Source organism: Sylvia atricapilla, chromosome 11 (assembly GCF_009819655.1).
Source record: "Sylvia atricapilla isolate bSylAtr1 chromosome 11, bSylAtr1.pri, whole genome shotgun sequence".
Taxonomy (NCBI): domain Eukaryota; kingdom Metazoa; phylum Chordata; class Aves; order Passeriformes; family Sylviidae; genus Sylvia; species Sylvia atricapilla.
The window spans coordinates 12,589,100-13,668,993 of record NC_089150.1 but is presented as its reverse complement, the minus strand read 5'-3'; the positions used below and the strand labels follow the sequence as shown (position 1 = coordinate 13,668,993).

General features: G+C 38.0%; 14 protein-coding genes and 1 long non-coding RNA gene across 33 annotated transcripts; 4 read left to right on the top strand and 11 right to left on the bottom strand.

The window, feature by feature from the left end:
• Positions 1–161,458: 161,458 nt before the first annotated feature.
• Positions 161,459–175,926, bottom strand: WNT5A (Wnt family member 5A). Its single transcript, XM_066326742.1, has 5 exons — positions 175,585–175,926; positions 172,271–172,404; positions 170,857–171,122; positions 165,785–166,077; positions 161,459–164,233 (listed from the first exon to the last, which is right to left on the bottom strand). Exons 1-5 carry the CDS (start codon positions 175,588–175,590, stop codon positions 163,775–163,777), a joined length of 1,158 nt encoding a protein of 385 aa, XP_066182839.1. The 5' UTR covers positions 175,591–175,926; the 3' UTR covers positions 161,459–163,774.
• A 15,002-nt stretch (positions 175,927–190,928) lies between these two features.
• Positions 190,929–611,132, bottom strand: ERC2 (ELKS/RAB6-interacting/CAST family member 2). Of its 2 annotated transcripts, XM_066326741.1 has the most exons (19): positions 611,064–611,132; positions 597,570–598,363; positions 558,195–558,611; positions 527,368–527,442; positions 519,649–519,804; positions 514,158–514,325; positions 486,025–486,192; positions 463,745–463,882; positions 458,914–459,054; positions 458,230–458,370; positions 454,801–454,836; positions 448,644–448,837; positions 432,058–432,193; positions 392,778–392,938; positions 327,550–327,697; positions 314,250–314,381; positions 300,092–300,157; positions 250,202–250,392; positions 190,929–193,928 (listed from the first exon to the last, which is right to left on the bottom strand). In XM_066326741.1, exons 2-17 carry the CDS (start codon positions 598,218–598,220, stop codon positions 300,131–300,133), a joined length of 2,889 nt encoding a protein of 962 aa, XP_066182838.1. In that variant the 5' UTR covers positions 598,221–598,363; positions 611,064–611,132; the 3' UTR covers positions 190,929–193,928; positions 250,202–250,392; positions 300,092–300,130. The 2 variants fall into 2 exon arrangements, with proteins under 2 accessions (XP_066182838.1, XP_066182837.1); XM_066326740.1 differs by lacking the exons at positions 190,929–193,928; positions 250,202–250,392; positions 300,092–300,157; positions 314,250–314,381 and having other exon boundaries at positions 327,339–327,697.
• On the bottom strand, positions 540,456–541,290 carry LOC136365979 (uncharacterized). The gene is made up of 3 exons (XR_010744447.1): positions 541,162–541,290; positions 540,836–540,926; positions 540,456–540,657 (listed from the first exon to the last, which is right to left on the bottom strand). It is a non-coding gene; the product is annotated as an uncharacterized lncRNA (long non-coding RNA).
• A 21,121-nt stretch (positions 611,133–632,253) lies between the features above and the next one.
• Positions 632,254–654,284, top strand: CCDC66 (coiled-coil domain containing 66). The gene is made up of 19 exons (XM_066326739.1): positions 632,254–632,279; positions 633,278–633,342; positions 634,983–635,005; positions 635,850–636,267; positions 637,094–637,220; positions 637,386–637,489; positions 638,454–638,572; positions 639,308–639,484; positions 640,273–640,404; positions 641,964–642,214; positions 642,595–642,679; positions 643,443–643,604; positions 645,053–645,194; positions 645,626–645,748; positions 646,264–646,742; positions 647,674–647,711; positions 647,966–648,231; positions 649,268–649,395; positions 653,913–654,284. The coding sequence occupies exons 1-19, from the start codon at positions 632,269–632,271 to the stop codon at positions 653,991–653,993; spliced, it is 2,931 nt and encodes a 976-aa protein (XP_066182836.1). The 5' UTR covers positions 632,254–632,268; the 3' UTR covers positions 653,994–654,284.
• A 177-nt stretch (positions 654,285–654,461) lies between these two features.
• On the bottom strand, positions 654,462–679,624 carry TASOR (transcription activation suppressor). 3 transcript variants are annotated; one of them, XM_066326737.1, is made up of 23 exons: positions 678,989–679,624; positions 672,767–672,912; positions 671,572–671,664; positions 670,661–670,733; positions 669,541–669,632; positions 669,036–669,194; positions 667,884–668,011; positions 667,188–667,219; positions 666,450–666,555; positions 665,925–666,028; positions 665,712–665,815; positions 665,414–665,486; positions 665,198–665,272; positions 664,111–664,824; positions 662,628–663,070; positions 661,613–661,751; positions 659,820–660,769; positions 659,007–659,129; positions 658,344–658,503; positions 657,669–657,777; positions 657,332–657,510; positions 657,062–657,220; positions 654,462–654,865 (listed from the first exon to the last, which is right to left on the bottom strand). In XM_066326737.1, exons 1-23 carry the CDS (start codon positions 679,371–679,373, stop codon positions 654,669–654,671), a joined length of 4,743 nt encoding a protein of 1,580 aa, XP_066182834.1. In that variant the 5' UTR covers positions 679,374–679,624; the 3' UTR covers positions 654,462–654,668. The 3 variants fall into 3 exon arrangements, with proteins under 3 accessions (XP_066182834.1, XP_066182833.1, XP_066182835.1); XM_066326736.1 differs by lacking the exon at positions 654,462–654,865 and adding an exon at positions 655,304–656,423 and having other exon boundaries at positions 678,989–679,616; XM_066326738.1 differs by lacking the exon at positions 654,462–654,865 and adding an exon at positions 656,384–656,697 and having other exon boundaries at positions 678,989–679,623.
• A 6,532-nt stretch (positions 679,625–686,156) lies between these two features.
• Positions 686,157–782,457, bottom strand: ARHGEF3 (Rho guanine nucleotide exchange factor 3). Of its 5 annotated transcripts, XR_010744446.1 has the most exons (13): positions 782,361–782,457; positions 759,521–759,587; positions 737,640–737,702; positions 699,697–699,804; positions 694,686–694,856; positions 692,854–692,916; positions 692,476–692,572; positions 692,298–692,374; positions 690,821–691,078; positions 690,478–690,648; positions 689,300–689,486; positions 687,805–688,381; positions 686,157–686,412 (listed from the first exon to the last, which is right to left on the bottom strand). XR_010744446.1 is itself a non-coding variant. In XM_066326732.1 (12 exons), the coding sequence occupies exons 1-12, from the start codon at positions 782,447–782,449 to the stop codon at positions 688,041–688,043; spliced, it is 1,692 nt and encodes a 563-aa protein (XP_066182829.1). In that variant the 5' UTR covers positions 782,450–782,457; the 3' UTR covers positions 686,157–688,040. The 5 variants fall into 5 exon arrangements, 4 of the variants coding, with proteins under 4 accessions (XP_066182829.1, XP_066182832.1, XP_066182831.1 ...); XM_066326732.1 differs by having other exon boundaries at positions 686,157–688,381; XM_066326735.1 differs by lacking the exon at positions 687,805–688,381.
• Positions 782,458–801,111: 18,654 nt separating this feature from the next.
• IL17RD (interleukin 17 receptor D) lies at positions 801,112–818,690 on the bottom strand. The gene is made up of 12 exons (XM_066327074.1): positions 818,639–818,690; positions 815,307–815,432; positions 813,363–813,481; positions 812,579–812,699; positions 811,507–811,551; positions 811,260–811,411; positions 810,808–810,873; positions 809,851–809,905; positions 808,824–808,934; positions 806,988–807,172; positions 803,770–804,706; positions 801,112–801,576 (listed from the first exon to the last, which is right to left on the bottom strand). Exons 2-12 carry the CDS (start codon positions 815,332–815,334, stop codon positions 801,461–801,463), a joined length of 1,935 nt encoding a protein of 644 aa, XP_066183171.1. The 5' UTR covers positions 815,335–815,432; positions 818,639–818,690; the 3' UTR covers positions 801,112–801,460.
• A 31,931-nt stretch (positions 818,691–850,621) lies between these two features.
• On the bottom strand, positions 850,622–856,239 carry HESX1 (HESX homeobox 1). Of its 2 annotated transcripts, XM_066327072.1 has the most exons (7): positions 855,978–856,239; positions 854,799–854,900; positions 853,812–853,862; positions 852,338–852,596; positions 852,024–852,229; positions 851,613–851,714; positions 850,622–851,089 (listed from the first exon to the last, which is right to left on the bottom strand). In XM_066327072.1, exons 4-7 carry the CDS (start codon positions 852,549–852,551, stop codon positions 850,991–850,993), a joined length of 621 nt encoding a protein of 206 aa, XP_066183169.1. In that variant the 5' UTR covers positions 852,552–852,596; positions 853,812–853,862; positions 854,799–854,900; positions 855,978–856,239; the 3' UTR covers positions 850,622–850,990. The 2 variants fall into 2 exon arrangements, with proteins under 2 accessions (XP_066183169.1, XP_066183170.1); XM_066327073.1 differs by lacking the exon at positions 855,978–856,239 and having other exon boundaries at positions 854,799–855,031.
• A 278-nt stretch (positions 856,240–856,517) lies between these two features.
• APPL1 (adaptor protein, phosphotyrosine interacting with PH domain and leucine zipper 1) lies at positions 856,518–879,278 on the top strand. Its single transcript, XM_066326715.1, has 22 exons — positions 856,518–856,643; positions 860,281–860,379; positions 860,896–860,955; positions 861,679–861,750; positions 862,486–862,573; positions 864,185–864,226; positions 864,946–865,004; positions 865,463–865,609; positions 866,624–866,706; positions 866,807–866,965; positions 867,712–867,900; positions 868,379–868,421; positions 869,045–869,101; positions 869,635–869,726; positions 870,279–870,458; positions 872,867–872,916; positions 873,291–873,465; positions 873,569–873,605; positions 874,923–875,069; positions 875,286–875,336; positions 875,692–875,781; positions 875,947–879,278. Exons 1-22 carry the CDS (start codon positions 856,590–856,592, stop codon positions 876,094–876,096), a joined length of 2,124 nt encoding a protein of 707 aa, XP_066182812.1. The 5' UTR covers positions 856,518–856,589; the 3' UTR covers positions 876,097–879,278.
• Positions 879,279–881,887: 2,609 nt separating this feature from the next.
• ASB14 (ankyrin repeat and SOCS box containing 14) lies at positions 881,888–890,072 on the bottom strand. Of its 3 annotated transcripts, XM_066326727.1 has the most exons (9): positions 889,547–890,071; positions 888,987–889,037; positions 888,492–888,628; positions 888,237–888,395; positions 886,260–886,505; positions 884,867–885,038; positions 883,408–883,951; positions 882,451–882,604; positions 881,888–882,357 (listed from the first exon to the last, which is right to left on the bottom strand). In XM_066326727.1, exons 1-9 carry the CDS (start codon positions 889,672–889,674, stop codon positions 882,164–882,166), a joined length of 1,785 nt encoding a protein of 594 aa, XP_066182824.1. In that variant the 5' UTR covers positions 889,675–890,071; the 3' UTR covers positions 881,888–882,163. The 3 variants fall into 3 exon arrangements, with proteins under 3 accessions (XP_066182824.1, XP_066182823.1, XP_066182822.1); XM_066326726.1 differs by lacking the exon at positions 888,987–889,037 and having other exon boundaries at positions 884,867–885,032; positions 888,492–888,623; positions 889,547–890,072; XM_066326725.1 differs by lacking the exon at positions 888,987–889,037 and having other exon boundaries at positions 888,492–888,623.
• A 564-nt stretch (positions 890,073–890,636) lies between these two features.
• DNAH12 (dynein axonemal heavy chain 12) lies at positions 890,637–949,730 on the bottom strand. The gene is made up of 74 exons (XM_066326730.1): positions 949,639–949,730; positions 949,035–949,198; positions 948,724–948,814; positions 948,426–948,452; positions 947,288–947,477; positions 945,921–945,999; positions 944,914–945,072; positions 944,326–944,521; positions 943,725–943,913; positions 942,774–942,924; positions 942,573–942,664; positions 942,145–942,323; positions 940,750–940,885; positions 939,861–939,986; positions 938,065–938,199; positions 937,023–937,216; positions 935,833–936,043; positions 935,114–935,299; positions 934,554–934,754; positions 933,270–933,464; positions 932,933–933,054; positions 932,534–932,816; positions 931,808–931,927; positions 931,255–931,411; positions 930,861–931,033; positions 929,389–929,541; positions 928,745–928,984; positions 928,056–928,301; positions 927,631–927,750; positions 926,816–926,925; positions 925,992–926,175; positions 925,105–925,245; positions 924,120–924,203; positions 923,848–924,036; positions 923,126–923,245; positions 922,158–922,346; positions 921,310–921,461; positions 920,473–920,611; positions 920,214–920,380; positions 918,900–919,155; positions 918,410–918,709; positions 917,528–917,706; positions 915,817–916,009; positions 915,567–915,728; positions 914,057–914,251; positions 913,127–913,260; positions 912,744–912,906; positions 912,213–912,293; positions 910,969–911,145; positions 910,461–910,592; positions 909,943–910,032; positions 908,848–908,988; positions 908,470–908,711; positions 907,976–908,123; positions 906,971–907,116; positions 906,366–906,580; positions 905,268–905,460; positions 904,230–904,422; positions 903,646–903,818; positions 903,001–903,141; positions 901,728–901,886; positions 900,560–900,704; positions 899,542–899,692; positions 899,009–899,262; positions 898,320–898,460; positions 897,367–897,504; positions 896,270–896,503; positions 895,702–895,887; positions 895,107–895,210; positions 893,831–894,035; positions 893,512–893,649; positions 892,956–893,047; positions 892,662–892,729; positions 890,637–891,810 (listed from the first exon to the last, which is right to left on the bottom strand). The coding sequence occupies exons 2-74, from the start codon at positions 949,196–949,198 to the stop codon at positions 891,620–891,622; spliced, it is 11,850 nt and encodes a 3,949-aa protein (XP_066182827.1). The 5' UTR covers positions 949,639–949,730; the 3' UTR covers positions 890,637–891,619.
• A 1,060-nt stretch (positions 949,731–950,790) lies between these two features.
• Positions 950,791–955,505, top strand: PDE12 (phosphodiesterase 12). Its single transcript, XM_066326714.1, has 3 exons — positions 950,791–952,067; positions 953,116–953,194; positions 953,895–955,505. The coding sequence occupies exons 1-3, from the start codon at positions 950,838–950,840 to the stop codon at positions 954,335–954,337; spliced, it is 1,752 nt and encodes a 583-aa protein (XP_066182811.1). The 5' UTR covers positions 950,791–950,837; the 3' UTR covers positions 954,338–955,505.
• A 5,022-nt stretch (positions 955,506–960,527) lies between these two features.
• Positions 960,528–974,595, bottom strand: ARF4 (ADP ribosylation factor 4). Of its 2 annotated transcripts, none has more exons than XM_066326729.1 (6): positions 974,465–974,595; positions 964,811–964,891; positions 964,210–964,319; positions 962,991–963,062; positions 962,350–962,475; positions 960,528–961,479 (listed from the first exon to the last, which is right to left on the bottom strand). In XM_066326729.1, exons 1-6 carry the CDS (start codon positions 974,502–974,504, stop codon positions 961,393–961,395), a joined length of 516 nt encoding a protein of 171 aa, XP_066182826.1. In that variant the 5' UTR covers positions 974,505–974,595; the 3' UTR covers positions 960,528–961,392. The 2 variants fall into 2 exon arrangements, with proteins under 2 accessions (XP_066182826.1, XP_066182825.1); XM_066326728.1 differs by lacking the exon at positions 974,465–974,595 and adding an exon at positions 970,846–971,174.
• Positions 972,771–1,001,080, bottom strand: DENND6A (DENN domain containing 6A). Of its 8 annotated transcripts, XM_066326720.1 has the most exons (21): positions 1,001,043–1,001,080; positions 1,000,079–1,000,496; positions 991,630–991,668; positions 991,479–991,521; positions 988,674–988,786; positions 987,653–987,733; positions 987,171–987,276; positions 985,989–986,068; positions 984,498–984,560; positions 983,818–983,873; positions 983,352–983,474; positions 983,084–983,179; positions 980,944–981,038; positions 979,139–979,204; positions 978,984–979,048; positions 978,242–978,331; positions 977,492–977,545; positions 977,298–977,407; positions 976,639–976,741; positions 975,095–975,169; positions 972,771–974,632 (listed from the first exon to the last, which is right to left on the bottom strand). In XM_066326720.1, the coding sequence occupies exons 2-21, from the start codon at positions 1,000,172–1,000,174 to the stop codon at positions 974,501–974,503; spliced, it is 1,686 nt and encodes a 561-aa protein (XP_066182817.1). In that variant the 5' UTR covers positions 1,000,175–1,000,496; positions 1,001,043–1,001,080; the 3' UTR covers positions 972,771–974,500. The 8 variants fall into 8 exon arrangements, with proteins under 8 accessions (XP_066182817.1, XP_066182816.1, XP_066182820.1 ...); XM_066326719.1 differs by having other exon boundaries at positions 1,000,079–1,001,053; XM_066326723.1 differs by lacking the exons at positions 1,000,079–1,000,496; positions 1,001,043–1,001,080 and adding an exon at positions 994,141–994,366.
• A 79-nt stretch (positions 1,001,081–1,001,159) lies between these two features.
• SLMAP (sarcolemma associated protein) lies at positions 1,001,160–1,079,548 on the top strand. The gene is given in 25 exon segments (XM_066326713.1): positions 1,001,160–1,001,291; positions 1,001,396–1,002,746; positions 1,033,914–1,034,061; positions 1,039,966–1,040,038; positions 1,040,857–1,040,893; positions 1,042,320–1,042,382; positions 1,043,384–1,043,479; positions 1,043,768–1,043,839; positions 1,044,530–1,044,670; positions 1,045,282–1,045,419; positions 1,046,694–1,046,862; positions 1,046,949–1,046,999; positions 1,047,505–1,047,555; positions 1,050,974–1,051,036; positions 1,056,667–1,056,723; positions 1,060,050–1,060,133; positions 1,060,398–1,060,457; positions 1,065,171–1,065,293; positions 1,065,874–1,065,948; positions 1,069,767–1,069,880; positions 1,069,883–1,070,086; positions 1,070,933–1,071,050; positions 1,071,364–1,071,535; positions 1,072,959–1,073,093; positions 1,077,626–1,079,548. Coding segments are annotated over 24 exon segments (2,532 nt in total). The 5' UTR covers positions 1,001,160–1,001,291; positions 1,001,396–1,002,548; the 3' UTR covers positions 1,077,716–1,079,548.
• Positions 1,079,549–1,079,894: the final 346 nt, after the last annotated feature.

Sequence of the window (1,079,894 nt, the reverse complement as noted above, 5' to 3'; positions counted from 1 at the left end):
GACGATATCATGCCATGAAGTGGGTCTGTGCTGTCATTCCTATACCTGTGTCAGGTCACAGAAGGTTATGGAATTTAATTCCATTACTTCACTAATCCAAGATGCTGTTCCTCTTAAATACTAAAATTATTATGCAAGGTCTGATGCAAAGCCAGTTGCAGTAAATAGCAAAATAAATATGTGGGCATATGTATACATAGAGCTGCATATGTGTGAGCCACATATACTTTTAATAAACAGGAAATTCAGACATTTTCTGTATCTTTTATCTCCCTGGATCTGAGGACAAATCCAAGGAGAACTGGGACAACTGTACAATCATTTTCTGCACAGCAAGAGGCAGAGCTAAAAGCTTTAGCTTTTGCAGGGCTTGGATCTTTTTTCTTCTTTACTCTCTTTGCTAATGGCATTGATTTGCAACTTATTAGCCCCAGCTGCCTCCTCTTCCTTTAATCTTGATAAAGTAAAAGCTGTCTGGGGGCTCAGGGCTGGCCATGGACACACCATTTTCTAATAGTTTTGTGTGGGAAAACTGTCCATAACTGTCAGTGCTGCAAACATTGCTTTAAAATGCTGTGAGCCAGAGAGCCTCAGGCAGGTTTCCACAGCTGTGCTATCTCCTCTCATTGTTTTTGTGACACGGAGACTGCCTGACCCACTGTGTTTCGCTGCCAGGGCCAACTCTGCAATATGTGTGTTCAGCGACACAGGTGGCTGCCCTGGGCAAGAAGATATTAAAAGCAGCAGTAATTGTTTCATTGGTTAAATAGCTCCAAGAGGCTGTTAAAGTTTTCTTCAGATAGCAGGACCCCAGAACAAGGCACTGGCCCGTTTAGCCCTTTGAGCTCACAAGGCAAAATAGAAGTTTGGCTCAGAAGTTTTGTGGCTGGAAGCCTCCAGTTATTTCTGTGTGTTTTCTGAGCTCTTTATGGCCTTCAAGGACTTTTATATTTTGGTATACTCTGTGCCTCAGAAATTCCAGCTCGTACAGATTTAATGTAAATAGGCACTCACAATTGGAAAGTCTTCTGCAGAAGAGTGCATGAAAATCTTTCACCCGTGGAAAATATTTATATTTAATTTTCCTATTTGATTATTCTTTTCCCTGAACTGCTCCAGATACTCCAAATAATATGCAGCTTTTTTCTACTTGTTCAGATCCTTCCCCATGTATTTAGCTGCCTTGCTATTTATCTGGTATACAGGAACATATTCCCTGTGACAAGTCCAGCTCCCATGTACCTCCTGAGAGAGAAATGGTTCCCATGTACAGACCCCAGAAGGTCTCACTGGAGTTTATCACAATCCAGTCTCGAGACAATTTTCTTCTCTCTTGTCTTTAGCCTTTGGCCCTTAAGCTCAGATCATATTTCTTCCAATATAATAATATTCTTGCTGTAGTTCCTTGGGAGGATTTATGTCCTCTTCAAGATGCAGTTCTATGTTTCTTCCCAAGAACAGTTTTTGGAACTGGATGCTATAACTTGGATATGCCAACTCAGAGTCTATTCTTGTGATGCTCTGAGTGGAAGGATATGTCTCCAATTCTTCCAGAGTTTTCCCTTCTTCCTATGTTAACTGTGGGTAACTAAACAAATGTTATTTTATTGTTTGCACTTCAATATAAATTATTTTTGAAGTCCACAGTTCTCTCTATCTGATGCTTTGAAGAATTTCAAAGCACAGTGGTAATTTAGGAAGGACTCATTTATTGTTCTTGCATTAGACATTTTTTATTATTTTATCCTAAGTCTCATAGTGTCTTAATTAAGAGTAGCCAGTCAAACTGTGGGTTCATCCAGCCATCCAAGTGATGACAGGCTAAAACCTTTAGACAATTTCCTTTTCAACAGTTTTAGCAAATTTGATTGCTCATGACTGTGGCAGGAATAACCAGGTGATTGTGTTTGTGTCACACTACCCTCTAACACCTCACCAGGTGTCAAAAGCTCACTCTGCTCTGCTGCTAACAGCTCTGGCAGCAAATGGGGTGTGCTATGTAGAAATTTTCAGGCAATTCACATAAAATTGACAAAACATTATCGAAAAAAAATCAACACAGTATCACAATAAGGGGCATGAAAACAACTGTGTTCCCTGTGATACTTTCCTTATTAATTGCAAATCTTTTGTTATCTTTAAATGGAATTGAGGAATAAATTTGCACGATGTCGTGTCACAGTGCTGTAAAATCCAAGATGCTTTTGAAGAGTTGAGCTCTGGTTCATTCAAGTAAGTGCAGAATTTGGTTATCTCCTACTTGAATTCTTTTATCAAGAGGTTATAAGGAGTTGACAGCTAGTAGGGTCTCTGTAAGATCAAGCTGGGAAGCTGTTTTTTTCATTCCAGATGTGGTCTTGAACTGCACTTATCTGTGTTTAAAGCAGCCTTGTAAGAAAAGGTTACACTTGACAATTCTGAGTCAGATTTGAACCTTAACACCAGAAGTTCAAGTGGTTAATGCTGGGTTTGTTTGACTATGTTAGGATTTAGTTTGCAGCTTTAACATGCTGGGTGTTTCACTTCCAGGAGAAAGGGAAGATCAGATTTCAGTTCATGGTGAGAAGTGTTTTGAATCAGCTATTTAAATGTCTTAGGCAGAGTGCTAAATGTTTATCAGAGGAAGCTAGTCGGGGCTAGCTGGGATAGCTGAACTAACTGAGGATGCTTGGGGCACACGTGCAAACCTGCAGATGAATCCTGAAAGAGGAAACATAGAATCGTTTTGGGTTTTTTTTTTTTTCTTTGTTGCTCATTTGGCATTGGTCAGTTGGGTTTAACTGGAAAAATTAAATATTATTTTTCATTTGCCCATGTTGTTTGGGGGGTTTATATGGGGGAACTAATGTCAGCTGCATTCCTGGATGTTCTAATCATTCCTCTGAGACATTACTGTGCTATGTGCAATAGTTAAGAGAGAATCCCGTTTCTGAGAATATTTTTTATCTATTATAGTTAATGAAGCTATTTAGGTACATCTGATTAAATGTCTACAGATGTGAGTGAAGTAATTAGGGAAAAAAGTAATCTATTACATTAATAGTTTCTAAGCATCAAAAACAAACGAGAGCAACATTTGTAATTCCATTATAACTAACAGACTTTAAAAAGCAAGACGTGAAACCTGGTCATAAAGACTCTAATGGAGACTTGTGACTTCCCATCATCAGATCTTTGTGGGTTTCAGAAAGGTGTTTTTCTTTAAAGCAGACATACTTCCTCTCTTTCTTCTTCCATCTTTCAAAGTCTAAATCCAAGGAATTTCAAGAACTCCCAGGAAATCTGTTCTCTGGAGAAACAGTAAACAAAGAATATTTTGAATTCTGCATAAAACCTGGAGTTAATATGATACACTTGAATTCATACAAGTATGGACTCAATAAGGGATATCTAGTTAATATCCTTTAGGTCCACTAGTAATGATATAAACAGAGATCTCTGTAGGAAGATAAATATTTTGCAAGATATAGAAAGGTCAAGAATTTTTATTTTCCACTGATAAAAGTTTTCTTGGCAGAAAACCTCCAGATTTTATTTAAAAGAAAAAAAGCTTTAAAAACTTGGGTTTATGAGAACTCAGAGGGGCATTGTTTAAGTCCAGTTTTTAACCATGAAATCCTTTTGACATATGGCAGTCATTATGTATTTGCATCCGTCTGTCTTGGAGGATTTTTTCTAATAGAAGATACTTAAAAGTTTCACATATAACATATTTTTCAATAAACACTTGAGAACTTCTTAACAGTAAACAATGATCTTAAACTGCCTTGCCAAGCATGTAAATGATCTACAACTTCTAATACACCAAGATTGTTGCATATTTTCAGCCCTGCATTTGGGACCTCTAGGCAATGCTGTTTCAGATTAGGATAAACCATGAATTTCTTAACTGTTTCACTTGAGAGAAGAAGGCTTTATCGTTTTGATATTCATGGCAGAAAACCTGGAAATGTGTCCTGCCCATTCCTTTCCAAATACAGCAACCCTATCTTCATTAGCATCTGACAGATTTAAGATAAGTGGAGGATACCCTAATAAAAAAAAAAAAAATATATATATATATATATATATATATATATATATATATATATACTCTGAGTAAAATAAACAGGAAACCCCCTTCTATGTTTTATACTGCTTTCCCTGAGCTTTTGCCTCAGTCTTACACAAGAAAAAAAATCCCTTGTAGCATGGCAGGCATAAAGGAAAGATTATGGTCTCTTGAGAGGGAAGACTGACGCATTTTCCCCCCTGTCCCCTTGTACCTATCAATAGAAATATTCATGCCACAATCTTGGAAATATTCTTCCTTTCATGTAGACCTAATGGTAAAGCTGGCTGTGAAGAGGGAGGGCATACAAGATTCAGCATTTTGTTATCTTTTAGAGAGTGAAGTGAAATCTTTTTTGGAAAGCATTTTCATGGCTTCAGTATACAGCAGTTTTTATGAATAAAAGAGACAACATGCCTTATTGCAGGCAGTGCCTCAGAACTCTCAGAACAGGCAGCTTGGTGCACATTTTTGTTTGTGACAAGGCAGCTGGTCAGGAGCCACCTTTGCTGTGTAAGAGTGAGCACAAGCAAGGACAGCAAAGACTGAAAGCTGAAGCAGTGGAAGACAGGGGAACAGGGAGGGAAGTAAATTCTGAAAAATGGGAAAACAAAAAGACAAGTTACCCACTGAGCCGGGTTTGGTCTTGATTCAACAGAGATTTCCTCTGGAATTCTTCTACCGTATTGTCCTCTTTTTATAGTTTGGGAGATGAAAATTCAGAGAGCTCAGGATGTGAATCCTTTCAGATTCTGCATTTGTGTTTCAACCAGGAAGTAAGAGTAGTCTGGTGCTTGACCTGACTGGGCTGTAAATACTTTGGCCCAGAATTGCTACATTGATCAAATCAGGAAATAAAACTGAGGAGCTCAGGTTTCACTCAGTTGTGTGCAAACAATGTGAAGATATGGCTCTGAAGGATTTCACCTATCAGCTGCAGGTTCAGTCAATTAAAGTGCAGTGTCCTGTGAGAAGATCATCTAAATCAATACTGAATAAGAAATCAAGTGTAAAATCACCCATATCTCACAAGTGCTGCTAGAGTCTTATCCATTTTTTTAAATGGAAATAACAGCATTATAGGTACAGGTATCTTTTCCACACCTTTAGTGAGTTTTAACTGGAGTATATAAAGATCTTCATCTAAGGTGTCTGTTATTTTAAGGTCAGTGCTGTAAGTAAAGAAGCTGATTTGAAAAATAGCTCTTAAAGTATGTACATTTATCGTGCTTATCAGAAGTCACATTTTCTCTCAAAGAGAGAAATCTTGAATGGTGCCTGTAAGCCCTGAAGTATAATATCCTAAAAAATCTGCTTTCTGGAAAAAGAGAGTATTAAACTAATCTTAAAGCCTTAACATAAGTAAGTAACTGTGAAACATTGCAAAATATTCCCAAAAAGCCTCTTGGCCCGTTTGTTACTGAACTTCTAGAAACATAAATTTCTATTACCAGCACTGTCTTCTGGAAGACATTTGCAATTCATATAAATGAAAAAACAGGCGCTTATCAAACAGACAATGCTTTAACATATCAGTAGATCAGGTTTGGGGTTTTTTTAATGGCTGAATAATCACTGAAGAAGCACAATCACAGTATTATTCATGAAGAAGGAAAGAGAAAGCAAATGGATATAAAATTGATCTATCATTCTTTGTTCCAATCTTTAGAGACTACTGGACTCCACATCTGTTTCTTCTCCATAGTTTTATCATGATGGATCTTTTCTGCTTATAGGGCTCTAGGTCCTTTTAAATCCTTCCATTTTGTGTTTCTATTCCTACTCACTTTTTTCCATGAGTTTTGAAAAACAGTCCTAAAACACCCAACAAACCACCAAACCCTACTGTCATACAGAGGAAGAAAAGGAGCTCAGTGAATCTTTTTGGAGTTTTCATATCTGATGGCAGTCTGCTGCCATTGGAAGCAATAAGACCAGTTTAGCAGTGCTATAGGGAGTGTGTGTATATATGTATTTGTATATGCTGTGCTTCTGGGAAATAGTTATGCTGTAAGGAGCATTATTTTCCTCATGCAGGTATTGATAAGCGACATGTCATCCAAGCACATCCTCACTTTCTGGTTCTGATTACACCCTCTTAACCCAGCCTATACCTATGCACTGGAGTGCCATAATTCATGGAATATTATGGGCCAGGTATATTTCAAGCTGGCTTCTCAAGTGACAGCATAACTCTTTTGAATCTCCTAGTCTAGTCTTCAACAGAGAACGTAAATCCTTGTCTCCTGATGAATTTGAAGAGTGTGGCAGCATTCCCTCTATCCACGCTCTGATCCCTACTCTTCTTCCATCTATGTTTCCTACTGCCTCTGAAGTGTCTAATGTATGGGCTGGGAGGTAAAATAAGAAAGAAAATCTATTGATAAGCCCCAAATGACAGCATTTTTTTCACTTCTCTTTGCTTTTACTTGGTGTTTCTCAATGATTTCTTGGGGAGAATTAGCTTCAGTTCCTGTTTATACATTACATAATGTGCTTTTTAGCACCTGTGCCCTACTTGAAGTGGCTTGGCAGGACCAATCAAAAGTAATTGAATTCTGTGGTGCACTTGCAAATTATCTTCTTGAATGCAATATAGAGTATAGTACTTCATCTGTCAATTCATCTTTCCTTTTGTTTCAGGGAAAGAAAAGACATTGGTTTTATCTTGAGGCTTGACTTCAACAAAATGCTATTTTTCCTTCTGTTTCTCTAGAGTTTGCTGGAAGCTGGATTGGAAAGGACTAATGACACCTACTTAGAGCAATCTGAGCAGGGAATAAAAGTACATATGGGTCTGATTCTGTCATCCACTGCAAGCATTGTATGTTTGAAGTGGCCACTGGTGGCTGGAACCTCATAGTTTCTGGGCTTCTGCAACTTAGAGTTTGGGGGTTTTAGCAGGGGTTTAAATTGTGCATTACCCTCTTGGCTGTTCTTAAGGTCTGCAGTCCTGTGCTAACTTCTTCAGCTGCAGTGAATTTAACCTCTTAGTTAACACAACTGCAAGAAGAAATGCTGTGCATATCTGTGCTGCTGCTGTGTTTTCTCCCTTTTTCACCTATACTGTTCTCAGAAACTGACAGTTCTTGAAAGGATTGGAGACCATCATTTTTCTTTTTTTTATTCGGTTGTCTCAGGTTAATAAATGACCTTTTACCTTTACTGAGGAATTTCCCCATATGTCTGCTCAAAGAATTTCCTTGGATGATTCTCTGTGGATTTCATTCCATGTTTTGTAGAAGTGAATTATGATTGGGTTAGAAAGGCGTAAATCTTCCTGAGTTTTCAGGAGATTATTTCCTGGATTTCCAAAGTTAGCAGTATGTCATTCTATCTTCACCCATACCATGGGCCCTGTATCCCTGTTCCAGGTGGAATTGGTTTCTGTCTGGTAGAAATTAATTCGTTTTAAGCTGGAGTTCTTAAATTTTGGCACTCAAGAGCAACTAAGACCATGCAAATATTAGCAAATAGCTCTTGAGCACAACTTTTAAAGTGATTCAGAGAGCTCACTGCTGAGAAGACGTAGTCTGGCTAATTTTCTGTCTGCAGAAAGCAGCTCTCTATCAGGTGAGATCTATTTGATCCAGTGGAAAACAGTGAAACCTCCAGAGCTTAAGCTAATTGACAGCAAATCATATATTTTTTCCTTTATTGTGAGAGGCTTCTAAGGTATTGAATTTTATTTATTTATTTGTTGTAAAGAAAAATGCATATTCTTCAAAATTCTTTTGAGAGTATAGCAGTTATTTCTGATATTTTTCTGCCGAGAATAATAATAGACATTGCCCAGTGAAATACTAACTTAAACATGATTCTTTAAAAATTGTAATGAATAGTCTCAGAAGTTTTCCAGTATTCAATGAATTCAAAAATTTCCAGTTTCTGTGTACCTCTGCTGAAATGAAGGCAGCACTAATTGCACCTGGAGGGTCCTGTCAGGACATAAGGATCTGAAACATCAGGAAATTATTAGTGAAAGAAACAAATATTAGAGATGCCAGGTTCACACTGCAGATGCTTCCTAAATTGAGGAAGTCAAATATTAGAGCTGCTTCCTAAGTAAACCCTCTAAGCTCCTATTTTTACATGAGTGTCCCCAAGGAGCACAAGCAGCTGGCACATTTCCCTGCCCTGAGCCAGTGCTGGGCAGTTGTTACAGGTGCTGCTATTTCACTGAGGACTGAGTAGAGCTCTTGGTCAGTTCTGATTGGTAGCTGGCACTTTGCACAAGTATAATTTCGGCAACTCAAAATATTTGTAGCTACTGCTACCTGTATCACCCATTGTAATTTTAAACATCATCTCTATTCTCAGTTATTGTCCTCTGCTGTACAATCTCAGTGAGTCTGAAGGGCATTTGCTCACCAAATGTCTGAGGTGGGACTCCAGGAACTTCCTTTTGCTTTCTTATCCTGTTAACCTGTACCTGAGTCTTTTGGGAAGGGCTGAACACCCATTGGCTTGGTTGTACTGGTGTAATTGTATCAGCTGTAATTACACCAAGCCTGGCCAGTGTAACTCCCCTTTTGGACAGATTTAATATAAAGTAAAGGTATCTTTTTCTCCTCTCACAATTTTCAAGTGACATAAACTGAACCAGAGATAAGCACTCATAGTCCTTTATGTCAATGTAGAAATAAAGAGTTGTATTTATATCCCAATTATAACAGTTACAATTAAGCCACTATAGTTATGTTGGTGAATTTCCCAGGGTAGTGAAGGCCTGAGTTAGGACGTAGAGTCTGAAAGGTTTGCAGTTGGCTGATGCCATCCAGCTCTAAAACATCTGTGTGCAGTTCAGCCAGCAGCAGTCTGTGCCTAGTTCAGTGTGGGGTAAGTCTAAGGTCAGAGGGGACCTTTAGGGGCTGTGATGTTTCTCTAATCTAAATGAAAATAAAGCTTCAGCCTGAAGCAGGGGGAAGTGGATGTTTGGAGGGGAAAGAGATGATGTTGCCAACCTGGTGTTCCCCCACCTTTTTAAAAAATGCTTAGTCAGGGATTGTTTTTGGTCAAATTTGTGCCCAGCAAAGAGCTTAATTGTTTCTGATGTGGACCAGGAGCCTTTGCCTCTTCCAGATAAGGTGACTGCAGTGCAGCTTTGATTAGGCCAGAGCTCCAGCAGAACAGACTGATAAAGAAAGATGTCTCCTAGCTAATAGATGCTGGTGCAATAGCACAAAGCCCTGCTGCTTTGTAATCTGTAGCTGTTAAGTCCAGACTGAACTTAAAAGGACACTAGGTTTGATTTAGAAAGATCCAAACAGCTTTGGACTATCCTGTATGTTAGGATGATTTTCCAGTGTCATACTTTTGTTGTTAAAATGAGCAAAATCGTCCCCTTTCACTCTAAAGAGAGGGGACAGGTGTCTATAAACCCTTTCTTAATGTCATCCCTTCGTAGAAAAGCCTCAAGGTGCTGACTGATCTTCAGGGCATTTTGCAAAATACATCCTTTTCTTTTAATTTTAGAGGTTATGTGTTATGATTGTAATTGGAGCTCTGAGATGGTTGGAAGGTGGGGGAGTTTACCACAGGCCTAATCCCTGGTTGTTAAGGAAGGATGTGAATATTTAAATCTTGTCTGGGTAGTTTAGAAGGTACAGAAAGATTCTGGGTCAGTTCTCATTCTTTGTGACAATTTCTGTAAATATTTAAACACATACTGTTAGATGCACTGATAACCTTTGCCACGGATTTGTTTATATTTTAATTGTACAAAGAATAGTTTAATAAACTGTATATATAAATTATATACACTTAGAGAGCTAGCTGTTATGGGAAACACCCTTTGATTTTTTCATAGTAACAAATCAATCTCTGTTCAGGAACAAAAATTGTACTAAGCATGGAAAAATTGCTAGAGGGCTTGGATATTTTTGGAACTCTAATCCTGATTTTGGCCACTGAAAGTAGCGTAAAATATCCATGGAGCTTTGCTCTCTATAAAGAGACCAAAAAAAGTGAATAAATCTTCTAAATTACTGAACACATTCAGAAGAGAACTTCTAATCACATTTCAGCAAGTACTGAATTGGGGAAATCACATAGAAACTGATTTCTATCAAGTAGCAACACTTGTAGATAAAATCTGGAGCTGATGAACAGGCACATGCACACCTTGTGCTGATTCAGACAGAAGTGTGCCATTGATCAATTACTGAGATTGTTGCAAAAGCTTTAATTGAACTCTCTTGCACTCCCAGCTCCTGAAGTGAGCAGTGCCTGCCCTGGGCATTCCTGCAGGGAGGAATCTGGCAGAGCTGTGCATGCCCTGTGCTGTTCTGCAGGGACAACACGCTCACTCCCATTCTCCTGCCACAAGCTCAGCTGCTTTTTCAGACTTCGTTTTTTCCTCACTAAAAGCAGGGCCCAATTCTGACTGCCTTTGCAAAGGGAAGGAAAGCTGAAAGTAGGAGACATTTTGCTGTTGTGAGACAGTATAGAGTTAGTCTGATAGGTTTTTAAAGTGCTTCAGGATCCCTCGAGATGAGATATGCTAAATAACTTTCAATTATTATGTTTTAAACTGTTCATTTAAAAATGCCTGCGTAAGTATTTGGCACAGTGAGACAGAACTTGGTGAACCCAAGTTGGAGACCTGTGTAAAAGCAAAAGCAAGGGGCTTTAATGAAGTTCTCCCAAGGCTCAACAGCTTGAAGAGCTTCTTAGAGAAGTGTGCACTGCCAGGCTGTTTTTTTTTTTTCCCAAGCCCTTACAGCTCTGGTAATATGGTTTGAAATGAAAATAAAATACAGAAGCTTAGTTAATGTATGCCACTTCCTTTGCTGAGTTTAACACACGGGCTGAGTCCTGCACTTTCTTGGTCATTTTGATGATTGACCAATTATGTATAATACACTGTACACTTTGGCTTTTTATTTCCTGTTTAATTCTGAAAAAAAGCAATTACAGTACCTCTCTAAGAAGCAATTGTAGTCTTTTTAAATGTCACGGCATATTAAACATGCTTGTATTTTAGCAATTGCCACAGTGAATTACTGCTTAAAAATAATTCATGCACATTACAGATAAAAGACACAATAGATTTTGAGGAAAGACTTCATGCCTCAGAAATAAGTGATGGCAGTTATGCAACAATATGGGTAGCTGTTAAATTGTATTAAGATGTGGTTAACATTTTTGGACAAGAAATTTTAGTATGGTTTTGTTGTAACCTTTTACTTTCCATGGAAAATATTTTTTCCTTGAGGGAAATAATCCAGCATCTTTCTCTTAAAAAAAATTAAAATCCAAACATGTTTGCTTTGAACTAACATTAAGAAACAAAATGAGCAGTCTCTGTTCCATTTAAAGTGTGAAGATATGAATTTAATGTAAGAATGTTTATGAGGATGGAAAATGCTATCTTTTTGTTGACTACCTGTTTTGGGTTTTTTTCTTACTTGAGAACTGCAAAGCTACATAAAGTTTTATGTGTATATAAATAGCATCATGTTTCAATAGGGAAATATAATTCAAATATGCCTGATTGTTAACGTCAGGAAAAGCAGATGAGGAATGGGGCATTTTCCTGAAAGAAAATGCTGTCTCTGTTCAATAAGTTTTCCCCTTCATATTGCAGTGTAGCAGTCAGTGGCCCTGGTCCAACAGGCTCTAAACTAGGTTTGCCCAGATTCTTACACAGCTCCATCAGCTTTGGTAGAAGAGCTTTTTTTGCTAAAAATTAAGCACATGCATAAATGTCTCCTGGAGCAGAGCCAAACTTAGCAAGGGGCTTTACCCCCCGGCAGGACAGTTCTGCACCAGCCCAGGTCTGAGGCTGTTTGCACAATGTGTTCCAGAGACACACTCAGCCACTCTTTGACTTCAATATGGGCTTGTTTTGGATTCTTTGTTCCAAAATGTGGATTTGAATACAAATGAGCCTGAACACAAGCCAACAGAGGAACCTCTTTCTGCCTCAAACTATTAAATGCGTAAGCATCTTCAATTAAAAATAAAAACTAAACAAGGGACCTGACACACACTGGCTGGAGCTGTAAAAGTCATGTGCTTATGTGGTTTTATTTATTTTTCACATGTGTGTAATTGAACACTATCAAAGCAAGCCCACAATAAAATACAGTGGGACGTCAGCATTAACATCTGTCTTCCCTGTGTTGTTCAGTGGAGGCAAACAAAGTCCCCTTTTCCACCACTCTCTCTTACACTCTGCTTTCCTCCTAAGAGAAGAAAGTGGGTGTGGGCCAGGCTTTGGCCATTGTGCAAGCAAGGTTCAAGCAAGGTACAGAGTCCTGGTGCAGGGTGTGCTTTCAGCTAATCTGCTCAGACAGACACCCCTGTGATTTGTGTGCCCTGCCTGATCTAGCATCTCAGATCAAAGGGAAGGGCAGGCTGGTAATGTCAAAGCACACAGCTCCCAGACTGTGGAAGTGAAGAACAGCACCTTGAGCTGCAGCCATAAAGGGAATCTGCCATAAATCCTGCTGTGGTATTAGAGCAGGATAGGTGAAAGCCACCCACTGTGTTTGGCTTGTAGCTGCCACTTGGCTTTTAAAAAGCCTGTTCACTTTTTTTTTTTTTTTTTTAAGATACTTTGGAGGTCTCTGTTACAGCAGCATGTAGTTCTGTACTCTTATAAAACCAGTGACTTGCATGCTTTTTGCTGGAAGCTGAGTTTCTGATGACATGCACATTTATATCAGGGGAGTGACAAGCATTGGTGGCAATAGCCAGGACTTTCAGTCAAGAAAGGGAGAAGCTCATTTCCATTCCAAGGCTGGTGCATTATTTGAGTCTTGGACCAAAATCCTGACAAACCATAGGTAAGTGGCAAAACACTCAATAATCAGGATTAGGTAATAAAATTGAAATAGTTTGAGGGATATTGGTGGATCCTGGAAGTGGAGACAAATTTCCCTTCCAATTTCCATTGAATTAAAGCATCTGGGAAAAGAGGCCGAGTGCCTGAATGAAGACAGAGTTATGGAGAAAGCAGTAAAGGTTGGTCTGAGGGAAGCTGGTCAGTGAGCCTGTACTGTCAAAGAGCAGGGAATACTTGTCCTCAGGAACTGGAAACTTTGGCAACAAGGATTCAGCACTGTAGGTAGAATGTGTAGGCTTACCATGTCACAGCCCACATCCCTTTGGTAGGAATCACACTGCAAGAGATATCCTTGGTGTGGAGCTGAGTTAGCTGCTCTGGAACTTTCCCCATCCTCTCCCCTGCCTAAAATCCCACAGGAGTTTTGCTGAGGACAGAGGAGGTAGACAAGAAGAAGACAAGTGTTTTTACTGGGGAAAATTACACTGGAAATAGGCTGAAACAAGCCAACAACTTGATTCTCTGAAGTCCTTGCAGCTTTGCATTAACCACAGGGAGGAACCTGTGTTACCACAACCTCGGCCCTGCAGTTGAGTGAAGTAGTTGCCTGTTGCTCTGAGGAGTCCCTTTGATGTCTTGGTGATGTTCCTTGTGTGACCATCACAGGCATTTTCTGTAATTCCAAAGATGTAGCAGTACCATCAGTCAGGGGTCAGAAAAGAACTGGAAGTTCCTTTGCTGGAAGTTGTGGTGGACTCTAAATTGTTTTATTGGTGTCTTGGACAAGAAACTGTTAAGCTTGGGAGGGTTGGGTCCTTTCAGAAATGAAATGTGTAAAGATAGTTCCTGCAGGAATTGCCACACTGCAGTGATTTGGTTAAACAATGAAAACAGACGAGCTTTTGTTGTGGGTGCTTTGTAACATAATGCTCAAATGATTAATGAGTTACTGGAGCACCAGTAAAGACCTAACTATTATTCTGCATGTCATTCATGAACTGCATGAACATGGCTCTTTGGCTGGAGAAAAACTCTAAAGTCAGAGCTTTGGAAAGGTAAAGCACATTAAAATGTTACACTCTTTTGTGTCTCCAGGAGGCACAGTAATGTGAAGCATCCACCCCATGTTTAAATTGTATAGGCTTATTTATATATGTGCATGTGTCTGTATTCACAGGGAGAGAAAATAGAGTTGTGTGATTCTACTGTTTGTGGCTATTCTGCAGCATTTTTGTAAAAGCAAAGTCTAGAATGAAAGAAATGAACACCCAAAGATAAAAAAAATTAGGTAAATCAGATTGTCAGATATCATGCTGGTCTAAAAACTCAATCTACAAGAATTAATTGAGGAGCTGGACCATGAAAGCCAAGTAATGGGGCCTGAAAATAAACTTGATTAAGAAGATAATGCTCAAGACATACAAAGGAAGACTGATTAGCATAGACGAGAACATCAGTGAACAAGCAGAGGAATAAATCTCACATAGACAGCTGCTCAGATCAGATCAGAACATATTTAAAAGATGAAAGACAACATAAGGAGCAATTTCTCATTTAGACTGGAGAGGAAGGCCTCCAACTGATGTATTCCTTCTATAAATGGCTTTTGGCCAAGACACAAAGCTTTGTCCACAAGAAAATATGGTAGTTGGTTTGCTTTTATCCTGAAAATCTGTAGACAGACCATGACAGGAATTCCATTATGAGAAAGGGACACAAATGATGAATAAACCAAACTTAATCAAAAAATACATTTAAAAAGAGAATAGCTAATAGATTTGGGGCATGAGGATGGGAATGAAGTTATGACTGATAACTTAGGCACGTGTGAAATAAATGGTCTGTAAACCTCATAGTAAAGGTCTACTGGCTTTTTGGTTTTGGTTTTTTCTTTAGTGACTAGGCCTTCAACCAATCACTGTATTGCAGACTGTTGCTGTTTATTAATTTATTAAATATTGTGATGAGGGTGTAAGAGTGAGAGGAAGTCTCTAGAGGATGGGTCATTCTGCCAAAAATCTGAAAAGATCTTCTCTCCTCTTAAAGAGAAAAATAAGACCAGAAGAAGGGTGGCAGATACATAAGCTACAAGGAACTACACAAGATACAGACAAAGCTAGCTAAAAGGGCATTTTATTTTATTCTATTTTTTAATTGACAGTAGAGGCTTAGAGGAAGAGAAAGGAGATAGACCTGAACTTGTCACCTGCATTTTACCTGGGGCAAGTAAACACACATTTTTTTTGTCCCAAGAGAAATGAATAAGGAAAGATGGATGACCTAATTTGTGTAATGCCCTTTTTTCATTGTTGCACAGCATTTGGGTGAGTCTGAGTCCCGAGGAACACTGACATGGCGTGGCCTCACAAGCTGGATGTGCCTGGAGACGTGCACGGTTGGGTATTTTCAGTCAGGCACAGGCAGTCACAGCTGTTGCTATTTTTGCCCTGACTCCTCTCTAATCACTCAACACATTTTAAAGCAAGATATAATGATAGACTATGTTGCCAAGACAGAAAAATCAACAGAGTATCTAAGGGAATATGAAAAGAAATGAAAATTCGAAGTGTATCTGGAAGAGAAATATAACGGACAAAAAACTTTTGATAAAGGCTGTTCTACAAACTTGGCAATGTCTCTGCTGTAAGTAAATATGACTGTCTGCATGCCTTGCTTTATGTTCAATATGTCCAAAATTGGAGGGGTGTGGAGGAAATACAAGGAAGTCTCTTCTCTTGGTGCAGCCAGCTGAGTTTTCAGGCCTAATCCATTCTGATATTAAAATTAGCTCAAATGGTTGGATTCTACCAGGAAGTTTGAAATGGAGAATTTCCTTCATAAATATGGATAAGAAGAAGACAACTTTTTGGATGTTCTAAACAGCAAATTCCATTAGAAAAATAAAAATATCTCTCCTTTTTCCGTCAGTTTACCAATACTCTCAATTTAAGCTAGAAGTATCTGTGGATTTTTAGTAGTATTTTTAGTGGTAACCATTGAATCTGCTTATTTGGCAGCCAAGGACAAAATTTCATTAAGCTGAGCACTTCTGAATCAAACATGAGAAGTAGTGGAACCCCTTTGATATAAACGAGTTAGGATACACCTTAATTTAGCACTCCCCTTCTAAGGAATAAAAGTCCCAGTCCAAACCAAACTGACGTAAGTAGAACAACTTGAATTTCTGATGTCAAAAGTGATTTTGTTGTGACTGCAAATCATAGTGAATTAGGCATGATCTCTGTCCTTCATTGTAAATACTGTCTTTCATCTCCACTGGGGGCTGGAATATGTTTTATTAGTATTACTATTTTTGATAAATAATAGTGTTTAGAATACCTAGAACTGTTTCTTGTTACGTTCCATTGTAATGGCAAAAAAGAAGTCTCGTACTGAATCCAGTACTCTGTCTACCAAGCATTTCAGAAGATAGAATACGTGGTTTTCTGGGAACAGACCACTGGCCGTTAGTAAAACTTCATCAGTTATGCTTGGAAAGCATACACTGCCTCTGCATTAGAAGCCACTTAGTCAGCAGGACAAAGCCTGTACCTGCAGAGCTCCTCACATCCCAGGGGTCACCCACCAGCAGCTCTGGTGCTTTGCTGGGGCTTCCCAATCCCCTCATCCCTTAGAGGATCCCACAGAACACAGGATCCTCCACAGCCTCAGGTGGAGCCCGGCCAAGCAATTGGGGGGGGTCACATCAACAGGTGGATATTTGATCCTCAGCAAGTGCCAATGTGAGGGCACACAAAACAGCTCTCTTTACTGTCAGTGTTGCTGTTAGACTTCAAAATAGTTTCTGAAGACAAAACTGTAGTGTAAAATATATCTGTGGATGTTGCCAGAGTTCCTCATGAATAAACTGCACTTCCTCTGTTTGAATTACAAATTGCTATAACATAATAGAGGAGATTGATGGATTGCACTGAAACTATGTGAAAAAGGAGAGAAGGCTGTGGTTTACAAGCCATGTAGGAGGTCCATACTAAGTCAACATGGAAGCTCTTAAATTTTATATGCAGGATTTCAAAACCAATATATCGGATTGTTTCAAGTGATGCAATCAGAATTGTTTTGCTTCAAACCCACCTGATTTACTAATACTGACTAGCACTATGACATAACAGCATTTCAGTTGGATTTTTCAGTTGACATTGATTTTGGATGCTATTCTGGGAACTTCAAAATTTTACAATTGGCCAAAGTGACTTTTTAGATCCACCTGAACATGTCATGTGAATTATGCTTTTCATGGCTTGGCTGATGCAGGGGTAAAATGTGGGAGTGTTTCGTAGTAAATGCAATTAATGCTCTCCTTTTTGGCACAAATGATGATGGCAAAACCTGTGCACTTTGTATACCTTTGAGTATTCAGAATATTCATTTCCTTAAAAAACTTCTCTGGTTCATCATAGTACCAGCTAATCTTTAATCTTAGGACTTTCTTTTTGATTTCTTTGTTTAAGAGAAATGTATGTTTAAAGAAATAATAATAGCAGTAACTATTATAACACTTCTTATATTGAGAAAAGACCTTTTGGAGAGGGGACTCAGTTGCCAAAGATATTTTTAGTAGTTGAAGTATATCCTGAAAGCCTGTTAAAGCTGTTTCTTTAAAGACAAATACATAATAAGTCCCTCTTGTACCTGTGAATCCAGTGGTAACTACAATCAACACATCAACATCATTAAATCTAAGTGATGTAATTAAATCTAATGCTGTTGAGACTAAATATAGGTAAATAATACACATTCTAGACTGTGACATCTCTACTCTCCCCCAGGTCCCCCAGGTCCTGCAGCAAATAGCTGCAGGACAGAAGAAGAATAATCTCCTGATCCTGTTTCACTATTGGGATTTCTTAGCTGCATTTTAGCTCAGGAATATTGAGGATCTTCCACTGACTGGGAAGAGTAACTCTTAAGTGGGCATATATATGAAGAGTTTTATGGGGTGAAAAATGCTTAACTTATTTATCCAAAAACTGGGTAAAGAGCCACACAGCCACGGGATACAAATTCCAAGTTAACAACCTTCTGAAGATCTTGGAGGTAAGAGGGCAAAGGTGCTGAAATAAAGTCAAACAGCTCTACATAAAAGTGAAATTTACAGGATTATTCACTGTGGTATTTTTTTCCAGTTTCAGCCTTGTTGTAGATCTTGTGCTTTATTTTTCTATGTAAACTGCTTTTGAAAATGCCATGTTAAAATATTTCTGCTGAGTGTTAAGGGGATTGGATTAGTTTCTTTAACTGCTTCATTTATTTGTTTCAGCTTGAAATAAGAAAACTAAAATTCCAGTTACTGGTATGAACCTACATCTTGATCTGAGGTCATCCTCAGGTAATACCAGTGCCCGTATAAAATAATAGTAGTTAAGGCAAAAAGGAAAAAAGTATTTAAAACACCAACAGCATGTGATACCCATTATGTTACAGCCAAAAATAATACTTTTTGGCATATTATGCTTAAACTACATTCTGTTAATGTTCCTTGGATATAGGCAGATTTCAATTTACACTTAGAAATATTTCTATTTGAGAACTATTAGGAAAATATTTTGAAATTACAATTTGAAAGCATGTGGAATGGGTTACCTCCCACAATTATGTGAACTACTGTATAACAGAGCTGCATTAGCTTCCCTGCAACTAATGAACCATGTCATTAATTACAGACATTCAGAATAGAAATTACTCCAAAGCAAGAAAAATATTTACTATAAATAAAAGGGTCAAGAACTACAGAGTAGCCATTTTATTCTAAACCAATTGTGTTTAATTTTTATGCTTTTTCCCCTCAAGTTTAATTTGAAGCACATTAACTTGATTTCATATGTCAAATCTGACAGCTGTAGGTGTACCCGCAATGAGACTTCCCTCAGGGACCAGGATCACTGGAGTACTTTCAGTGAAAGTGTTAACTATATTTAAAAATGCGCTTATTAAACTCACATGACTTGTTCTCAGGATAGGTTTCTCTTAGAAATACCTAAGAGAAATATTTCCAAAGGTTTTTCTTTGGTCATCTCACTGGCAAAACCACTTTCAACCTCAAACCAGAGCATGAGGCTGAACAGTCACTGCATCCCCTCAGGTGCCAGAGCAGTGGGGGCATCAGGGGCTCCTCATGGTTTCTCCTCACCCATGGCAGTAAATGGGACCTGGTGGGTCCCAGCAGCTGTCTGACATCTGTAAGAGCTGCTTTCAGTCCTGCTTTTCAGTCTTCAGCAGGACCTGGGGTCCTGTGAGTCTCTGCATGGCTGAACCACTGCCCTGGTGTCGAGGTACAGCAAAACACAGATCGTGGAAATTCAGCCAGGGCCAAAAGCTGAGTGCTGCTGTTGGGTTTGGTTGAAGGTGCTGGGGTGGAACATCCACAAACCTCCCTTTGGTGCTTAGACAGAGCCTGGCTGTTGCCTCAGCTGCAGCTATAAAAGCCACCATTCCCATCCTGCATTCAGGGAACAGGGACCAATGACATTTCTTTTCCTCCTCTTTTCGTGTTGCCACTTTGCTGCTGTGTCTGCCTCAGCACAGAGTGGGGAAAATCAGTCACATTTTCATATAAATCTTGCTGTGGAGGAGAGTTTTCCTCTAAAGGGAGGCCTTCCAAAGACCCCCACCCTGCAGGGAGAGCAGTGGCTGCCAAAGGTGAGGGCACTCTGACCTTCTACTTCTGCCCAGGGCCAGGCTCTCTTCACTGCCACCCTACTAATATTCTGCTTGTATGTCTACTATTTTCTATAAGGTTATTTTTGCTTGATTTGGGCAAGGTATTTTTTTAGCAGATAATATACAATCCTAAACCACATAACAGCATTTTCTTCTGTGAACTCATTATAAGTGCTTGTGTCAATTACATGATGTTATGTTATTGCTAGTTACCTCAATGAATATTTTATATTAGGCACAATTTGCCCTCTACTTTCTTTCCTTTTTCCTTTTTGAATCACACCATTACCTCTCCAAAAGTCAGGCATGAGGGCAGGCAGATGCACTGACCATATAGATAGCAAGCACAAAAATTCCTCAATGAAACAGCCACATGAAAGTTCCCCTAACATCTACCCTCACGTTTGTAACTAGAGTGTTTGGCATATTAAAGATAACACCAGTAGACAAGTAGTTTATCTACATATACTGCCAAGGACAAAAGAGGATGATAAAGTATTGCTGCCATCAAGAATCCAGAAAGTGCCACAGTTCAACAAGGTTCTGTATTACTTTGAGTCAGCCTCAGTTACATTCACAGCAATTTTAGCAAAAACGTAAAGAGCAAGAAGAGGAATTTAGTGGAAGCAAATAGCTCAAGTAGGTTTTTGTGGAATGTGGGAAAGTTGTTAAAAGTCATATGAATGTCAACAAAAGCATTCAATACTTGTCTTGGAGAAAAAGGTTGTGTTTAAGAGAAAGGGACAGCTGTTAAAAAAAATATTTGGGCAATATGAAAAATTACAAATCTTTTCATCAGGAATTTGGGACTGAATGCATGAGGGTGTACAGACCTAACAGTGACAACTTTTACAGCTGAACAATGCTTTTGCAATGAAATCCTGGCTTCATTCAAATCAATGGCAAAATTCCCATCCGCTTCAATGGAGCCAGGATTTCCCGTGTATCTGTCTTTTTTCAATCTTCCTTGATATTTGTAACCCAACTATCTGGCAGACTATTGTCTGTACAGGTCAAAATTAAAGCTTTCTATTAATATATGTCAGAGTTGCTGTCTTTTTCTCACCAAAATAAAAAAAAAAAAAAAAAAGGATGAGAATGTGTGACAGCACTTGCAATGCTGCATCATTCACTTCATTGCTCAGAGTAAAGAGAATAGTTTGCTGCATCTGCTAGGAGGACAAAATGTCAAGAGAAAAGCTAAATGCTGCCTGTGTGTAATTCCTAACTCCAAGGCTTTTAAAGAGCTCTTATTTTCAGCTCCACATGTATTAAGTTTCGGATATGAGTGTCACGGGATTTAAGCAGGGGCAGAATTACCTCAATGCTGTCTCCTCTTAAAAATGCTTCCTGAATATGAAAAAGTATTGCATGGGCAGGAAGGAAGGTGACTTTCATCAAACAAATCTGTCATGCAGTGAGACTATTTAACTCATCAAACAAACCCTAGTATTTGTGCCTCTGAATATAAGCATTAACCAAGAAAAATGAGAGAGATTAATGAAAATTCAGATTGAGAGAATGAAAATAAGAGATAAACTGCTGCTTTGCAGATGAATGAATTTTTAAAAATGCCTAAATCCACAGAGCTTGTCAAAATGCACCAAGAAGTTCCCTGGTAAGTGAGAAATGACACAGAGAAGGTAATAAATGTGAATGGGGAGCTTTGTGTTCCCCCAGTGCACTATTTGTACACTACAAAAGCTTTAAAAGAATTGTAATTCTACACTCACTGTTGCTTAACTTGGGGAAAATACATGCTGCCTGCAAAGTGGCCGTGTCTTTTCTGCTTTAAAGCCCATCTGAGAGCACGTGGACATTGCAAACATTTCACAAATATAATAGGGAGCCTTGGGAAAGCAAGAAAATATTCAGACGAGTGAAAATCCCTTAACCATAGTCAAAGAAGTTAGGAAACAGGCAATAAATCAGATGACTTTAGTCCATGGATGGTGTCATGGTAGATGTAACCAATATCCATGGTAGATAAAATATACATGGTAATAATACATGTGCACCTATCAAAGACAAAGAAATATGTCAATAGTGAGTGAATCCCACATCAGAAAATGATGATTACTTAGTAGTGATCTCCAGAAAGAATTCAGCTCCAGGCTAGACACAGAGTGAATGCAAGAACAGAAGAGTTTTGTGCAGTCAGTGAATAAGGACATGTTCATAGTTCTGACATCCTCCAGTCTCATAACTCTTGTTGCTGTTATCCCAGACAGAGGAGATGAAGTTACATCAGAAACATTGCTGTGTCATTAACTTACTGGACAGCTGATCTGATAAAATATATTTAAAATAAATATGCGCATAAATTCTCAGTTTGGTCATAGCTAAATGTTGCACAATCCATCCCATAGAGGTTGCACAGCCCATCCTTTTTGGAGGGGTGCATGAATGTGGTATTTCCTCTGCAAGTGCTGTTGGAAATACTTGTGAGTGCTTCGTTAATCTTCGATGGCCAGTGGTAGTTTCTGGAGCTGCATCAGCAAATGCTTCTGCAAGCAGTGTCTTTCTGCAGCAAATCAGTATAAATTTAACCCACTTGGGAAGTGCAAACAGCAGGGTTGATGAGCCTGGGATCAGTGCCAGGTTAATGCAGCTACACAGCTTTTGTACCAGCTCATATCCTATGATCTTAGGAAGGAGGGGAGGAGAATGCATCCCTCCATGCAAGATGTACTTAAACATAGCCAGGACATTGAGGCAAACATCATAATTGCTGATGATACAGGATGCCAAACATTTCGTCTGGATTCTCTTCTCAGCTGGCCAGTGGAAGAGAAAAATCCTTTCAGAGTAAAAAAAAAATTCATCATGCATTTCTCTTTTCAGTTCTTCAAGCTCTCTTTCTCCTGATTCCCTTGTCTTTCTCAAAGTTATGCTGAATGGTGCTTTGCTTACTGCAAATACGGATCATGGAACTGTCCTTTTTCCTTTGGCACATTTGTTAAAATTTTCTTTGCTTTATATCAGTTGGTAATGATCAGAATTGTATTAAACCTGGATTCACAGAGGAAAACTGCAAACAGCTTCAGAAAGCTTGCTGTAAATCTCATCGAGTGCACAAATTTAATCTGGAAGCCATAGAGAAGCAATAAATATGGTAAACCCTGTTGGCAATTAATTTGCTGCTTTTCAAACTGCAATACAATCATAGCTTGATTTGGTTAGATCAAGAATCTCTTTGTGATATTTCTGTGAAATTCAAGACAGTGAAAGTTAGCAATTCTGGTTTAGGAGCACAAGTTACTGGTTGTTGCCAAAGAATTGTGTGCTGCTTAATTGAGTTTTGATGTTCTTGCTGCTATCTGCAAATGGAATTTTTCCACATGGTTTTGTGATGAGATCTAAATCTCTGTATCAAATGTTAAAATCCTTGGCACTTGAAAAACAGAAAGATTTATGTAATTAGCAGTGGCTGAGGAAAATAAGGTTGTTCTCACTAGGGAAAGGAGACATTTTGGTTATCTAATTGATGCTTTTCCTCATGCAGAAGACTGATAAAATTGGCCTAGAAAAAAATTTCCCACCATCAGAATCACAAAACCAAGATGACATAATGTACATCCTAGGAAATTAAGAGTGGAAACTTACCAGGAAACTGCTGTATTTCATCCAAAGGGAAATAAACGTACTGAATGGATTATAAAACATGTCCTTTAAGAGTGGCAAAATCAATTTTTTAAGCAATAGTTAAAGAAATTGTAGAAATTATTGAAAAGCATTGTAAAGGGAGAACCTTTAAAAGGAGAAAGAGGCAAAAGAGTTGGTTCTTTGGGTTTCCATGTACCTTGAGTTTCTGGTTTTAAAAAGAGACTAGTTCAGAACAAGAGCAGGAAATTATGTGCTGAGATATTTCAAGTATGACATCCCAACTCTGAAATGCATCATTTTGCTCCAATTACACACAAATACATTCAAAAAGTGTTGAATGGGACCTGTAAGGTCCTTGTGTGTAAGGAAAGTCAGCCTTCAACTGGATCAGGATGGGAGCTCTAACCAGTTTCAGACAACAGTGTCTTTCTTGAAACTCAAAGTACAGAGGTACAGAGAGCCCATTTAAAGTGACCCTAGAAGTTAAGTTCCTGCTGTTCCCCATTTCTGACTTTTAATCAGGTTGGAATGTAATTTGGATATTTTGACTGAGTTTAATTAGGGCAAAATGATCTTCACTTGACTTAAGTGTTTTTTTATGGCCACGGATCTTTCTTCCAGCTTTAAAGATACATATTTTGTACCCACTGCTAACATGTAAATTAGATTAGAAGGACTGTGCAGAGTGGATAACATAATTTAGCAGTTTGTCTTCTATTCCCCAACAAAATACCAGTCTTTCTGAAATCAAGGCTCACAGGTGCCCTTTAATTGTGTCCTTCTCCTTAACAACATTGCTTCAGTATCACAAGGCATTTATATGCATACATAAAATTATACTCTTCTTAGAAATGAAATTTTGCTAGAAGTGCGTGGTGAGAAAGCACTGTGCAGCAAGGGAAAGGGAGGAAAACTCTAGTTTGAAGAAGAACTTCTTGAAAAGGGTCAAGAATCTGGAAGGATAAAATGTGTATCTATTTTTTGTTGCTGAGTTGAGCTCTTGTACTACTTTTAAAGTTGGTTACCTTAATTTCCCTCCAGTGTCCAATGTCCCTGGAAAAGAGAAGATTTTGTCTTTTGAAGCAGGCTCACCAGGCACCCACTAGGCAGGGTAAGCCCAGGACAGGGGGAAGGCCAGCCAGCAAAAATGCCATGTCCCCTTTCCCAAAGTACCTGTGTGCTACGCAAAACCTGTGCAAAACACATCTCAGGAGGTGAGGATGAGGTGGAAGAGCATCACTGCTCCCTGTTCAGTCAAATGGAGGAGATCAGAGACAGTCCAACAGGGTCTCCTCACCAGGGCTATCCTCACTTCAACCATTGAGGGTTTATTGGACATGGAGGAATAAATTTACAAAGAGAAGCATATGTTTCCTTGCTTCACTGGCTGAATCAGAGCCTCAGTACCTGAAGCAGTATGATATGCAGTGAAAACTATTTCTTGCCTATTCTGTACCTACTTGTGGATACAGCGTGTTAACACCTGCAATTAACTACAGGAAATTAAAAAAAAGATCACACCCCTAAGAAGAAAATATTTCTCGTTCTTACTTACTCTGTGTTAAGGCTTCCCTGGCAAGGAATTCTGTTTTTCTGCTGTTCTGGCAGATTGTTTGACACTGAGCAACTGCATTAGCACTTCTGGAACAAGGAATAAGACCCGAGAATGTGAAAAAGCATTGTGCAAGCCTTTCTGCTTGAGACATTTAAAAATAAAATGACTGAAGCTTTTAGAAATTTAGTGCAGTAGACTGATGCCTAACTAACAGGGAAATAAAGCAGATTGCCTAAGAGTATTTTTAAGTTTCAGTTTTGCCCTGCTCCTGGCTTGGGTGTTTGGCTCAGCTCTGCCCAGGTAAATGACTCTGTTCCTGATTCTAAGCAGGCTCCAGGAGCTGTCAGGAAGAGGAGGGAAGGAAAAGGTCTTAGAGGGCACAAGTCTCTGCAGGAATGAGCTCAGCTGGTTCCTGGGGTACAGTGGTCAGCAAGAGCAGCACTCCAGGCACCAAATGCTGCATCAGGCTTTGAGCCAGAAGAGACTGGGCCTGTCAGAGCTGGCAGAAATTGAACCTTCTCCATGCCCCCAATTTCCTGGCATAGAAGGGAAGGAAAAATAGGAAAAGTATCTGCATAATGTGCCACAGTGCAAGAGGAATCAGTCCCGAGAGCCTCTGGGGACAGGTCCAGCACAGGGCTGTGACATCCAAGCGCCAGGCTGCAGCTGGTCAGGAGCTGGGGAGGTCAAATGGCTGCTGGAGGCAGTGGAGACCTCCAGGGCCATTCATGTTTGCAATTAACATAAATCTCCATTTTTCAAAAACAATTTTCTAGGAATTCGGATGTAACTACATATTCCAGGCCCTGGACATTGCTCATGACAAGCATATTTTAAAGAGTGATAAGTAAACCTCCACCCTGCTTTTTAGCCTCATCTGCTGTGTCTTGCTTTGTCTTGTCGTGCATCTGAGCCAGCGAGGGAACGTTCCTGCTCAAGCAGATGTTCACCTTTCAGCACCTGAGATGACCTTTTGACTTGGGCCTGAAATTCTGGCCTTACTGAAATGGGTGGAAGTTTTGGCACTGATTTTGACAGAGGCAGTATTTCATTCAGGGTGCTTTGCTCAATAAAGCATATAAAATTACAAAACATGGGCTTTCCCTCTTCTCAGCTTCTCAGTCATCCCAGGCATCACTGAGTGATAAACACAAAAAACCTGGAGGAAACAAAATGGCATCTAAAAAAAGGCTCCTACATGAATAATTAAAATACCTTTCAATATATATAATAGGTACACCTATACACACAAGCACACACATATAGGAGATGTCAATGGGATCAAAGCTTTTCTCCAGCACTTTAATAGGTGGCATGCAGCCTCACTTATCTGCTAAATCAAAACCTGTACATGCACGTGCAGGTGCTGGGAGTTGCTTTTTCATACTGTTGGCACAGGGCCACATAGTAGAGCCATGCACCTTCATTTTTTAACAAGCCTGTGTTTTCTCAGGTGTTCATTTATCTCTGTGAAGAAGTTTCTCAGACCTGTAACCTCAAGTTTAGCACGCTAATAGGAAGAGGTGCTCTTGCTGCCAAAAAACAGGTCTTACTCTGTCTTAGATCCAAGAATATAAAGCTAGATTCTTTTATTATTTATGATTTTTTTTTCAAATATAGGAAATCTGAGGGTGGAATTGTAACAATTGCCATTTGAAACAGCCTGCTGAGGGATGTGGTAGGTTTTCTGCCACTGTGAATTCAAATTTGGACGACTTTCTAAAAGGCAAGTTTAGGCTGAACCTGCAAAATGCAATCCCAGAAGTATGAACCACTGTATGAAAAATATGGTCTGTGTTGTATTGGCTCTTTCTGGCTTCAGCAATCTGTAAGTCCATGCTGGTTTCGGTAACAGACATACCATTAACAACAGCAGAAAGTAATTAAAGTTTATCTTCTTGGGAAAAAATATTGCTTTGAACAATAAAGCAGAGCTAAGGAAGGTGCAAATAACTTTCCATGTGATTAACATAAACACTGCTGCTCCACAGTGTAGCTTTTTAATTCACTGTTAAGTTTCAAAATTGCAGCATGGATTGACTGAATTTTTCAGCAAGTTATTGAATTGTTTATATTGAATATCTTTTTGGCAGTTTAGGAAGTGACTCTGCTCTTGTACTTAAACCCCATTAGAACACTTCTGATCTTTCTGCAGGCAATATTGTCAGTTCTCATTTCTCTCAATTCTCTGCATTTTGACAGCAATGAGTCAAATTACAGATTTTTTTTCATTGTCTAAAAGGTTTTTGCTTTTCTGCAGCTGTCTACTTCAAGGGGTTCATTTCTTCTCCTTTGCAGTCAGTAGTTTTATTGTTGTTTCTCACAGGCTAGAAACAGGGCTCTGGTTTTTCTTTCGTGCATTTATTTGATCCAACGAGCTGGCTCTTGTTATCTAAACTGAAAGTCACTTTCTCATCCATTAGTCATTTTATGTTAAAGATCAAAAGTTTGGGAGATTTGTTGTTGATTCTAATCTCACAACATTTCTCTTTATTTACTGTTCTTGTAGATTCTGTATTTGAGAATTTGCAAAACTTGTTTTCAATGTCAACATTCAAGTACTTCCCATAAATAAAAAAGCTGCAGTCTCTTAAAATAGTTCCAAAGACTTCCCCACACAATCTCAGATGGAACAGCCCATAGTTTCCTGCTATTAATCTATGTTTTTATATTACATTGTAGTATTATATTATATTGCCCCTTGTTTTTTCTAGTTCTTTTTGGATCACTGCTGAAATATGTAAGGTAATGAAAAGAATTTCAAAGATTTTAAATCTTTAAAGAATTGCAAAACCTAATTCCTGCTTACTTTTACGGGTACTCTGGAAGATGGGCTGTTTTCAAATTTTATTAGAATCAAAAAATGCTTAACTTCTACCCACTTCAGAGTGTCCTGACGGAGCCTGAAAAAAAAAAACAAAAAAAAAAAAACAAAAAAAAAAAAAAAAACCCACAAAGAAAAAGCAACCAAAAAAAAGATTACTTTAAGCTTTATATTATTCTAAGAATAGCTTAAGGAGAGGGAGGACGTATGGCAGAAAGAGGCTCTGGGGAAGGAGTTGGTGTGCAGGAGCATTCAGGTGGCCCAGCCCATTGTGCACAGGTAAGCAGCCCTGTGTGTGCAGGGCCTGGAGCAGCAGCAGCCGTGGAAATCCTTTGGGCTGTGGCTGCCCCAGGCCAGCTAAAGCAGCTGCCTTGGGAGGGGTTGGAGTGATGCCCGTGGCTGTCCTGTGCTGCCCCTGGAGATGCTGCTGCATCACCTGCAGCAGGTGCTGCCCACAGGCACAGGGAGGAACAGGGACCCTCTTTCCTACAGGTTTCCTGCAATTGGCATTGCAGATGACCCGTGGCCTCTACTCCTGGGTGTCTCCCAGGGACATCTCTCCTGGATGGAACATTCTCCAGTCTCCAATAGGGATTGCTTTGCTCCAAGTCCATTTTATTCCCAGCATACCCTTCAAATAAAGGAGGGTGAATACTCCATGAGAAAGGTTTTGAATAAGTCAGTTGGTTTACTTTGGTATTTGCAACCAGATGCTTTCTTCAAACTTTCACTAAAGATATTTAGAAATTATTAATATTAATTAATGATACTGGGCATAGGGGTAAGAAGAAAAAAGACTTTAAATATGTTCTAAGCAAAATACTCACAGTGCAATTCTGTGTTTGGTTACTTTGGATGTAGTATCCCAATTAGGGGCTCCCTAGTCTGGGGAGGGATTGATAACATGGGGTCAGCTGGACAGTAATTATCATACACAAGTGTGTGAAATATTGCCCATTGTCAGTAGCTTTTCAGCAGTCCCTGAGGTGGTTTGTACTTTCATAGAGCTAAGAGGAGATTTTAAGTAAATTTTTTTGTAAAAGGTGCTGAAGTTAAATTGGAAATAATTTGTTAACCAGAGGGGCTGTGACTGTCATTTGGAACATCCATCAGGAATAATTAGCCAAGGTCTTGTTTTGATGTTTTTTTTAAGTTCTGATGCAGGCAAGTTTCATTTTTACAGAGGAATTTGCATTTAATCCTCTTTAAACTTCCCCCGAGTTTTGTTTATGGGCTGATTTGGACTGGAGTAGAGTTAATTTTCTTCACAGAGGCTGGTGTGGAGCTGTGTTTTGAACCATCTATTTGTATTTTTCAGGTAGTACCTTTACAATATGCTTTATTCTTTCACTGATATGTGTCCCTCCACAGTAAAAACCACAAAGCAATCTAGATTTCTAAATGCATGTCCTCTGAAGCACTTTACTCGGAATTTTGCTGAGCTTAAATGTCTTCACTGTGTGTGAGAAAGTAAATATGCATGTAACAAAGAGTTCTTCCTTCCCTGGGCAAGAGTGTGTTCTATCAGGGAGAAAACATTATTCTTGGCATGATAATTAAAAAGAAACAACACATTTCAATAGTACCAACCCACAAAACCCAGGGCTTAAAGCTGGCAAGGCAAATAACAGCATTCTAGAATGACATTTCTTTTCCACTCTTGTAGCAGTTACATGAGAATTGTGTCAGGAGCCTTTGGCTTTGGTTAGTTTTGTTGTAACATTGATACAAGTGAAACCATAACATTTTATTTTACATATTAATTCTGCAGGATTAATTTTCTTCTCATTTTAACTGGACATTAACAAGTGAAGTACATAAATGCCTAATCCAGAATAATTTAATGTAATAATTTAGTAAGATTGTGTGTATCTATATATAAAATTAAAAAATGCATAACAGTATAATGTTTTCTATATATTTTATATGAGTTTTTTATAACGACTCCAGATATTAGAGATAATATGTTCATGCACTCTCTTTCCTTATCCTTCTTTCTCATTTTGTGCCACTGCAAGGCTTGTCCAGGTTCCTCCTCACCTCTCAGGCAGAATGGTCCTGGCTAGAGATGCCATTCTGAGCACTGAAGTATCTGCCACTTTCAGGGTAATTTGCATTTTTATTAAAGATCCATAAAAAAGTGAACATTTACAATCCTGCAAGTTAAACATGGAGCCTTGAGGAATCTGTGAAACTGAAATAAAACGTTTGGGGGTTTTTTCTTCTTTTTTTCTTCTTTTTTTTTTTCCTGACAAGTGGATTTGAGCAATGACCTCAGTACTGGGACATGGGCAAATACCAGAATCTTGCTTTAAGAAGCCCCATCCCCAGAGAGCACAGTCAGTACCAAGGCCTTCTGCTAGGGGAATAGAGCAGTACCACTGCCAGAAAGAGTCCCAACAATGTCCCAACCTCTGTACTTTTCTACTTTTTCTGCACTACATTCTCATGTTCCTCTAATGCAAGTGTGATGCAAATATGCCCCTAAGGGAACATCCATCACAGAAAGGCAGAAAAAAGCATTGCCACTCAAATCCATTAATTTCAGAATGCCCCCTCCTTTTCCAGCAGTGGCTGGGAGCTGGAATGTCCCAGTGGGGACACTGGGGAGGGGGCACTGGCAAGGCCATTCCCCAGCTGCTCTGGAATGAGTATCTATCTGGAAGGAGGGTGGCTGGCCAGCAGCATCATGAGGGGCTCAGTTCTGCTTGCTGGCAAGGTGAGGGCTCTTCCTGCACTACACTGACACTGTGTATCCCACAACTCTTCCTTGCAAGTAGTCCATAAAACAAGAAAGACCAATATGAAACCTCTCTGATGAGGAAAAAATTGTAAAAACATTCTCCCCACTCCATTAAATAGCAGTGTTATGTGTTGCTGAGGATGCCAGGAATACTGGGAGCAAGAGGAGAGGAAGCACACGTCAGCACCCTGTGCAATCTTTTCTTCTCCCTCACCACAGGCAGGTTGAGCTGGGCTCACAGCAGCCTGTGCAGGGCTCAGGACTTCCAAGACAAGAAACCTGGAGAGGGATAGTGTGTGATGGAAACCTGAGAGAGCCCCTGCCTCTGCAGATCGTGTAAGGGCAGCTACTTCCCCATGTGCACCAGGCATGCACAAGGCTGGTGGGTTCCTTGGGGACCAAGAGCCTTTTGCAGGTCACAGTGTATTTTAGAAGGTTTGCTTTTGACATCATGTGGCCAGAGTCATTTGGAGCCTGATCATGCACTAAAGAACATGTCAGGAAACCACAAGGCATAATTTCTCTGTGTAGCAATAATCTGCAGGGAGCCTGGATAGCTGTAATGGTACATTGCTGCTTGCTTTAAGTCTGCCTTTGCATTAACTCTTCAATTTGCTTGCTTTGGCTTCCCTGACTCTTAAATACATACACACAGGATCACTTTGACATAGTAAAAATTCAGTTTCTGGAACTGGCTCCTTAGTCTCCAAACCATGGAGCTCTTCGTGCCAGTCCTTCTCCCACGAGCTGCATGGGTTAAGTCCCCTTCTCACTTTCCTTTCCTAATTTGCTGTGACAGTGACTAACTCCAAAGGCATTGGTAACAAGCTAGGGATTTTCAGCTGAATAAAATTTACTATAAAATTTGCAGGGACTATTTTTAACTGATATCAACAATAGTTTTTATATGAAAAATAGTTTTTAAAGGATCTCTCTCTATGACTCCTGGATTTTCTGTGCCAAACTCCAGCAAGCAGGGGGAAGCCAGCTTTTAAACCCTTTTTACAGTTTTCTACTTTTACAATCCTCTTCTACTAATGCAGAAGCTTTGGCCTTCCCACCAGGCCTGCAGTAATCCACTCCCCATTTCCCTACTTCTCTCTTTTGATCATTGAGGGTTAAAGAGACTGGACAAAAACAGCTAGAGAAAACACCCCAAACCTCTCTTTGGAAGAGGGGTTTGTTGTCCTCCTCTATACACAGATCAAGATGATGCTTGCAAGGCTGCAGAAGCACCATTTCTTCTCCCATCCACAACAACTTTAGATAATAGGGTCCCTCAGTCCCAAAAGAAGCAAAATGTATTGACTGGGAAATGAGATCCCCATGAATTTATGGTACTGGAGGAGACAGTGAGTAGTAGTTGCTAGATGTAGTTTTTTTAATATTTACTGCTGCTTTTATTTAAGAAAATGTGCTTTGTGTACTTTATATTCCTTGTTTTCATCTAATAAAAACAATCAAAATTGTATTTTATAAAAACAGCCTGTTACTTGAAATACATTTTTCTAGAATGAAAAAGTAAATGAAGTTAAAAAAAAAATTAATTCTGTACTTTTCCATACTGAAGCTGTCCAATCTCAGATTTGTGATTTCTGTGACTTTAAAATTAGATTGAGGAGGAGCAGACAAAGATGAACCAAATATTAACATCAGCAGGAAAAGAAACCAAGTGTCTCGTGGAGAGCACAACAGATAAACACCTTTCTGCCTAACCTGCTCTTTCACTTCCCCTCATAAAAAGGGAACTAGCCTGAGAGCTGGATGACCTGCAGATATAGAAAGACAGCATGGAAAAAAAAAAAAAATCAGAGCAGGGATGTAGCTACGTATAGCTGAAAATATTTGGCTTGGCTGGAGTGTCAGCTTCAAGCTTAAGCAGTTCTTGATTTTTGTTCAGGTTGGTTTCCGCATCATTAACAAGGACTGTACTCTAGTTAGCTCAGTCACACAGAAGCTGCTCCCAGGATCTCAGTATCTTGAACTATGCTGAAGGTCCCAGTCAGAATAAACAGATGATGTTTATAATTTGTACTTGAAGTGAATAACGCCGCATTGTCAAATCTCAATTAGCCATGGTCGCTTATTTGGTCTAAGGATTATCTTTGCCATGGACCCTGAGATCTTGGCTTTGGCTGATTTCTTAACTGAGATAAAGTGTTGTGCAAACAGGACTCCCCTGCCCTCCGGGCCAGCCAGGTCTGGGAACAGCTCATCCTGCTGCAGCGTCCTGCTCCCTGCAGCTGCCCTGAGCCCCTGCCCCGGGCGAGGCTGGGACCTCACCACCTTATCTTCTCTTCCACCAGGACAACTTCCTTTGCAATTCTTTGCAATTTTGGATCGGATTCTTCATAATTCTACTCCTTAGAGATTTTTCTCCCACTCCCTTATGGAAATGTGACTGAGGATGAAATAATGATTAGCAATAATTGCTTTATTTTTGGGGAAAGAAGCAATTTATGTCACGAGTGACAAATTGCCCTCCCTGTCATGATCTGTCAGGGTTAGAAGATGCACAGGGAGCTCAGAGCACCCTGGCAGGCATCATCCCAGATTTGTGTTTGGCACAACATGTTTTTACTCACACAACAGGGTCTCTGCACGATATGAAGGTTTGCAACTAAATGTAAAATAGGTGCAAGAGCACACATTAGAAATCCATATCACTCTAGCACATGAGAGAGAAAAGGTTTTCCCTTGTAAACAGGGACCTGAATTAGAGGTGTAAAATGCCTTCTGTAAAATACCGTCAAAATGTGAATGTTTTTCTTCAGATAATGCAGATGGTTAAGACCGGTTAAAAACAAAAGCAAATAAAATCCCCAAATGAAAAATGGCCAAACAACGTTTTTAAAAGCCCTTTCTTGAATTCTGTGGACACATATAATCATAAATGATGTTTCAGCAGTGGGAACGGGTTAAGCATACTCAGCTCTGATGGCTCTATTTCCAGCACCAATAAAATATTCCAGTGTGTCTTGCAAAATATCCTATAAATGTGTATATAGAAAAACTGAACATTCTTTTAAATACGCAGGTCTTTTCCTCAAGCATAAATATTCTTAGTCTGTTTTTTGGAGATAAAAACTGTATCATTACCAGACCAATGGCTGGAATTTCTCTTTGAAAAGGAATCCTTGTAAATGGTGTGTCTCTGATGCCAAGTGCTCAATAACTTCCAGTGAAAATTTCATTGAATATTCCATATACAAAGGGCAGATTGCACTAACTACGGCTTTTCAAAGTTTATGCAAAGTTAATATTATATAATATTGAAAAAAGAGAAGTTATAAAGCTACTTTCTGATTTTGAGTATTCATGAATACATAAATCCTCTCAAGGTATTTGAAATTATTTATGCACTTAAACCCCATTGAATTAAACAGACATTAGGGTCATAAATATAAATATTTGGGTTTATTCTATATTTTAAATTTCAATCTGAGCATTTTTATTTTTTTTTTAATTTCTTTAATCTTTTTTAATTCAAAAGGAGAGAAGTGACTATGCAGACAGTCATGTGCATGAAAACAAATCCACTAACAAAAATTTCATTAAAAGACAGCACTATAGCATATTACTATCATGTAAAACATACAATAATATCTTGCAGTTGCTTTAGAAGATTTTCTTCAACCAGCACTAGGCTTTAAACTACACAGGAAAATAAATTAAAATTCCATCAGATCTGAAATTTTTTAAGTTGTTTGTTTGAAGATGTTGGCTTGAGTTAAAGAGCTCTTTAAGATATTCTCTTCTTTTTCTTATGACAAGTAACATAAAAAAATAAAAGATATCCCCATATAACAGTAGCTGCTGGTGTCCTGTGTCAGGGTATTAACCTTTTTAACCCTGTCAGTTGGCTGGGGCCAGGAAATATGGACTAGTCTTTTACTACTCTTCTGTGTGTCACAACTTTATTATGCATCACATTTTTGCTCTTCTGAAGTGTCTACAGCACTAAAAAAATAGTCTTGTAAAGAGAATGCAGTGTTCCAAGGCTGAGAAGGTATGTAGGACTGAATATCATATATTTTATCAAAGCGATGTCCCTCTTCATCCAGAGCACATTATGGCTGCTCTGTAAAACCTTAACATCAAAGAAAGATTCAGGGCTCTGTTTCATATTTTGTAAAGGTGATCTCTGAGCATTTCTAGTGGAATTATCCAATAGTTTGCTGTATATCATTTTGCTGATGACAAGAAAGCTGTCTGATACCCTTACCGGTGTCTGTACAGAGCTGGCTTGTCTTTCAAGTTACTATAAAGCCATATAGAGCTGATTAGCAATAAATATTTCAACTGCTTATAAAGAAATGCTAGTTCCTACAGGCACTATTATTGTCCATTGCTTATACAGACTATAATCTTTTCAGGGAGCTTGTACACATCCTCCATTAAGAATAATACTGAAAATTATAGAACCACTTAAAATTCTTCTCAAGGCAAGATGGCATCATATTGCAAGGAGAATCAAAGACACTATTTAATTCACAGACACCCATAAACATTGCTTTATCTCTTAATTGTAAATCTTCAGAGATTTACACGTTATTTTCAGCAATCCAGATGGTAGTAGAAGAACGTTATCTTCCACTAAATATCATTTTGTTAAATACATAAGAGCTTTCTTCATTAATGGCAAGCTGCATCCAATTCTCTCCTTGTTGCTGGGGTTACAGCTGACGTAATAAAGTGTCTCCCTGCTCCTTCCTCACACGTCCATTTTTTCCCAGATTGCCACCCATAATTTACTATTCACTTTTATGCCAAAGGTTCACCTCCAAGTACTGTTCCTTCTGACAGCCATGGCAGTAACTGGCTGCAGTGACTTGAGGAGAATGGCCTCTAACCCAAGCAGTATGTGCTTGCAGCATTCCAGGGAAAGGAGACCTTTTTCCTGCTTGGACACTGATCTCCTGGGGCAGGCGGGTGTCCTCAGCATCACCCTCAGCTTCCACTTCCACTGGATCCCTGCCTTTGCTTGCACCCCTGTCACTGCTCTCCTCCCTTGGAGCTGGAAATGGGCAGGATTCAATCCATCTCTGATGCAGTTTGTGCTCTTTGCTGGAATAACCTGACCAAATAACATGAAGAGAGAAGTGGAGGTAACACCTGACCAGCCCACAGGGCACCAGGTGAGCTTCCATTTCCCAGGCCAGATTTTTGTTCCCCCATATCTGTGTGTGTGTTTCTGCCTCAGCAGCCTCCTTTGGCTTCATTCCAGGGTCACACAGATAACCTGAGGGAGCTGTGACATTTATTCCCCATAACTCTGTCATCTTCCACAGCAGGGTATTGCAGATGGGAAACTCAAATACGATCCAGGGAGTATGCAAATGAGATTTCACCACAATTAAATGGAATTTTGTTCCCAAAATCACTCTGTTTCTCCTTAGCAACTTTAGAAAACAGTGGCAAAGACCACGGCAACACTCCCTGCAAGGCAGTTTTGTGTGCTACAGTGGGATTTTGGCTCCATTCCAATCTCTCTGTGCACCTCTGGCAGCCTTTGGTAGAAAGCTTTTTGGGCAATGGAAGCTTTGGGAATGAATTCAATCAGGAAATAGTAAAAACTAAAGTGAAGGGAAGTTTTCCTTTTTGGTGAGATGATGCAGCACAGCAGTAATCTAGAAATAGATGGACTGAATGGCTTTTTACTTGCCTAATTTATAAGTGAATTAGACAAAATAAAGGAGAATATACTTCCATGAATAATTCTACCTCGGACTTCTCATCTGAAACCAGTTTGAGTTGCTCACTATTCACATGTTTCATTCCTTAAGCTAATCAGTATTCACAGTTTCCAGGGTTTTTTTTAATGCTTAGTATTCAAAAGGCCAGATCTATAACAAGTGCTAACTCATTTTGATCTGCAATAAGCCACAGCATTTTCCCCGTTTTCCACAAAATCAAAATTCTGGGACCAAAAAGACTGTTTTCTTCCCAGCATCTTTATTCTGCTCTTGTAAAAGGTGTTCTCAATCTTTAACTGATAATTTGACAATGTTTTTGCTGTTATGAGCCAGTTTAGTTCCTCACTAGTTTTTCCTATGTCAGTAACAGCAAACTAATCAATTACTAAGTATGCTGTGTTAATTTTTAATTAAGGAGAAGAAGAACTCGGCTGATTAAAAACATTTTCTTTCCCTTCATTCCGAGTGGGTGTACCTTAAGCCCACCTGACAGCACTTTACATCACCAGATAAACTCCACAGTGATGGGTGTGTTTGTATGGTCCAGAGCAGAGCAACATCGAGAGGTTCAATGGTGCAGAACTCGGCTAAGTATGGCCACAGACGTTCGTGAGTCACAACCGTCCTGAAATCTTTGGACTTCTTTTATTTCTTCTCCACTTCATCCTGTTTTGTGGATGCCTTAAAAGTAGTGCAAAGCTTCTGAGGAAACTTGTGGAATTTGGGTTCATGTCTTTTTTTTCACTTTGGATGTCTGTGCACACATTTCCTTCCACGCCAAGGAGGCTGAGCACCACGGTTGCTTTGTTTTGCCCCAGGCTGCAGAGTTTTGTAGACCACGGATTTGTAGTGACCTGCCAGAAAACAAAAATTAAGAAAAGGGCAGAGAGAGAGAAGGACCAGGCATAGCTGGTCTAAATAGTTTGCAAATAGAGATATAATTTCACTGAAATTTCTCATTTTAGGAGTGAGTACTCCTTGTCCATTGATTTGATGTGGAGGGAAATTTGTTACCCTTGGTTTTTTTTCTGTATCATACAGCTTGTTTACTCGGGAAATATGCTTCAAACCTTTGTGTTACTTTTTAGGTACATAAAGTGTTTGGGTTTTATTGAATGCCATACATGCTGGATAAATAAATAATGCCCTATTTTACTATGACAATCAATTTTATTCATGCCAGAAATGAAATTTCCCTGATCAGCATTTGTAGCTGATTTTTTTTATATATAAATTTTAAGATTTTGCTTTAATTTTTTGACCAAGTAATTTTTATGGTGAGAGCAATTAAAATTGGAACACATTTGGTTCCAGCAGCCCCTTGGATGCATTTCAGGCATTACAGTCCCTTGCTTTACCTGACCTTGCCTTTCCCTCCTTTCCTTTCCCCATTATCTTTTTTTTTTTTTTAATGCAGCAAATATAATAGGTTTCTACCAAATATATATTTTTTTATGAAAGTTATCACTTTTTGGTATATTTTTATAATATGTTTGGCCATGTTCATTTTATTCTTACTGCTGGCATAACTAAGAGTTTGGAACTTGGTTTTAGATTTTTGTCTATATGAAATTAGATGCAATCAACTTTCAGTAGTAAAGTTTTGGTCATATCGTTCTAAATGCTGAAATAACATATCCTATTTTAAGGTTTTGGGTTTTCTTCAAGACACTAATATGGTGTTCATTATCAAAGGACAAAGGGCACTCTGAATTGTAATAAGGACTTTCTGGTTTTAAATTCCATTACTTGCATTAAAACCACTTACTGCCACTAAGAAAAATGAGTATAACTTTGTGCAGTTTGTGGCAAATAGGCAGTCTTTTGATATCTTATAGCAGAATGTTTCAGTTAATAGGCCTGTACTTGAAAGTCCCCTTTCACACCAATGCTTGCAAGTGCATTCTGTGTTTTTGTTTAAGTCTGACATCCATGAAAAGACAACCAAGATCTGTTTCTTATTGTGCATTAAAGAGGATTCTTGGGAAATTGCTGAATAACTTAGCAATATGCTCTGTATCAATTTTTACTGATGACAAGACAGATGTCATCTCTGGTGCATCTGTCTAGAGTATCCTCTTGGATACCTTCTGTGTATTGCAATCTGCTTCCTTTCTTCAAATAGGAAGCACTTCCAAAAGCCCTGTTAATTGGCAAATGCCTAAATATTTCACTGATTTGCAAGAAACAAAAACGGAGCATGCTGACTCTTGGGAAACAATTCCCAATAAAAATGAGTATTCCATTTATCAAAAAAGAAAAAACACACAACACCCCTACTCTTAATTCAAGAGCAAGGCTGCTTTTTCAACAGGAATGTGTTGAATAATTTTAAACTTTCTGGTCTTTGCCACGTTGTGTTTAATGACCACAGCTGTACAAAGTTGTTTTCTCTTCCAGTCAAGGTCAGGACAGATGGTCAGACCTGGAGACTGACTTTTATTGTATTTTCATGTTTAGATTAATTTTATTCTGTTTATTGCTTTTGTACTTGAAACAACAATGGGGTTCTTTCCAACTAAAACCCTCTCAAACCAAGATGTAGGCTCCCTCTCCCACTGCTGAGGCCACCATCTCATCAGGCTCCATCTGCAGAGCAGATCCAGCCCCTTTGTGCAGCCCCTGGGCTGTGCAGGATGGGTGCAGGTGGTGGTGAGCACTGGCAGCACATACCTGTGCTGGGGGCAGTTGGGGTTTAGCCACTGGAATCTCTTATGGAGAAAACTCCCAGGCAGCATAAAAATTTGGTGTAACGTGTTTGAAGGGCAGCCTAAAATAACCAATGCTCCAGCTGCCTGCTGGTGCACTCAGCATGGAGACACAGGTGAAAAAAGGGGAAGTTTTCCTACTGTACATCAAGGCTGAGTAGTCCTGGTAAATATACCCCTTCTTTAGAAACAGAACAGCAAAAACAGCAAGGCAAAAGGGGAGGAAGAGAGACAGTGGCAAGGAGAGCAGAGGGAGAACCTGCATAGGCAGGCTGTGCGTCCCCCCAACACCACTGCGACAGGCTCAGCTACCGAGGGCATTCCAGTATATAGGGACAGAGGGATGGAGAGCATTGGCAGAGAAATCTGCCCTAACTGGGGAAATGTCCTTTACCAAAAGTGAAGTAATTTCCAACATGTTGAAGTCAAGGGTGCTACTGATGATGCTCAATTGACACATTTGTGTTGTATTTCTCCTGCAAGCATTTATACTGGCCCTGACACGACATCTCTGGGAAGATTGGCTAACCAAAAAGTCTCAGTTTTAGGGGCAGGGGATGCAAAAGGCTGCTTTCCTTTATACACATACACTTTATTTTCTTTTTTAACAGCCAGTTCAGGCAACATCCCTGCCATCCTGACTTACACTGTGATTTTAAGATGTCATCAGAAGCATTTCTTTTAGTGACTGCCAATCGTTAATCGCTTCTCCTGTATGTCTCCATAAACACTACATGTAGATATATTGGTATATAATATTCATGTGTTTTATGTTTGCATAAACATACTGCTAATACTGTGTTTCTCCAATAGAGAGCTCTATAAATCTAGACCTCCAGAGATACCTTATAATGACTTAAACATTACACCAAACAAGAGATTCCAAAGGGACATGATCAGGATGTAATAATGGGCCAATGTCAAAAAGGATTTATGATTATTATTCATATGACTCAACCATATGCTCCAGCTACTGCTATAATCTTGCTAGTCTTGGTCTGACATCTGTAGTGATAATGAGTAAAATTGCATTACACCACAGAAAAAAAATCAAGACACTTAAAAAATAACTAGTGGGCTGCCAGAAGAAACACTGACCTCCTCTGTAGGGTCAAGAGATGGTTTTAAAATATGCTGGATGCTCCTGACAAAGTTGAAGCACTCTGAGGATCTGGCAACCAGCTGTTCTAGCTTTATTAGAGAAGAACTTAAATATAATTGAATTCCTAAACCATCTGTATTTATCACTCCAGTTAAACAACATGCATGATCCAACTGAGTTTACTTTTAAAAAAGGAAGTTACCCATTTCATTTTATGTAGGAGGACAAAGGGAGATTGGGGAAGATACTTAAATAATGTATATTTTCAGGATCATCTGAACAGTCATGGTACCTGTCTGCCTTTCCTGGTTAAACATCAGGTGTTTGAATGACTACAGTGAAAAAACACATATATTTTGTTTGTTTCCCTCCAACAGTGTTACTCTGTTTTTGTCTTTTATGGACCAGCCCTCATCTCTGGCTGTATGAGAACCTGGTGCTGGCTCTCAAACAGTAGCTCATTTGTGTCACTTCCAGGCTTCCCTGTTCCATAGGAATTTAGCAAACATGCAAATATATTCTGGAGAGATGTGCAGACACTGAAAACTCCTTCCCACTTCTGGTCTAATTTATAGTGCTGTGCAAGGTAAATATGAGTGCAGATTTCCTTAGTTTCTGTCAAAGTCCATTAATGTTCTGTTACTGGCTGCAGCACTCAGGTGGAAGGTGAAAACCCGTTTGTTTCTCACTGAGAAAGAGAAAACTCAGGTGAAATGGTCTGATGTCAACCCCTGTAATCCTGCAGTGGTGGTTAGCAAATGGGGAGCAAGCAGAAGTCAAGGCAGCTCATGCATAAAGTGGGCTAAATCATAAACCTCCAAAGTTGCTATAAAATCACGGCCAAACATAGCAGTAAAGGACAAATATTTAGGCAGTGTCAGTCAGTCAGCTAATGTATGTATCAGCATATTAGTGAGGAAATCCCCAGAAGCTCTGTGGGAGTTTTCCTTTTTGATCTGCCAGCACCTGCCCGGCTGCTGGCACCGGGACCGCAGCCACCAGGCAGGCGGGAGCAGCTCCCCTGGGAAGCCAACAAGTTGCTCCTTAAGGCAAATAACCACTTCATTAATGCACAGACAGGCTGAGCAATCAGCAGCAGGTGAGGAGCAAAAGGGAACCAGACTAGAGACAAGCTTGTCTGCTTGCTCCTTCAGCAAAGCTCCTTCTCTGGTAGTTAACAGCAGCAAATATTCTTCACTGCTGTCAGACTTGTACAAGCTCCATTCTGCTCACCAAACTCTGGTGCCTCTCCTCATCCTGCTGAGAGCTTCAGCCAAGAGGCACGTTCGACATCTGTGGAGCCTGAAGTCTTGAGTCACATGAACACTAGCATGGGTAGACTCGAGTTGTTGTTTTAATCACCTGACATCTTCCGTCTGTCTTCTTTATTTTTAATTATTTCTCATCTATAGGGTGACCTAATCAAACAAGCTCCTGTCTGATGTCAAGGTTCTTTCTTTGCTTTAATCTCTTCACATTTCTATATAATTTCTTTTTCCTCTGGAACTATCAAAGAATTTTCTTTAACAAGCCCATCAATGAAAAACAAAGTCTGCATTCTTGAATTCTAAGTCACACATAAACCGTAAAGATGCTGTTTGCTCAGTGTTGACAGAAGCAGTCGTCTGCCCTAATTTACCTTCATCGTATGTTTTTATTAGAGCTGTGGGAGCATGCATAAACTCACCAGGAGGACATGCACATTACAGGGCTCTTTTCTTAAACTCTCAGCTCTAATAAAAACACACAGGCTACAGCTCTGTTCTATATTGGACAGCAATACCTCCCTGTTCTGTGTTCTTGTCATGTCAGAACAATTGTCTTTGAGAATATTCACTTACTGGAAGTCATCACAACATAAGGGAGGAATAGTCTTTGAGGAAAAATCTTGGTGAATTGTCTCTTCCTTGATGTTCTTCTGCTCAGTCTTGCAGAAGACCTTAATGATGGTCAGGTGTCAAGGCTGATGTCCCTACTTCAACCCAATTATTTTTCAGATCCTTATGGCGCGTCCACTACCACTAATGGGCCTCCAACAGTACCTAAATGCCCATATTGCTCCAGGCTCACATTATTCTAGCCAGGATTGCCATCCCCACTGCAAAATTTTTGAGGCCCTACTGATAAGGGCCTTTTTGGAGGTCCAACTGGTCAGTATTAGGTATGGATGTGTACATCCACATGCATACACATCAAATGGAGACAACCTGAGCTCCACAGTAGAGTGGCTATCACTGTGGCTGATTGGGATGATGCATATTTAACTTGCAGAAATCACCTAGATTAGAGAAAGGTATCATTTGATTTTCCATTTTTCCACAGATGCTGCCAAATAGTTTTCTAAATCAGTCCCAAATGTGGCCTAGTCTCTGTGTTGGGTCAGTGTGAATATAGTAGTTGTTTTGTTCCTCCTTGCTACGTTTTCTTCTCCCCCCACGCTTCCTCCCAGACTTTGGGGAGAGAGTTACTGAGCCCCAGAATATCGCTCGAGTTAGACAAAACAAAGCTCCAATGTATGCTAGATATAATAACCTGCAATGTCTCCCCTGTCATCCCAAATTACTGCCTGCCTACCTTCCTGCCTGCTGGAGAGCTGTGCTCCCTCCTCCTCCTCAGCCAGACTGGTGCAGGGTCAGTGTTGTCTCCTTCTTGCCAAAATGTGCCGGCACCGCGCTGCACTTCCCTTGGCCACAGTGCTCCTTGTCCTCATCACCTGCAGGGACCTTCAGGAATTACACAGCTTCCCAGAAAGGCTGGGGGCTTGCTGGAAATTAGTCACTGCCACACGTGAGCCAGGCAGACCAGGCTTCTCAATACCTGCCTTTGGCCTCCTCACTGGGACTTAGGGGGAAATTTTTCCTTCCATGCTGGGCTGGCAATGCTGCAGGTTTGGGAGTTTTGTTTCAAAAGTAGCTTTTTTGTGACACACTGTGCAAGCCATTTCTGTAAAGATCCTGACTGTGCATTCAGAAAGCTCTCTGCTGTCCTGCAGAGATAGGAGTTTGGCAAGAACTGTCATCAGTTAATTGTTTACTGAAGTTCATTGTAAGTCTTTTACCTTGCTCGTGCTTTCTGGTGGCTGCTGAAAAACAACTACTGTCCAAATAAATACACTTCTGGCTCTCCTGTGCCAGACACATACTGCTGCAGTCTCAGGTGCCTGTAAGAGCTGATGTGCTGTTTCAGCCTTAGAGATCTTACAGTCCTCAAAGAAGTCAGGTCCATTGAAACAGTCCTTGCAGTAGGTCTCTGAAGAATCATTTCAAACATGCAAGAACTGCTTAGAAAGCCCTTGATAAAATGTGCAGCAAGTGCTAACAGCCAAGTCACCACAAGTACTTGAAAATAGTAGACTCTTCCATTTAATTTGGTGGACCAGAAAAAAATGCTTTCCAGGACCACGTGGTGGGGGAATCCACACCTACAACTCTATTGCAGTGCCTAAGGAGGGTTGTGTGTACACGGTGACACATCTGTAATCTCTCCTGGTGTATTCATTGGCGCAGCTGAAAGATAAAGATGTAAAACTAAGATTTAGGGTAAATCAATGAAAATATTGCCCTAAGTGGTAAAAGAGATGTTCTCCCATAAATCAATGAATTGCAATATAACATGTATTTTTTCTCTACCTATCCCCTCATCCACTGCATATTGCATCCATCACAGGGCTGAAGCCTCAAGTAGCTCTGAGATTGTGTACATGATGTTTTTAATCAATGATATTTTGTGCTCTATTTCACTTACTACTGCCTTGCTCTTAGATCTACTTGTCTGTTTTAAGAAACTTAATGATAAGAAGGGATTTAATTTTGCAGGATGCCCTTTGCTCTCCTTTCCACGTAATTTTTCTTCTCTTCACCTGATTGAAAAAATCAGTAAACATGGCAGAATTCCAAAGATATGAACTGACACAGAGCCAGTGAAGACCCACCCAGAGAGCAGACCAGAATTTTTACAATTCTTTCTTGAAGTGTGAGTATATGAATTTGGAACTTTAAGGGATCAAAAGGGCTGGTTTTGCTTATATTTGGTTTGTACAATATAATTTTTTGCTTGCAGCAACTGATATTTAATGATGATCATGGCAGAAATAATTCCTATGTCGAGCAGACTCCTGCCAGACAGTAGGAAAAAATGCTCTGTTTAATGTTGGTTTGCTTTGTGTGTAGGAATGATTGAGTACTGTCAAAGGTGATGGAAGGACAACGTTTAAAAGTGCATTTACACACTTTCTTTTGGTACAATTCAACCCCTATTTTTGTCACTCTACCTAAGATTTCAATCCAGGTTCAGTGGGCAAAACCATCCCGAGGAAATTACCTCCCAGTGGTGACAGTGTGAGATTAGTCACAGCCACACTCATATCATAGGGATTTCATATTATTTCAAAGACCTTTCTCTCATCTTTGCAGTAGTGGTTTGTGAAACAAATGAGGTCCTGTAAGTGAAAACATCAGTAGAGGAGTGACCTTCGTACACAGAAGTATAAAATAACAAATCCAGCATCCCAAAGAGCCAACAGTGCAGGGCACACAGATGGAAGCAGACAAAATAAATTAAAGCAATGTTGATATTTGCTGTATTCCTTATATCTTAGAGGACATGAAAAGTCTCTATACATTTTTATTTTTCTAGTTGCTTATTATCCGATTTTTACAAGCCCAGAACCTACTTTATAGATGTTTTCCCTGTCATTAGTAACAAAGTAAGGGAAGAACTACTGTAACTTCAGTAACTAATTGAGTAGTAATTTGATCGTAAGTTAGATGGCAAAAGGGGTTTTTTTTTGTTTTTTGCTCTTTTTTGTGCCCTTTAATTTAAGATTAAAAACCACTTTTTTAAACAACCATCTTAAAACTCAGAACAAAAAAAACTCTTAGAAAAGGAAGTAGATGAATAGTAGTTTCAGGATGTTTTTATTAGAATAGTTTTAGAAGAAATTGTTGGTGAAATATTGTTCTTGTAACTCAGTTTTCCTTACTACTGAGGAAAATCAGAAGCAGAAAAGGAGGTGGTTTCTGGTCACACCACAAGCCTACAGAATTAGGGCTCAGCCTGACTGTTTAAGCTCGTAAAATGTGTAGGCCCTTGGTGTAATTCAGGGGACTCACTCCAATGGTTTGGACATTGCCCATTCACCCAGGCTCCCCCTAACCAGATGTGCCAGCCATTGTCCTGACCTCCCATCCCCGTGTCCCAAATTCCAGTACCTGTGTCCCCAGTGCCAACAGGAAGGAGCTGACACAACTCAGCCACAACAGTGTCATGCCAGAAGAGATTTCTATATTCCAGAGACTGATATGTTTTATAGCAGTGACAAAAATGTTTTTCCATGTAAATTCTAGCATGACACGCTGAGCTCAACAGATTTAACCCAAGAAAGACTTTGAACAGTGCATCCAAAGTAGAAAAAGCAGAAATGACAAAACAGAAAGGTTTTGGCTACATTTGAATTCTTTTTATTGTTGTTTTACTGTTTTATATGCTCAGTTCCCAGAGTTTTTGAAAGTTTGAAGGCCTCTACCATGGGAAGAGGACCCAGCAAGAGGCAGATACTAGGCACTTTTGTATACCTGGCCCCATGTTTTCACCTAATGAATGTGTGACATTTGACATATAGAGGAGCACAGCCAGCCAGCTGTCCAAGCAGCACGGCAAGAACATCTTTGCTTTCTGTGTTTATTACACACCCTTCCAGCCAACACTTTAGGCTTAAACCAAAGTTATAAAACTACTACTGTGATGCAAATAAGACAAAACTCCAAAACAGAGAAAAAGGTAGGGTGCTGCCTTAACAATTCAACCAGCTGAAATATTTTCTCTCTGTAATGAAATGAGCTTCTCCTACTACCACATTTAATAAAGAGCAGATTAATAGGTGGCTCAGTGCAGTGTCCATCTCACTGTAAGGAGCTCCTTTGTAGCCTGCCTCAAGGGGAGCAAAACATAGATTATGGCTGGGAGTGGCTTACAAAATTTCTCTGTCTGACCTGAAGATCAGGTTGTTTCCAGCCTTAGCAGCCTCTTGGAATCGCCTGTTCCCATTCCTGCGCTGCTCTTTGCCGAAGCAGTGAGAGGGTCCTCGGCTGTCCACTGCAACCCCTGGGACTCACTGCAGGGAATGGGGACAGAGGGGCTGCAGAGACTGGAGCTTCTGAGCCAAATAACCCTATTTTTATTTGTTAGATACTCTCTTTTTGCCATGCAGTTTTTTATTTCCCTCGGCAGTACCCTTGTTATCGAAAACAGCCCGTGATGAATGGCACTGCGCGATCCCGCAGGGCTCTGCTGCTCCCGCTGGGACACATCCCCGAGGGGCCAGCACTGGAAGGGTTAAACGGCTTCTGCCGTGGATTTTCCTAACCAGGGTTTGTGCCTGTGGGAGCTCATAACTCAGCTGGTGTGCGCCCACATCACTCGGGGCTGTGGGAGCCGCCTTCGCCGCCGGGATTACAGAGCAGTGTCCTGCCTGGCCTGTGACCGTGCACACATGTGTCCGAAATAACCCGCCCCAGGCCATGAGGGGCTTTCAGGTGAGTTTGCTACATGACAGAATGGGCAGCAAGATCTTTCAAGATTTTCAGGGTTATGAGAGGATAGCAATGATGTGCTTCCCATTAGTCAATTCCAGCGTCTCTACAGTGACAAAAAACACAGCTGCAATGAGACACTTGGTGTGCCTCTTCCCAATCCTCCTCTTCTCCAGCCATCCATCCCTTTCCAGAAGGTATTGCTTTCACTTCTCTCACTTCAAACACAAAAACTATCATCCTCTGCTCTCTCTCCCTTCTAATCAAACCTGTTCTTGCTTTTCCTAGAAAATCCTTGCTTCTATTTTCCCCTCAATCTTTTTAATAAAGCTGCTCCTCTGCTTGGACCAAACAAATGAGTGGAACTTGGCCCCATGTCGCCCACCTAGAGGATCCCAAACTCAGGGTTCATGGGAAGTGCCTCTGAGGATTTCAGTGCAAAAGGCACTGTTTTATTTTCTCCCACACCATTGTAAGCAAAGGGCTGAATTACCCAGTTACAACAATATTTCAGCCCCAGTGGTCCCACGGTTTCCATGAAGCATTGGATGGAGTATTCCTGAGAACACTCCTTTGCTAAGGCCCCTACACTGGCTGTTGTTTTCTTCCATTGCCATGATATTTCCATTCAGAGAAGTCAAACCCTGTATTCTGTCTGTCACTCACATGAGCAGGGTTGGCTGATCTGGATGTCAAGGAAAGATCTGGTCCTGTTACTTTTTTGGTATCTTCTTCTTACTTTTGTCTTCTGCACTTAAGGCTGCAGGAAGACATCTGACATTTTAAAGCAATCTCTGTAATATCTCTAAATTAAACACCCTGTCTTGTTTGCTATTTTGGTTTAACTTTGCCATTATGTACCATGGAGCTGCAAGCTCTACATCTTTTCAGAAAACAAACATGACTGACAGCAATCCTTACACAGAAAAGCTGAAGCAAACCATGCTTTGGAGGATTTTCTGTTGGGATTCATAATAGCATGGAGTTAAAAGAGAGAAAATAGGTTCCTTGGAGCATAAGATCGTAAAATGCTAATTTCAGTGACACAGTGGTGGACTGAGTAAATATAGAAAGGATTTATTATGAAGTTCTTTAGTGCTGTTGGCACTAACGGCAGATTGCTGGGCAACATTATATTGCCAAAATCCAGGAAATAGCACAAACATTGAACCACTGTATTTTCAATGACAATAATGACTGAAGCTTTGGTATTGGTTGGCATCCCCACAAAAGGCATGTTCAGGAATGTAAATGATAGATCTGCTGCTTGAAGTTTATAATTATTTAATCAAACCCAGACTGCAGAACCTGGAGGGACACCGTGTATCCTTAAAGAAGAAGAAAGAGGGAGAAAGAGAGAGAGAGAGAGAAAGAAAGGAAGGTCATACTTTGCGAGTGACGGAATGTATTGGTCCTCTGGGTGTGCCCACCAGGCATCTGGGACTGCTGCAGAGTTCGTGGGTGATCTTTCCTGCTCACCACATCACCATGTAGTTAAGTAGCCCTTCAGAAAACAAATTGCTGACAATCTCTTTTATGTGCTGATGGAAGTCAGATCAATTATCTCCATTTCCTTTCATAGAAGAAAGAAAATCTACAGATCAGGACAGGAAACCACTCATTTGATGAACTATTTCTACACTACTGTACACACACACACAACCTCCCTCCTTCCCTCCTGCAAACAGACACGCACAGAGCTACAAGGCCTCTCTCTTCTAGACACACACAGAGAGGCACGTTATTTTCAGCTCACATTTCACGTTTAGATTACTATTATGGAATTTCAAGAAGACTTATTTTGTTTCCATTTCTTGCTTTAAAAAAAAAAAAAAAAAAAAAAAAGAGAGAGATAATGAACATTCCGTTTTGAGAAATAAATCTCCCTGCACTCTGTGTTCTGGCTGTAAGAGCCTGAGTAGCAGAGCTCTTCTATGTTCCCAGCCCAGGCTTTGCTGCCGACTCAGTTTTCAATTTAGTCCTAGCATGATGGAAAAAGAAAAAAGTCTTTCAAAAGCAGTAATTGTGTGTTTCTGGGGAGAGAGAACAAATTACTAAATCAAATTAGCATTACATTTCATTCCTAGACCCTAGGAGATTCAAGGATTTACATAATATACTTTCTTAAATTACATTGTTAGTGTAAACATTAAGATTCTGCACAAAATCCCTGAGAAGTGATGCAGCATTAGCTGATGTCATCATGCAATGTTTAAAAAAAGAAAAAAGGGGAAGAAGTGCCTTAGCTCCATATAAACACATGATTGCACTATTTTTAAAAATAAACTTCAGGATTTAATTATATTCTGAATAATATAATGTCATTAATCCATTCACTCTGTATCCTAAGAATACTTAAATTGTTTTTTCCTTTTCTGTCTTCACAGATGAAAATATTTGCTGTAGGGTATTCCTGGCTGTTGAAGATGAAATCCAGGCCCCACATAAGGCTGTGGAAGAGTTACTATGGATTTCAATGGGGTAACCATTTGACTCCAAAAGACAATTTTTTTGACATAATTGACTTGTATCAAAAAAGAGTATATCAAATCAATATTACTCTGCTTCCCACCCCAGATTTTCATATCTAGTGACCTTCTCCTTATTCATATCATTAAACACTCTTTAATTCTCTCACACTTTACTGATTTCTTTTTTACCCCACTAATTTAGGGCCAAGTTTCCATGTGGGGCTCCACAGCCCATAAGCCCCCCATGTGGTCTCACAGGCTGCCACAACCAGACAGTGGCACCAGGCTGCTGCCAGCTAAAGTTTTAAAATTCACTCTTGCAAAAAATAATGCTGCCATGATTGAAATAAGGCAAAAAAAAAAAAAAAAATGGCTTCCAAGTCTGGAGCATGTACGTCTGATAATTAATCAGAGTATAATGTAGAGAATGTTATTGTTAATAAGTTTCAGGTTCACCAGAGCTGCAGATTGTAACAGGGGAGATGAACTAGAATTGCACATCTCCAAAGACTCTATAAAGGATAGTCAGTACTGTTGTAGTTGTTGGATTAGAACTACCCATTCGAGGAGTTAAGCCACAACAGCATAAGGAAATACACAACTTATGTTTAATTCTTTGTAGTTTAAAGATGACTTGAAAACTAGCTCAAAACAAAGACAGTATTGAAACATACATGAGTCAAAAAGCTTCATAATCATAAAAATTTACAGTAGTGTTGGGTTTCTACATTGGCCTATGCAGTTCTGTCAATCCTAGAATGCTCTGTTTCTGTTTTCTATGTTTTGTACAACAAATGCTCCCCACAAATTTGGGCAATGATACGTAATATATTCAGGAAAACTGATTACTGAAGCAGAGTAGAAAGGAACGTTATCTCAAAAGCCACAAGGATAGGAACATTTTATAAAATGAGAGCTCACAGTCCATTCAGAATTTTTATTTAATCTACCTGTGCAAAAAAGCCTATTATTTAAAAAGAAATAATAATTGGAAGAATAAATTCAACAGCTGAAAGACATACAAAAAAAAAGACAATTGTGAAACATAGAGTTAAAGAACTTTTTTACTAGCAGTGATTATGAAGGGTGCCTTTAGATTGGTAGCATATTATGCTACCTTCTACTACCTGGCAAATGGGCATTTATATTAAGAAAAAACTAGGAATAAATGGACAATGACCCCTTCTTCTTATCTTTTCTTTTAGTTTTCTTTTCTTGACAAGGAATGTGAAATTTGCATTTAAATTTCCTGGAGTTTGTCTGTTTGTCAGCACCAAGGCCATTTCTGTGATTTGCAGGTTTTGTATTTAATGTTTTTCTCAAACAAAATGGAAAACTTTCTGGTTTAGTTCTGCTTTTGAAATCTCTAATACTAACATCAGGTTTTAAATTAAATACATGACAAGTGAAAGATGTGTGTTGATTTTTCAATTCAGAGTTCTTTTGAAAAATAAATTAATTATTTCTAAAAACAAAAATAAACCAAAACAAGATCACTTAGGAAAGCCTTCACTCACTGTAAGTTTGTAAGGATCAGCTGGACAGATGAAGGAATATTTACAATATTTGATTATACTTAAATGAAAGACATAACATATGCACTGTTTTTCAAAATATTTCATTTCCTGCTAAATATCCTGGGCGCACTGCTTATCTGCTGCTCTTTCTCAAAGGCTGAATTTTCAAGTAAGGCAGATCCGTTACCTGAATCCTCATCCTCTCTGCAGCTGATCCCAAATCCAGTGCAATCAAGGGGAGACCATATGTGAAGCTCAGACCTGTTCCTGCAGGCACTGCTTCCCTGAAACTGAAGGACCCACATCAGTCCAGCAGGATAACACTACACACAGGGTGGGTTTAACTGGCGTTTCAAAACTGGCTCTATTTCTCAGTATTAAAATCATGTAGGACACATATTTTGCATATCATAGGTTAATTACTAATAATATATCAGACCTCAATGCTGAAGACTAGTTAAGTGCTGGGTAGCACTAGTAAAGCATTAATACAAATCCAGAAAAGTTGGGTTTAGTTATTTAGCTCACTTTCGTTTCAAAAATGTGTTTCCATCTCAAGACTTCCTTTTTTCTTTGTTACATTTCCCAAATGACCTTGTTCTTTCCCAAATGCTATAATGTACTCCCAAATGCAGTCTGTGCCATAGGACAGAAAAGGTCAGGATCGTGGGCTGCTTTTTACCGAGAAAGGTACAGACATGCCTTTGGTGGGAAGGGTGTGAGCATTGGGCAGCACAAATGTACTCCCTTACTTAGGCCAAACCATGGATATGGCCTTTGGAAGGGTCTCAAATACAGAGTGTAACTAAAAGTGCAGCACTGCTCTGATTGCTTATTGGAAATGCTTTGCTACCTGCTTGGAATGAGCCCTGTTGACAAACTGAGTGCTACTGAATGAACCAGTTTGCACAGCCAGCCCTCGGAGATTTTGGCTCTGCTCTTGCTGTGGAAGGTAGCACAGCATGGAACTGAGCAACCCAACTGTAGTGCCAAGGGCACCTGGGAATACCCAGAAACCTGGGAGGATGATTTATGCCTGGGATGACAGGATGTGCAAAGCATTTCAAAATCTTGTAAAGTTACTGTTAAAACTAGAAGAATACCAAAATTGTTGGTGAAGCCCTATTTAAATTTTATTCTGCACTGTTTTCCATTATGTTTGAAAACCTGGTAATAGTTTAACAGCCTACCTAACGAAAAAAAAATTACTTTTTTGCAAGTGGGAGTACTGACAAGATTACAGCAGCTAGCTGTCTATTACCCTAAGCTACATTTTACAGAGCTAGAATGGATCTTTGTGCAGAAAACTAATCAAGGTGGAAGAGAAAAATTAGGTTCATTAACAATCTCTGTCACTGAAAAATCAAATAATTTTTCATTCTTCAGTTGTGTCCAATTACAGAGATATTGTTAGAATTTTTTTTATGTGACAGGGAGCTTTGGCAGGGGTTTTTCTTTTTTGGCACTTTGCTTATTGCTCACGCACATTGCACCCATTTCTGAGTGGAGATTAACACCTGTTCCTGTTTTAACAAAAAATGATGGATGATGCCATTACTGGCACAACTCTCTGTGAACAAAATTAACGTTGCATGCATTAACTTCGTAGTTACAGCAATTACCACAATTACTTTTGAATCATAGCTTGCACAGACCCTGCACCAAAGCTGATAAACTGTGAACAACCATCGTCCCATTTTCTTGGAGAGGACTGGAGACAAAATGCAAGCTTGCTCCATGCCTCCCTTGAGCCAAGGGAAAGCTCCCCTGCCTCCTTTTGCCCTCTCAGCTGGTGATTTTCATAACACTCCTCTCAAATATAAGAAAGGTTCTCACATTTCATTTTATAGCTGCATTTGACTCAAATATGAAATGGATATTTATAAAGCTTGGGTCAAATCTCCAGTGCTTATCTGGATTTTTGAAACCTGACCCCTGTGGCTAAATTAATGGGCACAGTTGTATTTTGGCTTTAAATAGATGTATCAATGGTACCACTCGATATAATTCACCTCACCTGGTGTTGGCTGTTGGAGGCTTGAGTTCCAGGCTAAGTTGCTCATCAAGGTTCCCTCTAGAGCCATTGGGGATCAAGACATGTCACTCCAGCAAAGACAGACTGCTGGCATTCATGGGATCAGTTGCCATTCAAAAGTACCTATTTCTCTCCTGAACTATAGAGGGAGCCAAGACAATTGGCTTGGACCAGGAGCCTAGCTGTTATTTAGGATTAAATTCACAGTCATCTGATAAGAAGGAAAATTGCCCTCCCCAGACAATCACTTACTGCCTTTGAGCTGGCCCAGCCAGGTAAGCAGCTGTCTGTCCCACAGCAGCATGTTCTGCTGGGTAAACTTCTCTACAAAGGTAGAGAAGTCTCTGAAAATATCTTTTCTTTTTCTGTCGTTAGTAGGCTGAGCTCCTTAAAATGAGATGTACAAAACTCTAAACCCATACTTTTTTGAAATGTGATACTTAAAAATGTGGTTGTAAAGAGATCTAATAGTCTTACAGATTATTAAATCTATAGCTAATAAAAACATTAATGACAATTCTCTTTTCTGCAGCTAACTATGAAACTCGTCTTTTCTTTGTTTTGTGCTGAGACCAGAAAAAGTATCTTTGAGATTTAATCTGATGTAAAATGTTCTTGAAAACACTTTGCATAAAAACTGTTCTCACAAATATATATATTTCCCAGAAAGAAAAAAAATTTCCATATCACATTTCAACTAATTATCCCCATTCATACAAACCAGTCCTTATATCTTCCTGTTGACAGGACTGTGTTTTCTTTTCTTTTCTTCTCTTTTTTTTCCAGTGAATTTGTAGCATGTGGATCAAAGGTTTATGGATTCTTGTCTTTCCTTGAACCCACAAGCAAGGTAGCAACACAGCCAAGTTTAAAAAGTTTGCAAATCGTTAAGAAACCAAACAGACACAACACATGGTGTTCCCAAGAGAACTGAGACATTAAAGCATCTGTGTTGTGATGAACGTACACAAAATCTGTTGAGACTAGACTTAGTTGTTTAGTAGGGCTTGGAATGTGCTATGATTCAGTTCTCCTGTTGCAACTTTCAGGAATCAGTCTATGTATTTTGCTACATATCCCCCAAATACTCTCTCTGCAATGGAATTGAACCTGTCCATTACTCTGGACTGAACCTCAAAGTTTTGGACACTCTCATCTCCATCCAGATTTTAAGTACATATCTCATAGTATGTTTTCTACTTGAAGCTCTTCAGAATTTTCTTAAGTTTTGGGTTCTTTACAAGCTTTATATGAAAAACTCTGGTTATTGAACTTAGGGGGGCTTTCCCAGTGCTTTCAGGATTTCCTGTTGCTGTTTCCTTGCTGTGGCTTCTGATGACAGACTGTTCCTGATCTCCTTTCCTGTGTCTCTACCTGACTGTGGTGAGCCTGGCTGCGTGCAGGAGCAGTGTCAGGCAGGAAGCTGAATGTGTTACTTCATGCTGGTATTGCCCTTGTTTGCCACTCTGCCCATAACCTGCTTTTCTCAGTGCCAGCCTTTAATCAGGCTACACAGGGGGACTAAGCCAAATGTCTTATGCAATGTGTGTAGTTGTGTTCATCAAAATGTTTGGCAAGACTTTTCCATATAGCAATCTTCACTGGCACCAATTATACTGTCATCCTTTAATTTTATACTAATTGAAGCCCTTATCAGCTTTTCCATTACTTTGCTTAGGACTGATGCCAGAATAGCTGACCTGTAATTACTATGATCCTTCTGCTTCCTCACTTTGGCTTTTGGCAGCATTGTATATTTCTACTGTTTTCTAACAACCTTTGGATTTATAGTGCATGGATTCTTTGACATAAAAATATTCATCTCTAATAGAAAGATTTTAACAGTGACTTCTCAGACAATGTGATGCAAAGGAGTTTATTATCTTTGGGCCACTGATTGTATAATCTTTTTTTGTCTTCAAATGCTAAACAGTAGAGAGTGTGTATCTGCATGTGTCTGTTATTTTGTAGTCTGTTCATACCATCTTAACGAATTACAAGACAGACAATATACTCCTGAAAAAACTTCCTATTTTTCTTAGCAACATGTATTTCCCTAGGTTTCTTTGTCATACCTATATTTCCTTCATTGCTAATTTATAGTACCACTGTTGAATTTGGTAAATGTATATGTACCTCTACACAAGCAAGAGAAGATTTTCCATGTTATGCAGCAATGTTGTGGCATGCTTTTTCTGCCAAAAAAAGGGAGCCAGGAACATTGCTCATATGTAATCAAAGGATCAGAAAAGATACTCAGACTGAATTTAATCCTTTCTGTGCTGAATGGTGATAGTTTACAGCCCAGAGCATTTATTCTAGTGTGTCCTAGTAAAGACATAATAAGAACAATAAAATAAGATACTCTCCACTGGAACTCCTTTCTTTCATTTTCCTTTTCTATTGTCCTGTTTTTTCCCTGTGTTTACACATGAGTTGTTTAGCAATTCTACTTGTTCTTCTAAACTCATTCACTTCCCTTCAAATGGTCAGTATACATCTGTCACTGCACCAATGCACACCAACAGAGCACCTTGAAACTTCTCAATAACATCCTGACAGCTGAAGCCTGCATTCTCAGTTTACAGGGGTTTGGATCTCTCCTGTTTACTGTAGTTTCACTAGAGAATGATATTTTATAAACACCTGGTAATATAATTAAAATGACTTGGAATTTTAACAGGAGAGTGGGGTTTTTTTAAGTTTTGGCATTCAGAAATAAAGCAGATGTTTACTGTACTTGTTAAGTCTCCAGGAGATCTTGTCAAAGTTACCTGGCTTGTACAGTTATTTTTATGTTATATCTAAGTGTAGATTATTCTTTGTTTTCATGTATTAATACATCTATATTATTTAATAAATGAGTTTTGTTTTATTATTATGGAGCAGTACTTTTGGTAATTGCCCAAGGGTCTGCATATAAATGTGCTCTAGAAAGGTGTTTGGATTAAAGTTACCTGGCTGCAGCTTCATTAAACAAACTGTTAATTAATCTCAGATATTATCTAGGATGCCAAAGGCTTTTCATTTGCAGACAATGAGGGTTTATCTGTGGAATCTCCAGCCACTGGGGCTTTCTCCCCTCCTGTATATGCCAAGCCATGGAGTTTTTTCCCCATACAGAGCACTGGCCATAATGGTACAAGTGCAGCCAAGCACTAAAATCTTCCCCTGCAGGTTTGAGCTGCCAGATCATGTTCCCTCCTGGCCTGAACTCCTGTCCTCACGTTGTGGAATGCAGCACCTTTAAAGCTGCATCAAGGAAAAACACAAGACCACCTTGTCTCTTAGGACATCAGGCTATTTCAAGCATTATTCTTAAAAGAGAACATTTGTTAAGAAATGTCCAGGTCTAGTAGCCATTCCCATGAAACTTTTCCCCCTGGATCCTGCAGAGCTCACCAGTTCCTGATTTCGGCTTAGCTCTTACTACTATATAAGGATGAACAAAACCAAGAGGGATCAGTCCTCAAAACCTCTCAGAAGACAAAGTTTAGGGCTAGACTAACCATCTAATGTGCTAATCTCACTCTTAGTCAGATCCTGACCCTGGTTTTGCAAGACTGTTGACTTCAATAATGCTCTAACCAAGGAATTGATATCCTGAATTTTGACCTATTTTTCTTTATTGCATCATCTCTGCTCTCTTTAATCTGTTTTGTCTAAGAGAATGTCTTCTCCTTTTGCATCAGCTACTGAGTCCTATCTGCAGCTCTACTTCAGTTTTGTTTGCCTTGGATCTTTTTCTCATTCATCTAATGAACATACCATGAGGTGGTAAAATGTATTTTCTCTGGAATAAGCATGAATATCATAAGGACTCCACCTATGATATTCATGCTTATTTCAGAGAAAATACTTTTTTATAATAGTTCTTTGTGTCTCCTCTGATTACAAAAACAAACAAATAGAAAAAGTTATGGAGCAGTTAGTGGAGGAAAAAGGACAATTACAGGCGAGCCTAAAATTAGAATTATAAGTTTGAGCCAAAGCTCTCTGAGGACCATGAGAGTCTTTCCACCACTTCAAAAGGACGTGGAGCACACCTCGTCCTACCTCACTACTTAACACACCTTTGTGTAAGAGCTGTGTTAACAACCCATGGGAACGTTCTCAAAGGTTAAACCCACCTTATTTTCAAAGGGAAAGTTTGACAAATTTTGCCAGACTCTGGACCCTAATTAAAACACTGGAACATTTCAAAGTGACGACTATGTTAAGACGTTTTTCTTCCATCTTCCTTCTTGGGTGGATCAAGTAACGTAAGAAAAAAAGACCATCTCTGCTGGAAGTTTTCCTTTCGTTCAGATGCCTACCCACACCCAAGTCACAGAGGAGAAAAAGGATTGCTTTGACCTCCTCGATATCTTATGCAGAACTAAAGTTATTTATACATGTTGCCCTGTGATTACACAAAAACACGTCTGCTGTCTTTAAAAAAAATTATTGCAAGTCATACTGTTCCTGTGATGATCTCATGTCTCAGAACAATATTTAGAAGAACCTTCTGCTCCAAATAAATGCAAATTTCATCTGTAATTACAGCTTAAATCTAATTTAGTGAAAAATTGGTTACTCTGATCCACTATAAAGATTTCAGGTCTACTTGTGACAGGACCAGCCACACATATTCTGCACAGCTTGTAAGGTGGAGGTGGTGGTGTTCCTGTGGTGTCACTGGGTACTTTGGGTCAAGAAATTTGGAATTTTCTGCTTTCAAGAAAATCACTATTTTTTTTAAATAAAAAAGTTTGAGGGTTGCTGTGCTCCAAAGTAATGACCATTTTCCAATGTTTCTGAGGAAATAGATGTTGTGCGAGAATCCTCGCTGGAAAGCAATTTCCCATGGCACTGCCAAAGCACAATGTGTACCTTGGGGGCCCAGAAAGCATCAAGGGAAGTGGCCTGGATCATACCAGCTTTGCTTCTTTCTGCCATAACCAAGTTTCTGCTTCAAAGTTCTAAGCCTGTATGTGCTGGGTTTGTGTCCCTGGAGTGCAGGTCTGATGGGCCGCCTGGGGAACCCTGGGCAGTTTCATGCTTTGGCTTTTTCCTCTTTCAGTACTGCGTTCCCTGTGTTCTTGGACTTTGTTGTGAGGCATGTGTGTGAATCTTGCAGATAGCAATATATGTAAATGTTGATTTTGATACATTAAAAAAGTGCTTGTATATAGACATGTATTTAACTGTATTTATATTTACAACTATTTTCTGGCATTGAGCTAAATTTTCAGGCATTTCTCTCTGTTCAGTTTCCCTTTATCCCATGTGCAGATTCCTTATTTTCCTGAATCGAGAGACCAAAAGAAAAATCAAGAGTAATTTTTCTTTTTTTATACCACCATCTGATAAAATGGAAATTTCTGCTCCAGATAAACTGTACAAAAAGTGAGCCTCTTGCCAGAATCCCTAGAGTGCCTGCAAAATATTTAACAGAAGGCCTGTTTTTGACAAAAGGATATCACCCCTAATTGTCAATTCCATTCCAAATGAAGGTGGGAGAAGATGGATGGGTACTGGTTTTTGTCAGCAGTCAGGACTTTGGGAGCTTCATTGTGAACCGTCAAATCTAATTTTGAATTTTTTGTCTTATCAGTCACAGTTTCATGGATTTCATCATTCTCATGGGTTGCTTTTCTTTTTCAATGATGTTTGACTGGTGGTGAAGTTGGATGTGACAGGAGAGTGTTTGGGAATAGAAAGGCTCAGCTGATACCCAGCAGGTGTGTGCAGCCTGGACCAGCCCAGGCTGGGCAGCAGTGACATTCCTGACAGAAAGGTCCAGACTCAACAGCCTAGGTACAACAGGAGTTCTTGGAGTTTTTGGAGTAACATCTGTCAGGAATGACTTTTCACCCTCTTTCACTGCCCACAAAGGCATCATCTGTTCTCTTTGTCTCAACTCCTTTACACTTTGTTTCGAATTTTTTAAGACTTGTTCCCCACACATTTTTTTCTTTAGTATTGTGTTGCTTAGAGGTATTGTCTTTCTTTCTCTAAGGTCTTTGCACTTTTAACTGGCATTAATGGCATTTGGACCAGACAGCCAAGAGAAAACTGGATCCTTCCAGTTTGGGGACCAACTCTGTTGGCATTGTAGAACAACCAGCCATGGGGACTGTTGAAATAAAGGGAGGCCACACACCCGTCTCTGCCTGGATATTTTAAAGCCTCTATTTTCAAACAGCTCTGTTTTTGGAGAAAAGAAAAAACCACAGGATACACTTATGAGGGAAATAATTTCTAAAGCTGTGCCAGATCCCCAGCTCTTTCCTCTGGCCCAGCACTGAGAAGCAATCTTAAGGCTGCCTGCAGAGGACATCTGGTGATCCTGTGGTGTAGGGGAGTCATCGTGCTGCTTTAGCCACTTCAGGACATCTGCTCTTTTGAGCTTTTGGAGAGTGATGGGACACAGCCAGAATTTGCAGTATTTTGAAATGGATCTGTCAGCAGAATAGTCTCTGGAGAATTTTATTCCTGTGGTGTAATTTCAGGTTGGTCTCTCTTTGCTTTTTTCAAATCAGCCAGAAATAACCCAGTGTATCTCCAGCTGAGAACTCAGAGAGGAGTTTTCAAGCATCTTTTACCACCTCTGTGGACTCTGCCCAAAAGATAAATTTTCAGGCAGGAGAGACCTCTTCTGAACATGGAATGATTTTTTTTTTTCCAAGAAATGTCTTAGCTGACGATAATGAGAAGAATTGTGTAACTTTATAGTCAGCAGAAATACAGATCTAGGGATCATCTTGAGTTACTGAGAGCATGAGGCAGTTGGTACAGCTCCGATCTTCCCTGGCTATGAGCTCAATGTGAGAGGACTGCAAGTGCCTGATGTGCTGGTGTTGTCAGAAATGCCAAAGCTCCAACCATCAGCACTGCCTCCCCTGGACCCTTTTGCCACCTCCTGCTCCACTGTTCTTGGATTCAAAGCATCAAGGACTTGGTTGCATGCTGTTATTAGCTACAAAACATGGACATAGAGCTAGTCTTACTCTTCCTACTTGAACAAAAAAGCAGAGTAAATCATTCACAAATCCATTGTGATAGAATCAGAAAGGGGTAAATCTACCTCCAAAGTGGGTGGTTCATTAATTGGTTGCCTTCTCCTGCCATTCCCTGCTACCCTCTCTTTTGGTAAAGATGGCCCAACTTTTACCAAGAAAATAGGATAACTCATGATAAGATGAACTCATTTGGTATGATGTCAAGGGGCATAATAGAGAATTTCCCATCTATTCCCATGCTATACATAGCAGATGAAGAATTAGACAATTTATTTTGTCACATTTCTGACAAATTGTTCCATTTCTTAAATGTCATAAGTGCTTAAAACATAATATGTTAATCAGGATTGATCCCCCAAAAATCTGATGGTTTTGACTTCCAGACAAGTGAGCACTCTTGGAGAACACACTGTAACTTCTTTTTGGATGAGATGGACTGGCACCTGTGGAATGGCATCATCTCTCTTAGCTCTAAACTGAGTTGGTATTTACCAAAACATTAAAGCTATTTCTATATTTATAATCTAGAATGCCAGTGAGGGACAGAAAAATTGTTAGGAGGATTGTGTCTGACTTGTATGGTATTCGTTTAACCCTGTCCTAAACAGATAAAAACGCATTGACTTTTTTTAATGTGTTTTGGTTATAATGCAAAAGACTAGATTTTTCCAAATAGGTATTGGGATGGTTTTTTGTGTGTCCATAAAGTATGACATTGAAATTCTAAGAAACAACAGTTTGTGTAAATGTGGATTTCTTTTCAAGCATCTTAAGCCCTGAGAAGTAAACCGAGCTGTCGAATAATGACCACTGCCTTCAGAAAAGATTTGTGTTGTTTATGCAGTCACTGAATTTGGTGCAGAATCATTTAATCCAGTAGATCTGATCTCCTGAAATCTTCTTTAGATTTAAGCCTCTTCTGCAGGTCTTCTAGGGACAGATACATTTCTAGAAACATAAACTTCAGATTTTAATAACTTTTTAAGACTGCTGGCACCAATGATATACATAATTCACAAGATTCACAGTGCAGACATGTTGAGGCAAATGAGCTGTTGCAAACATGTAACATGCAACTGTGCACATACAAATCCAGAAGTAAATAATGTCCATACATCATGCCCAGTGCAAAATGCCTGTTTGCTGTTGAAATAGGCAGCATTTTATGATTTCCATGGCCACTCAGAGGTATAAGGGTAATTGGTGGATTTCAGTATTTTTGTATTTATGATGGGAAAGACCACATATTTTCTTTTCCACAAGCCTTAATGTTTAAAATACATAAATATAAGAAGTGATTTGAATTTTAAATAGAAATGTAAATTTAAATGAAGTTTCTCCTCTGCTTTCTGTCTTTAGAATCCAAGATCCCTTTCCTGAATTGACTAACAAATGCAGCAGAAGTTTTTGAAGCACTTGTGCAAATCTCAGCCACGGAAGAGAAGAAGTCACTTCTCAGGGTCCTGGACTGCCTCAAGGAAAATGGCAACGTCAACATTTACCAGTGAGGTGACACAAAATATTTTTATATAGGGAACCTCTGCATTATTAAAGATCCCTTTGTGTCTCCAGTGCCTGTGAAGGGAGACAATGCTGGTTGTTATCCTTTGTCTGCTGCTCATTAGTTCATTACCATTTTTGTGTTTCACAGCATTAACCACTTCATGGAACAACCCTCTCCCTGTGCTTCACACATCATCATAGAAAGCCACCCAAGCTTCTGAGAGATGCTCCTGGCTTTCATGGCAGTGCAGGGCAGCAAATGGGACAAAAGACTTCAAAGCAGGCAAATTAAGAATGATCTCTAAGATAAACATGTATTATTCAATAATGTCTGAAGTCCATACCTCTTGCTTTGTGTTGCCCAGAGCCTGCTCTTTGTCTGCTGTCAGGTTTTTAGTGTTTGACTGGAGGTGACTGAGTTTTCCATTCATTTCCAGGCATAACTGTTTTTTCACTATTTAGTCAAGCTTTGTGACATTTCCATGAATTCCACCAGGTCTGAGCAAGAGAAAGATGTTGCACATTTCCAGTGAGACAACCCAAATCCCTATTCTATTATTTCTGTCCCTATCCAAAGTACTTAAAAAAACTTTACCTTTTGCACCTTTATATAGCCTCAGTGATACCTTCTATACCTATTGATTCAGTATTTCTGAATTTTTCTTTATTTTTGTATTTTACACGTACACTTTCCCTGTTTAACAAAGGAGATGAAAGAAGGAAAAATAACTGCCTTCATTCATTCTGAATGAAGATGACTAAGGTTCGGATTTTACACACCAGTGGCATGAGAAGGGTGCAGGGAGCATGAAGATTTCATTTATTGAATACGAAAATATGAATGATTGGTATAAAGCACAAGTTTTACTTGAGTTCAGTTATCACTGGAGTGGAGCTCACTTTTGACAAGGCTCAGTGAGAGGAGCAGGGGAATCATTGTTTACCCTTTGGGTTTTGTCCCATTCATAGTAGAAAAAGATGAAAATTAAAGCCCTGTCAAACATAGGAGATCCATCTCATGCAGGGTCTTGAAATATGGCTTTTTTCCAAACTGGAAGAAAGCTCCAAAATTTCCAAATGTTCAATGAAGAAAATTTTCAGAGAAAAAAACAATCTAGCCCAGGTTCAAAGAATTACTTCACTCTGTCAGTACTGAAATGCTCTATTTTCACTTTGATTACTTAATATTTTTATATAATGCCTCTAACTTGATGCTAAATGAAATAGCTCATGAAAAATTTTCAAGTCCAATACCACTGAAAAATGCCATCATCTGGGGATCCTACTTTGAAAGAGGAGTTACCAAAATCTTCACGGATGTCTGCTGAGATGGTTGAGAAGTGAATTTTAGTCATTTATTGGTTTGTACTTTCTCATTCAACTGAGCAACATTCAACCACCTTGAACAAGCCACCCACCATAAAACACGAAGAAGCAGGGAGGCTGTCTGCCCTACACCAAACCCTGCTCAGTAATTCCACCTGAGTGTGATCCCAGCAGTGCCCAAGGAGCCCTGGGAAGATGTGAGGAGGGGCCATCACAGTGTGGGCTGTGTGCCTCTAACCCACTGCTCCAGGTCCCAAAGCTTTTCAGGTGAAGTATGAGCAGTCCTCCATGATCCCTTCGTGATTTGAGTCATGATGGACTGAGAACTGGGTTTCCATAACCTTGGAAGATACCCCTGCCAATTGGCTTTGATTTGGAGCCAGCAGGAGCAAGGTCAGCAGATGTACCCAGCCCACACCAGGTAGGGTTTTTGTGTCCTAGAACAAAAATGAAATATTTGAAATATTGAATGAAATATTAATGAAATATTAATGAAATATTAAATGGCTGCATTATCATTTTTTGTAATTATTTCCAGTACCTACCCAGAACATAACCTGGGTGTGTAAGTGGGAATATGTGTTGAAACTGAAGCCAGCTCTGAGAAAAGGCCTGTGCTGCCCCTTCTCAGCTGCCACAGTGTTGTTCCTGTGGGGCTTTTTGGGTTTTGTTTGTTTAGTAATCAAGCAGGGGCCTTTTTAGTCATTGTGTAATAACTGGGGCATAACTTGCTCACATGTGGTCATGACACAGCTCCCTCACAGTCCCTGCCTGCTGAGAAGATGAGGTGTGACCTCAGCACAGCCTTGGGGGGCACTGTGCACCCCGTGTTCCATGCTGCTCTTACAGCTCAGCCAGTGCAGCTTAATCACTGATACATAACTGTGTGGGAGCTCAAATCACCACATCTCTCAAAGTAACTTGGTGGTAGAGACTCAACCTCTAAAATGCAAGGCATTAGGGTGGAGAGTTGGTTGACTCCTGCCATTCATTTATTTTTTACAGAGCACTGATGAACTGAAACTCCCATCACAAGGAACTATCATTAACTAGTGCATATTTATTTACTTAAGCAGTCTAATAATCAATCATCAAATTTTTCCACTTGTTTTCTGGCATTGTATTTCATCACTCGGTAAAGTATGAAACATTATCATTCTTTACACAAGTTTGTTAACAAAATATTTATTTGAAGAAGTTTCAATATAAATAAAGATTTTCTACATATATTCCTTTAAGCAGATTTATTTTCATTTCAAGTATTTGCTTTCCTATGAAAAAATTTATGTGAAAAAATAATCCAGAAATGTAAATGGTATGAAAATGGAATTATCTGTCAGATGGAAGGGGTGGTCACTTCAGGCTAGGTATGTGGGGCTGGGTGGGTACAACAAATGGCTTCATTGGTTTATAAGTTTGGGGGATTTCTCTGTGAGCCCCACTATCCCCACTACTGTAGTTCATTTATTCTCTGGGAAAGAAAAGGAAGGCTGGTATAAATTAGGAATGGTAATGTAAAAGCTTATGCCCACTGTATAGAAGTTTTTCAAATTATTACAAGCATTAAATTGCCAAAGTTTTTTTCCATATACTGCCAGTATTGAACATGACATGCCTGCTAGGGTTGGTATAAAGTTTTGTCAACATTTTTTGCGTACAAGGTCTCAGCCCGGGGTCAATATTTTCTCGACCAAATTTTGTTGTTTCAGTTGCCTTTTTAGACTCATATATTGTAACTCAAACATTTTTAAAAAAATGAAATTTGGCAGCCTATTAGTCCATAATGTGGTCTGATGCCTTTGGGTATTTTTTTAAATATAAATCACTGAGATATTTAAGGTTTGAGGTTTAAGAACTGTGCACACACTTTAACAACTTCTTTTAAAAATATTTAGTATGCATATTTACTACATATGTATCTTATAGAGACTAAAGATTAAACTAGAGATTACTTGCTAAAATATGCAAACTGCTGTCCATGAATAAACATCCTCATGAACTCCTATTGAAAGTTTCTTATTTAAAAAAAAATGTTTAAAGCTACAATAAAGGCAAAGAGAAGTAAGATGAGGGCAGAAAAAAAAATCAATGTTTAAATTATTTTAATGATTTAACTTGGCCACAGAAAATAAAGAAATTCCTTTTTTTTTTTTTCCTCCTGGGATCTAATCCAAAGACCACTGAGGCCAATAGAAGGCTTTGCACCTATTCCCATGTGTGCTGGATCTATGCTCTGCTCTGCTGCTCCCTCACTGTGTTGTGTTGATGGACTGAAGCAGCAGCTCCCAAGACATTCCCATCCATCTGCCTTGTGCAGTTGATAAGTTTGGGGTCAGCTACTGGTGGCAGAGGAACTCTCCTCTGGAGTGCCCTTTCTCTGTGAATTTGAATCAGATTTCCACTTAGGCTTTCATATTTTAGTGCTTCCCAGTCTATTGGTTACAGTCCTCACCGGGAGGAGAAAAGATTTTAGAATGCTGCAAAGGCCCAAATGTCCCTTTGCCCACAGTGGTGTAATGTCCCACAGAGCACCCCCAGCCCGAGCCCTAGGTATTAACCTCATTTCAAAGTCATTTTTAGCATCGGCCTGGGAATACATTCCATGATTTTTGTTAGTTACAAATGACAGGATTCGTGTAATCAACGAGCACTGGCGCCATCGCATGCAATGCTCGTTAGAGTGCAATTCCTGCAGTTCCTGGACAATCTGTTCCTTATGGTGATTTCTGGGAGCTTGCAAACTCTCACTAAGATGCTGGCAACATCAACCAAACATCTCAGACACATTGTCTTTCTGAACCTGAACTTTTTTAATGGTGGTTAAACATGTTGTCTGCTTTAGTTTCCTGTCTATCTTCATCATAAGGCAGCACCTGTTTCCAATAAATTATACACAGAGCTGTATCAGCAACACCTTGGCAGCAGCTGCCACCCTGAAAAGCAGAATGCCCTGGAGGACAATACACCTGTGAACACATACAGTGTTTATTTAGCTGAAAGGCAAAACTTTAAGTTACATAAAGCAATTATCTAAAGCCTAATGGTGCCCATTATTAACACAAAATAACCTTGTTCTTTAAAACCAATAAAAATCTATTTAAAGGCCTTTTTCAAATCCCAGGGAAGCATGTACAAGTACCATGGATCTGCTATTAGCCTGGGACTTCAATGTCTGATGGTGGGAAACGTGTGGGGGAGGCTACATGTGCAGCTACAAAGAAATAAGGCACAGATTTGGAGTTCATTATGCACAGAGATGAGAGAAGAAGCCAAATCATTTTCAGAGAGACTGTTGAACAACAGATTTTTTTTTTTTTTTGTGGTTGCACATTATAAAGAAGCATTTTGTTGCTGAAGTATAGAACTACTGTGTTTAAAATAGTGTTTGATCTTTCCATCACTATGAGACAGTAGAAAAAAGTAGTTCTGAGAAAAAGGTTTTCTTATTACTGGAACAGACCTTTCATTTCCAGTTCACTACCAGCACTGGCCTTTCATGTAAGACCAGCCTATTTTAACAGCAGTAAGTAGACTTGGTTGTTTGCAGCAGATCACAGGATAATGGAAATGAAAAAAAACTTATGATTAAAATAGAACACAAATCTGAGAAAAATTCTCAAGTTTTGATAAAGCAAGAAGGAACACTAGGAACTCTGTATTTCAAATAAAGCGTAACACACATTTTCAGTTTAACACGCATACTTTAGAGATTATTTGGCACATGAACCTTATAAATCATTTAAAAGGGAAGATATTTTCTACCTGGTGTTTCTAAAATTAGCACTAAATATGAAAAGTTTATATACGTGCATACATGTATGTATCTATTGTATTAAACGCCCATAAAATACTTACTTTTAAAGGCATACTTTAGAATAATTTCATTTCCTCTCTTATGCCTCCCGATGCCATTTAAGTGATCAATAGGAGTGCTCTTAGGTGAAAATGTGTTTTAACACTTCTGTTTGGCCAGACCTGAAAGCCGTGGAAGGACTTGTTAATGGGTATTACAGCTTTCTTAAGTCATTTTCCTAAGACTTCACAAAGCTGAATACAAATACAGTTAGAGTGGTGATGCCACCATGTAGATACTCTCCCAGCAATAACACTGGAGAATTAGATCCCAAGGGTTATGCCATATTTTATGAAGTGTAAAATAAAATTCCAAGACAATGGCATTAGCTTGACCTCACAATAAATGCCTTGTCTTCCAAATGTTGCTAGTAGACCTATTTTGCTTCATATTTTATTACTAGACAGTCCAAACTTTAACGTATCTGTATTTTTTACAGTTGACTTCCTTAAAACTGCTCTATTTTCATCTCAGAACAAGCATGGTATGTTTCAGAGATCTGAACTAAAACATATGGATTAAGTCAATGATTCAATTTCAAAACCTCCAAATGACTGTTCTGATTACTCATGCAAATCTATATTTTTGCCAGATTTCCTAAAGACTTAAATATGAGTAAAATTAATTTGAATATATTTTGTTCTCCTGATGCATGTGAAAATATGATGGAATGATGATCACTATGCCCTAATACATACCTGTGTCTTGATTCCAATTTTCTTGGCTGTGTTTGATGCTAATTGAATATAAATGCTATGAGCACCCAGCTAAGATTCCAACCAAAAAGAAATCCAGCTATGGCTACAGAACCAAAACTATTTATTTTCCCCTGGAGTGTCTAGCTTTTATTAAATGTCAACAAATCCAAAACCAGGCTTAACTAATCTGTGGTGTCCATGGGAAATAAGTCACAAGCACAAGTCACTGAAGATAATGTTTGCTTTGGTTTAGATAAACAGGTTCCAGGGAACTGAAATCTCACACAAGCATTTAAAACCTACCCCTTATTTCCCTTAACATTTGTGAGATCTCCCAGTGGTGCTGAAGAGTGCCAAGATGGATACAGCACGGGGGCTGGAGGCAGACCTACATTTGGGATTGTTTACTGCCCTCTGTGATGAGTTTATCCATTAGTTTCCTTCCTGTTGACTTTTGTGCATGCTATAAACCCAGGATGTTACATGTTCTTAAACAGAAAATGGAATTACAAGTGGAAGATGCTGCCACCTGCAAGGTCTGCCTTTGTTCTGCCCACTGGAATTGCCTTGGGAGTGAGGGCTGCAGATGCAGCTTTGTCCTGCAAGGACCTGCAAGGACCCCCCCAGCTTTCCACAGAGTGCACTGGATCCCTCTGAGCTCACATCTGTGCTCACACATGTTTGGCTGGGATTGGGACATCAGAGTGGAGATAAGCCCTGAGAGAAAATGTCACAAAATGGAGCTCAAAGCCACTGTGGTGGCCCTGGCACATGGCCTTTCAGAGGTTCAAGGAGGGTAGCAGGAGAGCAGGGCCATGTGGGTCAGCCTAGTCCCACCCTAGGGATACCGAGTGTGGCTTGGTTTGGTGAAGAGGTTTCATAAAGCTGAGTTACCCTCTGGAAGGATGGGACAGGGCAAACCATGAGTGACACATGGCATTGCAGCTGATATGGCCAGGAGAGACATTCTGAGACAAAGAAAGAGAGAAAAAAGATAGCAGAAGACACACATACCTCTCTAAAAAGCGAAACAGAAGTATAAATTACAAGATACTTTGGGTATTAAAGACAACCAGTAAGGTTAAGGATGTACCAAATCATCTTGGAGAACCTTTTATCTCAGGCACGTTAAGGTGGCAAAAGAACCATTGGAATGAGTTTGTTTTGTTGCAATGCTTCTTTATGATTTTAATTAAGTTTCTTTCCACTCAAGAAGATACAAAGAACAATAAAAGAAAGCAATATGAAAGTTCGTAGTATGCAAGATTCATCTTGTATTCACAGGTTTTGTGAAACTCATTTTAAACTGATGTTTGCTTGTTTAAGAATGCACACCTGCACATTACCACTTGTGGTAAATGAGTTTATTAGCCAAGGAATGTCTGAATTCTTACTGGAAAACCCATATAAATGCAATTATGTTTTCTTTCATGATCCTGTTTTGGTAAAACATGCTATCCCACTTTCATACTCCAGAGGAAAAAAGGCAGTAAATGATGTACAAACATGCAGGAGAGATGCAGGTGAAAAGATTCACAGGGCTTTAAACTGTCACATGCCTTATGATTCAGTGTGTCTTTCCACATATAATTTAAGCACTTGGTTTCATATTATATTCATGTCAGATCAAATGTTCCTCTCAGAGACTAGGACTTTATTAGTGTCTCATTTTTATTTGTTTTTACTTTGAATTAAAACCTAAAGGTGGTGACGGAAGAAATTCTGATGCTTGGCATAGGATTAGTACTTGAGAGACATTCAACTTTGTTAATCATCCATTTGAAGAGAATTTCCTTATGCAAAGAGTTTGCTCCACGTTGGACAAAAATTTTTTTTCATCTCTGAACTCTGAAAGAGCAGAAGGGTGGAAAGAAAGTGAGAGGAGGCAAAGCAGCAAAGGGAGACGGAGCAAAGTGTGAAGCTTTGATCCTTTCACAGAGAGGCTGAGGCAGTTCAAAATGAAAGAATCTCTCACCATTAAAAAAAAAAAAAAAAAAAAAAAAAAAAAAAAAAAAAAAAAAAAAAAAGAAAAAGGAAAAGAAACAGAGAGAGCAGTATGACAGGAGACAAAAAGTGAAGCAGGAAGAGAAGCCTCAAAGTAAAGGAGTCATGCCAGACTCTGAAGGGGAATCTTAGCAAGGAACAGAAGTAGAAGCACCTTGGCTTTCAAAACGCAAAGAACTTCCAAGAGAAATAAAGGAATAACAGCAATTAAAGATGTTCAAGCAACTTCTGATTTTGTATTTCTCATTACATCTCTTATCTTATCTAAATTATAAAATAACTGTGCCACAACTGACTGAGCAGTCTGGACCTGTAGATATAAAACACACCAAAGCAATTGGGCCACTGGAAGAGAAACACTGGCCCCAAAGGCTTCAGCAGAGCCCCCCATTTCTAAAGCCTGGGTGTGTGACAGGGTTTGGGGCTGGTGCAGTGGTGGTTAGGGTAAACTCAAGAGAAAAGTGGTCTAGCAGCAGGGCAATAACTACTGTGTGTAAGTAATTATTACCAGTGTGCCTGAAAACCTGCCATCTTTTTTTTTTTTTTTTTTTTTTCCCAACAAATAGCAGTCACTGTTCATGAATTTAAGTAATAGAAATAGAATGCACACCTACCCACTGTAATTTATGTCATCCATTTTCAACAAGGTATCCTCTTTGCAAAACAAACCCTTGAAAAATCCACGTCAATCCTTCATCTCTCCTCTGAGGAATGTGTATTTATATTATTCTTGAGCCAAGAATGGATCATCATTCACGATTCAAAAGAAACATTATATTACTTACAGAATTTGGCCAATCTTGTTTTATTGATTTTACTTCATCTTTGTGCAGTTATGCATTAAACCAGTGCCTCTGCTGAGTTTAATAGTAGTACCTAGAACCTTTCCCAGAAAGGGGTGCTAAGACTCTGGGTGCAAAATTCTAATGCTTTTATAAAGGAATCATATAAGGAAAGGCTTGGGCAAGTTATAGCAAGCTGCTAATTTTCTGAATCTTTCTGGAAATACTATTTACAAACAAGCCAGAACTTTTCTTTGTCTCATTCAATGTCCATGCTCAAAGAGAACAGGATTTCACATTTATTTAGCTGCATATCTTTGTTATTTCAAGTAAAACTCTCAAATCATCAAAAGGTCTCTATACATGAGGTATTTCAAGAAAACACACAGGCACATCAGATCAAAGGTACAGAATACAGCCTGATTAGACTAATTCTTTTAAAGTGCATCCGAAGAAATTTTCTTTGATTCAGGGAACATGAAAATCAAACTACCTTTGAACAAAAAGTTCTGATGAAATCCAATATTTTTTTATAATTTAAGAAATTCAGGGGTTTTAATGTTTCTTTGCTCTTGCCTTCTTGTATGTCAATTAGAGTGGGACATAGCTGTTGCATGAAATATATCTGGGGTCAAAACCTAAAGCAGAACCATCAATAAAAGCTTCTGCAGAACATCTGAATTTTCTTTGATTTTCATGCATTTTTGAACAAAGATGCTTGCAAAAGTCCCAGCAAATAGTGAAATTTTAGATTGTTTATTAAAAAATAAACACAGGTCAAACCTTTAAAAGATGCACTTTCTATACTTTTACAGCTACCCCTTTTAATTAATTTGGAAACTCCTGTTCAGCATTCATCCTGTTTAGCTACCATGTGGCTGGTCTCAATTCTATCCTGCCAGTCTCACAAGATGTAAAACATCCCCAATAGCTAGGACATGAGAAACATCATGGAAAAATACATACAGATTGTGACTTACGAGACAGTGAGACATGAGTCTTCTCTATATCTTCTTTTAGGTAGAATTGTAGGATCTGCTCACTGTGTGCTCAGCTTTAAAAAATCAACTCCATTCCTCCATATTCACATGCTGCTATAGTTTCTTACACTCCTTCATTGAGAAAAATGAAGAAGCATCTCCCTGAAGACCTGGGATTTTTGTCTTTTCCATTGAAAAAAGGCAGCTAAGGGGTAAGAGTACCCAGCCCTTGCAAGCTTTATTCCTGAGCTGTGCCAACAGCAACACACTCCATTGTCACACCTTCAGTACCTACTTCTATGTAGTAGAACCTCCAATATCTAGTTTCCAGTCAGTCTGGGAAATAAATACTGTCATCCTAATTTAAAATTTTTCTTTTTCCTGTGTGAAATTGCTCATAATTTTTTGTCTCTCCTCAGCTTTGGCTTCCAGACTAGCTGGGTTTCCTCAGCCCTCTTTGATATTAGTCCTCTTGTCTTTCACTTCCACAGCCTCTCAGCTTTCATGTTCAAACCATCCTTCAGAAGCTCCTGAATACTTTGAACAGATGAGCTTTTCTCATGGCATTTTTACATTCGTGAACCCAACTCTTGCTTACTGGTGAACACATCTTCTGCACAGATTCTGCTTCTCTAGAATTAGCAGTATGGTGTCTGTTGGAAGTACTGTATATAAAGTCACCATACCCAACTATTCTTCTATTTTCTATGGATGCCCAGATCTTGTTTGGAAAACTATTAGGTGAAAGCCTAGATTATGAAAATTTTTCCCAGAAGCAAGTAAACTTTACTAGTCATGCTTATAAAGATGTGATAACTATAACCATCATGAAGGCTATAAGCTTTCAGCACTGGCAAGCACAAAAAATGCAGATGAGTATGTGTCAGTGGCTCTTAATGGATTTCTTGGCATAATGACAGAAATAAGAAAATCTTTGTTTAACAGTCTCTTTTACCTGCTTGATATGTGTCTAATGACAGTCACCTTGACCACCTGTTGCATGGTTCTTGCTCATTTCCAGGACATTGATGCAAACAATGGACTGTGATTGCCATAATCAAAAACCTAAAGACTCACCAAGTGATTGAGTGCAAAGGCGCCGAAGAAGCTGTCAGACATTCCCATGTGTTGTCTGTGCTGTAATTGTTTCCAGTGGTCAGCAAAACCTGAAACAGAACCATAAGGTTTTGAAGATTAGGCTTAATGTCTCCTGCATAGTCTTGTACAGGCCCTTTCCTGGAACAGTGCAGCACTGAGAGAGTGATGAAGCAGGAGAATGGCACTATGCCATTGCATCAGATGAAAGGGACACTGGTGGATGTTTGCCATGGGAATACTTGACTGGAAAGCACTTGATCTACTGTCTGTTAGCTCATGGGAATGGAACTAGTAAACTTGGGAAACCTCAAATAAATTCCCATTGTATATATAATATAATCCAAAACAGAATCTTCTCAGGAACAATTGCTAATGATACTGGAAGTCATCCTTGTTTAGTGAAGGAGACAATTTTCTAGTATACATTTCAGTACAAACTTTTACATTGAAAATCTTTACCCAATGTTTACAAGATGGGAAGACTGTCATTAGTGAAATCTTCTTTTTAAGCACTAGCTTACTAGGGGATTGCAAAAAAATATTTTTTAAAAAGCCTGTATCTGCCACCTTTGCAATGACATGAAGAACCTTTTAAATTACCTAGATGATAAATTACCATTTCAGAAGAATTCTTGAATGAGCTCATCTTTGTACCCTATCCACCATAGTCATGGTTTCTGTTACAAACCAGATGAGCTGAACATTTACCTTAGATCTTTTTTCTAATTTATGAAACAAATGTGTAATAAAGACTAAGTTTCACATACAAGCATTTTCACAGACATCTAATGATTTGTCAGACAATCCAATGATTTTGTCACTGTATGTTCAGAGACAAAATTATTTTTAAATTTTTCCTTAGCCCCAAGTTTTTCTTAGATTGTAATTTTTTTTTAATCAATCATCTGCAGATACCTGACACTAGATAAGTCATAGCTTTCCTAGAGGGGTTTTTATTCAGTGTTTAATAGAAACCATTAAGTGACTAGCATCAAAATACGCAGCTAACATATAAAGAAATCTAGAATAAAATAACCGAAGTCAATCTGTAAGGAATTTCTCTTTTACTTACTAGACCCCAAACAATGAATCAACATCAACTGAACGATATGTCAAATATAGCTCATTTATAAGATACATATAAATACTTAAATAATGTGGTACTGCAGTTGGGGCATGAAATATAATGAAAAATTTACATATGTTCATTTAGAAAGTAAATCAACTGATGTAAGTTTAATAGCTTTTTTCTGTTATAATAACAGTTTAACAATATAATGATTTTTTTTTCTTCCTTGCAGATTTGCTCTTGCTTTAAGTTTTCTTCTCTAACCCTTGAAAGCAAGTTTCTGTACTTGCTGTCTAAAACCCAGTATCTCCATTCAGATTTTATCTCAAAACATCTTTTTTTTGCCCACTTCTTTTACTTTTATAAGACATAGCCAGAGAATAATATGTCTCAGCTGCCACAGAATGCATTCTACCAAAAAAATGCACCCAAATTTGACCCAGGGAACAAAATACACCCCACAGTATATAAAAAGCTTAATACTAAGTTGCCAGAAGGGTATCTGGCAAGCTCCAAATTAAATGCCTTTTCAGACAACTCTAGCTACTCAGTTACTCCATAACCTTCCCATGGCCCATTACTTCTATGTACTTAAAAAAGAAATCAGTTTTTTGGAAAGACAAGTCTTTTCACAATAAATCCAAGGTGCAGGGGAAACTCAGATTTCCTATTTAAATTATGCTCAATTTTCATTCCCCTCTTTGTCTACATTCTTCTCGCTTTCCTTCTCTTTTTCTGTTCTTATTTCTGAACAGATTAAAATTAAATTAAACTCTTTAGAAAAGAAGGGAGAAAAAAGATGCATGCATGTCTTTTCAACTGTTATTTTTTTTAAATTCTCTCAGCCCTAATAAAATACTATATACCTATGCATTGCAAAACAACATTATTTTTGCTGTAAAAACACCACGTGCATGTTCTTAGACATGAGTCCTCTGTGCAAGATCTTCTCACACGTGGAAAAACAGCTGACATTTCATCACTTTCATGAAGGAATAAATAGAGGAATTCTCATTGAAGAGAAATCCACTGCCGTTCTTGCCTGTTTTTCTAGTCACAGATGCTGCTTCTTCAGCATCAGGGCTGTGTGTGTTGATATTAATCATGAAAGTAATTTTCTTATATAGCTTCTACTCCAGTGACGGTTGCATCAAAAATTTAAATGATTTCAGGGTGCTCTGCAGTTGTCACAAACTTCCTACAAAATGAGAAGGAAAACTCTTTTCCTAATCCTATCTTCCTCTGAACCTAATGCAAGAACTGACCACTCACTATCCTATTTCAGGAATCACAGAATGGTTGAGGTTGGAGGGAATGTGGAGGCCATTTCACCCAATCCCTCTGCTCAGGCAGGACAACTGAGGGCCAGTTACCTCAGGCCATGTCCAAATGGCTTTGCAATTCCTCAAAGGACAGAGACTCTACAACTTCTCTGTCCATTCTGTGTTAGTGCTTGGTAAAACTCACAGAAAAAGTATTTCCTGGTGTTCTGCCAGACCCTTCTGTGTTCAGTTGGTGTCCGCTGCCTGTCTTGTCACTGGGCACCACTGACAAAAGCCTGGCTGTATCTTCTTTAACCCACCCTCCAGAGGTTTATTGATGGTTTATTATTGATGCTATTCCTCAGTTTTTCCTCATATGAGAGGTGCTCCAGCCCCTTACTCATCTTAATGGTGCTTCACTGGTCTCTCTCCAGTATGTGCAATATCTGCAAGTAAGGATGGGCTCAAACAAAAGCAGAGCCTGTGTTAAACACACTTGAACAGGGCAGCAACACAGGCAGTGAAACAGAAGGAAAAAAAAAAAACTGTGCAAATACAAAATATCAAAGGTAATCTGTTACACCTTGGATTTTGTACAAAAAGCCTTAGCACACAGGAATACAACTTGCCTGGGGCGTGTTCTGTTTTGTTTCTGATGAGGAACAAAGAGGGAAAACCAGGCATTACAGAAATTAGGAGGTTCAGGGAGAGAGCAGAGATGTTTACTGCGCATCTCTGGGTGCACATGTCCATGTGTCTGTGTGGGTGCCTACAGACAGTGTCTGCTACTGCTAAGGCTCTGTAATCTGATGCAAACTGTTTCATATATTAAAAAGCTGTAGTAGTAAGAAGATCTTTTCAGAAACAGGCAGATGTGGTATCTATGCCAAAAAATGACATTGCAAAGGGATTAACTGTTTAAGTGGTCAAATTAAACACGACAGAAATAGTTAGCTTCCCTTGGCCTGCAGCTCCTCTGCATGAGGCAGCTTGTCTCAAGTTGCCAATAGCTCATTGCTGCTAAGGCTAGGAGACAGTAATGTTAGGACTTGGGACATTTCCCAGTCTCTCACTGTCTGATCTTATGCCTTGTGCTCTTATCTGTGCTGGGGCAGAATTCCCCAATCTCCCCGTGCCTCAACCTGGGCCACAGCAGAGTGCAAGTCCCAGAGCAGCTCTTTCTAGAACACTGTCCTAGCTCTTGGCACAGACATGTTTATTCTGGCAAAACTGAACTTCTGGTGCGTAATATGGGTGAAATAAGCTACCCTGGTGAATACGGAGTTTTGTCATAACTGAATCCACAGCAGGGACTTCTGCTGACACAACAAGGGATAGTACTCATCAACTGATACTGCAGCTTGTAGTAGAAGTCTGGCCTAAATCCAGGACTGGAACTTATAACTGGCTTATTATTATTGCTCTTATTAGCAGCCTTATTTAGATTAAAGCCCTGGCCTGATACTTGATTCGAAATATTAGGAATAGCAATGGGGGAAAGCACAAGGGCAAGCAGAGGTGCTCCAGCCAGATCCATGGCTGTCCCAACACCACTGTGGTGTTTCTTGCACTTGGCTTTACTCTTTCAAAGCTCAGCTATTTTTGGACAGTTCTCCATAAGATTAATAAAAAATTATTAGTCAGTGTTAGAGAACATCAGCTGGTTTGGGCTTTTTTCTTCTTTTCAGTAGAAAAAAGCCTGCTTTATAAATACCTACCTAGTTGCTTCAGTCTCAAGTTCCATAGCAAAGTATGTGGGATGTGCTTTAGTCCTAGATTAGCAATATCAATTCGTAGTGTAAAATAAATGAAGCTGTTCTGAAAGTCAGCCTAATCACTGTGAAGACTATACCTGGCCCCTTCTCCTTCCCTGTTGTCTAACTATTAATTTTTCCAGCCTCTGTGTGCACAGATCCTGTCACTTCATTGCTTGCTGCACCAATGTGTGGCACCTTTCACTGGATTAACAAATGCCCACGCTGCTGCTACTTTTCTTCTTCCAACTGGGATAACACCTCTGCAGCCCCCCTGACCTGAGCTGCACATTTCCTGGGCTGCTTCTGCCACAACCCAATGCCAGGAATTTTGAACAAATGTCTCTGTAACTTATCAAAGGTGCGTCCTGGCACAGCTCTTGGAGCATCTTGAGTTAGGTAATTCAGACTGAGTCACTTATAAGCACGAGGGCTTAATAACCAGGGGAAAGTGTTCCCCTTTCCACCCCCATTTTGCCTCTCAGTTGCAGCAATCCAGTGCCATTGTGGTGTTTTAGGACAGACATGGGCATTTCTCTGCTTCTCAAATAACGTGCCCTAAATGGTTCACTGACCCTGCTCTGGACCATATATAATCATCGTGCCAGAGAGATCAACTTTAGTCTGCCAGACCTTTCACTACTAAAACCTCCTGCAGTTCCTGAGAAAAATGCCAGAGGTTGTTAAAGGCCCTAACAAATGAAAATTGGCTTTGTAACCACCGTAAATTGGAAAGGGGACAACAAATGAGCTGGCAACACTTGCTGCTGACACCAGGTTATGAAAAATAAAAGCATTTGCAGAAGAATCATATGGCAATGAACACAAAGTTCCACACAGAGCAAAAGAGGGACACTGAGGTACTTACCAGCACTCCCAGGGAATGACATCTGGGGCCATAAGAGACATGTTTGGGAGAACACCAGTTCACAGCAAGCATAAGGAATTATTAGGACAGAAAAACAAAACTGAGAACTACCTTGTGCCTACATTGTAAATACTGGGTACAACCTTGGTATCCTATATTGCAAAAATAGTGGAACTAGAAAGGTCCATAAAAGGGTACCAAAAGCTGACCATTCCTGTGGAGTGGCAGGGAGAAAAACCTCAGCTGCATATGGCATGAGCCCCTTGCTGTCAGCGGCATCAGAGGCACAATGTAGCTCTTGCTGGATCAGCCTCTGCCTTTTGGGATTTTAACATGTCAGTCCTTCATGGAGCTAAATCTGCATGGCCTTGAGACAATATCAAAAACCTCTGAAAGAGTCAGTCAACACAGGTGGTAAAAATGTTCTGGACAAAGAATTGCAGGCAGCAGAAGTACTGAAGTTAGTTGGATCAAACTAGAGCTGTTCTGAGCAGACTGACAAAAACATGCCTGCACAAGTAGTCTCTTCAGTATCATTCACAAAGTTGCTAGTGTCAGTGAAGCTGACTTGACCCAAAATAATCGTACATTTTTTCTACTTTTATCTAGATCTACAAAAATACAAGCTCTGATCTGCTACAGTGTCTTTCTGGAAGTCAGCTGGACAAACAGACAGAGATTCACACATGCAGTCCACTGGAGTTGCATCCAATGTCTGGTGACTTTGCAAACAGAGCAGCTGCAGAGCCTGTCGTGATCCAGGGGCTGCCCAGGTGTCAGATGGCCAAAGCACTAACACAGCAAATTGCTGGGAAAATGCTAAGTACAATACACCACTGATTCTGTGTGATTGGTGCTACATTTCTCATTCATGGTGTCATGTCTGACTATTGCTCTAGCTTTGATCATGGAGGGACCTGGCAAAGGACCATTCTAACTCCACTTTGGATTGTTCTTTCTGGGAGCAGGCCCAGCATGGGCATATCTCCCTGCACAGGTTGCCTGTTTGCCACGTGTTATTCTCATATCTAGACATCTGTACACACCGATTAATAAGTTAATTTAACACAATAATTCGATGGTGAGACAGAGGAGCCCAAGAGAAAAGTTCTTTCCTGTTGAGATAAAGCAGTTACTCTGTTAGCTTAAGCCAGCAGAGACTTCTTTTTTACGTTACCCAGAATTGCTTAGACTGAGATTTTCTGAACATCCATGCATTCAAAAAAGACTAAACTATTTGAAAGGAGCTATTAGCATGCATGCTTTAACTTCACTTCTTTTTCATGTTAGGCTCTTACGGAAAAATACCAGATTTTGATATGAACATCTGTTTCATGTTTTTCTAAATGTGAGCTTAGTATGAAAATTAACCCCTGAATTTTTGGTTTCAGCAGCCTTCTAGGTCTTCAGAGTGCATTCATGAGCCTTGTATTTCTAGTGCTTCTAGAAACTCAGCTCAGCCTGTGGCTGTGCTGTCTTCTGAAAATAACTTGGCCAACACTGGATGTGTTCAGATGTTTAATGACTTTTTTTCAATTAGTGTTCATTAGCAATTGTCACTTGTTTTTGCTTAGGCACATCAAGAGAAGTTACTCAGTTCTCAGTCTCATGCAACCTCATTTAACTTCTATCCCAGGAAAACACAGGGAAATAACAATCATATTTGCTCTTTCCAGAAATGTTCTTTAGTTACCAGTAGGCCTAGCAGATGTTTAGAAATTGGGAAACCACTGTAGAGAGCACAATTCTGAGCTTGATTTAGTGGGCAATTCTTCTCCCCACCGGAGAGGATGGAGGCAGTAGAGACACCATCATACTTTCATCTACCAAAGAAAAGGCAGTTTTCTGTCCTACTAGCTGAGGGTGCATTAGCTAAAGGTACTGACAACTGGCAAAGTCCCCAAATGCAGGAGTTCCTTTCAGTGTGGGTAAGCACCCAAAGGCCAGAGGATTTTCTGAGTTATCCAAACTCCCACACGAACAAAACCAGACCCTTGGTACTTCCTGGTTCAGGCTGGCTCAGAAATTGCTCAAATGTGCTTCATTTCTGACAGATCAACAATTTGATTTAGGGTTAAAGGGGATATACAAGGGGGAAGAAAAGAACTAAATCAGAAGAAAATATTTTATTCACTTTAAACTGTTCAGAATTCTTGACCTTGACCTGGGTGAGTTTCAGGTACAATTTGTCTCTCGTGAGTTTGGTTGTCTGAGATCATAACGAGGTTCTGCTTCAGTTTATGAAAACTGTGGGCATTTTATCCTATTGCTAAATGAATAAATATTCTTGCCAGAGTGAGACAGTTCTGCACACATTTTCACTGAGAACCTAAAAATTCCAGTAGTGACATCTTTCAAAGCTGCTGAGACACTGTTAATTTCCCCTTTAAATGTATGGACGATGTACAGGGCTTGCTTTTAATACCTGTACATGTTTTGGGTTTTTTTACATGCTGCCATTGTATTTCTGAGGCCATCAGTGACATCCAGTGGCCAACTAGATTAAGCCTAGACATGTTTTATAGACATCTGCCCACTGCTTTTCTTAGTAAAAGAAATCAATATAAATGTTAACCATGCAGTTGACTTCTTTAGTTGAATTCTCTCACAGCTGTGATGGGAATCTTCCTGGAGAAGACTCTCAGGACTGGATGCTCACTCTGTTCCCTCCCTTTGAGATAGTGAACCCCATGGGAGGCACAAGGATGTGATTCCACCTCTGTGTTCTGTGCCAGTATCAGTCAAAATTAAAGCTGCAGTCTCTCAGGATTTGAATCGGTGCACAACTATAAATAGGCAGGTTTTGGTTTTGATGAGGGCAGACATGAATCTAAATATAAGTGTGTCCTGTCCTCTCCATTTCATTACTGAAATTTTATTTTACTAGTTTGTTTTAAATTAGCTACTCTGAAAGAAACTAATAGTAAATGCAAGGGAAATACAAATATTTATTCAAACCCTGAATAAAAAATGAGTATGAAACATTATAGAACAGGTAGTCATACAGAAATGTAAAAATAAAATCAAATGTGATAGCAGACTTTCAAAACTGAATTTTAAGCTTCCTTGCAGTAAGTGACTGTGCAGCTAACTAACTCAGTTAAACAATCTTTGCTGGGTGCTCTGGAGGCATTGGCTGATGATGTTCAGCCTCTCTCAGTGGGAGCAGCACGGGGGGCTGTATCTGGCCTGGCAGTGCAGATAGATAGTGCCCTCCCTGGGGGTGGTGGAAGTTGCAGTCACCCCCTCCTGCCCCTGGGCCCGGAGCTCAGGGGACCTGTCTCATCCCCCAGAGTGTGGTCACAGGTGATGAAAGTGAATGGGGCCATGTCTGCCCTCCCCTGGGTAACCCATGCAAAGTACAAAACCATTGTTTTCTCATTGGTAAAAGAGCTTTTTAAATAGAAAAGGGTATGAAAAGAAAAGTTGAGGACCAAAACTCTTGGTGTGCAGTTCCTGGGGCCTGGGGTTCTGTCCCTGCCTCAGCAGAGCACAGAGAAGAGCACCATGTTTGCTCCCATTGTGTTCCAGCAGCAGTAGTATCCATTGTGCTGCTCACATGTCTCTTCTGTGGTGCCTCTCATCTTTTAGTAGACAGTCAATTTTCCTGTGACCTGTTTCAATAAACTATTATGTCTGCACTTTGCAAAAACATTAAAGAGCCAAATGCAGTGCTTTGGAAAAGGACATTCATGCCAGCTATTACCACTGTCATATTTGTGATTTATTTCCCCCCCATTATCCTTTTTCCATAGCTGGCATAAACTAAAGAAGTGGGGCAGCCTATGAATAATAGTTGCAGTCATCAGAAACAAGGAGAAAAAATAATAAATTCCAGAACTCTAGTTTAGAATAAAGTGGCTCACTTCTGGGAAACAGTATAAGTATGAAGCAGCAGTGAATAAAAACTGAATGTCTGTTGTTCATTAGTCCACTAGATAATGAACTAACAATACTTCATGGATTAGGGCATGCAAAGATGTAATCTGTGCTCATCTATACAACTGACAAGGGGGAAGAGCATCAATGAAACTAAAATTTACTCCCCATTTAGGCTGACATTGCTGGAGAAGGAACCACCTGTTCATTTACAGTACTTTAAATTCGTTAAATACTTAAATAATATGCATTGAATTAGTCAAGAAAGGCCAAACCCAGGCCTGTGGTTTCAAAAGCTTACACATCTAAAGTGCACTACATAGACTTTAATTTCAAAGATAAATTATGTTTACCAAGCTTTCTTGATTCTTGCCAAGGACAGACTGACTTAGAGGACAGACACTCAGAGTAAATACTCATCTTCTCCCTGTACGCAGAAATCTTTCATCATCTAAACAATCCTGACTACACTTCTGCCTCTACTCTTTCCACAGAAACCAGCAGCCACTGAAACAGCAGCCCTGTGCACCTGGCTGTGAGCAATAGGGAGGGACTGCAAATATGTACATTTAAATACTTGTAGAGAATTTATGTATTTACATATAAATATATATTACATACTATATATTATATAGTGGCCAAATATATTTTTTTTCATGCCAAGCACTTGTTCAGAAACAGCACTTTAATGAGTCTGTTGGAGGTGTCGTTACAAATATCCATGTTCAGTTCCAGGGTATGAGTGCCTTCATTTTTCTCAGTGGGAGACCAACAGTTTCCTCCAATTTCACAGCGAAGAGAAAGAGCAAAGCTTGCAAAGCTGCTGCAAATGAAATACAGAAAAATGTTGTGGATCATTTCTGTAGTAATTCCCTGTGAAAGCCAGTAATACATTTAGAAACTTGCAATTATACATGCAAGGCATCATTACTGGCAAGTAGCATTGCAATGAAAGGCTGTACAGTTGGTATTGCGGTCACTGACAGTTTGCTCTGTTCTGCTATATGGTTTCCTCTTTATGTATCATGTAAAGATATTTTGATGATGTTCCACCACTGTAATATACAAACAGAATTTTCTATGAGGCAGAAAATTAAAATCAAAGGTGGATACCCAAAGGCATTGAGAAAGTATGTTAGTTTCTTTATTTATGCAGTTATTTAAAGAATCCTGTACGAAAACTGGCATAGCTAAGGCAAGAGTATTCATTTGGATAGTTGAGCTCAGGGCCTTCAACTCACTATCAGGTAGATATTCTGCTCGTTGCAAGAAGCTTTTGCTGTGTTTGCTTTGAACAGTGCTGATAAGCCACAGTGTAAAAATGCCACTTCTTCAGTCGGTGTGGAGCATTTGCTAATTTTTCAGGGAAACTAATCATAGCTGCAATTTAGAAATCTAACTTTCAAAAGGCTCCTTTGCACTTCTAACACTGAAGTTCAGGTCTGCTAAGCTCCTTCTCATTGCTGAACATATTTCTTATTAACATTTCCTGGCTCCACAGAGAGCTGGTCACAGCCCTGCCAGCACTGTGTTTCCATCTAAGGTTTGTCTCAGTTTTGGTCTAGATTAGAGCAATTATGGAATTAATTATTGGCTGTACAGCTGTTCTCCCTGCACCCTGCCAAAAGGCAGCCTAGCATACAGCTTTCCCTGCAAAAAATGCTGGTGACAAAGCAAATCTGGTGTGCTTAGTCTGATACAGTCACAGCAACTCCCATCATAGTGCCAAAGCAGAGTTACAGAACTGCTTGCCAGGAAGGCTGCCATGCCCCAGCATGCCTGACCCTCTGCAGGGTTTGGCCAGGGGTTCTGAACACATCTGTGGGATGTGTAACATGTAACAGCTGAGGATCAAAGATGCAGACAAGTCTTTATATAAAATGTTTTTGTCCCCTGTCTAGGCCACCAAATCCTCCATCCAGTTATCCTAATACTGAACCTGCTCCATCAGCTGGAGGAGAGTTATTTCTCAAGTGCACTGTTTGTACTTTTGATCCTGTGCATTTCACTATGCCAATGCAGTCCTGTTTGGTCCACTGCCTTTGTTGACATGGACACATTTTCTCTAAGAGGTAAAATTAGCAATACTTCAGCCTAACTGGTGGCACTTTTCCATCTGCTTCCCTACCTGCTGCCACCAGCCCACACCATCCCTCATGTGCTTCAGGGTCGATTGTTGTTATAAAATATCTTTTAAAAGCCTGAATAATAATGAGAGTCCTTGAAGGTTCGTGCTCCATCATGATCCAGCATGGTTTAATTTCTCTTGCAAGATTTGCTGCAGGGCAGCTGGTGCTCTCAAAGTCACATCTTGCCTATTTCCCTGCTTGGCACAGCAATTATGAATGAACCAAGTGAATTTAAATACTGGTTTAATCTTTGAGGATTTAGGTGATTTCCAGCTATGTCACCTCTGCTTACCAACTGAATTGGAAGCCATCCTGTGCTTCAGGTTGCAGGGAAGGGAAGTGAGGTGCCAGGAGGAGGGTGGGCACTCTGGGACAAGTGTGTCCCAGTGTTGGGCAGGGCAGTGGGGCTGCACCATCCTCCAGCCTTGTGGGCTGCCAAAGCTGACCCCAGCCAGGGAGGGCACAGAAGTCCCTGTCCCAGGCTGGGTGCTCTTGGCGTGACTGGGCTGCTGTGGGCACAGGCTGCCTGTCCCTGCCCCAGGACAGGAGCTCACAGGAGGTCACAGCTCCTCTGCAGGTGCCAGGAGTGGGCACAGACCTCATGGGTGGCTCTTGGTTAACAAGTCCCTGGCTCCTTTGCTTTAATCAAAACAGCAAACATGCACCTCTTCCTGCTAAAGCCCAGTCAAAGTGGCAAGCAACTTTGATGCTCTAAGAAAAATTCAAGAGCCTGTAGGACAAAACACATCTGCCATGAAGAAGCAACCTGGGTTGAATTTAAAGCTGGATCTTGAACAAAAGTCATTTGCAATGGCTACAGTTCAGCAGAGCTCCTCCTACGGTTCTCACCAAAGACATCATCTCAATCCACAATCCCCAAGGCAGCTCAGTTTAAAAGCATCCACTGTGCTGCATGCCATTGTCACCATTGGAGAGCTGGAGAACTTGAGGCCTAGAAGGATGTCACACTTTCAAAGACAGCACTAATTCTCCATTGTTGTGCTTGCAATTTGCAATTCACTGGATTACATAAATCACCCATTAGCAATCTGAAACATTCCTGAATTTCTTCAGAAGCCAGCCACACCAAGGCTTCTGACATTTGAATAGTGAACCTTTAAAGTGAATTCCTTGTGTGCTATTCAAAAAACAAAAAATATTTTGAAGAAACAGAAAGTAATTTTTGACAAATAGAATGGGCAATTTTAAAAAAATCTGTGAGCCAAAAAAAAGTCAGTTGTTGCAGTTAATGCTTTCAGCCTGAACATCTTCAAAATCAAATCCCATAGCCTGGTGACTGTCCTCACAACAGCTTTACTAAACAGCTAGAAGAATTGTCAGGAATTTTTAAATTTTTTTTCATCTGGAAGCAATATAATAATTATAAAAAGCAGTAATAAGTTCTTTTTGGAGTCATATATTTATTTCATAATAAAAAATATTTCTATTCTTATCATGCTCCTCTGTAAAATTTGAATTGGCTCTGTAATATCTGTGAAACTGCTTCCATGTTGAATCCTCACATTGCTTTCAGCTTTCAGTGACTTTCAGTAAGTTGTCCAGTGGCTCCCTGCCAATATGAAAGTCTGTGTAAATGCAAAACAATTCTCTGAGGAGCATTTTGGAAGAACAAGTGTGTTTGGTTTCAGTAATAGACAAGGCAGAATCAAAAAAAACATTTTTGGATATTTATTTATACAGCATAAATGGGTATAACACTGTGTTTGATGCAGTTGGCATTTTAATTCCCAAATTGCATCTAGGAAACTCAGAGCTTTTCCCTTCTTATGGAGAATCCTGAATGTTGCAGAAACAGAGAGAAAGAAATGAGATTTTTTTTGAACCAGATGATCTCTCCAGTTCCTGACAACCCAAACCATTCTAATATTATCAATAACTGAGCTATCAAATTTCACCCCTCTGCTACACATAAATCTGAAAAAAAGCTTCAGCTGCGTCACTCCCAGATATATCTGACACTGGAATTTTGCTTCTCTGTGATTGTTCATCAGCTCCTTTTCTACCTGTGCTCTTCATTCCAGGCAGAGACACAGGACCACACACCTCCACACAGGGCAGGACACCTGCAACCCGAGCACTGCTGCTGGCCAGGAAAACAGAACAAGCTTCTGAAGTGTGTGCTCAGGACTGGATGTGCAGTGCAGCACTCCTGGCTCAAGCAGACAGGATCACAGGTGAGGTCTGTGTGTGGTGACACCTCCTCTCAGTGGGTGTTTGTGGTGGAGGACTGGACAACCAGGCAATTAACCCTGGGGTTAGCTGTTGCTGGTTAGATGAGTGGTTGGGGGACTTTTTACATCTCTGAAGAACGTTAAAAATTTGCAAAGCAGAACTGGACAGACAATTTGCTGGAAAAACAGCAAAAATTATAAGAATGACCAGATGTTAGGACTGAATTTTTCATCTACACCAAAACAAGCAAGAACTAAGTCGAATAAAATTTTTTCTTTGACACCGAATAAGTTTTGTTCCAACTGAAGTGTTCAGGGGTTTATTTCTATTTTGAGTGGGATTACTTCTGGCTAGGTTTAATTGACCTGAATTTTTTGTTGTTGTTTTGTGGGGGATTTTTTTGTTTGTTTTCATTTTGGTGTTGTTTTTTGTTGTTTTTGTTGTAGTTTTGCTGTTGGTTGGATGGTTGGTTGGGTTTTTTTGGTCAGTTGGTTGGGTTTTGTTGCCTTTTTTTTTTTCTTTTTTGCAAAACAAACTATCTAAAAACTTCATGCACCCCAGCTGTAGAGGCCATTTTTACACAGGACTGGTCATTGCAGAGCCGTGGAAGTTCATCCATCATTTCTCTCTACCAACACAAGAGAAATGATGGATCGTACCATGCTTGGGATGGAAATGACACTGACTGTGTGAGTCTGAAGGAGTGTGAGCACAGACACTTGCTGGGTGATCAACAGGGCTGGGCACCCCCCCTCCAGCCCTCTCACTTCTTTTTTCAGTCATAAAATACTGTACCATTTTCACTGACCTCAGACAGAATAATCTCTCTCTAATCCACGGAGATTCTGGAACTGAAAAGCAGAGGTAGGGATTTTTTTTCTAACAACCACTCACAGTCCTTTCTCACCAGTATGCTCACTTAATCACACTATCTTCTATGAGTTTTAGTGATTTAGTAAATGCATGAGATTGCTTTATCAGCTTGAGTAAAGGAACATTTATGTAAATGACTCAATTTTTTCCTAAAGAACTACTGTGAGAATGTATCTATAGAAAATACATAAACACAAAAAATACGCTGAATGCACAGTGTTTTCTTCTTCACCAGATTACATACTGTCCTAGATGTCATTGGTGTAAACAAACATGCAAAATCACGAGACATGCAGAAAGAGCTCATTCTCCTGCAAAAAGGTTGTTTGCCTACTAAACTGATTACTAAAGGCAGAAATCAATCCTGGCTGATGCCAGGAGGTACAAGAGTAAGTTGTACTCAAAGTCCACCCAGGAGGGTGATCACCTGACCTCAGTGGTGATTCTTTTTGCTTTGCACTCCAGAATGACTCCACAGGCACTGAGTATAATAAACCAAATATTGATTGTGCTTGCCACAACTTGTAAGATAGCAGGTGCATCTTTAAAAACAAGTAATTATAACCTTCCAAGATTATTAGATTAGCAAAAATAAAGCTGCGAAACAACATAGAATCAAATTTAATTATCATGGTAATTTTCTTTTGGTATGAGAAATACTGATTATACTCCTGTAATTTCTTACATCATACATCAATCAAGACTTGCCGCTACTACTGTTTAAGTTACTTAAGTTCCATAAAAATATGGCATTGCATTTCAGATATGAAGTTTTATGCTAGAACAGCCTGTGAATATTGTGCAGTCCTAGGATCTTAAAAAAACTAATTTTCATCCTTTTTAGGGAAAATAAAAGCTGGAGCTGCTAAGCACTAGGTAGAATACAAATGTATTTATTCAAACTGTGTCTCCTATTAAGAAATTCTGAACTTTTTTAATAACTGATAGAAAACAAACTAGTTTTGTAAAAAATGTGGGTATTTTCTCCTTCGCCAATTAGCATTTTAGCATTGCTTATAAAAGAGTCTTTCTGATGAAAGGATAGAAGGAATCAGCAGGATATTCACTAAGAAAATGTTCAGACTGGGCCCAGACCCCTGAATTTACTGACACTTCTACTAAGAAAAAGTGGAACTTGACACTGACACCTGCATGATTTCAGTCATTCAGTCTTTAACATCAAAACCCCACAGTTCTCCATATCTTCAGTGTCATAGCATCAAAGTTTAAAAAGAAAAAAAAAATCAAGAAAAGAGTTTCTATGCCTTCTTTGCTGCCTGATAGATGTAGACAATGCTGCTCATGGGAGATTAGAAAATGCCATTGCTCAGGTACCAAATGAGACTTTCAATCAGGTCCCCTAGAAAACAATTCCTTTTAGACATCAGAAATATCTACCAGTATTTTTTTCCTGTTACCAAGGTTTAGAGATTAACATTAATACCTCTTGTTCAGTTTATATTTACTTTAGATAGCAATAACTACCTTTATTTCTATTTGAGATTATCTGCTGCAGCTGAGACTGGTATTCAGGAGCAAAGAACTGCGGAACATAAGCCTTCAAGAAACTGTTTATCCTCAGATGTTCATGGACAAGTCCCATTGAAGCTAAGGCATAACTTTATCTTATAAATCGGTTTTATCAGCAGAATAATGTTTCTTTGTAAAGTGTTCTGGATTTCTAGAGCGAATGTAAAGTGCTATTTCTGAACACTAGCGCCATTCCCTCCACAAAAGTAGAATATGCTTCAATTTTTGGCAGGAAACTCCCTCTCTACCCTGGGATACATTGCATGAGTAAAAGGAACAAGCCACTATGAACTGAATACTCTAAAAAGAAAGAAAGAAAGGAAGGAAGAAAGAAAGGAAGAAAGAAAGAAAACTCTCCTCCTGATTGCAAACAGAAGATTGGTTCATTTGCGCATGCTGTGCAAAACTTGCCACAAAGTCCTTTGTGCCATCAGCATGAAAAGAATCCTTTGGCCAGGCGGGAGATTAGGGTGGCCAGCGGGAATCCCTGCACCCGAAATTCAGATCAGAATGGGTAAGTTCATGGGAAGTTGGGATTTTAAAGGGATTGTTCGGGTGATGCCAAAAGAGCAGCAGGAGCAGCCAGCTCTGCAGGTCCATCCAAATCTCAGTTTTGTGTCTCAGTGAACGCACACCGAGGGCGCAGAGCGGGAGGGGCTGCCTCTGCTCGCTGCCAGGAGTGTTCTGCGGGAGCGACGGTGCCGCAGGTAGCAGGGCACAGAGCCCAGCCCTGGGGCCGCTCTGGAGGCCACTCTGCCCAGCGCAATCCCCGCACCGATCCTCAACCCGCGGGCTCCTCCCGGCCCCAGCGCAGCCCCGAGCGGGGCACGGCCATCGGCCCGGGGCCGCAGCTGCCATCCCCTCCTGTGCCCCCGATCGTGGTGACAACTGTGCCCCGATCGTGGTGACAACTGTGCCGCCGATCGTGGTGACAATTGTACCGCCGATCGTGGTGACAACTGTACCGCCGATCGTGGTGACAATGGTGCCGCCGCCTCGGGAGCGCTGCCGCCCGCCCGGCCCGCTCCAAAGGCCTCCGAATTAACCTTTTCACTGGAAAAGAGATTGCGGCCCTATAGAAAAGTATGAATTCAGGAGCAAAGCCTTTCTGCAGGATTAGTTCATTAGAGGCGAAGGAGAAAGGTTTTTTTGTTGTGCTACGAAATATAAGCGATTACGGGATTTAAAGAGGGAAAAAGTGGTCTGTCTGTAGCAGGGAATATCAGAGTTGGAACAATGAATGCTCTTATCCTCTGCCTAAGTCCTTGCACTGCCCTTATCTCCACCCCATCGGCCCGGCTGCCAGGAGAGTGAGCTAAGAGAGATAGAGTAACCACTGTCCTGTGTGGTCCTTCCCTCCTTCCTGCCTCCGGAGAAAAAGGTGTGTGAGAGATGGGATCTGCTTCGACACAGCTTTTTAGAGAAGGGGAAGGGCTGCGCGGAGATTTTATATCAGAGGGGGGAAAAAATCACCTGATTCCATGACAAAAGTCTGAAGAAACAAGAGTTTCTTCTTGTTTACATTTTGACAGTTTTCTGGGTTGCGTTTTCTATCTCCATCCTCCTGCTTTTCCAAGTGTTTCCAAGTCACTCATTTGTCCTTTTAATAACCCAAGCACCTGAGCTGCTCATCTCACCTTTTGGAGAACAGTAGAAGACTGTGGACTGTGTATTTATCATCACCTTAAAAACAAAGGATTCTTACATATTTTCTTTCTAGGAGATCCAAACACATGTGGTTAGGAACAAAGGATTTTTTTAAAAATCAATTAATTGGGGGGGGGAATTTTCAGTCTGGTCACAAATCTGAACAATCTTAAAAGAGCAAGAATTTTTTTTCTTCCCAAGGACTGAAGAACATCACTTAATAAATAGGAAATCTCTTCCCTGTTCAGTGTCTGGTAGAAAGAGTGAACACCTCTCTTTTAATTCATCATACAAGTTTAAAAAAGGTGGGGTTCCTATAGGCCCTATAGTAACTAAAAGGATTTCAAACTTCAGACCTTGCAGTCCTTACATCAAAACTTTTCAGTCCAGACCTTATGATCAGACTTTCAAATAGATTCTGATCTTTGTTTGGAAACCATCTGGCCAAAGAAAAATAGCCAACTGTTTCGGGTATTTTTCTTTTTTTTTTTTTCCTTTTTTCACCTCATGCCAAAAATATATTTTGTGAGCAGCATTCCGCATTTCATCCCTATGTGTCAAATGTGATAAAGGGCTTTTGAATATCCAGTGCACATTCTTTACACATAACAAAGTTTGTGTAATCACATGCTTGTAACAGTTAAATTCCATACTCCTTCCCTTTACAGATGGTGCAGTAATTATCATATAGCTCTCAGAATATCTCAGGGTGTGGAAAAGATACATAAAGTTTACATGCATGCTAACCCACCCTTTTACAGAATTTCAAATGTAACCAGTTTTTTGGTTGTATGGGCACATTAAAATTCCCCTTTTGCAACACTTTATACAAAAAACAAACACCTGGATTCAGAGTTTCCTAAAGGAGTCATCTGAAAATAGGTACTTTCTGCCAAAATGTCACAAAGATTTATGTGCTTACATTCATGGATTAAATTGAGGACAGGTGGGAGAACATTCAACTATGAGAAGGAATGATAGCAAATTTATGTGTAAAAAAGGGTGGGGGGAGGAGGGTAGTTATTATGATTTCTGGTGGTTTAGATAAAACAGACATAGATTTTGTAAAAGGGAAGATACCATGTCTGAGAAACCATCCTTCAGCAGTGAAATAATTACCTATGGGATTGTATTTCTCTAAAGTGAAGAGAGAGGCATTCTGGAATTCAAAACACTGTCTCAACCACCAGCACGGTGCTGAATGGCACTGGGATGCTGCATGGGGCACTCACTGTGTACCAGCAGGCACTGAAACTCTGCAGCTGCTTCCCTTCCCTGGCCAGGGGAATTGTGCCTCTCCCAAGGACACCTTCTTCCACCTCAGAGGAGGACTGGGGGTCACTGCCCTTCCCTGGAACCTCTTGTGACCTCCAAGACCTCTGCAGGGAGGCCCAGAACAGGGGACAACCAGTGCAACTCCAGGGCAGAGGAGACTCACTCTGAGTAAAGGCAAGACCAAGCTGATTGTGAAAATTTGGGTTTAAAGCTGATCCTTATTTCAGACACTTTTCTAATCCCTAAGTAGTCTTGAAGTAGGACCACGTGTTGCCTGGCCTGCTAGGAAGGGTTGCTGGATTCTGACAAATTTCTTGTCTGGGTTTTAGTGGGGGTGGGGGTGGTGGCACCCATTAAAATCCTGTGTTGAGTCTGGCTGCCAAAGCTGGGCCATGAACACCCCAAATGAGTCCTGCTGTGCAGATCCTGTATAAGACACTTTCAAACTAAATTTTACTCTGAAGAAAACTGTAGCATAGCCCAATAGTCAGCCAAGCCAGATGCAGTTCTATAGCCTCTCTAAAACATCATCCCAACTATTATGATGATCCACAGCTAAGATATATTGTAAATCAAGCTGTTCACTAAATTCCTTTCAGAATAAAGTTACCTTGAGTCCAATGTATGCATCCAAAGCTGGCAGTGTATACATTATCATTCCTTTAAAACAGTGATGTAATGAAGATCAACATATTTCCACCTTTTAAATCACAGATGATGATTATATTGAGACAAATGAAAACTGAGGCATATTGACAAGATTGGGGTTCTTTTTCCCCCCCTCTGCAGGAAATTATTGTAGAGGCAGGCAGTCTAGTGTTTCATGGAAGTACTGTGTTTTATCTAAATAAAATATGTAGCTAGGAACAGTCACAGAGGTTAAAGGGCATCTGGAAAGAGAAAACTATGATTCCTGGACTATCAAAATTTATTTAGTAGAGGGACTAAAGAAAGTTTCGGACTGGGCTGTAAGGTGCTAATAGCCCAAACAGATAAATGTTAGCTTCCCAAATCTGGATGCCAGAAGAAACTGTAAGTGGCTAAGAGCTGACACAAAATTCTTCTATCCAAGAAAAACATGTTATTCTGAAAAAAAAAGGGTGTAGAGTATTATATCTCAGTATAACATTGATGTATTATTCTTTCTCAACCTCTGGCCTTCAGGAGGGTGCAGTGTTATTGTACTATATTAATCCTCCCATGCATAAATTTAGCTTTAAAACTGTTAAGTGGAAGCCATCAACCAATGCTTCATAATTTAATATTTATTTTTATTCACTGTTGCCTACAATTACTTCTTAGAAATTTAAAGCTGAATTAGATTTTTTCTCTGAATTTATTTTTCCTGTATCAAACCTGCATAAAAATACGTCAACATGGAGCATTTGCATGCTGAACCACCAGAATTGCTTTTCTGTCTAGAACTAAATCAATTTAGAGATGGTGACTTTTGGATTAGACCTTAATTACAGCAACATTTCTGCAAGCAGAACAGGTTTAATTCAGCAAGCTTATAATTGGTAATCATTATAAGCAACCTCCTCAGTGAGTATTTCACTATTAGTTTAATGAAGTTCTTCAGGAGGTGCTCCAGACACAGGGACATTTCTGACTCTTCAGTTACCCTGTAACTACAGAGTTTGATTCCTGACCATAATCAGAGTAACACTGACTCATCTGGATCTTTCTCTGAAATCTGAAAGAAAGGTTAGTTTAAAAACTATGACTCATCATTTCATCTTGTGAGGTTCACCTGAAGCTTCTAGAAATTCATTATTCTTCAGATAACATGGAGTCTCCTGGGTATGGTTCACCAGTTTATCAGAGCCTCTGGATATATTTAGGTTACCCTAATATGTTATTGCCATGTTTGCAATCCTTTGAAAAGTGGCAGATTGAACATTTGTTCTTTTCCTAGCAGGACGTTGAATTTTGGTACCTATTTCCATGGTTGGATCAAATTCTGTCCTCATTTTCACCAGCACAACCACACTGAAACCAGTGGAAATAGTCAAGTGAAAAAGAAAGCAAATGTAAAGTGAGGTCACTGTTCCCTTTTTTGTAAAGATAGGAAGTTTTCACATAGCAGCAGCCTTGGGAAACAATCCATTTTAGACCAAATTAGTCCCAGTGGTAATGTTGATTTTTAGCAACTGTATTACACCAGGGATACATTTAATTCCACTGTTCTTTGTTTGTTTTCATTAATAAGACACCCTATGTCACTCAGTCTGTATGCAAAAGTATAATTACTGCTATTTAATTACTTTGTTTTTGAAAGAATAACTACCCTATTGGGTTGAATATAACCAGCAATGTGGCCAAATTGAAGTTGTGCACTCCAACCCAAATATTTTTTTCTTTGTTTCTGCACATATAATTGCATGTAATTTTAGTTGTGTACAGATTTTTTTATGATAAAACTCCATTAATCACAAATTCATCAATGCAGCAAAAATATATCCGAAGAAACATGGTATAATGTTACAAACATAAGACGTGTTTTAGGATGGAAAGAGGCCAGGATTCCCATCTTCATCTATCCCCTAATGTTATATAAATGACTAAGTCATCATATCCGTGGTTTTCACATGGAAATATAAACACCACTGAAATTCCATACACTATAAATGGCTATGACTCTGGAACGCTTAAAATTACCAAGAGAATCATAAGAACAGCATGCACAATATCCACTGAAGGATGAGAGCAGCCAGTGGATGGGAAGTGGGTGCTGTTCATTTCTACCCCTGCTCCCACTGCTGGCTCTCTTGTCACCTTCCCTGTGCCCTCACACCCAGGTCGCTCCAGTTCCCTGGATATTCAGCTCTCCCCAGCTCCTGAAATGGTTTTTGTTGTACTTCTGTCACTCAGATTAGCTCTGAAGGCCTGGCACACATGCTATGGCTCCTAAGAGAATAGGGGCTCAAAGTTTATTTAGCTCCTGAAGAACTGTTCTAGCACTAATTAAAAGTAACCTTTCATGTAGAGCAGTGTGGGCCCAGCTTCTGCACAGCCGAGGAGCTGAAGTCAGGGAACTTGCTCCAAGTGTAAAGCAGCATCCAGGTGAGAAAAAATTCTCTCTCTCTGTACTTTCGCAACTAAACCAAACCAGGCTATATTCTAATCTAATTATAGTCCTTAAATCCGTAGTGTGTTACCACTACCAGGGTCTTTTTATCTTCAGAGCCCCAAGAAGACAATTCATAAACAAACAGTGGTTGTGAAATCCAGTCAGGCAAGAGATGCCTCTGATTTCAGAGCAGAAATCCATGTTATGTTGATGGTACCACTGGCTCAAGTATCATATTTACATTCTAGTTTTTAATGGCTTGCAGTTAGGAATCAGACAAGCTGTTCTGTAGGTGGTCTAAATTATATCCTGTGTGCACACTGCATGCTGAGAGGAGTTTGCTGATCTAACAAATGATAAAAGACTAAGAAGTCACCCACTGTAAGTCCAAATCTTTACCCTGGCAAACCTTACGCTGATTTTTCATAGGGGTTTTGCCTGAGTAATGGCTGTAGAATTTGGCCCATTTTGACCACACCAGTGATTCACAGTTAACTACCAGGACCCCTGTCCCTCTGGTCCATTCTAGGTATTTAAAGCTGTTTCATATTATTGCAATAACAAAAAATATCTTACTATCTTCTAGCCTTTTTGACCTCAAATTTCTCTGTCATGAAGATATTTTCTCCGTTTCATTTTAATGCTTTTTTAGACATATCTGATTGCCTAAATATATACTTGTGTGACCTCTGGGGTTTTCAGGAATACCTGAGTGCCTGTTTCTCACTAAAATCAAGGAGAATTAACAGCTAAACGTCTTTAATGAGTGATACCAAACTGATTGATTAAAAAAAATCATATTAGAAAGCTTTAACAAAGCAGGATATTTATTCTGACCCCCATATGTCAAACCAGTATTCACATATCTGCATTTGTGTTCTGCTAAGTCAGCCTCCTTTTTCTTTAACTCACTACATTTCATGTCCTTTAAAAAAGGGGGTCTCTAAGGACCTGGCCTTTCAGTATGTGCATAGCTCAGCATCAAAGATCTAAAACTTGATTGAGACTGGAAATTAAAGATTCACAGATTAGTCTGAGTTGGATGAGCCCCACAACGGGCATCAAGTCCAACTTCCTAAGCAAGTGGCCCATATGAACCCACAGCCTCAGGGTCATTAGCAGCATGTTCCAATCAACTGAGCTGATCTCAGTGAACTGGATTAATTTAACCCCAATGAAAGGTAAAACAGTGCAAATGACACCTGTGGAGAGCTGACACTGGTATTGGTTTTAACATTTGAAACAAAATGCTCACAAGGGAGAGTTCTCATTAGAGAGGGTGGGTGAGTAGAACTCCAACAACAATTCTATGACAGGCCCCTAAATGATATCCAAAATCAACACATATGTGTCATAACAAGCAGGAAAGATGCTCTGCTGCCTCCCCTGCTCGAAGGTTTGGGCACATCTGAGCCCTTTTCCCTGCAGCTGCTGGGGGCAGGCTCAGCAGGAGTGAGGCCCTAATGCCCTGTGCACATTCACCGCCCCATCTGGGGCACAAGCAGCAGTGCAGTCACTATGGGTTCCATCCTCTGCCCCCCACAGCAACATTGGATGAGCTTCTGGAGGAAAAGGGATTCAGCTCCAGGACAGCCCTGTGTTCTGGGCTCGCAGTGATGGCAGCAGCCCAGGAAGTATGTTGGAGGACACCTCCCAGGAATTTGTACTCTGGAAACACACTGGCTAGCGGGAACAATTGGGAGATTTACCTCCAAATCCCAAGTAACATGAGACATCATGTAAAAATAAGATTAAAATGATTAATTTGAGGCAATTGCAGGAGAAACAGCCCTTCTTTATGTCACTTTTTCATAATCCTGAAATAACCCCTTGAAGCTGATGAATTTGAGTTTCCTTCAACACCTGCTAATATGTTTGAGATAAAAGCTGTAACCCTTATTCCTCCTTCCTGTATCTTGCTGGACTTTGGCTTTTAGGGAGAGATTTCTGTCTCTGTTCTTGAATAGAGCTCTGCTTACAGCAATGAGTAAAGTCTCTACTCCCAGCACTCCACCAGGTTTAGGAACATTTTAGCAGATAAGATGCTTGCTTCCCCGCTTTATCTCATTGCCTTCCTCCAGAGCCAGTAAAGAACAGGGATTATGAATACCAGGGCCACCTGTTCATCCTCCATAAAACATTGCTGTGCTTGTGAATAACCGTGGAAGGACTGGAGGGAATGCCCCAGCAAGTCAAACCCATTGCTAGGTCTTATGGTCAGGCAGAGGAGGGAGCTGGTGGGACCCAGTGGGCTGGGGGCAAGGGGAGCAGGCACCAACCCCTGGACAGGTCTCATCTGTGGGAGCTGCTGCCACAGGTCATGAACAGGCCGTGAAATGCAGCTCCAATCCTTCTTGTCATAGTTATTAGGAGTGTAAGAGTTAATAATTTCACTTACAGGCAAAAATTTACTCTGTTATTTTTTTTCCATTCTCCAGGAAAAGCACTACTGAAGGCAGATTGGTAGTGGATTGATCTGAATGGCATTTTCCACCTGAGTGCAACTGCCTTGGAGAAGGGGGGACACCTGCACCATGTCAGCTGGGTGCTGTCCCACAAGAGGGTCAGAGCCTGTGGAGGGAAGGAAGAGTTTCTTCTCCAGAAGCAACACCCTCATCTCCACACTTTGCAGGCCTCAGCAGAAAAAAATTCCAATTCTCCATGGTCATTCTTTCCGCTCATTCCTCTCCTTGGAAGCTGCCCACAGCTCTGCCTAAGGGCTGCAGGATCCTCCCTACTCCCAGTGCCCTTGATTGAACCATAAGCTGCTGAACTCTCAAACGTGCTTTTTGGTGGGTGCACACAGTGATGTTTTGTCTGCTGCTCCTTTATCTTGAGTTCATTTGTCTTGGTGTTTCCCACAGATGGTTACAATAAGGCTGAAAATGGTTTCCCTGCTTTATTAAAAAAAATAAAATAAAAAAAGGCAACAAACTCCTCTCTCTCCTTTCCATTTTCTTATGTGAAACTTAGATGTCTTAGTTAGGAAGTAAAGGCTGGATATTAACTCAAACTGTATTGTGAAGCCATTTCAGTTTGAGTCACCTGGATTTTAAGCAGTCAAATCTCTTCCAGCTGGAAATGTGCTTTCTCTGCTACCCAGGCAAGAAGAATCTGTTCTGCAGTGTTTTAGGTGATAAAGGCTATAGATAATAAATAACAACATGGTCTTATTTTCAACAGTATCCTTAGTCATGGCATCAATCATTCCCATGCATAAAGGGAGGCTTTGTGATATGCATATATATTGTTCTGCATATTTATTCCTCATTTGTGGGGTTTTTTTCTCATCTAACTTGCTAAATTGTGATGGGATAACTTCAGGAAGTCTACAGCCAGATTCCCTCCTGCTTGCGCTGACTCTGCTGTGAACAGCAGAACATCCACTCCAAACTAATAGAAGAAAAATAAGAACAAGTTTTCTCTATGAAAAACTCCTACTTCATTCAGACTTTCTGGGAGAAGAGATGAAAATGGTTTTTGAAATATAAAAGGCTGCTCTAGCTGACTCTTCACTAGGGTTTGTCACATCCCGTTAGCAGTGATCTAGAAATATCAGAGTCATAACTTGTTGGCAATCACTCACTTCACCAGTATCATGTGAATGATACATCTGTGGTAATGTTCAACCTGCCTCTCGAACAGCTCCAAAGACAGATTGTGTGACAGGAAAGATTGTTAATGCACGTAGGCTTTCCTGGGATGAGTAAGACTGAAGGAATAACCTGCTTTCTCCTGTAGAGTCAGTGCACACTAGGCAAAACCTCCTCAGCACAGGAGCTTTTACCACTTCTGAAGATTTTACATTTTAGATACTATTTTATCTCAATTAAAATCCCTTGCTATGCATGTATTTCATGTCCATGGTGTTTATTGAGGTTTAGATCGAAACTGTAGCCTCTTTGCTAATTTTTTGCACTTGTGTTCAATTAGGTCCAATTTATTACAGAACTAGGTCAATTTTATTACAGAAACCTATATGTTCAGTCATTGTAAGGGGTTCCAATTATATATTCCAACAAAAAATTGTTCACTTTAAGGATAAACTGAGTGTGAATTTGCTTCCAAAGCCTTTTCATCAATATACTGTCAGCTTAATTCTGATAGCTTTCAATTACATGGGTTTTTTTTCTGGAGATTTATCCTTTAATCTCTCAGTAACCTCAGCAAAATATTCATGTCAGCTAATGGACCACTCCCCCTACAGTGCAACTGTATCAGGCAGTGTAAAAGATCTAAACAGTCCCTTTCCTTTTTCCTCTAATATTATTAAATGGGAATTGAATGTAGGAAACAACAGTCCACAAACAAGAAAACCCCCAGTAAAAGAGCCTGGGTTATGTGTATTTCTGTGAACAGAAAAAATTCAGCTGCGAGTCTGTGGCATGCAATTTCATCTTCCAGGAATTTTCTTCATACTCGCAAATGAATACACATTATTCGGCTTTTGTCTGCAAATGATAAAACAAAGCCAGCCCGAGTTCAGAACGGGAAACAGAGCCAAGCAGAAGAATAAATAGCCTTGAATGCGGAACAAAACGTCGATGCGAGGTGCCTGAGCTGCTTGGACTATACTCGTGCAGTCACAGATATTGGGGGCTGGCTGGGCAGAGCAGGGTGCACAGAGAGGCGGGTGTGAACACGGTGGTGGTGATGCCAGAGGGCGAGGTGCTGGCCCGGGCAGGGCTGGGCTGGTTCCGCCGGGCGCTGCTCTCGGCCCCGCAGCGATGCTCCACCAGCCCCGGGCAGGAAGGGCTGTCAGCGGGCCCAGCGCCAGCCTGTCAAGTGTTGGGCTCGCAGCCAGTCTGTCATGGTTTGGGGCTGGTAGCCAAGCAGTAACTTTGATGTTTAAGGGGTTAGCCAACTGGTATGCGAGGGTGGCCTATCGGCTCAGAAATAATATACCGCACTCAAAGGTCATGAGTTCTGAAACTAATCTGGCTGTTATAATATTTCTAATAAAAACTGAGGTAGACCTTTTATATTGTAAAAAGTGTTCAAATTATTTCAGTATTTGTTTTGATTAAAATTTCCATTACACGTGCTTTTCATTACGCAACTCAATTAGTATATAAAAGATTTTCTGTTTAAAATGTTCAAATGAGTATAATTGTTCAATTTGGAAAGATTACAATGCTTTTATTTAATTAACACTGCAATAAATACTTCATTTTGTAATGAACCCCATACTTTTGGGCCATTAACCATTCAATAAATTTACAGTATGGAAGGTTCTTTTTGAGAAGAAGATAAATAAAGCGATTTAAATGAATGTGCAACTGCTCTGATGCTAAGCAGCAAATTATAGCTTTTTGCTTCCCATCCAATAGAGACATACCTCGATTGCAAACACATGGGAACATAATAAACACTATACATTTCAATTACTATTTTGAACATGAGTTACACAACACTTTCAAATTTGCTACATAGAAATGCATGTCCACATTTGTAGCATCTTCCCAGATAAAGAAGATTAAATAAATTTTCATCTGCCTTTTACCTTCCCCTCCTCCCACCTCATCCACTGCCTCTTCAGTTCTGAAAATCTGTGTGGGATTTTCCTGGTTTAGAGCTGATAATTTGTTTCTTCATGAGAGTAAAATGAATTTAAAAACTATTCAATAGTTTGTTATTTGCTATATGAGGGAGGAAAATCTCCCAGTCATAGTGTGGCATGGTGTGCTGAAACACCCCAGTGAAATCGCAGAGAGTAGAGTTGTGACAGAATAAAAGCAATACAGTGTGAACCTCAGCTGCATCCATTCATCTGTCCAGCCATTCTGAGGTTTACAAGTGTGTATAAATTCACAAGTCAGAAAGAGGCTCAAGAGGTAAAAGTGGCTGTGTCAGGTAGTGGAAGTACTGCTCCGAGCTGAATGGGAAGCAAGAGCTTGAAGTCACAGAATTCTTTAGGTTGGAAAAGACCACCAAGATCATTGAGTTCAGCCACAAACCTACTGGTCCCCACAGGCCGGGTGACCCTAGCCCCCAGGCCTGACTGACCCCAAGGTGTTAAATGCCTCCAAATCCCAACAAAATCCGCGGAGCTGGGAGCTGTGGGCACGTGCAGGAGCTGTGCAGAATCCTGTTTCATCCAGGCTGCCGGGGACCTGCCGCCAGGGCTGCCATGCCACCCACCTGCCAGGGAGCTCTCATGGAAAAGGGGCTCCCTTCTGTCAATATTTTGTGTCATTTCATGGTTGTACGCACGGAGGGCAAAGCTATTTCACATTTACAGGGCTTCTCAGCCAAAAATGCTCGTAAAACTCTGGTTTGCCAAAAATGGTAACATTACCAGTAACAAAGTCTAATTTGTGAACTTCACTAGGAAAAAGGGCTCTTTGTAAAACTATGATTTCATCTAGGAATATGGATTCAAAGCATTTTACTATTTCATTAACCAAACCTCTCTTTTGCTATTCTAAAAGTGGCAATCCAGAATCTTTAAGTGAAAACCATAAAAATGGACCCCAAAAGCCCCTAAACCAACAAGACAACAACCCAAGAAAACACTTTTGAAATTATTAGACTTTTATTTTTCACACTTTTAAAATAGATTGGACAGGATTTTTCCATAATGTCCACTGGAATCCTTTCAGATGTTGTGCTGTGTTTGCAGTATCAATAGTTTACAATAATTATGAAATTAAATTAAGCCACATAAACATGTATTTAGTCATTCCCTGTGAACTGTAACCACTGAGCAAACTGCTTGAAAAACATTTACTGCATGTTGGATTTCTCAGCTGTTATTTGGATTTATTTTTTCCTAATCTGAAAATAATACATAAGTAGCACAGACAAAAACTGCAAAAAAACTGGATTTTGAGAATATTTAAAAGTACAGGGGAAAAAAAAAAGTACAACTAAAATTTGACTTAATAATTTTTTTTCTTGAGATCATTTAAGCTTCATAAGTATACTTTAAACAAGTAAATATTTCAAATACATTTTTCTCAGGAAATATAGCCATCTGCTTTTGTATAGTTTCTGGAGAGGGAAAAAAGATAGACTCCTGTCGTGCAAAAATAAATTGTGCAGTTTGTGGTAACTTTAATAAAGATGAGCAATTTTTAAAGCTAGCAGTGAGACATAAATGTTTAACACAAGAGTCTTTCTTACAGAAGCTTTGAATAAGGACATGCCTGTTTTAAACTACAGATTTACAGGCAGAGAACAATTAAAATATTTTAAAATATTAACTGTATAGTCTGGTCAATGAAAGTGTTAAAATCGGATTAAAAGCTCAGCAAGCCACCAGTTGTCCTGTAGTAGTTTCTTAGACCCTGACACTTGCAAACCTGGTGAATTAGGGTATGGTCTCACTATGATCCTGCTCTTGCTGTCATAACAGACTTTCCTTTGCTTGGAGAAGAAAAGATATATCCCTTAAAGTCTATTCTTTGGGCCTATTAAAAGGACCTGATTAATAGAGGCACTTAAGCATGTGCTACATTTCATGGTACTTAAACACAAGTTTATGAAGTAGTTTAGTTTAACTCTGATAGTGATCTCTATCTGATTGGGTTTTTTTCCAAATATCTGATTATTTGAACTGCTGTTTTTTTTGCCTAACTGCAGGATTTAAGGTCAACTATATTGAGAAACGATAAAAGATTCCTTCGTAATTAACTGATTTTATCAAATTCCAGACATAAAATTCAAATATTCTGAAAAATCAGGTCCTCCAGTGCATTTCTGAAGTGTTGTCTCTGAACCCTCTGCCTAGGAAGGGAGACACCTCTAGTTTAGAGCTCATGTATCAAGGAAATAGGATATTCCTACCTTTCACCTGAGTGGCAAATAAGAATTAAAAGAAACAGCCATAATCATCTAAGGGATAAATTATTAATTTATTGGTTTTGACTGTTTTGGTAAAATTACTTCTGTTTATATAAAGGAAGCTGATTTTGTTTTGAAACATCTTCTTGTTTCCTGTTCTTATCCCAATCCCGCAAACTCCTCACCCTTCTCCTTTTATGGCAATATAAACACTGGAAGTAACAATGATTCTCTCGCCAATGCTGTCTTCACTCATACCTGGATACCTTAATCTATTTATAGCATCCCAATAAAATAATTTAAATCACCAGAACAATGTTTCTTCCACCCATTCACTACATGAACCAAATATATTCTTTTGTGAAATATGTGGTGGTAGGACCCTGGCACAGACCCGAAGGGTGAGCTGGGAATGTGGTCAAGAATGTTAACGTTTTGACCAAACTGTGTCCTAATAGCAGTAGAAAGGGCTGGGGCTTTATAGGCCTTTTTCTTCTTTTTTTTTTTTTTTTTTGAAACGATGCCATTAATACATTTCTGAATTACATGACCAACAGACAGTCTTGTCTAGTCCCTTAAATGAAAGTCTTCCTTATTATATGGATCAGAAGTTGAAGTATTGCATGTCTTATACGCAAAGCACTCAGCACTCAATGTGAGCTCTTCTGAGATCCTTATCTCTAAACCAGTTTTTCTTCAAAGTCATAAACATACGGAAATTGTTCACTATTCTTGCTGCAGAAATCAAACACTCTAGTCCTTATTTGATCTCCCAGAGAACATTCCCATTCTGTTCTTCTGTTGTGTAGGTTCAACAGGATTTGGCTTTCTATTTGACACCTTCCTTTCTTAGGTGACTGGGAATCAGTTAGACAAGGATAAATTACATCTTTTTTTGTCAGCTTTTTTGGCCTTATTTAACTAACTAAATACTGCAATGTTTGAGAGACAGTTGGAGGTTTTATACTGAGATACAATTGTTACAAGAGAAAATTTAAAGTCTTTTTTTCCCTTACCACAGAGTGCCCAATGCCATTCAGGATTTACCTAGAAAGCTGTGTGCCATTATAAAATCCAAATTCTTGAACATGCTCCTGCTTGTGGGAGGGACATATGCCTAGCAGTGTTTTGCCTGGCTAAAGAAAAGAAATAACCAGAGTATGTATACAGTGATTTCTTCCTCCAGAAGCCCTTGCAGCTTCTGACAGTGTCTGACTTCGGGACTTCCTAAGTTGTCTTCTAAGAGATAACACTCAACAGTCTCACCTAATTGAGACATTAATAGTTTTTCCAAAAGAAATGGATCCGTCTTCAAATAAAACCAGCAAGAGCTGAGCTTGGTCTGATGTTTCAGAATGGAAATTTCCATAGCAGCTTCTAAAAACAGGTTTGAATAGAAGGGTCTATTGGTATGGCCGCAGCTCAGATTTAAAAGGAAGAGCTTTAAAAGGATTGTTGGAAAGTCTTTATTATGTCATCCTGATTTTCCCATTTTGTCTGTTACTACAATCAGGCAATCTCAGTAGCTTCATAAGGAAATGAGGATTTTTTTTTAATTTGTGGAAGTAAAAATTAGTGGTGAATGTTACACCCCTGATTCATCTTTAAAACTAGAGATTACCATGCCCCTTATCATAGTGATCCTATAGGCTTTACAGTTAAAAACCTGCTCCCATCAATGTAGAGCAGCCAATATAATTTTTTTTTGTAGCTCTTTATTTAGAGAGATTCAGAATGTCTCACATATCTCAGGAAAAAACAAGCATGAGCTAAATCTTACATGAAAAACACTGTCTGAATAAAACAACATGAATACAGAAGTATGAACTGCACAGCAGAGAAATAAATCTTCCATTTTTTGTGTAAAACACATCAAATTCCTCTTTAAAAAAAGTTTTCTACCTGCGTTTTCTCTCCAAAAGAGTAGGTGAATTCACTTTCACTCCTTTTTAAAATTTTATTTTTAATGTTTCTTTCAGGAAAAAAAACTATTCTGACTAGGTCTACTTTTCTGAATGTTCATAGATAAAATTTCTCTGGCAGCTTTGTGTCTGCAGGCCCCTTGCATGGAGTGGGAGTTGCTGGAGGAGCTGGGCCATCAGATCACCTCATACATGGGAGAGACAGTAGAAGGAGAGCAAATGTGCCACCTTTCAGATCAGTGTGTCTTTGTGCCCTAAAAGCCTGAAAAGCCTGTTTTATATAAATGCCTTAATAGTAAGGCTGTAAGTAAAGTGCACAAGATTCTGGAAGGGAAGTTATGAATCTACATATTCTTTACACATTGCCCCCACATCACTAAAATCTCTGAAGGATTGTCTATATTTCTTAAACCTTTTTTTTTTGTAGAACCCTTTACAAAATATTTAAGTATTAAAATTCATTTGGAGGATATTTATAGCTATGATGAAGGATAACAAGTTTCATGTGGGCATCTGAATATTTAGGAAAAAAAATAGCAAGTGTGACTGACTGTACACTGGTGAAGCATCAAATATGTATTTACTTCAGTGAGTTCAGGATGCCAAGCTAATTTACGAGCAGCTGAATGAAATTGAGCCACAAGTGAGTTCAAGTTAGTGGTCATTTCATATCAGTAAAAAATCCTAGACTACTAGCCTTGGATTTAACCACTGGAGGTGCTCCCTGTCACACTGGGCCATGAATATTGTCTGTGCAATAAGGCTCTTCAAGGGGTCTAATATGTACATTTAGTGGTATTAGTAAGCAATTGTGCTGCAGGAATCTTTGTGGCTGTCTGTCTTGTTCTGGTCTGGGAATTGTCAATCTCCCTACAGCACGTGAGAGTAACATGTTGGGATGCCACAAGAATGTGGGTAACATTTATGTAACCTTCAGCCTTTGTGGGAAAATAAAATCCTTTGTTACTTGGAGTCGACTCTGTACCAGATGGTATGAATAAATGTTTGCAATGCCAGTGCTGTTCAGCTTGGCTGATCGATTCTGTCATACTCCCAAGGAGGTAGAGAGGCCTTAAATAACTGCTTCAGGATGTAGAAAATATTTTCCTTTTCCTGTTGCAGTAGTATTATGCAGAAGTGATGCTATTCTGACTGCCAGCTTCTCACTCAGCGGGGTGAATGAATTATGTAAATATTGATCAGCCTTTTAGCAAAGCTGACACAGCTCGTTGCTAGCACTTTTATGTATTTTAATTAATTCCAAAGATGCTTAAAGCACAATAGTCAGTATCTTTCTTTTTTTATTTTTTGTTTTCTCTCCTGGTATTATTGTTGCCTGAAGAAACCAAAGCTGATGCAAAACTTCTGTTGGGTTCTTTATAAAATTCTCTCTTCTTTCCAGTCTGGCCAACAAGTGCATTCTTATGGCAGAACAATTTGGCAAACCTCTCCCGGCCAGCATGAGCCTGATGACAGCAATCTCTTTATTTCTTATGTGTGGAATATAGTGCCTGGTGCTGGCCTGAAGCTGACTCAGGGCTTCTAGGTTCACGCTATGAAAAAAACCAACAAAGTGATTCATTTATAGAGTTTGCATAACATCTTTTCTCCTTCTTCAAATTTTCCCCTTTCTTTTCTCAGCCCGAGGTGGTGGATCTCAGAAACAAGGCAGCAGAGCTTTTTTTAGAGGGTTCAACCCCTTATGCCACACGTCCTCTAAAGGACTCTGCCCATAAAGTTTGATCCTCTGCCAAGCCTTATGTGGACTCTGCTAAACTGGATCACAGAGCTCAAACTGCTAATTTTTTTTTTCTGAAAAACTGCAATCAAAAAATCTCACTGATTTTTCATAACTGCCTAAAACATGTGCTACTTTCCACTTTTGTGCTACAAACAAAAATTAGCTGAAACATCTACTGTGGTATCAAGCGGGAAAAATTACTTTCTGCGGGTTTCTGATGCAAAAACATTTTTATTTTGTCATTAATAAAGAGCTTTATGTTGGTTTTGCTCTTCAAACTCCCAGTCTATTTTAACTCATCTCTTCCATTTATGCTGGATTGTGTCAATCAGAAAACTGTGAAACCTCCAAGGAGTTTTCTGCCTTTTTATATCCTTACCACAGCATGTATCAGACTTGCTCCTGCAGAGAATTCCCTCTGCTTTTATCAGACCACAGAAAATACAATCTTTCTCTACATTTATAAGCAGGACAGATACATATTTACATATTGGTGTCTACAAAACTATTATTCCAAGGAAAAAAAAAAACTCTAGGACGAATTCACATATGAATAGTTTCTTTGATACCAATAGAACAAAGCTGCATTTACAATATTGTAACTAAGAAAGAAATTGCCTTATACCTGCCCTACCTGAATTTATAGTAGACACACAAGTACACTTTTGGATATATACATTATGAACACAGAACTGTCATCACAGCACTTGGGACAAGATTTTAACCTGTACATGTGGTGTACACCTGTGCTTTGTATGACAATGCATTTGATTTGCAGTGTGGGAGACTCCCAAGTTCAAAGTTAATCTGGTGGGTTTTTTTTCTTTCTCCTACAAGATCGTTTGAAGATTTCCTCTCTAATTCTCACACAGCTTCTGCGGTAACTTTAGTTCCACCTCTTTCAAGAGTATGGAACTTATTTTCACTAATGCAGAATTAAATACTATGAAAAAAATCACCAAGGATTATGATATCTCACAGAAGTGTCTATATATTTTTCCTTAAGGCCAATAATATTCAAGAAGAAGTCAATTTCAGCAAATTTCAAAAAAAGGACAAAAAGCCAAACCTACAGGTAAATGTAGAGTTTCTTCACTGTTTCACTTCAAAAACCATAATCACAGTCTCTGCTACATTCACCCTGCAAACAACCCTTGCACTTTATGAGCATTGTGGAGGCATTACACAACTACTTTTCTTTGCATTTTAGTCATTTAAAGAAAGATCACCAACCACATCTCTTTCTCCCAAGCCAGACTTCTCGTGCACCCAACTGGGATCATCCACCTCCCTTTCCTTTCCCTTCCTCCCTCTCACTTACTCTGCTCCAGGCAGCTGCTGCATCCTAAACTGAACAATAACAGAGGTTGGCTATCTGGACTTTTCCAGGCGAAATGGCCATATTCCATATATGGAGCATACTAGCCTCTTTGTAATTTAATGCTGGCATCTTTGACAAGGTAGCTGCATTCTGTCTCACAGCATGTTGTATATTTTAAATGCTGTTGTACAACTGCTGGCCAGACCTCACAGTATAAAGTAACGGCTGAACAAAAAAGAAATTCAGTACTAACCGGCAAACCGCAGAAGTTTTGGCTGAGCATCCAAAACTGCTAATGCTTATCGGGACCTCCTGAGAGCCCCCCTCCTTCCTGCAGCCCAGAAACCTCCACTGCCAACTGTCCTGATCCTCATTAACTTCACATCACTGTCATTTGCTAGTTTTCTGCAGCAGCAGCCTCCACAAGCTGCTTGGCATTTCCCAAACACAGTACGAGACATGCTTTGCTATTGTTTTCTCCTCTTCTTTTAAAAAAAAAATTATTTTTGGGGACAGCAGGAGACATGAGCTTTGCTGGAGAAGTTAAAGAACTAGTGCAAGCCCTGCCCTGTGTCTCTGCAGCAATGAGGTGCCATCTGATGAGAGCTGGAATCTGGCCTCCCCAGCCCTTCAGGGGCTTTTCTATTTGTCACACCATCAGCCCTCCAATCTGCCAGCTCAGTCTGAATCATAGAGGCAGCTCCATTAAGTTCAAAAAGACATCCATTTTAAAACTTCTGCCTGAGAGTTTACATCTGAGCAGAGACAAGGGCTCTTACACACATGACATGAGTGCGCATCAAAGTGTAGTGAATGAAAGGCTGAACACAGCTCTTTACATAAATGCCTACAACACGTGTTTACCTGCCAGACAGCAACCTCTCAAGCTTTCCCTTCTCCTCTCCATTCTTGCTCAGCCTGTCTGTAGTGAGATGACAGATGCCATCCTCAGCACAGCTGTCAAATGCAGTGCTCAGACTCCATGCATTTCTCTGACAGAAATGCCATCACTGATACTTCCCTCTGCCAGCAAGCACTACTGTGAGACAGTTTGAGGGTTTATGCAATTCTTAGAAACGTCCTGGGACCACAGCTGAGTGTCAGGATGCACCATGTAACCACAACTCTATCTGAAAACTGCAATTACCCTTACAAACGACAGAAAGTAGAGAAAGACAGCATAGATTCCATCACAGGATCAACTGGATTTACTATTTCTTTTTTTTTTTTTTTTTTCCTTTATCTTATTTCTTATCTGGATGTTCTTCTAGTGCTATTTTGCCCATATGGATTCTCATGACAGGCTTCCCTGCTTCCTGCCCCTTGGTCTCCTCTCTTTGCTTCTCCTGTGGTTTGTAATGCTTTATTCCTACATCACAATTAATGAGTTATATCTGCCCTTACAGGAACCAGTGTCTGAATGACCCATCAGCAGAAAGATTAGCAAAACTAATTTTTCTACAGATGGTTAAGAATCAGTTTTTCAGGAAAGCAAATATTCTAATGAATCTGTGACCTGCCAGTGCCCTGGGGAATATCTGCTAGGTGTCACCAACACTCAGATAAAAACACATGATTTCACTCACTCAGTGTGATAATATGATGTTATCCCTTGGATCTGATCCACAGCACCAAAAGGGTGAGTATGTATTGGGAGGTTTTGTTTGGCTTTTTTTAATAACAGCAAACATGGCTTCTGGCTTCCTTGTGGGTGGTATATTAAATTTGAATTTTTTCCCCCTAAAATGATTCAGCTATGAATTTATTTTTCCCCCGCCTTGCTTGAACCATAATATTGTGGCAATATTAGTTACATGTTTGGATTGCTATAAATCAGATATGCTGATTTTAAGATTTTCTTATTGTTTCGTGCCAAGTGTTAGAAATAATTAATTAGCATATAATGTAGCTCCAAAAAGATCCTGATTCCCAGGATTTTTATATCTTCTTACAGACATAATCTTGCTGTAGATAATAAAATGACTTATGTTCAGTACTTGTGGGGATATTCCTTAGCAAAGGGTAGTAGTGTAGATTAAAACAGCAAATTCCGAGAGTTATGATTAGAAAATTCTCATGATCCAACAGACAAGTCTTCCTGGGATATGAAGTGGTACAACCACCTGTGAAATGGCTCTAATTAACAAAGTATGTTGCTGGCAGTTGAAAAAATAAATAAGCCTTTGACTTAGGAAAGAAGTTGAATCCAAATAATAATTGTCTGACGAAAAGAAAAGCCCACCATCCAGTACATCCTTCATTGCTGTTTCATTTCTCACATTTATAAGGAGATGGGCTTTTCTTTCCCTATCTGGTGAAGAAAAAAATAATGCACATTTCACAAAGCAGGTCTGGGTGAAGTAATGACATGTTTAAATCTAATGAAGTGCGAGTTTTTTACCTGTATATTACAATTATCCAAATTGTCTAACACGCTGCATAATTAACAAAAAATTGAATTTATGTGTATAGGTGAGTGAGTGTGTTACAAAAGAAAAAAATCCCTACCTGAAAACATTCTGCTAAAGGTTGGATATTGCTTGTGTGAAGTCATGATTTTACACAAATTGCTATGACTGGACACCATGGTTTGGCTTAGGATTACACACCAAATGCGTATGTATTTAATAATTACCTATGGTTGCATAGGTCCTTCACATCAGCTTGACTGCTTCCCTCATGCTGCTGGATAACCCCACAGTGAAGGGGAACAAGGCCTTTACTCCCTATTTCACTAAATTTGGTTTTACTTAAGCTGAAAATATATGTTCAAAACAGCTTGAGAAACCTCACAAGCAAGAAACTAGACACCATGTCTTCTAACCCATCGTTCAGAACCATTAGCTTATAGTGGTTTCCCACTAAGAAGTCACTTCCAAACACTTTGGCTCACTGGTTGGGCAGTGTGAGAGGTGTTTATGTATACACTGGATTATATACAATCTTTGGCTTAGTCTTTTGCTTTTAAGTTTGTTAATCCTGGTATCTTTGGGTTCTGACTCACAAGTCAGATAGTTATCTTTGGATGTCTGCAGTGATTCGATTCCTGCTCTTTGTTGCCTGGACCACCCGCCTCTCAGAGCTCTCCCCCAAGCCCACCTTCCTCTCACTGGAGCAGGACTCAGGCTGTGACTGACCCACCATCCAGGAACCAGCTGTCCCATCTCACATCTCTGCAAGGAGAGAATGGCAACAACCTACACCACTCCCAGCACAGTGCTCATCTGGAACATGGGCATCACACATTGTGTTCTCTATGCTTTTAAGTATTTACACTCAGTTTAGCTGAATTCATCTGAAATCTGGCAAATAGTAGAAAGAATTCTCCTTACCTCCTTTCCCAGAGGCTTCCTCAGCACTCACTCAGCCCCACTCAATATAAGTCCCTTTTCTATAAGATCAAGTTGAGAAGCAGATAGTCAGGGGTTTATGGATATTTAGGTGTTTAGAGAGGTTTACAGTTACAAATATACTCATGCAGGAATTCAGTCCAACTGAGGTGTTAGCTACAGGGAAATATTTCAGGACCTACAATTTAAGGTGCCCAGGTCCCTAAAGAGAGCCTTACATACTAGTTATTGACTGTTACAATGCTAATTTAGTGAGCAAGAAAATAAAGCTTGATGAAACAGGGATGTGTGGCACAGAGTTTGAGACACTATGGTGAAAAATGTAAGGAATGACAAGAGCAAAACTCTCTTTCGACACATGTTGCTTTGGGTTGCATATGATGTGGAATTCTGCTTTAAATGATGATGGAATTTAGTAAGGATAAAGTTTTGTCTTGTAGTCCAATTTATCAAAAGTAGACAACCCACTGTGAAGAGATGGAAAAATGTCATAAATTTGTGTGAAATGTTAGAAACTGTCTCTGGGAGCAGTTCACTGTACAAAGTTAATCATTATTCTGTGAGGAAATACCCCCACATTTTGGGAAGCACTGACCTCTTGAAAACATTTTCTAAAAGCTGCCAGTGTTGATTTTGATCCCAGAGAATAACAGAAAGTTGTATGTTGTTATACAAATCTTCTATTTTTCAAGAGAAAATACTATTTTCTCTTGGTAAGGGAGTGATTATTAATACAAAGTCTTCTGTGTTCCTACATGGAACAAGTAATCTCTAGTACTGACATTTAACCTGGGAAAAATGTATTATCACCCTGACTAGTACCTAGGCAAGGCATCTAGGACTAGTCTATTCGTGAATTTTTGACTGCAAACTTTGTTTCAGCTCTTCATGTCATGGTTCTCTGACACCTGTCGAAACAATATTATTTAACAGAGCTTTTTTATCGTCAGACAGTTCTTCACAGAATTTTACCATCTGGCTATCATGGCCTGTTTTTGTGCATGTCATCTGGTTTCCATTTAACAATTCTGGTTTGTGGTTTAGAAACTCTGTCTGTGACCTCTGCATCTTGAATATTCTCTGCAACTCACCTTCTTCATTACTGTCTTTTAATTCCTCTCATTTCTTCTGATCTCCTCTTATTGTACCTGACTAAATAGATTTGTTTATTTTGGCCCTAGTCTAGCCTCTGATCTTGTGCTTATTTAATCCTTAATCCTCTTAACACCTCAATTGAGAGATACATTTTTCTTTTCAGGGCATCTGTTCTTTCTAAAATAATTCTTAACTAAAATAGCGTCTCAAGCAGCCACTTAATATTTAGATATTCCTCCTTCTTCAACATTAATAGCATTCAAAATTTGTTATTACTGCCAGTAATGCAGTGCTCAAGCAGTAGGTGGAAGAAAGAGCTCAATTAAACCAGAGCTCCTGTAACATTTTCATTGCTAACGTAAATGCAGCCACACACATGAGCTTAGGCTCTGAGACAGAATTTCCTCCAATATACATTTTGCAGCTAGCAAGAGGACCTACAAGGCTTTCTTTGGTTTGGCATTTTATCCAACAGTAAACTGATGTCCAGGTCTCCCTCTATCGCTTGTGAAGAGGCAACAGCGAAGTCAACACTACTAATTTTTCAGTACAGGACTCTAAAGATCACTGGCTGCTTTTGATGGACTTTCCTGTTACAAAAGGGTTGAGCCACCCTTAATATTTCTTCATTACTCCTCTATGAAGAATTAAATTAATAAAAATTGCATGTACACCTGCTGAAGGGCAACAAAATCTGTGGTAACATGCATTGATTCACAGATTTATTTTACTTTTTTCACAAGACTATTGTACTTCTTCCACAAGACTAGTGGATCTCCAATATAATGACTGGAGACAATAATTTAGCTTAATTTTTTACTAAATATGACTTCTCTGGAAATCTTTCCTGTTTGCCTAATTGCTTTACCTTGAGCCTGTCTGAGGTAGCTGTCAGCCTGTGTGGTGGGAGCATCACCCAGCACATCTGTGTTATCTTTTTGGTTTTTTGCTTTGCACTATGGTTTGTCATGAATTCACAGAAATGCAGCAGATGCTGGGTATATTGACTGCTGAGTTCTCCCACACTGCTGACCTGGCTGGCTAAGCAAGCCCTCAGCCAGGTTTTGGCACTTTGGTCTCTCCTACAGAGAGCTGCTCTTAGCACCTTCTGCATCAACCAGTGCAACTCTCCAAGGGTGGCACTCTGAACAGCTACACCATCTGCTCCTGCCAGTAGAAAACATTTCTTCATAAAAACTAGACTATGATGGCTGAAGCATGGCTGTGCCATGGACATGGGAAAGAATTGCTTTTGTGTTTTAGCTGTACATCTTCTTTAGCCTACCATAAACTCATTTCACCAACATGTCTTGAAAAAGAGAGAGGAATAAAACCAGTCTTCCATAGGTATGAGTCTGGATGTTCTTCATTGCCACACAACTCTTGTAGCAATATCTGAGAAAACACCAATCAGTATTTCTTGTTCATTATCGTGTACAATACACAAAATCCTTGCTGAAACTACTACAGAATACAATCTTGACAAAATGATGAGGCTGTCAAATTTATGTGCACTTGTCTTAGAAAAGCTTTTCAGGGAAAGATGCTTAAGGGAAAACTTAAACAATTCAGCTTTTAACAGATAGCAGATAAAAAGTCATTAAAACTTCACTCTTTGACTACACTGACCTTAGTGACTTTTCTCAGTTTTGGAACTTTTATCTGCTTTCCTATCAAACCCCCTCTAATCTGTGAGCCTTTGTTGACAACAGTGTATGAGGGGTCTTGTTAAGGAGAAAAGGCACACTGAAAATATTTGCTTTGTTTAATATATATGCTGGAAAAATTATTTAATTACTAGAGAAGTAAATACAACTGAAGTGGCATTTAACACAGATAGTTCCTGAAAATTCAAGAACATAATCTGACAGTAAATTGCTTTGTTAGAGAAATAGATTTTTTTAACATTCCTTTCCTTTCTTGAACTTTTTTGTTCTTGTTTTGCAAGGGCTTCATACAAGAATTTTGTACATGGTTGAACATTTAAAAAATAATGGCTGAGCTCAAAAATAGAAATTCTGTATGATACATGAACTAGGAACAGTGTCACATTAATTTTTGTATTCATGATGGACATTAAAGAATTTTACTTAGTTTACAAACACTTTCCATACTTAGCTACAATATTAGTGATTAATAAAAGCTGTGTCTGTGTTTCAAACAGACAGAGATCTCTTTTTCTGCCTTGAATTAAAGCTGACTTCTGGAACGTGACTAATTTACATTTGCTAATGTGGTGGTGAAAAAACATGCTCATCCACAGCTCAGTGAATGTGAGCAAACATGCCTTGCCATGCCTGGCCACCATCAGGACTGTATTTGCAGTCAAGTTGAACTAGAAAGACCCAGACCTTGGCTACAACCTGGCAGTGGGACAGTGTATAGACATGTGTGGATAATTTTATTATTCCATCATCTGTGGCCTTGGTAATGGTGATGTAAAAGCAATGATAAATCACATCTCTGTGTGAAATTGCCACTGCACTGTCTCTTGACTGCTGTGGTTTTGAAGTAGGGCAGCATAAATCCATTGCTTCTGTACAAAACTAATATCTTAAGAAAAAAAGAACAAAAATTGTCCTGAAAGACTCCTGTTTCAGACTTCAGTTGGCATTTGAGTTCTTTGAAGGAACACATTACTCAAAGAAGTGTGTACAGTTTGATACTGCTTGGCTCTGTCATATAATATGAAACATATATGGGAAATATAAATCCTGCTAGTCTCTCCTAGCTCTGCTAATTCACAGCGAGCTGCTGGCAAATTTCAGGTCTTTTACTTTGATTTAGGCTTCCCTCTCCCCAAGTAAGAGCAATGATGAAGAGATACTTGTCTCTGGACTTTTGGAAATTGGCAGAAACAAATACAGAAATTCGTAATTACTGTGCTGTTAAGAGGGCAGAACCTCACATTTGAGTAACTTTTCTAGAAGAGCTGCTGAAAAACTTGTGATGGTTTCTCTGCTCTGACAACTGTTTCATAACTTCAAAAATATTATCTCTGTTCTCATCTCCTGATTAGGGAATTTTAACCACTTTGAAGACCTGGCAACTTCACCTTGTTAGTGAGAAAAAAACCCCATGCGTAGTTTTCACAGTTCAAATGTTTCAACATAAAAGCAAATATTTCCTTCAGAAAGATAATTTGCTATCCAAACAAACATAATTAGAAGCAATCTGGTGAAATAACACTCACAGTCCAATTAATGTAGAAGAAATGAAGAGAAAATACAAAACTAACTAGGGCGACAACCTACAATCTTTTCTGAGTGTTCTTGTCTGATTTATTCTAATTCATCCATTATACAAATTTTAGACGTGAACAAGGAAATCTTGAAGTAATCTTGCCATCCAAAGTACAGACCAAGTCAGGACTGTAATTATTTCTCTTCCTTGAAAAATATAGCAAACAATTTTGCAGTGCATATGACTTAGTTTATCACTGGCCATGCTAATTGGTATATGCTTTACCCTTGCCAGCTCAAAGGAAAAAACATTACAAAAGTGAAAGATGCAGAAATAGCCCTCGTTTGTATAAGTTATACACATGAATCAATGTACCAGTTTGCAGCAATAACAGATCCAACCCTCTGGAGAGCATTGAGCATTTGTGAACTGTTCAAGCACTCATTAGCTGTTGACATTCTTCAGGAATGAATAATTTATTTGAGTTTGGGAAAGAAGCACATGATCTAATAAAACAAACAAGTCATTGTCATCTGCAGGTACTGTGCCAGATATATGACTTAAGCCTTGGTGGAAGAACTAGTGCTATTTGCATAGAATACTCACTTGGTGTTAATGTTCAGAAAGCTCTGCTGACAGCTCTGGCCTCTGCAGGGAGATATGAATCTTCACCTGCTGTCTGCTCCCACCTGCTGCTGAGGTCTCTTGTAAACTTAAGGACAGTCCTTGGCTCCTCTAAAAAAATGAATCATTACATATATAAGTATCAGCACGAGTCATTTAAAGCGTTACTTGGAGCCTCAACCTTTTTATCAGTACTTATATGAGCAAGCTAGGCTGTGTCTTTTGTGAAAATAAATACAAGTGGAGTGATTTGTGATTGGTGCCTTCTGCTCTGCTCAGACTGAGGACAAGGGCTGCACACAACATCCTGTTCCCAGGCAGCCCTCCTGGCTGAGCAGACTCCAACTGGCACATTCCGTGCTTTGTGGTGAAAGGTGTCCCACCCGAGAGGCAGCCACTCCTGGTCCTTCAGTCCTTACCTCCAGAGACAACCAGCTGGGCCTATGGAACTGACTATGGCTTGGCAGAGTTATCTTCACCACCATCACAGAAAACTGCATCAGCTCCTTCAAGCACATTACATTTATTCAAATGCTTGTTATTTACCACACTCAAGGGTTTTGTTTTGCCCAAAGGACATGAACAGAGCACCAGCTAGAAGGAACATTTAAAAACTTCATGGATTTGTAATAAAACTGCAGATTACACCAACTGTTACACCATGGGAACTGACAAGATGCATAATATCAAATTTAACTGACTTGCTAGTTGCTATACAAAAAAAAAGCACAAATTTTTAAATGTGCAAAGCATCAGCTCACAGAGCAGGAACTAATTAAGCATGCACTTACGAGCTATGATCTTATGAAACAAGAATTAATGAAACTTCAAAGTGTTACCTTTTGAAGTACAAAGCTGGCAAAAATAGCTCTGCATAATTGCCTAACTACTGCTCAGAGACAGGACCAAGTCTAAGCTCCAAGACTGGTTTAAAAATCCCTCACCAGCCTCTCCCATAGTCACAAGGAAGTGGACAATCAATCTGGACTAACTTCTGATAGTGGTGTTTAAGGACTTGCTCCCCAACATATATATTTATATAATATGGATGACCTCCAGCAGGAAGCAAGGAATACCATCACCTCTCCAAGAGGAAACAGCCGGGGGCTAAACTACACAAAGCTGTTCAGTCCTGTGTCTACAAGAGAGTGTTTTGAAGTTAACAGAGAGAAGACAAATTCCTGATTTTGGCAGCTGGAGCTCTACAGCTTTGCTATGAGGAACTTCATAAACCAGTGTTTAGGAGTTTCTCTAGATAATGTACCAAGGGAGTGACAAAACCGAGGGTTGGAGTGTCCAGCTCCTGTTGCTTCCCTCCCTGCCTAGTGAAGAGTTAGTTAATACAAAGCAGGACAGCTAGAAAATGAAAATCAGGGACACATCCAGAAATAACAAAGAGTCTGGTAGCTAAGGATGCATGCCAGACGTGCAGAAGACTGCCTTGTAGGTCCTGGCTCTGAACCAAGGCCACGCAAGGACTCGGGTTTGGTATCCAGCACTTGTATCAGCAGGTTACAGAGGTCATACAAGGAGCACTTGTATCCTTCATCAGCAAAAATATTTTACTAGGCTAGAGAAATGCTTTGAAAAATGACTTGGTTTGGAATTTTTCAGAGTTTGCCAGTATAAGATGTGCCACTTCAAAAAATCCAGGGATGAGGCTACCTGGGACTGCCAACAGACAACTAATGTTGAGATATTTTTCAGTTCAGCCTTGTCATCTCACCTAAACTTCAGTAACAAATTAGAAACTGTCATTTGCTACTGTTTAGACTGTTTCAAAAAGTGCTTAATCAAAAAGATGTTGTCGCTTATTTTTTTACTTTGACCACAAATTACATTTCACAAGAACCTATTGCTATCTGGCTTGCGGGACCATGAGCAGAATGCATGTAATAAAAAAATGGCTTATGCCCTGGTAAGACAAATACAGCCATTCTCACATCCTAATTTCCAATTGCTTCAGGGTCACTTACATGAATTATAACTCTGTAACATTCAATATATTCTCTCCACCCAAAGTTCAGATCATTACTGACTTTCACCAAAAGGACTTTAAACCCTTGTGTCAGGGATAGCCTTTATAGGAACTGGGTCAGACAAAGAGTTTGTAGGAACTACAGAGATTCTAGCCACTCTCACAAATGTCTCTATAAATATGAATGCAGTTTGCATACTACCAGTATTTAATATGCGCCTTGAGGAAGAACTTCTCAGTTTAACATATTAAATGCACTTTCTTCCTCCAGGTACTGTAGGAGAGCAATAAGTGAAATTCCTAACCTCTTAGGTGAATTTTATGATTTTAATAGATCTCAGGTGTCTATGTGTGAAGCATGAACAACTTCGGGACTTCAGACAGGGTTCATTTCACACAACACTAGAAAACAGTACTGTGCAACAATATAGCTCAAACTTCCCAAAGTCTGCATACTGATTTTAGATGTAAAGATATAATTTTCAATATTTAATAGTTTGCTTATGAACCCCAAGTTAGGATTTAGAATATTTCACTGTTGACCTACTGTATTATATCTTGTCATCCACTTTACCTCTTGCTGTGTGAACTGCTGCCTCCCCACGTTTCACACTGTGCATCATAAAGACTTTGAACCACATCTGAAATGTCTGGAGTTTTAGTCTCTCTCAAATGACTGTGATTTTAGCTTCTTCAACAGCTCTGGTTTTGATCTGATTTATTAGTACTTGTCCTTCCTATTTTTACTATGCTACCAAAGAAGAAAACTAAAACTGTCATACAAATTGTTGTTCTCATACATATACTGGAAATCCAGGTAAAGACATTGGATGTAGATTTAAAGCTTCTTCCATTTATTTAAAACTAGTAGGATTATTTTCATTAGAACATCTATCAAACTTGGCTCACCTTTTGTAGATATGCTCTTGCCCTTGTTTTCTTCAGATGGAAAAATATTTTCCAAGGACATTTGGATATATTTCAAACATATCCATAACCATTGCACAGTCACGAAATATGCAGGATCATATCTTCAGCTGCTGTAAACTGATGAAAATCCATTTCTTTCAAAGCTAGCTTTGTGCAACCACCCTGTTTTTTGCCAGTTGTGGCTCGAAAACTATCTGGAAAACAACTACTTTGGAAGTGTTTATGTGCCTGGCTGATCTTATTCTATCCTCTTTTGTTTATATCTTAAATATTTTTGACCAGATATATGATTAATTCAGTGGAAATGGAATTTTTACCCTGGTTACTCACGAGTTTCTTTACAGTGGTTTGATTTCACTTCAGGGAGTGGAGAGATTGTGTTTACTGATGGAGGAGAACAAAACAGCAGCCATAAACTCCACTCTTTGACACGGCCGATGTGCAGGAATGCTGCATTCCGCCCTGTCAGCATTGCACCATGCTCACATACTTCTCCTCTCACAGCTTACCAGGGACATTCGAGATTCAAGATTCCTGCAACTCCCAAAGTACCCAAATCTTCAAGACTGAGGCCAAAATCAAGCTATCAGGGTAAACTTCAATGAATTTTTGCAGCGTTTCGAACTATTTAAAGGTCAAGAGGAGGAGGATTTGGGGTTTTTTTCCTCTTTGAAGCTTCAGAATATATACTTTTTAACAAGATATTATCTTCTAATTAGAAAAAAATAAAAGGCATTCTGGCCCTAAAATCTATGGTGTGCAAAATAAACATACAAGCTTTCTTCTTTCATGTTTTCCAGACCAGAGATCTTTACACTCCTGGGAAGATGTACCTCCTGTTCCTGTCAAAGGGAGACAGTGAGGAGGTGATAGGGGAAGCTGAGGCTTTTAAAATTGGTTTATTGGGGGTTCAATTGTAGACTCTGTAATGCTGCTTTTGTTTTACACAGACATCAGGGCTCATGGCTTCCTTCCTTTCACAGACTCCAAACCTCCCTTGTCCTCCCTAGCACTTCTGTGGCTATCAGAGCTTTCAGCTACACAGGAGCTGTATAGTGCAGATCCAATCACCAACAAAACCCAGCTAGGTGGGGAAATAACTTTCATAAAAAGCTAATTTGAACACAAGCTATTCTCCCAGCTTTCCCAGCAGCTCTCCCTGGCACTTCCCACTCTTTCAAGAGTGGGCAAAAGCCACTTCCTTTTCCATTGTAAAGAAAAGTTTTAACGTCATGATACTAGCATTGGAAACTGTCTTTACATGGATACTTTAAAAATACTTTACTGTGTGAAACAGAGGTTGAGAGAATGTCCCGTAGTCAACTGACTGGATAGGAGAAGATGAGTATATGAATTTAACTCCCACAGTGCTACTCAAGGCACAGTAGTTGCTCATGAGCAACAGGAATACAGTCAAAACATATCAAGTGTTTTCAGTTGTCTGTTAAAGAGAAATTGCAGGTAGAAATAGGCAGAGGAGAGAAGCAGCAGCTCACCACAGCCCATCAGAGCACCAAAGACCTTTTGTCAGGATGGCTTAATTTTGTAAAGCTGAATTAACTTTCTACACACACAGAAGTTATGAATGAGACCCCCAAAATCAAGAGAATGGTTTTAATCTGAGATTTAAGAAAAATATGACTGTTTTATTTGCTTTCTGGGTGTTAAGCCTCCAGGGTTAACATTTCCAAGCTTCTGTTTGTAATCACAAGGTCTGGAAGCTCACTGTTTAACTTAAATTTGTACACGCTTCAAGGACTGAGGTGTGAAGAAAAACCCTGAGCCTTGTAAGTGATGTGATGAAGTCGTCATAGTTGGCAGTGCTGGGGATATTATATAGTTTGGCTCTGTCCAGGATTAAAAAATTCTCTCCAGCTGCTGATCTTACAAATTCTCCTGGTCTCTACTGGAGATACCACTCAGTCTCAGGCAGTTCCTACACCTCTGCACAACTCTTCTGAACTCTGAAATGTTTAGAGTTTATTCCATAGTAAACTGAGCTCAACCCTGAAGGGGCTGACCAGCCAAGAAGCCAACATCAACAGCTTTTCACAGTTTGGTTGGCCCCAGGGGTGCCAAATATACCATAGCAGATATAAATCTGAGACATATAATATTATTGCAAAAAGAGAGCTAATTTTCTCAACATCTAATTGAATTCTCTAGTAGTTTCACTGAGCAGTGTTGTGCTGGTTTCATCTTAACATTTAATGAATACTGATTTTTTAAAGAAACTGTTTATTTGCATTAAAAATTTACTTCCCCACACTCCCCAAAGTATCAAAAGAAATTGAATGTTAGATTTATAATTAATGTGGTTTGGATTTAAAAAGAAATTTTTACAGCAAAGAACATTTCCATAAATCATGTCCATGATTGAAAAAACATGGTCATAACTGAAGACAAAATTGCTTCATTTTGCATCTGTTTCACATATATAAATATGTCAGGTTTACTTAGAGCACACTGATAAAGATGAAGAAGAAGGGAAGAAAATTACAAGAATAGCCTAGGTTGTATCTGTACCTTCCTTATTTATAATTCTCTCTGATACTATTGTGACCACTCATTACTTTTCTTGCCTGGTTTAGTCAATTAAACTATTAAAAAGTTTTAAAAAGCCCAACTTTTATGGAATTAAGCTCTTAGTTCATCCCTAGAAAAAAGTTGGCACATGTAATTTGTCATTGCCTTATTTTCCTTTGACCATTTCAGAGATAACAGGCCTAAATTACTTCATCACAGAACTAATTTCTTTCTATTCACATCAAATGTGGTCCTATTGGTCACTGCGACTTCAGGATCAGTGTTGGTAGGTCACTGCCAGTTTGCACCATGAGGGAATCTGCCCAATATTCCCACAATGCAGCAGAAGTGAACTGAAGTTTGCCAACAGAACCACTTATCGAACGCAATGTCCTACTTGTAGTATTGTTCCATAGCATAACATATGTCTTCCAAATAAATAACTTAGCTGCCTAGTCAGCCAACAATCTGCTGTTAATAAAAAAAAGGAACACGAATATGTTTCTTCTAATATTTTTAATTAAAATACACATCTTTAATATATTTGACTTCTTTTTACCACAGCAATTTGGCATGAAGCATCAGAGAGAACAAGAGTATACAGCAAAAATAAATTAAGTGTTTAACCTACCACCATCTTGATGGGAAAATATATGAAGCAAATTTTTCAAACAGAGGTAAGCAATGTGCTACATAATTCTTTTCTCCTAACAAGTGTATAGCTGGTGTGGCTAACGTGTAGCCTACATCTTTCACATGTTCGGTCCCTTTAAAGTTATTTCTAGGATCTTTCCATTTATAGTGAAATTTCTTTCATTTACTTAGGACTTAAGGATTTAACTCTGTGCTTAAAAAAATAAGCATTTCTTATTTCTACAGCTTATTTTAGGAACAATACATTATTTAGGATAAAAACCCATCTGCTCATGAGAGATTTCTGCCAAAAGATATCTTGTCCTTCAGTGGTAAGGTATATTTCTTTTTGTGATACATCCATTTACAAATCAACGGTTTGGGAATCTTTAAACATTTTCAAGAAATGTTAGGTAAGGAAGCTAAGAAGTAAAACCATCACTAAGTTTTCAAGTGTTTAAGTAAATCTGCAAGCAGTTTGAAGCTCAAAAGGATCTAAAAGAGACTCCAGCCCTTACACCGCTCCTCCAGTCCAGCCTCCAGAGGCTCCGACAGCCGACGCACGGCAGCCTCATTATTGCTTTGTGCTTCCTTTTTATTTTAGTTGGCGTTTATTTACTTGCTGAGGGCAAGGTATCTTCCAAACTAAGGCAAACCACACTTTTGGAGGCATGAGGAGCAAGAAGTGATACAATTTGTGCTGATGAAATGGAAAGCGGATAGTGTTTCCCCACAGCCCCAGCAGCTGTTCCGCTGCCCGGCCACAGGGCCCCAACATGGCAGTGTGGCCACAGGGCCCCGACATGGCTGCCCGGCCACAGGGCCCTGATGTGGCTGTGTGGCTGCAGGGCCCTGACATGGCTGCCCAGACACAGGGCCCTGACATGGCTGCCCAGACACAGGGCCCTGACATGGCTGTCCGGCTACGGGGCCCTGACGTGGCTGTGTGGCCAGAGGGCCCTGACATGGCAGTGTGGCCACAGGGCCCTGACGTGGCTGCCCAGACACAGGGCCCTGACATGGCAGTGTGGCCACAGGGCCCTGACGTGGCTGTGTGGCTGCAGGGCCCTGACATGGCTGCCCCGACACGGCCCTGACATGGCTGTGTGGCCACAGGGCCCTGACGTGGCTGTGTGGCTGCAGGGCCCTGACATGGCTGCCCCGACACGGCCCTGACATGGCTGTGTGGCCACAGGGCCCTGACGTGGCTGTGTGGCTGCAGGGCCCTGACATGGCTGCCCCGACACGGCCCTGACATGGTGGCATGGCCGGGGCCAGGCCTGTGCTGCAGCCCACAGCCTTGGCTGCCAGGCTGTGTGGCATCGCCACACACAAACCCACGGGAATAGGGTGTCCATTTGGGCTCGGCTGCCCCCCACCCATGCCAGTGTCCCAAGTGGCGTTTGGAAGGATGTTAAAGGTCCTGCCCTCTCCCCGCAGGCCGAAGCTGTGAGCCAAGGCTGTGCTCCAAGGGGCTTGGCCAAAACAGTGTCGCAGCAGGGAAGGACATGGCCCCGCTCCCTTCCCGGGGCCAGGAAGCATCGAGCCAAGAGCCAAAATGGAGCTGTCCCCACTGGTGTGACCAGAGAGCCCTGAGAGCCTGCCACCCCCAGCCCAGCACCATGGCTGGCCCTGGCAGCCACACTGGCACTGCCCCGCCCTGCTCTGAGAAGGACGGAACACAAAACCAGACAAAATGAAAGGCCGTGGGGAGGAGGAGAAGGCAGGAGAAGGCAAAGTGGCAGAGTTAGAAATAAGTATAAATAAAACGGTGGAACAGAAATGGGAGGGTGAATCTGGCAAAAGCTTGGGCTGCTGGCAGCCAGCCTGGCACAGGACACAGCCTGGAGCAGAAGGCTGTCAATGCACCAGGGCTGGGAGGATTTGGGGAGAGCCATATCTGTGCTTTCTCTGTGGCCCCTGAGCAAACCCGAGCCCTCTGCACCTCTGTGCTGAGCAATTTGTTGTGACTTCAACGGGCAGAAACAGCCCAGTGAGGAAGGACATGCCAGGGGCCCTAACAGCTGGAGAAATGTTCTTGATCCTGTCAAGAAAATGGCCCAATCATGAGATCTTCCCCCTAATATGAATAAGCTGTATGAGGAGTTGGTTTTGCATGAGCAAGGCTGCAGGACTGAGACCAGGGACCACCTTATGAAGATGAAATATTTCTTTTGATTTGGTTCTTATATTCCAAGTCCTTGCATTAGCCAATCTTCTAAATAGCAGCAATGCCAAACTTCCTTCCAGGCTCAGTCATATGGCTTTAGGTGCCCAGCCAAAACCAAAAAAGGATTTATTGTGTGTTGCTATCTCCAGTCCCTAACAATATATTACTCAAAACCTGAAAATTTTAACTGTGCCAAACATTCTTTATCAAGGAGGTACCTGGATAGGAACCTTAATTTTTGAGTTTTTCTGCAAAGAATAAACTACTGCTTAATTGTAGGAACATTACAAGATAGGTAAATTCTGTCTCTAGAAATTTGAATTCTGTGCTGATTTAACCCTATATACACAGGAACATAAGAACAGCCTTACTGGGGTAAATCTAACCACCTACAGCATGCAGCAATCTCTCAGCTGGCATACAGGGAAATAAAAATTAAAAAACAAAACCAAAAACAACCCCACAAGACAAACAAATAGAAAAACAACCAACCAAAACAAAAAATAAAAAAAAAAAAAAACAAAATAAAAAACAAACAAACAAAAATAAAAAAATTAAAAAAAATTAAAAAAAAAAAAAAAAACCAAAAACACCACAACAACAAAACCAGCCAACCAACCAAAGAAAATAAAAAAAGGGAAAGCTGTTGAATACTTCCAGTCTTGGGAGCATTCAGCAGTCTCCATTTCCAGCTCCACTGATTCTCCACCCCAATGTGGTTTGCTCCCTAACCCTCATAGGATCTGTCTCATGGCTCTTTCTGAAGTGGTGGCTAGAGCCTATGAGAAAGCCTGACACCTAAAATATTCTCAACCCAGAGGATCTTCTGCTAATCTCATGGAGAATTTGGGGTTTTGGGCCTTGTCCCGACAGTCTCTCACCTGTGAACCCTTGTTCTCCTGTTAGAGACAGGCAAGAATTTATCCCAGTTAACCCACTTACAGTTTTCTAAACTTAAAAGTAAGCAGTAAGGCATTGTGCTTTTAAGAGGTGGGGGGCAAATGAAGAAAAAAGCAATTAAGAGGTAATAGCTCTGCTGGGAGAGCTATTGAAACACTTTGATTTCCACATTAAACCTGCAAAACTCTGATGTTTCCAAGTTCACTGGGCTGTGTGTCCAAATTGACCTTTTATTGCATATGGTCAAGTGCTGTGAAAAATCCCACCACTTAGCATCTCTCTGTTATCTCAGCCACAGGCAGGGGAATTCTCCCCTTCAAAGAGAACCATAAAATGAGATAACAGAGACAAGGGCTTCTGTGCCATCAGCATTTCAAACTCCACATCCCCTCAGGAAAAGAGGGGGTTTTTTTGTAAGGGAAAAGAGGGTTATTTGTAAGAGTAAACTAATCAATGGGTGTAGTTTCTCACTCCCCAGTCTTGTGCAACTCAGAGAAGAAATGCCTCTGGGCTCTCCACCTGGAAAGTGTAGCAGCAAACCAGTGAAGGTACAATTCTTGGAGCACTAATCTTGCACCAGTGGCATTGGTAAATCATTTTATCAAATACACAGGATTAAAATTTTCCCATATATCTACGGTGTAAAGGCAGATTTCTATCCAACTCTTCCACAGTTTCAGCCCCCTTTTTACCAAGAGTGATTTTTCTTACACTAATAGATCTATAGTCAAAACTGCTGCTGTGTACTGAATGCCAAAGTAGATGCTGCTCTGTGTGTGTGGGTGGGGGAAGGAGTCTGCCAGTATAGCACATTTCATTCAGGGAACTGGTATAAACTACATACAGACAAAACACTAGCTTGCCAGTATAAGCTGTGGCTACACTAAGAAAGTTTGCCAGAATAGCAAACTGCCAAATCTTTTCTAGCACAGACAATCCATGCTATCCCACAGATAAATGTTGCTTCAGACATTAACTCTCTCTAGTCCCATCATACTGCACGTAGGAGACACCACTGAGATATGCTACTGCTTTTCTCCATAATCTGTCACAGGTCAGCAATTTCAGGAGGCCCAAACCCTTTTGAAGAAGATAGGAAGGGAGGAAGCATTTGGAGGCTGGGTTATGCCCCTGTGCATTTGCTGTGATGCACCAGCTGCACCAGGGCAAGGTCCCTGCCACACAAAGAGACAGAAGACCTGGTTTAGCTGCATTAGAAATGGGACTGCCATTTCATTCTGCTTGCTGGAAGAATCATTAGGGGATCCTCAAGTGATCTCATCGAGCTGTCTTCTATCATAAAACATGAAGGAAATTAATTTTCCTTGCAAGTGAGAGAATTGGACAACAGCTTGATGATGAGCTGGAGTAAGAGCAAAAAAGGAAAAAAAAATCCCCTAATATAGCAACAGTAATCCATTTCACACTGTTTCCCACATGTTTGTGCCGGACTTTTTCAAGTACCACCTATGGACATCTTTCCTATACTTTTAAGCAGAGTAAGACTTCACAAAGAGTAGACATAGAAAGGCCAGAACATCTGGCAAAGTAAATACCATAGATACAGAAATGGGATTATCAATTTTGCACAGCTCATTTCCTCTTTTTATTTTCTTTCTTTTTTTTTTTCTTTTTCTTTTTTTTTTTTCAGATGGCACATTAAATTAAAGTCAAGGGCTTTGCTGGGAAAACATGAAAAATATATTATCATTAAATCTCACCTGAAAACACAACAAAAATTATTAAAAAGATCATTCTGTATCTAAAGCATTTACCACACCCTGAGAAAATTCTTTTTATTGTTCAAAGTAATGGTTGATCTCAGCATCTGAAGGCAGATAGAGGGAGGCAAAGAAGCCAATCAATCATTTACCAAAGCAGAGTGTTGCATATTTGATTTGTTTTATGCAATTTGCTTTTTTCCTCACATTCACAAAATCTTGATAATTAACATGCTAAGAAGATTTAAGCACTATTGGTCTAGAGTACAGGAAATTATATCATTGAAACCACTAGGAATAATCCAACTTTACAAAATTTGAAGATAATATTTCAAGACCTTTAAACAGTGTCTTATGCTTTTGCCACAGCAAAATTTCTGATATAGGTTCAAATCCAAATCTCCCTCTCTATTTATCTATTTTGAGGATTTTCTTTCCATTTTGCAGTAGGTTGTCTGCTTACTCATTTCATGTATGCATTTCAGTTCATTCACTTCCATATCATCTGGTATTTTATTAATCTAAGTTCTGATAAAAATGAAGTTTTCAGATTTCCCTGCATCCCCAGGCTGTCTGGCAATTGGTCTTACATGGTTAAAGGGGAGATGACAGTTTATTAAGCATTAAGCTACAGACTAATGAGTTCTTGCCAAAGCCTGTCAAAATTAATTCATTTTCCAATGCAGTGAAATGAGTGGCTGAATGGATCAATATAGTTGCCTGCAAACAGTGCTCCTCCACAATAAATGCAGGAAAGCATTGCCTCTGCTGTATTTGCCATTAGTGACTAAGGTCTCAAATTACCCAGATTCTCTGCTGATGCAAAAAATATTTGCCAGGGAGGGTGAGGAAATTCAGGCAAAGTAAATAACAGTGTTCTTAACTAATTTCTTATTCTACTTCAACATTTTTCCCAATATTGCCCACATTTGTCAGCACTCAGATTTCATGTCTCCTTTGACTTTCAGGAAGAAATATTTCAGTTTCTCGTAAGGACCAGATCTTGGCTATCTTACCATTGGATGGGATCTGGCTTCAGAGATAGTCCCACAAATTTCTGGGAGGGGTCCAAAAAAAAAAAAAATAGAAAAAGCAGAGCAAAGAGCTTCATGTCAGTGGAAATACACATTCCTGGGATAGTATGTTGCCACCAGTTTATCTAGACTAATTAATTTTAAACACCACTTTTTGTTATTAAAATTTATTTCACAGTTTTGTCTGTAATTCCTGAGTTTCTGAGTTGGTCACTGTGACTCATTCCCCTGGATGGTGCTGTTCTGTCCCCTTGCAGCTAAAACAAATAAAGAAATCCCCCTTTCCCACTGCCCCAACCATCTTTCCTGAGGATAGTGTGACCTAATTCTCTTCACAGCAGCTCTGGAAACGCAAAAGGTTCTGGGACCCCTTTAACAAAGCCACTGAGTGATTTAAGAGGCGATTCTTATTTATTATACATTATGGTAATTCATTTTTCATTGTTTGGGAGGTTCAGGGGGCTTTGTGTTACTTTTAAAGGAAGTGCTGACAAGCTACCACAAGTGTAAGAGAGAGGCCACACAAGAGGAGAAAAAGAAACCCCGTGCTAATGGCTGTTTGCTTGGATATGGCCGGTATTCTTCAGTCAGTCCATATTTATCCAGGAACCCAAGGAGTATTACAGTTGTGGCAACTAGTCAGAGACTACACCATTTTATAAACCGGTTCACTTATTCATATCTATGCACAAATCCAGTGAATGTCCTGGTTTGGGATATGACTGGGAAGTGCAGGATCCCCGAGAAGGGCAGGGCACTCTCCCCAGCCCAGAAGCCAGCAGGCAGCGATGCCTGGCTGCTGCATCAGAGCTGTGCTGGGGTGTGACCCGTGCTAGGCACTGCCTTGTGCTCCAGCCCAGCCCAGCACCACTGCCTTGGCTCTGCACACAAACAAGGGAGCTCCTCTCTTCACACTTGGACACAGGAAGCAGAGCCCAGTTTTCCTTTCCCGTGTTTACGTATTTCTCCTGTCTTCTGCTTTTAGACAGATGAAATTTATTGGCTTTCGAGGATCAAGAATTTAAAATATTGAGAATGATCCCATCTCAGAGTGTCTTCATAAGCAACCTCCCTGTGAGATAGCCGTTGCTTGGTCAGCAGCAGAGCCAGTAAAGCCTGCTTTCCTGAGAATTTGTGCCTGACACCGAACTGCTGTGTGGACGCACCGTTATCTGTAATAAGAGATTAACGTTCTCTGCAACCTGCTCTTTGGTAGTCACCCAAGTTCAGTCCCTTTTCTCTGCTGGGATATTTTTACAAAATAAATAAAAATGGAAGCTATTTTAGAATTCCCCCATTTTGCAGACCTTGATTTAAGCATCACTGGATGAGGAAGGTGGCAAACCGACAGCCGAAAACCCTTCAAGAACAAGCATTAAGTACTGTGCAGACCAAAGGTGGGGAAATCTAATCAAATCTACTGCTGATAAACAAAAAGAATAATTTTTCAATGACTAGCATTTAACCAATTAATAAACTATGTTAAGTATTTATAGGATTCAGAAAAGGAAGAAAAATAAGCAATGTAAAAAATACCACAGTAATTACAGAATTATACCTCATGCCCTCGAAACTATAGTAAGAGAATAGTGATATTTTCTCACTTCTTTACTATTTCTACACTTCATCACTAGCTAATTCTAAGACACATCCTTATTTCCTTTCAACTCTGCTTTCTGTAGAGATAACATTATAGAATAAATTTTCCAGTCCTAGGTCCCACAGTTTCCTATGCTCACTTACTATACACATGCATCTGGATTAAGCACCAAAAAAAAGCAGACAAAGAACACATGATTGAAAGACTAAAGAACAATTACTTTCAAGCCAAAATCTCAGTACTTTGAAGAAGATGGAGGGAGGGAAGAACAAGGAGAATGAAAAGGACTGAGTCAGTTTTAGAGCTTCGATTTCTACAGGTACTATTACACGGAGCAGCCTGACACCTACGTGCTCTTTCAGCAGGAAAGATACCCACATTCAGAGTGCTCTTTTGATGGCCGTGCTGAGAGCTTAAATTATTTTATTTTTTAATCAAATACACAGCTTGATTACCAGTCTGTCAGATTGAAACTATTGGCCTAAGTAACAGAGCTCCCTCTAATGGTGTTTCTATAGTTATACTGATTTATAGTACATTGTATTTATGTTCTTTCTACTTGTTGCTAGTAAACTTTATGTCAAGCTCAGGACTGTCTTTGTTGAATATATATATTTTTTTTTATTAATTCCCGTCTGGTATTAGAGCTTTTCTTTCCAAGACAGGAGCAGTTCATTGCAATGGAATCAGAATATCAAAGAAAGCTTGTGCAGAAGAGGATCATTCTTATGTATTAAGCAGTCTGAAAAAGGAGCACAAGCATTATCATCTAGGTAGTATTTTATAAGGCTTTTTCTCCTGTTACAAATACTGGTTCCTTGCTTGCAAAAAGCATGCATTAAGAAAGGTAGTAATACTTTGCATGTTTGGATGTTTTTCATTATTTTCTCATTCTATCATCCCACCATGGGAGAGGCTGCTGCTGTCTTTGGGACACTGCCAGGCATATAATTGTTGAGGTGGATTGAAGACAATTCAGGATTCAAAGAGTAAATTTGAGGAAAAAATTGCAAGCACTTAACAAACATAAAAGATAATATGAAAACTTGCTAATGAAGAACATTAGTTCATTCACTTGCTTTTCATCTAGAAATTGGCCAAAGACGGATTTATTTCAGGCAATTCTTCCTGACCCATTCCACTTGTTGCAAGTGTTGCAAGACATAAAGGCAAACTTCTCCTAATTTTGATCCAAATAAAAGTACAAAAAAAAATTCTGCTTGTTTTACTCCCAAAGCACTCTAATTTTGCCTGGGAGAGTAATATCTTACTGAATATTCCATTTAGATCGCAAGCAGAAATACTTTGCAATATCTCATCTTTCCTTTCATTTGTGGACATCACCAGGCTTAGTAAATCAGCAAAATTACTGCTCCACAGTGAAGGAGTAAGTGTAACACGGAAGGGATATTGCCAATATGAAATAAGAGGTATTGGCATGGTCCTGTAAAGAAGTCAGGACCGTTAATTCGCTCTTTAGCACCACTATGAAATTCATGCACACATCTTATACAAAACAGAACTGGACAGAAACCTGCAATGTTGAAAGAAGAGTAAAAGTGGGACCATCTGTCCAAGAAAAATTAAAAAATAAGAGCAGGAGCGAAGGGAACAGAAGCTATTGGAAAGGAGCCTGGCTTTGCAGAACTGTAACTATGCACAGCTATGTTCATCCTTATTTTGTGCTTTATAAAAATTATGAGTATACACCACACTGGTTAAAGAAAAAAGAGCAGCAGAAGTACTGAGAGAAATAAAACACACCCTTGGCAAAGCATCTTGATTTGTCTCCCCAGGGAGAATAAGCATTTTTAGTGGTCAGGCAAAAAGGAAAGCAGGGATTCAATTATTATTACTTTTGTACAACTACGTTCTACATCCAAAAGGCAATAATACACAGAGAGCACTTATTTTTACTTTCCCATGTACGTAATTGGTAGCACAACTGTAAATAACTCATTTTCTTTCTGGCTAGTACTTGCCTATAAAAGACTTGGGCAGTAATCACCTCCTTTTTTAAGTTTTGGGAGTTTTTAAGCTGGTATTGTTAAATACCAGTGTCCTCTAAAAATCATTTCACAAGTTCAAAACCCTGGAAAACAAGAGCCAACAGAGGCATCGTTCAGCAGCTGGGGCACTGCAGGTGGAGAGGTTTCAGGTCCCACTCAGGTCACAGTAATGAGTGGCAGTGGGTGGCACTGGTGGTGGCTTATTTGATCCTAAACTACCATCTTATTTGAGCTGGAAAAAATGTCTATTTGTGGTTTTTAAATTATGGAATGAACTTAATTAAACTGTAAAACATTAAACAACAGCAGGAAAGATTATATCCTTGTGGGGAAAAAAAAAGAAAAATAAAAAGAATAAATCACGTTCTTTAGTGACTTGGAGAAAATAAACGAAGTAGTTATAAAAATAAACGAAAAATTTCCAGTCCCATCTACCACCTGTTTAGTGGAGAAAGCAAGGCGAGTTTGTCTTTTTAGAGAAAATTTGCTTCAAGGAATAAAAAGAAAAAGCCAAAATATAGGTCCTTGAGAAAAAATATTGCCTCCTTTCTCTTTTTTTTTTCTCTTCTTCTTCTTCCCCTCCCCCCTGATGTCACTGTCATGCTAAGAGCTGCATATTCCTAAGGGCTCAAATGCTTTTCCAAAGCTGAAGACACATGGTAAAATGTGGAGCATTACAACATTACCACTCTAATTTATCAAAAGTTCGGAATGTTTCTCAATATGTGTGAGTGGGAAGGCAGAAAAAAGCATATTTGACATGTAAAATCATGACTAGAGAAATTTATACAAAGTGCAGGCAAAAAAGGAGAGCAAAGGAAAAAAAGCAGACAACAATAAAGGCAGAAAAAAATGTGGCGGAGAAACAAATTCACAAGCGTATCTGACATTAATTTTTTACAAAATAAAAACCTGTCATAAATTGTAAAGATTTCCTGCATAATCATTGAAAGAAAAAATCAGATGAAGTCTGACATGGGACAAAAAAATGTGTTTCTACCAGCTGTCATGAAAATATTGCACAATGACTGGCACAGAAAACTAACCCTCAGCGGTTTTGGGTCCTTTTCTGGTGGTTTTAGGTTGGGTTTGTTTTGTTGTGTTTTTTGTTGGGGTTTTTTTTGGTGTTGGGTTTTTTTGGGTTTTTTTTTTTTTTGGTTGTTTTTATGTTTGGGTTTTTTTGGGGTTTTTTGTTGGTTTTGTTTTTTTTTTTTTTTTAAGTATAATCAATGCATTAGAAAAGCTAAAATGGAAGTAGTTACCACTTTGTATTTAACTTTCAAAAAAGCAAAAGCTTGATTCCTCTTTTACTCTGTGCTGTGCAAAACAACTGCAGACAATGTCATACTGAGAGATGAACTCAACAAGGCACTTCACAGTGTGCCCAGCTCCAGCTCAGAGCCACTGGACCAGGGAAATTCTCCATCAGGGCTCCAGCGAAAACCAAGGACAATCTTAACTTCTGGAGAAGAAACTGTCAGTAAGAAATTAAATCCCTGTCTTTAGAGGACTCTTGGAACTGAGTAAATTGCAGGGATTGACCAGGAATGTGGGGACAAAGACTGTCAAATAGATAGGCTGAGACTGTGTAACACCTTACAAACAGGGAAAGCAATTTCAAAACCAGTATGGTATTTGACTGGCAGCCAATACATTTTCAAAATAAATCGAATGTGCTCCTGTCATCTCCTTTTCATAAGAAACCTGGCAGCCACATTCTGTGCTAGTTGGAGTTTATGTAAAGTCCCTGGTTCCCTTAACATAGTGAAAACCCAGCCTGCACTACAAGTATTTGCACTGTTCATCTAAACCATACTTGCATCCTCAAACGCTACTCTGTTTTCCCATGATTTTTCATCATATTGCATTCATGAAGAGCCTTTAAAAAGTGAGATTGTACTGATAAAAAATCTTAAAAAAATTTGCTTGCAGTGAGTGTTCTCAGGTACATCATAAACAGAAGACTGATTCTGTATCTATAATTGAATGTTAAACCAAATTTGACTATTTTCAAAAACTAAATTAACTGATCTCATTAAAATTTGGAATGAATTATTCCTTTCTGAGATTCATTTCACTTTAGTACATTAATAGGTCCTTAATACGGCATTGGTCTTTTTCCAAGCATGATGTATTAGTATTGAGAATTGATATTTACTAAACTGAAACAAAATATTTCAGCATTGGTTGAATTATGAGTAACAACTGAGTAATTTCCAAAGATTAAGCAGAGCAGGGAACTGGCAACAAGCTGTGGGAGGAGCAGGAAAGCAAAGGTATGGCTAATCATTGAAAGGGAGGGAAAGGTGCATGCACAAAGAGTGGTGTAATAAATCTACCTCTAGGAAGCAATGAAGCAATCAGCCAAAAGAGATAATGAAGGGCCTTGCCATGACACACAGTAATCAGCAGCAACGGAGGCTGCAAGTGGAAAAATTGTTACATTGCTTTATACAAGCTGAAAAATCCAAACAACATGAGTTCAATTAGATTTTTAAAAATTCAATAACATACAAAAGTACAGATTCTTTATATCAAACTCTTGATTATAATTTAGGGAAGATGCCATTAGAAACAGCCAAGACCAATATAGAAGCAGAATATTAAGAAAGAGGAAAAAATACAATGGATAGTGTTGTGATAAATGTTTTTACAAGGGCAAAGAGCAAGTGATTGCTGGATAAATACTAGAACCAATTTTATTTAACATCTTTATTAATATCTCTAACAGAAAGCACACAGCACACTAACTAAATATACATGACACATTAATTAGAAGTGCTGCAAATATCAGGAAGGACCCAGAAATTTTTAAAACCCCAAAAAGACAGAAACTAAGTACCACCCAACAAATATATGCTAATGTCCTGGAAAAAGAGATGGGTAAATTCTGCACTGAAACGGGGGGTGTAGTGGCTTTTACAATATATGCTGAAAGTAAATTAACTGTGCAACCCTTGCTTCACATAATGTGTCACAGGGAGAAACCATCCTGAATATTCTGTTTGTCTCATTTTAGACAGGGAAAGGTATTAAAGCTTCACTGTGACAAGGTTAGTTCTTTGCAATGATGCAGCAAGGCAAGAATGCCACATTTGGCTTGCATTTATCTAGATAAGCAGGTGAATTATTACACTTTCCCCTCTGTGATTTCTATAGCTTGCATCTTTCCCCACTTTTAAACCAGAAGTATCCTCCCACCAAAACCAAATATGAATTCTAATTAAACAAGAGATCGCAATGCAGGTTGATTGCTGTGTTTTACAAGTTATTTGTCTAAATTATGTAGCCTATGTATGAATAATTACTCCTTATCATCCAGTTTGCTCTCTATAAAGATAGCTGAAAGCTAATTAGAAGCTGTTCAGTGGTTAGCCAGCACTGTCTTTGATCACTCCTTGCTTTTAAAGTTTGTGCCTGTGCCCATATTGCATTCCCAAGATGTTTTCATTTACCATCAGGAAAGCGGACAAAATTAAATCACATCACAAGAAAGGAGTGTTGAGAGGATGAGTAAAAATCAATACAGAAAGAAAGGATAGTTGTATTTTATCTCACAAATTTGAAAAAAAACCCAAAACACAAATTAGGCACTTTAAAACTTTTAGTAAAGAGAGGAAATTTGTACAGTCCTTCCAATGTGCCTATGATCAAAACCACATTGTGGCAGCCAAACATCCAGTGCTCATTGCTCATTGCTTCAATAGCTCCTTGTTAATTCACTTAACTCAAATATTGGAAGTTATGTTTGGGAAGCCCCACTCAAAATTTACATGGCCAACTGACTCAGAAACATCCCCCTGCTTCCATTAACTCTTTTTATATCTTCCTTTCGAAGCCTCATCACTCATGGAAAATGAGTCACTTGTGGCAGATTCTGATTTTGCCAGGAGCACCGCAGGAAAGGCAATGCCCTCACAGACAGGGTGGACAGAGGGTCCTGCAGCACAGTGAAAGATCTTGTGGATGCTCCTGTATACAATATCACAGTAAACAAGGAAGTTATCCAGATGGACTCCACACCACTGGCCATTTGATACTTGATTATGCAGCAAGCTTGCCAGCAAGACTGCTGAATAGGCTTTAAAATATCTAACATGGCTCAGTGGTCTCATAATCCCCATTATACGAGACCTGGAACATCTCTTTTGGAATTCACCTCTGCTTTGCCCAGAGTAAGCCTAACTGTCTTCAGTCTGAGCAAAACATATTGATCCCATTTGATTCTACAATACATCTGCTGCCATTACAGCTTTTACCAGGAGGAAGCTTCTCTATAAAGGGCAGCCTGCTGCCTCCCAGCATTTATCAATTCCTGTCTTCAGGGAAAAGGGGCTCATTAGCAATGTGCTGTGTGGAAGGTCTGGGAACAGGGAAACTGCATAACAAATGACAACCCATAAATTAAAAAGTAAAACATGCTGGAGCGGTGGTGGACAAATTTGACATCACAGCAGTGTCCCTGTCTATGCCTGGGAGTGAAGGAGGTCTGTGCTACGTTTGAAGTTTATTTGACAGAGTAAACAGTAAGTACTTCTCTTGCATTTGTCTTGCAGAATTAGCAGTGTGGCTAGAAATTGCTCTTCTGGGAAAAGCTTTACATTTTATGTTCCACATCTTCTTGGGAATTGCTGGCACCTCTGTCTAAATCTTATCAGTAAGTTTTACCAGCTATCTCCTTCCTCACTCCAATTAGCATAGAAAGAAAAGAGCATTTGTCCTTTTCTTCAGGGGCTGAACAAGGTGAGGGGAGCAGTAGATACTGGATGCATTACTGGAATTTTTAGACCCATAATTGCATGCAGTAATTATGTGCTAGAGCACATATTTTGAGTTCCTGGTGCTCTCCAGTCTCAGAGGTGTTCCACTACCAGGAGTATGGTAAGCAAGGATGTGTATTTTAAATGGTGTTCTAAGTTTGCAACAGAAACTTGGTCACTTCCTCAAGAAGACAAGACCCCAGCTTTTCATACAAGGGTGTCAGTATTGCAGCAGATCAAAGGTTCACCCAGCTCTGTGGTGCCTGTGACAGCAGCCCTGGCAGCCAAGGAGAGGTTTCATCTGAATGTGAAGATACACCTAAAGACAAGTGTCAGTGGCCCACCCTCCAACCTTGGCCCTCTGAACTTCCAGTCATGAGGAGCTGGGGGCTTCACCTGCACCACAGGTGTTAACAGTCCCCAAAGGACTCATTCTCTGGACTAGTTCCTTTTTTACCTCTTACACTTTCAAAAACACAGGCCCAAAGATCATTTTTTCCTCCCCATCAGTTCACAGGGAAGAGAGAGACAGTCAGCCCAGTCACTTGTTTCTGGCTGCTTGGCTGCACCTCTTTTGGAAATTTCTTATGATTGCTGAGGTGACACTGGAGAGAGGGGTAAGCAGGACTTCTGTTTCCATCATGTTTAAAAACAAACTGCCAACACCACCTAAGCAGTCTGGCAGTAGATGGAATTGTATCCATTCTTGCAAGTCCTGTGTGGCAGATGGGTATGTTAGATGTGAAACCACTGGTGCTTTAGAACAGGGTTTGATCCATGAAAGAACTGACTCCTCACAGACTGGCTCTGCTACAAAAAATTAGGCAGAATCTTTCTTTAAGAGATTGGAAGGTGCTGCAAACAAGTTTGCTGGTCTGCAAATTAGCTGTGCTGGATATGTTGGCATGTTTAAAACGTTGTTCAAGGAAAATAAAGTGCTACAATACAAGATAGACAAAGTAGATAATGAGACCAGAAACAGGATTTCTAAGAATAGTTCTGCATGCCTGAGGAAACCAAAACAGGGAAAAGGGATATTTGCTCTGCACAGTGGCCTGAGGACCTGTAGTACTGAGGGAAGACTGGGTGCTGGTTTCTTTGATCTCTGCCAGAGGAGCACCATGCAAAGAGCAGTATATTCTGTAGTTGTCCAGCATAGAGGGCCTTCCACACCAATGGGAAGCTCCCAGAGACTGGACTATCTCAAAGGTGGCTAAAGGCTGAGAATGAACTCCCCTATCTGCTCATGCCTTCTGCTCCCAGGGTGAAATATGGTTTTTTGACTTTGTCTTCTCTAACAATTCCTCATAAATTGCCAAAAAACTGCCATGGGGCAACCTATTACCTTTGGGATGGGGTGACACTCTCCAGGGGCTACTGTGATTCATGCATGGGTGGAAAGCTCCACAAAGAGACAAACGAGCCCCATAGCCTCATTTATGTGCTCTGATGTTTTGTGAAATCACCCTTCTTCCTGCTGAACACAGTATCAAGTTGTTCATTTCACATACTCATTTCTCATTTCAGTCAAGTCAAATACTCATCTAGAAGTAGCTCTGAAATGCTTTTCTGAAAACATTCCTCTCAGACAAATTTAGCAACCAGATTATAATAACCAAACTGAGAAGGAATTCTCAAAATCTGTTTCTTTTGCACTCATGTTCCTCTGATATCAGCCTGTCCATTTTCCCCAGTATCTATTGAGTATTTTTAAATTTAAGGTTATTATTCTGACACCTCTTTAGCTGCATCTGTGCATATGCACAAATTTCTATTCTGAAATACCTTCCTTTTTTTCCTTCCATTTTGCTGTTTCTTCCCCGCTCTTTCCTCTGACCACATGATTGGGACCTAGTTCAGAAAGCATCTTCAGTGTCTCTGGCTCATGGACCTCAGTGAAGCAGCTGTTTAAATTGCCCCCATGGTTCCTGAACAGAGGCCAGATAAAATGCATGTTTAAGTCTTTCTAAGGCAGGGTGCTCAGTTAACAGAGGCACCGTGCAAAGCCCTAGCAAGGCAGCCTGTGGGAATAGGGACCACTCACCTGTGCTGCAGTGCTAAAAGCACTAATGTGCTTGAATGTTGCATAAACAGAGACCTCTCAGTGCCTGGTGAGCAAGAGCAGCTTTGGTGCATACAGCAACTGCTCTACATTTACAGCCCCAATTCGGCTTGTTTAGATATCCACAAGTTGCATGCGAATAGGTTTGTTCCCATTCCCCTGCCGCATTCTTGTCCCTTCTGTCACTGAATGCTGTTGCAGTGGATGACAAACAACTCCCCACATTAAAGGCAAGCTAAAGGTCATACTGCTGCTTTGTTCTGAAAGCACAGCTACTCCATTTCATCTGTTGTGAGAGAAGACACTGTCCTCTTCATAAGGATCCTGACCTGAATCTGAATTATTTAGACACAGAGGGTAAGATGTGGAGGCATCATCTTGCAAATGCCCGGGGTGCCAGATCCATCTCCTAAGCCTTGAGACCAGCTGCCCTGGTGCCAGCACAGTGGTCCACAGGCACCGGTGCTAGGCCTGGGGATGGCAGAGATGTTTTGTTAAATTTTAGAACTTACTTCAGGAGGAAGGTATGGATGCAGTGTTCAAAATTCAGAAACATCTACTTTGATGTTGCCTGCCTTTCCCCTGTCATCCAAACACATGGTTTTTTGTTTAAGGATGATTAATATATTTTTAATGTTTTTCCTAACTGAAGAGAAACCTGTGCTATATATTAACTGAGTCTAGAAAAACACCCCAAAAGCTGAGCTGGCATAAGTGGGTAGCCTGTATGTGATCTTTATTATGATTTTTCCTTAAGATCCTCATCTTCTCATTTTTCACTGTTTCTTTTTGCATTTGTCACTGCCCTCTTTGAGGCATCTTGTCTTCACTCCCATATTGCTCCAAGTCTCAAGAAAAAGTCAACTCAACACACCCTCTGAGAAAGCTTTGGCAAGTACAAGAATGAGCCAAGCTCCAGGCAGAGCTTTGCAGAACTTACAGCCACTGCAGCTTGACTGACCAAAAAATCTGGGTTTGCTGGTGCAGATTTCAGGGTGTTTGTCAGGTGTCTAGATTAGGGAAAAGTCTGGACTGTTCACATCTGGCTGTGGCAGACCCAAAGCTGCTGCTCTGGCAGGGAGAGGAGATTTCCCCCAGCAATCCCAGGCCAGGGCTCATCTCCCCCTGCCTATCAGAGCCCCTGTCCCAGGTGAGCACTTGCCTCCCCTCCACCTCCTGTGCATGGAAAAAGGCCGTGTCAGGGTCTAACTCTGAGTACAGGCAGGTACAACGAGTCCACTGAAGGCAGGGCAGTTATTCGGTCTCTCATGATGATATTTTGCATTTTGGATATAGGCGATGCTTGGCACAAGAAAAAAAACCAGCAGAAGTTTGTCAGTAAACATGCAAAGTAAATAATTCTGGAGCTGAAGTCACACTTGTTAAGCACTGGAAGTGGGAGAGGTACCAGGTTTAGCAGCAATAGCTAAATTTGAGCTCAGGTTTTACAGGTCAGATGAAACAGCTGCTTAAACGTCCAGAAGAAATGACTGCCCCACTGGCATGTGGGACAAGCTGGAACATTTATCAAAGAAATAAACATGAGGTCCTCAAATCCATTAATTTCTATTCCTATCCTTTTCACCTTGCAGATAAGACAAAAAACCTCATTATATTTTACTTTCCTAAGCTTTATGGTTCTGACATACACTCAGAATGATTGCCTTTGCTGCTGTTAACTACCTGCCAGCACTCTTATTAGAGTTCATTTAGGAATAATCTATTACCAAAAAGGAAAGGTCCAAGTTTCGAGGATGGTTTATTTAAATCACAGCATGCCATTCTGCAGCAACAGGAAGACAGGCAGCTCCCCCCACCAGCACCTTTCAGAGCTGCTCAGTGGGGGAAGAGGCAGCCCTTGGGAAGGTGGATTGAATTTCCAGATGGAAAACTAATGGCAAAAAACTCAGGTCACCACAGCTCTGGACAAGTGCAAAAGAGCAATATTTCACTCTAATATGAAGAGCTGCATAAAAAGAATACACATTCTGCCCTCTCCCTTAAAAACTATCCAGATAAATGGAATATTTAAGAAAACATATGCCATGCAGTTTTATTTGCATATGGAGCATTCTTATTTGCATTTGTAAAACAGAAATAAAAGTCAAGATACAAGCATAGGTAGAATACAAAGTAAAAGGCTACTCTAAACTAGGGTAATAATGCAGATATCCATTTTTCTTTTCTTTGATTTTTTAAAAAAACTAGAGAGTTAAATGCACACTTGAATAGAAATTTAACAAATATTATTTATGTTACTAACCTTTGATAGTTCACCTAAAAAATTTCTCATCTAGATTATGTTTTAAAGTGCATTTTAAGTGTAAATATTTTGGGAGAATAAAAAACAACAAAAAAAATCTAATGGAATAAAGGGGAAAAAAAGTCAAGTCATGCTGACTGACACACAAAAGGTAGGCTTTGTTAATGTTATATTCATTACCTCACAAAATGTTTTACAGGAAGTGTAGTAAATCCACCACAGATGTGATGAAGATTAAAACCTCTTTTAAAGCAAATCTGTCCATTTAAAATAACCCAAAAGGTATGTGCAACATTTCTCTGCAATTTTCCAAATAAATAGCTGACGAAACAAACTGAATATGAAACTGAAACATTTCATAAATTCTATGTAAATACAGTCCTGTAAATCAGGATAAAAATCACAAAGTCCCTATTTTTCCCTTCATCTCCTAGGATATTAAAAAGCACTTAAAAGGTAATTTGGAATGACAGCCCATTTGCTCCAGCACTGGGCTACCACCACGACACACAAACCCACTCACACTGCAACACACTTCAAGGGAAATAGCAGCACTTCATTTCCCTTAGAGCATTAATTAAATTTAGAAAAAATACTTTGAAGCACAAGTATCTAAATTAAGAGTACATCATTTGATACAATTAAGAGATGAAATGTCCCATTTTTTTTCTCCATATTTCATTCTGAGTTTTTAATAGACTATCTTTAGATGAACCAGGATTAAATATTTGCATTCAGCACACCTGTAAATGCTCCAGCTGGGTCCTGTCAACCCAAACACTACGAACGGCTTGCAAAATTTTGATTACTAATACATATTAAATCAGCATTAACATTTTTCCCTAAAGATTTATATAACAGTGCAGTGGAACTAAATAAGGCTTTAAAAATAAAGAATCAAACCAGCCACTTCATCATGCATTTCATACACCTCCCTACAATTTTTGATTAGGGTTTCTACCATTTTCCTGTTCTACATTCTACCTGTACATCTAACCAACATTTTAAACAGTTAGTAAATGGGTATTTAGACCAACAACAGACATTCAGAGGAAAACATGAAGATATATTTTGCTATTACTTTGTAAGATATGGTATAACCTGATCAGTGCATGCCACTCCCACACATGAGAGTCATAGGAGAATACCAAAATGCTGAAATGGTGCAGCTGAAGAGCAGAAACACCCTTGGGACTCAAACCTGCAAATATTTGTTCCCATGATTAACTATTCTACTATTCTGCCATGAGGAATTTAGTTTGAATCATTAAGAGTACTCAAACTACCAAAGTTAAATACACACATAAGTATTTTCATGCTTGTGACCCAAGGAAACAACAAAGAAACTCAGTTCTTTTTTTTTTTTTTTTTTTTTTTTTTTTTTTTTTTTGGGGGGGGGGGAGGGGAGTTAGTTGGTTTTTTGTTGTTGTTGTTTTTGATTTTTGGTTTTTGTCTTGGTTTTTTTGGTTTGTTTGGTTTTTTTCCTCATCTAAGCTGATTCCCATCACTAACAGACAGGATTTGCTCAGGAGAAAGACCAGCCATTGGGTGGAAGCTTTCCCTGGGGACTCAAAATTTTAAATCAGATTTTCAATTTGAGGAAAAAGCTATCTCTCTTCCAACAAAAGCAGTATAAAGAGAACACGTGTGCAGATTGGAGCCCATAAAACAACCATATATAACATTAAATATTTGCTTATCTTCTTATGTTAGCTTGGCAAGCATTAAATTTGCTACTCATGACTACTGCTGACATTAAAAGTTCATGCCAAGAAATGTATTTACTACCACACACTGCCATCTTTTATATAACATATGTGTGTTTATATGCATATACATATATGCATACACAGTCAAAAAAGAGTAGTGCCACAAGTAATAAATCAAGTGAAAATAATATTTAACCCACACACCCCAAACTTGCTAATAAACACATGCAATGTATAGACAAAACCTATGCTAGACTTTCATCATGATGTAATTGCTATTTCAGATCAAACTGAGAAAATTAACGTGCCAGCCAAACTAACATGAAGTAGGCTAATTTGGCCAAAACATTCAATTCCTCACTTTCTTTCTGCAAGAAAAATATTACCGAAAAATTCCAATTATGCAAATAAGGTAGGAATAAATGAAGTGTTAAAAATATAAATAATTTTCAATAGAAGAGGAACACACAAGGGCATGAACTCTACTCCTCAATCAGGTTAATTCTCTGCTGAGGAAAAGAGTGCACAGATCAGGGGATGCCATAAAGAGCACAGCACCCCAAACCCAGCATGGTGTGTTACAAGGTTAAAGTATCCTTTCTTTTCTTAAAATAAAGCAGTGCAGTAAGTACCTAAACTTAAATGCTTAAGAAATTTTCCCCATGGATGACATACATAATTTGATACACTGTATCATACATTTCCTTCAAATTCCAGTATTTCAATTAGGTCAGTTGTAATCAGCTATTTCTCCACAGGAGCTTGAACAAACACCAGATCTTTCACTCATCTACAACTGAGCTACTTTCTAAAAGCATTAACCAAGAACCAAGCATGCTTCCAAATATTCCCTGATGTCCCCTGTCTCCAAAAGAACACCGGCCTAAGCGATGCCCAGGGTGCAGCAGCCACAGCACAAAAGGCAGACAGAGCCCAGGCCTCAGCAGGTATTTTCATTCTCTGATGCTCAGGAATGGGGATGTGGTCAGTGCTGAGCTCAAGAGCCAGGATTTATGTTTTACTTCTGCATCAGGGCTTGAGAGGACTCTGTACCCAGATGCTCAGGGGTGTGCTGTGCTGGTACCAGCTGTCCTCTTACAACACTCATGGACCCCGTCTTTGTTTTGCTCCACAAAAAAAAGCACATCTACTTGTGTAAAGGGGTTCTCACCTGCTGAAACACTGCCTGGAGACACTGGGAGAGACACTTGGTATAGTTTAGAGAAGTTAACCAAGCCCCAAAGCAGTCATGAGCAGAGACTGCCATTTCTACAGCATTTGTGCACCCATGTACTGTCTGAGTTCTTTCAAGTCTGGCACGGTTCAGCTGTATCTGACCCTGGAGCCCAGCAAGAGCTGCAGTGACTTGTAGGGCTCACATCATGGAAACCAGCAGAAAGGCCACAAGTGTCTCTGGCCAATATCAAATGTTTATGTAGTCCAAGACCACATCAATTCTACAAATTATTGTGAAGTTCACCATAAAAGAGAAAATCAAAACACTTGGGTCAATACACAGAATTCCACAGAGTGCACCCTCAGGATTTCCTCTAATGAGATAGAGGAAAACGCCCATAAAATGTGGACAGCTGGTAATAACATCATGGCAAAGAAGCCTCTATGGATTGCTTAGAAGCTCAAGTACATTTCAATTTAAAAATGCTTAAGCAAACTACATAAACTGAGTGCAAATCATATTTTCTTCCAAATAAGAAAAGATTATTACTTACAGGGAGACTGGAATATATAGTTTTAGAATTTATTTGCATAAGAAAGGTACATGCTAGAATTTGTAATATACGGTGTCAATAGTATATATTTAAATAAGCCTTTATAATTTCTCATCCTGCTCCTTTAAGTGTTTCTTAAATCAGCAAAAAGAGAGGCCTTGATGTTAGCAGTCCTGAGGAATCCAGGCTCCCTGCTCCTTCTGTGAGAGCTGTGCAAATCTCAGGGCTCCCCACAAGGTACCCATGGAGCAGGGATGCTCCCTGCTCTGTTGGGAGCTGGTGGCTCTTGTTCTCAGCTGTCCCTGCTGCACACACTCTGCTTTCTTCTTCACGTGAAGTTCTCTGAATCAGACATAATTTAAATTTAAACTGGAAAATCACAACTACCATTTTAATCAAACACTGAAGCCAGGACTAGACAAGCTAACTATTGGTTCCTGTCTGCCTTTCCAGGTACAAGACAGCTAGAGTTTCAGAAACAAAGTGGACACAAAGCTCTCCTGCTGACACCAAACATAAGAGCTGTCAATGGAAAAAAAACCAGTAACTTCTGTAGTACAAATTTAAAAAATCAGCATTTCAGCACAGAGCTCACAAAAAGCATCCATCTGTCTAATGAGGAAAATCCATTGTGGGTTTTTTAAAATTCAAAGTACTTTATCAGTTCCTGAGAGGTATTAGGAGTGCATTTTTGATGTTCCTCCGGCATAAAGTCACCAAGGAGGTAGCCTAATCAGTCATTGGAGAAGCTTTAACAAATATTTTGGGGTCCTTGGGTTCTCCAGAGACATCAAAACCTCTGTCAGGCTCCATTGATGTCTGCAGCAGGAAAAACAGCAGAGGGAAAGGCATGTATTCCACCCCGAAATCCTGAGTGTCCTCTGAGGAAGCAAGCTCCTGATTTCATGTGGGCAGAGAGACACAGCAGAGGCAGCAGTGGCTGGGCCAGTCACCCCCCTCCTCTGCTCTGGATCAGTGACCAGAAAGGAGGTTGTAGCAAGCTGGGAGTCACTCTCCTCTCCCCAGTGACAAGAAACAGGATGAGAGGAAATGGCTTCAAGTTGCCCCAGTGGATGTTTCATTTGATATTTATAATTGGAAAATTTCTTCCCCAAAAGGCTTGTCAAGCACTAGAACTGGCTGCCCAGGCTCCACCAGCAGTGATGGAGTTGCTACCCCTGGAGAGATTTGTAAGATGTGTAGATGTGGCACATAGGAACATGGTCTAGTGGTGGCCTGGGCAGTGCTGGATTAGTGGTTGCATTTGATGATATTAAAGGTCTTTTCCCACCTAAATGATTCTGTGAGACACTGAGCACGGTGCACATAGACTGGAATATCCCTTTGGCCATTTGGGACCAGCTGTCCCTGCTGTGTCCCAACCCAACTTCTCTCGCCCCACCCAGTTTTTGCCTTGTCACAGCAGGAGAAACTGAACAGTCCTTGACTGGTACAAACACTGCTCAGAAACAACTGAACACATCAGTGTGGTATCAGCATTATTCTTATCCTAAATCCAAAATACACCACTGCACCAGTAGTACCAGGAACAAAATTGACTCAGTCCCAGGTGAAACCAGGACAACAGGAATCCCTGCTCGTCCAGAGACAGTTTCATACCTGCACTGTCTGCCAGTAATGGGTACCAGAGCAGCAGGAGCAGACGTGTCGGAGCTATAGCAAGCAGCTATGGAGCAATCTTCCTCTAAGAACAATTTCAATCCCAGGATCTGAATCTGCACTTGCATGTGCTCTGAGCTTTTAAGAACATTTGGCTATATTTTAATATATGTAATAACTTAATTACAATAGCTGTCCATGGGATGTGTGTTTTGTATAAAGAAGGCTCAGGCGAGGTCTGGTCATCTGGGGGATTTAGTTAACAATCTCCTGGAAATTATTATTTGAAAAATGACTGAATTACTGAGTGTGCAGGTGACTGTCACCTGCAGGGTTGTGAAAGTCACCAAAATCATTTATGAAACTTAAAAAAAAGAAGAGACTGCCTCTCCTCAATTTCAAGCTGATGAATGACATATGTGAATGTGCCTTAAACAAATAAACAAAACAAAAACAAAATGAAAAAAAGGTTTCCTGATTAAATAATGAGCTATTGCCTGGAACAGCAAAACCTCATAAACAAATACAGTGACTGTGAGAGCTAAAATGAGGAGAGAAAACTCTTTCAGTAAAGAGCAGGATCCTCTCCAGAGCACGAGCTGTGAGCAGAAAGCCGAGCCCACGTCATCAGTATGGTTGGCACCAGCTACTACTGAGGCCATTAGTTACTAAAATGTGCTGACTTTTTTTTAGCACTGACCCAAGTTTCTTCCATCTCCTGGAGTGATTTTTTTTTTTTTTTTTTTTTTTTTTTTTTTTTTTTTTTTTTGTTATTGTGTGTTGGTTTGGGGATTTTTTAAATAGCAACACAAAGAGTTGGAACAGGTTGATAGGGTGATGGCATCAATTCTGATCTCTTGCTTCAAGCAAAAGATGCACACCCAGCTATCAAAATAAAGTGAACTTTGTTTAACACTACTTGCCTGACTTTCCCTTGCCTTTTACCCTGCGTAGTCACACAAAACTGAGCCAACAGGATATAAAATATTGCCCAACCAGAACTGTCCACAATGCTGACATTTGATACCCATATTGCTTCTGCTTGCTCCTGAAGTAATTTTAGAAATGTCCTTTCCACCTCAGTCTTCTTTGTAATATTTAAGTAATTTAGAAAAGAATAACAGACTCCCATGTAACTCACTAGCAGAGTGAGTCAGACTAGGAGAGTCAGACTAGCAAAGTCAGTTTTCTAGGACAGTTTCCCTTCCTCTTTGTCACAGGACAGCAGGCTGCAGCAGGTCCCAAAGCAGATTTACAGAAATGTTATGTGCAATGAGGAAACCCTTCTCTGTTAAGAAAGAACAGCTGCAGCTGCTACAGGGGTATCATCATTACGTGCAGTATTCTTTTAAAAGCCTTAGTTGTGATATCAGTGTGCAACTAGGAGCTTCCACACCATCTGTATTTTAACATTGCCCAACCAGAAGTATGTCAATGTATATATATTATTCATAGGGATTCCAAACCTTTAGATATCTCAATCTGGGAAAACAAACAACATTCCCCCTGTTCCCTCCAAGCTTCCCATTTCCTATTCCTGCAAGGCAATAAAAATACTTGCAAAAGTTTTTGGACACTCTCCTATCTTTTCTCCTGTTTGAGGAGAAAAATAAATGTTCCTCAGATTCCTCATAACAGAGAGAGGTTTAAAATAGTTTCTAAAAGATTTTATAGCATCTTAAAATATTCTCTTTTATCTTTTATATTTTTCTTACAGTGTCTGTAGATTATGGGCTGAGTTTTAAAAACCCCTGGGTGCTACTTTTGGATTTGAGAGTATGCATATGGTGCACACATTTCCAACTAAGTGATGACTTCCATGAGACGTAGTACTACATGTGGGTGGGATGCTGGCAAGTAACAGATTTTAATGTACAATTCAAATAAGGGCATGAAAATCCAAGTTCTGCAATAAAAGGAACATGTCGAGATTCAATGGGAGAATTTTAAAGTTATTTATTCTGAGCCTTCAAAAGAGCTGGGAATTTTGGTTCTGTCCTGAGGCTGCACAAAATGGCTACATGGAAAATGTGTCTCCAACCAAATCTGCCCAGGACTGCAGGCATCAGGCTGGTTTTGTGATGTCATCTAGAGTATTGTTTCACAGAAAATATGGAATTGATTGCATTTTGCTAAGTGAAGTGGAAACAAAGCGGTTTCTCATGCTCAGATGTAATCACTTCAAAATTAGGCCTAATACAGCTTTCTGCCTTCAACAGGAACCTCTCTACCTGTCAATGCCTCCTGCAGCCTCCAACGAGGTGTGCTGATATCACTGTGCCAGGAGTAGCCCTGGCCACAGCAGGATGGGGATTCTGTAGTCTTTTGAGCTGGAGTGGCAACACTACCCAAATTCTTTGCCCAAGGCACTTACATAACTAGGGATGGCTCTGATCATTAGTGCTGGAGAAGCAGTTGTATTGTTTAGAAACTTATCCAGTACAAGCAACATGCTCAGCTCTGTACAGTACATAGCTTACATTTATTTCTTTCCCCAAGGAAAGTATAGATTGACCACACCATGAAATGTACTGTGACTGGGACATTGTGTCCCAAAAATCTTGTAACATGCTCTGGTCTTTGTTGGGTAGACACTGTTACTTAATTGTGTTGTAGCTCTACATTAATAAAATATTTTTAGGTCTTTAAGAGTGCTGACAGAATAGTACATAACAGATAACCACTAGATTCTTGAAAGCTTAGCATCAAGTTTGCACAGATCCAAGACAAAAGTCTTAAAGGAAGTATTTATTATAAAGACAGTTCCTGAAGAAAGAAAAGTAGGGGTCTGTTTACTACAAAAATGGGAAGATGTTCTCACTAACAGAGAGGGTGGGTGGTGACAGCACAAGGCATTGGAACGTAAGTGGGAGAAGGATGAAGAATTTGGGGGATGTGGTATCACTCAAGAGCAAGAGGTTCTGTAAAACTAATGAGACATGCAGAGCCCTAAAACCACATGCTATTACCCAGGGATCAAATCCCACAAACATCCCATGCAATTTAAGAAAATAATTTTTTTCTCATCACATCTAAGATGTACAGTGTAGTAGGAAAATAGTGTCTCCTTTTTTTTTATGCTTGGCACACCATCAAAGTCTCCCATGAAGTCAAAGAAAAGCACCTCCACCCTAAACTGAGGCTTCTGCATGGGAAAAGAAAATATGTTCCCTTCATTGGCTATTTCTACCAAAGAAAGCAGAAACCAGGTGGGAGACACACAGAGCCATCAGCTCTTCCCATTCCACCTTAATTAAGCTGGAATTCAGCCAGGACATTACTCTTGCAGCAATGCTATCAAAACTTGAGGTGATCCAGCCCAACCCCTACACCAAAACGACACTCTTGGAAGCCCACCACTTCCTCAAGCTCCCATTTGCCCCTGCCTAGGAAGGGCTGTGCCTCCCAGTAGCCCCCTGGGCCGGGGCTTTGGTGGCTTCCCAAACGGTGGAGGCCTGGCCTCGCCCTTGCCTGGGAGCTGGCGGCTCCCAGGCCAACAGGGAATGGCTGCAGACTTGAAAGACACGCTGCTTAAAAGGCTCTCTCATGTTTCAGCTGACCATGTGTTTTCTCTTAGTACCCTGTGAGTTCAAATACCTCTGTATAACAGAAGTCAGACTGAAAAGGCATTGTGCATAAAATAATTCTTATCTGCGTTGGTACGAGCCTTTTGTGCTCTTTAAAAGCACATACAAGTAGGCAGGGTCCTATTCGCTCTGCTTGGCCCATAGATTGTATCTTGTTCAAATTCAGTGATAAAAAACGGGGTTGTAAAGGTTTTCTTTTAAACCTGATATGTAGCAGCACAGAAATATTTAACAACATCCACATCATTCATAAGTAACTATCTTTTGAAAAAGACCAGATCTCTCTCTCTTCCCGTGAAACACTGCCAGCTCAAGTGAATTTGCCAGCAGCAAGATCAGGCTCATGGGAATGACAGATTTTGCAACAGCATCCTACCAGGTCCTAAAGCCACCTCAATCCACAAGTGATTAAAAAAAAAAAAGTAGATAGAAATATCTATATATCTATATAAATATATATCTTTATAGATATATGAATATATGAAGTAGTAGTCCTGAAGTATTTCAGTAGTATTGAAAGATGCAAATGTACCAGTGGCAAAAAATCAGAAATATGCCAACAAAGTGTGTGTGAACAATTCAGAAAAAGTATTTTTTATCTCTGATTTGCATTACTTATTGAATGGTACTAGTTTCACAGTTTATTCAATGCGTTCAGATTGCCAATAAATGAATAATCACTGAAGTAAAACTTCCACATAGAGTGAGTTGTCACTGTAATAATAATAAGTTGGTATTGATTCAACCCAGAAACTGGGATTTCTTGTAGACAACAGCTTAAGAAAGAATTTCGATTAAATTGAGAGGCTCATATGTTACTATGTTTTCTACAAAGTTAGTCATTGTCCACAAGAAAAAACTTCTGCAGCACTCCTCAAAGTCTTTGCATTTATACTGCAACTCTAGCATTTTCTCACAGACATCATTTAGGACAATGTGGTGGACTCTGCATATTTGATCTCATCATTTACTTACCACACTAAACCAGTGCTCACTCTTGACGTGGGAGTGAGGGAGCAGCTGAGAGTTGTCTTCACTGATGCTTTTAGGTACTAACACATGGAAAGTTGTAATCTTCTGGTGGAGACTTTCCAGCCTTACAGATACATAGTCTAAAATGAACTGCAGACACACACTTTTCTCCAGGCAGCCTCAGTCCAGGATGGTGCAGCAGGTTTGCTTTCGAGACTCAGGAGCCTTTTGGAGCAGAGCCCCTCTGTATAGCACTGTCCTTGCTCCACATCCTCCTCCTTGCAGCCCTGGCATGCCTTTGCCACTGCAATGTACTCTCTTTTTTCCTATTAAGAACAAACCATAATACAGACAGGATTGCTGGCAGTGCCCACAGACTCCAGACTCCTGGAAACCCATGCTTAGGTCAATGCCAGCCATTAGGGATTTAGACACTCATCCATACAGGTTTGAAATAACTTCTCTCCAGCCTCTCTCCTGCTTGGTAGCCAATGTCCGAGAGTCAGAGAGGACGTGTTTTGAGGCAGCAAAAATAATAATCTCTTAGGCTGCTAGGAGCCTTTCCCCCAAACCAGGTCAGTAAGGCTGGGGGAGCTTTGCTTTCTGCACCGTGGGGCATTGGGCTGCTGAGCCACCTGAGCAGACCACATGCAGCAGCTCACAGCTGCCAAAGCCTTGGGATGAGCAGCACAGTGGAGGGTCCTATTCTCTGTGTCCAGCTTAATTTCTCAGTTTCTTCTAACCAGCCTTAGTGAAGCACCTCACAGCTACAGTCATGCTATTCTGAGTACTGACCCCATTCCCTGGACTGTGCTGTGGACTTCCCTTAACAGTCCGAGAAACTCAGTGTATATGACCTGATGCTCTCCTATTGAGTTTTGGAAACTCTGAATTCTTGTAAAACCCACATTAACATCCTATTGTCATTAAAAATTTTATCATTAAAGAAAATTCCAGTGTCCTGAAAGCATTTACAATAACTATTTCCATGTCAGAACAATGTTTTACAGACATTTTTATTGTCTAAAAATCTACCTACCTACTTTGTTAAGTAAAATGTTCCCAAGCAAAGACAAGCCTGACTCAAGAACAGCAAAGAGCTTGTATTGCTTGTATTTGAGCCAGAAATAATTAGTTGTAAGACAGTTATTAAGGGGTACCTTTAATACTCTGACTCAGCCTTCCGTGTTTCTTTCCCTTATACTCCACTTTATACCATCCATCCTCTCTGCTCACAGAGAAATCTGACACTGGCAGTCTTTAAGAAGCATGTTAGCTGGAAGAGTTAGAGGTATATTCCAAATCTCATGTATTAAATTCCCTCAGCCAGTTGACCTCTTCTGTTCCCAGGGAAAATGCAGGCAGCATCCCTGGGCAGGACTTCAAAACAATTAGGGACAGGGATCAGACACCACTGCACCAGTATCTAATTTCTTTCCTCAAAGAAAGAAAACCTGTAAGACATGCTTCAGTTCTCCTTCGCAGCTTTTCTGGAGCACAGCATGTTCTGTGTTGCTATGGGTTATGAGCACGAGTTAGGGAAATTAAATAAGTACCTAATCCAAGCACCACTCAGTTAATTAATGCTGTGCTGTTAACAGGGCTATAACTGCATGTGTTTCGTGAGAATTAACAAGATTTGTTTGCATTAGCATGGTCTTAGATCTCCCAGGTGACAGCAGGAACCATGAAATGGGGATTTAATTCTCTGCCCTGGCCACAGCCAGCAGTGCCCAGAGGGGCTGGGCAGGGACACTGGCACGGGCCTGGGGGCTCTGGTTGTCACCCATCACCTCCAGCTCAGGCAGGGCACAGCTTGCACCCGCTGCTGAAGCTGACTGCACCTCATGGGGGAATGGCTGGTGGCTTGGCACGGACAGAGGGGAGATGACCCTCTGGCCTCCTAATTAAATGGACTAGAACTGAACTTCCAACAAAAATAAACACAGCAAGTACACAAATCAGCGACACTTGCGTGACTTTATGAAGAAAATAATCAAATTACTTCAAGATGATATTTACAATTACGTTAGCAAGTTCAATAGAGCATCAAAGTTGACAGCTGTAGCTTTGTGTGGTGAGCAGCCACAGAAGGTGGTGACAGAGTTTCTCTTCAGCAGGGCCAGGCTGAGCCCCTCTTCCATTCCTCAGCCATTACTCACATGAGTGCCATGAAGATTTTCATTGCACAGGATTGGGAAGCAAGATAGAAGTGGAGTTCTGCTTTGTGTCTGGCACTGGTTAGGCGAGACTACTGCTTTTAGTTCATGATTCCCACCAGTTGTCCCTCTTCATTGTTCTCCCCAGCTCTGCAAACTCCTTCAAATACAAGGTTTATGGCCTTGACTACTCATTTAATGTGGACTACGCAAGGATTAGCCAAATGACACAGGCCACATTATGGGGCAGATTTCTGTAGATGTAAGATGAGGTTCACATATTACTCTAGTTTGCTCATTTACAAACATCTGTAGCAGAACACAGTGATCTTCCACTAAAAAAAAACAAAACAAAACAAAAAACCTCACACAAATGCAGCCAGTTCCATTTGTTTTCCATATATGGGAAGAACTCTCTCTAAACAAATTTAATTCTTGACTCCAAGTGGAATTGAAGATGCTTTTCAGATAAGAAGTGGTAAAATAAAATCACAAAAGATCACAGAAGATGATGTTGTTATTCCCTTCCTGCAGCATTCATCTAATTTTATGTTTCGCGTTGGGGCAGTTTGGCCTTCTCTAAGACCAGAAAGACAGCAGACAAACAGCAGTTGAGCGGTGGTTAGACTGCTCTCATGTAACCCAGCAATCATGACTCAAGGGGGAAAATGATTTCCTGTCAGAAATATAGACTGAAACTGCCAAGAAAATCTCTCCAAAGCTACAAACTTATCACCATTCACCCATTAGGCTTCTGATGAAGAGAAAAATCAAAATTGCACCACTTAGTAAACCATGGATGGAATACCATGCGGAGAGAAAGAAAAGAAGACATAGCCATGGAGTCAGCTTGAGTTCTAGCAAATACTTTGTTCTGAAATCATACTTCTAAAAAACCAGAGAAGTAGGTAAAAATACAGTCGCATTTACAGCCTACCCACTGTGACATATTTTCCAGACAACTGGCAAGATTTCACTTTAGCTACAAAGCCATGTCTTAACAATCTTGTGGATACACTCATCTCTCCGCCCTTGGTGCCAGAACATTCATGTGTGATGAGGCTTTGGGTTGGCTCTAGGACACGATGCACATGGTGATCAACCCAGGGAACACAACCTGGGAGCAAGTGCCTGCCTAAGGGGTCAAACCTCCCCAGCTGCACTCCAGCTTTCATCAGGTTTATACCACAATTAAAATTTTTTCAAAATGAAATAACCAAGGAAAGAAAGTTTGAGAGGTGATGTCCCCTGGGATTTTTCAGAAGTATTTGCCCAATAGCAGCAAATTTCACTCCCTGGGAAAGTGTGTTCTGCTCCTTTGGTACCAAGAGTGGGAAAAGGGAAAAAAGCCTGCACAGTGTGATTTCCTGATTAAGCTACTCATAACCTGTAACCTTTTTGGTCTGCTCCAATTTATTTTGTCCTATTGTGTTTTTCTTTTTGCAGTTTCTTTTGCTGAGCCCAAAGGAGATCCAATGCATAACTGGATGGCTGATTCATAGTCACATTATCAAAGATTTTCAGATGTGAAACTCTTGTGCATTTTTTCACCCTGGCATCCATAGCAGATGAAGCATAATAATTAATGCATTATCCAATGTATTATTTCAATGTCCAACAGAAAAAGAGACTGGAAATTCAATTATCTATTGCTAAAAGTCACTTTGTTATACCATGAAAACAAAACACAAAGCAGATTGATTTTTTTCATAGGGCTCCAGAACACAAAACTTATCAAGAAATAAGAAACACAGTAAGAGCTGAATCTAACTATAAAATGTGACATATATCCACTTATAATGATTAATGACTAAGAAAAAAAAAAGAGAGCCTGCATGCACAAATGCCAGCCTGAACTGACATTAAGACATACAGCTATTTTAAATATTTTCCTCTGTAATTACCTGTATCTTACTACTGCAAAATACTCACCATACAAAACCCTATTGGCTCTCCTGCCTCTCTCAAAAGCAGCAGGCAGTCAAATAAGCTCTGAAAAGTCAATTCAAACGCCACAAAGTAAAACAGCACTGCTGGTTCTTCCATAGAAAATCCAAATAAAGCTCATTTATTTTTCTTGAGAGTATAAGACAAAGGTATTAATGCCACAGCAGAGTTTTTCTATAGCAGTATATGAACAAAGAGACTGAACGCCCCAACCTGCAGTCACTACTGCAGCCTCCATTATATTTGCTTACATTTCAGTGAGAGCTCAAGGAAAGGGCTGTGGCCACACTACTCAGCTTGTTCACCATTTCAAGAGTTATCTCCAAAAGACATAGAAAAGACAGAGCTCAAGAGTGCACTAGTAAATATCATTCACGATATGTCACTTTGTTCACTACTTTCCAAGGACCAAAACTATTTCCCTGTGCAGAATGGCCGATTTAAGACAACTTTACAGCTAAGGCATGGTGCTTCACATCCTACAGGACCAAGACAGCAGATCAAAGCCACTTACACAGATCAAAGCCACTCGGGACGGTTTCAGGGGCTGTGTAAGGTGTTTTTGAGGCACGAGAGGCAGAGTATGGGTCACACCATGGGTCTCAGCAAGGCCACATCTGGCATAAAGCAGGTGCCTAGTGACAGAAAACAAACCCCATCTATTAATGCCACTGAGACAAAAAGTTTAACAGTATGTTTTAGGATATCAAGGTGCCTCTTGGCTGTCCATGGCCATACAAGATGGAAATAGCATCATTTGTCACTGGTTCCATGCCACGTAGCACATCTGGAATCAGGGTGTTGGTGGTGTTTGTGTTATGCTCTCAGCAGGAGACGATTTGCTGGTAGAGATCATGTCAGCACTGCTGGAGATGAAAACATCCAAAATAGTGTCCATGACTGGCAACTTTTATTTTGCAACATATGTAAAACTCCTGCCTGTGACGTGGCACAACTAGCTATCGTATGATGTAAGGGCTACAGCACATATTTTAACATACAATGCAATTGTCTGGGAGAAGTTAATGTGACTCCCCACTGCGAGACACATTTCATGACAACCAAGTCCTGAAAAGTGCTCTTGCTCATTTAAAACTGAGCTGAAAGGACTTCTCACAAGGCGGGACACACGGGGCAGAAATTTCCAGAAGAGAACTGCAAATGGAAAACCTTTAAGCAAACACCAATATTAACCAAACTGGATGCAGAATTACTAGCATGGGTTGGGCCCCCTCAGAGTAATGAAGCAATTCCCTTAGAAATGCCTCTATATATTCAGAGCCTGCTCTTAAAGCAGATTAGCCATGTTGTCATCTTACGTGAATACCAGTATTTGCTCGGGAAAGTGAATTAAGACCACACCAAAATTACTCCAGTGAAGGCCTCTCAACAGCACTCATAACCTCAGGGATGCTTCTGTACCAGCAAAAGGAACCAGCAAAACGCAGACTGGTTTCCCGAGGCTGTTTTACTGCAAAGCAAAAACACAGTATATGAAATCGAAACACATTGAGGAAGTACTTCCATCAGGCCCCAGCATGGAGATACAGTTCCTCAAGGAAAAAAAAAAGTCCCAATATGGAGCTTAGGAAAAAAAAATCACATGTGATGTGAGTCATCTTCCCATTCAGACATGAATTCAGTTTATCCTTGCTGGAAGGATGATCTAACCCTTACCTTCTCCAGACTTTCTCCACAGGGGATCAAGGCACAGGGTAGAGGAGCTCAGTGACAGAGGTGAAAAGAGGAAGGAAAAACATACACAAACACAAAGACAAGCGATAATTCTGGAGCCTTCCGCCAGGAAGCTCTGTGCCACTGCACAGCAACAAAAATAACCCAGGGGTTCCCTCCCTGCTCCGGCTCCCTGTGAGGAGCCACTTTAAAGCTTTTAGAACATTTGCAGAGTTTGAGAGAAATGGTTTTTGTTTAACTTCAGCTACTTCAGAAATGCCTGGGGCCTGAAGAAACATATTTTTGGATTGCTCCTAAAGAACAGGCTGAACTTTGAAGTTTGGGGATTTTTTTTCAGATCAAATGTTAAATTAATAAACACCAACATGACAAATAGGTCTGAGAACTGGGGGAAAAAAATTCACAATCACTAAAAATTCTTCTTGGATTAATTAATTGTGGCATATTGTTACTTACTCTAATATGTTGATGCATCTGGCACTTCAAGTCTGTAAGCCACGCTGCATATGTATTTTTGTATCCTAATGAAGCACTTTTGATATTATTGCCCATTTTTCCCTACAGTATAAAAGGCATATCATCACCAGTACAGCCTGGGTTAGAATGAGATCATAGCTAGTTTACTTCTGGATGGTTTAAGAAATGCACACAACAGTTCAAAGTAGCTGGAATCTAAAAGACTTTGCACACAGCTTATTTATAACCAAAATTTCATCAATGCCACTGAATTCACCTTGCACTTTCTTGTTGATTGCGGTGTCCCACATGACTTATTTTCCTTTCAGTGTATTGCAAGAAATGGCTGGATAAGGAACCTTTGAGACCCTGGGAAGCCACGGGCCAGTCGGCTGCAAGCCACACACCAACTATTAATTACAGCTGTGTGGTCAGAGCCCTCTGCTAGCACTGCAAATAGGAACAGGATTGTGCCAGCATTGCCCCATCCACATTTTTGTATTCTTGCCTCAATTTTCCTCACCCTATTTTCAGAAAGAAAACCATGATTCATTTCTAATAGGTGCCCTAGTAAATAATTAAAAAGTGATAATGTAAAACGACCTCCCTCTAACAACACTGGTAAACAAGTTTACTCACTGCTGTAGTTCCTTACCATCCCAGGCAACTATAGAGGGGGAACTACTCAATATTCTTTCCTATAGATTTTAGGGACACTTTTCAGGAATCTGGGGACTGTGCTCATCAGCAGTCCAGGAGTGTATCTGCAGGGACCACTGGAGCAAGTTTTCTTCTCCCAAGATCGCTTATGTAATTAAAAAAAATACTAAAACTCGCCCTCTCAGATCCTAGTCTATTCTCATTAACACAAGCCAGGTTAATTGCACCAGGATATTCCTACCATGGGATGGAGCTGAGAGAGGAGAGCGTCTACTGATTTTCTCCCTGTGGGTCCCGGAGCAGAATCCCCTCCCTGGCAAACATGGTCCCGGTGGAGGGCCAGGTCCTGAGCCTGCACTGATGGACAGGGTGCTTTGATTAACACCACAAGTTCCTGACCCAGAACATCAGCGCCCTGAGGAGGATTCCAGCAAACATCTGTTACCATTAAAGATTGCTGGTTGAGATCTACACCCCGAGAGGGCCAGGGCTGAAGGATTGCATAGTTCCTCTCTGAGGCTGAAACAGCACACAGATTTGAATGTTAGTGGAGCAACATTTAAGGAAATCGGCATCAGAGTGAGGAATGTGAAGTTATTCATTTAGTGGTTTCTCTAATGCTTCTCCATTTAATATTTGCAAATTTAATATTTACACATGCAAGTCTTAAAAAAATTATGTTACAAGGAACAGCTTCTGTACTTCTTATAATAAACAACCCACCAAAAATACATGGTATGTATAGCAGGGGGTTACAGCTGGGATCCTATATTACTTCTTAGAGTCACTTATCTAAGATCTAGTATCTATAAAAAGCCTCTCTGTTTGCTATTTACACAGGTGTCCTGGAGCATTATATAATCATGTAGCAGATCAACATAGCCTTAGGATCTCAAAGTATAATAAAAGTACATTAGGATCATGATGTAGAGAGAAAGAGTTGGCTACCATTTGACACTGGTCTTTTTACTCCTTCCAGAAGTTCACCTGGGCATGGAGGATGGGTGTCTTCAGTTCTCCATGAGAATAAGACAAAGAAAAAATATCCTTTTATAATCTTGCTTGCCTAAATTTTTAAAATGTACAGTCAAGCTGGCTCCTCACATAAATGTTTAACTTTTGCCACTCTTATTTACGCTATGTGGTTCCACTAAACTTGGCCACAGATCACCTACAGTAAGGTCCACGAGCCAGGGGTCTGGCAAGATCTCTACTTTCAAGGGCCAGACTTTAAAAATTAAAGCCATAGTAACTTCAACTATTCAAAATATACACCACCAAGGAGGACAAGAAGACATGAGAGATGACAGAGTCTACACAAGGCATAGATGTTCCCACATATTCTCTAACCACAGGGTGGATCAGAAAATATATTACAAATTAAGGCAGATTCTATGATAAAAATGCCCTCCAGGAAAGGCATCTATCATCCTTTAAAAAAAAAAAAAAAAAAAAAAAAAAAAAAAAAAAAAAAAAAAAAAAAAAAAAAAGGTGATGTATTATCCATAAAATCCTCCACAATGACTAATCTATCATTTTCAGTCAGCCAAATCCTGAAGACAAGGTTTGAATCCTAACAAGGTAACACCAAAATCCACTAGAATGTAAGAACAAGGCATATATTCAGTTCCTATTACATCTGGCTTCATTAGAGCTTATTCTGCTTTTAATCTGCTGTAATAAAGTCCTTACGTTTGAGCAAAGATCTTAGACTTTGACATGCCCATACAGAAACATATATTGCATGCAAATGACATGGCAAAGGCAACACAAGCACATCAGACCTTGTACTTACTATGAATGAATTATGTCCTCCATTCATGAAGTCCTACTGTCATTCTTTTCCAAGGCATTTACTATGCAGGATCAACACTGGCTCTCTACAAGAGACAACATCAGGAGGAATAAACTTCCACCTCCCACTCCCTATGCTGTGTACAGCTGCTGCTTATGCCAAGACCTTTCACCCTCACACAGTATTTAATCAGCTATTCAGATTCCCATATATGTTAGAAGACTATAGCAAAAAAAAAAAATCCATATATATATATATTATTATATTATATATAATCCATATTATAGATATATATAATTCAATGTAAATTTTCCCACTTTTACAAACATTTTAGAAAATCTTGTCACCTATTTCCAAGTACAAGCATGTCATCATGCTTACTGAGGATTGCCAGAGGTCACACGGAACGAGAATTCCACATAAAGCATATAACTACCAAGGAACTGAGGAACTGCTCCCAGACTCCTGTCACTGGATTTTGCCTACTTGTACATATGTAAATCAACAGACACTGTGGCTTAAAATGAACATACTGTCCTTGACACTAGCAATCATTTTCCTGCTTGACAGCTATAGCAACACTAACTCTTAAAACATTTGTTTGCTGCATCTTGCACTATTTTTTCTCCACAGTGTTTTTTGGAGCTGTTTTTTAGGTTTTACTTTTAGTTCTTTAAGTCCTCAAACCTGATTTACTTACAGGCCCTTTACCCACAAATGTTCCACGTAAGATAAAATACCAAGGGATTACTCTGATCCAAAAAACATTTATGAGGTAACACATATTCTTAATTTTATATGAATGGCAATCAACACCAATGGAGACAGCTAACAAAGTCAATGAATTTGCAAACCATAAATTGGTCTTTTCCCCATTTTCTTCAAGTCTTACTAGTTCAAATCTCACTGAATAACAACTTTCTTCTTCATTCTGTGAATCCTTTTGCCTAAAGAGAAGCACGAAAATACATCTGACCAGTATTTTATAGCATTAATGACCTCAACCTCCCTGCCCCAGGTAATGGCCAGTTCAAGTTTGCTCAGGGATTACCCTTCACTCCTCCAAGGCTGCTGATTTACAAAGCAAAGAGATACTTGAGAAGCCCTAGCACTATTTGCCCACTAAGCATTGGCTCTTGGGAGATCAATAGTCATGGAAAGTAAATCCCAGCCCATACTTGAGAAAAGCTGTGTAAAGTTGCGATTTTCTGTACGAAAAACAGGAAAACCTACCAGGAGATAGGCTTGCTTGAGCAGGCAAAAGAAGAGGCAGAAAGCAACAAAGAAAGCAGCAGACAATGCTTTTAACACAGACAAGCTGCAGCTGCTGCATTCTGCTACCAACTGCCTGGGAGAAGCAGGAGGAAACCCTGAGGGATGAGTGGTTTCTGGAAGTGGTTCTTGCCATAGAACCTGTCACTGAGGTCTGGGAGTCATTGGACGAATGGCACAGAAATTATCACCTTTTATTGAGGGAATCATATCTTTCGCTCAGGGTGTTGAAGAAAATGACTTAAAAAAAAAAAAAAAAGCCAACTATAAAAAAGATGGATGGTTGGTATGGAGTGCTTTATGAAAACAGAACAAAACCAAAAAAGAACTGCGAGCCACGCTATGAACTCTACACTAGAGCTTGCATTTTTAAAATTCCTCTCAATGGATCTGGAATAAATCAGCAATGGGTCAAACCGGTTCAGAAAGTGTTTGAATAACTGCCCACGGAGTGGCCAGAGGTTCTCAGTCAGCAGAGTATTTTGACTGCTGCTGTTCAATTACCATTTGAGAAAGCGGGACTGCTGGGAAAGACAACACAAGGTAAACCAACACTGCCTACAAAAGCAATCAGTGCACCAACATCCACACTGCACAGCCCGGCACTCAGAGACGTTCCCAAAAGCAGCTTCACCTCATGCTGCTCCAAGCCAGCAGTGCTCCAAACAGCCAAAGGTAAGGGGCTGTCAACAAATCAGGAGAGCCTGAAATATCTCATTTTATCTCTATAATACAAACTGTAATTGACAAATCATTATTTTACATTTATAAAATATATGATGAGGAACATACCACATGCATTCTAGACTTTCTGTCTGCACTGGAAATCAACTGGGAAATTAGGAGGTATGGCGTAGAAACATCACTACGAATATACCATATTACTGCTTTTGCAGCTGCAGTCTCAGAATTTGTTTCACAATAATTCAGTTACCCATGTTTAAACAACCAGCCAGCAGAAGAAAGGCTGATATATTTCATATGCATTCTCTTTGAGCAGGGGGGCCTTCACGTCTGGTCGAAAAATGTCAGGCTCATATGACACCACCAGAGTCAGGAGAGATGCCTAACCATAACTAAAAGCAGAATTTGGCCAACACAATTGGAAAATACCAGCAGAGTATATACAAATGCACACACGCAATCTCATATAAGAGCAGAGCATGAGACAGATTGGATTTTTTTGATCACACCTTTAAAGAAAACGACATTTCATGTACAAACCTCTCTCTGCACTCCTACACGGATCCTTTATCCCACTGCAACATAAACAGACATACCAGAGTCTGGAGTAGGGAAGAAAGACCTTTTTTTTCCCCTTCATTGAGGATTTTAAACACAATTTGAAAAGCAAAAGAACAGATCTGGCCTGCCTTCCAAACTGACTTCAATAATAGATAAACACTTTAAATACTACCACGGTCAGCAAGTACATACATGAGCTTTATATTAATACATTTACCTAAATTTTTAAGAGAGCATCATTTTTCCTTGTTGTTCTCAGTTTCCTCTAGCATACAGTCCAGAAGAAAAAAAATAGACATTTTTCCTAATTCACCAAAACCATGCTTTTACAACGAAGATCCTAAGGGTTTAGATATTGTTCCTCACTTATCCAAAGGAAAGCAGCCTTTCTGTCAGCTTCAGTACCAATTTGTACAAGTTTTGTATTGGCTTTCTAAGATCATTCTATCAAACAAATCTTCCAGAAAGGAAGGATTTTAGCTTGCATCCTGCATGCAGTGCCTGACTTGAAGCTGCCATTCTCTTCTTCATATCTCTTTCTCTGGTGCACTTCCTCATAACACCTGAGGGCTTCAGAACTTTGCAAAAACAGAGTGGATGTCAGTATCAGAGACGAGATAACCAAACACAAACATTTGAAGCAATTACTAAAAAAACAAGACTCTGAAACAGGATTTTTAACAAAATTAAACAGATAAACTTTGGTGCAAATTAAAAACAACTCTCTTGTATCTGAGCCCATAATGACTATTTTGAATGCACATTATTTACTGCCGGCAATAAAGAAGTTTTTTGGTAATTTTTCTGTTATTGGGAAGAGCTTGAATACAATCCAGTCCAAAAAAATGCTGACTTTCCTAAATAGGGGCTGTGTTTTTGCAATAAAGAATACTGGTCAATATACAAGTGGAGGAAAACTGAACCAGATGTCAGTAATAGGACCACAGAACGTTGCATTTGCCCAGAATCGCTATTTTAAACACATGATGTTGGTCTACTGGTTTGTGGGATAATACATTCTTGGCAGCCACAAGGAGTTTCGATATGTTAGGAGGTTATCCTTGAGGAAAAAAGGAAAAAAGGAAAAAAGAAAAAAAGAAAAAACGGAAGAGAGGTGAAGAAAGGCCACTAATTCATCAAGTTACCTATAGAAAAAAAAAAAAAATCACCGCTCAAGAAATCAGTTCAAAGACAACCCAATCTCAAAACAGAAAGCTTGGTGTTCATAATTATTTTTGTTTTCTGCTTTACCTCCTTAATACAAATACTTCATTCATCCTTCATTGCACTTTGCCTTCCTGGTTTTTGTTAAGGATTCTTCCCTTCATTTGTACTCAGTTTCTGGTGAGCTCCCACCTGGCAGCTCCATCCAGCGCAGTGGGAGCGACGTGGGGGAACTGCCCCCACAGCGCCAGAGCACACAAACCCTGCTGGAAACCTTTGCTCACACCAGGATCCTGCTGCCCTCACTGGCATTACTGAAGGCAGCTGCCCCAAAATCCCTGAAGGCAGCCCTGGAAGCCATAAGCACACAAGTAACAACCCAGGACCCTGTCGACTGGCAATTTAGTAGTTACTCATCTCTGAAATGCTTCCTAGCTCAGAGTCAGAGGGGTTTCTGAGTGGTTCTTTGGTGTGTTTTTTGGTTTTGGGTTTTTCCCCCTTCTACTTGAGAAGTAGTTGTATCCGTAAGTCTTAATACTGAAATAAAACTTCAAAATATAGTCTGTATGTTTAGCCAACAAACACTTCCCTGTTTTACCATGAAGTAAATTTAAAAATCAACCCGGCTCATTGTCTGAGCAAACCCTCCTCTGAAAGATAATTAAAACCACTTCCCAATATACAACCAATGTTTTATTTTTATAGTCTATCTTCAATTATGGCATAATCCTTTCTTTTTTTTTAACCAGTGAAATATACAAATTACACAAGACAGAAATATGTACATTAAATGTACAGAACAGAGGAAAGGACATAGAAGATTTACATATCTGAACGACAAGTAAAATATTTTACATTAAATAGGGTTTTAATAGCTAGGACCATGAGATTCAATTCTGCTCAGACAGAAGTCACTAAAAAGGAACATGAGGTGATTCAGCAAATGAAAAAAAGAGATCATGGTTTTTGTACAATAAAAACCAAAGTGACATATTCAATGAATTAGTGCTTTATTTATTTCTCTTATTTAAAGATATTCTTTGCAAACATCTGAAGATGAGGGGTAAATATGTCCTTGTACAATAAATTAAGAGCAATAAAGCGCCATTAAGAAGCTGATAAATGATCAAGATGAATTTAATGATACAGCTTAAAGGCTTGTGAAAAGTCAAGGCTTTAGTACAACTAGACTAAAGTGAAAGGTTTTCCTCACGTGGTATCTGCAAAACCATTTTCTTTAACTTGTAGGATGGGACTGAGTTGGAAAGTGGCATCTAAACCAAAGATGTAATCCTGTGTAAGTACACAGCATGGGGGAACACATATTGTCTGACAAATAACAATTCTCTGTTCAAAAACTGAAAAACAAGGGCCGAATGCAGCACATTTTGGAGTTGGGAGGTGTCTCCTTTCAGCAATAATCAATAATGCCCTTAATGTGGGAGTGGAATAGAAGCGATCTCCAGACTGGTATCAATTCAAGTGCAGGGTGCTGCCTCTACAAACCACCCAAGGAAGTCCTGAAATTGGGAAGAGGCTTACTTCTTTGTGATTATCCTTAAAACTTCTGAATGTTAAAAGTTCTTTAAAAAACAATTATTAAAAATAAAAACCCATCAAAAGCTTAGAATCAATCTAAACACCTGAAGAGATCTGAAAAAGAAAAAAGGGATGAACTGCCCCTTTAATTTAGATGTTTTATTATTTTCTAAATCATTAAAATATGTATGTACAAAAAGCTTTGAAGTATCAGACACCAGAGACCACAGTTCTCCCATATATATGTAACTGCTCAAGTATAGTCTGAACAGTTGTAGTGTATATCTGCAATATATTATCTAAAGCATGTGTATTAAAGACATAGGATGATAAATTTGGTATTGCTGCAACGTTTTATTGAACTATAATAGTCAGTTAATGTTATTAAAATATGAAACTATTGTCTCAAGTGAAAGCGTTCCCAAAATCTGCGAAAAAAATCAAAATCAATCTTTCCAAGAGTGGATATCTAATGATTTATTTTCTCACATAAAATTAGAGGAGTTGTTTGTCAAGCTGTGTTTTGAAAGACAGCCAACTATTACACCATTTTAAGGCATTTTCAAATTTGGGGAACTCTCCTTTCCATGGGCTTTCCAGGCTGGGAAACCAAAGCTGTTTGTAAGCATTGCCCAGCTCCAGTGCTCCGAGCAGCCTGCCCCGGCTGCACACCCGGCAGCAGGGAAGTGCTGCTCTGGCATATGAGACACTCAAACGTCACAATTAGCTGATGAGGCCAAGCTCTGCCTTGAGGAATCTCTCTATTATTCACCAAGGCAGATTATTCTTCTGTGGGTTTTTTTTCCTGTCTTGCTTGGTTCTGGAACCAGCCCCGGTGACTCGGATAGCGCAGTTGAAGCCTTTCTGATCCTTCGCTCTTTGCCCTCTGGTGACCCTTGGTGGGCAACCAGCACCACGTCTTGTGATGAACATACCCCTTATTTACAGAGCCCTACATGCACTGAACAGATTTATACACTCTATTCTAGGAACTTCTAGTGTCTGAACCTAAAAGTCATGGACAGGTTGTGTGTTCCTCACATCCATAAGGATTGCTCTAACATCCCAAGCACATTATATGGTTGCTCTGCCTACTGCACATGTATTACGTTCCATGGATCTAAATTACGATATGTCGGATTTTCCCCTCAAACTACTCTATTATTTGTAAGAAAAGTCAATTTTTTTTTTTAACTTTGTAAAATAAATATTCTCAGATTCTCCCCCATTATTGCCAAAAATATAAGCCTCACACAGTTCTGGGATGGACGCAGAGAGGATTTCCAGGCACTTGTCTTTGCAACCTTTATATTTTTCTTTTTTCTTTCTTTTTTTTCCTTCCCTGCCCTTTTTCTTTTCTTTTTTTTTTTTTTTTTTTCCTTTCCTTAAAAGAAGACAAAAACTCGTTGGACTCTATAAATAAAGTGGAGATAGTCCTGCAGAAAGGGAGTGGGGCCTGCACCCCTTGCTGGCAGGCGGCTGCAGTTCCTCCCACCTCGTCCGTGCCCTATTTGCACACAAACTGGTCCACGATCTCTGTGCACAACTTGCATTTCACGTAGCAGCACCAGTGGAACTTGCAGTGGCAGCGCTCTCGCTGCACTGTCTTGAACTGGTCGTAGCCCCGGCCGCAGCACATGAGTTCACAGCCGTCCATGCCCTCCGAGGTCTTATTGCACAGGCGGCCCTGGGTGCCCAGGGAGCCGGTGCTCTCGTTGCGCACGCAGTAGTCGGGGCTGGGGTCAATGTACACCAGGTCGTGGATGGTGGGGGCGTTGAAGCGGCTGTTCACCTGCACCAGCTTCCCCCGGCTGTTCAGCTTCATGGCGGCGGCGCTGTCGTATTTCTCCTTCAAGGCGTCGCCCACCTTACGGAAGTCGGCGAGCTGCAGCCAGCAGGTCTTCAGGCTGCAGGAGCCCGAGACACCATGGCACTTACAGGCCACGTCAGCCAGGTTGTACACCGTCTGCGGGAGTCGGGGGGAGAAAAAAAACCATGATGAAAGACTGGCACAGCTGTGAGAGCATTTATACCCCACATCTCCTGATCTCTGTCGTATTCCCACTGGCACCTCCACAGTAGTCACCTCAGCATCCTCTCCTCTCCCCCAATACAGTGGGAAGACGAGTCAGCTGACACACCCTCCAGCACCCAAAAGAGCCAGGAGAAGGAGGAGCGGTGAGTCCCACCAGCCTTTCCCCGCAACAGAGACATCCACTACAGCACACACAGCCCAGACAGCAGCATCACTCAGGCTGCGCTCAAATTTTAGGAATTCGGTCTCACGCCAGCAAAGGATTTTGCTGTTTCATTGAGAAATGTAAAACATCCCCTTGTTTTCTATCTGAGTTACTCTGCCTATTGATCTCCACTTGAGGCAGCAATTAGGGAAAGAGTTAAGATCCCTCTTGCTCCTGGCTCAGCTGCAGCTGATTGTCTACTCTTGGCTCGGCATCCTCCTCCCAAATACTGCTCTGCAACAGCGACTTCATCCAAGAAGAAACCCCCAAACACCTATGGGTGGGAGTCAGAGCTACATAGCAATATCCTCTTTACAAAGCTTTGGCAGCAAAACCTCAGTCATTTGCCCTGTACAAATAAAATAAGAGTCAGTGTTGACACTGCCCCAAAAATCCTGGTGTCTGACACATTAGATGATACCGTAGACAGCTTCCACCCAGCAGTTACAGAGTCTTAATGCTGCCAAATGGCACTGCAAAGATGAGGCTGAGGAAGGAAAAAACTCCGTGAGTCTCCATAAGCAACTGTGAAAGTGTCGTTTTTCTTCTTGCTAATAGTAATTGGCCTATCCATTGCTTTCAGACACCCTCCTCTTACATTTAAATACTATTAATTTTCAATTATCTTTCATCCTTCTTCACCTTAGAACACAAGTGTGAAGTCTCAGCCGACTATTGCTGGCACTTCAAGCTCTAGGAAAATAATGATTTTGGCTCTTTGTATTCAGACTCTCAAAAAAAAAAGTTTACACCCATTCATTTAAAGCATTTTTGAGATTAAAGAAACCATGAAGACATGTTCAACCACAGAAGACCATGTTTTCTAATAGCATAGAGAAGCTTTTCACATACTCTTAAACCAGGCAAAGAAAAAAAAGTCAGAACAATCCTGTGGCACAATTCCAGCCTGGAAAGCTCAGCACACCCCTCTTCCTTCCAACACACACTGTCCTGGTTGGAAATACCAACTAATAAAATTCTGTTCTACAGAGAATCCACAGCGAGCGGGGCACTTTTCAGGAAACAATACAGAGGGAAACACAATGCCTTTGGTCCCAGCCTCCCCCATGAAGAAAGCAACAGGACTGTCAGACAACCAAAACCAACACCAGCTCACACACTCTCCACCCACCCACACCCCGTATTTGCCATTTTCTTGTTTTGTGCACCAAAACAAAGACCAGCCATGGTGGCTGCTCTGTGCCCTGCTGACCCACGCTTTTCCCAAAAAGAAGGGATGAGGAGGAGCCTGGCGGGACACGCTGCTGCGCACTCACCCTTCTGCCGGCCTCGTTGTTGTGCAGGTTCATCATGATGCGGGCGCTCTCGTAGGAGCCTCGCTGGTAAACCCGCTCGCGCTCCCGCGCGTCCACGAACTCCTTGGCGAAGCGGTATCCGTACTCGATGTTGTCCCCGCAGCCGCCCCACAGCCAGTCCCGGGGCAGGTCCTTGGGGCGCGCGGCGCGGCTGCAGCCGCACGAGGACAGCTCGCCCTCCCGGCAGGCGCGGCTCATGGCATTGACCACGCCGGCCGCGCTCACCGCGTACGTGAACGCCGTCTCCCGGCTGCCTGCACGGAGACACAAGTGGAGTTAGGGGACACTCGCCACTCCCGGAGCACTGATGGGCCAGGAGGACAGAGGGTCTCCACGGCCACCAAGTTCACTCGCACAGTAAAAGGTAAGAGTAATCCTAAACCACGCTGCCCGTAACATCCTCACTCTCCAAGAACCAAGTGAACCCGAGCCATTGGAGCACACACGGTTTTGTCAAGAGCAGAAATCACTTCTCATTCACGCTGGTGAACGCCTGGATGAGAGAGCAGAGTGTGGAGGTGGGTCAGGGCCACAAGGCCAGAGGGGCCAAAGCAGCCATGCCTGCGTGTGAGGGGAGGGGAAGGAAGGGCAACAGGCTCTCTTTCTTTCAGAAGAAAGAGATGTTAAAAACAACTTTTAGAAGTCTTCTTCTTAAATTACTACTTCTCAAACATGACTGATGCACTTCACCCACTTAGTCAAATTCATTCAAAGTTCAAACATTTTACAAAGTCTCCTCGTATCAAAAGAAATGCAGCAGAATAACACACAACTTTCCACTCTACGCATTAGCCAGACACTTCTGGAGGAGACTATTTAAAACTAACAACAACCTGCACTGGTTATTATCCACCACTCCAGCTCTTACGAATATGGCAAGGGAGCCCACGGACAATCATTTTTACAAATTACAGGGAAGAAAAAACCCTTGGCACAAGGTGGCCTTGAAGGTTTTCTCCTGCATCTGGTGCCCTTAAATGGATATGGAAAACCTCAAGTTTCCAACTTTCCTTAAGAAAAAGTTACAATACCCTTAACGTAAGACATGGCCACATACCATCCTATTTCACAGTATCTGATCCCACCTCATTAAATGCCTGACTTCCCCAATCACTTTTCCAAGGGTGCCACAAGTTCTGAGTACAACTAACAAACTTGCAGATAAACAAACACAAAACTTGCACTAGAGAACAACATTTGAAATTTATTTTTCTCCTTAAGAGACAGCATCCCAATGGGTCTTTTCCAAGAAGCATTCTCAGAATATTCTTCATATAAGAATAGACTAAATATTTTTTTTCTGTTTATATGAGTAAAGTTTTATTCCTAATCTTCAGTCTAATCAATAGATCAAGCCAGTTTTTAATCTTGGTTTTACATGATTTTACTTTGGGAACATCATGGGCCTTTTTGAGAAATTTGGACTTTAAGAGGCTATGTTTTGGGCAAGTCATGTATATTTAGAAAGCAACATTTTTAGGCAAAATCTCTTTGTACAAGACGTATCAAGACAGGTCAAATCTAACAGGAGCTTTCAAGCACTTCTGAAACATAAATAATTTGAAGTCTAGTTCATATTTAACATCAAGATGACACCACAATCAGAGCAGCTTTGTTAATGCAATAGCTGTCATCCATGGGATTAATTTTAGCAATACATGCTGGGTTTAAATGGGAAAAATCAAGCATTTTATGTTAGGAAAGATGAGACTTCAGGAAGATCAGAAGCACCTTACACCTTTGCTACCTTACAATGGTCTGCATTCACAGACACCTGCTCTTGGAAGCATCTACATGAATTGTGGGCATAAAGGGTTACAGGAGTTACATTTTCAGTTAAAAAAAACATTGGCTTTATGTGGTGACTTAGGCCTTGCATCTACTGCAAACTATAGCAGAGGGAACCTCATACAGATTTTAATGTTCCCGTTTGCTCTGTAACACACATTTTTGGATTAATTCCTTAAGCAAAATTTCCACTATATTGAGAGGAAAGAAACGTGGTCTGCTTTGGACCACAGGACTTGCCTCTTCCGTTCCATTTTTGTTCCTTTTCATGTTTAGTTAGCTCATGCTTTCACGTGGTTAACTCTGCGCTTATTGCGGGATTTAAACTCATAAAGCTGACTATTTTTGACTAGTTTTCATTATTACCCTGGAACAAATTTTGAAGAACTTACTCTTAGAGAGAAGGAAAGGCTTGGGTACAGAAAGGAGAGTTGCCCTGCAAGTTCCTTCCTTGAACATTTAGGCAAATTATAAAATAGCATCAGCTGCTGAAGTACGCTTCAAGCCAACACTGCCTCAAGTCATTGACCCCAGAAACATATTAAGAGTGGTGTTTCCACACGGATGAGTTACTCTGAGTTTTCCTTTTTTTTTTTTATTTTTTTTTTCAGTCTTTAGGCACAACTGTGCTTTCCCTCACTGTCAAACATATCTGTCTTTTCCCACAGTCAGGATTTCTCTCTATTGTAGCCATGGCAAGCAAACACACATTCCAAACACGTTTGAGTCCCCTCTCTCCCATATATATAAAACATAGAAATGGAACTGTTCAATATACACACACTGTAGGAAGCCACCCACAGAGCAAGGCCCTGAGCTTTACACTTGATCTGAAGAAGTCCGCAAGAACAGAACCTTTTCTTTTTTTCTATACCTGAACATAAGATACAAAATGCTCTTTGTCTTGCATTTTAAAAGCATTCGACATCAGGCTGAAGGCAGAATAAACCGGACCCAAACCACCCAGAGCTGTAGGGGGAGGATTTAGTGATTTTGTCTCCTGTTAGCACTTAGCTGTGTGTGCAAAGCCCGTGTGCAGCCTGCACGGGGCTGGCCACCAAGCCAGGAGATGGCAGTGAGCACCATGGTCCGACCTGGCAACCAGCACCCAAGGAGAGCAGTGCAGAACACAGGCCCTAAAATTTTACAGTTCAATAAGCCACAGAGCAAGTTTCCAAACCCAACGGCAGGTTTATTTGTACAGCTTTAGCTAACTGCAGGGTAAATCCTGGAAGAAAGACTGTCCATTGACACACGGGGCCGTGGCTGTGCCGGCAGGCAGTGCCGTGCCCGGGAACTCTCTGGGGCGCAACCAAGGGCACACGGCAAAACCTCCCGAACAATGTGCACTCAGAGCCTGCCCCTCCTGCACTGCTGGGAGCAAGGGCTGTCTGACAGCCCATCACACAGGGCATGGCAGCCCAGAGTCAATGCAATCAGGCTCTGAAAGTGTCCACTTTTCCTTCCATGCAGAGGAACACCAACCAGCCATTACTGAGGGTCAGTGTGAGATACAACTGTTACACCTCCTTCCTTGCTCTCAGTGAATACACTCTTCATGCTCTAACTCCTGAATATGGCTATTAAACTTTGCTTCCATCTGCAATTAGAATAAGTGGCTTAATTACATGATGAATTGCTGTGTAGACATCAACTAATACAGTCATATCCAGCTAAAAGGGTGGGGTAAAGTTATTTAACTTGAAAGGAATCACCTTTAAATAGACCTGTCATACTTGGGGAGAGCAGAAACATCAATTCCAGAGACAGACACCACAAATCACAGGCCCCATCCTGTACACTCCTTCACACCAACAGTCCCCCTGAGCTAATTTTCACTTGCTTGAATAATAAATAAGGTCTGAAGGATGAAGGCCTAAATTTTAAACAGATTAATTTTCTGACATTTGTTACGTTACTAGAACAGAGAGGTGTACCAAAGAAGCTTGCTTTCATGTTTTTAGACTTTTCCTTGGGTAAGGTAAAAAAAAATCCCCCTCTATCCAGAGTTAATACTGTGCTTTTAAAAGCCTAGGGAAGTTTTTTTATCTAATATCAAATGTTCCAATGCAATACTTCCATGCTATAGATTTTTTTCTATTTTTCTATTTTCTATTTGTCTATTTTTTCTAATATCCAAATAAAAAATTCCTTTAACAAAAACCAAGACCAAATGTGACTTGATGTACTCCTTCAACTTTAAGTGGAGTCAGCTCATTTACAGACAAACCTAGACTGAGACCAATTCTAAAATTTTTTTCTTTTTCTAAAGCAGGACAGAAAACCACTGCCATAAAAACTTCACTTTACAACTCCAACTAAAAAGCAGTGCTGCGTTTTCCAGTGTACCACTCACTACTTAAAAGATCACAAGTGTCACCCAGAAAAATAGGTGTTTTTCAGTTGATCACACAAAATCAGCAATCTGACTTGAGAAAGTCAGAGGAAGGTTTCACCATGGACCCCATTCAACAGCACTGGTTAAAATTTTGACAAGGACTTTAAAATACTACGAGGTCTTTAAATGCCAGGAAAGGCAAGCAGCACATGAACACTGGAGAAGGCCATTGCAAAGAGGATCTGATAAGGGAAGGGTTGAGTGTCCACCAAGTCGTGATGTTAAACAAGAATATGTCTCTTACCAGCAACGTGACTCCATTAAATGTCAGTTACAAGGACAATCACACATTTTACCATGACAGAACTCATCTCATAAAAATTACGCTCTTATAGTAATTTAAAAATAAATCTGTTTTCCTTAAAAAGAGAGAAAAAAAAATACTGTATCTGGAAATAAGCAAGGAGGAATTGCCTATAAACACTAATCGACAGAGCAGCAATTTTCAGTTAACCTCTGGACCAAGAGCAGTTTATTATCCAGCTACTAACTTTAGAACTAGACATGGACATCTTTAATTTTACAAGACGCTGCTGGTTTTAATTCTTGTAGGTTGCCTTTGTTTTGTCTCAGGTTTTCTAAGAAAGAGATTTCAGGGCCTCATTTTTCTTTCTCCCCTATTCCCATATGCAAATATATATTCCTACTTTGTTTTCCAACACATATGGCTGGACAGTGGTGGGAAATCACCTCCAGCTAAAAATAATCCAACTCCTTTGCCAACTTTTAGAAACACTTGATTGTATACAGTACTCAGTAAGAACCTGGCAAGAGATTCAAGTGCAGAACAGTGTGTGCCATACACATCCTCAGACAAGAGTTTAATCATAAAGATGTTGCTTCCTACCTATCTGCATGACTCTGCCAAAAACAGAGTTGTTGTCCACAGTGCTGCAATTCCATCTTCTATGTCTGAATTGATACTGGCACTCCTTAATGCCCGTCTTTGCACCCTCTCCAATGAACTGCATATGGTCCTGATACAATTGGCAGAGTTTCTTCTGTCCTTGGGAAAGCCCTGCTAGCTGGCTACATAGTGGCTGGGCTCCTATAATATACACCTCTGACATCTGAACAGGGTTCATGGGGTTCATGGGGTTCATCCCTAAAGACCTGCACAAAGAAAGATTTGCATTAATAAACAGAAGACTTCAAAATAAACTAAAGTAAAAAAAAAAAAAAATCCAGACAGAATTGTATCTTATATGTGAGTATACAACTCCTCTGGTTTTGCTAACAAGTGAAGTAAAACCCCAGACACTTAAATATGAAACTTTCGTTCTAAGAACAGGACAGAAGTTACTAGTTTCCACCCATGTGGTTATCACCATACATTAGAGACTGAAGTACGACACAGAATTGGAAGACTTGCATCTAGGCAGTCTTCTACCAGCTTAAATTGACACAGTAAAAGTAACAGAAGCTCCAAACAATTGCAAGGCCAGGAAAATAAATAAAGCAAAAATGAAAAAAGCCCTCCAAATCCCAATTTGTCTTAACACATACTTTATATTTAAGTCTGGGGTTTTCAATCTGATCTACTATAAACAAATAGGGAAACCTTTAGCAAGCCAGAAGTTAGAAACTTGCTACAGACTACTTCTAGCTTCTTCCAAATTGACAACACAGAAACACACAGGCAAATATACTCATTCTAAACAAAATCAACATTGTTTTCTTAATTCTTAAAGTGCTCTTCACATGATACATTTCAATTAAAAAGTGGCTATTAATCCAAAAGGCATCACTGGAAAAAGCAGAGAAATACATATTTCAAGAATTCCCAACATCGTACACTATACAGATTATTTGCTGAAGCAGGAATTAAAATGTACTCCTTTGTAATGTAATACATTTGTAAACATTTCAGTTACAGAAAAACTTCAAACTGAAACTTTAAGTTTATCCTTGCAAATCAGTATTTTCTCTTGTTCATGCAAAACTTCTTTAAGTAAGGGAGTTGCAACATCTCTTTTAAAAGACAAACAATTACAGTAATTTAAAGATGACAAAAATCATAGAGAATCTACCAGACAGCATTCTTAAAACTGTATTTTACAAGACGAGATGTTGCACATTTACCCTTATTCGACAGACCCACTCCTTTTCCTGCACAAGATATTCCAACCAGCACACTTCTCCCCTGCTGCCTCGCTCCTGCCGCACTCCCGCAGAAACAAAGTACAGAAGAAGCACAGAGACATTGAAGCAAGCAAATCTTGACACCCCCTTTCAAAACCAAGTCGATACGAGATGCTTACCACCAAGAGCTGGCTTCTATTACAACCTGGGTAAAAGAGGAGAAAACGGCCAAAGCCACTACGAGGTACTGAGAAGCCATTGTACTGCCAACTGTCCCCACAGCACCTCCGTGGATTAATACTGCACTGGATTTCTAGAGGGGGGAGAAAAAGGATCAGATTGTTTATTGCTTCTCAGACCATTTTCGAGCATTCAAGTTTAAACAACGGAAGTCTCCGGGCCCCTTTTAACTTGACTCTGACTCGCCGGCCCTTCTCCCCGCCGAGGCTCTGGTGCCAGACACAGGCACGTCGCAGCTCCCGCTCCACCGGGCAGAACCCACCCCCGCAGGCAGCACCAGCCCGCGGACACCGCCTTCCCGGGCCGCCCGCCCGGCCCTCTGCCCCGGCCCCGCCGCTCCGCACCCCGCCCGCCGCGGGACGGGACGGGACGGGGCGGGGCGGGACCGGCCCCGACAGCTGCTCCGGACACGGGACCCGTCCCCGCTGCCCCGGGGCTGCAGCACCCCGCGGGCCCCGGGCCGGGCATTACCGCATCGCTGCCCGCGCCGGGGGCACGAAAGGCTCACGGCTGGCTAAAGGCGGCTTCAGGTTTGCAAAGCGAGCCCGAGAAGGAAGGGGGCCGGTGGCTCCCGCCCGGGGATGATGCGGCCGGTCCTTGCCCTTCCCCGTCGTCCCCTAAAACATCTCGGCGCAGCTTCGGGGCTCCCGCACTCCGTGATCGCCGAGACGGCCCCGACCTCCGCGCTGGCACCGCGGCGACTGCCCCGACGGCAGCCCCAGGACCGGTACCAGGAGCGTCACGGAGCAGCTCCGCGTCCCGACCCGGACCCTGCAACAACCGGGCTGCCGTCTTGGAAATCAAAAGCTTCCCCCGACAGGTCCCACGATCACCGTCTGGTCCTCACACGGGACTCTCTCACTCGCTCCCCAGAGCCAATTCCAGAGGGTTATTTCCCCTCCCCTCGGAAGAAAAAAAAAATAAAAGGAGAAAAAAAAAAAAAAAGAAAAAAGAAAAAAAAACCCAACACATTTCGACACTTGGGGGCTCCCTATTCCCTATTGATTCTCCAAAGGCCCTTAACGCTGAATTGGAGGTGTTCTTAATCCTAATTTATTTCTGTTTGCGAAGAGCCGGGAGGAGCGGAGCGCTGGCAGCGGGGCCGGACACGGAACTTGCCCGGCACACGCGGAGAAGCTGCCGCGGCGTGGGGACCTCCATGCGCCGCTCCCCGACACTGCTCCGCGGCTGCAGCCCGGGGGCGAAGCCTCCCCGCGCCGTGCGGGTTAAACGGGGAGATGAGCCCCCCCAAGTCCCCACTGCTGGAGGTGGGTAAACGGGGGCCGGTCCCCTGCAGCAGAAACAGCCCGCCCGCCCCACAGGGGCTCTGTCCCGGCAAAGGTGCGAACGCCGAGCGCGTCTCAAGCGAGGGACGAGGAGACGCGAGGTGGGGCGCAGCGCAAGCCGCGACACCAAACAGCGCACAACGTGCTGGGCTTTCTTCGTCAGTTCCTTCTTGAAATAACGGCAGTAACAAGCGCCATGAAACTGCCGAGCCCTAAAGAGGTCGGAGACACCGGTGCCCATGCGGGACGCCGACAGCTGTGCAGCCGCCCGGCCCAGCCGTCAGCCCGGGCACAGCGAGCTCCCGGCGGGGCGGGCGGCCGGGACAGCGCCGGGAGTGGGGCGCTGCCCCCGCTGCAAGACGAGGCCGGCAGGGCCAAAGGCCACTGCCCCGCTGCAAGGGCCCGGGTGCCCTCCGAGCCCGGCCGCCGCTACGCCGGAGCCCCTGGCGCGGCCGCGGCGCCCCGGGGAGCGCTGGCGGCTCGCTCCCAACAGGGGGCGGCCTCGCTCGGCTCTGCCCTTCCGACGGCACCTCCGCGCCCCGGCCCCGCTGCCATCCATCGCCCGCCGCGGCTGCGGACACTGCGCCCAGCAGCGAGGCGGAGAAGGCACCTGCGACGGGGTCGCGGGCGAGCCCGGCCCTTCTACACGCAGCAGCTGACAAGGTGCCACCAGAAATAAAAACAAAAAGAAAAAATAAAAAAAGGGGGAAAAAAAAAAGCTAACAGTAAAAAAAAAGATGGGAAAAAAAAAAAAAAAAAAAAAAAAAAGGGCAGACAGGCCAGCAGCACGGAGCACTGGAGATCGAGAGTGTGAGGCACCGTGTTCAACTTTGTAGGGCCGCGGAGATTGGGTTTTGGTATTTAACGCACCCCATGCGGAGCCCGCGCTCCTTGCCGAGATGAAAAGAGAGGCTTTTACAGATCCTGCACCGCGGGATCGCCTCTGATCCTGTTTTACACGGGGTGTCTGGAAAGCCTGCGAAGGCATCTGGTTTTCTAGGAGCACTACCAGCGGGCAGGCGGCATCCAGAGCCCTGCTCCAGGGGGCTGTAAACCGCGGGAGGCGCAGCGGCTCCGCGGGGACCCCCCGGCCGCCCCCTGCTCCCCGCTGCGCCTTCACAGCCATTTGGAGGAGCGAGACCACGTCTCACGTTTGCAGGGAAAGGCACTGGTCGCGTCCCGGCCCAGCTCTCCCCACCGGAGGCGCAGAGGGGTTGTGTTCCCGGGGGTGAAGGCACATCGTGTCCTTCCCTCGGCGCCCGCGGACAGCCTCTGTCCTCGGCCCCGCTGAACTCCCCGTGACCCTCCGAGCGCAGCCCATTTACCATACAATTGACAATTAAAAACAAACAAACAACAAAAAGCCAACAGCCTTTCCAACATGGAGTCCTCGCAGCGCCAAGGGGACCCCGAGGAGCCGCGCTCCTTCGCGCTGACCCAGGAGAGACCCGCTGCAGATGCAGAGTGATAATCTCCAGAAACGGAGAATAAAATTAAAGGGGGGCGGGGGGGGGCGACTCCGGGTCCTCCGCTGGCCCCCAGCCAGTTCTCCTTAAAGGTACAGGCCACCATTAGCGCCGACGTTGGGCTCCTCCATAGCAATCCTCCTCGGGAAAGTTTGGGAAGTTTGGAAAGATGTCTTTAAACTCGCGTTAGGAGCCGCTGCCAGAAGATGCACCGGGACGCAGCGGCAGAGCGAGCCCAGCAAGTGTCCCTGCGGCGGGCAGCCTCCCTTCGGGGGGAAATTTAAAAAGAGAAGGAAAACCAGAAAATACAAGAGCTTTTCCCAAGAGGGGAGCAGAGCTCTCCGCGGTGGGTGAAAGCGGAGAGGTGGGAGCGCCCGGCGGTAGCCGAGGAGGGGAGGAGAGGCCGCCCCGCGCCGGGGCCCCGCTCCCCGCCGAGCGCAGCCCACCCTGCGCGCCCGCGGCCCCTGCGGCGCGGAGCCCCCGCGCCCGGCGCGGACTCACCTCCATCGCGCGGGATCACCGAGAGGGAGCAGCCAAGTAATCCAAGCGGAGCAGGAGGAGAAACGGCGAGACGAAAGTAAAATCCTGGCTCGCAGGAGCCGGGCGGTATCTTCCCGAACCGCGGCCGGGGGAGCGCAGGGGCCCGCGGAGCTGGTGGGGGGCGGCAAGCGAGCGGCCGCCCTGTCCGGCGCAAACCGAGCGTGTCCGACTGCGGAGCGGGGCACCAGTGCAGCCTTCTTTCCAAGGTCCATCAGCAATCGCAGTAATTAGGGCTTTCCACCAGCAGCAGAAGAAGGAGGTAAAAAAAAAAAAAAAAGGCAAAAAAAAAGGCAAAAAAAAAAAAAAAAAGCCAACCCAACACACGCACACAGCGCCCGTGGGCGTGATTGTGCGGAAGCAAATAAAAATCTTCACAAGCGGCAGCGAAAGCGCCGCGGGCGACGATCCGTCCCACCAGCCCAGGTGGTGCCGCCGCGGGGCTCCCCGCGCTCCCACCCGGCTCCGCCGGCGCTCGGGCCGCCGACCGCCCCCTCCGCAGCTCGGCCCGCGAGAGGGGGACGATGGAGCCGAGCGGGTGCAGGGCTCCCCCCTGCCCGCCCCCCTTCACTTGCTTAAAGGCTGGGCGGTGCAGAGCCGGGGGTCCGCCGCTGCAGAGCCATCCCGGGGCCGGCTCCCTCCATTTTACACTGAGAAGAAAAAGCCCAAACAGAAAAAGAAGTTTCTGCAGAAGCGGGAAGGGGGGAGGGGGGCTGTGCACGCGTGTGTCTGTCTTACGGGGCGACTGATCCTGCAAGGCGAGCAGGGGCAGGGGGAGGGGAGCAGTCCGGGCTTCAGGAGCTGCGGCTCCCCCAATCCATCGGTGCCAGAGGCGCCCAGCGCCGGGGAGCGGGATACGCGGGAGAAGAGCCGGGAGAGCAAGCCGGGGCAGGCGGCGTCGCGGCAGCCGACCCTTCCTCCGCGGGACTCTGCCCCCGCCCGCTGCAGCCGGCCCCGCTCCCCCCGCGTCTCTCCCTCGCTCCTCTTCACCCCGCTGCTTAAAACTGCGAAAGAAAAAAAAAAAAAAGAAAAAAAAAAAAAAGGGAAAGAAAAAAAAAAAAGTTAAGAGAGCCAACGGCAGCTGGAAAACTTTCTCGGCAGCGCATGCGCCCAGGGCCGGCCTATTGCAGACGGGGCTGGATTTTAAAGCTGTACGGCAGCGAGCGGGACCCCGCGCGGCCCCGGGGCGGGCAGCGAGCGCCCGCGGTGCGCGTCCCGTCCGCCACCCCGACTCCCGCAGCACCGAGCTGTTCTCGCTGATCAAGCTCGGCGTGAGGCGCCGTGAGGGCAAACTCCTCCTGCAGAGCAGTGCCCCGTGCGCCCATCCCGGCCGGCGGGGTGCGTGCGGGGGTGCACGGCCCCTCCAGCACCGCCGGCGGCTCACGCTGAGCCGGGATGGGGGCACATGTACACACCTATACACACATGTATACCCATATACACACGTGTACACCCATACAAACCCATGTACACACCCCAGTACACACCCGTGTACACCCATACACATCCGTGTACACCTATATACACACCCATTTGCACCCATGCATACCCATGTACACCCATACACACACGCAGGCTCTGCCGAGCCGGCCCAGCGGCGCTCCTCCTCGTACACATGTGCACACAATGTGCAGCGCACATGGCCGCGCCGAGGGGCTGCCCCGGCATTCCTGCTGGGCGGCTCGGTGACAAGTCCTGCTTGTCGCACACTCTGAGGCGCGGAGGTGGCCGCGTGTGCCGCCTGACAAAGAGGGGACCGGCCGAGCTCGACGGCTCGTGTTCCTCATTCTGCAGCGGCTTTTGCCGCTGTAAATTTTGCAAGTTGTTGATAAAACTATTTGGATTAAATCAACTAAGATCCAGTGAGAGCTGCAGGGGAGAGGGGCTTCGCGGACCCTTTGCACCTCCCCGTTCTTTCCCCGCTCTGCAGCCCTCGCGTTTTTATTGCCCGTCTCCCGCCCCGCGTGCACCCAAGCACAGGAAATGGGAGCGTTTCCCAGCCACGCCGTAACTCCGCAGTATTTCCCCTGTATCCGTCTGCAACTGTGGGTCCACGAGGGGATGCGGGGGAGGGGGCACATTATCAAAGCAGCCCTGGGAAATCCAGCCAGGCTGCGAGAGCAGCTCCGCTATCAATAAATGCATTCACTCCTTCAAAGCCATTCCAGTGCGAACCAAATCCCTTCAGGAGGCCGGCGGGGGGAAAGGCACATCCCGGCCGGCCCGAGCCGCTGCCGCTGCCCACCTGCTCCCGAGCCAGAGCTCGTCCGCCCCGCCGAGGCGCTGCCCGTCAGGTAAGCGCAGCCTCCTGCGGCACCGGCGGCGCCCGAACGGGCCGGCTGCTCCCGCCAGGCCCCGATGGCCACGGCCTCCCCTCGGCCCTGCGCCCCCCGGGCCGCCCCCTCGTTGCTCTGCGGGGCCCGACCGGGAGGAGTCCCGCTGCAGGGGCCGCCGAGAGGGGCGCGGCGCTGGGAGCCGACGGCGAACGCGCGGGCGGCGCGGAACAGAGCCCGTCGGGGCGGCACGGAACGGAGCCCGTCGGGGCGGCGGGGAACGGAGCCCGTCGGGGCAGAACAGAGCCCGTCGGGGCGGCACGGAACGGAGCCCGTCGGGGCGGCGGGGAACGGAGCCCGTCGGGGCAGAACAGAGCCCGTCGGGGCGGAACGGAGCCCGTCGGGGCAGAACAGGGCCCGTCGGGGCAGAACAGAGCCCGTCGGGGCGGAACGGAGCCCGTCGGGGCAGAACAGGGCCCGTCGGGGCAGAACAGAGCCCGTCGGGGCGGCGGGGAACGGAGCCCGTCGGGGCGGCGGGGAACGGAGCCCGTCGGGGCAGAACAGGGCCCGTCGGGGCGGAACAGAGCCGGTCGGGGCGGAACGGAGCCCGTCGGGGCGGCGCGGAGCCCCCTGGGCCCAGGTGAGCAGGGGATCAGCCCGGGACTCTGCGACACCTGAGCGCCCCGGCGGGGCCCGAGGCCGCAGCATCGCTCCCGGCAGGTTTCTTTACTCTCTAATATCCAAAGAGCCTTTGCGTTAGGAATCCTCACTGCCCGGGCTGCTGTTCATTCCTCGGGACTCTTGGCGAGGAATTTATAAATTAGGTGTAGCACAAGGTCCAGGGAGGGGGAAGGAATAAGGGGGCTGTTCGTTTCTTTAAGAAGACCAACCTTAGTTTTATGCCTAGTAAATAATATTTTATTGCCTTTGGTTTACTGTGGCATTTCAATTATCCCCTTTAGGAGTCTGCAAACTGCGTAGGTTAAAGGTCATTTCTCAAATCACTAGAATTAGTAAAGAATAGCAGAAAACTGTAAAAGGGGGAGGAGCAGCGCAGTAAAACAAGAAAGATCGCCTGAAATAAACTAATAAAGAGCTCCGAGCTGTTTACCTCTTGCATTTGTATTCCCGAATGATGTTTATCATCGTGTAATTGCATAATGTCATCGGGCACAAGAAAACGCCAAGCCCAGGACGATCCACACGGGCAGGGCTGTGAGCAGCAGCTTGGCAATGGGTGAAGCCAACACCAGATCATTTTCTTTGCCGGGATTCCTAGTCACTGCTTTTAAAGAGAGAACTGAAGAGGGAATTTATAAATCACGGGCAAATTTTCAAGCTATGGCGCTTATAAGTGGAAATAAAGGGCAGAAATCCAAACATCCTGCAAGGCTTTAAGAATTTTAATTTCTCCTCACTATTTAAAACAGCTGGGTGAAGCTAGAGGGGGGAGGAGGGAAAAGTATTGACGATGTTACAGGCATTTGTGCTGGCCAAGGCTTTGTTTTCCAGGTTTGTTAGTGATGGAGCTCTAAAGTTAATCAGACAGTTGGTCTGTCTGGCTTTACTGCCAACATCCAAGTGTTTTCTGGGAAAAAAAAATTCTCATAGTAATGTCATAAGAAGTGTGACAATATCATTGAATGCCCAAAGAGCAGAACGTCAAAAAGCAGCACCGCAGGATTTTAGAGATTTAGGTCTGTTACAGCTCTACAGTTCTCTGAAGGGCAGAAGTAAATTATTTCAGGTCTATTCGATGTGTTCCTGCAGTTTTTCTGCAGGGTAATGTATTTTAACAAAGGAGTGGTCACATCAAAACCTCGCTCACCTATGTTCATTGGAACGTGTGGTGCTGTGTGATTTGCATCTTTTCACCTCGGCCAATGGCAGGGTTTTCATCATGAAGAACCCATTTGGGAAACAGAACTTTCAAGGAAAGGAGGTGTTCTCCTATATGCATTTTTATCTCATTGTGGAATTTGAGTATATAATTATGACAGATCTCACACTGAACCATTGTGACGGTACAGCCGATGTGTAGATGGTTTGGTATTACTACAGTGAATCTGCTTTTTTAGGCAAGGTTCATACCAAAATGCCCATTTGACAGAGTAAAGATACCATATCATTTAGAACACGTAACCTGCACTCTGCCCACCAGACCATCTACTTCAGGAATGACTTTATTTTAAGCTCCTAAGGATTTAGATGTAACTGCCTTGAAATCACATATGTACTTTCCTAAGGCTGATTTCTTTCCCAAAACATGCTGTTGCTCTTTTTCTACAGGACACCCTGTCATCCAAAAGATGGCTAAACTACAAAAGAAATGCCAAAGATGACAATTTTATGCCAATTTTTCCAATAAGTGTTATTTTTCTAATCCTCATCCAGCAGAGGCAAGAAATAGCATGGGAAACACTCTTTAGACAATAATTCTGTATTTCTAGTTTGCCTAAGTTCTGAACAGACTTTGACAAGTTAAGAGACTAGAAGACAAAGACAAAAGTATGGATGTGTGTCCATGTATGGACATACCCCTGCCCTGTTCCTCTCCTGTCTCTCAAATCACAAATTTATGATGTTGAAAGATGCCAGCATATTTGGGAGCAGGAATAAACCACTAGAGAGGAAGAAATGAGAGTCTAGATTAGCATTCATCTTTACCAGATGAAGACATTTTAGATGCAGTGAGATGCAAATAAGAGGCAGCAGGCAAGAGAGGAAAGTTTAGAGGGTAATGAAGTGTAACAAATTCAGGTGAATACACCAATCTCCACACATGAAAAGCCTGTAGAAAAAAAGATACAACTTTACATTTAAATTGATGATAAGTATACAGATTTACTATACTAGTAAGGAACTGCATAGCAAACAGCCCTCATTTGTCTGCTTGATCAGCTGGAGAAAGACAGCTGTGGACTCATTTTTCATGTGCAAAACAGGTGGGTTCTTTCCATTTCCTTCTTTTGAGGTCTAATAAACTCCAGTGCCACTGCAGAAACCACAGCCCAGGTACAAGACCTTTGCTGTGTCATGGAGCAAAATAAAGAGACGAGAAAATAATTTAAAAAAAAAAAAAAAAAGGCAGAAGTAACTAAAAGCTATAGAACTAGAGTGCCAACTGGATGAACATCTATTGTAGCATGGGGGTCCACTGCCATGAGCTCAGCCGGGTTGAAGATGGTCAAAAATGCCCTCTCACAAGAGCAGGGAAGGCTGTGTGGCTGTGTTTTGGTGCCCCCCAGCAATGATTGCTGTTCTGGAAGAGTGGTGCCATGGGCAGTAGCTTGTGCCCTGCCCTGCCTCTGGCACACTGAGCTCGGTGAGCTGAGGTGCAGGTGCTGATGGCAGTGAAAGTGTCCGAAGGTTTGCAAGTAGGACATGACTCCCATGCAGCCAACAGGACATGGGAAAGCTGTCTGGACCTCTGGAGTTGGAGAGACTGTGGGAGGGTTCTGCCATTTTTTAATTTGGTCTCTGGAATAGTAAGGTTGTTGAAGGTTTAAAGGGATAAATTTACCTCCCTAAAAGAATGTGCTCTTTTCTCTCCTGTGCTGCCTCTCTCTGGAGCACGTGTCTCCTCATACCTTGTACCTTTGTCTCTGTGTGTGGGTCTTTATCTCAGTGATACCTCGCCCATCCACATCTCGGCCATCCCCCTGCTGCCACCATATGTCATTGGAATGTTTCAAGTAGTGAGTCTGGTTTACTTAAAGAATAGTGCTTTTAGAGGAATAATACTTTGCTTTGTTTCCATTAGGACCTTAAAAAAAGCGTTTATGGGAGGAAAAATAAACAATCCCACCACCACTCCTTAACAACAGAGTACTTACCCTCTCCTAATGCTACCAGTTCCTTCTTTCACTGAGGCCAAAGGCACCTCCCATAAACTCTGGAGGGCTCTTACACTTTTCTTCTGAGTGCCCTGAACATAACTCTCCCCAATACACCCACACAAAGGCACACAGAGAGTTCATTTTCCAGAGATGACCAGGCAGGGAGTTTTGTCACACTAACTGCAGCCCAGTGAAGTGTCCTGGTTCCTCCTCAGAGACTGCACAATAAGGTGGCACATGGAAGGCCACGGCTGCAGAGGGGGTCAGCATGGGAGACAGTGGGCAAGGACAGCACAAGGCTCTTTTCTACAGCCCATCTGCATACCCCTGTGGAGCAGCCAGTCCTGCTCTCCATGCAGGAGAGCGTGTTCTCTCTGCCTCAGCGCTGTGCTTCAGTTCCCAAGTGCAGCCGCAAAGGGCTGGAGGAGCAGCCCAGCAGGAGCTGAAAAGGTAAGGGATCACACTGAGATGGATCTCTGCTCTTTGAACACATCCTCTTGGACCTTAGGAGGCACGACTCCTACCTTAGGAAGCTTTTAAATCCTGCTTTCTGCTGGCGTATTTTCGTGGTGTTGGTGTGATCACTGTGTCGCACTCGTGAACTGCAGGTCACAAGCATTCTCAGGAGATTTTACTGACAGCAAAGGAGCAGACCATGAACTACAAAGAAGGAGAAGAGAGGAAAAGGCTCCACAGACTTTCTATAGGCATGGACCAGTCTGACACCCACTCCTGACGTGGTCACAATCATGTGTCATTGCCTGGGGCCATACCTCCTTACCTCCAAGAAGATTAGAAGATTAGGCTGGAGTTTATAATTGTAGTAATATTAGATCCTCAGATTCTGCATAGCTCAAGGAGGAATGTAGGTGGATGTTGTTTGAAGCTCTCATCTGAAATATCTCCAAGGATTTCTTTAGTATATGTACACACACATGTCATCAGTAAAGTGTGTTTAAGAGTGAGAGAAGGGATCTTGGTTAGCCTCTATATGACACTTATCTTAAAGAGTACTTAGCTAATTCATCATTTCCTTAGGACTAAAGATATGTCATAACAGCTAAGCCAATGTATATTTGTCCATGAGTGCTTAAAGCCAATATAATTCTGAAGATAGCTATTAATCTAGGCACCATGAGCAAAACTTCTGATAAATTTAACCCTATCTTTCAAGCTCCATAGTAGTCTGTCAATTGACCTTGATTCTTCCAGTTTATTTAGAATATGGCAGTATTTAGAACTCATTTTAAAAGATATTTAAGGCTACGATGAGTTTTGAGCACTTCAAGTATTTGATCAGGCAAATTTTGTGACTTGTTGCCCTGGTGATATTATTGTCTTTATTTTTTCATTATCAAGATACTATTTTAGCTCTACTTTATTTTCCTCAATTTAAATAAAAAATGTGAAGACTTGAAAATGGCCCTGACAGTGAGAATATTTGCCCACAGTGAAGAACACAAGGATACACTGACAGCAGAGACATGGGAGTAGGCTGTGGAATATGTACAAAGATTCTACACAGAATAGGTGAAAAAGGCACATGGCACTTGGTTCTCCTGCTAAAATCAGTAACTCCAAAAGTTGGAAATTGGTGTATTATGAGCCACCTTATTTGCTTCTGCTCTTTAGAGCCCGTAGAATGTCACTTTTTGGGGTGTGACCTGACAAAATATAGTTTATAGTTTAATCTTGGAAGAAACAAGGACCACAGTGGTGATAAGTGCATTGTCCTTCCAGGTGGGACCTGGCAACACGGTGGATGAGTTGAGGCCCTCACTGCCCTCTAACCTCTGTAGGTCCTGGTGTCCAAGTCCATAGCTTGTGTGTGTGTGACTCCTCTTGTTCTGCTTCTTCACCTAAAGGCAGAGAAACACCATCTGAGCAGCTCCTGCGGCTGATAGTCCCATGGGGATGGAAGATGATCTTCCATCCTTTATAATGGTACGGAACATTGTAAGCATTTTCATCAGGTAGCTGTATTTTTGCTTCTGGGAGAGCGTGACAGGTACTCATTACTGCCCAGTGTGATGGTAATTGCCCAGCCCTGCCTTGCTGGCACCTGTCCTGGTGGCAGCATTTCTTCCACCCAGCCAGTAATAACCTATAATTCAAAGCAGAGTGGTGACTCCATGATATCACTTTCAACAAAGCAGTCAAGCAAAGTAACAGCTACAGGAGTAGCCATTTAATTGCTTGATAATAGTCATTGCACTTCAGTTTATCTGATAGTCTTTATTACAGGTTGCCAATTTTGCATTTTTTCATTATTCAGTCAGCTGTTTTGCCAATATTTTCATGAAAGACTTTCTTCCAGATTGTCTGAGGCATACAGGGGAGTTTACTCTGAACAGAGGTGGATGTGCTGATTGATCCACTGCTGCTTGTTGTGAACTTCAGAGGAAAGCCAAACCTCATTCCTTTCTGTAAGGTTTTATACAGGATATTTATTGCATTTTCATGATCAGTTAGGTGTATTTTTACTACAGTTTTTTTTGGTTTTTTTTGGGGGGGAGGGATTGACAATATGGTTATGATGTTATTGTGGAGGCTGCATTATCATGGGTAAGATATTCTGAGGATATTTCCATAGAATCTGATAGCGTTTCTTCACCATCCCACAGTATCAGCTTGTATTTGTTCAGAAAATGTTCCCAAGATTTTCAGTATTTTCTTTGTACTTTTCCTTTGTGTCCAAAAGGTGCCTTAGTTGTAAGTCCCAGCTTGACCCTGTAAAAAGAGTATAGAATATACATTGTAAAAGTCAAATAAATGTGTGTCACAGCAGGGATTTTTGCCACTAAGTGGGCAGGGCACTCCCCCTCCAAATGCTGGACTTTATACTTGCCATTTGCACTGCAATGCATATTGACAGTCTGTCCCTGAGACCAGAGCACTTTTGGGGAAAGCATTCCTTCTCTGAAACACAATTTGAGCAGTATTTTATTATACTGTGACCCTGTGAGCATACATTCAGGAGGGACTTTTAGGGTTTATTTCAGCTGATTATGGAACACAGAGCAGAATACAGCCAGTGACCTCTGTAAATGATCACATATTTGACTTTTGGATAAGAAGTCATCTAGTCATAAATGATTTATTTAAAAGATTCTATCTGATCTGAGACTAAGCTTCACCCAGCTGCATTAGGAAAGGAAAGCATGTAACAATTTATAAATTTCACATACTGTAGTACTTTAGAAAATATATTTACGCTCTATATTCTTTACATATATCTGGACTGCATTTTGAAAGCTAACTCAAAGTAAAATCAGATTTTTAAAATGTTTGTTACAAAGCCCTTCCTAAAAGTCTGGTATTCATTTCAAGATGATATCCTGTATTAAATAAGAATTGTTAATATTGTCTGTGTAGCATAATTACAAAACTGTACTGAGATGTGGCACTCAAAAGAAGTGTCCTTTTCATCTTCATTCCTGTGGTGCAAGTAGGATGTGCTTCACATCAAAACTATCTCTTCAACTGCCATTTTGTTTATAGCATAGTCTAAGCCAGTGACTTTGAAATGAGTATGCAAATAGGAAAAAATATAGAAAAATAAAACCATCTGATTTTTTAAATTTGTCCCATTCCTCTTGTGCTTGACCTTTCTGGAGGTACTGGGCTATCACACATCAAGGCACCATTCCTTTCATACGAATTACTCAATTCAAATACGTTTAGTTTCTTTTCAGGCTGCAGTTTAGTATCTGTGTTGGTAAGTAATCTAAATTCTTCTCCAAACTTCATCTAGTGGCAAGGCTGAAATAAACCAGTTGTAGAAAATACCCTTCCAATGCAATTTCTCTCTAATTCCTCAGAGTTTACTGAATGTGCATGCATAACAATTTGTATTTGGAATTTCAGAATTAAGAGGGGAAAAATAAATGAGCCAAGCTAGTTAAGTGAATTCTGAAAAAACATCTCTGAACAACCAATTTTGATATTTCTTGATTTGCCTGATTCCTTGGGACACTGATGATGGCAATGTAATACATATGAAGAAAGTTCTACAAGGTTTTTTTGTATTTCAGTCTCTGTTGTGACAGATGCTGATGATATTCAAATCCCACAGCAATCAAAGGGAGGAGGGTGTTCCATGCTGCACAGGGCACATGGGTGATCCAAGTCTGAAGCATGTTTCATTTCAGTCAGTCTTACCTTAAGTGCCTCCTACCAAGTCCTCTGTGCACCCCCAGAGAAGACGGCAAAGCCGCTGAAGAATCACAGGGTTCCTTCATCAAGAAGTTTTCAAAGACTGCACATGGAAATTCTATGTGAGGGAATCTGGAGCTATGTGCAAAGCAGTGCAGGAAGTAGAAAAAAACAGTGGAAAAGAGCAGCAATGCATAAACATTTTACCCAAATCTTTCCCTGTGACCTATGTAGAGAACAGATGTGGACAAGGATTGCGGTGGAAAGGTACCAGTATGACCACGAGCATTCAAATTAACACAAATGCATTTATAATTGATTTCAGGCTCTAAGTCCTGTAAAAATTTGCTCACATGAGTACTTGTATTCTTCTGTAAGCTATCTGACCAATTATACCCCAAATACCAAGCACTGATATCCCTCACTCACTGGAGAAAGACTGAGAGTAATTCCTTCTGACTTATGTAGCGTGGGAACAAGGTGCTTCTCCTGTTTCCTGATTTTAAACTTGTAACCTGTTTCACAGACACTACTGAATATAATAACATTTATAGTCAGCTTAGTAAATGGTTCTCTGTGTTTTAGAACAACTATATCCAGTCTGCTATGCTTCACAGAGAAGGAAGATTGTAAGGCATTTCAGTTAATTTAGCTATGAATTGCATTAACTGATGGTAACCTTGAACAAAAATTAAGAATATTTGCAAAATAATCAGGTCTTAGGAAGAGGCTTCCTCTGAAATATTAATTTTAACCAAGAAAAAAATTCTTATCATATGAGCTGGACAGGTCTTTTCCTGTAGTTTTCAGACTCTGATGTTTTATTGACCAAACTCCTTGTTTTAGACTTGAGCTCATGTTCTCTGAGGAAGTACAAGTGGTAATTATGCAAGTCTTTCCTTCCCTGTCATGGCCAACATTCACAAGGGAGATTTACAACCTTCAGCTTTCAGATATGGAGACTGGTTGTTTAACTTTGGAGAGAACAACTCTGACATGGTGAATGGCATCAGAATTGAAAAATACCCTCTAGAAACTGGCTACATGGACAGTCCTGGGAGTTAATAATTATGGTGGGGGGTTTCCTCTTCTTTCTCCTGTAGTAACCCCAGCTGCAAAATTGTTCAGAATTTAATTTGTTTTAGAAAACATACTCCTAAAAAATTGCATTTTACTTCTCTAGGCAATAGCAGACCTACCTTTAGCAATAGCAAAGTAACCAATGGACTGAATGATATTATTGAATTGTAACAAATTCAATGAGATACATGATCATAATGTTAAGACGCCACAAGGAAAGATTGTGTTAAGAGTTGGTAGGAGTTGAGTGCTGGCCTGGATACACAGTCAGGACAACTACAAAATACACTGTAAATGAACTTCAGTAATGACACCTAAGGGCTATTTTCTTATCACAAAGCATTCAAAAAGTCAGGCAGTCTGTTCATCTGACTTACATTTAGCTGGAATTTTGATATACAGAGGGAACAGTTTGGCCCCATGCTTCTTCTGTAAATGTACACATTTGCTTCAGAAAGAAGACATTTACTTTGTGTCAATGGTTTTTCATTTCACTTCAGTAAAGTTTGAATTAGCCCCTTAATGCACGCGCTTATCATGACTGACAACAGTCCTGCCTTCACACATTTGGTTGATCTAAGCCTGAAGAAGGTGCAGAGGGCAGGAGAGCTGCACAAGGAATACAGCTGGTCTGCACTGGCTGCATTTTTGTGACCCTTTGTGGATGGTAAGAGGGATGCTTTTATTAAAACAAAACAAAACTGCAAGAGCTTGGGGGCAGATCTGTGTTCTCTTTTGGCCTATGTTAACCTCTAACCAAAATCTGGCCATTGAGAAAAAGAAAAAAAAAAAAGTACTTCAGCTGTTTTTCTTTATTTTTTGGAAGTTTAAAATGAAATATAAAGCCCATAATAAAATGCATATGAGGACATGAATCAATAGACATGAGAACTATGTTAAGAACTATGCAGCCGCAGAGGTCTTCATTAATAAGGGTGTTCTGCTAGTGAAATTTAGAAAATGCTGTTATTCACTTGTATGCATGTTGTTGTTTTTGTCATTATTTATTTCTATGGTAACCAAACCATTAGAAACGTCTGTAAAGACAGCAATATCAGACAAAACAAAAAAAAACCCAAACTAAAACCAACCAAACAAACAAACTACCAAAAACACCACAACAAAAAAAAAAAAAACCCACCCCCAACCTCATTGCAAAAGGAGACAACTAAGAGCCAAAACAGAGGTGTTTAGATGATGGTGTAATTTGCTATAATAACTGCTTAACCACATATTTGGCAAGCCCTGGATAACTCACTTATGAGTAATGCATTTGTCCAAATTACATTCAAATAAAAAGTAGTTACCGTGCTCCATTATCATGTGTTCTGCACAGATATTTCCTCCCTATCGATTTTCCCACGGCAAGAAGGCTTCCCACTGAACCCAGGTTAGCTGTGGACTGCCGCTGATTTCTCTTGTGCAGCCTCTGCGAAGCTGGTTAGGTGCTCTGGAGCCACATATCATCAGTCCATTGCTATCTGGAGCTATCTAACTTCCTTGTGCAGCCTCCCACTCGCCTCTTCCCTGTCTGCTCCATCTGGAGGGAGCTTGGCTGCTCTCCTCCAGCCCCAGCTCCCCGAGTGCACGGCAGCTGCAGCTGCCAGAACATCTGCTGTCTCCTGGCCTGGCTGAGGTGAGGACCAAAAGCACGGCCTTTTTAAAGTTGGACACTCGCCTCCATTTGAAACAGAATGAGTTCAAAGTTCTTCTATTTGTCCTGAGACTTGCAGCTTCATGGGAATAGACAACTGTCTGTAACACAAATTCAAGTGCATGTTTCAAAGGGATACAATGCATTGTCTTTAGGATGCACTGGCATTGTGCCTGCTCTTCCCTTTCATCTGTGGAGATTTGGGTTAGAAAAGTCTCATTCTGAAGAACGAGTAATTTTCAAGAGCAAAGAGTGGAAGGAATGCAAACCCAAACAAAATTAGTCCTTGATTCTGCAACTGCGTCCATCAAAGGTGGGCTTCTACTGCACCAGTGCCTCCAGTCTCATATGAAAGCTGTAACAATGTGCCCTGGGTTATTCCTGATGAAGGTAGAGGTTGCCTCTTGTTTGAAAAGGTGCATTTGAAAAAGAGGTATCTTATTTGGAAAGTTACAAGCATAAAATAACATCACTGTAATCTCACAGGAGGAAAATCTGCACAGCAGCACCCCTCATCAGCTATACTTTTCATTTGTAGGTCAAGTCATGCCCTGGTGACGTGCAGAGCTCCCACTGACTTCATAATGGGAAATGTATTACATATTTAGAGCTGACTTGGCTTTATTTAGAATGATTTAATACTTTAGTTATTAAAAGTTTTGTGGTTTGGAGAAGGAATATCAACAGGTGACACACACTCTTCTTTGCCCCTCTGTTCTGTACTTCCTGACAGGTTTTGGCACGGGGCAGGACCCGGTGTGTGCTGGCTAGTGAGGCTCTTCCAGGAACAAATGCTGGACCTTGAGCACAGTGTGAACAACCTGGGATGCAGCAGAGTTCAGCTTTATGCAACTCGTGCTGGCATGGAGCTGTTTGAAACTCTCAAAATGTGTCTTAACTGACATGTTGGCTTGAAATGCAAGTTGACACGGCTTCATCCCCTGAGCCTTCCCCCCTGCTTTTACTTCTGCTTGCTCAAACCTTGAGCTGCTCTGGCTCAAGTCTGCAGTGAACAAAACCTCTCTGAGGAGGAAACCTCAAGCTCAGAAGAGCTTGATCCTTAATCAGGCTCTCTCAGAGCTGGAGGAGCTCTTAACTGTACGAACTCAACCTTCAACATTAGTGATGTTCCTGCACCCAGACTTGCTCTCTGGGGAGCTTCCCACCTCTGCAGCACCCACAGACACAAACATGCTGGTCCTGCCCCTCCCCTGGGGCCCTCACAGCTGTTTTTTTACAAAGGAAACATCCTTACTGAAAACCATCTTACAGAAAACAGGCTTTAAGGGCCTTTGAGGATTTGGGGAAGCCCAAATCCACTGTGGTCCTCTCCAGCTCCTTAGTAAGACACGTCATAAGCAAGGCACATACTGTCCCTGTCACCAGGTGGGGAAGGGGGAGCTGCCTTTAAAGCAGAAAGTGATCAATACTGAAAACAGAATCAAAAACGTGTCTCCAATGGGATGGACAGCCTCTGATACAGACACCAACAGAAACCAGAACAAGCTGCTTCAAATCATTGTGCAGGTCTGAAAAGAAGACAGAAGCTACTGCTACTCAATTTGTACCATGGCAGCTCAAAGCTAAGCAGGCCTAAGCAGGAATACACAAGAAATGTATATTTAACTGTAGTTAAAAGTGAAACTTAATATCCTATGTTAGTGCATAGTACTCTCTTAAGAAGAAAACTAAATTATAGGTAAAGAAACAGAGCTTAAAACTAAGAGACTGTGTGTTTTTAAATAAGCTAAGTAAAATGCATACTTACTTACCTTTTATTCTCCTGCTGTGTGTGCCCTGAGCTGGTCCAGGGAGTTCTATGAGGTAAGAAATTCCTGGTCAACAAAAGTTCCTTTTCTAAAAAAAGTGAACATAATGGAAATGGGGAACCACTTACCAGGCAGCTGAAAAAGGAGCTGACTGTGCAGAGAATTTCACACCTTATGGCTTTTGGTCAGTAAAGTACATAAACAAAATGTAATTTTCTATGCAATTACACAGGGTCACACAAGAATATTATGTTTTAGAAACCCACTCAAAAGCATATTGCTCTTTAAGAGCCCAATCCAGAAAATGGTTCCTCACTTTAGTAAAGTTGCTTGTAAGCATTTCTGGGAGTGGGCCTATGAGACATTTTCCTTTTCATGCTTTCTTAAACAGTTTATGTGATAGTAACAACAGGAAGATAAATTACTCTGAATGGTAGCAATTAGAGAAATAAGGAGTGTGATAGATTTACCATGTGGAAAACATCTCTCACACATTTTCCTACAGTCATTAAACCTGCTTTTAATGACACAACACTGATTTCAGAAAGAAACAAAGTTTATTTGATGAAAATAAACAAGCTGATCAACACTAAATACTTTCCATACACATGATAACAATGTTATGAACTCTAAATACCTTGGTACTTTACACTTCTACAAGACATTAAATTACAATGACTGTCTAATACATGCCCACTGGTAATTTCTAGGAATTCCTTAGTTTCATATCAATGTCCTTAACCATATATCAATATCACAATCCAGAACATGCCACTCACTTGAAAAAATTATTACAAGAAGCACTATCAAATGAGAATCTAAGGTAAATAGGGGATACTGACCCATTGCTGCGGAACATCACATTCAAATGTCACCCTACACACACAAAAGAAACTTTGCGGATATAGATTGTGTCAACACATCTGAGGTCTTTTCATAAACACTGTTTAAAAAGTAAATTGAAACCCACTTTCAAATGAAAGTCAATGTGCAGGTACGTGCATACTGGATACACAAAAATTCATTAAATACAAAATTCATACTGTACATTTAAATGAAAGAAAGAATGTGCAGTACAAGACTGATCTCACATTAAAATAATAACTGTTATCTTAAATGTTAAGCAAAAGTTGGTTTGCTTCATTACACTCAGAGGGGGAAAAAAATATCTACCAAGCATTGCTCAAATAAAATATTTCCCAACATCACAGTGTTTATTGTAAACCCCGAGATTCTATTTTAGGATATGAAAAGATTTTCTCCAAATATCATAGAATATCACATGAAATGAAAAGAAGGAGAAAAAAAAATCAAAACCAAAGCAAGGAAGAAAAAAATCAATGTTAGACAAATTTTTCCTCTTTAGGGGCTAAATTTTAGGCCCTGATAAAAGTTTAGATCAATACTCATACCAACATGAGTGGAGCAAAAATGCCCCTAAAATAATATCTGTGACAAAATTGGCACATACATATAAATATCTAACTATACAGTTTTGTATCTGTGACCCTATTTTCCCCCTAGTTTATATCCTACTTCAAGTATTCGGTTGCAGAGTTAAGGTAAAGACCTGATTGTAAGAGACACAGACGATTGTCCCCTACTGCGACAACAAATTTGTCACGAGAAACCAGTTTTGTTGTCTGAGTTTCCAAGTGCAACATTTGTCATATGTGCTAAATATACTCCCAAAAGCTTTGCTGTTTCAAAAACAAAGATCTAAAATGCCATTGATAGTTAAAGGACAAACTTTTTAAACATGAATGAAATTTGGATTATCTACGCTATGCTATTCTATACATTTTATTCTATTTACTGAAGACAGTAACATCCAGCAGGACTCCTGCTCAAATAAATTGCTCTTTGATTGCACCAAGAATCATGGTACAAATAAATAAAATATCATCTCTAGACAATATTTTTAAGGGGATTACTATGTATGGCTCATGTAGGATGTTTAGGGTTAATCGCACCACAGGTTCAAAAAATAATTTTTCTAAGTTCAGTGCAAGACTTTAGGAGTATCCATTTAGATTTTTTTTTTTTCTTTTTTTTTTTTTTTTTTACAGCAGCAAAGAAAAACTACTAAGGATTAAGGCCACCCATGCTTAAATTTATTGTTTGTCCTTTAAAAATGCAGATATTCTATTTCCACTGCCATCAGCATGGAAGCATTTCTTCCATGGACAAAAAGATGCCTCAACAAAACAGCCAAACATTTGCACATGTTTGCCAGACTGACTGAAAATGTTTGTGGAGTCAGAAGGAACCTCTCCTTGAGAAGTGGTAGAGATCTGACTGTCAGTTAAGAGTCCCTCACTGAATGTAATGACTTCACATTTTTATTTTTCCTTGCATGTGCTTTAAATTTATTTTACTAGACACATTTTGTTGACACAAACAGCCTTCAAGTGCTGTTTGTTCATTGGTATTTTCTTTAACATCTAAGATTCATTGGGGTCCATGTTGGAGACTGTTTTTCAATGTAGAGAACAATAACAAACAGTTCCACATTTACAGGAGACCTAGTGCATATACTGTATTCACAGCAATCTTATCTTTATTTTAGTTTTTGTTTGTTTCTTTAAGAGTCCCAGCTTTTATTGTTGAAAACATGTATGCATTTGGATGGTAAAAGGTTGATACATCCTTGTGTACATGTCCATATATATACACACATACGTATTTATATACACCTCAAGCTTTTACCATCCAGGAATAGATACATCTTGTATATAATCATATATTTATGTTCAAATTAGATGTCCTATGCATTGTCAGAGACACACACCATATTTTCATAAATCTAAGCTTTGCCATCAGTTATTAGTACCAAAAATTGATTTCATTTCCAACCTGGCCCAGAGCTTAATACCGGTTATAGTATCAATATTTGGGTTTGGTTTGTTTTTAATCTATATTATTTTATCAGTAGATAAAAGAAAACAGAGGAGGGTAAAGGCTTGTTTTTATTTTTTTTTGGAAAAGCCTGTATCTAACTGGGGGTAAAGTTAATGCCAACACCCTTATATAGCATTTTACTAATACCTCTTTGATAATCTAGTGCAATAGAAGTGATACTTTAGAATAGACTAGGTAAAATCAGCAAATGCAGATACCATATCTAAGGGAATCTGAATTACCTGTTAAAATCAATACTAATTTACCAAAAATCAGCTAAATAACCTGTTTAACTGAACTCCATGAAACAACTGTATTCTGAACAGATGGTTTCTTTGTAAAAACAAAGTAACTCACGAGACCCATTAAAGACAGAAATTAAGCTCTAAAAATTTCTGCTTGAGTCTCCTTCATTATTTTCCAAAGTATCTAATTTCACAACAGACTACAAGAAATAATGGAGAAAATGCTAATTAATGCAGCATTTCATTAGATATCAACCTTAGCATTCATTTTCTGCATCTGTGATCTTCTCCAGGATATCATGGTCGTGTTTGGAGATCCAATGCAATAGATTATCATTGTTACCTTCCAGTGCTACAGTTCTTTCTTCCTTTTTCACTAGTTCCTCTGACAACTGTAACAAGGGAAAAAAATATTCCAATTAGCAACATGACTGTAGCATCCAGAACATCTTAGTTCTCATAAAATCAAGATTCTCATACATATGAGTGGAGATAATGCTTTTCTAGGGGCTGAGGATTAAGTAGGGTGTTTAAATTCAATTTGAACCCACTTACATTCATAGGGTGGCAATTAGTTTTATTGCTGATTTGTATGACACAATTCCCCCTAAATGGGAAATATTTAAAATTTCTAAGGTGTCGAATTTTGTTGTGCTTGTGATCCTGTAAACAGTGAGTTTTCTGATCTTGTCTATAAGCACAGTAACTTTGAAAGGGAAACACTATTCATAAAATTAAATATTTTTCTGTGGGAACCAAGGGAATCATTCATTTATTTCCACTCAGTTCCGTGGCAGGTGGGAATGTGTAGTACCTCTACCAGCCTTCCAAAATTGAAGCACCGTTTTCCTGTCATATTTTAGGCACTTTAAGTTCACTTTAATTGGCAGAACAGTGGAGAAAGGTTTTATGGATACACGCAGCTCAGATTTGCAGAAGTTAGAACATACAGCAATGTGTTAGGAGGTTTTCAGCCACACACCCACTAATCACAGGTGCTCCCCCTGGCTTGGCTGGCACTGCTGAAACCCAGGGGACTACAAGAGGGAGGTGGGTCAGCACAGCTCAGTAAGGGGGAAAAATCTTCCTGCCTTCCACTGACTTTGGATGAGACTCTGTCTGATTGTATCTACAGAGTGAGGCCTCAATGATTTTTATTGTTACTTTAGTTGTGCTGCAAGCAAACAGCACAGCATTCTTGAACAGAGAGCAGTGAATTGGTCTTATTCACATTATCTGTATATCAGATGAGTGGGAGGAATTAAATGATTTCTTTAGAGGGCAGTTGTTCATTTATCCACTGACTTTGTTTCTAGAAAATTTGAAATGCATTACGTATGGGATTCTCCATTATCTCCCTTTCATTTATGTAACCTTAAAAGTTTCCAAAACATCCTATTTTATGTCAAAAAATCTGCCATACAATGCTTACGGTTTTGTATACAGCTGAATAGTTATGTTTTTCAAATAGAACTACTTGACTAAAATTCCCCTTTAAAATTTCAGAATCTAATATTTATCAGATAAATTCTTCTGTGAGCAAAGTGAAACACTTTACAGAATAAACTATCATGTTATTTTAAATCCTTGTTTTCAAGTTCACATCTTGCTGGAACGCACACATAACAGTTTATACCATACATATGTAGATTAATAGTTTTACTTTTGCAGTGAGAGGTTGGTACAATTTTTTCTGGTTAAAACACTTAGGGACTAATCCAAAGCCCACTGAAATGTGGAAAGGTTCCCACCGATTTTAACAAGTTTTGGATCTGGCCTTGAATAGTCTAAAAATGACTTCTGCAGAGCTGGAAAGCCAGGGAGTTCCTAAAGTAGATCATGTTACTACTTCTGGCACATAAAATCGTTGCAAACTTTTTATGAAAACTGTCAGTGCATGCATTACGTTTAGTGAACTGTGCATAGCTCCCATTCTTTTGTGTGCTGAGAATTTCTTAATCATCATTCAAAGAGATACTCGGGCAGAGGAATCACACCTATAAATTAACGAGGAGAGCACATGCCAGAAACTGCAGCACAGTAATGCCTAGGTTTTTTAAACTAAAATGTAATCACAGCAAATCTTCAATGTAGTTGCTATTTTACAAGCTGAGCTTCCTCTGCAATTAACACTTTTATGCTCGGAAAAAACCAAGAACCCAGAATAAAATGTCCAATCTGAGAAACAGCAGCAAAGCACAAAATGCACTCCTTCTCCAGCCTGCTCCTCAGATTTTCATTGGGGTTTTACTTCAGAATGAAGGCCCCCAAATAAACCTCACCCACTTAATCAACCCACCCATTCATCAGGAAACCATATATGTATTGGAAATGTAACAAGAACTTGTTCACCACAGGTAGGAAATGCAAAGTATTTCTCAAGTAAGCCAAATAAATATTTAAAAGGATATTGCTGTCAAATACCAACTGAGGTTGAGTAAATTAAATTTATATTTGTTTCTTCAATGCTCTACTTGGTAAAAGTCACTGAACCTCTAAAACAGAAATAAAGTTTGGTAACATGCATTGGGCCTGAATTCAGCAGTGCTCCAGCTGAAATTAATGTCTTATGAGTTTGGCACATCTGTCAGTCCATTAGATACCAGTCAATGAAAACAGCAGAAGGATGTGAAGATATAAAAGTGTAGTAGCCCACAAATATTTGTTCAGATTGTTTTTCCTTTGGATAAAGACACCTGCCTGATTAGTACTTTTTACCTCCAATCCTTTCCTCTCAGCAGTGATTTGCAGAAACAAGCTGGAGAGGGTGGGTAAACACAAAGGGGTTAAAGGGGAAACTGTTTAATAACAGTAGTAAAATGCAGGCTATTTTTGACATCTGGGTTAATGTCCATTATGCTCCATATGCTTTCCAAATGTTTGCAACAAGCACCCAGATACAAAAACAGATACCCATTCACATAGGCTTAAATTGCCCTCTCCTAACCTGTTACACATGGTACCTACATAAAAGGCCAACAACTGATATGGTAATTAGTGAGTAAGAAAGAGGGGGAATAGACACTTTATTGCAGGGAACTGGTATCTGACCAAATGTTAGTAGAGAAGGATATCATTATTGAAAACCTCTGAGGGCTATTTCTGCTCCCTAATCTACGACAAGGTCTCTGTACTATAATGTGACATCCTTGAAAAAGCTGTCAGGATGAATTCCTCAGTTTCCTTCTCCAGACTCATTCATCATTACTGCAATCAGAGTACCAACAAATGATGGGAAATTATTTCATTTTCTGGAAACAAGTAACTAGACTGGAATAAGGCCATAACTCATAAAGTCTTTCTCAAGTGATGTCCTGGGATTTGCCTGTGCCTCTTGCAACAACATAATCTAAATTATAGGAAGAAGAAAAAAAAGCATTCTCAATTTTAACCTTTGTGCAAAACCATGAAAAGAGTGACTCTATTAAGACAAAGCTCTGACACTCTAAATTCTGTCCCTGCCACCAGCTTATTGTGAGACTAAGGAAAACGTCCTATCATTTTTCTGTGCTTAATTTTCTCTTTGCTGCAGCAGGCTCCTCACAGGAATTTGCAAGGCTTAATGTCTGTAATGTTTGTGCCTTAAGAGCCTTGGATGAGTGCTAAGTATTATTATTTTTCAGTTCCTGCATTTGATTAAAACTGAAATAACACAGTAAAAATTAAATTAATATATTAAGTTACAAGTAAAGAGCAAGCATGTGGTTTGTGGAGCTACTTGTAACACTTTTTATATGAACATGTATTACAGAGTAGGTGATTCCCAAGGTCTGTACTGACATGTACCATGTGGGCATAACTTAAAAACTGAAAAACCCCCCAGAAGTTTGATTCAGCCAAAAATCTGTTCGTGACTTCTGTGTGAGCTCAGAGCTCGGGCCAGTGAGAGCACTGTGGGCTGCTTTCCCCTGCCCCTGAAGTGCATTTGCAAACACAATCACAGCCCAGATATTGGCAACTCAGCACAAGCAACAAACTTGGGTAGCACAGACCTACTGGAGCTCTTGCCACTGTGTATGTCCCTTAACACAGGAGGTGACAATGGTATGACATGAGCTGTTTGAGCCTCCCTGTCATTACAGCCCCAACAATAAATACTGGTTTTGCTACTTCCTCCTGGCCTAACTCTTGAGGAAAGAAAGAAAACCCACCTCTCACTCTCTAAAGAATACAATAACCTGTTAAAGCCTGTTATATCGACATGGAAATCTCTAGTGAGGAGGGCCAAAAAGAAAAATAATTAAGGCATAAAGTTGTATCCAACCTACGTAGAAAATTTTCAATGCTGAGATGCCAAAGACACCTAAGACACTTGTTGAGCAGAGTGAAAAGGTAAAATCTAGTTTAAATTTATAGCATTCCTTCAGTGTCCCTCTAGGAGTTTGGCTTTTTGCCAGCGTTCCTTGTTAAAAATTTGTTAAACGTGTTTGGCATTAATGCAAACACAAAGTGCTCATTTGTTACAAATTCTATTGGAATGCATTCATTTAAGGCAATGAAGTAGTTACCAGAAAAGAAAAAATGTTCATTAAGTACATTTTAAAAATACAATGATGTATGCGGTGCATAACTATGGCGCCCCAGTGGCTATATAAATATCTGACAGAATAACCACAAGTTGTGTTTGGTTTGAAATTGGAATCTCTTAAACATAACCGATAGAACAAAAACTGGTTTTGTTTGTTGTCAAAACTGATGTTAGTCTTTCTTGTTTAGATCTAGTTATAATAACCAAAGTTTTGCCGTACAATTTTTTTACATCTCAAATCAATAAAGCCCACAGGTTAAAGTAATGTTCAAGGAAGTTTCTTAACTCAAAAGGTAAGTGCAGCACTGCACATTATCTGGAGAACACTGGACACAGAAAGTAAACACCCTGCTTGGAGGAGAACAAATTTTAGTCATTCTTAAAAACTCCACTTAAGGAAATGTTACCTGGGAGATCTGCAACTGTCTGACAACATTCAGGTTCACCTCAGCAAAAGGTGTCCTGCTCTACTCCTTTTAGAAAACAAAGAGCTCAGACCTAGTTTACAACATCCCGATAACAAATCCCTCTTTTATAATACTGTGAACTATCCCTGGTAATGATAACTCTTGATATTGAATAAGCAACTCTGAGGTCTATTTCTTAGATGTCAGAAAATATCTTCTTAGCTACATCGTAAAACTAAAACCATTTTTCTCTTTATTTTTTCAATGATTTATAGCTACTTACAGAAAAGTTTAAAAATTATAAATACATAAGTAAAACATTTTCGAAAGAAAGATCCAGAAACTGTATGATTTAATTAAATATTGAAAGATTCATAAAAAAATCACCAGCATAAAAAGTTATTTATAAAGACAGAGTTAACTTTGCTCCAATTTTGGCAAAGAAATTATTTATCCCATTTGTTGCTATTTATGTTTTCAATTCATTACACAGTAAACTTCAGAAGGATCTGCAGCTGGTGGTAGAATCACTGCATGAATGTGATGAACTTTCCATATTGCTGTAATGCCAGAATTGTTAATCTTAGCTAGGGATAAAAGCAGATACCATTGGGATGAATAAAATCAAATGGATTCAAGCCCTCTAGACAGTAAGAGTCCTTGAAAACTACTGTACAATTATATCATAAAATTAGATTAAGTTTATGAACCTTGGGACTATTTGGACAAGGGTGTCTTCTCTACTGGAAATGTTTATAAATCAAAATTAGACAAGTGCTACATGAGTTAAAAGACAGCTATTTTTTCTTAGAACCTTTTTCTTTTCAGAAAGCAAGTCCGGTCTGAATCAAAGCTCTTCAGAAATATGAGGAGACTCAGTACATATCCTTCAATCTGTCACTTGGACACCGAATTAAAAAGAGGGTTATAGGGAGTGTTAAGGATGGCTTCAGAGCGGGACTTTTCAATGGGCTGGGCTGGAGTGAAGATGATGGAAGGGTTTCCATGGATCCCCGGAGCCGCGCAGGGACGCGGTCGGGATTCGTTCCGCAGGACACGAGGCTCTTGGGCAGGATGTTTATGACTTCCTAAGATACAGCACATGGAGACCATTGAGACTTCTTGTCGTTGTTGTTATTTAAATAGAATTGAAGTGACGAGACAACAAGAATTCTTGGGTTTATGCGCCTCAAACAGCATGATCCTGAAACCTATCGATAACAGGGATCACTTGAAATTGGAAGGTGCCTTTTCCATCCTGATGTGGAATGCCATTTATTCTCATGCGCGGGATTAATTAGGGGCCTTTTTTGGGTGGTTTTTTTTTTGGTTTGGTTTTTTTTTTTTTTAGAAGATCAAGGTTCGGCGGTCGGTGCTGCCTAATAACACGGTGTGCCTGCCCGCCACCTGGCCCGGCGCGGCTGGCCCGGCTCCGGCACCGCCTCGGGCCACGGCAAGTGCGGGCAGGAAACGGCGGCACGGCCGCGCTTAACCCGCGCCCTGCCGGCCCGGGGCCGGGCCCGCCGCCCAGCACCGGCCAGCGCTGCCGCTGAGCCGCCCGGTGACCAGCGGCGTGGGGACAGAGGTGTCCCCAGCCCCACGCCCCGCACGGGGACGCGGTGCGGCAGCGCCGGGCAGCGGAACCCGCGCGGCGCCGGCGGAGCCCAGAGAGCGCACGCAGCGCCCGTGCCTGCTGCCTGGGAAAAGAAGTGGTTAAATCAACGCTGTGTCAAGCCCCCAATCTAATAAGTCATCTTATTAGGAAGTTGTGATGCCCTGTTTGCCCTCGCCTGTGGCTTGTCTGCTCCACTGAAAGGTCTCCTGCTGGGACCTTTGTGGCATTATACGAGGTAGAGAGGGCTGCTGCAATATATGAGCCTCGGTTTGTAGCGGCCAAAACAGCGGGAGAACTAAGCTGCAAAGAATTAAACATGTAACAACTTTGTAAAAGCACAGACAGTGATTGAGATTGGCCCTTTTGCTGTTGACACATTCTGGCCCCTGTAGGTTGTGGTCACTAAGCCCATTAGAGCTGCAGTGTGGCAACATCTAGTTCAGCAAGTTCAATGTGTTTCTGGTTTATTTCTGAATACTGGATGCAAGCTGGCAGCGATAGCAGAGTGGAATATGGCACCAGAAATATGTCATAAACACAGTCGTCATTGTCAGGGATGTGAAATTATTTTTTCAAACTATTTATTTTTGGCAGATGGAGGGTGGGTGTATTTTTGCACTTTGTTAACTGAAATTTAATTGCAACTTGCTGCATGTTTTGTTCAATTAAGAAAAAAAGAAGAGACAGGAAACCTCAAGAGGCTGTTTTCTCTTTTAAGAGAAAATTTTCACTGGCGAGAGAAATCTTTGTTGCTAGAAATTCACTGCAAAATGAAACCAGAAAAAACAACAACAACAACAACAACAACAAACCAACAACAACAAAAAAAACCCCAGATAAAATCTCAGCTGGGACAAGTTTCACTTATGAGCATCCACTTATTTACATATCAACTCCTCACTGTACTTTTTTCCCATTTCTTTAAGATAAAATGGACATTAAGTTCAGATTTTTAAACTGGGTTATGAAATGGACAAGAAAGATTATTTAAATTAATGAAAGGAGGTATTACAGACATAATGAGAGGTATATTTAAGTTCTGAACCCTAATATGCAGAAGAATACACCTTCCCACCTCCTTGTGGACCACACTTTCCAGGAAACAGTGCAAGGTTTCTACTGCTCTATTCTATGAGGATGCCCACGGTCCCTCAGCTCTGAGGGGTCTGTTTGCCTCTCAGAACTGTGTTGTGCTCCCAGGTTTCATGAATCCCTGTAGATCCATCTCTGCCAAGAGGTACCAGCCTGTGGATACGGAGCAGAGGACGAACTGGCTGAACACTTGTGCATCTGAAACATTTGTCTCTCCCTCGAGCCTATTACGTGCTGCCTCTGCCCTCCTCCCCAGATAAGCCAAAGCTTATGTAAGAGGTGAAATGTGCAGGGAGGGATAAAAACAGGTCAGAGCTGAGGGAGGGGATGGTTTGGCAATCTTTTGTTCTTTGTGTCTGCAGCTCAGGCATTTCCCTGGTGCTGTCCCCTGTTTTTTCCAGGGGTTTTGCTCAGGCGTGGTCTCCCTTTGGGTGCCCCAGCTCCCTGCTCTGGCAGCACAGCTGATGCACAGAAATGACTGGCCACTCCTTTTGGAGGGATGAAAATTATGTCAGGGGCAAAGCACATTCTTTCTTTGGCCACTAGTGATGAAGGAGCATTTCTTTTCTGTTCTTAAGAGTTTGCCTGAGCCAAGCAAGGTCAGAGCTGTGGCTTTTCTCTGGATAAGAGAAAATTCTAGAATTTGTAGGAGGTGGGTTTTTCCTGCCATCTTTTGAGATTTGCTGATAATTTGTGACTAGAAGGAAATTCTTAAAATCTCATACATATTTGTCTGGTTGTAGACAGTATGATTTGGGTTTTACCTCATGCATCCTACCCGAGTCAGTCAATATTTAATAGCTAAAATTAGTTGGCTGTTGTGCTTGGATAACTCTAGTTACTGTGGCTGCTACCACACTGTTGTTAGAAGCATATTGGTTACTAGATGTTGTACCAGAGTAAATACTAATAAATTTGGTGGTTGTGGAGAGGAAGTTTAATCCAAAAGCATCCCAGCCAGTGAGGAGGCACACAAGGGCTCTACTTCTTCTTTTGGTGCACCCAAAGGCTGGGTGGAGACAGGCAGGAGGGAGGTGGTGAGGGCTGAGTGCAAGTTTGAGGTGCTTCGTGTGTGTGCCTATTTCTGCCTTTAGGAAACGTGTGCATCCTTGGCCAGGATGAAAAAGTCTTCTTCAAAGTGCTGGCTATAAGCATGGTGTCCTTCAGGCATCTGACTCCAGTAGGTTATTGAAAGTTTGCTGGGGATATTTTTCCTTAATCAAGCACTAACAAGAAATTCAATAAAGATGCATCTTATGGCTTGTTCCTGCTTTCCCAATCACCTTCAGATTTCTCATCTTCTAAAGCTGAGAATAAACTAAAGATCTTCAGCGTTGCTCTGTGGATCTGAATATTTGTACCAACAGCTGTATGTCCCACCTATACCTCATAATTTAGATAAACCATTAATGTGCTATTTCCTTAGTCTGTTCTGCTAGTTAATAACCCAGTACTCACTGAAGTTATCCTGTCAGGTATATCTAAATACTGATTGTGCTGTGGAAGGCATTGTGAGGTATGCTTATTGTATTTGTAATAACAATATAAAAGGTATCAATATGTCAAAACATAGACAAAGTTCTATTGTACACAAAAAGCCTGTTTTACAGTACATGAGGTATCCTCTCACATTCTTACCCTCCAAATGATCTTAAATATATTTTTTGATTTTACATCGATATGATATGAAACTCATGATATGAAACTGCCTATAAAAATGGTGTCTGATGTTACAGTTGCATCTTTTAATGTTAAGAAGAAAGAGATACAAGGCAAGTGTGAGTAGGTTTGGTCTGTTTGAAGACCAATGCTGGATCCATTTAAACCCCTTCAAACTGCTAAAGTATTTCAATGACTGTGTGTGGCACTGGGAACAGGACCATACATGCTCGACAGCTACTTATTTTTTAAATACCCATCCAAGTAACACAGCATTTTGAAATCTAACTTGTGTGGTCTAATTATGCAATAATTTTTATAATTTAGGCCCCAATATTATGAGCTTCTCCACAATTATGGCTCTGCCCACGCATTTCTCAGTGCATGATAGGCAAGACTTAGGGGCCAGCTGTTTATACATTTATACAAGCATATATTTTATTTTTTTAATTTTTACTCTATGTGAGACTTAAAAATACACTTAATATTAAGAGAAGACTTAAGAGTCTATACTGAAGTGGTCCTTAGAGGCTTTCATTTAACTAAAGGCACACGTATATGATTCCATGCAGACTGAGGACTCGCATTTATCAGCATTCCAATGATAATGAGTATTACATAAAGAGAAATGATAAAATAGCAGTAAGCAAAATTTTGCTCCCTCCCAATCTTCAAACACCACCTTTATAATAGTCACTGTACACTAAAAAACATACAGGTGTGTAAGAGTTGGAGAGATCAGAGGCTTAGACTGCAAGATTTCCAAAGATACTCAAACCATCCATGTAAGTGCCAAATGACAGGTAAACATGTACAACTAAAACCATGAACTTCATTATGAAATCATATAAAACTACAACGGTGACATTTTCTACTGGATCCTATCAAAACAAAATTGATGCATTGCAATTAAACTGTTTAGCAAAACAAGACAAGGAAATTAATGAGCAAGAATAATCACCACAGTTCACTGCTAACTAAAATTTACACTGAGTAATAATTTTTTTTCTAGAGAACACCTATTTCTCTAAGCCCGTTCTCTTTCTCCTCTCATTCTCCCATTCCAGCTGTGCATGGACCTTGTCTGACTTCCCTCTCTATTTTTTGACTTGCTTAAACTTTATTTCTCCTCACTTTTTTAAATTCCATTCTCTGCAGCAGAGCTCTTTCCACTCTGTCAGGCTCTGCTGCCAACCTTTGCCCAGCTCACTGCTGCGTGGTGGCATTGGACAGCAGCTGGAAATGGTGTGACACTATCCCCCTCTACTTTTCCTGCATCTTGCAGCTCTGGAACAAGATAAAACATGGGAAGAGCAGTTCACAAAAAAGCAGTTTTGAGGACAGACATTTGCCCATTAGAAACAGCAAAAGAAACCCAGAAGATACTCTTGATGTGCGTGCACAAATGTGTCAGTCCCACTGAGGAAAAGGTAACACTCAGAGTGGAACTCAATTAAAGAAACAACTTGGAAAATAAGAATAATGATGGCAGCACAAAAATTGTTCATTCCTCCAATTATTTTAGAAAGAGGAACCACTAAACAGGTACTTATAAAAAATCTTTTCCACTGAAACAACTACAAGAAAGACAAGATAGTTTTAGGTCTGCTTTCCAGAAACTTTGTTTTTACCAACTCTCTTAAACCAAGAAGGCAAAACCATATTTGACAACATATCCTAATTTCTCGTTAAATACTCTAAATGCAAACAAAACCATCTAGCCCATTTAATTCTAATTTTCTGGATTTTTCTTTTCTCACACTTGCATATCTTGCCTCATTTTCTATAGGAACTTAAAGATATAGGTCACCATTTCTAGGTACACCTTCACATTCATATTTTTACAGTCTGGAAATAAGACACAGTGGTCTGTGCTGTATAAAGAACATTGGATTTGGACAAAAAGATATGGGAAATTCAGCAAATAAGGCACAACTGGATCATTTCTTCATATCTGAATGCAGCATGTTGTATTGTGAAAATGTGAGGATTAAGTCAAAGAATGCAGTTTCACTGCATTTTTTAATGAGGAAATCTTGTTTTTACAAACATTCCCAGAGATCAAATCAAGCTAACTTTTTATTAATTTATCCAAGCTACTTGTTCTTTTGAACAAGCCTTTTTTTTTTTTTTTTTTAGACTATACTCCAACTGCAATTTATCAATTCTTTTATCATCAAAAGTTATTGTTTAAGCCAGGAATAGCTTTTTAGCAGAGCTCAATGTTTAATCATGCACAAAAACAAAGAAAAAAAACAAAAAACCCAAAAAACCCAACAGTAATTTCTCATGCAAGTCACAAGGTCTTGAACAGGGGATGTGAAAAAGGAGCAGAGGAGGAAGAGGGTCCCCTGTGTCCTTTGCAATAGAATTCCAATAGAATATTTGGGAATCTTTCATTTCATTAAACAAAATCTTATTTTTAATTCCCCAAGGTATGCACCTTCCATCATCAAGCATTACCACAGTAATGATCAGAAAAGATTTTGTAGTCTCATTGTAGAAAATGCAGCTTGTTCCAACAATAATTTCTAATTTATCTATCTTCCAAATTTCAAAGCATGGGTCAGGAACAATTCCCACTATCCACTGTCCCTCTGCAAGAGGAAAGAGGGAATGAACCCTCCAGGCTCTCTGCAATGCACGTGGCCCTGAGAGCTCCAGGCTCCTGCTAAACTCAGAACGTGGCATTTAATGGCCCTCAGGAGGCCAATGCCACCCACAAACCACTCCAGTGTCACTTGTCCTCGTGGTCTCTGCGGATGGCATCGCAAACCTGGCCAACATGTCTGAGTCAGCATTGCTGGGGCTCTATCCAGAACCAATGCCAGCCCACTTCACTGAGTGCCCAAATTGCCAGAAAATTTACCATTCAGTTCACCTTCACCCCTTCAGATTATTAATGATTTTAGAAATTTATCATATTTCTATTTCTTTCCCAAACTGAGTATTTTTTATCGCAATAGTCTCTCTTTACATAGAAACAACTTAAATCTCCTTTTTTTTTTTTTTTTTAAGCCTCTGTTGTGCTCTCTCTTCTTTCTCAGTGGCTTATCAGAAATGGGTAGAATAGCAAAGATGTGGGCAAGCCTTGAATAGGTACAGAGGTCAAAAACGACTTTATGTTTAAAAAACTTTTTTTTTCCCCAAATATTTATTATATTCCTTCTCTTTTTTATTACTGCTGCAAATAAAGGTAACATTTTAGAGGACTGTTCACAAGAATTCCAGTATCTCGATCCTGAAGAGTAATAGCTAATATTATATTCTGATAATTACTATGCAGTCTTAGAGTTTGGGATTGTTTTTCTTCCATATGCTTCATTTTGCATTTATCTAGAGGTAATTACATCTGCCCAGTCCCTCAAGTCACTGCAACATAGATTTGGCATTTTCAGAATTCCATCAGTCCTGCAGAACAACAAAGTAGATTTCAAACCCATTTTGCAGGAAATTCCCATTAAATATATCTGGTTTCTCAAAAGAATGAGCTGAAACCTGCAGGACAGCTGGGATGGAGGGAAGGCAACAGACACAGCTCCATTCTGTGCATAATTCAACAAAGTGCCAAGCCACGCTTGTGGAATCCTTTGCTGTGCTGGTGGTGCTGGCTGACACAGTGTCAGCATTTTTCAGCATTACACCACTATCAGCCTGTACTGGGACCCTTTAAAACAGCTGAAATAAAAGAGCTCTTTCTCCATATTTATGCCATCCTGCTCTGAGCACTTCCTGTTGGCCCCAGTAAATCTCTGCTAAATTTCAATCGACTCTCGGGGTGTTCCAGCTGTTAGATAAACTTCCAAGGATATTTTTGTGACAGGTACAAACCTAGACAGGAAATCTCAAGAAGAAATCCTAAATTAATTATATGTCAACATTCAAGCCACAAGAAGGAGCAATTGTCATAAATTTTTGGAGGTTAGAATCCAATTTTAGTTGTAAGTGCAAAAAAGTTCACTGACTCATTTGTGATTCAGTGCCAATAAAATAATATATTTCATACTCTTCAGCAGTTCACTTTTGCTAAACATAGAAGGGAAGCTAAGAAGCTGTATATTTAAATCACATAAAAAATTCAAATGCAAGCTAATAACAAATTGTAGATTTACATATATAATTCAGAATCACCTAATCTTATCCCACCTTTTAGAAAACAGATACAACAAATAAACTAATTTTGTGTTAAATGAAAACATCTTCACTACCTAAAAATTTGATAATGGTGCCAAGAACATCTCTCTGCAATTCCCAACAGCACAGATTTCAGTTCTCTTATCTCCCAAATACGGTGCCTTCTGTGTGTTTTGTAAATGCTAGCAAGGACTAGTAAGGAAGGGGTGGAGAGGGCAGAGGGAGCTGTAACAGCACTAACCCACAGAGGACTGCCCATGTTTCCTTGGCTTTGGCATCGCTGTGGAATTCCTCTCAGCTTTTCCCATCCCTCTGCACCGTGTCCCTGGAGAACCTGTGGACAGTGTCCTGGACACGTGGGTGCTGTGGGTGCTCTGCAGCACCACGGGCTGTGCAGCTGGCAGAGGTTCCCCATCCTGTTCTCCCAGTGTCCCTAACATTTCCCTGTGATGCCATTGAGGTCCATAACCCTTGCCGTGCTCCCCAGACGTGCTGCCCCAGCAGCAGTGTGGGTTTCTCTCCGGCTCCACCCCTGTGGCAGCCAGGGCAGAGCCCCCAACCCCGAGCAGCTGAAAAAGCCAACAACTGTGTGTCAAGTCAGGTGCTCAAAAGCGACCCTGTGCTCAGACCTGGCAGGGGGCCCTTCCCAAACCTGCCTGCCTAAAAACAAAAGGGAGAGTTTTGAGACACCTGTTGTCTCAGTGCAGAGAAAAATGTGCCATGGCAGGGGCAGAGAGGGAGTGGGAGAAGAACCCATGAAGCCTTGCAGCTGCACTGCTGGCTGCAGCTTTGTGGCATATGTGGGAGATGCTTGTGGTCCTCATCCTGGCACCAAGTCTGTCCCAAGCTCTGGCAAGCAGCCGAGCACAGGGAGCTTTTCCAAACCCTGCAGCCACTGCTCCGGCCCTCAGCAGAGCTCACTGGATAAGGAGTCCAGGGAAGAATCATCACTCCAGACTGGAAAGCCCAAGCAAGGAGCTGCAGCCACCTTCCTTAGGCAGAGGCAGGAGGAAGGAAGCAAGACAGAGGATGTGCTTTGCAGCAGGGAGAGCTGCAGTTCCGAGAGCAGGATGGTTCATGGACAGCAGAGGCAAGGAAACAGTGATCACACACCGTGGGCACGAGGCCATGGCTGTGTACTCTCTTCATAAACAGTGATCTTTCACACAATGTAGGTAACATTCCCTGTGCTTTACTGAGTACTTTCTCTTCCCAGACACTAAAGGGACCCATCCAGAGTCTTCCAAATTGTTTCAGTGGAGATACATGAAGTAGTCCCAGGAAGCAAAAGCTCAGAGCCCCATCTGCAGCCAAAACTGGGCCCACAGCACAAACACAAATACATCAGAAATCCCGCAAGGAACCAGCAGAAACATACTGCACTTAGCTGACCACCTTGATTCTGTGTCTCTCAAATACCGTGGATAAATAACTACTTATGTCACCCTGGGAGAAAAGGAATGTATGATATGGCTATGAAACCACCTGGATTTTTTATATATAAAAAGTGTTTTCACTACTTATGGAAAGCCAGACATGTAAATTACACTGCCCTTAGCAGGAGAAAATATGTGCCAAAGACCATGCCTAGGAGCAGAATTCGGGAAGAATGGGGGTATGGTCATGCCAGCTTTGCAATGTTTTCTTTTACAAGCCTGTTTTACTGCTGAGGTGGGGAGACTAGTGTTATTGCTTCCTCAGAAAGCTGTTCTCACAGGATTTGACCATTGGTCATGAAAATCTTATAATGTCAGACAATCCTGCAAGATTTTAACGAATTGAAGGTTTAAACGTGTTCCCAGGATTTTGGTTATGTTCGTTTCTAAGATGGAAAGTAACCGCCTGAACAATGTGCAACACCTGGGAAACAAGAATTAAATAAAAAGCAAATCTGGAGATCTAAATTCAGTACCCTTGAAAGTTCACGCAAATTTGCTATCAAATAATTTATCTACTTTCAGCCTTTGCACAGGGACAGATGCAGGTGGCACTACTAGCAAAACTACACCTGCAAATTCAGTATGGAAGTCAATAGACTTGGCCTGTTCCCCTCGTGCTGCTTCTGTCAAGGTCATTCTGCAAGAGCAAGAAGACAGAGCCACAGCACCCTATGCCATTCGAGGTCCCTTCAAGGCTGATTGTTAGCATTAGAACATTAGCACTCTGGGTATTTATCAAAATGTGGGCACTAGAGTGGCTTGAAGTAGATTCACTTCCTCTAAAATGATAATAAATTGGCAGTGTGAGTGTTGACTGCCTGCAATGCAACTTCATTACTTCAGAGGTTAATGGAGCAACCTCTCTCTGTTGATCTTCCTGTCACCATTGGCTACAAAAGACTCTCTGACACAGTGCAGTTTTCAGGAGAGGCACAAGTACAACAGAGATTAACCACATCAAAAAGAATACTGTCCCACTCCATTATATTCTGCAAAGCTGGTGTGCAGCAAATTGCAGTGGCCAGCAGTGTCATCTGCCTTGGCTGGCAATTAAATCAGCATAAGCAGAGGTGATGCTGTGTTAGAGACAAACACCTTTCCATCTTAAAAAACAAAAAAAACCAAACCAAAACCAAAACAAAAACACACACACACACACACACACACACACACAAAAAAAAAAAAAAAAAAAAAAAAAAAAAAAAAAAAAAAAAAAAAAAAAAAAGAAAGAAAGAAAGAGGTAAAATAAAGGGAAAAGACGGAAAAAGGATAAAGGAAAGAAGAAAAGTAAAGAAATGAGAGGAAAAAGAAAATAAAAGAAAATTACAAAGAAGAGAATACTTTAATTATGATGTAAATATTGGAGCCACTGACCTTGAGCTATTTTGCACTAATTCTATAAAATTCCTCTTGTATTTCTTACAGAAAGCTACACAGTGAATTAACCAAACTATTATTCTTTTCACTGGATTCATGATTTTGCAGGAGATGAAAACTGACAGGAATAGAGTAGGAGGTGGCCATGAGATTCAAAGAGGATTACATTTAATGCTGGCTAAGTGAATAACCCTCTGAATGAAAATGTATTCATTTAGAGAAATGTGCCTCTTCTTGTTACAGGTTACTGCCCTGAAATGCCTGGCAGGCGTGTTAACTTTCAATAATTCAGAACTCCTGTTGATCACTAAACAACACAATGAACGTGTCCCTCACAGTTCTGAAGAGAGAACATTGCCCAAGGAAGCTGAACATTCTGTACACCCTATACACAAATACTTGGGAGTCACTTCCCAGAAGGGAGGTTACTCCTGTCCTACCAGCAGCATCTGCTTTTTCAGCAGCACAAACCCACACTCACAGTACACCAGGTTAGTGTTCACTTTGTGAGCATGTGCATGAAATACAATGGCTCGTTGGAAATGTTTCATTTTTTTCCCATTTTGTTTCATGTTTCAATATTTCTGTTCTCTTTAGCAGATTAACAGATAACTAAAAGTGCATCAGACATGCAATTCCAGCACTGTAAATGCCTGCACATATCCAGTAATTACATATGTAGTTGTGCAAACCATTCAGGGGTGTTTCAGGTCACTTGTCTCCACTCTCCCCTTCCTAGCCCCACCAGTGTTTGGGATGGGACTTAGCCAGTCTAACAACACCTCTACAGCAAATACACCAAATTCTTACTGAACTCCTATCTTTTGGAGGCCTCAAATAAAAATGAATACTTTTGAGCATGAAACCCATCATCCTGAACGAAAGCATCAACTTCCTACACACACAGTGGCAGGTACTTGGACTTCTTGTTAGAAGAAACATTGATAATAAGGACTGTCTGCTGATAGCATAAGGGAGGAGGACCCTCCTGGAAATTACAGGAGATAAGGAAGATTGGGACTTCCTGCTGGAGAAGCAAACAGGGGGTGAGATTCCAGGATGGAATTCCTCCAAACACCAGAGCAAGTGTACCCTCCCTGTGACCTAAATGTTGTGAACAAGATAGGAGTTCAGTGTTCAGCTCTGATTGTGTCAGTGCCTCCTTTTGAGACCTTGGGCAAGCTGCTTAATCTCTATCAAGATTTTCCCAACTATAAAAATCAAAAAAGCTTCTACTAAACCTGGAGAAGTCCCTTTCAAAATACAAATCAAAGCAGAATGTAAATTCTTACTTACTTAAGGACACTTCTGCACTATTACACCATTTTCAGTTTCTTTAGGTTGATAAACATACACATTATTATCTGAATTCAGGCTGATAAGGAATCATGGCTAACCTTTTAAAAGCATAAATAGTGGATCTGGATGGCAAATTCGAAAAAAAAATTAAATGTTTTACTCTCACAAAATATTCAGTCTCTCCCTAACTTGTGATCCAAAACTGAGGTCCACCAGTTTGAAGTCAGTTTTTAATAGCTTCTATGCAGCTGTGGAAGATAACCTTTTACTGAAAGACTTATATAAGAATCAGAAAGACACCTCACCCTTGGAAATGTTTAATGGGGCTTTGAGCTACTGTGGAAGATGCCCCCACCTATGGCAGGGGGTGGAACTAGATAAACTTTCAGGTCCCTTCTGACCCAAACCATTCCACGATTCTATGAATTGAAGAGAAAAAATTGGTAGTTCAGTGCCACGTTGGCTCCCTGCATGTTAGAGCTGAGAGCATCTCCCCCTGGAAATGCCAAAATCAAACCAGACATTTAAGATGACAGTGCTGCAGGTTCTAAAAGTTCTCATTTCTAATACCTCAAAAAGATACTGTCCCATTGAAAAGAGTTTGAGAAATTACACAATGGCATACCAATATTAATTGAATAGAGAGTGTAAAACAACTCTTAAATATGAAAAGACTCCAGCTCTGCATGCACCAGTACCAGATGCAGCAATATACACTTCAAAGGTACATTGCTGCAGACAGAATCAGCCACAGCTTTCTTTGTAGACTTCCCTTTGAAGAAGGAACTTTATGGCTAAGTGGGTGCATAACCACTCACAGCTACACAAAGTTGTTCATCCTTATACCAGAACATTTCATTTTTGCTCCAGTCAAAAATAGCAGCCAAAGAGTGGCTGCTCTATAAGTTAAGAAAATATTTTTGGATATCAGTGAGAATTTAATTCCAGCTTTTCTTCAGTGGCCATAGTTGTTTTTGTACTTTTTTTTTTGGTATCTCTAAATCAAGTTCAGCTCCACTGAAATGTTGCTGCTGCAATGCCAATATATAATATAATGTATGGTTAACACAGTGCTCCAAATTTCATAATTCCATGCTGCATCACAGTGAATACTGCTGTGGACACATTTATATAAAAGCACTTCACCTGAACAACCCAGAGGAGGAAAAAGCCTATTAAGTATTCCAGAATCTCTTCACTACCACCACCTAAAAAAACACACGTGACCTTGGACAAAGGTAAGATTTAAGAAATAAGAAACTTGTATCAAAAATCTCAATACAACAGCAAGTTTTATATTTTCTGATAAAGGAGTATCTTATTACTGATATCAGGTGTCAGTTTTTATCGATGTTGTGTATCATTACAGATTCCTTATCCCCCAACAGTGGAGCACATCTCAGGGCACTTTTATCTGAGAGGGAGCAGTTCCCATTCTCAGCACCTCACTGGAGTTAAAGCAACATCCTGAATGCAGAAGTAACTGAGTATAGACAGTTTATAAAACAACTACTGTTAACTGCATTTTAATTACATGTGTGGTTCAAAAAAGAAATCTATGGTAGGTAAAATAATCCTAAGTATTTCAAATATTTCACAGTAAGGAAATATTCTGGATCTTTAGAATAGATTGTGACTTTTTTCTCTAAAAACCCTTCAGTTTTTTCTTAATTAGAATTTTTAACAACAAAAGGCAGAAAACTTAAGGGAAATCTGTATCAATGTATTTTTTCAATGAGAGGCAGACTGTAAAATGATTTTCTTTGTAAAAAAGCAACACTTTTTTGATCTTTATCTCCATTTGCATGGTAGAAGTATTCAAAGGAGTGAAGTATTACAGTCATTAGTAAGTAAAAGAGATATCAAGTGTACTAAACTCCAAGATTATCCATCAGAAATGAAACAAAACAAAGACCCTACAAGTATAAGATAGGCCCTTTTTCTGCTGGCTGAAATTTTCCATATGGTATATAATTCTGGCAAAACAGAATTTTTCTATTCACCTTTTCCCTATTGAAAAGCAATGCTCTCTTTATCTAACCTTTTCTAAACCACCATTGAAAATTGTATTTTCTGACTCAAACAAAACATTGTTTTTCTTTCTGCCTCATATGGCTAATAATAAAGACTTGAGGTAAATCTCCCTACAGCTGCTTTCAGTTCATTTTAAGTCAATGAAACCTATATAATCCTGTAATACAGTCAATTGTTTCTTTTCCACTAGGCCTGAAGGGCTGCAAGCTTAGAAAGGGAAGAATTACTGTTTTGCTTTTAAGCACCTATTAATATTTTGCCCCTCCAGCAGTTCTTTTTTTTTTTTTTCCCTTTGAAGCTTTTTTCCCACTAAATTAATGTTTAACAATTAAATCAAGCTGAAGGAGATCTTAAAAGATCTAGACAATTACTGATTGGGTAGAAGAACAGGCCTTTAATTTAAATGGGAAACATCTCTGAAACGATGGTATGAGACCCCACAACTAATTACATAATTTTCTGCATCTGAGAAAACATGAGCTGAGAGAATGCAAATAGAGACACATGGAATACCAGGAAGAAAAGCTGGAGCTCTGACATCCACCTATCATCTTTGAGAGTAGAGCAATTTGTAGAAAAACAAGCTTTGAGCTACTAGATGGAGTAAAAATATAATTTAAAAAAAAATATCCGAGGGATGGCATCTCTTTTTCAGGCAAATATTGCCAATACACCTAGAATGGCAATCCTAAGTCTCTATGTAAACATCACAAGCAGGCCTAAGAGCCCTTTCAAAAGTGTGTAGTCTTTGTATATATAATATACTTTTGTGTACTTGTGAGCTAGAAGTGTTCTGTGTTTCCTGCTTTCTTCCACAGCAATGTGTACGTTACCTCAAAAACATACCCACAGTAAGGTATGATAATGGAGGTTTTCTCTTAGGGCTGGATAAACAGAGTTTGTGCTGGATGAAAATCCTCAAGCTGAACTCAAGAGCTGGCCAGTGGCCAACTCCTTTGTCAGACCCTCCAAGCCCCTGCTCAGGGGCCTGTCCTGCCCCCTTGATTCAGGCAGTTCTGTGGGCACTGAGATCTACTCAGACCTCACCAATGAATCAATCAATGTGTGCTAAGACCACAAACACTGTTCTTTTTCCCTCCTAGCCCAAGGAGAATATTGTGATTATCCTTGCTTCTTAGAAGGGGCCAGACTGAACCACGGCCAGGGAGTGTTTAGGCTAAATGTGCATAGCTGAGACCTAATTAATGTCCCTGACATTATCCTACATCCAACAGAGGTGCAGAAGCACCTAAGGGCACCTGCTGGGACATCCAAGAAAATGATGGATCATGCCAGCAGGAACTGGATATGTCCATGGTGTGAAACTTCCCACACTGAGCATGTGCCTTTTAAGTTCGTCCATCACACCAGCATCAGGGACAGACGTTCAATGAACTGGACACCTCATTTCCCAATAGACCCTCTAAAGTGTTTCCAAAGGAATCCGGCTCCCACTGATTCCAAATATACAAGAAAACAGCAGTTTTAAAGAGAGATACTTTATGTTGGTTCCAGTTAAAACACAACAGTTGAACTCTCAGAGAACTTGAAGGTTTTGTTTGCAGTTTTTCAATGCTGACCAAACTATAGCTATTCTTTGAACATTTCAGAAATTGCACATTTTTCGCTGGTGATCTCAAGTACTTCTTGCTACAAGACAAGCCACAGGGAAATGAATTAATAAAAATCGCAACAGATTTTCATGATTCAAATACGTGCTTAATATTTCAGATAGAGTTTTCTCTAATTTAACAGTTTTACTCATCCCTAGATGGAATCAAAACATGATCTGAGGGAAAAAGTGTTATTCAGTTTTATGATTCATCAAATAATTTTGAAGCATCGAGCACATTTTAGCTCACCATCTGTTACATAACCTCAATACAAAGTAAAAAATATTCTGGTTTTGGCTACAAACCTGAATTCCGTTTTCAGAAAAAGGTTGGGATGACAAACAGACTACTATGAAGGACACATTCAGCCAAAAAAAAAAAACTCTAGCACTTCCAGGAATTAAGCCTCTCATTCCTATAATAACAAAAACCATCACTAACATAAGAAGGTCATGTCCTTTCCTGCTTTTAATATTTTTTTTTAATATAAATTCTTTAGTATCTTTCTATTACTCATTGTAAATGTTTCATTTCACCAAGCCAATTATATTCACAGTATATTTCCCAATACTGACTGTAACTGATTCATGAATGTGTGTGTAGCAAAGGCATGTGCACTGAAAAGCAGCCTCCAGTCAAATGCCTTTATTTTGTCCACAGAAGGAACAAATAGGTAACCCCACATGTGTAATATACACAGTGCACTGGTAAAAATCAACAAAACTGAGAATCACGCGTATTAGGCAAAACCACCAAAACCACACACTCAGGAGGTTCTACAGTAACATTTCATTAATGTTCCTGAAAGGGACTGACTCTCTCAGGGAAATATAAACTGAGGGCCACCATGAGCACCAGCCCCTCACAGACAGCTCAGCACAGGCTCTGGTCACAGCTTCGTCCCACTTGTCCCTGTTTGAAATCCTCTGTGTGAGAGGGGCTGGGATGGGGGACACCTCTGGGACCGTGACCAGCAAGAGAAGAAGACACAGCCAGGGAAATCAGGCCAGAGCTCAGGGCTCCCACCACTGCTGGCATCAGCTGTGTGTAAAATGTGTTGGGAAATGACAAATCTGGGGCGTGGTTGTAGGGCTCTTACTGAGCAACCAGCACTGATTTACTTGCTGCCACTTTTTTCCCTTCTGAGTCAGTGTTGGTGCTGCCAGGAGCAGCTGTCCCACACATCCAGCAGCCCAGCCCCAGGGTCTCCAGTGCTGCTTCCCTGCCTGGGCAGGACACAGTCCTTGAGGTGCAAGGCCAGCCCTTCCAGCCAGCGACTTGGGAAGGGGCACACAGGATAGATGCCACGAGGAAAAAACCCAATGCCAGCACAGGATAGGCACACAGGCACACAGGATAGATGCTACAAGAAATAAAAACCAATGCCAGTTCCCACTAAGCCTCAGACAGGCAGTGGCAAACCTGTGCTGTGCCCTCGTGTCCTCACTCTTTCCCTTCCATTCCACATCCCAAGTAATGTGTGACTGATGAGGACAGTCCTCTGACACCTCTGTTCCAGAGAAACTACAGAACAAGCAAAGATGTTGCTAACACTCCAAGAATGTGCTGAGCTGGGCAGTGAGTTTGCTAAGGATTGCCTGAGAAGGCAGAACCACCCTCCTGGGGCAATCTGAAGGGAGCACAGTATTAAACACTGTTTTTAAATCCATGAAGATAGGGTGGGTCAAGAAGACAGATGATGCAAAAAGCAGGAGAGGGATGAACAAAGGCACAGGCTTTGGGCCAAAGAATAAACCCTCCTTACTGTGTAATGGCAAAGGTGAAGGGGAGCTGGCTGGCAGCAAGAAACACTGCAAAGAGGGACCGTGCCCCCCTCCAAAGCTGTGCTCCTACCGCAGGAAGAATGCGAGGCAAGGACATAGGGATGTTTCTGTATTTTGGATTCGGCGTGTTCTGTGCAATGTCAAAAGTTCAATACAAAAATTTCTGTCTCCGCCTGAAGAAGAACAGTGCAAATCCTTGGGTTTAGTGATTGCAGGAGGTTGTTGCTGGAAATGCAGCACGAGCAGCCAGGGCCAGGCAAGCCCCGAGCCAAGGGCAGCCACAGTGAGCCCCACAGCCCAGCCTGTGCAGACAGAGCCTGACCCACAGCCACGACTCCTACCAACAAATAAACAGCAAACAAACGTGCAGGAGACAACAACCAGCTTTACAAGTTAACAGGAGAAACCTGGAAAGTGTAAAATGTATTTGTGTTGCTAGGCAAAGGCACTGAAACTAATTCTAGAGTAATGCTGTGTCAAGTAGAGTTTTGCACAGACGAATTCAAAGACCAGAAAACAAGGAAGATTAATTGTTATTTAAATTTCCAGACTTGGATTGCTCCCATAAGCTTGACAATGAAAAATTAATAATACGGATTCATGAAGTTTGCAATAAAAAGAAAGAGACCAATGTTATGTTCTTAACAGGCATTAGCTAAGGGGCATGGAAAGATTTAAACTGTTACCATTCAGAGCAGTGATGATGAGTGAAAAGTGACACAGGAAACTTAGGGACTGTTTTTAATCACCCTTGCATAGCTGTTAAAGGCACAATAAAATGGCACCACGACATTATAAATAGAGCATGTAAAAGAGCCTTCTGTGACAGGGAGAACTGTGACAGACACCCTTATTAGACAGGTTGGCATAAGCATTCACTCTGTCACCCTCCCCAGCTGGTCAAATGCTTTGCCCCATCTCAAAGCCAACTCGACTCGTTCAGCTTTGCTTGGCTCATCTTTAGGCTAATATTAAAAGGGTGACTTATCAGACAGTTAGTTTAAAAAGCAAAGCAAGCACCAGCACAAGAGTGTTTAGACTTTTTCAGTTTCACAGAAGGGATGTCAGCTTTGTTGTAAAAGTCTCACATGATGTGAAATACAATTTAAACAATCTGGGGTGCTTGGAAATAGATTTGTAGAAAAGAGACCATCTTCCCATGAAGATGCTGGAGCTTCCTGGCAAATTTCTGGTTGTGTCAGAACTGAATTTTGCACATCTGTTTGCAAACCACCCCAAACAGAGCATTTCACAACATTGTCTTTGCCCTGGTTTTCAAAGAGTCATAGCACCAATAATTCCCACTAAAGTCACTGGGAACATGCAACCAGTGAAAGGAATCTGAACATTTATGTAATTTATGAAGAATAAATTATCATCAATCCATTTAGTCTTGAAATGCGGCCTGCAACCATATTAAATTCTAGATGTTATTCATAATTTACAGCAATAGTTTCAGCACAGAGCCTGAAAGCTTATAAAAAAAATCAAGACAAATATTTCTGGTTTTTTTTAATTCACTTTGGATTCTTATTTCCCTGCCAGATATGAACTGTAATATTGAACATAAAAAACTATCATTCAGAGTGAGCACTGAAGAATTGCAAATTTGTTTCTAACTGTTATTTCTTTTAGCTATTACATCACAGATGTGCACACATTTATTTTACTAAAAAACTTAATGCATTTAAGGCCACAGTTAAAGAAAATGGGGTCTCCTTCTAATGACTTGTTAGCAATACCTGCTCTTCATAATCATATAACAATATCTAGCATGAAGCCCATAAAAAGGAACATTGGTACTCATGTCATCTAAAATTCTTATTCTTCCTTCCTGTCCCCCAAATGTGCACTGGCTTCACCTAATCTCACTTGTCATTCTCAGAAATGTTTAAAACAGTGAAAAGAAACTTTTTACAGAGAAAGATGATTTCCCTTAAGGCTATGGATAGCTGAAGTATTCCAAGGAATAATATCTATAGTGCTCAAAAATGAAGGATCTTTCACAAGACCTACAGTTTTGGACATTTTTTGGACATTCTTCTTCTAAAGTGAGGCACAATATGAATGATTAAGAAAAATGAATTTTTGGTAGATGACCTAACAGATTAATAAAAAAAAATCCAAATAATAAAAAGCTCACTAAAATCTTGAAACGGAAATCAAACAGCAATTAAATAAATATATTCAAGTGTGCACTTAATACATGTAGTAAATCCTCCCGGTAAACAAATGAGTGCAAATAAGAAGTTCACATAGAAGCCAACCAGCCTGCACTTCTGCAAACAGACATGCCCCACCACACCAGGAGGCAGCTGTGGGCACCCTGCACCAAACCTTTCATACATCATCTCCTAAGATTAAAAAGAAACACACAGCAATATCCTACTGTTATTATCTTTACTTTTTCGTGGTGTACAATATTGTTCTGTTGCAAACTACTCTGTTCTCATAGCTTAAGGGAGCCACAGACAAGCCATAAAATTTTGCCACTACCTCCATGCCTTTTCCATCTTACTGTACCCAACTGTTTTTAAAGAAAACATATTTGAAAGTCTTTTTCCTCAATAAATATCTTTTCATGTAAAGATTGTCTGTGAAATAAAATTGCTCAATGCTAACCTAGAAAAGGATTGCACAACACCGACAAATAACCCTCTAGACGTAAGGACATGGATGTCAAAATGACTGGATGTCAAAAGCAAAAGGAGGGAGACACCTGCAAATTAATTCTGTCATCTACTCCCTGCTCACCCACTCACATCACGTGGGGCTGAAGAATGAGGGACCTCACCTCAGCAGGGTGGTGAAAAGATCAGGAGAAAGAACAAAGCAGCAGCTGATCATAACAGTTACAATTGAAAATTGGAAGGGAAAAGCACTGGGAAAATTGAAAAACTGAATTTAAATACAGAGATGGAGAACGAAAGAAGAGACAAAGCACCCCAGGCAATTAAAGAGGGAAGACTGCATTAGATGAAAAGCAGGGGTTAGCCCAGCAGGTTAAACAAAGGCTATTTGTTTACACCTGAGGGACCCTCTGTGCCTGGGCACATTGAGCGGACTGAGGGGTGGCACTGCTGCTTCTGAGCCTGCAGAGCAATTCCCCAGCTCTGGAAGAGGAAGAAGGCAGGTACAGGCACGAGTGATATCCACCAGCCCTGCTGAACTCCACTGGAAGGCTGCCAAAAAGTGAGCACAGTTGAGGATTAATTAAACTATGAGCAAACTACCACTGCTGAGCAAACCCTTCCCTCCTCCCTGTGCTTGAGAAACTGGAAGAGGGAAGACTGAAGTGCAGAGGTCGTGCAGGAGCAGCCATCACCCTGAGGATGGCTTTGTGGCTCTGGAGGATCCCCTGGGATATTTGCTGCTCTTTTCACGTGGGCAAACCAAAGTGCTCCTGCTGCACTACAGGCTAAAACATAAAACAATGGAGCAACCAGCAGGGAAATTTTCTGTATTTCTTGTAGGCGTTTTCCCACTGGTGTTAGAGCAGGTCAGAGCATCAGGATACAGAACAGCTTACAGAACAGCATGCCTTTACAGTAGTATTTATGTGGAGAAGGACTACATTTGTGGGAATCTACCTTAGGGTATCCTTATCAATGCACAGTTGCTTTCCCTCCTCGGGAGCAGGTACCACTACCAGTGTAAAATGATAGCTTCATTGTTGGACTACTTACACGGTTTTAATGAGTAGCTGCTTAAATGGTCCAGCAATTCCACACACAAATATTTGACCCCAGGGCTACAGTAATTTATGGACCTCCCAATTACAGAAAGTACTCTTTTTTCTTTTACTTTGCACTTGGACTGTTCCTTTTATTACTTACTCCATATCCTTTCCCACTGTTCCCCTATGGAGCTTCAGGTGATTGTAGGAAATGACAGAGATGTACATTACCCACATATGTGATGGAAAAGGGTTTATTTATTTACAAACTTGGCAAGCAAAATACAGGAATTGTGGAGAAGTTTATGTGGAAAAGTTCCAGGTAACTTTTTTTTTTTTTTTTCCCCTAGAACAGTGCAAAAAGGGATGTGAGCTAAAAACTGGGGCCCAGAGCTGGAGGCTGGAGGGTCAATATAATACATGCATTTGCCCATAGTTAAATGTTGAAATCCTGACCTTTTAGGTGTCAATAACTGCTGTAAATGTTTATGAGAGGGGAAAATGGAAATTCTCATCTAATTCAAGACATGCCAGAAACATATTTGCATTGTCTACAGCAATATAGAAACCGTATCAAGCACAGCCTGATCACATTAAAATTTTTAATTACGAAGTCCTATGCAACTATGAATAAAGTCTTTGGATGTTTCTTCATGAAGTCCAACTTAAGACACACATTCCAGTACTTAAAAACTCTTGCTGTTTATGGTAAGGGATTCATTAAAGTACTTTCAAAATATAGATTCTGTATCTTTCATATAATATTTGCAAAATCTGCTTTAAATGTGTGTTTCTCAGTGCTGATAATATTACAACAGAATTGGAAAAGAAGAAAGCCAAAAGCAATAATCTCTGTCTGATGAGAAACAACATTTTCAACTTTTTGGACAAGCTAAAAATACAGAGCTTGGATGAGGAAGAATAGCTTTGAGCTAAAAATAGCAGAAACAAAAAATATTTAAGACAAAACAAGGCAAAAAAAATCCTAAATCCTTCTTAAGAATTTGTGCAGAGCTTTAATATTTATAACCTCTTTTTCCAAGCAGAGCTTCAAAACACAAAGAGGACGTGAAATTGGTAACAAAGGAAAGACGCCAAGAATGTACAAAATAGAAAGAATTTCTGCATTCCTTCTGTGAACATGGAAGTCCTCCCTCTGAAGCAATTTATCTTGGCTGATGAGGGATTGGTGGGTGCGCCCAAGACAAAACTCATCAGACAAAGACATGTTTGTTTGCTTTTCATTTATCTTGAAGTCAAAAGAGCAATATGTGTCAGTGCCAACGTGGGCCTTTTCCAGATCTTCACTCTGCAGTGGGATATGAGACGAAGAGAAATTTTCTTCCAAAGGGAGGACAAGTCTGTAACCAACTCCATGGTTATCATAAATTTGTATAATAAGTAGCCTTTGGAATGGCTGTACAAGCATAGTGAAAAGCATTCTAAGCAGATAAGACAAATAAAGCCTGAAAGCACCAAAGACAGAGGTGACACAGTCTGTTCCACCTCCTACAGTAGAATAATGGCCCCCTCATTGCTACAACTGTTGGACTGTAGGGCCTTGCTCCCTGCAGTGAGTTCCAACCCAAAGAAATGTAGATCCTTAAATTAGCATAAATTAGTCACTCAGAACACACTCCAGCTAAAAACTTGGGCTTTATTGGAAGACAAACTTTCTTTTTTTATGTTTTTGATTCCAGTCTTGCACACACTAAAAATCTGTCTTTGAAGGTGAGATGTTATCCAAAATTGATAGCTTTGGGAACATGACATCAGAAGTTGTTGCTTAGGGAGTAGGAAGATGGAATGGGTGAACTGATACATATATTTTTTAATTTCAATTGTCCATGTTTCCATGTGGACAAAAATTGACCCTTGCATTCCCAGTAAGATCAGAGTACAATTAACTTTCTGTTTAGAACAAGATTAAAGATGTCTGGAAGATAGAGAGCCAACATTTTACTTCAAAGATAGGTATAGAAATTTATTCTGACAAAACAAAGCAATATAAATTGCAAAATCAGAAAAAATTGTCTTGGATCTCTGCTTTTCTCAAAATAAAAGTCCAAGAGATCTATCATCAGAAATTCTTTGTAGATGAACTACATGTTAAGTGACCAGTTCAAATCAATTTATCAATGCCACATCTGGATTTTCATGCATTATATCTGATCTTAATTTATATTTTTAACTGCACCTTGTTCTAAGATGCAAAGAGCATAGAATTAATGCACTGGACATTGATCTTCATTCTGTTTCATACAGTCACAACTGAAAAGCAGAATTTCTGGAAATTGGGAAGTTTTGAAATCCTGAATTGTTGCTACGCCACTCAGGGTTAAATTCTGCTTTGTATGCTTTTGATAGATTGACAACAAGAATAAAAATAGTACCATGATAATCTTTTCTCCTAGTGAAATTTGACTAATTCTATTGACTTTTATACCCTTATTCATCTCTTGGGATTACTAGTTTTAAGCTACACAAACTAAAATGCATGATGCAAATCTGATGCAACCATTGGATGAAATTAATGGGCTGAGTTATTACTACAGAAAATGTGTGTTCAGTACCCCAGGGAACGAGGGCCTAACAAGGGGATAGCAAGGCATTGCTTTTTTGTCCAAAATTTAATAGTTACATAATATTTGCTGTTACCCACCCATATATTAAAACACATAATGCAGTTGGTATTTAACTTGAATTTGTCTCATTCTCAGAACAGTCCATGGGGATTTTATTTATTTACAATGGCGTTGAAGAAAGAAGATATCCACTGCAATTGCATAATTCCTGGTCAAGACCTAGGGCTGGCTTTAGGCTGTATGAGCTTTAGAGGACTCAGAGCCTCCCTGTTGGATTGTGCCAAATCCTACCAAAGCCCGAATTTTAGCTCTGCTATCCTCAATCCTGGACAGAATTCTATTGCAGTTTTTTAGTAAGAAAATCAGAGGAAATCCGTCAAACTCTGTGGCAATAAATGGCATTTGATAGTTTGTCCATGGCCTATCTACCACAGGAAGAACCCACAAAGAGGGGTGAGATCTGTGCCTCCCAGAAGGAAGGTGGGGAAAACCTTTCTACCTTAAAAAGATGCTACAAGGAATTTACCATGAGTTTCAGAAGAAACAACAATATAATTGGCTTTGTTACAATCCCTTTTTTCCTGCATTCAACCAGTTCTATCTCACATACCTCATCAAATAATCAAATATTTGAAGACCACTACAATGCCCTAGACCATTATAAGAAGCATTTCTGTTTTCAGAGGTAGGTCAGCAACAGAATGTTGTATATGAAATGTAGACTCTCTCATGCAACATCTGACATTTATCTTTTAAGCAGACAGTGACTGCATGGCATAAAATAAATGCAATTAAATAGCAAAGCCCAGTAACAATGGGGTTAGAAGGAAATTTTGAACTAACTGCAGTGCAGCAAGTTATCCTTTTGTACAGGTTTTAATCCTAAAATACAGAAACTTTGGAAAAATTCTATCTTTTCATAAGATTCATATAAAATGCAAAACATTTGTAAATATGGTTTTAAGCTACTTCAAATATAATACTGTAAATCTTATTACAGACTTCAGATGCAATTGTTCTGTTGTTTGTCTCATAACGCTGTGCCTCTTAACTTTATATGGTTACAAAGGGGATTAATTTTGCTTTAGTCCTTTGTTTTCTTTTGCTAATAAAGACCAGACTTGTTTATTCATTTTCTTTCAAGTACTTCTGTTTCTTATAGCATGAGCTCATACAGATGTAATATAGAAAATCAGTATAAAAGTCTAGATGGTTCAGGTAAAGTACAAAATTTTGGATAACTTACAAATCATCAGAAGCTTTGGGGATCATTCATTCCTCTTTTATTCCCTCTTATATTTCTCATATGCCCTCTTATATTTTTCTGTCTCTATATTTTGCTTTTATTTCTAACTAATAGAATGTTTTTTTTCTCTCCTAACTTCATATGCTTTCCTCTCAGAATCCAATTTTCTCTTTCCAAAATATCCCTCACAACTGAGAATACCTTGCTATTAAAGGCTTTTAAGTCCATCTCCTTTAAAGGTCATCTTGACAGCATCTTTCTAGATTTCCAAAAAAGCCCATCTGATCCTCCTGCCAGCAGAAAGCCCCTGTGATGTGTTGATCTTTGCTGGTATGAATGTGTAGGTGTAGGGCAGATATGGCATATCTAGAATAGTAATAACTTTATACATTTTGAAAAAAAAAAAAGAAAAAGACATTTTGTTAAGTAGTAGAGTAGAAATGCCTTCAAAGTTCAAAAATAACATGAATATTAATTGAAATGATTTTGCAGTGTCCCCCTAGCCTGCGCTGTGACTCTGAATACAGTGGAATCATGAACAAAAAGACCAGCTTAGGTAATTGCTGAATGAAATGAAAATGTGCAACTGAACTAAAGTTTTAGAATCAAAACAGATTTTGCTACTCTCTTCTGTTTCAGAATTTCAAAATACTAGTTACAAATAGGACCTACATAGTTGACCTTGACAACATTGCTTTACCTTCTCTAGCTGTAATTCTGTTTTAAGGAAGAAATACTGTTTTAAATAAAAGAATCATGAAAACACATCTTTTCATTGTACTCTTCAACAGAGTTCCACAGAGACGCCTCTGACCTGTCATTTCCTGGACTACAACTTATGTGCATATTAATGAAGCTCTCACTTGTTAATGACAAAAAAATTTCCCTAACTTAATGAGAGATAAGCTCTTAGAATGCAAATACCAAAAATACCAGAAATTTTACTTATGGAGATTTTTTTTTCTTTTTCTTTTTTCCATCTCGTGCAGTTGTCTAAGGCAGGATGAACAAAACTCAAACATTGCTGTGCTGTTTATATAGACCTCCATACAGACTTTGTGACTTCATCTCCCCTTCCCCTCAAAAGGCTCCAGGTCCTAAGCACCGTGCAGCTCTGCTTGTACATGCACTTGGTACTAACAAGTCTGAAGTAGGAAGTGATGGTGATGTGATAGCAAATGAATGTTGGCAAAAAGTCAAATGTCCGGTGTAAAATTTTATGAGCATGCACATTCCAAAGTAATGTGGACACAAGCCATCCACTGTAGCTCATTTTGGCAGAAATATTGCAAAAATATATAATTTTAGCATATATTACAATTCACTTGCAGATACTTAAAAACACATCCATCAACTTCCCCAGAAAGGTCAAAGGAACACATGGGCAGAGCAGATACAAGGGGAACTGGTGCATCCAAAGACACTTGTTGAAAACTAACACACAGACAGATGAATCAAAGCTTTTGCACAGGTCCCTCAGTGCTGACCAGAAATAAAAATATGTCTAAAATCAGGGAAATGTAAGTGAGCAGGGCTTTGCTGATGGTACTGATGTTACTGCCAGCAGGCTGTGCACAGTCAGGCACTTCTGAACCAAATCTCTGTAAACCAAGTCTCTATGCACCAGTGACTGGACCACAGACACTCAAACACACCTCTGAAACATCTTTATAAATATACTCAAGTCTGATATGTGTAATATAGGCAATATATAATGGACACTCATAACAGCAAGGAAAAAAGCACAGTAGAGCTGGAAATTTTGTTAAATCATTTGAGCTGGTAGGTTTTGAAAAGAAGAAATCATTATATTACCTAGTTTTACACTTCTAAACACATAATCATTGGCAATTAGCAGTTTTCAGAATGGATGGAAATATACATCCAAAGAGTTATTGTCTAAACTCCTATTTATATAACCAATTCCAGTTCACAAAAGGAAATGTGACATTTGCCACACTTAGAGACCTGTGGTGTGCAGTGTTTCTTCATGTCCCAAAAATCAAATTCTTTAGCTGGCAGAAAACACTTGATACCTGGAAGAATTGACCTCTTGGAATATTCATCTCTAGACATTATTTAATCACAAAGCAATATAATATCTTTGAAAAAAGGGGAACCTAGCCAAGGCTTTGAGATCCTCTGCTATAACTTTCAAACCCACTCACTGTCAGACAAAACTCTTTTAAAAAAACATATGACATCCCTCAAAGCTCTATCTGTCCAAGGCTCATTAGCAGTAAGCGATAAAAGACATTAACAAGGGAGATATTTTTAATGGGCTTGCACATTGTGTGTCTGCAGGCAGCCTGACCCCTTCTTGTGGCCCTTGGGCTCCTGTTTTACCAAAATAGATCTCCTCTCCTGCAATTCTGCTCCTTCAGCTTTTGTCAGCACTTAACAAGCTGTAATGAAACAACTAACCCCCAAATAAAATCCTGCTAAATACCACCCAAAGCATTCACTGTGGCTGCACAAGAGTTTTAAACACATCAAACTCAGAAAACAACAGGTAAAGGTGCTTTCACAGCAGAGGTTGTACATCATGTGCAGAAAGTGCCTAACACCTGCTGCTAGTGACTGATCAATAGCAGGCAAAACCAGCCAAAGTCCTTTACCAGGCTTTGTGTGGCCAGGATCCTTGAGAATTGTTGCGACTATAGAGACCATGAGAAGGTAAGGAAATGTCCTACTGGATCACACACCCACAAAATCCCTGCCATAGGCTTTGGCTGGTCCATAGGGTCAGCTTCAGGAAGAAGCTAATGGAGAAGACCTCTGACTGTGGAGTGGAAATGTGACACTGATTTTCAAAGGTGCCTTGGGAACACTGCCCAAGACACTGAAGAACCACCTCGATGACTTTTTAATTTGTCTCCAGAGTTCCCAGAAGTCTAGACTTATTATCTTAGAAATGTCAGTATCAGACAAATTTATGGTGAGAAGCAAAGTTCATGAGATAATGTGGGTGGGGAAAAGAGGATATTGAGGGGAGGGAGAGGGAAGAGAGAGAGAGAGATAGTAAGTCTAGACTTTATTTTTAATATATCTTCCATGTTGTGACATCATCTTGACTTCTAAGGATCTGGGTGATCTTGAGCTCATGAGGAAATAAATCCAGTTCATAGTCAATGGCATCACTTCATTTGACTATGATACAAATTGATAAAAAACAACAAGCCTTGATGTTATCCAGTTCAAGCATCTAATGACCAGGGACTCATCATGATGCACATGTAGCTACTGCCTATCTCAAACAAAGTATAAATTCAAAGTTGCATAGAAAGACTGCAAGGCAGAGTCACACAGAAATCCATAAATATGATGCTAAACTACCAGGATTTCCTAAAATGAGTCCTTCAGTCAAAGCTGGGACTAAAAGTAATGTAGATGACAGTACTGCCCAAGGTTCCTTCCATTCCTAGCATTCATCAGTCCTTAATTCATGGTGGTGTTAAACTTCAGTTGCGGTGTACATATTGTACATATTCCTGTTCAGACTGAAAGCAATTAAGGCTTAAAATGTGCCCATTTCACCTGATGAACAGGCTGACCAGAATGAGCTTCCAACCTGTCTGGTTAAACAAAGGAGAAAGGCAAACCTGAAAACATTAAAGGGCTTAAACATTCCCTTTGATTGTCATGAACTGATTTACATCTGGAAAAGGCATCAGAGAACATAATGTGACAAAACTAATAGGTTAAGATGTTTGCAGGACAAGAATAATCCTTATGCTATCGACAGGAAATATTCAACTTAGAATAAAGTTTAATGAGGGCAAAATAAAGCCTAGGCATGTGGAAATGCTCCTCTTTGAGAATATTCTTTATACCAATTACTCTTCAAAGGTAATGCGTTCATGGTTTTGGCAAAAGATTACAATTAAATCAGATGAATAGTTTCCAATGTTTTTGCATCTAATGTGCTCAAAAAATGTTCTTTTGCTCGTATTATGAATCTGTCATCCTTGTATTTTATTTTGGCAATACATATATAAACTGATTTCAATTTTGTCAAGAACTTAAAAACATCTCAGCCTATGAATCTAGTTTATATCACGACAAACAATTAATCTGTTTTCATTATTGGTTTTTCTTTTCCAACAATATCTCCTGGGGAGAAAAACTGCCAGTTACTTCCTCCTTGTTTCTTATTTCTCCAGAGAGATTATTTTCTTATTTTTATTATTAAAATATTGTCCTTAACGACTGACAATTGTTTTGAGCTTTACAGACTCTTCTAATTTCTCTCTAAAAATTTCTTTTGCATTGATGTGCTTCTGATATCAGCACAGTAATGAAGTTACACAACACAATAATTCCCAGATAAAGCCCAATTTTGGGACACAAAGGAGAACACTGAGTGCAAAGTGGAGAGGCACATCTGAGTTGGGATATTTGTCAGCATTTAACATCCCACATATGACGTCAAAATTTTAACACTGTGTTTCACAAACAATGCTCTAATAATTTTTTTCCTCCCACAGACTTCACTAGTTGCAGTAAGGCATTTTTTTCCTTTCTGCACACAGAGATTCCTTTTCTCAGAAAAAAAAAAAAAAAAAAAAAAAAGTACTTATTAAGGTGATAAAGATCACCTCGAAAAGATTCAGGAGATGAAATGCACAACAAAGTAATAAATGCACTTAGGTAACAAGAGCAGGAGTTGAAATCTCCCATCTTATACACTCACAGAAACCTTAAACTCTGGATTGCTCTTTCTCTCACACCTTTTCCTACTCTGCCCTCACCATTTCAAGTCCTCCCATGTTTGCTATACCCTGCTCTGCACAGGAAACCCCACCTTTGCAGGACTCAGCAATTCAGCCTTTTTTTTCTGGCCTCTGTTCTGGGACTTCTGAGTTCTTCCCCAAAATAAGGCCATCCATGCCCAGTGGAATTATACTCCACCAAAGTCCCTTGCAAGCACTTTTGGGTCACAGAAAGCCAGCCACAGAAATAAGTGGTAGTTGGGAGACAATGAATATTTATTCCAACACCAGAAGAAAACTGTGATTCAGGAGAGAGTCACTGGAAAGAACATCAGAGAGAAGGAAGACTGGCAGAAGTAGTTTTTTAAAAAATCTCTGTCAAAAGAGTTGAAGGAAGACAATTTTATGTAAGGATGCCAAGCAAAGGACAGCCTGGGGTGGGACAAAGCAGCCTCAGGCAACAGGTAGTGATGGAAGGATCCCTGACAGTTCAGCTCAGGAAGACACTTGCCCCTTTCATATTATCTAGACTTTGAATGAAATAAAAGCCAAAAGTAAGTGTGTTGAACAGAGCTTTTTGGGTTAAAGGAAAAAAAACCCCAAACATTTATGTTAAGAATAGGTTACCCTTGTGTTTAAACTTTTGTTTTCAAAACATACAAGTAAGCAGATAAGAACTTTTTATTAATCTAAGTTTTTTGGTTTGTTTGTTTTCTAGAGATTAACATTAATTATATAAATAGAAAATACCAATATGAAAGGTATGGTACTCTTAGATCCCCAAATCCTGGCTGAATTTGATCTCTACCTCCTCGATGTCAGCTATTTTGAATTGCAGTTCTCAGCTCTTTGTGTGATTCCCTTGGCATTACTTAACATACTCCTTTAACCTCTTTACTTAGACCATACCTATTTCCTCTGCCATGCTGTCCAATAACAAATCCACATGTTAGTTTTTATGTATTACAATAGTTTTTAGCTTTAGTTTTGCAGAAGGACACATTAATTTGCAGGATCACATTAATGACAAGAGAATATACCCTCCCTTCGTGTTTTAGTGCATTACAAAGAATCTACAGGTAAATTCATATATACAACTAGCATTTTATTCCTTTCCTATAGCAGGGTTTGTGCTCCCTGCAATTACAATGAAAATAAAATAAATATACTATGTCAGCTATTAAAAAAAAAAAAAAAAAAAAAAAGGAAGAAATTAGTACCTCTTAAAATTATAACAGTCTATTAAATTAGGCAAAGAAGATGGATTTGAGTGGAAACAATGTACTTTTTCTGCTCAAATACTACCACAAATCTGACTCAATGTAAGTGCTCTTTCAGAATTAGTGTCAGGAGCCAATGTCCTGATCCTCCTACCCCTTTTTCTATCACAGTCTTAAGCACTGAGGAACCCTCACTCATCCCTGGGCTTTGAAGTGCATCCTCAGCCAGAGATCCATATCCTATCACACACCCTTGAGGAATTTGATATCATTTACCTTCTTAACTACTATACTCCTATATAAGAGTAGAACAGAGTGATTATAACTAGCTGTAGCCATTTCAAACACTCAGATCATTCAGTAAAATTGCTGTAAATTTAGAAGAGATTATTGGATGTATCGGTCTTAAACCATGTCTTAAGTGCCTGTTGCTGCTCTACATCCTTTTTGCTACAAAGTCTTTTGGATATTGCTGTAGTTCTTTGGTTTTACCTAAGGCAGAGGAGCCTGCATTCCTGTTCAGTCACTGTGGCCTGATGTGCCTAGCAATGTTTCCTGGGATGTGGAGTGACCAGAAGCCTGTGGGTCACAGGTTAAACTCTCTGGGATATGTGCATACATTTCCAGCATTAATCCCAATTTTGATTTTCAGGATATTCAAGAACTTCGAGGCTCAGCTGAAAGAAGTGTATTGTCCTATTATAGAAAAGGGGGGATGGGAGGGGGAAGTGTATAGAAAACAGTTTTCTGAAAGGCAGCCTCTTTTCTGCCAGAATAATTTCAAAATACCAGTTGAATTGCAAGTACAATTTCTGTTCCTTGCACCTCTAAGTGGACTTGACTGTAGATTCAAAAAAAAAAGTACCTGTTTATTCTCTAAGGGAAGTGTAGAATAAGTGTATGCTTACAATGATGGTAATGCTTAGAAACCTCAGTTATGAAAAGATTTGGTTTGGGGTTTTGTTTTTCTTTTTTCTTTTTTTGTATATAAGTTGCAGTAAAATCTAATGAATTGTATAGAAAATGCAGGATTTTTGCATTCACATCACATTGCTCCTTCTCTGGTCACAAAGTCTCATAAATGTAACCAAGACAGATCAAGTTTCACTGAGAAAATTAGCCTAAGAAAAAAAGCAGAATTCCCTTCCACTACCACCCTTTCTGCTTCCCTCATACACTCATAAAGAGAAAGACTGAGGCAATATCAGCTACACATAGAAGGAAGAAATTAGGTCCAAACTTGACATTTCATGCTACAAGTAGACTATGTATTTACGAGAGCTTTACATGTGCTCGTATTTGTCAATAAAAAATGTGGCTCTACTTAAATTCACAGAAACTGTGAAATACACTGAATATTGCCTTTACTCTTTACTTAGCCTCTAAATTTTGTCTCCATATGCAGAAGAATGAAGATTACCTGTCAAAATAAAATGCTGTAAGAATGAAATATACAGCATGTACTGTGGGAAAGTACTTGCTTTCCCTACAGATGCAGCAGCTGGTGTGCACTGCTCACAAGTGCTTATTTTATTCTGCCAGAAAAATAAAATAGTTTATGGCATATTTCAAGTGAAGACATCCTGGATTTTTCACATGCTTAGTATTCACTGTTTTTTAGTTTAATATTCATAAGTCTTCAGTGAAAATTAGTACTTTATATACTATAAAAGGTTAATTTTTATCTCTTTTTCCCATTCAATGTAATATACTATTACACAGCAAGGAAATCAAGATGTCTTTTAAATTCAGCTTCAAGTATCTACACACTTCATGTTAAGCTGCAATGCTCTAATTTAATATCTGTGCAGGACTGGTAAACATTTTACACAATGAGTTATGTAGCCTAAGGGACAAAGCCACAGCACTCAGAAGGTGGTATAATAGGTCTGAAGGATGACTGTACACTTGAGAGGAGGCAGAAAAACCCAAAGCAAGGAAATCTCTACCACAATTGCCAGAAAATAATGTAGTCACTATGTGAACACACCCTCTGGCACTCTCCTCTGTTAGGGCAGGGGAGAAGTCTACAGTACTGTCATGGTCCACAGGCTACAAATGTTCCCAATGTAGCTTTGTATTCAAAGCTTTTGACAAAAAAGGTCAACAGCTGTGGTTCACTGAAAGTCTGGGGGCAATAATTCAGTGTTTTAATGACATAAATGACAATAGTTTTTCAACAAGAGAAAGAACAGAGAGAGAGGAGAGACAGCAAAAATGGAAAATAAAATTAGTCTTATTTCATTTCCTTTCTACATTACTAGTTGGAATAAAACATAAAATATTGTTCCAAATTCCCTCAAGTGCTTGAACTCATTCTTCAAAATGAAAAAGCCTTAATTACCTGCAGCAGCTATGTTCATCCAATGCAACAAGATTTCATTTAGCCTGTCCAACCTCCTCAGAGCTGCTATTGGACTTTCATTTGGGCAGTGAAGGGAGGGCATGCATGTTATTATGAAAAGACTCAATCCCAAATATGCAAACAAAAATTCCTCAAGGATCAAAGGGAATCAGATTATCAATATCATATTTGCACACACATTTAAAATTTTATTGCTAAATACTGGCACGGATAACAAAAGATTCTATAACTACTGCACATAACTCTGAAAATGCATACAGCACTTCCAGAAGTGATGTAAAAAATAAGTGTCTAGTGAAGATAAAATGATTCCTACATGATATTAATATTATCATTTAGGATGAGCCAAAAAATATCATTCTGCAGGTTCAATTAAACTGCTTGGGAAACTCTGGGATCCAAATATTTACTAGATACAGATGTTATGAACTTACAAACCAAAAAGGCCCTTTATAATTCTTCCTTCTACGATTCTACCGTTTTCCTAACATTCCTACCATTTTGTGATGTGCTTGTGATTTTTCACAGAAGCTCAAAAGGTTGAGCTCAGCCAGGGAACCAATGGAATAACTTTCTGCTCTCTTGTTCTCATAATCTCTTTTATCCCTAGAACACGCCTCCCACCACTGGCCATGCGTGTCAGCTGCATGATCCTTTTCTCCTTCACTGACACCAGCAGCTTGAGTGCCACAGTTTTGTCTCCAGTGTGATCCCTAGGAGCTAAATTCTCTGGTCCTAATGCAGGTTGGGTTTTTTTCTTCCTGCTCTCAGATTCATAACAAAGCCAACAAAAATGGAGGGTCTGCTCAGGGAATCAGTTCCACACATACTTGTCTTATGGAGGTGAATAATCCTGCTGATTTCAAAAGAATGACAAATGTGCATGAAGTTCAACATAAGTGTAACTGATTGCAGGCTCGTGGCCTGGATGCTGATCCCAGGATTTGGCTCCAGCAGCACAACCTTATGCAGCTTGTGCTGATAAGCCTTATTTTAATATTAGTAAAGGGGGTATGGCACAGAACGTGTCTGTTAAAAGGTTTAAAATACATGTGTATTTTATTTAAGAAACGTTGAATTTCTGGGCAACCTCCCTAAATTCCTTTAGTTTGCTGAACAATTAGAATCAGCTTTGGCATTCTTGTGTAATGACGCAGCGGAGAATTAAATGACAGACCATATGTATATGAAATGCATGTAAATTCATACAAACATGCAATAAGGTTAGACATAGTATAAAAGAAAAAAAAGGCAAAAATATATGCTGGCTTGTGCACACAAGGTTCACCACTGGTAAAAACGTGCTGTGCTTGTCTATGAATTTATCTTGCTTCATCTACAGAACAAAACAAATGTTTAAATTTTTTTTTAAAGCCCTCTTTTTCAAAGAAAGTGCACATCTGTTCTACAAGTCCGACCTGAATTTTCACACTGTATAGCATCCTTCAAAACTTTTTTTTTGAAACAAATTTCAATTTTTCAACAAAAATGTTCCTAATTATCCCCATATAAAGATAGTTTTTATACACGAGAAGACACTGACACCCAAACTAGCAACAAATACAAAATCCTAGGAAAAGGAAGCAGATTTCTCTCTTATCTGTGGCACTTTTCTACAAGAGTCTGAAGGCCACACACACACAGAGGCACTTGTGCAGGCAATCAGGGGCAGTGCAGAGGTACAACATTTTAGTCATGGTGTCACCCACACAGAACTCTTGGCTTACAGAATGTCACAAGCATTCTAACACCCACAGCAAGATGTCACTCTGCTTGCAAAGCAATCTCTCAGAAGCACAGGCAAAGCTGATGATTAGCTCGCCATCGTTTCACTGGTGTTGCTTTCCTGACATTCCCATGGGACACGACCCAGGGCTGGTGCGATCCCCATGGGAGCCCACAGCCCTGCCTCACCAAGGCAGGGAAAGGGGAACTTGTATTCTCCTGCTACTGCTCCATGGGCAAAAGGCATCTCCAGCCACTTTCCAGCTCTTCCTGAGCACGGCAGTCAGAAAGAATCCTGCACTCCAGCAGTGCCGATAATGCTGGGAAACAGCGATGGAGAGAGGGGCTGTCACCTGCACAGCCAGAGCACAGGGATGGGCAGCTCCCACTGCTCCGGGGACAGCAAAGAGGTGACCAGGAGTGATCACCCAGAGCAGGCACCTCCTGGGCTCCCAGACTGCAGGGCCAGAAAAGCTGGAGCCCTGCAGTCCTGCTCCCCTGGACTCTGCAGTTTGCACCTCGTGTTAAATTCTCTGAAATTGGCACCATACCACCCTTTGTACAGTGACTGGTTATGGAAACAGGAATGGCACTGTGGCATTTGTAATCTCATGGCTTAGTTGTTGGTTATCTTTTTATACAAATAATTAATAAAAGCATTGCTGTCATGAGCAGTGAATTTTGAAGTATATCAGTAGTCTAGCACAGGACTGGAAAAAAATTTAGAAAGTTAACCTGCATTTTGAGAGAAACCACTACACTGGAAGAAGAAAAAAGCACAGCAGATTTTGGAAACCTTTTCCAAAATACTTCAGGCCAGAATTTCCACAGGGTTTCTGAACCATGATCACAGCATTTATGATGTATGTATGATGACTTATTACAGATTTCCATCTAGCCTAAGGCATTTACTTTCCTAATTTGTTGCATATCATAACAAGAAGAAAGTGAAAATAGCTTTTAATGACCACCAATGAAGAAAGATTTGTATAATACAGACCACATTGATCCATGACAATAAGGAACATGGCTTGAAACCAATTCTCCCTCAAAGTGCTCAAAAACCTCTCTCCAAAAGCAGCACTGATTTATCATTAAAGAATAGGGAAATTTTAAAATAAAACCCCATCTCTACCCATTCATCTATCTGCTTTATACATCAATTAGGAAAAGAATAAATCTGTGTGGTCCATAATCTAGATATAAACATCTGCTAAATAAAGTTTTGTTAACAATTCTATAGTCATTTACTACAGTTTTTATTTCAATAAAATTAATCGCTCATCACCTTTGCAAGAGAAGAAACTCCTAACCAAGAAAAAAAGCCCAAACAGCCCAAATCCAGATATTAACACTGGTTAAACCCATTGGCTAAAGCAGTCATACTTATTGTGGGAAATTCTTCATCACTGTGGACAATCCAAACTGAGTAAGGAACATTTCCTTACTTGGTTAACTAAGGTAATCTCAAACTAATGTGTTTGTCCTTTGGATACCTTATTTCCCCATGAGCCAGTCCAAGCTCCCATCTGCTACTGCAGTTTCCAACTGGTCTCAGAATTAGAACAGACTCTGAATTTATGAGTGTCTGTTCGGAAGCTGGACAACTTCCAGGACACAAGATACAAACGAGACCCTCTGCAGTCAGCAGTTCAACACTGCTCACTGAAAGAACTTCCAGAGTGTTCAGGGGAAACACAAACTTGCATACACCGAACACAGCCTGTGGGCACTCTGTGCCCCCAAAATTCTGCCAAAAACAGTATAGTTTGTGTCCATGCTTCTGCGATTGTACAGGGACTAGGAAATATAGCTGACATCTGAAAATTACCTGGTCATAATGCAAAGAATTTATAATAATGGACATGGTTCTTGCTTCAGAGAATTTTATATCCATTAAAATGGAAGTTAAGTTGTGGAGATAAAAGAAATTACACTCCTTTCCAAGCCATAACACTAAGAACTCAGTGATTTTTCCAGCAATTACTTATGACACATACACAGCAGAATTTTTTCTTCAAAAGAAACTTGTTCTATGTTTGTACACTTGCTTCATGGATTGGTTATGACAAAACTAACACTGCTCACAGATTTTTGCTGTAAAACTATTCTGTTTACCAAAAACCTAGGGAAAACTACCACTTCTGCTGTTTGAAAGTATTTCCTAATGAAGTACTAAAACAAAATAGAGCTCTTTTTTACTTTCATAAAAAATGCCAAGTGGATTTTAAGCATGGAACTTTATTCTTCAGCCAGATGCTACAGATATACAGATGACCACTAAAGAAAAAAAATCCACTAATGGCAGATCCCTTCATCAGAGATATCTGTCACTGCAGATTTATCAGTTACTTATGGCATCCAAGAATGCTTGTGCAGCTGTTTTTGTTATTAACCACATATCCAGTGGTAGTGCTTAAGCTAAAAGCTTTTGAAGGAACGTCCTTTACTCCCAGCTACCTGTTCAGCTGCTCCATCCCCACAGTGCAGAGCTGTTCATGCATTTGGCAGAGTGCTCCTTGGGAGTCATACATGACTGAGCCTTGATAGTCATGCTATGCCCTTCTACCCAGAAAGAAAGAATGCAACTCATGTACCAGTAATTTCCTGTATTTTATAATTTAGATGTTCTCTTAATGCTTAGTTTCACGCTGTAATATTAATAGTTATTAATTTATTTATAAGGAATTAAAAAATTAATCTGTAAGCTTCAAGAAACTTCAGATTTGCCGCTGGATATTTCCAGACCTTCTGTATCCAAACTGAGGGTATAGAGCAGGAATGCAGACTAGAAATTGAAAACAGATAATGAGTGCTTTCCTTGTGAATGACACAAAAGCAGGGAAGGATTTAAATTGCTCTGTGATTGCCATTGTTTCAGTGCTTCAATAAATCATTCCTGGTCTCATACAAATTTAAAGTTGCCAAATACTATTTTTTATTCTTTAACTATTATATTCTTAAGTCATGCTGTGAATGGATTTAATAAATAAGTGTAAATAAGGAATTCAGCTACCTCAGCCAGCTTCAATTTGTATTTTTTTTTTTTTGGTTGAAAGAAGAACAATTACTATAATCTGTATTACTCCTGAATTTTAACGGAAATGTAAGCTAAATGTAGACTCAATATTAAATATATATAAATGCATTTCATGCAAAGGCACTCTGTACCAAATACATTTATAAACATTAAGTAACAATTATACATGAAGATTTTCATTGCTGATAAATTCTAATTAATTGAGGAAACAGTTATTCTAGAGAGCCCTTTAAATTTCTATTCATATTTCTTTATTAAAAGACGTGCAATACTTGGAATCTTGTAACAGGCTTGTATCAAACCTTATGTACACTGGAGGAAAAGGTCATATAAAATGGACTCTCTTTCAGGCATCATCAAAGTTCACTTTTTATTAACTGATTAAGATATGCAAGTTAAAAGACTTAAGTCTGACTGATGGAACATTTCTGTACATATTTATTTTTATTTATTTCCATATTATATAAAGACATTCTGTATTGAATAAATACTCATTACTGAAAATGTTGCTTGAAATTGCAAATATTGATTTTATATGTTGGGTCATGAGGAGTTTAATGTTGTCTGGAAGATGCAAGGTTTCACTGATTAGAGAAATTCCTATATGGGTCTATATGTATAAAATGGACTCTCTATTAGTTCTCTATAGGAACAGTAAATCTCTCAATATGGATAAAGGGAGGTGCTGAAATTCTGACTTGCAAAAATAACAGAAAGCAAAAACTGGGAAAAAATATATATAAAAATAAACACAGTCAAAATGAACTAGGAAAATAAAAGATTAAATACCAAGAAATCTGAATATCTGACAAAAATCACTACAAGGCAAGCTTTGGATTAGACTTCTAGAAAGCCCAATTCAGTCAAAGAGCAGTTGTCAAACTGGAAGCTGACACATCAGCCATCTCCTGTTCAATGCTTTCCATCACAGGAATAAATTCACCATATCATAAAGCAGAATGAAAAATGCCCCAAATAAATAACTGTAGTGGAAGCCATAGCCCCCCTCCAATTTGTTATTTACATTAAAATAATGCCCAGAGGCTGTAAACAGGATTGGAACCTGGAAACGAGTTCCGACAGCTCTTTGCGTGGCGTTGTCTAAGCCTGTTTAATCGGTAGGTGTACACAAAGGAACATGTTTGTGTACACACACAAACACACACCAGCCCTGCCTCCTGCACATGCAGACAAACAGGCCTCTTTGCATGCCCCAGCCCATGGCTTTGCATTATCACCATCACAGGTAAATACATATTTTTGTATCCTATATACTGCAATGACCTCTTGGTCCGTAGGTGGGCTGAGCTGACGCTTGTTTTATTTAAAAAGCAACTTAGCACAGAATCATCTGAGACCTGCTGGTTTTCTAAGCAAAGTTCTCATTGTGGAATAGATGCCATATACATTTTGGCATTACTTATTTTCCGCACTCTTCTCCATGTTATAAATTCATAATATATATAGAAAATAATAAGTTATACTTCTTTGCTCATTATCTGACCAGGATTTTGAACATGGGATAAGGCAGACATATTTTTCTGCTACTTTCTCATTGCTGATCCCCTGCAGCAAATACTTGATCAAGACTAAAGTAAAAATCCCTTAAATGGGATTTTCCCTTATACCTCGTGTTGGAAGACATGAAGACATGGATTACAGCAGCTGTTTTAACTAGAATGCCCCTCAATTCTGTCCAGATATACAGAGCATTGTGTTCAACTGTGGCCATCAAATCCATGGATATTCTTAGCCCGGACACACAACTCCCTCTGTAAATCACTTTGCACCTTGTGACAATTTAAATTTTATATCTATGTCTGCAATCTGAAGGGAAGGGAAGGCAGAAAGATAAATCTATAGTATATCTTAGTTCCATGATGAGGCCTCTGTTAATTAGGTCTTCCCCAATCATCACCTCTTTAATTGGCATTTTTTTAGTATCAGGAAGAGACGCCTAAGATTTAGATGACTGATGCTGCATAAAAAGGCCACCAAGAATGCATAGAAGGCCCTGTGCCAGCAGGGCAGGCTCTATTGACAACAGAGTTACTTCTTGTTTGACAAACAAAGTCTAAGCAAAGAAGTACTTATAATGTCAAAAGTGAAAAAAAAAATTAAGGGAAGAAAAGAAGCAGAAAAATTGTCACAGGTTGTTTCTAAAAAGAGAAATGTTCCCCAGCCAAGCAGACGTACCACCATCAGATTAGGAAGACAGAAAAATAAGTCATCTGTACCAATGGGAAAATTCTGAACCCAGATGACAAACTCTTGTTATGCCATAGGTTTTTAGACAGAATATTCCAAGATATTTTCTGTTTTAAGATGCGTAGATTAAGACTTCAGAGTTACAATACACCTCAGGCATGCGTGAGCTTTCTGCAGGGTTTTTATTTGGAGGTGTCTTGCTTGTACAAAGACTAGGAAAATAAATTTAAAACACTTCAACATCTCTTTCCTCCTTTCTGCCTCTTCTCTACAAATAATATTTGTAATATTTGCCTCATGCTCCTTTTTCATTGTATGGAGCCATATCTTCTGGAAGAGCTTACCTGCTAAGAATCTCAGCCACTGTTTTAAAAAAAATATCCTACAGATTTCTATATTCACAACCTTGTTCAACCATGTACTAATGCATTTATTGATGTGTTCCTTCATTCCTTTCAAGCAGAATCTGATTTGGCCCTACATCTTATGTTTCCTAAAGATAAACAGGGTATTATTAAAAAAAGTTTATGCATAAGCCAAATGCACCTTGGTGAATATAACAACAGTTCTTATTTAGGCACAAGTAAATCAAGGCTGTATCTGCACTATGCAGTTTTAAGGGTCTTCTGACATTATGAGTTAAATTGATTCTGTTAATTGTTTAGGAAAGACGAGAAACATTCAGCTCTTTGATAATATTTTATGGCATGAATGACATTAACTTAATGACTCTGATTGTTATACCTCTTGTTCAAGACAAATGTTTCTAAATATTTTTAATGAGAATGCATTCTAAATAAATTCATCTAGCACTACATTTTATTCATCAACTGAAGTGATAGTGAGTAGAAGCTCAAGATGTAGCCAATAGAACTGTCTGAAAATCTACACATCTTAAATATAGAAAGAAAGAATAAGAGAGAATGGAACATTTTTTTTTGTTGTTATCTAAAACTGGATATATTTAAATGAAAAGATTGTTTAATAGCCTCTTAGGCTATTGATTTATTTCTCATTGAAGGGATTCTGTCCCACATACAAAGTTGCTGTTAAAGAAAATTTTTTTTTTCTTAAAACCCTCCTCCCTAACCTTTGGCTGAACACATAACTTTCAGTTTAGGGGCAGGTGACAGTGAGATATCTCCCAAGGGCAGAGTATTTAGACTTCTACAGAACCAAGCAACCCTGTTGTGATGAAAGCTGGACATTCCTCAGTGCTGGGATCAAATGAAAACATTGGTGTTTCACTAAACTTTGAGACTGACAGTGTAAGTTTTACAAGAACCATTAAACATTTATTATCACATCCTGCAAATTACATTTAGATAAGGGAAATAGCTACATAAAGCAAACAATCTTGCATAGAGTAAAACAAAACAAAAAAAAGGCAGAAACTTCTTAAAAATGGATGCATATTTAAGAATGATGCCTCTTTACAATAACCTGTCAGCACTAATGGGTTTCCATAAACAGAAAATGTTTTTTTTTTTAAAAAAAGAACAAATTATTATCATCTCTGATGACAGAAACTACATACTTTCTCTTCCAATTATGTTCAGTAATAGGAAATTGTCAAGGTCAGAAGAGAACAGTGGAAGTTTCTGTAACACAACGGTGGCAGAAGCTGTGGCCACTGGAGATCAGTAGGAAATGGCTGAAGAGGCAGGAGAAATGATGTAACTTGGGAAAATGGGGTTTTAAGTTTGGAAAAAAGGGTTTGAAGAGCCTCTGTAGGTTATGAATGAGGAAAGGGAAAAGAGGCTGGAGGTGGGATTGAAAAGAAATCAAAAGAGCCTGAAACCCTGGAAGGAATATTGCAACTGGAAAAGGATGTAGAGGGAAAGGAGGTAAGAGAACCAAGAGTCACTAGGGGCTCTAAGAAAAGAGACATTGAAATCCTGAATACAAAATTTTAAAAGAGCAGATCTGGGAAAGTAAGGATAAGGTGCTTCCTTGAATTAGGAAGACAAGGTTGAATATGAGGCATATCCATGCAAGTGGTGAGATATTAGTAACTGGAATATTGCAACGTTTTTAATTTAGAAAATTTCTCTTAATGGCATGAGGCAGATTGTCTTTGACAGGAGTGGTTGGCAGACTAAAAGGTCTCAGTACTCAAGAGGAAAACTGGAAGACTAATTTGGAGAGATAGCACAGTTCAGGGTATCTTAGATGTCAAGAGTGTAGAAATTATGAAAAAGACAATAGAAAGCGATATCCTTGTTTGGCTTATAAAGCCTAGAATAGGAAGCTTTCATATTTTAGAACAGTGTCTCACAAATCTTACAGCTACTAAACAACATGAACATTAGCTAAAACAGATCAGTTTTGGGAACACATGCCACCCTTTAAATAAGCTTTTAACTGCCTATACAAGCCATTGCTATAAGAGACATTGCCCTCATCTGTTTTGCAAAACACCATTTCCAGAAGTGAAGCTTGGTCTCATTGAAACATAGATAAATATTTGTGTTCAGATGATGAATTCACTTGCTTGTTCTAAATATTCATTATTTGATTCTGCATCGATAAGAAAAACAAATTTGCACACAGGTTTATCACTACTCCATTTCAATAGTGCAGAGAAATCTGAAACTGTTGGAAATGCACAATTGTGCTTTATGCAACAAAAGCCTATTTATAAATTATGACTCTATACACAACATGCCTTGGGGATTGTTCCTGTTCTAATCAAATACTTTTGCAAATTTGTTGCAAAGAACTGAAAAAGTATTTACCTGGAATAGGTGAAAAAACGATACTATCAGGTAAAATGTGTTTTCACATACACTGTGGATGTTTTATTCACTCACTAGCCAGCTTCTAAAGGTTCCACAAAAAAATTAAATCACATAGCTTAAATATTTGTCTGCAAATAACACTGGTTAAATAACTCTGCAACATCTGGTTTCCCTTTCTGTTTGCTATTTGAGAGATTTTTCTGAGTATAATTAATCCTTATAAAATGGGAATAAAGCAAGTTATTGTCTTTTGGAAACTGATGAAGTATATTACAACTACAGAGAAAGGGACTGTACTTCATTCTGCACAGCAGAGCTAAGATGCCCACAAAAAGAAAAAAAAAGTTTATGTTAATGTGAAAATGGTACTTGGAGCTCAGAAGTCTAGATTCACTTAACAAATTTAGTAAAATGAAGTACTTAGAGTAACCACAAAGCTGAAGTGGAGAATTTCAGCAGAAGGACAATTTGAAGAGTTGGAAAATAAAAGCACAGAGAGACATGACAGGACAGTTTCTGTCTGCCTTGATTTTCCAGGGCTCTGTGCCAACACAGACTGAATTTGTGGGCCAGAACAGATAATCAAAGTGAGAGAAAAAACCCAACACGTGAATGGTGCTTCTATGGGAGCTGTGGTAACATACACAAGTATTTGCATGTTCATGACAGTATTGATCTAAGACCAAAAAAAGGTTTTGTGCTCCCTGTATCAGTCAGTCTGCACAGGAGAACAAAGCCACACTCCTAAGAAATCATCTTTGAATTGAGGATTCATTACTGTAACGCTTCAACCAGCAGACCTTGACAGGGCAGCTCCAAACCAAGCTGTTTAAAAAAACTCTACATCAAAAAAGTCTTTATTATGCTAATTACAGTAGGCAAAACTAATATATCCCAATCTTTCTTTTAGATATCAAAAAACTTTTGTCTTTGTGCTCCATAAGCATAGGTTAAACATTAAAAGGTCAACAAGAGGCACTGAATCTTGTTGAAAATACTGTTCTACCCTCCTGCTTCTGTTTCAAAAGAAAGAAAGAAAGAAAAAAATAAAGAAAGATTAGCAGCAATACTAAATTTAGTAAAACTTTCTTTCCTACTTGTCCAGTTCAGGTACTTGGTCCACACATAAAAATAATTTAAAATGTGGATTTTTTTCTTCTCTTTAAAATCAATTGTCACCTCATCAAAATCACCAAAGGAGATTCATGTTGTTGTTAATTATGTATTTATAATGCATAATAAAATATTATTTACTTTACATTTCTGTTTTGATGCTTGATCTGATTTTGCCTTGGACACCACAAAGTCCTACATTTGTTACTTTCTTTGTCACCTTTTATGAACAAAGCTTATTTTACATTTCAACAAGATATTACCCACAAAAGGATTCAGACTTTGTGGAAGAGGCCGGTCCAACCTCCTTGCCACCTACACATGCAACCAGCTTGAACCCCAGATTCCAAAACATAATAAAGAGCTTGACTTTTGAAAAAAAACCTCAGCAGGACTCAGATGTAACCTTCAGTATCCCTCAGCCCTCCTGACGGTACAATATATATGACAGAAGAGTGGGTTAATGCACATAGGAGTCACACAGTCATAACAGTCTAAAGCACAAATGCCCACTGCATATTGTATTCAGTTCTATTAAAATCAAATTTTGTAACCCTCTTCATTGTATCTTAAGAAGAGGATCTAGGCCTGCTGCATACCTAGACATGTATTGGACTTTGCTTGCTGGATCAAATTAAAACCATGAATTGGAATTACCAGTTTGACCAAAATTTATTAACAGCTCTAGGTATGCCACATTACAACATTTCCAAAAATCAGTTTGCTAAAGGAATTTTTCCCAGTGAAAATGTGGTTTTTTTCAATATACTTCAAATTTCTGAGTTTTTCTGCATCAATTTGTTATGGAACTATCTTTCATATTACCCCTGCTTTTATTTTCTTTGGTGCTCGTTTTTAAGTAGAGTCATGAATGTATTTCCATTTCATGCTATTCCCACTTAGGAATAAAATGATGGTACTTCCAAGAAAGAAAATTACCCGGGAATCTGTTCTGCATTTGTAGACAGGAGAGAGGCACTTTGAATGGAGAAGAAGAATTAAATTAGCCCCAGATATAGGGGCTGAATACCAGCCATGTGTTTTTGAAGTAAGTATCTGCAAACCCTTTCCTATAGATCCTTTATCATCTGAACTTTATAACAATAAAGGCATAATCTGGTAAAAAGTTCACTGCCCTACAGCAAGGACAAAACACTTTTTTTTTTTTTTTTTTTCCCTTCATCCAAAGGAACCACTGCTCTTTGAATAAAATATTTTTGCCTTCCCCCACGGCCACCAGTTCAGAATGAAAGCATATTCCATGTTTAAGATTCTATATTTACTCAGTTTAAATATTTATGGGTGAGATGTATATACAGTATTGAATAAAACAGAAACCAGATTCATTCCTTAATGAGTGAGAAAGAATAAACTTCATATGGGGCAAAAAGGAGTGCTAGGAATTGTCACTGCTTTCAAGTCAGCAGCCACAAGAAATGTTGTCTTCTCAACTACTGTACAAAACAACAAAACCAAAAGCAAGTGTTATAAGCTTTTCTTCTGTATTATCAGACTTTTTGTGACAAAGGTTAGAATGTTCAAAAATGTGTTTAAATTTATTCAGCTGTTCTCATAGTTTCATGTTTCACTGGGCTGCTACACTGCATTATGTTCCCATATAAGTAGATTAAAGCTATCTAACGGGCTGGTGAAGTTATTAGCCCAGCATACTGAATACTTGTTTAGAACCTTCAGCAAGTATTGACAAGCTGCAAGTCAGATTGATTTGGTTTGGGTTCTTTATAACAGGGCATCCATGGTGTTTGTCATATCAGCACTTCTAAAGAGTGCTCTTCCTCCTAAGACACTGATAAACTAAAAGTGGTGCTAAACTCACTTGTAGGGAGTCTGGACAGCCCAAGGGAGAGGTAATGGAATACAGACACTTTAACCTTTAGGTCATCAATTTAAATTCAGCTCAAGTTGATCATGACCAACATTCCCACATGATGAATGTTTGTTAGCCTGTGTAAAGAAATAGACACAATAAATATTGGTGGACACATTACCAAGGTAACTGATCCCTTTCGGTAATCTCAAAAGAATACCTACACTCTGACAGGTCACAAACAGTCCTGATTCCTCTGGTTTCATGGAATCCATCACCTAACCACCATCAAATTACTTTCATGTTTGTTTTTTGGTTTGTTTTTTTTTTTTCATTAAGCAGATATTTCAACCAGAAGTATCTTCAGCAGTGATCCTAGAGTTAGCTTATCATAATAAAGTTGAGTATGCAAAGAATACAAAAGACTCCATTGAAAAATGGCATTAAATTCATTGTTATAACCCAAGTACTACTTTTAGGCAGATTTGGTTGAACTGTTAAAAGAATGGATAAAGGAAAAACAGAAAAACCCAAGACGGTTGACAGGAATAATCAGAGGCATGGAAAGACATTTCTATATGGAGTCTGAGATTGATATTTAGTTTAGAGTCCAGATTAACCAAAGTTGCCTGGTATGAATATATAAAATAATGATTATTACAGGCATTTCTTCAGAGCTGGGGGGTTATGAATAAAGCTAAGCACAAAGGTTCTTTCCCAGCCTATAAGAATTCTGGAGATTTCAGAAAGGTCTTGTTAGTATTAGGACAAATCCTTTCACAATTTTCACAAAAGCAGAGATACCCAAGCTATTACAGACAATAGTCTAGTGGTAAAGACAGTTGCCTTGGATGCATTAGATATTCAGCTGGATTTAAGTCTCTATTCAGCTAGATTCAGAAAAGGAAATTGAACCAAAGTCGCATGTCTTAAAGGATAATGCCCTAACTATTAGGCTCTGGGTATTGTAATGCAGATTTCTCTCAAGGTTTCTTTTTGAGCAGTTCCATTTCCAATAAATTATTTATTTGCCATTTGAAATTAAAGCTTTCTAAAGGAAAATTTTTAACTACCCTTGACATGAGAGAGGTTTCAGGTTTGATAAAGCAGCAATGTCTATCAAAAATTCTGTTAACTTACAAAAATCCCTTTTAGTTTTAATGTTTCCAAGACCAGAGGCAAAAAAATTCAGACATTTGTAAATAATCTTTTTCCTTTCTGGCAACACTAAAAAGAGGGCAGCAACACCATGCCATGCAACCTTTTCCTCCTCAAGATATCACGTGATTTAAGGCTGAGGAATCATTGCTACTAATCATACACAAATCAACCTCTCCTATAAAAAAAAATGTAATAAAATTTAAAATGTTTTTTGTGTAAAATTGAACAAGGGAAAACACAACGGTGTTGGCACTACGTTTTTTCCTAACTGACAATGAGGTTGACTATTTTTATAACTGGGAGGATTATGTCTTCAATGTGGGCTTTCATTAACATATGAGCCATATTTACAGTGACTTACTCTTCCAATCTATAATCTTGGAAGTACACTGCTCCCAAATGAAATAGCAATTTTCATGTGATTTAAACTACAAGTCTGTTTTTCTTAGTTTGTTCTTCTATAGCAGATCTTGCATTTGACTATTGCCTCCATCAAGTTGCTTATTGATCACAACTTAGCTGCAGGGCTTCCCAAATCACACTGACTGAAATCAACCAAAGTTATACAATATAGTTTATCCATAATTATACAAAATCTATTCATTTTTTAAGACCCCCTACTCACCTCCCAAGTTTACCAGTCCACCAACTCACAGCTTTCTGTAGCAATGTTTTTTCCTCCCCCTTCCTTCTCAATTTTCCCATTCTGGCTTTCATCTAGTCCTCTCTACCTTTCTCTGTCATCATGTGGATTACTACAGTGTGGTTTTTCAGCTATTTATCCCAAATTCATAACAGTGGTATGTATCTAAAGACCCCCTTTAACACACCAACACACACCCACTTTGAAGCAATTAAGTCAACACCCTGCTCCCTATAGCAACACACACAGAATCATTAAAATTATTACAGTCCTTATCAATCTAACTTTTGCTCCCTGGGAAAGGAGGGACATTAATGTCACACTGAGCAAATGGTAGCCCTGCTAAAGCCAGATTGTGGGACAGTGACAGTCCTGTGTGTGGAACCATAAATGCTGCCAAAGGAACTGCACTAAACCATGAACAACTGGGTACAGACTGCATCCCTCCTACTCCAGTGTTCTACTACTACATAAAGAGTTCCCTTGCAATGAAAATAGATACTAGCAAGGCAGAAAAACTTGTCTTTAAAACCAACAGCCTTTAGTGAAGGAAAATTTCTATTCCCACCTCCACCATCTCCAATTCACTATATTACAAAGCAGCAATAGTTTACATTTGTATATCAAACTAGGTGATACATCTACTGCCAGGAAAGTAATGTGGAATGAATCACATTATTCCTCCAGTGTTTTAAGCAGGTAGAAACAATCTACCTAATCTGCCTAAAAATCTACAGTTCCAATTTTATACTGTGTGTAAGTCTTCAGCCTAAAAATAGTGCACAGATGTCATTTTTGAAATTAGTATTTCTATCAAAAAGAAAACCAGACTCATCCTAATTGATCTTAGACATTGACTAATTCACCAGAATAATTCCACTGTGGCAGATAAATACATTTGCATGAATAAGGGCCTGCACTGCAAGACTTCATTAAAACACACATATGGAACAAAAAAAAAAAAAAAAAAAAAAAAAAAAAAAAAAAAAAAAAAAAAAAAAAAAAAAAGAGAGAGCCTAGGAATTAAGTCAGTAATTTTGACAAACTTTTGTTTTATAACTGCAGTGCAGTCAATTTAGCTGGCTATTCCTAAGTTCAGATCTAAAACACACTGCTCTAGAGTACTGCCTGAACAGCATTAATGTGCTCAAAGCAATTTCACTTTTTAAGCTTTAAAACACACTGTCTGTCTCTTGTTCATTACTGTTGATGCACTTTTGAACGACAAATTCTTCTTGTCATCTTGCCTAATTACAACACATTCTTTAAAACTTAACTTTTGTTTGAAAAACAGGTTTACAAAATTTCTCCGTTCTACATTCAAAAGAGCTGATAAATTAAAAAAGTCTAAAAATGTAGAAATTCAAAATGGGCCATGAGAAGAATTTAGACATGTGTAGCCAAAATGGTGATCTTGGAGATGTTTCTGGTGGCAATAAAGGTTTTGATGGTAATACAGGCCAGACACAGAAGCTGCATCTCTGTGCATGGCCAGAATTGACCTTCTCAGCCAGAGTGCTTCATCTCATCAGCTTATGCCCAGTCCTGTGGGGAGCTGCACAGCTGATCTGAGGACTTTGACTCACCAGGGGCTCTCAAAGCCAGCCCAATAAACACAACCGGGTGGATTCCCTACAAAATTCTGCAGTTGCTATTTCTTTCTAAAATGGCACACAAGCACCAGTCATTCCCAGCCTGGCACAGCACTGCTCATCCCAGGAGCCAAAGCCCCTTGTCCCGCTCCTGACCCAGCAATGTCTTCCAGCAGAACGCTCCAATCAGCTGGCTGCAGTAAACGCTGGGACAAGGAGAGGGAGACATCAAAGTTCTACCACTGAAGCTCTTTCATTGTACAGAAAATAATTCAAGATTCATTGGGCTGGAGAAAGAACACAAGAGGGAGCAAGAGTCTGTAGCCTAGTGATTTGGGCACTCGGATGGGAAAAGGAGTCCTGGGTTCCTGGCCTGTGCTCCATAGAAGGTTCATGCAATTTATCTAACAGCGTTTCAATAATCTAAGTCTCAGCTTGAATCTGGCCGTGTTTACCTTCCTGATCCAAGTCTATAAATAACACTTTGTTTGCAAACGTCAACATATCTTTTGTATGCTTTTAATGCGAAATTTTAAATAGGAAACATCAATAAAACTGAAACGTGCCAAAACCTGAAAGCTTCTTTCATATTCATTTTACTTTATAAGTACTTAAAATACAAGAACTTATTTGTGATCAGTTTAAAAATACAATTAAAATGCAAATACATGGTTTTACCTGTATCAATAATGCTGCTTTGAATCACTAAATTGGAATTTATTTTTTCATCTCATCTTTCTCAGGATGAGGTAAGATTTTTAAGAAGTTATAACAATAGTAATAGCCTTCTAACATCTTTATTCTGGTCAATTTCTGATTCTCACTTAACAGTATTTTCATTTGCTGGTTCTCATTCCCTAGCACAACAGTGCAATGTCATGCAGGCAACTTTAAATCTAAGCAAGGTTACCCTGAAATTCCCACTGCAACGATTTCATGGACATATTTCTGGTTTTGCTAAACATTCTTTTCATAATAGCTTCATTTTGGGCCTAAGCCTACATAACAGGGTCCCTTTAAATAATATTCCATGCCTTGAAACATATTACAAAAACTGTTATATAAAGGGGAGTTATGCAAGGGCTCTCTATGGTTTTAGCATATTTACTCTGTCACGCCATGTGTGAGACTGCAGCCTCCACAACAAAACCTTTACACACTGAAGTCATTATCTCTGTGAAGTCTGCAACTGGCATTTAAAACTTATTGATGGCCTGGGTATTGGTGGCTCAGTAGGCAGCACTCTTGCCGGAGGCCCAGGAGGTCAGGGGTTCACATTCGGCTCAAAGAACAAGTTGGACATATTCCAGGTTTGTGTGTGGGCTGTGCTACACTCCTAAAGGGGCAGTCCTTAGGACAGTAAGCAAAACCTTGGCTTTTGGGGGATATCAAAGTCCTCTTGCAAAGGGAAGAGGAAGAGTGAGAAGAAATTTTAACAAATGAATGAACACTATTGCACTGGCTGGGGACCTGCATTCGGTTGTGGGCTAAATACAGAATGGTCCAGCTCGAGTACAGTGAACAGTTTTAAACAAACTGCCACATTTGAGTGTCTGTGGTCAGCACATGTTCAAGGGAGAGGTACAGACTCAGGCATGCTCAGTATTAGCCAACTTCCTCCATAGCAGAGTGACTTTGGGTTCAATTTCACACCACAGAACTATGAAAAATGCATGTGCATTTTCAGCAAGTGAGCAGTCCAAACAAAAATGTTTTAACACTGGAGCAACTTCCACCCCATACTACACAATCACTGAAAAAATCTCCAGCCAAATATCCCAGTCAAAACTAGCAAGACATATAGAGAATAATATAAATCAAGATTTGACCTGCTCTGGTGTTAAACTTTGATACTTGAATATCCCAGATGTCTCCCTCCTCCTCTTCTTCTTTATAGACAGGTAAAGATGGATCTCTTGAAGGAACTGGGGATCACACTCTAGGCAAAGGTTGGACAGGTGATCAATGTACAGCATGAGATTTTGCCGTGGCTATGTGCCTCCAACAGTGACTGGATCATCTGGTTTAGAAAAACAATTCAAAATTGTAATATTTTCTAAAGCACTTATAAGTAAAAAAATCAGCAAAAGGGAGAACATGTACTTTTTATAACACGGAATGTATCACAGAACTTCTTTCCATAATTATATATTGAATTTCAAAAATTCATTCATTTAATAAACGAATTTAACATGTAGTTCATTAACTTTTCAATTCCTTTAGAAGTCAGTCTTAAGAGGAGTGCATGCCATTTCCACCGGCAGAATGGGTTCAAAAGTTACCAGTGTGATATGCAGTTACTCTTGCAAGCGTCAAAATTTTTTTTTTTTGCATCTTGATTTAGATACAACCCTACTAAGTGCCAGGCCCAGCCTGTTCCTTCATCAGGTTTTGGAGTAAGCCAGTATTTATCAGCCAAATGAGATTCTACTCTGCAGTGCTCTTCAGGAGGTAAGCACAGAGGTTTAAGTTTGTTAATGAAGTTACATCACCCAACACTCCCTTCTATGTCAATAAAATGAAAGAGCATTTTCTAAAGGACCATTCAGAGAACTTGAATGATACCTTTTCTTCTAGCATTTAGGAACACCATCTTTTATCTACCTATCTTTTACATGGAGCCCTTTTTTTTCCCCCATCATGGAAAAACAAATACTGCCCTCCTTCCCAAAAATATCCATTAGTATAATGGATCTTTAGGTTTAATTTTGGTGAACTTAACCTGTATTTAAGCAACAGTGTTTACACACAGTAAAAGAGATAATTAATTACAAGCATCATGACATCTTTAGGCTATCACACAATTGTTGTATAAGCAATGAGCTGCTTAAATGAAACAAGATATTGATGGCATTATTTCAAGTTCAGAAACAAAGGAACTCCTAACATAATCCCAGTGCAAATATGCAAAGAATTATGCATTCATTTTGTCACTAAAATATGAAAAGGAGCTATTTCAAGGAACGAAGGATGTCCTCTTAACCTGCGACAACAAATTTGTTTGTTTTTTTCTCTTCTCAGTAAGAAAGCAATTAGGATTTTTTCCAATAAAAATATCCTTGTCCATATATAAACACTCCTGGTAATCATGTAATTACCTTACCCAATCAGATTAAATTGCTGTCAGTTGAGTTCCCACTGTTGATTAACTTTTGTGTACTCTGAGCCTAAATGAAGTCTTTGGTAAAGTCACTTAGTCATTTACAAAGGTGTCTCTATGATTCCAAAAAGGGTAACAGCAATATATTATTTGCTATAATCATCAAATATCCAAGGTCAAGGATAGATCACAGTGGAACCCTTTTTTAAAACCCAAAGAAACACAGAATTAAACTATGTTGCTTATTTTTGTGTTTCTTGCCATGACTTCTAAATGTAATAGTAACCTTTGACCCCCCATATTAAACACCATAATTATGTAATTAAAACTAATTATGCAATTTAACGTACATATTTTTGTCCTACAACAGGCAGGTCAATTACCTCACTCATTGACCTTGGAAGCTTTCACAGTTTAAACAAAACAATGAGGCTTTCAATTAATTTTGAAGTACAAACAGAGAAGGAGCAGCAGAACCACAAGTCTTCTCAATGATACTGCATGGAGGGATCACTTACAAACCTCTTCATTTTGAATTCCATAGATTAAATCCCTTGATAAAAGCTGTTAAACATCTTTCTTCTATGTTGCTATCATTAGAAATGTTAACACATTCGTGAACAAATCATATATACACATAACTTGCTAAATGCAAGAAAGGAGACCACATAATGCATTTTCTTTGTCCCACTTCTTTTCTTCAGTATTATTCCCCCTGCTTTCTCCCATACTTCACTGCCTCTATCCCTGTTTCACATCCTCTTTCTGAAGTCTTGCTCTTTCCCCTATTTTCTTCATTATCTTCTCTGTTCCATTTCTAGCTGTAAATTTTTTCACTATATCAAACTGCTGTAGCTGTTGTCTTTTCCAGTTTCCATCCACATCCTTGACCCCATTCACAGGGTTTCTCAGCAGGCCTTGGCACCACGTGGCTTCTGATGATAATGATCCAGCTGAGAGGGAACTGCAGAAAGCTAATGCTGAAGCAAATATGGTACATGCTCTAAAATTAATTTTTCTGAGAGGGAAGTTTGGTACAAGTGGAGACACTTCATGAAATTGTTGAAAAATGTTTCACCTCAATATTATTTTCTCTTTAGGCACTTAGGTAAGCTCTATATACTGCACTGAAGGTTTTTCAAATTGAGGACTCAACAAGAGACTCATGCAATATTACATTGTGTCCAAAGAACTTGTTCAAAGAACAGAATTAACATCATCATTTAACCACATGTTTATTCTTCAGTAAACTAAATCCCATTCTCCAAAGAATAATTCTTAAAACAAATAAAAGCCCAGGAGCTCTGCATTAAAAAGGATCATGTTCTGCTATCCTATTTTTTCAATTGTTATATTGACCACAAATAGGTCCAGCAAAGTTTATAGGCTTAGGTGTGAATTAAAGGTATAGACCACATATATATACATATTTGCTATATATACACACACATACCATATATATATATATATATATATATATATATATATGCATACATACATGCATATACCAATCAAGCTTTAATCTGTTTTCTCTAGACCTTGTTTCATGCAGGGATCAGAAGATAGCTACTGGAAAAACACATATGAAAATCTTTCTTGACTTCTTGAAAGTATGGCAAAAATACTTCCAGTGCACTTTGTGCTTTGGTGTAGTTTTTAACACCATTTTTGGAGTCCTTTCAGTTCTCTGCTTTAATTAGGCCTGACTTGCACAAGGAGCTTGAAAAGATTTCAGTAAACCCTTGACATAATGGAAACAAGGAGCACTGAACTCTGAATGAGGAGTTACAACAGGAAAGAAACAATTTAGGATGGTAGCAGGCCTTATTGCAACATTAAACCTCAAATTGGAACTGATTTACACAAAGTAAACCAATATATTGAAATAGTGCCCCAAACCTCTGGACAAAAGTCTGAAGGAAAATAATACAGTGCATGTGTAGAAATTCTGTCCAAGGGACTGGAGGAGATTATTCCTTATATTCTCATTTAACAAAAAGGTTCCGTCTGTTTTGAACTGAACATTAAAATTCTAACTCAGCTCATAGAGCATCCCAAACAGAGCAGCAAAAGAATCTGTGAAGGAGCCCAAATATGGTGCTATTGAAACAAAGTGGATTAGAGGAATTGGGATAGAATCCTACAAGTGGCTAAGCAGCAGCAGGAGGTCAGCTTCACAAACAGCAGGATGCTGTTCCTGCCAGACGCGAGTGACATAATACAGGCTAAACAATCAAGATTTCAGCTGATAAATGTATGCCTGAGGAGGAGGCCTTGCTGTAGAACTTTCATAAGCAACAAATATTTAAGGAAATTCTGTAGACCTAATTTACACAGGTGAGCAATTTTTCTTATACAAACATGTCACGTTAACCATGTAGAGCAGAATTATTTATAATATAAAGACAATAATTTTAAGAGCCTAAATGTAGAAAATATAGGAGCCTTTACTCAATTATTCAGTAAATGGATTAAATAAAGAGCTTTCATAGTTCGATTCAGGTTCAAGTGTGTCCCAAGCAATTTTGTGTACATTTGGATAACACACATAAAAATAGCAGTTCCAAGTATCTAGGATATCCAGAAAGAATAATAGAATCCATGTAGCCCCATTGGTTATTCATCAATTGCATTTATCAGTAGTATTAAACAAGTTTCAGATCCTTCAAGGATCTGAAGGGAACAGTTTAATTTGTAAGGAGACATTGAGATATTAAAGTAAGATGATCAATAAATCACTTCGGCTATTAAATTTTATGGTATTATATTAAATCAAACTTTAATTCTAAAGATCTATTTTTCACTTCTACTGTTTTAAAAATATCTTTTAAATAGCTGAGATTCCACTTATTTTCCATTTAACACTTATTTCCATTTAATGAGCAATTAAAAGAAAACTTATTCAATTGCTTTTTAGCTAGAGAAGTGCAAAACATCCTGTGTAAAACATTCATCTGTCTACCCCAAATTCTTCTCTGTCCTCCACAAAATATCCTTTTGGGCTAAATACTTTTGCAAGTCTGAAATGAATTGTAATTCTGGGGCCAGATTCCAGCCTGGAGTAGAGAGCAAACTTGCCCTAGATGCTTAGGACATTGTGAAATAAAAATTTCTATGTGGTGCAGTTGTTTTCATTCAGAAATCAGATTAAGAGGCAGCTGGGCCTTTGAGAACATGAGCTCGAGTGATTAACAAAGCAGGAGAGAGAGAAGGCCAACCAGAAGCACAAGGGCACAGAATTCCCCTGTCATGGCTTGGGCAATCACATAAGAACACCATGGCATTGGCAGGAGACACCTGAGGACACTTTGTTCCCTGACCTTTCTCCACATCGCCAGGTGTTCTCCCGTGATGTGACCACACAGGGCATTTCACACCACAGGAACCATGAGAGAGGATGTCTGCATTTTGACAACTTGATGGACCTGTGAACAACTGCAGCCATTTCTGCTTCAGAGTAGGCCAAGCTTTTGCTCTCTGCCACCAGTCTATGGATCTTGTAACAAGCTGGCCATCTGTGATCTCAATGTGTATGATTTCTGGAGATCTTTCATAAAACCGTATCATCAGGAATTTGAAATGACGTGGAGAAGGCCACAGCATTCAGCAGTTCCTGCTCCAGGCTCCCACTCAGCTGGAAGAGGAGGTGATGCTGTTTCTCCCATACCTGTAGGGCTGTTACTGAAGCCCAGAGTCATCTTGTTCTCATTCCCACGGGCAGAGGGACTGACTTACACAGGTGTGCTGCATGCACATTTATACCTTGTTTGGTACAGTTCAGTAAAAGCTGATTAAGATATTGTGCTGAGCTAAAAACTGGATTCTTTGTGAATATCCCTGTTTTGGCCTTTCCCCAAAAGTCTTCCTCTTCCCCCAAGGAGTGAGAGAGGACAGCTGGAATAGACGAACTTTCTGTACCCAAGAGACTGTTTTTCTTTCCTTTGAAGGTATTACTTGCCTGTTATTACATTTACATGAAGGATCTTTATTCTTTCCCATATATAGTAAATTGCACTCCTGTATGTGAACATTGCGTAGCCATTTCCCCAAATACAAAACAGAATTATCTTCACTGTCATTCAAGCCCTTTTTTTTCCCCCATTACAAAGAATTGATGCAAATCTATTTTTGTTTGGTCTGGTTTATGCTGACAGCAATTAATTCTAAAGCCTCAGCATAAAGACATACAAGAATCACATATGTTTTTAATCTACAAGCAAATTATCCAATTATTTTAGGTAAACTTTATGATCACAACCATCCTTACCAACTCTGATATGATAGGCTATTTTCTTCTTAATGGCTTAAGACTAATATACACTGCTATAGGGAATATACTCTTCAACATTCCTCAAGTTTTACCTCCTGATCTTGAAATAATAATATAGTCAATGAGCACATTTTGTTTATACTTGTTAGTAAAAAGTCACTGAAAGCATGCTGGGGAATAATATTCCATGCCTTAGCAGTCAAACAAGTTCTCTTTATAAATAGAGCTTATGTAAATCACAGACAAAGTTGACAAATTTCATGGATTAGTCATGGTGAAAATATCAGATGAAAAACAGATTAATAGGAAAATGGTATTACAATTCTGATTACCCAAATTCTGCACCTTGTTGAAGAATGAAATGAAAAAGTAGTGGTAATTCTGGAGCAAATTCACTAAATTCACTTGTACTGAGTTGCATGCAGAGGGTAGATTCCTCATTAACCTTGTAAAACCTCTGAAATCTATATTTAGCTACATTGGAATGAGAACATCACAAGTTATAGAGACTATAGTACACTGAAGCCATTTCAGTGCATTCTTCCATCAAATTATGCTAGCATGAAATTATTTTGTCACCTCTTAGAAAAAGAAACTAAGGAAGAAACTGATTTGAAGTTAAGCTCCTATTTTCACAATTATTTGGATTTGGTGCATCTACTTAAAAATTAGGGAAATAATGTCTGAAAGAAGTTCCACTTTAACAGAATATCTCATTATTCCTGTAAAAATATAAAATTCATAACTGTGAAGAACAACATTTGGAGTTAAGCAAAACTATCAGCTTTCATGTAGAACTTCATGGCTTTTAAGTCTTTCATGATGATGTAATTTAAATTGAGGCCTTATTTAAAAGAGAGGTTACACATAACCATGTGATTCAAAGAGACTTGTTGACTACATAACAATTTGGCTTGATGCCTCCATGTCCTCCACTGAGCTGCATAGACTACTTGTCATCCTTGCATCTGAAGACAGCCAATTTGTCAGACACTTGCTTTAATTCTTTTTCTTTGTCTTCTTTACAATATCCTTCATATGCATCCTGGTCATCAATATCATATATCTGACTGGAGGATGGAAATTCATTTGTGTTTCCGTCTTATTTTCTTTGCATGCAATCCTCCTGGGTCTTATAGGATGTGCTTAATAAGAACCACATTATTCTGCTAAAGGAAGTCCTTGAGCAGACTTTGAGAAGCAGTTTGGCAAATTAGTTTCAGAACATGGAAGGTCAGGTTGGAAATAAAAAGCTGCAGTTATCTACAGTGTTTTGTGCAGTTCAGAAAGTAAGAAAAAGAGGCCTAACCTTCAAGAAAGGACTTGTTTGATGTTTTTGCTTTAGAAAGCTGGACTAATTGACGCCCAAACAATAAAGTTTGAACATTAGCTGAAACTAATTAAAATTTGCTTTTAGTTAAATTCACATTTGTAACAAATGAACAATGACATTTCTCTTCCAACTCCATTTCAATGTTTTTGTTTCTACAAACAGAATGTTTGCAACAAATTCTATACCATTCAAATATTTAAACTTAAAAGTGTGCTTGAGTTTAAACATAAATAGCCCTCTGCTTTGGAATGCCAGGTTTATAGGTGTCCTTGCAACCTTAATTCTGCCCCCTGGTGTCTATAAATTATGGCTATTTCTAACTAATGATCACATGCTATTTTTCACTCCAGGGTCTGTGTCACTCTGTCCACAGGACACACAGTGCAGCTGCTTTCAGCACTACCAACGTTTTTAAAATGCTGCTTTTGCTAAGCATCTCCCTGAAACTATAGTGCTGTTTGCTTCCTGGGCTTTCCTATGCTGCTCATCACCATGTCTGGATCTCTCTAGAGCACTAACCGTCCACTTTCTTCTTTGTGATAGGAGAGGAGAATTATTATCTGTGTGGGAAAAGATGGTGCACAGACACTGGGCACAGTTTCAAAAGTCTTTGTTGCAGATGTCTTGGTCATTTGCTCTGATGTATTAGGCTCACTTGTGTAAAGTTCTTCTGTTTTTATAGTCCTTTTCATTTTTAAAACAGTTGCATAGACTTCAAGATATTTGATACATCCCTATAAAATAAAATTGTATTTTTTATTTTCCTCACTTTGTAGGTGTGAAAAAAATTGCTTTATTCCTGGCAGCCCAGAAAACTGTCAGAGATGGCCTAAAGTTCAGAATCTCCTTCTTCAGCACTGGTTTTGCTCCTGATGACCAGACACTTCTCCTGTCATCATGGCAGAGATTTCATCACTCTGAAGTTGCTGAGGGTGCTCTCTGCATCTCAGATAGGCCCTGACTGAATTAAACAGAAGTTCACACAATACCTGTATTTTGATCTACATAATTTTTTAGCACGTAAGGAATCTGAAGCAAGAGCATGGATAGGGCTAAGCTGCCCAATAACATAACTGCTTGTCTCTCCCACTGTTACTGTCCCATTTAAAATGCAGCTCAAGAATGGAGTCAGTGCAATGGGGAGCAAGCATGGAATAGCAGTGAAGAACTACAGAAAAGGCAGTAAATGGCTGTAACTGAAAAGTGCTGTAACATATAACTAAAAGGCCACCTAAAAAAAAAAATAAAATTATATGAGGTACTTTAAATTCAGCACTTTCCAACTTCCAGACTTTCAATTTACACGCTAATACCCATTTAATGAAATCATTGTGTTGTCTTGCAATATGTATTTGTTGCATTAAAAGACAAAAGTTACAGATGACTTCAGTGATGGCTTTTAAGTATCAGAAGCAAAGTTTGAGTTTTTAACAGAGCTGAAATACATGTACACACCATTTAAAATAGATCTGCTGCTATTGGGGATCACTTCAAGTCAGTGTTGTGCACTGAAACAAATTCAAACTTATATACCTGAGCAAATGAAGGCATTTTGATTTGCTTTGTTTATTGTTAAGGCACATTGGAGCATAAATCCATCACTTCCTCTCCGAGCAAAATCTGAGTGCCCCCTTGAGTTGTCATGCAAACCAAAACATAATGAAAATAGGACTTCCGATTCTTTAAACCTACCAGCTTTCCTTCCCTACTTTGAAAGAGATCTGATCCAAAAATCAGCTGGACTTCTAAGGAGCCTTTTTGCTGATTCCCCAGTGCAGCTTGGAGCAGTGTGAGTAATGCATATGGTCAGGTTAAAAACCACATCTACTCTTTGTCTTTACCCTCTGGCTCTCAATCACACTCACAGACCTCAACGGATTTCTCATGATCTAACATCAGTAAATTAAAATCAGCTACAAAATTTAACTAAATAAATTTATTCATAGGAGCAATGAATGCATCATTAAGATGCAATAATAGTCTCAGTCACGTCTATCAAAAGCCTTCTATTTTCTTTGGCAAGACCAGATTAAAACTGAAATGGTATGAGAAATCCAATTTACTCTCCAGTAGTGAGCTTATATATCTTGGGTTTGTACTTCATTCTCCTCAGTCATGAAAAATATTACAGTCAGGTTTTGGTTCTTAATACTTTGGGGTACACAAACTGCAAAAGACATGTTTGATCTATTGACCTTGAAATGATAAGAAAACCCAATGTTTCCTTACAATTCTAAACCCACCCCCACCCTAAAATAATAACAAAGAAAAATCCACACGGAAGAAAAACAAAACAAAAACCAAAACAAAACAATTTTGGACTATATTTGGTCAAGACTCTGAAACAATAATCTATTTCCCACCTTCTCATATACAGAAAGAAATAAGTAATCTAAGTTTGTAAAGTGTTTTAATGACCTCAGACGAAAATTACAGAAATGCAAAGCAAGTATGATTGTTCTTCTGATGATGAAAACGCCTCATTCTACTCACCACGTTCATTGCCTAAAGAAACACAGTGGGTAGCCTGTTATTACTAAAGGAATAAACTTTTTCATCAAACACTCTTTTATAAAAATATTTCCCTGGAAATGTAACACAGCATGTAGCAAGACTACTACAATTTTCCATCAACTATGAGTACATGTAGCATAGGTACTGTTTTTAGATAATTTCACCCGACCTTTTTGGCAATAGTTCCTCTGAAGGAAACCTACATTAACCAGAAATTGAGAGTCTGTTATCCCCAGGCCAGCTTCATTGGAATTTTTAATACGGCACTGTCTATTCAACAGTTGTGTGTAAAATGCCAATAAACTGGCCAGAAAAGAGCTGAAGGGCTAATTGCCTTTTAACTCCACTGTGATGATAAAGTCACGTAGAAAGAAAGGAAAAACTCCCACTGCTTTAACAAGTTTATCTGACTGCCACTTTAACATTCTCTGTCTGCATGCACTTTAGTGCATTCACCAATAAAAGGATAAAAGCATTCAAAATCCTGTACCCTCAATTACTAAGGAGTCCAGATTCAAAACGTCTGCTCTGCTGGAATCAGCCCATTAGGTCAGCCAGCTTTTTGCCTGGTACTTGATTTCAACTATACAGTATGTACCAGGAAAAAAAAATTTCCTTTTGATGCAAAAGATTATAAATCCTTAGGAAACTGGAGCGAGAGAAGAAAAGGAAGGCTACCATTTTGAAATAGTAATAAAAAGCAGAAACTGCTTCTCACAGATGAAGGGTGAAATAGTACCAATCAGGCCAGTGGTGAAAATCCCACTGACCTTAAAAGGTCAAGAAATTAACTTTCAAAAAATAAACTACAAGAAAATATAACATAATTTCTAAGCTGGATAAATATATAATTTTCACTACTTCTCTCTTCCCTCAAATACACTCTATATTATTCCCTTCAGTACTTTCTTTTTCAAAAATCCAGTTTTATAAACATGATTTCTTTCATCTGAACAAAATTTTCCACGTAACTCTGCCTTTCTGCACTTTGTTCATAGTGTAAATGCTTATTAATCCATAATTAAAAGTAGACATTGAATAATGTCACTTATGGAAGTCAGTGCTATAGACAAAAGGTGCATTTTCCTTTGCCAGCTGAGTGATAACCATCCATGTCCTCCTTGATTCCACAAAATGAGACAGTTGTTAAAAGACATTTCACAGAATGACTGAGAAGAAGAAACTAGTAGTCATTTAATTGATTTTTTTTTTTTTGCTAGACCTGTATTTTTACTTTCGCCAGAGAAGGAACACAGTCAGCTCTGATAGTGAATTGGCTTGTTCCACTTAATAAAATAAAATAAAAGCAGCAGTAGAGGCATTGTGATTGCCAGCTGCAAAGTACTGAGTGTTGGTTTTTTCTATTAAAGATCTCTTCCACGTTTTTCTCATTGTAACCTGGAAAGAGTACAAAATCCAAAATCCAATGGAATCTCTATCGAAAAGAATACTGTTAGCACTGAAAGTTCCTCAAGTACTCACCCAAGCAAATGTTATATCATATTACAGTAAAATTTAAAAGCAGAAGTTCAAACTAAAAATGAAGTGTCCTTCAAAACAGACTCATGTGCATCAGAGGCTATGCATTAATGCACTGATTTCCATATAGCTCTGCATTTCCCTTCGCCATCACTTTGTAATTTGTTCCAGATTTTGTTATTTCTTTCACATTTGAGGGTACATTGTTCCACATCTGAGTGATGAAAGACTGAACCGGATAGAAGTACACTGAAATGTCAGAGGCAGAATGAAAACAAAAATGAAGTTAAATTTTCATTTTGTAAGGTAGTAACAAGTGAAAGAAATAAACAAAGAAACAAAGAAACGTCTCTTAACAACTAAAGAAAATGCAGTGCTGAAGAGACCCAGAGAAGTCATGTTCACAGTACAAAATAAACAACTTTGCTATCTTCCAAATTTAAAATGCCAATACCTAAGGGAAGCAATGAATTTCTCCCTAACAATACACTACTTTTAGGTTGTCACTGCAGTTCAGGGGTATTCTTAAAGCTTAGATCTTTCTTACTAGATTAGAAGGCAGAGTAAACTAAAAGATCAAGCTAATCTAGGATAAACTTCTTTTCCACAGTTCAAAGGCATTGGCCTTTCCACAGGTTCAATTGCAGGTTTCTTTGAAGATGTGCCCTAAAGTTCATTAAAGAAATTTCACTGACTTGAACTGATTTCAACATTAAAAAGATAATGTGAGAGCTTCATTGCCATAAGGAACCTGACAGACTGACTTTGAAGATTTTTAGGTGGCATTATTTTTTTCATTCTTGCACTAAAAGCCTTACTTAAACATATCTTTATGTTTAAATCCTTATAAATACTTTAAAAAGTAATGGAAAAAACCCTTGGTAACACAGATTTTTAAAAAATCCATCTAAAAATGAGTAATTAATTATTTCTACAGAATTTAAAGTCACCATTACTGATGTTTTTTCCCTCAGTGACTGTACTTAACAATATTTCTAGGTGCTACTGCACACAGTGCTTAAGTAGCATCTAATCTGTGCATAGAATTTTGAAAATAAAGAAGAACTGCAGGCTTTAACAGTACAAAATTTAGATAGATGTACATAGCCTTTGTCTTAGTGCCAGGTCCTCCAGATCCTATGACATTAGTAATGTCAAGAGGAAAACATTGCTTAAGATTTTCTCAACCTTTGCCAAAATCCAGAGAGACACATTTTCTGATTTTAACTTCAGAATTACAGCTGATGGTTAAGATAAACCTTTGGTTTCTTACTTTAGGATAAATTCTCATGTTCTTACTCAGAAAAAAAAAAAAAAAAAACAGCCCTACAAACACAAACATAACTTGCAGACTTATGAAATAGTTTGCAATGTATTACACTTTATATCTCTTTCAGTGCACAATGCTACACTGATGGCTTGAAAATAATGTTCTGTGTGAACATACAGAAAATTTCCCAAATCAAGAGCAAGCACCTTGGCATCAGTTTTCTGAATAACCAGATACTCTCTAATTTTCCAGAAGAGAAGCTGTGGTTCCTGGTTACTGCAGGTTTCAGACTTCTCCACCAGAGTCACAAAAAAAGATTCTTCAATTCCCTTCCATTCCATCATGTTTACTCTCTGTACTACCTTACTGACCAGATTCTGTCAAATAAAAACCCCATTGTGGAGTCTGACATCCTTTGTTTTGTAAACACTGCTCATGCATGGACCTTGTCTTCTTGGACAATAAATTCTACATATTTAGATAAAGTAAATACTTCCATTGCCTCAAAAAGTTGCCTGCAGGAAAAGTCAGTTATTCTGGCAGTACTCTATTCCACCTTAAAGTTTTTATACCTTGAACCTTTATGAGAAAATCCTAAACAGAGAACTGTCATATGTCATACTAAGGTTTATTTGCAGCACGTCATCCTCAGCTTTCTAGTTTATCCTGTTACTGTTTCACTTCACAAAAGCACACAGCTGTCTCTTTTAGCCTAGTTGTTTTATTTACTTTGCTTTTCTGAGTTCAAGATTTTATGCTATAAATTAAAAAAAAAAAAAAGTAAGTGATGGAACTATTTGCCAATGTTACCACATTTAGGTTCTGTAGTAAAAGCTGTCAGGCCATGCAGTTCACTCAAGGAAACAGTGTCTTAGCAGAAGATTGCAATTGATTACAAAATAATTATTAAAAATATTACAACCTGACTGATACAGGTATACATACTGAAGATGAAACACATTGCATCTTTTGTTAATTAGCAGATCTCTTGCTGTATTTTTAACCTCTTGCAGGGATGAACAAGTAAATATTTTACTGATTAAAAAGATATTGAGAAGTTGATCTTTCTTTCTTTCTGCCACCTACCTTAGTGTTAACTGCATAACACAATTAAACCTAGACATTAATCACATTTTTTTATCTTGGATACAATCTACTTCATGTGTTCTCTACACACAGAAGAAACTGCTATGGTATAACAACATTATCATCTTATGAGCTGAAACAAGCAAAATGTAAAAAGTTGCAGAACTAAGATCATCTCTTCAGCTTGAAGTTTGAACCTTATTAGATATTAGTTATGATATAGCCCTTAATTCTGTATATTCTGTTTTCCCCCAAGATTCCAGCCCTAACCAGTAACACAGAAGGAATATCAGGCCTATGTCCAACTGGCCAAGATGTTGGATCCATCATAGCTTCAAACTGGTTAACTGAATGTTGCTCAGAAAAAAAAAGTCAAACACATTGATCCATTCAGGCTTTTCTAGGGCATCTTTATTGTGACATTATTGCATCCATTCACCTGACTGCCAGTGACAACTACTTGGTCCACTTGCACTTATCTATCCTCATGTCTACAAACTCTCTTCAGTTTCTACCATTTGGGATTTTGCTCTGTCAGTTCCAATATTCCCTCCATCTTCAATCATTTTTTTCCTCCAATTCTCATCTCCCTACCCTCTCCTGCAGTGTTTAGCAGCTTCATCCTTGTCTCCTGAAGCCCCAGCCACTATTCCCACCTGTTTGCACAGGTACCTCAGCTCTATCTCATCCCATAGCTGTCTTATCCTTTCTTTCCTATGCTGATAAATTCCCTAAGAATTTCATGGAAAGCACAATTCCTCTATAGTAACCAAATTCAACAAACCTTTTCTTGGAAAAAAACCACATCCATTAAATTAATACTATCCAACTGCTAACACTCAGGATACCATGTTGAAGTAACTAGATCAGTATATCTTTTAAAACAAGTATTATTTACAAGTTTGTTGGGTTTTTTTTCTTTTTTTTTTCTTTTCTTTATTCTCTGTGTTGGAAATAGCAGAGACTTTTCAGCTAAGCACCTGGAACCATTTCTGCAGAGCATAAACTCTTCAGACAGATACCTCACTTGGCAAGTGTCCCAGGTAATTTTATAAAATTATCAGCTAAAAGAAAGGATTTCTTTATGGGAAAGGTCAGACGACCTTTAAAAGAAGAAAGGATAACTAGACAGGACTGTAAACTGGGAATATATAATGCAGATAAATAAACCTCATACTACTGCTTTACTGTAATCACTTCTTTAATTTCTTTCTTTTTGCTGTCAGAAAAGAAATTCTGAAGTGCCAAAATTATAAGATAAAAAAGATGTGGAAAATCTTCTTAAACAATGATGTTAAAGTAGCTGAAAGACTCCACTAAAACTCAGCAGAACAATAAATATAGCTAAAATGACTATTAACAATTTTTTTTTTACTTTTTAATGTATTTATATATTTTTCTCATATTTATTTAGACTGTCATGTATTTATACAATTTTGATATTCTTCTTCCTAAGAATGATAAAAATAATAAATTATTGCATCCATATATTCAATAGAAGAAAAGCAAATACATAACACTTTCAAGCTACAGTATTCAAACCAGCTCATTAAACATATTTAAATCTATCACAACAATGTTTTTTTTCTTTTAATACTTTGTACTATATTTGTGTCCATAGTGCAATTATGGACACCATTTGTCCAGACCAGGTCCATACAAATAAATTAAAAAATACCAAATAATTTATGTATGGGTCTTCATAATTCAATTTCAAAGTGGAAATATAATTGGTCCTCCTGAAAATCTATTTTGCGAAGTTTAAGTTTATTGAAAGGAGAACAAATTAGTAGCAGCAATTAACACCAGATACTGATCGTGATTGAAGATGCAATGTCCTCACAGAGGAAATTAATGCACAAATTATACACATAACACCTAAAAAGAATGGGCTGCTTGAACACCCTCACACTTCAGCAGAGAAGGTAAAACCTGCTTTTATGGTTTGATGTAAAAGGTAATGGTTGACTCTCAGCTGACAGTGATGGATTGGAGATCTCACCTTCAAACCCAGCTGGAGGAATTCCAGTTTTCATAGGTGTGATATCACTATCAGTATTGCTGCCACAGTCAAATAACTGACCACTGACATCACACCCAAATTGTACGATTTTATTTGGAGGCCATTGGCTGCCATGTGTTTAATACTACAGTGCACCATGAGGGCCCTTAAAGCATTTCCTCTAAATTTTTTCCTCTGTTAGGTGGGTTATTAACTGTATTAGCAGTATTTCCTACTCTGCATATAGGAAATACCTGCTCGTACCAGTAATACCTTGTCAAACTGTAAAAAAAACTAGAAGGAAACTATCCACTATCCTGCACTCCATAAATACATCAAGCTCTTAGGCACATAAAAGTGAGACTTTGCAATCCCTGGTTAATACCAGACAGATCTCTGTTACAGTATTTTGGCTCCTTCTACACACACACACACCCCGTCATTAAATTTGATTCAAATTAATCTTGCCTAAAATTAAAGTAATGCTATTATTTACTATATTGAATGTGAATTCTTACTATAAGAGAAAAAAAAGATAAGGAATTAGAGACATTTGAAATATAAATATTTGTCATTTTTCAATATATAATTTCATGATTAAAATATAAGATATTTCAAAATCAGATTTGTTCACTGACCAAAAAAAGGGTTGTGGACAATGTCTGTGGAACTCAACGAGGGTATAATTTTATTTCTTAGGACAAAGACAATTCATAAAATACAAATAGATTTTATTTGCCTTGGGATCCATTTTTTTGTAAAGTGCTTAAGCACAAGAGTTTTTCTAACTGTATGAATGAAGTAAAAACACAAAAGCTTTGGGTTTTCTCACTTCAAAGGTAAAAAGTCCAAACTACGTTTTAATCCATTTGGTTATACCTTGAGATCAACGCAGTATAAAAGCCCAGCTAAGTTCACTGATGTTCTGTGTTTATTAAGTATTTGAAAGATGCATCCTTACCTGTAAAAAGGTTACTTTTAAATAATAACAACTTCAAGAATCGCTGTAGATAATGAGTTATATTTAGAATTGTAAAGAAATTTCTCTTTTCCTTTTAGAGGACAATGGAGAATATGAAAACATCTTTATTTTTTAAAATTTAGTCATCTAATTTCTGGGGTTTTTTTGTACCACAAACAGATGCCGAAATGTGCAATATTTGCTGTGTCTAAAAATGAAAGGCACCAGAGTATAAGCCAGAGTCAAATTCTTTCCCAGCATTAATTCCACCCTTTTTTCCCTCCACCATGCATTCTTGCCCCTTCTACAACGAGCCTTGAAGTTTAGCAGCTTGAAATCATATGTCTGTCCATTAAGCTGCTGGTATGTGGAAACAAAGTTTTTAGGAGACCCATAAAATCAAACAAGATCAGACTAAATTATCTGCTGCTGATCTGCACTGATACATTGCTCCTAGTCACTAAACCAGTCACTTAGGGTCCTCAAAAAAATTCAAGGGCGATGAACCATGATGAGCAACTTCATTGAAAGCTAGTTAAGCACATTATCAGACAGAAAAAGCATTTTGGACCCCCTCTGTTGACACCCTGGAAAACAGTAACAGTGATAATTACCTCCTCAGCACTGGTAGAGACCAGCTGAAATATTACACCACGAAAGCCCCTTCATCCCACAAACTGATCTCCTACTGACTAGGAAGGCATTCAACTATTTTATTAATTCTGGGATAGAAATTATGCTCCCAAACTTGCGCAGAGGTCTACCTGGAGAAAAGAAGGCTGCACTTCAATCACTTTATCCACGGTCATGCCTGAGCAAGTCCCTTATCCTACACACCAAGTATCCGAGATAGGATCAAAATGGGGTTGCTGGGCCTCCACCACTGCTCCTTTTCCTTTGGAAAGACACTGTCAGACCTTGCCACATCCACCTCCCACTGTGAAGCTGTAGTTGGGCAATGGAGTTTTCTCCTCGCTCCTCTGCTCCTGCTCCTGTTTCACATACATGGTCTGTTTTGTTCCCAGGTTTATAATTTCTAAGACAAAAAAATGGACTGCAGCAGTCATCTAAACATGATGCTAGGAATGTCTTCAGACCACCTGCTAATTCTAATTGAAATTAGAGCTACCCACAAGTGTAGAATTGACCACAGCTGCCTAATACTGGGTATTATTAAGAATTATGAAGAGGAGTGCAAAAACTAAGTGTTGAGTATGTATTTGTGCATGAGCTTCCAGAGTAAAGTCTTGATCCTGGAGAGCAGCAGTACACGAGTGGTGAGCAAGTTCAATCAACCTTCTTTGTAGCAAAATTCTTAACACTTCTCCAGGTCCTCTGCCCTGTGTAATTACCCTCATGGCTAAAGGCACAAGAAAACAACTGATAAAGAAACCCCACGACATCATGCATAACATGTCTTCAAGTTATTCTTCAACAAATCCAGGATTTTTTGTTTAGCTGAAACAGTGTATCTTAATGACACTAAGACAGAATCCACTACAATTTTTTGTTTAATTTTCTCCAGTTGCAGATTTCTCTCTTACCTGCCCCATTAATTTTGCATGTGTGTGTGTGAAATACATGCTGCAGTTAGTTCCATCACAGTTTTCCAGTCATCCTAAGTGGTTATATACAATTCTCAGTCCATGAATCTTGTGACACTGCTTCTAAGCATTTCATCCTCTGTTTTCTTCTACATACATGACTGATTGTTTTGTCTGATATATAATCTTTCTTCACTCATCAGACTCCTTAAACTCTGCTTCCTGTAAGAGTGTATTTCTGATTTCCACATTCTCTGATCCTGCTCTCACTTTGCAAAGTATCACTGGAAAAAGCCTCCTACCCCTGTGGCTCCCTCTGTTATAAAACAGTAAAGAACAAAAAGGCCACTGGCATGCCCTGGCTATGTAGGGCTTGGAATTTAAGATATGACAATTTGTAGGTTAAAGGTATAACTTATGGTAGTTTTGATCCACATTCTTAATAATGAATCTTGCAATCTGCTATCTCTCCTAATATTGAAATATCCACCCTTGTTATTAATATCCCAGCCTTTTTATGGACTCAATTTAATTACTAACATTTGAAAATATTTTGGCTCCAATAAAACTAAATTTCTTTATTGTTATTCCAAGAGATATATCCTCAAAGACTCCAAAACCTCTGGCTATGAAAATAAACATCTAAGGCTTTGATTCTTTGGATACTTATCTTCTCTGAGCACATCAAGGAAAATAAGCGAATAAATAACCCAACTTTGAACTGGTATGCCTGAGACCTTCAGGTAGCAAACAACACTTGACTGAGGTACGTTACAGCAAGAGCCCAAATATCAGACACAATACCATGGAAATGTTTAGAACAGGGGAAATGAAAGCCACTATACACAACAATACCATGTTTTCTAATTCTCTCTAAACACAGGAAGCATTTAATATATCAATATGATGCACATTAGATATTTGCCCTTTTTTCCTATTCTGCTTTTGATCACTGGAATATCTTTTTTTAAAACTATTTCTAAATACAGGGTGAAAGCAAAAGCAACAATCACAGATTGGTTTACAAAGAAAATTGTCAACCAAGATGTGTGGAACTCTTTCATGAAACAACTTTCTCAATGCCTTGTACTTGCATGGTTAGCCCCCTATATTGTGCCATTGTCAGTAGTTATGAGGCAGGAATGTACAAATTGAAAAAAAAAAAAAAGAAACAATTCCACTCCTAAATTCTAATCACTCCTAAGTGATGTGGGGGACATCACTCAGAGGAAGCACAAAATGATCCACGACTAAACAACGTGCTCAGTAATCTAAACTATACATTTACAGCTCTGCTAGAATTGCACAGTGGACACCTAAAGGGCACAAAGCAAAGCCAAATGACCTCATTGAATTAGGAATCTCAACTGACCAAGCTCAGCCTCTTGTTTCAATAGTCCTTTCCTGGGTCCACGTATTTCACTGAGAGGAATCATCCACCTGTCTGTGAAAAGGACAGACAGTAGTATCTGATTATAGTATTCCTCTGACATTTCAAAAATTAGTAGTCCTTCTATGGTTTATTAGATAAGGACTGACTTACCTTCTGTTGTGAGCAAACATTTAGGGTGCCTACAACACACAAACTGCAGACTACAGTGAACAAGTAAAAAACCCATCCCTCAGAGAAAAAAGCCTAAACAGTAAAACTAAGTAACTCCTCAGCAATTTACACTTTTAGAAATACTACTATTTTGACACATGCATATATATTAAAAAGTGAATTATCTTGGGTAATGATGGCTTCTGGAAGAGATACTCAGATGAAATTTCTATTTGCTCCATGCAGCCAAAAGTAATAATAATTGAAACTTTTTACGGAAGGTGGGAAATCATCTGCTTCAGAGCAAGAGGATGTAATAGTTGTAATGAGTGAGGATACCGCTTTCCCAGCTCTCCAAAGACTGTCACAATCCTAAGAAATTGTGAGGTAAAATTTCCCCTACCCTCTCTCCCTCAAAAATGGAACTGTGCAAGAAGGGCTAAGAACTGCTATTTTACAGAATTGCTTTCAATAAATTTCCTTGAGTGCACATCTCCCACTTTGTGATGCCCTGTGATTTAGAGAAAGTGAAAATTCAAAATCACACAGATCATAACATTCAGAATTGGTCATTTCTATTACAATTATGCCTATTATCCATTCATGGACTTCAGTCCCTTTTGTCCAAATTTTTACAGCTTCAGAGAAGATTATCAAGAAACAAATAAAGGTGAGATAAATAGGAAGATACAGCTCTGATCTGAATGACTTCTTATCAGCTTTGCTCATCACTTGACTCTCTTTTGTCAGACAGGAGTGAATAGCCTTTAAGGATAATTATTAGGGATTTAAAGGGAGACATGATGGTGAGTTTGTACAGAGCTTCCCCTCACCTTGAAGAAATATGAGAGAAACTGATGGTGTAATCTGCTAATCCATTGTGACTAAATGCTGACAAAACCAGGAGAGGACACCAAGTAGTTACAGCACTTCTATTTTCTTCCTTCTGTGCTCAGGAAGCCAAGTTGTGTATATCAGAATACAGATACAGGTCTGTAACAGAGGCAGGTCACTAGAAACTGTCTCTGCTCCCAGAACAAGTGCATCAAGCCCCAAACATGAACAAGTTAAAATTGAATCATTGCATTAAACAGTTTGGCTATTCACAGCATCTCACCTTGGGGGAGATGGAAGAGCCATTGATATTGGAAGAGATCACCCCTTAAAAGTTGGAGTAACAAGAGAACATACCTTTGAACAAGAAAATCAGCTGTTTCTACTGCTGTGAAACCTTACATGCACATCTGGGGTTTCATGCAAAAGAATTTTATTTGTATTTCATATGAAATATATTTTATTCCAAATTATTTACCTCGTTTTGTAGGCACATGTATTCAATTTTTATTTTGATTAAAGATGTAATGAGGTGACTTAGAACTGAAAAGCATTAATTTAAAACTAGGCAGTTTGATTTTTGTAATGTTTTTAGACACACAGCTTGGACAAATGCACATGTAAGCTGCCCCAAGCACATCCCAGTAACTGGATCTGCCAGGTCTTACATGCTAAACATGAAATTCATTCTTTTGGCCTCATCTCATGCTCTCCTGCTGCAAGAGCTCATGCATTTACTGCATGGTGCTGCTTCTTCTCTCCAAATTCATAACCTAACATGCTGCACAGCACTGGCAGGATGATCAGCCAAGTTCATGCAGTGGGGAAGTGACAAGAGCAGCTCAGGCAGCTGACAAAGTGTGGGTCTTCACGGGCTGGGCTGTCTCTGCCATGGGAGAAACACCCATCTCCCACTCACGTGGCTCACGTGTTGGGATTCCAATAAACTGAGAGGACTGGAGCATGTAGGAGGGATTGACATGTGGAAAATCAAATATGGAGGGGAAACACTTCTTTTATGATGCACAAAACCCATTGGTGTGGTCAACAGATGGAATGTAGCCAGATGCTCATTACAGCAATGCTATTGACATTGCTACAATTAAGGTAAGAGTCACTGTTTCCACTGTAAACTCCCGTTTGCAAGACCTTATAAATTGGCCATAAAACTTCACTTCAGGCAGAACCTTAACACACAGGGTCTCAGCATTAAAGTATGTTTCACATATATTAAAAAAATGGTGTGCCTTTCAGATTACATGGTAGCTCAAAACAGGTTTCTCATTCTTGTTCTAGTATTCTCTGCACTCCTTGCACTCAGAAAAACCTTTGTGTCTACTGAATAGAATGATGGAATTTTCCATTCTAATTACAATTTTCCATAGTTGGGAGCAGTTCCATTTCTTATTTTATTATCGCATTAATAAGCTGAGTCGTTAGCATTGGAACACTGGTTATCATCCTTTGAAACAGTATTTGTAATTCGCAACAGCTCCAATATATTCATTTAACATAATCAAAAGGATGCATTATAGTTTTTGAGTTTATTTTCCTCACATAAACACTCTCCCCCAGTGTTAAAAAATCCGCCAGTTAATACAGTATGTTAGCCTTTGTCCCTGAAGTAAGAGGGGAAAAATTTCCATGGATTTCAACAGGAGCAGATTCAAGCTTTCAAAATACATGGGTGCATTACACTATAATTACTTCTTATTTATGGAGTGCTGACAGTAGGCTCAGTGCTGTGCAAACAAAAGAAGACATGGTCCCTGCCCCTTGGGGCTTGCAATCTGAAAACACAACAATTGAGGCACATAAAACATCAAGTGGTGATACAGTCCACAGTGGAACACTGACGTGTTTGTTTTCCCATAAATAAATCGCTTTTTGGGGGTGGAGAGAAAAGTGGCAGATAGTCTTCAATTTGCTCTTTAAAAGAGGATATGTAAGAATTCATATTCCTAGCACCCTGTCTTCCCCATCAAGTACAACTGTGACAAAAACAATATATAATACGTTAGCAGACATAACAGAAAAAAATAAAGTTTGCATTCCCTTTAGAATTCTACTGTATGTTTGTTTTGAAGAGCACACATCACCCTATTTCTGCACAGAATACACCTGCCTTTAAACACACACCCCACTGCAGACCTCACCACGGCTGGGAGTCAGAGCAGACAAGGGACTCCTCAGTAGAGAATTTATGCTTGTGAAATCTGGATTGAGATACACAAACCCAGTGCACTTTGTCTTTAAAGAACAGCAGCAGGCAGGTTTTCTAAAGCTCAGGTCTAAGTGCTCCAAGATAGGGCCCATTTCAGCAGCCCTCCAGGAAATAGAGAACATTTCATTCCATTCCCTCCAAGGCACATGCCAGTGATGTTCCCAGCAGACACAGTCAGACTCACCCTACACTACAGAGCAAGTTATTGCTTTAGAACAACAGTTTTAAATTTAATGTATTCAGACCAGCTGTAATTCAAACATTAGTGGAAGGCCAACCACTTCTTTCTCCTGATTTTGTCTCCCCTGGCCAGCGACAGCTACACCGTGGCCCTTTACATCCTCCCACTGCCAAACCAAGCAAGGAAAAATGTTGGAAACAGGAAGACATTTTGGCACATGCAACACAACCTCAACTAAAGTGCTGATGTTAATGCTTCTGGAGCACTCCTCGATTGTGTATATGACAAAATCCAGTCAAAACTTTGTAAGAGAAAGATCCTGCAGCTTGTAAACTCCACAGTGCAAGTGGCTGAGACTACAGCTTTGCATTCTTCACATAAACTTATGACCTGTGGCTTATGGCTGCATACAGTTTTTAAATTAATCCAGCCTTGGTTATTTTTCACACTGAGTCAGTGACAAGTTTTTAAAAGACTATTTGTTAAATAAATGCTTACACTGTTAACTTAATAGACTGTAATGTCTTCAAAGAATTATAGGGCGGTGGTTTTGTTGTTTGATTGTGAGTTCGAGTTTTTTTAAGGCTAAGGCCTAAAATTTGACCTATCCTAGCAGTGATCCTCCTTTCCATTTATTTATTTTTTCTACCCTGTCTGTCACGGGGGAAATCTAATTAATGAAAGGCAAGTGATATTAGTAAAGAAAAGAATTAATGTCTAGAGAGTACCATAAGAAACTATACATAAGAAGTAGCAACAATAAAACCACATGAAATAACATGCAAGGTTATTTGTTTACTGAAATTACTCCCCAAGAGGAATCCTGGGGCTTGGAAAACGAGCACATTGTAACTGAAGGGAAGGATGCTTGTGGAGGGGAGATGACATCCCTGCCCACGGGAGAGGGACAATGACAAGGCCTTTGAGGGTCCCTTCCAACCCAAACCATTCTATGATTCTGTGATAAAACAGCTATGGCAGACTAACTCGAATTTGCAGGTTTTCTCATCCAGATGATGAAATAGTGTACTATACAAACTTCAGTCTAATTATAGCAGGGTTGAATATTTTAGAAGACACAGTGGAAAATCAAGGGGGAGAAAAATAAATTAAGTAGTGCCTAATTTTTGACCACTCAACCACACTGAAGTAAAATTTGTGCTGACTGCAGTTTGCAAGTAGAAATGTGAAAGAAGATGTAAGTGAACACTGTCCCTCCATCCCCACTATAACACACGTGTCTGAGAGTTCTTCCTCTGCTATCCTCCAATATTATGATTAAACCCACTTATGCTACTTAAGACATCTTTGCACTGTTACTACATTCAGAGGCAATGAAGAGTGTTATTTACACACTGAGTGAAGGTGGATGTACATGGTGTCTAGAAATATAAACTATCATGAGGGACATCTTAAGGATAAAAAATGAGATTTAAGTCAACACAAACAAGACTCTATTCAGACTTAACTGCAACCCTTTCACAAAGAGATATTTGCAAGTTAGGTGTAGATCAATTTTTACCTTGAAAATATTTCAGAATCCTTAAACAGCTTTAATAGCAAAGAAAGAATGGGAAAAGAGGTGGTGGGATTGAAGACACAGAAGATGCTTTGTGCCCTGTGAATGCATTTGCTATGACTGGGCACACACTGCAATCCACAGCCAGGTACAAGAGCTACATGTGAATCCTCCCCTGTTCCTGCTGGCCACTGTCCCCTGCTGACAGAACCTCCCTCCTCCTGTTCCTGGCAATGGTATCCTGGGGATGAAGGTCACTGCATTCTGCTGACCTTCTACATTGTGGGTTTTTTCTTCCCCCCTTAAAAAATTCTGTCTCTGTTGCATTCCTTACAGACACTCCCTGTTAGAAACAGTTATTCATACATGCAATATACATAAATGACTTTAATACAAGCACTGGGGAAGGATTCATTAGTAAGCAAACAATGACTAAATCAAACCACTTTAAAAGAAAACCACAACAACCATTTGGTCTTTCTCTTGTTAGAACACACGAAATAATCGCATGCAAAATTCATGCCTACAGACTTGCCAAATACCATGAGTTGAGTGTGGGTTTCACACATCTAAGCAAAGCAATTTAACTGCAATTTTCAAGACTATTTTTAAACCTCTAACATCAGGCTAAATTCTGTCATATTAAGATAAAAGAATCAGTAAATAAAGAAATCTGTGTAAACTGCATTTTTTCCTAAAAGATTTTTTTTTTTGTTATTTGAAGACCTATAAAATTCAGCATTGTTATGAAGCACTTCTCAGTTTGCATCATCTCATATGTCTTTTTCTCTTCCATGTTAGGGGATTGTCATGGCAAGCCAGGGAGTTTGTTGTGACTTCTATTGTTTTTATTGAGTTCTGCAGGACCAAGGCTTTAAACTGTAGGTCACCTTTTGGAATGTAAATTACAGCAGACCAATGGCTGTCACTTATTTATATATTTTTGGCTTGTTTAAGTTTGAAATCCTCTTTTCTACAATGGGAATGGCTCATTATCTAGAACTTATTCTATTTCCCTCTACTCTGACCTCACTCATTGTGTTGTTCAGTTTTCCCTGAAAAGTCTGTACATATTTATGATTGTAACAAACAGAAAACTTTCCCTGTGTTTAAAATAATGGATATTTAAATCCAATCCTAGTTCAAGTGTAAGCATCTTTAATACATGTAAACTTTAAATATTTAATGCATTTCTACGTAAAGACATCTGTTGCCAGGGATTAATCTACCACTGAAAGAAATGTTTTATTAATGCCAACTGAAAAGCAATTGACTTAACTACCTGGAATAGGATACAAAACTCTCTTACAGAACTCCCCTTTTTGCTCCTTGCTGGGGTTGGCTCAGTCACAGGGAAAGGAGGAACCTTATCTTTTCTTTGATAAAAGACTATTGCAGATACCCTTCTGATATCCAGGAAATATCATGTCTAATGAATAGGCACTTTGTTACTGAAGTTCAACTTCTGGTTAGAAATAATTTTTCAAGTGCTATATATAAGAAATGACAACTGAAATCTATCCAAAGAAGGACTAGTCTGAATGATTTACAGCTGGCAATGACGGGAAAAATCCATTTCTGTTATGCTGAATCAGTAAAGATACAACAGGGTGGATTTGTATTTGACCTTTAAAGAATGGGCTATGTAGGTAAAATCCAAAGGCATCATGTTAGTGAACTGTTTAGAGGGAACAAAAGCCCCCTGATTGGTTGAATACATTAGAAATCTAAACTCCTTGGACTATTTTTTGGTTTAGCAGCATCTTCCTAAACCAGCACCGACTTGTAGTAACTGTGAATACTTCACCAGATGCCAGTGGACATACTTTTATAACTGCTTTCAGTTTATCTGCTCTTCTGCTAAGAGTGGACATCCTGCCTTCCCATGCCCCCTCTCCCTGAGCCTCCCAGGCACAGACTGCAGTCCTCATCATTGACCTTTTTTGGCTTCAATTTACTTTTGGCAGCGGGTGAGCTGGATAAACTCACTTATTCAACAGAGCAATCTTTTATTTTCCTTTTTTTGTCCTTTTTTTTTTTTTTTTTTTTTTTTTTTTTTTTTTTTTTTTTTTTTTTTAGGGTTAGTGTGCAGCCAGATCTGCAGGCTAAACATGAGTACTAATAATGGCAAAAACGACCCAGGAGTCAAGGAAAAGGCAGGAGCATCCTTCACAGAAACACCAGTACACTTAGACCAGCCTTCACATTTTGTACTTCCCATATACACTGTTCTGTCTCTCCATTTTCATGCATACTTGTTGCCTTCTGAGAGGTATTTTTTGGTTATTTATATCACATGGCCATAAAATAACAAACTAAGATTAAATTAGAATGTCTTACTCTCCTATAGAATATTGAAGAAGTTTGCAAGTTCCTTTGATTTCTGCATTATGAAGGTAGGAAAATGGACAAAACAGGCTATTGATAAAGGAACCTAAATCTCTTCTTTAGGCAACAGATTCCAGTTAATAATTACTGCAAAATTACTATAGCCTAATAACAGCCTTATAGCTGCATAACACTGAGTTAGTTACTATCATCTGTGACCTGAGGTCTTAACAGACACTAAGTAGTACTATATAGTTGGCCAGTACAGTATTATTAGAAATCTAAAGGGAAAAATCAAGGAGAGAAGAAAAAATTCAGAGTTTGCAAATAGAGAAAAGAGGTTCATTCATAGGGTTCTTCTGACTTCTCTAATAAATTCACATCCCAAAGTGTATTGGCCCTCGTGGTGTCACCAGGAAGTTATTTGCAAAGTTCCCTTCACAGCGGCTCAATCTCACATAGAAAAAGGGAATTTAATGATCTGTAGATATGCAAGATATACAGGTAAGAGTGATTCTAAAATTCCCTGTTCCTGGCTGACTGCTGATGAAATAAAGTCTCTTTGATACAAGCCCCAAGTTCTCCTGCTGAGAAGACTCATTTAAATTTAACTTGTGATGCCAGCATAGACCTTTCAGTTACATCTGGTACTTTATTATAACCTCTGAATCTTTGCTTCACCTTTGCTGGCATGAAAGGCAGACAGACAAATGCATAAAGTATTCTCATTTCTGTACTACCTGTCTATATGTGTCCATAAATTTCACTGACCATATACTCGGGGTTCTTGGTAAAGTATCTCTGTCCAAACAAGCCTAATCTAACTGTGAAGTCAGCACTGCTTCAAGCACAAATGTCACCTTAAGTAAAAATCTATTCGTGCTAACAAACAGTGGAAAATTTATCCAAAATATTAATTGCTGAGTTTTATGTAAGATTTTGATTTATCCATGAAATCTGAATAGGACTGAGTGCCACAGCACTCCAGACTTTTAATCAGGTTTGGCTCAGGAAACATTTATTCCCCTTTGTCCATACCTTTAAAAGTGATCTGAGCTGCCACTCGGTTGTCAAGTGCCCAGACATGATGGTGGTTTATACACAACTGCCTATTCTCTGAGAACATAAATCAGCAGCAATTTTTTTGATATTTCTCTCTCTGTACACATGCAGTGTTCAAGAACATTATCTGAGGAACTCCCTGGAGCTGCTTTCCACATGTGAGTATGTCAGCTTTTCCCCTCAAGCAGAGCTACTCCTTCCCTGCAGCACCACCTGAACCATGCCTGTTAAAAACTGTCACTCCCATGTAACAAAATCCCAGCTAAAATTCATGTGCAAGATGTAATCTCAGCAAGCCCCTTGGAATCATCTCTGACATGAGTAAAAGCCTGCATTCTTCCTAGGGAAGGAATCAATACGATAACAGTGTCTCAGATGGATGTCTAATCTGTGCACATGAGAACCTGCCAGGAGAACACTCAGTCACAGTGTAAGATTAAACCACCTTTATAATCTGTCATTAGAATGAGGAGGGATTCATTCATTTTCCAAAGCTTCTCTTAGACTCTCAGTTAAACCTTTCACATTTTCATGCCTGTATAGAAACTCAGAAACAGATTACATTGCAGAAAGCAAATTTAAAAATTCAATTTTGTCCACAAATTCCTGTTTAGCTTTGTCTCCAAAAATCTACTTCCATTCATATCATTCCTTGAGGACAAGTATATAAGGTTCAGCCACTAAAACAAGATATCAAGAGCTCAATTATCTTTAAATTGTGACAATTTTTCTTTTAAATTAAGAAACACATATCTGTAAATACAACAGTCACCTTTGTGCATTAATACTGATCATATGTCCAAGGAATTATTGACAGTATTACAGAAAACATTATATCTCCAAGACAAACTTCAAATCAGGAATCCAGTTATCAGCTTTATTTTAATGCAGGCTATTTAAAGTTCCACATGAAAGAGCATAAACCAACAAAATAGCCAACCATATCTTTAATCACTGAAAAGCAAGTATTTCCAAGAAAATACATGTGCAGCTCAATGTAACCAAAGATATTATTTCATAAGGTCTTCTGCAACGATTTTTTTCAAATTTTACATTAGAAAATCGTTTGCACTGACATTTTTTCTCACTGCTGTTCTTTAAAAGTAAAGAATTTATGCCTCAAAAACTACCTCCTGGGAAGCAGATTATCTCTACATTGTCTCCCCGTGGGAACAGGAGAGGTTACCAGCTCAGAATTAAAGAAAGACAAGTCAGTGGCTAAAAAAAGGCTTTCTAGAGGAATTAAATACAAGCTAATTCTGACAGCTCTGCTAATCAATTGATTAATCATCTTCAGAAACAATATTAGAGCATATGAGAGTAGTTTATCTTTGTAACATCTGTCATCCAGATGGGTATCCACCCACTCTTTAAACCAACTGTATACAAACCAAGACACTTCAAGCCACACCTAATTTTGAGTAAAATCAACAAAAATTAAATAAAACTATCAATGTGATTGAATAGCTTATGAAAAAAAATTAAAACATACTGACTCCAGCAAAAAATACAAGGCCAACTTTTAAGTGAAGCAGAATATCAAGAAAATGACTGCCTTAGTTAGATTTGACTCTAAAGAGCAATACTTTCATGAAATATGTGAAGACAAACTGAAAATGGTGACACATCCAATATGACAAACAACCCAAACATACCTTTTTGTCAGAAACAGTATCATCATTATGATTTCACAATCAGTAAAGCAACATATTGACATAAAAAGAAGCTGGCTTGAATTCTCCAATGATCAGACCAGAACAGCAGTAACCAGGCTACGTGTCTCTCATCTCATACATCCTTCACAGCACTGTGCAACCCTGGTGCTGCTTTACCATCACTCAGCCTAAATAGGCAGCATTTTTTGACTCACTAGGAAGCATCAAACTTTTCTCTTTACCTGTGACTCTTGTAGTCAGCACAGTACACACACAGTGCTCCCTAGAACACAATTTGGAATTTTCCCACAAGGACATGGGCTGCTGTAGGTAAATAAGCGTGGAGCTCTAATCCCCCAGAAATATTCTTCCCCCAAAAAACTATCCATGTCTTCTTCTAGCACAAAATGCCAACCTCAGATTCTCTCTGAGCCAAAGATCTCTGTAACATAAGGTAACTTCTTGCTTTTATTAAAATATTAACTTACACCTGAATGTTTGACCAGCAGAAGCAGCCCAGCTTTGCAACCTGATGAACATCTCCGGACAACTTGTGTCTCTACTGTCACAAAATTTTGTCTCCCTAAGGCAAGAAATCCTTGAAATCCTGCATTAAATTTTGCATTCATTATGGAACCACAGTTTGTGAGCATTAACCTTAAGAATTACATAAATTCCTGTTCCAGTAAGAAGACAGAAATCAGTAACTTGCTGAAAGAACAAATTGTTGTCATTCACTCCACCTAGGGGGAATTCCAACAGAACAGGGACCAGTTCACAGTCTGCAGTCTGTGCAGCTGTATCAATTCCTAAATAAAATCCAACAGGATGCTTTTTCTAAATCCTAAAATCAACAGTGTATCATTTTCCTCTAAGGATCCCTGTTATAACTTATCCATGATATATAAGGTTTCTTGTATTGACACACATCTGCTTCTAAGTTTTTTATCAGTCACTCCTCCATACTGTGCACTTTGTTAAGTCATCAAAACTCCCTGATTTGTGTTTCAAAGGAAGCACCACACTGCTTAAAAATTATGCTGAATGATGAACATCATAGACGATCCTCTTAGAATGAACATATGCCTTTTTGATTCCATGGACTTTTATCTTCATAGTTTAAGACACAAATATCTTTGACCAGGGAAAAAGCAAATAGAGGGAAAGCAAATGAACGTGATATCAATGCTACTGAGAATAACTATTTTTTTAAAAGCACCGCTATTATTTACAGCTTGGAAAATAAAAACCAGAGACCAACTGAGGTGTCAGTTTTTTAATTCGCAGTATGGCAAAATGATTTCCAGGTGTCAACCCAAGAATGCATCTGACGGGCTGGATTCAGAAATCAGGTGGGAATTTTTGCAAACTGTTTTCAGAAATTGAGATGGATTACTTTATCCCCGTGAACTCCCACCAGAAGATGCTGTCCAGCCGTAAATGCAATGAGGAGTTGAAAATGGAACCTTTCAAGACTAGGGTCACACCTTGGAGCAAAGAAGGGACAAGGGCCTAAACTGGGTGGCAAAGTTACATACACAGAATTTCAAAATGAAATTTCAACCTCAAATTCTAACACTGACTCAGCTTTGGAAATAGCTAACAAAATAGATATTTCTTAATACAAGGTATGAATGCTATCAGTAATATTGGGGATTGCTTTTTACACTAAAATATGCAAAAAAAAAAAAAAAAAAAGGAGGGGGGATTTTTTTTACTCACTTGGATAGAAATAAAATGTAATTAAAAAACTTGAGACCTTCTTTCCACCATCCACCAATGGATTTAGGTACTCAGCCTAGCAATCTCCTTTCAATATTTTTAATTATTGCTATTATTTAATATTGAAATTTGAAAGAGAATTAATTTTTATTGAAGAAGATTCAAACTAATTCAGATTTAATTTTTGTTTAAGAAAACAAAAAGGGGCACTCTTGCCATCTTAGCCCCCCCACCTGGTAAATAAATAAATAAATAGTATTTTTATGTTCATGGCAAGTTGCCAAAGCTTAAATTGGCCTCCTTGAGGGGCTGATAGAGCTGTTTAGTCACTACCACTTTGTTTGAAAAACTGAATGAAAACCAGGGAGGCTAAAAATGTCTTGGTTTACATTCACTAATACATAAGAGAAAAGAAAGAGTGATAATGGATATAGTGAGGGTAGCTATGCCTAAATACTTTAGAGTCAGACTCCTTAAAAACAATGTAGGAGAGAAAAAAGAGTTTAAAAAATCTCATTGTTCTAATTGGTTTCCATGGGGCTAACTGGTTGGAAGTGACACTGGAGCTTCTCAAAAATGAACTACAGTCTTATTAAAATTTTAAAGGACTTTAAAAAAAAAACACAATTTCTTTATTTCATCCAAATTTATTGTAAATTTTTTGCTCTCCTATAATAACCTCACAGTACTTCAGCAAACAACTCAGGATTTTCCCACTATGGGTGCTCTAGTTCACTCCATCTTTTCATTCCCCTTAAAGCCTCTGCATAATATAAAGTTATTAAATGATAACAGGCTCTGGGAGCCCCAGAAAGGAGCAGAAGGAAGAGCCTAGAGTAGAATGCTTGCTTCAGATTTGTTGTTTACTCTGTGCAGCTACTCCCATTTTGAAGTGTACTGCAAATTTAAAATAACAAAAAGTTAAATTCTTATTTTAATTGCAATGCAAAGATTAGAAACAGATCATCATGGAGAGAAACTAAACCCTACTGAAAACAAGTTTGTGGGTTTTGTTTTTTTTAACTTTGTTGGCAACTGAATATAAATTTTTGTTATTTTGAAAATGTTTTGAAGAGCTGAATTAAAGCTGAAACACAATTTCTAATGCAGCAAAACCTGTTCTAAAGATGAACTGAAAAATGTACTGGTTCAATGTCATGGCAAGAAAATTTGGCAATAGTACATATTTTTGAAGTAATTAAAAAGCTGGAAGATTAGTTTCTCACCCAATGTATTGTGTGGAAATATACCTCACCAGACCCATTTATTCTTAATGCAATTTAAATGACATACAGTAGATTTAAGCAGACACTAGAAGCAGTACTCCATTTTTAAGAGAATGTCATTCATCATTGCACATAACCACAACCCAAATGAGATCAGAAGAAACCAGATCTGACCATTTTTTCAGCCCTACTTTAATCCTAAAAAATCCGACAGAGCACTTGAGGAGTATATCACAAAGAGATTATTTGCCAACTCTACTTCGAAGTATTTAAAATTAAGAGACAGAAAGTTTCCTGTAAATTTTCATGTTCCTTATCTCCATTAGTATTTGACATCAGTAAGGCTTACTTCCTATTGTGCAGGATACAGAAGCAATCTTGCTATAAGTAATTGTTAATTACAAGTATCACAAAGTACAATATGATCTGTGAAAAAGGGCTCCTTGGCAGCAACTGTGAAAAATGAACCAAGGTATTTGAGAATTAATCTGCTGCTGAATGTGGTCCTACAAGTGCAGCTTTGGAAATGAAGATAAAAGAAGCTACTGCTGGCCAACCACAAATCACTTCAAATACCAAAAATAAAAAGAAAAAAAAAGACCAATAAATCATCAGAAAGGCAAATCATAATCATAATGAATGACAAGAAAAAATCCTACAGAATTACTACCAAGGGTCAGGTGAGTCCTCTTATTCCATGCCTTTTATTTTACAATGACACAGGTGTATTTTGTCTCAAGAAGCAGAGCTACTTGAAGAAAAATTTCTTGAGATTTACATGACTTGCAAGATTTTAATTTAAGTCAAGTACAAAGCTCAGTTTCAGCATCCCTTATTAGTAGCCATGTTACAAAGACCAGCAAATTGGGAGGTAAAGCTGCTTTAGCAGTGATGCTTATCTGACTTCAACACATCTTTCTTCATGTTTCAATCAAAGAACAGCTGCTGTCAACCTCCTGAGAAAACAGTGATAGCAGAACATGGAGCCAGCCTTAAAACCTGCTAACACAGGATCCTTTGTGGAAAGTTTTCCTCTGTTGTGGAAATAACTCATCTGCCCTTAAATTTCACATACAGCAAAGCTTGTGAACGAGGTGAAAGGATGGAGGCAGCTGGAGCACTCTTTCAAAGCCTTGTGCTCCCTTTTCCAGAAGGGCTGCTTGGATCCAAGACCTTGTTCTCCAGCTGCTGCACCTTGATCTCCAGATAACCACAGGGATGCTCTCTAAGCAGCCAGCCCATCAGAATGATCACAAACCACTAAATCCATCAGTGCCCCATCAAAAACCTTTAAGACAAACACATGGTGTGTCTTAATATTGACAATAGTATTCGCAAAAAAGTTATTTTTTAAATAAACTATTAAACTGCTATCTGGTGTTTCTTTGTTTTGACTGACAACAGTTTTGTGAGTTTGGGGACTTTTTAATAGGTGTAGAAATTAATTCTACTGTTCAGTGAACTATTTGAAGAAACATGTTCCCTCAGGAAAAATATTTAAATCCTAGTGGTTTCAGTAAAAATAATATTCTAGATCAAATGTAGTAGTGAAAAGAAATTACTTAAAGGTAGAACAGTGAATTAAGACATCATGTCCCAGAAAAAGGAGGGAATTCCTTGCACTTGCTACCTTTAACAAGGGTCACCTGTCGTTTTTTATTTGGTGCAGACTAGAAGAAAGTGAAAGTTTTGTAAACAGAGCAATTCGATTAATCTTATTTTATTCAGTTTTTATATGAATGAGATCTGTGTACTTTTTAAAACATAGTCACACATTTTCTTTAATACATGCAAAATATGAAAGTCCTCAAAAGTTTTACAAAATTTACAGCTAAGGAATGATTTTATTTTGGAGGCTGAGTACCATTCTCCTCTCAAAGGAAGACAGGGAAAATTAAAAGTGAAAATCCTTCTAGGATTTCACCTAATTCCTATAACTTCCAGGAAATAACTGCTAATACATAAAATCTCCAAAGATTTAAACAACAAACTCCAAGGACTTACCTATCGACCTTCAACCTAAAATAACTTTTACTGTATATTGACCTTCCTCATACAGTTGTTTCTTTGCCTTGATAAATAAAAGAGAATATTAAGCATGCTGCATACTGTACCTCAGTTAACACAAAAAATCCGCATGAAGAAGCGTGTGTAAGGAACACCTCAGACCTGGATGTGCTCACTTTGCCAGTTGCTAACCACTTTGGTAAGTAAAACTTCCTGCCAATATGAACAGCTCCATCCTTTGGGAGGGAAACCTGGCGTGCTGTGCCTCATCCCCCTGGCCCTCACACCACACAGGCAGCTAGAGGGACACTGAGCAGCACCTATTCCAGCACACACGTGTTCTGCCTGAACCCTGGGGAACAGCAGCTGGGGCATTGCTCCTGAGTGTGTCCTTTATAAGCCCTTCCTTCTTTCCCTGCCTCACAGAGGATGCTACTGGTCAAGCTGGTCTGACAAAATAATAAACACTATCTGACTATGCCTGCAAAGAAACATGCAACCCACACAGCTCAAAATGCAAATCAAACAGGATGGGTCAATGCCAGATGGATTTGCATTCATGTGGGTTCAGCTCAGGTATGAGTGATTGGAATGATTGACTCTGAAAGCTTCCAGTCACTCTGGGTAAATAAGGATGCAGAAAAAAATTGGCACCACTGCTCAGTCTCTGGTAGAAGAGTCAAGCCAACTGGCCAAAGGAATTTTGATCTGGACTTCCTTTAATATGTTGGGAAAATAAAATAGTCCATTAAAAATATATCTTAATCCCTAAAGAAAGAGCCCTGACACACATTCTTTCAATCTCTTGATATATTTATTTTTCAGTGTATGTCAAATTTTCAAGCTTTCAGAAAATAAAATAATTAGGAAATTGCTAATCTAATTAGTACAATATATTTACAACTTGGGCTTAGAGTTGCTCGCAAACGTAAAATAAACCAACAAAACATAGCATACACATCCAGGCAATTAATGAGTTCTCTCTGAAGTTGTAAATAGGAAGCAAATGCAAATGTCCCCTTTAGAACCAGGAAGTCATACCAGAAGGCGTCATGTAATTTTTGAAATACTGTTTTAAATAAGCAGATTGACCAGTTGATTAATTTCCAGTGATGATACTGCAGGTATCTTGGGGTTTTTTAGCTCAATGGCCATACTGTAATTTATTGAGTGCTAGATAACCTACCAGATTCCTAGCTGGAAACTCAATAAACAGCACTGTCCTAACCACAAAACCAAAATAGCTGAGTTTATACTTTTAAGACTCCTGCACAACAAGCTGCCTTTTCACTAAGTGGCAAACCCTTGGGAGACACTACAGACCCGATCTGGAATCTGGTAGAGCTGATTTCTGCCCAGACATAAAGACAGCTTAAATTTGGTGAATCAAACCCACTCACAGTTTTTTAGCACTGGGAATTCTTTGATGATGTATGGGCATTTTGGTCATGTTCTTTACCATGATACAGCTCTTATACCACAGTAATGCAAATAGTGCACAATTCTAAGAAAATCAGAAGAAAAGGGAAATTTAGTAGATGTCAAATGGCAAAAAAGCAGCTATCAAAAGAGTATATAGGTTCTTACACAAGTGTGAGATCCCTTCATCTGCTCTCAACGACAGTTTGTAAAAAACAACATTATAATAAATGTACATCTACATGTCATAGTAATTTAAGGAAATCATATTTTCGAATATAGACATAAAATTATGTACACCAAACATATTAATGCTTAACTTGCACACTTGGATACATTTTTTCAATCTGCATGTGTGTAATGACCTTTGTTCAGAAAAGGGCACAAAAAAGCATTTGGACATGTAAGCCTTGGTGCATTACATCATACTGCACTCCAGTTTCACATTGAGATTTTTTATGACATGTTAATTTTGTTTTAAAATGGAATTCCTTCTGCTAAACTTGTAAAGCTTTTGATTATTGACTCCTAGCACAGAGATTTCACATTGTAAAGTTATTTAAACTAGGTGCACACCCTACAGATTAGTAAGTGCCAAATTCTTCCATTGTTTCCAAATTTTTGTCCTGCTTTGGATATCATACAGGCTGTCCTATATAATATAACGTTGTCTCTGCCAGAAATTGCTAAAGTGAGAACAAGTGTTCAAGACTCATTTCAGCAGTTGCCTTGGAAATTGGCAATAAAGATCCAAAATTCTTTCTCTACCACACACCCAAAGTTTTGAGCCATTCCCGATTTCATAGGAGAAAATTTATATTGTGCACTCTGTATTCACAGATTCTTTCTAAAATCCCCTCTTCGTGTTCTACAGGAAAACAGACAAGCAGAAACTCGGATGCATCCACTTGTTTGGAGGGAGAACAGTAAGATAGATTCCTATGACTAAAGTACACGTGGAGTGGACTTGAAAGTCTGCCAAGGAGCAGCCCTTGACTGTCTTTGTAGAATGAAGAGTCCAGCAGACAAAGCCCTGGCTCTTAGAAATGAAAACCAGAGTGTTAGTGATGCTCCATCCACACAGAGGGAAAAAGTAATTTACTTTATCTTCTATACAATTTCCTACATCATTCCTGCTCACGCCTGAGCTCCTGAAAAGTATTTATATTTGTTAAACTCTGTGAAGACCTTTCAAACTTTTTATTCTACCAAGTGGAAAATGGAAGATAGGGTATTACTAACCTTGAAAAGTTGAGGGGTTTAATTCAAAAACTCATTAAGTAATAACAGTGAATCTCTAACTATATTATATATTTTATGTTCTATATCTAACTGTATTGTACATGTGTGTTTCTAAATCCATTATATATGTCAGAATTCTTCGTCCATTAATGGATGATTCTTGAAAAAAAATAAATTCAAAACCTAAAAGCAGCCTGGCTATCTTTTTGAATTTAGACGTCTGACAAGAAAAATCAGGCAAGATGTTTTTCCAGTATAGTTTCAGTTAGACATGGAGAACAAAAGAACATGTTTTTAGTCATTCCTAAAGGCTGTAGAACTTCTGCAAGAATTGACAAAGTGTCACAATGAAAGAAAAAAAAAAGTTCTCTCTGCTCACATGATATTGGTAGCTCACAAAAGCAAATAACATCTGAAACAAATAATATCTGTGACAATACTATTGGTTTAACAGTTTGTTGTAGATTTTTTTACTTAGAATTTGACCTGTTCTTTAGCTACCTTTTTTTTCCAATGCTCTATTCTGTGTGTGATTGAAGGTCATTTAATTCACTGTGCCAATTATGACTATTTCTTACTGTCCACATACTTTTTGTCATGCTTTATTGTAGTAATGTAATCAATATAAATTGTCTAAATCAATTGGAAGAGCCTTTCAGAAGATTTGTCTTTGGGATTGTAAGATGCTGTATATGCTACATCTTCATCCATACTAAATCCTAGGCAGTTTGTTTTGTACCAAACCTCTCGTGTAGTGACTCACCTAGAGTAGCAGACAGTTTATATGTGTTAGTTATTATCTTTAACAACGAATAAAACAACTTTTCTATTCTGAAAGTCAGTTTTCTAAAGGGGCTTTAACATTCACTGCCTGAAGCAAACACCAAAACAAAAGCTGCTTTAGCAACACACAGACAAAACAAAGGCAGAAGGAAAACCTCCTCCTCCTTTGTGTTGTAGACCTCACCACCCTCTCCTTTCCTGCTTTGAGGTTTCAGCTGCGTGCTGTTCATTTTACATACCTGCAAAAGCAAATTACAATCTGTGGTAATTTGACTATTCGGGGAATCTAACCAAATTATTTAAAACAGACTGTTAGAAAAGTTAAATTATGAAACAAGGAAACAGAAGCAAAAGGCAGATGATATATTTTGCATGCATTTCCTCGAGCTGATAACTAGATGCCTAAGGTGGCAATAGCCATGATTTTATTTGGGAGAAAAGAAGTTGGATATGGGGTAGGAATGCAGATTATGAAGCAAAGCCATAATAAATAAACTGTACTTTCAAGTGAGATTATCCAAAGGCGAGAGGGAAAGAACGCGAGAAAAGGAAAATAGGAAAAAATGGAAACAAAAGGAATTCAAAAGAATGGTAGAGAAAATCCACCAAAGAATAACTTGAAGAGTTGAAAGAAATTACGATTTTTTGCTCAGTCCTTTGTTGTTCTCCCAGTATCCTAATTCTACCCTAATGCTCTTAGCACACAGTTTACCTACCCCTCTCATTGGATGTAACCCAAATAACCTGTTTTGCCATTCACCTTTTCACTCCATCTCAGAAGTTCAATCCTGCCAAAACAAACTACACCCTGCCCTAGTGCTAAAACTAACCCAGTTCTCTCCAGCTCCTTCCTGCTTCCCCCTGCTGAACACACACTGGGGACAGCAGCCTGTCATTAATCACATATGACAATCACAGCTTTGGAGAGGGCTCTTTTCCTCAATCTGCAGCCCCAGAAAGTCAATTCCCAACTTCACAACCAAGCCCTTCCTTCTCACTCCGGTCTCACCAAGCCAAACCTTTCCTCTTCACTACTGGAATGAAAAAGCAGAAGAAGAAAGCCAGCATATTATTTAGCCAAAATTGCTAAATCTTGATCCAAGTACAACTGTATAGCTTTTTGATGAAGTTTCAGCTCCTTTATAAGAATGGACAAACCAAAAAGAAATTACAAGGCAGGAAGAATATTTTCTGTCACCTCATCATGCTTCATTTCAGTTCCTGGGAACAGCAGTGTCTTCCTGCAGTAATTTCAATTCAAGGACCACTACCTCATACAGGCTGTACTGTTGTCACAGGCATTGAAACATTTAGTAATTTCCCAGAATGCACATAATTCTTCAGGACATTAATTACCACTAAGATTTAAAAGATCATCTACTACCAGAAACTACATCTTATTATGTTATTAATATGGTGGCCCTAGTGACTAAACGAGCAAAATAAATCAAAAAGTCAAACACCAAAACCAAGCAAAAAAACCCAAATAATATAGAGGAATGAAAAATTTTAAAATTAAAATGCAGATTTAATATATTGTAATATATATTTGAACACATCTCATATTAAAAAAGCACCAGTTGTCACAAGACACTTGGGTACTTCCTGTTTGTGGTTTAAAACTCTTTTTCCCTCCCCCAACATTTTCATTCAGTATTTCAAAGCAGCATCTGGGTGAAATATGCTCTAAATATGGTGATTTATTTATTGCCTGCAACAATACTTGGCAATGGGAATATGCGTGCAACAACCCCAGACAAGGCTTACAAAGACACTGAGAAAAGCAAGCTCTTGTAAAAGACAATTAGTCTGCTGATGGGGCGGGCAGGCAGCAACATGCATTTTGAATGACATGTCTAAGTTTCAACAGCAGCTTGCAGGAAACATTTACATTTGAAAAATCCCTACTTTGACCTCTTTTTCCCCAGTTTGCTTGCTGGCAGGTAGGAGTACATGACAAATGAACCTAATTGAAGTGGGCTGGATGCCAGACTGCCTGTTAAAAAAGAGCACCTGATCGTGCTTTAGGTGAGAGGTCAGTGACACTGAACACCAGCAGGTGTAATAACAACCGCAGGCTTTCTGTAAAGGAAATGCAAACAAGAATTGAGCCCTGGGCTGTTCGGGACGGAGCCGACCTGCTCAGGGTCTGTGTGACTGGCAGCCGGGGCTGAGCTCGGGATCGGTGATGTTGTGTCACAACTTATTGCGACATGGCTTGGAGCAGTGTGCCACGAAATAGGGAGTCGGGAGCTAAAATCATGAAGCAACATAAAACTGGGCACTGAAGGAGAAAGCAGTTTTTCTACTTTAAAAAAAAAATGCCCCCAAAGACACAGAACAAATCGTTCTGATGTTCAGCACCTGTTTTTACCTTGCCACAGAGCCTCTATGTCAGCATTTAAAAACTACACTGCTGGAACTACCAGACTATCAGTCTTGAAACACGACAAGAGAGCATCTTGTTCTTTCAAACACTGCACACTTCAACCACCACTTCTTCTGGGAAGAATATAGAAAAACAATATGTAAATAACATTTTAAACCATTGTTATTCTATCTTACTAAATTACATTATTTTGTCAAACACCCCTCCTGAGACTTGGAGGTTTTATATTCCAACTATTGCTTTTGATTTAAGGAAAAGTGATTGGCTGATGAAAAATATTTTTCTTATATTGAAGCTTGCTAAAATTGCATTATAATACCAAGAGCAAGGCAAACAATTTGGACCAACCACAGTGCAGTCTTGCAACAAAGCCAATAACCAGTGCAGCTTCTAGAGATTTGGGAGCTTTATTTTCTAGAATACCGCATCCACACTTGGGTTTTGGGGTTTTTTATATTTTTTTTAATATTTTTTAAACATTTTTGAATATTTTTTGAATCATTTTTGACTTTAGATTTATATATTTCATGTTGTTTTAGAATTTGGCAATGGATCTCTGTCCATTTCAAAAATTCCATCATGGTATTAAAAGAATGTAAGAGTTCTTGGGCAACAGGATAAATACTTTAATTAGTGTTTGCAGGATCCTAGTAAAAACCATGTGTGTCATATGTATACCTACACTTGATCTCATATGATAAAATTATGGAAAAAAATATTGGGCTTTGTAATTAGCTGAGTGGTCTCTGAATGATGCTATGTGGTAGATGCTGCTTGGTGAGACAGTTTTGATTTTCTTCCACAAAAAAAAAATCTATACTACAATTAATACATTTTTTCTTAAGATGATGTTCAAGTGAGGCAATTCAAGTGAGGCCACTTATTAAAATGATTCATTGATGAGCTTTTTCTATCATACCTGGAGTAGAATACAGTAAAGGTGTGTTATATTTAGATTTTGGTCACTGCATTCTGATTTATACTGTAGAGAGTCAAAATATGAAAATGAGAGCAGCATAGAAACATTGTCTCTAAAAGTTCTGGTGTGAAATCTTGTCCTCAAAAAGTCAACGGGACAATGACAGAGTTTACTGACATCAATGTGTTGCTTGTAAAACCTCCAGGACAGTGGAAGCTTCATGTGCTACATTCTTCCTCTTCAACAAACATGTATTTTGCACTTAATAAATAAAATATGATGAAACCACAAGAAAATAAAGATTTCTAAACCCAGTATTGTAGTTTCAGAAAAAAAAAAAATTTAAACACCCACTGTCATTTCTTCTGAAGTCAAAACAGTCTGTGGCTTTCAGATCTTCCAGCTGGTCAAGTCAGTTTCTGAGCCGCTTTTATGTATAAAACCATGTACCACCACACCCTGCAGGGCTGTTGCACCATACTCCAACTTCATGGTGCAGTTGACTATTAATGAATTTTTCCAAATATAGAATGAAATAAAATGTAACCACTTACATGTGGAAAGAGCAGGGTTTTTTTATCTGAAAATAAAAATGCAGTTTCATAAGGTGCTTAGCAATTCTTCCTTTAGAGAAGTTCCTGTTCTAAGACAATTTAGTGGCACTTAGATGCATCAGATCACATAAAACCATGAATGCACAAAGACAGCACTTGAAATATTTCTAACATCAGTTACTGACTGAAGTTTGCTTTATGGGTGCTAAGAAGATACTCAGCTTTGTCCCTCCACCCATTTAGGGGAGAATGTATTTATGTGTTAATCACCTGCTGGGTGGTGGTGGGGAATCTATCCTTTGATCAAAGGTGACATACTGGTTTTACTTTACATCCCGTCTCTCTCGTTCTCAACCAGCCCATAGCTGGAGGGATGAATTTCAGGATTTTTCTTTATTCCAAGTATTCTGTTACTGGCTGCATACCACCACTCAAGGCATCAGGGCTAAAACCAAACACTCTTTGTGGTCCACCCATATGACAGACTTCAAAATGGAAACAATATTTAAGTTAAACCTGTAAGATCAAGTTCGCTGAAACCCTGCAACGCATGAAGCTTTTGAACACTTCACCATCAGATCAAAGTTTGACAGACAGACTCAAGGAGAGAATCAGTACATTTAAACCTATCAATCCTCAAGGAAAAACAGAGCACATTGGTAAAAGTAGAGTTGACAGTAGTCATTTTGTTTTGGTGCTAACAGCAGTCAATATAGCCAGAGAGCTCATATTTTCTTCTCTGTACTGTACCTTTTTTCTGTGACTAGAGTTTTTTTCACTCAGCTTGTTTAAAGTACATTTTTGGAGCTACACTCCTTTTAAGAGGGAAAGACAGGGTAATTTTTCTTCTGAAGGATCACTTCCAGATAAAACTTTTCAAACTTCCTTCAAGCAATAAGACTGTATCTGTGGAGGATTCAAATACAAGTTCAGTAGTTTTAATACTAAGACCTCTCTTTCCCACAAAACCAAAAGAAAATGTATCCCATGACACTGCAATTTTTGAATGAAGTGTCTTCATTTCTTCTAATTAAAGATTAGAAAACTTACTAAGTAAAAGAGGTAAATGGAAAAAAGGAATTAGGACTGAGCTCTTTTCTCACTTGCAATCAGGTGAAGGCCTTTTTGGTCAACAGGTTCAATTCTAAGAACTATTACTACTAGCAGATATTTTTGAGAGTTATTAATTTTCCTAAAAATGAACAGCCATTCTAGTTTTAAATATGCTTCCACCTATTGATTACACAATGGAAATAGATTATAAGACTCAAGGTAAAGAGATTTGCAACACTGCAACTGCAAAATAGCTCTTTTCAATTGTAAAACAGTTAACAATACAGCAGTTTCTCATTGAAGTTTCTGCCACTGACTTTAGAAATTGAGCAAATTTACAAATGGAGAATAAGATCTCTTAGAAGATGAATTCTGTAACAGATGGATTAAAAGCTGAATGCGGTTTGGTAAAGAAGTCTGGTGAAGAAAAGCAGCTAACAAATTTCAGGCAGTTTTATAAGCTTTTAAAAATGTCCTATCATTCATAAATATTTTACAAATGAGTGCTGCAGGATCTACACAAATTTCTCAACAATTTTGTCAGTCTCAGACATAGTATGAGTGTGGGTAAGTTAAATAGGGTGGATAAGGAGTTATGTTTTCATTCAATCTAACCACAGATTTATATCACAGCTGCAACACAAAATAAGGCACACAAGAGAAATTAGAAACTTGGTAAAAACCCTTCTTTCAGCAGCATAACATTGAAGGCAAGAAACATTTATAATTTTTTTTGCCCTGCAATTAATGTGAGTAAAGATATAATACTCAATTACTTTACAAAAGCATCAAGGCAATCTTAGAGCACTTTCCATGCAAAAGGCTTGAACACAATTCACTCAGAATGTTGGAATCTGTTATTACTTACACAGGTATAAATTCCTATTGGCCTGTAGAACTGAAGTCAGACCTAAAGCCTCCAACTGCCATAATCAAAATCATCCTAGCTAACAGAATTCCTAAATCATTAGAAACTTACCTCAGTGTTTACATTTGACCCTCGCCATATTGTTGGAGCTAAAATGAATCCTCATGACCAGCTCAGGAGCAGGCCAGGGCAGCAGATGTGAGACACAACACAAAGAATGTGACTGTGCTGCTTTCATAGCTCCAGCAAACTCAAATTTAGGCCTCAGCTATATTGGGAACAGTAGCCATTTGTAAGCTTCCAGCTTTGTTTGAGATTTATCACCCAATTTCAAGGTCCTAGAACCATGTGTAACAAAAGCAATCATATTATTAATATAATTGGCTCAGAAGAAGCTTGTTGCGAGATCTATCAAAAAAAGGCCAACAAAAATAATTAGAATAACTTGTTTTCCTAAAATGTGACACAGATTTACTCTCCAAAATTATAGCTCCATGAAAAGTATCATTTATTACTGTTCTCCATGCTTGCATCTGGTAGAAATATCTCCAGCTACAAAATGAAAAAAAGAGTTTCTGATTCTGATTAGTTAAACAAGAAAACTGCACTGGATAAATTTAAATAATTTTAATAACTTGATTACCTCAATTGTTGCTATAGCCCTTGAAGATAAAGTGATTGCAGGAAGGGTCCTTTTGTTTTTAACTTGTGGATATAATTCTCTTCCAGACTAAGCTTTTCCACTTGAAGATGTTAGTGCCACTGGCTGCTCTCCCCAGCCATCAGCTGGATGTTACCAGGGCTCCTGGTGCTCCCTTATCCACAGCAGACCAGGACAACCAGGCTATCCTGACGAATGGGCACTCATCACTACTTAAGCTAACCTGGCTCAGCTGGCTTGAAGTTGATAAAGGACTGATTTCTTCTGCTGATGGATCTGGGGGGTTACAACCTCAGCAGAAAAACAGCAGCAAGTGGATAATGGTGGGTGGCAGTAATGTCCTCAGCTGGCACAGCTGCACGGCTTAGGCTGGGGACAGATTTCCTCATCCATTCAGGTGTGCTGTGGAAGGAACCCAGCTTCTCCTTCCTTTCCCCTAGGAGACTGTGACCTCCTCAAACCCTGCAGGAATGTTGTTCAAGTGAGTAGCTTGCTCATTTTAGTAAAATAACCTTCTAGTTTTAAATAAGGCTAGTATGTAAAGTAGTTTTTAGCTAGCTTGGCTGACTTTGGTAGAACTCAGAGCCAAGCTGAAGAAGAGCTCATGATCTGGCCAGCCAGATGTGCTGAAAGGCTCCTGGAGGGAACCAGTGAAATCATCACAGCTCTTCTGGAAAACAAACCTATACATATTTTCACTGGTAAATTGTCTGTAAAGCAAAGATATATTTGAAGATATGTTTCCATTATTGAAGGTGTGTGATCTGAAAACCTGCTTCCCTATAAAACCAGCGCCAGAATTTAGCCCTGGTTCATGCCTGAGAAGTTTTGGTTTTCTGAAATTCCTTTCACAGGGAATTTTCTGTAAACAAAAGACATGTTTTTGTAGCTGCAAATTTGTTTACATTCTTTCCCTAGGAGGCACTTCTTCTTGATGTCCCTCTGGTCTGACCAATGTTATTGAAGAGGTTGGTCTTTCCTTCACCAATGGAATTGGTCTGTTTAGAATACTGTATAAGGGAGACACATCTCAAAAATAAAGGAGTCATTTTCAGCCACAAAGTCAGAGTCTTTGTGTCATTGTGGTGTACAACAGCATCACCAGAAGAGCAGAAAGCATAAGAGAGAGGGTGCATGTGACTCCAAACTGGCTCCAGGCTTGTGGCTGGTGGGACTGGCTATCTGACAGCAGTCATCATCTCTCAGAGGTTTTCCTTGAGAAACCCAAGAGACAAATGTAATGACAACTGCTATTTCAATGATGTTAAGTAGGTCAGCACAGGGAGGTTTTCTTAGTTTTTTTCTTATTTTTAAAGTGGCATTATAGTGTTGTAACTAATAGAATATTAAAATAGATATTAGAAGATTATAATTAGGTACACATCTTCCATCTTTTGATTAACATTTTCTCCTGTATTTTTTCACAAACTTCCCAGAACAATTTATATAAATGTAGTTTATTCAAAATTGGGGTTTTTCATCTTTCAGCGTTCAATTGTAAAATCTTACATTCAAAAGTTTATGTCATATGACCTTCGATTAGGTCAGGAGGTATTTTTGCTTCCAAACAAACTGAGACCTTCCAATCAGAATGATCTGCAGACAGTCCCACAGTTATGTCCCTAATATTCACTAACAACTCCTTGAAACTGTTTTCAAGACAAATAAAATAATAATAATTTCACACATTCACACGATAATTTGTAGATGTGAAATCTAACACAATGCAATTCACCACTGAATTCATTCATATCTTTCGAGCAGATTTTTGCTACTTTTTTTCCCAATACATCAACCTAGCTTCCAATTTTAAATAACATCTAGATTATTTAATTACTTGTGTGATATCAGTAATTACCTACTCCAGTTTACAGCAACTCTAGCATTTCAAAACAAAGATGAAAGCTGTGAAAAGACATACAGCCTTTTCTCACTTTCTACGGTGTTTAAAGCTGCTCTGTTATGCTATTTATTTTTACTAGGCAAGATTATGAAAGAGCATGACTGATGATGGTAGACCCTGTGAATGTTGTCTTCAGACTGACTACATCAAAAGCTTTAAAGTTTAGTTCATCAGCTACATTTTCTCTTTTATTGCACACCTTCTGCACCTGCAGTGAAAAAGCTGAGGCCAAGGTTCAGGCAGAATGGCCTGACTAACACAGCTAAAATACAAGTGAGAGACAGAAAGTATTGAATTTATACAATTCATTTCCACAGTTACACATGAGGCCGGTTAGGAGCCCCATAAACACAATGTTTGAGATAAATGCCTGTCAAAGAACATCTAGTTCATATAACTAATTTTGAGAATACATTTGTGTAGATGCACAGATGCTTTTCTACCAGGAGTAGAGCAAGCTAAAGGAAGAAACTGCTCTGACTAAAAACTGAACAGTACTGAAATAAATAACAGGGCTTTCATTAACTCTAACAGTCCCAGGGTTTCAACTTCCAGCCATAACTCTCATGTCAAGTGACTGACATATTGCCACTATATAATTATTAAAAAATAACCAAATATGTACAGCTAAATAAATTCCTACTTTTAATGAAAACCTTCTGTCTTCAGCAGTGAGCAATTAATACCTTAAAATACTAGCAACAGTAATGAAATATTTAAGAATAAAAGAAAGGTAACTTCTTAACTAATATAAAATGTCCCAAGAAAAATAAAAGCTATAAGTGTCTTCCATTAATAATAAAAGTATTTTAACAGTATAGAGACTAGTCACAAATCTTTCCATGGTTTGGAAAACAAGCACAGCTTGGAAGGTTTCCCCTTCTGCTTAGAAAAAACTAAGTTACTGTAAAACAATAATCATGCCTAAAAACTCACAAATCCAAAATGCCCTTGGGCTCCAGTCAATGTAGCAACACCCATTTATCTAATTAAGCATAGATCTGATATTCACACACCCAATGACAAAATTAAAATGAACACTGCAAGCCATAATGCTCCTTTTTTTTCCCTTGCCTTGCATGTTCCTGATGCTCATGTCAAAGTTAGCATGTTTTTTTTTTCAAAAAGAGACCACACAAAAAAGAAAAAAGAAATTATTTACAAAAGTCATAACTTGAAATAATGAAAACAAAAAGCAGAACAATAGTTAATGTCTTTAATAGTTAATGTCTTTAAATATATCCTTATATAGTAACATGACCAAATTTTGTTTTGCTTCGTACTGCTGTTAGCAAGCACATCTTGGAAGAGAACTGCTCACCACATCTCAGCAAAGATAAATCTAGGCACTACATTTATTTTATAACACCTTCTCCTCCTTCTCCCTGAAGCATATGAAACATACTCAACAGTTTGAAGTGAACAGTGAATATTTGCCTGAGCAATATTTCTTCATTCACGTTGCAGACAATTTTTGTTTTGAAGGAGTTTCTTACTGAATGGCATTGATGCCTTCTGAAGAATGCCTACACAGTGTCTACTAAGGCCAAATTTTAAATTTACAGACCTTATGGGCTGCTCTTAAATCCAAATTTAGCAGTCTAGCTTTATGATGCTATTTTCAAAAGCACAAGACATCAGCTGCTGCCAGGCACAGGCTTCAGCTGCTGTGTCTCACGTGTGAAGGTAACCCTGTTCTGAGGAGGTGACAGACAATAATTTGTCCAAACATTCCTCAGCATCTTTTCAAACTTCCGACCCACTTCACATCTGACACAGAATGAAGCCTACAGTGCTGTACAAACAAAATACTGTACAAACAGGTTTTGTGCTGAGTTCTCTAACACACACATGTACAGCTTGTGGCAAAGTCTGAACTGTTTTTCCAGTGTCTGCTGCACTTAAGTGGTTGGAACTGGAAAGGGAAAACAAGCACTTGTGTTTTACCTGCACTCCTCAGCTCTGCCACAAAACATATTTTCTGAGGGTCACATGGCTTCAGTTACCCATGACAGATTGCTATATAGGCTTAATTCTTAAAACTTATCATCACCTCACGATTTTCTTTCCTTTTTTTCCCTCTGTAAGGGTGAGGAGAGGGGAAGAGATCCTGTTTCTAACTGGAGCACTGCAGCTACCCTGACTGCTAACGGGCTGGTCTCTAATATCTCCCTGAACACCTTCCCTGCTCCTTAAGGAGTACCCAGCTCTCTGCAACCTTACAACACTTTGTCATCCTGCCATGCTGCATCTCCTCCCATGTAGCAGCTGAGCATGAAGTGGTAAAGTTTAAAGAGACTTCACTTACTTTTAACAAACTATATTTTAAGCATAATTAGAGGGCCAGCCTGCACTCTCCTTAGTGAGGCAGAGTCCCACCTCATGGCCTCTGGAAAAGCTTTGATTGCACAAATCGATCATAACAATTAGTCTTGGAACAAAACAAGTTCAGAAGCTAAATGTTGTGGTACATCAGGCACTTTTTCTTTTTGGTAGAAAAAAAATCCTCTTAAAGAAAAATCAACTACAATTCAAAAGCATATAAACAATTTTACACTGCTATAATAAATGCTAAATAAATATTTCCTCAGTCTCTCGTCAGCCAGCTTTCAAATAATTGTATTCTTTATGCACAAGTTTTCTTAAACCAAATCAAATATGGTCTTGAGTCTCTAAAAGGGCAAAAATATGCTTTGGTTCATAAACATGTTCCATGTTGCAATGGAAATGCATTTTAAACCATATAACTACAAATTATGACAAATACACAGTCTAAAATAGTAAGATGAAGATTTTTTTTTCCTAAAACCCACAATCTTGCAGTTAAAATACTTGTAAAATTAAATTGTATCTATTCTGTTTTCCTCTCCAGCATAAAATATATTCCTCCTGTTCATTCTCATTAGGTCTCTTGTTTTCTTCATGTTCACAATTAGCTTTTGATAGATGTCTGCAGCAACAAAACAAATACTAGAAGCTTTTCTACATAAGATGGATATACGCCAAATTTAATTTAATTAATGTTGTGTTTTAATATACACAGTTGATTGAGAGATTTAAATTTCCTCAGCCATAGTACTTGTTATAAAAATCAGCAGAGAGTGTGAGAGGTAGAATGGTAAAATGCCAAAAGCAATATAATGTGTGGAAGCTTTAATAAGACAATACTTTTTGCTTATGTGAGTAGATTTTGCTCCTCTGAACAGGCCAAAATTATTTATTGTGGTAAATAAAATTGTTCCTGCAAGAAGTAGTGAGCAACATTTTCTAAAAGCAATCCACAAAAGCCTGGTGTCCTGAGCAATGTTGAGAACATGGTGATTCTGGGCTACAAATTACCCACAGCTTCAAAGCCAAGCCCCAAAACAGTAGATAGGCATCACCCAATACCTGATACACCATGACAATACAGTATTTACGCATAATTCGAGAGACAAACAATAAAAGCTCCACTTTGTAGTCTTGAATATCACAAGCAAATTATCATATGGATGTTACTCCATGATAATATTTCAGGCAAAGAGCATGTATTGCACCAAGGGATTGTACTTCCCTTATTAGACATCTGCTATTTGTTTTAAATTTTCACTAAAACATTTTAGCTTAAGAGTTAATCTCAAGTTTTTCCATGCATATCATAAATTCTCCTCTAGTAAAACTGCGTGTTTAATCTGTGGCAAAATTTCTCAAGTATCAGACTTTGATACACATTCTGCAAAGATATTACAGTGCTCGTACTGTATTTTAGATTTTAGAGATGATATAGCAAATTAATACTAGTTTAAAGAACTTACCTACTGAAAAAAAGAAAATTGTTTAGACAGATACAAATAGATGTCTTTTAAAGTTCTGTACCCACCTACCTTTCGCCACAATAAGCTATGAAAAAACCTAATCAACTAGATCATTAAACCATTAGACACAGTTTCTCATTTTTCACTGCATATGAGAAAACATCCTGACTGCATTCACAAACACACTTGTCAAGAAATACACAGCTCCATGCAGTGTAAAAGAAAGCATAACAATTAGGCTACAACTTGAAAAAGAGAGAAAAGAGTTTCTCACCCCTCAAAACAAAACTGGAACTTTGGTTTATAGGAACGGCTATGCCCATATACCCTCCTCATCATCCTGTGTGCCAGACATGAAGAGAAGCACAGAGAAGGTGTTGGCATTGGAATGAAAGAAAGAAAGAAAGAAAGGTTAGTTACTTTGGTGCATATAAAATACAACTTTCTTGGCTGTAAACAACATGACTTTTTTTTTCATGTAAGCCAGTGAACACAACTGAACAAGCTTGTGTTACATATACAAGAATTCGCATCTATAGCAACCAAAAAACAACAACAGTGATGTAAATCTTTTTTCTCTCCCAGTTAAAACAGTGTGTAGGAAGGTGATTATAAGATTAAATATTAAAAGATTATATTTTTTTTAATTGCACGCAACTACAACCAACATTGACAACGAAAATGTCAAAACTTTAGGTAAGCAAAAAAATTAATCATCTTACATTTTGTAAAAAGATACAAAACTGCTGAATAACCATAAAATTTATCATTAGCAAAGTAAAGGTACACTTTTCCAACATGTTTCAATTAAATTTATATTTTCAATAAATGTTAAACACTGCCAATTTTTGGATACTCTTAAATAGTTCTTCCCCTTTTTCCCAGCTTTGAACCATTAGGTTTATTCATCTGGAGTTTTAGAGATAAATAACATTAATGACAAATACAAAAATTCATAAAAATTTCTTGAATTTGTTTTTAAAAGGGATTAATTAATCATAGAAAAGGTGAAAACAGAAAGTCTTTCTTCACATTTATTATAAACTTGAGCTTAATAATAAAAATAAATTTTAATAAAATTTTAAATATAAACATGAATTAAATCAGGAGATTGACATATTCTTCCCCAGATACACTAAGATTGCAATTTTACAATGACTCTTTATCTATGCACATAGAGATGTACATGTGCACAGCTATCTCTATATATAGTTCTACTGTGCCAAATAATGTGATGCTCAGCTTCTAGAACTAAGAGGTTCAGTGTTTTTCATTTAACTCAGCATTTCAAAACCAAATAAAATCACACCATTTTAGACATCCTTAAAATTCACCCATTCATATCTTAGAAACATTGAAAAAAACTCCATTGTATAATTTCAAAACCTTGGAAGTTAGCTGGCGTAACATATTGCTGACACTTAATTAAATGAAAAAAGATTATTAAAATGGATGGTAATTAATTATGATTGAAATGGACAGGAATTTTAGTCTGAAAATATACACTGCCAATATCCCTACTGTTCCCAACCCATTCTTGTAATAAAAAAGAGCTCCCACATGTCAACTGCTATTAAAAACCAGATGTTAAGATAGATGTCTTGCATGTTGCTGAATTAAGTAAAGAAATCTGACAGTCCACTATAAACTTAGCTATCATTTAACACAGAAGAATTGTGGGTAAATTTTTTACAGTTAACTTGGAACACATCTGAGTTATAAGGTCTGCACAAATACACCATAAAGCAAAGGCAGAGTAAGGCCTGAATATCCTTACTTATTTTTGAAACAAAGGGACAGGTTCTGTAAAACTTCCAATAAGCTGGGTTTGCCTCACTGGAAACACAAGTTATTCCCTCTGAGTTCTGCAGGAGCCGCTCCTGGTCAGGCTCACAAATGCTAATTGAACTGACTTTCAAGTTGACAAGAGATTTTGCCAGAGTAAATGCTGAAGAAGGAATGAAGGATTTGTTTCCCACTGAGTAGTCTGATCCTATTTCACTAACATGATGCGTAAGGTTAATTTTTGGTGATATCCTTAAAGACAGCAAGAAATAAACAAAATGTACAACGCAACAGGTTTCCAAGTGACTCCTCCCCTAACTACACACAGCTGGTTTGCTGTTTAGAGCATTGCAATTCTTCAAACAGGCAGACATTAATTTTTACTTCAATTATATGTGCAATTTTCTTTTGGCAGAATTCTAGACGAGTTGAAAAATCAAGTTTGGTCAAATATTTGTAAAGAGTTTTATGGGAAATTAAAGACAAATATAGTTTGACATTGATCCTGATATATAAAAAGCAATAAATTAAAAGCTTGAGCTCAGTTAACGTCAATCAGCATGGCTTTATTGAGTACCAGTCCTGTCAAAATAACTTTCTATCTTTTCCAGTGACAGAGAGACTCTTTTTGATAAGGTAAGTGCTTTAAAATAATATGCTGAGATTTCTGTAAGGCATTTTATTATGTTGCAAATGACACAGTGTCAGAACAACTAGCACTATACTGAATGAATGTTTGCTGCAGAAGGAAGGAGACCTGTAGGTATCTTTCTCATCCCAAACTTGTTCCATATTCCCACAATCTGAAAGAAAAGCCTGAAAAAGTTTTCTTGGGAAAGTGAACAGATTTGGAGTTATTTGAATAAATGTTATCAGACACATACACATATGCCTGAAATCATGAATCTACTATCATAATTGGAAAATATAGAGGGCAGGCTTAGCAGAAAGGGAACTGCTTCTGAAATCAAGGGTATCAAAAAGTCTTCACAGGTCATGGTGGAAACAAACACATAGTACAATCTTGGATTCTCCAAGACAAATACAGAGAGAGAAAGAAAACTCGGAACTTTTGCTGTATCCCTATACAGTAGCATAAGACCATTAAGAGAATTACACATCTGGTGCTCATGTCACACTCTTGTGAATATTTGAAAGACTGTAACCAGATCAGGAAACAGCTAGAAAATTACTGAAAAATAAACTTAGCAGTGAGAAACAAGAGACTCAACCTAAATGATCCCTCAGAAAACATTAAAAGATTTTCTGGTCATTATTAGCTAACATAGAGTAAAGGAGACAGATATTTTCTCTACTAAAAAAAAATCTAGACAGAGATTTGGAGGATGCAATTACACTGCAAATACAGGACATATTTTTTAGTAACTCATCATTTCTGGATGATTTGACACTTACCAAGTCTTAGACACTTTCTAAAAGAGATGGTTAATTATATTCAAACTAATTTTAAAAAATTATATATTTGATGAAGAAATTATTGAGTAGTCCAGATTATGATCCACTTAAATTTCAACAGCTACAATTAATAAAAATCCTCTTCCATCATTTTTTTCTCACATCTGTTTCCATGCAAATGTGTGTGCCATGATCCATCTTATCCTGTAGGCAGAAAGTTTTTTACATATCTTCCAATTTTTTGACAAGCAATTTCATAAAATTAGCAGTGTTCTGTTTTGACATAAAATTGAATAAAAATATTTTTAAAGATCCAAAACCCCAAACAATAAGCTCACTGTATTTTAAACTTTTAATACTAAGAGCAATCTCAAAACCAGTCTCAACTGATATAAATCCTAACTTACAGTTACAAATTTTTGTGTATGGATAGGAATAAGGACCCAAAAGCACTGGATAAAAAGCCCATAAGAATCAGGACTGTAATTCTGATAGGTTCCATAAATAAAGTATTGTATCAAGAAGCTAAGGTTTGGTGCCTCAGTGCAAGCAGATAGTGGAGGGAATACAGAATTCTTCACTGAAGTTCTGAGGAAAATGAAATTCACTAGTTATTTCTGCATTCTTGACACACAGTGAAGCAAAATAAAAGCTGCAGTTCTGCCTTATCATTTATTAATATTGGAACAGAGGATTCCAGAAGTATGCTTAGTTTTTCATATCAGTGTGTATCCTATAGAATCATTAATCTATGGCTCTTTCAAACAATAAAATGCAATCAAGCAATTTTTCATTAATGTTTGTGTATATTAACTGCTTTTTAAACTTGAATCTTTCATTGGTTTATAAGGTCAAGACTAGCAAGTCAATGACAAAAACTGCAAAGCAAAATCTCAGTTACTGACAAGCGAAGTGAAGGAAAAATCCCAAAATTTGAGAGATACCATTTCACTTGTTGAATTAGTATACACACTTGTTATAAAATTGTTATCAATTCAGAGTGTTTAAAATATTGAATGCCTTGAATTTTTAGGACAGACATACAAGTATCTAATTTGGACCTGTATTTATAGCAAAGTGAAATAATCTCAAATACTTTATGGCCTTTTTACAAGTCATTGATTTTATTTCATCCTTTTGCTAGCTCTTTTTTTTATTTCTGTGCTGCTATTTACTACAATTGCCTACTATCTTAAAAAGAACTATCTGCTGTTACTAAATGTGATTTACTCCTCTGATCAGATTGCCACAAAACCTCAAATATGGCCTCAAAATATAAAAATGAGGAACTTTAAAACAGTGCTTGGAAAACACTACCCAAAGATGTAGAAGGCTTATATAGAGACTTTTTCTGGTTTGTTATTAGAATATATCTCAATGAAAGCTTTGCAGGCAGATTTCTCATCCATCAATTCTGATCAATGTCAGCAGTAAATTGGAGACAATGGCCTTCAGGTAACGGGGGCTACTTTATACAGCAGGTTAGAACAAAGGAGAACTCTAATTATGGTTTACATGATTAAGTCTATCCACAAAATTTTAATAAACAGATGCCAGAAATTATCAGCCCAGTCACAGCCATTCTGCATGTAGCATATTCTTGATTACTAGTGAACATGGAGTAGCTGCAGGAGGTAATATTTAGCATTCTGACTTAATTTTGCCCTAAAACTGAATTCCCTTTAGCAATTTCACAGTGCTGGAGGAACTCCTGGAAAGTAACTTTCATTTAAGTCAAATCAAACAGGAACTTGGGGTGCCCAATCCAACACCACATCAGGGTACAAACCATCCGCAAGAAATGGGAATGACCAGAAGGATTGGATTCAAATCTGCATTCTTGATCAGAACTAAAACCCTAAAGTAGGTGCATTGGGAGACTGCAAAAATGTGCATCACTATCATCACTATGTGGCCACCTCATGAAAATATGTGTTTAAAATTTGGTTACAGCACAATCTCCCTCACTCCTGTGGCATGCAAGTATTCTTATAAAATCTGTTCTTTAAAAAAATAAAGTCCTGATCTCCTTTTAGCTTTTGTAATACAGGCAACATTAAAAACTTGATGGGTTAAGCTTTTCTGGCTCTCTTCCCACAACAGGAGACCCTTCCTGACAAGGCTCATCACATTTCCCTTTCATGTGCTGCATTCTAAGAAGTAAAGTCTCAACTTGGGTTAAATAAATCTAGCAATAACCTGCTCATCTCTGCAAGTAACTTTCTGATGACTGATTTATGCTGCTCTCCTTATTATCTATGGCTACTAATGGGTCATAAAATGTGTAGCTGCTGGTTCTGAACTGTGAAATTGTCCTACTTACAGCAATACTTACATTTACAAATATTAATTTCCCCTTTTTACAAAGAAATCTACCTGCTAAACAATGACATTTCTTTCAAATCAAGAACTTAATCTAAAAGTCAGAATCTTTTAGAGCTTAAAGAGGCTTTTATCAGTTGCTCAGTTACTAGGAGCAAACATAGCTGAGGACTAATCACATGAACTCTCCTTGTACAGAACGATTGACTACAGAAGAGTTTTGTGCATTAATAATTTGAAGAACTGAGCCTGCAACTAAAAAATGGAAAGACTAACAGTGGATTCATTTAGGTGTTTGGGGCATAGAGCTTTAAAAGGTCTTTATTTTATGTTTCATTTGTATACTCAAAAAGTGGAATAAATCTTTAAAATTGCTTCAGCAATATGTATTTATGTCAGAGGTCTATGTTCAAAGTTATCCATAACAGAAGGGGTCACAAGTGACCATGCATCACCCAGTTATGAAAATGGCCTTAAATCCCATCTCACCATTTGTTCTATTTGTATATAGTTGTGTTAAAATTTATCACAAATATGGCCATGGGGGAAAGTGATATGTTGTTTCTGACCATTTACTTAACAGCACCCAGATTAGTGTTAACATGAATAAGATGTTCCACCAGATACTCAGGCATTCTAAAGTTTTATCACTAGATGAAGCGGAAACTCAATGCTTCTTACAAGAAGTGGTCCGTGAAATCAGATTTGCAATGCAAAAATTTATGGTCCCCTTTGTAGTGAAAGCCTGTGACATGTTATCTCACTTAAGTAACCAGCGCCAGATATGCAACTTTTGTTATCAAGTTACTGTCTCCCAGAAATGCATTTTTGGCTCTCTCAGTAGATCTAAAGACGTATTTTAGACGATGATGGTGGCAGATAATTTTTCTACTAAGAAATATAAGATAAATGTAAAGCTCTATATAAGTGTTGTATATTGTAACACACACATTCAGGGGAAATGAAGGGGAGACATTTCAATAGCTAAACATGATCTCAAAAAATTCTTCCATATGTGGAAAAGACTGGAAATCTAACATATAAATATAGATATACATAAATATACACACTGCTCAGTGTGTATACATTTATATCACATTCATTAAACCTCAAAATATAAAATAAATTCATTTTTGTAAGCAACAGAGAGGTATAACTTTTCAGTGTGCACACCCCAACTCCTGGAGTATCAAAGACAGCAAAAGCTATTTCCTACTTATTTTTTTTAATACAACTCCAGTTTAGCTGGTCTTTTTGTAAATTAAAAATTTAATATCATTAAAAGATGTTTGAAAAGTGATATGGCTACAATATAATTGCAATTAAGAGGCAAGACTAACAAAAGCATTCACAAATATTCCAAATTTCTATTGGCTTTTACTTTCAGGTGAGGAATCTTGAGTAGCTCACAATGTGTGTAACCGCAAAATGGCAGCAAATCAAAATCAAGAACCAGAGTATTCCTGAGATCAATTCAGAGAGACCCTTCCAAATTTCAAGGCTCTTTCTTTTCTTCCATCACAAGTGCAATGTAACTCACAATGACCCTTACGTTTGAAGCCAAACCTCAAGTGGGCAAGCCTCTGTGGAAGGCTATTTCAGTTTTCTTTTTTAGGAGAAAGTAGACAAAAATACCTAGATAGATGTCAGAAGCAGGCAAAATTTTCTCTATCTACTGAAATAAGCACATAACACTCACTGAGTTTTGGGAAATTCTTAGACAGAAATTAATTCCTCATTAGAAGAGAAGTATTTGCCATTTAGTAGCTGTTTATAATAAAAAATATAGCTATGATAACTGCATACAATTTAATTGGAAAATTGGCATTTTAAAGGTGATCATGATACAAATAAGATTTTATTGCATTCAGTTCGACAAGTCTAAACAACGTGTGGTATGAATCACAAGTTCTTTGTTCCAGAAAAAATATGTGTAACAAAGATGAAAAATTAGAGGAAAGATTAAAAATTTGAAAGCACTTATATGACTAATTTGCACCGCACTTCTGAGTTCTCAAAACGTTAATTCAGCACAACGCTAGTTATTTACAGTGGATATGTCTGGGATTGTTTATACTGAATGTACTGACAAGCAAACCTTGCCCTGCCCAAATTCCTAAATTAAATAAATCCATGTGACTCCAATGAGCTTAGTGCAGGCTCAGCTCGGTGCTAATGCAATTGCGCTCTGCCCTGCAGCTTGAGGCACCAGCAGAACAAGTTCACATCCATTTGGAGAACAGACAAGAGCAAGCTCACACCTGCCCAAAAACAATGTGCAAACATACAGGATAAAAAAACACACGGAATATTAAACAAAATCTAGTTCAGGGAGGAAGGCAACAATTCCAATTTAGTGCATTAGGCAGTTATATCATAACACTCTTTTTATGGAGGACAATGTCATTGGTTTTCTCCTTCTTTTCTTTTCTCTTCTTTTTTCTTGAACAACTAAAGATCCAAGTTTCAATGATGCAGAAAACCACCAAACAAGATATTTCATTTTTCTAGGTACTAAACTTTTGCTCTGACTGAACTTTCTACTCACAGTCTAAAGAAATTTGAAGAATTTTATGCATTTCAAATAACCATGGTTTTTTTAGCATTAGCTAAAATAATATGCTTTGGTTTACGTTTTTATGGCTTTTAGGTTTTGTTGTTTCGTTTTGTGTTGGGTTTTTTTTAAAGGAAAAAATCTCAGTTTTGATATTCCTGAGGCTTGTTCAGGAATTTGAGGTTGGCAATTTTCCAGGGTGGTCATAGAATATAAGGCATTATGCTAACAATCAGGACTGCCAAAATACACGAAGTGGCATGCCCTCCCTACCCCTAAAATTGCACATGGATCAATACAGTGATTTGTAGATCAGGATCCAGACACTACAATAATTATCGTTTGTTTGACTCTCCTCTGGTTCTGATTTCCAAGTCATCCACCTCAAACAAAATCCCATCTGACATGTTCAGAGTTTGTCACATATCATCTTTCAGCAACTCCACGGATATTTAGCAGTTCTAGCTGATGAATAAATACCTGTTGCCAAGACCAGTTCGCCACTTTACAAATCAATAAACACTTTTTTTTTTCAGAGCACATGGTCTTCTTCAAAAAGCTGGTTTTTTGTGGCATACAGTTACTTGGAGACAGTCGGTTTGTTGTCAAGTTTCAGGCATCACTGCATGTAATTTCTTTTTCAAATGCTGGAGTTTACCAGCATATTTTTTAAAAGCCTGTTTAAAATGAGGCACATTTAGTAGTAAGACAGCTACAGGGACAGTTGGGACAGTCATTCTGGAACAGTTGGCTTTGTGACTGGAGAGTGGCAGGAAGGGAAGCTCCAGAGACACATCCTGCCCCACTATCGTCCTGATAAGGACTTTTCCTTTAGATAAGAGGATAGTTCAGAAACCCTGAAACTACCTTTTAGGCCTCCTTGCTGAGATCTCGGAGGAGCAGAAAACTTGCTGGTGGGTTCGTAACAAATTACTTCTAACACTAAATCTTGTAGAAGGGCTATCAAAAATGTTTTAAGTAGGAAAAAAAAATCTCTGTGTAGCCAGACAGGATTAAAAGATGTAAAAGGACATCTTTTTACATGCTTAGGCACCTTGTGACATTCCATCCTCAATTACAGCTTCAAAGAATAGGGCTAACTTTCTGGAAAGCAGCCAGTTTTTAAAGCACGCCCTATAATATTCACATTTTTCTAAAAATCAGATTCTTTTCTGTGAGCACATAATCTCCCATAAAGCAAAATTAAAATACATTTGTAGCCCTGGTGACCATGGAGTAAAGTGTTCAGCTTTGAATCCGCTAAAGTTCGGGTATTCAGGAAACTCTTAGGAGATTAAGAACACTGTACATTTTATTTCTTTAAAAATCTGCAGTGCTATGGGAAGTAAGAAGATTTGATAGTTGTTATAATCATCAGGTTTAGCAATAAAATCTAAAGTATGAAAATTCTTCAAATATTATACCTCCAGTCTTAAACTGTCTTAATGCAGAAACAAGTTCTTCCTTATGACCTCTCAAATAGCCTAATATCTTATTAAGAATGCCATCAGACATAAGCATATCTGAGACATACACATGTCAGATTACCTACACCTCTTTTTTCATGTAGAGATGCCACTCTCAATTAAATAATCAATTACAGGTTTTTTTACTAAGTAGTCCATAAGCAGAATCTTGAATTTAGAACCTTCAACCACATCTTAATGTTCTCATGAAGTTGAAGAAGTCCTAGGTAATAACCAAAGGATTCATTATGTGGAAACCATCCTGGAGTCAGAGGTTGGTCCTACATGCCCAGTGACTTGAGGACTGTAAGGGCTTTCAGCAGGGAGTGAAAAATGCCCACAGAAATGAACAGTAAGTGAATATGGGTGACTATAGCCTCAAACTCAGAACAGGAACCAAACAGGGAGGGACTGAGAGGCTCCTGAGACCAGAAAACCAAAGAGAATGAGATGTCACAAGTAGTCCAGAATTGTGGTTAGCAGAGCAGAATTCTCTGTTGGCTGGTAACTCACAGGCCTGCTCCCAAACTGAAAGGATACAACTGACAGGAGGGCTGCCCAGGGAGGCAGCTATGGCAGGGAACACAAATGTGCTGATTCCCAGCAACTTTTAACAGCAATCTGCTTCAAGAGCACACAGTCACTGGTGTGACACAAGCAGGCACTTCCTTCAAAAAAAACCATTTTCCATTAAAGGGAGAAAATTGAAAGATGATGTGGGCAACTAAGGCCAAGACAAAAAGGTTTTAAGGAAAAACAGTAAGGATGTAGAGGTAAGGAACATGAGGCAGGGAGCTGAACAGTAGGGTTTGGGAGAAAGTCTATGCGTCTATGCTGTGGGGCAAGACAGCTGCTAATCTGAAAGTTCAAATTTATTTGGCTATGGGGCTTTTTTGTTCCAGCTAGCTCCTGGATGCAACAATCCAGATTAGATTACTGTAATGTACTCTACAAGGGGTTACATACTACAACTCCTTCTACAACTCCTTAGAAACTGAACCTAGAGCAAAATGCTTATTAAGCTTATTTGCATTCTAGGAGTATTATACCCACACTTCAGGATACACATTGACTGCCAAAATGTTTCCAGGTGGAAATTAAGAAAGATTGCCAACTCTCAAGCCAAAACTAAAGAGAATAAATTTAAGTTTTTGTGCAAAGCTGTAAAATTACCTTTTCTTTCTCTTTTTTAAAGACTAGTAAAAAATGGTTAATATATGTTATTGACATGGCAGCACTCGATCCCCAGAAATTTATTTACATCAAATAAAAATCAGATGCACCAACATAACCAGGGATAGCATCATGACCAACTGTTACAAGACCATGTGTATGGGCAGATGAGAATTAGTCTTCCTAATGTTTAGGAAGATTCCTTACAACTTGACCAGAGTTAGATCTGGATACAGATGGCAAAAAAAAAGGTAACCCAACTATGCTCTCCCTAGAGAGCAAAAAAAGAGGGAGACTAGAGGCAAAAAGTGGCTGGAAATTTCTTCATTCCCTAGCAGCAGCCAGAAGACCTAAACACATCCACTGTATCTGAAAAAAGGTGCTCAACTAGTTCCTTCAAGAGAAGTCAGAGATCCTATCCTTCACCAAGTCTAAAGTCATTCTGCTATATGTTGCCCATGGTATTGACTTTTTTTAATGATAATGTTTTTGTTACAACCCTTACCTGATTTCCTGTCAGGTAAGAGTTGTAACAAAAACATTATCATTAAAAAAAGTCAATACCTGAACAGAAAAGCTTCTCATAAAAATTATGCCTATTTCAAACAGGATGTGTGTCTTCCAAGATCCTCCAAGAATCTGCTGGTACATCTTTCTCTTTACACAGTACTGAAATGTCTTATTCTTTGTTACAAACATGTACTCCAGTGCCCATGTACATATCTTTATGGAGATACAATGGCACGCCTTTCCCTGTATAAATGTGTAGGTTAGAAAATCCAGTATTATCTACAGAAATGAGGAATATTTCAAATTAACACTGTTCAACTGTCTCTGCCTCTCAAGAAGCTGGGAGAAAACTTCGAAAATCCCCCTCTAGCATTCACCAAATTAAACAGTATTTACGCTACAACATGCCCAACTTCTTCATCTCCTTAAAAAAACTAGAAATGCCTTCTGATGATTTGCAAGTTTATTATTTTCACAGTTTATTCTGTGCTTTTATATTGGAGTATAGTCACATATCTAGAATCTGTAATATTGAACGGGAAATGCAGGTTTCTATGGCACACAGCAAGCAATCAAATTGTGGCACAAACAAATGATGTAAAGAGAGGTAAATAATAACACAAAAAGTAAAGAAAAAAATAAAATCCATGATTGGAAAATGTAAGATAAAGCAATGTCTAGAGTTCCCCCATGATTACCCTTGACTGTGCTGTTCTTGAAGATTATTTCAGCAAGAATTTTGCTATGAATCTTGTGTTTGCTTGCCTTAAAAGTAATCTGGGCTAATCCATTGTTCACAAAGTCTGTGACAATTTTGGGATGACAGCACTTCAGGAGAACACCTATTCTGAGTCCAACACAAGATGAAATAAAACTATATTCATCTAACTTGTTCTTAGAAACCTCCAAGAAAGGACCTTCCATTACACGTATATGAAAGAATGTCCACATTTTGTTTCCATTTACAGATTCATTAGACTCATGGTGAAAGTCTTCTTTTTAACAACTAACCTAGTTATTCTTGGCAAAATTAAATTTACTGCTCCTAGCCTTTCTCCATTGGGCACTGGAATACAGTTGATCATTGTCTTCTTTACAACAACATTTTATGTATTAGAAGACTTATGTCTCCCCTTTGGTACTTTCTAGACTAAACAAACCATGTTCTTTAAGCCTTCCCCACAGGTCATGTTCTCTAAAACTTCTATCATTCTTGTTGCTCTCCTTTTGTCCCTTTCTACTTTGTCTACGTTTCCTAAAGCATGGAGATCACAACTGTAAACAGCTTTTCACATGAGCTCTCACCAGTGCTCAAAGGAACAGAATAATTGCTTCCTGCTTCGTCTCCCATATTGTATCTATCCCAGAATTAGATCCAACTTCATTGCAATGGTATTCCACTGTGCAATTTAGGTTTCTTTTTCCATGCTATTACCTCATCAGCACATGTGACTTCTCCCCAGTAAGCAGAGTTGTATTTGCCAAATTTCAAATTACTTATTCTAGACTCTCCAGTTTATCAAGACTGGAGCAGCTTTTTGAGCTGTTTGAGTGCTCCTACTGTGCTTGGAGCTTCTTACAAGTTGATTCATGATCAACAATATTAATGGCATTTCTATTTCACCACTGAAACAATCTCTTAAAAATACTCCACAGAATCAGATAAAGGACAGACCTCTTTGGAATCCTGCCCTCCTGTTTGAAAATGAGCAATGGTAAATTTGTCTAGTGGTTGCACACCCATCTCATGGCAATCTCATAATTATTCAAATTTAAAAATATAATTTTTCATTAAAGCTTTTCTTACTGCAATTCGTTTTATCTTAGTTGTTCATTACATTACAAAATTATATATTTATTTGCATATTACAAATATCTGGTGGGACAGTGTTAAAGACCTGATGAATTAAAAGCTATCACTTTCTGCTTTAACCACAAAACCTGTTACCCTTACAAAGGAAATTAGATTTGCTTGACATAATTTTCCTTGGGAAATTCAAGCCGACTAACTATAGGATGGGCATGCTAGAGCTGCATTCTTTTTTAGAGAATGGCCGAAAACTGTCACGCAGGAAAAAAGCTGAGGGTAGAAGTGCTAGTAAACACTAAATTGCTAGTAAAATGCCTACTATTTTACATGCTCTGTCTTTAATCATGCACTTACTTCCACCATTCATATAACATCTCAAAGTTCTTGAATACGTTTGAATGTGTTGAATATTGAATTCCATTATGCTTCTTATCTGTTTCTTCCCTGAATAAGATGTCACCATGCATTGAAAAGCATTTGACTAAATGTTAGCTCTCTCACATTGTCTTGTGCCTCAAATTTTTTTCACAGGTTCAGGTTTCTTAAATTAGTTGAAAACAGTGTCTGGGTTTCAGTAACACCGTGGTGGTTACTACCTGTTTTTTCACATCTCTTGCCTTCATTCTGGGTTGGTTTCTTTTTCATTCTGTTCCTTGCATAAAGCCAAAACTTTTTTTTTTTTATTTTACAGATATTTCCATACAATTTTTCCTTCTTCTATAAACTCAGCCAACTTATCTCTGTTAATCATAAACAGAACCAAACCTAGACAGCAAGTCCTTAATTCCCTTCTCCTCTTTCTGACAGAAAAAGTTGTTCTTAACATGTTCCAAGAATTCAAAAGATTATGTGTTCCATTGTTCAGGTTTGTGGTTTGTGTTTTTGGATTTTTTCCTTTGTGTTAGTATCCAAGAAATTGTGTTTTCTTATTCTTACCTGCTCCTGACTCTAACACAGTTCCATTGGTCACTCTGTAAAAAAGTGTAATTTGCCTTTTAGCCTCCTTCTCCCAATTAAGTAGTCTTTCATACAGCCCCAGCATATTTTCATCTCTGTTTTTTCCTTTTACTTCTACCCAGACATTATGAACTTATAGCCTATTTTAGTATCAAAAAATTATTTTTCATATAAAAGTAATGTCAAATGTTTCCTCAGGCTCCTTCATTTGAAAATGAGTTACTTCTTTCTACAGACTGTTTTTCTACTCCAGAAAAATAAGGCACCAGACGAAAAGACAAAATTTTAAACTATTTCAGGACAGAAATAAATACCAGGGCTATTGGCCTCGGTTCGAAGAACGCATCATTGCTCATTAGTTCTTTGGAAAATTTATTTTATTCTGAAATAGCAACATAACAAAGTTATAAAACTGAGGGTGAAGAAAGAGGTGACCAACCTGATCTGGAGAGGGTCTGTGGTTGTGTTGTGTCCTCCCAGGAGATCGATGGTGGTGGTGGTGGTGATGGTGGTGGTAGTGGTGATGGTCATCATCATAGTTATCTGCCATCAGCTTCATTCTGTTTTGTGTCTGTTTAAGATGTAAAGCAAGACAATTGTATTACATGTTGGAATGTATTATTCTAACAGTGTTTTAGGAAGATCTTGGTTTGGGGGTTTTGGGGGGAGGTTTTTGGTGGGTTTTTTTTCGGTTAAGGATCTAAGAATAGAAATTCAGACTGCTGTCTCACAAAGAAAATGAAAGGGAAACAGAGAAATAAAGTATGTGAACACACCCTCTGTTTCACATCCACAGTATGATATGAAGAAGTCAGAAAAGTAAATGATGAAGGACAATGTGTTTGAAGGGCAAAGACATTCAGCTTTTCTAAATACATTATTTAAGAGCTACTTCCTTTGTCCAGTGTAACATTATGTCTTAGCAATTAACTTTTTAAATCCCACTGAGAAGAATATTAAGTGTACTTCAAACATTTACAGTTATCTGCTAAGGCATGTCAGCAACCACCATGAATACTTGTGCTAAAAGTTCTATTTTGGGTAATTTATTTTAACTGTACACAAGCATCACCCTGCTAAACAATAAGTAAAACAAATCTGAAAACTAAGTGATAGAGACACAGACACTTAGAGAAATAAGTGATTATGGAACATGACACATTATTAAATGGAAGGAAGTCTAAGATATATATCTTGAAAAAGAGATCAACACTTCAGCTACAGTTGGGTACAGATAATAAAATCTATGTCACCGGGGGATAACGAGATACATTGCTGCTCTTTATCACTATTACAATTATTCCATACCATTAAATACATAGACCTGAATAATTCAAACCTTGCTCATAACACCAAAAATATCTCACTATCAATAGTCTGATACCAATGGATACAGTTGATATTTTTTGTAGTACCAAGACTCCCTCAGGAAAACCTGTTAAACTGCAATCAAGTTTTAATTAATTTTGCACTAACAAATGCAAAAAAGCCGCTGTCAACTCCCAAAGATCTCTTCCAAAATTAAAATAATCAGTTAGATGCATATAAAATTAATACCACACAGATGACTGAAGGAAAGATAGCAGTCTTAACTCACTTGGTGTCATGCCACAAGGCAGCAGAATTTATGGTAACCCCATTGAAGATGGCAGCTAAAGACATTCCCCAGGACTTGGCCCAGAGTAATGAGCTCCGAAGGACCAACATAAGCAGATGAATTTGAACACAACTCATTTGTTCAGTATGTTCCCATATTAACTGCTCTAACTGCCTTCCAATGCAAAGTGCCCGTGAGATAACTCGTGTCCCATAGCAAGTATGTAGTAAATTTACTTCCAGGACTGCTGTAATTTGATTTTCCTTCTACACCAATCCTATATCAAAGTCCCTGTTTGGAAAATTTCACTGGCAAGTATATTTTAATTGAAAATTAAAAACTCTGAGATTGCTATTAAATTCCCCAACTTTAATGTTTCTTGCTGAAGTTGAAAAGGGAAAAAAAAAAAAAGCAAACATAATATTCATATTACATAACATTTTAAGAATAATAAAGTTGAATGCAAGGAAAATAGACACAGAATCCCAGAAAATTCTGATGTGCCTTTTCAGCAATTAATTTTTTTCAGTTGTCACAATGTTTCTCAAGCACTTCACACGATGTTCAATAGAGGATCATAGAAAGCTGCTTTACAGAAAGGGAGCTGTACTCCGTTTAAGTAAAAAGAACTAACCCAACCAAACCCTCAAGTCATCCACAACAAAAAGACAGAGGAAAAATCACAGGTCAGATGTGCACTGTCATACTTTCTGAGCCTCTCCATAGCACTGTAAGAGGATTTTCTCAGTATGTTATAGAGTAAGAACCTGCACAGCTGGAAATAGTCCATTTTCTCCCTCCCAAATACAAAGATGGAAGCAAACAGCTGAATAAATTTCAGTTGTGACTTTCTATCAATTTTCCTAAAAAGATCATCTCAGTCTGAATCATCATAGTTGGTGTGCTGTCTTTAGATTTTCTTTGGATTCAAAGAGGAAGGCCTTTTGAACAAAAGAGTGGAAAAGACGGAGAATTAATAGACAAATAATAAGCCACTTACTATAAACACTGTCATACCCTGCCTCTTTGGGGAAGCTCCTAAAATTTTATTAGTTTATTTTCTTATCAATGAACAGCCTTAAATTTCCTACCTTTCAACTACATTCCATGAAGAATGCAAAAGTTAAACAAGATGATATATGCAATCCTAAAAGTGTCCTCTGTAATGAGGTGTTGGGGATTAGGCGTGTCATGGGATAAGAACCGTAAATGAATGATCTCATCTTTCTAATTTGGTGCTGAAATACAAATAAACTACTTCTAATGTTTCTTCCTTTTGCATGCCAGATTGCAGTAAAATGTGCACAAAGAAATGTTAATGCTCTAGTAGCCTTCCTTCACTGTGCCTGTTCTGGGAGCAAAATATACAAGAAATATAAAATGATAGTTTCTTTTCCACTGAAGAAACCATCAAACCATCTAAATTTCAACAAGACTGGTAACTGTCATTAATTCTTAAAATGACATAATTCATCTGGCAAAATATTAAAAGCTTTTGGTTCTATTTGTTAGCTCTTCAAATGATAGCAAATATTATTTTGATGTTCTGTTTGTCTTTGCTTCAGCTACTGCTAGTGCTCAGCTTCCACGCTGAACTGTATTTTCCAGCTATGCTGAGTTTGACTTAACAAGTACAAACAGCCTATGATTTCAAACTTTTAAAAGCAAAAATTTTGAGAAGGACAAGCAGGAGAATAACAAAAGTAAAGCTATCCTGAAGAACAATACAGTCCTTTTCACATCCTTCTAAACTAAAATCTGTAACAATACTTCTGTTTGCTCCCTTTGCTAGCTTTTGATATTTAGCAGGCTTTGAAATGCCAACTATATTTTTATTTGAGGAAGGAAATAATTAACCACATTGGAATTTGTTCAGGACCCCAGGGCTTCACACCCCTGCACCTACATACAGGCACAGACAGAAAGGTGTATACGTGTTGGGACACTGGTTTATCAGTCAGAGGAAAATCCTCATGCTCTGGGTGCCAGATCAACACATTCAAGGACTGCTTCAGTACTGTCTGAGAGGGGAAAATACCATGCAGTGACCTGGCAATGCCATCATCTCCTGCAACATCCTCAGCTTATGTCTGAAAAGTTCCTATTTAAGGACACCCAAGAACTTTTCTTACATCACTTTAGAAAGTGCAGCATGCTACTCAATATGACTTTTCCAGCTGATCAAGACATTGAATCTTGAAATATACAATTAATGAAAGATGGAGTGGTGATCACACATCCATTCAAACTGTAATATCTAATGTGCACCACTGGTTACTCTGCACCTTCAGATAAGTCACACCTTATCTGAAATAGTTATATTGCATAGGTCAAACTTTTATTCACATTCTCCTCTCAGACCTGAAAATAGGGTTTCACAAAACTTACACAGCCACAGCTCTGACAAAAAAATTGTCATGCCAACAGTTCTTTTTGAGAATGTCTAGAGAACAACAGGCCCACACCTGAGAAGATACAGATTTTAATTTGAATTTATACTCGAAAATAAAAACATGTTAACATATAAAATGCAACAATTAATTAACTCTATCTCCTAAAGACCATGAATGGCCTTACGAGTTCTAGCCTACACAGTGTCCTCAGATTCTTTTTGCTCTTAATTTATTGACTTCTTTCAAAAAATACTCCATTCACTTTGAAATAAAGGAATAATCGAGGAATTAAAAGCAGCTTAGATCTACTTGCACAGGTATATTAACCCTTAGGCTTAAAACACTTGTCTTTGATCATTCAATATCATTATTTGCTAAGCTGTCAAGGTCATGAATGGTATATGTAACTGAATTTTTGACCCACTTACCAAAGAATTTATGATCTAGCACTGTAAGAAAACTGACAGATATTTCTTGTCCTCTTAAAAGTCTGTTGAGTTTAAGGAAGGATATAGTGAAATGAAAGTCTTTGATTGACTGGTAACAGACTAAACAGCTTAACAGCAATCTGTAACTGTAAAACTGCAATATTAAAACTGTCTTTTACAAAATATTTTAGCAAGGTGGCAATAGGGAACTATGCTTTCATCTGTCATCTGGATCAAGTTAACAACGAAACTCTCATGAATGAGGTTCAAATGAGGAAAAATAGTAAGATTTGTTGCTCTGGGATATAGGTGTAATACAATTTAATAGCTATTACTTTCCTTTGGATTTTCTTCTCACTCTCTCTTCATTTAATGGAATTTGAAATATTTCTAGACTATTCACTTTCAATAGGGTAGGATTTTTCCCTATATAAGAAGGAGGCAGGTATAAGACATGCAAGCTCTCCTGGAGCTATCCTGGGGTCTAATTCTTAAAGCACAAAATTTAAAATCTACAGACCCACATTCGAGATTTAATTCTGCAATGGCCTCTTGTTGTCTTCAGTGACACAGAAACTTGTTCTGGCAATCTCACTGTTTGAAAACAAGCAGTCTAATACTTGCACAAAAAACTCTGAAAACTTCATGTGGCAGGCATTTAGTTCAAGCCTTCATGATTTTTAATCATATGCGATTTTATCTAAGCTTTTTTACTCCTGAGACAATATTTTAAAAAACAGAAAAGGGCAATAATCTAAAACATTGCATTCTTCAGACTACAGAGTTCACCAAGTTTATCCAGAGGCTGCATGAACTTATTGGAATGAACCTAGATTTACTGCAGCTGCAACTGGTTCTCCTGCATGAATCCAGCGCTTCAGGCCTCAGTGCATTAACAGAGGGATAACAAAATATTTGCTAATTAAGCCAGCTCTGGCCCTACTCTCTCCAAATAAAAGCAGTTTTCACATTAGAACAATACTTTTGCACGTTCTTTGAAAATTGTTGTCATCTGAAGACAAGGGAATTTCTACTGCTGCACAACTCAGAACTTACTAACTGCCATGGAATACAATTCATAGTGGGTTTGTTATTTGACTAGTTAGAGCTCCTTAAATGAAATATTGGACAGCAAATGCTGTACCCTACCTAAAACATCCCTGAAGTTCAAGAAATTACACTTGTCACTCACAATCTTTTAAGGGACTATAAAAGTTTGCACAGAATTATGACTTTATACAAACAGTGTATTTTCTTACTAAAAAAAAACCCAAAAAATATTACAATAAAACAATGTAGACTACCATGTTTGTGTAACAGAAGAAGACAACCTTGGAAATTAGCTACAAAAGGCATTTCAGAAGGCACCACAGAATCCCGTGCTTTAAGTAACCCTTATGGTGACTTTTGGTAACAGAAGAGTCATCACAATGTACAAAGGAAATTAAAAGCCATGTAAAGCCTGTATTTTCAGAACTTTATAAAGTTCACCTTCTTTTTTTTTTAACCCCTCTTCAGCAACTTTTCCTTTATTCCACTTCTGTTGTCTCATCATAATTATTTTTTTTTTCTCAGATCAAAAATAACAAGTTCCAACCTTGGAGCCTCTAAAAACTCATGTTCAACCTCACTGTCACTGAGGTTGCTTACAGCATCCTAAGTCTATAGAGATACCTGCACATTGCACAAGTGATGTCAAAATAAGCCAAAGAGTAAGATTGATTTGCCATCTAGAAAAGATACTTAGAAGAGATTCCTTTGCAATGTTTCAGTTTAAACTTTTGTTAAAACTTCTTGATATGCTTTGGGGCACTGTTTCACTAACTATCCAGATGTAGAAGAACAGAAAATTCCAAGGCTATTGCTAGAAAGCCAAACCTTGAGACTGCTCCATTTTTAATGGTAGCACTCTTCTTGAGTCCACACGATTAAATTAGACAAATTGTTAAAACATGTCCACCAAGTATGGTTTTGACAGAGGTGTCACTTTTCCACAAGCCAGAGGATCTATAAATCAGTTATTGCTTTGAGGATCTTTTGCCAGTATTAGAGCTGCATGGAAGAAGTGGACTAAAACAGACTTCCTGAGATTGTATTACTTTATGCTAATTATTCAGGCCGCTTTTAACAGTGTAATACTAACAACATTGTGCTAATTCTTTCCAAAATGAGTTGTCTTTAAGGAGAATAAATATACAACAATATTCAATTCAGGCTTCTTTGCTGCTTATGCAGGGAGGTTTTAGACACCAATAAAACTACAATGGAAAAAAATGAGGTTGAGCTTGCAGGCACTCATCAGTGACAAAAGATAACAAAAACATTGCAGTATGTTAACTAACCAGCAACTCCAAATGCTAAATAAGTATGATAATCATAACCGTATGGGTGTTGGAATGCATCACTACAGGGTGATGTTATGTTTTACTGAGTGCTTTAATTATGCATTTTCTTTTTATAACATCCCTGTAATGTAATCTGTTCTTACATTCTTACTCTTAACTGCATTTTAACATGAGTTTTGCTGCTTTGTTTCCTGCCTCCATTGAAGGACACAAACTTTTCCCTGTTAAAATTCCAAATGGGCTAATAAGCATGTTTTTCTTTTCCTGTTATAGTGTATTACTTGTCTTGGAAAGTGTGAAAGACAGGATGCATGCAGGCTCAGAGTGTGCATGATAGCTTACTGCAGAAAAGCTTGGCCACTCCGCATTTAACTCTTTTTAAGTTTTACCTCATTAATGATAAGACTGGTCCATATGATCTAAGGAACACAGTCAAGTTTTCATGCTAAGAAAGTATACATATATTTCTTTTTTCCATCCATATTTAGTTATATACTAAACTTAATTCACCTGGTTTTACATTTAAATCTTAGAATTCTTATAATCTGTAACATGTAACCCAGAGCAGCTGATGTTCAGGCCCTGTCTGCCCTCACAGGACAGAAAATAGGGATTAAAAAAAGGTACTGACTATTTTCCAAGTTTTAATTAAATCCAACATTCCTCCCACGGAAAATACAAAATCAATTGCTGGACAAATTAATACTCTGACTCCTCTGCAGCAGTCTAAAGCAACTTCTATGTGAACTTTCTCAGACTCAGGTCTGGTAATTTAGTGTTCAACATGAGCATAGAAGCTTTAGAGACACTTCAGTTCTTTAATTAGAGCACTATTTAACTGCTATTAACAAGCACTACACCTGCTGCTTTGCAAGATTACAAAATGTGACACTGACTTACCCTGAAAGAAGTTAAAGCTCAGAGTAAGCCTCTCTCTCCACAAGCTGAAGGACAACAGCCTCCCAAACACCAGCTGGGATATTGGACACTTGGCAGATGGAGACAGGCAGCACTTCCAAGTGCCAAGCAGACACTTATCTAAAGTACTGAGGCCAAATTTCAACTTTTCTGACACTTGTGATTAAACAAAGCTATGTTGAATTGAACATGGCTTGTCTGACTTTTTGTGTGCATTTTCCTGCATTTACAATTTGTGGGTTTGAAGTCTTTTTAAAGCTCTGTGAATTTAAAGTATGGCTTGAAGCGCAGGAAATATATTGTAATAATACAGCATACTCAGTAATGTATAGGCTCAAGTCATGCTAAAAGTATTTGTCTCAGTCCTACTACTAAACTTGGTAATTACATAGAAGTATGTAAGAACACAGACACAAAGAAGTGGGTTAAAAAGCATAATTAAAGCTCTGAAACTGTAGCTGCCTGAGGACATCTCAGGCCAGGTCCTACTGAAAACAGACAAGCAACGAGAGAAGGAAGGTTCTCTTTTTTCCTTTTTACAACAGGAAATAACTCATTAAAAAGATACTTCCCCATAATAATTATTTAAAACCAGACATGAATCAGAAACTTCGGCAGCTAAATAAGACCTTTGAAACTAACAAATCTCTGCTTAGCAGCACTGGTCGTTTTTCACCATCTTTAATGTCTGAATAGTGAGTTTCAGCTGTAATTTTTACAATTTCAATAACAAGCCCAACTCTCCCATTTTTATCATACACAAAATATAGCTTAAGTTGAAATTACTACATTTCTTCCATTGAATGCAATGAAAAATGCAAAATAAAACATACATTTCAATACATGGGTTGTATATTTAAATATGGACTGAAATGGAGATAACATCACACCACTGTCTTGATATGCTTAATGGAGACACCTCACATATAACTAATTTCTTTTTGATGCTGGATTGTAAGTATTACCAGTTTTATCCACAATTACAGCATCAGAGATATTTGACACCCAGTTTTTACAGTACTTTTTTTAACAGCTGGCTACTTAGCACAGCAGTTGAGATCAAGTGTTAAACTATATTTAGTCTTATTATCATGGGATACATAAGTAGAACATAAGGATTTGCTTAAAACATGTCATGGAGAAAATGGAGATATTCACTATTCTTGTTTGAGATACTTAATAATCATTTTCACCTACCAAGCAAGCCAGAGCCAGAATTTCAAAAGTTTCAGTGTTAATATATACATTTTTTATATCTGCATTACCTACTTTTTCCATTTAAGATTTTCAGTCACAGTGAATTTAAACCATTTGTCTGAACAAAGTTCTAGGATAAATTCTCAACCAGATTATCACCAGTGAAAAAAGGCTGCCTTGAGCCATGGCCAGGCTTAAGTTGCGACACAGATTCTTCAAGAATCAAAAAACTCTGAACAGAGAACAAGCAGAAGCAGATTTTAAAGCAGGAAAGGGCTTATGTACCAAGCCTGCGTTGCTTTCAGGGACTGACTGCTACAGGCAAAAAAAAGCCCTTCTCATTGGAAAAGGTTTGTGTAAAAATACCATGCAAGAGACTTTGGATTCCGGAGAGCATAAGGAGGAAAAAGTGATGCTATTAACCAAGTCCATCAGGTTTTATAATATAAATTGTCAAATCTTACTGATAATATGTGAAAAGTGTTATGAGACCACTGCCAACATTTCCAGTATTTTTCCAACAGAGAATGCCATTTGAAACAACTAAGGTGTTCATGCAGAGGCTTTTTGCTACACTTACACGTTGCCTTTCCTACCTTGTGCCCTCCTGTGTTAAGCTACAGGGAGAAGTGGCTCTCTGCACTTTCACCCCACAGGAATCTGCACAGGGCAAAACTGAGATGCCATTCAATTGCAATTGCATGTTCAAAAACACAGATTCAAAAACCAGGTTAAAAATTTAGGAGAAAAAAAAACAACATTAGGAAATGCTGAAATATTACTTTAGGTTATTTCTAATAAAAAGGAAAGTAAAAAGATTTTTAAGATAGTAAGGTCATTGAATGCCTTGTATTGACATAAATGGGATTTGAACAGCCACATTTAAATTCAGAGCATAAAAGCCATTTTACTATATTTTCTGAGAACTTTAAAGGAAAAAGTAACCAGGCTGATTATGAAGTCATTAGGACATCTATTCTTTCTTACCTGTCCAAAATAAACAAAGAACTGTGTAGCGTAAGTGCAACAAAAATAAAACTAAAACTTAAAGGTCTCATACTTCTCTTTTGTTCAAAATTAGGTGCTTAAAGCTTTAACAAGACCAATATTAGGAGTAATAGTAAACAGCATAAATGGAAGAGGTAAAAAAGAAGCAGAGTGGTCAATTATGTCTGCAGTACCCATGTGAATGGCTTCTTAACATGGATTCTACTCACTGTGGAGTAATACTTGGATTCAACTGCATAATAAATGTCTTTCTAAAACAGATCTGTGTAAACAACACAGTAGCAATATAATAGCAACAAAACAATAACAAGAAGAACAAAATTATGTGGTCCTATAATAATCACACTGTGAAATTCAAGGCAGTATGAAAGACTCAGTGAGTATAGCATCAGAAATAGAAGGAACAGTGATCAGGAAACAGCACTGGAGTTGCTGCTGTTCACAAGAGCTGCAGATGACAATGTAAGAAACCACTGAATGACTTTTTTGCTCCCCTCCTGGCTAAACATAAAGAGAGCTGTAGTGCAATTAATTAATTCACAGTGCTCTAGAACAATGTTTTGGGCTGCCAGAATAATCACAATGACAACAACTTATAATAAAATTCTTTTTCTCATACAGTAATATAAACACTTTCAATATCATAACATACACAGTGCAATAAAGCTGAATTAGTCTATCAGGGAAAATGCAATATAGGGTATTTTGTTATTCTCAAATGCTTGATGTCACCACCATAATATCACAGTAGCAATATTTCTGAAGTACTTAACTAGGACAGTATATGGAATTAAACACACTGCCTCCAGTTTCACTTTATTCATTTGCTGCTGAAAGAGCTTTTTAAAATATTTACAGGGTAATTTGTAAGAAATAATTCTGTGTATTGCATGCAGGAGAAAATATTGCTATTGTTAGTTTGCTGAGGAAGCGTGCTTACACACATTTTTTAAATTCCTTGGTTGTTCACCCTGTTTGTTGCATTAGCAGTATGTTGATATGATGAAATATAGAGCAGTGAACTAAATGACTGAGAACTCTGCCAAACACCAGCTTTGCCTCTGGCCAGAATATTCTGTACACCTGCAGCCCTGAAAGCACTGAAAAGGTTTCTAATTTCATGTTTTGAGAAGAAAAATAAAATGCTCTCAAGGAGTTAGAAGACCTTGCATCTTGGCCAACTGCACTTACATTTTTGGCACTATATCCTAAAAGTGAAAAGAGACAACTGGGAAATTTTCCTGCAGTATCCAAGTTCAGGATGAATCAGTAACACAGCAGTGTCTTCTGCTCTTACCAAAATCTCTTGAGATGTTCTAAAAATGGACTTTTTAGCTAATTATTTCATGAAGGATTGCATCACTGTACAAATTTATCTAAAAATAGTTTCTCAGAATCCTCAAAAGGAATCTTGGCCAGGGTGATTACACACACTATGTAATCACTCAGCCAAGCCCACATGGCAATTTTGTTTAATACTGTATTTCTGAAAGGTTTTTTTAAAGCCTACTACAAAGTTCTACAGCTCTCAAAATACAGCATTTCATGTATGAATCAAAGCAGTTCCAGTGATTTTGTTTTGCTGGGAGTGTATTACTCTGCCTCTCAGTTACTTAAGCACTAAACAATAAATATTTAACTGACAGATTGCAGCTGCTAAATTGTGTTTAAATCATTACAATTAAATATGTTTGCATCTTGTGAGAATGTGTTTGCAACACAGAGGTCAGAATTATTACTACAAATTTTAGAGTGGAATACACAATGACACAAGTTATTTTTCTAGGTTATCAAGGTTTTGACATAAAAACAATTCTCTTCTTCCAGCTTAAAAATAATAGAACTTTTACTTAAACTCATACAATCACAATCCATAAAATGATGGTTCAACTCATTCATATAAATAACATTTTAATCTCTAAAATACAATATGCCTGTCTGTAGCTTTATTAAAATAAAACACAAATATTCTCATTTCCAAAGGCACAATATTTCATTCCTCTCAGATGCCTCACTTTCTTTTGCAATGTGAAAAATTGTGACAAGTTACTTTAAAATCAATGTCTTAATACAAGTTTACAATGTGTTTGACATTCCCAAAGGCCAGAAAATGTGGATATATATGAGAGGAATACAGATTTTTTATCATGGACCAACAAATTATTTTGCCTCTCAAAGCAAAAATTAGTTTTATAATATAGAACAGGGATGAATTTAGGGCTTGATGTTAATGTTTAGCATTACCTAGTGATTCATTCTCTAATATTTATAAATATTTCTTCTTTAATGACCACATTAGGCTGGAGAAGTTCGGATTTTTTTAATTCTCTCTTTCAGAAGTGTAACAGCTGTGGAAATGGAGGATGGGACAAATAAGCCCAGAAGAAAACAAGTGATGTTGCAGCTGAGGATTCACTGAAGTTCTCATGAATCAGAAACAGCACAAGAGACAGCATCTCTCGAGGGAAATGGAGGAACTGGGGGGATGAATCTGCCACTGACCTCCTGCCCAGCAAAGGCACAGCAAGGCTCTGTGGGGATGCACATGAGAAACCTCTAGGGGTTGACAGTGGTTCTCCCCAAAGGGATTAAAGAAGTATGAGTGAAGTCTACAACCTCTATCATCAGATAATTCTTAAGTGTAATAAAGGGGTGACCTAGTTAAACCACATTCCTGGTCCTGGTGACTCTTTTTTTTGTAGTGTCTGAGATAACAGGGAGATTATTTTGGCATCAATTTAATCTAGTTAAATAGCTTTACTGAAGATCTTTATCATTATAAATAATGGAGGTATTTGAAGTATTTGGTTACAATTCTAACTGAAATTATCCAACACAATGCTTCTCTAGCAGTTCTCTTCTGTTCCTTCTCTCTGTCTGAAGAAAGTTATGAATGTTTTGAACACTTCCCTGCAATAGCTTAAAGGTACAACACCAAACCAAAACAAGCACAACAATAAAACAGTTGTCCAGGTCTTTAAACTGTTTAAAAACAATTTTAAAAATTTTAAAATATCCATGATAAGTATCATGGAATGTGGCAGAGTGGTGTATTCATTTACTCTTCAGTAATCTAAGATGAAGGTAAAAAAGAAAGACACCTAAAAAAGGAAAATAACTATCCTTTCTTTTCCAAAAAAACCCAAAACAAAAATCCCTAATTTTTTTTGGAATTCATCATCTGCTCTGGTGCAGCACAGTGAGATGAAAAAGCATGAAGCACATCTGCCTATGTATCATATAAATTTTGGTGAAATGTCTCTTGGGCAGCTGACTGACCTGAGACACAACTGCATCATGGCTGGAACATATGTGATAATATCTGTTTCTAGAGGGTTTTTTAACCATGTGGGTTTTATTTAAAAGCTCAAATGATTTATGGTGTTGAAAACACAGTGATTTTTACCCATTTGAAAATTTATTTTAAGGATAATCACAATTTCTAGATAGCCTCTCGGAAAGCCTGAAGCCTACTGAAAACACAATTTTTTTACCACAGATAAGCAAATAACTGAACAAGAGGTTTAAAAAAGTTAACAGAATGAACAGACCCTGCTTTATGCAAAGAGCATCTGCTCTCCTCTCTCACAGAATTAAGAAGGTTGAAAACTATATGAAGATGGAAAACAAAATGTATTGGCTGCATATATGAGTCAAGCAAACATGCAACTAATTCTTAACAAGTCCAGAGAAGTAAAAAACACTTAAATGAACACATCCTGCCTTTGCAGCTGCTGTCACATGTCAAACCTGGCTTTAACACTTCCAAAAGGATATCAGCATAAAACAGTACAAAAGAAAATAATGCCAGTTTTCTGTTGCCACAAAAGTATGAAAAGTAATGTCTCCCCACCTGCTGTTTTAACTGATGTACTAATCTGTCCTTCTCTCGTTTAAGAGCCATTACTTCATCTTGAGTCTTCTTTTTCTTTGAGGCAGACAGCTCGAGCAAGGCAATATTCGCATCTTTTTCACTAATTGCAGCAAGCAAAGCTTCCTGCCTGATAAAATAAAATAAAATGAAAGTTGTTACAGTCTCATTAAAACAGAATATATTATACTGTACCACACTATGAGAGCTGCTTCTTTCAATCACTAGGAGAACAATCACCTACCTTTTGAACACTCTAAATAGCAAACACTGTCAGGTCTAAAAAATCATTAAATAAACTGATTAGTCAAAAAAATTCACTTTATAGAATTCTATATAGAATAATATAGAATTATTTGCTTCATCAAAAATTTATCTCAGTCTATTTTACTACAACATGATAGTAAAATAGACTGAGATATAACAATAGTTCTGTGAAATTCCGTGCTTTTAAAAGTCTTTGATTTTTTTGCAGTTGACTTTCCTGAATTCTAGAATACCTTACATAAACCTCTTTTGACTTATTCAGGTCACAGAGATTGAAAAATAAAAAGCAAAGTGATATAAAACCAATTCTTATACTATCCTGTTGACTTGGTATCCTAGGGTCCTCAGTGCAGGAATCTCTGGATATCTTCTTCATATTTACTTACATGTTTTCCCATTGATTCCTTAATACGTGTGTCAGCACAAAAATAAATTTTTAGAAGTAAAATACAAGTTTTTTGGTTTGATTACATAGGAAATCATTTCCTTTGCAATCTTGACCCCTCAATTTTAGAGAGCAAACAGAATCTTACAGTACTCAGATATATATGGGATAACATAGACACTCACAGGGGCACATCACAAATAGTTTGCAAGGACATAAAGGCAATTTTTACAACATGCAGTCGAAAGCACAGATCTTGCAGTATCTTACACCCTAAAATGCTCATGCTCTGGCAAGGCCATAATCTGTCCTTTAATTTCATAAATAAAAGAACTATATTCACTTTAATTTCATAAATAAAAGAACTATATTCTGCAACGTATTCAGTGACAGATCATGACTTATCAGCCAAGAAAGAGCACATAATACCTAATAGCTTTTAGAAAAGAATATGTTATGGCTTGTGCCTTTTCCCAGAACTATATAAGATCAATCATTAAAAAATAAACATGGATAAATGAATCATAAATTAACTTTAGGCTCCAACTGCTAATAAATGTAAGAATACGGCTCATGAACTTCATACAGTCAAGGTGAGCTAAAAGTTTGGAATTCTCACAGTCTTTAGCTTGCCAGCAAAAATGTCAAGAAAGTTATTTCACTTTTATTCCAAAGTTCCTAACGTATTAATATAAATATTTATAAGACAATATTTCTGATGGAGTAAAAGAAAAACAATCCATTTATTTTAGTTGAAGCTATGTGAAATGGATCAATTTTAGACAAACAGTTGCATTTTATTCATACTCTTTAGGTTTCATTTATTATTCTGTCTTGTTCATTCAAATCTCAGTTAAATGATGTTTAAAAGAGACTTGTAAGACTCCAACAGTCTTAACTTAAATTATAGCTATTAATTATTTTAAATAACCAATATTAAACAAATATATATAAATCCGAGGAGTTGCATATCCATAATGCTAATTTGAGAAGAAATATAGGTGTATTGTTTTTCTATAAACCTCATAATAACGCATAAAAATTGCTTTGTAGTAATTTGTAAAAGACTCTCAGTTTGTTCACGTGTTGTGCTCAAGTACATATTCCATAACATTTTCCTTAAAATATTAAGGTTTTGATGCACCAAAATAGAAGAAAGGTGATTGGCTACTCTATTCATTCCCCTGAACTTGCAGAAAACAAGCAATTTATCATAAAATCATGGAATGGTTTGTGTTGGGAGGGACCTTCAAGCTCATCCAGTGGCACCTTCCACTATCCCGGGTTGCTCCAAGCCCCAGTGTCCAACCTGGCCTTGGGCACCTCCAGGGATGGGGCAGCCACAGCTTCTCTGGGCACCCTGTGCCTCTCTGCCCTCACAGATTTCAGACATGCTAACACAAGTTCTCTGGCAGAAATAAATGTATTCTGTGACTTTAAAGCCAAAGAAAAAGAAACAGCATATTGCATATAGGCATAAAATACGTTCCTCCAAATTAAATGAGGTTAACTCCTCTGCAGTTTTCTGAGAGCACACTGTCATAAAATTACAGAGGACATTGTTATCCAGTATAACAATGTTCCAGTTATAATAGCTGAAGATAAACAGTAATATAACCATCACAAACCTACCTATTTTTAGTGCAAGTGTGTTAAAGAAATCTACACCTCAGAATTTCCAAGGTTTTAGAATATATTTAGGTTCATTCTTAAGTTGTGTAGGTTGACTCCATGCCAGCCAACCCAAATCTAATATTTTTCTCTCTAATGGCATATTCCACAGTAAATACTTGTTACTCATGAGGTTTTTAATGATATATAGCTATGTAACACATATTACAGCTGTAAAAAGCCAAAAAAATAAAAGGTTAAAATTAGAGGCTGAAAACGACATGAAGCTATACTGAAATTTCAAGTTCTCTGAAGTTTAGAGCATGTCACTGCCTCTGAATTTGGCAGTAAAAACACGAACCTGACTAGTGAGGAAGAAGAGTCAGAACTACTGAATTATTTGGTATCATTTCAGCAGGTGATAATAGGATTCAGTCACATCCATATTTTTGCATTGCCAGCCAAAATGATCACACATTTTTGTGTTTTTGACTGTTCAGCTGTGCAACATTCTCCACTCCACTTTAAAATAACTGATGAGCTGAAATCTTTCAGGGGAGAGGAGAGCCAGTCAACATGTTTTGAAAAATCTGCACTCAGGATTCTGCAGCCCCAAACCCACAAAATTTTGCAGACCCCAGCACGTATTTTCTCAGCTGATGGGGATTTTCCTATCTCGGGAAAATGCTTGGGAAAATGTGTAACCAAACACTTTATTCCAGGAAATACTGACTCATATCAAGCACTTCCAGGAAATGATGGTTCATAGTCATGTGAAATAGCTGCTGTCAAATAACACCACAAGTGATCCACTGAGACACTCCAAGATTTGAATCAAACCCACAGCACATATGTGTTTGAACTGCCCCCTCAAAATTACTGCCAACATATTTTTTAAATCTTATCTTTTTAGTTAATTTAAGTGGAACTGGGAGGCATTAAACCTATGAATGTGGAGAGATGACTGCGTGATATGAGGGTGGGGATTTCTGTGGAAGTGCTTCCCCAGCCAGTGGAATGATGAACAACTCAAATGCAAACTCACACTGCCAGCACTCTTGGAGCCACCCAGATGTGAGTCAGGCTCTGCTCAGAAGCTGCAAAGCCTCAGTTATCTGAGACACAAGGTGTTTCAGCTGGGGCACAGTGCCACATGATGTGCTGACTGCTTCCAGACTGGAGCTGGCTCACACAGCCTGCCCAGGGCGGGCACAGCACCTGTCTATACAGACAGATTCCTGCATGTGTCAGCATATTATCCATGTCTATTATCATGGATAATCTGAACAGACATAACCTCAAACATAAGTGGCATTTAACCAGGCATCCGGGCTAACAAGAGGTTGGCATAGGTGGACTGCATATTCTACCACATGAAATGTTGCTTGAATTCTTGTTAATTAACTATGCACAAAGGGAAGGCAGAAAAGCCAATAGATTATATTATTGCTTTTCAGAGTACAAAATAAAGATGCAGGTTGCAAGAGAGCACCTGAGGAAAGCCTTTGCTGCTGCATGGCCTAGGATCCAGTCCCCACGAAGTCCCTGGAAGACTGAGGTTGAAAAAGATCTTGCCCACACTTGTGAGGCATTGGAAGTGATGAGATCCAAGCATTTATGAAGCTGCTTCTCAGGATAGATCAGGATCTTTGCATTATCACATCCTATTTATTACTTATTGCACAGTAGTTTACCCACATCTGTGAAAGTTGTTATGCTGGCCTGTCATCATACTTCAGGTTTCCTATGGAAGAACAAAACCTCATGGACAGAAGCAATTTATTGTAGCCATCTAGTGACTTTGCTAAAAAATTAATTTCACTGTTTTTGCAGCAAACATTTGAAATGAGATCATCTGGCCACTAGGAACAAGGTTAAGATGCCAGCAAAGTGGTTGACAATAATGATTTTCTCACCTACAAACGTGAACTTCATTCAAAAATGTAAGCTGGTAGCAAGGTTTTTACCTAAATCTCTCAGGTAAGTCATACACTTTTACTTTGCTAGAAAATGAAACTCACCATGAGTTTCAGTGCAAGAATTGTTGAAAATCAAGATCTGAACTGGCACCAAGAACAACATACAGTCTGATACACTCTCAGCTAATGTTCCTAAGAGTGTAAGCATAATTTATAATTCTTAATTATCTACTGTGTCAGGAAAAAAAAAAAACGAGTAGCCAAATACAGTTCTACAGAGATGTTATCATTATTTGCAGCCAAAATGTCTCCTTATTGTTTAATAAATTATAGCAATAAAATACATTTTAAAATAATTTATTAGAACAGTGGATTAAATGACATTCTTTAACAGTAATATTTATAAAGAGTAATCCCTTTTGTTATTAGTAGTTTTTCCTCTCTTTTTTTGGCAAACTAATCTGTTATACAAATAACAGGGTAATATTTTTAACACACACACACACACACACACACAAAAAAAAAAAAAAAAAAAAAAAAAAAAAAAAAAAAAAAAAAAAAAAAAACCACCACTTTAACTTTTCACAGTACAAGTAAGTAAACTCTCAAATTAAAAAATCCATATTAAACTTAACAGCAAATGCTCCACACTGGTCATTATTCTGTACATTTTTCTTTCACCTGCATAAAGTAATTCCTAGAATTCCCAACTTACTATCTTCCACTATAATATGCTGCTTATTGCAAGGAGAAGAGGGAAAACTTTTCCCTGGAAAACTAAAATTTATGAAATGAAATTTCCCCTCCCCTGGCAAAAGCTGACCACAACAATCCACAGCAACTTCAGGCAAGTCTCCTTAACACAGAGCCAGTGAATACGAGTCTCTTAATGAGCACACTCACAGCTGAGGGATCTGGGCTGACAGTCTGAGGGCTTCCTCTAAGAGGTACCAAGAAAATTTGTGCAAAAATCTGACTATAATTAATGTCACTTCATATGAAATACAAAAGAACAAGTGAAAGAAGCACTACCACTTGGATGGCCAGGAATTTATTTATTTGCACAAGTTGTGTTCTATCCAAAATTCCAGTTTCTAATATTTTCATTAACAATTAATGAATGATGGACTAGAAAACCAACTTGTAACATTTCAATGAGGCTTCAGAATGGGAGGATTTTCATGTCCCTCGAAGACAGGAATAAAATTGTCTTTAGAAACCAAAGAAGCTGTCTAGAAAAGTAAGGAGAAACTCCATACTGATGATCTGTTGTGAATAAGGCAAGTATCATATCAAGAAGTAAAAACAAAAATGGACTGCAATGCAGAAGTGACTCTTTTCATCTACACAAAAGATCTTAGCTGAAATACTGAACCCAATACTCTGAAAAATGTGGGAAAAGGCAGAGAAATTATAAGAAAACATCAGGAAAAACTACAATAGTCTATGAGTGACAACATGATAATGGGAACCTAAAATGCTACATCAAATTGAAATAGAACTTCTGTTTTCATGGCACACAGAGCAAGAAGCAATGTCCATAAATTGCAGAAGAAAGCAGCAAATTTTTTCCTCCTAATATACAGCCAAGGTGTAATGATAATGGTCATTCCTCAGTGATAGTCAAATACAAAAATTCCTTTCCTCAGAAGAATGATCAATTATTAATTTGATAATAGAGATAGCTTTTAAAAAAACAGAAAGTATAAAATAATATAAATCTTGTAGTAAAGTCATTAGAAGTGGTGTCAAAGAAAAATCTGAATTTAAAAAACAAATACTGTACATAGGATTATAGAAAACAAATTAGAACAAAGTAACTCAATTAGAAATGTTACATAACACCTGAAAAATGCAATCTTACAGATCTCCAGCAATACACACATAGAGTTTGCATTTGTGAAAGCATCTGTCCTGAAGCGAAAAAATTACTTAATATGAAAAGGAAGTCTTAGCATACTAGAAGGGAAGATAAGATAATGCAAGAAGAAATAAATCCATGAAAGTCTCTGTTGAATGCCAAACTGAAAAAGTATATTGTATACAGTATTTTATCAAACTTCAGCCTAAACAAATGTCAAATGGAATAATTTCTTTAACAAATATGGGCAACAACTGAGGAAAAAAGGTTGCTCACTAGCATATATTTAGTCAAGATTAACTAAGGATAAAAAAATGTACTAAGAACAGATTTAATAACCCTAAACTGTCATTCAGCTAGTAGGAGGTATTCAAGATACAGCTAATAAAACACAAAAAAATGGTTCTAACCACCCACAAAAAAATCTCAGTAGTATAAAACACTGAAGGATGACCACTAAGATAAATGCTTTCTTTTGAGAGCTGCCTTGCAGTTAACCTTCTTAAAGAGTCTCCCAGAAACCTCTAATCATAATACATTGCATTGCCACTTATCACAGTCAATTTAGAAGTGAGCTCTGTAAACACTCCTGCCTTACTCCCCACCTCTGTTAGTCTAAGAATAATTTTTTGAGCTTTAATAAAAGAATCCATGACAACTTTTTGGGAGGTGGGGTGAGTTCTTAGAAACAGTCCAATTGTAACCTAACAGAATTCCAAGATAAAGATTTATGGAAATAAGACCTTCTAACGAGAACTTTAACTGCCTTTACTACTTAAGCCATTCTCCACAAAATACAGAAATGCAATTTATAAAGTCACTATTAAAGCTAAATAAAGTCCAAAATGTTTGAACTAATGATATACAGTACAGTACTCAGCCAGCTTCTTACATGCTAATCATACTGAAGGACAAAAAACCCAGTTCAATCAACTTTTTCACTTTAATTATTGTTTTCTTTCCCTCATGACCCCCAGTATTCAACCTTAAGTTCAGTAGGAGGTGACTAGAGATAGACGGTGATGAGAGATCCTGTTTGAAACAGCTTCTCTCTGTCACTCCTAAAGCAAATAAATGGTTTGTTAAAACATGCTGTTAATCCATTATGGATGTGCATGCAACTTAGAAAATAAACTTCAGAATAATATTGGTATTTTAAAGCTTTCTCTGACAGAAAATTTATCTCTCCGTTGCTTGACAAAAGCACATTTATAGATTACTCCTTTTAAATGAACAATTATCTTGCACTATATTCAAAGAATAAACCCCTTTGAAATGCTCTGAGAAGACAAAGACAGCATGAAAGGGCATTTTGGGTTGTCCTGGTTTCCTCAACACAAACACAAACAACTATTGGTGCTTCACAGCCCAAACACACCAAGAAAGGGCTGCTCCATTAAGTGTGGGACAGAAAAAGGGGGACCTGCTCTTACACACCCCACTCCACACTCCAACCCACCAAGCACTTTTCCTCACATTACCCAAGTATCAAGTCTTGAATTTCCCATCTGATCAAGTCTTCTGCTGGAAGCAGGTGTGAGGATGAAATATCAATGCTTACAACTATGTGAGACAGACAACAAATAGTCTCTATATTACACTTGTATTAGATTTATATTAGATGTAGATTAGAATAAAATCAAGGAGAAAAGGGAATATTCATTTCCTAACATGAAATTTCAGAGTAAAGGGAAAGAAGCAAAAGAGATTCTGAACAATCTCAGAGGAGTTTCTTGACAAAGCAGCTTCCTTATTTATCTCTCTTCTTCCTCCATTCTACCTCCCCAGAGCCATAGTTCATTACTCCCATAATTACACCTCTACTTACAACTCCCACGTTGCCTTTACATTGGCAACTTCAAATTATTCACTTTTTCCTCATTACAGCAATATGAAATGTGCACATAGGTCCTTTGTTAAGGAAGCAAAACTAATTCAGATTTTAAAAGGCAAAGAAGGAACTTCATGCCAATCTTTTGAGATTAGCTTTCAAGTAAGAAGTAGCCACTCAACTGCCCTTTAAATTCTTGGAAATTTTTAAAGCCCTATAACACTGTACTTCTGATGTCTCTATATTTTATATTTTAGAAATGATGGATAAGTAAAACAGATGCCCCAGGAAAGACACAGTGAAAGCAATTACATTATACTTTCATAGACCAGGCTTCCATAACCACTGCACTATCACTTCATTCAGGCAGGCAGCCTTGCTCTCACAGGAGCAGATAGAACAAGCTTCAGATTGTGCAAGAAATGCAGAGAAAAGAGAAAATTCACAGTCCTGCAAAGCACAGCAGAAGAAATTACATGACAATTTTCCTGAATTCTGCAGCTTTTTACTGCAACTGACTCCTGTTGCTCATTTGGCTTTGTTTGATTCTCCACAGGATTGACACTGAGACTCAGATAAAATACCTCTGCCTCTTTATGCCACTGCCCAAAGCGGTGCAGACACGGGGATTTGCTGGGAAGAAGAACAATGGGATCTGAGCTCAGGGATTGTGTTACAGCACAACATGGCACTGCACACGGTCCACCTAAGTTAAACAGGAAAACAAAACTACAGGTAATCTGTCACTGTCAGCCCCCTCATCCTTCAACAGCGCTTTTTTTGTTTAGAGAGGACAAAGATAAAAGTGGTTTGGAGGAGGAATGGTTTGATCTTTAGAATATAGTCCTTGGTAATGTTTTTGAACTGCCAAATAAAGGTTTAAGCTTGGAAAAAAATGTTACTATTAAGAGTTATTATGGTTTTAATGAATTTGCAGAGAATTCAAAATATTTGAGTCAAAGACATATAAAACTCAGATGCAGAAATGTGATATTTAAAAAAACCCAACCTTTGATTTTTAACTTTCGTTAATTGTAATCTGTCCTTAAGATTGTTTCCAATATATTCCAAATAACCATTTGTTACAAAGTAGAGGGTTATATTAAACAAGCAGTTGGGCTTTTTTCAACTTTTAATAAATGCTGATCAAGAAAATTATCCACACAAAAAAATATATGCAAAACTCTATTTCCTTCCTTTTCACTGGAAATTTAAGAAAAAGATTAATCTGGTTTTAAAAGAAGCAACTTAAAGTCTTCCCTCTAATTTTCATGATACTACAGAGAGCTGCCCTTTAAACAACAAACATAAAACTCATAAAAGCCAATGCAGATCAAATTGAACTTGAAAATATTTCACAAATTTGCTCCATTTTGAAACAAAATATAGAAATCAGTATGAATATATTAGAACTTGTGCCTCGAGATTTATGGCGCATTAGAAGGCAATTTTGACAAATAAAACTGCCTGGGCACCTACAGAATTAACAGAATGCACTCTCTTCATATTTGATATCTGATAGGAGGGCACAGTTTAAATGCTTGCTTCCTAAATAGGGCAGCAGACCAGTGTAAACCAGTGCCATACAAATTCCACCAGTCACAAATACATGTCAGAGGAAACTCTGTGAACCGGAAACCAAGAAACCCCACAGATGTTTGAACAAATGCCCCTGACACACAACCTCCAAGAAGGCTAATATTTTCTTATTTTAACTATTTCGATTGAGATCTGTGAAGTCAGAAACATCATTACCTTTATTAATATGTCATTCATTACTTATTTCTACGTTATGAGTGTGCATTAAAAGTTACACAGCTTAATTTGATTGATACAGGAAATTCTACCAATTGTTACAACTCAACATTTTTATTTTGTAAAATTATGCTTTTGTTAAATTTGCCTGGTTGACAAGGTATTGCTAGGCACAGAAGAAACTTTAACATAACATTTCTGATAATTTCATTATATCTGGAACTACTGGAACAAGCCACAGAAAATCAAGTATTAACACCAATAATTATTGGAGCTAATAATAATAAAAAAAAAGCATTTGAATGCCTGGTAAAGAAGTTATTTTTATTTCTTCTCCAACCAGCAGAATTACATTAGATGTAATTCTACACAATTCCACAATTCCTTTAGATACAGGATGTCAAAAGACCTAATTGCCTAAGAGCATTCTAGCAGGATTTATTCAAATCCTGCCATCATTACTTTATCTCAGTGGAAAAAACCCTAAACTTTGTTTTGAATAAAATACTGCACACTCAAAATACAGCATATGAAATTAATAACTAAAAAATAGAAAAGTATCAGTAAAGACAATGAAAGCCTGGAGTATGAAGATGTTTTATTTATAAGGAGAGAGGAAATTAGGCAGCAGCACACCAATATTTCTCTAATTAGTATCTTAAAGATTGGTAATGAAAGAGATAGGATACCACATGATGTTATTTAATTATCTGACTTCCCTGCTAATGAAGCTATTCACAAGCATTGCCAGAAGCATGAAGACCTCACATGATTCAACTTTGCATAAAGAAGTTTTCTCATTGATCTTCTTTGGTGGGTTAACTGTTTCAAAATCTGTTTCCGACTAAGGAAACATTTCAGAAAATGCATATGTAGAGTGTTGGAGCTCTAAAATAACCCACACTGACTCACAGTGAAGACACTTTGTGCTTTCTCAAAGCAGACTAAAGAGGAATAAACCATATCTGATCAGGTTTAGAGCCCATGGGACCGATGTTGAAGTGGCAATAAGGAGCCATCACAGCGGAAATACCCAAACTGAGATCCCTTAATACAGTTCCACAATGAATTGTAGCATGTTTAGTCTTGACAAACAACTTGATAAACACATCACGCCAAACTAACACATTGATTACCCCATTGATTTCAATAATATTTCTGACAGTCTTTAGCAAAACTTCTTAAACTAAGGAACTTTTATTCTGAGAAAAAAAGGTTGGTTTTTGAGCTAAGATCAAGTCAGTTCAAATTCTACTACAAAAAGAAGTAATAAAATTACTTAATCCATAGGACTACACTGGCTACTGAAAATCAGTACTAGATGAAACCTTTGAAATTATTAAAATCAGTGAACTAGAATAAAAAATCTATACAGCTTTTACTGCTCGTTGGGTAGGTCAATCAAACTGTTTTCTTCTTTCTCTGTACTTTAGGCATCATCTCTTTTCTATTAGCAGTTAGTGTTAGAACACTTCCCTCTCAAGCTATCAGCCAGCTCTGTGTCAGAAATTAACTGGTCTAGTCAGGTATTCTCAATATATGTTAAAATTACTTAGGTGAATCTTCTTGGGAAAAGAGGGTATTGAGACTTTCTCAGAAGCAGCCCCCAAACACAGGTCAGATGGCAAAATCAGGTTTCCTCAGGGATAGTGCTACAAGAATTATGTTTGCAAGAACATTTGAATTAATAAAGATTGCTAAATTTCTACAGTGGCTATGGTACAAAAATCTATAAATCTATAAATTCCTTACAAAACATACAACATGGACTGTCCATCTAGAAAAAATCAATAGTGCTTTTGAAAAACTAACCCAATTCAGCAATTAAAAAAAGAAAACCAAAACAAACCCTCTTCAGAATCAGATAGAGAACATGTTCTGGGGCCTCTGCATGCCCATGGTTGATTTTTTTAAAACTATGTACAAAGTTGTACATTTAGTGCAACCATGGATGAACTCTAGAATCCAAGACAACAAAAAAAATAAAATATTTCTGAGCAGGATTTTGAACATTACCTGAATAAAGAGCACATCTGGAAAGAATTGTGGCAGAATCAGCCTAAGAAGTAGTTGCTATGGAAAATGCTGGCTGAAATTTCTACCCGGGTGGCCTTGTGACTCACAAATAATGTGATCCATTTTCAGATGAGCTGTCACTAGAAGGAGGGATGGTTACAGAAGTGCCATTGCTATGAGAAATGAAACAGCAGCTGTTAATTTCTGCAATGAGCAGAGATTCAGTACAGGTGGGAGGAAATAAAGGCACCTCAGCTGCTCAAAGAAGCCAGAAGTGATGAAATCAAACTCTAGATACAAAAGTAGGTGTAGGATGTTTTTCCTGTTGCACAAAAGGGACCTCTTTAGTCACTACACCTCAGCTCTGCAGGTACCTCTGCTGCTGAATGTGCACTCCACTACAAAAGAAAATGCACGCTTTCAGAACACAAAATGATGTGAAATATTCTAGACATTAAAGCATGTGAGAACCATGCTAGCTGGCTACAACAACACTTCTCCAAATAGGAAAGTAACACAAATACTTGCCAGCATGATGCTGAAAGAGAGAATTATGTTTTATAGACTAGAAGATTAACTAGAAAATCATAAATTTACATCAGGACTTAACACAAAGAAATTTTATCTATGTCTGCCTTATTTTTTCCAAAAAAAGAGAAAGGCATAGAGGTTATTATGGCATTGATTACAAAACCCCATGTTTTTAACAACAGAAAATGAAGTTTTAGTTAACAAAGAACTAAGGTATTTTTAAATGTAGGAAACACTATGTAAAAATCTAATAAATAAAATATTTAAAACATTTAAAACTACATTCAAGTATTAAAAACCTGGCAAAGACATAGTTGGTTTGGTTGTTCTACTCATTTTAAAGCTAGCTTTTGAACAGTTCTACAGTTAAGGTTGACTTCAGCTTATCCTTAAGGCAGAGATTGGTAATATACAAAGTACAAAGGAACAAAGTATGTTTCTCCCCAAATTACTTCCATGCTTCTGAACATTAGTGGAAATTACTCTGTAATGAACAATTACTAACAGCTACAATTGTTTGGGAGGAACAGCGTCCATATGATATTTATAAAAGCTGACATATTCAGTTCACATTTACAGGAAGCAGAGTAGCTTGAAGCAAGAGAGCTGAACAAGGAACTCATCCTATCAGTGCTGACTACCTAAGTGAAAAGCAAACCAGCAAAGTGTATGGGAATGCAGTTTAGCATGTGTTGACAAAACCTCCAAAATATGTTTTCTAAGGAAATACTGTCCCAGACACTTACATAATAAAAAAATTTATTTTTACTTCTCTGTAATCAATACAGTGAATAAGACACATGCACAATATAATAAAAGAAGGAACTGCTAATAGGATGAGCTCTAGAATCCAAGAATCCTCAATAGCTATTTTTTCAACAGGTAGAATAATGCCTACTGATTATAATCAAATCCTGGTGTTAGCCAGTGAATTTTTGATGGATCTGGAATACTAAATGGAGATTAATATTTTAGTTCTTTCCATTTGGCTGTAACCAATATCATTAGTTGCCAACCTTTTTGCATCTGAAAATCTCTTAAGGAGTAACGTCCCACTGAGGGATCCAACTTGACACCCTGCCCATTCACAACCCCGTGTTCCCACCTGTCTTAGCAGGTAGTGCTGCCACTTCCACTTAATCTCAGTACCAAGAGCTCCTCTGCACCCTGCAGCTGTGCCAGCACTGTCACTTAGCCTGGAAGGTGGCTGGCTTGAAATCTCTGCCCCATGCACCTCAGCATCCCCAGTTCCAGCCAGCTGGTACACAGACAACTGATGGACAAACTGCATAAACATTAAACCTATCTGGCAGAGCTCATCAGAGCAGTTTACTCTCCGTAGTGCCTCATCATTATATTTCTGTCATCATCTGGTAACTAAACCAGCAGCCATAATGCAGCAAAATTAATAAATCAGAGCACAATCAGAATCTGCTGAAAGTAATACCCAAAGTTTAAGAGCGTATTTAAAAATTACCAATTCTTGAACTGAGAGATGGACAGAACCCCAACTGTGTCCCCAACTCCTTTTGGAAACACCTTAAATTCCTCCAAGGACCCAAGCATATGTTTCAATTGTTGAGAGAGGCCTTAGTTTTTCAAGTAACAGAACAGAGACTCAGAAACTATTTCCAAGTCCAGAAAGACATGATTACTGACAATGACTACTGCACCTCACTGGCAGTTTGCTAAAAACATTGATAAAATTTTCTAGTTAAAAGCTGTGGCATTCATTTTCTTAAGATCAATCTAATACAAATCACCTTAAATTAATATATTCCAGCAGCAAACCTCAGCTGCTGCTGGAGAAGAGAAAAGCTACCAAAAGAACAAACAGCATTTCCCCACATTTACTGACTCACAGATAAATCTTCAATTGTCACCTTCAAGGTGAACTGCTGTTCTTTAATATACAATTACAGATCCACCAAATTTCAAATGATTTCATAATGTATATAGCAAAATATGTGCCTATTCTTCAAACACCCTGTAACTTCAGCCTAATTGATTAAAGAAAAGTAAAGTTATTGAAAAACATTCAAAATATCCCATGGATTCTTTTTGCACAGAAACTGAAGTGGTGAGAAACCTACAAAGGGCCATGAAATTCTTGGACTGAGTTTGTTGTTGTTTATTTCAATCAGCTAATACCCCAGTTTAGGAAATCTTAATCAAGAAAATATTTTAAGTGTATTTCATTAGCCATAGAATGTGTCAGTATCCAGTACAAAGTCACTGCTTCAGAGCCAGAGCCAGACCAGGTCACCTGAGCAGCATGACCACACTGAAACAGCCAACAGGAGAGTTTGCTGGCAGGTTTTAGAGCAACAGGTAACACTCACACATGAGAAACACAAATCCTTTGCTCCTTGCTTGATCTACCATTGGCCCATGGACCTGTGAAAAAGCTCTCCTGCACCTTCATGAGCCTCAACAACAGCAACGCACAAGCTGCTACAGCACCACAGAACTTGAGGTAAGGATTAAGTTTCATGTTGCTTCTGCCAGGAATCTCCAGAAAAAATTATCAGAATGTGTCTTCTGAGTATAATAAAATAGAGATATTGAGAATTCCAGGCATGGTTTTTTCCTATTCAATAGAGACAAGCAATAGTATAACTAACTAAACCACAGCAACCCTCCAGAGTAAAAAAAATGCAGCTGCTAGATTTGGGCCAAGTCTAATTCTGAAAAGGGACCCCAAGGACTCTAGTCTTCATCAGGTCACCATGTGGTATCAATTGGCCTGAAGTGCCTTTCCAAGCACCTTTTATTGTCAAAGATTCTTGGTTCCCCATGCTCCAGGCAGCCTGCACAGCTGGCGCACATTATTCTTCAGCTCATCCAGACTGGGAGCCTGGTTTTAACAGGGTCACAGGATCAGAGGGCACAGCAACTCTCTTCTATCTCATATATTCTAGAGTTTCCTTCCTGTTGAAGTTGAGTGTAAAGGTGAGTTGATGGGATTACTTTCAGATCTCATCCTCCCATCCTTCAGAGAAACTCCATTCACAGATTTTCAGCACTGTCCATCAACAAGTGACGCTCTTGGAAAAGTGCAAAGCTCTTTTTCAAGAAAACACGTATTTTGAGGTGCCAGAGGAAAAGACCACATGTGTCCAATTCATCCCAGTTCTGGCTTTCTCCTCCCCTTGCAGACTTTCCTCAGAAGGCACAGTACATGTGCAAACTGGGAAGGCGATGTGTCCAGCAACAGATCCTCTCCTACCAAAAGGTTCTCACTCTGCACATGGCCAGTTTAAATGAAAAACAGCCAGCCTATCAAGGACATCTGAGTGCATAAAGCCTGCAGACTGTGGAGATTTTGGCAATACAACAGCAGAGGTGCCAGAGTCAGAGCTTAAGTGTGACTCAATACAATCCTAAAGCAAGTAGCAGCTTCAGATTAGCATCACCATGGGCATTATCTTCTTCTGGAGTCCTTCCAGGATTTCTTTTGCATGGTGGGATGACATGGGCCTAAATGATAGACTTGAATAACCACAATGTCTCTATTACATTCATCAGGAAGAAGTGAACTCTATGTCTAAGGGAAGAAATTCTTAGCTGTTGATATGATACTTGTTGATATGATACTTGATACTAATGATACTTGTTGAAAAATGTATTGTATTACACATATAACAAACTGATATTTTCAGTCCAACTCTCAGTACTTTTGCTTTCCAAATACTATTTCCATTGTACTCCCACTAGCAAATGTTTACACACCGTATCTCAATCAAGAGACAACAGAGATTACAAAGAATTTCTCAAACATGGCTGCCACTCTCTCCCAGTGTAGATTTAGCCAAACTTCCTGTATACATTTGGTGTTATTCAGTTTTATTTCTTTTTAATTTTTAAAACATTTTAAATCTGACGAAAATTAAGTCATATTATTTACAGGCATTCATAAAATATGCAAATCTACATAAGGAAACAAAATCTAAAACTGGTGTGAAGGCTCTGATGACAATTATATTGAGTTAATTACAGCCCAAACCAAGGACTTCTGTAAGCTGCAAATTTACAGTTCCTTAGAAATGATGAGACTCACAACTGCAGTAGTGAAAATATTATTGCTTCTGTAAACTCCAAGCTCAACTATAAAGTAGATATGTAATCTTCAACTCCCTAAACACTCCAATTTGGCCACTAAAGATGCTGTTTTACATTTCCAAACATTTTTTCCTGTCACTACTTTTTATACTTCAGTTCTCAGGTTGTAAGTATTTGTTACTTGCAAAGCAACTCCTTTTGAACGCAGAATCATGGGAGGCATTTGTTACTAACTGCTAATGCAGCCTGCCAAACAAAAACTCCCTGCTGGTGACATGACCACCTAGTGACCTCTAAAAATGTTTTAACAATGTGAAAAATATCTCCCTCTTGTAGGAAACAGCAATTTTTTAAATTAAATGTACATTGAATGTTCGCTTACATACAGATAAATGGTATTCAGAGTCACCTTCTCTGTTTCCAATTTCAATCTTTTGAAACCTAGCCCAAACCTAAATAAATAAACGTTGATACTAAGAGGAAACTAAGAGCTCAAGAGCCTTGTGATTTCACAAACAGCTTTTTTCCATTTTCTAAAATCTAAACTTTGAGCCAGACATAGAACAGGTAATGAAAAGAAACAAGTTTGGCAGCTCCTATGTGGGTCTAAGCTGAAAATATGTCAGGCAAAAATAAGTGGCTATAATTTGGCAGATTTAAAGTCTTTAAAAGTTTGCAGCTTGCTGAACTGATTTTTTTTAGTGTGTAAAATTTGCAAATTGAAACACCATAACTGTGTTGAAAAGTGACTGTTACATAATGCCACCACAACCAAGCTTTTAAACATCACTTTACCACTACCTGTCCCTCACCCAATAGTGTCATAAATAGAAAAATAAACTAGGATATCTACTAATATGATAATGAACATCTAATGCTTAAATATGTTATATTTCTTTAATATTCACTGAGGGTGTTTTTTTCAAGTTACCAGGACATTGACAGCTTTCAAGGAAATACATTTCAGATAGTTATATCTCATTCATTTACTTCTTTCTTATTCAGAAGACACTGGATTAAAAAATACTGGTACTTGATAGGCTTTTTAACAAAATAAAGGTTTCTGGAATATTAACCTGTAATTACCTCAAATCATTCATGAAGAACAAGTTTGCCAATCTTACTCCATCAACATTTATGATTTTTACCAAGAACAATAAACTAGCTGAGGTACAAGTCTTGAATCTCTCTCCTACTCAGAACCCTTTGTCCCTATGATCCAACATCAGGCTAAAACAGGCTCAGCAGGCCGATGCCACAAGACTGACCAAAGCCACAGCTCCTTCCAGGTCACTGCCACAACCGGACACAACTTCAAGCATGACATATAAATTCAAGGACTTCAGTCTTGTTAAAAAAAACCAAAACATTTGCACCTTCTCCCATATTTAGGCTTTGAGTAAAACGTCAGAAAAGCTGAGATACTAGAGCTGAACAGCTGAAATACTGACATCACAAATAATCCAGAGGAACTTCCCACAGATTTTGAACACATTGAGTAAAGTCCTTGTTACACCAACAGGTTACACCAATGCACAAGGGCATGCATTTGCTGATGTGTGGCTTTCAAGTCTGGTGTTCAAGAACTTTATACTGCACTAATTAGCAGTGATACCTATAAAGCATGGATAATTTTAATGGAGTCAGGAAGAACACTCTTTCTAGTACTCTAAGAGAAGAAAACTTCTTTAACTAGATAAAATTCTAATTCTGCATATAACATAATCAGCAATATACACTGGTTTTATACACAGCTAACACGTGTAGCTACTAACAGCTTGTAGGGGAAGTACTCCTATAAGGAATTACTGCAACTTTTACTCCTAAACCTTACTCATAAGCTACAGGGTATGTCTGCTTGATTCTCCCTCTGTTCAAAAGGAAAAAAGTGTTATTTACTCCTCTAGAATTGCAGAACTGCCAAAAAGTAAAAGGATATATTTCAGGTTCTGAGTATCAGAACAGAATGCTCAGCACTAGAAAAAGACCCAAGGCACTGAATTATTTCTCATCCTTGACCCTGACCAAATGCTGCTGTTAATTGGAAAGCCTTACACTGGTTCCCACATGTGTCTGGAAGCGATCTGGAGCAAGGTGTTCAGAACCCCTCAGACAGTATTCACTAACAGACATCTGATACAGACAGCAAGATAACTACACCTCATCTCCTTTAAGCTGAATGCAAGACAGAGTTGTGAAAAAAAACCCATAAACTAATTTAAAAGAAAGATAATCCTTGAATTTCATTACTTTTGCATCAATGCAGAATCTTCTGATTTATGTGAAGTGATGCCCTTTTGATCCTCAAACAAGAACATATTCCCAGAGCTAATTTTCACCTGTAATTTCAGTGTGGTTTTGTAGGCGACGTACAGAGGTTCTCATAATGTTCCTTGTTCCAGCTGGTATACATTTGGTAAATTCCACTAAAAACACAGGGAATGTCCTAGTTCAAACTTAATGGTCTGGTACGTAAACCTCGCATTGAGTCAAACTACCTTACATTAAAATTACAAAGATGTCATGATGGTTTTTGGGATTGCATTTATTGATGCAAAATTATAAAAATAAAGCATATTTTTATGGTTTTGAATACATACTAATATATTTTATACCTTCTCTTTTTCTCTAAAGTGTTTCTTTATAAGTTTCATAACAAAGCTGAGGGCAAGACATGTCTCAAATTCCATCTCCAAATAACAGATTAGTGACTCTGCTTAATACATTATATGGTTTTATTCAGTCAGCTACGACTACTGCACAGGAAGAGCTACTCAAAGTTTTCTTTTTTCTTTTTTTTCCACAACAGTGGGAGACATGGCAGCTGGGACATTTTAAGTCTCTTTCATTAAAAAAAAGGTTAAGGTCAAAATAAGTCTGATAAACATGGTAGTTCATCTTCTCAAAACTCAAGATGAAAGACTAAACAGAAGAGAATATTTTAACCTCACTAACTGTAAAATCTATTTTTTTTCCTTAATGTATAATTAGAAGCATAAAATACTTGGGAAAAAACCCTTTTTTGCTACAAACTTTTGTCTCTAAATGTACAATAGTTAATTTAAAAACTATATAACTATTACATTTATTGTATGTTTTCAATTATCTAGATGACTGGCACTTTAAAATTTTATGGAGGACTATGAAGAGTAAAACACTTAAAGAGAAAAGATATATATTTTCCCATGGTAATGGAAAAAATAAAAGAAAATCCACACTGTGTTTTGGTTAAATTAGTTGTCTATTGTCCTACAATTTCTAAATACTATGTCTTCGAGATCCTTGCATGTAAGAGTATATTAAAATACAGTAAATCCATATACTTTGGTTTCTTATACTAAAACACTTTGTTACAAGAACACTAAAATATATTTTCACTCACTTTCTCAAAGAAAAAACAGCCCAAAGGTTATCAGATGAATGGGAACAATAGATTAACCTCCAAAGAACTATATTCTGTTCCTTGTAAAAGAAAAGTAGATTTATAGCACATCAAGATTTTTTTCCCCAGAGAATATAATAACTGGAATGCAAAAGTCTAAAACTGGCAACAAGTAAAGCTGGTCAAAGTATAAGTAATGAAACTTGAAACGAGTCAAAGAGATTTGAGAGGTTAAAGGGAGATAGGGTAGAAAGCTCACAAGGCAGACCTGTTCTCCCTCAAAACCATAAGAAAAATCTTCAGTACAGCAAAAGCAGCGTGGGTTGCATAAATTTGAAGTGATAGAGCCTTTTGGACTGTGGTGTTTTTAAAGTGGAAGAATCCTTTGGGGGATGGTAGGGACCCACAGAGCACTACAGAGGGCCAGATTTCTGCCCAGACTTAGAGGTTAAAATGAAAGGAGAAATATCAAAAAGACCATATTAAAACAACTTCACCTCGAGGAGTGGTGCAGTGAATTACCCATGGAGAGATGAGGAGGAAAAAGGCTGAACTAGCTATTTTCCAAAAATACACTGCTACAGAACTCCTCAGTTAACCCAAGAATATAGATTGGTTTGGTACTTCTTTAGACCATAAAAAAAAAATTGAAATCAGAGAAGATTTAATAGATCTATTGATTATTCTTAATGGATAACACAAGCCATGTGGCATCAGTGGGTACAGTCCCAAAAGGCTGACATACAGTTTATTTAAGGACGAGGGGAAGGTTTCTAGTTAGTAGTTATAGAGAACAAGCAGCTCACAATGGTGCCAGTTCAACAACTAATATCATAAGTGTTCTGATTTAGGTACCATATACCCTGGGATGGTTGGCACTGTAGAAAGTGTAAAGTCAGGTAAGAATTTAGTCTAAAGTGCCCTCTTGGGCAAAAATTGCTGTGATGTGTTCAACACGAGGCAACTCCAGGGCTGATGCAAGGGAAGATCTGAGCTAATGCAGAAACAGCAATCCATTCAGCAAATTGTGTATTTTAGAAAAAGATCTTTACACCAATACTCTGTGACCTGCACTGGCTGTCTGCAAACATCCGGGTGAAACTGAAAGTTCTAGTTTTGATCCACAAAATCTTAAATGGCTTGACACCTGCTCCCTTGGAAGATTCCCTCTTTCCCTTCCTTTGTGCTGGGCTGCTTAAGAGACCTGGTGTAAGAGTACTCCCAATGGAAATGTGAGTGTCTGGAGGCAACAGGGAAGAAAGAGAAATAGGGATAAAGGGAGAAGGGAAAAAACTGCACATGTTGATGAGCAGCAGTCCACGAGGTTATGCTGTAAGGATCATCACTTCACCTGAGTGCCTGAAGAGAGTATGATTTCCCATTCATGACTACTCAATGAATACACTAACTACTGCCAAAAATTCAGCCTTTGACTTCATAAATGGTGAAATTATCCTGAGGTTTTCTTTATTCCTTGGCTTCACTTGTGGTGTTTCCTTAAAAAATGATAAAAAAGTACTTTGAGTGGTACATAATTTTTTAAGCCATCATCACATAGCTAAATAAAAAAAAATAATATCAAGTCTTTATATTTTCACATGATGTCTTAAATCCATAGAAATCAAATGTATGTTATAAAAAATCTATATTTTTATCACTGCTTAAAGTACACCTTAGTCCCAGTCGATTAAAGTCTCTGCATTCAGTGGTGCTGCTCTGGATTTGCTGCTTTAAGGTTGAAGCACTGCACTTAGTGCAAAGAGAGACATGCAGATATAAAATAAATTGCATAGGAACAATTTCCAGAGAAAGGCCATGTTCACAAAAGCAATAAAAAAGACTTACAGATTTTGTAACTGAATGTTTGGAATAGTCAATGAATAGAGCACTGATTTTATGACTGATTTTATGTTTGAAAGACAGACATCCCATAATGCTTTGTCACACTTGGCATCCACCTCTTCCCTTAGCATAGAAGCAATTAAAAGGTACTGAATCGGGATAAGGAGAAGTAGCCATAAAATTCAGTTGTCATTCAATATATTATTGTACTATTTTCACATATTCCCTCAAGGAAACGAGAGCAGAAGCCTGCTGTGCAGTTAGTACACAGCTCAGTTATGAGACTTCTGTATTCAGGCAGTGGCTAAAGCCTGGGAGATGTCCCTCAGGATATCCCTGCTAAATACTCCTCTGTGATTTAATCTAGTTAGCCGCAGGGTGTCAACACTGGTCCACACAGAGGCAGGCTCACTAAATTTGTATTTGCAACTTTAAAAATAAATCTTAAATAAAACAATCTAGAAATAACTGTTTGAACAATCTGACATGTACAATAAACATATGGAATGACTTACAAGGGAAGGAGACCGAAGCACAGAGCAAAAGTGAGTTCAGGAGACACCCAGTCCTGTCACTTAAGCAAGCAGTGAAAAGGAAAAAATCATTTTGCTTAATGGCAATGGGACCAGGTACAGGTCTCAGTCAAACACGGTTTAGATAACATGGGAAAAAGAATATTAGGATAAATGGAAAAGAGCATCAGGCATTTTTTCCACCCATTTTTACTGGCGTTCTCTAGATTCTTTCCCCAATGACATCAAGAACCCAGCTTTTTTTTTTCTTTTTTTCCCCAAAGCTGATCATGCTATTAAAATTGTAATTGCACAGCCTGTGTGCAGCTAATTAATCTGCAATATTAAATCACCCAAAATAAAAGTCCATTTTATTGATCTCATGCACGTAAGATGGCAGTACCCTCTTTACTGTTACCCATTATTAAGCAAAATATCTACATTCAGCCAAATCCACTAAAAATAGGTGTTCACCTCCAAAGGTTATTAAATCCTCAGGTTTGCTTTATATACAGTACCTTTTTTCCAAATCTATTGATTCTGTGCTATGAGTTAATCATGTATAATGCAGCAACAAGGTATATATTCACATATTCTACTGTAATAATAGAGAACAACTGTGACAAAGCAAAAGTGCACTGGATAAAATCAATCTTTATTACAAAAGTTAGACTAATACCTGTTCTACTTGACATGAACATTTTAAAATCAGTAATTCTAACAGAAAGAAATGAAACATCATACAACTGCATCAGAATTAAAAGATCCATCAAAAACTTGAGACTTATAAAAAATCACTTTGCACTGATCCATGGTTTTCCACCATGATCAAAGCTGCCAAAGTAATTTTCCTATCCAGAATTTCAACCTCTACCCAGAATTTCCATCACTTCCCTATTCCAGAATTTCTGGGTTATGATTATTTCCTTGCACAATATATTTTAAATACACCAATTAAATATGATTTTTCTCTTCACACCAAATGTGAAGTCCCCCTTGTGCCCATTGTTAAACAAACAGCAAACATTTTCCATACAGTGCCACGGAGATACAACGAGCAAAATAAATTTTTCAAATTAGTGAACAGTTTATAAGGAAAGCAAGGAACTCTGTAAAAGGAATACATACATATATAGAAGTCTTAACTGGAACAAGTCACTCTGAGAGTTCATTCAGTCACGGGGTACAAAGATGTGGGCAAAAACCTGCACTCACTATTAGGGATTCTACTCCAAGTCTACAGAATCCCACTGAGATTTTTTTTTTTCTTGACTACTACAGTCAAGTCCTGAAAGCCACAAGTGGTCTGCTCCAGTTCACTAAAGCATTTCAGTGTATGCTTTTTCACAAGCAAATCAGATGTGGATTCAGTAGAACTACCCACATGCTTCAATTGAGTAAGTGCTTAAGTGCTTTGCTAGTAAGGAACAGAAAGATTCCTACTTGTAAGATCCTTAAATCCCATCCATTTGTGGTTGTAGGAGTTGGTAAAGGGTCACAAATATTCTGCAACAGTCTTCATACTCCTCAGAATCTTATTTAATCTTCAGATAAGAACAACTATCAGCTGTTTTAGCATCCTGATATCTCTATTCTGCTCCCTGACTAAAAAGTACATCTCCAAAAAAAAAATTACCAAGTTCTTTAAGAGAACAAATCTGTTCTTTTTATAATCTTGGTGGTCAAAAAATGGAATGATGCAGCAGGTTAAGGAAACAATACCTTAGAAAATTAAAATCCTTTGTAATCCTCCTTACTTCCAGTGGCAAACCTCAGCATTGGCAGGAAACATCTGCCTTTTCCATAGTGGATGATAATTCAGACCCACATAAGAGTCAGTCACTTGTCTCTGCTGCCCACAGGAGATAGGCTCACTATCACTTTCAAAAATATGGGCAGAGAGTAAGAGAAATATTGTTCCAAACTAAAATCATGGTGATAATGATTTTCAAGAGGTGATGAACCCACACACCTAACACTGATGATGCCTGACTGCTCTAAAAAGCAATACACATAAAGAAAACCAATTTTATACTAAAAAATAAAAAGTACCTTTTGATGTTGAGGCCAAAAGCTGAGTTCAAGGAGTTTGGGATTTATTGATACCTTAGATCAGTTGTACTGCACTGGCACTCACCTGAGCTTCACTTTATGTCCTTCTTTAAAGCACAATATATATCTATAATCCTATTGTCTTTAGAAACTTCTTTAGGTTACAGAAATTCACTTTATTTTGATCGTTTTTAAGTCTAACAAGCCTTTACACTAAGACCATTAATTCTAGACTGGAATAGCACAACTGATTATTTGATAGTGCCATCTTTCCAACCTTCTTAAGCAACTGCACTTCATGCAAAACCTTCCTGCAAGAATGATCACCCAGTCTATGTTGTCAGAGATCAGTATTTCTCTGCAGAAAGAATTTATAGAGAAGCAGTGAATCAATTTTAAGATCTTCTGCTAACAGACAGTGCTCTGCATGACCTTGCTCTTTGCTCTATCATGTTTACATTTTCTACTACAGTATGTCTCTAATCCCTGAAGTGTCCCTAAGGGAACTTCACTGTTTTTTAAGTCATGCTCGACTGCTGAACTTTGCAAAACACAGACGGGGAACCAAAAAAAAAAACTTATGTGAACTACCAAAAATTTTGTTCTCTATTTTAATTTTCTCCCAATTAAATATTAGAGGATGGTTGTTTCTTAATTCAAAGTATCTAGATTTATGGTAGTGATTCGTTCTGTATTTTCCTCTCAGGAAAAACTGCTTTCAAAAATAATCAGAGTCTTGTTATTATTTATTTATAAATTCCTCACTATTATGCAAAGTAATAAAGAACTGTGGCATAAAATTTGAGAAATAATTTTAATGCACAGTAGTAAGATCAAATATTTAGCTGCAACTCATCACTTTTGGTACACAAATTTGACAAACCAGCCTTTATTGAATTTCAGTAAACTCCTCCAAGCTGACTGTGTGAAAGACTACTCTCATTACCATATGCATCTTGTAATGATCCCATGTGAACTAACACTTAAGGCAGTTCCATTATTAATACCCTAACACAACACCAGGAAATTTTGTACTGATACCAATGAAATTTTTAAAAATTAATACACTCTCTCTCCATGCTGCAATCATAAACATAATTCACAAAAGGATGCGTAACATCTCTCATCTCCAATATTGCTGCGTAAGTGAATGCTATTAGAAGAATTTGACGTTCTATAAGATGATATAATTTTATACTTTTATGTTCTTATATTCTTGCTGACATAAGCAGAAGAAATCTAGGCTACAACTACTGTCAGCAGGCAATGCATTAGGCACTTCTGAAGGTAGATGATGAAAACAGGAAGATAAGTCAGCACCTCTTGCCGTGCAGACACGGAATGCTGGAGTGGACGCAATGAATCTTTGTTAACTGCAAGCAGGGCAGGGCTTTCAGAGAAAGATGAACTGTTAACATAACTTGCACAATATAAAAGAGAGCTGCTTTATGCCTGGACACGATGGCTGAATATTGTCATACACCTTTGATACCCTTCCCTGCTCACAGCATTCTTAGCAATCTCTCCAGAACACAGCTTCACATTTTTGTGTCTAGTACTGACTGGTCCAGAACTAACTTGCCCAGTATAGTTAGAGAACCAGGCACGAGATAATTACATGCCTCTTGCCTCTGTTCTAGGTTCTGCAAATCACTTGGGTAAAGTTACTTAAAGAAAAAATACTTTTAAAATTTTTTAGGAAAAAAATGTATTTAAATATTTGAGATACAGATAGAAAGACAACAGAATTTCTGAAAAATACACTCTGGAAAGTAGGAATCAGTCCATGGCAAACAACATATTGCTAATTATATCTCAGTTCTTCACCATCAGAGGAGCTGGAAATGCATGGGCTTTCAAAACAGTGGTACTCCTTGTTTTCACCTTTTTTTACCAAACATTCCTGAGAGTTCGAGTAATGAAGACACTCCTGCTCCAGAGGAAAGAAAAGAAGGCTACCTACATTCATAACGCTTTCTTTTATATCTAGTGATAGATCTCCTACAGGCTTGGTGACCCAAGGTATGAATCACAAAAGCTAGTGCTGATAATACTTCTAGATCATGTGATGAAAAAGATTTCCATCACTGATCCTGTCATCTTGGAAAATATTGAAGATCTGTTTCTTAATTGCATAGATATATACACAATTGTTCAAATCAGCTTGCCTCTCTCTGTATCAGCTCTAATCTACCAAATAATAATCACATTAGGAACATCACACAAGTTACCTACATTGATGTTGTCATGACACTTAGATGTAAACACAGTTGTGTGATATATGCATATAAAATAGAGATATTATGCCACTTAAAATAATATATTTTTTTTGCTAAGGAAACACATCTTTAGTCCTCCTCCTAAATTCAAAATATTCTGAGTAAATATTTGAAAAAAGAGACTGAGTAATTCCAAAAGCAATCTTTTCATGCTTAAATGTGATTCTATGACTCAGCTTTCACTCATTACAAGTCAGTGTAGGCTCCTCATACAGCAAGACCAGAAATACCAGACCTTAGCACTAAACATTATGCCACTGCAAAACCTTTATCTTACTTGGAGAACTTAAAAAATCTGGCATCCACAAACCCCTATGCAGAAGGACTCATTGCAATGCAAGGCATTCAGATACCAAGGGACATAAAAATATCCCACGTGCAAGTTCTTTTCTGTTTGCAATTCTAGCTTAAGCGTTTTATTTTTTACAACATCTGGAATGAGCAATGGTATGTTATGGTAACTTTTGCCAAAAGGCACGTAAAATCAGCATACATATACATAGATACACAACATTTGGCTATATTCTGATACAAGAGAAGGTGATGGCTTTGGGAGTTGCAGTTGAGGAATGGGTGTTTTTATAAGCGATAAATGAATCCCTAGTGCCATTCTACTGATCTACCAGAAAAAAAACAGGGATTAATCTGGCCCAGGACACCAACTGTAATAGTAAAATTATTTTGTGGCTGCTTTTCTATGTAGATTTATTATCCCTCACTGTGCAGACATATACTGTCAATAAATAATGTCCCTGTTCACCTAGGAAAAGGTCTTTCCTCTTTAGAAAATTATATATGGTAAGTCTGTGTTTAAGCAGTTTCAATTTTTACAATATCATCTTCAACAGAGATTTCAAAGCTTCCTCAGCTGGCCTCATGAAACAACTCTGAATTTTGCTTTTCTTCTTAGAGACATATTAAGCATAATTTTCTGTATTAATAATAAAGTTTACAGCTCTCATTTGGGAACATCCAGAATCTTTGATTCTGGCAGTGGTTAAAAATGTTCATGACAAAAATCAGGGCAAGTATATGCATTCTAAAAATCAAGTAATACTTAAACATTGGTAGGGGTGGAACATAGTTCAATTCCATTAAAATTTAAAAAAACCCCAAATGGTATTTACTTACAACTATTTCTTCCCTCACTTATTTTTTAGAGTGTAATACAAAGGGATAATAGAAAAATTGACAAATCTTTACTTAGGAGTGCATTAAAAGAATTTTTTCTCAGTTTCTACATAAATACATGTACTATAACTTGATTTTTAATTGGAGAAACAGCAGTTTGAAGTCAATTTTGCATATGAAAAACAAACCACAATAAAATATTGGGCAGAATCCTGAAATCATAAAAGCTGTGGCTTTAATATCAGGTAGAGAAGACTTTCTACTTTCAAAACTTCAGTTTTATTTTGATCACAATTTTTTTTTTTCCCAGAGATCAAAAGATTTGGAAAAAGTGCAATAGTGGATTTATACTGGGATGTCATAATTTTATCAAACAAGCTTTCTCAAGGGGGATGTTATTTTCACTGCAGTTTATCAAGTTTTCCTTTTCAGTCATCAATATAAAATCATTTTTCAAAAAGGATATATTGTCCAGCTCCAAGGCAAGTGTAATCATATTACATTGCCTGGAACTTGCCCTCAGATTGATCTTGAAATTACTACATAGGAAGATAAATGATATTTCCATTGCAAAATCTCCACAAATAGTTGTGTTTTAATAGTGTATTCTCCAGATACACTTCTTCCTTAGCCTTTCAAAAGCTACAGTGTCAGGCAATATGATAAACACAGAAATATAAAGGTGAAATTTGCTCTGTAAACCATGATCCCCAGGTAATGCAGCTAAAACGTTAGGCAAATGCAAGAACAGCAGTGAGATCTATCTTGCCTCACATTAGGTTTGCTGCCTCAAAGGGTTTGTGTGCAGCCCTGAACACAGCACAAATTAAATAACTCCAAAATATGAGGACTCCAGCTCCATTGGCTCTGAGCTGCATCCCAGCTAACAAGACCTGACAAGGTTAATTGCTTTAGGTGGTGATGTATTGTGGCACTTTCTAGAATTCCTAGAATTCAAACTCACGTTGCTCTATAGAACAGGAAGATCATCCTCAGTCATTAAGTGCATTTCTGACACTGCATTCCTGCTAACCTAACAGCTTTCTATTAAAACTGAGTCAGCATTTGTAAAAATCCTTCACATCTGTCTTCTACATGAGAGAATGCATAAACCAAAGTTTCTCAGGAGAAGATTGGTCTGAATATTCAGCATTATGCCAACCACCTTAATTTTAAAAATCTCCACCCGACAAAGCCACCTACTTAAAAGCTCTTTTTGTTGCTAATATCCATATTAGCAACATTTCAACCCCATACCAGAAGGCCCATTCTGTACATAATGAAATTTATTCTACAGAATAAAACATTTTATGATATTTACTTCATAGCATTCAATGGACCTCGGATGGATGGTGCCAAGAGACACTGCACTGTTTTCAAGTTCTGTCTTTTGATGTCCATGAACTTAATAAAAGGGAACCAGGTGGACAAACACACCTCCAGTCCTCTCCTACAATTCCGCACTCCCAGCTCTGCATTCAGAACTGCTCATCTGTGGTGGAGGACAGGAAAGCAGCCAAATTCTCAAATATACCAAACAGCCAAAGCATGCCCACAGTAACACCAAAATCAGCTTTCCTACACAGACTCTCACCAGTGCTTTTCACCAGCACTTCTAGAGGTGCACAACATGTCAGAAAAGCAGGACCAAAGCAAGACAACGCAAGATTCCCAATTTCCCCTATGAACTCCACTGAACTGAAAATTGTCTGGACAGACCGCTTCCTTATTTTGGACTTGTTTCTGGAATTTTCTTTCTTTTTGTTTATTCCTCTATCATCTTTGACAAAATGGCAAGGATTGCCCTGTCACCTCAGCTAAAACTTTAATAAACCCTGAGGATTATACTTCCTCCACTAAAAGTCCAAACTTTTTTTTATTTAATCTTCTTATATACATCTAAAAAATGCAATGATTATCTTCAGCTCTGCTCTGAAACATGAAGGGTCCATAACAACAGCAGTTTGCCCTTGACTTCCTTTATAAACCATGAAGTAAAAGGAAGCCAAATGTGGAAAAGCTACAAGACAGAAATAATGTACAAGAATATCTAGACACATAATTTAGCTTTAATCTTTCTCTATTCAACAACAAAGATCAAATTGCTGAAAACTTTTTGCTTTCTAAAACCTATGTATTTGTACAATTCACCAATCTTTCTTAGTAACATAAAGAAAAACTGAGGTGTAGAATAGGATGCCAATCATCAGTACACTCTATAGAATGAAGATATATTTTTAATTTCTATTTACTTGTGGGGTTTTTATGTTTTGGACTTGCCACGAAAAATATAGTAAAAGCATTATAGACAGCTTTATTTTCTGCTTCTTACCATTTATTAAGGCTTCTACACTAATTAAGGGGTGACAAGACATCAGAAAAAAAAAGGAATGTGTTATTTTTTTATGCAACAACCATTATTATTAGCAGTTTAAGTGCTGTACTTTCTCTCAAGACCCTCACCCACGATTGTGTATCTTATGTATCCATGCATATGGGAGACATAAAATATATGTCAAACAAAATAAAGCAAGTTATTACGTCAAAATAGACCCTAAATCTTAGTGGAAGTCAACAGATAAACATACTACAGGTCCAGCCTAGCCTAAGTACACAATGCATAATTCAGAGCTGAACTAAGTTTATAACTTATTGCGATATTTCTTACTCAGAGAGTGGTCTGGTGTATTAAAGCATTGTTCACTCACTAATTCAGCAAAACTCATAAGAAACTTTGTCCTTTATTTTTAAGCTTCTACAGTGCTATCTCCCTAGGAATGCCTGGGAAGAAAAAAATGTGGTCTGAATCTGTGCATAATTAAACACAGAAATTTATTGCTAAATTATTTGTACCCTGCTCTTAATGCCACATCCCTACATATATCACTTTATGTCATTCCATTACAATTGTTAGCAAAGCCTTTTTCCCTTATCATCGGCCTTCCCTGGCATCCATCCTTCTGGACACTGCCAGCTGAAATATAAACATCCTTATTAAAAAAAAAAAAAGACCTGTTCATCTCCAGAAGGCACAATATAAACCCATCATGCAGAGTGTAAGGAGGCTACCAAGGTGTTAGGAGCCTATGAAGGAACAGTAGGATCTGGGAATCCAGTAAGAGGGAGGACAGTTGGGGTGGAGACAGAAGACTGAAATGTCTACATTCATCTCCCAAATCTAAGCCAGAGGCTATGACTCCTGAGCAGTTCAACCTCCTGTTGTCCAGTCAACCCTGTCATTCAGGTTCAGCTCAGTTCAGGTACTTGCCCCACAAATGCTTTCACTGTGGGATGAAGAATTTGGCACCAGTTGTGACAATTCCTCAATCTTCATAGGCCACATATTTAAAAGGAAATAAAATCCCACTATATTTAAATCATTACAATAGGATCACATGAGAAACAGTGACCTCACATATGGGTCTTTATTGGCAACTCAGAGTTGAGAACTACATTAAGACCCTGCAGTGAAACAACTTCACATGTACTTAACTGGTAAAATGCCACAGCATCAGTGCAGAGCACTGATGGGAAAAGATGATTCTTACTTACAAAGTGTCCCTGAGGTGAAAAAAACTGGTTTAAAAATATTTTACATTAAAATAAGCACTTATATAGAAACAGCGCTGCTCTTTAGTACTGATTCTCCTAATTCTTGTCCAGCATCTCTGTACTAATCTTTTTTTCTTTCTAGTATTTCCTCCCTGGTTCAGCTATGTCATTGGTATTTCCATTTTCCATACAAATCACCAAGAATTTACTCATCCTGATCTTTTTCTTCTCCTCTCATTTTCTAATATTCTATGATATTAGATATATGATAATATTCTACAATATTATCAATGAACCATAGAATGGTTTGGGTTGGAAGAGACCTTAAACACCATTTTGCTACAATCCTTCCACAGACAGGGACATTTTCCACTAGATACCTTTTTCCCAACATTTACTCCACTTCCTAAGTAAACGTAAGTATCTTTAGTTATAAAATTTCATTAAGCAAACTTTGTTATATGATTCTTGCCTCCTCAATTAAATATTGTGTGTCAGAACCACTTCAGGTGTTGCAGCCATTTAAATTGAACAGCAGCGATTTTTCAATTTAGTCATGAAACGCTTTGCATGTTTCCATATTTCTTCCAGCCTGCTTTTCAGAGTGCTGCCCATGAGCACAGAGTCAAGCACAGTCATTTATGGTGATAAACACATGCCGTAAAGTACCTTCTATAAACTAAATTTAAGAATTTATAAAATAAAATAAACATTTTCATGCTTTTTTCCATTTTTAACATCTGAGATTTGGGATGTAGGGAGCAGTTTCTGATCAAGCATCTCAAAAAGGATGCCTCTTATTCATGCACTTTTAAAATTAATATTCCATTATAAATTTGTTACAAGAATTGAAATTGAAAGAACAGAAGTACTAGTCTTCCTTTTCTTTAGTGTCAAATTTCTTAATAAAAATTACATGTTAAAAGAAAAAAAATTGATGAATAAATGCATCACTCACAAGGCAAACCCAGGATATGACAAATTATGGGACAATACTTAATTTCATGCCAGTGCCCAAATGGCATATTTTCAGTGACAGGCTTGTCATCATTATTAAGAACTTCCCAGTCCCCCAGTGATGAAGAAACACATTACAGACAAACACATTAATCTTTCCACACAGTACAATGTAAAACCTTAATTACAACCTCATGCTTCCCCCCACAAACACACAACGTACCACAGACCCAAACCATACATAATGTCAACCCTGAATATCTGTTGATGTTCTGAAGATTGCAGCTAAGGCTTTGTGTTGAACTGTAAGGGAGATCACTATTATTGAACACAGTATGCTTTTTCTCTCAATTAAAAGTTTGGAAAAGAACGCAGGAAATCCAGTCTGTCCTCATGAATTTGGGGCTGCCAGTTTGTGCACATACACTGACTGCTAAAACAGAGAGGTTTCCAGCAATATGACTAAATTCTCTTTTTAAGTTAAAGGCAGAGCTCAACACAAACATGCAGTTCAGTGACAAAACCACAAAATCATAAAAGCAATGCACTCAAATGCCATTTGTGTGCTGAGCAGAGGCAACACCTTGTATCAGAAATTGAACTCAGCACCTCAGTATCTCTGTTTTTCCAATATCTTAGTCCAGTAGAAAGAAGCTTGAACAAAAACTGACTGCAAATCAATCCAAAGAAAACAAAATTTTTTTCACAAAAGTATAACAATTAGAATAACTGAACGACTAAAGGTAAATGCTTTGGGTTTTTTCCTTTAAATTCACTGGTACAAGGATTGGAATCCAGGTGTTCCATAAACAGAGTAATATTTCTTTTCTCTTTCCAGATCATTACTGCAAATGTGTCAGGAGAGGCTGACTACCAGTCACCAGGTTACAACACTTTCCAGGCAAATGAAGCATGTGGATTCAACCACAACTTATCAATTAAAATTAAATCAGTACCCTTCTTTGAGAACCTAAGCACTCCCTTTCTTTCTGCTACAATGACTGAAGGAGTGAAACAAAAAAAACTCTTACTTGTTTCGAGAAGAAAGGAATCCCTTCTTCCCATCACTGGACAAACTGCAAAACAATTCTATAGACATAAATATGAAAGTCTATTATATTAGTAAAATGTGGTAACACACAAACTTTTATCAAAATAATTTTGATTCCTGCCTGCTGCTGAATTTGTTTGCACTTTACGACTCATTTTCCATTACAGCAAGCTTATATTAGCCTTCTGCTGCTGAAAAATTGCAGGTCATCACTCCATTTGACCTCCATCCTGTATTACTGCAATGCTACGATTAAGGATTACCCTTGAGATCACTAAGACATGTCAGTCAGCATACTTCAGCAGTGGAAGCAAGGATTCCCATGGTTTTGCTCACAAAAGTACAACTTAATAAATGAGACAATGGGCAAGGATTGGATAACAAAATTTGTCTGCACAATGTTCAATAGATGCAACAGGATATGCCTTTCACATACAAAATTGTAACAGAGAAGTCAGGGCATTACTTTGTTCCCACTTGAGTGGGACTCAGGCAGCTTGAATTTTTCTGCCTGTGTTCCTAATGTAACTACAAGATAGACTGCAAACACTGAAGTTTCTCAAGTCAGACAGAGAATGTCAGAAAAAAGAAATGCTGATTTCTCAACTACCAAACACAGGTAAACACAGACCTCTCTACTAGCTTACAGAGGTTTTCAAGAACAGCTGTAGATCATGCTACACCAAAACTTACTGCTTCTGTTTCCGGGATACATGGCTATGAAAGGCAAAATACAGACCTTTATCTACTATTCTAAAGTATTTTAAAATACTATAGTGGGACAGTAAAAAACTTGCTTGCTGCAGTGCTATGCTAAGATTTCATGGTTCATCAAAAATTTCCAGGGAATAAATTAATTTCTTAGATGAAATATATTCCCACTAAACAATTCCAAAGCTTTATGGAATTTATTTACGGAATAAATGCAAAGTAGAGACCTGTATCTGTGACATGCTCAGGACCTGTGACTGCCCTTCAGCAAAACCATGTCCCACAGGACTTTTTCAGCAGATCAGCCTCTGTGAGATGAGACTGTGCTATCAGGTTCTGGTCATTTTTACAGGATCTCAGTAAGACAGAGATCAAAAGGAATGTCTCTGTTCCTCTGTAGATTTACATCAGTTGAACTGCCAATATTTCTTAATTCGCAATGAAACTGTGCAGGGCACCCTTCATAAATATTTATCCAAAATGTTAGACAACTGAATTTTAGTAGTGTGCCAAGCTATAAAGTAACTGAAAGACTACTTGTTCTTCCAGATGTCAAGGTAGCCAACTTCCTCTTTGTGTAGCAAATCTACAGGCATATCACTTCCACTTTTTTTTAGTAACTCATTACTTAGCTGAATAGTGATTATTTAGACTACTAAATGTGCTGGAATTCAGATTGTGTGGTAGACCCACTATTTGTGTTATAGGATAGACCTCAGTCTCTTCTTGAACTTGAAAATTACATGTAATGAGTCATTTCCTGAATGGAAGATTGCTTTATAGAGCTATTTATCCATTATAGTAAGTTATTTTTAGTGATTATCTTAAGTGAAATAAAATTCCAAAAGAAACAGGAACCATGCATATTCTACAATAGTTTATTTCCTTAAATATTCTGTAAGCATCCTGCATTCAATAAAACTTGTATTATTATCATCTACTTTGTGTCATGTGAAATATCTAATCTTTAGTTCTCAGTTTATACTAAGCTCAAAGGTGAGTAATTCCACATTAGGAAAAATGTCACTAATAGACTCTGTACACGTGTAAATGGTATTAAAAAGGTCAAAGAGACCAAAGTCTGGCTTTCATGAGGTCTCACAGCTACAAGGCGTTTGTCTTTGTTGTTGGTGCCAGTTAAGGCATGTCTGGCTTATTTGATCCCCCAGATTAATACAAAGAAGATATCTGAACTGTGAAAAAAAAACCACAACAGGAAGCTTAAATGCAGCCATATGGACCATCTGATTCTTTCAATCCCTTAACAGATGAGGGTTGAAATAACTTCCTTTGCTTATTAGCTAATTAAATCATCCTAACAGTGTATAAAATGGCTGTAATAAAAGTGAGTTTAACCATAACTTCCAGCTATGTTCCATTAAGTCTTACATTCTAGGTCATCTAACTGTACAGTGTACAACATACTGCTAACAGAGGCATAAATATATTTTTTCTCATCTTAAAGAAAACCTTCATTTTAAAACTAATACAGTTCACAAGAAGACAAGAAATAAAAAAATAATTAGAATATCCACTAATATATATTTAGAATTTTTACCAAGATTAATTACCTTTACAAGGCATTAAATAAAAGTTACTTATGCTTTTGCTCCTATTCGACTTTCTAGATGACATTACAGTACCTATAGTACCTAAAACTGTTTGGTTGGGGAGTTTTAATACTGCAATATAATACAGTATTTAATACGACCAATACTGCAGAATCCATCATAGCAGAATTGAAATCTCTTTTAAAATGAAATGTGATTCAATGTTATGCATTAAATGCATGAATATATATTAACTTTTTGCTTTTCTAGTAAAATGTCTACTGCCCTTTTAATGATATACCATTAAATGACTACATAAAAAAGTCAGTGATTCTAATGCCTATGTATCACCATTAATCTTCCTTCTTCAGTTCTTCTTTTATCAAGTTCTGATGAATTTTAATTAATGCAGCTGGAAAGACTCTACAAAATTTATTCTCAGAACTAAAGCAAAGCCTATGACTCTTTCCAGAATGACTGAAAGCTCCTTTATATTGTTATCTCCAAATGATAACTGTACCTTTCAATGTATATTTATTTCTCCCAGATAGGAATAGACTAAAGTACATTTCCACAACATATGAATTCCATTAGAAGAAGTGATGAATGACCCGCTCTCAACAGCTCAAGGAAAAGCTCATCTGTGCATACTGAAGTAAGAAGGCCACAGTGAAATTTATCCACACATTTCACCATATATTATCAATTGACATACACTGAGATTTTGCTAGAGATGGCTAGAGATACAATCCTGCCTGAGAAAGTAAACACAATTTCCAAACTGCAGTTTTCAAGGATGCTAAGTTTTGTATTGATGTTTTGAAACCCCTCTTCCTTAGAATTTGAATGGCTTACAATTCATATGCTAATGCTGCCAATAGTGCCTAGTGGCCTATGAACCAACAATCATTTGAAAGAAAAAAAGCTTCCTTGTAATTGAATATAACAGTTACATAATTTTATCTCAGCTACACAGACTGATATTCACTGAAGCATGAAGAATCAATTCAAAGCACCCTGGCTCACTGAGGCTTGCACTACCTTGCATTGACAAAGCTGCCATTAGGAAAGGAGAGGGAGGTGCTTCCATATTTATTGCATGTTAGTAAGTTAGGAGAATGTGGATGGAGCAAGGACGTGCTATTTGAAAAATCATGAGTCTTTTGTGATGATGCCAAAAGAAACAAGAAAGACAGTGGGTCATAGTGAATGAGGAAGTCATGTCCTGTGGATCAGGATCAGGGAAGACTACTGTGGCTCAAAGTACTCCTGCAAATAAATAATGATCTAAAAAGTATCAATTATCAAATTATCAAACCACTTCCTAGTGTGTGCCTCCTTCCTCCTGCTGATCTCTCCAAAATCCTAACCATCAACACTCTTCTGTACTTCTGTACAGGAGGAAAAGATGAGTCCATCTGTGCTGCTGACTGTTGCCCACACTTTGTACCAGCAGAGTAGTCAGTATAAATCAGGGGTTTATCAGCTCATGGTTTTGTACCCAATCACAGCTTCATTTCAAACGTTCACATGAGCACAGGCAGACCCACATATTGCAAATGAATTGCTGTTTTCTGCTGTGTTTCACCAGTAGAACTTGCCACAGCACTGAAGATCCTGAAGATCCAAAACGGAGCTGCCCAACTTCCTTCTTTCTAAATCTTAATTGTACAACTTCCTTTAAGTATCATGTTAGGGAACATCTCCATCTTCTCAGATTTCTCAGTAAAACAACAAAAATCTGTTTCTATCAAAACAATCTGGTTTGGAAAAATCATTCAACATTATTAAAGAACTTTGATCATTTTGACAGAACCAGGATAGAAAGCAAGTACAAAGAACCACCACCACTATCAGCATATAAACATGCAGTGCTGAACTTGAGGAGGCAACTCCATGACCAGATTTCAGCTGCTGCCAGAACAGAGTGTCTGAATGGAGGCTGACACAAATCAATTGCAGAAAATTTACCAGCATTTTCACTCCATCCACTGAGATTTTAGTACAAAGTTAAAAATGAAATCCATTGACTATTGCACTTTCAGACTAACTTAAAAACAAGCTACATTCAAAATAAACAAAGCCCCAAAATGGATAAGATAAGCCATCTCTAAGAAAAAAAACCCAAAACAGTCAATGTGTCCCTCTATTCCATTTTGGCAGTATTATCATAGTAGTATTTCAGTTCTACTACTGTGTTAGTACAAGACTCTGCTGTCAACAAGTTGGAATTTATTCTGGGACAAATGTATAAAGAAACAGTAATGAAAAAACTATGCTATGGCCAGGAGGAGATTCCAGTGATGAAATAAGTCTTCAGGAAATCAGTAAGAAAATTCCAAGCTGCAGTGACTTACTGTGACAGTCTGTGAGCAGTAGGATTGCACAAACTTTGTATTACTTGAATGAATTCATGCTTCAGAGTTATCTTATTATCAATACTACACAGAAGAATAAAACATTATTGAATTTTCAACATCCAGTCAAGTAATTTACTTCTCAGGTTACTCTTTCCATGTTACTGAGGTGTCATGTGCCCACAGCACAAAAAACCCACACTCCCTAGTTCAAGGACCTTTCATTGGTAATCACCCAACACAAAGCTTAAGCAACACTATTTGCAGTAGAGTTCAATGTAAACATCAGCGGGACCATCAAAACTATCCTCACACAGAAGTTACATAATGCTCTTAAAATAATGAGATGAAACTGCACTTGTTATACAAAATCACAAGCACATCCTAAATATGATACAAGAAAGCAGTTTTCCTTGATTAGGAAAACATTTTAGTCTTGTTTTAACAAAACATCATAGCTCTTAAATGCTCAAAGATCTGTGCAGTGTTGGAGCCCAGCAGTGCAAAAAGGCTGAAGTGTGAATAACTGCATTTCCATCATGCCAACTGATCATAAAACAGGGTGTTTCTCCCAGTTTTAAATTTCCTGCAGGAGACATAAATGCTTCCTGTACAGAATAATTCAGTTGGGAGGGACCTACAGTGACCACCTAATCGAACGGCCTGATTAAAGGTAGTGCATGGTAAAGGCATTGTCCAAGCACCTCTTAAAAACTGACAGGGATGTATTCCAGCTGGTAGAGGGGTCCACCGCTTGGGACCCAGAGAGCCACAACCACCCCAAAAGATGTCTCACCAGAAACAGCTTCTTGGGGGATCAGGGCGCTCCTCAGCTGGTAGAGGGGCTTCTCAGCATCGGGCAGAGCAGTGATTTTTCAGCTCAGTGATTTCAGCTTTCAGTGATTTCAGCTCAGTGCTCTGAGCTCATGCCCTTGTGAGTTAGCCCCTCTTTTAGCCGGCCGTGGTGAGAGAGAGAGAGGTCTCGTGTGGAATTTCCGCAGGCAGTAACTTAATGGCAAAGGTACCAGCGAGAGGCTCCAGGGACGAGGAACCTCTGCCGACCAGAGGAAACCCAGGGGTTTTTATGGGACACCAGGGTGGGAGGAAAAGGGTACAAAACCAATCAATTGTAACAGATCTACATAAAATCCCGAGGGGGCTTGTGGGTCTCCGGACAGGTCGCCGTGACTAGAAGGTTTGTCTTTTGTCTTAGGGGCTCTGGGTGAAGTTGTGAAATTCTTTCTTAACTTCTCAGCTTGGCCGTCTCCAGGGCAAAGCAGCTGGGGCTCTGCCCACTCCCACAGGGATGGGCACTGACAACCTCTCTAGGAAGCCTGTCCTAGTGTTTGACCACCCTGTCTGTAAAAAAATGATTCCTAATGTCCAGTCTAAACATCCCCTGGTAGAGCTTTGAGCTACTCCTCCATGATACATCCTATCCACATCCCAGAGAGAAGAGATCAGCACCTCCCTCCTCATTTCCCTGACTCAGGAAGCTGTAGATAGCTAAGAGTTTGCCCCTCAGTCCCCTTTTCTCCAAACTGGAAAAGTCAAAGTCCTTAGGCTGTCCTCACAGACATACCTTCCAGCCCTTTCATCAGCTTTGCTGCCCTCCTCTAGATGCATTCCAACACCTTCTTAAATGGTGGGTCCCAGAACTGCTCACAGTACTCCAGGTGAGGTCACACCAGTGCTGGGTACAATGGGATAATGTTCTCCTTCAAACACCTGTCTGTACTGTGTTTCATGCAGCCCAGAGTACATTTTGTCCTCTTGGATGCCAGGGCACAGCAGTCATACAGTCAGACAATATCTGATGTAGAACAGGGTCTACCAGAAGCAACATGCTTTCCAAAATAATGACGAACCACAAGAGCAAGCTTCTACAGAATTCATACTTACTAACATTATTGATCTGTTAATAACTCCCCTAAAGCTGCATTTAGTGTCTCCTAAAAGAAAAATCCAAGTTTGATAAAGAACTGCAGCAAGACTGGGCCATACTGCTTCCAGGTAAAATGGCCTCAAATTCCAGCTCAAAACAAAAACTTTTGGGATTATTCATCCCTCCCACAATGACTTTCCTACAGGTAGAACTTCCCAAGCATGTTCTCCCTGAATCAGTAGCTCACACAACCACAGCAACTCCACGTCCTCTATACACACATCCTCCTTTACAAACTTTACAGACATTTCCATAACAGTGAATTCACCTGTAAGATTCTGTTCCTTTACTGTTACAGATTTAGTGGCCACTTGCAGTTTCCACCTTTTGTAGAACATTTTGATGATACATGCTGAACCCCTCAATAACATTTCCGGAGCTGTATCACACAGCTAAACTGAGCTGTGTCCACAGTGACTACAGCACACACCTTTTCCAGTCCAAGCTACCTTTCCCTTTCTCTCTCCTCCCTCATTCTTCCTTTCACCTTTGTGTCTCTGGTATGAAGTTGGCTCATCCCAGTCATGACTCAGAAACTTAACCAACAGGACGGCAAAGTGGACAAAAAATAATGCTTTGAGTATGAGACCAAGCGTCAAGATAACAAACCTTAAAACTCAGTATTAGAACCTTTTAAAGTCTCTACTAATCTAGTCGTCTCCTTTCTTGAGTACCCAACTTTACCTACAGCTGCATGTAATCAGCAGATGATAATATTTTTCTACTGGAAATCATAGGTTGAAAAATTGTTATTAAACTGTGACTTCAAAATCTTGAAAAAGCTGTAGAAAAACAGAGAATAAAACTAAAATATCCTAATCTTTATTCCAGTATCATAAATACTGTGTCATGTTTTTGCTATTCTTTTTCAGTCATTTACCTTGGGCTAACTAATATCTTTAGAAATATACTCACACTTTAGATATTATTGAATTTAGAATACCACATGTACTAGTTAAAAATTTGGGGCACTGGCTAGTGTATATAACACCTAACCCCTAAACTAAGCATTTTGTTCTTCACTGTTTATTATGCTCTTGTTACCATTTCCAGCTATTTCTAAATATACAATAATTTATACCAAGTTGTTTTGTGAAATACAGATGTAGCATAAATTCTATATAACAAAAGCCATATTCAATACTCATTTTATAATGTAAATACATACTATATCACTGCTATATACATTGTGAAATTCATACACATATGAAACAAAATAATTTAAGTGCAGATCTTCAAGTTTACAAGTTACGAGAGTAGAGGGCACAAGTATATACACAGAGATCTGCTAAATCACAAGTATTTCAGTTACAGATTAGCATTACATTTCAGCATACTATATTTTTCTCACTTTAACTCTGTTTTCCATGTTGACTTTAATTTTTTTTTTATTTGCTTGGTATATTGAACCCTGGCTTGGAATAAATGGATTCAAATAAACACAATTCAGTGCCAGAATTGCCACAGGCACATTTTTTTCTTTCAGTGGTCCTGGGAAGTGGTTTGTTAAGCTATTGTTCTCAATTAAAAACTCATGTGTTTGTTCAGTACAATATGGGTCGCTGCTTTGAGTGAAAGATTCCCTTGACATGGCAAAACCTCTAATTGTAACAAGTCCATGCCAAGTATGTTTAACCAGATGCAGCTCCGGGTTTGATTAGCAGCCACTGGATTCCATGTACAATCAGATAATGATGGTTTTGCTTCTCTGCTGAGCAAACATCCTCAGCTTTTAATGAAATATGTCTGTGCATCTAGAGATGTATGTACATATATGTGAATATATCTAAAAACCTCTATATACACAATTATGAGCAGCACAACTATTTTAAAACTATAGTTCATCTCAACTTAATTGACCTTTGACTGTTTAATCTTAGAAGAACCTGTGCAATACCAGCTGAAAATATATGGAATAAAATATTTATTTTGGCAGACACCATATAGATACAGTGAAGAGACATGTGGTGCATGGAAATTTTTTACCACACATGTAGACAGCAGAAAAGGCTCTGGAATACATTTTTGTTTTCCCACTTGTGGGATAGCATCTATTGGATAATGATGATATTAGAACTGCAAAGACACGTGCCATTTTGGAACAACATTCTGATACTTCTTAACTATGCCTGAGGGAAGGTGGTGAAGCTTAGAGTTTGTTTTATATAAGAGTGGGTATTAGTTAAGTTTGCTAATATAATTTCAAAAATATTTTGGATTCTGCTATTTGCAATATTTTTTTTTACTTGTGTGTATTCAATAAGGGCTTTTAGTGGAAGCTCATAAAACTAATTTCTATCCCCTTTTTAAAGCCTGGACATCTTTCATTTCAGAAATAAACACAGTATTATTTCAAATACCCAAAACCATTAATATAATTATTCACATAAAGAAATAAATGTCCTTCTTCTATTTGCTAAATATACAACCATCCTAAATTTTACCCTACCTTGCACTGGTTTCTTGTGTTCAAAATGACATAATTGAGTTCAAAGAAAAATGCAAAAGAGAATTAATAATAGTAATGGTCAGTCTACTTTAAAAGTAAAATAAATTTTAAACAATCTAAATGAAGAGTATACACTTTTGTCTTTCAAGTATTTATCTTTTACAAACATCAACAACACATATTCTGCAGTATTGTTAAATATATTTCCCTGTACACTAACATATAAAAGCATATTTATTTATTTATTTCTATATAAACTACAAGTTACACTGAGAATGGATGTAAAATTAGCTAAATGAAGAACGTAAAAGTAATGAAAGAAACTAAACATGCAACTACAAACATAACTAGTTAAAAAAACAGGCTAATTTTTTAACTGACTTGCTGAAATTAATACATCTCAATTAATTACCATTTCAAGGGCACTGTATGTAAATGTATTGGTGTCCTGGCCTCTGTCATTCCCATTCATAATGAGCTGAGAGAGAGACGGAAAAGTTATTTGCATGTACTTCCTACCACAGTCTTCAAGCCAAGGCTGGTCAAATATAGTACAGAAGACATTTTTAATTTTCCTCACTTAAGCTTTTCCTTTTGCATTTTCACAGTGAAAGCCAATGCAATGCACTATTCTAGACTACAGTTACACTTAAAGTTTTACAGACATTTTAAGAGTAGCAGCATCTCCTTATCACAGGCTTCGCAATGAATCTTCATCATGTAGATAAGCAGCTAAAAGGTGGTTGAAAACCACTCAAAAGTCAGTATACATATTTTATTTTCTTCAGCTAAACTTCTTTCTTATGTTTACTTAGCAAAGTAGAAGATTTGGGGGCAGTGAGGAGGAATTGTCCTGCTTTGTATCTACATTACAGCACTTAGTACTGTGTTACACTCCTCTGTCATGCTACATCATAAACCCATGGATATGTATTAATTCCTCCATCACGGTGTTCCTCATTCACATTTCTGTGTTGAGTATTGTTTCATCTGTGTGGTCTTAATTTCCTAACATCCTGAAATAAACCATGATGTGAAATAAGTCATGATATGTTTGATTTAGGAGCTCATAAATTGAAATATGTTTAGTAGTGCCAAACAAATTATGACAATTGCAGATTTCACCTGATCCTAAAAGAAACACTCAACTTTTAGGGAAAAAAGTGTCCAGCGACAACCTAGGAGAACAGCAACCCCTCCTCCATGAGGTTCGACAACAGGCCACAGCTGCAAGATAAATTCACTGTCTTCTCTTTGCCACTGCAACTGGCTGCTTGTAGTAGCCTGGTTTTTCTTTTACAGTAACCTCAAGTGTTTTTGAAATGTTGTCTTTAACGCAGACATATTTTATGAGTATAATGCAGACGGGAAAAAGCATTTCAGAACCATTCCTGCGAACCAAAAATGAAGTTTTCCCATTTTTGGAAGATTAATTAAAGAAGCACCCTGGGAAATTGGGCAGTTGAACATAAGCTCTAGGATACAGAACAGGAGGACACATACATCCTGACTTCCTAGTTCCCAGCTGTGTGCAGCCTCTATGTAAAACTAGGATAACATGCAAAAATTAGAAATTCCCATGGAAGAATACAAGATATTCTGACACTGCCCTCCCTCAAGGGCTCTGCTAGTTGTGGAGAGCTGGTGAAGGACTGACTCTGCAGAGCAGCTCATCCTCTGGCAAGACTGGCCTATCCCTCCAGGACAATTCTTGTAATGCAGTACTGGATGCCAGCGGAACCATCAGCAAATGCTGCTGCCTGGGAAAGGAAATCGCCTGACACTGTACCCTGAGGATAAAAAAACTTTGGCTTTGTTAAACCATGTATGTGTCTGTGTAAGAGAATTCCACAGTCAACAGACCTCCACTGAGAAAGCCCTGCCACCAGATGTTTAAATCCAGGGATTGTTAGTGCACCAGCTGATCCCAATTGCTGGTCGTGGTAGTAGAGGCACTTTTGGCTCTGTCCTTTGAATTGGGCTGTTGTCTCCCTAGGTGGGGCTGTCATGTCAATAATAGGTCATTGTATTTCACAGTAGGAGGCCCACAGTCACGGTCCCGAGGAGGATGGGGAGAATTAAGCTCCTGTTGAACATTTTGTTGTTATGTCATATCTCACAAATAGCATTGTTTTGCTCTATAATCCATGGAGAGATCTCATGCTTCCACTTATGTGGAAGCAACAGAATTTTCAGATTTGCTAACACAGAAGAGTTAGCTTATAAGCCTGTGCACACAAAACACAGAGCATTTAGGAACACTGCCAGAGATATGACATGTTACCAAAAACAAAAAAAATCAATGCAGTGTATGTGTGGTCTAATGAATTGAATGAAGGTCTGGTAGCCAGGAACAATTCAATTCCTCTGCACTTAGCTCTACTAAATTGTGGCTGAATACAATATTTCGGTCACAAGACAGTTCTAACCCAAGCATCATATCATGTATTTTGTGGAGTTGAGAAGATCTCTCCTATCTAATTGAATGCCAGTGTGATGAACAGAGATGCATATTTGTATTCCCAACACACAGGTGCATTTCAGAAGAAATGCACAGGTACCAAAGTAGGAAATGCACAGCCTGAAGCAATTTGAAATTAGTGTATTGACTAATGTTCATGCTGAAAAAAAAATGACAGTAAAAAGTTTAATTTACATGAAAAGTACTTTTATACCACCAGTTATCTGTAGACCAAAAACTGCAGCACTACCCCTTTACCATACCAGGATGCTTCAAGAATATATCCATTATGGATCATTCATGCATTGTTAAAATACTTGTCTATAAATAGGTAGATGATGCTGCCTCAAATACAGTGCTGTTCAAATCCCACAGCTGTTTAATTTTTAAATACAATCTTCCTTGCAAAACATGACATCTTGAGGAATTTTTAACATTAGCATGCTTTCTATTCTGATATTTTGCCTCTAACCTGTTCACATTATTGACAACTCCAGTGTATATTGCAGCTGTCAGGGAATTCTTTTATCATATGAACCATATGCTGCAATGTTCCTGCTACACTCAGAGCACACACTGTAAATTATGTAATTTTCAGGAACCAGGAACTTAGATTCTACTGTAATGAAATCAAAGCTTAATAAGTATGAATGCCTTCACAGCCAAAATGTTTTTAAATACTTGACAGTAATTAAAGCATAACTCGATATTTTTCCTCTATTAAGCACTGATAATCATTAATTCTATCTTTTTTATAGATAAAGAACTTGTTTTGTTCCATTCTTCAAATATATGTTTTTAGCACACAAATCAAAAGACAAAAGAATTAAACAAATTAATGCATTATTTACAACACTTAGGAAACCCTATTCATGGATTAAACTAAAGTATAAATTGTCCAAGAGGACTTAATCCATTAAAGACATAGGAAACCAGCTTAATTTGTCAGAATGGCAGCCATTAACTCTGCAAGGTTATGCAAATACAGCAGATGATTGAGAAAGTGCAGGCCATCCCTACTGTGTCAAACATAAACAAGCTCTGTATGAAACTGGCAGCCAACATATTCCTTGTGTAGAAAAGGCAGGTAAGGAAACACAAATGCTTTTGTCCTTAAATAGAATAATTTAAGTAATTCCATAAATGTTGTAAAGTTTGTGAAATTATACAACTACTTTTGTTCCAAATGGCTAATATGTTCCTTGGTCTCTGAGGTTCCCTAGAGGGAGCCAAGCTTTAGAATCTCTTGAGACTCTATCTGCGTGGAACTGGCATGTCAGCTGGTAATTACAGACCTATAGGAAGTACTTAAGCATAGGCTAAGGATAAATTTAGATAAATGAACAATTTTGCTAATGAATAATATTCCTGCCATAGAAGACCTTGCATCTTAGAAGGATGGGATTTTCCTGAGTCCATCAGGTCAATAAGTGCTTTTAAAAGAAGTAATTCCTGAACCTATTAGACACCAAAAGGGGGTTAAAGGGTCTTTCACATCACTGACAAATACAAAATTTATGTGTGTGCATGTATATGTTTTATAGATGTAGACAGGCACCAAAGATTGACAAAGATCTTGTAAAACTGAATGAACAAAATTCCAAAGTGAATCATACAGGTTCACAAGTCAGCACATCACTGCAATAACTTCAAACGTGCATCATCATTCTCTATTGTTGTCTTTTCTGGATCTTTCATGCTTGGAGGCCCTTTCCTCTAATCATGGCTCGGATAAATAACTGTCAAAGAACTTGTGAAGGGGCAGAGTATGTCAATTGAGGAAACTACATGAAAACCTTCATAAGAGCTGCTGATAAGCATAAACTGGGTCATTAGAAGAAACACAGAAACATGTAAGTCCACATGATCAGTCTTTGTGAGGAAGAGGAGAAAAGGAGAGAAAGAAGCACCCAAATAGCTTTGAACAATAGTGTAACAGTCAGATAATCCAGACACACAGGAGATTACATTGTACAGAAATAAGATCATCATCATAATGTAGCATTAGGGAAAGAGTCAGGCATAAATTTCATTACACTAAACACATGTGCAACCAGTTTTACAATTCTGCTTTTTTGGTTGTTTTGCCTGGAACAATTTTTATTCTAACTTTTCAAAAAAAGCAGTTCACATAACCAGCCACATGATCCCAAATGATGACTACAAATAGCTTTGAGGTAATTGCTATATATTAGGCAGCATATGCAAACAAAAGGTCAAAGAGAAGATAAATTGTGAGAGAGTGCTTGAAGCAAGCTCTAGCTTTCACTGGACAATTTCAGAAGGAAGACAGAGCGAACAAAGTTGTTTACGTCCTCTGGGGTTTTTCAGTGCTGGAAACCCCCTTAGCAAACTTTATCAGTTCCAGTTATCACTGCAATTGAACAACCCCTAATGTACCTCTTGACCAGTGACCTCTCCTTTCTACTTGTCGATCTCACTTTTTTTTTTCCTGCTTTTCCACAACTACAGGAAAAACAATCATTCTAAACATGAATATTGGTGGATTGTTTTTTCCTCAGCCTTCTCTACCCTTCTTTCTATTTTCAGCTTCTGGAAAGTGCATTTCCTCCACCCCAACTGGCAGCTTTGTTTTTCTTTCAACATTACACACACAACTTACACTTCATGAACTTTTCCATGCTGTCAGGAAAAGATATCCTTGGATCACTTCTCCTTAGGTTGGCCCTAGCATAACAGGAGAATTTGCTACCCTAGCAGCTCAGCATGACCACAATATCACATGATCTACTAATAGTACTGCTCTTAATGAGCTACAACATGAACCAAGATATAGACCATACAAGACAGTCTACCTCCAGCACACAAAAACCATTTATCAAATATATTAATATCTTTTTAATCATTAAAACCCTTAAATATACTGTTTACCAAAATAATTCAAGAAAAACTCTTCTTTTAATTGATTCATTCCACTACCATCTCTTCCCCTGCCCCAGGAACTCAGTCGTCATACTTCAGACTAACAACTTTGCTTAAGAAGTAGAAAAAGATACAGAGCTATGGGAAATGCTTCTCTGAAGTCTTACTAATAAGAAAGCAGATCTTAAGGCTCTTGCTGCTATTTGGCTCATTTGTATTTTTTATGAGCTGATGTACTGGTGGGTAGAAAAGAGACAGACTCTCTCCTGGCAGATTAACCAGCCCTCTAAGGGTGCCTGCCATTAATTTCAGTTATTCATCTGCACATCTGTCTCTGCCCAACTGCGTCAGGACTATTGCTTCTTGCAGCTCACTTCATGTAACCAGGAGCTTTTCCCCCTTGAAACATGTCAGCCTGTTTTGTTATATTACAAAATCTAAACTCTATTTATGAACTAGCTGAAGATCAGATCACTCATTTCCACTAGTGGGAAAAAAATTATCTAAAAAAAAAATCACCTCTGATCCCAGGAATTTTAAGGTAACAGTTATTGACCACGTTTATTCACCACATGTTACTGACACAATGGCCTCCAAAAACAGCTGGTGGTTCTATTATTTTCCTAAGAAAACATGCTTTGCTACCCCTAGACTGTCCCAGCTGTGACTCCAAGGGAGCCAGTCACACTGCCAAAATCTCTGAAGGTCATATAGCTTAAACCCTCTAGAGCCTCGAAATTTCATAGACGATTCCCCTACCAGCTTCCACTGGAGGGAAAACTAGCTTGCACCAGATTTCAGACAAATACTTTTTTCTCACTGGAGCATGTTTGCCTTTGTTTTGCCAAAGCTTTTCCCTCTTATGCATCTTAATTAATTATTGCTTTCACCTTCCTTTTCTTGACTTTGACTTCAACAACTGACTTTTGACTGTTACTATCACCTGCCTACAAAGTCTAGTACATTAACACTTCAAAAAGAATATACAGTATATTACTGTGCAGTTCATTTGAGCTCGGCTCTTGTCCCAATACTGCTTCCTTAACTTAGGGAACTATAGAGTTTTCCAGGCTTTCCATAGATTTGGCAAGCAGGACCCTGGAACCTGCTGTTCTTCACCTTGATCCAGCATAAACTCTTGCCTGTACGAGCAGAGGACAGATATTACACTCTGTATTACCAATGCCTGCTCTTTTTTTGAAGACCCCAACCTGTCTGCTTTGTGGTTCAACTGATTTAGAAACAAGCAGTGTAGCAGCCCTGGAATTAGAATACATTAAATAGTCTCTGTATGCATTTATATTGTTTTCATGTAAATTCTACATAGAAGAATTTCTGGTCTTTCTCATCTAGAAAACATGCTCTAACCACAATGGTTAGTGCCAAAAGAATCACTTGGTACAGAACTGAGTTCATTCCTCCATGAGGCAAGATATCTGCTCTCAACATGAATCTTTTACCTGGTGGTCAGTTAATCTGCCACTGTTCTTATCAGTCTGAGGTTTAGTCACCTGAAGGAATATAAATGAAGATGACTTTCTCCTCTCAAAATTTTATCAGATTTATCACAATACTGAGTCTATTTTCCTTACATTTTCTTTAAAGCAACTCCCTGCTTGCTTTGTGATAACAGTAACACAGAAAAAACTCACAAACACTGCTAGATTTTGCCTGTGGATTACCATGTATTTATCCTTTCAATACGTTTTTTAGTATTTTTTTTTTGTAATACCTAATAACTATTCAGTCAAATTTGATTATTTGCACAGATTTAGATTCAGCTATCCTAGAAGCAGGCCCACTGCAAAGCTCTAACCATTAGCAGATCCCCACAAATCCTACCACACCATGTCTCCTCTGTGCCACAGCAAAAGGAGCCACTTTATTCTGAACAAGAGGTAAAACTGTCAGTCTGCCCGGATGCACTGGATCACTCATAGGGCTGACTTGCACAGGATCAAAGAAAATAAGCCACCATAGGTACACTTTCACTATCTCAAAATCGAGCTACTTTTAAAAAAGGCAGAGTAGGAAAAAATCTGGTTTTTATAAAAGTCAGCCTGCCTATCACCTGTGTCTGGGGTTTTTACATGCCTTTCCAGAGACTGGGGCAGTCTTTTATAATCAAATTTCAGTCAAGGATGCACACATACTAAACCTAAAACTTTAGTGGGTCAGTGAACACTTCTACAAGCAAACACTTCTTACACTGTTTAGACAAGGCAAACTCAAAGATAACTGCAGATCAGCTGAGACACATTCAGTATCTTATTTTAGTGAATATTAATTTAGATTTGAGGGTCTCAACAGATTCAATGTAACAGGATGTTAATACGAACATTCCTTCTAGAAAAGATTTTTCTGCTCTTAGTGTCTCTACTTGATTCAATAGTCATTACTGTGAACTATGTGTGCCACTGCTCAAGAGATTATTATTGTTTCATTTGATTTGATTTGTTGTGGCTTTTTAACCTGTTCAAAGGAGCTTTTGCCTCTGGAGCTTTTGCCCGAGTCAAAACATGTGACTAAATGTATTGCTTTCCAGTGGCAGAATAAACATCTGGAACTGTTGTAGGAAAGCCCCAGTTGGCACACTACTGTCACAGGGACCATCCTAATGACACACAATGCAGAGAACATTCTGGAGGCACACAGGAATTGTTTTGGCTGCCTCATGCTTTATTGATGACAGCTGCTACAAGATCCATCTGAAGATGTTAACGAGATGCCCAAACAATGGGAACCCAAGAGGTGTTTGAGTCAGGACTGCACCAGAAGTAGCTTCAGAACTGGGGAGAGTAAAATCCTCAACTTAGAAGACAGCTCTGTGCTAAAGGGACAACATCAAAGTGTCTTAAGTAGTCAATATTGGAACTCTCCTTTTACAGGGATGTTCTTTATATTACATTTCTGAAAAATGAGGCAAAATCATAAAAATAAATTTGTAAGGTATCATAAATGAAAACCAGTTTCAGGCAATGCTGTATGACTACCATTAATTACATGTATTTAGCTTGAAAAGAAAAATTTAAATGGAATTCATACCATAGCCCAATTTAGAATTCCTAGGGTAAGTATGCCTGGTCTTCACAGAATTCTTTATATTCTCTTTACATACTTCTACAAATGAAAGTAGTGGGACTATGCCTTTCTTAGGGTATCACTTGGACACAGGATGCTAACAATCCTCCACTGCGTTTTCAGAAATCTAGAATAACAGAAGTGATGGGGTTCTTTTTCTGATCAACCAAAACTGCTCTTGACATGTTTAATGGACATATATTGCCAGTCAGTATTTTCAAATGTGTGAAGAACTAGTAAAACCTCACAGACATTAAAGCAATTTTCATTATAACATCTTTAATTCACAAACCACCAATTACTGTGAGGAGCTTGGAAAAGATAAAAGAAGACAAATATTTCTCTTAGAGGAAAAGTCAGTAATACTGCTGCAACTGAACAGTAAACTTACGTTTAAGGAATTTAATTTTATTGAAAACAAATATAGTTCAAACAACAAGATTTTTAGAGTTCACAGCTTCATACATTATACTCTCTCTTTTCTTAAATGAAAGCAATCATGACTGCATTGATAATGTTATTTAAAGCTTGTTATTTTCTAAAGATGGGTAGCCTTTCAATGTTTAAATATGTATTGTTCAAAATTTTAGGAAAAAACCCAGTTCTACTCCAAAAGAACAAGTAATTTTTTTCCTCAAATGCTGATTGTGATCCACATGCACTTTGTCAGAACTTATCCTCACAAAATAGTAAAATCAATTAAAAAACTGTGGTGAAACCATCTGCAATGAAGCAAAGAATGAATGCTTCTAATATAAAGAAAATAAAGGATGGACTGGTTTCAGGAAGAAAAACCATCTTACATTTAAATTAGTATTTTCTTAATTAAGATTATTTGTAAGAAATTTTTGAAATTCAGTACACTGTGTTCTAATACTTTGAGCAGAAATAAAGTCACTGGCTTTTGACAGCTAAATCCACAACATATTTTGAAGGTAGTAAATATGAAAGGCCATCATCCAAAATAAAATGTGAGCTTGTGAAATGATTACTTCCTTTAGCTGGGTTTATTAAACCTTTCTTTAGAGTTACAAATCATTCTTTAGGTTAATAAAATTTTAGAATTGTTCAGCACTTTTGAAAAAATTATTCTCAGAGTGTTTGATATTGGTCCGTACCTTTCTGCATTGACTTTCAACAGCACCACTGAACCACTTAAGAGGTAATGAAATAATCAACATTTATTCTGATCAGTAAAATTCTACCCGCCACTCCATGTTCATTTTATGATGGGTTCCTTAGATGCCCTTATCAAGGGTTATGATAGACATTATGCACACTTTCCCAAAAAAATGCCAAAATGTTGAATGTTCGCCATCAGACTCCTGAGCAACTCAGAAACAGCTTGAAAGTATGCCTAAATTTTTATCTTCAGACCTTTCTTCCCCAGAGGAATGACCACTGTGAAAAAAACAACTTTAATTCTACTTAAAAAACAGCCCTCCCCAAACAAAATCAACAACTAAAAAGCACAGTTCCCCAGGGCTGTACTTCTGTAGCAGGGGGAATCACATTCATTACTTTACAGCACTATGTTGTGCCTGCTTAGCTCTTTAGTATATAAAGTCACTTCATCAACCCAATTATTTCCTTTTTTTCCTGGTTTTCCCCCCAAAGTAACTCTAAACTACTTTAAAACACCTTCATTAGAGAAATGATTCAACAAGCACTGCTGCAAACCATGGAAATGTAAAAGCTGTTAAAAATGTATTAAATGCTGTCCATGCCACAAGGGTACTAGTGTAAAATGACCTTAAGTTTAAAGGCTCCCTATGAAGGCAGAACAGTATCTGCTCTACTTCTCCTAATGAATAACAAATGGGCCTTCACAATTCATTTAGTTCAGTACAAGCTGCCATTACAAGCCATTCTGTTATTTTAACTCTGTGGTAATGTATCATCTTGCCTGACTCTATGTCATCTTCTTGAGGGTCACCAAAGGTATGTAACTCCACTCTCAATAATGAAAAAAAGGAGGAAGGAAAAAGAGATATGACAAATTTTGACAAAGCACCGACCAGTCCATTCTGATATACAGTATCACACAGTGAAGCTCATACTTCCCACACAAAAATGCTTCCCGAACTCTAAATAAAGGCAAAAAATCACTGAAGTCTTCAAAAGGATTCCGTTTTGCAATTAATAACTAAAATAAAACAATATCTGGGAAATAATTCTTTGGCTTTCCATTTACTTTCTCTTGATTTTTGTTATGCCCTAAAACACAACCTGAATCTGAGCATTTAAAAAGGAATTAATTGACCACAGATATTAATCTTTATTTCACAGATATTTAGAAGCATGCACTGTGTTGCTATGGACAATTAGCCTTTTATCCAATTTTAGCTGCTAGTTTAACTCACTCACCCTAAGGTTTTAATTATCCCCCCAGTCTGCACGCTCAGGCCTCAATTCATGCAGCTGGAAATCTGCCTCAGTGATGTTATAACCTTGCTAATGTAACAAAAGAGGAGTTTACTTAAAACTGTACTGACTGTGGACTTAAGCCAAATTTACTTGAAAGAGGAAAGAGACTGTCAAAAATCCCACAATAAACACAGAAATGCAGTTCTTTCATAACCTTCACCTTAATTCATATAGACAAGCAATTTACATGTAAGTGGATTCATATGGCCAGTGAGGGGCCTCCTCTCTGGAGCTGGACTATTCTCCACACCCTACCCCCCTTCTTTAACAAAAAAAGTTCCAACAGCTCACTTTACAAAAATGGCAGAGTATCTGCCATCTTTTTTAATCACAATAAAACATAATTAAGATAAACATTTATAAAGCTAGTCAGTATCAATAAAGGCAGCATAATTTCACAAAGCCAATTTCACGCAAGTTCAGCTAGTTCTTCGTCAAATACATATTTAAATTCAGTAAAGGTTTTATTTGAAAAGTGGAAACTTGTGCTAATGAGGTAATAGTTACATTAGCCTTAAGTGGAACTTGCTTGTCAGATACTGATATCCCCTATTCATTTAGTTGCTAAATTACAGGAGGGATTTCCTAAACTCATCTGTTAATTAGATTCATTTGTAGACTAGATACTACCAAAAACCTACATTAGGCTAAACAAAACATCACAGTATTGAAGCGCTGAAGGAAGATAATCCTGAGGGAAAAAAATAATAAATTCTATTTCACAACAGAATTGTGAAAATCCTGTAGGCAAATTTCCTTCCTGATTGGATCCTTGTAGTACTTTTCTAAGAGAGCAGCGAGAAGCAGGGTGGGATGCACAGACACAAGAACCAGGAACACTGGTTTCATTTCAGCAGTTTTCTGTCAGTTGATGACAAAATAATCCATGTGGGCACAGAGGGTAATGGGCACCCAAAACAAAACTGGAAAGCAATCAAGTTTGTTTTATGCCTGCTGCAAGTTTAAACATTTTTCATTAGGTGAAAATTCTTTTCTTTTGAGCTCATGAATATCAGAGGATTTTCCACTCTGCAAAGAGGGTATCAGGTTGCTGGATGTTAGATGATGATCAACCCTGCTTATTGGGCTTCTACTCTTTAGGTGTTACATAATAATCCCTGCTTTTTTGCTACTGAATTTCACTGAATAGTCCCCAAACCAGCTCCTGCTCTAAACATCACAGACAGCAGTTGGTTAACTTTTGTTTACTGACCACACAAGAAACTTCTCAAGGTAGTCATGCAAGAGCTGGATAAAGTTGCCTAGCTCATAAAAAAATATTCACAAGTTAAAAAAATGAGAGAATTCTGTATTTTGGGTCTTTAAGAGTGGGGGTAAATGTTCCTTTTAGTTTTAAAACTCTCCATATCAACTGCACTTAACCAATCTCTGGGACACAGTTTGCTGTAACATGCTTACAGGTGACCATAACTACCCCAAATCCCTCTCACACAAAAACCCCTTCCTTTGACCTTTTCTACTAAGTGCCTATCTCTGTTCCCTAATCATAATAAAGGCAAGGAGGTTAGAAAACAAAAGAACAAAGTAGCATATTTAATGACTGCCTCTGTTAGATCAGTCTACATTTCACCCTTCCAGCTAGAAGATGAGGATCATGAAAGCAGTTTGTTGGGAAGCAGAGAAGAATAATCCATCATAACTAGAATGATTTTAGCAATATGGTCATCATCAGAGTCCTGTGTGGCCTAATTTTGGTCAGAGCTGAATGCAACAATGATAAACTACATGTTTGAGGTAGGAGTGGTTAGAAACTGCAAAGAGTTTAACCACAAAAAAGTATTTTACATTTCTAATTTAAGACAATAAATCACAGTTTCCCCTTCAGTATCTGCACATTTACAAAACTGAAACTGGATGGGGTTTGAGAAAATCATTATTAAATATGAGAGAAAAAAATGTATCAAACCTTTCACTTGCATCCCTCAATAACTTTTAGTACTAAGATGTAATATAGTAAGCATAGTACTTCTCCTAAAATTATGTAAGGTCCTCTACAAAAGTAACATTTCTATTTACCAACAATCATAAAATCTTTCACTAAAGATATTCTGTGAAAGTTTGTTCATTCATGCAGCTTTTGTTTCACCTTAAAAAGTTTGGCACTTTACCCAAAGGAAGCAAGCCAAGGCATCCTTTTAAGGTGTTGTTTATGTTGAACAAAACAGTTTAACTATAGGACTTAGCAGTGACTTATAAAATGTAATTTCTTAAATAGGGGGTTTCTTTGCAGAGATACCCTGGCATACTGCACAACAGTGTGCACTCAGCCAGCTTTGTTCACAATCAGAGAAAATGGAGATGAGCTCATCCTGATTTCCATTGTCATCACATCATTCATAATTTGTTAGTCTCTGCTAAACACAACACAGCATTGAAAGGAGAGGTGTTGTTCCTTGAAAAGGGAGTGGTTTAGCACATTTTTGTGTTCTATGTCATATTTTACCAATAGTATTTGAAGAATTCTTTTTGCTGCAATGTTTCTGTGTTTGCATTGTTCAGATAGCATTGACAGTCATAACGTCATGCATGTTTTTATTATTATCTTATTTATTATAGTTATGATGGATGGGAACCCACTATACCTGGCACTGTATTAATAAAGGGGACAGATTAGTCTGGTCAGGGTCACAAACAGTAATCTAGACACGGTTCAGTGGGAGGGCACAAACACCACCACCACCACAAGTGTGTCTGCTCCTCCAAAAAGCAAATGTTTTTACTCATTTTAAGATAGAGGTATAGACCTCTAGGAAGATAATTTTTTACAGGTGTCACTATATAAGTTAAATAAAAGAGTGAATGTTACTTATGACCTCGCAGGCAGAAGCACTTCCCTGTGAGTTCACACCTTACAATGCACAAGAGAAGGCACATTAGAGAACCATCAGTGAACCCTCTTGGACAAGAGAGCACTAAACTTCAAGCACACCTTGCACCTTATTACACGAGAGAACACAACTGGAGAGAACTAAGGAATGAGAATTTACACGTGATTTTCCACAGCACAGAGAGAATTACTTGTTTTGCTGGGGGCACAGGGAGGACTAAGGAAGGACTAAGGAAGAAGGTAGCAGCGGATTTCCTTTGCAGCACCTTAGGAGTAATGGGAAGGCAGAGAAAGCTAATCAAACCTTTCCCTTCTGTGGCGAAGAAAACTGCTCCTGTTTGAATGCTTCTGATTCTGCTCTCTTCTGCCTTTATAAGACCTTTTCCTTCTAACAGAAAACATGCATTTCTAAGCACATTTTATATTTTGTATTTTTATACAATATTAAAAAATAATCCACCAGTTTAGTTTAAATTATCCAAGCCTTCACAATTCTTATTTCTTTGGTTCTCCATCTTCAAAGATCTGAGTTTACATTAAGGGCAGCATTATCCCACTGGGGATGCCTTCAGCTCATAATTCCTATCATTGAATTGCATGGCCTGCACCTCAAGTATGCAAGATTTGCTACTGGGAAAACAAAACACCAAAAAAACTCCAGAAAACAAAAATCAAAACCCAATCCCCCTACCCCCCAAAAAAAGGGAGAAAAAAAAACCCCAAAAAACAAAAAACAAAACAAACACACCACCTGACCCATCATACTCTGAGGTTTAAAATGCAGAAACATCTGCTAGAATCATACTGAGCTGGCCGGAGTTAGGAATATGGGAGCCTGCAGTTGATCAGCACTGCCCCAGGTGTCACGGAGGCCAATGGGAATTACACTAAGAGGGTTTCAGTAGACAAGGGCGTAATTCAGTCAGCTTTAAAAAAATCCATGAAACAGAAGCCTAACTTTTTTTTTTCTTTTTTTTTTCTTTTTTTTTTTTTTTTACTTTTAGCCTCCTACTCCTTCCTTTTTGACTTTTGAGCCATTTGCTCTTTTGAGTGTATTAGCAGGCCTCCACATTCCCATGCTGGCTGAACTTCAAAACAAATGCTATCCTATCTAATAATTTTTACCATCATTAATTTTTTACCTAAGGAAAGCATTTTGAAGGTAGGTTTCAAACAAAGTATATACAGCTAACTGCAGGGTACAATCTTTTCTATTCCTTATATTTTATAACATTGCAAGTAAAGAAATCGTGCAATAGAAAGCAGTCAAAAAGTGTTTAATACTTAGTAGATAGCATATTCACTTTTTCTTCTTCTTCTAGAAGTTAAGATTTCTAAACTGCTCAGTAATTTAAATTCAGACAAAAAATAACAAGCTTCCATAGAAAATTTTAACCCCTAAAGTACTTATACGTAAAGAACAGAAAAGCATTTTAATTTAAAGAGGTTGACTTAAAAGGAAAAAATGGGAGAAGTGAAGGCAATGATTTTCAACTGCAATTGTTTCTTCAAAGTTTCATTCATGTTACAAAAGGCTAGAGTACTCTGGACCTCCACATCCTCCAAGAAGTTTGAAACACCTGTAAACCTGAAACACTGTTAATCCTGTCTGTCTTCTAAGTGGTTAAATCACTAGAGAATGTCATGTAACTGTCATATCTCACTTATAACCTGCACTTTAAACCAACCATTTTGTCACTTACATCATCTTGTAAATCCACTTATACACTATATGGCAACAGAAGATAAAAGTCTATTTGAAGTGCAGTCATTGATTTTTCCATATCCTATTAGGGGATTTAATATAACTGGCTCTTTAAAGAAAAAAAATTAAAAAGGGGTTAGGATCATCACTATGTGTGTTTAAGTGAAAGTGAGCAATGTAGGAGGAAAGAGCTGATACCACAGACAGAAAAAAAAAATTTTAGGAAGACTGGTGAAGAACAACAGCCAAGAGTATAAAGAAGTCCATGAAGAGCCAGCTCTTGTCTATGAATTTGTCCAACACCTTTTGGAATGATGTCTGAGCTGATGTCTCTGTGGAAGCAAGTTCTAGAATGTCACCAACCAATCACTCCACAAAGCAGCACTTCTCCCCTTCAAATTGATCACTGATTAAATTCAGCAAGTGCCTGATACCCCTCATGCTTGAAGATCTGGCTAAACTACACTGAGTTTATGCCTTCCTTTCTGATTCTTCAAACTTCAAACATATTCTCCCCCTGCCTTACGCTCCCCAGAGTCAGAAGTCTTTTAAGTCTCTCCCTCATAAAGCAGCTGCAGGATCCCCTTGATCTCTCTACTATTCAGGTTCTGGGGAAAGCACTAAACCCCTGAAAAGTATTGTGGAATTTCCAACATAAAATGTTTGCTGGAGCACTGACTGTTATTTTTCTATTGAGTCAGGGTACCAAAATGTGTAAAGAGCAATGGCAACAAAACTGGAAAGCAAAGTGCACTCCTAGGGCACAAAGTGAGAATGACCATCAAACTCTCTTTCTGCCTGCCAAGTGCCTCAAATCATGTGGATCAAAGGAATCTGAAAGACCACTTGTACAACTAGAGACAAAATCCTTAGGAAATGAAGAAAACAAGCCAGACTTGTTTTCTAGCTCAGAAAAGTATGCTTAATTATTATAACCATAATATGCATTATCTGGAATATGTCTGAACTCCAGGTTTGCCTTCAGACAATGCCTCTGTGACAGAAACACTGCTACCTTTCCATAACAGGAAGGTAGGAAGGCATTGTCTCCCTGAAAACTTAGAAAAAGTTTCTACTGCCCTCTCCTACTGTCTAAAGTGGACAAGAAACAATGGGAGAGGATCCAACTTCCTTTACTTGGATATTGATATAAAAGTTGGGAAAACACAGTCTCCCACATCACAGTTTGTAGAAATCCTAAACTGATCTTACTAACCTTCAACAGAAGGCGACAACCTATTTCGACAGTAAATTATAATATTAAAAGGATCAAAATGAAAAAAAGAAATTTGCTTCCCATGCTGATGAAATTTCAAACATTATGAATCTTATAGAAAAAATAATCTGAATGTAGGAGACTCTCAAGTAAGTATGAACTTGGTGACACTCATATGTCTTTAAGAGAAGCACTGTGACAAGTAAACAGCTCACTCATTCCATTCTCACAGAGAGAAACATTTTATTGCTTAGTGCCCCTCTGTTGTTTACAAAAGAAAAACATCTTTTCATTTTAGTCAAGAAAGCTTCTGTTCCAGAGAACAAAGCCTTCATTTGGCCTTCTCTAATCTTTATGGTGTTTGCAAGTTGGTGTCAAAAATGTTAGTCAAGGCATGCTGTGTTACAGGTCTGTTGGGCAAAAACAGACACAAGAGAGTTTCCACCCAAGTTTGGAGACCACATTACCATTCTAACTACTTCCTATGGAAGTCACAGTTGTATCAACATCCTGCTGTTTTGTTTGTATTTAACTTGGGATATGACTCTCTACACTCTCAGCATGAATCCTGCAATTAAATTGAAGCAGTCCACAGGTTACTAAAAAACAGTCTAGTGTTCTGTATTTGTAATAGTACAATTTTTGAGACAGTCAACTTGCTATGTGAACATGTTTATAGTATATATTACCACTGTTGAAACAAGTCAAAATAATCTTTCTAATAAAATTATAAAAGAATAATAAACTTCTTCCTGAAAATTATCTTTTCTTTACAGCTATTTATACACAGTTCTGTTATCTAACCTATTGAATAAAGACATGTTAAAGAATTCACATTAGAGAAATTATCACAGATATTCTTCTCCAAATATAAACTAAAATACAGCTGGAAAAGTAGAAAATAATTTCTTCTTTCAAAAAAAAAAAATACTTCATTAATAGTGTAAGAAATCTGACCCTTCTTGTGTTTGCTTAAATTTCAAAGAGCTTCATTTAATATCATGTATCACTACTGTTCATTCAGCCTAGAACTATTGCCAAGGTAGATGCTGTCTGGTTTTAGAATATCCCAGCATATAAAAGGGAGCATAAACTAAGCAACTTTGCCCACGCCTTTTAGGGAAACGCCTCAGGTTCCAGTGTAGGGAAGAAAACTGATTATCCCTTCCTTCTTTCCTTTTGGAAAAGATGGGTGCAGGGCAAAGCTCTGCCTGGCTGTAACACAGAAAGCAAGCGGGTCTGTAGGGAAATCATCTTTTTAAGTGGTTTTAACACATTTCAAAAAGCAGTTCCGACCCTAAATCACCAATTTCTCCTACCTTGCTATATTCCTTTCTTCATCTTCATGCTGTACTGAAGAATACAAAAAAAGGAAATTAACTTCATGACTACATGCAAATAGAGTCGCTGTAATTCCATCAGGGATTTTACTGTCACTGAGTGTCATGCCTCTGGCCTGTGCTCGCCCTGAACAGGTGAATTGCATTCATAATTACTCTGAACCATTCCAGATGCACTGGATTTACTACACACAGAGATTTCAGAAGCACTTTTCACCCACGGCAATGAGGAAGAAACCACTCTCCTGTGGGTGTCAGAACCTCTTAGGGTTGAGAAATTAGGACATAAATAAAGGCAAACATGTTGAGTTCCCTCCCCAGGTGTCAGTTTCTGATGGTGATGGATGGAAATAGTAATAGGATAATGTAAGGCAGGGACATGAGCTGATTTGTCCAGGTGCTGGAAACACATCTAGATAGATTCTCTGGACATCCAACGGCTCTTGTCAGGGCTGCAACTCCTGCTGAGCTGCTACACAGATGTGAAATCCCCAACTTCTACTCCAGTAAAATTTATAGATGGAAAAAAGGGGTATGTCTGCAGAAAACCAGATGAATAGTAAACTTTCTTCTACTTCTGCCACTGGTACTTCATAAAGCATTTTGACTTCCGTACAAATTCTGACTCTTTAGTTTTATGTTTTACACAGTCTTTCCCTTAGGCTGTGACCCCTGACTTCCAGAATCCATTCAAAGGCTCTCTTCAGCCCTGCAATATCCTGAGAAGTCCACTTGAAGCCATTTTTATGCTTCTCCACGCCTGAAGCTCTTGCTCTGCAAGTCAGACCAGGTGACAGACGAGGGGACAAAGCACATTCTCCTCCCAGCAGGACAAGCTTCCTCCTCACGCCGTGGAGCTGCTGGTTCTCAGTTTGTAGAACCAAGCAGCTCCAGACCATGGTCTTGCACCCAAGACTGGCATCTAGTGGCAAATCCAAGTGCCCTCTCCTTGTCTTGTCTCCTTGCCTCCTTATCACTCTGCAGGAAGGGCACTGTGTGTTCTGCTCTTCTGCACAGACAGGCAGCTGCTGGGACTGAATGCTTGGTGGAAAAAACATTTTATTCCCTGCTTCCCATAACTATTTCATCCCTGACTATACACAGATGCTGTTAAATGAATAAGCCTACTTAAAAACAAAGATAAGCAATATTCATTTATTATTTTCAGTGGAAAAATGGTGACTGTACTTAAATAACAGAAGATATGTTTAATTTTATACTGTCACTGTAAGAAAGTTTACTGCAAAATCTAATTTAAAATATCTTTTTTGGACAGCACAGTCATGTTCTATTTTTGTTACTGAATAAAAAAACAAGTAGCTTGGTTTTTCTTAGGAGATCTTCAATGCTTCATAACTAAGCATCTGATTTACGTCACATAAGGGAAAATATATTTTCTTCTGGAAACTTGTAGTGAATATCAGGGCAAAGTCACTTCCAACAAAACTGGTTTAGCAATACCCACAGGTGATGGTATGAACTCTATTAAAGGCAAGGAAATTGTCTTTCAAACTCTTGGCAAGAATTTAATTCAGGATACTCTGAAAGCTTCAGAGCCTTGAGTATGCTGAGTTAACAGAGGAAACACTCAGTAACTAACAACTAAATCCCCAAAATTAAGACTTGTCAGATCTTCAGGTCAAAACATGAAGTTCAGTCTTTTGGGAGATTAATCATATGGCCACTCACTAAGTGCAGTGTTTGCCACATGGACCTAAGTCACTGAAAGATCATCAAACTAATGCAAAATAACAATGAAATATTTTCTAACTTTTATATTTAATTCTATTGTATTTAAACAATACAAACAGAGTAAACATCACAGAAAGTTAACTGAAATATCATCAACCAAGAAAACACTAAATTTTGATTGCAAAGTTAGGGGGGAGCTTGGATGTTGGAGTTTTGTGTTTTCTTTCTAACTTTAGAGGCTGCACTTGAAGATAAAATGCATAAAATTTAAAACTTGAGCTTACAAAAAGAGTGACAACCATCTTTATATCCTTTCCACCACATGCCATTGACTTTCTTTTACAACTTTTGGCTCTCCAGGTCACACTTTATGTCTTCCAAAGAGAAAATAGTTTTGACCATTACTATAAGGATTATCTGTCCCGTGGAGCAAAACCCACTTTCCATGAGGGCAGGCATTTATTTCACATACATACATATAAAAGGCAATTTTAATATTATATAAATACTCATTTATCTATCTATACAGCTACCTAATTTTGTTACAAGCAGGTTTATGAGTTTTGGAAGGAACCAAGCATAGGAAAGGAGACCTGTAGGAAAGCATTGTGGTCATGAAAGTATGCTCCATAAATATGACATTTCTAAAACATCTGACAAATCTCCACCACATCACAGCACTGAAACTTCTCTTACCCTCAAGCTCTTCATGTTACAAAATGAATAAGCTTTTCTAGGCAAGTCTTGTGAAGTTCTCAGGAGGCTGTGCTCCTACTTGTGAACTCCCAGAAAACAAAAACAATCTCTGGAAAAAGTAGTCTTAAGATATATTTCTAACTACCTTATTTAAATTTCAGGCCAACTGAAATACTTCTATGGGTGATTAATATATTTTTTAAACAAACATTACCATGGCTTTTGTCACACTATGCAATACAGATTTTTTTAAGCACTTTAAAAAATACTTTTCACCTACTAAAAAATAAAAAGTTCATTTTTTTTTATGCCCAGAGACAGAAAGAGCACAAAGCAACAAGACAATTAGACAAAATGATGGATTTGAGCACATGCTGCATTTTACTGTTAACATGTATGAATAACTTCCACTACTGTCAGTATGAGTTATGTGTGCACTGCTAAAATAATATCACCATAACAAAAATATTTCCTCCAGAACTAATAAGGTAATATTTTTAATAGACATTTAAAAAAAAACCCCACATATTCAGAAAGTAACATGCAAATGAAACTTCTTCTTCAAACCTACACTTTAAAACTCTTTATAATAAACCTTATTTTTTCACAAATTGGCATCAAGTTAAAAAAGAGCTGATTTTGTCAAATTACCTTTCATTTAATGGGTACTTATATTGTTCCCAGTTCAAAAAGACCAACCAGATATGAACATGACTAAGCTGCTATCCATTTTTATTCTAAACTTCCATATATAACCAAATTTATATGGAACAAGCAATGACAATTGAAGAAGTTATCTAAAACTGACAACTGGCTGTGGCCAGCAAATTAAGATGGATCTTGACAACCACAACCAGATGGGCCTAAAATGCAGAGTTATGGTTGGAACATGAACATAATATACTCATAGGAAACCATCATGAATGTGCTTAAACACACACTTCATGCCTATTTAACTGGAAACTGGTAGCCAAAAACTGTAATTATTCAATATTGATTTTTTTAATAATAAATAGAAATTATGGTCAATGTTTTCAGTTAGTAAGTTGTCTTAAAATGCCAGAGATAATGCAGAATTTTTTATTATATTATTACAAGGCAGAATTATCATTTTTCTAGGTCATAGCCAGCACCTAAAATCTGTTTTTGTTAATATCTGGTTCATTTTTTAAAAAATCACTATCGAGTATATTCTGTCACAATGCAGCAGTTCTATAAAGTTTGCTTCATTATTTCAGTGAGCAATTGCTAAAATTGCGCTTCTGTAAAGAAATATCTGAATTATTTCTAAAACACATTTATGAATAGAATCAAAGAATGGTTTGGGTTTGAAGGGACCCTGAAGATCACCTATGTCCCATATCCCTGTCATAGGAGGAATACCTTCCACTAGACCAGGTTATTAGTTCTATTATGTTAGTTTTAAAATTTATACTGAAAAATACTCTATATGTTTATATATCTTTTTAAATTTCACACTATTCCTAACTAGGATCTTTGCTACTGAGTCTTTCACCTCTAATACCACTCACCCAGCCCTTCATTCATAAAATAGAACAGCTTTTCTCAAAACGAGTTCTACCTCACTAGTTTTCACCAACCTCATTTTCCAGCTTGTTCTGTGAGGGTTTTGTACCAAATTTAAAAAGTCACATTAACAGAATTAAATATTTTTCCTCTATTTTGTTCAGCAATTGTTAATGATGATTAAAAAAAAAAAATCTTACGATTAGGACAAAAAAAAGGCACTTGAGGAAGCAGATCAAAGCACTACACTGAAAATAGATCATTGGCATTGAGCATCTGAGTTATGAAGAAAAAATATCTACATATAACAGAAAATTTTAAAAAACTTTTAAAATGTATCTATTATAGATTATAATGTCACATAGTGACATAGTCATATGTGATTCCATTTTAATGTCTGGAAATAGACCTCAAGTCAAAACTAGAAATTCTTTACATATCCCTGGAAAACTTTGTGCTTCCATTACACGGCAGACATTCTTAAAATCCACTTTTATAAAACCCTGCTAAAAAGGTGATTCCATTTCCACTTTGTCTTATTCACAGCAACATGATGAAAACCATTTTTGCTGATTATTTCCCTTCTTTTAAAATGCAAGGATAACTATAACAATTGACCTGAAGTTATATATGGATTCCTCCCTCAAAAAAACTATTTTAAAATTACAACTGTGAATTTTCTTTGTTGAATGTTAACTACACAATTACCAGCCTAGCCAAGTCATAGCAGGTTCACCCTTTTTGCCAATTTTAATCATATTAGAGTTTTAGTGCCCCATAATTACAAGTATTTACTTTTCTTTGCGTGGAGGAAGTTAGATTTAAATTATATGTGTCTCTTCTATTTTCATTCTGAATACATATACACTGTGATAAAGTGTATGCAAGAGCATCTTTGTTAGTTTGGGGGTGTTTTTAACCAATTCAAAGCAATAAGCTTTGCATCATCAATATAAAGTTAATAACTCCCTTCCCTTCAATGTGACACTGGCAGAGATTCCAGCATTGCATTCCCACTGAGAGATAAGGCTTTAGATTATCAGTTTGTCATAGAAGTTATATAGTGCTGATATTTTTATTTGCATGTAACAAAGGAAACTTACAAAAAATGTTGATTACTTCTAAAATGAAGGTTTTTGCACCTCCATGTGTTTAAACTAATTAAAGTGTCTTAAAATATTGGAAATCCTTAGATTCAAACTTAAATATATGCAGAGAAAAACAAAAAAATAACACCACAAGGAACCCATCAAGATGTTCTCCTATGGCAAAAGTAATTGTTTTCTCTTTTTTTTTTCTAGAAATTAGAGAAATCAAAGTACTTACTTCATTTCTAGAATTTCTTCGAGCTGTTTCCTTCGCTCTATCCTCAGGTTAGCCAGATGTGCTTCTTTTTCAGCCAAAGACTGCTGTGTTGAGGCAAGACGGGCTTTGGTAGAATCTAATTCTTGTCTTGTCTTTTCTAGTGCATTCATCAGCTCTTCTACCTAAGAGAGAGGATATTTTAAACTCCATATTCTTCACAACAAGAAAATATCAAATCTATATAAATACAGGGGGGAAAAACACACTGAAGGAATTATTTTCCGTAAATGGCTGTTCAAATCTCTTCCTATCATAACTGCATTAAAAAACTAACAGTGGTGTTTCAAACAAAACCCTCAAAGTTTCCATGAATCGATTAGTAAATAAACAATATTTATACAAAATGGAACTAACACAGATTACAAAAATCTATTTAACCTGGGCCACTGCCACATACAAATACAATTTATAAATACATCCTGCACCATTTGTATTATTTAAATTCAGGGTGGTGGTAACTCATCATAGAAGTATTAGAATTTATATTAAAATAATTAATATATTATTTAGATAAAAATAATTAAAATTAGAAAATTTTTATGCAGCTATAGAGGCACGTTTTAACATAAAAGTGTTCATGAAAACCCAACATTTTTTAACAAAAAATGCACACCTTGGCAAAACAGGTTGCCCAGAGAGACTGCAAATTCTCCAATCCTTGAGCAATTTAAGATTTTGATTGAATGGAGCCCAGAGAATCTGATCCAACTTTGAAGTTATTCCTGCTTTGAGTAGGAGTTTATAGTGCATTGCCTCAAGTGATCCCTTCTAATCAAATTATTCTATCATGCTGAACTTTAAGGGCCTGTAACTTTTCTAACAGCAATCAAGTTATTTTCCTCCTGAGAAAGGAGTGTGAGAAGCTCTGAAGCATGAAGTGTAGGAAAGCTGTAGTGATCCCACTCTTTTCTTAGCATGGAGAAATGTCAAGGAGAAATTTAAAGAACACACTAAAGAATGGAGACTATACAATGACACCTGTCTGGCAGCAGAAGCTTTACTTGTGGGGTGAATCATTTTATGTGAATGGCCTCCAGTCACCAGCATGCCAGTGGGATTTCCTCCTCTTCAAATGATACAGTTTACATAAAGTGAAATAGATTTTTTTTTTAAGTAAGATATAAAGATTTGAATAATGAATGTCTTATTTCCCATCTGTTCTTTGTAATTTCTTTTATCCAAATATTATTATTTTATAAACTAGAAAACACTTCATGAAGAACTTCTAACTAAAATAAAATAAAATGAGGAAGAGGGTATATTTATGTTATGCAAAGCATTGAAAGGAGTTCAATTTTGCTGTGAATTGAAAAGTCTGACCAAACTCCCCAGTGCTCATATCATCAGTGTGGCCACTTCTCCCAAGCTCATGCTTAACTTTTGTTCTCTAAAGCCTCCTAGCTTTATAAGCAATCAGTGCTTATAAGCCACATTTTTGTTTTGATTCCAATATAGACCAGCTTCTAAAAAGTTCAATAAATAATAAAAAATAAATAATAGAGTTGTCACGAATTATAATGAGGACTCACAGCCTGTTTGCCAATGACACACTGATAACTTACTCCTTCCACACCACCTACATGAACACTCTGGTAAGATCAATGAAATACTAGAAGGTGTCTGGTACCCTGCAGTGCATAAGAAACTGTATTTCATGAATGCAGATCAAAATTAACAGTATTGAAACTACTGAAGTTCAACATTCCACTCAGAATGTAAAAGCAGTGCAATGGTGATATCAATGAAATAGCAAGGAAAATTGTGAGTCTCTGCAGATGCAAGATTCCACTGAAGAAACCACAAAGAAGGATGATGACTTGAGATATCTTTGTAAAATGACTGTCTAGTGAACATTCATAGTAGAAGCAGCAAAGAGAACATACTTGAGGGAAATAAAGAAATTAAAAAGCTGGATTTGCACTTACATGCCATGAAAAAAATAATTAACAGGCCAGAAAGAAAGAGTCAGATCATATTTCTTTAAAAACAGATTCAATTTCTAACATAACACCAGGTACTTCATCTTCTGCTTTATTGCAAGAACATAAACCCATGTTGTCTTCAACAACTACAGGACTCTACTGAAACATAGAATTTTTCCAACTGTTTTCTGGGTTATTTCTTAGGGTTTTCCTTGTACCTTTTAAAAACCAAATCTAGTTTCTGCTGAGACAGAACACTTAATTCCACATAGCATATCTTAATGGAAACTGTAGTAAGGATGAGAACTGAAAAGTTATTGATTCATACATATTCAAGCTTTGAGAGAGTATCTTTAAACATTTGCAGTGTCTACTCCCTACTTGCAGATTTGTTGGGCAAATGAAAATGTAACAAAGCAGAACTCTTGCACTTCTGTATTTTTAGTATCATTGTGCTCCCTTTCCATGTTCTCAGTTTGGTACCCAACCTGGTGATTGAATCCTCACTTAAGTTCATATCACATATATCACATAATTTACATTACAAAACATTCAAGAGAATTAAAGACTTGTGGAAAACAAAGCTGTGGATTTGTTAATGTCTATTAATAACATACTCTTACATTACCAGACAAAAGAGATTAAAGTTTAAAAGAGAAGGGGAAAAACCTTTTAAAACTTAAATATGAAAACTTTTTCAAACCACAAATCGTTAACACATGTCAACTTGAAAGTTTTTTCATTTACACTTTCAACACAGTATTTTCCAGCTAGTTCTTCCTTCATTTTTTGAATGTAACCCAAGCCCACGGTTGCACATTTTTGTACTTAATTGTCCTACCAACACCTACAGCCAAATTCAACTGGCAGGCATGTACACAAGAAATTGATTTAATTTTTAAAATCAACTCCGAGCAAATGTAAACGTGTGAATGTTGAAGTTGCACAAACGATCCTCTAACCATGTTAATTATATAGCTGTAGCAGATGTGTTACAATGGAAAACTAACCACAGTAGGCAGTATCACAGATGAAAATTCTGGTTTTGGGCAATCCCTGCCCCAGCCCAGCAGCACCACCTGGCATGGTCAGAGAACTCGGGGCAGTTCCCACCTGGAAGCTGCTCCTTTTTCCCCTGCTCTATCCCTCAGTGTAAATGCTCCTAATCACAAACCTTGAACGTTTTGAATTCCCAGGAATACAGGTTTTGAAAAAGTTTCCAGTGAGAACCTCAGTGAATGCACTTAGCTGAGAAGTATTCTATGCCCTGAATATGTTATTAGCTGGGTTTTCTTCCCTTTTGCAAGACAAGGGTCTCATTTTATCCTTTGCATTATGTAATAAAAGCCTTTTTTTTTTCATACTTTCAGAAAGAGCTTAACTGACCTCGGCACTTTGAGGATTTTATTAAAATCTGCACTAGAATTAAGTTTACATTTCAGAATGGCAGAAACCCAGCAAACTAAACTACAGTAATTGTTTCTTAGTTTTGAGTCTATTTTCAATGAATACATTCTACTTGTTCTGCAGCCTCACATTTTTAAGTGCTATCAGCAATGTTTCACACCAAGATAAGAAAAGAAAAAGAAATTACTGTGGCTGAAGAATACATCTGCGTTACCAGATTCTGCAAATTAAAGGAGGTTAGAGTTCAAATGAATGACAGTTTATTAAAAATGCCCTGGAGCATTCTTAATTCCAGATTGGATTCAGCTCAGTACAACTCCGGCTAACATAATACTGTTCCAGTTTGTGGGAATGAAGAGGGGGAGGGACAATTGCATGTTTTCTCAGTTCAAGTATAATATATTTCTGCAGGATGACGAAGAGCTGGCAACATTCCAGCAGTCAAGGTTAGCATGGTTACTGCTACTACCTTTAAAAGGTCGGCACTTCATTTTGGCAACAATATTGGTGATAAATACAAGAGTTTTGGATTTCCCTGACTTTTTCAAGTATCAGTGGCTATACAAAAATTTTATACCTATTTTATTTTAAAACCTAATCTTGTGTTAGCACACAGAACATTTATGCATTTTACATAGTAAAAGAAACATAGAAATCCATCTATTTAGAGATTATTTTACTTTAATATTAAAATATTACCCATTAATTTTTTTAAAAAGTTTAACAATTACATTCTTTCAGTAAATCTGGATGCATTTTGATAATAATAAGTCATTCAGTGTAAGAATCCATCCAGTTGTTTTGAAAGGGTTGGGGTTTTTTTCCCATTTCCTAAGGAAATGCCTTTTTTTTCCTTACTCCAAGTTACACACCACATAAATTTCAGTTATCTCCAGCTCTGTGAAGATTAATGTAATAAAAATAATATTTCAGGGTTTTCCCCCAAGATTAAGCATGCGATTGTAAAAAAGGAAAGAAGATAATCCTCAAACCTTCTCTTTGTGGCTTTCCGACAAATTTATTCTGTCAGTGGACTAAGAAGGCATAGAAAACACATTCCCAGCGATGAGGGAAAACAGATAAAAGCTGGAATTTGTACACAGCAAATATCCACCTACCAGCTCTTTCGACCCTGGAGCTGGAGACCTCAGCCTCTGACATTAACACACTGCCTCTGCCTGGCACAGTGAAGGTGAGTGCCACACATGCCAGGATCCTGTCCCAGCAGCTGCTGGCCATGCAGGGAGCCACTTTATCTCGTGGCTAATCCAATTATGCACTCACAGGAGGGCCAGCACCAGCCATGTAGACCCACTGCTTTTAAAATTGCCAGTGCTCTCCTGCCATATGGTTATAAATATCTCGTTTCTTCCTGTTTCCAAAGCAAATTTCTCCAGCGTGCAACTGCCTCAAAAGTTCATTACAGAGATGTTTTCACAAAAGCAAACAGACACAGCAAAGTGTCATCCTGAGCTTTGCAAGACATGGAAATAAACTCTTTGTCACTCTCCCCTCTACTCTCTTCCCAACCCATTTGTCATCCATAGACAAATTCCTCATCTCTGACTTCCATCACCATTCCTAAACCCAGGAAACAGGTCTAACAAAACCAGTACAGTTATGGAGGCTGATGCTCCTGAACCTTTCCAAACAAAGAAATTACACACATGCTGTGTCTCACAACTTTGGAAATTGTCAGAGAAAAGTAACCATACTCTAGAATGCATAAAAGTTTCAAAATAAACATCACAAGTGAAGGATTTGACAGAATATTATGCAGAATTTACAAATTCTGGGTTGGTTTTTCAACTTGTAAAAGACTGGACACATATGAGTCCAGTGACATCAGCCAGCAACACAGTGGCAGTTCAACATGAAGCACCAGAAGCACTGAAGCAGCAGTCCCCAGGGAAGGGCCATGTCCTTAGTGTGAAAAACGAGTTCCATTCTTTTTAAAAAATGTATAAGTTTAATACAAAATAAAACAAACATTAGGAACACGACAGCACAATTATCAAATGGGATGCCATGCTGCAGAATTTGACATCAAACCTCAATGAGATTACTTCGTTACTGAAAGTAGGATTTAACGTATTTTAATCCTCCTGCTACAAGCTATGTTAAGAATACAGGAGGTTTTGTTTTCTCCAGATAAAGAAGAGACACAGCATAGAGAGGGCACATATTTCCCATCCAGACCTGCAGGGACCACAGTCAGGGTGAAAAGGTTCTTTAGTTTCCTCGGTATTTCCTTGCTGGCTGTCACATGGTGGTTACCAGTCATGTTAATTTATATAAGAACAATGTTATAACAGAGACATATGTCCATCTCTGGATGTGGATTCCCATAGCTTAAAGTAAATAGGTATCCTAAGTAAAAGGATTACTAATGCTGTGGTCTTTATTAAGTTCAGATTTTGCAAGAAAGATCTGGGAACTGTATTCAAGTGGTTCACTTTTCTGGTACTGGCAGTTAGAACATTGATCATCTTGTTCTAAGTCTCAGTAATTCAATAAAATATAGGACCACAACAATATCATTCTTGGATTCATTATCTGCTATTTGGTTTTCCAATTAGTATAGTGATATAGTGACTGAAAAACATAATTAAATAATTTTGGGAAATACTGGTCATAATCACTTAAATAGAGTAACTATCAGTTTAAAAAGCCAAACCAAATCAAACCAACAACTAAAAGCAACACCTCTTTTTTTAATTAAATCAAACAAAGTTATTATCTTAATAACAGTAACTTCTGTGCTCTAGGGTTATCATATTCCTAGACAGGTGAAAACAAAAGCTATTCTCAAGTACAAACAAAAAATATGCTTCCCCTGCAGTCCCAGGAATACTGTCATCTATTTAAACACTTCATCTTGTGAAACACAACTGGCCCCCAGTTACAATATTCTCACTTAGCTTCAGCTAAAATACACTATATGACAACCCACTGACAAAATGTGAATGTGACCATCAGGAAAACTGAAAAGGATAGGCAAGAGAACATTGCACTCCTCTCAGATGCAGCTGGAATGTTTTGTCCCAAACAGAAGCTCTTTCACAATAGCAAAAACACTATTGTATATAAGATTAAGTAAATAACAACACATTCTGATATTTCAAGGCTATTTAATTTAAAAATAAAAAATAAAAAACCAGACCTCAGACCATGTCAATAAAGATATATTATTTAAAGTACTGCAAGAATCAGTCAACAAAAGTTCTTTTCCCAAGGCAAATTTCATCCTGACAATTCTGAATTATCATGCTGATAATTCCCACTTGGCCCCATTCAGCTCACTCACTCAGACATGCATGCACTGCAACGGAAACAAGACTGAGCACCTGAGCAAGTCCATTTTTAAGGAGGGAAAAAAAAAAAGGAGCATCCTTTTATTATTTCTTTCACTTAGAAAATTAGTTATTTCATCGACATGTCTTGTTAATTTTCTCCCCTTTCCTATGGAGCTTCATCTGAGCAAGTCTATGATCTTTTTAATCAGCTAGTAGCCTTAGCTCTGCTCTTAAACTTTTTTGATACTGTCCAAACCTAATTAAAAAGGTTTTATAGTTGTGCAAGTGGAAGCAAATTTGATACAATATATTGATAAATTACAGAGCTCAACCTAATGTTTTCTTAGGAATAAAAAAAAAGAAAATTGAGTTGACTATTGAATATATGCTGATTTCAGTAGGATACTCAATTGTCCTACAGGATATTGTATCTGGAAGAGAACCTTTACAGGCTGAAAACAATTAGGCTGTGTGATTTGGGTGTTGAGTCCTTTTAGATAAACCATACAAGCAGAGCAGAGCAACTCTTTAGCTGGTGTTAAAGCCCAGCGCTGTCAGAGTGGCTGTCCTGGTTAATGTCAATAGCACTGTGTATAAAAGGTGACTAAAGTGTGTACAAATGTTGATCTTTGGAGAAGCCATGCCTAGAATCATGCACACATCTACTATTTCATCTACCAGGTCAACTTCTGGGAGAGAGGGCAAATTGGGAGTTTTCTTGCCAAAAGTTGATTCTTAGCACACTTGTTAGGTTACACTGCACAAAGGTATTTCCCCACTGCTCTTAATCCATAATCCCAATATATTATTAAAGTCAGAAATGCTTCCTTAGAATGTATCCAAACACAGCAGGGATTCACATGGTGTATGTGAAGTCTTCCTGCAAACAGGTAGTTTATGTAAGTAAGAGGTTTTCCACACACTGAATTGTGCTTACATGTTGTGAAATAGCAAGTAAGACTTCTTAAAGTGAAAACGTTATTGTATGAAAATACTCGGATAATTTTATGTGAGGAATCTCAGAAAAAAAAATTCCTAACAAGGTTTGACACAGTAAATATTAATTAATAATATTAATAGGCAGCAATATAAAGATTAATGTAACTGATTGAAAGATATAGCTTCTGGATCATTAAAAAATTCATGCCATCTTTAAAAGGTCTGTGACTTTAAAAGTTCATGCGAGTACTGAATGCCCAAGGGAGACACATCTGTGCTCTTCTCTTAATACAGATAATATTGCCCTGTTTACTTAATCCTATGGCATTTTTGCTATTGAATTATTTATGTAATATTTTATTGGCTTGGCGTACATAAAGAAGTCAGTGGCATGGACATGCTATCTCCTTAAAACTAAAATTATCTCCTATTGTATATAGGGCAATATAAACTATACCAATAACTTCAAGAAAAGTCAAGTATGTCTGTTATGAAAGAGCCAAGTTTTAGCTCTGGCCCACCCAGTTACATATCACTCTTAATAAGAAAAAATTTAATACTTGGTATAGCACTTGATAGTTACAACCTGACTCAAATTTATCCAGAGCCATGGGGAAAGTACTGGAGAATACATGGAGTAGAACTACAAACAGTTGGCTAATTTAGTTGTTTCAGATACAGAAAGAACACAAGCAACACAATTTAACTAATAGGATAATATAATAATTTTTAAAACAGCAATTGAAAACAGCTTTGGAGAGTCACTTCAGGAAGAGACTAGTCAATAGGAATGGAACTGCAAGTGCTTATGAGGCTGTCCAGGGTAAGGCAGCCCATGGGACAGTCAGAGAGGCCTGAGGGGGACAACAAAATGTTTGACAACTGGACTCCATTACTAACACATGATAAGCTAGGAATGATCACATGATGGAGCAAAAATATCAACCCAGAATTTGTCAACAGGAATTCCTCCATGAAGGCAGTTCACAGTCAGCATGTCAATTTTTCAGAGCACTGAAGAGAAATCTTGCTCGATCTGCTGCTCCCTGTCCATGAGACTAACCCCACAGCTACTACACAGGAGCAATCTCACTGGGCACATCAGTCCCAGATCACAGTGCCTCCCTCAAGTGACACAGGAGGGAGAAATTCCACTGCCAACACCTGGCAAAAGCCAAGGGCAGGAACAGAGTCCTTCAATGCCTCCATGGTGCTGCAGCCACGAGCTCAGGAGGAAACTGTGCAGCCACGGAACAGCTCCTTCCACATAACTGCACAGCCACACGAGTGCTGCAAAGGGGCAGAGAGACAGAATGTGCATATTGCACACACACATCATGCAGAAAAGAAACTTGGTAAGAATGGTTTGCTGTGATTACAGAGGCCGGAGAAGAAAATCAGGTGAGGGAGAGTACACTGACAAGTGTAGGAAGATAGCCCAAGAAATAGCATCCTTCTGAAACTGAACATTTTTTCTCAATAACTGTTTGAAGGAAAAGGAAGTCAAAGACTTCAGAACAATGGTTTTATACCAGGTTAGCTCCTGAAAAGTTCATCGCCATCTAAATTTTCTTCAGGCAAATGAGCAGTAGTTCACATTTTTGGGAAAAACAAAGATGCTGAATTATAGAACTTGCACTTTTCCAAGCAAAAAAAAAAAAAGCCATACTGTCTGACTATTACTACATAAAAACAAATTTCAATGAGTGTACACCAGTGAAGAAAAAGAACTGCCACTGAAACCTTTGCCTCATCTACAAAGAAAACAAATATTTCAATTCTGTAACATCAGTTCGTGAGAATTTGAAACAAGCATAAAAATGCAAATACTGAAACTCAGTGCTGTAAAACCTAAATTTTTGTTTGTCTCATAGCAAAGATAGACCAGCCAAATGCATTTCCACTGAGTGACAGATTTTGTTTTGCTAGACTGAAAAAGGGGAGCAGAAGATCGTAATATTTATACCACTCTTCACCTTATTACTGGGCTCTTACATAGGATCTACTAGGCACAAGAAAATGCTACAAAGAGGCAGCAGAAAATGGTACTTGACTCTCTGAAAGTTGAAATATTCTAACAGATCTTCCCTATGAAACTTAATTGATTTCCCACATTTTATGAAGTAGCTATTGCTCAGCCTGTCAGTGGGTTATATGCTCAAAACCTTGGGTAAGGCAGCTTTCCTCACTCAGTGATTACAAGCATTTTTTGCCATATGCTAGAGTAAATAGTGAAGAAGAGAAGTTATCAGTATTTAGGTTGAGCATTTGTGCTTCCTAAATTGCACTTTTTATTAGATTACAGAGGGAAAGCCTTATGAAAGGTAGTCTCATAAGATGCAGAAATTCTGTTTAAGAAGAAATTTTCTGTACAGATAATTATGAATCAGTTAATAAGAAGAAATCCAAGAGAAATAATACTCTAAAGCCTTGGCCTGAACCATATTAATTCCACTGTGGAATTTACTAAAGGTTTTCCTATTGTAACTCCTTTTCTATGGGCATTGTTTAGGTACTAAAGTAATGGGCTTTATAAGTTAAACAGATATATATAAATGCAAGTTTTATACAGCTATGTATCTTTGTAGGTAAAATATATTAGACAAACTTTGATGAGAATAATAGTATTTCTCACCAGGTGAAAAAAGGAAAAGTACTCACATAATCTTTAACTAATGTAAGCTGCCTTTTATTTCTCATATTAAGGTTTTGTCCTCTTTTCAAGTCTCTCCAGTCTCTTCCCACATGAGGCAACATTCAGGAGAGTATAAACAGAAAACATGCAGATCTACAAGTTGATATTATTCACTCTGTTTTGAGGCAAAATATATGGGCACTCAGACTGCAAGCTAAGTGGCAGGACTTAGAAAACTTACAGATGGGAGGATTAAACTGGCCTTGATGAGAATGCATTTTGGATCTGCTTGACCTTTCCTGTAAACTCACTTGTCACTGCTCATATTCTGTATAATAACTCTCATGGGGACACATATTTTATTATTTTTACATCTCTCTTTTTCAAAGGCAGGTTTGATTTTGGAGAACAGAGATGACTATATACACATTAAGTTGTACATTTGAAGGATTTTTTTAAGATCTAGAGCCTGTATCCACGGAACACAAAATCCCACAAGTGAGGATGTATTAAAACTATATTAGAGTGCATTTGCATACATATATATTTGAATAGTATTAATAAACTAATGCTTCCTTTTTTTTCCAACTTTGTACAGACCTTTGTCCCACAGAGAAACTTTATTACAGAAGTCTCTGCTATACTCAGCAGTCCTTAAAGGAATTAAATTTCTATTTCACTTGTGCAAGCAAAACTTAGAATACAAACCCAAAATATTCTTAAATTTATCAGGTATTAAATAAGCAGCTATGCAGCATGAACTAAGGTGTCAGTTTTTTAAGGCAGAAAAGCTTTTCTATCCATTTCAAGATGCCTGATACTGCATATATTCCATTTCAGATGGGCTATTCAGCCCCTCAAATCAGCCCCAGTACCAGTTACAGTAAATGAAATTTACATTGTATTGTTGTGTTGTAAGAAATTTTGTCTCCAAAATGCTCAGCAAAGAAAAGGTTACTCTTTCATCTACAGCCCAACGAAAGTAATAACCCCAATAATATAACTGTGTGCTCACAACATAGAGTTTCAGTTAGAAAACTGCCTACAATAGCTGAAATTAAGCATACAGGACTGTTAGAAGCAGGTCATATAGTTATTTATTTTATTTTTGCATTTTCAATCAGATACAAATATTTTTTAAATGTTTGGGAATGAGGATAGTCTAAATATATTTCTAGTGGAAATAACATTTGCTCCATTTAGGCCTCAGACACTGCTGATGGCAGAACAAGACTGGAATGTGCAGATAATTATCTTTGAGGCTAGTCAACAGCTAGAAGGCCTTCATAATATCACCTTTAAGATCAAGCCAAGACATTCCAGTCTGAATCAAGGTTTATTTATTAAAGGGTTTAGCACTTTTAGATCCAATATTGCCTGGAAGACCACCAAATTCCATTTCCTAATATCTAATTTCTTCAGTTTCTTGGTGCACACATAAGAGCTTCAAAATCACTTCAGTGAGCACACACATAAGCACATAAATGACATCTAAATTCCTTCCCCTCCCTAAGATGAATTCCACAGGAAACACCTACAAAGCAAAATCTCCACAGAGAGAGAGCTATAGGAACTTTCAATAATTCTCACTCATTTCAGCAACACAGTTTAGACAACCACAGTGCTTTTTTAGTGAAAGGTTTTGGATATTTATTGGTCTTGATTGCTGTAAGGGTACTGAGAAAAATAATGTTGCATGCATATAAGATGTGCTTTGAATATTTTTTTATCTAGAGAGACATCTTGGCACTTAAAACCTAAGTGTTTACTTCTTTTTTCTTTTAAGAAACACAGCTTACAATGAGTAAATTAAATTATTTTCCAAAAATAAAGATCAGCATTTCTCTTGTTCTAAGCTGGCTTTTTCATTCTGGGGTCTTTTTTTGTGCTGGTACCACTTACCTAAAATCTACTGTTCATGACAAGATCAAAAGTAATGGTTTATAATACAACATCTGTTCTGTAAATTCATAGCATAATCTTACAGAGGGTCTCTATAACTGAACAAAAAAGATATATGGCCTTTCTACATATAATGGATTTGGTCAACAAAAAGCCTAAATAATCACAGTATGATCCTGGTTATCCAAACTTCCCCTGCTGTACATGTCTTCCTGTCCAACAGTGACTCCTCATAATACAAACCCGTGAGTCCCCTGGATAAATGGGGTGTGATACACGTTGTTTGAATAAGTGCTATCCTACTGTACTGCATTATGAATCCAGTCTAATCTGTCGTGGTACTTGATGTAATGTTATACAACATTCCAACTCGAGAGCAGGGAAAATTAACCATCACAAATGAGTAACCCTCACTGCTATAAATGCACAATAACATGAGATAATATAATAACAACTGCTATTGACTTACTATGTCATTCTAATACTACAAATCAGCTAGTATTTCATAGTCAAAAAGCCAAAATACTGCCAAAGAATGCTTAAAGAAGTTTGGTTTGTTTTTTGAAGAAAGAAAAATTAAGAATATCTACTTTTCAAAGACAGTATTTTTTGTATGTCTCCACTTTAATTAAGCAGAGTTAGTAATTAAGCTGCCGGAGGAGGCCCAGAAGATAAAAGATTTCCCAAATCAAGGAATATGTTTCCCAAACATAGACATGAAGACTGAAGTTCCGTCTCTAAAAAGACAGCAACCTTCCTCCCTGCCTCCTGCCTTATGAAAATAGCATTTGAAAGGGAAAAAGAAAAAAAAATGCCAATTATATGCTCTGTCAGGAGGATATATTCTCACATGTACTGCCTGTTTCTTCAGCAGGAGAGAAGTAATAGAGTTAATAAGGACACCAATCCACTATTATTTTTACTCAGCATTGTAATTATAAACTAAAACCATTTTCCTATTCCCAGAACAGGCTTATGGTTAAAAGCCCACATGGTCCCACATACACTGTAATATCTAAAATGAAAGTCTTGAAAAAACAAAGAACTGAACCAAAGCTAAGCGCATTGCTATCTTTACCAGAGAAGTCAACTCAGAAATAAACACAACTGTTCATGAGAAAGATATTAGAAGCAATAAATTTTCTAGTGATGAGTGTTTTTAGGTGTATAATTTATGTGTGCACTCACTGGTGGCATGACCAGAAACACAGATACCATGGAATGAAAAGGAGAAAAAATAGGGGAAAATAGAAGATACAGATATATGCTCTATTAGGCTGCTAAAAAAATAGCCAATTTATATGAAAGACTAGATTGTGACATATTTTCACAAAAGCAAAAACAAAAACTAGCTTTGTTGACTCAAGAATGAATGCTGGCAGGAAGCTGCCATTAGGTCTTCTATAGTTTACACTACATTTTTTCCTTCCAGACACTGCCAGTGGGAGGTTTTAAAGCATAATGATATACTGAGAAACTTATGACAAGCATGTCCAAACAAAGTAAAACATATTTTTCACAAAACAGTAAACTCTGATAGCTTTAAATCCATGGAGCCAGAGGTAGCCTGAAGACTAATTACAGCAGAATTGTTAACTTGTAAAACCGGTTTAAGGTATTTAGGTATTCTTGACTTTTTTCCAGAAAATATTGTTGTAGCAGGAAGTTACTTATAAAAAAGTTGAAATAGGAAAGACTTTTTCATATGCCCAAAAAAAGCTGAATAGTAATATATTGATAACAGCAAAAATAAGAAAATATGTTAATTAGCATCAATCAGAAAATTAATCAGACATTACAGTAGAAAGAATTTTAAAGGATGGAGTAGGTGTAAAACTTGAATAGGTTTTTTTCCTGGAAGTTGTCTTTTCTAAGTCATACTTTGAGTTTGTTAATTAATTGGTACATGAGGGTGGACCTAAGTCTGAGTATATTTAAATATGTTGTGTAAATGGTGATCACTACAGTCACACATGCAGTCAACTGCCATAACTTTCATTGTACAACTACATGACTAAGCACCATAAACCTCTAGGGACAGAAAAAACCCTTTTCACAGATTAAAACAAATTTATCTGAGCTTGTATAGAATAAAAAGATTGCTGAAGAAGAACTAAAAGTATGTTAAAATAGTATGGGGGTGAATGACAAAATTTTTCTTCTATTCCCATCAAAACACAAGCTTGACCCAAGGAAAATAAGGTCAAATCAATATCTTCGAATTCTCTTCACACTTTCAGATGAAGTATGAAACATTTCTCTGGATATACAATCCAGTCCCAAAGGTATACCACAGACTCTTAACCACAAGCTGACCATGTACATTATGATGATTTTCCTCCTTATTTCCTAATATAAGGAATTAATATTTCTTTAATTCCTAAGACTCCTTTTATTCCTAATATTTCTTTAATCCCCAAGAGGGAATTAAAGAAGTCATAGCTTTTGTGGCTTTTTTTTTTTTTTTAATAGAGGTGTAATTCAAGCCTCAGTAGTGTCTTGTGAGGACAAAGATAATCTCCTATATTTACATGGCACTTGTAGTCACAAGCAGAAATTCAGCTTTGTTCATCTTCTTCAATATCCTAAGAAAAGAAATAATGAACAGGTTCAGCAATACCCAGACACAACACAACTGCTCTGCCTAGGGCACCTAGGGCATAACTTCTCTCAGAAATTAAGGGGCAAACTAGAAGCCAGAGATGGCTGGTTAAGGGATCAGGGACAGAAGTGGCATTCCCCAGGTCTCTATATTTGTGCCAGTTCCACTTATTTCTTTATCACGGTGAGGGGATGTTGAGCACCCTCAGTACATATACAGACAGCTCCAAGCTGGGTAGGAGTTTTGATCTGCTGGAGGGTAGGAAGGGCCTGCAGGGGGATCTGGACAGGCTGGATCAATGGGCCAAGGCCAGTGGCGTGAGGTTCAGCAAGGTAAAGGTAGACCCTGCCTTTGGGTCACAACCCTGCATCTCCAGGCTGGGGGCAGAGTGGCTGGAAAGCTGCCTGCCAGGAAAAGATCTGGGGATGTTGGTTGACAGCAGCTGAACATGAGCCCAGGTGTCCCCAGGTGGCCAAGAAGGCCAGTGGCATCCTGGCTGTATCAGCAATAGTGTGGCCAGCAGGAGCAGGGCAGTGACTGTCCCCTGTACTGGGCACTGTTGAGGCCACAGCTCAGATCCTGGGTTCAGTTTTGGGCCCCTCACTACACAGAAGACATTGAGGTGCTGGAGTGTGCCCAGGGAAGGGCAGTGGAGCTGGGGAAGGGGCTGGAGCACAAGTCTCCTTGGGAATAGCTGGGGGTGTTTAGCCTGGAGAGGAGGCTGAAGGGGAACTTACCCCTCTACAACACCTGAAAGGAGATTGTAGTCAGGTGAGCATTGCTCTCTCCTTCCAGTTAACAAGTGACAGGACAAGAGGAAACCAGGAGAGTTTAGCTTGGATATTAGGAAAAAATTCTTCACTAAAAAGCACTGTCAAGCACTGGGAACGGGCTGCCCAGTGCAGTGCTGGAGTCACCCTTCCTGAAGGTGTTTAAAACCATGTAGCTCTGGCATTGAGGGAAATAGGTTAGTGATGGCCTTGGCAGTGCTGAGTAAACAGTGATCTTAGAGGTCTTTTCCAACCTAAATGATATAATGATTCTCTGACATGGGATAGTCAAATAATCTTGATATGACAGCCATAAAAGAATGCCAGGATCAGGTATTATTTTAGGTAATTAACTATATTTTTCAGCTACTCTTCTCACACATAGTCCTAAATAACACTTACATTCCACATGTATAATTCAGAGTTTAGTCTATAAATTCTCTGAAGTCATTCTTCTGCTATTACTGAAGTACTTCTTTAAATACATATTGACTAATCTATGGTTTCATACATCAAGTAGACTATTTTTCATATACAGACTTAAATCTGGCTTTAAAAACTGTACAATGAATTGTAAAAACAGTTTTAAGTTATGATTGGCTGATAAAGTGAAATTCTACTCCATTTCACTTGGATTAGTGTGCAGCTGCAAGATATAAATTCTGTGTGAGAAACAGTACATTTTTTAATGCTCTTTGAATTATCATGTTTTTGCAAAATGAAAGACAACTGGTTTCATATGCAGGTAAGAAATATTGGCATAAGGAATGTTATTTGATTTTAACTGAGTCATGTTGCCAGAATGCATGAAACAGCTGCATGAGCTGAGTATCTGCCTGAGGCTACAACTATATTTCCCCCATCTTTTACCATCTGTCTGTGCTAAACTTACTGGATGCTGGTAGATATTAAGCCCCACTGGGATCATTAACTATCATAATTATGAAAAGGATTCTCCACCATCCTTCTGCCTTTTCACGTCCAAGTATTTTTTACTAGATGAGACAGCATTATCCCTTTTATTTGCAAACTTTTAAAAGGATATTGTGAATAAACTCCAAAAAATTTACTAAAGTTATACTGAATAAGTGAGACTTGTCTCTATTAAGCTTACTCTCTTTTGCACATCTGTGAATTTATTAAATGACTATGCCAAGACCACCAAAAGGCTCTTTAACATCATTCTTTAGCCAAGGGTAGCACTGATCCAATAGTACAATTAATACTGGGATGTTTTCATACTAGCTAAATATAGGAAACTTTGCCCTAGGTGTAGACATGGCTGATAAAATCTCAGAGCTGCTGAAAACAAAAGTGCTTTTGAGAACTCTTAGAGAACAATTGTGATACCAAAACACCAGGGAATGAAAAATATAATTTTGATCTTAAAACAAAAGTAAGACTGGAGAATTATTGATAAGTCAGTTTTGATTCTGAGACAGTTGAACAAGTCATCTGCTTCAGACTGTTTTCAGACATAGAAAAGTGAATATGGAGTTCCCAGGCAGCCATATCAAATTAATTTTTTCATATGACAGAGAAATTTGCTTTATTGAAGAATAGGAGTAGCAGTCATACCTGATAATAAGTTTCAAGATATTCACATAACCAAACTAAAAAAAAATATAAGCCAATTGAAAGCCACCTAACATGGATGCCAAACTTGTTTGGAAGCTGTGGTTAGTCACCAACAGTTCACTGTGAAAAGAAAAAGATGTTTTAAAAAATGGAATTTTGTAGGACCATAGGATATTTAGTTCCTGAATAACCCCAAATACTAAGACTACAAAATTGCAGTAAGAAAAACAACAAAGGGATCTTAAAGATAGAACTAAACAGAGAAAAAAAATATATGCTATTTAATAGGGAGAAAAGTAAGGTCATTCTGTTCAGCAGAATTGATCAACAACAAACCCAGGAAGAGGAATAACTGATTAAGAAGTTGTCTTTTTCAACTACGGAAAAGGCTCAAGAGACACTAAGGTGACAAGTCAACAGTGCAACGTTGTGTCGCTGGTGTTGCAACACGAACCAGACAAGAATTTAAATAGGGGTGGGAACAATCAAGTAAGGCCAGAAAATAACTTTAATAATAGACTGAGCCAACAAAAGAACATAAGCTGAACACAATATGGGGAAACCTTGAAAAACCCAGCAATGGGCCAAACATAATATATAGACTTCATCCCAGATAGTGAATCAATGAACAATTACCTTATTTGTAAAACACCATTAGCCATTTGTATGCAAGCACTCAGAACATGACTTTACGTGGTGTAACTTTATTAACATAACTGTACCCATAATCCCATTCTTCTCTCCATAACCTAACATGGTATTTCCCTTCCTATCATCCCATTTCCAGTGGCCTCAGATTCATGCCAACTTCATTGTCAGCCAAGGTCAACTCACTGTCAGTCCCTGCTGGTCCAACCCCCACAATGTTGTTGCAAAAAACACACTATGGAAAAATGTATATTTAGTAGTAATCTTTCTGTTTTCTTTGGCATTGACAAGGTCTCAGCAGGAGAACTAGACCAAATTTTACCCTCTCAAAGATGTGAACGAACCAGAATGACTACAAAGAAAAGCAACAAGGATAATGAGAAAACTAGAAAACAAAACCTCTATGGTAAGACTGAAAGAATTAGGGTCTATCAGCTTCAAGAAGAGAAAACTAAGGAACATGATAAGCAATTGCACTTTCAGGCCATCACAAGGATGAGGAAAGTCAATTTATTATGTCCACTGTGAATGAGACAAGAAATAATTGCCTGAAATTACAGAAAAAAATACTAAGGTAAGATAATAGAGAATTTTTTTTCATACTTGCGGCCTATGAAAAATAAACAAGGTTACTATATATGTCACTAAAACCAAGACAAACATCTCAGAAATAACACTGGTATAATTGATACTCAGTACTATGGATGTACTAAAAGATACTGTCTCATCTCTTCTGGATTTGTTTTCTATGAAATTCCAATTTAAAATGTATATAAAGCCTGTTATCTTATTTCCTAGCATAAAATGTACAAAAGAATCATTAGACAAAACATTCCAGACTTGCCAAAAATAATTTTAGAAGAATCTACTCTACCAGTTAAGAAAGGCAAACAAAGCCATCTGCAGTGAGGAAAGGCAGAATTTCAAGCAGGACTTTTCACCTTGGAAAACGCACTACTGAAAAAGAAGCAAGACACTATAAATGCTATGGAAAAGGTGAACTGGGAACTATTGTTCACTGTTTCTCACAGCTGAAGAATTATGGGCACCTAAGGACATCACTAGGCAACGGGCTTAAAAACCACATAAAAGGCAAAACTCTTAATATGACATTTTACGTGGTACAGTTCAAGGATCTGGGGTGGTTCTCAGCCCTAAAATGACTGCCCAAAACTTTTAAATGCTTTATTGATTATAAGTCCTTTGGCTTCTAAACATGGCAATATAGCTGTGCTATTTCCAGCTCAAAAGGTCCCTAAAGGATACCCACAGTATCCTGTACTGAGACAGGATACTGTGGAAAAAACACTGTGCCTAATCTTATTTTTTCCTGCACCAATTCATGGATTATTTACTTATTTTCTTTCTGTTGACCAGGACAAAAAAAACAATTAACTTGATGTATCTCTTATCTGATCCAGTTCTTACGCTGATGATTCCTTCTTTGGAAACACTGCTGCAACCAACACGCTCTCAATTCACCAGGAAAGGATATTTATCATACTAGTATACACAAAGGGTAGCTGTTACGCAAAATTTCAGAACAAGTTTCCAAAATGTGGGGACCGATCACAAAAACTGCAGATGTTAATTAACATTATTGCTGTGCACGGCTTGGAGTCTAAGAGTCACTCTGAGGAAATACCTAAAAACCACTCAGGCTTGTGACACAGGTTAGAGCCTTAGTAATGTAATGTATGACCTTATGTGGAATCAGGTTTTAAAAATATATAAATAAAAAAACCCACAAACAAACCCAAAACCACCCTGGGTAAAAAGTGCTTAGAGAAATTAAAAAATATTCATATCTAAAAGAAAATTTTCAGTCCATTTTTGCATGGAGTGAAGAAAACACTTTTGGTGATACCGTTACAGGTCTTAAACAACTAAGTTTCCAAAACAGAAAAATAAAAGTCAAATCCCTTTATGTTCCTGAAATCAAGGAAGTCTATCAAAGAGTTAATGATAATAACCAGAATAAAAGTACAAAAAGCACTTTAGTTTCATGAAAATAAAATAAATATTTAGGAAAGGACAGAATATATCATACATTTAAAAGGACTCACAAGTATGGACAGTAAAGTGGTTAGTACTGAACACCAAAAGGCACAACAGGAGCTGGACATTTGTGATCTCCCCACCAACCTGAAGAATGACATTTCTCCTACTCTTCAGGAAAACTTCACTTCTCAGTGGCCAACTTTGTCTATAAATCAAATTGTTTATAGAAATGTGTATTAGTTGCTTAAATACAGCTGTGAGTAGATAGATAAGACTCAACACATACTCTTGGTCCTCTGGTATTCCGTAATGTGGATAAAAGTGCCCTACTGTAAATCACAATATGTTACACTAATGCAATGCACATTTTTCCTTGACAACACTGGAATTTAAAATGTATATATACCATATCATTACATACATTATTACTTACTGAAGTGTAATGATCGTATGAAAATCTCAGGAAACCATTTTTCTCCATAAGACTCGGTACCACAGTTCAGATGACTCATGAAACAGAGACATTTGAGCTGCCATTTTGGATTCTTTCCTTGGAAAGCAAGAAACCAGCTGGACTGGTTATGGGCCTTGATGTCTAGAGTTCATTCTGGGATTTCACAAGCAATTGGTGATTTACATAATGAAGTTTTTTTCATGTTCAGGATATGGTTGGGGGTCTGGGGGATAAGAACAGACAAAATTATATCAATTCTTCTCCAGGTACAAAAGTTTAGGGCCTTTGTTCAGATTTAAAAGTTTGAAGAAAAAAAATAAAAGCTCTGTGAAAACTATATTTATTTCACAGACTCTTAAAAAGATTCAAGCATAATATTTCTAGCTTTTTCCTGCAGTCACAAAAATTCTAAAACATTTTCATACATATAGTGTTTTAGAAAGTACAGCACTAACTGGTAGTATGCTCAAAGTTATAAAACAGGGGTCTTAAAATTATTATATTAATCTTCTAATACCTAAGTCTGAAGTAATTGAGCAACAGACTCAGTGTACCCACGGAGCAGTTAAAGCACATCCTCCTTACTCAGGCATTACCTGGGCATCGAACAACTCCAGAAGTTCTGAGACAGGGCAGTACCAAGTGCCTCCATTTCACTTCAGCAGCCTAAAAACACCTCCCCTAAAATACTCCAGTTCCTTTTCAAATTTACAGGTTTTGCCTGATAATTTCCCTGCCTTCAATCAGTATCAATTTTAGGGTCCTGCAGAAAGAAATGGATCAACTTTTCAATCTTGGAGTCATTCTAGTTTCTAGGGGGTCATAGTTTCCCAAATTTCATGTAAAAATTAATTTTACCTTTCTTACAGGCTATGAAAAAAATCTCAACAATTATGTTGGTGCAGATTTCCCCAAAATGCTGTATAAGAATACCATTCCTTCTAGATCAGTTTTACTACTGCTTGTATTGTCACCAGATAATTTTTCATGCTAACCTATTTCCTAGATGTTTCTGTTTTGCATAATTAAAGGACCAACGAAATCAGTGTGTTGTTCTTTCATTTTAAAGGGAAAATTGCAATGGACTCAAACGCAGCTCACTTAAGTTTCAAATCCAAATGTACGCTCACTGAGAGCAGGAGATGCCTAATTCTTTAGTTAGAAGAGTTTCCTTGTTTGAGTTGACTGTCTTTAAAAGATTTATACATGCTTATTTTTGTTTAACCTAAGGCACATTTTGACTGTGTGTGAAATGGGTCTCCTGACTGTGACTCTTGAGCCACATATATAGTGGATGGGTCAAATAAAGTTCTTGTGACTGTGTTTCATTACACAACTGATAACAGTGCTTTGCAGTAGGAATACAGCTGGATAATCTGAATCCCTGGCTGGCAAGGAAAAGAACCAGTTAAAATGATGAGATTGATTTATATGCCAGTTCCATGGATAAAGCAGATTCAACCAGAGAACCCCTAGAGATGGAGTAATTTCCCATTTGGTAAACAAAATCAAGAGCCCATCTTCTACCTCCCCACTTTTGATATTCCAAGGTGTAAGGCTCCTGGCTCTCACCCATACAATTTTTTGGTCCAAAGGTTTTCAGATTAAAGAATCCAGTCAGGTCTGGTGTACAGTTCTACCCACTGTACAGACAAACCTCTATCTCCTTTCTAACATACTATTGTAGCTTTTACTATACAATTGAAAGTACAGTAAGATGAAATATAGTTTGCATAAAATGTTCTTCAATCCCAGCTCAACTGATGAGATCAGGTCATGATATATGAAGTGAGAATTCCAAATGTCATTTCTATTCCTTCTGTTCAGCTGCTTTCTTAGCTAAGAATTCAGTCCACCATCAAAAGCTGCAGGTTTGTACTGGTGCCCTAAGTATTGCTTCTCAAAGAAAGAGACATTTTCATTGCTTACAGTAAGTTAAAAAAGAAATCATTTTAGAATTCTCTGTGTTGGTAGCCTGATATTTCGTATAACTCTCATGTATTTCTAGCATTCAATCTCTCCAGAAACTTCTATGCCAATTCCCCCAAGGCTACAGTATTATGTGTCTGACTCTGTTCCCAGGCAGTTTTTAGGGAGTGCCATCACTGATGAAATGTCTATTAACAGGACCAAACTGTCTGAACACCCAAAGTGTCAGTACCAGAGCGCAGAAGCCTTCCACGTGTTTATGGATCTACATAAAGGCCACAGGCAGACAGAACCTTCTCTCTGCTGCCTGTCCCTGGAGAAAAGAATGTTGTGAAAAACATAAAATAAGAGTAGAATACAATTTTTACATGCATTCCTCAACATCAACATGACATCTTCTAGAAAAAAAAACAACTGTAACATCTTCATGGAAAGAAATAACTACACAGTCGACAAACAACAAGCTTTATCCAGCCATGTTCCTGTTGCTTACAAATTTCTCTCGCTGATAAACTAATCTATAAAATAAAAGAGAGAGAGACATCCAAGGGGACATAATTCCAGCTTTTTTATTCTTAGTTATGGCAGAAACCTTCTGGGGCATTCTGCACACACCTTCAAAATAAAATAAAACAACTGAACAGGTGGGGGGAAGTCCACACTGAAGTACAGAGCTTTCAACCACAGACATGTAGCATGAAAGACTCTCCTTCCAACCTGTTTCAGTTATTGACTTACCATGGGAAGGGAACACAAAAATATCTGCACTTGGATGCATTCAGTCCCTGCAAAGTAGCACAAGGCTGGTTATGCAGCATTAAGCAGAACAAAATCTCTTTTTCCCTCCCTGTGATTCCTGACACACTTTTCAAGAAGCTTTGTTTTCTAGCTTCTCCCCTATTACCCACAGGTTCCTATTTCCATAGTTTACTGTGGTAAAGCTGCTTTTCTAATTTCTGTTTAATGAATTGAAGGTAAATTGTTGCTTAACAAATAGCAGAGTTCCAAGATGAAATACAAACCTAATGTAAAGTCACATTTCTTCAACAAAGTACAGTTTTGGGAAACTCTTCAGCAGAGTAACTAATTTCAATTTTCTTTGAAGATGAAAATAATTTTGCCATCTGAAAGTAAGTGAAATGACATGCCAAATTCATAATTTTTTAGATAAACATTTGGTAGTTCCGCTGAGGATACTAAGTTGTTCCAGTCCACAAAGCCAACACAAAAAAAAAAAAAACCTATCATGAAAGGGCACATATAGTCACCATACAGTCAGGTCTGAAACCTTTTTTTCCAGATAACACCTTCACACACAATACACACTATAAAATTCTGGAAAACTAGTTTTCAAAATTATCCTTAAGCTCAGCTGTTTTGAGCTGTAATATTTGGCTAAGGTTACATGTGAAGTTTTCAAAACTGTAATTCAAAAATTGGCTGAACTACAAACTTTGCAAACACTAACCAACCCCTTTCTTTTCCCTTTTTTAAATGACAATCTGAGTGTAACCAGGAAAATTTCTAGGCCAAAAGAAAGCTTAAAGCATGATCAGTTTTGTAACCTTATAGACGGGGCCACAAACATAACCCCTTAATAATGTGAAGAATAATATGTTTTTGATTTGACCATACAATGTAAGAAAAAATAATGGGATAGGAATTCGATAGTCTTAACTTCCCAAATCCCATATGGTATGTTTATCATTTGCCATATGTGTAGTGTCTGATGTGCATATGAAGACCATGGATTTGAGATACTTCTCAGATCAGCAGCTTGAAGGTATCGTATCCCACAGCTTCACGAGATCCAAATGAGATGCAGAGCATTCACCATTTACTATACAGGAATGTCTGTCTTCATGGCAAGTGGTATTTACATGGCTAGATTTAAGGGATAATTGTGAATAAGTGATAGGAAGAAACAAAACTATATCCTTTTCTTAAACCAGTCAGTGTTTTGCATGTCTTAATTATGTCATTTCATAATCTGAAACACACACAAGGAAAGCTAAGTATCTAACATTATCACTTCCACTAAAAAATATTCCCAAAGTGGACATAAAGACACGTTATCATTTCAGGTGCAACATTCTTGTTCAAATTCTGTAATACAAAATTTTGTAATACAAAAATGACAGAAAAAAACTTCTAAGTTCTTTCTCATCTCCTTATGCATGGACAGTAAAAAAGCTGTTACTTCATATAGAGATTTCTATCCATTAAGACTCAGAAACAGAAAAGCAGCTCTGGAAAATATTGTAAAGAAACAAAGAAAGGCAAAAAATGAAAATCAGAGTTGTTGGCTGTTATGGAATGTATGGTTCATCCAAACCTTTTCTTTGGCTTTGGTTCACATCCCAAATGTTTCTTTGACTTCTGGGCTTGAAGAAAGCCAAAACTTTAAATGAAACATTGCCAAATCCAACATATTTTTGCAGGTTTAAGGTCAAAATCATGCAAACCCACAGAATTCGTCCTACCATCATAAATCAGCCTGAGTTTGCCAAAATGTTCTTTTCTGTTTCGCATAACCTTTTTCCACTAAACTTTTCCCAGTAACATTTAAAATTTTAGCCAATAGTAGTGCATTTAGTAACATGATTACATAGCTTCATATCATAATGGTTTTCTTATTCTGTAACAGTTGTCATTTTTGTTTTAACTTTCTATTATGGGGTTTGTTTTTAAATATTTTCCAGTGTCCTGAGTTTGCAGGGAAGCACAACTAAAGAAGCAATCCTTGGTCTTCAAGTGGATGACGCTTTATTTCTTTAAACTATTCACTCTTCTCCAGGCATTTTATAAACATGACAAAGTCTTAATGCATATTCCTATGGGAATTCTGAAAAATATAATGACTTGTAAACTTATGAGGAAGAATTACTTAACTTTTCAGAAACGCACTTGGCTTCTTTACCAACATACTGTGATGGTAAATTAGTTGGTCTAATGCCCACTGATTCTACTTTTTAAAAACCAATTTCTCTAGATTTTTATAATAAAGATATCACACGTGGATGTAGTTTTCCAAAACTTATATGGAACACCTTTTAGAAAGAGATGTCACATTAGTCATCCTCCAATTCTTAGGCAAGTTAGAAATTCTCATATTTCACTTTTAATTTTCAAGGTCAGCATGGAAACTGCTTGGTACTGAGAGTAACTTGGCCTGACTAAAAGCTCATCCTACATTTAACAAGAGTTTGAACCTGGCAGTACCTTTCAACCTGAATTATCCTCTGATCCTGTGATGACAGCATTGTTAATTCTAGTAACTGTTGTGCAGTGTCTTCTGCTGTCACCTCACTCTGAGATACATCTTCCAACACTTCACCTGTAAAAAGGAGTTCTAGAAGCTGAACTACCCAAGTTCTTTTTCTGTGAAACCAGAACAAGAAATATCTTTCATTTTTTGATCTCATGACCCCATTTTCTGAAAGCACTCTTTATATGCCTTGATTATCTTTGTCTCTAGAGATTCTCTGGCTAGCTACGGCCTTCCAATACATTTGAAAACTACCAGTTTGAGTGCATTTCATTACTTATTCCTTATTGTGCTTCGTGCATTTCATGGTCTGCCTATTTGTGCTTTTTTTATTTGCCAGGTTTTATGATTCTGTTCTTTTCAACTAGACAAATTTAAGTTTTGAGAAAGTTCGGTTTGGTTTTTTGGGGGCTTTTTTGATAGCTTCCTTTATCCTGCTGTTTAATTGTGCTGGTTTCCGTTTGGTCTTATTAAAGCAGTTTATAATAGGTGATATCCATTTCCTCTGAGCCAATATAATTTTCTTTAAATAGCCTTCATGATGCCTGTAAAGATTTTACTCCTTTGACTGTCTTTTTTAAACACTTTATGACGTGTAACAGCAATATGGATGCTGAATGTGACTAAAAGTTTCAGAAAATGCATGCTCTCTTAAGCAGACTTCCATTGGTTCATATTTCAAATATTAATCCTATGAAGTAGAGATACTTTCCAGAAACACACACACACATCTTCACTAGTCTACATTATTTGTAAAACTCATTTTGGATTCATACTATAGATGACATATTCATATTATGGACTAGATTTTATTCAATTACATTAAGAAAAAGAGTGGAAAAGTTCTTTTTTTCCCCTTGGGAATACATATCAAGTGATAAATATCTCAAATTTTCATGCAAATACTGAGCTATTTTTCAGCATCCTAACATTCCAAAAAACATTTACTAGCTCACTAAGTTTATTACTGATTACACTTTCCTTTAAAGCACAAATGCTATAGTTACATTCTGCCTGATTTACTGGCTTCCAATCACTACTTGAGACATCTGGCCACCTGTTTTATACTCAAGAACTAGTTTGGGGAACAAGAAATTTGAGGGGGAAAAATTAGGAAAACAGAAGACAAAACAAAACACAAACCCTATCAGACACACCAAGACCTTCAGAACTTTGCTAGATAATAACACAGGTTTATACTTGCTTTACCTATATCTGGGTTAAAGAACAAATGGCCACTGCACATGTGGTAAAATCTGTGGAGAAGAATTTAATACATGTGCACCAAAGAGATTTCTAGAGTACCCATTAAAACTTCTTATTCTTTTCTCACAACTTTCATGTAGCAATATTAATCTGATACCTCTTCATTGTAAAAGATATGGAAAATAAATATACCATATAGTAATACTGAAATTAGTTAAAATGTTTTAACTGAATGATTACTACTCAGCTATTTTAAATTAAAACACTGGTTTTATGTAAAATGTTCCCCTTTTGATCTTGAGGGTTTTGCTTTGCATTTGACTGATGTTTCCAACTGAATTAAGACTCATTGGTACAGAGTATTTCTGGTAGGCTCTGCTTGGTTACAATACTAAGAGTGGAGACCGAGCAAAGGATGTACAGAGGCTCCAGAAAGTGTTTACCTTTCAGCACTTCTCTCCACCAGACTGAAAGATTCCTGCCTTTATTTTCATTTGGATGTTTTTTAGGTTTCTGTGTGAAATAAGCAGGTGAAGCCTACTGTAAGGTGAGGGACACACTGTACATAACACAGGAGTAGGTTTACCATCCCCATCCCCGGGCAGAGGTCACCCCTTGGTTGTCAGTATTTGATCTCCTGAATGAACCTGTGGATACATGGCATATTTGGTCATTGGGCCCCATCCTTCCCCAGTCCCACCAGGAGTGTGGGCAGACCCTGGTGTCACATCCAGCCCTGCCCACCACAGAGACCCTGGGGGACTGCACCCAGTGCTGGGGGCTCAGCCTGGGCTGGGTGTGACCCTGTGCCTCAGTCCCCAAGGGACAGCTGCCCCGAGACCTGCCGTGACCACGGGCTGACTGACTGCCTCTGTCCCCTCTCCACAGGGCCCCCAGCAGCTGCCCCTGTCCCCTGGGCTCCTCGCTGTGCTGGGGGGATTCTCAGTGGCCCCTGTCCACTGCTGTCCCCAGTGCTGTCCCTGGAGCTCCCCGAGTCCAGCTGCAGCTCCCTCACCAGCACCAGCAGCACCATAATGTGTGTGCTCCCTGCTGCTGCTGGTATAACCAGGAGAGTGCTACAGCAGGGGAACTTGCACTGGGAAGTGGCAGAAATAAATGTCCTTCAAAAATCTTCACATGTCTGTTATCATGTCCTGGTGTCAAAATACCACAGCACACAGAACAGGGAAATCACAATTTGTGGAATCATCCAGGACAACATTTACATGAACGTTTTCCTTTTAAACTCATAAGAAACCTTCTCAGGATGAGAGATAAACTATTTCACTTGACTGTCCACACGATAATTCATGTTTTAATTTAACAGGTACTTCACACACATTTCAATTCCAGACTCACAGCATCCCAAATATGCTGAGTTGGAAGGGACCCATAAGTACAACTGAGTCCAATCCTGGCCCTGCAGAGAATTCCCCAAGAATCCCAGGATGTCTCAGAGAGCATTGTCCAAACACTTCTTGACAGCCTTGGGGCTGTGACCACTGCCCTGGGGAGCTTGTGCAGTTCCCAACCAAGAAGAACCTTTTTCTAATATCCAGCCTAAATCTCCCCTGACACAATGTCAGTCCCTCACATCCTGTCATTGGTCACCAGATAGAGATCAATTAGATAAGAAAAGAATGCAATTTGCAGTGAAAATTGGAATAGAGCATCTCAGAGCACCAAGAATACACAAGTTAGCTTATATTAGCCACCTAAGCATAGCCCATAATTCATATCCACCAGAATGGATTTAGGATAACTTCATCCAGGTATCTAGTTAATGTGTTCAGAGCAAAGGTTTCTATGCAGGAAGCTACCAGGTGATCTTTTAAATGATAGCTTTCTAGTATTCTTGTGATGCACTTCACACTGAGAAAAAAGAGACAAAAGAGGAGTTCAAGTTACTAGTTATCCTGCCTGTAACACTAATTATTTTAGTGTTTATCATTTTTGTAAGAAAAAGATTAACAAAGCCATCATGTATAAAGGATCAAAGCCTATGTTGAAAGTACAGAGCCAGACAGCAACCTCTGAGCAATCTTTTCTAATGTCTGTATTAAGAGAAATAATTATATTTGCTAGGACTTGGCAGCCAAATGTTCTCATAAAAGAACACCCAGACAGAAAAGCCAATTTTGACAAGCCTTACAGCTGACTGTAGAAGGACTTTCTCACAAATTACAATTCCCATCAACAGATCAGATGTAAATGATGAATGACAATGGACTGTTTCCATTTTTACTTAAGATCTGCTTTCTCAATGACCTTTTAAGTTTATTTTTTGTCTGCACAGGGTTTTTTAAAACTATTTTTTCTTCATGTGAGAAATCTTTGTCTGACAAGCAGTGGCAAAAATCACATTAACTTTAGTAGAGCCAGGAATTCACCCCCATATGAGGGAAAACACAAAATTCTTTCTTCAAAATGAAGAGACTATAGCACTCATGTGACACACTGTTCACATTGTTATAATGTCCCTTTGAAGTTTAAAAAAAACAAAGAGGAGGAGGGGATCACAAACACCTGGCTTTTATCTCTGTCATAACTTCGAGATGGCTAAATTATGGCAGTTGTCAATATGACAAAGGTATGTGACAGCTAAAGAGGAGGTGTAAAATGCTTCTTTCACTATGCCAATAAGCAATTGTGAAAAGAAATGTAACTACCTGATACCAAATAATATTGCATCAGCTTTACTCCACACTAAAGAACAAATGCATTTGAAATGGTATTTCTAATTCATGTCACTAAAATGTCATAAAAATACAAATAATAACTCAAAATGTATTTTTTAAAAAACAATATGAAAAAAAAATCTGTATTCTGTGCACAGTTGTGATTTTTCAGATTCGAAGTTAATATTTTTATAGTTCATCTACATCAGACTCATATTTTAAAATAAGTTCATTTTTTCCCTATTTACAATTATTACAGGTGTCAGAGGAAAAAAGCTCCCATTGTATTAATACATTTATTTAGTGAAAACATATTAATACAAATGTATTAAAGCATTTATTTAGTGAAAACAACAATATCCCAAATCTGTCAAGTTTTCTCCAAGGTTTTTGTAGAGGAGTCTGATGCAGAAAGCTAAACAGACTTTTCCAGGGAAAAGAAAAAAAATGGAAAAATATAAACAGAAGTAATGGATGAAACAAATGCTTGTTAAAGACCCTTGCTGTAACCTGAAAGAAGAGCCTTCTAAAAAATTTAATATACTGCTCTCCAGTGTTTGTTGTTGAATTATCTGATTACCTTGCTAATGCTGCTTAAAAAGAAAGCTGCCTCTAAACTGCAAATATCAGTACTCTTCTATTTCTTCATGGGCAGCTATTATTCACCATCCTCAGAATCAAGAGACTACTAAACTGCAAAATAATTAATATGGTATGCAGTTTCCCTTGCCTTTCATGCCCTAAACACAAACTTTTGATCACTCACTGGACCAAAAACTGTATCAACTTCACCTGCACTAAGTACCTCAATTAGGAACAATTCATTAGCAACATTTTTAGTATCATGAACTAAATATTCTGAGTCAACAGTTCAGACAAGTAAAGGAATACTGGATAGACAAAGCCTGTGCTACTTAATGTTTCCTTCAACCAGTTGGGACACCTTGTACACAACCTTTACTTCTTATGCTTCAGTTTCACTCCATATACAACTTACAAGCCTATTCTTTAGGATACTCTGAGATTTATTAATAAAACATGTTTTGTCAAGTTTGAAAGTTCTTAATTTAACACCAATTTTTTTTTCTATTTTTTTACCTTACAATAAAATTTGGCCCTGCATTTTTCTACTGAAAGAGAGATCTTTTTTGTCTCTCATGTGAAAGCTTCTCAGAGCCAAGATGGGGTTACAATAAATAATAACTATTTCCAAGGTGGGACAAGACTATATGTGAAGGTGCTTTACCTCCCTTCTCTTTCCATTTTCTACACACAGGAGTCTGTAAGTAATAATATATAAGGCTATTACAGAACACTCCTAATCAGATATAAGTATAAATCTGGCTTATTAACAACCAACCAAAATATTCTACTTAGACTTAATCAAGCAGACTTTTTGTTTCTGACCAGATGTATTAGTAACAGACCTCAAAATTATCTATGGATAGTGACAAACAGCAGCAGCAGCTGTCACTGTTCTAACCAGGTAAATACAAAACCAAATTATGGGAATAGGTAGAAATCTGAGCTTGATGCAGACCACAGGACGGTTTTTGAAAACCTTTTTATATTTTCGTCCAGCCTATCAAGCTATCAGCAAAAATGTTATAGATTGTGGATAAGCTACAAATATGAGGAAGTATACAGAGAGAGTTTGCACAGAATTTAGGTAATTGGTTGTACTTTTAGAATATATTTACTTTTTTTGCTGCTTTATCTATAGGAAATCAGCTTTCATTTGCAGTAACTGAAAATAAAAAATCTATAGGCAACATTTTTATGCAATTCCTAAACTGGAAAATCTATGCTAATACTAATTGTCATTACATTTTTTTTTATATTAGAGGGTTAAACAACCTATATTCATCTTTTATTGAAGGCAGTTACACAAATAGGGTCAGACATTTTATTGCAATTTCACTTTGTAACATTTCAATCTAAATCATTGTCTTTGTCATTGATTATAATTCATCTAACATAGAGTGCTTAAATACATAATTTAATAACATATTAGATGAGCTATAACTCTGTGTAAAAGCTAAAAATGAGCTTTATGTGGAATGCTATATTGGACAGTAATGTGCTGAAATACTAACATCTAATATAATGAGGTTATTGATGTAGAGTTGACATATAACTTGATTTGCAGATGCCCTACTGACTAACCTTTTGCAACTATATCTCAGTGTAAACCTGTGGTAATTATTGCTGGGTAGGGAGAGTTGGTTTAACTGAACGATTCCTTTTGATGCATATGAATGCAATTGCCCCCTGGAGACTACAGGAGTGCTGCATGTGTGAGTTATTACATATTGAGAGGGAGAAAAGAAAGTTGTATCACATTAAACTTTTTCTGTTTCCCATTCTTGCAGTTTTGTTTTTTCCAACGACAACATTCCCTTCCAGTGCCTTGCCATATATGACCTTTTCAACTAACAAAACATATTAAAACACATAGTAGAAATAACTGATTTAATTTAAACAAAGCACTTGTCAATAGTTGCAGTGCACAGATTTCTAAAGAACTGCAAATCAGAAGTCCAGGTTTTATTCCTGGGTAACTAAAGCCAGGGAATTAACGTTACACAGACAATACTGAAAAACATTAAATTTCTGACTTAACTGTAGAAACTGAGAAAGATGAGAAAGTCAGTATTCAGACTGTCTGATATGGGATGCCCAACATGTCTTTGCAATAATGCAAGAAGTGTATCAAAGATTAAACAACTATACTGTGTACTTGCATAAACCCCCAAAATTAATAGATTGTGATATTTCTAGGAATAAAAATTATGTTATTTTATACTTACTCATATAATGGAATACATTAGTCAAAAAAAAAAAAAAAAGTGACAACTTCATAGAACAGTTTTGCTGATAATGCTTTGACTACTTCAGGTTTTTTCATATTATATGTGGTTAGATCAACACAGCACAGAACACTGCAGGTCTTCTGTCAACCCACCACTTCTGACAACTCACCAATTATGACAAAGAAAAAGTTAAGAGGCTCTGATTCTAGTAGAAGTAGAAATTGATCTGCAAGTGAGATTTTCACGTATCGCCTACAGGGACATTTTATAACAGGAGTGGTTTTGGCTTCTGGGGATTAGACTGCACAATGAAAACAAATGTCAAAGTAAATCCCCCCAAAAAACCCACTTCTGGTATTGATCTTCAGCCCTACCAATCAACCTTCCTGCCCTCTGTAAGTTCTCAAATACCTTTCTTCATCTGAAATCCGTTAGAAATATTTTCTTCAACATAATCTTAAACTACTGGCTGAAGTTCAACACACGTTTCAGCAACACATATGGAATTTATCCACAGTGTAAGGAACCCCCACAGGCCAAGGAAGGAAAATTCCTAACTGTCCATCCATGTTTACAATCTGAATTTGTATTTATATAATGTTGGAAATCTGAAGATAAGTACACTAGCTGTGTCTTCAATAGTCTTACATGTGTTTGAGGGGATTATACTGAGATTTTTAACTATGCATTTCTAATCTGCTAATAGTTTTTTTAATACATTGCACTACAGCATCACCAATTTACTCTTTTTTTTTATTGCCTCATCTCCACTCAAAGTTCTGGGGTTTTTATAGATTCATTAACAATGACTACAAAAAAAACTTTTGTTAAATGTCTATTAAAAACATATATTCATCTCCACGAAAATAAACCACTTCAAGAAAACACAAATCCTGCCTTTTACCTAGATATTTACAAGAGAAAAAGAAGTTCCCTGAATTGTGTGAAGCTCATAATATGTTATACATTTTGCTGAAGGCTGGTTATTTTTGAGCTTGTAGTTACTCCTACACTCTATCTTGGCAAAATCCACCTACAATTAGAGAAGCAGTGAAATGCCAAAGGAAGTAGCTGTGAACACATCACTACTGCTCACAACTGTGCACTTTGCTAAGTTCTCTCCATTTTCTACTATATAACTCTTGCTGTATAAGGGTGAAACAAACTGATATGTACCTGAACATTTATTCTCTTACAAACTAACCAAACCTCAGCTTAACCACTCAAATACAAAATGTGACAGTCCCCAAAGAAACTGCAGTTTGAAACATAAATACAAGAAGAGCACACAATAACTTATGTTAGATTTAAGGCATTAAAGTAAAGAGAATTATGTAGATATATTAGAGAAAATTGGCATTAAATACTGACTTTCACATTTCTTCATATGTTCATTCATTAACTTAATAGACTATGTAGAGGGAACTTAGCCAAATATATTTCAAAAATTGTTCACTTGCACTTGGAATCAACTCACTCGTTAGAAAGTATTTGCAACAGCTTGAAGAAATATATACATACAGGAAAAAAAATAAAAAGAAATCAAAAAATTTAGTGCAAAACTTTGGAAGTAAATTTGTTCCTGAAATTATTTCTGCATGGGCTGCAGTAGTAAAGAGGACTTCTATAACACAAGACAATCACAGTCTTGAATCTCAAATGTCAGATGCATCATTACACTTGTGCTTTAATCATGGAAAGGTTTTGGTAAAAATAAGTTTTTACTTATTACAGCCATAATAGAAATTAATTTCTTTTCTGCATTTTCCCTAAACAAGCCCATGGGCAGTTTTAAGGGAGAACTTAATTCTCATTGCCCCACTTACCCCACCTTCTGAATTTGTCACTGAACTGGCTCCAACAAACATCTTACACAAGGACTGAAGGACTTGGTGTAGCTGACTCTTATGCAGACTTATACAAAAACTGGCTTTTGTTTCAAAATATTCATACCTGGCAGCAGAAATCTTAAGGAGAAGAAGATCTTCACAAGCATTGCACGCCATATCTTAGCCATCCTCCAGTCTCTGAACATATTTCAAAAGTCTATCTAAAATTTATCTCTGTGTGTTCTGATTGCTAATATTATTAAGAAAGGAAAATCAAGTTCCCCTCATCCTCTGCCCACAACAATATGAGGTACCAAACAACTGCAACTCTACACATCAGAGTTAGACCACAACTAACAATTCACACATGCACATTGCAGAAATCACAGGAGTGTTGCAAATACGTAAAATCCCAATCTTACTGCTGTCTGGCCCCCACAAAAATTAGCAGCCTTTTAAAGATAGAATCATACAGAACCCTGAGAATTATTAAACACTGAGAATTATTAAAGTTGTCCAGAAAGGTATAGGTCCACCTTATGACAGATGCTTAAATTAGAATGAACTTTTAATATAATAGCTCATGATTTTAACCTCTGAAAAGGTTGTGTTTTGTCACTGCATATGAATTTCAGCACTACTAATACAAAGCTGTGTGTTTATGCAATGAATTCTCTCCTGCCTTGTGTCAGCTCCATACACTAATGCCTGTCTGCATAGCAGTCAGGACTGCTTCCTCTGTCTCTGCACTGACTACACTGCTCTGTTCATTTTTTTTTTTTTTTTGCAAGACTTCATCTCATTCTCTAGCTTTCTCTTTTTATTTATATTATAATATCAAAGCTTTTGAGACAATGCAGTAAGAAATGCTTCTGACACATTAAGAGAAGTCATAGTAAATTCATAGTAATGTCAGATATACCCCTTGTTTAGGCCACACTATTTTGTAAGACACAGAAATAACATACAGCAATTTGCAATGTCTTGGGTACATTTTGTAGTTTTAGAGCTATTATGGAGTTGAAAATTACATGCTAAAGCACACAGTGACAAATAAAGCAACAAATCCAGGGCTAAGGATTCATGCTGACTAGCTGTGAAACCTCTTGGGAGCTATTTTCAGTGATTAAGACATCACAGATATTCACATGGCAAGAATCAGAAAGCAGTAATATTAACTAGCCAGGTTTTTTATCTCTTTTGACAGGACTTCCTCCTGATCATGTTTTATTCATTACCTAAGACCAAATTTCCAGCCAGTACAGAGCTATTGGAAAACTGGAACTCTTGCCTTGCCTCACTACATCCCATGAAAAGCATGACTGACAAGCTGAACTCTGTTTAAAAAGTGAGGTATTTACACCTGGAAAATGTACATGTGTACGCAATCTGTTCCACAGTACTGCAGGCACAAACCATTGATCAAGCTGCCTGTATATGATATTTGAAATCAATGAGAACTACACATTGTCTCACTCAAGAACAATTTTGTTAGTGAAATATCTCTTTTCCACATGCGGGTTTCCAGCCAAAGAAAACCCAAGCTACCTCAAAGAGAATTGTGACAAATTACCCAAACATTTAAAACATAAGGAGAGTCAAAAACTTTGCCAGCAGATGAACTGGAAGAAAGAGGGGAAACACCCAGAAGCTGCAGATCACAGCAGAATAGGGTATTAAACTTGTAAACTTTTTTCAGGTTCATCCCTGTACTTTTTTTTGTGACACATATGCATTGGACAGTTCGTATAAAATTTCAAGAAAGAAGTGTTTCTGAACTTAGATCTCTTATTGATACATTACATCTATGAGAAGCATAATGAGACAAAAGTGTATATTCAATTCCCTTTGAGGCTATGTCACGAGAGACATCGGAATATTATTAGTGCATCCTCTTATTGCTTACTCTAGAGAAACAAAAAGACTTTGTTGTTCTTGTTATTACAGTAGATTTGAAATTCAGAATGAAAATCAAATGCATTCAAATTTTCAATGTTATGCAAATGTTTCCTTTCCCAATTTTACTGAGGTACCAGTGTTACTGGAAGAAACACGTTCCATACAAGAATCAAGAAAAATTAATCTCAGGGAATAAACGAGCCTCACATCTCTAGCATTTCAAGATCCTGTAAAGAGATTTGAAGAATTATGCATAAATTACATGATATCTGTATATTTCTTAGCACAGTTTTTCTCAAAAAGGCTTATCATTTTTAAGGCAGACCAAAAAAAGAAAAATGAAGACATGTTAGATACCCCGTTCCCAAAAAACTTTATGATAAAGTGTTCAAGGTCCAGCTCTCCTGCTGTGATCCTTTGTGTAATATATGACCATCATGTCTGGCAAGACTTACACAGGTCTGCCCTTGATTTGTGTTAGGAAAAAACAGAAAATCTCACATCTATTCTTCATTCCTGAGAATTAATCTGGCTCCCTGATGTTTCCAATTTTACAGTGATCCCAAGAACCCCCCCCTCAAACCACACCTGAAACATCACTCACATTTACAGATGATAGCTGAGGGAGACCAAAGTGAATTCCCTCCCCAGGCATCCCAGAGCATTCTCCATCACAGCAATGGCCTTGAGGTGCTGTGAGATGGGGCCAGCAGACACTCAAACCTGCCCTGTAAGTACTGACACTGGGACATGACCCAGCTTTGAGAGGCTTTTACCTGAAAGGACTGTGAAAAGTGTCACCAATACACATGGTGCCAGATGCCTCAGGAACTATCACATACTACTAAAGCTTCCAAGAAACTACAGACTTCTGAACCTCTTCACAGCCATCAGAAAGCAGATGAACAGCTGAATGGGTACAGCTCCAGCCCCTGTGTGAGCTGTACAGCAGGGATGGCACTTGACCACCTCAGTTTGCCCTGAGCAGCCCCTTAAGGGTCCATGGACAACCATACTCACTTTTTTATTTCACCTTTTTCACTACTTCTGCAACAGGGACCAAGACTTGGCTGGAGTAAATGTAATCTGACCAGTCTGACTGCTCTTCAATTCTCAGCTGAGCTTATCACAGCCAGCCAACAGCCAGCTTATCACAGCTAGCCAACAAACAGTCATTACATCAGGCCAGAGAATTTTAGGATACACTTTTCCCCCAACAGCTCAATACATCATTCACAAATGTAACAAGTACGCTGTAGACACAAGCACTGTGTGTTATAAATGCATATAAATGCAGGGCCTTTCCACTAAAAGTAGAAGTTATTATGGACAGTAAGAAAAGGTGGTCCCTATGGTTTACTAGGATGTGAATTAAACACTTACTGAAACACCAGCTTTAATTAGCAGATGCATAGTACTCCTATAATTTTTTTAAAAGTATATCATGTATGTCACATAATTTGTCTCCCCAAAAATGATGCCTCATTTAAATCCTTAGATCACTGCTGTTACTTTTCATACAACTCCATGAAGGAGGAAAGGTTTTCCTAAAAAATTATGGGAAAAAATTCTATATCAAGGCTAATTGACGTGAGCATTAGAATTTGTTTGGCTTTTCAACAAGTCAATCACCTGCTTGGCAGATTCACATAACAAGACTTGATGCTCTCACCTAGCATTTGTAATTACCTTACATATATAAAAGAAATAAACTGTACACTGAAAAACTTTAAATAAAAATGCTTTCCTATAAGCAGAAAAAATGTACATCAGTCATGTCACACCTGCACTGTGACATGACTATTCAATGTCAGAGCATTTACTTTATTTGCAAGATTCACTACAGTGTTTTTGCAGAGCAATAAAACCTCGCAAAATCTTGCAACCCCAGGGAAACCTCAAGTTTCCATGCACTCTTCTAAGTTAAGAAATGCTTGAGAAGAAACAAGCTGAGGAAATGTGGAAATCTTTGACAGAGGAAATACAGCAATTGTTTGGAGCTGCAAACTGATAAGAGCAGCTGACAGTCCATATGGCAGAGCGGGCAGGATTATCCCTACCAGCAATCCAGCAGCATAGACAACCAAGGCTCCCTTTCTCCTGTTGTTCCTGCAGCTACTGGGAATGTAATATATTACCTAATATATATATATATATATATTACTGAAAGTAATACATTGAATGACATAATTTAAAAATATTGACGTTTTAAGGTATAGTAACAAGAAATAACCACTCTTGATTAACTGGTTTTCATAAACTGTTCTTAGTGTATAGACACTTTACAGAAAGCGAATGGAACAGAAGAACCACACACCAGACAGGTTTTTTTTTTTCTAAATTCAAGCCATTCAGCCACATCATCACCATTCTCTAGACCCAATCTCATCTCATGAGTAGAAACCTCCAAATATTGCCGCCACATTAAGAATCCTGAGAATGGCTTCTACTCTCTAGTCATTGCCCTATTGCAATAGATTTCCAAAATAATACTGAAAAATAAGCTTAATTTATTCTCTTTACTCAACCACTATAATTACAAGTAGCTGCTCAACACTGAAATTTAATTTTGATATATCATATTCTCAGACCAAATCCTTCACAAGCTTTAATTGCTCTATCCTGTGCAGTGGAATGCATGGTGATGCAATCAGTATGTAATGACCAAGGTTGTAAAGTAAACATAACACTGCACAGATGCATAAATAATGTATCATTTCCTGAACTTGATTCTGACATAAAGCTTCACCAACACAAGCCAAAAGAGAGATGTGGTGTTAATTTTTCCATTTTGCATATAGGAACACATATGCAACATATGAATATATGAAACTTAAGAGGGTCAAATTCCATCCACTGGAAATTTTCCAGAAACACATATTAACCAGACCAAGGCAAAACTGGTATTTTGCACTGTAAATTGCCTATAAACACCGGGCATGGAGACATTGATGTTGTCAACAGAAATCAGCACTTCTCTTCGTGGTTTTTCACAGTCAGATCTCAGAATACTTTTTAAGTCAAGCATCAAATTTGTGGCCTTGAATACAAGTTCTCTGCTATGTAATGTATCACTTAAACAGATCAGTTTAAGAACATTCATTTCTCAAACACCAAACTAAGTAACTTACAAACTGTTGAAATGCTCCTGGAATAAGGCTTAAAGTCTATCTGAAATACAGAAGAGATATACTTGAACTTTTTCTTTACAACTGTAAGAAAAAACAGTTGCTGATGTAGTAACTGTGTAGAGGTCCTCAAATTCTATTGTTTTGTTTTTTTCTTTGCCCTCAATAGCAAATATTTTCTGGATACAACTGAGGTGAGCAGTGGATCCTCTGGTAGAAAAGGAAGGAACCATCAGCTTTGTGTGGGAACAGATTCATTACACATTCTGGAAGACACACACTGGGACAGAAGTATATTTTCTTAGATAGCTTTAAAAAAATTGAAAAATAAACTCACTTGTAAATGTTGAGAGTTGTCAGTCATATTGTCCTCTCGCCTACGAACTTCTTCCAACAGCTGCGCATTCTTCTTTTTCTCTAATTGCTGATTGTGCTTCAGATTGGCAACCTTCTTGTTTTGGTCCTTCATATGTCTAAGAATTGCACACACACACACACACCCATTAGTGTTAATGACTGTAATTACTTCTTTTGCAAGAGATTAAAGTTCTGACTACAACACAGGACATCTATTCTCTGACACAAGTTTTCAAGCACCAGTTGTAACAATAAAACTTCATCTTGTTTTCAAGATGGAATATCAGAACAGCTTTCAATTACAGAGTGGTAAAGCAATTATTTTGGCTTACAAGATTTCCCCCTTTTTACCATTTCCTCACAAAAACTCATACATATTCTGAGCTCTGTGCAGAAAAATTCTTGAAAGAGGGAGATTATCCAACATTCCTCACACATTCTGCATTCAGAAACAATTTTAATAGGTGCTTCAAGCAGCATTAATTTCAAAGGAAGCAGAAGGTGAAGGTGATGACTAATGTATGTTGTGAAATTATATTTTTTAAAACCTGGACTACAAATACAGTGTTTAGGATGATTAAAGTGTGATGAGGTACAAGGTCAGGTCATAAATATGCCATGAAGAATAAAGGATGCCTTTACAAATAGCTTTGTACATGACAAAAACATTTATATCACTTTTAATAATGGGACTTCTTTCTAAAAAAGGTAATCAATAAACAAATTTATGAGCCATTCCTAAGGAAATGAAACAATCCTTGCCACCCTTATATGTTTTAAGACTTATATGTATTAATAAAAAACAATTAATTGTTTCAGTTTTCATTATCTTTTATTGGACGTTATTCATTAAGTTACCAGAAGCATTTCTGAGACTTAGCATACACCTTTGCAAGAAAGAAGGAAAATTAATTTTGTCTGTCAGGCAATGAAAACATATCCTTGCAGCAATACTTTCTACCTGCTTGAATTCTTAGATATTATTTTCCAGACTCCCTTTGACTTGGAGGAATTTGCTCCCTTTTATCTATAAAAAATAAAAGTCACGTGCAAATTCCTAATGAGATCTACTCACTAATCCTACTGTGGCAAATGAAGAGAATATTATTCATTGCCCAAAAGGATCACTGAAAATCCCTCCTTTGCTTCCACATCAGAAGCCGTGAAAAAAGTTACAGAATAAATTTCTTGCACAGATTTTATTATGCTAAAGAAATTGGGTCATTTAATATTACTTCTATCACTGGTTTCTTTGTCCTACCAGTGGGGTTTTTTTCACTATTTACGCTGAAAAACTAACAGCTAATTTGCAATTAATAAATGTGCCAATGGTATGAAAAATTCTTAAAAGACACTTCATGTAAAAGTTTGTAAGTACAGCACATTAGAGAAAATCCAATCAATTATAACTTTAAAAAAAAAGTACCATAAACCTGCCCAGGTAAGAAGAGCGTGGACAGCTAGCTCAAATATGGGTTATTTGCTTGCAACTCCAAGTGAAGATCAGTTCCCTGTCAGGAGTCTGCCTCATAATTCTAAGTACAGAATTACTCAGCATAAAACCAAAATTAATACTGGAAAAAAACTACTTCCACAACTTCATATATGAATGTATTTGGCAGAAATTTTGGTGGTGCAACATGGCTTTGTGCTGTTAAAACGTAAATTGGTTTCCAATCTCATGTTGAGTAAATGATAAATTGATTTAATCTCTGTAAGAAGTTCAATCTTATGCCAACTCTATCCACTTCTTTCATCACCCCTCCCTCACACAACTTCCCATTTCAGCTTCTCTCTAATGCCACACTGAAAAGTAGAACATGGTAAAGCTGCAAAGGAAAAACATCTGCTGCCTGTGATATGCAAAATCTTGAAGAGAAGGAAATAAAAGAAAGCTCTGTCATAGCCTCTCTTTATTCCACAACTGGCTGCATATCTATGGAAATTAAAAGAAAAGAAAATGCTACAGCTAAAAAGCCTAGCTGATAAGTTTTCTTTTAGGCCTGCACTAAAAGTACTGGGAGAGTTCAATGCAGCAAATAAATACAAAAAAAAAACATATTTCCCATCAGCTAGTGTTTTTGGGGTTTTCTTAAAAAGCAAATTTCAAATATAATCCTCAGTCCAGTAGAATTTTTGAGTTTCTTGCTCTGGTATGTTTTCATGTGGCTCTTCTGTTTCTAAAATGCTTTTGAATAAAATACAAGACTAGGATAAGCATGAGAAATATGCATGAGAAATAGAAAAATATTTGGGAACAGTACCCAATCAGCATAAACTATCATATGCCATGACCTTAGAGGATATATGATAAAATATCCACATAGTAACATAGTAACAATGCTGACATCCACAGTTGAGTCTACATTACTCTTTATCATGTGGAATTCATTTCATTTGTTCTGCTACACTGCTTGAATTTAAAGCTCGAAGACCACAAAATTCATTAGACAGAATAAAAAAAAGACTACTGCTTAAGACATATGTCTTTATAATATGAAGTGTTTATTTCAGGAGTCTGGTCAGTAGAATTCCTCTTACCATCACAAGTTAATAATTTTCTGCTAATGTAACATTTTCTCATAGTGTAATTGCCCCAGAGCAGGAAGATGAAATCCACAGCTCTTATTCTCCACATTGTTACGGTTCGTTCTGAAGCTGGGCATCTATTCTCATTTAGGGTTAATTTTATTATTTTATTATTATTTATGTATTCTCTTTTAGGTTAATTTTTTAACCTCTGAGCCTGACATTACAGTCATCCCAAGCTGGTTAAAACACATCACTCTGCTGCATTTGTGATTTTACAAACTTCACAAAACTGGAAAACCAGGCTACAAACCAGTCCTGAAGCACTCAAGCCCATAGTACACTGATGTAGTGCCAACACTGCATTTGGCTTAAAGAAATTACGTTCTGAGCTCATAAACATTTAAGAAACAAAGCAGACTAAAAAAGCAGCATAAATGACTAACACTCTGCACAGATGCTTAATCTTGGCCAAACCCTAAAAAGTAGGATTAATGACAGTTTTACAGGTAACAAATTTACATTTGTTTGTGTTCCTATGGTTAAAGGCAGTCAGCAACCATCACAGAACATCTGGCAGCTTAGGAACAAAATAGAATTCAGAGTGAAACTAAACTGTCCTGAAAACAGAGATAGAATATAAACATAACTTAAATAGTCTAAAATAAAAATATTTTTTAAAAAAATTTAAAAGGAAATTAGTTCTGTTCTGTACCAGCTACAAATTAACTGGATGATGCAAATTAAAAGGATGATATCCTGGGCATCTCCTAACTCTTTTAATAATTCAATAACAGAGAAGCAGTATCCAGCAAACACCCCGTGCCACATAAACACTAGATACCCATAATTTTGTCACTTAGTAAAGAAGAGATGAACACTAGGAAAAAGAAAAAATCTAAATCTATTCTAGTACATTAGACATTCTCTCACTCCTAAAGAAGAGAAAAAAAGATAATATAAAATAATATAATCTTCTAGAAGCTACCTTACTACTCATAAAACTGAGTTTATTAATTTGTCATACCTAGGTTAAGCCATTGCTCTTAACTGAATATTCATTCACCTTAGATATGCTACTCCATAAAAATCAGCCTCTTCCTGAATCTTTTTGACCTGGGATAATTTTTTATAATCTTTCTCAATATATAGAATACTCTATAGTAATTAATTTGCACCTCAATAGGGCACTCAACTTAAAATCAGGTATCTAAATGACATCAATGCCTAGACCTCTCTTTTCCTAAGCATCCAACAATTTTTTTTAAAAAAGTGGCCTAAGAATGCCAGCGCTGGGTGAACAGACTGCAGCGGCTCTGACTTCTCAGCTGCTGAAGAACCATCATCTATGACTGCTAAATATTTAGATACACTTAGTGTGTCACAGATACAAGCAAGACAGGAAAAGACAAAACATTCTCAAATGACCCTTTAGCTTTATCTCTTATGACACTCAGTCCAAAGGACTTAGAGCCCATCAGTCTTCCTGAGCAAACAGCAAGATGCCCTTACCTCAAATGCACTTTTCATTCTATTTAATCTTTTAACTGAAATGTCTTTGCAGCAAACAGACATCAGGCCCACAGAGACCCAGACCCTGGACCAACAGAAAGATAAACAGCCAAACAGTAGCACCACTTAGTTTCTGCTGGTATGAATATAACTGTAATGACTACACTTTAACCATGTTTGGGGCTTTTTCTTGTTCTGGAGTAGCACACAAATTGATCTCACAGGTCTAACTATAGGACATTTCATTCCTCCAGTTCAACTTTTTAAGACAAATATTTAACACTAAGTTTCTGCATATACCTGAGAAGCATTCAGACTTTATTTTACAGTAGCGTGTGTTGTCTAACCTCCAGTGCTTTCATCTCTTATAGCTATAGAAAAATCACACTATTTCATTAAATTCCCTGCTTTAATTAGCCACCTGGGTACCTTGGCCACAAAGCTGGTAATGTCAGCCAAAAATAAGTGCTACATGTTAGTATAGCCTTTACTCTATTTCATAAAGGTTTTTTTTCTCCTCAAAGCATCCAAAAAATGCAGACATGCAAAATACTCCCATGAGCAAAATCTGTAACATTTTCTAAAGGAATATGTCTCTGCAATAATTTTAATCACTTTAAACAGCATTGCAACGGGACCAGCTGTCTGCAAGTCAATCAAAAAATTCTCCAGTGTGCTAGGAATCTGTGCTCCTCAGGAAATAAAAGATTAAAAAATCAGAGTGCAAAGAATGTTTTCAGAGAAACAAGGAAAAAAAAATCAACCCCAAACCAACCAGATTATGATATACAATTTAGTCACAACAAGTAATCTATATAAATTAAGAAATTCACAAAAATATGTTTTAAAATTCAATATAGTACACTAATTTTAAATACAGAAAAATAACCCAATATTCTAGGCAGGCACTGTGTAGAATCATCATCATTACTTGAAATTAGTATCTCTTTCTCCTTTATAAATAGTCCACACTGCTACAAAGAATGCATGTATGTGATCAATGAAACAACTCTTAACATTTTACTAGGCACTCTGGGTCTCAGCAGTTAGTCATGCAGAAGACCTGATCCTGTAAATCCCAACCATGTGAATGTCCATTCCAAATTACATTACTTCAGGAAGACTCAGTAGAAATATTCTGAGCAGTTCAGTTCTCACTGTCTTGAGAGTCTATGCAGGTGCTTCACTGAGTCATGACTAAACCAGCATAAGGGTAATGCTTCAAAATTCAGGTCTAATTTCATTGAAATCCAAAAGCTAGAATTTTATTAGGATATAAGCAAGTTAAGTATTGCTTCTGGCATTTTCATGGAAAACAAATGCATTTGCTACTACCTATCTGAAGTCCTGGGTTGGACTCTTAAGAGACTAAAAACACCACAAGAGATGTTAAGAGGGGTATTGACAGACACATTCTTGACACAAACAAGGACACTGCTTATTCACTTACAGCCCAGAGATGGATTTTTCTGTAGAAAATAGTTATTATCATGATAAAAAACCCTCTACCTGTGACAGGCTGAATTTTTAATATAATAAAGAAAAAAATCTCCAACAAAAGCAATTTTTTCTAAAAGAAAGCCCGCATGCTTGACTGCTGAATTGATTTAATAAGCAAGACTATAGTCACTGTAAGTTTTATAATATGGTGATAAAAAAACTAAGCAGTGACTGTGCTATTTGCATTTAAAGCCTTCACATTGATTTTTTTTTACAATCAAGATCATATAATCTAAAAGATTATTAGTTTTAGAATCTGGTGTCTCTTTATTCTTAGCTTATTTTTCTTTTGTTAACTAATACAATTATCACACTGATAGCAAATTAAAGATCTTAAATGAATAAACAAAATCAAGTATCCAACAAGTAAGAAATGAATTGGTCTATCAAATTTAAACATTAAAAGCAGAAATACTCCTACAGTCAAAGACCCTTTAAAAAGCTCACAGTTTAATACAGACCAGTACATAGGCACTGGGGAGTAAAGTGCTTTGAATGAAAACTTCTTAATGGAGAAATAAACAATCAATAAGCATTCCTTGGTTTTGTTAAACATACTCGAAAGAAAACAAACAAACAAAATCAAGAATTTTTTCCATGTCTGTTTTCATAAAGGCCACATCACTTGGGAGGAATATTCCAAATCATTCCAAATCTCAAGGAATTCCTTTATTTACATATCTGACTAACCTATTGCTATCCTATAGAAAAAAAAAACAACTCTATATATGTCCTGTCTCAGCATTTCCCTTCTTGCCCTCATAATTCCAAAGCAGAAAATCTAGCACAGCTTATGCTTTCTATTTTGCTTTTCTCTTTAAAAGAACTACATTTCCCCCTCTCTCTTTCCCACTGAAAAGGAGCAGGAGCAAGACTTCAACTCCCTTTACAATTGCTTAAACTCCTAACCTCTGTGACAGCATAATCTATAATCCCACAAAATTTCATTTTTACAACTGGGCTATTTGATCTTGTAACCAAAAAATCTATTCTACAGTGACATAAAGGGATGCAGCTCAGCTTCCTTAGCACGTCTATTATCATTTGGGATGAGAAAGCAAACTTGAGTGGATACTCCCTGGAGAAACAGGAAAATGTTATCAGCCTGTGGCTGGATCTCCCCTGTTGCCAGGAAAGCCAGTGGCACATTAAGACCTTCCCACAGGAACAAAGCTTATGAAAATTGAGTAAAATTTTGGTGCCTTTTGCGCAAGAGAATTTGGAGGTAGGAAATTCTCTGGTTAACCTTGGCCAGACTGACTTTATCTTTAGGTAATAAAGGCCACTATTTTCCACATGCCTGAGAAAATACTATCACAAGAAATTAATATTATCTTTGACTGAAGAAGAATGCTTGCTTTTCTTTCTGCCAGTCACCTGATGCTGAGACTGACAAACTCCACGTCACAGTTCATCTGCTCATTTGAACTGGGACATACACCTCTGTGTTGTGTTCTCTCCACATCTCTTTGATAGAAAGAACTGGAAACAAAATGACTAACAGAAGCATGGGACAAAAAAAATCATCCAAAACAAGAAAAATTAAAATAAAGTATCTAAAAAAAATATTAATTCCTATATCCCTAATTGTCTGGTTCAATGCAAAACGGCAATCATGTCCAGAATTAGCAGCTAAGATAAATGAATTTTAGTATATTCAACGTTTTCATTACATTCCCAGTCCCTATTACTGACAGGTTACATAACTATTTCAGTTTCACCCAAAGGAACAGGCTTGTAGCCCACAGAGACCTGTAGCTCTCAAAAAAAAGCCTCTTCCCATCCCCTTACAATTCCCCCAGCTTTAAAATCTCATCATTTCAATTGCCTGAAGGCTGGCTTCAGGTTTCTCAACTCATATCATGACAATTTTTCAGTGAGATAATTATTTTGCCTCTAATGCACCACAAAAGAGTATTATTGTCCTGGGACAACTGAGAACTCTGCCTGGTAGAAATAAAGCAAGTGTCACAGAAGTCACTGAAACATTTCTCACCTCAGAGGCAAAAATGTGGGAGGAAGGGTTTACCTAACACACACTCTGGGAAGTTTTCCAAAATCTTTATTTAAGAAGTGTTTAGTCTGACACAGTTCCCTCCAAAGCCCTGGAGAGATGCTAGAAATATCCACATGAGGATAATGCATGAATGAAAGAGAAGTACTAAAACCTTGTTCCAAACTAGTGCTCATGTCACTCTGCCTCAATGCAGATCTGCACTGCAAGCACAGAAACTCCGACCCAGCACATTGCACCGTCTTCCTCAGCACATTCCTGCTGGGTGACACTTTACATGAACATGTGTGAAATTCGTATCACAGGACTCATCTGTCACACATCTTTCTCCTGCACCCAGGATTGTCATCCATTTTCTTCTGATGGTCTTCTTTAAAAAAAAAAAAAAAAAGGCACTGATGATGACAGCACTCTAGATGAGAAGGATATTTGATCTGATTTAATATGGCAATTCCTTGCTCAGCTATTTTAATGATTGAGACCTTTAGCCCTTTAGCAATAACTGTAATGAGTTATTGGAAATAGTTTGTTGCCTGAAATTTGCAACCTTTCTACTGCAACTATCCCATCAGCTCCTTCCCAGTTGTAGTCCAGAAAAGCAGTTTTCTTTAAAATACCAAATTAACAAAGCATCTCCACACAGAAAAAAACCAAACAGGGAAAAAAACTCCACCACCTCCTGATTCTTTTCAGTTTTTCTCTGCATCCTCTGCTCCACAGCAGGTCCAGCCCAGCCTGACAGCAATCAGGATCACATCTCCTCTGCAGCACTCCATGTTTCATTGCAAATTCCTTCTGGATCAAATCTTTGACTGCAACTCCTGGCTCACCCTAGAAGTTCTCAGGATCAATCCAGCCATTATCATCCATTACATAAATCGTGCTTTCCATACTTTTGCAGTAACCTCTTCAGACCTCCAATTAAACAGGCACACTTTTTATGATCCTTGTTTAGACATACAAACTTCCCCTGATTATAAATTCAGATCAGAGCACCATCATGTTGCCCAAGCATGATGCTCCTGCACTGTGAAAGCAAACAGAAGAGTGGAAGGAGTGGAAGGAGCCCAATTCCTAAATTTAGTGTCCCTGTCTCTTTTCAGTCACAGCTTTTTGAGGCAAGCTGTGCTATCTCACAATGATTCTTCACTCACACACCGCCCCACCATGCACAGGGAATCCTGACAGCACCGAGCCCAGGCAGTCACCAAGCTCCAGGGAGTGCTCAGGGGCTACTTTATGCACAGGTTCAGGAGGTAAAGAAATCTGCCCCTTGTTCTTGGCCCTGAGGAAAACTAGTGGAAGCAGAAGGTCTGGAGAAGCGCAAGAAATACTGATGTCTTTACCCAGTAATCATGACAGGGAAGAGTAACAGCTCCTTCTGTTCTCTCTTCCCCAACACAGAGATGTTGGTGTCACAGCCAACTGAATCCAAAGTTGATATTTTTCCTTCAGCAAGGTAGAGCTCTTTTCTTCCTCATATCCACTTCATTCTGCAGAATCATTTACTTTACAGCGTATTTACCCTCCAAATCAAATCTCAAAAAAGGCAAATCACTGAGAAATTACAAAATATCCTTCCTTATTTAAACAATTCCTTTCTATTTTAACATTTGCATGGCTTTCAGCAAACTGAAAGGAAAAGTAAAGAACAACACAGCCAAGTTCGGGAGTGAGTGGGATGAAATTGAACAACAGTGCACCATCTTGCCCCAGGGCCCTGTTTGTATCTTTTTATTGTTCATCACTATGATTTCTGCTTATTTTGTACTATAACATTTTCCTTTTTTCCCTTAAAGTAGAATTCCAAAGAAATAAACTTTCTATTTTACTATTTCTTTAAAAATGAAATTTACGAAATTAAATTTAAAACTACACATAAATCATCTCTTTCAAAATGTTTAAATGCTAAAACATTGATTCTGCATATGCAGCAAGCAGACTAAAAGAGAATGACATGTCAGCAACCTGCCTGTTTTCCAATGTGACAACTATGTTTCTCACTCAGAATAACCAGTCCCTCAGAAGAGTAATGTATATCACAGATTCTCTCAGTTTTCAGTGGTACACTATCTCAATTTCTCCAGGGAAATTATCTTTGAACAACATATCACTCTGCCCTTGGAACCATCAAACTGACATTTGACAAAACTGTGGATGGCTTGTAAGTTAAATTTAAAACTCCACTGAACCTTCCCTTGCACATCTCACTTAGTTCTTGCCTCCCACAGAAACAATTCAGGAGGCCAACATCAGAGCTGGTGGGAAACTTCCTAGCACTGGCAGTACAATTCACATGGAAAAAATATCCATCTCCTCCTTATCTGCAGGTAGAAAAGTCTGGGGAGCACGTAACCTGCTGTAACCTAAAGGTGTGGGGATGTCACTGTACTGATGGTTGTACTCTGAGTATTTGTGTCTTGCACAGGCAGGTGCACAGGGGGCATTATGCCAATGTATTGGATTTTCCTGTTTGTCATCAGTATCGATAGCCTACCATGTTATAAAACAGATGCAGCATTTTTCTACCCAGAATAACCCCCCAGGAGCATGGATGACTAAAGTGACAGTGTAGAACACACTGATCAGCAGAAATTATGGAAATTAATAGATCTGTTTCTTAAATTAAATTTTGACCTTAATGAAGATTCAAGCTGAGAAAACTTAACACTTCACTGAATTCCCACAATAAATCCTGATCATACTCTACAACTTATCTGGGACTCTAGGGAGGGAAGTTGGCAGGGTTATGAGGACAGTTTGCTTCAACAAGGTCAGTTGGTTTTTTAGGTCAATAAAACATAACAGAAATTTCACCTTCAACTAGTGAACAAATGCTTCTGCATACCAATCTTTGAATCTCAGTGAAATCAGCCATAATGACAACCACATAGCATAACACCTTTCTTTAGGCTCTCTTGAGCTAGAGAGATTTTCAATCAGTGTTGAGTATGCTCTGATAGAAGTGCAAAGTGGTCACATTCAGATAATAATTTCATCATGGCCAACTCTATAGTGCATTTAATTAACTTCTGGAAGAAAGAAAGATGCTGAAAATAAATTGAAGTATTTTCACAGTCTGGTTGTAATAACTATCCCTTCAAGCACATAAAAATGTGCTTGAAGTAGATAGACAGTAAATTTAGGGTTCATCCAAATCTTTGCTGGAATCGATAAGCCTCAAATTTCAGAAACAAAACTTTTTAGCTGGAAAGTAACTTGAGATTGTGACATGTACTAAAGTACATCGGGGAGGGGAGGGAAATCTTGTGTCAATCTTTTTGCAATGAACCATCTTGAGCTGTGCAGTTTGAAGACTTCTCTGACATGTCTAAACTGTGAAATGTGAATTGTGCTTGGTTTTGAGACTGAGACCAAAACTCTCCCAAGACAAAATACATGTTTTAAGATGTTACAAGACTTTGCTAACTTACAATTTATAGCCACCCATAAGCATGAGAAAGAAAATTAACATCAAGGTCTACTAAGAGAAAAAAAATTCAACTATGTCAATTTTTACTTCCAACAAGCACCACAAGACATGTAATACTTGAAAAGTCTACTCAGAAACATTGTGTAAAGACAAATGCCAGCGAAACTAATCTACAACCTGGAAGAATTTAAAACATGAACATGACTAAATGAGCTTATATACAAACACAGCATAAAAACACCTTTACAGTTATGTGCTGGTTCAGCAAAACCAGCTAAAAGTTTCTGAACCACTGTAACTCCTCATATTTTGTTTTAACCAGTAAAAGGGGCAATGGCAAAGTATTAATATTAAGTCTCTGATCTTAGGTATAAATCTCTCCATATACAATTGTCCCTGTTCATTACCTGCTGGGTTGGGTTATCTACTAAAAACTTATTTTGAATGTTGAACTCCCTAAACAAAAATAATATAAGCAAAACTGAACGAAGAAAAAATCGTTACACAAAACAACATATGCATTGAATATGTTGTTAATGAACATTTTTTTCTTATAGGCATTCAGAAAAAGATTCATTTGCTGGAAAGTTTCTGGTCTAGAAATGAAATGACCAAAAACTTCACAATAGGGACAAGCAGAATAAAAACTACAAAATACAAACAGAAGTTAATAATGTGGAATCAAAACAACCAAATAAAGAAAGCATCAATGAAAATCTTCATTGTGGAAGGAGTATTAAGTAGGAGAGCAGAAAATACTGACCTGGAAGTCAAGCTGGTTGGAGTAGGGGTGAAAGCAGCAGTTTGGAGAAAAACAGATAGGGAAGAAGACAGCAAAAGAGAATAAAGGGAGGAACACATTAGTTGTTTAAAAATATAACAAGCAGATGTTATATTAACAGATTATTAAAAAAAAAAAAAAAAAGAAAAAGAAAGAAAAAAAAAGGAAAGGCAAGGGAAGGAAAAGCAAGAACTAAAATGAAATTTCTGCAGAGCTACAGTCTTCCTGTACACTAAAGAAAATAAGCATTAAAACAAAAGCTTGTCATGGGTGGACAGTGGAAAGACATCCATATTTATAAGCATCCAAATCCCAAATTCATATACACACCAAATAGAACAAATGAATTGGATGAATATTGGTAGCATTTGCTGCCACACAAACACCTTGTTATATTGCACAGTCTTTCAATTAAACTATCATAGGCTGGTGACCCTCATTCATCAAGTCTTCCAATGGGAGTCAAAGCAGCTAAACAATTTGGCAACTCGTTCAAAGATATTTAAAGTTCCCAAAACACTGTAGTAGTTAATAATCAAGGATGAAGATTTGACACCCCACCCAGGAAATGCAGCCCCTTCCAATGCTCACAGCAAACTTTTAATTGAGTATGAAGAAGAGAATTGATACTTCAGCACTGAAAATACTCTGATTTTTGATAACTTTGTTAAAAAAATACCTAACACACCCTTTTTAAATAAGTAAGGCCAAAACAATCCCCACCCAGCTAGACTAGTCCTTAAATCTGTACCTGACATACAGCCTTTTATACATTTAGGAAAAGTAGCATATTTAACAGCCATAAAAGTACTTTCTTTAAAATGCAATTATTCCTCATGCTGATGTTTTATATCTTGTGCAATGACTTATCACTGCTGTGTGGACTTACCTTCAAGAGAATTCAAATTCAAATCAATTCAGAATTAATTACTCGTAGTCTGAATACCCCAAGAGCTTGAATGCACATCTACAGTGTTATATACACACTGCATGCAAGAAGTAGATAATGAAAAAAAACCACCTTGTTTAAGTACAAATAGGTTTGTCTCATAGCTAGTATAATATTTTTAAATGGACTTTTATATTGTTGCAATCTTTGCTGAGAAGCTACACTTAGCCAAGCAAATGACCAAGTATCTCACATACCACTGGAGAAGAATCGATCTAAGATTTTGCAATCCTCAGCATGTAGTCATCCCTTTCTTTCTCTCTTCAGTCTAAATTTACACTGTATTCTGTGCCAGTGCTCCTTTACTGAAATCACTTTTCTTTCCCTGCAGTGCTTACCCCTTCCCATATTTATAGAGAACACACATCCCTACAGAGCTTTGTTTTGCCAGAGAAATAAACCACTGTCGCTTAGACTCCTCCTGTGTCATGAGCACTTCATTCCTCCTCACCATCCCTCTCTGCACCTGTTTCCAGGTTCAGTTCAACTTCCTGGCATATAACTGATCAGGACTACACAGCAGCATTTCACACAGAGCCTTGCCAGCAGCTGATGACATTAATACCTTCCTATCCTTACTGCAGATACTTATTTTGACATATCAGGATTCCCTCTTCATTATTTGGTCTCTTTTTCATTGTTTAGATGGCTCATAATGACACAGCCATAAGAAAATTCACCCAATCTTTCTTTTCCTGAACTGTATCAAGGATTATCCTTAGGTTATATCAGACAGCCTTACTGGTCCTAACTTCACAAACATGCATTTTATGCCATCGTATTTCACTGCATTTTGTGATTCAAACTCTCTCTCACATTTCATAAATGCATTTCTCATTCTAACACCATCAATTAAAGTTTTAATCAATATACTCCTTCAGTCCTGACAAGTCTGTTTCAGCAGAAGCTCCCTCTCCTTGGTGAGGCTCTTTTCATTAAAACTTGAGCTGATCACTACCTTATCCAGTTTCATTAACATTACAAAAATCTCAAAATAAAAAATAAAAGCCAAAAAAATCCCGAATCACATTTCCTTCATCAAGAAAACCAAAGAAAAACAGCACATTATACATTAAATGTAATATCTTGTATTTAATTTTCAACTTATTTTAATTATAAACAGATAAATTGTGAAACTGTAATAAAAGTTGTCAAATAGCTTTAGTATAGAAGAAGGAGTAAGTTCTCCTGTGCAGAAACAAGGAGCTGTAAAATACAAAGTTAATATAGAGTAATTTAAGAAACAGACCAATGTGATTTTATAGGAGCAGTAATATTAATCTAAAGCGATGACGCTCAGGAGTGTGATAGTTTCTGAGCCAAGACAATCATATTAAAACCAAAAGAATTACCATTCATATGAAGACTTCTTCATAATTATTAATAATGTTCATCTGCCAAGTAGCACACACTTATGAATTTAACTGCCCATATCTCAAAGCATATGTTTCTACCAGAGTATTTGACACTTTGTGTCTCAATTCTAGTAGAACATTAGTATTCATTATCTTGTTTTAACTTTCATTTGAATTTGTAAATGATAACTTTATTACAACCATTTTTACTTTTCAAACTTATTTGTACAAGCACACTTCATTATGCTGAAGAATTTATATGTGAATATAATAAATATTGTGAGGTTACCACAACTTGTGATAGTCTACATTATCACTTCCTCAGAAATTTGTCAATATACTTTGAAAATTTATGTTTTTGCAATTATCTTGCAATGTAAAGATGTTGGCATAGCAGTGAACATGGATCCCAGCAAGCTGTGAATGAATAAATGCATTTTAACATCACATTCATTTTCCTACAGGACCTCAGAGATGCCCTTGCATCTGAAGTTTGAGGAAATGTCAAATATATGCTAAAGGTCCACAGTAAGGTTTAACCACTCCATCACATTGTAAGTACAGTACATCCTCTTCAGAAGTCTGTTCACTCAGCAGCACCACACTATTTTTTGAAAAGTTATTTCGGGGTCAACACCCTCATCAACACCAACAGACTGGAAATTGGTGTTCCAAAACTTCACTGCTAAGAGCAGAACAAATTTGAAAAGAAAATGAATACAAAAATAGAAAATTCTCTCCATTTCATCACCTATTACAGGATTCTCAGACAAGAACAGGTTGTATGCTGACAATGCTGTACCACTGTCTCTGGACCCCTTAGTTCCTTGGATCTTTGTAATTGTCTTGTAATCAATAATTCTCAATTCAAATGAATTTTCTGTTCTCTATCAATTCTTTACCTCTTTTTACATAAACTATTTAAATTAAATTAACATTTCCAGAAATTTGAGATCACAAGCTTTGGTACTTCATCATAATCATCTTTTAATTTTGTCATTTTAATATTCAACACATTCGTGATTGCTAGCTAATAAAGGACTTAAGATTACCCTCTTGAACAGAAGATTACTGTGCCTACTGTTGAGTCAGGTGTCACACAATAATTCAGTTCTACAGTGCAAGGAGGGGATCAGTTGCTGTTTACAGCTGGTGGTCACACCTAGTGACTGGAAGTTGCCCCTGCACCACTGCATGGAAAAGGCAGCACTTCCTCCATCCACACAAAACCTCTAAATGTGGTATCTTTTCCAATATGCTGCTTTAGCATTTTGGATAGAGTAGAGATAGCTCACAGGCACAGTGCACAAAGTGACCACTCTTAATTACTCACTTCCTCTGGGACCTCCTTTACTCATTGAAATAGGTGCAAACACTTGAGTATTCCAAACTCTGATGGGGTGAGAGATAACTGCCAGTTGAAGTTATCCTTATGTATATAATCAGTTTTATTTTAAATACGAATCTTCTCTCACTTTTGAGGTCTCCATTCTCATGACACTTAACCATTACTAAACTTCACCAAACATCTGAAAAGATTAACAAGTTTTGGCAGCAGAGAGCTGTGAGGGTTAAGTCACCCTCAGTAAAAGGTGCTCTACACATCTTTATTTCCATTTCTGACATGTTCCTCTCTTTCATGATAATGCTCCCTAATGGGTGTTTTTTTCTTGACTGGAACTATAGCAATGATCACAAAAATAAAATCACTAAAACTTTTTTGGAATCATGAAACAGTTTCCTTCTGACTTCATCACAATCAAACAATTTTATAAATTATTTGAAAACACAGAATTCCTTCCTTCTTTCAAGGAGGAGTGTCTAATGAAAGGAAGAGAACAAAGAAAACAGATCAGTCAAATAAGTAGCAGGACAACATATGGGAGAAGGTTCCAAGAGCTATTTAATTACAAAGGGCATGAGACAAATCTCAAATCCCTCCTCCCTCCATTATGGAAAGCCTGTATAACCTTCCCAGACACAGGACAATTACTGCCTGTGATGGTCAACATCAGAAAATATTCTTTTGAAGCAAACAGACTACAGGAACACTGAGAAACAGTTACAATTATTATTAAATAGTCATGAGACAGGTTAGAAATACTTATCAATACTTATCAGGGCCTCTGAGAACGACTGATGGTGTTCACACTTAAAGAAACATGTGGGGACAGGTCTGATTCACCAGTTACTAAAAGACAGGCTTGTTCCCCAACAGGGTTTTTTGGGGGGTTGTTGTGCCTGTAAATTGCATGTGACTCTTCCCATATATGCTTGTTTTATGAAGAGTATTAGAAAATGGAAACCTTAAATTTTTCCAAAGTCAGCCAGCAGGAGATGCAGTTCTCAAGTAGCCCTTTTTTTTGTTCTTTTATAAAGCATAACAAACATTCTTCTAAAAAACATACTCTGCTTTCAACGTCTCTGTTTCAGAAATGAAGATCAAGTAAGCAAAAACACTACTCAATTTAAGACAAGTAATACAAAAATTACCTTTCTAACTCAGCAATTTTCTTATCTTTGTCATTCTTCTCATTCTCTACTTCCTTGAGTATTTCTAGAAGTCTGTCAACCTCAGCCTGAGCTTTGCCACATTCTTCTCTATAGTACGATGCCTCTTTGTCAAGCTGTTTCATTCTGTCTGCAAATTCTGGGTTCATCCGTGCCTCCTCTTCAGCTTCATGAGCCTTCAGAATCAATATTTCAAAAAAGATAAGGATGACAATAACTTAAATAGCTTTAAGAGCTTTACTTCTTCAATCTCGGAGTTCAAGTTTTCATTAAAAAGGATTATGGGTATTCCTGTCTGATGATGCTTTTCTACAGATGCATTCTAAAAAGAAATGAAAATATCTACGTAATCTAATTCTATCATCCTGAAAAGGGAGGGAATTTATTAAGGGGGGCTTTTACATATTAAGGTGACCCCATTTTAAAGGTGCTTTTCCAAATTTTAAAAAACCTCACCTTGTAATTCATTAAACTCACATTAAGCTCAGTGTGTTTTGAATATATAGGCAATCTCTTAACAAATCATGTCCTCTTTCCCTATATATAAAGATACACACTTTGTCCATGTATAAATATACAAATACAGATACATATGTACATATTGTATATATCTGTATCACCAGACGTCTCAAATGCAGTTTAATACAAAGCATTTAAAATAAAGAATTTTTTTTAATGCAGAAGGGATTTTAAAAGATAAACCAATAAACTAAGAAGCTGTTTTCAGCAGAGATCTTACCCATTAATCCTTTTTATCTTATCATTAATACTTAACCTGAAACATCAGAGGAACAAGCCCATTGGTGAAAACAGCACAAGCCTGGCAAACACATGCATGGATGGGTGGCAGTTTCACAGACAAGAGAGAAGGCAATGAAAACAACAACAGTGCAGAGCCCAGTCCAACTCCCATCAAACCTAATGGCAAAAACCCAATTAACTTCAATGGGAGCATGACCTGGCACCGAGTGCTTTAAACTGTTGGCTGGAATAATCACAGACAGATGGAAACAACGATGCACTGCAATGCTTAGCCTACCCCTTGCTTCCCATTATTCCTAATTGGCATCTTGAAAGAGCAGGCAAGGAAAAAACAAGTAGTTTAAGGCAGTGCACATTAAACATAGAAAATTCAGGTAACATACAGGATTTTTACAGAAATTCATGATATTTAGAACTGACGGTCCTCCAACTATCTTAGTATACAGAGACGACATGGACTTACTCATTCTTAATTTCAGGGAATGGACAATGCAAGCAAGCAATGAAAGAAATGCAGATCAAAATGAAGCATGCATGTTTGGGAAAGAATTAATATAAACTACAGACACTAAAAGGTCCATATTCTTTGCAATGGTTAACATTTTCTGTGTAAATGAAGAACAAGTCTGAGTTTATTACAAACACAACAAAAAATTGAAATTAGTAGGGAAGAAACTCAGGAAGTTTGCATGTAACATATCATTTAAGCATGAGGATAATAAGAAAAACATAGTAGATTTGAAGTGTTACTTATTCCATTCAGAGGGTTTTATTCAGAAGAAATATTTCATCACCAAAAGAAGGGAATGACATGAGGAGCCTAATAAACCTACTGACCTTGCTCTTCAGAATCTCTGTTTTGACACATGCTCCAGTCCTGAATTCCATGTAGATGCAGGACTTTTTAAACCTAGAACTTGTTTCAAGGTAACATCCAAGACTATCTTGATTTTGTATCTTAAGTATCTTAAGTTTGAGTGAGATGCCAGCAACAGCAACTGGCTTTCCAGGCCATAATCTTCCTTTTATATTAAACTTGGATTTCATTTATACCGATTGTTAATTGTATGAAAAAAATTACTTTCAACTAGCTTTGTAGTTTTTGAAGTCAATGTAATACTAAGACTCAAAGCCAATTATCTGAGAAAACACTTTGATTGTCCATCAGTGATATTATGATAGTATACACTTTTTTAGCATTATGTAATTTTGCAAGGAATAAATTAATTCCATTGGTAAATTCACTCTAGAAAAATAAATACAACCCAGCTCCCACCTTCAAGATACTAAGAAACTTACGCAAAAGGCACATTGTTCCCTATTCAGATTTCTCCTCCTCTCCCAAAGGTAAACCCCGAATTTCACAGTTCCTCTCTAAGGGCTATTGCTCTTTCATGTAACCCCTTGTCACCTTTCTGTCCCTTCAGTACATAATTAATTACATAACAGCCTTGCTTACATCATTTCATAGGGAGAAAAAACACCCACCTTCCTTCCTCTAACCAGTCTTCACTTAAGCATAAAGTAAGTCTCAGCTATAGCCCAAACTCTTTTTCCCATGTACCTCTAATCCCAAGGGCAAGGAGCAACACAGATGAGAGAGAAAAGCCTCTTTCTTTTTTTATGTTTCATTGCCACATTGCGCTTTCCACAAAGAAAACTGGGCAAGAACATGATGGCATCACCAATGATGAGGTGACAAATGTGCTACTACCATGGAGTATTCCTGTCACAGAGCAACTGAGAAATGTACTGGAAAAATTATCTACGGCACAGCTGATAAGCAAATCATCACCTGAAATAATAGATATATTCCTCAGTTTAGTCCTTTAAATCTTTGCTCAACAGCATACTAAGGATATCAACATTAAGTTGCAAAATTATTTTCAGCCCCTGTGTTTTCTGTGGTACTCATGCTATTACATATTTGTGGGATGTGTTTCTGGAAAATTCTGCAGCACAAACTGGGTCACTGCATTTCCCCAACATGAAGTGGAACTTCTAAGGTATGATTAAATGTGATTAAGCATCCATCTAATGGCACATATAAATCAATGCAAGCATTCAGTTACTACAAGGTTATTCTTATTAAAAAAACCCAGAAACCAAAACACCAGTATTGCAAACCACCAATTTAGCTGATTGCCTCTACTTTTTAAAGCACTTAGAGAATCTTTTTTGGACTGTTGGCAAGGACCAGATTTCTACAAGTGCATTGCCCAAATGAAGAAGTAAAGGAAAGTCAGTTAAAAAGGGAGAGCAACAACAAAAAACAATTTTTACAAAGTGTTTTCTGCAGGTGGTACTTCAACCTGCAATTCCCTTTAAGAGAATCCTTACATCGTAAACAAAGCTGCTTGATACTAGAAAAGAGCAAAACAGAATCCATTTGGCATTGCCAGAACAAAGGCAGAGAATTACTTATAAGGCCCCATTTTATTTTATGGCTTTGAAAGATGTGTTTGGATCTGAACGAGGCACCTTTTTGAATTTGTTGTGTACAGATCAGGGGTGATTTGCTGACAGATGGAACTTGACTTTTAAGGTCAAACAGTAGGCCCAAAGGAGTTAAAAGGCAGCTCAGTTGATATTGACCCTGCTCCTGCCAGGACAGGCCAGATTTCTTTGGCTTTTTTTAGGCTGTAGGCTGAACTGTTGGATCAGTTCTAGAAAGAAGCTGTAGGGTTATCACATAAATCAGAAAGTCTCTGCCTATTTCTGCTTTTCTCCCCTTTTTCTGTTTAATTTCTGCCCCCTGTTTAGTCCCTAAGTTCTCTGTTACCTTGGAAAACATTTTCTATTTCTACAGGGCTTTTATGGGTAAGAGAGACAGGCCTATCTGTATCTTCCAGCTTTCTTAAATCTGTACCTGCAAATGATAATCCTTCTGTGGGCAGATTAGGTTAATTTAAAACTAACCCACTCGTTTCATGATGCTTTTTCTCCCAATATTATGACTGATGTTGTATGTTATTTTTACAACTGAGTAAAAATAGCACATTGCTCTACCATTAGAATTTTACAAATTTTTACGTTAATTATACATCTGTTCTGATCTTTGCTTCATAAGCACTGCAAATGCTTTAGAAGAAAAGTAACATTTCCTTATGTGAACCACAAATTTCCTACAGAAACATCCTAACAGTGTGGCACAGACATGCAACGTGAATTATTTAGGCAATTAAAGTCTTATGGTACAGCCATGCGTGTATTACTCTGCAGAACAGAAATGGATGGATAGATAAGTATTTCATTTTTAAAGCTTCAGACACAAACATACACAGAAATCAAGTGGGTACTTAAATTTAAAAAAAAATTAAAAGGAACAGCAGAACTTACATGCATCATATTACTTTGTAAGATCCTTCAAATTTTACTACTTTCAAAAATAAATGGGAAAAAAGATGGCTGTCACATGAAGTTTTTTGTCTCTTTAAAACTCTTTAAAAGGAGGTTTTTGTTTAACTTTAGCGACTGCTCTATGTATTTTACAGTGCATTCTACATTAAAATTTAAAGTACTTTAAATTTTAATCTAACATTTCTCTAATAGAAGATCTTGGAAAATTTAGCCTTCAATATTCAGAAAAAGGTTCACCTGAACTCCAGAATGAGTACAGCATGATATTTTCATTACAGCACAAAGGCAATAATGTAATTTCTTATAATCAATTTTTCACAAAATCTCATTCAGTATTTCAAAAAGTTCACCTTTAAAGCATGAAAAAATGTATGCCCAATTCTATTTACAACTTCTTCTCATATATGTAGGAGAAGAAAGAAGGTGAGCAAGGGAAGTTTATTTTAAAAAATCATTCTGTGGGTATAGTATGATTGCTGCCTGGTGCCAAAGGAAAGAGATCTTGCATCCACTGTTTTGTAACTTCCAGCAGGATGTCCTTTCAAAAATTAACCATGTAAAGGCAAGAAAAAACAGTTAAGAAAAGGACTGACTTTGGAATGCTACACACGAACCGATTAGGAAGCAACAAATGAATTCTGTACTGCAGAATCACTAATACTGAGCTAATGACCGGCCAGCATTTGTGAAAATCAGGCTAAAAACTAACAGTAAAAATACTCCAGTCTGAAAAGATATGCACAGGAGCAGTGCAAATGGTATGAATAGAAACATACCTACCACAAAAGTGACCCAAGATGATACAGAAAAAAAAGGGGTGTATCACTGAAAGAGACAAGCTCTTTCTTCAGCACTGTGCCAGAGAGTAGAGGTGATAATATCAGGTTTTATGCTATTGTGCTACAATTTATGACTAAATTCTAAACATGGGTAACCAATAACTTTAAAAGTAAATACAGCACATTCCGTGGAACTCTTTTCCCATACAAAAGTCATGACATATCCATTACATGGTTAGAACTACAAAACCAAACCGTAATAGATTCCAAAGCTGGGATCCTGGTCCATGGACAATCATGGCAAAGCTCCCATTGACTTCAGCAATGGCAATCCCTCCTCTAATGTGTAGTATCACATTACTTAAGCTACAAACCCAGTTCTTCTATATATACACTATCCAAATTACACAGTGATTTTGACTAGGATTACTATGTAAACTATAGCTTTAAAATTGCTCTTACAGTTACATCATTCTTCTGTCCTGTGATGCTCACAGCACATTAAACGTAACAGACTCAGCCAAAAAGATGGAAACTCCTCACTGCAGAGAAAATGTTTGTTGCTGCTCTTCCTCAGATTGAAAGAGGAGTAAAGTCAAAAGAGATATTGTGCAATTAAAGCAGGCATTGGTGAGAATATTAATGATTAACAAGCCAAAGCAATACTGTGCTTTTGCAAAACCCGCCTTTTGCATTTATCATTGTATATTTCAGTATTTTCTTCACTTAAATACAAATTTTACATGTTCCTAAAGTATATATACTAAATGTATACACTCTTTCATGAGTAGAACTTATCTATTTTAGTCATATGGACTTTTGAAAACACTGCCAGTCACTTCCTAGGTATTATTCATCTAATTATGTCAGTCACTGAAGATAAACTGAATAAATTAGAAGTTATACAAGTTTGAAGGATCGAAAAAAGTACTGCACAAGGCGGAATCAAAAACCAAAGCAAAAGAAAAAAAAATTCTGCATGCATTTTCAAGTGGAGAAGTTGAGGACCTAAAGGACGTTTGTTTTCTCAGAGACACAGTATGCACCTATTTAATACATTTCAGATTCTTTAAATGGCCTTCAAGTCCACAAAGTTCATTTATTTGGGTATAATGGATACTGCACAGTGAGCATCAGGAGTTTTCTGCAAAGCTCCACAGAGGAAGAGCACAACACAGTGAGGGAATGGATCCTCATGCTTCCATATGTTACAGCAGACATTTTAAAAATGAACTTACTGGATTGTACATCTGATTGAACAACTGCTCAGCTTGCTACATTGCAAAGTTGGTAGGGAGTGAAGCACAGACAGGAGAAGAAGGAAAGATCCAGGAAAACAGCATTAGCTCAGCAAAACCAGTGCATTTGCACAGAATAACTTGTCATTAAAAAAAAAAAAAAAAAAAAGAAAAAAGGCAGAAATTTAAGATTCTAAACATTCCTTGGTGAAAGTGAGAGGCACTGGGGAAACATAAATGTTGACTTTGGTTTCTAAAAAAGAATAGCTGGAGTAAGAAATTTAAGGTTTGTGTTACTTTCCCTTTCTCAAGTTAAATAACCCATGAAATAAAGAGAGGTGTCCACTTTTGATGATACATTAAGTGCTGGACTCAAGCAATGAATCACAAGAAGTGGTTTTGGCTGAGGCTGCAATTTATCACCAAAGCTTCAAAGACAGTAATAATAAAAGATTAATTAAATAGTATCATTAAATTTATTGCTTTCCTTTTGTTTAACACAATACTGAATTTTCTATGCAGAATGACTTTTGAACGGGACAGCCTGGCAAATAGTACTTTAGCAACTGCAAATATGTCAGTAAGCAAGTAAATTTAAGATCATGAAAAAACAACAAAAGGAGGAAATTCTAGAGTGGATAATAAAGGTTATATATACACACGTATATATAAAACACTTCACTACCTATTAGGTAATTCCTGCTGTTCTTTCAAAAGTTGCAATACAAAGTCAACAAAAATCTGTGGAATTTGAGGGGAAAAGCATTGACCATTTTCTGGTATTTATATTTTTTTCTTTTATTTTTTTATGAACTTTAATCCATAATATTTGTCACAAAATGTTCAATAAGCATGTCCATAATTTTAAAAATTACTTTTTATACCAAAATATAGCCGGTCACATGAATAATTACTTTGTACAAATACCCTCTTCATTATTTTTGAAATGGGCCTACTGTGTAAAATCATGGGTTTAGAATGAGAATACTTTTTCTTGCCAAAATGCAAAAAACCTAGTACTGAAAAATATTTTGATCTAATCAGATCCAATATAATCCACCTTTATTACCAATAAATGAATCTTATTGTCTCCAAAGAACAGAAAGCAGGGAAAGCTGGAGAGGAGAAACTCTAGAGATGGTTTTGGTGTTTTTTATTTACAGTTTTAGTTTGGACTTGCCCCTTGTGCACATTTTCCTTTAGACATAGCACTTACCACCATTAGTGCTCATGCAAAACTAACTCCCAGCAAGTGTGCACTATCATCATATTTCTTAGTTTAATTTGTTAAAACACATAAATCAACATTGAACTATAATTATTTTACAGCAGCATAATGAAGTACCTCATCTATGATATTTTAAGAGGAGTACTGTGTAAGCGACTTGGAATTTTTTCAAGGAGAAAGCTCCTCGGAGTGGGTTTTTAAAGGGAGATGTAAACTGTGCCAGACCCCTCTGCTCTTGCAGTGGTTGATGCTCCCACGTAAGCACACTCATGGGGCACGTGGGCTCATTTATGACCCAGTTGCTGTCCCCTCCTCCTCTGACCCAGACATGAGCAAGAGAGACACAGATTTCTGTTTCACTCCGTTTCCTGAGCAGTGAGAACATGGTGCAGGTATTTTTCTGGGGACCAATTACTTTTAACGCAGGGTATTTACAGGTTTGAACATAAAGTATTTCATTAAAGAAAATGTGAATTGAAAATGACTGTGTGGAGCCTACTGTCATTAACAGTCACTGTTTCTGTTCAATTAAGCATGCCCAGAAAGAAGGTTGTAACTACATTTTATTGTGGAAATACCTGGTCTCCTACAAATGGGGGGTGAATTTCCATTGGGGCTTTATGCTGTATTTATGATATAGTAAAACTATTATGTTTTCAACTTTCATTCAATAATTGTTTGTATTTATCCACAAGAAACATGCTCCCTTTTTATACAAAAGACACCCCAGCCACTCTCTGACTTATATAAGTGCTTGTTTTTCCATGACTGTATGATGTGTTTATATGTATAGTCATAAACTATTGACTCAGGATTTCAAGTCCTTCAAGAGGATTTTGATAAAGGTTTTATAAGTGATCTGGGCTTCCAGGGGTTTTTATAACTATATTTGTTAAATTAAGAAAAAAAGATATTTCAGATTGTAATGAAGTATCTGTTGTAGTGGATTGCAAAGTAAACGAACATACATTCTAACAAACTAAAGCAAACTAAATGACCTCCAGAGAAAACCTTTTCTTTGGAGAATTAAATTCTCCCATCAATAGCATTTTTAAGCTATAGGACATATAAATTATTTGTGCTTCCATTTGTATATGTTTATTGAAAAAAAGCTTCCCTTCCTCTCAACTAAAGATCTAATGCAGGCACCTGCTTGCACAGATTCACCCTGAATTAAGAAAGAATACAAGTATCAGGTTTACACGCTGGTATCCTTTATACTTTGCAACACCTTCTTCACAGGTCAGGCTATTGAAACAATGCTTAATCACTGAGCAGGATACTACTCAATCTGGGTAAAAAGAGTGTCAGAATATCATACTAATAGTGATAACATTCACAGTACAAATATTATTTACCAGAAAATGAAAAATTATATCAATAATTAAAGAAACAACAACAAATCACTAGATGTACACTTAGTCATGAATTGCAGAAGGCAGACATAATGCCTGACCCCATCAAATACATAATGAGAACAGTGAGAGCAGACATTACTGAACAACACAGAGAAAGGTCAAAGAAACAATGGTATCAAAACACTTGCAAGTCATTTAAGCAAAATCTAGTTTATTGCAGCAATTTAAGTAAAACCATGTAGTAAAATACAGGGTTTGTACGTTTTCCTTTCAATGCTTGCTTCCACTTCTTGCTGAATAGAAATACTGAATTGCTAGCTGATACAAACTTTTGATTATTTTGTTTAATTATCACAAATGTGTTCACCAACAAAGCCAAAAATACATCAAAAGAAAACCTAGCTAGAGTTTTCATGGAAGCTGATTTTTTTTTTCTTTTTGTTTTGATTGGGAATTCCAGCATTTCTTGGACAAGCTTTTAATTTTTTTCTCATGCTGCAAACGTTTCAGTTTACTACTAAAAGTGGAGTTAATTCACATACATATAAATTGCTGGTTTGATAGCTTCTTTCTGCCCTTTTCCCTCCAATGTCCTGCTCTCATCTATTTGTTGAAGCTTCTCAGAATTCTCTCATAGAGGTACTCAGGACAATTTCTGAGGCTCACTAGTGGCTTTGGTAATAACCTCTTGAGAAAAAACAGTATTTGATGCAAGCATCAGCAAACAGCATAAGATGGGTAGATTCTAGATTTACTCCAGAAGAGTAAATAAATTCAACATTTCAAAATGAGGGTATGGGATGCTGATTTTTGTTTTTGCTGTTTGTTTAAGATGGAACTTACCTTTTTCAACTGTGCTTCCAACTTACTACACTCTTCTTTCTTTTGTTCTATGGCTATTTCTAAAGACTTAAGTTTGGAGTCTCTTTTCAGCCCTGCTGATGCCAATGAAGATGCATGTTCTTTGAGATCGATTAAACTAGACTGGAAAATGACCAAGAGTAAAAAGTTAATTCCTAGTCACCAGGACACTAACTCATTGCCAACTTAGCAATCACTTGGATCCTGTTCCCCCTCCCCCAGAAAGAGCTGACTCAAAGATAAGCATTGATAGCAAAAGACACCATTTTGTGCATACAACTGGAACCACAGGAGCTGGCATGCAGTGAAACACAGAAACATTCATCATACAGACAAGCTCGTGTCATATCTGGAGGTACAAACACACTGAAAACTCTTTCTCTAACTAACAAACAAAAACAGGAGCAGCAATGGAATATTTGAACCTAGTGGAAGCTTAGGTAAAGGACAAAGTAGAGAATATGACATACAACTACATAAAAACTGAAGCAATATTTCATGTACAAATGAGGACTGTGAAGAATACTTAAGAAAACAGCAGTTCTGAAGCTGAACACTGAAGTGGCAGAATTTCAGTACTTGACACGATTCAAGAGTAATCCTAATGCACTTTCTTTCATCATAATGACATAGATAGAAGAGCAGAGTTTTTTAGAAAAGACTGACCTCTTTTTCTGTCAGTTCAGCTTGTAAAGCATTAACTTTCTCCTTCAGGTCCTTGTTTTCCTTTTTATAAGATTCAATTTCTTCAAGTCTTTCTCTGTCATCTCGATCCCTTTGCTCCTTCAGACGCTCTATTATTCTTTCCTAACAAGGGAAAGAATTGCAAAATGGAAAAGTTGGGAATCATTTTAAGACAAGACAGAATTAATTTGTTTGCATTATGTATCACTTATTTAAAAAAAAAAAAACCTTCAGAAGAAGAGGATGACTGAGTTAATGGTACTGAAGTCAATGCAAGATTCCTCTAGATTTCACAATCATAAGATCAAGATTTTAAATACTTGATAAGAGTAACACAGTACAGGAACTTCATGAAAGAGCTATACTGAAATGAGGATGTTTAGTTTTGTGATAGATATGGAAAGATATTCACTTCAGTAATGTATTTCCTGTATTCATAAGTGATTAAAGTCTTGAATAGAAGTTCAAAACAAGCCATGAATAGTTTCCTCAGAGGCCACAACCAGATTACTTAGCTTCAACTTTGTTATTACCCTACAGTACTTGCAATAAGATGTGAAGGTTCTAGATCTAATCAGAAATCAGCCACTTGCTAACTATCAGTAACCTGCAGTTTACATGTATTATATTTTGAGATATAATACAATACAATACAATAATATAATACAAAAAAACAGTTATTCAAGGCACAGAAAAAGTACCCTGATACAAATTAAGGAACCCAAAGGAAGATTTTTCTCTGTCTAATTAACAGTAACCCTACAGACATTTAAACTCAACCATGTTTTACATACTTTGCTAATTTCCAATAACTATTTCAAGGTTTGCTGAAAATCACTGGTGATTAATCAGGTAATTAATTCAAAGGGGGAAATGGAAAAAGCAGACACGGTAGTATGGTTTTGTTAAGTTCTGATAATGTTCTACAAAATCACATTTCATCAATACTTGAAGGATGCAAATACTAATCAGAGAGACATACTTAGGGTACAATGAAATAAACACTAGAATTGCATTTAAGTTGGAAGCAGAGTATCAGGAGAACTACTGGTATTTTTTGGGTGATGGCAGTCAGGAGGCGAGTAGAAGCAACATCATTTAGGTCCTGCACCTGGGTCAGGGCAATCCCAGGCTCAGCAGAGAACAGACAGAGCAGCCCAGAGGAGGAAGACTTGGTTGTGTACAGTGACAAAAGGGTCCACACGACTCAGCCATGAGCACTCAGCCCAGAAAACCACCTGTGTTCCTGGGCTGCATCCAAAGCAGCACGGCCAGGAGGTCGGGGGAGGTGACTTTGACAACACCCACCTAGGGAAGATTTGCATCCAGCTCTGGAGCCCCAACACAAGGACACAAGTGTTGGAGAGGGTCCTGAGGAGGGCCAGGAAGATCTAAGGGCTGTAACAACCTGGTCTAATGGAAGGTGCCCCTGCCCACAGCAAAGGGGCTGGAACTGGGTGATGATCTTTAACATCCTTCCAATCTAAACTTATGATACTAAATAACTTCAGGTTTATTCCTAATAACAAACAATACAAATTCTTAATACCTTGAATATTAATATGAAGATGCCAGCCTCCATAAAGTAGAACAGTTTAATAAACATTCAAATTCCACCTAGTTATATTCAAAATTAGTTTTACACCAATTCCTTCCTGAAGATTATTTACGCAAATGATTTTTTCATCTATAATAAAGTAAGCATAACACTATTTCATTTTTTTAATGAACAGCATATTTTTTTCTCAGTCCATCACAAAAGAAGACTAATTTATCTGTCAGCTGCATAAGGCTAAATGTCAAAAACCTGTTAAAAGGCCCTAATACACCATGTTTTACTTTATTAACAGCTAACTTGCAGAAATCCCAACAATGTGTTCTTGTTTCAGTCTTATTTGCATTGGCCAGCTTTCCTTATGCACTAATCTGGGACCTCACAGGTCTAATCTATTTGCACTTTATCACAGAAGCAGGAACTGAATTGCCCCAGCATATAGCTCCATTATCAGACATACTCCATTGCTTATCTGCTGTATGCTGCCACAGTAGGACCAACTTTATAAATATCAGCTTCATGAAAGCAACCTCTTGAGCTGCTTTGGACCAGTCCAAGAGCTGAGATATTCTTTGAAAAGTTTCTTGTTATAACATCAAGGCAGCTGATAGCACTTTTGCATAGGCTGATTTTCAAACTTCTTTTTTTCTTTTTTTAATTGCAATATAATCCTTATTATCGTTGTTACAAATTTTCTTAGGAGAGGTTCTGAAATTAGGGATAAATAGTTGTATGAATATGTTTTGCAGCCTAGTTCCAAAATGAACTCAACAGCAACTGAAGTTGATTTGTTTCTGGTTCCTGACTAGAGGAAAAATCACACCAGCAATACCATCAGAAAAATACTAAGATTAAAAGAAGGAAGAAATTACATTTTTTAATAATTTCTACATTAATTTCTCATTAAGTGTTTCCAAGATACTAATCCTAATCACTAAATAGGAAAAAAAAATTAAAGAGAGATACTTGGAAAAAACTATTGTCATAAAGAATAAGGAGACACTTTTTCTAAGTCAGAGCCAAAATCTTAATCTGTGCATTTTCAAACAAAATGCAGTAAAACATTTGAGGGTTTGACTTAAAAAATAGCTTTATAATTAATCAAAGTCATATGATCATGTTTTAATTTGTTTTTCTTCCTATAAAAGCTAAGAAAAGCAATTCAATCAGATTCCAGTAAACTGTGGTTAGCTAAACTGGTACGAATAAATTTTATTTCTGTTTTAGAAGAGCTTCCCATGATGCTCTTCAAGAATTTTATTCATTCTTTTTAAATTAAAATTCTAAGAACTACTGAATGGACAAAGAATTAATAAAATGCAAAAACCAATCTAATCTCAGAGTATAAACAAAAAACTATATACTTGAAAAGTCAGTCTGATACAAATTCTAGAAGGAAAAGCAAAGCACACAAGCAATGCATTTCCATGGAAATGGAAATCAGGTATTCTGAAATGAAAGCATCATCCTTTCTTGACAGCATTACATATTGAATGGATAAAAGTATCAATATTGATGCACATGTTAAGAAAAAACTCACTAAGGTTTCCTGTCTTGTTCCATTTGGACAAACCTCTATTCCATATTTCTACCAGTATTCCCAGTGCAAATATTTAGTAACAATTGATAAATCTGTAGGTCTTAAAATTGCTGCTGCAGAGGGGAATAGGAATAAGAAAGTTACTGAGAGCTGTTAGGAGGAATTGGGAAGCTGGACACAGAAAGGAATGAGGCACATGTGTAAACACACACTGTCAAAGTATTTAGCTGCCAGAAGACAGAAGAAAGCCAGGTGTAATTGTCCATTTGGAATTTCTAGGAGATGGCTACTGGCTTTTTTCAATGTGTAAGTATATCCCAGGAATCACACTTGACTTCAAAAAATCTGCTCTTCCAAGTGTGGCCTTCAAGGGACTTACAATGGAAAAGAAACCGAGGGTGAAAAACAATCAAACATAAAACAATGTAAACAATCAAAATCATACAGAGAGATTTTACCTTGGAAACTTTCTCTTCATTGTGTCTCATGCTCTCAGATCAAGCCCCCTGTGTTTGAAAAGCTAATCTGAATCCCAACTCTGCAGTGTTGCTTGCCTCCTAATCCAGGGCAAGTTTCCATTGTGACAATCATTTTGCTTCCCAAAGGACTGTTTTAGAAAACCCCTCAGCTGCCTCTATGGGCATTTTGGGAAACTGACTAATCCACAAAAGATAATTTACAAGGAGAGAAAACAGATTAAAAAGTACTTTCTGACATTTTTCTATTAATATGCTGTGGAATTGATGAACACTGTGTCCAGATTAGCAGTGAAAGATTACAGAAATGTGCAATTTTACTGTATATGTAAATGCTTATCCACAACTTAATGACAACTTCTTTCACTGTTGCTAACCAAGCAAATGCTAGGCAAGCAATTAAACTCCCAAGAAATAAAAAATCTGACATTAACATTGTACGTGTCAGTGCCAACACCACAGTGGCATTTTCAAGTCATATACAGTCATAAATACCTTCATAGGATTACACAGTGCAGAATGGCACATATTAGTCACACTCACCTGTTCACATTTAATAAGTATATATTAAGATCTGTGAGCTGCAAAATGTGGATATTTGTACTAATTTTTTTGGCATATAAATTCACTTGCATTACCTCTTATTCAAAGTCAACTGAAAGAAGAAACCTGACCTCACTGAAACCGGTAGGAATGTTGCCACCAATTTAAACAGTCTAGATTTATCCCTTCTCCTAAGTATTTTCAAATTAAAGGCAGAGAGTTTGTGAAGGGAAAAAAAAGGAATTCTCAATCATTTTTTCTATGAAACACTTTCCCTTAAAAATGAAGTGTAGAAAGCAAATAGTGCTCACAGCAAGCCAAGGTTACAGTTGGTACAGCCACTTACCCTTGGCCCCTGCTAATGGACAAAAGAATAGGATAATCAAGATCAAAGAGAGAAAAGTGCCCAAAACTCTACCTTCTTTAAGTCAGGTGTACAATGCCTTTCAGTTCTTCCAGGGAATAACCACTCATCTCATTGACTAAGGCAAAATCTTCCCATGGCCTGGGCCATTTTCTCCATGAACATTCAAAGGACATCACTCCTTCCTCTCCAAGTCCTGTGTCAGTTCATCCCCTGGCAGCCACTCCCTCCTCATCCCACCAGAACAAGGCCACCTGCTTCCCTTAGCAGGACATTTGCTGCACACACTTCACCCACAAGAACAGCACCTAAAGCTTTTCATGAGAAAAAATTACCTTTTCTGATAGAGCTTCCTCCAAGGTTGCTAATGCTGTGTCTGTATTACTGGAATCTGTCTGCAGCGACTTCACTCTGTCTTTTAGATTAGTTAGTTGTTTGTCTTTGTCCCTAAGTTGCTCCTGTAGATTTTCAATCTGTAAATAAAAACATCACAATAATCATCAACCTTGTCATAATGTTCCAAGAGGGACTTGGGCGCTGAGTGCATACACATCACACATGATACACATGCCTCAGTATATTGCCAGGTTTGTAACTGCTATATCATCAACAGTTTTAAACTTCAGTCCTTTCTATTTTGTTTTCTTTTGCTGAAGTATAATTTTCTAATAAAATAAAGGAAAAATCTCAAAGCGGTCAGGTATTTTATTATTTAAATATTTTCTGATATTAATCACTCTACTTTAAGGTACTGCATTATCTCAGTAATTCAAAGTATGTCTGGAATTACCCCTTTAGATTATTCTAGTTCAATAAGAAGGACAAAGAAAGGGTGAGGCAAAGCAAGTTGAGTGAGCCTTAAAATGAGGAAGAAGAAAGATTATAGCCTGCCTATCTAAAAATCTCTTCTTCCATGATTCCTTGCTGTAAAGAAAACTCAATTGGGCAAAGATCAGAATGTTTGTTCTTAAAAAGGACAAACCCATAAACAACCAAACAAAAAATCTCAACTTCCATTCACTTTCTTCACCACCACAAATATTTAAAGTACATCACTCTATTTTGGATATTTTAACTTCTTTAAATAAATCTGGTTCCTCATCTAGAAAGTACTTGAACATATTGCTAAAGTACCTGTAAGGACACTGTCATGGTTTATAGTGGTTAAATCAGGAAGAGTTAAATCACAAAGGTTTGCACCAAAAGTTGTCCACAGAGCAATGTGGACTTTGGAAGCAAATGTGAATAAAAGCATTCAGCTGCTGATTGTCATGGCAATCTTCTGTGGCTGAAAGGCACTGTGACCTCTGGGCAGAATGCAGGGAGGAAGTGTGTCATGTCAGATGTGTAAAATTTCATTAATTGACTATTTGAAGAATTCCCCTCCCTCCATCCTGCACTCTCAGCGCCGCTCATTATTATGCACAAACTGGCACAAACCCAAGATTTGTTACTTAAGACTTCACACAAATAAATAGTAACAAGAAAATTAACTGGTCTGCTATTTTAGTATGCCACTTTAGATAATATAAGCAAATATGCCAAAATCCATGAAGTATCATTTATTCAAAACTGGTTTTAAGTATGTTGTCAATGTTAGACAAATTATTACTGTCAACAGATATTCAAATTCTTACTTTCATCAGAGATTTTTCACTTTGGATCACATTCTCTTGCTACTGAAATGAATTCAGTTTCCCTGTTCATTTTATAATGTAATGATTTTGTTTTTCCCATGGCCAATATCTTTCCTTTTAAAGCAACTCAGATTTTAACAGAAGCAGGAGCTTTTACAGTTATTTTAAAGATTTCTTTACAAACTTGAAATTGATTTCAATGCATGTGCAGCTCTGCAGAAGTCAACAGTTATGTCAATAAAAATTTGATTACCATATGCAAGAACGTATCACCATATTCAAATACACTTTAATTTGGGGCACACTTTGGTAAAAATTCTCCTCTACCACATTATACAAGTGCAGGAGAAAAAATCCTGAAGTTTTGACATCATATATATCTACAATTAACAAGTCATAAAATCCACAGTACAGCTGTGTGCAATGTATAAAGTGCGTTTTTAAAAAATTAAATTTAAAAGAATTTAAATAAAAATTAAAATAAAATTTGAAAGTAAATTTGGAGGAGCACAATTCATTTAGAAATTCTATACAGTATGGCAAACACAAGTCTTGTAGCTTTTTTTCTTTTTCTTTTTTTTTTTTTTTTTAATGTACATAGTTTGGCATATCAGATTACTGCTATGAGCCAATGATTCCACTTGCTGTGTAAACTATAAAATACTAAGGAATATATAGAAAGGTCTTTTTGGGAAGACCTGACATAGAATAGCTTACTCTTGTGAATGACCTCTTGCAATATTTTTCTTCGTGTGTATATTTTATACAGATACAGAAACATGATACACGTGTTAATGAGTTAAGAACTTTTTATTTTATGGCATGTGTATTAGTCACATCTAAAATTACATTAACTGGCATTCCGAGGACTGCACACTATGTTTCTTTCTTTACCTCATCCAAGTATTAATGATTCCAGCAACTGCCTCATGACACCCTGTGGAATACTTAAGCAATTGCACATTTCAGCTTCACCAAAACAAATTCTCAAGTAAAAGGGAAATAAAACAGGAGAGTGAATATTGATTACATGGTCTTTGAAACAAAGTTGAGATCTGGTCCTTTACTATCATCAGCTTGACCTACCAATTCTAGGCACCCTAAATTAAAGTACTTATTTCCTATGCACAGCGCTTATCTGAATTCCACAGCATTTACACGATTTCCTTCCTCTTAAAACTAATTGAAAATATGAGCCAACCTTTAACCAAGAAAACATGTTCTAAAATTATTCAGCATTTACAAAATTCTTTCCTCAGAGGTAAAAGAGAACAGGCAGAAAATTAAAAACATCCCCATTGAATCACAACTGCTTTAAAATAAGTCACTCACTAGATACTCTATAGATAAAATAAGAGGAAAGGATCTAATTATTCTTCTATTTGGGCTATATAAACCTGAAGGAAATACTTTGATGGGAATAGGACCACACTGGGGTACGTGAAAGTAGAATCGATACCACAGAGTATTTGTTTGTTGGGATGGGCACAGGATTAGCAAAAACCTACTGATGCACACAAGACTTTATGACCAGCTAATCACAGAGTCCTCTCAACAAGATTACAGGAGACAAAGAGATTGAGAGGTCTCACATACTAAAATCTTGGAACACAAGATATGATTTAGTTCTTCCTAAGTTTTTTAAATCCAGAAAGAACAAACCCTCTGGTACCTCTGTCATTCTCCAACACACATATATATTTGGGTACAGGCATTTATGTAATAATACAATTCTATTATTGAATAATGACTTTACAGTGACTGTTAAGACCTTCTTAATCCTCAAGTACTTACATTTTTTTTTCTGATAGGAAGTTAGTCACTGTTAAGTTTTGTCAACATCTGCATCTTACCTCTGTGAACTGCTATGTCCCTGTGCTACGATGAAAAGAATCTGCTCTTTCTGTATTTCAGAAAGTGCATATATTCCCAGGGCTTAACCCAGACTTTATTCCTTCTTTTAAAATAATACCCTTACAGATAAATATCTTTCCTATGAGGCATCCTGTCAATAAACCTCAAGTGCTAATCTTGTCACCTTTTGGCGACAGTCTCAGGAATGCTTATTAAATACTCAAGGGATTAAATTAAATCTCACCCGCAGACAGGCTTTAAAATTCTCCAGTAACCCAAGTTCTCAAAAGAAAATTCCTTTCATTGTCAAAATTAAGGTACTCTACTATGGAACTTGCAAGAAAATTATATCATCCAAGAAAACGTTCCATGCTGTAACAATTTGCCTTCAGAGATATGCATTAAAGAGAATTTCAGAACTGTAAGACAGAAATTACCTAAGACTTCTTGAGCCGAGCTAATGAAACCATAAAGCCATATATTTAAACTTAGCTGCAAGTATTTCCCTCTCTGCTCTGTATTTGAGTTTTAAATAACTCAGACAGTATTTTGTAGCAACAGGGTTTTTACTCCAAAAGTTCATTTTGCTCTATTGTAAATTTCTATAGGCAGAATTCTTCAAGATTTATTTCATATTGAAGTGCAGACCATGTTAATTCCATTTAAGTAGACCAATAAGGTAACTTGAGTTTGATATAAATTTAAAATTGAAACCTAGGAGAGAAAACAGAACTTTTGTTCTGTTGTAGTAAGCACTACTTACAAAAAAAAAAAAAATCTTAGTATTTTAAGAAAGTAAATCCTACTAAACAATTTTCCAAATATTGTTATGGTCTACTTTTAACAAGTAATGGCATTACAAGAAAAAGGGATTTAATAAGCAGCATTCATCAACATGAACACTGTCTATGACTACTTTAAAACTCAGTATTCATTTTCAGACTTTAGCTTCTGCCTTAAAGACATAGACAACAAAAGACAAACATAATGCAACTATGAATTAAAACAGAAAATAAAAAAAGGCATAGTTCAAACACAAAACTAAATGGCTACTTACATATAATTTATTTTTCTTAGTAAAACTCATGGAAAATGTTCTAGCTCATACATGGTCCTTTTCAGAAAACTCTCAGGATGTCCCAGGACACGAAACCAGCTTTGGTAGTGACTCTGCAAAATAGATGTCTATAGACATCCCAACATCTCATTTTGGTGTGTGAGGATGTGTACATGCTTAATTTGTAATGAAACAGCCAGAAAAAATGAAAGCACTTTACCCTACCATGACTGTAAAAATATTACTACCTGAGTATTAATAGTAGACTTAATACAGACATATAGTTTTTGGAGAGCACTACTGATTTTTAGCAAGAATTTTTTTACCAAATGGTGTGCAGTTACTAAATAACATATCAGCCAAAATACTTGAAAATTAACAGGCTTTACAGCAGTTATTTGAAGTTTCAGCCTATGGAGTAAGAGGGGAAATTTTCCTTCGGGTCACAATGCCCCCTAAATGCTTAAGCAGAATTTCCAATAATAAAATGAGCCCACTGAAGGACAACTTCTGTTTCAACAGTTTGACATAGCAGATCGCCTTTGGACTTGAGACTGCCCCAGAAGTGCTTCCTCAACCAGTGCCAGCAACTTCCACTCTGTTTTTCTTCCTTTTAAGTAGGCAGATGGGCAAGCATTAACTAGGAATATTTTTTCAAAAGCAAAACATCACATACTTCTAGATTCCAAAGATTAAAATAAATGTTATGTTAAAAAGTTGTCCTATAATATAAAACTCCTTAAAATACTACAAAACTGGGGGTTGCTGCTTTCAGCTGAATACGTTCATTAAAGTGTAAGACTTGTACTAATCTTTGGCTCAACTAATGTGACTGGAAAAAAGCTTGTTAATCTTATAATGACATGATAAAATACTCTTGGATTCTGTAAGCAGATCCCATATCCACTAAAGTGCTTGATTATGTCTTAAAGACTAACACTGCTTCCTGATAGCTGCCTATCATGCAATATGTCTATGCTCTTGACTTAAAATATTTCCTAAGTGCCTTCCCATTACAACCTTGCAAATTCGTCTTTTCCAAATTGAAGTAATACAGCAGCATTATTTACTTCAGATTACAACAGTAATCATGGTTCAACAGTACTTTTTAGCTCTAAATTCTTATATTATCTTGCCCCACGAGGTTTTCTTCAACACCCGTGGCTCTACATGGCCCAAAGCATATGGTCAGCTCAATCCTACTGGATTACTAAATCAGAGACAGTAAAGGTATTTTTAAAGCTGTCCATAAATATTACATAGCCCTTTTGGTTATGTAAAAGAACATCTATCCAACTACGGCTATGCTGTGTGCCCAAGGAAAAAGCAGTCTCCAGTTCAGTAGATCTGCAAGGTTTCCACAGAAAGTGATTGATCTGTCTGAAGACTTTACCTCAAACTGCCTTCAGGGGGAAGGTTGAAAGTCCCACAGGGCAGCTGCAAAGTGACTGTCACAAAGGAGCTGATGGAGCAAGTGCTGCTTCAGACATCAGCCCTCACATCAGCCCGATGACAAGGGAACAGAGCAGTGCCATGAGCTGTGATCACCCCACTGCCACTGCCCCAACCTAACCCCAGCAGGAAGAAAATAATCTTTCAGAATCTGGCTTTACCAGAGAAACTTAAAAACCAGAAACACACATAATAGGACAGGAAAACAGAATAGGAAACTAGAACAAAAAAAAAGGGTAATCAGAGCATTTTCCTGATGTACACTTGCACTGTTTCCCCCCAGTCACAGCAATTCAATACAACACATTTTCTACTTTTTCAAATGTATTTTTTTTGCTGTTAGGATCACAGAGCTGATCAGATTAATACTGGGATTTGAAAACTCAATTTTACGCTTGATCATTACTTTCATATCTGTATTCTAGAGATGTGAACTATTACATTCTAGCCACATGATAGTGTCCATTTCATTCAATGCAGAACCATCATCTTCCTTTTTCTTTCATTTGAAGTTGCTGATTTTTACATGCAATTTATCTCTAAAGAAGTTGCAAGTGTGTTGGGCCAGAAGGATGTTAGTTTACACAGTGTTTAAGCAAAATAAGGCTTCAAATTCTAACTGGTGTCTAATTGAACAGTAATGCTGTAGTAGCAACCAAATATAAAAAAAAACACAAAGCAAAAAAAAAAAAAAAAAAAAAAGGCAAGTTTACAAATGCTGATATGTGGAGATGGGAATTTTCATGGCATTAACTACATAAAAAAGAGCAGGCAAAAAGAAGGGAAAGGTATAAAATTAGGAAGTATGAGGAAGTAGTTAACACTGACAGCAGAATCACAGCTGTGAGGTTCAGTCACCTGAACAGCACTTAGAGTTGCTTTTATATTGTATCTTACTAAAAATGTCACATTTCCTTACAACAAATCACTGTCTTAAGGAGTAAGGAATTTAGGAACTGAGGAATGTTTTATGATCTAGAAGACATTCTTGCTATAAACAGTTTAGTCCATGTTCATTCTGACTATACATCCATTTGACAGTCTACTTAGCATATCCACCATTTGTAGCAAAGCTACAAATACAAAAAAATTATATTAATGAAGACATGAAATTACACGGATTTCAAGCTTCTGAACAGCTGTTACACAGTAATTAAGCTTTCCCAGAGTACCCTAAGGAAAGCATGTAAGTCTGTGGTAGAATCCAGAGATCTACTCACATAATGTGCACGGATTTCCCATGTCATTATTTGTATGATTCGTTTGTTAAATGCATCAACTGAGGATTAGAGAAATCTCAGGGAAAACAGCAGAGTGCAGAAGCACAAAGCATTATTACAGTATAGTAAAAAATCCAAGAGGATTTGAAGTTTACCTAAATAGAAAATACATACACCAAGTAATTTTGAAGAGAGGAAAAAAATATATGAAGAAGGAAAAGAACCTATGAATTGTTGATCAGTAGGGAAAAATGCATATTGTTTACTGGGATATGCTGCAATATTCAGTCAGTACCTGTTATATGTTACTTTAAAAAACCTGTCTTTATTCCATGATTGGAAACATCAGTCTAGTGCCTCATGTACATATAGAAACTGAGAGTATCCCATTGCATCAATAAATAGAAGCAAATGCAACTAAAATTGGAGATCAAAAGTAATAAGTATCTTTTCTTCTTCTTCTTCCAAAACAAGCATACATGTTTGTTTTATTGTGCAGTTACTGAAGGAAATAGTTCATCCATTTTTACTTACTGTAAAATTCTAGATCCTTCCATAATACAGGATTCAAAGGGACAGGTACAGGAAGGATTCAGAGGAATCAGTAAGCATTAAGAAAGAAGAGGTGTGTGCTGAGTTTTCATACAGAGAGCAGAAGAAAACTCCCCCGGGGCTACTTAGGGAAGAGCTCTGCCCTCAAGTCAACTGATACTTTTACAGGGCTATAAAAGCAGGTCAGTGGGCAAATGAGCCAAGAAAGGAGAAGGCTGTCACACAGAAAGGAGCTCCTGGACTGAAAGCTTGGCTTCTGTTGCCAGACTCCAGCTGAGAAAGAGCTGGAACTTAATGCTAAAATTAACCTTCACCAGGAAGCTAGCCAAAAGAAGCCTGGGCTGATAATATCCACTTGTGTATCTGGAAATACTCAGTCTCTGTCTCCTTCTCCTCAGGGGCCAATAAATTCTTCGAACAAAACAGCTTGACTCTTCGACTCTTCTAAGCAGGACTCACAATCTTGTGAGACATCCATTGAAAAACTTGTGCTCTCATTGTATTTACTGTGATGTAATTCAGAATGCAATAGGTATTTTCCAGATAGTAAATACAGAAATACAAAATAAACTAACACATAATTCCATTTACGACAAGAATAGGCAGACATTCATTCTTAACAAGCTAATGCTTTTTATAATGTCTGTCTGCATATATGAGGGCCAGATTTTCAAGCTGGGTTGGTTGAGTATCTACATCTCATAATATTTTGTTACAGGCTGATTACTGAAATGGTTTCTAGAGTCTAGCCCAATTTGCACATCGAGAGCACCTGAACTACTTGTCAAAGTTAACCATGAAAAATCATACCTTTCTGCTCAGTAATACCTTGCTGGTGCTTGAAAACATCTGGTGGTATTTTACTCATGGCCAGTTTTGTACTATTTGGTGTACACACCTATAAAATAGGCTACACTGGCTTACACAAGAATTCTAAAGAAGACTTTCCACAAAAAGCTATTACATCATGTCATATGCCAGTGAGAGAAGTACATCTACTGTAATATACAATAATGTAAATTCACATGGAGGAAAAAGCTGCTTTGGCATTCTTATACTTTTAATACAGATCACTGAAGCTGAATGTGATTTTTAGTGTGTATCTTGTCATTCCTACTACATCTGTATCAATTGGAAAGACTTGAGGGCCTCTGTCCAGATTGAAAAGTTATAGCACATCTCATAAAAAAGTTAACAGATGGTGAGAAGAGAGAGGCGGCTGACAAGTTGTACAGACAAGTGTTGGGCAAGAGGGAACACTGAAAAGGGAAGCTACAAAAACAATAGAGTAAGAATAGGCACCTCAAGAGGCTGCAGGAAGGGAGTAGGAGCCAGTTCGACAGTAGCTTGGGAAGTTTTCCAGAGCAATGAACACAGAGAAATCAAAAGGCTGGACAAGAACCGGGAGTAACAAAAGGTGTATGGTGTGTGCTGTGCTTTAAAATACAGACATATATAAAGGGAAATATAGGTATAGAAAAGGAAAAACAACGTAAGCTGTGAAATAGATGACCAGTCTGTTCTGAAAGCAGATTTAGTTTCGATACCCAAAGTATTACAAGAAAAAAAATTAAAAGGTATATTACCTTACTTTTAATTTATTTCACTTTATAACATGTTATTAAAATAAAAATAGTTATTAAAGAGCAATATAGTTATTTTATATCCTTTGGAAAATTATTAACATAGGAAAACAGAGAGACATCCAGAAAAAAAAAAAGATTTTCACTACAGAAAAGAGCCATAGCCTTGATTTCTGAATAAGAGACAGAAACTTTACAAACTGCTTCATTTCAAAGCAAAAAGATTGAGCAGGTTGTGATGTGGAAAAGCTCGAAGGCTGACTTAATCCCCAGAGAAAAAGTAATGTTTTCATTCACTGTAAGAATCTCCTTCAAATCCTGCTTGTGGGCAGTGGAACATACTATAATACCCTAAGATCCTTTCCAGGACTGCCTATGTTACCCAGCAATGAAAAACCTATGATAATTGAATTTCCTTTCCCATCTGAAGGCTATCCAATCACTTAATAGATGACCTTGTCAATCTGATTTCATGCTACTCATTTTCTAAGATTTACACTGTCCAAAATAATTTATCCTCATTTGTGATATTTATACCTCCAGAATGTTAAAGTAAGAAACTAAGCTCTACTGACTTTAGACAGATACCCAAACCTGACAGGTTTCTAACCATTCTTCTTGTCTGACACTTTCACATTTCCATCCTTCTTCTGACCACAAGATGTCTGAAATCACACATGGTTTTTCAGGTGGGATGACACAAAAGTCATTTAGAGAGCAGTTATCAGCTTTTGCTCCAGTACCCATTATTTCTGCAGACAGAATATTGGCAATTTTCACTACCACATCCCATTTGAAATACTTTTCAAAACTGTATTAATCATTGCCTTCAGCCTCCTGGCATTAAGCCTCCAAATTTCTTTCTGGGCTAGCCTATATCTCCTTTTCTTCATCTGCATTCAAAAGTACCTGGGTTTTGGGTTGGGTTTTTTTTCCTAATTGAAACACTGCAGAATATTTCCTAAATGAAAATGCTGAATAAAGTTAGATCTGAGATAAAAGTCTGCCTTCTCACTCCAATTAACTCTTATCTTAACTGCAGTTGTTTTTATTCTTTTTGATCACTCTTCAAGCAACTTCAATAACTTTTTTTATTACCTAAAGTTGTTTTTTATCATTTGTATTCTTGCTCTCTTGGATTATTTTTTTTTAATATTCAATCCAGAATTATGATGAAAATAAAATATTTTAAATCAAGAAAGTCACTGCTCCACTGAAACACCATATACTTGAAATAAGCAATCCAGTTAAGGAATTGACACCAAATCTAAACTCTATCAATTTGCAGTATCCCAGTTTTTCTTGCCTATTTTTCATATTTTAGTTGATGCACATGTGCACTGTAACACTTTCAAAATATCTGTTTTATTTTTACCAACACCACTTTATATTTCTATTGATGGCTTAAGGTTACTCTTTAAATCACCAGCCTGAGTGAAAGAAAAGAATACCTTTATTTCCTTTCCTGGAAAGTTTAAAGAGATCTTTAACGTGCTTTGTAAGGTTTGAATTTGAAACTTAATACATTTCCCATTTAAAAAATTCCTGTAGTTTTGATTCCAATGCAAAGCTATAAAAGATACAAGAGTCTAGACAAAAGCAAAATAACTGCACATTCAAACATCATCACGCTGTTCCAAAGGACAGTGTAACTCCAATCATACACAATTCCAAAAATAGCAAATGACTAATTGCAACATTCTACAACTAATTTTGTCAGAGGACCTGCCCATAAATTACATTATAACCATAATTTTATGTCTCCTTATAGGAACAGTTTCACAACATCCCTTTAACGCAAAACTGTGTGACAATATTAAACATATTTGGTACAAAGAATTCAAAAGTGCAGACAGATAATTCACTCAACAGATTATGTTAGTTTTATTTGATTGTTTCAAAGCACAAAGAAATCTCAGTATACTTTTGCTAATTGAGAAAGTTTCAGATAAATGTGCTGTTCCTGATCTGAAACTATAAATTAATTGCATAGAAGTTGTAAATCACAGACATTTCACACCTGAAGGAAAAATATTTCAAGTATAGTGCTTTAAAACTGCTCAATCCTATTTAGTCCTTAATTGCATATCTCTTTCCACATTTCTACATTTTCTTGAGATTTCCCATATTCTCTTATTTTTCCAGCTTTCTTATAAAATAGTCTACTTAATAACATAATACATCATCAAAAAAGGAAAAATATTAAAGTTTACACTACTGTATTTTTAAATTAAGGCATATAGGCGCAGAAAGGTTGAAAAGGGAGGAGGAATGCCCTAAAAACAGAAATTAATTTTATATGAAAAAAATTTAAAAAATTTTAATAGTAAAAAAATTTACATTGAAAGTAAAAATAACAGCCATGTCCCCTCAGTACTATAAATAATGGATATAGGAATTCAATACAGCTATATTGATTTCTACTATAAGAACATCCTGGGCTTAGAAATTGTATTTAAAACATTGCAATGGAGAATCTTGTTTCATATGGTATCATTTTATACGAGCCTCCTGAAGTACCAGTGGTAAAAAAGCAGGAAAAAAACTCAGAAGAGCAAAGCTGAAATGGTTAGGCAGTAATTAACCAGAAATAAGAATATTCTTCCAATTGGAAAAAATTTTTTTAGCTCCTTGGTTACAGAAACCATCTATATTCACATATAAGGGACAGTGGAATACATTTACATTAAAGAAAAGCATTTGCAGAAGGATAACAGATCCCTGCCCCCTTATTTAGAGATGTCTTTTCTAAATCATTCCAAATTAACATATGGTCAATGTACATAGGTTTAGACCCATTAAGAGTTGAAGTGTTCAAAATGTTCATCAGAGAACTCAGATTCTTGTTACTATGAGATGTAATTTAATATTTTCACTCTAGCTGCACCAAAGACAATGCACATATTGAATTTCACCATTAGTAGCTGCAGGCCAGACACAGTCTTACTACATATAAACTATCAAAGCACCACTAAACTTAAACTGAAATGTTAAACGCAGCAACTTGGATGTCTTTAATCAACATCTGCGGAACAGTTCAGTTTCTCTATAGCAGCAAAGGTAAGACAGCAATGCTTTTATGGAAATGTCTGAATAGAAAGTAATCTGTAATCGGATATGGGTTTGGGTTTAAGATATTTTAGTTCTGGTATAAAAAACACCCTTTAAAAAAAATGACTGAATTTCCTTTATCTTGTATCTCCTCAAAACCAGCAGGTTGGTATGTGAAACTTAGCCTTAACTCTAATACTATCAACTACAAAAAAATCAACTACTCTAATACTATCAACTACACAAAAAATAAAGGAAAATTTTTATAAAGTACTGCTATGATAGAAATGCTTATCTCTCTGAATCAGTTTTTCATTGGACTTTGATGCCTACAATTTGTTAATCAATTTAGCTATACTTGTCCATTTGGCTTCGTTCAGTTTTTTATTTATTGTAAAAGCTTTGATGAAAGGATCTAGGAAGAACACTCATTGTCCCTTTGACAATTACAGGAAAATCCTGAAGATGCATTTGACATGCTTCTGCAATGTCAGTGACACTGACATACTCATACTATACCAAAATATGTCTCTTTTTTTCTGATTTATGTTTCTTTGTTGGATAATGTGAAGTTTCAGCAACTGTCAGATACAGTCCTCTCCCACTGAGCTTCATGTTCACTCCCTGTGCCCCTCTGCCTGGTAGGGTTTGACAGACACTGGATAAAACCCTCACAAGAGTGGTAAGTTAGGATCTTGAAGTTAAGAACACTTGAAAGTCCTTTAGAGATGATGTCTGTATCAATGTATTACAGGCTGTAGCAATACATTACACAGATTGACTATCTCTGTACTTCAGCAAGCATTGGAATTATTACCAATAAATTTTTGTCAGGCTTTCTCTTCAAGAACATGCACTTAATTTTAACTGTACAATTCTCAAAAAAACTTGAATATTACTTAACAATGAAGTTACGATAGTCTGACAACAATTCTATTCTCAGTGTCTCCCATTCAGATGGTGGATGCTTCTGACAGTTTGGACTGAATGATGGCAAATTCAATGCTAGAGAAGAGTCAGAGACAGAAAAGAGCTACCTGTCCATGGGTGTATCTTCTTCCCCCTCCCCAAAGGAGGGTATTTTTAAGGACTCATGGAAGGCGCTGCAATCCAAAAATTTCAAGACAGGATGAATTATGATACATTTCATAAATTGGCAGTCATAGAAATCAGTAACAGTTAACGTGTGCAAACAGTGAGAACTGATGAATGCAAAATGTCATGCAAGAAATTACTGCAATTCTAATTATTGTAATTCTAACGCAAGACAAGCTCCCAAGGACAGTTTATGGGGGTGATCTCTTTTGCAACTAAATTAGCAAACTCCTCTTTTCTATTACCACATTCTAATTCTATACTTTGAAGTTCTTCCCATTTGATCAGCTGTTTACTATCCTCCCAACACTCAAAGCATCTCAAAAGTAATGGATTAAATAAATATTCAAATCAAACTAATTATGGTTCCCAGAACAGCTGCAACAAAATCTCAGACTTAACTATGAATTAAGATTTTGGGACAGGACACAGCAGGTATTTCACTCAAATTTAAATTATGCTTTAACACTCCCCCAGTCCTGTCTGTCAACAAGCTTTAAGATGAAGACTTGACAGATTCCGTGGACATTTAGCACCTTCTCCCTCAAGATGAGCAGAAGGCTCTACAGCAGTGTGCAGAGGGTTCCCATGGTGTACAGTCATTTTGACATGGGGTTAAGCACAGAGCAATAAATAAAGGATTCTGTGCCTTTCTGGGCACATCAGTGCAGATTTCTGCTATCAATTAATGCATCTCTTAGGTAATATATATAGTGGGCTTGATTTTTCTCCCTGATAAGTAAGAGGGGTTGCTGGCATAATTACCTTCAGCAAATTTACCGCAGATTTATTCTTAAGTGAATGGTAAATAAGCCAAATATTTCTTTTATATATGAAAGATTACACAATGTTATGCCATTTTTCTTTTTTACTTTGCAAGAATTGCTTTACCCCCTTCTCTTTGTTTCACTTTGATCTTAGCATTGTGCCTGGCTGGGCGTTAAAAATTAAAGTCAGGTGTGGTAGAAGGAAGTGAATTAGATTCAGATTCTTTCTAGAGTTGGACTTGCTCTACTCATATTCAAATATACCACTGCTGATTCTCCCACCAAGAAATACATACTACTTGGCAACAAGAAAATTATCAAAGCAATCTGACCAAATTGGCACCACTACCTCTGGCCACATCTGGTAACAATAATATGAAGGGAGAAGTATGAAGATAACGATTCTCATTTATTGTTACCATTAAACTTATCTGCATGCATACTCCTGAGTCTTTGAACTTCATGTTTTCACGAAGCCAATAACAGCTCCATTCAAAGGTGAAGGGTGATGCTTTTCCAAATGTGATTAAATACCCAATTTACTGAGGAATTAGAGTCTCTAGTCCCAGAGTGCTCAGACAGAGGGACAGCGATAGAATACCACCAGGAAAGCACAACTGCCAACATCAAGGAGCTCCAGCAAGGTATAAATTAGGGTGGTTGAGTCTATGCCAACAGAAGAGTAGGGTTTTAATATACTACAAATTGCTAAAACCCAACCGCTAATGCATAACCCTACTTTTTTTAGATTTAGTAGGAAAGGTTTCTTTTTCATTTTCAGATATAACTAACTTGGATATACACTAGGTAAAGCTGCAGATCAAGTGTAACTGCCTATCTTAGCAAGTAGGAGAACAAGAGCAGAGAGATCTATTTATTTCAGGATTAGGCAAGGATGGTTTATCCTGATTAATAAGTTATTCAGTCACTGTGTGGCTGAATAGTTCACACCTCAGACCATAAAAAAAATTAATCTCTCAGATGAAATCACACATAAAATGTATCATTTCTGAATCACTTCAGATTTAAAACTGTGCTCTCATGGAGGTTACTGCATATAATTAAGAAGCTGATTCATTTATTTTCCTTAGGAACATTTCATAAAATTATGATTTGAGATCTGCCTATCCCTGTGAATCCCCCTCATCAAGGTCTGTGTCAGTCACTGAAGATGAGAAGCCACCCAACTTCCTCCCTCCCTGCCATAAATCAAACACCTGGAGCATGGACCCTGAAAGAGTTTCCAAGAAAAACATCAGCATGTAATAAGACATACAAGCCTTTTGGGCTTGTGCAACTCTTTGTTGCATGCACTGCTTCTTGGGGGATCTGATCTTGTGTCATTTCAGTGAGTTGTCAAGATTCAGTGCTAAACTGCTGGCGGGTACAAAACCAGCTGAATCTGTCATGTTGAGACAGTGGGGAAACAGCCAGGCTGCCACTCAAAGATGCAGTTCCGAGAGCAGGGATTCACATGAATACAGCCTCAGTCAGCAGCTAAAAATTCTAAGTGAGTCATGACAGCAGGATACCTCTCTATGTAAAATTATTCTATTACACTTACTAAACTCTCCCTTATAACTTTTAATTCTAATCAGTACACTTCTATTACATTTTTTTTGGAAAGAAATTTCATTTCTTCCAAGAAAAATATTTTTCTCCTAAACAATTCTAATTTTCCCTGATTCTTTGTCAGATATATAGGTAGCCATCAATTTCCCTAAATATTTCTTTTATAGTCTACTGAACCTCCAAAATATGACAACTTCTACTTCCCTTTTGCCCAGTCACACTATACATAACTGAGCTCTTTCATGCTCCAAAAAAAATTTCCCCCAACTCTATTAAAAAGAAAATATTACTCTTCACACAGCTTAAAATTCCCAGCATGTGAGTTGGCTGTTTTCTCAGCATGAATAAAACTTAATATCTAATTTAAAGATAACTTTGTTAATTAGTATTGACATTTCAGAGCTGAAGGGCACTGGTGTCACACCAGTAGTGTGAAACTTATGTAAGTGCCTCATTAAGCTCAGTCCCACTTTGCAGACGACACCTGTGTCAAGGAGCCCTTTTGTATGCTATGAGCAACTCATGGGATCCCATTCCCTTCATCATGTGAGGAATCCTCTCAAAACCAGCCAGCATAACTTGATCTACAATAACCTATTATTGTAGTGTAGTCAGTATATCTTCTTACTTGAGAGTCTCTGATTTACAATACACCTGATATTCAAAAATTACCCTGTTTATAGAACTGGCATCGCAGTAAGTTTTTAAATTACGAAGACTCTATTTGAGGACTTCAGTGATTCTCTTACTTAAGTGCTTATTTTCAAATAGGTCAGTAAGCACAAGTGTGTAATCCATCTGTTCTCCTTTTGAAGGGTAAGCTTGAAAAAGAACAGCAGCAGCAAGCAGGTCATGGAGAATGGAGCAGGGGAGAACAACAAAATTCTGCACTTCTATCCTCAGTGAGTCTCAGATTCATTGGAAAGTACAATCAATTCAAGCAAAGGCTAGAAAGGTTTATAATGATCCTGAATTTCAATGTGCAAGGATTTACCTAGACTCATAACTATGGTTTTAGGCTGGATGAACATTCAAGTTGGCTTCACTAAGTAAATGTATATTAGGTGACATATTTCTAGTGATCTTTTATAAACTGAAAAAGCTTAATAACACAATGCATTACAAAGACTGGGAAATTAGGCTAAAAAAAAATTAAAATTATCCCTGCCTCTGATCATAATGGCATTGTTCTCAGTGTCTCTGTGTACAGGTTGAGAGCATCCCAACAGCTATTCTGGTTAAGCTTAAGGGAGATTTGTGTTTATCAAACAGTCCCAAAGTTGCATTTGTTTGTGCAGAATCCTTGAGGACATATTTTTTCTGAAAATGTATTTGAATCAGTAACACCACCACCCTGGATGAACAGTTGACTATATTTAGTTCAATTTCACTTTCAGAATGTTCTAAAAAACATACCAAGATTTAGCAAAAGCCTAAGTAGCCAAGAAAGCAGTTTTCTAATGCTCAGTACACTGAACGCTGTAATCTTAAAATGGATTTATACTATTAAAGATTTAATCCTTAAATAATACAAAGGTTTGTAGTCACCATAGCAGCTTTGTAACATCAAAACTTTCACTCTACACCAGAAAGACTTCCTAATTTTTTTTTAACACCTGAAATCTGCAGTCAGAACACTGATCTGTTTTGCAGAATAACTCGTTCAGAATTTGTCATCTGACTCCAGAAATAAAATAGATCTCTGATTTGTGATTCCAAAACGCCAGCTCACATAACAGCCTATTTACAGCGTTCTGAGAGAATTTGACACAGTTAATAAAAAATGTCCTTTGTCATGCCCTGATCCCTTCCCAGGAATACGAAAACATGCTTCCAGCTGATTAAACCATGGGAAAAAAAGAATCCAAAGACATCTTCTATTAGCAATGTGCTTGCATGTTCTACTTGTAGGCTGCATCAAGCAATAATAGTGATGCAAATTTCTCATCCCAAGAGTAGGACTCCTCTGTTTACACCAATCACTCCTAACCAGGCCACATGTACAATTCCTCTTTTGTAGGAGACAGCCAACAGCATTGCATCCAGCTAATTGTGCAACACAATTTAACACAAAGTGGACAATATCACCTGAAGTGCATGGTCCAGCAACTCCAGGTAGAGATTCCAATTATTACATGAGAACGAAGACTTTATGACACTTCATACAAATGCTAATTGCTGGTAGGTTAAGGCCCTTAGTCATGTGGCACTTCATCAATCACAAAGCTTAAACTATTAAAGACGGAAACTGCAACATTTTGCATGAAAAGTCATGTAACAGATCAAGGCAGAATATTGTATTAGCCCCTTATTAGCTGGTGCTCTTTTATGATAGTCCCCACAAAAGAATTTCCACAAGCTGTTGTCCTAATATGATCCAGGTCTACACACTGTACACTGTTCTTGTCTCAACAGCTACTGTTTTCACCACTGAGACTTCCACTTCAGTATATATTACTGGAATTTTTAAGTATCTGTAGATTCCTAGAGGACAAAACACTCCACTTCTACCTACTGTACAAAAGGCAAAATTTGGGAGCAAAAAAGGACGTCATCCAGCTCAGCACTTTTGCCCTCCAGCCTGCAATTCGGCCACATTCATAGAACTGGAATGTTCTGGTAAGAAATACATAAAGATTTCTGAGGTCTGCCCCTCTGCATGCTAAACTGACAGATATGAGGTGTAAGACTAGCTTTGCCAGGTTAAACAAGGCTATTAAAACAGCATACCCAACTTTACTGGCACTAAAATGGAACAGTGGTGCCAAAGGTTCTAAAAGAAAGAAATATTAAGTAATATTGCACCTCTGACATTGACATAAGTTTATTATTACTCCATGCCAATCTACCTTGATCCAAATCCTCTAAACACATGCTGTTCCAGTGCTGGGCCTCCCTTAAGCCTGCAAATTATACTGAATAGTGAAGCAGTTTTTCAATTTGGTCAAAAATTACACCCAAATCCCTGCATGGAAGGACAATGCATCATCAGATCCTTATCAAGCCCATAAATTTTTCTGCATCTTGTTACCCTGTGTTCATTCCTGTGGCATCCCATGGGCCTCAGTACAGCTGTTTTGGGTTTGATTCTTCCACACCTTTCATAGGGAGGGCTCTACAGAGCCTGTCCTGCCCTCCCAGTGTGACAGGTATCCAGAAAAGAGAAGGAACTGCTCCAGTTTCCAAAGGGAGTTTTTCAGGGTCTGGTTTTGTTTCTTTTGTACTTTGTTCTTTTTTTCCATACAGCAGATAATGTATATAAGAAAAGGAATACAGATTAGAAATTGAACATTTCCAAGTTACATGCTCCTTCCTACTCACTTTCAGGTAATTACTGACAAAAATAATTTTAGGCACTATACAAAAATTCTTCCTTCTTCAGTTACTTGAATACAACCATTAAAACAAATGTTATTTTAGGCTGAGTGAGGTACTTCAGGCTGAGCAGAGAGAGGTGTAGCCATTTATCTTACATCAACGACTAAAGGCAGGAACACAACTGATTATTCACAAGTCTCATATCAAAAGGAAACAAAGATACAAGGGTATAAAATTCGGTCGTGAGTAGAAGGAAGAAAATGGAGGCAAGCATCATAACATTACAGTTAGAAGAATCTGATGTCCAGACAGAACCTGCAAAGAAGAATTAGAAGCAATTCTTCATTTTCAGAAGGGGTTTCAGGAGAATAAGCAGAACCAGAACAGTCCTGGATGAGGGAGGGTATGGAAACAAAGGGCAATCCACTGTGAGGACCAGTCATTATTCCAACTCCTGAGTGTCATAGGAAATGGTCCATCCTGCTTCCCACCCCCTGAATTCTCCACATACATTCTCCACAATGAGAACAAGTTTCTGAATGCCCAACACAGACGTCTGGCTGCCATCCCAAAGTGAAATCAATACTGGAAGACGTGACCGAAAGTTCAGATGATGAGTAAAAACTGGAGGAAACCAAAGTCATGTGCAATCCAGAAAGGATTAAAAGAAGGGATAAAATCACTGTAATTAGGATAGATTAAATACTTTTCTATCAAAATTATTCTTAGTTATGCTTGCAATTGAAAAGGCATGTTGTCAAAACTGGAAAGAATACAGGTATATTAGACAATCTTTTTCTTAAAGCATCCACTACTACACTCTCTGAAAAGCCCTGAAAAAGGCCTGTTCAAAAATACTGCAATAACAATACTACAGTGCTAAGAATTAGTACATACACAGTCCAACATACTTCTGAATTAACATGCAACCAAACAAACAATCTGCCCGTGCTCCAAAAGGAGCTGTGCCCCTTGGCTTTTGGCAGAACACGTGCACTGTACAAAGTGTCGGTGCCTTGGGACACAAGTTCATCTGGTGAGAGTGAGGTTACCTAGAACTGAAATGCACTAAGGCCAGGAAAGCCTCTTGAAAAACAAAATAGACACAGAACACCTTCCCTTCTGCATGCAAGTATGGTGACCCCGAGATGAGATTTCACCTGCTAAGGACACTAAACATGAGGAGTCATGATCTATAAGCACTGCCAAAATGGAGCTGAACACTTGGGTTAACCAGACAAGTAGATGGGGCTTTTTTTCCTCAATGAATGTAAAAGTCTGGGGTTCCATTGGTGACATACAGCAGAATTGTACACCAGGCACATGAAAAGTAAACGCTGAAATTCTCATTTATAGCATCATACTCTAGATTTACTTAAATAAGGGATGAGCAGAGCAGGACAATATTTCAATCAAATTTCTCTTTAGTCAAATGATCTGTGACTGAATACTGAAAGAGAAACACAAGTAAAATTAAGACTCAAATCTGAAAATGTGATCTAAGGGTGATTTTAAAAATGTATTTTCCAAATACAAAATTCTTCTCCTATAAACAAAATAATATTATTATGACAATCTGGCATTAGTATTTTTGGGCATGCTAACATCTACACATTAAAAGAATGTGGTTATTAAAAATGCTTCAGAGAAGCAAATCTGCACATACCTTACATGCTGGCAACATATTATTTTTTACTTTTTTTTAAGTAATCATCCAAATTAATTCTTCTCTAAGTAAACCCAGTATTTAGCCCATAGCAGAAAAACTGAACTTCACAAGTCCCCTAATGAAAGAAAATAAATACCTCCAAAATAGAAAATGCTACCGGAAGTGCTAATCCCAGTTTTAAAAAATCAGTTCAGTACTAGCTCAAATTTGCCACTCAGCTGTTAGCAAAATTTCTTTCTTTGTATACTAGAGCTCATGAGGCTATGACATATTTTACTTCATGATCTAGTGAAGAGAGAGGGTGCAGTTTGGGAACAATTATGTCCATTAAGAAGCAAGTGCAACAGAGGCAAGGCCACCTGCACACCCTAATAAAGTGGCCATGATTTATTAAAAACAGGAAAAGTGTTATGCTGCATATTTTCAAGGATAAAGCCAGGACAGATAGTGCTGATAGCTCTGTGATAGTTACTTATCAGAAAATTTTCACCACTGAATACACATTCCTCTTACTGATCCATTTTCTCAGTGCAAGAGAAATTTTAAGTTGTTGGTTTGCTTAGGGGGTTGGGTGTTTTGGGGTGTTTTTGAAAATGCAAACAAAAAGATGACATATTCTGTGCTTCAGAATGCTCAAGGAATGTCCAAAACTAGTCATCATTCAGGATAAAAGCCTTGAAGTTTGCTTTCTTTTACATGATCAGCGTTGCCAATAAGGCAAATATTCAGAAATAGAATTAAAGTGGATGAGTACTTATATTCCAGCTTTGATAGGCCTTATTTCCCAGGCCTGAAAAAGCAGCCCTCTCAGTTTCTGAAAAATAAGAACTTGGCTTTTTAAATGCAGTGCTTAAACAACTGCAGACAGAAGCGCAACAAAACCATGTGAACCCTGTACGAATCCTGGAGGAAAACCACAGTAACATGAACTACCTACATAATAAGAGTAAGGAGGAGTAGACATTCCTTGAGTGGCTGTAAAAGGAGAGGAGAAGAGCAAAATATAGGTGATGCCAGGAACTTTGCCTCCATTTCTCTGTAGGCTCACAAGTGCACCTCTCTATGGTAAACAGTGACACACAGGACACAAACAGTACACGTCTGGCAGCATAAATATTTTTGTGAGTGTGAGATAAAGGATATGGAAATGAACACTCTACTACTCTATGCAGAACCCTTGCAGAGCTGTCTCTGCAGGAAATTCCCTCCCCACTCCCCCAGGTGGAAACTGTAATGACTGAATCCGACTTCCTAAGAGAGTAAATGCAGTTAGTTAAATTTGTGGAAAACTACAAGGGAGCCTCCCTTCTTAATGTCCTTATACCACAGGGAAAGCAGATAACTAACTTAATTTAGGTTCCTTCTCCACTCCCCTCCTCTCCCCCAGAAAAGAAAGTGCTTCAGGCCAAAAACACAGTATCCCAATCCTTTAGCAGGACCACACATTTTATTTACATTATTTGGAAAGAGTAGTAATCAGTGTTCAGAAGGATACTGGAATCCCTTATGTTGAGGGATAAGAAGTTTTATCAGGATTTTTAGTACTTTCCTTATCTCCAAGAATTTTATGACAACATCTAATATTTTTCTGATATAATATATATGATATGATACTATAAAAAATGTACCCACAGATAACAGTAAGACATTTTATATTAGAGAATTTTACTATTACAGACTCTGCATCTTTTCTAATATATTAAAAATAACACACTTTAAGAAATAAAAGTATGTCCTTTAAATGTGCCTCAAAAGTGGTACAGCATATCCTTTCACTAGTGATCTTACCTTTTTCTGAAGGACATTAATTTTTCTTTCTTTCACTTCCAGCATGTCTTTCATATCTCGAATTTCTCCAGCGAGGGTTCCTTTCTCTTCTGTGAGGTCTTGAAGTTGTTTTGTTTTTTTATTCAGGAAGGTTTCTTTTTCTTCCAATCGTAACCGCAAGGCATCAACCTACAGCAGGTAAACCAAACATATTTAGGGTTCAGTACAGATCATTAGCATATTTTTTCTAATATTCTTTTATTCACACTTAAGAAACATTTTATTTCTCTATTATGTAATTTTCCAAACTGAACTCTAAGACATTGTTTTACTTGTTACACTTTTGTCCAGTTGTGTTTATTTCATAAATCTCTTACCAAATGGGTCTGGCTACTTCTCTGTAGTAAGCACTAACCTCCATCAAACAAAATAAGGGATAGTCAAAGATCTTTTTCTTAAGCAAAATGCTCTACATATTATAACTGGTGGGTTAAAATAAATAAAAACAAACTAAAAAGAAGGAAAGAAAAAAAATTCCAACAGCCTAGAATGTGTAAGCACCTTTGATTTTCTCATTTCTTGCTGTGTAAATATTCAAGTATGCAAATTTTTTATTCTCTTAATGCAATTCAAACAGTAATAAAATAGCAGAGATCTCAATTCATTAAAGGAAGAGAATATGTTTGTCTTTAACCATCATTACTACAAGAATCACACCTGATAAGTATTGGTGCCTTCAGGAACACTTCCACTGTTTACATGCTCTAGTTCAGAAAAGCAGCTACAAATGAATTGCTGAGCAGCTCTCAGCATATAATACTGGGGGGTGGGGAATAATTTCAATATTATTGAAAGCTTATTGGTAAATAAAATAATACGAGAAAATGTATGCCCACAAAATTCAGTCAGTGCTAATAAACATCATGGAAAGCAGAGAACTAAGATAAAGGGAGTGCAATCATTTATTGTCATAGAGATAGGTTTCCTTGAAAAGAGGCTTCTTCTGCACCTCTGAACCATGAGGTGTTCACAATAAGTGGACTCAAAAGATTTCCTTGTCTGCAGGGTTCACAACTGTGAAGTCAAGGTTTGGATTAAAAATGTATGATGTGGCAATTTAGAAAAATACTCCACCTATAAGAGAACTGCAGGAAGTCAGGCAAGTGAAAAATATTACATTCACTAATCCAAATTCCAAACATACAAATTTTAGAAAATAAAGAACAAGAGTTTAAAGTTTTTATTTCCTAGACATGCATAAGGTTAATTCATAATAAAAAGCTAGATGGAAGAAACTGAAAGGGCATAAATGGAGGCTTAGAATTTTTAAGCTCTGCAGATGGAACAGTAAGAAAGAGTCTTCTCTTTAAGCAATTTGTTCCCTAGTTAATCGGAATACTACCAAAGTGCAAAACAATCAGCAAATCCATATTCCTGTATATTCTGAGCTTTGTAACACTAAATTTATTCAAAGCGAAAGTATTTTCAATGCCACTTTAAAACTTGGTTTGGGACCAATTTAGATGATCTATTGGATCTCAAAATGTATGTTCTTCCTGCTTTTAAAATGGCTCATTGCTTTTCTATACACTGGAAAAAAAGATTTATATTCCACTGGATTTATTTTATTTTAAAGACTTATTTTTTACAATATTACAGTAATAGGATCTCTCAGTTTGTAGGCAGCATGCAAGGGATTCAAAGATTACTTTTTTAATTAAAAAACAAGAAATAATAGTAGCAGCAAGCTTTCAGACCCCTTTTAACGAACATAAAAGACCTCATCTGAATCTCATTACCACATCTTCTTTATACTTAATCACTTATTTGCTTCACATCTGAAGGCAATCCTTGAAGTCAAATCACAGAAATGTCTGTTGAGCCTTTTAGCTGCAGCTGAGGAGCTCATCAGGACCTTGGAGCAGGCTCTCCAAAAGTGGCTCTCCCTGTCAAGCACTGCCAGGCTCATTTTCCAGCTGCCACAGGCAGAAGCCTAAAGCTTCAAGTCAATGGAGCTGGAGGTGATTAGATACCCAGATAAACAAAGCCCTGACTTCACTCCCCCGTGGCTGGGATAACACAGCAGATTCCTGCCACAGGTTTGATGCAGTTCTGTCCTGCTTGTCTGAACCCAGCAGTGTCTGAGTCAAGAATCTTTTCTTCTCTGCCCATCCAGTCCCCATGCCAAGGGCTGAGCAGACAATCCCCTCTTCTTCAATAATTTCTTCCCACACATTCTGTCAGCATGGCTCTCTAGGTTCAACTCAGGAATGAGGGGGATTTTAGGCAATAGAACTTGGGAGCACAAGGAGGGTGAAGATAAGCAAATGGCTCTAAATGCCCAGAGTGACAACCTGTGTGGGAAACAGGAGCAGAGCTCCTGTCCACTCCAGCTTCTCAGACTCAAATCCTGCTTGGGCTTCAAATAAAGTCTTTAAAGCATAACCAAAGTGCAGCTTCAATTGCACTGAGAAACAGCTAAAGAATCTCAGCCCCATCAACCAACCCCATTTCACACAAGGACAGTGCAAGAGTTGGGAAGGAAAGAGCACAGCATGTCCACCAGAGCCTTAGCTGGCAGAAAAAAAAAATCTGCCAAATACATATCTAGTTTCTTATATCTCCTCATCTTGAGACTGATACAGCAGAGCACTTTAATTCAAAAACCCATCTACATAAGGAAGTATTTCAATGGAGTAAGTATATCATCGCCAAACTAACGTTCACAGCCAGGAGCCATTCTGAAAGTGGAGGCAGAACTCTGAGCCAGTTCCAGCCTGGAAAAGAGAACAGACAACTCATACTGTGTGTGGTCTTGGGTGTGCAGATTGACTTTCTGTTCACACAAATGCAACGTGGAGGTTTAGGAGAACATCAGTTATGTCAGTCATTTTCTCTTTCCCCAAAGTCATCTTTCTACCTCCAGTAATCACAACCCAAGACTTACATTTCTCATAATGCCAAACAAAACTACCTCAGCCTGAACTGCAGGTGACCTTTCACTACCTGCTCAGCACTAGGCAGGTATGACATCATTACAGAAGTTAAATAAGAACCTCCAGATGGTAGAAAACCAAAATGCTGCTAAATCAGTTCCTCATCTTGTGCATGACCAGAAGCAAAATATACTACTTCATTTTTGGCCAGGGTGAATTTTCCAAAATAAGAAATTGTTTCTTCCCTGATGATGATACTGTGAAATCACATCTCCCAAAAGTAACACAACAATGAAGTATTTTAGATGAAGCATGCCAGCACTATGAGGAATCACTGCCATTTTGTTACTACTTCTTTTCCATCTAAAGTATTTTAAATATGATTTGAAAGGAAATGAAATTCAGGTCATTTTGCGGCAGTATATATATATATATATATTTATATTTGAAAGGATAAGGATTTCTCATATACAAAACCCCTCTCTTTGGATTTTCACTCAACACTATCTAATTTTAAGTCCTTCACTTATTTTTCCCAAGCTCTGGCAGTATATCTACTAGTAAAACTTGGCAGTCTGAAGAACACCATAATTTTCTAGAAAAATAAAGCAAAACCAGATCTGATAGCACACACATAAAGTATTTCAAAGACCTCTCTCCAAGTAAATTGCTTTTTAATTTTGTCTAACTTTTTTTTTCCTCAGCAGCTATTTATTTCTACTATTTAATACAATAAACTCTGTCACTTGCTCTGGAAATATACAACACACTGTAAAAACTTTAGAATTATTGGGTTATACTTTTTGGAAAAAAAGAGTTCATGTAACTGACAAAAATTGCCAAATTTGAAGTCAAACTTTATTAATCTTCATGTCATCACCTACCACTCATGACCAGCTTCAGTAGTGATGTCTATTCCTTGAAGTTCCTTACTGTTAAGTGTTTAACTTAGATGCCGTATTACGTATATCATTTATGAAAGTGGTTTAGTGCTAAGGAGCTCCATGTGGAAGTAAAACATGAAGCAGCACTACTGTGTTTCATTGTTAAGAATTATTTACTTTACCATCATAAATAGATACATTCAAGGCAAATGTTTGACTGTATTTTTTTTAAACTAAACCTGAAGGTCCTACTGAAGTCCTAAGCATGCTATAGTACCACAGAAATGAGAAAAAACTGTAACCCACTGTTAATTCCCCTCCTGAGCCACCCCTGTTCCAGCACACACTGCTGCAAATATTCATCATTGTGCCCAAAAGTCCGTCTCCTCCCCTTCTGTGCCATTATTCTCTGCCTTCCCCATGATCACCACACGCTCCACAGGCCTGTAGACATTTTCTGGGCCATTATTTGCTTTCTTAGTATATTACACAACCATCTTTTGAGGAAAAACTTCAGTTAATAAAAAACCCAAAAATTATATTAATGATCTTAGTGCCTGTGTTTATGCATCCACATATATCTGGGGAAATTCTAAGGTGTTACTATGAAAATCAATTTAAACCAAGAATAAAAGAGCTGTCACTCCAATTTTCCATACAGAAGTACTGAATTATTACAGACAGCATATTCTCACATGAGTCCTTTTGCAAATATGAGAACTGAACTACAAGTATAGAAAGGTGATCATGTGTCCCAACTTTACTCTTCCAAGCCACTTTAAAAAAAAAAAAAAAAAAAAAAAAAAAACTCTCCCTATTCTAAAATAAGAAACTACAATGAAAACTATCTCCTCATCATAGTTTCCCTTCATTTTTTAGTCTGATGTGATAAAGATTATCTTTTTCAAAGCAACAGCAGTACCTGGCAAGTCATACATTCATTTCTATCAAAAAGTCTGATGTATGTAAAATTCAGAACATTTTGAAGCTGCAGACACCCTAATTTTGCACAGTTAATATCCTTCACACTCTCTTCCAAATTGAAACTCTAGTGAGCTAGCGAAGTTTTTCACCTCACAGAGGAAAATTCCACTTTCAGGCATTATCTCAAACAATATTCTCAACCCTGTACTGCTCTACGTATTATGGGTGCTCCAGTTCACATTTCAATTCAGCTGATAGTTTACAGACTTTATTTATAGTCTTTAAACATACTGTATTTTAATGTTTTATTTCCACAACTTCAGCATTTAAGAACTGAAAAAAGAGGAGGTGTTTAAAGCAGGTGAGTACTTTGTAGTCCAGGGAAAGAGACAGTGAGCAAGAGGCCAGTGTTGGCTTCTCACATCAGGAGAACAAACTCCTGCCTGACAGAATCCCTGCCATGAGCTCCTTCAGTCCTTCAGTACAAGGGCAGGAGAAGCACCAGTGTGGTAACACCTCAAAATCACTTACTCCACTCAGTCCTTGAAGATGACACCTACAATTGTCACAAACTTCCCAGTCTCCACCAACAGCTTTGGCTGCTCTGCTTATCTATCTTTGGTTTTCTTACATTCTTTCTATCCACCAATCCAGATTACACTACACTTTAAACGTGAAAATTGGTAAACTGATGGGTGAAACTACACGAGAAAAGGTGGCAGCTGAACCAGAGATTGTAAACAAGATATTAATGGTTCCCTCAGGCAGTAGGAAGCTTGTCCTTGTGGAACATCGGGTGCCACAAGGAACTCTGATTACTGTACCTTATCAAAGAAGACAACTGCCTACCAGCTGGTTTATTCTAATTTATATCTTTACCTTTTCTTACCACTAAAATAAGTGGTTTAAAGCAATTAGTCCAAAGCTCAGAAATTAATATTGTTTAGTTCCAGCGAATTTTGGAAAATACATGGGAACTGTAACTCACGTGCTAAGATTCATAGTTTTTGTTAATAAAACTTCCAACACTAACCTTACCTCATTGAATTTACCTCACTGATTTTTATGCTCACTATAAAACTATAGTTATCATAATACTTTTGAATTCTTGCAAAAGGAAGTCAGTCATTCCAGAGTCAATGTTATTTAGCAACATAATAATAGTTATAAATTCAAAATACTTAAAAATCAATTTACAAAACTATCAATCTTGGAAGCTTTTAACTTTTGAAATTTCTGTCTTCGATTATATTCAAATTTTATTATACTGTAACAGATTAATAGAGAGTTAATTAGAAGGCCATAGTGCTTTTTTTTTTTAAAGTCAAGCCAATGTATTTAACTGCTTCAATAAAAAAATTGTGTAGCATTCCATGCAAGAATCACCAGTAAACATCCATTAATTTTATATATGGTAAAAATAGAATTTTTACATGAACAGTTTTTCTGTTTGACTTTTTTTACTAATAAAGTAATTAAGAATAGTTGACACAGCAAGAAATGTGTGATTTTCAAAAAGCACATTTATGTTGGTAGCCTACTCTGAATAAAGGAGGTGCCTGTAGGTAAAACCCCTCTCCAGCTGAGCTAGAGCGCCTGTGTTATGGCTTGTAGGGATGAGCTGTATCCTTGACCTCAATTTCACATCTTTTGAGTGAGACACATCTCACAGAGAAGAATCTTGTGATTCACCTTGTTCTGAAACTAGAGCACCCTGTTGTGTCACCTACTCGATTATCACACATTCCTACAGCAGCAGGTACAGCTGGAATCAGCTCAGTTACAAACTCCTCTTCCAGGACCTATGGCCAGCTCACAGACAGAGTGACATAAACCAGCTTGGGCATTATTTTTCATTTATTCATAAGAATTTGGCAAACAGAGAAGAAGGCTAAAATAATACACCAAATGTATATTATTTATTTTAAATACAACACAGCATTTTCTCCATGAAATATGTCGTTTTGACTCTTGTATCTCTCCTGGTTTCTTCCAGAAACCAGATTACAGCCTTTTGTCTGAAAACCGCTGCATTTTTCATGACAGTGAATAAACTTCCCGGATATTTCTAATCTCTCAAATTAAAACTTCCCAAATACAAAAGCTGAGAGTGAAGTCCTCTCTCTCAAGAGCCAGGCTCCATAATCTCCTAGACAGCAGGAAACATCAGCTGGTTTGATATGGACCTTGAGTAGCAGGAAGAGTTACAGGTCTGCTTCACTCCACAACACGTCCTCAAGCCAAACCTTCAATACTCTGGGCCCTTGTAGAACTCAGAGCTTTCCCTCTGGCTCTGGCTTTTGAACCATGAAAGGCAAGGCAACCCTCTTGCTTTTTTTCTCCTGCATATGTGAGCAAGATGATATTCATGGATATTCTGAGCCCTTTAAGAAATTGCTCTGTGAAATACTATATCACATATATTAATTTATTTATTAAAATGTCAAGGCTTTATTTTTTTTTTTACTACTAAGCACCTCAACCAAAAAGCAGACTGTGCTCCTACTGAAACAAAAGTGCAACTATTCTGGCTATCTTAGACTATGCAAAAATATTTCCTTCTTTATGCTGGAAACAGAATTCCAAATCAGTTTCCAGAAATTGTGCTGACTTGTGATAAGAATTCCAGACAAGAAAAGGCTACTTAGATCATGAGAGGCTCCTGTCAAAAGAATAAAAGGACTGTTTCAGATTCTAAACTGTAACTCCTTACTTAAGTCACCTTTGCAGTAACATTTTTTATGTATTTTAGGTAAAACTGGAGAATGCATTTTACTCTGAAGAACTTCAATAATCACAGGAATGATAGACCTTCACCTGATATTTTAAGTGTTTGAAAAGTTTAAGGTGAGTAACGAGACCCAAATACTGCAGAACAATGCATGAGATTGGAACTAAGGAAATAAAAATACAATTTCATTCTTTTCATAAATACAGTGATATTAATAGACATTAAATGGCAAATTAAAACTAAAAGTTATGCAGGAATGTAATCAGACAAGTTTCAGTTGCAGGCTGCCTAACTTTCTAGCTGAGATTACCTTGCCAAATAATTTTACTGAATCCAGTCTGCTGGATCATCTAGCAGCAAGTCAGAGACATGTCATGATCTGATCTTGCATTTATTTTTTATTCATCTGGAAGCTATAGGTTTACCAATTTACCACAATTATATTCCATCTGGGACAAAGTTCCTTAGGACAGAACAGCATCTGGATGAGCAAGATAAAGCAAAACTGCTAAGTGCTGCTTTCTCTCACAGTCTTGACACTAAACAAGCCATGTAAGTCAGATATGAAAACAATCCTTATCACAGAAACGGCCTTACACTGTCAAACATGTAAGGGATGCTTTCAGGAAAAGAATCAGCAGTGAAATAACTCTCAAAAACTACTTTCAGAGAAAGAGCCATGGAACCTCCAAGAACCAAGAGTGACAGCCAAGACATTGGGACTAAATAAATAAAGTGTCCTCAACTGAGCTAAAGACAGGCCAACTCTGGTCCTTCACAAGAAAGTATTGAACCCACTGATCTCTTGAATAACTTCCAAGACCTTCTTAGTGATGCCATTTGGGTTTTGCCTTTTTTTTCTCTTATATGTTCTCTGTATTCTTCACACATACATTTGCAACTCTGTCACCTCTTCTATTAGCAGTAGCTAGTTTTCCCAGTAATTTTCCATGGTCTTTCCTTAAGCAGGAAGACAAAACAAATTCCAGAGCTCCAAGACCCAGGGTGTACAAGGCCCCAGTGCTGTCTTGGTTCCTCCTGGGCACCAAGGACAGGAACAACTCTTGGAGATACATCCTCATGGACAAAGTACAGCTAAGGGGGGACATTGAATCACCATTTGTCCTCCTAATTGGTGCTTTTTATCAGCTATGCTAATTGGCCAATACCTATAAAGATGTATTCACCCCTGATGGGATGAATCTTTCCATAACTGTTCCTGAAGGTCTTCAAACAAAGATCCCCTTTTATATTACCTCCTTACTAAAATTATCTCAAGTTTCATTTCCAGGCTGGGCAAAAGGCAACATAAGTTTTGCAGAGGCTTTTTTTAATATACTTGATTCAATGTACTATCTGCTAAAAGGAAAAATATGCTGGAGAAATAAAACTATTATTTTATATCATAAGGAAGAAACAGAAACAATCAGTGGGGAAGTGAGGGAACTATTTAGCTACATGAAAACAACATTTTGCTAAAAAATTTGAAAAGTGTTTGCACACAGGAAGTCAGAGGAGCACCATGCCACAGAGGCACAAAAGAAGTAAATAGTTTAATGGAGTGTAGAATCAGGACAGCAGGAAACTTAAGCAATTTCTGGGAAGACCTTTAGGAGTAAGATCTCTTCCAAAAATTCCCAAGGAAATATCCACAGTCCCATAATGATAGTTGTCCCACTGAAATTTGTGAAGTATTTTCATGATTCCTGACAAACAATAAAAAACTGCTATTATAATTTATAATAGTAGGTTGGAAGGAAACCTGCAATATGATGCGCAGCATCTACAGAGCAGATACCCTCCAGACCACCTTCTGCTAGCATTAAGATTATGCAAAAAAAATCTCATCAATGCCCTAGAAAGTGCAGTGTAATCCTACCCAGGTAGCCTGTGAAAAGTTTCCAATATTTGAAAGCTTGAAGCAAAAGCTCAGCTGAGAGGGAAAAAAAAAAATCAAGTGTTTCTTTCAGAATTAAACCTTTCCTTTATTTTGTTTCCTCAAAAATGCAAATGTGAGAAAAGCATGAACAAAACTCTCAGATGAAGACAAATAGAGTCTGTTTTTTAAGGGGAGAGGAAAAAGAAACCTCTACGTATTTTTGTGCACTAAACAAACTCAAGTTATTGAAACACTGGAGCATGATATCTAAATAATACTGAATTGTCAAATAACATTTAAGCTACAAGATGCTGAGAACAGACTGACAATTCTACCTTGGTAAAAACAAGATTATTTTTTTTTAAGTACTTTAAAGTGCAGTCAGATTACCTCATGTAAACAATCAAAGTTGTTTAAAAACTTGTTCATCACTGGACTGGAAATTACTATTCCTTAGCCAATATATCATAGCTGAAAGCAAGAAGAATGTCACCAGTTCACAACAGTGATAAGCAAAATTAATTGGCTGCAATGATTCCTGCAAATGAAACCACAATGCAATGACAGATTTGAGCCTTTTTAGCATCATAAAATGGTTAATTTATTTTCCTGATCCTCCTTCTAACCTTCCTCGTCATCTCTGCTATCTATCTGGAATTCATCTTTCTTGAACCTGGATGACTGCATTTCAGATGAGATCTCAGAGAGTACATAAAAATATTCTCCAATTTCTGTAACAGAAATCTCTCTCCTGATACATTCAAGTATCAGATTTTCTAGAGCCACATTTTATTGGTGACTAACAGCAATCATCTAACACATTATTATTACCTTTACACTACAAAGTTCTAGTTTTTTGTCCCAAAGGGCACAATCCTGCATTTTGTACTACCCCTATCTCATCCATTTTTCTCACTTCAGAATTCAGGATCATCCTCAGTGACTCCAATCTCAGTGTCTCCAGGTGCACGCTTCCAAATTCTGGCAAGCTGAGCAATGCAAATATGAAATAAGCCTCACTGCAGTACCAGGTCTTGAGATGTTTCACCATTATTATTCCCCAACCTGGTATTTCCTCTTCCTGCTCTCTCCACTGCTCCTTTGTCAGCCAATATTTCACCACTTCTACCAATCTTGGACTGAAGCAGGTCCCACTTTCAACACCTGAATATGGTACAGCATGGAAAGCCCTCCTAAGATCCAGCTAAATTAGACATTGTGTATATTTTTTTGTTTAAAGACTAGCAGTCTTACCAAAAAAAGATAGTGCTTTAGCATAATTTAGCCAAATTCATAACCAAAATGGATGCACAGTGGTGCTCTAAAACTGAAAAGGTTTTTTCCTACACCAGAGAAATAATCTTTTATAGCAAATCCAAAGGGGGATAATCTGAATGAGATTTTTTTTTTACTTTAGACATAAATGGATTTTTACTATTTGTTCAAGCTTGCTATCGTGTCTGGGAATGGGAGTGGTAAAATTCAGTTCTAACTCCTATGTTACCAATGAAGTTGCAAACTTTGGATTTTGTTCCAAAAATACTACCAGAATTCCTGTTTTTTCAATTGATTATGTTCAAAAGACTCCTGTTGAAAGTTTCTGGATTTGAAAGTGTGTCTTTGAAATGCTTCTAGGATTGAATCTTCTAGAATTTCAACCATTTCAACAAAGGTTATCCATAAGTATAAAGGTACAAACAATACTAGAAATTGTTTTCCTAACATGCAATAGAAAACATGGAAGAAAAATTCATTTTTTAAAAAAAAATTACTAATCATTGTTAACATTCAATCATTGTTAACTTTTTTTTAGTGTATATAGTATATCTATTTTGAGTTTATTCTATTTAGTCTATATATAAAATGTACATATATATACATGCATATTCATGTATAAACAAATATTACTGATAAAAAATCAGGGTGTAAATAATTTAACACAGAAGCAGAGGCTACATGAAGTCAGATTTACTAGTCATAAGAATGAAACCTGAGTATGAAAATTCATTCCCCAATCTCTGACAGCTGACATTACCATGGAGCCTTATAAATCTGCCCTTTAAGAAAATTCTAAAAGTAAATAAATAAATAAAGTAGTATTCCTCATCTGTTTTTCTTTTCCAAGAAAGCATTCTGAAAGTAATCTTTTTCCCAGACACGAATAATTCTGCACATGGGTGAAATTCTGCTCCTTTTTCCAATCTCCTCAAAAGATTGAGGAAAGAAAGACACATTTCAAGAAACAGGACAATGCAAGCACACAAAAGGAATCTTAACATAAAGTTTAGCATAGATTAACTACACAGGATCCTGCACTGCACTATGCAAAGTTAATTGAACTTATTAACATATAAGAGTATCACAATATCATCTCTCAAGTGGAAGCAAAGCAAAAGAACAAAACCAAAACCAACCCCCCAGAAAACCTTCACCTTTCAAACCAGTAAGTTATAAAAGACATGTGACAGAAGTCCTAATACTTTCCTCTGCAGCTGCCCAGCTGTCTTAAAAAATTTAGTTTCCAAGTACCCCTTTAGTAAGGATATTTTCTAAGAAGTGAAAAGCAGGTAGCTGGCAAATAACAGCAACTGTGGAAAATTTAATGAATGTATTAAATTAACATCTACCTCAACATTGCATTACAAAAGCATATATTTGAATACATAGGTGTCTTAGCCTCTTTGATTTCAATCTTTATAAAAAACAGGGGAGTTTATGCCTATCATTCCTGAAAATTAAATTTGGGACAGCAAAATCAGCTTTTGTTCTTCCTGCATATATTATACCCTCAGTAATACCTCACCAGGCTGTCTGTAAACATGTGCAGATGCAATTAAGTGCTTCTGTAACTGAAACTTCCTAAACCTTTGTATTATTTATGCAAGAAGAAATATAACCTTCAACTCTCATTCATCTCTGCACTGGACTGAAAGACCTAACAGAGGACTAAAATAATTATTTAGTGAATTTTATATATAGATGTCATTTTGATTGTCAAGCAAGTATGAAATTGATAGCACAGGAATAGAATAAAAGTCTCCACATTTTCTTATGATTTCTTTACATTTATGTACAAATTTATAAATTTTATATACACATATGTATAAATACTTAATTTCTTCAGCCTTTTAAATTATACCACAAAGTATGCTCTTAAGTTAATGGTTTTCCATTTTCTACATCTTAATTCCAAGTACCTGTCTAAAGATCTAAATTGGCATCAATATCCTGGGAACATGTGAGAGTAAATGAATCTAGGAATAATAAAATGCTTTGACCTTAGCAGGCCTCCTGTTTCCAAAACATTTAAAAGTGTACAAAAGATTGACTTCAGGTAATCTCACTCTTAAACATAATCTATTATTTCGTGTATGAATAAGGGCTCTTTTTGAGCACAACTGCTGGTTGCAATTAATAATAGTAAATTATGCAAGTTTTGTATATTCATATTTTTTCCAGTGAGTTAGACAACATTAATCATCCAAGGAATACAAAAGATGTACTTAATTAGCCTTAAGGTCACATGCCATAAAAATCATTATCCCACTGAAATAGAGGAAACTTTGGAACAAAGGCAGGATCGTGAGTTTGCAGTTCTCCAAAAAGGAGAACGTACATCATATACCAAAACTCCATGTACAGAACACAGCCTTTGAATAACAACAGCAGCATTTCCCTGGTCAAGTTTTCAACACTGGGTTGCAACTCTCAACACTGGTCTAAAACTTTGTGGTGTTATTTAGAAAGAAATTTATCCAGGATTTCTCTCAAGCATGGCACTGGTTGAGAGAGCAAGTCAGACAACTGTACATCACACAAAAGTTCCAGTCTTTCTCTTTAAGCTTTTAATGGCAGGTGCCTGATTATGACACTACAACAAATATCTTTGAACTGTTTAGCTTACTAACACAGTTCAAGGAAAAAAAAATCAAAATCCTAAATATGCAAATCATAAAGCAGCATATTTTCCTTAATTAATTTTCTCAACGTTTACAATATCTTTACTAATTCTCTGTAACTGGATATGTTCTGGATCCATTCTCAGAGAATCTGTGTAGAATAAACATTTGAAACATCTTAAAGACTAACTAAAACCATATTTCTACTACACTGCAAGGCAAATGATTTTTGGATGTTTTGCATTTTTATGCAAAATTGTGCAGCTGCAATTGATAAAAACCAATCAAGCTAATTTAAGTCAATCATGTCCAGGAGGTTCTCATCACTTGTGTAAAAATGCTCTCACACTCACTCTAAGACTTTACCACAGCAAGTACCTCCTCCACATTCAAATTTTGATACCATGAAGTCCCCTCTGCATCTTATGTAACAAAGAAAAGAAAATACAATTCTTAAGGAATAAAAATATTTTTAGTTCTACAGTTCAAATCAAACTCCTATGTTTCATTTGAATAGAAACTTAGATTGTTAGTACCACTTAATCACAAATATGACTCACCCCTCTACAGCAACACTGTACCTTCAGCACACATCGAGGCACTGGGTCAAAGGCAAAGTAAACTTCTAGCACTGAACGTGCACAACTGTTACCCTCTAACACATAATCTGGATTCCATTACTGAGACATATGTTTTGAATTTATTTTTTTGATTTATCAATATGGCACATTACAGCTGCCATCCTGAGTTCTCTCTCAGCTGCTGCATTTGACATTTTAAATGATGATAGTTTATCTCTCTAAATTTTGCATTATTGCCACTACATTTTAAACCTACAAAACTGTAACAACCATGCAAGAAGTCTTGCCTAGATGGGCAAAATCCAACATTACAGATCTGAAATCTGTGTTTGATTCTTGCCCACTTGGCCAACCCCCATGTGCATGTGACTGCAGACACTTTTCAGCCAGCTCAAAAATAATGAAATAAATAGAGAGGCCCTAAACATCAAGGCATGCCATGTTCTTTTTCCTATTCCCCTTGAGATGATTATGGGGTTCAGTGCAGTAACTGGAGAGGGAAGCAGAGAACCACATCACCCTGCCCTGGATCTCTTTCTCCTCCATGAAGAGGTGAAACCAGGTAACAGCAGATGTCATCAGATTGACATAAACTGCTGCCACAGCTTCTCTGAATGTTCTTTTTGAGAAGCTGCTCACCAAAACCATTTGATTACAGTTCCAACAGAAGCAAACAAGGAAAATACAACAACAACATCAAGAAGATCCATCTACCAGTAATCCTGCAACTGACCAAGACAGGGCTGGAAATGCATACCCTCATTTTCAAATCATAAAAACTACATCTATCTTTGTGGAGAAAGATAATTTCCCAATCATATTTGTCCTATAGCTGTCACAAGGATTTTCATTGGATAGGAAAGGTTCTCTTTTTACAGACAGACTACTATGTTGAGGTTTTTTTAGTACATTGAACTGTTAAATACCATATCAAATATTAAGATAATTTTTCATTAGACTGTTTATCTTTAAACAGTAAGTGGATAATAGCTCTTGGACTTAGGCAGGACTAATAATCACAATTGGAATTAATAACACATTGCCACTCCAAATTCATGTTCTAGAAATGTTTCTTTTGGTTATGCATCAGAACACAAAATTCTTCCCAATAGCTAAGCCAGCAGGAAGCAAAGCCAGATAACTGGAAGAGGCAGCACATGCCTTGGGGATGTGGAGCCAGTCTCTGGAACACACTCAGAGCTCAGCTTGGACAGTATGAGTCCAAGTGAAGGTCTCACCTGCATGGTGGGCAACTCACACACAGAATGCACCTGCAGAGGCTGACCACCAGGTCTGTGTATCCTGACAAAACAGCCACAGCAAGATCTCAGTGCTGTCTGCAACTATTACTGAGTGGAAGGGCACGAAGAGGCAGGGCCAGACTCTTATCAAGGCAGCTCTAGGCAGGGATGAGACAAGTGGAACATGGAAATTCCACCTTGACCGAGGGAAAACATATTTTTGGTTTGGGTTTTGTTTGGTTGGGATTTTTTTTACCACAATCTTGGTCAACTGAAACAGGTGTCTAAATAGGTTATGAAAAATCCATCCCTGAGGTATCCAAAACTTGGCTGGATGCTGTCCTGAGCAACCTGCAATAACTAAAACCTACTTAGATCAGAAGCTTAGGCTAGACAGCCTCTAACCAGGCCTGACACCACCTGGTGAAGCACCCACAGGCCAATCCTCCTGAGGATTTGCCCATGAGCACACAGCAACTGTGTGGATTGAGCGTGAAATGCACACATAAGACAAATGTTAGAAAGTCCCAGAATTTCAGCTATCCTGTAAATTTGTTCATAAGGTAAGTGGTGAGAATTTATTGTGTACCTGAGCTTTTACTATCCTTTATACAATGAAGATGACCAATGATCTCTCAAGGCGTCTACTTGCCTAAAAACCATTAAAACCACTACAGAAAGGATTATTGAAAAAGAGAGCTTGCTAGTAACTGCAGAAGATAAATACTATAACAAAAAAATGCTGAAGAATTATCCAAGAAACATAAACACAGAAACAGATTTCAAATCAAACTATCAGCAACCCATCAAAAATACAGCTTTTCTTGGGGAGAATTTATCCACAAATTCATGAATCCATGCTTGCTACTACTAATCACCTTCTTGGCTTCCAGAATTATTCCTTCTTTATTATGACCTTTCCAGGGATCAGTGTAAGAAGTTTCCTGGATCCTCCTCCTTGCCTTCTGTAAGACATTGGCTTTCTCCCAGCTCTCCGAAACCTCTCCCAAATCCCATCACTTTCCAAGGGTAACTGACACAATGCCATTAGCTCTTGCAGGTGCATTCCAGCATGGCCAAGGGAGTTGTACACGTCTGGTTTCTTTAAATATCTCCTGAACTGATCCTCCTCCATCACGGATAAACTCACCTGGCACTGGACAGTGGTTTCAGAGAGCTGGGATTGCTGAAGATTGGTCTTTCCAGAAATGATCAAGGTGAACAAGGCATTCAGTACCTGGACTGCCTCCACCTCCTTTAGGATCAGATCTCCCCTCCCATTTATCATTGACCCCGTATTTTCCTTAGTCTTCTGCTATTGCTGTATCTGTAGAAACTTTCCTTGTTGTCCTTTCTATATCTTGCTATATTCAAGTCCAGATGGGCTTTGTCTTTCTTTACCCTAAACCTGATTCTCAGAGAGGGTCACCCTCGTGCCTGTTCCCACCTCCATACCATTCGTTTTCATTTAGCTTCATAATTAGAGAAGTACAAAAGCTGATTTCAGTGATACAAAATTGATCATTTATAAAAATGCATGGTAACAAAGTATTCTCCTCTTTTTTTAACAATTCCTGAAAGCAATTCTTTGTCCAGGAAAAACATACATCATTTAAGCTTATTCTCTCGCTAGGTATGTGACAGCAGGCTTCAAAATTTATGGCAGAAGATGACCCAAAGTAGAGCGGAGCCTGCTGCCAGACTGCTGGCACACAGAATCACTCTGGAAGAGAAAAAGGTAACAGGGCACTGGCACCCCAGTGCAGAGGGGTGGAGTGGACTTTGGTTTGGCTCAGAACTGCAGGGCAGAGCCACGAGTCACAAACACACACAAGTCTAGGCCAAGTCTGGCAAAGATTTCCTGCCTGATTTAAAATGAGTTTATTTGGTCCAATGGCACTTTTCTAGAAATGGAGGGCAGGTTGACCACACATGTGCCTGTCTTTATTTGTGGCCTGACACTTGGCAGAATAAACTTCATTATGTTTTTGGTTATGCTTAAGAAAAGTACTGTCAATTGTTTCCAGTCTGTTGCAAACATAAACCTACAAGCTGTATTAAATATGTACTATTGTATTTACCACAATGTTATGAAATCATGCATGAAATCCTAAAATGGGATAAAATAAAGGCAACTTCTCTTCCCCTCCTCCCCTTCCCCCCAACTTCTGGCAACATTTCAAAATAAACAAGGAACCAAAGCAATGCTTCTATTGAAAGGTCAACTAGCACCTGAGTCAAGGAAAGATAAAATTGGCCTAAAACAAAACCAATTATTTAGTAAGAGGAAATCAATTTTCTCATATATCACATATGCAGAAAGACTAATCAGCTCCACAATGAAATATCTTAGTAATTACCTATGCCTATTAATGAAGAAAATGGAATTCTTTTGGCTGAAAGAGTGAAATGAAATTTACAGTTGACTAAAAAAATTAAATTCATAGTAAAAGAAAAGGTTATTTTATTGTAATTCAAACAATGTGGATCTGACTAGGTATTGAGAAGAATAAAGATTTCTATCTTTTATTCCCACATATTCTCATCTCAGGAACCTTATTATTCCTGACATAAAGCAGAGAAATTTAGCTATAGATATCCAAAGACAGAAAAGAACGTGGAACCATGACACAAAAACACATGTTCTATTTGAAATTCAATGTAACAGACAGTCCATTAACAACTGTGCACTATGTTATGTTTTTGACTTCCAAAACATGTAAAAGATCAGTGAAGTGTAATCTGGAGCTCAAATATAACTGAACACACTTTCCTCTACAGTTTCCTGCCTTGCCCAGTAAGGTCTCTGCTTATTTTTACATGATTTTGGTATTTATCTAAATCTAAAGGTGAAAGATGAGCCTCCAGTATGAATCTTTCCAGCAGTAATCCATGTTCCATGCAAGCCCCTGACCAAAGAATCACTTCTGTTACACTGGATATGGCACACAGGCATCAAGAACACTTCTAGTAGAAAGCAAAGAAAAAACAATCTTAGCAATTCCTGTTGCTATTGGTAGTAATTGCTACTGACAATTATTTTATTATTTCTCCTAAGTTTTAAGGCAACATTGTGTCCTCCATGCAGAGTATTTCAATAGCAATGTTCCTCCAAATTTACTACTGGAAAAAACTAAATATTTTGGAATAGAAAGTCACTTTCTCTGGTCTTGCTACAAAAAGGTTTTAATTTCAACCACAAATAGTGCCTATATTTGGAAAACAGAAAGAAAAATTTTATGCAAAAGATTAGGAATATATAGAAATAGGCAGATTTAATAGACACTGATTTTAATTTCACTTAGGGATTATAGGAAGACTCCACAGTATTTATAAATACCATAACCTTTACCAGAATCCAAATCAGTGTTGCTCCAACAATGCTCAAAACCATGAGTAAGTGATACAGTACAAAAGTAATTAACTAATGGAAAGAAATTTAAGTATTTTCTTGGAACTTCAACAGTTTAAGCAGTCGAGAGGGGAAAATAAGCATGCAGTGAATGTGAGACCAAATTGTTTTTATTTACACACTCCTCAGTCTTTCCCACCCTGTACTGATCTTGTGCCTGATCTCACAGCACAGGGGAGCTGCAAGAAAGCAGCTTTTGTAGATAAGAAACAGCTGTTAAGCTTGTTTGACCTGAGGAAGAATTTGAAAAACAAAAGCAAAAGGACTCAAGAATGAAATGAATCCTCATAAAAGCCGTACTTGCAGAATTGTTCCAGCCTATTTGCAGCCAGCCCTGGTAACAGTATCTGACATGCACCTTGCTTATATCAAACTGACTTCCACTGAAAGACAGAAGAAAAAGGGTATCAAGGAAAGGCAATAGTGGTTCACAAGCCCTTATGAATTTCTACAAAACCAACATTTTCTAAATGAAAATCGTTACTCAGTGTGGGGGGTGGGAGGAACCAACACCACACATTACAAAATGTCAGAATTAAGATTTGTCTCTACAAATACAGTCTGACTTCTTATGCTAAAACAGGCAGCCAGATGAACACTACTGTAACAGAAACCAAAGCATCCTTATCCATTTTATTCCATCTTCTGATCTACTTCTCAATCCAACTTGACACTGCATCAACATTTTCAAAACTCTAAATACTTGACTTGTGAATTTTATCTTGTTAGGTCTTAGTTTTACAATGCTTAGACATTTCTAACACAAATTGTAGCAGAACTCCACTGATTCAGATGATGTTTAAGCAGCTCTATACATGAGCACAGATGTTCCTGTCCCAGTGCTCTTAGGTAACAGCATCTTCTACAACCCCCTCCACAACTGCATGTTCTTTTTTCACTCATTTCCTGCTGATTTTGTAGAATACCTCATCTTCTCCTTTAGATTTAGTATTAATGCTTGACAAAAATGTGTCGTTTCCTTCTTTTGTAACTTATTTCTTCAAATTTATCAGAAATATTTGTTTGCATTTTTAAACCTTTTTTTTCCACTTTAGTAAACTTTCACTTTTTCTAGCTTACACAGTTTCTTCTGTAAAACTAGAAACATTCCCAGTTATTGGGAACAAGAACTTCAAAAACAGAGACAGATCTGTGGCAGTTTACAGGGGAAATTCATCAGGATGCATTTGCAGCCTCTAACCAGCTACAGCTGGTAGGATAAGTACAATTATAAAAGAGCAAGAAAAGCCCCATACGTGGTGTCTGTAATGACATCAGCAAACTTTGGTATTGTCATCCCTTTTTACATTGGCTCCTTCTCAAAACTACAGAAATTAATATTGAAAATCACAGGAGTAACTTAACTTTCTGTGTGACAAAGAGAGCACATTCAAGGGAGAGGTACAGAGGAGGCAACTCAAAGCTTTTCTTCTTTATATTTCACAGAACAGATAATAACTAAAGGCAATTAAATAGATTTAGGTTATTTAATGTCACTTAATGCTACTATTTCTTTTAAAGACATTACTATATTACAAATTCTATTGACTAGAAGTAATTTAATGTTAGCAAGGAGAAAGTGTGTGTTCCTGTAGGAATGGCAAAAGTGAAGGATTTCTTTGAGGAGCTAAGTTATAATGCCACATTTTTAAAAAATCATAGGAAAGAATTGAAGAATCAAAGAAATGGAGAACTGTGGCACAGTCACTTTACTGTTTACTAAGTTTACTAACACCATTAACCACTCCCATGATTTAAGATACAAGAACAACACTTTTCAAAGGAGGTAGATGATTTCACATCTTTGTTACAAGCACTTTTTAGTCACGTCCAGCTTATGTTAATTTGCACCCTGCATTTGAGAGCATTTTGTGTTTCAATTGAATTCAATTCAAAGCCATCTCAATAACTACATATCTTTAAAACTTTTGCTCCAAGGACATTAATAACCTTTTTAGCTAGGTGCTATCATGCACAGTAGTCATTTAGCCCAGCTCCTTTTTTAAGTGTCAGGCCACTGTTTTCATGGCTCTGTGTGCATAACTGCAATTCCTCCCTGCAACAACTTGAAACCAAAATAATTGTTCCCACATGTCTGTGCCAGCCAACAGTCCTCAAGGACTTTTATTTACTAAAGCCTTAAGGCTACACAACTTAACTGCCATGACTTCCCATGGTGGAGTTGAGAAGCACCAAATCTACTTCAGAAAGACAGCTTTTGCCACACTTCTGTTATCCTTTGCTTGTCTAAAGGAACTAGTGCATTTCTGTCTGGGTTTCTATTTCATCCAACTCATTAAATGCAAAAGCAGCTTAGACTTGAACAGAAAACAAAAAATGGAAGCCAAAAAACTGGAATTCCATTAGGTTTATCACATCAGCTAGTTGAAAACATAACAAATAATGACAGAATTAAACTATTCAGGAGAAAATACAGCTGCAGTTCCTTTTGCAGGGGATAATTTGTAACTACTTTTTACCTGTAACAACGAAAAATCTTTCAAAATTTTTCACAGACTGCATTACTTGATTTTAAGTGTGGAAAGAACTAAAGAAATGTAAAATATTATGTAATTATATCATGTTATCACTTGGGACATGAAGTGTATAAGTTCTGTTTGCCCAAGCTGATCTTATCTGAACACTTCTCTAAATATTAACAGGTTACTCTGAAACCACTAATCTTTCAGAAGCTCAGATCCTTATACTTTTACTGTCCACTGTAATACCAAGAACTAGAAAATTCTCTCCTTCTAAAAGTTAAACAAGGGAAAAAGGAAGAAAACAAACAACCCACATCACAGACATAAAGGAAAATATTATTCAGAATCCTACCAAGAAAATACTCAAAAAGCTATATGAGGTCTACTGTCAGTATAAGCATCCTAAAGATTTCTGGATGACCACAGGTGCAGAAGCTTTTTTATTCCAAATAGGCCATACTCCTGCTTTGCTCTGTTTCTGTTGTAAGCATGCTTTTTTCCTCAGCAAAGACAGAGGAAGGCTGAGAATTTATCTTTGCACCTCCTACAGTTCGAGTGTTTAGGGTAAGAGCAATTGTGAGTTCAGGACTGTCACCTGTGTTAGGAAGAGGACATCCTGAAAAAGGGAATCACAAATTTAAAGAATGGCTCTAGCCTTTTCTCTCCAGTTGTCTCTTAAGCAGAAAACCCAAAAATATGCAAAACTACTTCAATAACTTCTCCATGCACTTCAGCACTATAGCAATACATAAAAAACATAATTAACTGTTTCAGGCTGGTTATTGTTACACCTACTGGTTATTCTGCTAATTACATCAATTTTGTGTTCCCCTTGGGTTTGCATCTACCTGGTGAAATTTCAATGCTGTTTTAAAGTGTATTTTTCTTTACATTTCTTGTATATGCTCCCAGTACACCAGGATCATAACTAGGCCCCCTTAGATCAATCACAATTTAAGCAGTAGTTAGGGTATACAAAGAATCATTTCTGAAGCAATCCTATCCAAGTTCGTCTTCAAACATCTCCAGTCAGAGCAAGGCATTTAAATTAGTAGCTAACAGCACTAATATTTTTCTAATAATTTCCATCCACTAGTGACTTACCTTATCAGAGTAAATTTTGCTGGGTTATAAAAGCCCATTAAAAGCTGTCTAACTAAATATTATTGCTTTCAACAGCAACAAGGTAATTTTCTATAAAACTAAGAACTGGGGTGCTGGGCAGGAGGGAACTACACTTGAATTTTCACTTTAATTCAATAAAATAGATGAAAAATGAGAAGTATTTTGACAGCAATATAAATCTAACATTCAAACTATTTGTCCCAAATAACTTGCATAAAGTCTTTACACACCAAATACAAAGCCCATTCTCTTCTTTCTCATTTTCTTTTTAACTTGGCTTTCCTGCCTCTGAAAATTACTTTCTCCAGGCCCTGCAAATGAGATTCTCTACTCTCTCAGTCACCTTGCTCACAGGAAATTCTGTTTCAATTTCTTTGAAACGAAAATAATGGTGTCCCCATAAGAAAGAAAGAATATTCAAAGCAATAATTAAGAACTAATTGAGTTAAGGGGGATGGGTATCTCAAATACCTACCAGGTATTTGTGAGAGCTTCATTTGCAATACCATAAAGTCACTGAAATGGTAGTGGAGGTGACAAATGCAACCTCCTGCTCAAAGCACAGAGATCCCTGAAATCAGACCAGGCCATTTGATGTGCCTCTGAACAGTCTTGAAATCAAAATCCAATAGGCAGATAGACACCAAAAGAAAAAAGAACAAACTAAAACCCTCCCACATTTGCTTCACAGTTTACTTCTGTTCAGACACAGCATTTTGCTAACCTGTGTGTTCTTTCAGCTTAACTCCGAATTCACTGCTCTGCCACTCCGCTCCCATCTCCTGCTCTGAGCAGACATGGGGCCTACAAAACGAGAATGCTGCACAGGAACCGAAATGTCTGGCACATTCCACCTGAGACAAAGCTGCACTTGAAATATGGAACCATGTGTCAAGAAAGGGACATTCTGTGTCACCCTGCAGCAGTGGCAGAGAGCAAATGGTAGCCGGGTGTCCAGAGGAGCGCTTTGTGCCGTGAGTGATCCTCCCCTCGCACGCACAGCACATCTACCAGAACAATGCCCTGGCAGCACAGCAAAGAGACCACACTGAAAGGTCTGGCCCAGCCTGATTCAAAACAAGAAGAATCACAAAACAATAGAAAAAGCACAATTTCAAAGTAAAATTCTAACTTAGAAAAATAAAAATTGGAGAGTGAAATAACCATAGTTATACTATTACTGCTGTAAAATTAAAAGCAGATTTACATTTCAAGAAATATCAAATATCAACATTGTAAGAGAAAGAAAAATAAAATTTTTTTGTCTTGTTCCAAGTATTTTGTGCTGTCTGCTTTTATTTGCTCTTTATGCAAACTAAGAACTGCCAAGAAGTCAATCATTTCACAACCCTTCTCTATAAACAGATTTGTTTAAACAAAAGAGCAGATTGCAATAAATAACTACCATAATCACCCTTGCTCTCCATTTTCATTAGGTTTTCTGTATTAATATGTGTATGCTGAACACATCAGCATTCAGTTATAGTACAGACTTTACCTTATTTTTCCAATCCATTTTCTCCATTGACAGGACTATGCTCACTATTTGCAAAACTTCTTTGTAGACATTTACTTATTTCACAGTTCATTAACCTTCAAATAGCACACCTGCCAGTTTGCAGGTGTGTTATCTAAAGCAATGATACACTAAGTGCTAAAGTATGTTTGTGTCAGAAATGCTTATGAAACAAATGTTTTTCTCCACTGAGCTACCCAGCTGAGTTGAATTTATTTGCATCAATTTATAGTAAGTTTTTTTCCTGGTGGTAAGTGCAGTAGTTAAGCAACCAGTCACTGCAAATATGCACAAAAAAGAATCAGACTTTACTGTCTACCACTTTTTGAAGTGTACAAATGGTAGTGTTTAATCTTTTTAAATAATTGAAATGGAGCATTCACCCTTTAGCTTCTTTCCTTCTGCAATAACACTACAAGGCTTCATTTAAAAACTAACGTATTTTAACAGGTTTTTCACACAGCAGGGGAAACCTCATCAAGTGTTGTATTCTCCCTTTTAACAATTCTCTATGGAGCACAGTGACATTTTCAGTTTTCTGTAGCTGAACTACAGAAATGAGCCTTACATCGGCTCATTTTTATCTGACCCCAGGGTTTTCACATTAATAAAGAGATAATCAAACCAAAGGGTATATACATTAGGGTAGGAAGTTTGCGTAGTTTGGCGCTATTATCATATATAACCTTAAAAATGGAACAAAATTAAATGCACGTAGCAGAGGTGGTGAACCTTCTAAGGACTGCTTCCAAACATTTTTCCTACTGGCAGTAAACCATTTTCAGACCTCCCCAATCTGACCACCGTGATAGTTACTGCTGTATGAGGTTTATTTCTTTTTGTTTCAGCTGTCAATAAAAACTTCAAGTGGTAGTTTTTTTAAGTCAACTAAACATGTTTAAATCAAAACAAAACACTGACATTACTGTGACAACAGAAACACCATGCAAAAGAACATTGTGTTTAGATTCTAGGCTGTTTTACCAATGGTTTGAACTTTTCTCACATTATGTCACAAAAGGCCATTGCACCTGAAACTTGATCAAAAACTCAGCAAAAGAAATCAAGTGCCCTCTTATCTCAGATAATTTGGTATATTACATATAAACCAACTAAATCTGGTAGTCATGCCTCAATAGTAGTCAGTATTCTTTAGGATGAAGATCATCATAACTCTGCTTAATTAAACACTTCATTTCTTACTATTGACACCAACTGTGTAACATAGAGCTCAAACTTTAACTACACTTCTTAAGCAGTAATATTTTCTGAGCTAATTTTGTTAAGACATCATGAAAATTCCAAACATAAAATTATACCCCCAAAAAAATCCACTCTATGAATAACAAACACTGGTAGAATCCTCCAACAAATAGAGTGAAGCCAATGAACTTCTAGGGATGCATGAACTACTGTCATTAATAACTGTCATTAATACCAATATATTACTTCTAAGCCTCATGCCCTATCAGACCTGGCTTGTGAGAACCATGAAGGTAGGTGGAGGGCTGGCTATCAAGTGGAATCAGGACACTCCAGCAGAACCAGTACTGCATCCCCAGAGTTAATACTGCATTCAGTATTGTTCCATGTCTTCACTAAGGATTTGAATGATGGGGTAGGGTGCAGCCTTAGCAAGCACACTGGTGGAAAAAACGTGGAAATGGCAGCTGACACACCAGAGGGTCATGCTGCTGTTCAGAGGGATTTTGACAAGCTGGAGAAATGTGCTGACATGAACCTCATGGAGTTCAGGGAAATGAAATGTAAAGTCCTGAACCAGGAGAGGAACAATGCCAAGCATCTGCATATGCTCAAGTTCACTCAGCTGAGAAGCAGCTTTGCAGAAAAGGACCTCGGGGTCCTGGTGGTCACAATGGTGGCCCTGCAGGGACACACCAACAGCATCCTGGGCTCATTTGCAAGGGTGCTGACAGAAGGTTTAGGGAGGTAATCCTTCTCCTCTCTCAGTCACTGCTCAAGCCACACCTGTCATGTCCAGGTTCTGGGCATATGGGAGACAGCCCAGTGAAAGGCCATAAAGAAACTAAAGGATTAAATAAGAGCTTTATTAAAGCATTGGAGCATCTCCCATAGGACAAAAGCTTGGGAGAGCTGAACTCTTTAGCTTAGAAAAGTGAATGGGACATCTTATCACTGTGTATCAATATCTGAAGGAAGCCTGTATAAAGATGGGGCCTGGTGAGAGGACAAGATGCAATGAGCACAAAGTGAAACACAGGGGTTCCCTCTGAACATTGGAAACCTTCACACTGACCCATGTGGCCCAAAGAGGTTGTAGAGCCTCATGCCTTGAGGTATTCAAGAGATATCTGGATATGGTCCTGGACAGCTGGCTCTAGGTGGCCTTCTCAAGCAGAGGAGCACCAGAACTCCCTTCCAACCTCCAACATTAATGATTCTGTGAATCACATCCCGTTGCATCATACACAGCTGCTTCAGCAAAACCTGAAGATAACCTGCAGAGTACTATTAAGTTAAATAATAATAAAAGGCTTCTTATGAAATAACTGAGAGCCTGTAAAGGGTTTCTTTTATTACAGGATTTACTATGCCAATTTAATTACAACAAGGTGGTTACAAACTGCCCTTTGATGGTTACTTTCACCTCCAGAAAGAAGCACTTCAAGGCAAGTTATGAACATGTTTTAGGACACAAAGCTGTACAAAAACTATTCTACAAATAGACAACGTAGACACACAGGAAGAAAGGAGTGTGGCATAATGCAGGCCAGAATGTTACTAGCTTTCCTCATCTGGGAATGACCAACAATAGCTTGTACAGTACAAAATTCCTTCCCTAATGACTTCCACCTGCTGGAGGGCTGCCATTTGCCCTGCATCTCCCTGCAGCTGCTTTCCCATCTGCTGCTGGAAGCCATTGCCCTCCCTTTAGATAAGACCTGAGGCCTGGAGATGGATGATATAGCTCCTCTAAGCAACCAAAATCTTTTCCCAATTCCCAGAGAACCAGACCTGCTGTGTCTAGAAGCACAGCTGGATTGCTACCACAGCACAGTCATGTAAAAGTTCAAACTCAACAGCCTTGTGCAGAAACTGAGAAGAGGAATTAGACTCCTGTTAGAAGCCAATTATTTGTCCACCAGGACAATCTGCTGCAGAATCCCAGCAGCCCTTCATCAAGAACACTCAAATTCAGTTCTTTGTACCACTGCCCATAAGCCAACGTTAAGACTGTAATACACTGAATACAAACCAGTCTGATAAGCAATTAGGAGGTCAAATCAGTGGAGAACCAATGGAATTCATCACCATCCTCAGCAGTTCAACACAACATACAAGCCTTGCAAAACAGATGGGCAGAGCCCAGCATTTAAAATACACAATCCTTCCTACTCAAATGCTAGATAGGGATCACTGAAATTGCTGGACCTGTTATTATTATCACCCAAAATTGCTTTTTATCCTTGTTCCATTATCATTATTTTGTATTATACACATATGCTGGTTAGCCCATTAAACACAAGCTGGAAATTCCAAAATTTCATCTGTATCTTCTTAGCACGCAGAGCACAAGACATACAGCAAAAAGGGATAATCAGAATCTCAGAAATATTTATTTCCCATATCCACAAGAAGGATGAGTCTAAGCTATTTTTTCCTAGAGTTTTGCTAGCCAGACATTTGAAACATTCTATAAGACTCCTGTATACCTTAAATAATATACATCTCTGAATAGAAACTATTTCCACTGCATGACTAAATTCCACAGGCATTTAGTCTTTATTTTTTTATGTGTTTGCTTCCTGAAAGAAGCAAACACATAAAAAATAAAATCAAGAAGCTTTAATAGCAATCGATCTAATCAGTATTGTGTGCTCCAAGCCTATGAAGTTTTTTTAAATACCAGGAAAATAGTTAGTGGACATTTTAAACACTGGATTTACACATTAACTTAAATGTGACAACCGTCTCAAATGAGTATTCCATTACTCATATTTTATGGTCTGATTTTGTAGATACATAAAAAATTAATACACTGGTCTGTTTTAAAGAATGAAATTATTCATATTTTGAAATAAATGTTGTCTGCACTTGAAAAAAATAACCAGAGATTAATAACATGCACCTTTCAACAGATCCCTTAAAAATACATCAGTAGCTTCACCCTTCAGAACAGAAATACACAGAAGAAAAAAAGCATCAACCAGAGCAACCAAAAGAGCAACTCAGTCACCTAATAGAGGAGGAAACAGGTCATGATATCACAACAATCAAGTCATTAAGGTCCACCTCCCCCCATTGAAGCCAATGAGAATTAGACACGAACATTTTCTTAAAAGACAATCATAAGCACTTCTAAAAAAATTCTAGAATGAGAGCTGGTGTACTACCAAAATTACATATACACCAAATGCACTGGCATTTAAATTGTTTTAAATTATTCATTATTCTTTAACAACTTTCCTGTCACACGTACTTGAATCAAACACATCAAAACCTTGATACTGGCCTTGAACTCAATATTTGTATTGCATTTCACAATTAGGAGATACAATACCTCTGTCTGAAGTATGGCAGCTCTCTGTTCTTTGGCAGTAAGGGACTCTTTAAGCACTTCAATGTGTTGCTTGCAATCTGAATTCTGATTGCTAAGGGTTTCAAGCTTAGTTTGTAAGGCAAGAAGTTCTGATTCTTTCTTTGAGAGTTCTTGTTTCAGTTGATCAATCTGCAGTGGGGGGAAAAAAGTTAGGTCATTAATTTTGTCTCCAATTCATAGCTCCACTTGAAATCTGAAAAGGTGTGAATGACCATGATATGACAAATCAGACACCTGTGAATTCTGGAAGAGAATTAAGGTTCAGACTTTCTACACTCACACCTTCAATTGTGTTTCTTGCAATTTAATGCACTCTGTCTTCAGAATGAATGTCCTGTTGTTGCAAAAGTTAAAAGGAAACTCCTAAAGATTATACGTGATGATTTGGCCTATAAATCCACCATGGACCTCACTTAAGTTCAAAGGCATGCATCCCCCATGAGGCAAGTCTGGCAGGACAGCAAAAATGCATAGGAAAAAAAGTGTTCATAAAAGTATAAATTCAATCCTTCCAACAGCATGATTCCCATGACTTATCATTGGCCAGAGTGAATCAGTAATTTTTTAGGAGTCTGATAAAGAAAAACCAGGAATCTTAGAAGGGAGAGGAAAACAAAAAAATGGACTTTTAACCTTACTCCTCTTCTTGCAAATTGGTTGCTGCCCACCATCCTCACCTCCTATTTTTCTCCCTGGCAGTTTACATGGAATTATCAGCTAGTAGAAAAACCAAGCCAAGAAAACTAACTTAAGAGAAGTCTGGGGAAAACATTATAAAAAATTCCAAACAATGAAAGAGCTGAGAGATTATAAAAGCTTATCCCAGAGGAAACAGCAGAAACAATACTGAGACAGAGCTGCTGAATTTAAGGTTCATCAGTAAATGTCATGGAATTATGATTACTCTCCTCTTTTCACAATGATAAATGGGAAGAACAGCCACAGAACACAAAACTGTAATGGATTTAAAATACATGAATCAGAGTGAAGCACTGGATGATGTACAGAGCAATGTGTATAGGTGAAAGGATGGTGAATTAGGTGGCATATAACTACTCCTAAATTCTTGTGGTATAACACTAGTCACCAGATGAATCCAGATACATCACCTCATGAGGATTATTTGAAATAAAATGCCTCACTGTATCTGCATAACTCAGAGAAATCACATCCTTTATATGAAGAGCTCTTTTCCATGTCTCAAAAGTCATTTGGGATGCAAGACATCTAGACGTGGTAGATGGAAGATGATTCAAAAATCCCCAGGAAAAAAAAAGAACATTCACAGGTTGATCCTACTCAACCACATTCCAAAGATCCACGTACTAAAACATTTCACAAATTCAGTGTTGAACTGGAAATATTTGCTGCTGCTCAAAATGTTTCTATTTTGTACTACATTGCAAATGCATATTTAAAAATTAAATTTAAAAACAAGGATTCTTCCAACTACTGTCCATATACATGCCTTAATATATTTATTCCTTACTTCTTTTTATAAATCCCAGTATGTTTGCATTACTGCTTAAGGTCCTCAGGCGTCACTCATAAGCTACTGTATAAAATCAAGAATCTACACTGGCACTAAAAAAAAAATCACCTTTAAAGTCTGAAAATATTAAAATAAGAAAAGAAGCATACAAAAACCAGACATGAGAAAAGAATGCAATTAAAAGTTGCTAGAGAAAGCTTTCTCTGGGAAGCAAACCACCTTCCTCCATCCCTTGCCAGAGCATGTAGGCAAGCATGGCAACCAAGAGAAAAAGGATAGGAAATGAACAATGGGAAAATCTATGAGATAAAAGGACAAAATGTAGATCTGCAGCCAATCTGAATTACATCACAGGCTTTATATGAGATGCACATTAACATCACAGATGCTTAATCTCTTCTAGAAACACTTCCCCCTTCTCTCCATGACACAACCCACACCCTGAGAAATAATAAAACAAAATTTCTAAAAGGCTTTGCTTTCATTGCAGGTGTGTTCTTTGTGTTTTAAAAACAGAATCTGTTTAGTGTAAAGTTCTGGCTGCAAGATCTACAAGTTGTAGGAGTTTAAAAATGTGTTACAGCTCTCAAATTAAAAAAAAAAAAAAAAAAAAAAAGAGCTAAAACACAAACCAAACACACAATGATTGTTGAATAAATACGCTGATGTCCTTTTAAAATAAAGTAAGATGGTGAAAAAGTACTAAAATTTCCATTTTAAAAATTGCCACAAAAAATAGAGAGGTATAATAAGAAATACTAGGCATGGGTTTATTCAGTTCTTTTAAGTTCTACAGTATCTCAGTGTGTAAAAAACCTAATTAAACAGGATATGAAATAGATTGCTGCCTCTAGCAGATATGCAAACATTTTTGCTGTATTTAAAGTGATGTGGAAGACCAACTGTCATGATTCAATGAAACCTCATGAACTCACACAACAGAACAAAACCAGTTTTATACTTTAGAAGGAATAAAATGAAGATAACCTACAAGTCTGCATGTAAGTGCTGTAGCATCAAAAAACTCCAAATCTGTCCTCTGACCTTCCCACTATCTCACATATTTCATGTGTGTAATTTGCCTGTCACCACTTTTTCAACATTGCCCAATATGATCTTGCTTCACCTCCTTTCCTGAAACCCTAATTCCTTTTTCTTCCTTCTCAATTTATGATTCTGTCACCTCCCATAATTTCAGTTCTTTGGAACCCATTAATTTTCCATTTCCGGAAAACCATTATGAGTGTTCTTCTGTCATTTTTACACACCAAATTCTTGTGTGACATTATGCAGAGTAACCAGAAAACAAAGGGGGGGAAATGAGAGCTTTTCCTCTGGATTTTGTATACTAAAATAAATGGGCTAAATCTTTAAGTAAATTATTCCATTAAATGAATCTTTGCTGATTAACACACCATAGGATTTGGTCTGATGCAACAAATGACAACTGCTTTTTAAAGTGAAGGATTTAAGAAAAGGAAAAGGAGTAGCAAAGCAAATAGTGTGCCTGAATACAGCACACACACACACACAAAAAAAAAGCTGTAATTCTTTCCCTGTTTTGTTTGTTTTGGGTGTTTTTTTGTTTTGGTTGGGGTTTTTTTTTGGTTTTGGAGGTTTTTTTTGTTTTTTGGTTGGGTGTGGTTTTGGGGTTTTTTGTTTGTTTTTTCGTTTTGGGTTTTGATTTTAGTGTTTTGGGGTTTTTTGTTGGTTTGATTTTTTTGCTACAGGATCTCCTAGAACTTGCATGCTTCCTTCATTCAGCATAGAAAGTTCTTACATGTAGACATGAATCACAGAACATCTTACTACTACTTTATCAATACTTAAACTCATCTTACTGGTAATTTGTTCAAATTGTACTAATCTACCACTAGATTTTCCTATCCATTCCAGTGGATAGCATGTGAGTTCCAATACGCAAAGGGTTACTTAAATGGTAAGTGCAAACTCACACCTGAAAAAATGCATCTGTGCTCATTTATATATGTGGCTGACAGCCAAAGGATGAACCCCAGTAAGGGAAGGAAGTCTTCCCAATCAGAAATTATTACTAAAAGTACGTATCACCTTATATTCTTTATTCATATTCTCAATTAAGATATTTGAAGATCTCTTGGTCATTTAAACTTTAAGACCTGCTTTGACAATTTCCGTATTATGTGAGCAAGGAGAGGCCTTATGAAGTTGATGCCTAGAAAGGTTACCTGGAACAGACGCTGCACAGAGTTAATGGAATAAAGTAGGTATTCATTAAAAGGCCTTTAAAGGCTACAGCATGGGCAGTACAAGAGCCTGGCTGTGACTCTAGCCAAGACGGACCACAGTGGTCATAGGTTTTCACACCTTTTAAGTTTTGGTCCATTTACATATTGGGGTTATTTGTCCAATTATAGCTTCAGGTTATGAAGTCCCATCCTCCCAGTTTGCTCTCCTCAATTCGCTGTTGTTTATACATTTTGGGCCTGAAGCTTTAATGGTGTCCTTGGTTCTCAGGCTAGAAAAGGATTGCTTTGTCTAACTAAACTGTGAAGAGAACTTGCTATCACTTTATATGAAGTTCAGAGTCACACACTAAGTACAGAATCTGGAAAATATGAAAGCTAAAACTTAAGGCATCGAAGTGGGAAAGATAAATCTGAGCAAGTTTTCTTTCTCATTTTTACAACTTTTATTTAACTGCAAGTCACAAGTAAAGCCTATATATTTGGAAGAAGTGAATATTACTAAGAAATAGTTAAGAAAAAAAAACACTTCCAAACATTCTCTGCCACTCATGTAAATAAATGATGTTCAGTATTTGCCTTAATTTAACATTTTCCCATTTATTTAAATCACAAACAGATAGAAAACAAGTTATACTTTAAGAATAAATGAAAAGTATTAAGAGCTTCAAGCATCTCAGAAGAATTTTGTACTGTTCTTTGCCATCAGTCTTGTTTATCCAAATTTATCAACAATCTCAGGTTCAACAGATCACGCACAGCAAGATCTGTTTGCTGGCAGCTCCATAAATACTTTTCCACCTTGAAAGGTTCTCAGATGAGTGACAAAAATAACACCTTCTGCTGCAAATCTTAATTTTAAGTGGAAGAAAAAGACTAGTGAAAGAAAACAGACAAAGCTTCATCAGAACGTGGCATTTTTCAAAGATGAGGAGGCTGTGATTAAACAAGGCATATTTAATACTCTTCTCATTCTTCTGCTTTCCATGCTACAGAAATATACTGAAGCTTTTCCTCACAAAAACATCAGGACACAGTTAAAGTTCTAGGCTTTGTACCTTATTATTATACCAACAGGTTTGCTGACATGCATTAGGAGTTTTGTTGTAATTCACTAAAACTGAATTGCTTTGAAATCAATGATGATTAGATTAGCGAAACAATTTTCCTGATGATAATGTCACTTAGGATCTTCAGTTATCTTTCAATAGTTTAAGAGCTACTTTTTTCTGACAGAATAAATATGTTCTTTGATTATTAATTTTTCTTAATAAATCTGTATTAATTCCACATGGGCACTAACACTTTTATTTCTTCTGCAGCAAAAACTCCCAAACAATGAACAAGCAATAATGTTTGGTGAGTATGAAACCAGGCAAATGTGTCACATCACTACATATTTACTACCTGCCTGTGGTCAACTCCTAATAGTCCATGTACAGTAATTTGAAATTAAAGGAACAAAGTCATTAAATTGCTAGTCTTGAAAATCTGAGCAGAGTACAATTTAGTATCATCTAGGAAACAAAAGTCGTTACAGCAAAGCCACATCAAAAGCTAAAATCAAATCATTTTCATTTATGCAAAATGCTTCACTCCTTCATGTCTACTGATTATTACATAGTAGAGATTTACCAAAAGGAGATATGCAGCTTCTTGCATTGGAAATGGTCAAGTTAAAACTTTTCTTTCCATTATTTAAACAGTCTTAATCTCTTTTATAAATAGATGTTACCTTATTTTTCATGAACTTTGAGTGACTCTTGTAAACTTCTATTTGTTTGATTTCTTCTTCTCGGTCCTCTGTATTCAGAACTCCATTTGTCTTTAACATCTGTATTTCATCTTCAAGATCTCTTATATTGCGCTCAAGTGAAGCTATTTTTGTATCCTAAGTTACAAAGAAGAGAGCATTGAAAATTCTGAGACATGTATTAGAGAGTAACAAAAGCATATCTGTACTGGAGTGAATATCAAATAATGAGACAGCAAAAATAGATAGTACAAATAGAGAATGCACATAAACCAGGAATAATTCTATCAGTTTTAGTTTAAAGAAATGCAGAATTCAGACCAGACCTCTTTCACCATAGTTGCACAGTCTGCAGAGAATACATTCTGGTCAAAATGTGATTTAATTCCTACACAAGGGTGAAGGGAGAATAGCAGATGCCCTATTTTTCCACATATATATAACACCACACCTTGCTATCATTAGTAACCCTCTAGGCCTGGCTATTCTTCCAAGCTCTGAAACACCAAGCTTAGCCTAGAGAGACCAGCCCATGTCTCTGAAGGGCAAAGGCCACTTCATTCTGTAGCTCAGCCTGAGGCTCAGGGTCCCTGGAGTTCCACCTGCTCTCAAGAGGGAGAAAGGCTGTCCCCTCATATGTTTTTCCCTGACTAATCTAGCCACATCACTACAAGAGGATTTAGCACTTTTTACTGAGTCCCAAGATAAACAGAACCACAACCACTAAAAATTTCTACATCCCAGCCAAGGCTGCCAAGTGTGCCAGCACTGCACTGGAAAACAGTGAAGTTTTCTTGTTATTTCCAGTCATTTGGAAATTGGCTAAGTCCCTTTGTGAGAGTTAGAAAGATTACAAAAGTGATTACACGAACTTGTCACCATTTTCTGTTTGAAAGAACATTGAAGAATTACTCGTTAGGAAATCTGTTCAACAACATAAAGGATCAACTGCCCATAAAATAGTAGAGAATGGATGAAGTTCTTGTTCCATTGAGATCAATATTAAATAAAGTTTAAAAATTTAAAACACACAAAACAAACCAACCTGATTCACTAAGACCAGGTTATTAAGTTAGAAAGCTAATTTGGGAGAAATAAACACAAACTGAATTGATCCTTTAACAAGGACGAGCTAAGCTTGAATCACTGCAACTTTGTTTCTGTTGCTTTATTTAGATTGCCTAAAAACAAGCAAAAAAACCAACTCCTGTAATAACTTCTTTCATAACAAAGCTAGGCAAATATAGCAATTTAAGACACAAGAGAGTCTGGATGAAGCCCCAAAAACCATCTGAATTCCTGGTACTGAAGTGAAAAAGAATTTCAGATAATTTTTGAAGATCATTGCTATAAATCCATATAGAATGAAAGCTAAGAACTAAGCAACGTCATTTAGATGGCCCATTGTCATTCCTCTAACATTTTTACTTTTATCTTTATAGTCAGCAATAAATCTCAAACTGAGAGAAGTTTTCTTTTATTTTCTTGTTCCAACAAAAATTAATTTTACAATTATTATCAATTCTGAAATAGGGAAGTAAAATATTGAGATGGAATGAAAAAAAGGGAAGAATTCTCATTGAATCTTATCATTTAAAGAAGTTGCACAAGAGACAAAATACTGCAAGAAAAGATACAGAAATAATTAAAAGCTCTCAAGACTTAAACACAACACAAAAATAATTGTAGATCTCACAGACACTATAATCAATTCAGCTTGCTCCATTACACTTCATTTCAGAAATATTTTCCCCCTATTTTTGAAGATAAAAGCAAAACCTAAGCTTCACTACACTTTGGAATGATTTTGCAATGAAATATATTAATAGCTACATTACTTGTTATGACATGACATCTGGGAATAGTCTTCATCAAATCTCTCCAGCTAAGTCTATAAGAGTCTGCCTTTTTGTACTGCCTTTCTATTTTACGTGTTTGCAAATATAATATGGCAGTACCAATTTTTAGTACAGCCTGCTACACTCTTTAGAAGGTTTATACATCACAGAAAAACATTTAAGCCTTATGAGAAATTCTAAAATAACTCATGGAAGCATTTTCTGTACTTCTGCTTCATCATGAAATTGAAATCTCTACAGAAAAGTTTATTTTTAATCAATCTCTGCATACTGAGACTAGAGATGTGTAAAAGCTATTTTCCTATGTCTTGAAAAATTGTCACTAAGTTTCACATTAACTTTCTATTGAAACAGAAGTCAGATAATAAACCAATTTTGTGAAAGTCAAAGGTACTGTTCCCTGTTGCATGCTGGCTTGCCCAGAAAACCTTACAGGTTGTTTTCCTGCCTGGACAACTGCTGAAAAGTGAGGAAACTTGTAGGTCAAAAATAATACAGAGAGCCCAGAGCTCCCAGTGGGTACTGCCACAAGGGAGCTGGGCTGACTCACAGGATGCATAGAAAGGTAGCATTGCATTTGCCAAAAGTTTTGACACATTCCCATAAAAAACTTCTGATTCAGCTGAATCAGCATTTTCCCACAGAAAATTTCAACTGGAAAACTTTCAACCAGCCTTGCTGGGGCACAGGGTCTGGCAAGCTTTCAGAAACTGAAATGGGAACAGATGCAATACTTCCTTCAAACCTCTAAGATTTATCCCCATTAGCAACATTCTGAAAAGCTACATGGGTCTGTGCTGAATCACAACACTGCAATAATACTAAGGAAGCAGCTTAGTATTAACTAATAAACATCTTCTGAGTTCTAAAACAATACAGCATTTGTTCAGATTTTTTCAGTTTTTTCTCTCTGTTAAAAGACATAAGATTACGTAGCAAGATTTGTGACAGAGATCAGGGCATTTGCCCTAATCTATCTCCTCCTTCCAGCAGTAACCAGTACTTCTTCCTTATCTCCTTCATTAGAATATTGTTGCAGATATCCTGTGAGAGTTTAGGGCTATTCAGGTTTCTGCTGGCTGGACCTAGCAGAAATCCACCTCTTTGGAATGTGAAAAAAAATTAGTATGTGTCTTGATGCTGAAGAAAACAATATTTCACAATGAAAAAAGACTAACTAAAAGATTCATGTTTCATGAATCTTATCAGTTCTTACAAGAGTCCTACAGTACATTTCCTGAAAACTGGGGGGCAGGAAAAGGCAAAAAATTTGTAAATAGCCACAGAATCACAGAATATTTTGAATTGGAAGGGACCCACAGGATCATCAGGTCCAACCCTCTATAACAGAGCATTCCATGCTTAGTCTGAAAGAAGTAAGGAAATACTAAGGAAATAAAACTCATCATTTGAGATACATGATAAATTTAAATTATGTCTGCAAAAATTTTGCTTGTAGGGCATTCAACAAGCAATCAGAAGGAAATATTTGAAACTTCACATTTAATAAAGCTTTAATTTAAACACTCTTATATACACAAGCTGTAAACAGACCACACCCAACCACCCTTACTGTATGAATTTTTACCGTGTCAATTTAATGCAGATATTTCAGGTTTATCACTGAAGATAAGGAAAGTGAAAGTTCATGCAATCTTTACAATAGAGTATGTTGCACTGCAAACACACATCCACACTTCTCTAGAACCAAACCCATACCTGAAATATCACAGCTGGATCAATATATAAAGATGGTTCTTTCTGTAAGTAAGGTAAACGACAAATATTTTCATTTACTTTACAGCTGGCATTTATAAAGACTTTATAGTTGTAGGACTCCCCATATTTTCAATATTCTATCCTTAAGTTGAGTTCTAGGCTGTATCTGTAGGCAATTTCTGATTTTCTCTCAAGTAATATCACTGTTTTAGTGATGAGAGAATTAGGCCATAGCAACATGTAATGGCTGGGTTGGAAGCAGCATTTAAAGATCATTAATCCAACTCCATGCCATGGGCAAGGACATCTTCCACTATCCCAGGTTGCTTCAAGCCCCATTCAACCTGGTCAGAAACACCTTCAGGGAAGGGACATCCACAGCTTCCTCAGGCAACCCGTGCCAGGGCCTCACCACACTCATCATAAAATTATTTTTCTTCATATGTCCAATCTAAATTTATCCTATTTCAGTTTAAAACAGATGTTCCTCGTCCTTTCACAACAGACCCTAGTGAAAAGTCTGTCCCCATCTTTCTTGTATGCCTCCTTTCAATACCAAAAAGCTACAAGGCCATTGAGGAGCCTTCTCTTCTCCAGGCTGAGCAGCCCCAGTTCTGCCAGCCTCTCTGCACAGGACAGCTGCTCCAGCCCTCTGATCATTGCTGTGGCTCTCCTCTGGACTTGCTCCAACAGGTCCATGTCATTTTTGTCCTGTGGAGCCCAGAACAGAAGGCAGCTCTGCAGATGGGGCCTCATAAGAGATGAACAAATTTTGACCCAATTCATGTGCACAGGAGTACTTATCATAAAATCAAGTGAAAAGTGTGTTTCCTTTTAATCTTTTTTATTTTACTAATAAGTATTAATCAACATTGAATATCACTGATATTCAGAATATGTTCAAAGATACCAGACATCTGGCATTTGCAAACACACAATATGCAAGGAAGCATGAATAGGTGCAATTGGCAATTAAAGGAAAGGATTTCTATGAATCAGTTTTATTTTATACTTTAAGAGACAAGATTTAGGCATGATGGAAAATAATGCAGTTTAATCACATATATCCACAGTCATAAAGTCAAAACTAGACTAGTTTGAGGGAACAGTAAGAGCATGTGCGAGAGGGAAGCATCCTGCCCTCCCTTACTTTTGCAACTGTGCTTTCCATAAAAAAGGGCTTCTGGTGAATAAGGTCATTTGCAGAAAAGAGAACCGAGTAAAAAGTGTAGTGAGAAACAATAGAGGAAAAGACATGGGACATCTGGAAGCAAATGTGTCCATGAAGCAAAACCAGAAAGTTAGGAAAGAATGGCCTGTACAATGCATCTGAGAAGACAATAGATATCTGGAAAGGAATGAACAAAGCAAGAAAAACAGGAGTCAAGGTATAGGATGTGAATTTTCCATCTTTCTTTGTTTGCCCTTTTTTTTATTTTGCATGAATATACAGGAGATAAACACTGAGCAACAAGACAGCAGTTATGCAGAAAATGCAGCTGCTGTAAGAATAAGCAACTGCTTGTAAAGCCTTAGAGAGAAATTAAGACGATGACAGGACAGGACATGTAGTGCAGAAGATGTCAAGGACAAATAAAACACAAGACAGAATGGTAGGAGAAATGGGTATACATGATTGGATGAAAGGGAATACAGACTGCAAAAAGGGACAGAAAGAATTCAGCAGTGGCAAGGGACAGAAGAAAACCACAGGGAGAAGAGACGTATTTATGAAGGAGGGAAATCTGCATCCTGGCAGAGTATGGGGGAGCCATGGAAGGCCCTCAGACAAAAGCTGAAGTGGTGAGGGGCTGGAAGGGTCTGGGTCTGGTGAAGAGAAATGTAAGCTACTTGCAGCCTTTGCATGGGGGAGTGGATGGCCTGAGACTGCCATATTACAGCTAATCCTCTCCCTCCTTCTACCCTCAACACTGTAGGGAAACAATTCCTTCAATGCTTCATCATTCAAAACAAATGTTCTGTATCTTTTTCAAAACAAATGCTGTCTGGATTAAGACAATTTAAATTTACTTGAAAACACTCCAAATCTGGAACTTGTAATGAAAACTGCTGTTTAATCATGTGGATTTCAACATCTTACATTTCTCCCTTTTTCTCTTCAATATTAGGCCTACTTTAGACAGGAGCAATCCCAAAGGGGTATGTGTTCACAGTGACACAAAGAACTGGGTACCTCAGAGGCAAAAAAGCAGCTTTGCATCAGTACTCCATCAACAGGACTACAGCCTCACTGGCAACAAATGAAAGCCCTTACTATAAAGATCTGATTTTTAAAAAGTGAAACATTGCACCATGCCCACCCCTCCTGGGAATCAAACAGAAAACACTTCAGTGTCTGCAGGGACAGACATTGTCAGGAGCAACTACAGTCATCACATGTGTCATTCATGCATCCTGTTCTTCTCAAAGACTTTTGGTACAGGAAGAGGAACTGAAACTTAATTTCAACAATGTCCTTTATATTGTTATATAACCCACATAAAAGAGTATACATTATTCTAACACATTGCTTTTCTATCCCAGAACTTTTAAATGTATAATTCTTAATATTAACTTCCCAGCCACTATCTTACTTTCCCATTTACTTAGGATAATGAGCTATGCAAAAACATAGACTTCTGAACTAATGTTGAAACTAAATACACATCCAAAAATGGAATTTTGCATTCAATGTACCTTCTTTGTTACTCACATAATCCAAACTAATTATTATCTATTAAAAGACAGATATTGTATTTATAAAGTCCTGATGTTGTTTTAATTGTGTATTTACCACAATGCTCAGACATGCTGAACTCATTTGCTCATAACAGAAGTCACTGGCAAAAATGAGGCCTTTAATTTGCACTTCCTTTTAAGACTGAAAGGAAAGACCATCATTAATGAATTTCAGGCAGCACGGCCAACTCACAAATTATCTCAAGTCTCATGGAATTCCTCTTAAAGATGAACATTCCAGACTCATAAAGTTATGCAAAAATATCAGTTTTCGCTTTTTAAATTACTATTTTTATTCTTTGTTGTTGTGGAGGGAAAGACCACAACACCTTAGTAATATTATATATCAAAAAGAGTAAACTATAGTCAGGACTAAGAGCTGTTTCATCACACCTTGTCATACATGCTGATGCAACTAATATTTTCCTTAGGCTGGCTGTAAAATTATGGCCTAATAACAACCAACAGAAAAACTGGTTTTAAAGTTTGAGGAGGAAAACATTTTACATTTCTCAGTTTATTCCACATACTTTCCATCTCCTAAAGCATGCACATACACAAACCCCCTAGTCTTTTAAAAAGCAGTATTCTGTTTCATTATTCAGCGATGCTACATTTGATTTTTTTAATCTAGAAAACAGATCAGGAGAAACAAATACTAATTATTCCTAGCTACATAACAAAATGAATTGACAATGTAAAGGAAGCATTCAATAACTAAAGAGTATAAGTCACAAATCAATGCCTGGCAGGCAGCTGAGTGTCACAGCTCCGTGTTCACTCCTCCTCAGTAGGACGGGCAAGCGAACCAGAGGGCAAAAGTGGGAAAACCCATTGTTTGAGATAAAGCTGGTGTAATATGTAAAGCAAAGCTGTGCATGCAAGCAAAGCAATATATGACATTCATGCACTACTTCCCCATGGGCAGGTAGATGCCTGACTGTTTTCAGGAGAGCAGGGCTTCATTAGGTACAAGAGTTATTTAGGAAGACAAATGCCATGACTCTGAATGTCCTCCCTTCCATTTGCAGAGGCTGAGCATGACATGAGGGTATGGATTATCCCTCTGGTGAATTTGGGTCAGCTGTCCCCACTGTGCTCCCTCCCAGCCTCTTCTTTACCCCTACCCGACCTGCAGGGTGGGAGCAGAGGGAGAAACTGGGAAAGCTTTGACTCTGTGTAAGCCCTGTTGGACAACAGCTAAAACATCAGCATGTTATCAACACTGTTTCCAGTCTGACATTCAAAACACAGCACCAGACAGGCTGCTACAGGGAAATTAAATCCATCCCAGCCATACCCAGTACACAACTTCACGCAGTAAAAACAAAATACAGGGAAACATGCAAAGGGAAAAAATATATAAAAATACAGGGAAACATACCTTCATTTCAATGACTGTTTGCAGAGCCTTCGTCTTTGCTGGCTCAGGCTGAAGTTGGGTTCTTCTGTGCAATTCCTGTGGAGGGACACGATAGAAATAAGCGTGACGACTCATCTTTCCATTATTTTAATCACTCACATGAACTAATTGCAACAAAATAAAAGTCTCATGACAAGAAGGAGGTAACTCAAAGTGCTACAGGTGCTTCCCTGGCTGTAACCCCTCTGCCATCACTGCGCTCCCTATCTTGTGTTACAGTCAACTCTGACAGCACATGCGCTATTTCTGAAACCTCTTATCAATAATTAACGTCAAGCGTGACAACCCAGCAAGGAATTTCTTAGTCTAGATCCAGTGCTGCTGCTGCTGCTTAAACACCAAAACTTCATTCAATTGTGTTACTAATTCAAACACTGGTAAGAGTTAAATCTTTTACTGCAGTTTCTTCTTAATTTTTCCTCTAATGTCTTAAATAAGCAATTTAAACACATTATATTCAAATTTGACATTTTAAGGATAATAATTATGTAGTGGGCTGACGCAGCACGCTCTACAGAAGCATTTACATTTCAGTTTTCACTTTTTCATACTGTTTTTTGTGGCTCTTAATCCACAGGCAAAAGAAAAATGGATTGCATTAGTTAAGACAACGTTAACAGTACCAATACATACTGGTCTTTATAAAACCAATAATTTTTAAAAACCCACAAGAAGACAGCAGCATTCAGTTTCATGAAACCAGAGTTGTATCTTGATATGACATATCCCAACAAAAAACTCACATAGCTACCAGGAAAAAAATGTTGCAAATGACAAAACACTTTCATTTGAGAATTTGGTGATGCTTATTCCCTTCCCATAAATCATCTGAGATGTTTATTTATAAATAAACCTTAAACAGGACAGATACAGTCCCATTTCTACTCCTTTGGAGTCCTTCTGCTCTAAAGGACAGGAGTGCCATCCTAAATATCTTTATCTCCCAGTTCTCTCTACTGCAGTGCTCCACGCAGACTCCTGAACTAACCTTGCAGCCATGAAAAAGATATTTATGCTTGAGACCAAGGAGCCAAGGTCGTTCACCTAGGTCTTGCCTACCTTACAACCCACAAGTTTAAAAGTCATAATTTTATGTCTCACAAACCATCAACCAGTTTCTCCTTCTGTGTAGCAACATATTGCTTATCCATCACTGTGAGAAACAACTATTCTCAAAGACTAAGTAGTAGAACTAATTTACTGTATGTTATTAAACTAAAGTCTACTGCTAATAAACATCTTTATAAAATAGATATCAAAAATATGCAGCCCAATGTATTAAGATAACTGAGACACATTAGTATACCTAATGCTACATCTGAACATTTTGTTATTAAATATATCGCATGTGTATATATACATATATTTAAACTACCACCAACAGATTTTGCTTTTACGCATTTTTCAAATGCTTTGGAATTTATTAAATTCTTTCTGCATTTATGAAATTGTATCTCTGATTAGACCTTACCCCTTGGGTTTTTTATTTTAAACACTACTCTCCATACTATAAAAAGAAAGATCTTTGCAAATCACCTATGCAAGGAATCCCTCAATCACCACCAGCTGTTTGTCTTAGATGAAATAAGTACCTTCACTGCACAAATGTTTTAAAAAGTAAGAGTATGTAATGAATTTGTCATACAGTTACACAAAAGAATAGTTGGCCAGTCATAGTGGTGATAGTGATCAGATCAGCAAAAATTACAGCTAATTCTAAGACCAGACTTTGTTCCCCAAGGCCATATAAACTGAGCTGGAATATAAACAGGATTCCACACATTGCCCAGGGAGACAAACCAGAGTTTCCATCCCCTTAGCCAAAGATGTATAGACTGCCAAAGATGCGTATTCTGAGATGTCTATCATAGCATGAAGCCTTGCCTCATAATGCTTTTCCTGTTTGCTTTATGAATCAATCTGATGCTGGCTGACTTAAAAGCTTTTCTTCTCTATCCCTGATGGTAAAGTGAAGCAGACTTTAGGATTCTGGAGAAGATCAGAAAATTACTCCCACTTTATTATTCTGTGTGGGTTTTCTTCCAGTCAGATTCAAATGTTTGGAGACTCCCACAAGGCTCAGTTCTTGAATTTATGTTGTTCTATGTATGTGCTTTTTCTTTTGTGGTACCTGATTCAGGGGTATGTTTCTGGGGCACTAATTTAAGGATATACTTTATGTGCATGATACCTTACCCTGATTATTTTACTGCCTGAGGTCATCTGGAGGCTTTCAAATTTGCCTGAAGAGGTAAGCAAGAGACATTCTAGAGATTTCAGAAAGTCCTCATACCCTAAGGAAACCAGATTTTTATCCATTACATCATTTCTGGAATGATGTGTGTTTCTTGTTTTCAATTTCTTTTAATAAAAAGCCCAGAGAGACAAATAAGAAAATGTGGGGGGAAAAATTCAAAAACTTACCACGGGTAGTTTCATTTAACCTAAACTGTATTGAAGGGAATTCTTGATTCTTATATCCATAAAAAAACTACTGTGTCATCATCTCTGCAACAATCAAAGCCTATACTAAAAATCTCTCAGAGATGAAATCATTTATAAATTTAGATTTTCTTTACATCCCTCTATATGATACCTGCAAATAGTAGTAATTCTGAGTAACCACTTAGCACATGCAAATTAGTGATAATGCCATGTAACCAAATGCCCACACCTCATATTTCCTGATGATGCTTAGTTGTCAAAGTGATTAACACACCGACACAAAACTGGCAGGTAATCAGATCTACTTCACATTAAATTTACTTTAATAGTCTTTGCTTTTAGATTAAAATGCCAAACTCAGCCACTGCCTTCTCCTTCCACAATACTAGGTTAGCATGTTGTATTGGCCTCAGAAGTAACTTTAGCACACAATCTTACCACTAACTTAAACACCAAAATTATCCAAAGACAGATAGTATTTATAATCTTAAAATACTGGTGGAAGATGAATTCTACCCCTTTGTTTCCAAATTGATAGCAAGGTATTGCAAGATTTTGTTATTGCTATTGTTATTGTTCACTGGTGCTGAAAATCTCCACTACATAGCATAATCTGGACATAATATTAACACCTAATACTAATCACCCAAATAAAACTATGGTTTTATCCCAACTTCATTAAAAGACACTTCACCCCTTGGCTGAAGGAAAGTCAGGGTGCTGCAAACTGATCCTTCTTTACTCTGTTTCTGAAGTATTTTATCAAGGCACCCAAGACATCAGCAAATGTTCTCATTTGATGATACCAACACTGTCAATGTAGTTCAAGGTTTTACCTTTATTTACACAAAACTGCCTAAAATAATGACACAAAGTGTTAGAAAGGAAATGTTCAGAAAAATAAGCAGTTTAGAGATGGTGTAAAACAGTGAGTGTTTGCATTGGAAGAAGAAAGAAAAATTATTAAAGGAGCAGTTTAAAAACTGGCATGATAAACCATTGTATCAGTAAATGGAGCTTTTTTGCCTTCCTAGACAAAATGCACAAATCTGCAAATCACAGCAGGCAATGCCATAGGAGCTGCTAGTTCTCTCAAACACCTCAAAGCACATTGGTTTCATTCTCCTGGAAAATAAAGCCTAGGTAGTTCTCCTACAGGATCAGCTTGTCCGAACTTTAAAATTTAGATCAGTAGTATTGTGATATTTTGATCAATCATATAAGTAAAAGCACAGCACTAACCTAAAGTGTCTTAACAGTAGTGTTTCTTTAGCCAAAAATACCATTAGGAACACTGATCAAATTCAATTTAACTAGAATACTAGAGAAATGCAACATACAGGAATTAATTCATTCTTAACATACAGACTTATCTGCTGTTCTCTAGCTCTTCACAGCTATCCTCAGCCAAAATAGTCTCACTGTAATTTAAATGAAAGTAGATTTAAGAAATTCTTCTCAAACTCTTTATCTTTCTGGAAACCATAAACTGACAACACAAAATTCCCATGTCTGTCTCCAGTGTGTAGGAATAATGAGCTGTGCTATTGGAAAGAATACTAAAAATCACGTTACCATGAATTTTCTTTAAAAACTTCACCATTATAGGTATTAGAACTCTGGGAGAACCTGTTAAAGAAATTTTGTCAAATTCCAACAAGTTTTAGAGCTTGAAGAAATGAATATGTGCATATAAAGACATGAAACGAAAAATCAGAGGAAATAGGAAGAGCTGACAGCTACAAAAGTTCTGCCGAGATTTTGTTTGTAAATTAGGTGTATTTAAATTTCTTAAGTTCTGAGACTTAAACAAAATACTCAGATGCATGCCTAATTCTCTCTCCATTTGTCATTTTAAATAAAAAGACATATATTTTGGTGAACATGAAAGAAATTGCATTAATCAGGGATCACCACCAGACTACAAAACAAAGACCAAGAGTCCATCACAATGGACAAGTCCAGCAATAATCTCAGTGGCCTCCTGAACAAGAGTACTACTCTTGAACAATGAGTCTAACACCATCCCATGGCCTACATTACGAAACTTGGAGAGGTACAGAAGAGTGTGAGGGAGAAAGGAGTTTTTACACCAGTTGAAAGCCACCATAAAGAATCACAAGCCAAAGTACTTCTTTGCAATGATCAGACTTCCATTTATTCCTGAACTCATGCCTATAGGAGGGGCTTCTGAAGTTTTACTAACGTACCTAAAAACAGACTATGAGGAAAAATAATCTGAGCATTAAGAAAATCAGCTTTTCTTTGACCTGTATGTCAAAAACACTTTAAGCAACCATGAGCGTTGTCATACTGGAAGTTTGTCCTCTGGCAAGAGATGATATACAAAAACTTTCAAGTGAAAATACGATTTGTATATGGAGCTTGAAATGCATGTGGGACAATTTAGTTTGTAATTGTAGGCACACAGAGTGTTTCCTGAAAAGAGCTACTGAAACTCCACTTTTACCAGAATTCTTGAAAATTTATTTCTTTTCTTTGGAGAAGGAATAAAAGTTCTAGGGGATCATTTCTGTTTTGCACAGTACCATTAATCTCTTTTCCTCAAACCAAAATTACTTCCCCAAATTTAGGAAAAGGGAAGAGCTACTGCTTCACATGGGTTTTCAGAAGAAGAAATTGACGATAAACAGTTTTCTCATTTTCTTCAAGAATGCATACCAAACACTTGAGTGTCTCCGTAAAGGAAGGCCATATATTTGCTTCCAAGGATAGTCAATTAGAACCAGAAAACAGACGTTCCAACTGCTGCTTACACTTCTGCAAAGCAAATATACTCTAGAAACACCTTTGGTAAAAAACTCTCTCTTTTCAGTGCATATAAAGCTTTAAAACTGCATGGAAAAAATCCATTTCTTTTTTAAGATCAATGTTTAAATAGTCATTTATTAGTAACTCAGGTGCACTAAAAAGAGTCACTTAATTTGCAGTAGGACACATAAATGAAACATTGTTGGGAGTTATAAACCAGGATTTTTAGCTATTTGGTTTTGGGTGTAGGAATCTTTCTTTAGAAGACTATCTATTATTATTAAAATCACATCTTCATATTCTTAAAATGCAAAATCCTTACTGTAACAAACCCCTTATGTAATCCATAGTGTTTAAAAAATCTTTATCCAACAAATCCATTATTTAAAGATTTATTTCCACTACTTTCCTCCCATTTAGAAGCCTGAGCACACAAAGAACTTTTAAATAAAGCTGGAAAAGAAAGAAATATCCCATCAGTTTTAGAATAAGTGTAACACTAACCGTGGAGTAATAATGGAATTCCACCTTAGGGTGTAACTAAGAATAGACTTCCCTTGCTCCTGCCATCAAAAGTAGACAGGCAGCGCTTAAAAGGGTAAAGTCACAGCAAAGATTACCAAATACAATCCCAAGATCCAGAACACACAGTAGAAATGCTGCCATGTGCCAGCTCCACTCTTCATAAATAATAAAAAACCAAAACCATATAAACATACACAGTACTGCGAAATAGGATTTTACCAGCAGTGTGCTTGTGGTATTTCTATAGGCTAGCTCATCTAAACAGAGGAAAGCAGTTTTCACGTAGTTCTTCCCATACTCATACAGCTAATCTCCTGATAGTTTCCTCAAACAAGCTGAAACCTAAGAGTTCTGTCCTAGAAAAACAAAAAGACGAAGGGTGATATCCTGCTTAGTGCTCTCCCCACCTCCCAACCTATGCACATACCCAGCAATACTGGTTTAATTTCTGCTCTGCACCAGTGCTCCTCCTCAGCCTGACTGCAGATGCAAAAACAATTTCAATTATTAAATTAAGAACTTAGTTCTCAAATGGCAGCAAAATAGCCCTGCCAAAACCAGTCGCAGTTGACAATGTGAAGCCAGAAGTACTACATATTTCACACACTTGCTGCACAGAGCTCTTAAGGTTACTGAAAAATGTGTTAGCTGGTGTTAACATGCACAGAACTTCAAACATGCTGTTCACTTTCCTGGTAGAAATCCTTTTATAAACTTTATATTGATAAAACATCAATCACTGTAAAAACCGGAGCCAACCCAAGGGAGTGCTGGCCCACGCCCATTTCGCAGTAATACTTCAAATTGATGAGCACAGAACTTGTTAATTTTGAAAAGCATGGTTTTATCTACTAATGTCCACACTTATTAAAGGATGTACATGTTACTATCTTTTTGTTATTAAAATTAACATAGTTATAATAATGTTATATTATACTTATTAAATTATAAAACTAATTATTTTGTTACTAAAATTTATCTGTTTTGTTATTATCTTTTCTAACCTATATTTCCATGTCTCTTTTTCCTTCACGTGAACTTGGTGAAATCACTAGCTAAAATAATTGACGGGTTTGATTTACAGTTTCCTAATTCTCCAAAAAGTGCTTTTCTAAATATGGGTGGGGTTTACTTACACATATTTAAAATTACTGCTGGATTGAGCTACTTAGCATTTAAACTCAGTCAGGAAAGCCAGCAAACAGCAGAGTTAATAAGACTTCAAATATATAAGTGTGTTATTGGGTCTGTAGTATAGCAAGTTTTTTAAAAATGCAAATAAACTTTTGTGACAATATTTGTGGCGTCCGCCAGGGGCCCATACTGAGATCAACACCTCAGTCAATGGGATTGAGCACAGCCTCAGCAAGCTTGCAGATGACACCAGGCTGAGCAATGCTGTTGGCATTACTGAGGGAAGGGATGGCTGAGAGGGACAGTGACAAGCTGCAGGAATATGTCCCAGGGAACCTTCACAGGCAAGGTCCTGCACCTGGCTGGGGGCAATGCCCAGTATCAGAACAGGCTGGGTGATGGATGAGTGCATTGAGAGCAGAGCTGCAGAAAAGGACTTGGAGATACTCGTAGATGAAAAAGGTATTATTTTGTAACAAAGATTATAATTATCATATCATCATGTAACAGAATGTCAAAGCTCTCAGTTAACAAAATTATCTCCCCTAGTATTCAGGGAAATGTCATCCCGACATTCCCAATCTATATAGCTGCTAGATTATGCAAATGTATGGCAGAGAGGGACATGAGAGCAGTAACTACATGGACAATTTTTCACACAATTTGAGTGATAGGCATGCTTTGGCAGGTGGGCATTTCAGTTTGGTTTGTTTTTTAAAAAAAAGTATAAATAGCATGCTTTTTTAACCTTAAGCTAAAATATTATGCTTGGCAAAAGAACTCACCACACTACAATCTCACTAAAAAAAGAAAAGAAGAAAATAGCTTGCATTGACTTCAATGCAATAAAAAAAAAGTTTGGATCTGCTGGAAACTGAATTTAAGGCACCCACCAATTCAATGCAGCTTTGCCTATCAGTTGAGATTTTCCAACCAAGTCAGTCTTTCTCAAGAGATAAGAGGTAGGAGGTAGTGTCTAAACATTTGAGAATGCAGAACACTTATTTCCCTCTGAAATCACAGGAACACATTAAAATCAGAAAAAAAGAGTTGATTGTATATGAGAGTATTGGAGTGAAGCAAACAACACCAATGGCCTCTACAACAGTCTTGCTGCACAGACTGTGTCATACCACAACTACAGAAAAGAACTGTTCAAGTCACATAGGAAACAACCTGCACAGGTAGTTAATTGAATATTTATCATTCTATGAAGTTTGCCAAGAGTCTGTTAAAGTGAAGCTCAACATCAGATCACAATAATTAAAAAAAAAAAGGAATAAAATCCACTTAGCACCTGCTCCATTGCCTGGGAAACTAGATTGTTGCTTGGTAACTCAAATCCATCTGTTCAAATTTCCTCTTTCAGTCTTCCATTTTTATCAGAACAGTAAGATCAGGGGAAATAAATAAATAAATAGAACACAACATATTTTATCACTGCATGAAAGATACAGCAGATCCTTATCTGTTTTTAAATTACAGCAGAGTGAAAAGTGTCTGATGCTGTCTATTAGAAACTACAACAATTCCTATTGCAGATAAATTTTTTTAAGAATGGGAAAAGAAATTAATTTTATTCCTTTTCCTTATCTCAGGGCAATGCATGGAGCAAGACACACACAGTCCTCACACAGTTCTGACTGCATCTTTCCTGTATCTATATGCTGACATGAATACCTATAGGCCATGGGCTGAGGGACAGTTTAAAAACTACTTCCTTGTGCATCTGTACCCAAAATAAATGCTGAATGCACAGATACTATAAATATATCTAAACACTTCGTTTTCTCCAGAAATGTAAATCAAAAGAATCTCAACTGAAATTACTGCTGTTATCTGTAGTAATTAAAAACATTACCTAAAGGAGAATTTTTTTGAAAATTTGCAGATCCATGTCATGATGTTTGCATAGGGTAAGACTGGAAAACTGGCAAATGGAAAAACACTGCATTTGACATAGGATACTACATTCTGTACAGAAGACTCCATGCTACAAACAAAGGTGGCAGCAATAACCAACCACAATTATCTATGCTTTCCATGTTTTACATGTTTTTAGACACTAAACATACCTCAGCATAGGTATGGAGTTTGGTTTGTTTTGATAACTTTTGGAGTCAATATTGCAGAAGGCCTGAATATAGCAGGTACAGTTTCAACAAATAAAAGTGACTTAATAAACTGAGGAAAAAATTACATGCTATGTATTATCTGATTTCTATCTCTTTTCCAACTCAAAACCTTGCAATTACTGCTATCGTAAACATCTTTCATCATTTTTGTTTCAAAAGAGAGGCAGAGTCAGCCCAAGGCTTTTCAGAGTAATACTTCGTTTCAGGAGAACTGTATGAAGATGAAGGTTTCATGCTTTCTTCTCTTAGCCAGACTATCCTTCTTCAGAAGAAGATTCTCTCTTTTATGTGGAGCATAGGACAATGTAATGCTCATGACCAGCCCAGAGGTACTGCAGGGACTTCAATTCCTACCCCAGAAGAAGCTTTCTCTTCTTTACCATTTCTCCTTTCCCTTGTACACTGAAATTAGAGCTTAACTTAGTCTAAGCCAAGTATGGGAAGCATAGACAAGATGCCATCAACCTTTTCAAGCTCTGGTTCATACACTGAAGAATATGAAGAAAAAGCAGAAGGATTACAGCAGTCAAAAGTTTCAACTTAAGTATTTTAAACTTCCAGAATAAAAAAATTCCTCTTCCCTTGCAGGATTTGCACATATTGATCAGCAGCATTATTAAGTAGACATCTACATGGCCCTTTACGTACCTGTATACATTTCATACAATGTTAAGTACATATATCAAAATATCAGTTGCTACTCCACAAAACGGGCATTTTTAATCATCAAAGTTGCAAACTTCCCACTGTATGTAGGAAACCAGAACAATTTATTCAGCCCACAGCCTCTTCCTTTCTGCTCACTGGACAGTTATGCCAGGCTGCACATCACCATCATTTTAATGAAAAACTTGCAACTCATCACTAATCATAAGACCAAATGCACATCCATTTTATTTGTAGAAATACAGACATTTCCCATCCTGTAACTAAGTCATTCCAACAGCATTTGATCATCCATTAAATCTACTTCTCATTTTAAAGTGGGAAAGAAGGTCAGAACACACATTCAATGTTTCAAGCAGAGCTACCTCAGCCACCCAGTCTAATGACTGCACAGCACCAGCAGTCCCACTCAAGAAGTCTTTCTTCATGAGGACAAGTGAAAGACAACTCATGGACACCTTATGTGCCAGAAGTAATCAGGATCCACAGTTTTAGGAATCCACAGTGGTGCCTCCTTCCAGGATCAGGAAAACACATGCAACACTCCCCTTCAGCTGAACAGCCTTGAGCAGCACAGGGATACACTGCACTGCTCCCCAGGGGAGTATTAATGGCAATATATCCCTTTTATTTATACAAGTCGGATGAACAAGTCTAACTCATTACTTATGAAATTACTTCTGAACGAGATAAATTATTTTGATGACATTTTGATTCAATTAGCTTGTGATCCCCATGACAGACAAAAGTCAGTTATATCACTGGTGAGCAGAGATACCTAGAAACAGAATTCTCAACATGCTAAAAGACTCTTTTTAAAGTAATTTCAGTCAATAAGCCACTTCTTCATGGTGTGTCTTACACAAAACAGGTTCTGTACTACAGCTACAAGCTAAAATTCCACTTCACAACACTTTTTGCACCTCACAAATGCCAAAAATATAAAATACCAGCAATGTAAATGAGAAAGGATATACAATAATATAAGAAAAATTACCAATAAGAGTGTTGTTTTACTTCCCCATTTTAACTACATGAAAAAGATTGGTTTATACAATTGTGTAACTACCTTCAGTTTGACAAGGAAATTTGCAACAGCACAGACTGGCAGAAGAATCCAGTGTTACTATGGAGATTTGATTTGTAGACTTTCACTTAAAAAGAACAATTCTCTTTGGAAAACACAATAGGTTGCTAAAGAATCCTTAACCATAATAAGAAAAGCAAACCTGAAAAATTCTTGATCTCTATTTAGCACTTAATAAACACGTTAACACTTCACAGTCTATACACTGTTGACAAAATTAGCATAATGAAAACTTGTAGGTAAGTGTATACCACATGAATTCCTTTCAGAAAATTCTGTGACCTAAAACACAGAATAGAAAACAGAGAAAACTTTAGTCTGTGCGCTGACACATGGATTGTGATATGCACAAAGGAGAACCAACCTTTTTCTGACTTTTACTTACAAGTAAGTTTCAAAAACCATCTCACGGACATATTAATAATGTAGCTCTGAAATAGCTGAGCAAGAAGTGCTAAATAAGTGAAAAGTACAAAATTTTACTCAATAATTCCTTGCCAAGTCTTCATCTTAAAGACTAGTGTATTTCAGGGGATGAAATAATTTTATTTCACCATTTAGTCTTAAGCCCAGTTATTAGAACATAAATACTAATGCTGCTAACTCCCTTATTACCAAGTTAACAGAAAACTTCTATGCACTGAGGCTGCAATGAGCTATTGCCCCTCACTTAAATACATTTATGGTTTATCCATCCATCAATTCTTGCGCTTTTCTTCTGATACTTCTGTAAGGAGTTAGGCATCTTTAATGCTGACACTTCTCTTTAGGGATTCTGTAACTCATACTGACTATTCTTTTCTTTCTGCTCTCCCTTCACACTATAGAGCAACAACTCTTAACCTCAACACCACCTGAAACGTGGTATTTGATTTCACACTTATTTCCTATTTTGTTCTTAAAGTTTTTATAGGCTTAGACAAGGTCAGTCCTAACAATTCTTTCAAATGTGGCAGTGTATTTTCTATGCCTTCCAAAACATACCTGTGAGGAATTTGATCCAGGCCTTCAGTAAATCACTAGGGAACTTTAATCTGTCACTGGTTTAAGCACACAGGACACAGTGAACACACAGTGCCACATCTTCTGCCTAGATATAAATGCCATTCTTATGCATTGCATAGTTTTAATTTGCTGCTTAAGCTACATCTAGAAGCTCGCATCAAGTACAGAATGCACCCAATCTTCACCAAATGACAAAAAAAATCTGCTAAGTTACCCAGTAAGTCTATGAATTGGCAAATTTTCCTTTCCTATATTTCCTTTAAATATAGCAGTCGGCTAATAATAACCATTACCCAAGCCCTACTGACATCAGAAAACAAAGCTTATAAACACAGACATTTTGGCACAAGATAATTCAAAACAGAGTTCCAAATAGTTTAAGGGTTAAAAACTGTAAGAGGTAGGTTAACTGTACAGAGAAGAGAGAAACCGTGTGGAATAAGAACTGAAACCTAGAGAGTATAAAAAGTTAGCTGGTGGAAAATTGCCAACTACATAACTCTGTTGACATATTACAGAAACAATTTATTTCATAGTTTACTTACTGCATTACTTCTTGGTTAAATACTATCTGGTTATTTACAGCTCTCTGTGGACTCTCACAATAGAGTCAGGCAGATTTTGTAGGCCCCTATGTCTTACCACACAGCCTCCATTTTCAAAATCACTTCTTCACATACCGTGCCAATTGATGGACTTATCCCACAAACGTCAAGAATTCTTGGCATCAGCTCCTACCTAACAGCAATATCTTCAGGAACAGGTCCATAGTCAGTACCTCAGCATGCTACAGGCTCCCTTTACAGGCATTACTCATTTTCTGTTTGGATATTGCTCTGTGCCTTTTTTCAGAAGACTGGATTTCAGAGCTGAATTTTGGCTCTCAGCAGGTCTCTGTGAACCAAAGGTTTGAGTCTTTCCTTATTTACATCAGCACAAGAGTCATTCTAGTCAGTGATATCACTGCAGCAAAGTCATTGAAGATTAAATCATGTGCAAGTCTGTTAAGAAGAACCATGAATATAAGAATCTTACCATATTTAGAGGCAACAAAAAAGGAAATGGATGTAACATTTTCATTTAGTAGCAAACATGCCAACAATAAAGCCTCATTCTACGTTAGATCTCTTATTTGCACTTGTCTCTTTCACTGCTCAAGTCCTCCACATCCCATATCTCTGTAAACACAGTTTTGGAAATGTATTATTCTATGAAAAACCTAATGCCAAAGTTTCTTTGCAGTTGCAATAAAAACATACTAAAAAATAACTACATTTTATATACTTTTATTGTGAGTTCTTCATCTTATTGCATCTGAATGACAGCATTTTCTTTAGAAGAGTTTACAACATAAGGACATTTCTATAGAAAAATTGAGTGCAATATAATCCTTCTTTTCGCAGGCAGCTTCTGATCCTCTTATTATTCATGTTTTCTGTGAGGAAAACGATGGTACACAGGGTGCGCTCATCACAGGGTGATCTAAGAGAAAGAATGGTACAATGATGGTTTAATTTATTTTACAGAGTAATTAGGTAAAATGATTGTGATTCTGTGCTACATTTCATTAATATCTATCATGTAGCATTTTAAGAAGGAGCTACTATATAGGCGTCATATCAAATGGGCAGAATTACAGGCCAAGGAACTGCATCATTACCTGCCTCAATTTAGTCTTTCAAGTTGGGATCATCAATTTCTTTTTCTGATCTTCCTCTTATGCAATGGATTTTCTACCAGATGTTAAGAATCTGCAAGACAGGAAAAGGGAAAAAGAACCCTAAATTGATCTGTAGTTCATATCATTATCCAACCCCTTAAAACAAATGTAGAACAAGAAATTAAAATATAATGATAAAGTAAATTTAATTGAAAAATTACAAAACAAAAATATTCCCAGATACATGCACAAATTGTTAGCTGTGTGATCACAAACATAAATATGAGCGTGACTGACAAATAATTCATTCACTGGAGCAAACTTACCACAGAAAGGCTGGTAGGACTTCTGTGATTCACCAGGAAGAATGGGCCACCCTGAGGGCCCCCCTTTAGTTCTTCTGCTACACCCTGATGTTCTCCCCATCTGCAGATGTATGCATACAGAACAATCCCTATATACAGAACAAGCACCATTTTATGGGGTTCTTTTGAATTAATAAATGACTGGTTCACAAAATGAGAAATGGTCAAGTTAATGATGGTTTTCTTGCTCAAGAACCAGATGTGAATATGGTTCAAAATTTCACTTGTTGGTTCTCTTTCCTATCTATAGGAAGAGGAACTGAGTCTCAATACCTTTCTCTCTTTTCTTGAGCATTTTACTGCTATTTCTATTTCAAATTCTATTCAAATTTCTATTAGAATAGCTTTTTAAAACAGTTCTTGGAAATTCAACTCAATTATCACAGCTTATCTGGTTGTAAACTATTAGTTTGCAATTATTTATTCACAATAAACAACAGAGGTTAAAATTAAAGAATTTTTGCCACATTGCTGTTTTGCTTATGCATTTCTCAGGGGGCTGACTGTTGTGTTGGTTTGGGATGGGGGTTTTTTTCAATAATTAAGATTCAAATTGATTATTTTTACCTTAGATTACACAACAGCCTTACTCATGAGGTAGGTCTTTCCTGATGGTCATATGGGTTTCCCATACTTGCACACCAAATATTCTAGGCAGTGTTTAAACATGGTCATGCTCAATTTCCAACATATAAATACAGATGTTTATACCCATATTTGGCAGTTAATCATTATTTACCTATACCAATCTCAATTGTGAAAGTTAACTTTATCAGCAGATACCAGGTGAAGAAAAAGCAGACTCTGGATTTCTATTATTAGATTAGCTCTATAAGGTCATTAAATATGGATTGAGGTGACAGTAGACCAGAACTTTCAAGCCTGAATGAGAAGAGACCTTGCCTCAGGGTAAGACCTAAAGAACACAGGAAGAACTACTCAGACACAGCAGCAATAGCTGGACAGCGGGCAAATTATTTTCCAGGTAACACAATGTATACAATTAACCTCATGGGCATCTCTCACTATTCAAAGACCCGTGACTTCAGATTCTGAGAAACTCAAATCTAAACCATTCAATATCTGAATATTCTCATGGCTGGAAGGTGGGATATCTCAAAAGCCTCTCAGAGAGTTAACTGTAATTTTTAAGTATAGGTACTCCGAATAAAATATTTACATGAAAACTTTCTTGCAACAGTGGAAGGAACTGCAGGTGTCCATCACTTCCTTTCTGCACCTGTTCAGAACTGCTTCTAATACTGCCAGCACAAAGTGTTTGCTCAAAGTTGAAATACATCTGAATTACAGAACATTCTTTGTCTTCCTCTTGGAACTCAGTTTAATGAGGATGTTCAGAGCGTGTTCTGCCCTTCCATTCTTGAGCAGCTCAGCTCAGTACACTTGTACTGACTACCTTCATTAGGGCTGGACATCCTCAAATATTCACTTGGGAAGTGGAAGATTGCCATGAATGCAGAGCTTCTGTCAAACTGCTGGAAACCTACTGAGTTTTCTTTCCACTAATTCTGAAAAAAATCCGAAGGTTCTACGGAAAAAGCATTTACCATTTCAGTAGAGTCGGAGAACAGTAGAAGTCTCATGGTATATTGGAGTATCACAAAGAAAACTCTCTTCAGTTTTTGCAGATTGTAAGAGTTTTGCACATTGTTTACGCACAAATGCTGAATTTCCACATGAATACATAAAAAGCTCACTGGGCTTCAAAGGTCTAGGCCCTAAACGCATTTTATGTGATCTGTATTTTCTAAAATTTATTTCTCAAATTTTGCTCAGTGTCCCTCGACTATAAAGATATTAAGATCATATCCTATTAAGTTCCAAATACCCTAAAATACCAGCAGAGCCAAAGGAGTCAAGCAAAATCTGGAACAGGTACATCTCACTTCTACTTCTCAGACCACTTCTCTGGCAATATTACATGAAAACAAAGCATCTTGAATATTCTAAGTTAAGAAATAAGATTTTGTCAAGACTTTAAGTAAAACCATAAAAACAGCATTGTTCAAAGGGTTTGCCTTCATGAGAAAAAAAACTGCTGAGATTTTAATGCCAGTAATTTCCAACAGAAAACATTTAACAGAAAGAAGTCTGGGCACTGCTCAGGTTACAAGTGAATATATTTTATACTTAAGCTTTTGCATTACCGTAACACATTATCTCATATAATTAGATTTTTCCAAAACCTCTACAAAATGAAATTCCCACATGCTCTGGATTTTTGTTTAGGCAATAAACATGGTGTGCATAAACTAAACAAAGCATTGTAGCAATAGGAATTACGAAAGAGCAACACTACAGCCTAATGGCCTATAGAAATAGTTCTGTAAAACCATCATTATCTCTAGCACAATATGTCTTAAACATATTACAGACTTTTAGTTTTGATCTTAATATCAAAAAGAAAGGGCAGAGATGAAAAAGCCCATCCAATATATAAACCCAAAATATTCTCAGAACTCCCTACCTCCAAAGCTATTCTTCTGCTGCTATGATAACGTACACACAGTCTAAAAGTTAGTGAAGAACTTGTATTTTTCACATGCCACCCACCAAGCTGCAGTATAAGAATTTTCTCAGTTACCTTCTGATATTTTTGCCTTTCCTGTTTTCTTGCTATTAAGCAATGAACAGATGGCCCACTAAAAAATAAATAAATAAATCACAGCCCATACTGTAACAGTCCATGAGCTACTAAAAAAAGTTAAAAATCACCCTTTAATTCAGTGCTATTTTATCTTAACACTGAAAGCAAGACAGACTTTCTTTCACTAAAAAGTCAAACAATTGCTTGCTCATTTAAGCCCAACTGAGAACACAAACAAGACTTGATTTCTCAGTGCATTAAATTAGACAAGATTAACAGATTCATATATAAGCACACTACATTTTGGCTTAGCTGTTATGGTACAACGACATCTAAAACAGCTTCTGACATGTGCTTTCAAGACAAAGCAATATATTGCTTCCAGTTATCACCTGTAGTGTTGACAATTATGAAAAATTAATGACACCTCATTATTTTCACTCCTTCCTCCACGATCAATCATTAAGTCAGTTCCTTTTCAAGAAATCCCCAACCAGTCCCTGAAAAATCCCAAAGAACTTTGTTCTTTACAGGTCATTTCCTGCTTTTTTATCTTGCTGGTTTCCAGGTTAGGTGAGACTCTGTCTCTGAGTGTGACAACATCTAAAATCTCATGTCCTTCAGGAACTTGCCAGCAACAAGAAATACAAGTGTAATGAAATAATGACTTCCAGTTCTGTCATCACGTTGAACAATCCCAACACAAATTACTTTGTTCAGGTACCAGAGTGCATAAATCTTCTCGTAATAAACTGTTTAACACAGCTGAGAATACGATGAAAACTTTAAAAGATATTTCCTTTTCCTAGCAAGCTTTTGATAGGCTGTTCACTCAAGAAAGCATTGGAAAAACTATTTCCTGAAGTACATCTCCACAACTGCCAGGTGTTCTGTAAGAGGCTACACAATTACAACACGTTCTGTGTATGTATCACCTCTCCTTCACAGGAAGTGTCAATTTTTAAATTTATTTTTACACTAAGAATCAGGATGTGTAGTGCTTCAAATCTTAAATGTTGGAAGGTACAGTTTAGAAATCCAGAGCTCTGAAGGCATGCAAAAGACAGAATTAGTGCAAAATATAGACAGTACAATTTTATCTCTGAAAACAAAATAAGTGTTCCATAGAGGATTACATCGTACCCTCAAAACATTTTCTTCTTTCAAACATTTATACAAATTTTATTGTGACACTAAAGAAAAGTCACTTTTGCATTTGGAAACGTTCATGATAGAAGCATTGATATTATCACTGTCTCAGAATTATTACAAAACACTTTCGGATGCAGTAAACACAAGTTTGAATTTACATTGGAAAAAAAATAAAATACTTGTCAAAAAATATCTTTTAAAGAACATTTCACTGTCTCCAGAATCCATCTTTTTCGTGAGACATTTCACATAGTACTCCTCTCATGCAAGAGAACTAATACAAATCATCCCCCAAAACATTTTTACAGATCCACTAATACCACAAATATCACTTTATATAAGATGCTATATATGGTATATTACTTACATAGAATACTATATTCCTGTAGCCAGGAAATTCACTTGGAAAAGAAAGATTCATAGTCTGTACGTTGACATGGATTTTGTGTACCCTGTTTGTATTTATCTAGATGCAGCTGTCATTCCCAAATAATCATTTTTTGAGGAGGCTGGGAAATAACTGAAGTCCAAGCTGTGCAGCAAGGCAGGTGTGAGAGCCAGGCAGCCACACAAAGTTACTGCTGTGCTTCACACACCTGGAACAGACTTAAAACAGCTGCCACTTATTCTGCACCTGCATCAGGGCTGCACTCCCAGAATGAAAGAGGGAAGAACAAGGCATGACTGCTGCTGATCTTTGTGCCCCAAGTACAGATGAGAGTGGAGGGGGGTGTGAAGTTGAATACACCAAGGGTCAAAACACCTCAGAGAAATCCAATGGACAGACAAGCTGGTAAACTTTGCTTTTTCCAAGTTGCTTGTCCTGGTGTTTCCCTCTCTGTGAACTCCAAGCACTACGTAACACTTCAGGAAAGTGAAGTTCTGAATGTATTCAGAGACAGTTAACAGTAATTCAGAGGGTATTCAGAGAGACGGTAAAATTTTTAAGCTGTTCTTAGGAGTAACAGTTCGGGGAAGAAGGGCTCCAAACCTTCAAACAAAAAGGCTTTTCTGATATCTAAAACTGCCAAGTAGATATCTCATTTTTTCAATGTCTCTCAAAAGGAATACAGATTAGCATATAAACTGATTAAAAGTGTAATCCTGAAACTTGTCTTGGACAAAAATTTTGAGTACAGCTTCATCACAATCACTTGATGATAAGGCACAGTAAACAGCAAAGTGAGCCAGAAGTCTCACAGAAAATTGTCAATTGTTTCAGCCTGATACTGGCTGATACTGAATTCCTCCTTCAAACTGAATTGGAAAAGGGATGGTAGACAAAACTGGAATACATTAGATCTGGAATACTTAATTCAGCTCTGAAAAAGAAGGAGAGGACGTTCTCATGGAAAGAGAATTCTTTCAGGTTTTTCATACAGCTGTGAGTTGCTGCAGCCTCAAGTTGCAGCAGTCCAGTGAAAGACCAGAAACACTAATGACTGCCAAGTTTATGATAGTTTTGACCTGGAGGGAACACAGTCAAATAAGTTTAGCTATCCTAATGGCAAATACAATTATTCAAATCATGTATAAACCTATTTCAATCTGACAAAACAAGCTTTCTTCAAAAATTCCATCATACTGTAAATTGCCAAAATTTTTCTTTCCTGTAGAAAATATCTAGCAAAAAAATTTTATAACTTTTACAGCTGGCAAACTAAATATGTTAAGGCAGCTCTTTTGCTCCAGTTCCCAGGAGAGCTTTGGCTCAAAGTGTCAGCATTTTGTAAATAACTAGTAAGCATTTCACAAATACCACAATATCATGATGCACATTCCAGTTCCAAACCGTGTTTGGCAGCATTTGTAACTGCACAGCCTACACTTTCCTTATTTAAGGATTCATCACTATTATTCTGCCCAATGATTCTAGCAGGAAGGGATCATTGGCAATATTCAAATACATTTGACATTAGACCTAAAGCTCCACGAAAATAAATGAAAGATTCAACCACCATAAATTCATACCCTGGGAATAGTCACCCTGTTAATAATGTACTTGTAGGAATGCACCTCCACACCTGAGCAGGTGCTTCTATGTAAGGAAAAAAGTTTCAGTTTACCTTTGAACATGTAAGGAAGTTAAACTAGAATTTTCCATAGCCTTCTCATTGTAATTGGCTCAGTACAAGCACAGGGGAACTGGTTGGATCTTTGGGATGTTTCTCAAAACCTGGAGGTGCTTCCATTGGCAGTTTGCTAAAAGAACCCTCCTGGATCATTCAGTACTTGAGGACGAGCACAGAGGTGCTCTGGGCTTTTTTAGGATGTCTTAGCAAGATGTCAGAGGTTTCTCTGATGCCTATGCTTGGCTTTTCTTTTGTTTCTGTATCGTTTGTTATTTTGCTTTTATTAAAAACTTTACAAAACACCCCTGAAGAGCCCTCTCACAATTATTTTAAGTCATTCTGAGAAGTGAAGGACACCCTCAGAGACTGAGACATTTTCACGCTGCTCATAACACTCTGAACACGTGTTAAACTGTGTCAGGTATTCAAAACTTGTTTCCAAAGAAACAAAAGGAAAGTTTTTATGAAACTTTCTAATTCTATTCTTTCTATCAGACACAAAAAACACTCAGGTTTTCTGGATGTTTAAACCAGTACTTTTTTAGACTTTGATGGAAACCAAGCCATTTCAAAAATATGGTTAATAAATTAAAAAAAAAAAATTTGCATGTGGCATCTGGCTTCCAGATACATGTGATAGAGACAAGAAACCCCTCCTGCTGAAGGACACAGAGGAAACAAATGATCAAAGTAGCCCCAATTTGGAATCTTTCCAGAAGGTCTATCTTACCATCCTGAAGCCCACTATTGTTTTGATAAATTCTATTATCTGAGTTGGTGTTAAAATGAATTTTCCTGGGGGTCTATGCTTGTCTGTTCCCAATCTCTTGGTAAGAATTCCTTTTTCTGGTCAATCATGCTGTGCCTTAATGATGCAGATGGTGAGTAAGCACAGCCAAGACCTCTGTAAACACTCACAATACTGTTGAGAGGCTGAAAGGTAACATCATTTTGAAAATGGTTTCTGAAACTTGTTATCAGCAGAAAATCTTTTCTCCACCACATGTCCTCCTATGTGAAAATATGCCTTTTGCAAGTTGAGAGCTGGAAATTACTCTCTCCAGGCAAATCAGGAACAAGTGAGAACAAACTGATTGTTCTGACTGAAACATACAGGTGTTCAGTCCACCAAGGCTCTGAAACAGACCAACTTTTTTGTTGGGATAACAATGCATCTGCAATAAAAATCCTTCCCCCTTTGCTACAGTGGTATATTTTTAAATAGGATATAGATTCTACTTCCTTTGTGAGAAAGCTCTACAAGGTGAAAAAGTTGTTTGTGGCACGTACGTGTTAAGGCACTACAGTTCAGAAAAATTCTCCACCACAAATTTGTTCATCATTATGGTGCTCAGGCTATGGAAACCTGCACAGACATCTTTCATTTGAGGCTAAAAACCCAAAAATTAGAAAAGAAAAATAGAATGAATGCTACATCTTAGGTAAATATGGTAATTCCCCAATGATACTATAACCCCTCATCAAAACAGATGTTCAATAGATGACAGCAAAGACAACAACTGAGCAGACAGTATATTGGATGTTCTCATCTATTTGACGCCTGCACAATCGCTTATGAAATAGGAAATAGCAACAAGCTTAATTACTCATATTTGGAGACAGAAAAGTTCATCAGCAATGACATTGCCTATGATTCTTAAGATGTAGCAGACAACTGTGCTTTCTTCATGGAAACACTGTTCTTTTAAATGGCCTCTTCCTCCAGATATTCAAACTAGGAGTGCTGGAGCCATGGGAGTGCCCAGTGTCTCAGTTACCCCAAGCTGACAGAGGCTGTGGTTTAATTCAGCAGTGCTTAAAACTTGCTCACACCTGAAATGAGCACTGCTGGCTCCCCAATGTGCTTTCAGATGTGCTATGGCAGTTGCAGCATCAGTGCAGATATGGTGAAACTCTAACCTATTCAAAGAGGAAAATGACCTCTTAGTTTGCTCTTTCACTTTTGTAAATCAAATTACAATCCTTGACTAACACATTGGGACTGAATTCCACTAATCCCTTCAGACTGCATTCCTGATTTTCTGTAGAAAGCTGTGCTTTCTGTTTCAGTCTCCTTGCTTTGGTTCTTAGACTTAGCTGTTCTAAACTGCATCCAGATCACAGATGAAAATAAAATCTGTGTGGAATTGTCTTTGCATTGGCTACCATTGTAAAATGAGTAATGAAACATAACAAATAGGGTGAGACTGTCTATGAAAACAAGACTGAAACACAATCCTCGTTCAAGAGAGCCATCTAGTGCCTTCATGCTCTACATGAAGGATGCAAATCTTCAAGCTAGCTACTGGGTGATTTTTAGGAATTATTTAGGGCCTCATATTTTCCCCCATACTTTCAAATACCTGGTAGTCAATGCACTGTTTCTTGCCCAGCATCTGAAGACCACTGCTTTAGTTAATAAACCTTCCAAAAACTCAGCAGATAATGAAAAAGTAGAAATTTAATTAACTCAGTTTTTGCAGGATTTTACTGAAAGGATCTAATGAACTGAAAAATTCCTGAAGTTCTCCTTCTAAAGATCATGTATTAAAGAAAAATTTGCCAGCATTTAGTTTTGAGTCAAATAATGAGCTGAAGAAAATAAACCCACATATTTTATTCATCGTTATAAATCTAAAACCTACGTCCTTATATAAATAAGTTCTTATTTAGGGAAATTAAATATGTAAGAGCCAAAGCCAATTAAAGCAGTGTGACTACAAAAAATAGATAACTAGATGTTAATTATCTATTAGCAAATAAAAATAATGCATTCCCCACACACATATTTTAAAGAGAAAGGTGAGTGAAGCTCATTCCCTTTAATAAATGGTCCCTTAATACCCTCACTTGGAATTCTTTCCCAAAAAATACTGGTTTGAATGGAATTGGGAATGAGATAATACTGCAGAGCAAGGGCAGCATAAGAACTTTCTGAATGGAGGATACAGCAGCCAGAAGGCAGTGAAACACCCCTAAGAACCTGTTTGCAGTTACCAAGTACAGCCATCAGCTTACTAAGCAGTTCTCTGTCAATTATTACATTATTTTTCTTTTTTTTTAGTAATATCAGTGGAACTTGGACTATGTAAAAAATCCCCCATTATCACAAATCTCTGAGAGAGAACACAAAGCATGTATTTAGAAAGAAGACGTTCAAGTAAATTGCGTAGAAGCGGCAGATGAAGAGCATACAGAGCCTGTAACTATTCCAAATGTACTCATTAGATATCAATGGATCTAAACATTTGGGTTGTTTTGTGAAGGGTTATGTTTCATGGAGAAGATGATGTGCTGATAAATAGAAATAAACCAAGTGAAGACATTGGCTCCACCTACAGAAAAGCTCTAGCAAACTATTTCCTTCCAACAGCCAAGCAATAACCAAGTCTGGATTCATTTATTCTCTCAAATCTAATCCTATTCCCTTTAAATCAGCCAATCCCACTGAAAGAAAGAAAGAAAGAAAAAAAAAAAAAAAACATACAAACCACATATCCTCACATTGGGTGCATATGTCTTTCAGAGCCCCTAACACTGGGGTTATTCACCAATATCACCAGTATTTTAGCCAAATTTTTACAGGGAAATTAAATATATTTATAGCCATTATCAAATTCTGTATTTGTGCATAAATATATTGAGAACCTTATAATCATGTTGGACTACCAGCCTCAAACTGTTAATAACCAAAAAAAAAAATTCCTATTATCAGGATTGTCTCACAAGCCAATAACTACATCTATAAAATTAGGATATGATCATTTATTAACTCAATCAGAAATATTGTTTTGTTAAATAGTTTAATCTAACATTACACTTTTCCTCCATCAAGCTGAGTTTTAGGTGAAACTTTAGAAAGGGTTTACATTATTAGCTGTGTTCTACTACCTACAATAAAACTTGGACTTTTATTACGAAAATAAGCCAGCACATACCAAGGCAAAACTCATTTTCTTACACAGAGTTTAAGACACGTACAAGGAAAAAAATAGCAAATGAAAAGCATTTTTAGCAGACTGGGGGGTGGAGAAAGGAGGCAGTTGTTTTTAAAGATGAAAAAACATTTTCTTCTTTTGAGTCTTTGCAACCTTGCAAAGGAAAAGGTGTGTTCATACATATATATGTATACAAATAGAGACTGGCAGAGCTTGTGGTCTGTTGCAGTTTTCTTTAACTCCAATTCGTGTGACAATACATGGATTTCCAGTCCAGGTAAAAGGCTGAGTGTTTCCTAAGACAAAGGAGTCTCAACATAGCTAACATAGAGGGTTTAAATCAGAAAAGTGTACACTGGAATTCAAGAGTGGCCAACTCTACCCTTCCCTGGAAATTCAGTTCTGATTCTGAGAAAGCACATGTCAGAGCTGTGAGTCACCTCCATAAGCTATATTCATATGAAAAAAGACAAGAAAATGGAGCTAGAGAAAGTTAATTACATTATAGAATAAGGAAGTTATTGGCACAGAAATGAATAGCAGCATGTTTACAGAACAGGGAATATAAAAGAAACCACATTTGATCATTTTTCTCTATTTCATTGTGGCTTGTCTCCAAAATCTTGACATGGAACCAGAAGGCAGTAAACGTGTGAACTGAGCAAAGAGCCTTGCAAAGACAATATTTTACGTCTGGAGAAAATACTTGAGTTACAGCAATTCCAGCCAGTCCCCAGATTGCCTTCTAAAGGATGCCCTTTCCAGGAATGCTGGCAGGATCAATACTGATCACCTCCACACATGGAAAGCTCCAGAAATCCAGCTTATTTATGGAACTGCTTTTTCTCTCTTCCAAAATAATTTTTTTAGTTGCTACTATGAGACATGGTAGTTTCAAACTGCTTTCTCATACATATGAGATTCCAAACTACTGGTGGTGGTGTCACGGAGGTCAATCCTGCCTTTAAAGAAACTGATTTCTAAACGAACAAAGCTTTCCAATCCTTCATGGACTTACAAAAACCAAGCACCCTGGCAAGAATATCACAGGACATAGCAAAATCTGAATGGGCTATGTTAGAACAAGTGTTCTCTAGAGCCTAATCAGGTTCTGTCTACTTTCTCATGCCTCCAGCAACTGCCAACATTGCAGAGTCCTTCTGTATACTTAAGGAGTCACCTTAAAAACACATTACTATTGATATTTTGATAAAAAGCAATTGTCTTCATAGTAAATTATAAGATTAATATTTTGAGTTGAGGCAGGAGAAATAAAAGGAAGGAGGTACTAATGAACCTAATAAAAAAGCTCAGTCTAGAATGGTTGTTAATCTGTGTAACCAACTTCAGGGAAGAAATGTTTGGTGTCGATAAAGCATTTCCTTAGTAAATTACTACTGGCTCCAGTGTAAGACATTTACAGTAAACACCACAAGTCTGCAAGGCATCTGTTCTACTCACAATGGAAGAAGGAACTTTGCTCCATTAATAACTTTAAAAACATGCAATAACTAATTCATGATGGCAGTTCAAATCCTATCAGCAGCCTTCATTATTTGGCCAAGCTGAGTTCAAAGATAGAACCAAGTTTTAAAAAACCCCTTGAAAGTTCAGAAGTACACTTCAAATTACTATAAAGATGTATTGTTCTTCTTTCTACTAAATATAAAAAAGCTGTAACTTAAAAGTTTGAGCAACATTATTTTAAGAATACATGCAAGATAAGAGTTAAAATGTGTATATAAAATCCTATATGATCTCAGAATTTGTTTTGGTGAAATTGTATGTTGTACAGAGAGGCCATGTGTAATATACATGCATGTACATATAATAAAATACTTGCTGGAATTTTAACATTTGACTTCACTTGAGACTTAGTGGGACTTTGCCTTAGGCAAGTTTTTAATAGCAATAATAAAAAAATACTTAATGGTACTTAGGGTAAATAATGTGTGGTCACTATGTTTAAAAAAAGGTAATACCAAACATCTGTGCCAGATTTCCACATGATAAAATCTCAATATTACCTACAGTTCTTCCAAAGTTACAGAAAAACAAATGTTTATTTAAAATTCTAGAAGAGACATGTGATTAGCAATTTAGGAACTTTAAGGTAGGCATCTTGTGTTTTCTGACAGGAATGTATATTTAATGATAGTTAATTCTGAACATGAAGAAAGCCACAGTATGACATTACGGCTTCAAGACAGATTTCCAACCACTAACAGACCAAGAATGTCCTTCTTCTAAAGTCTACTTAAGAAAAGACCACTTCGTTCCCCACTGGATACATTAATTTCCTTATCAAAGCTAAAACTATTCTTTTTTCTTTTTATTTTTTTTCCAGAAAACAACAATAAATTTCATCTACCTTTGAAAAACACTAACAAAAATACTTCCATGAATTTAGTTAGTTAAAGGCATAGGATTCATTTTAACAGTGATGGAAAACCAAGTACAATCTGGGCAGAAATCCTCAGAAAGCATGAAACAGAGCTCAACATTCTCTTAAGAGGCTACATCTCCCAAATTGAAGCAGAAACACATGCTCACACTACTACTCAGAGCTGCATTTGTTCTCTCTTGCTTTGTGAATCAGGACCTAAGGAAACCTTTGCTATAACTCTCTCCAAGCTGGGAATTCAGCTATCCCTGTGAAAGCTCATTGCCTAGATTTTAAATTCCTTGATAGGGAAAGAAATCTAACCCCATTTGCACAGCTTATTTGCCAACATTTTAGTTCATTTAGTGAACATCAGTTCAATGTTGCTGACACTGACATTCTTTGCTATTCCTGTAAAAGAGCAGGATTCCAACTTCGGCTTTATTCTCTTTCTGCTCCACATGGGCTTCACATTTGCCTTTTCTAAGGCCCTCAAACCAAAAAGCCTGAGTAAAACTGTCATCACAAGTTTTCTTCTGTGAAACAAAGTTTAAAGAATTGTGCATTTCATGCTGCAGAAAGATGCAATCTTTGAGGGTCATGAAGTCAACACATTACAGCTAGTTTGTATCTCTTAAGAATATGAAAGCAAATAAAGAAAAAAAAATTGTTTTATTTTCTGAAGTTATTTTTCTGCCTCTAGTACACCAGCCAATTCCATGACTCTCACATGTACTTTCTTTAAGAAATGCCATCTAAAGCCTGGAGAAATTCCAGATCTTTGAAGGCATCTATAATTATGACCTTCTGCTGAGGTTACTCATGGGGGTCGATACAGGAAGGGCGAGAAGCAATCAATAACTTAAAAATAAGAAATTTTTGCATGATTCTTGGATATCCAGCCAATCAGAAGAGTGGGATATTTATTTCTGGTGATGTGCATTCTTGCGTGAAATGGGCAGAATATTAATAATTGACAAGGTGGTAGAGGCTTACAGACACGAGAAGTTATTTCTCTCTACCCAGTTAAGTGAACTTCGAAAAAGTTACCAGCTAGACAAAAAAAGCTGTGGAATAACAAAGAACATCTCGCTTACTATTCAATTCCTTGTAGGATCAGTGCTCAGGGGGTGCAGGTCAAGGACAGACAACAGAAATTCATTTGAGACATCAGTGTGTTGAAGAGGTTGTCCTTGATTTCCAATGTTTCAAGCCCACTTGCTTCTCACAACATGGTAGTTTAATTCTCTGGTTTGGTCAAAATACCACCCACCAGTGATTATTAATAGCTTTCTACACCACCATGTTTAGTTACCTAAAAGATGAACAAAATTAATGAAGAAAAGAAGAAAATCCAGCTTTGCACTGTTTTAAAGCACTAAGAAATGAACAGCATAAGAGAGAAAACTACAGTTGCATTAGGGGAAATCATGGTCAAAAGCTCAACAAAATACATGTAACCACGACCTTTCTCCAGCTGGGTTGGTGTACAATTAGATTTCATTAACTGAAAAATTCAGATCCAAAGTAATTTTAATTAAACACCAACAGCAAAGGGCTTATGAGAAGTCCATCTCTACACTACATTTTTTATGTAGTGTTAAGGCTGTATAAAATCAGCAGTCTTCAGTTAATCTTTTCTATATTAAACTTCATTTGCACCATGCTAACCTTTTTCCACAGACAGCACTCTCTCTGCTGAGAACTACAGCAGAACATGCCATTGTAAAGGCAAACTGACATACACAAACCCAATTTGTTGAATAATTTCATATGATGCTACACAATTTTATCATCCTTGTTTCACAGAATCACCAAATTAAGGAAAAGATGTCCAAGATCATCAAGTCCAAAGCCTTTGAAAATCTCCACTTTGCCAATCAGACCATGGCACCGAGAGCCACACACAGTAATTTCTTGAACACCTTCAGGGATGGTGACCCCATCGCTTCCCCAAGCTGTCCATTCCAGCATTCAACAACCCCTCCCATGAAGAAATTTCCCCTGAACCTCCCCTAGCACAGTTTCAAGTGCAGCAGCACAAATAAAATAGCAAAACTAATTAAAGAGAAGAAACAGTCACCCAGGATTTCATCAAACAAAACATTCCACATGACCCAATAGTAGTTTCTCAGAAATACACTCAACACTTGAGCTACACTCCAACCTGTAATAATAAAGACAGCAGAAAATTTCAGATAATGTTCTAAAATGAAAAATATTTTGTTAAAGGTATAGAAAGATTAACACAATTTGAGTGAATACTAAATAATTCATAAATGAAATTCATTAAAAATGTATCCAAGTTCTAGCCTACTTTTAAAACATTCTCAGGAGGAAAAAAATGTACAGTAACTCTGCCAGGTGATTTACACAGTTAGGATGAAAACCTACAGACTCTAGTTATAGAAAAAAAAATCAATCCACTGGGCAAGCTGCTGCAGAAGATTTGACCCAGTAACCTCTGTTTTACCATATTGAGAACCTGTATCATGCAGGATGAAGACTAAAAGGAGAGACAGAAATTCAAATGAGCACTGCAGACCAAGGATTTACCAAGCAATATATAATGATCAAAGGTTGACCTATTTGGACTTTCAACAAATATGTAATGCTTTTAAACCATACATAATGTCTGCATAGTTAAAAGCATGCAGACAACTTTCCATAACAAGAAAGCAAAAGAAAAAATTTGGACCTCAGTACATTTTCCAAGAGTCCACCAGAACAATAAAATCCAGAGTCCTGGATAAACAAACAGGCACCTACTAAAACATTTTGTTTCTAAAGAGTTTCTACAGCCTTCATTCCAAGTTCCCTACAGCAAACTTCAAATATGCAGAAACTTCAAAAAATAAATAAAAATAAAACCTATAAATACTATGTGCAACAGAAAGAGAGCTGGAGAGAGAGACTGCACCCAAAGCCTTGAATTCTTAGAAAAAGAAGGAAATTGTGAGCCAAAACCTCCAAAACATTAGACAGTTCCTGCCAATCTGGCTGGGACAGATTCCAGACAACAAATCTAGTAAAATTTTAAACCTTGACCACTTACCAAGGTATATCAGTATGTCATAAGCAGTAAATCCCATTATATACTTGCAGCACTCCAGACAAACGGCAACCTCTATATTCTCAAATAAACTGAGGCAGAACCAGCTTTTTCCCTGCCCTTGAGAACAACTGGGGGGAAGCATCAAATTAATTCAGTATAAACACAGGAGACACGTGCACAGTCTATAGGTAGCAATAACATCTCCCTTCAGCATGTCTTGGACTAATCAGTAAATTGGAATGCCAATTGGATTTTACCTGGAAGCTTACATTTTATCTATTTTTCGAGCTCAATTTAGTTCTATTTCTCACTGTCCTTGATAACCATTCTCAGTAGAAACTTTCTTCAAATTTCCTCATGTCCCATATATAGCCAAATTAGGGTTCACAAATTGACATTGATACAACAGATAAAATACAATCACACAATCATCCATCCTTGATGGGTGTATGCAGACCGAAATCCAGAAACTTGTCTGCTAGTTTACAGAACTTACTCCACAACCCTCCCTCACCATAAATTCAGTGTCATTAGCTCCTTATGCAACTCCTTTCAGAATCCATTAATGCATTACATCAGTTTACATTAAAATTCTGCCTGTGAGAAGATTCAGGATCCACACCTTCACAAGAAAACTCTACTGATGTGAACCACAAAATTTTCCACTTTCTAAGCTTCAAAAGGGCAGCAGAAACTGAGTCTTCAAGATACATTCTAGGTTAGAGAAGAAATAAGCTAAATATAAAATAATTTGTCCATAGCAAAGAAAATATTTTGACAACAGCCTCTGGATGTAAATAGATCCCCTTAATCTTGGGCACTAATTCTTAAGCTCTTGCACTAATTTCATTTTGCACTTTGATCTGTCAGGCAAATTGGTGCTTTTAGTGACCACACTGCTGCTGAGTTTCTAAGTGAACAGACACGTATCTCCTGACTTCCCTTGCTGTGTGTAGGTTGTACACAACCTCCCTGCAAATTTTCACCCTCTTTAGCAGGGTCTTTGTGAGGAGACTAGCCCTGCCTTGTTTGCCTGACAGAGTCACATGAGAACACTGCTGGGATCTAAAGGGGCAGATGGGTTTGACACCAGGCCACATTTTCTTTCAATTAATTGTACTAATCATCTCAAATCCAGTCCCAAAAATGCATTTACAATTGATGTGGTCAGCTGCTGCAGGTGGGCTTAGGATCAAATTTAGTTCTCAAAGTAGAGCACAGCCAGCAGCACAGTGTTTTAGTGTAACATTATGGTATATTTATGTAAAAATTGGAGTATACCCACATAAAAATGCATTAGAAATACACACAGGCAGATGCCCTTGTTTATATGGAAGGCAAATGATTTTAAAACACTATTTTTGAACACCAGAGGCATAAAATTCCAACGCAAAGGTAGCATGCACTCGTGACTCTTTGATTAAAGCAGCAACAGGTGCCTCTTCCCTCTTCAGTAGGTCTAGTCTTCTTCACTTGCCAGATATCACTTTGTCAAAATGAAATGATAAAGAAACTTTGCAAAGCAACATTTCAGAGACAATAAACCCAAATATACCTACTTCTCTTCCGTATTTTCTTATTCTTGCTTTCAAATATCATACAGTCTTGCTGGGTACTTATTGCAGATAAAAAACAAATGCATGCTATCCTTTTCATGAAAAAACAAGCGCACAAAAAAAAAAAAACCACTTCAAAATTCTAATTGTATTTCTAGAACTGCAACAACTTCCATGACTATTTCTAACAAAAATATATATTTTAAACAAATAAATGAGTTTTTCATTACCTCTCTAAGATGCATGTTTTCCTTCTCCTTCTGATCTAAAATCACTTCTAAATGATTAACCTGAGATTCAGCCTCTGCCATCCTTCGAGTTCTCTCATTGTCATCTTCCATTCCTTTAGATGGCAAACCTTTACTTTGCAACATCTCTAAAAGCTTTTTTATTGATTCATCTCTGGCATTTAGTGTTTGCTTCTGTGTTTCAATCCTAAGCTCCATTTCTTCTAGAGTTTTTCGCAACAGGAAGAGCTCTTTAGCTTGTCTATCGTGTTCTGCCTGAAGTCTTCGAAAATTCTCCTCCGTGAGCTCAATGGTAAAATGCTCAGCACCTCGGTTCCCACTCTCTTGCTGGAGAAGATGGTTAAGGTCTCTCTGGGTTCTAAGCTCATCTTGAAGCGCCTGGATTGTCATTTGCAGATGCTGCAACAAAGAAGAGAAAAAAATAGCTTAGGATCTGAATGTAGAATTAGTATTTGATTAAAGTTCTGTTGTATGCTGTTAAAATAGTCGCTAGAACCAGTAATGAAAGTATACCAAATGACCTTATAAAATATCAAATGCAGGTGAAAATATTTGTAATGACATCTTTCAAGTGCTTCTAGAAAGAAAAAAGAAGACAGCATACACAGACACAGAACAATGTCAGCTACAGATAAAATTAACAGCAACAAATGCAAGCACTAGGCAGTGACACACCCATTGGAACAATCAATGTATACCTACAAAGCTCAAAGACTCAGTATTCCATGTTTTCTAAATTACTTCATAGACTGAAGATAAATCTGCTTGTCGTGGTGCTCAACAGTACTGCTGTTTATAAAGTCAAACAAGGCCCTCATTATAATTAAAGGGGAATTTGGGGAGGGGCTGAGTTGGGGCTGGTTGGTTTCATTTTTTCATTTTGGAAGCTAAAGCTATGAACAAGTTTAGTAAACAGGATTACTGTATCTCTAAAAAGCAAACCCAAAACCCGACAACAGGCAATACTGAATTTTGAAAAATAAATTTACTGCAAATAGCAGACAAACCTTTGTTCTTCTGGCATCCAAAAACTGAACAGCATGGTAAATGAAAAAATGAAGCAAAATCAACATAAATAAAGGTCAGATGCAAGCAAAGGAGATTCAACAGAAAGAACTGAATTCAACAAAAAGTATCTTTAGCAGAAAAAAATAATTTTATTGAGTTATACAGAAAGGCAACAACAAACTCACAGTACTCAAATATATAAACTTATAGACAGACTTTACTCAACAGACGTGACAAAGAAAAATATATTTGAAGTAATCAGTCCCATGGTAAATTACAACATTCCTATTGGACACTGCTGATTTTTTACACTTTTAGGTTTTTCAGAACACTGCAACTTGTCCTAAAATATGTATACTACATCTGAGTACAGGGATCTGTCTCTGCTCCAGAGGTAGGTCCTGCACTCCTTACTCAACACAGACCAAGATCAAAACGAATTTTGCCAATATTTAGGTTGAAATATAAATAATTAGCCTAAAATGCTATGGTTTATGATGTTCATTTCAGATTATATCTTTATCTGACAATTTGTTTTTCTTCTTATTTTTTCCCTCTACTCACTGCCTACACAGCATTCTGAGCTTTCAGAAATACGAACTCCTGAACAGGTTCAGAGTCTGTACCAGAAGACATGTAACTGAAAGAATTAGGGGATTTAAATGCATGCCATCAGAACTTTTAGGTCTAATTGATGGTCTGCAGCTCTACAGTCTAAAAACAAGAACAACAACAGAAACCACACCAAAAAAACCAAACAAACAACAACAAAAAAAATAAAAATAAAAAAAAAAACACCACCAGCAACAACACAGACACCAAACTAACAAAACTTTGTTTCATTTGATACTACCTTCATGTTTTTACACAAGCACACATAAAACTGTCGGGTTTTAGCAATTATTTAAACTACATGAAAAATTCAAAACCTTGAGAAACCTTTTGAAGGTTTCACCTTAAGAAACCAACCTTTTGAAATGTCTTTTATCAGTTATTTCAAATGGAAAAGAAGTATTTCCAGTGGTAGAATTCAGTTAGACACTCTGAATTTGTTCTATCATTAACCAAGGAGACTTTAACGTATGTCCAGATCTTAATTCTCTAAGTATCTGCATCTTATTAGGCACACACTCAGTTGAGAGCATCCACATGTAGGCCACTCACTTAGAGCCCTGCTTTTATTTAATGGCAATTCTTATATTTTCTCAATCTCATCATCTTTTTAATTAGCTATAATAAGCTTTAAGACTCCAGTAAACTTAAAACTCCTTCAGATGTAGAAACTTCCTCACTCTGAATCTAATGTGCCAACTGTCTGTGACCCCAAGACTGACTATGCCTTCTGGATTCCAAAATTATTTCGCTGTCCTACTTCTCACACCTGACCAAGAACCTTCTCTGTACTACTATGCTACAGCTAAGTAACAGCAATATTCAGTAACTACCAGTACCCCAAAAATAGTCAATTTTTTTTCCCTGATCTGAATAACAATTTAAGATACATTCTCCTAATGTTAAATCAGACAGTATTTATTACTTCATGCTACAACACATTTAGAAATGAACGCTTTTCCAAAGTCAAGTAGTCCCTATATATCAAATGTCAATGTCTATAAAAATCTAGCTGAGCAGAAGAAAACTAATTCTAAAATATGTTTTAACCCACAAATAAAAGTAAACTTAACCTACACGTTGCTAGCACACAAACCTTCTGAATGCAAGCTGTAAAAACCAAAAATTGTTAGACCAACACAAAATTAGAAATCAGAATTCAAAGAGCAATTCTGGTTAAGAGAAATGAGACAAGTTTCTTTTCTGCCCCCAGCAGCCTGTGCATGCTGTCCTTAGGCTCTACCCAGACCTACATTTGTCACTAAGTATGACAGTAGTTCTGGCTGCTTCTCTGTAGATATGTTAAAACTAACAGCCTCAACTGTGGCAGACTACCGCTACTTTGACATAAAAGAATCCATTTTTGTACACCTTCAAGACTTAGAACATGGTGGACCAGATATAGACTTCTGCTGGCACAGATTTTTGTATCTGCAGCTTGCTACAGAAAGGATAGAACAAATGTTGTGAGGGTGGAAAGAAATTGTATAATTAACTGCAGGGGAAGGAATGTAGGAGTGCTGTGAATATCTGTCACATGGCTGTCATTACAGACAGAACTTTACAGGATTTAAAAAAACATGGAAGATCTACCACATTTTTTAAAATTTCTATTAAAAATGGACTAGTTGACCAGAAATATTTCCATGCCAATCTCTTGAAAATACATAAATAGTTCTCTCAGAACTTTTTCAATCCTTCTTCACAGCCCAGCTCCAAGAAGCAATCCATGGAACTGTGAATTGCCCCATAAACTGAAACAAAACTATAAAAGGAAGATTACCTAATGGCTCTTCCCAGACTTTAATTCATGTTCTACACAAGGAAGTTCCTCTAGTCTGTGCCAATTAACTACACCCAAAAGAATTGCCTGCTGAGAACTATGCTGCAACAGTGTGCTTTGGGCCACATAAACACTTTCAGAGCATCCCAAAGCCACAGACACGGTGAACAGTGGAGGGGAATGAATTCACAAGGAGACTCACTGATTTAAAATTGTTGGTCCACCTACAGAAGCACACAGCTTCTCGTACTTTGCACCATCCCACTGCCACCAAAAGCAAAGAATGCATTTAAGAATCCAGTCCACTGGATTTTTGCTCCTGATTCTCCTGTTTCATTCCCACCCCAGTATACAGAGAATTAACAGGGCTGAATCAGATGACACAGTCTCATCTCCTGGCAGGGGGAAATATAAAATTATACAGAAGACAGCAAAAAAATCCGTCTGTGTAATCATTCACTATATAAAGCTACAGCTATACCTGAACAATACACCTGGACAAATATAACAGCAAATTATCCTGTCAACCATACTCTCATCCTCTAAAATCAAGCTTCCTTATTCATTCCATGATCTATCACTTTCCATTTTAATTTTTCATAGTATGAGGCTCTGTCATAAAAAAGAAGCAGACTACCTAAAGCTTTCTTATGAAATGCATCTAAATCAATTTGTATGTTAAATTTAGTTGTGCTACTGAAATAAGTATGAGTATTAGACTTGCAAATATTCATAACTAAATATCGTTAAAAAAAAAAAATGCAAATCCTAATTTTCTTCAGTAAAGAAAAAAAGAAAAGGAATTTGAGATATTTTCTTCATTCCCATAAATTAAGAAATGGATTCTCTCATGCATTTCCTCATCTGCCTATTACAATTCGTAAATCTGGTATCTAAAAAACACCACTGAAAATCAGTTGACTAGGATTTTGCCTGAATAAGACATGACTGACAGAAAGAGTTGGAAGGAGAAGATCGATCTAATTTGTGAGGAATCACAAGAGATTCTGACCACACACAATGAATCTTCAGCATTTAAAATTCTGAGCGTGAGATGTCAGAGAGCTTTTGCATAACACTGCTGAAATAACCACATATTTGAAAAGGGAGAGTTCTTGTCTGACTTTCTTTACTTTTTCTTTCTTTATGCCTTTAAATTTGGTGTCTTGTCAAATTCTATAAAGCTTGCCCTTACAACCACACTTTGCAAGTTTAATAAGGAATCTCGTCACGTACGCTCAAATCTGCATTTCTTAACACAGATGTGGTGGGCTGACCTTGGCTGGAGGCCAGGACTCCACCAAGCCACCCTATCACTCCCCTCCTCAGCAGGACTGGGGGTGGGAGGGGAATAAGATGAATAAACCCCGTGGCTCAAGGTGAAGGCAGTTCAATAAAACAAAAGCAAAGGCCACGCACAGAAGCAAAGGAGAACACAAGATTTGCTCCCAGTGTCCCATGAGCTGGCCACACCCTGCCCCTTCCTGGCCGGCAGGGCTTCAGTACACTTGCTCCAGAAGACAAGCACTGTAATCAGGAACACCCCCTCCATTAGCTTCTTGTTCAAAACCCTCCTCCTTTGTTACTAATCAAGTGCCCACCAAGCTGCTCTATCACTCCCCTAGGCTTGCCCCTCATCCTGTGCTTAGCAAGTTAAGGAAGGAATCTGGTCATATACATTTAAATCTCCATTTCTTAATACAGACATATTTAATCTGAAGTATCAGACTTCGCCACAATTCAGTCAGCTTCTCTGGGTCATCTCACACAAGTATCTTGGCAAACAAAGTATTGCCTAAAGACTTGAGGCCACTAGGAGAAAATCCATCCCTATAGAGGCTAAAAATTTTAGTAATGCAAATTCCAGAGCAGTTTTGCACCTATTTCTTTAGAAAAAAAAAGTAAATATATTTCTTTCCTAATTCCCTTGTTTGCTGTGGGCTGAGAGATGTGGATAAGCCAAATCTTGTAGCCTATAATCACAAGAAACATAAAGTCAAGAGGAAGGGACTTTTAGAAACATCAGAAGTCAAAGACTTGAGAGGAATAATCTGCAAAGATACATGTTGGGAGGAAAAAAATCATGTTCTTTAGTTATTAAAAAGAGGTTTATTAAAACCTTTGTCATCAGTGTCATAGCAAAACGCAGGTGTTTGTATTTAGGTCATCCTTACCATGACAATTTTTAAGCAGTCAATGGATGCTCCTGTGACAAGACTGGCCTCCTTTTTTTCACTTCTTCCCTTTGGAGAATTACTGCTAATAGTGCCAGAGTCACTAAATAGTATATTAATTGACTGAAAAATCACCAGCAACAAATATTTTGACCTATATGAACACACATGCAAGAATCTGTTTGCAGATTATTTCTTACAACTTACAGGAGAAGAAAACATAAAATGCTTTTTAACAAGGCCTGGACATCAATGTCAGTTTAAGAAAAGCAGATTATTATTTGTTTCTCAGTAGTTCTGTCTGCAAATTTACCCAGCTAAGAACAATGCATGGTTTAGAAGTCCTGGATACTCAAAGATAAATCTCAGGCATTCATATTTTAAAACTATTCTCAACAGATAAAGTAACTATACTCACAAACTCCAGCTCCTCTGACACTTTTTTATTGCCTGCATAAAAAATGTCTCTTTTCTTCAGGACTGAAGCACTTAAGATTCCCCAAGGAAGCTTTTAAACTGTTTGGGATGATAAACCTTTACCCTCCTCACACAAAATTTCCCTCATGGGCTTGGCTCTCCATAATCAATACTTGTGAGATTTGTATTCTGACTGCCCATTATTTCCCAAAGGTGAGCAGAATCCCTGCCCTACAGCCAATCCCAGGAGAAACTGCAACCACAATCACTGAACAGAAACATTGTCTGAGTTTCCCATCATCACAAGTCTAGGAAAGTGAGAAAACACTCAAGGTCTTGTCCAAACAACAAAAAGTATTCCACTCCCCCATAGATCTGGCCCACAAGCCCCACTGGTAACAAACAGATACAAGATTAAAAGAAAAACAAAACGCACAAGAGCACATCATTCCCAGCTCTGTTTCTCAGGAATCAGACTTCCAGTTATCTCCTCAGCTTTTAATCTGGAGGGAACAGTAAGTTTTCAATTCTGCTGATGCACTGTCTGGTACTTTCTGGAAGCCTTTGTTTCTGAGATTGCCTTCTCTGCTGTTAAAGCTTTCCTACAAAGAATGATTCAACACAATAAATATACCCCTAAAGTAATAATCACAAGCTTTCAGAAGGTAACAGTACATTATCAAGGGTTTTCAATATGTTCTATTTAGACAAGATATTTGCAGACATACACAAAGCTCTCAAAATATTGTGGAAAAAAACTTAAAACTGAGTAAGTGTTGTTCACTAACAAAACATTGCACTGTGTATTTAGTACAGACTGAAATTTTGTTTCTGTTTGACTCCCCAAAAAAAAAAAATACTGGGGTAAATGAAAAAAAAAAAAAAAAAAAAAAATTTTCTCCTTATCTTTAAGTTCAAGTCTCCAAATATAAAGCAATTTTTTTTCCCAGCATAGAGATGCTCAACATCAAGCTTTTAATCAAATAGCATTATATTCCTCTTTTGTTATAATTAGTGGGGTATTACGCATTCAGTGTCCAGTACAGAAACAACCATATTCAGATTAAGTCAGCAATCAGGTAACTAAAGTGACTGAAAAACTATTAAAACATTATTTGTCTCGGCCTCACCAAAGTACAGGTTTTTAGTTCGTTTTTATTTCATGAAATTGGTTACATATTTGTTATCACCATGGAAATTGATTAACCAAATGTTGGGAGAAGCCAAGAGCATGAGGTTTTGTTTTGTGGAGATATTTTAGGGTTTGTTAAAGAAAAAAATACAGAGCTCCCCTGAAAGTGAAATCATATACGTCCCCAGTGGACCAGCAACAGACTGAGCACTACCCTGTCAGACTCCAGGACAGATTACTGACCTATTGGAGTGATGTACTGATGTATTTGCTATCTCAGAAAACTCTAGGGGCTACAGAATTATTTGGGGGTTTTCTTAAACAGTAGTAGAATGCCATAGGATCAGCATTGGGGCCTGAGGAGAAATCAGGTTTAGCAATGATCACGGTGGGACAAGAAATTAAAACAAAATGCACATAATGGGAGTATTTTGTTTAGAAGCAGGAATGCATGTGAATTAAGGTCTGCACTTGTCATAGGGAACAGAGCTCTATTCCTGTTCCCATGCTCATCTACAACTGAAATGCACCTGTTCAAAAACCTGTGAATATTTGCCTCCTTACCTTCATATCCATGGGATTATGTTCTGTCACACCAGTTAAGTGTGAACCATCGTGCAAGTTGCAGTTAATGAAGAACAGAAAGTTAAGAATGTGTTGTTTCTGATTGCTTCAAAAAAAGATACTGACAAGTAAAAAAATACTTGGCAAGTATTTCCTCTTTCTTTTTGGACAGTAGAATGCATTGTGCCGCCTGCTGATTCAGTCAAAATAATAAATAATAGCATTGCAAAAATCTTGGATGCTAAACAGGCCTATTACTTTCTCATTTCTCAAAAACTGAGGTCGGAGTACATTAAAGGAATATTTTTCAGGCACCAAGTCAAGAAGTTGCTTACAAAAGGCGTGCATTGACAGCAAACAAGGTCACATTTCAAACACTGGAAAACTTGTGGTATTTGATCTCCAGACCCTCCTTTTATCTGCTTGAACTTTTGCTATGGAGTTTCTGCTGCTGGAAGGGAACTTACTATTACCTTGAAAAAAAATGAAAATAAAATTAATCCTTCTCCCAGAACAAAAAAAAAAAAAAAAAAAAAAAAAAAAAAAAAAAAAAAAAAAAAAGTTAACTGGGCTCTATTCACCTATTTTGTAGCCTGCCTTTAATGAAACATCCTACTTCCTTCCTTAAAGAAATAAAATCCGAGGAAGGGGATTTCTGTGGACAAAGTGCAGGTTCTGCTGAAGCTACCAAACAGAAATGCAGATAAAGGAAAACTACAGAGGCGTCCAAATAGTGTTTCTAACTATAAAGTCATAACAGATCAGAACACAAATTGCTACTGTCAGTAAACAGCAAGCATCAAAACACTGAATGTTAAAAAAATGAAAGCAACTAGTCACATAATATGCAGTATGTGCTTGTTTCTCAGAGGACTTTAATGCTCAACACACTGTAAAAGTTAACATTTATATATCATATCTAAGAAGCAATACAGGGAACTCCAACAGACTGAAAGAGCCTCCCAGTCTGTCCAGTGGATATTCTGGTGATTATTTTACACCACTGGAAGACACGAAAGAGGAAAGTTAGAAGACCAGACAAAACCTCAGCATTGTATTGGAAACCTTGATGTTTAATTTTACGTGTGAACTGAGGGCTTGAAGTTTCTATACAGGAAATCTCCATTGACAGAAGAAACAAATGCAGTGCACCACCGAAAGCTGTGGGAATGGGACATCTTAACATTTGTGCTGACCTTCTTACCCTTGCCACCTTCCCATTTTGTAACTTTCTAACTATCTTTCTTTAAATGTAGCCACTAGAAAAATCATAAGTTATTCACGTGACAATTTCAAGCACAGCTTTTAGTAAGCCAGAAATACAAATTTCAACCTCTCGCTGGTCTATTTTAATCAGCAAAACACATAAAAGAGCACTCTTCAGCTTCCAATTCTTCTTCACTACTAGGAATAGTACTGTGAGTTGATTAACCATAATACATAATCATTTCCCATTGAAACAATTTGAAAAGGAGCTTTAGAACTATGTGTTCTGATACAGCTAAAGGAAAGTGGGGAAAAAAAATCAATATAGAGATTTCAATGGCTTCACTCAAAACAGGGTGTTAGATCCAACAGTGACAAATGATGCATCACAAAGCAAAATGACCATCTGGAAAGATATTTCATCCTGCTTTACTGAAGAAATGGAGATATGCAGCAAAGAGAAAGCATTAGAGCTCAAGAAGATCCCTGCAGTTAACAAACATACACTTTCACAAGTTGGTTTCCCAGCGAACTTTGTTACATTTGGATTTATTCTCGTCAGATTTCGCAGGAGTCTGCCCACGGCCTGACGGAACCCAGGACAGCTCCATAAAAAACCTGCAGCTGTGGAGTGTTCCCACAAGGTGGCACTAAATCCCCAGCCGCCAGAAATCCTCACGGAGCGAAAAACGCCCCGGCAAAAAATACAGCCAAGTACGTAACATAAATAGATTATGGCCGCGTACGCAGCATCAACAGACTACAGCCATCCACGTAACACATAGATAAAATAAGACTATCTACGGATTAGAAATCGCAGGACAGAAAAATAAAATTAACGGCCTAAACCAGGTATTTTAGAAGAGATTGTAATTTCCCTCTCCTAATTCAACAGCTATAGTGGGGGAACACGCAGACACATTCACCACACGTGTGTATACACACACACACACACGTGTGCATTGGCTTACAGTCAACCCTTAACAAGAAACCAAGTGAAGCAGAGTTAAACCTGTGTGTCTTCCTACACGGCATTCAACAATTGATAGAGCACAAAATACTTAAAATACTTCATTTTTAATTAAGCATTTCAGTATTTCAGGTTTTAAGTGCTACTACCTTACTATGCTTTACACATGATTATAAAGCCCATTGTATATTTCTTTGGAGAAACATGTATCAAAATAATGGCATAATTTTGAAACTAATCCACTAACAGTGAGAAATTTCTCGGCTAAGATACAAATCCACAATTACTCTTCATGGGAGCAACCATATGCAGTAAATAATCCATCCTAAACTACTTGATTTTATTTTTATCCCTCACCCTTTCCTTGCATATTAGTGGAGTCTTTTCCCTCCAAGTGCATTACATAATCTTAATTACTGAAATAGTAGTGTACCCATCTGCTGGGCTAATGTTTAGTGGTGTTCAAACTCCTGAAGTGTCCAGAAGCCTTCAGGGGGCCCTTTGTTGCCAACTTCAATTAAATAAACAGGTACTAGGGTCATTTCAGGCCAAATGCATTCCACAGTGCTGAATCTTAAGTTGTTATCACTATTTGCTTTTACGCCAACAACCTATTGGTTTTTTCCTCATTTTTCACACTGCTTTAAGTAAGCAGCATTTAAGTAAGAATATTCAATTTTTACAGGTATTAAGAAAGAAAGGAGTTATTAAATCCCTGCAACTACTTTATAACTAAACACAAAAGAAAACAATTATTAAGGTAAGAACAAATAAAGCAATTTGAGGATCTGGACTGTGCTCCAAGCATTACACTCACACAAAAAACAGTGCTAAGTTCCACAAGCACACCACTACTATTGATTTTCTCTCAATCACCCGACATGCAGGATAAGACACCACAAGATCTGGGTAAGGGATTTTAGAGCCACCCTGAAGCACAAAGCGTTTCCTTAATTGTAACTGCCAAGGGCTTTTTTTCCACACATCACATGCATACACATCTGTTGGCTGTATAATGTAAACTCATTGCAATTTAAGTACAGATTTGTGATCAGAATGAATATCCCCATATCCTCCTGTAATCCTCAGTTTTTGCACTGTATGACCCGAGAGGATTTGTTCTATTCTGTATAAAAGGAAGTGAGAATATAGAATCAATACTCGTGTTCTCATCCAGAACACTCCATGCATCCTGCTCAGCTAATGTCAGGTTCTGTCAATAATTTAATATGACATAGGGGCTCTTTTCTTTCTAAAAAATTATATACTGTTATATCTTTCTACTTTTGAGTTGATGCTCAGGTGCATCTTAATATTTGACTTTGAAAACTCCATGATCCTTATTATGTTTATTTTGTGGTGTTGCAAAGATGCACAAGTTTTGCTGTTTCTGCTATACAGGTGCTCAAAGACTGCACAGACAATCATTGAGTGAGACAGCTGTTCCTACAGGTGTTTCTCAAGGAAAACATTTCAGTGCTTTCTCAGTTTTGTTTCACAACACTGATTATAATTTGTATCCTGACTTCTGTGAATGACTTAAAATTAACTACAAAGCTCATAACTCACACATTGCTGCAGGTGATCTCTCAGAAGCCAGACTACCTAGGTTCAGTACACAGCACTTTGTTCATGCTCTTATATCACCTAATTATTGTAAGATAAAGGATTCTATTGGTGGACACCATTCAGATTCCATCCTAGAATTTTAGGAGAGTTTCAGCAAAAAGCACACTTTTTACAGCACAAATTACTTAAATAATAATCTGGTAAACTGAAGACAGTATTAAAAAATTAGATAATCAAAGATAAATGAACTTCAATGTAAAGGCTATGGGATAAACATTTGTATATAAGGGCTAAGGGAAACAAAGCATCATTGCATTCCTGCTCTGGCCACTATTTGTTTATCTTAAGAGCAAAGCTGTTGGAAAATACAAGTCCTCCCCCTCCAAACCCAAGAGTCTGGATGGCAATGAGAGCACTACCACTGAAGGGCGAGTGTCTTTATAATTGTTACTTTGTTTTCCCACATTTCAAAGTACTGTTCATAATGCATTGTCTAAACCCAGCTATTCCTGTCATCCAGCAATAGTCCTTAGTATTCCTGCATCAAATCCAGAAGAGCTGATTCCAACTCCTCCATCTGAGATTCTTCCTCTAATAAAAAAGAACCATCACTATAAGGTGATATTTCCACACCTCATTCCTAGTAACAAAAATAGCATATTCCACTTTTTTTAACAGTTTTATACACAATAATTACACAGAAAGATTAATATTGATGATATTTCAAACAACTGGACTGCTTTCAGAGGTAATAAAATATTGAATTATTGTTCTCTAATTCAGGGCCATCTAAACACTAAGAATTGGAAGAGATCCTGCTCTGAAACACTCTAATGCTGTACAGATGAGATCATTTGTAGCAGCAAAGGATTAATCACAGGGGAATTGTTCTCTACTATTTCACATGCAACAGCTTCCATAATTTCCAGTTTGCTTTCTCACTCAACCTCTAAAGAAGCAAATGCACTTGCATCACCTCTGAGTAAATAGCAATGAAAGATGCTCCTTGAGGTGTAAATTCTGGCCCAGAATTCTCTGGATTGAACCTGTATGCTACTCAGTAAATGAGAGAGCCCCATGCAAAGGAAGTTCTTATAGAGGATACACCATCATAAATGAGAACTCAAAATAGCTATTATAAATTAATTTAGAAGCCAGGATCTTAAGCCATTAAATGCAATACTATACTTATGACGAAAACTGCATTTGTTTCTTTTCAACTGAAAAAGGGGGGGGAGCAGGTTTTATTCTGTTTGATCTAACACCTTTACAGTCAGAAATCTATTAGCCCAAGAAGCCAAGCTTATGTATTACCCTAGGTTCACAATATGTGAAACAGAAGAGCCCATTAATGAAACATTAGCATTACTCCAATCAAGAGACATTTCATTAGAGATGCACAGAGAAATTAGCATTAAACACAACACTCTTCTTTAGTGCTCCAGAGCAGACATTCTTACTTGAAGCCTGTGGGTCAACTTGCTGGTGAAATAAGGGAATTGATGATCACAGGATAATTTGAAACTTATTTCAAACTTACTCTACAGGGGGAAGATAAAGTTGCTAACAACAACAGGAAGCCACCCCAGGCACATTTATTAAAAGTTATTTCTACACAAGAAAAGAATTAAATTAAAGCCTTTTCTCTAAGGAACAATGCCACACTCAGTGGTATAGAACTGTCACCAATGAGGTAGAGGTACAAAAAACATAACAGTCAGACTGTTCAAAGACATGGAGGAGAAGAGGACAAGACATCAAAAAGTGTAATGATGGAGTTCAGGAAAGAGATTAGAAATCCTATAAATGAGAATAAAATGGAACTTCAAAGGCATTACACTACCTTTTATCCCTAACAAGAACGCTTGCCAGAATGGTGGCAGTAAAAACTGCACTACAGGCATTATTTTTATCCTACGATCATTTTTTGTATGTCTTACAAAGATATTACATGACGAGAGATGCAAACAGGTGGTCAATGAACGTTCTCCTTTTGTCAAGTCTTAAACCATTATCTCAGACAACACAGGATATGAATTCTAGAACTTTTTCCCTTCTCTTCCTGCTTCAATTCCTCTGTATTATCACTCACCTTATTCTATGACAAAAAAATAACCCCAAGATGAGAAGACTACAGCATTAAAACTGCAATTGTACTCAAAAACACGACATACTGGCCTCATTGATGCTTGCAACAGTGAACCAGAGTGCCTTAGCTCAAAGGCCTATTTTATACTTTTTATTTAATATAACTTTATTCCTAATTCAAAATTTAGTTGAATAATGAACCACTTGCTATCACTTCTAACAAAAAACCCAGCACATTCAGTCTATTCAAGCAACGTCAAAGGTGTTCACTGGGTTTTTTTTACCATTCCCAACTGGCTTTTACTGAAATAATCATGGAGCTGATCAAGGTTTATCTGTTACTTTGACCCTCTCTTTAGTATTCTCAGTTGTATTGGAAACACAAGTTCAGTCCTAGATATTGAATTTTATCTATTAAGAGAAAGAAGTCTAGGCCACCTGTACTCTGAAACTTGGAGCAAAAAAGCCTTTATAGAAAAGTGTACCTTAAAATAGCACTCTGCCATTTCTACTGCCAAAAACCTTAGTAAAACATTATACTTTTTTGAGAGGATTAGAGGATTTTTTTTTCTCCTTTTTCTCCAGGCACTTTGATACACAGAGCCTGTAGAAATTCTGAGTGTTATCCATATTCAAAAAGAATTAAGTATCTGGATATGATAATGTGAATAACCATTCCATTTTCCTCTGTTCATCATAACATATTTATCGACAAACCAAAATCTAAAAAATCTCAAGCACTTTTTTATTATTGATTACTTTAAAAGATAAAGGCTGTCCATTCCAAACTCCACATACTTTCCTTGTATGCACATTTATAGATAAAAAGCTTGTTACTTGCAGTAAAATGTAAGCATGTATTGGAATTAGCCCTATTCCTTTTTATCTCTCAGTTCACCAAATCACAGAAGCTGCCAGCATGTTACAGTGTAATCTCTGCTGATTACTTCTACTGGCACGGGGAGAACTTGCTGTTCCTCAGGTATTTCTCAGAAAGATGGAGTGAGATACCCACATAATCCACTGGTCAAAAAATTCCTCAGGAAAGTAACAGGAGATGCTGTAATCACTGTAGGCTCTGCTGGCTCTCTTCAGTTTCTAAGAGAAGGAAAAATAACCCTCAACAGTAAGTGTTTGGAAAGGCTCATCAAGCTCACAATGCTTTCCTGTCCATGAGTCTAAACTGCTTTATTTCTTGAGATATTTCTTCTCTTTATTTCTTTTTTACTTGTATCTCACTTTCACCCTTCCAATGCTCTCCCAGGGGAGTAGGTGTGTGGGGCTCAGGTGCCAGCTGGGCTTAAACCACAAGCAAGATAATTGCCAATTAAATAATTAAACAATCAATGCATATTTCTCAGTAATGTCAATTAGTAAATAGCAATTTTCTTGCTTTAAGAAGTGTACTTCCTTTTCTTCCAGTGCCACAGGAGGCTTAATCAAGCTGGACCATAGAAACAAATTCCAGGAATGATGAAATGCAAAATATCCTGACCTCCTTGGAGAGCAATACTGTTTACCTGCCAAGTGAAAAGCTTTCGGCCAGCTGGATCATTTATTTTTAACTATCACTAAATAGAAGAGAAAATGGCTCCAGGCACTTCAGAAAACAAAGGAAATTAAACATTTAATTGCCTTTGTAATCATATAGACTTTACATTATTATTTTGTTCTGTAGAATCTTTTATCACCTTTTTCCCTAATAATATCTGGAATGGAAATGCTAGAGTATTTGTAAGTTCAAGGCAGAGTTTAATAAATTCTTACTTGGGTAGCCTGACAAGACACTAGGGACCTGGTGTAAGATCTCCCTTTAGCTAAGTGTGTAAGTCTAAGCAAGAATTTCAGAATAAATCTTAATAATCAAGCATCTCTACTGAGACTTATTGTGCAACTTCATTTGTATATTCTTCTGTACTAAATCTTTTCAAAGTTTCTTCAAAACGAAACTGTGCTGAAAGTTATCCCAACAGCAAAAGACTGATAACCACATACCTACCTACAAAAAAAGTATGCTCGCAGGTTTTATTGTATTAAATTCAATTGTATGAGACAAAGTACCAGAAGGCTGTTATTACTGATGCACAGATACATTTTTCTGTCCTGAAGCCTGATTCAATGCAAGCATCCGATAAAATCATTCAATAAATAAATCTATGCACTGTAGCCAGTTATAAATAATACTCAATTGCAGCATACTTCCACTAGCCAGAATTCAAATTTCATTTCAGCAGAAATAATGCAAGTATTTGCAATAGCTTCAGCTAATTAGACTTTTCAGCACACTGATGGTTTTTCCTGGCTCTTACTTTGAAAAGCCGTAAAATCAAAGTTTTCATGACATACCAAAGAAACATCAAAATGTGCTTACTTAAAAGTTAGAGAAAAAGGAAGCACTCTTAGACTTTTGATTTTAGACTTTTTGACAGTCTTCATCCCTCTGAACTCAGTTGTATTTTCTTATTTCAAACTTAATCCAAAGTAAATAGCACCCACTTAAAGGAAACTTTGTCTATAAAGGTCAGAATATCCTGACCAGATGGTACATCTCAACACTTGTTTTCCCTAAAAAAAAGTGTTGCCTTTACTAAACACAAATGCATTGTCTCCCAAAATACCCTGTGATGAACCTACATGGCAGTTTTGATATTATGACTGTATTTATGTCATGTCATGTTATGTAATAGTCATATTTATTTATGACTATTTAATAGCAGCAGCTCCTGTTGAGAGACCAAAATTTTTCAGTGTTCAAACAGCTTTCATGAAGTGAGTTACCACAACCTGTCTATGAACAGGAGTATCTGCTCTAGGTTTGCCAACAATTAATTTCAGTTCACTGTAGGCATGGTTCCATATGGAGGGATCCTTCTGGCACTTTTCCCCCTGATTTAGAGACAGATTCCCAGTTGAGAGAACCAGGATCCAAGAATGTCTGGAACACAGACTGATGTATTTGCCTAGATGATGTCACTCCTCATTGATGATATTGTTATTTAGGACTGTGATCACTCTGCTTTTATTCAGGAAGGGGTTTGGAATACAAAGCAGGTCCACACAGGTAATTCATCTTTTAAACTTACAGGAAGAGGTGGAGTTTAAATGCTGTTCCAACACAAGCTGAGTGCTGTACTTTGATAGAAAAGATTGTAATTGTATGACTTAGTGAATGTCTTACAAATTAAAAAAAAAAAAAGGGAAAAAAATGAGAAAAAAAACCCCAAAACCTTCCTAGATGATGGTGTCAGTTGCTTACCTAGCAAGTAACAGTTTAAATAACTGGAACACCTGAAATACCAGTAACCTTTGATGAACTGGCAAAGCACAGACCCAACCCATTGTTAGGTGATAACAAGAACCAGCACATAGAGAAGCCATCACCAAGTTTTATCCCTGGCTACAGAAGTATTTAGTCTCCCAAAAGAACAAGAGCCCAACAAATTAATTGAGGATCAAAGCAGAAGTCTCAGCTGTTCTCAAAAGTTAGATGCAACTATAAGAAATTAAATAATTATTATAAAGCTGGGGGGGTCATTTTCTATTTTATTGTGTCAATCAGCACAGCAGCTACACAGTGGAATGTGTGAATGTATAAAAAAAAGCACATATAATGAAAATCTTCTAAGCACATCAAAATTCAGACCTCCTTAGATAACAAATGAAGGACCTCTGGTAACTCTTAAGGGGTTTTCCATAACAGCCTCCTTTCTGCCCATTAAAACATAAATATCAAAAGATGGCATTTTGGTCTATTCAATACAGAACCTTTAACTCCACTTTTTGGTAAATGCTCTTAACAAAAGGGATGAGCTCCCTTTTACTTGCTTTATATAAAAATTACCTCTGACCTAAAGGTACTACAGAACACCTACAATAATACTATAATGCAAACTGCCTATGTTCAAAAATCTAAAGCTGAATCATTGCTTTTAGCACAGAATCAAGTTATACAGAAAAACTGTATTGAAAATAACACAAACACATATCATTGATGGGTATGAAGTTTTGCCCATCTGAATAAGGTTTTGTGCCCTTATTCAAACAAGATTTCACAGAATTTAACTTAGTAATATAGAAAATTCATAGAGTTCTAGTAGTACCGATCCTACTAGCCCTTTTTAGCAGGAACTTTTGCACATGTTTCAAAGAATATTTCTATTTCATTTTAGAGTGAAGTTCTCTTCATCAAGTTAAGCGCTGAAGGAACTTCAAGATCACTTTGCACATTGGGATATTCAGCTGCAGCTACAATATGAACTTAAGTGAAGCTCTTTAAAGAATATTTCAGTAAAAATTATAGAAGCGCAATATCTTGCATATATGAAACTGGGAGGCACAAACTGAACATGTTATTTTGCTCATGCATGAAAGTAATGTGGGTGTTTCACAAATTACTGTGAGACATCATAAAATTAAGACAGAACAAGAAAAATCATTATGCTGATGACATTATTTAACATGTTTCTAATCTCCTATTTCAATACATTTGCAATTTCTAAAACACAAAAGGCTAAACTCTATAGAATAACTCAAGACTAAAGTCTCTTTTCTGTGGAGCTTTCTAGAATCAGTGGGGCTGTAGGGAGAAAACTGTGGACCTTTCCTTTTTTTTACAGGTGGAAAATGTCCTGAAGATTTGTTCACAAAAAATTATCTTATTTTCAGACACAGAGACCTCAGAAATTTACACAGAAATCCATAGTGCCTTCATTTATCACTAGTCAATCAATTTGCATTAAGTACTTAACCACTACTTTTTCAATTTTTTTTTTTTTTAAGTCCAGGTAGGAGATGACAAAATAATTTACCAATAAATATACTCTGTAATTCAGGTAATTCCGACATGCCAATGTTAAAGGTAGCATTCACACCCATTTTCTACCCTTTGCTATGGTAAAATAGTTGGAAGCTGCCAGCAGGGAAATCTGAGCACATCTATCCACTTTCCAGTGCACAAAAGCCAAAGAGGCCTTCTAAACTCCATTATATCCTCAACACCTAGGGAAGGTATTAGAGTGGGACATACATACATTTGATAAATTTTCCACCTACAATTCTGGTCTCTCTTGCAAAAATAATATTTATATCAGCTTTTGAGAGCATGTGAGGCCTACCCAACTGCCAAAAAGCACACGAGAAAAAGTGCAAAAAAATCCCACCATCAGTGATTATAATACAGTAAACACTATGTTCAGACCTAAAGATAGTTCCTCTGAATGAGTCAAATATAAACTTGGGGTTTTCCCCAACCCTTGCAAAAAGAAATCAAATTTACTTCTTTTTATAATATATTTACCTTGCATGCCTCATGGTTTTATTATAGAAAACAAGTGCACAGTAACATATGGTACATCTGGTTCATATTTTGTCTTTCTGCTGTCATGCTGTTTCTCTCAACATTCAGTAACACACTTCTGTTGGCTCACAGACATTATTTTTAAGCTGCATATGAAACACAGCCCACCTCTACTGTCACTCCAGGGACATGATATTCCTCCCTCCTTCCCTCCTCATACAAATCTGCAGTGGAATATAAAGAAGCAAAACCAAAACTAAGACAAGAGAAACAAGGAGTCATCATCAAACATTTTACATTCCTTGACTTCCAGAAGTTTGGTTTTGCAACCACTCCTACCCTATAATTCACAGAGGAAGTGGTGGCAATGGAAAGGAGATGGCACCAGCAGAAACAATAGTTAAAACTCATTTAAGCAAACCCTAATACTCATTCAAATCTGTACAAAGACATTCTCCAGCTGAATGGGCAACCTCAGGCACAAGAGCCATGTGGAAACATCTGTGAGGCAAAACACAGGACAAGAGCTGGGAGAAAAGAATGGTGAGGAACTGAAACCAGGACCATGGCATGAGCCAGCAAAAGGCACAAGGGAGAGAAATAGAGGATGAAAAGAGGTATTATCTGTGGGATGAACTTTCAGATTGAAACTGAGAAATAATAAATCTGGCAGCAAAGAATGTGTATTCTGTAGAAAATCTGAACACCGAAAGGAGCAATAAAAGCACAACAGTGGAGGTGAGATGGGAGCAGTGAATAGGCAAATAGTCAAGATAAGTTTGAGCACAACATTATGGAGAGAATTTTTTACGCCTGCATATATATAGAACAGCCTGTAAGACTCAAAAGAGAAGATATGTGGAAAATACAGAGAGAAACTGACACTGGATGTAGATGGTGCTGGCATTGCATCAAAAATGCAGCAATGAATATAACCAAAAAAAAATCCAAATTTGTCAAAAATTTGCCTCCAGTCTGTCCAAGAAAATCTAAATACTTCTTAGCAGCTGTCTATTCCTATGGGCTTTATGGCACACTTCACAATGGGACACTGATTGAGGAACCTGCATGCCACTTTGTTAAATAAATAAACATTCAATAAAAATAATACAGCACTGTTGCTGAAATGCGAATTTTAATTGCAGGACTTCGAGCTGCCTCATTTCTTTGTGAAGCAGATGGTAGTTTTGTTGGAAAGCGAAGGACTGGAGGTAGTTGGATTTGGCACACTGAAAATTGGCACCAGAAGTTGAAAAGGTTCCATTTCAATTTTGTCACAGGGAAAGATGAATCTATGAATTAGGTCATAAATGGTGAAGTAGAAGCTAAAGCAGTTTTTAACTCTCCAGCCACTTCACCATTAGAGTCTAAATAGTTTCTTCTTATTATACATTTTACAGTATGCTGTAAATACCATAAATTAATAAATTATTCCAGCTCTAACCAAGGGCCTCTCACTGTTTCTTCCCTGTTCTTTGTGCATAACCACCAAAATAACTGCACTTTAATAAAAAGTTGGCATGTGTATATATATTTTAAAAAAAGAGCAAATTATCCTCATCGAGAAAGGTGTTTTAAGAACATGTTGAGCAAATACAGCATTATTTACAGGAGGAAAAGGGTTCTTAGACATTCATTGATCCAACTGATAACACTGACACGAGATTGTCTATCATATTTCAGTAGAACATATGGCTTTCAGTAGATTCTTTTATGAATTGGACTGTCGACAAAAATAAGCTTTCTAGATATGCCATTGGCACTACCCTAAACTGAAATATTATTATATTCCCACATATCAACATAACAATATCAATATGCTGCCTAGCTGTATGGAAAGTCCTTTGTACATAAAGAATCAATATGTGTTCATAAATATCTAATCAGAAAATACAAAGTCCTATGAATTTGTTTCTACAGGATCCCAGTAGATAGGGTACAGCAGAATTTTTGAAGAAAGCTCTAGAAATAAAAAGTCAAAAAAATTTTTGGATTTTTACAGATAATTCAGAAAGTTTTAATTTTCACTCATAAAAGAAGAGCTAGGTCATACTTTCTCAGCATTTTAATAGCAAGTAAACAGGGCATTACTAATATAGAAAATACAATGAATTTCCAACTTTCTTCCTCCTGGTTACTTCACAGCAGTGAAAATATAGCAGCATAAGGCTATAGAGTGAGTACTGCATCACTTTCTCAAAACTTATGTTTTACTTTAGAATGGGATTTTGCAAGACCTTAAAAGAATTTCACAGGATGAATTCAATAGCTAAATTTAGCGAGATCTGCTCCCAATTTCCCCAGGCATTTTTCACAACCTCCCTTCAAAGCATTAAGTACTACCTTGCACAAACTAATTTTAAAAACAACATTCTTCTCTATCTCAAGAAAAGATATATGAAAACACGTTGCTTATCTCAAAAGTGGCATTGTTTGGGTAACATTCACTCCAATTCAAGGAAGGACAAAACAGGGCCTTCATACATCCCTGCTTCCTTCATGTATCAAGACTACGTTCCCATTCCAGATGAACTCAGAAGTTACCCTCCTATCTGCTAATAAAGAAAAAACCCACATCTAATAAAGTACAAGCAGCAGCAGTTACCAAAGAAATACAGAAAATACCAAAAATCACGTTCACAATTTTTCAATTCACTCTCATTTTTATTACCATGTATTTACAGTTCCACTGATATTTTTATTCCATAGCCCTCATCTCCCACCATACATTCATTTAGCACTGACAGACAAGTTATTCCTTACCCATATATGTATTTACGCCACCAACTTCAGTGCACAGTAAGGAGGATATAAACAGTCTCAGGGCAGAGTAAATTCAATTATAGGCATGAAGCTAAAATATAGCACAGAACACCTAATGAAACTCTTGAATTTCTCAATTAAATTTTTCCAAGTAAACATTTCTTGTTTTTCCAAGTAAACAATCACGTTATGAACATTTTTAAATTAAGACAACCTTAGAATGATCACTTAATACTTTTATTTTAGATGGGTCATATCCTGCCAATTTTTTTGGTAAGCTACTGCCTTCCTTTTGCCATGCCTCCACAATACCCAGAGTATCTCAAAACGAAGCAGGGAAATGGAGTCCTTCCAGTGAAGCCACCTTCACAAATGAGGCAAGCCCGGAGCTGACATTCAGCTGCCGGTGCAGAGGCAGCCTGGACACGCTCCAGAGGCTCAGGAGTGGGAGCAGCTGCCAGCTCTGGGCCCTCACCCTCCATCAGTGTCTCAGCCACCAGAGGCACCAGCCACAGCAGCCAAGCACCCACGTGCTGCACAGCACAGCAGAGCTGGGAGCTGACAAATGTCCAGGTGATAAAACTTCTTAGCAATAGACACAACCTCACCCAAGAGAAACTAGTTGAGACCAAGGGATTTGACCCATCAAATACACACTTCTTTCTCCATCGAATGAAATGTTCAAATGAACATTCTAGTGTTACTCTAATACGTTGGAAGAAGTCAGTTTTGTACATGTTAAAAAATAAATCAAACGGAATTAATATTTTGTAAAAAGAAAGTTAAATTAATATGCAAGATATAAAGCTAAATTTGCCAAAATGTTCCCTATTTCACATTATAGAAGGAATTACTCTAGGGATTAATTTATGTTCTTATTCACAACCATTTTTCTAACACAGCCATTAAATTCTTTTTTATGAATCACTGTTCTCATCTGGGCTAAAGCAATTAAGTTCTCAAGACAGAACAGTAGGTGTGCTGGTGCTAATTAATATTCCCCTGAGGTGAGCCTAGAGTTTGCCTGTGTCCTCAGTACACCTGAAGTTGGCATTAATCAAGATAATTCTTTCTTGGCATTTCTGTTAAGGAACAAACTGGGCATTTAGCATCAAATTTCTTTCCATGAGCCCAAGCCCTCCACAGGCTCTCTGCTGTAGTCCTGAGACATGGTGCTACCTTCACTTGTAACCAGAATTTCACCCACAAACTGCAGTGCTTCCCACCTACTACACCTTAAGGAGTCAATAAAATATGAATTTAGCAACTTCAGCTGACTACTGATTTGGTAAATTCTGTTAACACAGGAAAAAAACAGCCAGTACATGTGGTACTTAAGACAGCACTAAGACCTAAGGAAAATGTTTGAGTTTGTACCAAACCCCAAAAGAGCAGTTCTGGCTGTTTCTGTGTCAGCATCATTTTTCCACCCTTCTCATACCTTATTATCCCATTGCTCCACTGACAAAACATTAATCATATATAAAAAAAAAAAAAGCACTTGTTTGAATACTTTACAATTTTTACTGTTTAAGCCTCTGCCATGAAGCAGGCCAAGAAATTCCTCTTTTTTATTCTCCACACAAGTGTTTTGTGAGTTTTTAGTTAAAAAATTCTGGTTGTGCTTCAAAAAGAGTTTTGTGTTTTCCAGTTATGTTATTGATGGGTGTACTCTAGGTAAATGTAGACAATTCACGTTTCTCCTGTTGTTTTAAATTTGTTAGGTTAGTTCATTCTTATAAAGCTGTGTGTAAAGCTCTATTCCTTATGCACAGTTAGGAAGGTGTATTAACAAAGTTTCTAATCCTTTTCTGTTATATTAACAACCAGAAAATACTAAAGCATCATAATTTTTAAATCTTAAGATTTTGCTTTAGTTCATTAATTCAAAGTTCTCAGAAAAAATACACAACTTTTAAAAATACTACTAAGCATTCCTTCAAAAAATTTGAAAATCTTGTAAGTTTCAACACACACGGTGAGGGGAACCAAACAAAAACAAAAACCCAAGCCCCTGAGATTGCCAGTTTCCCAGTACACATGCAGCAGTCAGTCTTGGAAGTACTTGTGTGTGTCAGATACTTTCAGTCTCACAGAGAATGATGCTGGAATAGCCAAAGGCTGCCAACCATCTAATGGAAAAACACTGCAGATACCTAAGAGTTAATGTAAAACTGCATTTCATTAAATGGACTTCTGGAAAGTGCTTCCATAATTCTATGGTGCTCTGAGAAGTGTCAGAAGAAATATCTTATTACATTGGTCCACTTCATTGCAAATAATGTCACTCATTCTTTAACATACTCATGTTTCAGCTTAAGAGGCTCACCATGAAAAGTCCCAGAGATGCTGCAAGGGCTGTGAAATGGCATCCCACATGCTGGACACACAACATGCTAGGTGTGAGCACCTATTCCAGACATTTGTGTGGTTTATTATTAAAACTAATTCCATTATCAGGGGAAAAGCTACTTATACTGAGGCTTACCTGAAAAGTTCGTCAACGCATACCAAGAGCATAAAAGAGAAAAAAAGTTGGTTTTGACTTAGAATATTACTCTGCAGATTCCAGACTATCAATTACAAGTGGAAAAAAGGGGGCAAATTAAATTCCCAATAAGAAATCAGATACACCAAAAAGAAAACATTTCCTGTATCCCTCTAGGCATAATCACTGTTCTGATGTCCTACTTGCATGAAACCTCCCAGTTTATATTTTAATAATCAATGACCATAAAGAGAAATTTCAATACAGGATAATATTAGCAAAACATTCATGAGAATATTCATTTCGTATTATTTATTAGTAAAATTTATAATGGTCTTAAAGGTCAGATTTGGGTCCAGTTTTGGTAACAATTATGAAATCCCTTACAGCACAGCAAGAAACCATGGAACTAAAAGAGTGAGAACCAGTCTGAGCTGATGGAAAGCTGATGTGATATTTCACACCAAAAAAATCAAAGCCTCAGTTGCTAAAACATAAAAATACTTTTTCGTGATTGACGAAGGCAAATTAAGTTATTTGATGGCAGAGATCCATATATAAAAGTAATGCAGGAATGGAATTCATATGCTTAGATGCTATGAAACCATTGCCAATAGGGTTTCTGAACAGCAAGTTTTACTCTAGATCCAAGAGGCTAAATCCAAAAAAGAATATATTTATCCAGTGAGTATTTCCAGATGCCCAGATATGACAGAGTATAAACTCCTTTAGCTGCCCCACATGGGCTTTTGTTTCTGAAATCAAACCTCCACAATCTACTTCACAAATACAGACACTTCTAAAGCATTTGTTCCTTAAATACTTGGAAATACGCAGTTAAATTGTTTTAAAAATTCTGTACAAAGAACTGAACACTCCACTTTATACAGGAAACACTGCTAAGGCCTCTTGATTTGCTGTCATTCAGATTTTGCTCAGCTTAAAAGGAAATTGCAAACTAAAATAGAATAGCACTTCCATAATCATAAGACTGTGTTCAGACTCACTTATTTCATTACTTAGATAGTAGACAGTTAGATAAAAAAGAGTAAACTGCTGAAGCAAAAGAATCCACAAGAAAAAACATCAGAAAATGGAAAAGCATTAAAAGAAAAAGCTGTATCATCTCAACAACACAGACACACCAGGAAAGTTACTTCATATACAAGAATTAGCAATTTAAAATTTAAAGTTTAATAGTGTAACTGTGCACAGGCAGAATTTAAAGATACCAGCACAGCAAATGTGCATATGTATATTTATTCTTTCTGGCATTTACCACAACTTGCACTGTTTTCCTTCAGATTCTTATCTGGCAGCCTGGTAAATGGAATTGTGAAGTGCAGAAGTGTGCACAGTTCCCTACTCTGGCACACTCTGAAAAGCGCTACTACATTTGTTGTGCATTACTACGCAAATTGTCAAAGCTACTGCTGGGTTCTCCTGAATTCCTGCCTTTTCTCTTTCAGCCATTTTACATGTGTTCCTAGAAGATAAGTAAACATCTCAGTATAATTTCTTGAAATGCAAGAAATATTACTATCTTTTTTGAAATAAAAGTTCATCTATATTTGATATTATAGGAAATCTCTTCTCTGAAACAACCTGAAGCTGTAATTTATGCCATGTTTTACCCACAGAGTAGCAGGACTTGTGACACATACTGAACCAAAACAAATCAATTTCTGGCCAACACTGAATAGAAAAGCAAAAGAGTCCTTCTCAAAAGTTATGAGTTCTCTTTAATTGTATGGTACGCACTGGTTTTAGGTATCTAACAGTTGCAAAGGTATTGATCTGAAGTTCATTGCTTGCCTCTGCAGGTGACATGAAAATATTCATCTTCCCTATTCTCCTACCTACAGGAAATGCAATTCACACCCAGAGTCAAAATCACTTCTGATCTGAAAAAGAAACTACTACTTTACCAGCTTTCTTTCAGCTTTCTGGCTTTGCAGCTAAAGCATTAGATTTCAATTTCAGTATCATTTTTAATAGAAACTGCTTGGAGTCTTTAACAACTGCACTTCTTACTGCTTTAAAGAAAGGAACATTTTGAGCCATGGTTATTTTATGTAACAGCTCTCTTTTGGACTGTTGGGGGAGGGTCTTGCCGTTTTATTGATTTTAAGAGTGGCTTATTCTTCCCAGAATTTGCACCAAACTTTTTTCCTTCATCTATAATTTACATACTACAAATTTCAAGTTTTTTCATCCAAAAAATTTCTGTCTGATTGAGTACTTGAATCCTCTGTGTACATCTGGAAATTCACATCATGAGCAGCAAGTTCAACAGCTTGAACTGATATTATCTATTTTCCCTTATTCATTTATTAGAGAAAGTAAATTCACTCAGAAGCACTTGTTGCAGACTATTGGGATGCTCCCCTTTCCCAAATGTGAAGAAAGTATTAAGAACCCATTTTATAATGGTCATTATAAAGGTTTAGAAACATCTGCAAATTCTTCCCTTGTGTCCACATCCACGCTGCCAAAGGACAGCCTGTTTCAGTTGCACTGCTGGTCCTGCAGCACAGCACTGTACTCCATGTCCTTACTCCTGGGCAGACAATAGGGCAAAATGGAAGAACAAACCCCAGGGAGCAGGAAACATTGCCTTTTCTCCTGCCTCCTCACATCTAAGCTTTTTATCCTCTCAGATGTGGGTGATGCCTGCTACAGTTCTTCCCTTGCAGTGAAACAGAAGGGAGCTCTGCTTTTAATGACCACATGATTGAAAGCATTGATGAAGAGGAAAGGGTTACTTCTGAATTTGGGAAAAAGAGATGAGCAGCCACACTCTGTCCTACAGAATTACTGCCTCAAGACACAGCAGACTTTAAATTTAGGAGTCAAAGAAAATGCACAGTCAAAGCTGAGCAGCACAACAGAGGAGACAGAGATAATACTCAATGTATAAGATGTGTAAATGGTATAAATAAGGAGTTTATACAAATTGACTCACTCTTCTTAATCACACATAATCCTGCCAGTAGCCTTTTGCAAGCTGAATTAAAAACAAAAACAGCAGCAACCCTCATTATGTGGTTTCCAGAATTTTCTACAATCTGGTAAAAATGAGTTAATAAAACAAAAACTTCAGAGCAAAATAGACTTACTATAGTTTTTGCAGTAAAAACTGTTTGTTTCTGCACATTTTAGAATTCCTCATCTGTTAAGATTATTATTAAAAACAGATTATTACTTTATTCTAGAAAAAAATGACAGTCTTAAAGGCTGAAATTTGTTGTAGAGACTATTAAGCCAGGATTAGGGGGAAAAAAAACCCAAAGCACCACCACATATTTCCACAGTAGCAGGGAAAGACTGATCTTAATGAAGACGCAGAAAAAAATCCCCAATCCTTTAAATAATATAAAGATCTAATTTCAAAATTATATTTATGGACATCTGAAAATAAAGTGGCCAAGGCAAACACCAAACACTGTATTAGAGCTAAAATGCACTACTGACCTGCCAAAGAGAGTAATTCAATGGGAAATTGGGTTGTTCAATGCAGTCACAATATTATCGGTATGCAAAATTCTCATGAAGCAGCTATACAAGTGTTAAACACCTGAAGTACCCTAAACGTGTCACTGAAAACTTAGGAAAAACAGCAGAAGAACATGAGCAATTGCTGGCTGGCACAGAAATAAAGTGATTTTGCAAATGCTCTGCGCTCCTTCCCACTTAAATCCAAAGTTCTGCAGAAAAAGAAGGAGCTGGCAAAGGTCAGAAGGTGTTACACCACACAAAGGACAAAACTTCCAGATTGGGATATTAAAACACAGAGACAACTCACAAAGAGTAGAACTGGAGACAAATGAAATAGAATTGAAATGCTCTTTTTAAAAAAATTATACAAGCTGAGTAACCCATTCCTAACAGACGTTCCAATGGTGAAAGAATGCCCTGAGAGCTATTTAAGGGTAAACCTTCCTCAGAATATAGAGATAGAAATCTCACACACAATGGGATTTGTTTTAAAAATGCATATAATACAGTGCTCAGTTTCACATATTTTCAATTATGTAAACCTACAAAAGGACTGAAAAAGTTACTCTGAAATAATTCAGCCAGCTGGACAATAATGCCAATCTCCTAGATTGGCAGATATGTGCAGCAAATGCAAACAAAGAAGATCGGTGGGGAGGAAGGTGAGGGGAAAGGCACCTGCACAAAATAATTGGAGAAGTTGGAACCAATTTGGCGTGAGGCAAAGATGTCTTTCTATATCCAAACTACTGCTCTACTTTTTTAAGCGGGTATTAATTAAGATGTGTTAAAATACCTGAAATATTAATAATGCAACACTGTCACAACATCTGCCATAAAATATTCAAGTTAAAAAATATGGCACTGATTTTTTTTTAATATATTTTATCCCCAAGTTATCCCTGAATTAAGCTTTAGGAATATCAAATTATTAGATTCTACCTCAAATATTTGAAAACAATTCAACTGGACACAGTTGGGAAATGAACACCTAGAAAAATGGGAACAAAATTTGGTTTTAAATACAGTTTCCAACTGCATCAAGTTATCACTTTCTTCTGAGACCCCTGCGACATTCAAAAAAAAGGAGATCCTCTAGCTGAAACAAGTATGCAATATATAAACCTAAAGATAATTTTGTTTTCTTGTAAATCTGCATTATCTTTCCTCCAATATTTGAGTTTATGTTTAGCCATCAATGCACCACTTCTCACGATGAGGCAATGCTTTATACAAGACCTGAAAAGGATAATGCCCTCCCCCTATTTAACATAAAATCACTGGTACCTCCAATTCATATTCTATTGTTACATCTGTGTACGTCTTCAAAAAAAAAAAACACCTCTTCCCTAAAATGTTACTTCTAAATATTTTTTCTTGGACTTTGCCTGAGTGGCACTGCTTGTTAATTCTGCAGTCCTGAAGCCAGGATGGTGCAGTGCACTCAGGTGGAAAAGCCTATCACAAGTGTCCTTATCTAATTGCTCAAATTCTCAGTCTGACAGTTCTCCCTCTCCTGGGGATGAGTTGCCTGAAGAGGACGAAGAATGCCTGGTTTGCCTTTCTTAAGCAACTTCTGTGTTTTCTACTCCTTAGCTCTCTCCTCCCTTCCTTTCCTACACCAGGGAAGCTGAAGACAAAAATATCTCTCAAGGGTAAGAAAAGTACCAGATCATTCATACACAATTATGCAGCTCATTCATTACCATATTTCAAGCAAACTAAGAATGTACAAGTTGTATGTTATATACAGGAAAATAAATATACTGAAAAGTAATATAAAATGAAAATAAATTTTATCTACCACAGGGTGATGTAGGAAGCAGTGGTTGTTAACCAGTGATGAAAAATCATGCCAAATCTCTCTTGCTAGCAAGACTTACACCACCATACAACCCAATATGCATCTGAATACAACTTTTTTAGGAAGAACTTCATATTTCCAGAATATTGTAGTATCATTCCAGTGGCCTATTGTAATTTTCATTACAGCATTAATTATCAGAAATATTTAAGGTTGTGGTTTGTTTTGGATTTTTCACCATACATATTAAGATAGATAAGACAATGTAGTATCTTCCTAAATGTGTTCCTGTTAACATCAAACTCACTATAAATCTCAACTTTTCAACAGGTAGCACATACTCCATAGCCCAGAGAGCTGTGCTGACAAGAAGGAACATTTTCAGAATGCTGCAGAAAGAAATTTGGCTTCCAAATAAAGGGTAATTGGGAATTTTGATTCCCCTCAAGATACAGCTTAGTTTCTGTCACTCAAGTAAGAAATTTAGTGACCATTGAATGAGAAAGTCTGATTATTGCAATCTATATATAATTTTTTAATGCACACATGTGAATAGTTACATATACACATCAATAGAACAGCAGGCTTTTACTACAGACATGCTGATTGCAAACAGTGACTTTTCAAGTTTGTATTGAAACATTTTATTTATGCTTTGGTGTATCATGATTTAAATATAACCCACTAGTTTACCTCCACCTTCTAGAGTATCCAGAGGAAATATTATACCACAATATTCAGGCACATCTTCACTGATTTAGTTATGACCACTGTGCTTTACCAGTACCCAGGTACCTGGAAGTTTATGTCACACACAAGAAAAAGTTCACACTAACAGGACTATTCTTTCAGCCTTTCAACCTACAAATTACAAAAGCTATACATCCATTTATGCAGTTTAAATCAAAATACAGAGAAAATACCTCATTTTCAAAACATAGCTCCCTGCTTCTTTCTGTGGTTCTCTCAATTTAATGCAGGCTTTTGCAGAGAGCCTTGTACTGTTAATTACAATTAATGCTGTAGTCAATTCAACAGAAAGTTGAATGAGTTCAAAAAGCAGGCCTTGTTTTAGGGTTTGCTGCTCCTCTGAAGCTGCACCCCAACATGTGTTATGCTTCTCCTGAAGGTTCTGCTGACCTTTGCTTTTCTCCTACACAAATGTCATGTGATGAGACCCCACCCTCTCATTCAATTACAGAGGAGGCTGGAATACAGATCTTACAAGACCTCAGCATTCTCTGAGTCTCTAACACCGAAATATTCACAATGATTTGCCTCCAGATTTTCCTTTTGGCAAACCCACCACTTACTTCTTTTCCTTCGGGGTACAAAGAGTACTTCACATGAAATCTACTGCCTTCTTTTAACATGTGATTTGTTAGCTTTATTTATCATCTTCCAACACCAAGAGCAGTAAATATCCTGTGGCAGATGCTCAAGGAAATCCAAAAAGTAAATATTTTCCCCATCCCACAGGCCAAATATTCTAAAATTAGTAGATTCAAAAGACTTATGAGCTCCTGCCACAACTTGAACCAAAGCTACCCTTTACAAAATATGCCAAGGGTTCCTGAATCCTAGTTTCTTTACCAACACAGCTGACAAATATTCCAACAATAAATTCAAGTAACAAATATTATCTTACAGCTGACAGCTTTAATAAGTGACTTGCTAGCACCAAGGAATACAGTTCCATAGTCAGGAATGCCAGACACTTTCAACACAGCAAATGACAAACAGTCCCAATCTGACCCTGCACAACATCACCCAAGCATAACTCCCCAACATGCAAAAACTCAGAAGAAAATGAAATCAATGACCAACAGGTGAAGTCACCCTCACAATTTTGCCCTAACCCTGTCAGCAATCTAAAATGCATCTTATGAATTCAGGAGCATAACAGAAAACAGAAAGATCAGCAGTGTCATGCAAGTTTATCTTTAAATTATGTGCTAACATAAAATAAGTAAATATAACACTTTCCAGCACAGTTAAAGGGGTTAAGTTCACAGAAACAGCCCAGAGGAGGAGTTCCATATTGCAGGCTAATTGAATTATCAATTGCCTGTTAGATGATTTGGGGAGAACTGTCAGAAAACACAAGATGAAAGGACCAAAAGGAAGGAAAACATCTGAAATTTTACTAAAAAAGACTAAAAAATTATAAAGAAATTACTCTTTTTCAGTATTTCCTTCCTTTGCTCTCTTCCACTTTAGATGATGAAAAATTCTGAAAAGTCATCTCCAGCATTTTTTTCAGATTAAGTCTAAGACCTCAAGGAAGGAAACCAGTTTAGAGAACCTAACAGAGAAAAATATATTTTAAAAAACACTCCCATCAACTACTGGTTCCATCACAATCAGTGGAAAAAAATTCACCAAGGATTTCATTCAATGTATTAGCTATGAGAAACTGTATTAGTGATGAGATTAAATGCATAATTAACATCTCCAGGAGACTTGATTTATGTTTTGTAGAATTTACTTTCCAAATTCCTGCATTATGAAACCAATTATGATTAATGTGATGTATCCAATACCACCCAATTCTAACAAAATTCAAAATGGTTTATGTACAATTCCCTCTCTCCTAATTTCCTTAAGTCGCTCTGACAGCATAGAGCGCCTACTAGGATAGAATTGAAGCTGGACTTCCCTAATTTTAGCCAGGAGGGGGTAAAAAGCAGCAGGTGTGGCTTAGCAGTAGGTGCTGAAGGAACACCTTCAAGTAGGGCTACAAGCATAAAGCAATGGTGACTTAGTTTTGTCCCAACTAATATTCTGCTAGGTCTGTGTTTTTTCTGAAGTGGTGTTTTCTGAGATCCTGTCAGAGTCCTGGCTTCTATTAAAGGCTTTTACCCACACAGCAACACAACAATCACTGCTGAACAACAGAACAAAGTGCATCAGATTGGGGAACAGAGAATGCAGTACCCATCTGAAGTCACAAGGAAAGTTTAGTGAACAAGATGAAATTACTAAATTCAGCTGAAATATCTTCAAAAATAAATAATAAACCTGTAGCCTTTCAGAAGACTCCTCATGTGATACTTCAGTTTTAAGATGATCACCACCATTAAAGGACAAAAAAAATCCACAATGGAAATAGCAGCAGCTTTTGTAGTGCTTTGGGGTGAACCATCAAGTACTAGTTAAGGATGTGACTATGTTCAAAGATCTTGAGGTCACAGCTTCAAGTCACAGAGCCTCACACAGTTCCAACCACCTTCCATTGCAATGATCTCTCTGCTAAAGAGTCAACGAACCTTCTCAAAACATCACTGGTCTTGTTTACTCTTCTTTATGAAGAACACTCACTGACACTCATTATTTGACACTCATTCTAAGACTTCAAGATACAAATGAAATTTCCTGCTAGCACTTTGACACTGGATAATTGAGAATGACCTAGTATCCTGAATTTAAAATAGGTAAATTGCAATACTCAATTTTTAATTTCCAACATGATGAATAAAGACCATTTCCTTTAAAATAAAATAGTAGTCTTTCAGTTGACAGCTACATACAATGCATTCTAAAGCTATAATTCATGGTCCTTTTCTTTTTTGAAATACTGGGGACAACAGAACAAAATTAAAAATTACTTTCCTCAGATCTCTTTATATCTCAAAAATTCCCAAAAGGGTGTAACTTATTATTACTATTCTTTCCAATTTACCACTAACATGTGATACAGGTTTTCATACATCTTAAACTATCAGTTTCTATTTTTTAAACATATATATGACTACTATCTAAACCAGAGTAGCACCGAAAAGCTTCAGCCAAGACTAAACAAGTACTTGCACAGTTACTGAATCACATTCCTATTATTCCTTTTTCTAGCTCAATACTTACCAAGCTTTTTGAGACAGAGGGGAAAAAAAAAAAAAGGTTAAAAGTAACTACATTCCCTCTTTCATCCTCAAGCACTTTCAGGTTATTACTCCCTCAAAACTTCCTTGGTCACCTGTAGTATCATGGCCTCCTCCTTATCAAATTCTATTCCACCAGAGCCAGGAGCATTTCCTCCCCATCAGAAACAACAGCAAAATGCAAGACACACCTCTCTGGCACAGCTTATTCACTCTTCCTCACCAACTACACACCATCCCTCCTCAGCAGCGTCCTGCTCTTTTGGCCCCTTCCCATTTCACAGACAATACTTCTTTCAATATAATAAAAAAAATCCACTGATTTCACTCTACTTTCCAATTTGGAAATTGACAGTTTTACCTCTTCTGTGTGGTTAAAAGATAAACCACTTTGTCGCATTTAATAAACAGAGTAAAGAAGAAATATTTTGCACTTACCTAAATTGCCATCAATGTACATCAGTTTAAATGAAGAAAACAGTGGAAACATGCAAAATAAAGTTAAAAACAACAAGTATGCATGCAGCTCAAGACAAATGTTTTTAAAAAAGCTGAAGAGAGCAGGAAACAACAGTACAGTGAAAAACAGAAAATAAGGTGAATGGATGTGATGAACCTACTGGCTTTACAGAATTGTCCTAAGACACCTTAAGAAGCTTTCGCTGGTTGTAAATGCTGTATTAAAATTTGACATTGGAAGTAGTTTTTCTTGAAGAGATTCACTTAGTAAAAATACAGCCAATTATTTTTTTTATTAAGATTATTAATATGAAAACATACCTCAGGTAGCATAGTAAACCACAAGCATAACATATTCCATTCCTCAGACTCCTACCTCTGAGTTGTATAACAATGTACTTCATTAATATTTCACAACAAGCTTCAAAATCCCTGCTGTTTCCCACATTTACACAATGAGATGGGCTGAAAGGTATTTATACCACAAAAAATCCTCCTCTGACCTCATCTGGTACTAACACTGAAAGGTCCTTTCCGACTAGTAATCAAGCACATACTTTGACATATTAAGGAAGGCATTGCCTATCTGTGAACTCACACTAAATACCCAAGTGTTGGCAACTCCCAGCATATTCCACTACAGTGAACCCACATGAATTTCAAAGGGCATAAACAAAATATCTAAAAAAGATTTCTTTTAAAATAATGTATACCTTAGCCCAATCAATGTTTTATTAGGAACATAGTTAATTAGTAGAGAGAAGGGAAACACCATTCCAGAATATTTGTCAGTATATTTTTTTATTGTTCTATTTAGATACTTGTCATGAACTGAAGTGAAAATGAAAAGCACATGAAATAACATTGAGTAGCTACTCAGAGTTCTGAATTCATGAATACACATCCCCTTCTCTACTGAATATTTTATCAGCACTATTCTGCTAATTGTAGCATCTGAGTTATTCTGAGAAGTTATTTCAAGAAAATGTTGTATTCAAAACTATAAGCCTCAGAGGAACTGCTCACTATCCTTTTTACCCTCTCTCCATCTCATTAATCAGAAGTAATCTCAGTTAATCAAAAGTGAATTCCTGCAGTATCAGGAAAGAAACTAAATTTCAAAAGATCAAAATTTATAATGTGTTTTCAAAGAACACATTAAGTCAGTTAATATTACCTGGTTTTCTGTAAGGGAAAATAGGATCATGTTTGCCCATTTATTTCCAACAACATAAAACCATGCCATGACTGAAAAAGAGCCACTGTTCATTACACACAGTGTCCATTTTGTATTAATTATGTAGTATTAAATGATATTTTAAGTGGGTAAAAGGGGCTTTATTTTATGCAACTGGGCTTAATATGCATTTTTTAAAAGGTCACATTAATTCAGTTTTTGCAATGTCATAAAAGCAGCATATCAACAGATAAACACTAATGTATTGTATTAGAAGCAGCTAATCCAAATCAAGAAATTAGTTTTCCCTCTTAACAGACAGGCAACAACCTTGTAAATGAATATTGCTGAATAATGGCTTGTGTCTTCCCAGCACTTCCCACCTCATGGCCTTCTGCTCTCCACTGAAAACTTCTACACTAACTCTTCCATACATTACACATGATTAAAACCTTCTATTCAAGCCATATTGGAGGGAAGAACTGTCTACCTAGGGGAAAAAAGCAAAACCTCTGAGACGCTGCAAATGGATGATTCCAAGATGAAGAACCACTTTAAATAGTTAAAAACATGTAGAGTAATTCCTGCCCCTGTGTATATCAACACAAATATAAGAGAAATCCAGTTATGCTGTGAGAAAATATCATAAAGAATATGAAGAACAAAAGACAACTAGATGTGGGCTGTGGTATCAAAGTACAGGTGCTGAAAACCTACACTTTCAGAAATATAACAACTTTCAAAAGAAAAGCAGGAACATCCAAGTTCCTGTCCATAAACTTCGTCATGGGTCTCTTTCTGCTTCCAAAAGGTTTCATTTTATCAATTTTCCTGTTGAAAGAGATCCTACTATTTCAAACTAATTCATTTATTTGGCAAATTTATTTTTATTTATAATCCTGCTTTCCAGGATGTTTTTAAGTCTTTCCAATCTTGACATTATCTGGATGCATAACACATATCCATCCTTTAGGACACTGATGAAAGCCTTGAGCACATGACAGATGCCTACCAGGTCCTACTGGAAATCTTTCCAATTTCACCATGAGTCACTGAGGATTACACTTTTGACATAGGCATCCAATCAAATAGTTCTCCATCTAGTAGCAATTTCCTGCCATATGCTTCCCACCAACAGGAAGTCTTTTGAAACAAAGTTTTGTTAACATCAATATGTTGCTACTGTTTTTCCATTATGCATGAAGTGTGTTTTCCTGTCAGCCAAGAAAAATCACTTCTTTGACATTACTTTTGACAAATCCCTATTGGGTGTTACTGTCTTTATTTCCTTCTATATATAGAAATAGCTAATGATTTTTTAAAATACAGTTTTTAAATAATTCTTTGGGATTTGAAATATTTTTTCAGAAACAACCATACAAATATGAAACATATTTCATTTATTCTCTCATTTCACTTTTTTGGCAGGCAGATAGATCTGCCCTTCTCCAGTCTCCTGGGAATTCCCCAGCTTTGCTAGGAAAGGAATCCAGGCAGGGTCACTTTCATCATGGACAGCCAATGTGAAAACATCTTTTAGTGTTTCAGTACGAAACAATTCTGTTTTTAAGGAAGTTTTATAAGCCAGTAAACAGACACACAAGGACAGACTAACCACTTTTAGGACAGATGAGACAGAGCATGTCACTTCTTTGGTTCTTTAAAATTACAGCTTTTTTATGATTCTAATTTAAATTAATTGTTTGAAAGAATCAATAGCCCTCTGGATAAGTGACAAACAAGCTGACAGCCAGCTTGGGCTTCCAAAGCCATTCCTTCAGAAAGGTTCCTCCCTAAAGGCCTACAAGAAAAGTAAGCAGCACTTATCTAAGAGGATGGGTGCTTTTATACACAAATATTTGATTATCAGAGAGGAAATAGAAACATATGGTTGACTCCTAAAACCAACAGAACCTCCCCTTGGAGTTTTGCTGGAACCTGTGGCTGGGCTTTGTGCTGACTGACACTTCCTGAGTAACCCAGAAGATGACTAATTTTCTTCATGGTGTTTGGTTATTCAGGGCAGCAAAGACAAAAAACCAAATGCAAAGAAGAATTTTAGAAGACTAAGCAAATAGAGGCTGGTAGGTAAAATTCAGGGAGATAAAAGTGGCACACCAGTGAAAATAATTCTACCTTTATGCATTACAAGCTGGGACCTAAACTGGTGAGATTTAACAGGGAGGTTTTTTCCTGCTATGATAAATATTATGATATTAGCTTAGTACTCAGTAGCAGGAAAAAAAAAAAAAAAAAAAAAAAAAAAAAAAAAAAAAAAAAAAAAAAAAAAAAAAAAAAAAAAGCAGCATCCAAAACTGGAAAGAACAAACTAATTCTTGGGAATTCCTGTGAGAAACATACACGATAAAAGGGCGAAACATCAACACAACTCATTTTACACCTTATCAAAAACATAAGATGTTTTGGCCGCCTTGCCGCAAAAAAAAAAACTTCCCAAGCATGTAATAGGTCTGAAAAACATCATGTTACTGTTTCACAACAAATTATCACACAAGGTAAGATTCTCCTGTCTGGAAAAGAGCTGAGGGAGGGATGTGATGATGGCACTGTAAAGTCCTAAGTGGCACTGAGACTGGCACCAGACATCAATTATTTAATTGCTTCTTTCAGTACAAGGAACAGGAAATCCTAGCAGAAGCAGCCAAAGTTTAGTGCAAAACCAAATGAAAAGCAGTGGTTCCTCACAGGTATGTTAGACTGTAAGAGGCTGGGAACACTGGCATTTTAACCAGGTCCAAAACTAACTGGCTGGATTTAAAGTTCACTGAAGTTATTAAGAAACAGCAGCTGAACCATAAAGAATACTCTTTGGGGATACCACTGTACTTAACCTCTTCTGTGAATGTTTGGACACTGCCAGAAAAGATTGAGCTACTCAATCTTTGTGTTATAGAGTATTATAGAGTAAGGATTCATTTTAAATATACACATAGGGCAAAATACATTGTTTTTGTCAGGTTTGCTGCTACAAGAAAATAAGAGAATTTTTCAAAAAGATATTACATGAATAAACTCATAACTAATTATTAGTTTACTTTCCTCTCAAGGTAAGGATAACTAGCTTTTAGGGAAAAAACCAAAACATAACCTCACTGGTGTGCAACAAAGTGTCTAAATACCAGATTCAAATTCCAAATGTCAGTATAAGATATTAATTTCCTTAAGAAATACATGAGAGTGTATTTCTCTTCCCAAGGTGACACCAACTACCACCATTAAAATACCTAATCAACAAAGTTTTTGAAAAAACAGAAAAACCTCCACCATGCATCTTTTTGGTAATATTGTTTCTAGCAGCATCCTACTGCATCTGCTATAAATAAATAATCAGCAAGCATTATTGTCAGACAGGATATAAAAGTTATACATGAAAGTATTAAGTTAATTCATTGGACTGTATTCCTGATGACAAGCCAGTCAGTTTCCCACTGAAGTAACTGGTAACTGACTTGCCAGCTCTGTAGATATTTAGGTTCATGACAGGTCCGAAAGGTGGCAAGTTTGCTGAGAAGCTCTAATTGATCACAAGCTTGGAATTAAATGAAAAATCTCAGTTGTTGCTGCCTGCCAGCAAAGAAGTTTAGATTTGGAATCTGGAAGTGAGAGAAACACAGGACTGTGTTTTTGTCTGGGGAAAGTTAACAGATGGTCTAAAAAGATGATTTTAAACAGGTTTAAAATAAGACTAGAAGCCAAAAAACGCGTGGAGAAAGGAAGAATTTTTTTTTTCTTTATTCTGTGCTGCTGTTTGATATAGCTGTATATTTGATATAGCAAAGTCTCAGAGTTTGACTTTACAGATTTATCTATCCAGATTAAAATATTTGAATCTTATTATAACTTCAGGAAAATAATGTTAAATCATAAATAGAAGTATTTGAAATACATATTTACAAGATACTCATTTCCTACAATGCAGGTCTCTGAAATAAATACCCAAGTTTTCAGTTACTGAAAACTTTCACTTCATTGTGTAATGCAGAAGTACAGAAAGCTGAATATGAGGATTTATCTTCTTTTAACTTTAAAAACTGTTAAATCCCTGTACAGCTTAAACAAAATAGGCCTCTGGGTGTTTATTTATACTTTTTCAAAAGTGGCTTATTTACCTATTCAGAAAACGTTGCCAAGACAACATTCAGACATTGCAACATTTAGTTGTTGTTGGGGGGGGGGAAATCTAGAGAAAGTTTCAAAAACAAGAAAAAGGGTAACAACAATTATTTTCTCCATCTAAAACATGAAGGGATGCTGAATGAAGGAAATTATAACCTGCATTTGGATTCTTATTAGTGTGCTTTCCTGCAGTTTAGCAGTCAGAAGCAGATATACTAAGAATCACAATTCTTGTGGCAAACATCAAACCTGCACCAGCACTGGATACAGTACCAAAAGCAAAACATGAAGTGCTTGGCTGTAAATCAGCACAAAAACTTTCCTAACTACTTACCTGATTTTCTTCATGGGAAACTCTCATCTGCTCTTTAAGAACTGACATTCTGGCTGCTTCTTCTTTCCTCAACACTCTCTCTTTCTTTAGCTCAGGACTCCAGAAAGTTTTGATGCTGTTCATAGAGGACCCCAGCTTGCTGTCCTTGATGTCCAGCTCTTTTCTGAGGAGGTCATTCTCTCTCTGTAGATCCTTGAGCTGAGCCTGCAGATCTAACATGGTGCTATCTCTAACCTGTCTCAGCATGGAGGGAACCTGGTGGTGGTGGTGGTGTGAGGATGTGGTCAGCCCTCCATGCTGGTCAGTGTAAGAAAGGACATCGGTATGCGACAGTCCGGCAGAAGCAATGTTGGGGCTGCTCCCCATGGCTGTGACTCGGCCACCATACACAGCTCGATTTGTAGCCCTTCCAAGAGTCATTGTGCCCTTTGGGAAAGTAGTAGAAGCCACACCCTCGTGGTCACTCAGGTACATTGGTCCAGATGTTGCATAGGCTGCGTTAAGGGACTGGATGTTCTCCATGGACAACGTCTTCCCCGTCCCTCCACCGCTGCTGGTTCTCCTGTGGCCCAGGCGAGGGGACCTTGGCAAGCGAGGAGACCTGGAGGGACTGCCTTCCAAGTTGCTGATTGTTCTTGCACTTCCATACATTTTTCTTCTACTTTGAGGTACTTTTTACTAAGAAACTAGTAACACTAAAGTTGAGTATTAAATTTATAATTCCGGTTAGAAATACTGGCAGTTTCACTGCATTCTTCCAGTAGACAAAATCTGGTTTTCGTCCAAAGACAGACCTGAAAAAAAAAAATATAAAATTAAGTTTTCATTTTGGAAAATAAACTTATAAGTAATCACTATGTATCAGAAAAACCAACTTCCCAGAGAAATTTCAAAAATGAAATCTACTATACATTTTATATTTTGGATGATTAGTTAAAAACACATTTTCAAACTAATTTCAATCAAAATAAAACTCCTAGTTTCTTTCTCGCTAGAAGACTTCGATCTAAAGCTTGTTAAACTAAGTTGGAATGAACATGGGCACAATAATGTACCTTAGCTGGTATGTTAATGGATTTACATGACTTACAATATGAAATTTTTATAAAGAAAATATTTATTGCTTACCTTAAGAACTACTCTCTTAAAGCCTCCAAAATTTATTCCCAAGGCACAGAGATATAAGTGAATCTTGTCGATTTACTTTTTCAGGTTTTAGCATTTATGCATCACTGTCCAAATCTGTCCCTCTTTTCAGCTATCATGCAGCATTCAAGAGATGACACACAGTTTGTTCCACTACAAGAACTTGTCCAGCTTTTCTGCCATCTCAACTTCAGTACATTGGCAAATTAAAAAAAAAAAAAAATTCTCCTCATGGTAACTGAGGCAATGCATCTGCTTATTCTAATTCTCAAGTGCCAGCCATCCTCTGGCCAAATAACTCAGCAACTCATCAAACCCTCTGAGAAATCTGTCCTTGTATCTCTCTAGTTGCCTATAATAGTTTTGTAGCTCCTCCAAAGACAAACCTGCCGTGAGACCAGAACTGGAGATCATTTTCCTTCCCCTGGCAGATCCTGAGCAAAAGCAATAATAAATCTTCTAAACTGACAGAATTCACCCCACTCTCTCACTCACTCAATACAAAAACAGAAACAAAACAAACCCCCACAAAAAACACTATGCTCTGGTCTGGTGAAAAAACAATACTGCTATCAAGAATTGCCAATGTCAATTTAAAGTGCTCACAAAATATTTTTAGATAGAGCAGACACGATACAAGGCCAGGTGGTGGGGTTGTGTAGGAGAGCAGATTACGGGACATGAGGAATGGGGCTGTGGCTGACCCTCATCTCCAGTGCAGTGCAGCTGTGTAAGACAGATGAACAGCACTGAAGGAAAAGAAGCATGGAATGGTGAGGTGTATTGACCCATCACAAAAGACTAAAGGGCACACAGGTGTTATGCATGCAATAAACTGTGTAAAAGGCTGTACTGGGGAATAATGAAGTGCTGATGCTTGAAACCATTTTCAGTGTCAGTCATGTGTCCTGTAAGGGTTTGGTATAAATTTGTTGATCCTAAGAAGCAGAAATAGAGAATATTGTATCTTATATCCCATCCATGCTGTTTTTCCTTTTCATTATACATTCTGATAAATCAATAATTTATGTTTCTTGCTTAGAGTTACTTAATAACTAACTTAGCCTTCTGTTTATGTCTTTGACACTTATGTTTAGGTACTTTTAGAGCTTAGTGTAGTAGTGGTCTTTCCTCAACTTCTGCGAAGTTTTGGAAGTTCTTGCATCAGAGAACACTTCCTATCTTGCTTAGCACTCCAATGCTTACCATTGAGCACCATTGAAAAAAGGATCCTCATTCCTTATCTAAAGGGAGGCTAACTTCCCACTGAACTTCTTTAATAATATTCAAATGCTGATTGAACATTGTAACTTCCACAAGCTTGTGAAAATTCTGAAAGCAACAGGAAAAGAAGCAAAACAGCACCAACCAAAATGTTATTACCTCCACAGCACTTTCAATTTCTTTTATATTCCCCCTAGAAGTATTCTAATCATAACAGAGACCTCTGTGTTGTAAACACAAACACACTGATAATATGCTTGATTTACTTATTTTAATGGGCTGCTAAGGACAACTCTCAGACTAAAAGCTGAAAACCCAGACTTAAAAAAATTCTTAAGAGTTTCTCCATTTTCATTTGCAGTTTGTTACCTTCTACTACCTGAATTACACAGACTGGCTTTCCTGCAAACACCTCAGAAAAAGGCAAGCATGTGAAAATATGCTTTTTCAATGTGTGTACTTCCTAATGATAAAACTGGAGCCTTACTTTATGGCTGTGAAGTCTCAGACACTGTAGAAGCTATACACCACTGCTTTATGAAAGAGCGGAGAAGAGCACCTACATAATTTTCTACTCTTTATTGCTTATAAGTGGAGCCTTCCTAGCTTCAGGAAGATTTACTGTGTGTCCCAACACATCAGGAATTAGAGACATGAAGAAGCAATATCAGCCTCAGGATCTCAACAACTGCCACACAGACCATCATCTACTGCCTCAAGAAAAAGAGAGAGGAGAGATCCCATCTTCCCACAGAACCAGCTGACAGAGCCATTCTAGTTGAACTTAGAGTGGACAGGTAAGATATAGACAATTCTATTTTGAAAGATAAAATTATTTTATACTGCTATTTTAATTGGAAAGAGAGGAAAGAATATTAATACTCTCAAGTAATAGTTTTTTACACAAGCTGTAGGTGATGCAGCAGCTAGGACAAAGGAGTCATAAAGGTCATATCCCCCTAAAACCTTCTTCTGAGAAAAAATGTCACCCAGCTTTGTTCAGTCTGGTAGGGACACACTGCAGACCCACTACACACATTCTCTTATAAGAGTTGAGCTTTAAAATCCAAATAGATTAGTGCTAAAAAAAAAAAAAACAACAAACCAGATGCCCACCTGCTCGGCTCCATATTTTCTCATTTTAAAGAAATGCCTTTAATGTACACAATGTAAAATTAACCATTATAATCATGGGTTTATTATTCTGCACTGCAAAGATGTATTTTGTAAGGATCCTTTTAGGATCTAGAAAATTATGCATGCATTGTCAGCTGAGGGCAGGCACCAGACATGCTCTCATCCACCTTGAAAACCTCAGCAAACTGATACCATACATGCTGAAGTTCCTCCTGCTGCCTGTTCCAACTTCAGCTTGCCTTATTTTGCACATTCCTGCCCCACCTGATCACCTCTGCAGACCACAACATCATGGGTTCACATTACCCACATGGCTGAAGCCTGACAACTCATTTTATTTGTCTTTTGGGTTTCTATTTTTATAGAAACCTGGAGCAAAGGAATCTAATATGATGCTACTAGAAGATCTCACTCAATTTAGTTTCCAAATCCTTACTTCTACATTTAATATAATTACAAAGTTTCCTTGAAATACTATACACAGTACTCCATAAGCTCTGATTTTCACTGGTTACACACTCTTACATACTGAGGGATGATTTAGGCTTTTAGTGTCCCCTCCTGTGGCCTGAATCACCTAGTCAGCAGGAAGTTTGGGTATCAGCCAAATACTTAATAGCTTTGCACAACTACTTGCCAATATTAACATTGAGCCAAGAGCTAAAACGTTTGTAAAAATACCAAAAGCTTTAAGAAAACATCTTCTTTAGAGTTAACCTCCCCAAAAATATATAATGACAGTTAAGTGCAAAAATTATCAATCCAATTCCAAACTGTCTACAACTGTTTAGTACTATACAGCTCCCCACATATAAACCAAAAGAAGCAAAATAGGAAAAAGGTGATGTGGAACACAATGCTCTTATTTTCTCTGCCAGGACTGCACTTTGAGGCACCACAAAAGGAAGGAGATTCACAGAAAAAGATCTGTTCCATAAAAAGATGTCCTAGCAAACAGTACTGATCTCTTTATTTTGATAACATCGTTTAAATACTCTTATCACAACAAAAACATCTCTGTACCCAGAAAACCAGCAGCACATGTATATTAAAAGTAGTGACTAAGAGTCAAATATTTCTAGCACTTTCTTTTAGTTTACCTAGGTTTTCTACTGCTTTCATAGCGGCACAATACATTTTCACAGCAGAGAAAATTCTTTTCTTCACTATTATCTGTGCTGATGTAAAAATAAGAAAAAGGCAGCAAGGTGATACAAATAAGACACAGAAAACCCAAATCTGTTGTAGAGTATCCTTAGAGTATCCTTCCTTTCCTCATTAATCTGAGTGAGCAGCCTGGCATGTCTTCTTTTACTAAAGTGAAAAAAGATAAATACAATGCTTTTCATATGGTGTCAGTACAAGACCAACATTGTTTCTGTTATAAGGATGAAGGACTCTCTTGTCCTACTCTTTTCTTGCTTACCAGGCTGACCAAGTTACTTCTCTCCCATCTTTTTTTAATCCAAAAAAGAAAATAATCCATTTCTTCCTGCTACTCAACTATTCCTTACAAATTTGAAAAACACAGCGTACATGACAACTTCAAAAGCAACCTTTTCATTTAGGTTCCTTACAGTGTCCTAAATTAATGTAAGAAATGCAGATTCAAGTCTTACTACAGTCTGCACAATACATTTCTTCTTACTAGTTAACACATTAATTTATGTGTGTAGCTTGTTGCAAAAATTGCACATATATAGTTGTAAATAAAGTTAGCTCCAAAGCCTGTTTTATCATCCTGTGAGCTGCTCAAGTCCCTGAACTCCCATCAGTGCTAAATGGAAAAACTGGCATTTATCACCTCATAGGAACAGTTTACCAGGCCTGCCTGCCTTTCATTTCTCTTTCAGAAGAAAATATGAAGGCAAAAGTAGGAGTGGATGCTCAATATGCATCTAATGACATATACAGAAAATAAAGTTCTCAGGCATTCTAATGCTGTCAAGGTGCAGTGACAGCAATGAATACTTGTCATGCAATCAGAAAACTCCAATTGAAATATTTGCTCAAAGTGCCTTATTAAAAATCTTGAAAAGCAAGCAGTTCTGACACCATTATCAGGATTGTCAATTATATTACTCTCAAATGTACTTAAGTGAAGGGTCAACAATACCTTTTTAACTCTTTCATACAAGTTTCATGGGTTTAAAACAAGCCTAGTCTTCAAGAGAGGTCCATTTCTATCAAAGCGTTTCACTCTTTATTACAATGTTTGAGACATTGCAAATGTTTTAAAACATCATAATAGTTAAAAATATTTAAATAATAATAAAACTTTTTAAATAATATAAGTAGTATTTAAGTTCCACCAGCTAACATCTCCTTTATTTTCTAAGTTTTAAGTTAGGTCTCTTTGTTGCACAAATTCTTAACATTTTATCTGTAACACTTCCATTAAAACCTTCCATTCCTACAGTCCTGCATGTGACAAGGTTTCCTAAGATGCTTAAGGGAGGTGAGAAATTTCAAATTTGTTTTATTTTTCTGCTGTTGTATAAAATAAAGACCTGAAAATGGAGCATTAAAAAAAAAAAGCTTCTATAGCCAAAGAAAGGCAGAACCATCACATCTAATTTTAATTGTTATGCCAGAGAACACATTGTATCTTTATAAAAAGCTATAGGGCAGCCTATCTGCCAAATCTGGGCAAACACAACCACTTACAGTCTGTACAAGTTACCTGCCAGTGCTGAGGACTTCCCACTGTCCAGTCCCTTCTGATTTAAGAGTCACTCCACAGAAGCAGGGATGTTCAGTGTTACCCTTCATTTAAAGTATGAAGCACAAGCACCAACAGTGGTGTGAAGAGTTTCAGAGGTGAAGGGTAAAACACCTCAGTTTTAACTGCCTGAAGCTCCCACACTCACTGTGTCATTGTTTTGCTGCCCATCTGCTCTCTGCAGCTCTTAACATTGGGATTCTATTTTTTATTGATGGGTAGGAGGGTGGATAGTGTGAATCACAAGCAACAAGGGATAGAAACATATAAATTCCAAAACACTCCTTGTCCCTCTTCAGTTTTTAGGTTCTCAGCTTCCCTGCACCAGAATGGCCTTCCCAGGCTACACAGAGATTTCTAAAGACCTGGCAAGCTTTTGGTTTTCCAGAGAAATATTTCCTAACATTTCAGTCCTTGCACGTATGCAGGTGTCTTGTGTGCTAAATTCTGCATCCTAGTCTGTATTCATCATGCCTTCCATCCTGCAATTGTTAATCACTTTCCTTTTATTCCCTTCTCAATAAGAATTCTCATTTATCAATGCAAGCCTGCATTTACAAACTCCAGTATTTTGTAGAGGATTATTCTAAGGCACATGGTACACCAGGCAAACAGTACTTTTCGTTTAATGGCTATTAAAGAAAACCAACAACAACCATATGTCTTGATTTTTTTTTTTTACTAAAATAGTCTCCTTTGGGGAAAAAATATTAAAATGTAAAAGTATACAACATTCTGCAGGAGTACTTGAAAGTTATGCCTAGTTATTAGCAGTTATGCCTTGCTCTTGTCAGCATTAACCTAACTTGAATGACTAAATAGTATAGACTGAATTACCCTTTCAGAAGGTAGAGCCTGAAAACAAGCATGATTTAAGAAAAGCTAAAAGTTTTCTAGAAAAACCTGAAAGATCAGATTTATTCTGTCATTCCTATACTGTCAGCACTTATACAAATTCTTTGGGGGGGGGGGGAAGAGGTCCTTCAGCCAATAATATATATATTAAATGCATACTGAAGACTATAGTCATATTAGTAAAATAACCTAAGAACTGAAAATAGTGTAAAAGGAAATAGACAAATTCACAGGTCTAACTACAAACTCAGTCAATTTTCACATTTAGTATGCTTAAAAATATTTTTTCATATGCAACTATTTCATACTTTTCATTTTAAGATGCATTTATTACTCAATGTTTTAGAAACCACCAGAGATACTCCCATACAATAGAGTACTTTCAATTAAATTCACTAAGGCTATTCTCATGAATGTTACTCAACATGGAATTACACATCTGCAAGATAGTTATACTTTTCTTTTTTGCAAAAAAGCTTCCCTTCTCATTAAAAAGGCAACAAAATAGTCAAAGTCAGCTATTAAGGGTACCTATGCAGCCTCCAGCAGTTTCTTCAAATACTTAAATACTGGGATATTTAGCGAGCCTAAATATCCATTCTGCACCTCACATTTATTTGATTCTAGAATAGCAACATGCTTATTCAAACTGCAAAACAAGAAGCATATTTATGCATTCAGCTTTGATGCTTTGAAACCATCACAATTTAAAGACCTGTAGAACATCTCCCCTCTGTTCTCTTTGCTCAGATACAGGAGCACGCACATTTCAGTATACCATGCCAAAGAAAAACTGGCTGTGCTTCAGCCACATCAGATCAAAGCTGTCCAAGGAACTTACAGGCTCTGTAAGCAATGCAAGTGATTTAGCAGATTAGCTTTCACTTCATCATAGAATCAGCATCCTGGAGCCATTGGAAGACACTGCACTTCAGGAACTGTCTTTTTATTTATTTATTCATCAAAAGAGTTTAAGAGTTCCCCAAGCACTTGGTGGCTGGCTTGTAATTTCATGGCACAGCCCAATCTGCCCCCTCTGGGCTCACACTCAGCTAAGCACAATCACACCAGTTCACAAGTGCAATTTATAAGTCCTCACAGGCCTCTGACTTAACATTTGAAGTTGATGACATGTTATTGTAACTGTTTCCTTAAGGAAAAACAAATGTATTGAGCAGATTTCAAATGAGGTCTATAAATGAAAGCTGAGGTACATCATGACTGCCAAGACTCCACCATCAAAAATAAACTTGCTTTACACAGCAAACTGCCTTCCAGAGAAGCCTCTGAGAGTACCCATTTCTTCCACTTTTATTGGACATAGGTCAATAAAAAGAACCGTGCTTTATTTACCAGGTCATATTTGTCCACTAATCTGAATTGTTCAAAGATTATAAGTGATAAGAACTGTAGTTCAGCAGTATATTTTGAGGAAAAGAATGCACTACAGGAAGCTGCTAAAGTCAAAAGCCTAACCATCACAGAAATAACATGGACCTGTGCTGTTTTATAAAGTAACTAAATAATTCAGACACTGCATGTGCATGCAGATAATGAAATATATATGTAAGAAGATTACCAGTAAATTAATTTTATTGACCATAAAATGTATTTAAATTGCAACACTGAAAACTGAAGGGGCATCAGCAAAACTTCTAATAGGACTCAACTCATATTAGACAAAGAAAAATCAGTTCCTGAGAATTCAAGTACTATGGCCTCCAAGTCCTGCAATGAAGCAATCCAAACACACCAAATGGTGTAACCACAAGTACAGACACATTAAACCTCTGTGAGGAATTGGAATGAACTGACCAAGACTTTTCTGTAAGCTCAATGTATGGAGAAGATTATGTCCCATTAGTCAGCCTCCCAAGTGATCTGAGTTAGGCACTTGGAGGGAAACTGCCCCACACATAACCAATGCTCTGTGCAAAATGCACTTTTGGACTAAATTCAGAAATGACAGAGATTTTTGTTACGTTTCTTTCATCAAAATAAATTGCACATTATATCCAACTAAGCAATCCCTATGGACAATGCTTTCTCTAGTGGCTTCCCACCCCAACTCCACAGTACTTCCTGAAACTATAGCACATCATTTCCACAAGTACCTATGCAATATATATTTATATATACACCACTTTCAGCAATCCTTTTACTCCATTCAATGTCCCATGACATTTCTCACACAATGAGATAGATTTTGGTAATAAATCACTTTGAAAATCCCTCAATTTTCTATTTTTGTAGAATTTAGCTACTAGATTCTACATCTGCACTGTGACTTCAGTTAGAGGAATAGGATAACGAGCAGGACAAACAGTGGGAAGAATTAAAACAAAAATTTACTGAAAGTGGGGTATTTTAATCAAATAAAAAGTACATTGGTAATTAAGGAAATCACAAAGTAACTGGTCTGAAACACTTCCAGTGAATGTCAGTCTGCAAGAATTTCTTAGAATGAGTTTTTGAGAATCTAAAAAGCACATATTGCCTTTCAAAAACCTAGTCTTGAAATTTCACAAAAAAGCTCTGGCTTTGCTAAACATCCAAAACATTAAAGACCCCCACACATCCAATCACAACTTGAAACTCTGACATATACCTCAAATTCTTAGACACATTCCTTCTACTTTCCTAAAAGCACAGAAATTCCAACTCTACACATCTGCCTCATTATTCTCATTTTAAAGTAAAGGGACAACACTGTCCATAACCTGTCCATTGCAAAGTCTGTATTTCTAATATCATGAAGGAATGATATTAGATGAAATATCACAAGTTTCTGTGAACAGAAATGGTGTAGCAGTAATGGAACCTTATCCAGAGAAGTGCTAAAACATCCTTGCTCCTCCTTTCTCCTTTGGCAGAGCTCAGCACCTGACAGACTGTCCCTGAAAGGAGATGCAGTTCCTAATTGTTGCCATTACCTCAAAACAAAACCTGGCTACTTAAGATATTCCAAAGCTGGGAATCTAAAAGCCATGATCACTAAATAAATGATAAAAATCCCTGAAATCAACCACCAAGAAAGCAACAACAAAAGTTAAATTTCACAATGCTAATTCATCAGACACCTACATTGTTTCTCATGTATGTTTCTCATACAAACATTGGATATCCATGCTTAGAACCCTCCTTGGACCTCCACAAGTAGTTGACTGCTGCTTTCCAAGGAAACAGGTTGGGGTTTTTTTACATCTTACATACAAGCAGTAGCAAACCAACATAAATCCATCTCACTTGATTTCAGAAAGATTGTAAAAGACTGTTTCTTTCTATAAAATACTTTACATCTTTATAAAGTGACTAAAACTAAAATGCTCCAGAAAAACATTTAACTGATGTTTCTGCTTATATGCCTTTGTATTTTCTTAATGTAAAAGTATCACTCAGAAGTTCATTTTCAGATTTTAGTTTCAACTATGACCCTCAAAAAAGAAATTATAAAGTCATTTTACTTTCAAATAGCTCTTACCCTTTTACCCAGACTTAATAGAAAAATATAAGCTAGCATTAGTGTTACAAAATATAAATAAATTGAGGCAAGCTCATCATTGCTAAATATATATGAGGTCATTCAAAAACTAAGACTTAAATCACAAAAGTATTTTAACACAAACCTAAACCAAACAAGTATCACAGATAAGAGGGATCACATAACAATTTAAAAAAAATCAGTATTGGAGTAACATTTCCTAGGTGGATCTAACTAAGATCGTCCACATATATGTATCCCAGGCATTAAAAACTAAATTAAACAGAGATGATAACAAATGCATCATAGTGGATAAAAATATAATAAACACCCTAACAGATACAGGTGGGGGAGCATATGTTGTCTTTGGAAGTGATACACAGGCTGCTTGCCTCACCCTCTTTGAGGGGTGAACAACCCACTCTTTTCTTAGTCATCCTTCAAAGGTCAGTAACAACCATCTTTCTAAAGCAAAAGAAAAAATATCACCTTGAGCACACTTATACAAGAACACACGTGCTGAGTAGATAATTCTCTAAGTATCACATATTTGACATTCTAAAATGGTCAAATGTGTTATTTTGGTATTTGGCTGCTAAGAATATGGCCCATACCTTTTTACAGCCTTCAGAGCAGGCAAGGAATAGCAGGAGGCACTGGCACGGACAATGGATCTCACACTACCATCCACTAGAATTTAACTACCAGTACATTAGAGGAGTTGGAGAACCACCTACGGAATAAGAGGTAGCAAGATGGGTCTCCTCCAAATGCTAGCAAACCACAAGAGCAAGGATAGAGAGTATAATAAAGCACCCAAACACTAAACAAGACATTTCTCAGTTCTTAACTGGAAGACCTACCCCACCCAGGGTGCACTCAGTAAAATACAGCAGGGGGTTTCTCACAGTTCAAACGTGTCGTTTCAACCTGAGCTGGACAGCCATAAACCCCAGGGACTGCCCTTACCTCGATAAGCCTTTGGAAGAAGAAATTATGTTCCCTTCACTCACAGGACAGAAAGCCTCTCCTTCCTCCCACATTCCTCTAGGAAAAGTGAAAATGCTAACTCACCTCGATGCCTTGGAAGGCCATTTTACCCAGAGCTTTCAAAGAAAAACAACAGTAGTAAAAATGCTTCCTTTAAGGCACTGAAGAGACATGGACTTACTTTCACACACAGCCCTTAACACAGTCACCCACGAAGCCAAGGCTTGGACTTTAAGTTTCTTCCATAAAGAAACTAAGAAAGCTTTTCCCACAGAAACATATTCCTTAAGGGAACTGTATATACCATTACACAGTCTGCATGGGCAGAAATAGACCCTTTTAAATAAGGCTCTTTTCCTCCTCCTGTTCGGGAAAAGGAACCAACGGGGACCGCACTGCTCCAGCGAGGGGACTGCAGCTGAGGAGCCTCGCCTGCCTTGCCGCTGCTGTGTTTTTACGGGCGGTGTTTGTTTGCTCCACCTGGGCTGCGGGGCGGCCGCCGTGCCCCGCCCTGCCGTGGGGACAGCCCGAGGCACAGGGATGGGCTGGGGTCCCCGCGGGGCCGTGCAGCCCTCAGCACTGCTGCCCGGCGTGGAGGTCGGGAGGACAGCGCCCAGCGTTTCCCCACCGCCGGGGCGGGCAAGGGCCGCGGGAGGGCTCTGCCCGCGCCCCCAGTCCGGGCTCTGGAGCCCTGCAATTCCCGGCGGAGGGAGGGCGGGAGGAGGGCGGCAGCGCATCTCCAGCACGTCCCCTCAGGGCAGGGCGGCGGGGCTGGCATGAGCGAGCTGCTCCGTCCTCGGCTTGGCCACGGGGAAAGCGAGTGCCAGGGCCGAAGCGAGCCGATGGAGGGGTCCCCGCCGCCCGTCCCCGCCCTCCGAGCCGCGGGAGCGGGGCCTGCGCCGGGAACGCGCCGCGTCCGGGGCGCCCGGCCTGGAAACGCACGTGCGGCCTGTGGGTACGAGGATGGAGATAGAAACAAACCTCGAACGGACAATAGCTAAGTGAAACCACTGATTTAGAAAGCCGACCAGAAAACTAACCCTGGCAAGTAGGATTCGCCCTCCCCTTGGCCGCACTTATTGGCCGCGCTCGTGTGCAACGAGCCCGTATCTGCCAATGCCAGTGGTCGGCCGGCGTGTCCATCACCAGGGAAAGAGCAATTCGCCGCTAAGGGAGTAGATTCCCATCCATCCATCACAAGGCTTAGCAGGTAACCGCCTAGAAATCAATTACACACTAATAAAAAAAAAAAATCCTTCTCCATCAAATTACTACTGTAGTGCTCCCAGAAAAATATGTATGTATCCTTGGTGAACATAGGCGTGGATTTAATCACATACATCACATCCATCACTTGTCCAGCCTAAAATGATCTTTTCTTAAAAAAAAAAAAAAAAATAAACCAAGCATCATAAATAAGGTACCTCAGTCAGTATTCATTAATTATATACCTGAAAAATAATATCCTGTTAGCGTCTGTTTCCATCTGCCAGCCACTAGAAGGGAACAGAAATCGCTCACCTTTTTCTTGACATGGTTTCTAAAACACTAAACATTTTCCATTATGTAGGTATAAAGCTAGGATTTTCCAAAGCTCGTCAAATCCATTCTAGGAAACTTTAACAACAATAATATTTTTAAACACTAGGCACAAAAAGGGAAAAAAAAAATAGAGTCCTATAGCTGCTTTTAGTAGAAACTGCAAGAGAGATTTCTGGTTGACGATTCTACAGGGAGAGGCACTCTCTTACAAGAATCAGATGTGCACTTGGTCCCATTTATTACAACGTATTTCCAAAGCAATATAAAAAACCTATTCTGCAAATTCATCTCCAGATTCAGCTACCAGACAGTTGTAAAAAGCAATATACAGCATTTCCTCAATCACGGTAAATTTACAGTCATGTATCCCAGCCATATTCTTGTTCAAGCTTCTCACCTTTCAAATCATTGCATCTGCCTTTCGTCCTCACGCGGATTTTACAACATCACGTTTAGCCGGCATCCCGTTAGCGCGGAGGAAGGCGGCAGCAGGGAGAGCGGAGCGGCGGGGACCTGCCAGGGGGTGAAGGGAACGGACCTGCTGCAGTCGGGGGAGGCTCGTGTGCCCCTGTCCGTCGTCTTTCCGCCCCTCGGCGAGTCTCCCTCAGTCAGCTGCGAGCCCGGCTGTCTGGGTTGCCAGTCCCTGACTCAACATTCCCAGCATTCCCGAGGAGCCGGGGCTCCAGCGGCGCGGCTCGGAGCCGCCGGGGGCGGCAGCAGCAGCAGCACACGCACCGCAGCCCGTGATTCCTGCGAGCGTCTGGCCCCGTCCATTCATCGCCAGCCCGCGGGTTCCAGTCCCCACCCAGAGAGCGCCTGCAACTGTGTTACTCATTGTGAAGCAGCCTAAAAATACACCTATGTCTGCGTAAAACTGCAGAGGCTAAATGGCTTTCTCGCCCCTGTTCACCAAAGGCCAGAAATGTTCAAAGGCAGGTGCTTCAGAACATGATGTCAAAAACCCCACTTCTATATTCCTGCATTTACACCAACAGAAAAAAAATCCCAGAAATATGAATCCGTGTTTTGGCTTAAGTGTAGAAGAAGTTAAAGATGACATCCATATTTATTTGTATTTTTTTTCGAAAGCAATATGCAGTGAAAAAAAAAAAAAAAAAACACCACAGATTAGCTGCTATGCAAAGCCTGAAAGCCTTTTTCATAACAAAACTGCAGACTGCATTAAAAATTATTCCTGAGATTTTATTGTTTTTTAATAAGGGGAATGAGAGAAACTTCTATAAAAATCACTGGCTTCTCATCCTAAGAACAGAGGGTTTGTTCCACTTCTATTTTTCTCTCTTCTCTCTCTCTTTTTTTTTTTTTTTTTTTTTAGTTTAATTGCTCCGTAATTGCTCCGTATACAATTATAAGTGATCACCTTCGGTCTTTATCTTCAATGCACCTCCAGACTTACCCTACACAAAATTTCCCTAACATATTTTATGTGTCTTCTCTTGATCTCATTGCAGTCACATTGATTTTTAAGAACCACTTCTGATCTGTAGTAGCTTTAATATAATCTCTGTTTTATTCCTCTCTTGCCCACACATGCACCTACAAATGCCACTAATTAACATTATTGGGAAGAACAACTTTTATGGAATTACTGTTAAAAACTATGTCAAATCAAATTTATTTCAACCAATCACGTTTAAAATTAACATAACCCCTTTACTGCTGTATCTGAATTATCCAAAACCCGTTGAAATACTTGCCTGTCACAGATAGTCATTGGAGCTGATAGAATGCCATTCCCAGCAGGAACATAGCAGGTTTGTATTTCCCAAGAAAGAGACACACTCTTACAGTACTCACCTACCTCAGATGTATTTGCAATAGAGGGCAAATACTTTTTCTGAGTTCAAAGAAATGGAATAACTGTGATTAAAATGCAAACTTCAATTGGTTGTGAATGTGCATACTTATTTGAAGACATTTCTGTTCAAATAGTTTCAAAACTATGAAAATTACAGAGAGAGGAAATCTGTTCCTGAAGAAATTGACAAGAAGGGACATAGGGTTCTTTTATACAAATAATTTCACTTGACCTGAAAAGCAAACAAAGTATTCCCCAAAAGTTCACAAGTCTTCCTCTGTAAAAAAACAGACAAGTACTACAAAATGTGGGTCACTGCACTGAATGCTTCATAGCACAAGAAGAGTCCATTTTCAGCTTAGCCCTTAATTTGGATTCAGTGTGAAATAAGAACCTCTTACAGACCTGTCTCAATATTGCTAAATCAAATTCTGTCTCAGTACTGTTAATGATGACAAGACTTTTGTTCTAAGTGGTGTCAGCTGCTGACAGTTTTTTAAACATGTCACACCATTCCAGTTTATATGAAAAAGCAAGGAACATCAGGTTCTGCCTTATCTTTTTTGTGACTCATTCACTGGCAAAGACTGAGGGCTTTCTGATAGCCAGCAAAACCCAGAAGCATCCTGACAGAGGACCAGTAGCCTAAGAATCTTCTTTCCAAGGAATTATCACTGTGGGAAGACAGAGTTGCCATAAGGCTGCAACAATAGTGCAATGAATTAAGCTTGCTATCATTCAATAAACTTTGTAGCAGAGTTCATCACAGCCCATCTCAGAGCAGCAGACCCTCTGCAGGAGACTGTCACCATTACCAGTGCCAAGGAACAGAATATACCCACCATGTACAAAACCATTGGAGAGCTTTGTGGGAAAAAAAAAAAAAAAAGTTTGCCAAATTGTACTCAAAAAGACTTGCTAGGAAAATGTGCAGTTGAAAAGAAGGGGGAAAAGTAATCAGAATTTTACAGCTAATCTACTTATTGTATTAGTAGAAACAACATCCACGCAAAGAACCTCAGGGTCACATAATCCAAACCCTTCAATAATATTCATTCCTTAAATTCAAGACAATGCTGGAATCCAAATCTAAAGGGTAGGATAATAACAACTGTGTCCTTAAGGCTGACTTCTTTGCAGCTGATGAAAGTTCTCATTTGCAGTTCTCATCTCCAGTCTAATCACAGGACCATCTGTGTTGTCCTTGGTGCCATGATGCAGGTGGGTGCCATTAACCACAGAAAGAGCCAGATCATGTGAGTAAACGACCACTTTTTTTTATTTTGTTTATTGTAAGTGGTCACCATTAACCACTAGACATATCTTTCAGCCAACTGTTAGAGGAAAGCAGTCTGCTGTAAAACTTAAACAATTATTTATATTGTAAGATGCCATGTGATGCTATGTCTAATGTTTGCACTTGTCAACAGTTTCTATCTTCAAATAGATTTTTGGATAGCAGACTTGAGTTTAATTGTTTTCTATTTTAAAAATGCAGTATATTCACAGTTCTTTCTGCTTTTCCATCAGGAGCTGTGGAAACCCCACTGAAATTAATGGCAATTTTTAAAAATTTCAATTAGCCCAAATTAAGGCCCTAACCAAGTAAGTCAATATGGAATACATATTGTCAAGTCTCTTTTTCCTCCATCTATGCTATACTGATTTTGGAAACAGAAAAGTATAAAACACACTTATTACAACCATTCTGTTTACTTATTCTAAGTATTTCAAAATAACATAAGCATAATGTTACTTACTGTCTTCAATTCCTTCATCCTTCCCAATTCTTTCTTCTCTTCTTACCTGCAGTACTAAGACTTTAGCAGCAGCTAGCTCCCTTTCATGCTTTGGTGAAGATGGATGTTATTTAGTGCCTAATTTCTTTAAAAACAGAAATGCAAATAGAAGTTTGGTCCCTGCTCCATAACTCCTAGGAAGCAACTGCAGGCATGTACTTTAAAAACACATAAAAATGTATTTCAGCTTTAGTCATTGAACCTGGCTTTTTCTAGTCCTCTGTGTTTCCCTAGTGCTCCTTGATTTACACTGAAAGTTACAGAACTAAAAAAAAACCCAAAAAAATATTGCCTTTCAAGAAAGCACTACACCCAAGAGAAACAAAAAGCTCCAAACAAACAAAATAATCGAAATAAATTTCAATTTCCTGTTGATTTCAGAATGAGGCTCTATCAGTCTAGTCCAAAGAGCTGGTGCACTCATCAGTCATTAACTTATGGATTGTTCTTCCCTATTTATCAGTTGATATAGTCACCTACAAATACCTATCAAACTGAGTTACAAAATACTTCCCCAACATGTCAAGCTTCTGGTTTTGCTTTCCTCAAGTCATGTCACCGTGGTTTTTAAAAAAATAGCATAATTTATTATTAATTTACATGATCACATGCTTTCCAAAAAGGATAGAAAAGCATCATTTGAGTATACCTGAACACAAAAGAGACCATTGAGGAATTGATTAGAACGCAAAAAACAAACAAGGAAAATATACTCTTTTGTAATTACATAATTTAGGAGTTTATTGTGTATTGTACAGCCTATATCTATTCAGGATAGAAAAAAACCTACTCTGGAAGATGCTGTTAATATCTTAGTTACAATAATAGCTACAAATAGAGCAAAAATGCTAAAATAATTTAATACTAAAAATACTCATCTCACAGAAATTCTCCAGCTTCCACATCTCAAGACAGGGCTATTAATAGGCTTTTACACCAACTCTACAACACACTAAAAATATTTCTTAGGAAAATTCAAACTCCATGAAGTTTTAACAGTAGGCAGCAAATACAGCTTAAACATCTTGAATTAGGTTTAACATTTTAAATTTTGTCAATGGCCCTTTATTTTCCCAGTTGGAAATACAGTATTACTGCTACCACTATTGTACATGTAAATCTACACTGTGACTGTTGCTAAATGAGCACTGACTAATAAACTCTTAGATCCTGGTTTGGGGGTTTTTCATGACTTTAGACACATCAGAGCTAAAGTCCAACTGACTTTTCAGTAAGCATTAAACTTTCAAATGCCAACCCCACGCCTGAAAAGTAAATCCAGATACTCAAACTTCACTTACAAGTGTCAGCATGAGGCATTTCATCTGAAGGCAGCTGAGGCTCTTCTCCAGTTCTCCAGTTGCAGAAAACACATCCCTTTCCCTGCTAATGATGTCAGCCTCTACAGCAAACTTAGCTGGTACAAACAGTAGGATTGTTGGACTATTCACCCCCAGCCCATCACCTTTCCCCAGCAGAACTACAGGGCAGTCATTCAGTGAGGGAACCTTTTATTGGCAGCACAATCTCCTCCAATTTTAACCAGCTGAGTATTGAAGCCTGAGGTACTGCCTGAATCACATGGTGGGAGTGCTGGGGCAGCAACAAAACTACCTGAGTGGGGGAGCTAAACTCTATCCACCACAGCATTCCTCAATGGAACCAAATTTCTGCAGTGAGTAGGGCCATATTAGATCAACCAAATTCAGGAACAATGTGAAAATAATTAAAAATAGTAGCCTTGTATGGCTGCTTCGAAACTGACAATGAACCTGCAGCTGCTTCCCTGCTTTTGTGCTCACTGTGGATTCTGTTGAGGAGCTGCATGTCCAACTGAATAACAAGAGATACAAAACACATGACCATAGATGGGCACTCCAGCTCCCACAAAGTTAGTTATTAGCTAATAACTGACCTGACATAGCAGTTGTGAGCTTCACAATACCGTTAGGTTTATAACAAGGTGACTTGATAGTCTCCCATCTGTTACTGTATATAGACACACTGAAGACAATTATAGACTGTTTTGAGAGGTTAATACATTATATCCACTTTATAATACTTCACAGGATTACACAAAGTACATTTATGGGGAATTAAATTGGATTTATTCTATATATTAATTTAAACAATTTACAACGTGGGTTTTTTATAGGTGCTTTTACACATATACTAATACTCTTCTGCTTGCAAATATGAAAACCCTCCACAAATTTCACAGTAAAAAAAACCCCTTATGATACAAAGATTCAGATTGTCTCAATCTTGAAGTCTTCTTTGCTACAAAGTCCCAGAGCCTTTAAGAAGAAAACACTTTTCCTGCTTTTGTGGTTCATCCAAAACTTTTGTGGTACTATGCAAAAAAAAAACCCAATCTAGAGAACACAAGAATGTTAGATTTCTATCTTTACTAATGTAGTTTTTGCTTCGTGTACAACCTAAGGCTAGACAAGGAATCCTACATTTCAGTAACCAGACAGTTGTCACATATTCCATAATCTTCACTGGAGTAATCTTAACTTTGTTGTCCCATTTTACTCATGACAGGATCTCATTACCTTTGGATATCCATTTTGTCATTGAGATTGTCAGTGCTGTGACACAGAATAACAAATAGCACAAGCAATTCTAACTACTTCACTTAAGTTCTGGTCTTTAAAATTGAAGAAAGATTAAATATTAAGAAGAAATTAAAACTGAAGAAAGATTAAATATAGGCTTTAAAATGTAGGCTTTAAAATATCCTTTTATCAACTGATAAATTTTTATTTCTTTATGAATTTTTATTTCTTTATTAAGCTATATTGAGAAAAAAAAAAGAGAGAAGGCTCACAAGTTAAAACAGAAAGGGAGAAATATTGTTAATTGTCAGCTTGACATTATATAACATTTCCCTACAACTGGTTATGAAATGGCTGCTAAAGTACAGGAATTCCTCCCTGCCAGTCTGGCACTTCTATTTCTAGTGGACAGCAAGACTCAGTGTGTGCAATTCGTGAGCATGACTGTGCCTGGGGTGTAACTGTGCCATGAGAGAAAAGGTGGCTCTCGTAATGAAGTTCTTGCAAATTCAAGGGGTTTTTGTTTTTACCACTTGAGAAAGTATTGTTTAGAGAAAAAAATAAATCCATCTGTGATTATTACTAATTTATTTTGTCTATTTTTGTGAACTTTCTCACTGTTTAGTTGACTTTATTGGGAGAGTCAAATTAAAAAATTACAAATAAACAAAAACACAACAGGAATGTGTCAAACTTTAAGCTTGGTAGAAATAAATAATAATTTGGGGGGGTTGTTTCCAATCAGTTCTGGTTATGGATTAAATATACCATAGCAACCTTAATTTGCCCATAAGTTTCTGTCCATTTAGACATAATCTTGGGAAGAAAACTTAATTGAATTAGCTGAAAAATAATACACCTGAAAACACAGGAAGAAAAATGAAGTCTATAAACAATTGTTATTGTATCCTTCACTCACCTTTAAGGGTGAAGAAATATGTACGCTACTGTCAATGCATTGGCATAGAGCATTCTTTTGGCAGATGTGAAAAAAAGCAGAAGAAAACCATTATCTATACTGAAGCAATATAGAAATTATGAGAAGCAGATTTAGAACTCCCAGAAAAAGCCAGGCAACAGAAACAAATAGAAGTATTGGTAAAACTCTTCTGTTAAATTACAAGCTAGAGGAAGCAATGCAATGAAAAACTTCACTACATTTATCAGCCACGGAGAAGGTAAGAGAAAAGCAATGGAAAACCTCACAAATATAGCTTATTTCTATTTTTTTTTGCTCCTTCAGGATGTCAGACACCTATACAGAAGTGAACTATTGACTCTAAACAAAAAGATTTTTCATGTTGGGTAAAGCAGTATTTTGCCATGCAGTACTGAATTTATCCTGAAATCTTAAGGGCAATCAGAAAGTGAATATATATGGCACAAGAGAGACAGGCAAACCGTATGTTACAGCAGCAGCCACCGTGAAGGGAAGGATAAATGCATTAATCACTTGAGTATAGCTCAGTTAAAAAGATTTTATAAACCATGAAAGATCAGACTACAATACAGAGCATGATTTCTTGATCTCTGAGCAGACTGTGCTGCTACTGCTGTGTGAGAGCTGCATATGACCATCTTTAACATGAATTAAGAACAAGAGAGACATTGGGATAAAACAGGAGACAGAAGTAACAGCACCAGTATTTTAAATAACGTTTCTCTGCATCTTATTTACGCCTACTTAAATTTCTCTGCACCTTATTTAAATGTATTTTCAATTTTCAAATATGTATTTTTATTTCCTGCATTAATTTTTTTAATACCTTGACCAAGCAGCCATGAAGAGGAGTACACTTGAAGATTAGCAGAAATATTTTGCAGCTACAGCAATTGGTCTAAGAAAACATATTACCTCCCTGCAGAAACTTATCTCACTGGAAATATTTTGTCTGCTTCTTTCATGCAGCTAATTGGATTCATGGTTTGGATGTTAAGGCTCAGTTGCAATTTTAGGATCCTAAATATTTCCATGGCCTATGACAAACAGAAGGGTTAATTTAGAAATAAAAGGTAATCTAAACTACTTTGTGTTTTTTAATGAGAAGAAAAGATGGGAATATGGGAGCATAACTAGAGAAAGTGAAGTATTTTGGAAGCTGACAGTTATTTCATTTACAATAATTTACAATTATATTAATTGAGTGAAATAGCACTTCTCTTACAGAGCAGAGATTATGTTGATTCACAATGTATTATAAGGAACATAAGTGAAGGAAGAAGATCAGGCTTAGGAAGGATTTAGTTTGGTACAGCAGCAGGTACTCAGGAGCATAAGGTGAGTTCAGGTTGTGAGCACATAAACCCCCCACATCTCCAAGAGCTCTTATTGTGCCTGTTGAGCACACCCATTACTAAACCTCCCTGTCACACCTGCTAACACAAAGGGTTGGCAGGCAAGGAAATGCCTGGCAGAAATATTCTGGTTACACTTCCTCTTGCAAGGCTCCTACCTGCATTCAATTTCCATGAGCTCTCTATAAAGCAGATTAGGGTACCCAAAGGCTCTGAATCTTGGTTTCAGGCCCTTTTGACTCTAGTTGCACTCCAGCACAGGTTTTCTTTTTCTTGCCAGGCTCCTTTCTTTGTTTCTTAAGAAGCTGCAGGTTGTTGTTTCTTTAATAGTCCTCTTCTTTCTCCCAATTTTTTTTTTTTTTTTGATAAATACAACACAGCAGCAAAGGCACAGCTGTAGAACTGAAGGATGGTATTTGACAGGTAGCTCCTGGTGAGATGAAGCCAGCAGGGGTAGAAAGGCCCAAAATCATGCCTTTGAAAGAAGAGTCATGTTCTTAAATATTGAGAAGTGATTCTCTTAAGATAATACTTGCAATCAGCACCCAGCATGTGCAGCATGCACCCAGCGTGCAGCAGCCACGTTCTGGAAGATAAAATTGGCTGCTTCAGAGAGTTCAGCATAAAGCAGACGGCTGGGCTACTGCAGTTCTCCTACACTAAGTTATTAAAAGACAAATCCTGTACGCTACTGAAGCTCAAACTGAGGTGTTCCAAAATCATGCAGTTCTGATATAGAACAGAAAATATTCAAGATCTGCATATTGCCATTTGAAATTTAAGCTGCGGTCACCAAACCCACCCATATAATTAGCGTGGCTCTTAGAGATGCTTTTGGCAGATTAGCTTGGAATGCAGAACACTTTCAGAGGTGTAGAAATGACTAAGACACATACAAGTAGAGGGAAAAAACCTAAGGAAGATAAGAGAGATGGGGGAAAGATCAGAATAAAGTACTGCAATCGTTAGAATTTTTATTTGTCAAAGAATAAAACTCCATGTTGCAATGGAATTATGGCTGTCGTTTTGGACTAGATACCGGAAGAACAAGTGAAAGCTACCGAGTAACTGATGAAGTACTTTTTATAAGCCCAAGTCCAGCAATGGTCCACACCTCAAGTACAGGGATGATGATGCCTACACAAATAACCTCTGGTAGTCAGGTTTTGATGAATTTAGCCCTCAGATTTCTATTTTTCTTCTTACAGTAGAACCCAAGGTGGACCAGTATCCCTAAAATTGCATAGTTCCTGTTCTCAAAAACCAGACTGTTTCCTTGGCACTATTCTAGCACTATCAGTGCTATTTTTTATTGCAGAAACATAAACTAAAGATTCATTCATTTTACTGAATATCTCAACGTTATATCCAGCTTTCCATAATACATGGTCTTTTGATGGTCTGATTTTGAAGGAAAGCTATCCAAAACCCCCATAAATTGTCAAAACATTGTTTTCATTTTTATATGCTGTTCCCTCTGCTGCTCTCCTGATGCAACCACATTTTACAGAAACACAGGATACTTCTGAGCTATTTTTATATTTCCCAACTTATTTATTTGCGGTTTCAACTTGTTCATTAGTCATAATTTGAGTAAGCATATATCTAAATTATTCTTTATAATAAATACATATCTCTCTAGGAAACAGGAACAATTCTTACCTTTAAAGTGCTGACATACAATTGACTGGTTGTATTTACAGTAGCTCAAATAGCATTTTTAAATTTAAAATGAATGCTCATGTAATTTTAGTTAAAAATTCAATTTGTGTCAAATTAAAGGCACATCAAAGGCTACAGAGCATCTATGTGTTATATACTAAAACAGATATTTGGCTTTGTCATTACAGGAAAAAGTATCTATTAATTGATAAACCTGACTTATATTTTAAGAAGTATTACCATTCTGGTCACTCAGTTGTTTCCAGACATCCTTTTGATGACCTGTTATTATAGAGAGGTGGAGTGTCCTAAGGACAGTAGAGTGCAACTGTGTTTTTTCCTTGTTATTTCGTGATAAGCATTAGAGACCAGAATTTAACAACAAGAAGAACAAAAATGGCCTCTTGTAAGAGGGGCCCTCCTGCCAAGGGCTGAGATCCACGGGTCCCACAGCTTCTGTCACATGCAGCCTATTGGTTGTTTAGTTTGTAAATACAAACACTGCATAAATCAGAAACCTTTTCAATCTAAACAGGGATAAAGTATGACAGATGGGTGTAGAACATGTAGAACACAGATGGATGGAGGGAATAGAAAGTCTTCACGGCCACATCATACTTATTAGGAGACAGAAATAGCTCTGTTTCTGAAGCACCTGTAGAATGTATTTTGAGCTTGTGAATGTATTTTGAACTCTCATAAATCAGTTACTCATAAATTGCTCAGCAGCTTATTGAGGTAGTCAACAGTCCCACTGCCCCTATCTTTCTCCCTTTTTTTTTAAATTTTGCACCCACGACAAAAAGTTGTAATTGTCACAGACATCATCTTCTTTTCATTGACCAAGCCAAGAGTTAAATGTGTAAGCATTTTATGATCTCCCAAGTGGCCTTAAAATTTAGTTTAATACCACAGTGGTGTTATTTGGCTTATTCAAACTTCACAGGTATAAGAGGTCATGAGAAAGATCTCGAGTGTTCTATGTTGTTGATTTCCTTAGCATGACAGAAAGAAAAAACAGTAACTCCTTTTTATTAGGGAAAAAGACAAATTTAAAAAGAGAGACAAATGAGAAAATCAAAAAAGACACATAGGCAACAGCTCCCTTCCATGTATTATCTCTCTCTATATATGTATATATACAGAAAGGGAGAGATCATTTGGAAAGCCATCCCTTCTATACTGCAGCTATCAGGGGTGATGTGTATACAGCAAGGCCTAGGTAAAGAATCACTTACAGAGAAGCTTTTATGCAAAGCTTCAGTCCTTCAATTTGCCTATTATTTAAATCATTTACAAAATATTATATATCATACACATAAACAACCGTGTAGCCTTTCAAATACTATTATTTTCAGTATTTTACTTCTCCCTGAGACTGAAAAAAAGAATTTATTTACCTTGAAAAAAATTAAATTACAATTTTTCAAGAGTCACATTGCATAATGCCATGTAGCCATAGAGATGAGATGAAACTGCATTTTTCTGTGTTACTGGAAACAAAAGCAGTGTACATGCTACGAAAGGAAGATGCCACTTAGGGCATAATCTAACACATTTGAAGAAAAAACCTTATCAAAGTGTTTATTAATACTGATCTTTTTTTTGCAAATTGAAAAGTAAGTAAGTAGGGAGGGAAGAGGTTACACACCAATCATCCAGCAATAGCAATCAATGTGTTTGAGCTCCTGGCCATAGGGCAGTTTCACCGTCTATCTTTGGAAATTCCACTTGGGCATTTCTGACAGGACAGTAGTAACACACAGTATATCTAGGTCTGTAATTTAACTCCCAAAAGATAAGTCAAAAAGCACTCACAAACATACAATTGACTAAGAATAATCATCCATAATTTCAGGGATAATATTTGTAATCACTGTTAGAAACATAAATGGCCATTACTGTGTCAGTGCGCAGCCTCCACCCTTGCAGCTTTCCAGATACGGATTCCTTTCCTGAAATCCTTTTCTGTTCATCAGTCTGGCAATAATCCTTTTAAACCCCAGTTATTTTCAACTTAGTGTATATAAAAGTGATAGAATTCAGCTCATTCTTATGATGCAGTAATATACGTTTCTGAATTACCCATGTTGTGAAAGCATACTCAATTAAAAACCTAGGTATGGCACAACACTACAGAACTCCCTCTCAGAAACTGGTAACTTTTTATGAAGATTTGTGCAAGTATGAAGCAATTACTTGTAGACACTGGAATAATGGCTGGCAGATTTCATTTGTTCCAGAACCTAATAGAGCAGCACTATCAGCTGTGCACTTGCATTACAGCAGGACAGAAAAGCCCCTGCAGAAGGAACTCCATCCTGACCTGACCTCCAGTAAGAACGAGATGGTTCCATGTCATGCTTGTCATCACCACCTTCAGGCTCATCCTGTAGGAGCCAGGTAAGCGATTTTTCTTTGAAGAGAATGTTAATTATATCAGGCAGTAATTGTTTGAAGAAGCACAGAACATTTTTAAAAGCCATGGCACAACAGTTTTATCTCCTTTTATTAATAAAGCTCCTTTCCCTGTTCAAAAAGAATATCCTGAATTAGTGGTGTCCCAATCTGTTTCTAGTAAAGCTTATCTAATACAACAGTGTGAAGCTTTTAGAACAAGCAGAAAAGAAATACCGTAAATACTTATACTGATGGGTAAGTATGCTTGTAAGAACTCCACATATTTATATATATTTAATATATGTATGAGTGTGTACACACACCCCCACATATATAAAGCTTTACTTGTAAAAACAAAACAGTTGGCAAAGCTTACTCATGCAGTGGGATTGAATCATAAACATTCAAGAGATCCAGGCTGATTTCCCAGTTTTGTGCAAAACAATTATTGCCAGATATAATTAACATTCTCTTCAAAGACTGATAAGGACTACAACTAAATTAATTTACATGCTCAGAAAGTCTAAAGCACTAATGAAAATGATAATACTCAGCAAGTAGCATTTGTTGAGATTTATTAAAATTATTTTGAAATATATCCAAGATCAAGCCTAACTTGGTTTAAGAAGCAAATTACAATTAAAGAGCTTTGCTTAGAAAACTTGACAAAATGGGACACTCGTACAAAAGATGACAGAAAGCATTACATTAGCGTAGTTCATTCTTTTCTTTTTTGTTAAATCTCCATTATGCTGCATTTTCTGTTTCAGCTAAGTTTTGGACAGTTAAAAACAAGGCACAAGCATAAAAGCAAAATATTTCCAATTCTAAAAGTTCTTTTTTTTATTGTTAAATTTAACAGGCGGGAGGATTCAGTATAGTTGATGGTTTTTAACCAAATCAATTTCTGCAATTATTTCTTCAGATTCAAGTCAGATTCAATCAGAGCTGAATCTGCAATTATTGTTCTGGTTATCTTTTTTTATGCATGATCTAGCCAGACAAAGATCTCCAAAGTACTGCACAAAATATGAAAGAAATCCAAGGAATTTCTGGAAGTGGAACTTTTAGGGCATAGTTCATAAATCTACAGAAGTCAATGAAGTTTTACCTATTGCCAACTCTAATTACAACTGTCAAATTCTGAAGGAGGGAAGGCAAAATCATAATAAAGCTTTCCATTTGGGAGCATTTATGACGCTGTACTAATTAAGTTAACTATGACATCTAACCTATAATGTTAACAGTATCTTTGGAAAATGCATATAAAATTCTGCTTTCCCAACAGAAATTGTCATACACCTACTGGGGACTACCAAAATGACAAAGAAAATGACATTTTTTTAAAAATTATTATTATTTTTGTTAATAATAATTAATAAACATAAAAATGTAAATTATTTTTACATTTAGGTTAAATACTCTAGCAACAACCATAAGAAATAAATGATCAACCAAACAAAAAAACCCCATGGAACCAAACAGAAAATAGTGCTAACTATATATACAACATTTTCCTTCATATTCTAACTCCATATAATGCAGCAGGTGATGTTTGCAACAATTTATCACTCCTCCCTCCAAACATAAGTGTGAATCCAATTAAATGTACAGTTCAAAGGTGAAGGAAAAGAGATTGGGCTGAAATTTTGGGAAGAAACCAATACTGATAAAGGGAAAGACAAGAAATATGGAAATGCCTATGAAAATGACAGTTTGCAGTGTAAAAAGAAAAGGAGAGATGAGGAAATTTGGTAGAAATCCTACTATTTATCCTTCAGCATAAATACCTTTATATTCAGTCTGCTGATACTTGAGATTTTTGGTAATCAGAGTAGCAAAAGTACAAAAATACAAAAGCATCTGAAAATGGGTCTAGAGATGTCTGCTAGCTCGTTTTTTCCTGTGGCCCACAGATGTGCTTCCCTACTTTTATCAGCCAAACATACTTTAATGTAGATTGGTCATCTCAACAAAACTTTTAAATACACAAAATAATCCCATATTCCCTAAACATCACAATGATATATTAATTATTTTCCTAAGTCATGTTACACTAAAATGTAATATTTGTACTTACTACACCTTCTGTTTCACTGACCATTTTAACATGCACAGAATTTCTGTAGTTGCCCCCAGTGAGAAATTTGAAAAAAGTATGCAAAACATTCAGTTTGAAGAAAAAAAAAATCTGTTTGTGCATACAGTCAGGACTCCATTTCCTTCACAAAAATAAGCCCCTTCATACCTGCCCTCCTTTCCAAGGTGAGGGAGCTCTGCAACTCAATGCTGAGTCTACCCTAAAATCCCTGAAAAAATTGGCTTTAAAAATTGAACGCAAGAAGCCCCAGGAGCTCAGAACATACCTTTCACTTTTCAGATGTGATCCACTACAGCATGAACACATGGTTTTACTTTCCCCCAGTTCTTCTGAACAGTCCCTTTGCCCAAGTTCTAACAACTAGAATGGTTCAGAATGAGTAAGTTGAATCTTATCCCAAGAAGACAAACAATATAATACAAAGTGATGGAAATATAATTACTAGCATGCATTTGCCAAAGCTATAATTTTCTTTTTTATTTCTGCAGCTGGTTTAAGTTTGATTGCTTCAGTGATTTCTCCTAGAATATCCTCTACATAATGATTTGTCCAAGCTCTGATGAACATTTCTTATTGAATATTTTTATTTTAAGAGTTTTTAATTTATGGACATTTTCTTTTTAAGGTAAGTTGCACTTTAAAAGTCTATATATACAGAAGCAGAATAAAGAAGAGAGGGAAAGTGATCAAATGCTTGCTCAGAAAAATTCTGTGGCTTGACCTATTTTTTGTATGCAGAGGACTTAACTTTCTCCCTTTTTTCTCCACTCCTTTGGTATCTTTAAGACGACATTCTTAATTTTTAAACTATAATATAGTTTTACTTTGTTAGTATTTCATTTACCACAGTTTTTCCTGAGCTTAAGAAAATCATTAATATTTGATAACAATTGCAAACAAACATCATTACTAGTTCAATTATTTGGTTATTTTCTGCTGTTCTTGCTAAGGTTCTTGTTTTTCACTTAGCTTCCCTTGGTGTATGTTCCAATCCATACTGATTGATTTCTTGTGAGGACAGTTTCTTCAGTCCTCGTACCGGATGTTTATTTTATAGCTGCTGTGAGATATTCATTTTATAACATTAATTGCATCTGCTTTGTAGTAAAATCTCGTCAGTTCACAGGCCAGTTACTATGCATCACACTGAAGAACTCACCAGTGCCAGTTTGATGTCTCTATCCAAAAGAAGGATCCTTCAAGAAAAGTAGTACATTTTACAGCCTATTGGAATTTTATGAAGGGGGAAAATGGGAGAGGAGAAAAAAAGATCAGGCTTATTAACCTGGAGCAAAAACTCTGTGCTGTCAAAGGCTAATCCTGAGACACTTGCCATGTCTTAATTAAACACAACATGGGCTGATAAAATGCAGAGAACCGATCTAAACTCCCTGCTGTACAGTGAATTTCTGCCTAGACATCAAAGACTATTTTGAATTCTCTGCAGCTTGCAAATTGTACTGAGCAGTTGTCAGATTTCTGCATAATGCATTTCAGTCAAGACTGCAGAAGAGACTCATTTGTAAGTATTTTGCAGGAGATGCTTTCCTGACAAAAATGAAATGTTAAGTGGTAATCCTTGCTTTTATAGTGTTTAATTATAAACTACATCAAAAATATTTTTAGGGGAACAAAAAGATGATACATTGGTCCAAAGGAACACTCATCCATCTCCACTTAATAAGCTGATAATTTGTAATTAAATTATTTTAAAAATCCAAAGGTGACACTACATATTAGCATTATATAAATAGCACTCAAATCCCTCATTACCAAAAAATACTGTTATTTTGATGCAAAATTTATTCTTTCCCAACATTTGTTGAGAAATATATTTGTAAGGAATATGACAACTTCATGTTTTGACAGTCACTCTGTAGTAAAAAACCATGAGGTTTTGTTTCCTTGCTAATAAGAATATAGAAAGAAAACTTGGTAAAAATCTGCAGCCCCCCAGGTTCTTAACTTAGACCACAATCCCTTCTTTTCTTGATAACCTTTTGCCTTACCATGTATGTTCTACTTCTACACTTTATACCACTTCTATCATAACTCTACATAGAAATGTTTTTTAGTCACATAAACGTTGAAATAATTTTTGTGATGGATTTGAGATTTTTTTTTTTTCAGTTAAAATTTCCATGTGAAGAAACAGTACAGGAATTGGCTGTGAGGAGAACTATGGCTATGTGCAATTTGAAAGGGCTGTGCACAAACAGCTATGCAGCAACTACACCTGTCCTTTTGAAGCAGGCTCGCTTTAAAAAGTGAGTATCCTTTTTGGGAATGATCCAGTTATGTAATCTCTGAATAATTCCTACAAAGGAAGGTGAGTGCAAACGTTACCATTCTCAGGTGTTCATGAGATACCCAAATACACAAAATACTTCACAAATACTTACGGCAAATGCTATAGAGCTGAAGCAGCCAATTGAAGGGTTTATCTCAAGGGTGAATTACGATTTCTTGTTCAGATATGGTGCAACTCCGCTGGAGCAATCGCCATTTTTACCACCAATCGGTCTGACTGCAGCCCAATCAAACCCATGGACTTGCAGGTGATGAAAGGAAAATGCTGCTGCAGGTTTGAATTTACATAAATTTGGGTTGGTTACTCCCGAGGTTCTCCTCCCAGTTTAACGTTGTTCCATAATATACATGCAGTAAGAACATATTTTCTTTACATTCCTTACATGTTTCTTGGTGGTCTAAACTGTGCATATCTGAGAATATAAAATATAATACTCCACAGAACAGGTTATGCAAACACAATGCCCATGTACACAATCTCAAGCACAGCTATCATTTAAATCCATCTGTATGAAGGAAGGAAATGCGTAAAACCCCATACTGAGAACAAAAGCATGGTATGGATGGCCAGCACATTTCTTGGCCACAAAGGCAGGCTTCAGAAACTGAATTCCTCTGCTACAGAGGAATATATTTTAGAAATATTCTAGTGTTTATAAACTTCTCAGTATGTAGTAATCTATGATTTCAGATATAATTTATGGACATCATGTAAGCCCCTGTTTGGAATTATAGTTCAGAATCAGAACATGCAGTCCTGTATCAACTGGAACATCAAAAAGCAAATTATTTTCTTTAAAGAAAGATTTTTTTTTTAATTTTACACTCTTTATTTGGCACACAGATCACACGTTCATTCCATTAATCATCAAGTGTGTGCTGGCTGAAGATTAACACCATCTCATGCTGGCATTTGATTGCATTCAGTTGATAGTTACTCTTCATCGTGTTGCTTTTGCAGGAAGCAATCAAGGAAACAAGTCTAAAAACTTCCATTTGCATTATCCAAAATGTATTGGAAGCAAGGCCAAAACTATTTAGGTTTCCCATTTAACTCCAGAAGCCCTGAAAGCTATGTATGAATTTGAAACTTTAAGGACACTCCTGATTTACTTTACTACAATGGCTGGGTAGAGAAACTACATACAAGTATTAAGAGGAAGGATAATGACTTCTGGCCATCACTGCAGGGTATAAGGATACACTTTCTATGAATGTCACATTATTCTGAAAGGGTTTGGGAATCCCTTTCTCCAAAAGTAAGTACAAAACCAGAAATTAATGGACTCAAACCACACTAGCAGCATATTCAACTACTTCAAAAACACTTGCCCATGCAGCTACAATGACAAACAGAAATCTGGCTACATTCCATATGCAAGCCCCAAAGAAATGTATTCTAGAGGGACTCTGCTGCATTTACATTGTAAATACATTTGCAAACTGAATTCCAGGCCAAAGCCTCATTGTTGCAGTTTCCACAAGGCATCACTAACAGTGCTGAATTTAATCATTGTGCCAATCCATTTATCCACCTAGAAAACAAATACAACCATTTGGAGTGGGGTTCTCATGAGTAAGTGATTGAAAAATCAATGTGACTTGTTCTCTGAAGTCAATTACAACCAGATATTAATGGTATTTATGTGTCTGGAGATCAAGAGAGACACCTGATGGGGCTTTCATAACACCTACCTCCCACTGAAATCTTATCCTCTTACCTTGCTTCTATGAGCTATTACAAGGTTTAATTAATGAGTGATTGAAGTACTTGTACAGTGTTTCATGATCCTAAGGAGAGATGCATGCAGCCTGAAAGCATTTCTATTCAGTCCTCTAGAATGATAAATCAAGGACTTAGGAATCCTGGTCTTTATCAGGAAATGAAATAGAGCCTGGTAATGCTTTTCCTGCAATCACTGCAACAGTCCTGACATTATAGAAACAAGTATTCTCTCCTCTATTCTCCCTTCTAAAGGCAGAAGCACTGCAAATAATATTTTTGGACAAGCAGTAAGGGAAACAGTCCTTAGATTTCTTCAGATGTTTCGTTTCATCTCCTATGCTGCCCATTATGTGTATTTCATGCCCACATGAAAATTCTGCAAAGAATCAGTGAATAAAACTATTAAAGGTAATTATAATATGGAAGCATGACAAGGTAGAATGTAGTCCATGCAATTAGACTTACTGCCATGAATGGAGAGTAATCCATAGCTTGGAAAGCATGGCTAAAGAATCCAATCCAAAATACCAAAATGCCTAATGATAATATGTAGGTTCTGCAGCCACATATTACAAAAAAATATGTCAGTTGGAGGCAATTAATTTCATGTCTTGTGAAAAGATACAGGGAAGATAAAACCAGCTTAAAGCTGGAGTTTCACTCCCTGATACACCCCATAGTAAAAGTCTCTAAATAAATGTTGTCTTAAATTTGAAAGGTTCCAATGAGTATAGTAACAAATACTGAAGGGTGAAAAAAACCAGTATTTTTTAAATGTGTAACAGAACAGGGTTCATCTTCAGAGTCTTTTGTTGGTTTTCAAAAAACATTTTAAATTACAGCATGTAGGTAAGATTTCAATGCCCATCTAAGAAAATGCGTCAACTTATAGACTGCCTTAAAATGTGTACTATCTGCATTAGTGCACAATGTCCCCTCAGTGCAAGACAGATAACTTGCCTGCTGGGGACAGAGTATTCTCCTTTCCATCTTTGATAAATACATCGATGCAGTCCTTCTCCAGTAAGTAAACATTCCAGAGGGGCTCCTTGGGAAACTGCAGCTCTGTTAAAAGACTTTGGATATTTTTAGACTTCTGCTTCTTAATGCATGAATGACACATGACATTCCCAAGGCACTTTGAAAGCAAAAAAGAAGTTATCTAGCCTTCATGATAATATAAAGCCGAGTGTGCAGTAGTGGAATCAATGATTTTTTTACTGTGTAGGAAGTCCTTTTACACAATTTACAATCTGCTTATTTTCCCAAATAATTTTACTTAGTGTAGTATTTTTATCAAATATCTGAAAGACTTGTCAGTTTTGAAAGATCCAATTCCATATATATATGACAAGTTTTGTAGATAGTCTTGATTTGTCTACAAAGAACACAACTGTCTTTCTACCCAAGTTCTGAAACCACCAATCAACTACTATCAGCTTTTTGAAAGAACGTATCACTTGCCTAGCCAAACACTAATAATTTACAAAATATAAAAATAAAAAGAAATTTAAATGAACTTTCTCCATGACAAAGTTTTGAAAAGATGCTTGAAATTATATTGCCACCTGCTGTTTCTGACAAAAAGCAGGATCCAGGTCTGGTTGGCTATATTATTTAAAGTTCTGCAAGTATTATGGAAATCTATTAATTTAGGGAATCCATTGTGAAGCAGGGAATGAAATCTCACTGCTTTTGTCACCCATCTTGTATGTTCTGTGCTTCACAGGACTTCATAAACAGTGCACTATTGAGAAAAACTCCAGGCTTTCTCTTCTTTTCTTCCCTTGTTCTAGTCCCTAAATGAATGTTCCAAAGACTTCTTAGCTGATGTGTAGATAAGTACAAAACAAAAAGCTGCAAAGCAAGATTTGGGGGGGAAAAAAAATCATCATTTTGTCTGATGAGTGATAATGTAATAGAAATACAAGCAAAGCAGTTCAGAGATTTTGTGCACACAATAAACTCCACCTCAGCTGCTTATTTCTCTATTATTGCTTCGTTTCCTGTGCACCCTGCCAAGGGCAGCACTTATCGCACCGTCAGTCACGACAGCCAGACAGATAGACAGATATCGATAGAGAGACAGACAGAGACAGATACAGACAGATAAAACGAGCGAGCAGCCGCCGCCCTCCCCTCGTTCCCCTGCTTTCCCTCCTTCCTCCGCAGCCGCTCAAGGCCGGGGATAACCGCCCAGCAATTGCTTCGCACCCTCGGCGGGGCTGCGAGAGCCCAGCCCCCGGGACGAGGGGGTGAGGGACTCCATCCGCCCGGGCCCAGGGGAACGAGCGGGACTCCCTCGGGATCCCGTCCCCAGGGCTCCGGGCCCAGGGGAATGAGCGGGACTCCCTCGGGATCCCGTCCCCAGGGCTCCGGGCCCAGGGGAACGAGCGGGACTCCATCGGGATCCCGTCCCCAGGGCTCCGCGCCCAGGGGAACGAGCGGGACTCCATCGGGATTCCCATTCCCCGGGCTCCGGGCCCAGGGGAACGAGCAGGACTCCCTCGGGATTCCCATTCCCCGGGCTCCGGGCCCAGGGGAACGAGCGGCACTCCCTCGGGATCCCGTCCCCAGGGCTCCGGGCCCAGGGGAACGAGCAGGACTCCCTTGGGATTCCCATTCCCCAGGGCTCCGGGCCCAGGGGAACGAGCGGGACTCCATCGGGATTCCCATTCCCCAGGGCTCCGGGCCCAGGGGAACGAGCGGGACTCCATCGGGATTCCCATTCCCCAGGGCTCCGGGCTCAGGGGAACGCGCGGAACTCCATCTCCCGGCGCTCCCGGCCGCACCGCCCCGCAGTGCTGCGGGTGCCCATTGGTGGAGGCCTCCCCGCGGACAGCCAATCGGCGCGCGGCTCCTTCAGCGGGGCGCGGAGCTGAGGGCGGGCGGTGCGCGGGGCTCCGCGGCCGGCGGCGGCGCCGTCGCCATGGAGCTGGGGTAAGGAGCGAGCGGGGCACGGCCGCACCGTGCCTTGCCGGGCGGGCAGCGGCCGTTGCTGGAGGGGGACGGGCCCTGCCCCTCGGAACGCGTCGGTCCCGCGCCAGGGCGCGCAGTGCCGCGCTGCCGAGGGAGCGATCTGCGGGACAGAGCCGGGCTTAGCGATCCTTCCCGTGGGAGGCCTCGGGACGGGCCGTGGGAAGCCGTGGAGGGGGCGGGATGCCCGGGACAGTGCCGGCGGAGCGGGGGCAGCGCGCACCCTCCGCGTCCCCCGGTCCCCGCCGGCCGCGGCACAGAGCGGGCCGGGCCGGGGCCGGGCGGCTGCGCCCCTGGCCGAAGGGCCCCTTCCTGAGATGCCCCTGAGCTGGAACTGCGCTAGGTGTTTGCATTGTTAACATTCTTATAATGAACTGTGAAGATGCAGTGTTATTTGGAGCGCTTATGGTCGTGTTGGATTGTCCCAGCTCACGGAAGAAAGAAAGGCAGCTGGGTACTTGACACTGCCACGTTTTTCTCTTCTCCTAAACACTTATAAACAGCGCTTGTTCCACTCGCAAAGGCGAATTGTTGTGCATGGAAGCACGACCAAAGGCTGTTTCCAGAATACAGCCCCGCTTTGTGAACAGCGCTGGCGCTCCGGGAGACTCGCTTAGCGATTTGTGTAGCACTCAGTTTATATTGTTACATTATTAAATTGTTGAGGTGTGTTGCTCTGAGTAAGGGTGTTAAGTGGCACCTTTAGTGTTAAAGATGTACTTTGCAACGTGCCAGTCCAGTTTTTTCAGTATCAATAAAATTATACCCTCTTCAAGACATGTCGATTTCTTTGTTTTAAGTAACTTCTCAAAACAGAGCTTGGGATGTGTCGGACCATCTGGAAGAACAGTAACTGTTGTAATTGTGTTACAGTTAAGTACAATTGTTCTTGTTATTAATGTAAAAATCTTGTCGTTATCAGGTTACTTAGTATTTCAGATTCTCTCTCTCTCATTTTGCAGCGATGGACTGAAGCTCAAAACTGAAGTGCTGGATGGAAAACCTAGGCTAATTTTAGCTTCTTCTGGTATTTTTTTAATTATTTATCTCAAGTAATCTTTAAAGCTTCTTGAAGTTAAACCTAATAGCTAAGAGATATAAAGTCCAGCTTTCCTGAAATATTTTTCAGATTAGGAGGAATGTCTGTGCATTGTTATTTACAAGTCCTCTCTCTCACCAGCTCGATTTGGAACAGTAGGTTGATAATGAACTCTGAATAGTGTGTGCACCAGAGAACAGCTGGCAAATAGTCTCCACTGCTTGGTTTGTCATTAAAATAAAAAGTTAAGTGCTACTGTGTATCAACTGGCATAACTTGATAATTTCTGTAACTTTATAGTGTGTTACTTGCCAGGATAAAAGAGGCTTAGTAGCTGCTTAATTTACACAGCATGGCATCATTACAATCACATTTTTAAAGTAGATTCAGTATTTGCAATTAACATTTTTAATTTTCAATAAGCAGTTCATTTAGGCCAAATCTCACTACTACCATCTGAGATATACTGAAGAAACCTATGTTAGTAATTAAGTGTTAACAAATTCTATTTCAGTGATTTGTCAGACATATGTCTGCATTAAATTCCATTTTTGTGATTTGTCAGACATACGTTTCTGTATAAGTCTACTTTTCCTAACAGTTCTACCTGGTCAGGATACAGAAATTCTTCATTAAATGCCATTTAAATTATATTTCATTTTCTGCATTTACCAGGCAGCTGCCTAATGAGACATTAGGTGGTGTTCTGAGCCAAGGAGGAATTCCAGTGCTCTTTACAACCATCCTTAGCATCTTGGGCTGGGTAGGGGCATTCTGTGTTCCAGAGTGCTCCAAGATGCACTTGTCTTGCACTGTGAACTAGCCTTGACCAAGCAGTCTTTTCCAGAATTAAGTTGTCTATACACTGATATAAACAGCATTTTCTTGAATTTGATGCTATCAAAAATTGCATCAAGTTGTATTTTTTCTGAATTTTGGTTTCTGCACTGAAAAACACCACTCACATTCTTAGGGGCTAAAGTAGGATTATTCTGCAGTAGCTTAAGCTGCTGCTGGATATAGCTTTTCTCTGTCACACAGAAAAAAAGCAAAGAAAATAGCTATGTGTACAGGGTATCCTGAGTACCACATTCCCGCTATTGATATTAAAACATTCTTTATTCCTAAGTATTATACTGAATATGATATTGAACTTGTTATTTTTGAGACTGCTACACCTCTATGCATCCTCTAGGATGTGAGTTAAAAGACTGAAAAGTAATTCTGGACCCAGGTGTGAGACTAATGGAGACAACATCATGGAACCAAAGAAGGCATTAGCACAGAGCTCTCTGAGAAACACAGAATAGCAGGGGAATGTCAGACTGGGACAATAATTTGATTAGATGTGTATAAAAACTATACAGGCTTTTTTTTTTTTTTTTTTTTCCCACACAAAATAGTTAATGAAATTGTCTCATTTTTTTCCACCATACTTTTGACGTGTGTATACTGAAATAAGTTTAAAAAAGTAAAATAATTAGGGCAGATAGTGTAGGAAAAGTACTTTCCCCTCGATTTACAAAAATCAGATGAATATAACGTTTTACTAATTTCTTGAGATTGTTTTTCAGGAGCAGGTTGTTATTAAATACTTCTTTCATATGTTTGTGTTTGTTTCCCAAAAGATAAATCAAAGCCTGCCATGAAGGTAAGTAAGTGTAAAATTTTTAGAACACACAAATTCACTATTGGTTAACAGAAAATTTGAGAAATTGAACTGTTTAAATACTTGTAATCAATTACATTTATGAAAGTGAAATATGTATTTATGGGTCCCTTCTAACCTGAAATACTCTGTTATTTCTCAGGTCTGTAATAGCTGTTCAAAAGGATGAATTCAAAGTTTTGTGACTATTTTTACCTTTTCAAAGTGCTTTAGTTTCCTTGGCCAAGAAGTTAGAGCAGCAGTGAGAATCATATAAATCAGAACTTGCAGAGACCTTAAAGGAATTCTAGTAAAATAGAGATCTGAAGTGTGTTTAATTTCAGGTTTGTTTGTACAGCTTGTCTCTTAGTAAACTCGAATGTGGTGGGTTTGAAAAGGAGAAAAAGCAGAAAAAGGTCCCAATACACAGGAAATAATTTCAGGTTTGCACCAAGGACCTTGGAAAAGATAAATCTTTAGCTCATAGTGGAAAAATCAAGATTGAAATACTGCTGGCTGCATGGTGAAAACATGTACATTTGGAGCCAGGCTTCAGAAACACCAAAGTAAAGCAGAATTAATGCTTGTTAATTCTTTTAAATGTCATGCTGCCTAAAATTATTATTCATACTGTCATTTTGAAATACTCAGATTCAGGTGCTGTGTCTTCTTGGAAGGTATTTCTGGTACTCATGAAGATACTGCATTAGCTTATACAGAGTTTCTACTGATGGAACAGAAAAGAAAAATTACACATTTTTCTTGTTGCTTCAATCTTGTTTTCATTTGTTACAAATACTTTTTTTTTCCTTATTTAATAGATGGTGAAATCTTTTTGCTTTAACAGATGGGTAATAAAGCCAGAGCACCTAAACAGGCATTGAGAAAAATGCACACTGGGCTCATCTGGAGGCCAACACAAAATGCTTGTATCAAGCAGGAAAATTTAACAAAACCAAGGAGTGAATCAAGCTTATCAGTGACAAAAGGTGAAAAACTGCAAGTTAATAAACACTCCTCACATGAAGCCACAGCTAAAGGTTACCCTTTGGTTTTCCAAAGAGATAAGACAAACAGATATCCTGATTCAGAGGATCATAGTATTGTGAAAAAAAATAAACACATACCTCAAGCCCCACATGTATCAGCTGAAGACTTTAAAAGTTTGGTGTGTTTAACACAAGCACAGCTTCAACAGATTTTGATGATGGTTAAAGAAGGAAGAAGCCTCTCTGAGACTCCCAGTGAAAAGCAAGAGGAAATGGGTAAGATACCAGCCATTGGATGCATTTGTTTCATGGAAACAGCAAAATGTGAAAGCTTAACTTTGAGTCAATAATTTAAGTTTATTTGGACATTGTAGAAATGTTACACTTACATTGGATAGTCTTAGACAAAATACCATTTGCCATTATGGATGTGACATTGTTACAGTGAGGAACCAAACATTTCAGAATTATAATAGTAAAAAAGATTGATAGATTTCCAATATTCTGAAGAGCAAACCGGCAAGACACATTGTCACTGATGCAAAATAGGAACCATTTTACACTGAGGGGGGGAAAACACAGAACTGCACTGTACCACTGCTCAAAGAGAAGGGCCCTTCTGGTTTGTGAAGAGTTGAGGCCTTCCTCTGTCTCAAGAGCAGTTCTGCCATTTTCCTATGGCCAAAGATGGATTAGTCTTTGCCTAACTGGACTATTAGTGCTGAATAGCACTTTTCTTTTCCCCTCCCCAGTTCTTAGAAGTGTAAGAGCTGTTGCTTATCTTCCTTTATTGCATCATTCCTCCTGTTAGTGGATCTGTGGAGAGGGTCAGCTTTTGCACCAAGAATAAGACATCCTGCAATTAGAATCCCAAACTCTGAGCCCTTAGCCAAGAATAAGTGATTACTGAGTCTAGCATTTTAAAAATACCCTGTGAAGGTCTAACTTGTGTGCCTTAACTATATAAAAACAGGGCTGAAAACACTTTGGTTAGATTGTGGGGAATCTACAAGTTTCTGCTGCTCTCAGAGTATTTACTCAAAGCTGTAGAAAGTTTAGTGGTTGTATATACATTTATATATATATTTATCTTCTACCACAGCTACTAGTGAGGCATCAGAGGAAAATGTTGTAGCATCACTCCAAAAAGATTGTGAAGTTCCAGATGAAGCAAACTCGGATTCAGGCAGGAAACAAGAAGAACATCCACAGCCAGGACAGAAAGTTATGTAGGTACATTCGTGTTAATGCATATAAAACTTCAATAAAGTTTCATATCATATGTTCTTAATAACGTTAATATTATTTATAAATACTAATTTAAAAGTTACCTGTAAAATTTAACATATCAGCTTTCTGGATAAAAATCTTCCCCCTTCTTCTTTTTCCTCTAGAAAGGATTTATGGAAACCTGCTGACTTGTTTAGTACCTTGGGTGAAAGAGAAGCGGAGAAAGCCTTATTGGAATTTAAAAAGACCCAATGGAAGAAGGAATTAGGTATTTATGATGTATAGAATACATTTTTGGTCCATTTTTGTTACACTCAGGATGACTTTTGTTACACTCAAAGAAAATTGATATTCCTTATGCCCTTTTAAATTTACTTACATCAGTACAGTTGCTATGAATTGAATACTAAATTCTAAGTCTCCAAGACAGATTAAGATTCTTGAATTTCAAAAGTTGATGCCAAGAATATAAATTCTTGCAAGAAACACTTCTTGGTCAATTAAATATTACCTCAAATAAATGTATTTTTATGCTTTGTATTTTAGGTGCTACTTGCCAGCAGTTTTGTCACAATCTGACAGTAGCTGACAGCCATTATCATTAAAAAATCCATGTGTTTTTTAATGGCAACAGCATCACCCCAATTGACAAGCATGACTGAGTGTATGAAATTGCTATTTGAACTTGGGAGAGTTTGCAGTCCAGCCCCATCACTAATCAAGGGAGATCTCTGGAGGAAATTTAAACTGTTTAATAGAGTAGTAAATTCTCTCTGACAAATTAAGTATTTTATGATTCACATGGAGGAGTGCTGTCTTTTGTTTTGAAAATGGATTTAGACCATTTGGTTTCAAGGTTTAATTCTGCATTGTCAGTAGCTTCCATTATAACTCCATTTGTTTTAATAATATTAGAGTAGTTCAAAACTAGTGTAACAAAATGGAGAGAGTTCATATACTTGGTTATTTGTTAGTTTTCCCTGGGAAATTGTTACTCCAGTGTTTTTTAGTCTTCAGGGTGACTCCCCTGTTACCTCTGCATCCCTGGGCAGACACTCTTTAAGAACAAGGTCATGACTGATTGGTCAACTTGTTGGTGACAACTCTGTGTGCATTTCACAGTCCCAAGTGACAGGGGAGACATGCACTGCCTTTTTTTTTTTTTTTTTTTTTTTAATTGCTAAATGTTTGCAGTAGGAACTCTTACTAGAGTTCGGTTTTATTTGTTTAAGATGAACAAGTAGCACTGAAGAAGAAACTGAAGGAGACTTTGGAAGGAGAGATGGGTTGTTTCTGGGCAAAACTTGGCAGTAATAAAACCTATAAAGTGGAAACACCTGACCCAGACCAGGTAAGGTTGTCTATAAATACAAGAGCACAGTTTTCACAGCACTGTTGCAGAACAGTTTAACTTCTAATCCAGAGAAGATTTTATTTTCTGTATAGATCCTCTAGAATCTCACATTGGTGGTGCTTTAAGCCCTCTCAGGGCTGCAGCTGCCTGGTCCACACTTACTTGTTGCTCCAGTTTGTAACTTCTCAGCTTAAGATCTTTATAGCAGGAACAACCCATTCCTGTCCCTTCATTTGGATTCTTGACTAAAAAGTATAAACCTTTTCTTGTTCTGTTTGAGGTAATAGTCTCAAATATAATTCCTCGCTATATAATTATATACATTCTTCATGAGCTCTCACATGTATTTAATTGCTTACATAATGAGCACAGCCAGTATGATTTCTAGCTGCTTTTAAAGGTGCCATTCTGAAAACACTGTGTTAGATAAATACATTATGTTGAGACTCCCCCAGTGAAATTTATTGCTGTTAAACAGAAGTTAGGGTTTTATCTGCTATAATTTCTTACAACAAAAGCAGCTTCTTTGTGGCACATGCAGCATTCCTAGCAAAGTTTTGACTCTGTCCCATAAGAACTTCTTTCAGTCTACATAATTGATAAATAGTGGATAAAAGATGGTTAGTTATAAACTTCAGCTGAGGTTTTAATGAACAGCAGCTTCTAGAACTATAACTTTGTTAACAAAACAGGTGAACAAAGTAAGTCTTAAAATGGTCCTTTTACTTGCAGACAGTGTTTCCAGCTGACTCAGTTCACGGCTCTGAGGGAAACTCTGCCTGTACAGCTGCTTCAGCCACAGAGGGTGATGGAGTTGCACTGAATGTTCCAAGAGTTCCAGCTGGGCAGTCTTCTGATTTCAGTTCTTCTGACTTTCCAGCTGGCAGTTGCACAGCATTGGTTTTCAGAGTAAGATCTTAAATTGCATGCTGGGGGTTTTGACTTATTTATTAACAACAAATGTTTGTCTCAAGAAGTTCTTTTAAACGAGAAGAATTCCTTAAATCTTTTTGCTGTGTATAAATGACTTTGAATGAGTGTTTACCAAAATATCAATGCTTTGAAGACAGCATGTCCTTCAAGGCTGATGTGAAGAACTGTACTAGAACTGTGACATGTAGTATTAATTAGGTTTTAAGCATGTGTTAAAGAAATAGCAAAGTGGGAACCTATATAAAATAAAAGATATTGATGGCAGAATGTTCAAGAAGTAGGTTTTAAGTTCTGGATGATAGGCAGTAACTGAAGAGAGCTTTTTGTCAGATGGCGTTGGAAGTTCACAGTGCCACTGGAGCTTGTTAAATAATACAGAGATCCATCAAGAAGCAGAAGAATGAAGATGGTAGCTCCTTAATTTGAGACAAATCACTGCTAATTAGATCGTAGTGCTGAATCTACGTGGAACACAAACTGAGCAGTGAACCATAGGAAGAAAAAGGGATTTCTGTTCATGATACTAGTAAGTAGGGTTTTTTGGAGTGAGAGGCTGATGGTTCAAGTTAGTAATAATCAGAATTCATCTTTCTATTGGCAGTCAGATACTTGCTACGGTTACAAACTTATATCCTTTTTTTGTGCTAGAGAAAGGCCTAGTTTTGCTCACCAACCAAAGGCAGAGCTTTCTGACTAGTCTTTATTATGTGGCTAGACAAGGTACATTTTTTTTGGTAGAAGGACTAGCAGTTATCTTATTTCAGGAAGCTGTGCCACAGGAGCAACCTTTTAGTGTTTCGAAACGTGAGCAACAGAAAAAGTGGCTTGAAGAGTTGGACAAGCAGAAGGAAGAAGCTAAACTACGAAAAATAGAAGAAAAACTTAATTTATCAAAGGTATCTGTGGTTTAGAGGAACTTCTTGAAATAAGAGAAGTCTTTCTCTATTTTTGTTTTAAGAATTAAAAAATGTAATTAGCAAAGTGGCAACAAATAGGGAATTTTTCTGCAGCATGTCCAGGTTTTCACCATAAGGATGCCCTTACTGAATACTGAGCCAGTGGCTGTTCAGTATTTCAGTGTCTGGTGTGTTGGAGGACTTGCTGCAGGGATGGAGACACCAAAAATCGGGGAGACAATAAAACCCTCCAGCACTGTATTTGAAGTAATAGAGAGGCATTACTTTTTTTCTGGCCAAGATATGCCAAGGAAAATATTCCGAACACACATGTTTTTGCAGGATTTTCCCCCGAACTTTATACAGTCAAAACCCGTAGAGATGCACTGTTTTAAAGTTAATTTAAAGTCCAGAGTTGAGCAACCCCCAGTATTCAGTTTCCCATTGTATCCCAATCACCTCACCTCCGATGGTAATTTTAACTTCTATCAGTCCTTTTTAGACCAGATGTCTTCAGTTGTGCCAGAGGTGCATCTGAGGGTGGATGATCAGAGACGGCTGCTGATGTTTTGTTAATGTTTCATTGATGGCCTTTTATCTTTCTGGGTATCTTTGGGCTACTCCCATTCTGTTGGTATGTTCAGCCCATCTCCTTAGAGTGAGGCTACATCTCCTAAAAAAGCCTAAAGAAAATTCCTTTCCCCAAGGCAGAGTCAAGTCAAGCCTAACTAGAGAGACAAAATAAAAATTTAAAAGTTCTGTTGTTTCCAACAGTAATGCTATACTTTCTTTCTCTTTTCCACCATGTGTAGAAGCAGTTTGGTTTGCAAGGTGGTGTAGAGACCATTTCTAGACACTTTAGAAAAAGAAAATTTGTCTGGACTACAGGAGATGAGAAAAGAGAAAACAAGTACAATGTGTCAGAGTGGTGTTAAAATCCTGTTTCTAGAAATATTTTTTAATACACAAACACATTCCTGAAACTTTCAAAAGGTTAAAAAGCAAGCACTTCTCCAGAAAGTATTGAAGAAAATAGCCTTACCCTTTTTACCCTCCAAAGACAGCCTTGCTGCCAGGGATGGTTACAGACCGATACACAACACGAGCCTCGTCTTTTCCTGAGCTGCTAAACAGATCAGGCGTCCTTTGTAAACTGGTTTTTAACTGTGAAGGGAACACAGCTGGGAAAGGTTCCTTCATTAGCTGCGTTGTTGTTAATTGGGTAGGTGTGCTGTGGAAGGAGGGTTGTGACATTTTTCTTTTTTGCATGAAAATGTAGTAGCAATATGTAGTAGCAATATGTTTGTGTGATGAGGCATTGATCAGTATTATAATCTGTTATCTGACTTATAGTTTAAGTTACAGAGACATTTGTCTTCTCACTTAAGGAATTAACTGCTGTGTGCATTGTATCTTTTCAAATGTTCCTGCTGTATAAAATGTGTATTGTCTGTTTTATTAACTACACTTTATAGAAACAGTCTAACTGAATGCTTTTGCCTTTTTTGTTTTGTTTTGGTTTTTTGTTGGTTTGTTGTTGTTGCTTGATACTTACTTAGGCAGAAGAGCATGACAGATGGGAAATGCATTTTGATTCTTTTAAGAACCACTTTAATGCTAATGCACAACACCCCTTAAATGGAATGCACAGAAAGCCTGAAAGTCTTTCCCTGTTACCTGAACCCAAGGACCCGACTGCTTTCATTCACCCTTTGTCACCTGCAGCTTTAGGCAACCTCATGCCCTTACAGAGGGGAACTGCAGAAAATGCTGCTAAAAATGGTTCTTTGGAGCAAAGTCAGAGAGTCAGGTGAGTGAGCTTTATAAGGGTAATTATTTTCCCAGCCAGTACATTTCTGGTACCTCCTCAGAAAAAAACCCAAAACTAACCAAAACAACACACCTTACATTCATTTGGCTTTTGCTTTTTTTCAAATACCTGTTGTTTCACTCTTGAAAGACACAAGTGCTGCCATTGTTTATTAATGAAATTTACTGAAAATAACCTTACTTGTTCCTTAATGAAAATAATTTCATAGTCTATTAATTGATTTATATATTAATTTATATATTAATATATAATTAACACAACGTGATAACCTCAATATGAAAATGAAGTCTGACTCTGATTAAGAAAGGCTTAAGGATTGTCTTCTAATGATAAAATCATTGACATGTCCCTTTGCTCAGTTTCCTCCGTTCCATGACGGCTCTGCTGGACCCTGCACAGATTGAGGAGAGGGACAGGAGGCGGCAGAAGCAGTTGGAACATCAGGTAGGCTTTGGTTTTAAAGCCTCACGCTTTTTAATAAGAAGAAAGGATGAAATGTCTTATGAATAAAGCATGAGATTTAATACCAGAACTCACAGGGGCACTTGACTTTTATGCTTTAGATGACATATGCATTATTTGGCAGTATTTCCTTCAGTCAGACTCTACAGTTCTCTTTAAATATTTGCATGAGATTATTTCTGTAACTGAACTCCTGCCTCAAAAAATGTACAGTTCAGTCTTTAGAGCTCTAGCATGTTTGTGTGCATTTTCCTTCAGTCTCCACTGTTACAAGGAGGAGAAATCTGATATTTACAGATTCCCGCTTCATGAACTTTTAGTTTTTTGTCTACTTTACTGACATTTACCTAACCTCTTGTGGCACCCTAACAATGTGTGTCTGGTGTCTCCAACACGGTGTGTTGAGGTGTCAGTATAAATGACATTACTCTGCTGCATCAAACTTCTGGATTACTGTATGTGGATAAGGTGAAAATCAGACCTTCATCTCTTTACAAGAAAAAAAAGTATTTTCTAAAACATGAAACCCTCCTTTTTTTCTATTTGAGTATTTCAGACTGCATGATTGGGCTGGTGGTTTTCCAGAAACAAACCTAGGATTGTCTGAAATAAATTGTCTTTAGGTTTGTTTTTTTTTACTCATCCAAATCCAATTCTACACATACACAAAAATACACAAATAAATACCTTACAATATGTTAATGTTATATCTTTTACTTTGCTCTTTTTTTTCGGATCCTGCCAGAAAGCAATAATGGCTCAGGTGGAAGAAAAACGGAAGAAGAAACAACTGGAGGAAGAGCAGAGAAAACGGGAAGAACAACAGGAAGAACTGCGCCTGGCACGGGAAAAAGCACAACTGCAGAAACAGTTTGAAGAGGAAATGCTCAAACAAAAACAAAAGGAGGTGAGGTTTGCTTTATCTTTAGTGCAGATAGTCAGTGATAACACTGAATTTTGAGGATAATAGTTCTTGTTCCTCAGTTGCAAAACTTTCCTCATCATTTTGAAAATGAAAACTATCCAAAATGAAGACATTTGAAACCAAAAATCTGCTTTCTTAATTAATAAACATACAACATCATACAAGAATAAGGCCAGATTCCTTTTTTGAACAAGGGCCTTTTCAGAAAGGGAAATGATAAGAACTGGCAAAACCAGAAATGTAGTTTTAAATAGTGCAGAAACATCAGTTTTAAAAAGCAAATTTAAAATTAAAAAATACCTCGAAGTATGTGATCCAATTATTGTTACTGGTAACTTGATGCTTTTAAGGTGCCTCAGTACCATGAAGTTCATCTGAGTGAATGTGTTTTCAGTCTGAATTAAAGACTTCTTAGGATATAGTCTAGAAAAGGCATTTTAAAAATTATTCAAGTTTTTCCCCTGTGTAGCTGTTGCTGAGCTTCACACAGGACTTTAATATCAAAGTTAAACCAAAGGTACATTTTCACCTTTGGTAAATACACATTTTGCATTCCTATCTCTCCTTTAACCTCAGTGGAAGGTTAAACATCTGGTCTGATGTTTCATTCTTCCTTTTGGCACAGTAGGGCTATTACTGTTTGCTTCTTTGGAACAGTAGCAGATTCTGTGGTGTTATAAGACGAGGTGATTCCAGAAACAGTCTTCTCCAAAGCTGTCAGAAATGTGCAGTCCTGATCTGTCCACATTTTCTGGGTGGAAGTGTGTAGCATCTGCCTGTGGATGCTTGAACAGGCTGAAAAAAAAAATACAGAGAAGTTCCCTTCTCTGTAATTGCTCAGCTCCTTTGAAACATGTGACAGCACCAGTTGTTCATTCCAACTGCAACTGCAGGAGGGAGTAGGATCAGCTGCTAATAACAATTGGGAAATTTTCCTTGGCCCAGTCTCCTGCACCTTGAACCTACTGAGTCAAGGAATCATAAGCCCCTGACATTTGCTGGGGAGCTCTTACTGTCTCCTTCTTGTGCATGAGTTCCTAACTCCAGTTAGGAGTGAGGTGGGGTTTATTACTTTTATTTAGGCTCCTTTCAATTCATTAAACCACATGTTACAGGAAGTCACAGATGGCTGACATCAGATGGCATCTAGAAAAAGAGGAATTTATTAGAAGGGAAATAAATACCCAGATAATTTGGAGGATCTAAATGCTCACTTTTTGATGCTAAGACTGAAGAGCTTTCATTAGTACAGCAACGGTTCTGAATTTATAATCATAGAAATTATAGATTACATACCTACTTAACTAGTTTTAGTTTTGAAAAAAAATACTTTCCCTAAATAAAAATACATATAGACCTTGAGGATTTTATGGTGATTAAATAATCCAATTGAGTGTATTCTCAAAATAAATAAACTTTTTTTTTTTAAGGAACTTGTAACTCTTAAAGCCAAAGAGCTTTATCAGACAATGGAGAAAGCTCAGGAATTAGCCCAGACATCAAAACAAGAACAGCACACTCCAGACTTGGCTCAGAAGGCACAGGACATTTCAGCACTTCAGAACAGTCTTGGTGGTGGCAAGTATAAGTCTCAGAGTTTGGCTGTTCCTTTGGTGATTGAAATCTAGTTGTTTCTGGGATTGGGGTGGATTTTTTTTGGGTTTTGTTTCCCTACCTGCATTTGGGTCACAAACCAAATTTCATTACAATCTATTTACCTTTCAAACAAATACATGCATTAAGTCTTATGGAGAATATTGGGGTTTAGAAAGTTTCAAATACTGTATTACATAAAGGAAGAAATGCAAAGATATTAGCAGGAATGCACAGGAATATTCAGACCTATGTGCTGTCAGATTTCCAGTGGAAGATGGAGAGTATTGGGATTTGGACCAGCGTTCTCAGTATTGCTTTGAGCTCTAGACCACAGCAGTCTGATAACTCTGTAGTGTGGTTTAAATTAAATACAGGTTACTAAATGGAACAACTTTACCACTCTTCAGGTGATACAGTGTTTGAAAACTGTAATTCTGGCCTTTCAGCAGAGAGTCCTGATTTCCCCGGTGCTGTGGAGAGCCCCCCTGGGCAGCAGGCTTCCCCTCGGAAGGACACGGCGGTGCAGACAGGTACAGAGCCTGCACCTGGCTTACTCTGAGGGACCTCCAGACAGGCAGGGCCACCCTGTTTGTGAAGCTGAGCCACAGCACTCTTACTCACAAGGAATAAAGCTGGAAATACTTCCACAGACACAGTCATGTTGGCGTATCACAGTGTACCACCTTATGCCTCTATTTATCACTATTCTTCTAAATAGGTGATATTTCTGTATAGTTGTTACTTAGCTGTTACAAATCCCACAGTCAGGGATATAGTGTCAGCTTAGGGTCACAAGCCACGTAGGCCCAAATTTTTTAAGTAACTTGATTTAGTTCTCTAGTCTTTTGTGTTTTATCCCTTCCTCAGAGTTTTCTTCTACAGGTCCTATCTATCTTCCACAGGAAAAAAAAGAATAAAAAAGCATTATAAAACTGTAGCAGCCATATTTATAGTAAAATAAGTACTGTAGATTGATACATATACAAAAGTCAACCAATTTGAATAGCTCAGACTTGGAGTTAAAATACAATTTATTTTATTTTAGACTGCTTTAATACTCCAGCATACACTGAGTCAGCTGAGGAAAGAACTGCATGTTGTGAATCACCTGATATTTCCTTGGAATATAAAGAAACCTCCAACAGCAATAAATACCAGAAGGAAATACACTATATGGATAAAAGTAAACTTTCAGGAAAAGAGACTGGTGGTATTTACAGTGACCTATATGAGCAATATGCAAGAAAAGAAAGACACATTAAATCTTCAGAAAAATACTGCAGAAGACCTGACTGGAACATAAACAAGCCTGGGAAAAGATACATTCCAGCCTCAGAAAGGTACCCTAAAGCACTGCAGAAACAGAGGGAGGAGAGCAAAGTGCGCCGCCAAATGGAGCTGCTGCAGTTGGTGGAAAGGAACAGCCCTGGGCAGCTCAGTGCAAGAAGGGGAGAGCTCTCAGCCAGGTCCCTCTCACCTCGGGAAGAAACAGTTGGGAAGAGTAAGGGCCACAGAGGCAGAAAGGTGGGTCACTGTCTGGTCTTTGAGAACAATGCTGTGCTTTCAAGACTCTTGTTCCTTACAGTTTTACTTGGGTGGGAATTCAGTTATGTAACTGCAGTATTGAAATTCTCCTATGGCTCATCCTTACATCAGCATTTTGTTCTTCATCAGGAGCAGAAGAACATATTCAGATTTTGTGACTGTGTTTCTACTGTTATTTCAGTCTTCCAAAATGTTGATTCCTTTTCATTTCCTCACTGATTTATTATGTAAACAGAGAACTTGATTGCAAGCAGTGTGCAGGCCACAGTGACATCACTGACTTGCTTTTTCTTGTCCAGTCATTGTGTTGTGCTGACAGGTGAGGTACAGCAGTACCTGCTCAAGAAAACAATATTTATTTCTGCAAAGAATATGGATTACTGAGGATGTACTCCATTGCCACAGAAATGCATCCTTCTTAGTGGAGTCATTCTCCCATTTGCAGTAAGCATTGTATCAGTAGAGCTTGTGACTGGAAAAAAGTCTTTTAAAGAAAATACTATCAAATGTATTCTTGGCTTCTCTCTTGCCCTCTCTCTCACTTGCTTACTCTCTGTAAGCACTTGTATGAACACTTTCTTACACCTTCAAATAGCAAAATTTGGCCCTTTCCTTTAGTATGTTGGATTGAACCTTTCAGGTTTATACCACAGACATAGGAAAATATACATAGTGTTTTTGATAGTGCTCAGAGCCACCAAAGACAGAAAATTGGAGGAAATCTTCCTGTAATTTGTTGATTTATTTCATGGGCACTACAAGTCTCTTAAAGGCAAATCTTTCTCCTGAACCCAGGTCAAACAGTCCTTTTGGAATTTCAGAACAAACTTTCTCTGAAAGATCAAAGCTTGTAATATAAAAAACACAGAGGTTTTTTGTTTTACTTTGGACTTCTTTGATTTTCTCCTAGGAAGAAAAATTTCATAAGAATCACTTGAATGAAGAAAGGTACGTCAATGCTCTGCATTACTGAAACGTAGTAATACATTATTACTGAAATGCACATGATTTTTTTAAAAAATTAAGAAGTATCTAATTGTCTACTGTTAAAAATACACATGACCTTACAGACTGCAAGTATAAAAGCAGAGTTAATGAACAAAAATCCTGTTCTCCAAAGATTCTTTGTCTCTGTTACTTGAGGAACTCACATTATTGAAGTATTGTCTGGGCTTTTTTATAACTTCAGTTGTTCCATACAGGTCTGAATCCCCACATGTTCCAGCAGTTAAGAACAGATTACTCCACGTACAACGGAGACAGCTCCAGGCTTCTCATTTCGCGGTGCCCAGGCAGCAGGGTGGGAGAGCAGCCAGCCAGGCAGACTCCCAGCAGAGGAGCTCCCCCGCTGTCCCCGAGGCTGCGAGACCTCCGTCGGCGCAGTTCGTGCCCTACGTGCGGACTCGGGAGGTTTACTGCCTCCATCCGGGGGCGCCTCTGAGCCAGCCCTCAACACACCGCCCCCACGGTACTGAAACGGTTACAAATGTGTATTAGAGAGTCGGCTTTTCGCGAATATTAACATGACTACTACGTGTAGAATTATACTGGATTATGTTTTAATAATAAGAGTTTAGAAGGGTAATGAATGTGTATTTTCTGATTTTACCAGAGGGCTAAGACTAGGGTTTTTTTTTTTAATCTCTTCTTTGTAATGTCTAAACCACCAAACCAGAAGTTGGGGGGGGGGGGTCACCTTGTGACCCTTCATAAAAAACTCTTAACTTTCTATTTTCTTATCCAAATGAAAAGAACCAGAAAACCTCAGAAGAAAATTGACATCCATGTAACCAGACTGAGTGGAGCTACCCACAAAATAAATCTAATAGATAAGATGATCAGGAATACTTAAAACTGACCAAAAGAAGAATGTTTGATTAACATCTACTGAATATTCAACACAGCACTCCTTAAAGACAGAAGTCCTAAAAGGGGGAGGTGGGCTACAGGCAGACCTTGTGCCAAGTCCCCTCGGCCGAGAGGCTTCACTTATTCTGTCTCCTAATTTGTCTATTTTCTTAATTTTTTTATTAAACTTATAATTTTTTAAAAAGGACAGTGGAACTCGTTTTTTACAAAATAATTCAGAGAGATGAGAGTTACAGTCATTGACATTGGAGTGCTGCAGCTTTAGCCAGCTTCATGTTTGCTTTTTACTGAACTGTGCAGTAATCTCTTTATGTCACAGCAGTGCACAGAAAGTCTGTGCAGCCAATTTATATTCAGCATTTAAAAAAAAACCAAACCACAAAGTTTTAAAAAAACAGAAAAGCAACAAAAAATGTATTATCAATTTCTTGGTTTACTTACCTTTCATGAAGTATGATTGCACTTCCTTGCATTACTGTATAGAGGTTGGGGTTTAGGAATCTAAGTGTTGTTTGATTTAAAAATAGGGATTGTAATCTCAATAGCAGCCAACCCCTGATTTTCACAAACTTTCAAAATTAAAAGAAAATTCTTAAAGAGTTTTATTAACTGATTTGATATACATTTACTTTTAGATTCTTACCAAATGCCACGACAGACTTTTAGCTCAGATCATATTAGAGATCCTCTTCTAAATCCTGATGTAGTTACAATCAGAGAGAGACAAGAAGCAATTCTCAAAGGATTGTCAAAATTACGACAGGTAAGTAAAAAATTATTGGATAACTGTGCACATATATATATATATATATATATACACTGAAGTAAAAATTATTACATCATTATCTTTAATTCAATTTCCATCACTTGATTTATGTTTTGAGCCCTGTCTTCTACTTTTGTTCCATTTTACTAATTTTTCCACATGTTGCTTCCACTCTTGGACAGTCTTTAGAAAGAGAATATGGATTCCTTAGTCCTTAAATCAGCTATGAAACAGTGAAGTGCCTGAGCAAACCTGAAACCAAGAGAAATGACTTTCGTGTCCAGGTATCTCTGGTAGGGTTGCTTATAGGAAATGTATCAGTTTCCAAAGAACAGAGTTTTAACACAACACTGGAACCTTGTTAATTAGGTTTCCCCTCTGCAGTTCCTAGGTCAGGACAGAACAGTAGGGTTGGTACAGAAGGGTTGGTGGGGTGGTCTCATGTCAGGCCTGCAAAAATATTATAATTTGCTAATTGGAAGTGTGAACACTTAAAACATCCTTCCAAGGGAAGCTGCTACTTGTTAGTATGTAAAAAGAAAATTCAGGATTTGTCAGACAGGTTTTCTGAGAAGAAAATTAAAATTAGCTTAATGCCACAAACACACGAGCTCCTGAGATAAAAGCCTCTGTGTGTTTGTGTACATTGTTCTCTTTGTAGTCAGGTGCTGGTAATGGCATCTCGTAATTAAAGCCCGAGTGAATTGGATACTGCACCTGTTGGCAACAAGGTGTGGCCACAGCCACTGAAGGCACAGGTCTGGACATGCACATGAGCACTTCTCTCTGTGCTTCTAAATGGCATGACAAGACTCCAAGACAAAAATACATTTACTTCAGGCTTGCTTTGTCGTTGTGAAGAACACTGAGAATAAACATGTACCAGTATCTTCCCTTTCTTCGGAATGCATCCAAACTAATTGTACTTTATTGCTGGCAGCAGGATTTTTCTCTGTCTTAAGAGAGGAAAATTTCATAAATATTCAAAGTAACGGGAAAAAAATCAGACAGTGAAGCACAACAAAATTAGCAGTAGTTGATCCTGTTGATTACCTGTCATGCTTTAGAAAGAAAGAAGCACTGCCATCTACCCATAGTGCTTCAGCAGTAAGGCTCATGACTTTCCCCAGATCAGTAAGAAAAGTTGTGACCCAAGAACACTGAAATGCCAGTTTCTAAGAGCTTCTGTGGAAAACGAAGCCCACTCCTCTTAAATTTTTAAGAGTTTTAATAAATAAGGAACAAAACATAAAGCAAAAGATACAGGCCTGGGTGCATGGCAAAGCCAGTGGCACACCCACTTCCTCAGTCTGCAGTCTTTTATACTGTTACAGTTGTGTTACTTCCTCAGATGACTTGGCAGGTATATTTTGAGCTCGTTGACCACAGTCTTCCTTCAAATTTTCACAGTGTTTGCAGAGTTCATAGTTGCAGATGTTGGCAGTCCAGGGTGGTCTTTGGATGCCACTTTTGGGCTTGGTACTTTCCCTTTTATGGTCTTCTGCTCTTTGCTTATGCTGTCTTGGATATACATTTTGCAATAGCAAGCATATCTTAAAATACATCTTTTGCAAGCCCGCTTCCATCATGTGAGAGCCCTGCTTCCCCATTAACACTGCCCACAAGCAATTACAAATTTTATCATATTTAAAAAGCAGCTTAAAATTTAAAATAATTATTTGCAAGAAATTACAATTTTATAATTAAAGCAAATAAATTGTTGCAAAAGCCAACTACTACATAGCCGTTTATAACAGGTCCCACATTGGTTTCACTGGATCTGGTCTTCCCCACTGCTCATTAACATTTTTGTTAAATATCTACATCTGTTAAGTATTTCAGCCTCTGATCCAAAGGAATCTACTCCACAGCAAGTACTGTAAAGGCACCTTTACTGGTGCCAGGAGCATGCAGGGGTCAGCACACCCATCTGCACATCCCACTTTTGTTCATTTCACACCAGCTTTTGTACTAGTACCAATCTGACACCAATCGCTGCCACTTTTCTTGGAGTCCCAGATCTGGGGGTTGGGGCCTTACATAACTTGTGGTTTCCTTATCTTCAGCTTACAAATACAACACGCCATTCCAGCCTAACTAACATAAATACCTACATCTTCTTTTATCACACAGAGATCTTCACGTTAGACTTATGGACCACCTACACCTGTTTCACTGATTACACTCTGGTTCCATATCTGTTCTAGCAGAACCCATGACTTTGCATCTTCACTGTTTTTTGTTGGTGCTTTGGGAGCTTTCACTTTCAGCTGCCCAGGGCTAGATGCTTGTTTGGGAAGCAGTTACAGTTTGCAATAGCCCCTAGGTCTTTGTCCTATTCACAGCCTGGTTCACCTTTTTGGGACAAGTCCATGTGCTGTATTTCACTTCACTTGTCGGTGGCATTTTGCTTTAGAGTGAAGCCAGAGTCACTTTGATCCTTGTGCTTGCTGAGGATACAATAGCCATGGTTGTTTAAAAAGGTTAAAGTTAGCAGCTTTGAGAAGACACATGAACCTAGAGTCAGTTGAACAGCGGCTAAAAAGTAACAGGTTAGTTTTTCAGTGGCTCTTGAGTTCTTCTAGAGAGTTAACTTAAAACAGGTGGAGTTCCTTTTTAAATACCCTGCTGGCTGCAGAAGGCATTTAGGACATGAATTGTTCAATTTCAGTATATCTTGTATAGCTAAGTATTGTGTACTGATGTACAGATGACACCTGTTTTGCATCAATTATTTTACTGAGAAAGGGTGAATAGTGCAGAATTTGTCTGAAATATAAAAAGCTGAGTTTTCTGTTTCAGAAGATAATCTGTTATTACTCTTTTACATTTATATACACAAATATAGAGTGGATTGATATTTTCAGACTGCATACATACATACATAGATATACTTACAACATATTTAGCCATTGTTTTATCTGGGGGAATTGACATAATAGTCACATATTTTGACCAGTCTTTAGTCTTTGAACTCCACCGTGATAAATACAGCTGGGCTCGTGCAGTAAGAGCCCAGTGGGACTGGCTGACCCAGGGAAAAGAGAGGGCAAAGGGAGGGTGAGGGCGAGTCTGTCACTGCATTTGCTACAAGACAGCAAATCTCTTCCTATGTCTCAGGTCACAGCAGGAATAGGAACTAGCAACAGACTCACTTTCCTCACTGAAATCAAAAGTCAGTGGATAAACTGAGCAAAGTGAATTATTGTGAAAAAGAAGGGGCAGAGTTTAAGAAAGAGGAGCACACTCCCCTCACCCCCAGGTCAGTACTACCAGAGTACCCCATTGTTCCTGAGGCAGCAGCAGCTCTGCCAAGGGCTGCAGGTGACAATGGCTGGGTGGGACACACCCCCACGGCTCCCTGGGGAGGTAGTTCCCATTGCTGAGCACCTTTCCAGTACCTGTGCAACCCAGGTGATAAACTGCCAGCTTTCAGGGGTACTTGTTCCTCAGCTCTTGGTTTATTTAGGGCAGTTTATTTTACAACTTGGTTTTGTGATGTGCTTCTAAATCCAAAATGCTCTGTAAAAATAGTAATTATTGACAGAGAGACTGAAAACACTGATCCATTAATAGAAATAAGCAGATCCTGTTGATTAATTAGAAAGCAATTCATCAAGTGATTGAAAGTAGGCAGCTGCTGCCTTAGAAGGAGCCAAATTGGAGTCTTACAGGCTGCCTTGCTGACTTTCCTTTGGTGCTACCAGGAATCTGTGTCTAAATTGCTGTAGGAGCTACTGCCTTGCGTTATGTATGTATTGAGCTGTGCCAGCAGCCTGTAACTCTTATCTTTGAGAAAGGCCTTGTAACTGAGAGGAAAAAAAAAAAATCTTCATAGTACCAAATTATTCCTGACAAGTCTAAAATATAGGGATAGCAAGGCGCCAAATGCATCAATATATGTGATCCTGTTAATTACACTAAAAATACTTACTTTTCATTTATGCACATATTTGACACAGTTCTATCATGTAGACAAGGCTGCATTTCCAGGAGGGTTTTTTTGTGACAGGTTTTCTCTCAGTGCTTACAAGAACCATTGACACAGCAGGAACCTTGAACCTGTAGACAGTTAATCTGTGTGTCCTGAAATGTCTGACACTGGTCTAGTTCCAGTGGCACTGCTGCCCTTGCTCTGAAGAGTATCACTTGTGTTAAGGCTAAAAGCAAGTGCCCATCAGGGTTTGGGTTCCACTTCATGCAAGAATTCACTACCATACTGCAAATGCAGAGACAGTGCACAGAGATGAGAAAGCTCCATTTCATACAGTGCAAAAGTCCTTTTTCCTCTGCATGGTCATCCCTGGAAACTGGCCTGGCTCCCACTCCAGTCACACTTGAAGGCTGCTGTAGAAGTTCCCTCTCCTCTGAGTCCATGGGGCTGTACTGTTTTTTCTGAAGTTACGTACTGAAAAACCATCGGGCCTTAACAAGGAAACTTTTTTTAACAATGGCACTTTGTCAGTTCAGGGTGCGTGAGGAAGACAAAACATTCACATTTATATTTGTTTCAGGGCCTCCTGCAGAAGCAGAAGGAGTTGGAGAACACTCTGATTCCCATTGTAGCTCAAGAGAACTTCATGCCATCGTTTTGAGAGGTGTATATGAATGTTCTGAATATGGAAATGCACAGCACTTTGCTACTGTAATTAATTATGAACCACCTTTTTTTTATGAAAATTAAATTATGAGAATTTTGATACTCTATGGGGTCATGTTACTTTAAACTCATGACAGTTTATCTGTTTAGAATGGTTTTTCTCCTACCTGAAGGTGTGTCCATTTAATACAGACCACCAAAAACATGGAAGTAAACTGTTACATGGGGTTTTTTAGAACTCAGTGTGTGAATTTTGATTAATAAAAAGATTAAGATGTATTCTGAATGGCGTCATTTTTGTTGGCATTTTCAACTATACAAAACTGCATGTATTTCAATATTCAGCCACCTTTTAGGCTTATACCATGAATATCAACTCAAGCACTTCCAGATTTTAAGACCACAGTTCATCACACAATCTGGTACAATTCATCCATAAAAGGGAGTTCCTTTCTGCAGAAAAAAATACTTGCCATGTTTGGGGGGAGGGTAACAAGTGTTAGATTAGTCTGGTACTGGTTCTTAACTTGAATAAATCAATCCACTGTTTACAGAGGGAAAGAATCAACTTTAGGCAAAAGTTAATAGGTGTTGTTTTAAAACTGTCCTTTTTAACCAATAATTTTGTCCCAACAAATTTTTGAATTCAGAGTTACGTAGTTTCAAACATTCAACCTGGTACCAAACAGTACCCAGAGAAAAGCACTAAAATCAAATTACAAACAGGAAATCTCCCAAACACAGGACTGTGGACAACGTGAGGATGAGTAGTAAAAGTCAGGAGTCTCAGCAAAGGCAGCAATGCAGCAACAAGGGTCGTCTTGGAGACTCCACAGCTGCTGACTCTGGCTGCTGCCTTCCTGAAGCCTGAGGGAGAGGATGATGAACAAAAGAAGAGATTTCGCTGAGAGGGAAAGGTTGGTAACTCAGCAGATGTGAAATTTAAAAGACAGGATTTAGAAAGACAGGATTAAGAAAGAGATAAAACTGTACTTACCAGCAGTGCTAGTTCACAAAACAAATAAAACCAAAAACCTGAAAGCCCTAGGAATCATTAAGCTGAAGTGGGAGAGGATTGAGATTTTTCTGATGCAAATTTCATTCCCACAGTCATTAACCCCAGGTTTGTCCTTCTCTCATTACAGTAATCACAGTGGCCAGATGAAAGCTGGGAGGACACTGATAGTGCTGCAATGGCACAGAGCACCAAGTGAGACACAAACAGATGATTACTGCACATGAAACCTGGCTTGGATGTTCCTCAAGCACTTTGCAAAATGTAAAAACCACAGACAAAGCAATCTGTTAGCAAGTTCCTTGTGCATTAAGAGTTTATTTGATTTTTTGTAATGGAACTGCATCACTGGTTTCTCTAATTGAGGTATTTAGCCAAAATCCAGTATATAGTCATGAAAATAAGTACACTGCCTTAGAGCTATGTAAAAACATTGTACAAAATTTGTGTCAATGTCAAATAAATACATTAATATTTATGTAAAGAAACATGACTTCGATACTCTTGCAGTTAAAACAACTGTCTCTTTCACATATTTTAGGCAGACATTCAACTTTACATTAAACAGACCTCATACTGAAGCCTAGGTAACAGGTCAATACAAATGTAGAAACTTAAAAGTGCCAACAAACAAGGTAATTCAAGTACAATAAACGTTAAAAAATATATGTATTTATTTAAATTTTCGGATGGTTCCAACAGGGACAGGCCATCAGGAATTTAAATAGAACATGAAAACGTCTGAGATAACAACAAGAAACATTTTGTTCTAGAATAAAATAGAAATTGTTAATCAACATTTTAGAAACAGAATTTCACAGCAACTGAGAAAAAGAGACTTAAGAGTTCATTTCTGTTCTGAATATGGCCTGGAAGAATCACAGCAGCTATTCCAGCCACCAGGTGATGATGACTTTTCTGTATCCATGCTCTGACTGTAGGCAGATAGAAAATAATTGCTCCCTTCTTGGTTTTGATTTGCAGGAGAAGTTGGGTATGTTGTTCCCAGAAAAGTCTGATGAGTGAGTACATTAAAGTGGCTGAATTGATGGGACATGTTTAATTGTCTGCTATAAACCTGGAAGTTACTGAAAGGAGTTTGTTCAACTGCATTGTGTTTTTCTCCTTCAGCAGGGCATGTTGTAGAAACTGGAGTAATTGGCTGTTTCTCTTCCAAGTCACTTTTGTAAGTCTTTTCCACAAGGCCAGTTTGTGCTTCAGGAGATAACTCCGTAACAGATAAGCAGCTTGCTTTAGCATCTACTCCATGTGGGCCCTTGGCCTCTGTCTGCAAAGCTTCCACATGAGTATCATACTTAGAGGCATCACTGCAGATTTCTATTTCTGACAATTCATCCCCTGAATCCAGAGACATGTCCTCCTCATCCTTCTCATCCTTTTCTACAAGAACTACATTAAAAGAGAGAGAAAGTCCTATTCTATTGAAATACAAACTTTGGTTAAAAAGGCCATACACTACTCACAGTGTTACACTTCAGGTCTGCCAGTCCAACAGCACTTTCTTGGTCTTCTGTCACTCGTGTTCACTTACTCAACACACACACTTAACCCTCTGTGGGAGTGTCCAGTTACTTGGTGCTAAAAGCTTCTGCACACCGTGTTCATATTTAGTGCTGGGAAATCCCAACTCCCAGCTCCAAAGGGGACAATGTCAAAACAGCATCTAAAGTTACACAGCAGGTGAGTATTTGATCAGAAAATTAAAGGAGTACAATTACTGACATCTCGGTACAGTTTATCTACTCTAAGCAGATAAAGCAGGTAGAGACAAGTCTATTCTTTTCCTGACAGATGCCCTGCCTAGTACCTCAAATACCATGTTAGCCTGTACTTCTGTATTTAAGGTCTCTGGTGCTCCATCCCCACAGCTTTTCCCCCATCATTTCAAATAAAAAAAGAGTAGCTTCAGAGTTGGGTTTTCCTTGCCAGCTGCAGCGGCTGTTGACCAGAGTCAAGGCACACTGCCCCAGGACCTCCACCTCATGCATGCAGTTTGGAAAGGACAGTTTAAGTGTGTTTGACATTACCTGATTGTCTTTGGCCAGCACTGCAGGGAGAAAGGTGGTTGTGCTCAGTAACAGAGTTGTGATACCCAACGAGACTTCCGAAGTTATGCATAAAGTCATCAACAGCAGTAACCACTATGCCATTATCAACGTAACTTGAGAGCGTACTGAGATTCTTTTCTAAATACAGAAGAGAAGGGCTTCCATTAATATTTAGCACCTGTTATCAAAAAAAGGCTCCCCCTTTTTTCACAATTGTGTTCACATGGTGTTCACAAATGTGGGGTTTACCTGTTAGGAAGACAACATGTCTCTGTTGTATGTTTTGAGCCTGAAGCCTGATGAGACAGTCAAGTTCTGGAGCATTTCGAGTTTGAGAATCACAGTTATGGTAAGACAGAATCTCAACCAAGTGCTTCTTTTGATAGGTGTTCAGAAGGCTGAGCAGGTTCAGGGCATTGACATTCATCCTGCAGTGGGGAAAAAGCTCACTATTAGAAACAATTTAATGTCAGTCTAAAGATCAAAAGACAAACATAAGAGTAAGTTCTATTTAAGTGTGTTTTGGAGGGCATAATGAAAGCTGAAGCATTCTATCAGCTGGTATTATAGAACCTTACTTACTTACCTCCCCAGCTCTTTCAGTTTTTTTTGTATTTTGCAGTGGACTTTCCACTGCCATTTTCCATCTGGGGTATTGAGGTCTTCCAGAAACGTTAGGAACTGTTTTAGTTTATCTGTTAGAGAAATATTGAATAGGAGTTAAATTTTGTAGTATGTAGACTGAAAATACTGCTTCAGTATATACAGAAAGCTGTTTTCATCACAGTACAGTCACACAATTACAAACAGAAGCCACTCACTTCAAGTTTTCTTTCAGGCAGACTGGCCAACAAGGGTATCATAAAACTGAGCTGCTTTTCTGTACCTCAGGTGCCCAGCAGTGGTATTTAAAAGCTGACCTCAGCATACATGCTCTGCCTTGCTACAATATTTCAAAAAACGGTAGCTTCATTAACTATTCAATTTTAAATAAAGAAAAAGTATATATAGTATATTTGTGGATGGAGTAGTAGGGAGTAAAATGCTCCACAGATATAACTACACAATGTAATACAAACTGAAGACAAAGTCTCTCTGTTCATGTGTTCCTCAAGGCCACTGGGCTGAGAAAGAGACCGAATTAGCTGAAGTTCTCAAAGAACATCACAAAAATTGGAAGACCTGATCCTGCACTGTGGTATGGGACCTCTCAGGTACTGGAATGTCAGGATTTTAAAGCTTCCAGAAGGATCACACCCACCTGTAGTGATGGACTCTGGGTTAAGGACAGATTCATCTGACACAACAAAACCCCCAGACACAAACAGCTCATTGTAAGTGCGATTTTTCACATCATCCAAACTATCGACCCCTGCAAAGCTGACACATGAGAGCCTCTTCAGAGTCACCAGGCCAGGGATCTGTTTAAAAACATTTGAAATCAGAGATGGTCACACAGGAAAAAGAACTACAGAACTCTCCTACCTACTAATGCCAGGAACCAAACTTCAAAACACATTTTTAAAAAAATTACTGTTTCTTCTCTTGCCTGGGGAAGTGCTCTCACAGGAGTGTTACAGGAATAAGGTAAATGGATGTTGAGCACTTGGAATAATTTTACTTTCTGTCCACCACAGGGCCTTAAACTTTCAGGAATAGCTCATCTGAGAGCTGCCTTCACCTGCTGTTAAAGCATCATAGAACCAGAAGCATAACTACTCATGCATGGTGGTCAAAGAAGTTATGAGTAAATGTTGGGACAAAACCATTTTTACTATAACCATTTTGTTTGTTCAAACAGCAGCTGAACACAGGGCACTGTTGAATACTGAGCTGATAGAAGGAAGCAGCCTTGCCCCAAATGAGCTCCTCTCACTATTGCCAACAGCTTTTTGTAGCACACACTTACTTACGTGGGACATACCTTATGGATGAGGTTGGCAATGTCTTCATTTTGGATAATGATCAACAGTTTATCTGAACAAGCTCTTCCTTGAAGGAACTGCTCTGGATGGCACTCTGTATTCCCTAACTTTCTAAGGTATTCCTGCCACACAGAAAGAGGAGACAAGGAAAAAGTCAATAGGTAGTTTGGTAAAAACAATGCCCAGATGACACCCAGAACAAGGTTTTCCACATCAGTGAATCCCAGAGCAACTGGCTTCTTTCTCTCTCCCATATCCTAATCAGAAGGATGCAGCAACACAGAGCAGCTGTTTCACCAAGTCAGTCATTCCTATCAAATCACACATGCACACCAAACTGACAGTAGCAAACTGCCTGAATTTTCAAGGAAAACCAGAAGCTTACAACTTTCATCTTACACATTTAAGTCTACAGAAGCAGAGTGATTTCTCAAAATTCTCTCTACTATTAATTAGGGAAGAGAAAAAAAAAACCCAAAGGCACACAGAGTGACTTTTTATACATTCTTTCTAAAATGGTAGCTATCATATTTCTTCCCTTATTACCTTTCTTCTGTAAGGCCACCCCCTGGCAGGATCTTCAGAAAGGACCAATCTACAGCCTGTTGTTTTCCAGCTCCAAGGAGAAGACTAATGTAAAAGCTAAATATAAGCAAGACTACCTCAAAAGCTCAAGGAAGAAACGGGACAGGACAGCCTACTTTCACAATTCACTTTCACAATTCACTTTTTCAGTGAAAGTCAGTTCAGTTTCATACAAGTGGATTGGAAAGTTCTGATACTAGAGAGAAGTTGAACTGAAACAGCTTTACCTTGATTTCTCTGCAGAGAACACTTTCTTCCTCTTCATGAATATAAAATTTGACAGTGTTTTTCTGTACATCTTTAATAATTTCGACCAAACTCAATACGTTAGGTATTAAGTGGTTAAATACTTCAGGATTTATCCGGTTTATAAAAACAGAAAAATCCGGTTGAGTTGAAATGTTTAAGTTCTCAGGGGATTTCTGAGTCTCTTCTGGTGGTTCCATGAGATCACCACCAGAAGAAGTCTGATCCTCTGTTTTCGCATTGCCATGACCCACGTTCTCCTTCTCTAGGGGCAGGCTTGCTGAAGGCTGCTCCTGAGAAGGCAGCTCTTCCCCCAGGCTATTGCACAGTGGCTCTGGGAACAGCGCCGTGTTGCCGTCCCTGCTCACGGCCAGCGCGTCGGGCACAGGCCTGGGGGCAGTGCTGCTCACCACCTGCAGTGCCTCAGGACTGCGGTGAACTGGGGCACTCTGCCTCATGCATGAAGAAGCCAAAATGACACTATTCAGCTTCTCACTCAGGCTCTCTATGTATTCTTGGACAGAAATCTCTGATGCCTGCAAACAGATATGTTCAGAAAGTCTCTTTATCCTCTCCTGGGCAGAAAGGACTGGTGTGGACATGCCACTGATATAAGCAATGTTCTTTTGCTGCAAAATTTCTTGAATCTTCCTTGCAAAGAGCTTATATTCTTCTAAGAGTGTTGTCTCTATTACTGCACTAATGGAATGCTTAGCTGTAAACGGGTGATCTGTTAGCTCATATTGATCTTCAAGTTTCTCCACTTGTCCTGTGTAATGTCCATCTTCTGCTGTCCCCTTCTGTGTGTCTGAAAATGGAGAGCATGGCAACTGAGAATCAGGATTTCTCTGTCGATTTACTACCCGGGGGTCATTAGGAAGTGCGTCTGTTGGTGGCAAGTACTCCAGTGGCTCTTTTGGGGATTTCAGACCTACAGAGGAAGAGTTCATCTTCACCATCATCATCATCTCATGTTTGAAAGTCACAGACAGCTGATGCACAAAACCTCCAAATCACAGCCTGAAAACAGCATTACTGTTATGCCTTCCTCATCAACCAACTTAAATCCCAATACTCAAGTGTTACAGCCTGCTGAGGTACAGAAGCACAGTACATTTAAGAGCTCCTAAGACAGTAAAACAGCACAGTCCATGTCTGCTGAAAAACCAGAATACAAGTAATGTTTCCAGAGATAATTTAGAGTAAACATAACAGGATATAGTTCCACTACAAATTAAAAATTTAATCAGAAATCAAGGAGGGCAACATATTATTCAAGTATTTTCATTTGCTACTACATTAGAATCCTCACTTTTAAACAGCTTGAACACAAATTACCTTGTGGAATTGAACGGCAAGCTGCACCTGATCTTGCAATTGTGAACACAAGGTTTTTTTCTAGAAAGGGGAGGATATCAGTCTGATTGATTACTGACACAGCTTCAGTGGTGCTGCAAGGAGTGCTGAAAGCCCCTTATAACCCCAGCTCAGTTTCTTCACCATCTATATTCAAAACTATAGTTTTGTTTGTTTTCAAAGCATTCACATTTCTAATTTGTGTCAATATGAAGCCAAACCAATATTCTCCACCAGTATCTGTTTTCATCCAGCATATTTCTGTATTAATCAAATATAAGAAACAACTGCACAGGCTATAGAAGTGCTTGTGCATCAACATGTGATCCAAGACTGGATCTATGAATCCAGATACAGACCTTTAGAATATGTTTTCTTTCATTATTTGTAGGAATAGAGGAATTTAAACCCATCTTACCTGTAATTGGGATAAGTTTCCAGTGCATTCCAACTTCCCCTACATTATTTGAGCTGGGATGTTGACTGCTATAGCCATGTTCTGTAGGTGCACTAGGACACAGGCTGTAGTCCTCAAAGATACCCTCAGCATTTGCTTCCTAAAAAATAAACAAAATGCACATCTCAAAACAACTTCTTTTGGTTTTGCTTACTATTAAGTTTTTACACTCTGCGCAGTTGAAAGAAAGAACACACCCGAGTTCTTTCTAAAATGGTAGCTATCTGGCAATTCTGCCATTAATCTAGTCCAGTCAAACTTGGAAACCTTTCCATGAGGTACTTCCCTGGTCTCATAATCATGAAATTACTAAGGCAGTCCTGAGCAATGGCCTTACACTATGGAATCAGGGGGTAGCAAAGAGGAAGGGAAGAGAGAACTGACTGCCCCCTCACTCTTTCCAGGATGTTGTCTTGATACCTGATTAAAGCTATGAGATGTTGGCATTGCTGGCAACTAGTATTGGGCCCTTAAACAAGCCAATTTCATCTCACATTCCAGATGGGTAGAATCAAAACACCATGGAGATTACAGGCAGGACACACTCATTCCTGCTCTATGACTTAGAAACTGGGCTTTGTGTGTAAGTATCAGTAACAGAGATCATGGAACAACCATTCTTGTAAGGTAATGAGCTGGAGCAAGGAGCTGAGGCATTGTGATCCCCAAGCAGAAGGGAACTCACATAAAGCACTGCACCAAGAAGGCACACAAAGAGAGCTGAGCATGCAGTGAAATGCTCAGAATTCTTCAACTCTGCTCCTTTTTATTACAGAAAGAATAAAGAATCAGGAACACAGGCTTAAGAGTGGAGAAAATGTTCATCTATGTTACTACAAACAGGAAAGCTTTGCAGAAAAGTTAGTACATACTTGTGTTTGCCTCTGTAAAATAAATAGAATGTTCTTTTCATTCAGTCTCATAATATCTATGACAATAGTACTTCCACTGTCAGCACCTTAGCAGTTTGACTTACTTGTAAATGTAGTGTGTTCTCAAGGGCTGCTTCGTTGGGTGGGAGCTGCAGACTGACATCGACAGGGTAGGGCAAGCACAGCATGTCATCTTCCTGCACAGCCGGTCTCTGTGGGTCCCTGAAAGTCACACTGTCAGCCTGAGTGCTGTTAGGATCAGTGTTATGATCATCTCTGTCCTGAGCTGGAATGGACTCATATTCATATTTTTGCCTCATATCCTCTTCAATTTCCTCAGTGCCTAATGCAAGGACCTGACTGACAGACTGTACCAGCTCCGGGTCCCAGCGGCTCACAGTGGCCAGTCTCTCCAGCAGCACTCTGATGAGCCCCGGCGTGTCGGCAGCAGGGTCAGACACATCCTCCTGCCTGAAGTCACTCTCGTGGCCACCATGGTCAGAATTCATTGACAACACAGAGTGTGGTGAACCCATGGTTCTGCCCCCTTAGAACAGGGTGAGAAGGGGAAAAGGAATCCATTACTCAGTCTTAAAATAAAAAAAATCAGATTCCCCCCCACAAACATCTACCACATACCCACGGTCTCACTCTTTAGCATCAGTTCGTATGTACACACACTTATTTTAACAAAAACGTAGACGTGCATTCATCACATATTCTACATTAATAAACAATGTAAAAAGACCTTTGAAGGTTCACAGAATTCCAAGCAGGAATCCCAACGATAAAAGTCCACCCTTTGCCTCCTTCATCCCTACATGCCAGTCACTATCTTTTGTCCCCCTGAAGAGGACAACTACGATCAGTCACTTCATCTTCCAGTGATTCACATACACGAAAGTGACTGGTGCTTGATGGAAACCCCCTCTTCTTGTGTCACCCTGCTCCCATTTCCCCCTTCTGCAGGAGGCCTCTATAACTGCTTCGAGAAAAGGCTCGGGGAAACAGAGATCAAAGGGTTTTTTTCTGGCAGATCTTAAGTCAGAAGGCATATGTGATACTTCTCTGAGGTTTGGACATAGATAATTTCATGTATAGAATAATTTTATCTTACTAGGTTGTTTCCTTTGTCCCACTACACACATTACTGGCTATTTCAAAATTTAACTATGCATTTTCCCTTCAACCTAAACTTCTAAGTTATGACACAGGATATTGGACACATAAAGAATCACAGCAAAGTCAAACTCTACAAAAGATAATATAAAGTCTACTGAGTGTTCTGTATTAGAAAGTCTTTGGACAGATCCACAGGCAAGTAAACTCTTTGAAAGTCTGCCTTTTTTCCAAAGAGGCAAAACAAAAGCAACTTCCAGGAAAATTTCCCCTAACTTGTCTCCTAGAAAGTGGAAACCTGCAAAAAACAAATTTTGTCTCTATTGATAGATCTCATGCCAATATTTAAATGAACCATCATGCATTAAATCGTCACAGCATGCAAAAAAATAATCTAAAATTATTAGATGTTAAATATGCTTTGAATAAGAATGTTTAAAGAAGAACACTAAGCAAAGACCTTCTTACCTTCACACTGACAAATATTCTCTGAAGAGTCACTCATTTTCAGGTATTTGTGCAAACTTTCAGATTGTTTTTCCAGCTTTCTTTTCTGACCACTCCTAATTCTGGGGTCTTCAGAATCAGAATCTCCACCTACGTTTTTCTTCCTACTCTGGATCAAGTTAATAAGTTCTTTGAGTCTTTCAGTATCATATTCTCCAGAAGGAGGCAGTTTTTGTTTGGCAGCAGCGGCTTCGTATTTGGGATGAATTCTTTTCCTGCATTTTGCCTTGGCAAAGTCAGAGTGGTCTTCTGCAGCTTCATAATCTGAGGCGGGACTGAAGCGGTGAGGCTTCCGACTTCTTTCCAGCAGTTCCCTGACTCTGGAAACGGGGAGCTGATAGCCCTCACAACCAAAAATATAGTTCCGCAAGCACCTGTCAATGTGATCTTTGTGTTTTGGGGCAGGGTACACAAACTTTTTGTCATCCAGATGTGTTGAGTACTCATGTAATATAAATTCTCTACCTCTTCCAGAGCCACTGTAGAGTTTTTTAAAGTACTCATGTATGTACCTTTCCACAACAGCAGTGAAATCTGGACTCCTGTCTTTACGGGACTGGATTAAAGCAAAATGCAGAGATTGAATCAACTTTGTGAATTCTGGAATGATTTCCTTTTTTTCGTGCAAAGCCATGGTAGTTGAATTTTTCTGTGTTCCATATGGAACATACGGAGCTGCCATAGGAGAAAAGGGAATCCACAATTAAAATCAAACCACAAAGCTGTAAATAAACGATGACTAGTTAGCCATATTCTGTATTAACACATACTGGGTGAAACACAGTTTGGAATGACCATGAAGAAGTAAATTCAGAAGCCAGGGAAGACGTATCAAGAAATTTCAACGAATTTTACTTTCTCAAATATGAACAAATGAACCTACAACATGTGATACTTGCTTTTGTGAAGAAACAAATATTTCTTAATACCATGACCATACCCAATGCAAACTGTTACTCTTAGTTCACAGTGACTGAATACTACAAAGTCTTCAAGAGACTATTGTCTCTGTTTAAATAAACCTGTACACAACAGTGAACACACCTACCTGAGTTAATTACACTTCTAGGCTCTGGGAACAGAAACAATGCATGAAGCACACGGGACCGTCCACTCTGGTGGTCTAAAACACAAAAAAATAAAAACAGTTAAAAAGGAGAGGACCACCAAAAGTCATTCTAATACTCAAAAACCCACACCTCACCCCCCCAAAAAAATCCAAAACAACAAACCCAACTCAAACACAAACTCAGAGTATGCTTACCATAAGGGGACATCATTTGCCAAGGAGAAAGAAGAAAAAGAAATCCTCTGTCCACAAGTGGTTTCACAAGGACCTGTTTTCAAGTAAAAAGAGCAAAGTGCTTCAAAGACATCTGTTCACGATGAATATTCCTGACTGTAAAACAATTCTGTCTTGGGCAGAGAAGTGCCCTGATACTTAAGAGTATGCCAGCTAAGGAATTCCAGTGAGACTGTGGATCTCGTAGTATGCCTCAAATTACTAACTAGTAACAGTTAAACAGTTTAAAAACAGGAATAGTCAAATCTGTTGCACTCACAAGTTTCTCTTTCTCTAGTTTTTGAAGTAAACCCTCTAAGTGATTCCCAGAACGGGACTTCTCCACAACTTCGTACAGGCTACAGAACAAGCCGTTCTTCAACACTGACACGATACAGGGGGAGAAAGAGAAGATAAGAAAAAAAGAAACAAAATTGTAATTCAGAAAACTTGCAAATTCTAAATTTAAAGAAATTAAGCAAGAACAATTTACCTTCTTTTCCTCCGTGGTAAGTTTCTTTAAAGAAGAACGATGGTGAAATTTTTTTCTTCAATTCATCAATGCTTATAACTTTTTCAACCTCAAGCTTCTCAGGACTGGAGAAGAAGGGTGGAAGGAGATTAAAAAAAAAAAAAAAAGGATATATTTTTTTTACCTTTTACATTCCCATGCTCACTCATAAAATAGTAACTAGCAAATACATGCTCTTAAGAATAACTTCTTTCAACTATCTCATGAGCCAGGGGTGTTTATTCCTGCAGGGAAGTGTGTGTCCTTCAATGGGAAAAAAACCCAACAAACCCACAAACAACAAAACACCAAACAGCAGTGAGATATTGACAGCTGAGTGCCTGAACTCAAGAAAGTTCTGGACACATGACTCAAGTCTTGTTTGATGCATTTAAGGCACTTAGTATTTTAGATTTTCATCGGAATATATCCAAAACTTATCAGTCTCTACTCAAAAGAGTTTTAATAGCAGTATTTTAAACTTACTGTTTAAATGGCAATACTCACAGCTTGCATGGAAGGAAAGCTTGTGCTGGTGATTTTAGGGAAACGTGGCACACAAGTTTGCCTTTATTCCAAATCTGTCCTCTCCACAATGTAATGTTATATTTCTCTAAATTAAGATGGAGAAAGGAAGACTGTGAAACCCGCTGCCAGCTGAGACTGAAAGAAGAGGCTGCTGAATCTCCAAAAGCAGTTTAGGGAAAATTTCATGTAATACCAGACCACACAATAATGTTAAAAGTTAACAAAAACGATGTTCTCAACCTTGTTATGTTTTGACCTGCTCTGAGCAGAGTAAAGGAGGCTGGTTTCTTACCTACACCTGTCAGTATAAGCCCAACCTCGATGCTAATTTCTGAGGAATTATATCCTCTTTCCTTACCTTAACTGTCACCCACTTTCATACATATCAATTTTGCTTGAATGAGGTTCAAAACAAAGCATGACAGAGAATGATATTATTTGAAGTGCCACTGACCAGGAGATTCAGGAACTGAAGATCAGTTCTTACTACAAAGTACGGAAGAGGGGAAAAAAGACTTTTGATTTTGTTCATTTGTGGTTCATTCTGATAAAAAGAAAATAAGGTATCTTTGATCATCCAGTATCAGCAACCATCAGGATAAAATTCAGGTATTCACTCAGCATAACTTAACTGGTCAAACATAAAATTACAGCAGAAAAAACATCAAAATCTTTCCTGTCTGTATCATAAAACCAATAAATGGAATTCATTCTCACCTGCACTTCTATCTGTGTGGAAGGTGTTTGCTCTAAAAAAAAAAAAAAAGACAGACAGAATGACTAGGCTGGAACAGAGAACTCCGGCCACTGAATTTTATATTGAGGATAGTTTATCAGTCTAGCAAAATAGCAAGACAGGTAATTCCCTCTCTAACCTCAATCTATCACTGCTGCAGCATCTTGTACAATTTTAGATACCTTGATAACTGCTTTTAGCATTTCACAGTACAGTCCTCACACCTGGACATCTTCCTATCAGCACAGGTATCACAGTGGATTTGTGATCAACTGGCCATCTACATATTCTCTCCACAAGCAGTTAGACACAAGTGAAGGGTTCAGAGGTAAAATATACAGAATATTATTTTAGACCAAGATAATGCTGTGAACGTTTTTATGTCCACAAATTTCCTCAGCTAGGTAACCCCTCCTCCCACTATTTGTGGAATCCACCTGGGAAAAAGGCAAGCAGTTGAGAAGAGCAGCAGAACTGCTTCCCACAGGGGCCACCCTGCTACATAAAACCAATTCTGCCAACTCTTGTTTTGCATTAGAAGTATTTATTATGCTAAGTCCCTGTGACACATCCATTCATTTCAGCACTATTCATTTACATCAATTCAAACCTACTGCCAAGAGCTATGAATTCTTCATGCTACATGCAGATTTTCCAAAACTCATTTCCTAGCTTACCTTGATGGGGGCACAAATTTTGGTCCATGTACCATGTCATCTTTGTAAGTAAATGAAACAACAGCATAAGGACAAACATGTCTTGGTCTTCGCCTGATCTCATCAAAGCTGTATTCATAAAAGTAGTACTGGGGAAAAGAAGTGACAATGTTAAATCAGAAGGCTGGAGCAACAGTCAATTTCTTTAAAAGCTGGCATTTAAAATAAAGAAGTTTTTTAATGCTGCTCTCATAGGTACTATAGAATACAATCAGTTAGGGTAGTTCTTCCTCCTTTATCAACCACTTAAATATGGACAGTACTTCAGGAGCGAATCAAGAATGAAACATTCTTGAATGCAACATTTACTTGAAAGTATTCTTGGCAAGAGAAGGGATAAATAATAAAAACAAAACAAAATCTAAGTAAAGTAAATACTGCAATGAGTTTTGAGTTCATCCAAAGTTCAGTCATAAAATTCTAATATAAAATGTTAATTTAGGCAGATTTGTAATGAGAAATGAAAATATACATTCAGTTTTTAGCCATCTGATTCTGTGTCCAGCCCAGTGATTTACAGAAGACAAAAGAAGAAGTTCTTAATAGTGAAGAGAATGCTTTCAAGTAAGGCTCCTGAAACCTGCAGACTAATGCTTGGAACTGATTTCATTCTGCCTTCCCTCATCATCTCCAAACCTGAGAATCTGCAAAGGGGAATAAGTGAAGGGGGAAAAGAAAAAAAAAAAAAAAAAAAAAAAAAGAAAAAAAAAAAAAAGCAAGCTATTTTTTCCTAGACAACTTTTTCCCTTTTAGGAGTCTCACTTAATGACCACAAACCAGTAGTACTTTCACACTTCAAACTCCCCACACTAAGTCCTCTCTTCCAGCCTCCATTCCAGCCTCAGGTACATTGCCCAGTTATTTCCTATTCCACCTCCACCCTAATCTGAGGGAATCTTTGCCTGAGTTCCGGATCACACAATGGGAACAGGAGAGGCTGCCACGCTGTCCTGGCATTTCTAACACAGGCACCTGTGGGCTGCTACACACACCCAGCTGCAGCTTCACAGGGAGCTCAGGATTTGTTGCATCTTCAGTGATTTTCTCTCCATCATTTCAGAGGTTCTGTTTATGAAGGTTTTATGTAAGAAGGTAACACAGTCTGAGCTTTACCTGAGTAAGTTCGTAGGCTCGGTAAGCCAACAAGGAGGTGACTTTATTTGCATTCTTTGAAACATGACACTCGTGCTTTGGGGTGGGATCCAACACGCCCTTGGAAGTCGATTCCATTGCTTTCACACCAATGTGGTCATATATGCTTTTCATTTTTCCCTGTAATAAAGCAGAATTGTCAGCAGGAGCTTGTTCCTGCAAACTGGCAAATTGCTTCAAGTACCAAAGAAAGTAGAGCAGAGAAAATGAAACAGGCCATTAAGAATGGCACTTCTAGAAGTATATTATTTTTATACTTTCAAAAAAAAACCAATAGATTTTTGCCTCTAATAACAATTTATTATGTTTTATTTAAGCTTAATATCAACATTGGATTTTAAATCTAGTAGAGATCTAGTTTCTCTATAAGCAGATGATTGTGCAAATTAAAAGTAAGTTAGGTTAAAACCATGTGTGTGTTTTCAGTAAGCAATGCAATCCTTCAAGAATAGCAAGATAAAATTACCTTTATTATTTTAAAAACAATCACATCTCCAGTTGCTCCAGATTCTAGAGGATTAGGCTGCAATAAATCAGCATACTTGGAGATATATACACCTGAGAAGAGTATAAAAATAAACCAAAATACTTTATGCTGAATGTTAAAACATTATTAGTTTAAAAAACATTACCTGGGATTAAAACTTAATGGACACAAAAGAATAAAGATACAACTGCCACTCAAGTGCAAAGGTAAAATAATTCTGTGCTTTTCCATACTTAGTAATTTCATAGATTTTAAGGCCTCAAACACACTGTCATTTCTTGGTCTGGCTGACTACCCCAGATCAAAGAACTGTAACTGTAGCTGAATTCAGATACTCTGAAAAGCATTTTGCTTAGGTTCCTCTCATTCCAAGTCCATATTTAAATGCTTTAGCAAACTGCTTTGCTCCAGATCCTTTACCAGCTAAACCAGTTAAAAAATCATATGCTCATAAAGCTTTGTTTTCTCCACCTCACACCTATTTCTGCTTTCAATATTCATGTCTATATTCATTCATATTCATAGTCTGCTTTCAGTATTCATGACACCATGTTCCTTTTATGCAGGATGACAAAATCAGCTCTTAATTTTCTATTTGAAAAGCTTTGCAAAAGGAACTTACTGTCTTGCACTCTAAAACTCTTTAACACCTTGTGACTCTTCTAAGTCTCCAATTTATCTATGCTCTTCTTGGATTTGTGGATTTGAGAATTTTAGTTCTATCTACATCAAAACTGAGCTGAGCTACTGTGTCCACGAGGTATCTCTGAATATACACACCTACAAACAAACACAGAGGCAGCCAGCCACACACTGCATTAGCTCTTTGGCCCTTAGGTTTACTGGAAAGACATGGGATATTGCTTCGACTTTAAGCCAAAATGAGAATTAGGTCTTCTCTTTGGGAAGGGAATTTAACTGAACTACTCAAAAACAGAACTATGAAACAATGTTCTGATGTCTATTTCCTTTGCTAAAAACATCATGCTGTGATATTGCTCCAGTCAGTCAGAACAAGGATTGAAAGTTCACACAACTGAATCACATTATCTGCCAACTGCTACTGAATAACCAGCACTTATAATGAAAAGATAGTTACCCATGGAAGGGCTGCCGAGAATTGTGATTTTAGAGTGGCCAACCTGCAGCCCCTTTTCACATATGCTCTGGATCTAAAGAGAACAGACAGGGTTTTTTTTATGCAAGTCTGTTAGAAAAGCCAGGATATGAATACAACAAACAATGAGAAATTACAACTACAAAATTTAAATTGAGATTTAAACAAAAACCCCAACCCTTAGAAAGAGAGGCGAGACTGGTCTGAATTCTCTATAAAACTATGGAACTGTGCAAGACAAATTCTGATATGGAGCAACTACATAAACTTACCTGTATCTTAAAAGAACACAGCTTCCCTATACCTGAACACTGTTTATTAGCATTACTTGCCTTTAATACAGAAAATTTTAATATTTAAAACAGAAGTCTACCTGTCAAATGACTGCATGCTTAAGAAATCCTGACTCTATAATAGCAGCTAAATCACAGAAATCACTTTTCCATAACTTTGATTAAAAGTATATGATCAAAGAAGAGACAGAGAAGACAATGTCCATTTTCTAGTATTACAGGTTACCTTGTTGATGCAAAGAAAAAGAAAAAAACACCAAAACCCAAATGCAATGAAAACACAAAATATTCCTCCTCAATTAAAAGAATAACCAGATACAAACCAAATAAAAACTCACATGCCATCCTTTTATTTATAAAACAGAGCCTAAACCAGAGAAGATAGAGACATGTAAATGGAGTACCTTAAGTAGCAGGGAACAGAAGATTTAAACGCTGACATATTAGATCCCTTTCCCATCCTTCTACACCTTCCAGTGCTGATTTTTGCAAAAGTAACTTAAAGACTGTGTCAATAAAAACACTCTGAAAAAACTCCCAAAGCCCCAGAACCTCTTAGCTGCTGAAGAAAGCACTTCCCTGCAGCGTTTCAATCCTCACCTGGCACCGATCCGCCATGAGGAATGCGTAACTTTCCGAGAGCTCCTTCTCCAGGCGCCCATCGGATTTCAGCTCTCTGCGTTTTTCTGTGAACTGTTCAGACAGAAAGTTCTCAGCACGGGTACACACACTGCTGCTGGCACAGTCAAGTGTCAATGTTTTATGGCCCCATCTATGTTAGCAGATCCAAGTGTACAAAAATAACCAAAAGATAACCCAAATTAAATCACTGGGCACTATAATTAGATTTCAAAAACATTATACTGTGGGAAATCCAATTGGCTCAATCTGCCCAAGTATTTGGTTTTTTTAAGAGACACTCTTCAAACAAAGCTGTGCAGTAACACTTTAGTTTGATCTTTGTAGCAGAACTATCTAGAACCATCCAGCCCAATGCCTTCCATATCATCTTTGAAACTCCAGAAATAAGAGTTTTTTCTTTTTAGGAGACACATCTCTTACACTGTCCAAATATTTTTGCAGATGCAACTCACTTGTGCTGAGGTGGTTTTTACCAATATTTCTCAGCTGTAACGATGAATAATTACTGTAATAGCAGAAAATGCTTCAGTTTACTTTATAACTTCAAGATGATAATGACAGCAAACACATTATATATTCAATTACTTCACATGTGAAGCTTTTTGGCACTGGGAATGCACACTCCATTTGAGAGTGACAAGAGCAAGGCAAGGCTGGATTTAAGAGACACCGCATAAGGCACAACAGAAGGCACTCAAACAAGGTGTTTTACTTGCTAGATCAGTACTCTAGTTACAGTACTTCCTGGAAAACCACAAAACTACAGAGGTAATGGAAACTTATATCAGGCACATATTTCAACCTTAATTTTCACAGAAAACATCAGCCTTGTAAAAGAGACATTAAAACATCTTTCCAGGTTATTAAAATACCTTAATAAAAATTGAAAGCTAAAAACACACAGACTTAAGTGGTGCCAAATACAATTTTCCTTTTAGTCTTCTTGAAGTATCTGGCTGGCAAGAGTTTAAAACTATGCAGTAATAAACTTGTCTGAAAAAATAGCAGCTTCCATTTCTGGGGATGTGAGTTTGCAAATTAAGACCAACTACATAACTGAAAATAATCCCCAGATCTCTGCCTCTAGATTGAGAAGAAGCACTGTCACTTGACTGGTACCTTACTAAGAAGCAGAAGCCACAAATATACTCACTTCCTTTTCCAACAGTTCACTATGAACTAAGCTGGCTTTCCTGTATTTAAAATTGGACACTGAATTTAGATCCAAGTAGGAAGAATGCAGAATCTTCAAAATATCCTCAAATTCCCGAGAACCTGGAAGTACTGGCTGAAAGAGTGCTACAAAAGAGAAGAAATAAAATAATTAGCGCCAAATAGACATGTGAAAACATCCAAAATTTTCCAGTTCACTGACAGTTTCTGCATGAAGATAAATGGTTTGTGATACAAATCCAGAACACCTAGAATACTTGGGAAATATGGACTTTAGAAAGTTTATCTTAAAATTTCCTATAATAACAGCATCTTTAAAAAATCACATTTATGTTGTTTTAATACTACTCTTGAACAGCTATTAGTTCTCAGAAGTTTGTAAGGGAAGCGCCTCAAGTCTGAATTTACCCCTTGAAAAAATCTAATATGTACTGCAAAATACTGTAATTAAACTTTCAGAACTGTAATTTATTAATTAACTCCTTTAATTAAGAAATGGGAACAAATTGTTCGGATAGAAACCTCAACAAGAGTTTCATAGCTTGGCCTCACTTCAGTACTATTATGAGGTTTTGTGTTTGTTTGCTTATGGCAATTAAGCTAAATATGAAGAAAGCCAATCCTATTTAAAGAAAACAAATAAGCTCTTATTATTAAAAAACCCCACTGCCTGTGTTCATGCTTGATGATGTTATCCCTTACGATACCTGCTTTAAAAGGAAAGCCCTTCATGTGCTGTTGTACAAATTCCCTCCCAGGCAAACCTTTGCCTGAGTTCCCAAAGGGAAGCAGTCATGTCCCTGAGCTTCTTATCTGTGTTTGGGTGTCAAGGTGACAGACTGCTCAGAGGAGCAACCCCAGAGTGAGGCAGCAGAGGATGGCAGCGCAGATTCTAAGAGCAGTGGCCAGGAAAAGAACATCTCTGGGGGAACTGTACTAGCACAACACAAAAAGTGGGGTTTAACCTCAGAGTAACTTCCAAAACACGCATCAAAAGTGCAGGATTTTTACTGTAGTTACAACAGTTAGGAAGAACAACAATAGTACTAGTCTCATAAAAACAAAATCTACCATTACTCTAACAACAAATTAAATTTAATTACATCTTCAAAGTGTATTCTCTAATTTCATTAAATAATATGGCAGTAGATTTAGGCAGCAATGTTTCCCTTTTCATTTGCAGAAAAGATTTAGTGCATAAGCCTCAATATAAAACAAATGTTCCTAATGAAAACTGAACTGTTCTGTGTTATTTAGTAAAAGCTGCACACTTCAGAAGGCAACACCACATCTGCAAACTGAACTCAAGCAATGATTCCAACACCACCATCACTGAGAAAGTGAGTTTTTAAGAGCGGAAGTTAAGAAAGCAATTTAGAAACCATACTGATGCAACATCCTTTTTAGTAACTACACCTTCATTCTTGAAAAGCTGACACCAATATGGGAGGAGATAGAATTGAGAAGAGAATGGAATTCTCAACTTAGTCTTACTGGGGATGAATACTCTTGTGAGGAAGGGGAAGAGGAGCCTGCTGCAGGTACACACGCCCTGGGAAAGCACCCCCTATTCCACCCCAGCCCCAAACATCCCTTGGACACTACAACACTAATTCCCTGTCAGAAAAACCTGGGACTCACATGCTGCCAGCTCCTCAAAAACGACCAGTTAAAGCAGAGGGTGATCTGTGCCAGTTGCTTGGCCGAATTTCCTGTTTTCACTGTTTTTACCAGTGTTTACTGTACCTTATCCCTTTTCCCTCCTTCCCCAAGGACACAAGCTCAGTAAAAATCAGCCTCTCACTTCCATCTGGAGCCCAAGCAAGAGGACAGCACTGCAGGGTGAGCTAGAAAGAGCCACCACAAACCATATATAATGTCTCACCTACTTTCCCAGATGCAGATCTAGGAAGAGGCACATTATGACACGAATTAAGATCGTGTCATACACACAAATATTATCAACCATGTTCCTATTTGTGTCTAAACACTTTGTGCTCTGAGGAAAGCTCTGGGGAGAGAGCTGAGACAGACTCACCCTAAACTAGCAAGTCCCCCTATTGTCCTGGTAGGAAGAACCTGCATAAATCAGTATACACTTATTTCTCAATACATTTATGGACAAGCCCTACCTAATCACTAAATTATAGAAAATAGAAAATAAGGATTTTTTTAAGATTGTTCCATTTTTTTCTTCCAGAACTTGAGGCACTGCAGACTCCATGTTCTCAATCAAAACATGAAACACTATCAGAGTGAGGTAAGTAGCCAGGCAATACACTTTTCATTTTGTCACTTGAGCTGTGGTGTTCAAGGACAGTGATGGTCTAAAACATTAATGTCACCACAGCAGGGCCTGTACCTCACTTTAAGGAAGGAGTGCAGAAACAAGACAAAACTAAAAACTGAGAAGTACTAAACTAGATCTTGTACAGCAGTCACCAAGGCCTGCGCTCACAGGCAAATCATGAAATTACTGAGCTCATCTCCAGTCCTCCATCAAAGACCAGCCATGTGCATGTACATATCTTCCAGCCTTACTGTACAAAGCTGACGAGGGTACGTTGCACCTTTACTGCCCTCTGTTAATTAAACAGTAATTAAAATAAGGACTAACCTGCAGCATCCTTATAATACAAGTCAATTGTTGTGCAGTTTGCTGACTTGCTCTGCACACGTAAAAATAAGTAAATAAATACTGTGTTTGCTCAGCTTCTACCCAGGGCACTGGAATACATGTCATTATTTTTAAGTGGAAATTGAGTTTAACTAATAAGTACTAATCAAGGGATAGGGACTGGACTGGGTGTTTGGATGTATGTCATGCCTGAAAGGCTCTGCTTTTCTTTCACAGCTGTCTGATGTTTCAACTTCAGAAAACTGAGATTGGAATTACTGGGTTTGGTTGCTTTAAGTCAGAATGTGGAGACAGAGCCATCCTCCTTGAGCAATTCTGAACAAAGTTTGAAGTGAAGATAAGTAAATTACTGATTTTCTTATCAGCTAAGTTGGCAAAATGCTAGCATTCTTCACACAGAAGTGCTCCTGCTACAATAGCTCGTTGAGAAGCACCCTTTAAAGTCTCCATTTTCTTCAGTCTTTATTTTTTAAGACAAAAAAATCTGTGTTGTTAATGAACTGCGACATTTTTACCTTTAGGACTTTTTCAGCTCAAAATGTCTTGTGCTCTCAGAAGGCCTAAATATAGTTACCAAGTTCAGGAACTGACAAGAGTTCTCCACCTAGAAGCATCCTGTAGCAAATAGCAGATGCATATCTCTATCAAAGAAAAGGAAAATCAGAAAACAAAAGACAAGGCAAAATGATGAAGTACAAAAGGGACAACCTGGACCTTCATGAAAGTATTGCTGAGAGTTTAATGGGTAAAAGCAAGACCTTTTTCCCCTACTCAGCCTGAGAAACCACAGTCACTTGCTACTTTGACAGACTCCAGAAATAAAGATCCAGCTTCAATCAACAAGCAATTTCTTAAAAACACTGACTGCAATGTCAGCATCATTGGTGGAATTACCGTTTGGTAAGGGGATCACCCATGTGGTTCATCAAGTTAAAAGTACTCTCGCACAGCTTTATCCTTAAAATTTGCTTCCCTAATCCTATCAAGACCTCTCAAGTTTCAAGCAAGCTTGGAAACCTCTGAAGGCGTGACAAGTGAATTAGAAGAGACCAAGTCTGAAGACAAATAACAGATAAGGCGCTCAAGAAAGCATAATACCATTGCTAAACTCTATATACCAAGAAAACAAACCTTCAAGAGACTTCTAAGGAGGAAGACAAATGCAGGCACACCTTAAAAAACAGCGTTGCAGCCAACCTTTCATTTGTTTCCTGAATTCCTACGCTAGGGAACAGAATGAGGAAATGAAAAGTATTCTCTGTGCCAACTGATCACAGCTGTTTTTAAGAGGTATCTTTCCTCCAGATGCATTTCTTCAGATTACAAAGGATTTCTGTTGACTTTCAGTCCTTACTTAAGTCTCCAAGAGGAGAGATAAATTCTGAAGAAGACAATCATCAGCAGCTAATGCCTGAATTTTCTAGGATATTTCTCCTACATTTTGGAAGCTAAATTTTCTCTTACATTTGCGGTTTCAAGATTGAATTTTTAATTGTCTCACTACCAAAAATTGTTCCAGAAACAACATTTGTTGTTTGAAGAAATGTAAATATCCACCAAAAAAAATCCACCTCCAAACATCCTGTACGCACTGTGTATGTAGTAGCTAAGCCTTCACAATTAAGACAGCAGCTATCTCAGGATGGTATGTCCAGGAAAAAAATGGTGGTTTAAAAAGCAAAACAAGGACAATTCCAAGGCAAGGCAGAAGAGAGGAAGCTTCCATGTGTATTGCTTCATGCTGGGTTTTAGAATCAAGCCAAGAGCTCTTTTGATAGGGACTGGTGACATTGAGATTGTTTTGCAATTTAACAAGATGTATTCAAGCACTAGCAATAAGGATGTTGCAAGCATGTGCAACTACAGCATCAGATGATCCATGCAGTGCTGATCTCCCAGTTCAGCTCCAGAGTCGACTGAACTGCATCATTTTTCAAATGACAATACAAATCCCAATAGCAATTTGGTTGTCCTCAAACTGCACGTTTGGCAGTCCATGCTGTGACAATACTCAGCAGCTGTAAGCCCACAAGCACCAAGGGCTGAATGGAGCAGGATCTGCTTTGAGAGCTTTGGAAGCTCTAAGTCATCAGAATGATCAAAATCCCCGAGAGCCTTTCTGCAGGCCAAAAGGAAAAAAGGTAAGAACGGGTCAAACGACCTCAGTATTAGCAACTAAGTTTTTGAAGTAAGGTAAGAACGGCTTCCTCTTCTACCTTAGAGGCCACAGAAGCCTGAGGTTGGAACTACACAATCCAAAACATTTTGCACACTGCAGATAGCTCTGCATAGGCAAATGATGAATTAGATGACCTGAAAAGGTATTTCGCAGGTTTTCATTCATATTGGAACCAACTGCTAAAGAGGAACTTCAAATATCGTTGGTTAAGTACTAAACATTTCTGAAATACATTAAAAGGTATTCACATGTAACACTTCAGTTGTTCATGAGGCACCACGTTATATGCAGGTATTTTTCTGTCAGATGAATTATACAAGACTTTTTTCTCCAAATCAACCCAGTTCTCTTTACAATGAATCTCTGCCAGACTTCTATCATCACAGAGTGGGGTGTGGCAATGGGAAAGACCAGGAAGAAAAAAGGGTCATTACTGCCAAAAGGAATTATTCTACTAGTGGAGAGAAAAGACTGGACAATGAAATAAACCTACCTTCATCTCTTCCTTACAGAAGATAGCATTTCAAGAAGTTTAAGATGTTACTCTCTTCTCCGAAGAACAAGAAACCTATTCAAAGAAGTATTTCTGTGATATGGACTAAGTTACTGACTCCATATTGCAGAAGGTCAAGAACTAAGATAAATTTTAGGGTGGAAATCAGATATGTCTTCAACTCCACTTAACAAAAACAAGGTTAAGCAGAAACCAGAGGAGTCTTGTGAAAAGCAAGAAATACCACAGGCTTTCAGATGAAGAGTTACTTAGAAACAAAAAACCAAACCCTGGACACTTGGAAGCAGAATGCTTCCAAAGCGAGGAACGAGAACGTGGGATGCGCCCTTCCTCCCTGCAATGAACTTTCACCAGATAAGACAGTCTTCTGGGTATCATCAATGAAGGACAACTCTGCTGTGTTTGTTTCGTCTAAACGAACCAGGATCACACCCCTCTCCTGCATGGAGGATGTCAGGGGGAAGAGAAAAGCGAACCATCTTCGCTGATGTCGGTGTCTCAAAGAAACATCTTCTCCACATGCGAATGCACCTCCAGAAGAAGAGCTGAGATCAACTCAAGGCCACCCTGACTGCATCCAGTTTCTCCTCCTTTTAAAGCAGAGGTCTGAAATTCAAGCCGAGTTTTTGTTTTGGTTTTGTTTCATCCTCGTGACAAAATAAAAGTGAGAAAGAAAAGAGGAGGGGTAGGGAAAGAATGTAAAAGCCTGAGACTCAATTCGGCTCCCCAGCAGCCTCGCGCGTGCGAGCCAGCAGAGCCTCCTCCACACCGCAGGGTTTGCATGCAGCCGTGTGAGCTGTCTGAGAGCTGCCTGATGGACAGGATGGAGAGGGGAGCGAGGTAGAAAAGGGAGGGGAAGGGAAGGAACAACCTTTCTTTTCTCTGCTCTTCCTGGGGATCTGAAAGTTCCTCCTAACAGGCAGCTGGTCTTCTGGGGGCTTAGGGAGAGGGGGCGACCCCCCGAGCACACCGCTGGGCGGCTGCTGCCGTTCATTTGCCGTAGAGATGCTGCTCCTGCGCTGGCTGCTGCTGCTGATGCTGATGTTTGTGGGGACCTTGTTCTCTGCAGCAACAGCAGCCACTAGCAGCGCCTCCCCAGCGCTACCGTTCTCAGAGCGCCCGCCATTTTGTGTGGTGTCCTCAGCGGCTCCTGCTCTGTTACTCTCCGCTCCGAGGACGCCCGCGCTGGTCTTCTCCGTCCGCTGATGCTGCTCCGTCTCCATCTCGCCGCCACTGCGGATCACGGCATCCGCCATTCCCTCCGGAGAAGCGAGCCCGGCCGCCCGCGTCTTCTCCCGCGCCCAGCACGCCGCCCCTGCCCAGCGCCAGCAGCGCCCGCGCCGCCTCGACTCCCCCTCGGCCCGCCTCACGGCAGCCCCCGGGCCGCCCCCGCCCCACCACACAACATGGCGGCCGCGGGGAGGCGGGGCTGCGGCCAGCCCGGCCCAGCCAACCCGCTCGCCGCACACGTTATAAATAGGGGCGCGGCCGAGGCCCACGCGATGGGGCTGGAGGGGTCCGGTGGGGACTCGCCGTTCCCCCCGAGTGACACCGCTCGGGACCGAACGCTCCCGCCGGGTGACGGGCACCGCTCGGGACCGAACGCTCCCGCCGGGTGACACCGCTCGGGACCGGCCGCTCCCGCCGGGTGACACCGCTCGGGACCGAACGCTCCCGCCGGGTGACACCGCTCGGGACCGGCCGCTCCCGCCGGGTGACACCGCTCGGGACCGAACGCTCCCGCCGGGTGACACCGCTCGGGACCGGCCGTTCCCGCTGAGTGACACCGCTCGGGACCGGCCGCTCCCGCCCCCCGGGCACCGCTCGGGACCCGCCGCCCTCCCGCCAAGCGGCGGCACCTCTCCGGGCGCGGGGCGGCGCGGTGGGAGCGCTGCCCTGAGGGGACGCCGCTGTCCCGGGAAGGCCGCAGCCGGCCCCAGGCTCCTGCCCTGCAGCCGGGGCACGGCGCTCGGGAACGGGATCTCCTCCCTCGGGAACGGGATCTCCTCCCTCGGGCACGAACCCGCCCTGGCATTTCGGGTGCAGGAACGCCGGCACATCACAGCCTTCTTTGCCGACTCTCAGCTCTAACTAAGAGTCCACTGCGCTGAGCGCCATTGCGTACTTCTTACTCTCAGATTCAAAGGCTTTTTCCAAGACACTGGACAAAATGACAACATTTCACCTTCAAAGAATAAAAATACATTATCATGGTTATGAAGGGCAGGCAAAAAAAACCCCATTAATTTACTTCAGCAGGATTCTTTCATAGTTGGATAGTGAGTTGGAATAGTACTAAATAACCTATACTGGAGGCCAGAAGGTTTACATTTATTGTCCCTGTAAGGCTCACAACTGCTGGTGCAAGAGGGATGCAGTGGGATCAACAGTGTCTGCTGAAAATAACCATTCTTGCAGTGCCTAGGAAGTGCAAATACCGGATTTTAGTTTTACAAGTAACTAGCAAAACACTAAAAGCCCAGCATTTGTTTTCTTTCATGAAACTATACTGGTGTGTAATTGCAGAACAGATGCATATATTCATTAGCTACTTCTACCAATTATCTTCAATCCCCATAACTGTAACTATTCATATGTCACCGTGAAAGCAGGCACTGACCTTAAAAATAGGAAGTTTTTATGCTTGCAAGGTGTGGAAGGAACAAGTATTTTAATCTGGCCCTTTCATTTTATTAATCACTTTTTAGGTTAGCTGTAAATCAGAAAATATAAATAACCTATCAGCTCACAAATGGCCTGGTGCTTGTGGTAGCCTCCAGGGTGTTAAAAGAAGATAAGCTAATAATTATTAGTAGTTCTTAGAAGTGTTTAAAAACCCAGCAAGTTTAAACAGGGTAATTAGTAAATGTAACTATAATATACATAAATTACAGAAACATAACACCCAGTATTTGTCTAAATGCAGAAACATGGTTTTCCATTATCTAGAGGTAATAAACCCCACAATGACAGTGTCCATCCTACCGATAAATTTAGACTCTCCCTGAAAATCTGATGTCCTGCCTCTGTAAGGATTCAGTGCTGGGGAAGTGTTATAAATACATATTGTAATATTACCTCTTCTCAAATATTAAAATGAATGCTATATGTATAATGTTAAAGTAACTTTGCTATAGAGTTTTTATTTCTGCCATTAACTAAACTTAGACATAGTAGTGGAATAGCTGATAGGGTTATGCTTGTAATTGAATTGCCTGTTTGGTTGGGATAAGATCCAATGAAGGTATGATGAAAACTGCTGCTACTGATACGCCAACTCTCAGCACCTGCCAGCTGTAGAAAGTATGGACCAAAACCCAAGCTGGAGGTGATAATAAGAATGGACTAAAACCACAGCTAAGAAATGCACATGCTCTAAAAAGGTGGACCCGAGGAGGAGCCATGCTAAACAGTTCTTGGAATATGTAAACTACTTTGAGGAAAAGTTTAAAATTGCATAACTGTTTATGAATACACAACAGGCTGATGCAATAGAAAAGGCATGTAAAGGGTGTCTCCAGAACAGCAGGTGTGCTCTTTGCTGAATGCCAAGCACTGGGCTGTTAAAATTTGCTTTACTATCTTTGTCTTCTACTGTCCGTTATTGAACTTCTAAATTTTACCAGGACAGTGAACCTCATTTTTCACATGAAGAGAATGCTACAGATGTGTTGATATGTTATTGAAATAATTTTGCTGTGTTTTACCTTGTTTAGATAGAATTTCCATATACAAGATAAAAATGGAAATAGCAATCTGGTCCCATTTAAGGCTGTGTTGATCCATCCAAACATGGCAAATTGCTTTATCAAGTTTGAATTGGTAGTGTTGTTAAAATCCCTTTCAGACTGTGCATGTCTACAGTACACAAACAGTTCAGTTGATTAGTGTTTGGACCAATCTCTGAAGTCCTGCTTATTGACCTAGCAGCACACAAAGTCTTCCTCATCACTTGCTTTAACAAGAAATGTCTTTGCAGTTGTACAGAACTATTTTTATGTATTAATTAACCTAAGTCAGGAGAAATCATCACAAAAAGTTACTCAGTACTTACTGATAAATGATCCAGCAATTCCAGATCACTGCACCACACAGTGCATCTTAAATCCCAACAGATATCAAATAGGTACAAAGAATCCCAGTTCAGGAAACAACGGTTCAGTGAAAAACCACCAAGAGGTTACTTGAATACTCTGAAGTGAAAAAAAGGGTTATAAAATCTGTCACCTTATTCTCTCTCCAGTTTCTGGTTTCTGTGGGTTTTGGTACTTGCCAAGCATTCGACCACGACTCCCAGGCTTGCACCACATGGTTTTCCACCCCAGTCCAGAGCAGCTGCAGATCCCTTTGTAAGAGACAGTCTGAAGATCCCTCATCTGCCTCACAAAGATCGTCAAGGACAAAGATTGAAGCCCCCCAAGGACTGAGACCCTCAAAATTCTAACACAGGGGCACTGGCCTTGTGATATATGTAATGTATAAATTCATGTATAAAATATTGTATTAAAAGCTTGGACTATTAAAAAGCTACTCGAGGACATCTCCAGGATTCCAAGGCCCATTGTGCAGCTGTAAAACCACAAAATTTGCAAGAGACACGACAGAGCTGGACTGTAGATGGCCCATTCATCAAGGATAGACTTCTACTTCATGGCTACTCAAGACCTGATATCAATCTTGGTGGAGGATCCAGAGGATGATCGAATCAGCACCCCAAAGAAAAAATCCAGGAAGACTCTTGAGACATCTTTTCATACTTAGGGAACCCCTTTCAAAACCTTACTTGGAAATAAATACATACATGAATATTTGGACTTTCAATAGACTTACCCTCTGGACAGAAAAACTCTATAAAAGCTGTACACAGAGCATTTGTAGTTGAGGTTGGATGGCACTTTTGCTGCTGTTACCCTGTCCACCCAACATTTGATGGATGTTGTCTGATTTTATTGTGGCTTTTTAATTTGATCTTGGAAAATTGCTAAATAAATTCTTTTATTTTGGATTGGCTTCTAATTATTTATAACAGCCTGATTGAAGCAGAATGTTTGCCAAGTGTTGCCTGCAGGTGTATTTGCTGGACCAAGACTGGGTCCTGCTTTCAAACAATGGGTCCTGCTCACTGCTGGGATGGGCCTGTCCTGTTGGGAACTGTCATGTCTGTACTTGTTTGCAGTGGACTTTCTCTATTGTCCTGGATCTGTTCCCTCGACCGTCCTGTTCCCCCGGCAGAGCTTGAAAAGGCTATAAAGACCCCTCAGTTAACCAAAGACTTTGAGATCTCCCCACGGAAGGAGACAGATCTGTTGGCTGGAACACGAGGATTTTGTCCCTCTGTTGGTAGCTATTACTCCCCACCTCTCTCTCTGTATCCTTTATTTCCTTTCTGATCCTTCTATCACATTTGCTGTTGGCATCAATAAAGGTGCATTTGTTTTGATTAATACTGAAATCCCCTCTGTGTTGTTTTTGCATTCTGAGATCAGTTAATGAACCATCTCAACCCCTGCTTGTATTAGCAAATGGTGACATTCTTTGATCCTGAAATCAGATAATTTTAACCCATTAGTAATGCAGATTTAGATCAATTTAAGAGCACAAGAAAGGGCTGCATGCTCAAGGAGCAAACTTGGGTGCTTCCTCCAGACATTACTTCAGTATCCTTTTATGAATGCAAATTTAATAACTTAAAAACTAAATTAGAAATTTTAAATTAATCAATCTGAGTATATTGTTAGAATTTTAATAACCACAAATTCTATTTTACTTTCCCTTATTACTCTAATGATGCAAAACATGTAATTTCTTCAAAAGTTTAAGAACTAATTTTGTGCCAACTAAATTTCAGATGCCAGCAGATTAAGGATAGAAAACCTGCATAATTAATCTTTCTTCCTAGACCATGCAAAGAGAAGAACCTTTGGAAAACTCAGAAACAAAACCTAATTTACATGCCTGAAAAGAGCTTTAGTATTATTTACTTGCCATGGAGAAAATATGCCTATGATATATGATATGAAGGTGAGACAAAATGGAGCAGTAGTCTTGACCTGGCTCTGTAAAACCAGGAATTAGTAGCAGAAATTCGCCTAGTACTTTTCTTTTCCTAGCAAATATGTGATCCTCAGGTAAAAGACTGAAAATGCTTACTTGTATTATTTTAATACTTTCATTTTATAATTAATACATGTAATATTTTAAAATATTTAAAATTCTGTGTAATCAAATCAGCTGTAAAATACACCATTATTTCCAAGAGATGGCAGCACCAACCTGTATTTTAAAATCACAGTATTTTAAAATCAGTATTCATGAATAAGCATTAAATATGGAAGAGCCGCCCATTCTGGATCTGAAACCCCCTTTTAAAAGTAAACAAATCATTGTCCATATATGTGGAACTTGGTTGCAGACTTTGTTAGATCCTGGGAATCAAGATTTGTCAAAGTGCCAGGCAGTGTCAAGATGAAACATCATTTTTATCAAAAAGTGCAATCCATTATACTCCTTTCTGAAAGTTCTGGTACAGCTTTCAAATTCTAGAAATTCTGTGAAACTTCAAGCAACCTGGTTCCCACTGTCACAGAAGCATTCCTAAGGCAGAAGCCCTGGTTCAGGTGAGTCATGTTAAATAGGAGAAATACTTTTTTCTACCCTGAAATTTTGGCCCTACCCTTACCCAGATTCTAGCAACTGATTCTTGATACTGAGCTTCATAGATCTCAAACTTACTGTTCTTGGTGTCTCATTACAGACCTTCGTGTTCCCAGTCGTCATCCTGGCTTTGGTCTTTTCAGTGTTGCAGAGCAAATCTAGGGAAACAAAGGCCACAGACAGTTCAATTCTGTGTTGTAGTCTCAGGGGACCCACACACTTCAGAGGGTCCCAAGACCATTCTCTTTGCTTACCTTTCTTTCTCAGTCAAGACAATTTCTGCTTTTACCTTTATTGCTTCTGGTCCATTAGTGCTTTCATAAGCTACAGCTAACTGACTCTCCTCATCAGGAGCAGAAGAGCAGACAGGTTGCTAAGATTTGCCACAAAGGGATGGATCTGTCCCCTCAGACCACTGCCATCTGCTCTTGAGAGCAGCACACCTCATCACTCACCTTTTCCCCGAGTGTGAGATCCAGAGTGCTCATGCCTCAGATTTAGGTGAATGTCTGCATCCCGCTCCTCATTTTGCCATCTCCTCATGGTGATCCTGGAATCACTTGACACCTCAGGCTTTTCACTGCCTCTTGCCTCTTCATTGCTGCAACCTCTCAGACTCCCCTCTGGAGACCAGAATTATTAACTGTGACAATCACTTGAACTTATTTATGTATATGATTCTTCCTCTTTACTTCACACTCATAATTTTACCCATCCTTTTTGGTACAATTCGTTGTCAAAGGCCACTCTACCCCCTCCTGCCACAATCAAAAGTCATCCTTTCAAAAGCAGTGGCATTTTAAAAGTGATAGAACTAAAACAAGCTTACCAAATCCAGCACAGTATCACTAATCTTAAACTGGGAAGCTTAATCCTTAGGATGATTTGAAGAGAAAAACCCAACATCATTAGGATTTATTAAATCCATCAGTAGCTAAGTGCATGTCAGCTACAAAGCACAACCAAAACACTTGCTCTCCAAAATGCTGAACAGTGAGTGGGTGGCTAAATCATACTAAACAATGTAAATTAATCTTCTAAGATTTCCTGGCTGCTTGGTGGCTTCTGCATACCCCAGAATTAATCATTTCAGTTGTGACCCACAAGGAATTATGAGAAACAAACTGATGACAGGACAGTAATTTTTTTTCCACCTACTTAGTAAATTAATTATGTCATACAGAACTTTGGGGAATGTGGTGAATTGAGTGCAGTGACTTGTTTCTGTTACTACTGTGCATTTAGCAAATTAAATCCAAATATTTATCACTTTATAAGAAACAAAATACAAGCTTTGGTCACTTTTGTTAAAGCCTCACTGCATGTACCACTGAAATCTTTTTGAAGTCTTCTTGCACAACCAACCAAATCAAATAAAAATCAAAATGGTTTAATGTAATTTATTTGAAATGCTTCCAGAAAAGTTTAAGGCCATTATTTAAAAAAAAAAAAAAAAAAAAAAAGTCAATACACATTCATTCTTTCTTCTCTAGCTGAACATTTTACATGCTTTTTTGCTCTTTTTCAGCATTCTTGCTGAACAACTTCCATATGCCTTTTCTTTTGCAGACTTTTCCTTTCATCTTAACTGGTATACTCATTCAGCTCTAAAAATGAAGCAGTTGAAATAAATTACAAAGTCTGAAAGAGAAAAGAAATTTGATTTTTTTGAAAAACTATAAATACAGAAATATGTTTATAGGGTAAAAATGCCATTTTTTTAAAAAATAAAAATACCTTGTTTTATATCGTTTACACTTGTCACACTGATTTCTGTAATGTACATCAGCATATAGATATGTAAGACACTTAGCAAATTTTATGTAAACTTGTAGAACACAAGAAAAAAAATTTTGGCAATAATTTAGCAGTTTTTCTACTTTCATTGTTACAAGGACTTTGCACAGGTTATCTTGTGTAATACCAAGAATCATTTAAAATTTGATATATATAATTTTCATAGCTTGCCATACAGCACTGGCATTATTTCTTACAGTAAGAAATAAAATACTACCCAGGGAATCCTGAAAAATAACAGGATATTCAACTGTGTGTTTTAGACTGCATTTAAGGGACTCATCTGCTTCTCATCATAATGAGTAAGTTAAATCAGCCACCAGAAAACACAGTAACATTTCCAATTACAGTACAAAATTCAATGCAACAAAAACTTTTAAAACAAAACTTGAGGAAAGTAAAAAGGATGTAATACATCCCAAAGGACAAACAATTCCCTTTTTGTTTAAACTCTCTCTACATAATCCCACAGGGTATTTGTAGAGCACCTTGTATAGAAAATCATCAGTTATTTTTAAAAACCAACTACATGTAATTGTAAACAGACATTTACAGAAAATTAAACGTTTTAACATTAGTGGTGCTTAAAACCAACAGTGGAGGTCAGTGGAGTGCAAAATGCTGAAGAGGGCCTAATCACAAGCGAAAGCTCCTTTCCATTCTTATTGTTTGGGATAATGTATCCATATGGCACTGAAAGCAAACTACCAGCTTATTTACAAACATCCAGTATTCTCAGCATTTCATTTAATTCAGTGCTGGCTGTAAAGGTTTAGTTGTGGTTTTTTCAGCTGATCATTTTTAGCTTTGAAAAATAGATCATCTTACCATTTGAAATGTCCAGATTTTAGTAAGTTTGGCCACTGGATCTTAGGACAGTGCTTCATTCTGAAAAATGATAAATCCCTAAAAAATAAATCCCTAAAGAGTCCCTGGTTCCATGGCCCGCTGTTTATCGTTCTTGTTGATTTAATACCACAGGAGTTTGGATAGGTTATTGCAAGACAGTTTTCCTTTTTGTTCCAAGAAACTACTTTTTCTTTCCATGCCTTTAAGAAAACTTATTATCTTGATACCCATCCTGAAATTCCATATTAAGTCCACATCTTCAGCTGCCCCTTTAAAGGGCCAATAAAGTACTTAAAATTAGGAAAAGGTTATTTATGTAATGCATATATAAACAGTAGTTTAGAGATTCTGTTTACAGCAGGACATTGAGAATAACTGGTCAAGTACCTCTTTCATCCACCTTGGGTGCTTATGGAATATAATCACAGGACATGAGTTGCAAGAGATTCCAGCTTATACAGATGGGCAGTTACAGTACGACACTCACAGGTACAAATACAAGAACTGCATTGACGTTGTCACAAAAAATATTCTAAAAGTGCTTCTCCAAATGGTTCCATGTATGGAATGCAAATACTGTACAGGTAAGAGACAGATTTTCTTCCATGAACTGTAAGTTTTTGTCAAACATTGGTTTCTATTTGCTTTTCGCTCTCACAAGAGTTCGTCTGCTCCATGCGCTCGCAGTCGGCGCTGAGCTCGCTGGTGTCCATGCTGCAGTCTGACTCACAGTCTGACTGCTCCATCTGCTCCAGGGCAGCCTCTCCCTGGGGCACTCTGCGTCCGTTGGGTGACACAAGGAACTGTGCTTCCAGCCCACCAGCCTTGCCTGCACACACAGCCTTCTCCTTGGCCTGGCGGATGCAGTTCAGCCACTGCTGCTTGTTGAAGGAGTCATTGGCTTGGAGAGAGTGGGTCTGGCTTTGGGATCCATTTTTGAAGCTGACTCTAAAGAAGTTTTTGACTGAAAGAAACAATACATATCAAACCCCTGAATGCTTTGGCTGAATAGATATTTATAATCAAAGAGTATATTTAAGTAACAGAATCCGCACAATCTTTGCCTCTAAGTCAGACGAGACCATGGTCAGACCAAAGAGAAGAATCTGGGTAGCTCCTTGTTTCTGAGAGATGACCACAGAACACCACAAGCACTTCTAGTAACTTCATATTGCTGGATTAAATAATTTTGGTTCTGCAATGCATGAGCTATCCATAAAGCCTAAGTGAATCAGCAAGATTAAGGCTTGTCCCACGCTTTATTGCCTCTCCTCCTACTCCTCTGCAAAGTGGATTTCACTGAACACAGCATCATTGTGCCAGCCAAAAGACTGCCTCATCCTCCTCCGTTCGCTTCACTAATACATTGGATACATACAAAAACCCCTTCAAGTTTTGACCAGATGAGATTTAAAGGACCCTTGTAATAAAAGCAGCATCTTCATAATATTCTTAACTGGAAGGACATAAACATGAATAGCTGCAGTCTTGATCTTGAGTACTACAGCATCTGCCAGCTTAAAGACTTAAGGAATAGCAATCAGTGCCTCCAGTACAAGGAAAGGCAAAACAGCTGAAGCTCAAGATTTCAAAATACACTTGCTTATAACTTTGCAGTTTTGCCACTACAGTCTGTATGTTCTCCCTTTCTCAATTCAGTACAGGAGCAGGTGTGTGGAGAAATTCTATTATTAATATAGTGAGCTTTGAGAAAGAATCTAAAAGAAAGAACTTAGAACATAATAAACCAGTTGGAAACAAAATTCAGTATGTTGGATGGAGGTAACGTTAATTTTAGAGAGAACATTCTGATGTTGCACTGGCAGGTATCTTAAGGTTATGATGACCCTACATGAGCAAATACAAGAAGTTGTCGTCATACTTCTCTCATTGTTGCTGAATGCTCCCCGTAGGGATCCACCCAGGCGCACCTCTCCATCCTGCAGGTCCTCCAGCACCAGGTCCCTGACGGGAATTGGCTGCCGGTACAGCTGGTAGCAGAGATGCTCATTGTGGGTCACGGCTCGAGTGATCACCAGCACCTCTTCAAAGAGGAAGACATGCAGTTTCTGTTAACAGATTAAACAGATAAAACAGCATTATTCCTTCCTTGAAAAATCATTAAACCAAACAGAACAAATGAGGTTCACCAGAAAGATGAAAACGGCCAGTGTCCTCCTGCTAATTTGGTATTGCACTACCTGCCTGACCTTCATCAGGTGAGCCAGGAAACAGCACCTGTTTCATCTTTCCCTCTCAGCTGTGTGGTGAAACAGGACCCTTCCACTGCGTGCATAAACATGCTCCACAGAAGCAGTTCCAGAGCTGAAAAAACGCCCTGCTTGCTTTGTTGTTTTTAAAAATAAATTTTCTCTTAGTTTTATTTACTTCTATAACTGTCATAAGTGTAATACTTCCATTAGTGTCAGTAATGAGAAAAAGACCTTTTTTCATTGTTTGTCCATTCAAAAGTTCTATTTAACATTTAGGGGGAAAAATCTAGGAAAGACTAAGTTCTCTTCTACTAATATCATCGCTCTCTTTTTTCGTTTTTCTTTTCTTTTTAACTGAAACCTCAGATTGTGAAACTTACCAATAGTGCAGTGTCCCAGAGACTGGAATTCAAACTACCAAATTTCTCTGGTCAATAAATTAACCTTGATCTCAACAAAAAATCAAGTAATGCATTTTGAAAAACCACAGCCTTTGACAAATTTTAAATTTATTGGCACATTTTGTGTGCTCTTTATAGACATTATTATCACATCTCTGAGACCAGAAATTTGGGGTCTTTTCCTGCAAGTAATGAAATCGATCAATTTACAATTTATCCAGGATATTGTTAGGCTCCATAAGAGACAGAGATACATATAATCTTATTATCTCCCTATACAGATACTTAACTAACAAAAAATATTAGTGTTATATATAAAAATGAATATTTAACAATCGATTATTCCTATATATTAGAGAGTGGTGTTTCTCTGTGTGTGCTCACAGCTGTCATGCAAAATGAAGATATCTTTTAAAGTTATTTATGACAAAATATTTATTCCTTACCACTCCCCTGTTATTCTTCAGTTCCCCATGACAACACACAGCACGTGAATTATCAATCAATGAATCCCTCTGGCCTTCTTCAAGATAAATAAGTCTCTCTTTGTAATACTGGCATTCAGATTCACCAGTCTTTATGTTGATTTCAGCCACAATGCCCTGAATTATATTTATCTGCAGAAACACAAGGAAAACACATGAACTTTATTATGAACTTTATCACACAATATTCAGATGTTCATATAAATATTTGCTTTTTTTATATTTTATGTAATGTCCCTCAATTCACTAATAAGCTAAAACTTCTATCATCTCCCAAAAAACCCCAAACCCAACAGCAACTCACAGCTTCTTCCAGGTGCTGTTGATCTGGATGATCATTTGGTGTGTGTCTTAAAATTTCCCGGAGCAGTAGTGGGTATTTAACCAAACGGCTTCTGGGGATGTCAAGGAAATTCCAAAGGTCCAGCTTGCGGCTGAAAGGAGACTCCAGGCAGCGCTGCAGGAAATCCTGCACTCTGTGATCTTGTTTCTTGTGATCCAATAAAGCTTTGGCTGCTACTTGATTGCTGCAGTAGCTGTCATAGGAGTTCAGGCATGGAAGCTGAGGAAAGAATAAATTATTCTATAGGTGAAGCAAAGCATGATTTCCTGCACTGAAAGGTTCAGGTGATTCAGGACATCAGAATTAATGCTGAGACTCTTTTAGCTGGAGATTTATCCACAGTTTATTGATGTAATGTTTCCAACAAAGATAACCTTTACAAGGGTCCTCAGACCACCGTATTCAACATTTAATTAATTTAGAAGCACTTGTTCATCACTCAGATCCTACAGATCTCCATTACTATTGCAAAGCATTAAAAAAATAAATTACTTAAGACTGAGCACTATTTAGTGCAGACAACACTGGAACACAGAAGCCTGGCTTTAATTATGAATGGAAATAAAAGCCTAGGAATTAGAGCAATACATACATTTACAAATCTTGCTGTACTAATACCCAAATATGCAAAATCTTGCAAAAAAGCCAATTAGACTTGAATATATTTGAACCAAGAGAAGTTCACTCATCAGAACACACATCAGAAAATATATTTTACATTACTTTATACAAAGAAAATTGAGATTATTTTGACATTTAAAAATCATTTATCATTAACTATTTGCATTATTTACATCATAGAATGCTTCCCTTGTTGACCATAGGCCACACTTTCACATACAGCTGCTAAATATAATTATTTAATTTCTTAGAAGTTTCAAGGCCTTTTCTCCCTGCTAAAATTCATTACTTACATTTACTTCAAAGCATACTTCCGACATATCTAAAACCAGAAATAACTCTTTTTGATTACAATGAATAATTTTATCAACAAAACAAACAAAAGCTATTTTCAGTGTTTGTGCTGTTGGATCCTAGTGAATGTGAACCCATCTACTTTATCTTTTATGAGGCAGCAACATCTCTTGTATCCCCATCTGGCTTTCCAAGGAAAGCAGAACAGAAATGGGCAGATTCCTAAAGGACCTACCTAACAAAAACTGACTGACTGCCTGACTCTTGATTTTTATTTAAGGTATATTAATTAGTGTGCAACTCCTGAATAACAAAAGCTTTAAAAAAAATTCCAGTCTAACTCTTTTCATGGAAAATCCCTGGAAAGAGAAAATATTCTATTGTGTCTCTAAACAGTTGCCTTACCTTTTAAAAGTATTTGGAGAATATCTTTTTTACATGTTATAGAAAGGAAATTGTCTGAGAAAAACTATGTTACAGCTCCAAACCAAAATCCTAAAATTGGTTGTAAACTCTGCCTTACCCAACCCACAAGGATGTGGCCAACATGATCTGTTGATCCATCAGGTTTCCTGACTTCTTGAAGTCGCCTAAGAAGATCTGAGAGTGAATAGAAAAAAAGAAGAGAAACCACACTTTAATAAACCTGATTTTAAATCTATGGGCTATAATTATGCAGAAAAAGACTATTTGAGTTTTACCTTCGTGCAGAGGAATTAGAGAGTCCAGTGTTCCAAAAATTTGGTTCAACTCTTGCTCTGTCATTATGGAAAGCTTAAGCATTGGGTCATGATAAGCCTGAAAAGAAAAAAAAGAAAATACATTTGAGGTTTGTTGCAAAATTTATTATAGAATTTAATGCTCCCTGTAAGCAAGTTTAATAACCATATATTAAACTATCAACTTCATATTAAAAAGAAAAAAGCACACTTAAGCATCTCAGAAAGAATGGGAAGATTGAAATATGCTTTGGATTTTTTCCTCTTTTACTGTCTTTAAAAAACAAAGTTGTAAATGTGTTATGAACCAATCAGTACTCTTTGTTGTGGTTTGGTTTTGGTTTTATTTTTTAAACATACCTTTTTTGCCAACTTCAGATCTTCTATCAAGTCTTCTTCTCCCTGGGAAAGTTCAAAGATAGCCTGTAAAAACAGACACAAATATTAGAAAATATTTTTATTTAATCTATGCTCCAGTTCCTGGGTTGATGCTATATTTTGAACAGCTGTCTTAACAGCATTTCTCTGCTAAATCTACAGAAATAAAATAAGGTTTTAATCTGTAACTACAGAATCAAGTGCATTGTTTTTCAAAAAAGTGATACCAGAATATTAATTAAAAGCTTATCTCAAACAGACAAAGATTTTTTTTTTCCCCCAAGGGATGTGTTCCCAGATGTAGGAAACTACCTTCATTGTGGTGTTTTGACTTGACTGTACCTTAACCACTTATACAACTGCTTGCATAGGAGTTTGCTGTGATCTATCTTAACACATGCAGTGGCAGACGTTAAAGGGATTCTACCAAGAAGGAGACAGATCTTACTTAAAAGTATTTCTTTGGTACTGAGCACTTTTATTTTGGTACCAGTTCATTTTTTTGTTACAAAGGCTGAGCTCTAGTTAACTCCTGGCTGATTTACTCCTCTTAAAGCACATTTGAGACTTTAAAGCTGGGAGATGAAAAACATCACCACCCTAATTCACTGGTTTATCAAACCCCATTGTTATTAACTTCCTGCATGATTTCCTCCTTAAGCTGGGGTACAGTAAGAGTTAAGGACATTTTGGGCTAGAATTCCTTGTTTTACAGTCAAGGCTTTCAACCAGTATAAATCATGGAAGCCCACCCCGAGCTGGAGCAGATTCCTGGGGCTCAGAACATCCATTCCTGCCAGCTTTGCCATAGTGTAGCTCACAGGCAGCTGTCCCAGCAAAGCACACAGGATGGGAACAAACACTCAGCAGAACCCTCCTGCTAAACGTGCTGGGATACAGCTCACTTCTTTGGGCTGTACTAAAGGGTCCTGCCCCCAGACAGCACTGACTGCTATATACCATGCAAACAGTTTCTACTGTTTGATTTTTCAGTAAGCTGCCTTTGAAGTTCTCAATTACAAATTTATTTCCTCTGAATGTTAATGTTAAATTGATTTACTATGAATGTACAATGTTAAAAACTTGCACAAGAAATGCTTGACAATACTGTTGTTTGATTTATGACTCAGACTCTGAAATATTCTCAGGGAGATTGTTACAAGCTTTGTTGATACTCCTAGAAATTTCTTTAGAAAATAAAAATACCTTGATTCTGAAGGAGCTTTGTATTGACTATAATATGAACTATTTAGACTTTGTCTTGTCTGACACATTAAAACCACTGGCATGCTTCTTTTTGCTTTGAAAGACACATCTTTTGATCAGTGTGTCATCTTCCTAGCACTGGAAATTTCCTCAAAGACTGTCTTTTCCAAAAGGGAAATGATGGTGCATTTTTGTAGGTCTCTATCACCTGATGAACACCTGTTCCTGGCACAGCATGCTCACCTCTCATTACTAGAACAACAAAATGAAACACCAAAATATCTATCATGACTACAGAAAGTGTCAGACAGAACACATACACACATACAGCCAATCACAAGACAATATATCTCAGTCATTTGGGGTTTGTTAAGGAAATACGATGAGCTGATTTTTACAAAGAATAGATTAATCTAATATAACTTGAGTCATAAAGACTAGAGATGGAATTCTGCTTCTAGTGGAGGTGGTGACACATTTTAATTGCAGGACATCTTCCAAGTGCTAGGCCCAACGCCTATGAGCATTCCCAACTCTACGCTTTAAAGGCAACTTTGAACATGAAATTTACAGTTAAAAAACCTATCTATACATATGTATATCCATACCTCTTGCCGCTTGATTTCCTGGGATGTGAGCATGTGATTGACACAGACATCAAAGGTCTCGCTCCACAGTTTGCTGTCCCTCCTCTTTGTGTTGGCAGGGGGCACGTTCCGAGCCCAGGGCCGTGGGCTGAGCAGGTCGGGGCGACTCTCGCTGCGGAAACTGATGGACCGCTGGGAAGAGAACATCTGCGTTATGTCACAGCAGTTTCTTGTTACCCAAGGAATTCATTCATATACATGGTCCAGAACAACAAATGTTCTCTGATTAGTCTTTACTTTCAACTTCATAGCAATATTTAGTACTGGGAATGTAAGAGAAATTATTTTAATACAGGGCCTCCATTCCTGCAGTGACCTCTTGTCCATGTCCTGTCCTCAATTTGTACAAAACTTCAGCAATGCATTCCCATACAGCAAGCACCAAGAGTGTAATATTAAGAAGATAATGCAGAATGGTGCAGCACACAAAACTAACAGAACTGATCAAATACAGAGTTTCAATTCAGCAAACAGGCAGGAATTACTCACACATTTCACATCAAAAATTTAGAATTCATGTAAATATTAGACACTCTGCCAGTGTGTACCAACATCTCTGTATCTGCTGCATAGTCCAGTCCTAAACTTCAATAAAGCAAATTTCAATTTTGGGAGAGACTTGAGAGTTCTAATTGCTTGTAAATTCTTAGAAGGGTTTCAGGCTAAGGATGAATACTTTATGCTCTTACTATTCTATTTTGAAAAGGTTTCTTTTCTGCTTCATTAAAATGAGAGGCTTCTTTTTGAGGTCATACCTCTGAAATGCTTAAACTATTTCACATAGTTGAAATACTCTACATTTTTATTGTTATTTAAAACCTGCCTTGCATAAGAAAATCATCTTTCAATTGCCTTGGGTAAGAATATTTAAAACAAAATAAATTCTCTCAATTTCCAGACTGATAGCAGCACATACAAAGGACAATTCTGAAATTCTTCTCTGAAGAGCCTATGAAATGCAAACAGAGCCTACAAATACTATGTTTTTACCATATCAGAAGACATGATACAAATAAAGAACCTGTCTTTTAACAGAAGCCATTCTGAGTTGTACTTGGAATTGACAAAGACCTTAACAATAAACACACACATCCCCTTTCCAAAACTTTGCAAGTCAGCTGCCAGTCTTCCTTCAAGAGTTAAGATGATACAAAAACACACGTGAAATTACATGCTTAATTTGCACTTGTTATAACGAGGAATCATGGAGCAAACTCAAATTAGGCAGTATTTTGGGAAAAGAGACCTTTCACATGCACTGACAGAATGTTCCTCTCTGCTGCAGGAGAATTCTCCACAGCCCTAAACTGTCCTCATTGGGCAGAAAGGGGCAAAAAGACTCAAAATCAAACCAAACTCTAAAATCCTGCTTGCTTGCTTAGCATCATTGCTACTTAGACACAATAAGTATATATTTAATTGATTTCTGCTTTACATCAGCCTTTTCATTAACCATACAAAGTGTACCTTGCTTAATAAGGGACACAGGACTGAGGTTATTTATTAGTGGAATAGAGGCCTAAACTGAAGTTCTACCAAAAAATTCTAAAAACAAATTTGAAGATACTCTGATGCTATCTTTGCTTTGTACTTGTCAAGAAGGAAAAATTAAAATAATAATAATAAATTAAAAAATCAGTCATGTGATAGCATCCCATGAAGGGACTGCAGGAATGTCAAAAGAGCATTTCTACATCTCCAGTCTTTTAAAAATATTTTCTGGCTTCCTTAAAAAACATGTCCCACACACTGTTTAAAAATTATGGCCCTGTGGGATAATTAAAATTTTCATATAATTCCAAAAACTAAAGGAGCTGGGGGGAAAAACTCATCCACAACCCCTCATTTTGTCTACCATTTCTCTGGTGGGAACAGATTTGCCTGGGTGTTATAAGACTGTTTCTTGAAGGGTCTATGTGTTACTGATGTTAATTAATGCAATTAACAACTTTTAATTAGAGCTGCAGTAAAGCAAACAACTTCATGCACTGGGCAACGGCCACTTCTGATCAAAGCCCTGGCATTCAGAACTGATAATAAAACCAATTTTCTTCTTGAGGATTTTTAGAAATTTTTGGTGTCCTAAGATAGATAAAAAGTTATTTGGACTCTCTAATTAAATTCAAGACACACTGATGAAAACTGAAGTCGCAGAGGAATCCAGCCAGACTTCAGTTTCTCTCTTCAGCTGGAGTTCTTTTTCTGATCCTATTTTCTGCTTTAAGCCAAACAGCACAGCTGTGAATAAGACCAGGCAGATCATCATAATTATTAGTCTAGCTTGAGACTGAAAATACAGCTATAAAATAAACTGGCTTCCCAGGTGGATTAACAAGTAAGAATACCTGCTTAGCATTAGGCACTCTGCAGCTACACAGACAGAGATGAAGCTAACAGCATTTTATTAGTCAGCTGGTATACACTGCCCTACATGACAGGAACAGAAGGACTACAAATAGCCAATAACAAAAACAGACAAACAAACAAAAACAACAACAAAAAAGCCCCAGAAAGAAAACCTGAAAGACTTCAAATATTTTTTAATTGGAATCCTTATGAAAAAACTAGTGAAAATAAGTGGAAATTGGAGTAAAGTAAAATTGGAGTAAAAAAAATCAAATACTTCTATAATCAATAAAATATGCAAAACATGAAAAGTTGCTAAGAACATATCTTTAAAAAATCTACATAAGTCCCAGACAGAAATGTTTCTCCTCATGCATGCTGAAAGTCCATTAATGGAAAGTGGAAGCCACATGTACAGAGGTAAGGAAAATTATACACAATAGCATTTTTTTTCCTCCTACGTATATCTTCCATTTAGAAGAACATCTAAGAAGGTTTGTTTGAAATGCCATAAAGGAATCTCAGAATTTTCTAATCCCTTTTACTGATGCTGTTGGAATAGTCTTTTTAGATTAATATTCTGTTGACTTTGTTTTGTTTTCTTCCAGGGGAAGAAGTAGTTTGTTGTGCATGTTGTGGTGATGACAGTAGTTTTCTTCATTTTACAGACATAGAATATCTAACAGCAATGCAAGAAGAAACATGGGATTTGACTGAAATAACAATGAAGATACACAAAAGTTCACCCAGTGAGAAAAACCAACTTTTTTTTTTTACAGGAGATCACACAATGAAAAGAAACCTATACAGTTCCCAAGACAGTGACAGCTATATATAAACCAAAATGAAATAGCTAAATGAACTTCCCTTAACGTTTCTAAGTAATTCCAAGTGAGACACCTGAGCACAAGGTCAGTCTTTTTTTGCCCCTGCTCTAGAACTATTGAATAATCAGATAAGGAGTCGATTTACAGCTGGGACATCACCAGCAGGATCTGGAGAATATAGAAGCTGATTTCTCATTACAGCTCCTTCAAGCACATAGCTAGAGGGAATGGTATAAATAACATCACTGTTTAATCTGCTAATTAAAATCTATTCTTACGGTCAGTATGAACAGATCAAAACAGGAAATGCTTGCAACAGTAAGGCTTGAAACAAAGCTGTTGTTTTCCTTCCTATTTTAGGCAAAATTTATCCTGCAACACATTAATAGAGCTCTCATTTCCAGAAGCTGCTACTGCATACATTTAAGGACAGCTGTTTTGGTTAGTTTGAAACAACTTTATTAAATACAATATTGCTCTGGACACTACACTGTGCAGTCCCAGAGGCTTTCACTGCAAAACCATAGCACAGGTACCTAAATGAGGCCAACAGCTGCCTAAGGCTGTGGAAAGGGAAGCAACAGCAGTTTAGCCAAAAAATTAAATCCTTTTCCTCGTCCCAAGTGGAGCTGATGTGGCCCTTCCAGAGCTGGGCCAGTTTCCCCTGGAGGCAGAGTCTGCAGAGGTTCACGGAGCCCAGGGGACAGAGGGAGCTGTGCCCCAGTCACACAGACCACACCTGCACCGAGCCAGGCTGGGGCGTGCAGACACTGGGCTGATCCTCCAGCCCCATGCAGAATCTGCACTTTCCACATCACAGGAACCAAAGACAGGAGAACCACTGCCAGAAAACCCTGTAAAATCCATCTGCTAGGTAACTACGACTACAGAAAAATGGAGTTCTTTCCCATGACCTTTTATTCCTCAAAAGACTCTGAAGTTTTATTTCTTTCCTCCTTAACAGATAACTTCAGTAAAGCTCTAATTTAGGTAATTTTGATTAAGGAACATTTCTAACACACTCAAGTTATTTTTACAGGTCCTCTCAAAGAAATTAAGCTTGTTAAACAGTTTTCTTAGATCCTTGACATGCCTTATTACATTAACTCTTTGAAAGAGGAAGCAGTGGCCTTCTGGGCCAGACCCAGAACAATGCTGCAGCTCCCAGCTGTCACTGCAGTTAGAAGCTGAGCACCTCAATGCTTTGCCATCTCTAGGTCTGAAGGCACAAATGCTTTATAAACTAAAGTTTCATTAGTCTCCAAGTGTGTTCAGTATTACACACCTAGTCTGTAACATGGAAATGGCATTTAAAATTTGCTTGCCCTTTATTAATTTTCATCGTCACCTTTGGGAAATGACTTGGAAATTTCTGACTATTCACTAACTCTTTTGTTTAGGTAAGGACAAAGATCACTCTACAGGAGGAAATTCTCCAGTCCTACCTGACCAACTATACCAAAAACAACATTTTCAAAGAAACCAACCAACACGAAGAGAAAGCATCATGGAATATTCTCTTCATCAAATCTCAAGAGCAACCATAATCCTTTAGTAAACATTTTTTACATGCTACTGGTGCAATGTTTTTCTTACCAGTAAGTGAAAAACATTAATTATCTGAACAGAGAAGCGGTGTTTTGAGATGAGAGTCAAGAGATTTAAGCTGAGTGACCTTGTGGTGACACGGTGCCTAAGCCTGTTTGGCACATCACAGTGGCAGGTGCTCACGTGCATCCCTGCTCCCAGAAGCCTGGAAGGAGCTGCAGCCGTGTGGGAGCAGCAGGAGCTGCCTTTACCTGCAGAGTCTGGCTGAAGCGCTTCAGCGGAGTGGCTCGCACAGGAGGGATGAGGCTGGCCAGGGACGTGACTCTGGACAGAGGCTTGACCCGTTTGTTACTGGGCTCCTGCAGCACACAGAGGAGGAGGGAGAGGGAAAAAAAGGGGGGTGAGCATGATTAGATAAAGATTGCTAACAGTTCTGCTGATTTTTCTAAGAAAGCATTTGTAGCAAGAGTGTTTGCAAACCTGGTCTATAATTAGGGCACTAAATAAACAAAAGCAGTTTCAAATGCTGACAGAGACAGATTGCTCTTGGCTAGTACATACAGGTCCTGCAAACAGCTGAAAAATGTAATGATGGAGAAGCTGGCACGGCCAGGAACAGGGGAAGGGAGGTAAAGAAAGAGAAAATAATTTGATTATTTTAACTCGTTCTTAGCAGACAAATTTTCAGCAGTGCTCTGCAAATGAATGTTATGATAATCTTCTCACTGAAAGGAATACTTTCAAATATAAACACTTCTGCTTGTGCCTTTGCTTCTGGCACTGTCAGCATTTGACTCTATTCAGTGAAATGTATTTTCTTCCGGAATATCTAATTTAGACAAATCTCTAACTCTTAATTGTCTTTGAATGCATGTTCTTATGAATACACTTACATTTACAGGCAAACACATTCATAACATGCTTACATACACTTATTTTTTGCATAAAATATAAAGGAAAATTTAACAAAATCTACCATAAAGCACTCAATTCAATGTTGCTCTTTTCATATATATTTTAACAGCACAACAGTACTCTAACATATAACCAAAATAATATGCCAATTTTCCAGCAGATATATATATATATTTAAATTAACAGAAATCATAGCACAGAAAAAAGTGATTATAAATACATAAAAATAGAAGAGTTACCCTTGGCTTCCTAACCTCCATCTGACATTTAATGGATCTCGAACAGCACATGCAAAAGGCAACAGAAAAAGAGCCAAACCTTCGAAGTGAAGTTAAAAAACCCATCCAACACCATATTTCAAGGACATCCTAAAGCAGTTCATCTTTCTTTTTCAGCCATGCTTATAAAGTTTGTGTAGGTTTGCTATGCCTCCAATTGTCTGGACATAGCTGTAAAAAATGAGGCATGCCTATTATCCTTTTCTTCAGAAATATAAATCCTTCTGGAAATAACGCAGATTTGTCATCCTTCTTGATACCAAATAATAATAATAAATCTCAGCAGTGATGATCACCATCTGTATTACTGGCAAGAAAAAATCTCTTCCATTAGTGCAGCAACAGTGGAAAGGTGAGAAGCAGCTACATATTCAATTTACTTCTCAGCAGGCAGACCTGGAAATCCATAAAAGCCAGCTGAGATGAGCAACAAAGTGTTTAACCCTCTAGCAAAAATAATGTATTCCATCACACATGACACCTGGCATTAAAGACCGTAGCAGTCTAAAGCAAGTTAAATCCTTATCTTCATCACACACAGTTATTCATAACCCTTCCTTTTCAGCAACCATGTCTTTGAGGCAGGTTTCAGAGGGAGTATTTTTTACGTCACTGCAGCACCACCCGCATACTTATCTCCAGCAGCAGCATCCCAGCCCCTCCTCCACTCCCCAAAAAAGAGGAAAAATCTTTGAGATCCCAGTGCAATTCTCTAAGTGCTGGCACAAGCATGAGCCGTTTCTGGTTCCTGATGAGCCGGGTGCTGGTGCCCAGCCCGGGGTGCCTGGCAGGGCCAGCTGCTCAGAGTGGTGCTGCACTGCAGTGCAGGGAGCCGCAGCCCCGGGCAGGGCCATGGCACACACAGCCTGTGCCAGAGCTCTGCCTCAGCACCGCAGGGCACTGGGCACCCCAGCCCCAAAGCAAAACCTGGAAACGAACACTGTATGGACTTGCCAGGGGATAGAAGAGGAGGATTAGCATTAATAGAAATCATTACTCCTCCTTTATGCTGTATCCCTTCTGGTATCCATTGGCCCCATCCAGTTCAAGGAGAAAAGTACTAAGGCAGTATAATTTTTACTAATGTTCATGATGCAAAACCTCACTGAAAACAGAAACTGATTTTAAAGATGACCTCCAAGCAGTTTCAGCCACCATCAGACACCATTAAGATCTTCTGGAACCTCTTGCTGTGAGCCACTAGAGGCCAGCTGTGCTCCCAGCAGGCAGAGCCCGCTCAGGTAACCGCAGTCCTACCCTTCTGTGTCAGCACCCCACCTTGAATGCCTCAATCTAGCGTGTTATGTTTTCACATGGAAAATTCTGATCATAATTCACAACAATTAAATATGCAGTCCAAATTTAGAATTCAATTTTATGGAGATACATCAACATTATTACAGGATTCTCTAAAATAACATTACTTCAGATAGCTTCAGAAGCCTTTACACCTTTACCAATGAGTTCTGAAAGAAAATCTTGTTAATCCTAAATTCTTAAGTATGAGAAAAGCTTTTCTGAATACTCTCAACATGATTTTCCCCTTCATTAGAAACTGTGTGGTAGGTTAAGATACTGCATTGGAAATGGAAATTCAGCAAATCTTAAGAGTTCCAGGTACCATTTTATTCAGAGCAGTCTCACAACAAAAGCCATCAGCACTGAGTCACCCTTTTTCTACTATAGAAAAATGAAGTTTGTATAAATACGGCTTTGACTGTGTCATGAAAATATAGAACTAGCAGAGCAATTCTAAAACTGTGAGACAGTAATACTGAAACTGCTGCACATTCAATCACAGGACATCTGCTGTACTGCCTACATCTATTCTGCCTCTGCCTCCCTTTCCATCGGCACCCTCATTCTCAAGCTGTGTCACCCCTCCAAACCAGCCCTGCAAAGAAGCTGAACAAACTACTGAGGTCAACAATCTGGACAGGGAAAAATTCCACAGATTCCACAGTCAAGGGCAAGTCCTGAGCAGGTGGGTGCTTTTCTCACCAAGGACTCTGTTTGTCACAGCCAACAAAACAAATGGAAAGAGGAGACTGTGTGAACTGTCCTGCTTTACCCAGAGATACTGACCAGAATCTGCACCTGCACATTAGTCCAGTATCTTCATTATTTCACTAATCTGTCTCTGAAAACTCTCCAATTTTCCAGTTAACCAGAAGTCCCCCAACCATCAAATCCTTTGGGGTATGAATCGTGAGCCGTGCCTGCCCAGCATGAGGAGGCTCCAGTGAGGACACCCTGCATTGACAGAATGCATTTTAGACTGAGGGCTGTATTCTGAGTGTGCCCACAAGACTCAGAGCTGCCAAAATCATCACTCAATCCTCTCCTCCTGCCTCCCCCTCACAGCTCAGGGAACTTCGAGGGGATGTTGAAAGAGAGAGGGAGAGAGGGAATGGATTTAGAGGCTGGATCCATTTGCAACAACAATCACCTGTCCAGACTGGGAACCGGGCCAAGTTATGACAAAAAAATCAGGAGTTACAATGTGCTGACCTTTTAAAGCCATTATGATCAGTATTTTAAAAAAATAAAATTAAATTTAAAACAAACAAACAAACAAACCAAACACCACAACCCCACACTTATTTCAGGGTTTTCAAACTATTGCATGTTAGACTGTATTTTCAGAGTTATAAAGGCTTGCCAAAGCAATATGGGAAGTAAGTTCAAAAAGACCCAGACTACAGTTTGGCAGAGTTTCCAAAATGTGGAGCTGATATAAGTGAACAAGTAACATTAATCTGACAGGGCTTTAAATTTGATATAAGGCTAAATAAAGCTGAGGGAAACATGAGTGCAGGGACTTCAAAGGCTGAACAGTCAAGTGAAGTCAAATCAATACCTGACTAGGCTAGAACAATGAGCAGATGGCTTTTGGAGGGAGCTATATATTTGAACTCAAGATGACTTTGGTAACATTTGAATTCAGAGAGAAAAAAAAAATTAAGCTGCAAATACTGTGAATACATGTGGCCCCAGAAAGAACTTGAAACTGTGAGCAAACTCATAAAAGCAGCAAATCTGTGTCCAAAACAGAGATGGTTCTGAAAACCAGACAACGAACATTTCAAACACCTACTATGTCTTTCTTAGTACATTTTTCTAATATACTTTTCTGGAGAATTAGTAGGAAGAACGACTAATCACCACAGCATAATCAGTGATTATCACCAATTAAAGATGGGAAGCTATCAGACAGAAGTTTCAAAGATGTCATGCCTTTCATTAGGCATGAAGGACACAGTGCTTCCAATTGCTTTCTTCTAATTTACTCTTTATGTATACGTATAATTGTATCTCCAGTATCTTCTGTGTCTTCTATATACTAAACTCTAACCCATTGGTTTAGTCTACTGAGTAAGCAAGGAAAGCTCTACCTTTAAATGCATAACTCTCAAAAAATGACACTTCTGCTGTGGGACAGCAGGAAAATGCAGCATTCAGCTCTGACTACAGCATTACTGGGAGGACTAACAGCTGCCAGCTCCCTTTTCAGTAAAATTTAAGTCTTTTTGCCTTGCAGAACTGGGTGACTAACTTCACTTTCTAAACTGTGACATGGTCTTTAAAATGATAACGTCCAGACAAAAAGGTAACTTTTGTGTCATTATTTTGGGTCTGATCAGACCCAAACACAGATTACCATTTAAAAGCCTGAATCTTAGTAGACAGCACCTGCTCCCAGGGCAAGCTGAGCATTCAAACAGCCACCAAGTGTGTTAAAGCAGAAGATCCTCTGAAGAATTAGCCAGTTCCATTAGCTGCCAGCACTGACAGCTAAGTTCATGCTATTTCTGCTTCTTCATTAGTGAAACTGGCACCTAATAATTGGTTATACTGTATTTAAGAGCACACTACACAGACATGAAAGCTTCTAGAAGGCTATTTAGGGGGCAAAGGAAATATTTTGGTGCCCCTCATCAGTAAAATAAAAAAACCCCCACACCTCCTTACATATACTAGTAAAAGAATGGAATATTCCTGAAGTTCAAAGCAGAGTGAGTTAAATCCATTTAACTATATCAATCAGTTTTTGATGCATTATCATTCAAGACCATCCACAGTTTAATTATCACACTTTGGTGGATAAATTACTCCAGCAAAAGGCTGCTTTTCATTTCCTAACAAACAGAAAACAAGGAAACCAAAAGAACGAGGCCAGATTCCCTCCACAGCCCTAAGAACATGAGAACCAATGACCTGGGTAACACATGTTGAACAGTAGTCAGGTGCCATATAAAAGGTCTTCACTTGCTCCAGTTCCTCACTTCAAAATTCCTCCACTCTGTGCCCCTCAAGGGCTGAGCCACTGATTTCCTGCCGGTGAAGAGCAAATGATGTCCACTGTTGCCGTGACTGTTTTTCCACCTGACTCTCCCACCTCTTATCAGCAACTTCAACAACAGTCTCCATGTCAGAGGACTGGTGCTGAATCCGACAAACAAGGGAAAATGTTTCCCTGAGGGGCCATTATTCTTATGTCTGCTGCACTGCTGTGACCAGGATACTGTGCTGATTTTTCTAATTGTATTTAAAACCAAACCGAACAAAAGAAACTTACAGAGGCTTTTACTCAGCCCAGAAAATAAATGCTATGTGAAACATTTTAGAATAGTAGAATTTATCCTATTTACCTTTAACCTTCAAAGGCGAACTGACCTTCTCTCAACCCACACACCAAGTGGCTGAAATTGCCAGTGCCTGTTAGAATCTCAGCTTACTGGAGTTCAGCAAGTTCTGAATTTTAGAGCAGGGATTCTAGATTTAAGGTAGCTACCTTGCTTAACAATTTATAAAAAACATGCTGGTTACATTTTTTCCTTTTTTGATGTGGATCAGGACAAACAGACATCCAAAGCATTCATTCTGTGCTATGGGAGCATTCACTGGGGAAAAATGTTTTAACCTAAATTAGTCTCAAGAGTGTTAACAGCGTAATAATTAGAAGACACTATAAATTGAAACATTACAGTAACCTTTGTTTCAAATCTAATTCACAAGCAGTGCCAGTAAACTCAAACAGAACCACTCTGTTTCAGATCTCATGTAACTGCCTATATTTCCATATGCCTTAAAGGTTTCCATACTTTAAAGGTTATTCGTTTTTAGTCAACTTTATAAGGGTAAGTCAACATTTGTCATGGCAGGAAGCCCAACAATATTATTTCTGTTAGTCTGCTACTAGTTAAATTGGCCTCAGATTAAACAGCTCTAATATATGCCCCCAAAACTTGGAGTTTAATAAAAAAACCACCACATTTCAAGCTCTGTTCCACAGGATGTTATCAGTATTTAACCTTCAGCAGGATAAAAAAACAAAAAAGGTTAAAATGGAAAAAACCACCTACATTACAACAGTCCTTAACACACCAAACACTTAAACCTAAAAATAAATTGAACCAAGTATCTCAAGCTTTATGTACCTTCAGAGCAAAGCAAGTCTAAAACCAGAACAACATTCTCAATTGATTTTGGCACTAAAAAGACTGGGGTTTTATACTGAAACAGCAGACAATTTGCCTTTGCTTCATAGTATCTCAGAAAGATTCTGACTGGAAAATTATGGAACATTACTTCTTCTAGAACTGAGGTGTATGGTCAAGAAAAACAAAGCAGGCAACTCTAAAGCTGCTCTAAGTGTAGTTCAGTGTTGTACGAAGGTAACTAATTCATCCACGAGTCCAACTAAAACCTGGGAAAGGCATCCCACTACTAAAACTGCTAGCATCTCAAGGAGAATTTATTAAGCAATTTTAGTAAAGTGACACAAAGGCAACTTGATCATACAATTAAGTGTGTGCATTGGTGATACAATTTTCCTTGAAATCCATAAGGTCTCGTGCACCTGCACTCCCTGATGGCAGCAGGAAGAGGTTTGTTATTCCTCCTCTGTCAGTCTCCTCAAAACCAGCAAGCAAACAAAGGAAAGTCCAGAGACATTTTGTTTTAATCACAGCAGGACAAAGAAGAGAACCTGAAATAATAGTTGGGCTACAGTGAAGAGCCATTTAGGGAAGTGCTAAAATATTTCTGGTCAAAGACAACAGTGAAGTTTGCATTATGTTAGCCCTTTGATTATGTGTTAATCAAAGATTGCTTCCAGGATGTACACAGCTGCCCTCGTTGGTCACCACTCTCAGGACCTCAGATTTCATTTGACACAGGCAGGACAGAACCACTCAAGTGCCAGCAGCATAAGGACAAGCTGCATCCAGCAATGACCATTCATTTGTCTGCAATATCCAGAAATCAATACATCTATCAGGAGTTAGGAAATGAAGGCAAATTAACAGAAGGATCTCACACTGAAGTGAATTTACACGAGCAACAGAAGCCCTGAAAAACCCAGACAACTAATGTAGAGTTGATTAAATTCTTCATTTCCTTTCATTAGAAGCCGCTTGTACAGGCAACCTAAGAAAGACCTTTTCCATTCTGGAACCGACTGGATATTAACCTGGACTGCCAGTTAACTAGCAGATATCATACACTGATTTACTGAATGGAGAAATAAAGACAAGCTGTTTGTTTCACACTGCCATTAAGTAAAACAGATCAGCAATTCCAAGCGCAGGGGTTTGACACGTTTCCAGCTACACTGCACATGAACTTACCTGAAATACGTCAAAACTGCAACTTGGTAATATTTCATTAAAATGAAATACATACATTTAGGAAGATCAAAGAAAATTCATGACTTAGAGTTTATCTCAATCTTCTGGTCCCTCTCCCTCTGGCTCCATGCCTGGTTCTCCTGTTAATGATGTGCCATGGTGTAGAGGCCGTGGCTTCCCCTTCACATTCCCTGTCCTGTGCTACCCATGCCAAAAAAACACCGTCCTTAGCACCAGGCAGCCCAGAGCTCCTCCACAGAGGTGCTGGGAAGAGGGCAGAAGACAACAAAAGACAGGCTGCAAACAGCCCTGACTCTGAGGTCTAAGATTCTGCACTGTAAGAGCTATAAGCAGACACACAACATCATGGAGATGTAAAGGAATTCTATGCCTCTGTTGTAGTTTTCGGAGCCTAAATCCAGGTCCTGTGTTGGATCCTGTATGGCAGAACAGGACATCCTCATCTGAGGAATTCGGGAGTTCCTTCCCATGAACATTCAGACCTTTTAGGCTCAATCTGTGGCTGTGAATGCTCGTTCTCACCTGTCGCCCACCCAGTCTGGGTGTTGGCTTCAGAAGGGGTGATAGGGGAGTCGCTTTACCCAGCGAAACACGGAAAATGGTGTCTCTCATTGGAAAGGTGTGGGGCTTTTTATAACTTAGAATAACCAAGTTTCAAATTTTACTAATTGTTTCCATTTCTGAATTATTAAAAAGTTGGGAAGAACCCACCACCTCTGTACATTTCACACCTAGAATTGTCCTACAGGATTTTGTGTGGGGTATGTAATGATACAAGTAAAGACCTTACAGTGTTTGCCATATTAACTCAGGTTACTGCAGTGTTTTGCTGCCCTTAAAGTGCACTTAAAAATAACTATGATAACTGGACTTGGACTAGAACAATAGCTTTTTATCAGAATCCAGAGTTTAGTGTTGACCTATATTTTGGAAATTTCATTTGTCATTGTTTGTGACTGTGCAGCTTTCCACGGATTTTATGCCAAGGGAGCTGGCATAGCTTAAAGAAAGAGCTGGAAGAAGAAAATCTCAGTTCTCTTTTCTGCCACTGACCTGTTCCTCAAAAGATCTATAGAAAATCTGTTCTAATCGGAACATACGAACATTTATGCACAATTCGAGTTATTAAAAAAAATCAACCAAGTTCACATATTAATAACTAGAATGCAACTCGCGTTTGCAAAGGCAGCAACGCCCAGCGGGGACACGGGAGCGCTGTGCTACAGTAACACAGCTGTGGGAGCGCCCAACCGCTTTAACTCCCCGTGTAAATACTAAAAGCTGAAAGAACAGCTGAATGTTAGAGCTTAAGGATTTTTTCCCCCGTACAAATTCCAAAGAAACGGGCTGCATACGCCATTCTTTATAACGCCTTTCCTAAAGAGTAGCTTTTATTTCTGCTTTCTTAATCATTTTTTTGGAGTAGTGGGTGGTCTTACCCTCCCAAGACAGGATGTTTAAAAGTTTCTTTTTCAAAACGCTGGAATACCATCTTACCCTCAGAAAACAGCTCGAAAGCATTAAGTATGCATTTTCTTATTCGTATAAAACACAAGCTGTTTGCATGTTATAACTCTGATTGATCACATCTGTTACTCGATACTTCCTCATGCTCTCAGCTTTCATTGAGTCTTTTTCTTTGGAATTTGATTATAATCAAGATGCTCTTCCTTACTGTAGCAGAGCAACAGTCCAGCTCTTCGGATCTGACAATTCACAAAAAATCCCTTCATGCAGTAAAGGCTAAAACCCTGTTTCTTTAATATTATTGTTAATATAATAAGTATCCTTAAGAAAAGCATTTAGTACTAACAGCTTGTGTTTTCCATATATGCATACACACACACAGGGTGTTACTTCTCAAAAACACACAGCTGAATAGAATTCCACTTCCCTTAACCTCAATAATTAAGTCTCTCTCTATGTAAAAGTACACTGAAAAGCAAGAGTGCAGCATCATCTCAGTTCTTAGCTTAAGCATCATCATTAAATAAGGTCACTGGGCTCACGTTACTTTTACTTTAGCCCTATTCAAGTGGGGAGGTAATTAATCTTTAATAGAGACGTATTAAATGAACCCAAGTTAATGAGCTGTCTTCAAGTTACTCAGCAAACAAGATTAATAAAGAAACTATATATTTAAGTAATAAAAACTTTCAGATGAACTTCCTTTCTCCAGACCAGTCTGAACGTCACTGTTTTTCTCCTGAACACAAACCAACATTAACCTAAAGTATCAAATATTCAAGTTTTTCACAAACATTGCTGAATTTGAGTTAGTGAACAAGATTTTTAATGCCACTTGAAAGGCTTCCATGCTTTTTAAGAAATAGAGCAGTCAATCTGCTGATAGGGCAGGATTTTCAGTTAGCTGTACATCAGATTAAATTTTTGTTCACTGTGATGAGGAAAAGACAGTTAATGTAAATGGTGTCTTAAGTTAATGCTTTAAGACACCATTTTACTGCTTCCCTTCCAGTTCCTGCACAAGTTTAACAATTTACACGTAATGCTTAGTCCTGGAATAAAATACAATTAAATCTCTTTAAGCTACTACTTATGTAAAACAGGTACGTCTCAATCAACTATTTTAAAGATTAATTTTCCTAAAGTGACAGATGACAAAAATCTAGATTCTGTTCCTTGCTTTATTCCATAAGAACAGTGAGTAACTAGAGAAGGCGGCAAAGAATGCCTAAACAAAACGGCTATCTATGCACCGCAGCCTGTTTCCAAAGCACGTTACTTCTCCCTAACGCAATACAGGTCATACAACAAAGAGAAATAAAGTTGCAACCGTGTCAGCATTACCTCGGTCTCTCTAGCCGGGCTGGTCACCGTCTGCGCTTCCAAGGCGAAGCTCGCCCTCTTGGCGGACAGGTAGAAGGGGTAATCCTTGGCCACCATGGCGGCTGCAGGAGCGGCGCGGGGGCTCGGCGCCGGCTCCGTGCGAGCGGCGGGCGAGAGGCGGCCGCGCCCGGCGCCCGGCAGCGCTGTGTGTGAGCGGCGCCCCGGCCCGCGGCCCGGAGCGCATCACCCGCGGCGCATCCCCCGCAGCGCCCGGCGCCGAGTGCGGCAGCGCGGGCCGGGCCGGCAGGGGCGGGCCCCGAGCCCCCCTCACCGCCCTCGGAGCCACGGCCCCGGGGCGGGACCGGCGCCTTTGGCCTCGCCGTGCCTTCCCCCTGCCCGCCCCCGCGGCGTTCGCGGCGCACGGGCGCGTTAGCCGTGTGCTTCCCGCAGGGTGACCGCGACAGCGTCCGGCTTTGCTGGCAGCCGGGTGTCCGACAGCAGGGCAGCGCTGACGGCGGCACAGACCCAAATCTACACGGGGCTCCAGACCTGCACACCGCAGTGGCACCTGCATTCGGTGCGCTGTGCTCCCGCTGCTTAGATCGGGAGTCTGCGTCGTGTCACGGATGTCACGGTGCCACTGCACAGAGCATTGCTTTTACCCCCTTCCCAGCACGCTTTTCTTTTTCTTTTTTCTTTTCTTTTTTCTTTTCTTTTTTCTTTTCTTCTTTTGTTTTTCTCTCCTACCCATAGTGCTGCTTTTTCGCTGTTTTTTTCCTGTCTGGCAAACTGGAGTTTGTTTCTTTGTTTTTAAAGTTCCACTTCTGTTGCTATTGTTCAGCCGAACTGCTCCCCTGCCCGCACCTCTCATTGTATCGAGCTGGGAAAGTGGAAAAACACCTCTGCCTAAGGTGTCTCACAGGGCATTTCAGTGTCTGTGCGGCCAGGCAAATTCTGTTTGATGGCTACCTTAAAACAAAGGTAGTGAAAATTTTCTGGAAAGAGAGAGGAAGCATTAGGGGCCCTGTTTGCAACACAGGATCAGTTTGACAGAGACTATGATATGGGAGACAAGGAAAAGGAAATTGAGTAGGAAGCTGGATGAGGGATGGGGGAAGAATATTTTCAGCCACAGGGAAGCAGCCCAACCAAGAATAACTTCACAGACCTTGAAAACATTAACTGTTTTTAAAGGGAGATCATATGGCTTTACAAGCATCTATTTTTTTTTAAGGCTGTTAATCAGATAATGATGACTTTAGAATAAGATTAGTCAAATGGCAAATCTAGTCCTCATTTAGACACTTTCCCTTGACTTCACCAGTATCCCAAACATGTAATAAGGTCTCACACTTACCCTCCTTGGCCTTTTCACGAGCAGCTGCAGTACAAGCAGAGATGCTCTTCTGTGCCTGACATGCAAGTCTCTATTTTATGGTAGTCTGTATTAAAACAAAAACCCTACTAGCTTCCCAACCCTGAAATTCCTACAAAACCACTAGAACAGTTATCAGTACTTCTAGATGTGCAATGATTCTAGAAGAAAATGCGACATTTGAACATTTGGGTGTTCTGTGCCTCCTTATCTGCATCACAGTATGGCAAGACTAAATTGACTGAAAGTGAGTGTTGACAAGAGGCACAGAACAGCTTTAATGCAGATAATGGATAAGCAGACAGGACATACAGAAAAGAGAGATTAGAGCCGATGTGATAAAGATCTACAAACCACTATTGACAGAGGAAGCAAATATGGAATGATTTTTCACTGAATTCAGCTATAACAAAAAAATGCTACGTCAGATTAAACTAGCTGATGGTGGATTCAGAGCAAAGAAAAAGGAGCTAATTCTTCATATTATATAAACCTTTTGTATTATACACAGTGGAAGTATCTGTCACACGACACTGCTCCTAAGAAACATTCTCAGACACAAGCTCTTGACTATTAGGGCAATATTTTGGGAAACACCATGACAGGCCATTTCTGTGTCAGACTCTTCTCTAAGCATCTACTGCTCACCACCACTGGATATTTGGTGTTAGGTTAGATCGATTCTTGCAGCCATCATGTTACTTTCCATATTTTAAAAAAAATATGAAAAAAGTAGCATTTTATTTGAAGACTACATGCAAGTGTTAGCTCAGGATTTCTGAAGCTATGAACAGTTACTGCAGTCACATGAATGTACACTCACTTCTGCAAGTCTTCTTCCATGTGATGTTCAGAGGACACAGCTCTGAGCACAACATGACAACAGTGGGCAGTTTCTCTTCACATTTCAAGCACATCAAAATACCACTACAAATTGTAAAATACCAATACAAATTGTAAAACATGGTCAAGAACCTCCATGAGAACACCGCAGCTGCTGTGTGACCATTTAAACCCAAGAGGGCTTGATTTCAAATACCATCTGTGTATGTTTGTTTATGAAGGTGTACGTTAACGCCATTTCAAAAATCAGCTTCACTTAAATCATTTAGCCAAAATATCTTCAGGGCATGTTCTCAAAGTGATCTAATCCTGTAACATGCTTCATGGCATGAACAGCACTTTACACAGGACAAGAGTGTACTGGTTTGGAGATTAAAATGATGAACTTGGATTTATACACAAAAAAAAGCCAAGAAAAGGATTCTGTCATTTCTCCATTAACCAGGCAAGTGCATTTCAGCTTGACTAAGCATTCTTGAGAAACACAAGAAAAATTATTTCTAAGAGGAATATGATTGTTAATAGGCAGGACCTTCATGTCAATAATTTTCAGGGCATCTTGCACCTATAAGATAGAGTTCAACGACATGGAACATAGGATTCATTAGACTCCATGGACATTTGTTTACTCCACCAGTAAAGTGTAAATACAGTTTTAGAAATGAAATTTGGACCCAAAGTTTACTGATGAATGGTGCTGAACTTTATCATATTAAGTATAATATTATCTGATGGAATAACAAATGCAAACAACTCTCAGAGCACTGAATGTCTGTAGAATGCTACATGTATTTATAAACAATGAATTATGATTCCAGTTTAGCCATGGTATTGAATCCCTTCTGAACTATGTGTCAAACACTTGGAGTCCCTTCTGAAAGACCTTACAAACTCAGTGTGATTTATATTTCATTTCTACTTGGATTTAGACTGCACAGTGACTGCCCATCAAGAGTTGCTGCATTGTGCATGTGCACACAGGCCCAGGCAGAGCCAAACATCAGTTCATAAACTTGTGGCTGAAAGACTCCCTAGAGAACTCCAGTTATACAGTTGGAGAAACAAAGGTTTCAGTGATTCCACTGAGGAAGTCTGTAAGTGTGGAGCCAGTGAGTCCACTCTTTCCAAAAATTATACTTAGACTACAAGTCTAGACTAGCACTATAAAAATCGTGAATCTGAATTGTATGGTACTTTCAAAAAATGAACCAGTATTTCAGATAAAATGATGGTAGTGGCTAGATTGCAGGGCAGGCCAGTGCATCAGTTTTGCCATTTCTGGAGCACATTTTTTGTGGGTTTAGTTCAGTGGGGGAGGTGTAGAAGGATTTTTAAAATTTAATTGGGCCAACACAGAATTTAGTCAGACAATTACTTATCTGTCAGGGAGAAGTAATGAGGTATTTGCTAAGTCTGGAAAGCCCAGCTCAAAGGTGCCTACCACTGCTGACCTACTTGGGGCTGAAGTTCACTGACAGAGCTGTTCTGTGGTCATGGTGTTCACACCAACACTTTTAGTTCACTTCCTCACAAATTCAAAACTTAACACAGAAGTAACTCTTGCAAAAAACATCTGTCATTACAGCTAAGCCCTTTGAGATGTGTTCAGGTTTAAACCTTACAAAAGCCTTATATTAAGTAGAAACATTGCATACACAATTCAAGGAGAAAAACTCAGTAGTTTGCAATTTAGGGAATATCTCTCATATGCACCCTTCCTTTAATTTAAATTAAAAAAAGACAGATTTAGATTAGATATTGGAAAAAACCTTTTCACTGTGAGGGTGGTGAGACTCTGGCGCAGGTTCCCAGGGAAGTGGTGGATGCCCCATCCCTGGAAGTGTCCAAGGCCAGGTTGGATGGTCCCCTGGATGTCCATGGAAGGTGCCCCTGCCATGGCAGGGAGTTGGAATGAGATGAGCTTTAAGGTCCCTTCCAAATCAAATTATTCTGTGATTCCATGTATGTGGTTTCACACAACCAAAAATCCAGAAGCCACTGCTTAGGAGAGGTACAATTCGGCTAAGAATACTCAAAGCAAAGCTACTATTCCTCCTATTCTGAAATGATCAGTGAAAGCCAGGCTAATGCTGCACAAACACACAATTCTGCACCTACTGAGTATCTCTGAAGCCTCTCCAACATGCTCCAATATCACTCTTCAGGATAATCATTTCCTTTCAGAAAAACAAAGACAAACCAACAACTACCAATACCGAAACCATATTCAAACAGTCCAAAGAGAACTTTTGAAGCAGTCCTTTTAATCAAATTTTAAAAATTTGAATCTGCTCAGAAGATGGAATGCAGAACCACTGACGGTATTGACTGCGAAGCCAGAAATCACATAAACTGCTAAAAAAAGAGCATTTATCAGGCAGTTACCCAGCTGTTCAAGAAACTGCAATTTCCTCATTGCAATGACACACTGTTCACATGGTAATGAGTTACAATTTACTAGGTAATAAGTATTAGGGAGAGACTGTTTGGTTAAACACTTTGGTGCTGAGAAATTCCAATAGAAATATTAGAGCATAAGTGATTACTATGAAAAATGTGCTTTCAAAACTGACACCTGTAATTTTTCCAGGTAGAGTCCTAATCATGGAAAGATCGGTGCAGAAAAATGAAACATCTCTGTGGAATATGTGACATCACAAAACTAAACCCCAAATTCCTATTCTGTCTAGATTCTCCATTTGAAGACCTTTCACATGATCCTATTTTGTGCCATATGCAGAGTAACATGAGAAAGAAGGAAGTTATTATCACTATTATCATGGGCTGTGCTTTGGGATTTGCAACCACTATGCCCTGAACTGTTCCCCTAACTTTTGTCAGTCAGTAGCAGGAGTCTCCTCCCTTGGCTTCCACTATGAACAACTGTTTCAAAATACCACCTCTACCACCTCACTCATGTCAAAGTTGGAGTGATCCATTATCCTCATGGCAACCATCACAAATGGTTTATTGTATAAACACACACCCAGTTGTAAGGCAGGGTGCAGGCTTTCAAAATCAGTTTCTTCATGTAAATGTCACTGGGAAAACAATTCTGCACTAGAAGAGAAACAGATCAAACAACCTGCCAGGTTGTTTTGATTTGTTTTTATTTTACTAAATTCATGCAACTTTTAATTACCACAGGAAATACTGGACAGTTAAAGGGCGCCTTGTAACAATCACACACTGAGGCAGAAGCACTCCTTTCACAAGGTTCCCTAGGGATGACAATAACAGCTGATTTTTAAATCTGCTTCAGATTCATGAACAAGAATCGTTCTGGTGACAGCTCAGTGCTAAAGGCGGCTGGCCTGCAGGCACGGGGAAGGGTTCACACTCCTCCACCCTGTCACCACACCCAGCAGCGCACACCACTCGGTCCCCGAAGAGAGAATCACCGGGTGTGGGGAGGTTGGCTGAAATGGTCCTCCACGAGTCACACTTACAAACAAAGAAGTTGGTTGAGTTTGTCTGAGCACACTTCCCTGGGGAGGACAGTACTGATCTCTCCACGTGGATTTTAAACAGCTGCTCAGATTCTGTAGCGGGTGAATTGATCATCCAAAGTGGAGTGTCCTTTCCTGAATTTTTTCATTGGAAGGCATTCTAGGGAGAGGAAACTACTGGAAACATTTGTATGATGTTTAAATGAGATTCAATGTAATTAAAATACTTTTGTTTAAGTTACAGGCAGTGGGGGAGCAGGAATTTCTCTCCAGAGCACTTATGCTGACCGGAAAATTAAGTAACAAATTCCTTTACGAGAAATCATGATCCCTAATACAAAATGTTTTGCAAGACATCACAGTAGTGGTCTTTTTGTTTTGTTTTGATTAAATTTTATTACACTAACATTTATATTATATGAGAAACACTGTACTATTAGTCCTCAGAGTGGATAGCATTTTGTAATTTTTTGCTGTATGTACACATGTATATTTTGCTTATATACGTATGTATGCCCAGATAAGAGCAAGAAGAAAATTCTGTTCTGTTGGGAAGCAAGAGGAATTTCCCCTTATAACTGACCTCACAATACTAGCCAAACCCCACCATCCCCAACAAGTGTAATATATAAAGCAAAGTTTGGGGTTTCTAGGGTTCATTAGACAAATCACATAACTGGGGGAGGAAAAGAAATCAAAACCCAAACCAAAGCCTACAAAAAATCCCTAACACAAATAAACAGACAGAAACCCTGAAAAAAACAAACAAACAAAAAACAAACAACAGAAGAAGAGCAAAAGAGAAGTTCAGTTTGACACAGCTTATTGTGCTGTGTCAGATTCCCAAGTGCCGACAAAGAGTAGGATTTTACAGTACGGTTGAGGTGAATTGACAATTTGGCACTCATAACAGTATAAACCTCACTGCCCTGTCTAACCCAAATTCCACTTTCTCCCTCTCTTCCTGCTCTTCCACTGGCACTGTGCCCTGTCTCTGACTAGTCCTTCCCTGTCACCCAATTGCAGCTCTAACAGTCATCTCCTTGCACAGGTTGAGTCAGCAGCCCAAGAACCAAAAAATACTTTCTTTTGCCAGATCTCTTGTCTGCTGTTTTCGTGAGCTGAACAAGTTTCTGTGGCATGAGAAAAGCACCACAACTCACTGAAGATAAATGGTGAAAAAGCTCTCAGGTACAAATAAGGACAGGACAGGGGAAAGGCTGCTTTTTCTCCTCCTAGTAGCTCTAAACTGTTAGCTCAGCTTGTTTCATGATGTCATACCCAAAGAATACTGTTATCATTTCATTTTTTGGATGAGAGATTTGGATCAGAAGCCTTATTTATCTGCTTTTAGAAACAATCCCACCTATTAAATTCCATAACGACTGTGCACTGTTACTCATCTAGTCAGTCATTTTTGCCAATTTGACTATCTTAAAATGAGAATATTTGTGCTTCTTGAATAAAAATTTAGAACACAAACCTTGAGACTGATTTCATGTTCTCTTGAGCAAGAGAATTAAGCTTGGAAAAGACCTTTAAGATCATCACATCCAGGTGTTAACCCAGCACAGCCCACCACAATACATTAATTGCAAAAGGTATTCAGAAAAATAAAAATTTGCAAATTAAGATCATTGTGCAACACTAGAAGTTTAGAGGCAACATGCCTTATGAAAGTCTAACAACTTTAGGAAATTAAATTAGAAGCAAGAAGCATGAAAATTACAATTCATGCACCCTTTCTAGACCGTAGCAAAGGATGTGCCAGCAGTGTTTCTAGACCCAAAGTTAAACAAATAAAATTGCTGGACACAGATTACAAGACATCCATGGGAAAGTGGTAAAAGTCAGGCAAAACAAGTGAGACTACTAAGTGCTTTACAAACAGAAACAAGAGTCTGATATCTCCAGTACAGTGAAGCAGCCTTGAACCTGAGAGGTCTTTTTTTTCACCTTTCTTTTCTTTTCTTTGCAATACTGACTTTGCAATACTCAATGCAGAAAACCTCCACATTTGGTCCTGAACAGAGTTCCCTGGATCACTCAATGCATTACAATCCAGATTGTAACAGTGATTGTGCAAATTACAATATTCCACTGTAGTGGTCCATTAGTATCTTTAGAAATGTCGTTCAATTCCCATATGCTGTGACCTACTGTACAAACACATCAGACAAAAATGAGCACAAGAAACTAAATAATCTTTCTGTTACCCACATCCTCCCCCTAAGAGCAGGGAGAAAACCATTTTATAACTTCAAAAAGAAGTGTCCTTGCAAGAACTGGTAATGCTTCAACAACTGATAGAGCTACTCTACTCCCAGTGCAACTCTGCTGCAGACCTGTATCCTCAAAGATGATGTGGCATGAAGTAACAATGTGACTAATCTCTAAAAGACAGCTGAAATGGGACATAACATCTTCAAACAGACAACAACAACTTACACTAGGACAGAACTTCTTTGTTCATATCCCTTTATCAAGGATTAGGGAATGGAGAAACCATTGCTGGGAATAAAAAAGGTTTTATTTAAAGTTACAAAATAACGGTCTTCCGAAGTGTAAATATGATGATGTCATCCCATGCCATGGTACAGAAGTTACTATAACAAGTTTTAACTGACACAGAAATATAAATGAGAAAGTTTTCCTCAATACTTTCCTGATTTAAGAAAGTCAGCTGTAATTTCTGCAGACTATCTCCTCTCTGGTCAAGTTGTTAACCACAAATTACTATCTGGCACTGATCAAGTTCATCCTGCTTTTATGTGATCTTCATAATCAAATCTGCAACCGCAACACACCACAAGTGTTCCGTTTGCACTCGTGTTCAGCTATGGATTTTGGACAGGTCACTAATGATCACAGTTAATTTAGTTCCCAAGATAGCAGAGAGAGTCAATAGCTAGAAAAATGTCTCTCAAAGTAATTCCAACTATCACAGAGAAAATATTGTTTACTACTTTAAAAGCTAAGAAAACTCAAAACTGCATCAGAACATTAGATACTTCTTGTATCTAATAATCTTGAAAATGTAGCAACTGACTGAACACAAAAGCAGCATCTTTTAGCAAACACTCTGATTTTATTATATAATTGGGATTGGATTAAATTGCACAGATATCAAATACTGTATCTCCAAATCCCTGCAAAACCATGAATTCTTCATAAAACTCTACCCTAGTAAATATAAATGACTGCAGAACAACATGGGGAGACTTAAATATCAACCACAGCCCTAAAATTACTTTGTTCTAAGAATGCATGTTAAACAGAGAGTATAGTAAGGGAACAGAGAAGCCACTTTTAATGCAAGGCACTGCTCTCAGAGCTCAACAACATAAACAGCTGGCAAGTTTGTTCTGACCAACATGTAACTCTTGGGAACGATTCTTCTGATAACATGGGGATGTATAGTAGGGGAAAAGCACACAGATTAAAAGGGAAAAAAAATCAACTTGAGAATGAAGGCTGTTATTCTAGACCAAACAGGGACAGACGTGAACAACCTGAATGGCAGGTTTGTGGGGTTTGTGAGATTTGTGAGACTGGGAGAAAAGAATTAATCTGTCCTTTCCAAAGCCATTGTAGTTTCTGTATGATGCACAAGAGAAGTCATTAGAGCAATGCAAAGAGGAGTACAGAACAATCAGTGATTACATAGGAAAATGGCAAACAATACCCAAAATTAGATGTAGAGTATATAAAAGGCCCTACTTTGCAGGTGAGTTTGATGCCATTCATGAACACAGCAGAACAATTTTAGAAGAGAAGGCATTGTCACATTAAATGAATTCTTGTATCTGAATTTTATGTTTGGCAATATGCATTCTGTAACTGATGAGTAGAATAAATGTAGTGTTGAAGGCTCTGTACCATGAATACCCTACTAGCAACCCACACACAACACTGCCCAGTATGAAATTCCCAGAGACAGTCCTTTTACTTAGAGTGACCTTCAACCCTGCACACAAGCAGCAGTTTAAGTAGACATGCAAGTGATCTTGAAGTTTTCAGAAAAATCCATCCCAAGGAATCTTATTTCACTCTTCAGCTCTCAAACTGTGAGTTCATGTATGAGTTCTAGGCTACTCCAGAAGAGAACAAGGTTTCACAACACTTCTCATTAACTAAATTAGTTGTAGGAAATGGGCTTGCAAGCACTTTAACAAAAAAAACATTTTCTGTAATAAAAATGAGAAAACAAAGTTTTAACCATCCAGAACTGCTAATTTTGATCGAAGCAACAGTATTTTGTCACCTATAAAAGTTTAAAGAGGAAAAGGGAAGTAAAATGGGAGTAAAGCCCATGTTTTTCCAAGCTGCAGGATACAGGATCTTCATTTTGATTTTGATTAATAATTATCCATTAGAAACATGATAACATTTCACTGCCTGTATACTTATTTTATTCTGGTTACGACAGTTAAATAACGAAAAGTATAAACCAAGTAGCAAACAAGTGGGATGAAAAAGTGAGCAGACTGTTGGCATGTGAACACATTGCAATAAAGCAGAAGGAAAATGTTAATCCTTGTGTTGTACTTCAAGCACATTGTCACACACAGTACAGGTGTTTTCAGTGTGCTCTGCCAGCTCCCCTTGAGTTCACTACTCCATTCCTCCCTAAAACAAAACTCCAGGAAGAGAGCACAGACTGGGTGTTCAAGACTGCCGAAGGGAGTTGCAATGATAATCCACAAAGAAAAAGGGTTAAGTCCTATGAAACCCTAATGTCCAGGCACTACACTGATGAATACAAACTGAAAGGCTGAAAGGACAGCTTCATAAAAGCATAACTGTACAATAAAGATTGGAATGCACCTCATATCTGCAGTAGAAACATGGGTATATTATTACATACTCTTCTCTGGAATTTGGTGGGGTTTTTTTTGTACAAACACTTAGAGACTACCTGCTTCTGTTCCTAATTGCTTCCTCTAGATCTGGTATTTTTATTAAAATAAAGGATATCTATCCAAATGATTGCAGTTTTGCCACAGTAAGAATCCATCTATTTTGTTAGCCCAGGAAGTGCCATTTGTTTCAGTACATGCTATCTAAGAGCAGATGTGCATTAAAACGTGTCATTGCAGGATATATTAACCACATCACACGAATAAGCCAAACAGCTGAAATAAGAAGCTACAAGACCTTTTTGAACATGAGCAGCCTTCCTGATCTCTATGAAACTAAATCACCAGTCTGATATTACTTGCACATATGGAAAAGATACAATAACTGGGCAACAGCTTTTATGGAAGGCACAGTCTAATACCTTGCACTTGTTTTACAATTGCTACCTACCCTACTAGCACCTCTTTTTTGTCCTGAATTATACATTTACATGCCCACAGTATATCTACAGTAGAGTTTTGATCCAGATACTATTTCCCCAATATACAATAGCTTGAGGAGGGAAGGTTGCTTTGTTTGTGGTGTACAAGTCTGGATTTTTTTTAATCATTGCTTTGCCCTCACATTCTTTCTCAACATCTGCAGCATTTCAGCAGCAAAATCTCTAAATCAATCAGCTTCTGACCCAACATTTCTGTCAGAATTGTAATATTCCTCCCATCCTCTGCAAGCTCCAAGACAATCAAAACTCCTGTTAGCCTGTTTTTACATTTGTATCCAGATTATGAGAAAGCAGTTTTGAGTGAGAAATTGCAAATTTTCAAAAATAACAGTAACAGAGATAAACCAAATTAACAAATTACTACAAAGAGAGATATTCCTTGCAAAAAGAGAAAATAGAAAGACAGAAATCTTTAAACCTGATTCTGTCTCAGGTGTTAGGAGATGAGTAGCTTTCATTACGACTTCCTTTCCAACTCAGTAGGAAAATGTCACCAAACACCATGCTGAAAAATGACATCAGAAATACTGTCCAGTATTTCTCAGCCTCTCTCTAACCTTACAGAAGCATGAAGCACAAATCCAGTTTTGCCTCTGACTACAAAATACCCATGTACAGTTATCTCTGTAAGCACTATTTGCAGGCAGTTGGCTCAGGAATTGGACGTTCTTTGCAAAGAAAAGCTACAAAGATTTTGTACCAGTAATCCCCAAGTTTAAGGGATCATGGACAACAATGTTAAGCAAGTGGTGTGCTTACCAAAATCTTCAGGCTTGTAATTAGGAATTTTTAACAATTTTTTCTTTCATGTGACCACAAGAATCATTAAGTTGATCTCTGAGACAGTGTTGTCCATCATCCATAATCTCAGGACTGGGTTTTCAGTCCTTTTTACTAACTGCAGCAGCTGTATTTGTGAGGTGACCAATACTTGCAAAATATTGAACAGTTCACATTGAAAAAAAGAACAAAATAAAATAACTGAATTTAATGACACTCAATACCCATCCCCACCTCCCACACCCCCCAGTACTCACCAGTGAAAAAAGGGGCAATGTTTCTATAGAATGTTTCTAAAGACACATTTCAGAGATAACACTTTGACCACAGATTTTAGGATTATTATGTGATTGTTTTGTTAAATATTTTTTCCATATGTGAATGAATTCCAATACCTAAGACACAGTTTCCTACTGTATTCAGTTTTTTTAGGGTGAGGATTATGTCTTGTTTGTGAAACTGGCTGGAAGTTTCTAATGGCTCTTTTCAGGAAACATGCATCTGTTTTCCAAACCTGTTCCTTCCTAAATTTGCTAAAGTTGGCCCCAAAAATGTATCAGGAAACAAGTGGAGGATGAGGGGGATGGGCAAGAAACTTCAAAGACACCTTGTCTTAATTAAATCTCAAAGTGTTCCTTCTTCCTGTTGAAGTGAGTCACGCAGGGCTCTAGCTGTCACACCTGACAGGGGGAGGGGAGGTGTCAGCACGGGGAAGAGGTTTGTATTTCAGCTGCCTCCTGTAATTGGCAGCCTGGAATTAATTAATGAAGTGGAACCAGCACACACTTGAATGCAGCACACAATTAAGCACGGCAAGCAGTATCAAAAAACACTGCTGCTTGCTTTAATAGTCTTTTATTTTTAAAAAAACACGGAGAGGTAAAACAGGAAAGGCAAATGCCAATTAACAAAGACACGAGGGTGCCTCTGGCAGTCCCCGGTACCATCTGGGTCTCAGTCTGCTGCTAAGCTGTTACCTGAACAAGCAGGTACAGTGAGAAGGGTTATCTCACCTAATAAACAATAGCCTTTGCCATTTTAAATCTTTTTGTCTCCAAATTATTTTAAATATTCTGTCTTAAGCCATATGATTCATGTGGTTGTTCCAAGCAGTCTCAGCTGGAACCTCTCAGTGCACTGTATCAGCATTTCAACTACTAATTCAGCTGGAAACCAGGGTCAGGAATGTGTCAACTCCATGGATTCATCAGCTCATGACAGGAATGTCATTTCTGTAACCTTTCTTCTTGATCAGCTCTTAGTGCTCAACACAAACCACCTTCCCTTAGATGAGGCCAGATATTTAACTTCTGTATTTTAAAGAACAATCTTTGGAGGTGTATAAAGTAAAAGAAAATCCCCAGTTATTTTTGGAGCATTTCCTTCCATTTATTTTTGTTGTTAAGTAACAGCAGATCTTACATGCATGTTTTTAGTACTGGGTTCTGCTTTAGCTGCCCTGGCAGAGTATTTGCAAGGCAGCAGATGATTCCTTCACAAATCAATGTACCCAAACAAATCAGCACAAATGACTTTTGTAAATTTACAGCTACATTTCATAAATACCTACCAGATCCTAAGAGTGCCAGTGACTGCTGCTCACAGGGGAACTTACACCCATTTGCAGCTTCACTGAACTGCTGTCGATTCAGTTTTGCTATACATAAGCACCAATTCAAGTAGTTATTAATTCTATAAAGGAGAAAGAAGCCATTGAAACAGTTTTCAGGTGATGCCATTCCAAATTCACAAGTGCAAGCTTGGCTGGCTCAGACTGCTTCCCTATCAGGAAATTACAGTAATCTGAGAACAATAAAGGGTTCCTTCATTAGCTGCTGTAATCCCCAAGTATAAGACCTACTTCTTGCATATAGAAGCTTCCACGTGGAAGAGATGTAACATTTTAGCTTTTCTGATGATCCTTTAACAGACAAAAGATGCTAATATTACCACTAACAACTTGTTCCTTCTTCCATTTCCTTTTTCTTTACCCAATGGGAAATTTCAACTCTTTTTTTGGAATTACTTCTAAGAAGTGGAAGATGGTGTAAGGCAAAATGAAATGTCACAGCTTCATTACACCAGTGTAGCTGGACCTACATATATCGTAGCAACTATTTCATAAAGGCTTCATCAACTCTCCCTTTCCCACTTGCATATAGGTTTACCTTTTAGAATGACACATCATGCTACAAGAAAAAAACCTGAATGCTGCTGAATGCACCAATTTTTTGCTTCCTAAACTAAGGTCACTAAAAGGAAACTAGGAGATGACACCTTTACCACCAGTAAATCCATCCAGCACTTGTATATTTACAACTTTTTGGTCTGTTTAATGTTAAGAAGTACTTTATAAGATGTCCTAATCCGTATCTCTCACTTGTAGAGGGTTTTCTAGCCTACTTAAGTGAACACCACAAAGAGGAATTTATTTTTAAAGAGCACTAAGAAGTGACAAATGGGAGAAAATATATCCAGCAAGAGAAACATTGTTACTTAACTAATGGGTGAAAAATTATTAATATATTGACATGATGTATTTTTTTTGCTAATGTAAATTAAAACCACTAAAAGATGACAACAGTAAGGAACAGAGTATAGCTCTATTATTGCTTCTAAAGAAATTACTTTAGAAACAAGGCATTTCATTTGATGGAAGGAAACATTAATTCATATGGTGCCATGTTATGTCATATCCCCAGACACAGGCAAGAAAAAGTCTCCTTTGGGAGGATGGGTAGCACCTAATCCTACCCATGACCCGAGATTCCATTTAGAAAAATCACTGAATTCAAAAAAACAAGGTAGAGGAATGATCAGTGACAATGGCAACAAATATTAGCTGTCTCTGAGCAGGTAGTGTATTTTGGAACTTCTGTAAATGACACTGTTAAAGCCTATGTGCAGAAGAGTTCAAGTGAGATTTTGATAGAGGTGCTGGCTAGAAAGTATTCTGGCAAAAATCAGTACATTTAGCTGTGCTCTGAGGGCTCTAACATTTTGGGGTTTCTTTTTTTTTTTTTTTTTTTTTCCTTATTATATGAGAGAAGAGCATTGCATTGACTTCATGCAGTAAACTGATTTTAACAAATTTGTACTGAAGTACTTCCTGGCACTTTCACTGCATCGATGCACACTGCATCAAAGGACTGTCTCAACCACACCAGGTCCTGAAATTCTGCAACCACACCAAGCTCAATTACATCATAAATGAATAGAAGAACAGTAGTTTCCATTTCAGTAATATTTCCATATTCCTCTAAGTCTGATGAGTTAATTTTCTTAGTACCACAGGAAACCATTTCCTGCCATTTCCTTAGTACTAAGGAAAAATAGACTCATCAGCATTTTACAGGCAACAAAACCAAGCCAGAGAATAGGTGATACATGAAGTTCATAAGAAATATGTTCTGTAACCACAAACAGAATAATCTTCAGGCAATGTCAAACCAGCCCTCCACATCACTTTCGTGGCCAATTCCACACAGATATGGGCAGCAAGTTCATTATCATTATCATAAGCGTTAAAAACTTCATGTGAGCAGAAAAGGGCATAAAAAGCTGCTTATTCAGACCAGAGGTTCTAGTCTAAAAGCAAAAATGGCTTCAAACATCAGAACACTCACACTGCTTGAATTCAGAGCACATTTCATACAGAGTGCAGGAAGTCACTGTGCTATTCTAAGTGATGGTACAAAAGAAAAAGAAAAACTACAAAAGAAGCACAACTAACATCCTGTAAGCAAGAAACACCAGAATATAAAACAAGAAATCTCCCAGAAATAACATAATGTAAACAACATATTCAACACAACAATGCTCTGACAACTCTCAGCTTTACATCTTGGAGTTGACTCATTTGCTTTAAGTAAGAAGTAACTATGGAGCTTTCATAAAAGAGGTGAGAAACACTTCATCCAGCTATTTTGTACCACCTGTAAATACTTTCAGAACTTTAATTAATGGTTAATTAGTAAACACTGTAACAGACATTTGTGTAGACTCTCTAAGAATGCTTTTCGTCTCATAACAAACCCAGTTCACACAGTGTGCTCCTTTCAGTCTCATCCTGTTCACATCCCATCACATACACAATCCCCTGATGACCTCTGGATCCAACAATAGACATAAATTTGACAAAAAAACCCTTGATTTAGAAGATGAAATATCTGATACAAAGATATCTATAAGCAATAAATAAGACCATATGCCTATTCAAACTTGCAGAAGAGTAACTGCTATGACAAGATCACAAAAGATCTTGACCAAGTTTATCTATTTAAGCCTCAACTATCCCACCATGTCATTCCCTGTCTCATAATTCAAAGCTACAACAAAGCCAGTGAGATCTCTTGAAAGATAAAGGATTCATTAAAGGCCAAATAACACATACCCAGCTTTTACATTTCATTGAACAGCTCACCTCGAGCACTGAAAAGCAGAACCACAGAATTAGAACTTAGCCTTAAACTTAACTTTAGGTGAATTGTAATTTTAGCAGTGCTCTGGACACACTCTGTAATTACCAGGGTCCCTACACAGCCACCAGCTACACCAGCAGAAGCACATTCTTGTGCTACGTAAAATGAATTATTTAAAACTTTAATCATCAGTTATTTATCCACAGAATTGTAAAACTAAACCATCATAAATATGCTTTGCTTTACTTTATCAAGTGGATGAGTCACTCAGGCTGTACAGTGCCTCACCAGGTAAGTGCCCTGCATATATTAATATCAAGTTTGTTCTGAGCACAAGGATGACAAATTTACATTTCTTTACAAACATGATTCAGTACAGTAAGGTAATTTGGAAGGGAAAAATCTCAAATTATAAGTTTTAAGAGGAAATACACAAAAATTCACAAAGTGTTTTTAATCAGCATGCTAAAGAAAAGTCAGATGAGGGGACAATTGCTGTCTTCTGAATAACATTTTTAGAAAACCAAATCAAAAGTCAATTACATTCTCACAGTGAGTTAAAACTGAGTAGAACCATTAAGCACACAACAACAGATATTTAAATGTATTAAGTTACCTACAGTCAAGTTTGGAAATTAAACACTTTAGCACCTTTGACAATTCTATGCAGAAAACTGAATTCATCACTACCCAATCATCTTTAAAAAAAACCTGGCATAAAATTCTAAGTAATGCAAAAGAATATCTGTGGCAGCTAAACTGCCTGCATTCCAGTAAGGAGGGCTTTAAAAAGATTGTGGTTTGGTTTCCAGTTCTATCAAACGTTCATTAACGAAGCCTGATTACTGAGATAAATGAAGTGGATGCCTCCTTCATGAAGGAATTAAGCTCTTAGAGGCAAACAAAACTCAAAGGACAACCTCTACCACAAGTACAAAGCAAATATATACAGTTTAAATAATGTATTTTATGCACAAAAATAGTAGATTAAAGTCTGAACACTTCCCAAGACAAAGTCAAATCCTTTCAGTATTGCTTTCTTTGAGAAAAGTGGTAAAAAATATCAGCTAGACTGTTATAAACATTGCCTTAAGAATTAACAGATCAATTAAAATATAGACCTTTTAATCCAACTAATGGCTGATTTAGCAGGTAAGACAGAAAAGAGTACAGAGGAAGTAAATGAAAAATCCTCTAATATAGCAGTAGATTTACATTTTATCCTGCAAATGCAGAAATGTGTGAATGAATGCTGCAGGTTTACAGGAATTTTTTGAAATTTTTTGCTGACTACTTTTTGCAGTCATGTAAAAGAAGTTCAAATAAATGTAAATATCTCATCATTAGAGATGTTCTGTCCTCATCCAGGTGGGACAACTTTACAAAATACTCTTGTTCAGCCGTCTGTATGTAATTTGGCATATCTTAACCACCAAGAGTATTACTCTACAAGTTTTAGTTCTCTTACAAGTTTTAGTTCTCTTTTTTCTGCAGTTTTGTTTATCAGCAGTAGAGGTGACATGCTAATATTCTATTGACAAACACCTTCATACATTTGTAAAAAATAACGTATTATGTTGTTTTTGTAAAATATTCTTAAAGCATTTAGAAACCTTTGTTAAATTTCTATTTGCTGAGGGCTTTCCCCTCCTGGCTGCTTTCCACACCATGGAAAGGGAACAGGGGGCCGGTACCCTTCAGCTGTCCTGATTACAGATTTACAATGATAACAGAATGATAGAAAAAGCAGTAATTCTTTTTTCCCTGAGAGGTAAGAGGACCGAAAGGCTACCAAATTAATTGAAAAACCACTGCTGTGCAGAGATAATTTTCTAGGATAATTGTGGCATTACCACAGCATTCTAAGATTACCCCAGAGAATAGTATGAAACTTCTATGACAAATCACGTTACACTTCTCTGTTATAAGATTCGCCGCCTGCTTATGTCCCCCCACACTGTTCTGCACTGGAGTGGCCTGGGCTGACAGCCTGCATAGGGATGTACCCTTCCAACTGCAGTCACAGCACTGTACAGAACATTCCTCCAGGAATTTCTGCACTTTGGTCTCAAAGCAGGTTAGGAACACAAACACATATTTGTTGCATTTTTGAGATAAGGATCTGATCAAGAGAGAAGTCCAATGATCCACTGAAGGGTACACAGAAAATTTAATGCTTGTGAGGGAATAATAAAGCCAAATAGACCATGTAACCACAAATACAGTGGTGAAAGTGTATTTTACTGAGTGAAACTTCTTATCTCTCTTTTAAAAAAACTTTCACCAGCAAAAATTAGGAAGTACCTACTAGAATTTTTTTAACAGTAATCTTGTCTTTGTTTTCCTTGTTGCTAAGCTCTTGCTGAAGAAATCATTTGACAACAATATTCCTGCTCAGATGCAGTTTGTTTTAAAAAAACACAAAGCCTAGTATAAGAGGTTTCTTCAAAAGATAGCGGCAGATATAATCTATTATTTATTGAAAAATCACCCCAGTATATTGATGAAATTACTTTAACGTCACATAAGCTGAAGCAAAAATACCTCCTCTGACCTGCTTAAGGAAAAGGCATTGTCTGAAAGAACTGGTTATCTGTAGGTCCTGGCTATAGTAAAAAATACAGTATAGGATCCCCTGCCCATGTCTGTTCAGGGGATTTTATACTGACCTGAATGCTCACATGTAGTGTAAGACAGTCCTGAAACTGGTTTGTGACTGGGAAACCTTGTTAACAATAGACAGAGTAGCTCTAGGTTGGATTGCCTGCAGGAGTAGTAGAGGCTTCTAAAAAACACCATGCAAAACTATCTGTAATGAATAATTTCATTATAATTTAATTCAACCACCAGGAGATGGATTGGTCGATGCCCTCACAAGGCCTGTCCTAATGCTATGATGTACAGAGGCATCCTGTATTTATGTACAAACCTAATTTCCATTACAGTCAGTCACTTTTAGAGGCACAGCCAAAATGTAGCTGGCATTGCAGAAATTTATGGACTTTAACTATACAGCCATGCTAATTCAATGAAATCCTGACTTGGCTCCCCACTCGAGACTTCAGTAAGCACTGGACTATGTCAAACACTCCCAATGGATGTCATTTGAGGGGGAATGGGTCATCCTTTCCCTCTTCCATAGAATAAATACAGGTAGACTGCTTCAGTCAAAAGTTGAACATAACTTGAAAAAGCTCAACTCTTTGGCTCCAAGCCACAAACAGCACATTGCTTACCTGATTCCTTCATTTTTCTTACAAATTATGTCTGCACAGTCCATATTACAAATTCAATATAAAATACAGTTACCAATAATGATGTATAAAACTTAATTTTAGAAAATGTATGGCATTATACAATATTTATCTCTATAGAACTAATATCGGTTTTTATTTTGACCTCTAAATAAACCAAATTACAGTAACTCATTACTTGATTAAATTTCATTATGAAAACCTCCTCTGCAAATCTTCATCAAAACCAACCACCACACACATTGCTTAACAGATACCCAACTTCATAGCTGTCAATAACATCTGGCAAATTTCAGTTCACAAATGTTGCCCATGTGGAAAAGAAGCAAATGTCAAGCCTGTTTCTGTAACCCAAAAGTAATTTAAACTGAATTCAAACTTCAATTGCCAGTTTTCTGTTATGGAAGAATATCATAAATTGCACTGCTATTACTATACAAAGCAATTCTTTGAAATAGAACACAAACTTACGTACGCTACTTTTGACTGAATCAGAAAGATAAACAGTGCTACATGCAAATATGATATGAATTATATACTTAATATTTCAGCTTCATATTTCTGAAGATAAAGTTATCTTTCATCTCATATATTTCTCACTGAGGTAATTTGCTGCTGTTGAGAGCTAATGTGGATGTTTTTGATGAAACCTTTCTTATTTGGAGGCAAAACCTTAGCTCCTTTTCTTCTCTTTCGTCAGTACAGCCAAGGGAAGAAAATAATCAGCATCTCACGAAAACAGACCCCATCTAAGAACTGGTATCACCTGTTTCCACATTTGTATCAGAATTCTTCCACAGTTCCCAAGACTTCATCATAATCTAAGATTTGATCAACAACTAACCCCCATGACAAAACTATAAGGGATAGCTTTGAAAACCATCAGATTTGGGTTTTGTCACATCTTTCTTGCTCCACAGTTATACATATTTCCGTTTCAGAACCGTAACACTGAGCATGCCTCATTCAGAAAAAAAATTCGAAGAAAAATAATTTTCTAGGAACCAACAAGTTCCCCAACAAAACTCCCCAACAAGTTCCCCAACAAAACCATTTTGTGGATTTACTTCCTCCTCAGAGACTGCAGAATGCCAAGAATTGTAAAAATAAAGAATCTCAAAGCAAAGGAAACAGCACATACAACACATTGATGATGTTGTATCAAATAATACCTTGCACATGAATTTAAATAGGAGCAGACAAATCGATGCCAGCAAGTCACAGTAAGATACTGCAATAGTTTGAGCATTAAAAAAAAAAGTTTGTTTTAATGATCATACTAATTTAAGGTATCTATAGACCAGCTTTAATTTCTAGAAACTGGGTGAATATATGCACAAGAGATACATTTTCTTACTCAGTTCCCAAGTATGTTTCAAGAATGTTCAGTGTGTGTTTCCAAAGGTTCAGCATATTTGTACAGGCAGATTTGCACTGAGGATGTTGAAGTTCATCATGCACTCGCTGTCTGCACCAAAATAATCTGTGAGATTTACTGGAACAATTAGCCAAATTCTGAGAAATTGTTATATAAATAGAAAGTAATTGTGTAACTACACAGGAACTCTGAGGTCATACCAGAATGCAGAGGAGGGGAAAATGCAGCCTGACCAGCAATTTATACATTTCTCCAATAGAGCACTTGCAGGGCTTACCTGAAGAGAAATAGCAAGAGAATAACTAAACAGAGCCTTAAGATACAGAACATTACTCCAAATAATGCCAGCAGCAGACAGGGTGTAGTCTATGACAATCATGTGAGAGATAATTAATGGATTAAGAATAGTCACTGTATAATGTAGTCTGAATCCAGATGAGCACTGACCACCCTGCTGCATAGCAATATTCAAAGGTCATGAATAATTCAAACATATTGTATACATCTTTCTGGGCAAGCTGAAGACCTTTTATACTATGAACATTCAACAGACCACCGTTTATACAAATAAAAGGCCCAGATACAATATTAAAATATATATTTTAATTATCTTGACTCTGATATTGATGTGGAAGTAATCCTATCTAAGCTTATAAAGCTAGCTTGCCATACCTTAGCAATCAAATGTAATTGATTTTATAATTAAGTTTAATTAGGTCAAATAATGTTTCAGCTATACTGACTATTAAATACATAATAAATTATCACTTTGCACTAAAAGCAATCAAAATTAATGAACTCCGGCTAGTGTATGCAAATATAGCTTAAGTCTGGGTCCCTTTTTGTTTGTATTTTATACTGGGACATATTTTATTAACTTGCAAGTAGACAGATGAGCAGTAAGACATTGCCAGTTCACTCAATAACAAGTGACCATTTGGCATAGCTTAATCTTCAGTAATGATAACTGTTCTATATAACAAAAAGAAATAGCTCTTCTGAAATTTTACCCTCTTTATGAAACTGCTTTACATGTCTAGTTCATAAGGCATTTGTTTTATGTTCCTTCTCAATATAACAACAACAGCAACTACCATGAGTTTACAACAAATCTGCATACAACCAATTGCAGAGGAAAATTGCACACTATTGCCCTGATTCTTTTTCCAGATGGAATTTTACTCAAGTACAATTTTATTCTGAAAAGTCCAAGTTTTGTATTAGGTTTTACCAGCTTTTTGTTCTGGATATATGCTGAGTTACTTGTCATTTTACAGAGTAAAGGCATATGAGGCACGTTGTATCATCACCACTACAAGTTTTCAACCATGCAGTTATTCCTCTTATAATAAAAATTAAAAATGCATTGCTGTTAAGTACCTTGCTGAGTGCTCTGTGCAATAATCTCCAGATAACAGTGATCCAGATAATCACCACTTTGCTCAGTGTGATGTATTAATTACATTTAATAGCTATGGAATAAAGATAGGAACCAACTGCCTGTGTCTGAGTAAGAGCCCTCCAGTGCTGCACTAGGCTCACCAGAAGGTTGCTAATGAAGAACCACCACTAAATGAAGAAGCACATTTCAAAGCTGGGTTATGAGGAAAAAACAAACATCACAGCAGCAACAAGGAGCAAAAGCACATACAGAAATAGTCCAGAAGTTGCTCAGAATTTAACTAAGGAGGGAATATCTGCCACAGGAGGAATACAGAGCAGAGCTCATGGGGATGTTTTAAATACAAAAAAGTACTTTGCCCTCTATGATCTTTAAAGCTGTCTCAGTTTACCTGCCCCAATTCCCCAGCCTTTGAAGGGATACTAACAAAATCTGAAGTTTATGTAAGCCAAGTTAATTACATAATGTCTGTAAATCATGCATACACAGATTGAGAAGCTCATCACCATTTTAAGAGCACAAGCTGAAACATCACTGGCTGAGTTAACTGGGCAGACTGAAGTCCGTTGACTGAGTTAAGCCTCTCAGTGGAGGCCAACATGAACAAAGCCATGTCAGATATTACACACATTTCCCTTTAAATGAACTTCCAACCGCTGTGGCCTTGTATGTTCATGCTCTCAGCCCTCACAGTCTGCTGGCCACATCTGTCACAAGTTATCACAAACTATTTGACATTGAGGAGATTTGCAAATCCACTTCTTTAAGCTGGCAATAAAATGAGCCAAGTCCAACCACTCAGTTTAATAAGCCAGTTTATCAAGTCCCGAAGCATCAACACCAGTCCAGGTCACTAAACAAATACAAAGATCATTTAACATGCTTAGGTTACCAGTCCTTGTCCTGAGTCAGCAAAGCTCCAAGCAGTGTTTCCTGTGAAAGGAAATTCTGTCAGTATGACTTATTCTCTTGGAAAAGACAGGTATGTCTGGCAATGGTCAGTCATAGAAAAAATTTAAAATCTATTTTTGTAAAAGGATTGTAGGCACATGATGATGTAATTGGCAGATCTATATGGATATTGCTTTCCAAGATATGAAGCAATCCAGCCATTAAATAGTTAATATCCTCTTTCTTTGTCACCCCCCCACCCTCTCCTGGACAAAGGTGGCCTCCAGATGCATTTACACAAACTGGAATAGTGAAGACAGTAAAGATGGCCACATCTTTCCATTGCCAAGCACAAAACTCAGGCACATCCCAAGGTGATGCCTGTGAAACCAGTGCAGAGTGAATGCACCACGAGCTTTTTACCTCAGCAGCTCAGGGAGCTGGAGAACTGACCAGACCAGGAGCGATTCATCTCATGCAAACCAGACAGTGTGCTGCACAGGGGAGACTAATATGCTGATTTGTTAAATACATAAAAATTTTAAATAAAAAATATTTAGTAAAAATAACCAATTTTTTTTTACACAGCTTGAGACATTTATAATCTCTAAAAATTTAATGATCTACCATTATCCCAGTGAAAATCTAAATTCATAATAGGGAACATAGCATTCAAATTTTCATAGTCTTAGCCCTGAAAAAGAAATTAATTCATTGAAGATATACATATAAACAATTTGGCACATCTTTTCAAGGGCGTAAGAGAGCTTCTAGACTAAGGAGTCTGAACATTCAATTACTTACATCAGGATATAATCCGAAGACTCCAATTAAGCATAGAGCCCTCATTAAGTAATTACAAAACTGCCATTGCCTAGCAGAAAAGAAGGTGTTGCAGTGGGCTAATCAAAGTCTGCTGAGAATGGCCATGACAGGCTAAGGATGGATCTCAGGCCAGCACCATTTCCTCAGCAATAATGAAAAAAAGCTGTCCAGGGAAGTATGTGAAAGCAGAGTAAACACCTACTGACAGACATGTAGTTTGCTCTCCCAGACTCAGAAATATGCAACTTCAAGGGCTTCCTCAGATGGATGGCTTCACTCAGTCTAAACACTCTTGACGGGTTTTTCTTCCATTAACTTACCCTATTTGTTTTTTGAATGCCTGCAAAACCTCTGGTATCCACAACACCCCGTGCCAGAATTGTGCCACTGTGTGGTAGGTGAAATGGCATTGCTTTTTGCTTTGGTAGGAACCTTCAAATAGCTTTATGTTGCGTCCTTAGGCCCAAGAGAAGGAATAACCTCACACAGACCATTTTGCATCAAACTAATCAAGTGCCAATTTGTTCCCAGGATTATTTGATTTCAGTTCATATAAGTTGCAGTATATTTGACTGGTTTTTTTTCAAACAGAAAACAGTTACAAACTTTTAATTATTCTAGACACTTCTCCTCACCCCTTTCTTGAGCCCCCTCTCCATTTTTGGGAATAAGTTACTGGGTATGTGAGGAGTGGAGAACAACAGAGAAAGGAAAAGTGACCTTGTATAACATCGCCACAGCTGCTTTCTGTGAGGTATGAACTGATTGTTTTTGACATTTTCTGTCTTTTTGGTATGTGCCATTGCACATATGAGAACAAAAGACAGACAACTCTCTGCTTTGTAAAAGAAATCTTGAATTACCTACAATGTCAGCTATGGCTCTCTAAAATTAAACCCCAAAATGACACATCTCTCTCTACTCAACACATATAGCATTTAAGCACACATAGAGAACAAAATGTCTCTACAGGTAAGTATTCAGGCATGGACTGCTGGATTCCAGCCATCCCTTTTGTGCTACAACATTCCACATTGCAATTACAAGACCCTCCAGTATTTTCTAATCACATGAGACACTTGGTATTCAGTCTAGTTGCATCCTCAGCACAGTCTTTATCAGTAATCATAGGAAAAATATGATGTGAAAGGAAAAATCGAAGTTTATTTGTCACATCCAGGAGGCTCACAAAGGTAACAGTCCTCCTTTACTTGGGGGGATGATAATCTAATGGGTAGGAACATAAGCCATGAGAAAATGTAAACTCTTCCTGCCCAACTTGTTTTAATGTCAACAGCACCAAGTTTTGATGAGCACACTTGAACAATCACCTGAGGTTAAAAAACCTGAGGGTGTTGTTCTGAATTCACATGCCAGGCTCATTTCCAAACCAAAGGCACCTACCCTCTTCAAGTCAGTCATACCATGACAGTTTAAGTCTCCTGTCACAGCCAGAGGCAAACTGGCCTTACAGCAAGTCCTCTCAGTGGTGAGGGCACAGGATGTATCACATGCTGAACAGGAACCTGCACTACTGCAATGTAGAAGAGTTCAGGGCAAAGTAAGTTTCAAAGACACAGGAGACGAGATAGTCTGTACAGCATAAATCAATCAGCACTTCCTGGTAACAGAAGGTTACAGAAGGTTTTACAGAAGTAAAAGGGGTGACAGGCTTGAAGTTATCTCAAGAAAAAAAAATCAACTAGTATTTATATAAATTGTATATTTAAATAAACTGATCATTCTTCAAGATACAATGCGTACCCTTGATATGCTTATGGGATATTCCCCACTCTACTGACGTGAGCAATCCTGAAGCACTGTAAGGAAAGATTCAAACTTCTTCACACAGTCATTTCTCACCCCTATTTTCTAATACAGACTCCAGCATGCACTTAAATAGTCAAGGTCTGCACTGGTGACAGTGGGAATAGTTTTCCTAACAGCCCTTCACACATTTTATTGACAAGATCCCTCAAAAGTAGGCATTTAGAAATCTTATAATGAAAATCCAAATTCAGTAGTTTTATTAGTCATTGTCTTATAGATCAACATTTAGTGAGTTACTTTATCCCTTCTCTGATTCATGTTTGTCTTGCTAGTAATAATTGGTAACATAGAAAAGCAGTACTAAGAAAATAATATTTTATAAATTATAAGTGGCATTTAATAACTGCAAATGAAGGATATTGCTATTATTATTGTTGTATCTATTGCTCATCAGCAAACCATAACCCTCACTTTGCTCAGTGCTCTGTCTGTATTTCCGTGGGGCAAACTCAGAGGTAAGATCACATTAGATCACCCTCCTCCAGGAGTTCTTCTGTTAGTAGAAACTGTCCCCTTAAAGCAGTATTTAAATCTTTAGCTATTAGCCAAAGGAGAAGCTATATTCAGCCCAACAGATTCTACACGAGGGAATTTTACCTAATTGTCTTAATCATAGAAGAATAAAATACACGCTTTTTCCAGAAATGTGAAAATAGTTAAACCCAGCATTTACCACCCCAGATCAGAGTCAAGCATCAAAAAACAATCAATTTTTTCCAAAATAATAATAAATAGTCAACAATTTCCAATTTTCCCTGAAGAACAACTCCTATAAAACTCCTTTAAAGGAACAGAAATTCCTTTGAAGTTGGGCCCAATGTAAGGTCTGAGAACATTAACTAATATTAAAGTATTAGCTCACAGACAAGGTCAGGCTACTGTGGGATTATGATTTCCAGAATAGTGCTGGATTCTACCCAGCTCACTTGAAGTGCCTGCAAGAGCTTGCGTTTGTCTGCAGCCATCCAGGCAGGTGAACCCTTAAACGTAAATAATATTGCAAAGAACAGGTATACTTCAAACCAAAATGAACATCTGATCATTAAAGAAACCACAGCACTAAGTTTGACACTTGCTAATAAATTAAACTGTTAGAACAAACAGTGTTTATTCTCTATTTTTTCCATTACGTTTTCTGTCTGTACTACATGAGAGGTCTACAGCTGACTGTAAATAAAACACTGAACAGAAGGAATGGCAAAATTTCCTACCTCTGTTTTAGTTCCATGGATTTGAAACAATAACTTCAGGTGTAGCCTTATGTCACAAGTTTACAGGAAAAACAACATTCATTGCAGTTTACTGCATAAGTACCCTCATTAATACTTTGATTCAACATCCACCATAATCAACAGAAAGAGTTTGGTTCTTACAGCCTGCATTAACCACCACTGACAACTGAAATGGAATTTCTCATACACCCACTCAACAGTATAAAAAGTCTGTATTTAAATCTTGCATTCACAAAGCCCTTTTATCATGTTAATTATTTACTAATAAGACATTCAGTGCTTTACAGTAAACTGTCATTATGACTTCATTTTTCTCTTAAAGATTTAGTACAGAAAATGAGAGCAGTAATGTAACAAACATTTTTTTCATAACAAGCAGAACAAGTTATTCTTGGTATGTATGAAAGCAACACAGCTGAGAAGATGGAACAGGCTATTTCAGAGTACTCCTAATAGCCATGTTTCAGTTTTAGGGGGTAGAGAGGGAGGGCAAAAAAAGAAAATTAAATTACTCACACTTGTATCCAGGCTGCAGATACTGATTGTATCTTCATCTTGAGTACTCTGTTTCCGTTTTTTCTATAAAGCAAAATGAAAATACTCAGTTTTGATGTACAGTACCAACTGCTATTGGCTTGATCCTGAAACAAATATATATCATGATGCCATACTCATGTATATATATTTAATTTACTCTCATCATCATTATAATCACCATGTATGTGAATATAAACTCTCTTTTCACAAGTTGAAAAGCTACCTACTAGCATGCCGTGAATTAAATACTGTTCCTTTTTCTGCCAATATAGGTTCACTTCAATTAAGAAACATAGTTCCATCGAAAAGCACAAGTAATTATTCCATGTTGGAAACTGTACTTTGGCACTTGATATGAACTTTTGTAACTAATGAGACTGCCAGGAAGAGAAGCTCATCGTTTGTGCTGAAAGCCTATACTTAAGATTTTTCAAAGACAATCTTCAGCAATAAAGTCCTATGCCCAGACAGTCAATATAAAAGGTGAGGACAAAAGATGAAATGTACTGCAGGAATTACATTAGTCTGTGTTAGGTTTCACTCTCCATGTCATAGATTGCATTCTGCTCCACATTCAGGTGTTGGGTTTGCAAATGACAAGCACTTCCTCTTGTCATTTCACAGGTTCACCACAAGATTAATCTTCATGCACTTTAAATAAGTATGAAATGTCATTTCACAGAGCTCTGAGTTTTCTACCAGGCCAGGAAGATTCAGGAAACAAGAGAAGTCACAGAATACGTGATTCTTATTTATCCAGCTGTGTTATCTTTTACTGTCAACCAGAAAGAAGCAGGCACACATAACTATAGCTAGGGATATAGTTTCCAGTCTACACAAGTGAAAGATGAGCAATTTAGAGACCAAAAATCCCAGACAGATGCCACAGGGAGTTCATAGTTGATGGGATGCCCAAAGCTCAGCTAAAAGGCAGAAGGTACACACAATGCAGGTACTTTTTATTTAAAAAAACAAAGCAAACAAAAAAACAACAGAAAAATTGTATCCCCATCCCCAGTGTCCATGCTCCAAGCTCTTGTGAAGCCAGTGAAACAACTTCAAATCTACTAGCTCAAGCCTATGGTTTCTGAGAACTATTTCTTCGATGAAAAAAAAAAAAAAGATAAGGAATATTTATCACAAAATCCAGAAGTTTTGATTTCGAACACCAAAACTAAACTCTTGGTGTTGAAACCTTTGATATTTACTCACTGATTTTTAGCAATCTTTGACTCATTTAAATAGAGTTTTGCTTTTTTTCAGAAAATAACTTCTGCTACATTTTTTAAACAATGATTTCAGCCAGCAACAGCTGTGTTTTACCATCATTATTATCCAGAAACTGGACCATGAATTCTGTCTCCACATTACACAGTGAGAAGTGTTTTATCAAACATAATTCTTCAGCCTCAGACTAAGCACAATCAAATCCCCTTTACTGTTACAGTAGGCTTTTTTACAACAAGTTAAAGGACTGACAAGAACACAGAAATTTCTGGACCAGATCACACTGAGCTATGAACAGAAATATCTGACATAATACTGACTTATTCTGTATCAGTCTTTTCTAAGGTTTGTTTTTTTCCCAAAGGATAAACTAACCTGAATTACTATTCTAGGGTTAGCAAATGTGAATTCATTGTGAAAAACACAAAAAAGGGATGAGATCTGTCAGGTCAGTACTTTGCCCAGAGGGCAACATCGCCTAAGATTCTAGTGAACATGTTGCAGACTGTTCTTCAAACCTAATTAGAATTCTAGTGACCCAAATGCATGTATCCTTTAGTTGTACTAAAAAAAAAAAACCCATATATTGATTCTACTTCAGCCTACACCGAGTCTTTATTTCACAAAAAAGAAATTATAAAACTGAAAAGTACCAGCCCTCCTACACACTGGACACAGCTTTCATTCTAAAAACGAAGGGCATCTGGATTTGGAATACAGCTTTCTACAAGAGAAGGATAAATTAAAATAGTGCATGGATCTGGTGTACCTGAGTCTATACTAACTGATGCTTCTTGTGCATGGTTGGACAGGATGCAACTGCATTCACAGCTTGGGATGGTGTTGCTTTAAGTCTGTCATCTCAGACTTGATTTCACTGCTACTGGAGTGTGACAAATGACCACACACACAACAAATAGGCAGCTCATTTGTTAAACAACCAACTATAAGATTCTTACTGCAGTCACATGGCTACAGATTAACACAGAAGTTGGCACTTCCAACATGATCCAACTCTAATGAAAGTGGATTTAGATTATAAATTACATAATATGAAGTACAATTGTACTAGGCAAGGCTACAGGATTGAAGTAAACTTGAATGAGGCAGGACATGGTTTTACTGCAGAGGGAAAGTTACCCAACAGCTATGTGTGGGCTTTTCACTGCTACATCCAGAGCAGCTGTCTGGGTCCAAAGCACAGAGGTATCATGGCCAAAGCAGTGGCCATGAGGACAAGCATCCACAGCAAGGCTATTCAGGTAAAGCACAGTCCAAAATGGAGTCAATAGGAATTAAAATATGCATATCCTAATTTGAGACAACCTCTTCAGTTATATAACTAAACATCAATACACTCCTGAGGAACAAATCAGTATGAACTGTGATGTACAGACCGAAAGCAATGAAATGAAAAGATGAGTAGAGTGTAGGAAAAGCAATTACATATTGAGTAAGTCTGGGACAGCCTCCACAAAACAGATCTCTTACTGTACCTCATACTTCATTGTGCTAATCAAAGTATCATTCCTCACTTTATTTTAGATCTACTTACTGAAAAGTAATACACACTCAATATAAAAGCTACTGAATAAAATGTTGTCTGGAAGCTTGCAAATATTATGCTCCTTATGTTCTCGGCTAGTCTCAGTGATTATGCAACTCCAGTCATTTCATATAGAAATTGTTAAATAGTAACCACTGCAGGCAAGATTAATGATTTAATATTTCTGAGAGTTTCAAGGGCTATTACCATTGTATAAGGCGGAGGCAGAACGCCATGGCAAAAAAAAAAAAAAATCCAATAATTGAGCTACTAGGTCACAGATAAATTTCTTTGCCCATAATAAGTGGATTAGAAGCAAAGATTGCAGTGGATATTGTGCAGGGACCATAAGGTGCTCATTAAATTAATCCCTGCTCTTTGTGAAGATCTTTTCCCCAAAGGGGTTACAAGTCCTGTCTCAGCTGTCATAGCACAATGCAACTGACCCCTGAATCTGCCACGTCGCACAAAATCACCCCTTAATTGTTGCTCTCCACTTTATGTTTTAACTCACACAGCACATGAAGCAACACAAACCCCTTAGCAGAGCAGCCCAGAAGCTCAGCCTGGTGTAGCAGCCCCTGTCCTCAGTCCAGCCCTGCTCCCTCACCATCCCCAGCACACTCTGACATGAGAATGTGCCACTGCACCCATGTGACACGCTGAACACAGAGCACTGTGCTAACTCCACACAGGGCTCTGAGCAACAGACAAATGCCATCTCACCACAGGGCATCTCTTTATTAGAATTTGTAGGTACATGAACCAAACTAAATTGAAAAATGTTAAGATGCTCTTTGTCTTGTGGGAAAACAGAAAAGCTTGGAACACTTTGATAATCCTTTTTATTGTACAGTATTTAGAGACCTTAAAAAATGGGTACATGCCTGCATGGAAACAGTAGCAAGTATGTGTTCTGATCAGAAATGTGTCCATGCTTTCTGACTTACCATATAAAGTGCATTACCTGCATCTGAACATGCACCTCTAGGCTGAAAAAGCTCTTTGTATTATATTTTGAATCCTAATGTTTGTGATACTGTTGCCCAAATGGTTGTGCCTTTATACACAGTTACAGAGACAGGACACTTCCTGGCCTTAACACAGCAGGAAAGAATTGCTTTCCATAATTATCTCACAGGAGATCGTAAGGTAAGATATCCAATTATATATTAAAGTAATGACTTCATTAAAGGAATTAGAGCAATAAGACATTGTTATAAGGAAGGCTGGATTAACATAGTCTCTATCACAGGGTTTTAATTATCAGTACCACAGATTTATACTTCACCACCTGGGAGATGAAATGCAAAGACACACAAAAATAGCTTGACAAAACCCATCCTGTGATGGGAAAGGAAATGCTTTTCAAAAGAGTCACTGACTTTTGTTAAATCATCTCTCCATTCAAAATGCTTAGAAATGTGTCTGCACACAGAGTGGTATCAAAATAATTAACAGTTCAAGATAATGTATTTGCACATCATACCCTTAGACCTTCTTAGTCACAGACCAACTCATTTCAAAATCAAACACTAAACAACTTTTAGCCTTTTTTTCATACAGAAATCTATACTAATGAAATAGACTTTTCCCATGCCCCCAAAATAAAACGTCCAAAACAGAAAAATTAGAAACCATTCAATTAGTCTGTATTTCAGATTGCTTTCATACGAAAATATTTTTTGAAACAGTCTTTCCAGAACATACATCTGAACACACTAATTGGAATACTGCTAATTACTAACACACAATACTGCTAATTGGAAGAAAACAACTTTGTAAATAATGGAGTTTTGTGATTTAAATAAATGTAATTAAGTAGAAGTGCATAAATACACAGGTACACACACACATATAAAAATAGATATATATGCATATAAAAATGTATATACATATACCTTTGTAATTTGCAATAATGCAGAAAAGGGAATACCATTTAGCTAACAAAGTTGTGTATCATTTTTACTGTTGAGAAAAAAGCAGGAAGAGATTCACTGCTCTGGGCCTTATGCTCCTCCTTACGTAGCTTAGTGTACACTTTTATCAGGGACAATATCTGTATCAGACTAAATTAAAAAACAAAACCACACAAAGTAAAACCATTTGAAGACATCAGGTAGAGCAAAAATGAAATTGCAAGGGATTAATGTAGAATGACAGGAGAAAACTGATCAAATACTTAATAAAAAGTCAAACATCATAGGCCAGGTTTAAACCACACTCCAAAGGGTGTATTACATTTGCATTATTACATGATATTTTTTTTTTTTAAATTTTAAAAAGCAATCAATATCTCCTAAACCAGCTGAGAACATCTCTACATCTACAAGGAACCTTATCACCCAAAGCCTGTTGATGGCCTTATGCCCTAGGAATCACAGCAGTGTTGAAGCAGCTCGGAATAAGGCAGGAGCACATCATCATTTCATTATACAGAGACATCAAATCACAACAATCATCCAGATTTCCATGTGAATTTCTAGTCACACTTTCTATACAACTTTTTTTTTTTTTTAATCTGGTTAGCTTATTAATTCTCTTGATGTGCAAATACTTTTTAACAGCAACATCCACATGTGCATGCTCAAATACAGATGTGCTCTTCTAAGCACCCTTCTAATTCTTAAATCTCTAACATGTACAGAAGCTGGTATGGTCAAAAGAATATTCCGACACTACAATTCTCATTATTTTTTCTTTGTAGTTTGTCAGTGCATCCACACCCATCCAACCAACACACTGATCTCTCTTTAAAAATCTCCAAAAAGTACTACTTGCTAACACCGTATTTATTATTTTAATGACTCCTAAAGCTCTGCTGTTCCTCCTGTGCTATAAGATCTGTTTCAAGCTTTCACTGTTTCCATTTCAAATTCACATTCAAATGACCTCAAAATTCTCAAGCTCTCAGTTAGTTACACCACAGAATATAGAGGACTTAGGACAGTCTGTGAGGAAGCACAAATAGTACAAAACAGATGTTAAGAGGAACGCAAAAAGGGAGGTAGGACGAAGAAAAAAGTACAAACTGTCAATTAGTCAGTTCTCCTGACTAATTTAACATGTGTCCAGAAGTTTAATAGATGACACAGTCAGCAAACAGAAAGGTTAAAACATTTCATTTTAGTCTTCCTAGTACAAGAGGAAAGTCTAAAAACTTCAGCATTTTTCTTACCTGGTGTTATTACTCAGTTAATGAAATATGCCTTGGATCTAGCTTAATTACTAGGCAAGAGATTAATAACCTTCTGTTAAGGTTAGCTGATGATCACTAATTGAACATTTCCTGCCACGGGTGATGGGCTATAATCCCACCAAGCAGAGTTCTTCTAGAGGAGAACTATAAGAGACAGCAGTGACATTGTACAATCCAGCTCCAAGCCAGAATGATACTGACCCTGAAAAAAAGAGTAAGCCTCTCACAGGAATTACACACTTTCCATCTTATTCCTGCTGCACTGTCATTCAAACATTTAAAATGTAATAAAGGCAGAGATTAAAAAAAAAAATATCAAAGAGCTTCAGCCTGGCTGATATAATGCACAATTCTAGAAAGTCTGTATAGCAGTAGAAGATGACATTAATCACACAAACAACTCTGTCTGCAATCCCCAACAAGACAAATCAATTTCCTGTTGAATATGGAGCTCGGCTCTGAGATAACCAATTACAATTTCACCAAAAAAAGTGACAATTCACTCCCTAGAGTTTAAGCCCTTTCAGAAAGATGGATCTTCCATCACCTTTAAAGGTCAGCCTCTTTTCCTTTCCCACAGCCTGTCACTCACCTTCATGGCAAGACCAGTGAGCCCTGTTCATCTCCAACTTCTGTGGCTGAACCACTAACAAGAGTTCGAGGGATGGGGAGATAAACATCTTAAAACAAGTTTCCCCAGAGCATGATGCTTTTTTTAGCTGAATAATGGATCATATATGCTTTTGGAATTGTAGTATCAGAATAGTGAATTCTAATGCCATTTTTTTGGAAGTCCAGAACCTGTTACCCTGCATTTCAGTATCACAGTTCTTTATGTTATAGTGGCAAAAGGGACTTGGAACCAAAAGTTCTTTAGTGTTATAATAAAACTGGTTTCCTTGTACATTTCCACCTCTCTCTGCTGTTTGGAATGCCAGAGACATCCAGGTTTCATTTTCTAAAGAGTGACACAAAATCCTTAAAATCACTGCATTTAAGGAGAAATGGCCAGAGATGACCCCACTGCACAGTCTGCACTGAGGCTGGGACACAGCATGGACAGTCCAGCTTCCCACACAGCACACATCCAGCTGGCAGGAGCCTGGATACTGGTGTTAGGAACAGAACTTGCTTGTTCCTGAGAGTCCAAAGAAAACAAACAAATGAAAAAACAGACTCTGCTCTGTTACAGCACAGCAAAAACTGCAATGGAGGTGAGGTCATCTCTGCCACTGATGACTTTCACACTTTTCGAGCACTTGCAGGAGTCATTACATCTCTGCTGGCCAAAATGGCAGCTCCTTGGCAGCCTCCCCTCGCCACAGCCAGCAGGCTCTGCTTCTGCACTCCTCACTGTGATGGATTGGAGATTTCCCGGCCAATGTAATGTAAAAGGAACACTGAAGTGAACAATGAAATGAAAGTTATATTCAATGTGTTTAACATTAACAACAGGAAATGGGTGTGAGTGTACGGGATGCTGTAAGGACAAGGATTAGCACAGCTTTGTTTGAGGACTGGTATTTACTCTGTATTTAACCTTCTTCCTTCCCCTTTTTGGAAGACAGGGGAGAGTATCAGTAACTGGAATCTAGAACAGTCAAATGCACTGAAACTTTTGCAAACTTTACAGTAAAGTCTAAACCAGATTCAGCTAAATAAGTGACATTTATTTCTTTCCCATAGGAGTTTTTTGTTGCATGAGAATCCTTTCTCAGCCAGAATCTGAGCACTTCTACATAAATAATGCTTCTAATTAACACAATCTAATGATTCTAAATGCAGCTGGTATATAAATAAAAAATAAGATGAAATATAAGAGTCCATACACTACTTAGATTCAGCTTCTGTTCTCTCAAACACTTTTCAGGTGGGATTTTTCAGATCCAGTTCTTTATGTCTCCAAGTAATATAACCCGTCAGCATGCAATCCAGCATTCCTGGATTCCTTAGTCTTCAGCAAGCTGAAGTGATGAATTTGCAGCTCCATGCCTTGTATGTTTGTGCTGAAAGAGTTTAGCATAGGATGGGTTGTAAAAGCAAGAATAATCAAAGCTGGGGTGTTTTAATGCTCCCACTCTATCCTTAAAGGTTTTGTGCACTTGCAGGGCACACAGGCTCTTGAACATCGAGTCACAGAATCCTTAGGTTGGAAAATCCCTCTGAGATCACCAAGTCCAACCATTAAGCCAGCACTGCCAAGCTTACCACCACTAACTCACGTCCCTCAGTGCCACAACTACATGGCTTTTAAACACCTCCAGGGATGAGGATTCCACCACTGACCTAGGCAGCCCATTCCGGTGCTTGACAGTGCTTTTAGTGAAGAAAATTTCCTTAACATCCAATCTAAACCTTCCCAGGTGCAACATGAGGCTCTTTCCTCCTGTCACTTGTTACACCTGGGAGAAGAGACTGACCCCCACCTGGCTACACCTTCCTATCAGGTGTTGTACATCCATAAGGTTTCCATATCCTTGATTTGCCTCACACTACAGCCCCCCACCTTGATCACATATTTCTAAGAACATCAAAGTACAGTTTTAGTCAACATATAAATAAATATTTTGAAATAACTTGGATTCCTAAATGAGAGGATGCTCTCTAGTTTTCCAAGAAAGGATCCTGTAAACTGGGGCTGGAGCTACAAAATCTGAAATCACATCTGTTCACTGGTGTCTTTAACAGACTACTCTTATTGACATATAAACCATCCAAAATCAAAGCTTGACACAAATCATTAAGAACAACCAAGTACTAAATCCTAACCACTGCAACATGTAAGATAGGAAAGTTTTTATACAGCAGTTCAAAATGACAGATTTTAATTCTATACTTTGTTCTACACTTGATGAATATGACCATCAGGAAGCATTTATCCCCAAAATAGCTAACCTGAATCTCCCTTGCTATGAAAAAAGTCCATTTATTCCTGTGCTACACTTGGCAAATACAAAGAAAAGTGCCCACCTTGCAATTCACAAACACTCAGAGATAAACCTATATCCACATCTTGTACCATCTTGTTTTTCTGTACACAAGATGGACTAAATCTTTTAAATCTCCCTCAAAGGCTGTATTTTCTACAGCAAGTTATTTTCAACCTTGCTACTTTTCTGTCCACATCTCTCTGAAGCACAGTGTCCATAAGAGCTGCCAGTTTTCCAGGTGATACCACATCCACATGCTGCAGAGCAGAATGATTCTGCAGTGTAAATACACTGTAAGTAGGAAGTGTTACAGCTTTCCCTTTGACAAGGGAGACAATAATGCATATTGCTACAAATATTCCCTTTTAATCCCTAGGATCAGCTAAAATTGACATTTTCAGGTTAGGAGACTGAGGCAGAGATGTGTACATGAGTATGACAGATAAACAGAAGCAAAGACCTAAACCCATCACCCTGCAGCAACAAATGACCAATACAGAGAGAAAAATAAACAGTCCTCCATCCCATTGGGAGTAGCAGAGTATATTACCTCAACCTTTAGCAGATTTTTTCCTTACCTAAGGAAACATTCCTGCCAAGCGACATTTTGGTTTAATCAATACCCAATCTTAAATCCTGGCATTCTTGGAAAGAGTATCTGTGCAATTCCAACTTACACACAAACAATAAAAAGTTACACGATCCCGATTCACTCTTACCTGATGATGCACAAACAAGCAGCACCACACCATGAGTTATTTTGTGTCGTACTCAGATTTTAGCAGGTTTCTAATTTTCAGCGTGACAGTGGAAAGTCTTTGCTACAAAGGAGTCCCTATGTCTGTCCTTCAGTTTTCGGCAGGAACTCCTCCCCATGCAGGCACAGTTTGCTCTCGCTTCCTGTCATGCAGTGCACTGCAAGTGTCAGAAGCTGATCTGCACACTGCTGTGTCTATCCCTGTCGTGGTTTTTCTCTCACGTGCTGGTTCACAACAATATTTCAAACAGACAAAAGCGTTTTACAAACAGCCAATAAGTGAGCCGCACCAGTATGGTGAAGGTAAAGATATCACTAACAGGTTTCTAAAATAACAGGTAGGTGTTTGGGAACTTTGAGCCTCAGTAACTGAAACAGTCCATCTCCCACCTGTGCAATTCTTAAACAGCAGCAATGGGCTTTAAACTCAAGGGCAGACAACTGTCTAAATGCAGATGTTTCAGCACACAAAACAGCTGGTAGATACTGGGCAGAACTTTTAAACATTTATTTCACTGAATTTTTTTTTTACTATTTGAAAAGTTATGGGATATGCTTAGGAGGAGTTCTTAAATTAACAGAGGCATAATGGTAAAAATGAAGTACTGACTGTTTTAAAATCAGCCCACAATAAAGGAGTAAAGATATGCATGGCAGAGCACCCCAATTTTGCATGCAAGGACAAGGGCAGGCTTTGATTTTATCCCTAGCAGTTCAGTGTAACTAGAAAGAAAGAATTATACCTCACTCTTGATCTATCCTGTTCAATCTTTTGTGACTTACTCAGATCTATAAACACAGAGCTGGTTTTGCTATCAGCAGAATTCTGCATTCTTCCAGTGAGCAAGTAGGTCAAGATAAATTTAAATTTGTGTAGCAAGATAACAGCAATTCAAACTTTATCTTTAAAGAAAACATGTCCTTAGTGAGCTGGTGCAATCTTTCTTCAGAATAAAAAAATTCTGCTGAGCTTGGAGGAAGAAGATAGAAGGTGAAACTGATACCAGTGAGCAACCAGTTCCTTCGAGAGGAGGAGCCACATCTCTGCAGACAGAAAATACTGACTGAAAGACTCTTTAGAAAACAGACATTTTAAGCCAAGTCTTAAAAAATTACTGAAGTACATCACTCTTGGTGAATGCTACTGGCCTGTCTTCTCTGCCCAAAAGTGAGGTAAAACCCAATCTAGCCACCATCTTTTCAGACCCTTCCAGCAGAATATAGTATATTTTTCCAAGGAAATACATATAAATTCTACATATAAGCCTGCAATGTTTTAGAAGTATTGTTTAGTCTCTTTTTATTAACTTGGATTAAAGTTATTTCCTAAATAATCTTTTACCCCATACAAGAAACCCTAATCCTCTGCTATCAGAATTTGGTAATATCTGACCCAGGATCAAATATAGGAGTGCAATTTTTTCAAGTGTTATGATATCCATTGCACCAAAGATGAAGTTAGGTAGGCAGGCATTTTTCAATCAGATTTCCTGGTAACATTTGGATTTCCTTATTCCACTTCCTGGAGACCACAACATGTAAAGACTTTAACTTGCTATGCTTCTTTATACTTGAACTTGCAGTACTCCTTAGGCTACCTATAACCATCTGCCTCAGCAGCCATCAAAATTTAAGAAGTCTAAATGGAAATACCACAGATTTCAGCTTTATGTCAGGCTTTCTCTCATCAATCAAATAAACAACATTTAAAGCAGTCTGGGCCCCTGCTGTATCAATCAACACAAATTAATGGGAGGGCAAAACCTGCTTTCTAAGGTCTAAGGGAAGAAAACATCCTATCTGTGTTTTTTCCCTGCAGCTGCACATGAATCGCCTCCAAGGTACTTTGCACTTTGTTGACAGCAGCATCAAGGGCATCCACCTGAAAGAAAGTGCAGCCTGAACTTACTTATATTGAAGACAGCCACACAAGTAACAAGGAAGGAAATCTAAGATACTCTATCTAGATTCCAGACAGCAACTTCATCAGAAGAATGAGGTCCAGAAATCAGAACTGACAAACTATAAATATGCAAATACATGAAAGCTGCTCCTTTGGTCCCTGTGCAGTTACAGCAGCTCTGCCCAGTCCAACAAAACATGAAATGAAACAAGACAGCACCATGAACACAAGATCAAATAAACTGCCAAGAAATCCACAAAGCTCTGAGTAAAGAGAATTAAATATTGCTGTAATATATGGAATATATTGCTGAATAATTGTATAGTTTCCAAAAACAGAGAATGAACACCACTGTTTTGGGGTTTTTTTAATTAAAAGAAATAAATTGGACAATGCTACATCTCAGAAAGTTTCCTGCCTTAATATTCTCACTTGTAAAATGCCCAAAGCACTGTGGCAGTGTAAGGCTGAAGCCTGTCAAATGTCTGTAATCAGCAGCACATGACAAGTCTTCATTCACAGCACACAGTCCCCAGTTGCTGTGTCAAAAACACAGCAAAATGCGAGCAAAGCTACCTAAGCAGGTTCACTGCTGCTTTCTTCTCCAGAGTTCCTAAAATTACAGATATTACAAACAGGAAAATAAATACATTAAAATCCTTCTTCCAGGGCAGTATCCTACTGCTGCAACCAGGATTTTCACTGCACAAAGGGGAACATACACATCTCAAGTGCTGTGAGGTTTGGCCTGGCTCCATCCATGGGCTGGGAGAGATGCTCACTGGTAGCAAACTCCTTGCAAGACATCCAAATTTGCCCATCGCATCTCCCACAGTACAAGCCACTGAGTTTGTAGTTTCTCACATATTCTCCCAGAGATAAAGATCTGGGGAACTCTAAGATAATGCTTCCCAGAACAAGAAAAAGATTGCCATTATTTGCTGAAGACATTCAGAAGACAATAATTTTTATTTTCGTTCCTAGGACTGAAGTAGTCCAGAAGCAAATACCACAGCAAAATGCACCAGCCCCTGCCCAGCTGAGGGCTCTCAGGAAGCACTGCAGCTCTCTCCCATCTCCTCCCAGTATCCTTCCAGTCAGGACATGCAATTCTTAGGACCCATATACTACAGTGGTCATTTCATAACCTTTGCACAAGGCTACAGCTCTGCTTTGGACTGGAAGGGTCTGGGAGGACACAGGGACTGTTGAAACTTATGACTGCTACTTCTGAGGATATTTAAGGTTGTGAACAACTGAAAATAGAGCTTGGAAAAGAACTAAGTTTTGCAAATTCACTGGGGACCCTGCTAGCACAAAGATAGACTGAAACTGTTTTCTCACTGTGTGATATGAGTGTTTTAAGGATGCTAGATTTAACTCTCTCTGAAAAGCTTTACAAGTAACCACGATCTAGAAAGAGACAGACAGAACCTGTGTACAATTTTTGCATCAGCAACAATGTAATAAGTATTTTTAAGTGTATATTTTACATATCCTAAGAACATTACCTCATATCATGGTAGCATATTATATACACTGAATAGATCAACTGTATCTATACATATCATATTGTATTCATCCTCCATTGGAATGGGATATCCCATTGCAAAACACAGAACCCCAGAATTACAAAGACCTGTCATCATGAATGAAATTTAAGAGCTTCAATAGATTTGAATTGCCTTTAAAAATTTAACTTAGTATTATTAAAGAGATGTTACAGTATGTTCTTACACATGCTTATATTGTAAATTCTTTAGAGAAAGAATAGTTTATTACTATGTTTATGTAATAAACAGCAAAATGGAGACCATAGTTTCTGGTTTCTACTGTAATAACAAAATTTGTTTCCAGGCTGCAATAGAAGACCATCATATTATTCTTATCAAGCATTTATGTCAGATTTTAAAAGATGGCCATCATTTTTACCTGCTGTGTACATTCTAACCACAGCATCAGCTTTCAAGAAGAATCTTGCTCTTATGTCTAGAAATAAGTAGGATTCATTCTTCAACTGAGGTGTTTGACTAAATCTGCTTGTGACACACCTTTGTGTTTGGAATGAACGGGAGTCCTCATGCAGAAACCAACAAACCCACCCCAAAAGCTTCTTCCAATTCAAGAACTCAAACTTCCTTTTCTTTTCCCATCAGCTCCAGGACTGTTTATAAGCTGTTTCAGAAGTTCAGAACTTTTCAGGAAGCTTTTCCTTCTCTCCTGGTCCTTAAAAGGATTCTGCTTAGCTTTCTATCACAAGGACAATTTGACAAACTAAATTATAACCTGTGGGACTGCAGAGGGACTGGAAATGGAGAGGGAGATATTAGAATAAAACCTCCAGTATGGAGGATTTCCCAACTGTCTTCGGATATACTTTTGAAACCTTTTCCAAACGTGCAGTCCACCTATTTACTTTTATTTTTTATTTATTTAATCCACAGTTTTAAATAATAATACCTAAGCACTACCAAATTGGAAACTTTTACAATCAATTTAGAAGGGTCAGTGAGTTTTTACAGTATAACCACTAGGAGATAAGACAACAGACCATCACAACAATTTGGGGAACATGGAAAGTCACATTAATAATGTATCTTTGTAACAGGTTGTGATAACACCAAGTTCTCCTGCAAGCATCCCAACTTCTAAAACCCAACACAACAGCAGTTCACGCTCCCGTGAGCAGCCCTTCATATGTACTAGACGTTTGAAAATAAAATTGTTAATATGTAACAGCGTGGTATCAATAAAATACCAATGTATAGTGCAAAATTGCTTCTAAAATGTTGATTTCTCAGACTGAGTGGCATCAAATTCAGCTGGACAGGAGTATCACTCAGTTAACCATTACAGGTTTCTGAAACAAAGTCGTAGGAAATAGTAATTTCACATGGCATGTTCTCAAAGAGCAGCCACTGGTGGAGTGAGGGGAAACAAAGACAGAAATGGGCAGAGTTTGGTTTGAGTTAAACTGAGCAGGGGTCAAGGTTATGTGCTGCCAAACAAAGAAAAGAGCAGTAAATGACAGCAGGAGTACAAGGTAACACCCAGTCTATGATTAAAGACAGGAAATATGCTCTATAACAGAACATCCAACTTAGCCTAAGAGAATCACAATTGGACCTATCTGCTTTATCACATGCTGCTTCTAGCTCAGTATTGTTTGTATGTGCAAAATAGCTGGCATGGAGGGTTTATAGCATATACAGAATATTTCTACTATAAATAACAAACCACACCCGGAGCAAAAATAAACTTATTACAAAGCACTTACAAAGATCCATTTACAAAATCTTACAACAGTAACAGAATGACCACATGAAGTATTTAAAAAAAAAATCCATTCTTTCAAAAGATAAAATTAAATTATACAAAACCCTTCCAAATGAAAGATATCATACTATTTGCATTATCAGAAAAACTCAAGGTATTAATTGAATAACCAAGCTTTAGTAAGCCAAATACCCTTTGCAACAAAAGTAATGGTGGGAAAGTCACAGATGTTGAAGTCTGTGAAGGTCTTTTCAGGAATGCCTCAGCCAATTGCTCTATAAGGGCCTCAATATTCTTGCCTCCAAAAATATAGAATCTAAAGTGTATTTTCTATGACTGCCATGTAATTAACTTGAAAGCACCTCGGTAAGCTAGGTGGACAGTTTAATGGCTACGTACTTAAGTCATAGCTGACTTCAGATGTAAAAGCTGTGAAAGTTTAATAAACAGCTACTGAATTGAGCTAATTAAGTCAGTGCACACTCCTAAGCAGTACAGCACTTCCTAAGTAGCACGAGTAGTAATAGCTCATAAAACATGCACAGGTTTGTCTACCTGAGTCCCCAGCTATTGTAATCTTGGAATGTTGAATTCTAAAGGCCAGCCAGCATCATTCTCCTTTGTAACCAATTTATAAATAACTCAGAGCTGTCACTCCAGCACGTTCAGGATTGTTGCCACACTACTGTATGCAGAGGACCTTGTAACTTACAGTACCCATTGACCCTACGAAGAAATATGGCCATTTATCACAGGCCTAAAAACCAACACATAAACAAACCATGTTTGGATGGAATTTCAAATAAAACATTCTAGTGTGACTAATGGCTAATCTTGCATTACACACTGTGGGTAGAACTTAGGGTGATTAAACCATGCTGACTCAACATGGCTTTGGAATCATACATTTTTAATTCTTCAAAACTGTCTTAACTGGTCACCCTGAATTAGCTTTTGAATTTGGTGTATACATTAAGAATATGACAATTCTGATGTGTTTTGAAACTGCAGATGGAATTGACTGCTATCCAGTTACGCAAATGCCACACAATGAATTTCTGATAGCATCTCTATTTGTTTGCCAACGTAAATCTTGCTGTTCCAAGGGAAATTAGTCTTGTGACTAGTCAACAACAGTTCCAATGGTTTGTTCAAAACCAAAACCAATAACAAGCTAAACCACTTATAACTCCGCCCATAGATTAAGCAGGAAGACATCAAACCCAACTCTTTTACAAACAAAAATCCGTGTCCAGGGTGAATATTTGGTACTATTTAAAAGCTCCTGTCTTCTGAACCAGAAATTGTGTGTCATGGAGGGATATTTGTAATGCTCCTTACATTGGTGCTATCAATGGTGTGAAGCAAAGTTTCCCTGCTCCTGCAGGGCTCCTAAGAAAGAAATGCAAGAACAGAATTACAGGATTGCTTCTTACTATTTCTAGTGTCAGGTATCAGGGCCAGCCTGGCCCAGGAAAGATCAGTGCTGGACAGCAGCACAACAGCTCCTCCACAGGTGCAGACAAAGGCAAGTCTGAGCAGAGTCAGGCATTAAAAAAGAAGGGCTGAGATAAAATCTGAAACAGAAGAGCTTGAACCCACTGTAAGAAGACAGAGGAAGAGATCTAAAAAGAGCAAGTGGCACACACAAATTCATCACCTGTTGGAAAGAAGAAAAAAGAAATATGGAATTCATCTGTTCAAAGACAAAGGGGGAGGAGACGTGTCAGGGATTAAGCATCCACATATCTTTAACCTCTGCAGAGGCAAAGGGAGGAGAGCAGCCATGGGGAGGGGAATCCCAGCTGGACTCCCATGCCCAGAGTCTCTCCATGGCACGGGAAGAGTCTGACTCCTGTCTGCTATGTCACAACAGGCACAATTATTCCACTCCCAGCTATGCTGTGAGTACACAAAGTAATCACTTATAAAAACATGCTGTCAATGACAAAGTAACCATCCTCCTCTGAGGAAGCTGCTTAAATTGTGCATAGGAATATATTACACTAACAGAAAACCACATGTGTTTTTTAATGCATATGATACCTTGTGTTTTAAAATCATACTGGACATACCAAGAGATTATGGTATTTAAGCACATTTGATTTAGAGACAGTAGTGCATAACTTTGTTTCAACAAGTATGAAAAAAGGCCTGTGTGATATCACTTCTAATAAGTTTCTGTTATAGGTAATATCATTGCTTAGGAAAGCAACTATCAGTGGATACAGAAATTAAGTAAAACCAGGCAGAATCCAGGAGAGGTACAGAGGTCCTTCCTGTGGTAGCAAATAAGTATCTAATTTATGCAATTAATCATCACTTCAATGCCAGGATAAAACTTCTTTTCTCTCTTTGAAATTTTTATCCTGTTGAGATTAGTGCACCCTGAATGGGATATCTGAAGTGCACCAGTCTGCACAAAAATATACTGTTTTCCAAGTACTGTCTGAAAAGTGTGGAATTCTCATTTAACATGACACCTTTTCCCCCACAAACATGTGTACAGTAAAACTAGCACAGAAACCACTTACATGGCTAAAATTTACTTTCAGCATATTTAACACTTTTTTATGTTAGGTTTCTCATGAATTAGATAAGGCTTCCCCACAGCTCATTTAGATGCTTTTGCAAAACTACAAAGGAAACAAGAAAGGAGGAAATAGGAAGAAGCCACATTACAATAAATTATCTTCAATCTTCAGGCAACTGTGCACTAAACACTTGCCTCCATCTATTTCAAGTATAAAATGCTTATTAAGATTTCAGTATTTGTTTTTAGCACTGAAGATCTTCAGCCAAATTTCTTGTGTGTGGCAGAAAGGAAATAAAGAAACTGTAATAATGGTTCAGATGTTTGCTTAAAGCATGCAGGAAATTATGCTCTCTCAGTGAAACAGTGGAGAGGCATATCAGAGACAAGTGCAGACAAAACCAGCATCCTCCTCAGTTCTGCCTACAGCCCAATATTCTTCATTAACCAGGTAACTGCTTTTCTTTTGATTAACTGGAAGTTTCTTCATAGTCACCTCAAATGTTATCACAGCAACACCATGTACCACTACTTCTGCAAATGTACCAATTTTTTTATTATTATTTTTTAAGTAAAATAATAATTTTAATACTTCCATTTGCATATCTAAGTCTAAAAGTTCATCATGTTGGCATAAGCAAAGCGGGTGCTTTTAAGGGAGCAGGAAGGCAGACAGATAAAACAGCTGAAATCTCAAACTCTCAGACAGATTCTTATTTTTCTTGAATTCAGAACTTCCTTATTTAAAAACTGACTGCTCTTAGTGTGGTAAAAATAGCATACAAGCATATAACTCAAGACTATCAAAAAAACACAAGAACTTTAATCCTCACATCTTCTAATGGTGCGGAGATGACTGTACAAATGTAATCCTCATTTGATGGAATGCTTTGTGAAATGAAGCTGTTTCCCACTCTACACAGCAACATAACACATTATTTCCACAGACACTCAGAGCAGCATATTGACCTGTTCTCTCTTACTTATAAGCACCAAACAGTGATGCAGAGGAAAGCCACTAATCTACATCAAGGTTTTATGGGAAGGTGGCACCAAGAAGAGAACAACAGTGGGAGTTAATGGTAATCAGAAGATAAAGCAAAAATAGAATTAATACTAATTTCTGTACCAAGATCTGCGCTGGTGTTTTCTTTATATTCATTATTGACCTGCCTCTGAACTGCCCTATCCCTTCAGCTATTTGGGCTTCTCCTTACCAAGTCCCAGCCACAGTTTGATCCTCACCCACATCATCTTATCTCAGGGTCAGGACTTTCAAAGGCTGAACTGATAAACCTGCAGTGCTCTATAGATTTCTGCCTCCACTTTGTATTTCCATCTCTCTGCTTTTATACTCACTAGTGTTACTCCATTTCTACTTTTTTTTTCCATTTCTACTCCCTCTCTCAATTCTTTCACAGCTCTTTGCTTTCCAAGCTGCAGATTGCTTCTCTTTCCTTCTCCAACCCTATACCCAGGATAGACTTTTGCTTTTATTCCTTTTATATGTTCTATATTTTATATTCTTTTGCTTCATTCCTTTTCTATTTTAAGTACCACATCTAATACCTCACCTCCTATGTTCTCATTTTCCTCCAGTGTGGGCTATTCTTATCTCCACAGATTCTGTGTTTCTTCCTCTGGAATGTAGTTTTCACTACAAATACTTGCCATTTATAATAGTTTATTTGCTGGACCCCTCACTATAAGAATCTCTTCAAACCCCAAATTAACCTCATGCTTTCTGTGTATGCAGGAGGAGCTTACAGCAAAAAGATTTCACTGCTCAGTAACTTTAAGTCTAAATTTAATCTCAACCAGGTTTGATTTATTCAGTTAAAAAAAAAAATTGATAAGCTCCTTTCTCCTCACTGATATTTAAACACTATCCAAAATTCTGGAAGTCACTGCTACCACTATGTAAAACCAACAGAAACATGATATCATTCTGACATGAAAATCCCTATTGAGAGAGTTAAACATGATCTCTAACCATGGAGCTCAAAAGAGCTGCTCAAGATAGAAATCAGATGCTTCTGATAAATTTAAGTAAGGAAAAAAGAAGTGCAGAGGAGTTTCTTTGGAAAATGTGTAGCATCTAGGTCTTTCTTATCTTACTCTGAGATTTACGTTGGTGTATGTTCCAGATTTCTTTAACAGGTCCTTTTATACATGTCCCTGATACAGAGACATTTAAACTGAGTGAACCGACTGCAAAGCAAGGACAGGGAGATGGACACAATGTTACAATTCTGTGTTAATCACTTTAGTCTTTATTATTTTTGTGACTGTTCAAATGATCCCGTATTATAGTCTGTAATAATAGAAATAGAAATTAAAAAAAAAAACATAGCCATGAATAAGTCAGCTCCAGAGCTCTGTCATACTCAGCTGTGGCTCTGCTCCACTGTAAACAATAACCTAGTTATTTTAGCCAGTAAGGTTTTAGTCCTGTTTGAGAAAAGATATCAAAGCCAACCCATTATCTTTCACCATCTCAATGAAAACCTGTGTGACTTCAAGTCTGCTCATTGGGCTTTTCATAACACAGTCTTTCCATCTATTGAAATAAAGTAATGCTCACACAATGCAAATATCAACAGACACTTAGTCTCTCTTTTCCAGTGCTCAGCTATCTTGGCTTCAACATCCAACCAGATCAAGTGAACAGCTCATACAGGTTCTTCCCTTGATGCAGCCATTTATGTCGAACAATTTACTGCAACTGTCTACTAGGCACTGTATGAAATGTGTGTTACTATCTGTTACAGATGTTGACATCTGTGTTACTATCTCATAAATTTCCTTAAAAACAAGGTGGCAGCCATCTGTCACACATCTTCATTTCTACACATGAAGGAAACAGTTTGAAGATCCATTAACTTGTTGCCTGTTTTCTCTAATACTACTATTCCTATCTCCTTTCAGGTTCTTGATTCTGAAGGGTTTTATTCCCCAGTTTTCTGTTCTTTGTGTACAGCTCATTCCACCTGCACCCCACAGGATCACAGACCTCATGCTGCCACTGTAAAACCAGCCCTATGTCTTTATTTCAGTGAGCTACTGCTCTGAACTTGGGATCATTGCTTCTTCAGCTATAACTCATACCTACAATACTCTTTCCACTATTTTTATGCTTTCCTTCTTCCTTAATTACTTTTCCAGCATAGCTGGGAGAGATCTCGGGGAAACACTAGAGCCAATTTTATTTTTAAACTGGCTCTGAAATGTATAATTAGTCTACAGCTTGGAGGTTATTGATATTTTGCCTACACTCTTGACTATGCCATTGTGAGGGAACTATTTTCTTGGTATCACTGACAACTTTCCTTCACAAGAAATAGTGACAATAAAAAGCTCACAGTAAACAGTAGCAGATGCTCCTTTTAAAACACTGAATTAGAATGTGAAAATCAGAAAAAAATTTTGCTTTAATGAAGTTTACTGAATTATGAACAACACAGATCAGTAAATCTGTCAATGCAATTAACTCTTTCAGCAAAGCATTTAAGTAATATCTGTCTACTTAACTATTTTTTTGGAAGAAGCACAGAGAAAACAAATTTATATAATCTCCCAAGTACAAGTCAGTCCTCATTACAAGTAATGGTAATTCAGTGTTCCTTATACCAAAAGAAGTTTGCAAGGCAGAAAAGCCTTTCCTTTAACCAAAAGATTGTTATGACCTACATACAACATGCAGGGTCTTCTCCTGGACTGTATCCCAGGCTCCAGTACCTACTACACACATAGCAAACACACCCCTGCCACTGCAACACCACCATCAGAAAGTTTTACACCAAATGGTGTAGAAGGACTGACAGGCCACATGGGACAGAGAAGAGAACATGGCTAACACTCTGAATAAATTAACCTACTAAGAAGCTGCCTGAAACCTGAAGAGGACAAGAATTAAAGCTCCTGATACCACCAGCAAATATAAAGATTCTCAGTGTCACTTGCATTGCTTTTTCATGTATCTTTTCAGTGGTTTCTGTGGGAACACACAAGCTTCCATATTTCCTTACTCAGCCAAGCAAATAGAAATAAAACATATTCCCTTCTGCCTTGTAAGATTCCCACATAATTTTTGTTATGATTTAACTGTACTTCCGCAAAGTTTATATATACAAACTTGCAATAACTTTATATATATACATCTATATTAGAATAAAACAGGATCAGTCCAGTTTACATCATTTCTTTTCAAATGCAAAAACACACCTAATTTCTTTTAAATTTAAGGTAGGTTAATGTACAGTGTGATTATGTCCTGCACCCCACAGAATAACACAATCCATCATATTAAAAAAAATAGTGTTGGCATTTTTAGAAAGTGTTTTAGGAGGGTACAAAATTAAAAGTACTAGTCTAATTGTTTTGCTATGATTTTAGTCCTAACAGATAATGGTTTAACTACAAAGTTACACTGCAACAGAAGGCAGCAGGAGGGAATGGCATACTCTGAACAAAACAATATGAAACTTACCCCTCTGAAATTCCAGCCCTTGGTGGAAGGAAACAAGGAAAAATTATTCTGTTGCTGCTGTTTTGGCCTGCAAGATGAGACAAAGAAAAGTGTTGACATTTTCAGCTGCCATATTTTCTATATCAGTAACAGAATAACAATAGAGGGAGAAAAGAAAAACACATGCTTCAAAAAGAAAAACACTTAGACTTCCTTGGCTGTACCTCTGACAGGTTTCTGTCTTCAGTGTAGTTAAATGTTTTAATTCAGACTGAGCACTAAGGGACATGGCAGCCTTTCAAGTGTCCAGAGATGCTCTGACTTGACGTCTGACAGCAACTTATTCCTCCCACAGATTTTCAGCAGAGACAACTCTGACCCACTCTGTGAAGCCACAATTACACAGTGTGATGCACGATGGTGCAGCTGGACTGGAGTGGGACATTTCAGAGCCTTTGATCCTGACAGTGGAGCTACACAAAGGTGTAAAAAGCAAGTTAGCCAGCCTCTTGTGTGACGCTAAAAAACTAGAAGCCGATTTCTGTTTTTACTCCTTCCAAAAAAAAATCTTTCTCCTACCCTATAATTAACAGTGCACAATTATTTCTGAAGAATAACCATAACATGGCCCACTTCTCTCCTAATGAGTGCTTTTCACCAGTAAGATCTTCAATTAGTTCACAAAGGTAGGCAAACATTGCTGAGATTTTACACATGAAGTCAGATCAAAGCTCGAGTGACCTGCTGAAGCTGACCAGACCGACACAGGGTTTGGCAGCAAGACCCAAGGGCTGAGCACACTGCAACTCCAGCCATGCAATTAGACACCTTACAGAAGCCACCATAAATAGTAACAGGAACACAAAAACTTGACTAAAAAATAGCAAATTAAATGTCTGCTTCTCAAATCTCACCATACAACAATAACAAGACAGTGACACTGAAGTTAAAGCACTGAATTAAGACACAAGTTCTTCCTGCTGCCTATAGTTCCTGAAGGACTCCAACACACCATACCCAAATTTCTTTTCTTAGGGTCACGATAACAATAGTTTCCACTATCTTTTTTTTCTGCCTACTTTTTTGGTGTAAAATATTTGGTGTATGTATGAAAAATGTATGAACATTTTTGTTTTCATGTTCATTAAAACATCATAGAACTGCAATCACAGTAAACATTTTTAAATGCCAGCATAATGCAAAAAATTATAATGATGACAATTAATTTTTGTAACATGTACCAGCAAACCAGGCAAAATATTAATATCGAAGTGCATTGGTAAAGTCATTAAAGAGCACAAGGCAGCACACACGACAGGCTTTAAAGACTGTCCCACTAATAAATCCTCCTATTACAGCTTTCCAAGTTAAAATATTTTGAAATTGAATTTCTAATCTAAAAGCCTCACTGGAACAGTAAGTTCATTATAAAAAGAGAAAAATGTGATGAACAAGAGCGAGTTCCATAGATTATCGATTTAATTAAGGATAATTATCGATTATCCTTAATTAATGGTGTTTTGTACCTTTTTATTCACAGATGATCTCACACTGGAACCTGTCAGGTTTTTGAGAAAGTACTATGAGCTTTGTATAAAGTTGTGGTCCTTGCTAATTTTTAAAAAATATATATGTTCGAACTTACATTTCATCATTTTTATCTTATATTTTAATGTTTGTGCATTTCTTTTCCCACTTTGTTAAGAATTCCAGTAGTTCTATACTAGTTAAGATGAATGTAGGGGAAGCAAAAGACATTTCAACCTCAATAAAGTAAGTTTTATGACAGTTTAAACAATATTTCAAGAAAAAAGAATGACTTAATTAAAAATTATCTATCCCCACAATCATCCTGTAATGAGAACTGAGAACTATGTAATAAGCAATAAATTTGTCATATCATGCAACTACACTCAACTGAAGTCCATGCAGCAGAAGAAGGATGACTAAGCAATTGTTATCATCAATCTGTAACTTTCCCATTCACTGACAGTAACCCAGACTACACAAAACCAACCAGGCTTTATAATGAGCAAACACACCAAATTTACATTTCGCCAGCTTTCACAATAGGTACCCTCATCCCTCTTATCAATCAAGAGTCTTGCATCATTTTGGTGAGAATTAATCTCCCCATCATTCACAAAGGTCTGCTAACTTCTTTTTAATGCTACTGTGGCATTATTGAAGGGCCTTAAATGCAGCAGCCTAATGAAAAAACGTAGTTTTACCAAAAGGAGTTAATTAAAAAGGCAGGGAGACATATGGAGGTCACTGTGTGTTCCTCCATGACTTGCTGACCTGATCTGATACAATCAGGGTACAACAAAATTCTTCACAAAATTATTTCTTTCCATCCAATGTATACAGCACTCTCCTACAACCAGACTGAAGGATTAGACTAATTTAGCAACGTAATTGCTACCCTAAATAATCTCTTCAAAAACTTTCACTTCCATGCATCTGGCCTGATTATTACGTCCCTATTTTCTATTCTATCGGGGCATTTGGAGTCTGGACACAGTGAATGTTTCATACTTTCCCACTACAAGCAAGCATTTCATATAGCCCATCTCAAAGGTACTGAGACACTAGAACTGCAGAAGAACTATCCCACCATTTTCCTGAAAGGCTGTCTCAGAAATCTCATGGTTCCCATAACTGGGAATGATCTAGATCAAGTATATTTGTAACTTTTTTATGATCACCATTCTGAACTAACATTTTTCAGCCTAACACACACCTAAATGAAAAGGAAGTAACAAAAAAGTTCTGATTCTCAAATACACCTCAAGTGACAAAATTCAGTTCTACCAAAAGCAAGACCTCATTTATAATTTTCAGTTTGGTCCTTCACTATCTTAAAGTTGTTTTGATCACTTGGTCTTACCACTGTCAACATCAATGAAAACTATACTTAAAAAGAAATAAAGTATTGCACCATTTTCAAAGATATTTTAAGTTAATGTTTGTTCTTTTTCTTTTCCTACAACACATTACTACCATAACTTCAGATCATCCTGTTTACTGGATAAATCCGTTCTGAAGTGTAGCAGGATATGAGCAAATTAAGAAACAGCTTGTGTTATAAAACTATTAAAATACTAAACCGTTATTTGACATTTAAACACAAAACTGTCAAAGAATTCTATTTTTTAAACAGCCAATAGATATTACATTTTGGTAGGAAGGGTACTGGTCCAATAGTGTATTAGATGCACTTAGTTTTGTAACAAAATACTTTACAAGACCAATAATAAAAATCATCACTGGCTTAAGTAGGTAGCAGATAGAACAAAATAAAACATTAGCTTGAAGAAAAAAGAGGAGTTACTAATAGACATTAAAAGAGATGAGCAAACCTGACTTTTAGAGGCACATAGATTCTAAAATAAATTACTCAGATACTATAGTAAGGATTTTTCAAATGTCAAGGGCAAGGTAGAGATGGTTCCTATAACTGAAAGCATGTGATGAACAGTCTTGAAATGCACCAAGCAGGTATCACAGACTAGATCATGTGGGATCACAGAGATGAAGAGTTCCTCCCTAAAATTATTTACAATGAGAGTCAGACCTGTAATTTCTGACATTTGATCTTTCTTACACATGGATCTCTTGGTTTAGCTAAAAGGAACCAAAACATTTCTCTGCAGCACTGCAGTGTTAAGAAGGAAAGACTAAAAGGTGGGGATACAAAGGAACTCTTCAGACTGTGGGAGAGAGGGGTCACCAAAACCTCCATCTGAACTTGGCTTAGGAATCACTGGGGAAATTCACCTTGGGAATAAAACCTGAAACCAAGTCCCTCCACTGTGAGGAAAGTACAAGTGGGGACCTGTCCCTTGGAGAGGCAGCCCTGGAGAAACTAAGCCCCCTGTCTGAGTGTATTCTGCATTTCACCTTTAAGCTCCAGCACTGCCAAGATAAGCCAGGAAATGGCAGCTTCACTCCAATATATCTTAGACCCCTTGAAACATTTACCAGGGAATGACTGACTTGCTTACATGCTAGTTCCTGGTAACCCTGCAGTTCAATAAGGATAGTTTAGAATTTTACCAAACAAAACTTTCATTACTGCAGGAACTTCTGACACTAGCAATACCCTCTGTGTTCTCACACTCTATTTGACCAAGGTACCTGTACCACTATTTTGTAGTCTAGTGAATGAATTGCTTTTGTCCTTAAGATGTACAGGGTTTTCTGTTTCAGTTCCATCACACACACACTAAGCATATATTATGAAAATATTGTTAGACACTAAATTAACATGTTCAGAAAAAATCAGTGGAGCTTTTTTTTGCAACTTTTGCTTTGCTGTAGGCTAGTTATATAATGACAATTAGTAGGTAAAAGTGTATAAAGGAATCTAAAAACTAAAATACAGACTGCATTTAAAAGTTTCTATTACATCTACTAACAAAATGTTTTATCTGCCTTGAAGCATGATGATGAGTTAAGTGAACAGTTTATGGCAGTTTATATTAATCTCATGCAACTTTTACATCTTCATCTGATCTTCCAGCCTATCTGCATACAGAATCACTGACTACAGGAGTATTTCTTAGATATGAATATACAAACTGTGCGTGTTGAGTTTAAAATATTCAGCTGCTACATCCGTTCAAAAATAAAAGCTCATTTTGCAAATCTGCAAGAATACTCAGATAATAAAAGGAAAGCTCAAACCACTTGGAGACAAACTGCTAAGTAAAAATTCTTTTCAATCTGCTGAAATAAAGGTTGTTACTACAGCTGTAAGTATTTTACAAAGATACTGTTTAATAATAAATAGTACTGCTCAGATCTGGTTTTGTGAGGTCATCTGCTCAACCTATCAAATATGTACACTAAAACACAGGTCACGAAAGCACATTTATTTTAACACAGTGGAATAGTGATACTAAATTTTATGCACAAAAAAAGAGGTCAAAGTCGTTTACCTGGTGAAGCCTGAGACATGCAAGAGCATTTTAGCTGTTAACAGTACTTTTCAATACGGATTTTCTCAGATATTTAAATAACAGATAATAAAAATGTACCTTTGGTACTGATTTTAAAAGCAGGAAAAAAAGCTCTTGCTTTGACCTACTTAATAAAAAACATTGATGCATCCACTGGTAATCTCAAACACTATTTCTCTTCTATACTAGGCCTGTGCATTTTGGCACTAAACTGAGACTGTGGAAAATTCCATTTATTTTCCGGAAGTGTAAAGCAAATCTAACACAACAGAACTTGGCTTAGGAAATATTTAAGTCCATATAGAGAGTTTACTTGATGGGTTTTTCTTACTAGAGGCAAAGTAACTCTGAGACTGGGTGCATGTTTGATTTGCCAGGGCCCCATCCTGCAGACAGGAGCTCGTCACAAATGAGTAACTGAGGGTGGAGAGGCCACTCAGCTGAGCAAGACTGAGCACTTCCTATACTGAGAGCAACAAAAACACCAAGGAAAAAATAGATGACTGGTGTGCTGACTTACTAAAGTGAACATAATCTTTTACTGTCCTACTCTCATGAACCGGCATAAACGCATTAAGAAAGAAAAACAGCCCCTGTGAACGTGGATGCAGAGACAAAGCAGGTACATGTAGCAGTGAGCTGTCACACACCTACTCTTTTCCCATGCTCTCTGCATGTTTATTTATAGTGTGAAACAATGCACCCTATCATAAAATATCCCATCACTAACAAAACCCAAAGAAGCTACAAAACGCTTTTTTTTCATTTCTGTATTTGGTTCCTTTCCTGCAAAAATTGAAAACATTCTTATGAAAAAAGAAAAAAAACAACTGAAGGCCAACTGAAGAGCTACTTTTCAATCTAAAACTCACATATTCCAAATGATGTAACATTTCACCTTCTGAAGAATAAGAAGCTTGATTTAAAGCTTTAAACATAAATTATTTCTTCATTTCTAATTGTCGCAGGTTGATGCAATAAACGCCATCAACATACAGGACTATGAAAGCACCCCCTTTGATATACAAGAACCCTGAAAGAGAAATCCCCGGCTCTAGCCAACAGGAGGACCCAGATTTTGCTGCAGTTTGACCAAGGTGCAGCTGCATTAATGCTGGGGAGGATGTGAACAGTCCTGTGTTATGTTTCTATTAAAAAAAAAAACCCACCATTTCATGAATATTATAAAAAGCTGAGATGAGAAAGATAATTCATAGCTTTACTTTGACTGTGCAGCCTAAAAATATTCCTGTATCATTTCAACTATACTCGGAAGAGAAAACACAATAATGTTTGTTAATTTTTGGTCATTACCTTACCTCAATCGTGTATCCCAGAGACACGAATCTCTGGGAATTCTTTACAGGGAGAACAACTGCTCACCCAAAGAAATGTTGGCTCATTTCCACCCAACAGTCACAGAGGATCCTCTGGTCCACAGGAAAACAAGGTCTGATGGTAAGGTTTAACTGCCCCCATCATCACAGTCAGAAAAAGCCAAGCCCCGAGCAAAAGCCACACAACACTCATGCTCAAGGAAAGACAACAAGTCTGCTTCATTTTGTTTTCAAACTAGAACCTAAGGCTGGGAAATCCACTTAGGTTAGCAAGACTGGATACTTGCTGGTTAGACAGAAAAAAAAAAAAAAAAAAAAGGTTTGCACACAGAGAAACCAAACAAGGGATTTCTTAGCTGTTCAAAATCCACCCAAACAGCATTTTCACCTGTACCATAGAGAACCTACCAACACCCTCAATATCCATTCAAGTGCCATCACATCATGTTCTTGATGAAGGCAATGGGTGTTTTCTGATACCCTTTTCTGTTTGGATTCATCTCATCTGGCTCTTTCTGAAGGTAAGCTCCTGTGGAGCTGAGATTCACTTACAGGCATTCAGAGAGACCAGAAAGGCTGAGCAAAGCAGGCAACAGTATTTAAAACAAGTAACATCTGGAGGCAAGTCAATCCTATACACGATTTTAAAACTTTTGTACTGGCTGGTTCCTTATCCTTCATTGGCAACTTCACATTTTTCTGCATTTCACCTGAAAAGGCAAAAATGTAGGTTTCAAACTAAAATGTCAGTAGGATCATTATAGTAAATTTAGAGACTTTTCTGTGTTGGAAAGCAAAACAGTCTTGCATACCTTTTTCAAGAGAGCTGTGTGATACTTTCACACTTTGCTTTCAAGGATATGGCACTAAGCCAGTCAGACAAGGGAAGAAATCTGTTTTTATTAAATGTGATCAGTTATAGAGGATTAACTTTCAGCATAATGTTTCACTGAGCGAGACTGTTCTTGCTTGAAGGGTTTTACACTGAGTGACAAGAACCACTCCTGCAATCTCTATGCAGACAGACCAGAACATCTTGAGATTTTAACAGGCCTGTCACCACCAGAGCTAATAAACTCCAAGTTTTCCAAGTAGATGCAGCCATGCCCATGACTTATCTTCAGCATGCAGTTAACTGCCTCTCTTAAGAAGTCAAATTATACCACAATTTTCTGTCTCCATTAGTTCTGCCCTCCAGCATGCCTAAAGGATTGGTGGCTGTCATGGCAAATTCCACTTAGCTAGATTGTTACATACAGATCAATAACTTGGACATAAAAACCTCACCAAATATTAAATTCTGCAGCATCCTGGGCCCCTGCTCAGAGCACAAGCAAGTATTTTATGATGGCATAACTACAACATGGACAACAGAAATTCTCCCACACTTTGACCATTGTCAGTTAATAAAGAACAGAATATGAAGAAGTGGGGGGAAAGTCAGAAACTCAGAGAATAATGCAATAACTAAGGCTGCAAAATACCTCCAAGATCATCAAGTCCAACCTTTCACTGATCACCACCATGTCAACCAAACCACAGCACCAAGTATCACATCCAGTTTTTTCTTAAACTCCTGCAGGGATGGTGACTCCACCCCATCCCTGGGCAGCCCCTTCCAATGCCCAACCACTCCTTCAGTGAAGAAATTCTTCCTGATCTCTAATCTGAACCTCTCTTGATGCAGCTTGAGGTAATTTCCTCTCATACTGTCATTTCCTCTTGTCCTCACCACGTTATCAATAACAAAACCTTTCATGGGATGTTGCAATGTTTATATCAAGCCTAAGGGATAAAGCTTCGACTTTTTCAACCTTTCGCCATTTACAGAGATTTTGCTTAGAATTTTTTTTTTTAAAAGGCCAAATCAGGATACTTTATCTTTTTCCTTTGAGTGTTGTTTTAAAGACAAGCATCCAACAAAACCTGGGAGAGAATACTTACAATCTATTAGACTACCAAGACCAGTAAGTACAATAAATGCAACAAAATATTTAAGAGACTCACAGCTGAAACATCTGCAGTGCATGTGATATCAGTATGTGATGTACAGATAAAAGTCATCAAGATCAAACTATGTAGCTTTTAGATTTACAGAGATATTTTTGCTTGTAAGACCTTCACCTGCATTACTAGCAGATAGTACACCAGAGGGGCCCAAATAAAGAGTGATTTCACCTCCATTTCATCACATTTCCATCTGCACAGTAATTCCTATTAAGTTGCATAAATAACTCTATGAGCAACTATCAGCCCCTGAGGCTCAGAAAACTGTTTTCTCCTCATATTTAACAAAGTGCTCTTCACTCACATTCAGCTTTAACATATTTTTGTAGATCTCAAAAATAATTACCAGTCTTGTAAATATTTACTAGTTTACTTTCCTTTTTAAAATATAACTCATTAGAACTTTTTCCTTGTGGCAACAAATCCCCTGAGTACGCTAAGTATTTTTTTTTATTCCATGGCAGTGAAGCTACCAAATCAAACCCTGAAATGCTTTCAAGTTTCAAAGTTTATTCACATCATAAACACCAGACTGATTTCCTCTTTGTTCTGAATGAAAGTGGAATAAATATGAACAAGGCAATTGTATGCACAAAGGCCAGTTTACAAGGAGTAAAAGCAAGTACAAGGAGAGCTAGATTTAACAACAAACAGTTTCAGGATATTTCATTTAACACTGAAAAATTCATTTCTGAAAAAAGCAGAAGAGTTTTTGACGGCATTTTATAAAGAGACACTGAAGTCAACAAATACTGACCTCTACCATGTGACTTGTGTGATCCTGACTTTCGTTGCACAGTGAGGTCAGAAGGCTACCAAGACAGTTTTTATTAATAGTACAAGTCATATGTAAATTATTTACATAATTCTCCAAGATAAAACTAAGTTATAGTTCCTGAGCAGATTTTGCACTACAAATTTGGCTTAAGAAGTTTCTTTACAACATAAAATATTTGAAGCTGGTGCCAAACTTTACACCTGATGTTTCTAATACTTTTCATTGGTCTTTGGGATAATACTCCAGCAATACACTGAAAAGGTGTTTCTGCTCTGAAACCAGACACACCTGTCAACATATGTGGGGTTTTATGTAAAAGAATGACTTCCTATTAAATACGCAAACCTCCCCATACTTTCATGGAAGGGACATTTAACCTGAGATGCAAAAGCAAAATGTTTTCAGTTAGTTAGTATTCACAACTGAGTTCCCGTGGGAACATTTCCTGCATCACAGTTGCCATAGTAATTACTATAGAAACCCTGAATGCAATGGAGTCAAACCTGTTGAAACTGTGGTACCATTAAATTTCCATTCAAAATATCCACTCAGTACAGAAAACATTCACTTATATCTACTTCTGCCAGCAACAAGTTAGGTTTTCTAGTGTCTTTAATATAAATACACTAACTAAATTAATATCAGCCCAAGACCATTTTACAGGAGTATACAGGAAACCTTGTTAAAATAATTTTCTTACAATTACAGAATCCTATATTTTAAAATAAAATTTTAGCAGTGATGGCCCTTAAATTGTTTACATTATTTTGTCCCAGGTCAAAGAACATTCCTTTAAAAGTGCACTAATCAGTGAGATAACTGGAGCTAGTTTTTTCCAAAATGCATATATCATCATATATTTTAAAAAAATAATTTCTATGGATAGATACACTCCTACGCTTTTTTCCTTTCCGTCTTGATCACAATCCCTGCACAACCATGCATTAACACACGAAGTGAGGCAGGAAATGGGATTTTGCTGTCAAGCAGAACAGTGATGAGCCACCAATGGAAGAAATTAGAACTTGCACATCCGCACAGTTTTGTTCTTTATTTCCATCACGTTTTTGGTTTTTTTCCGAATACTTGCCACTGTTACATTTCCTCCAAAAGTTTCAATGCCATGCCTTAAAATTAGAGCACATTGATCTTTGTTCTCACTCTTGCTGATACCAATGTATTTGGGTTTCAGCAAGGTATATTAGAGACACAAACTGCAATACTTCATTATAAAAACTGGAAAGCTCCTGAACACAAACACAAAAGAACAGGCTGTTCCAATCTCCATACAGAAAGCACTGGAACACAAGGACAATATCCCCAGTCACTACAGCAGCTGAAGAGTCAAACTACAAGGGAAGAAGTCAAACAGATGTTGATTTGATCAATGATGATGCAAAGGTATTTAACATTTCCTTTTGGTCATGGAAAACAGACCTACCATGGTAGGTGAGTGATCCTACTCCTTTTAAATATGTCAAGTATGTTTCTGGAGCCAAGCTGTTGGATTTTTTTCCAGTCACTTACACTCTATCTCTTGATTAATAAAACACTACCTGTGTTTTCAGGACAGCATTTTTTATTTCCAAATGTATCAAAAACAGTGTTCTAAGAACAACTGATGTGAAAAGAGTTCACTTCAGCTGATACTTCCCCCACCTCCAACTGAAGTGGGGTCGAACATCAAGGATTTCAGGCTGCTGCAATATTTGCTGATGATGTTATCTAAGAGCCCTCCAGGCACATCTCCCCGAGAAAGGAGAGATATGCATCGATTTGACAAGTCAATCACTCAGGAGAAGTGGCAGAGTAATGAAGAACAAGTTTGCAAATCTTTTGTTCCACTATGGACTCTTTGTTCAGGGTAAAGATTGAAAATAAAAGTTTCTTTCTTACTTCCAAGAGACCGAGGAGGCACCAGAATGAGGTGAAGTAGCACTCCCACCCTGTGCGTGGCACAGGGTGAGATGTCACCTCATGATCTCTGCCAGCACTAAAGATCAGAGGTTTAGCACTGAGCACACACAGTGACCAGAACCCCACCTCGCTGCTGCAGGCAGACCGTGCTGGGGCAGCTGAGAGAGGTTCTTCCAGTGGCAGCAGCCCCCAGGTTGTGTCCCACACCTCAGCACTCAGCACCTCCATGACCCGCTGCCACAGGAGAGCTATGGTCAGCTCAGGACAACACCTGTGCTGCTGCTCCTCACCAAGGATGTGCACGGCCACGCTCTTTGGGGGCCTCCCTGGCCGTGCCAGTACTAACCAGGCTCTCTCACCTCAACCCACACTGTTATGTTAACACTGGAGCTCATTTGCTCTGGTATTTTTTATATCTTGTAAAAAACAAAACTAGGCAATGAGTTCAAGTTGCTGGCAAGACCAACAGCACAGCCACATGTTATTTCCTGAGGAAACCAGGCTCTCATCAAACCACACAGAATGCATCTTGCTACAAGTCTGACTTGCTGAGATACCTTGAAAAGCAAAGAAAATGGTTTCAAAACTCTGAGCTCCCTTGATGTCCCACTGAGAAAGAACTTTTACTTGGTTGGATCATTAAACTCAAAATGCATCATAACTTTTATTCTTCAAGCAAATCTATGGCATGTGTGGAAAAAGCCTGTTCTTTAAACTGTCATAATGAATCGACCACCCTACTTGGGGAAAATTAAATTATTTCTTGTCCAAGTTCATAAAATTGGGTGGTTCTTCTCAAGAGAGAAATATTTAAAATTACTAGCGAGTGAAAAATATTAAATGGAGTTCTACTGCGAGCAAAAGCATCAGTTAAAAAAAAAAATGCCCTATAGTGCATTTGAGATGTAAGTGATTGCTAAAAGGCTATTAAGGCATTAAATTACCATAGCAGACATTTATTGTAAGCATGCTGTGGTATCAGGGGTGTCAATCTTTGCACACCAATTACAAAGCCTAATAGACAATTAACATACAATAAAAAGTGGGTGTAACTTCATTTTTACAACAGCTTCACTCAAAAAAAAACCTTTCTATTCTTCCAGAAATCTCAAAACATGTATAAAGTACTGCATAAAGAACCTGAAATTTTGGATATTTCACTTTCAAATAAATACAGGCACTTGAATAACTGAGCTTGTTTTCCTACACAAGTTAGCACTGTAAACAAAAGAAATTCACGTGCTTTGTTAAAATTTCCTCTTGATTAAATCTGTAACAAAGCAAGACAGCCGGCATCCATACTGATCCCAAATGTTGCTCTGCAGCACCACAGTGTTGTTTACCTGAGCAATTTCAAAACTGCTGGGTTAGGCTGAGAAAACAGGTCAGCATTACCTCAGAAGAAAGATAACTTGTTGCTTCACCAGGCTACAAACCATCATCATCTATTCACCTAGCTGATGCAAAATCCTAAATCAACTGCGACCTGATGACAGATTACAGTTTTGGGGACTACCAATATCTTGGCAAGAGTCACAGATTCCTAATTGGGAAAAAAAAATTATTTTAATCACCAATTAAAACAGTTTGACTTGAAATTGGCAAGGAAACAATACTCAGGAGCTTTGCTGCAATTTAACACAAGACCATTTCCTATAAATAAGGACACCAGAGATTCAGAAACCAAAACAAGATTTTGCCAGTTCTAAAGTCTATGGTCTATCTTCCTACCTGCCCTTTGTGACAATTATGTGTTTCTGTAGGTAGAAGTCAGTTGCTGAAAGGCCTGAGGCAGGAGCATGGTAAGAGAAAATCATGATCCCATCCTACCTTTATGAGAAAAACTAACAGCTGAACATTCATGGCCTGTGTTCCTCAAGGAGACAGGGACAGCTGCTTCAGTTAAATGAAATTTCACATTAGTAGAGAAATGTAAGAAATCACTATTCTGTTTATGACTATAAAATTAGCATATACAAGTTTTCCAAATTAAATGTACAGAGTCAGGGGGCATTTCACAGTTGTCTTCTTGCAAATAGGCTCTTTAGGACCTGCAAAAGAAACCTGCTTAACCTGACAAGAGAAAGCTCTGCAAAGCACACCTTCAGACCTGAAGGACACTGCTGGTCAGAAAAGTCCAGCCATACCCATACAGCACAAACACACAATGAGCAAAACCAGACGCATATAAACCTTCAGAGAGGAGATGAAGAAATGGTTCTGGTGTTAAGGAATTTACCTTTTCAACACCTTGATACAGATACTAAAAAACTACCACGACGAAACCAAGTATTGTAATATCAAGTCCTTCAAAACAAAAGCCAAACATCAGTAAGTGAGAGAAGTCTGGCTGCAGCTTAGAGGGAATTAAGCCGTTTAATGAAGAAACAAGGCTCTGCGGGCAGGTCCCGGCGGCGAGGAGCGCCCTCCGCGGGGCACAGCACAGATCCACACGGGGAATGGAACCACCACATTCCAAAAGAGAGGAAGGCAGCAGCTGCAGGAGCTTATTACCGTGTTTTGTTTCAGGAATAATAAACCAGCAGATTATCAAATAAATTTCAATGTTGAGTGATCAACTAATTTAGCCCTCTAAATCCTGCTTTTTTTTCCTCCCTGCTTTCTTCTTCCTTCATTTGTACGGAGATTGCTGGATATTTCCCACAATGTTCTGTTTTGTTATGCAGCGCCCTCATGTCAACACAACACAGGGGAAGAAGATGAAAGAGCTCTTTGGGTCAGTTGCTAGTTTAGATAAAGGAGGATATCTGGGGGGAGGAAAAAAAAAAAATCTCCAAACTTAAAAAATGTGATGGATGAGACAGAGAAGATGCTATATAAAGGGTAGATACAATAAAAGCATATCATGACTTTCCTGTCTGCACTTTGGTACAAAACCCTCCCCGCACTGAGTTAGGAAACAGCAGATCTCAGAGGGAGGGAAACGTGCCTAAGCATGCTCAGGTGCAATCTGCCAGATCTAGCTCTGTGTAGCAACAAATGATGGATAATACAGTGTCAGGTGTGAATGTATCTAATGAAATTGCAGACACATCAGGTTTTTTTAAATTTTAGTGCAACTGCTCTCCTTTTTTTAATCTATCTAGTCACATATCTACTTGCATTTAATCCGTGAAACAGAAAGACATTTGTGATAAATGTAATGTATAAATTCGTGTATAAAATATTGTATCAAAAGTTTGGACTATTAAAAGGCTACTCGAGGGCGCCTCCGAGATTCCAAAGCCTATTGTGCAAGCTGTGAAACCACAAAATTTGCAAGAGAAACAACAGAGCTGGACTGGAGATGGCCCATTCATCAAGGATGGGCTTCCACTTCAGGACTACCCAAATCTGATATCAATCTTGGTGGAGGATCCAGAGGATGATCGAATCAGCACCCCAAAGAAAAAATCCAGGAAGACTCTTGAGACATTTTTCATACTTTGGGAACCCCTTTCAAAACCTTACTTGGAAATAGAGAAATACATGAATATTTGGACTTTCAATAGACTTACCCTCCAGACAGAAAAACTCTATAAAAGCTGTACACAGAGCATTTGTGGTTGAGGTTGGATGGCACCTTTGCTGCTGTTACCCTGCCCACCCAACATTTGATCGATGTGGTCTGATTTTATTGTGGCTTTTTAATTTGATCTTGGAAAAATGCTAAATAAATTCTTTTATTTTGGATTGGCTTCTAATAATTTATAACACATTCTATAGTTTTCAAAATAGAGTCACATTTATCTTACTGCTCTGTACACAGTGGGGCTGGGGAGACCCCAAGAGAGAAAAACTGAGAGCTCCTCCTCTTTGGTGCAATTTGCAACAATTAACGAGTCTTTGAAACAAAATCTTCTCTACACTTAGAAGCATAGTAGTAATTGAATTCACTTTTCAAAAAACAGCTACAGAATCCATTTTTTTAAATGAAGACATAACTCATAAAATACAGTGAGCTCCTGGCCTTCACCATCAAGCACAAAGCCTGACAGAGAAAGTGGCAACAAATCACCTCTATTCCCACTAATACATTAGGTTAATTTTTCATTTATGCTTCTTATAATAATTAAGTACAAAGTTGGGAAAGGAAAACATGAGTTCTCCATACTAACTAATAAAAGAGGATATTCTGAAATACTCGCGGGTAGTTTTTAGTCATATATTTTTAGTGAGTTTCTGTTCATAATATTCCTATTCACACAGGTTTTCTCCACATCAAAACAAATTAGTCTGCTGAGGAATTTCTTTGTGTAGTTTTAAGGCAATGGAATGACAACTTAATACAGAAAAGTTATCCTTTGTGTCCCAATGATTTGCAGGTGACTAAATGTATTCAGCTTGAAAGATACACATGCAAATCATTGTCTCTTACAACACTTACCTATTGAAATTTTCAGGGCCCACAGGAATACGCACTTAATTTAACCAGTTCAAATACCCTCTAGCCTTCCCTCTGCCATGAAGGAAAGATCAAATTACAAATCAGCCTTCTGTTTCTGATATTCTGTTTCCAAATACTGGGAATATTTATACATTGCAAAGAAATACCATTTGTGTTCCTTAAAAGCCAACTCCCTCTACAGCCAGAGAATTGACTAAGTATACCTAACAATTCTTTTTTTGGGTGGTGAGGGAGGGAAGGAGAAGAAGTGTCTTCCTATCAATATTACAGTATTAACTAGAAACTCAATTGTAATACATGCTGAACAGGAGTACAAAATAATAACAGACTGTTGATAAGAACAGATTCTGGAGTCTCAGTGAAAAGGAATCATGACCAAGGACAAGAATCTTTAGAAAGGGAAGTAGGGTAAGCATATAGAAAACAGATGGTTACTAGTGGTAGATTGCTGAGTTTTGGGGTTTTTGATTTAAAAAAAAAAAGTCACACTTGATATAGACACATGCACATGCACCCAACACAGAGAATCAAGATGTTTCAAAGTGATTAGCAGAAATCCACACTCATTGTCCCCTTCTCTGCCAGCGAAGATCTGCACAATAAACTGGGATGGAGAGGGTCAGGGCAGCTGGGCTGAGTGGCCACAAGGATATTCCATAAGCCAGGAGGTCATGCCCAGTATAAGAGGGAGCTGGAGGGGGGCCATGGCTGCATGGGGATGCAACGTCTGGTGAGCAACCATACTGTGCATGGCTTCTTTCTCTGCCCCTTCAATTACAATTACTATCACTGCTAGGAAAAGCTTTAATTGTAACAAATAGTATTTAAGTCTCACGAACTCTTTTAGCTCTAACTAAAGCAGGACAGTGCTTAGTCCTGTATAAATGTGTACAAGTGGTTACTGTACTTAAAGACTAAAAGACTGTGGGGCCTGAGCAACGCTGATAAGAAGCTGCATCTTGGCCAGACCATGCTGGGGTGCACTCAAAGAAAAGAAACTTTATTTTTGAAGGCCTGTGACCAAAAAAAGGATCATTCGAGGAATGGAATGTTCCCCAAGTGACCACCAGAGACCCTCTAAAGATGCCTACTCTAATGTTAATAAGCCCCAATAAGTGATTTGAATATGCAAAAGAAACCCTGCGAATTTTTAGCATGTATGTATGAGTCTTGGGAAATGTAATGAATATGTATAAGCTACATAGATTTAAACGAGTGTGTTAGCAAGTGGGTAAGGCAGAAAAATACCCCCCCCTCACATCTGACACCTAAAATAAAAGTGATGCCTCTTCCTCATACTAAAATTGCGTTGCCAGAGAGTTTTATTCCCAACTTTTGGTGACACTATCATTGGCATTAGTTAGGGGTTAAGCCATGACAACTATGAAGGAGGGAAGGCAATGTTTTCCTTTACTTGGCTTGTTACCATGTTTCATATTTTTCAATAGGAATTTTTTACTATTTCTGCAATCTTTTGTGGGTTTTTTTAAAGATGAAAATAGAGAAGGAAAAGAAAATACATCAAGATGCTGCATATCTGAATGAGAAAACTAAGCTCTATAGCATGAATAAGAACTAAGAGAGATGACAAATTTCCGCCTTGTTCTAAACTATGTAAACTCAATCACTTGATATTTGCAAGACAGCACTGAAGGAGATGTTTTCTTCCTCTATAATCATAATTTCAATGTACAAATGACCAAAACCTGAGTTAGGGATGGTGAGGCCTCCTCCCACAGTATCAGTTATTAACATTGGTGATCCGAGCCTAATCATCCATGTTATCTATCACCCAGATAACGTGCACTTCTCTAATTCTGGGAGGGAGGATGAATGAAAATTTAAAAAATTTAACCTACCACAATGTGAAAGCCTGGTTCCTTATTTAAAGCTATATAGATTCAGCTTCTCAGCACCAGTGATTCCTGTTTCAGCCAAGAGAGTTACAGTCCAAAGTGACATTTTTTATTAAACTTATTTTTTAGATTTCACCAAGATAGCCCATATGGAAGAACACAGGAAGATACTTTTTAAAAAATAGATGGACTGACAGATTTTTACATTCCTTTCCTACATCAAGTAAATAAAAGTTACAGTCTTAAAACATTCTTCAGCTCTTTAATAAAGTAATGTATTTCACTCCCTCTGTACACTCCCTGTGAACACTCAATTTATTTGTCAGAATACAAAAGCCATGTCATCAGGCCATGCACTAACACATGTTCATAAATAAAATAACAAAATGCCATTGAAGGCAGCCTAAGATGTCATTGCCTTTTACCTGGATAAAAATTTCTTGACATTCAACTAGAACCAATCAGGTTCAGAACTGTTTGTTCTAACTCCCTTCCTCAGCTAACAGCTATAATAAAGAGACATAACAGTGAAAAAGCAGGCAGACCCCAAGAGAGTCATAACCAAGTATGCAGCAAATGTTTTAAGAGAGACACTATCAACAATAATTATTTGCAGTATGACCTAGAGACAATGTAGTCACTTGTACAAGATGCAGATTATAGCTTTAGCCAGGAATCCAGTGAGTAATGATCTTTCACAAAACAAAATTTAAAAAAAAAATTAACCCTCTGCAAAAAAACCCACCAAGCAGCAGCCTTAGCTTAGTAAAGCTTTTCTTAAACAAGCAATTAGTGACTCACCTCTGCTGCTGTCTTTCTGTGATCCAGAAAAGAAGCCAAGGGTGGGGGGGGAAGGAGAAGAACCAGAGAGGAGCGGGAGAGCCGCTCATCCGAACCAAGGCTGCCACCTCGTGGGCTCGGGCGGGGGCAGCCCCAGGGCTGCTTCTCAAGGCAGAATCAAGAGGGTTTTGACCCCATCCAAGATGAGGAAACGCAATCACTAGCCAGTTTTGTAAGACATGATGATTGAACATGTGTTTAAACTTGTATTTGCCTCTGGGGCATATTTTCTTCAGCTACAAAGCCCATTTCATGTGTGCATGAGGCAAAGTCAGCAGCTGGTGAGTGCACTTACTTTAACCATTTCAGCACATCCTCATCTCTCACTGTTTGTGGGTGTGCTACAGAGCCTCATGAGTCACCTTCTCCATGTCCTACGTCACTCTCCTGGAACTTCATCCACTTCCTTTAAGGGACTGGTCTCAGGCTGCAAGTCCCAATGCAAATGATTCCCTTGTAACAATTTTCAACTCTGCTACTCCTTTTATGGGCAGAGAAGTACTGTAAGTAAACTAGGAAAGTTAGGTAAGATAGAACTGATTTTATATAAGTACAGCAAATATTTATCTGCTTTGTTAAAGGCAGCTGGTCATAATTGCTATGTTATGCTAACTACCCTGAATATTCTTCAGCTTTCCAAGAAGAGCATTTTCTCTCTTAGTAATAAGACATTACTAGAAAGCGACTAATTCAAGGCCTCTTGCAGATAAGATGAATTTTATCCAGCTATCTGAAATGTTAATCTGTAATTTACAGGGCTTCCTTTTTGCACACACACTGTAACCTTGTATTCCCCAAACATGTACGTACCTTTTGTAATCAAACATCTGCAGTTAAACTGCTCAGTTTAATTCAGTTCTTTAGGATGACTCATTTCTACTGATTAAACAAGGATATAGGAGAAACAGGGAAAGTTGTAAAACTTGTTTCTCTTCTTACTGTAATTCCAGACACATAATTCTTCCTTCATCAACTAGCAGCTGGCATAAGCTTGCAACAGAGTCATGATGATTTATTGTCACGAAGCCTTACTTCCCACACAAGCTACAAGTCAGCTTGTGCACTTGTCTGTCTCAGAGGTAGAGAATGCAGCATTTTAGCTACTCTGTTCTGGTCCTCACTGAGAAAGAAGATCTGTGTGATTAAAACCACAGGTCTTAAAGTAAGAGTTGTGTGGTATTTACATTGTTCCTTATTAAGTGAAGATGTGGATTTTCAGCTGCTCACCATTGCTTTCTTATCTTGCTTTTACTCAGTCACGAGGATCTCAGTTCAAGTATTGTTTTAATGTCAGTTGACCCTGTTATTTCTATTCTTATATTCCATTAAAAAAAAAAAAGGCACTTCAAATACAGGTTGTACAATACTCCAGAATAATTAGAATAATTACTTTTTCTATACCAAAGAATTTCCAGACATGTGCACACTAAGATATGACAGTAAGCTTCTCTTTCAATGTAAGTGCAATGATGAAGCAGGGCTTCAAACTAGTTTTTGCAATATCTAAATTCAGTAACTAAGCATGTCTTCCTTCTCACTCCATGGACTGGAGTTTCAACAGCTTCCCTTCCCCACAAAGTCACCAGTCTCAGATTAGAAAGGAAAGATCAAAAAAATCTGTTACAGCACAAAACAAAAATGGAAAAAAAAATTTTTTTAAGTTTCTGTCCTCAAACTCAGTTTATGCCAAGTCATAAGTACAGAGTCAGAATGCACTGGAGTTTTATAGATTTATTTATTCATAATATGGACAAGTTTCAGAGAGATTTGGTCTAAAAGTGATGAAAGCTTAGTCATAGAAATAGAACACTGCATACTTCATAATGAACATGGCAGAGTATTTGGAGACAGAAAGAGAAAGCCAAGGCACCAAAAACTGTCATGAGATGTCCAGAATCCAAATTTCAATTATTAGTTTTGAAAGGATTAAATACTTCCCAACTTAATCCTAAGTAACACAATGAAGGAGTGACTAGCAAGATTTCATCCAGCCTAGTGTATAAAATCCACACACAATAACAACACCTGGAAAATTTCCAATTCTCCTGCACATTTGTATTGAAAAACAATGTGCCAGCCAGCTCCTCTCACAGAAAGTGTGGATGAATTGACACAGTTCCCACTCGCTCCCTTGTCTTTAGTTCCTTTCTTGCAATTGTCAACATTATGAAAGTGGGAATCTGCCAAATCAGGAGCTTCTATAATTTCAAGGCTCTTAAGCCTTGATTATTCAACACACTTCCACACCAGCTCAGACAGCTGACACTGTTGATGTTATGACCATCCACCAAGTTCCTCCACCTTCCTGCTTATCAAGAGCAGCTGAATTTGGTTCACACGTGAACTCTGCCACGATACCCTGCAGTTATCAGACATTCACAGCAGTCACATTTCTGCTACTACCAGCATTCTGCTGCTGCTGTAACCTTGTTTATGCATCTTGGGAGGGAAAAAAAACAACAGAACCAAGCAAATCATTGCAAGTTTGAGAATTCAATTATATTTTCATAGGGTAGATGCACGAAACTATGCAGATGAAAAACACTGATGAACCAGAATGGCAGATTTGGCAAATGGCTGTACAAGGTAACTGGGGTTCAGTCAATTATTTACTCTCCTCTCTGTTTCTAGGGGGCCTTCTGCAACATCAAAGCCTTTTACATGCATCGTAAATGATGTTTAAATGCTAGATAAGGTCTTGCTCAGGGCTTTTCTCTGTGGACACTTTTGACTTAATTGAATATATTATCCTATCACTGCATACTTTTAACAATAGACATTTCTAATCTTCCAATGACTAACACCAGTCCTTACCAATACTCACATTTTCATGAAAATGAACTCAGAACCATCAGAACGTAAAATAAGTTCCAAGAATCAGACAATGAATAAACAGCAACAAATGAACAATGCAGTAAGGCAATGCACCATTGCACTTTATTAGGCTGAGAAAAAGAATGTTCATTCACCTGGAGTATTCACAGAACCCCAGAATAAAAAATAGTATTTTAGAAACATAACCAGACATGCATCACACTGCTATTGATAAAGTCCTCCCTGGACCTCTTTTTCTCCAGATTGTTTAATCTCAATTATCTCAGCTGCTCCTCATCAGACTTGTGCTCCAGCCCCTTCCCCAGCTCCACTGCCCTTCCCTGGGCACACTCCAGCACCTCAATGTCTTTTGTGTAGTGAGGGGCCCAAAACTGAACCCAGGATCTGAGCTGTGGCCTCAGCAGTGCCCAGTACAGGGGACAGTCACTGCCCTGCTCCTGCTGGCCACACTATTGCTGATACAGCCAGGATGCCACTGGCCTTCTTGGCCACCTGGGGACACCTGGGCTCATGTTCAGCTGCTGTTAACCAACATCCCCAGATCTTTTCCTGGCAGGCAGCTTTCCAGCCACTCTGCCCCCAGCCTGGAGATGCAGGGTTGTGACCCAAAGGCAGGGTCTACCTTTACCTTGTTGAACCTCACACCACTGGCCTTGGCCCATTGATTCAGCCTGTCCAGATCCCCCTGCAGAGCCTTCCTACCCTCCAGCAGATCAACACTTCCACCTAAATTGGAGTCATCTGCAAATTTACTGCAAATTGAGGATGCCCTTCATCACCTCACCACGTTCATTGGTACGGATATTAAACAGAACTGTCCCCAGATCAATACCACAAGCAGGAGTTAAAAACCAGCAGAAGACATCAAACCAAAAAAGTGCTTGTATCAATTTCCCACCCCTGAGCAGATTTGTGAGTCAGGAGGGAAGCCCACAGTTCTTCCTCACCTGCTGTTTCATCCAAAGATTTTGTTGAGAATGTTCCAGAAGAGATGTTTAAAAGAAACTACTTTCAGGTGCTATGATATTGTTAATTTAATATTACATAAAAACCAAAGCAAAAAAAGATTTTATTTGATTTCCTGACAAGCATGAAACAGGAAACAGAACATTCATTGGCTAATATTTCTTTAGTTCTTTAGCTTTTCAAGAGGATTTCTCAGACTACAAAAACAACATAAGGTAGTTTTTTGTCCATATGGGTGTCATGCTTCCTGTCATGAATTTACTGTTTTGTTTGCCACACGGTAAATAAATAATGTAAAAAAAAAACCCTAGCAAACAACAGCAAGTAAAAACCAGCAGACTCTCAATAAAAGGCTCTCATTAACCCAGGTGGAATAGTCTCAAAGCCATCTCAACACCATGTTCCCTTCATGAAAACACAAACCAGATGCTAAAAATTGCATGATATGTGGCAATTTTTACCAGAAAAATTGTTATGAAGTGTAAACATTTGTCTACATCTACCACTTAACATTGCAATTGCTTTTTTCCTCTAGCACAGAGTAAATTTTTTTCCTATGCACAAAGTAGACACTACTGACTTTGTAATGTCTCTCAGGGCAGGCATTTCAGGAGCCTTACAGCCCTAAAGGTCCTGGTACCAGCATGGCTCAGCATTGCAGCAGCATTGGGAGATTAAAACATTTGCCATATGTGAAAGATTCCCTGAGCACAACTGCTGCACTGCTGAAGTGAACAGGAGTTTTTCCACAGCCCATCCCCCATGCCACCCTGTACCATGTTAACTGCTAAAAACTCAAAAACAAAATAAAAAAAAATTTCCCTTTTTCCTTCTCTGTTGTCAAATAATACAGACTTAATACATCAGTTATAACAAATAATTATTCTACTTAGTTTTCAAACTCCCAGTATTGCAGTCTACTAACCTCTTAGAAGATTAGAAGTAAAGCTTACCAAATTTTTTCTTGTTCCATTTCTCCTCTGGCACACTTCTTTATTACAGCAGGGCTGCTCATGGTAAGGCCTGAGCTTTCAGAATTCATTTTTTTCCTACAAATAACAACCTAAAAAAAAAAAAAAAAAGAAAATGCTATTTAAGTAAAGATTGTGGTTACTAATTAAATGGAAAATGGAAATTTTAGGACAAGAACTTTTAAAAACCAAATACAGTGTGTTTTACTCATTTAAGTAAATGTCCTACATCAACGTGATTAATTGGATGAATACCCTGAGAAGGATTTGGCAGTTTTATGGACTTGCTAGTTATGCCAAACCCAACACTGATTGTCTTCTGTTTACTTTTCTGAACACACGCCAAGAGAGTTGATGTCAGCAAGGCTGTATCCAGGGCTGTGCATCATGGCAGCTCTGTTAATTCAGAGCAGCAGTCACAGCCAGCACTGCTGTGGAATGATCCACACACACAACATGGGGGAGAAAATGCCATTTTCTAACATGTAAAGATTTACAGAAGCTTTTTAGCGTATTTTAATAACTTAAGATCATACTTTGCCAATGGCAGAAAATAACAATTCATTCATGGCTGAAGTCCCTCTCTAAAACAGCACAGACATATTGCAATAGCAATTTCCAAGTTACACCACTTACAAGAAGTTTCCAGTAAATGACTTGAGTGGCAAGAACAAATGAAGACTCAGCATCATACAAGTTAATTCCACAATGAAACAGTAATAATTTCTTAGTAACAAGATCCACTGTTAACCTGAATCTTCTGAGCCCTATAGCTTCCTTACCCACTCCTTTAAGGGGGGTGGGGGCAGAGGATATTTTTAGCCATTGGTCATCTTATTTGACTTGATTTGACACCTGGTTTGCATTATGATCAGCACAAGACCTAACTGATTAACAGAAATCAGGCTCAACTGAATATTAATTAACACCTACTAGTATAAAACCAGAAAATAGCCTGTGCTTTTCAAGATAATAATCCCTTACTTTTTTCAAGTAGGTACAAAGAACCATTCAAAAGCTGGTTTAACTTGTGTGAAACCTCGGTCAAAATCTGACTTGACAGATTTCAGGGACAGCATGAAAAGCTATTCCTGAGCACAGTGTACACGTCCCATCCCTGGCAGGTAGATAAGACCAACTTGCACAAACTAAATGCTCTGAACAGAATGCCCATCTTGGTTTCAAAAGTCTGCCCATGCAAGAGTGAATAAATAGCCCTGGCAAAACCCTGTTAATCTGACAAAAGTCCCAGTACCAGCAAGCAAACTTGAGTCCTTACTGACACTAATGTCTTGGTTCTGCCTGCCTCTTGCTGTGGACCGAGCCTGTGCACTGACCCTTCAGAGCAAACAGTATGGGTTTGCAAGAATAGGTCCTTAGTCTTGCATTTTTGAAACATCCTTCATAATAAAAGAGGGATAAAAGTCTATTTCTGGACAATCTTGTTTCTTGAAATCTTTTTTAAGGGATGCAAAAAACTATTCTGAATGGGGAAACAAGAAAAGCCTCACCTCTGTGAAGGCAGGAACAGAGACTCAGCCATCTGACCTCTTCTTGGATCGGCGCCTAACCTCAAATTTACTCCTGATTCTCAAGTGGACCATTTTGAAAGAAATGAAAAGTAAGAAAAAGACAAATAAAAATTCCACAAAGGAAAACAAACAAACAAACAAACAACTGAAAAAAGAAAACCACAAAAAAACCTCAAACCAAATCAACAACACAAAAACCCCACCAAGCAAATCCACACAAAAAACCACATTTAATTCTAAAAGTGGCTCACCAGCAACACGTGCTGAAAACTAAACTATTACTTGCCTTTCTAGTCTATAATAGCACAGGAAGAAAACAGTTTTTCTGAAATACATGTTAAAGCAATATTGCAAGAGCCCATACTTAACATCTTCTGCAGAGTTCCCCTTGTTGAGAAAGCAATTTCCTAAGCTGGGGAAAGCCCAGATTCTTCAATGATCACACAAGTTATGGCAGCAGGAGTTTTACCTCCTCTTACAGTTACCCATGCCACTAAGATCAAAGGTCCAGGGCAAGGTTAGAAACAGTCCATTAACTCTCAGAGTTGGAAGGTCAAAGATTCAGATTACAAAACCATAAGGCTGCCATTCCAGCAAAAAAGGTACAACTTCCACTGTTCTCTTGTGAGCTGGTACTAGAGCAGTACAACTGTGCAATGTGTGACTGAAAAAAACCCAACCTGTTTTCAGCACTCTCTTCCCCATCCCTGGAAATATCCAAGCCAACACTCCATACTTATCTCTGCACTGAGACTTCCACATTCAAACTAGAGCAAAAGCAGAGGTCAGAAGCGATAAAAGTTACTGTGTTATTCTTTTCTATGAACAATGGATGATAAAGGTTGACATAGATCTAACAGAAAATAAATTAAATACGGCATTAACCTAATTTACGTTCTGAGGTGCTCTGCAAAAGAAAACCACATAAAGTAATACAGAGAGGAATACATCTTGTCACACTGCTCAACTCCCTCACGTTCCCAGCCTGATATCTGAGAACAACAGCCACACACTGTGCACCTCGAGTGACTTTTGTCTGTATCAGCTGTCCACATCAGCTTCTTTCCAATCACACTCCTTGGTGACTGTCTGGGGAGACGGAGGGCACTGTCAGAATTTGGAGGCCACGTCAGGATTGCCCTCCAGCCACACTGGAGGTTGGACAGCAGTGAGTCAGATGAGCTTTGGGGACATCCTTCTGTCACACTATTCCTGTCAACAGGTCTACACAGGTCCTTGTTCGCTCTCTACCAGGAGCATCAAGTAATGAAACAGCTGATCCCCACAATACTGAAAAGTTTTATGGCCTTGTCAAAATACCAAACATTTAGTTTCTAAATGGCAAACAGAAAATTGGTATCTGCCAACACTTTACAAAGCCGGGGTACCAAGTACCACTACTTCTCTTCTTGAAAGTAATTTCAGAGAAAAATTCTCAGTCTGTAGATTCTTTCCTTACTCATGTGCCACAGACATCCCTTAAGACCCTTTCTTGAGAATAAACACTTTTTAGTAAAAAAAAAAAAAAAAAATTAAATATATACAAGGGGAATATATTTTTTCAAGCACTAAGAATATTTTAGGGACATATTTCCAGTGAACATATACCTCTTCAGTAGGTCTAAAATAAAACTGATTTTTTTTTTTTTTGTGGAAAGAAAATTGTAAGGCTTATACTCTCTAAAAAATATTGTTCATATTCAAAGTGAGCCACACAAAATGAAAGCTAGGACTAGCAAAGGAAAATTTTGTATATGTTTAAAAACATATATATGCACACAATCAGAATACTACAACTATCCTCAGAAGTCAGCCTCCAGTAACAACAACATCCTAGAAAATGAAATGTAACTCGAGGAGCAAAAAAACAATATTCAGAACAAAAATGCTGTTCACAGGTGTCTCTTTCTGTATCACCATCCAGCTCTTGTTTGGACTTGAACTTTATGGCATATTCAAGATTCATGATGAAACTTGAAGGAGGAAAATACATCTATCTTCTTCCCTCTTAAAAACTTGACACCAGATGCCAAGACAAGTCAATGAATATTAATTTAAGAGATTGCTCAGGCGCATTCTATTCCTCAGCCTCTGCACACTGAATCTTGCCTGCTCCAGATAAGGGACACAATCTTGAACTAGGTGCTGTCCTGGAGATCATGCTGTGCTGTAACAGCAGGAAATGGGCAAAACACAACTGCAGAACAAAAACATAGGAAAACAATGCCAGAGAGTTTATTTATAGCAACTAAGTTTATCACTACTCTCTCTGTCTTACTGAGGAAACTTGAAGAAACATCCTTGCCAGTTTCGATGAGACATCTGAAATTCAGAATACTTCATCTTCTATGACCAAGTATAGGTTGTTTAACACTAGAGTCCCCAGAGGGAGACATGAACCCTAAAATTATCTTATGTTATCTCTTCTATGCTTCCATTAAAAACACTAACTCTCTTTATCCGAAGCCTCATCAGTCCATCTGCCTTAGAGTAGAATCTTACACCACATAATGGCAGAGAAAAGATTAGCAGTGGTAAGCCACTAGCTCAAATACTGACATGTGTGTTATATTTAAGTATATTTTATTCATTTGCATTTAATTTTGGGAGTTGTGCAGTTGCCCTTAAGTGGACAAAAACAAAGCTGGGGGAAAGGCTCTAGTACAGCACAGTACTCAAGCCCCCAAACACCTGCACAGAACAGCACAGCAGGATCACTTGAACAGAAAAACATGAGAAGATTCAAGAAAAGTATTGAAATCACAACACCCCACAGGCTCAAACCTGACTTATGGAAGAATGGGGTAAGTATTAGCCAACCTTGTTAAAACTCATTCCCTATGCAAAGCCCATTTTCTCCTCCACCTTTTTTTCCCCTCCCCTCATGTTATTAAGTGTAGATACACTTTGATCCTCGGGCTAAAAGTATTTTTTGCCTTTTCTTCGACACTCTATTTGTATCTCTAGACAAGACATTCACAGTAGCCGTAGTTAAAAAAATAACATATCATTCAACAGCTGTTCACTACAGTTAAAGCAAAAATAATTAATATCTTCTGATGAAACATGTTCCCACAGTTCCTCACCCTCACAAACATGCTTTGCATTGTTGGAATAATATCTTGTTATACTTAGTTGATAGGAAAACTGTAGGGGAAGAAGGCTTTTCTGAGCTCTAAGAACCTTCAGCGCAGAAACTATTATTCTTTTTCATGAAGAAGAAGGCAAGAGCATCACTATGTAATGGGCAATAATGTGCATCTACTACAAGGAAAAAGGTGTGCTGCCCACCCTCATTCTCTGAAGCAAATGTCTTTATGCTCACAAATCCTGAAGTGCTGATGACCAGGTGTAGTGTAACATCTCTAAAGAGGCCATTCCCATTTCCTCACCAACTGCCTAAAATCTGCCATTTCTAGTGAATAAACATACTTACCCTTGCACTGCTTTCTGAAAAGCAACGTTTCCACACCCAAAGTCAGTAAACACAAGTATCTCCCATCTCGATTGCACGCAGCTCCCAACCAGCTGCCACCTTAAGCAAACAGTTTGTTAAAGCAAACCAAACTTTAAACCAAACTTCGCTATTTAGCTGCATAACAAAAAATTCTAAAAACAATCTTTTCTTCAATTTGTTTTTCTAAGACTCTCAGATACAGCCGTTGCAGAACATTTTTATGCCACTACAGCACACTTCAGTGAAACAAGGTGAAAAGTCAAGAAGCTCTTGAAGAATATTTCTAAGTAGGAGCCAGTGCTGAGAATTCCACTTCATATGACTGCTTCAATCCAAGTCATCCATGCAGCATACCATAAAGTTGGTTTCACACACACCATGGTTATTTTAAGTTTTTACCTCAAAGAACACATGTGGCATATTATTACTTACCCTCTTGGAGTCTAAAAATGCACCTGATGGTCTAAAGAATGATGTTTTGGGGGACCTTTTCAAATTCCTATTATTATAAATGTATTTGAATGGTTCTAAAATTTATATGGTAAGGCAGCAACATCAGGGACACCACAGGCAGGTACATGCACACATTCTACTCCCAAAATATAAACACACTGATTTTCCTAAGCAGTTTAGCAGGTTATTGCTCAGGAAAGGACGAGAAAGAATTGAGAATGCTGGTTCAGTCTGTCTTGCACACCAGCATATTATATAATAATGTCCACTGCTGCCATGAATAGAGGAGCAAGGACTCATCCATGCTCTCCAATCTGCAGTTATCAGGAGCTGCCAGTGGTTTCCAGTGAAACTTGAGCAGTGCAGGGCACAGTAGGGAATGTTTGTGGGCCTTGTTGTCACTTTTGGCATGATAGTTCATTACCATATCAATAAAATAAAATAAAAATTAAGGCTTCAGTAGTCTTGTACCTTAAAACATGCAACCAAACCTCTCATCTGATTAGGACAAAATTTAACATTATGAAACACCTGCAAAGATTTAACAAAGCATTTAAAAGAGAAGGTTTAAAATGCAGAAGACACACACAAAAAATGAAATACAGTTTAAGCAGGACACAGAGAACACTAAGTACTATACTCTACTCAACACACACAGATAGCAAGAAATTTTTTTGTCACTGATGTTGAAATAACATATGTCATTCTGAGACAAATCTGTTTCTCTCTGGACTAAAAGATCCAGATGTTCCTACTTCAAGTCTCTGGCTTCAGTACCAGACAGCAAACAAAATCTATCCCTTCTATCAGCATGCAGGGAGATTTCTCCAGCACTGCCCATTTATCTACTCTTTACTCCTCTCCAAGTTTTTCTTTTCAGCAAAGCAAGTAAACAAAACACATCAGTATAATAATGCAGCTTCCACTGGAGCCTTTGGGTCAGTTTAACATACAAAAGGTTATCTGACTTCTATCATAAACTATGATTTCAAATGCAAATAAAACTACTTTTAAGCTAAACATGTTGTATTGTGTTTTGCAGTTGACACCATGCACAAAAACAATGTTGAGAGGTCCTTTCCAAAGAATATGAGTATTTATGTTCCCAATTTAGTGACTCATACAACCTGCAATTTGAGATTTATTTAACTCTATCCTCCTCAAACTTCTGTAATTGAAAGCAAGCACTAAGTTTCTATTCAAAAGCTGTAAAAATAAAACACAAATACTTTTTTCTATTTTTTTTAAATCTAGATTTTATCTAGAGGAAAACTACTTCCAGAAGTAATTTTTTGCTGCTTCTGTAAAGAATATTGAAAGGGCTATACAAAGCTAAGTCAATTTAAGGAACAACTTACTAAACAAAAAAGATGCATTTTCTGAAATTAGCACTGAAATTAAACCTTTTTCATTCTAAAGGCAGACTCTGAACAAAAAAGAAAAATTAGATATAGCATGCATGCTCAGTATAAAATTAATGCAACCACTGTCCCTTTTCTTCATATTCTTCTCATCCTTTCAGCATATTCCTGCTTCCCTCATAATAAAGAGGTTTATCTTCAACAAAAATACATTTAGAAGAAATGAAAACCAAAAGAAATACCTCGTCAATTGAGACAAGTGCAACACATTTTTCCCTTTATCAGAATCATCATTGCCAGGAAATGGCAGCACGTTAAAATTTTATCTGCCTGGAAGGGAGCCATATTTTCTGCCTAAAATTAAAATGGTGATGCTTCAGCCCACTCTCTCAATAATCATGATTGTTTCATTTAGGATTATTGCACAGTTTGATACACTTAATTGAAGTTTATCAAGTTTGCCTTGCATTTACATTCTTCGTTATTTAATACATGGGAAGGCAGACAGAGTTGTATTGCCCTAGAATTGAGTCTTTACAGCTTTTCACCTGCAATTGCTAAGCACAGTCAGAATCCAAACCTACATGGGAAACTTTTTAGAATCCAGATCTACATGGGAAAGTTTTTAGACTCCAAACCTACATGGGAAAGTCTCCAAGACCACCCCTCCATACAACAACCAACTCACCTGAACAAGTTTTTTTTCTTAGCTATTAATTACTTTTCTATGGAGCATCAAAAAATGTTAATTTTGACAGCACCTACTTCGATGGGCAAAGCATTTTAGGGCTCATCCTCACGGTCTACAGGGGGATATCAGGCCTGGAATATCCTCATCACTGCACATGTCCATACAAACGTGCTGGTGCTGTAATTCCTATGTGCCTTTAACCTCCCACAGCACAAGGAGTCAGTCACCCCCAAAATACACTCTGTGCAAACAGCTGGTTGTAATCTTCAGGAAATGGGTGATAGTCCAGACAAAACCTTCTCCAGGAATGCTCCATCGGCACACAGTTCTCTTTAAAATAAAACCAGTAGGATTCCCAATACAGTACACACAGTGTAATGGACATACTCTTCTCCTAGTTATAACATTGAAAATTAATTTAGGGGAAACGGTGAAGTGTTTAAAATAAACTAAAAAAGCTGCACTTCACTTTAACAACTAAAATGTCTGAGAGATGATACCAACAGAGCAGCTGCTCTTGTTCTACAGAAGCCACACAAGTCCAGATAATTCTTGCCAACTTTCCAAGTTTATGCAAGCTTCAGTGGTGTAAAAGCCAATAAACCTTTTTGAATGCAAGTTGTACTACACATTGATTACACCTGCAGAGTTATTAGGGCAACTAGAGGACTGTGAGGGTAATTAACTCTACAGAAAGGGAAAAAGGAAAAACAACAGCATGGGCACCTTTCTAGTTACATTTCTGATTGCATCTATAATGATTCAACACAAAAGGTCAAAACCCTCTTTCATTGCCAAAATCATAAAGCTTCTGCTTTTTGACCAATTTAAACAAATTTTTGGAGAGAGTTGCTACATTTTACTCTTGGCCATACCTTCAAGCACTGTTCTCAGAAGCGGTCTGGGTAAGACCCAGCAAATGACCTCCTCCAGCCACGGCAGCAGCCTCCCCTCAGCCTATTCATCAGCACGTAGTTGGGGAGTGAATGAATGTACACACACCCTCGTGTTTAGGTATTAACAGCCTGATCCTTTCGCCAGGAACACTTCCAGCTGATCCCGGGCTGTGCCGAGCACCTGCGAGTTAATCATTGCCCACGTTTGGGCACCTGACAGCACATCCCTGCACGTTCTCCCCGGCTGGCACCAGAGGGGAGAACAGGCTGAGTGTGTTTGCACATCCCGTGTTACGTTTGGGGGTGGACACCACCACAGCCACGCGTTAAATAACCATTTATTTCGGAACAGTTACTTTATAGCTGTTATAGTCAAAAAGCAAAGCAGGAGGTGCCTATTAATCACACATTATTTGAGACTATTTACCAAGTCCTTTATTTTCTAATTTTTTTAGCTACTACACTACAGTAATCTCACACACTCCTAAAGACTTATGCAAGACTTCAGCCATTTATTAATTCCAGATTTCAGATGACCTGAACAACTCGAATCCACAACACACCCCCACAAGCTGAGGGGAACACTTTGGTAACAAAGAAAAGACACTTAAAGAGGCTAGTTGAATTAAACAAAATAGTCTTCCACAAACATATCATTTGCCAGTTTCCCTCCATATTTCACAGGAAGAAAATGGCAACAAATTATTTCTCCAAACACAGCTCTCACTCATACACTGAGTATAAGCTGTCTTCAATTAAATACAGCACCTACACAAAGCACTCCAAAAGGATTCTAAATGCATTCATTACAGCATTTGCAGCAGCAGGCAGATGCTTTCACCAAAAAAAAAAAAACAAACCCAGAAAAATCCTTTCATCAAAGGAGATTGTGCAAAAAACTAAAGCACTGAAATCTTACAAATAAAACTCAAGGATAAACAAAATTTATGAGGTCAGGTTAATTTTCTTTAACACTTAAAGCAAAAGATTTAAGATAGGAAAAAGGAAACACTCAGGAGCTTTTTGCCACAGGACAAAGTTCCTGAGTCAATATGAAAGTATTACACATAAACTCCCAGAAGCAGGTATCACCCACTTCAACTCACGAGCAGCAAAACAAAACAGTTTTGTTTAAGGCCATGTGGCCTCACTGGAAGCTTGCTGGAAGCAACTCCACGTAATACACCTCTAAATTATGTGCACATACAACTCCCACAACTTGGAATCATGCCAGAACAACTGTCTACACAAAAACAGTCCTGAGAAGAAGTGAGCTATTCAAAACAGAGCGGAGGCCTGCGAGAATGTGCAGGGAATGATACTGAGTGTTACAGTGTCCTCGCGGGTCACGGGGCCTTGTCACACTGCTAACCCATACACACCGCTCCGACGGGAAAGTGAATGACTCCTCTGTTCAAAACAATACATTGACTGAAACCAGCTAACAAATATTTACTGAGAACAGGTATCACATCATACATATGAAAAATTGAAATAGAAGGACTGAATCCACTAAATGACAAGCCAGAGATGTACCTGTGCATTCCCTTCAGCTGCACCAGGGCAGCTCTGTCTCACACACTCCAATACCTATATTCTGCAAGCACTGTTATTCTGCAATAAATACTTAGCTGCATTTGTTTCCAAATCTCATGGGTTCTCCTATTCTGAACTCAAATTCTGTAGATACAACACCCATCTTATAACTTGTTGCACTCGGCAGACCTCCATACATGCTACAGAACTAAGTATGCAGCCAGAGTCATTCCATAGCAAGTGTTTGAGGATGAGGGAATTTCCTTCGCCCTTTAACTGTGAAAATGTACTGAAGGATTTAGTCGAATTTCTGGCGTGAACCTAAACGGTTCGGCAGTAAATGACGGCTCCCGGCCGCCGCCCGGCACAGCGCTGCGATGAGCGGCAGCGGCCGGACCGCGCAGCCGGCACGACCCGCGGGGACAGACCCGCACCCGCGCCGCCTCCCCACCCCGGCCACTGCGGAGCCTCGCTCCACAAGTGTAACTCATTACGCTCCCTGTTCGGTTTGTTCCACTTTCCTTTCGGCCCGAGCCTCCCCCGGCGGGGGCCGTGCGGGCGGAGGGGAAGGGCCGGGAGCCGGCTCCGGACCCCGCCGAGGCAAACAGCGGCGGGGGCACGGCTGCGGGGCAAGCACCACGGGCTCAGGGGAAGCCACCGGCTCCGGGCGCCGTGCCCTTCCCTCGAAACCGACGCTCGTGGAGCATCTGCCACTAAACACACGCTGAAAGTTCTCCAAAAGCATAAACCAGCGAAGGCGCCCGAGACGGAGCGGGCCGAGGGCCCCGTCAGGGCCCCTCACGGGCACGAGCACAGCCCGCGCGTCCCGCTCCGACCCGGGCAGCGCGGAGCCGCGGCCTCGCCTGCTCGGGGCATCGCGGAGCGGGCCGGGGAGCGGGAGCAGGGCCAGCCCCGAGCCACGCAGCAGGAGCTGGCGGCAGTCCCCTCCCGACCCGCCGTAGCACCGCCGCCACCGCTCCGTGCTGAGTCCCGTGAGGCGCGGCGGGTCCCCCCGGAGCGACCCGCGCTCAGCTCCGCCGCTGCCGCCTCGGAGAGTGAGCCCGTCCAGCGCTGCCGGGCAGCGCCCACCTGAGCAGCCCCGCCGGAGCCCAGCCCCAAGGGACGGCACTCACCTTGCGCCGTCCTGCTCCCGCTGTCCCCGGGCATGCGGCTGCCGGAGCTGCCCCCCGGCCCGGCGGCGACAGACGGCTGCGGAGGGTGGGCACGGGCAGGCGGCGGCACTGGGCGGGATAGTCCCGGGGCTCCGGGCGGCTGTCACGGCAGGCACAGCGAGGGGATGTCTCTGCGTGTGTATTCACCTCGCCCCGCCGCCCGCCCCTCTCCGCCGACCCCGCCCGGCTCTCCGCCCTTCCCGCTCCGGCTCCTTTCCCGGCTCCCATCTGCTCCTCGCTTGTGTGTCCTGTCCTTCTGTTCCGCTCTGCGCCCCTCCCGCACGGCTCAGCCCGGCGAGGGGCCCACAGCAGCTGCCGGGGCGCCGGGCTGCGCTGCCATCCCTCGCCTCCCGCCCGGGAAAGGTGAGGGAAGCCCAGTCGGGGTTAGGAACAGCGAAGGAGGCACACTGACCACAGACAGGCAAAGGACATCGCGCCACCCCAAGTCTCAAACGAGATTAACAGCAAGCGACCACTAGGTTAAAAACTTGGGGAAAATAGCGACAAATAATGTACAGCTGGTAACAGGCATGTGTGCTTGGGTCAAAATAGTATGGAAATACACTCAAAAGTCCTATTGACCTGGAAAAATATAGGGATGTGAAGATGGAAGTACGTGACGAGCACCTTAGATGAGGGACTCTTTCTAGTTTGTGTTTGTACTGTGCCTGGTAAAGATCATCTTATTTTCTGTAACCAAAGTCAGTATAATAATAATAAATACTAACAATTACATCACTTAAAATCAAATTCAAATGAAATGTAGGTGGTAGGTCTCTCACAGGAGCAGCACTGCCAATATAAAACAGCCGATGGAAAAACAATAATTAAGAAACTCATCACATTTTGTAGCCCAGACACCAGAAACATTTTACAGCAGAATAACTAATAGTTAAGTATGGTTTGGCCTTACTTTCTAAACCAACATCTTGCAAGGAGATTTCATCTCTCTGTTGTTTCTAATTGCTGAGGATAGGAACGTGGTTTGGAAGAGACGTATAGACATCAGACCTTGCTTCAAGTAAAGGTCTCTAATTCCATGTCATTTCTTCAGGCTGCTATACTAAAGTAATCTCTTAACTCCACACCGTATGAAGACATTCTGGAATTAAAATAATACTTAAATAAACTGGATCTTAAGGTGAATTATTTTTAAACTAGAGACAGTTCAACTGGATAACAGGCATCAAGATGCCTTAGTAGTTTTGCACAGTAGTTTACAGCTGCAGGTTTTTTTCTGCTCCTAAAGTAGCAATTCACATAAATTACACAGGTGTGTGGAGACTTGGCACTTCTCTTGCCCTGTGGCAGTCAGGGATTTATGTTTTAAGCAACACCAGGTTATGGGCAAACCTGGGTTTCCAGCAGCATTGACATAATTAGAAGAATGGAGAAATCTGTGAGGTTACTGAATCTGATAATTTCTGATGGGTTCCTGAAACATTGAGCCTTTGTCATAGCTGCAGCCAAGGTAAGTGGAAAACAGACAACCCACCCACCCACTGCTTTGGCAGTGCCTCTTACAAAAGCAGAGCTCCACAGGCTGTGAGTGTGTGTCCATTCTTTATCCAGGACTTACCATGGAAAGTGGCAGTTCCAGACTCCTGTTTCAAAGCTTAATTTCATACTAATTATCAGGACATAGGAAGAGATGCTCTGTTTAGAGATCTTTAACTTTTAGAATATTTTATGTGTCCTCAAAATTTCCACTTAGGCACACAGGGAATGACCAGTTAGTTGATGTAAAATGTCTAATATATATCAAAGTGGAATCTGCTCAAACACATCAACTAAAAGCATTGTCCAGGGAGACTGAACACTTTTCAGTAATTACTAATTTGTATTTCCTGGGTTTGAAGACTATATATTATATAATTTAATTTGTAATTGTTGTTTGTTCAGCATTTTAAAATCATAGCAAGCATGGAATTTTCTTTAGTATGCAAAATATAAAATTCCACTGTCAAATGTATTATTACTTCAGTCCAAAACATTATCTTAAAAACACAGTGATACATACTTTAAAAAAAATATTTAGCAAGCCAATCCAAGGGTAAAAACATGAATATTCAAATAAATTTAATTTATTTGTGGTATTTCTCAGGTTTGGAGCCAGTCTAAGCAAAGAGGGGAAAGTTCAGAAACAAATCCTGCCCTGTTTTCCTGATTCACTGTCACTGGTATTCCCACTCCACCCTCAGTAGCTGAGCATCGTCCAACTCTTCAGCAAAGAGATGGTGACTTCCTTCCTAACACCTAAACACACCATGGCATGTTTGCAAAAGCTACAATAAAAAGCAGTTTCCTTTCTGTTGATGACTCACAGCTTTTACAGGTACATCCTCTATTAGACATTGCTAAAGACAAGTAGGTCTAATTCTATTCTCACTTTTAATTATTTTGAAATAAGAATGATGTAACCAACAGCAATTAAATAACTCCAGATTTTCATCAAAATTATTAAAGAGTCATTCTTGCAAACCAGGTTCTCATCGAGCAGTGCACTTCCAGAGGAATAGTACCATGGATTGCTACGGGGCGGAAACAGGCCCCTGCAGAGTCTGCCCCGAGGTACCTCACACTTCAGAGGTCTCCGTGGGGTGTTGTAAAGGAAATACAACATTGCTTAACATCTGCCCCAAATCTACCTCTTCCTTCTCCTGCAGTTCTTGCTGTGCCACTCTCTGTTTCCCACCATGCTCCATCAGCAGATGACTTGCTGCAGTGGTGCCAGAGAACTCTGGGGCATGAACCAGTGCCCACCACCAGTGTGGTGGTAACTTCCAGCACACAAGTTACTGCTAAACACCAAAACTGCAACAATAATCTCTAACCAAGTACCAATACCAATTGTCTGGTCACAGTCTGCTCAAAGAATCACCATTGTGGTTCAAGACCAAGACATGAAACTGTGTTCTGCCTTCAGCTGATACTAATCCACTTCTGTTCCAAGTGATCTATTTCCTACACCTTATCCAGTTCCTACCCAGTTCTCATGTAATATGAGGACAGTAACACTTGCTCATGGCCTGTATGTGACCAGCTGTGCTCTTATAAAGAAAATTCTGTCTGATCTCTGTCCCACTTCCATCACTAGTATCTGATTTCATAACCAGACCCATTGAGATTGGTTGAGTCACCTGAGAAATAAAGCATTACTAAAAAGGGTGTGGCCACTGCCTTCTGGAAAGGCCTAAAGAATGTTGCCAAAAAACACTTTTATATAGTGATTACAGCTCTACAATTTGCACCAAAAATTATTTCTATTTTCACCAGATAGCTTGCTACCCTGAAAGTATTCCTGGCACTGGTTTCCTCAATGTAAAATCCTTCTGGGAACTATTTTCCTTTAAAACACAGTTTAGTTTGGCAACTATTTGAAAAATAAATAAACAAGCCCATTCTCCAAGTGCTTAATTTTCCCTTTTACTATGCAAGGCATCCAATTTGACAAGTTTAATCCTCTGTAATTGGGTTAGAATTTTTTTTTTAACCATGAAGAAGGTGACTTCTGTTTTTAGGTTTGATCTGTATTTTTACTGTAGTGTCAAAGGTAATGAAGAACTCCTGGTTTGTATTTATTGGAAGTAGTCAATATTCCAATGAAAGACAGCCTCTGAAGGTTAATTTAGTTTAAAACAGAAAAAACACTGTGTCAGTTTCCCAAACCCTTGCTATAATCCAGGGTTCTGTGGCTACTAAGAAATGTAATATTGAAGAAATCAAATAAATGTTGTGTTCCTAGGAAAATGCATTATGATTATCAATAGCAAAGTATTTTAGGTTGAGTTAAATCTCATCATAAAGCTGTCTGGCTATTACAAAAATTCAGAGCAAGTTTTGTGGGGAATTTGATGTTGATTAACAATTTAAGGGTTAATACATAATTTTCAGAGGGAGCAGATGTGTTAAAGGGTTTAGGATTATGTGAAACCAGAGACACACACTTCCCCTGTGGAGAGAAAAAATGCAAAATTGATGGACTGCCATGAAACAAACTTACCTGACTCATATAATCCACAAGACTGCCTCTCTTCAAGCAGATCTTTTTGCACACCAGTAGCAACTAAGTAGTGAGAATTCCAACTAAATCAGCAGCCCAACAGGACAGCATTCCATACACTCACTCACACTAGTTTAATCTGCAATCTACTGCCAAGGCCTGTGACCCTACCAGGGGAGTCTGGAGAAAGGCTGATTTTTGTGAATCGGCCCTGACTGTTACAGCTTTTAAGTCTTTTTATTACCTGATGAAGAAAATTCTTTAAATTAATCTTCTTGCATGAATTTCTACTATTATAACCATTAAGTCAATTATATTATAAATTATTTTATCTAATATTATATGGCTAGATTCCCTTCATTTACCTGAGCAACATATGGAACCAGAGTGGTTTCAAGGCTTACCCCTAAAATTACAGTTTGCAGGCTTCAGTGACTGGAAAAGTGCTTTGCAATCAGCAGGATGAAAAAAACCTCCACATATAAGTCTCAAGCAATTATCACATCCTCTTTGACAAAATGAATCCAGTCCAGGTTATTACAGTTTTGTGGATGTGGATAGGGTTCACTTGGCATGCAGAACCACCATGTACTGCTAGGAGACCTTCAGGGAGGATACAGGAAAAAAATTATATAAAATCATATTACCACAAAATTAAATAAAATCCAACCCAGTCCATCCTGTACAGAAGTTTTAGAAGCTAAAATTTCTTAGAGTTGTTTGACTATAATAAAGACCCATCAAAACAGCTTCTTCCCTCCCAGCTGTAGGGCATGAACAGCAGTCAGTAGGTCTGGCTGCTTATGTTGTGTGGAACTGCACTCCAAGTGTGCAGGATAAAACCATTGCACTTTAAGGCCATTTATTTTTAACAGCGTAAGAAAAGCCCAATGAATGAAATAGAACAAAAATATTTTATTTTGGTATTTAACTTCTAAATTAAAGTATGACAAAACATTATTTCAACAGTTGATGTGTCCATGGACAGGTACAAATTATGGCAACAACTGTACTCCTCATTCAAAATGCTGAACACACTGTCACGTCTTGAGCCTTCAGCTTTCCACTGCTTTTTCACCCTCCCAGAAAATACAGTATAAAATATTCAATGTCCACACACTGAAGTGCAGCAGAAATTAAAGGGATCCTTTCACCATTAACATGATGTTTGGAATTTACTAATGCTTGAAAACAGTAGTAAGTTAACCTCTAGTATGTGTGTTAACATATCTTAAAAAAAATTTACAAGGATTTTTGCTGCTATTCCCAGCATAAAGAACTCTTGCCAATTCAGTACTATGTCCTTCCAGCATCTCAATATACACAGTATCTAATTGTTTTAAGAACTGTGGCTTTGTAAAAAAGCTATACTAAGTTAGATTAAGTATTACTTCTCTTACTTTTGTAAACTTTAGGTGTGGGCCATCCTAATCTATATTTTCACTTAATTATATTGTTTTTCTTCTGACTACATACAATATCTGCTTCCACTGTAAGCTAAGAAGGAATAAAGGAATTTTTCTTCCCTCTCACCCCTAGATTTGACTGTCATCTGCATAGACTTTTCATAATTAACAAATAAGTTTTCCAAGATTGTACAGCAAATTTTGAACAAATAATAAAAAAACCCATTAATGACAAGTAATTCTTTGTAAAACTCCCTTCATTCCTCTTTCACACTCAGCTTTCTTAGAGCTCAAAATGAAAACTTAATTTCATTTCATAATACCAGCTCTGCCATGGAATTTAATGGAACACGGAAATCTTTCCAACCTTTAGCCCAGCATTAAATAACAGTAAACGAGCTGGGACTCCCCATGGATGAAAGCAGCATTACCTTCACTAGTACACTGCTAAGAAATCACCTTCCTCTTCTCCTTCTCACGTGGTGCAGCTTTGGCATTTCTATGCACAGCAGATCTTCAGCACACAGGTTGTGTCACCTTTCTGCCTTGTCTTATTCAATCTGAACTCTTTCTCCAGTAAAATAACAAGAATTGCACCAAATCAATATCCCTCATAGCTGGATTTAGTGAAGGAGCATTTACCTCTAAATGATTCTGCCTAGTCTGACCTTCAAGTGATGGGAAAACATGGAGAATTTTGCCTTCAACAAGGCCCAAGGCACAGCTTTAAAAAAATCATCAAAGGCACAGATGATTCACTCTATGTGTAAAATCACTTACTTACTAAGAAACTGCAAGTTTTGAAGATTTCCAGGTAGTGTTCTTTGAAATTCAGAAAGCAGAGAGAATAAGGAACATTTCATTAATGGACAAGGCCCTCCAGATCCAACACATGTTGACCTAAATGCTCACAGAATTCCATATTACAATCACAAAGCATGTCAGAGTTCTGCCATTAACGGTTATACACAAATAATTGTTACAGCACTTTCTTACTCCACCTGTGATAAGAATCTCAAGAGTCTTTTGTTTGGAAATTCCAATGATTAAATATCAACTGACACAAAGAAACCCAAAACAAAACAAACAACCCAAGAAAACAACGCATGAGCTTTATAGCTACTCATTTAGCCAAAATCATCTCTTAATAGTTCTATCTCATGCTATTAAAATGGATAATAAACAGTTAACAATGTCTAATGCTCATCTATTAAAACCAAGAGAATATTTGAGGTATTTGAGTTCTCCCTTAATTCTCTTTAAAGCAAACCCCTGCTAGCAGAATGTGAATACAGGTTAAATGAGACAGAATTTGACTCTGTGATCAGAATGATCAAAGGCACATTGCTGAGGTGTCCTTTAGTATTTGCTGTTCCCATGCTTACTGTAATAGTGCCTGCAGTTACATAGATGCATTTAATTTCAGGAAAGTTGCTCCTTGGAAACAGGAGGGACATTTTGGATGAAGATTTACCCACCTGGTCACTGCAGGAAACAGGACAGGCGTGCTCTGTGTCAGTAGATAAAATGGCCAGTGAGAGTTTTTGCATTTGTCCTCAATATTACACCAGTTACGGCACACCACCTTAACCACTAAGTGATAAGTAGTGCAAACTGCAAAATAACTCACCCTGCTTGACTCAAGACAAAGTATTCCTGCCTGTTAACTGCTTGTCTTGGCTTGTTTTACCCCAGGTGGTTTTGTAGCACCATGTATCCTCGAATGATAATGTGAACCCCCATAAAGCACACGCCTCTCATCGCTGAACAAACGTAAAATATCTTCAATATAAAATATGATCTTCCTTCTTCCGTATCTCTGTTCTTTATATTAGCCCTTCAGGAAGAAAATAGGAAATTTATTTCCATGGTATCACTCAGCATATGGAGGAGCTGTATTTTTGTCTGTTGTAAGAATGATCCTTCAGTCTCAGTGTGGTGCTGTTTGTGAGTCACCACAGCGAGACTGCGGAGGAGAGACAGGAGATTAATGCAGAAGAGGAAGACAGGCACTGAAATAAGATCCTGAGACACACTAACATCTGGGAAAAGGAGACTGAGGAAGAAAGCTCAAACATTTTGAAAAGAACATTATTTCTTCTGATGGAGAATTTCTCGATCTCACCTTTGGCATTTTATCTTGCTTCTGAAAAAAATCCTATTCTCATTGACTACAACATTCCTGCCAACAGCACTTAAAATTAGAGGCTGGACTACAGAAGGCTTAATGTTCCAAGCTATTTTACGCCCAGTTGCAAAGTTATTCCTAGCAAAAAACAGTAAATGTTGATTATGGCAAGTGTAAACAGTGTAATATTATGACATTTAAATTGTAACAGGAAAAATTTTAAATGTATGCTCTTCTATTTTTCCATGTTACATTTTTCAAATAATGAAAGAGTTTTTATAAAAAGACCAACGGATTCTAGTTTACTGGCCACAAAAAAAGGAATAAAAGATCTTCTTCAGGGGCTGTTTGTTCCTTCAAGTAGATTTGGTGCTGAGACAGTGTGGTAGTTAAAGCACAAACAGAGGCTGTTGATAAAGTGGCAATGCATAACAACGTTGTTATGTATTATAAAGGAGCAATTGCCTGCAGTTCATCAGTGTGGACGTGGCAGTGAAGTTCTGGTTTACATCTTCCAGGCACTAAGAACTTAGTAGTAGTCATTATAGGAGGTTCTTCTTCCCCTATAAAAGAGAGAAAAAGAAAAGTGAAGTTCATTAATTGAAATAGTAACAATGCACAGAAAACTAGGAAAAGCCTCTGCATCATCTTGTCATACACTCCTGAGGCTCAACTATCATGCTTAGCAAAATGTTATTTAGACAATAATGATTTTTCTCCCAGGCAGGACTTCTTAGGGAAGACCTTAGTAGTGAATGGACCTAGTAAAGGTTTGGTTGTTGGTATTTCCTCAAAATTAAACTGGTTTGAACGCCAGTTGAGGATGCCAAATATGATGATTCTTTGAGAATCTTTACTTTGCAGACCAGTAGTCTGCTCAGGAACTACACTGAAAGATAGAAAGGATTCTAAATTATGTGATTTAGGATTTTTATCCAAAAGATCGTATCAAACTGTTCTTTAAGAAAGAAAGGAAAGGTCTTCTTTTGAGATGCTAAATGTCAGAGCTATTCACATCTGTTCTGATCAAGTAACAGGTAAAATAAGTAAAAAACTGAAATGTAGAGTGAATTCCAAGCAGTAATTTGGACGTGTGTATCTCTCAGTACAAGAATGAAAGCCGAAAAATTCTCTTTACTCCTCTCATTAACACACATATAAATATTAGGGCTATAAATATTTTGTATGTCTGGGACACTAAAGAAATTTAATGGGTTGCACTCTAAAAGGCAGATGATGCTCAGTTGTCTCCTTGTACCCTGTATCTCATCAGGACTGTGGTCTGGGGGACAGTCAGTCAGGGTGGTGCTTTTGGATGAGGATAGTAAATGGGAAAATGGCAGAAATTATTGTGGTTTCTTAAGATGTTGGAACATCAGTGTTAAGATACAACTCCATCAGCACGAGCTCTAATTTTTAACCTCTAAAGCTGAGGCATGTTAACAAGGAGGTATGTGACTTGAGAATTAATTACTGGAAAGACTGCCTCTTTCTTCCAGTGCCTCCTTGCAGCTGGGATACCCAGCTGACAGCTCAGTAATTGAATCGGGAGGAGGACACTGGGAAAGCATTCTTACAGGGAGGCCTACATTTTAAAGTAGCATCCTTTTTTCACTAGAACCTTTACAGAGATCGTCTATAATTTTTCCCATAAATGTGAGAAAAGGCTAAGTAGGAAACTAAAAAATACAGTTTTAATTTTGAAAAAGGAGTAATTGTGGCTTACTTAATTAAATCAATAAATCTGTATTTTTTCCCACCTGAAGTTTTTTTCAGATTTTAACTATTTAGTCATATAGACTATCTAGCTGATAAATATAGGTGCTGTATCTGTAAATCAGCCTTTGTATTCTCTTGCTCCAAGATAATTCTGGCATCAAACATTATGAATTATTATAAATAATCTTAGTAAGAATGAAAAATTCATTTACCCAAGAGTAAAGTCTAGTTAAGGCACTGTCAACACTCATTCCAGAAAGCAGAACAGTGTACAACCATCAAAATGCAATATTCACCTGTTGTAGCTGCTTAAGGAAAATCTCAGCAAAGAGCAGCTTTATCACAGCAATAAATTTGCTGGAAAATTCCATACTGAAGTCAGTTCAATATCCTGTAACTAGCAAGGATATATAATTTTCTTTATATAGCCTAAGACAAAATTTACACCTTCTAACTGGAGGCATCTGAGCTGGGTATCTGTTTTGGAGAGTGTCTTCCAAGCATTTAAATTCCTCCACTGAAACCCATTTGTTCATTCCTCAGCCCTTTAACTTGTGAGAAGCCTGATGTCATTCTGAAATTTGAGTTAACCACAGTACAGACAATATCCCTAAAGGATCCAGTATATGCTGGAGCAAAACAGGATGTCAGGTTTAGATTTATGGCTGGCTGTGAGAATGTGGCACCACTTCACCCTCTTGATAACACCACACAGCTGTCAGTTGAAATCCCAGCTGCCAAGGAGTCCCTGGAAGAAAGAAGCTATCTCTCCCAGAATAGATCAGTTAATGAGCATAGAATATTAATAGAATATTAGTGAAATCTTACCTAGCTAAGGTTTCCTCCACACACTTTAAGTTAAGAAAAAGATTCATTTTTCCAAAGTTATTCTACCTGTTTTACCAATATCTTTATACAATATTTACCTTTCTCTGCAGCCCTCTACATGACTCCTCACATATTATCTCACCTATCTGGAGATGGCAGAAATAGGCACAGTAACTGAATGTAAGTTTTGAAACACTGTTGTATCTTACCTAAACCTGATGATGAAGAAACACTTCCTGTAATGGAAGACGTTTCCATTTGGTCTGTCAATAGTCCTTCCATTAAAGGTAAAGATAATTCAGATGAAGGAACAGATGAATCATAGATTCCAGAATCTCGAGGCATGTCTTTCAGATTTGAAGCTTTAACAACATGTAACAACGGCTGAAGGACAGAGCTGCCACCACCTTGAATGTCCTGAGTTTCTGTATCTTCTCCAAGGTTTAAGTGCTGAATTATACAGTGAGAGTCTGAATTCCCCACTGAAATGTTTATATCTGTTTTCAGGTAAAAATCACCATCCATCACCTGTTTATTCACTAAGTCATTTAAAACCAAGCCTGAATCAAATTTTTCCATGACAGGCTCTGAATAGTGTAAAGAAGGTGGAGGGAAGGGAATAAATTGTTTCTCAAACCAATCTGGTTCCTGATCAATGAACTGATGCATATTGCAAATAGCAACATAAAGGGACCTCCCAGATTTGCTCCTGAAATAATTCCTTTTACTAATGTTAAGAGGAAACACCTCTGAATCCTGTACACTGAGATCTCTGGAGTGTAAGTGTGAATAGAGCTGGGGGAGATTGTCCATTAGTTTGTATTTTGTGCTTAGATCCAGAATAGCAGGGATGTCTCCCTCACAGGAGTAATCAAAGTAGACTGCAATGAACTTGCAGAGGTCAGCTGAATTCTGCTTCGCCTGACGAAGTTTCTCTGCAACAGTCAACACAGCAAAGAGAAAGAGTTCTCCTTTTCCTGCATCTTTGGTTACTCCTCTGTGCTTCCAGTTCTTTTTTTCAACAAAGTATTTCATTCCTTTGGAACACACAATGATGATAAACTGGGACTCATTTATTTTTTTAATAAGCCACTCCTTCTGATCTTCTTTACAGTTTTTCAAATTTTCCCACAAATCTAAAGCCACCTAGAAAAGGAAAAAAAAAATCTGTTTGATATTAAGTTTCATGTATATAAACCCAAGTGGTTCCTTAAAAAAAAAAGCACTATAGATTTGATACATAGCAATATTTCTTGGAGAATAAAAAGAACATAGAAAATGTGGCTGGATCAAGTAAATTACAGTTAACTTATAATGAAATGTGGTATCATCAATCCACAATAAACAATTGCATCTGCCTCTAACAATTTACCATTATGTCTGGGTCTATAATGTGCTGCATGCAGCAGAAGAAACAGAATCAGAGAATTGTTTAGATTGAAAAAGACCTTGAAGGTCAAGTCCAACCATGCACCCAGCCCTGCCAAGTCTACCATTAAACCATGCCTCTAAGTGCCATATTCCCTTATCATCCTTGCATATTAACGAAGTGTGATGCCAAGAATTCTCACATCTAAATAGAAACATCATTAGTGCCTATAATATCAAGACCTTCCAGTTAGGATGCAAAACAACAGCAGCTTTTTCTGATGAGAAAGCTCTGAAGATTTTATCCTAGGAGCTATTTTATTTTGTACTTTGTCAAGCGTTCTGACCATTCTCCATGATTTGAAATGCTTGTGAACAGCAAGATGAGGGACATGATGCTTCACCTCACAGGAGGAATGAGTAGTAGGATAAGAGAAAAAAAAAAAAAACAAAAACCTGCATAATAGACACACATCAAAACCACTTATAAAACCTTCTTCAAAGCATTTTTCCAGAGAACAACAATTTTTTCTCTGCTGTGTCACCCCTACCAGAGTGGCAAACTTTGCCCCATCAGAAGGCAGAGTAGGTGGGTACCCAGAACACAAGGACTCCTGAGAACTGCAGCCACACAGTTGGCTACAAGAAGAAAGTGACCCTGCCTGAAGTGCTTGGTCAGCTGGACTGGATGATCATTGTCAGCTCCTTCCAAACAGACAACTCTAGCCTATGCATGGGGAAGAGATGTCATTTTACTGCTGCTTGGGAGATGCAGGTAGTTTTGTGTCTGGTTCCATTTCTGTTCTTCAAAATCCTGTGTGACCTGCTATCTGTGAGAAAGGATTTTTATTATGGACAAGTTATTATTTTAAATGGCTATTAAATGCCACTACTTTTATCCTTTAGGAGAAAACATTCCAATTCCACACAAAAATACTTGTGCAACTCTTCTGTTACACATTGAGCATCACTTTTTATATTAAACGCCACAGCTTTAATAAAAACATGTACATAGGTGCTGTCAACATTTTGTTATATAAATTTTGTATGATGCCTGAGACCATATATTCCATGGTCAAAGCTGTAAGAGCTTGTCTCAACGCTATTCCAAAGAGAAGCAGTGCAGCAGGGCAAAAGTACATCTCTAAAAGGAGTGTCAAGTAAGTTACTTATAAAATAGTTTATCCTGAACTATCTTAAACAGATGAAAAAGTTGTGACCATCCCTACCAAACACGAGGCCTCGGCTGTGTTTCTGTGTTTGGTCACCAGAGAGCAGAGTTGCTGTAATGAAACCCAGCTCCAGCTCATCCCGTTCGTATCCCGGGCATGGGAGGAAAAAATGCAACACAAAGAGACCAACAATTGTCCTGCCTTTTTTCCAGCTGAAAAGTGAAAAACTGGCCACATATTGATTCTATTTTAGACAGCAGTATGAGATTCTAAGCCTGTTCATTCAAAGTAGCAATTCAAATGTCTCTCTCATATCTCTCGAACAAAAACAAGAAAGAGTTGCTGATTTTACAGTATTAATGGAACAGAAAGAAAGGGAAGCAAAAAATAATCAATTAGTAAGTACATGCTTAAGTACTTAGTAAGTACATGCCAAAAAGTAATACTAATAATGCAGTTTTTGCTTATGAGTAGAAGTCTTGATAGATTCAACTTCTTTTAAATTACAACACAAAACACACTTTAGGAATACCAAAGTATATCAGGTAGACAACAATACCTCTTTGTGGCTGCTGACTATAAAGACGTAAGACCTACTGAACAGAAAAAGCACTAAATTCAAAGGAAGCTAAACATGGGTGAACAAAAGTCCTGAAATCATGATCTTCCACTGTTCTGTTGGTTTGAGTTATTTTGGTTTTTTTACACTTCATAAGATCTCTTCATTTCCCCAAGTAAAGAAAATTCATACAGCCAATATTTAGAAAAATAACAATAGCTATCTCTATGGAAAGGAGTGACTGAAGTATCTACTTTTCAAGCACAGAATTTTGGGAGTGCTGTTTCAATTAAGGAAAAGTTGTTTATATATGAACTATTAAGTTTACCTCACAGCCACAAAAGTCCTGAAGAAAATAAGCAAAGCACTGGATGACATTAATGTGTTTCTGGCAATCTTTACTGGAATAGCAGATGAACACTTTTGGCCGGGGACGAAGTCTTTCCACATGGAGACCTGCAGCATATGCTGAAGATTCTGAGCTCTCCTCATCTAGATGGGAATATATATTTTCTAAAGTGCAAGAGAAAAGAGAATTCACACTATAAAGCTTGATTTTGTTTTGGGTTTTTGTTACTTTTGTAGGCTCTATCCTCATGCATACAGTAATATCGTTTTTTTTCTAAAGATTTTCCTCTCCTTTATGTCCTGAAAAAGAAAAGTTGCACACTTTATTTATCCAGCTTAAGAGTTGCTGCATGTGGAATACGCTTTCAAAGTTAAATGTGAAGTTATTTCTGCCCAACTCAGAAAACACAAGGAAAGTTTATTTTATAGATGGAATGAGGTTGTTTCACCTTTATTCAGCTTCAACAGTCTTCAAATCTCTGTTCAAATACTGTAAGCCTAAAAGACGTACCATGTTCAAGAGCCTCCTGTTTAACCAAGTCTCTTGTTAAAAAAAAACCCAAACTGCAACATTAGCCAGGTAAGAATATTAAACTCCGGGTCCACAGACCCTTTCAGGATATCATACAAGATTTCTCCAGTATATATATACACACCCGTGTTTAGACATTAATTTGACATTAATCTGAATTAAGACATGATTAATTTAAATCTAAATAGCTATTAGTGTTCCTTTCCTTGCACAGATGCTTTTTTTATGCTGGAACATAAAATCCGGTCTTATGCCAGACTAATTCAATCTAGTTCTACAGCTGATTAAGCTAATTTGGAATAAAGTATGAGTAATCCAAAATACAAATATCCATCTAGGGATTCAATTCTGAACAATTCACCAGGAATAACTATGCTGGAACAACTCTCACCGTAGACAAATCCTCAGTGATTTGTCTGGATGCTTTGTTGGAACTTGCTAGCTACGAGCAAAGGCATAACTACAGAAGAACAGAAGGTAAAAGGATTTAACCCAGCTGGCATATAGCACTTGCAGTATATCTCAGTGCCAAAATTCAGGTGGATAACACAGATATGTGAGGTTTGGAGAAGTAATCTCTTTTTCCATTATTCATGAATCTAAATATCTAAATTCAATATAAAAAGCCAGTATATTTTAAAGATTTAAATGTATCAAGTGTTGCTGGCCAGCTCCTGGATACAGAGGAGACGTCACCAATGAGGGATGGAATCTAAAAACATCTGCAAGCAGGGCTTAATAGTAAATTTAGGAAGATGGCTTAAAGTGAAAGGTAAAGACAACTTCCAGGAAAGTTAGCAAATCTGGAATAGCAGCTGTAGATAGTATTTCAGACAGCCCTGTGAATTGTACTGGCATCACATGGCTTTACTTTCCTTCTGATTTAAAATAAATACAAATTAAATATTTATGAGTAAAATAAGGGAATGTTTAAAACATATTCATTTACAAATCTGTTTATAATCTACATAGTTACGCAGTGCTTTTTCAAAGTAGATGAAAGCTGAAATAAAAAGTATTTTCCACTATTGCTTTTGTTCTCTCCTTTCTACAGTGAAGTCTTGATCTGTGACACAATACTGTCTAGGCAACCAATTGCCATTAAGCACTTATTAAGGATTTGCTGCAAGTTTCCACACACAGAAAGATGAGGGGAGGAAGACAGAGATAGAAAAGAAAGCTTTCCAGATAAAGGTGTTTCTGGAGTTAACCTATCAATGAAGACTGTTTTGGTTGCAAAAGTGTATCTTTCAATGGAACTCTGTACCAAACAAACCCTCTCACCTTGCTGTTTCTTGCGGCACATCACTGTGAAAAGCGTGGCAAAGGCAGAGATGACAACCAAAGGGACTGTAATGGCAATGGCTCTGATGGGGCCAGCCCACGGGGAGTGCACTTGGAATAAGAAAACAGGGTAAGCCACACGCAAATAAGCTGTATCACAATTATCTAAACAAATGTTCACACTGGGAATGCAAAACTGCTGCAGCACTCTATTATCAGGTAGTTGTTGAAGATACAGTAGGCTCAAAAATAATGTTCTGCTCCATTTTAAATCAGATTCTATGCTGGTTGCCCCATTTCGACAGCATCAGAGTGACTCTCTCAAGTAACAAGAGTTGCAACTCACACCAGCTCCAGGAGAAAACTCTGCTGGCAAATAGTTTTGATGAGACATGCAGTGGTCATTTGGAACTGACATGTTTTGGTTCCAGGTTGCTGAACCTGCCACTTAGAACTGCCCTCCTGCAGAGGTCATCCCTATCAATGTGCATTAGGATTCAGAGCATTTTATCCACTGCCCCCATCTCTGGCTGCTTCGAGGGTGCAGTTACACTCTGAAATCCCTGCTTATCTTCTCAAAAACAGATCTGATCCATAAGCATGTGAAGCATTCACTTGACAGGTTCTCCAATGGCTCAGTTTGGTACCAGGGCTGAAGGACACAGGTGATGTGTTCAGGCTGCTCCCCCAGTTTCATTACAGTATTTCCACACTATTGCACTCTCAGCTGTATGCAATTAAGGTTATCCTTCCTCATATCCACATATACAACAAAAGCCACTTTCCCACAAAGATTTCCAATGGTGAATTGATCGAAACTCCACTAAATATAAATGTACAGAGACACTCAAGTGTGCATCTCTACGCTTTTTTCATCAGGTCAAAAAAGCCCAGCACAATTATCTCAATAGTCTAGATTATGGCAAACAGACAAAGGTCAAACAGACACTTATTTCCAATATAATTAAAACTGAATCTAAAATAATACAGTGAATATAGTATATTGTTTAAAAAACAGAATTCATACCTGGTTTTAGCGCATAGTGCATTGTTTTCCTTGTTGTATTAGTGTCATCAACCAGCTTGGAAAAGTAAAAGATTAATTTTATTTTCTGCAATATGAAAATAACTAACAGGCATTACAATCAAATGAGAAGAAAGTTAGTGTTCAAATAGTTAAAACTAAAGAGCAGCACAAGCTAGTATAATAAAAATTGACCAAGAAAGAGAATTCTAATGACAAAAATAAAAATCAAAAACTATGAATTATGCAGGCCCACAACTTCAGTTTAAGGCACAGATCCAAGTGCTGTGCACTCAGGGAAGCAAAGCTGTGGGAAGGTCAAGAACATTCTGATGTCTTAAGATTTTAGTCTTTGTGTTTTTCAAATCCTGTACTGCATTAGTGCATAACTCTGAACTCCATATAAAGTGTAGTTAACTGTCTTCACATTTTGGTTAGACAAAACAATCCCTCTGGGCCTGTGATCCAAGGACACCATACAGACTCAGGCCCCAAAAAGTACAAAGTACTTTTTTTTTTTTTTTTTTTTTTTTTTTTTTTTTTTTTTTTGCAGGGGTGAGCAAACTGAGGGAATATGACTTCGTTACCTGAAGCTCTTAATTGGAGGATTAACCTTTGATACTTAAATGGCCCAAACTTACATCTGTCTGAAAAAACTCATGACCAACATCCATTTTGGGTGTAGCGCCTTGGGGAGGCTTCATCTGTCCTTAATATACCAGAAGGCCCTTCATTAAATATATTTGCATTAAATATATTTTTCTAACTTTGTCTGGCCTCTGTTTCTAGGTAAGTCCAGAAAAGGCATAATTCTAGAAAATTTACTTGCCTAAGTTACTTCAGCAGGGATACCTGAAGTTCAATTTTACCAGCGTGATTTGAAATAATTTTAATTTTACTCCATTTCCCCATTAACATATTCACTTAGGTGTTATACAAAACTCTGTTTAGAAATATTACCTCAATGATATAATCCCCTGGAGATACATTCTGAAGAACACAACTTGTAGTGTCTGTGTTCTGCTCCTACATCAAAGAAAGAATACTTTGCAAGCAATTCACATACTTTTAAAAACCTAATAAAGAATTCACATTTATTTGATTTAGTAATAGGCAGTGCACTCTTGTATTAACACACCTTAAACCAGCAAAACTAAGTCAGCCCACTCACTTATACAATCATCTGCCTGCAGAACTAACTTGTGTTATCCAGGTCCAATGGAGACCTCAAGCCTAGCTTTGACTGATGAGTGCTATCACAGCACAATGCCATTTGCACAAATACTTTTACAATTTTAGAGCTGATACTATTTTATATTAAGTTCTAAAAGTTTCTATAAGACCTTAGAACATCTCATGTTTACAGGTTTTTGACAGGTTGTTTTTAAGAGATGCAGAACTCAGCCACATACCGGTCTGCAGGTCTTCTGCTTAAACGGCCCTTCATGCTTCAGTTTGTAGTGAAGAAAGTAGTACTTAAACCCAAAGTTGTGAGGTGCATGATCAAAGGACACTTGCATGTTAAAACCTTGCTGGGTAACATTCACATTCCTTGGCTTCCAGTCTAGTCAGAGGAGATAGTCATGAATCACAAAATGACTCTTCAAATACAGTAACTTTTAACAATATTAATATATAGAAATATTACATTTTACTTACAAGGTTTGCAGACAAGGTTTTCTGGCTGTAGCAACAATTCACATGCTACAAATACACAGAAAAATTATTAATTATACAGTATCAAACTGCTATGCTATTTAAACAGAAAAAGAACAAGGGCAAAAGTAGGGAGTTCATAATTTTGAATACTCCCACTTCTTTCCCAGACTATAATGCACCTGGACCAAATGCATTTTGCAAACTTAACTCCCTTGTTACGATTTCAAGTCCCTTCTCACCTTTATATGAGAAACAGAGATCTATTAATTTGAATAGTACATTTCTCAGTGAGACAAAAGGGATAACACCAGGCGCAGCACACCAGGAGAGGAAGTTAAAACTAAGCATAAATATATTTACTTGGAATAAGCAAGTATGCTGAGCACTACTACCAATGGGTACAGTGGTCTATGTTAACAGACAGACTTGAAAATACCTTCAGCAAGTTTTATAGGGAAAAAAACCCCTTAGCAGGACAAATATCAACACTTCACCTCAAAAGGTACTTCCAGTTTCTCACCATACTGTGTGAGCACTGAGGAGTTTATTCAAATTTCTTCTCTCTGCCTCCAACGGGAATTGCTAAGTAATTGCGAGAAATTCAACTTGATCTGCTGCTGTCTAATTTTAGATATTCTCCTTTACATCTGTCTTTAGAGAGCTGTTTTTAAATTATAATCTCAAAACTAAAAAATGACCTGCCCTTCTTCACAATGTCCAGAGATGGACAAACCATCTTCAAGAGTTAATTGAGAACCACAGGAACAATCCAGCTCTAGACAACCCTGAAATAATCAAAGGCCCACCTGAGACTTTTCTTCTGGTGTCTGCCTAACACTTGTGATCACACATCACAGACTTAACTGTGGCATGCAAATTCTTTCTGCTTTACACCCAGATCTTCCTTCCACGACAATGTCAATAACTACTGAACCCAGATTCCAACATCATCATCCACTATATTCCTTGGAACCAAAACATTGAGGGGAGGCCCACTGAAGAAATGATATGCAATACTGTATAAAATGCAATACTATATTATATGCAACACTAGATTACATGCAATACTTACATCGAGTTCTGAAGAAAAATGGGTGATAATTACTTTCATTTTTAATGGAAGGAAAAGGAACAATCTTTACAAAGTAATCTGTTTCAAACTTCAAGTTTACAAAGGGCTGGGACTCCATTCCCTACAAAAAAGACAAGATTGCAACATATTTTAAAATCAACTATCAGAGCTGAAAGCATTTTTCAAAACAAGCCCACTATTTTGCAATCAAAGGCTGAAATTAACACATTAAGAATCCTTCCTCCACTCCTCTGTTCCAAACTACATGAGGAATCTCAATACACAGTTGGATGTAGACTATTACAAATGTGCATCTGTGCTCCAGTCACCAAAATGACAGTTCCCAACTTCAGGAAAGTTTCTGTCAAAAGGAACAAGATCTTTCTCTAAAGCAACAACTATAATTAATTTCACCAATAATACTTTTGAGCACCAACCAGCTTTTTCACAAGGGCATGGAGCAACAGGACAAGGGGGAATGGCTTCAAACTGAAAGAGGGTAGTGTTAGATTAGATACTGGGAAGAAATTCTTCAGTGTGAAGGAAGTGAGGCCCTGGCACAGGCTGCCCAGAGGAGCTGTGAATGCCCCATCCCTCCAAGTGTCCCAGGCCAGGCTGGATGGGGCTTGGAGCAACCTGGGATAGTGGGAGGTGTCCCTGCCCATGGCAGATGGGCTGGAACTGGATGACCTGTAATGACTCAAACCACTGTAGGATGATAAACAATTTCAAGACTACTCACACAGTCAAAAACCACAAACTTATCTTGAAACAAAGCACTTACTGTTCGTTTAAAACTGGGGCTGAGCTGCTTTGGATCTTTTAAAACCATCTGCTGGCATTGTCTTCCCTCTGATTTTAACTCCTCAAGTATTACTCGAAATCCCTTCAGGTATTCAATCCCTACAAACAGCAGGACATTTAAACAAAAGATTAGTATTTCAAAACGCATAATGTGATATATGATGTAATTTGAATGTATTTCATTTGCCTTTAAAAATAAAACTTATCAGTCATTATCATATAAAATATGTTTGCATTTAATACCTGATGCTGTACGTCAGTTCTGCATATTCCATCTTGCCTATCTAGAATTCAGTCTTTGGCACAGGCTACAATCACTGCATACTTGTGTAATGCTTGGAACAGAGGGGCCCTTGTCTCATCTGAGGCTTCCAAATTACCACTGCAATATAAGTTATCAGTACCTTCTTCACCTTCAGAAATACTTTATAGTAACTTCACATTTCCATTTCAACAATCAAATATAACATTTTGTTGGCAAACTGTAGAAATATTCCTTTAGAAATTTTACTATCATCTCTGAGACTACCAGATTAAAATGGTAACAATTGTTACAACTTCTTTAGTTCTAGTACAGTAAGGGCTAACAGAAAACTTTACTTAAATGGAATGGAATTTATTCCAGTGCATGTATACTTCCAGTTATTCATAACCACTGCCAGAACTAAAACCATTTTGTTCAAGTTACTCTATTACAACTTAGCACAGTATCTTTACAATGTTCTCATCGCAGAATTACTTCATGATATGAATAAACTGGGTCAAGTGATGTGAATATCCCAGGAAAATGCCAGTGTTACCCTGTGACAGTTTTGTGGCTCAGGTATCAAAGGCACTGCACAGCTCTTTAACTCTCACTACTCCATCTAACTGCATCTCTTCAACAGCATTACACATATTTATCAATGACACAGAGACAGCTTTTGTAAGCTAAATGCTACGTAAATCGAAATGGCCTCATTTCAGTTTATGCTATGCTTGTCAACCCAAAAAATAAAATCCCAAATGTATAATTTCCACATTTTCCACTACCTCCTCTAGTTCACTAGTTTTCATGGGTGTGTTTTGATTAACGTTCTATAATTTTGTAGAAGATAAAGTGTTGCCAAACATGTTATTAGCATTGTACTGAACAACAGCACTATTTGTCCTTACATGAAGGCCCTGAAAGAGAAAGCATCCAGTTCCCACATTACCCAAAATGTCTGAACAGCAATTCTGCCCTCAAACTGCCCAAAGGATTAACACCTCTGGTGAAGAACACCAGGCTTTGTTTCCCATGAATGTTTGATTCCTCCAATCTGCAACTGAAGATTACCAAATGCCTGCAACTGCACAGCTCTGAGAATTCAGTGGAATTTTCACATGTTCTTTTAAAGCCCAGAATAAGTTTCTCAGTGGAAATGGATTTCTGCACATCCTCAGTTTTGGACACTACTGGTCCAGGGGGCAACAAGGTACTTCCAGTGACATTGAGGAATACTCTTAATCACCAGACCTAGCAAGGAAACACATTTAAATTCGTATAGCTGTAATTAGATAATGTTTTCCACCTGTAAGACAATCTGCATCTTAAAGAACCTTTAAGTGTATCAGGAACTAAACTCAATCAATGCCACTGAAATGCACCAAAGCCTTAGGACAGAAAATGAAGCCAGGGACAGTTGCACAGTTCTGAAGAGCAGGAATTCAGTAAACTGGGATAGTAAAAAGCAGTGTATGGCTGCAGAGAACATTCTGGTTTTAAGGGTGTTTTTGAAGCAAGCCAGAAAAAATAGGAGCTTTGCAAACATGTCAAGAATTGCTTTCTTCTTAGGCAGCTTGCATCAATGATTCCAAGCATAATTTAATTGACTTAATACCTATGAGCAGGAAGTGATTACCAAACCCATGATCAATGAGTCTATTTCCCTCTAGAACTTACCAATGGCATTTGCTGTCCAAAGGATCATCACAGCCACCTGTTCCTGACATGCAAACTGACTGATAGTGATGTTCTGCACATCTCCAATCACGTGTCTTCCCACTGAACTCAGGTAAGGAGTGCAGTCTGAAAATATGGACAAGTAAACACTTCAAGAAAAGCATTTTTGCTGAGATTAATTCCCTAACATATCTTCAAAACTGAGCAAAGTAAAAGTACCAGTGCATTATTTTCTGTAAGTACTACGCAGCAAATCTAGATGAAGTTTTTGTCTCAAGACCCAAACCACCACAAAACTTCACAAATCATCGAGCACAACCACTCTCAGTGGTTGCCAACCCACAGTTAACAGGAGTCCCAAGGATATAACCAGTTTATATCACCAGTGTGACCTGTACCACATCACATGTATTGGGACTCCCAAAAGAAAACAACTTTTCCTTGTAGTTGTTCAAAATAATACGAAGACTGACATTAATTTTGTTCATGTACAGTGCTCAAAGCAAGAGCTTGGTCAATGATCAGGCACATAAGAGAACAATAAATCATGTGAGGCTTGAGAACTGCTCAACAAGTGCTTTTAGCTACGATACTGCTTTATCCTGACCACAAAGAACCTATTGCTCAAATCCATCTCTCCTCTTGCCTTCCATTCTGCAGCCACATCCCTACAGACCATTTAACTGCCGCTGCATTGACTCAGGACTGGTTTTGTCTTGCTATCCTCACAAGATACAGTGTATTCCCTAAAATTACAGCGCCACAGCTTTAATTAAGAAAACAAAATATAAACAAAAGACTCCTGAGTTTGCTGTTGAACTTTACCAAGTCTTTTTGTTTTCAAAAGAAAGCACCCCCAAATTTTATTACTTTTGAAGCTTTACAATATTTAGGCTCATATTTTGTGGGAGGAAGAGAAGTAGCAGGCAGGGGAATTCACTAATTCTGGAGCATACCCGAAGATGGGTGTGCAAAAACAAACATTCTGTTTCTGAACTACTGAAACCAACAAAATCCAGAAGAAATTCATCAGTAGACTGTATACTACTGACTCATGATTAATGCAAAAAACTGAGATCATATATATGCTATATATTCATCTATACAGAGCTGGTAGAAAAGCAACATGAAAAATCAAGTGCTATGATACATCAGTACAGGAAATTTCAATTTAATTCAGAGGTGTGATCTTAAAGGCAAGGAAAAAAATTATTAACTGAAAAGGAGATTTAGAAAATGGCTTTTTACTATGAATAACCATGGCAAGGCATCTTTTGTCTAACTGTCACAGACATAAGAACAGAACAGTGTGTACAACACTGCCTTTTACAAAAGCTGGGCAGTTGGTACTGACTCTGCTGTTTGTAGAATTCAGTTGCTATGAGTGAACTCAGTGACAGCATGAACTTCCTCTTTGGAGGACAGAGGATGTCTTTCAATGGAAAGTTTGAAGTAACTGGTTTTTGCTAGGTCTGGATCTAATTAATAGCAAGCCCAAGATTTTGGATCCTGGTTACTAGAATTTTATGGTCAAATGACAACTGCCAAAATGGAATATAGTACAAATGCCTGAAGCTTGACTGCAAGTCACTGATTCACAGTCATAAAGAACAACAGTTTTAGGAAAAAAATAACATGGAAAAATCATGCTTTTTAGGAAACCACTACTTCTACTTGAATACAAGTGGCATACTAAAAAATACAGACATTTATTTTTCAGCTGAAAAAATAATCTAACCAACCAATTCAGCACCATAAAACAGAGTTTCCTAGAGTTTCTCTGTGGCAAAGTAAGAGCCTTTAAACCACAGCCAGCAAGCCAAATTCCCTTTTGTGCTGGCTTATTAAAGGTACATACATATTTCCATACCATGTGAGCTCTTTAGTCTTCATATCAGCAAACTCTTTTCCTAGTCCTGCAGAACTCAAATACCTCCTTTGTCCAGGAAGCACACAGTGCCCGCAGAATTGTGAATTAATACTTCTCATAGGTTAAACACAGTTTCCAGTGCCAGAATTAATGGAAAAAACATGACACATGCTGGGATTTAAACAGACTCGTGTGTTAACTAAATGCGGGGATCTCTGTTCTGACTGGTACTGCTTCCTAGTTTTCGTTATGTAGATATAAAAAAGAAATCATACTGCTTTTGTAGTGACCACCTACATCTTGTACAATCTGACACACCTGAAGTTTGCTCATTTTAAGTATTAAGATCAAATTACATTTTAAAAAAAATCAGAAATAAACACAAAAACAGAGGAACAAAAGGATGATCAGAATGAAACCCATCACTATTGCTAGGATTCCTGATGCATGCTCTCAGTGATGAAACTTCACCTACATTCTGCATCTGAGGTAAGTTCTTTGGGTAGGCAGAAAAAAACACCTATGACTTGCACTGGCATTAAAACAAACATTGTTTTAATATAAATTAGGACCTTGTCTTGACTGTACATTGAGTTTATATTGATGATGGTCACGACCTGAGGATAAATTCTTAATGTAGTTAGCAGTCCTACTTTGACAACTAGAGAGGAAAAATGATGAAACATCTAAAATAACCCCCAACAATACAATAACAGCCATTTAGCAGATGTTTGAAGAGGTCTGAAGTATTACTGCTGCAACCTGTTTATCACTGTTACTTTGCCAGACATGACTTTGTTCTCAGTTTAGCTGCAAACACATCTGCTACAGCCCTGGAACCATCTGTCTGCACTGCAAATGTAGACAGCAGTTCTCCATTGGCCTGGGCCTTGAAGACTGTAGCGAATGAAAAGTTCCCACCGATTCAACTAAATTAAGAGATTATATTCAATATTCAATGTTCATATTCAACATTAATCCTTGCAAAGACAAGTTTTTTAATAAATTATCTGTATACAAATACAAACTACACATTTTCTACCTCGAGACACACATTATGCCATTTTCACCCAAAACTACACATCAGAGAAAAGCTGCATAAAGCTCAAAATAATCTTTTCCGATGTCTTCTGTCTTTGTTTGCACTGAACCTTTTAGTGACTATATTTTTCACAGAATAAAATAATTTTCTATAATGTTCCAGTCAAATCCTGGGCAAATCATGTAGGCCAATCTGAAAGAGAAACTACTACAGATTGTTAGAGAGTTTTATTATCAGTGAGACACAAAAGGAGAAGATCTACCAGACACAGCAGATACAAATTTTCTAGATTTTAAAATCATGTCAATATTGAAGAGCTTATGCTATTCTTAGAGCCATTTTAAGAGACTTGTTACTGTATACTGACAACTGTGATGGAGTCCTTGATTTCTGTGAATATAGTGCAGATTTTCAACTTACTGTCATATTTAAAGGTGATGTTGAGTAGCCCATTGTTCTTCGTGACTGATGACAGTCCCTGCAGAGAAAAAAAACAAAGAGAAAGGGATGTCTGTGGTATTTGCATGAAGACATGAAATTGTGATTGAAATAGTCTTATCTGCCCACTACATGGAAATCATAGAAGCTAATTTTGGAAGAAAATTTTGAGATATTCTCAACTTCCACCATCTAGGTGAATTGTGTATGTACAAAACCCATACCTTTAATCGATGTTTAATGACAAATCAAATTGGGTTCTCCAGGGGAAACAGGGTGCAAGAGAAGAGATGAGAACTTTAGCCAAAGAGGTGTTTTCTACTCCACAGCCATGAAAAAGAGTATCAGAAGTTCCAAGAGAGACATTGCAGAAACCCATTATGCTACCTGAGACACCCTTTTCTTTTACTAAACACTACTAAAGCAGATACTGCAAACTGAAGATGAACCAGAGCACTGCTCTGCCAGGGAGAAATCCGGGTTGATGAGTCTGCCGTCTCTCCTCTACCTATAGAAAAGAACTTTGGCCCTCAGACATGCAAAACCTTCCCCTTCAGAAAGCACTGAAGGGGTTTTGAAACGCAGAATGTAGCATCACCCTCACAAGACACAAAGCTGGAAACTGGAATACTGATTCTTATGATACAATATCATTCCCTGAAAGGCAAGATACATATTTACCATTAGCTTTAAAAAGAACCACCCATGTACCCAGAATTGTATCTGGGTTCACTGCTACAACGCAAACAGCAAAAATCATCAGTATAAAAGGCTACAGCAGTAATTAGATGTTGCCAGGATCATACCTGAGCATTCACTGTGTGTCTCTTCACAGTCATAGAAAAAAGAAGGTAGGAGGTGTCAAGTTAAAAAAAAACAACTCAAACATTTCCTAAAGGATGAAAGCAATTCAGACTTTGATAATATTGTTACAAGTTAAATTTGTAATCTCACTTTCTTCTTAGGTAGCTTTTAATTGTTTAAGTTTGATTTAGTTTGGCATTGAACCAGCTGTTATACAAAAAAGCTTCCTGAAACAGGAAGAAGTCTTTCTTTTCAGTTAATACCTCTTCTAGTCTGACTCACTTTCTGTTTCTCTAATCTTTATTAAGTGTCATTTAACTTACAGCAAAATAAAGACATGATTTATTTGATTTTAAAAAAATCACAGAAAAGTAACTACTGACTTTTTATAAAGGGAGATCAACCATCCAATCAATTGATACTTGTCTTCCTTTTGTCCTAGAGCTGAAGTTTTGTAAGACGTACATTTTACCAAACTCCACAGAAAATTAGCACATGCATTTTAATTCATTAGATAGGATTTTTATGTGCTATATTAAAATAAAAAGGCAACACTTCTCCTTCAATAGCATTTCTACTGGGATTACGGTGACATAAAATATGTAACAGTATAAGCATAAATAAATATACCACAAACATTGATAATTTAGATGCAAAGACAGACATAAATTAAACTCTGCTGAACCTATGTAGCACACAAGACTTACTGCAGGCAAAAATTTACTCCTAAGTGTAGAGAAGGTACAAAAAGGCTGCAGTAATTAGTGAGAGAATTAGGGTCAGCCCAAAGGATTGAACTAAATAATTGTTATATTAGTTGTAATTAAAACATATAAACTACTCAGATAATTGCATCATGCTCAACTGTAGTATTCTTCCCTCAAGTACTGTGAGTTTAAAAATATATTCTTAAAGCAAGCATTCCCTTGGTTTTGAATTAAAGTAATTGTGCTATTTAAGTGGCTTATAGCTAGGAGAACTTGTTTAGAACACCTTACTTTAAAACTATAAATACTAATGTTATGGCCTCAGGGCTTTGAATTCTTAGCTAATTGTCCCTGCCATGGTAGGGGGGTTGGAGGTAGATAATCTTGAAGGTTCATTCCAACTCAAACCATTCTGTGATTCTATCTTAAATTAACCACAAATATTTGTTGAATTTACATTTGTTGAATTTAATTTATTATGAACTTTACTAGAAAGCAAGTCTTTGTGTCCTGGAGCTTTACCTACAAAATCCCTGTGGTCTACATACTTCTATATATGTGGACAGAGAAGAAATAAATAGGAAAGAAATCAGCCAAAACATATTTTCTGAAGAACTCTAGACCGCTGATCTTTGAATAGATAATCAAAGCTGAAATGCACACATATTAAATTACAAAAAACCTTATTTGTCAAAACGCTGGAGGAGCAGAGGAGGCATTAGCCACACTAAATCTCACATTATGTGAGCTCAAAGCGCAGAACTCCACAGAAAACATGATAAGCTAAAATCCAAATCCTGTATCTATACTGGGCAAGCACATATCACATATCTCAAACCACAGAGATCATTGCTGGATCTCTTCCTTGGTGCATATAAACAGACTGAATAATTGAGGTTAAGATCTCTAGATATCCTAAGTCAGCACAGATCTAAGACCAATACACATCTCCTGAAGAATGAATAGCTCATTTGGATGTTCAAAGCATGTACAGGCATTTTATTTTATTTAAACATCCATCTTTCAACATGAAAGAGCACATGTATTAATAAAAGACAAAGACTATCATATGAAGTTAACCCCTGTTCTTGTTTGTTCGTATTTTTCTAATACCCGACCCCCCTTTATAGCAATAGCTCACTAATGGAATGCACTTATGACAACTCTTTCACCCATTACTAAGCCAGAGAGGAACAAAGTTAGGATTACATAACCAGAAATAAAACTAAAATGAAATTTGTAACCACAGGAACTAATTGTGCCTCCAAGAGAAGTTAAATTTAACAAATGTCTGCTGCCAAAGGCATAAACTAAACACAATTGAATGAAATGAAAATTCTGTTTGATTTTATTGAACTTTTCCCCCTTCTTTTTAACCTAGAACATATAGTGTTTCATATTTGAAAGAAACACCTATTTTTTTATATCTGGCAATTCCTGCCAGAGATACCATTGGTGATAGAAATGGATGGGTGATTTCAAAATAGTTCTATAACTAATCTTTATTACAAACAATACTGAAATGTACTCCAACATTTTTCTGTTGAGCAAACACTCTTTCATTTAAGAAAGCCAGTTTATGTGTGTGACTAGGGACTGTCAGGCAGCCACTTGAACATAAATACTGGGAAACAGAGAGAGATGCTAGCACTAATTACAGCAATCTGGTAAAGGAGGTAGGAAATCACTACCCCTCGAGCACAGCCTTGTGCAGCAGACCAAAACAGTAATCATGATTCATCCTTCATATGTTGTTCATCAACACACACGTGGTCCTAATTTCACACTCCCATGAGGCAAACTGAAGGGACAATTGTTTTTGAACTTTAGCATCAAGATGAATGATCTGTGTTGATCATAGTCATTGCTCAGTAAAACAAGGGCTTTATATTTGACATCTGCTCTTCTTGTCTTAAGGCTTTAACTGATGGTTTCAACCAAGTAAAAATATTTTCTATTTTGAGTAATCAGTAAAATGATTAATTATCTGTATTATTTAGATGCCTGCATTTTGAATTGCTTTCAAGAGAATATAACAAAATGCATAATCCATGTATGTAAGTTGTGTGTACTCCACTGACTACAGAATGAATTATAAGCCCTGGGTGAATGGGTTTGTACTGTTATTACTTATCCTCAGGAGGATATGGTGGCTAGGCAATTCAGCAATAACTGCACTAATTAAAGTGCCACAGAACTCACAAAACTTTTAAAGTCGATAGGATTTGGGAATTCTTTCATCTTAATCCCTCCCTTGAAATAACACAATTATTTTGGACATAAAAACCTATTCTAAGGGATTTAGAAGCACACAATTGTTTAGAAACACACACTCATCCATGAGATTTTACAACTGAATTCATAAGCAGTATGGTTCTAGTCCAGGAATAACTAAGTATTTACTTGCCAAACCCCCATGTTCTAGTTTTAAATAATCATTTACCATTCCACCAATGGTGTTTTTAATACTTGACATCAAACTTGTTTTTACAGGACATGAAGCAAAAAAGCAACTTTCCTTAAAATAACAAAGCATCTCCTCGCAAAGTTCCCATACTTGTGAGCTACAGAACATAAAAAGCATTGGGCAACAAGAAGCCAGGACTTGCAATGTGACAGGCACCTATCTGAGCAATGAAAAGGTGCCTTTGGCACAAACCTCACTATCAGGAGGGACACAAGATGTGCTACATTCATTTCATACACAGCAAAATTGTACAATCTGCTCATCAGAAGTGAGGGGCAGAGTGCTGCAGTTTCAGAACACATCAGCATGATGACTGTTCCTGCCTTTTTTAATGTGCATGAGCAGAAAGAAACAAGCCAGAATAATGGAGGGACCACCGTGTCAAACACAATGACTCAAAATACTTTTGGGTTAGAAGTAAATGCTCCTGTACATCAACTGTGCTAATAAAACCAATGACCTTTCCCTACAAATCCTAGGAAGAAATCAAGCACCCCTCCCTTTCTTCCCTCCCCTCAGAAGCTGCTTCCTGCAGACAGACTCAGCCTTCAGCTGTGTAATAGGGACAGGCTTTGGCTCCTTTGCTGCTACACTTTGTTACTCCCAACCTCCCCAAAATCTCTGCCAAGAGAGATTCTTATTGCTGAACCATGCACTTCTAGGAAACAATTCCTTCTCAAAGCCTCCATCTAGCCCAGGTCCACAGAGAAGATGAAAATTACTCCCCAGATTAAGCAGTTTTACATTCAACAGAGAGGATTAGAAGGTCCAGTGCTTGCTCTGTACTGATGAACCACATGGCTGAACTTCAGAGACACAGGCAGATGTATCTGGTGAAAAAGCAGTTTTCAGCTTTGGCTGCCTGGGAATTTATACACCCCAGGTTACCCTCTGTGGAGTACAGCCATTATATCTGCAGCCAAAAAAAACCTCATTTGGAAGTGTCAGAAACACACACACAAAGCACACAAACACTTCTTGCTCACCTGAAGAATATTTGGAAGAAATAGTAGTAAAATATTCCAACTCTACCAGCCCATCTCTGCAGGCAAACTGGAGCTCCCCCACTCACAGACAACTAGGAAAAGCTCCACCAAAAAATCAACACCAGGAATCTGAACACAACAAAATAAAACCATCCAAAACACAGATTCCTGAGGAAACAATCATGAGAATGTTTCTGAGAACTGACAACCTTGAACCAAGTTCACCTTGTGATTCAATCACTCCTTCACATGGAATAGTTTCTGCCATCAGGATTGTTGAGGCTTTTCACAATGAAAAAAAGATGGAGAGAAGACAGAATACATTCCAATTTTTCCTGTGTGCTCATCTATCTTCAGTACTTGAATTCAAAAGGCATTAAGCATCGCTAAATTTTACTGTTGGGAAAAAAAAATCAGGGAAATCCATGTGTTTTAAGTATATCTGTATCGCCAAACACTTCAGGCATTCCATGCTATCAAGTCCCATGCAGCGTTTAACTACTGCAAAAGTGAATTTAGATACAATATTTAAGAGAGTTTTAAGGTGTGAAATGGTACTGAAACTCCAGTCTGATATCATTCAGTCTCCACTACTAAAAATCACACCCTATGGATAACCCACTTTATAATACACTTGATCAAGTCAAACACTTTAAGAGATCCATTTTTACCAAGTATTTCACGTTAAGTGCTTTTGAAAGTTGGCCAAAGCAAAGGTTACACATCCTATCTGTGTGGTACATGGCTAGTTCACAACTGCCCTTTTCATACTAATTAATACAGTACTTGACATGAAATGTGATATCTGCTAAAACACTGACACAACCTGTACCACAACCTGCTTGGGCTTTAAATTACTTCATTGGTGCCATTTGGTTAAATACTATTTAAGCTCTTGCAAGATTTTAATTCTAAATTTTTCTAGAACCTTGGAACACTTTTTGTTTTCTGTTACTGTTAAAAATAAATTATCTGACTAAAAAAACACCCCACCAAACCAACAAACAAACCAACTCACAAAAAACCCCTCAAAAAACCAAAACAAAACACCAAACAAACCAACCAAAAAAAACCCACCAAAAAACACCACAAACCCATGGCAAAGAAAATCTGTATATAGAGAACATATAATTTTTCAGTCAAATCAAATTTTCTGAAATTATAAATTTCAATACTCACTAATAAATAATAATAAGAAGAAATTATACTGTGAGGAAAATTACACAACCCTAAAATCTAATGTCAGAGGTACAAATGCAGGCTTGGCATATGGGTCTGTTCTGCTATGGCTACTCTGACAAGATGCAGGAAAGGTACAAAGTCAATTTAGCCTCAGGAAAAATCCCCCTGCTGAGCTGCACTAAAGAAATCCCTCTGGTTTCCACACAAGCAGCACCAATAAGATCCAGACTGTTCCACACTGTCCTTATGAGTCACAGAAACCTGAAAGGAGGGTAATCTAAACTGTTATTTCACCCATCTCACTAAAATTATAAAAATATAGAAATAAAAAAAAAAAATCCTTTTCGAATCCTACATCCAGCACATGATGGAGGATTACTGCTCCAATAAGCACAGCTCACAACACACCAGAGGCAGGTTTGACTTCATCTCCTTCAATGATACTCACAGTAACTAACAGGTTTCACAATGAATCCTTAAACTTTTCTTGTCTTCAAAGTCTAGAAGTGCTTTGTTTCTACATACAGATTAAATTAATTATGTTTTAGCCTACACCTCAGATAATAAAACTTTTCCAAACTGCCCAAATTAAGTAATAAATCTTCACTCTATCAGGGCTTGTTTCCTATTCTGTGTTCCTGCAAAGTTGAAAAAAATTCCACACACCTAAATAACTTTTTTGGTGTAGAGCTGAGTATTTCAGGATGTTAATACATGACAAAGATAAAAATGTAAATGTTTTTTTCTGCTGGTTTTCACGTTCCCTGGACAAACATGTCCATTTAAAATGTAGTTATTTGAAATGCTTTAAATACTTCAATACATTGAGCTGTTCAACTACTACTTAACACATGAAAAACACAGCAAAATGTCAACCTGACTGCCTGAAGTTTCCATTAATAAAGTTACAGTCCATGGATCTCACACCTTGTAACACATTTGAAGAGGAGTCAACCTGAAGAAATGCATTGAGCTGGAAGAACACAGAATAATTCACACTCTTAAAAACCAACCAGTTACAAACACAAAGCTGTGAGACTTGGAAGCAGTTTGGCCACTGCACAGCAACTCATCAAGTTGCTGCTTACTTGGCAGCAGCAGAAAAGGTACCTGAATACACATTTCTACTATTCCTTCTGCCTTGAAGAGGTTAAGGGATAAAGACTGAAATAAAGAAAATACATTAATAAGCAGTATCTGCCCATCAAGCATCATAAAGCAAAAAAGCATATTTGAAAAAGCTTATGCTCTTCTTAAATATTTCTATTACATGGATATTCACAGTGATTTTCCTGAAATCGGACACTTCCATCCTAGACCAATAGACTAAATGATTTGAAATGGAAATATTTCCTGTCCACTCACTGCCAGTTTCTGTTCCCAGAGTGATATAACAGATGACATCCACTACAATATATTCTTTTATTAACCATAAATTTGAACCTGCTTTTGGAATTTGAAGTGTTCAGTTTCATGCTGAAAAAATGTAATGTTATCCACAGATATCAGCATGTGTAACAAAACCAGAGGCACAGATTATGTGACTTTGATCAAATTATGACAAAATTTCATCTGAATTTAAAAATGCTTGGAAAAGCATTTACTCTAATTGTTTAACCTTTTATTCTTCAACATCCACACACACTAACTGATCTTTTTCTGCAGGAAGTAGTCACTTCTAAGAAATGAAGTCTCTACAGAATGACAGTGAACAAGTTGTCCTCTGGCATTCATCTTCCTATTTAAGAAACCAGAATGGAATGTAAGTTTTAAGATTGCATTTAAATACACAGATTAAAGAGTTAAATTGAACCTGTGTTTCTCACAAACTTTCACTTGACTTCTTCCTATCAACATTAAACTGAACATATAATAGCTAATCCTAAAACACTGAACAGGAAGATATAAAATACAATCACATTATTGTAGTGAATTGAGAAGTAGATCCAAAGATCATCGAGTTTCACTTCCAGTAGAAATGATAGCTTATAACAGCAATACTACTTGGATATAATTGTAAAATTCAAACATGAAAACAATTGTTTTTGTTGTTGCAGTAAAACCTAACCACGATGGGAGGAGAGGGAGGAATCACACCTAGAAATCCAAGTCAGCTTGCCACAGACAAGCACATAGATAAACTACTGGAGTTTGCATGCTGAAGCTTCAATGGAATGAAATATAATAAACAATCACTAAAAGATGTAAATCAAATGCAACGTGGCTACACTGAGTAACTATCATCCACTGCTACCAGCATTGTTAGACAATATTGGATGTTATTCTATCACTTATTTGGGGCTTTGATTCCTACATTTACTGCTAGAAGGTAATAAAAAGAAACTTCTGTCATTGCAGCTCATTCTTTGGTGAGCTGAATGTCCCATTTTCAAACCTCTGCATGACATTTCATGGCCAGTGGTCCTTAATGAAAAAGAATCCAAAAGTGAATGGCATGATTAGTGAATTACTCTTACAAATGCAACTATAAGGAGAAACCTTAGCTATCCCAACTTGCATTATTCCTAGCTAATGAATAAAAGATAAAGGTTTTGTTTCCTTTGATGTTCCGAAGAAACGTGAAAAAATATCTTTTCACCTGTTAAGGGTCTGACTGACTTAGGTGTTTGGTTTTTTCTTTTTGTTTCTTATTTTAACTCTTTTTGTACTTAACCTATTCCTCCTGTCAGAAGGTAAACTAATCTAATTAGTAAACACCACCAACATAATTTGCTCAAAACAGAGAATTAAACAGTAAAGCAAAGTTGTAACTATGCAACTATGCAACAGATCATTTTACTGGTTCTTTGAAAAGTATCTTAGCTAAACTGTTTGTAGTAAACAACAGAAAAAAACAAAACCTTAGATATCCTCTCATAACTAAAGCATCATACTATACATCCGGCCCTTTCTCCTTTTGAGACTGTTAACACTTGCTTTGTGAAGCAGGAGACATGAGAAAATTTTGACAAAGGAAACAAAATGAAAGTCCTTATAATGGGGAAAAATCCTCAACTGTACCCCCTAACTACACAAATCTGCTCATAGACACTGTATTAATGAGAGATGCTGTCTTCAGAGCAAGAAAAAAAATAGAGTTAGTAAGACCCACTGGGTCATTCTGTAATTTTAGTGGTAAGCTGACCAAATTCCATTTACTAACTATAGACTGGATGGTGAAGTGCCCCCCTTGGGTTACAAATGAATACAACTACTCTTCATTTCCTGGCAGGAAGGGTTGTATAGCATTACCATGAGCTCTGTACTCCACCATGCAGTTGGCTGCATTTCAACAGATGCTGAAGTGATTTCTGAAACATTATAATCTTCTTGCTTGTGAAAAACTCACTGTCAAAAAAGGGTCACATGAAAAATGTTGAATAACTTATATGCTCATTATACTAACCTCAAACTCTATTGATGAGATTCCTTTAAAAGAGTATCTAAATTAACACAACTGGGGATGTCAGAAGCATGTGAATAGCAACATGGAACACTGGGCCTAATCACAAAATTAGCCTGCGGATTTCCTGACTCCCCTGTCCAGTTCCTCTGCCTCCAGTTCATCAATTCTGAACACATAGGCAACATAAAGGCATGGGGACCTCCATATCATTCAAATTACTCCTGTTCTGAAAAGGGGAAAAACAAACAAAGAGAGTAGGGATACTTTCCATGTAAATCACATTTTTAAACTGCTTTAAAAATGTGATTTACATTGCAGCTCACAAATAGGTTGATTAAGGCAGGCTAGGAGGGAAGGGTATACAGCAATATCAAAGTGGGAGAAACAGATGGGAGTGAGAATTTCACTAACCAGCTTCACTGCTGGGTCAATATCAAACATATCTACACCTTCGAGCCACAAAAGAGAACAAGTCCCATTGAAAGTTAATAGCAGTTAGGGCACTCCATTCTCTTTCAGAATCCCACTCCAAGCTTTTAAGGATATGCTCTCACTTAAAGGGTGAAGCTTAAATCACCCATTTACACCCATATCTCTCAAACTTCAAGGCCAAGCCCAGTACTAGCTGAAAACTTTGCCAAAAAGGTTTGTGATTCAGCAACACCCCGTCCTTCCCAAACTGTATTTAAAGTTCATCCAACCCGAGCACCCTTTATGCTCGGCAAAAATTGCACAATGTGCCGGTTTCAACTTCCATCCTCATTTTGTTACTACTGCCTACAACTGGGGACAAGCCCAGACAGAAGATAAAACTGATTCCCAGAGAAGCTGGAGGAATTGGAAGCAGTGCAGGCAGGATTTACACGGGCTGTGAGACAAGATACAGACTGGCACCTCAATAGCTCAGACAGGAAAAGAATGGAATTCTTCATTGGCTGGGCAGCTGTAACCAAGTTACTCTGGGACACTTGAGGGGGGAAAAAAATCATGGAATCATTACAGCAGGAATCAAGGAAGATATTCCTGCGGGATAAACAAAGATACAAGGTCACAGCACGCACCCCACTCTACAAGAACTCGCTCCATGGGTTGTTCCAGGATTAACAGTGAGACTGAAGACAGCAATTACCAACACAGCCTAAGGCAGTGCCCAGCTGTGCCGCCCAGCCCTGCTCCTGCTGTTCAGCTCCACATCAGGGCGGCACTGCCCCAGCCACAACAGCCCCAAAGCTCCCCGCAGGGCTGCCCCAGCCACAACAGCCCCAAAGCTCCCCGCAGGGCTCCAGCCACAACAGCCCCAAAGCTCCCCGCAGGGCTGCCCCAGGCCGGCCACAACAGCCCCAAAGCTCCCCGCAGGGCTGCCCCAGCCACAACAGCCCCAAAGCTCCCCGCAGGGCTGCCCCAGCCACAACAGCCCCAAAGCTCCCCGCAGGGCTGCCCCAGCCACAACAGCCCCAAAGCTCCCCGCAGGGCTGCCCCAGGCCGGCCACAACAGCCCCAAAGCTCCCCGCAGGGCTGCCCCAGGCCGGCCACAACAGCCCCAAAGCTCCCCGCAGGGCTGCCGGGCCGGCCACAACAGCCCCAAAGCTCCCCGCAGGGCTGCCCCAGCCACAACAGCCCCAAAGGCTCCCCGCAGGGCTGCCCCGGCCACAACAGCCCCAAAGCTCCCCGCAGGGCTGCCGGGCCGGCGATGTGCCCTGAGGACACAGCGCGGAGCACACACGGCCCAGCTCCGGCAGGGGAGTGCGGCATCGACCCGCTGCGAGCAGGAAGAAAACCCCGTCAAAACACAAGTCAAAGTGCTGCCACTGATTTTAATAGGTGGGGGTTCAGCTCATGAAACAAAACAGCCCAATAAAACCAGAAAGAAATCCCGTAGTTTTCTATGTTTGAAAGGAGAACAGACCCGGGTGTTGTTTCTACAAGCAGATGACAGAGGCCTACTTGGAGTTTGCGTAAATCACTGTATAATATAAAAAGATCACGGGACTATTGTAAATTTCTAAAGCTGTATTTTTTATGCTTTCTGATTCCAGGCCAGTCACACCTGGAATTCTGTATGTTTAACTGAGCAGCTGATAACCTGCAATTTTAACAATTTAGAAGATTAACTGTTTGGACCTAAACATTTCCATATTATGCTTTTCTATGAGCTACACTAACTTCACACATAATTTTAACCTCCATTATTTGAAAAAAAATTCTCTTTTCGCCTGTAAATTAAGGCTTTCAAAAGGGGACTTACAAAAATCAGATTACTCTTCAGTGTTTCACATACAAATAGCTGAAACTTCAGTATAGATAAGCAAACACAGAACGAATTTCATTTAATGAATATCAGAATCCAACCCAGCAGCCTGCTCCTCTTGAAGTTACGTAACTTTTAAAGGAAAATACAAGAAAACATACAGAAATATTGTTATGCTATAATTACAAAAGCCAAGAAAATAAATTTTATAAAGGTAGGGTGAACTTTAAGCAACAATAGGAGTTTGGGATTCCCATGGAAAACTAAAATCCTCCATCGGAAAATACAAAGCAAAGTTAATTAGAAAACACAGTTTGAGCAAAGAGGGCTCTTGCAAAGAGTTCTTAGGAAGGATCACCTTGAATGTGTTTGATGCTGAGGCCACGCCATAACTTTTCTTCACACAAAAGCAGTCATCTACAGAGCACAACCAGATGTTAAGTTTCCTTTTCTTAGTTTCTGTAAACCTCTGTGACCCCTCTCAAATTAAAAAAGGGAATAGCATTTTTAAAGCCACAGGAGCTATCATTAGTGAAGCATTCTAAAGATTTTCATTAATTCATAGCCAGCCAACCAGGAATTTTCCCACAGCCGTATACAAAAAAAGTCAGGGAAGTCACTGATTGCTTGGTTGGATTTGAATGTAGTCAGAAGTAAGATTAGAAATACCTAGTCACTCCCACTGATATAAGAGTGAAGAACATGGGCAAGGTCAGAAATTAAAATCCAGGTCTGCCCACCAACCATGAGGAAAATCCAGCAGAGCCATACAAAAAGGGGCTATAGAAATGGTTATTACACACAATTTTGTGAGATAAAGGATCCCATGGACAGACTATTACAAACCAACATTTGGAAACCTAAAGCCCAGAACGTGCAGCTCCAAGCAGATCTGCAGGCCTATCATGTCCTTCAGGCTGCAGCCTCAAGATCTCATTGATGCTCACTTGTTGTCATGCCCACAGCAACTCAGGGCCATACACACATTTAGCTGGAGCCCTTTGAACTCCACACGCTCCTCAGCAGTCCCTTATTGTTCCTGTGAAGCCAGGGCTCAGCACAGAAGTGCTCCAGTGCGAGCTCCTCTGAGTGCAAGGGCTGGAGAAGACAGCAGAACACACAGCAGCAGCACTCTGTCCAAGAGCCTGCACTGCCCCGGGCACTGCTGCAGCTCTGAATGTGCTCTTAGGGACACGAAAGAACCAGCAGGCAGCACAAAGGTCACCAGGGAAAGCTCTGCCTTTATCTTTTTTTTACTCTATTTTATATAAACTTTTACAAGAAGGCCAAAGATCGGCTACACAGGTAGCCACCTCTTCGACATCGTTGGTGAACATCACCATCAATCATCTTTCTCCTCCCAGGGGCGAAATATCTAAACAAAATAGATAAATTCTAAAAATATACATAGTCTGTTTGAAGCTGCATGAGAATAAAACGCAAACAGTGAAAAGCAGGCAAACTTAGAGTGACACAGGCCAGGGAAAGAGAAGGCCTGGGAGACGCTCAAGGCTGCTGGCTCACTCACTCCATGCTGCCAACAAAAGGTGCAGCAGGCAAACAGAGAGCATCATGCCACAGGCACCGTGTGTGCTGACACACCACCAACAGCTTCAAATCTGATTCACATCCGTCACAGACACACAGCTCTGGCTCTCCTGAGTCATCCAGAGCACACATCTCAGAGTTTATGCTCTCAGGTATGACACTTGATGCAGCACGGAATCTCCGAGGACAAAGCTACCCCTCACATTTATTTGGGCTCATTGGAGGATGACTGATGGGCCCCAAAAGCATATTTACTGTCTTGCTGAATTACAGCCCAAGGAGGAATAATAAAAATAGAATGTCTGGAACAATTCTTCAAAGCCAATAGTGACATAATATTGTAAAAGCCTTCAAGTGAGAGAATTTCAGAGAATACATTATTTCCTGGAACATGTGCTGATGCCTGATAAAACTCTAATCCATGAAAGGATAAACTCCTTTTTCAAGTCTGCACTTAAATATTGAACCTTAAATAAAGTCTCACATTATCATAACCTAAAATTAAGTACTTCAGATGTAGTGACCTAACGTTATTTCAGGTTACTGTAACTTATACTTTCATTCAATCCCTTTTTATAATTCTTATAGAGATAAGGATATTAAAAATAAGAATTCATGTAACTCATATTACTTTTATGTGTTTTTTTCCTAAGTGTGATGTATTAATGCATAATATTATTTTTTAAATATAAAAACAACAATGTAAAAACTGCTACAGGAACATCAGCACTAGCCAACACTTTTAGAAAAAATGTATTTCGAATATGCCTCATTATACTGGTAGCAGTATATATACAATCAAAGCAATATACTTGAAAAAATTTTATTTTTAAAAACTAAAAACGTCATTCAAGCTTAACAGTTCTGCAGTAATACTTCACACTCCTCTTGTTTGCTTCTAAAAACACGTGCTAAATTTCAGCCTTTGAGCATAATTAAGCAGGCCAGTCCACATCAAAGCTTTATTTCCTCATCTTTAGACTGATCTGTTGGAAAATACAGCCGGTCCTTATTAAATTCCCTTTAAATGTTGCAGTTTTAAGTAAGTAAGGTCTATGTTGTATTAACATTAACAAATAGTTAACTAAAGAAAAGCTAGTATCATCTAATCATGACAGCTTAACATCCTTTCACCAGTGGACTAGAAAGTATTAATTTGTAAAAGCAGAACTTTTTCTTGAATAAATGTCTCAAGATTTATGAAGAAACAAGTCTGATACAGCAGTTTCTACACTTGTATCTACTCAAAAGCAGATTTTGAGTGGAGTTCAGCATCTAAAGTAAGGGACACTTTCTAGAGAGGAAATCAATCAAATCTGTAACAAGTCCCAAGCAACTTCAACCACAGAAACTCTGTTAAGTCAACAGCTGATGAACTATCATCATATTCAGACTGCCCAGTTTCATGCAAACACATAAGGAAATACACAATTTTGTTGTTAATACTGAGAGTTAGTTTCAATTACATAAATATATGTTTCCATATCTTTTCCTCTAGGTCATGTATTTGAATGCTCATTCTGAAAACACAGCATTAAACTGTACAGCCTCATGGTCCCTGAGGAAACAGTCATCTGCTACTTTAAACATGAACATACTCCATTCATTTTTAAATTCATTTAAATAGGCAGACTGTTATTAACACTTTTTGACACTAGAGTAGGAATGGAGTCTCATTCTCTGGTACGCCACTCAATAAATGAAATGCAAAAGAAAACCCCAAAACAAACCCTGGAAGGACCCTGAAGCCAAGCCAAACTCTCAGCTAAACAAAAGTGATACATATGCCTACCTGCATGACTGACCATGCTTGTAAAGCCTTGTACTCCACACGTTGCATTGTCATGGTACACAGGAATCTTTCAGTGACACATCTCATCAATTCTGAAATGCTATCACACATTGTTCTGGATGCCTGGGAGAAAAATCTGTTGATTCTATAAATTCCAAAAAAAAAAAAAAAGGCAGATAGGGAACTGCTGCCATCTGGTCTGCAGAGCTTTAAAGCAGCTCTGGAACTGTCTGTAGATTAAAGAACTCCCTGATGGCAAACATTAACACCTTCCACCATGCTCCATCTTAGGTCTGTCATCTGCCTAATACCTTTTAAAATTTTTAAATACTCTACAAGAGAAAATCTGGGTTTTTTAACTGCTGGAAAATAATATGAAATAGAAGGGAGAAATTAAAACTTTGGTTCTTACCATTTTATGGGGTGTTTTCCCTCAAAAATAAAGTTCCCAAAACATGTCCTTAGCTGGGAAAAGTATTTCTGTATGACCTAGCTCTGTGCCGGGTAGGTTCCTAACTGTGGAAGAGTATAAGTCTACTTTGGTATGCTTGAGGAGATTAATTTAGGGACATAGCAGCATGAGCCTAAAGAATAATGAGGCAGGCAGAGCTCCCAACAGTGGAACAGTAGGAAATCTTCAGTGTCTCTGCTCTGAAATTAAAAGGAAATAGAAAGTTCCTTACATAAAGAACATAGAAGGGGACACAGGGAGTTTCATGGAGAATGCACGGGAACAGAGCCCTCCAGTCTGTCTGAGAAGCTTTGCCTAGCAGAGCAAAGGAAGGTAAAACTCTCTGCTAACAAGGAGGGGAGGGTTGGTAAAATGCTGGATTATTTATTCTTCCTCATCACACAGTCACATTAAATTTAAGCTTTACACTGAACACGGTTCAGTGCCAAGAAGTTCAGAGGAATTAAAACATATAAAAAAATTACTTATGTGTGTAGTCCCGTTAGAATCTACAAAACAACCTGAGAGTAAAGCTGATCGTGTGTTTAACACCAAATAAATGAATCTGAGATATATTCAAATCATCCTCAGATCACACATCTGTCTTCTCTGTCCACCTCGTGGCTTGTTTATAGCATGAGAAAAATTCAGGGACTACTTTTCCAGAATAGCTCCCCATGTGGACACACTTACTCTAGATTAAAACAGGCCCCTCTCTGAACTAGTTTTTTTCTGGATAAAGTATGCATATGAGGTCCTAAGATCATCCATATGGAAAACTACTTTGCAGTACTATTCTACTTTAGCAAACGTCTATTCTAACGTGAAATAGTATCAAGTGTTGGAATACATCAGAATTTCTATTAAACATCAATGAAAGGAATCCTACACCAAGCAAAGTCAATCCAAATTCTACAATCCTGAACACACTGAAATCTGGTAATTCTTAGCCACAAAAATGCTAAGTTACTTGTCCTGGCATTAATTGCTTTCCTGCTAGGCACAATGTAGAGTTTGCAAGACAAATGCCAGTGTATTACGAGAGATGATGAATAATTCAGGTTATAAATATATTTTGTGATGGAAGCTGTAAAACAAACAAAAAATCACATCTAGAATGTGACTTAGTTTATAGTTTTGAAAATGTTAGATACTAATAATTTCAGGAGCTATGAACAAAGCCAACAAATACTTCCTCATCAAATTCTTTTCACTATAGTCCAGTAATACGCTCTCATTAACTCAGTTTTTTACTGCTACAAAATATTGAGGATACCTGAAACTGTATTTTGTACAGTGAAAGAAACTTATGCATTACTTGTGTGTGTATGCCTATTATCTCTGTTTTATGGAGAAAAATGGAACACAGATTCTCAAAAACAACACTCAAATGGTGAAAAAGAGATTCACCATAGGGAACTGCAACCCACATTTACAATTTTAGCAGAGGAAAATACCCAATGTGCATGCAGCTAAATGCACATACAAACCCAGCTAGCTACATTTTATTTCTCCTTGAACAACCATTAAAAGTTAAATTTTATATTCGTAGATTATTTATGCCCTTGAGAATTACCTCAATTCAACCACTTCACTTAGTGCCAACTAGACATTTTAACTTTCTCTATATAAAATGTTAAGATTCATTCATGCCCTTAACATACATTAATTAGACACTACTTATAAATAACCTGCAATAAGAAAAACTATTTGAATAGAATACAATTACTTAGGGCTTATGTCTTTTCAATCAGTCAGTGTCCCTGCAGTGTTTAGAGTGGCAGAGGGGAAGTGGCCTGTGGTTAAACAGAGGAAATACCAAGGAATTTTAATAGAGCAAATAGTCTCTTTACTTCCTACAGGGTACTACTTCAAAGGCAGCCCTGCTCCAGAGCAGACAATGTGTTAGAGGGGCCATCAGTCATTGAATAGTATGTCAAGTCTACTCAAAACTTACATGCAGCCCAAGATAAATACCACATAGCTGAGACAATGGGTACCATCCTGCAGTCATTACTCTAATAAACGCTGCCCTGCCTGCAATACGGAGGCAATCATGTGCAAGGGTGGTGTTACAAAATCAGACCACAAAATTACAACTACACAATCAGACAAGGTATCTAATAAATTAGCTAGGGAAGTCTGAACTTGAAGCTGAAAATACAATAAAACTAGAAACTAGTATAAATATTTTATAATCTAAAAAGGTATATTAGATGTGAGCAATAAAGATAAAGGGGGGATTATGCTAATTAGAAAGAGTGTGACTTTTGCCGACCTAAAAGTCCGTCAAAATCATAGTATTAAAATAATATCTTGCTATAGATTCCTGTTTAACACACACAATGACATTAATTATGTAAGCAAAAAAAAAAATCCAGAACAAACTACATCTGCATATTTCAAACGTCAATATACACTGATTCAAGTGTATTACAGGTCAAGTACTACGACCTGTGATAGTGATCATTTACTTAATAGAAGACCCAAAACTTGACGCAAATATACAGTGGTGTTCTGAGCCTGTGGAGTACCCTGCCCACGTCTGGTGAAACACACCAGAGACGTACTGAGCCAGAACATTTTATTGCTAATTCCGTTAAAAAGACCTAACAGGGGAGTCTAAACCTGTAACTGTTCCATCCAACACAAAGGTTTAGATCACTAGCTTTATCAGGGTCTGAAGTTCGTTTTTTCACACTCTTCTTTTACATAGTCCCCGATGCTTTCGCCTTTCTAAACTGTGCCCTACAAACTTCTGAACTCTGTGTTGCAGCAAAGTTCTCAAAGGATCTGATCTGAAACCAAGAAAATCCCTAGTGACAGTCTAACAAAAAGGAAAAGCAATGAAAGTCAGTTGTGCTCCCTCCAGTGTTCCCGGATCACCACGCTTCGACTAAACCTGTAACCAGACATCAGGAGAATGGAAAGGAACAAACCAAAACACACCACGCAAAAGTTATTAAAAGCATATTAAAAATAAAAAAGAAAAATAATATGAAAAACAATCGAGAAAAGTCTGACAGCAAAACACACCAGAAACAGGAACAAAAGGCAAAGGCCTGTAACAAAACGTTTATCACCTTCCTCCCCTCTTCCCCCTCCCGTAAATTTCCTACATCCTCTGTATAATGATCAGGCCCGGAGCTAAGACCCCAAGCCGGCCTCGAATCATTAAAATAACAAAGCCCCAGCGATCGCTTTTATCCAGGTCGGCTCGAGGAAGTGGAGAGCGCTGGTGGTAAAGGACCTGTTGAGTGACTTCTTCACACTCGCCGGCTCCGAGCTGCCTGCCCGCTCGGCCAGAAACCAATAAAAATCCCTTAACGGGAAATGCCACCCTCTCTCCCGGCCGCTATTAACTTCCAGATGCAGAGCCCCGAGGCAGCGTTATTTGCTGCAGAAGTGTCCCCGGGGAGGCCGCTCCCTCCCGCCGTCCCGCACGCCCGGAGCGGCTGCAGAAGCCCGGGGACCTCCGCGCATCGCCCCGCGCCCCGCGAAAGCGCCTCGCCCGCCCGGCTGCAGCGCTCGGCTCCACTCACCCTCCCTGCGCACGCATCGGCCCACGGGCCCCTCCTGCCGCCGGCTGCTCCGGCGGCCGCAGCGAGCCGGGGACCGCCGAGACAGGCGGCGAGGGCGAGGAGGAAGGAGCCGAGCTGCAGCCCCGGTGCCATGCTCCGCAGCGAGCCCGGCGGGAGCGGCAGCGCTGCCGCCGGCTCCGTGCCGGTGTGTCGGTGTGTGGGTGTGCGGGTCTGCCGGTCTGGCTCCGCGGCGATGTGTGCATGCGCGCCCGGCCCGGGGGCGGGGGGTTTGCCCGAGCCCCGGCCCCGCCGCCCCCGCCCCGCTCCGCTCCTGCCAAAGGCCAACAATGGGAGGGAGCGGAGTCCCCTCCGGCTGCACTGCTCGCGGCCGTCCCTTCCCTTCCAGCTCTCAGTGTGAGGGGCCTCTCCGCTCCCGGGACAGCGGCGGGCTGCTGCTGCCTTCCTGCAAAGAAGGAGGTCAAGCCAGTACCTGGCCGAACTCCCGTCTTTGTTCCGTGGTGCCGTACTATACTCCTGATCCGCTCACTACGTTGCAAGGAAGAGAGGTATCAAGGAAGATAAGTCAGTCACAGGTCTTTGACATGATTTCATGCATTACAGAATCAATTAAGTTGGAAAACGCCTCTGAGATCATCAGGTGCCATGTACAGTCTTTCCTTTAAACCCTTTCAAGGGACCGTGGCTCCTCCATCTCCCTGGGGCAATCCATTCCAAAGTCGAATCACCTTTACTGTGAAGAAATTCCTCCCAATGGCCAACCTCAGCCTCCCCTGGCACAGTTTAAGACTGTCTCCATTTGTCCTGTTATTGCCTGGGAGAAGAGACCCCACAGGCTACAAACTCCTTTCAGGTAGCTGTAGAGGGTGATAAGGTCACCTCTAAGTCTCCTCTCCTCCAGGCTAAACGACATCAGCTCCCACAGCTACTCCTTAATGACTTTTTAATTAAGGAAGACGAGCTGGAAGAATATATTAGAATAAAATTTTCAATTGCAGAAAATGCAAAGGAAGCCATACGTGGTAATAAAGATTTCAACTTTTTCAACTGGACTTAATTCTGATATTACATACTTTGACGAAAACACTTTTCTTTAAAATAAAATAAACCACATTTCTGATAAATATCAAATGCAAGGTGGTCTAATATATAAGTAAATTACATTAATTTCACTCCTTTGCCTCAAAGTCATATAAGAGACGGAGCAGCCCAAGGCTCCTCTGAGGCACGAAATGATTCAGCTTGGAAGAGACCTCATGGGTCACCAGGCCAAACCCTCTGCTCAAAGCAGCCCTAACTTCAGTTTTAGATGAGACAACCCAAGGCCTTGTCATACATCACTTTTATGTATCACTTAACTCCAGTTATTTTGAAAACCTTTAGTACATTATTTTAGTACGTTCTACTTGCTATGATTGGTCTTGGACAAAAACATCGTCCTAATGGAAACAGACAAACCCATCAGTATTTTATAAAAGACATAACAGTTTGGATTAAAATAGGATGTAAAACCACCACTATGGCAATCAGTGGAAAGGAAATGTGACCAGCTGGTAATTTTTAGCTACTATTGGTTTTACACCTATCATAGGTTTTCCATCCTTTGTGACTAGTGGTGAAAATAATACTATAAAGCTTTCTTAAACTGCTTATGTTGATGGGTCACAGCACTCACAGTTGCCTTTGAAAACAAGTTTATGACTTCTTGATAGGATGGCTATAGCCCTTCTTTGTGACATGAACAGAAATTATATTTTTGACATTAAACATTTTTTTAGCAAAAATTGAAGATAAGGTCATAGTTCTTTGCAGCTCTGGGATCAAGAGGTTCTTACTTTTGATCTCCATTGCCCCTGCAGGCTGGCATTCTGAAAAAGGTAATATTAAGTCTCTAGGTGGAATTTCACTGATTTTATTATGAGATGTTTTTGATGGTCAAGTACATCCAGGCCAGAATGGAAGTTTAGCACATTTTCTCACTATACACCACACACCTCTGTCTGAGTATTCCTGCTTTACTTTCTCCTTGCATTACTCAGAAATGATCTAACAGGCTTGAAAACTACAAGAGCATTTTTATTTTTAATCAAGTCAGGCTGCATAAAACCTGTAAATAACTAGTCCTTTAATGTTTGAATGAATTACAAAGGACATAAAATACCACAGCATCATGGCTAAATAAAGGAAAACATATGTACTGTTCATTTACAGGTCAGTAAATACCAATGCTTCCCATAACCACTTATGACAAGCAGATTCCCTGTTGGACATCATGCCATTGATCTGCAATTAAATCTTCTAAACCATGGGGAAAACTGGCTCTTTCTGTTGACTGAGATTGAGACTGCTGGAGAAGCTGTAATTTTTAAGTGAGGAGAAAATTAGCATCATCTGAGCTATTGATGCATTGGCCTATGGTGTTTTCAACAAAAACAGACACACAACAAATAGTGCCAATGCCTTGGTAGCAGAATAACGGAAGAACTCACAGCTGCCACTCATTACACTGGTAGTATCCAGAGAGCAGCAAAATGATTGGTCATATTTACTGAGACCTCAAACCTAGCAGCACAAAGCAAAGATGCCATCTAACAAAAGCAGCATTGATACTTCCTTCCCAACAGTTCAGCCTAAGCTAATAACTGACATGTCTGAAAAGCAATTCCTCCATACTGCCACCATGTCCAACTTACCCTGTGAGTGCACTGGCTGAACATTGCATTGCTTCGGATCCATTTAGAATAATTTCCGCTGAAATATTTGGTGGAAACAGTAGTAGAGAGGCAGGAATCAAATGACTGCAGTTAATGTTTCTAACTGGAGTCTCCTAACTGCTGTGAGCTCATGGAAGGGCAAAAGTAGCTGTGGGGACTCTGATGTCTGTAGGATCTTCTGTCCTTTTTACAACAGTCTCTTGTATCTGAGTAGCATAGAATGCATAATATGCAAAAGTCATGGGTATCAATATTCTGCATTCTACAGCTGGTTTTGGTTGCCTCTCCCCCTTCTTGCTTAAAGCTAAAAATCTTTTTTTCCCTTCCCCTTTCTGAGCAGCTGTTCCCAGATGGAGGAGACAGTGAGAACTCAGCAATTCCTATAAAAACCTGAAAATTCATGTACCAAAAATTTCTGATAATATAGTTAAAAATTCCCAACAAAACCTTTCTGTTGCTGAGCAAAAATTCATTCTTGGACTTGGAAGCCATATGCTCCATCCAGAGTTCATATTTCCAGCACTGAATTCTCTCCCTAGAGAGAACCTTAACTGCAAAAGAAATCATTCAAACAGTTCAGTTTGAGGCAGAAAGAATGCATCAGGCTTGCAGAATATTCAGCTAAGTCAGACAATCATGACTATTGAAATATCACAGTATTGCAATAAGTCAATAACTCCTGTTACAGACAGACAGTGCCCACTGTTAGGAGGATGAGGATGAGATGCAGTGAACCAAGCAGTGTGCTAAAAGAGATCCCTGAACAGAAATCCCTCAATGTGGGAGTCTTCTGGAACTTCATCTGGCAGATACCTGAAGACAGAAAATCAGATCTTTTGAAAGTAAAAATTTACATGAAATTGTCCAGCTTCCATGGGGATGGTTAATCTATGGGATGAAAACTGAGCTTAAAATAGAGGAAGAACCATCTTCCAGGATCAAACCTTAAGAACAAAACTACCAAGTGTGAAATGACAGTCCCAGCAAGGGCATGAAAATTCCCACCTGTGTCAGGGGTCACAAAAATTCTGTTTCCATGGAATCTTCTGTATTAAAACATGCCATAGTTTCAGATAATCTGGCCAGGCTCAAGTGAAAGGTTATCAACTGAAAAGAAAGCAACTTCAAGCCATAAAATTGAATTGAAATTTGAATCAAATCTATCAATTGTTATGAACACTCATCTTGTTCCAGGCAACTGTAAAACCATTATGCCTTGACAAATGTGACAAAAATTCATGAAACACAGAGTTCTCAAAGAAAAATCTGTATTACCAGTCTCATAGATGGGGAAACTTAAGCACCAAGTCATAAAGATGCCTACTTTTATGTCTTGCACACATGCTCAGGGCTAAACCAATAATTAGATTTGAAGTCAGGAAAGACTCTGCACCTCAATCAGACAGGAAAAGACCACTGTGTGTAGCATTCTTTGGTTTTAATTTGCTGCTTTCTGTAGAGACACACTCTACTTGCTAAGTTCATCCAGATGGTACCAGTGGGTGCAAGCCTCGAGAACAATTCCACTCCAGTGGCAAAGAGCACCCAGCAGGGTATCCTGGCAGCTGGCTGCCTCCCGCTCCGGCCACACATTTATTGGCACTTCTGGAGTAGCTGCTGCCGTGTCCAAATGGGAAAGTAGAATTAGGTGCATGAATTCTGCTTTGACACTGCCAGCCACCATTTCTATATCCAGATGCTTTGCAACAGGTTCTGAAACTGAGTATCCAGTCCTGCCTGCTGATTAAGCCGGACCTTCCAGAATCCCGTGGTGTGTACCAGCAGGGATGTTTCTCTCCTGCTCACTTTTTCTTGTCACAGTGTCATGTTTGAGATTTTTCTCAAAAATCTCAAGTCTGTGTCCATATATTTGGGGTGTTCTGAGGCTTGTAGAGTTCAGAGAGAAGGGAGTGAATGGTCTTGTGACCTTTCTGGATGACTTAATCTCTTCTACAGGAAATTGCACTTAATGACCAGAAAAGTTTAAGTCCTATATTCCTAGAGGTTCAAGTCAGCATCAGATGTAGGAGTTTGTTATGGTGAAAAGGAAATGACTGAACTAAACTTAACAGCGATTATATTAAAATTACTTCTGATCACCATCAAATTAACAATTTGTCAGTGATCCATGCATGGAAATCTTCATATAATGTTACCCCTCCCCAGACCTCACAGTTCCCTATATTATATAGAGACCTCCTTCTTCTATTGTCAGAAAATGTTTGCAGACAAATGTCAACTTTCTGTATTTCTGTTTAGTTTTGTATCTGTTTATAAATATGAATATAATAAAGAAGTTCTCTATGATTATTCAACCTAGGATGTGCCACCAAGCACACTTCTCCATGCTCCAAAAGCACACCAAAGTGACTCACCCTGTGGCCATATGTTTCTGAGGGAGCAGGGCAGGACTGCATCTTTCAGCAGCGGTCTTCTGTTACACTGGATTAGGTGTAATGTGAAACTGCACTTTTAAAGAAGAGTAGATTTATGATGCAAAGAAAATTAAAAATTGCCTGGATGAGTCATTTTTTAATAAAAATTCTGTTGAACTAAAATTATTCTGAACCAACAACTGTATCCCTGGAATTATCTATGTTTTATTCTTTAACAACAAGTGAATAATCTGTAATGTTCAATTTTAAAATAATGTATTTCTGCAATACAGAAATTTTATCTCAAACACCTATTAAAAACACAAACCAAGATCTTCACAAGGCAGTTTGAATAAATGCCAGAAATTATAATGAAGTAATGTCTTTACAAAAGTTTCCAGTTTTAATTCTACTCTCAACACTTTCTTATTGCAGCACAATGCTTCCCATGCAGACAGCCTGTCATTTTCCTTCTGCAGGGAAGTACGGGGGAGGGAGGTGGGGTGAGAGAACAACCCGAACCTGATTTAACAGTCTATTGTGCAATTCAACAGCATCCTGTGGCAATGTCTGCAAAATTAATCCTAGCACACTAAGGGACCCCTCACTGAGCATAACCTGCCTTAAACCCTTTCCCATTTAACTGAGGGAGAGCTATTTGCTCAAGCACTTTGGGATGACATCATTTGTTATTTGAGGCCAAAAGCTAAGGGTAATTAAGGCTAAAGAAAATGTTCTGATTTTTTTTGCAATTAAAATGCATAGAGACACTTGTAACAGATACCACTGCAGAACAATAGAAACATGACTGGAAGAATTTTTAAAAGTCTGACTATTGTGCAACCAATGTGAAAGAAGATTGGAAAGCCCTTTGTCAATAGCACCTCATTCTACTCCCACAAAGGGAAATACACAAACAAAAGAAAATACAAAGGCCGGAGGCATGTGGAAATTGCTATTTGTTTGTTCACTTATATGATAGATATTCCCCAAAGTATTCCAGTGTGATTTTAAAATATTTTACAACAGATTTACGAAAGAATGCACAGCAAATTCTACATGACTGGGCTAAAAGAAGCAGAGGAAGGGCCCTGTTAGGAACGACAGTTGTTGCTGGCAGCTCTACCTCTCCAAGAAACAAACTCATGGTGCTTCTCTACAATCTGGCTTACTATTTTAAAACACAAATTTGAAGCAGTTGGATATCAGGATTGAGTTAGCTGCTTATTTTTGGAAAGAGTAAGATAAATATGCAGATAATAACAGACTGAAATGAAGTGAACAAGATTTGTTAAGACTCCATAGAAAGTTAAAAATTGATAATATGATAAGTTACAATAGATTAATATTATTTCTTTCTTATTAGATTATAATACTAACAACAACTGAAAATACCAGTCCTCCTAAACCATAAATTGTGAGAAAACTAACTGCCCAGGATCATATGTTTACAGAGGAAAGAAGGAATAGACTGGATTGGTGGGGTTTTTTTCACTTTGTTTTGGTTTTTGTTGTTGTTGTTGTTTTAATTTAAACAAAAACATCCCCAAGAAAAGATTTTCCAACTTAAATAACCAACTTAAATTTTATAAAAGTCTCAGCATTCTAAGGGCAGTGCTGAGAATGCTGAGAATGCTTCCCTCTGACTTCCTTTCGCTGCCAAAATGAATTAGAGCAAATTGCAGAAATATTGTCAGATAGCCACAACCCATAGCACATGAGATGCAACTCTGAAGGTAGAGAATCCTACAAATACTTGAATCATGACAGATGGATACTATCATATTTTAAAATATTTTTTAATATTATGTTCTGACTGAATTCTTTGAAAAGCAATAAGAATGGTTAAGAAGTGCACAGTATTTAAATAGTGTAAAGTAATTTCTTATCCTTCTAATATGACAAAACAATGAAAAACGAAAATATGGTGGCAATAAGTGTTTCTGCCTGGCAAATATTTGCATTAACAGCACTGTATTTATTATCACAGAAAAATTATATTAATAGATATTGTATTAGAAGTCATTCTAAGTTTTACACCATAATGAGTGGGGCTATTTTAGAACTGCAAGATAGTTTGTCAAAAGCTTTCACAGAATCATTCAGCTTAGAAAAGACCTGTAAGACTAAGTCCAACCTTTGACCAATGATCACACTACGAAGCAGACCATTCCACTAAAAGCCACATGCAGAGGTTTCCTGAGCATGTCCAGGGGAGGCAATTCCACCATCTCCCTGGGCAGCCTGTCCCAATGTTTAACAACCCTTTCTGTGCAGAAATTCTTCCTGAGAATTCCTTTCTGGAATGTGAAAATATTCTCCCACCACAAACTGACAATGCTGGGCAGTCTTACAGACACGTAGTCAGGACAGCAGCCTAAATTCATTCAGAGGCAAGATTTTTAAAGGTTGGCTGAGAGTATCAAAAATATTAAGCACCCACCCATCACTAAGTTCTGTTCAATACTGAGCACTCAGAGCTTTGGAAAATCAGGCCTGACATCGAGCATTTGTATGCGTGCAGAACATAAATCGGGTGACAAATATTGTGTAATTGGAAGGGTGGGTCAGTCCCCTGCGGGCGTCCCGTGCCCTCGGCACCGCTGCGGCGCTGAATGAAACCCCCAGAGCGTGTGGGGCTGTCCTTACGAAACCCAGCCACTAGAGAGCAGAGGCAGCCCAGCACTTTTCTAGGCAGTTCAAATACAGACTAAAACTTCCAAAATTGATGGCTTTAAAGCCTGTCTTTACATGGAAAAGCCAAATAAATAGCCAGTAATTTTTAGTGCAGAATACTTTATCTGCTATCTTATTAATTTCGTTAATAGGGCATCATTCACAGAAACTGAATCTCAAGATATTTTTGAGCATTACTATGATCCATACAATAAAATTCTAAAGATTAAAATTATGAAATATAGCATTAAAATATTTTTTCATTTTCATTTACTATATAAAACATAATTTGATTATACAGACAAGACAATGTCCCAGAATCTAGAAATTGTGGTCAGGCACTTGAAACCATAGAAGTAGTAAAATGTCGTGGACTGGTAAAATAAAATCTCGGTTCTAAGAGAGCAAGAAAGGATCAGAGAAAAAGAAGGTATAATAATTGAGTTGATGCAGGACGATGGATTTTTTTAAAGTCACACTGAGATAATGAGTTTGAAACATATGCAGTTTAAAAATTGCAAAGTCCCATAATTTTATAGTAATTATTAACAAGATTAATGACATAAATAATTTTTAATGAAGGGGACTATCTTACACCACCTACCTACTTCTGTCCTTTTAGCTCCAAATTGCAGAAGAATAAGGAAAATAGTGACAGACTATACTCATGTAGTCTCAAGACATAGTGGCAGAGGAAAACCTGGTTTAGGAGCTAGGAGAAAAAATCCTGGAACATAAATGCAGAAAAAAGGAATACTTACTTCTCTTTCAGTTTAGGTGTTATATCAGTTTTACTGGTCACACACACACATCCGTGCAACATCCCAAGCCAGATGACCCTGCTTGAAATTTAATATCAAAAGCAGAACTTGCACCTGTGTGATTCCACAACATATTCTGTTTGCTCAAGATGCTGGACTTTACACCCACTGATTCACAACATGGATCAAAACACACTTGCAAAATCTCTCCTTTCACTGCTTTTTTGTTCTCTTTTTCCCTCTATATTTTTCTTAAGGCTCAAGCAATGCAGTACTTATTCTGTCACTCTAGTACCAGCCCCACAGCACATCCATGTGATAAAATAAAAAACATGTCCAGGGGTATGAAAGTCATTGGCAATCACACCCAGCTACAGCAAAGCCCATATACCCCTAAGCATTTTTGATTATGTTCTTACCTCCTTGCTTAATAAACAGCATCCTGAAAAAAAAAAAAAAAAAAAAAAAAAAAAAAAAAAAAAAAACAGGTATTAGAAGAAATACAATTTATTGCTGTTTCTAAACTCAACAAGTACATAATTAATTTTCCAATTTGCTAAGTCAATCTAAGAAAGCAAAACTTCAGTGGTAACACTGTGCCATGCAAAGCAACACTTCACTCTTCCTGAGATTGTCCTGAAAATACTGCTGGTCCCACCACTATCAACTGTGGGTGCCCAAAATAGACAGACTGGTTCCCATATTTCTGTGTAGCCCTTTCCCCTGTCACACAAGTTCATGCCCTATTCCCCCCACAAAGGAATCTAGAACTGAAGGCTTTTCAGCAGCCCCTGATTCCTCTCCCTCACCAAGAATCCTGTTTGCCCAATGTGACCACCAGAACTCCCTTTCTAAGGAAATCAGGTGGGATCCTTATGTTCCCCCCAAGAGGCTGAACAGCTTCAGCTTCACCTCATATAATGATTATTATTACTTTGTTCTTTTTATTCTTTCATTACCAGATATATACATAAGATATTCTAAATAACTCATATAAAATAACAGAATGTGACTTTGATTCAAGATGAATCCATTACACAAATAACAGGACAGGAAACAATAATTCAGGTCAATCACTATAGCTCCAAAGTATTTTTGAAACTAAAATACCTTATATTTCCCATCCAATTACATAATATCAAGTCCTGTAAAATACAGGGACAAAGATCATCAATCTAACAATTAATGGGGAAACTAAATCAATCCAAAGAATAAAAAAGTTGTTTCACAACCGATTTCTAGGAAACTTTGATTTTATGACTGTTAGCTAAAAAGTTATTAAAGTTATCTCAATCATTTAAGATTAGCTTATTTTCATGTTAGATAAACTGAAGGCATTTGCAAATTATTTTACACTGCTTTTATACAAGGTTTCTGTTAAAATATAGTCACATTAAAAATGCTGGATTATTTTTGAAGTCACATTTACTTCTAATAAGACTTTGAGCACAGTGTTAATCTTCCTACATACAACTATAAAACTTACAAGTTTCATCTCTTCAGAGGTATTTCCAATACTCCTTTTCTACTTTGAACAAGTAGAAAAATGTAGATCCATACACACACACACAAGAAATATCATAACATGTAGTTTGCCAGAGTGCTGGCTTGCTATTTGTAAGCACAGATTTGACAAACTAAATAATTCCAAATTGAAAGTGTCAAATGACAATTTAATGAATGCTGTCTCAATCTGGGCTTCTGATGCTAAAATTGAAGCTTTAAACTATGCTTTTATGTATGCTTCAAGTAACATCCCAACAGAACTTTGGAAGCATTGGCTTGTTGGTATAAATTACTGTCAATCTGCTTTTAGACCATAGGCATAGGTCAGCTTTTTTGGGCAACACTGACGATTGCTGAAATTTGTAGTTAGAAAAAATTTAATTTGGAGACAGTAATTAAGAGAAGAACATCAATTTAAAACAAATGAATATGCAGCCCAGCATCCCAGTTAGGGTCACAGGTACTGGATTTATATGAGGAAAACATTACTAGAACATTTAGGCTCCATCACAGCCAGAGACAGAAGTCCAGTGTCAATCTGACAGAGCCTAAATTGTACCTTTTGATGGCTGCTGACATGACAGCTTGACTACATTAAGAGTGAGAGGGTTCTTTGCTAGAACAATTTTTCACCATCTTAGTCAATGTATCAGCTTGTCACAAGGGTCAAATGATCACTGGAGCCAAAGCAAGGCAGCATGGCTGGAAGCAAAAGCTGTGGCTTCATGAGCTTAAGCCAGAACTAGAACAAAAAAGACCAAGATTTTTCTGTCTTCTGAAGGGCAGAGAGACAAACAGAAGCACTGCAAGGCAAAGCATGCAAAGCTGGAGCAGGGCTGGATTCCAGCATGCAGGGTGGCCTTTGCCGACAGCCTCCCCCACGGCTGTTCCTGGCCCAGCAGTGCCTGCACAGGAGACAGAACTGTCACACACATCGCCAAGGGAGACCTGCGTATTGCCAGCAGCGACAAGACAAAGACCCTGTGAAGTCCAGACTAATACTTTTCAAGATGGAAGAAAATCCAGCTGTATTTGAGAAAGTGGTGGGCACAATTTAAACCCAAGCTTGTCGAAGAAGGTATAAATGGAGAAGGTATAAATGAAGGTATTATAAAGTGAGAGGCTCCTTTTTGACTTCCTGATTCCTTTACTCGGGGAAGAACAACCTAAGCCAAAGGAAGCAAATAATGCAACTCTGCTTTTAAATTCTTTTCCCCTTAGCACTGTGTGGGACGCTCCTAGTGTGTCACACGAAGAATCCTACCGGTAAGAGTTTCTAATGGAGGGCAGGATACCAGGGCTGGTGCTATTATTATTCTGCTACTATTCTACTGCTTCTCTTGAATTGCTTTGTCAGACTTCCGTCACTTGAGACAAGTTCCATTATAGCAGACATTAGGTGTATTTAGGTATTTGCCGGATAATAGAGTAAGGTTCTTAAGCAATCAATCTGTACAGATTAGTCTAATCTGTTGCTGCTGGAAACTTTGTTTCCAGAAGCAAAGTAGACAATAGTTTCAGATTACCTGCAATAAGGTTAAACTATGGGCAATATATGTTTTGAGATGTGAAGAAAAACAAAAAAAACCACAACCCCCCGGGGGGGGGGGGGGGGCGGGGGGGGGGAAATCCCAATATTCTATTCCTAATTGATCTGTCTCAATTTAAATTGCTTTACTTGTGGTTCTCTCAAGTATTTTGGAATGCAGGTTACAAGAGAATTCAGTTAGGAACTCTATTTCCCAAATCCAATAAATCACAAAAAAAGGTTTCAATATCAGATAAAAGTTTCTTATTTCCATATTAAAATAAGATTTCCAGGAGCAAAGCCAAACAATTCAAGATTTTTAGGATTCTGCATAAAAGTGAAGGCAATGAGCTGATGAAGTTAAAAACACAGAACTGTCACCCAGTTCTAAAGTAATGCAGTTTTTCAGTGATATTTTTCAGAAAAAATAGAAATGTTTTTTATTTCAACTCTCATAGCTCAAACTATAATTCAAAATACTAAGTAAGGACTGTCAGATCATCCCTCCCTTTAGCTTTTCCTAGTATGAGACTATATAAAATGATTTTTTTCTATCACCCTATTTTCTCAATTTACCTTTCATCCTCTTGGACAACAGATATGCATACAAGCATGAAGGAAGGAAGAGCACTGCTGTGTTCATTAGATAATGAAGAATTTATGTCTAGCAGTAGACACAGGCTGGAGTCTCACTGAAGGTCACCAGCACTTGAGGCAAGTGCTTGGAGCTGTGCTGAACAAAGAGCAGCAGTAAGCTGCACTGACAGTGTTTCCCTACGCTGTGGCCATGAAGAGTTGGGTGGGGTTTTTTCACATATGGCTCTCCTTGACTTCAGGCTCAGTAGCAAAAATGAGGATAATTAACTTTCATGTACTGTTTGATAAAAATGAATACAAACCCCTAAAATTAATGGCAATGATCTGGATATCTGGTCTGGTCCCCACTGATCTGATCCCATGAAATGCTACATCCTGTCATTAAAAGACAAAGGGCAACTTCCATAACTGGAACACTTACACTGACAAGAGAGAAGATAACCAAGTTAAAGAATTAAACAGGCAAATAACCTAAATTAATTAAAATTATTTTAAAAGCTTAGAATTGTCAGCTTCTTTTAAGTGAGCAATTCTTAAAACTGAAGAGTCAGTTGAATATTACTCCTTCCATTGGAGATACCATTTTCTAAAAATTATGATCTTTATGAAAACTATCATATTCTTTATAAATAAGCTATTTAAATTCCAGTGTGACAAACTGTTTCCAGTAGCAAAATCTATTTTGTATATGGTTTATTTTAGACTTGAAACAGACTTCTTCTAAAACCATAAGGCTTTGTCAAGTCATCTGCAGTAATTTATAGTAGTTGAAATTCTTGTGCAACATAGGGTTTGCATTGTTTTAAACCGTGGAAGTATCTCAATATCTCTAAAAATACTTACTCAAATATATAGGAAAAGTTTACTTTTTCCACAAAAGGTAGATTATAATAATACTTAAAGTATTTACAGTTTATTAGAATGAAAATTATAATAAACTTTCAAATCTGGGCATAAAATCATAATTACTATATCATTACTAAATACAGGTCATGAATAATTCTTCATTTTCCATAGTAGTACTGTAACAGCAAGCCATCCTTCCTTCTACTCTAGCAGGCTGGAGGTGAAAGTATTTTTCACCATTAGGAACTGAGATTCTCTGTGTGATCTTTTCAGCTTTGCACGACGGTTCTGGAACCAGATCTAAAATGGAAAGAGAAGGTATGCTTTTCAGAAACACAGCAGTGGAAGCAAAATAATATTTGAACTTAAAAGTATTCACCAACAAATTCCATATTTTGTGTGATGACAGCAGTTTGCAAGTTCAATATAAATTTAAAATTTGCAGATGTCAACATGTAGCTACCTGCTATTTTAATGCCATAGACAAAGAAAATAATATCCCAAAGTTAATTGGAAAGTGAGATCAGCTTGACTGTAGTTAACACAAAAACTGGTATTAAATTCAGTGACAGAATCAGATCCTGGAAGATCCTAAATATCTGGAATTCACACATCTTACAGCGCTATTCCTTCAGCTGCTTAACTATCTGCAGCATCAAGTTTCCAATCAAGTCCAATATAATACTTGCAACAAAAGCCTGATAAACAACTAACTGAATATACATTAATTTAAATTGAGAGTATACTGCTAACTACTTATGTATACAACCAGAGAGTACATATAGCTGGAATTACAGAAAAGTTCAAATAAATTTTTAATTACCTGGATCCTGTCTTCATCTAAATCTAATTTGCGAGCTAACTCTTCCCTTATATCAATGCCAGGGTAGGAGTTCATTTTAAAAACATTTTCCAAGACTTCAATCTGAGGAGATTAAATAAAATACACTTGTTGAATAGTTGACATTATGTTCATAGCAGCAATTCATAAAATAAGTAACAGCTTAGTTTGTACAACAGGAGACTTCTGATCAGTGTTTGCACAATTCTGTTTTCATGTATCAACACAGATCTGCTGAAATTGGCAACATTCCTGTTAATTTACACTAGTTCCTGATTACATTTCTCTCTGCAGAGGTACATCACACTGAACTTATCAGCTGTTAGAGGTTTCTTCCAACATTTTACTAAACTACAATGTTACTCATTTGTTAACTGCTAAGGAAAGCCTTACCTGATTTCTAGTGAATGCAGTTCTTGGTCTTCTACCTCTGTACCAGCTCAATTCTCGTTGGAAAGACAGCCTTTCAGTGACTGAAAAATATTTTTCACATTTCAAAACTTTTTCCTCTTGCACTGGACCACTTCTAGCATGAAATAATGGATTTTCATAGCAAACAACAGGGATTTGCAGATGGGGATTACTGTCATCACCTAAAACTAGAAAGAGCAAGAAAAGGAGAGGTTAAATTTACTGGTTTGCAGTAGAAACATGCCAGTATTTTTAAAGGGTAAAAGCTTAAGAGGTTACAAAACAGACTGACTTACCCAGGCTGGTGCACGCATCCATCCAGGGTCTGTGAGGTTTCCCAGCTGGAGCACCATCTTTTTTCTGCTCCAGTCCCAATATACTCTCAATTGAAAAGGAGCACGGTGTGGTTTTACCCTCTCCAAAGCCGGGCACCTTGTGCAGGTCCGGAGAGGCCGCGGTGGTGGCAGCACACAGCGAGGGGCCGGCCATGCCTTCGCCCTCAGCCAGCATAGCAGGGGCACTGGACTTGCATTTCTCCACAAGTCCTCCTTATAGCTATGTCGGCAAGGGGGTTGGATTTGCAACGTCATTAATTAAAATCTTTTATTAGAAAGTTTTAGCATGTCAATGAAAACTCTCCCACCAAGAGGCATGAGGAGTTAATTGTTTATTTGTTTGCAAGTAATTAGCAACTAATGGTGACACTAGGGGGGCCACCAAGGGGGACAAAAAGTGTTATCTCTCCTAACCAGAGCATCGACTTAACTTTCTCAAAAGAAGCTGTGCACAAATGTAGTACTTCTCTTTTATTTGAAATCATTAATGTATAAAATCAGGTTTTAAAAAAACTTTATACTCTAATGGACTCCACTTACCTAAACATAGAAGCATGATAGGAAACCAGTCAAGTAATAAGTAATCTCATTTAAGTGAATTTCCTTCCAAGGAAATTTAAAAAATAATCTCTTAATGCTATTAGGGTAATCCCGATGAAAATGCCTCTGTTTTTTCATATGCATTTGTAATGGTGAACGTGGTCAATAAAACAACAATGGCTTTTGGCATAAGGCACTGTGCAGTGGGTTGGCAGTGTTGTCAAAGCTCAGTGTAATTGCCTTCCAAGTGCCTGGATTAGTTAATAGGAACAGTTGCACCAACTATTTTAAATAATTCATGCATTCATTTTTTTTTTTATTAAAATGATTTTGTTGCAGCCTTTCTGAAACGTTCCAGATGTGAATTTTTCTGAAATTTGTAGTGAAATTGTTCACTACATAAAAGCAAAACTTCAAGTAATAGAAGCAGTACACTCAAATTTACAGGTTTAAAAGCATCCCTTTTCTCACAGATGTCTCCACCTCCTTGTGTAGGCTTATAGCAAACAGAAGTATATTTAAATCCTACAAAAAATTATGAATAGTGGGAAGAAAGGCTTTGTAATGGGGCTCAAAGTCCAACAGAATTCTGATTTCTCCCATTATAATGAAACACCGACTATAACATTTTTATATTCAACCTCATGTGTCAGTCACACAGCAGTTTACATCACATGCTCAAAACCAGCTTTTGGTTCAGGATAAGAAGAGGAGGAATTTCTGTAGAGACACTATAAAATCAAGATTTGTCCAAAAATAGCAGGCAAAAATGAAAACAGTATTTTTATTTCAGAAGGAAAAGTTACCCCTCCTACTGGCCTGACTCTGTGTTGTGCAGTAAAATTGTTGTCAAACCAAACTATGAAAAGAGTGACAATTCCAGAAGTGATCTTACCAAGGACACTTCTCACACATATCAACTGATCTTGAAGCAGCATGCATCCACCTGCAATGTTCATTTGCAAGGTGAGCTCCAGTCACCATTTATAGACCTTAAGACTTCTCTTAAAAACTGTATTTTATTGTTTTAGCCCATTAGTATTGACCAATACTACCTTGAAACCCATTTGAAATTACCTATCGACTTTTAACTAAATACTTTGGTAGGGGCAATTAAAGCAACACAGCAAACATTAAGTTGGGAATCCTAAGTAATCAACAATAAAAAAACTCACCGCTCCTTGGATATGCAAATCCAATCCTCTTACAGCATCACATACTTGATGAGGCAGCAAACTAATCTCCCTTTCAGACTTTGCATCACTGTTTTTTGCCCAGGGACAGTGGAGTTCATCTCTTTAGCAGATGAAGTTCTTGTTCTTCAGAGATGGGAAGCTTCCAAGGGCTGTTTACACCAGCTGGGGGTTTTGGTGTCAAGCCCCAGTTCTTACTCTTGCCTTTTGCTCTTCTCACCCACTGCTATTCCACTGCTGGGTCACCATCCACTAGAGCCTGGGCAATATTTTCAGCTTTTTAAAAAGGTATAAATGGTATATTTTATCTTTCTCGATTACTTATCACACTCCAAAAATTTGCCTTTCACCTCACTTTTCCCACGACATCTTCACCCAGCAGTATTTCACCACCTCAGAAGTCATGCTGCATAAAGCTCTCTTTCAAATATGTTTTTAATATGAATAGCAAGTATATGCAAAGCTGACTTTAAAATTACCAAGTTTTTTTAAAGCAAGAATAGCTCAAATGGTAACACAAATTTTCACAAGACAAAAGCAGTTAGCTATTTCTTGGCTGAAGTACAGCTATTTTGGCACAGAGGGATTGAGTGGATGCTGGTAAATTCAAGGTTAATCCAAGGTTGCCACTAGCAAAAGTATGAAAAACAGTGTGTTAAAAGGTGGGAAACAATGCAAAAAAAGCCTACTTTATCCACACAGATACTTTCATCCCCCAGCAGAGGCAAAATGTTCTTTCCATAAAGGCACACATCTGGAATCCTCTGAAGATCTGTTTGCTGCTCTTCTCCCTGTTGACAAAGTGCCAAGTGTTAGTTCCCCACATTTTTAAGGCCTCTAGCAGATATTTTGCAGAAAGAACAACAACAACAAACCAAACAAAAACCAAGGAACTCCCCCCAAACCCCAAACCAAACAGAAAAACCCAACCCCACAAATTAAAAAGCCCAAACAACAACAACAAAACCCCTCACACACTAACAAAAGGTCTACAATCCTGAAAATAGTGTAACACTAAAACCACACTTAGAAGATGCAGAGAGATTCTTCAATTCACCACTATCACATTTGTCAAATTTGTAGCTCCAAAAAAACCCAACTTTTGGATGCCACTTACAGCTGTAAATACACAAGCTAACTAAAGAAAACCCACTTCAAGTTACTACCTTCCTGAATTCCACTGGGAAAATGACCTCACAGTACAAAACAGAGTAATTTCTTACAGGAGACTGCTGTAAAGCCTTTTCACAAGTTAACTGTCTCAAAACCAGAAAGCACATATATTTATAGGTCATGAACCAGTGTTAAATGTCCTGTCAAATGGTTGCAGATACAACACTTAGTCTTTAAAATAAGATAACCCTGAATCGTTACTTGGGGTCAGTCTCTTCTCCCAGGTAACCTGTAACAGGACCAGAGGAAACACCCTCAAGTTGTGCCAGGAAAGGTTTAGATTGGATACTGGGAAGTTTCCTCATGGGCAGGGTGGCCAGGCACTGACAATCCATCTCTGGAAGTGTTCAGAAGATGTGAAAATGTGGCACTTGGCCACATGGGTTGGTGCTGAACACAGGCTGTGGGATTAATGGTTGGACTCAATCCACTAGTGCTTTCTAACCCTAAGGATTCTACAATTCTAAGTAATTTCAGAGCTGAACCAGTTTGCAACCAATGATCTGCTTTGATTCCAGCGAGCCCTCACAGTAGTTTTAAGCATTTAAAATTTACTACCAACCTACAGCACCACACTTATTCAGTCTAGGAGAGCAGAGAGACTATTTTCTAGTATCTAACCACAATCTCGCCTGTCTTAGCTTAAGGTCTCTTGTCCTCTCACTGTAAGTACAATAAAAGTGACTGGACTCCACCTGAGACCCATCCACATGGCAGGGATAAGAGGGGACTTTCCCAAAAGGGATGGTCCAGATAATATGGCACGGGAGCCGAAGATGTTGCGTAACGGCAGGGACCCGACAGGGCTCCCCGGCTGTGGAGGGGCCGCCAAGGTAATTGTCCTTGAAGAGACGACAGCAACCCTCGGAGCACAGACAGACAGGGCCAGGAGGATACTCTGCTTGACACGCATGACGCACACTGCCGGGCAGTCGCCTCAGCGGGGACATGGCCGCGGCTGCCTCCGCTCCGGTCCCCACAGAGCCGGTCCCGGGATGCCGCCGGAGCCTCCACCCTGAGGGGCCGCGCGCGACCGACCCCGCCCTCAGTCCCCGCGTCTGCGCGCCGACAGGCGGGCCCGCCAGCCAATGGGCAGCCGGGCAGGGGGCGGGCGGGCCAATGGGCAGCCGGGCATGGGAAAGACGGGCCAATGGGCAGCCAGGTAGGGGGCGGGCGGGCCAATGGGCAAGGCGGGCGCCCGGGGGGCGGGACGTCCGGCGCGCGGCGGGCGGGGGTCGGGGCGGGTCGGGTCCGGGCGGGCCGGCGCGGGGGGAACGGAGCCGCGGGTGCTCAGCGCGGCCGCCGCCATGCCCGGCATCGACAAGCTGCCTATCGAGGAGACGCTGGAGGACAGCCCGCAGGTGAGACAGGCCCGGCGGAGGCCGCATCGGGCCCAGCCCGTGCTCGCCGGGCCCAGCGCTGCTTCCCTGTCGCTCCCCGCCTCGGCAGAGCGGCTGCGGTGGCCGTGATGCAGGGGAATACCCCAGCAGCGCGGCGGGGACGCTGCCTGCGTGGCCCCGCGGGGCTCCGACAGTCTCGGATCGGGCTTTCCGCCCCGGCCGTGCCCTGAGAAATCTGTCCCGGAGTTCCTCGGCGCCGTGGCCCTGGCCCCTCGGCGCTCCCGGGAGCGGGGCCGTGGCTCCGGGCCCGGGGGCTGCGGCTCCTCCGTCAGGGCAGTGCCGCCACCGGCTCCCTGATCCCCGCCTTCGCACCCGGGCTCGATTTTGGACGCCTTGTGACCACAAAACCCGTGTTGCGTTCTCGTCAAAACGATTTTTCCTCTTTGTTTTTCACTAAGGTGCATTCAGGTTTAATAGAGCCGTGTGAAAAGCAGGTCCGGGGTGAGGTCGCGGAGAGTCGGTGGGAGGCACATGGTGCCGGAGGCCTCTCCTTGCTCCCATTCTTCTCCTGCGTTGCTGCTGCCTGATCTGTGTCAGCGATGCCCTGTAGTGTACTGGAGTTTCTTTCTGAAGTAGGAAATGCTTTATTCAATTGCTCTGCTTTCTCCTGCTGGCAGCAGCAACAGCAAGTCCTCGTACTGTGCTTCTTAGATGTGAGAAAAGTGTTTGCCATGTGTTTTCTTTTATGGCGGCCTTTTGAATTAAGATCCTGGTTCTGATGCATGGTGTACGTAGTGAGCAGGATGTCCTATATTGCAATAGCTTGTGCATTGGTACTTTTAATTCCTTGGTCATAGGAAGAGAAACTTTCACTTGTTGAGAAGGGAAATTTAGCCCCTAAAATGACAGTAATTTTAACAATTCTGTATCAGGTGGAAGGACAACTTTAAAAAGGCAAGAGAAGCCCATGCAGAAAAGAAATCATTGCTTTCCTAAGGACACTGCCCCAAATAGGTTCAAGTGCTGGATGTGAGATGAGATCTGGCCTCTAATGTGGGTTCTATGGCCCACTGTGGCCTGGAGTTCATGTTTCAGACACTGACTGTAAATAGATAAACGCCATATCAAAATTATTCCGTGTCTGAGGTAAGAAAAGGCTTTTCAAAAATGTCCAAACCCATTCATTTCCTGTTGTCACAGGATAAAAATCTAACCACAGTGCTTGTCTGGCCAAAACCAAATCCCAAGTTTACATAGTCTTTTCCTATGCAAAACAGAGCAATTTATGTATTAATGAGGACATATATTACACACATACTCAGTGTGTATTTAGAGAGAGTTTCTGCTCACCCTGATTTGCATTCCCAAAGCATTGCACAGCAAAAAAGCCAAGACACTCTGGTAGCACAGGCTCTGTCACTTATCACTTGCAGTGCCCTTCCTCTGGTGGCATAGAAGGCTTCACACTGACTTCTAACAAGGAAGTTTGTTTGTGCAGCTTCTCCCTGCTCCCCTCCTGTTTGCCTGCTCACAAACATGGGTTGAGAGAATCCTAAAGAACATGCAAAATGATGCAGAGTTTTACTAGAAATACAAGTAAACAATTCCTCTGATTTTCTGTTAAGCAGAAGTCTGCCACAACTTGTTTACAGTTTCAGGGTAATTTCTTTCCATCATATGGTATTATTGTGGTGGCTGAACATCAGTAACTGACATTTTAAAAATTAAATATAGAAATATTTTTTCAATGTTCAGTTTTAAAGAGAAAATATACAGAAACCTTACATAATACTCCTTTAAAATTACAAGCTCAGGTTTATTTATGTTCAGGTTTAAAGGTTACGAGTATATAATTAATTTGTTATACCATGTAATTTTTTTGCATTCTTTCTGTATGTCTACTTTAATGGGAGAGTCAAGGCTGTTAGGATGACACATTTTGCCTCACCTGGCAAAGATTTCAGTTCTCCTCCATCTCTTTCCACTTGTTTTATAAACTAGAACCAGCATTAAAGCTATTTGTGGTGTTGATTATGATCTTTGATTATACTTTTTAATATTGAAATATATTTTAGACATTATATAGCATGGCAGTAGTTGTGATACAACTAATGCAACTTGGATAAAAGAATTTTATGTCAAAAGAATTGATAAATAATGTAATTTATATATGTTTAAAATGTACTCTTTCATTACCATTAAAAGCAAAAAATCAGAAATAGCTGAAAAAGACCTTTGTGCTTCTAGGGGAGATGGACTAGAGACTTCAGTCATTTCAAGACAGCCTAGGGAAGACTGAAAAATAGAATTTCCAATGTCAAGTGTTTAACAGTCGTAGTTTGGGGAAGAAAACAATTATGTGCTTATGATTCTTTCAGTTTTTTGTCTGGACATTAATTTTAATGTAAACACAGAAACAAAGCATGGTCCTTTTGCTAAAACATTGCTGAAGTATTTTCTTTGTGGCTCTTGCAAACGCTGCTCCTGCTGCAATCAAGCATCCCAACCAACGTTTTAAGAAAAGCCAGTGTAGTGCAGAGTTACTGATACATCCTCTGCTTTTCCCTCTTTGGGATTTTTGTCTTGGTGGAAGGAAGCCATTCAGAATCCTCATGGGGAGGAATAACCTTGCTTCCAAGTGCAAGAAGGATGCAAGAACGTGCAGTCAGCATCTCATTTAAGCTTACAGGCTAATTACACCTGAGCAACCTGATTTGCCTTTTTATCGAGTCAGTCATTTGAGCAGAAGGGAGAGCAGGGGATGTCAGTCACCCTGAGTTATACAAGGACTCTGACATGGTCTGGCAGCATTCTTCTGGCCAAAAGGGAGAGGTATGGACTGTGACCTGAGTGGAAAAACTGGCTGGATAGTTGGGCTTACAGATGGGGATCAGTGTTATGGTCTAATAGGTGCCCAGTGGTCACAGAGGTTGGGTTTTGAGGTGGGTGCTGTTCAGCACCATCAGTGATGCAGGCAGTGCAGCTGGACACAGGAGTCACCAGGCTTCTGGGTGACACCAGCTAAGGAACAGACAGACTGACAAGCTGGGGTAAGGACAGGAGGACATATCTTTTCACTCCCTTTCAGTGGTGAGAAACATGTATGTTGAGGACAATCAAATGCAGGTTGTATTGTTTGTTTTGGTTTGGCATAGTTCCTAACCTTTTGATCACAGAATTGATGGTTATTCCACAGGTAAATTATAGGTCCAAGTAAAATCAGCAACTGTCTGTTCAGGTTGGACAGTATGGGACAGTCACAGCCTTTATTTGGATCTCACTGCAGAGGAAATGTGTATACCTGGCAAGCTGTTTAATACCAGTAATCTTTACCCTTCTCCTTAGGGATGTACCATAATAAGCCCAGTACTTGCCCACAGTTTCAACATTTAACAGTTGTCCATTTCCCTTGGTCCTTTCCTTTCTGAAAATGTATTAACCTGGAGAGAGGCTGACAATAGGAAGAAGGCTGAGGTTGAGTATCTGTAAGATTCTTTGGCATGCAACAGGTATCATACCTTTAAACATTATTGGAGGGTTTATAAAATTATCAGTAATGAAACCTGAAATAATGCTATTTAAGTCTATAATTCCATTATATTTAAATTCTTCTCTTCTAACTTGTCATGTTTGTGTTTTGGCTGTTTGATTGTTACAGACCCGCTCTTTGCTGGGAGTATTTGAAGAAGATGCTGCTGCAATATCCAGTTACATCAATCAGTTGTTTCAAGCCATGCACAGAATATATGATGCTCAGGTAGTGTTAATGAAATTCATGAATACATTATAAAGCTTTGGAACCACATTTCTTGCTTTTTTTGACATTATGATGAGCAATGTGCTTTTCTTTAACTTCCATGTGCTTTAAATGTAGAAGTGAAATGAAGTAAGAATGATTGTTTTTGTGTATGTTAGGGAGTGGTAAAGACTAAATTCTTACGATTCTTTTTGCAACAGAATTTCTTATGATAAGTGAAATGATGTTTTCTGTTCTCCAAGTAGCTCTAATGTATTTCCCAAGTGTTTCTAAAATGTTGTACACACTAAAATTATCTAGGTGTATATAATAGTATGTATTAAGTGGGAGGTTATTTTTTTACCCACAATAAATTCATGTTTCATTCATCAAGCAATAACTCCACTTCTATGCCAGAAACAGAATCTATTTTGTATGTTTTTCTAAAAATTTGAGTTTATGGCTGTATTTTTAATTTATATAAACTTTAACTGTTTGACTTTTTATTAATTTTCATGTTTCCCTTTTTTTTATCAGAATGAATTAAGTGCAGCAACTCATCTGACTTCAAAGCTTCTGAAGGAATATGAGAAACAGGTATTGCATAAATCATGTTGTCTCTGTGTGTTCAGGACTGTGTGTTTTTGCAGTCTTTTATCTCCCAGAGCACAGTGTAGAATGTATTTGGGTTTGGTCCAGATAAAATGAACTGCTGTGGTTGGCGGTTCAAACCACTGCCAAAAGAATCTACTGATTTTATTTTAGTTCTTCCAACTAAACCAGAATGGTAAGTTCCTCTTACCATGAAGAATATTAACAACTTCTGAAATATTTTACTTTTTGATTTGTTTTTTTGAGAATTGCTTAGGATAGTTCTGTTTTGGTTTTACTTTATAAAGCTGTTTACCCTTAAGTGCTTAAATATCAGTAGTCACAAAGAGAAGAGCTTGCATTGCAATCTCCAAATTACAACCATAATTTTTACTCTGTAAGCATAATTCCATCTCTGAAAGCACAGACTGTGGAATCCATAACTTTATTCCTTTGTAACCTGTACTGTGAAGGGTTCTCTGTTTGTAGCTTTGCTGCTGGGTTCCCTTTTCTGAGGTTAAAAGTGTAAAAAACAAAAATTGTCTTCTTTTAAGAGGCTGCTGCTACTTATCCTCCTTTTCCACCTAATGAGGTGAACTGCTTCAGTGTATCCTAACTGTGTAATATTTTAAAATAATGGAATACCTGATATATTCATGGAGATGATTAATCCAGTTTTGTGACTGGTAGAAGACACTGCAAACAACAAAACTCTTTTTGCCTTTTCAGCGTTTTCCGCTCGGGGGAGATGATGAAGTCATGACTTCTACTCTGCAGCAATTTGCAAAAGTAATTGATGAGGTATGTGCTTTGCTAATCCTGTCAGGTACAGACTTCAACTGCCTAATTATTCCTTTTTTAAGCTAGGAGGGACAGAAATGGCATTAATTTGTCAACTAGGTAACATTTAATTGTATATTGCAGCATGCATTTCAAGCTATGTAACCTTAAGATAAAGAATGAATTTAGCAAAATGAGGATACATTGCTGAGAAAAAATGTTGTTTAACTACTAGAGATGGAGCCAAAACCATTACACAGTGGCAGTTAGCAGCTATGTCCATGAAGGTGTATCTGTATTGCCTCATTTCAGGTACCTGACTGACAGGGGACCCTCCTGCTGTCTCTCTTAGACTCTGACTCATAGGACACACAACTGAGCAAAGAGCTGAATCAGGATTTTTGCTGTTATCCCTCTCCTCACTTAAACAACATTTCAGGAGGAGGACCATATTTTGTTCTACCTCTGTGAGCTGTGAAAGATGCGCTGTGACATAGCTGGAGGGAAACCAGAAAAATAAACTGACTTGTCAGGATGAATGAGGCTGGTTTGGGGCATGATCCAGTAACTTGGAAAAGTTCAGACAAAAACAACTCTAAAGCTTTCTGGTAAAAGATGATGAGATCTGGAACTTCGGAAAAAAGTGGCTGCAAAAATGTGTTTGAGTAGTACATGATATCTTTGATGCCCTCCTATTATGATTTGATTTGGTCTCAGCACTGCTTTCCTAAGATTTTCTTCTTTTGTCTTTTTCAGCTCAGCTCTTGCCACGCAGTACTCTCAACTCAGCTTGCAGATGCAATGATGTTTCCTATTACCCAGTTTAAAGAAAGGGATCTAAAAGGTAGAGAACTTGACCAAATACTGTTTTTTTATCAACAGCAGCAACAACAAAAACGTAGCATTTAATCTTCATAGCTCTTGTTTCACTAAATAGAATACACCACTTACTTTTCAGCTCTCAAAAGTATGCTTCTCCCATTTAAAAAGAAAAGTTATTTCTGTTCATGACAGTATTACAGTTGAACTTTACATTATTATTGTTTCAACAAATACTTGTATTAAGGAAGTACTTCTATTCAAGATGAATGATTAACAGCTACTCAAAAACATTAGAAAAGAGTAATTTTCAGATAATTTGCATTTTCAGGAAGGGTTTGTATATCAGATCATGACCAATATAATTGCTGCACTAAGCTCCAAAGGCAAAGTGCCAAAGTTGTAGTACTTACTATATCAAGATGTAGTGATGTGGTTATTCAACCCTGTTTGTAGTACAGGCGACTTCTTATGTGCAGACATAAGGTGCTTCCAGCTTATTTTTGTAATAATTGTATCTTGTGCCTGGTTTAAAATAACATTAATTTGTGTGATGATGATAGATTTTACTCAAGATGCTGGACTAAACAGGCTGCTGTGGCAAATGGGTTTCCAAGTAGAAATTATGAGTTAAACCCCAAGTAACTCAAATAGCCGTATTGTGAACATTCTGTAGTGGGTATACCTAAGATACGAGTATCTGATGTCTAAATGGAAATAAAAATTACAAGTATTTCATAAGACTTCCAGCTCTTCATGAATCTTGGAAAATGCTTCTTTGGCAATAGTTCACAGCAAAATTATGGATTGAAAAGATTATGGTTTGGTTTATTTTTTTGGACAAGTGATCATGACTATCCCAAGGCTGATCTTACTTCTCAAGATCTGAAAAATTTCCCGTTAGTACTCACTGAAGAGGCATCCCTGAGGCAATAATTGCAAATTAAATTTTCCCACTGGAAGATTTAGCCACCAGCTGGTGTAGTTTGTAATGACCCTACACTTCTTTATGGACTTCATAGGCACTTCCTAAACAGTTTTTTTGTATTTGCTTCATGATGAGATTGAACATGGCTCTCTGCTGGTTTGTATTGAAATATGGCACAGACCACAGCCATGATCAGGACAGGTGTAAAGGATTGTGCCGGTTTCAGTTCTTGACACAGTGAGACCAGCTGGAGCTCAGCTAGGAGTCCCAGGGTGTTTTGGGCTTTGGTATTTCCCATCTCCTGTGCTTCCATTTCCCCAGCTTAAACCAGAACACAGATTGGAACTACAGGTGACATATTTGGATTGATGATGACTTTCAAAGACTTTTGAAAATAAATTAATCCTTACAGTATTACAGTATAGTGTGGGGTTTTTTGGTTGGTTTTGCCTGTTTGTTTGGTTTTTTTTTGGTGGTGGTTTTTTTTGATTGGTTGGTTGGGTGGTTGATTGGTTGGGTTTTTTTTTGGTAAGCACAGAAATGATCCTCAGGCCCTAAGTAGGAGCAGACAGATTTTGCCTGGCCACGTAGTGCCTGTGCTGGCAGCTCAGTATGGTAAAGTGTTACCTTCAACTACTCAGTAGTGAAGCTGTAATACATAACTGTTACATGAATAACTTATTTAAATTGTGATATGTTGTTTTTTAGAGATACTAACTCTAAAAGAAGTTTTCCAAATTGCAAGCAATGGTAAGTGTAAAGTACTTAATCTTACCAATATTACATGACAACAGTATTATTGTAGACTATTATTTGTACTTAACTAGTGGAGTTAAGCCTGTTAAAAGTAACTAATTAAGGTGTCCTTTTTCTGAGTGATACTTAGGCACTCAGTAATGTGCCTGGTTCACTTGTAAATGCCTGCTTTGTGTACTGAAGCATTAAGGCAAATTGAAAGGGTTTTTTACATGACCTTAAGTGTATGTATGATCATTAAATAATGTAGGATTATGCCACCAAAAAGAGTAAGGTGCTAGCTCACTTCTTTATTTTCAGAAGTTATTTTTTTAGCTGCCTCTAAGATATCCGTGTAGAGAACTTATTATTTAAATAAGATTTTACTTCTCTAAGTGGAAATTGTTTCACCGCTTTAGAAGCGGAAAAGATTTAGGTACAGGTTTTCATAATGTGAAGTTTCTCTACTTAATGGACTGTTGTTCTTTGAAAAATAGTGGATGTTGAGGGAACTTTGTAACAATTTGGCAACATTTGCATCTGGTTAAAAATTTTCTTCAGCCCAAGTATTTGTTGCAGTGATTATAAACAGACAAGAACAATTCCTCAAGGTGTTAATATGACAGAACTTCACATTCAGCTGTCTGTGTAACACTTTGATATGAAAGATTCTCTGCTGTTTCATAAGTCATTAATTTATGAAAATGATCATAAATTTTCTTTTGATTGCCTAGACCATGATGCTGCTACTACCAGATACAGTCGGTTGTCAAAAAGAAAGGAAAATGAAAAGGTTTGTAAAACAAAATCTTAATAATATTAAGATTTTTAGAGAAGATAAGAAGTCATTTTCATTCTATATATATTTGTGCTGGAACATAGTGTATGGCAGATTCTGGCATTTGATAGTTTATGCTTTAGCAGTTTAGACAGAAAAGCAGGTTTCTCCAATACATGCCTGTAACACTGACAATGCTTTAGGAATAATATTGTGATATCATATTCAGTTTGGTTTTGTGAAGAAATAACCACACTTCCCAGGTAGGAAAGAATGCTGGTTTTGTTTTTCACGTATCTCGTGTTTAAATTAGAGAAGCAGAATTGCCAAGTAAAATATGCAACAGCTGGTAATAGAGGGTAGAACATGATGTTGGGTTTTTCCATGCTGGTTGTAAAGCTGTCCAGAAGACGTGATCAATGTCAAGTCTCAAACATTCCTTTTTATTCCTCCCCTTGTCTTTGTCTCTTCAGATCAAGGCTGAAGTTACAGAAGATGTATATACTTCAAGGAAAAAACAGCATCAGACTATGATGCATTATTTCTGTGCATTAAATACTCTCCAGTACAAAAAGAAAATTTCTTTGCTAGAACCCTTGCTAGGATACATGCAAGCTCAGGTAATTTCAGATTCTGAAAGCTGTAGGTCTGAAAGAAGATATGTTGTGGTTTAGGTTTGCTTATCCTGGGTTTCAGCACCATTTATGTGGAGGTTTAATTTCAATCAAGGCTGTGGAAGAGTCAGAATGCTAAAAAACATTCTGGTTTGGTTTTGCTTAATTAGTTCATGATTGGTATATTTAAGGATGGGTGCAAGAGAAAATGCAACCATGATAAAGTTATTTGGACAGACTTCATTTGTATTTTTTGAATCCATGTCATTAAGCATGGGCTTTGGGGTTTTTTGCAAGTCAAGCTTTGCAGCATCTGTCACTGCTACAGTGACCTGAGTAGAAATTACCTTCTGCACACTGTCTGAAAAGCTTTCCAAAGGCAAGAACTCTTGCTTCCTTTTGAAACGTTGCAGCTTGTATTTAAAAGCCAAGTTCTGCATGTTTCGTGCAGTAAAGTAGTGCAACCTATTGCTTAGGTGAAGCTTTTTGCTGAATCTAAGAAATGGAAGGGCAGAACCATGTCCCGAGGCTTCCTGTTCTGGGATTTCTCATGGCTAACCTCAGTTTAGCTGTGGCAGATTTTCTGGCCCATTATGGACTACCCCATGCTTAAAATACATATTGTTAATTCCCTCTGGATGGCCCTGGACAAATCCTCACAGGTTTGTTCTATCCTGTGTGCCCCAAATAACGCTCCCATAACAACAGCAGAATGGTGGGCTTGGAAAATGACAGACACACCTTGGGAGTTTTTTCAGGGCAGTTCTGCGTGCTTTTCTATTTCCTCCAGGCAGCTCTGTTCACATCCTTGTGACACAGATCCCACTGCAGTGCCAGCAGCAGCCTTCACCTGCAGCCACAAACACCCATTCTGCTGCTTTTAGTAAGAGGCTTTGGTGGGAATGTTGGATGAAAACAGATTTCCCTGAGAAACTAAACCCCTGTGACTTCATCTGTTAATTGTTAGTGTAGTTTTATTAATGACTAAATTCTCCCTTTTCCTCTTTCGTTTTTTTAAAGATAAGCTTTTTTAAAATGGGTTCAGAAAATCTTACTGAGCAACTGGAAGAATTTTTGACCAATATTGGCACAAGTGTACAGAAGTAAGTTGGTTTTGTTGAATTTTGAACTTTTATCAAGATAATTTTTTCTGTTCCTACTTAGTAATAAATTATGTTTGTTAATAACACATTTTAATCTTAGTGTTCGCAGGGAAATGGATTGTGAAGTAGAAAACATGCAACAAACTATAGAGGACTTGGAAGTAGCCAGTGATCCACTGTATTTGCCTGATCCTGATCCTTTAAAATTTCCTGCTCATAGGAATCTAACACGGAAAGCTGGCTATCTCAATACAAGAAAGTAAGAGTAACTTGTTATTTAAAAATTCCAGAGTGTTTAATTTTGGGAAAGGAAAGCTAAAGAAGCTGATTTTTTTTTTTTTAGATGTTAGCTATGCTGATTTTATAAATTTAGTTGAATAAGTCAAGTAAGAGCTATTCTGTTTCTTTCTTTGGACGTCTTCACCTAATTACTATTAAATTCATTGTCACACTGACATAATGTCATTCAGGTGCAAAGTATAATTATTCTGATCTTAGTCTAATTTTGCCTGAATTTTCACAGTTAAAAGGTTTGAGAGTATAATTTCTTTGCATCCTAACGTGGAAGTAACAAAATTCCATCTATCAGGATTGTTCTGGAAGTATCTGTTAAAGCTTTGGGATTTAAGTTACTAATAAAACATCGTAATTTTGATCTAAACAAGGCAAAACACTCTGTTAACCAAAATACCCTTGGAAGGAGCTTCTGGATTCCCTGCAGCAGTGGCTTGTTGTCCACAGGAGGGAGCTGTGCCTCTAAGGAAGTCTAACAGCTGGTTTTCAGAGATATTAAAAATAAGTTGTATCATTTTGATTTTTTTACTGTAATTTATATAATAAGCTCCAAGGAATTAAAAAAAAAAAAAAGTTGATTACAACAACCATTGAAGTAAAATACTTACTGAGTGAGGCATGAATTTCTGTATTAGAATACAGTTGCAGCAGCTAATATTATAGAGTGTCTGAGCAAAAAGGGAGGCTAACTGAGGACTTTTTATCTTTCAGTAAGACAGGGCTGGTGTCTTCCAGTTGGGAGAGACAGTTTTACTTCACTCAAGGTGGAAATCTGATGAGCCAGGCAAGAGGTGATGTGGCTGGGGGACTTGTCATGGACATAGACAATTGCTCAGTGATGGCTGTGGACTGTGAGGACAGACGGTACTGTTTTCAGATAACGTCCTTTGATGGCAAAAAGTGAGTGGTCTTACATTGTTGTTTCACGTAAGAAATACTGGACTGACTAATTAGGAAAAGAAAAATGGTCTGCCTTTGGCCAGATGTTAGCTTGATATATTTTGTGGATAATTGGAAGCAAAATCTGGGATATCCTTTTAATTGTGTAATGTCTAGATTTTTGTTTATAAATCTATAATGTAGCTGAGTAGTATTTCAGAATAAGATTGATAATCAGTTGACAATCACACGTTTTATGAATACTTAAATATTACATTACATTAGAATTGCCTTGCTTTTCTGTTTCCTGTTGGAAGGAAAGCATAGGTCCCTCCCCACCCTAATTATATAATGTTGACAGCACTCAGTACCAACACAATCTTCAGCCTTTCATAACTTGTTGTTCAGTGTGTAAATATGAAAATGTAATTTCCTGGCTGACTGTATTAGTGGGGCATTTTAAATACACTAAATTGTGTTTTTCATTCTCTTCTTTCAGGTCTTCAATCTTACAGGCAGAAAGTAAAAAAGATTATGAAGAGGTAAGCTTACAGGAGGTGTGCATGGAGCCCAGTGATTTTCTGCTGCACAGAAAGAATACATTCCTAACCACAGCTGGATGCTGCAATTTTTTTCTGTTTCTACTTATTGATAAATTATCTTTGTTAGTAACACCTTGTTTATCATAGTGTTCCTGTTAGTTTCCTCCTTTAGATAAAAGTTGAGAAGGCAGGACCAGGAGCAAATGGTTTTCCAGAGCAGAGAGAGAAAGCAGACTCTAGCTTGTAGATGCAAGAAATGAGCAAACTCCACAAAAGCCAAATTGGATTTTTATAATCTCTTAAGGAAACAATGTCATCTGCAGCACAGAATAAAGAACAGAGAATCCTGATGAAGTTTTTTTTTCAATTCCTTAGAGTTGTGAGTTAAGCTTTTTTTAGTTTAGTTTTAGTATGACTAAAATAATTCTTGTGAGTGAAATCCAAAAGTGTAAAGTGCAATATGCAGGTGGCAGTGAATGTAATGACAAGCTGGATGTGCAGAATATTTGGCTCCCTGAATTTACAAAGAAAGTAGAAAAAGTGCTAAAACTAGCAACTCAGTTAAATCAAGTTTGTTTAGAAAACATGACAAATTAATTTCTTTTTTTCTTTCCCTTTTTCAGTGGATATGCACCATAAACAACATATCTAAGCAGATATATCTGAGTGAAAACCCTGAGGTAACTTCACTAAAATCTATAGTTATAAGTAATATTTAAACATTTGTATTTATAGAGTAAATTGATATTGCTACAAACTTACATAACAATTTTTGCTTACTAAATTAAGGGAATTGGCCTAATAAAAACTGGTTTATAACAGAGCCTGTATCTATATATGAAGTGTGTCTTCATTGGTTTTAGTTCACAGTTGAGGGCTACATTTCTCAAATGAGATTTTTCTTTTTTGTTTTCCGGGCTACATTTGCTTATTTTGCCAGAATTATCATTGGAACTTTTCTCTATTCCTGCCTTTTATTAACACTGGCAGTATTGTAAGGCCAGTGTGTTGTTTTAAATTGATCAAGTTAACATCAGGATATGTATTTGAAGAAAATTAAAAGAAAATGCTGCCAGTGTGCTGGCAACAATTTAAGAACATGAGATTTTCATGAAGGTTGAATTTATAATTTCTCCCAGTTGCATATAAATAAAATCTGAAAGTTTATTTTGAGAGAAATGTTTTCAGTTATTTTTTCCCATTTCTGCTGCAGGAAATTGCTGCCCGTGTGAACCAGTCAGCTCTGGAGGCTGTCACTCCTTCTCCTTCTTTTCAGCAGAGGCATGAGAGCATGAGGCCAGCTGTGTAAGTGAAGCAACCAGAGGGCATTGGAGGTGCACATATAAAAAGAGAATCCTGGATAAAGTTCCAGGGGAAAAAAAGCCTAGCAAACCTACAAAGCTTTCTGTGATCAGAACTAAACTTTGATAGGCCAGAGGAAAATTTCCTGAACTCATTTTTCACTGCTGAAACACTGTTGAGCATCCATTGTTACAAGTAATCCCAATGCCAGCTGGTGGACACTTTGATTGCTTTCATCATATCCATTTTGTTGTGTGATTTCGTGATGAGCTTTTTCTTCATGTGTCCAGCTCCTGGAAGCAGACCTCAGATTGTATTATACTTAATATGTGACTATATATTGATGTTAGAACAATCTGATGCAATTATTAATGTAAGTAGTAACTTTAACTGATTTGTTATAGATCAGGCTATACCCTGATCTTCAGGTTTTCAGTTTTTGTTTTATTTTACATCTAAGTTCTGGAATATTGTGTTGGTGCCCCTATGGTTTAATTTATTATCAGCCAACCTGAACTCACATACCCTAACTTTGCCTTTTTGGTTGTGTTTCAGGCAATCTCGTCCTCCTGCAGCTCGTACCAGCAGCACAGGGTCACTGGGATCTGACTCGGCTCTCTCAGCACTTTCCTTGGATTCCCTTGTTGCCCCTGACACTCCAATCCAATTTGACATAATATCTCCAGTCAGTGAAGATCTGCCTGGCCAAGCAAAATCATCAGGGCAATCGGGCAGGTAGGAAAAGGAGAGAGAAGGAAAAAAATCCCTAAAGTTAATGTTACTAATTCAAAAACAAACAAACAAGAACACCACATTTAAAATGCAGCTCCAACACACACAATGCCTTTTCCCTGACAAATTTTGCAGTGGCCAGTGAAGCAAAACAATTTGTTAAACTGTTAAATGGAATTGTAAAAAAAGCTTAATTACATCACTAGAGTCAAGGTGTAGTTTTCTATTTTGCAGCAGCTTTTCTTGCTTTAACAGCCTATGCTTTTATTTATTGATTTATTTTAAACTTTTGGTTTCATGAAGTATTTTCCTTTCCTATTGCTTGCTCACCCAGCAGCTTGGGTTATTTCCTCTTGGAAACTCAAGAGAAATTTGGTAGCCCTGCCTCCAGGTGATGATGGCTTACGATGACACTCCTCTTAAGCTGAAAGGTGAGTGAAAATGGTCTAGGCTTCTAGAGTAACTTCACATACAGACAAGTTAAAATCATCTAAGAGTTCACCCAAAACATAAAAACATTTTCTCCTGCTTGTCATTATATTTGAGTGGGAGATGTACTAAAAATCAAAGACCTGAAATGATCACTGCATTTCTAGAGCTATATATATAGAATTCAGATATTAAGAAAATGTATTTGCAGATCCATCTGCTCTTAATAACAACAAAAACAGCCAAAGAAATGAAAACTAATTTATGTGACTCCTGTCACAAAAATGTGTTATAGCCCCCTGCCTCTCGGAAAATACTTGAATTTTGAATTGCATCTCACAGATATAAGAGTTGAAATTATATATACACAACTATTTTTTCCATTTTTCAACAGTTTTCTTTTTGTGGTGTTGTTTGGTATAGCAGGATAAGCAAGTGGCCAACTAGACCTTTCAGAATACACTGATTTAAAATAGACCTGAACTGTATTGCAGGAAATGGAAAGTTTAAGACTTGGCTGAACTCCTGTGGTAGCCTGGTCTAGCTCAGTTGGTCTTAGCAGGGTGCCAGTAACACCAAGGCTGTGGATTCAGTCCCTTGTGGGCCATTCACTAGAGACTTGGACTCGATGGTCCTTGCAGGTCCCTTCCAACTCACAATACTTTGTGATGTCATCAGTTATAATTCTAGTCTAGAAAATAATATTTTTCATAGCATAAACGATAGAGTTGAGCTCAGTATTTTCAATTAACCATCACCTTCAATAAAGAACTGCGGAGTTTGGTAACATGATAGATAACATGTTTGTTATTAAAAAAGAACAACTTTCCTTGGTTTCTGGTACTGATGACATATATTTAAATTTTATTTTTGCCTTTTCAGAGATCCTATGAGATTTTGCATTTACTGTTGCAGTTTAATATTAAATGACAAGAAATGTCTGAGCAATAGAGGATGCTAGTAGAAAGAATTTGCTTTTACTGTAATTATACAGGTCAGCATTTAATGGGATGGTTCTTGATTGAGTCCATGTTATCTAAACATTGTAGCAATGCCATCTTGGCTTCAATCTAGAAAAATTTTGTTACTTTATACCAGATATCTCTTAGTTAAAACATGTCTGATAATTGATAAACTGGCATCGAGTATGTGTAACTGAACAATTTTTTACTCATAGTTCTGAAATTTGCATTTAGTACACTAACTGTTGAGGTGACATTTTCATTAATCTCATAAAAAACCTAATTTGAACTATACTGAACCCTTGCCAATAGCTTTTCAGCTACCAATCAGCCAAAGAGAATGGGTAATTTCCTCTACAAATTTTAAATAAAATGTCCCTATTTCCTGTGCTCATTCCTTTACTGTTTCTGAAAAATGCAGACTTGGAAGCCTAGAGTATTTTCACTTTTCTCTTAACCGATAGTAGTCCTGTCTCTGAGAGCCAGAAATAGCCACATTTCTCTTGACCCTCTAGGAGTAAAACCCCAGGGATGTTTTGAGAAAGCTGCATTTGAAATAAACCCAGGGGCTTCTCTTGAGTAAGTAATTCAGCACCTTGACAGCGATGAGAAGTGGGTGCTCCTGTGGAGTACTGAAAGGGCCTGGTTTTTGGCTGTGCTTCCTGAAGCTGTTTTGTGAAATTTCATCCCCTAAAACTACATCTTTTCAGACATTACCAAGGTTTTGGTTTCGGCTTAATTCAAATTAAAAAAAAAAATAAAATGTGGGCAAAACTTTCTATGGCAGCAATAGAACAATAATACCTGTTATTTTCCCCATATGTGTCTTCACATACAGCAAGTTATGTCTCACTCCTGATGAAATTGCTTCTTCTTACGATTCATGATACATTATTCCTCCAGATTACAAGTTTGTGAACTCATTACATGTTGGTATTTGACACAGCATGAGACAACTGCACTGTCCATGAATGGTTCCTGTAATCTGACTCCTGCTTTAATGTTTTCATCTTTTAATAGACGCACAAACCCGTTTGGTGAATCTGGAGGCTCAAAACCTGAAACAGAAGGTAAAACAAAAGTTTCATTGCAATGCAAAACAAAAATAAATTTTGACAATTATAGTTCTGTTTTCATCTCTAGCTTCTCTCTTCTAATTTAACACAAGTTTTAAAATGCTTAATTACAAGGTATTTGATAAGTTAAGTCAAACTACTGTCTGAAAATCTTCTGTAAAAATGATTCATTGCATCTTTTTTATTCACTGGCCAAATGAAAAGATGTGTGATGTGCTGTGCAGTAGCTGCACCTCTAATTGTTAAGTAGGAGCAATCTCTTTCCAAGTTAGGAGGAGTTCGGAGTTTTCCTGACCACAGTCCACCTTTGGTTTTGAATGGGAAAACTAAAATGGTGGGCTTTTTCCAATACTTTTCTTTTTTCTTAGATTCAATTCTTCATCAGTTATTTATTGTAAGATTTCTTGGCTCTATGGAAGTGAAGTCTGATGAAAGCCCAGATGTTGTTTATGAAACAATGCGTCAAATCCTCGCAGCTCGCGCCATCCATAATGTTTTCAGGATGACAGAATCACACTTGTTAGTCACTTGTGACTGTTTAAGGTAAGTTTGCTTTTTGACTTCTATTGATGTTTATTTACAGAATGATCTTCTTTCACTTCGGTAAAATCTACTTTCTGGTTTGTCTTTAAAAACAAATTTTTAGGTTAATTGATCCACAGACGCAAGTTACAAGACTACAAGTAAGTAACTTTCCATTTTAAGATAAATATCCAGCAATGTAATTATTTGACTTTAAAAATATTATCATTAGATGATAATCACCAATAGCATGAGATTTCCAGCCAAATTTCCAGTGCTCTTAGGAGACCAAAGCAGACATTTAGGAACAAAACAGATTTAGGGGAGTGATTTCAATAGATAAATTGGCTTTTGATACTGCCTTCCTCCTTTGATCTGAGAGGCTGAAATAGTAAAGAGGGAACATTAATGATGGAGTCACATTATTTCTGAAGTCCAAGAGGGTTTGTTTTCTGTTTGGTTTCTCTGTTTTGTTTTGGGGTTTTGTTGGGGTTTTGTTTTTAAGGCCTTGAGGGTGTTGAATGGTTTCTAGTTTTATTTCTTGTTTTTCTATTTCTTTATAAAAAATGCACTTGAAAAGAGTAAGTGGAACTCTTCTTAGGATATCAAATAATGCCAGCTTATTTCTTTAGTAATAGCAGTCTTTATTCTTCATATTTCAGAACTATACCCCTTTTCCCCTTTTATGCCTAATTTATGGTCTGTCTTTTTGTATGTGTGTGTGTTTTTAAAAACATTCCCTTTTTTGGAGGCTCTGAATTGCTCTCCTTTTCATAAAAGGAAATCCTGAGGATGGAAAAATAAAAATATCTTGATATTAAAAGTTTGACATTAAGTTCAAAAATGCTCCAAAGCTGTCACCTTTTACAGGTGAGGTGCATCAACTGAGGGTATGTCTCATATGCTAAATGCAAACATCAAATTCTGTCAGATTATAGCAGCTGTGGTAGAAACTCTCAGAATTTTTAAGTTTATTGTTTGATGAATCTCAGATAATTTTAAGTCCAACCTCTTTTAAGAATAAGAATGCTAAACAGTTTTCTTGTAACAAACTAATGAGGGTATGTGATTTGTATGGGTTGGATTTTTTTTTCTTGCTTATGTAATTAGGAGAGCTGAGCTAATGGCAGTAAAGGTTTTTGAGAAGTAGTGCTTTTACATGGAACTAAATATTGAAAGCTTAGTCACAAATGTAACTATAATGAATGATTAAAACAAAACAGGAGTGCATCCACTTTTAGGAAGGTGACTGACTCACACTGCAGATGTGGTCCCTTTTTCTTACATGGAGTGTGTCTTTTGACATTTGCTTGTCTTTGGAATAGTTTGGTCTAATCTGTTTGTGCTTCATAATTACATTTGGTCAGGTAACTTCTTGTGCTGTGGTTGTGCATTAATTAATGTGCAGTGTATTGAAACCTCATATGGCAAATATTTGGAATCAGTTTTAATCTCTGTGTATCTGATCCTTTTGGCAGTTTCCTTTGCCCAATGTAGTGCTGTATGCCACACACCAGGAGAATAAACGCCTGTTTGGATTTGTGCTTAGAACCTCAGGAGGGAGAGTGGAGAGCCGCCAGACTTCCATCTGCTATATATTTGAATCAAATAATGAAGGGGAAAAGGTATTGGTGGATGGTTGTGACTTGGATCAGTTGTGAATATGGATTCCAAGATGCTGGATCCATTCAAGCTGTCTAAGGCATTTTTTATGTACTGAAAAGGTTAAACCTGTCATTTTAAGTGCCTGCAAATGCTTTAATGTGCTGTTGTATCTAATTTGGGATGCTGGCTTAAATTTAAAGGCATTTTTAATTGTTTCCTATCTGTTTTCTGTTTAGATTTGTGACTCTGTTGGACTGGCCAAACAGATAGCTTTTCATGCAGAACTGGTAAGAATCTTTTTGGGGCAAAGGATGCTTGGGAATGGAAGGAAGGAGGTATATTTAATATGTGTAATAGATTGTATTCTGCAAGATGCTTCTAGATGCAGCAATACTGTTGTGTATTTTAAGGGGTTTTTCCCCCTAGAATTTAAATTCAAATGAAAAAGACTGACCAATATCTACTGTAGAACAATATTCAATATAGGATTCATTTTGCTACTTTTAACAACCATACTAGTCCTTTAAAAGCAGAATAATCTTAACAGTGATGTCACAGTCTTGAGCAAGGTCATATCAATCAGTAGTGTCTCAAACATCTCAGGCTGTTGTTGCTGACTTTATTTACATTTTTGCCCTTTAGGATCGAAAAGCCTCAGAAAAGCAGAAAGAAATAGACAGAGTCAAAGAGAAACAGCAAAAAGAACTGAATAAACAAAAGCAAATTGAGAAGGTACATTTCGTCATTATTTCTTAATATTATTTTTCTACTTTCTTTTGCAGTTTTGTCCATTGATAGTATTGATAGATCATTTAGAAATCATAATAATGGTATCCTATGTCCACTGGAGATGCTTTAAATCTTTTTCTGATTTCCCAACCCCCTTTCCCAACTTAGGACTTGGAGGAGCAGAGCCGGTTGATAGCAGCTTCCAGCAGATCCAACCAGAGCAGCACAGATGGACAGTTTGTAGTTGTTAGCAGCAGCCAGTCAGAAGACAGTGATTTAGGAGAAGATGGAAAGAAGAAGAGAGAATCTGAAGCCTAAGGTTGCCTGCTTCATTAAAATTGGAATCATGAATATATCTGGTGAAATGGCACAAGTTCTGCAAGAGGTGCAATGTAGGTGGAGGGTCTATCATGTTTATAGAAAAGACTTCACAATGTATAGACCCTATTATGCCTTGATTTTTCTTTCTCAGTTAAGTGATTTCCATTTCCTGTCAGTGTAATTTCTCTTATGCCAGATGAAGCACAGTGATGCTGCCATGTTAATCACAAACACGTTTTCTCAAGGCTTCTCTGCAGTATGCGAGAAAACGTGGGGTTTTTCCCCACTTACGTCTGTGCGATTGACTGCTTTGGAAGCAAAACTGAAAACTCATTGGCCTTCAGCAGTAACACTGAAATTTGTTCTTTACACTGCAGTATGGAGAACACCTTGCTGGAAACAAAAGTGGATGTCCAAATAAGACAGCGCTAAGCTTTACCCAGTTTGTTGCACATACCTGTTCTTAGATTTAGAAAGAAGGGTCCCCATTAACATCAGTGAGATGTGCAATAGTTCTAAACAGAATGATCATTTTTGTTTCATTTTGCATGGTATGATACCGTCTTGATTTTTTATTTTTTGGTGAATACAACATCAAAAAACTTCTTTCAAAAGGAGAAAAAGATACTGTCAGATCTAGATAAGAGCTGATGAGATGCAGTTGAACTTCGCTGTATGAGGAAAAGCATTCCTCATTGAATTGTAAGAGTAATGTATATAGCCTTGTAGCACAAGTGCCATGTTCTTGGTTTTTCCCCAGTACTTGGAATAGAAAGCTGTAAGCCTTTGAGTTCATTTTTATTAAACATAATTAGAGTTGCAGGAACATCTTGAATTCCATCACATGAAAAATCTTCTGCATATGTAAATGCCTTGCTGCTAGCATATTCCATCTACTGAAAATGAGTTGAGGCTCTTTAGTCTTTTTATGATTTTGTCATCAGAATTTACCAGTTCTGAAGTAAGAGATTACACTAATCCTACATCCTAGAGTCAGTTCTGGAAAGCATTTTTCAAAGTGGTGTCTGTTTACAGCTTGTAATCTGCGCTCTGTATTCCATACCCTGTGTAATATTTATTTTGTATAGTATTAGATGTGCATTCACCTTTTGATCCAGAAAAGAAATCTTGTTTGAAGAGAAATATTTATTTTTGCACTAATTACTATAAATATTAAAATCCAGAGGAACAGAAGATAGCTCTCTAATAGTGGCTTGAAAATAACAGGATAAGTAGAGAGAAAAGAATAAACTTATATTCCAGGTTATAATATAACAGTTATGAGTGATTTACAGTTCATTGCAGGGCATTTCTGGTGTTCAGGAATGGAAGCAATTTTCAGAGTGTCTCCTCAGCAGCTGGTGGTGGCCCAGCCCTTCCTAGCTGGAGTTGCTCAGTGCTGATAAAGTTAGAAATCTCAGGTCTTGTCTGCTGGATGGCTGGTAGGTGCACAGAGGGCTCTTCTAACATGAGAGGGCCCTGAACTGGCCAAGGCTGGCAGCCTCCTCGTGCCCTTGGTGCTGGAGAGGTGACTTTGTGTGCAGGAGTTGGTGGCCTCAGCTCCTGTGGCAGGAGAGCAGGGCAGCAGTGCCTGCCCTCACAGCCTGGGCAGGGCCTTGAGCAGCCATCAAAGGGCTCTGCCTTGAAAAAGGAAGGTGGAGGCTGACAAACAGAGCTGCCAGGTTCTCTTCCTGAGTTAGTTACCAGGTCCTCTTCCAGTGCATTTTTCATCCCCAGACTAGCCAGTCCCTTGTAGAAACACCTGTTTTTGCCATTGCCCAGTTAGGTCACATAGTATTGCCCTGTGGCTGGATTTGGCTGGCTCAGTGCCACATGGATCACACTAACCTGAGGCTTCTTTTAAAAGACAGTGGCATTTTTATTTCATATCTAGGCTTCCATTCTTAGCTCCCGTTTTTAAGAGACTATTTTTATTCTTGCCAACAAAAATGTACAGAGAGGCACCAAATCCTTTTTTTTTTCCTTTTTATGCTTAAATCAAGGCTTACAGAGAGTGGCAAGGCAGTTTGTCTCTGCAAATTATTCCAATTAATGTTTGTTTGTTTGTTTTTCTTTACTGATACTTGTTTTCTATCAAATAATATCACAGGGTAGCTCAGAGTTACTGTGTCTTACTTGTATCTTTCTCAAGTATTTACTGAGGATGAAGCAGTTTGGAAACAGCCCAGGGAGCCTGTGAAATCAGTGATCTCCAGTGTCCAGAATCCAGTCCTCAGCTTGTCAGAGACGGACTGATTGAGTTAAACACTAGAGCTGCAGGCTCCAGAGAGAGGACAAATAATAGACAAGCACTCTGGTGAAAAAGCATTTCTGGTGTGCAGCCTGTTTTGCATTAGCCTTATTGAAGAAATGTCAGAAAATTGAACTGCTGTATTTTTCTCAAAAACTACCATTACTCATATAGATATAAATCTGCAGAGATGATGAAGAAAGGCTAATAAAGTTGGCAAGTGAATTTACTGTCAAATGGGATTTTTTGAATTTAGCAATAAATATTGGAATTATTCCGTTTGCTTTTCAGGCTTTCCATATATGCCATTAAATGTAGCCTTTTAAAACAGAGTTAGGAGTGAAGTATATTTCACTTAGGTTGGATGATTCTCAACTACTAAAAGATTGATATGCATGAATAAATCTAGGGGTTGTTTGTTTGCTTATTTAGGGGAGTTTCGCTGGTGTAAAATGAATAAGAAGGTATAAAAGCATCTGGGATAAAGATGAAAGTTGCAAGAGCAAAGGGCATGTCAGCAGGGCTGGGGAAGTCAGACAGGAATGGTAATAGAGTTAGCAGGGCAGTGAGAATTACTGAGCTTCGCCTAGGGAGGATCACACAGGTAGTAATTAAAACTATCTCAAGGCAAAAACAGCTGCTGAGGTTTTATCCATGCCCTTCTTCCCAAAAGGAAAAGCTTTGGTACCCTTTTTCCTATAAGGTTTAGACCTACTTCATTAGAAAACAGCTTTGTTGAAAAAAAAAATCTGAATGATGCTTGGTATTTTCCTTGGGAGTATATAACTTTTAGTGGGAACACCTCATGGTCTGCTGGGAATTGCTGTGGTAGGATTTCACCACCAGAGTATTTAATTATTGTAACTAAACTACTAAATGGATTCCTTTCCTAATTTACAGGAGATCAAATAAACTCTCCTGTTCATTATTTCCTATTGCCTTTTATTCACAAACTGATCTTTCAAGCACTTTCAGCTGAAGCTGTAGTTTGCTTCACGTACATCTACTATTACTTCAGTCACTCTTGAAAAATATTCTTTCAAGTCCATAATTTTGAAGTGACTTCATGTAGGTATTGAATTGGTAGTGTTGTTCAGGACTAACTTGTTATGTTGCCAATTGCAGCCTCATAATTACTGCCAAACATTTATCCCTTAAGTAAGAGGATATGAAGCTTGTTACACTGTGTAGATTTACACACGGCAGAGCAAGTCAGTCTCGCTGTCAGCTGTTTCAAGCTACATACATTCTTTATGTATGTAATGGCATGAATATACAAATATATCAGGTGTGCTTATGGGTATGCATTTCATTGCATTACAGATGATAGCTGGCACTCCTCTGTGGCCACTGCTAGATTTGGCCGAGTCTGAACCAGAGGACAAGGTCAAAGTCATGTACTACTTAAACGTATCTAACTGGATATGATCAGGTAGTGAAAAGTCAGTTGCATGCCATAGTCTTACTTCCTTAATCTGTTGAGTTTGAAATTGTATCAAGACAATTTACTGTCTTACAGTAAAGTAATATCTCAGAGTTAAGAAACATTGCCCTTCTAGAGGGCTGTCAGATTTCCTCTGTATATGGATGTAAACCCAAAGGTGAAAATTGTGAAACAGCTGAAGTTATTTATGAAGCTGTAATTGATGTACATGGATATAAAGAAATAAATTTGTCTGTTTAAGGTAAATTCTGTCTATGCTTAAGGTAAGTTCTGATAATTAGTTGCACAGCATTTGGGACAAGCCAATGGTGAAAACTATGCTACAATATAGTCTCTTATTATTTAGGAAATAGTTCAACTATAGAAAGAAAACTACCACTGCTTAGTGAATTTAGTAGAGATTACCTAGTGTAACAGAAGCTGATACTTTATATTCTTTCTCTTGCTCTGTATTACAAAAATTATTGCAAGTTAATTAGTCCCCAAGGCTTTTTGTTTTAATTAAGCACTAAGTTGACTTTTTTTTTCCTGCCACAGTGGTATCTAAATTGTCATGACAAGAGTAAGTCAGTGTATCTTTGTGAATGCACTTGTATTCCTAATGAAGTTTATACTGCAAGCTGAGGATTTTGTACAATCTTTCTGGTCATTTTTATAATAGAGTGGAGTGGTCCAATACTTATTATGGTGTTCTGGATTGGTCCTGTTCTGGTGAAGTGTAAGTGATTTTTGCAGTGTTTGAGACTGACTTGCACATTTTCCCTGAATAGCTGTATTAAGAACAACCAATGGCATATTTATATCAACTCTGATTGTTGTGTCTTAATCTTGCAACTATGGATAGTAACCTGTTGTGCCAGGGCTCCAGTCAGCATTTTATATTTTAAATAAAAGCTTAACTATAGTAACTTTCTGGGTGGGACTTGTACTGATGCAAAAGCCTCCTGCATTCTTCATCATACTGACTTTCAGGAAATACCATTATTGGTGACAGGATGTGTTCCCTTCCATTAAACAAAGTTGTGACATGCAGGTAGAGCCCTCTGTTGTCAAGTGTAGCTCAGTTCTCTTAATTTTTATAGTAAGAGCTAGATGAGCTCAGAGGAAGTTGTTACACTTGGGAATGCTCTTCACTTATTTTTGCACCAGTCAGAGACTGAAGGTGAGCAGGAGCTGTGGCAGCTGCTGGGCTGGGCCCGGGGTGGGGCAGTGACAGGGCAGTGAGGGCTCTGCGGAACAGGCCGAGTGCAGAGGCTCTACCAGCACAACCACTACCATGGACACTGGACATATCATTACAGGCTGAGTTAGTTTATTATGGGATAAACACCATGTAAAAAACCATGGGCCATAACCACATTATGGTTAAATTTGAATTTTATAAGGTTTGTAGATTTTTCTGGGTAAAAGCAGACTTTTGAATTCTGTAACTTCTGTGATAAAGATGCATGTTTAACTAGAAAAAAAAATCTATGCTTACTTGATTATGAAGTAATAAATACTACTAATGTCAAAAGTGTTGATGAACTTTTTTTTTCTAAAATAGGAACTGACATTTGCTGTATTTTTAGAAGGAAGAGGCGTGCTGTAGGTCTTTCTAAGGCTTCTGTAACACTTCCTAAAATGACAAGGCTCCACAACTTTCTCTCTAGAGAGAGAAACTCAAAAAATTGCAAGCATGGCTTTGGACAGCACTGTGTAAGGAAAACTCAGTTCTAGAGAGAATAATCCAGGTTCATGGTGGGTGAGACATACCAGTACCTGAGAAGGAGCTGCAGAACTAACACAGCTTTCAGCAGTGCCACCTTGTTGAAATATTGGTATATGACATGACCTGCTGTGATAAGCAGAGGTTTCTCAAGCTTAATCCCATTTCATTGCCAAGAATGGGGGATGTTTTATTGGGCAGAGAAGAATCACAGAACTTCACTGTAGGACTTCACAAATAAAAACTACTTCTTGTCAAGAGAAGGGAAGAAGTACATGAGAACACTACATCCCTTCCTGGTTTTGGTCAAATCCCTGACCTTTAACTAAACCCTGAGTTTAACCCTGGAATGGGGATGGTGGTATCTGATATGACAGGCTTTAACTTGGCCATAACAAAAGGAGCTCTGTATTTTGCACTTCCTTAACTTGTCACACTAGGCATTTAAAATACTGTTACCATAACTTCCAGATAGGTCATAGTCCAGGAGATCCTTAGAGTGGGATCACCAATACTTACATTTTGGGGGTCTCACCATATTCTTCAGGGGTGAGGGGAGAGCGCTGGCATTCCTTGATATACAGAGGAGAGAAAATCCCAAAAGAAAAAAGCACAACAGTCTTATCCACATTAAATTCCCTACGAAGTACAGGGCTAATACTTATGCACAGTTGAGGTTGTAGATCCCTTTGAAGTTTTCCTGCCCATAAAGATCGTATTCCTTGTACAGGATGTAGTCTTTCAAACAGTTTGGCAGTGGAAGGAAGGTCATGAAGACAGGACAGCGGAGACGCAGCCGGCCCATGCACGCCCGGATCTTCAGACGGCAAAGGTGCTTCAGAGAGCGAGGATTTGCTAGAAAGGACAAGCAGAATTAAAATGCTACCAACCAAAAGGGCCCCAATGCCAAACCAGCTTGTTTTCATTAAAGCGTAAACAGATACTTACTTAAAATGAAATGGATGTCTGGCCAGAGTTCCTGTTCTTTGAGAACTGCTTCGAGCTTCCAGCAAATCTTAACGTGATCAACGTAATCCAACATGACTCGCACTACTTTCCCAGACACATGCTTCAGCCAGGACAAGGTTATAACTTCACAGAACTGATAGAAACAAACCTTTTATTAGGGTAATATTCGATACTCAATTAAATTATTTCTGTCTCTGAGGATAAGAACAATTACCTTACTTGAGCAGGGTTTTAGAGGTTGCAACAGTTTGCCTAAGCCTCACTAGTAGAATCTAAAAATCTGAGAGATTATTATTTTGTATTAGATCAAAAAATAAACTTAAGTAGCTGTATCTCTGGGGATTTGGTGCTTAAAAAGAAGTGCTACCACTCTAAGTGGAATTTAGATGTGTTGCAGGTGCTTAAAAGAGGCATCTACCAGCTCAGTGCATGCATCATCATGCCCTTATCTTTAGGTTAAAGAAGGATTTATAAGTTCAAATGGACTTCACAAACTGAAACAATGACACTGATGGGTGTCTCCTGGAAGCTCTTTAGGTTTGCTAATTTCTGCTCAGTGCTGACCCCAGCTCCAGGGGTCCTTTCAACAGCCTTCCAGTCTTGGTGTTCTGGTAAAGGACAATGCAGAGAGCCAGCCTGCAAATCTCTGCTTTCACAGCGTGACAAGACTGTCCTGGAGAGCCAGTTCCAGACCGACCATTAGTGCATCATCAGCTCTATTTTCACAATTCAAAATTACTGTTTACAATCATTTACCATCATGAACTAAGTTTCATAACAACACCCGTTTATTTGAAAGCCGTGTCTATTCCTCTCTTTAAGTGTAAAACTGTCTTCAAAACTTCTTTTTCTGACAGTGCATTAAGCCCCTTTCCGTTTAGTTTTAGGAAGGCTGCTGGTCGCAGAACAGCACCCGACGCCGTGTGACACACTTACCATGGTGTCTTTGATGACGGTGGAGGTCCAGCCGTCGGTCACATACTGGGAGTGGGCCCCTTTGCCCCGCCGGCAGTCAAAGCAGCGGTGCACGTCATAGCCGTAGTTGAGCAGCATCCTCAGCATGACCTCATCTTTGAGGGCGTACTGCAGGGCCGAGGGGAAATGCGTGGTGTTCACACGGCAGAAGTAGTTGACATTGGCCCCGTGGCGGAGCAGCAGGTTCATTAACTCGTAGTTGCCCATTCTCAAGGCTATTTGGAGGCAGTTGATGGGATCCTGATTTGTCAGGGCGCCGGCGTTCAGCAGCAGCTGTGTGGAGCAGATATCCCCGTTGGAAACAGCGAAGTACAGGGCAGATTTCCGGTGGTCGTCATAGCCTTTGCGGACTCTCTGAGCCAGCATAAAATTGGCATCAAAACCCGACTGGAGGAGAAACTCAAGGCACTGAGGATGTGCTCCTGCTGCTGCTGAGTGAACTGGACTTATCCCACTTTCTTTAATGGCAGCAAAGTCAGTCACAGGAACTAAATATTTTAGAGCTCTGAAAAATTTAAAACAGAAGCATCTCATCATTTTAAACATTTTGGTTCATCTAAGTCATCTTCGAATTTCTCTATGTTGTTGGGCTGCAGAATTCATCATGACTTTAGAATAATCTTAATATACCAAATCAGTACCATGGCATGAATTGACTTGAATTGCTAACAATGAAATTGTTACCCAGCAATGGGATACTGACTTTACACCTACTACACATAAAATATCATTATATTACACAATTATTCATGAACAACCCATTCTTTGTGATAGGAATTAATGATTCCTTCTCAATAAAATTTTTTCCAGAATGTTGAAAGCACAGTGTGATTGCTATACCTATAGGGATTAGGGAATTAATAGAATATGTTTATAACATGAATAAATATAATATATAATGTAATATATACATCTATGTTTAAATCTAACAATTAATATACAGAAAATATTAATACAGAAATTAAAAATCATCAGCTGCTTGTTTCTCTTGTTTTAGTTGTGATTTCAGCATAAACATCTTCCAGTAGTCTTACTCTTTAAAATAAGGATAACCCTTACTCTCTAAGTCTATTTGTCTATTTAGTATAGTCACCATTTACATTCTGTGATAGGGTAGAGATTAGACATTGACCTAAAGAGTGACAATGTCCCAAGAACCACTGTCCACAAGTCTGGACAGTGTTACCACTTGTGACAAATGGGGAAATACCATTAGGGATTAAGATGTATAGCCTAAAATCATGAAGATCTTATCCTGACTCGTCTTGTACATTCAGACATAGAACAGACATATTTACACAGTCAAAAATAATTCCTTGTACAGAACTACAGATTTTCTGCCTGCTTTGAACAAGGTAAAATTAGTCAAATTAGTATTTCTGGTGTCACTATTATTTGATTTTTAAGTGTATTAACTCACAGAAAGTGTCCTCTATATGCAGCTCTGTGGATTGGCAAATGACCCGAGTGCTTTGGTACATTGGCATCAGCCCCATATTCTAGTAAAAGACTCACAGAATCTGGATTTCCTCCTCCCGCTGCTTCAAACAATATAGAAGCACAGTCCATTGCCTGTGAAAGAACATCTGCACCTGGGAAGAAGCAGCAAGGATTTTCAAAATAGTCACTGTAAATATCCAGCTGTAATTAATATCTCCAACCCCCCAGTGATATGATATTTTGAATTCTATTCTCCATCAAATAGAACCACTGTGGGCACAAATCGTTATGTTGGATCCTTAGGTGTGTTTATGCAATCCTGGGAACAAGAAGGTCCAAATCGCTTTGAACACAGTAAGAATTGTTCTTAGAACTGTGCCAGCAAAAGGTTTGGTTCTTATTCATCAAAACAACAATTGCTTTTGGCTTATAAAAAATGTGTTTCAATTCTTTTACTTTACAAAGACCAGGCAGGTATAACTGTAAACATGAGAGCACCCAGTATGCAAACAGTTCATGCAATCCAGTTCCAGTGCTGCTGAACCATCATGTAAAATTCCTCACTATAAATATCTTGTCAAACATGCCCTAGGATGACCTGTCTACATGAGAAAATAATAGAGCATTAAAAAGACAATTATAAATACTCACTAAAATATTATTCAAATTTATGTTTATCAGGCCTTCACTCCATCACAACAACCCTCAGTGCAGACAGCATTTGTTATAAACAAATTAGCCAATTTAATAATTAAAAAATTATTAGATATTCAAAATATAATTTTTGGAAAAGCCACAAGCAACTAGTGCTGAGCCAGGTGATTGGCAGTGGGTGAACAAGATTTGAAATGTAGAACTTCAGACCTCTGGAGTTCACCGATTCTGCTTTTGCAGGGTCCAGTTTTACACTTTTTTCCACTGAGTGGGGGGGGGAGTCTTCTTGCTCCCTTGTTGCTCTTATTCTTTTAGCATATTCATGTATTTTCTTTTCTTGCTGCTGGTCTGACAAAAAGTTTTCTGGTTTGGAATAATCATTTTTGGTGATGAATATTATCATAAGTGCATATCGAACGCGTATCACTTGGGCCTTGTCAGACGAAGAAATCCTTTGGAATCAACATTTTTGGAGACAGCTTATCCTTGCTTTGGTATCTGCATTTCTCTTCCCTTATCACCTGATGCAAACTGCTATTTCCTGTCATCAGATTTGGTTATATGAACACTGTAGTCTTTTAATTCTTTTGCACAAATTATTTTGTAACATATATCACACATGTAATTTTCTCTAGTAAGGTGAGCTACTGCTGCTGCTGTTTTTGAAGGCATACCTGAAGCCTTCTCTTCCCATAAGGTCCTATATAATAAAGTCTCACCTCTTTGCAGTAAGAGCTCCATAATTTCTGTATGTCCCATCTGAGCAGCCAGTGCTAGAGGTGTGAGCCCATATCCACTGCGGGGATCAGGATCTGCTCCAGAGTCTAGGAGAAGCTGCACCAGATCTTTCCTGCCCAGTCTGGCTGCCTCATGCAGAGCAGTCCTCTCATGGACACAGCGCAAATTCACTCTGGCACCAGATCGCAGCAACAAGGAGGCAATGTCATAGGAATCAAGTTTAATTGCTGTAGGACAACAAGCAAAGCATCAGGAAGGATTGTTATTCAATGCTATTCTGTGCACTATGGCAGCCCAGGAAAGCTGTTCCTGGCAGTGCTATTTATGCAATGAGAAATGCCACCCTACACTGAAAGGTTTAACTCATGAACAGGTCTGTTCTTTGCTTCCAGGACAGTACTAAGTATGCAAAGGAATCATTTCATGGTGATCTCTTGTTCTTTTGGTAGATTTTTTTTTCTCTCTGCTGCATTTGGTAATGGAACAGAACACAGCTTTCCTTGCCACTAGATGGAGACCACACCCAAGGCCTTGGTGCTCAGCAGCTGCCACCAGAGCTCTATTTAATCTCCATAAGCAGTTACCATAATGTAAAACAAAGCTTATAATGGCTTTCACATGCTTTCTTAGCTTAATAAGTCTGAACTCTCAAGTCAGCGAAGATCTTAAAAGAGAAATTTGCATTAGCTCCAGTGGATGGAATTATTAGGCAACACCCTTCCCTCCTTCTCTCTTTGATCTTCCAGGCTGGGCAGGGTAGTGAGTGTCCTTCAGCTGGACAGATTAGGCTGAGCAGCTTCATAAGCCACAGCTGCTTCAACACAAGTGACAGCATTCTGTGACAGAAACTGTGATGTCCCATTATCTGTAACCTATACGGCTGCTTTAGATAAATCCTATGCATCCCCTTCTTGGGGGATGGTGCATTTTAATGTCGTGCACTTCAAAAGTATCTAGGAGTTACATACATTTTTTTAAGCAGATGGCCCTGACTTGAAGCTGCAGTCATTTCACAAGAATGGACTGAGGGTCCTACACATGACTGGTAGGCCTTTTTCTCCTCTTTTAACAATAGTTTTGAAAAAGAAACCACTCTTCCAATACAGAAAAATGTACAGGATCATCCAAGAAACTTAAAGAGTGCTCCTTTAGGATTTAGATAATGAGAAGACACTTCCCTTTTTTTGGGTAGGCTTCAGTAAGAATGAAGGCATCATAGCCCAGACTGAGGGAAGCAAAGGAAATGAACACAGAACACTTATGAAAAACATTTTGTCAAAATATAGTTCTTTAGAAATAATGAATTACAGTTCTTGTGCATGATGAAATTAAAGTGGCATTCACACAAAGACTATGAGTATGAGACTATACTAGGAGTACAGTAGGTATGGGACCTTATTGCTAAATTACAAAATATTAAAGAGAAGTGAACTGAGAATGTCAGCCCATCTTCTTCACTTGTCACCCTCAGACTAATGCTGGCAATGTCTAAATAGGGACAAACACTGCTTTGCACTCTACATACTGCAGATAAATCAGGCTGGTTGGCTATAATTTTGGATAATTAAAACCAGTTACCATGGGTTTTGGACAAAGAAAGGCTGATACAATGAAGGAGATACCATGTGAACAGATAATATGAATGTTTAATGCCTGCAGACATGAAGGGCAAATAATAGCATGAAGAAGCAGAAGGACTTGCTACCTGGCACCAGTGCAGAAAGGATGCCAAAGAAAGCAAAGGATAACACTCTGCACTTCATGGAGAAAGCTAATTATCATTTGAGATAAATAGACAGGGACAGACACATGCAATGCTGAGATTAACGTTTTTTTCTCTCCTTTTAGCAAAATATTTTAGGCACTGTAGTCAAATATGTCACACTGAAACCTAAAATGTATAACTATATATCCTCACCTCCTTCCCTCACCTCTCCACCCCTAAAAACAGTATTCACCTATAACTAAAGGAGAATCTCCCTCTTCATCTTTAACATTGGGATTGCAGCCATTGAGCAGGAGAAAGTGGACATTGTCCACAAAACAATTTCTTACTGCCACCAAGAGAGGTGTTTCCCCTTTTAGAGTGGACTGCTCCCACGTAATGTCACGGGAGGCTGAAATACAGAAAAGCAGAACACATGTGAAGTTGGATGATTCATCAAACTTTACTTTGTAAAAAATTTTGGTGAAAAACTAGAAGGACTTTGTACCTTTTAAAGTTATGTCAAGAATGTTCTTATTTAGCTGTGCTGCAGCTTCATGCACAGGAAGCCAGCCTTGCTGATCTGCTTCTTCAAAAGCAGAACTGTGCCTCACCAACTTCTTCAAGGCCTCCTCTTGGCCTGTGATATTTTAACACAGACACATATCCCATTACTCATCATAAGAAAATTCAGGCAACTAATACATTGAGTGCCATTTATCCCACCAGTCTATCTTGCTCTTGCTTTAAAAGAAAGGCCTGGAGTTTTCCCCTAATTTTATGAGATGAAGCATTGGAATTTCTGAAAGGGGTGACACTTGAACCCATCCCACTTCCATGATCCAGTCTAATAAGTTAGCTTTTGGATGTCTTATTTTCAGTTTCCTTACTTTTCCCAAGACTATATAAAGAAAAGCTGCACTTAAATCAGGTGATCAAACCCCTCAAATGTAGCCATTCCCAGGGGTGTAGGTTTAGTGTGATGTATTTTTACTTAACTGTCCGAATTGCTGCAATGATCTGCCCATGTTCTTTACTCGTGGTATACTGGAAACTGCATAAACAAAACAAGAATAAAATGAGAAGTAAAAAATTCATGTGAAGCTAAGGACATAATTATACCTTACTTTAAATATTCTAATTTAGACAATATGTTAGATTTCTCTGAGTTACATTGGTTTTGGGAGGGTTTAACACATTGAAACACTTTTTTTTGTTGGTCTTTCCCTGACACTGTAAATATTGAATTTTTCACACAAATGCCAACAATTACATGCTAAAATAAGGGGATGCTCCCATACCAATGTACTTTTACATCACCTACTTATCTTCTTCACAAAGCCTTATTTACATATTGATGTAAAACGTCACGTGAAAGTTTCACACATCCTGTATTTTCCAGGAAACTGGTACACTTATTCAGGGAGAACTCAGAACTAAGTTAGCACCCATGAGACAACGTCAGCACAGTACAACATATGGAGTTACAAAGGAAAATAAGGTCTATTAAATGCTTACAATAATGCCAAGAAAACACCCAAAATAGAAATAATAATTTATTACCTTTCAACCTCTGTTGCACTGCCACTTGTTTCAAATTTATGCCTATCTTGTAAACTTTCCTGAATAGCTCGCTGGGTAGGGATTTCCTCATCAGAATCACCATCAACCATATACATTGAATTGCTCATGGCAAATCAGCACAACATGGATCACTTCTGTAGGGAAACACTGCTTTTTAATTAGAAGCAGACATGAAATCTTCAGGTTAGATCTGAAGTAACAGAAATAGCAATCACTGTGTCACTATCAGGAGAAATGAAACATCATTTAAAATAAATGACTACACTGTTGTATGCTTAAGCAGTCATGCTGTTCTTGGCATATTCAAGATCTGAGATGTTTTGTTAGGCTCAAACCTCTCATCTGTTTTACCTTATCAAAACTTCCACTTCTGGTTTTCAAGAGAGCTAGCCTGAAAAAACAAAACAACACAAAACCACAGGGCAAGGTAAAATAAAATTAATAACTAAAACTGCTAATTTTATTGCTAACAAAATAAACTAATAAATTTAGTTTATAAATAATAACAACTAATGTTTACTATTAATAATTTATATTTATTTAATAACTTGCTAATAAATAACTTGGCAAAATGAATGAGCACAGGAAATTTAAGGAAGTTGTCAGCATGCCAACTGCAAAGCTTGGAAAAATTCTAGAAACATCTTAAAGTTGGGCAGCAGTAACTCACAGCAAATCTGCATAATTTAATTTGCTAACCGATCCAACTAAAGTGTGACTGCAAGGCCTTGCTCTGTAATTGCACAGGTAGCAAAAAAAGAGAAATACATTAGCAACATATACAGCAAGAAATCGTTGGTAATTGATTTTACTATGGCTCAATGAGTACATAAATATATGAAATGTAGACTACTTTTTTCCCTAAAAATACTACTAATTTTCCCATGAATTGAGCAAATATACTAGGTTTCCTCACCTTCTGAAAGAGGGAAGATCTCAGTCTTTGAAGAAGTGATTATTAAGTTGAAAGTGACATTTTCAGGATTGAAAACAATCTCTGCAGAGCCCATGTCCATTAATAGCTCACTATAAATACCCGATCATAAGATACTCTGGGACTTTCTCCACGTTTCTTTCACACACGTCAGTTATGTTTAATAATCTGACTGATAGGTGGTGCCAACAGAAGAAGGAATTAAAACTCCAGTTTCCTTGTAAAGATGTTTTTGACTTTTGGAATAAGAACTTCAGAACTATAGCAGTAAGTGTTACACTGTAAAAAGAAAATTCTGTAGTGCTGTCCTAGGAGGGCAAACCAAAGGTGGTCTTAGGAGCTTGCTTATGTAAGATAGCAAAAAACCCAAAACTGAAACAGTAAAAGTCAACAAAACCAAACAAATAATCAAGCAAAAATTCAAGTAAAATTATTCCATGTTCCTGATTGCTTAATCATAATTCACATTAATATAAATAGAAAAGCAATTGAAAAATAAAATTCTTAAAGGGAAAAGCAGTTTCAGGAGGACAGACTTACACTGGTTCAACACCCAATAAGCAGGGAAATGAGAGACACAGATGCCCAGTTGTAATAGTGATGGTAGGATGGAGTGAGACCTTTATGTGCTTCAGTTTTTCTTACTGTATTTTATGGAGGGATCCACACACAGAACAGATGATGGCTGCATCTGAATGCAAGGTGGAAACAGTTCTTTGCTAAAGGACATGTAGAAAGATTGCTTAAGTAATGATTTTTAATTATTTTTAAAGAAAACAAAAGTGCAGAATCAAGTTCATTACCTGTAATATTTTTCTCAGAAAGTGCAGACTACTTTCATTTCCCAAGAAAATATGTTTTGTGATATTCAAGTAATCACAAGAAAATGTTCACATTTTAATAATATCACCAAGGGCTAAACTCCTAGTTGTACAGCTTACAGATTGTAAAGATGGTCATAATAATAATAATACATACTTAATACTTGAGGGTCAGAGAGTATTTGTATGCCCTCTTACAATACAAAAACCTCCAGAGGTTTATTTAATACACTAAGTTCCACTTCCTCTGTCAGCCAGCAAAGAGAACAAGATGTCGTGAAGTCTGTGTGTAAAGAGTCAGTCATCCAGCTGGCACAGCAAGGCTACACCTCTCTTGATCCAGTGCTGGACTGGCTGGTCTGTGTTGAGCCTCAGAGCAATGACGAAGTTTGTGGAATGCCCAGTAGTGGACAGGACCCCTTTGCGCTCACTTGTCTTGTAGAGTGGGCAAACATAGGCATTAGACTCCTTTATGTCTGATGTGACAGCTTCAAAAAAAAAAACCCCAAAATAATGCATTACATTCAGCAGATCTATTGGTAGAAACATAATCTACATGCAAATGTTAAGTACTTACAGTAACATCTTTAAAGGTCAATTAAAAAGCAAAATTGTTTTGTGAGCAACAGAGTAAAATCATCTGGCTTTTTCTCCTTGTGTTTTCTTGTGTGGTTTGTTTTGTTCTTAAACCCCACTAATTAGCTAAAATTTATTTTCAGGACTGGATGCCTTCCTGTAATTCTACCAGGTTTGTAATACTGAAAGACACATTAAAATCTGAATAGTTACCTAATTAATATATAGCTTATACATGAGTTTTTCACAGCTCTGCAAAAATTCTGGTCCAGTTGCCAGAGAACCTAACTGCAATTCAAGTCATCTGAGATCCAAGGACAGAAGTCAGCAGGAACTCTTTGTTGTTCAGACTGCTTGCATGGAACTTGTGCAAAGCATAAAATCATGCAGGTCTGAACAAATCCATCCAACTTCAAGAGAAGGCACCAGCAGAAAAAGTGGCAAATTTTAGCACTGCCTATTTGCCAACACGTAAGTTGCAGCAGGTGCAGTGGTAAGTCCTGAATTTGTGCATAAATAAAAACAGGATTTTACTCCCTTCAATCAAAGAAAACAAGAATTGTGAAAATTATCTTACTGGTAGGAAAGAGAGCTATCACAAAACTTAAAATAACCTGAGCAAACCCTACTAAATCACATAAGATAAAACACTCAGTTTCTGTAAGTCAGTCAAAAGTTCTCCTCAGTGATCTTCAGTAAAAAAAGGAAACCACTGTTGCAGTTTTTTGTTGAATTGCTCACACAACAGAGAAATCATACTCACTTGGCTTTATCCAAATGATTGGCATGGCATCAAAGAGCACTTTGGGATACTGCTCAGTTAACATTCCCCTAGAGAGAGACAGCAACAAAGTAATTGTTTGTGGCTTGAGGGGTTTGGTGGGTGTTTTTTGGTTGTTGCTTGTTTTTTCTTCCCTATTTTCCATACATGAAAGAGTGCTTAATTTGGTGTGTTATTCCAATAATATGAAAAGTATCACTTAAATTATTTAAACCAGTCTTGTTTGACCACTGAAAAAAGCTTTTCAGAACCACAGTACAACACTTGGCTACTGACTTGGTCCTGTCCCAGCGAGCTCCATCCAAAAATAATCCGTGGATGTAAACACCGTCCTCCGGTGCAGTATCAGCAGTATCCTGAGGAATAACCTGCAGGAAATAAGTGTTCCAAGTCATGAAACTATCACAGCTCTTTGCTTTTTGAGCTATTAAGCCAATGTCAATTTTCAGACCAAACCAAACTGAGAATAATATAGTAACCCTTCCTTTCAATGCTACTTTTACACATACCAATAGAGACAGCAGAATTCTTTGGGTTTGTTAATTACCTTTCTTGTAGTTTATAACATGAGGCTTTAACCACACAGAAAAATATACACTGGTCAGGCTCTTTTCTTGAGTGGAGTTCTGGGTCCAGTGATAGAATTACTTTTAATCACTTTGAGAATAACTCTTCTACAGAGGTTATTTAGTCTGCCAGTCTTACCAAATATATATCTTCATACTGCAGTCAGTTGCAAAATGAACTTTACGGTTAGGATATATATTTACTACATCTCACCACAACATCAGGACTCAGATTAATAAAATATTAATTTATAGTTCATCCATACCTCAAATTCATATCCTAGAAGGTCAATAGGGATCCTGTGCTTCCTAGCATAGTTCTGCATGGCTCCAGTTAGGAAAGCTTGAGTAAAATAGAATCCTGACAGCCAAAAAACAGCAGGCTTCCCTAATTCATACCAATCCTGGAGAGAGGAAAGCAATATACTGAACAATCAGAAAGAGAGAAATCCCATACACTTTGACTATTTTCTACATAATTGTACTCAGAGAATCTAAACAAAGCCTATCACTCCTTTCCCAATAAAGACAAATGATATGGAAAAGTAGATTGAACACTTGGCAGCACTGCCACTTGTACATTACCTGTAAAAACTTCAGCCTTGCTAGCAAATCAACAACATAGCTCCCTAATGGTTTTAGACTTGGGTATGAATGCTGTGCCCACTTCTCAGGAACTTTTCCAATAAGGAGACTGCCAGACAGAGCCTCCAGGTCAGCATCCATAACAACCAGTCCTTTAATGGCTTTCTTCAGGTTAATTAGTGTAATGCGAATAGTTCGGATTAAACTAGAATTAAAAATAAAACAAATTTCACTCATTCTGCATGATTTGTTAAACATGACTATGTCATTGGAAAAAAAGTAAAATAAGTGGATTATGGAGGCATCTACAGAACTTTTATAGCTTTTTTATCTATATAGATATCTGCACAATAAACCATGTCTGTAAAGTCATGGATTTATGCTTTAGTGCAGATTTATTTAAGACTACGAACAGCAATAAACTCTTTTGTTATCTCTGATATCCTGAATTGTTTGGTAAGAGGATAAATTCAGAACTCCAAATGTATCCACTGTATACTAGATGAGGGAAAAAGGTTTAGATTGCAAAAGAAGAGGTGCATAGAGTGTGCAATAGGGATAACTTGGAGACTTAAGGCCAGAGGGCATTTGGGAGAAAATTAAGCAGGAGACACAAAGAGATGAATAGAAAAGAAAGAGGACAGAGATGAAACAGAAAGAAAGAATGGAGAGGCAGGTGAAGATAAAAAAGAAAATTCGGAAAAAAAGTCAAAAAAGAGACTGAGGACTCAAGGAGAAAAATAAATGCAATTCTACTTTTGTAGTCTTAGAAGAATAATTGTGAAAATTAGGTATAGGGGAAAAGCATTGAAAGAAGGGAAAAAATAATTCAAACAGAAGCACGTGAGAAAATTAAGAAGCAAAGAGAAATATCTCCACTACAAGCTATAACTGTGCATGTAGATTTTCTAAATCCTTTACCCTACAGGTCAGAAATACAAGGGAAATAAAATGAAATAAAGATGGTGAAAGAAAAGTGAAGTTAAAAAAAACAGATATTGTTTGCATGCTCTTTTCCCAGTACTTCCTCATACTCCCTTCTTTCTCTTTCAGTTAATTTTGCCACTTCATTTTTCCTGACACCTATCCTACACCCTGACTCTCCACAAGGAGCAAGAGTGTTTGGAGTGCAGATATCACTGCAGTGATCAGGCAGTTAGAAGGGAATAAGAAAATGTTTCACACACTATGGGGCTTACACAATATGATTTGCAAGAAATACTTTTCTGCAAATGGAATGATTTCTGGTAAATCTAATAAAATAGAACGTTCTTACTGGTTAAATCTTTCCATTTCTTGCACCAGCACAGTGTTCATACTTTCTTCATATCTCACAGGATATTTAATCAGGCAACTTTCAATGTCGAAGTCCTTTGGAAGCTGTAAATGACAACACATTTGGAGACCATTTCATATGTCATTATGATTTTACACTAAAGGTATGCAAATGAGAAAATTTGCAAAGCAATAAAACCACTTTCTGATTAGTATCTTAGTAATACAGGATTCAATACTTTAATCTAAATAAAAATTTTGAGGTTTAAAAAAATCTAGAATTTTTAATATAATGAAATTTTATTATATATGTTTTGATTTATTAATTTTAAATTTGTCCATGTGAATGAATCAACTGCTCTTTCAAGTTCTCTTTGCTCTGCTTTCTTTCTCCTATCTTCTGCCTATTTAATAGAATTTCTTTCAACTGAAATATATCTGTGATCTGTTACAGACACAGAAGTTTTTACTTTCACATTGCACTAAATTCACTTCAGAATGTTTTCTTTCAACAGAAAATCTACTTTACATTGAAGATTCTAGTTAAGGAATTTCTGCGTTTTAAGATAAATTGAAGCCATTTGTATATACAATACCTTGCTGAGAATATCATCTGCAATTGCATAAAGAGTGCTGTCACCACCCCCAGAAGTTCCCTGAGTGCCTCCTCCTTGTGTTAAAAGCAGAGATTCAAAGAGGGTCTTAGTTTGCTGAAGATCTTTTGCAATATCCACATTTTCATGCAAGCCAAATACCTCTGGGTGCTGAGTAAAGGGAAGATTCTAGGACAAAATAAAAAAATGTCTGGGTGACATAAAGCAGGAAGAATGTGATCCAAGGTTTCTTCAAGAAGTTGAGTGAAAAGCTGCCATAGACTTCAGCTGCAGGTGAGTGAAGACCTTAGTGGCAGGTATTTGCAGACAGAATTACTGTTGATAAAGCCACCACCTCTCATACAGAGAATAATTTCCAAGGAATTCTCAATTATCTATGCTACAGATCCTCTTATCTACTTACTGATTCCCTCTCCTAAACATTTGAGATCATGGCAAGGATCATACATGCTAGGCAAGATCTTGAGCACACAATTAATTGTGCTGCCTTTAAGGATTGCTTCCTTAGCACATCATTCTAACAGTGCAAAATCTTGTTGCTAATTTTTACCTTAATGAACTCAATGTACTCCTCATATGTGCCTTTGGGTGGAGCATAGTAGTTGCCACTGGGAGAAAAAGTGTACCGAGGATTTTCGATTATATCCGGGTTGTAGAAGTCATCCAGCATTGTCAGCAGCAAACGTCTGTCCCAGTCATCTGTCACCCGACCTCCATAGTTACACTCACCAGTCAGGTAAGAGACAGCTTCAAAGGGAACGTGGCTGTACTCATTGATGAATAACTGAAACAGAAATAAGAGCAGTTCTAGAGGCTTGCAGTATCTGCTAAACAACAGTCTGCTAACCGACTAAAAGGCTGGAGGCTACAGTATGTGTAAGCTGCAGTTTATGGAGTTTTCTTCCTAGGTGCTGGAAATCCAAATTCTGAGATCTCATTTTCAGGTAAAAATTAGTGTTTAAAATCAAGATGAGTTAAGAGTAAAAGCCTCTTATGAATATCAAAATTACTCAGTCATCCAAGTAATTCTTGAATTATTTACAAGTGAATAGTTTATCCAGTTCAGACTCTGTAGATGGACACTTTACTGCACCAGAAATAAATGTGTGTTTCAGTTAATTTATCTTTTAATCTTCCTCCAATCTCATTCATTAACGTCTTGGTAGCTTTTTCAAATCTTCAGCCTCAACTTCTGTAACTCAGTTTTAACTCTCCTGACTTTTCCATGGAGTGCCTATAAAAGGTTCAATGTCAAGTAGTGTCCACCATTTCATCTTGAGGAAGAATAGTCTGAGGTTCCATTAACTACCAGTATACATGTAAAAAAAAATTTCCTCCAACTAACCACCCTAATAGGTGACTGTCATCGACATGTGCTATTTAAAGAACAGTGAGCTCTTGTACATGACAAGTTTAACTTTTATAATACTCACATATATTCATTATATTCCATATGTCTGTAGAAATCTAAACTTTTTACGTAATTTGTAATTTTGAAGATATTTATAGTATGATTGACATTCTTTGCCTTTGCTGCTGAAGTCCTAAGTATCTATGAACATTTGAGGTAACTCCAGTGCATTGCTCCTTGTGACTCCCAGCTGGGCTTTGCAAGATCAGAGTTTAGGAGGTAATCAGTGGTTTTACCTGCAGCTGTCTGATACTGATTCGCAAGTCGGATTCATTAAATCCATAGGGTATATTCCAACCAAGGGGCCCAAACTTCCTTCTCTCCTGAACAAGAGCATGGAAGAAACAAACTCCAAAGAGTAGTTTCTCCCATATCTTTTGAGAAAAGCAAAAGAAAAATGTATTGTTAACTAGTCTGTAAGCTCATGGTAGTGTACAGCCTGCGTAGTGAGCACCCTTGCATTACCTCTCTCCACCCAGATATAAATCCAGTCCACCACAAAGTACCTTCTGGCTTTTGCCTTGGGAACAAGTGCACACAGAGTCCCACGTATGCAAGCACATTTAGCAGTTCCTCAAGTACCATGATATTTTTTAATGTATAGGGCAACTGACTTCATAAGAATTCCAATAGTGTCAGACATTTATTTTTAAGGTTCATTAGATAAACAAAAAATACAAATTATTTTTAAAGCAAGGCCTTAGGTGCAGTCACACCTATGTATATTGATAACTCCTATCTCTGATTCCACTATTTTTCACTCCCTTCACAGGTAATGATTAGCTAAGTTGTTCACCAGGTATCAATATAATATGCAGGCACTGCAGTACTTGTTCCCTGGTAGCAAGAAAAGGTCTCCTCAGTGCTTATCATCTCAGTAATCACAGACATGCCCTTCTAATCAACGTCCAGAGTCCATGTACATTGTACAGTGCCTCAAATAATTGTATACTATGTGTGTATAGCATGTACGTGATTTAATAAAGCCTAAGAAAACATTTAAAATACTGCTACATGAAATTACCTGACAGAGATAATTCTTAACTAATTATCTCTACCACTGCAAAACTTAAATTCACAACCACAGTAAAAAACTTTAGCTTGCAATTATTCATTGGACAGAAATCAATATATCTGTGGGTAAAAAAAACCCAAAGCCCAAAAACTTCTCAAGAGATAGGCACATTACCAGCTCCTTTCCAGGGCATCCAGCAAAGAATTCAGGATCAGAAATAGGATCAGAAAGAAATGACTGAAGTAGGTTTAACCGGAGCCCAGTGGGAGGTTCATTTGTCATCTTCACTCCATTCTGCAGAATGGTTACTGGAAACTAGAATTAAAAAATAGCAAAACTGCATTCAGAAAGCATGGAATAAATTCTATATTAACAATATACAATTATTCTGTTTTTTACATAAACAACTATCTGCAAGAAATTACATTTTGAAGGTCACCAGCTTCTAAAATATTCTCCAAAGCATCAAGAAAGTAAGACTCTGATGTAAATACCAAACCTCTATTTTAAAATGTTTTCTTGGTATTCAACACTTCACAAACAAAACACACGATTAAATTTTTTAATTTATGTAAAAGCAAAAAAACTTTCTTAATCTTAATATATGCTGACAGATTGCAGTTCCATTGAGTAGTATACAAAATACTGCACGTGACAGTATCAAAATACTATAAAGAAAGCTTGATATTATCATGTTTATAATAATTTTTAAACGTCCTTCCTTGGTTAAATTATCTCTTCAAAGCCTAATTGCATTTCAGAGAAGTTTTGTATTATCAGCTCATTCAGGTATACAAAAATTCCCTAAAAATGCCATCAATTTTCCCTTTCCCTAAACAGAGATTATGGGGCAATGCATATACCTTTGGTGAAGGGTAACTTGTAAGCCAAAGTCTGAATTCTGGGTGACATTTTTCACTGTTAAGCTCCTCACATATTTTCTCCAGCATTGGCATCCAGGAGACAGCTAAATGACAATTTTGTAAGCAAACCCATGTTCCTTCTTCCATTCCTGTTTGAATCATTTTTGTAGCTATTGGTCCTTGTCCTTGTCCTAATGAGATGGACTGAAATTTATCTCCAACCATCTCCCTGTCATTTGCCAGTTTCAGGAGGCCTTGAATAGAAAGCATAAGATTTTAGCACTAATACATTAAAAAGAAGTTATGTCAGAAAAAAGATACCGAAAAACTTCTATTACTAGTTTCTTTATATGTACATACTAATTACCATTTTGAGGGGGCACAGAATTCTTGCAGTCTGACATAATGCATTCATAATCTCATAATGCACTCATAATGCATTCATATCCACTTGCAGATAGTGCAAAATAATTCTCATTGTGTATTGAAGGGGAATTTGAAGTTCCCTATTTTCTCTTGCTGTGTATACTTACTAGACATGGGATCTGCTCCTGGAGATAGCACAAATATTAAAGGGACTGTAGCAGTTGAATCTAAGTAACTTTTTGCTAGATCAAAAGGTGGTGGCTCTACAAATTTCTTCCCCAGTTTCTCAGTAACAAATGTTGTTATAGCTGGACCAATCTGGTAAAAAAAAAAAAAAAAAAAAAAAAAAAAAAAAAAAAAAAAAAAAAAAAAAAAAAATACAAACCATCAACATAGACATAACTGCACATCTGACACTGTCTTTTATGCCAAATTCCCAAGCCTGCAGACACTTCTCTGATTTGCAGAGATTTGAGACCAGTCTTGCAGAATGATCCAAAACTCCTGTTGACACCTCCCTCCTTATTTTTTCCTTACAAGAGAAATAATAATGTTTTTAGAAAATAAAAAATAACATACCTCACATAAATAATATTAAATAACATTAAGACTTTGATTCAGACTTTTCCTGATGTGGAAGACAAGCACATTCTCCCTTAGGAAATAGTAATTATTTTTAATAAATTCAAGGGAGCGATTGCAATATGCCTTAAATTATAACACTGATAGCTCCTAAAGAAAATGCAATACAATTTGTTAAGTGCACCAAAGGCAGAATTTGTTCCAAGTTCATCTTGGTCATTAGAATCAACATATTTCATCTCTTCTTGCCTTAAAAATCATTTGCACAAAAGCACATGGTATTAGATACCCTGTGTATTTTTTTCAGGCCAGTATGTCTCGTTCTCCAGTATATTGGGTGCACCAGGAAATAGCCTAGCTATGAAAAAATACTTCAAAAGAACTAAAACAATGAGAATCCTCCAAAAGATTTGTTAAATCACATCAGAAAGAAAGATTTCAGCTGATGCTTGTGGTGTTTGTACTGGCCACTTGAAGAATCAGAAGAGCATTTACTTTCTTAATAAATATGATGAAAAACAGATTAATTACTGAAACAGGCAGGGCAAACTATGCTGCAAGGCATGGCACAGTCTACAAACACCCCATAACAGATAATTTTACCTTGTCTGGTCTTAAGCATCGAAGAATTATCATTTTCTGTAATTCAGTTAATGTATTATTTAACTCTTCTGGTAATGGAAAGTTTTGAGGCTCTTTGCTATCGTACATGTTTTGCCATTCACCTATATTTTCAGCGACATGACTCCTAGAGAAAAAAAAAATCACAAGCACTATAAATACCTGGAGTATTTTTTTAAGGTTTATCAAAGGCAAATTACACTGTATTGTCATTTAAGACACTTTGTATCTACATCAGAAAATAATCCCACAATTGAGCTTCTCTGTGCTGAACGGTGAAAAGTCTCTTTCTACCATACTGCTGAGGAAAGACTCCACCTGAAAAGTTCCAAGTTGACAGTAAGTTCTGCCTGTTCCTCCAGCCAGCACTGCTTGGACATTCATAGGTCCAGGTGAACTTTCTGCCTCCACTATTTCAGGAAAACACCACACTTGAAATGAAGAAAATTACCAGGAAATTTAACTAGGGAAAAAAATTATTTTCCTTCACACAACATGCAGAGTGTGTTCTTTGCAATGGGAGACTTGCAGATTATTTGAAGGCGGGATCAACATCCAAATTGCTACTAAAACTTCCAAGGAGCTGAAACACAAAACAATCTCAAAGAACCTCTCCTACAAGAGCAGTGTTACCACACTCAGATCCACATGCCCCAAATATTTGCACTCAGTCAGCTAATTTATGGAAGTCTTGTACAGCCATGCTGTCTCCAGAATTTAGTGTTAAATTCTATTTAAACCCAGGGTGAAATTAAATTTTTAGGGTGAAATTGTACTGAGTTCAGGAGAATAGAGTTTACTAGAAAAACTTCTTCCCCAGAACTACAGTAGAATTCTGCTACATGTTCCATCTCTGGCTTTCACTGAACCCTTAAAACACTATTTCTCTACCATGAAGACATTTCAAAAGAAAAGTTTTTTGAGCAACCCCTGAAATAATTTAGAAAAAAACAATTGTATTAAATAATATTATAATTAGTGATTTGACTGATCAGAGTAAGTGAAACAAACATGACAATGAAAAAAGGGGGGTGGTTTCACCCCATTTACATTCTGGCACTGATTTGGAAAACAAAGCAAACATTTCTTTCAGCATGTTACATATGTATTGGCCAAAACCAATTCAAGCTAATTCACATCAGTATTTTACCTCAGTCCTTCCATAGCTGGCAATTCACTTGCACGGCATAATTCATCCCAGCTCTTATCTGATAGCCAAGTTGGATCTGGATTCTTGTGCTCATTCTTGAGACCCACACCTCCAGTAAGTAAGAACATAAACTCTTGATGTTCCATTTCACTACTAGCCCTATATACATAAAAAAAAAAAAATCAGTAATTGAGATACAATTTTACATATTATAAACAGTTGTTTTAAGTCTATTACACTTCACTACCCTTTAGGAATGCTTCAACTTCAGTAAGAGCTGAGATCAGATCTCAATATTATATATTATTAAAAAACTGCATGATAAAAATGTCTGATGAAGACTAAAGTAAGGGTTTCAAGAGGTGAATCTTAGACTCAATGAATCGTTTAGGTGGGAAAAGTCCTCTAAGATCAAGTCCAACCATTAACCCAGCACTGCCAAGCTATTGCTAACCCATGTCCCTCAGTGCCACACCCACATGGCTTTTAAACACCTCCAGGGATGGGGATTCCACCACTGCCCTGAGCAGCCCATTCCAGTGCTTGACAAGGCTTTTGGTGGAGAACTTATTCCACCTGCCTTTTTTTTTTTTAATGTGCAATTATTCCTGATTTTTAAAGGCTTTGCAGAAGATAACGCATTCTGCAACTACAGTAGCCTTACAAAATGGCCCAGGAAGAGCATCCATGTACAGATGAGTACACACTGCAATTAATTAAGTATGCATATTATAGTTGTGCAATTTTGACCATATAATTCCTTTCATAATGTATTCACACAAAATTAGGAAGAGAAAAACTAAAAAGTTGGTCGAAAGGGGAAGACTGCATCTGAGATCTCATAATGTTATGCAAGAGGGTAACAAAGAAGAAAAAAAATGAAAACCAAAGACAAAACCCTAGATGTTGTTGGCATTTCACATTACTGCCTACATTTTAGTTCTAAAATATTTTCTTAAATAACAGCAATTGTTTTTGACGTAAGGATGCTATGTTACACTGCCCAGATCCTTTAAAGATTGATTTATCATTGACAAAACCACTGACAACTGGGCATACATTCTGTTTTCATAATGTGTTCTGTAGAAGTGATACATGCACTCACATACTCTTCCATTTGTTAATGTTACACATCTTGGCTCAAAGTATTCATGACCTTACTCCAAAGGCATTATTATCAATGTGCACAAGAACATTCCATCTAACCAGGACCTGCTTCAATGATAAAATCATTGGTTTCTGTTAGTAAGAGACTTCACAAAAATGAGCTTACATGAGCAGATTGCAACACAACAAAAACGAGAAGAGCAGCTTGTCTGTTTCAAACAGTGAACGACAGACTTGGCAGTACAGGTTGTAGGTGAAGTGGTCATTTAGATACTGAAGTCGCTTCTTCAAAATTTTGGATTTATTACTAAAAAGAAAAGAAGTGACAAACTGAGACTTCAAATATAATAACATATACAATCCCTTAAGAAATCTCATCTATTTAGGGTTGCAGGGGACTTATCTTAGATCCACAGGCTCCACAAGGGACTTAGGTGCTAGTTTCCCCAAAATTTCAACTATATTCCCTCTCTTTTTAAAAGACTGTAGCACTTTTAGAAGTCCCAAGCAAAATAATAAGCTGAAATCCATTTGCCACAGTTAAGTGGTAGCACTCAGTCTTCAAAATGGAGCCTATTTCAGAACCTGACTTCACACTAAGTCACATTCTTAAAAACACTTAAATACAGCACATGCTTACAGTTCATCATTTGATTTATCAGTAACTAAAAAGAGCAATTAATTAATTAATAAATCCTATTTTCCTGCAAAAGCCGGCATTTAAGGAGACAAATTGTTTCCAAATGGAGAAAACTACTCATAGGAAGAGAACAGAACTCCCCCTTATTTTCTGCAAAGAGACTGCCTTCACCTGTCATGAATGGAGCTGACGAAGAGGCTGACAAACCAGCTGAGGGAGTACTGGTACATGGGGTCGATGTTGGCCAGGTCTGCGATGGTGAAGAAGAGCACGGCCGAGTGCTGTGCCACGGCGCGGTACGCCTCGCGCGACTCCGCGATCTTCAGCTCCGTCTTCTCTGCGATCTGCACACCAACGGCAGGGGAGAAACAACAGCTTTTAACAGTCTGTAAAAATACTTCTGCTTATTAACGTCACCAAAATAGCTCCACACAGCACTGTAACACCAGAGTAACGCAGTTTTTCTGCTCCAGAAGGCACCACCCCAGCAGGTAAAACAAGCGCTTGGCTCTACCCCAGTACTGCCTGATCTATTTACCTGCACTACAGATAGACTAACTTTAAAACACTTTAAAGACTAAATAATGCACAGTGAAGGTTCTCTAACAGATCCAATTATATTTCTCTTCCTATTTCACAAGTATAGAATTTGCTCCTTGTGCTAGGTATCCAAATCAGAGACCTTCTGCTGACTGCAAATTTTAACAATTAATTTCTCTGTATTATTGAGGGAAGCACACATACACACTCCTTACCTGCTGTTTTCTTGTGATCTCATTAGCCATGATTTTGGCAGAATCCAAGACCTGGATGGCGGTCTCATCTTCCAGAATATCACCTTCAGATGACTCTAAAGTTTCTAAAATTTTCTTCTCAATTTCCTGTAGTTTCTTTTTATTGGCTGCAGACTGAACAATGAGAGCATTTCTTTCCTCTTCTAAATCTGGCCTAATGAAGAAATACACAAAACCCAAAATCAGTTAATGCTCATCTTGCGCTGGCTGCAAAAGAAGCCCATGAAAATTACTCCCTCTTCCTACAGGAAGTTATTTGTGAATATTCTTTTCAGTTTAAGCAGGTTTTTGCTGTTTAACATCTATTTATTCTGGTGAGTAGAGATTTCATTGCATGATTTCTTCTCAGTATTTGGAAATGATGGTCTGATCTTTAACATCTTAGCATTTTGCAAATGGCAGTGCATCCTAGTTTTCCTTTATTGTATCCCTGCTGTCTGAAAAAAACCCATATAAACCATATGATACACAGAGCCAGTTTACTGCTGGAAACACTTCTGTTAGCAAATACTTTACTCCAGTTGCATTGACATGTCTGCCCAACTCAGATACTACTTCTCTGTGCCTCTCTGAGGGCTGAGATATGATCCATAATCAGTTTCAGAGGTACTTTGCATTTATTTCATACAAAATTAAAATAAAATCCTTATCATTCTGCACCTTTGTCTGGCAGTTCAGCCACACTGAAAAAATAACAGTAATGATTTAAACTTCAAATAATATTTACATAGTTTTCTAACATCCAAGAAATATTTCAGGAGAAAACTGCCATGAAAAAACAATGATTTCACATCTGCTATTTTAATTAACTTGTGGACACTTACCCCTAACACTTCCCTAATAAACCTTTTAAATAATAAAATTTTAATTTAAAGCTGTTACTGAGCAAAATTTACACCATGTAACATCCATTTTTCTATACAATAAATTAATTTCTCATTTCCTTGGAATTATGCCATAAAAATCTTTAATAGCTGTTTACCATAAAGAGAGGCTTACCTCTCTTCTGCTACAACAATACCCAGCAGCTGGTCTTCAAGTCCCTCTGGTGTTATCATAAAATTGAGTAATAAAACTTTTGTAGCAAGTTCAGGCAAATAGTGTGGATTTCTTAGTTTTGTGGTAATAAAAAACTTGAAATCACTGGAATACTCAATAATGGTCTCACCAAGCCTGATACACTCCATACCTCCTAAAGTTAAGAAGAGAAACATTAAGAAAACTTATCTACTCCAATTATTCATAGGAAAAAATACCTGTCACTAAATAAAAGCAAACTTGTCATCAATGACAAATTTGCTGTAAAAATGAGTAAATATATCTGACAGTCTGAAAAATTCTCCCAGACTTCAGTGGAGCATATCACTCTTAGCAGATGAGATTAAATCAATTCAATTACTACTGTACTTCCATTTTGCATATACAAAAACTAGAGATGGCAACAGAGAGCTGTGGAATCATTCCCAAATATTATATTCTTACAGACTACTCTCTCCTTGAATTACTTGTCTGAAAGAGGAAACCACAAACAAAAAAAGGGTTTGAGCTTTACTTCCCTTTTGTTTTTAATTCTGAACATGAAAACATGAAACCATGAATGAAGACAAACTAGGTAAGAAGGAAGGGAAACCATGTTTTTCTTTATGTGCACTTTTCTGTGCACATAACAGGAGACAAAGTTGAATACCCAATTCATAGCTACTTGCTAAGAACAGTGAAAACTATGCCTTAAGCAAAATGCCTTGACAGCTTTTCTTGATCTATAAAAAATTTAGCAAATATTATTATTATTAGACAAAAACATATGAAAATGAACACGCAAAACAATTTCACTGACAATGTCTCCTTCACAGGAGACATTCTTTAGTCTCCTATATTGTTCTGGAGAAGGTTTTCACATAAAACCGTTATCATGATAGGCAGGAACGACATTTATTAAAAAGTAAAACTTCAGGCTGTTGTGCAATTACCCTTCTCTTACCAGAGGCAGAATTAAGGTAAGAAGAGAGCAATATGAAAAATATCAGGTGGTTCCAGAGACTAGAAACTGAACATTAATGTCCTCTCCTTCAGGGTTCCAAATTAATTCTGCTGTACCTTGTTTAAATGTCTGTTTAAGCAGCAAAGGTTCAAGAGATGGGTCTAGTTCTTCCCCAACATTTTCTAGCAGCAGTGGAGTCCCAAACTGAATGCAATTCTCCACAGTTCTCATATAATCTGTGTCACTGATCTTGATAACATTCAGACGGTTGTCCTTCTCAAAATTCTTGATCCATTTATTTGCTTGACCTTGAGGATCAATCATTAATGGCCTAGAAAATACAGGACAGTTTTCTCAGTGCCTGCAGACAGTTTTCAAAATTTTAAATTATTTTACATGTTTCTGTATCAGACTGTCAAGAAGAAATGATACAATTAAATTATGTTATTTTAAGATGTCCGTGAATAATGGACGCATAGATGTTCTACGACAATTAGAAAAGTAATAGCAGAAATAGCTTTAAAAGTTGCAAAAAATGTTTAACCTTTTTCATAAAATAATCAGAATGCAGAATTCTTGTTCTACCTCCCCCTGGAACATAAAGATTCCACTCCTTTTTCAATTACATTGTTCTACAGAAGCTACATTTCTTCCAGATATATTCTTTTTCTAAAAATGGGAAATTGTTTGGATTTGAAAATTAAACCTTTTTGTCACCTACCAACGTCTTGAATTGTCAACAATGACCCCATTGTCTACAGAAAATACATCAGTTGGCAAACCAGCAATATTCCAGGCTCTTATTTTTACTGGGTCACCAAGATTCTTGCTCAAAGAGAAATGCTCAGAACAAGGGATTTCTTTCTCCTGAAAAAGAAGGGAAAAACCCCAACAAAATGAACATTTTTCTATATTCTGTATTTTTTTATATCTTTATTAAATGCCACTTCAATCCAAAAATGACAATGTGCATTTTAAGAGATTGAAATAAGTCACGTACAAGTAAAAATTCTAGGGAAAATAAACCTATAATTTCAATAATTAACTATATTTCCCCACTAAATATTTACTCTCTCTGCAAATTTTGTAAGATTTGTCCAGTTTTTGGTATATTCATAATATGGGAGGTTTGTTACATAAAGTTATGACTTAAAAAATTCATACACAGTTGAAAATATCTAATTATATCTTCCATTAATCCAGTACAGCAATCCAGTGATAATTTGTTACTGCTTGATGCATTTTAAGTGATTTCAAGTCACTTGATTTATGAATTATGGCATTCATGTAAGTATGTTGGAAGTGTCCCATTGCAAACAACACAATCAACCATCTAATTAACATACAAATATTTGATGATATAAGTTATAGAATGTTTTACATTACACATAACTGCATTATAAATTTAGTTCTTTCATTTAAAGGCAAAATGCAGAAAACAATGAGATTTTACTTCAGTAAAAATCAAGCCATACAAAATCAATGATGGTCTCCAGTTTCTGATATGCTATTTTGGAGTAAAGTGTAAATGTAGAGTAAATTCACTGATTTAATTAAATTCAAAGCTACAAAATATTGGATCAGCAGAATTGATCCCATTGGTTTGCCCATGAGGTTTACTAGGCTAATATAAAATAAATTGCAAGGGATTTTTGAATTACAAGAGACTTTTGCAGCAGTCTCAAGAACCAAAAACATTTATTTAACTCCAGCATAACCTTCTAACCTCACACAGTTTGCTCCAATCTTTGGTACATTCTTGCCGAAATCCAGCAGTAAAAGCTCCCAGATATGCTATTACACCAGCTGATATCAGAATATCTCCTGTCAGATTATCATATTCCTCTTGAAGATCATGTGCAGCTTGATTCCATCTATGACAAGCATAAAAAAGTCATGCTGAAACGCCCACATTAATGATATTGATGTTAAAAATCAAGTTTTTGTTCATCTTAGGTAAGAACAGGTGAAGAATATGAAAACCTAATTCATGTATTCACGTATTCTATTCTCACTTTGAAGAGATTTCCTCTACTATTCTCCCAATGTTGCTGCCCATATTTTTTACACTAGAAACAATCAGGAATATTTCAAGGTGCCAGACATTCTTTAGTGTTACAGTCCTAACACAGAAATACAGCATTAGAGGCTTAGAGAATGGAATTTCAAGTTCTATTTCTACAGTGGTTGTTTTATCTGACATTTGAACTTCGACCTGACCTTGTTTTCTCTCCACCAAGGCCTCCAATCAACTTCTCTGCTCGTTCAATTTTTTTAGCACACATTTCAACCTGGAATTCTAAACGAGCCTTTTCTTCAGTCTTTTCACTGAAAGTTTGTTCCAAAGCAGCCAAACGACTTTCAACTGCGGCAAGTTCTTCTCTCTTCTGATTCAACAGTTCCATTGTCTTTGCCAATGACTCCTCTGCCACTTTTAAACGTTCTTTTTTGGGTTCAATCTCCTATTCAATTACAAACAATACAGAAATGCTTTTAGTACTTTTTTTTGTAACTTTATTATTAAGTACAATGCTTAGGGTGAATACATGGAGCAAAGGAAGATTCCATAGCACCGAGGGGCAAGGATCAAAACCACACCTTTGATACCCTGTGAAAGACTTCCATTCCCTTAATCCATTTGCATAAACCCTCTGCTGCCGAGGAAGCTTTAGCCACCACTTGTGGATCAAACTCTGGATTAGTCAGGTACTCAGTCCGAATCTTCTGCATCACAGCTTCCTGGGTAACAAAAGCATTATACCCCATCAGATCTCAAGGCTGACAGTTCAAAATTGAACAGATTCACTGTAATTTCCCTACCCAATGAAACAAGAAAGAACTATTCAGTATTAATTGTTGTATAAACCACTGCTTATTCGGTTGTTTTGACCTTCCTATCATTTTTCATAGTCTTTTCCTGTTTTCATTCTAATCCTATCCTTATCCTTTCTAATCATGCATTTGCTGTATCTTCCACGTGGCAGTTCCCTAAGTGCTAAGAGCATTACAGTCACATAGAAGCCTTCATTTACACTGCCCTCGGTGTAAAACACACCAAATCCATTATTTGCTATCTTTTTCTCAATACACAACTTTGGGGATCACTATAAAAATGCATTTCTCCTAATGTAATATGAAATATAATTGCTTATGTCTACTCTTGGGGATCAGTTTTATAAAGGGCAAAGCATATTCTATAAAGGACAAAGCATATCCAATTTCCAATTAATTCGGCAAAGGGCAAGAATCACACTCTTGGATATCAAGACCTTTGGGAGAAATCATCATATAGGAAAGGTTATATAACTAGTACATTTCTGCATTTATTGTGTATCTGACAGCATAATTAACAAGATATTACCCATTTTGTCATCATTCATTCAATCAAAATAATACAATTAGAAAAAGATGTTAAGAAAGGCAGCAATCACCAGTCAATTATAAAAAGAAGTTTATAATGTAGTAAAACTAGCAAAACAAAAAGGCACAGAAAGGCTGATCGTGGATCAAATGTCCATTGGTTCCACCAAAAACCACCAAATAAGTCCCAAAACAGAATATGTGAAATGAGGCTAAAAGGACACAGGCTCAGAAGAGACTGATTGATTTGGACAAATGATGTCTCCAATAGAGTGTTTTTTTCTCCCCTGAAAGAAAGTGTCTACATGGTAAAAATTACTGAAAAAGCCTTACTGGAATGGGTTTCTCAGAACAGGCTTTCAATTCCTTTAAGAAATTCATGTTGCCAAGCATTTTCTGGCTTGCAGTCCAGTAATCCAAAATCTACAAAACATAGTAGGAAATACCTTTTCAGGCTTTAAAACAAATTCACATACAAAAAATTACAAACCTCATTTAATTAAAACTTATGAATATTTAGTACTGGTCACCGGGTATCTCCTTGAGATGCCAATAAAGCAGAAAATTACCATAAATCAAACATTTCCTTCCAACCATAATTTAAGTCAAAAAGTAAACAGTCTCAGGGAAGTTAGGTATTATCTATTCTCAAGAAATGAGTAAAGCAAATTAAATCTGGCACATTATGAAATTTGGAAAGTAAGGAATTCCAGAAGTTTTGAGTAAAATCCTGAGTAGAGGTTATAAATACTTGTCTACTTTAATGGACCTTGGGTTATCTTTTTTATTGGAGAAGTGTTGAGAAGAACATGAATTACATTTTTATTTCAGACTATTGTCTGCCATTTTACCTTGCCTCCAGATCCTGAAGGATCTGCAATTCTTTCAGGTTTTTTTTCTCTTATGACACAGACAGCAGCCATGACAAGTTTGACACCAGATGGAGGATTTTTCATTGTTTTGACAACTGCTATATCAGAAGGCTAAAATAAAAAATACATAAAGTATTATGCCTTTCTTAACACTGAATAAATAACCTGTTAGAAAAAAAAGAGGAATTATAACACCAGTACCAATGAACATAAGTGGTAATAGAGGACTTCTAGAAAGGATGATACAATGTTACCATCATAATTAACAATATTCATCAATATCCTCTATGCAGAGGAAATAAAAATTAAATAAATGCTAATAAACTGTAAACTAATGATTAAATAACATTATGTTTTAAAAATTCAAGGTCAGAAGATTTTTATACACTTTTGTGTCATCTAAGGTATCTCATATTCTTCTAAATTCCTTCTTCATTTTAGAGAATTAAATAACACTTTAAAATGCTTTCAATTTAGATCAGCTTGCCTTCAAAGTGTCAAGAGCAGCGATTGCAGCCTCCATGACAGGTATTGCCTCTGCCAGGTCACTCTCACATTCATTTTTCAGTGCCTGAGCTTCTTCAGCTTTCTCTGTAGCAATTTCTTCATCCACTTTTACAATTTTTCTTTTGTCTTCTACTTCTGCAGATTCTACTTCTATAATCTAAAGAAAAACCTTGAGTGAGCTTTACATATATTGTGCCATGAATGACCAAATAAACTGAAATTACCTACTGTAGGACTTATGGAATACTGTAAAATATGAAGAGAACATTGAAGTTTTTTATATGTTAACATAATTTCAATTTACATCAAGGGAATAATTTCTTAGCATATTGCAACATCATCATGGAGTTTTAACAGTAGATAAACTGCATGACATCAGATTACTCTCAATAAAAGCTATTTTAAATATGTTTGAAGTTCAGGACACAAGAGGCACTTCATGTTTTGCATCAGGCTGTAACTGAAATGGATGAGCTTTTACAGGGAGTTTTAACTTCATAGTCTGTAACTTTGACTACTGAAATTTATTTTCTTTTCAGAGATAAGTCAAGTCTTAATCCAACTCTTTTGCAGTTCTAGGGAAGTGACAATTAGTTTTCTGGTAAAAGAGATATCCCTGTATCTCTAAAAATACTTAGGAATCAGAAACGTGCATAATGTCAATTAAAATCATGCTTTTTTGGTGATGCAACAGTCACATACTAGGTAAGTATATGTATATTTTCATATACTGGAATTTTCAAAACACTCAAGATTTTTGATCATAAATCCCACTAAATTCCCATGAAATTAACTGGGTTTAGGATCCTTTTATAAAACAAGCATGTAATCCCTGTGCATGCAAAGACAGACTGTGCAAAACTGTTCTTGTTTGTTTTGTCATATCTGGTCATATGAAAAAACTATTTGAGATTTTCACAATGCTTGTGAATCCACTTGGGAAACCTGATATAACCACTATTAGCATGAAAGTTCCTCTACCATCCTTCAGCATGGAGCTTAGGCAACGACTGTATATCCAGAGAATGTATTTTACATAAAAAATGAAGGTTTTTTTCTATTCTAAGGATATAAACATAAAGTTTCAGAATACTGGAAACCCCTGTAAACAAGAAGTGAGCTCAAAATCCTCAATTCAACTCCTACTTTTTGAAAGTCACACATCAATGAAATAAGACATATGCTTACATTAAAACCCACAAAGCTGTATTTGTATAACACTACCTTCATCATGCTTGCATTTTCCACTTTAGCCTCTTCCAGTTTGGGCTGAAGCTCAATTAATTCTACTTTCATCCTACCAACCTATACATATAAAAAGAATCAAGTGAGATCCAGGAGGGTCAAGCACAATTTCTCACAATTTCTTTAAGACCTAGATTTTACCTAAGGACTGATTTATTGATAGAAGGGTGTAACATTCAGTTTCAAATCAAAACATTTCCAAGACTTATTTTTATCCCCTATGTACAATGTCTAATTTTAAGACCTACTCTCAGTTATAGTCACCTGTTAACCACCAAGGAAATGACAGCTCTGTTCATACACTACTTAACGATATATGCTTAGAGTTATATGGCTCTAGCACTAGTTCTGTGATTGTAGGAAAGAAAAGGCAAAATACATTCGTTAGTTTTACTGCTGAACATGGAGCTAAACAAAATCTGAAGTACCACTTTTGACTGACTTCTCCAGAAAAAGATCTGCATTTGACAAATGTTTTCAGTTTTCAGTTCCATATTTGTCCTAACTCACCTGTGACTCAGCAAAAGCTAGTTTATCTAGCCCATTGACATACTTCTTCTTGGCTTTCATTACACTGTCTCGTTTCTCAGTAAGAAGTCTCTGAAATGAAGCAATTAGCTCAAGATAAGAAGTAGGAGTAACGTAATTATGGCGTCCCAGACGTTGTAAGAACCTAATAAAAAAGTAAAAAGAGAAAGAGCTTTAAATTTTGATTTTTTTTCAGTTTATCATTAGCAAAGTTATGTAGCTATTTGATATGAATTAACAATTTCAATGATTTTATATAATTTTTATGAATGCAAATAGCTATGTTAATTTTTAATGTATAAATGAGTAGCATTGACACTCAGGTACCTAATACTTTATGATCTTTACAAAAACCATAGACTGACCTTTGAGAGAGTGATAAAACTGAAGTATGAAAGTATTTACAGATGGGCACAACTCCCTGACGCTCAGTGTCTGTGAGCTGAAGTGTTTCTAAGAACTTGCTAGCCACACGTTCAAGGGCATCTTCAGGCCACGGCTGAGGGAGAAATGAGGAAGAAAGAATTTGTAAAATGTAACTGTTACCATTCTTCAAATGTTAAAATCAGTTTTTACCATTCAAACCACCAGAATGAGACACACTAGTCCCAGCTGTATCTCAGGAACAATGAACTGATAAAAGGGTTGGTTAGCTCAGGCAGCAAGGTCACCACTCATGCAATCTTTTCTGGTAACTCCTGGTTGATCTAGCTCAAAGCTATGCATTAACATTCCATCTAAACATTTCCATGTCTATTCATCCTTTGGCAGAAAAATTAATTAAAATCATCACTGGTCCAAGCTATAGAGCTAACTGTGCTTTATTGACAGCAACACTGCTTACATCAATATTGCTTCTCCAAGTTTTATTCTGCTATAAAAGATCTACTGATAAAAAACAGGATTAGTATTTGCTAGTCATTCCTACAATAGATGACCTGCTTAATAGGCAGCCACAATTAAGATCATTTTCCGGTCACAATGAAATAGTTTCTCTAATACTTTAAAACAAACATGTTATGTAATAAAATTGCAAACTGCCATCAAACTAAGACTAATCACACCTCAGTAATGTGTAGCAATAAAATTTAACTTTATTTAGATGTAGAAAAGTTGAGATCACACATCAAAGAGCTCCCAAAATATCACAGAAAAGGCCTATGAAATTTTAAAAGTTTGTAAAACAGGGAGTACTTCTACAAGGAAGACGAAAGAAAATCTAATGTCACTTAGAAATGCAGTGTTAGAGAACTGAAGCAGATTTTTGAGGAAACAATATAAGTATTTTCCCATACCTGGAACCAATCAATAGTACAGCAGTTGATGAGTGATGGAAATTGTCTCAGACGATTGCGGAAAGCATCTCCAATTGGGCTAAATGCCACCACAATATGTAGATTTTCTTTGCAGAAGTTCACAAAAAGTGCATATAAGGCCAAGGGACTGAGTTCTTCACCTTTATCACCAGCCCGAATTGCTGCAAGAACACCCTTAGGAATAGCATAAAAAATGTTGTATAAATTCGCATTAAGCACATCTGAAATCCTAAAGCAATCCTTTTAATGGTAGCATCACCAGGAAATTAAATTTTTAGTGGAAATGAAACAGGCAAAATAAAGTAGAAAACCAGAATAAGTATTAAATACTGCCTGAGAACAGGATTGCACTGTTTATCTGCAATCCTGACAACTCACTCCAGAAATTATCATTTGCTGCTCTGAGAAACTGAAAGTAGATCATAACAATAGAGTAAAAGAATTCTTTTGAGAGAGTAGATTTAAAAGAGTAAAAGCCAACTTTGCTTCAGGTGTCACATTGTGGATAGCTACCAACTTCCAGCATAAACACAGTGAATATGTTCACGCTAACTGTAAAATTGGAAAAGAGCCATGTTATTTTAATATTGTCACTATATACCAGGTGAGAATGAAATAGTAATAGAAAAAGATCACGAGAATTATAATTTAACTTCTTTGAAAGACACATGAATCTAGGTATCAACATGTTCCATAACTTAAGTGCAAGAAAAAACAGTTGCAACATCTATCAAGTGATACAGATATTGTAATAAAGAACATTTGTGTGTGTACTAAGGACCGCTTTGAAAGTCAACTAGAAGCAACTAGTTAATTCAGTGAAAAGATCACAGAGACAGGAAGACAGCACAGCATACAGTTCCAAATATTGTTTGCTAACATTAAGTTTCCAACTTGATGTGTACAAAGATTGATGCCCCTCCCTCCCAAATTGTGACTGCTACTGTGAAAATCCAAGTCTCATTTTAGTTAATTTTGGTTTTAATTTGCCTGAGTACATTGCATCTTTACTTATGAGCCTAAATTCATGGAGAACCGTTGCCCACCTTGTCTCTGAACAGAAGTATCAGGACTATGAAATTCTATCTAACAGTGCCCTAGTGCCCCAGAGAGTAGGAGTCTATTGAGAAAGCCAGGCCATATGTTCTGATAGAAATGTCACATCTTTGCACTTTGCTGATCAATGAAAACATTATGATGCACAATCTTGTCTGAAACAATACACTATGAAAACAACTATGGCCATGTGGTATTTGTGAACACCATAAATTCTCTACATGCACAACTTTACATGTTTGTAAACAGTGCTAGATCAGAATTAAAGCTTGCAGTTGGCATAAACTATTCTGTAAGTTTACTAAGTTGTTTTATCTAAGATATTAAAAAGAAGTTACAGAATTAAGTGCAAATGTCCAGAAGCCACATTTCATACTGAACTGACCAAATAGGTTAAAAGGGAGGTGAAATTAAAGAGAGTTTCTAAAGATACCTCTACAATTTCTTGTTTTTCATCTGCTGCAAAAAGATTGGGAACCTCCCCTGTGTTGAGGACACTGTCAAGATCTTCCAAAAAGCTTTCTTCTTTAATTTGTGTGTCTGTGATTAGAAAGACAGTTTTCAAGCCTTTAACACCTGCATTCCTCAGAAGTCTCTGAAAAAGCAAGACGGTTAAAATTGTACGTTCCAAAACACCCTACCTCAAAATTAAGTCAAAATGCAGACAGGTTATTAATACTCACTTTCAGATCCTCTCTCCACTCATTTGTGCCATAGGTCTTAGAAATCTCTGGTTGAAAAACACACATTCTTGCCATGAAGGCTGCCAGGCGAGTCAGAGACTGGCGCCCGCTTCCCCCCATTCCCACCAGCAGAGCGTTCCCCCCGGGCTGCTTCAGGATGCGGCTCAACCGAGACAAATGCTCCAACATGTACCTGCAGCGGGAGCATGCTGGTTACCAGCACAGCAGAAATACATGTACATCTATGCACCTATAAATCTGTGAAACAAATCCAGGAGTAGCAGCTCCAAAACAAATTTCTGAACGCAGGGTGGGGTGGGGTAGAGAGGAAAAGGAAGAAAAAGAATGGGCATGAACCACAAAATAAAGTAAAACATATAATTCTTCTATTATACTAATATCAGTATTCAGGTAAATTACTAAAAATTGCTAGAAAGAACATGCAGAGGTGAGAGCAGGAGCACTATAAGGATAAATGTATTAAAGGCAAAGAAAAATATTAATTCTCTACTTCAAAATAACAGCAGTATTACCAATTTTAACTTTCTTGAAGAATAGCAATTAAAGTATCTTTTTAAAGTAACCACTGAGGGAACATGGTTTATATCAACAAACATCTCCCTTTCCTCTACCCCTGACCAAGTTTTATAACTTATATGTGGAATTGACACTGCAACATCCTCAGGAAGCAATATCTTCACATCACTGAGTGTCCTTGTCAAAACTCAGGCATGATTCATCTCAGAATATGAAGCAAGGCCTGCAGATCACCTGCTTAAGCACAGGGCATGGGGTAATTAAAGCAAGCTGAACAGCTATTAAAAGTAGTCTCAAAAAACTTTCAAAAGTTTTTTGGTTTGAAAAATAAAAGAAACAAATTCAGATGTTATCCATGAGATTGAACTCGAAGGCTACAGTCGAACATGCTCTCCTGGCTGCTGTTCAGTGAGGTCACTGGAATATTGCTTCTACACCCATGAAGTGGCCCCTGATCAGAGGCTGCCAGCTCTCCCAGCTCCGAGCCTAGCTGTATATACATGTATATATGAGAAATCCAGCTTGGCAAAATGACCTACACTAAAACAAGCTGCTATTAGAACTGTTCAAAGTAACCCTGATCAGCTTTACCATGTATCTACGTGTCAAGTTACCCTGGCAATTATGAAGAGGTGGTAATCTCTAGCAACAGGGAGGAGGAAGGAGTTTGACCTCCTAACCTCTCTCAGTTGTAGCTCTGCATGATCACAAGGTAACAATAACGGCCTGCAGATCTAAAGTTTCACAGCATTAGCTGCAGCACCAGCTGAGTGCATAACAACAGAGCAGACAGACAGCTATGATTGTGAATATCTCCCTCTTGGAATGCTTGTCCTTGGGGAACACAAGTCCAGTGACATCCATCTTCACTGGTGACAGAGGCCTAGGAGAAGTACAGCACCTATCTGATTCAGTGCACAATGATTCTGTAACAACTAAGGGAAATATTCAAAGTCCCTTAGGAGAAAAGCTTCTCATTATTTACTTTCAGATAGAAAAAGGAAAAGCATAAGACAAGAATCAGTTTACTTCCATTCAAAAAGGTGTTACACCACGAACACTTTTAAGGATGCATAAACGGGAGAAGACACACCAAAAACCAGAGTCCACAAAATTGAATATACTGAATTATTTGCTACTGCTTAAAGCTCTTAATAAAACAGATCATCATCACCTGAAAACAACAAGGTTCATTCTTGTCTTTTGGGTTTGATTATATTCATCCAGACACTGCTCCACAATATCACTGAACTCCTCAATACTTGGAACCTCAACATAAAGCCTTTCATCTCCCTCAAGTTCTGGAACCATGTAGTCACCAAAACACAAACTTCTCATGTTTTCTTCTGTTACCTGTGGCAAATATTCAACAAATTATGAAGTCAAGTTTAATATTTAATTAATGTATTCCTCACTGGAATTTTAGAAAACAAAGAAGAATTTAGACAAATATCCCAGACATAAGAATAAGCACTCCAAAAAATTTTGACTCACAGACAACACCCCCTCAAAATTATGCTTCCTGCATTGAACTATACACTTACTCTTAATTTGTTCTTGGAAAACAATTGGTTCCAATAGCCACTAACAGTCTCACAATCATGACCTTTAGATTACAGCAAATTCATACATGTATATTATGAAATGGAAAACTAAGACCACAAAGTTATTTCCTCTATACACGAAAGAAATTACAAAGGACACAAAAAACAAACAATAAAAAGAGGCATAGAATATAACACAACCATACAGCATTTTGGATACAAAAATTTAATAACAATCACAGGATGCAGACGTACAAATTTCTTTTAAGGAAAAGTACTAAGTTTACTCACATTTTAAATGTAATATTTTTTGAGAAGAATGCTTACGTACAACAGGTAAACTCTCCCAAAAAAATTCATTTGTACTTTTTTTCTCCTCATGAAGACATTTTGCCAAATTCAACTTAAACTTCCATGTGCATTTTAATCAAAATTTCACCTATGATTAACTTTCATGTCCTAAATTTGCAATAAAAGCAATTATTTTGTAACAGGTTAAACATGATACTCACAGGTGATTTTCCTTCCCTAAGGTGTGCAAAAACTTTATCAAATGCTTCATTGAAATGTTCTTTCACGATATCTTTCACTAGATTGAACAGCCAGGCTCTGTCATCATCTTCCACCAGACGGTCATAGAAGACACGAAACACCTCGTGTACAAACAGCCGAATCATCACGTGTTTGCTTTCAACTGCACTTTTCTTAATGAGCAAACAGCCGTGGATAACCCGTGAAAAGTCACGCAGGTTGAAGGTATAATGAGATTTGGCTGGTGTGGGCAAAAGATTTTTGATGGCTTTCTTATACACCTTCAGATAACAACAACAGAGAACAACAAAATCAAAAAAGTAACACTGACTGTATTATCATCATAACTCCTAAATGACTTTTAAAATGTTATTTCTCCAATAATAACCTTTCACAGTACATTATTGTAGAGCCAAAGCAACTTTAATGAACAAATTGAAGGAAATTTCCAGTAACATATTTGCGTCTTACCTCTAAAGTGGCAGTGACAATCTGATTTCCAATTGTGGAGAAGTCAGAGGGAAATTCATTGATCCTTAGGTAAAGAGCTACTACGGTAGAGAAGATGCGGATCATGGTCTCATCACTGAAAGAGTTGATGGTGCAGATGTTGAAGTGTCGCAGTAACCGAGGGGTGACAGGATTCCTCCCGCCCCCAGGAGGCCCCATGGCAGCCAGTAACTGGATGTCAACCAGCGTGATTTTAGAGGTGTCCTTAAAATCGTACCTTCAAAATTAAATGTCATGTGACAAATACAGATATAACGCATTTGTTACACCTTAGATGCATCTATATGACAGACCACTCTCTGCATGCATAAAAAAAGTATGTGAAAACATAAAAGCATAGTAGGCATTCTGTAATAAAATATACATTTATATATATTTTATCTTTTTAATAACAAACAACCCCTCCTCCCTAAAAAAACCAAACCAAAACAAACCCCTAGTCCTTTAATTGTGTACCAGTTAATCTCAGCGTATTCTTTTCTGGCCTGAAAGAAACATTATTTGTTTAAATTGTGTTCCATAAAACCTGATATGAAATTCTGAATATTAAAACTGCAACATGTCAAGATATATTTTCTCTATTCTAGAGCAACAGATATTTGAGCAGTGCCTGGAATCCTAAGAGCAGTTGTATTTGAGAAGTGCCTGGACTCATAGAATGACCCAGACTCAGGAAAACACCTGTTTCAATCTTCCAATATAAGCAAAGCCAAAAACCTCAAAAGCAGGGCAGACGTTCAACTTATTTTATTTCATGCCTATTATCAGATCTGATTTCACTGTGAATTTTAAAAAAAATTTGCTAAAAGAAATTAGTGACTAATAGAAACATGAATAATAGGGGAAACCAACATAAGAAATAAAATCAGAAGTTTTATATAACTGCATATATATAGATATGTACAGAAAACTGCCAACTCAGTCTAAGGAGGAGGAGAAAGAAAAAAACCAAGAAACTGGGCTGGATAAAAAATTAAAATAATCAAGATGTAAATGAATCATTTTATTTAACGCATATTAACTCTGCTGAAGTTCAGCAACAGAACATTCTAAAACACTCAAAATGAATTTGATTGTGAATTTCCTAAACTAAGAAGTCCTTCGAGAGTAATATGTAAGTTGCTTCAATTTTAAATAATGTATTTTTATATAAACTAAATCTACATTAGCATTTACAACACACTTCAAAAAAGTTTTGGAAATAAAATTCAAGTTAATAAATAAGTGTAACAGCAGATACAAAAAAACCAAATCAGTTGTATTTCAAATAATTACCAAAATCCATGGTCAAAGAACTGTCTTAAAAGTTCTATAGGAGGCTGCGCTCCATACTTCTCCAAAGCAGGCATATTCATATCATCTACAAAAATAATGCACTTTTTTCCCATTGGGGGGCCAAAAACTCCTCTGCGCCTCTTGTCCAGCCTGGCCATAATAATGCTCTGCAATGAAAACAGGATCATTGAGAACACAGATTCACATCCACAATCTCCTTAGGACTGTTCTCCTTGAGAAAATTATCTCTTCTACTAACCTGAGTCTGATTGGCACTGGTTCGAGCTGAAAAATTAATGAAGAAGGGGAAGTAGCGCTCCTTGTCCAAGTTGTTCATTAACTTGTCCTTGACATACACAGATTTCCCAGTTCCTGTTGGCCCCACTAGAAGCAGTGGTCTTCACAAAGACAGAAATAGAGCACACAGACTGCAGAAACCTAACATTGTCAACTAAAAGTCAAAGCTTTTACTAACTTGCCCTTCTTCTACCTCTAAAAACATTACTTGCCTAAAGAAGAAACTAAAGCGTTCTAAGACATTCGCTAAACTCTCTCATAATTTTAGTTTGCTTCCACCATCAAGAAAATGGAAGGAGAAATAAACATTTTTCATTCCCTCATTCTACTGGTGTTGGAGTAAATGAACACACAAGGGAGCTAAACTTCTCCTGATAGGTCTTTCATTAATTCAAACTTCATAAAGCTTTCAGCCTTGGAACCTGAGGCTAGTTTTTATTTCATTTTCTTATATGATCTGACCATGGCTAATATAACTGATTTTGATAGGATTAATCAAAGAAAAAAAATCCTAAAATATGTATTCAATTGCCAAAGTAGAAAGAGAGTGCAACAATTTTTGCACTGTCCTAAGAGCATCATCAGACTGCAAATACTAAAGTTAAACTGTAATAAGATTTCCCAAAAAACCCGAAAACTGGACTTTTGGGCAAATTTTTTTTGTTTGTAATAAGTGTCTGTTTTAAAAGGCCAAACGAACTGAGGGTTTGACAAAAATAATGAAGTCAAAGGAAAGAATAAGAGATATTTCCACCTATGATCAAATTTCACTTCAGAAATTTGTAGTGAAGCAACTTACTTTCCATGGGTAATGAACAGGTCTAGCAAATAGGTATAGCGAACTGTATCCATAGTTGGGACTATAATATCTTGAATCTTCACATTTTTATCACTGAAACTAATTTGCTCAATAAATTCATTCCAGTGAGCCCAACGTCCATTGCCTTTGAGCTAGGAAGAAACACAGATGTAGAACATACTGGTGTTTTACATACGAAGGGTTTTCTCTACTACTTCATTTTTGATAAATTAAAGTAATGGATTTTAATAAATTAATGAATATTGATGTTTCAAAAGTTCACACATTTAGTTTGTTTTACTTCACTAATAAAGAATTAAAATACATACCTTAACTTAGACTCCTTTATTTTCTTAAAAACTTTGTTCAGTGAAAATAAACAAAAAAAACCACACACACAAAACCACAACAACAACAACGACAACAACAACAACAACAACAACAACAACAAAGAGAAGAAAGGAGTCTAATAGGCACTACAAACAAAAAATGTAACACAAACTACCTATGCCCTTAATATTCTGCTTTCCTTCTGAACAGTCCATTATTCCTTCTATGGAAAAGCAGATTTGAATCTGCCAACTGAGCTTGGGTTACAGAAGAAATATACAGTTGCAGTACTACAAATATAACTGAAATGTACATCTTAGTATTTTATTTAAAAATTGGTCAGTATGCTGGTATTTGAAAAATAAATGAAAAATGTATTGTGGGATTTAAAAGTGTTAACACTTTTAACACTTCACAACATCCAACAGGCTTCATAAAATTAAAATACCCACCCAGCTGCATTTGCCTTCTATAAGGACTGTAAGAATCTATTTAGTGGATGCAGAAGCCAATCTTACCTCATACTTGTAGTCATAGACCAAGCCTTTCTCTTCTAAGGGACACTCCCACGTTCCCATATTCTCTGGTACAGGATTTGCTTCAGATTTCCCAGACAAAGTTTCCCTCAAGAAATTATCAAAAATTGTCCTGCTGTCACCATCACAAGTTCCACCAATGGACCAGATTGTGGCAAAAGCAAAACAACCCTGCACAGGCAAAAAAAATTAGTAACTGTCTCACAAATTGACACACTACATGAACCTTGTACAGTCCAATTAGCACACATAATTCTAAAAAATATTGTTAGGCAGGGAGATGTTAGCAACTGCCCTTGAATACCCCTAACCTAAAGATATTTAGAAATCTTACTGTAGACAGAGCACACAAATAATCTTACTTAAGGACAGAAACAGAGAGAGAGAATAAAAAATAAAGGCCACTAATTATAGCAGTATGTCACATGACAAAGCCTGAGAAGAGTTCTAATGACAAACCAGGATCTAGGAATTTTCTAATTTAATTTTAAATAACTACTTTCACATTCTGTTTTCTTCAATTTTCATAAGAATAATAAAATAAGGTCAGACAGAGGATCCAACTAATATAACTGTCAGAAAACTCTCTTACACAGAAATTTTGCTCGAACGAGCCAATCAGTGTTACATGAATATTTATTTCCTTTAATAGAAAGAAGACCCTTTGCTTTAGCTAACTTCTTGGTTATTTAAAAATCACATTAAATAAAAACACTATTCCATTTGATTGAAAAAAAGAGTAAAAATTTTAATCATATTTGTCACTTGTAAGACTTCCATCTCATCTGGGTACCTTCAGAGTATGGGGAGAGAGAGCAATGAGGTAGTAAAAATGTTTCATGTCACTTACTCACAATTCAAAGTTATTTGGATTCGTAAAATTGTTTTGAAAACAAGCATATAGAGAAACAAATATGCATATATATTTTGCTCCATGTTAAAAAACCAACCATAATCCAGGCACGGATGCTTTTGTTGGTGGGATCTTCTTGCACAGCTGGACATATCAACATTTCAAAAATCCGTGTGAGAGCTACTACGACGTTTATATCACTTGTAGGCAGCAGTTCCTAAGAGATTCAAAAGGTTGGATGCCATACTTTACTTCAGTTTATTTATCTTTTGGAGATAAAATACTAACACCATTAGGTCACTCCACTAGCTAATTCTAAACATATACCAGAAGGCAAGGTTTACACTGACTTTTACTCAAAAGACCATTTGCCCTCCTCAATCATTGAAATGCCAAGACCTTTAGCTTGTTAACCGTGCTCATGGCTACCATGTGAACACTACAACGAAACATCCTAAACCAAAACAAAACTCACAGATGTAACTACAGCAAAACATGAGCAAAATTCTAAGCACTGTCACACTGAACTTGCAAGGAACTACACATTTCCCCCAAAACTTAAAAAAGTACTTCCTTTTACAACATGACATCTTTAAAGAAAAAAAAAATTACAAAATAAACAAAATGTACAAAAGAAGATGAAAACTATGATCGAGTTTCAAGCCTTAGCTAACATTGTCATTTTAACTCTTCAAACTGGTCCCAAGAGCTGCATATTCATTCCAGTTGTACTTGTCATGAGAGAACACTCACCTCCTACCACGGGTAACACAATGGAAATGGCCACTAACTGCTGCAGGAAAAAAAGGCAAAAAATACCTTGCACTGTTTCTGACGGACTCTTAATGCTGGTGGTACCAACCAATCAAAAAGTCCCTGCAGAAGATTTTGATGTTCCTCTGAATTCAGAGGTTCAGGCAGTTTACTCAGCCAAGAGATAACAACTGGCCTCCAGCCCAGCTGAGAAGGTTCCAAATAAATCATGCCACAACGACTGACTGTAGCAGGCTAAGGAAAAATGGTAAATGTATTTTATTGTGCATTTAATAGACTGAATTTTGTTTAATATTTTCATTAAATACCAAACTTACTGATGCCTGGGAAAGATCCATAGTTTCAAAGATAAGAGTCATCTGAGGGGACATTTGGATGACTTCTCCACTCATCAAACAAAGCTTGAAAAATAAAAAATAACATGCAAGATTAGAAAACAAAAATAGTATTAAATTACATTTCCTATCACAGAGAAGTCCTATATGAAAATTGGCAAAACCAAGTAAAATCAAAGGTAATCAACTACATAAAATGTTTAACCACTTGTAGCAAAAGATTCTTATCAAGTTTTAACTAAATTCTTCACTTAAACCATAGTACTCCATAGTAACCTACCAGTAGGTTCATTACAATCAATCTTGCATATGCCAGAATGAAGACAGCAAGAAGAAAGGACAAAAGATACCTGCAGCTATTGTTGCTTATACTGAAGCATTCCAGCTGGAGACACACTACCCTTTCATATTAAAGTAAGAGTCTAGTTTGAGTATTTTGACACTTTATAATCCAGAACTTAAAAGTGCAAACCTTGTCTCTAATTTTTATATATGCTTTGAGATTCCTAGGGCCCATTTACAAAAGTGGTGCTGCAATTTTGACTTCAGAAGTCATTATTTTGAAAATGCAACCCTTTGTGTCTTGGGATTGTCTTGAAATTTAAGTGTCTAAGTTTGTGCAGTCTTAGAAATAATGGGGTTTATAACATATAATTAACTGCAATTTCTGACATTTAAATTTCAATTATTTATGTTAGAAAATTACATTACAGCATTAAGGAAATACTACATAACTCACGTCTCCCAGCAATGAGTTGATATTGTGCTTATGATTCCAATACAAACCAAGAAACCAAACAAAATAAGAAAAATCAAAAACCACTGAAGAAAAAAGCTCACTACTTGTCACAAATGCCATCTTTTTAAAAGTCAGGCGCTGCAGTTCCTATTTGTGGGTTTATACATAGAAGGATACTTTCAAAATATCACATAATTTTATTCAGGCATTTTTTCCACTGACTGATACCTTTTTGTTGTCATCCAGAACCGTGTTCATGCTCTCTATCCACAGAGTATCGATGGGGCCATCGAAGATGACCCATTTGCGTTCCGGGGTCTCGGACAAGGCGAATTTCCTGAAGGTTGTAGCTACAACTCCGTCTGTCCACTGACAGGGGTGGACATGGCAATGGGGAGTGAGACAAAGAATACAGAGTTCAACCTGAGCTGCCAGCCACAGAAACCCTTCCCTTTGCTTTCCATTATCCCTCACTTGTAACTGTTCTCCTCTTGTGCTGCAGAGAGTAGCATGTAACTTCATAGTTTCACCAAGGGTCTTAACAGCAAACTTAAAAACCAATTTTTTTCACTTGAAAAAACACTGTGACAAAAAAGACCAGCAATTTGGCTTACTGAAACTTAGAAATGCTTCTGCCCTGTCTTGCATCTGTTTCTCTCCAGAGCCACCTGAAGTTTCACTGTTTCACATTTACTACTTCATATCATTCCTTCTCCAAACCAAAGTTTCACACTTGGGAACCCATGAGTTCATAGATTTTTCTAGAGAATTTTTGCATTACTGTGATTATACAGTTAAGAACAGACAACAAAATGAATGCAATTATGTTTAATATGATTTTTTAGTATAGAGGCACGTATAAGAGAAAAATAACCTTCAAAATGGTATTGCTTGGTTTTTTGTGCATATTTAAATTTATATAACTGCATACACATATGGTACTTCCTTTTTAATATCTTAATTAAAAACAGGCCACAAAAGTATTAGTTAACATAAAATTCACAATTGTAATCTCATCCATGTTTAAAAAAATAAAATTATTAATTCAAGAGTTTACTATCCATAATAATGGAAACATAATATACCGGAAACATTATTTTTTAAACATACATTACCTCATGGGATATCAGATCAAACTGCCCAAAGAGCTGGCCCATAGTGATTGATTTTGGATTTACAGTTCTATAAATTACTTTTTCTTCTTCACCATAACCACGCTTTTTCATAAGAGACAGCGTATCTGCCAACACACGTAGAACTTTGGTCTTCCCAGAAAATGGCTCCCCCACCAGCATGAAGCTGTTAGATGAAAATAAAGAATCGTGCCATTAATAAATTTCTCTTGCAATTTAGACTTTTACAGATCACATAAAGGCCAACAGTATGCAGTATATATGCTTAAAGCTAATTTTCACCCTATTTTCAAAAAGTGAAGCAAATAAATTTTCTTTGAATATAAAAAAAACATTTCCACAAACACAGTTTATTTGCACATGCAAATCTGATTGCACAATCTTATGGAGAAGATTATTAATTAATGAGCTGAAAATTAACCATCATATGGTTAATATTGTATATATTTCCTCCACACAGTTGCTATTCTGTAATAAAAGCTAGGAATAAAAGAGATCTGACAACTTGTATTATAATACAAATAAGCTTTTACAGTCCTAAGCTTTCATCATACTGATACCAGCACCTAAAATCATTGTACCCGTGCAAGTGCTTCTGATATCAGGAAGAGTACAATTCCAGAGACATACATCCACAAGAATTTTGGGACATGCAAAAGCAGTATCATTATTCAGTTTTTCCAAAGCTGATTGGAACAAAGAGAAATATTACTATGCCACCCTCAAAACCTTCTATAACTTCATATAAATAACTGCTACAGTATAAGTCAGAATTACAACAGATAGCACAGTGAGGAGGACCTTACCCATGTCTAACAATCATCATTTCATATGTCTGTATAATTTTCTGCATAAAAGTTTGTACAGGTTGGACATTATGTTGAGTGCAACATTCATTGGCACATTCCAGAAAATCCTAAAATCAAAACAAATCATAATCTTATGCTGGCTACAATTTAAATTACTGTCCTGCATGACAATAGAAGAGTTTATGCTCATCAGAAAGGGTTTCAAATTAATTAATAACTGGAATAGTATTACTCAGAATATAGAAAACTTCTAGAGGAAAAAAATTCCCACTTCTGTACTTCATGTGCTAGAACAGGATTTAACTACAATTTTTATCTTGAGGAGAAGGCATATCACCCTCAGAAAACCACCAGTGTGCTTCAGAACCACAGACTTTTTTCAAGATCGTAGTATTTACTGAAAACTTGAAAGTTAATCCAATTTGGTTATTCCAACGTACTCATCCTTTCCAACCATTCTCCTACAAAGACTGCTTCAAATGTTGCTAAAAATAAAATACAGGCATAAACCTTAATCTCACTTAATTTTGTCCAAAAATTAGGAAAGAAATCAGAAAGCCTAAAACTTGGTAAATATGCAGGTCAACTCTCAATCTGTAATGCACAACCCTTCTGAATGTAAGGGAACTCAGATGTGGATTATATTCAGCACAGATAAAAGAATTCCCTTCGCTACAAAGTTTCATTGCAAACATTCAGCAATTTTGCTCATCTTGAAATACCTCACTGTATTAATTGCAACTGATTAAAAAGCAAATCACCACAAAACAATCAACAATGATCATGACCAAGGAAAAATTAAGAGTGCTTACATTGTAGTCTGCCTCAGGAAGCTTGATTCCAGGAAATAAATCACTGGTTATACCCATGAAGAGAGGTATATCATGGGACAAAAATTTGGGCTCATTCACATCTTTAATTGATCTAAGAAGCTAGAAGAAACAAATATGCATTTTACTACTCTTATTAAGAGACAGAGCATAAGGTGTTCAGATTAAAATGACCTAGTATGTAACAAAAATGAATCCATTAAATGGGGCCTTTGATAAGAAGTTAAGCCCAACTGTGCAATCATCATCACAGCCCCGGAAAATGCAGCATGCATTTTATTGTCTTCATTTCACAAACTACAAAACATGGATCAGTGATGTGACAAGATGTGCTAGAACTACCTTCAGAACTCAGAACTGCATATGCCTGTGAAACTCCTTAAATAAATAATCCCTCAGAAACTCACCAATATATCTTCATCTTCAGTGGGAAATTTTAACTTTAGATTTCCCGCAGCCACCAGCACAGCTTTGACTGCCCGCATGCCATAGTCATAGTGATACTGAGAGGAAAGCTGTTCTGAGCAAAGCCTGTAGGTCATGACTATCTTCACTGACAGTGACTTAGCATTCAAAAATCCATATGAATAGAGGGAAATTTCTGCTATCAGAGCATAGTTTGGAACCATCATGGCTACCGTTCGGAAAAGAACCTGAAATACATACCCAGTGATAGATCTTTAAATAATTAATTTAGGAATGGAAAGCAATTCAGAACTTTTACAGCATTCATCCCGACATAAAACAAAATTATCAATATTTGCAGCTTATGACTCCCTAGGAAGTTAACCTAAGTGAGCTACAAATATCCATCTTAATGTACAACATAGCTCAAAAAAGACACTGTCCCCCACTGCTCTTTTCCCTCAGCACTGTCTCAAGAATACAGTTTGCCCCTTGCACAGACACATCCATCAGCAAGGGAGGAAAATGTGAAAAGAGAATGCACTCCCTTTCTTTCAGCAATCTGCAGCTGGTGTGCTCCTCATGGTGCACTATCTCTGCTTTCATTTAGCAAAGCCTCCTCATGGAAACAGCCCATCTGGTCAAAACAATCATTGCAAAGGTCACAGACACATCAATCTTATTATTTTACCTTCAGATTATCTGGAAGTTCAGAACGTCCTGCATAACCTGGATTCATAGTAATTGCTATAAAACAGTTGGGATTAAGCTTTAGCTCAGTTCCTTCAAAATTGAATGTTTCTAGCTTTATCTGTATGGCTCTTTGGATGCACAGGATCTGCTGTGCCACTACAGACAGCACTTCCAGTTCAATGCGATTGAATTCATCAAAACATGCCCAGGCACCTGATGAAGCCAAACCCTTAAAAAACTGCAAATGAAGAAAGAAACCAATAATATTGCTAACAGAGCCTTGAGGATTCAAAAGAAACTAAGACTATAATGTTGGAAGATGAATTAGATTAAAAAATACAATCACATAATAATGTTTAAACCTGTTTAGATCACAGATTGGTGATGTACTGAAGAACAAAGGTTTTGATTCTAAAGCAAGCTAAATCAGAACATCCCAATCCCATGAACTTTTTCTTTCGTGTTTTAATTAGCAGCTTAATAGGCTTTCATAAAGTACAGAAAAGGAAACATTTAGAGAAAAGCATAGAGCATCCAAGGGTAGCAGACCACAGGTGTCACATTTGTTTGTGTCTGCAAAATAGGGACCCTAAAATTTTCCTGCTAAAAATAAAATACAACATATATTTACTTTCTATTTACCTTTCCCATTGCCAGGTAATCAAGGCCATCAGAGCAGTTAAAAACAACACACTGAACAGCGAGAGCTTTAGCCAAATCTTTGGTAGTCTCTGTTTTACCTGTTCCTGCTGGACCCTCTGGGGCACCACCGAGGTTTAAATAAAAGGCTCCAATCTAAAGCACAGAAACAGTTAATGGAAATTATTTGTACTTCATCCATATTAAATTCTTCTGAATGGAAATTCTAGAATTAAATTGCACTTTATGGTTTCATACACTTATATTATCTAACATAAAAAGTATGGGTTTACTAATTAAAAACAATCTGAAATGGACTTACAGCTGGGAAAAATATGTAAGAGAATCTAATTTTGACCCTAAAAGAGTCAGAGTCAGAGTTTTATTATCATCATAGCCATGATCAGTTACTCAAACTTTATTATACCAAATCTTTCAGTGGTTGTTTAGATACACCTTTCAAGTTAAATTTGTTGCAGTTACTTGTTTCTCCTTTCTCTCTCTGTTTGTCCTTTAATATACTTTTTTCTCTTCTATTTTTCTTTCCCACACCATCCCCCTTTGATCTACGTGCCTTCCATTGACCATTCCATATTCTCTCCTATTTTCCATGGAAGCAGGAAGAAATCTGACAGAAAATAAAAAATTTGCAGACTTCAAACTAACAGTCCAATCTACAGTTACAGAGTCATCTGTATTGACTGAATAGTTCTGAGAATACTTTATTAAGATCTTGGTGGGCAAAGGACAAGACTTCTATTTGCCAGAATGCCAGGCTTCCACTTGCTGTGCTCTGATTCAACGTTTGTGAGCCTAAAACCCAAACAGACTACCAGCCACATCACCCTCTCACATCAACGTACCCTGATGTTTTGACAGATACCAAGCATCAGCTACAGCCACACCATGGATGTCTAGGAAAATTTGAAATCATACTCCAGCAAAGAGTATGATGCAGTAACGGATAGTGAGAAAAGCTGAGATGACTTTGCTAACTTTCAGTTGTCATGTTAGCTGAGGATAAACTGGTACAATAATAAACACCTCTGCCAAGAGCAAGAATACTAAAAGTTGCCAAACTTGTACTATCCTTAGGAATAGTACAATAGTTCTTGAGTGTGATCACAAGTGAATCCTCCACTTAATTTAGCAGCCACAGAACATAAGAAAAGCACTTTCCGTTCTTATAATCAATACAGTTACCAAATACTGTCTGATTTTCCTGTGTGTCTTAAAAAAGCACGGCCACAACAGAACACACTAATGTTTCAGTCAGGTTGGTGGGCTGTCCAGATTTGCTGTTGTAAGTAATTTTCATGTTTAATATTCTGTAATAAACTACAAACCTCATTCTAGCAGAAACAGCAGAGTCTGACAATAACCATAAGCCCTAAAAGGAGAGCTGCACTGAAGGGTGTAAGCAATACCACAGCACAGTAAACAGAATTTGCAGTATCCCAGGAGGAAGCTCCTACCAGGGTGCGGTAACACCTGTCTGTGAGAGGAGTGATCACCAGGCGTGGGGAGTTCCCCAGGTACTCATAGGCATATTTCACATTGCAGTTAATGATGCACACGCGAACATTCTCATTCTGCCAGTAATAGCGCAGCTGTGCCAGCCACTGAAAGTCTGTTTCACTCTGCACACCTGACAAAAAAGAGTTGGAGAAATCATAAAATATATTGTAGATAGCTGGATTTTCTATTAGGGTTAAATTTAAAACAGCTTTGAAATTATTAATGTTGATGCTTGGAGCCAAATAATCACAAACTCATCTTAGTACTCTACTCTTTTAGGATGTAAAATCTGATTGGTTAACACTTTTTCATTAACTATGTGTTAAGAAAAATGTCTTAAAATATAATTACCACTTTCTATCATTTCCTTGATGACATCTCTAGCATGAACATCAATAGTAACCAAGGCACCCAGTGTAGTCCTTGTTTGCTTTGACAGTTTTCCTCTTACCAGTTCTACAATATCATTAAGTTGAAGCTGAAGTGTATCATAATAACCCTTTAAACCCTAGGAGACAAAAGGTAATTTTGAAATTGGTTATATCATAGTTTCAAGTGTTCCAGACTATGTCATACTGACTAGATATTTAACAGAGGTTGCTTATTAAACTATTCTTTTATACTGTCATGGTTTTGCATCAACTTCTCTCTTATCCACATTTTGCATTATAAATATTACATTTATGTTTCAAAGCTACCTTTTAAACTATGACTGGTCTAAATAAGAATATTCCAGTACTTGAATGGAAGGTATTAATCACTGTACATAAATTCATGTATGTCAAACACACATGTTCCTCATCTTTCAAATTTTAATTGTGAAAATCTGTTTGATTAAGCAAAATACATCAGCTGAAACGAAACACTAAGAAAGACTTCTAAAAAATTATGCATTACACAGTACCTTGGGTCCATCATGAAGAACTTCATGTACTTCACTTGTCCAGTACATTTGAGACACACACAAGACTACTTGGCCAGGCCATTCCAGAACCCAGCGCTTTCTCTCTGTCTCCAGATATGCCTGAAAGAGTTAAACACATTATACAAACATAGTGGCTGGGAATATATATCACCATGAAATACAGAAGCTTATAATGTAATCCTATTACTACTCCTTGCTGAAGAATACTATTTCCTTATTTGCAATGTCCAAATGGAGCTTTAAATACTCTCTTCCCCATAGGTTTATGATTTTTTACCCAATAATTTTAAACATTCTTAAAATTATCTTTCCCTATTACAGGAATATTCACAACTTGTTAATTTTATACAAAGAAATACATTCTGTCTAATGGTTTTCTTTTAGGAGGAAGGAAGCATATTACAAGTGCTCTATTTCTAATTGATAAGGAATCGGAACTATTACATCAGGTGATACATCCTGTAAAACAGTACTGCTGTAGAACTTTTAGAAGGATTTATATCCAGTGTTACAGGAAAACTACTTGTGTCTTATTCAAACTAAATTCTAATATGTATCACTGGCCTATAAATACAGGTCATATTAACTTGGTCCTGGCCACATAACTTCATCAACTCCTATGTTAGGAAGAATTTTAGAAAGCCAAGAGACAGCCATAAAACAGAGACAGGTGCTACAGTTCTTAAATTATCACAAACCTCATACCATTCTTGATCTGGCAATTACATCACGTACAGTCTTCAGCATAATATCTTCTACTTGAATTAACCACTTCTCCACTGCACCTCGAGCTTCAGAAGTAGAAATGTTTGAAATCAGTTGCACACGCTCGCCCTCAGAACTACACATTCCTTTAATATCCAAATTGCGAAGGAAGTCCAGCTTAGCAATGCCTTCAAAACACTTCTTCAAGTGAGGCTGAACTCTAAGAGGATCCTTAGTCTCTGACAGGATCTCCAACATTTCATCATTAGACAAGAAAAAGAAGCTAAAAAAATTAGGAAAAAAAATACAACTGCATCATCAAGCTATTTTTAAGACAGATATTATTCACAACAAAAAACCCCATTCAGAATCTGTGGGTTTTGAATAAGCTCATCATACCGGGGAAAAAAGAGACGTTTTTTTTCAAGGTAAGCATTAAGCCCTTTCATGATTTTGTCAAGAAGCTCATTACAGGTCTGAAGCTTCTCTGTTAATCCGGGCAAGGAAGTAGCAGCTAGAACCTGTAACAAGAAAGATGTGCAAACTGTCAGTTATAAATGAGGAATTTCAAACAGTAGAAATTAATCAAGTAAGAAACAACATAACTTTGTTTCTAGAAAGCCTAGGGAACTGAAGCCATAGTTCACTGTATATATTCTGAAAACTAAGCATCCCCTCCACCAAAAAATGGCAAGAGAAGCTACTATTTCCTGTTAGTAATGGATAAATCCCTTACCTTTGGGTCTTCGGCACAAAACTGCATAATCTCTCTCCACAGTCTATCCACAGTGTGAAACTGCCGCCCCTCTTCTGGCATCTGTTGCATAATATCCTCAGAAGAAAAGATGGGCTCCAAATACAGCCACTGTGCCTGCACTTTCAGCCACTCATCAATATTCTCCTGAATTTTAATCAGGCGACTTTCCCATTCCTTAATAAATGTTTAAAGAATATTAACTTGACATTTCCAAGCAAATAATGTTAGAGACAACAAATTCAGGAAAGGTAGACATTGTGGTATTACAGCTCCCAAAGAAAAAAAAAAAAATCGACCAATAAACAAAATGAAAGAAAAATATTTAGGAGTATAAATTCTTCCACATATACAGATGGCCAAAGGAGCTCAGAAATTCTTACTTACTTGGAAATTAATTTTCCAAAATGAATTTATCACTTTAGTTCTATGAATTTCCAACAACTTAATTGTTAAGCAGTATCCAGGAGGCTACCAGTGATAAATTCTGTTTCATCTCCCCACAGCAAGGGCTCTTGTAGCTGAATGGCAGCAGGGACACAATACCAGAAAAGCCACCTCAGCTGATAGGAGAGATCCAGCAAGTCTAGCACCCTGGTCCAAAGGACAACAGCAGATACCACTGGAGCAGGCTGCCTGGAAAGCGTTAAGTATGTTAACTGAGCCTGCTTGAGCCTGAACATTTCCCACATAAATCAACAATGAACAAGGGAGGGTAACTGCAAATCAACTCCACCAGCTTCTCTCCTGTCAATAGCCACGGTGTTAGCACCACAAACACTACTCTAGCTAGCCCTGAAATTCAAAGGCAGGTGTAAAGCACTGCCATCATTGCTCTGAGGCCTGATTACAAAACATTCTCCCAGCCATCAAGAAGTTTCTTTGCCCTGAGGAAAAACATTGTAGTTCAAAATCTGGAGTCCAAAACTCAATAAATAAATAAATAAATAAATAAATAAATGTTCTTATTAGTAATAATAGAAGCATTTTTCCAGTTATGAAGAAGTAAGGTTAATGGAAATAGTGGTTCTGCAAAATATGAGAAGAAAACAATCATGTTCTCTTCGTTGCACTTGAATCTGAACAGAAGAGAGAATTCCGAAAGAGAAATAAGGTAAGTATGACTAATACAAACTCAAAAGATTCTTGGTCAATAATCAAAGCTTTTCATCCACAACTTGAACAATGAAGTTGTAATACAATTGGTATACTATTGCACTACAGTTATCCTACCAATAAAAATGGTTGAAAAAGTACTCATTGTACCCTTATTTCGTTGTCAAATGGTTTAATGAAAGGTGATCCTCTCATTGTCTGAGTTTTCATAATTTGATCATCAAGAAGAGCCTGAATATCATCCACTGAAGACAGAACATGAACACCAGTCTCACGATACAGATTTGTGGTGAAGGAAATTGAATCCCAGGTTTCCATCATGGTATGCATTGCTTTCTCCAAGGAAAATTCCTATTTAAAAAGAAAATAGCTTGGTCTAGTCACTGAATTGTTTCTTTCCAACTCTCTAATTCAATATATAAGATTATCTAGCTGAATATGCTATTTTGCTCTAGCAGCACATATTAACTACTTGTTATTTTTCCTCAGGATATCATTTTCTCACACACAGAAAGCAGCACGCTTGGGAAATACTGATGATGTCACATGAGATACAAATGCTTACACTCATCATTAACATATAATGGGCCCAAGTCTCACCAAATCTCTTCTGTTGCATAATGGCAAAGACAAATATTGCTAATAAGTCATAAAAGAATTCACTAAGAGAGCTGATGTCATATTTGTCACTACCAAATCTTTGTGCTTACCTTGCTTGCACCTACACTTATTGTTGTAAACTGTTCCAAGTAAGAGGACAGATTCTGCTTTAAAACTTTTCTCAGGGTAGTTCCAGCATCTGGTGTTATATCATATCCTACTATATCTGACATCTGCTGCCAGTGGCGTTCTCTCATGCCAGGATTACAAAAGACAGTCACAGTGGGAATATGTTCCTAATTCAGAAAAGATATTTATAAGGTAAATATTGTCATATTCATTATTTCTTAATTTTTAAATAATTTTCATGTGCATTTAAAATTCTGCTACAGTAGCTGAAGACATGAAAATCTTTTCCAAAAACCTCAGATGGCTCCATTCAGTTATCCATTCCATTTCTAAATGATTTATCAACTACTTAAGAAGAAATATAAATAACTATTAAGCATAATTTTTCAGTAATGCTAGATTTTGCTTCTAATAACGTAACAGAGTCCCATTTCCAAATTCCCAACTACATCCTTAAATGTTTTTCTGCATCCAAAAATTATTTTTCTCCTGTATGTGTTCACTCATTACAATTCCAGAAACCATTACAAAAAATTTAAAAATCCAATTTTATTTGAATGAATGGTACAGCACAATCTGGAAATGGGGATTCAGAACTGTCTCACTCTATCTCTGACACTCTATCACCTACATGTACTGAGCCCTAAATTTAGTATTTGTCCCTCAGTATCAGATATTAATATCCCTCATGTTTTCTTACCTTAAATTCTTTAATCTGATCCAGAACTGAAGAACACATTGTAAGAGTTGGACTACCCCTTACAGCTTTGTGTCGCTTTTTCTTGTCCGCTGGACCTTTCTTCTGCTTCTGTTGGAAGAGTCTTAACAGTTTGTACATCTCTCTATAAAATTCATCAATCTCAGCCTCCATGCTTTCCCCATTTAGTTCCAAAAAGGTCCCATCCATCCACCTGAGAAAAAACACAGGGTTACAAAACAGAATAACCAATGTAGCCCACAAATAATTATCACTTTGCTTTGAAACACATGAGTAGGTATTTAAATTAAACCAAAGCTCTTCTTCCATATTATTATTCTTTGCAAAATTCTAATGCCCTAGTTAAAGTGGCTCAACCCCATTTTTCTGTGTATTTGTGTGATTTTCTTATGTCAGTCACATACTGAAACTGAGTAACTGCATAAATGGACAAATATCTAAGTTAAACTCTATCTAGAGGTCAACGTATGACATTTAAAAATACGCTAGGTCTTGTATTTTCAAACCTCCCACACATAAGCACATTATAACTTCCAAAGAATACATGAAATGATAAACAATCTCCTTTAATTTATATGCAGAGTACAGTTTTTGTGGTAGGATCTAACCACGAGACAGCAACATAATCATCTGAACTGACCAATTTGGACAGCTGCTAAGGTAAAACCAGTTTTGGTTACATACAAATGATGAGCTCTCTAGTTGAACTTCTCCCTTTTCTGGAACACAAAATTATTCATAACACAATTTTTCTTCTTAATACATTTCTTTCACAGAACTTGTCTTATTAAAGGCTATACCAGCATGACTAATACAATTAGAACCCAGTCTGAGATAAGCTCCTCTGCTCTCAGGCACATGGTGTGATTCTTGGGACTGTCCTGTGCAATGCCAGGACTTGGACTTTATGATCTTTGTGGGTCCCTTCCAGCTTAGGAAGTCTGATGATGCTATGATTCATTGATTACATTTTAAAAATTAAAAAAATAAACATTTTTCCTAGCTGAATTAAAAATAGCCAGCCTGATATATATACTATATTACCCTTTTACTTTACTTGCTAATAACACATGTTAACAAGAAAACAAATCCATATTCTACATCTGACATGAACGAGACCAGGATGAGCATTTTTCTCACTCTCCCTCGTATAGCATTTAGAGCTGAATTACCTTTTTTCTGTTCGCTGCCATTTCAGTATAAGATTAAAGAGCTTCTGGTATGGTTCTATCTCAGCTTTTAAGTTGTTGAGGAGTGGGAATTCACTTGGTTTCCATCCAAGCAGAGTCTCTTCTTTATTAAGAGCAGCTACAGTTTCATCAGTGTCCTGTATTGTTTTCTGTAATGTCCTCAGGTCAGTGACATACTGAAATCAAATAATAGTATGTCTTGAGAAATAATCAAATTGCGCTCTGAAGAACTATCAAAAGAAGATATCAAAATATAAGCTTTCAAATTAAAACTTTAGAAAACAGATTTAAAAACTTGTCTGCTTATTGATGAGTACACCAACTGAGAAGAACACAGATGAACATCATGAAAAATAAAACTGGTTCTCATTACTGAATTTCAGAGTGTTTTCAAAATGTTTGTGCTTTAAAACTCACTGTGCCAGGAGGTAGGCACACACTTTTTTACATATATGGTGTATAATTTTGGTAACTGGGATTTATTAGCTTAGGAATTCTGCTTTGTGCTTTGAAGTATTTTGTTTTTAAAAAAACCCAAAATTTCTTACTATGTAATATCCTCCAATTAAAGCACAAGACATGCTCTGAAAATTAAAAAATACTGCTAGAAATTCACAAAGTTTTGCTCTGCTATTCACTAGCATAACAATGAAGTTTTGAGGTCGACAGGAAAAAAAGTCAAATTGCTGCTTGTGCTGGTTTTGTATTAATGGATTTAAAGTGGTGAAGAGGAAAAATTTATAAAGGATTTTCATGGGTGCACACACTCTTTCTGAACTGCTATTATTGTTACCTATTAGCTATTTCAAGCACAACTTTATAGCTAACTTTCCTCTAAATAAAATGTTAATAGCGAGTGAAAAACAAAAATGGGAGGGGGCTCAGCTTGTTCATTGTAGCAAGAGGATAATAAATATTTTAGTTCACATTTGTTAAACTGATTACTTTTAATTACAATTTTTTCCATGAGCCCTGCGTATTAAACACATAAACATTTCTACCGATTTTATACTATTAATCAAACCTGTTGCATGCAATCCAGTTGTGAGTATTCTTCTAATTCTGTCACAGAATTATAAACCTTGTCTAATTCAACATGCAGGTTATCACATTTCTGTTGCACTTCTTGTTCTCTTTTAGCTTTAGACTGTTCGAACAGCTACAAAAGAATTTATTTTTTTCATGACAAAAAAGCAATGCAAAGGTGGTTTTAAGTCCTTTCAATGATTAACATACATACTACCATCTAAACATTTAGTGCAAACAGACAGAAAACTAACAACACAGATAAATTATTATTCTTGCAACAACTGATTTTTTTCCCTATGTCCCGCTTAGGTCTGTGCAACCTCTATATACTAGCATGGAACCCTCATCTCAGTAATGACAGCAGTTAGGATTGCCTTAAAGGCCTCCTTCAGGAATCAGAAAACAGAAAGTAAAGTATTACAGAAAAAAATAGATATTCTAATTTTTGGGATTCAGTATTTACTACAGTTGTTGTAAGTCAATGTTTTCCCACATGTACCTGTGGCAGTATAAGGCAGAAATTCCAGAACATAAGACCACCTTAAAGCACTGGGTCTGCACACTCAGGGGTTTGTTTTAAGGTACCAAACAAAAAATCAGTCAAGAGAGAGGAGATCTCCTAAGACAAGGACACCTACTGCCATGAAAAATTTGTGAAGCAGACAAAACTTCACCAAAGGAGGAACCAGTCTTTTCCTTTTGCATTAGAATAAGAACAGACTCATATCTAAGAGTACAGAATGCAAATACACAGACTCATGAAAACTTGATGTGAAACTTTTCTTGCCTTCAACCTCTGGCACAATGCAAGTCACTTGACAGCTAGCTACAGGGTCCCACTGCTGGATTCTCACCAAGTAGTGAGATTCACTCTGTACTACCCTTTTCATTAAAAGAAGCTAGAACAAGCATCATGGACTCTGTGTATTAGTAGAAAATTAATTCTACTGATTTATTTTGGGGGATTAAAAGAGTAGTTTGCTTGCATGGGGATAACATGCAAACAAAGTATTTTACAGACATATCAATCTCCCAAGCTGGGTATCTTTTCAGTCAGAGGCATATTTACTACCCTTGGACATATGCCTTAGTATCTAAACAAAGCTTAGTAAAGGAGAAATCTTTAATTGTGATATTTAAAAGATACTGATTTTTAAAAATGTTTATTATGAATTCTTAAAAAATTTTAGAAGAAATTATTAAATCTCTGTGAAATTACTACAGAGAGGCAAGAGAACACGAAAAGGCTTGACTTACTGTGTCATAGACAGAGACAAAGCATGCTAAGCAAGATGATTACAGATAGTGAAAGAAAAGTAATCTACAGTCACATAAAGAAAATGAGATATTACATATTTTCTACTAATGATTGCTAGAAAACATTGTTCCCACTGTTACTTTTTTGACAGAACAAAATACCTTTTTAACTGAATTACTTCCTGAGGAGACACTCAGCCTTATTAAGGGCCTGACAGTTATATTTTCAGTACTAGATAAGTACAATGTAGTGAATTTTCATCTGCCTATGTATTACCTAGTACTGACCACAGGCATATTAGGATAATAAGACTTGCTGAAGGTTTTAAGTTACAGTGACAGTTTTAAAATCTAGCCACAAAAAGCCCACTTTTGTTACAAAAATCTAGAAATATGTTATTCATGCATGTCTAAATTAGAATGGTTCATGTTATATGTGTATATACATTTAGCCTGCTGAGGAAATAAATAGCTCAAGTAAAGTGAGAAGTTTAACAAGCCAAAATATACCATAAACTACAAAAATGCTCTTACAATATCATGCTCTTTAAGAATTTGGGTAATCTTCTTTGGCCATAATATAGCTGTTGAATTTAGTTCCATGTCTTCAGGAGCAAATGGAAAAACATCTATCAAGTAACTCATTTGCCGACAGCGCTCCTACAAAGAGAGATTTCACAAAACTTTTAGGCATGATAGGTCTGTTTAAAATAGAGTGCAGGACAATATCTACAAAGATAAAATTAAAATCTACATTTAATGAACTTTTCAGAATTCAGAGCTCCTTCAGACAATTGAATATTAACATTCAAAATATTTGTGTAACATTTTTTAAATCCCTGCCCTTATCATGAGCTTGTTTCTCTAAATATGACCCCTGTGTTCTGTAAACTATATGCAGAAATCCTAATGTCATTAAAAATATACAAAATATAATTTCTGCAGATATAAACACATTATATTTATAGACCTATTATCATAACAGAAAATCTGATACATATTCACACACCTACACATAAACTACTCCTAATGTAACATTAACTATATTCTGTTCAAAGAATAAATTGTTTCTTGTATGTTCAAAATCTGTTGACTGTTTTCACACATAAAATGTTCTTTATACTTGTCTCTTACATTTTCACAAATAGATTTTTAAGCAGTCCTGAAGTAAGTCTCCAAGTGCAAACAATAAACTGATGATTTATTAAAAGCTGCATTTCCTCACAGACATGCAGAAAACACTGGAATGGGAACAAGAAGCAAAGGCATATGGCAAAAATAAGCTGGACTTCCCACTTCTGTCTGAAGTAACATTGAGTTTATTCACACAGGGAGAAAAAAGTCTGCACTCTGGAATGAATTCTCTATTTGTACAGGCCAGTATGTCTAATAAAAGCTCAAGAATTAAAGGATAGTCTTTTACCTTGCTCCTTCGCATCAGGTCCTGAATAACTTTGGTTTTGACTCCCTTTATGTAATCTATTCTTTCTACCATTTCTTCTGTTGACTCAGGAACTTGTAACGCACGTTCTTTAATGGCTTCAAATTCACTGCATATCCTATAATTTTATTTTACATAAAATACATTTTAAGACTTTATTTTGACTGGCTTCAGGCTCAGCTTTAATGTAATTAAAAATTCAAATTACTTCTTTAAGTATTCACTCCTCACAAATTCCATTATTTATGGAACTAGAAGGGGGATATGACCAAGTCAGTCTTGACAAATACTAGTTTCTGACTTGCAATAATTGCTTTGTTTGGATTTTCGGGTATTCTAAAATAAATGCTTTAGTAACTTGTTGTTACCAAAAGAAATTCAGCAAAGTATCATTAGTGTACATACAAACACTTTCCTACTAAATATTGTCTCACTTCGGTAATGTGGAATCACTATAAAACTTGGCCATAATTGTTCATTTTAACTAAAAAACGTAGTAAGAGTTTCCTCATGACTTAATGCATAAGATTAGCCTCCTGTTTAACTAAATTGATATCCTAAAAGCTCATCCATGTAGAGGATAAAGTGAAGGTGATGGATGTAATTTTTCTCAGTTTTAATAAGGCTTTTGATACTGTCCTTCACAGAATCCTTCTAGACCAGTTGTCCAAGTGTGGGATGAGTGTGTTAATGGTGTGCTGGGTGAAGGACTGGTAAAGTGCAGAGCTCAAAGGGTCATAACAATTGGCTGATGACTGTTAGCAGCAGCGTTTGTCAGGATTCACTTCTGGGCCAGTTCTGTTCAATTAACTCATCAATGACTTGGATGCAAGAGTTGAATGCACCATCAGCAAGTTTGCTCATCACACAACTGTGAGGTGCTGCTGACTCCCTTGAAGGATGGGACACCTTGCAGAACTAAACATTTGACTATGTTTAAGGGGATGGAAGATCTGAAATGCCAGATTCTGCACTCAGGGTGGAGTAACATCCAGCAAAAATACAAACAGGGAGGAATGGCTTGCTAAGGTATCTATCAGGTAACAAGAGAGTCTAACCAGCCTCTCTTTGGACAGTGCAGTAATACTCTAATTCACACTTAAAAATCCAGAACAGTAATAAAGTTCTTGGATCTTTTATCTTAGATCTTTGCTCTTTTAGCTCCTCCATTATCTGAGTCTGTACTAATATGTTCTCCTACCTTTTTTGAGACTGAAACAGCAGAAAAAAATACGACAGCTGGTGCAAACTGCATTAGATCATTAGTTAGCCAAGAACTTTCAGTAAACAGAAGTATGGTATATTTACATTTCTTCTATGTGTTTCTACTATGCATTTAACACAGAGAGCATTCACAAGCAGAAAAATTCTACTTACCTTTCACTTTCCTCTCTGTAATCTGCAAATATTTTCTCCATTAGCATTTTTGCAAAGTTGTTTGCACAATTAGCCAAACCTTGCTTTAAATCCTCGCAATTCAAACAGACCATAGGGAAATAAATCACCTCTGGCAAACTCATGATTTCCTTCTTGAAGGTGAAAAATTCATCTATGAACTTCAGAAAAACATTAGACTTCAGGGCTGCTGTTTAAATACTTGGCTATATGAGTAAGTATTAGACATTGAAGAAAATAAGTAATATTTTCTTCTGTTTACCATAAATTTTTAGGGGAAAAATCAGTTACATCGTAGGCAGTCCATATATTTTTAGCTAAAGGCTAAGCACCTGTTATCCTCTGTTACCTTTTCATTATTGCTGTATGCATAGTAAAATTTATTTATAAAGTGTAGAATTAAAACTTACCGTAGTGTATTCATCAAAACTGTGTTGTTCTGCTACAAATCTGTTTATCCGTTCCTCTGCAGTTCCATCTACAAGCCAGCCATAACTTTTAACTACAATTCAATTACAACATATTTATATTACTTAAATGTATATGCCATATAGCAAGTTACTTACTACAAAGAGGTGACACAGCTATTTACACACTCTTCTATCACTTACCATAGCCTTTAAAATGTTCATTTGGGCCTTCTAAGTTGTCTCTGATACATTTTTTCAGAGTGGATTTGGCCCACTGTACGGTGTGAGCAGGAAGCTCAGCATCCAGAGTTGCAGTGCCTCCCAGTAGCCAAGCACGTATCGTTTGGACGTTCTAAGGGTAGTGCAAGTGTTGATTATTTAAAGCTCAAAAAGCAGTGCAAGGATACATATACTTTAAAAGTAAGTTGCAATCTGCAGAAACACAATAGTATGAGACCCTAACCATGACCAAAATCACATGCTTTATACACATGTAGAATGACTCCTCCTGAAGCAAAAAGTTGAACAGGCAATATGTAAAGGGAAAAAAACCCCAATTTTGCATAAAATTAAATTATATCCTACATACAAATACAGAAAACCAAGCCCAAAACACTTCCCTGAAGGTACCTCACATGTGACTAGTGACCAATACTCAGTTCACATCTAAAGCCTTCAGAAAGGCTCTCTTCCCTGGAACCTTAGACAAGTTCCCAAGGCATCAATCTTTTGATGTTGCATACATTAAGTCTTAGAGATTTGAGTATTTTCTTTTTCTTAGAATGAAAAGGAATATCAACTCCAATTCTGTCTTTCTCTGGAGATCCTAACTTTAATGCAAATTTATTGTAAATCATCACACATGTAATTAAAGATTATGTTATTATTATAATTGCAGACCCAAAGAGCAGACTAAAACAATAAATAGAAAGTGCACCCATTTTTTATAAACAAGGAATTAAAAAATTACTTCACAGCCTGGAGTGCCACTGGGCATCAAGATTCATGATGTGGCCTGTAGAATGACTGTGGAAAATAAATAAAAGTTGCATTCTCATCCCACTGCCAGGGTAGTCAGACTCCTAAATCACAAGTATTTTCACATACTGAGCATCTTAAAAATTACATATTTAAACAAAGACAAAAGCACACCTGAAGAGTCTGTCCTATACAATCTACTGCAAACAGAATTGCTTCTTCTAAGTATTGTAAGCTTGGATAAAACTCCATTCTATTTTCATCAAAAGTCAAGTCCATCTTAAATAAAGGCAGATGACTTCTGTCTTCAGGATCAAAAAGTTTCACAAAAACTTCAGTCGTTCTTTGCAGTAATTCTTTCAGCTAGGAAATAGCATAGATCACCTATTAGTTGACATAAAAAAGGCCCAACCCATTTTCCATTCATCCAGTAAGCCAGGATTTCCACTCATTTTAGTACTACTGGCCTGATGCATGGATAACTGAAGCAGTGTGAATTTTTCTAACTCCAGTGGATATTAGTCCCAGCCCTTAAATGATGAAAACTAATGAACAAGTAAACTTTTCAGTAAAGTCCATGCATTTATTTTTTGCTACAAAAGTAAGCCTATTACTAATACATGTATGTAGACATGAAGTATCTTGAAAGAATTTTCCTCTGACTATTTTTCTTCAAATGACAATGATTTGATTAGCCTTTTGTTACATTCTTTTTCTACAAAGCAAGTAATGCTTTAATCCCATGAAGTCTATCACAGGGAGGAAAGATACTTACCTGATTAGACATAAGCACAGCCACACAGTTATAAAAAGACTCAAGCTGATCCAACTTTACACCATCCAAGGCCTCTGACTGAGTAAAGAGACCGATAACTCTTTGGTGCCATGTACTCATTATCTCATCTTCTGCTTTAGAACAGCTTAGAGATGCATCAGTTTTAAAAGATTTACAGTCAACTGGTCCTTTCAATCTAGAAAAGAAAGTAACAAAGTCTGATCTTCAGGGTCAGCATAGAGTTCCCTACAGATGATAATACTACTAGGAGTTGATCTTTTAAATACTACTTTAAACAGATTTCTATGGAAATTAAAGCATTAAAAATAAGTGAATAATGGGGAGAACTTTATAGAATTAAAGGCAAAATACAATTCAAAAGGTCTGATATTACCAGCAATTTGAACAACAACAAAATACGTAACAGAAAGAAGAAAAGTCACATATAACACAGAGTAACTTAATCACAGAACATTAAAAATGATGCATCAAAGACATTTTCTGTGACAAATAATAGAACTGAATAAGCTCATTTTTGCCAGCTTCAAAAACCTATATGGGTCAATAATTCAGCAGAACAGACTTTACCTGCAACTAGAGAAATCCACTACAAGAAAGTTAAAGAATGCTGTACAGCCAAAATCCAGTAGAGTTTTCATTGTGGGGTGAAGAATATGTAAGGTAGAAATTATTTGGTTTTTTGCTGTGATATAACTGTTATGCCATGTACTAGAAAAATCCAGGCCTCTAAAAAAGAAAAACCATAAAAAAACAACCAAAATAAATAAAGAAACAAAAATTATGAGCTCAAGCACTACTTGAATAGAGCACTCATATATAAAAGGTAGTATTCAAAAGATTATTCTCTACTGTGAATAGTTAATTAAATGTCACACATATGTCCTCACTACCATGCATGTCCTCACTCTGTCTGATAAAACATGCTTTATCTTCCACGGTATTTTCAGATCACCTCCTCTTTTATTTTTTATACATTACCCATTCAGTGTAATTCCTAACTTCACCAACTACTATCAGGAAGGATTTATCAACAGATTTTGATAGCACACACTGTGATGCATCAGCAAATTGTGAAGTTTGGGTATTTATATTGTGTCTACTCCTTTCCCATGACAGGAGGGCATAATAGATTTGCCTTCAGTCTCAAGGTTTCATCTTCTAAAACCAAAATCACCTAAAATCTTGGCATTATATGCAGTTTTAGGATATCAAAGTACTGTGCAATGCTGCTATCTGACAGAGAACTGCCCCATATACACACAGTTCATTCCAGAGACAGCTGCACTATGACTTTAGTGTCTGGGCACTCAGAGCCAGGTTTAATTTGCAGTCATGAGTACTGCTCTACACAACTGTAACAACACTAATAAAACACTTCAGTGCTAAAACTTTGTAAAGCATTCAAATAAGAGATGTCCAAATGCAAGATCCTCTACAGAAATTTAAAAATGTCCCAGTATGGGGCTCCAAAATTAATCTTGTGCCATAACTCAGTCCATGCAGCTCAACAGGAATGTCCCTCATGTAACTCAGTGTGTTTTCCAGTGGGTTATTTGCTAACTAAATACACTCACAGAGGTAATGAAGGCAAAGGTGCCTCCTCTTCCATCTTATTTAGTTCTTCTATGTCTGGTTTAATAAGAGCTCTTCTCACTAAGAAAAAAGCACATGAACATTAGAAAAAAAATTACACCATATTCAATAATCACTGTACTTCCTTCAACCAAGCCCACAGCAGGATGAAAAAATAATCATGTCACCTTAGTCTACAAAATACATTCTCCCAAAGGTAACTCAAAATCAACAGCTTCTGCTAAATTTTTATACAGATTCAGGTGCCTTAATGCCAATTCTGGCTCCTGCTCCTGAACGTTTTTAGATGGGCCTGTGTTTAAATAATTAAATACTTATGCAGTTTCTTTGCTGAGGGCATGGTCAGTCACAGCAACAGGTTCCCCAGGGAAGTGGTCATGGCACTGATCCTGCCAGAGTTCAAGGAGCATCTGGACAGTGCTTTCAGTTGTATGGTTGAGTTTTAGATAGCCCTGCAAGGAGCAAGGAGTTGGACTCTAATCGTTATGGACCCCTTCCAACTTGATATATTCCATGATTGCAAGAATTTATGGCAGCTTCGTTACATAATTATGTAATTACAGTGAGATACTATAATATGCCATTGATGACATGACAAAGCAGTTAGTCCAATGTTAAATTGTTTCTTTTTTAATCTAGACTTTGAAAAAGAGCAGCCATTCATTAAAATATTAACAAAACTGGGCTCAATTTTAGATTCCAGTTACTACAAACATAAATAAGTTAATACTTGATTTCAAAGGAAAACACTTTCAAAACTCCAGCTCATTACGCTTTTTAAAAGTTCTTAAAATTGAAGTGAATTGTATGAGTGATATCTGAGAACAGCAATTATTGTTTCAGATTTTTATTGTGAGCTTTCTCATGCAACAAAGCACCATCAGAAAACTCATGAATGTGTTTGTGAATAAACAACTTTAAAAAGCTGCTGTTCCTGAAGATAGAGAAAGAATGACCAGTACATGAAAAGGTTCTCCTTTCTTTAAAAGTAAACAGTAATACATTCTTGCTTCAAATTAACTAAGTAAGTTAAGGACATAATGAAATAATATCATCAGCAATCAACCCTTTTGACATGAGGTCTGCAGCTGTCTTTGCCTTTGTTTGAACTGTACTTTCAGCTGGTTACCTTTTTACTGGTTCAAATAAAATAAGCAAGTTTTGCCTTAAACATTATGGCCAACACACATCTGATGAGGCAGGAAAAGTTAAATCAGTGGTTAATTACAAAGATCCCATCTGGCTGAAAGAACAAACTAGAAAAATTATTTTCAGCAGAAGAATACGGAGCTTATGAGCTTATATTCACTAACATTAATGTAAGTGCTGAGTAATTTGTAGTACTTACACACAGATCTTTGCATGCTCTTTTCATAGTCCCTAACTATCTCCTTTAGAAGGTCTTCAGTGAGCAGCTGTCTATCTCTGCCCTCCATAAGTGACTGTGGCACCATGGCAAGCATGGACCTCAGCCACTGCTGCTGAATGGGAACCACTGGATTACTCTGCAAACATTTCTTCAAAAAGAAGTAGTCTTCCTGAAAGGACAAGATTTTCAGAGGTCTAATAACTACCCATGTATGTATTTTTGTATTAGGTTTGGCAAAATTATCTTTTAATTCAAACTTTTTTATTTTTGAAATTTCTTAATTTCCTTAAGAGCAGGGTATTTAATGTAATCTTTTCAGTATTCACTGACTAATACCCTAAAAGCTGCTCTGTGGTTGATCACATGGTCTCTCTGCCTTAATGTTTAAATATAAAGTATTGTAGCTGCCAGTATGGCATTTTCTTTGGTTCCCTGCTGAAGTGTATGGCTAACAATAAAATAGTTCAAGGTTAAGGTTATTATTCTTTGGACAAACATTTATCTGGCAAAAACTGTGGACAAACATCCTCTATAAGGGGAGTGTGTCTTGGCCAAACAAATAGGTATTTCTGCTTTTGACTGACAGTTTTGTTATAAAATCTCTACAGTCCACAGAATGAAATTACCCAACAGCAGCTAGGCAAAATTGGTATTACCTCAGGCCACCTAATATCAATATTTCAATTCTAATATGAGTTTAAACAGTCTCTCAGAGATGAAGTCTTAATTTAAAAGCTATACATAAGTTTGAAGTTTAGTGCATGTTCTTCAAATTAAGGGAATGATGTAAAAGACTACTTTTTGTACAGGCTCAGGTACAATCCATGACCTTAACTGAAAAAATCCTGAAGTCTGTTCGGTTTTTTTCCTAAGTAATGACCTTTACCTAAGGTTAAATTAATTATTGATAGATGCACTTTCTAAAAGAGAAAAATACTTTCCCTCTACAGGACCTCAAGGGAATATTCCCATTTTGCTCCTATTCCATTTTTCCCCCACCAAGACTACTTTTTCTTGTTTAATAAGTATAATTCTGTATAACATACTCAACTTCTCTGAAAAGAGGCCATTCACTCTTCTACTCCAAAAAAAAAACAAATGAAAGAATTTAACTCACTCTTTTTCGTCTTTCTTTATCATCCATCTATATAAAAAGAAACGGAAAATTGTTATATATAAAGAATATACAAACAAAAATACTGGAAATAAAAAATTTGGCAAATATTCCTAAACAAAGACTTTATTCTGTAGATATAAAGATATACATTTCAATTGGATTACCTGAGTATATAAACACATCTATGAATTACTGAGGAGCAAAACAACTATCTTGAAGTAAATTCCAAGAAGGAAAACAAATGTCTCAACAATAAAGAACTAAATAGGCAAGGCTTAATAAAAAAATACTTTCTCACAGTGGAAGGCAGTTCTGTGACAGGAGGCGCAGTTTCATCCTGATCTGTTTCATCCATGGTTATGTAATAGACTTCAAGAGCTCGATCAATTCTAAAGCAAACCACAGCATCAGAAATGCAGAAAAACTACAAATAACATATTAAAAATAATGCTAACACTTAAACTGATACAACCTATTTTTTCATCATTACCAACTCCTTGATCACTAAATCTCACTATAATTATATTAAACAAACACTGTTATCTGTGAAATGTCTAATGTGTAATGTCTCTTTCACTTGAATTTCAACATGTCTTAAATTAAACTCACAGCAACTGATTAATCATCTCTTGCTGCTCCTTGCCTCTGTGGTACGCCAATAGTTTCCTCTGCGATGGTGATGTTTCAGATAGGACTGGTGGAGGCAAAGCAGCGGGACGAAACAAAGTTCTCAAAGTCCGTTTATTGGAAGGTGCTCCATCTGAGCGCTCCATCTAAAACCATAACAAAACCAAAATTATAAATACAGTCCTGTCCAGAAGGGAGTTTAACACACACATCTAGTAAGTTGAATGTACGTAAGGCATAAAACGAGGTCACCTCAGGGATCCCCAGTTTAGGTATGATAGTTGAGCTTTCATAAAAGAGAACAATAGTTTATATGATAAAATGGCAAATTTCAAGGGCAAATGTGAACATACATACAAAGCCTGTCATTAAAAAAAAAAAAAAAAAAAAACACAAAAAAAAACCCAACCGAAACCCACCAAAACAAAACAAAAAAAAGCCCCAACAAATTTGTGTTCTGAGACTGGGCTAATGTTCAACTAAAAGATCTAACAGATCACCCTTTTATAGCGGCTTAATCGCCTGAGTAGGGCTATTCCAAAGCCTGACGGCCGGGTTCCCCTGGAAACACGACGCACAAACTCACCACTGCATTTCAACAGCTTCCCACAGCGGAGCAGAAAACTACCTCCTAAATCAGCGGTACGTCCTGAAAGCGCACCAAACCGGGCGGCGATGGGTGCAGCAAAGGACGCAAAGCTCAGTTACACACGGCCAGGCCGAGCTCGCCGTGTCCCGGCGCTCCCTCAGCCCCGCCGCCCGGACAGCAGCGCGGTTGCCCCGGAGCCGAGGGCTGGCGGCCAGCACCGGCCCGTGTGGGCTGCTCGGGGCTCTCCCGGGCCGGAATCAGTGCCTCCTCTCATGAGGAAAAGGGAAAGGAAGAGGAAAGAGAAAAGAAGAAGCAGGGACTTGGAAAAACCTTGTGTTGACCCTTCCGCTGTGCCACAGGGGTGGCACACCCCGAGCGAGTCACAAACTCCCTCTGCTCCAGCCTCTGCCTGCAGCAAGCAGATCACAGGAAGAATGCTTGAGAAATTATAAATATAATACTCTCAAGCATCAGGTGGCTGTTGCTGAGTGAGCTTCTGCTTTTTTTACAACTATAAATGGAAATTTTAAGGAACTCCACAGATTTGCTGCCCACCCTTGACAAAAAGAGACTTTAAACTCTAATTTTGTCTGCGTGGGCAGAGCCCCTCGCGCAGAGGCTGCGGGAGCAGCGGAAGGGAATTTTATGTGTGTTTTCCAAAGTCCTGGGTAACTTCCTAGCGTGGCTCTCACTGCCGGGACTATTCAGCGTGAAGTCCCAGCTCAGACACGGAATGTTTTCTCACGAACAGAACATAAACCCAAACTCTTCATGTCAAAGGATTTATCCACAGGCGACTAGCATCGGGGCACTATGAGGGAGACCCACTCACACCTCGAACACCTGCTGGCCAGGAAGCTGCGCTGAGGAGAGGGGGTTTCGCTGCTGAGAGAACAGAACCCGCTGACTCTCCGCTCGGCCTGACTGACGCCGTGCCGGCGGGTTAACGGCGGCGCGAGGGCCACGGCAGCGATCGGACAGCGCGGAGCGCGCCCGGGACACCGGCAGGCGGCGCTGCCTCACGGCCGTGGCGCGCGCCCGCCCCTTCCCGCCTCCCGCGCGGCCCCGCCCCTTCGCGCGCGCTGACGGCACGGCCCCGCCTCGCCCGTTGCCCCGCCCCCGTCGCGCGGATGACGGCACGGCCCCGCCCCGCGGTTCCGGCCGCGCCCCGCGGAAGCCGCCGCGCCGCCGGGTCCATGTGGCGCCGGCTCCGCTCCGCCCTCCGGAGCCTCCGCGGCTCCCCCGCCGCTTCCCCGCACGGCGGTGGCGGCCGCCCGCCCGCCGCCATGGAGCGCGCCGTGGTGCGCTGCGTACCGTCGGAGCCCAAGCTGAGCCTGCAGTTCGTGCTGCCCGACGGCAGTGCTCGGCACATGCAGCGCGACCAGGCGGAGCCGCTGGGGCGGGCGCTGGCGCGCATCGCCACCAACGCCGCTAAGGGCCACGGCAAGGCGGGAAAGAAGAGCAAGAAGGCGCGGGCGGAGGGCGGCGCGGAGGGCGAGGCGGCGGTGCCGGCCGTGCGGCTGTTCTCCCGCGACGGGGCGGCGGTGGCGGAGGAGGTGCCGAACGCGGCTGCCTGGCAGGACGGCGCCGTGCTGCACATCGGGGACGCGCGGTACCGTGTGGAGCGCAACCCGCCGGCGCTCACCGAGCTCAGCCTGCCGCGCTCGCTCCTCGCCGGCTTCCCCGTGTGCCCTAAGGTGAGCGCCGAGTTCGCCGCGCCGCAGCACTGCCGGTTCCGCTGGTTCCGCGAGCAGCGCCCCGCGGGCGGCGTGGACGCGGCCTGGGTGGAGACGGCGGCGGCCGAGCGCGTGTTCACGCCGTCGAACGCGCTGGTGGGGCTGCGGCTGAAGCTGCGCTGCACGCCCGGCGACGGGGAGCAGCGCTACGGCCCGGCCCGCGAGGTGGAGAGCAGCTGCCCTGTGGAGGCCGGGCCCGGCGCCTGCACCTTCGACGCCCGGCACCTCTACACGCAGAAGGTCTGCGGCCACGGCTCCGTCCGAGCCGTCTCCTACAACATCCTGGCCGACACCTACGCGCAGACCGAGTTCTCCCGCACCGTGCTCTACCCCTACTGCGCTCCCTATGCCCTGGAGATCGACTACCGCCAGAACCTGCTCAAGAAGGAGCTGGCGGGCTACAGCGCCGACCTCATCTGCTTGCAGGAGGTGGATAAGTCTGTCTTCGTGGACAGCTTGACCCCGGCGCTTGATGCTTTTGGACTGGAGGGGTTGTTCAGGATTAAGGAGAAGCAGCACGAGGGCTTGGCCACTTTCTATCGCAGGGACAAGTTCAGTCTCCTGAGCCAGCACGATATCGCTTTCGGCGAAGCCCTGCTCTCAGAGCCGCTGCACAAGGAGCTGTGTGAGCAGCTGGCCAAGTACCCCCTGGTGCAGGAGAAGGTACTGCAGAGGTCGTCTGTGCTGCAGGTACCAGCTTTGACATGCCTTCTTCTCTTTCCCCCCTTTTTTCCCACTTTCTTCTCCTCCCACCGTCTCCAGGTGCAGCCGGGCCAGTGTTGTTGAGCTTAAGCAGCAGAAGGGAGGTGAGGGATTGAGAGTTCGAAACACGGAGCTGTGTTCTCTGTTACCTGTGGTAATGGATAGAGCAGAAAATCAGCTTAGGAACAAGGACAAAACATTGAGATCTTACTGCACTGCGTATATGGACTTACCAGAATTTGGTAAAAAAAGGCATTAGTATTTTGCTTTAAAATTAAGACAGCTGTTAAGATTCTGGGCCAGATAGTGATTCCTGGCTGGTGGTATTGAAAGCCAGTTTTTCACTACTTACTTTTATATATGTATTTTAGAATATTTTATAAAACTTAGATCTTATAAATCAATTTTAAGGAAGTTAGTTGAGTATGCTTTATAATGCCTCTTTTGCAAGAGACAGGAGGAAGACAAATAAGGTTGGACAGGTGTCTGAGCTTCTTGGTGCCAGAGGGTCTGCCCACAGAGCTGTTGTGCAAGTACAAGTGTGTAAGATAGAAGGCTGTGTCAGGAATTGCAGAAACTGGTAAAAGTTTCCTGCTCGTAAACTGAGTAGGACTAACAGAATTTCCTCGATAACTGACATCACCACCAAATTTCAGTTTAATTTAACAGTTATGGAATGCTACATTTCCTTGCTTAAAAACGGATATTTAGCTCCAGTTGTATTGCAGAGAGTGAATGCAAAATAAGAGTATTTCACAATAGTACAGCCTGAACTATATCTTATGAAAAAACATGGCCAAACCAGACACAGTCAAAAGAATTTTGTTTGTTAAATGATGTAGTGGTAAGGTTTTGGCTGATACCCAGACTGTGTATAGAAGATTAATGGAAAGTACAGCTCCTAGATTGAGTTTATTGGTTATAAGCATGAGATTCTTTGAACTGGATTGCCACAATGGCATAAGCTGACTAGTGCATTTTAAAAAATATAACTTCTCTGTTAAAGACTTAACAAAGACTGCTTTTCCTTTTACAGGTTTCAGTTCTTCAGTCTACAAGTGATCCCTCCAGGAAGCTTTGTGTAGCAAATACCCACCTATACTGGCACCCCAAAGGTAATTTTGGCACATTCCTGCGTGTAGGATAGCTGGCTTTGGAAAGGTTTTTGCTCTTCTTTGGGAGAATAGAATTCCCACCATTCTTTTGCAGCTATAGCCTTTTCTTCTGGAACTGAGGGTTTCCTGCCTTACTTCTTATCTAGAGGAAATCAAGCCAGACTCCTAGGTCTGTTGATATATTTATTTTTCTAGTGTGCCCAGGAGTCAATAGAATCTAGCTGAAAGCAAGGCAAGTCACAATAGACACAATTTGCCCAAAAAGCTGACCATAAAATAGAGCTTTGTGTGCACTTGTGGTCTCCCAGGCCTGTTGAACATAGAGCTGCTTCAGGGTACTGGTAAGAGGGCAGCCAGATTGGGCTCCAGAAGCTGTTAGGAGAGGTTCTTCTCTTGTCAATTAGTTTTCTTTTGGCTCTGTGCCTTTTTGGGAATATTATTAGGGTAGTTGCCATGAAGTGGAAAACTGCTCTATATGGTTATTAAAGCTTTAGAGTTCTTTCATGGGAGAGTTTAAGTTGAATTTGTCTGTCACTCAAAAACTGTCATAGCCACAAACTTTAAAGGTTTCTTAATTTGTGACAACTATTCTAAAATGCAGGATTCCTGTTTCAGAGCTATATATGCTTAAATGAACAACCAGTGAGCACCTCCAGTGCTGTTCTGCATTATTTGAAATAATACGTTTTTATGTCCTTAGGTGGGAACATCCGTCTGATACAAATTGCTGTAGCCATGTCTCACCTCAAGCACGTAGCATGTGACTTGTATCCCAGTATCCCAGTCATATTCTGTGGGGATTTTAATAGCACACCCTCATCAGGAACTTACCATTTTATCAGCAGCGGTGGCATTGCTGAAGATCATGAAGACTGGATCTCAAATGGGGAGGAAGAAAGGTGCAGTATGTCTCTAAGCCATCCTTTCAAACTGCTAAGTGCTTGTGGAGAACCTGCTTATACAAACTATGTTGGTGGGTTTCATGGATGTCTGGACTACATTTTCATTGACAGAAATGCTCTAGAAGTTGAACAGGTTATTCCATTGCCAAGTCATGAAGAAATAACAACCCATCAGGCTTTGCCAAGTGTTTCACATCCTTCTGATCATATAGCACTAATATGTGACTTGAAGTGGAAATAGAATAGCTGTGGCGTGGTGCTTTTGGAAGTTTTCAAACAGGGAATTTAATTTAATGTACTGCTGGGGAGCTGAGGTTAGACCCTGACTTGTATGCTACTAAAAGGAAAGCCAAAATGATTAATGAAGAGTTCATGTGTTTGATGGCTCTACTGAATATTGTCATACTGTTCAGAATATTTGCATGACAATTTCCCCCTTTTTATATACTAATGGAAAAAATATATTGAAGACAGGGTTTCAGAAATTGGATTACCATATACCTTTTTAGTGGTGTTTTTAAAGGATTAAAAATTATTTTGTTAAAAAAACAGGAATTTAATCTGATTTTTAAGACAGTGTAGATATTGAACTCTGCTTAATTCAGAAATAAACACAGGACCCAAACGGATTTAGTTGACTCCACTTTAATTAATGTGATGATAATTTAAGTTCACTAATTATCTTGTTCACTTACCATTACTATGGAACAACTTCTAGTAAGTTGCATGAACAATGTACTTGTACCTACCATCTTCTGAAAAGATGTTCTTAATTACCTGTGAATAGACTTTCTGTCAATAATCAACCATGTTAAATTCAAAGCTAATTGATTTGGAAACTGTTTGTCTGCCCACATAAAATGGGAAATGAGGATAATGTCAACACCTTGTGAAATTGGACTACATGAAGAAACAGCATCTACTTTGAACATATGTTCCTTCTGGTATGAGTCATCAGCAATAAAAGATACTGGAGTTTAGGACAACCAGCTTTGGATGGGAAGCTTTTTATCAATATCATCTGTTTTCAGGTGGAGAGAGATACAGAAAAGTGTGGTGCATTAGTTATCTGTGCCTAAGTCTTCACAAAAAAACCACAAGCGACTTGCAAAGCTTTATCACAGTGGTGGTTTTATTTTGTTCCTCTCTTGCATACAAAGAGAGCCTGAATTTTTAAGTGTTTTTACATGCAATTTTCTTTCTAGAAATTGTCTAGTTTGCCCTATTTTCTAGGATGGAGGGAAGCATATTTTATCCATACCTTCACTGAATGTGTTGGTGTGGATTGAATCATTTAACAAGCTTCTTGCCCTGCATCATTAGTCCATAGGAAACAGAAAGCATTTGGAAACCATTCACTAGATCTTCCTATTTCACCTAATAAAACTCCCTTTATCAATTGTCTGTCACTGTTGTCAGTCTGGGGTTTTTTTCCCTAGTTACACCCTAGGTGTCTTTCCATTGGCAGAACAAGTCTGCCTGTGTTGATAAAATCTGTGTACTCTCTACTTGCACACCTGCACACCTCCCCTGCATTCTGGTGCTCTGTAGCTGGGATTCACTCAACTGCTTAAACACTACTCAAACCAGGAAGTCACTTTCAGGTGGGGTATTTCTGAGGGTTGTTGGTGCTGTCTCTTGCCATAGTACTTGCTACGCTGTGAAGGGTGGTGGTGTGCAGAAGCTTTTATGTATCTGCTTTTTTCTGTTATTTCTAATACAATTACTGTGTTTACTGCTGTAGTGTCTGGGCATCTAACGTGCTGCTGGTAGCTGCAGTAGCAAAGCCCTCAAGCCAGATTTACCTTCTGAGATCTTACAAGGCTAAAAAGATACAGGCCCATAAATCTCCAAACAGCTGAAACGGCATGATGTGAGAAAACCAGTATCATTAACTGTCCAGTATTCATTCTGTCCATATTCAACTCTGCCCACAGATAAAGGGAAATGGACAAATTCCACTACTCTGAGTCTGTAGAAGCCTGTGTTGCTAAAGAGCTCATGTAAATGTCATTTGAAAGCAACTTTTCAGCAACACAGGCAGTTAACCTTCTCTCTTATCCCAAACTCTACCTGATCTGCCCTTCCACCTGTGAATTGTCTCCTTGTTCCTGCTCATGCCACACCAAACTAAAACAGGGACATGATCCTGTTAAAAATACAGGGCCTTTGGTTTTCTTACTTGTATTATCATTTTAGTGGATCTTTATGTCCTGAACTTGGTTATCTTAAAGCCATTTGTGCCTAAAGAACAAGATACAGGCTTGGAGGTGGAAAGAGGTAATGAAAGCTTGAAGGAGGACTTTACCTGCTCCATCAGATCCACCCTAAAACATAACAAAGACCTCAATGAAATGGTGCTCATTTATTCCAACAGCTTTGCCAGGCTATATGTAAACCCACAGATTCCTTGTTAAGTCAGCACTTCAGCTAAGCCATATAGTAGTTAAGCACCTTTGGATACAAAATGGAATGTGGCAATGAAGATGTTAGATCACAGCAGTAGTGATGGGCTCCACCTGAAAAACTGGACCCTAAAAGATTTGGGTGGATCTTTGATCAGTTTTTTTGTAAGTCTAAATAATAATGTCTAACTCAGTCTTGCGTGAGTTGGTATCTGTACTCTCCTAGATCGCAAAGTTAATAATAAAAGTATTGTTGATTCATAATATCAAGATACAGGTGTGAGGAAAAAATCTTGCAAACAGAATGAAAGCTGTAAACTCCCTATCTGGGCAAATAATTTTTACTGACTTAGTAAATGAGGGAACACACCTGAAGATGTAAACATTTGCAAGCATGTAGTATCTTAAAGGGCAGAAAAATTAACTGGAAGATCTGTTCAAGAAAAAATTTCAGTATCAACACCAGGGAAAACACTGAAAATCAGTGCATTACAGCTGAGTCAGAAAAATAGAGGCCTACAACTTGCCAGTTCTGAAAACAAAGGGGGAAAACCCCTAAATTCCACTGAGTAATGCAGGCTTGTGGGCTGGCAAGAGAATGGTGTCAGTCACTCAGAACAGTAAGACTGATACTGTGAAGTTTGGAAGTGAGACTGTATTACACAGGCTAACTGAGCTCCACGTATAACTTGAAAGAACATTCTTTTCCTCATTTTTAAGTACCATTCCATTACACTGAGTCTTTTCCAAATCCAGAACATTAAAAATCTGTAACTTGTCCCTGGAACCAGAAGATGGAGCTGCTCAGAAAACGGACTTGCCTGGTGCTCTGCCTCCCTTCTGAGAAACAGCAGCTGCCTCCCGCTTGCTGTGCTGGCACTTGGGCTGCTGCCTCTGTCTCCCTGCAGACCGGGGACAGGGAGTGCACAGGGAGGCTGGAATCTGCAGGAAGCAAGTGGTGAGGACAAACACGGCACTGGACCAGGCCCTTGCAGGTGGCAGATAATCCTCCACTATGTTTATGAGAAATTCAGCCCCATGAGCTGATGCTGGGGAATCTCCAGGCTCAGTATCCTCCATTTAACTAGGAAACTGCAGCAGCAGAGGCTGATTGCCAGTAATGTGTCAGGAACCTGTCACATGTCTGGAATGAGCATGTAGCCCTAGCATCTAGATTAGGAAAGGCACAGTTTAAAAAAATCCGAGTTTTTTGGGGTAAAAGAACCCTTAAGTATACCTTTGGCCCAGAGCCCCCATGCTCCCAAGCTGTATTTACATCCCTGTAAGGTAACAGATGGTGCTTCCTACTGCATATACATTGAATTAAACTCCCATTTTGGCTCCTCCTACACCTCTGGACCTTGCCCAGCAATTAATTCTTCCTCTCTAAATCACATCCAGAACCCACATTTGTACAAGTCCCATTCAATTTGTCTCCATTTTATTTCATAAACCTGAATTCACCTATACTTGTTCCTCATCCAGCAACTGGAAAGCTCCATGTTCTTCACAACAAAAAAATGGGTAGGATTTCCTTGCATCTTTGTAAAATGTGTGTGGGATTTCTTTGGTTTTCTTACTCTACTTTCCCAGACCACCTGTTAAGGAAAAAGGAAAATCTCTTTGCCTTGTACTTCTGTTTCCCATCTCTGATTCATTAAACACAAGAGAAGAGTGCTGCCTTCTGCCTAGCTGTTCTCTCAGGACAGACAAGTTTCTTCTCTCATAGTGGTTCCTGCTGTGGACAAACCCACCACTCACAAGAACGTAACAGAACTAAGGGCACTCAAACACTGACCTGAAGGCAGCAGACTTGGCTCATTTTTAGGCTCTGGGTACTGTGAAATGTTCACCTGTGTACTTGATATGTACAAAATCAACCAAATTCTGCCAGATCCTTTAGACTGGTTTGACAACTTGGAACTCCTGTAATTCTTTCCCCTGACCATATCTGTTCCAGACAAAGGGGTCTCTTATCCTCCTGGGACAGTACTTGAATTCTTGCACATCTCTTGTATCATTGCTATTTTTGAAAGGTATCATTCAAGCATTAAGTAAAGTACCTCTATGTATCATGATAAAGCAACAAGGATGCCAAATATGATTGAGAGGATGAAGAAAAGGGAGGAGAAAAATGGTGTGAAAAAACCAAGGGGAAAAATATCCAGTGTGCTAAAGCATCAGAGCTTTCAACACGTCAAATTAATTGTGCAGTTGCCTTGTTTCTCATATTCTTGGCATAGAAAGGAAATTGTTTCAAGTCTTCCGACTCCTACCTAATAAGAGGAAAAGCCTTAAACTTTTCAGTTTTGTTACTACTACATAGTTACTATGTTACTATGTCACTAACTCCCTAGTGCAGTACAATTCACTCATTTCTTTGAATACAGAAGTTAATGTATACAAAGAGAAATTTCAGCTACAGGAACTCAGGATTTCCTGTCACTACAGTGAATGAGAAACATTTTTAGCAGTCTCATGCCTGTCCAAGATTTTGAACTTTGGGGACAGCAACTCACTTCAAGTATTTGACTTCTGATAGGGAAATGACAAATCATATTAGTACCTAAACTCTTATTAGACATGAGAAAACTGGATGTTCATGGGAATTTCATCTTCCTCTGAAGAACAGGGCTGTACTGTACATTGTTACTGACATCCAACATTGACTTTGTCTTATTGGATTTCAGTGCAAGCTGTAGCCTTAACCCTCATCCATCACTCTTAAATGAGGCTCAAGATCTTTGTTACTTGGAGTTTGCGAAATTATTTATTCATTTTATAGCAGAATTACACCTACTGATACAAAATCCTAAACATGATGACTCTGAAATATGAACTTTGTATACACATGCTGCAGCTGAAAAGCACAGTGGCTCAACAGAGCTCACCTAAGCCTGAATACTTACTCATTTAAATAATTAACTCTCTACCAAGCAGAATGTTTCCTTTATGGTAATAGGCCTAATTTAAGTATCTACTGTTTCATTTAAATACTACCTCCAACTGTGGTTTTTTTAACCTACTGGGACTACAAAAAACAACTTGTATTAGGGACAAGCTGTCTCCTCTGAACAAGGTGTACCTTTTACGGTTTAATTCAAGGAACTGCATTGCTAGAAATGTGCACATCAACAGCTACTGATCAAAGGTATGGGTATATCAGCTTTGGTTAGTAATGAATCAGCAATTCATTAAAGATGCAGGCAAAACTCTTCTCACCTTACACTGTCTCTTGAGTTTCTGTTACATATTGAAGACATTTAAGGACTGTATTCAAAACTTCTGTAATGGTCCCTGCTTAGCTGTGCTCACAGTAACAGCACCTCCTAAGAACATAAACCTCACTTAGAGCAGCTGCCCAGGAGGATGTTCTGAACCAAAACTAGCTTTAGTTTACCAGACCTTGTCACTGGGATTTCTTGTAGCAAGGGTAACCAGACCCAGGTGGAAAACGAGAAGCACTTAGCCTGGAACTGCTTTGGGGTCCTAAAGGCACCCAATCAATAGGACAGCACATTTTAGTTGGAGGGTTGAGCAATATTTGCTTCTATACAGCAGACAGGCAGCAGTAAAATAGATTCTAAACTACCCATAAGTAGCAGCCTCAAAACATGTGTTAATTTACGCCACCAAAAGAATGTGTGACTCTCCTGCTGGGACCCATGTAGATTTTGACATGTAGATAAAACTATGAAACAGACATGCATGGTTTTCAGGCAGTTCAAATCTGTTTTATTACAATTTTTAACTGTTAGTATTTTCATAACTGGACATCTTGAAAGCAATTTTAGATTTACATCTTCAAAAGACATTACAGAATTATGTAAGCCCCGATGACAACTACTCTACTGCACTGTATACAACTTGGTTGCCTCCCTTCCATGTCTCACTCCACACAGTTCCAAACAAGTGAAAATCTAAGACTGGTGTTCATATTCAAGCTGCAGGAAAGCTCAGTATATGGAGAAAGTGATAATTTGCATTCAACTATTTCAGGAATCAAGAAGAGCATACACAGAACTATACATTTTATCATTTTATTAGGAATAATTCCAAGTGGGTTATGAAGAAACTAATCCATTGAGTTTGCTGAATTTTCCAAAATTTCCTTATGAAGATATGTTCACCAACAAACAGTAAAACTTCAGCAGAACTATTATACACTGGGCAAAAATAGTCAGGCTGATACCAAAAAGCAACATGCAACATAAAAAAAGATACAATATAAAGGAAGACAATCTGCTGAATATTAAAAACAACCTCAATATGAGCTCTTAGCAACCAGCACAGAACTATTCTACCCATCAAATCCAATTCACACAAAGGCAAGTTGGGCCGACAGAACCCAAGGATTAACAAAATGTTCCTCAGTGCAGTAGATTTGTATAGTGTTTTAGAGCATTTCCTTGGCTTGGAACAAGCAGTATTAGGAAATCATTTTGGCAAGGGAGAGAAATAAATACATATGGAATGCTACATTTTTAAATCAGCAGACTGTCTGAGGAATGAAAAAGGGCATCAGTAAACTAAGAGTAGCGGGGAGAAAAAAAATTAAAACATTAATTTATTGGGGCTCAAAGAGTATTCAAAACAGATCTTAAAGATGTCACAATAACTATATTCAGGCATTTAGGCTAACAAGGGGAATAAAATCAGAAGATACACTTTTTCCAAGTTAAGGAGATTTTTACCCAAGCATATTGCTACCTTTGCAACATGTAGCTTGGTAAAGAATAATTGGCAACAAAACAAGTTGAAACGCTGTAATATCCTGCCCAAATATCAGTTCCAGATACTGTAATAACCAAGATGCAAACTAATTTTGTTGTAACAAGCCTAGACCACTTATATCAAACATGTCCCTGGTGAAAGAGTAATCCAGTTGGAATTAGCGTTTTGAGAGTTCATTTGACAGCCAGTCAAGTCCCTCATACAGACCAGTTCCTTGCGTAGCACAGGTAGCCTGGACATACCACTGTTAATGTAGAACACAAAAATTACATTTAAATATTGGCAAAATGCAAGCTAAGTTATGAAACTACGTGACACTCTTTAGCGTTGTTATAATTGTGTGTTATAACAGTGTTCTTTAAATACAGTTTTGTGCTGTAAATAGAGTCAAGACTGAACAAACAGTATTTTTAAAAATTTTGAGAAGTACTTGTACTGTAAAGGAGGTTCAGATATTATCCAGAAACTCAAGCATTGGCCTAGTAAAGGCTACAACAGAGTTTAAGGCATCAAGAAACAAATACAGAACTTGTATTTGGTTTACATGCTGAAAACTACTTCTTGTCTCTGAAAGACTGCTCTTCAGGAGGTGAACATGGAATTATCTACATGAATGGACCTCTGAAATAGCTTCCATGGGTCAGGATCTTAGTGTGTCAACAGAGACACTCAGATCACAAAAGGTGGGATGGGCAATGTGAAGCAAGTCTGTGTCTCTGAAGCCTGAGCAGACAGAATCTAATGCTTCAGAAGCTATGTAATTTCCTCCTGGAGGTGGGAATGCAGAATGCATTTGTTCTCCCAGAATACTGAATAAACAGGAAAGCCCATCACAAGCTTTGTGAAATGCTGGATGTCTGTATTTCAATGACAGATTGGGGTGTTTGTATGTTTTCAGAAAAAGGTGAGAATCTAAACACCTGTAACACTGGATTGTACTCCTAAATCACTTATTTTGAACGAGAACCTGAATTATGCGTTATAAAGTTTAACAGCAGGTGTGTGCATCTTTCTACAGAAAGAGGGGAAATCTACCCTTTTCCCTTAGAGGAACTTTATATTTATGATATATAATAGAGACAAGAGTTCAGCCGTCAGAAAGTTTCGCACTTACAGTTCTGTTACGCAGAGACTGAAGGCCTAGTTTATCTGTCATTTCACTGATTGCCATGGCATTTGGCAGATCCTGTTTGTTTGCAAACAGAAGCAGCACTGCATCTCTCAGCTCATCCTCCTGAAGCTAACAGAAAAAACAGGCATATTATTAAATTGACTCAGTTAAGTATATCAGTGTTACTTCAACAAACACTAAAAAAATCTAAATACTGATTTAAGGGTTGTAAACATTTTCATTCTTGCTCCTGAAGTGAAATTTTGTATTTGAGTACATAGTGATATTTAACTAGCATACAACAGAACTCCTGCAAAGGAAGCCATCTTTCAATTTAAAAAAGTTTAAATTTATGGGCACCCTGCTGACAAAATATTCTCTAGCACCAATCTGTTATTGCACAACTCGTTTTCTGCTGCATTTCTATCAATGTTTCATGAATGAAAGGTTCTTTATTAGTTCTCTAGAGAGTGAAAATTACAACTCGGTGCACTATGTGACCCAGAATTACCAGCTGAATACAATACACACTGTACAGACTCCCTAAAACTTAAAAATCCTAAATCTCTTAGGGAACCTGACAAACATCCAAAAATAGGACAAGTCAGTCTAATAATGATACTTCAGAAGATGTTGATACTTACCATTTTCTGCAGCTCTTCTGCTGCTTCCTGGATTCTCTCTCTGTCATTGCTGTCTACCACAAAAATGAGGCCCTGTAGAAAGTTAAACAGATTTGGAAAAAAACAACGTAAATGTGCAGCACTATTTTAAAACTGCCACAACATATATACAGAATATTGTGATTACTTACCTAAGAAAGGGGACAAATTTAACAGAAATATCTGTTTAAACAATGCACAATGTGTGTCTGAACAACTACCTAAGTTTCAACTTCAAAATAAAGTTAGGGGAAGAAAATCCAGTGAAATTACACAAACTACCTCTTCCCTCTCCCCTTTCTCTCACTGTATTGAAAATCACAAGTGCTTCACCACCTCATATTTCATGGAAAAAACCCACACCCTATAAGTAATGCCTAAATTTGTTTTAAAAAGTTTGTATCAAGCAATACTTCTAATGGCATTTCTGTTATTCAAGTGATCTTCTTACACAATTTACTCTTAACTTTTCCATCTGAAAACCTTGCTTTTATCACTCTCTTCAAGGAAAGAGAAATATTTTTAGAAAGATTTAGTAACAGGATGGTAATAAGGAACTGCAGTTAAGTATTACTCTATCACAACAGTTTGGTGGCAGAAGGTCCCTTTATCAATCCACACCTCTGTATTTTTCTGCACCAATAACATGTGTCACGCTGCTCAGAAGTATCATGGAAACAATTCTATATTCAACACAAAAAACACCCAAACAAACTCACTCCAGAAGTGGTATGATATTAATAACCAACTTATCTCACTACTTGTGAGCCAAAGGTATCACATTTATGTCCCAAAAACCAACTGCAGTCACATCAGTGTGAAGTTGGCAGTTTTCAAGCAACTGGTAACAAGATCTTTTACCATGTGTTAAATGCTTGGCTCACTAAAACCACTGGTTTAGCATAGTAAAAGCCGTGTATTTTAAGAGTTTCTCACAACAAACCAGTTGTTCTGGCACATTACAGAACACGAGTAGATACTAAAGGAGTTGATCTTTGAAAGGCTACACTCACAACTAGGCTTGAAACCTTCAGGGGAACAAACTAGCTTCAACTAGAATAAAATCTGGGTACCCTCAGAAGTTGCAAGAAGCAGTGCAGAGCCTTTCTGAAAGAAAAAAACAACTTTTCATATGTACTCTACAAAACACAATGAGGCTTTACAAAATAGGTCTTAACTTTTGCCATCTGAGTACTCTTACCTGTGTGTTTTGGAAATAATGCCTCCAAAGAGGTCTAATTTTATCTTGACCACCAACATCCCAAACTGTGAAACAAATGTTTTTATATTCTACCGTCTCCACATTAAAACCTAAAAATCAAAGAGGTTTAGTATTTAGAAATAGTTATTTTAAGTGTTAAAACATAATTATAACCATATTAAAGACAGATACTTCCTAAGATACACTTCTCCCAAATATGTATAAAATGGCTGATCAACACTGAACTGGTAAATCACGAAGAAAATTGACGGAAGGGGGAAAAAACATGAACCACTTAAATCCAAGTCCAAGTGTCTGACCAAATCTTTCAGCCACAAACTGTGAGGCTCATGGTGTTTGGGGTAAGTGGTGCTACCCACCTGGCTCCTATTCTCCTGTGCATCTGCTACTGGCCACAGTCAGTGGCTGGATTCTGGTCTGGATGCCTCCTTGGTCTGACAGTTATGTTATGGCAGTACCAGACAGTTCATTTTTGTCTTGATTCTTATTCTAACAGCAAAGACAGCAAATCCCTGCACCCTTCAGAGGCCTGTCAGGTTTAGAATAACAAGAATAAAGATATACGAACTGGTGATCTTACCAATAGTGGGAATTGTGGTGACAATTTCTCCTAGTTTCAGTTTATAAAGAATGGTTGTCTTACCAGCAGCATCCAAACCAACTAGAAGGAAAGAAAAATTGCTTTAGTTCACAAACTGAACTACAACCTGCTAATTTAAAAACATGTAATTTTACATGCAGAATACTGGGAGTTTTTTAATTGAGAACAGCTTTTTAAACACTCTTAACTCATTGCTGAAAAACTACTGTATGTTTTTCCCCATCTCCTCTACCCAGCACTGAGAGAGAACAGGTCATGAAGAAAAGCTCAGTAAGATGCTTTCATTCACAACATACAGGCTCACAAGTTTCTAGGAATCTTCCTAGTATTTGTATTAATTAAGCTTTATCATTCACACCGGAGGTTTCTTCTGTGTAAATCAGGAAGATTTTAAAAGCCTAGCAATAACCTACAAGCACCACGCCGTTTCCAACTGATCACACATTTGTTACTTCACTGAGCTGGGGAAGGCCTCACTTACTCATCCTCCTGCAAAGCTCAGATTCACAGGCACACAGACCAACAGAACTATACATGAAAGACACTTCTTGTCCCTTATTCCAGCCTCACCTCCCTTTGCTAAAACATTTCTTTAGCACTGACAAAACCACACACATCAGGGATCTTTCATCATCCCTCCACATATACTACAAGGGCTGTAGTCTTCATCAGGATATCATTTCCATACAGTGGGATCCACTAGGGTGCTTCCATCAGGAGTCTCCTTCTAATGGCTGTTGGTCACTACAGAAGACCTTCTGCACCTAAATTTGCTCTTCTCTTTCTAGAACAAAACTTAAGCTTGCTGTTTTTCAGTGTAAGCTATGTGGTAAATACGGGATCCTTCAGAAATAAAATAAAATTAAGCCTAAAAGACATTATTTTAGACATACCACCAACACTGCAAGCATACACTGTAGTTTTCTAGAACTCTTTGTGAAACTGCTTATTGTTAAGCATTTTAGAATACATTAATGTAACTCAAAATAGATTTCTTTACATTAGAACCCAATACCTAGCACACAAGCACCTCCATAAACAGCAGGTACTAAACACCACAGCACAAAATGTCTGTCTTTTGTCAGTAACATTTTGCCCAAACAAAAATATCTCCATCAAAAGAATTAATGAACATTTTTGCAAGAAACCAAATGCAATCCTCATTTTATAAGGATAACACACATTCTTAAGCATTCTGAGTTCACTTCCTACTCTGCAACTGCAATATATTAAGCTAAGTGGTTTGGTGACTTGCCTATTAATAATACAACTGTTTCCTTAGCATTGCAAAAAAAAAAAAAAAACAACAAATCCACCAAAAAAACAGGATTCAAAATTACCTGCTCATTCAGAATGAAACCAAACTCTTGAAAAACCTAATTTTTCTCAAGACACAGACTTGCTGCTGTTGCAGCAAACTAATTTAAAAAAAACCTATCTATAATTGTCCCATATTCTAATAGTGTGCACAGGATTAAACATACCAATGCAGTTTCTTTGGTAATGGCACTGCATGTTAAAAAAAAAAATAAAATTGTTTTAATTCTTAATGTCGTGACAGCATGAAAGAAAGCTGGTGGGGTAGGATCTACCATCAACCCCAAAGCTCCTTGACTCCCAAAATGCTCAAAATGAAATTTAAGGGGTTTGAGTTTGCTATTGTTTAATTGTTGGTCTCCTTCAGAACCACATACAAACATGAACAAAAAAAGCCAAGGTGCAGTAGAAGTTACACATGAACTTGGAAGTCATGAAACTTCAAATACTCAAATACTCCGCTTATGCTGAAAATCAATCTATTTAACAGCACAATGCTTGAAGCCCAACACTATTTTCACACAGCTCAACCTCAAGTAAGCACTTGTAGGATGCATAGATCTTCATAAGAACATATAATGCCTGTACATGATATGAAAGGGTTTTTTTCCCAGAATATTAATAATAAGATAATTTAGAACCAATTAGAGTTACAACTACTACTCAAAACTCTTCTCTAATTGCTCTCCACCAGAAAAACTACTCCGTTACCAATATAACAGACACTAACAAGATCTGTTACAATTCACAATGTAAGAAAGATGCCATTGTCTACACAAACTGTTTGAGTGTATTTGAGTTTATACTATCATCCCAGATAAAGACAAAGAATATACACAGAGTATTGAGATCCATTTGAAGTCATGACTCAGAGTTAAGAAATTAGAAACTAGTCAAGAATTTTAAACTACTTGCTATATTATGAGAGTATTGCCCCAGTTACCCACTCTATCCTTGTGCATCTCAGTGGTGCTGGAAGAAGGCTACAGTGCCTATGCAAGCACAAAGCCCAGACTTTGCCTAAATCCACTCTTAGCCACAACTCTTGATTAAGCTGTTGGACTTTGCACTGAGTCAGGCTGAGTTATGGGGTTATGGGTATGTATTTTCTCCTTCTGACTTCACACTTAAGGCAGGAGCTTAACTGAGGGAAGGACCTTATGCAAACCCCCCGTGACCCTATTTGCAAAACCCACCTCTTTTGGCCAAACTGCAGATGTTATAAAGTCTAAAGAAGTGAGTAATGAAAAGCATAGCCTCCATTCATATTTCTTACTCCAATTTGCAATTTACCACCCTTTAAAAAAATTTCAGAGCACTAAATCATATTTAATCTTTTGAGTAGGAAGTGTAACTATTGCTTTTAGTAATCCAAGACTAAACACGTTCACATTTGAACTGAAACACTACATGTGTCTCAGTAAATGAGCTACTGCCACGTCATAAACTTCACCAAGATTAAAAGCCACATCTTAAACCCCCAAAGTAAATTTCCAATTGTACATTTTCTCTGATTCTACTGCCTGGCTGACCATTTTCAAGACCAAGGTGTAAGAGACTCAATGAAGGGTATAACGTTAAGCAATTGTACTGCAAAGCACCAAGATTACAATAAAGTACAAATGAGAAGCACTTGTAGACTTGAAGACCTGTACTTGCAACCATTCACCTTTAAACTGAATCAAACATTCTCTTCCTCTAGCTGGAGAAAAAATACCTACAATGCTTTCAGGTGCTGCTAAAACCACTGTAGTTGTAAGCCCTTTACTCCTCTTCAAGAGTGTTTTATTCACAGCCTATCAGTTGTGTTTCTAAATCTCAAGCCTGTAGTTCACTTGTCCCTAGGAACATCATCCCTGACCACGTCACTTCCTTCATTAACCAACTTCCTACTCGGATGGCTGGTGCTGAGGATCAAGCTCCCTCTGTTATCACAGCACAAAACTCCATAAAAACTATAGAAAGCCAAGAGCATGCAGACCAACAGTTGTGTAAAACACCACCTGCCCAAATTAAAAACCAGCTAAATTATTATGATCTGTTACAGTGACAGAATTTCCAAAGAATCTGACATTTTCCACCCAGTGTATTTAATAATTACCTTTGCATTGGAAGGTCCTGAGTAGTTACTATGTCAGTTAACACTTGCACAGCTACACCAAGACACAGAACACTAAATTATGGTACTGAAAGGTGCACAGTAAATCAGTATCTTTTCTTTCAAGGACAAAAAAACCACTAGTGAAGAGTTTCACAGACAGGTACATGCAGAGTTAGGACTCAGTGTTTCTACTCTTAATGCCCCAGTTGCCTAATCTGACTTTGAAACATTCAGCCTTATCCCACAGTTCTTTCTTTTCCCTCATGTTATGCCTATTTATAAAGAAAATGCACTAATCTTCTTTTCATGCATTTCTTCCAAATAGTAACTTAATGTTTTTGAAAAATACTTACTTATACAAGTGTATTTTTTAAAAAAACAAAGTTTCAGTAACAGTATAACATTAATTGTCCACTTCTTATCATAAATGGAATTTGAGAACATAAAAAATAAGTGAGTGCTGTTGGTAATAGACCCTGATGAGAAATACTCAAATTCTGCAGAACTCAAAATCTGTTTTAGGAGCTAAATTAATTCTAATTTATCTTCAAAGTCTTCAGAAACAGAAGAAAGCTGTGAAAAGGAAGTTAGACTTATAAATTAATTATCTGTTGATATCAACTCATGTAATAATTTTCCCATAAGTACTCTACCCCATAAAGTTATTTCTCAGTTGGTGTTCTACATATGGAAATTTAAATGTTTGGCCATTTTCAATACACTGAACATTATAACCTTGAGGAAATTTTTTAATTCTATCCCAGTATTAATTCAGACATCTCTCCTCACAGTGCTGATACACAGTGTAGAATACCATGAAGAGATTATTTTTAGTGCTACACTTATACACAAATTATGTCATATTCAGTGAAAACATTCTGCTTCTAAACTTCCAGTTTTTGTCCTACAACACACTGTCACCACAACATATCCCAAGTTCTACTCTCCTATACTACCTAACAAATACAGCGCTGTCCTGTGCCCTGATCCAGCCTTGCACTTTAATACAAGGCCCTAAAATAAAAATGCTTAAGAAATACAAAAATAAATTCATTTGAACCAACTGCTAGAAAGTGCACTTTCAAAGTCATCTCTAACCTAAATTCGACCTGATTTCCTACCAGTGAAGAGCCTTGCAAGCAGTTTAGATCTGTGTGACATCACTTTCCTGTTTTCAGTACTTTACAAGAAGTAACAGAACTACAAATACCACAGTGTCTCATCCTACATCCTACAGTCAAGCTCACTTGAAGACTTGACTTCATTCCTTAGGAGTCATATGAAGAGTCTGGCTGTTAGGGAGACAACCAAACCACCTCCTTGAAACCAAACACGTACTAAGTTGTCCTGAAGACTAAAATTACTTAAATTGTTTTGAAACGCATGGAAAGTCTCTAATTTCAAACAGATAAGACACAATAAAAAAATCTTGGGTATGCAATAATGAACTTCGCCAACACAAAATATAAGGAGAACCCGAGAGATTATAATTTTAAAAAGCTGCACTGTGTCTGCTGTGCATATCCAGGCAGCATTAGGGATGGGTGTGGGCCAGGAAGTTTCACAGTTAGAACCCACTCCCCTTGCTGGCTATATCCAAATGGGCTCTTCATATAGTTCCTTAGGACAAGCTACTTCAGTCAATGGCCATGAACTAAATTCCATTCACTTTGGTAACAGAATTTGAGAAAAATTTAGAGGGTAAGAACTGTTTGTACATAAAGCTTGCAGAGGTGGGTAGGTGGGTGGAAGAAGGCAGGGAAGAACTCAAAGCGGAGGAGGAAATACCAATGCAGTATGTGCTGACCTTTTGAACTATAATCTGAAAGTGAGAATCTTCAAGAGCCACTGGCTTCAACTCCTACACAGTCCGTATCAAGGGAACAAATAATTTCAAAATAAATGGATATTAAAAATAAATAATGAAGGGGGAGACAGTAAGATTAAGCAAGCACTGTAAGAGCTGCCGAGACGGTTTTATCGGCTTGTACACGAGGCACAAAATTAATGCCCACAGAGGCTATATCGAAACGCCCTTTCACAAGAGTCAGGATAGAGACACTACAGCTCCCTACAGCTACCGAAAATCGGCCATTATACGGCAGTTCTTACGTCCCTGCTGTTGCACACACCCGGCTTTGTCACATCCTGCTCGCGGAGCCGCAGTGCCGGGCAGGAGGGCACGGCCGGGCCGCGGGGCTCGCTCGGCCCCGGGCCCGGGGACACGGGCCCTGCCCAGCCGCAATTCCATCTTTGTTCGGCGCGCGGCCCGGCGCAGGTGCGGGAACGGGGCTCGGCCTCGCCGTGCCCGGCGGCAGCGGGAGGCGGCAGGCGAGGCAGGGAAGGGAACAGGCACACAGCGGGAGAAAAGGAAGGGCGAATACAGCCGATCCGCACCCCCTCCCTCTCCTGCCGCTCTCCCAGTGCCTCCCCTCCCAGCCCATGGGACGGGCACAGCGCGGTATCCGCGCTCACAGCCCGGGACAGGGCGATTCCCCCGCCGTGACCCGCGGCCCAGCCCGCGGCCTCCCCTCCCCCGGCCGGCGGGACTCGGCTGCGCGGCCCCGGCGGCTCCGGGCTCCGCGGTGGCCCTCACCCATAAGGATGCGCATCTGCTTCTTGCCGAAGAGGCGCGAGAAGAGCGAGGAGATGGTGAGGCCCATGGCGGCTCCGGCGGCGCTGGGCGGCGGCGGGGAAGCGCTGAGGGATGGAGGCTTGGAGGGAGCGCGGCCCGGCCCTTGTGCGCGCACGGATCCCTCCGCGCGCGAGGGGAGGCCGGCGGCGGCGGCGGTTGCTCTGTGACCGGGGACCTCGCTCGGTCTCTGCCACGTCACACTCGCCGCGGCCGCCCCGGCTCCAACGCGGACACGATCACGTCACGCTCGCCACATCCCCCGGCCGCGGCACCGCCCTTCGCCACACGGCCCCGGCGAGGCAGAGACTACGGCTCCCGGCATGCGCTGCGCCGCTCTGGGCTCCGCGCTCATTTGCCGCCGCCGCGGGGCACGACGGGAGATGTAGGCGGACGCGCCCGCCGGGACACCGCAGCTTCCGGGGCACGCGGGGCACGCCGGGTGCGGGGGGGCCCCGCCCTGGCCGCAGGGTCAGCTGGCAGCCCCGGTAAGGCCGCTCGCAGCCGCCGGCAGCAGGCTCCACTGCCAGCAGGAAGAGAAACTGCTGAAAGCGATCCTCCGAGAGGCTTCAAATGCACCAGATGGCGACAAGGACATTTAATTAAAAAAAAACAAAAAACAAACAAACAAAAAAAACAACTCCAAAAAACCACCACAAAACCAACCCCTCCCGTCAAACTAAGAACCAAACCGAAACCAACTAACACAAGGCAGCGCTGTGACATATTACCATACCATTATTAATTTGGTATCTATATCCACTAGGACAGCGATTCTTAGGCACCCGGGCACAGCAGGGCCACACGTTCTGCCCCTGCCCCGACCCTCGCAGAGGCCCCGAGCTGCAGCGCAGGAGGAGCGCTGGCACCGAACCGCTCTCCGTTTACAGGCGGGGGAGCACCAGACAGGGACCGAACTGCGGAGTAAAACTGAACGAAGTCAGGTCAGTGTTCTATCAAGAGAAGGCATTTACTTATCCTTTACTAAAGAAAAGCATCGTTAGTGATCTTTATTACGGTAATTCTGAACCAGATTCTAATGTCTGGCTATTAGCCAGACAATTGAGGCTGTTCTTTTCCTAGAATCAGTAAATGGTTTGAGGTGGAAGGGTTGGATCGTCTGGTTCCACTCCCCTGCCACGTGGAATGACAAGGACCTTCCACTAGACTATGTACTCAAGGCCCTGTACAACCCCACCCTGAACACTTCCACGGATGGGGCACCCACAACTGCTCTTAGGTATCACGTTGAAAACCTTATTTTAATTCTGAATTATGTTCTTCTGAACCCAAAACCCCGTATAAATTAAGATGGAAAATTGTATTTTTATAAAATAAATAAATCATACCTTAAACCTAGTTTGTTAATATGATCCTGATCAACCATGAAAACTGTCAGGAAGCTGTAAGCTAAGGAGTCCAGTTCTAGGTTTCCAACACTTACCTATCTTCTGTTCAGAGCATTCAGTATTCACATTTCTTTTTTGGGGGTTAGGAAAGTTAAGCTTCCCTGTGCTGGAGGATAGTTAGTTTCTGGAGCTCCAAGCTGGCCTATTCTTAGTGTATCTGGGTCATTAATAGATACCTTTCACTATGCCAGTTCTTTGAGTCACTTGTCTTTGAGTACAGTCTACCAAACACTTGCTTTAGAATCCAGGCCCTGCCATTTGCTTTGCTGAGGATCCTGCAGCTCTGTCATATTCCACCATGATGTATAATCAAACTACACCACCACTCCATCGCATTTCTGGTCAGCTCAGAGATACAGCTTCATCAAGCAGTGGTCTTTGCAAGCTGAACAGCTTTGCTTACACAGGAGAGGGGAAAAACCAAGCAAACCAAATACACCCATCATCTAGGTCACATAACTTTCAAAGAAAAAAAAAATAAAAAATCAAACTCTTTATTTTTGTTTAAAAAAATACGTATTTGCAGTCTTGTGCTAGTTATCATAGTTGTTACCAGTTTACATGGTTCCAAGAAGCAACACAGTGCTCCAGGTTAAATAGTTAAGATAATTTAAGGTATGAATGGCCACTTAATAATTTCTGGATTAGAAATGCTTTTCATCAGGGTGTGCAAAAAAAAAAGATTGCAAGTTAGCAATGAATGCTGAAGTGGTATAGTTTAAGTAACAATAGATACATTAAACTTTTGGTAGTAATTGCATACAAAACAAAACAGTATTAAAATACATTATTTTCATAAAAATACTGTTGTGACACTTTATATCTAAATAAGACATTTTTAGAAAGATGGTATGAAATATCTGTTATACAAAAGCATATTCTTATAGCAGGATTATGTCACAAGATTTTAAAAATTCTGTCCAAGCACTTAAAAGCAGAGTGGTTTTTTTTAATAACTGTGATCCACTTGACATACAAAAGTATATGCTGTATTACACTATAACATTATGTTTACTCTACTTGAAGCTGGTTGAAGTAGAACACTGCACCTGGAGCAGCTGAGTTCTTATATACCACTGAAACTTGTTCAAGAAGATAAAACATCCCATTCTTGTTGCTTAATATGCAAGAGGAAATTATTCTTTATGCATGTCTGCTGTATGCACATACTGAGAATAATTTCATGCTACAATCTTTTTTTGTCAGTCTGACCTGTTCAGAGGCTTTTGTCAGCTGAAGCCAACATTTTCTCCCTCCAGCCTCATCACCACCTCAAACACCTGACTGGCTAAGTCAAAAATAATAAAGTTTAAAATTATAACAGGAGCTGACTGGTATGATCTCCAACTGAAACAGATTGTGTGTCAGCTAACTCTACTGAAATCACCAGTTTTAAAATCCCTATTAAACACCAAAGTGTTTATTTCATGTGATGAATCTGCATGCTTACATTTACAAGAGTGATCCAGTTGAAATCCTGGATGTCAGCAGTTTAAAAACAAGAATTAGTATATAATTACTTTAAGGCATGTAAGAGCACCCTGATATGTGACATTGAGTGGAAGAGACTTCCCTTCAGGAATTTTTTGTCAGCTGCCTTCTCTTCTTTAAAGATGCTAAATCAGTATCCTTTTGGAAAGATGATAAGAAGGAAAAATGGAGAAAGTTAAGAACAGAACTGATAATTTCAGTTGTTCCTGCAACAGTTTTAAAACCTGTGATTTACCAGTAAAATACCTCAATTATAAGGCATTCTGGCCAAATCACCAACATGTCAGTTGGACTTACCACTAGCTAAAACCTAAAAGTAAAAAAAAAAAACAAAGAAAAATAATCAGATACTAAATCAACAGGACAGTACAGGATCAATATTGCCCTGAGTAGGACTGGGTATAGCAGCACCAATGGGAGAACATTCTGCAATGCCAGCACTGCACTGTAGTCCTATTGTGGCACAGCTTCATATGCCCACAGATTATTATTCTTTAAGAGCACTTATTTCAAATGTATTAGACACAAGAATCCCTTTAGTTGCATTGGTACTGAAGTGGAAGAAACAGTGAAAATGATACAGTGGGCTGTACTATTAGTACAGTCCATTTGTAGTGTTAATGAACTGGTTTAGAGCTGTGTTCCAAACTTGGTAAGCCACTGTCCTCTGTGAGACTACTTGCCTTTTGGTCTTCTGCACCAAAAAAGCCCAGTAGAAATCATGTTGTGCCAGTTTTGAGCAAGATGTCCTGTAAGTCATCTGGCAGCGCCAGTATAATATCATTGATATGTGTCTGCAGCTTTTTCAGCGTCTCAGTTTTCAGAGGAAGATGTTCTCTGTCAGCCTGCAGCTGCAAAGGTACCAAAAAAACCATAATTTGTACTAAAAATGCAAGTTTACCTCAAGAAATATCAAAGTAATATATTAGAAAATCTGGAAAACTAATTCCTCATTTGCTCACTGAGTAGGAATTAGGACAACAGCAGGTTTCCTCAGCAACCACATAACAGTGAGAACAACACTGATTTGGACTTTCAGAAATAACAACAAAATTAGGTTTTCTTCTTCCCTGGGGATTCAGATCAGTCACAGAATTCCAACTAATTAAAAAAAACCCAGCAATACAATGCTTCCAGCATAGCTGGATGACATTGGGAAGCCAAATTACTTTCCAGGCATGGCTGAAATTGACTGTTTTTTTTTTTTTTCTTTAAACTACCAAGATAATGAAGAATATTTTCATTCATGTACTTGCAAAACCAACTATATAATGCTTTTATATAGCTAAGTCATGTACAATTCAGTTACTTACCAGTTTATTTTTTAATTTTAAGACAAGATCCACCGCTTCTACCTCAGTATGTTTCTGACACCAGAAAACCAAGTTCTAAAATACAAAAAGTTAGGCATTTAATTATTTATGGTTACATATGTAATTTTTGGAAGAGGTCTATACCTATTTTCAGAATGCGTGTTTTCCTTATTCTTATGCCATTTGCCAACCTCATTTTACTCATGCACTGTCTTTACTGTGAACTGCAAAATCTGCTTTATTTGCATGTTTGCCCAGTACTTCATATAGCAGCAAACTTGCACACAAATACAATACAAATAAATTAAAGGGTAAAAAAATCCTGCCAAACAGGATTTCTTAGTTTGAGAAAGAGCATCTACAATGCAAGTTGGCAGTGAATGATTACTGAATCAGAACTGCCAGCACAATGCAGTATTAAGGTAGTTCAGGGCAGTGCTTACTGTTTCTAGGGCATCAAAGGAGATCACAGTTGATAACTTGTAAGATACAGTCAAGTGAATTTTCTTATGGAAGTTCTGCTCCCCTACCCCCTTACGACTCACCTATGAAAGACATTTGTTCACATACAAAGAAACATTTCTTTTGTGGATCAAAATAAAAAACAATAAAGGAGCAGAATCGGTAATAAATTTGTAACACATCTGCTTTTCTTTGATTAACTTAATGTCAAATACTGTTGGATAGAATCTAAGTTGTATAACTGATCTGCAAATTATTTGATCTGCTTTATTTGAATAATCTGTTTGGATTTGCTACATTTGGGAACCAACAAGGCAAGGGATAAAAACAAATGGCTTTTGAGAAATAACCAGAGAAATTCTGTTTGCTTGTTTTAAAGCTGTGGTGTTGCCTTACTTTGGTTTTGTTCTTCCTATTCCCTCTCTGGCTGTACAGCATCTTCTCTTGCAATTCCTTTCTCTATCACTTGTTCCAACGCAAATTATATTGATACCCACCATGGCTTCTTAATTAAGGAATGGATCTTACAACATGAGAATAGTTATGTGGCATTTTGTTACATATTAACAGACTTGACTTCTAAGCTTTCCATTATTATGAATCAGCTGTAGGCTTATTTATTAAATATATCTAATTATCTGTCAATTAGAATATCGAATTAGCTGAATTTTGACCTTTAAAGCTACAAACTATATCATAACTGAAAATATGTTGTCAAGGATGCCAAGGATGGAAGCTGAATAAAATAATATTGCCAAGTAAGAGGGGAAAGTTTTGTTGGGGGGATGGGTGCGTGTACTTTATTTTAAAATACACAACAAAACAAAAAGTACTACCTAAAGATAGGTTTTACAAATTATGACAGTTGTTATGACAAATGACATGTATTTCATATTGTTCTCTTGCTGTGTCAGTTCTAGCTTGTACTTGTTTAACAAAATCATGTTTTGCTAGATCAGTTTTCACAAAACTGTCAACAATTTCATGCTCAGCCTATGAAAACAGGAGTAAAACTGACTCGTGGGAGAATGTATTTTTATTACAAGATGATAAATATAATCGTAAGCACGCATTTTTCTAACCTCATTACAGAGTGCTTCTAAATGAAGGGCCTCTAACTTCTGTGTCATTTCTTTCTGCCGGCTCCTAAACCAACCATCAAAGTTTGGTGATTTCAAAAAATGCCTGGTAAAACACCAAAGAAAAATACATTTTATATTTTAAGTACAATTTGGTAACAGTGTTTTCTACATCATCATATGTAATTATATTTAAGACTGAGTAAGATATTAGAACTCTTTCTCTATATACTTTCAAAAAGATGTAATATTCTAAAGTAGAGATTATTAGGTGCTTCTAAAAATTAAGACAAGGCTTGAGAAAAGAATGTAAAGAACATGTGTCTGAAACACAAAGATTAGGGAATTTCAGGATAAAAGAAATCAAGGCTCAGTTTGAAATAGCCTAATTTTTATCTTTGTGTTTGATTGGAAGGAGGAATCAAGCTAGAACCAGAAGTAAAACCCCAAACAACACTGATCTACAGAAACCTGTAACATTAGCAGAGAGATTTAATCAAGTAAAGTATGCTTAGCACTATCAATTTCTTTTAAAGCATATATTGTAAAAGAAAGTCTTATTCAAATCAATCCTGATTGTAAGTTTCCTAAGGAAAAAACAGCATTAATATTACTGATCTGTTTTACTTTATATAATTTTTTATGCTGATGAAAGAAATTACCTGTAAAGTCCTATCCAATCTCCCTTTAAACCTGAGGTGAGCTGTGGTCCTGCTTTTTCCAATGTCTTCATGAAGTCATCTTGGCTAAACTGCCTCAGCTGTGGTGGACTCTATGGAAAGGAAAACAAAAAAATTAGCAGACCCGAATTTCTCTAATTACTAATTTCCAGCTCATTCAAATTATACTTCCTTACCTTCCAGGGTGATATGCATTTCTGCAAAGGCATTAGGCTTGCCACATAACGTTCCTGGGGAAAGGAAAGGTTGTTTGCATAACCAGTATTAAAGATACACAGTCCCTACTGTGTGTTTACTTATTGCTTGTGACCACAGCGTTTTCTCTTCCCAGTGTTAGTACAGGGTGGGGTTGTGTGTATTTACCACATGAGAAGACAAGAAGGAGCTTATCTTATGCAGACTGTATTTCCCAACTCCAGAACTTTAAGCCAGTAAAGTTCAAGGACATAAAGCAAAGAAGGATAGGAAGCAAATGCACACAAGGAATATCTATATCCTGAACTTAAGCCACTGGTAAACAATCCCTCTTTGCTTTGGAAACACTCCACAGGTACCTTCGTATCGTGGGTGATTCCAAACAGTAACCACACTTTGTATCAAGTGTTTGGAAGAGATTTTCTGAGTCCCCTACCCAAACATTAGTTAGAACTAACTCACAGAAGACTGTCTGAGCTGTGGCCATCTCTGCTCCAGCAAGGCTTGGCACAGGCATGGCCAGAGCCTCAAGGTGTCCAAAGCACAGGAGTGGGGCCACCACCAAGTGTCAGGTGTGACAGCAGGAGGCAGCTGTGCCTCACCAGCTGGGCCCAGTGCTGGACCCAGGCTTGATTTCAAGGTCACACTGGAGAGCTACTGGACGTAGGGTAACTCCAGAAAAACTACTCCCTATAAATTAATGTAAAAACCCCATTAGTCTAAGAACTCACTAATGGAATAATGAAACTTTCTGTCAATTCCAAGAAATACCGCCGAAGTATCACACTCTGTGCTTCTGTAGGACGTTTCTGTTGTACTCCCTTAAAACAAAACAACAACAACAAAAAAAAAAAAACAGAAAAACAAAACACAGTCAGTCTGTTACTCTAAAGTATGTAGGTAGTTGTGGTGGGTTTACTTTTTATGAACATTTATTATGAAACTGTATTCATTTGCCATACGCCAACACATAAAACTTCCTACCCAGAACCAAGGAAGGAAAGTAATGGCATCAAGTTCTTTTGTACAGTTATCTGTCTTTGGAATTACTGATCTTATTTTCATGTAAAGAAACTCAAGAAAAGAAAAGTTTCTATAAAGAAATGTTTGCAAATCAGTTAGAATCTGGAAACTCTTACACACCTCATGTATGAGATTTTTAGACCAAGGAGACCAGAGCTGGGGTGGCAGAGGCTGGAATACCTCAACAGATGAACAGATAAAATAGCTTTCATTCTCTAAATTATTAAACTAACTTATTGAGGTCCACCATTCATATGGTTATAGAAGCTGCTAACAAGGCGGCAGCCCTTCTACAATGAAGGTGCATATACATCTATTTTGGTATGAACTGGAGCAAAGGAACTAGAATCCAGTTTCATTTTGATTATATAAAGTGCAGCCTTATATGAAACCACTGTACAAGAGCACACAAAATACCAGCTGTCATTAAGAAGTGACCTAGACCATTACCTTTTGCAACTGCTTAACGATTTCTTCATCTTTGTTCAAGTATGGCTTGTAAGAGGTATAAACATCTAAAGAAAAAAAGCAGCATATAGCCAAAGGAGAAACAAGGTATGCCTTTTAAAATGAAAACACTGGCAATTTAACTCTGAAGTTATTACCAGGTTTGGAGTCCAAAGTTTTTAGGTTCTTCAGTTTTTTCACTTTCACCTGCTTTGGAACTTCACCTGCCAAAACACAAAGTCACCTTACTTGAAGAAACAAGTCTAATATTGTAAGAAACATTAGAAACATTGACAAGAATCCAAGTATATATTCAGAGACACCCAGCAAACACATGAATAACAGCAAATAGACATCTCACTTCATATAAATGTTCCTTGTTGAAAAGAGAAAAAAAAAAAACAACAAATACTTGAAAACCAACAGAAAACCCAAACAAGTAAAAAGTGAACAAAAAAAACCCCACAAACAAAACCAGCCAAAGGATAACCTTCAGAATCCAAGCAGCCAATTAACATATGGATATATAGCAGGGAATAATTATTTTCTTAATTTCATATTTTTATTCCATTTTCCTTTGTTCCCCTTAGTGTAAATGCTTTTGGGGAACAAATCTTTGGTACCTTGGAATAATTAAAAGCTGTGTAGAAGAAAATAAAATAGTATCCATGGATTAAGTGTTGTAAGAAAATGAATTTAAGTCCCCTTTGTCACAGGCCATATTAAGGGCTTTTGTTATGTCTTCCCGGTTTAAACTGCTCCAACCAGGAGACCCTAAACCCTGTTGGTCTTGCAGCCTCAGCAGAACCTTCCTCCTAAATCTATTTGGATGCTCCACTTTAGAAACAGTAACAGTTAAATTGCTCTTGGAACTGCAGAGTGGGAGAGAAATTAAGAAAAAAAAAAAACAACAAAAATAATCAGAACCCCCTCTTTGTCCTTCAAGAAATAAAATATAAATTTTTAATGATAGGTCAGACATACATCTCTAGAACTTCCCGACTAAGTGTTTCCCATAGCTACATCAAAACTAGAGTTTCATACTTGAAACTATGTATGAGATTTAAAGGCCACCTGCTTATATGGCTTTTCAGAGTTCAATTAAGCTTCTACTTTCCAAACATTAGCTACACAGCAGCAAAGTACCTCTTCCCCACACTACCCCAGGCCCCCATAGGTATTCTGACCATAGATGGACATGGTATTTAAAGTAAAGCAAAACCCTGCCTGATTATATTGAAACATGGTACATAATCCTTAATTAGTTCCGTGTACTCAGAAGTTAAAATGAACTTCTCTTCTACAAAAATTAAATGTATGGTGTTTTATCCAAATTGCATATTTATGCATTCCCACTGTCAGAACAGCAGAGTGAACCTGAAGCAGCAAACAGCTACATTCAAGAATTTCACACAAAAATCAGTGGTGACAATTGATGTATTATGCAGACATTACATGAAAATTCTATTCAATCATGTAAGGAAATCATCCAGACTGAACAATTAATAATTACTGGAATATTGCCAGATTAGAAATATATTATCAAAATATTGTCAACAATTTTTTATTTTACTGTAACATTCAAATGTCGCGTTCATACACGTCCTATGTTCTGTGCTGGCTGTGACTGATTTATTACATTGTGCTCACACTAAAATTAACACCAGTCACATATCATGTCTCATTTTAATACCTTATTGGTAGAGATACAAAATCAGGACTCTGTGAAAGGTAGAGCATTATTACTAGTGAGTATTACTTATCTTTTACATGTAAAATACTAGATTTAAAAAGACAAGACATAGAGCAGTCAAGATTGTAACTTCACTTGACAGATTTACATGCATGAAAATTCAATTAACATTAAACTAAATAAATGGAACATAATTACATATGTTTGTAAACTAATAAGCACACAGTTAAATCCCTTTGCACAGGACTGTAAAAAATACTTCTATTTTACCTGGAAGTTTGATATCTCCAATTCGGATAATGTGAGGCCAGTGCTGAAGTGTTTTAGCAAAAAAGGGATTTGTCACCCCTAGAATAACAGATGGCCTAGAAAAGTAATCACCATGTTTAAAATATGACAGGAAGAGCTTCTGCCTTAACAAATACAAAAGGTCACCTTAAATTCTTAACGTGAAATTATTTTCCTTTGGTATTTAAGAGTTACATTTTAAATTGCACATAAGAGCACAAATATTTATCCAAGTTTCAATGTTTCAGAAAATAAGACAGAGGCATCTTAAAGTACAAACAACAGCGAAGAATAAAAATGACATCATCTGCTTAGACTTGCCTAAATGCTGCCCACTTGCAATGGTGAGAACAGCACGTTATCTGCTATTGAGGGTTTGTGATTTATTGGTTTTATGTTTGGGTTTTTTATGAGCAGGAATCTGACCCGTATTTCAAAGACAAACTGCTACTTTTCAATGTTTGATTATAACAAACTCTCAGTACTTGAACGTGCACGTCATTAAGAAAATGAGACACTTGATACCCCACTTGTTTTAAGCAGCAGTTACCAAGTGATGTAGCACAAGCACATTAAGAGCACTGTGCCTCAGCTCATACTCAGCCAGATTTTTCTGTCTGCTCTGTGCTTGGCATCTGGCTTGAGGGGTGCACAGCGACACAAAGGGAACAAGAGGCAGTAAGAGCACAGTGCTGCTGCTACAGCATAGGCCTGCAAAATTTGGGATTTATAGCGCTGATATGATGAGATATGAACATGTTTTTCAATACAGTGGTTGCCATCCATTTTACAGTCAAACATCAGCTAAGGAATATAGCAGTAAGTCTCACTGAAACTGGTTAAAAATAGGTTATCATCATTTTGTTAGATTGATCTTAAAAATCCCCAAATTTAACACTTTCTGAACAGTACCCGTACGTTTCCCTGCTCCCCTCTTGCTAAGACAATAAAATACACAGAATAGGCATCATTTGAATTCTTCACCTTCTTAGAGTCATGGTTTTAAAAACCTATTTCCAATGTTTCCAACTTCTTGTTTTCTGTCAGGAAGTCAGGGCAATTTCAGCTCTATTTCAAATACTAATCCATGTAGTGACCAACCTTTCTATTTTGCTACAGAAGAGTGGATGGAATTTTGAAACACGGGTTACTAAAGTTTGACCAAATTCTTCCTGGAATTTTCTTTTTAGCAACTAAATTACATACTGCAACACCATTCCCATGGAACACAATCTAAAACATATTGCCTATGTTTATGTGTTTCTCGACTGCTCTATCTCTGGCAATACATCCACTGTGAGGAAAACTGCAATTAAAAAAACAACAAAGCAAACAAAAAATCTAAACAAACGACCTCTACCTGTTGAGATATTAGAAGAAATTTATCTATAAAAAAAATCAGTGAATCTAATGTATGCACTCCATTCCCAAATCAAGCTGCATTTAAATAACATATATTAAGAAATACTGGAGGTATATGCTCTCAAAATAAGAGGAGGATTTAAAAAAAAATAAAGGGGGAAAAAACGTTTCCTTAAAGCAATTTCAAACATCACTGGTTATGGACATTCACACTCTTAAAAAATAAGCTTAACTTCTGACTTACTTGCATTAATAACCTAATAAATTTAGTGTAAAGATATTTGATTTTTAAATTGTCTTAACTGGAACAACAACTGACTTAGTTTTACTAAATAGCTGTATGGATGTTGAATTCTACAGGTCACTTTGTCTAGCAGTTAATTAAAAATTAAAACAATTACAGCAGAATTTCCCAAGGAGTTACTCTGGAGCTGGTGTTGCACAGACAAACCCTTATGGAAAAGCAAGAACTTTTCTGGTTTCACATTTGCAGTTTGACTTATTCTGTAGAGAAGTATCCTATGAAACACAAGCCTAGTTTAATTATGGCATTGTTTCATAACTTCTTAGTCATATCTAATTGCGATAAAAACTTCAATCAGCTAATTACTGCACTCTGCAAGACAAATCTTACAAAAAAAATTCTAAACCTAATTCTCTAATGACAGAAATCCAGAGTACTTAAACAGTATTTTAATCCAAATGTATGGTTACAAGTGGCTTTGAGCAACATCTTTTCCAGAGAGTTTGATTTACTTACGGGGCTTGTGTGCGAGTTGTGTATTCTTTGAATTCACTGTCGTGGATGGTGAAGTATGGCCTGAAATCACTGCAGTACTTCAATGGTGAAATACAGCTGCAAGGTACAAGGAGCACGAACTGATTTATGTATTCAGTGCAAACTTTCATGAAAGACAAGCAAATCTAAAACTTGTAATGCTTTGTCACACAGAGCAAATGAAGGTCCACTCAGCTACAAAATTACATCGACTCCCTTAGTTATAGTTAGAAAGCTCTACTGCATTTACCTAACAAGGGCCAACACAGTTTCTGAAGACTCTGCTGGTGATGGTGCCATCACAACAAGCGGTTCTCCCAGCAGCACCAGCTCCCAAAGCATCTGAATGTGAAAGAACACCGGACAGAAACACCTAAAAACACAGTGAGGTATTTTAATACATTTGACACCATAAAATACATCTTTCTTCTGGTTAGTAAAGGCATAAAAAAGAAGTTTGTGGTAGTATTTTAATAGTAATTTGAAAAACATAAAATACTCTTGTAAAATGGAACATTTAATTAACTTGTTTATTTACTGCAGTATCAGCCTGTATATTGTCCAAACTGTGTTTTAGCAAACTTTAAAGAAAAAAAACATTAAAGCCAACACTGATAAATGTTAGCTTAAAAGCCACGAGATGTGTTAAGTAACTGTCATAAATCAAAAAACATGTGGGAGTTCACAGCTAGGAATTAAGCAGTTCAAACTCCTACCTGAAAAGATCTACTTCATGAACAGTCGGTAAAGCCATGGAGATCTGAGCATCTGCCTAAAAGACATCGCAATGCTTGGTTTTTAGTCATCAGAACACCTAGGTATTAAATGAAATGGTTTCCCTTAAATGCTTACAGACAGTAGACAGCATATAGTCTAATTATTTATGTACTGCTGCAGTATATAGTATATCATTTCCACAACTACCTTTGTGCTCTATGAGACATCTCCCAAGACACACACACACCCCCACTTGCAGGCATGTAGCTTTCAGTCCAGAAAATACATAAAATACTGAAGCTGTTTTGAACAACTGCACACGAAGACACATACAGATTTGTTTTATAAACGTCTTTTATGGCTAAAGACTTTTAATTCTGGATTCACCCTCAAAACAATCCAAACATTAAAAGGGTGTTCAGGTTAGTAATTTTGTCAGCCAACTATCTTCTTACGGGACTTGGATATCTCTCCCTGCTCAGGGTAACTAGGTTAGAATATTCTTTCTATGAAGAATCCAAATCTGGACTACTCCATTCAAAGTTTCAAAAATTCCGGATTTCATTATTATCATAGTATATGATGATTTGCTACCAATCTTTTCTAACAAGTTAAAAGAATAAAAGCAGATGTTGAGCTTTGTCTGGGGCTATATATAATATCAGTATCTAATCACTACCTGGTGCATATTCTGTACTATCGGTGTTGTTCCAGGCTTGTCACGATATGTTGGAATCCGCAACTTGGAAAGAAAAAGAAAGATTTATTTTCCCTTGTATTAAATCCGGCAGACACTTATAATGCTGACTTAGAGACAATCTGTAATACTTCGAGAGGATATACTGCAGCATGATGCTTATTTGCTCTACAGAACTTCCACCTACAGAATTTCCAACTGTAAATTGAATAACAGAATATGAAAAAAATACTCCAGTTTAAAAAGAGACTATTGGTAAAATAAGTCAAAACTGTTACCATAATTTCAATAAAAATACCTCTAAATGTTGGAAAGAATGATCTGAAATAAAGTGTTGAGGGTTTATGATGGTACAGGATTACTTTTAGAAAAAATTCTCTCCTAAAAACATCAAGATGTTCTGGTGAGTGAGACAGAATCCAAACAGTCTGAACAAATAGTCTGAACATAAGTATACTTCTCCGGCCTCACAGTTTGCATCTGTAAGTCTTGAGTACTATACTGGAAGCTGGTATGCACAAATGGATGCCATCTATACACAACACTTAAAACAGCTCAAGCAGTGTAAAAAAACAGGGACAATATCACTGGGCAGTAAATTATGGCTTTACTCAGTTTAGGAATATAATTTCACTTCTTATAGGTAAGAATTATGGATGAGATAAATGTAGGCAATACCCAAACAAGACTTATCTGACACTCCTCATCACTCAGCACCATTTTATTAAATTTCTGCTTTTAGAACAGCTTCAGAAACTTCTTTCTCTCCCTGGGGATGCACACATGTCTTTCCATAAACTTGAGAGTATCTCCCGAGAAGGTACTTCTGGCTGTAACCTCTGATTTAATCAAATCCATTTAATTGTATGGATTATGAAATTAATATGACTACAAGAGGCCCAGTTCTTAACTACTGTTTAAATTCTACAGTTCTTGTCTGTGTGCTAGATACAACTTCTTTAATAACTTTCTTCAGACATATTTCACTGCCATTCAAAAATATAAACAGCACAAGCAATTATTTCTGGTGTGTGAGACAAAAAAGATTTTTACTCGTCATCTTTCAGGAATAAGAATGATTTTCATCAATATATTTAATTTGCTCAATTGGAATTTAACTCAGTATTTTCAAGCGTTAGTTTATGCTTGATTTGACAAACATAGTTAGCACTAAATTCTCCTAGAATGCAAATTCTAGAGGGATAATACAGACACTGCAATTAGTAGTTGTATTGAAACACCACTTTTTAGTAGTTACTAAAATTAAATATTAACCCAAGCACTATAAAAAATCCTCCCCTCCTCCCACCAATCAAAGCACCTAATCAAGATCTCCCAGACCCTCACTCTGGGTGCTGTTAACATCTACTCCTGCTTGGAAGAACAGGACAATGAAAACAAGTGACGAGGCAGTGAGGAACTGTACAGAAAAAGGTGTACAGCCCCAGAGAAGACAAGTGCAAGAGTCCTTACCTTCATAATAACACCCATAATCGGCAACTGCAGAACTTTCCCTGCAACTGGTGGTGGCCAACGATCAATGTCGCTACAAACTGAAAGAAAAGTACAACAGTTTCTGCAAGTTATAAACCAGGATCACAGAGTCACCTTTGTGCACACTGCAACTTTCAATTAGAGCAAATAGTCCACAGCAGTTCTACTTGTCTCTCAATCAAACTAAACAAGTTCTACAGCCTTTTGGTCATTATGTATTATTCCACTAGAACTACAAAGACTTTCATTTCAAGAAAACAGTGCGCTCTGGTCTTCCATTTTTTGCAGCAACAAGACTTAAAATTAGTTGAAGAAATGTTATCTGATAAACCATGGAAGTACATACCAAAAAAATTTGAAAAAACCCCTCCATTTATGTATATTGGCTACTGTCGAACCAATAAACACCAGCAGTTAAGGAAAAAGCTGGTTGGTAGCTTGGCTAGAAAGTTTTCCAGCATTTTCTTGTAAATCATTATGAATATAATCTATAATTCTCATAGTTTCTCTAGAGCTTATATTGCTCATAATATAACCTCTCAAGAAAACAGGTGATTGAAAAATGCAATTCTTTCATGGTTTACACAAATTCGCTCAGTGAAAACAAAAACCATGAAAGTTGTATGGGACAGGCACAGTACACAAAACAGAGCTCTTCCAGGCAAAGAGCAAATAACTTTTCTACTTGCCTTTCCCAGCTCTTTCAGCTCTGCAGTAAGGCTGAGGCACCTGTTACCAGTGCTGCTCTGTCACTTTTTCCATTTAGTCAAAAACAAACAAATCGCACACACAAAAAAAAACAAACCTCAAGCAAGATGACATTTGTACAGTTGCTTAGCAAAACTTGTCAGACTGCCCAAAAGGACTTGGGTGGTGAAGAGTGCAAACTAAGGACTGCCATCAGCTCCAGCTGCCATGTGCCCAACAGCTGGTTCTGAAACACACACAACCCTAGATGTGCTTCAGGTGGAACCTCCAACTCTCCTAGGGAAGATCCAGAATTAGCTCTGTTCAATGATCTAGAAGTCAAGCCAGTTTGCTAAAATTTCAACCCTCTACCCTGCAAGAAGACAAACCCACAAACTAGAACACAACAGTGTTGTTTATTTCTCCACAAGTAGCTTGTGATAGTGTAAGAGCTCAACATTATAGGACCACTACCTGCTTCCAGGAAAGCTTCACTTTTTTCAAAATATTCTGGTGCTATTTGCTTAAGCATGGTACGAAAGAGATGGACATAAGGCAGCTTGCTGATGAGGACCAGCGACTGGAATAAAGAGTAACAAAACAGAATTGCAAGTCAACACTTGACCTCAGTTTCTGCACCTGTTACCCTCAGACAACACCAAGTGGGACTTTTCTCACACATCACACACACGGGAGCCAACCACACCACACATCTGACTACAGGCAAGCTGCAAACAACTCCCAAAACTTCCCAACTTTTTGTTTTTAAACACAGACACAAAACTCTCTCTTCTGACAACAGAGCTAGAACACAGCATAGCTGATGTAAAATTAGACCAATTCACTATAAATTAGCAACTAATTTAATTAGAGAGCAACACAGTTTTCCTCTTCCTCTACAGTCACTAAAAAAATTAATTTCCAAATTAACACTTTCCTAAAAGAACTGAAATTACCTTCTGGAAATAGCCTCTTTTTAATGATTTGTCTCGAACTTGTCTGAAATACACATAGCCATAGTAATATGCTGAATCTTTCTGCAAAAGAAAGGAAAGAATGCAATACAACCACCTGTTACTGCCATCATTTTTGAAGCATTTGACACACAGTTTAAAAGCCTATGCCCCTGCGAGCTCCAAATTTGATTAGATATAATAAACTAGAAGGATTACTGTGTTTATTAGCATTATCTTTTTTAGTAAGTACTTCAAAGAGAAAACATCTTTCTGGCTTTATTATTTTCATATCTACATTCTCCTGACACACAGTGAAATTAAAAATAGAAATAATTTCTTGAGGAATAAATCAACTTTAATAAGTAGCACTAGAAAGATTTTAGCAGTTAAAAACCTTAAAGCCCTGACTTGGAAATAAAACCTAGCCTTTCAATGTATTAGTTTTACAAAAGGTTCTTGGAATATTAAGGAAGTAGCCTCTCACATTTCAAAGACAAGACATCAGCTTCATCCTTTCTACAAACAGGAATTCAAGTATTTTCCATATAAACAGAACTAAATTGAGTTTGAGAATCAGGCTCCCAGAGCCTCCAATATTCCCTATGGACGTGATGAGAACAACTTTTGGCCACTACTTCTTTTAGGTAACTGGTCCATCTTCAAAAAGTGAAAGGGTGGAAACTGAGACAGCCCAAGTTGCTTGGAATTTTTTAATTGAGTTATAAAGCACTTCGTATTTCCACAACAGTAATGGCTCTTACAATTTGATCTACAGGTTTATAGTCAATAATGAAATAGATATGGGCTTCAATTTAATTCATTGTAATCCAAAATCCATACTAATAAAACAAAGAACAGCTAATGAAACTAATAATAATAATAAGCTACAACAAACATGTGTTTTGACTTTCAGGACATCCAGTTCAGAGATTATTCTTTTCAAATGTTATATTTAAAGGTGAAGACCCACAAATTAACATTACCCAAAAGAAATTTAAGTTCATTTTTTCTCATTTCCAACCTTTAAGTAAACTGGTAGCTCTCTATCCAATTGGTCCAGAAAACAACACAATGAGACCTTCCTTCCAGGAGAGCGTCGGAATCTAAAACAAAACTGTGTGTCCCCAAGACAACCTAGATGCAGGAAGAGATAAACAACAAACACAGTATTCTGAGTTTGAGCCTTGTTTAGCATGAGCACTTGCTTAGAGCCAAAGAAGTACCTGAGTTTTGCTTTATTTACCTTGCATTGCTCTTGTGAACATTTATATATTTATAAGTGAAAAATCTGGCATCTTTGGCAACAGTAAATATACTGTCTGCAACAAGGAAAAAAAAATCACTGCCTCACAGTGACTATCATGTCCTCAAACAGGTCAAATGGCTGTTCTCCTACTGGCATTACCCATTTCACTGGCATGCCTGTATAGTTTTGATCATTTTAGCCACATCATTCCTCTGCTATATGGCTGCACTTTGCCTCTCTGACACCACACAGTTCACACAGAAATCATACTGTAGGAGTGCATTATGCCAACCTGTAACTCCACAGGCAGGTCTAGGATTCATCACTTTGAAAGCTGCAAAGCTAATTGCTGAAAACTCAGTGAAATTGAGTATGACTTCCCAGTAATATCCCCAAGGAGTGAAGTTTTCCTTCATTTCTATCAAAATTAATTTCTTAAAGAAAAACGTAACTAATTCTCTGGGGAACTGTTTCACCAGACTTGAAAGTTCCATTTCATCTTCTCTTTCAGTCCCACACATTCTGCTACAGCAAGCACAGACAGCCCAACCCCTCAGCCAGTAACACTGACATGCCCAGAGCACCCAGCTCTGAGTCTCAGAACCCCTTGAAGCTGCAGCCAGAAACCCTCAATGCACCAAGACAAAACTAAAAGCATCTAACTAAACATGGTGTGATGGGACCATTCAACTCCAGCACATAACTGCCAGTGCTCAGCAATGAGAAAAACACAGCACATGCCAATAACACAGCACTAAGCATTTGATTGAGCTTTTCAAAGTGCATTCTCTTCATCCAAAGGAAAAAAACCCCTCACAAACAATTATAAAAACCTACACACAGAAGACCTAAATTACCCTTAATCATTAATATGCTAAAATAACATTCAGAATATGATGTCTTCTTATTTAACAAGTTCTTTCAGAAAAGATTGGAAATGTCTATTCTTTTTTCAATTTTCCATGCAGAGAAAGTAAAAGCATTATTTTAAAGACCACTGTACTGTAAAATTCAGTTTAAAACCACAAGTGTTGTGATCTAGTAGCTGATTAAATCAATTTTCTCCTCTAAATTCACAGCCACAAGTACTGGAATAATATCTCTTTGTAGTAATCCGAGAAAAAAGTTGAATTAACCTTTTGAGCCATGAAAATCTGGGATGGACTGACCTCAAATGCAGCTGCAAGCCAATAACTTCCTTCACTGTCATCTTACATAAAGCTTTTCTTTTTATGTTAAGGCCTATGATGAAAAAATAAATCCTAACAGATAGGATACACTTCCAGCCTTGTGAAAGGCATGTTTTACACAGGTTATTCCCTCTACATAATTTGAAACTTAAGCCTACCAAGAATGATCAAGAACAAACAGATCTTAATAGGGACATTATTAAAAGAAAAAAGTGGAGTTTTTCCCTGCTGAAAGCAAAACCTCCTTGCATATACCTATTCTGCCTGAAGCAACTTTACTACACTCCTATTTGAAAAAATACACCAAAATAAAAAAAAAAATTCTTAAGAATTTTAAGAAAGCAACCTTTGTTCCTAACACATGGTTTTGTACCTTCAAGATACCTTTTAAAGACTGAAGATATTCATAACCATTAACAATGAGAGTAATTAAAAGATACAGTTAATTCATATTTCACTAACAGAAAGAAGCTGTGCCTCAATTTACATACAGAATAGCAAGAACAGAGAAAATATATTAATTTTAGTGACATTTAGATAAAGGAGAAAAACTAGCCAAAATACTTTGCAAAATTATATAAGATAGAGCTTACACACATTAAAAGCCCACATCTGCATCACCCCCATTCAAGCTGTCATACTGCAGAGCATTCAAAGGCACAGAGTCAATGCAGTTACAGGCACAATGCTGGTCCTGCATGTTTTGACTTTTGTATAGAAATAAATGTGAAAGGAACTGTCTGAACGTCTGCCATTGCTTTTTGCAGGTGGTCCAACCCATCAGCCACATGCCCCAATTTCTCTTTGGCAGCAGAAGAGCAGCAGTTTAGATTCAAGAATAATTTAACAAGCAGGACCACACACAGCTGCAGACACAGCAAGAATCGAGAAGATAGCTGAGGTCTTCCCCTCACAACTGTTCTTTCAAAATGCTTTTGAATTTAAAAGTCAGTTTTACTGTTGTGAATTTAGAAAATATACATTTAATCCTTTATGAGAAGAGGGTTCCATATACATCCATCTGCTTTATTAAGTCCTTTAAATTCCATGCCTACTCTCCTCTCTACAGTGACAATACTATTATTTTTTTTTAAAGAGAAAGATTAAGATGTTAATTCTTTAGTTGCCAAATATTCTGAAACGTCTGCACAAATGTCATCTGGAAGGTCTTACACACTTACATAAACCAGAGAAGAATCCTCAGACCTTACTGCAATGCAGACAGTTGCAGTTTTGTATTTAACCTTAGCTGCAACATTTCTGTATTGCAATATTAATTAAGATATATAAGTATGTATTTGATCCAAAGCCCAGAATACATCCTGTCAAATTCTTTTTTAACACAGTTTAGTCCAACAACAGACAACTACAGAGTGAACAAAGCACTTACCCGAATTAGAATCTGGAAAAGACAAATAGCAAATATTGGTTTTCTAAAGGATAGGGAAAAGAAAAGAGAGCTGTTATATTTCCTGAGATACAATATATTTATATATTTCCTAAGCTAAAACCAAATGATATACAGCAAATTATATACTTACCTCTTTATCTGTGAGTTTGGAATGTGGAGGATATATCACCTACAGGAAAAAAACCAGTATTATTTTATTTGAAAGTAAGCTGGGTATAAGCAGTAAGTTTCCATCAAATATTTTAACAATACAACCCCCAAACACTTTCCTAGCTTTAAGACATTTTCAATTGTAAGCTATTAATATTATGTCTCAGTTCTTATCTTCATATGCTTTTAAGCTTTCTTGATCACCCATCTTTACAAGGTATTTTGGATACCAGTTAGAGACCACACACGTTTATTTAAAGAGTTACATTCAGAGTGAATGTTCAGAGTATTTATGATTTTTGCTGAAAAGGTCTCAAAGGAGAGCCAGATCACATCTTTTAGATTTAACTTGTACAGGCAAAATGCAGTAGATGATTACATTTAAAGCACATTATTGTCTGATATCTGTTGCAATCAAAAGTTAGGCTGGAGTAACCAAAATTCAACCACAAAACACGATCTATATTATTACCAGCTCTTGAAGGATGAACACTAGTCCCTAATGATAACCGTGAAAACTCAAGGAATACACTCAAAGCCATGGCTTTTTGTACTTACAGAAAAAATAGATCATGTAGCAAGTTTTTACAACACAGAAATCAAAGGCAATGCAACACAACCTAAGATGCGAAAGCACCATTATTTCAAAAAAGAGGACTTACAAAATCAATGATTATGCAAGCAAGTGGGAACAGAATATACAGGAAAGAGGACAAACCTCAGACACCTAAACTTCACCTAAAAAGGTCCTCAAAAGAATTCACTCCAGACCTCCTGAAATGGGTGGCTAGCTTATAAGCAGAGTAAATTTGACATAAATTCCAGGATCATGTTTCAAAGAGGGTTTCAGGACTTTCAAAGACGGAAGCTAGTCAAAGAGCAGAAGTTCAACACAGGAATAGTAGCTTCATGCAGAATCCTCATCTGATCATACAGCTAACATCCCATTATCTCACTTCATCTTGTTCTACTAAATGTACGTAAATTTATCTCCTGAGAAGATAACACTATCCTACTCTATAGAAAACAACAGATACACCCAATGGCTGATCTCTGACTAAGCACCTTTCTGTCCTCCAGCCATAAAATCTTCAGGGCATTTTTTCCCTCAGTCTCCTACCTGATGTCCAGCTGTGTAAGACACTATTAGCACAACTGAAGCTGAAGCATATACAAGTGGAACACCTGCATTCTGCATGTAGTAAACCCATCACTGTCTCTTTTCCAACTCTCAATACTTTCCTTTGCTATCTTATGCTAAGCAGCTGTATACTGCACGATACTCTTTCAGTAGCTGAATGATGCTAAAATTATCCACATTTCAGCAAAAGATTAGCAAACAGACTTGAATTCATACTCATTTTCCTCACTAGCAGGTGTTTCTTCCCAGAATTCCTATATAAACTAAAGCAAATTATTCTTCCTGCAGCTACATACTGGAAAAAAACCCAAAAAAACAGGCATTAGTTCTGTAGACGTTTTAAGTCACATTTTATGAACCCAGTTAAATTAACATGACTGTCAGCTCAGAAGTCTGCAGCCAGGACAGAGGCTGTGGTTCCTTCAGCCACTGAGCACAACAGCTGCCCAAGTCACAGATTATACAGAAATGCTTGTCTTTGTTGTTAACATCACCTTAAAACATCAAGGGAAGAGAACGCAGATAATTAGCACAATATGCTGGGGTTTTATCTGCATTTCTCTGCGGCCAACAGTTATGTATTTAACATACTATAATAGTTGGACTGGTTGAATTTTAGGCCAGTCTGCCATGCATTTATACTGGCACCCCTTTAACGCAAAAGAAAGAAAAAGACACTTTACTTAAAGACCAATAGTTTGCTGCACAGTCACATGGTGAACAGGGTGAAACAGGATGTGAAAGTGATGCGAAGGCTAATTCTCCTCTCCATTTCCCAGCACTGAGCTCCCCGTGCACTTCCCAAGCAGTGCACAGCTGTCCCCGCCTGCTCCACGGAGGGCACAGCTGGGAGTAGCTGTGACACTGCCACGGGCCGGCATCCAGCTTGTGCTGAAGGAAAACGCTTCAAATCCGTAGAGTACCTTTCCACACGCCTCAGCGACCTGGAGAACACTGTTAATTATGAAGACCACTCACATTCTCCTTATTATCACCCTTTCTAACACCTAGATGCTATAGAAATCCGCGCTATTTGTATGCAAAGAAAGCCGACTATACGCTTTATACAAATCTCGGGAAGCGATGCAAACCATTTAAAAGCGCCCACTGACAGCACGAGCAGCACCATGAGAAGAGCTGCCCGAGAACCACCAGCCTCAGCCGGGACAGCCGAGCGGCTTCCCCAGGGCGCTGCCCCGCTCGCCGCTCCGGGGCTCCGCACAACCACGCTTCCTCAGGCGCGGCCGAGCTTTCCCCGCCTCTGTGCAACAGCGGGCCCAGAGGAAGCGCCCGATTCCGGCGCGGCCCCGCCGCAGCCGCAGGGTGAGCGGTGCCCCCCGCCGCACGTACCTCCACGGCCTGGCCCAGCTCCAGGTCGAAGCCCACCACGCATACACAGTGCAGCCAGGCTGAGAAGCGGTCCCAGGGCAGCAGCGACAGGCACTGGTCAGGACTCTCCGGCTCCGCAGGCTCTACATCCTCCGCAGCCGCCTCGGCACCGCCCGGCCCCAGCTCCGGGCCCCGCTCCCGCCGCGACATGGCCCCGACCCCGGCCCCGCCGCGCTCGGTCAGGTGACTCGCGTCGCCCCGCCCGCTCCCCCCGGAGCCGCTCGCAGTGGGAGGGGCCAAGCGGGCAGCAGGGAAGGCCGAACCATTCCTGCGGGGAGCGGGGGGAGCGCCTCCCCGCGGCCCGCCAGGCAAGGGCTCCGAAACGGGCAGCGGGCGGCCGGAGCTGCTCGGGCAGGGACAGCGGCTCCTCTGCCGGGGCTGCACACACCGCGGCCGGCCCGGGGAGCCCGCCCCACCGCTGCTTAGCGGGGTGCTGGCGAGGGCAACTCTGCCGGCAACGGGTCAATGGGCTTGTTCTCCTCTTTGATAGGGCAGTGACAGCACCTGCTGGGGCCGACATGGCCGCCAGGTGATTAACCCGTCACCCGTCGTGTCCGATGGCCCTGAGCACGGCGCAGGAGGGAGCTGCACGGACCCCTCTGGCTGATGGCTGGACAGCTTCACCCTCACAGCAAACCGGGATCATAAAAAAAGCATCCAAATCTCTTAAACCCTCTTTTAGTGCCTTAGCCAAATCCCAAGCTCTTTAATAATGTAAGAGCTTTCAGATATTCTTTTAGCACGGTCCAACAGCTATTTATATTTCATTATGAAACATTTTGTGGAGTTAAAAGTGCTAAACAGCTAATTCATTTAAAAAAAAAAAAAAAAAAAAAAAAAAAAAAAAGAGAAATGTTATGCATGCACATGCCCCACCCCTCCACAAACTCCTGACCTCTTCTAATTTTTCACATTAGAATTTTGGTTGAGGCTACTTGAACAGCTTCAGCGACAGTACATGTAGATGGGCTGCCACCTGAATCGCTAAATGCCATTTTTTTCTCCTGAACAGGAGTTGCAAATATTAAAACCAAGATAATACATCTATACATATTTAAAATGTATGACTCCTTAGATGCATTGTTTCCTTAAGGTCCATTAAGAAAATTTGTTTCTCTATCAAAAGCAAACTGCTAGAAATTAAAGTATACTTTGATCATTAGAGTAATTTTCTAGACAAAAGAGAAACAAACATCTAACTCAGACAAAAATACAACACACAAAAATATCATGGTAATAATTTGAGGTACAGTGGCCTTCAGTTATCAGAAACCATGGGCAGCAATGTGAATGTTAGGTACAAACTGAGATAGGAATGGAGTTCTGCAGTGTGCAGCCTCCAGCAGGGCTCTACGGGAAGGTTCTCGCTGTCCCCAGCTCCTTTGGGTATTTCACAGTGATACCACCAAGACTCACAGATTTTTCAAGTGGTTAACTCCTGAATTCTTTCAGGTTAACTCCTGAGTAAAAGATTACTCTCCACAAAAAGACATAACTAACCCTAAGCTTAATCAAGTTCAACTCAGCACAATGAGTCTCAATGGCATTTCATTTGCTGTTTCCATTTAAGAACTGAAATGGCCTGGCCAAAAGCTTTTATTACGTGGTTTAAGAAAAGATTCCATGTAACTGCTTCTTATAAGCCTTCCCTTGTTTATATTCTTGCTATCATGGGCAAAATTTTTAGCTATTATCATCATGCATGTCCTTCTAATTTTTGCTGGCCCCTATTTTTAAATTTTCATGTGAATAAAAAATGTACCTATGTGAAATAATAAGAATAAAGCACTTAGAGTGATACGATCTGCTCATTTTATTAAACAGTAAATTAATTCCACTGGATACTTAACAAATAATTTTTGGCAGGTAAAAGTTAACAGAATAGACATGCAATCTCTGATAAGAAAAAGTAGAGAAGAAAGCATTCTTACCTACTGGAGATATTACAAATAACTAGGAAAACACTGCTTCAGAAAGATTTTTACTTAGCTATTTTAAATACATTTTAGTTTTGATAAAATGTGATTATCTTCAGTTGAGAAAGAAAACTATTTCTGCATGTATTGTAACATTTAGAAACATCTGAGACTGTTTTCTTTTCAAGAAGTATCAATGTAACAAAAGACAGACTTCAGAGTTGGGAACCTACTAACTGAGAGCATTTTGCTACAATTTGCAATAAAACCTCATAAATAACTAGAGTTCTGAATATGGAAGGTGTCCTTATAAATCTCCAGGAACTCTGCCTTGTTTTGCAAAAATACAGTCATCTGTTAATATCTGGAAGGGTTTGGACAAGAGACACTTGTAGAAAAAGCATGCCCTGTGATGTCAGTTGCTGGAATAAAAATGAGAGAAGGCCTATGTGGGACAGCTGGGCTCTAAAGATCCACAGCTGTTCAGTGTTTGAGCCTGCCTTGCTTTCTACCATGCTCTATCTTGCTCCTCCAGCTGTGATCTCCACGGCTCTTTCCTGTGTCTGTCAGCAGGACAGTTTCTATCAGGTAGCAGCAAATTGTTGTGTTGGCTGCTGGCTGGCCAGGTTCCATCAGCTTCAGCAGGGAGTGACTGTGCAGACTGCTCACATGCAAGTGTAACACCAAAGAACTGCATAAACATCATCTGCTCATCCCACCCTCCCCTCCATCCCCCACCTCGAGATTTCAGTTTAAAGCAGTATTTTATTTGTATTTGAAAATTAGATTTGGTCTAATAAATACATTCATTTAAAACAGATAAACACACACAAAAAGTCATAATTATTTTTAAAGCATCTTTTCTGTTTTTCAAACAGCCACAGAAAACATCAAACATTTCAAAAAGTCAATATTAATATCGACTGTTAAATTGATATATTAATAGAAAAGCAAATAAGAGCTGGTCACATGATGACTATGCTCTGCTAAAATGATAAAGTAGTGAAAATGTCAGATACTTCAACTTGCCTGATTTAATTTGAAATGAAAAAACACTACATGTAAAATCAGCTACATATTAGCATAACATGTATTAATGGTATGCATTTTACATAATACTTATGTATATATACCAAATACATGCATCATCAACATATGATGCAATGTACATTGTATATATACACAGATAGGATATATAGCACATAATAAGTATTTTAAATCACTGTAAAAAACATTCATATTTATTACATGCAGTATATGCTTACTACATATATTACATTAATGTAAATGTTATGTTAGTAAGATACTCATTTGTATACTGGGTACAACAATCTTTCTTTTTCATGCAAACCAGAAAGAGGAGCCAGGAATGATCTGAAAGAATATGGAATAAATGGAGAACCCACCTGACAAGAGAGGATTAACTGATGGAGTTGCTTATTGTTTCAAAATTAACGGTGAAAGATAATGGAATTGTTCTTTACATAACCAGTCAGAGAGCTAAAAGATCATGAACAGAAAATAACTATGAAACTAAAGAACAATAACAGCACTAAAATAATAAAGTGTGACCCCTTCACTAAATCTGGAGTGATAATTAGAATCAATCGTTTTAACACTGGAGAAAACTTCTCTAAAGCAGTTCCTTACTTTTCTGACAGCTTGGTTCAGAATGTTTTAGAAGCTACTTCTGAGGCAAGTTTGTTTTGCAAAAGATACATAAGGATGTAAGTAACAGTTCAAACTTTGCTTTACATTTCCACACTGCTCTATACAGCAGTAAATGCCTTCTTACACTGTCATATTTTTAAACGTGACATGGCAGTTGCACATGGAATTTGTTGTATTTCTAAAAATCAATACAAAACTGACTGGATAAATTGTTGATGAATGAGTTTCAGGGATGAGAACTCAGTAGAAAACTGCATCTCCAACTTTCTCCTTACCTGTTTGTTCTGCTTTCATTATCAGTTTGCATCTTTATTTTTACACTAGAGACTGAACTTTTGCTATCCAGTATGCCTCAGTCATTTCAAATTTAGCAATTTCTCTGGAATCAGCATGTAAGCAACTGGTTCATACCTCTGCACTGAAAACTCAGTCTGATATATATTAATTCTTTTGGAAGCCTTTTAGATCATCACTGCACAGTAGTCAGAAATCTGGCACTGAGTTGCCTTTAATGCTGCTCGGTGTTTTTCTTTCTGAGCTGGTTACAGCTGGCTGAGAAGTCACGATAGGCTTCCTTCAGAAAAAGATCTCATTTTTCATCAAGTCATTAAGACTTCGACACACTCAAGCCAAACTCCGGACGTTTTTCAGGTACGCCCATGAACTATCGCAGCTGCACTTCATCCTCCTGAAACAGACACCAGGTCTTTAGGGGCCAAACGTGACAGCGCCAGTCCCCTCTGGTCCCTTTCCCTTATCCAAGATGGCCATGGAGCTTTCTGCCCTCAGCTAGGACGGCTCTCGTAACATTCCCATGGACATGCTGCCCAGGATGGACACAGAGGGCTCCTGCTGCCCTTAGCTAACATGGCTGCGAGGTGCTCCGCCTGCCTCAGCTCTGTGACGGCGTCTGAGGAAAGTAGGCAGGAGCTGACACTGCCTCCTCCTCCTCCTCCTCTTTCCCCTCCTCTGAGCACAGCACAGACCCAGCACTTCACACCACACTCCTCGCACGCACCTGCTGCTTTCTGCAGTTCTGGGATGGACGCTTTCTGGTCAGCAGCAGACACCTCATGAAATACCCGCGCAATTGCTATCCTCATTTCAGAATACATTTCTGTATTTTCATCTCAGCCTATAACTCTGCCCCCGATAATTTCTCAACTCGTCAGGCAATTAAAAATAAGAGGTAAAAAGCCTGAGGGATAACTACACCCACGCAGCTCCACTCACGCAGAGAAGGGTGGGTCAAATGAATGTTCTCAATGTGAGCCGTGGGTATAGCCTGGTTGTTACATGAGCCATTGGACAGTGCCAAAGAGAACCAGAAAGGCAGCTGGCACATACCATCGCTTCCCCATGACACTGTCAGAGTGGGATTTCTACAGGGGATGAAGAAGGGTTCAGGAAAACATACCAATGGCTTACACTTCAAATGACACAGTTATATTTTATTATTATTATGTTATTATAAACACTTAAAATGTCAGAAAAAGGTATCCACTACTCAGTTTATTATTTTACCTGATTCTCTTACGCCCTATAGATGATAATGAATCTTTTTCATCTCTAATTTTACTTTTAGTCTCCTTCCTCCATTAAATGTGCACACAAAAACATAAAAAATGCTCTCAGAAACATTCTTTTCATTTCAAAGGGTGCCTGTTGTGCCCTTTGTCCCCACTTTTTACACTTTGCAAAGTGCTCTCAATTATTTCTACTTTTGCAACTCATTTTTGCACCCCTCAAATGTAACTCCTAATGGACCTAAATTTATTCTCACTTTCTCCATCTTGTTTTTATACCTTTCCTTCTCTCTTTGATTAGTTATGGCACCTTGTTTGCTGTAAGTAACAGCCACACTGAATTTCCACTTATTAAAAAAAATTAGTAAAAACAAATTATGATTATATTTATCAGACTAGTACAATCTCATAAGCTGATGAAAGCTGTGAAGTGATGTGCTACATATTTTTTTTTCCCTGTCAGGAGGATTAAAGCTACAGATAAACAGTTCTAAGGGTTCCACCGATCAGTTGTTTGCTTTTGTCTTCACAAAATCAGACTTGTCTTTAATCTTGAATTTCATTTCTCTGTTTCAAACATAGATGCTACAGCCTGGTTTTGCTGTCTTTTTCTCACTCAATTGTTGGAAGAAAACTAGTCTGTTATGAATCAATCTCCCTTCCCCAAATCACAGTGGGGTCAAAAAGAAAGGGAAAAAAAATGAAGATAGCCCCAAGATTTTATGGTGCTACAACTAAGAAAGAATGCACCAGTCATGTTTTTTCTCATACACTGCACTGCCTTACCTCGATCGCTGCTTTTCCACTCATCCACCACTGAAGTGCCTGGCCCAGCTCCGCTCCTGTCCTCCACGGCTCCCAGCTCTTTCTGCCATCTCCCATATCCCTAATCCTAACACCCTGTCACAAGGTAATTATAGTGCTGGCACGACCCCAACATCTATCTTATATCAACAATTTCCACTTGTTTGCTTTACAGGAAATGACGAAATTAAAAATGTATTTGGACTGGAGAGACTCGTTCAGCACCAGCCTACCATGCGACCTTGACAAGTGACCTTCCTTGGCTCCTAGAAAACAGGCATAAATATGACCTTGGATGATGCTCCATGCCGTACTGAACAAAGACACAGCACCAGTGACCCCATCTCGGTCCTGTCCCTGCAGCCACTGCTCCAGAGTTCTCCCTGCTCCAGCTGCCAATCTGCAACAAGATACGGCAAACATGGGCAGCATTCCTCCTGCCCCAGGACACAGCGAACCACACTGCGGCTCCCTAGGTTTTTAATCTGCGATCATGAAACCACCAGACGCGCACAGGGAAAGCAGGAGGATGTTCAGGAGACTCCCAGCAGTTTCTTATGCAAGCTCTGCTGAGAACGTGTCACCTCAGCTCCTCCTCTGAGCTCTTCACTTTCACAGAATCACAGAGTATTCTGAGTTGGAGTGAGATCACCGAGTCCAGCTCCTGGCCCTGCACAGGGAGAATCCCTGTGTGCCTGAGAGCGTTGTCCAAAAGGTTTGTGAACTGGCAGTCTTGGGGCCATGACCACTTCCCTGGGAAGCCTATTCCAGTGCTCGACCACTCTCTGAGTGAAAAGCCTAAAGTTCAAGGTAAACATCCCCTGACACAACCTCAGGCCATTCCCTCCCCCTTATTTATAAGGACTGACGGCCCCGCGCGCCCTCTCCCTCGCAGAGCTGAGAAGGGCGAGGGCGAAGCGGCGGCCCGGAGCCGTGGCTCACTCACCTGGGCGCCCTGCCCCGTTCCCGGAGGAGCGGCACAGCCTCTCCCCTCCCGGCGCATCGCGCCGTCCGCTCCCCGCGCGCCCGGAACGGGGCGGGGCCCGGCCGTGCCGCAGCCTCACGGCGCACAAGGCGCATGCGCGGGGCCCGCCGGTGCGCACGCTGCCCTCCCCCGGCCCCGCCCCGCCCCGGCCCCGCCGCCGCGGCCACACCGGGAAGGGCTCCAGGCGCTATGGCGGCGGCTGCGCGCAAGGTAAGGGGGGAGCGGGGCGCGCCCCGTGCTGCCCGCGGGGCCGAGGAGATGCGGGGGAACGCGCTGAGGGACGCGCCTGACCCAGTTTGTTTTGGGCCCCGCAGGTTGGAGGAAACTTCCCGTGGCCGGTGGCCGCCTGAGCGGCAGAGCGACCGAGCGGGAGCGCCAGGGCCCGGCCGCCAGGCCTCTCCCGCCGCCGGGACAGCGGAGCCGCGCCGGGCGGGCGGAGAGCGCGGGGGTGCGCAGCGGGCCTGCCTCATGCGCAGCCACCTGCGGAGGTGCTGAGCGGAGCCGCCGCCGCCGCGCCGGGGGCTCCTGGCGGGGACTTCCCGGGGCAGCCCCCGCTGGCTGCCCCTGCGGAGCCGCCGCCAAGGGACGCGCACCGACCCCGCCGCCTGCCGGAGCCACCGCCGGGGAGCGACCTGTCAGGGCGACTCGCGGGCCGGCCCCAAGAACCATTCCCAGCCGCTGGTTTGTCCCCGGGAGGAGAGCTGGGAGCCTCTCCATGCCTTATCAAGTTCCTTATCTGAGCGGCTCCCTGAAGCTGTAGACCAGTTCAGCTTTATCTGGTGTAGGGGAGAAAAACGGTGTAGCTCTCGTACTGCATCCTGAATCGAGGACCACCTTTTCTGCTGGGGTTTAACGCACGAAGATGGTGAAATGCGGATTGCTGGGTGAACCAGTAGGTCCCCGTTGTGGAGCGAGGGCTTTGTATTCACCTCCCAGTTCCTGATCTGTGCCGTGTGTGAGAGGACGCTAATCTTTCTCCTTCATCCCCCTTCCCTAAACCTTTCCTTGCTTCCATGTTGAATTGGTCAGATTTTTGGTCAGAGTTGTTTACGAAAGGGGGGTGGAAGAGAAGGCAGTTGAGATTACAAACAAAAGTACTTGTATGACTCATCTACTTGGATTTAAGACGTTGTATCCTTCTTTCACGGGGCCTTTGCTTCTCTCTGAAGGAATCAGATGCTTATTCGTATTCTTCCAGAGAAGGATGGATTGAGAGTTGTACGTTTTAGACTTCTTTTGGGCCACTGCTGATATTATTCACAGACATAATGGGACTTTTTCACTGGATTATTGCCAGAATTAGTTTACACACTGAAACAATGAGTTGTTAGGCCTCTCATACGATAATATTTGTCCTGCTTTAATATAAAGTTGCTGTGGAGGTGTTTTTAAAATTGTGGAGGACAGTCTGCATCCGAAGAGGCTCTCTTCATCTCTGCTTGGTGTGGCAACCACAATCTGTCCTCGATGCCTTCAGCCTTGGCCATCTTCACTTGCCGGCCGAACTCCCACCCGTTTCAGGAGCGTCATGTCTACCTGGACGAGCCTGTCAAGATCGGCCGCTCCGTGGCTCGCTGCCGCCCAGCCCAGAACAATGCCACGTTTGACTGCAAGGTGCTGTCCAGGAACCATGCACTTGTCTGGTTTGATCACAAGACAGGCAAGGTAAGGTGTTTATTTCAAAACACTGAAACTGCTCCTTGGTTTTAGTGAGTTCCTGTCGGTTGCCGGTCACTGGTTTTGCTGTAATAAATATGGTTGCATAGGGCAGGAATAAGATTTGTTTTAAAGTGGTAACTTTTCCAGGTAAGTTGGTAATTTCTTACTAAGCAGAAACCTTGAATGTTATGAAAAGTATATAAAATTAATAGTTAAAAATCGTTGAGAGTGTTGAAAGGGCTTGCATGTGTCTTATTTATTACTGGAAGTTGATGATTTTGAGGTGAGTCATACAAATGTGAAAGCACACTGTATTGATATGGTGGTATAATAGTATTTCTTTCAAATGTGGAGAAATTACTGTTTTATCGGTGTGAAAATTGATTGTGAGGATCGTTGAAAAATGGATTTAGAAAACATACTGTGCTTGTTTGGCACTCTTCCTACTTGCCCTTTTGAAATTTTGTGGGATATTTTATTTGGTTCTGCTAGAATGTTTATTACTGGCAACAGGAGTGTAATGGGTGGCATTCATGATACAGTCTTATTGTTAGTGAAAATGGGTTTAAAATACATTCTGTGTTCTTAACTGTTCCTCTCACAAGTCTGGCTGTCTTGTTAAGCTAAATTGAGGGGTCCTGTAGTGCGTGTTTTGTCCACTAGGGATTGAACTGGGACAAGTAAAGTTGTTTTACTGAACGACTGTCAAGTTAATTTTAAACATCCAGCAAAATATTAACAAAGGGCAGACTACAGTTGCTCAGCACTGTATTTTTTTGCCAAATATATTGATGTTGTGCCCTAGAACTCAACATGTTCTAAGTCAGCTGGTTTTTTGCTTCACACCAAGTCCTTCTATGAAATGCAGTCGGTGTAGCTCTGGATTTTAAGAATAATATGGTCTGTAATTCATGCAGATTTTTTCAGTAGTATGACACAGCATGAGGAGCAGTACAACGCAGTCAAAGTTCTTTAACCTTCCACTGTTAACCATCCTATGTTATGCAATACTTGGACATGATGGGACAAGACAGGCATTTAATTTCTTAAGGCTGGATTATGGCATGACTTTCAAGTTACCTGCAAGTAATTGTGTGAACTGCTATCTGTATTAAATGTTTCATTAAGCATCTTGCTTTGACTCTATTGTGTATGTGATGTGCATTCTTGGATTCTAGAAAACTTAAGTGATTGAAATACTTTGTCTAGTCTTTAACCTTTCTTGTTTGACTCAACAAAGTAAAATGTTCCACTTTATTATGCTGTTTTTTAATTAGAAATTATTCTGTATGCAGCTTTTTATCGGCATTTCTTACGTCGTCTTATGAAGGTTTTAAGACCCTCACATGCTCTATTATGGTTACAAATAGTCTGTCATATTCAAGATGGTTAATTTGAGAGAGCACTGAACATTCATCAAGTCTGCTAACTGATATACAAGCTTCAAAAACCATCAGCTATGGGGATTTTTTTTTTATTTCAGTTAGCTTTGCCTTCTCTAATATAGGTTAAAAATTAAATGCTTACTCATTTTATTTATCTGCCTGAAAAAAGCAACTTAGTAGTAAATAAGAGGATTGTATTTGATAGTTGTTGAGGTAACATCATGTGATGATTTGACAGGTTTGATGAAGATTTCCAAAGTGGGCATCTGTAGCCAGGTAAACAAGTAATGAATGGGGTTGGGATCATGCCCTGGAGTCCACTCCTATTGCATGTTAGATGTGATGTTGTTAAAGGTTTAAACCACGGGTATAGCAGTGTGGGCAGTTTCAGGTTCTGTGCTTGTTTGTTGGCTATATGGGACTGGCTTTTCATCTGGTTGAGTATTCAAATGGTAAATGGTGGGACAGTTGGTGGGCAGCAGGAAGTGCACCATTACAGATAACAGGTATCAAATGCTGTTGTGAAAGGGCAGGTAGAACATACTGATAAATACAAGCGTGATCTTGAATCACGAGAACTACTTAAAAAAATCCTGTGGTGTTTTCAAAATGCAAACAAAACCATAAAACTATGCCAGAACATTTAGAAGCAGGAGCATCTATTATCATTGTTTACATAACTGCTAATAAGCATAGCTCATTTAGGAAATTGTCATTATCCTATCAATGACCTATATTTAAACCTGCACAAATTCTCTTTGTCAGAGTATTTGTAAACATTTCTTGGAAGCTTATATATAGGACATTTATCAGTTCTGAGTTCTTGAAAAGATAAAAGACCCTCAGATGTTAATTTAGTAATGACTGAAACCTTCAGATATTTCAAAATAGTTAATGAATGATCTAGGACTAGAGTTTCATAGGTTGTGGACTTTGGCAGTACCAATTTCAGAAATTAGCAGTCACTCAGAATCCAGACTCTGTGCTGTCTCTTGAGCTGCCTTTCAGTTATACTCTAATGCTCTTTTTTTCCTGAGGGCTTGGAGTTTTATTTTGTTTAGTGAATTATGTGAGTGATCCTGTTTACTACATAGTCTGTAAACAATTTTGTCAGTGTTATCTGTAAATAGGGGTGGAACCTGAAGAGAGGGAGCATCAGTAAGCAATGCCAAGGAAAGTAGTATGGAATTTTTTTCCTAAGGCAGAGGAAGGTGTAAGCTGAAATATGTTGAATAAGTAGACCAAGCTGAAGATAACATGTTACTTACAGTTGAAAGACGTGAATGTTTACTTTGTATAAAGGTAATTTAATTATGCATGGAAAAAGTTATTTGCCCAGGGAGATAATGTCTATGCAACACCAGCGTTATGAAGGATGAAAATCGAATGAGTTTTCAAGATCACTGATACACAGTAATTAAAAGAAGGTACTTAAAGTTGGATTTGCTTTTTAAAATATTTTAACCATAATCTATAAGCCTAAATATGTGTATGATAAAGGTGGAAGGAGATTATCTGTACTTGGACTTTTTCTGTGTGTAGTAATTTTTTTATGGACAACCAATGCAATGCCTCTTCCTGCCTGTGTTTGTAGATACAGTGTAATAACTCTATTTCACTAGTGAATTTTTCATGCAGTGATAACGTTAGACTATTATAATTAGAATTAATTTTGATTTATTTCTTTTAGTAATTACAAGTTAATGAATCTGGGTTTTTTTAGAGGTGCTTGAAAAAGTGACTCACTAGATACGTAGGATGTAGATGTGCTGAGCATGGAGTGTTCCAAAAAGTGTGAATCAAAGCAAAAGAAAAAGTGGGCTATAGTTCAGAAAATCTAAATATGTTCGGCTCAGATTGCTGCATATGGGAAGAAACTTAAAAATTGTGTAACTGAAATAATCTTAAACTTGGTTTTTTGGGTTTTGTTTTCGTTTCTAAAAATAAGTAAAGGGAAGACCTTTGAGAATTTGTATGTGACTTCCAGGCTGCGATGCTTCTCACAGATGTTGCAGAAACTTTTAGTAGAAACCTGAAGCTTCCAATATATATCCATACTTTCAAAATTATTTAGTGCCTGAGATTGCTGTGAGTTGATGTGTTGATGGTAGCTAATGCTGTTGTTTTAATTTAATTCAAAGTGGATGTGAATTGAATTAAGCACATTCATCTTTTGGTGATGGAAATACTAACTTTTGATAAGAAATTGAAACTTTTGGTAACTATATTGAAATGCATAGGCCCCGTAACAGTAAATGAAATTCATTAAAGCTGTGCATTAAAGCTTCTAGACTTAAAATACATGAGATAAAAATACTACAAAATACTTCCTGCAGGGAGCACCCACTTTAAAAAAACAAACACAAAAGAGATTCCCTCTTCCTCCCACCCTGCCCCAATAAAGCCCTCAAAAACCAAACCCCAAAAGAACCAACCAACAATCCCACAAGGAAGCCCAAACCCAGTCCATGATGCCAAACTGCAACAACTCAAAACAACCAGCCCAAAGGTGCAGCCATTTTAACGTGATGTGAAGGGCACAGTGAGGTTTACTCTGGTCGTGTTTGGGATGACCTGTTTGGCCTGTGAGTGTGGTGGTGAGTTGATCTGCTCAAGGGCAGGGCCCTGGCTGTGCCCAGGGAACGGGAGCCTCAGGACACTTGGAAAGGAAAAGCCCCTTGCAGCTTATTAGACCCTGTCTTGCTGCATCTAATTTTGGACCACTAATACAAGAAATACATTGACAAACAGGAGTTGAGATTAGATAGTCCTTTTTGGCTGTATTGTACTAGGGATAAAACTGAATTGATAGGAAAGAAAGCAAACAAGATTTGTAAAGTGGAAATACGTTACTCACTCAACTTTACATAAAATGTTTTGTGGATATCAAGAACTTGGCATGATTCAGGAAAGTACAGAACATTTTCTTTGGACGTTCAGTTTGTTCAGAATTATTTTAGTAAATTTATCTTAAAAAACTAAGCAGGATATGAAAAATGGTATTTGGAATTGCAGGGTTTTGCTGGGAGTTTTTTTCCTGCGTCTTCCAGTAGAGAATTCTGTGTGATACTCTGGCCTATTTAGTGTTGATCTATGTAAAGGATGTTTAGTTTCCCATGTATCAGTAGCACTTATTTTGATAGATACCATGTCTGTTATTTGTTTTTTTCCTCTATTATAACTTCTAAACCTTCTGTTAAGATTCTTGTCTGAGAGATGAACAGATGTTTTATTTTTCAGTACTCTTGATGTTGCTGTATGCTTACAGTCAGCAGTGGAGACATTATCTTCCAAACGTTGAATGTTTGTTCCAAGTGCCCTGGGGTCTGACCTGGGATTTGCTGTAATGCACTGAGGTGAAACTCCAGTGCTTAGGTGCTTCTGGTAAGAGGGTGATGTCAGGAAGCCCTTACATACACCTGTTAATATTTTTATGTAAGTGCTTTTCACCCTGAATGAACCATCCAATTTTATACCGATGTGATCATGAGACTAGTATGGGCTAGGGAGCTCTTGCTTTTGACAAACTTCAGCACCATGGTTTTGGGAGCCCGTGTAGGAGTGTGGGCAGCCATTTATAGCAGAGGTAAGTCAGTGCTGACAAGGATTTCCCTGCAGAGATACCATCTAGAGCCACTGCTGCAGAGTTAATACTGTAATTCTTGGAAGTGATCCACTGCAGTCATGATGCATCTATCCTGAGCCAGGAACACCAACACATTGATTAGGCTTTAAAAACAAACAAAAATCCCTTTTGTATTTGCAGTGAATTTTTACAATCCTCGAATGAATCAGGTTACTTAGGCAGAATGAAGGCCAATAAATGTGTTTTTATTAGATCTCTTCTGGGATGGTTTTTGTTTGCTCCCGATCCCAGGCTTATAAATGCAAAACCTTGCTTCCCTACACTTTGATTATATAAAGTTGTTCTTAATTTTTACTTTTTTATATGTTAGTTGGGCAATCCAGTGATTGTTTGCAGGTGGATTTACATGGCACTGGAGAAATACTTTGATTTAGTTTTAGCTTCTCATTTTTCTTAATAAATATGACAGCTTCATTTGCTTATTTATCTAATCAAAGTAATTGAATTTAGGTATGATGTAGAGGGCCATGTGAGTGAGGAGTGTGTATGTCACTGTTCTACTTTGGTTGTGTTGACTTGAGTCTGATGTAGCTAGAATTCTGCAAAATGTGTCAATACATACTCAGCTGTTTTGTTGCATTTGGGATTTTGTAATTTCTTTTAATAGATAATATGAAGTGAAAATGATTAGTGTTTGTGGAACCAGGACAGTGAAAAGGAAAGAAGAATGCTGTCTCCATCCCTGTAGCTAGCAATTTTACAGTCTATTGCTGCTAAATTATACAACTGTTTGTTGTCTCTGGATTTTCTTTTGAATCACATCAATACTTGCTTCCTGTTAATTTTTCTCAGTTGCTGAGAGTTTGGATTATCCAAGAGCTCTGAATTTTGCTAATGCATTAATGTTCCAAACTTGTCTGTCTTTCCAGAAACGTTTCTGCTTGTGGCAGAATTGTTGGAAGAAGGTGCAGCATTGTCACATTTTTGTTGATTATAGGCAAGTGTTTTTCAGTCTGCTCTAGGAGTGGGAACATCAGGCAGAGAGATGGATTGAACTGTACCATCTTGCAAGAAGACATCTCTCTCTGCCAGAAGCCCAGAACAGTTCCCTCCTTGAAAAGGAAAATCGTTGTGCTGGAGCCAGACAATTAATTGGATACAATTTTCCTGTTGTGTTATACCAGACTTGTGTGTGGTTGAGCAATGCCTTAGATTTTATTTCAGTCTTGAGAAAGTATAAATAAATGATGAACTTCCAGCAGGCTTATAATAGAAAGTCCAAAATCCTGTAGTAACACTAGTTGAGTGGAAAAACACAGAAAAAGCTAGCAGGAGTTTGACCTTTTTTTTTTTTTTTTTTTTTTTTTTTTTTTTCTTTCTTTCTTTCTTTTTTTTTTACTTTTGTGAAAAATAAACATAAAAAGTACAGGGCTTAGTCAAAGGTAGTTTAGGACATGAGGGAATTTATAAGAGCTTTGCAGAGCTAAGGAACATTACAGTATTGATAGTTGAACTGTGGTGTGTAGTGAAGGGAAATAGATGCTATTCATAGAACTTTTAGATTGTAAACTAACATTAACCAACTATTGGAAAGACTGAAGAATTTCCAGTGAGATGGGCTCAATTGCAAACGCCCTAATAGTGTAAATTAGGAGAACTTGTAACTAAATACAAAAAATACTGACAGTATTATGCTACTATTAAAATAAGTTTTTCCCCAGTAGGAATATCTTGTTTAGTTTTAGTTTTCACATGATAATTCAAACGTGTTGAAAATATTTATTACAGAAAGTCTTCAGTACAATGAAAGCATACAATGTCCCATTTATGTATAAAACTATGTAAGAATGGATGACCTTTTGCTCTTGTGTTAAGAGACTACTGAATAGAAACCTAAGAATTAAGTTATTTGTGCTGCATATTCTCATAATTACACTTGTAGTATTTCTTCCATAAAAATAAAACAAAGAGCTTAAGATGGAAAAGTTATGGATGCTTGTAACCATGTATTGAGTAATACCCTTTTTAAAGGAAGGAATAGAAATGTCATTTTTCAAATCCAGAATGAAAAGCTCTGCAATAGGCCAGATAGATATTTGTACAGCAAGTTCTTTTGAAGACATTTGGTACTGGCTGCTGCTATCTGCATATGTCATTAGTCTTATCTGATATGGAAGTTTCTGCTCTTAAATGGAACTTTTCCAAAGTTGTTCCTTTTTTGGAAGTTGAGTGAAATGAAGTTTAAACCTTGATTTTTCTAAAACTTAGTCTTTGCCATAGTATCTGTGTTCTGTAAGTGGTTTTTTTTTGCTTGTTTAACCACACCCCAGCAGAGTTTGATGATTATCCTTTGCTTTCTGTTTTTTTGTTTGTTTGTTTGTTTGTTTGTTTGTTTGTTTGTTTTTTTAGTTAGTTTTCTTGAAGTGTAATGCTTAATTATATAGGTTAGAAGCCAGACATCTTGGTTCTGTAAAGCTGGGCATTAAACCCGCCTGCCTTTTTGCCTTTTAATATCCTGGTGACCTTTCTTGGTAACTCGTGGCACAATTAGCTGCCATACTCCCTGTTTTATTTTCATTCTTAGCTGTGATAGTTATGCCAGAACTCACGGGCAATAGAATTGCAAATCACTTTCTGTACTAAAAATAAACTTGTGGGTTTATTCTGGCATTGCTGGGTTTTGCACTTATACCTACTGTTTCCAGGTGCTTGAGCAATCTGAAAACTTTCAGGAGGCATAGTGAATTATTTGTAATTCTTCATGTTTTGAACTCTGTTATTAAAAAAATAAGCTTTGGTTTTTATATCCAATTGTGAAATAATCCATTCTGCAGCCAAATTATTTTTGTGAGTCTGTGATCTCTGTAGGTAACTCCTTGTTAGTTTTTTATTATTACTGGGATTCCTCTTGCTGGATGCAAGAGGATTTTTTAAGGTTATGTCAATATTAACACATACTTTTAAGGGACAAAGAATAAGTTTGATGAAGTTTCTTTAGATTCCAGAACTGTAGGTCATCAAGTAGTTAGGGTGTCATTAAGTAGTTATCTACTTTGAGGGAAGTTACAGTACTGTGAACAAGGGGAGCAAATCCTATGACATGGATGAACTGGCAGAGGATAACTAAGGTTGGTGTGTACCTCAGGAGATTGTCCAATCCAATCTGCTGGTCAGTAGCAGGTCTAAGGAGTAGAGGTTGCTTGTGGACTTGGTAGAGGATTTTGTGTACAGAACTAATCCCTACGAGGAAATAGGCTTTCAAGGTCAGTGTCAGGCATATTGGCTGGTAGATTATCCTGTGTTGCTGTTGTCTTAAGTTATGTTTCTAACTTCCAGTGTATGTATGTGTAGATAGAATTCAGTATTGTGCTTACCTGGAGTACTTCTTTTATAGTCTAACTTAAAACTGGCACCAAAATGTGTCAAGTAAATTTTAAAAGAATTTCTGGAGAAAAAGAAGCACTCAATGAATGATGTAAGAACGTTCCTAGTTCCACCCCTAATTCCATAAGGATGGAAATAATACCACACTTTCACTTATAGCTGTCAACAACTGCTTCCTTTTTTAAGAACTCATAGGAGAATATTATTTTTTTCTGTCTTCTTCTTTGAGGACTTTTCATAGACTGTGTATTCTAGCACTTGTAAGGGAAAGCCAGGAATACCAATTGTTATGAAAAGAGTATATTTATTTTTGCAATCTCTGTTGCTATTCAACATTAGGTAAAGCTGCTGGTTGTACTGCTTAAGCAGAGCTTTGGTAGGTGTATAAATATTGTCAGTGACAGTGAAATCCAGTGATTTGGTCTCTGAACAGAGCCCTTTCTATGTAATTAAGGGAAGAAGTGATAAGCTGCTGTTTATATTAATAATATGTTACCTATAATACAGAAAGGCATGTGGATGTTCTAAGTCTATTTGAATGCTCTTTGCCCATGGCATCATTCTGATCTTTGGTTACATTTATGTATAACTCTTAATTAGAAAGTTAGAAGTATGTGTGCTGCGTTTAGATAACTTTTAACTTTCATGTAAATGGAGAAGAAAGTGTTTCTTGAAGGTTTTGTACTTGAACAGATGTGTTACATCAGTACACAAAGACGACCTTCCTTTCAAATTGCATGTGTTGATTTTGAGTCTCTGTACACGTGCTGCCTCACTGCCTGAGATCAGCACCTATTTGTACATCTGCCCTGTTGCAGCATATTGCTTCCTGATCAATTTAATGCAGATCTACATTTTAGCTGCAGATTGACCTTCCCTGACCCATGTTCTAGAAGTGGGCTTGGGAAGGGTTAGGTTGGCAAAACACTGCACCAACACAATTGTCCTTTCTCTGAGCTACTCTGGGACATCCAGGCTGCGTTCTTGGGGGCTCCTTGGGTCACCCTTTTCGAGGATTTTGCCTGGGTCACAGGTCAGTGTAAATATGCCTGCAGTTGAACAATTTTGTATGCAGTTGTACAGGTAAGGGGGGGGGGTGTTTGTCTCTCCTGGTGATTATCAAACGTAAGTGTGTTCATTTTCCTTCCTTCCTTTCCCACGTAGCTTAATGTTGAGCCTTCCCAGGATAAGTGTTGCTGGATAAATTTTAGATGATGATCTGAGCTTTATAACTAATATTAAAGAGTCTTCATGACTACCACTCTTTATTTTGAGATCTGTAACTTGTATTCTCTTTGATTTGTGTTATGGTTTAAACTTGCTGTACGCATCTTCTTTTATAATTGCTGTTTTGTAAATAATTGCTTTGTAATATCCTTTAAAGACTATTGAAGATGTAGTTTTGAGTCTAATGTTAAGGTACCTGTAATCTTGTAACATTATTTCGGTGACTGGATCTGCCTGCTGGTGTTATGCCTCAAATATAGGAAGTATTTTAAACCATTCTGCTTTCAATATTGCTTCAGACAGCTATTATACAGTTGAGCAAAGCTCAGTGGAAACCATTCTGGCTTGTCTAGATCAAAACTTTTCAGACAGTAGAAGGATTTAAGAAATAATAAGTGCTTAGTTATACTTGTAGACATTTGGAAGTGGTATTTTTTTTCACCTCAACACTCATGCTGAGATGTCCCAAGTATTCTTTTTTGTGGGACACTTGTAGTGGCAGGATTTTAAAATGTGAATTTGAAATCATGTATGGACAGAAAATATTTTAACCTCGAGGTTTAATTGTGTTTACAGACACAGTGAAGATGCATTTTTATTTCAAAAGTGGTTACATTTAATATATAACATGTTTAATATTTTTATTTAATGGGTGAGATAGTGGAAACATAAAAAAAGAGAGAAGAGGCAAATCAGCTTTCTAGGTACAGTCTCTTCTATCCGAAAAGAAGTTGTGACTTTTGGAAAATTCTGCTTGAATTTACAAATAATGTGATAAGAAAGGTCACAAAAAATACTTTGGAACATAGGAAGCGGCCAACTTTATTTTAATATTAGCAGTGTAATTGCTAGGACATGATAAAGGACTTTAGTGGGTGTACTGAGTCAAATATAAAAAATGGGCCAATTCAGTCTTTGTTGTTATTTTTGACCCATATAAGTCCTGCTCTGGGATTTCTTTCCAGCAAGCTTGAGATGGTACATGAATGGACAGGACCAACCTGCTTCTGATCAGAGAATCACGGAATGGTTTGGGTTGGAAGGGGCCTTAAAGATTGTCTGACTGTAACACCCTTGCCGTGGGCAGAGACCCCTCCCACTAGACCAGATGGGATAGCACTCACAACAGTGTGGCCTTGAACAGTTCCAGGGATGGGGCATCTTCCAGTTTGGGGTTTTTCCCCATCATTGTTCCTTTCATGGTATTTTTTAACTTTATTGTGCTCATTAAGTACTAGTATAGTAGTAATAGTTATTACATTGCAAAGCAGAAGAATTTCTGTCAGTAATAATTCTTGTCAGATAATTGTCTAATAATTAATAATTCTTGATAAAATGTCCCATTTCAGTGGAAGAAAAGCACACCAGCAATAAATGACTACAAAATCAGATTGATGTGAAGTACTCTACATTTGCTCAAACAGCTGTCAGGAGTGCACTTTCATCAAGTGCACTTTTGTGTCCATGAGCAGGTCTGAGGGCCATCTTAGCAGGGTTCTTTTGGTTTATCCAAATGCTGTGTAGACTTGGGCTGGTGGAGGTGAGCTCCTCATTTCCCTCATGCATGTTATTTCTGAGCATTTGAAGGAGTGTGAGCTATACTTGCCTTTTGAATGCTGCCTTTGAAGTATGAGCGTTGTTTGCTGGCATTTTAAAAAGGGAGGAGAAAGTTTATCTCCTTTGATAAACAAGCCTTTGGAAAGATCTCTGTGACCTTGCTTGAAGAAGGATTATGATGAGAGGAATGTCTTGTATATTTATTTTATATAATCAGAAGTGGTAAACTCAGTTAAATGTGGCTTGTTTACAGTGTAAAACACTTAGATACCTGCCTACACTTGAGGCATAGTAAGGGTATTATCATTTAAGTGTCTGGATTATGATAATTTACATACTTGTTTAACATGCTAGCAATGTACAAAGCCAAATTTACAAGTTTTGAGCACATTATCATTTAAATAGCTTGAGTTTTAATGTTTTTTTCAAGTATTAGAGCATTAGGTTCTGGAGAATAGACACAAATGACGGTTCTGTATAAAGGTGTTAACAGGTTTTTTTCTGCTTGGATGTCCCACGGCAGAAAGTCTGCATGTTTTGCATCTTCCCACAATGCTAATGGGAAGTTAATTGCATTTTGAAAACTGTGGTGGAATACAGAGTTTTTGTTATTTGCTGCAAAACTCAGAGCTGCAATTCAGTGAGAATTCTTGCTTTTCAGTTTCAGTTCTACTCTTTCACAGGATTTTGTTCCAATTCAGAAGGTACTTTTTTCACTATCGATTTGTGTTCCTCTGTGCTTTCTAGTACTTTTGACAGAACAACTAAAGCAAATAGCATAGAACAAAATATTGTCAGCTAACATTGTGCAGTGAAAATATATTTTAGAGAATCCAAGGTCACTGAACCTACATGTGTCTGAAAATGTTGGTGGTAACACATGCGTAGAGCATGATGCTTAGAGCCTCCATTAGGAGTTATCTAATTGAACAGGAACAGTGAAATGGAATAGGCAGCAAAAACTCACAATTAACCCCAACATCAGAGTAGGGTGTTCCTTGTTTCAATTAGCTGATACTCTTTAGTCCTAAAGCTTCTGTAGCAGGGAGTTCCTCTCTGTACTGTGTTTTTGTCAATTGCTGAGTAGTAACTTCCTTTCATTTTTAATGTATGTATATTACCATTAGAAAATATGATACTTCAGGTTGGAATTAAATTTCTTTTTATTTTTTCTAGTTGAGAAGGTAAAAAATAAAATGTTCTACAAAACAAAATACTGATTCTTAGGAAGGTATTTGACAGAACTGAACAAATAAGAACAAGTCTATCCAGAGAAGGTTATGGGTGCACAGAATATTTCTAAACCAGTTGTCAAATGCCAGGTGAGCCCTTCTGCCCAGCTGGCCCATCATTTGTCCTATCCTTCTTATGTTGATTCTCACAACTTGAGCCCTCTTGAAACAACTTAGACTTTAGGTCCCTTGTCTGTCCTCTCTGTTGTTGGTGCTGTCTTCCTTCCAGTCTGTGGGATGAAAAGAGTTGCAGATTCTTAAGAGTTACCTGTTTTTCCCCACTGGAGTCTATAAATAATCCTAACTGCTGCCTTCCTCTTGCTATTGTCCCTTTTTGCAAAGTGAAAACAACAATGGTAAAATTCCAGCTTTGTGCACCTTGCCTTCCTCTCATGTCCAATGGCTTTGAGTATGTGTGGTGATAGAGCAGCCAGGCATAAGTTGATTTAGGGACTGGAGAGAAGAGAACTGGGGGAAAGAAGAACGCAATGAAAGGTGCGAAGAAACTTTTTTGCTTCCGATTCTCATTCTTCCTAAATACAAGGACCCAGTTTTCAGGTCACTTTCTCTGGTTTAGCCTGGCAGCCGTGGAAGATGGCCTTCAGGTGCTCAGATGCTGTGAGGACAGGAAGCACACCTGTGTAGTCAGTTTGGAGAACTGTTGAGGTGGACTTCATACCAGCACTGGGGCTGTACTGAGGATAAACAATCAGGTGAGAGGAGCACTGAGCACTGAAGATACCAGGGAGCTTGCATGGGAAATTATACAAGGATGGGACAGAGACAAGGGGATCAGTGTTACAAGTGGATCAAGTGATGCAGAAGGGAATACTGAAACTAAAGAGCAATTGAAGTCACAATTGCACACTCTAGATTGCAAGTTGACCTTTTTTTAAAAAAGAAAAACCAACAGGAAATATGTATTGCTACTTCTCCTTTTTAAATTTGCTTGTACCATTAGGCATAGGTGCCCAAAGAGCAGAGTTCTGCGCTGTTGAAACATGATCGTAAATGTTACAGTTGTCATTTAAGGTAACAAAGCTTTTTATTGGCAATTTTCTGTGTTATGCTCTTTGAGTATTTAATTTTGTAAAATGTTTACTTCTGTCAGCTTAATTTCTCAGATTCTATTAAAATATTCTTAGCATTTTGAAGAGAGCCATTGTATGAGCAGTGCAGGAATAGCAGTTTTAAGGAGCTGTTTTTGTAGTGAAATAAAGTATTTCCACAGCAGACAAATATTTTTATTTTTTTATTGAACTAGTCATGTAGTTGGGAGATGGGTCATCTTCCATGCAAGATTTTAGGAAAAATAGTTTCAGCTCTTTATATAAGATTGTTCTTAGTGAGGAATGTGCTGTCTGCCCTGTTTGAGACTCACTATTTGAGCACTTCAGCTGTTTTTAATTATGACTTGCTAATGAGATCATTCCTTATTAGAGTTTACTAGGTGGTTTTGGTTTATGTTGAAATAGCAGCATAGAAATAGTTGTCATTTATATGTTTCTGTCACAGCTAAAATAGTTTGTTTTATACTTAATGTAGTTTTGAATGTGTTGCTTCATGAAGAAATCTGCTTATTCAGTTTGCCTTTTAGTTGATACGGAGTAGAGATGAATGTTTTTATCCTTGAACTGAAAATGATAACTTCATATCTGCAGAATGTAAAAGGTCTAGTAGTTTTCTTTTAAAATTAATGGTAATTTGTCTTTTCTTTATTAAATTTATTATTTAGTTGAATAAAGGGACTTTGTGACTTCTTGCGGGTTTTTTGTTTGTTTTGGTTTTTTGCTTTTTGAAATTTTATTTCTAGGCATTTATTAAATTTATTTTCATGGCTTAGGGACTTAATCCTAATATGCATTGAATTTTTAGTTAAAATTATGCATCACATAAATCTGAGAGAAGACAACCAGTAACTTACTGCAGTTCAAGTGCTGTTGAGGTTCCAGGGGTTTCATGGACTCACCATAGACACACTTCTTCCTGGGTCACTTACCAAATCTTTGTCAGTGACACACAGCTGGAAAGCTCTTGGAAAAAGAGGAATGAGAGACTGAAAGGTGTTGGCTGATCCTGCGTCAAGTTTTGTAGTTATTCTTGTCTTACTAGCAAAGAAATAAATGTTTTGCATTCTACCAAAAACGCCACTGCAAGAATACTTCTATTGTAATTTATTGTGGAACATTACTGTCAAGTGACTTATTTTCCGTAAATGATTATTAATTTTCTCTTCAAGTAATAAGCAAAAAATGGATTAATAACTTGCGCATTGATTATTATACATATGAGTGACTGATAAAGTCCACAAGGACCTTCTGAAATTTTAAGCATTTTTATTTGAAAATTAGTTTATTCAAAATATTTAGGTATCCATAGAATAGCTAGGAATAAAGATTTAACTTCAGTTGGTTTAAATGCCTACCTTTTTTGCCTTTAGAATAATAGCTGTGTGAGTTCTCTTGGGATTTTTCTCTGTTTTGTTACTCTGAGCTGTTGATGTGGCTAGCAGAATTTTGTTTACTAGTTTGGTGTTTCTGGTACTTAAGTTTTCGGGCTAGCCCTTTCAGAGGGAAGTGGAGAAAACATGAACCTTCCTGATGTGCCTGTTAAGAAACACTGAGGTTGAGAAACAGGTGGCAGAAAGCTGCTGGGTGGTGGTTGATGATAGTCTGAGATGCCGTGCATTAGTTCTGCTTGGCCCTGGATGAGTATTAGAAGTCTGGAGACACTCAGCTGCTGGGTCTGGAAGTTGGCAAGTCCATCCTGTTTGTGTAGTCAGGAGGTAGATAAACTGCTCAAGTTGTCCAGTTTTGAATTAAGTGTGAAAAGTATAATGTAACAAGGTAAATGAGGCACCTTTGTTATTTTATCTGACTTGAGCTAATTTTAAGAGACAGAGAAGCAAGCCCTGAAATAAATGTACTAAAAATGCACTTTGTTTGTCCCATGAGAGCTTGTTAAGAATTAAATAATACACTTTAAGCTCAGAAGTTTAGCACTCCTTTGTTTTTAAGGTACCTTGTTGAATATTGAAAGAGTACAGGATATTGTTGGATGTTTTTCCAGTCCCTTGTATGCTTTGCACGTCTCGCTCTTGCATGGTGCGAGGGGGACTGGTCTACACACAGTTCCACCACGTATCTGTGAGGGTTTTGTCTATTCCAAAAGAAACCAGAACGTATAAACAGGGAGGAAGCTGGAGGTGTCCTGTGGTGCAACTCTTGAAGCGGATGTTTGGGAGGGCACAGCAGCTCTGCACTGCACAGGGCGTGTTTCCGTAATTGCTGTGAGATGTTACTGCTGCCAGCATAGACCTGGTGTGAATGGGGGAACTTGGTGGGATGAAAACTATTTGAAATACAGAGAGGAGAAAGCAGAGAACTGAGTCCTGACACTTCGCTGGAAACCTAGATGGGAGATTGCGAGTGCAGTCAAAGGAAAGTGCTGTGCAGTGAGGCCAAGAGATGTGTAAAGGCTTGGGGTTGTGTGTACTTTACTTTCCTGCTGCAGTCTGTCATTTAAGAATGTAAAATACAGCCGCTTCCTCAGCCCCAAGGAGCCACTGGCAGGTGGCAACAGAGGCAGGAGGTAATTTTAAGATGAAGTAGAAAGACTAGCTTACTTCTTTCTAAATCTGTGGTAGATAGACTAATTCCTGCCTACTAACCAGAGCACTGTGGAAAAATACTTTCATGTGAGGGAGCCTTGCCCTTTACTTGTTTTCTGTATCTCTTAGATTTTGTGACTTCGGTGGATATTCACAGGAATTTGTGTATAAGCAATCAGGACAGCTGTTACTGATCTATATACAAATTTCATATTCTGTTTCTATGATAACAGTAGCCTCTTAATTGTTTTAAGGCTGGCTGGGAAAACTTGTCTAGTGTCTTTTCTGGTAAACACTTGAAAATTCATCTAACAAAAGTGCCACAGATTTGTTTGGGATTTTTAAATTCTTTTTCTTTTATGAAATAGTGCAGAGCTGTAATGATCCAGTGAAACATTCTACCAACCTCCATCGTGTATTGTGTTTGATATGCCTAGTATTTGCTTAAGACCTGAGCATACTACTTGGCTGCAGAAGAAAATAATTTTCCAAAAAATTTTAAAGAAAAAATAGGGACACACATGTTTCTCTTAAACGTGTGTTTAACCATGTTGCTCTTAATGCTGCCAATTCCCAGTGGCCCAGCCTATTTTCCTTTGAAAGAAGCTTTGGATAGCATCTAATTCTAATTAAAGTTTATTAAAACTTTGTACTAATAGTAGGCTGATTATAGGTAGTGTAAAAGTCTTGCTGATTTTCCTTTAATCAAAGTAATCTTGTCTACAGCTGTATTAAATTTAAGCTTGGATGACAAACCTTGGTATGTCAAAGCTTATTACTTAACACCAACCATGTTTTTTGTGGGAAGGCTGTGTTTGTACTGGGAGTGGAATTTGAATGTTATGTGAACTTAATTTGAGGGCTCATCTGTTTTGGTGATACACACTACAGATGCTTTTTTTCCATGGAGTAGATGGGCCAGCATAGATGGGACTGATTTCATCCACAGTACCAGTCCATTGCCACTATTATTAAGTGTCATCATTTGTAATGACAAGCTGCTGAGCTTTCTTCTGTGTTCTGTTTGGACTATAGATTTTGAAATAATTCTTTAAATATTTTTGGTTTGAGCTTCTAGTGTATGTCCTCCTGTCAGTTGGGGTTTTTTTCTTTTAGTAAATGACTCATTCTCCTGGTTTGCTTTAGTTTCTGCACCTTGTTTCCTGTTCTTCTAAGAGCGTAGATAATGAATTGTAGCAGGATTTAATGTACTAAATGTCAAGAATACATTTCAACAAAGGGCTGTCTTTGTACAGAAAAAGCCTAACTGTTCTCAGAACAGCAATTTTTAAAAATGCTGATTAGACAGAAAAAACCTGCATGTTAATTCTGGTTCTTCTGCAGCATATAGCCAATTTCTAACTAGATACTTTTTCCCATCGATTAGGAAGTTCAATTTCTATATTTAATGGGAAAAGCCTTTGACAGCATTCTGGTTTTTACCTATGCTTGCTTATTCTGGGTAGAATTCTAGTACATTGCTTCCAGTACTTTCAGTATCAGGAGCACTGAAAGGGAGAAACCTAATTTTAAAATTTGAAAAGTACAAGAATTGTTAATGTGGATGTTGAAGTGTAGAAGGAGCTTGTCTGGGGGGCTTTAGACTCTAACGATGGAATGAATATTTTAGGCAATCCACAGAATATGTGGGTATATTCTTATAATTAATGGAAAATTCAGTATTAAAAAAACCACTTGAACAACCTAATCTTCATAATATCAGCAGTCTTCAGCTGTAGTTCCTGCTCTGCTTTTTGTGGCATTGGTTTTGTATTACCCAGCCCGGACAGTGTTTTGTATCGTGGCCTTGCCCTCTAGTGGCTGCAACTCAACTTTAAATAGTGAACGGAAAAGGCATTTTAGTGCTTAGGGAAGGGATTTGGAAAATTTTTAGTGGTAAAGAATTAAATCATCGGGGGAGGCTATTTCTTCTTAGACTGACAGTCTAGAACCTCTGATGCTAGAAAGATGCTCTTTTTGTACTTTGAAATTTTTTGTCTGTGTTCTAAAGGGAAATATGGCACATTTAGGACAAAAACAATTGTAAGGCTTGATAATGACTTTTTAGAGGTGTGGAGGACCACTGCCTCAGGCTTTTCAGCTGAAAGGGTTTGGGGTTGCCTCAGTACTTTGCAGTTCCCCTGTTCATGGATGCCCACTGGCAGATTGGTCACAGGCACTGACTGATATGTTCTGGGTGCATTTCTATTGACAAAGAGATTAAGAGGTTTGGATTATTGGTTGTTGTGTGTGTGTGTGTCTGCGTGTGTGTTGTTTTGGTTTTTTTTTAGCTTATTGGAAGAATCACATTCATGGGCACGAGTGTTAGCAGTGTAACGAGTGTTAGCAGTGTAACATCCTCGATGCCCCTGATGGAAAATAGCTAGGAAAAAAGCCAGCAAAATACTTCTGTCTGTGTAAAAAGCTGTACCTTGGTGAGTTTTGCCATATTAGCAACCTGTCTAATCTGTAAATCCAGTGTACCTTGTAGGTGATTTTTGCCCTTGACTAAGGTGTATGAATCATGAGTCACCATGTTTGGTACTGTACTTGATCCCAGTCCTTGGATTCCTTATCTGCCCTCTGCCCATTCCTCTGCTGGGGTGGTTCTGATGTGAACCTGTGAGAAGGTTGCCCCTTGTTTTGAAGCCAGTAGGACACAGCTAAAGAAATGACTGATCAATATTCTGTAAGATTGTATGAGCTGATTTTTGACAAGCATTCTCTCTCCTGGCTGACCCATCTCTGTATGTGGTTTTCTTAAGCTTAAAACAAATCATCTTTTTCTTTATTGTGAAAGTGTTGATCTCAGCTGATCTCAAGTGTTGATCAGCCTTTTTTCATGAATACCAGTGTATAATTACTACTTGCTTTGAAAGTCCTGATCCAGGAATGCATTGCAGATAAATACAGGCTCCTCCCAGGGTATTTTTGCTCTCACTTTGTTGGATGTATGGCTTGGCAGTGCCTTGAGTACAAATATTAAACTCCCAATTGTCAGACTTCTCCTCTGTGCTGGAAAATTAATTTTCCATCTTTGGATGGAGCCGCACCCTTTTCTTTTGCTGTTTGGTTTCCAGTTAATTGCATTTGCTCTCTGCGTGGAATGCTGAAGTTCAAAACACAGAATGAAAATAAATTAAGTTTAGTAATTTTTTTTTTTTTTTTAAGTTTTGGTCTGTCCTTGATGCAGAGAAGTCTTTAGAAAAGCAAGGAGGAGGGTATTGCTCTGGTGACTTGCTGTTTCCAGTATGAGGAACTGTTTAGTAAACTCTCACTACACTCTATTTGGGTAATATTTGTGGTTTGGAGCTCTTACAAAAATACCTTGTTTGACATGATTAAAATTAGTGCAGTGTCATTTGTACTAAGGTAGTTCCCTTCAGTTAGGACTTGTACTTCTGCATCTTTATTGAGTGCCTTGAATTTACATCACAGTAGCTTTAAGTTTATCTTCAGTATGGGCGTTTTAGATGTAGTTTAGCGATGTGCTGAACATTATTTTCCTTGTGACACTTGTGCTCTGGGAGTTGATAGCTCAGGAGCAGGTGATGGCAGAAAGCAAGCAATCATTGTTTTCTGCAAAGGAGAGGTGAATTAATTAGGCCTGCTGCACATGTTTGGTTAAAAAAAGTAAAAGTACTGTAGTGATATTGGACAAGTCCTTTCAGATGGAATATGCCCCTTAATAAAAGAAAGGGAGAAACTTCCTAAATTTTTCAGGATATTTTGAGAAGTTTTTTTTATATAGAGAGATAATACCAAACCACTGCTGCATTGCGTTTGGAGGTATCTGTGAAATCTGATGTGGATTTTTTTTTTCTTTATATGACTGTGTGATTGCTGGGAGTTTTCTCTGCCATAAACCAGCAGCAGTATGGAATTAATGACAGTAGGTAAACACAGTGCTTTGTGTGTCTACACCTCCCTTTGTGTGGAAGGAGTAGAAATAAGAAATAGTTTGAAATAGTTTCAACAACTCCCTTTATTCTCTAAGCAGTAGAAAAGTCAGCATGTGAGAAGAGAGTCTTCTGTGCCAGGAGTAGAGGAGCTTTGATGTAATGATTAACTAATTTAGCAACTCAGCAGTGAGTAACAAGACAATTAAGAAGCTTTTGCAGTTCTGCACCTGCCTTGAAATGTCTGGGGTTATGTTGGGAGCTGGAGTTTCCTGATAAACTAACGAGCTCCTTCATAACCTTTTGCTTTCGTATAAGTAATTCTTCTCTTCTGGCGGAGTATCTGGTAATCTCAGCTTCTGTTGCGGTTTTTCTCCAATTTGCTTGCGAATGAAAATGTAATTGTTTGCTGATAGAAGTTCGGTAGTGTAATTTTCTTAAGGAAAAATTCCCTTTCAATTTTCACTACTTATTTAGTTACCTTATTGGCTCAAGATATTTGGAGAAGCAGGAACAATGGATAATGTTGGTGTTGGATTTCTCATTCTGAGTATTTACTGGCAGATGGCTGATAGTATTTCAAGATTGCTTTTTTAAAAATTTTGGTTTTCATTTGTTTTCCTCTTTTTCTGTCATTTCTGGTTATTCATCTGTGTTTTGCCATAAAAACAGTTCATTTGGTTTATTTAGTAGGTGCCACGGAAATTTGATTTTAGTTTTTGTTTATGCAAGCTTCTAATAAGGTCAGTTAAAATCTAAAGATCAGGAGAGATTTATGCATTACCTCTGCTTTTAAATTAGGGGAAAGCTCTGTCCAAGCATGACAAACCTCTCTCTTCGTGTCATACTTTTCATTGCAGTAGTCAGAGACAAAACCATACTTTATTTTAGTCTTGTGCTTCGTTTGGTTGGCCATAGAATGTTAACTATCAAGTTTAACCATTTTTTGATCATGAATTTAAGAATAATTTTTTGTTTGTTTTTTGAATAGTCTCAGTGTTTTTCATTAGCGCAGAATATTTATGGGTGCTTTTGCCTCCTAAAGGTAAGAGTAAATTGCAATAAGACATTACAAAACCTTTAGAAACATGTATTTGAAAAGAAATTAAGATTGTGTATGAGAACTTGCTCTTTGCAGAGCTTATTTATTTTATCTTGATATATGTGTCCTACAAATACAGTCTTGGGGAATTTGTACATGTTGAAAGCAAGTTTACTTATTGCAAAATTTGAGTGTGCCATGTTGCCAAACTTTAATTACATTTATTAGGGTAAATAATAGTGTTTAACTTTCAGTCTAGTTTTGTAGGAAAGTATTCCTATAAGGGCATCAGGATTGTTGAGTATTTCAGTACTATCTTACATTTAAAAGTAATTAGCCTGAAGAAGCCTGGATTTCTGGATAATGGCCTGTTACGGTGTTTTATTTCTTTATTTTAAAGCTGCATGAAGTTGCAGTATATTTCTGTAATTGATTAATATAAAGAACACAGTAGCATTAAGTGAAACCTCAGGAAGTCACCTTGACCATATGTTTTCACCAGGGTCCATATTTGATGTAATGATAGAAGTTGAGATAAATTATACAAAGTAATCACTAGTGTCACAGTGATTTATGATATGTAGCTGTACAAATGTCTTGTGTAACAAGAGGCTGAGCTTCTTTAATGAAATAAAGCAGAAAACTTCTTTGCAAGAAGTACAATTTCCTTCTAGAAACCTATTTTTGTCTACTTTTTACTGGTTTTATGAGTACATTGCACAAGTCAGCGTTTTAATATGGAGCAGGAAAAGTTCTTTCGAAGTCTCTGGGTGTTATGTAAGATATTATCATCTATGACAGCAATATGACAAAATAAGTCTCTTCTTTATATCGTCTTAGTATTCTAATGAGTCAATTTGAGCATCTTGGGATGATGTGTGAGTAGTCATTTCCTGGGAAGCTTTCTGTTGCTTGTACTTTATTGATAATGTGATTTAGCTTTGCAGTTAAAGCAGTGGTATCTTAAAATTCTCTCAGCATTTTCAGGATGGAATTAGAATAGTACTTGAGAATTTTCATGCAGGCTGAAAATTCAATTTCCTCAAGCATATTGTATATAACTAGTAGTGAGTTGAGTAGTTTTTTTGTGGGAAACCTTTGTGCTTTGTCTGTATTCGGAATGAATTTGCATCTTTTCTGAAAGTGTTAATATCCTTCACTTTTTTTGTGATTCATGTACAGAAGTTTTAAAGTATGTTGTACGTAAAGGGACAGACTTCATTCTGCTGAGAAGAGAATAAATATAAAATTCTTCTAGTTATCCTGAAACCATGCAGCACTTGTAGCAGAAGGCTGATACTCAGAAATTTTTGTGAACTGTGAGGACAAAAGTTAAGTAAAAGAAACATTCTAAAGATAAGTAATTAGTAACTATAGTGACAGATGTCTCACTGCAGCAAGTCAGTCGGCTATATATAAACCAAATTACTTGTAAATTAGAACTCTTCTCTACATCTTTTTAAAAATAGCTTTTTGCATCAAAACTAGTGACACTGATGTGTAGAGAGGGATCTATTTTTGTATGATAGTGTCACTTTTTGTGGTGAAACATTTAATCTTGAAGTTTTTGGTGAGTATCTGTCTTGTCATTCTTCTTTTGACAGTGAATGCATTTTTTGATTATTTGAATAATCTAGGGATAGATTGGCACTCAGGTACATGAGCAACTTCTACCTTTTTCAGTCACTTCATTCCACACCTTGTGTTTCCTGCGGAAAATTTTATTTAGAAGACTAATGAATATTTTGTATCATGCCTGGGATTGCTTCTGCTCATATCCTTCATAATGAATCTTCTACCAGAGTGTACTTACTACAGAATTTTGAGAAGGGGAGTGTCCAGTACATGTTCTTCTATGACTCGGTGTTGTACTACATTTTTTTCATTATGGATTGTGATTGCTGGGAGGTGTTAATTTCACAACTGTCAAGTTAGGCTTGAAATGTTTGTTTCTAGAAAATAGTTTGTGTGTTACTTGAATGCTACCAAGTCGGCTGAAGGAGGGTGATGGCAGATAGGTTAGCAAGGGGAGCCATCCTTTTTGATAATGTTTGACATTGGTTGTGCACAGTCATAGTGCACAATCATAGAGTAAAAGCTTTGTTTTCAGTTTAAAGCTTTGTTCATTCCTTCTCAGTTGTCCCTTCTCAAGGCGGAACAGCCCCAGCTCCCTCAGCCTGTCCTTGTAAGAGACATGCTCCAGTCCCTTGATCATCTTTGTAACCTCTGCTGGACCTGCTCCGGGGGCTTCATGTCTCTCCTGGAGTGAGGAACCCAGAACTGCATTTTATGAAAAAGCATGTATTTCATGAAAGCAAGGATGATGTAGGTCATGGTTTCCTTAATTTTCTTAATTCAGCTTGAGACAGTTGTCTCCTAATACAGAGACCTTCACATTCTGGTTGTGAACTGCACTTACAAGTACTTATTTAATTTATGTACTAATTCTGGCTATTACAATTGACAGAAGCCAGGTGGTAGACACTGTCAATGCAGTGCTCTCTGCCATTCTGTTCTTGACTGATGTGCTGCTGTGGGAGGTGTGAGTATGTGGTTTAGGAACCAGCTCCTGGAGTTGGCTCATTTGTAGCTCAGGTCATCATTTACATATCAACCAAGTTAAGCAAACTGAAAGTGGTAGGAGTTCTGAATCTGCACTGGGTTTTCAGCTGTCCTGCCATCAAGCCAGCTTTGCTGCTTTCTGTGATGGCTGAGGAGCAGGCAACCCACCGCCATCCTGGTCCAGCTGCCTCATTCCTTTTGTCCGTTATCACGTGTGAGGTGAAGAAACCAGGGAGTGGTGTAGTGGTTGTGAAAGGTGTAGGTGACTATGGGTTAAAGTTGAGGGCAGCAGTGCCTAATCACACAGGCTTTTGAACACAAGGAGTAGAGATTTTTCTCCTCATTTTCATATACATACACAGATTTTGAATTATGAGCATGGGTTTTTGCTTTTGTTTTAAACTAGAGAACTTGGATTGTGATGTAGTTTGAGGTCCTGCACTTGAACTTTTAGCCATTTTCTGTCATTCTCTTAAGTAAGAATTACTTGGAAAAACGCAACAATACTGATTAAGAATTATATTTGATAAAAATAGCTCAAACCATTTAAATAGCATATTTTGAAGCTCCATGTAGCTAGTTGTAAAACTGAATAATTAGAAAGAACTGCTTAGTATTTTTAGTAGCCTTTCTGTTAATAAGGACCACTTTCTAATACAAATCAAAAATCATTGTAAAATAAATGTCTGATAGCCTCTTTCTCAGTTTTTGGATGTAAAGTAGATTAACTACTTGAAGAATAGTGTAGAGCTATTGACTGATAGTAACCCTGAGTCCTGAGCTTTACACTTTCAGATGAGTAAGCTGAGTTGCAGCTACTAGCAAACCTGCGGTTTGAATAGTCATTTAGAAAGTAAATGGGATGCTTAAATGGGCACGACATATAGGAGGTGGCATTAAGTCTACAGAGATACTTTTTGATGTTTTTCTTTTTTGTTAATGATTTTAATATGCCAGATTTTAAAGTTCTGATAGGTGTATCTGTAAAAGTCAGCAGTTAAAATAAGCACTGCAAAGTCATATGTCAAAAAAGGTCTGTGCTGAAATGTTCATGGGTACAACTTGAACATGTTTGTGTTGTTCTGTTGAGAAAGGTCACGTTTTGCTGCTGAGGAAGGCACTAGAGTAACTCAGGGTTGTAGCCAAATACACGTTTTATGCACAGTTAATCTGTTGGTGCCTCTCAGTGCTGGGCATTGCCTTTCTGCCTACCTAAGGTGCTGCTTCTTCCTCCCCACAAATCACAGAATCACAGAATGTGTAGGTTGGAAGAGACCTTCAAGATCTTTGCGTCCAACCCAGCCCTAACACCTCAACTAGATCATGGCATCGAGTGCCGCATCTAGTCTTTTTTTTAAACACATCCAGGCACAGTTACTCCACCACCTCCCTGGGCAGACTATTCCATCCATCCCACCTTCCCTGTCATAGTACATGTGTCCTTTTCAGGCAAAGTCTGCTGACCTACCACACGAGAATTAAGCAGAGTGACAGGGCCTATAGCGAACTTCAAAGCGCTTGAACAACCAGGACATAGCAAGGAACACAGGGTTTAATATTTTATAGCACCTCAAATAATGTGTCTAGAAAGGCCAAACTGTGTTTATACCCATGCTCAGTTATGCTGGCATAAAGCTGCTTTTACCGGCACAGTTTATTTTGCGTGACAGTAGGTATGAGCAACCAGCAGGGTTGTCCTGGCAGTACGGACAACAAAACTTCAGGGTGTAAACAGACACAGGAACAACTTGGTCAGCAGAAGAGCCTATTCTCTGCTGTCCTTTCCCCTCTACTCCTCTCAACTACTGACAAGTTTGGAAGGATAGCATTGGATTCCTGGGGATAGCTGAAGATTTTAACGTTTTCTCATCAGTGTAGCTGGATTTACATTAAGCTTACATTTTGAGGTAAAAACACCTCAACTTTTTTTGCCCATTGCTATATCAAAGAATGTTAAATTTTATCCTTTTTTTATTATTATTACTCTGCAGAGAAGTTGATAACATTTTTTATTTTTTAGAAAAGTTACTGAAAGCTACTAGCAAGTTTTGCTTCACTTGAGAAACCCAGTACTTATAGTCCCTGAAAAACTAACTGCCACTCCTTCACTCTGTTCAATCTGACTGGAAAATCCCTTTCTTCACAGCTGGTTGTTTTTAGTTTCATAGTGGGTGCCTGCCTGGGGTAGTTAAAATAATTTTTAAAAAGAGTTTTCATAAGAACTCAAAAGTTAATGCAGTAGTTTTGTTTCTGAGTTGAAGGAGCAGGTGTTTAGTAAGCAGAGAGCTATTAGATCTATGTGTTTAAGAAACAGAAAACTAAATAGAGAAGCAATTTTGCTTGATGTGCCCCACCCTGTGAATTACGCTTGCTTATGGAGACAAATACTTCTACTTCCTTGATAGGCGGGTGGAGTTGGGCAAGTGATAGCATAGGAATTTAGGATCTGTCTCTGCAGACCAGAATGAGGAACTCAATCAATTGAGTCTGGAGATAATTTAGCATTTGAACTTCCCTGTCTTACAGCCAAAAGACTGACCTGGAATTCAGTGTGGTTTGCACAGTGTACTCTGCTAGCAGAGTGCTGCTCGAAAAATGAGAAAATGGTCTGTGTTAAGACTTGAAATAAGATAATCTTGTAGTAATATGAGAGAAAAACATTTCTAGGCAGTGTGGCAAATGTTGGCAATGTTGGCTTGACCCTGGTAGAATTCTCAGTAAATGGACTCTCTTGCATTACTGCTTGGTGAAGTATTACTCCAGGGCAAGTATTCCAATTTCTAGATCCCTATTTACTTGCTGCTTTTGAGTGTTAGCTTTAGTAATCAGGGGATTGCATTTATAATGCCTGCATTAATTGTTCAATGATAGTTAGTGTGAGTAGGGGGAGAATCTTTCATCATTAAGTGCAGCATTTTATGCTTTAACTGCTCTGGCTAACAGCCCTGCTGCCCCTTTATGGCAGTAACCATGGCAAAAATGAAGCTGCCGTCTCTTCACTGGTTATAGTTCATAATTTGACAAAATAATTTAAATCTTTCTGGTTCAAGCTAAGGCCATAAATGTATAATAGGACCCTTAAGCTCATGGGAGTTGTGTGTACTTCTTTCACAAAGGAAATAAGAGGTGAGAAGAAAGCAAGGTAAACTAGGAGATTCTGAAATTTGGCTTCTTTTTCTTCATTAGCTCTTTAGGCAGTGAAAATTTATTTAATAAATAAAATATATTAATTTTTTACTTTGCATGAAAGATAATAGCCTACATTTTGGTACTTATTTACTTACTTAGCTATTGAATGAGGCTGAAATAGGTTTAATTATATGTGATGGTTCCTTCTTCCAGCATTTTTTGATGTAGAACTTCTTCTTTGCATACTGAATCTCACATCTCTGTGTACAAACTGCCTCAGTTTTCCAGCAATTCTCCTCACTGTAGTTCTCAGCATAATTGCCCTGGACTGCAGTTTCAAGCTGGGTTAGATGGAGTAGCAGTAATGTGCTCTTAAAATGGCAAAGGATGGCTGTACATAGTAATAACAAATATTAGAAGTGTTAAAAAGCTGGTCAGTTGTTTGCTCCTGTAGTTCTACTGTAATTAAATCCAGATAATCGAGTCACTGAAGAAATATCTACTTTCTCTTCAAGATTTTCTATAAATCTCTGAGCCCATATTTTGTCTTCTCTGAGATCCTTCAGAAGCGTCTCATCCTGTATCAAGCCTGCATATGGCTTGGGAAAGAAAACACTTCATGGCTTTCTCACTTGTCAGGCTAATTAAGGAGTTCTCTTCAGCCTGCCTCCTGGAAGATGTTACAATTGTGATAATTAAACAGAATGGGTTTGTTATTGCTACTTGGTTGTATTACTTTGAAGAAAACAGTTTACCTGTATTTCATAAGTTAGGTTAAAATCTGTCCTCCTGGAGCATAGCAATGTGCCACATTCTAATATCAGTTAGAATTAACATATTTTTTGCGCTTACTTTTGATGTATTATGGTTTGGGATCACTACAGAAGAATCATCTATTTCTCTAGTCAGAAAATACTAGGAATTTGTTATAGGGGGAAAATCATCGTGGTATCTAACTGCATGAAAATAACACGTGGACCGATTTAGCAGGTGGTTGATGCTCTTCTGAGTCATTGACCTAGAAGAAGGAATGAAATTTTTATGCACCATAGGTCAGAGCAGAGGAGGTACATTTGTTCCATTGGCAAAACTGAGCAGTAAAAGTATTACAAATACTAAATCTGTAAAATAAGTACATCGTTCCTTGCAAAACAAGGAAACAAAAATCGGTAGTTTTTTGAAACTTCCATAATACATTTTCTAAGGAAGATGGACTGTACTGGAGAAGTTTGTGTGTACTGATGAACTGTAAGTTTTAGTTTAGAATAAAATTTTCACAAATTTTCACCATTTCAGCTTGGTGAGGTGTCTGCAGTTAACTAGTCTTACTAATGTGTAGGTGGGAAGGAATATAAACAGTAAATTACTAAAGAAGAAAGACATGCTAGGGGGTTTTTTTGTATGCTTTGTTTTGGTGTGGGTTTTGTTGGTTTTTTTTGTTTGTTTTTGGTGTTTTGTGTTGTTTTTTTTTTTTTGTCTGAGCAGTTACTGTAATGGCACATAAGTTTCTTGAATACTTTGATACTTTGTGTGTTACCTTGTATTTTTTAAGAAAGGAGGGGGAACCTATATATTGCACTGGGGCAATATATACAGCTATGCCTTGAATTAAGGATGTGGTAATACTTCAACAGTCCTCAAAAGCTGAGTTGTTTTGAATGTGCATTAGTTGCAATCTCTGCTCTACATTGGACTTGTTAATATGAGGTACAAAAGGGCTGGGACTTTGCTCTGGAGAGTGAATCATAAAAGCAAGTACAATTGGGCCAGTGTATGCAGCCATTTTTTCTGGCAGCATGGTTTAAGCACCTCCTCGTGTACCTTGCATCAGCTCGAAACTGGTTTGCAGTGACTAAACAAGTGCCTGAGCTACTGCAAGTGACAAGGTGGTGGCACAGCTTGGCAGTGAGAGCTGGGAAGGGCAGGACTCATCGCTGCTCTGGGAGCTGGAACTGCTGCCCCAGCTCTGGGAGCAGGAAGGACAGGTGGTGCTGGATTCACAGAAGGTGCTGTGTTACACAGCTGCTATGTAAAAGGTGTTGGTTTGGGAATCAGAGAGCCTTCTCTAACACCACATAATTAAATAGAACATTAAAAACCAGTATACTGCCACAACTACTAGTTAATGTAGAGACATATTTGTTAAGGACTTGCACTTCATTTTATTTCCTGAAGATAGCTTTAGAAATTGTGCAAAAGGGATGGAGAGATTGACCTTCAAGAAAGGTCATTTGAACCAGTGAAAAGTAGCATGGAAGTAACATTTGAATTTGCTGCCTGAAGGAGACTGGCTTAGTTTAGTGGGTTCCTGAGGAATGGCTACATTAAAAATAACTGAATCCTTCTTAGCAAGATTTGAAGGCAGTGTATTTTCCCTTCCTTAGATATCAGCTATTAATATGTGGCTGGTATTGCTTCTTTACTAGAAGCAGGAAGAGTATGTACAAACAGGATGAAAAGACTTGAAGAGCATCACTTTTCTAAAATTTATGTAATACAATTCAGTACTAATACACTTAAGTGGACATCAGTTGCATAATATTAAATGTAATGTGTATTTTCTGTGGACATGTGTTTATAAATATCCTTTTGCAGTTTGAATTGTGTCTCCTGTTATTTTATAAGTTTTGGTACGGCTGATGCTCTGTTGCACTTCCTTTACTGTGGTCACTGTCCTGTGTTTCCTTATGCTGCCTTGTCTGAGTCCCATTTGCAGATTCTGTAGAAATGTGGTTACAAGGGGCGATGATTAATCAAAATGTTGCGAGGGATAAAAGGCAGATATGCACAAAGAAGTAAAGGGTGGGGAAGAGCAAATAAGTAGAGACATGTTTATTTCTCCTTGCCTGTGACTCACTTTTTCGTAACAAAAGAATTTTCAAATGAAGACGAAAGCTAATTCAAAGTAAACAGGAAGCAAGAAATAATTGCCTCTGCACTGAACCATGAGAAGGTTTGGTACTTGCAGACTATTAATAAGCTAATTAATTGGATTGGCTTCTAGGCATCTAACTTGTAAAAGCTGTATTATATACTATTATGTTAATAGGTAGTATTTCATATATGGAGAGTATTATTTAGAGTAGAGTGGGTTTGATTAATAGTACAGTGAATGCAGTCAATTTCTTGATCTATCCATAATTTATGTTTACCTTCATCTTTACCAGCTTATGACTGATTACTGTTTTCTTTTCCTTCAGTTGAAGATCTAAGGCTTATCTGTTGAAGCGCAGGAAGTCTTTCACATACTGCTTTTCATTCTTTGCAGATACTGCATTTCATTTCAAACACCTACCTGAGCTTTCCTGTGCTGGCATTCCCCTTGATTACTGAGTCCTATGTGCTGGATGCAGCTGAATTCCAGCTCTGTGCCTAGGGCCACTGTGTTATTCCATGTAAGAGCCATGTCATATACTCGGTGTCATTTGCCAATACAGTATCTGAGGAGCCCTGATGCTGTGCTCCATTTGAAACCCAGTTTTCCTCTTGACACTGTGGTTTTGAGCTATGTATCATCTTTTTTTGAGGCGTGCAGTAATAGGGGAAATTAAAAGCATGGAAAATTTTGCATGGAATGCTGAAAAAAAAGAAAGGTCAATTGCTTTTATAATAAAAAGATGGGAATAGATTAATTTCTCTGAACACATATTTTCTCCCAACCTTGTGCCTGCTTTGGGACTTCATGGTATTCTTTATGAGTGCAGGAAGCCAGCGATTTCCACCATTCCAGCAGGTTCCTGTAGTAGCTATTGTTATCTTGGAGTAGTGAGATAGACTCATTTCAGTAGCTACTCCTGGCTGTCAGTAGCGTTCTGTTCCCCTCTTTTGTGCTGTCACTGCTCAGGTCATAGCCAGTCACTCTGGTCTTCTGCTAGGTGATTTTGCAACCTCTTCTCAGATGCAGCGGTTTTGACTACTAGTCTTGTGTCATAAAAACAGTTTCAGATTCAATAAGTTGCTATTAATGTTTAATTAACCCTGCAGATGGGTATTACAAAAGTACTTGAAATTAAGTTAATGATACGAACTAGTATTGCTGAGAATTGAAAGCATCCTGTTGATTTTCTTTAACTTTCACCATGGTCTTTTATTGCAGTTCCTGAATTCTGTCTTCTTCCAGAGGTTTTCCTTGTGCCTTCAGTACTAGCCTTCCCTGCAGCATGTTTGCCATGCAGTACTGTGACCTTAAATGTATAAGCAGTTAGAATTTTTGTGTGCTGACCAACTTAAATATGAATTATTACATGTATGTGTCAAAAGGTGTTGTTGCTAATGACATGTGATCCTGTACTGCAGGCAGTAGTTCAGGCATGCTTTATAGCAATTATGTGAATAGTGTATGTGCTACATTTCCATCATACGTTAACTCAAAATCAAATACAAATACTTAATAATGGGAAGGTGTTGCATCCTGATGAGGGTGTTTAGAGTTTGATACATTTGTTATCTTCTAGAAATAAATTCTGTATAAATACCATTTTACTTCTGCTTGTATTTCTTGTCTTATTTTTCACAGATATTTTACTATTCTTTCTGTTTGTTGTTTTTTTTTTTTTCCAGTTCTATCTTCAAGACACTAAAAGTAGTAATGGTACCTTTATTAATAGTCAGAGACTGAGCAGAGGATCTGAGGAAAGCCCACCATGTGAAATTATGTCAGGTGATGTCATCCAGTTTGGTGTGGATGTGACGGAGAACACACGGAAAGGTAAGGGTGTGGATCACTCTTTGGTTTCTTTTCAGGTATATTTATTTAGAACATCTTACTACAATCCAGTCTTTAAAACTAATGACATTCCTGTTTTAAGAAAATAGTTTTGTTTGGTTTTTTTCTTCTTTTCTCCTTTGTGCTGACAGTGAACCCTGTGCCCGTGTGGTACCTTGATCAAGAAACTTGTCTGCTGAAAATACAGACTCTGTTTCTACCCCTGTGCCCCCAGATGGACTTCACTGGGTTGTTTCCATGGCCTACTTTCTTCCCTGGCTGTGTAGGTGCTACTGTGTGCAGGTCTGGAAAAGGAGGCTCAACTGGGGCCACGTGTTCATCTATTGCCTCAATTAAATTGACAGCAGCAGTTTTAAAAGTGCAGCACAGGCATGTGTGTGTAGTACTGGATTGGGCTTTTTGTGTTTGGATATTATTATTATAATTGTAATTACTTTTCTTTCAAGCCCTTTGAACCCTAAGGTTTCAGCTAATAATGTGGCAGAAATATGAACCTGAAATTTCTTGATCAAGTAGTCAGTGTAGGTTTGAAAGGGGCTAACTTAATTCTTTGTATCTTATTCTGTAAAGATACAAATTCTAAATTGTATCTTTAACAGATACCCACTGTTTCTTTATGTGAAGGCTACTGGTTTTGATTTCTGCAAGTACTTTAAAATGAAAGTAGGGAAAAGTTGCAAGCTGACAAATGAGGTGATGGCTTTTTTGTTTGGTTTGTTTTTCTTACTGTGTTCTTCCCGGTATGGACGCTCAGGAGATCTTGTATTGTGGCAATAGCTCTGTATCTGTGTTAATTAAAATGCAGCCTCTATGTGTTTTCTTTTGAAAATATGCATTATTTCAGGAACCATTTCTTTATCTATCTGGAGACTGGTCTGTATGGGGATTTTAAGATTGTAATCAGTTTTGTCAAGACTTTTTAAAATTCTGTAATGGGTCTGCTGCTTTCTGTAAGCATTGAACTTCTGGCCATGTTCTGGGGAATCCTACCTACTCAGTAACACACAGATTTGGCAATAAAATGTCAATTGCCATCACCCCTTTACTACTTTTCTGAATATGACCTTCATATAGAGCTTATCTTTGATGAGAAGTTTACTAGAGAAGAATGGAATTGAATTGAACTGGAAGGCTGATAAAGTTCTTTTAAACAAGCAAATAAATGAAAAGTCTATCAAAGCAAACCTCTCTCAGATAAACCCCCTCAAAGCCCAACAAACCAAACAATAGTACAACAGGAGAATTTCTTAAAGTGCATTAAGTAAACAAAACATAAAGATGGGAGGTACTCTGTTACTTGTGAATTTTGTCTTTAGCCTAATGGGTTGTAATTCCTCATATCTGAAGTATTAGAGGAAGGTTAATGAGTGTCTTTAGAGAAAACATTGTTAAGTAATGGTGGTGGTGGTGGTATTTTGTCATGGAAAGCTTTTAGAGCTGTAGGATTTTTGAGTGATTCATTGTAGTGGAGATCTCATCACATTGTTTTATTCTTCTCAAAAATGATTATAATTGATTATACTTGCAAAGATTCACCTCCAGATGCCTAGCTGAAACTGCCTGGGAGTTATTTAAAATGTTCCCATGTGAAGTGATTGCAAACATTTATGAATAGTTGCAGTATACATGGAAGAAATCAAAGGAATACACTGCATCTAATTAACTTGGAGCCATTAATTTGATGAGATGCTGTCCTTGCTAAGAGAAGCTGAATTTCTTCAAGTGTATTTCAACTAAAACAATTTTTATTATACGATTTAATTGGAAGAAAAACTGGGCTTGACTTGTTTTTTTTGTCACATTGCAGTTCATTCATGGAAACATTTGTGGAAAGTTCATAGTAAGCAAATTCTTGCCGTGATTTTTTGCCAGCAGTAGTTACTTGCTGTGGTTTTATGTTAGTTTTACAAAGCACAATACATTATACAAATGAGGTGACCTGGCTTTTGTGTAATGAGGGATCAGATTGTGCAGCCTTCCTTGTCCTTTTCTCTGGCTTTGAACATGGAAGCTGTGATCATGTTACTCATGAATGTGTTGAGCTCCCTAATGAGGAAGAGGACAGAAGTTTGCTTTCCTCCCTTTCTGCTCCCCCAAGCAGAGAATGAAGATTGTATCATCACAGGGTGTTTACCTATGATTGCAGTTGGAATGCATATAAACATGGGTTTTTCACCTGTTTGTTTCAGTAATCTTAGATGTTGCTGTTAATCTAATCTAGTCATGAAACAGACAGGAAAGTAGTTTTTAAATTGGTGATTCCCTTTAAAAGCACTTTGCCCTCTGGTATTTACATAATGCCTTACTTGCACAAGACATTTCAGCAATCTGCTCTGTGTAATTATAAGGTAATGACAGGGCAGAGCAAGTGTAGTTGCCCATGTAAATTCAGAATTGTCAGTATTGCTAGAATACATTTATTTTATTGTTCAGGTTGTGTTTTAGGAAGTAATTTCCTTGCAAATGTGATCTGGATTTGATTCATTACAATAGTGGTATGTTCAGTATGTGATTTTTCAGGTTATCAGGTATGAGCACCAATTCCTCAGTTTCCTGCTGCTGAGCCATAGTTAGAACAGGTCCTGGAGAAATGTTTGCATCCCTCCTGCTTCCTTATTTGTCCACTTGCTGTATTACTGACAAGTACGGGGGCCTGGCCATTACCCCCTCTTAATACAGTACTTATTAACATCTCATTGTGCTTTTCTCTCTGTTAGTGCGGTTTATATTCTTTTAGCACTTTCTAAATTTCCCAGTTGGTGCCAGAGCATTCCAAGTTGACTGGTGATACTTAACTACATGGAAAAGTGCAGCAGCATTGCGAAGCAAGGTCAAATAATACCAGCATGATTTAGTTCAAGTGCAGTTTATGGACTTCTTTTCTAGTCAGGTTTGGAGCCCTCATACATCTGTTGTGTCATGGGATGTTTGAGGGAGATCATGCAGATGGGGAGCCCTGTGTGTGCTGCAGGACAGTGCACAGACCTCTGGGGGTGTGGGGGCTCCTCGGGGCTGGGTACCACATCAGTGAGTGAAAACAAAAATGAGAGCATCACTGGCAAATTGTCTCTCTAGGAAGCAAAAACTGAGACAAACAGAAATGGTTTCTGTGTTCCCATTGTGCTCTAGTGCAGCAGAACCTGTCTCAGGGGTTTTGGAGCTGTGAAATGTGGCGCAGCTCCGTGTTTTGGAGGCCCGAACCAACAAGTTCATGACTGAAGTGTGGAATAGCAAATGGAGCAGGAGCGGGGTTTTACTCCGTGGAGAGAGCTGTGGGTGTGAGGCAGCTGTTTCACGCCATGCAGGGAGCAGTGAATGCGGGGCGGCTGCTGGATCCGTGTCCGTGGAGGGGGCGCCGTGTCCGTGGAGGGGGCGCCGTGGCCGTGGAGGGGGCGCCGTGGCCGTGGAGGGGGCGCCGTGGCCGTGGAGGGGGCGCCGTGGCCGTGGAGGGGGCGCCGTGGCCGTGGAGGGGGCGCCGTGGCCGTGGAGGGGGCGCCGTGGCCGTGGAGGGGGCGCCGTGGCCGTGGAGGGGGCGCCGTGGCCGTGGAGGGGGCGCCGTGGCCGTGGAGGGGGCGCCGTGGCCGTGGAGGGGGCGCCGTGGCCGTGGAGGGAGCCGTGGCGGTGGGCGGCTGTTGGAGCCGTGGCCGTGGCGGGGAGCGGTGGCTGTGGGCGGCTGTTGGAGCCGTGGAGGGGAGCGCTGGCTGTGGAGGGAGCCGTGGCCGTGGGCGGCTGTTCCCGCTCCGGGGGCCGCGCGGGGCGGGGCGGGGCGGGGCGGGGCGCACTCGGCGGGCGCGGTGTCTGGCGCTGGCGCGCCCCCTGGCGGCGGCGCTGGGCAATGGCGGCTGTGCCGCTGGCGGGGCGGGAGCGGCGGCCCGCGGAGCGCCCGGAGGTGAGTGGGATGGAGCGGGGGTGAGCTATAGGGACAGGGGCTGCCTCAGCTCTGCTGGGAAAACAGGGACTGCTTTACTGCCTTTTCTTGTTAATGCCTCAATAGAAATGCTGTAGACCCGAATTTAAACCATTGCTGCTGTTCCGTGTAGTCGGTACTGTATTCGTGTTTTCCGTGTTGCTTTACCTCAGGCTTTCTCCTTATTTTTCCAATTGCAATGAACTGATAGCTGAAGGTCGGACTGCAGAGTTTGGATATTGTTTCCTTTCTTACTAATTTAATTCTATACGTTTGTGAAAATGCTTGGTACGTTTTTCCAGTCACTATCTATTTGAGACCTTTTGCTGGATGCCCGTTATGTCCTAATTTGAGACAAAGCTCCTGCAGATTTTTGGATATTTTTATCAGTCTAGCTGTTGACTGAAAAACTTCAGAATTATGTAATCTTACAGCAGACCTATCTGATATGTGACCCAAAGGCAAAGCTGTCTGTTGGTATTTAATGTTAGGTATCCTAATGTTTTCTTATTAAAATCACTGATTTCTTCTTAAAGAAAGAATTCTGCCAGGGTACAGCTAATATTGCTAATGTATTTTTTTAAATGTTTTTGTAAACTGGATTTATTCCATTATAAATAAAGACCCCAAACCCTGCAGTGTAGTCGGTTGTGCCCTGGCATGTAAATTTAATATTTTGCCTGGTCAGCTTGAAAAAACAAGGTGCTCTAGCCAGGAAAATGCATCTCCAAAGCATTAGCTAAATAAAGGTTAAAACCAACTTGTCTTCATTGGATCATTCCTTCTGTATTTTTAGATTCTATTGAGGTAGCTTCCTTAAAGACCTGTCTCATTTCCCTGGAGTATTACCAGTGTCCTAAAACGCCCATTGCCCTTTTTTTCAAAGCCAGATTAACTGTTTTGCAGGTATTAATAACCAGGAAAGGAGAGCAGCTCTTTGTATGTTAGTGGGTGCTGGAGGTGTGGTGGTACATGATGGGTAGCCATGCACTCATTTGTACCTCACTTCTGGTAGTGTTTTGGGAACAATGCACAGTTATCTTAGCTATCTTTCCATGTATCTGGAAATAATTTTTACTTTATGGTTCGTAGAACCATACAGGGGGAAAAAAAATCAACCAAGGCTCACACATAATTTGACTGTTCGCAGAGGCATTGAACATGGTATCAGTAACATATTTTATAACACTGTGTAGAAAGTTTGAACTTGATGTAAGAATCAAGTATTGCATTTCCTCTTCTTATTCCTTAGTATCTTTCTCAAGTTGAAAGAATCTTGAATTTAGTCCTCAAGGAGCAAGTCCTCTTCTGAATGAAAGGCCACTTCTCTAGGGCTATGCAGAAGATGTGCACTACAAGCTCCCCAAAATGGAAATGTTGTATTGAATGCTGCTTATGGTGTTTGAAAGAATGTACTTCTCTGTGGTTCCTACACACTTCCTCTACATTTCCTTTTTGGTCCTTGTTTGTAAATAATAATCACTTGGCAAGTTCCAGATCTTGAAGTAAGTGTTGGTGACACAAACTGGACACGTTACCTTTTAAGTCCCTGGATATGCTTGTTGAAATCTTGGCAAAAAGGGAGCTCATTGTTTTGTTTATACCTCTGCACTCCCATTACCTGGTACACTGGTTCCTCTTCACTCATTTTATGATCAAAACTTCCACTTTTTTAACTTACTGTAGTAAAGACAAGTTTCAGGTATTGCTGCACGTGGAGGAGTTGGAACTGGAACTGCTCCACAGCCAGGACTGAGTACACAGTATAATCTCTTCAAGTTTGTAATGATGATGTTTCCTGTGTCCAGAGGAGGTTTGAGAAGGCAGACCCAGGCACTGGTGCTTGAAGGTGTTCATGCCTCCTCCTCTTTGCTTGTCTCAAGGGTTTTTAAGACAGTTTGCTTGGTTACTATAACATTAAGCACTGAACTTAAAATTAAGTAGTAGTGGATCATGACTTAATACTTGTTTCTTTTCAGTTACCCATGGATGTATAGTTTCCACAATCAAACTGTTCCTTCCAGATGGAATGGAAGCTCGATTCCGATCAGAGTAAGAATATGTATTCACATGTACCAAAATCCAACTACTGTATGATGAGGATTTGATGGATATTATGTTTGAAATCATAGTGGGAGCAGTTTCTTTTCCTGTGATCCTGCGAAGCGAGTAACTGTGTGCATGGTTCTTTTGCAGGAATTATGAGAGAAAAAAACCCCGTCATTTGCTTGCTGTTTTTAGTAATTAAGACAACTATGAAGAATAAAGAGGTTCTTTAAAAGAAGAAAATTCTTACGTAGTTAGGCTTTTCTGACTGTGGTTTACTCTGCTGAAATGGGTATTAGAAACAGAAGAGAGAAAAAGAGAGCAAATAAGCAAATTCTCCTGCCCTCTTTCTTTATTTGTGGCTATTATTTTGGCTATTTTGAATGCACATAGACTCGACTAAAATGAGGCTAGTGGAAACTCAAATGAGTATTGACAGCATATTCTGTGTATATGTCCATTTTTGAGAAATTTTCCAAAAGTAGTAGAAACCAAAAACTTCAACATTTTGTTTGCACTGAGTGCGAAATGACAAATGGCATAATTTTAGTCACTTCCATTGTCAACGATTTTGTGGGGTTTATTGCCAATTTAAACATCTTTTTATCATTAGTATCCAGAAATACTTGCATGAAGTTTTACAGGGTCTTTCTTGCTTGTGAGAAGATAAGTAAAAGTAAATTACTATAGAAGATTTTCCATATAATTTCATGTCAAAATAAGAAATAGTAAAAATGTATGGTGTTATATTTTTAGTTTTGATAAAAATGTCCAAGTACAAAACATTTATACGTTTTGTGTCTGCTTCTTTTTTTATTTTTTAGTGTTATCCATGCTCCATTACCGAGTCCTGTTGACAAGGTAACTCAGTAATTTGCTGGTTTATACCTTATTCAGACACATGCTATTTCTGACTTGTTATAAAGATGAAGAAATAGTGAAGTCTGTCCAGTAACATTTTGATATGTTTTCCACTGACTGTTTTACCTAGTTTAGTATTTTGAGTTATATTTAAGGTAGAGCAGTAATGCAGTATTATAGTGTATATTTGAAGGTAAGTTGACTTTTTACATTGTGGTGCCTGAAACATGGCTTTGGAACAAAACCATTGATGTCAGATGGTTAATTTCCAGGTACAGATTTACAGATTAACAGGTCTGACATAATTTAATACTTGATGTTCTGTGGGACCAAAGAGTAGCTCATGATTTGGTGTTTGGATGAGGTCAGTTTTCTTTATATCGTGTTTTTTATGGAGGAGAAGCTGTGCTGCTCAACCTGGACAGCCACTGCCGTGTTCCCAAGGAAGACTGAGACCAAACCTCTCTGCCTCTCTTGTATAGCCAGAGTTGCTCACTGTAGAGTCATGGAGTCAGTATTGTTAAGTGTAATTCTTAAACTCAGCTTTGCTAATGTGGGGGACTTGTAGAAAAGCTGTTAATAGATACTCCCTTGAGTAAAGTGATCAGGAGTTGATTATCACTCTAGTCTCTAAAATGAAGGATTAACTTAGATAGGTTCTAATCAGTGTTTTATGCACAAAGAACAAAATTTCAAGAAGCTGTGAAAACGTATTTGTGAAACCAGCAGCCTGAGGAATTTATAGTCTGTGATTAGGTTGAGATTTCAAAACAACGTGTGGCTTGAATTGAGGGCAAGGGTAGAAATCTTGAGGAAGGACTGCAGGTATAACTGTGGGAAAACAGTTAAAAATTATTTCAGTGTAGGAAGCCTACACAAATTAATAAATAAATAGATTGGCTGAAATAAATCCACAGAACAACCCCCCTCTTTTCTCCAAGCGAAGAACAGTTTGTTATTATTCAGAAATAATATGAGTATTCCTTAATTCTGAAATAGATACTTATAAAGGGAGATGATGATGATAACTCATAGGTCAGCAGGAAATGTGCAGTCGTAACGTGTGTGATGACATCAAGTTGGAAGCCCACGATTTGTGTCTGTCCTTGGGTTGAATGGCTTCACTTTTTGTGCCCCTTGTTTGTTTTTTGTCATTTTGGTCTCAACTGTACCAAAAGCTCTAAACTCATTGGTATGTTGGTGGTTCAAGAACTTGTGCAGGAAAACACAGTGAGGCCTAATTCTCAAGTTCGGAAGTTCTATGATTAAAAAAGGCATAAATAGTAACAGAAAAAGAAATGAAGCAAAATGCTATTATTAGATAATCTGAAATTAACCTTTGTAATTAGATTTAAGTGAATTTTGTGGGTTTTGTGTTTAATGAAAAAGCCAAACCGTTCTGATTCCTACTTGTCTTTTTTTTCAGGTTGCTGCTAACACTCCCAGTATGTATTCTCAGGAATTGTTTCAACTTTCACAGTATCTACAAGTAAGTTTTCTTTTAAGGGCATTTAGTTTGACTGAATATTTTTGTTTAAAACACACATCTTATCCTGTGGCATGTACCTATTGGAAACCACAAAGGAAGGGCCAGTGCTGGCAGCTCTTCTTCCTCATTGGCATCACCAGCCTTTCTGTGCCTGCTTCTGTGTCAGTTTAGTAGGTGTGCTTTTCGCACTGTGTCATGTCACAAAAGAGTTACACTGCAAAATGGCAGCACTGTGTGCTGATAGATTAAACTCCTTAGAAAGGGTGATAAAATCAGCTTTCTGGGGAAAAAAAAGAAAGCTTTTTTTGCTGGTAAATTCTGTCCAGGTTTCACTGTATGTAAGTTCTACTGATTTATTTTGCCTGGCTTTGTTTGATATTGGCGATTTTTATTTGTTCACATCAAGGCCTTTGAGATAAATACTATCTTTATATGTATTTGCTGACATAGCAGGAAAGGAGTTCATGCAGATACCCTTTCTTTGGAAGCCAAATACGTATTCACTCACCAGTCTGTTCATCCTGCATATCCTGGAGTTAACGAAGACACTCTTCTATCTTCCTGTCATAAATGAAAAATCAAACGAAAATAGCAGTTCTTGCTTGGCATTTCTTTTTTGTGACCTCATTTGAGGATGAACAGCTCACTGCATGGAAACTGCCAAGCTGTTTTTTGGTGTCTGCAGTTTTGTTACTCAAATTATTGACAAGACAAAGCGTCGTTAAGTCTTGGGAAGAATAAGAGTATATCCTCAGCATGTGCAACATAGCTTGAAAAATTAAGGGTTTAGAAACCTGAGGTTATAGGATAGCATTTTCTAATTAAACTATCCAAATTAATTTGTGAATGGATAAAATGGAATGGGCTTATTATGGTTTTGACTAAGTTGTGTTTGCTACTCATATTTCCTTTTTTTGTTGTATTTTTTGGGATCTCTTCTGTTACTTCTGATTTCCTGAGTAGTACTAGCTGAACTGACTGGTGCCCTGCTCTCTTCACAGGAAGCCTTACATCGGGAACAAATGTTGGAGCAGAAGCTGGCAACCCTTCAGCGGCTACTTGCTGTCACACAAGAGGCTTCAGATACTAGTTGGCAGGTATCTGCAGGCATCCTTTCCTTATGGACTGAACTATGCACTGCCATATAAGTTTTTGCTGTTAATGGGGGGAAAAAGGCAGCAGAAATAATAAAAACTTTACGGTGGTTCTCTAAAACTGTGCAAAAGACAATGTTTAATAAATTTAGTGACTGTGTACCTTTGGAATAGCTGTTAGCAGTAAGGACTCCAACAAAACTCAGATCTTTAAAGCAGAACTCTACTGGCACTACATTAAGAATTATTGCTACATGTGATAATTCTAAGGTGATACTTCTTTTCTTCTAGGCTTTAATAGATGAAGACAGGCTGCTATCAAGGCTAGAGGTTATGGGAAATCAGTTACAGGCTTGTTCAAAGGTAAGTAGTTCACTTAAAGTCAAATATAAGGAATGCTGAAAGGCAGCTCTTTTCAAGTGTTTTGAAAGTAGCTAGTTGCAGGAAAGCATATGGAACATAAACCTTCCAAAATGAGCCTATGCAGCTTTGATAATCTGAGTAGCACAAAGACTGTATATCTGCTCTGTATTTCAAGGTGTCGCAGTAAGTGGCTGTTGTTTTCAGTCCCCATTCCTGTCTGGTATTCAGAGTTACAAGTATGTGCTGCCCTGACTGTTGTTTAGGCCACCTGTTCCTGCCTTGGATTTTAATTTTTATTTTACTTCTATTTCCTCTCAACTATCTACATTGTAAGAACTTTTTATGCAGGTCCTGTTGAAGGTGTTTCCTCTGGGACCTAGCTTGTCCAGTTCTATGTCTCCTAGGCTTGACACTGTCTTAGCAGTGCCACAGAAAAAGGTGCCATAATTTTCCTGGGATCAAAACTGACCATTGAATGTGTGCTGCTATACATACACTTCAAAAAAACTTACTTATACCTAGTCCTGTCAAGAATCTTTCATCACTGATTTGTACATACCGTTTTCTCATCTATCAGAGATTGCAAAACAATCTTAATAGAACAGGCTTTATCACAGTCTAATCTAAATCTAATTTATTGAATGACCAAAACAGTAATTATTCTATTCTTGAATTATTTTGTATGTACAGAATCAAACAGAGGACAGTATACGAAAAGAGCTTATAGCATTACAGGAAGACAAACACAACTATGAGACAACAGCCAAAGAGTCCCTGAGGCGGGTCCTTCAGGAGAAAATTGAAGTGGTCAGAAAATTGTCTGAAGTGGAGGTACTGAAGTTTCATTTCTGGTCTTCTGGAAGTGCTGAAATAGCTGTAACTGCTGCTATATAGATCCCTGCTTTGTTGCTGTGATATGTCAGTATCTGTTGTACTCTGACACTTGCAGGACTACGATTGTTAAACCCTTAAGAAAAAACTGTTCTTCCAGATCTTCCCTTTTCTCCCTGCTTTCAAAATTCATGATGCTGTCTTACAGAAGTTACTGTATGTGGGACATACACAGGGAAAATGACATACGTGCGTTAAAAAAAAATGCTATAAGACCTTGTCTAAACTGCAGCAATTATGAAAACATCCATATAACCACTTGTAAAAAGTATGCTTAAAAGAGCTTTTACAATGAGCTTTTAGCATTAAAGTGTTAAGACAATCTTTTGAAGTAAGATTTCTGCCCCTATAACATCTCACATTATTATCTGTTCCTTTACTTTCTTTTCCTTTATCATTATATGCTATATTCCCTTGGTCAAGAAGTCTCATAAGACTAGTTGGTATCCTGTGCATATATAGTGCCTGGAAAAAATAGATCATCTGCAGTGTTTGGTAGTTTATTGTCTGTCTTTTGTTATTATTTATTGCATAATAATTCTGTCTTACAGCGGAGTTTAAGTAATACAGAGGATGAATGTACACACCTGAAAGAAATGAATGAGCGGACTCAGGAAGAATTAAGGGAATTAGCTAATAAGTACAATGGAGCTGTAAATGAAATTAAAGATCTTTCTGACAAGCTGAAGGTAATGACAGAATTTCATCTGACTTAAGATAGAACTGTGATAAATGGAACAAATAAGTACAGTTTAATTTTTAATGCAGCAAACAAAAAAAATTAAGAAACTTGTTAAACAACAGTTAATAACAGAAAGATGCATATAATCTACATGTTCTCTAGGTTCTGTTTTAATGTAATTAAAACAATTGTCTTTAATGTAATTAAAACTTAACTGTCATCAGTTAAGTAACTTCCTAAAAAGGTTCCCTCTTCATTCACTTTGAAAGTTAACAATATTTCTGGGGCTGAAATAGATTATACTGTAAAATGATGTGTAGTATAAAATTTTATATTCAGCTGCTTTTATTTGGATTAATAACTTTCAAGCTAAGCATCTGAAAGGTAAGAAGAATAAAATCTAGAATTAGAAATAAATTTGCATTTCATGTTGCCTCTTCATGCAGTTACAACAAACATAACTAGTCCACCACATTGTAATAATATGGCTCATCTTCCATCTTGCTATCAAGTTTAATATTAAATTAAATATCTAAGTATATGAATATTTAGGGTCCATTATGCTGGAGAACAGAATAATCACTTTATGATAAAGCCTGTTCTCCAAGAGTCTCCAATCTAGATAAGTAGGACTTGTGGAGGAGGAAGGTAATGGTATTATCTCTGGAGACCTGAGACAGTTGTTGCCTTTATAAATACTGGAATTGGAACCTAGGCTCCTAGTTCACTACCTCAGAGAAATCTTTCTTTCCAAAGTAAAATGTTAAATTGCTGGTCTTAAGGCATTTGGTTTCCCAGTAATGGATTGATCACTGGTGATGATGAGCATACCCAGAAGAATCAAAACTGAAACTTATTACCTTGCTTTGAGGGAGGAGACTGTTTAAAACTTATGTTCTTGAGATCTGGTAAGGAAAAGGATGTGGCTTTCAGTCATGGTGGTCTGTGCAGTGTACATTCAGTTCAGAAGGGTTCTTGGGTTTTAATGGAATTGTGGTGCTGGAGACTTTGGGCGTTTCTTAGTTCTAGGGCCCTTTACTGTTGCTGTAAAATTAATATTCTTCAGTCAAAAATTTAGTTAAGATATTTTCAGATTTTCTCAGTCTGCTTGAAGTGAAATTTGTATAAAGGTAATAGATTATGTTTTTTTTGTCTTTTTTCTTTATCTGATTAGTGAAGAAAGTTACTTATGTGCATTTAGCTTTGTAAAAATCCAGAAGATCTATTCTTGCACGTTAATGTTTTGATTTTGGGGGGGATTTTAAAAATCTTTTTGAGCAGGTAGCAGAAGGAAGACAAGAGGAAATCCAACAAAAAGGACTGGCTGAGAAAAAGGAATTGCAGCATAAAATAGATGAAATGGAAGAAAGAGAGCAAGAGCTTCAAGCAAAAATAGAAGCTTTGCAGGCTGATAATGACTTCACCAATGAGCGGCTAACTGCTTTACAAGGTTAGTCAATAGCAAGGAAGAAACTTTGATTATTTGTTTTTTCTTTTAATCTGTGAAAGACCTTTTTCTTGGACTTCTGTTTACAGTACGGTTAGAGCACCTTCAAGAGAAAACTCTTAAAGAACACAACAGCTTAGGTAGGTGTGATGAATTTCTCGTTTCGAGCTGGTTTCCGGGTTTGCTGTTCCGTTACGTTTGTTGTGATAATCTTGTCGTCTCGGTGTCTGGCAGAAGAATTCTCATTCCCAGTTTTCCCAGTAGGGAGCTCTCCTGGACTGGTGGGTCCGTGTCGGGGCAGGGCCGGCAGAGGGTGCTGCTGCTGCGGGTTTTCTCTCTGGCCCGGGAGGCTTGGAGGGGCCTTCGAGCCTTTAGATTTAAAATACTTTTTAATATATATACACACATGTATATGTATGTAATAGGCAGTAATTCTTTGGAGCTAATAACCTCTTAGGTGTTTGAACAAACAGCAACATGATCTGTAGTAGGACGCACATCAAAGTTTGCCTGGTTTGTTTGAATAGGTACTTGTGAGGAGGTGGTATGTAAAGCCAGCTACACTTCAAAATGCTGTGTTTATAAAGAAACAAAACCCAAAACATTTTTCTTGGTTCCAAAAATAATGCCCTTTCTTAATCCTAGGCATACAAGTTGACGACTTCATACCTAAAATTAATGGGAGCACAGAGAAAGGTAGTGTATCTGAAGGCTACCTTTTGTTTTACGGTTGATGTGTAAAAATGAACAAATTCAAAATGTTCTCTAAAGTTTTGCTTGGAATTTTTACCGGCTTTTTTTTTTTTTTTTTTTTTGCATGTACTTCCAATCAGTGTTTTTACAAAGTTCTGTAAAATACAACAAAACCACTTGGAGGCTGTCTTTTTTTGTTGAGTTGTTGGGGTTTTTTTTTGTGTGGGGCTGTCATGGGAATCAGTAAGAGTCTACTGATTGAATGATGTCAGGGTTGTGACACAAGAAAGTGGAGAAGACATTGATTGTTTTTCCTTTTAATTTTCCCTTGCAACACATAGACATACAGTGTTTTTCTAGTCAAGTTGGGTATGCCAGATAAAGTCAGCAGAACCTATTTTTTTAAAACTTTAATATGAAAAATGTGAGTATATAAATTTTATAAGCAGTGGAAACTTAAGTTTTAAATCTCAGGATTATCTTTATGCGAAACAGGAATTAATACAGATTAAACTGAGTGATAGGGTTTTTTAAAGGTCAGTTAGAGCCAAATATTTTAGCTCATGTGTCTTAACATACACAAAGTTTTTTGAGTGAAATTGTCCAATATCACATATAGCAAAAAAAATTTCAGTTATAATTCCAGATTGTTTAATTGGCTGAGATATGTTTGTCCTCTTATGTCAATTTAAATTTTTTCTTTGATGTAGGTAGCTTCTACAGTCTGAGGAATGGTGGTAGCATTGGTTCGAAGGTTCAGGGACCTATATAGAGAACTCATGGTATTAACCAATATTCACGGTGTTTAAGGATAAGGATTCCTGTATTTATATATTTTTGAAACAGAACTTTCAAGCTCCATATGCATATTTGTAAATTGTGAGGTTCTTAACTAGAGAGACCAATAGCAAAATTGAAAGTTAATTATGACATAACCTCATGGCTGCTCCTTCCTGGGAGCAGGAGGAGACATCTGTTCAACACCTACAGGAAGTGCATCAAAACCTCCCCTAAAGCTAAGAGTACTGGTTGCCCCTGAGTGTCTTAGCATTTTAGGTGCTTAGCTGTGGTGCATACTGAGGTTAGCAAGCAGGACATTCAGTGCTTGTGCCCACTTCGCTACATTACTGTGAGATTTTATTTTTATATAGATTGATCCATCTTGCTGATGCATAAATGTAGGTTGGCAAAGCTTAATATTTCATAGAATGGTTAAGAAATAGATCTGCTTTTCTCTTTTTAGACTAGAGCTAATTTGAAACATTTAGTAAATGCTGTTGAGCTTTAACTTCAAATATAGATTATTTTATAGAGGAATAATTTACAACATAATACTAGATTGGACTTTTTTTTAGAGAAACACTTTTTTGTTACAAAATTGTTGGTAGGAACGTCATATGAGATTTTTAAAGTTCAAATTTACAAGTCCAAATTTTAAAACTGCCCATTTAAAATAATTATGTGATTATAACAAATATCATTATATCACTGAAACTTACTTTTTTGGTCTGACGTGAAGAAGCAATCCCTTTTGAACTTATTTTAGGTTGTACAAGAGTCCGTGTCATCTGAATTGAGGCATGAGAAGATGGATTCCTCCATCCTATGAGTTACAGTGGAACTTGTACTTAAACCTGGAAGTTTTAGGAAACTGTTTGCTGGGTTATTTTTCTTTGAGTACAGACAACATATAAATGATCATTCAAATTCTCTTTCTGTATATTTATATCACCTTTATTTGTCATGCACATACTGTGCTGTTTTGTTATTCTGTATTTTAGCATAGTTTTTCATTATTCTGTTGGCTGTACGTTTTTCTGCATCTCTGCTGTACCAAACCCATCCCCATTTCTCTGGCATTTTACAGCTTGTTGCCCTGTGCTCTGTTCATGACAGTCTGTGCCTTTTTGCGTCTTCCAGTCCCTTACGTAGCCCTGTATAACAGATGGGCAGCTATTTGCTCTGCCAGATTTTGGATTTTGTCCTCTTTAAAGCAGCAGGAAGCAGTTACTGCTGGGCTTTTTGTTGGGATTTTTGAAATTTTTTTTTTTCACTATGTAGTTTTGCATTATTTTAGAAGAGGCTAAGAATTTTGGGTTTATAACACAGATTGAGCAACTTAGGGAATGAAAGAGGAAAACTATAAAACCCATGTAAAATTAGTATGCTTTTAATATTCCTTTGGTATCTCTTTCTCTCAAACTGTGTGCACAGGCACACTACCTGGCCATGACAAGAATAATGGTTTTACATTACTTTTTTCTGTGGCTGTAGCAGTCAAGAGCTATATTCAGAGTAGAGGAACTAAAAACTCATAGTCTCTCCAGAGGCTTTTAATTTAAAAAGTATATTAGAGAATGATGGTTAGGCAATCTTTTTCTCCCATTGTACATACAGAAAAGCTGGTGCAGAAAAGAGGAACTTGTTTGTACAACAAGCCCCTGATAAAAGTTGTGTAGAACTAAGTTGTTTCAAAAAGTGATATTTTTCTCAGTGTGTTGCACCACACCTGGTTTTCATCTTTAAATTTTGTGAGCCATATGCTACATAAAAAAAGATACGAGAGAGAGAGAATCAGGTAAAAATGAAAAGAAAAAGGAAGCCTAAATATGGAAAATAAAATTTACAGTCAGGGTGGTATTTTTTAAGAGCTCTGTCTTTCTGGGTTAAAAAAAAGTTGACTTTTCAGATTAACCTTGAAATATAGTAAAGCTTAGTGTTGCAGTTGAGCTTTTGATGTCAGAGCTAATGATTGAGCAATTTGGTTAGAATGTACCACATTCTGCAGGTTTGTACCAATGACAGCCTTTTCCCACTGCTGGACTCTTGGTCAAAAGATTTTTGAGTCTCTTCAGAAAGGAAGTGTTTGTGCCTTGAAGAGGTGCAGGATTCTGATGGAGTTTGGACTGAACAAGGAGTTGGGTAAAGCTGGGAAATGAGGCCAGTTTTAGGAACTTCACTGCAGAACTGTCTTTTCAAAGTGCAACTTTCAAAAAGTATAGGCATATGTTCATATATGTTCATATATGTTCATATATATTCATATAGTCAGTGACACTTTTAAAATAGAGGGTGTTAGATATGAAGAATCAGCATGAAGATTAATGAAAAACTTTGAAAATACCCTTTTTAAGCTAATAAAAGTGCTGAAGAATATAGGTTAAAAACATAGGTTTTTTTGAAAATGCAGCTGAAGTACTTCTTTCTTCTGATTAGTTCAAAAGAGTAATCTGTTTCCTGGTATCACTCAGGCATCATTTCAACTTCATGTCTTGTCTGCTTGCATATTGACTCAGATTTGACTCAAAAGTCCATTGTGACTAGACTGACAAATATTGTTAATATGCCTTTCAAATTTTTTTGTTGCCTCAATTGGAAAATGATAAGAAGATGTAAACTGAAGTGTTTCTTTCTCTACTAGAGCACTTTCTTTCAAAGAGTGGAGGGGACTGCACTTTTATTCATCAGTTCATAGAGTGTCAGAGTGAGTACAAGAGTGTTCACGTTTGCTTTAAAAACAACAGAAAACACAGAAAAGATGGATGAAACTGGAATTTGTCACTACTGTTTATTTCTTCTGTAACAGCAGAAATTTTCTAAGCATAGAATTACAACATTGTGGTATTAAGCAGATGTCTGGTAGATGCAGTAATAGGATATCTTTGCACTTGCAAAGTGGTGGTCACGTTGTCTCTTCTTCTCAGTTCACCCACTATTGTGCCCTGACCAACAAAAGGGTGGTGATATTGCCACATGGTGTTTAAAACTGAGTGGAATTTTTCACCTGTTACAAATTGAGTTGAAATCTGTCAGTTTAAGCAAACATCACAGGCAGCAGAAGGACAGATATATGCCTTCTCACATATTTATAGTTTATCTGATAATTAAAGGCCTTACACGTTCTCCAAGTTAGTTGTAACAAAATAACTAAAGGGAAAACAGGTTCATAGTTTGTATGTGGAAATCCAAGAGACTGTAATAAGAAAAACAGAAAATTGCAATACCAGGCTTCAGAAAAATGTGTTATTCTGGAATGTGAAATCTGTTTTTCAAAGCAAATGCTTTTGAAAATGAGTAATGAAACAGCACTGTCTGCACATCTCTAATTAAGGAAGAACTGAAGATATTAATTCTTTTTGCCTACTGAAAGAAAAATACCATTAGAATGAAGAGAAGCAGAGTGCTGTTAAACTTTAAGAAAATCTGCTTCTCTTTTCCTTCAGAGCTTATAGAAATTATGTACCTAAAATTGAGCAGAGAAGCATTTAGAAGCAGAAATAAGAGGGGTTCATTTTTTACATAATGTCCATTGGACTCTTTCCTCTCAAATTTACATGGGGAAGTGTTGTGGACTTGTTTGATTTTACGGCTTGTGATCCAGATTGCAGTGCCATAAACCAAACGACATGATACTGCTAATGTTTGTCTAAGAAAATTTAAATTTTATTTATTTAAAAAAAAGTTTATTTAAAAAAATTATTGACTGGTAGCTATCTTCTGTCAGGCTGCAGTTTAAAATAATTCTAAATTTTGCAAAGATCTTGTATGAATCTTCTTTTTTCAGTATGTAGAAATGAGGTTAAATGCTTGAGTAAACATTTTTTTTGTCTAGAACATGAAGAACACACTGTGTGATGTTCAAATACAGTTGGTTGCCTGTTTTCATTGTTTGGATGTTAGCATAACCTATTTTGGCAAAACTTAGGTTAGTATCACTTTTGCAAACTGAATCTGACCAGTCCTGTCACTGTTGAGAAGGAGAAGTGATCAGCACTATCTAGTAAAGTATTCTAAGATCTAAAAGAAGTACTAATAAGAGAAAATTTAAGATCAATGGATTTATGCCTCCCCTTTCTCAAGACACTGAAAGCTATGGAGTGAAGACACTGCAAGGCCTCAACTGCTTCAGTTTTAAAGGAATGAAAGAGTTCAAAAGGGTTCAGTATTTTGCGTTTTTTATGCCAGTCTAAGTTTTTGCTCTCACATGAAGAAAAATTTCAAATCCTTGACCCTTTTATTTTTACTTGGACTGGAAGTTTGCATTTTCCACATTCAAATACATTTAGTCAGGCCTCACAATATCATGAGGTTAAAACCTGCAAACTGTAGGCTCTGTTCTTTTCCTTTTGTATGTAAATGCTACCCTTCAGTCCCACTCCTGTTCTTTGCTCTGTGTAGCCTCAAGGGCTGGGGACTCCTGGGGAGGAAAATTACAGTTCCAGAGGTTGTTAGGAAGTCAAGTTTTAAGGCACACAGCAAATAGTGTAGAACAATATCATAAAGATTGGCAGTGCAGAGCAAGAATATATATATACTTCATTATGTGATAGTATGTTAGGGTTTTGCCCAGAGGTTTAAGTACTGAGAGAGATTTATTACTTTAAGCAGTAATGATATAATAAAAATCCCCGAAACCATATGGTTTGTAAAATCTAGCTTCTGTATATTTTTAAAGATATTATGTAATTATTTTTATTTTTTAAGCACAATGAGCTTGCAATATCATCCAGTAATATGTCCTGATCTCTTAACATCTGTGGAGTGTTATGAAATCTGGCTCTGAATGATCTGGGAAGTCTCTTACTTTCTGATCATTGCATCCAGTTCACTTGTTGCTCATTCCATAGCTGCTTTTTAGTAACCTCTGGTGAAAACCAGTGATAACAAGAGCAGAAGTCATGGTGCTTTTTTTTGATCATTACATGATACTCATTATTAGCAAAAATGGGATGATTTACAGACCAAAGTGACATTTGTTGCCCTGCTAGTTTCCTGTCTTTCACTCCAGTCTAACTCTTCTTTATCTGTGTCCTCCCTTTTTCCCTTACTTTGTGATTTTTGCATTTGATTTTAAATGCAAGTCAACTTCTTCCTTTTCACCAACCTGATTTTTGCAAATTTATTAAGTAATAGTTTTTGGATTGACTGAATTTTTTTTTTAACTTTTCCTTTGACCTGCAGGTGTCAAGTAAAGTTAAAGCTATTTAGTATCACTTTTTTCAGATGGTTGGAAATTTATGCACTGAGAGACAGGGGTTTTATTGATTTTCAAGCCTGGCCTACTTCAAAGATTGTTTTGATGCCAAAATATAAATGTAGATGGGCCATGTTATGTTACTTGAGTGATAATTGTAATGTTAACAGATCTTAGTTATTCTATTGCACACAGTGATAAGCAACCTAAATCTAAAATAGAGTTCTTAAATTGAATATATAGGAAATACCTAAAAACCTAAAGGAAAGCTGGCTTTAAGCTGCAGGAGGAAGTACTAATTATCTTAAAGACGAACTGAAAGCTAACTTCACAGCAGACTGTGTCAGTACAAACATTAGTTATGTGTACTTCTCTGCTTTCTGCTAAATAGGGGCTGGATAACATGAAAGCTCAAGGTCTTTTGTGCCAGACATTAAAGCTAGGATCCTCACCTGAATTTATATTTTGGTAGCCAAGATTGTATGTCTTGATTCAGGGAAAACACAAATTGATTTTCAAACAAATCAGGTTTCTGAAGTCTTCTGAATAGTAAAATTTTAAAAATGCAGAGATTTAAAAGAGATGTTTTAAATAAGACATCTCGTTATCTTTTCTTTCTTGTTGTCTGGATTCTGCCATTTTTAGTGACTAGGGTGGTCACAGTAAAAAATAAGATTCTATGGAGTTCAGCAATACCGACATCCAGTTTTCTGTGTATTAAATAAATACCAGCCTGCTGAAGTGAACTGTTTTTTTGTTGGCTTATGTCATTTATTAACAGTAGAATTCTTGAAACAAGGAGAACATTCAGTTGTTCTGAAAGCTAGGAGAGGTGTCAGTCACCAGGTGCAAAACACTGGCTGTGCTAGCTTTGGGTCAGGCTGGACAAACTTCTGTGCTGCTGCTTAAGGTCTTGCCTGAAGAAAAAGTGCCAAGGAAACACCTTTTCTACAAATGGTGAAATCAGTAATGGACGCTAGAAAACAAGAAGCCACCATGGAAATGAAAAAAAGCCAAAAAACTCATGTTTGCAGTTTCTTTTAGTCTTGGAAACAGAGTGTAAAGAACTGCTGCAGAAGTTTCAATTTGGAAAACATGTCAAGAAGGGTAGCTTCTGTTTTGTATTGCAGTTATTTGGGGTTTAGCAGTTACTGAATTGTGAAAGCTAAAATATCCATCAATTCATAATGCTAAATTTAACTCTGTAAGCTGGTTATAGAAACTTAAGCTAGCAGTCTAGCATGGTTGAGGTGTTACCCCTTCAGATCAAGCAGTTGAAAGCTACTTTATTTGCTTTCAGCTGTTTTATTCAGATCTACAAGAAGAATTCCTCAGCTTTTTTCTTGCTGCCTTCCTTCCACTCCTCTTCCAACCACAGCTGAGTCCTGGAATAATAATATCTGAAGACTTTTGTTTAGATTTATTTTATTTTAAAATGGAAGAGGACTCGATATCAGTCAAACTCATGACTTGTGGCTGCCAGTAACTTGATTCCCTCCACAGTCCTTTCTTCAGTGTAGGCACAGTCATTCTCACCAGCTCTGAGGAACTTGAGGCTCTTCTGAACTTGGATGATGAGTGATCTCCTACAGTTGCTTGAAACCTAAAGCCAGTCCTGAAAATCCAGTGTTCTGTTCCATGTGTTTCTGAAGCAGTAGTAATAAAATGTTACACTAATGCAGGATAATATTTGTAGATCAAAGTAAGTGGTGGGAACATCTCTTTTAGGCTGGTTTATCTGTCTTTGTGTGGGAGGGCAGAGGATAGGACAACCTTTTGGCCATGAAAACCTGACTTCAGACTTCAGGGCTTTTTGTCTGAAAGCTTGTCTAACATCTAGGGTTGTAAAAGATGTCTCCTTCCAGATCTTGCCCTGCATCTGTCCTTAAATTGTCATAGTTACAGCAACATGCCATAGGAGGAGCAGAGGGATGAGTTCATCTTCAGAGATACCTGCAGCTGGAAATGCTGACTAAATTTATTTTTTTCAATTTTTTTTCAGTTTTTTATTATTATTTCTTTTAAATTTGAGGAGGATTTACTGTCATCCAGCTTCTTTAGTCTGAACTCTCCTGTTTGTGCTGTTCATTCAGCCTTCTCTGTGTCTCAGTTACCTGTTGACAGCACATGGAGTATCCAGCAAACTGCATTCCCTGCCTGGTTATCAGGGATCTGACAGGGAGAGCATGGAGGGGAGGCAGAGGCAGCTTCAAGCCTGATATTTCAGGGACTAACAGCTTTCAACATGGACTAAACTGCAAAATGTACTTGCACAGAAATTGAGGATGTGATCTGTAAGACGGGACCCTCGATACTTCTGTGTCAGCATTGCATCTTTAGGACTTATAAATAATGAAATCTCACCTGCAAAATGAAATTAATTATTCAGTAGTTTTTTTAGTGTCTTTGATTAATCCAATCCTGTTCTTCCCTTGATGTTCTTGTTTACCTTCATGTCCTAGCAGAAGTTAGGATGAAGTTTGCAATCTAGTCTCAAATTTCGCTTCTAAGATTTTTGTGCACCTCACATAGATAAGTAGACTTCCCTAAAATAGACTTTGTATAAAAACTCCATTTTTCATGAACATGAATGTAATGCATTCCTAGTTTTTTGGAGGTTTGTGCAGCTCTCTTGAAAGGTTTAAATGAAGAAAGGCTGTTTCTGTGTACCTTTCACAGGTGCGATTAAAAGCAATTGTGATGTCGAGGGGACTTCTCTATTGCTTTTTTACTGTGGTGCATTTCTAGATTTCTGCTGTGTTGGGTGGATGTCTGTTTCATGCAACCAGCTCTTCAAATTCCTTTTTTGATAACTAAACTTGAGAAATGCATTAATTATTTGTTGCTTCCAGTTAGATTTTTTTGTTGTTTTAAGATACATAAAATTAATTTTTCTAAATTCTAATTAGTGAGCTGCAGCATTATGTAAGTTAATAAGGAGAAATAATTATGCACTGTATCACAAAGTTCTGGTAGGCTTGTGTGCTCTGTTTCATTATTCTGTGCCAGAATAAAGTTTTTGTTCAAGCCTGAGTAGGAAGTAATATTACCAGCTTTTAATTTGGTCATGGAATGTACTCTATGTAGATGCATGCAGGGAAAATTTGAGCTTGGAAAGTAACACTTATTTTGTTTGGCAGACAAGATCATAGATGAAGGACATCTAACCAAAGAGGAAGAAACAAAGCTTTTGAAAGGTTAGACTTCTGGATTATTTAACTGTTTTTGAAGCATGCTTTTTCTGTCACTCAGTGCATGTTCTTTGTTTGAGTTTTGATTGAATACGCATTTGAGGAGAAATTCAATAAAGGGGAGGGAAATTGTTTGCTGAACTCTACTCCAAATACCATTGTAGGCTAAAAAGATTTAATGGAAACCACTTTTGAAGATTGAGTGTATGAAATGCTAGTCTCGATACTGACTGAGTTCTTACTTGAATATGCGTTTTTAAAAAAAGAATAATTTTTGTAAAGTCATTTCAAGTTTTAGTTCCTGCATGAATTCCAAACAGGATTTTGGTTTTATTATAGGGCTACACAGAAATAATGTTTGGTCTCATTGTAAGCTCTAAATAAAAGTAAAAATTTTACTAATTTTACTGTTTTCATTCTTACACCCTCATAACTTTAAAATAAGTATTAACCTCCTAAATGTGTCTTTTCCAAGTAAAATATATCTGTGCCTCTCCAACTATTTTCTCTTATGTATAAAGCAAGTTAAAATAAAGGAGCTAATTAAAAAAGACTTGTCAAGGAGCAGTCATTCTTACCTTACAATGCCAAGGTCAGAATTGCAACCAAGTGTACAGGTCAATATTTCTCAAGTGCCTAATAAGGTAAAATTGTTTGGACTTGCAGGTTCACTCCTCTCTTGCAGCTTTTTAATACACATTAATAATAAATGTTAGTTTGTTAAAAGGTCCAGTGTTTTAGAGACATTTTAATTTATCTTCTCTTCCTTCAGTGCATAGAATGTCACCTTTAACTCCTTTCTGTATGTGAGGAAGCTATAGACAAGGTGCCATATTTGGCAAAGGAATGCATACAATAACTGTAACGTAACACTTGCATGCCCCTTCCATTGCAAAGCTCTGAGCTATTTTTAGTGTTTGGTAATATATTCTAACTCATCAAGTATGATGTCAACACATTTTAATATACTTTATCACTTTGTCTATATTTATTCAGCTCAGTTTTATTACGGGAAATAGGAACAACTGCTGTGATATAATATAGGGCAGGAAAGAGTTTGTGCTTACGGCTGGCTCCAGAATAGGAAACTGGCTTCTGATAATTTGTCTGTCTTCTGCTGTTTCACATGTAGAACTGGTATATCTTTCCTCTGGTGCCTCATCTTTTGTGCCTTGTCTCAGAGGGGGAGGACACGAGGTGGGGAGAAGCTGGTGTACCAAGGGTGGGTGGGAGGGAAGAATATAAGAGGGTGCTGTGGGAGAGAGAATTAATTCAGTTCAGAGGGACTTGCACAGTTCCTCCCGTTTTGCACAGAGCAGGAAAGCAGTATTTCCATGGATGCCCAGATATGGTAAAGTTACTTGGATATGGATCTTGCTCAGCTTAGCGATTCTGAATCGGCCACTAATAAAAGTGACATGGGTGAGGCTTTTAGATTATACTTTTCTTAATAGTTTTAAAAAATAATGTATTACTTGGTTTAGTAATTGTTACAGTTTTAGTGACAATCCTGTGAGCTTGGTTCTGTATGATAATGGAAAATGTTTTGATTTGTAACACCTTTAGGTATTAGTTAAAAACTTTATTCCTAAGAATAAGAAAGAACCCTTGTTGTTTTAGCAAAGAACCACCCACCCCCTAAAGATTAATTTTGTAACTACAGTAGTCATTATGAATTTTGAAGTCTGCTAAAATTGGAGTTGTTTGGAAGACCTGCCAGGTCTGAACCCCTAGTGTGCTTCTGACTGTACGGGTTATTTTCCCCTTTCTCTTCTCCAGTGATTTCAGTTGCATTAGGATGGGAAGAGTCTTGCTCTTCATCAGCTGCTTTGTTTCTGCTTGCTGCCTTCTGTTTCATGTACAAATGGATGTTAATCTGGCACAGGGTTGTAGAAAACTTTTCATGTTAGATAAAGAAAAGTTGGGGGTTTTTTTTCTGTCAACCTGTCTGAGTTCTGTCGTGTTGATTTCCTCATGTAGCCACACAGGTTGTCTCCAGTTTCCACTTCTTTTGTTTTGGGGAAAGTTAGCTCTGTGTATTCTTTTGTTTTTTGAAAAGGTGTCTTATTATTCCCTTGGTTTTTACTTATTTTCATACACTAATCTTGTTGTATAACATGATTTATTTATTGATGTGCTTCTTTCTTCCCGTGTCCTGGTACTTCATTGTTGCATGTATAATATCTATATGCGGTGATATTATTTGTGTTCACTGTGCTTTTCTCCATGGATGGTACAAGTCTGTGTACTGGGAATGTGTATTGACCCCTTTTCATGTAGTATCTCTGCCTGGGACTTGAGACTCAGAGGAAACCTCTGTTAACCTCTGCAGGTGGGCAGCCGTGCTGTCAAAGCAAGGCTCTGAATAGGCAGCCAAGAAAGATTTTGTTTTGCATAACCTCACCTGCATGTTGGTGACAGACCTGCTGGGTTAGCCCACATCAAAGATGGTGTGTCCTCTTTTAATGGACCCACCAGAACTAAACCATAATTGTTATTTAAGAAAAAATTTTAAAATGTATTTCAGTCACGTATAATATTTAGACTTTGAGTCAGGGATGATTCTGTGTAGGACTAAGGTGCACTGGTGTAATTAAATCCTCTTACGTTTTGAAAATATGTGGTCTCCACTAAAACTATGTAACTGGGGAAAAAAACCCAACAAAAAAAATCCAGCAAACAAACAAACAAAAAAAAAACCACCCAACTGTGTGGCTTCACTAGGCTGCATGTAATAAAGTGCTCAATTATATATGAATACATATTTCATGGAGGTAATTTTTTGTGGAAACAACCTACACTGCTTGTCTTAATACAATTAAAACTGAAAATTCTTTTTAGAAACTAGTGTATTAATTTATATTGCTATGATTCTTTAATGGTTCACATCACACCTCTTTTGAACAGTACATTACGTACAAGACTTGTTTTTATTTTATTTGTCCAAAATACTGAAGCACAGTTTTATCCTTAACAGCAGTTTCTTTCTGACTTACTACAGTATCTGCATTGTTCTAGTTTTCTTTTCTTATTTGTTTGCTGATTGAATCAGCTTTTCCACAGTTCCAGCTGGCAAGAAAACAGCATTAACCCAAATTCAAGCTGTGCACGAGGTAATTGCATCCTTTATTAGAGGCTAGGCTGGGTTAATGACTCCAGGGATGCAGAATCCATTTTAGCCCAGACTTGCAAAGAAATAAGCACCCAACAGGTTTTTAACTGTTTCTTGAACCAAATTGTTTTCTATTGACATTTAGCAGTAGTTTGGTGTACAGGAGAAATTATGAACAAAGCATTTATTGATTGCAGTTGCTTTTCCTTGTCTGTTGCAGAGAACCAAGCACGAGTCAAAGAATCAAATGATTTGTCTGACACCCTTAGCCCAAGCAAAGAAAAAAGCAGCGACGACACTACAGGTGAGAGTTTAACTGAGATTTCTGTAACCTCTAATTAGCTTGAATTAAGTCTAGGTAATCATAAGCATTTTCTTAAAAGAATGGAGTGTATTATGCAGAGTTAGAGACAAGCTTACAGCAGTATTGTCTATTTTACTGCTTCATAATATGCCTCTTGTAAATTCAGAAGGACATAAGATGTTCTCTCCATGTAAAGAATGTGTATGTGAGAACTGTCTGCAGTCTGCCTGGTCTCTGAAAAGTGTGGGTTTTTCTTTTTTTTAGATGCTCAAATGGATGACCAAGATCTAAATGAACCTATTGTCAAAGTAGCTCTTCTAAAAGGTAAACAAATTTACTTCTGCAAATTTAGATACATGATCTGTATATGTAATCTTCTTATCTACCTAGTCTTAATCAAGTATGCATTAAGATAGAATGCTGGAATTCAAAGATGTTAATTATGTAGTATGGAAGAGTTAAATCAGTAATGACTCCTTTGGCTGATGTAAGAGCACACTTTTGAGTGTCGCTATAAAAATAATCTGTGTGTAAAGGTAATCTCTGTACTCACCAATGCTGTTCTAGGAAATTACATGTTATAACTTAGACTTGAAAAGTAGAGTCAGCACACATATAAGACTGTAGCTGTGGAGAAGAGGGATTCTTCCATCACTGACATTTTTCAAGCATTGTCAAATTTTACTTGCATAGCTTCCATCCCTGTCAGAAATGCTTCAGTTAGTTTGCAGCTGATGGCTTAATCAAAACAAGACTTAAAATTTTCTTTTTAATACAATCAAGATTGGAAGTTTGTGTTATAACTGTATTTTAAATGATAGCTGAGGCTTAGCTTTGAGCTTCATTTCTATAAAAGTAAATTTTTTTTTTTTTGCATTGAAGGCATATACTTAATTAGTAAGCTTATATTTGCATATTCATTAACTGAGGATTTTTGTGGCATATTAATTAGTTACTACATTTAGCGTACTGAAAATCATTTTACGCTTCTTTAACAATTAGACACTTTATAAGATCTGTAAAATTATGCTCCAAATTACGTTGAGGCCACAAGTAAAATAATGTCACAGGTCTTTGTGATTCAGAAAGAAAGGACACCATAACGGAACGTAGGAGACCTGTAAAAACTTTTCTCTGCAATTGTTAACACTCCTGAATTTCACAACAGAAGGGCTTCCAAAAATTGCAATAATTACTTTTGCTGTTTGGCAGTGTATAATATTGAGTTAGATATTTCCCAGTGGGCATCAGTTCAGCAAAGCAGTTTAGAAAGGAGTGTTTGAGATACTCAAACGGGCACGTTCCGTTTGGGGTTTGGTCTCTAATATCTCCAACTAATAACAAGTATGTTCAGTGACTTTCTGTACTAGAAGGTAGAATTCGATAATGTTGATTGTAATGATTATAATAGTCTTATTTTTGGTTATAAAACTGAGGTTGGCAACAACTTTTCCTCTTGAGAATTTTTATTGGCATTCCTATTTTGCTCTCGTGAGACCATTAAAGAATATCTGTGCAATGAATAATTTGCCCTTTTAATTTTTATGAAGAGCCTATAAACCCACAGTTTTGTTTGAGTTTTTTTTCAGAGAGCTACTTCATGCGCCTGACTTTGCCCTAAAAAGGATCTTATTTGTCTCAGAAGTGTTTTCAAGTAGACTTGTTATGCAGCCATATAATTAAGGAAGAGTGAGAACATTTTTGATCTGGTGGCAGTTTGGAATACAGAAATGGCCACTGGAAAAGGCAGCAGTTTTGTTGAAGTTTACAAAACAAATTAATGGAACAAAAAGATTATGAGACTCTTGATTGCTGTAGTTTCCTCCAAGCATTTTCCATCAAAATTTTTGAGTACATTCAGAATTTGATTCAAGTTTCTACAAGCCAGAATCTGACAAGGAGGGGAAGGGGGGAAGCTGTGACAGATTAGTTGGCTTTGTTTTTTCCCCTGCAAGGTAAATGACTTGACTAACCATTCATAACAGTTCCCTGGACACTTCTGTTGAAACAGGCTGTTTGGGACTACTTTTTGCCAAGTTAAGGACAGGTGAATGTTAAACAGATGGAAAGATGCAATAAATCCCATTGGAAGATTGGTAATCTTCTTCTAACCAATGCCCCTGTGTTTTCATAGTAATTAAAAGACTGATCCATGGAATGTTAGTAGGAAGTGTTTTCAGCTGAGGGTCTGCTGAAGAGTGGTAATTTACATAAGAAATTTTGAAAATCAGCAGTAGTCTGTCGGCTCAGAAATTCGGGAACCATTGCTTTATGTCAGAGTAACCAGATACTTCATTTTAAATACATGTTACATTTTCCTTCATGTGGATCTTACAAAGCTAAAAAAAAAATCTCAGGGTTGTAATTGTTGTGTCTGACTTCACCAGAGTACCCTGAAAATTGTCTTCTGAATAACCTGAGAGATCCTGCAAAATTCTGAAAGTGAACTTTCAGAAGTAAGGCTTGAAGAAGTACCAGGCTGTTCAGAAAGTTGCTTCCACAGGCCAGGCACATACAGATAAGGGATCATCAGTTAAGACCACAACCTGTGTGTGCCTCTGCGTTATCTCTGTAATCAAAAAAAAAATTTCTTTTGAATTACAATCGCTTAAAAAATAGTTTTTTAAACAATTTAAAAATTACCATTAGGTTCAATGTTAATGGGCACCTCGCTGTACTTGTGTGGGAAACAAAGTGGTATAAATAGAGAACATTTCTTAAAATGTGACAAACAAAATCGTCACAGATTAAAGCTTTCCATGAAGTAGAAAAGTTGAATGAGGTAGAAAAAAGTGCTCTATTTGACCTTTTCTTTTTTGTTTAATTCTTTCTGTCACCTTGTTGTAATTAATGGTAACTCCTCAGCCTTCTCTGAGAACAGTTAATTGTGATGTGAATTTGCTTCTTAAGGGATCTTATTCTAAGCCTGATGGTATTTAGTAGTTTTATTATTTGAAATAGGGCAATCCTACTCACTGAAGTACTTTTCAAAACTAGAATTTGCACAGAATTTATATTTGCTTTCAGCTAAAAGACATTTAATTTTCAGTTTGGGTAAGACTAAAAAGCTAATATTTTCTTGTGCTTCTATTTCTTGGCATTTGATTTAGAAGCAGGTCAGACACATGGAAATTCCCCTTTTGTGTTGATGTAGGAAAGGGTTTACCTTGATTGTGCCTTTGCTAAACAGATAATGTTCTCCCTTAAATTGAGTCTCTCATCTCTTTGAAGCAATACTGCTTTTTATGATGTGTGCTTTCATTGACCACAAAACACTGCCACCATGAAGTTCATTTAGGGTGTCTATTGTTGGATTTGGGACACTGCTTCTTTATCAGACAGGATTTGAGCATAATTTGTCAACTTCCTCATCCATTTTCTTCTGAAAAGTCTCATTAAGGAGGGTTGAAAGTCTAATTGCCCTAAATCTTTATTCATGAGAGGCTAAGAACAAAACATGTTCAGTAAAGAGAATTGGGTTTCAAACTAATAAACTATAAAACAAAGTATTTGGATGAAATATGTAGTCCCCTCTGTTCTTTCTGCTCTCATAACTTTGTTCAGAGAAAGTCTAAAAGCACATGTGTGTTCTCAGCTCTGCTCAAACCCACCAGATCATTACTGTGAGAGCAAGAAAAACAGCCCCTTAGAGAGATGCAGTATGAAGACTTCAGCATGATTCGCTAAACAATTTTCTTAATTAGGAGAACAAGAAAAAAATCTATAATTACTTTATTGATAACATATACAGCTAAATATGAATGTCAAAATTATAATGATGAGGTAAATTATAGTTTCTTTTAATTTTTTCCTTATTAATGAAAGGTCCAGACAAACGAAAGTAATATTTTTTCTAAGTCTTTATCTTAAATCCATATGGTCTATAGTTGCAGACGTTTATTGACCAGGTAACTGTCTAACCCTTTTCTATCCACTCTCTCCCATGATACACAGCTGGAATTCTTTCACCAATTTTCCTTCCTTACCTTTCTCACTGAACAAGCTCCATATAGAAGTTTTAGCCCTCTACCTATAGAGTTTATTAGTGCTGTTTGTGCCTATTGAAAGACCAGTTTGTGCACAGACACTGCGTAAGGAAAATCTAGTAAATGAGATTTTGCTGGATGCTGTTCCTGGCTTTGCAGATTCCTGCAGGCTAGAGTGTTTCTGAATATAATTTCCAGATGTGTGCCCATTAGAGGACGCTGCTCTTAGTAGCAAATACTTAGTTTTCCTCTTTTAAATTCCTCCAGAACTTCAGCTGTAAAAGTATTTATTTTGTAAATATCTTTTATCTCTTGTAAGACCAAGAGGCATTTAATATGCATTTTAACTAATAAAAAACTTATGGGGAAAAGCAAAAGCTTTTATTTAGAGTTTAAATAATGTGCATAGATTTATGATAATATTAAAGATACACCTAATATTTTAAGATATAATTTAAAACAAATAAAGTGCAATGTTTATCTTAATATTCACTGAACGAAATAAGGAGGTTGGAATTTTCTTCTTCTTAATTTTGTTTAAGGAAATTTCCCAAAATTTTTCCTTTCCTTGCTGGTCCCCAGAGGGAGAGGGGAAGGCTGAGCCTGGTGGTGTGGTGGGTGGATGGCAGTAGTGAAACATGGAATAGCAGCTCTTGCCTCTGGGCCTGTGCACTGATAGAGACTTAGAGCAGCTTCCTTTAAAAAGAGACAAGTTTTGAACACAGTCAAGGATTGTCTTAGGCTTGTTCCTTGTTTTTGTCTATCCAGAAGTCCTTAGCATTTTATGCAGTATTTTTAAAAACCCTCTAATTTTTCCTTGTTAATTTTTGTTTCATATTGCATGTTATGTATAATGAATGTTTTAAAGTTTGTGTATTTTTACTACTTTAAAAAGTATATTAATATTTTTGCTAATATTTGCCTAATCCAATTTTGAGTTTACTTTAACTAACTTTGGAAGGTTTTAGTAAACAGTTGCCAATCATCTCATGGCAGTGCAAATTAAGCTGTTGTACAAACTTATGATTCAAAGAAAATGTTCTTTTATCAGATGAATTGCAGGGTGCACAATCAGAGACTGAGGCTAAGCAAGAAATTCAGCAACTGCACAAGGAGCTGATTGAAGCCCAAGAGCTAGCTAGGACAAGTAAACAAAAATGCTTTGAACTTCAAGGTGAGACCCAGATAAACTTGGTTCTGTAGGGTATTCATTAAAATTGTATATATCAGGTAGTTCAAGATAAACCAACATGTGTTCATAATATTCAATACAGACTTGAACTCTGTATATTTCATCTTTGTTTTAGTCAGATAATGGATGTAATTGAATGTCTTCAGTGGTAGCTCTTTGTTAGATCATCCTATCAGCTATGTAGTTCTGTTGTTTTTGAGAGGAAATGGTATAGTCCAGTTTAATTGCATATTGTTCACTTTTCATTAGGGTTATATTTACAGCTTTCTTTTTTTCCCTTCCTCCCACACCAGTTTGCATTTAGCACACCTGGAGTTTTCAAATCAGGCAACAGATTATATCAATTTCAAATTAATTGTAATACTACCACAATAATGGAATGATGTCTTAGCATTAACTTTTATTAAACTACTTACACAGTTACTACCTTTGATAACTTCCTGAAGTAATATGCTTGTTTAACATTTTCATTTAAAGAGAGGTTTTGACTAAAATTAATTACACAGGTGAAATACATGTTACTAACAAAAACTTTTGGGCACATTTTCACTTTTACTTGTAGCTCTCTTGGAAGAAGAGAGAAAAGCATATCGATTGCAAGTTGAAGAATCCAACAAGCAAATAAATGCTCTGCAAGGTAGGAATTTTTTTCCCCCACTCCTTAGGGTAACTATATAGTTTTGACTGTTTCTGTGGCATCATAGTCACTAATAAAGGACTAATTTAGTTGAGTGTATGTTTTAAATATGATTTCTTTCACCATATCCTTCAATGTTGTTGTGGAATGTTTCCTTTCAATTCCTATGGTTCTAATAGCAACTCAGAAAATGCAAAAGATGTAATCTGTCATAGGTACCTCTTTTCCCATTAGTCTTTCTCAGTTCTGAATGGTCAGTGAGCAGTTCTTACTGTGACTGCCTTCAGAGCACTCAGAAGCTTTAGGTGCTTTTGTGCTACTCAGTCTCTTCACTTGATTATAGGATCCTCTTAAAGAAATTTCTCATCCAGATCCACATCCAGCATCACAACATGCAGTAAAGTTGCTGCAACAGAGACTCTGTCCATGCCTTTTTGAGGACTGCTATAATCAGTCATGCTCTTTTCAGCCCAAAATGTGTACAGCAGGATGTAATCCCATGATTTACATCACTTCTGAGTCACATGTTCTGTATGATGTTAACTTGCCATCCATGTATGTGAGTGAGATTGTTGATCAAGAGTCTGTCTGTCTATCCAGCCTTAAGGACAAAAATGGTTATATTACATTGTAATTTCCTAAGAGCAAGCATTAGTTTGAAGAGCTACTCAGCCTCTGATTATTACCAAACTCAGGAGCTTCATCCCTTGGGATCTTTGTCAGCATATCATTTGCTTTGGACCCAAAAATGTCTGGAAGGCAGATGAGCAGACAGGTGGATTGACAGCCCTGACTTTCTTAGGAAGTCAAAATAGCCCTAGAAAGATTATTTTCTGGGCAGTAGTTTGTTGGATAATGTGGTACTTGTCATACATTAGTTACACTGAAAAGCTTCTGTAATTGCTCTGTTTTATGTGACTGTCAGCAAAGAATCTTTACATTTTCTGCTGTTGGTCTTGTAAGAAAGAGTATCTTACAGAATGCTTATCTTTAGAACAAGAGGAGCAATTTAATTTTGTGTGTTACCTTGCTAATAATGAAAGTTCTCCAAATGGTAAATGATGTAACAAAATTAGAAAATATTTGGTAGTTATTTCTATGCAAGAAAAAATATCCCCTCTAGAAAGAGAGGATGAAAGTAGAAACTTGACAGAGCCAAACTTAATTGCCGGATTCCTCTTCTCAATTCTGTACTTTCTGTTTTCTCAATCCTTCTCAAGAGAGGTCTTGGTTATGTTTCCTCCTCTCTCTGTTGTAGTTCAAAATGTTCTGATGTTCACTGTGTGCTGTGCTGTTTCCCAAACTTTTAGGGTGTGACATATCTCACAGTTTGGGAAAAGTTGTCAGAATTCTCCCTTGGCAACCCTTGTGAACTGCAGGGGAGGAAAAAAAAACCAAAACAAACAACTGGCAGCTTCATGAAGTAACATTTCTAGAAGTATTTTCAGGAAATCAGTATTCTAGCCCAGCCAGTGTTGTTGGCTTTGTTTGTGATAGAGAAGAGAAAGTGCCAGAGAAACAACTGAGGTCGTGTCTCTACATGTCAGGTTCATTAGATGAACACATAGGTAGAGAAAGGAAATTCAAGTAACTTGTTGCTCCTTATTTAAAAGAAATGAAAGAAGCAAAGCATTCCGTTAGATGAGGTAATGGCTTACATAAACGAGAGATGTAATGGAAGTTTTCTTTCTAATTGTCCTCTCAAATTATATCGAATGCTTCAGAAACCATTCCCATATTGTTAGTAGTAATTTTCTTGTGTAAGTTATTTCTACAACTCCACCAAACTTAGAACTTCAGTGTGCATTTGAATTTTCGGTCCAAGACTCTTTTCAGGCCTGAACATCTAAAGGCAGAGTTGTTCATCAACAACATGCACAGGATAAAAACCACATTTCTTTGAAATGTTACCAGTACCAAGAAGTAGGAGTTTAGCCTGGTTTGATGAAGAAAATACATATCAGAAGGGTATGGTTGCATTGCTTTGCTCAGGGACCTGCTGTATTAACAAGTTGTACTTCTTGGTGTTTTAGTGCATATTATTTTGGTAGTCTTCTAATACAGAAATACATGAAAAGGCAATTGTTGATGTATCATGTGTTGTCTTACTGTCAGATTTATCTCATCCACTGCTTCATTTGCTTTCTGTTAGTATAAGCCTGTAGAAATTATTTTCAAACTAAGTCATAGTAAGCCTCATTTTGCTCATATATATTTCAAAATCCATCATGCTGCAAATGTTTTTGTTATGGAACAGATAGACTGTTTCATCTCACAGATAATTGCCATGAAATTAATTTAATATTTTCTATACTTGATCTTGGGTATTACAATATATAATAATAACTACCATATTTTTTCGCATTATGTCTTTTCCTTCTAAGTGGGGACTTGAGTAATTCATAGGTTCTTTAGTGTATTTAATGAGATAAATGTCTTGCTGGAGCCTGCTTAGAGGAGGGGAAAAAAAAGGTGAATTTTTCTTCTTTGTTGCACATCAGCAAAGTTTCTAGGTTCTCCAATTCTTTCTGTATTGCTGCATATGTAGCTGCTGAAAAACATCAAATATAATTGTCATGGAGGTGCAAGTCTCCTTTGAGTTGCTCTGATGCTCTGTCCGTTTACAGCCACATTCTTCTTATTAATGTTCTTTAATGGATTGAGATGACAAAAATAAATACAAGTAACCTAGGAAGGTTACTCCACCTTGGTTATCCTCCCCGTGCTTTTCACTGTCCTGTTTTTCCCTTTTATTCTGAAACATACAACTTTAAATCTGTAATTCTGACCCTCTGCAGTATCTTACACGAGGGTTTCAAGTGCTCTTAAGAATTTTACCTTTTCTTCTCAGGGTAATTCTTCATTAATTTAATAATTGCTTTTTTTGCATGTTGAAATAAGTGAAATACATTTTTTTTAAAAAAGTGAAATAGGACAAACAGCAATTAAACATTTGCTCCCATCCGTGTTATAACTGTTGTTCTCTTTTTCTTTCATACTTACCTTTCCTCTGTACTGTACTTTTATTTTAACTGTTTGCACTGGATTCTACTTGTGTATGTGTTCATGAAAAATTGTGCTTTGAGATGTTTTTAGTAATGAAAGAGTTTTAGATGGGAGTAATTTATAAGGTTTGCTTCATGCAGAAATATCAAGTAGCCTCAAGTGTATGTGACTGCTGCACATTTACAGTAAGCTGTAAATGCTAAAGGACATTCTTCTAGCTCAGTATACATGGTGCAGCTGTCCCTTTCAATTTAAAATTCGTCTTGTTATTTGAAAAATGCTTTTTGCAAAGAAATCATGTCTATTTCCTCTACTGCATGTTGAGAACAGAGTAGAAATTATTCTGTGTCTCAAATGTTTATAGACATTTTAAGTTAACTGCTGAACAGGCAAACATTTCCAGTGTAGCTTTGCAAATGTTTGGCTTGTGACAGAAGCTTTCTTGGTTTTCCTGTTGTCCCTGAAAGCCCTAATGTCCTTGTCCTCTAATAGTTGTTTTGCTTACAGTGATGCTGGATCTAAATCTTGTTTTCAGATTTTGGAAAGTTGCTTTGGTATCACACACATAGCACAACCTTGTCTAAGACAGCTTTGTCCATACATAATTTTCGGTTTTTTTCAACTCTGTATTACATGGCCTATGTTCTTGCCTCTTTAAGGTACAGCATTTGACAGGATAAATATAATTTTCAGTTGCATTAGCCTTCTTTAGTCCTGGTTAAATACCAGTGTGTTGAGAAAGGGAGGTAAGATTTTTAGGTATTTTGTAAATACAGTTTGAAAAAATATTAACGTGAATGTCTACTTTCCAGCTCAGTTGCGAAGGTTACAAGAAGAAATTGAGAATCTTCGCAAGGAAAAGGAGAGTGAAATTTCAAGCACTCGAAATGAACTAGTCAGCGCTCAAAATGAGATTCTGTCACTTCAAAAGTAGCAGAAAAAGCAGCATCAGAACGAGACACAGATATTTCTACATTGCAAGCTGAGCTGCAGACGGTGCGAACGGAGCTTGAACGGTGGAGGAAAGATGCCTCGGATTATGAAAAAGAAATTGTCAATCTGCAAGCCAGTTTCCAGCTCAGATGCCAGCAGTGTGAGGAGCAGCAGAAGGAAGAGGCCTCTCGCCTGAAAGGTACTTGCTTGAAAGGATGTCACAGAGCATGGCTACCAGAGCATCCTGCTCACTGTGGTGAATACCAATTACTCAATCTCTGTTTGTCTGTCCCTTTGTAGCCATTTGCTCTGTGTGTATATATGTATGTGTATGTGTATATACATGTGTGTACATGTATACCTACATGTGTATGTATTTATGTGTATGTACCAAGGCTTGTGGTGTTAGAGAAGACATTTTGCATGCTTCATTGAACAGTTATTGTCAATGATGCCTAAATTAACTTAGGTACTCTTTGAAATCAGTAGAACAAGTGTAACTCCACTTGGAAAGTGGAATTACACTTTTACAGTTTGAAGGATTCATACTGCCAAAAATTTCCAGGACGATTTGTATAACTTCTCTATTTCTTAAGCCCATTAAGGGGGAGCTCCTGAATTTTTAATTCTAACAAAGTTTCACCAAAGCTTATTGCTTTAAACATTCTTTTCCTTGTAACAGAGGTGTGGTATCTAGTGATTCTCTTGCTGTTTTCAAACCTTGGAAATTATTTTATTCAAATAGGCTTTTCTACTAGTGTTTTTAAAATACTAAAGTTGACCCATAAAAAGATTTTCTAGTTCTTAGTACCTTAGAAAAAGCTTTAATGAAAAAAGTAACTTGCCTGGCTATAATAAACCTCACAACAGTAGAAGATACTGCAATGTTGTACAGGAGCTCATGAGAGAATTCATGTGACATGATTATAAACAAGTATATTTGAGATTTACAGCTGATACCAACTTTTCTTCCATTTATTAGCTGATGTTCCTTGAAGTAGTCATAAAATAATCTTACTTAATTGAATCAACTTATACATTGCAGGTGAACTTGAAAAGTTGAAGGCAGAGTGGATTGCTCTGGAAGCTGAATGTGTTAAACTGAGGAAAGAAAATACTTCACTTGCATCTGAACTTCAGCGACAAGAGAAGGAGCTTTCCAGGTAAGGGCACAGTGGTTTGTCTAGGAAGTACCACAGTAGCTGAAGAGTTTTGGTGGTGGTGGGTTTTACCTCCCAAAAGAAAGACTGAATGTTAATTATACACAGCAAACTGTGTACATATTTTTAAAAGCAAGACCATGGCCAGCCTTTTGTGTCAGCACTGTGTAAAGGGAAACAATAATGGTGTACTTCTGTGATTGCTCTAAACTGATATTTACATATCAAAACCAATGTGTTAAGCGTTCAAGGGTGAAAAGTGCCTGTTTGTGTAAATTTAAAATGCTTAAGGAAGCAATTGGATTTTGTTTTTCAGCTCTCAGAAACAGAGTTTAGCACTAACCAGCGATATAAGTGTTCTTGAAATGTCTCGAAAGGAACTTGAAAATCAGATGGGAACTTTGAGAGAAAAGCATCAACGGGATGCAGCCAGTCTGAAAACTCAACTCAGTGAAGCTGAGAGTCAAGCAAAGGATTTTCAGAAAGAGGTAACATGAAATATTTCCATTTTGCAAGAATGTAATGCCCAATGACTGATATTTTTAAGCTAAAAGACAAGGGAAAGTTTTCTAGTAAAGAATTTTTTTCATGTGTTTATTACAAGCAGTTTAAATGGTAGCTAAGAAAATAAAAACTGGGAGTCAAATCTAAAAAGGAAGACTTCAGGCAAATATGTGTTCTTTGAGAACTTCCTAAACTTTACTTACATGCATTACTGTAGTGAATTTACTTTTAAGATGTTCAGACAGGTAAATAATTTTTCAGAGTCTTCATGGACATGATGGTCCAGAGTTTTTTTAGCTGTTGTGAGTCAAAGTTTTTTTGTTTTGTTTTGTTTGTTTGTTACAATCTCATCTTCCCAGATAGATTTGAACTCTTATTTGGCAATGGGACTACACATTCTTTACAAAAATCTCCTTTTATCTTAGTGCATTTGTAAGTGCATAAGGAGGAGTCAGCATTCTGAGCATGTATTTAATCCGTCCAGACTCTAAAGTTTATGTCTGGAAGAGGGCCATAGTCTCCAACAACTTACTTGCTTCTCTTACGAACATTTTGAATGTTTCCCTAGTCACTGCTCTTAGTTTCTTTTGCAGTCCTTTTGTTTGCTGTGTGGTTAATTCATCCATGTCACATTCCTTACAGTTCTCAGAATCTGAAAATCCCAGTTGTCTTAATCTCTGTTTTGTAATCACATCAGTATTTCTAAGGATGCCTCATCTTCTAAATTTGTGGTGAATTTGTGGCCAGTACTGGAGGTCATTGGTTTGTCCTTATTAAGCCCTGTCGAGAGGACTGCTAGAATAGAAGAAGTGGAGTGTGGGTTTGAAAAAGGAAAAGCACTTGTTCTGCAGGGAACATGTCACATTCACCCACTACTGTTTGTACTGACCCCACGGAGGATAATGGCATGACAGTAACAAGGCATAATGTTTTTTTAATGCTGCCTTGCTCTTACATTTGAATTTGCTGTGTGGGAAGAGGGTTTGATTTACTTCATACAGAGTGTTGAATTTTGCACCTATTAGAGGGGTGTAGGTATGTAAGCTGCAGCTAGATGTAAGACCACTATTCAAATGTGAAATGACTCCTTGTTCCCGTTTCTTGTTTCGTCCTTAAAGTGTTTAGTCTTTTCTAATACGATAATGAATAATTGGTATGAGAGACTAATTAAGGCTTTGCATTTATTTTGTATTTCCTTGGATTTAGTAGTCCTAGCTGTGCCAAGCTGGGCAAAAAAATCTAATCTAGAAGAAAAGGAAATCTAAATTCTACCCTGCTTTATGAAGAGAGAGTGCACTGATGTGAGTTAGTCTAGGCAGATGACAGAAAAGGGAGCTGAGTGCTAAGCAGATGTCAGCATGTGTTGGGTGTCCAGGGGTCCACAGATTGTTCTCTCTTTGTCTTTAGTATGAAAGAACACAGACTGTGCTCTCGGAGTTGAAGGCAAAGTATGAGGTGGCTGAACAACAAAACCAGTCACTCACGGAAGAGCTCAAACAATGTAAAGAAAACCTGAAGCTGCTACAAGAAAAAGGAAACAATGTAAGTCTGTGCCAAATGTGTGGGGAAATCAGGTTATTGCACTGGCAATCCTGCTGATTGAAGGACTATAGAAGAGTGAAATAGAAAAGGATCCATGTTACACAAAATTCCATTCTGGTCCTGTGCAGATTTTCAGATCATTACACTGTTACAATTACCCATGAAAGTTAAATTTGCAGTTCCTTGACAGTTTTAAGTATGTCTTTAGATACCTGCTCTCTTGAAATCGTGTGTCTTAAGTACTAGTGACCAGAACTAAGTAAAATTTTCTGATTTCAAAGAATGATACAGGAGTAAAAGCTGACAAACCTGTATCTGAATGAACTGAGTAAACCTTTTCAGGCTGCTCTCATTTTATTAGTATTTATTACAATGGATATTCTCTTTACTCTTGCTTATGCTTCTTAACCATGGTTATTTCTGATGTGCTCATGCTTTAAACAGTACAGTTGAACTGTCCTTTCTATTCACTAAAGTAAATAGTGGTTTTTGTTTTTCAGTTTATTTGAGAGGTTGTATCATTAGAACTAGTTCCCAGCTAGAGACAACTTTTTATTTTACTGCGATTCTGAAATCTTCCAAACATTAAGGGTGTGGCAGACACATTATAAGGTGGTCATAGCCTTATTTTAGGTCCCTTACTACCCTGGGAGGGCTGTTTTTATCTTCCTGTACTGCCCTCTGTGGTCAGTGCAGGGTGAACAGCTCCTGTAATGAACAGTACAAAACAGGAGGATAATGAATGCTCCATAACAGACTTCAGCAAACTGTCTCTGACTACAGACCAAGTTGTACAGGTCCCATCCACTAAATCAGATAACAGCTGGATGCCTAAAGTTTGTACGAATATCCTTGCCGTAATCAATTCTTGCATATAAACCTTGAACATCATGGAGCTGTCAAAGCTGTAAAGAATTCAAAGCCTTTCTCACTTTTTTCAGTCATATTTTCAGGAATATGATTTCATAATTCTCTTGGAACCTGGTTCTTGTTTAGAATTTTTCTGCAATGCTCAGGTAATGCTGAATTACTTGACTGACTTAAAGCAGAAGTCAAAACAACCAGACTAAAACCTCACCCCATTTTAATAGGTCACACTGAATAAATAATTGTGAATATGAGATTTTTCTGCTCTGTTAGAAACATTAACCTCAGAATCAAAATGATCAGTGGAAAAAGGGGGATAGTTAAGGGTTGAAATACTGTGAAGGAAATTGGAGCACCTGATGAAAGTGAAAAAAACTAAAAGGAAATTATAGGGAGAATTAGAGGTGAGTATTTAAATGGAAAGCAGAAACTACAGCAGTTGCCAAAATCTGCTTCCAGAAGAGAGTTAATTGTGACAGTGGAAACCTGGAGGTCAGGGTGTGATGAAGAACATCCTCCATATAAGGGCAAACTCACTGCTCACCAAACATTACTCACAGTCAGTAATGTAAAACATATCCATCTTGGGGATTGTTTCAAACATCATGGATACTGGGCTGAGTTCCAAGGTCACATTTTTCAAGTACCATTGCCCCCTTATGCTGGAATCATTATCTGCTACTTCATTTCTGAGGACAGAAAGTGACTTCCTTCCCACTGTGGGATTTTGCAGCCCGTCTGAGTTTGCATATCTTCATATTCTCATAAAAGATGCACAGTTTTGTTGAAGCACTTAATTAAATGCTCCTTGACAATAGGGAGATTTGTTATGTATTGATAAGTTTGTGAGGGGAAAATCTGATCATTTGAAGGTGATCTCATTGAATGTGATGGATATTTATCATTGGTTTCATTTGCCAAGAATGTGTATAACTTACAAAAAAAAAATCCCTAGAATTGTTCAGAGAAACAACAAATGTTAGAAAAGACAAGGCTTCTGTACTCCATTTGGGATATAATTTAAATATTAAGTTTTAATATTTAAGTTTTAAAAAAGATTTCAGTGTTGTGTTTTTGAAACGCTTAGCGGTGTGGTGTACTACTTGTTGTTTGCATGCTTGTAGTCACTGGTTACTTCCTGATGCGCTTTACACAACAGAGTTAATGATTTGAATGCTTTAAGACCATTAGCTGCTCTGGTTGATTTAAACCTTTGGCACTTTTTTGGGCACTGCTGTGATTATTTCTGCCAACAGGCTTTCTGTGGGAAGGTGGCACTGTGATTCGTGGCACCTGTTACACAAAAATAATCTTGCATGAAAAAGTCTTCTGTGGTTACACATAATTTTTCTGTTAAGTATTTTCCTTAATTGAAAAAAAAATTAATTGACCCAGACTAGAATACCTTCTAATATTTCTGTGTTTTGAACCATATTGGAGGTTCTGTGAATAAGTGATTCCTACAAATTCGTAACAGGACAGATTTTACTTACTAATCCCAATGTTTTAGAAAAGTTAAGCATGAATTTATCATTGGTTTATTTATTTGACTGAACAAAATCAAGGTAATTTCAGCACAAACAGTTTTAAAATATTTGGCATGGTTCAACCTTACCCTCTGTGTGTCCTTGTGTGTGCACAGATATATAGAGTAGGATACAGAGAAACCAGATGTCTTCCAAGGACAGCTTAAAAAGCATTTAGGTCCATTTTTGCTTTTAATTTTTCATATCACAGATAAAGGCTGTTCCATCCAGAATGTGCAGTAGTTTCCATGAATAGAACATAGCTGAGAAAAAGTGTGGATGGTTCTGAGGAGGCCATAAGCTGGATGAACCCTGCAGTCTGGACAGCTGCTGGTTGGCCCAGCTGCAGCATTTGATCAATTTTCAGAATTGCATTTGGTCACAAGGCTGCTGACCTGGCAGAGATGCTGAGCTTTGTGGTATCTCTGATAGAAATGTGCTTCTCTGCTTTTTAGTAACTGGGTGTGGATTGTACAGTCATGTTACAATCTCACGGAAATGTCTGAACTACTGGGTTTGCCTGTGGGCATAGCTGCAATTGATTCACTAACTGAGGAAAAAATATTGTTTTTCTGGAGGCTGGTGATGGAAAATGGAAAAGGCTAACTAGCAAGGAATAAACAAATAGCTGAAAAATCCAGTATTTGATGTGAGTCTATATCTCAAGAAATCCAAATGGGATTTCCTCTTACAAAAAACTAAAACCAACTATAAATAAGATACAGGCAAATCAATTTAACATTTTTTTTTTCACATGCTAAATTAAATTCCGAGTTGTGACAAGAGGTTTCTTGGAACATTTTCTGCCTACTTCCCTTTATTTTTAAACATCCCTGTTCATTTTAGTAGAATGGTGTACTAACTTTGTATACCAGATTAGATAATGCTGTAATGTGTTAGATGTCTTTAATACATTTCAATTAAAACAGAACTTACTGACTTATATTCCCCTCTCTAAATCATCTTTACCTGATTGGTTTATAGCACTAAGTGATTTTTAATATCCCTTCCCTTCTTTAGCCTTCCATATTACAACCCGTCCCAGCCATATTCATCGGCCTAATCCTGGCTTTCCTGTATTGGTGTTACGGCCCATTGTGGTAGCGAAAGGTACAAGCACTACTGTTCAGTCAATGTATGTTTGTCCCTCTCACCTGTTTGTGCCATTTCTGTATCAAATAGTGCATGGTGAAATGCTCACAGGTATTTCTTTACCTGAAGCAAACCCTTCATTTAAATATGCCATTCTGTTGACACTGATGAGCTGAGTAATCACTAATCATTTGACATCTCTCTGATTTCTTTAATTCTTTAATAATTAACAATTAGTTTGTTCTAACTGGTGCTTGAACGTGCCTCTTCTAACGCAGTTTCAGTTTGTCTTTAGCAATGGGCTGCCTTTTGCACAATGCTGCAATGTTAGGGCTTGTAAGAAAACTTAATTGCTTATTAACTATAAAAAATGAAGAGTTTGCATCTAATAATAAAATCCAACAAGCTTTGGTTCCTATCTGTGGACTAAGAAATTCCTCTTTGTCTCTAAACACTTTAATTTTTCTCAGTATTGCTGATGGAATGATGGAAAAAAAAAAGACAAGAAATAGGTGGTTGGTTTGTATTCTGAACTTTCAGCTTGCATTTTCTCTTGTCTCTCAGTGTGTCTCCTCTTAAAATGCCATTGTTGTCATGCAGTGTTGTGACAGTCTGTTAAAAATGGTGTTGTTAGGATCTGCTACAAACTAAGTCACAGATGTGGATTTAAACGGTCAAAATTTAAAGATGTGCATAAACCTCTGTCTGGCATTGCCTTGGCATGAGCGATGTTTTACACATCTCAAGCCTTCGCATGTGCAGTGGCAGATTTTCTCCGAGGTGTGTGCAGTAACAAACCTGGAGATACGGAGCTGCCAAAAGTCCTGCAGACAATCCTCAGTCACGAAGAGGCGTGGAGTTCCCTGTGCTAGAGGAACGTGGTTTGCTGTGGTGCTCCAAGCCAGGACTAGCCTTCAGCAGGGCTTGTGGGTAACATTGTAGTGATGCCTACCAACAGGTGCTCAGGACTTGCAGGAGCCACGAGGTAAACTGATTAGTATGAATTAGAACAAATATGATATTGATTTCTTTTTTCTCTCCACACAGAGACAATGGCCTTGGATGCCTGTGATGGCAGCTTTGGTTGCTGTAACAGCCGTGGTGCTGTACCCAGGCCTAACCAGAGCTTCTCCATGAGAACTGTTGTTGAATCCATACACCGTCCTCCCTTAGAAGCTGGCAACATTCATATACTGAGGGAAAACAGATTAATTATCTTCCTTTTTACCTCTTAATACAGCACAGCTCTGCGTGAGAACAGCAGTAGGGTCATTTGCTTTAAACTGTATAAAATGTATCTGTCTATAAAGAGGGAATAAAATCGCGATTCATTATACTGTGAGCAATATTTTGCTTACAACTTCATGCAAGTTGTAAATTAGTATGTTGGGATTCTGAATACTATAATGGTGGCCTAAAGCAGGCTTCTTGGTACCAAATTATTTATAATGGCTTGGGTTGTGGACACTGACTTTAGAATCTGATTGCTAGACTTAAGAGGGAAGTACTGATTTGGATATCCAAGCCAAGTAACCAAGAAACAGATGCAGTGTGCTCAGTGCCTTTCAGTATGATCTATTTTTTTTAAAACCAGTGTATCATTTGCTTGCTGTTAGTCACTGAGCTGTTGGGAACAAGACTTAAGAAAATTTCTCTTACCATGCCTTTCAAAGGAAGCATATTTTTCTTTCATAAGGATTGCTTTATTAATGGGTTTTGGGAATAAACACAATTCATGTCCAGCCTTAAAGAGATAGAGATACTGATGGTGAAGACCAGCCTAAAGTATTTAGTGTGTGTGTGTGCGAGTGTAAGCATGTGTTGTGTCTTGAGTGAACTAAGGTGTTTCTGGGAGCAAGTACTTGGTCATTGATGGACATAGTGCAGTGATTCAACTTACGTTAACTTTAGTTTGAATGTAATTTATTAAATTTCATATATTTAAAGAGATACGTTCTTTAAAAGTATGAATACCTTCTCACATATCACATGTATCAGTTTATTTTTCGGTCATTTGATACTCTGACTTGAGCTGGAGATGCTCTTTAGAATAAGCTTTGTGGACATAACTCTGTTAAGAGAACTGCTACAGTACGTCTGTGATCAGCTGAGAAAATCTAGATACATAAAATACTACGAAATTGAAATCCTATACCTGATTAAGTATTGTCAGGTAAAGATGATTTTAATTTGGTGGTAAAATTTTATGGCTCCTTATCACATGGCTGTAAGTATGATGCAGTGGTCCCCATTACAAAGTTTATTTTCCTTATCTAAGTACTATAAACTATCGCTATTTACTGACTTTTGGTGGGAATCACTGTAGTTAGTGCTGAGTTAAATGTTGACTCTAGTTGTGTTGTTCAGCTCAACAGTTCTGTCAAAAAGGTTTATTAAAGACTTAAATAATATGTTAAGAATGGTAAAGTAAAATGGCTCTGCTAAAAGAAACTTCAAAACAGGGAGGTAATCTCAGCAATTCAATTGGCTTTAAAGAATGTTATGGCAATCGACAGATAGTTTAAATATTTAAATAGAAATTTAGTATATAATTTACTTTGTGAGGTTTTAAGGGTCATTGTCCTTTAATTAAGGGTTCTGTCTTAAGTTACATGGGATTTCCTAATGGGAGGATTATTAGTTGGAGAAAATAGTCCGCAAGTGACTTGTAGAAAATAATTATTGTCATTTACTTCATTCATTTCATCCTTTCATCCTTTTCAGTTGCAGGAAGCCAACCCAACCACAGAACACTCGTATGCCAGTGGTACTTAGTACCTCTTGTATATAGGTTATTGCAAATATTGTTCTGAAATGCTTAACTTCAGAATTACATTTTTTAAAGTAATTAATTGTTTTAAATCTATTTTGTAAAGATATAAAAATACAATAGAATTTCTGGAGTACAGATTAAACTATTTGCACTAACACACGTGATGTGCATGATTTAATAAAATAATACTCTCCCTATGCATGTTTGAGTTGAATGTCATTTGAAAACAAGAGATTCATGCTAAGTTTCTTTGCACTAGATATTGGCCACAGTTACTAGGCACAAAGTCTACAGCATGTCCAGTAAGAGCAAAAGACTTTTTTTAACCTTTTATTTCACATTTGCACTGGTTTAAGTTTGGTCTAGCTGATGCCTCTCAGTGGTTTTCAGAAGGAAGTGGGGTAGCAGAGAGTCATGGAAGGCTTGGGAGCATATTGCCATGGAGGAGGAGAAAGTGTCCTGAGCTGCGGGTGGATGTGCCCATGGCAGGAGCAGTGAGGAACAGAGAAAAGCCCTGCTGGGGGAAGGGAGCCTGATGCTGCC

Coding starts and splice junctions, on each gene's coding strand:
- TASOR (XM_066326736.1), bottom strand. CDS start 679,373: ATGGCGGATGCCGTGATCCGCAGTGGCGGCGAGATGGAGACGGAGCAG. Junction 669,633..670,660: donor TCTCGGCAGCCCTTCCATGG/GTAACTATCTTT, acceptor TACTCTTCTCAG/GTGTATATATCTCCAAGTAT. Junction 659,130..659,819: donor TTCTCTGCAGAGAAATCAAG/GTAAAGCTGTTT, acceptor TCTGTGTGGCAG/GAATACCTTAGAAAGTTAGG.
- ERC2 (XM_066326740.1), bottom strand. CDS start 598,220: ATGTATGGAAGTGCAAGAACAATCAGCAACTTGGAAGGCAGTCCCTCC. Junction 527,443..558,194: donor AAAACATGCATCTTAGAGAG/GTAATGAAAAAC, acceptor GTCCCTCCACAG/GAATTGCACAGAAGAACCCA. Junction 458,371..458,913: donor CTGAACTGACAGAAAAAGAG/GTCAGTCTTTTC, acceptor GTCATTTTCCAG/TCTAGTTTAATCGATCTCAA.
- CCDC66 (XM_066326739.1), top strand. Junction 640,405..641,963: donor AAAAACTTAATTTATCAAAG/GTATCTGTGGTT, acceptor ATACTTACTTAG/GCAGAAGAGCATGACAGATG. Junction 643,605..645,052: donor TCAAACAAAAACAAAAGGAG/GTGAGGTTTGCT, acceptor TTTTTTTTTAAG/GAACTTGTAACTCTTAAAGC.
- ARF4 (XM_066326728.1), bottom strand. CDS start 970,912: ATGGGCCTCACCATCTCCTCGCTCTTCTCGCGCCTCTTCGGCAAGAAG. Junction 964,320..964,810: donor CACCACAATTCCCACTATTG/GTAAGATCACCA, acceptor TTTGATTTTTAG/GTTTTAATGTGGAGACGGTA. Junction 962,476..962,990: donor CAGAAGAGCTGCAGAAAATG/GTAAGTATCAAC, acceptor TTTTTCTGTTAG/CTTCAGGAGGATGAGCTGAG.
- DENND6A (XM_066326723.1), bottom strand. CDS start 994,329: ATGTCGCGGCGGGAGCGGGGCCCGGAGCTGGGGCCGGGCGGTGCCGAG. Junction 987,734..988,673: donor AGCTACCAGTTTACTTAAAG/GTTGGAAATGAG, acceptor TTTCTTTTGCAG/AAAGATTCAGCATATTACTA. Junction 984,561..985,988: donor TTATGGGTGTTATTATGAAG/GTAAGGACTCTT, acceptor TTTCTTTCCAAG/TTGCGGATTCCAACATATCG.
- ARHGEF3 (XM_066326732.1), bottom strand. CDS start 782,449: ATGAATTCTGAAAGCTCAGGCCTTACCATGAGCAGCCCTGCTGTAATA. Junction 759,588..782,360: donor ATGGAACAAGAAAAAATTTG/GTAAGCTTTACT, acceptor CTCATCTTGCAG/GCCAAAACAGCAGCAACAGA. Junction 689,487..690,477: donor TGAAGAATAACAGGGGAGTG/GTAAGGAATAAA, acceptor ATCTGTTAACAG/AAACTGCATGTCTTCCTCTT.
- IL17RD (XM_066327074.1), bottom strand. CDS start 815,334: ATGATCCTTTGGACAGCAAATGCCATTG. Junction 804,707..806,987: donor AGGACTTTTGTGGCTGTGAG/GTAAACTTAATA, acceptor TTCCTTTTCTAG/GTGGCTTTAGATTTGTGGGA. Junction 801,577..803,769: donor TTCTTCATCATCAGGTTTAG/GTAAGATACAAC, acceptor TCTCTTTTATAG/GGGAAGAAGAACCTCCTATA.
- APPL1 (XM_066326715.1), top strand. CDS start 856,590: ATGCCCGGCATCGACAAGCTGCCTATCGAGGAGACGCTGGAGGACAGC. Junction 861,751..862,485: donor TTGCAAAAGTAATTGATGAG/GTATGTGCTTTG, acceptor TGTCTTTTTCAG/CTCAGCTCTTGCCACGCAGT. Junction 869,727..870,278: donor GAGAGCATGAGGCCAGCTGT/GTAAGTGAAGCA, acceptor GTTGTGTTTCAG/GCAATCTCGTCCTCCTGCAG.
- DNAH12 (XM_066326730.1), bottom strand. CDS start 949,198: ATGGAGCGCTCAGATGGAGCACCTTCCAATAAACGGACTTTGAGAACT. Junction 932,817..932,932: donor AAACGTCTCTTTTTTCCCCG/GTATGATGAGCT, acceptor TAATTTTTTTAG/CTTCTTTTTCTTGTCTAATG. Junction 893,650..893,830: donor CAAGGCTGAAGTTTTTACAG/GTAATGTACAAG, acceptor TCCTCTCTCCAG/GATTGGTATGAATTAGGGAA.
- PDE12 (XM_066326714.1), top strand. CDS start 950,838: ATGTGGCGCCGGCTCCGCTCCGCCCTCCGGAGCCTCCGCGGCTCCCCC. Junction 952,068..953,115: donor AGAGGTCGTCTGTGCTGCAG/GTACCAGCTTTG, acceptor TTCCTTTTACAG/GTTTCAGTTCTTCAGTCTAC. Junction 953,195..953,894: donor CCTATACTGGCACCCCAAAG/GTAATTTTGGCA, acceptor TTATGTCCTTAG/GTGGGAACATCCGTCTGATA.
- HESX1 (XM_066327072.1), bottom strand. CDS start 852,551: ATGCTGGCTGAGGGCGAAGGCATGGCCGGCCCCTCGCTGTGTGCTGCC. Junction 851,715..852,023: donor CTGCATTCACTAGAAATCAG/GTAAGGCTTTCC, acceptor TAATCTCCTCAG/ATTGAAGTCTTGGAAAATGT. Junction 851,090..851,612: donor TAGATGAAGACAGGATCCAG/GTAATTAAAAAT, acceptor TTTCCATTTTAG/ATCTGGTTCCAGAACCGTCG.
- ASB14 (XM_066326727.1), bottom strand. CDS start 889,674: ATGAGCAATTCAATGTATATGGTTGATGGTGATTCTGATGAGGAAATC. Junction 882,605..883,407: donor CCGTCATCAAAGACACCATG/GTAAGTGTGTCA, acceptor TGTTTCTATCAG/TTCTGTGAAGTTATAACCTT. Junction 882,358..882,450: donor AGACATCCATTTCATTTTAA/GTAAGTATCTGT, acceptor TGTCCTTTCTAG/CAAATCCTCGCTCTCTGAAG.
- WNT5A (XM_066326742.1), bottom strand. Junction 171,123..172,270: donor ATAGAAGCCAGCTCTTGGTG/GTAAGCATCTCG, acceptor TTCTTTGTGCAG/GTCTTTAGGGATGAACCCCA. Junction 166,078..170,856: donor TGGCAGAGTCATGCAGATAG/GTAGGAAGCAAC, acceptor GTCTCCGTGCAG/GCAGCCGGGAGACGGCGTTC.